Consider the following 1,153,433-nt stretch of genomic DNA (forward strand, 5'->3'; position numbering starts at 1 on the left):
CTTGACAGCACAACTCTGTTTCTTTCTATCAGTTGCTCATTTTTCCCATCACTTTTCTAATTCTAGACAGTAAACAAAAATATTTGTAGTATTTGCTAATTTTAGAGGTATAGAGCAAGGTCATAATGAAAATTTAACAATTGGTTTTCCCAAACTATTGTAACCAACTCTAGCACACCACCACAACAAAGGGAATTCATATGTTCCTTCCCTAGGAAATCACACTTTAATTGTCTAAGAGTTTGCAAACTCATCCTAGTAACTGCAATTAAGCATGACTTATATGAATTATGAGGGGTTTTTTAGAAGTATATTCTTGGAGCACCACTTGGGGAGGGGTGATAGGTAATGGTCAGAACTCTTCTCTCTCCCCAATTCCCATTTTAGAGTAGGTCTCAAGCTCAAGACTATTAGGAGGTTGTCACTTTATTAGTTCCATGACGTTTTTCAGGACTCCTGGACTGAAAAAAGGCAGAGGATCTATGTGCCTGCTCTGATGATTGACTGAGGGGTTAGGGGAAGAAGGGAGGGTTTTCTATCATATATACCCCAGACTGGCAGTGCATAAAAATTTTGAATGCATGAAAATTAATATGTAGATTAGAAATTCCCTCACCAAACCCATGATAAGTAGAGTCATAAGCCAAAATAGAAGAACAAAGATTGGGGCAGCTAAGTGGATAAAGCACTGGCCCTGGAGTCCAGGAGTACCTGGGTTCAAATCCAGTCTCAGACGCTTAATAATTACCTAGCTGTGTGGCCTTGGACAAGCCACTTAACCCCGTTTGCCTTGCAAAAAAAAAAACAGCCTAAACAAGAAGAACAAAGATCAACCTCACCTACTACACCATTTTTACTCAAATTTGGCCTTAGTTTGAAGTCTTTTCTATATTCACCTGGTGGATGGATATTTTATAGAAGTTAAAAGGGTTAATAAAGATTTACATTTATATTGTCCTTTAATTCTAAAAAAAATATATTTTTAATTACATGGTTTTTGAAAATATTTATTTTATTCATGAATTAAAAGTAGGATAAATAACAATTTTTTACAAAAAAGCAAATGTTTGCTCCATACCCAGAATCACTCTATAATTAAGAGATCAATTTTTTAAAAAGAATAGGGAAATCATTTTAAATGACTATAAAAGTGAATTTCCAGCCTAGTAAGGAAAAAAAAGCATATTATATTTGAGCCTAAGACCAGTCTTAGGCTAGAGATAGGGATATAATGGAAAGAGTATTTGATTCAGTGTTTAGGGACATGATTTAATAATACTCTAATATAGACTAGATATGTGATCAAGACAAGTCACTTCATTTCTCTGAGTTTGTTTCTTCTTTTATAAAATGGGTAGAGACAATTATCAGTGTTAAGAAGGTACAGTTCATTTTTGTCTACCATACATCTATTACTTAAAATTAATCATAATAATCTCTATTTCTCAGAGATTATAATATTTCATGTTTTGCAGCCATGTATTTTTGTTTAAAATATGAGTCTATCTTTCAGACCAGAACATGGGATCATTATGCTGTACAATTTCTCAAAGGTCCTCCAGATCTCTTTCCCTTTACTTCAGTTCTGAGTCCAATGTTTTATCCAAATGTTGTACCTATTATTTAAGAAATCATTTGAATAACTCTTTACATTACTCATTTAACAATATAGAATAGTATGGGCAACATTCATGCTTCATCATTTTAATTTTTCCCTTTGGAGATTGTTATACCAAACTCTTCTAAGAAATTGGGAATCTCATTTAGGAGGCTCTTCAGTTTTGTAGAATTTCACTCAATCACTTCAATATTATCCATAGAAGAGGAGTATCTGGAGAACATAAACTTGTGTAATTGCCTTGCATTCTTTTCAAAATTCATTTTTCTCCTAGACTATAACTCCCAGAAGCATTTAAAGCTATATAAAAAGGTGGAGGTCCTTGAGATTTTTACTATGGACCTAAATAGGTGTATTTGAAGAGAAGTTGTATATGAATAGAACTAGGCACAAGGGATTTTCAGGGTTAAGTAAGAAAAAAATATAGAACTGTGGTTATGAATTTTTTCCCCCTGATCTGTCCTGCTTCTACAACTCTATAGGTAAGGATTTTATAGGAAAGGAGACTCCTCTTAATCCCTTCAACCCAAAACTTTTATATAACTATAGACTTACATATGACAACTTCCTTACACATGGAGATATTCTCCAGATTATTCAATTATATACACAATAACAACAATGATTTACAGATAGAATAACCACAACAAAAATGAATAATGTGAAATTATAAAGAATAAGCTTGGCCCAAAAGAAGTGATAAGTAACTTAACTTCCCTAACTTCTTATTAGAGATGAGGGGCTATGGATGTGAAACATTCTGTATAATGTCAGATGTGGTAAATGTGTTGCTTAGTTTTACTAAATAATTTTTTCCTCTTGTTTTATTCTATTATAGGAGATATCTCACTGAAAGGGGAGGGAAGAAGTATGCTGAGAAATGAAGATGATATAAAAACAAAATATATCTCTTAAAAAAAATAAAATGTGGGGCAGCTGGGTGGCACAGTAGATAGCGCACCGGCCCTGGAGTCAGGAGAATCTAAGTTCAGATCCGATCTCAGACACTTCATAATTACCCAGCTGTGTGACCTTGAACAAGTTACTTAACTCCATTGCCTTAAATAAAAACAAACAAATAAATAATAAATATATACTTTTAAAAAAATAAAAAATAAAATGGATAAGAATGATCTTTGCATTTCCTACTTCTAGCACTGTTATAAGCCTTCAATTTCATTTAATATCCTTTTTTTTGCCTCTGAATAATTATATTGTTTTGCAGAATAGGTTATTCTTGGTTGTAATCCTAGCTACTTTATCATCTAGAATATCATACTCCAAGCCTTTCACTTCTTTAATGTAGATGCCATTAAATCTTGTGTGGTTCTGACTATGACTCCTTGATGGTTGAATTGTAAGCTTCAATGCTACAAAAATGAGAGGCTTATTATCCACATTTTTTCAGATGGAAAAACAGAGATATGGAGAGGTTATTAGGGATGCAGGGACCTCAGAGATAATAGTATAGTGGAGAGAGCACTGTTCTCCAAGATAAGAAAGATCTGGGCTCAAATCCCCCCTCAGATCTTTATTAGTAATGTGACCTTGGCAAGTAACTTAACCTCTGTTTGCTTTGGTTTCCTTATGTGCAGAATGAAAGGGGTCAACTTGATGGTATTAAATCCCCTCTGTTTCCTAATCTATAGAATGGGGGACAATAATACCTATTTTACAGGATCATTGTTGTGAATCAAACGAGATAATGTATGTAAAGCAATGTAAAACATCGGTTATTATTATTTTGAATTGACCAAGATCACAGTTATTGAGTGGTTAAGGTTGGACTCAAATTTAGGTCTTCTGATTTCTTGTCAGAAGTTCTTTGACTACATTATACTTCCAATCCTATCCCATGTTAACTATTCCATAGTTTGTTCCAATTGTCATCTTCTTTGTCTTGCTTGTTTGAAATAAGCCTTCTGGGGATGCCATCAATTTGAGAATGACTAAACAAGTTATGGTTTATGAATGTTATGGAGTACTATTCTTCTATAAGAAATCATAAATGGTTAGATTTTAGAGAAGTATGGAAAGACTTGCATGAACTGATGCTGAGTGAAGTGAGCAGAACCAAGAGAACATTGTACACATTAATAGCATTGTGAGATAACCAACTATGATAGATGCAGTTTCTCTCAGCATTTCAGAGATCAAGGACAACCCTAAGAGACCTGCTATGGACAATGCCATCCACATCCAGATAAAAAACTAGAGTATGAATGCAGAGTAAAGTACATTATGTTCAATTTTTAAAACTTCTTTTGTTTTTTCTTTCTTTCTCTTGTTTTTTTCTTTCCCCTTAGTTCTAATTCCAATTCCACTTTCACAGCATGACTAATATGTAAATATATTAAATAAAAATATATATGTACAACTTTTACCAGACTGTTCATCACCATTAGGAGGGGGGGAGGGAAAGGAAGAGGGAAGGAAGGGTGGTAGGAAAATGTGGAACCCATAAATTTACAAATGGATGAATGCTGAAAAATAACCATTGTATGTAATTGGAAAAATAAAATAAAATTTCAATTAAGAAAAAAGAAAAAAGTTCTCTGTCTTTTGAAAGTCAACACAGTTTCCTGCTTCTTTTTCTCATTATAAACCACACTGTCAGGTTATTTTATCCTTTTTCCTTATTAAGACTTCCCTTCCTTCACTTTCTAGACTATCCTTTGCATCCCTCCCCCACTTTTTTGGTGGCAACTGAGTAGGGTTTTAGATACTTTTGTCAAAGGGAACTTCAAGCTCTTTAATTTACTTTAATTAAAAATAAATAAATATAACACTATCAACTGTAGTGAAAAGAAACGTGGCCTTGGAGTTTGGAGACCAAGACTCTTTTAGTCTGTGCTTTGCTACTAAATAGCTCTGTCAATCTTGGTGTCTTAAATTCTCTGGATTTGCTTCCTCACCGATAAAACAAAGACTTGGGATTAAATGAGCCCTTTTGTTTGAAGAAACCAATTAAATTTGTAGAAGCAACATTTTATAAGAACTTTCTTATTAGAAGGAGTTTTCTTGTGGTGGTGCTGATGAATAAATCAATGGAATGCTATAGTAGCTTCATGCATTGTCCCAACAAAAAGCTAATTAAAGGATATGAACAAGAATTGTATCATATTAGAGATACTGGTTTTTTTTTTGTTTGTTTTTGCAAGGCAAATGGGGTTAAGTGGCTTGCAAAAGGCCACACAGCTAGGTAATTATTAAGTGTCTGAGACTGCATTTGAACCCAGGTATTCCTGACTCCAGGGCCAGTGCTTTATCCACTTCGACACCTAGCTGCCCCCCATAGAGATACTGTTGCTGCCATTATGAAATATATCTCCTTTCTCTTCTCTAGAATTGAAAGAAATATGATTCAGTAGGAGTACTGACTCTGGGTTCAAGTCCCATACCTGATGTTCTGGCTGACCTTGGGCAAGGCACTTAATATCCTTGGCTTGTTTCCTTATTTGTAAAATGGATTGTGTTGAATCAGATGCCCTCTGAGGTCCCTTTCAACTCTAGACTATGATCCTAAGTAAACTGACAAAAATTTGGCAGCCAGAAATATTCTTCCTACTAATAGTCAATTCACAAAAATCTGTGATTTAGTCAAAAATATCAAGAATAATTCTAAAGAGTAGAAAGAAAGGCTTGGTGACCTATGAAGTGGATGACACCTGACAGCATTTCCCAGTGGGTTTCTTCTTTTTAAAGTGGCATCTGGTTTTAGGAAATACATTGTAGAAACTGTTCTCCTTAGGAAACAGTCCTTACCTTGCAAGACCAGTTGATTTCAAATTGTTCGAGAAAAATCTGTCCAGAATGCATACCTGATGAAGTTGCTGGGATTTGTTCCTTTCCATGAGCCATCATTCAAGTTCAAGGTTTAGTAAGTTATGAAAGTATGTATTTCATTCATCCTGCTATTTCAATCAGTGCCTCAACCCAACAAACCCAGACCATTTTGGGAGAGTAATTCTTTTTCTTTTTTAATTAAAGATTTTATTTATTTTGAGTTTTACAAATTTCCCCCCAATCTTACTTCCCTCCCCCACCCCCCACAGACAGCAATTTGTCAGTCTTTACATTATTTCCATGTTATACATTGATCCAAATTGAGTGTGATGAGAGAGAAATCATATCTTCAAGGAAGAAACATAAAGTATAAGAGATAACAAGATCAGACAATAAGATATCAGGGTTTTTTTTTTCTAAATTGAAGGAAATAGTCCTTGGATTTTGTTCAAGCTCCACAGTTGTTTCTCTGGAAACAGATGGTATTCTCCATTGCAGATAGCCCCAAACTATCCCTGGTTGTTGTATTGATGGAATGAGCAAGTCCATCAAGGTTGATCATTGCCCCAATTTGCTGTTAGGGTATACAGTGTTTTTCTGGTTCTGCTCATCTCACTCAGTATCAGTTCATGCAAATCCCTTTGGGAGGGCAATTCTGTGGGTAATAAGAATCTCCCCACTCAGCTGCTATTTGCAGATAGAGATGTCTCAGACTGAAGGTAAGTACCTGAAAAAGGACAAGCTTACTTTTGGTTTTAGTGATTTTTATTTTATTCATTATTTACTTTCAGGGCAGTATGATATAAAGGAGAACTGGCCTCAAAGTCAGAAAGACAGATTCTAGTTCCATCCTCTGACCCATATTATCTAGGCAAACAACTTATATCTGAAAGTTCTAATCAATTTTCAGATACAAGAAGGTGTTAATTTGCATTGCTAGAGGGGATTTCCTTATCAGGGAATCTCTTCCAAATCACAAGTCTAGGTCCTATCTCTACTTGGAAAAGTAATAAAGGAGTAGACAAGAGACTGATTTTGGAGCCCCTGTAATTTATATTGTAACTATAAGCAAATCATTTCATCTTTTTTTTCATCTTTCAGGGTCTAGTTCCTCTTCTACAAAATGAGGAGGGTCAGACTCAATGACTTTTAATCATTTCTACCTTTAAAAAATAATGTTTGTCCTTCATTCTCAAAGAAAAACCATGAGTGTGATGCCATGATAAGCAAGTGAATTGGATTTGAGTGGGGGGGTGCTGTGCCAAGTCATTAGCCTCACTTTTTCCTCCAGAACCATCTGGATCCAGTGATCAGATATGAATCAGGTCAACTGGAGATGGCCCTGGATGTGGGGCAGTCAGGGTTAAATGATTTGCCCAAGGTCACACAGCTAATAAGTGTCAAGTGTCTGATACTGAGTATAAGACCAGTGCTCTATCCATTGTACCACCTGCTCATATGCTCATACTGCCATAATTTAACCTTGTCATCTTCCATTGATCCATTATTCTCTAATCCATTCTCTCCCCCCACCCCCACCTTGGTTTTTGCAAGGCAATGGGATTAAGTGATTTGCCCAAAGTCCCACAGCTAGGTAATTATTAAGTGTCTGAGATCAAATTTGAACTCAGGTCCTCCTGATTCCAGGGCCAGTGCTCTACCCACTGCATCACCTTGCTGCCCCCAATCCATTCTTTATACTGCTGCTTGAGTTGTCTTTCTGAGACATTGATCTGAGCATATAAATCCTTTAATATGAATTGTTTGGTGGATAGTTATTGCCTAATGAGTAAAAAATAAACTCCTAGTCCTTTCATTCCACAAGTTAGTTTCAACCTATTTTTCCATCCTCCTCTTCTTTATTGTAGCCAAATTTGCCGGTGCTCATTTTTTATTTTTGTCTTCTCTTACCTCTTTGCCTTTACCATGATATCCTCTTGATGTCTTGAACATACTCCCTCTACATCTTTTCATAAAATTCTTTCCTGTCTTCACGTCTCACTTCATGTATTCCTCCCTTCATTCTTTCATCTGTTCTTCTGACTACATAAATTTTCAGTCATATATAACAGAACCAAAATAATAACATATAAATAATAGTAAATACTCCTTTATTGATTTACACTCTTCCTGTGCACTTTATGCCCTTATAATAGTGGGAGAAGGCAAGGAAGTCCCTCAGCACATTGTAAGGCCCCTTCTGGTGAATAGTAGCCCAGGATGAGGAGGTATAGATGAGTTATTTTTTTCCACTTTGGAGGAAACTTCTCAATTGATAAGATCACAGATCTTTTTGAGCTAAAGATCTAGATTTTCCAATGTTTTGAATGATGTCCTTGATTTGGATTTTCTCTCTTGACTATTATGTTATTGCACTGGCTGCTCATAATGGACAGGCTTACTCAGAAGTTTTATAAAGTTTTCAGCTCTCTATCCTGTCAGATGAAGACTCTTGATTATGTGTAGGATTCCCTTGCTTCAATCTAGTACTTGATTTTCTTAATCTTAGGGTTTGTCATGAATCCAAGTATCCTCAGTGATACTACAGAATGATTCATCATCTTTTAAAATAAGTTTTAATAATCGTGCTTTGAAATGATAAGTCATGCATAGACTGATGCTCTTGAATGATTATTTTGAACAAGATTTTGGGAATAGGCAGCAGTGACTCCACAGATGACCTTAAGAAATGTATGCAAATTAGAAACATTAGGGATTCAATTGCTGACTCTGGTCTATTCCTTTTAATATCTCCCTAAACTATTTGACTAAGTAATCTCTATTTTTAATCATTGATTTTTTCCATGATTTTGCCTAATGCTTCACTAAAAAACATTCAGCAAAAAGGTTTATATCTTTGGGTTTCAAAATAAAATTAGTTAATCCTTAACTGAATCTTTCACTTTCTACCTTTGATTGGCATCTTTAATCGTCAACATTGTTTCACTTAATGTTATAAACAATGGAAATAAGTTGCCAAATAACTTAATATTTAATTCAAAGTAGATTGTTTCAAGTAATAAGTCACTTTTCTTAAGACAGTTTCCTTAGGTCTGAATATCTGGGGCTCCTTTTAAGTTACCTAAGGTGTAAAATGAACTGGAGAAGGAAATTGCAAACCACTCCAGTATCTTTGCCAAGAAAACCCCAAAAGGGACTACAAAGAGTTGGACATGCCTGGGGGAAAAAAAAGACTGAACTGCAAGGTACAGGATGTTCATATCAACAGGCCAGAGGTTCTAAGAGGGAAAGTATCTGGAGGAAGAGAAAAGGTTCATATGAATGAAATTCTAATGTAAAAATCACAGGTGATGACTGTTTGTTGCCAAGGGAGGGGGGTGGTAAGAGAGGGTGGAAGGAAATTATGTAACTTAAAAATAAGCATATGCATTGCATGAATGTTGAAAAACATTCATAATATGCAACTAGAAAAATAAAATATCAATTAAAAATAAAATAAAATAAAATCCCCCCCCCCAAAAAAAATCATAGGTGAATCCAGTGAAGGAGAAATGGTCTTACTTTGGGAAGGAATGTCTCCCAAAGTATATTCTGTGGAATGCTTCTGTTTATTAAAATGTAAATGGAGTTCTGACAATTTTAGTAATCTTTTCCCTATAAAATAGTAAATACAAAATTATGTTCCCAAAATATTAATTTCATGTCTAGAATTTAAAATTCCTTCTAGTTGGCTAGAATTTCCCCATCTATTCTTTGTTATTCAATAAAATCCCACATTAGTGTTTATGATTCAAGAGAGCATATTTCAAGCCCCAGGACATTCCATGACCATATTAATTTAGGAAACAGTGAACTAAAGATACTAATGTAGGTTCACAGAGAACTGTCTGATGAACTCTAATTCAAAAAGTATATGTATAAAAGACAGGTCTTCTTAAAAAGGAAGAAGACAAAAAGAATAGATCTGTTAAAAAATGATGACAGGAAGGTAAAAGCTGAAAGTAAAATAAGGTTTATGGAAAATACCAGCTAGACATTAAAAAGAACTTTTGAAACTATATTTAGAAGGGTGGCTAGGTGGCATAGTGGATAGAACACCAGCCTTGGAGTCAGGAGTACCTGGGTTCAAATCCGGTCTCAGACACTTAATAATTACCTAGCTGTGTGGCCTTGGGCAAGCCACTTCACCCCGTTTGCCTTGCAAAAAAAAAAAAAAAAACCTAAAAAAAAAGAAAGTATATTTAGGGCAAGAAAACAAAGGAGCACTAATCTATTACATGGAATGGATGTAGATAAATGTAGATGAATAAAAGAAAAAAAGTATTAAGTTGTCATTACTTTTTTTTTAGGGTTTGGTTGTTTTTTTTTTGCAAGGCAAACGGGGTGAAGTGGCTTGCCCAAGGCCACACAGCTAGGTAATTATTAAGTGTCTGAGACCGGATTTGAACCCAGGTACTCCTGACTCCAAGGCCTGTGCTTTATCCACTACGCCACCTAGCCACCCCAGTTGTCATTACTTATTCAATTTTTTTTGGTCAAAGGAGAAATTTGGGAATGTTAGAAAAAATCAAGTTATTAGAAAATGAGAACAAGAGGTAGATGAGAAGAAAAGAGATCACCTATAAATTAAGTGAATTCCAATTTCCTGTCCTGGATGAATGAAGACTTTTCTGGTGCTAAAAGAACTCACATATGTGATTATGAAAATTCTCTTAAAGATCTATGAAGAATCATCAAGGAAAGAGAGATGTGGGAAAACTAGAGTTGAGAAAATGTTATGATAACTCTTAAGGAGGTTGACTGCAAACTACAAGCCAGTGACTATTGATGTCAGGCAAAATTCCAGAATAGATTATTAACTATTAATTGGTATCTAAATAAAGTAGCAAAGATCATTAGGAACTATGGGCTCACTAAACCAAACTAACAGGTCAGGATTGTGCTATTGATCATGTAATTGGGTTTCTGCAAAGTTTCTGACAGTCTTTATTATATCCTTGTGGGGAAAAAAAAAAGGAGAAATATAAGTTAGAGGATCATGCCGATGGATGGATTCACAACTGGGAAAAAGTAAACACATTCCCTAAGATTGTTGAATTAAAGTTTTGACTTCATATATAGGACAGTTTTTAGTGGTTAACCTGAGGACCTCTCTTTCTGACTCTTTTCTGTTCAACATTTTAAAAATATATTGACTATAATTAAATGACTTTAATAAAAATACAAATGTCATACTTATCAACTTTTTAAATGTCTTGAATAAGGGAAACATGGCGGCACCTGCCTACAGTCCCCCCACCAAAGGAGCTGTGTCTTAAATTCAGGGATTCTTTGCTACATTAAGCTGTTAATCTGGTATTTGAAGTAAGTCCAGTACCAATATGGTGAGTTCTTACAAGGTACAGAGGAGGGGGTCCCATTGAACTGTTTAAGGAGGAGCAAACTGGCACATCCTTGAAACAGAGCAGGTCATATATAACTTCCTTCAATTAGTAGTGGAATGGGCTGGTGAAGAACAATGAAAAGATTTGAAAGCATCTCATACTGAAGGTCATAGAGAGACCTCAGGGGTGGTATATGAATTTAAAGACAGAAAAGAGAAAACTTATTGAGGTAATAATAAATGTCTTTAATTATTTGAAAGGTCATTATGTATAAGAGAGAGATTAGTCTTAGTCTGTATGGCAGAACAAAGACCAAATGATGGAAGTTATACAGAGGTAGATTTCCACTCAATATACAGGAAGACTTTCCAACAACTGGGGTTGTTGAGAAAGCAAAAAGGGGTACCATGAAAAGGAATGAGTTTCTACATAATCAGATATTTTTGAACAAAAGTTGTATAATTATTTTTATAGTATGTTTTTAAAAGTGACTCAAGGATTTAGTAAGGATTGAACTTAAAAAATCCCAAAACTAAAAACTGAGTCTATGAAATTAGAACCTGCTAATTCTAATACATTAAGATAAAGAAGTACTTCATAAACTTCCATGCACATTACCTAGTATTGTCAAACCTAGTCAATTAGCTTGCATTTAAAGAATCTTCCAAGATTTTAAATGATTCATGATTCAATGACATAGTTATGATTATATGAGGTCCATAGTCCAAAGTCTGTGAAATGTCTTTGAGAACAGTAACTGCAGAAATGACATCATTACCAATTTATTTTTTAAAGTTTCACGGGGCGGCTAGGTGGCATAGTGGAGGGGCGGCTAAGTGGCGTAGTGGAAGCACCAGCCTTGGAGTCAGGAGTACCTGGGTTCAAATCCGGTCTCAGACACTTAATAATTACCTAGCTGTGTGGCCTTGGGCAAGCCACTTAACCCCATTTGCCTTGCCAAAAAAAAACCCTAAAAAAACAAAAACAAAAAAAAAGTTTCATAAGCATATCAACCAATCAATGAGTGTTTATCAAAAATTTACCATGTGCTAGACGCCATGCTAAGTGCTGAAGATATAAAGAAAAAAGCAAAATTTGTCCTTGCCCTCAAGAAACTTTCATTCCAGTAGAAAAGATAACAAGAATAAAAATAAATGCCTAGAAATACAGTTATGGAAGGTAAATTTAAAGGGGAAAGTACTAGCAGTTAGGGGGGCAGAAAAGGCCTTCTACTTTTGGTTTTCTTGTTGGCATATAAATTGAATCATGAAGGAAATTAAGGATTTTAATGGGTGGAGATGTATTGAGGAGGAAGAGAATTCTAGGCATGTGGAAGAGCGAACAGGCATGAAGAAAGAAAACAGAGTCATTTGTGAGGAACAGCAAGGAGTTCAGTCTGACTGAACAACTGAGCATGTTAAAAGGAGTAAAATATAAGAAGACTTGAAAGAGGGGACAGGGTCATTTGTCAAACACCTTTGATGCTGTAAAATTGTAAGTCTCCTCTGTTTCATTGATCTACCTTTCAATTTCTTAGCCAGTACCAAATAATTACAATAATTACTGCCTTATAATATAGTCTAAAATTTGCTAAACCTCCTTCCTTTACTTTTTTTTTTAATGAATCAGCTCTTTGTTGTGATTACAAATCTACAAAGGAGGAATCATGGCAGAGAACAGCTATTCAGGAGAGGAAACCAGAGTGGGGAGGAGCCTGATACATCCAACAATCCTGGTTCTCCCAGAAAACCTCAGCAGGATGAGTGTTGCTGCAGTCACCATTCAGTCAGTGTGGCCCAGGCTGGAAGCCCAGAGTGGACTAATTGTTTTGGGTCTGGCTGTCCTTCCTTTACTCTTGACTTTTTTTTCTTCCAATTGAACTCTGTTAGTATTTTTTTCTAATTCAGTAAAATAATTTTTGGTAATTTAATTGTAATAACATTGAATATATAAATTAGTTTACATAAAATTGTCATTTTTGTTATTTTGGTCCTGCCTACAATTAATATCTTTTCCCTTGTTTAAATATGGTTTTATTTGTAGAAAAATAATTTTTATAATTTTGTTCATATAGTTCCTGGGTTTGTTTTGGTAGATGTATTCCCAGGTATTTTATACTCTTTAAAGTTATATGAAATGGAATATCTTGGGGCGGCTAGGTGGTACAATGAATAGAGCACTGGCTGTGGAGTCAGGGGTACCTGAGTTCAAATCTGGCCTCAGACATTTAATAATTACCTAGCTGTGGACAAGCCACTTAACCCCATATGCCTTGCAAAAATCTAAAATAAAATAAAATGGAGTATCTATTACTAGTTCTTCTTGCAGGGTTTTGTCTGTGGAGGAAAACTGACAGTTTATGTGGATTTATGTGGACCTGCTACTTTACTAAAATACTGTTTCAACTAATTTTTTTAGTTGTCTTTGGAGTTTTCCAAGTATATCATCTACAAAAAGAAACAATTTTATTACCTCATTCACTATTCTGAATCCTTCTGTTTCTCTTTCTCCTGTTATTGCTATTTCTAGGATTTCCACTACAATACTGAATAATAATGATGACAGTGGACATCCTAATATCATATCTGATTTTACTAGGAAGACTTCTAGTTTATCCCCATTACAAATGATGTCTGCTGATAATTTTAAGTAATTTTTGTTTATCAGATTTAAGGAAAAATCCATTTATACTATACTTTCAAGTATTTTTAAAAGCAACTTTTTAAAAAAGTAAATTTAAACTTTATCAAAAACTTTTTTTGAATCTGTTGATATGATATTATCTTGATATATGATTTATTTTTATTATTGCTTTCCTGCTATAAATATCACTTGGTCAGTATATAATCTTTGTAATATATTGTTGTGATCCCTTAGCTAGTATTTTGTTTAGGATTTTTTGCATCTAAGTTTATTAATGAAATTGGTCTACAATTTTCTTTTTATGCTTTTACTTTTCCTGGTTTAGCTATCAATATCATATTTGTTTCATAAAAGGAGTTTAGTAGAACCCACTCTACATAACATTTTGAATCATCATCACTGGAAATTTACTGCAGCCTACTTAGACCTGGCATAGATCTTCCCATTGCCCTTGAGCTTGCTACAGTTTTAATGACTTTGAGATTGTGACACAGTTTCAGATAGCACTTTAAGGTTCATAAAGTACTTTCACTACATTATCTCACTTGAGATAATATCTGCTGCTAGCATTATGAACTTGCCTAGCAAGCCTACAACAAAGAGAAATAATTGAACTCCTGTCTTTCCTTTTTTTTTCTGTTTAATGAGAAATTATTCTTTGATTTCATATACTAATTTAGAATCCTCTCTTTCTAGAATATTTTCCTTGGCAGAGGGAAAAGTCTGATCAAATAGCATTTTTCCTCCATCTACCTCCACAAGTTTTCCTGCTAGTATGAATGAAATATGGAAATTCCACCTGTTCTAGTTTCACTCCTGGTACAGCAAAAACAAGTGAGGAAATGACACAGAGTAGGGAACCTAGATAAGGACAAATAAATGGGAGAGGAAAACTCAGTTCAGAAAAATCAAAATTCCATAGTGTAATGTGCTCATCCAGATGTCTGGTTTATACCTTTTCTCTATCATGCCTCCTTTTCCAGTGCAAGAAGAAACTTCAGAAATGCCAAGTCAATATAATAGCTTCTCCACTGACAATTACATTAAAGAAATGGACTTTTGCAGTGTTTCTAATCTAGGCTCTGTCTGTTCCAATCTCCCTCTGTATACAGGAAGGATGGGAACAGAGAAGAATATGGAAAAAGTCAGTCTGTAAGGATTCCTCTGTCTACCAAAATAACAAAATAACTCTCCATTCTGGACATAAGCTGCTAAGAATTTTATGAATGATCTTCTAGATAGAAATATATAAAATATTGGTTTATGATTTTTATACTAAAAGAATGGATGAGAGATTTATATAGTAGGATAGAATCTGAGCAAAAAGGAACCTTAAAAGAAACCTCTAGTCCAATCTGCCTTATTTATGGAAACAGGAACAAGCAACTTAAGTGTCATGTCCATGCTTTCTAAAGGTAAGTTGAGCCATCTTTTGTCTTAACTCTTACTTAGCACTTTGTCATTGAATGGATGTGGTCTCAGGCAAATTGAAACCAGGGAAAGAACTTAATTTAGAAAGACCAAAGTCACCTACTGGATCCTGGTTTGTATTGGCCCTAGACTTTGCTGACTCTGGAGGAGAGAGTGCGATTGATGATTTTGAGAAACTTTACCTCACATATCCAATTCATGTACAAGTCAAGATATCATCCTATGATGTCATTGATCTTCTTAAAGAAAAAAGGCAAACAACAATGATGACAATGACAACGACGACTTGACCATGGTCAGATAGTCAGTTGCAAAATTGGGACTAGGACCTAGGTCTCCTGACTTCCAGACCAGAACTCTTTCCTTTAAATAATTTTCCAAATCTTTTCTCCTCAATTTTCCCCATAACTTCCCATTCTGAATCTCTCACTTGAGGACATAGGCTCTTTATTTTTTTTTATTTATTTATTTGTTTGTTTGTTTATTTATTAGGTTTTTTCGAGGCAGATGGGGTTAAGTGGCTTGCCCAAGGCCACACAGCTAGGTAATTATTAAGTGTCTGAGACTGCATTTGAACTCAGGTACTCCTGACTCCAGGACCGGTGCTCTATCCACTGCACCACCTAGCCACCCCTCTTTATTTTTGTTTTGTTGGGTTTTTTTTTTTAGGTTTTTTGCAAGGCAATGGGGTTAAGTGGCTTGCTCAAGGCCACACAGATAGGTAATTATTAAGTGTCTGAGGTCAGATTTGAACTCAGGTACTCCTGACTCCAGGGCCGGTGCTCTATCCACTGCGCCACCTAGCTGCCCCATGCCCCTCTTTATTTTCAGAGAAAATTAAAGCCTCTTCTCTTGTTCCCTTCATCTTAAAAGTCTTTGACATTATCTCCTACTCTCTTAGCTTAGAAAAGGAAGCACAAAATTGATTGACAAAAGCAACTTTTTAAAAACTAGAATTGACCAATGGAAAAGGAGATGCAAAAGCTAATTGAGGAAAATAATTCCTTAAAAATTATAATTGGGGGCATCTAGGTGGCGCAGTGGATAGAGCACCGGTCCTGGAGTCAGGAGTATCTGAGTTCAAATCTGGCCTCAGACACTTAATAATTACCTATCTGTGTGGCCTTGGGCAAGCCACTTAACCCCACTGCCTTGCAAAAAAAAATTATAATTGGGTAATTGGAAGTTAATGATTCTCTGAGACATCAAGAAACCATCAAACAAAATCAAAACAATGAAAAAGTTGAAGAAGATATAAAGTAATTCATTGGAAAACAACTGACCTGGAAAATAGATCCAGGAAAGATCATTTAATAATGATAATATTATCTGAAAGCCATGATCAAAAAAGAGCCAAGACAATAGCTTTCAAGAAATTATTAAGGAAAACTTCCTAATATCCTGGAATGAGTCAGCAAAATTGTCATTGAAAAATTTCACCAATCACTTCCTGAAATTCCAAAATGAAAATTACACAGAATATTGTAACCAAATTCCAGAATTATCAGCTCAAGGGAAAAAATCCTGCAGATAGCCAGAAGAAACAATTCAGAAACCAAATAGTCACAGTCAGAATTACAGAGAAGTTAACAGCTTCAACCTTAAAGGATCAAAGTCCTGGAAGATGATATCTCAGAATGTATAGCCGCTTGGATTACAACCAAGCAAATAGGGGACTTTCAAACTTTTCTGGATATTCCTTCCTCTTTTAACTTTAAAGAACTCTATTTCCTCCTGATTCTTTCTCAGTCTCTTTTGACATTTCCTTAGAGAGGGGCAATGTGTATTGAGATTGTGAGGGTGGTCTTCCATATTCTAGCTTGGGATGTTTGTGTGTACATTAAAGGGAAGCAGAAAACATTTCTAGTCTCTTTTCTCCCTACCTTTCTTCAAGGGAGAAGCAAGAAGTTGAGGGGAAAAGTTATTCTGATTTGAACAGAGGAAGGGTATACTGGGCTAGAATTATTTATATCTGCGTTCCTAAATATTGTAATATTAGGGGATAGAATTTTCAGTTTCAATCCAACTTCTGATTACTGCTCATTATTAGGGAAGAGGAAGATCCCTAAGTTTATATCCAAATTTCCCATCAAATTCCTGTTCTACAATGAACAGTGAAGAGCAAAGAAATATTTATATCTAAATCATAGCAAAACAGTTATCTGAGGAAGTATACGTAGGAGAATATGTTCTAGACAACAGAAGGAAAGAGCTATCCCATTGGGAGGAAGGTAACTCAGTTTAACCAAGAGAGAGAGTTATAGATATCACCCAAAGGGAGTATGCTAAACTCAGATAGGAACATGATGGAGATTTCTGACTCCTCTTATGTCTTCTCAGTCTTTACCTTCAGCAATCTGAAGTGCCATTGTTTTTATCCATCATCCCTCTGCAAAATGGGAGCCAGAAACCCCCTGAGCAACCTAGGACAGTCTCCATAAGAATTGAAGAGACATGAGCTCTCCCACTAGCCCCATGCTTCCCAGTCCAACAGGCAAAACAAGACTGGGCATTTATCTCTATGCCTTTGTCCTTGTAACCCTAGCAGCTAGTAAGATCTTGGACATAAAGGAGACATTTAATAAGAAATGCTAGTTAATTGACTGATTTACATGACAATGACTCTCCTAAATAGTTTCTGAACTGATGAGGGTCATAGACTCATATAATTTTGAGTGCTTAATGAATATTAATAAATAATAGCTATATAATCCTAATCATCATGGTGGTTAAGTTATAAGGGGCAAAGTTCATTCTAAGACAAGAGATTGAAAATTCCCTGTTAAATGAAGCAAAGAAGATTCTTGCAAGTCAGGGATATCAAATCAAAATAGAAACAGAAACTGATCCCTTCAGGTACACATATTGATTTAGAAACCATAAATTAATATTACCAGTGTTCTATTGTATTTTTGTTTATTTGAATCAAACATTTCCTAATTATGTTTTAATCTAGTTAGGACAGTACAGGGGAGAGGCTGTGAGTGTGACATCTTTATTGTAAATCACCAGATATTTAAAGAGCAGTAGTTCTAGGACACATTCTCAGATTTCTATATTCTATTCTATATTCATAACCCTTTCCAAACACTCTTGTGGCTATTAACTCATGACCTTATACCTTAGCTCTCCAGCAAAAATATTTATTGAAGCACCATTCTCTCTGTCTGGAAATTCTCTTGCAATGACTTTGGGAGCCTAAGCCTGCTCCTTAGAAATCTCAATTTCAGAAATAATGATAGAGAATCATTTCAAAGTTGAATAATCCAGCTGGATTTTCTAAATAAACTATGTCGTTTTTGAAGGATCATTTTACTTTCTCTTTGTTATTTATAGCTTTAGTGTCTCTTTTAATTACTAGAGGTAGCATTTCTAGAACTATGTTAAATAGTAGTGGGGAGGGAGAATATCCTTACTTGCTCCTGTATTTATTGGATAAACTTTCTGTGATTCATCATTTCAGATAATTCTAGCTCTTAGTTTTAATCTATGTTTTTATGTTAAAGAAGCGTCCTTCTATTCTTATGCTTTAGAAAATTTCAAACATAAATGAGTAATATATTTTTTAATAAAATACTTTTGACATTTTTTAATAATCATGTATATTTGCTATTTATATGATTACTGAGCTACTTTTCTAACGTTGAACCATCCTTGAATTCCTGGTTTAAAGCCAACTTAGACTCATACTTAATAATCTTTTGCATATATTTTTATAAGCCTTTTGTTTAAGATTTTATTCAACATTTTGCATCAATATTTACTAGTGAGAACCAGCTAATATTCTTTCTATTTGTCCCTCCTTGGCTTGGGTATCAAAACTTTTGTCATTGTTGTTATTCAGTCATTTCAATCAAGTCTATTTCACTGTGGACCCATTTGGATTTTCTTTGCAAAGATGTTGGAGTGGTTTGCCATTTCCTGCAACTCATTTATAAATGAGGAAAATGAGGCAAACAGTGCTATAAGACTTGTCCAGGAACACAAATCAAATAAGTGTTGAAGGCTGGATTTGAATTCAGGCCTTCCTGATTCCAGGCCCAGGCTTTATCTACTGCATCTCTCTAGTTGCTCATCAGAACTCTTTTTCTCATTAAAGTAATTTGACAGAATATATTCTTTGTCAATTATTGAGAATATATTTTAGAACATGGCTATTATTTTTTTCTTTTAGATAGAATTCACTTAAAATTCTTTCTGAACCATAAATTTCTTCCTTTGATAGTATATTTATGGTTTGTTAAATTGATCATTCTGGGATTAAATTGTTTAAAATATTCATTTCTTATCTGATTAATTTGATTATTTATGCTTTTGTAAATTAATGTTTCTTTTATATTTTCAGTTTTAGTGATAGTCAGTTTTGCTATAATGGGACATATTCATTCTCTCGAAACACTACTGTATGCAAAAATCACATAATAAAATCATCAGGCTTAGGGAGAAAATGGGGTTAGAAACACAACACTCAAAAAACACTGTCAGTGACATATTAAAAATAGATAAGAACCTAATAAAATCTGTAATACAGTTTTATTCATGTTATACAGTTAAGAAATATATAAATAGGGGGCATCTAGGTGGCACAGTGGATAGATCACTGGCTCTGGAGTCAGGAGGACCTGAATTAAAATCCAACCTCAGACACTTAATAATTGCCTAACTGTGTGACCTTGGGTAGGCACATAGCCCCATTGTCTCAAATAAATAAAACTAAAAAAAAAAAAGAAAGAAAGAAATACTACAACAAATAGTGTATTATCTGTGACTTTGGGCTGCTACTCTTCCTGTGTTCTAGTTCCCAAGGGTATTGTCTGGCAAAGCCTCCTTTTAGTTGGGTAGGTCAAAACTCCAAGCCTTAAAGCAGGCCTGGAGAATCTTTTTTTTCTGCTAATGGTCATTTGGATATTTATAACATCATTTGCCATAAAAAATTATCAACTTAAAATTTAACCTGATATGTTTGATCAAACATTTAATTAATTCACCCCTAAAAAGTTCCTAGATTTATTGGATTTTGAGTCTTCTTGTGCTTGCTCTGGAATAGCCAGACCAAATTATTTCAGTGACCTTGCATAACCTTGATGTTCCTGGCCCCTACTTTAAGGCTGAAGGCCATGATGAAAGATGTTGTGGTAGGGGTGGTTGGGATGGTGGTGGTAGGGCATATAAATCCTCTGTTATCTATAGCTTCTACTGCACCAGAAGATATCCAATAAATATAGCACTTTACTTTGAAAAAGATCTGGTTTGCTTGTACAAATGAACGTTGAAAGAATTTGCAGATTGAGAGTGACTATGAAGGGGCACAGTTTTCTGTGTTTTAGTAGTTTCTCATTGAGGAAACAATGCATAAGCAAACCTGAAATTTGCATTATGCTAAACATTTTTTGGTAATATATCAATCACATTGGAACAAATTATCATTTCCAAATCAAGCATTTTAGAATAACTGTCTGTGTATAGTTTATGTAGTAATTTCTTAGAATTTAAAGAATTTCCTCTGTTGCAAATTCAATTTTTTCATTTAAAATTTTGATAATCTGATTTTACTCACTTTTATGAGGACTTAAATTAGCTAATGTTTGCTTTTGTTAGTCTTTGAAAAAACAGCTCTTAGTTTTGTTTACTGAGTTATTTTCTTTTTATAAATATAAAGTTAGGAGGTGGGACAAATAATCTCTGAACTCTTAGGATTCTAAACTTCGCTTTTTCTTAAGAGTTTGTACATGAGATGTTGTACTGTACAAGAATTTTCAGTGAGATATACCTAGTCATAGATTGAAATATATTAGTGGAGGGCTGACAAGCAAATATAGAAACCTTGTAACAATTTCTCAAGTTCTAAAATAAGAAAAAGACTCTGCTAAATCTTGCACTCTGTAGGAAGGAAATGCTTCTTGCCTTAGCATGTCCACAGTTAAATTTACAGAAAACAATATAAGATGGGATAAGTGTCATTTTTTGAGAAAGGAAAAAAGGGAAGAGAATAAACCTATTTTTAAAATAGTTGAATGCTGAAGTCTGTATAACATTTCCTGATATTATTTCTTTAGGAAAAAGTATCTTATGGGAGTGATGATCAACCCTGATGGACTTGCTCATTCCTTCAGTGCAACAACCAGGGACAATTTTGGGCTATCTGCAATGGAAAATATCATCTGTATCCAGAGAAAAATTATGGAGTTTGAACAAAGACCAAACACTATTACCTTTAATTTAGGGGGAAAAAACAAACCCTTTATCTTATTATGTAATTTTGTGATCTCTTATACTTTATTTTTCTTCCTCAAGAATAGGATTTCTCTCTTATCACATTCAACTGAGATCAAGGTATTCCATGGAAACAATGTAAAGACTAATAGACTGCCTTTGATGGGGGTGGGGGGTAGGGAAGCAAGAGTGGGGGGAAAATTGTGAATCTGTTTATAGATGAACAAATCTGTTTTTGTAATTGGCAACCCAGGCAAAGTTGCTTTTTTGATGATATAGCAGATGTTTCCAATAAATCTCATTCAAAAAGGATCATAATGTTCATTGTGTTTGACAAGTACAAAATTAAGCAAGTTAATTCTATCCAAGAGAAAAGTGCCTACAAAGGCAATCCATCATATGCCTGAAAGTATCAACTGGTAAAATTCTTACTCTACCTGAGTAGAAAGTATCACTTAGATGAGATCCCTAGAAGAACCACAAAGTCAGGTGTTTATGATCTTCTTGTATCCAGTCTATTCCTTCTCTAATTTATCTTTTAAACTACTGCCTTCAAGTCAATATCAATCAATAAACATTTATTAAGTGATTTCTGTATGTCAGATCCTTTGCTAAATGCTGTCAATCCCAACTAAAATCCCATCTTCTATAAAAAGCATTTCCCAGTTCCTCCCCCAATTCTAGTGCCTTCCTGTTGTTGAAGAGTTACAATTTATCCTGTAGATAGTTCATTCAATTGCATATAATTATTTACATGTTGTTTACCCCATTAGAATGTGAATTCCTTGAGATAAAGGATTTTTTTTACCTTTCCTTTTATCCCCAATATTAGTTAAATGTCTTCTACATAGAAGGTATTTAATAAGTGTTTATTGACTCACTAAGTTATTTTCCTTATGTTCCCCTATAATCATATCACTTGTCTATTTAAAAACTTTCACTTTGATTCGACAAGAATCTATTAGCTGCTCAAATATCTATACTAGTCTATACTAGACTGTCTATTGGAATACAAAGACAAAAAATAAAACACTTCATCTTACCCTCCTCTCTCATTACAACAGTTTTTATTAATATATCAAGTACAATACTAAGCCTTGAAGACACAGAGGCAAACACACACAAACACACACACACACACACACACACACACACACACACACACACACACACGAGTCCTTGACCTTGGTGAGTTTACATTATCGTGGAAGAGGAAATATAAATAATAGGTATATACAGGATACAAAATGAAGTTTAAACTTCCCACTGAGGTTTTTCAAAAACCTCTATAATCTGGCTCCAATTTAGCAATTCCAGTCTTTTCTTCTTTTCCCCTTCCTATGGTAGCCAAAGGATTGGGTATTCTAGTGAAGAATCACGACTTGACCCAGGAATGCAGGTATAAAAACAAAATAGAGATTTAGTTAAAAGAAGTTACAATATAAAAGAAGTGATAGAGTTGTTGTAAGAGATTAAAGAAAAACCACAGTGGATTGCTAATGTATCTTGGCAGATCAACTGCCAGGTTAAGCAGAAATCTGAAAGCAAAAGTAAGAGAGAAAGACCCAAATCTCCTTAAATCCCCCCCCACCTCCAGGGTCCATGGGAGAAGGTGGTGATTGGACGTTGCCCAAGTCCAGCATTGGAGAGTGCCTTTTGGGGAGTGGTCGAGGGTCTCAGATTCCTGTCTGGGTGGTTTCAGTTGTTTCAGAACCTTCGGAACCTAGTTTGCTTTACCAAAGAGAATGTAGCCAAGGTCAGACTGCAGGTCAAGGCAGAGTGATTGAGGAAGAGTGAAGATTTACAAAATTTTGTTTCTAATTAATTTCAACTTTCTCTATGCCCATGGCTCTCTGTATCACTATGGTCTATTTTCCAGTCAAATTGGACTAGTCTTTGTCTCTCATTCCCATATTGCTCATGTTATTCATGATAATGAATACTTAAACTGAATGTTTAGAATGAACTCTTTATCCTTTTCATTTGAAGTACCTTATTTATTTAAATTAAATTAATTAAAATTTACTTATTTAAAAGCTCAACTTGGATGTTGCCTTCTTTGTGAAGTCTTTTCCTTTCCCTCTCTCCCTCAAGATGAAAAGTATCCTCTCTTTAAATTTCTTATAGCACATACCCCATTTCACTTTTGCACCATTAGGTTTTACCTTATATGATGTTTATTTATGTGCATATAATGGATATTTATTACTAAATGGTGAGTTTCTTGAGATCCTAAGCTAAAATGAAACCTGCAGTTCTGTCATTCTGAACATTCATGGCTTTCCTTTTGGCTGAAAGTGTATGAGTTCCAAAAGGGCAGTTGACCAATTTTTGTCCTGGATCATACTGAAGTAGAGAAAATATTTATAGAGAATATATAAATATTTTTTAAATTTGTAAATAAAAAGTCTTATAAATATTAAAATACATGGTCAGTACTGACCATGTGTCTTCCTCTACGCCCCCATTCCATTATTCAAATTATTGAGATGGAGCTCAATCAGAAAAACTGTGTGACTCCAGGCAAAGTCATTTAACCTTTTCAAATAACAGTTTCCTTATCTGAATTTGAGAGAAAAATGGATTCAATGACCACCAATTCCAACTCTGAATTGCTATGATCCAAAGACTAACATTCTTTTTTGTGGAAGGATAGATAGGGCTGTATGGGTGATGACTTTTTACTAATTAAGCTGGTAAGTAATTCAGAGAAATTTAAAGTTTATCCACTGATTTGTGACCTTAAATCACTAATTTTACTTCAAAAAGAGCAGAAAGAAACAGGTGATCCATTTGATTGTGAAAAGAAAAAGAGAATTGAACAAGGAAAGGAGAGAAATCCTAGGAAAAATTCAAGTAACTCACTAGCTTCCTCCTCTAACAAGGTCTCTTTTAAGATAACCTGGATCTTTTCCTGTTTTTGTTTACTTTCACTCTATTGTTTTCTCTCCCACAAAGAAAAGTTATTTTGTTTCTATACAATTCAATCTTTTAAAGCTATTGTCTTAATCTCCAGTTAGGACCTTGTCTCTGATTGCTTTACATTTAGGACTAAATTACAAAGAATGTCCCTCTCTGAATTGGTACAGGGAATTCCTCATTTTGAGACCACTAATCCAGTCCTCATCCCTAACCTTTGAAGATATTTGGTGTTTTTTTTAATTCAATTAATCCAGTCCCTGAGATATTAATGATTTTGCTTTTTTGTTGTTGTTGCTTTAAACCAAATTTGTTTGCATAGCTAATCATGTTTTTTTTTTTTGTTGACTGGGATGATTTGAGGTCAAAATATGCTTAATTTGCTGAATAAGATTATTTTCTTTCTCTAAACTGTGAATTTGATTTAAAAGATTCTCAAGTTTTCTGGCTTTTCAAAAAGCCATATACATTATAAAAAGCTAAAGAAAATTGCCATCTGTTTTGGTACAGTGTCCCCAAAGCACCTCTCCCTCTAAAATGATATAGAAAAGAGGACTGCTTTCCTTTTGTGAAATCATTCATTCTTCATGTATGTGGAAATTAGGTGCTTAGTACTTCAGAGTTTAAAAAATGAAATTCATTTCACCTTCATATAAATCCTATGGGGTGAGTAATGCAAAGATATCCTCCCCATTTTATTTGTGACAGCAGACCCAAGGGGAAAACAATTAGTCCAAAGTTTAATATAATAATAGAGTCAAGAACCTGATCCAGTGTATAGTTCCATTGCTGCTCATCCTTTTCAACAATACTATTCTGTCTCCTTTGTCCTTTTATTGGATTTCTGATTTCAGTGATACAAGGAAAGTCCCTTTACCCATGCATGTGACTTGTCCCAGAAAAAACAGGCAACATAAGTCCAAGGCTGTCTATCATCTCAATATATTATCTAGATTATGGATCCAGTTCTAATTTAATAAATTACAATTTATTCTTTATATCTATTTTGTTGTTGTACAATCATGTCAGACTCTTCATGACCCCATTTGTGGGATTTGAATGAAAATCTGACCTCGGGCCCCATACTCTATCCACTGTGACACCTAACTGCCCAATCAGTCATATACTTTTTAACATGCTAGTTACTAAATTTTCTATTTTAAAATTGTTATCATAATGACCTCCTGGGGGAAAATAGTAAGTCATCAAATGTAGTTTAGACATCTTTTGACATCTTCATTGTTAGTGGAGTTTATTTGGTTCTGTTTTCTTCATTTCTAAAATGAGGATGTTGGATAAATTGTCTTCTGAAGATCCTTATGTCCTATATGGATAGAAAGCAACATAGCTTTTTGAAATACACACACACACACACACACACACACATATATATATATGTATATGTATATACATACATATATGGGAAAAAACCTAGTTGTCAGTTTTGTCTAGAAGGCCAGGAAAAGTGTGACCTTAGAAGGGCACCAAAAATGTACTGTTGTCAAAAAAAAATGACCCTCCCCTTACCTCAAACTTTTGGGTTTTTTTTTTTTAAATTGACATTATGGATTACTTTTTCTGCATATTTTTCTGGAATATTTCATATTCTGAATAAATAAATTTCATATTATAAATAAATATTCTACTAAATAAGTACTCTTGTAAAAAAAATGGCCCTCCCCTTACCTCAAATCTTATTTTTTTGAAATTGACAATATGGATTACTTTTTTCTGTATATTTTTTCTGGAATATTTCATATTCTAATTAAATAAATTTCATATTCTAAATAAATAAAAAATGTCAAATTCACAAGTCATTTTTTTTACCAAATTAAAATGTAATTGGGAAGTGTTTAATAAAATAAATAAAAATATAATACAATACAGATAATGTTAGTTTTTGACTTTCTAAGTCAGTAGGATCCATTTCTATTTGGGTTTGACATCCATTGTCCCATATATCAGTGAACCGAGGTAAGAGTGGATGACAAATATATGATAAAAGGATTACCAGATGGTAACTCTATTTTCTCAGACTGAGTATAATAACAATGACAACAACAATAATAAATAGACTTGCTATCCCCAGTTAAACTTACAATTTTATTTTATACAAAGTGCAAGAAGATTCCATGCTTTTAAATCAACCAATTTTGGACAGTGGAATTTCCCAATCACTAATAAGTCAATTTTTCAAAGTTCTAGGTCCTAGAGTTTAGGAAAGTGAGATTTCTCATGATTTAAAACTGGCTTAAAGTCTTTAGTACTTGTTTGTCCCTAGGGCTGTCATCTTCTCTGTGCTTCAGCTTCTTCATCTGAAAAAAATGGAATTAGGCACTTGAACTTGCTAACTTCTAAGATTCCTTCCAATTTTAAATATTTGTTTCTATGTACTAGGTTCTAGGTCCTAGCCCAGGTGGACTTCTCATTTCTTGAATATTATTGACTCCTTTCTAGTTAGTCTTCTTGTTCTTGCTCATCCTATGCTTTCATAATAATTAGTAGTAATAATGATAGCTAGTAAGGTTTGCAAAGCACTTTTCAAACATAATCTCATTTTGAAGTTGGGAGAATGAATTTGGGGGAGGGAGGGGTTTAAGGATGTGAGTTGTTTTGTGAATAAGTCACCACACTCTCTGACTCAGGGAGGTGAGAAAGGCTTAGACTTTAATTCACGGGTTGCTGCAAAAGTTCACAAGTCACTGCAAAAAGTTCACAAGTTACTACATAAAATTTCCAGTTTACTACAAAAAGTTGATAGGTGAAGTTCTTTGGAGAACAAACAGGATAGTTTCAGTAGAATAGTAAAGTAAAGAAGAAACAGCCTCAAGCTGGGCTGGTGAGAACATCAAAGACAGCTAAGAGGGAGGAAAGAGTATGAGAGAATATTTGGGGGACCACATATTTGGGGAGAGACAGCTGCCCTTCAAAGGAAGGTGAGCAACTCAACTGAGAAGTGAGCCAGCTTTTAAGGGAATGGTGGGGAGCTGGAGGAGGAGGAGGAGGGAGGAGGGGAGGAAGAGTAGCTGGAGAGAGCAAGAGGTGAGGTCATTAGGGATATGTAGATGAGAGACAGAAGCTCAAATTCTTAATCTTTTCAGGCCAAGGCAGGGATCCATTTTTTGTTGATTGGGGCTTTTGTGCCTGGGAGCAGGGATTTAACTGAGTCCTTGCTATTCATTGACCTCACATTTCTTGGACAAAGCAGTGGGGCAGAGGTCAGTATCAATGTAAGGTACATAGTGCAGAGAGAAAGATTATTTATAGAATATATATCTCTTATATATATCTTCAATTTGATCCTTAATACAACTTTGAGGTAAGTAATTCCATTAATCCCCATTTCATAGATGATAAAATGGAGACACCACTAGCTGTGAGACCTTGAGCAAATCATTTAATCTCTCTCAGTTTCCTCTTTTGTAAAATAAGGTTAATAATAGCATCTAGTTCCCAGGATTGCTATGAGATTCAAATGAAATAAAAATTGTAAAAAAAAAATTGCACCTGACATATAAGTGCTATATAAATGTTGACTATTAGTTATTATTAGTATTAAGGGACATTACTGGGATCATAAAATTAGTCTGATCTGAGAAAGGATTCAAATTCAGATTTTCTTGACTTCAAGTCCAGGGCTCTGTCCATTAGGGCCCACCCCCCCATCTGCATCCTTCGTTTCATCATAGAAACACTTTCCCCTAATGCCCTTTAGCTATGAACAGGCTACAAATAGGATACTCAGTGTTCACTGGAATACCAAAGGTTTTATTTTATAAGAAGTTAATTTACCAGCACTCCCTCCTGCAGAATAAGGAAGGCCAGAATTAACCAGTACAATTATCTTTGTTTTCAATGTTCAAGGAAAGGAGTTGACTGTGCTTAGAAAGTTTTCTGAAAAAGTTATTTTTTCTGTAATTTTATGATTTTTTGATTTCCCCCCTTGTATTGAAGGAGCAAGAGTTTATTTAGCTCTTAGGTAAAAAAACATCATAGTAGAATTAATAGTTGACCTGGGAACCAGGAAGATCTAGGTTTAAGTCTTGACCTTTGACACATCCTGCCACTTGGACTTTCAAAATGATCCAGATAACTTTCTACAAGGTTAAGTTGCAGAGAAGGTGTTGGCCTTTCTTGGTAAAGAGAGTTTTCTTATTTAAGAAATACTATACTAGTTTTTTGTTGAGGAAACACAAGGACTAGCAAAATTTCATTATACTTGGGATAAATACAATCTGTGATAATGATGAGGAAGCCCTTTACCATAATGTCTGTAGTGAGAATCAGACCATAGAAAGAATGGTTAGCTGAACTATGTTGTTGCAAAGTTGTTGCCAAAAAAAAAATCACCATCCTGGTGTTATGCCCACTGTTGCTGAAGCCATGAAGCCTCTGTGATATGAGAGGAACCCATATCCTAAAAGTCAAGGATTCTCAGATTAGCAGACCATCACTAGAAGTCCTGTTCCTACTAGATCAGGTGAGTGGGTGATGATTGTTTTGGGCAAGGCAGTGAGAAAGATGTCTTTGTACAATATTCCCCTCACTGTAATCAACATAATATGCATGTCATGCCATCATTCATTTGATGTCATGGTATTCTTTGATAACACAGGACAACATTCCATTTCAAAATAATTTTTGGCAGAAAATCAGAAACAAGAAAATCAAGATTTATGTATGAAGTAGCACCAGGACTGAGGCAGAGGAATTCAGAAAGGTAGATGAATAGATGATGCATTCTAGGCCTGAGATACAGAGCCAGAGTAAAAGTCTTTAGGGTGGGAAATGAAAGTAACAAAAAAAAAGAATCTATTAAGTGCTTACTAGAACAGAAATATTATGCTAAGCATGAGGATATAAATTCAAAAAGTAAGCTGTGTCTTGCACTTAAAGAGCTTGTATTCTAATTGAGAAAGACAAAATTCAGAGGGTTATAGTGACAGTTCAAATCTGGTCTCAGACATTTTCTAGCTGTGTGACCATGGGCAAGTTATTTAATCCTGTTTACCTCAGTTTCCTCATCTGTAAAATGAGTTGGAGAAGGAAATGGCAAAGAACTCTAGTACCTTTACCAAGAAAACCTTAAACTGAGTCACAGAGAGTTGGATAGGACTGAAATAACTGAACAGTTGACCCCTAGAATAGTGTTAGGGTCTGGGTAGTCACTTGGATGGGTTAGTTCTAGGACAACTGATTGATTCCTCCTTTCTAGGAAGGTTTGTATAGATTTGATTAGTTTCTAGAGGAAGGGTTGGGAGTAACATGGCTATAGTACCGTGTGTTGAGTTTAGTAATCATGAAAGCAGAGTCCCAGAGATGGTGATCTAGTGCCTGGTCAGAGGTATTGGGTGGAGTAAAGCATACTGGCTGAAAGATGGCCATAGTGTCACATAAGGCAAATAGCAAACATAATGAGTAAGTTAGTGGAGGAATGAGAACTAAATAAATTTGATTTTGTTTTGTAAGGAGCTTTAAACGTCAAGCTTCAGAATTTATATTTTATTTTAGAAGGATTGGGGATCAACTGAGACTTCTTGAGCAGGGGAGTGATGTGGTCTGATAAGTATTTTGGAAGATTATTTTGGCAGCTGTATGGAGAGGGTAAAGGCTGGAAGCACTAGTAGTTCTTAATGATTTGCAAAGTGATTTAGTTACAAAGACTCTCTAGCTAACTTTAGCCTTTCCTTCTTTTTAAAATTTTTTAAATTAGTTTTTCAATTATATATGATACCTGTCATTTCTACCTATCATTTTTTTCTTAGGTTTTGAATTTTACAGTCCCCCCACCCTCCCTTCCTTCCCCCATCATAAAGAAGTCTGATAATCTTTATATCGTTTCCATGCTATACATTGATTAAAATTGAATTGTGTTGAGAGAGAAATCATATCCTTGAGGAGAAAATAAAATATTAGAGATAAGCAAAATTATGTTGTACATAAGATACTTTAAAAAAAAATATTGAAGGTAATAGACTTTGGTCTTTGTTGAAACTCCACAGTTCTTTTTCTGGCTATAGGTGGCATTCTCCATCAAAGTTACTCTAAAATTGTCCCTTATTATTGCACTGATGGAATGAGCAAGTATGTTTAGGTTGATCATCACCCCCATGTTGCTGTTGAGGGTGTACAATGTTCTTCTGGTTCTGCTCATCTCATTCAACATCACTTTGTGCAAGTCTTTCCATAGCCTTTCCTTCTAAGAATGCTAGTTCTCACTTTGAAATTCTAAAGCCACTCAGAAAAAATGAAAACACACATAACTCAGTAAGACTTTGGCTCTGTTCTCTTCATTAAGAGACACTCATATAAAACAATCCAGGTGCTGCATATGAAACACATATATGGTGTTCAAGTGTGCAATAAGTTTAGCTAAATATGTTAAAAAAATTAACCCTAAACATCTGCCCTTAACATATATATGCATATACAAGCATACATAACATATATATATATAAAAGATAAGTATACCATTTGGATATGAAGACACTGATAACATATTTTTTCAAGTGGCATACAAACGTTCACAGTTTGTTTCCTTAGAGCAAGTTTAAAATCCCTTTCAGAGAGTGGAGGTAACCCAAACTAGTGGCACAAGTCAAGGTGATTCTGCCTGGCAAGTCAATTATTTGTTTGCCTGTTTCCTTATCTATAATGAGGATGATGATTAAAAAACAAAACAAAACTACAGCTCAGGTGGCTGGAAGATTAAGAGATATTTGCAAAGGGCTTTGCAAACCTTATATTACTATATATGGCAGCTAAATGTTGACTGGATGTTCCCTGATGCATGTTATAGTGATTCCTAACGTTCTTCTTACATTTAACAGTTTAGCTTTAGATGCAGAAGGTTTGGGTTTGAAAAGAAATCTATCTATCTATCTATGTAAAATACATGTGCGTATGCATGCACACACATGCATGTATACATATGCAGGCATATATGCACCCACATATCAGTTATAAGCACGCATGTGTATGCAGTCTATGCACGCACATATCGGTCATAGGCACGCATACATCTATAGGTATGCCTGCATGTAGACACACATACGTATGTACACAATGCGCACATGCATGTATACACTTACAACACACGCATGTACACACGTATGTGAGCATGTACATATATGCACACATACATGTAAAGCAAGAAACATGTACATGTGTGAGATCTTGGTTTGCATCCCTTAGTTTGCATGTGTCCTCTCTCCCCCATCAGGTAATAGGGCAGGGAATGCATTTTTTCCTCTTTTTGTCTCCCCAGTGCTCAGCAGTGGCCGGGGGGTAGCAGGCACAATATTGATTCCTCTGTCCGTGATTTCCTATTGATCCTGTCTGACCTGTTTGGCAAACGTTAGCGCTCGGAGCCCCTCATCGGATTGTCAGCGCTTTCAGGGTTTAATGTAGGCGATAGCTTTTCCGCTTTTAATTAAGGCCTCCGGGGGCTCCCTGCTGGTTGGGGCCGCAGCACCCAGACGCATACAAAGCCGGGTGTAAAGACTGTGAACTTCAGGGGCCGACACTGTCTTCTGCTGTTGGACTGGATCTTTTTGGACCGGGACTTCAGGTGGAGTGAGCCGGCCTCTCGGGGAGGAGGGGTTCCTTGAGAAGGTCGGGACCCGCCCCCGGCCTGTGTCCTCTGCACGGCCCCTTCGGCCGGCCGCGCACTCTGGGGCAGCCTTTCCCTCCCCCTCGGCCGGTCCCGGTCCCGGTCCCGGCCCCGGCCCCGGTCCCGGTCCCGGTCCCGGCCCCGGCCCCGGTCCCGGTCCCGGCCCCGGCCCCGGCCCCGGCCCCGGCCCCGGCCCCGGCCCCGGCCCCAGCCCGCCGGGTCGCTCGTCACTCGCGGCTCGCGGCTCGCGGCTCTCGCTCTCCCGCGCTTCTCCTCTGTCACGCCGGGCAGCCGCGCCTTTTATGTCCGGCCGCAGCCAATGAGCGCTCTTCTTTCCTTATGGCCAGCCGAGAGGCCAATGGCGGCGCGGCTGGTGTAATCTTCGTCCGCTCGGCTGTGCTCGGCTCTCTTCGCTGTTGCTGCCTTCCCGGGGGCGGTCGCTTCGCTGCCAGAGACGCTTTCTTTTTTTTCCGGGTTCGGAGCCGTTCCGGATGCTTTAGGTTGCCGGATGTCTGATCTCCGGATAACTGAGGCGTTTCTGTACATGGATTATCTGGTAAGGCCGGCCGTGTCCGCGCCGGGGGCGCGCTGGGGTCCCCTCGCCCTGGCCGCCCGCGCCTCGCCCGCGCCGCCGCCGTCCCTCCCCTCTCCTGGGGCGGGCGCAGCGCGGACGGACCTGCCCCCCCCCCCGGGGCGCTCCCCCCCCCCCCCCCGCGGCCCCTTCCCCTCCCCTCCCCCTCGCGGCGGGGCGGGGGCCGACAGGTAAAGGTGCAGCTTCCCCGCCCGCCCGGGGAAAGATCACGGCGCGGGGCCGGCGGGGCGGGGGCTGCCCGGGGACCCCCGGGACCCCCGCCCGGGGACCCCCGCCCTCTGCCCGCGCCCGCCCCGGCTATTAAAGACCCGTAAGCCGGGCGGGCTGGCGGGGGCGCGGGCAGCCGCCCCGATTGTGCCTATTGGAGCCCCGGAGCCGTGGCCCGGCGGGGGCCGGAGCCGCGGAGCCCCGGAGCCCCTGAGCCGCGGAGCCGCGGAGCCGCGGAGCCGCGGAGCCCCGGAGCCCCGGAGCCCCCTTCCCGCCTGTCCGGTGCCGCGGAGCCGCTGCTGCTGTTGGGACGGGCTGGGGGAGTGCGCTGGGCCCGGGAGCTTGGGAGGAGAGAGAAATGCAGGGGTGTGTGTGTGTGTGTGTGTCAGAGAGTGTGTGTACACATAGGAGCATGTGTGTAGGATTATGTGCAAGAGTGTGTCTGTGTGTCAGAGAGTGTGTGTGGAGAAGAGTGTCTCTGTTTATGTGTGTCAGACAGTGCATGTGTACGCATAGGAGCATGTGTGTAGGATTATGTGCAAGAGTGTGTGGAGAAGAGTGTGTCTGTGTGTCAGAGAGTGTGTGGAGAAGAGTGTCTCTGTTTATGTGTGTCAGACAGTGCATGTGTACGCATAGGAGCATGTGTGTAGGATTATGTGCAAGAGTGTGTGGAGAAGAGTGTGTCTGTGTGTCAGAGAGTGTGTGGAGAAGAGTGTCTCTGTTTATGTGTGTCAGACAGTGCATGTGTACACATAGGAGCATGTGTGTAGGATTATGTGCAAGAGTGTGTCTGTGTGTCAGAGAGTGTGTGTGGAGAAGAGTGTCTCTGTTTATGTGTGTCAGACAGTGCATGTGTACGCATAGGAGCATGTGTGTAGGATTATGTGCAAGAGTGTGTGGAGAAGAGTGTGTCTGTGTGTCAGAGAGTGTGTGTGGAGAAGAGTGTCTCTGTTTATGTGTGTCAGACAGTGCATGTGTACGCATAGGAGCATGTGTGTAGGATTATGTGCAAGAATGTGTGGAGAAGAGTGTGTCTGTGTGTCAGAGAGTGTGTGTGGAGAAGAGTGTGTCTGTTTATGTGTGTCAGACAGTGCATGTGTACGCATAGGAGCATGTGTGTAGGATTATGTGCAAGAGTGTGTCTGTGTGTCAGAGAGTGTGTGTGGAGAAGAGTGTCTCTGTTTATGTGTGTCAGACAGTGCATGTGTACACATAGGAGCATGTGTGTAGGATTATGTGCAAGAGTGTCTGTGTGTCAGAGAGTGTGTGTGGAGAAGAGTGTCTCTGTTTATGTGTGTCAGACAGTGCATGTGTACGCATAGGAGCATGTGTGTAGGATTATGTGCAAGAATGTGTGGAGAAGAGTGTGTCTGTGTGTCAGAGAGTGTGTGTGGAGAAGAGTGTGTCTGTTTATGTGTGTCAGACAGTGCATGTGTACACATAGGAGCATGTGTGTAGGATTATGTGCAAGAGTGTGTCTGTGTGTCAGAGAGTGTGTGTGGAGAAGAGTGTCTCTGTTTATGTGTGTCAGACAGTGTATGTGTACGCATAGGAGCATGTGTGTAGGATTATGTGCAAGAGTGTGTCTGTGTGTCAGAGAGTGTGTGGAGAAGAGTGTCTCTGTTTATGTGTGTCAGACAGTGTATGTGTACGCATAGGAGCATGTGTGTAGGATTATGTGCAAGAGTGTGTGGAGAAGAGTGTGTCTGTGTGTCAGAGAGTGTGTGGAGAAGAGTGTCTCTGTTTATGTGTGTCAGACAGTGTATGTGTACGCATAGGAGCATGTGTGTAGGATTATGTGCAAGAGTGTGTCTGTGTGTCAGAGAGTGTGTGTGGAGAAGAGTATCTCTGTTTATGTGTGTCAGACAGTGTATGTGTACGCATAGGAGCATGTGTGTAGGATTATGTGCAAGAGTGTGTGGAGAAGAGTGTGTCTGTGTGTCAGACAGTGTGTGTGTATGCATAGGAGCATGTGTGTAGGATTATGTGCAAGATTGTAGGAAAGACTATAAGTAAGAGAATGAGTGTGGAAGAGTGTTCATGTAAGTATGTATGTATGTGTGAGAGCATATGTGTGTATAAGAGTAGGTGTAAGAAAGACTAAGAGAATGTGTGTATAAGAGTGTGTGGATGGTATGTATTTGCAAAAAATGTGCATATATGAGTGTGTAAGAAAGACTGAGTGTGTAAGAGAATGTATCTGTGTGTATAAGAGTGTGTGTGTAAGAGAATGTGTGTAAGAGTATTGTAAGAAAGAATATGTGTAAGAGAATATGTATAAGAGTATATTTGTAAATGTGTGTTAGAGAGAGAGAGAGAGAGAGAGAGAGAGAGAGTGTGTGTGTGTGTGTGTGTGTGAAGGAAAAGGGGGAGTTGGAGAAACACTATCTTTGGTGTGTTTTTGACCCCCTTCCTTTTCCCTCAAACCTACCTAATTTTGTTTCTTTTCATTTCATTATCCCAGCAACAAGTATCACTCTGAAAGTCATTTCCTCAAAGCTATATTTTACAAAGAAATTGTTTCCTTTTTCCTAAATGCTTAAGAGTTCACTAGAATTTACTGTCACTCAGTCACTACAGCAGTGCTGGGCTGGATTAGCAGATGGAAATAGTGACCCAGAAATCATCCGTTTGTCTGGTTGCTAGATCAGCTAGACTTCAGACTGCATGATTGGCCAGGCAGAATTTTGTGTGTCACAAGCACACAAGTGCTTTCTAGGAATTGTCAGGGAGTTTTGAAATGTATGCACCACATAGTCCTTTCAAGTTTAGATGTTGGAGAACAGATTTAAATCATAATCTAACAGTTGCTTGATACTTGAATATTAGAACTGTACAGTTGTGATTACTTGAGTTCATTTTGGGGTTATGTCACTTGTCCCTAGCTTGCAAGATCTGAAGAGTTTGTGGTCCTACAGAATGTTTTTAGTTAACACATGACTGTGTGTATTGAACACTGGGGAGGAATTTTGAAGTCTCAGTTCAAATCTTGCTTTTGTCATTCAGTTACTTATAGCTCCTGGGGGCTCTTTGAAAAGGCTCTTTCCTTTTACTCTGAGGAAGATTTGAAGATTAAGTTAGGTTTTTAAAATTCACTTAAATGCAGAATTACTATTTTTGTTGGGCAGGCTGTCTAGATTGTTTTCTGGTGACATCTTCAAATTGAGTTGATTTTTTTTTTCTCACAAGATACTCTTGATTTTTCTTAGGAATCTGTCCAAACAAATGCCAAAAATTGTAGCTTGAAGTTGCGTCATATAGAAGTATGATAATAATTTAAGGTTTGTTGATATTTCTTGAAAAGCTTTAAAATGGATAGTAGCTAATAATGCCATCATTTAGCCAGTATTTATATTTCTGGTATGATTTTTTACGTAGATGATTTAATGTTGGAATCATTAAGGTTATCTTGCATGGTGCAAAAAATAAGTTTGAGTTTTTAATTATTAAATATTAGTTAATAGATTTATATTAAATGGATTCTTGCAAACAGATTGTTGGAAGTTATCTTTTTTCTTTAATTTTTTTTTTTTAACACAGCAATGGGGTTAAGTGGTTTGCCCAAGGCCACACAGCTAGTTAATTATTAAGTGTCTGAGGCCTGGATTTGAACTCAGGTACTCCTGACTCCAGGGCCAGTGCTCTATCCACTGCACCACCTAGCTGACCCCTTATTCTTTTTGGGGGAGGGAGGGGAAGAGGCAATGGAGTTAAGTGACTTGTTCAGGGTCTCACAGCTGAATAAGTATCTGAGGCTGAATTTGAACTAGAGTCCTTCTGATTCCAGGCCTGGTGCTCTATCTACTGCTGCCACCTAGCTGTTCTGGAAGTAATGGGGATCAGTGATCCCTTCAGACCATGTTAATTTTCTTGATTAGTTTATTCTATCTTGTCATGACACACCTTTATGTCAAGGTTGATGAACTTCATCTTTTGTTTCTTCTCTACTTTATTTGGTCTTCAAAAATTCAAATGCATTCTCTATTTGCTTCTCTTTGATTATCATTAAAAAAAAAATCAAGACACTGGAGAAGTAGCATAACAGGCTGAATAGAGACAGCCTGAGAGTATGGGTCATGCTCTGCATTAGACACATGTGGTCAAATAAGACTGTGCCTTCCTTTTTAGGGTTTTTCTTTTTTAGGTTTTTGCAAGGCAGTGGGGTTAAGTGTCTTGCCCAAGGCCACACAACTAGGTAATTATTAAGTGTCTGAGGCCAGATTTAAACTCAGGTAAGGTACTCCTGACTCCAGGGCCAGTGCTCTATCCAATGGGCCACCCAGCCGCCCCAAGACTATGTCTTTTGGAGCAAATTTCCCAAATGTAACTTACACAGATGAAACCGCAGGTTCTATTGCTATGCTATTGTAAGAAGTCTAAGAAGTATCTAGGAAGCCTTCTCTGAGGAAAGTGTCATAGGAGCACAAAAGTAGTAGATACTGTGCTAAATGATGGGGCAAAGAAAGATAGAGACATTCCAAACAACAACAAAATGAGGGAGACAACTTACAACTAGTTGGGGACAAACTAGAGGAGGAATTGGAGATAACAGAAGGAAGGTAACTAGCATTTAGGGGCCATCCAGAGAGATTTTTAACTGTGACTTCAAGAAAACTAGAGAAACGCTGATGGAGTAAAATTTCTTGATCCTTTCTCTTGAATGTTAAATACAATTTTGGAGCAGTAACCATCACTTTTAAACTAAACGTTTGTGGGAGAGGAGGGGATGAGGCAAATAGGGTTAAGTGACTTGTCCAGGATCACATAGCTATTAAGTTGTCAAGTGTCTGAGGCCAGATTTGAACTCTGGTCTTCCTGACTCTAGGGCAGGTGCTCTACCACAGCCACCCAGTTGCCCCTTAATCACTCTATTCAGATGGTGTGATTTATTACATAGACTGTTTATTATTCTTTTAGCAATCTCCTTTGCTTCTCCTCCCTCAGTGGATTAACTTGTTTAGTTATGTTTTTCCCGTGTTGATTATTACAAATCAATTAATTTGTCTGTCATAGAGAACATTTCTAAAATCAATTCTCTCAAATTTCCACAGTTACCTTTGAGTGAAAATGCAGATTCTTTTTTTGAAGTTACAGTGTTCCAAATTTATAGACTATGTTGTAATCCCAAGTAAATTGCCTCTTATCACAAAAGGATTGTGTAAGGTTACTGGTTGTTTTTTTATGGGTGTTTTGTTGTAGTTGTTGGGGGTCTGATGGAGGGTGCTCTTCATATTACTCCTTATTCTTTAGGGGAGATATCATCTTCCTCTTATATATTTGGAGAAATAAGAAAAATGGAGAAATATTAAACTGTGGAGTGCTTAATGGAAATGAGTCATTAAAAATAGTTTTGGAAGCTAGTAAGAGTTTGCCTTTTCTTTCATACTAATTAGCAAATGCCTGTTCTTAAGTAAAGTTGAAAAGGTCAGTAATAGCATTGTGATAGTCAAAACAATTAAACATTTTTTCATTTCAATTAATAAGCTTTTATCGAGCAACAAGTATATACTGATATCAATTTATAAACCTAAAATAGTTGCAAACTATGAAGCATGTGATTGAAGAGACTGGTATTTTCTGGCACCACTTGAAACCCAAGCTCAGAAATAAATAACATGATAAAATCTGTTTGGTTTAGGTGTTTTGTTTTAGGGAATGCAGAATGTATCTTTTTTTCTTAATGGCAAGATCATCAAGATAGGACTCTTTTTAGCCTGTCTGGCAACTTAAAAAGAAAAAAAAATCTTTGCATCCCACTCAGGAAACCATGCTCCAGTCATTTTATTTTAATTCTTGGACAGGTGATTTCTCCCTCTCCTCCCTTCTATTCTTCCCTCACCAGGAGCTTCTGTGAAATATGGGCTTTTGAACCCAAATATAACCAATGGAGTACAATAATGACTTCCCTTTTTTCCTACCCTGCAATGATTTCATCTGTGTAGGAAGCTTCCATCTACAATATTTCCTCTAACAATAGAGATTTACAGTTCTGTCATCTTCTGTTTTAGGGAGCTTCCTGAGATGTTGAGGAGTGATTATATGACTAAGCCAGGGTTACATGGTCAGATTGTACCTGGAAGGATTGAAAACCCTGATTGTCTTGACTCTTGACTTTTTCTCTACTAAAGTTCTGCTTTTTAATGACTTGCTTAAATTTATCTGTATGAGAAAATTGGAATCTTTAATCTTCCAATACTTCCCTTTATCCTTATATCCTCTTTCCATTTCTTCTTCCCCCTTTATAAGGAAAAATTTATTTCCAAATTATTGGTACTGACTTGTAGAAACAGGAGAGATCCTGTCCAGCTCTATTGTGATTTTTCTTCCTTCCCCCTTGAGAATGAGTGCTGCTCAAGTCTGTGCCACAGGTCAAGTGAATGCATGTGTTCTGAGGATTCATTACATGAGCCCTTGGAAGGTGTGGGTAACCCAGCTATTGTAGACTGTAATGGATCTTATTTCTTCAAGATTTATCTGTGATTAGCTTCTTTACATGGGATATCATAGCCATCAGTATGTCAAAAGAATGTAAGTATATGAATAAGTCTACATTCTAATAATTTTATTAATTTATTCAATACATACTTAATGAGTGCTTACTGAATAGCTATGGAACAGATATTGTGGGAACATTTTAATATGCCTATTTTATACCTTTATTCAGGATTTTGTCCATTTTATACATGCTGTAGGTTTTGCCATTTGTCTAATTTTTATATTCATTGTACATGAACATATATTACCCTTTATCATAAACATGATCTCGTTTAATTCTTTGTACCCATTTAGTTCATTTAACTAGGGTATTCTGTTGATGACGAAAAGGAAATGAATGATTAGATTTAATCCCCTAATTTGAAATAATTTCAAGCTTACATTGTACCTTTCTTATCCGGGAAATTCATGTCATATGGAGATCATATGGGAGAGGAGGTAGATTCAATTTTGCAAACACATTGCTTAAATGTTTTGTGTTTACAAGATTATCACCACATACTGGTGATAAAATGAGGAAAAAATGACTTGGTTCTTATATAATTTTATGGGGGAGAGAGTTGGATTCGTGTTTTAGGAGTATGATGAGAAGAAACAAGATAAGAACTAAGGGCTTTAAGAAACATCAGGAAAGGGGCGGCTAGGTGGCGAAGTAGATAAAGCACCAGCCCAGGAGTCAGGAGTACCTGGGTTCAAATCCGGTCTCAGACACTTAATAATTACCTAGCTGTGTGGCCTTGGGCAAGCCATTTAACCCCATTTGCCTTGCAAAAAAAACCCTAAAAAAAAAGAAACATCAGGAAGGACTGATAAATTTGAGGTTAATGAACTCTGAAAAGGCTCCTGAAAGATGGTGGTGGTGCTATCTTGGAAGAAGAGAAAGATTTTCTGTAGGAGAAGAGGAGATGGGAACCTCCTTCAAACTGGGGAGATGCCTGGAGCAAATGCAGAGATAAGAGAATGTTGGATGAGATAGGGAAACTACTCTTTGTCTATCCAGTTTGACTGGATTAAAATGTACTTGAGATGGAATTAAGAGTGGTCATTAGAAGCTGGATTGTGTAAGATCTTGAATGTCAGATTAAGGAGTTTGTATTTTATCCAGTAAACACTTTTTTTTTGAGCCAGAGAGTGTTGTGGTTAGATCTGAGCATTGGGAATATTGCTTTATCTTCACTATCAAGGATGGAGAGAAGAAAGGTTGGAAGTAAGGAGACCATAGTAAGTCCTTATTAAGCCCCTTCTGTATGTCTGGCCACCATGGTTAGTGCTGGAGATGCAAAGAAAGACAAAAGACAGTTCTTATTGTTGGAGCTCCTTGTCTAATTATAGGATTCAGTTAAAATAATTCAAGTAAGAAGTAATAAAAGTGCTGAAGGAGGATGTGAACAGTATGAGAGATATAGAGGGTGTGGAATTCATAAAAGTCATAGGAGTGTGTGTGTGTGTGTGTGTGTGTGTGTGTGTGTGTCTGTGTGCCTGTGTGTGTGTGTGTGTGTCTATGTGTGTAGTGTACTTTTGAGTTTGAGGGTTTGGTAAATGCTTCTTCTGAAAGGTTGGAGGAAGGGTTGGTTTAAATGGAATGATTAGTTCATTTTTGGACATGTTGAATTTAGTAACTGAAACTAAAGAGAGTGGTCAGGATTCAGAGGAAACATTTTGGTCTTGGACAGGGCCTTGAATGTTACCTACCCTTGAGGACTTTGAGGAAGAATACAAATTAGTAGAGAAAGGGAAGATATGGTCACTGAGGTAGAGAAACCAGAAGACAATGCAAGGTCAAAGAGAATCATGGTGAAACTTGTCAGCAGTTTCATTTGTAAGAAAGTCTTTCGATTTGGCTGCTAGGAGGTCACTGGTGACTTTAGAGAAAGTACTTTCAGGAGTGTGCTGAGATTGCAAAGGTTTCAAAAAGGCCTCATTTGATTGAGGTAGCTTGGTGGTTTGGTGCTTCCAAAATCCTGACTTAGACTCTTACTAGCTCTTACTTTGGGCAAGGCCCTTCCATTGGAGGGAGAGAGTGAATATGAAAGGGATTAATGGGTGGAAATTAGTGGAGACAAATCCTGCATGGAGTAAAATTGGTGTGTCTTGTAGGGAAGTTAATCTTGAGAAGAACAATCACTGCCATATTATCTGAGAATAGAGGAGAGGAGGAGATTGATGAAGTTTATACAGAGGTCTTCAAATTTGGAGGGAGACAGAAAACTCACGTTGTATAGGCTCTTGTCTTAGTTCAGAGATGGTTCCTCTTCTGAGAGAGGGGATTGGATCCAGGTAGAGTTAGGAGTTTGAAAAGAATCTTTGGAGTAGCTTCTATGGACATGTATAGGTTATTAATTAGAAATAAATGAGAAGACTTTTCAAGGTAAGTGTCAATTTGCTGAATATAGTCAACATGACTTTCTTATTAATTTGGCCCCTCAGGAAGAGGACTGCAATAGAAAGATAGTTTGGGGTTACTCAGCACTGAGAATTAATGAAATAGGAACATGGTGAGATCAGGGGCTTAGGAGACTGAGTGGAGGAGTTTTCATTGTTGATGGCCTAGTATAAAGTGTTGAAAGAGGAAAGGTAATGGAGTGCCAGAATGATAGATGGGAGAGGGAAGGTGGTACTTCATCCAGAGCAAAGAACAAGTGCAGAAGGGAACTAGGGGAGATGAAAAGACAGGAGATTATAATTATAGGGGAACCTTCAAAGAATCTTGGAGGTGGAGCACTTGGAAGTGATATTGGGGTCTACAGTTCAGTATGAATTTGCCACTAGTATCACAAAAGCAACTGAAAACTCATGTCTTACTGGAAATGATGACATGTGTGCTGAGAACTGAATTGTCCAAAACATATGGCTATTTAAATTGGATAAACTATTCATTTGGTTTTTACATGTTAGAATATTTAAAGGATGTCATGATCCCAACCCAGCTAAGATGAATAGAACATTGTGATGGATGGATCTGTGATATCTTTGTGGTTTTTCTCCTCCACTGATATGAAATGTAATCTTTCCATGCCTTCCTGTTCTATTTGATTCTTGAGCATTTTCTCCCATGGATCCTCCATAGCACTTCTATCCAATGTGCTAAAAGCTTTCATTTGAGTATCCTTTTTTTTTCCCTCACTGTCATCCATCACTTAATCAATGACTTCTCTTATTTATTGCTCTTAGTGATAACTCCTGTATTGTTTCTTATGCATAAGATGGTCATTGGAAATATAGCCTACTTCTATTTACTGTGTCTCTCCTTTGCCGACTAGGTCAAATGCAAACCATGAAACAAAGTTAGATGTATCAGTCAGTAAACATTGCTTGGACCCTGACTCTGTACTTTAATGTCTGTGCTAGGGATACAAAGACACAATTTAAAGTGTATTTGTCCACAGGAATTTGTTTTATATGGGAAAACATGTTTCACACCGAAGTAATCATAACATACGTAAAATAAAACTTTAGATGGGGCTGTCAGCTCTGCTGTGTTCTCATATAGAAAGTTCAGTTGATCTGAGCTTTAAAGGGAGCTAGGGCTTCTGCCATGCAAATAGAGATGGAGGTTGTGGGAGGGGTCAAAGAGAAGAGTGTATTCCAGGCACCTGAACTATTCTGTGCTGAGGAAAAAAGAATGCTTCCAATACAGACCAATTCAGCTGACCTCAGAACACATGAAGAAAAATAAAGCAGTAGGTGTGGAAGTACAAGTTGGAACCAGATTGTGAAAATTTTTGTATTTTTTGGCCGAGAAGTAACACTCTCAGATCTCTGCTTTAGGAATATCGCTTTAGCAGCTGTGTGTGGAGAATAATTTGGGGAGTAGAGAAAAATCTAGTTGTAAAAGTCCAGACAGGGGTGGTTAGGAGCTAAACCAGGGTATGGCAATTTGAATGAAGAGAAGGGATAAATGGAAGAGTTGCTGTTAAGGTAGAATGGACAGGATTTAGCAATCAGACATTGGATGTGGTTCAAAAGTAATGAGACTAATTTTCATGGATCTGTGGTGTCAATTTCCCTTCCTTAGGCACATCTCTTGATTGACTCTACATTTTAGTTGGAGTAGTTGGTTAAATATCCATTTATCAACAGTCTGCTAAATGTCACTATGATAATTCAATTACTTTTTACTTAATTAAAAAAGATCAAGTTACAGTAAAGCAAAAAAGAGCAATTTCACATTTCTCATAGTAAAGAAGTTTTTAAAAAATTCACAAAATTATGCAGAAGCATTGACACAGAAGATGTTTGTATTTTCTCCCTGGCTGTGTATTTCCTGAACTACATGAAGTAAGTCACTCTTTGTGTATCAGTTTCCATTGCTCCCATGCATTACTCTTTCTCTTGCTCTCACTCCCAGTTCCACTCAGTTGCCAAGTCACAAACAAGTGAATGGTATTTAAATGCTTGCTGTGACCCAAATACTAAATGATGGGGTTAAAAACACAGAAGGAATACAGTTCTCTGTCCTCAAGGAACTTAAATTCTAGTTTGTGAGACAACAAATTTAAGGAGTGGTGACTAGGGAAGGGAGTTTTAGACTGGGAAATCAGACTTTGACTGCTACTATTATCAGTTTGGTCTCTTGGATTGCCTTTGTCTAGACTGTTCTAATAAAGTTTCCCTGTTCCTAATTTTCATTAGTCCATAATTCACTCAGGTAAGTAGATAATCTTCTAATGTCAGAAATCTTCGGTGGTTTTCTATTAACAAAAGGATTTAAATACAAAATCCTTAGCTTGACTTGTAAGGCCTTGCAAAATCCAGTACCAGCCTATCTTGCTAGACCTTTTTTTTACTCCCTTGTATTTACTTTGTTTTTCTAACCAAACTGAGTTATCTGCTGTCCTCTAATGTTCTATAGCTCTGCCTCTTTGCTGTTTCCTCTAGATATATTGGCAGGCTATTTTCTGGGAGGAAGGAAGCTGGCTAAGTCTTGGGATCCAAGTTGACCCTACCATCGATTCTGAATGCTAATCCCAACGTTACAGAATGAGGCTCAGAGGCTATGACTTGCTAAAGATTGTAAGTGGCAGGGCCAGGACCAGAAACCAAATCATCTGACTCTTGAGTCTAGATTTCTTCACTGGAAGAGGAGGGGGTGGGAGCATAATGAATGGATTCAGGAAGATTTGCCTGACCTCAGACTTTGACCCAGGGCAAGTTATTTCAAACCCCTTTTGATTCAATTTCCTCATCTGTAAAATGGGGTGGTCATTGCACTTACCTCCCAGGGTAGTTTTTTAGTATTGAAAACCTTAAAAATTTATTTAAATCATCTTTTATCATCTTCTCTTTCCCCTCCCTCTCTCTAATGAGAAACTGTTGGGCTTCAAGGCTAGAGGGTAAGAGTCAGGAAAACCCAGGTTCAAATTCTTCTGACCCTTAATCCTTATCAGCCATTATGTTCAAAGTCCTCACATTGTGCGTGCCCCCCACCAGGCAGTAGCAGTGCCTAAGTTGGAGGCTACTTCAGCCTTTCCCATTCATCAATGCAATTATGGGTCAGTTCCCTCCCTGAGTGGGGCAGAGGTGCTATGGAAAAACTCAAACATTCTAGGGGAGAGGTTGGTCTGATGAGGAGAGAAGTAGCCTTGACCTGATGCTCCTCCCATCTTTGTCCATACCCCCAACACTGTGGGTTGGTCCATGTCTGGCTTGTTGGTCTGGGCCCTGCCCTGGAATTGCTGTGTGGCTTTGGGCAATTTCCCTTCCCTCTCTGGAGCTTATTTCCTCCTGTGTCAATTGAGCTTCTCAGAATCTCTTGAGCTGGAAGGGACCTAATTTGACCCCCCCTGCCCTGTCAGGAGCTGAGTTAGGATTTTGAATCTCAACTGCTCCTGAGTCTTGGTGAGAAGCCAAGTTACCCTTCTGGGCCTCAGTTTTCCCATCTATAAAATTATATTATCATAGCTGTCTTCCCTGGTCCCTCTCAACTGCTAAAAATGTTTCTAAGGTAGTGAAATACAGTAGTGGAGACTGTAAGACCTGAGTTCAAATTTGACCTCAAACACTTTTTAGCTATGTGACCCTGGGCAAGTCACTGAACTCTGCCTCAGTTTCTCTACTCAAATAAAATGTGTGTGGGGAGCAGAGAGGGTAGACTATCTGATCTCTGAAGTTTCTTTTAACTCCCTAGCTATGCTCTTGTATGTCCTATGCCTGTCCTGTAGGCTTTCTGCTTTGCCCTCTCTGTACCTCAATTTCCCTTGAGGGTATTAAATGCAATGGTTTATTAGATATAACTCTTGTGAGGCATAATCTTTGTCTTTGCTGTGTGGCCTTTGCTTAGTAAAACCTGACTGAAGTGGGTGGTTAATAAATGCTGGGTAAGCTAAGTACTAATAGTAGTCTGGAACCTCAAACAGCTTGGAGATTGGATCTAGATGCCATTCATAGCCCTGAGAGATGAAACTGATCCTAGCTGTCAGCCCCTCCCCCTCTATCCAATCTGTGGCCAAATCTTGTTGATTCTGTCTTGTGTCAGATTCCTTCTCATCTACTCTGGCCTGGACTATTACAGTAGTCTCCTAATTGGTCTCCCTACCTCTAGCCTCTCCCTTCTAATCTGTCCTCCAAAGGGATTTTCTTTTTTTGGGCTAGGTAAAAATTATTTATTGTTATTATCTATTATTAATTACCTATTATCAGTTATTACCTAGCCTTAATCACTGAGTGAACTTTGCCTCAGTCAAACTGAAACCTACTAAAGACTGTAGTTTAAAAAAGACCAAGGTCTCCCACTGCTTCTGGGGTCATTTTCATTCATCCCAATCTCAGGTGTCTACAGAGGAGAAAGTGAGGCTGGCAACTTTACACAGCCCTTCCTCACTTAAATCCAATTCACTTATATAGAGCATTGCTTTCCTCTTGTCATGGTCCTCTTTAAGAAAGGACAAACAATTATGCCTTATACATTTCATCTGTTCATAATATTGGATAATCTTTCAATCTGTTGAAAACATTTTCTTTTGAGTTTCAGCTCAAGTGTGATATTCTCCATGACACTTTCCTTGATTTCTGGATATCAAAGGAATCTCTTATAGCATCTTGTTGAGGTCTCTGCTTTCTTTCTTTCTTTCTTTCTTTCTTTCTTTCTTTCTTTCTTTCTTTCTTTCTTTCTTTCTTTCTTTTTCTTTCTTTCTGATTTTATTTATTTTGAATTTTTACAGTTTTTGCCCCCAATCTTACTTCCCTCCCTCCACCCCCCACAGAAAGCAATTTGTCAGTCTTTACATTGTTTCTATACAAATTGAGTGTGATGAGAGAGAAATCATATCCTTAAGGAAGAAACATAAAGTATAAGAGATAGCAAAATCAGACAATAAGATATCAAGTTTTTTCCCTCAATTTAAGGGAATAGTCCTTGATCTTTGTTCAAACTCCATAGTTTTTTTTCTGGATACAGATGGTATTCTCCATTGTAGACAGCCCCAAATTGTCCCTGATTGTTGCCCTGATGGAATGATTGAGTCCATCAAGGTTGGTCATCACTCCCATGTTGCTGTTAGGGTGTACAGTGTTTTTCTGGTTCTGCTCATCTCACTCAGCATCAGTTCATGCAAATCCCTCCAGGCTTCCCTAAAATCCCATCCCTCCTGGTTTCTAATAGAACAATAGTGTTCCATGACATACATATACCACAGTTTGCTAAGCCATTCCCCAATTGAAGGACATTTACTGGATTTCCAATTTTTTGCCACCACAAACAGGGCTGCTATGAATATTTTTGTACAAGTGATATTTTTACGCTTTTTCATTATCTCTTCAGGGTACAGACCCAGTAGTGGTATTGCTGGGTCAAAGGGTATGCTCATTTTGTTGCCCTTTGGGTGTAGTTCCAAATTTCTCTCCAGAAAGGTTGGGTAAGTTCACAGCTCCATCATCAATGTAATAGTGTCCCAGATTTCCCACATCCCTTCCAACAATGATCATTATCCTTTCTGGTCATATTGGCCAGTCTGAGAGGTGTGAAGTGGTACCTCAGAGAAGCTTTAATTTGCATTTCTCTAATAATTACTGATTTAGAGCAGTTTTTCATATGGCTATGGATTGCTTTGATCTCCTCATCTGTAAATTGCCTTTGCATATCCTTTGACCATTTGTCAATTGGGGAATGGCTTTTTTTTTTTAAATATGACTCAGTTCTCTGTATAGTTTAGAAATGAGTCTTTTGTCAGAAACATTAGTTGTAAAGATTTTTTCCCAGTTTACTACATTTCTTTTGATCTTGGTTACAGTGGTTTTATCTGTGCAAAAGCTTTTTTTAATTTAATGTAATTGAAATCATCTAGTTTGTTTTTAGTGATGTTCTCTATCTCTTCCTTAGTCATAAACTGCTTCCCTTTCCATAGATCTGACAGGTAAACTAGTCCTTGATCTTCTAATTTGCTTGTAGTATTGTTTTTTTTATGTCTAAATCCTGTATCCATTTGGATCTTATCTTGGTATAGGGTATGAGGTGTGCGTCTAATCTAAGTTTCTTCTACACTAACTTCCAATTTTCCCTGCAGTTTTTATCAAAGAGAGTTTTTATCCCAATAGCTGGACTCTTTGCGTTTATCAAACAGCAGATTACTACAATCATTTCCTGCTATTGCACCTAGTCTATTCCACTGGTCCACTACTCTATTTCTTAGCCAATACCAGACAGCTTTGAGGACTGATGCTTTATAATATAATTTTAGATAAGGTAGGTCTAAGCCCCCTTCTTTTGTACTTTTTTTTCATTAAATCCCTGGAAATTCTTGACTTTAATTTCTCCACATGAATTTACTTGTAACTTTTTCTAACTCACTAAAGTAATTTTTTGGAATTTTGATTGGTATGGAGGCCTCTGCTTTCAAATCAACTTATCAAATATTTATTTGGCCCTAATGTAGTACAAAACCTGTCCCAAGTTTTAGAGATGCAAAGACAAATGCAATAGTCTGGGGTAGCTAGGTGGCGTAGTGGATAGAACACAGGCCCTGGAGTCAGTAGGACTTGAGTTCAAATGTGACCTCAGATACTTAATAATTGCCTGACTATGTGACCTTGGGCAAATCATTTAACTCCATTGCCTTAAATAAATAAAATTTTTAAAAAAAGAATTTAAATGAAGCAATCCTTTGTTTTGAAAAGTTCCCATATTTCCCCAAGTATAAGATGCTCCTACGAATAAGGCTCCCATGTATAAGACATACCTTAATTTTGGGGCCTGAAATTTGGAAAAAAAATATTAAAGTTATTGAATTCAAGTTTTATTCATCATGAAATTTAAGGACCTTCTGCTTGAAGCTTTCAGGCATCTTTTAGGCAAGTCTGGTGTATGCATGCATGCATGCTTAGTCCATTCTATCTCATGAACCTGAAGCACCAATTGTGTCCTCCTTTGAAATCAGTCACTTCTTTCTCATCAGCAATTCTTCTTGCCTCCTGCTAAACCATCCTTTGTGGACATAGGAATTATTATTTTTTTTTTTTTAGATTTTTCAAGGCAATGGGGTTAAGTGACTTGTCGAAGGCCACACAGCTAGGTAATTATTAAGTGTCTGAGGTCGGATTTGAATTTAGGTACTCCTGACTCTAAGGCCAGTGCTCTATCCACTGCTCCGCCTAGCCGCCCTACACAGGAATTCTGATGGCCCTTTGCTCTTCAATGCATATCCTCAATTCCCTCTCTAAATCAGGTCATTTGGCTGACCTGCCTCTTATGGCCTTCTTCTGCCCAGTATTTTCAGTAGGATTTCTTCTTCCTGAAGTCAGTCTCAGATTGTTTTCTCAGTTGGAGGAGGATCACACTGACATTCAGCAGCACGATTTCCATTCACTTTTGCAAACTGGATCACTGTGAACTTGAATTCAGCACTGTACAAAATTCTTTTCTGAGCCATTTCTGGGCAGATCATGGCAAAACATTACAGGTAAGAAATGTGAAATAATGAACTCAAAGTGGGAAAAGCAAATAAAAATCTACAACCATCATAGTTTTTAGATCCCAAATTTTTCAAAAAAGGGTACATCTTATACATGGGGGAAATATAGTAGAATGATGCAGAGATAATGGTGGCCCCCACTTATATACAAATTAAACCAGACCGAGGAGTTTGTACTTTACCCTAGAAGAGATGGGAACCCCTGAAAATTCTGGAGGGAAGTAAATGACATGGTCAGAACTTGATTATTTTAGAGACTGAGGAAAGAGCAACTTATTAAAGTAGGAGGCTGTTAAAATAGACCAAGAAGATAGGGCTTTTTGTTAGCCTTTTGGCAGTGAGATTGGAGACAAAGCAAAGATGAAAAGTGACTGTGGAAATAGAGTTAACTGTCATTAACTCCTTTACTAAGCTGCTGGGTGCCAGGCTGTGTGTTCAGCTGTGGAGGGGAGGGAAAGAGTCTGTGCCCTCTAAGGCAAGGGAGAGTCTATGCCCTCAAGGAGCTTACAGTCTAATGGGGAAGACAACAATTAAGCAAATAAGATACAAAACAAGCTTTATACAGAATGAGGACATAATCAGAGGAAATCATCAGAGGAATGAAGAGAGATTGGGAAAGAGTTCCTGTAGTTAGTTGCGATATAAAGGAAACTGAGGAAGATCTGTAGTCACAGAGGAGAGGGAGAGCCTGTTGCTGAGAGATGGGGTGTTTTGTTTGTGAAGAAGCTGGAGGTCAGGATCACTGAATGGTGTTGGGGTAAGATGAGAAAAGACTAGGAAGGTAGATAGGGTAATGGTTAAAAAGAGTTCCCATCAGGAGGTTGGTTATACATTATTAAACTAGTAATCTGGGTGAGAGAAAGGGGTCAAATTCAAGGGGGTTTACAAATATGATCAGATTTGGTGACTCCTTTGCTCTTAAATAATAATAAAATATATTTAGAGTTATACTTATTTTTGCAGTTGATTTAGCTTTTATTTTTTTAAATAAAAAAAATTCTATTTATTTAAGGCAATGGGATTAAGTGAACTTGCCCAAGGTTACATAACTAAACAATTATTAAGTATTTGAGGCTGAATTTGAACTCAGGTCCTCCTGACTCTAGGGCTGGGCTCTATCTACTGCTCTACCTAGCTGCCCCTGAATTATCTTTTAGGTCTCTTTGAGTGAGCCCCCAAAGATTTACAAAAACTCTTCTGTATGTTGGCGAGTGAAGGGTTGAGTATTATATAACCTGTGATTTTTGTTTCAGTTCTGTCTGACACTTCACATCCCCATTTGGGGTTTTCTTGGCAGAGACACTGGAGTAATTCGTCGTTTCCTTCACCAACTCGTTTTATGGACGAGGAAACTGAGGCAAAGTGTAGTACCTCTTATTCCTTGGTGTGAGAACCAGATTCAAATTCAGCTTGCAATTCTTCTGATTTTCTGTGTGTGTGTGTGTATGTGTGTGGCTAACTTAACCTCTACTGAATTTATCACTTTAATCTAGATACCTAGATACCTAGGTACCTAGAATTTCTACTTAACTGCTCTATTATGAGACACAAATGAGATAAAGTATTACATGATCCTTAAAGGGCTGTAGGAATTGACCGTTGTTTGTTATCACTGTTATCATCTTTATTGATGGGCCCCTAGGTGGTGCAATGACTACAGCACTGTCCCTGGAGTCAGGAGGACCTGCATTCCAATTCAGTCTCAGACACTAGCTGTATGACCTTGGGCAAGTCACTTAACCCTGATTACTTCACATCCGGGGCCATCTCTAGTCATCTGTTTCATATCTGGGCCCTGGAGGAGAAAGCGAGGCTAGTGACTTTACACAGTACTTCCTTACTCAAATCCAATTCACTTCTTTTCATGGTGTTACCTCCCTGATGTCATGTTCTTTTTTTTGAGAACTACAGCTACATCTTTATTGTTTTCCAAAGGTAATAATCAGAGTGCATCCTAATGCTGGTGAACTTTCAGAAGGCTAGCAGCTGGGAGAGACATGGATAGTGGTGATTTGTCTAAAAGGATCATGGTTTTAGAAAGGTGACAACATGACTTGCAAATTAGATTTTGACTAACCTCACTTCTCTGGAGCCATCTTGATCCAGTGGAAAGACTGATCGATCCTTTGATTGAGCTATCTATTTATCTAAATATGTATCTATTTATCTTGCCACTGGACTCAGGTGATATATATATATATATATATATATATATATATATATATATATGATTTATACTTCTGGAGGGGATGCTCACATTGATGTGTTCACAGATGTTCTAGAATTTTGGAATTTTGTAGTATAAAAATATTATTATTGATGCATGATGAATACATTTTCTTTTCCAAATATATATCTCCTGGATGACATCTTGGATGTTCTTGTCACTTGAGTCCAATTCAACATTTAATGATCACCTGTTGTCTGTCAGGTACCATGTGAGGTGCCGAGGTATAGAAATAGAAATGAAAATAGTCTCTATTTTCATGGAGGTTTACATTTTCATTGGGAGAAGAAACATATGCACAGATAAGTGAATAATAATAATATGAACAAAGTAAATATGAAGTATTTTTTTCTTTTTTGGTGGAGGAATGCTAACTAGTACAATGAGCAAAGGGTTCATGGAGGTGGCATTTCGAGGAAAGGATATTGAACTGAGCCCAGAACTAAATGAGGGTTTCCAAGATAAAAGAACTACATTCTGGTGTGGGGGGGGAATAGACCTCCCTAGGGCTATAGGGAGGGAGAGCATCCTAGGTATGGAGGGAATAGCCTTTGCAAAGAGAAGAAGGTGGGAGATAATGTTATCTATAACTAGTATGCCAATTTGGCTGAAATGTAGCATGCTTGAAGGAGAATAATACAGGATATCTTGATGCTTCCTATGCTTGCCATAAATCTTTCCATTCTCTGTTGGGTGATCCATATCTTTAATCACAACCATATAGTCACACAACATTTCTAGGTGAATATTTGCATTGTGAAGATTAATTAAGAGCAACTTGGGATTTTTACACAGTTTCCCCAACAGCACTTCAGTTCAGTCTCTTCTAATTCTGAGTCCATTTCAGTGTTCATTAGTATTGGTTGCTTAAGTTATATGTGCTAATGAATCTTTTAGTGGCTGTTTATCCAGTTGGGCATTAGGAATATGGGTGTTTTTTAATCTGCTTGATTTTTCTTTTTTTTTTTTTGACAAGGCAATGGGTTTAAGTGACTTGCCCGAGGTCACATAGCTAGGCAATTCTTAAGTGTTGGAAGTTGGATTTGAACTCAGGTCCTCCTGACTCCAGGGCTGAGGCTCTAACCACTGTGCCACCCGGCTGCCCCCACTTGATTTTTCTTGAGTGAATTGTTAGATCAAACTTTTGTAGTTGTGAATCATGACATTCAGGAAATTCTATCCCATTTAGGGGCTTGTTACAGTAGTACAAAGTCATCTGTATACCAGAGCAACTGGAGGACTTTACGCCATCTAGAGAAGATCTTTCTCCATTCAAATAAAAAAAATGCTTAAACACAGGAATATATTTTTGCAGCAAAGAAGTGTTCATTCCATTTCTGATAATAGTCTAACTTCATTCTGAGAGTGATATTTTTTAAAATTGAAGAAATTCGTGCCCTTGTTGATGAGAAGTTTAAGTAACTTGGACAAGGTAGCAACTATGAACAATTTTTTTTTTTAAGATTTTTGCAAGGCAAATGGGGTTAAGTGGCTTGCCCAAGGCCACACAGCTAAGTAATTATTAAGTGTCTGAGACTGGATTTGAACCTAGGTACTGCTGACTGCAGGGCTGGTGCTTTATCCACTGCACCACCTAGCTGCCCCAACTATGAACAATTTTGTGTAAAAGCATTTCACTTTAGTTTCCACATGTATAAAATGAGAATGAGTAGGGAATACCTAACTTTAAAATTCTGTAATCTTTCTATCTTCCTACTGTTCCTTGTATGCCTTTCCTTATTCCTTCTTAACCTTTTCTTTTTTTTTTCCTAACTCAGGAAAGAGAAATCGAGAAGCAGAACATAGTCAGAACAAAAGAAACACGGAAAAAAAGCACAGGAGATAAAGAGGGGAGAATAGCTATATAAGGGTTATTGAATTACAGTTGATTCTATATCATATTCCTCTAGCAAATTAACATGATGAAAATAAGGCCATTTAGGAAACTCTCCCTTGTTTCCTCCATTTATTTTCTGTTTTCTTTTTTAATAGTAATTGCTTATTTCAATTAAAAGGTTGGGAGGGCACCAAAAACATTGTATCTATTATGTTTGCATTGGCCCTGCTGATTGTGTATCATTCCCAACTCCTTTCTACTTTATTTCCTATTGCTTTGGATTTAAGGTCTCTAATCATAAAGGTTGCTTCATTTTCTTTGCCTTTATTTAGGACCACACGTAAACTATCTGAGATAGTTGAAAATTAGTCCCATTAGTCCCAAGATCTCCTTGAGAATTAGAGTCCATTATCTATTTTCTGTCTTCCTGGGGTATGCTAAGTAACTAGATAGCTTTACCTAAATGATTTTGACCCTTATCAGTCAAATCCCTTGTTTTATATTTTGGCTATTTAGTTTCCTCAGTACTTAAAAAGACATAGTATGATTGACTGTTATTCTCTTTTTAATCCTTGCCAACTAGTTTTAAATTGTTCCCCAGCTCTCTTTTCTCTAGGTTGCATTCTCCTACTTCCTTTAATTTTTCCTTTCTTTACCCTTTAATCAACCTCATGGTTCAGAACTGAATTCTCCACAAATTCTTCACAGTAGTGAGAGATCTTTGATGTGGTATAGTTGACTGTTTCTAAGCAAGGAATATTTCATTATGAACAAATGGGATATCTTAGGAAACTTCACTTTGGTTGAAATGGGTAAATTATGATTCAGAGGTTTGTTCTGACATCAAAGGAGAGGTGGGAGCTAAGTGGTGGTATAGTGTTAGGAAACCTAGATTTGAATTCTGGCTCCATTACTTAAGCTGGGTTATGCTGTTAATGTTTTTTAATTTTAATTTTCATTAAATTAAAAAAATGAACAAGCATTTATCTTCTCTCCCTCCCTCACATTGGAAAAAACAAACAACCAAAAAACAAAGGTCTTGTAACACAAATATGTACTTAAGTAAAACAAATGTCCATAATTGTCCCAAACTGTGTCTCATTATGCATATTTAATTTATCATCTCTCTGTCAGGAGTTTTGCAGCCTTCTTCATTTTTGGGCCCTCTGGACATTTTGTGGATCAAAGTTCTTAAGTATTCCCAAATTATTCATTTTTACAATGTTATGATATAAATTGCTTTCTTGTCATGCCTACTTTATTCTGATTCATTTTATACAAATCTTCCCTTGAATAAAATTTTTCTCTGTTTCTGAGTTTTCATAATTTCTTCCAGCACAATAATATTGTATTATATTCACATACCATAATTTGTTCAGTCATGCCCCAATCTTTAGTTTCCAATTCTTTGCCACTACAAAAAGAGCTACTATGAACACTACCCCCACTCCTAACATATATTTACATATAAGTCTTTTTCTAACCCACAGTCCAACAAAAACTCCTCAAGGACTGAATTCAGAATTCAGTACTCATTCATGAATACAATGCAACCCACACCATCTTTGAATATTACTAATAGATTCGAACACATTTGCAATTTTGAGGAGGCCAGCTTGAATGGGTCCCAAGGCTGTACTGGGCAGGTTGGACTCATCTGTCAGGAGGAATGTGTTATTTTTGAAAGATTATAAAATATTCTAAATAGGTGGGAAAGTTCTCACAGTTTAAGATTATGGCTAGATTTTTTTTTCCCTGTGGGCCATTTTTTTAACAAGGCAGTGGGGTTATGTGACTTGTCCAAGGTCACACAGCTAGTTAATTATTAAGCCTTGAGGCCGAATTTGAACTCAGATCCTCCTGAGTCCTGTGCCACCTTGCTGCCCCATCCTGTGGGCCATTTTTTAACAGTATTTTTAGTAAGACAAAATGTTTTTGTTTATCAAAATAAGTAAGAACAATGCTAACCCGACTGTTCCATGCTGAGGGGAGTGGGGTGGGAAGGGACGGTAGAAGGAAATTTTGTAACTTAAAAATATACATGTGCATATGAATGAAAATAAATTTAAAAAATATAAAATTATTCTTCTTGGTGTTAGTTACAGACATAACTTGTGAAAATGTACCAAGTCTGAAGATGGTGGCATGGAAGAGAGTTTGTATAAGCAGGAAGGAGTGAAAAGGGAAGGTAAATTCTTTAGAGTCCTTATGTAGCTTTCATTATATCACATTATTAAGGAAAACAGAATAGTAGTTATGGAAAGAACACTGATTTGGGAACCAGGAGACCTGTATGTGGAATCCCGGCTTTGCCTTTGGACAAATTATTTAATTTTTTGGCCATGTTTTCCTTGTTTATAAAATGGTAATAGTAATACTTATTATTATAGATACTTTTTGTTTTATGTACATCATCAGATTTGATCCTCAGAACTACCCTTTGAGGTCTTTAGATATTGTCATTATTTCCATTTATTAAAATGAAGAAACTGAAACTCTGAGGGACTACAGCTGTTATTTCCCTTTACAGATGAGGAAAAAAAAAGTCAGATGATCAAACCTAACACCCTTCAGGGAGCTATTGGAGGAATATAGGGGGTCCAAAAGCCTTAATGCAGTTTAAAATTTTTATAACTTAAAATTGCACTAAGATTTTTGGGATATCTTGTGTCTTAGATGGTGAGAGAGAGAGGATATCAATACATTGTATCTTTTTTAAAATTTTATTTATTTATTTTTAAATTTTACTATTCCCCCCCCCCCATCTCACTCCCCCCCAACAGAAGGCATTCTGTTGGCCTTTACATTGTTTCCTTGCTATATACATTGATCTCAATCATATCTTTAAGGGAAAAAAATAAACTATAAGAGATAGCAAGATTACATAAATAAAGACTTTTTTTTTAAATTAAAGGTAATAGTCTTTGGTCTTTGTTCAAACTCCACAATTTTTTCTCTGGATACAGATGGTTTTCTCTGTTGCAGATACCCCAGAATTGTCCCTGATTGTTGCACTGATGGAATGAGCAAGTATCAACCTCAGCTAATACATTTATATTAATGCAATGCATATTATTACTTATGTCTGTAGATTTCATAACCAGACTCAATGACAGATGGACTATTTATAGTCTTATCCGCCTTATCTGTATCTGAAGACAGTGTTTAGTAAATATTTTTTGAATAAATGAATTTTATCGTATCAACTTTATAATGATTATTTGATATTTTTGATATTTTTCTTGTGTGTTGCCAAAGTGAAACCAACAGGTATTCTTAATAGTGCTGATATTGTTCATGCGTAGGCATGAACAAGTTGGCATTTTCATTTAGGTAGCTCAAACAGAATAGACAAATAAGCCTTGCTGAAGTGGAGTGAGGAGACAGCAGACTGGAGGCTCCACCTATTCTCCTCAGAACCAGTGGAGGCAGCCCAGAACTGAGCTCAAGAGCCTTGGAAATAGCACAGTTTCTGGCTGTCATCCCAGGAAGCTGCTCTTGTGGAGATGCAGCCTATCTGCTTCTCCTGAAGACCCATTAAACAGCTGGGCTATTACCACTAGTATTGTTGGCTCTATCAAATAATTCAACATCAGAAATGGATTCGATTTTATCAGTACAAATGACTTAAGGGGCAGTAACGGCTCCTTTCCATAGTGTCCTAAGGACCATGGGACATTTCCCTTTAATTTGCAGCTAAAATCTTCCATATAAGTGTTGTTTCCTTCCAAGAATGTGAATTCCTAGAGAGTGGAAACTTATTTTATTTTTCTATTTGATTTAGAACATTTTTCATGTGACTATAGATAGCTTTAATTTCTGCATCTGAGAATTGCTTTTCCAAATCCTTTGACCATTTATCAATTGGGGAATGACTTAGTTTCTTACATATTTGACTCAGTTCTCTATTTTCACTTTTCTACTTGTATTTTTAGCACTTAGCACAGTTCTTTTATGGTGACTTCGTAATAAAGGCCTCATTCATTCATTCATTCATTCATTCATGATTCCTTCAGTTGATCTGGCCCTCATGATGACAGATACAGTGTTATTCTACGTGTTGTTTGCCTTAAAAGATCACTCATATTCTTGTTATGTTGTAAGGGCTGAATATTCAGGAATCCGTATTAATAATTACCATATTGATATTATATATATATATATGTATATATATATATATATATATATATATATATATATAATTCTTTAAGGTTTAGTAAATGCTTTACCTGTTAACTTATTTTACTTATATTAGCTTATTTGATCATTACAACTCAAGTAGATGTTGTTATTTTTCTGCTTTTACAGATGAGGAAACTGAGACTTAGAGAGGTCAAGTGACTTGCCCAGGGTCATACAGTTAGTAAGTGTCTGAGGCAGGACAGAGCCATGTCCAAAATTCTATTCCTCACCTGTAGTTGTCTCTGTTGGTTTGTGATCCTGAGAAAACTGGTTCATTGATTGGTTTACTTATGTTTAAAATAACAATAATGAAATGTGTCATTCATCATCATCATCATCATCATCATAATAGCAAACATTTATGTATATAGTCTATTACATGTACCAGGTGACAGACACAGACACAGACACACACACACACACACACACACACACACACACAGAGGTGAGTGTCTGATGTAAGATTTGAACTCAGACCTTCTTAACTCTCTGTCTTCTACTTCACCTAGTTGCCATAGTGCTGTTAAATTTTGTGCAGCCCAAATGTCTTGGTGACAGAAGTCATGACTCATACTCTGAGCATCTAATCTACAAAACAATTTTACTAGCACACAGCTGCCTCCTCAAATATAATTGATCTGCATTTATTAAGCATCTCCTGTTAAGCTATATTTACAAAGTTTAGATGACAGAAACTTGCAACATAGTAAAGAGAGAGGACATTAGTGCAGAAAGTCTGATATTTCATTTGCTAGCTTCAAAACAAAGTCTGGCTATGGAAGGGAGGAGAAGGTGATTACTAATGAAGATGGATGGGGAAATAGATCATAGACATTTTCCAGAGGGGATGACATTGGAATCAGATTTAAAACATTATGATTTGGAGTTCAATAGGCATAAATGGAGAAGAAGACCATTTCAGACACAGGAAACCATTTCTTTTAGTGGCATAATATGATTAGGTGCAAGTATTTCTTATTCTAAATACATCTATTACACACAAAAACTAAAACTTAAACCACAAGTGGGAAATAGATTCACTAACAATGTAAAATGAGGAATTAAGGAGCATCTAAGTGAAAGTACATCATTGGGGGTGGCTAGGTGGCACAGTGGATAGAGCACCGGCCCTGGAGTCAGGAGTACCTGAGTTCAAGTCTGACACTTAGTAATTACCTAGCTGTGTGGCCTTGGGCAAGCCACTTAACCCCATTGCCTTGCAAAAACTTAAGTTTTAAGCATGGTAAAGTATCATGTAATTCTGTAACCTAATGGGGCAAATGAGTGGATAACAAACATAAAAGCAAATGACCTACTAGTACGGGACCACGGTTCTTACTAGTCAAAACTGTTTGGGTGTATTATACCCAGCATGCTTCAGGACTGTTTACCATCCATCTTAAGTTGATATCATTAAAAAAATTTTTTTTTTTTAGTTTGAGAGGGAATTTTTTTCCATAGGGAGTTTTTTCATATAAATCAAAGTAAAATTTAATCTACTTTGCATACATAGTCTACTTTGCACACATTGAATCTACATTGTTGGAAAACATCTATTTTTGATAAAATGGAAAAGAGGGCAGGATTGAGAATCAGGACTTCTGTTTTTACCACTAGCTAACTCTGGCTTTGGCAAGTCATTCAACTTCTCAGTGACTTAGTTTCATCATATATTAAAGGAGGGCATTAAAATGAACCCCAAAGGGTGTTTTCAATTTTGAGATTCCTTTTTCTTGATAGCCATGTAAGCTAACAATTTGTTTAAAAAGGAAAGAAAATCCTTCACATATTCATTATTTCAAGTTGTACTGAGGAACTGAGTTGCCAATTACTTATATAAATATTTTAACTAGTGTTTAGCATTGAAAATAGGCAGTGATATCTTAAAGATTTTAATTTTATGTGATCTTAAAAGACCCAAGCCTCTTACTGTTCTTCATACTTGTCTAGATTTTTATGTTTGTGGTTTTGAAACCCAGTGAGTTTGTTTTGTAGTGACCACTCAGCTTTTTGACAATGCCTTGTTGGAATTGATTGTAAAGTTATTTGGATGGACTTTTAAAATAGGTCTAATGGATTGGTTTTGGCTTTTTTTTTATCTTGTTATTTTGGGAGGTTTTTTTTTTTCTTACCTGCAGTTTGGAGATTTGCAGGAACAGATCTCTCTTTACATTTCTCAGCAATATCACACAGTATGATAAAACAAGTAGAAACCTCTATCCAAAGACTTGACACTTTCTCTGATGTTTTCTTTTCGAAATTTTGTTTTCTTCTCTTTTCAACCCATTTAACATAGTACTGTATTACTGGGTTGAAATGATTACAATTTTATCTTCACTTGTGTTTTAAATTGCATCTTTGTCTGATTTATTGAGCTTAAAATCCATGATCTAATTCACAGTGACTCATAATCTCTTTATCAGATAGTAATTAAGAAATTTCAATAGAATTTTGGGGTAATTTTTGTCTAATAGAAGAACTGACTTTAATTAGTGGACATTTGCTTTGGTCCTGTGTTGAAATGTATTACATGTTGACTCTCTTAACTTCACTAGTGTTTCAATTGAGAAATTATGATGATACAGTTTGTACTTTTGAGAACTCCTTTGTTTTTTAGCTTGTGACTGATCATCCACCAAAATTTGGCATTGTGGTATCTAGGTGACCTTGAAGGCAGTGCTGGTAGAGCACAGGGGCCTCCTGTGGAAGGGCTCAGCTGATAATTGAGAAAGAGATTAAGTTTGGAGAGGCATTGTAAAAAGATGCTAGCATCTAGGCCTGGTTTGAGTAAGCTTCTCTGGGCATCAGCTTTTCTTTTGAAACTGGTCCAGGGGCCTTATTTTGGCTCCAGGGATCTTTGCACTCATTACTAAATATGTATCTCTTGGTCCCTGTGCACTCTTGATTCCCTCAATTCAGACGTTTGCTTTATATAAACTGCTATTTGTTGTGTTCCTTTTATTGCTGCTCCCATCTCCAGGTGCATTTTCCTATATCAACCTCTCTCTTTGCTGCCTATTCCCCATTCCATCCATTGAAATCACAAGATTGTTTTTGAAGATTTCTTTATAAAGGAAAAGAAAATACAGAAATTCAAAATAGATGAACATAGGGTAAGTTCATGTAAAGGAAATTGATCCAGTCCTGAGCTAGGTATTCCCAAACTGCCTAAATTATTCTATACTTAAAATTTAACAGCCTGGCCATCCTATGGCTCCTTCATAGAGAATGGTGTCATGCCTCCCTGCCATCATGGTTCCAGAGAAACCTTTACCGAAGCTGAATTTTTCCTACTGGTGCTGCCTGAATTGAACTCATGATGATCTATACCTTCTTCTCAATTCTGGGTTTCTTCTAACCCAAGTAGGGAGTCTTCTAATGGCATGGTGGCTAGTGATGTTCAACCCATAGTATGGTATAATTACTTAGCTCCCAGTGAGTTGGTGATAGGGAGGGACTGGAACTTGAGTCACCTGACCCCAGTTAGATGCTCATACTTTCTATAATATATATCAACAATGAGTCTGAATAGGGGAGGGAGGAGGCTAGCCAATGAAGGCCCAGTCTTTAGAGCAGGAACTGTACAACTGTACAATCTGCCTGATATCACTTGGAGATTATCTAATTGTATCTAATTATCTAATCCCCCCAACCCCAAAGGAAAAAACCACATGATCCAGTGGGAAGAAGGCTGAATTTGGAGTCAGTGGACCCTAGTACTTAGAAAACCGTATGTCCTTGGGCAAGTGACTTAAATTCTCTGGGCCATAGTTCCTTATTTGCAAAACGAGGGATTGGATTAGATGATTTCTAAGGTCCTGTCTGTTCTAAATCTGTTATTCTATAAGGAACCTGGTGAGTTAGGACAAACTTCTATATCTCACAATCAGAATTCAGCCTAAAAGATTTTTTCCTCAAAGTTCACAGAAGCCAATTTTTTTCCCCCTGTCACAACAGATGGGTAACATCCAGAGAAAAATTTTTTTAAAAATAACCATTGTATTTCATAAAGACCAGTGGTTAGTAGGACTGAATTATCACAGTATTGATTTGCTATCATTGTTGCCATCATTTGTCCTTTTTTGAATCTTTTTTTGAATAATAAATTTATGAATAAAATTTTCTGAAAATTCTGTTGTCTTTTTTCTATGCAGTATCTCTCTAGTATCTTTTAAAAGTTTTTAAAACTTAAAAATACATGAAAACTTTTTATTATTTATGAGATTGATTTATATCCTCATTGCTGGCATTGGACCATCTACATAGTTCTCTTTTTACTTGTTTGACTTGCTATTTTGTTTTGTGGTCTGAGGTCTTTCCTTACTGCAATTTATGTGATTTTCTAAAGTACAAGTTTCACTACATCACACCCTTATTTTAAGTAAACTTCATTAACTCCCTCTTACATCTAGATTCAAATATAAACTCATCTGTTTGACATTTGAGTTCCTTCAGTCTGTCCCCAACCTATCTTTCCAAACTTTTTATACAATACCCCTCTTCATGCAGACTAATAATGTTCCTCCTCCATGGCACCCTATCTCCTGTTGCCATGCTGCTGCATTGGCAGGAATCCCCCCATGCCAGGAATGCAGTCATTCTTTGGAGACTCCCTTACTTCTTCAGGCATTAATTTGGGTATCTCCTCTTATCTGAATGAAACCTACATCGATCTTTTCCCAGCTACTTGGAATGCCTTCCCTCCTCCATAAGCTTATATCTGTTTTTTTTTTTTAATATATGTACATCTTATCTCCCTCAGCTAGGTGGTAAGCTCCTTAATGCCAAAGATTGTTGTACTTATTACAGTCTTTGTAGTCCTAGGACTGAACATATAATAAATGCTTCTTGATTGTTGTGTAAAAATAATGTTTGCTGTCATTTCTGTCTATAGATTGTACCATTTGCTAGGCTTAGACTTTGTGTGAACTTTCCCTTGGCATATACGGACTTTTAAAAGTTGGATCTTTAACAGCACAATGTAATTTAGATTGTGCCATTTAGGTTTTTGTTTTTTTTTTGGGGGGGGGTTTGCTTATTTCTTGGCAAAACTTTATATCTTTTCTGGCTGCTCTTGATATACCTTCTTTTATGATTATGTTACTCAGTTGTGAAACATTTCTTATTTTTGCTATAATTTTTCTTTGTATTAAAGAGGGAAAATAAGAAATAGCTTTTCTGGGTTTCTATATTGAATTTTACTTCACCTGTCATTGGGGAGACTTTATGTGTACTTGATATTTTGGTCAAAATCAGCAGATTAGTTTAGTTTTGGGAATAGTATTAAATAGTATTATATTGCCTGTGCCTTGAAAAAACAAATTAACTGATATAATTTTTGATAAAGAATTAACTGATTAATTAACTGATATAATTTTTGATAAAGAATAGTTGCATACAAGTAGATTCACAAATAGACTCTCTTTAAGGAGGAAAATGTATCTAGTTCTTGAGTTTGGAATAGTTTTTTCTAAATAAATTTTTCTTTCTCTCTATCCTTTTTTTAAAGAGAATTATGCCATGCATTGATATCCTTTGTTTTTAAATCACCCTATTTTTACATTTCCCTGTTTATCCTTCTCTTCTCAGAAAGCCATACCATTTAACAAAGAATATTTTTTAATGAAAAAGAAAAAAAGAGGAAGAATATATATATATATATATATATATATATATATATATATATATATGAAATCAGTAAAACTGATTAGAACAAGAACAGCAAAAAAACTTAAAATAAATGTAATTACTTCACTTTGATGACCCTCCAATTCTGGGGCCATAATTGTTCTTTTTTTTTTTTAAAGTTTTTGCAAGGCAATGGGGTTAAGTAGCTTGCCCAAGGCCACACAGCTAGGTAATTATTAAGTGTCTGAGACCGGATTTGAACTCAGGTACTCCTGACTCCAGGGCCGGTGCTTTATCCACTGCGCCACCTAGCTGCCCCTATAATTGTTCTTTGTAATTTCGCAACATTCATTTTGAATCATTTTGTGATTGTTATTCTTTCTCATTTATATTGCTATCATTGTGTATGTTGTTTTCTTGGAATTGCTACACTCTGCATCATTTCATATAACTTTTCTTTGTTTCTCTGTATTCATTATATTTAACATTACTTATAGCATAATAATATTCCATTACATATACCATAGTTTGTTTTCCTATTTCTTCAGTTGATGGACATTGACTTTATTTCCATTTTTTTGTTACTTGCCAGAAAATATTATAAATATTTTAGCATGTTTGAAGTCATTATTTTTAACTTTGACTTCTTTAGAAGGTATGTGTGGCAGTAGAATTTCAGGATCAAGGAGCATGGATATTTTAATTATTTTTATAATTCCAATTTGTTTTACAAAATTATTGTATGGGTTCAGAACTACACCAAAAATGTAATAATGTACACATTTCCTCCATAACTCTTCCAACATTGACAATTCTTATCTTTTGTTGTCTTTACTAATTTGCATGTATGCTAAGTGAAACTTCAGGGTTGTTTTGATTTTTCCTTTTTCTTACTAGTGATTTTTTGTAGCATTCTGTTGTTTGGTTATTAATAGTTGGCATTTCTTCTTTTGGGAATTGTTTGCCACGTTTTTTTGATTGCTTATCACTTTGAGGAATGGCTTTTGGTCTTATATCCTGAAATATTTTAAAAATCTGGCTCTATATTTTAATAGAATGCTACATGGTAAAGATACTTGCTAAATGATTTGAAGTTTTGGAGAACTGTATAATAAATGAAGTATGCTTTCATTCTTCCCCATAAACATTTTAAAAAGTAAGAAATTAGACATATGTTCCTTACTGATGAAAGAATGAAGGCAGAGATCACCCCAAGTCAGGGTGAATTCATTTCTAATTTGGCACTATCCAACCTACTTTGAAAAAATTTTATTTCATTTTCTAAAATCCAGGTTTTTTTCCTATTAAAGAGTATATTAATACATTCCATTATTACCATTTGAAGTCAGTTAATTTTAATTCAGATGCCTAAGTGAAAGTGATACTAGGTAATATAAAAATTCATATTTTAATTTTTTTAATAAGTTACATACTTTTAGGGTGGCTAGGTGGCATAGTGGATAAAGCACCGGCCCTGGAGTCAGGAGTACCTGGCTTCAAATCTGGTCTCAGACACTTAATAATTACCTAGCTGTGTGGCCTTGGGCAAGCCACTTAACCCCATTTGCCTTACAAAAAAAAAAAAACCTAAAAAAAATAAGTTACATACTTTTGTTTCCCCTCCCTTCTCATCCCCCTCTCCTCAGTGGTAAACTGTCTGTACATGTACATTTGTGTTTAACATGTTTACACTTTTTGTATGAGGAATTAGAACTAAGGGAAAAGGAAGAAAAACTCTGGAATAGGAAGGAAAAAACATGAGGGAAATTTTTAAAAAGTGAACAATAGTGTACATTCATAATCTGTAGTTACTTTTTTTTCTCTTCATCTGGATGTAGATGGTGTTATCTATAACAGCTCTTCCAGAGTTCTCCTAGCTCTCTCAACTGCTAAGAAGAGCTTGTATCCTTCAAAGTTGATCAATGGTGATATAAAAATTGACATCCTTTTTTCCCCTTGTAACTCAAAGTTACATAAGGCAAAATAGCTCACACTATATTTTAAGACTAACCTGAATAGTCTGGTCATATAAGAAGGCAACTATGAAGCTAAAAGGTTAGAAAATAGTCTCATGAAATATATTTAAAGGAATTAGAGATGTTTAGCCTTCAAAAGAGACAATATAGGAGAAACATGTTTCCTTATTCATATTGATGTCCCTTCAAATATTTGAAGAGGCATTAGGTTGTTCAAAATGTTGAAAAGCAAGACTAAATAAGATTTTCCAGGAGGCAGATTTTAATGCAGAATTAGAAAGAACTTTTTGCCAAGTAGAGCTTTCCATAGATGTATTGTATACTGCTTTGTAGGACAGTGACCCTCTGTTTCTATTGGGAGCTCTCTTTTCTTTGTGAAGCATGGAGTGGCCCTGGCAAGGGGGCTGTGCCTTGGAAAATAAGGTCTGGAAAGTACTTGCAGAGCTGAGCAGTATAAACTGCTGAGTTACAAGTTGGCTTTGTCATACTCTTGAGGGCTTGTTGCCAACTACTCAGTTTAGTTTTTTACCTTATTGAACCTTACTGGCAAAAGATTATCACCAAAATCATTTCATAGTGTGGTGGGTTTGGATGTGAGGCACTTAGTTTACTGGTGAAAGATTATCATCATGAAATCACTGAACTGACAATTAGTGCATCAAGAGACAGGTCTGGATGTTCAAAGTCCAAGAGACTCCTGCAGCAGCCAGACCATCACCAACAGTCTTGTTTCCTGTCAGGTCAGCCGTAAGGTAAATGGTTCTGGTATATTGTGTTTCCCCGAAAATAAGACCAGGTCTTATATTAATTTTTGTTCTAAAAGACACGTTTGGGTTTATTTTCAGGGAATGTCTGGAGACATTTTCTGCAGGAATTATTTTTTGATCTATTCTTCTTATGTCTTTAGCATGGTGAGTGCTAACAGATGACCACCTCGCAGAACAAGTAGCAGCATTAAATTGACCCACTTCCTTATAACTCTTTGTATGCACCAGACTTTTTTTTTTATAAGAACATAAATACCTGAAACATGGTCAGTTCTATTTTTTTTAGTTCTTTTTTTTTTGTAAGGCAAATGGGGTTAAGTGGCTTGCCCAAGGCCACACAGCTAGGTAATTATTAAGTGTTTGAGACCAGATTCGAACCCAGGTACTCCTGACTCCAGGGCTGGTGCTCTATCCACTGCACCACCTAGCCACCCCTTATTTTTCTTTTCTTTAGTGATGATTAGAAGTGGGGTTTCCCCCCATCCAGATGTTATCACATGCCTACATTATTTGTGCATTGTGTTTGTGCTCCGATTGGTCATTTGGCAATAAGTTTTGAGTTCACCTGTTTTCATAGGTGTTTGCCTCTCCTCCAAAGGTTCTGGGCTTGGTTGTTTACAAATGTTTAATTATAATTTATATTATCGTTTATTTTAAGCATTGATAGCAATAATATTTATTTATATTAATTACACATATTATTTTATAATTCAATACATGTTGTGTGTTGTAGCAGATGTACTAAGGTGTTAATTGTTTCTCCCAAATTTTCCAATTGATTTTTAAACTCCTTCCTTATTTCTTCAAGGAAGTCTTTCTGTGCTGGAGACCAGATAATATTCTCCTCAGAGATTCTAGGTCTCTCTGAATTAGGGTTTTTTTCTTTCCAAGAATTTTTCTATGGATCCACCTTTCCGCTGACCTTTATTCATTTTGCTAAGACCTTAAGTTGGGGAGGGGCTGGTTCAATAGCAGATGTACTAAATGCGTCCACCTGGTTGATGATCTTAATTGGGGCTTATTTTTTGGGTAGGGCTTATATTATGAGCATCCTCAAAAAAAATCATGTTAGAGTTTATTTTGGGGAAAATGTGGTAGGCAAGTGAGAAGGATGTTTTTTGGACAACAATTTCCCTTGCTATAATAAACATAGTGGTGCTAGTCATGTCGTCATGTATACGAGACTTGGTCATCTTTGATTATGAAAGACATCATCAAGTGTTCATGTAATCTGAATGAGCTTTGTCATCCATCGTGTTGTAGAGCAGAACCCTTCTGATTGGAATAAGCTTCTAAGATTCTTAAGGTCTCATTAAAATTAAGCCCCTGATAATTTAGGAGATTTGAAAGTCAGTTATATACCTATCCTTTTTATTCTCCACCAGATTCTTCAATTATTAAAAAAAACTATGACATTGAAAGTTATCAATTGATAAACCATATAGTTTGGGACTGTGTTTCAGATTGATTTAAATGCTTATTTTTCTTCCCCCTGGGCTTGAAATGGAAATAATACCGTATTTGAAAGTAGAAACTGTGGTGACTTAAATGTTCATGAAGGTAGTTTTGGTGATCTTTGCTATCATAGCTGTTTTTCCCATTGGACTTGAAAAGTGGTAAAAATGCAAGATTGTAGATACAGCTAGTTGTAGCATGTCTCTTCATTTTATGAGCTTGAGTTCTTAAATGCTAAAAGTGTGCTACAAGAGATCAACTTTAAAATTATATTATTGATCCTTGATCTTCTCAATTTGGTATGGCAGAATCTTTTTTCTTTATACAAAAGACCATGGATCTAGTCTCCAAATAGATATGGTAACATACCAATCATATGGAAGCATACTGTAAGTCACTTATGCAACATCCATTTATAGAATCATAGGTTCTCAAGATCATTGAACTATGTAATTTATTTCTTTTTTTAAAATTTATTTTTATTAAAGATATTATTTGAGTTTTACAATTTCCCCCCTCAATCTTACTCCCCCCCACCATGGAAAGCAATCTGTCAGTCTTTACTTTGTTTCCAAATTGGGTGTGATGAGAGAGAAATATCCTTAAGGAAGAGACAAGAAGTCTAAGAGGTGACAAGATCAGACAATAAGATATCTGTTTTTTTCTAAATTAAAGGGAATAGTCCTTGAACTTTGTTCAAACTCCACAGCTCCTTATGTGGATACAGATGGCACTCTTCTTTGCAGACAGCCCAAAATTTGAACTATGTAATTTAACAGTGTAGACTAGGCCCAGAGAAATTGTGACTTGTTCAAGGTTATACTTGGAGTAGTCAATTCAAACCCAGATTCTTTAAAATTAGTTCTTTTCTCTCTATATTGCTTTCCCTTCTATTCATTTATTCATTTAACTAACAGATTTATTATGCACTTATTATTCTTAGGCATGAATCTGCTTTCTCGTAGTAAGGTGCTTGGTTTTGCAGGTAAATCTCTCCTCATTCATTAATTCATTTATTAATTCAACCAATTGTTTATCTATTTTATTCTTATCAATTATTTTTTAAAATTTTGAGTTTAAAATTCTTTCCTTCTCCCAGGCTCTCCTGTACTTAATGAGAATGTATGCAATCTAATATAATATAAAATATATTTCCATAGTAACAATGGTGCAAATAAAGAGCAAGAAAAATTAAATGAAAAATTTATATTCTTTTAATTATGCTTCAGTCTGCATTCAAAGTTCATTTATTCTCTCTCAGAAGGTGGATAGAATTTTTCATTCTATGTCCTTTGGCTCGCTCTCTCTCTCTCTCTCTCTCTCTTTCTGTGTATATATATATATATATAAATGTACACTATGTAGTATAGTTTCATTTATACCATTATTGTGCTATATATGCTGTTGTAGTGCATAGTTCAAGAGATTAGCACCTGAGAGGTATTCATAACTCATGCATTTTTTTCTTTTCCTCATTCCTCTGACTTTGTAGGAAACTGTTACACATGGTATTATGAAAATTCTGATACTAGAGAACCATTTCTTAACTATACATGTAGTTTTTGAGGTGATGTACCCTTTTTCTGTAATTAATGCTATCAAAAAGTTATGAACTTGACATATAGAAACAATTTAATTTTGCATCAATGTACAGAGAAATGAATTTAGAAATGATTTTTATATTTAGTCCTTTCCTTCCTAGAAGTAAGAAAAGCATTTCCAGTTGTTTAACTCATTAGTAAGAAGGCAAGCTTTATTCAGCCAGAATTAGTTGAACTTAGTTTTCTTAGAATAAAAGCCGCTTCCTATTAGAAAACAGTTTTGCAAATTAACTCAGGGCACCAGGGCAAACCAAACAGATGCAGAGGGCATTAATGTGCTAATTTAATAGATAGATTTATGAAAATAATCTTAATAATCACTTGATTCTCATTTAGACATTCTAAATATATTTTAAAAGTACATAATTCTTACATAATTAAAAAACAAAGTAATGAGATGAGGGGAAATAAATTGAAGTATTATAATTTCCAAAGTTTTTTACCCTTGATAGTATTTATCTTGTTTCTCTACAAAGGGGAGTTGAAGGAACCACCTGATTTAGGGAATTCTAAGATTCCTGAAATAATGCTGTGGTTTATTGGCATTAGGCTTTGAGAACAGAGAGCTTAGATATCTCTTTAAAAGTTTTATTATTGCATTGACATGGAAGAGATTGACTTTCCACAAAGTCGATCTTTTAGATCCTCTGGGCCTCATCGTCTTAAAAAAAGGGTTGCATATAGAATTTAATATTTATTTATGACCACAATGTAACCTATATTACCAATAAATATAATAGCAAAATATAATAATATAATAAAGTATAATAAAATGTATAATAATTAAAAATAAAGAATGTAATAATAAAGCATTTACTTTTTATTGATATTTTTTGTTTTTGTTTTTATTTTTGCAAGGCAATGAATGGGGTTAAGTGACTTGCCCAAGTTCACACATAGCTAGGTAATTATAAAGTGTCTGAGGCCAAATTTGAACTCAGATCCTCCTGACTCCAGGCTCAGTGCTTTATCCACTGTATCATTTAGCTGCCCCAATATTTATTTTTTAAATAAAAAACAAGAACATTCCATTGTTAATGTAACCACTGAGCCTGTTTTTTTTTTTGCTACCAATGCATCCATATTTGATTTGATAGAGGTTGTAGTGATACGAAGAATATTTTCAAGATGCTCATCTGAAACTTTTGTTCTCCTTTTACTTTTTGTATGCTTCAATGGGGGAGGTTGCTCACAAATATTTGTCCTCCCTAAAAGAGATGTCAGGAATAAATCTTGTTTGTGAAATTCCAGATATTTTTCCTTAGACAGGTACAACTTATAAAAGTTCATTGAAGACATTTGAATAAATTTTTTTTTCAGTTGCATATCTGGTTGCAACTCTTTACATTCTGTTTGCAAATTTGCAGGCAATGTATTGATGTCAACTGATAATGAAGTAGCAAATATGCATATAAATCTATGTTAATTTTACACATGTGAAAGAAAAAATTATAACAAAGTCATCTGTTGCCATTATGGTAAGTCATATAACATTTTAAAATAAAGTTCTAGTTCCTATATGCATACTTTTTGTAAAAAAACACAAATTCTCACAATGTTAGTTATGTGAAAAAGTGGAGCTGTGTTAGTTAAGGGTTATGCTGGTCTGTGATGCTGTAATGTTGGCATATGTGCTCACTCATTTGGCTGTGGGTTGGACACACCTGGTTTAGGCCATTTCTCAGTTGAGACTGCACTCAGAGCTCCTGGATCTTGGGTCAGGAATACCTGTGTTCAAGTGTGCCCTCCAGTATTTACCAACCAGTAATCCTCCGTTTTCCTCACTTATAAAATAGGAATAATAGCAATATTTTTTTCCTACAGTAGTTTTATTTATCAAATGTGATAATTCTGTATTTGTATGCCCTGCCACATAGGAGGCACTATATAACTAATTATTGTTGCTGTTTTGCTTTCTGGAAGCCTTTTATTTTTCTCCTTCTCTGTTGTTAGGGTTTGTTATGGGGAAAGAGAAGTAATTTGTGTGTCCCAGCTCTGGAGTTATCTGTATTTGGTACGTCCAGAGTCCAAAATACTCTGAGGGTTTGAATCCGACATTGTGTTGTTCCAAGGCAGTGTATTATGTCAACTGCTATCTAAAGTGAAACTTTTTCTTACATTTTCAGATCAAAAGACTCTTTGTTTTCTTTTATTTATTTTGAATTTTACAATTTTTCCCCTTAATCTTGCCCCACCCCCCAGAAGGCAGTCTGTTAGTCTTCACATTGTTTCTGTGGTATACACTGATCTAAGTTGAATGTGATGAGAGAGAAATCTTATCCTTAAGGAAGAAAAATAAAGTATAAGAGATAGAAAAATTATATAATAAGATAACAGGTTTTTTAAAAATTAAAAGTAATGGTCTTTGGTCTTTGTTCGAACTCCACAATTCTTTCTCTGGATACAGATGGTATTCTCCATCGCAGATAGCCCCAAACTGTGCTTGATTGTTACACTGATGGAATGAGCAAGTCCATTAAGGTTGATCGTCACCCCCATGATGCTATTAGAATGTACAATGTTCTTCTGATTCTACTCATCTCTCTCAGCATCAGTTCATGCAAATCCTTCCAGGCTTCCCTGAATTCTCATCCCTCCTGGTTTCTAACAGAACAATAGTGTTCCATGACATACATATTCCACAGTTTGCTAAGCCATTCCCCAATTGAAGGACATTCACTTAAGGACATTCACTCAATTTCCAATTCTTTGCCACCACAGAGGTGCTATGAATATTTTTATACAAGTGATGTGTTTATCCTTTTTCATGATCTCTTCAGCATGGAGACCCAGTAGTGGTATTGCTGGATCAAAGAGTATGCTCGTTTTTATTGCTCTTTAGGCATAATTCCAAATTGCTCTCCAGAAAGGCTGGGTGAGTTCACAGCTCCACCAACAATGTAATGGTGTCCCAGATTTCCCAAAATCCCATCCAACATTGATCATTGTCCTTTCTGGTCATATTGGCCAGTCTGAGAAGTGTGAGGTGGTACCTCAGAGATGCTTTAGTTTGCATTTCTCTAAGAATTAGTGATTTAGAGCAATTTTTCATATGACTATGGATGGCTTTGATTTCCTCATCTGTAAATTGCCTTTGCATAACCTTTGTCCATTTGTCAATTGGGGAATGGCTTGTTTTTTTTTTTAAATTTGACTCAGTTCTCTGTATATTTTAGAAATGAGTCCTTTGTCAGAAATATTAGTTGTAAAAATGGTTTCTCAATTTACTACATTTCTTTTGGTCTTGGTTACAGTGGTTTTTGTCTGTGCAAAAAGTGTTTTCAGTTAATGTATTTAAAATTATCTAGTTTGTTTTTAATGATCTCTATCTCTTCCTTGGTCATAAACTGCTTCCCTTTCCATAGATGTGACAGGTAAATTATTCCTTGATCTTCTAGTTTGCTTATAATATTATTTTTTAATGTCTAAATTCTATATATTTTGATCTTATCTTGGTATAAGGTGTGAGGTGTTGATCTAATCCAAGTTTCTGCCATATTGACTTCTAATTTTCCAACAGTTTTTATCAGAGAGATTTTTTTTATCCCAATAAGTGGACTCTTTGGGGTTATCAAAGCAAATTGCTATAATCATTTCCTGCTATTGCACCTAGTCTATTACACTGGTCCACCACTCTATTTCTAACTCTTAAAGTAATTTTTTGAAATTTTGATTGCTGGGCACAAAATAAGTAGTTTAATTTTGGTAGACTTGTCATTTTTATTATATTAGCTTGGCCTATCCATGAGCAGTTGATATTTGTCCACTTATTTAAATCTGATTTTATTTGTGTGAGAAGTGTTTTGTAATTGTTTTCAAAAAGTTTCTGGGTCTGCCTTGGCAGTTAGACTCTCAGGTGTTTTATATTGTCTGAAGTTACTTTGAATGGGATTTCTCTTAGTAGGCTCTTTCTGCTGTATCTTTTTAGTCATATATAGAAATGTTGAGGATTTATGAGGGTTTATTTTATATCCTGCAACTTTGCTAAAATTGCTAATTGTTTCCATTAGTTTTTTGGATGATTTCTTGGGATTCTCTAGGTATACAATTGTGTCATCTGCAAAGAGTAAGAGTTTTTTCTCTTCCTTCCCAATTTTAATTCCTTCAATTTCTTTTTCTTCTCTAATTGCTGAGGCTAACATTTCTAATTCGATATTGAATAGTAGTGGTGATTAATGGGCACCCTTATTTCATCCCTGATCTTACTGGGAAGGCCTCTAGCTTATCCCCATTGAGTATGATGCTTGTTGATGGTTTCAGATAGATACTGCTTATTATTCTAAGGAATAATCCATTTATTCCTACACTCTCTAGTGTTTTTAGTAGGAATGGGTGCTGTATTTTGTCAAAAGCTTTTTCAGCATGTATTGATATAATCATATGATTTCTGATAGGTTTGTTATTGATATAATTAATTATACTAACAGCTTTCCTAATATCGAATCAACCCTGCATTCCTGGGATAAATCCTACTTGGTCATAATGTATTATCCTAGTGATAACTTGTAATCATTTTGCTAAGATTTTATTTAAGATTTTTGCATCTATATTCATCAGTGAGATAGGCTATAATTTTCTTTCTCTGTTTTAACTGTTCCTGGTTTAGGTATCAGCAACATATTGGTGTCATGGAAAAGAGTTAGGCAGAGTTCCATCTTCCCCTATTTTTCCAAAGAGTTTATATAGAATTGGAGCCAATTGTTCCTTAAATGTTTGATAGAATTCACTTGTGAATCCATCTGGCCCTGGAGAGTTTTTCTTAGGGAGTTCAGTAATGGCTTGTTGAATTTCTTTTTTCTGAGATAAGGTTGTTTAGGTATTTAATTCCCTCTTCATTTAGCCCGGGCAGCTTGTATTTTTGTAAGTATTCTTCCATTTCACTTAGATTATCAAATTTATTTTCATAGAGTTGGGCAAAATAATTCTGAATTATTACTTTAATTTCCTCCTCATTGGTGGTGAGTTCACCTTTTTCATTTATGATACTAGCAATTTGGTTTTCTTCTTTCTTTTTTTAAAAATCAAATTAGCCAGAGGTTTATCAATTTTATTGGTTTTTTCATAAAACCAACTCTTGGTTTTATTTCATAATTTCAATAGTTTTCTTGCTTTTGATTTTATTAATTTCCTCCTTAATTTTTAGTATTTCTAATTTGGTATTTAATTGGGGGTTCTTAATTTGGTTATTTCTCTGCTTTTTTTAGTTGCATGTTTAGTTCATTGATTTCCTCTTTCTCAAATTTATTCATGTAAGCATTTAAGGATATAATATATATCCCCTGACAGCTGCCTTGGCTGTGTCCCATAAGTTGTTTCATTAGTCTTTGTTTTCTTTTAAAAATGTATTTTACTGATATCTTTTGGTTTTCTTTGTATTTTATTTTATTTTTCCCGTTATATGCAAAAACAACCTTTCAAACCTTGAGTTCTGAATTCTCTCCTTTCCTCCTATTCCAATCCTTGTCATTGAGAAATTTTTTAGGTTAAAATTGGGTAGTCTTGAAAAACCTTACCACAATAGTCATGCTGTAAAAGTAGACATAATCCTCTCCTCCAAAAAAAAAAAGAAACCTTAAGAAAAATAAAATAAAAAAGAAGTGTGCTTCAATCTGTAGTCAGATCCCATTAACTTTGTTTTTGAGGTGGATAGTAGTCTGTATCATAAGTCCTTCTGACTTATCTTGGGCTACAGCATTGCTGAGAAAAGAGAAGTCATTCACAGCTGATCATTCTATCACATTGCTGCTACTTGTATAAAGTACATTTCGCATTGCATATGCTCATGCAAGTTTTTTCCTGAGAGCATCCTGTTCATCATTTCTTATATTTTACTTTTACTTTGCCTTAATTTCCAACTATTTTTCATTCCTCTCCATACTAAGGAATTGTCCTTTATATTTTAGTAACAGCCTAAAAAAGAGGGGGAGAAGAGCAGACAAAACCAACACGTCAGCCTTGTGAGACAGTGTAAGCAGTTTTTCTACATATGTTGTATTCCAGCCCTTCAAGGAAGGGAGTGCATTTTAACTATTTTCAAGGCCAAGCTTGGTCATTTTTATTATTGTTATTGTTTTCATTTATTTTGTTGTAGTCTTTGTCTGTTTTCTTCCTGGACCTGCTTATTTAATTCTGCGTCAATATATGTAAAACTATTCATTTTTTTCCATGAATTCTTGATTTTCTCCATTTTTTGATGGAACAGTTCCATTATACTCCTCTATGACAATTTATTTATGCATTCCCTCCCCAGTTGTTGGGTATCTACTTTGTTTCCAGTTCTTTGCTACCACAAAAAGCGGTTGGACAGCATGGTTCTTAAGGAATCATTCAACAAGCATTTCAGTGCCCATCATATCTCATATATCCTGCTAGGCCCTGGCTGTGGCAAAAAAAAAAATGAAATTGACTCTGCCCTTAAAGAGCTTACATTCTATCAGGGTAGATTAGTCTCTTAGATAAGTTTATTCAAGATAATTGGTGAGGATCACTAGCAGTTGGGGAGATAGAGAAAAGCTGCATGTTAGAATGTGTTGGAAGAAGATTCGAGATTCAAACAGGCAAAGATGAGGAAAGAATATATTCCACTGAAAATCTGAGAATGATAATTTTAGGCTTTTCTCTTTGTTGAAAGGGAGGAGGAAGGGACGCTGATTATACTGTGCAAGGTTCATCATTTTGCAGAATCTCATATGTTACATACAGCTCAAAATCCTGTGATCCTGAGAAAAAGGAAAGGAATCATCAATTTGCAAAAAAAGGCTCAGCTTTTGGAGATTTCTATATTGTTGCTGTTGGGCATCTTTTGTTTGAAGAGGACCACGGACATCATGAGGGTGATGTTGTGATTTGGTAGGGAATTGGATTTGTTGGGCAGAACAGCATATAGTCATCAGCTTCCCGCTGAAGGGGGTGTATGGTGCAGTGAAAAGAACACTAGGCTTGGGGGCCTGGATTTGAGTTATTTGTGGTCCATGTGACCACAGTTAAGTTACTTTACCTCTCTGATACTCAGTTGTCTCACTGATAAAATGAATTGAATTTTCACAGACAGTTCTCAGCATTGAAGGACATAGATGGGAGGGCACACCTACTATGTGGCTGGTACTTTGCTAAGCACATTTATAATTATTATCTCATTTGGTCCTTACAGAAATCCTGGGAGATAGAGGCTATAATGATACTCATTTTGCAGATGAATAACAGGATAAAGTGACTTGTTTAGGGTCATACAGTTAATAAGGGCCTAAGGGCAGATTTGAACTCTAGTCTTCCTAGCTCTACATTCAGCTCCTTTATATGCTGCCTCTACATTTAGTCCTATACTAGATGTAGTGTAGACGCAAAAGAAATAATTGTAGGTATAAGAAGAGTCTATTGAGAATTAATGTATTTGCAAGTGCCTAGTGATAGTTAATATTAACTTGAGGTATCCACATATTACACTGTGTGGTATTTTGTTTGTAGCTTGAATTATTTTAAACATGTTTGTTTGTAATATTATTGTTTGAAATATGTTATTGGCTGTTTTAGTCTCAGTGTTGCTTAGGAAAGCTATCCAAGAATATCCAATGCAAAAATGGCCAAATTATCAATCATTAATAATTATCACATTATTATCATTTTATAAACTTAAAACAAATCTGAAACATAAAATAAAAATAATATATCCTACATATTTATGAATTATAAAATATCATAATAATATTGATGTATTGGGTTGACTTCTTTTTGGTACCTCTCAAAATGTTATCTTTGAAACTTCCTGTAATGCTCTTTCAGTTGTTTATAAAATACCTTTTGCACCCCCCTCATTAAAAAGCAAAATAAAAAAAAACCAGAATTTAAAAAAATGAGTCCTTCATATGTTCATTCACAGTCCAACAAACACAGATCACCAGATTGATCATGTTTAAGTACATCATAGTTCTGGTAGAAGTGAGTGGTGAGTTCCATCTTGAATCTTGGACTTTTAGTTTATCATTGCTTTGATCAGACTAAAATCTTTCAATATTTTCTTTATCTATTTTCTATTTCATCTCACTTTGCTTCATTTCATAAAGGTCTTCCTAGCTATCTCTGAAATTGTCTATTTCATAATTTCTTATGCTAAAATGTATTGTTCAATAATGTTCCATTATATTCATCAACCACAATTTTTAGTCTATTTCTAATAGGAAAATTTCCTTTAGTTTCCAACTTTTGGCTACCATAAAAAGATATGCTATAAATAATTTTGTACATATAGTTCCCTTTTCTCTTTCTCTTATTTCTTTTGTGTTTTTTTGGTTCTTTTGGTAGGCCTATAGTTGGGTGAAAGGATATTCATGGTTTAGTAACTTTTTGGACAGAATTCCAAATTGCCTTTCAAAATGTGTAGGTGAATTCATAGCTTCACTAATTGCACTGAAGTTGAGGTGTCAAATATGGGATCCACAATATTCCTTTATGTAGTTTGAACCAGATTAAAATGTAATTGGGAAATATTTAACAAAATAAAAATATAATAAAACAGGTAATATCATATGTCATTTTCTAATTTGATACTATTTCCCTTAAATTTCCTCACAGCCCCTTCAACATTTGTTATTTTCTTCTTTTGTCATCTTTACCATTCTGATGGATCTTAAGTGGAATCCGGAGAATTCTTCAGCATATCAACTTGTGCTCACAATTTAGTTATTTGAAAGTTCTCTCCAATTCTGCAGATAATGTCACAAAATCTTTTAACTTAAAAATGTTGTGCTTTCCCTCATGCTTACCTGAATTATGGCAAAGATGAATTTTAAGAGGAGAGTAGCAATATCATGCAGGAAGAATACTTTGTGTATACTACTTGTGATTCCAATTTTTATGATGTGATGGATCAGTAATGGAGTCAGAGTCTACCACTTGCTGTTTTGCTTTGGAAAATTAATGAATCTTTATCTTTTATAATTTTTTTTAAAATCTGTAACATACAAGGTTGGACTTGATTTATAAAATACTTTCGCACTCTAAGATGTATGTTTCCACAATATTTACTTATCAGAACACTAGTTTTGTAAAGCTGGAAATCATTTGTATATACATTTCCTGGTTTGTTTTAGGCCATGGAAAGGTGTTGCTGCCTACTTAAAAAAAAAGTGTATATTTTAGTATTCTTCTTACATAATAAAGGGCTTAGAATTTAGTAGGTTTTCCCATTCCTGCAAGAATGGGACCTTCTATTCAACTTTAGTAGGCAAATTACTGGTAGGAACCTGTTATACCATTTCATAGATATAGTAAGGCTGAAATGGCTTTTAGGGGAAAACCTTGTATAGCCATTCCTTTTGATAAGTTTGAGTATCACAGGTTAGAAACCTGTTTCCAGGTGTTTGTTTACATGATATCAGGTATATAATACCCAATTCAGAATGGATTCTAATTGGTTTTAGAAGAAATCAAGATATTTATTGAGTGAATGAATGAAATAATTTTTCTCATCAGTTTCTTTTATCTTGTGACATTTATATATGTATATCTGTATTTCTGTTGTGGATAGGGAGATTACATTTTCATTTCATTGATATCATTGAGTTAAAGTTTTGTCATTTTAAAAGAGTTTACATATGATTTTTAGAGAATTTCAGATATATTTCAGGTAGATTGTTGTAAGAAAAAGGAATAAAATTGAAAGAGAAAAGACTCAGAGGTAGTTGGAAGGGATGAGATCAGAGGCACAGTTGGAATAGCTGATCTTAACAAGGAGGAAATATTTCCTTTTCAGAGAGCAAGGAATCAGTGAAGACAGAAATTTTAAGGGAGGGAAAATGGATACTGAGAAAACTCAGGGAGATGATTCTTATCTCAGTAAAATAAGAGAACTATAACCAAGTTATTCAGAAAATTAGGATTGTGATGTAGAAGTAATTTATTTTAGTTGATGATAATAGTATTAAGGAAGAGGAATGAATGGTATAGAAAGAAGGACTAGATATTTCAGTTTTACAAGCTTTTAATAAGTGTGTGTTGGCAGGAGAACAATGATCTGGAAATGGCAAGAGAGAAAGAAACAAGGCCCGTGCATTGAGCTCTTCTGGTCTTGTGAGTAAGAGAAAGGGAATAAGAGAAGATGGAGCTTCCTTATAGGTTACAAGAGAATAGTGTCATCAAGGGAAAAACAAGTCTTCAGAGGATTATGGAATTTAGAGTTGAGATGAGGAAATGGGAAGTTTTTTATTTGTGACAGAAGATGTTTGAGAAGAAAAAACTGATGCTTTAACAGATGAAAAAATATATTTTAGGTCATGAGAGAGTATGCATTTGAGTGGGTGGACAAAGAGCAAATAGTAATATAGGCTTCCCTATTTTCTTAATAGGAGGGTAAAGAGAATTTGGGAACATTGGGTATTTGAAATGGAAAGGTGAGGAGTTAAAGGAAGGGAAGATTAGATAATTTGTTGAAAAACTGGTTTCTGTGTGATATCTGACTATAGAAAGGGGATATCCGTATCAATGCTTATATACATACATACATATATATATATATATACTTACATGTACAAACTATATGTTATATATATATTTTTTATATATACAAACATACCTACGTAAGCTTTGTGATTGTTCAGTTGTATCTGACTATTCTTGATCCCATGGACCATGACATGTCAGACATTTATATCTTCTACTATCTCTTGAAGTCTGTTCAAGCTCATGTTTTTTGCTTCCATGACACTATCTATCCATTCCATCCTCTGCCATCCCCTTTTTCTTTTGCCTTCAGTCTTTCCTACCGTCAGGGATTAAAATTTTTCTTTTTTATTTTTGTGGCTGAAGTTGTTTTCTGCAGTGATCTGTGAGTCTAAGAATATAAAATTTGACACTGCTTCCATTTCTTCTTCCTCTGTTTGCCAGGAAGTGATTGGTTAGTTGCCAAGATCTTAATTTTTTTTGATGTTAAGCTTCAAACCAAGATTTCACTCTCCACTTTCACCCTCATCAAGAGGCTTCTTAATAATTCTTCACTTTCTAGTATTACAGTGCTAATTGTCTACCTGTCTGATATAGCTGATTTTTCTCCAGGCAATCTTAATTCCAACTTTTGATTTGTCTAACTTGGCTTTTTGCCAAGTGACATTATATAGCTTTCTACTTCTTTTTCCAATCTTAAACCAATCAGTTGTTCCATGTTTGGTTCTAATTGTTGTTCTTGACTCACATCCTTAAGATGTAAGTAAAATGAACTGGTCATTTCCTACTCCAGTGCCAAACTTGCCTGTTATCTTTTTCCAATTATCTTTTGATTCCTTATCTCAGCTTCCAAACCCCTATGAAGAATATGACCCTTTTTTGCGGGGGGGGAGTATTATTTCTGGAAGATGTAGGTCTTCAAAGAACTGATCAACTTGGGCCTTTTTGGGGTTAGTGGTTGGAGTAGATACTTGCATTACTTTGATGAATTGTTTGCCTTGGATTCAAACAGATATTTTAGTCATTTTTGAAATTATACCCCAGTGTTACTTTTCTCATCCTTTTACACAATATATTGTAATCACTTGAATTAAATTCACCCATTCCCATCCATTTGAGTGCATCATTTTGTAATCTTATATTTCAGGTTCCTATGCAATATTGATATTTATAGTATTATGAGATCACTTTTTTTTAGGGTTTTTTTTTTTGTTTTTTGTTTTTGTTTTTTTGCAAGGCAAACGGGGTTAAGTGGCTTGCCCAAGGCCACACAGCTAGGTAATTATTAAGTGTCTGAGACCGGATTTGAACCCAGGTACTCCTGACTCCAGGCTGGTGCTTTATCCACTATGCCACCCAGCTGCCCCGATATTTATAGTATTAGACTTTCCTTTCATTATCAGTTTTCATTTCCTTTCATTTGCAGCTGAGCCTCCTTTAAGGCTTTGACCCAACTGCTTCATTAGTATTGGAGCTACTTGTAGTTATTTTCTCCTCTTCCTCATTATTATTCTAACATGAGGAACTCATGTGCTAGTGTCATCTCTTTTCTCATTTCAGTACTGGAGCTTTCTTAGCAAAGTTAATGGAATGATTTGCCATTTCCTTCTCTAGTGGATCACCTTTTGTCAGAACTCTCCACTATAACTTGTTCATCTTAAGTTATCCTATTCAGCTTAGCTCATAGTTTCATTGACCCTCTCTGCTTAGATAAGACAGTGATCTAGTAAAGTAAAAATATGGTTAACAAGTATCAAATTAAAAAAAACCCTACCAACAATTTTTCTTGAACTTTAGAAAAAGAGTATGTGAGGTGTTATTTATAAAAGAAATGACCTTCTCCCACCAAATGATAAGATAGATTGCACAAAAGTTAAAACCCTTCAGGTGGTGGGGGCAGAAAAGTTCAAATAAATCAGTGTATTTTTTAGAAAAAATATTTCATGTTTATATTGTTATTAAATTATAAGTTATATACATGTGCTTGTGCACATACTGAATTTTAATCACCTACCAAATACTATAATCTGATTTTTTTTTAAAGAGACTTTTCCCTATTTCTCTCATCTTTTGCACTGCTCTCATTTTTTTTTTTTTTTTTTTTTTAGTACAAAGCTCAGAGGTTTATATAACTGTCTTGTTGAAATAGAAAGGCAGTGTTGGAAGAACTGTGAATTTACAGTCCAGGTGTGAATTCAAACTTGGACACTTCTTAATTGCATGATCTTGGGCAAAACAATTAATCTCTCTGAGTTTGTTTTTGCATCTGTCAAATGGGGACAAAAGTATTTATATACCCTACCTTACAAGTTTGTCCTAAGGAAAATGTTTTGCAGCCTTTCAACACTGTATAAATGTAAAACCTTTATACTGTGAATTCATTGATGAAGAACTTGCCTAGGCTCATATAACTAGAATGTATCAGTGGCATTTGAACCTAGAACATTCATTCTCTGAAGTGAGCTGTCCATCTCCCAAGCCTCTCTGTTGGTAATGTCATTAATAATAATTATCTATGATGATAAATAGATTAAAAAATAAGTTTATTTTTGGACAGATAGCCACCTGAGCCACCCAAAACGATTATGTAAATGATGAGTATTTCTTCAGTAATCATTTTTTATTTTTTTTATTTTTATTAAAGATATTATTTGAGTTTTACAATTGTCCCCTCAATCTTACTCCCCCCCCTCCCCGAAAGCAATCTGTCATTCTTTACTTGTTTCCATGTTGTACATTGATCCTAATTGAGTGTGATGAGAGAGAAAACATATCCCTTAAGGAAGAGACAAAAAGTCTAAGAGTTAACAAAATCTGACAATAAGATATCTGTGTTTTGTTTTTTTCTAAATTAAAGGGAATAGTCCTTGAATTTTGTTCAAACTCCACAGCTCCTTATCTAGAAACAGATGGCACTCTCCTTTGCAGACAGCCCAAAAGTTTTCCTGATTGTTGCACTGATGGAATGAGAGAGTCCTTCAAGGTTGAACATCACCCCCATGTTGCTGTTAGGGTATATAGTGTTTTTCTGGTTCTGCTCATCTCACTCAGCATCAGCTCATGCAAATCCCTCCAGGCTTCCCTGAAATCCCGTCCTTCCTGGTTTCTAATAGGACAATAGTGTTCCATGACATACATATACCACAGTTTGCTAAGCCATTCTCCAATTGAAGGACATTTCCTTGATTTCCAATTTTTTGCCACCACAAACAGGGCTGCTATAAATATTTTTGTACAAGTGATGTTTTTACCCTTTTTCTTCATCTCTTCAGGGTATAGATCCAGTAGTGGTATTGCTGGGTCAAAGGGTATACTCATTTTGTTGCCCTTTGGGTGTAGTTCCAAATTTCTCTCCAGAAAGGTTGGATGAGTTCACAGCTCCACCATCAGTGTAATAGTGTCCCAGATTTCCCAGAACTCTTCCAACAATGATCATTATCCTTTCTGGTCATATTGGCCAGTCTGAGAGGTGTGAGGTGTTACCTCAGAGAAGCTTTAATTTGCATTTCTCTAATAATTAATGATTTAGAGCAATTTTTCATATGGCTATGGATTGCTTTGGTCTCCTCATCTGTAAATTGCCTTTGCATATCCTTTGACCATTTGTCAATTGGGGAATGTCTTTTTGTTTTTAAAATATGACTCAGTTCTCTGTATATTTTAGAAATGAGTCCTTTGTCAGAATCATTAGTTGTAAAGATTGTTTCCCAATTTACTACATTTCTTTTGATCTTGGTTACAGTGGTTTTATCTGTGCAAAAGCCTTTTAATTTAATGTAATTGAAATCATCTAGTTTGTTTTTGGTGATGTTCTCCAACTCTTCCTTAGTCATAAACTGCTCCCCTTTCCATAGATCTGACAGGTGAACTAGTCCTTGATCTTCTGATTTGCTTATAGTATTGTTTTTTATGTCTAAATCCTGTAACCATTTGGATCTTATCTTGGTAAAGGGTGTGAGGTGTTAGTCAAATCTAAATTTCTTCCATACTAACTTCCAATTTTCCCAGCAGTTTTTATCAAAGAGAAAGTTTTTATCCCAATAGCTGGACTCTTTGGGTTTATCGAACAGCAGATTACTATAATCGTCTCCTGCTTTTGCACGTAGTCTATTCCACTGGTCCACCACTCTGTTTCTTAGCCAATACCAAATAGTTTTGATGACTGATGCTTTATAGTATAATTTTAGATCAGGTAGGGCTAAGCCCCCATCTTTTGTATTTTTTTTCATTAAGTTCCTGGAAATTCTTGACTTTTTATTTCTCCATATGAATTTGCTTACAATTTCTTCTAAGTCATTAAAGTAATTTTTTGCAATTTTGATTGGTAGGGCACTAAACAGGTAGTTTAGTTTTGGTAGAATTGTCATTTTTATTATATTAGCTCTACCTATCCATGAGCACTTGGTATTTGCCCAGATATTTAAATTTCAGTAATCATTTTGAGTTTAACATATGAACCTTCAGTATTCAGCATTCCTGCTACAGATTTGTAAAACTGACTTCATTAGTAAGTATTCTGTATTTTAAAAAAACAAATATTTAGAATGATAATGGGAACACTGATCAAAAAACAAATTTTGCTTTTAGAAAATGTCAAGACTTATTTTGTCTGTGTTTTAGATAACAATGTTTCAATCTTGATCATTGCCATCTTTTTCCTGTTTTCAAGAAGTTAAAAAATAATTGATGAACTGCAAAAAAGATATTCTTTAGGTATTAACTTAAAAAACCCAACTTTTATAATGTTTCCCACAAGGGGAAAAAATAATCTTTTTAGTTTACTAAATAAGTTTTTAAATAATTCACTGTTAACATTTGCAGTGACATCTAGAACATGACTAGCTCTAATAAAGATAGCACTTCAATGAGTTTATTTCAAGGCTGTCTGAATAACTTTAAGTGTGATCATAATATATTTTCTTCATTCTGTCATATTCAGAGGAAAGAGAATTCCAAAAAATAAGGCAATGTCTAGAACATAGATCATTCCCTCTGTACCTTTTATTTTCAATGTACTTTTGCTGTGAGGTAGAGATAGAGAAATTTTAGGTAGCCCTGTGGGGAAATGGAAATGGTTCCAACTCTTAGCTCTCCAACTAGCCTGTCCTTGTTTGAGGGGAATGAATTTTAAATCTGATATTTTTACAACTTGTTCTAAAAAATATTAAATATAATATATTGTTTGTTCATTGTCTTGCTCACCTGTGCCCTCTTTTGAATTTATTTTTCATGTTCCAAAGATGTTCTTTAAATCTTCCCCATCCATTGGGAATAAAAGTATAATGAAGCAAAAGAAATTCATGCATTGATTATATCTGAAAATGTTATGTCTTATTGTGCATGGCTAGTCTAACACTTCTCTGCTGTAAGTTGGAAAAATGATGATTATCATCAGACTTCTCTAGTTCTTACTGGTCATTGCATTCATTGATTATAGTTCTGAAGTCGTTTATAGTGTTATAGCTATAAATAACCCTCCTGGATCTACTCATGTTTACTCTGCATCAGTGCAGATACGTTCCCCCAATTTTATCTGAATTAATTTCTTTTTATCACTTTTTGCAAAATAATAATTTTTTATTACATTCATACACATTTATTTAGTCATTTCCTAATTGATGAGTGCTTATTTTGCTATAAGATCTTATATATTAACTTTCTACTTCCCCACCCCATAGTTATGCAAGGGAAGAGAATGAATTGACAGTTCTTTCTTGCTTATTATGAAAATGAAGGATTGCAAAAAGGGTTATATTAGAAACTGTTGGCAAAGAAATGTTTGTTTTTATCACTTCTCTAGTTGACTAAGATTTGATATATATAGATTTTCTGCTAATAATACTTGTTTTCAACTTTGTTGTTTCTGAAGATTTTTTTCTTTTTTGCTTTCATGCTTACCTTCAAACTTACCTAGGGAAAACAGCAGTAAACTGTAAGTAAATCAAACAATTCAAATACAGTGTATTTTCTCCCTTTTGTATAAATCATTTTGACTACCAAAGCAATTTAGGCCAAATTTAGAAGACTATTAACTGGTTTTGGCTTCATCCTTTTATCATTCTTTGAACAGGAAGAGATCTCAGCTAAGGTGAGGCACATAGAAAACAATGATCTGGAGGAAGCACCCTGAACTCTTTTTCTTAGACCTAGTGGTAATAATGTAGCTGTGGAAAATGTGCGGATTCGATCAAGGCTGTGCTTAACAATAAAGAGAGGTCATTTAATAAAGTGATGAAAATAATTTGGTGAACATCTTAGTACACTTAGAGGCATGCAAAGAGATCTATGGATTGGAATTAGAAGTAACACAAATGCATAGAAGCATGTCAGATGTTAATGAGAGTAGTGAACTGTTAGATTCTCTTAGGTTTTCCATTATTCCCAAAGGAGACTCACAATGCCAGTTTTTTTTTAGATTTATTGGATAGAAAAATGTTTTGGCATTGATCATTGAATATAATACAGAAAATATATTGGTAGGAAAAGTTGATCTGGCATATGGGCCCTGAGGTAGAATGCTAAAAACTCAGAAGAAGGAATAGTAGTAAGAATGAACGTATGGAAATTAGGGTATTTTGAAGAAATAAATTGCGTTATAAGAATAATTATTTTGGTAGTCCCCAAATTGATGCTTTCCCTTTTGGAGGTCAGTGCAGGGGAAGGCAAGAGGAAAATTTAATAAATGAAGAGTATGGAGTGGGACCATTTGAAAGGGCCAGTGCTTTAGCAGGTGACTGTTCCTAATTATTGTCTGCCACATCCCTTTCTTTTGTGACACAGAGGATATTATGAACTTCAAAAATATAGATATCCTACAATTGGATGTTAATTTGACCTTCCTCCCCTTTAAAATATTAGTTGGATTTTGTTCATTTTAGTTCAGAAAAAGCATGTTATGCTAAAGGAAGTTCATTAGTGATGACATAAAAATGGAAGTTTTTCAAAACTTAAATCTTCATCTGATTTAAATTATATAATAAAGCCAATGAACAATTGAAAGCCTTTGGTAATCTAAAGTTTTGGCTTAAATAATTTAGATAACAATTAATTTCAGCCCTAGTTTTCATTGAATTTTCATATTGTGTGTGTATGTGTATAGATGTGTGTGTGGTGCCTATATACATACATATATATATATATATATATATATATATATATATATATTAATATCTCCCAAATGAATCTTTTCCCCTTTCCCATTATTCTCATCTTATTATTACTGACATTGCTTTGGAAGATAAGATCCGATCCCCTTGAATAATTTTTTGACTGATTGCTTGTGCTATAGAAAGGAAAACTTCTTGGAAAGCATTTCATCCTTTGGTGGGAAATCCTAGGTGGGGAATCCTAGGTGGGGATTCCATATTATTGATATACTTGGTACAATAGATAAAACCATAATTGATCCACTTTGTGCTCCTGGGGTTTGTGGAATTAAAATTCATTTAGAGAAGCATTTAGTTGACAAGCCAAAGAAATAATTATTAGTATACTAGTAAGAAGAAGAGAATGTTTTGTCCTTTTATTCATTTCACATGAATATTTTTTGTTAAAGAAGAAATTATTATTCACATCTGGTATCAAGCATCATGATGGTTTTATGAGGAATGACATAATCACCCAGTAGTACCTATCACATACTAAGAGTTTATTGACATGGCAGTAGGCATGAGCTCAGCTCTTTTATCAGAACTACCTTGGTTGTTCCATATCTACATGGTCTCAGTTTTCTTTAATTCTAAAAGAGTAGTGGTTTCTGGCCTCTTCAAGAGGTTTGGTCTATTCTACAAGCTTTAATTCTTTTTAGGTTTTTTTTTTTTTAAGTGGCTTGCCCAAGGCCACACAGCTAGGTAATTATTATGTGTCTGAGGCCGGATTTGAGCTCAGGTCCTCCTGACTCTAGGGCCGGTGCTCTATCCATTGTGCCACCTAGCCAACCCCCAAACTTTAATTCTTAATAAAATTTTTATTAGTAAAAGTATAAAAATGCACTTAGAGGCATAGCTATATAAAATGTAATTATGGGGTAGTGACCAAATCCTGTTGTAAGAGAAGGCTTACATGTTTAGAATTAATCTGTCCAAAAATAAATATCCCACTGAAAGTCTTGTCTTTTTTTTTAAATTAAAGCTGTTATAGTAGCATTTTGAAATACTTATTTTTAAAGGAATACCTTTTAAAAGCTATTTAGATTTTTTAAAAAGGATTGCAAATTGGAAAGTGGTAACAAGCATTGTTTCTTAAACTAGTCAAGTTAGCCAAAACAGAAAATAGCCTTAACCTCTTGATAGACAACTTATTTCTAACAATCTCTCTAAAGTGGGAGGTGAGGGGAAGGGAAAGGGAAAGGGAAAGAAGTAAATTCTATAGCATGTACACTTACTGGCAATCTCATTCTTATTTTAATCTTTTAGAGAATGTCTGAGTGTATCCAGATCTCATTTGCTGTTTGTAGAATTGGCATTTACACGGTAAGCAATGTATGTTTTTGCTGTACCAGATGTCATCACAAAATAGGTGAATAGGTTGTTTTGATGGTTTATTTGGGGGAGGAGTTAAATGAACCTTTATCCTTTGACTTACTACCTTCCACTAATATCCAAGCTGTTCAGACATCTGAGATTTAAACTAATTTTCGCATTCTTCTTATACCTTCTTTCCTTTTGAAAGGCTTGGGAAAGAGGTGCATGAGAATGTGACATGGCAGGTAAGAGACCTGAGAATTTTTGAAGATTTAGTTGTCTTTAAGGCATTTATATATAAAAAGATCTTGTGTTCAACTGTAGTGCTCTCAGAAGGCTATGTTATATGTTCTTAAAAAGTATAGTGCTAGAATTCTCTATAAGTTTAAAAGAATATTAACCTCTCATGCTCCCTTTGTATCCTGTGGGGAAAAGAAATTTCTCTTCTTTCTTTTCCTTCTTTGTAAACTTTTATATTTGGACTTTGACTTTGAGAATCCAGAACCTGGAGTAACTAATACACTAACTCCAGTGTATATATTTTTAGAAATTTAAAATTTTGCAGTCAGAGATATGAGAGTATTTTTATAAACACTGAGGCTTCAAAACAAAAGGCAGCTGTGATATTTGTTTACAGTTTAATAAGTAGGTGACTAGAGAACCAAACAAATTAAGTTAGTTTTATGAGATTAGAAGGTGAATCAATATAATAAAATAGTTACAGGCAGGAATCTGTTACATTGAACTACTATGGGTCTGCTCTACTTGGGGGAAAAAAATCTCCTTTAAAGGAAAAAATGCCCCTGAATGGATGGGCAGGAACCATAAATAAATAAATAAATGTTCATGTGATTGACTGGAGTTGAAAGTTGGGGGTGCGGTGGGGGAAGAGGGGGAGGAGAGAGAAAGAGGTGTAAAAGACCATGAACCTGCATATTGTAGAACCTAATTACATTTGGCTTCTTCCTCTCACCTACAACAATTCAAGAGAGTTTAATTAATTTTATTTCTTTGACATCAGCAATCAAGTACCACTTATTTAGTAGTCAGAAAAACCAGTTTAAAAGCCTTGATTCATGACCCATAGTTTGTATAAATTGTATGTTGTACATATAAACTAGATATGTAAAGATTATACTATCACAGTCAACTATGATGCTGTGGAGAAATAAGTTGGATAATATAGGAATGCTTACTGGTATGATAGTCACATAAAACTGGTAAAAATTAAAAAAAATTAAAAAATTAAAAAACCAGCAAAATATATATACAGTATGCATATATATATGTATATATGCATACATTCTTATCCAGTCTCCTTCCTAAAGTAATATACAAATTTAATAAAGCTAATTAGTACTGGAAAGGATTTCTTCTCCTGTAAGTAATATAATCAGCTTTTCCTAGGACTTCAATTAAGTAAGATTGGGATGACAATTCAGGCCCCAATTTTCAGGTAGTTTAAGATGAATGAGAATTCAGGACATAGATCATATAACTGATCAATATTTTGTCAGTGATATAAAGTGGAACCCAACAGACCAATTCTATTACTAAAGCTTAAAATTTAAATGAAAGCTCACTAAAAAAAAAAAACAAACCAGTCCTTGGAATTGAGCATCTGTTTTGAGAAGATAACTTTCTCTCTACATTATTTTAAAATAATCTTTCAATTTCAGGAAATGTTACACAACAGGAGATAATGCATATTCTCTAGAACCTAGTGTCTTTCTGTAAGTACAAAGAAGTAATTATTTATAAAAAACACAAATGGTTCTTGTAAGTGGGCCCATGCTATCTTTAGTATTTTAAAAATCCTCATTGGTTGCTGGTCAGGAGGGAGAAGGGGAAGTAAGTTATTGCCAAATTTGTCATTATAATTGTCTGTGAACGTAGGCTGAATTTATAACCTTAAAATTAACACTTTGGAATCAGGGTTTGACTAACCTTGTGATAAAGAGGTATATTTCTAAATGCCATTTATATAGAAGAATGGCTTGCCTTATACTTTTGTGAGGACTGCAAATGTTTTGATGAGGATGATTTTTAAAGTTTCCTTAAAGAACTTTCCAGTAACTTCCAAACTGTCACTGGGGACAGTCAGACTTCTTTGCCAGAAACAGGATTCCTGATTATAAATCCTGAGTTCTAAGGATGCCATAGCCCTTTCAAGAATTAACACATTTTTTTACAATTTTCTCATAAGGTTAGAAACAGTTTTAAACTTCATTACCATAAAAAGTAGCTTTAATGGCCAAGAGATAGCTAGTGCTATCTGGTATACATCTCAGTCCTATAATGGCTTAGGGTCTAGAACTGGAAGTGACCTCCAAGGCTATGTAGTCCTCCCCTCTAATTTCTAGACGGAAAAACTGAGGCTCAGAGAATTGAACTAACTTTTCCCAGGTGTCACAAGTGGTGTCAGAGGGTCCCCTGCCTCGATATTGAGTGTTGTTTGTGGCTAGACAAGTCTCTCAACTCCAATTTTTTTCATTTGCAAAAGAGTGGTAATAATTATGTTGCTTTTATTGCAGGTTTGTTGAAAGTTGTTATGCAGACCTTAAAGTTCTAAATAAGTGTAGGAAATAATTATTATTTTGCCAGTATGAGATTTTTATTTTTAATACCAGACCAAATTTCATTGATATAGGAAACTCCTCTTTCCTGTACCAGCCTAATCAAAGAAAAGAGATTAAGACTCAGTGTTTTACTTAAGAAGGCCAGTAGTGTGAAGGGTGTGTCATGTGCCATATTGAAATAAAGAGTAATGATTGTTTTCTGTCCAGTTACTATATTTGTTCCAGTTTTGTCCTTGCCACCATTCTCAAAATTGACTTTAATGAATTCGCTTTAGTCTTCTCATGCACCTGTTAGCCATGTTGTTTACTGTTAAAAAGCAAGACTGTTATGTTCTGCTGTTATGAATATTATTCATCTTTCAGCTAAGTTGTGTTGGATTAAATAGGTGTTAAAACTGAATCTGAAACCTCAGTTGTTTTTATAGTCTGCTGGATACAATCAAACTAGGCAAGAGATCATGTCAAAATATCAGGGGAGAAATGAAGAGTTCATGTCCTTCTGATGTTGAATGAGGAGGTCATCTTCTTTTTATGAAGAAAGACAGTTTTAATCTATTGGGTTCCAGAGAATAATCTGACACTGGGACTCCTGAACAATGGCTCAGCAAATTCTACTTATGATTATAGATTAAAGAATGATGATAATGTGTATACAGTGTAGAAAAGAATCTTCATAGAATCAGAGAATTTTAGAGATAGAAAGGACTCTCTCTCTCTCCTTTGAGGGGAAAGTGAAAAAACACTCTTCCTGTCTTTCCTGTCAGCAATCACCTATATCAGTAATGTGGTTGTAGAATGTGGGCTGTTGTAGTAGTAAGTTGAATAGGAAGTCGAAGTACCCACAGGCAAGATAGTTAAAAGAATAGGACAGATTAAACTGAATTTTAGGGAACACAATAATTTTATGAATTGTTGGGGAACAGCAAAGAATAAGTGGTATCCTGGCCAAGAAAGAAAGCAGAAACTGGAAATGGTGGGGAACAAAGGTGGTTCCGAGGTGGGAGCAGAGCTTCTGTAACTCTGGCAGTGGTCTGTAGACAAATATTAAACTAAGTCTGGTGGTCCTAGGGCACAAGTCAGATTTATGATGTGTAACCATCTAATAGTTATCAGCAAGCTTCTTCAGACAGTTAGGAGCAAGGATGGAACTAGAATTTACATATGCATAAATATATGTCTATATATTCTTCATATTGGGAGAGACAGGTTAGCATAGTACACAGAGAATACTGACCTTGGGCTCAGGAAGGACTAGTTGAAGTTTTGTCTCTGATATATACTGACCTCTGATACATTCTTGCTGCGTGATCTAGGCAATTCATTTAACCCAAACATTTTTAAGGCTGTTTGTTCTGGAATAGTTATCAGTCTGGTTGGGCAGAAGAACTTTGCTTGCTGGCAATTGCTCATGGCAGAGAAATCCCAGTTAAAAAACCAGCAACAGGGACAGCTAGGTGGCACCAGCCCTGAAATCAGGAAGACCTGAGTTCAAATTTGGCCCCAGTCATTTAATACTTACTTAGCTGTGTGACTTTGGACAAGTTACTTAACTCCATTGCCCTGCAAAAAACAAAAAATACAACAAAACTCCCCACCCAACAACAATTAAGAAAACCCTAACAAAAAACTTCCCAACAATATCACTTAAAAAAAAAAGTAAGGGGAAAAAAACCTACCCTTAAAATGGGGAATGCAGAAAATGAGAATGTATGAATGTGAATATTTTTAACATATATGGGGGAATTAATATTTTTAAGATAATTTTAGAAGTTCTAGAAGGGACCTTAGATACCATCTAGCAGTGCATTATTGCTTTCCAGGAAGGCAGTGTTTTGAGCGTATGTAATGGATAGAGAACTAGTCTAGAAGTTGGAAAGACTTCAGTTTCAACCATTAATACACTTAGATGTGTGACCCTGGATAAATCACATTAACCTTTATTAATTTCAGTTTTCTCATCTGTAAAATGAAAATAATCACAGCAACCTATCTCATTGGATGGTTCAATCACATGAGATACTATGTATAAAATACTTTTCAAATTTTAAGATGCTATTTGCTAGCTTTTATTAACAGCAAGAAGTAAGAGTTTAAAATATTGACTGTTTTTAGCTTCATAAATGATCCAGTTTAGGACATGAGGTCTAGGACTTTTTCATAAATCTGAAATAGTAACTATGAAATATGAAGCAAGATTGAAAGAACTATGAGGGACTTCGCTACCACCTTTTGAAACTGAAACATGGACAATGGAAAAAAGTCTGGTTTAGATGTTTTGGGGAATACAAATAGTGTTTTCTCTTAACTTCAAGATAATCAAGATATGACATAAATGGCAACATAAAGAAAATGTTTGCATACCAGTGCTGTGCTATTCATAAGATAATCTTCTAGATCTCTACTGCTCCATCTTTTTTCCCTTATTTGGTTCAGGGGCAGTTTTCAATGATGTAAGTAGAAGTCATGGTCATATCCTGCAAGCTATAGATAAAATGTACTTTGCTATCTTTATCATTCTACAGAAGCACTTCTTGGCACATCTTGAGTTGAGTTTTCTTCTAAGTTAATTTGACCAATATCTAGGAATATGCTAAAGTCAGTTCAAATAGATTGTTAAATTTTCATTGTGAGCATTTACATTTGGGAATAACCAAAATTACAAATCAGGGTTTCATTAATTTGCTTTGTTGATTGGATAAAATGATGGATAAAATGCTAATATACTCCACCCCCACCCAAGCCTGATTGTTAAACCTTTACCAGCACATACCTTTTGTAACATAATCTCAGAACTTTTGAATAGAGTAGGATATTAACAGTACTTACTAAAGGAATAATGAAAAAAGATAATATCTTTCTACTCTCCCAAGTGATATAAAGGAAAGATCACTGCATCAGAAGTCAAGGAAGCTTTGGTATTTAATCTTGGCAAAGTTCTACCCAGGAATTGGCATTTTCTATCCAGAAATATGCATTTTAATGGGCCCTGGTTTCACATGGATACCTGACTTCATTCTTCTGAAGGAATGCTTAATATTTTGTTCTTCAATACCAATATTTTTTTTTGTGGTTAAAGAAATCCTATGAAAATGAAACTTTTCTTATAATCTATAAGAATTTCTGGTTATTTTCCTATAGCTTCCTTTTCAAATTTCAGCAGACACAATTAGGTTCAATTTTGAAAAAAACTTTTAATGGACACTGGTGATGGCTTTGATTCTGACTAGTCAGGGCTTCATTTATTTAGGCAAAAATTTATTTTATGAATAAAGAAATATTGATTTTGAACTGGGCTATTATATATCAAAAACAATGTATATACAGTTATTTTTGGAAAGAGTAGAGTACTATGGATAGACTCTAGGATTGAACAGTTATATAACACCTAGGATGATTTGTATAAGGGAGTTAGAACTAGAAAAATTCCCCTCCCCTCAAAATAAACCAGAAACAGCTAAAATGATGCAGGAAATGAATATTTTGTATCAGAGGACTGACTGAAAAATTTAGGATTCTTATCCTCACTTGTTGTAACTTGTTGTTACTTTTTTGTTTTTCTATCCTTAAGCATATTTATCTAGAATCTATTTCAGACAGGGATGGTGTTCAGGGGGAGAACTAGCACCTTTGGAACGAGGGCTTGGTAAACCCTTTTCAGGTCTGCTTGTCCATTTTTGATGCTCATCTTCACTGAACCCCACCTATGACTCCTAGAAGTCGAACCATGAGCAGTAGCCATACCCTGGTAAATTGGGCAGATGGATGAAATCAGGTCGAGGATCACCTGTTTGTGAGTCAGGGGAATGTCTACCCCTAGAACATGAAGACATTCCCCAGCACAATGATTCCCAGATGCGAATGGTCATGAGGGAGATTGAAGCAGGCACTATGGGGTACTTAGAGTTTGCTTAGATATGGGAGATGCTAAGGTCATACACTGCATCCTGGTTTATTTCCAGTCATCTTTACTTTTGTCTTGCCATTGAATTTAGTTGTCTCAGGAAGAGAGAGTGAGCTTGTGCAACTCTGCCTCACTTAAATCCAACTGTTCTGCAAATCAAGACATCACATGTGCTGTCATTGGTTCTCTTTGAAAACCAAGTTGTTTGACAACAACTTCAGGCAGTGATTGCTTTAAATGCCACTTTAACCTGTTTTAAAGTTTAGGAATTTAATCATTTGATTCTTAAAAAAAAATTAAGGCTCTTTAATATGAGAAGATACTTAAATTCTAGAATGCTAGGAAGGAGGTCGTTTCAGGAAAAATAAAGGGGAAATATTTCTTTTTCACTGGATAATAAACATATAAAACAGGGGCAGCTAGGTGGCACAGTGGATAGAGCGCGGGCCCTGGAGTTAGGAGTACCTGGGTTCAAATCCGTTCTCAGACACTTAATAATTACCTAGCTGTGTGGCCTTGGGCAAGCCACTTAACCCCATTTGCCTTGTAAAAACCTAAAAAACCCCAAAACATATAGAACTAATTACTTTAAGCAGTTCTATAACTAAAAATATAAGCAGGGTTCAAGAAGGATTCAGATTCATGACAGGTAACGTTGTGGTTGTCCAGTCCAATACTCCATTTTACAGATAAGCAGATTAGAATTAGGATTTTGTAAATAAATTAATTTAAAAAAAGGAATTAGGATTTAAATTAGGGTTCTGACTCCCCAAATCACGATACTTTCCTCTGTGCCTCTCCCTATCTTTAGCTGCTCTCTCTCTCTCTCTGTCTCTCTCTTTCTCTCTCTCTCTGACATACACACACACACACACACACACACACACAATCTCTCTCTCTCTCTCTCTTCTCTTCCCTCTCCTTCCCCTTCCAACTCTCCACATATATCTTGCTCATGATTTCTTCTTGACAAATTATTTAAATTTGGCCACAGAAGAATGTGATTTCAGTTCGTAAACTAATTATATTTTGTGTATCATGAAAACCTTAAACAATCCCATGTGTCAGAACATAATGAGACTACCCACACATATTTCTATTTTTAGTCTGTGAATGTTTAGATTTTTAGCTCTTTCCTCCAATTAGTGATAATACTATTTATAAGTGGGTTATTTTTTGCCCTGCCATAGGAAGATGAAACTTTATTAGAAGGAATGACCTATCCAAAAGCTGAGGTTACATACAATGATATTTTATAATGTTAGTAAAAGGGTATTCTTTGTATCCAGTTGTTAATCCTGTGGAAGAGATGTGCTTCTGAAAAAAGTTGTCCATTTGATTCAGCAAACAATTTAAGAAGCATTTATTAAGCAAAGCAATGTGATGTGCTGGGCACTGGAGATACTGAGATATATTATCCAGCTATTGTCAAGGAGCTTGTCTCGTGGGGGAAGGGGGTGGTGATATGAGTGCACAGATAACTGATATGAAGGAGAGTAGAATCAATGAAAAAGATCCAACTAGGGAAATGGCTATGAAGGCAGGAGAGATTACTTTCACCTGGGGGGGAGGGAGGAGGGGGCTCAGGAAATGCTTTATAGTAGTTGTGACCACTGAATTGGCCTTAGAAAGAGAGGAGGCAAGGCTGATTTCAGCAGGTGAAGGAAGACCACTGTGTGAGAGAGGACAGTATGAGAAATGGTGAGAACAGAGTCATGAAGTACAGAAAAGGCAGATAAGTTCAATTTTATGAGAAGATAGACTGACAAAGCTGACAATCACATAGTGCTTAGAGATTTCAATAATGCTTTGTGTGCATTATTTTACCCCCCCCAAAAAAAACCTTTATAAAAAAAGTGCTCTAGATTTTGGAACTTTCATTTTAAAGGTGAGGAAAAAGCTTTAGAGAAGCTAAGTGATGTTAGACTACTTAATTCCATTATAAGAACTCCATTCTTATTGAGTGTTACAAGTGGAATTTGAATCTCCATCCAATATGCTTTTGAAATAAGATAACAACAATAATAATATAAGACACTCTGCTAAATGTATTACAAATATCTCATTTGATCCTCCCAGCAATTCTATGAGTTACATACTAATATTATTCCCATTTTATAGATGAGAAAACTGAAGCAAAATGTGGTTAGGTCATTTTTACCCATTGTTCCACAGTTAATAAATGTCAGAGGTTAGATTTAAACTTAGGTCTTCCTGACTGCAGGACCAATGCTCTTTTTTTTAATTTAATTTTTTTTTTAAATTTAAGTCAATGGGATTAAGTGACTTGCCCAAGTCACACAGCTGGGCAATTATTAAGTATCTGTCTAGTGCTCTATCCACTTTCCACTTAATCACCCTACAGATAAAGCTGGGAAAGTGAAAACTGGAACTAGATCTGTTGAGATCAAGGTTTTTGAATGGAGGGCTAATGTGCTCAGAATGGTGATAACTTATAAATATAAGATAAACTGGTAGGTGACTTGCTATAAAAGTGAAGGGAATGACTGCAAAGTTAGTACTGTCAGCAAAAAATAATTGTCAACAAGCATTTATAGAATTAGAAGAATTTATTTGGGAGGAGAAAAATTAATAATTTTTGCAATTCTGTATTTGAGATGTTCACTGGGTATATTAGAAAAAGGACTAGAGTTTTGGGAAGTTCTATGTATCAGAACCAATCTTTTCATTAACACTGACTTTGTGATCTCAGTCCATTGTTATAACAGTCACTTTATGGGGATGAGTTCTAAATCTGCATGTTTAACTTGACCATTTATTTACAATCATAAAATAACAGAGCAAGAAGGGACTTAGAGATCTTCTTGCTTGTGTATCAACCCTATATTTTCAGTTGTCTGTGGGATATCGTCACTTCCCTTTCTTGTTATTAATTCAAACACAAGCATATTTAGAAATGAACCAATCATTTTCCCTACCCTCCCCAAACTCATTTTTTCTTGATTCCTATTTCTTTCAGAAACTCTATCATTTTTATAGTCTTCTATGCTAGAAACCATGATATAATGTTATCAGAGATATTTTATGTTAATGTGCAACCATATAGTTTTAGACTTTAGAGATCATTTGAGACCATCTTCCTCATTTTAGTTTGTAACAATTTTTATGATCTTGTATTTTTTCTGAACCTAAATATCTCCCCAAAAAAGCATTTCAATATTCACAGTAGAACAGAAAAGAGTACACACACATATATGAAATTACAAACTTTGCTTTCAGAGCTGACCTACTACACCGTACTTCCTTCTGAACTTCTTTAGTTATCTTTGATGCATTTATAAAAAATGTTTTATTGGCCCTCTTTTTGGGAGAGCAAAGGTATCACTATTGCTAACTATCTTCTCTTCCAAGCCATTCCCTCAGTTAAAAACTGAAAGGGAAAAAATATCTTTTGTAACAAAAAAGCAAAGACTAACAAAACTTGGCCACAGAATATATATATATGTATATACATATATATATGTATATATGTCTTATTACACTTTGGAGTTCATTATGTCTTCATTATGTCTTTGTTAGGAGATGGATGGCATGCTTCATCATAGGCCCTCTGAGACAAAGTTGGTCAATTGCATTGATCAGGGTATTTTTCTTTACATTGTGGTTTTTCTCATATAAAAATTATTCTACTGATTTTTCCTCCTTCATTCTACATCAGTTCAAATTCTTCATTCTTTGAAATGGTTTCATTATTTCTTCAAGTGCAATAGATTTTCAATAAACCAATAGGAATAAACCATAGTTTATTCAAACATTCCCCAGTTGCCTGAGAAGCAATTGAACATACCCTTATAGCTTTTAGTTATTTATTTTTAAAAAAATTTTCTTTTTTTAATCCTCTCTTCAGGATCAAGAAGTTTATTATCTCTGCATCTATTTCCTTAAAGATGTTATCTTTCTTTTGGGGGAGGGGGTGGAGTGAGGCAATCAAGATTAAATGACTTGCTTAGGGTATGTCTGAGGCTGGATTTGAACTCAGGTCCTCTTGACTCGAGGATTGTGCTCTATCTGCTGTCCCACCTAGTTATCTGAAGATATCTTTCTTAAACAACCTGCTCCCCTTCTTCTTATTTCTCTGTTGAGTTTGATGTATTTCTGCATCAAACAATTTATGTTTTTGTTTAGCTCTCTTTTGTGAGTCTTTAAAGCGCTATATACATGTTAATTGTGTTTAAAGAAACTTTTCCTTTTTATTCTTTTTTTCATAGAAGTTATTTTTCCCATTTCTCATTTATGTAAAGCTAGTTTTGGCTTCAATGCCTTTGCTATTGTCCTGCCCTTCCGCTATTAACTGGGTTCATCTTGCTGCCACTGCTGCCTATATCACCATGATTTCCTTCCACATGGAAATATTGAGTTAGGTAACAAGCTCATCTGCATCTTTCTATGGGTTTTTATAGTCCCTAAACATACTCTTTCCCAGCAGGCTTTATCATTTTTAATCACATGCTTATTTCACATGCTTATTTTTTTTTTATCTTAATGGTGGGAGAAAACCATGTAGGAAAACTTTTTTTTCCTGTCTTGTTTGTGGAAACATTGTAACTCTTATATTAACAGCATTTAGAGGATAACTAGGACATACAAGAATGCCATTCATTTTTTGTTTTTTAATTGGGGTAGGCTGAATAATTAAAGCTAATTAGGGCCGGAATATCTTGAAATTCATTATGGTGTATTGTTGGCATTGAAAATTCACTTTGAACCCTTATCCTATGATTAATAATAACAACAAAGAACTCTCACTTATGACTTTTAGTTTGGGCCAGTCAGCATCCAAGTGTCCTGCCATGAAGGGATCTTCCGAAGACAGCATAGGGTCAGTTCCCAGAGACAGGGCTCTCCTTTAGACTCTCTTCCAGAGTAGGCCAGCCCAACTCAAATGACTGAGAATCTGAGGTTGCAATAACCAGAGTCAGTCCATCTATCACCCACCACCCCTCAGACCCCATGAATCACCCTAACTTGCATTTTTTAGGACAACTAGGCCCTTCCCTCTGCCCTGCCATGCAGCTATTCTGTGTAGGTCATTTCCCACTTGAAAAATAGGAGCTCCTTTAGAGTAAGGACTCCTGGTTTTCTTTTTGTATCCCCAGTGCTTATCATAGAGTTTGTACCTGTTTGTAGGATTTGCAAAGTGCTTTATAAACATTTTATTCTCCCAACAACTTTGGAAAGTATTATTATTAATATGCTATTATTACTCTCAATTTACAGATGAAGAAACTGAGGTAGGTATTGAGTTAAGTAAAATTAGTCAGGGTCACTTACTTGACCCAGTAAGTTTCTGAGGTCAAATTTGTACTTAGAGTTTCCTGATTCCAACTCCAACACTGTGTCCACTATACTTCCAAACTGCCTATGTATATAGGGAAACTGAGATGTGAAGAATCATTGACTTCTCAATTCCCTCCTAATTTTAGTTGAGGAATATTTCCCTGTGCTTTATGAAAGACTAGGGAAAATCTTTTAGACTGGATTAATACGTTAATTATAACCAAATATCTTCTTGTTCTAATAAATGCTCATGTGAACTCCCGTGGTATTCCATTTGACCTCTTTTGACTATCATAGTCTAACTTGTTGCAATTGTTTTTGCCTATTCTAGATTATAAACTCTTAGATGACAAATACTTGTATCTCTTTTTTGTTGTTCACTGATTTTTTCAGTTGTGTTCAATTCTTTGTGATTCCATTTGGGATTTTCTAGACAAAAATGCTAGAGTGATTTGCCATTTCCCTCTTTACTCATTTTACAGATGAGAAAATTGACGTAAACAGGGTTAAATGACTTGGTTAGGGCCACACAGTTAATTTGAATTTAGGAATATGAGTCTTCCTGACTCCAGGTCCAACACTTTAAACATTTCCCTTGCTAGTTGCCTTTTATCCTAGGATGCCCCTAGCATGTCTTGCATCTAGCTAGGCAATATGTGTTTATTAATTTGAATCAGATATGACTTAGTATGACAAAACAATATCTTTGTGGTGTGTAATTCCAATCATTTTAGAATAGAAGGGCTAATGTTGAATTATTATTATCTCCATCCTATCTCCTGCCAAATCTTCTGTGAAACCATGGTCAAAGTATTTAATCTGGCAGTCTGTTTTCTTTTCTCTAAAATGGGAATAATAATAGAAGCATAACTTAACATAACCTTCATCTATTTGATTTTTTTCCTCATTACTCCATGATAGAAATGTAAAGCTTCTAGGTTCTAGTATGAAGTTTGTCAGTATTTACTTCTGTGATCTTGGGCAAGTCCATTAAATTCTGTAATTTCCTTCTCTGTAGAATTAATGACCACCTCCTTACTTAAGGGTTCTGGTTCTGAAGTGGGGCAGTTCATTTAAAAAGGAAAAAAAAATGACTTCAAACTTATTTCTTGAGTTGAGTGCAGTAACCATTTTGCCTATGCTGCTGAATTTTCCATGTTTATGATTGTTTACAGTACAAACTGATAATCAGATTAATAATTGCCATCTAGAATGATCAAAATCAGGGAATGTGTTGATGTAGTTTTTTAAAAAAGATTCTTTCCAGTAATTCTCCCACATTTAAGAGTTTTTCCTTTGTAAGAATAGCAGCAGGTTGTTGTTGTTTGTTCTTTCTTTGTTTTCAAAGTGGATCAATGACATTTGGAAGGTGATGCCTTCACTGGTGAATTGGATTTAAGTAAGTAAAGCAGAGCTGTGCAAAGTCATCAGCCTTATTCTCTCTTCTCCAGAATCATTGGAGCCCAGTGGCAAGATATAAGTCATGACAACCAAAGATGACCCCAGATACAGTGGGATTTGCCCTCTTAAACCACTGTCTTCTCTAAATCTCAGTTTGTCTGAGGTAAAGTCCATTCAGTAACTAAAGGCTAGATGGGAATTGAGACAAAAGTAGGTCTAGTTTAACCTTCATTAAAAAAAATCAGTCTGGGAGGGGAAGATGCTCAGAATTGGAATGGGATCAAGGACATGGGTATAGGGATTCTTAGGGCAACTTCATTATAAGAATTTGAAGTAAAGGAGAAGAGAGTGGGGAAGGGAGTATTATATCTTTATATTGAAATATATTAAAGGAGAGAAGAGTGAGCTCATTGAGGTAGTCTGGTAAAGTCTTCACTTTTGAGTTTTGGGGAGGGAACAATTTGAGGTTTGAGGAGAGAAGAGACAAGTTTGGAATTATTTATTAGGTGCAGAGTGAAGAATTAAGGAATCAAAGGATACAATGAAGATCCAGGAGATGTCAGACATTAAAAGTTTGTCATCTACCTTGTTGGCTCAGTTATAGGACTTCCTCCCCATTCTGTTCAGTTACTTATGTGAAGAAGAGGAAGAAGAAGAGGTAGCAGACAGTGAGAGGTACCCAGGTTTGGAATTTGGACAAGTCATGAGAAGTGAAGAATGAGAGCATTTTAACCTAGAAAATTGGGTGGAATTGAATTGGTTCAGATTGAATTTAGTTGAGAAAAGTGAAGTCATAGCTGATTTATGACCTGAGATTACTGAGGAGGAAGAGTTTGGAGGTCCTGTTGAGTAGTGAAAGTAATTTTGTCTGAGGGAAAGGGATATGGAGATTTGGAATGATAGGTTATGATTAGAGAAAGGAGTTGATAAGTTTTTGATCATAGAAATGGAAAATTTGTGGGGGTTAACAAGTTCAAAAGTGTGGCCGTTCTTGTGTGGCTGAAGTATAGTAGAGGAGTAGTTTATGGGATATGAGGAAATAGAAGAATTGGGAAGTCAGAGTTTTTGAGGAAGCATAAACATGTGTGTTGAAAGAGAGGAAGACTGTGAGCCAGATGTTAAATCTTTGGAGAAAAGAAAGGGGATAACCTGATCTGTATTGAGTGTTGAATTTTGATTGTGTGAATTTCAAAGGATAGAAATTGCTAAGAGCTAGGCTACTGAGTGATGATTACAAAGGAAGAGTCTGACAGTGACAGTAGGAGCAAAGAGTATAACTTCTCTAATGTTATGGTGATAAAGAAGTTATGTGGATAGAAAGAAGTGAGATTATGAATTACAAAATAATTGGAAGGGTGTTAAACTTAGAATGGAAATTCCAAAAGGCATAATGGGAAAGGTAAGCACCACTGGAGAGGGAATGGGAGGAGAGGATGGTGGTGAGAGGATTGGAAGAGGGTAACATACTTTTAGCTTCCTGTGATAAATAACCTGAATCTGGAGAGTCACAGCTAGTAGGAGTTTGCTAACCATAGGGAAGGAGCAGAGGGAAAGTTGGGAACAGTTCTGTTGATGATTTTTAAACTCAAATCTAGCCTTTTTCATTGTACTGTGCTAATGTTTGTTGAGGTCTTTCTTGTCCTTTAGAGTTATTGAGTCATTTCTGATTCTTCATGGTCCTATTTGCAGTTTCCTTCTCCAACTCATTTTACAGATGAGTAAACTGAGGCAAAAAAAGCCAGGAGGTGTCAGGCTGGATTTGAACTCAGGTCTTCCTGAATACTAGACTGAACCTCTATTGAGCTGTCTTTTTTTTTTTTGCAAGGCAAATGGGGTTAAGTGGCTTGCCCAAGGCCACACAGCTAGGTAATTAAGTGTCTGAGGCCAGATTTGAACTCAGGTACTCCTGACTCCAGGGCTGGTGCTCTATCCACTGCTCCACCTTTAGCTGTCCTTTTGAACCATCCTGGTAAAATTAGCATTTTCTTTTCTTTTTTAATCTCACAAGTCTTAATTTTCAGATGGGATTGTTAATGGGACTGAAACTGAGTCAAAAAGAATAGGGAATTATCTCATACTTAATGTGTCTTTTCTGACTGAACAGATTTTCTTTTCTGAATAGTAGTTTTATCTGCCTCTTAAATAGCATATCAGTATACAAGAGTTCTCATAGACTACTGAAAATTTAGAAAATCTTCAAAAGATTTAATGTAGTATTTAATCATTTAATGTAGTAATTTCTTCCGTGGAATACTGCTTGAATATAGATAAACTGATCTCTCTTTGCATCAAGTATATCCTTAACTGTAGCTTGCAACCTTGAGGGATCTAATTTTCTCTTGTGGTTTGGAAAATAACCTTTTTGGTCTTGAATTTTATGTGTTTATATTTTGATTTAGAAGTGGTTTATTTTTGCGGTTTTTCCCTCCTCCTCACATGGAGAGGAGGAATGCAGCTGGTTGACAGCACTCTGGGTATGTCTGGATAGGAAGGGATTCATTTGGCAACATGACTTTCCTTAGTTATCTGAGTGATTGGTTTAACAGTGAAACTTCATGGAAAGTCTCTGGTAAGTGTAGGGAGTGTCAGTGAATGACATGTACTTTCCAATAAGAATTATTCCCTCCTTATTGAGACAAAATAATCCTCTCCACTTATTGTCCTTCTATAATAGAAGAAGCTTGAAGAAATGAGATTAGACATAATTAGCATAATGGGGACATCTATACTAAAAGGAGATAAATCATCTTTTTAAAAAAAATTATTAAGTATCTTAGGCCACATTTTAACTTAGGTCCTTTTGACTCCAAAACCAGTGCTTTATCCCTTGTGCCATCTAGATGGCCAAGATAAATCATCGTAAAGCACTATGTTACTCTACCTGGAATGAGAAGGGAAACGTTTAGCTCTTAGATCATTTAATCTTCATGTTAATACCCAAATTTCTTAAATTGGATTAGTTAAAACTTTATGATCTGATCTTTCTTTGACTTTACCTGGGCTACCAATTCTCTGAGAATCAGTCAGTTCCACTGAAGCCTTTATTTGGTGTCATATTCATGGAGGAGAAAAAAATAATCAACCAATATTTTACTTGACATTTTGCATTTTTATTAAAGTTTGAAGCTGTAAATATTCCATTCTTCTCTCTCTCTCTCTCTCTCTCTCTCTCTCTCTCTCTCTCTCTCTCTCTCTCTCTCTCTCTCACACACACACACACACACACACACACACAGAGCTAAACGTTATTAGACGCAATGTGGCATAAAGGACTGTCCTTGGAGTCATGACCAAGAAAGATTCAGGTCCTATCTCTGGGGCTTTCTAGCTGTGTGATACAGGGCAAGTCACTTCACCTGTTAGTATCTCAGGTTAATCTCTGAAATTATAAATACTAAATAAGTTGCCATTCTTGACATTTCCCAATGGAGAAAAACCAGTTTGGTTGAGAGTATTTGAGAAACTTTGCTCCTCTGTTAGAACAGCTCTGAAAATTCGTTGGTTTTGAGCAAGAATAGCAAATCCTTTTTTTTTATATAGATTTTTGTTACAAATATAATCATTCTGTTGGTTATATTATCATATTGTAAATTAAAGCTATTTAGGTATGGATGCTGGATTTTTTTTACTTGACCTTTCTACATTTGATTACCTTACTTTTTTTCTTTCTTTTGATACAAACTTTTTAAATACATGAAGCATGTACCCACAACATCTTCTTCATGCCTGCTCATCAGTCTCCCTTTGTAGTCTGATCCTAATTCAATGAGCTATGAATGAAATCTATTGGTCTTTTTTCAGTGTTCACTTTCTTTCACTTAATGAACTAATCAATCATTACATATATCATTCATTGCTCTTTTTATATCTCTCAAAGCTGATTTCATCTTCCATCTCCTAATTTTAGGTGATCCATAAGATTGTTCTCCCGTTGAGCCTCTCCTTTTTTTTTTCCCCCCTCTACCCTCTTTGTGAAGGAGGGTTTGCTTTTAGGTATTATCTTCATGTAAATGAACATGTGCACTCTTCACACAATCATATACACAGTCTTCTAAGTACACTGTGTATATGTGCATGTGAGTGTGTGTGTGTGTGTGTGTGTGTGTGTGTGTTTATGTGTATGTTTGAACTTCGGTTCTACTTTTTTTTTAATTGCCTATAGGACATCTCCATTTATATATCCCCATTTAATTAAAAATCACAATATTAAAAAATAAGCTTAAACCCCCCCTCCTTTATTCCTTTAAATGGTCCTATCCTGTGTCGTCCAGGCTAGAAACCTAGACCTGGTTTTACCTCTTGCTTATTTGTTAAAATGACATTCTTGCCCTTTTTTGGGGGGGGGGCAAAATGTCTTAGATTTTTCTGTTCTTAATCCATTTTTGCTCCCTCTATCCTACTTTAATATATACAAAGCTCAAAATTGCTCTAAATTTTTTGCATTTTCTTTCCCCCATAGTACCTACCGTGGTGCTGGGCAATATGAAGTCTCAGTAATAAATGCTTGTTGATTGACTCTGATATCCAGATATACTACCTTTTATACTAAGTTTATTGGTGGTACTAAGAGGGATTTACAGAAGAATTGTATGAACCATTCCAAGGTGAAAGCACTATTCTCTTTTATTGTTATGTTTGTGGAAGAGTACATGGGAAGAGAGTGGGAACTAAGGGATGTGAAACATCACACAATGCATTGCATGTTCTTAAAACTTCAGATGATGTGGTACTTAGCTTTGTTCCTTATTTTATTATTTATTAGAAGAAGTGGCCCTAGAGGGCGGCTAGGTGGTGTAGTGGATAAAGCACCAGCCTTGGAGTCAGGAGTACCTGGGTTCAAATTCGGTCTCAGACACTTAATAATTACCTAGCTGTGTGGCTTTGGGCAAGCCACTTAACCCCGTTTGCCTTGCAAAAACCTTAAAAAAAAGAGAGAGAGAGAAAAAGAAGTGGCCCTCTAAGAATGTGAACTAGTAGGATATGTTCAGAAATGAAGATGATGATGATGATTAAGAATATTAATTCAATTTTTTAAAAAAAGTAATATATCAGACATTTTGATCTATTGATCAGATAGTTTGAAACTTGAAGAAATCTGAGATATTAACTGTTTACCTTCTAGTTTAAAACTTTTATTTTAATGGTAAAATATGGTAAAAAAAACAGACACAATACCTGAAAGGTACTTCAATGATTACATTTTGAATTCAATATATTAACAAAAAGAACAATGAATAATCTTCAAGGAAAAGGCATTGTTCCACGACCAAAAATCATTTAAGGAACATTCACAGCATCCCCTACATTTGCTCCCTCTTTATTTTCTACTCCTATTGTCCATAGCCCATTTCAATTACTAAAGCTCTCTTAACTTTCTAGTAATCATTGTCAATACTCACATTATTTATACTCAAAAATCATTCCCTATTTTTTAAACTTATAAACATTTATTATAATGTATATGAATACTGCAAAAATATTTCAGTCATTATAACTTGATAGATTTAATATATAATAGTTTTAAAATCTAGATCATATAATTTAGAAGTTTAATAATGTAATCAAAAAAGTAAATCAGTGCCATACAGAAATACATATACTTCATGAATATAATTTGATAAAAAAAACAACATATTAAGAGAAAGAATTCATGATTCCTAAATGTGGACCGATAGATATGTCCCTTGAAGGTTTCTCTTTGATTTTAACCGTGGCATTCTGCTTCAGTTTGGTCAATTACACAGAACTTGATTTCCAGGCCTAGGACTTTGGAAATGGACTGAGTCACAGCATTAGCTACTTATTTGTGTTTATCTAAATTACTGCCAAATACTCTGTAGTTATCTGGGAATCCTTGGGATCCAGCATACTCCCGCATACTCACTACTCAGTGCTATTGGTTGTGTTATTGATATGGTCAATTATGCTGACAGTTTTCCTAATACTGAATCAGCTCTGCATTCCTTGGATAAATCTCACCTGTTCATAGAGCATTCTTGGTTGTGTATTGCTATAATCTCCTTGCTGATATTTTTTTAAAAATTTTTTTCATCAATGTTCAGTAGGGAAATTGGTCTATGGTTTTCTTTCTCTGTTTTAGCTCTTCCTTGTAAATCCATCTGATCCTGGGATTTTTTCTTAGGGGGTTCATTGATGGCTTGTTCAATTTCTTCTTTTTTAATGGGGTTATTTATGTATTATATTTCTTCTGTTAATCTGGACAATTTATATTTTTGTAAGTATTTATCCATTTCACTTAGATTGTCTGATTATTAGCATACAGTTGAACAAAACAGCTCCTAATTATTGCTTTAATTTCTTCATTGTTGGTGAATTCACCTTTTTCATTTTTGATACTAGTAATTTGCTCTTCTGTCTTTTTTAAATCAAATTGACCAATGGTTTTCTTCCCCTCCCCTCTTACCTCTCTATAATATGAGATTTCTATACCCTACCAAATATGTATGGTAGTCTTTTTTTTGAGCCAAATCTGATGAGAGTTAGGTTCAAACAATGCTCACCCCCATACCCTTCTTTCCCTCCATTGAAATGTGTCTTTTGCACCTTTTCCTATGATAGAATTTACTCTGTTCTGCTCTCTTCTTTTTTTAAAATACCTTAATTTTTTTGTATCATTTCATCAAAATCAAATTATACCTATGCACACTCTATGTATCTATGTCTTTCAACTGACCTAATAGATATATAGTTCTTAAGAATTAGAATTATCTTCTCATGTATGTATGTAAACCATTTGATCTTGGTTGGTTGGTTGGTTCTTGTCCTTCCTGATGTTTCTTTTTTTTTTAGTTTTTTTTTTTTGCAAGGCAAATGGGGTTAAGTGGCTTGCCCAAGGCCACACAGCTAGGTAATTATTAAGTGTCTGAGACCGGATTTGAACCCAGGTACTCCTTACTCCAGGGCTGCTGCTTTATCCACTGCACCACCTAACCTCCCCTTGTCCTTCATTATTAAAGAAGACCAAAATGACATCACCATGAGACAAATTACATTGTATCTGACCATGGCTGATCAGATCAGTATGAGCTCAGAATGTTCTACCACAGCTCAGTCACAAATAGTCCATGTGAACACTTGGGGTGCCCATTCTAAATTTACGAATTTCACATTTTCTTTGAGCTGCTTCAGTTCTGCTTTCCTCATAGAGTGCAGCTACCTCACTGAGGAGGGCACACCATGCTGGGCAGTCCTATGCTAGTGTCTTCTATGCTGTACAATCAATTCTAAAGTTCTTAAGAGAGACCTTCAGGGTATCTTGGTATCACTTCTTCTGATTCCCTTGTGAGCACTTACCTGGTGTGAGTTCTTCATAAAATAGTTTTTTTGGGGGCTAGCTTACATCTGGGATTCTAACAATATGTCCAGCCCATCATAGTTGTTCTCTCTGTAGTTATGTTGGAATGCTAAGCAGTAAGCTCAAGAAAGGACCTCAGTGTCTGGAATCTTCTCCTGCCAGGTGATCTTTAGAATCTTTGTAAGACAATATAAGTGGAAGCAATTTAGTTTCCTGACATGGCATTGGTAGACTGTCCAGATTACATAGGTATATAGCAATGAGGCCAGCACCAATAGCTCTGTAGACTTTCAGTTGGGTAGTCAGTCTAATACCTCTTTCCCATCTTTTGAAGCCTCCCAAATACTGAGCAAGCTATGGTCATGCATGGGTCAACTTGATTATCAATGTGTACCTCCCTGTGTACTGCCAAGGGAAGTGAACTTGTCCATGTTACTCAAAGTTTCTCCATTTGCTCTCATTGATGGTTCTATATATGTATACCATTTAATCTTAGTGAATAATTTATTGAATGACCTTTCTTAATAACTTGTTTTTTTCCTGTCTTAATCTTTTTATTCTTCTCTTGAGTCTTCTATTTGAGGGTCAGTTTTTCTTGGTTTGTAATTCAAACTCTTTTCCTTCCAGAATATGATATTCCAAGCCCTTTGATCCTTTAATGTAGAAGCTGCTACATCCTATGTAATATTAACTGTGACTCCTCAACATTTGAATTGTTTTTTTTCTGGCTGCTTGTAATATTTTCTCTTTAGATTTTGGAATTTTGTCTGTATTATTCCTGGAAGTTTTTATTTTGGGATCTCTTTCAAGAGGTGATTGGTGGATTCTTTCAACTGGTATTTTACCCTATATCCTATATTCTCAAACTACTTTACTACTAAGTGTTGCTTAAGCATCACCAAGCATTCAGATGACTTGATGTGTTTTTTAATATTAGTGGTAGAACTTCATCATCTTTGAAAGGAGTAAGTAAAGGATTTAGGAAATAAAGGATGACTTGGTCCTTATTAAAGAGAATAAAAAATCCTTGAATTATTGGAATTTGTAGTGCTCATTTCTTTTGAGCTGGAGCCAGTGATTGCATATTACATAAATATAATTTTGAATAGTGAGAATGTGCAAATGTAGCCACTTAAGGGGATTCATTATTTTTAGTAACTTGAACCTAGAAATATGGTTGTATGAGGTTTTGAACAAAAAAGGAGTTAAGGCAATATTTGAATAAGCTGATTCTTTTTAGAAGGCTAAACAGGATTCCTGGTATAACACAGTGTTAAATACCATTTAAAGATCATTACTAACTTTGGAGAGAGCAATTTTAATTAAAGGTAGAGGCCAGAAGCCAGACTATAGAGAGTTTGAAAGAGTAAGAGGAAAGGAAGTCAGGTACTTGTGGATGACTTTCTCAAGAAATTTAATAAAAGCAGGAACGACATGGGATGATAGCTAGTGAGGATTCCAGCAGCTAGGTGAGCTAGGTGGCTCAGTTGATAAAGCCTTGGCCCTGGAATCAGGAGAATCTGAATTCCAATTTGGTCTCAGATGCTAGATGTATCCCCTGGACAAGTTATTTATCCCTGATTTCCTCTAAGAAAAGAAAAAATAATTAGTGGGGATAGTTAGATCAAGTGAGGGTTTCCTGAAGATAAGAGAATCATAGGACTGTTTGTGGGCAGTAGGGAATCACCCAGTACACAAGGGCAAAGTTGAAGATAAATGATAATAAGGGCCATTTGTTTGCTGAGATGATACAAAAGGGGATCAATTATACTTGTAGAGGGGCTGACTTTGGAAGGATAGTTATAGAAAGTATCTGAGTGATGTGAGATAAGGAGAAGGGTTTAAGAGGGAAATTTTTGTGAATGAGTAGCCTCAGGAAAATATTATTAATGAAGTCTATATAGCAGCCAGCAGGCAGAATGGTTACTATAGCTTTAAAACATTTTAAGTCAGTTTATGAGTCTCTAAGATGTTTCTATAAGTTTCTGTAGAACCTACTCACAGGGTTGTTGTGAAATCAAATGAAATAAAGGGTGAAAAGAGCTTTGCAAACATTCATATGCTATATTTAATGTCAGTTGTAATGTTTACCACTTGCAATCAGTTGGAAATAGTGTAGTGGCTTATAATAACTTAAGTTAAAAATTTTGATTAAATATTTGCAAAAATTTATATTTCTAGTGATCTTGGAAAAATTTTGGGCTGTTTTCTAAAAAATTAGATAAGGAGTATTAATCTCAAGTTTATACCGTAATTTGCCTTTGTTTTAAAATAAGTTCTTTTTTTCTTCCTTCCCTCTTCCTTTTAACACCCCTCCCACCCTTCTTTGTGTTCAGAAGTTTAAAAATGGGGTACAACAAAGGAAATGGGAAAGTGACTGTTTTGTTGTTTTGTTTTGTAGTTGTTGAGTTTAGCAGACTATGTGATCTTTGGGTGTGAATTGCAGGATGTCGATTCAGGACTCCTCCCTACCAGCAGACCCCATAACAAGGATATTCTATTAAGCCTCAGTCAGAGGAGACTGAAAAATGTGGGACTGAGCTTTTTCAAGTTGCTAAACAGGATGCAGTTATAAATAACCATTCAGTTCTAGATTTGTTGGAGCTGTTTTCTCACACATTTTATAATGTAAACAAAATTATTTTTCTAAAAAAATTAGTTTCTGCAACATATCTATTAGGAATAATGTTAGAAAGGAACTCTCTTTTAGCACATGTAACAGAATCCAATTGAAATAAGACACAGATGAGAATGTTTAGTCAGGTGTACAATCCATTAGCAATTTCTGTGTAGCACCTATAAATTTAGTCCTGAAGTATTTTATTGGTTCAGACTATTTTCCTCCCTACACATTTTTCCTTTCTTTTTTTTTTATTGAAATTTTAGTTTCTTTTTTCCATTTGCAAGCTAGGGTAATTTTTCAACATTCATCCACTTGCAAATTTTTGAATTTCACATTTCTCTCTCTTATCTCTCTCCCCTTCCCATGGCAGTGAAAAAGTTTGGTAAAAGTCTTATGAATATTTGTGATTATCAAATTAGTCATTTTGTATAAGATGAATTAAAATTAAGAGGAAAGAAAGAAAACTATGAGATGGGAAGGAAAAACATAAGAGAAGTTTTTTTTTTTTTAGGTTTTTGCAAGGCAATGGGGTTAAGTGGCTTGCTCAAGGCCACACAGCTAGGTAATTATTAAGTGTCTGAGACCGTATTTGAACCCAGGTACTCCTGACTCCAGGGCCCGTGCTTTATCCACGACACCACCTAGCTGCCCCAAGAGAAGTTTTTAAAAAGTGAACATAGTTTGCATTCAGATTCCATGTTTTTTTCCCCCTGGATGTGGAAGGCATTGTCAATAGCAAGTTTCTCAAGGTTGTCCTTGATCCCTGAACAATTGAGAGGAACTGCATCCATCATAGTTATTATCTCACAATATTGTTAATTATATATATTTTTATATATAGCCAGAATCTGACTATAATGAATTCATTATTGGCTAGGAAAAACTCCATTATTTTAACCCTTGAAAATAATGTTAGCAATAATAATAACTGACAGAGGTCTTTAAGGTTTACAAAGTGCTATATATATATATATATATATATATATATATATATATATATAAAACCTCATTTGAGCGTTGTGACAACTCTGTGAGGTTGTTGCTAAAATTATCCTCATTACAGACAGCGATTTCTGAGGTTCAGGGAGGTTCACATGGCTACGAACTGAGTCAGGATTGAACTCAGATCTTTCTGATTTTGCTACTCCATTCAGCTGCTTCAAATCTGGCACTTTTTTTTAGGTTTTTTCCAAGGCAAATGGGGTTAAGTGGCTTGCCCAAGGCCACACAGCTAGGGAATTATTAAATGTCTGAGGCTGGATTTGAACTCAGTTACTCCTGACTCTAGGACCAGCACTCTATCCACTGCACCACCTAGCTGCCCCTGGTGCTTTACTAGTTATTTGTGAAATTTAGGATTTTGGTGCAACTTTTTTTTTATCTTACTTTTGTTTAAGTGCTTCTAGAAACAGGGTTACTTAAAAACATAAGATGGTGTACAACATTTTCTCCTGTTTATATCTAAAAGTGGTTCGTAATTTCATTTATAGGTGCCATTTTGAAGTTACACTCAGAGATGTATAAAACCATTCTTTTCATTCATAAGCAAGTTAAATATATTCTGCATTATCAGCATTTTTTTTTTTTTTTGCAGGGCAATGGGGCTAAGTGTCTTGTCCAAGGTCACACAGCTAGGTAATTATTAAGTGTCTGAGTCTGAATTTGAACTCAGGACTTCCTGACTCCAGGGCCAGTGCCATTTTTTCATTGTGCCATCTAACTGCCCCATTAACAGCAATTAAAACAAAACTGCCTAGAATAGTCTGCCCAACTTTAATCAGTTTCCAAAGATAGAGGTAGTGTTTTGAAAGTCAACATTTCAGTGTCAAAGGTGTGTGAAAAAATTCATTATTTAGTACTATACTGATTTAAGAAATCATTTAGTTTCAGGTATAGACACCAAGAGCACAAAGCTGAAATTCTTTTAACTTCTCAGACTCAGCATTATTATTAGGATCTGTGTTTCTTGAGTCCTAAGCCAGTACTGTTTCCTCTCATACTTTGAAAATACCCTACAACTGGTAATTCTAAGAAGGAAAAATTATCAATGGTTTAAGATAGGGTTGTCTACCCTTACTTTTAAAAGTTTTTATTGAAACAATAGACAATATAATTTGATTTGCATTTTAGTGAGAGCTCTGCAGAAGCAGAGGCTTCCTTTACTAAAGCATTTAGTAAACCTACAGGTGGCCCCATAAAATTGCTCTGTGCCTGCATTTTGGACAGCCTTGGCTTAAGAGAATCTAAAACAGTAAAATCTGATTCCAAGAATTCATTCATTGAGATAGAAATGTTCAAAAGAACTCTTACTTCAATTTTAAGTTTTAGTCTGTTGTTTTAAAAATCTCGTCTAGTATGTGACAGTGACAATTTTTTGATTATTTTTGAGATTTAAATGTTAAAAATAAATGTACCTTGTTTAAACACATAGTTCAGATTTTTAGTGTTCTAGTTTGACTGCATTCATAATAAATGAAATTTTATAAATGCAGTCATGACAGTTGGCACAGGCTTATACCTAAACACAGGGACTAAACAGGAAATCATACTCCTTGCAGTTTCAGTAAGAGTAGTAAATAAAATTATTTGCCCTATTGTTTGATGTAAAGTATTTGCAGTTCCAGAAAATTTAACATGAATGTATCAAGAGCAATGGAAGGAAATCTGAATTGGAGTTAGAGAGTTGGGTTTGAATTAGTCACCTGACAACTTTATATGATCATGGGCTTAATTTGTCTGACTCTGTTTTTCCATCTGCAAAATGAAAGTCTACCATATTTTTTTCCTACCTACCATGACTTTTTTTCCAAATGCATTTTTATTTGCAAGGCAAGGGGTTAAGTGATTTGGCCCAAGGTCTCACAGTTAGGTAACTATTAAGTGTCTGAGGTTGGATTTGAACTCAGGTCCTCCTGACTCCAGGGCTGGTGCTCTATCCATTGTGCCACCTAACTGCCCCCATCATAACTTTTTTTAGTATTGTTGTGAGGATCAAGTGAAATAAAGTAGTAAAATACTTTTATAAACCTTAAATTGCTATATAAAGTTCATTTTATTCTAATTAGGAATGTTATTCTTTAGAAATTAAGGGAGAGACAACTTCTTACCGACACAATTATACAAATATCTGAGATGACTGAAACAAGATTATCATGTTTCAGAAAATTTCAAAGAAGTAGGAAATTATGATTTCAGATAGAGCTGTAATAAAATTTATTGCACATAGACATCACAGTTAGACAATGTCATTGTAAAATATACATGAGCCAAAAGGAAAAGCAAACTGAATTGCAAAAATACCAAAACTCTAACAGAATAAAAATTCAAATCAAATACAAAAACCAATTTTTTTTTTTAGATTTTTGCAAGGCAAATGGGGTTAAGTGGCTTGCCCAAGGCCACACAGCTAGGTAATTATTAAGTGTCTAAGACTGGATTTGAATCCAGGTACTCCTGACTCCAAGGCCGGTGCTTTATCCACTACACCACCTGGCCACCCCTACAAAAAACAATTTGATACAAACTCAGTAATCACAGAAGACTTCAGTACTTCTCTAAGTACTGGATAAACTGCATATACTCTAAGACCTGGATAAACACAGTTGAAAGATAAGGATATATAGCTCAATAGACATTATGAAAAAGTAGTTTGAAAAGATGGTACTTTCTAAATGGGAGCATTAAAGAATTTATTCTCAGAGGTATTAAAAACATTATAAAAAGCCATCATTTGAGAGGACATAAAAATGTGAAAAGGTAGAAACAATGAACTCATCCTTTTTCAACCATATTGCTAAAAAAGGGTAATTAATAAAGTAAATATGAATAAAAGGTAACAGACATAAGTAATTATATCCTGAGTATTAACTGGATCAAGGAACAATAAATCAATGTTAGATAAAATGAAGCTAGTAAAACAACTTACTAAAATATTATTCAGGTCAACATTTCTTTTTCTGAAAACATTGACAGAATATGAAAAGAAAAATTTGATAAACAGAACATACATGTAAGTCAAATCAATTCGACCTCTCCAGATGTATGTCAGATCCAATCTTCCTGAGACTAAGTCAAATGTAACTCCTTATCTAATTGAGAGGACCTTGATGTTTCAAACAAATCCCATCCTTTTAACTTTGCAAGTTCTTTTTTCAGAGAGCAAAGGAATGCTGAGGAGGCTTTGAGAGATTTATAACTTTTTATTGTACAGTCTTGGCGCAGTGGGAGGCTGCAGAGTCTAAATGTAGCTGTAGAGCCTAAGTTTGCTTATCAGTTCACCAAGTTCCTAATCCATTTCTCCCCCTTGTCCAGTCTACTCCATTTATGCCTTTGCTCACTGTCTGCTCCATCAGCGAGCATAGTCTGCCCCCTATCCTGGACATTTATAGGGGCCTAGAACAAAGCTGGCATCATGTCACATCTGAGACTTAAATCAACAATTTATATAATGGTAGCTACTTCCAGACCCAAATAAGGACTATACATCTGACTTCATTATATAACTGCTTCTAAGTGAATGTCCAAATATGGGCCTTATATTCAATGAATCTGGACCACTATGATTAAGAGAAATTCATATTCACATCCTGGATGTTTACCATACAATAGACTTTAAAAAATCTGCAGAAAAGTCAATAACTTAATATCCCTAAAACAATAACAAACATCAAAATCTATCTACCTATTTATTTATTTATTCAATTCATTTATTTATTTAAGGTTTTTGTAAGGCAAATGGGGGGTAAGTGGCTTGCCCAAGGCCACACAGCTAGGTAATTATTAAGTGTCTGAGACCCGATTTGGGCCGATGCTTTATCCACTGCACCACTTAGCTTCCCCAAACAACAAAATTTATAAGATGATATAATTAGTAAAGATATTGAAATAGCAAACAAAATAAAGAAGGGTTTCTTTTTGAAGGACTAACAAAGAATGAATCACCTTCTTGAGTTTTTTTATTTTGTTTCTAATATATGCAAAGGTACTTTTCAACATTCATTCATTTGCAAATTTATGAATTCCATATTTTTTCTACTACCCCTTCCTTCCCTCTCCACTCCCCATGGTGGTGAACACTCCGGTAAAAGTTGTACATGTACAATTGTGTTTAACATATCCAGATTAGTCATATTGTGAAAGAGGAATTAGAATTGGGGGTAAAAACCATGACAAAGAAAGAAGAAACATAAAAGAAGTTTTTAAAAATGAACATTTATTCTTTGCTCTGTATTCAGAATCCATAGTTTTTTCTCTGGATGTTGATGGCATTGTACATAGCACCTCTCTCAGGATTGATCTTGATCACTGAACTGCTGAGAGGAGCTGCATTCATCATAGCTGACAATCTCACAGTAATACAGTTAATGTTTTCTTGGTTCTGCTCCCTTCACTCAGCATCAGTTCATGCAAATCTTTCCATGCTTTTCTAAAATTCAGTCTCTCATGATTTCTTATAGAACAGTAATACTCCATAACATTCATATACCACAACTTGTTCGGTCATTCCCCAATTGATGGGCATCCTCTCAACTTTCAATTCTTTGCCACTACAAAAAGAGCTACTATAAATATTTTTTATTTTATTTAAAATTTTTTTTTTTTTTTTTTTTTTTTTTTAGTTTTTGCAAGGCAATGAGGTTAAGTGGCTTGCCCAAGACCACACAGCTAGGTAATTATTAAATGTCCGAAGTCGGATTTGAACTCAGGTACTCCTGACTCTAGGGCCAGTGCTCTATCCGCTGTGCCATCTAGCCGTCCCTTATAAATATTTTTGAATATGTGAGATTTTTCCTGTTTTTTTTTTTTAATGATCTCTTTGGGATAAAGACCTAGAAGTTCTATTGCTGGATCAAAAGGTATGTACAGTTTTATGCCTTTCCGCATAGTTTCAAATTGCTCTCCAGAATGACTGAATCAGTTCACAATTCTACCATCAAATAATTGCATTGGTGTCCCAATGTTCCTACATCCTCTCCAGTATTGATCATTTTCTTTTTTTATCATCTTAGTCAATCTGATAGGTACCTCAGAGTTGTTTTAATTTGCATTTCTCTATACAATAATAATTTGTAGTATTGTTTCATATGACTATAAATAACTTTAATTTCTATATCTGAAAACTGGCTGTTCATATCCTTTGAGCATTTATCATTTGAGGAATGACTTGTAATCTTATAAATTTGATTCACTTCTCTGTATAATTTAGAAATGAGTCTTTTATCAGAAACTCTAGCAATGGAAATGGTTTCCCAGTTTTCTGCATTCCTTCTAATCTTGGCTGCATTGGTTGTATTTGTGCACAAACTTTAATATAGTCAAAATCATCCATTTTTGCAGTGTATAATGTTCTCTATCTCTTATTTGGTCATAAACTTGTCCCCTCTCCATAAATCCAACAGATATTTCTTGTTCTCTTAATTGGTCTGTGGTATCATTTTTTTTTTTTTTAGTTTTTGCAAGGCAATGGGGTTAAGTGGCTTGCTCAAGGCCACACAGCTAGGTAATTATTAAGTGTCTGAAAATGAAGAACTTACCAGAGAAACTTGCTTCAAAGTTGTATTCTATTCTTTTTTTCTTTTTTTAGGTTTTTGCAAGGCAAATGGGGTTAAGTGGCTTACCCAAGGCCACACAGCTAGGTAATTATTAAGTGTCTGAGACTGGATTTGAACCCAGGTACTCCTGGGTATCATTCTTTATGTATAAATTCTGTATCAATTTTGACCTTATTTTGGTATATGTGTGAGATGTTGGTTTATGCCTAGTTTTTGGCATATTATTTTCCAGTTTTCCCAGTAAGTCAAGTCAAATAATGAGTTCTTTTTTTTTTTCCAGATTTTTGCAAGGCAATGGGGTTAAATGGCTTGCCCAAGGCCTCACGGCTAGGCTAGGCTAGGCTAGGTAATTATTAAGTGTCTGAGACCGGATTTGAACCCAGGTACTCCTGACTCCAGGGCTGGTGCTTTATCCACTGCGCCACCTAGCCACCCCAAATAATGAGTTCTTAATCCAGAGGCTAGTGTCTTTGGGTTTATCAAATAGTACATTATTGTAGTCATTTACTGTTTCTTTTGTACCTTTTTTTAAATTGAAATTTTATTTTATTTTTCTAATTACATGCAATAGTACTTTTTCAACATTCATCTACTTGCAAATTTATTAGTTCCACATTTTTCTACCACCCTCCCTTCCATGTTGGAGAACAGTCAGGTAAAAGTTGTTCATGTACATTTGTGTCTAACATATTTACCTATTAGACATTTTGTGAAAGAGGAGCTAGAACTCAGGGGAAAGGAAAACCATGAGAAAGGAAGGAAAAACATAAGAGAAATTTTTAAAAAGTAAGCATAGCATGCATTTAAATTCCATGGTTTTTCCCCCTCTGGATGTGGATGTTATTGTCCATAACCAGTCTTTGAGGGTTGTCTTTGATCTCTGAACTGCTGAAGGGAGTTGCATCCATCACAGTTGATCATCTCAGTGTTATTGTTAAGGTCTACAGTGTTCTTTTGGTTCTGTGCCCTTCACTCAGCATCAGTTCATGTAATTCCTTCTATGTAAAGCTAACTTTTTTTTAGGTTTTTTCCAAGGCAAATGGGGTTAAGTGATTTGCCCAAGGCCACACAGCTAGGTAATTATGAAGTGTTTGAGACTGGATTTGAACCTAGGTACTCCTGACTCCAAGGCCAGTGCTTTATCCACTAAGCCACCTAGCTGCTCCTAAAGCTAACATTTCTAATAGAGTTTTTTTTAAAGGGAAAAATGAATAAAATAAATATGAAAAAAGGTGATGTACAGCAAATGGAAATGAAATAGAGAATTTCAGAAACTTCAGCGACATGAAATTATATAACAGCAAAACTGTTATCAAAGGAAGTGGATGGTTAACCATAAGAAGGAAGAAAAAACAACTAGTTAAAATAAAACTGGGGTTTTAAACAGTATATTCTCTGAAAAATTAAGTAAAACATAGTAAACATAAGTAAAACATAAATTAACTATGAATTCTGATCCTGATGTATTTACAAGTGAATTCTGACATGTTTTAAGAATTTTTTTTAATTAGACTGCAAAAATTACTTTCAAAGACAGAGAAAACTCGTTCTTTGAAGCTATGTGGTCCTGTAACCTAAATTAGGATAAAGTGGAGAAACCAAATTATAGACTAATGCATATTGATGAAAGCACTTTAAAATTCCATTTTAGCAAAAAAGATAAGAACTCTTATCTCTGCCTTTCCCTTCCTGTTTTCCTGCTTTCTTCCTTAATTTCCTCCCCCCCTGTAATTTATATCTTATTTTCTCAGTAAGTTCTCACCTTAAACAGGCAATAATGATGAAAATGTCCCCCTGCCCTTACATCCTTTTATTTCCTGTCCAGAACTTCATAGCCCTTGAAATTCTTTAGGAATAGCAAAACATTGCCTTTTCGGTTTTTGTCACAGTCATTTCAGATCCTTTTCCAATATCCTAAATGCAACCCTTGTAAAGATGAAAGGAAGGAAAAAAAAATTATTCAGCACCTACTGTGTGCCAGGTCCCTAAACAATTAAGCAAATCTATTCTCTACAGAGACCACATTTGACAGAATCTACAGTATTTTTTGTTGTAGTTCCCTAGTTCTCTTCCATATGACTGTAAGATACCTTTCATTATCTGATCTCCTGGACTTTGTTTTTTCTTTTGTTTTTGTTTTGTTGTTAACTTCCCATTAGTGGTCCTTACATTGTTGTAGTCATTGTATATACCACTTTCTTGTTTGGGATTAGTTCATTTTGCATCACTTCCTGTCAATCTTCCTATATTTCTTTAAAATCTTCACATTTCTTTCTGCACAATAATATGCTATTATATTTGTATTATTGCTTTTTTTTTATCATTCTCCAATTTTTGGACTCCACTTTGTTTCACATTTCTTGGTTACCTAACACTGCTTTATATAGGATTTTATTAGACTTGGGTTAATTTCTTTGACATCCTGTGTATATTTTGTCAGTAGTGGGATCAAGATGTCAAAGATATAGTTTAGTCAATTTCCTTACCCACTTCATTGTTCTGTCAAAAATGTACTACTGTCTTTCTTCTTTAACCCTCTCAACAAAATTGAGTATTCTCTATTTTTTGGTTGTATTTGCCAATTCGCATGATGTGAAATAAAGTCTGAATAATTTTAATTTGCATTTCTTTTTGAATTTCTAGCCTGTTTTCAAATGATCATTGATCATTTGAGCTTTTCTTTGAAAACTGCTTATCTTGGGGTGGCTAGGTGGAGTAGTAGATAGAGCACCTGCCCTGGAGTCAGGAGTACCTGAGTTCAAATTTGACCTCAGACACTTAATAATTATCTATCTGTGTGACCTTGGGCAAGCCACTTAACTCCATTTACCTTGCAAAAGCCTTAAAAAAAAAAGAAAGAAAATTGCTTATCTCTTTTGAATACTTACCTGTTGAGGTATGGTATATTTGAATCAATTTCCTAAATATTTTGGTATCAGATTTTTATTGGGGCCATTTGATAACAATATTGTTTCCACTGGAGTCTCACTTCTTATTCTATTTTTATTGAGAATGCAAGTCTTTTAGTTTTATATAGTTGAAATTGTCTGTTTTATCTTTTATGATCTCCTCTGTCTCTTGTTTCCAAGAGATTCTTTCTAGGTTCCTTTTGGCAGTGTGGATCAACAGTACTGGATGATTGTCATCAAGTCTGACAGATCTCAAAAGGCTCACTACTGCATATCCAATGCACAACCCAGGAAGACAGCCCACCTACAGAGTGTTCATATTGGTTTAAAGTGTGGTCACCTCCATAACTTTCAGTGGTGAAACCCCTAGCACCACCATGTATCTTTTCTTCCCAGATGCTATCACTCTTCATGGCATCTGTGATTCCACCTTAGCTTACCATGGGACACAAGTAACTGGCTGCCTCTCAGCTGGCCCAGACCTTTCCTCTGTAGAAAGAAAGTCCTATCTATTATATGTCTCAAAAGGCCCTTCTCCTTTATCTTTCCTTCTCTGTTCACATTATTTTCTCTTCCAACCTCTTGACCTTCATACCCCAAGCTTATATTCTTCTTTGTTTCCTTATAACCTTTTTGTTTCTTATTTTCTTTCTTACCTTTTCTTTCATTCTCTTAGAGAATGTTATCTGTCTTGTTAAGCTATGATAAGAGAGGTAACCATTTATCCCTTTTAGCTTTTCTTGTGATAGAGAAAGCAATTTTCACTTAGTGTAGATATACTTATTCATTGCCTTTGGGAGAAATACAAACATGGTGAATTGCTGGCAAGTTCTTCAATATTTTCTAAATCTGCCCAATCTAAATACTGAGTTGTTATTTGTGGTCTTAAATCAACTTTTAGAATGTAATAAAACCATCTTAATTTAACTAATTTAATAAGACCTAGTTAATTTCATTGATTATTGAATGCAACTTTTGGGCATTTTGAAAAAAGGGTTGCTAAGCAATTGAATTGTCTAAATCATTTAATTTCTATAAGGGAGCAAACTATTTTCAGGCACTTATAGAAATAACTATTTCTCTTTAATTCATCTACCTTTTAATGCATGTTTTTTTGCTAAGTAATTTAACTCTTTGATAAAACTTTGTTAGCTCAATTTTAGGTGCTGTTTTTTTAATTGAATGTGAGTTTATAATTTTAGTTTTTAATTTAACTATTTGGATGTTTATGAAAATAATTTTGGCTAAGATGCAGTTATTACTGTTTTGACAAGCAGATTTTACCCATTGTTAATCAATATATTATTATTAGCCACATAGTACTCTTAGAATTTGCTCAGCCTTTCTCAGAAGGAGAGAGGGTTGAGGTTATGAGGAAAGTAGGGAGCTATGGTAGCTCTGTCTTGCATTTTAAAATTAATTACAGTGCTCTAAATAAGAGATACATAAAAGTACCCATCTCTAACAGTGAAAACTGTTCTGTGATCAAAATTTATAAGGTCATTCTATGTAAGTGCTTTCTTGATTCATTTTTAAGTACACTAATTAGAACTTAATGTTAATTAGGATGAAAAAATAGTGTTGTGATTTTTAATGGACAGTAAAAGTACAATTTTAATGGCTATCTTTTTGTTTTTAGTCTGGGATATGGAATCAGGATCACAGAAAGGGAAAACTGTGATGGAAAAAATAAATGGGAGGAGACAGATGTTGTGCACTTTGGACCTAACAGAGTGCTCTTGCTTTTAAAATTGCTTTTCAACCACTGATGGGCAGCTTAGTTATTCAAATAGATGTGAAATCCCATTGTACAGTATTTATAATGGCATTACCATGAATTTTCAGACTGTTTCTTATTTTGACCTTTATTGTGTTTTAATTTGTGATCTCTATACTGTTTTTTTTTAAATTAATGTTAGGGTGTCGACAGAAAAGAATTATTTCCTATGCTACTAGGGAGTGGTGCATATGTGGCTCCATAAATTTTTTTCCTGGACTTCCTTATAGATAAACAAAGAAGCTGTGGGATCATGAGGCGGTTGGGTTGGGTATTTTAGTGCCTTTTTCTAATGTCATTGAAATGAAGAATTTTGCTCAATTGTGGTTATTGCTCTTCTTTCTTTTTATTCCTCTGTTTTATAAAGCTATTATCTCTCTGAGGTAAAGAGTCTGTGAAATTTGGTATTTCATAAGCAGTTTTCAATCAGATTAGCTTGATTTTCTGGTATGGATTGCAAATGGAAAATTTTTTTGGTGAGCAGTCTAAGGCAATATAGACAAAGAGAGTGATAAAAATAATCATATTTTTGCTTCAATAATCCAGTTATTGGGAATATGTCCTAACCAGTTTCATAAATGGAAAAAAGTAAGGCCTTCAAATGTATTAGTAGGCAGATGTAATAGCAAAGAAGTAGAAACAACTCAGGTGTCTATTAGAATAGCTGAATCAACTATGTTGTCTATTTATGCAATGGAATGACATAATGCAATTCAAAATATGATGAATATAAATCTTAAAGGATTTTTATGGAATAATGTAAACTCTAGAGACAGAAAGAAGTATATATATATGTATATATATATATATATATATATATATATATATATAAAATAGAGTGATTATCACTATGTTAAAGACAAACTTTATATACAAATATAGGGATAAATAGAAAAGAGGGAATCAACAGAGAAAAGGGATGAATGAGCTCTTGAGGGCATTTGGTATTTGGAATCCAATTTTTAAATTTATTTTTTTAAGAAAGATTTTATTTATTTTGAATTTTACAATATTTCCCCCTAATCTTGCTTCCCTCTCCCCACAGAAGGCAGTCTATTAGTCTTTACATTGTTTCCATGGTGTGCATTGATCTAAGTTGAACGTGATGAGAGAGAAATCATATCCTTAAAGGAAGAAACATGAAGTATAAGAAATAGTAAAATTACATGATAACTTTTATTTAATTAAAGGTAATAGTCTTTGGTCTTTGTTCAAACTCCACAGTTCTTTCTCTGGATACAGATGGTATTCTCCATTGCAGATACCCCAAAATTGTACCTGATTGTTGCACTGATGGAATGAGCAAGTCCATTAAGGTTGATCATCAACCCTTTGTTGCCGTTAGGGTGTACAGTGTACTTCTGGTTCTGCTCATCTTGCTCAGCATCAGTCCCTGAATTCCCATTCCTCCGGGTTTCTAATAGAACAACAGTGTTTCATGTTCCTACATGTACCACAGCTTGTTAAACCATTCCCCAATTGAAGGACATGGATCCATTTAAATTTAGTTATAAATATGTAGTTTTGTTAAGTGCACTGTTTTCTTTGGGTGGGGGAGGGTGAGAAGGCAGAAGAGGGAGATGAAACCATATCTGTGTAGAGTTCTTTGAGCAAGGAACTTTTCTCAAAGTCTCTCAGCATCATCTCTGCAGTTAACAGGCTTAGAGAGTTGCCCAAGGACTTTGAGAGGTTGACTGATTTCATCCCAATTGAAGGTACAATTTAAATGCATCTTTACTCTCGCCTTCCTTCTTCTTTACTCATCTCTTTCTCTTTCTCTCCTCTCCTCTCCTTTTTTAAAATAAATGCATCATTTGATAGCCTCTTGATGGACTTTGTCCTGACTAGATCTCTCTAGTCCAGACCATTATGCTCATTAATTATTTAATTAAGAGAATGTAAGCAGATATGCTTCATAGGCCTGAACCCTCTTCCAGTGCTTAACACAATGCTTGGCCCATTGTAGGTTCTTAATAAATGGTTATTGACTGATTGGGGGTAAAATAGAGACAAGATAATTTTTTTTAAAAGAAATCCTTAAATTAAGGTCTTAGAATTTTAGTATTTGAAAAAATCTTAAAGGATCTCTAGACCTACTCCTTATTTTATAGATCATTACGTTTAGACCAAGAAGATATACACTGTCATGTGCATAAGTAGTGATAGAACCAATATCCCACCTATACTATCATTTTTTTCCTGTATAACATTGTGACAGTAAGGATGGAAAGGAAGGTTTGAGTCCTTGAGATATTTGAGGATAACCTTTATAGGACCTTTGAACTAATTAGATGTGGGAGAGAAAACTAAGGTTGGAAGTGTACAATACGCACTCTATTTTTTTGAAATTAGGGTTGATTTCCTGGCCTGAAATAGGAAAATTGAGTCAGAATAGTGAAATATGGAAGATCTCCAATAAGGCAGAAGAGAGGAAAAATGACAAAGATGTAATAAACCCACAATGGGAAACTCATTGAAGAATTCTGCATTTAAAAGAACAACTGATGGAATCCAGGATGTACAAAGGAAGAAGATAAAATTTAGACCTGGAAGGAACCCTTGACATCATCTAGCTTGACCTCATCTTTTATAGAAGAAGAAAAAGAGTTCTGGAATTTTTGTGACTGTCCTCTAATACAAAATCCAGTCTTCTGTTAGAATTAAACAAAAATGAAACTGGTACTATCTGGTTCAAAAAAAGGAAGGCTTATATTCATTGTAAGATTTGCAGGAAATCCTGAAGAACAAGAGGAAGGATTTTGTAAAGTTCATTTGTTATAAGGAATTCCATCATTAGTCACACTAATGTTGTATGGGTGAAACTGTGAATTAGTCCAACCAATCTGGAAAGAAGTCTGGAATTATTCAAAGAAGAAGTCTAATATAATATGTCCATACCTTTTGACTTGGAGATTTCAATACCAGGCAAATTAGTTATAACAAGAAAGTCCCCATATATATTTATTGCAACACTTTGCAGTTGAAAAGGATTAGAAACTAAGCAGACAGTCATGGATTGGGTAATGGCTACATAAATTGTTGTATGTAAACACAAAGGGATATCACTGCTTTATAAGAAACAGTGGATATGATAGATACAGAAAAGCATGGGAAGATTCTAAGGAAAAGCAATATATATGTGACCAGAAAAATGTAAATGTTAAGAACAATAGCAACAAAAGAATAGAAAGCTGAATATTGAGAAATTGTAATGATCAAAGGAATCTTGAGAAGACATTTCCCTCCCTTTTTTGCATTTATGGAACACGGAATGTTGCATCACACTTTTTTTGAGGTGCCTACCTACATTTCATTCCCTTTGTTGTTGTTGTTTAAGACTTGACTTTCTGAAATGGGAAGAATATATATTGGGAAATACAAAGACAACAGATATCAATTTTAAAGAAACATGAATGAGGTGTTAGCATTGATCCTTTTGAGATAAAGGATGATAATGACAAATTTTGCTTGTTTGTCAGGGAGAATGATATTCAAATCAAAATGAATAGACTAAGGTCGACAAAATGGACCTTTGGGAGTCAGTTTGGTAGAGTAGAAAGGGTCCTGAATCTGGTAGCAAAGGCTTCAGTTAGAATCCTGGACCTGACAGTTACTGCCTTTATGGGCCTTTTGGACCAGTCACTAATCTCCCTGAACTTACTTGGTCTAAGTCAACTTGAAAATGGGTGTGTTGGACTTGAAAATTTCACCACTGAACCACAACTATGAACTAAAACAATTATTAAAAAAGGAAATAAATGAGAATATAAGGAAACATCCACTTGCTATTAGTAATTCTGGGTCACATCACCTGGGAGAATTACATTGAAACTTACTGAAAAACTGGCAGGTGCCTTTGTTTAACCATTATTGGTGATCTTTGAGCTGTTGGGAAGATTATCCTATTTGGTCCCGAGGACCAAAGAGTTAGGATCAATTGATAGGAAAATTTTAGATCAGCATAAGGAAATATTTCTTATTGGAATTGGAAAATTGGAAAAAAAGATCTTTGATTTAATTAGAGTAGGTGTTCCCTCCAATGATGAAAGTGCTATTATTCAGGTCTAAGAAGATGATGATTTGATAAATGTTCATTTTGAATAAAGCTAATGTTCAAGTTCAAAGTGAGAGTCCTTTCTGAGCTGAGCTGTGCTAATTAAATTATCAGGGGGATAAAAGAATACTCCAGGTCTTTTCTCCAAGAATTTGTGAGACCTTTGTGGTTTTCTTGGTTTTAGCTATATAGTATCATGCCTCCCCCTTAGGATAAATTCATCATTTGAAATCTCAATCCAGCATTGACAAGCAACACTTTATTGGTATCTTTCCTTCCTGAATGAAGGTCTGGAGGGTGGAGCAATGATGTTGTTCAATCATTTCAGTTATATCTGACTCTTCATGGCCCCATTTGGTATTTTTTCAACAAAAGTACTAGATTCATTTGCTATTTCCTTCTCCAACTCAGTTTTATAGATGAGTAACAGGACAAAGTAACAAAGTAACAGGACACACACAGTGTCCAGGATCACACAGATTAGAGTATGAGACCAGATTTAAAATCAGAAAAATTAATCTTCCTTAGTCTGGCACACTGTCTACTGTTCCTCCTGGCTTCCCATCATCATCATGATCATCATAATCACCATCACCATCATCATCATGATCATGATCATCATCATCATCACCACCACCACCACCATCATCATCATCATCAGTCATCATCATCATCAATCATCATCATCATCATCACCATCACCATCACCATCATCATCATCATAAATATTCCCAGTCCCCTTGTAAGCCCTCTGGGTTTGTATCTATTTCAGTCTGGAAAACTTTGTTACAGAATTTGTAGTAGTAGTCTGAGGTAGAGAATTTAGCTATTTTACCAATTTGTAATAATTATTTGGGTTAGGAAACATTAACATAAAAGTTTTCCATCTTTTTTGGAAATATTGCTAGTTTTTAATTTTGTAGCAACCTTTTCCACACCATCATTCAGTTCTAACTTTTCCAGTCTTCTACTTTTCCAATCCATAGCTTGTGTGGCCCTATCATAAAGACAGATCTAGAATGTAACATTTCAAATTCTGTCTTGATGCCTTTGCACTAACTGTGCCCATGTTTTCACCAGCTTCTGACATCCTGGCTTCTTTTAAGACTCAGCTTCAGTGGATCTCTTCTTCTTCAGGAGATCTTACTGGTCCTGTGGTCACTTGAGCATTTTTCTCCAAGGTTCTACTGTACATGTATCCTGTGTACAATCATTTATTTAGGTAGGTAGTTAGGAGATGCGTGGATAGCTGAGTCTGGAGTAAGGAAGACAGTTCTTGAATTCAAATCTGGTCTTAGACATTTAATACCTAAGTTAATTTGGGCAAGTCCCTAATCCTCTTGCCTCAGTTTTGTTATCTGTAAAATTGAGCTGGAGAAGGAAATGGCAAATTACTCTAGCATCTTTGTCAGACCAATCCCAAATGGGGACAGAAAGAGTTTGACATAACTGAAAATAATTTAACAAAAAATTTGTTTATATATTGTCTTCTCTATTAGAATATAAGCTCCTTGTGGGCAAGGACTGTTTTTATGTTTTTGATATTTTTTGTATCCACAGCAATGAGCACATAGTTGTGCTAATTGATCATTGATTAATTAAAGAATAAATGATCATTGATTGATTAAAAACTGTCTTATTAGAATAAAAACATTGAAATTATATTTTCATCTGAGGTTAAGAGCTCTTCTTAAAATCAGAAATAATTCTAAAATAATTCCCCCCAATACCCCAAATTCCAAATAATAATTCCAGTTAAGATTTTTTTCATGTACTGTAACAGTGATGATTGAATGGTATAGATTGATGATTGTATAGTGAACTGCTTATTTTATATATTAAATATCATATCAATTATTTATAAATAGCACAGTGTTGGGCACATAACAGGTAGCTAGTAAATGTTTACTGAATTGAATTATGTTAATAACCATAGTAAATTGGATGCCTTTCCATATTCTGAATGCTGAATTTGTTAGCTTCTCTAGACTTCTCTGGTATGATTATTGTCAGGTAATAATTCTAATTCACTCAATGTCAAAAAAGGGAAGTTTTGGTGCATCATGATGTATGTCTTCATTTTGGCTTATATTCCCTGCTTTACTGTCCTGTTTGCTTTGGAAGAAACAAGCCCTTGCAAAAGTGGTGAATATCTTTAAAACTACTTTTAGAGCACTAATAGGGAATTAAATCCTTTGACTAGAAAGCGATAGAGGACTCAAGCACAAGGAAGCATTTGAAAATCACAGTTAATGATAAATGAAAACAGTGGTTTTTAAATAGACTTAAGAATTTTGGCTTAAAGTGTTTTGATTCTTTTCTCCTAGATCCCTAAAGGAGCAGAAATACTATTTTTAAGATGGGCATTACAACATCAGCATACGTTGTAAGTTTGTAAAATGTAAAAAATAAATTACAATTATATGTTTGTATAATATAATCAAAATTTGTAATATATATTATATATAATATATAGCACAGTATGTATTTTCAGTAAATTGATGTATAATAAAATTGCTTTATCTCACTGTATCTTTTGAAAAAAGTTTTTCTAGTCTAATCCAAACTGTTTAAGGTAGTTGAACTTTAGGTTAGTGAAATCAATCAAGGCTCATGATTTTAGTTTAGTTACAATTTCTTTCTTAAGTTCTATTTGGAAAAGTGCGCTACTTAGTGGCTATTGTTAGGTATTACCACTGACTTTTAGATATTTCAAACACGATAATTGTAAATATGTTAAGTAGGGATATTTAATAATACATTGGAAAAAAGTTACATTCCATGGGTTTTGCTTCTGAATTTCTAGATTTAAACTAAAAAGCAAGAAATATTGTTCTGACCAGTACCTTGATTGTATTTTATACCATTTTAAAGGATTAATAGAGTCTCATGATTTTATAGTTGGAAGGGACTATTTATGAAATGCAGTTCAACTTATTAAGTTTGCAAATGAGAAATCTAAGTTACAGTAAGTTTAAATGATTTCAGTTTAAAAATATTTCATTAATATTATTAAAAAATAATGTTATTTCCTAATGATTTCTTCATCCTTTCCTCATTTACCACCTTACACTGTAACTAATAAATATGGTTAAACGAGCCATTGTCCATGTCTGAAAATGTATGTCTCATTTTGCATCTCACCCTTATGTCATGAGAAATAGGAAGTCCTGAAGTCTGATTGGTCACTTTATTAATCTTTGGGGTATTTTAGTATTGTTCTTTTCTCCCGCCCTCTCCCCCTCCTTTTCCTTTTCCTTTTTTGCCTTTTTGCAGTTAGGTGGTACAGTCGATAGAGCACTGACCTTGTAATCAGGAGAATGGGAATTTGAATCTGGCTTTAGATACTTACTACCTGTGTGTCCTTGTCAAGTCACTTAATCCTGATCACCTCACTTTTAGGGCCATCTCTAGTCATGATCCATATCTGGCCACTTAATCCAGATGATGCTGGAGGAGAAAGTGAGACTGGTGACCTAGCACAACACCCTTCACTTAAATCCAGCTCATATGCTTGTCATGGTATCAGCTTCCTGATGCCATTATTTTCTTCAAAAACAAAGAACAAACATTATCATCATCATCATCATCATCATCCATCATCATCATCATCATCTTTTCATTATTGTCATCATTATATAAATTGTTCTAGTTCTGTACATTTTACATCAACAGTTCATAAAAGTATTCCAAAAAATTTTGAAATTCCTCATATACATAATTTTTTAGTGTAGTAATAATATTATATTAATTACATGTAGGACAACAAAAACTATATATGTATATATATATTATACGTATATATGTATATGCATACAATACAGTTTGTTAGCAATTTTCCAAGTAATATGTACCTAACTTTCAATCTCTTTATTACCATTGTTATAAACCTTTTTTGCATAGATAAGACCTTTTCCTCTGTTTATGATCTTCTTGGGTATATTACAAGTAGTGGTATGTTATCACTGGGTAAAAGGGTACATAGAGTATAGCCAAGTCAAACTCACCAAGAATTTATTAAGCACCTCAGTACTATTCTGAGTTCTCTTATGGTTGTATAAAACTGCTTTGATGTGGTGAATTTTTAAACTACTATATTTAACTGTATTTTTTACTATAATTCTAAAATTCCAGAATGGTTGCATCAGTTCAGAACTCCAGTAGCAGGACATAAGTGTGCCCCATAGCCTTTTCATTATTTATCTTTTTTGACTTGTGTTTAAGAGACATTCTCAAAGTAACTAGTGGTAAAGGCCAGAAATAGAACCTGGTATTTAGATATCTATGTAGACGTAACTTTTGTAGACCAATGGCTAGATAAAGATCAGAACAACTGGCAATGACTCAGAATGTAGTGGGCAGTCTTAGAGATGTTACTAGAAGAGAGAGTGAGGCTGATTGCTTTGTGCCAGTTCTTCCTCCACTTAAATCTAATTCAAGACATCATCCTTGATGTCACTGGATCTCTTTGGAAAGTTAGGATGAACAACAATAGCAATTTAACTTTTCCACAAATTGTATGCTGAGTGAGTATTTTATTATTGTTACAGGACTCATTTGTTTCTCTTGGATAACTTCTAAAAGTCTTCCAATTTAAAACCTTTACAATAAGTACAAAAAAAAATTAAGGAAAATTATGAATTTAGAAAAATGTCCAACCTTTTTAGAATTAATTTCTTTGTCAGCATTGTATACTTATTTAAAGAACTATACATGCATGTGTATATACACAATTAATGCAACAGGATTTAAGAATAAAACAATAGGCATCATCCTAAAGGGGCATCATTTAAACATCCTGCTACTTTAGCATGTAAACAGTTACTCTTTAAGAGATATTGATTATGAGCATAACTAAAGCACAATTAGAAAAAGCTGAAAATAGTTTCCTATATTTGCTAAAATGTTTTCATTATTAGGAATCAGAAATTGTTGATAAACCTAAAAAGAATACTTCCTATAGAAGCACTTTATTTGCATCCTTATCTAAATAGAAGATTCATAATTGTAGCCACAAAAGACTCCTATCATCCAGATTTTCTGATTTATTACTTATCTGTTCAACTTTTAATTAATTTGCCTGAAAAACAGCTATTGGATCTCTTAATTAACTTTTTAGCATTTTTCACAAATTGAAAATATCAATATTTTATCATGGAGGTATATGCAGTGAATATTTTTTTTATTTTACTTGATTCTGAAATATTTGCTTGCAATATTATTTGTAATAGATATTTTGTAAAACATTAGTTTCAGAATGTTAAACTATTTGCAGATTTTTTTTGAAAAAATGTTTAACAGGCTTTACTTTCATGTGACTATTATTAAATGGAATATATTCTTCATAAATACCTGAATTATACTGATTGGTCCTGCTTCAGATCCTAAATAGTTCTATTAGCAATGTCATGTTAGGCTAACATTTGTATAGATGGGGCTATTTTTACAGTGCCTATTACTTTCTAATGCTTCACTGATGTTTCTATTAGTGAAGTTCTTGAGAAACTTACATAGAATTGTGTACAATTTTAACCCCTTTTAAGAAATTTTCTTATGCCCTAAGACTGCCTAGGAAGCAGAGATTTATCTTGTTTAATTGCTAAAGGACACAGAAAAAGTGTACTCCAAAGAGTTAACATCAAATAAGAGATAAGAATAATTATATCTATGAATGATCTCTCTATGGAAAGAAGTTAGACTCCCTAGTCTGCACAAAAGTTTCTGCACATTACTCAATACATTATTGAAAAAAATTTGTCTTTAGATAAAAATATAATTACATTGATAGCTAAAGCTTTTCATTCTCCAGTAGCACAACTGAACTTTCAGCCTATTGGTGTGTCTGTTTATTTCTTATCCATTTAAATGTCAGATTTGTGGATTTCTAGATAGCACCCACAAAGCGTGTTTTCCTAGAATTACCTCCCTGGTGTTCTGGAAGTAGTGCTAGAGGATTTTCCTTCTCCTTAACCCCTTTTCTACAGGTGGTCCTGATGCTGGCTTTCAGTCTTAAGTTCTTTCTTTTGGAGATTACAGAAACCATCCCAGCAGTACACTGGGCCCACAGCAGTTGCTATCAGATACCTTCTAAGCAATTGGTCAGCCTTTTGGACCTCACCTGCCTCAGATGTTTCTGTGATTATTGGTCCATTTTAGTTGACTTAGTGAAGGAAGATTAGGTTTGATATCTGAAAATGAAAGAATGGTAGTTGTCTAGATTTTGATATATCAGATTTAATATTTTGCTCTGAACCTTCATCCTGGAGTGGGGTATTGGTTGACTCAGGATTTAGAAAGGCTCATTATCAGAGATTTAATTTTTTGGAGCATGGAAGAAGACTTAGCTACCCATTTGATTAGAATATATTCTTTAGAGGAAAGACCTTTTTTTTCCCTCTAAAATTTCCAAGTCCCACACCCACAAAAGGCCCTTAATATTTGTTGAGTTGATTCAAATTGAATTGAAATAAATCATTTTCTATGGCATTAGATTGTTATCATTGGAGAGATGAAAGCTCAAGTCCTAGGAGTGTTGAAGTAATTTGAAGAAATGAATAGATAATGAATAGTGCTTAATTCAAGATTATTTTGAATAATTGGTATACTTTAGAAGGCAAAAATGTAGACTATATCTAGTTCATATTTGATTTTTTTTCTAAGGCTGGATGGATATAGTTTCACTAAAATTCTTTTTTAGCATCTGATATGGCAATATCAATAGTTTAGACACATTTTATGACTTTTGATTTTCTGTAATATAACAAATTCCTTTTGTATTTTATTTACTTATTAGTCCACCAGAGGGTGCATTCTACTCATCTGTAATGTGAAGAAATTAGTTATATACTATTTGCAATTTGGGCAAGAAGGTGTAATTTCATAGAGCAGCAGTTTTTAGACTTTTTGATCTCAGGACCCTCTTAAAATCTTAAAAATTACTGTAGACCTCTCAAAGAGCTTTTGTTACATGAACTATGTCTTTTGATATTTACAGTATTGTAAACTAAAACATCTAAGTATTTTTATGAAAATGGTTCTGACATCCTTGATCCTCTGAGTTCCACAGGGGTACTTGGATCACTTTTCTCAGAATTAGCAATCACCTGAACAATTCTTTCACTCATAGTTCTTGATTGTCCTTGATAGGGTATTTATATTATAATCTCCCTTATTTAAACAAAGCCCTGCTCTTATCTTATTAGTGATATATATATATTATATATATATAATATATATATTATATATATATATCCTTTCTTTCTTAGCAAAAGTTTCAATTACCTAGCTAGATTGTTTTGTAAGCTCAGGAAGAAATAGTTTATGGACACTTTAGTTTAGGATGTTTGTATCATATCTCCCTAAGAGGTACTGCTATTAATTTGAGAAGCATGGAAAAATAGAATAATAGAGAAGATAAGGGAGTGTTTGAGCTCTTTTGAATTAGGTCTTCTGAGTGTTTGACATCATTATTTTGTTGAAGAATTATGAATTGCCAGCACATGAGTCACATTTGAACATCTATGGGTCCATATAAAATACACAAACACGCATGTATATATGTAGATCATACCATATTTCAGAGCCATATGAATGCTTTAAAATTACTCTCTCAAAATTTTTCCAATTTATTTTTTCTCTTTGGATAATCTATGGTTGACTACAATAATTTATTCACGTTTTATTGAAGATAATATTACCACTTGATTTCTTTAGGTTGAAAGAAATCTTATGAATTGTTCTTTTTATTTTGAGATTTTTTTAAAACCATGTCTGACACTAAACTATATGCACTTTATGAATCATTTAAAATATTTTCATTGAAAAAATTCATTTTGGTATACTGATTTTGTATTAAAAACTGTGTGTAACATATTGATAAAGCCAAATGATGCATTAAAATATATATTATTTATCCTTTGTAGTACAGATTTATAATTTTAAAATATCAATTATCAAATAAGTAGTGTAATTCAATATTTGTTTATTGATCTGTAGGACTTTCCCCTCCCCCCTCCCATTTTTTAGGCTAGGGAATCAACATAATGGTGAGGAATCTTTTTCACCTTTCTTGATCCCCCGTACGCAGCACTATGCCTGTTAGATGTTTCATGAATGCTTATTGTTTTGACTCTCTTAGAGTAAACACTTTGATAAATTTTGTGTCTCTACATATATGCTTAAGAGATGTTTGAAGGATATTGTGTAATGTTAAATAATGATCAATATAATATATTATACAGCTTAACATATGAAATTTTAGGGGTGGTTAGGTGGCTCAGTGGATAGAGCACCGGCCCTGGAGTCAGGAGTATCTGAGTTCAAATCCAGCCTGAGACACTTACTAATTACCTACCTGTGTGGCCTTGAGCAAGACACTTAACCCCATTTGACTTGCAAAAATCTAAAAAAAATATGAAATTTTATAAGTCCTTCATAAGATGTGTTATAATGGATACTAGAAGAAAAAAAAGGCAATGTATTTTTTAAAGAAAGATTTTATTTTGAATTTTACAATTTTTCCCTTAATCTTCCTCCCCCCCGCCACAGAAGGCAGTCTGTTAGTTCTTTACATTGTTTCCATGCTATACATTGATCTAAGTTGAATGTGATGAGAGAGAAATCATATCCTTAAGGAAGAAACATAAAATATAAAGAGATAGCAAAATTACATAAGATAACTTTTTTTTTAAAATTAAAGGTAATAGTCTTTGGTCTTTGTTCAAACTTCATAATTCTTTCTCTGGATACAGATGGTATTCTCCATTGCAGATAACCCAAAATTGTTCCTGATTGTTACCCTGATGGAATGAGCAAGTTCATTAAGGTTGACCATCACCCCCATGTTTCTGTTAGGGTGTACAATGTTCTTCTGGTTCTGCTCATCTTGCTCAGCATCAGTTCATGCAAATCCTTCCAGGCTTTCCAAAAGCAATATATTTTAGAGATTGTTGGAAGCTAGTAGGATATTTAAGGAAAGACTTCATATTATCTGAAAAGAAACTTGTTGCAGGTCTCTAGTGCCCTATTGTCAAGAAATGAGGCTTGCAATACCTCAGGGCAGAATTGCTTTAGATTTCATGGCAATGCCTGGGAAAATAACCAGAGATAACCAGAGTAGTCACTCCATCAAGAAATATATTATGAATTACCTGTATTGTGCTTAGTGTTAGGGGAAAGGGAATAAGCATTCATATATTGTCTACTATGTGCTAATAATAAACACTTTACAAATATTAAGTGTAATTATCTTCATTTTATAGCTGAGGAAACTCAGGCTAACAGATTGTGGTGTGTCCAGGGTCACACAGCTGGTTTGTGACTGAGTTCATATTTAGCTGTTCCCGAGTCCAGAACTCTATATTTGTATGCAGAAATGTATGGTATGACCCCTTCTCTTAAGAAGCTTTTAGAAACTGATGATTTAAAGGTGGAAGAACCTTGGAAATCTATTATTCCCTTCATTTCACAGATAAGAAAATTCAGACTTAGAATGGTTGCAACCTAGATTTCTTCTCCCTTTTCATGCTTATCTTGCTAGTTGAGTCTAGTTAGGGAGAGTGTACATATCAGATTATATAATAATCTATATGTAATATGTAATAAAGTCCGATACTTAATAGTTAATTAACATTAGAAAGTAATTTATACGATTGATGTTGAATTAGTGGCAACTGTAGAAATGCTATAGGACTTGAAGGAATCCTTGAGGCTGAAGATTTCAAAGGGTTTTTTCAGAAAGAAGGTAGGACTGAACCTGAACTTTGAAGGATGTCATGCTTCTGATAGGCTAGAGTGAAGTGTGTGTGTGTGTGTGGGGGGGTACTTTGAAGGCTGATGTGGTTTTTGATAGGCTAGAATGGGGAAGGGACTTTGATGTCAAGGCTTCTAATAGGCTTTTGTGGTTGGAGGGAAGGACTTGTAGGATGATAAGGCTTCTGATAGGCTAGAGTAGGACTGGGGGAGGGGCTTTGAAGGATGACAAGGCTTTTAATAGGCTAGAGGGAAGCATTCTAACTGAAGGGGCTGGTACATCCTGTGCCAGGAATGTATAAAACTGCAGATCTTCCCCAAAAGTGGTTAACTGTGGTGATGACAGCTTGACGAAATGGAATTTTCTTTCAAGTGTACTGGGAGAATAAGGTTGGAAAGATGGGGAAACTTAGAGATGTAGGGTAACCCTGAATTCATCTAATCTTACTTTACACCCCATGTGGGAGTGCTGCTCTAAATAGGTCATCAGCCTCTGAATAATTTTATTGATGGAGAACTCCTTGTTTCACCAGAAAGCCCTTTTCATAGTTGGAAAACTTTAAATTTGAGAAAATGTGGCTTTATACATCAAGCCAAAATATACTTCCCTATAACTTCATATTTGATCTAATTTTTGCCCCGTGGAGCACACAAGTGCAGTCTTTACCTATGTGAAAGGAAGCTTGGAGAGGTCTTGAATTCCTGGGTAGTGAGTTTAGACTTCATCACATGGGTTTTAAAGGGATCCATTGTGGTTTTTAAAAAAATTTTATTTATTAAGACAATGGGGTTAAGTGACTTGCCCAAAGTCACACAGCTAGGCAATTATTAAGAGTCTGAAGTCACATTTGAACTCCTGACTCCAAGGCCAGTGCTCTAACCATTGTACCACCTAGCTGCTCCCATTGTAGGGATTTAAACAAAGAGTGAGTGACATGATAAAATGCCCCTAGAAAAATGCATCTTCTGAAGGTGTAAGGAATGGACAGGAGGTGGTGAAAAATATGCAGGAAAATGATTGCAATAGTTCAGGTGTTTCATACTTCAATAAACATCTGAGTGTCACCTGTGTGAGGCTTACCGTGCATCAGAAGAGGATTTAGCCCCATTTTGAAGCAGGATAGTTGAATTTTTTGGCCTATTTTTTTTCCTGGTTCTAAAGCACCACAGAATCCATCTGGTACTTGTTGGGGTAGCACATGAATGGCCTTCCTAGAAGGGTAGCAGCTAGTTCAACTCCTCAGCTTTCCAAGGAATGCACACAAAACTGACAGGGGAAATAGGAAGGAAATCCTAGAGCAGTTCCACAACTGAGCTGTGAGAAATTTCTTGGAACCTTACCTGGTGGTTTTCTCCCATGCTTCCCTACATTGAGAACCTAAGAAAAGACTGACTAGATTGACAGTTGTGTACTGGTGTGGTCCTCCTAGAACCTTCCAAAGCAAACCAGGTTCTGAGTTTGGATGATTTAGAGTCTGAAATCAGGGAAGTCAGAAACAAGAGCTATTTTTTTTGTGTGTGTGTGAGAAATGTTTTGTTTTCAATAGGTTGAGTTGGAGGTGATGGTAGTTTCTCTTTTTCATTTTTTTTACTTTCCCTGTACCTTATGAACCATCCTTCATATTGTATTAAAACTGTATTAAACCTATTTTAAAAAATGACCTGTTCCTAGGTTCGGTTCCTAGGTCAGGACTACTGCAGAATATATTATTGAAGGTAAATTGGAGATTTAGAGTGGGCTTTACAGCAGGTTTGTAAATCAGCATGTATCAGGGAAAGGAAGTTGGAATGTAATTTTTTTTTAATATGGTATGTTCTATTTAGCTCTAACTGGGATGTCATTTAAGTAATCTTCCAGATAAAGCATGATGTATATTTAATTGTTCTTATCTAAGTCTTGACCAGCATTCAATCAAAAAGAATAGTATAGTTTGTTTGGAATAAATAAAAAAATACTTCTCCAGATCCCTTGATAATTGGGTATGTTAAAGTGACAGAACTGATACCTGTTATAACTCAGGAATTATTTTTCAGGTAAATTCATAATTATTGTAGTCTAGTCCAAAGGTGTACATTACCCTGGTATAATCCACATAGGAAAGGACTTTCAAGAACAACTGGGAATAGGAAAAATTTGTGACTTTTACCAGGAACCAGGCAGGCAAGACTGATCTTTGCATTCCAAATGAGTTTAATGAACGGCAGATGCACCCCTGAATCACAGGAGAGAACAAGCTACCCACAAATTCTTTGGAATTTCTTTCCCAGCAACAAACATAACCTTGGGCAAGTTATTTTTAGGGTTTGCGTGCTTGGTGTTTTAAAGTTATACTGTGACTTTCCTGTTTCTAAATCAAATGGTTCATCAAAGGAGTTTTTGCAATAAGGAAAACAGACCTCTTGACTGAAGGGTTCTTAGAATACTTAGGATGGGGATGATGTCTGATCAAGTTTTTTCCTTGGTTTCAAAAATTTATTAAAAAGAATGTTTTTCATGGTAGAAAGAAAACTGTTGGACAAGAAAGTCTTGTGTTGGAATTCCTTGTCCTACATTTAATTACTGTATTATCACTGGCAAGTCATTTCACTCTCTCAGAACCTCAGTTTCTTCATATGTGAAGTGGAGATAATTATACCTATTGTAGATGCCTCATGAGAGATAATGTGGAAAAGTGAATAGAGAGCTATCTCTGTTCAGGGAGCCCTGATAGGGGCAAGTCTTGCCTCTGACTTATAGTTGTGTAAATCACATCATTTCTCAGGGCCCTAAAGCAATTCAAAAGCTCTAAGATACGCATTAGTAGAGAAAATTATTCAGCTGGAGATCCTTATAAAAATTATCACAGGCTTAGAAAGAAAATATTCCTAAATATTCCAAAGTTGTCTCCTAACATTCTTGTGAGAATTAAGAATAGGGAAGAAATAGGGACTCCTGGATAAAGAAATTCCTTCTATCAATGCAGATCATCTGATATAATAAGATGTGTGTGTATGTGTGTGTGTGTATGTATATATATATACATATATGTATATGTTCATATATGCTACTCATATTTCATATTATAATTTTTACAACAGACTTCTCTAGATGATTGTGGGAATGTGATATGGCTAAAATGAAGACATATCTGGATGTATATTATAAATAACAGGGTTTGGAATTGTCAGATATCTCTAAGTACTTAGTAGTAAAAATCGACTCTGCTATTAACTTGAAAAAGCAATATTTTGGAGAAAATTGGTGATTTTTATAGGATGCAATTATAAAACTGTGTGAGGGAGCTTAATTTTATTGTATGTGAATCCCAGAGGAAAGCCACAAGCCAGCCAAAAGGAACATATACTAAAACAAAATGAAACAAAAAGGCCTATAGCTTTTGTAGAAGTATCCTAGCTGTGAATGTATGTGTGTGTGTGTGTGTGTGTGTGTGTGTGTGTGTGTATATATGCTAGCTAAATTTTGTAGAGATTTTTATGAATTAAAATTCTTCATTCTTTTAAACCAATGTCAAGCTTTTGCCAAGCTTTTTGAATGAGTATTTCTTAGACAATTTGACTTTTGCCCTTTCATAGGTTCCAGTATTTTGTTTTTGTAAGGCAATGGGGTTAAGTGACTTGCCCAAGGCCACACATTATTAAGTGTCTGAGGCTAGATTTAAACTCAGGTACTCCTGACTCCAGGGCTGGTGCTCTATCCACTGCGCCACCTAGCTTTCCCAGGTTCCAGTATTTTGAATCATTTTTTGAGATATCACCAGATAATAGACAGTAGGCTTATTAGGAAAATTAATAACTATAGGGGGAATTACACTAGAACATTTCTCAGATCCATTTTAACTCTCTTGGATCTTTGAATGAGCTTATTCAGTTAAAACAAGTTAGGAGTGCTTAACAAATGTCTGGAAATAGTATATTTCTTTTGTTTAGAAAGTCATTTTTGAAGAAGGGAATTTAAATTGATCTTTTTCCGGTAAAGATGTACTCCTCTAGATCAAGATACACAAATGACACAGATTTTCTAACTAATTTTTGAGGATAAACAAGTGAGCCTAGAGAAACATCAGGATGTTAACAAATAGTGAGACCATCTGTGATATCCAAGCATTGGTGCAAACAAAGGAGTTTGTTTGGGAGGAGGAAAAATAATTTTGACTCTCTATAAACTTCAGCTGGATGCAACAAAAGAATTCTGAAAACATAACCTGTGTTTGATGGAGGAACCACATTCTCTAGAGACAGACTAATTTATGCAAAACCACAAATCTGTACTATCTTTCCAATTCTTAATTGAAATTAGAATTTGCCTTCCAGGTTGCTAAATACTCTGATCTAGCCTGTGACTTTGAACTTAATACACAACACTCTGATAGATGTCAATTCATTAAACATTTATTAAGGGCCTGCTTGGTGTATTGCATCACTTTAGGGACCATTGATACAGAAATTAGAACAGCATAGTCTTTGTCCTTAAGGAATTAAATAACTGATTGGTGGGAGAGGAGAGAGCAGACATGATTATCATATTTACATAAATAAGTATGATTCTAGTTGGGGTGAATTAGGGGAAAAGTAAAGATCCATACCAAGTATAATAAAAATATTTGAGAAAGAAGAGAATACTTTAAGTTGGGATCAGGGAAACCTTTGGAAATGGAGGTGGCACTGGAACTGAGCCTCAAAGGCAGAGGAGACACATTGGAGTGAAGAGCATATATATATCTATATATATATATATATATATATATATATATATATATATATATATATATATTCTATATGTTTCAGGCAGAGAGGATGGATAATGTGTATACGTAATAGAGAGAGAATTGATTGGGGAAACAGAAAGAGGAACAGTTTGAAATAACTGTGGAAACGAAAACTGGAGTCAGATTGTAGAACATCTTAAATCCCAGTCTAAGGAATTTGTAGTTTATCCATTGGGCAGTAGCCATTTTCTTTTGTTTAATGGTGGCATGGTCATACTTATGCCTGTGAAAGATAATTTTTTTGCCTATGTGTTAAGTAGATTGAAGTGGCTAAAGTTTTTTAGGAAGCTAATACAGGAGTCCATTGTAAGAGTTGGGGGTGGTGGTGGCGGGGAGAAGGTCTGAATTAGGATATATGGATTGTAAAACTATGTTTATCTATGCCTAATCTCTTCCCCTAAACGTACTGATAGATATTTTACTTGGATGTTTTGACAGCATCTTAAATTTATTGTCATATTCTTTTTAATTGTCATAATTATTATCATAATTAAACACATCCACACAAAACTTAAGCTTATTTAGTGAAATTCTGTTAGCTTTCTCACACATGTAGCCAGAAAATGAGAGAAAGGACCTCTCAAAATTTGTCAGGTCTAACATAATTCTAGTGTTTCTTGTGAGGATGATTGATAATGTGAGAGAATATGTAAAGAATTGTTAAAGACTGTGAAATCTTGAGTTAGAAAATGAAAAATTAAAGGGAAGAAGTGATAGTTTCTTTAATATTACTCATAGAAGGCAAGGGCTTCTGAAGAGAGGAAGATATGAGAAATAAGTAATTGGTGGAAAGGATGTTGTTTATTGATACATGCTATTTCTTCAATAATAAATGTTTTGAAAATGGCACTTGAATTTCTGAGCTATTAAAGCTACCCCACTGGCAGGGGTATTAATGCAGTTCAGGAGAGAAATGAGACGTATATACATGGGTGGGGTGGCTAGCAGGACAACTAGCAGAGCCGTTTATTGTCCAAAGAGTCAGAATAGTTAAAGATTAAAAATCACAAATGGTATGTAAGCAAAAATACAAGCTTGTGCAAATTGTACCCTTTGATCTGGTCACAGACCTCTGTGTACTCTTTCCCATGTCCTGTGTACAGGATTTGCTTTGTCTAACTCAGCACTATTCTTTGCACCTGCATAATTGTATAATGTTTTCAGGCATAGTTTCTTCCCAAGTTGGATACTCCCTATATTCTCAGGGTCCTTATCTAGCATTGCATAAATCTTCAGGGTTCATTGAGAATTGTAATGGAGCAATCCTTGAGCATGTTCCCAATGAAAGCAGGTGCCAGCTAAGGCATGACCTGAGTGGGGAATTCTCACTCTGCTCCAGTCCCCTATATCTCCCCGTTACTTGTTTTGCAAATGCAGGTAATGCACCTGGACAGAGACAGCTTTCTGAAAATTACCAATTAATTTCATAATAAATGAGATACTACATAGCAGTAGAAATATGGTTACTATAAATGGGAACACCTGTCATAAGCCAATGAGGAATAGAAGTGAAGGGGTTACTATTCTTGAAACAGTTATACAATTGTTCAGCCATATGTTCAGGTATCAGGTCCCTAATACTGTTATCTTCTATGTCCTTAGCTAACTTTCTTAAATCCTCCATATCAATGGCAACAGAGGAGTTTTCCCATAAACCATTAAGATGATCTCTAATTCTTTTCTAAACATAATGAGTATCATTATACAATACAGGTGTTACACAAAAATGAGAAAATCTATAATCACATTGCAATTGTAATCTCATCTCTATTGCATCCACATGGTTCCCTATGTTCACTATAGAGATTTATAATGCATTAATCAAATGATAAAGATCTTCATTAATTCTCTCCTGAGCCTTTAATGCTCTAGTAACATTTTCTGACAGTTCTTGAATATATTTTGCTTCTATCTTTCCCTTATTCATCACTTGTATAGACATAGTTGTGGACATAACAGCTGCAATAGCTGCTATAACACTTAATATTCCAAATACAATACAATTCACACATCTCTTTTACCTAATTCTTTTTAATACCTTTTCTAAAAACTCATCAGCATGAGACATACCAACTTTCTACTTTAGTGAGTATTATAGCAAATTTTGGTTGTCTTATCATAAAAACATCATTCATCACTTCTTTACCTATACATGCTCAAATAATACAGTTGTAACAGCTAACATTATACCCATCTTTTTCTCTAGTAATATTGACATTTTTGGAAGATCCTATCATGAAAATGATATTTGGGTCTGGGCATACAGTCACAATTTTTTTTTCTGCATAAGATATTTTGCCTAACATCATATTCCACTTATAAATCTTATCTCATCTATTGTTGCTATAGCCTTCCATCTCTCTGAATTAGCTAACCCTATTTCTGGGTATATAATTGGTTTAATATAGCTTGGGACACCTCATGAAATAACTATCATGAAAATTCCACACTTGTAACAAAATAGATTCATCATAAATTCCTTTATATGGGGTGTGACAGGTAACCCAGGGTGCAAAACATTCACATTTAAAATCCCAAGCATGTAAATTTACATAAGGAGGTTCTGTAGGAAATCTTTTTCTACCTTCAGTACTTTCTACAAATGAAACTCCTAACATTTCTAAGGTCCTAAATGCTTCCATGCTATAAATATTTGGATAAATTGAATGATTAGTTTTACTTAATTTAATACATGGTTCTTAATTTAATGCATGTTTACTTAATTTAATACATGGTTAATATTCTTTTTTTTACAAAAGCATATAGGTGTCATACTGTTTAAGCCAGAAAAATTATATCTAACTTCTCCTCTCAGCATCTCTTCTTTGATATTTCCAATAGCAACTTTGTTATATCCTAAATAATTTGCAGTTTCTCCTATCAATATAACTTCAGCCATACTTTTGTCCCCATTATATAGTAGTTACCTATGGAGGATTTTGAACATAAGTTCAGTATTCAGTTCCTTTTACAGTCCCCAAATTGTTCATGATTAATGTAAGTATCACATATTGTCCTATTAGTCCATGTCGTGCTATCCTTTTGTGTGGTCTGTACTTCCTTCTCCTCTTAACCTTTCTTTTTTCAATTTTTTAAGTGTAAGTTATTCATTTTCTGTATTACTTGATTCATCTGGTCTGTACGATCTCATGTTCCTTTCTGGTATCCAGACAGTTTCTCCATCTGTGGACAAAACAGAAGCATACCCTCGACCCCAGGTTAGTAATTGATCAAATCCTTTCCATTTTCCATCCTTTAAAGTCCTTCAGTGTTAAAAAATTCATGGTATGTAAGGCAAGATTTATTCTCCTCTTTTGTTTCCCTTTTTTCCCCCCCTATATTGAGCCATTGATTACATTCTGGAAATAAGAGGTTGGTGATATGAGATTGTCAACAATAATAACAGCAATAAAAATCTTATTTATTTAAATAACCTCAAAGGTTTGTGAGGTACTTTACATATGTTCTTATTTGCTTCTTACAACAATCCTGTAAACAATAAGGTTGATAAAAATTATTTACTTGGATTCTTGCAAAATAAAAAAAGGGTCTTTAAACTCAAAATGAATGTGGGAGATAAAGAAATATATATATATATATATATATATATTTGCTGTGATGTCTTAGTATTTACAGTACAGAAAGAAGAGGAACAATTGAGTCACTATAAATCACTGATGGTAAAAAACAGCAAGGGGCTTTACCCACTCAGTCCCATAGTGTATCCTGGTTATAGTCAGATGCACAAAGAACAGGTGAAAAAAGGAAGTGAGGCAGAGACTGCTGCAGATAAACAAATTTGGCTAAATCATTGTCATTGGAGGAGACTCATGACCAGAATAGAATTCTGGAAAAGTAAACCTTTTTCAAAAGAAACTAAAGAAATATTGGAGGGGAAGAAAGAGATAGTGAGGGCATGCAGTAACTAAAGTGGAGAACTTTTGAGTGAAGATCGATAGGCAGTATTAGCAATTAGCAGTGATATCGTCATCAGAGTGAATTACTCTTTGCTTGGATAAAAGGAGGATTAGGACAGTTAATGGAGCATTCTTTGAATTTTTGAAAAGATAGGCTAATAAGTTTTTTTTTTAATTGAAGGCAGTGGGTTAAGTGACTCACCCAAGGGTCACACAGCTAGACAAATAATTGTCTGAGGCCAAATTTCAACTCAGATCCTCCTGACTCCAGGGCTGTGTTCTATCCACTGCACCACTTTGTTGCTTCAATTTTTTTGTTTTAATAAGGATTTTCTTGATTTAATAAGGAGGAACTAATAAGTTAGGACTATTATTTTTGGACTGAAACTTGAATAGCTAAGAGAAGTGGGTTCCTGAAGTAGAAATGATGAGGATTTGGAGGGGGGGTGGATGATAGAAATGACCATTCTTCATTAGAATTTGTGTTAAAAAAGGAGAGAAAAGCCTACTACAACTAATAAAAAATCAATTCAATATAGAAGGAAAGCTTTTAAGAATGAAATTCCAACAAAAGAGAAAAAATTTAGGCAGAAAGGAAAAGAGAATGTGTAAAGAAACTAATATAGATGCATAGGCAATTAGTCAACTTTTATTTTTTAAATATACAATAGATTAAAGACAAAGGCAGGAAATGGAGGATGAATACAGAGAAGCATGGCACTAACTTTGATATGGAGAGCACTGAAGCTCAAAATGAATAAAGAATGACAAATTTTTTTTTTCTTATTCTATTGGAGAAAAGTAGAGGTTTAGTGAAGGGCTAGGATCACTTCTTGGCATAGGTGGAATGACGATAAATAGATGAAAATAAAAGGGATAAGTGTATCAGGATTTGAGAATTTGGAGCCAAACCAATCAGGATAGATTTAATAGAATTAAAGGTAGTCTGATACATGGGTTAAAAGAAATCAACTTTACAAATACAAGAAGAGATGTGAGTTGATATAAATCTTCTGAATATTATTACAGCCAAAAAAAGCTTAATGTGCTCTTTGAGAAGAGAAGTCCAACCACAACAGGGGAAAAGATAATCTTGCTATACTCTCTTTTGATAAGACTTTATTAGAACTATTATATAGTTTCTGGCACTGTATTTTAAGAAATTGGAAAGTATCCAGGGTTGCCAAGGAATGAATGTACCTAGAGATTGTCCCCTGTTAGGGTCATTTGGGGAAACTTGGGAGGTTTAGCCTGAAGTATCAAAGTTTTAGTCTGGATACGGTTATTATCTTTAAGGATTTGAAGAGTTGTCTTTTACAAGAGGGTTTAGATTTGTTATGCTTTTCCTCCAAGAACAGAATGAAGAGTGATTGTATGGCCATTGCTGAGGGTCCTCATATTTGAATATGAGGAAAATCTTCATAACATTTGTTGTTATTCAGTTGTTTTAGTCATAGTTCCACTCTTTTGTGACCCCATTTGGGGTTTTCTTGGTAAAGCTACTGGTGTGGTTTGCTGTTTCCTTTTATTTCCTTTTCCAGTATTTTACAGATAATGAAAGTGAGGCAAACAGTTTCACACGACTTGCCTAACATCACATGAGACCAGCCAGGAAGATGGTAACACCTAGTTGCCCCTTCATAATAATTATATATCTTTAAAAAAACAAGGGGACTGCTCTGGGAGGTTGCATTAGAAATATTCAGGTAGAGGCTGAATGGAGGACCACTTGCCTGATACTAGATAGAAGAGACTCTTTCAGAAGCAGCTGGGTGGCACCCTGGAGACCTGGGGTCGTAAAGACTTGAGTTCAAATCAGACCTAGCTACATCTTTTTGTTACTTAACCTTTGCCTGCTTCAGTTTCCTCATCTGAGAAATGGGGTTAATGTTGTTAAAGTTGTAAAGATTTTGCAAACTTTAAGGTGCTACAAGTATAATCCATATCAAATTGTTTGTCTTCTCATGGGAGGGATAGGAGGACATAAAAGAAGGAGGTAGGAGAGAGAAAACCTGGAACATTTTAAAAAGAGAATGTTAAAAATTGTTTTATAAATAATTTGGAAAAAAATCCTATCAGTTTTCTTGGCAAAGATACTAAGGTGATATGCCAATTCTTTTCCAGCTCATTTTAAAGATGAGGAAATGGAGGCAGGCAGAGTTAAGTCACTTAGCTAGGGTCACAAAAGTTGTCAGTGTCCAAGGCTAGATTTGGACTCATGAAGCTGACTGAGTCTTTGTGACTCTAGGCCTGGCACTATCTCCGCTGTACTACTACCTAACTGCTCGGTTTGGCATTTATAGCCTCACAACATGACCCTTTCTCAGTTTTATAGACATAGGCCACATGACTACCTTTCACTTGGTTTCAATTCTTGTTGTTTTCATGTTTAATACCATCTCCAATCTCTTTATCTTTATGCCAACTGTTCCATATATCTGGAATCTACTCTCTCCCTACCTCCTTTCAAGATTCATCTCTGAAACTGTCTTCAATATGAGGTCTTTCTTGGTCATTTAGTAAACATTTGTTAAGCTGCTACTATGTGCCCAGACTCTGTGTTAACTCTGACGATATAAATACAAATTAAAAAAAAAAAATCAGTCCCTGCCTGCAAGTATTTATAATAGTTGCAGTAGCTACTGATGTCTTGCCTTCAGGGTTACCTTGTATCTGTTTTGTATGTACCATATATGGATATGTTGTTTCCTGTACTCCTTTACTTATCTTAGAATTTAAGCTCTTTGAGGGCAGGGACTGGTTTTTTCTTTGTATTTCTAGGGGATGACATATAGCAGGCAAGCAGTGTTGGTTCATTGATTAAAATGACATCTGACTGAATGATGGCAGAATTGTTCGTTATGAAAATATAAGAATTGTTGGGATTAAAGAATTAATTCATTGTTAAATTATCCTTGCTGTATTTCCCTTCTTTCTATTCAGCCTGACACATTTTAACATTCCCCTTCTCTCATATTTAAGGTTTGTTTCTTAATTTATTTTGTTTATGCCTGTTTGGCTCAGAGAAGTATTCCCCCAAGTCCCTTAAACTTTTCCTTTTTGTTTTCATATTGTTCAAAATTGTTCCAGGTTTTTTTGACTAAACCTTTTCTGGGGGGGGTGGAGATAATCTAAAAATGACTTTTCTGATCTTTCATGGCATTTTAAAAAAACCCTTAAATGAATACTAAAGACTATCTTATAATTTTCTGTTAATTTAAAAAAATTTTCAATTCTTCTTAATCCTGTTTTTTAAAGAAAATCTTATTTATGTGAGATGCAATCAGTAAGGAGAGAAGGATTCTTTGAACTATACTTTTCCTGACCTAAATACTTATTAATCTTCCTTTTACCTTGAATGGCTATTTATCATAGAATCCTACTATCAAAAGAAATCACCTAGTCTAACACTCATTTTACTATTGAAGAAAACTGCATGTGCCCCCAGATTTTAAATGGTTTCTCTCTTGTGAGATTACCCCCCCCCCAAAAAAAAATTAGCCAGCATCCTCAGAAATCCCTCAAATGAGATGAGACAAAGAATGTTCTCTTGCCTGGACTTGGATTGAATCTTTGTGTTTCATTTAAAATGACAAATCATCATACTTTTCAAGTATGTTGCATCAAGGTAAATTTCCTTTCTTTTCTGGGCTTGGACATCGTTTGCCTGGATCACTTCCCAGGAAAACCCCTGTGTACAGCCTCCATTAGAAGAAAGTCATCATAAAATAATTTCATTTTCATAACTTTATTCTCATGACCTAAACATAATGTATCACAACTGTGGAGATGCATATTCTGAATCCTAAAAATACAAACCATGGAAATTAAGTGGACTAAATTTTCCTTAGTGCCTAAACTTTGATGCAGATCACAAATAAAATGTACAATTCTCCTCCAATTTTATATGTTCAAGTAACTTGGGGCAAGATATTAGACTTTTATGGGGTGAAAGTCAGATGTTCTGATGATTTGTACTACTCCAAGCCCTGGGTCTGGATTCAAAATCAAGAAAGAAAATCCACTTGACTTCTGGCTGTTAATCTTGGGACATGGCAGTTTTAAGACTGGTATATGCATCAATATTTTTTAGGGAACCTCCTGATAGAATATTGAGACAAGAGGTGTTTTAGTCATGTTCTATTTACTAACCATCATTGTTCTCCCAAAACAGAATAGAGGTAATAAATGTTTTATGATACACACTCTGATGGCCTCCTGTTTTCTTTTTTTTTGGAAGTCTTTTAAACAAATAGAGAGTGACTCATAAGTGTCTAGCTCCAGGACCTATTTTGATTTGGGTTAGGACCTTGAAAAATGAGATGATGGTGTATATTAGTACTAAAATTCAAAAGAGGAAAATATCTTAGGATATCAGGTAAATTAAGAGTTATACAAAAACCTCATTGGCATTTTATGTTTAAAAGAGAAAAATAAAGCCAATATTACTTGGATAATGGATTGATTTTAGGAAGCCCTTTCAATTTTCTTATTTTAATTTATCTAAGGAGTTGTCTCCAGTCAAAATAGGGAGAGGAATAATAAAAGGAAATTATATTCAAATATTTATCAATTTTTGAGCAGAGATCAAATACATGGCCATTTAAAACTTTTATAGTAAATTATTTCTCTACCAACCACAAATTACTACATATGGTAACAGGTAACTTGGTTTTATTGCCATATAATCTGTGAGACATAAATAACTATGTACTATAATTACATGGCAGTTACTACATAATTGAAGTAGTTACATGGTTATTTGTGCCCTATAAAATTAGGTGATACCTTTTCTTTTCTTTTTTTTATATCACTTACTTTTCTTCTATAATCTTAAAGGAAGTAAATAATTTTTAATTATTCTGTAATAGTCATTCAGGAAAGTTGTTTACCCACCTGCAGCACCCCCCAGTTCTTTGCATGGGATCAGTATCAAATCTAGATGGACTGAATTCTTCTGCTCCTTACTCTTCCACAGACACTCAACCTCAGTGACTTGAAGGAAGAAGCCAAAATTTACTGAATTTCCTCTTCCCATATCAGGTCACAAATGATTTTTTGGAACTTCTTATGATAGTTACTTGTTTTTTGCTATGTACTTAATGCTTTTTCTTCAAGGAACTTCGAGCAAAACAGGGGTGCTGTGGTTAAGAGTTTAAAAATTTCTAAAATTAAGGCACCTCATATAAAGTATCCCCAGATAACCCTTCCCCATGTCTTATAAGAGTGGATCTATAATTCTTTCTCTAGATAGCTCCCAAAGTGAGGCACTGGATTTGAGACTTAAGATTCCATGCATTTTAAGCCTTTTTTCCCCCTTCTGATCCTCTATACATAGCTGCTTTGCAAAACAATTTTGTGCAAGCAGACATGACTTAACTCTCTTCCCTATGTAGAGGACTATTCAACTTTACTTTTATGTGTTCTGAATGCTGCCTCATCTTAGACTGTGACAGCAATAAAGTATGCATGGCCAACCTTATTTTAATAGTGCATGAGAGCTGCTTTTAATTAATAAGTGGATCTCTTGATGTCTGGGGTTTTCAGTTTATTTTGTGGTTCTTTAGAGTTCTGCAATTATGTAGTCTAAATGGGCTATCCTGGGGGAGACTAAATCCCTTTAAAAATCTGTCATTTGCATGTTTTGTTTCTGTAATCTGTGGATTTAGGCTACTTTCTTTTACCTCTTGTAGCAATTTACCCTGAAGAATAACAGAAGTTTGTAGTATTTAATTTCATATTTCTTAACTTAAAGGAAGGTTGAATTTGCATAGAGGGTGTCAGAATTCTAGTCATTATATTCTTTTACTTTATTCTACCATTTTGGATGTTTTTATACAACTCTTCTCAGCATTTTCCTTAAGAGACTGCTTTTTAAAAAAATGTATTAAAATGAGCAAACAAATAACCAGATGAATTTCTTTAAGTATACATGCATATTGGACTTCTCACTAAATGTCTGAAATGATTGACATGGACTCTTACCATAAATCATGCCTTTCCATTCTTGTCTAAAGTGTATGGTTTTTGATTTGAATCAAATCTAGGTTTTCTTTGATAAACACAGTTTCCCTCAACTCCTCCTCCTTAGCTCTCTGAGGATTTTTGTGTTTTAACAGGAGCCTAGATCCTGACTTGGATCCTGGGTGATCCAGTGATCCCCAAGAGGCAATATGGAAAGCTTTTAAGATGTATACACATATGCATGTACCTAGGACATCTAGTACTAGCTTATAGAAAAGATTTTCTATTTGATTCTGTTTAAGGAATATTGGGTTTCTGTTTGATTCTATTTAAGGAATATTGGATAACTGAAGAGAGCTTATATACAGCTAATCTTGTCTGGAAGAGCTTGTGAAAAGTGGACATGAAGGACCTTTTTCATCTGGTCATTGATTGCTGAGAAATTTCCAGTTGAACATCATTATTTAAATTTTTAAAAAACCCAAAGCAAAACAGTTATTTTCCTTGCTCTTTGATTATAGGAGGGATTTGATAAATTATAACTTTTTATATTAAAAGTAAAATGGTGGATTGAAAGGGATTAGTTAGTACAGCTAATAGTACAGCAGTTTCTGTACTTTTTTTGCACATTATCCATCAAAACATACAGCTTAAGGATTTAGCAGATATTTTGGGTTTAGCTAACTTGAGGACTGCTTAAAAAAACTAATATACTCTCAGCAAGTTGTCAGTAGATGGCAGTCCTGTTCCGTAACAGTATCACTGCCACCAACAGTTTGAAATGCAGAGTAACATTCCACCCCATGACTGTCTGTCTGCTTTAGAAAATGCTTGATTAGCCAGATTCAACTATGTTTGGGTGCTTCTCCCCCACCCCCAACATGCAGCAGAATTAAAGCTTTTTTCTAATAGAAGCTCACTGTTAATAGGCAACAGGAATTAAGCTGTTAAGGAAGTGCAAATGCAATGCCTGCTCCATTAGTTATATTTTATTCTAATGCAATATGTTGACTGAAATCCACCTGGTAAATAATGGATTTTTTTAACTCTTTCTATTAAAAACCATTATTGAAGCTTCCTGAAATGTTTAGAGTTCCTGATTATCATTCCTCATTCTTTACCTCAATATTTTCTTTTCTTGGTGCTATGCAGTGCTGGTATCTATTGTAACATCTGGTCATTATGATGGCCCAGGAGTCTTTGAAGCATCCTCTGAGAGTTATGTGTGTGTGTGTTTGTTTGCACGTACATTCCTTTGTGTATGTCTTGCAAAAATTATGTCCAACTCTGCTAAAGCATGTCAAGTATTTTATTTCAAAGTTTAATCTCAAAATTCACCAATTTTCCAGTTTTGACCTGTTTGTAAGTGCTGGTAATAAAATTAGCTTTGCTCAAGGGAGATGCCTTCTTCTACTAGCTTTTCCCAAGTCTCATTAAGAAAGAGGTCTCCAAGATGATTTGGCTTTTGGAATTGTCTTATATAAAATATTACTGCTAAATTTTAGGATAATAGAGATTAAGTCTTTTCATCATATAATCCTCTATCATGCAGGGGTTCTTGAATGATCATTATCCTTATTAGATTATATAAAGATGTATATATGTACATATTTTACATACATATTTATAATATGTATGTGATTTTATTTAGAATGAAAAATTAGCATGTCATGAAAATACTGTATTTCATTGCTACCCGAAGCTTTGTATATTTATGAAACATTAGGGAGAAACCCAAATACAAACTTTAATACAGGCATTGCATTTATAAAGGTAGAAAGTTGATATTTTTTTCCTTTTGCTTTCTAAAACTATAGTGCAACTGAAAATAGACTTAGTCTGATTTTTTTTGCAAAATGGGAATTTAGTTGATAGAAGCTTCTTCACTTCAGAAAGCCCTTCAAAGCCTTAGCAACATTTGTAGATATGACAAATCATTATATAGGTTTTGTTTAAGTTGTCAGTTTATTTTGTGACCATTTGGGTAAATCCATAATCTTACTCAATTTTGTAAACTTGAAATTTCTTGTTTAGACTACAAAATTCAATAAATTTTGTCATGAATTGCTTCTTCAAAAAAGAAACCTCTTGTTTGGACTTTGCTACTGACTCTTCCTCTCTTCCTTGGTATGTTACTTTCCCATCTAAAATTTAATTTTGTCACAGGTGATTTGAATATCTTGGTAAAATCAGTAGTTTGTAATTCTTGGATTCTGTATCATAAACTCTACTACTGGAAACTTACATGCAGTTTGTGGAGCACATGAAAAACTAAGATACTCTTTACTGTTCCAGACAAAAGCCAGCAAACAAAAACTAGCCAATAAGAAGAAATAACTAATTTGTAAGAAAATTTTAATCAACCATTTGAATGAATCTGTTTATATATCACATGAATCTTGTGCAACATACAACACAAACATTAAAAAAAAAGCAAAATGAGATAAATATGGACTCTATACTTAAACAGAATTGTATAAGACTGGTGACAGTATGAATGATCTGTGTAGACTCACTTTGATTATTCATAAGATCTTATTCCTTTGGTAAGTTTACATCATATAGTATCTAGCATTAAAGTTATGCTAACAAACTTCATATTTGAATTTATACTATTGAGTATCATTTTGAAAAAAGTTTCATAAATAAAATTTTTCTTGAAAATTTACTGGCAAAATAAAGTAGGAGGAATCAATCCATAATATGTTAACTATTTGGGGGGGATATCAAAATTTTTCAATTAGGTTTTTCATAGAAATTTTCATAAGTAATGTTTCCCTGGATTAAGAATTAGGCTATAAAATGAAGATGGAAAAACAGGCTTTGTTTCTATTTTATGTGCAGCCAAATTTACTCTTAGGTTTGTAGTATTTTTCAGGAGTTCAGTAGGAAGTCTTCTTTTGCTGCTTTGATCTAACACCACAGTGCAGTTTTAATGAGAGTTTTTAATATTGTGTGCAATATTAAAATTTCTACTAGCTCTGATCTATATAATAAAATGTAAGATTTACACCTTGGATCTCTTCTTCTATGTCTGGGGACTATTTTCCCCCTGTCTGAAACAGGTAATTACAAAGGTCCTCAGATCAATTTTTGTAAAGGGGCACCCTGATGGGCGCCATGACTGAAGTGTGACATGAGCCTTTTCCAATACAATGGGTGGCCTAACATTCCTCTGGAAGGCCAAGCTCATTAAATATTCTGTCCCTCCTCCCCCCTCTCCCCCTCTTCATGCACTTAGCTTGAGTCGGGCTAAGTCTGGGGTTTCTTCACTGCAGACTTAGGAAAATTGCTTAGAGTTCTCAGATTGAATTTTTTATGTGTATGACTTCATGATGGCATTAGCATGTGCTTTGATCCAAGTGTGAATGGCGCTGGGTCGGCTCTTACTGCCATATCCAGATGGTGTTACAGGGAACAAACAGTTGTGTTTTAGGATTTCTCAATAGACTGTCTAGACTGGCCTTGCAGCAGACAGATACAGCCACCCATCAAATTAGCGTTTGTCAGATTTATGGTAATGGTTCACCAAAGCCTTCCTGTCATTGACATGAAGATTTACGCCTCTAAAGTTATTTTCTCTTCTACAAAATATAGCTTGTGATTTCTGAGATTTTTTTTAAGTTAAAAAATAAAAAAGTCTGCTTAATGAGAACTGTTTCTCAATGAAAAGGGAAAAAAAGGAAGATTAAACAGTGACTTAATTTTCAGAGCTATATTGATTAGGGAGATGCTTTCTTTGGCCCACCCTACATCAGCTCTCCTACCAGTGATAAGAAGGATGTTCTGTTCAGGTTGCTGTCTCCCATTTGCCCTTTTTGGAAAGAAAAACATGTATGTGGAGAGCTATGGCTACTTTCATGTTGTTACACTGGAGTAATGTGAGCTGCTGCTTCAACGCAGTGGGAATAACCTTTTGACAGGCAGTATGTCCATTCTCAGTGGAAATGTTTTTCCAAGTCTGGCCAGAGTTCCTTTGATCATCTCTCCTTCAGATTTGGGGGTCATAGCTACTTTGCTAGGTAGGAGCCACTGGTTGCTGAGCAGAAAGGGAGAAACATGAGGGTTTTTTTTTAAATAAATAAATATAGTCAGACAGCACTTTTGGGTTCCTTTCAATGTGTAGTATTATAAAGCTGAAAGTAGGGGAATTACCCCCATGGCGGGTGGGATATTCCATATTTCACTTGTGCATCCTCTTGAATGAATGGATCAAGAGGTGCATTAAATATTATTTTCTCCTGCAGCAGTTTTTCAGTAGTTGGAGTAGATCATATCCTAGACATGCTGAGGCTTATTTTTAAAATGTTCTTTCCTATTGTTTGTATAATTGACAAATGATGAAGAGGCAAGGGGTGTGATTAAAACATTCAGTCTTCCATGGCAGACAGTATATTGGAAAACAGGCTTTGCAGAGGTGAAAAGCTAGAGAGTTTTTCAAAGGAAACTCTTTCATCTTTCTGGGATCCTGGTATTTGGGGAAAACCCTGCTAACTCCTTGGTATGCCAAGACTGAGATCTTGTGCCTCCTATAGCACAAGGCAGAATGCTCGCTGAAATCTTACTTTCATGGTGCCTCTTATCTGTTTTAATGCCAGAAGAAAAATGAGATGATTATTGAATAAAGCTTACAATTTAGTTTATATTTAATGCATGGGGGGGGGCTTCTTTGGAAATCTGCAATACATTCTGCATCCCTGTGTACTTTTGGTGATTGTCTCCTTAATAGAAATTTTCAATAGCATGCTAATTTGGTTACTTAGTTAATGTGCGCGCGCCTCTGTGTGTGTGTGTGTGTGTGTGTGTGTGTGTGTTTTCTCAAATTTGTTTATCATTTGCTTGGTAAAGGAAAACATTAAAATGATGCTTTTAAATTAAGCAGCAAACAATGCATTTGCTCTGTCCTCAAGAATTATTGATTTTGAACACAAATTTTTAATGTCTAGAATTGAATTAAATGTCTCTTGTCTCCATTATTAAGGTCTAGAGTTTTCATTTAGGATGTAATTTTACTTTTCCATATATTCTTATCAACTTATAATAAAGTATTTGATAATGCACATGATTTTCCTGAAAAATGGATTGGATCATTTTATTAAACATTTTTTCTCCAAGGAATATAGATTTTTGGATGATCCTTAATAGTTACTACATACAATTTGTTATGATTAATTTCATTGCCCCATTAAATTTATGCAGATTTTAATGGTCCAAATGAAAAGCTGAACTTATATATTTCATTTTATAAATATTTATTTGGAGGTATTGGGGAAGAATGAGTTCAAAGTAGGCTATATTATTATGATAACTGATATTTTAATTTTCACATTAAGGAATAGCATTTTCTTATATTAGGATGGAAGGATTTGCAGTGATTTAAAATCCTTAACTTCTTACAAATTTCTCTTAGAGATTAGAGAATGAAAATGTCTGTCTTTTATCCATGAATGTGAAGTATTAATTTAGAATTATTTTCCATCTTAAATTTAAAACCCAGAAATTCCTTTTTTTTGTAACTTGGATTTTGTTAGCTTTAGAGAACAGTTTGACTCTATATTTGATGCCTAATTAATTTGTCTAATGAGAAAAGAATTTTTTCAGAACCAGATTGGTTTTGCAGATGACTACTTAATTCTTTGGTATTATCATAAAAACAATAGCAAAAATAACTCATTTATATAGTGCTTTAAAGTTTGTGTTTCTCTTTTCATTAATTTGCATTTAATCTTTCTTGGTACATATTGTTATTAGTTATATAAATGATAATATGGGAACACAAACTGGATATTCTTTGGATATCTGTTGCCATCTGAGAGAATAAATATATTTATGATTTCTCAGTACTTCCAAATCCATCTTTTATTGTCCCCAAACTTATTGTTAGTTGTGCCTTATTCCAAGTTTTGTATTTAGGGGAAAAAAGATAGGAAGTTTTCTTTCCTGTGCTTTCAATTAGTCAGTCAACAAGCATATAATTTAAGAGTAGGTGTCAAGTAATATGATCAGTAACAGAGAAACAAAGGTTAAAAAAAATTTCCTGCCCTCAAGCAGCTTACATAATAATGAGGGAAAAAAATTGGAAACCTACACACACACACACACACACACACACACACACACACACACACACACACACTCGAAATTTATAAGTGTAAATGGAAGGTAAGCAGATAGATTGGTGGCTCAATGAATAGAGCCCAGAGCCTGGGGTCAGGAAGAACTGATCAAAATACTAGCTCTGTGACTCAGGACAAGTTGCTTAACCTTTGTTTGCCTCAGTTTCCTCAACTATAATCTGAGGGTAATAATAGAACCTCAGGGTTGCTGTGAAGATGAAATGAGGTTATATTTTCAAAACCTTATAAATCTTACAATGTATAAATGTGAACTATTAATATCATCATAATTATTGTTCTCCTAGGGAGAAAATATGCTGCAGAAGGGATTGAGGGTGTGGACCGGATAAAAAAGACTTCTTCCGAAGGAAGGGTGACATTTGAACTGTTCTTAAAGGTAGATAGGAAAACTGAAAGGTAGGCAGAGATCAGAGCATTCCAGGTAGGAGAGAGAGAGAGCACAAAGACAACAGAGATGGGAAATTGGGGGGGGGCATACTTGAGGATCTGCAAATAGTCCATTGTAACTGGATCAGAGAGTCTGTGGAGAGTATAAGACCTTGAAGATAGGAAGGTGCTAGGTTTAGAAAAGTTTTAAGTAGCTGAGGCGTTGATAGTTGATCTTGGCAATATGGAAGATCTGAAATGTTCAGATTATTTAAGTTTTTCTTTGCTATTATGTAGTCATTTATTAGTTTCTTATAGTATTTAATTACTTATAGTATTACTCATAGTGATATATACACATATATATTCAATCACTTAAAGAATTATAGTATGACACTTAACAGCATCAATTCTTATAGCATTTAATTCAGTCTCCACAATTTCTCTAGCCATTTGCCAATCAATGAGCACTTACTTTGTCTTCTTAAATCACCCCTTACCCCTAAGATGCTGTTATGAACATTTTTGCTTTTTATGGCCCATTTTGTTGTTGATGACATCTTTGGGTTATACCTAACAGTGGAATCTTTTTCATAGGGTATTGATATTTTATTAATTTCTTTGCATATATAAAAAATAAATTATTTTCCATAAGTGGTGGCCTAATAAACAAGTCTAGGAAAAATACCTTAGAGTGTCTGTCTTTCTACAACCACCCCAACATTTATCCTCCTGATTTTTCATATTTGCAACATTTTTTCATTTGGCTATTAATAGTTTTAAATTCTTTTTTGCAACTCTTCATATCTTTTGACTATTCTTTTACTAAGAAATGTCTGGTCTCATTTCTGTTAGTTGTCAATATATCTTGAATATCAAATCCTTATCCAATATACTTGCTACAAATATTTTTTGTGTTTGCTTTTCTCCTTATTTGAGTTGTAACAATTTAATTCCCGTGAAACCTTTGTAATTTGATATAATTAAAATGAATAATTTCATAATTTATAATGCCTCAGTCTCAGATTTGGTTTTTAATTACAACCCACTTTTTAAAACTATTTTTGGAGGGAAATGGGGTTAAGTGGCTTGCCCAAGGCCACACAGCTAGGTAATTATTAAGTGTCTGAGACCAGATTTGAACTCAAGTACTCCTGACTCCAGGACTGGTGCTCTATCCACTGTGCCGCCTAGCCACCCCACTAGATTTGGTTTTTAAGAATATATCCCTGAGGCATAGATTTAGAAGTATATGATCTCTTTTAAAAAATTTGCTGCTATGATTTTAATTATTCAGTTAATGTATCCATTTCAATTTTATTGTGATATATTTATAAATTGCTGGTCTAAGTCTAATTTCAGTTCAATTGCTTTATAATTTTCCCAGTAATTCATGTCAAGTAGAGACTTGAGATTAGTTATGCTTATGTGCTTATTTTATACTGGGCTATTGAGTTATATGATTTCTCTTTTGTTCTTGATGATTGTTTGAGTCTATTCCCCTTTTCATTTCTACCTTTACCCCCAGTGTTTTCTTTTTTCTTCCAAAGGAATTTTTGTCTGTCTTTTTAAAGAATCCCTTTAGTAGTTTGGCTTGTGATAAAATTTATAAATTTGTGATTTTTATTATTTCAGCTCAGCCCATCCATGAGCATTGACTATTCCTTCAACTTTTAAAGTTTTTTTTAAATTTCTTTAAAGAACATTTTGTAACCATATCTAAACAATTGACTGTGTTGAATATTCTGCTTGATTGAATACAGATATTTTAAGATTTTGTTATTATTGATTGTTACTTCCATTTCTAGTTTTGTCTCCATGATTCATTCTTATTATTTAGAATTGCTGCTAATTTTTATGATTTTTAGGCTGTAGCTTGCAACTTTGTTAAAGTTATTGTGTCAATTAGTTTCTATGCTGATTCTTTTTGGATTTTTAATCATCATGTCATCAGCAAATAGTGATAATTTTGTCTTTTTAATAACTTAATAACTAAATGACTAAAATTTTATTTTTTTAAATCAATTTGGTTCATTGAAGAATTAACTTTGAGTTTGACTTCTATGACCTTTTTTGGTTTCAGGTTCTATCCACTAATTTTCAAGATTTTCTTCTTCATACTTATTTTGGATTTGATGATTTATTTACTGACTTTCTCATTAAAACATTTTTTTAGTTCCTTAAGATGAATATATTTTAGGGATATGAATTTTCCTTTGACTGTTTTACTGCATCCCAAAGTTTTTGGTATATTGTCTGATAATTACTCATGTTTTTCATATAATTATTGTTTTACCTAACATATCTTTTCCCTGCTCATTATATAGTATTCAGTTAAATTGCAATTTAATTTTTTATTTTGTGAATTGATTACTCTTTTATTATGTTATATTTTGCAAGGAATGTGTTTAGTACTTCTACATTTTTATAATTTATTTGCATTTTCTCATTGTCTTAATCCATGGTATTTTTTTTAAAAAGGGTAAATAATGCTAAGAAATATGTCCATTCTTTAATAGTTCCATTAGCAGTTGACAAAAATCTTTTATCTATCCATTCTGTACTAATATGTTCAATTTTATATTTCCCTTTTTGTTTTCTTTTTTTTTTTTTAGGTTTGTTCAACTCAGAGAGGAATATTAAGGTCACTTATTATTCTATTACCATCTTTTTTCATAATTTAATTAATTTATCCTTACCAATTTGGTTGATTTATAATTTGAAACATAATTTTAATATTGATGTTGGTTTGTTGTTTTTGCTTCCTTTCAAAAAATGTAATTTCCTTATTTAATCTTGAGTTGCGATTTTGTATTTTTATTTTATCTGATAACATAATCTTAACTTCCAGTTTCTGAATTCAACTGATGCATAAGAAATTTTGTTCTAGCTTCTCATTTTTATTTGTAGTATGCCTTTGTTTTTTTAGATGTGTTTATTATAAGAAAGAGATGTAGAGTTTTGTTTTCTTATTCAATCTATCATTCCTCATTTTATTTAATTGTTTAATGCATTTCAAATCATATGTCTAAGAGTCATCTTCAGGCCAAAATATCCAATATTGACCTAATTGTCTATCCCTCTGTCTTTCCTTTCAAATTTCCTTTTTTTATAGGTGCTACCAGTCTTCCAGCTTCCTTCCTTATGACCTCAGCATTTTTCAGGGGCTCCTCACTCTGATCAATATATCTTTGATCAGTAACCAAATCTTAAATTTCAAATTTCAAAACAAAGGCCCTCACTCTTCCCCATTCATATACCTTATTATATTTGGACTAAGTTTTGCAAAAATCTGTTAATTGGTCTCTATGCCTCAAATCCCCCTGAGCTCTAATCCAGTGAATTTTATAATATTTTTGATGTATTAGCACATGTTGACTTCATTTTTTTCCTGTTAGCTAATTTGCTAGTTTTGAAAGGTCAAAGTTGTTCAAATTTGAAATATTTTATTGTTTATTATTTGGAACATTATTTCATATGATTATTAGTTTGTATTTTTTTTTGAGAATGTTCTTAAGCTTATCTATTAGGAATCTTATCTATTGGGAAATGACTCCTTATATCCCCTTCCTTAAAGAAAAGGCAACCCTCACTTAATTTCTCTATTCTTTCTAACTAACATCTTCCATGTTTCAAATGTTTTGTTCTTGAAAAAAACTCCAGTTGATGCTTGCACTTCTTTTCTCTCACATTCTTAATGCTCTGAATTGTGAGTTCATCCCCCTTTCAGCTTCCTTTTGTACATTGTCTTTCCCCATTAGAAGATAAACTTCTTTGGCTCTGGGACTATCTTTTTGCTAGTATTTGTATGCTCACAGTGCTTGTTTCTCTTTATTACTGCCTCCACCCTGGTGCAGGTCCTTATCCCTTCATATTTGGACTATTGCAAGTAGCCTTTTGATTAGTCTCCTGGCTTTCTGTCTCACCCTATACTTCAATTCATCCTCTATTCAGATGCCATAGAAATCTTTTTAAGGCACAGATCTGACCATGTCTGTGTCACTCTTTCCCTTAAATGCCTGTGGCTTCCTCCAGGATCAAAAATAAAATCCTCTGTTTGATTTTTAATCCCCTTATAACCTACTCCCTTCCTACCTTTCCATTCTTACACTCTAATCCCTGCTCCTCCAATCCAGTGACTTTGATACCTTTCAATTCTTCAAACACTCCATCTCTTGACTCCAGACATTTTCATGGACTGTCACATATGCCTGGAATGCTTTCTCTTCTCATCTCTACTTCCTGACTTCCTTCAAGTCTCAGATAAAATTGCAGCAGCTGGGAGAAGCCTTTCCATCAGTGTGGATTTGGACAGATTATTTCATCTCTCTTCTTCTCAGTTTGTTCATATGTAAAAAAGAGTGGAATGGAATGGATATTTTAAGTGTGCTTTCAACTATAAAGTACTTTAATTAAAAAAACTACTCATGCTAGATTGCTTTTTATTCTGCTTAGTTTATTGGAGAATTGGAAAGAAGTCTCCTTTTTAGGAAGGCAAGGTCAGCTCTCCTTGTCCAGGGTTAGGGTACTGAATAATACATAAAATGAATAACTTATATACGGGTCATCTTGAATTGATTGTACGGTTCTGCCATAACATGGCATGTGTTTCCCCAAAGCACTGTGTTATTTAACACTGAACAATAAAAATCATAGGACTTATCGGGTAAATAGGGTGGGGGGCCATTATGCTTAAAACTTAAGCAGTGACTTTTTAAAAAAAAGTAGGAACCTAATAAAAATTTAGTAAGCTTTTATACATGTTAAATGGTTGAGAAATTTATAAATATTACAATAAATAGTGACCTCTTCCACCTGTTCTGCTGACCGAGTAAGTAGGTCAGGTATCATAAAAGTGGCCATGGCAGAATGGGGTGGGTTAAAGATGAGGCAGACTTGTCCTTTTCTGCCCACAGCAACTACTATATCAGAAAATAAAATAGCACTTTACTCTGACAATGACTTGAAATTTGTTTGTGGAAAAGGGTATTGAAAAGTTAGAGCTTGTGAGTTACCGTGAAGCGATATAGTTTTCTGAGTTCTTTTGCTGTTTTTTGGGTGGGTACAAGGAACTTTCTGATTCCTATGAAACATTTTTGAGGCTCTCAATTGTTTTATTACTCACAACCTGCTACTGATTTTTAAAAGTGAATTATTTTAAGCTTTTTTGGGAGACATTTTATTTTAGGGGAGTCCCCATTCTTAAAATCCTTTATGTCAAAGCTGGAGGAAATTTAGGAGCATTTTTTTCATTAAGTACAATAATTGTCACTCAGTAAGTGCTTCATAAATCCTTTTTTCCTTCATTCAGGTATGGGTGAAAGGGGAGAAGGCTGAGAACATCATTGAAGAAGAACTGAGGTAGAGATAGGCTTTTGTGGAGGACCCATCATTGTGGAAGAGGCAGCATATGGTAGATTAGTAGGCTCTTTGACCACAGTTGGAGGTCATATGTTGAACTCCCTACTCTGTCACTACCTTTGTGACTGGATTAGTCAAGTAATTTCCCAGGATCTTATTTCCCCCTCATCCAAAGAGGCTAAACTAGATGGTTTCTAAGAACCCTTCGGGCTGTAGGTATATATATTAATGACAATGAGAAAGTCCTTTTAAGTATTGTCACCAAGGTCATAGAAGTGTTAACTTGAAACTATAGGACAAAGGGGCAAAAATATATCTGATAATCATCAGTATACTTGTTAGCAAGAGCAGAGAGGAATATACGGTGAGGATTAGGATCTGGGATCTATATATTATGTAATATAATGAATTATACTTGATTTTGAATAAGATGACCTGGATTTGAATCCTGACTACTATTCAATGGATAATAAAAAACTAACCTAGAACAGAGATTTGGGGTTAAGACATGTTCCCAATTCTAGGAAATTCTCTTCACCTCTCTGGGTTTTAGATCCTTATTTGTAAAATGTTGTGACTGAACTAGATAATCTCTGAGGTTCTTTCTGGCTTTAAATCTATGATCCTATGATTTGAGGGAGTTTAAGGTAGTAATGCTGGGGAGAGGCATAGCAGTGGAGATACTTCTGTATGGCCGGGTGTGTTTTAGGCTTTTATTTGAGGTTATCTATAGTAACGGAAAAAGAAATGTAATTAAAAAAAGAATCAACTTTATTTGGATGCTCTGTTATACTTTTTCCTTCTTTCCTCTCCCGCTTTGATCCAGATGTGTGATATTGTATGGGAAATTCCCAATGTTCAAAATCCTTCTAACAATGCATATGTGAACCTGCTGGACAATGTAAAGAATTAGAGTATGATATTAAACTCCATAGGGGCAGATAGGTGATGCAATGGATAAAGTACTGGTCTTGGAGTCAGGATGACAGGAATCTGACCTCAGACACTTGACTCCTACTAGCTGTGTGATTTAACCCTTATTGTCTCCAATCCAAGGCTATCTTTAGTTGTCCTGCTTCATACCTGACCACTGAATACAAATGACTCCAGAGGAGAAAGTGAGGCTGGTGACTTAGCACAACACTCCCTTACTCAAATGCAATTCAAGTACCACCCTGATGTTGTGGTCTTCTTAAAAAAATGAAGGACAAAAAAAAACCATATTAAACTCCTTAAAAACCAACAAATTATGCCTAAAGATCCCTGTGAGACACAAATTGATTTAGAAAACCCTATATTAATAGAATGTATTTTTGATTTCATTTTTATATATTTTGTTAACTATTTCCCAGTTACATTTTATTCTGATTCTGGCAGTATTCAAAAGTATTATGGATGGACCACCTCTCTCAGTATCCTCTGTGATTGCAAGACTGGTGGTTGGAGCACTTCTTCTCAAAACTTTCCCTTAAAGAGAAAAGAAATTGAACTTCCATCATACTCTACCTTTCCTTGACTTCTGGAGCTGAGTACCCCTTGACTTTATCCATATGTTCCTTCCCTCTTTCTTTCAGCTTCCTTTTATTGTAAGCTCCTGGTACTTACCACACTTTCTGGAACTTAGTAGGACTTAAGAAATGTTTATTGAATTGTTTTAGATAATAGCTTGGGACCCAGAGCAATTGACTACCTGGTTCCAGGCAGTCCTTAAACTCATATCAAACTAATTCTGGGTTCTCTCTTTTCTGTGTTAATACTATCTCATCTTATCTTTAATAAGAAAAATACACTTTTTAAAGCTGCTCTTAAAGAAAGGAATATTCCTTATTTTTTTTCAGTTTAATAATACAAATGTGAAGCAAAAACAAGACCTTAAAAAACAAAACTTTGTATTGAAAGCAGCCAATATATGTGACCCTTTGCAGTTGGTTGTATAATTTGACTCCAGTTTATCAAGCTTTTTATCAGGTGACTATTTGTCTCATTGTAAAATGATTTTTGAGAGAATTTTTTTCTTTGAGACTTGCATAATTTTGGGTATCTTAAGTTGGTTTGTAAATGGTTGTTTATATATTTGTCTTCATAATGCAGGTTTTGGCATAGTTGGTCCTTCTATAGAATTTTAAAATCTTGGCTGCCTCTCAAAGTGGAATAAACAAATTTGACTGTTGTTCTTAGTGAGGGCATGTCATTTTGATATGCCATTAAGGCTGTGTATTATTTTCTAACCCTTTAAAAATATCTGGATGTTTTAAATAAATGAATCAGCTACTGTTGTTTGGACTTGCTTTAAAAAAGTTTAAGTACTATTTGAATCTTGTTGGTACAAAACATTCAGACCTTTTTTGTGTACTGTATGAGACAGATTGCTTGTTAGAAATGCAGGCAGGTAAGGGGATTAGTTTAATTATGCACAGCGCTAGTGTGATCATGAAGTGGGGGGGTAACTCCTCCCCCCAGATGCTTCCCAGTGTCACAGTGCCTTGAGACATGTACCTGAAAGACGTGTTAAAAAAGTAGTAGTTCTCTCCTTAATAATGTGAGAGGTTTCTCACTACCTGGAAAAAACAGACACATGCATGCAAGTTCATGGTGCTTTCTACAATGAATCTCCTGATTATTGCTTTTCTTTCTCATTCTGTCTTGCAATTTCAATTCTTGATTCTTCTATCAGCAAATTTCCAGAGTAGGCCACACACACATACACACACATTTGTAAAGTGGGATTAGGAAGGATTCATTATGTACTTTGATTAAAGTAACTTCTACTGTTCATTATTAAACTTTAGAATGGTCTTAGTGATTTTTCCCCCCCCTTTAAAACATCAAATGATCCTAAATGTAGATGGGGGTGGGGAATGGAAGAAAAAAAAGAAAACATTTTAATCCTGTTCACAATTTAGTAGAAACAATGTAAGTATGAGGGGACAGCTAAGTCATGCAACCTGGAGTCATGAAGATTCACCTTCATCAGTTCAAATCTGGTCTCAGACTCTTATTATCTGTATGACCTTGGACAGGTCACTTAACCCTGTGTACTTCTGTTTCTTCACCTGTAAAATGAATTGGAGAAGAAAATGTCAAATCATTTCAATGTCTCTGAAAAAAAAATCCCAAGATGAGGTCATAAAGAGCCCAACAGGACTGAAATGCATCAACAATATCAAGAACAACTACAATAGTATGTGTAGCAGAAAGAATATGATTGGTTATTTGATAGTGATTCAAATTTTTGCTCTTTCACTAAGCTTTGTAAGACACTTTGTAGTCATAGAAACTTGAACAATTCCTCAATCAGTTTGAGGAGTTTGCTTCATGTGCAGAATGATACTTTTTACCTCATAGGATTATTGTGAGGAAGATGCTATATAAATGTAGTGGTGTTGTTCTTCTGCTCTCTATTTCCTTGGAATGATCAGTTGAAGATTTGAATACCTGTTGTTTACAAAGGATTTCACCAGATCTGGTAATGATCTTCTCATTTTCATTTCTTAAGTAATTGAAATTGTCATATTAAATGTTAATTATTTTTTCTTCTTAAAGCTACATAATTTTAATGATTGAGATCATTTTATCTGACTTAAGGATATTAGTCAGGTCTAAGACTTTCTTCTACCCTCTAACGTTCAAGCTGTCCATTCCAAATGTTCACATGACCTATTTGTGCTTGACCTTGGTAGAGAATTCTGAGCTTTTGTCGGTTTGATCAGCCACAGTCAAATACATTGTAACTTGACTCTAACATAGTAATGTCATTTAGATTCTCTTAGAGAATGAAGAACAACCAACTGGGTTCCAGATAAGAAAAACCTTCGGTTTTAATTTAATAAGACAAGTGGAATAATAAAAATAAATGTGTTTTTAAAACTGTCTTTAAGACAGTGTCCTGTTAGAACTTAGTCTATCAGCATGATTATGTAGATGTGGTATATTTTAGCATCAGTGGGACTCCATTGTGGAGGCTTCAGCATTTCAGAGGCAAGATCACATAATAATTACTTCAAGTAATCTCTTAAATCTCTCTGGGCCTTACTCTTCTCACCTCAAACATCACTACATATGACTCCACTCATCTTGAATGATTCTTAGCTCATTGAAACCTACTTTGTAAAATGGCCCAGGAGGCTTTGCCTAAAAGTAATGTAACTTTTTGTTGTTATTTGATTTAGATTCTGCCACTAACACTTCAGTCTAATTTGTTTAGTTAAACACACACACACACACACACACACACACACACACACACACACACGCAGATAACACTGCTAATATTAAAGGAAGTGAAAATCTTAAAAGTTGTTAAGAGCTGAAATGAAACACATCTGTTTCCCACAAATATTATCCCACCACCTGGAACAGTCTGTTTTCACTGCATGAGTTTATAAATACATATTCAACAATGGTCTCCTGAATTTGTGTTCTTTTTTCATGTGAATGGAAATAGAGTAGAACTGAATTAAGATAATTTTTATTCCTTCCTCCAATAAAGAATATTTGAATGATTAATAAATTGAATTAAATTAGCAAACATTTAATAAGTACCTACTATGTACAAAAGACTACTAACAGATTTAAAAAAAATGCCATGGTCTCAGCCCTCAAGTAGCTTAGATTTTTTTTGTTTTTTGTTTTTTAGTAAGGGAGCAATGATAGAATACAACATCAAAACGAAGAAATCAATGTAAAGTGATTTGAGATTGGTTAGTGTACTAAACTAGAAAATGAAGAAAACTGTCACATGGAAGATAGCAGAAAAGATAAATTTTAATGAAATTGAGGATTCTCAAGAGGAAGTGAGAAGGGGTGCATATAGGTTACATGGTATAGCCTGGAAAGAAGCATAGGACTGAGCCTAGTGGCATATTCCTGAGCCCCTGCGTTACCATGGAGGAAGAGATTTTATGAGCTCTGAGTCAATTGGATGGCTGCACTAAGTTTGATTTTTGGTGAACCTCTGGGAACACAGGGACACCAGGTTTACTAATGAGAAATGAACTGCTCCAGGTCAGAAAACAAAGTTCCCAGGTCAAACAAATTGGAACAGCTACCTTGAACAGTTCTTGTTCTTACAGTATGGTTAGATAAGGGAGACCTGGTCTCAAAAAAAAAATCTGTAGGTAGGAGATGGGATCTCCAAGTCCAGGAAACAATAATTTGTTTGGCTGTAATGTAGAGTATGTGAAGAATCAGAAATATGAAATAAGTCTGGAGAGGCAAACTGGAGCCAGACCATTTTTTCAAGGCTTTAACTGCCAAGTTGAGTTTTTATTTCATTTTAGAGGCAAGTTTTTAAGAGTAACAAAGTCAGTTCTATTCTTTAGAAATTCTTTAGAATGACTGATAATGAGACAGGTGGTACAGTGGACAGCATTGTATTGAGAGTTATGGGTACCTGCATTCAAATCCCCTCTTCAGATATGTACTATATAACCCTGTGTAAGTCATTTATTCTGCATTTGTCCTCAGTTTCCTCATCTGTAAAATGCAGATTATAGTACCCCCCCACCTAGGATTCATGTGAGGATAAAATGAAATATTTATAAATGCTTTAGAAACTTTAAAATATAAAATAAAAAGTAATAATTTAAAAATAATTAGTAGTATTTTTGGCAGTTGTGTAAATGAATTGGAAAAAGGAGAAACTAGAATCAAAAAGATTATTTTAAAGGTTAATGTAATAGTCCAGGTGGACTTGTGGATCTTCTTTAGGGTCATGGCTTCCTTTTGAGTAGAGTTTAAATATGTAAGCAGTCTTTAGAAAGAGAGTCCACAGGGTTTAGAAACTGAATGGAAATTGGTCGTAAAGGTGAGTAAAATCATAGATCACTAAGCTTCTGAACCCTGGGGGATTTGAATTATGATGTTTTCAACAGAAATAGGGAAATTTGAAGAAGGGTAGATAAAGGGAAGCCAGCCAGATGATGCAGTGTATAAAGTGCCTGGTTTTGAAGTCAGGAGAATGTGAATTCAAATCTGACCTCTGATACTCACTGGCTGTGTGACCCCAGGCAAGTCACTTAACCATAAATGGCAAATCACTCCAGTATGGGGCTATGAAGAGTCAGACATCATTGAAAAATGACAACACCAAGATATAGGGGATAAAAATAATAGGTTTTCTTATGGACACGTTGAGTTTGAGATGCCTTTGGTACATCCAGGTGGGGATGGTCAATAGGAAGATAATAATGAAGAACTAATGAATCTGAGACAGAGAATCCTAGAATGTAAGCAAGTTCTTGGAGGACAAGGACTTGTCACATTTATGAATTTGTATCATCAGCAAATGGCATAGGTACTTTCAGTGCTTGGTTAATGATTGTGTTGATTTGAATCATCTGAATAAAGGCAATGGCACTCTTGGGAGATGATAAGATCAAGAAAAGAGACTTGAGAGTGAAGAGAGAAACAGTTTGTTAGAATGAGAGATAGGAAGGAATATTGTTTTGAAAATTCAGGGAGGAGAGGTTATCCAGGAGGCTTATGTGGTCTGTGACATCCAATGCTGTAGAAAGATCAAGGAAGAAGAGAACTGAAAAAAAAAAGCATTAGAATTAGCAGTTCAGAAATTTCAATCAACCTTGGTGACTTATTGTAAATCTCTCTTCTCCTAGGAAGTCTCAGGGAGACCTGACTTAACAATAGGTTTATGCTGAATTTGTTTATGTATTATGCTGTTTTGTTTCTGTATGTTCAGCATTAATATGGTGAGCTACCAGGTTGCCTGGGAAGGACTAAGTACAGGTCAAATATGGGGAGGGCAAAGCTTCTTTGTTAGTTATAAGTGGGATCGAGCCACGAATGGCCACTATATTTCCAGCCTGGGTGAGATAGGATAATCTGGGGGAGGAGGAAATGGAGAGGAGGGGAGAACAAGATGGGGAAAATAGGAGAAAGGAGAGCAAGGGAAAGAGAAATTGTAATATTTGAGTGAGTACATTATATTTTCTATTCAATTTTGTTTAGTTGGATGCATGTTTAAAACCTTCATGATACATAGGATATCCTGATAGGTCTTACTATTTAGTTTTAATCTTACTAAAGGCAGGGGAAAATTATATTATCATTGTCACTTTAAAAATTTAAGAATTTGGCTTAGCCTTATCAGATCTAAAATTATATTATAAAGCATCAGTCATCAAAACTGTCTGGTATTGGCTAAGAAATAGAGTGGTGAATCAGTGGAATAGATTAGGTGCAATAGCAGGAAATGATTATAGTAATCTGCTGTTTGATAAACCCAAAGAGTCCAGCTATTGGGATAAAAACTCTCTCTTCAATAAAAACTGATGTGAAAATTGGAAATTAGTATGGAAGAAACTTAGATTAGACCAACACCTCACACCCTATATCAAGATAAGATCAAAATGGATACGGGATTTAGACATAAACAATATTATAAGCAAACTTGAAGATCAAGGACTAGTTTACCTGTCAGATCTATGGAAAGGGAAGCAGTTTATGACCAAGGAAGAGATGGAAAACATCATTAAAAGCAAACTAGATAATTTTGATTACATTAAATTAAAAAGCTTTTGCACAGATAAAACCACTGTTACCAAGATCAAAAGAAATGTAGTAAATTTTTGCAACTGGCATTTCTGACAAAGGATTCATTTCTAAAATATACAGAGAACTGAGTCAAATTTTCAAAATAACAAGCTATTCCCCAAATGACAAATGGTCAAAGGATATGCAAAGGCAATTTACAGATGAGGAAATCAAAGTGATCCATAGTCATATGAAAAATTGCTCTAAATCATTACTTATTAGAGAAATGCAAATTAAAGCATCTCTGAGGTACTGCCTCACACCTCTCATATTGGCCAATATGACCAGAAAGGACAGTGATCAATGGTGGAAGGGATGTGGGAAATCTGGGACACTAATACATTGTTGGTGGAGCTGTGAACTCATCCAACCTTTCTGGAGAGAAATTTGGAATTACACCCAAAGGGCAACAAAATGTGCATACCTGTTTGATCCAGCAATACTACTATTGGGTCTATATCCTGAAGAGATCACTTTTACAAAAATATTCATAGCAGCCCTGTTTGTGGTGGCAAAGAATTGGAAATTAATTACATGTCCTTCAATTGGGGAATGGCTTAACAAACTGTGGTATATACATGTCATGGAACACTATTGTTCTATTAGAAATCAGGAGGGAATTCAGGGAAACCTGGAAGGATTTGCATGAACTGATGTTGAGCAAGATGAGCAGAACCAGAAAACATTGTCCACCCTAACAGCAACATGGGAGTGATGATCAATCTTGATGGACTTGCCCATTCTATCAGTGCAACAATCAGGGACAATTTTGGGGTATCTGCATTGGAGAATACCATTGTGAGAAAGAATTGTGGAGTTTGAACAAAGACCAAAGACTATTACCTTTAATTTAGAAAAAAAAACTGTTATCTTATACTTTATTTTTCTTCCTTAAGGATATGATTTCTCTGTCATCACATTCAACTTGATCAATATATACCATGGAAACAGTGTAAAGACTAACAGACTGCCTTCAGGGGGTGGGGGGAAAGAAGATTAGGCGAAAAATTGTAAAACTCAAAATAAATAAAATCTTAAAGAAAAAAAATAAAAATTTTAAGAATCTGATGAAGAATTAAGACTGGAATTGCCTTGGAAAGATTTATATGAACTGATGTTAAGTGAAGTGAACAGAACCAGGAAAGCACTATACGCATGGTGTGGTGATCAACTATGATAGATTTAGCTCTTCTCAGTAGTATAGTGATCAAAGACTTGTGATGGAAAATATCATCCCCATTAAAGAAAGAACCATAGAGTCTGAATGTAGACTCTTTTTACTTTTCAAAATTTCTTTACTTTTCTTTCTCATATTTTTTTCACTTTTCTGATTTTTCTTTCACAACATGACTAATGTTTAACATGATTGCATACATATAACCTATATCAGATTACTTACTTTCTTGGGGAAGGGAGAGGGAGGTGGAAAAATGTGGGACTGAAAACCTTAAAAAAAATGAATGTTGAAAATTCTCTTTATATGTAATTGTAAAAAGATAAAATAAAAACTTTACAAAAGTCTTGAGTTGTCTAATATAATGGAAAGAAAATTGACATAATTTTCCTCATCTGTAATTTAAGGGGTTTAGAATTAATTGAATTCCTTTTGAGCTCTTAATTTTTATGCTTTAAAATTAACAGTATCATTAGAGGGGATGAAAGGACATTAAGTAAATCTTCTGAATGATTAGCAAATTCAAGTTTATAGATCTACTGGTTACTGAAGGTAGTAGATACTACTGAAAGTAGTATCATGATAAATGAAATTGACATTTGTTTTCTATCCTTGTTTTTTGACCTGTTCCTCTTGGATTATCTTTTATCAAGAATGATGTTTAGGTAAATTTTGCTTCATTTTTTCATACTTTTGACACAGCTGCTCTCTTGATTGCAGATTTTAGTTTTTCTTTTTATGGATGTTACAGAACCACAGAATCTGAGATGGCAGAGTCCTTTGAAACCATCTGGTCCACCCTATATGTAGCCAAGAATCTCTTCTCCACTATTTCTGATAGGTAGTCATTAGACTTTTGTTTAAAGACCCCTTGTTATTCCCATTGTACACATAAGATATTAAATAATAGTAATGGCCACTGGATATTCAGAAGAACAATTGTCAGTTATGAAGGGAAAAGATGGGGGAATATAACTCTTACTCATGGCCTGATGGTACTTCCCAAGACTTAATTTTCCAAGGGGCTAAGTTTCAGACAGGAAGGGCATGACATTCTGATCATCAGGTCATCAAAGAGATTTGCCCATTTGGACCCTGGGACTTTTTGGAATTGTATGTCTCATGGTCAAGACACACAATATTCTCCCCTCCTGACAACATGTGTTTTGTGTGAAGAAGAGGGAAGTCAAATCTAACCAAGTTAAGTGCTGTGTCCTTGTTGAGTATCCTCTTCCTAAATCAGGGGTAACTAAACTTCTTTTTAAGTTTTGAATAACCTATAAGGGACTCATTCCATTCCAATATTGAGCCCTTGCCTATTCAGTCCTGTCCTATGATACTAGGGTCTGACAGACTCAGAAAATAAGAAAATAAATACCATTTTCTCTCTTTTTTAAAAAAATATGCAACATAGACTAGCATATACATATTATTTGGAGTTAAATATAAATCTGTAGTAGGTACATATGCACATATATAGATGTATATAATTTATATATAAATATAAGAATACAGTAATCTAGATCAGTTTGAGTATGCATATTAAAATATGTATATATTTACTTATTTATAAACTTATGCAAAAATTGTGTCATATAAACCTTGCCCCTGAGAACTGGTTAAAATGTTAAAATATATCTGGTCATCTACATCTACTTCTCCATTAATTTTTCACATTATGCTAGTTATGCAAAAATAGAAAATAAAAAGGAATGAGATGAAAATGAAATAATATTTGTTCTTAGAGTGAAAAGAGAGATAGTCAAGTTTGAGTAGGGAAGTGATGTGGTCACAGCTATACTGTCACTTCAGCTCCTAACTTTGTGGAGAGGAACCAGAATTGATCCATCATGGAAACTGATGAGGTTCATTCCAGATACTAGGTGATGAAGGTGGTGGCTGATATGAGTAAAGAGGGGAGAGATGTGAGAGATGCTTAGAGACAGAAACAAGATTTGACAACTGTTTGGATATGTGAGTAAAAGAAAGTTGTCATCCAGTATGCAGAAACTATAAACCTCAGAGAATTGAAGGATACTAATACCTTTTACAACAATAGAAACTTTCAGAAAAGGTTGTTTATTTGTAGGGAGAGATAATATAATGGGTTGTTAAGATCACCACCCATTTGTCCTGTTCATCTTATACAAGTTAATTTTTCCCCACCCAAAATGAAATAGTGAAAGCCAGAGGTCTGGAGGGGGTGGTTAGGTGGAGCAGTGGATAGAGCACCCGGCCCTGGAGGTCAGGAGTACCTGAGTTCAAATTCAGCCTCAGACACAATAATTACCTAGCTGTGTGGCCTTGGGCAAGCCACTTAACCCCATTGCCTTGCAAAAAATGTAAAAAAAAAAAGAGGTCTGGAGGACCTATCTCACCTTCATTGGAATGGTTGCTGTAGCTATGCAGGGATGTTGGAGCACAGGAAATGAGTGTTCCTGGGATTTGGGGTGGATTTTCCAAAGGAAAATTTGGATACCTTGTTAGTTGGTGGTTATAGATGCCTTGGGCTGCTGATGTCTAGTTCAGAAATGGGCTAGTTGGAAACTTGCACAGCCCGGGGATGGATCTGAAGTGGAGAGCAGTATTGTAGTATAAAGATATGTCTGATTGGGTCAGAAATAAGCCCTTCTAATTGGCTATTATGGTTATCATGGGATTCAGTCTATATTTCTGCCTTTTTATTGATTGATCATATATAACTTTTAGGCTCAGGTCATGAACTTGAAGGGTCAAGGCCCTTATTTGAGGTCACTCATATAGGAAATCCCAAAAGATGACTTCAGCCTTGCTAGATTGAACCTTACATGGATTATCTGGAGAATCTCCTTCTGCATATTGTACAGAAAAAAGTTTGGGAAAAAAAGAATAGAACAATTCATATTTATTTAATACTTCATTTTACAAAGTTCTTTCCTCATAGTAATGCTGTTATTAAGAGGTCTGATTACGAAAGGACTAGATAGATAAGCCTGCTGCATTACATATGGGAAAATAGCAAGGTTTCATGCTCCTAGTCTTTCAAATAATGTTTATCTTTGAATGTCAAAGTATATCATCAGAATGGAATAAAGTATATAACCCATTTTGGTATTCTTTCTTCTTTAATATTCTCCCCAGTTTATGTTTTTTTCCCCATTTCAAAACTTTTTTTTTTATCAGAGTGAAATTTGAAAGATTTTTTTTTTTACTTTAAATGACAAGAATATATGCAGCTGAAAACCATCAACCATTAGGTTATATGCTTCATTTGAATTGGGTTTCTAGATGTGAATCAAATATGAAAACTGTGGGTTTCTTAACTTTCTCTTGGTTTCAAAAAATATTCTCAGACCAGGAGCACTTTTTTGAGATCTCCTCTCCCATCAAACTATACCTCCCCTCCCTCCAAAAAAGTTTATAGAGTTTTAAGTCTTCATTATTTGGTTCACTGAACCTTATAAAGTATAAGGAACAAGATTCTTAGGTGCTTCCTAACTATTTTCTTCCCCCATCCCATTTTTTCCCAAAACTCAAACTAACTTACTCTTTATTCTCCAAATTATTGAATGATACCATTTCTCATTCAGTTTGCCTCTTTCAAAAACTATAAATTTTTGAGAATAGCTAAAAAGGGAGACTAATGCAAAGTGATATTAGTTGGAGAAGGAGGAACTAAGGGAAGTTGACTCAGAGAAGGAAATAAAACTAGTGAGTTGCATAATTTTTTTAAATAATTATTTTCAAAATTATTTTGAAATAGTTTTTCTGATAACAAAATGGTGCACTGACATTCTCTTTTTAGTACAGGGATCTTTGGATAGAAATAGCTATTTTCTGGGGCGGCTAGGTGGTGCAGTGGATAGAGCACTGGCCCTGGAGTCAGGAGTACTTGAGTTCAAATTTGGCCTCAGACACTTAATAATTACCTAGCTGTGTGGCCTTGGGCAAGCCACTTAACCCCATTGCCTTGCAAAAAAAATATAAAATCTAAAAAAAAAAAAAATTAAAAAAAGAAATACCTATTTTCCTTTTGTCTATATTCTTTCTGACTACCTTTTGATAGCTTTCCCCCAATTTGTCTCTTTCAATTTTTTTAATGCAATCCAGTGTTGTATTATATTTATGTAAATATACTTCTCGAGTAGCAACCTGGAATGAACTTTTGGGGATGACTTTGACAACAGTTAAACAGAATGAGCAAGGATGAATGGGATAATGCATTTCTAAATTAGAAAATCAGTATACCTGAAAGATTAAGCAAGAAAATACAATTCTCATAAAATGATTTAAAGTAGAGGCATATATGCCATGAAAACTTTAATATCTCTCCTTCACTGAACAGAGAAAAACAGAAACACTTAGCGATCTCCCTTCTCCTCCAAAAACAAACAAGCATGTTATAATGGAAAGAGCAAAAGATGTGGATTGGGAAGACAGGTTCCAATGCTAGCTTTGCCTCTTATTGTTTATATAACTTTAGACTTAAACTGTTTTGGGTCTCAGCTTCCCCATTTGTAAAATGAAGGACAGGTCTTAATAATATCCAAGGCCACTTACAATTCTAAATCTATGACAATATTATGATTCTAAATATTTCCCTTTTGTAGTAAGATGCTAAATTTGGTAGAATTCCAAGACCTACTTCTATATGAAAGGAATATGAAAATACTCATGCTGATTCTGTGCTTTAGGCCAGTGATCCATGGTTTCATTCGTTGATTAGAAGAAACTTAACAACAATAATAAGAGAATAAAAGATATTTTTATCAAATGAAGATACATTGTTAGAATAGTAGGTGGCCTGTCCGGGATCACAGGGCCAGGTGGTTGCTGGGCCTTAGGGGTGGTATGTTGGCTCAGGGCCTCTTGGCCCCAGGGCCGGTGATCAGTCTGCTGCACCACTCAGCTACCGTACTGCACATTTAAGAAGAGGGACAGAGTGAAAGGAGAGAGAAAATATAGTGTATGGTAGTAGGGAAGTATGAATGGAGGGAGTTATGATCAGCAATGGCATTGGTGGAAAAATATGAAAGTAGCTTTTGTGATGGACTTATCCTTAAGAATGTGTTCCACCATCAACAGAGCTGGAAGTGTTGGAAAACAGACTGAAGCACAATTTTTATTATATTATTATTATTTGGGGGGGTTGCGGGGCGGATGTGGTTGGGTGGTTTGCCCAAGGCCGCCCAGCTGGGTGAATTTTGGGTGTCTGAGGCTGAATTTGAACCTGGGTGCTCCTGACTCCAGAACCTGTGCTCTGTCCACTGCGCCACCTGGCCACCCTTATTATTATATATTATTATTATCATCGTCATCATCATCATCATTTTATTTTATTTTGTTTTTTTTTATGGATTTTGCAAGCAATGGGGTTGGGGTGGCTTGTCCAGGGTCGCACAGCTGGGTGATTGCTGGGTGTCTGGGGCTGGATTTGAGCTTGGGTGCTCCTGACTCCAGGGCTGGTGCTCCGTCCATTGTGCCACCTAGCTGCCACTATTATTATTATTTTTTTAATTTTAATTTTAAGTTTTCCTCTTTATTGCTCATGAGGGTCTATATGTTTTGGGGGGAGAGAATATTTTAGTAATGTATAAAAATCATTTGTACAAAAATAAAACAAATATTAAAAAGAGGGAAAAAAGAGAATAATATCACAGGAAAATCTTATAATCATCATTTTAATAGGTGGAATTTATTCTTAATGTTATATGCTAACAATGCAAACTAAGGGAATAAAGATGAATTTCTAAATAACAAAAAAAAAACCCTTTATGTTTTTGAACATTACTGTGGTGGAATCTCTTATAAAACAATTAAAATATATCTTGACTTTATCAAACGTGGGGCATCAGTCTTCATAGCTAACTTCAGGTATTTGAAATACTAATTACGAAAGCTAGTAAATTTTGGGGAGTGGTTTAGATCTGCCATGATTCCTTGAGCCCTTTGAAATGACAGCTTGAAATGATCTTGGATTAGAGGGAGAAGTAAGAGGCTTAAGGCTAATTTATATTTAAAATTTCCATAGACTAATAGGGAGAATAGTCAGAGGTTACAGACCTTTTCCTTTTCCCCATGGATATTTTGGGATGATACTGTCATCTTGTTCTTTGGAAACTTGCAACATTTGTTTTTGATTAGTGGTGGTGCTTTTTTTCTATGTTGCTTTTGTAGCTCTTATACTACTTTACATTGATTCATATAAGTTTTTTCATGCTTCTGTATACATCAGTTACCATTTCTTAAGACTCTGTAATGCAAGTAGATGATGCAGTGGATAGAATACCTGGCCTGGAGTCAAGAAAGACATCTTTTTAAGTCATGCCTCAGACACTGTGTGATCCAGGGTACATCACTTAACTCCATCTCAGATTTTTCATCTATGAACTGGAGAAGGAAATGGTAAACTTGTCCAATATCTTTGTCAAGAAACGAAGAGTTAGAAAAGACTGAAAAACCACAATATAATAATATTTCAATTCATCATGTATTTTTATTTAGCTATTTCCCAATTGATAGGCATATACTTGATTTCAATTCTTTGTTGCTGCAAAAAGTGCTGTTATACATATTTTGGTGTTTATGGAGCCTTTTTTTTAATGGACAGCCAGTTAATGAAAACAATAGAATGATGGATCTGTGGACAGGAAGATCTGAGGATGAATCCTGTCACAGACACTTCCTAGCTAGGAAAACCTTGCTTGCTGAGCAAGTCTCTATACCTTTATATGTTTCAGTTTCTTCATCTACAAAATTAGTATCATAATTACTACTCTATTTTACAATATTTTTGTTAAGATGAAATGAGACTTTGTTAATTATGTATATTACTATGTTGTTTTTGTTGTTTAGTTGTTCAGTTATGTCTGACTCTCTGTGACCCCATGGACTATCCATGGGGTATTCTTGGAGTGACCTGCCATTTTCTTCTCCAGTGTGTCTCTATTTTCCAGATGAGGAACTGAGGCAAATAGGAACTTACCCAGGGTCACACAGTTAATAAATGTCTGAGTCTGGATTTGAATTAGATCTTCATGACTACAAGCCCAGTGCTTTATCCACTGTACCACCTGACTGCAGTATTACTATGTAATATGTAAACAATAATAATGTCATTAATAACTTTATTCATGAATAATGAATTAGCAGTTAAATACAAAAATAGCAGAAACAATAATGCCACTACCCATCTGGATTGTTTGTTTATATATGGGGTGTGTGTATGTATCCATAGATAGATATATTTAATGTTGAAATTATTACTGTTTTATTTTCCCTTATGTTTTAGGTGTGTAGTACATTTAGGAATTGTGGATTTTTTTTTGATGAGTATAATGTATGAGTATAGTGTATGAGTATAGAGTATGAATATAGTGGATAGATTTGCATTTTTGAAAAGGAAGTTAAAATTTGACTACTAAAAAGATTGATTTTCAAAAATGAAATGACTAATCACTGCAGTTTTTTGATGATTCATTCTGAATCTCTAGAGTCAGAGAAGTATGCAATAAATTATTGATTACTTTTTAAAAAAATGAATTAAATAGGTTTTATCCATGATCAGAGTTTCATTTTTTCTCTCAAAAGTTAGTAAAATTGAAAAGATACAGATACAAAAACTGATAAAACATGGTTTAGAATCTTTCCAATTTTTTTTGCCTTTTTTGTATAAGGGTGAGAAATCGATTGGAAAGTAAGAACACACCTCATTTGAATCAATTAATCAAAGGTGAGAACAATGCTAAGAGATCTATGTCCAATGAAGACATTAAAAGGGGAAGTCTGCAGATTGATTCAGGGAAGATAAAGACATAAGGGTAAGATAAGTTTGCCCTTTCATATTTAGAATATCATGTAATTCACTCTTAATTCAGTGTGTATTTATTTAAGGTTTAGAACTCTTGGTAAGTATATTACTTGATACTGAGGTAACTGTTGAAGTACAGACTTGAGCATCTCAGACAGTCAGGCCAATGAACATTTTCTCAAACATACTGCTCCCCTTATTTATTTGTCTTTAGTAGTCAATTCTATCTGTGGGACTGGGTTATATTGTCATGTATAAATCAGGGAGATTTGGATTGGTGAGTGTTTTTCAACACTCAACACTCGACATGTTTTTAGCTTCAGAACTTAACCCTGCCTTCCTTATCTCCCGTTACCCCAAAGTGAAAACAACAATTCTCTTTTTAACTTTTTTTTTGTCACAATTAAATTAGAGACCTCTATGATTCTATTGATGGTCTTCAGGATATTTTTCTTTTTCCTTCTTTTTTGTCTTCTTGTTTTCTCTGGTTTATATGCCTGTATTCAGAAAAGCTGGAAAAATGTCCCCACCCAAATCTGGAGACCCTTAGTTCATATGCAGACATGCTGTCTACAATATTCCAGAATTTTTTTAAGGAGAAAAAAGAAATCTGAAACATAAGAATGAATATCTCTGTTTCCCCAATAGAACATAAGTTTCTTGAGGGCATTGATTGTTTCATTCATCTTTCTTACTGCTAGCAGTGGCTAGCATTAGTGTCTTTCAGGCAGATGGCTTTTGATAGAGGTTTGTTGAATTAGTCCCAGATACATACACACACACACACACACACACACACACACACACACACACACAAAAATAAATTTCCAGAGGCATTTAAGGCATGGAAAGTGAGGGCTCCTTTGCTCTTCTGTTGTAATCTCTGCTGGTAGATTTAGATGCTGGTCCAAGTTTCTTTTAAGTGTCAGCATATGCAGAATGACATTCATGAGTCATCCAAGGGCTGATCAGCCCTGTTATAAGTGCAAGTATATATTTTCTGCAGTTCCTGTTTTGACCAGGAGAGGTCTCTGACCATTCTCTCATTCTGTTGGGGTTCCTTTTTGTAGTTCCCTGTTGCTCCCACCAGGGGATTCTGAATATGAGTCTTTAGTTGGGACGCTTGTCTTTTGTCCAGAGGATGCAGATACACATACCTGACTACCTGAGAAAATAAATAAACCAAAAACTGTTCCTTTGTGCAGTCTTCTCCACTCTGGGATAATAATCTGCAATCAAATTTATCTGGCTGCATTTCAATTCAAAGGTCCTAGTACTGGTTTATCATACTATCTAGTATAATTAGACCTAGGCCTTCTTATATAAGAATTGCCATTCAGCATAGTTTCTGACCATCTTTTGTCATGTCACCCTTTGCCTAGTTGCTGGATCCCCTGCCCGTTTTTAGCTTCAGGAACTTATCTGCCTTCCTTATCTCCCATCACCCCAAATTCAAGGTTCAGATATGGTGTTTATAAGTCCAACCAAGGGAATGATCCTTTGATCAGTTCAGGAGTGGAGGAGTGGGCTTCCTCATTAGCTTTCTCAAACATTCAAAAAATATTTAGTTTGTCTAATGTTAGCTACCAATCCCTGTGCATGACTGATTTAAAAGAAACAAAATAAAAAGGACCTGGTCTCATACATGCTTAGATACTGCATTTCAAACTATTTCAATCAGTTTCTCAAATTAGCTAGCTTTTGAAGTTTAAGTTTTGAAGCTCAGTTGTGATGCTATAGTATCCCGTTGTTTCCATCCTCTGCTTTTTCCTCCCATGACTATTAGCAGACCCTGTAGCTAGAAATTGTCTGATATTGTTGTTGATGTATGCAGTAGGACAAAATTGAGTTGACTCTATGACTTAAACCATAGGAAATACTTGCCTTTTCAGCAACGAAAGCAAAATAATTTGAGGATCTAACAAGGATTAGACTGAGAATAAAGGATACTTTTTTAAACTCTTGTCTTAGATTGAATATTACAGATAATTTATATCCAAGGAAAGATTATTGAAATCTTAACATTAAGTAGATGCATTTAAAACTTACTTCAAAAATCTACATGAAAGATTGAAATATGTATATATATACATACATACATATATATATATATATATATATATATATATATATATATATATATATATATATTAGAATAGTAGCTATGGCCTATGACCTATCCATCTGATATAGATGAGGCAAACCTAAGGGTAGTTAGCTGGTTGTACATTATCATTATTACTGGAAGTTCTAACAAGTATCCTTGGTCTTAAAGCAGTATTTGATATACTTTATTCAGTTAACTAATAGAAAACAGAAGTTAAAATAAACTTATGGAATTCATGAAGTGCTAATCATTCCAAGACAGTCAGCACCTTTCTTGTTCACTTTGGGTGTACTCTTCTCATCAGGAAAGTATCTTGCCTTTATTGACTTTTGAGGAACCAAGAGAGTGATCCAGCTGGTCTCAAACTATTTTTGTGGACCTTAAGGACTTTTTGTGAGGGGATGCTCAACTTTTGGTTACACAAAATGTGGCATAAGATTTTCTTTTTTAGAATTAAAAGGAAGAAAGGACATTCTGATTTCAAGATTAATTTTCTATCCCAGGAAAAAAAATCTTCATCTCTGAGCTCTCTTTCCTCAAAGATTCCAACAGATAGATGTCAACACCCTTCCCTTGGCACCTTTTCTGGAGAATCCATGCTGCTTGTGTAACTTGCCCAGAAAGAATACATAGACTGTTCATTCTGCATCATTAAGGAATCATTGATAAAAGGATATTGAGCCTATTTAAGGAGTTCCTCTTTACTCCTGCATACTTTTTTTTAAATAAGATAAATCTACACTGGGTAGTAAAAATGAAAGCATAATAGTATTTTTTTTAAAATGATTATTTTAAAAATAAGTACAATAGATAAAGATTATAGTCCTTTTTCTTTCTAGCTTGGTTTGTGTTTCCTACATTCTTACCATTTTATGGTAGTAGAAATTACCTATTTTGAATGGGACATAAAATAATCTTTAATTTGGTATGTATGTGGGGGGATAATATGAATGTTTCATTGGGCATGGTAGCATCTATGAATTTTAAGGCGTGGAATAATGCCCAAATATGATAACAGAAAAATATTAATTTTCTACTATTTTTGCCTGGGAAGTATATTTTAAATATTCCTGGTTTTTATTCATTCCCATGACAGATCTCAAGATTTTGGGAATGAACAAAGAAACGGGCCATTCTATTGTTCTAGCTTCTGTGGAATTTGGGATTGATAAACATAGTTACATTGAAGCAGACCCACTCAAAGTTAATAATCTAAAGCTTAACCTAATTTTGGTTCATTATAAAATGAAAGTTTTTTTCATAAGATCTTGATAATGCTTTGGCTCAGGGATGACTAATGTATAGGTTGAGAGCCACGTGGGCCTCCAGTTTGGTTCAGCATTGCGTTACTTTCTTCAATTGAAAGTTTCACATGTATGACCCTCTGCAAAGCAGTGAGGCCACAGCGTATGGCAGCTAAGCATGAAATCCCCTGCTTCTGTTTGTTTCTTTTGTTGCCACGAGTTAATAGGGACAGAGACAGAAGAAGGCCCCAGAACAAAGCAGAAATAATGGAGTATTTCACCCCAAAAAGGAATGTGGGTTGGAAAATACAATGGGCAAGGCACAGAAAGATTTTGTGGCCTGAGGCGATGCAAAGCATTGGCCAGAGAACAGCAGTACTGACTATATAGGATCCTTTTTGGTCCAGTCTGAGTCTGAGATCTCTACAGGACCCACATGGCAAAAAGGTTTACATATATTCTGTAGAACCAATTTATTGTTTTCTCCCACTAGGATTATTTTTTTTGACTCAAAAAGTAGATTGACTTAGGGAATAGCTTACTCAAGACCTTTGAATATCATAGATACTCCTTCAAGTAGTTAATTTCATTGCCATCTTATTTCTCTTACTTTAGATCTTCTTTTAAATATATACCTTTTCTAAATATTATACAGATGCATTTCAGTAGTCTAGATTTTTGGTAGGGAATGTATAAACTGAATGTATTTTTCTTAAAAATAAACAGCTAGGAGGGGGATTGGGGTAGAAGGAAGGGGAGAATTTGGAACTCAAGGTTTTAAAAGTGAATGTTGAAACTTGTTTTTGCATGTAATGGGGAAAAATTAAATTACAAAAAAATAAACATCTGATAAATGAAAATATATTTATTAAAGTTGAAACATGATTTTAAACCTTTAACATCAGACAGGGATAGAACAATTTCTCCATGCATTACAGTGGTTTCAGTACAAGAGATTGAGACATTGAAGTGATTATTGAAATAAATATTAAATCAACTTTGGTATAAACTCTTCACCTAAAATCTGTGCTTTCCTTGGTGAAAAGGTAAAGATTCAAGCAGCTATTATTCCCTCCACTTCACTACCTGTGTCCAATTTGCTATTAAAGTGAACATCTTAAAAACTCCATTTAGTAATCTGAGATGCCACCTTAAACACCATAATTATTTTTATTGACACAGATGTTGGCTATTCATAAGCATCAGTCACATGCTGTAGTGTTCTTTGTTGTTTAAAAAAGTTCATTAGTCTTATATCTTGACATGTGTGAGTATGTTTCTAGATAGATTATTTTAATTTTATTATGAATCAGGCATTGTTTCATTATTCTTGGCCATTTTGTTCAGTATCTTATCTTTTTGGGTATTGGATTTTGTACTATTTTGTTAGAAATTACTTTCCATTTTCAAGGGGGCATTATTGTGAATGGTGCCTTGTTTTATATTGTGTAAAAAACACTTCCAAAGAAATAAAGTATATCTGCTTTGGGAGATCCTGTAGCACTGCATGAAATTAGACATTTTTAAAGTATTTTAAATGTGATTTAGAATTATTTATCAAATAATTTTTATGTACAAAATGCTTTTCTGGTTCTGAATGGTAAGATTTATTAACCTGACCAGTATTGATTTTTCTTTTGTTGCATCACAAATGCTACGATCTGAAATAAATGTTAAAATATTTTCTTTTTTTCATTCTTCCTTTTTATTTCTTATATAGTAGATGTGGTTTAAATTTTGGTAGTTAAAAAAATTGATTCAATTTTTACAAATGGACCAAAACAAGTCAAGATTAAACCCCTAATTCCTAACTTAATAGTTTATTGAATTTAACTTTACATCACTTAACACTTGATCTTTTTTTTTTCTTAAAAGTTTGGGATGAAATAGAGAATAAATATTGCAAGATGGAGCCTCCTTGAGAAGAATAGAATCTTAAAAAGCCTGTGAATAGAACTGGGTTGGTTTGGAAAGAGAAGCAATTTCTTAATTATTTACCTAGAGGATATAATGTTGAGGCATAATTGCTCCCCCCCCCCCCCCACTCCCCATCCTGCTTTATTTATTGTCTATTTCTTGCCGTGACAGTCAAGAATTCAATTTTGGGCGGTTTTTGTATTGTTTTGTTTTTTAAGTAAGGGCAAAATGGGTTCTGTAGAAGCTCCTATCTATTGGTAGGGAGGAAAGAGAAGAGGATTACTTACTTAGGCTGATCCTAATAGCAGGAGACATTAATACTTTTTTGTCTCTGAAAGATTATGTCTTGGTAATAGATAGATATTTTGAGAAAAGGAAGGTGGTAAATAAAATGATGACTAAATTATCTAATTTAAATTACATTGAAGTTACATGTAATGAAGTTACATAAACCTTAGTTCTTTAACAGTGGTCTATTTAGTCACTTAAGAATTTATTTTCATATTTGTTTTATTCATTCAGAGGAATTTCCATAATGGCCATCTTAAAATTTTTTTCTTTTTGCTCTCATATATTCTAAATCCTTTAGTTTTCTATCAGGAAATGGTTAGCATGTTTCATCCATAGTTGCCTAGAATCCTGGTTGGTCATTATGCTGATAAATGATGAGCACAAAAGCACTCCATCACATTAGTAAACCACAACTTTTTCATCCATTCCCCAATTTGTGAGCATTATCAATGTTTTTGTACATCCTTAGAGTTTGTTCTGTTTAGAATAAATTCGTGCCTTAATCTACTCTGCTAATTTTCCTTCCCCTTCTCCCATGTACTTACTATTTGTATACTGAGTGAAATGTATTTCTGTATCTGTGTGTGAATGTATTCTTCATGTGATTGAGATTTAACTGTCCTTCCAACTCCCTTCTCTATTTTTTAATAGAGTTCTATTTGAACATTGATTATTTAATTTTCCTTAACTTTTCTTTTACTTCTCCAACACTTAATTCCTTGTCTTTCCATTCTTTTACTAAGACCAGCAAGATGTAACAGAACCACTACTAGACCTTGTCTAATTAGATTAATGATGATGTGGTTTAGAAAGTCTTTATAACCATCTCTCTTTTGAATGTAATCAGTTTATTGCTATTTAAGCCCATACTGTTGTTGTTTTATGTTTATCATTTTTATGTTTCTCTTTACTCCTGTTTTTGTACTTCTAGAGTTTCTATGCAGCTCTTTCCTTTTCATCAGAAATATTTGGAAGTCCTCTGTTTTGTTAAAGGTACATTTTTCCTCTGTAGCATTATATTCAGTTTTCCTAGATAAGTTATTTTTGTCTATAAGCATTATGCCATTTGCTTTTAGTAGTATTATATTCAGAGTTCTGCTCTCCTTTATAATGGTTAACTGCTAATTCATAAGTGATCCTGACCTTGACTCTTTGGATCTTGACTTCTTTCTTTTCTACTACTTACATTGACTTGGATAGCTAGGAGTTTTTATTTTGAAGTTTCTTTCAGGAAGTTATTGGGGAATTCCTTTTATTTCAACTTCTTTCTGATTCCAAGATCTGACTTTTCCTTTTAAGATTTCTTGAAATATAATGTCGAGACTAGTGCTTGCTCTTTTTTTTCTCTCTGCTCTGTCTCTATCATGGCATGCAGTTAGTGTAGTGATTCTTAAATTTTTCCTTCTTGGTCTGTTTTCCAGGTTAGCTTTTTTTTTTAGGTTGTTTTTTTTTTTTTTGCAAGGCAAATGGGGTTAAGTGGCTTGCCCAAGGCCACACAGCTAGGTAATTATTAAGTGTCTGAGACTGAATTTGAACCCAGGCACTCCTGACTCCAGGGCCAGTGCTTTATCCGCTACGCCACCTAGCCACCCCCAGGTTAGCTTTTCACTAATAAGATACCTCATATTTTCTTCTCCCCTTCTCCGACTATTTGAATTTGTTTGAATATTTCTTGTTTCCTTATGTAGTCTACTTTTTAATTTTCAGGTAATTTGTTGCCTGGGCAGGATTTTGTACCTTTTGTGCCATGCTATTAATTCTCTTTTCAGTTCTTTCTTTCTTAACTCTCATTTTTTATTCATTCCCCTTAAGCACTCTCAATTCAGTTATTAAATATTTTTCTTTTAAAAAATCTTTTCTAAATATCTGCTTCATCTTTCCTAGAAACTCTAGTTGAAACTGTGGCCAAGTAGTGTTGAGGTGTTGCTTGTAGATGTTTTGAAGTCATTCTTTTTGTGTGCATTAATGTTTTGAGATTACTTGCCATCATATTAGTTCATTATGACAGGGATCCTTTTTTTATTTGCTCATTCTTCCTGATTTCAAACTTGATGTTGGGACTGTTCTGCAATCTTTGAGAAATGTTTGGACTAATCTTCTATTTTTGGGGGGTGTTGAGTCTTGTATTCATTATCTTAGGAGTAGACTGGGGACTGGAAAGCTTTCAATACTCTTAGGCTGATTCGGAGTAAAGTGTGATTGTCCACAATCCTCCCTTCTTCTTTCTCTCTACTTTTCTCCACCATCTGCAAGTTCTTGACCTGGTTTTAAGGTCTGTGCAGTAGCATATTGCAGTTGTCTGAGCCCCTCTCAGTGAGTAGAAATATTCTTCTGGTTCAGATTGGCAGAATTGTAGGTTCCTCTTGTCATAGATTCTTTCCTTGGTTATTTCTCTGCAGGCTGCTGCTGCTGCTGATTTTGTTGGTTTATTACCCAGGACCTTCCTACTGGGGAAACCCCCCACTACCCCCTTCTCAATCCATTCCCCTTCTATAACCATTCTCTTTCTCATTCCACTTTCCTTTTCACTCTCACCTAAATATGTTCTATACTCCTGTGTAGGTTCCTTTCTCACTCTGCCCTGGATCTGTAACACAGATCTGTACCCATGAGGTCTTATGGGTCTTAGAAGTTTCCCATAAGGGTCTGGCCCCGGTGTACTGCCACCCCCTCAGGGGGTGCCTCCCATCTCTGCTGTCAGCAGACTTATTGGTTTATTTCCCTGTCTGAAGCTGGGCTGGACAAATGATTTACTGTGATGTTTTCTGAATTCCCCATCAGAATTCAGTCTAGTTCATTTTCTGGATCTGAGTGGGGAAGATTGTATACTCACTGCACACTTTCTACCCTTCTAACCTTCTAGCTTTTCCAAGATGCTAGAAGAAACTTGATTTTGGTATAGTATAGACTGGAGACACAAATGAGTTAGAATCATATCATCATCTTGTTTGAATAAGTGTATCATGTATTTTTATAAACATTTAAATTATTTTCTTCTCTAAAATACATTTTGACAGTGTTTTCTTTAATTCTATGTAACATATTCATACATATGTTTCATTATGTAACATTTTGTTAAATATTTTATATAACCCTTAATGACAGCTATGAATAATTGAAAATTATATTTTTAGATTATAAATTCTTTGAGGAGACAGTGATTTGCTTTCCATATAATCAAATAAAATAATAACAATTGATTAACACTTGAATTTTGCAAAGTGTTTTATATATACATATCTATATCTATGTCTATGTCTATATCTATATCATCTATATCTATATCTATATCTATGTTATTTCAGTTGTGAGGGAGCTACTTTAATAGGTATTGTTTTTCCCCATTTTACAGATGAAATAACTGAGGATCAGAAGGGTAAGTGACATGCCTGTGGTCCCATGTTAAATGTAAAGAGGCATGATTTTGACGTAGGTCTTCCTGTTTCCCAGTTTAGCACGTAATTCACTATGGTACAATATCTATCATTATTAGTCATATTGGGAAGCACAATTAAGAGAACAAAACTACTTTCATTCACTGCTGAGCTTAGTCCTCTATAGTGACCAAGAATTACTATAGGAAATATTTGTGTGTGAACCATAATGTAATAATGAAAGCAGTACTGATTGGGTCAACATTCTGATGAGTATAGGAAAAACCAAAGAAATTTTATTAAGTTCCTCAACATTGGAAAGGCATGCTATTTTGGATATTCAGATCAATTGGGATATTAGTCAATTAACCCTCTTTTCCTCATTTCCTCATTTGTGAAATGAATTGGAGAAAGAAATGGCAAACCATATCAGTATCTTTGCCAAGAAAACCTCAAATGGGATCATTCAGATGCAACTGAAAGTACTGAACAATAACAAAAGGTAGCATGGTGCTTAGAGTGCCAGGAGTTAGGAATACTCCCCTTCATGAATTCAAAAAGCTGGTCCCAGATGCTTAATAGCTGTATGATCCTTGATAAGTCAATCTTCTTTGCCTCAGTTTTCTCATTTGTAAAATGATCTGGTGAAAGATTGTCAAACCATGCCAGTATCTTTGCCAAGAAAATTTTCAAATGCAGTTATGCAGAGTCAAACATGATTGAGATGACAACAAAAAATTAGCAAAACAATAATCTAAATGTTAATTCCTGACATCATGAATAAATTTGCTGCTTTTCAACTTCCACTCATTGAATTGATTGTTCTCTAATCTTTCACTAGTTTATCACATCCCTAATGGCTTTTCAAAATTAAGCATCTCTGCTTCCCTTAAAGTGCCCTTTATTTGATGTGGTTGCTTACCTTTGGATGCTACTTGGGTCATACCCTCCTAAACCGTAGTTCCCAGAATTGAACATTGCCTCCCAGAAGTAGTTGGATCAAGGTTATCAGTGATGTCTCAATTGACAAAACTTATGGTGTTTTAAAAATCCTTTTTCTTGAACTTCTTAGCATCCCAAATTATTGAACAACCTTTCTTCCTTGATACTTTGTTTTCTAGTTCTCCTATATTTGAGATTACTTCTTTTCAGTTTTCTTTACAGGGCTTTCCTCTATATCATTTCTCCTGGTTGGGGGTTTATCTATGTTCTGGTTTCATCCTGTACTTCTTCTTTCTTCCCTCTACAATCTCACTTGGTCATATCATTAGTTTCCATGGATTCAAATATCCTAAGTAGATGATTCTCAGATGAGTTTATTTAAATCTTATCTGCTCTTCTGATCTCTAAATCCATAGCCTCAGCTAGTGGTTGTCCTGTAGAATTCTGAAACTTCTAAATTATCCCCTCTTAGTCAATAACATCACCATTCTTTTGTCACCCAGGCTAGGGTGACTCATCCTCAACTCATCTCATATATCTAATCCATTGTCAAAAATTTATTTTTTTCTCCATACTGTTTCTTTTGTATGTATCCTCTTCTCTCCAATCACATACTCCTCACTTTAGTTCAGGCTGTCATTATTTCTCACCTGGACTTTTACAACAGTCTCCTAATTGGCCTCTCTGCTTCATATTTCTTCCTACTCTGATTCATCCTCCACTCAATTACCAAAGTGATTTTCCTAAAATGTAGTTTTATGCATGTTGTTGTCATACTTAAAAACTTCAATGGTTCCTTATCACCTCTCAGATATAAAAGCATTTGTGTGACATTTCAAGTGTTCCATAACCAGGCCCCCCTTCTACATTTCCTTTGTAAATGCAAGCTGATGTTTTCATAAACAAATGTTATAATAGGGTACAGTATTTTTGAAAGTTATGTTTTTATTTAAAAACACCATAACAACATTCATAAACGCTATATATCATTAATTATACTCTGCCTGTATACTGCATAGTATATTTTCTAAAATAAATTCAAGTTATAACAGGGAGATAATCAATCATCATGAAATAGAATTTCTTTTAGTGCTTATCGGGAAAAGAACTTTGCCAGAAAGAAGTAATGACTCTGGAGTCCATAGAATGGATTGTACCTAAAGACAGAATAACCTTAGAGACTAGGTAGAGAAATAGAAGCATTTAAGGAAGTCCTCTTGAAGACCTTCAGGAGCCCCCAAATTGGGTAAATCAGATCCAATATCCTTCAATATGTCAGGAAGGAGATTGACTGGGTGTTGCCTGAAGTAAGTGCTCTAAGTGATAACATAGTTGGCAGAGTGCTATAAATGTTATTTGCTCCAAGTCATACCAGTTCATTTTGTTGATTGCTTATATTAGATTTCTTCAAGAGGGCAAGGAAATGAGGGGAACCCAGAGATAATTTACTTAAACTTTTAAAAATTTGCACAAGATTATGTAAAGAAGACCAAAAAAAGAAAGGAAATCCAAAATCAGTCTACAGATATTACTACAGTTAAGCAGGGAGCTTAGAGAAAGTCAGAGAATACTGCCCTTTCTCTGTATATAGCACCAGGCTGAATCTCTAGCTGTGAATCTGTGTGTAATTTTGAGCCCCAGTATCTAGGGAAGACAAATTAGAACCGACAAGGTCTAAAAAGAAAAACAACTGAAGGGAATAGCTATATAAGGACTGCTGAAAATTGGACTCTTGAGACGGGATCAAAGTCTAATCCTAGCTAGGAGGACACAGACATTCACAAGGCCGGAACTAGGGGCCCTGTAGAGTGGATGAACAAACTATGGATGAAAATAACATGTTGGGGGCCTGGATTCCATTTCTTGTGGCAGCTGTGTAATAAAGAGAGATTTCCTGGGTTCAAACCCTGCACTCCTAGAACCAGATGAACCTCAGAAGGTGTGGAGCAAGGTTCCATTAGTCTTTTCCTTGTCGTCCTATGAAAAATTTATAGATCTTGTAAGTCTGTTCCAGCCAATTAGAGATTGGATTTATTCTGTGGTGTGAGTTAAGTAACAACAGACTTCTTACATGCTTCTCCTCATGGGGGTTCTGGATGCTAACAGAAGCTGGAGGTAGCTTCCCCCCCTTCTTTGACCATTGACTCTCATGAGTCATTCAGGGGCTTAACAACCCTCTCATTATTTCAACCTTGTTAAGTTGCAAAAAGCTAAGGGTGGTGAGAAAAAGCAAGTTAGTTGTATCACCAAAGCTGGCAGTAGTACTGAGGAAAGCAGAGGGCTCAGAGGAATAAGAGTAGAGGGCATGAACCCTGAACATAAAAAAGGGCCCCTCAAAGCTCCATTCACAATCTTTGGAGTAGTGACTCTTATTTATCTGAAATTCTCCACCCTGCCAGCTGCTACAGTGGAAACTGACCTTAAAGGAAAAACTGCTAACTTATTCATTCATTCCATAACTGAGGCAAAGATGGCAAATAGGCCTATAGTGAATTTCCCTCAGTAAGGAGACAGTAGTGGACATGAGAACAGCAGTGGAGTATTGCCTGGTTCTGTTCAGCTACTGTGGGTTAAAATCAGTGGTAAGTCTCAGCTTTATCCTCTTAAGCAGTCACTAGTTAATTTAGCTCATTTATGATCAGTAGTTTCCAATTACATTTGATATGCCCTTCACAACTTACATCACAATTTTATCCTCAAGATCAGTGCCTGGCACAAAATAGGTTTAAATGCTTTAAAATGCTGATTTATTTTAGTACAAGTTGTTTCTCAGATGAGGAAACTGAGTCTAAGGGATATCAAATTCTTGTTCACATCAAATAACTAATAAGGGGAACTGATTTTTTGAACCTAGGGCTTTCTGACTAGGGCAAAGGTTAACACTACTCATTGCCTGTTACTAACTACTATCTGTTATTTTGTTGAATCAAAGCTTTCCTTGCAATTTTATGTAAGATTGTACTATTCTCATCAATAGAAATGTAAGAAAAGGGGTGGAAAAGACTGTGAACAAAGGTGTTGAAGTAGTGGAGACAGGAGAAGCACAGAGATAGACTACCTAAGTGATTCATCTGGGTCTGAATTCAGGAAGATCTGCATTCTAATCCAGCAGCAGATTCTTATTAGCTGTGTGAACCAGAGCAAGCCATTTAACTTGTTTTCTTATCTGTAAAATGAAGATAATAATTAGTACCTACTTAAGAGGATCAAATGAAAGAATATTTTGCAAACCTTAAAGCTCTTTTTAAATGCTTGCTAGCAATTAGCCAGTGTATTACACTGATAAAGGACTGATGAAATTTACCTCTAAGGAGAATGAGTTTACATACTAATGACCATAAAGTGATGGTCAAGAATGGGCAAAGGTGCTTAGGAGCAGGATAGTGCCTCTTTCTGTTCCAAGTGTGTCATAAGAGTAGGAATAATTCATACTGGATAACACAAACTCCTCACCCTGATACTTCTTATGTTTTTATATGTAGTTCCACCTAACTTTCCATATATATTTTACAATATTCCCCTATATTTTACTCTTAAAGAGGCCTGTAGTTGACCCCTGAACTCAATAATCCAGTTCCCTAAGCTTCTACTTGAAGAAGTTGCCCCATCCTCTTGTGTTTGGAATGCACTCCCTTTTCATTTTTCCAAGACTTTATCTATTTCACCAAAAAGGCTGACTATCTTCCATAAAACCTTCCCTCATTCCCACCCTTTTTATTATTGCTCTTCTTTAAATCACCTTGCATTTATTTTTCAGTATCCACCTCCAGAAGATGTATTTTTGTCATTGTGTAGAACTTTATATGTAGTTGGTATTGAGATCATAGAATCATAACTCTAGAGATGGAAGGTGCTTAAGAATCAATCTAGTCCAATCCTTTGATTTACAGTTGAGGAAACTCAAGGCCCTGAGAGGTTAAGTGATTTGCTTTGCTTTAGGGTAGCTATTATTTACTGTTTTTGTTACTGTTCCTGCTGCTATTGATACTATTGTTATTATTGTTACTACTATTGCTACTGCTATTATTGTTGCAACTACTGCTATTGTTAGTGATACTACTACTGCTGTTATTGTTACCACCTCAACTTAGAGTCAAAGGCAAGATTTGAATGCAGTGCCTTTTTACTATGCATCCTACAATCTTTATTTCAGTCTGTTGCCTACACTTAATGCTTCTGTTGAATTGAATTGTGATAAGAATTTAAAAGCCTTACACTGACTTACTTTAAAATGCTTTCTCTGATTACCCTTATATTTTATAATTCATTAGTAAGAAATGAAAAACAAAAACTCAGTAGTCAAAACCAAAACCAGATCCCTTGAGTGGAAAGTGGATTCCTAGATATGCTTTATAATAAAAGCAATAATTCAGGGATGTCAGCACCTATTTATATTAATTGTAGATACTTGTCTCTCCCCTTTAAAATTACAAACCCTTTGAAGCCATAGTATGAGGTCTGATCTTGACCATATTTTCTTAAGGTCCTCTAGGAATACTTACTGACAGATACACTTTTTTAGAAGTTGGGTGCTAATAGCTTAAGGCTAATTAGGAGATAAAAGTTTGGAGGCATTCCCTTTTTTATCTGTTCATGTGTGTTCTGAAAAAATGCAAATTTTAATTAGACAAAATCTCTGTGGACCTTCACTATTAAAGTTTTGTATGGATATGATATTTTCCTTTAAAAAATAACAACTTCATAATCACCCTAGGATGCTATTAGTTTTTAGATTTTTGCAAACCATGAAGGGTCCTAATGGTAACAAAAAGTATCAAAAATTAGCTAATATCCTTCATTTAGGTTACATTATTTTATACCATTAGATAGAGAAAATGGAATTGGATGAAACTGATTCCACAAATAGATTCAATATATCTTTGTGCCATTGGATTATTGATTAATCATGCCAGTTTACTACTACATCAAAATAATATTAATCAGTAAATGAGCATTTATTTTCTGTTTACTGACTACCATGCATAACATGTCCTAAGTGATAGGAATATAAAAAAGGGCAAAAATGTGGTCTTTGCCTTCAGAGAGCTCTAAGATTTTGATAGAGACAACATGCAAATAGTTAATGTTTATATAAGTTATGTCCAATGTAAATATGAGATTATCTCAAGAAGGAATGGCTAGCAGTGAAGGGAAACCCAGCAATTCTCCTTACAAAAGGTGGCATTGTGAAGATCTGAGTTCAAATTCCTAGCTCAGAAATGTACTAGCTGTGTTTGACCATGGGCAAGTAACTTAACTTCTTGTCACCTCAACTTCTTCATTTGTTAAAAATGGTAATAGTAACACTTACATTATAGTGCTTTTGGGATCAACTGATATACCATTTAAAACACTGCAAGTCATTTAAAACTTTGAATGTCAGCTATTATTATAAGTTGTATTGTTTCAAAACTAAGCATTCTTTTTATTTTTTAAGGTTTTTATTGAAATAATAGACAATATATTTTAATTTACCATTTTAGTGAGAGTTCTGAGGTAGTGGTGTTTTTATTTTATTTAAGGCAATGGGGTTAAGTGACTTGCCCAAAGTTGTACAGCTAGGTAATTATTAAGTGTCTGAGGCCAGATTTGAATTTAGGTCCTCCTGACTCCAGGGCTCTATCCACTGTACCACCTAGCTGCCCTTAAACATACTTTTAAAAAGTGGTCTTTCTTAGGTATTATATTTATGAAGATTTTATAGTATATTGTAGAAAGAACACATACCTCAAGAGTTCAGACACCTAATGTTTTAATAATTTGTTTCCTTGGCCAAATTACTTGTAACTGAGCTTCAGTTTACCATTCTCTAATACAAAGGATTTAGGACCCCTTTACTGCTATTATTTTATGTTCTTTATTCAGTGATATTGGGGTGGGGAAGAACTACCTAGTTAGTTAATTTTCAGTAGTATTCAAGTTGTCCTTAGTACTTCTCATTAGAGAACAAGAATGAAGCTCCTAGTGAAGGTATAAGAGGTCAGATGTTCTTGGAATGGCCCTGTACTCTTTATTATTTATCTAATTGATTTTCAATGCCACAGAATTACATATATATATATATATTTATGTTTATGTATGTATTATATAGACTCAACAGGATCAACACCAGCAGGATGCCCTTCTGTAGAAAGTGATTTTTAAATGTTTGTTGAATTGAAATTAGTTTTAAACTGAAAGAGTAATTATAGAAATTAGATTTGTTTATCTGATAGAATTATAAACATTGGTAAATATGACCCCAAAAATATACTCAAATCAAGTTGTTCTGTTGTTTTCATTGTGTCCCACTCTTCATGACTTCATCTGGTATTTTCTTAGCAAAGATCCTAGAGTGGTTTGCCATTTCTTTATCCATCTATTTTACAAATGAGGAGCTGAAGCAAACTGGGTTAAGTTGATTTGCTAGGGTCATTCAGCTAGAAAGTGTCTGAGGCCAGATTTGAACTCAAGAAGAAGAATCGGCCTGATTCTAAGCTCATTGCACCGCCTCCCTGTCCTAAGTTAAAAAGAATAATAATTGCACATTGCCCTGTGACCTTATTATAGCCCTGAAATTAATTGTAGGACTAATTTGGTCTGAGGAATCTACTCTAGTTGAAGTTACCCTCAAATTAATGGTTATAATAATGCATCTGTTTGATTTTAGGACTCTTCCAAAGATTAGAGACTTCTCTGGGGAAGGTCCAGGGAATTTGGTCTGGTCTAGCATGGTATTTTTAGAGATAAACTCAAATAGCAGCATCCCTGTATAGCTCTAGAGCCATTCAGCATTCCAATCTTGCCATGAATAGGAAGTAATTTGGGACTGATTAATATTTCCCTGATTTTGTTTCTGTGTAACCTGCTTCTCTAGATTATACATGAATTACTGTGAACTCTGGCAAAGGGGAATCCATGTTATTTTAGTTTGGATACATGTTTATCAATAAGGAGATACTCTCAAATGACATAAAATTGTTGTTCATTAGAGTCTAACTTTTCATAATGCTATGTGGGTTTTCCTGACAGTGATATTGGAATAGTTTTCCATTTCCTTCTCCAACTTATTTTACAGATTTTTGGGACACTGAGGTAAACAGGGTTAGTGACTTGTCCAGGATTGCTCAGCCAGTAAGTGTCTAAGGCCAGGCTCAGAGTTCTGTCTTCTGTGTCATTCACCTGCCATGACTTGACATGGGGTCTACAAAAGCACATTAGTCAGTGTCATAGAATAGAAAAAAGATATACTCAGTTATTTAAAATGCTGTCCCATTTTGTTGCCACAGATTTTGAAAGTAGTGTCTTTTTCTTTCTTCTCAGTGTTTTAGAGCACTTTGCTGCAAGGGACCCCCTCCTCCACGACCAGAGTATGATTTGGTCTGCATAGGCCTCTCGGGTGCTGGCAAGACCAGTTTGTTGTCGAAGCTATGTGGTGAGAGCCCGGAGAATGTCGTGTCCACAACAGGTAGAGTTCTGCACTCCGCTGCTTTTTCTTTTGTTTTTCCCCAATATTATTTATATGTTTTCTGTGATCTTGAGTTATATTATTGAATTGACTTATTCATCAAGGTTAAATCTCTACATTCCATCATTTGCCTAATGATTATACAGCTCCATTGAAAACAATAAAATCTAGGAAAAATTAAAATCTTTATATAATTAGTCCTGAAATCTACTACTTAGCCATATATCTACAGCAAAATGAGAGTATACTCAGACCTAATTAGAATTATTAGGTTGCTAGGAGACAAAGTAGATAGAGCTGCTAGGCCTGGAGTTAGGAAAACTCAGCATTAATGAATTCAGATGTGACCTGAGATGCTTAACTTTTTTGACCTGACCAAGTCACTTAAACCCTTTTACCTCAGTTTTCTCATTTGTAAAAGGAACTGAAGAACAGAGGCAAAGCATTCCAGTTCCTTTGCCAAGAAAAACCCACATGAGGTCACAAAAAGTTGGACGTGATTTAACATCATTATCAACAACAACAACAACGAATGCATCATTGTCCTCATAAACTGCCTCTCAAACTTAATATTTGGGATCATGCAATGTAAACTTGATGCCATTGATAGTTTTTTTTTTTTAGAGTTTTTATTTAAGGGGCAATGGGGTTAAGTCCAAGGTCACACAGCTAGGCCATTAAGTGTCTGAGGCTGGATTTGAACTCAGGTCCTCCTGACTGCAGGACTGGTGCTCCATCTCCTGTGTCATCTAGCTGCCCTCACCATTGATACTTTATGAAAGATAAAGATAAAATGGGGAAAAGTCTAGCAAATAATTTTTCTATTCCTCAAAAAATGTTTTGGTTTTAGAAGAGCCAATGCAGGGGCAATGTGAACTCAGTTCTAATCCAACATGGGCATCATTCCTAGTTGTGTGTGTTAGCTGAAGAGATTGCAGCATTGATAAAGTCAGCAATTAAGACAGGGAGGAAGAGCAGTGGACTTGTAATCAATAGAACTCCTTTGAGCACTAATTGTAACACTTACTTGATCTGTAAATTCAGGGATTTTCTGAGTTATTTTCCTTCACAGATTCCCCCTTTTCCCTTAAACCCACAAGTGTACCCTCACATCTCTCTGTTTCAACATACGACTTTTTTCTCCCATTTTATAGAGAAGGTAATAGCCATCAGCTCTGAGCTCCTGATTTTTTTGTTCTTTCCATCTCAAAAATCTCTTTACATTTTCATTCCTCCCCTCCTGTGTGTCAGCAGTAGAGGATGAGCTAGAGGTTTTCCTGGTGAAATCTGAGCCTTTCACTTTTGCCTCTCTTCTCATTCCTTACTCCTTCTTTTGAGAAATTGCCTACTGATCAATCTGTCTCTCTCTCTCTCTCTCTCTCTCTTTTTAATTTTTTATTAGTTTTTTTCTATTGCTTTCAAAAGTGCCTAGTTTCTTTTTTTTTGTATAAAGAGAGTAAGTGAGAAGTTCATCTCTGAAACCTTGTTCCTGTTCCTTTTTCCTTACTTTATTTCTGGGCATATTCTTAGGAGTAAACTGATAGGAAAAAATAAGAGCAGAATATCTCCTCTCTCTCTCTCTCTCTCTCTCTCTCTCTCTCTCTCTCTCTCTCTCTCTCCCTCCCTCCCTCCCTCCTTTATTATCTCTATCTTTCTGTCTTGGTCTCTTGACTCTTTTCTATGCTCTTCCCCTCCCATCCCTCTTCATATTTGTATCTTTACATATTATCTAATCTATATAATATAATCTTTCTATAAAACACACACACAAACACCCTCCTCACCACAACACCCCTCCCTTCCCCCTCTCCCCCCCCCCCCCCCACTTACTATTGCTCTCTCCCTTCTCATGAATGAGCCAGAAAGTATGGAAGGAACAGGTAGATCTCTAAGCTACTTGCTTGCAGTGGCCAGCCAAGGTCCAAAGGAGGGTCTAGGCTTTGGTTGCTTGAGCTGCCCAAGAACTAGAAGGCTGGAGGCAACTAGGTGGCACGGTGGATAGAGCACCAGCCCTGGAGTCAAGAAGACCTAAGTTCAAATCCAACCTCAGACACTTAATAGTTACCTATCTGTGTGACTTTGGGCAAGTCACTTAACCCCATTGCCTTGCAAAAAACCAAGAACTAGCAAGCCAAGAGAAAGAGAAAACTTCCTTATTCCTCTCTTCCCAGGGGGATGTTAAAAGGAAAAAGATAAAAGAACAGGCCATATAAGGCATCTATTCACTCATTCATATACTCACATGGTCATCCTGGGTCTTCTTCCCTTCTGCTAGCTATATCTCTGTATCCCTTCCTTTCTCCCCCCCCCTTCTTCTCCCCACTGTCTCTATTCTTTTCTCCCTCTCTTTCTCACCCATATCCTCCCTCATTTCTCTTCTGTTGTCTTGTCTTCCTCTCCCTTTCTTTTTGTTTCTTTTCCTCTCTCCCTTTCTTTTCTTTCGTTTCTTCAGTTCCTACCTTGACCTCCCCACCTTTCCCTCTCTTTCCCCCCTTTCCTTTTCCCTTTCTCTTTCCTTTTCTTCTTTATCCTTTCCCTCTCCCCTTCTCTCTTTTTCTCCTTCTTACTCTTTCTGTCCTATCTTTCTTCCCTCTCCCTCCTTCTTCCCTGTCCTTTTTTCCTTTTTCCTCAGTTTCTAACCTTTCTCCTATTCTTCTCTATCTTATCCTCCCACTTCTCTCTGTCTGTTCTCTCTTCCTTTTTTTTTTTTTTTTGGTTTTTGAAGGCAACTTGATTTCCAAAAAATTAATTAATTAATTAATTTGACGCAATGGGGTTAAGTGGCTTGCCCAAGGTCACACAACTAGGTAACTATTAAGTGTCTGAGGCTGAATTTGAACTCAGGTCCTCCTGACTCCAGGGCTGGGTCCCCTCTTCCTTTATCTGAATTTGAGAGAGAAACAACCCATGAGAGTTTTTTTAAAAGAATTAATAAATTGTAACAACACTCAGGAGTTGAGCATTTAAATTCTGTCTTTTCTTTAAGTCAAGCTGAATGCCTAAAATTTGACAGAAAAAGGGAATGAATAGATAGAGAAGTGAAGTATGTTGAGGTCATTCCTGAAAGATGTTAGTTTCGTGAGAAATTAGTAACCTAGCCTTAATGGAATGTAAAAAGCAGGTGTTTATACAGGTTGGATTTCCAAATGTAAAATATGGGATAAATGATGTAATGGATCAGAGAGTATAGGCAGGTCCTTATTTGCATTTGCCTATTATTTATAAGAACAACTACCTGGGAATGTTATTTATATTTGTGTGGCAGCAGAAAATTTTTCTTTCCTACCTGATATTGTTGCCTGGTATTTCTATTTTCTTGCCACCACCCTGTACTCTATTATTCCACCCCCCCCCCCAGCTTTATGACTAAAGACTGATGCTTCTTAGGTTCTCTTCTTCCCAGCAATCCCTCAACTTCTACACTTGCCTGCTACCCGCTGTGATCTAAAGCTAATCTAGGACAACCTGTTTACTGGTATAATTGGTAGAGTTGATAGAGAAAGAAGAAGGGACAGTACCCCCTTGGTTTTCTTTCCCCATTCCTACCTAACCACTGCTACTGTATGGAATTCAGCAATTCTGTCCTCATTGTTTCTCCTGGTACACAAGTTTTGTTCTCCCTGTCACTATATTAAAAAAGAAAAAAATTCAGGAACCTCACTGAATTTTTCCTGTTGAAACTTAGATGAATCTTAATTTGGCTTCTTATGTATAAACAGGGTCACTATTATTGACCATATTATCCCTTGGCTTTTATTTTGAAAAAGGAGAAGGAGCTGGTTGGGCTAAAGTGAGCTATGAATTTTTGGGGAATAAAATTATTGAGAGGTGTATGTGGACTCTAGTAATCTGGAGCATATTTCAAATGATGACATATTTAAGATGTTGTATAAAGGATGTCATTGAAGAATTGTATAATCAGATGGAGGTGGATTGGTCATGAAGTATAGGTAAGTGATTTTCTATTGGTAAAATGTTTTATATCTATATATTTATGTATGGATATATAAATGTATGTATATATTTTCTTTTTTAAAAAATTTAAATTACTTATTTTTTACCACCACCCCCCCTTTCCCTCTTCTCTCCATCCTCCCCCTGTTGGCAGTCTGGTAAAAGTTGTAAATGTACAACACCTTTACATATTAAATCATTTTGTACAAGAGGAATTAGGACTATGGGAAAAGAAAGAAAATCAAGAGATAGGAAGGAAAAAATATAAGAGAAGGTTTAGAAAAGTGAATTCTGTGTTTTGGATGTGGATGCCATTGTCCATAGCAGGTCTTCCTAGCTTGTCTTTTATGTCAGAACTGTTGAGAGGAGCTGCCTCCATCATGTTGATCAATTCACAATGCTAGAACATTATTTTCAATGTGTACTTAGCAATTTTATTTTTCCCAATTACATGTAAAAACAATTTTAAAATCTTTTTTAAAAACTTTGTGTTCCAAAGTTTTTCTCTCCCCTACACCCCTCATTGAGAAACCAAGCAATTTGACATAGGATATACATATATAATTTTATAAAACACATTTCCATGTAAGTTAGGCTATGAAAGAAAACACATACCAAAAAACCCTAAAAAAAAAAAAAGCCAAAGAAAATAGTATGCTCAATCTGCATTCAGGTTCCACTAGTTCTTTCTCTGGAGAGGGACAATACTTTTCATCATCTTCAGAATTGTAGTATATCATTGTATTACTGAGAATAGCTGTTATTCATAGTAGATCATCATACAATATTTCTGTTTTTCCTAGTGCTGCTCATTTCTCTTTGCATCAGTTCATGTAAGTCTTTTCTGCTTTTTATTTCTTACAGCACAATAGTATTCCATCACAATCATTTATAATACCTTTTTTAGTCATTCTCTCAATTTCCATTTGTTTTCCACCATTAAAAAAAGCTGCTATAAATATTTTTGTACATATAGGTTCTTTTCCTTCAATGGGTAAATTGTAAAAAGATCTAGTGCAGAGGTCTTAATCTTCTTTGTATCATGGAACCCTTTGACAGGCTGGTAAAGTCTTATAGATTGCTTCTCAGAATAATATTTGTATATTTATAAAATAAAATATAAAGGATAACAAAGGAAACCCATTATATTGAAAAATAGTTTTCCCACTATGAGAAAAAAAAAACAAGTTAATGGACTCTTGCTTAAGTACCCTTGACATAAGGAAAGGTTTTCAACATGTTAGGTAGATCCTCTGTAGTGTATCAACAGAAGAACATGGACAAGGAGGAGAAGGAAGACATATATAATAACATATACTAACATAAGGAATATCCATGTAAATGACATTATGGATCTTTTGTTATATTGAAGCTTCCCATTGCTGTTAACAGTAAAACCCTTAAAATAACTGGTTACTTGCATGAGCAAGATAAATATTAGAGAGAAGGTATGAGACTTATGAGAAATTCAGTATTGCATTGAAAAATGATGAGAAAATATAGTCAAAAGAAATAATGGTTGGGTGGAAATGAATATTGGTGGGTCAGTTTTTATAGCCCTAAGAAGAAAGGGCTTTTAACAGGGAATTCACATTTAAGGAGGTGTGTGTAGTTAATGTTTCACAGAAAATTTATGTGGATGTTAATGATGTGCAAAATATCAATTTTAACTAATTGTGTAAAAATCTATTTTATGAGGGGAAAAACTTGATGATATTTTTAGAATTGTAAATTTCAGTTGTCTTTATTATTTCTGGTCATGATCTGCATCTAAAAGGTAAGAATTATGTGATTAAAGAGTTTTTTAAAAAAGATTTATAAAGTTTGAGTAATGTCCTTGAAGAGTTTGCTTCTTACTAAGGAAACATCCTAACAAGGGATTGTCCACTCTATGCATGAAAAACAAGAAGACTGTTTACTTCTTCTGAAGGAGAAGGGATTGCATATTGGATTGTTATTGTGGACCATCTTTCACATTTGACAGAATTTTAAAAAAGAGAGAATTGTTGGTGTAAGAGGAGAAATTGGATAAAAGGACTTCTCTTATTATGGAAACTAGAATGAAGTATGTATGTTGGTGCATTTCTTGGGTTATTTTTCCCCAGGGTTTTGTTGATAAGAAGGGATATTTAGATCAAAATTATACAAATTCAAGTGCTTTTATCAGAGAAAAGGAAACCAAAAGACTTAGAATAATATATTGAAACAATAATTGAAAACAGATGTGAAAAAGTAGGCATTTATTTTTGAAAGGTAGAGGTTGAGGGTACATACCCTCTTTAGGAATGAGTTACTGTAGTTGAATAACTACCTTATTTACAATACTAAATTTGTTATTTAGCAATACATTATTTAGTTAAAAGAAACTGTATAATAGTAACTAAACATATTACAAAAGACCATGTTAATTTTTTTTGTCATTCAAGAAAGATTTTATTTTGAGTTTTATAATTTTTCCCCTAATCTTGCTTCCTTCCCCCCACCCCCACAGAAGGCAGTCTGTTAGTCTTCACATTGTTTCCATGGTATACATTGATCTAAGTTGAATGTGATGAGAGAGAAATCATATCTTTTTTTTTTTTTTTTTTAGGGTTTTTGCAAGACAAACAGGGTTAAGTAGCTTGCCCAAGGCCACACAGCTAGGTAATTATTAAGTGTCTGAGACTGGATTTGAACCCAGGTACTCCTGACTCCAGGGCTGGTGCTGTATCCACTGCGCCACCTAGCCACCCCAAGGCCATGCTCATTTGAAAAAGACATTTAAATAACTCTGGCATAAGTTGGGAATGTGTTAAGGCAATAAATAGCAGTGTGAGAAAGAGATTTTGATTTTTACTGTAGGATGGTGTTCTCTAAATGCTAAAATATTAAACCTTGTTTTATGATGTTGAAATCATGTTTACAAGAATCTTAGCAGAATAGCATCCAAGCATCACAAAGCTTCCATAGCCCAACTATGCTCTTATTTTTGGTCAATTTCTCCAGATCTGTGGAATGCCTTTCCTTTGAATAGTTCTGTAGAACAATTCAGAATTTCAAAAGCATGTCATGTGTACAAACACACGCGCACTCTCTCTCACACTCAGACTTTGTGGTTTCTAATTGCAAGTCCAAGAAAAATACTTGCTTATTCCACATGATGAATAAAAATAGACAAACTAAATTGGGAAACTATCATTTGATTGCAATTCTAGGAATGTTCCCATTGTAAAAAAAATACAAAATACAAATCCCAAATGTATATTAGGGGACTTGAGGACAGAATAGGAATATGTGAAGTGATTTCAGTTTGAAAAATGAAGATTCTTAGACCTTTTTTATTTAATTAATTTATTTTTGAACATTATAGCTCCCCCCAATCTTGCTTCCCTCCTGCCACCCCCCCACAGAATAGCCTTTGCATTGTTTCCATGCTATATATTGATCAAAATTGAATGTTTTGAGAAAGAAATCATATCCTTAAGGAAAAAGTAATGTATAAGAGATAGCAAAATTACATAATAAGATAACTTCTTTTTAAAATTAAAGGTAATAGTCTTTTGTCTTTGTTCAAATTTTACAATTCTTTCTCTGGATACAGATGGTATTCTCCATCACAGATACCCCAAAATTGTTCCTGATTGTTGCACTGATGAAATGAACAAGTCCATTAAGATTGATCATCAATTTCATGTTGCTGTTATGATATACAGTGTTCTGATTCTGTTCATCTCACTCAGTATCAGTTCAGGCAAATCCATCCATGCTTCTCTGAATTCCCATCCTTCCTGGTTTCTAATAGAACAGTAGTGCTCCATAATGTACATATACCACAATTTGTTCAGCCATTCCCTAATTGATGAACATTCATTCAATTTCCAATTCTTTGCCACCACAAACAGGGCTGCTATGAATATTTTTGTACAAGGGATGCTTTTACCCTTTTTCATGACCTCTTCAGGGTATAGACCCAGTTGTGGTATTACTGGATCAAAGGGTATGCACATTTTTATTGAAGATTCTTAGATTTAAAGCTCACATATATAGAATAGTTCCTATCACAGTCATCAGTTTTTATGTTCGGATAAAATTTGCTTGTTTAACCTTTTTATGGGATTTTAGTCAGGTTTAGACATTACTGTCAAGTTGGTCTTGAGGACCAGAAGAGGGTTGTTATATTTTATTTCTTCACCCACCACCCACCCCTGAGAAGCAGAAATAACTGCTACTTTATTTCCATTTTTCCTTCTGTGTTTAGAACCATTGTTGTTTAGAATAACAATGATCACCCATTCATAGACCTATTTATTTATCTCCATATTGTCTTTATGAGAATAATTGACATATAAATGAATCCTTGATGAAAGTATAGGAAAGGACTGACAGAGTTTTACAAATGATATTTTTAAAGCAGACCATAGCTTTGTAGACATATGTTTGATTGAAATGTACCGAAGGTATAAAATCCCTCTAGGCTTATTTTTTTGACTATTTAAACATTTTATTCATATAATAATTAATTTGGTGGAGCAAAGTCCTGATTTAAAGTCTCTCTTCATATATACATACATACATATATATATATATATATATATATGTATATCATACAAATTTCCTTGAAAAATGTAACAACAGAATAACCCTTTTTGGAGATTCTGTGATAATATCAATTTATACATTAAAAAGAAGACATATGTACCACTGTGTTAGGTGGTATTCTTCACAGTATTTAGATGGAAAAGGACTTCCTCATAGATGATAAGTCTTCTATGGTTTTCTCCTGATTGCCTCAAGCCTCATAAGATTTTAGATACTGCACTGTGAAGTATTTAATCACTAAAAGGAATAACTTCATTCAAGAAAAAGTATATGAAACATACGTTTTGTAAACATTGGGGAAAAGATGCTGGACTGAAATAGGGCAGAATTAATTAAGGTGATAGTGAGTTGGTTAGTCTTTGGAAATCTTCAAAATGCTTTTATATTGATTTATTAGCTATTCTTCACCAAAAGTCTATCTTTAAATATCAGTATTTTGGACATAGTGTGTGACTATATGCCATAGAATACCTCAATTTCTGGAAGAACTGAAGTTGTAAATTACTTTTAAAAAAATCTACTTTGTTAAAAAAAAAGAGGTGCATGATGAATGTAGAGAAACTACTGCATATGTATAATTAAAAATCATATGTATAAACATTTTAAAATGCATACTCATAGAAATATATGATTGGACAAATGGGTAGAGCAGTCTTATAAGATGATTAGATTATTGAGAGATAGCTTATGCATCTCATTGGTATTCATGTGATGTCAAGAAACCTCTACATTTTGAGTTAAGACTATTTATGGAACACATATTTATGTGTGAACACATGGAAAAGATTCCCACAGGGTGAATGAGTATAAATAATTTGCATTTTTCTCAATCACTGGGAGTAGTGATAATAATGAAATCACAGATTCATCTCAGTTGGAGCTGGAATATATATTCATATAGTATATATCATATATCATAATATCTCAAATATATGTTTTATATATATGTGCACACATATATACATATTTATCTATCTATCTATTTACATACATAGAAATATAAGTAGATAACTAGATAGAGAACTAGCTTGGGGATAGTCTCATTAACATCATTTTTTAAAATGACAAACCTGTAACTCAGACAAAATTATTTTTCCAAAGTTTCATTATTAATGCATTAGAGGCAGAGGCAATTTACTACTATTGCTTCTACTATGGTGATAATAATGGCTCCTACCACTACTACAATTACCACTATCACTACCACTATGTCTACCCCTGGTACTATTATTGCTACCATCCCCCAAACCGCCACCACCACCACTACTACTACTGCTACTACTACTACTACTACTACTATTACAATTATGAACACCATCATCACTACTATTACTACCACTGCTACTATTAACATTACTATTACAAATACCATCTCTGTTGCTTCAATTAATACTATGACCATCATCACCACCACTACCATCCCTACCCCTACTACTTTTGTCACTGCCACAACTATTAGTATTACTACCACTGCTTTGTTGATGATGTTCAAACATGTCCACAGGCTTTGCCATTTCCTTCTCTAATATGTGTTTGTTTTACAGATAAGGAACTGAAGTAAATAGGGGTTAAATGACTTTTTGAGGGTCACACAATTATTAAGTGTCTGAGGCTATATTTGAACTCAGGTCTTCTGGAGCCCAGGCCCAGTGCTCTTTTCTTTCTTCCTTTCTTCCTTTCTTCCTGGCGATGGGGTTAAGTGGTTTGCCTAAGGCCACACAGCTAGGTAATTTTCAAGTGTCTGAGACTGGATTTGAACCCAGGTACTCCTGACTCCAGGGCCAGGGCTTTATCCACTGCGCCACCTAGCCGTGCCCCACCCCAGTGCTCTTTCCACAGGGCTATCTGGCTACCCCAACTATAGCTATTAATACCAACACCATCTCTGCTACTATTTTTGCTTTCCCCTCCTTCAAAATTGAATACATTGTCCATATCTTAGTGGGTAGGGGGAAGTGACAAAGTTAGGCAATGGAGACTTTGCATTCTACAACCAGAATAATTAATATGAAAACATGGCAGGAACTCCAAAATGTTGGGCAGTTGGGCCCCTGGCATTACCATCATTTGACCTAGCTTATGCTAGTATGATGAACTACTTTTGTGAAGAAAAAGAATTAGTTTATTAGTTAGGTTTATAGACTGAACTTGAAAAATTAAATGATAGTAAAGCGAATAGTATTATCTGGTACAAGAGAGAAGGCAAGAAATATTGTAATAAGGGCAGCTAGGGAGCATATTGGATAGACCCTGAAGTCAGGAGAAACTGAGTTCAAATCTGTCCCCAGATACATGAAAGTTACTAGCTGTGTGACCCTAGGCAAATCATTGAACCCCATTGCCTTGCAAAGAAAAACCTCAAACAAAAGATATACTGTAATACATGAGAGTGAATACCTGATCCTACCTGCTAAAAAATGTTTCAATATACATAGTACTCATCACTAAAGCTGGAAAGTTTGTGAAATAGACTGAAGATGTGTATACTATGATATTATGCACAAAGATTTAATTATACCCTTTGTCATAACAAAATTGGAAACAGATCTTACCCGAAGCAGGGCTTCATACTGGTTTTTGTCAAAGGTACTTTCCCTTTCAGGTTGCACATCAATGTAAAATTTATTCGAAAGAAAGTTTGAGATATAATTATCCTCAAACTTAAATTAGATAAAACAGATGAAATTGATTAGCAGCTAAAATCTGAAGGGGGGGGGAGTTAAAGAGCCTCAGGATCACTGAACATCTCTTCTCAATGCAGACTCTACCCAATTTACTTGATAATGAAACATATAAATATATAGCAATACAGAGGAGATAGAACACTTAGATTGGAATTCTAAAACCTCCTTTTGAATTTTATCACATGAATCCAGTTGGCAGAACAACAATGCCAAAACAATAATTTTTAAAAGTTGGTGTATTCTGTAACTATGTATTCACATGGCATTTCAGATCCTGTTCAAAACAGTGCATATTGAAGTCGTTGCCATAATAAAAATCAATGTAGAAAGATGAAGCTATCAATGAATAACCCACTAAGTAGAGGCAACAAGCATCACCATAGTAGAAGTGACTTGAGAGATGTAGTGAAGATACTTTGTAAAGACATTGGAAGAGTATAATAATTTCTAGATGGGCAACATAATAAGAAACTTGAATAGACGGTGAACCATGGTGATTGTTTGAGTGTTAGCAGGTAGATTAGCTCTCCGACAAGCATTTCAGAAAATAAAACAAAACATGTAGTCATATCAGATTAATGATCAATGGGGCAGCTAGGTGGTGCAGTGGATAGAGCACCAGCCCTGGAGTCAGAGGACCTGAGTTCAAATCTTGCCTCAGACACTTAATAATTGCCTAGCTATGTGACCTTGGGCAAGTCATTTAACCCCATTGCCTTAAATAAATTAATAAAAGTTAAAAAAAAACATTAGTGGTAAAAAAATCTTATAGTCAGATTGAATAATGATCAAGGAATTCAATAAGAAATTGTAACAAGAGACTTGCATCAACCTCAGAACTGTACAAAAATGTCTGATAGAAGCTTATGGGCAATAGTAAAGTGAACTAGCATCAATTTCTATATTAGCACAGACAAACAAGTCTTCCAGCACCAGAGACTTGTCAGAAGCATGTGTAACTAGTTCTGAGGCACCAAGGTCATAGGATTCTGATGGAATGTCAGGGAACCCAAAGGATGGACCCTGGAAGCAATCAGGAAAAACAGCCACAATGTTCAGATGAAGATATAATAGGACTGAATTTCTTAGCAGTTTGTTCTGAAATGCCAAAGGGGGCCCTAAATTTAGTTCTCTGAACCTCAAAGATCTAGAAGCACCTAATTTCAGGAGCAGAAAGTCAGCTCAGCAACCTTTTCTCCCCTTCTTTTGTTTCCTCATAGTATAGTGTCTGGCATATAATAGATACTTTATAAATGCTAGTTGAGTGACTGACCTAGTTTAAAACTATTTTGAATCTGACTGTCTCAAAGACCAGTTTAGGAACTAAGACTGGAAAGAAGAAAAAATTATATTCTATCCAGAGATGTCCCAAAATCCAACTTCAAAGGAAAGAGTAAAGAAGTACAAAAAATCTGAAAAGAAAAAAAAAACACTTTTCTTAAAGGACTGTGACCTTCCAAAACAATTATATAAGAGTTTTAAAATCAAATAAAAAAAAACCGACTTGGAAAACAGGTTTGTAATTAAAAAAACCCCATTAAATTAAGTTTCTTATCCAATGACTTATCAATCAAACTATTTAAGGATTACCATATAAAATTAGGAAAAAATATAATTTAGCTGGAGGAACAGAAGATTTAAAGAAACTTAAGGGAAAAAAAGGGAAAAATGGAAAGGAAGGGATCTTAGTATGGAAAGGATAGCAAACTATTATGTTTTCAAGAAGTCATTAAAATAGCTGTACTTGTTAAAGAGAGGTTGCTCAGTGAAACATGTTAGATACCAAAGCAAATGAACTTGGTAAGACTATTATTTGATAAGCTCAAAAACTTAACTTTTGGGGAAAGGATTCAATATACAATAAGAATTGCTAAGAAAAGCAAACATCATTTTGACAGAAATTGAATTTTCAAAAGGATTAGAGAATAAGTTTTGGAATGAGAATTGGAGAAAAAAGGAAGATGGCTGTTAGTAGTAAGTTTTTCTGATAAAAGCCTCATTTTGGGGGCGGCTAGGTGACACAATGGATAGAGCACCGGCCCTGGAGTCCAGAGTACCTGAGTTCAAATCCGACCACAGACACTTAATAATTACTTAATAAGTGACTTGGGCAAGCCACTTAACCCCATTTGCCTTGCAAAAACATAAACAAACAAATAAATAAATAAATAAAAGCCTCATTTCAAAGAGAAATAAAGAATTCCTTCAAAGTTTTTAAGAATTAACCTATTTTTTTGGTTGACAAATGGCCAAAAGATACAAATAGACAATTCTCATAGGAAGAAATCCTATTTATCTATAAAATTTGAAAAAATATTCCAAATAAATTATAAAGTAAGACAAATTAAAATAATTCTGGGAAATCTACCTTATGATGATCAGGTTATGAATATTGACATAAAAGGAAAATAAAATGTTGAAGAGACTGAGGGAAAATAGCACATTGTCTATTGTGCAACTGTGAATTGACATAGTCATTATGGAAAACAATTAGGAACTATGTCCCCTAAATTACTTACCTTTGATCAACTGATACCAATACTTATCTATCCTCCAAATACAAAAATACTTAAAGAAAATTCTTTTTCAAGTGGCCAAGAATTGGAAACTAAGGGATACACATCAATTGGACAATAAGTTATGATATATGAATATAGTGTTGTAATAGTTCTATTAAGGAATGAAGGAAAATTTGGTTTCAGAACCTAGGAATACTTGTATGAACTTATAAAGAGTAAAGTGAAATAATCAATATCATGAAAGTAATTTACAAGTGAAAATGTAAAAATGAGAAATTTCAAAAGATTTAAGAAACCTGATTAGTAGAATAATCAACTTTGATTATAGCCAATGATGAAAATGCTACTCACCTCTTAAAAGAGACATATTGGATTGAATATACAGACTGTTAACTTTTTTGGTATTGATAATATGGAAACTTGTTTGCTAGACTATGTGCATTTGCTAGAGATATTTTTTTTTGTTGTTTTTATTTCATAAGTCAAGTTTGGGAAAATGAAAGGGAACATGTTTGATAATTGGAAAAAACGTGGATTACCTTAAAAAAAAGTTTAGACTATATTTTTTAAGAATCATAAATGAAAACTGCCTGAATCTATTAGAAACATAGGGTAAAGTGAAGAGAGAAAAAGCAATGAAATCTGAATATAAATCCAAGAAGAAAAATTCAGGAATAGCATTGCTGAAAACCAGAGCTTTGGTGTTAAAGAAAACGTATTGTCATGCATGTAAGAATCAGTCAGGTTCACACACGACTTCTTAGAGTTAGTATACAATGGGGAATGACTTGGATTATAGCATTTGAAAATAGAAAGCATGGAGGAAAATGGATGAACTTGTTATCTCACATAATTGGGGTATGTGAGAGGAAGAGTATAAATGGAGGAAGGCTTGGGGGCATTACATTAAATTTCACCTAATCTGAATTAGGATAAAGGATAGTTAAATGCATACTTATATACATAAACATACGTACCCATAATCATTTTGATGTTAAAATATGTCTAACTCAACAGAGAAATAAATAGCAATATGGAGAGATGGTGATAAGAGAGTGTTCAGTACTAGATATGATTAGTTTTAATCCAAAATGTATTGAGAGCTGCTGAATAAATTGGGTTATGGAAATGTAATGGAGTATTATTGTACCTTAAATGATCAAAGAGATGATTTTGAAGAATCCTGGAAAATATAACCTATTACCTATAACCTATAACCTATTATGTAGTTAGGTAAGCAGAACTAAGAGAACAGTTTGCTCAGTGACAATATTGTAAAGAAATTGATTGAAAAACAAAGACTAACATGACTTATGAGTTAAGTATGAAAGCCAGTTACTGATAGTGAAGTAGACAATGGTCTCAAATTCCAGAGACTATATATGTATTTTTCTATAATATCCATTATATATATGTGTGTTTTTCTTGATATCCTTTTTTGTAATATTTTCCCTGTTTTTACTTTTGAGAAGAGGATTGTCAATAATGACATTTCTCCCCCCCAATACACACCTTTGAAATATTTTTTTAAAAATGCTCAGAAGAGAGAAAAAGAAATTGAAAAGGAAGCACTTATGAAGGAACACTTATGAAATGGAAACTCACAGGTGCATAATCAGTCTACTGACTTGTTTTTTGAGGGGGAAGTATTTAAAAGTTCAGAAAGAAAAAAAATTGTATAACAAAATAAAAAATGTGAGTGCTACTTGTCAAAGGTAATGAAAAAGAAAGAGGCAGGTATCAAGAAAACAGATGCATAATCCAAAAGCTAGATTTTCTTAATAATTAAATCAAAAACAGCAAATTAAATTCAATTGTAGTAAAAAATTTTAGTCTTTAGAAATCAAGGAATCAGAGGCAAACAAAACTCTTGAAGAATGTAGAAAATTTTCAATTACCTACATGGTTATAACAAAATCCAAAATAATGAAAATAAAAGAGAGATTATACAAGAAGCAGATAATTTATAGACTTACAATTATGAATTAGAACAATTATGTCGAAGTGACTTAAAATCAAGCTTCTCTGCAGAGCTTGTAATGGATAAAAGCCATGTCTCAAATGCTTCACAATAGGATACCAATTATTAGTAAGACCTGTTTTCTGCTTCCACTAAGATAAAAGCTTGAGTTCACCTTTCTCAGATGGCATCACATATTTATTACCAATTGGTGTTGTATCCAAAAATATAGATTAATTAAATGTTAATTGATTTGTAACCCATAGTCTGTATCAAGTTAAAAAAAAGTACTTTTAAATGCATAAAAATAATACCAAAAGAATGTTCTACTAATGGAGAAAGCAATGCATTATTAATTTGGTGATTATTGAATAAGCTGTCCCAAATCACCATACCATTTATATTGCTTTAGTTCATCATTGCAAAGTTTTTGATTCAGTTCTGCACTCATGGTTTATTCATCTAATGAAAATAGACCCGAGTACAGTGGGAATGTCAGAGTACCTGAGGTTTACATAGAATTTTGTATTCTATTTAAACATGCCAGTTGATCTTTGCACAATAATGTCAAGATCAATTCACATAAAAAAGACTTTTCACAAAAATAATTTCACAGAATCCATTTTGGTTCTAGCTAACATTAACTACAATATCATTCTTGTAAGAAGACATAAATTTGGCTTCCAGATTAGTGAGAGACTCAAGCAAAAACATTTTATTAAATGATGTTAATGGATTGCAATAAAACTGTATGAATTCACTGAAATATACTTTAAATTTCTTCATTTCATGAAATCTTTCTATAATTACTTCAGAATGCAATTTTGGAATTGGTTAACTAGAAAATCATTAGTGTATAGAAAGCAAAGACAGAGGCTTTGATTTGGAAGTTAGAAATCAAGAGTGAACCAGTGGCTTGAAGTGATAACTACAAGCACTGCTCTTTTCTTGGAAAGTCATATCTAGCATAAATATTTCAAAAAAGGCTGTAGTTGAATACCTATAAAAACTTATTGATAGCCTGAAATCAAAGCTAAATGTGAAGCCCACTATTAAAGCAATTAACACTTATACAAAATCTGTCATTATTTAGCTTTAGAATTCTAAAGTTAACTATAATAAATTTGGAAGATTTCCCAAAAAAGCCAGTACAATAATAACGAACAGGGTTTACCACTTTAAGACAACTAACTCTAGAAGATTAACCCTTTCTCATCAAAAGGGAAGAAGATTGATACTACGCTGAAAAATAATGAAGGTGGGTAGCATTGTAACTGCAACTGGAAGGAGCCTAGGTCGACCCAAGATTGACACAAGAATGGAATCAAAAGGCCATACAAGAAAAACACCCTTGTGAATTTAGCCAAAATATGAATCTGAAAACAGTGTGTCAATCATGAACTATAGTCCACTTAACAAAACATCAAAACACAATAGGGTATTGATTTTTGTGGGACAGTTTCTATCTGATACCTATTGAATATAAAATGAAAAAAGAATAAACACAATAATAAGATTGATAATTATAAAATAAGTTTATATACTAGTACTTTCATTTACAAAGAAATCTGTACAGAACATTAAGTATACTGGAATAATATGACAACTTGTTCTGGGACCATGTGTATTTTAATTCCATTGAAAAGTATGAGGACAGAAAGATGCTCTGATATTTATATAGTAATTTATGAGTTGTAAAGAACTTTATAGACTCAAATGAGCTTTACAACAACCTTGTGCAATAGGTAATGCTGGTGTTACTCTCATTTCACAGATAAGGGAAGTGAGACTCAGAAAGTTTAAGTGAATTGCCTATGATCACACAGAAAGTATCAGAGGTAGGATTTGAAACCAGGTGTGCTAGCAACAATAACAACAAAACAAACATGAAATCTAGGTTTGCATTTTGTGGCCTCTTTTGTCTTTCTTGTCTAATTTCTCAAATATTTACTAAATAGGGTAAACATAAGGACTCAGAGAATCCTTCTACCTGAGAACCTCCATTTATGCATAAACTAATAAGACTACTTGTTCCAGAGTTTCCTCTTTCCTAAAAGGAAAACAGAACTTCCAGGGGTTCTTTGAATTAGCATTTTGAATTAAGGTAATAATTCTGACAAATAATTATAACATAGGCAGCTTAGGTAGCCCAGTGAATTAAATGTTGGACCTGGAGTATGGAAGACCTAAATTCAAATTCTATCTCAGGCTCTTTCTAGCTGTTTGACTCTGGGGAAGTCAAGTAACCTCTCTCATCCTCATTTTTCTCAACTCTAAAATGGGGATCATAATTTTACTTACTTCACAGGATTATTTTGAAGATCAAGTGAGATAACATATATAAAACATTTTGCCACTCTTAAGCACTAAGTATCATCAATTAATTGGTTCCCAATTTATATTCTTTGAAATTTTCCATTACTCTCCACACCCCAATATCATATTGCCTTCTAAATATCAGGAAACTGGATACTCTTTATACTATCACAACAGGGAAACCAGATTCTCATATATCAGCACAAATCAGACTTCTGCTGGATTTTTGCTTTTGGTATATGTAATTGTATGAAATTAACTTGTTACTGTCGTACTTCAGAAGATAACTGAACTGATTCTTCTTCCCTAGATCAGGGATTGAGGAACTCCTAGATAAATAATCACATAGTATACAAAATTTCATAGGCAACTTGGCTTACCATTAGAATCATTTAATGGTTTCTCACTGAGTCTGTTTGTATTTTCCTAGTCAACTTGTTGGCACTCAGGGAGATGTGAGAGTCAGTCATAAGAGGGAGAGTTGGCTTTGACTATCATGTTCTTTTTTTTGCATCAGTGGAGTACATAGGAAAGCATGCTTGCCTTTTTGCTGGCAGAGACTTTAGGCAGCAATGGTACTTCACTGACCATCTAATATGCATCTGTAGCTATGAGACTTTGACCTTTGTTTCTTTATTTTAATACACTAGTGATCTGTTGTTTCATCTACTCTCTCCATATGGAGATATACTCCCTCTCTGTCTTTGCCTTCTCACACTGATCCATATTTTCCTATGAAATCTTTAGAGTGAATCCATCCAACTGCCTTAATTTTGTTGGATCAATTCCTAGTTTCTCTTGCCCATTGCTCAAAATTTAGGATTAATACTCTTTAAATAGTTATGTTGTTATTGAATGTGAAAGCAAAATTCAATACACTCATTTTCCAATGAGTTTTACTGAAGGATATGAATTATTATAGAAATGAATTGTAGCCAATCAGATCTCCACTGGCTACCAAGTACAAGACCTGAGAGGTTCCCCTCACAGGTGAAGGGGATCTCAAATTCCCTTGTTCCTTAAATTTTATAGTTATTGTTGTTCTATCTCCTCCATCTTGATGTAAGTACCCGTTTCTTTGTGAATATCATGGGAATAGTCTTTGGCAGCAATATGATTAGAAACAGAACAGCTTCTGCTTATATTGTGAGAAAGCACTTTTTAGAAGATCCTTAGTTCTTGAAGAATTTTAGAATTCTTATTGCTTAGATGGTACATATCTATGGTCATGAATAGTCCTATCTTAGTGCCAATTGGGCAAAATACATGAACCTGAAGTTTGGTCAGTAATTGGGACATAGGGGCCATCTCAAGATAAACAGCCTGATCAAATTGCATATTAATGAATATCCTGGGGGTACCTAGGTAGCACAGTGGATAGAGCACCGGCCCTGGAGTCAGGAGTACCTGGGTTCAAATCTGGCCTCAGACACTTAATAATTACCTAGCCGTGTGGCCTTGGGCAAGCCACTTAACCCCATTGCCTTGAAAAATCTAAAAAAAAAAAAAATGAATGTCCTGAAAAAAATTGTCATGGAAATTACTTTTATCCTTCAATGTGTATTTTTGTTTAGGGAGTGTGGGGAAAGGAGATACAACCTTTTGTAGAAATTAGGAGAAAATAAAGAAAAGAACATTATGTATTTGTAACAAGCCAGCATTCTCCAAAGACTACAAGTGAGCATTCTCCAAAGAAAACAATGCCATTTAAATTACAAACAAAAAGGATTACAGTAAAGGAGACTCCATACAAAAGTTTCTTCTGCTTAGGGAAGGCTTAGAACTTGTGGCTTTGAACTTGTAATTTCCATATGCAATAAATAGTAAAAGTACTATGAGTATCAGTAACAGTGTTAACTCTTGCTTGACTTTTTCACTGTCTTGTATTTATTTTGTATTTTACTTTACTCTTGTATCTACATATTAGCTCTTGCAATAAAATGTTAGTTCCTTGAGAGCAAGGATGTTTTAATTTATGTTTGTATTTACAGTACCTAGAATAGTACCTAGCACAGAGGAGGAATTCTAAAATTAATCAGTACTAATAATAGTATTTGATCCTCACATCAATTCTAGGAAGAAGATATTATTAGCCTTATTTTATGAATGAAGAAACTTAGGCAAACAAAATGTAAATGACTTGCCCAGGGTCACACAGTAAATTCTAAATCCAGGTTCAGTACTCAATCCACTGTACCACCTAGCTTCTTACTGTGCAGGTCATTTCATAAATGCTTAGAGAGTTATGATAGTTTATTTGATGAACTGAATTCATGAAAAGACAACAATTAGTAAAATTACCCCACAAGAGGGAAATTAATTCCATGGGAACAATGTGAAAAATGAGAGATCTCTTCCTAACTTGGTAGAATATGGGGTCCCAGGAGTACAGGGGCAGTGGCCATTGAACTGAGCTGGATATGATTGCTGAGAGATGTATCAAACGCATGAGATTTGGGGAAGGGGAAAATGAATGCTTGTGAAGGTAACTCAGCTATATGTTATAGTCTTGGGAATATGTGATTATCATGTCCTTTTTTCTCTTGTGAATTATTAGGTGAATTTTGTTCCAATGCTGTAGATTCTATTCAGGAAGTAGACTCATGGTACTGTGGAAAGAATGTTGGACTTAAAATTAAGATAGAACTGGAGTCAAATCTTACCTTTGACCCTGGCTAATTCCATAATGAAAGGCAAGTCATGAAACCTCTTTGAGCCTCAATTGTCCCCATTTATGAAATAGGAGTGATTATAGCTTTAGATTTTTTCTCACAGATATATTGTAGGGATCAAATAAGAGAAAATGTAAAGCACTTTGCAAACATTAACATCTCTAAATATCAGGTGGTATTAGGATAATTTATATGATTTAGGGGCTACTATCTGATTTTTGAAAGATGGAGACTGAGAAATTCCAGTTTTGAAAAAAAAAGGAAAGCAAGAAGAGTATAAATTTTACTAAATTTGACTAGTATAACTGGAAAAATTCTTGAATGTAGTTTTTGGGGGAATGTATTATTAAAGTTATGATTAGTGAACATCTAGAAAGAGAGATAACAATTAAATAGAGATATCAGTTATCATTTCTAGGGCTAGATCATGTCAGTTTAACCTTGTTTCCTTTTTGGATAAGGTTAATACAGTCATAGTTCGGGTAAATGTTGTCATATATAGTTTAGATTTTATTGGAGCATTTGACAATGTATCTCTTAGTCTTCTTGTGTATGGAATAGACAGTGGTATAGTTAGTTGGATTTTCTACTGTTTAAATGATTTGAACCCATGAATAATCATTAATTATCTAATATTTTGCAAGGGAGTCTTTGGTAAGAATTTCCAAGAGATCTGTTTTCTTTTGACTCTGACTTTTAGCATCTTTTCAGTGTCCTGTTTAAGGACTTAAGTGGTATAATATCAAATATGTAGATGACTTCAAATTTGGAATGATAACTAAGAAGTAGCATGGCCTAGTTACTTTTGTGCTGGATTTGAAATCAGGAAGACTTGGGTTCAAATTCCATTCGGATTTGATGAATAATAATGGGCAAAACATATGATGTTTCTGGACTTATTTTCCTATCTGAAAAAGGACATCATAAGATCTATGGTACCTTATGATAGGGTTATTGAGAGGTATCAAATAATATATGTAAAGTACTTAGCAAATTTTAAAATGCTACAGTGTATATAGTTTTTAAAAATTAAAACAAACAAGATTGGGAAGCATACTAAAATGATTTTGTCAGAAAAGAACTGGAGGTTGTGTAAACTGAAAGACAAGTTTATGATATGGAAGCTAAAAAAGCTAATTCCATTTTAGGCTTCCTTGATAAACCTAATATCTGGTACTAGAGGTAACATTGCATTAGTCAGAAAACATCTGGAGTATTGTGTAGAATTCTGGTTGCTGCATTTTAATGAGAACATTCACAAACTATAGAGTGTTCAAAATAAAGCAGGCAGGATAGTGAGGGATCGTCTTGAAAAGATCAGTTAAAGGAATTGAGAATGGACAGAAATGAAGATGACTAGATAGATGAGTCTACCCAGAACAGGCCTTTTGTACTAGAGCTGGATGGGATGGAATGGGATGGGTAGACTTTTAATAGGCTAGTTATAATAGTTTAGATGAGTTTTTGTTTACCTATCTACTGATCTGGCCAGAGCAACCCCAGAGTAAATCTCCAGTTAACTTCAGTGTGGAAGTGGGGCAGGAATATACTATATAAACCAGATGGAAATTCCATTGCTTCTAGCAGGGAGAAATGGCAGTAGTTGCAAGATTTTTGTGTTGGGAATCTAGTGCTCTTGGTCTGCCTTAATGTGGTTTGAGACACAGTCTGCAACTGGCTAGATATAATGGAGTGAATAATATTTCAGGTATTTTGGAGAGTGGAGAGGAAAGTGTATTGGGTTTGGATTAGGAAGACCTCAGTTCATGTCCTAGTTTAGCCACTCATTAACTGTGTGTCCCAGGAAGTACTTCTGTGAGCATCAAATTTATCTGCAATTGGGATGAATAGAGAGTCAACTCTGCCCTTAGGGATATTGGTTAGACATGGAAGATGTCAAGGTCATCTGTTGCAGGGATATTGTTCTTGGACTCAAAGAAATTAGTAAGCTGTTTTGGGGAAAATGACACATGAAGAAAGAGTCCCTTTATGTGATTCATCTTCCATGAAATGCCACTGTTAAATTAAATCTATGATTGTATTGATTGGAAATTTTTTCCAACAATATACTATTTTTTAGGGTTTTTTTTTTTTTGCAAGGCAAATGGGGTTAAGTGGCTTGCCCAAGGCCACACAGCTAGGTAATTTATTAAGTGTCTGAGACTGGATTTGAAACCCAGGTACTCCTGACTTCAGGGCCGGTGCTTTATCCACTGCGCCACCTAGCTGCCCCTACCAACAATATACTATTAACAGTTAAAGTTCTGCCTGTCCTATGTCACTTTGTCAATCTTCCCTCAGTAAGTTAGCCATGGGGGCAGCTAGGTGATGTAGTGGATAGAGCACTGACCCTGAAGTCAGGAGGACCTGAGTTCAAATTCAACTTAGACACTTAATAATTACTTGGGCAAGTCACTTAATCCCACTGCCTTGCAAAAAAAAAAAAACAACTTGGCCTTAAATTATCTACTTAATATGCTGAAATCTTTACTCACTTTCTTTTTATATTGCGAAAATACCAGTAGAGTTTATGGGCTGCCTATTAATTCTTATTTTCCTCATATTCCTCATGGTATAGCCCATCTTCTATTTTGATTGTAAATTTCTTTGACATCTTTTACATCATATCTCTTGTGTAATTGCTTGTTACTGCAATTGCCTGTTTATGTTCACCACTTTTGGGTGAACCACAGCTTCATTTCTTCAGAAATAATGTGGTTCTTTGACTCATATCTGTTCAATATCATTGGAAGAATATTGATATCAGAAAAAAATGGAAGGAAGAAGCTTAGGGTAATTACCCAAAGATAATCCATGCCACTCATCCTATTATTCATTTCTAGGAAAACCTTATATCTACATGATCTGTTCTAACTTATATTAGTTGGTATTTGTGCTTTGTTATTGAAGAGCAAAATGTCATCACTATGTTAGAGACTCTTAAATTGTGAGTAAGTTGAATTTAAGTAAGGCAGATTTGCATGAAGTTGTTAGCCTCAGTTTTTCTTCCAAAGTTATCAAGGTCCAGTAGCAAGACAGCATCTAGATGTAGTAGATGACTTTGGTGTCTTTGATGTCTAACCAAGTTCTAAATGTTCCACGTCCCATTCTACCAATGGAAGACTTCACATGGTTGGGGTAGACACCGCCCCCCCCGGGAGTTTGAGACTTTCTGTTACCCTCAACCTGGTTTAGCTGGGCTGCTGAAACAGTTTACAGGGTTTGGCTGCTGTGCATGCTACAGCTTCTTGTATCCATAGGTGAGAGGTGACTCAGATAGAAATTTAAGGTGTAAAGCAGTCCTAAAAAGGGTTCAACAGCCATCACACCAGAAATACTCTTTGAACACTCCCTACATCCATCCCAATATATATTTTATTTGACAAGTTCTACAAATTGTCTAATTTCGTGGTATAGGCATTCTTTATCCATCTAGAATTTTCTATGTGGATAGTTAAGACAAGTGAGGATGTCTGATATGTTTGTAGGTTATTTTCACTATTTTGGGGGGGGAGGAGTGGTAGTGGGGTATAATGGGCTTTAATTTTCTGATTTTATCATTATAGGAAACTCAGGGTCTGGAAATTTCTTCTACTGATATAGTTGTGCAACTCATCTAGAGATTTAGAGAATTCCCTGGGATGTTGAGAGGTTAAGTGACTTACCAGGGATCACATAACTCATAATTATCAAAGGCAAGACTTGGTCACAGTCCTTCCTGAAGGAAAATAGACATATGAGTCAGCAGTTATTGTTGTTCTCTTGCTCACATTTTTTTTGGGAAGGGTGATGGCAGTGTCTGTGATTTTTTTTCTCCCTTTCTTTTTGTATATTTCCTTTCTTTAGATACTTGAGAATCAGTCCCTTTTTTAGTAGTCTTTTAAAGTCACTCTTCCTTTTTTCCCCCCCTTTGGAGATATGCTCTCTTCTTGTTCTCTTCCTCCATTTCAAATCATTATTTTCTTCTGTCTTCCTGACCAGTATCCACACAGTGTGGGAGTGTTGCCTCTCTAGATTTTATAGCATTAATTTTAATTTCAAAATTGGCTATAGCAAGAGACCTCAGAGGTTATTTAACCCCCTTCATTTTATAAGTACCAAAATTGAGAGCAGAAGTTAAATGGCTTATACACATTCTCTCCTTTCAGTATTTTATTTCTGTCTTATCCCATGCATACATTTTTGTTTTTGTTTTTGTTTTGCAAGGCAAGGGGGTTAAGTGACTTGCTCAAGGTTACACAGCTAGGTAATTATTAAGTGTCTGAGACTGGATTTGAACTCAGGTCTTCGTGACTGGCATGTGAAATGGCAGTAGTTGCAAGATTTTTGTGTTGGGAATAGAGCTGGTGCTCTATTCACTGTGTCACCTAGCTACCCCAGCCCCTCATCTAAATCTCTGTCTCTACTGATTGTCTATAGGGGAGTCTACCTGTACCTCAAATTTGTTCAAAAATAAATTTAACTTTTGCCCTAAACTTTATCATTCTTTTGTCTTCACTATTTTTCACAATATTAATGTCCATATTTAAATTATTTAGTGTGATCTTTCTTTCCTCTCTTTTCTTTTCCCATTCATTCAATTTCTAAGTCTATGATTCCAGTTACTCATCATTTCTTAAATTTTTGCCTCTTAAAGCACTGTGCAGGTTCCCTATGTGTGTCCTACTTATTTGAGATTCCTCTTGTGTATCCACTCTTCTCAATATAATACTATATCTATTTGTGGGAGAGTGTGGATGGCCTAGAATGTTCTATTGTTATATTTTACTATATTATTTCATTACCCACCTTTGCTTTTTTTTTTAAACCAACTCCTATACTCATACCCTTCTCTTTATTCCCACTGTCATCCATCCAGGGGTTGGGTCTTCAATACCATCTTTGTGTTCTTTGTCAGTTCTGGCAAAAAGGAAGTCCTGATAGGTCTTCCTATCACTTAAAATTTCTGATTTCTCTGATCTCCAGGATAAGTTTTCTTTCTTTTTCTTTCTTTCTTTCTTTCTTTCTTTCTTTCTTTCTTTCTTTCTTTCTTTCTTTCTTTCTTTCTTTCTTTCTTTCTTTCTTTCTTTCTTCCTTCCTTCCTTCCTTCCTTCCTTCCTTCCTTCCTTCCTTCCTTCCTTCCTTCCTTCCTTCCTTCCTTCCTTTCTGTTGCCAGTTACTCATTTTATTTTATTTTAAAATTTTATTTATTTTGAGTTTTACAATTTTTCTCCTAATCTTACTTTCCTCCTCCCCCACCCCCCACAGAAGGCAACCTGCCAGTCTTTACATTGTTTCCATGGTATGCATTGAGCCAAATTCAATGTGATGAGAGAGAAATTATATCCTTAAGGAAGAAACATAAAGTATAAGAGATAGTGGGATCAGACAAGAAGATATAAGTTTTTTCCCTAAATTTAAGGTAATAGTTCTTGGTCTTTGTTCAAACTCCACAGTTGTTTTCTCTGGATACAGAGTGTATTCTCCATTGCAGACAGCCCCAAATTGTCCCTGATTGTTGCACTGATGGGATGAGCGAGCCCATCAAGGTTGAACATCAACCTCATGTTGCCATTAGGGTGTACAGTGTTTTTCTGGTTCTGCTCATTTCACTAAGCATCAGTTCATGCAAATTCCTCCAGGCTTCCCTGAATTTCCATCCCTCCTGATTTCTAATAGAACGATAGTGTTCCATGACATACATTTGCCACAGTTTGCTAAGCCATTCCCCAATGGAAGGACATTCACTTAATTTCCAATTCTTTGCCACCACAAACAGGGCTGCTATGAATATTTTTGTACAAGTGACATTTTTACCCTTTTTCATCATCTCTTCAGAGTATAGACCCAGTAATGGTATTGCTGTGTCAAAGGGTATGCAGTTTTTATTGCCCTTTGGGTGTAGTCAGGATAATTTTTCTTAAGTGCAAACCTAGTCATGTGCTACTTCTGGTCAAGAATTTGCCTACAGAGTAAATTTCAGAATTCCCTTGGGTAGCCTTTATCACCTTGTACTATCTTTCCTTTCTGGCTTTATATTATTTCCCTTTGTGCATACTTAAGGTCAGTCATACTGAACAACTCTTGTCTACCTGAATTTGCACTGTTATGTCCTATCTCTTTGCTTTGCTTATATTATTCTCCATGTTTACAATATACTTTGTTTCCTTTGGAATTCATACCTATCTTTAAAGTCAAACTCAGATTGTCTCTCATTTACTAATATTTCCCTAATCACCCCATTTGAGTATCTAGGTAGCACAGTGAATAGTGTGTCAGGCCTAAATCATCTTCCTGAATTCAAGTCTGATCATAGATACTTACTAGCTGTGTGAATCTGGACAAGTCACTTAACCCTGTTACCTCAATTCTTCATCTGAAAACAAGTAGACCATTCTGGAATCTTTGCCAACAAAATCCCTTAGGTGTCATGAAGACCCCCTTATGGGTCAGCTATGACCAAAAAGCAACTGTAACAATAAAACATCTCATTTGGAAATGCATTTTCCTTCAAATCTTTGTTATTGGAAAGTATATTACATTTCCGAATTTACTAATTACTATGTATATTACCTGAACTAAAGAATTTGAGCTTTCTGGGCTTTGGATTCCTTATTTGCAAATTAAAGGGGTTAAATGAAATAATCTCTTGAATCATCCATTTCAAAATCCTTTGACTCCCATATAATATTTTATTTTGTTTTGCAACTCTTGAGTATGTTTCCTAATAATATTATAATATGGAATATTATGATTTTGTTTGTGGTTAGTTGCTTATAAGCTCCATTAAGGCAGGGATAATGGCTTTTCCAAATCATATGACTCCTGGAGCTCCTAGAACAGAGTTCTGCATCTAATGGATGCTTAATGTTTCTTGAGTAAATACATGAATGTTGGTCTTGGCTTATACTCATGAAAGAAAAATGCATAAAAAGCAATTTATGTGTGCTTTCACTGTTTCAGTTATTGTGCTAAGTGCTATTGATACAAATACAAAAGAGATAGTTTCTGCTCTTAAAGAGCTTACATTCTCAAAGAGGGGCACAATACAGATTAGAAGAGTCATGAACAGAAGAAGGTAAATTCCCAGGGATGGAATCATAAGACAGTTGATTGACATAAGGTTTCCAGAATATTAGTATTGTTGATCTGTTCCCTCTTCCCATAGCAAGAGATGGAAAGGGGGCAAATGAAGTGTTACTTTAGAAGCATCAGGAAAATGGTGGTATGGGTCTAGACCTGATGTGACTGGAACCAGCTCTGTATAGTCTTTACTACATGGGCATAGCCCCAGGATGATAGGCTGAGGTCTTGCTGGAAGAGTGCAGTGGCAGCAGAAGCAGCAGCAGCAGCAGTAATAGTAGCAGCAGTAGCAGCATGGGGTCCTAAGAGAAGCCAGAACTGCAGTTAAGTAGGATCAGGAATACTATGAATTGTTGTTTCTAGTTACCATTGAATATAACTCTACTAACTCTTTTCTTTCTGTTCCTAGGAGATAATGTGATTCATTCTTTTAATTGTCATTTTTTTTTAATTGTAACTTTTCTAGTTTCATTTGTCTTAAGGATATTGTTTGGTTTCTGTAGTAATATGTTTGCTTAAATAAGATCACTGCTTAAGACTTATATGATCTATATAGGTGATCTAAGAACTATATAATTCTTACCATTTTTAGCTCCCTTTTTTTGCCATTGTGTCAGCATTTTGGAGAAGGGCTTATTTTTCATTTTTATCAGCTTATTGAGTTGCCCTGGCTTTAGGTGGGCAAATTTGGGTGAAGAACCTTTCCATATTTAACTATATTTATCCTCATACAAAAAAGCATAATCTGCCATTGGGTTTGTACTTTTTTCCTTTTTAATAGTAACTTATTTTCCTTTTGGCCAAGCCTCAAGAAGTTTACAAAGTTACAGACTTTAAATTTTTAACTCTTAATCAAATTAATGAGTTATAAATAGTTGCCCTTCTTTATGAAGCAAAGTATTTGGAGAAGATGTCTAGCTTTCATCTTGTTTGTTGATTGTTGCATTTGGAAAGAATAAATGGTAAAATAGTGGCTAGGAACATATGAATATTATCTATTTACCATATACAGACAATTTTCAAAAATGCCAGTAGATAAATGTAGGTTATATAAATTACTAAAGAGGAACACAAATTAGCATTACAAATCTTGCTGCAGATTTTCTGTTTGAGGGGGTAAACTTTTACAAATATTGTATGGAAAAGTTTATATATCTTGTAAACTATTGAATTAGGAACCTTAAGAGTTATTATCAGAGACAAATGGGTAGGACAGTGGATAAAGTGTTTGTTAGGGAGTTGGAAAGAACCCAACTCCAGACACTATTTCTGTGATATTGGACAAGGCACTTCTGTTTCTCTTGGTTTCCTCATCTGTTAATTGGGTATAGTAAAATAAAAACTCTTTTACCTTCTTCCATGGTTGTTGTGAGAATCAAATAATCTAACATTTGAAAAAGTGTTCAGCCTATTGCCAGCACATAGTAGATGTATAATGAATATTTATTTCGCTCCTACTCTTCTTTCCCACTACTCTCCCTTTCCTCTTTCCTTCTCCCTCCCTCCCTCTCTTCCTCCCTTCTTCCTTTTATCTTCCTAACTTCCATGATTCTACATTATAGCTTTTAACTTATATGCAGAAGGTTTTAAGGATTATGAACTCTGATGATAATGCAACATTTATCATGAATTTACAAATAATAGCTTTGGCTTTAAGTAAAAAGAGGCACTCTCTTAACAAAATGTAGAAGGAAATGATGTTCTTCACTGAAGGGCCCTGGGTGTTTTCATCATCTTAAAAAAAAAGAACATTAGGGGTGGCTAGGTGGCACAGTGGATAAAGAACCAGCCCTGGAGTCAGGAGTACCTGGGTTCAAATCCGGTCTCAGACACTTAATAATTACCTAGCTGTGTGTCCTTGGGCAAGCTACTTAACCCCATTTGCCTTGCAAAAAAAAAAAGGAAAAGAAAAAGAAAAGAAAAGAAAAGAAAAGAAGAACATTTAGAGTTGATTGGCATTAATTGGGATCAAATCCACATATTTTACGTGTTCTGTGGTTCTTTCTATGTTTAGAGTTAAGACTAGTTTTAATTTTAAAGAAGAGTTATGATTTCCTCATACTAAACTTATTGATAAGTAGAGTGCATTTCCATGGCACTCTTTATTTTCATTTTATCTCAATCATGATTTTGTTGATCCATCTAACATGCTAGTATGGTAGGTAGGTAGTTTAGGTTGATTTCTGTGCCAGCAGAAATACTGTGAATGATACTTGTTCATGACTTCCTACGTCTTAGCCTACAACAAACATCTGTAGGCACAGATTATTTTCTCTTATTCTCTCTAAAACTTCAGTCATAATGGTATATATGAATTGTTGCAATGTCAACTTTCAATACAGCAATGATATATGTTTCAGAAAGTATAATCAAAGCTACTTTACCTGTGTTTTCATTCCCTAAACACAATTACTTTGTCATTTTCAGTTTGTACATTATTATATCTCCTGATAACCCTCTCCCTCCAAAAAAGGTCTTCATGTGCCAGAGCATAAAAGTTGAGGAAACAGTTGCTGTTGTTGAGATGTTGAAATTTGGTTGAATTTTGCAAAACAAATAAGTACAAGGTAACTAGAGAAAAACTATCAATCTTCAATTAAATGTGATAAAGGATTGTACCCACAAATCGCAAACTAAAGAAGTTTTTTTTTATGTGAATGTAACAGACTTGTCCATGCTATTGTATTTAATGCTTTCCTATGCATATTATAACCTGGAATGTACTCTTTCCTTACATCACGCTCCTATAAGCCCTTCTTTCTCTTATCATACTGCTCAGGGACTATATCCTTTATGAAACCTTTCCTTATGCTCCCAATCCACCTATCCCTCCCAAAATACTTTGAGTTTGTACTTAATACCTATGAGAAAATCTTGAGAATATGTGTGAATGTATTATATACATATACACACACACACACACATTATCATACACACATATATGACTCACAGGTCTGATGATGCATTCTACTTCAATCTTGAGGAAAAAATTAGTATTAAGGGGATAGTTTCATTTCTCTTGAATATCTTGGTCTTTCATTAATTTGATAGTTTGACTTGTCTGTTGTTGACCTCTAGGGTACCTAATTGTCTCTAAATCAGTAGTTCTCTGATCCTAGGCAAAATATGTATATATTTATGTATGTATATACATATATGTTTGTAGGTTAAAAGGAGACTTTTAGAAAATAGTTGAGGTTTGACTTCAGACTTTGATCAGACTTTGATTATTAGAATTGGCAAAGAGCTACTATGTATTTAAATAACAAATTTGGGCAAAGCACAGATATTTTAAAATATTGTCTAATGTTTGTGCTATAATATATATTTTTGTTTGAAAGAATAAGTTATAAGTAAGTTTTTGATTATGTGAATTTTCATTGAAATGTTACATTTATAGTGATTTTATGAATAGTGAACATATACTTTTTCCTCATCACAATATCTAACATAGAATGTATTTTTATGATTGAAGCTACTAATATTTTCTATTTTTTTCTAATTTTAGGTTTTAGCATAAAAGCAGTTCCATTCCAGAATGCCATCTTGAATGTAAAAGAACTTGGAGGTAAAAACTTATAAAATCATTTATATATTTCATTAGAAATTATATTCTGATTTAGCTATAAAAATTTATTACATGGAATTAGATTGATAATAACTTGCCATTTCAACAGATCTTTATTTCTTTTATTTATTCTTTATTAAAGTTCTGAAACTTATTCAAGAAAACTGCTAAATATTATAACTAATGTTTAGTTATCTACCAGGAAAACTCATTGGGAATAGACCCCACTGTGCTGATAAGTGTTCTGTTTTAATTAAATTAATTATTATTAAAACCTTTAGAAAGGGAATTTGTGCTTTACAAAGAATCATTTTAGGGAGTTATTCTTGTTTCTGATAGTTTTTATTGGATTAAATCCTCTTAGGTGACATTTGTACTAATCATCACCACCTAAAATCATCATTGCCAGAATTTCTATAATTGCTTTAAGTTTCCAAAGTGCTTTACATTTATTATCTCATCTTATCCTCACAAGAGCAGTGGGTAATACTATTATCATCCTCACTTTACAGGTGAGGCTATTGATACTGAGGTAAATAAAATTTAAGTGACTTTCTCAGCTCCTCTCAGCTAGTAAATGACTTAGGCTGGATTTGAACTCAGATCTTGATTTCAGGTTCAGTGCTCTGTTCATTGCACCATCAAACAACTTATAATCATACATCTTTGCCAGTGTTGTCTTTAATGGATTAGTACATTTCCTGTACAGGCTGTGCAGAAACCACTTACTAATGTCTTCTAATAATTTCTCTTAGAACTTTTTAAAAAGCTTTTAAAAACACAAATCAGGGTCTCATCTATACATGTAACCTGTCAAGTACTGATATAATCTGTTCTGGAGATCTTAATTTCCTTATAGCAAAGAAAAATTTTGAGGTGTCATATAGGATATCTTATTTTAATGGAGTTCATGAGGCCCTTTTATGATATAATTATGTATCTACATGGTTTTAAATGTGGAATCTATTTTCATATGGATGGAAAGTTTGAAGAAAGTAACTTTACTGGATATGTTTCTTTAAATACTTGTACTGGCTATAGCAATTATTTTAAAATGAGGTTTTTGGTGGCTTTAATCAGTTTGTTTTCTTGGATATTTTCTGCTTTTATAAAGTAGCAGATTTTGAAATAGGCTACAAATGTCAACTCTATTTTCCTTCTGTGCTTTTAGAAAAAAATTCTTTCAAGATTTCATCTGGTTGGGTACTTTGTATTCCAACAGGTCACTAGAAATGATGATGACATTAAAATGCCTTCAGTGTGTATACATGTATGTTATATATCACAATCTTTTCCCTATTTTTATGTATTCTGTTGCTGAAGCAAAAACTTCTATTTATTTTCCTATATAACAGCCTTTGAAATTCTTCATCTATTTTCCAATTTAATTTTTTTTCTGGCTAATATATTTTTTACATTTGGTGTAGAATAACTTTTGTCACAACCCTTTACTTCCTAATATTGCTCGCAAAAACCTATCCTAGTGCAGTACAATTATGTGCTATTTGCTGAGATTTCATGTTTAATGGTAGCTCTTTCTGGAGTCTGTTTTATTTTGTTAAGAAGTTCTTATTGGTTCTAGGCTGAATTTCTGTGACTTTCATTCATTTGTTTCATCTTGCCACTCTTGTTTCCATCTGTTGACATCTTCCTAATACAGTTTCTGTCACCATGTTTCAAAGAATTTTTCTTCTTTTAATTTTTCCACATTAGACTCCTTTCTATAAAGCTTTCCTCAAAGAACCCCAAATACAGCCAAGTCTACTCCATCTTTGTCCTTAATATGTGTAGAGATAACTCTAGATGGCAAATCCACTGGACAGGAGCCTTATTGAGTTATTTTGTTTTAAACAACTAATGAGAATATTTCTAGTACTTGATACATGTGAATAATGTTTCTGTTTCTTTCCATCTTATCACCTCTCCATCTGTTTTCAGGTTTTTCTTGGAAAAAAACCTATATCACACTTGCCTTTTAATTACTTTCTTCCTCTATTTAGTTTTAACATTTTAACCATATTATAGAAGCAAGTAAAGCAATGGGATACACCATGGCATTGTTCTGGTGCTGAGCAGTTAACATTCAGAGATGCACTGATGTACTTATTTAATCTGTTCCCAAATAAATTTCCTTTTTCTTGTTTGGAAACTTATTTGCAATCATGAATTAAGATGTGAGCAGTTCAATTAGGGAGATACTTATTTTGTTTCATAATTTATAATCTGACTAACATGAATACGGACATTACATTTTCCCTCCTCTTTAACTTGAAATTAGAATGTAAGTTGGTTTTTCCTCTTCAATTTATTCTGTGGAAGTGTTGCCTGGGCTGTTGACATTGGAGAAATCAATAGAGAAGGAGAGAGGAAGAGAGAGAGATGGAGGGAGGAAAGAGAGAGAGAGAGAGAGAGAGAGAGAGAGAGAGAGAGAGAGAGACAGACAGACAGACAGACAGACAGACAGACAGAGACAGAGACTTAGAGAGAGATGCTTGTCTTTAAAGTCTCACCATTCATTGCTACTGCCATCAATCAAAAGGAAAGGGCTTCATTAAAATTTTTTTTTGTACTTTATTTTATCTTTATTTAAAGAAGGTGAAACTCTTTCCTTTTGTTGTTAAGAGAATAAAAATTGCAAGTCATGTCCATTTGCCCTGAGCACATGGAAGATAGCCTTGCACTAGTGATTGAATTATTTTTGAGGATTGTCAGCTAAGCCATTTTTAAAGATTTCTTCTTTCGGCAGCCAAACTGTTATATGAAACAGATGTTGACTGTGTACTGTTTCTTTGTTTGGCTCAAGGAATATGACTCCTTGTAGTGAAAGGTGGTGCTTGTTTGTACCATGCTAGTTACCTCCTGGTGCTGTTAATCTGTCTAGGTTGTTTGCATTTCTTAATTTCTCTAGAAATTATACAGGGCTAATCTTTGCAGGCATACCAGGGATCTCTGCTTTCTAGTCTAGATTTCACTAATTTAGCTCTTTTGTACCTCAGCCCTTTAGTGTCTCAGTCTAGTTCATGTTCAGACCCCCTCTTTGGATAGAGTATAATACCCATAGATTTTCATTTACTGTAGTCAGTCTGCTAGGACATTTGTACAGTCCTTCAAGGGGGAAAAAATCTTGGTACAGCTCTGTGTGACCACCATAGTAGCTGATTTCACAAATATGTTCCCTAAGGCAAGGACAATTGAAGATAATATGAACTTGTAAATCTTTGAAGTGTATTTTATAAAAATCATAGGGTCAAGGGGTGGCTAGGTAGCATAGTGGATAAAGCACTGGCCCTGGAGTCAGGAGTACCTGGGTTCAAATCTGGTCTCAGAAACTTAATAATTACCTAGCTGTGTGGCCTTGGGCAAGCCACTTAACCCCGTTTGCCTTGCAAAAACCTAAAAAAAAAATCATAGGGTCAGAAAAGTCAGATGAGAACGTTAGTCAGATTGCTTTTGTGGGACAGGTGGCATTTGCAAGGAAAAAAGGTAATCAGCTTGCCCACATAAGATCTCAGACAGGGTATTTGGAGAACAATGATATAAGATGCAGGAAACCATGCATTTGGCAAGGATGTTGACATGCAGAAGGGTGCAAAGAAAGCTCAGGAAACAGACTTATTCCCCCAAATACCTTACAACCATGCTGTAAACTGCATTACCATCCAGTTACATACCAGTGGGTACTTCATGCATTCCTTGCATTATAATGGGAAATAGAGGGTTAGTCAATGAACAATCTTGAATTGAGGTATTCTTCTACTTTGTGACATTAGATGTGTCTCTTGACCTCTTGCTATTCTTAATTTCCCTCTTCTGCAAATTCATAATTTGAATAACTATTACCACCCCCCCTTTTTTTTATAAGGGGATGAGGCTGAAAGGAAAAGGTATCAAACTTCTCTAGAGCAATATTTAAAAATTAGAATGTGATTCCAGCAAACATATATACCATATACCATATTACACAAACTGCTTTTTATAAACTTGTTTCCTTATCTAGAATGAGAACCATGTCATCTTGGAAAGGGGACAAACAGTTAATTCCTGGCTCCCTGGGCTATGTATTTTTCTCTTCAAACCAGGTCTATACTAGGGGAAATGATTTTGGGATTCATCCAAGTCACTTGGACATTAGTTAAAAGGCTCCAACTATCTGAATTGGTTGAACATGATCCCAGGGTGGTGTTATTCAAGCATTTTTTACACTTGCTAAGGGAACACCCAGCCAAACAGACAATGGAGCCAAATAAATGAATACAGGGGCCCAGAAGTAAGTTACTGACTAATATAGCCCTGACCTTAATTTTTGTTTTCTCTTGGATAAATATCCTAGAGCTTTTCAACCCTGTCGTCTTTATCATTTTTAGGATTAGGCCAAACCCTTGAAGAATGATATCTCCATATGTAGTAATAAAGTAGTCATGGCATTGCAGCTAGAAAATTGGTCTTGAAATCAGGAGGAGCCTTGATTCAAGTTTTCACTCTGATATATTGACTTTGTGACCTGGAGAAATCTCTTAAACTCTGTGACTCAGGCATAAGTTAATTGCAAAAGTAGGTACCAATTTGCTTCAGTGGAGAATATTTCCTCTCTGAGAGTTTCCTCCATTAGTGAAATTATAGATCTCTCTCTGCCAGGGAGAGAGTGAAATGGTACAATGGAAAGAGTGCTGGGCCAAGAGTTACGAGTCTCAGATGCTGTCTGTGTGGCCCTATGCAAGGCTGTCTGTAACTCTACAGTTCTCTATCTTCATCTGTGCTTCTGTCTGTCTCTTGATCTCTCTCCACACATATTGTGTATGTGTGAGTATGTGTCACATACTCATATAAGTATAGTAATGCCTATAAATATAATCATATGTATATATATATATGCACACATATTTATTCATAAATAGAAACATTCTCTTACCTTTTTGGTTATAATCATAACATCATGGATATACGAAAGTGTTAATCATGCAGATACTCAGTGATTCTGATATATTTTCCCTTTCAAAGTCTATGGTTATTAATTTAATTCTGTGACTTCTCTACCATAATACCCCCTAGAGAAGGGATACTTAAATCCTTATGGTTTGATTTCCTCTTCCCTAAGGGATTCAAAAGTATTTGTTACTTCTGGGTGTTGCCAAAGTAGAATGTTGATTTTCACTATGCCTTCAATATTTATTGGGAATTAGGAGACCATGATTTGGGTTTGAATAACCAATACTACTATTAAATTTTCTTAATCCTTTTCTGTCAGTTTCTTTATTTGTTGAAAAGAATAACTTTTTTACTTATCATAGTATGTATTTATGAGAATTAGATGATACAATCATTTATTTAATACAGACTAGGTATGCAATTAATAAAAAGACTGTCTCTGCTCTCAAATAGCTTACAGTACAATGGGTCACAGTCACAATGGAGTCAAAGCCAGACAGAGTAGCAGATGCAAAGTGGAATGAGCTGAGAATCCAGTTTCTGTCCTTTTTAAATGTTGGCATCAGGGAGAGTTTGGTACTCCATTCTCTAGCCCTCCAGGTAGTAGGAAGAGAAGGCTGAGGGGTAGTGGGCTTAGTCAAAGCTTTCATGTGAGGGCATCTAAAGAAGCAGGGACATACAAAAGGCCAAAAGGCCCTCAGGAAGTTTATATGTGAATTATATAAATTCATAATGTGAATTAAAGCATTTCTGTTATAAAGTGTTACATAAATGTAAAGTAGTAAATTATTTAGTATGTATTAATCAACTACTATATGCTAATACACTAGGCCTCCAACACTGAAAGCAATGACACAGTCTTGATTCTAAATGAACTTATGTGCAGTTAAGTCTATGGAAATTTAGATGCACTGGACAGTGTTGCTCACAGAATGATCACTTGAAGATTTCACCAGGTAGAAATGTTAGGGATGCCCTTTCCAAGCATTGGGCACAGAAGGCGAATACCAGTCAAAAAGAAGCTTTTGCTAAAGCAAAATGACATGAATGGATGACTGAAGGAAAATGACATGGAAATAAAACTGGAAAGATAAGTTGAGGACAAATTATAGTGGGTCTTCCATGCCAAGCTAAGAAGTCTCTATTTTGTTTAGTGGGTATTACAAAATCACTGAAGCTTTTTTGATCTAAGAAAAAATTGTTAGTCAATCTGGATATTAGATAAATTACTTTCAAAGTTGTGTGAAGGATGAAGAGAAAAGAAAAGGAATTATGCAAATATGAACTAGAGTGGTTGCTCTAGGAAAATAAAAGAACCATTTAGAGACTTTTTAGAAATAGAACTGATGGGACTTGACAACTGATGGGGGGGTGGGGAGGAAAGGAAAGAATCAAGAATGACTTCCTGGTTTTGATTTTGGAAGACTTGTTTAACAATCTAGACATGTAGGAGGAAGAGCTAGTTTTTTTGGGGGGGGGGATTAGGATTACTTCAGTTGGGATATGAAAATTTGTTATAATGGTAGGACATTAATTCTGTGCCTGAGATGTTGAACAGGTAGTGGAAAATATGGGACCAGAATTAAGGGGAGAGGGTGAAGATAGAAGTATTGATTTGGAAGTCATCCACATAGATTAGATGATTGAAGTCAAAGATGTGGATGAAATAGCCAGGGTAGAGAATTAAGAGGACAGGCCAAGGAAGAAGCCTTGTAGGATGGTCATACTATATGATCACATACATTTGAGAAGCATATGTCCCCACCTTCATGCCCTTATCAATATTAAGACCTAATCACTCTGTGGATGATAATAATATTGTCTGATTTCTATTACCATTGCAAAAGCTTTCCTATGTACTTGTCAGACTTTCACCAAGAATATTCTTTTTATTTGTGTAGATTTTTCTCTTAAAAAATTTGTACAACTAGAGAACAGGCATATAGCTCAATCATTTTTGCTATTTTCCTGGTCAACTATTCTCAAGAGAGGGGAGTAAAATCCATAATTTCATCCAAACCTTTGGTTCCTTTTTTCAGTTATCTCAAAATTTGATCTCTTAGTGTTCATAGTTCACCTCTCTTTTCTAATCTGAATTTCTTTAGTGCTGGGTCTACTTTGCAGCACAGCACATTAGGTACCATGATGTTAACAACCTAATATTGTACCTTCTTTATTATTGAGGCAAAGAAATCTTTATTGATTTTATTCCTTCCAGCTTTTGGATGATTTGACTGAATTGGGTCTCTTCTTACCAAGCTTTTTGTTAATTTGTTTGCCCTTTCATTAATCTTCCTTCATTCTCCTCCTGTGTGGTTCTGTAATTGATATTTAAGCTAGTCTGGCTTGAGCTGTCATTTCCTTCTTTTTGGCATGGAGATCAAGTATTTGCAGGCTGAGGCCATTTCTGTGATCTTAATGATTCAGGAAAAAATGAAAAGTGTTAAAAGACATTATATCACCTAGAGTTACTTGTTTTGCACACCATATAATCCCATTTGTATAGTTCTAATTTAGTATTGATTTTCTGTACAGTTCGAGACTTCTGTAGGATCTGTATTTTGACTCATTTTTTCCACTCCTCTAGGTCCATCTTTGTTCTGTCATCATTGAGTATTAAAATCTTTTCTTTTAATTTGGAAGTTCTCTATAAAATTTCACTGCCTATTGCTTTGTAACAGCTTTTATCATATAGCTGCAATTATTTTGATGATAGTCTTTTTTCACCATCATATAGAATGATGATATTCTTGTGAGCTGTCTTTCACTATAGTTCAGTTTTTTGATTGGTTAATAGAATTTCAGAATAAGAATCTCTCATTTAGATTTTCAGCAGATAATTTGTTTGTAGCTAATCTAAAAACTGTGAAGGGCGGATATTTTTTATGCCATCTTAATTCATCACTGAAGAACCAGCCTATTGTTGATATTTCTGCATCTCTTGTATTTTACTCAGAGAGTAGACTGCCAATTGGCTAAAATCTACCAGAGCTTGTGCTCTGCTAGAGAATTCTTATTTATGTTGTCTGAACCCCAAATTCCAACATGATTTTAGAACTCTAGTCTTATATTGACATCTTCACATAAAGTTTTTATGCCTTCATTTTATCTGATGTATTACATATTGGTTATCATTATAAACTTTGTTTCCTTTCAGTGCCTTTCTTTTGATAAGGCCAATTTTCACTTTGGAACTAATGAATCTCTGTACCCACTCTATCTCCTTGACAGGGCAGAGCCACTCATTAATAGAACAACACTTGTGGTCAAATTTTGAATTATTGTAGCACTAGCAACTGAACCTTTGTCTAATTTATTGTGATCAAACCTCCCATCTTCATTCTTTTACTTTTCATAACTAATCACTCTGACTTGGTATATGCTATGCTGTACTGGCATCCATCTGTATTCTTATTGCCACTCTAGGAACTCCAGTCTATTCTCTGTATAGTGGTCCACGTGACTCCAGTTTTTTGCTATCTCCTGTCTTTCCGGCCTTACTGTGACCACCTTCCTTTTATATGACTTTGCCTTCTCCAGATTGTTTTGACTCACTTTGCAGGACTTTGCTCACCATTCATTGGACCATTCTAACAACTGTCTCTCTACCTATATCTCTACCTTTTTTCTAACACTAAATTGCTTTTTTTCCCTACTTAAATTATTCAGACTTCATTCTCATTCACCTAATGTACTTCACTATCTTCACTTCAGCAATTTCTCTCACTAATTTCCAGTCCCAACTGGTTATACACTTGAGGAGATTCATCTTTGTATAGGTCACAATATTCTACAGTTTATGGTTGTTCAATAATATTTGATGAAATGAATAAATATGATTTTCTCTTCAAATGCACCATTTGTTTTAGAAAATTTAGACATTCATTGAAAGATAAAGTTCTGTTTTCTCAGTTTGATCCCTCTGACTCTTTCCTTTTTAGCCTAAGTGTTAGTTAGACTATTATAGACTAAGTTAGACTATCATAACATTTTTGTGTATGTGATTTTTTTAATCTTCTGATTTTTTTATTTTATATATTTCATGTGTTTTATTAAACCTCTATCTTCCATCAAGTCTACTAATTATACCATTTTTTATTTTCATTTGAAATTGTGATTTCTCTTTAAAATATTCTAGCCTATTTTACTGGCCTTCAGAAAATCCTAAGAAAATCCTAATTATTTCCTTACTGCCCTCATAGGAAAACCCCTTTGGGAAAAATTTGGACTTTTTGTTTGGGAGTTAATAGGATGAACGATCTCAAAGTCACCATTTGCTTATTATACCTTGAGACAAGAGACCTTAAAGAAGGAGGAAAAGTAAACACCTTGAAGATATGAAGATAACAATTTGTAGAATTAGAGTATACCTTTTTGCTTCCATCCTGTCTAGTCTAGGGTCAAATTGGAGTGGTAACCTTTTATGCCTTTGCTCATGTAGTTTATTGGACATGAAGTGTTATCTTCTTGTTGGCAATTTTGTTGCTTAATATTAATATTTGTAAAATATTTTCCTCTTATTTTCATCATGACTGCTGAAAAGTTGGATAATACTGGTCTCCATTTCTTTTTTTTTTTTTTTTTTTAGGTTTTTGCAAGGCAAATGGGGTTAAGTGGCTTGCCCAAGGCCACACAGCTAGGTAATTATTAAGTGTTTGAGACCGGATTTGAACCCAGGTACTCCTGACTCCAAGGCCGGTGCTTTATCCACTAGGCCACCTAGCCGCCCCTGGTCTCCATTTCTACAAAGAGTTAATGGGTTCAGAGAATAAGTGATTTGCCAGCAAGTCAGTTAGCCATACAATCTGATAATTTTTTTAAAGCATTATTAATTGTCTTGTTTCCTTTGGGAACCTTAGGTCGAAATCCTGTTCTTTTCTGGATTGGCTCTTATACTTTGTGTGTAATCATATCCTCACAGGATAGAAAAATTTTATCTTTGAGTTCAGTGTGGCAGGTCACTAGCAGAAAGATACCAGAGGAAATCACAGGGTAACCATTTCAAATATCTGGGCCATGTAGTAGTCACGTGAAAGCTTTTTTTTTTTTTTTGAGGACCATAAAAGGCTTGACATGTGTAAAATATCACTTTGTTAGATTCTGGAATTATTTTTTGTTTTTAATGTTCAATGACTGCCATTTCATAAATGCTGTAGTTTGTTGACCTAGAGGAGCCTGAAGAGAAAGTTATCTGCTTCAGCTCTAAATCAAACATTTTTAAAAGGGGAGGAGGGTAGAGAGCATTTTAATATCTGTAGCTGGGAAAGAAGCATTTGGAACTGCGCAACTGGCAATGTAGCAACTAAACAGAAGGGATGATTCTTGGGCCAGTGTTGGACATGAACTGAGCTAAATGTAACCCTGTCTGATTTCCCAGTAAAATCAGAGGGGACGACCCTGGCAGTACTATGGATTTGTACACTGGGATAGATAACAACAGCAAGATTTTCAGCCCTGTGGTTGCTAAAAGAAATAGTTTGTGTGATACATCTGTGTTTTAGAGTATTCTATGTCTAGTACTTAGTATTTATTCCAATGTATAAGAATACCATCTTGTAAACTTAAGCTTTTTCAACTGTATTTTTTATGTACCATGGTCCCCCAATTCTCCCTTTAATGTATGTATCTATTTGTCCTTGAAACGATGTTATTTTATGTTTTTAATTTATTGCAACTAGAAGCATATGGTTACTTGAATAAAGTCTTTAAATTGCTTATCGGGGAGAGGTAGGGGGAGACATTTTACAATTGCTGATGAACTTGAAATTTTGACTATGGTTTGCCTTTACTAGGGCAAACAATTTTGATTCACACTTCAACACTTGTGTATTCTGGCTTAATTTTAAATATAGAGCATTTGCGCTCTCTCTCTCTCTCTCTCTCTCACACACACACACACACACACACACACACACACACACACACACACACAGACACACCCTTACAAGGGCCATTAGATATTTGCAACTTTTTAAAAACATATTAAATATGACAATATTTCCAACATTGCCTGCCTTATCTGTATTTGTATGTGTATGTATACATAACATAATTTTCCTTTTTTTTTTTACCATCACTGTCATTAGGTCCTCTTTCCAATAAATCTTTCCCTTTTCCCACTACTTACCCAACCCCTTGTCCCAGAGTCAAGTAAAACAACTCTCTTGACTGTTTCTGGATATGTATATTTCATTCTGAACTTATATTCTATTGCCTCTACTAAAGGTTAAAAGCTTGATTCATCATTTTTCTGGTCTAGATTGGTCACTGTATTTACATTTTTATGCTTTTCACAGTTGTGTTGTAATTTTGTAAACGTTCTTCTTGTTCTGGTCACTTTGCTCAGAATATTCCCAAATTTCTCTTAATCTACTCCTTTAGAAATTTCTTACAGTACAATAATAATCCCATTACATCCATAAAATTAATAAGGACCATTTCTTTACCTCTTTCTTTGACTTTTTTTTTGGGGGGGGAGACATATATGCCTAGTAGAGTATTAGTTTATCAAAAGGCATGTTATAGTTTGATTACCTTATGTTGCAAAATCAGATTGACTTCCTGAATGTTTGGTTAGGTAGTTATCTATCTTTTGAAATTGAAGATGATCTCAACATCAAGTAAGTGATGTCATAATTTGCACATAAGATTGATTAAAGTAAGGTGCTGTTGTGACCTAATGATTTGATATAGATCAGTTGGTGATCAATGGCTTTAACCTTTTAGAGTCAGGTCTTTTCCATGACTCTGACTTCAGCAGTATAGTATTGTTTCTCAATGGTCTAATCATCAGTATGATTATCACCATAAAGATTACCAGATTGATGAATGCTTGGATTTGTTCATAGTTCTACTTGCTTTCATTAGTATAAAACAATTGTCAATTTCCTCCTTTATTATATTATCCAGTTTGGATTTCACAGTTGTTTCTTAGCATTGTTTCAGTTGATATTTATCTTAACTTTAGTTTGCCTTCTTTTGAGAACCATTTGCTTATATTCTTTGACCATTTATGTATTGGGGACTCTTGATCATATATGCTTGAAAAAATTTCCTTTATATATCTTGGATATCAGACCTTTTTCAGGGAAGTTCACTGAAATGATTTTTTTTCAATTTTCAGTATTTTTCTTCTAAGTGAAATAATTTTATTTGTGCAAAAGTTTTTAAATTCTATATAACCACTATCATTCATTTTATATTCTATAATTCTCTTTATCCTTTCTTTGGCATTCTATTTTATTTGTAACTTTTTAGATCTAGGTCATATAATCATATGTAGCTTATTATTGCAAAACATATGACATCTTGGCCTAAACATAAAAGATGGTTATCTTTCTGGTTTTCTTAGTAATTTTCATTCAATAATCTACCTAAGTATTCTATCAAACGCTAATCAAATACTAGATTTGATTGTCTCTGGATGTTATGGACCTAATGTGTCCTATTAACTAACTTTTTTTTACTTTTCAAACAGGAGCAGTTAGTTTTGAATAATATTTTGTAGTATAGTTTGAAATCTAGTACCAGAAGTTACCCTTCCTACCCACTTTTCTCCTGAGTATCTTGACTTTTTCCAGTTTTGTAAAGTAATCTTTTCATAGTTTGTTTGGCATGTCATTGGTTCTGTAAATTAATTTAAGTTTTATTATCATTTTCTTATATTTCTATGACCCAACCAAGAATAATTAATAGCTCCCTAATGATGTTAATCTCTCTTTAATCTTTTACAGACTTTTGTAGTTTTATTTATCTAATTCCTATGAGTGTCTGTAATTGTAGATAGTTTATAAATATCTATAGTTATTTTAAGGGAATTTTTTTCTCTTACTGTTTAAATTAATTTTTGTTGAATATCTAGGATTCTATAAGGAACATATATCATCTTCAAAAAGGGGATCTTTTAATTTCCTTTTTGAGTATGCTTATTCCCTCAAATTACTTTTCTTTTACTATAGTTGGCATTTCTGGAACTATAAAAAATCAAGGTTGTGAGAATTTGTGTCCTTGCTTTTGCCCCTGTCATTACTGGATAAACTTCATTTTTTCATTGAAAATTAAGCTGTCTCTTGAATTTAGATAGATTCTGTTCAACATATTAAGGAAAGGTCCTTTTATTCATATTTAATTTTTTAAAGCAAAGTGATGTGCTTTGAATAAAATCTTTATTCATATATTGATAGTATAAATTCAGTGCAAAAGAAGGATAAAAATAAAAATATTGCTATAGCCCTTTTCTGATATTTTATTCATCATTTGGAAATCCATACTCATTAGATGTTTCCCAGTAGGTTTCTTTTTCATTTTCTTTTTCTTATTCTTCCCTCTCCGAGGTAGGAATCAGTACCATATTTATCTCATGAAATGATAGTGGTAGAATTTCTTCTTTATTTTTCAAAGAATTTACTTGATTTTAGAATTATTCTTAGAATGAATGCATGGTAGAAATCACTTGAAAATACATCTAGTCCTAGAGTTGTTTTTTCCTTTGGGAATTCCTTTAAGATAAGATTAGTTCAGTTGATTTTTCTGGGATGTGGTGGTATAAATTTTCTATTTCTTGTCCTGTTAATTTAGGTATTTTTGTAGACATTCAACCATTTGACTATCATATTATTTTGACATTTGACTAAGGAAAAAATTTCCAATCTTTTGTTGATTGCAGACATTTGGACATGTTAAAATTTCCCCAAGTATTTCTGTGGCTGCATTTCAAAAATATTTATTTGTTAAACTACTTATTTAATGGGACTAAATTTATTTCTCATTAAAATTGAATACTTTCTTCCAATGTCCTCTATTGATTATTTTTATTATGTTTAATAAAGGCTAGCCTTACAATTTGTTTTTCTTTGTTTTAGAGTTTTAATGACCTGGTATGTGATTAATTTTTGTTGTAATGGTTTCTTGAATACCTGAGAACTATATATAGTCTCTTCTGTTTCCATTACATAATTGTCAGGAATCTATAATATCTAATTTTTCTGAAATTCCACTTTTCTTTATCCTTTGGTTATAAAAGGAGCCTTAACGAAGTATGATGGTTTTGCTGTCCACTTTATGTAATTCAAACTAGCTTTTCCATTAAGCCCCTATTTAAGTTTTTATTGTTGCCTTTTTTGATCCATGATTCCCATCCCTGCTTTTATGAATTTGCCTAAAATATAAATTCTACTGCAGCCCCTCAGCCTCATATATGAAAATCTTCATTTAAAATATTTTTGTCTTCCTCTCTTCCACCTTTATTACATTTTCTAGTAAATTTTTTTTCTTCATTTTTGAGTGTGTGTGTGTCTTCTCATTCACATTCATTATTATGATTACTAATTCCATGTTGCTGTTCCTTTTTTATTTTTTGTTTTCTCTAAACTCAGGTGATTAAAAATATCAACATTAGTATAATACCAAGATTTAAGTATAGTTTGAGATAGGAAAGAAGCAACAGTGGGTGAACAAAGGGAGGAGCAGTTCATATATGTATTAAAGCAATCAGTAGCAACAAAGTGGTAGTATTTAAGAGCAAGGACAAAAAGAACAATCTAGGACTAAAACAATGTTTAGCAAAACCAGTGTCAAGCAGTTCAATTTTATCTAAAATATTTGTGCCATTTGTTATACTCAATTACCTTTGAATTTCTGTCTCTACTGGAGAATCTTTTTTTTTCAATATTTTATTTTTTACCAATTACAAGTAAAAACAATATAATCATTTTTTTCAAATTTTGACTTTCAAATTCTCTTCCTCCCTCCCTCCTACATTGACAAGGCAAGCAATTTGACATAAGTTATACATATGTAGTCATGCAAAACAGTTCTGTGTGAGTCATGTTGAGAAAGAAAAATATAGACAAAAACCCCAAGAAAAATTAAAAAATAAAGAAAAAGTATCTTTGATCTACATTCAGGCTCCATCAATTCTTTCTCTGAAGATGGACAGCACCTTTAGGTCCTTCAGAATTTTCTTGTATCATTGTATTTCCTGGAATAGCGAAGTTGCTGTTACCGTAACTCCTGGTTCTGTTCAGATCAGCTTGCTTCCATCAGGAGAAAACTCTTAACAGTACAGCTCAGTATCTGTTCTGCATCTTCTAGTTTTAGATTTACCTTGGGGACCATAAGGCAAAGTTGACACAGAGAATTATAAGAGAATTCTGAATATAGAAAAATTATAATCACATGCGAATTCTGTTAGTTTTTTAATGCTTTTAGATCTGGGAATCTTGATAAGGGTGTGGAAGGTACTTTTCTCTTGAGATGCAAATTGACTTCTATTGTTTCATTGTTTAATGTAAAATTTGTACCCTGTCTCCTCATTTCCAATTCCCCCCTTCAACCTTCTACCTGCTTTTAGTTACATAAGGGTGGGGGGGGCATTCCCTTTTTTTTGCTCTTAGTGCCCAGATAAGGGGCAAGGCTATAAAACCTGAACTGGGACAAACTGCTCTCTCTGGCCCAGTCAACTCTCTCAGACTGTCTTGCTTCTCTTTTTATCTCTCTCTGTATCTCTGACTACTAAGCAACCCAGCCTAGCCTTTTGTTATTCACCCTGTCCCAAAGTGATTGTTGACTTTCCAGGAGGAGGCAAAGTTTTTTTTTAATTTATTTTTTATTCTAATTTTGTACAAATTTTTTTTTACATTAATAAAATATTCTTGTTTACAAGTAAACAAAATACCCCTCCTCCCCCATGAATATAGATAGACTTGCTTGGGTGAAAAAAGTAAAGGGGAGAGAAAAAAATTAAAATAAAAAAAATAGTAATAATTGTAGGTATGGCCAGGTGGCACAATGGACGAGGCACCAGCCCTGGAGCCACGAGCACCCGAGTCCATATCCAGGCTCATAAACCCAACAATCACCCCGCCATGTGACATGCAAGCCACCCGATCCCCACTGCCCTGCAAAAACCAAAAAAAAAAAAAAGAAAGAAAAAAAGACCTACAATAAAATAAAATAAAATTAGTAATAATAGTACGGGTGGCTGGGTGTAGACAGAGCATTGGCCCTTGAGCCAGGAGCACCTGGGTTCAAATCTGGCCCCAGACACCCAAAGATCACCCTGCTATGTGGCCCTAGGCAGGCCATCCAGCCCCACTTGCCCTGCACCCTCCCCCAAATAATAATGACAAAAAATGTGCTTGAGTCTTTCTTCCAACACCAACAACTCTGTCATGGGTGGATCTCATTCTTTATGATAAGTCTATCACAAAAGTTATTTCCTTATTTTTCCACCATTGCCATTGCTGATCACAACTCCCTCCTTTCTTATTTCTCCACTACCATGTACTCTATTTTCTCTCTCCTTTCACTCTGACTCTGCTGTAGGGTCACTGAGTGGCACAGCAGACAGATCCCTGGTCCTGGGGCCAAGAGGCCCTGAGCCCCCATACCACCCCTTAGGCCCAGAATCCACCTGGCCCTATGGTCCTGGGCAGGCCTTCCATTCCCAGCCCCTTGCAAGAAGTAAGAAAGAAAATGTGTTATATCTGGCCACTCTCCCACCATGGTCCATCCTCTCCTCCTTTATTCACATCCCCACCCCTTCCCCCTGCTCCCCCCTCCTTCTTACTCCAGATGTCTATACCCTATTGAGTATATATTATGCTGTTTCCTCTCCTAGCCATCTCTGATGAGAGCAAAGGTTCCCTCATTCCCCCTTGCCTCCCCACTTCCATATCATTGCAATAGCTCATTATAATAAAAAAAAATCTTATGTGAAATATCTTGGACTATTCCCCCCCTCCTTTTTCTTTCTCCCATTCCATTTCCCTTTTTTTCTATTGACTCCATTTTTACACCATATTTTATCTTTGAATTCAGCTTTCTCCTGTGCTTCAAATATAAAAGCTCTCTCTACCTGCTCTATTAACTGAGAAGGTTCATACGTGTATTATCAGTGTCATTTTTCTATGCAGGAATACATGCAGTTCATCCTCATTAAGTCCCTCATATTTCCCCCCTCTCCTCCAATCTCCATGCTTCACCTGAGTCCTGTATCTGAAGATCAAACCTTCTGTTCAGCTCTGGCCATTCCAAAAGGAACATTTGAAATTCCCCTGGTTCGTTGAAAGTCCATCTTTTTCCCTGGAAGAGGACATTCAGCCTTGCTGGGTAGTTCATTCTTGGCTGCATTCTAAGCTCTTTTGCCTTCCGGTATATTGTATTCCAAGCCCTACGAGCTTCCAATGCAGTTGCTGCTAAGTCCTGTGTGATCCTGACTGCAGTTCCATGATATTTGAACTGTGTCCTTCTGGCTGCTTGTAATATTTTCTCTTTGACTTGGGAGCTCTGGAACTTGGCTATAATATTCCTAGGGGTTGGTTTTTTGGGATCTCTTTCTCAGGGGCATCGGTGGATTCTCTCCATTTCTATTTTGCCCTCTGCTTCTAGAATATCAGGGCAATTTTCCTATAGTAATTCTTTGAAAATGATGTCAAGGCTCTTTTCCTGATCATGACTTTCCAGTATTCCAATAATTTTTAAATTATCTTTCCTAAGTCTGTTTTCCATATCAGTTGTTTTTTCAATGAGATATTTCACATTTTCTTCTAATTTTTTCATTTTTTTGTTTTGAAGTATTGATTCCTGATTTCTGTTAAATTCATCAATCTCCCTGAATTCTGTTCTTTGTCTGAAGGATTTGTTCTCCTCAGAGAGTTTTCTTATCTCTTTTTTCCATCTGGCCAATTTTGCTTTTTAAAGCATTCTTCTCCTCAGTAACTTTTTGAACTGTTTTATCCATTTGACCTAAACTGGTTTTTAGCATGCTATTTTCTTCAGCATTTTTTTTTTATTTCCTTGACTAAGCTGCTGACTTCATTTTCATGTTTTTCCTGCATCTCTCTCCTTTCTTTTCCCAGTTTTTCTTCCAACTCCCTCATTTGATTTTCAAAATCTTTTTTGAGCTCTGTCATAGCCTGAGCCCAATTTCTGTTTTTCTTGGAGTCTTTAGATGCAGGAGCTTGTGCTTCCTCATCTTCAGACTGAGTATTTTGATCCTTCTTGGGCTCATTTGCAAAATATTTCTCAATAGTCTTCCTTTTGTTTCTTTGCTTGCTCATTTTCCCAGCCTGGGCCTGGTTTTAGGGGTGCTTCCTGAGCTTTTGGGATACTCCCACAAGGGTCTCAGTGTGTGAGGTTCTGTCCTCCCTCCTGGTCTGTGAATGACCATAAGCTCCTCCTTCTGCCACGGGGCTGAGGTGGGGGGGCCCTGTTGTTCTATAGGGGGCGCCTAGACTGCGATCAGGATCTGAATGTGTTCAGAGCCCCAGAGTCCTGTTCCAGGGGCAGAGGACAGAACTGGCTGTCTCTCTTCACTCCCCTCCCTCAGCTCAATGGGCTCATGCCCTGGGGGGTCCTGCCTGCTTCTGTTTCCTGGATCAGGGCTGCAGAAAGACCAAGCTGCTGGCTGTCTGTGCCCCGAGGGCTGGGCTCCACGTGCTTGCTCTGGCAGAGGTCCCCCGCTGTTCCCCCATTTTGTGCCCTGTGCTTCCCGGGGTGCAGCTCCAGAGACCTCCAGCTCCCAGGGCCCTGGGGCTGCCTCCGGGAGGCTGAAGTTCTTTGGCTCTGGCGGGCCACCCCTCTGGCTGGCCGCCTCTCCGATCCCAGGGAGCAGAGCCTTTCTGCTCTTCTCCAGGTTACCTTGAGTAGGAGAACTGCCTCACTGGGTCCCTTTGTGGGTTCTGTCTCTCGAAAGTTTAGTTAGAGTCCTTAGCTGATGAATTTTATCAGAGAGCTCCCAAGACTCGATCCCTTCTTGTCGCCATCTTGGCTCTGCCCCCCAGCTATACTGGAGAATCTCTTCGTAGACTGGAGCCTCCCTTGTCTCCTTACTTTCCTTAATCTGGTGAAACTGTTAAGGACAGTGATGAACCTATCCAAATACAAATTTTCAGTTGTTTTTTAATGCATTGTTCTTAATCAAACAGTTTGCTCCCTGTGAATTTGCTTATATCTAGTCTTGTATCAACTCTACTTTTTGATTTCTTTAATATTATTGATATTTATTCTATGATTATTGACAAGTTTTTTTATTATCATTGAATAATTTCTTGTGGTCTATAGACATTAAATCTGATTATCTTATCGCTGGTTAAAATAGAAAGATATGAGTTATACAGTTATAGAAATCAGAACTGGATGGATGACAAAATCCAAAGGAGAGAAAATGAATAAGTCATTGTCATCCTGTGATAATTTATGTAAAATTTTTTGCAAAACTTGAAACACTTTAACATATTAACTTATTATAATTATAATCTTCAAAGGTCTCTATTAGAATGCCTCTTCATTTTGTAATTTCTGTTTTTCTTAATGACTTAGATGTCAGTTGGACTTGTATATGTTTTTCATTCTAGGAACATCCTATCTATGTTCAGAGAAAATTTCATTACCAAATTGGCTGCAAGGTGATGAATCTTTCAGTTATAGCAGCACTGGAGAATCTTATGCTAAATGAGAGTTGAGTTCAGTAGATTGTTCCGATGCAACAATAGGATGTTGAAAGAAAAGACTTGGTTAATGATATAATAGTATGCTTTTCAAATTTAAGGATGATTCAGAGCTGGAAGGCTTAGTTAACACATTGGATGACAGAATAAGGATCCATAAAAATCTTGACACAGAATCTGATAAACTGGATAGCGTTGTCATATATTAAAATTCCACATTGGAGTCAGAAAGACCCAGGTTCAATCAATATTTCCCTAAGCATTATTAAATACCTATTCTAGGTCAAGAATTGTTATGCTTCCTCTGTCACTTAGGATTTTACTTGACTAGTTGTAACCTTTCTCCTGAATCTTGATTTTTTTATCAATAATTGAGGATGCTAATACCTTCCTCAAGAAGTTGTATGGTAGAGTAGATAGAGGCTTATCCTTTCAGTCAGCAAGACATGAGTTCTCTTCTTTCGTTGTAATATATTACAATGAGCATGGGTAAGTCACTTTACTTCAATGCCCCAGGCACCTCTCTAAGACAGTAAGTTACAGATGAATTGCTGATTTTCAGCTTCAGAAATGTATATTAGGTATTCCTTACATGTACTCATGAAATCTCAGTTCTGAGAAAAATTAAATAAAGTACCTATCTTATAGAGTTTTTGTTAAACTAAAATGAGTTGATATCTATAAAATAGTCTACACATCATATAATACTATGTAAACACCAGTTGTTTTTAAATGAATTTTGGGTTATAAAGTCAGCTGTAGATGTACACAATGGTGAGGGAGATACGACTAGATGGTAATCTTTGGGTTTTAGTGAACTTCAGGTTCAAAATCAGTCAGTATTTTATGGCAAAAAAAGTCATGTAACCTCAGAATTTCCTTAGAAAGGAATAGTGTTCAGAAATTAAGAGATCATTTCTCCATTCTTTTCTTACCTAGTCAGATCAATTCTGGAGTACTAAGTCACATTTAGGAACAAAATTATTTAGTTGGAATTTTCAAAGGAGGGTGAAGAGAATGTGATTATTGGTTGAGCAAACTGGGGATTTTAAGTTTGTGTCACTCTTGTATTTTATCTTTGTTTATGTACTTGTTATTATAGCATTTCTTCATATTTTTTGAAAATTTTAATTTGCTGAAGAATTGATTGTGTAGCCAAAACAATATCAAGCTATCTCTGACATTTTTCCTTATTGAAATCACTTGTAATTATATCTTTTAATTTGATTATTTAAATGTTTATTTGCTTTTAACTGCTAAAATTTTTTTATTCCTAACCTGTTAAACTCATTATAGATCTCCTGTCCCACCCCTGTCAAGCAAATAGGCATTTGATCTTACTATGTACTAGGCAGTATACTAAATGTTGAGAATAAAAACTCAAGCAAATAGACAGTTCTAATCCTCTTAGAATTTAGATTCTAATGGGGGAAGAAGATAGCATGCAAAAAAAGATGCTGAAAACTGGACACTGAGGAGGACAGCATGATCACAAATTCTAGAGAATCAGAAACAGCCATTGGCTTCTGCCCTTCTTCAAAATGGATGTCCTGGGAGGTACTTACCAATTTAAGAAAGTAATTTTAGGGACAGAGGGATATACAAGGTAAAGACGAATGCCAGAGAGGTATGATGAACAAAGATGAGAAGGCTTAGGGGAGGAGGGATGTAGAAATTGGAAGGGGGTAGAGAAAGTGGTATATTCTGGTTGAGAAAACCATAGTTACTTTCTTCCATCTTCCATGATGAGAAAATAGCTAAAACATGGTACAAAATCCTAAGAATCTAGATCAGAACTGAGAGAGGATTTCAGGGTTGCTAGCCTGAATCCTTCTTCAAAATGGATATTACAGGAGGAATTTGCCATTGGGCCAAAGAAACTGCAAAAATGAAGGGATATTCCAGATATATCTATAGCATATGATAGAGATATTTAGAGAATTTCAGAAGTGGAATTGGAAGAAGATTGTATACTGTAGAGATGTCAGCGGATAGGTAGGTCACTAGAAAAATGACAACCTGAAGAGAATTATTGTATCCATAATAGGCAAGGGAAGTGAAAAGAGGAGAAAAAATTCCATTGTGTTCTCCATAAGACTCAATGCAGCATGGGTTCTACTAACTGCAGGGTTGTAGGTATGGGCCCAGTCATGAACTTTTTATCTGCTGCTTAAGAACTAACCTGGCTAATTTTGTAGGTTCATCAAAATTGATACATGATGATGAATTGTTTAGATATTGACACTGGTGATAGAGGCATTATAGTATGGCAAAATAGAGATAATGCCCACATCTATGAAATTCCTAGTTTTTAGGTATTGATTTATATCTGAGTTAGCATCAAAAGATCATTTATGGTCTTTTGATAGCTGTCAGAAGAAATGATATGGGTAAAGAAACAATGAGAACTGAACTAAGGTGGTGGCTATGTGATTAGTAATATTTGGCAGATATGAGAGGTATTATGAAGGTAGAATTGATCTGTAGTGGTAATTGGATTTCACGAGTGAGGGAGAGGAAGGTCAAATTTTGAATTTTGGTGAATGGATAAATGGTGAAATCCTCAGTGTAACTTGTGAATTTTGGAGGAAGGACAGATTTTGAAGGGAAAGACAGTTTAGAATACTGCATTTGAGAGGTTTCCATGATATCCAGAGTTAGATTTCTAACAGACATTTGATAATGTGGGACTGAATTCAGGTGAGATATTCAGATTAGATACCTAGATTTAGATGTTCTCTGTCTAGAGATAATACTTGAACCCAGGAGAGGAACAAAAAAGATGTTGTGGATAGAAACAAGTAGAGTCAGAACAGGGACCTGGGGAAAAACCCACACTCTTAGGCAAGAGAGGTATGATGTTTCAAAAATGATAAAGAGCTGTCAGAGGAGAATCAAAGGAGAATCAGAAGTTCTAATTATAGAACCAAAGAAAAGTAACTGGAAATGATAAGTGATATCCAAAATTTTAGAAATGCTGTGTGGATTAACTTAGAAGGATTTTAGATTTAACAGGGAAGAGATTAAAATGAGAGTTTTAGTAGAAGAGTTGAATGCTAATAGATTGAAAAAATGTAAGAAATGAATAGGCAGAGAGGAAGTGAGTATACTGTGTATTATTCTTTCTAGAAGTTTTTTGATGAAAGGGAGAAATGTTAAAGATAGGTAACAGCCAAGTAAACAGATTTTTCTTGTTTATTTTGTTTTGAAAAATTATCTCAGCATATCTTTGGACAAATGGGGAAAGAACTAACAGAGACTGAAGATGAGAGGAATGGATTGGAGTGCATTGCTGGAGTAGATTGGAGGTAACAGCTGAACAGAAATATTAGAGCTGGAATTTGATTTCTGGTTTTCCTGATTTCAAGTCCATTCTATCCACTGAAGATCATTTCCTACATGAACCTCATTTCCTGATTCTTTTTGAAATCTTGTGATAGTTAATATCATAGCAACATTAATATAATAGAATAAGAATGTGTCTCTAATTTTAATAAGATGCTGTAATGAGCTAATACATTTTCATAATACATCTTTTCATTATTAACCCTCAGTTTTATTCTATTGTTAGGAACCTAGATGCTGATTTTGTTAGCTCTTGGAGCACTGCTGACTTAGCAAGTCAGTTTATTTACTCTCTTTTTTCTCTTCAAACATGAATTAAACAATGTCATATTTTACCTGGAAGGTTATTTTTCATCTGTCTTATTAATTGGTGTACACTTGTCAGTAATTTTTTTTCTTTAAGGGCTAGAGAATCATCTGTATGCTCAAAGAAGAACAATGCATTCCTTAAAAGATAACTAAAACCTTCTGTTTAATGCTTCAAAGATAATGTGATCAGAGATGGGCAAGATCTCTACAAAACTGATGACTTTACAGAAGCAATTGCCCTGGCTATTGGCATAATTGTGAATTTCCTATATTCTTTTAAGCAAAATCTTTTAAAACAAGACTGTCAAGTCCCAGTGTTTCTGATTCAATAAATACTGTTTATTACCATCCCTCTGATGGAACATCATTGGTTAAAATTGCCTCTATTGTAACTGATTGTACAACCTTGACTACTCCAGCTTTACAAGAAATAACCCCCATTTGTTTTCAATATTCATAGAAATGGTCAGCACCATGGTTAGGGACGACAACTCCTGCAGTTAGTGCTAATAATGTAAGTAACAAGGGAGTTCCTGAAGCTAGGTTGTACTATTCAGCTGTTTTGGCAAAATCATTTGACTTGAAATTTAAAGAGGAAGAAAGGCTCCATGAATACTGGCTTATTTTGGGTTTGCAGGGTGAACATGATACCTGACTGAATTTTGTGTTTATAGACTATTTGAAAGTGTAGCCTAGAGACAGTGTTTAGTCCAGACAAACTTTTAATGCTTGGAAAGTGTACCATTCTATTATCCCTATTTCTGAAAGAGACCTTTCCCAGAGATGGGGTTTGTTTTGATATCTCCCTTCTATGCTAGAAGTCTTAACTCTTGCTTTGATTTCTTATCAGTAGCCTTTACAGATTTAGATGTCTGTCCTTGAAGAAGAATCTTTTGTGAGGCAGGTGTCAAACAAGTTATTGGGTTAATATTTTGTATCCTAAAGGAGTTCTTTATTTTCTGGTATTTTTAAGAATGGATTAAGAATTATTACTGAATCAGAGGCATCATTATTATAAAGTGATCACATCTCAGTGATTACTGGGAGATGAAGTAGTCTTTGACTCTGATATTTTATATTTTTATCAATTACTTAGGTTAAGGAATGAATTGTATGCTTATCAAGTTAACAGATGGCACAAAGCTGGGAGAGACATAACAGGTTGGATGAAAAAGTCTAAAAATATCTTGATAATATTGAAACAGGACAAATCTAATGTGATTTTATTAATAAGATATCATTCTATCCTTGGTTTAAAAGAATAAATTTAAAATTGTGGGATACAAGATGTATTCTTAAATAATTTTTTAAATAGTAGACAGGGTATGAGTTTAAACTCATGAATTAGTAGTACAACATAGCAGTTACCAAAGGTAATGTACTCTTTTTTTGTTTTTTTTGGGTTTTTTTTGCAAAGCAATGAGGTTAAGTGACTTACCTAAGGTCACCCAGCTAGGTATTAGTAAGAGTTTGAGACCAGATGTGAATTCAGGTCCTCCTGACTCCAGGGCTGTTGCACAATTCACTGTACCACCTAGCTGTTCCAGCTAATATAGTCTTAATCTGCATGTATTCCTAGTCTATAGTAGTTAATATGTAGGGACATTATGCATGCTACCTTTGTTAGACCATATTTAGAGCATCGTGTTCCATTTTGATACTACATAACAGGAAGTACATTGACAGATTGGAGGGGATCCATATAGTGTGAACAGGGTGGTGAGGGGACTAATTATCATGCTAATTAATAATAAAAGGATTTGGGGATTTTTAACTTGGAGAAGAGAAAGTGGAGGGAAGTGGGATTTAATAAATGTTTTTAGAGGTTTGAATGATTATTGGTTACATGTAATTTAAATTGTTTGTCTCTCCCTTGTTATTTTTGGGGAAATTATAGTGAACATAGATTTAGTCTTAATATAAGGGAAAATTCCCTTCTCCCTCAATATTTCCTAACAATTAAAGCAGTCCAAAACAGTAACGTATTGTTGTGTTAGTGGGTTCCTCTTTCCTGGGGAACTATCAAGGGGAGACTGGATCAATTGCTATAGATATTATAGATGATATTCTTGTTTAGGTACGTCATGGCCTAGATAGCTTCTGAGGTCCCTTTCCTAAAGACTGAGAAGCCTTTTATAGGATTCCCGATTCTCCCTAAACCTGACTTCTTTCCAGTTACTCTTTGTCAGAGTCATCATTTAATTTATTCATATAACACTTTTGGGCTTGAGGATGGTGATTAGTATGTGTAAAACACAGGGAAGAGTGTGAGGAAGATTTTGTGTATTGAAAGCACAGGATAAAGAATATGGTAATATGTTTGTAAAAGATGCATGATATGAAGGAATTCCATAGCTTGGATATATGAAGAATAGGACATGACAGGTATTGCTAGAGGTTATGTGTCTGAAATGGTATGGGAGTAGACAGTGGAGTAAATGCATGTGTCAGATACAAGAGTGGGATGAAATCCTCTGTGTGTGTATGTGGTGTGATGTGCACATATGAACTGGTGTAGTAGATGGTAGACTATGGTTTATGGCTTAATGGTATGAAAGAGAATGATACAAGTATAGATAGAGATTTTATTGAGGAACAAAAATGTAGTATTGAAAGAAGATGGATGTAATTATGTGTGTCTGGGAAAGGGCCAGTGACTCATGGTGGGGGAGTATGAAGAAAAGAGAACAAGCTCTTATTAATGCTGGGATATAATGGATAAAGTACCTGGACTGAATAAGACTCATCTTTCTGAGTTCAAATCCAGCTGTAGATATTACCAGCTGTATGACTCAGGTCAAGTCACTTAGCCCTGTTGGGCTCAGTTTCTTCATATGTCAAATGAGCTCTGGTCAAGGCATTTAGCCCTGTTTGCCTCAGTTTCTTCATCTGTCAAATGAACTGGAGAAGGAAATGGCAAATTACTTCAGTATCTCTGCCAAGAAATCCTAAATGTGGTTACAAAGAGTTGAACATGATTTTTTTTTGCAAGGCAAATAGGGTTAAGTGGCTTGCCCAAGGCCACACAGCTAGGTAATTATTAAGTGTCTGAGACTGGATTTGAACCCAGGTACTCCTGACTCCAGGGCCGGTGCTTATCCACTGCACCACCTAGCCACCCCTGAACATGATTGAAAACAATTGAACAACAATTATGTACTGGCATTGTGCTAAGAGCTTAACAAATATTATCTAATTTTATTCTCACAACAACCCTCTGAGATAATATTTGTAAAGCTCTTCACACAGTCTGTTTGTTCATGTTGTGGACAATACTCTCTCCTAGGAGAGAGCAGGCCATTTGGTTTTCTTCCTGCCCCCACCCCCTTCCCCAGCAATTCAACAATGACCTGACCTGGATAAACTGCTCCATCACTGTGCAGAATATGACAGAACTATCTTGCTTTGGATGCCTGATAGGTACTCATACTTACAAAGGGAAGGTATTCAAGGGCTGTGGAAGCAAGGGATGGGTCAGAATCCCACAGAACTGGCAGAGATTCCAAGACATTTTGTGACCTTATAGGATATGAGAAAGGGACTCTAGAACAGAGAAGTTGCCTACTTCTAGGAAGAACAGGGAGCTCTTTCGTTTATTTCACCAAGAAAGTAATGTATCTCATTTTCCATGGGAACTAGGTTATCTTTTGTCTTTTTCTTCCTCAAGAAGTCATGGGGGAGGGAGAACACAAAGAGATGGTCTTTACTGCCATTTCCTGTTTGCAAAAAAACCTCATGATGTATATGATATAGAATACATTCAGGAACTCAAGCAGACCTTTATGTTCTTCTTGGATCTGAAATTGTTAGCCACTAGATTTGCTAACTCTAACAGGATCTGACATCTGAGTTAGAACATAAAATTTCCTCCTGACCCTAAGTCATGACTTGGCTGAATATCGCTCGTCTGGTGATCATTTTTTTCAATGGTTGGCCATTTGCAAGGCAATAGGGTTAAGTGACTTGTCCAGGATCACAGAGCTAAGCAAGTATTAAATGTCTGAGACTGGATTTGAACTCAGGTCCTCCTAACTTCAAGGCCAGTGCCCTATTCGCTGTACCACCTTGATAAGTTAACCATGGTGAAGATTCTGAAATATTTACTTTGTAATATGTTTATCTTAAATCCTACTGTAGTCATGTCAAGATGTGAAGATTCCTGTCTGTCCACTTGGTGTTCAGTATTCAGTTAAAGTTTGTGTAATTCAAGGGTACCATGTCTGACTTGCTGGCTAGGCCAAACTAAATGGCAATGAGCCCACTGACCATAATTCACACTGAAGTGCAGAACTATCATTTAACAATTTTGGCATCAAGGGCAGGTGGCCAAAAATGTAACCTCAGTTCATTTGTAAACAGGGAAGGAGATGAGAGTAATTCCAGAATTTCGTTATGTTGACGCTGAGGATGATACCATTTAGATAAATACAGGCTGGGACTAAGTAAAAGTCCAGTTATTATGCTGCTAGATTAGAAATAGCATAGGAGAAAGGGAGGAATCAGATAGCTTCCTGGCTTAATTATTCAATTATCAAAATATTCAGTGTATTTTTAATATTGAATAATCTGTAAAAATCATTTTAAAAATTCTCTCATCTTCCCAGTTGTGGTACCCTGGGGGTAAAGCCCTAATTCCCCCCTCCTATTTATGGCTCTGGAATAGATCATCATTAGAGTCCCCTTGTCTTACTTATTCTCAAGAAGGGAAGCATTTTGACAACCTTCCTCTTAGTCCTTCTATACCTTATCCTCTAGATAGAACTTTCAGAACACTTCACTATTGGTCAGTTATCTAGAGGATCAAGTTTGAATGGGTCTGAGGAGGGGAAACATTATGAATTTCTCATCTTTCTATTGCTTTTTCTACCTAATATAGTTCAGGTAATATACTTGGAGGAAATACAGTCCATCCAAGGTAGGATAACAAGACCATGGACTCTGTTTTATTAGAACATAATTATTGGTTGTAGGAGAAAAAAATTGCAAGAGCCCACTTATTAGAACTGGAATATAAGGCTAAAGTGGAACTACTTTAAAGCGATTTTTACTATGAAGTTAAAGTGAATTTACTGATTTTATGAGTCTTTATATATCCCCCTCCAAGGTGCTGGATTAGTCCCAGAGTTTGGAGTAATACAGAATTTTCAGTTGGGAATTGTGGCCCCAGCTGTAGAGATTGGAGGAAGGAAGCCAAGAGAAAGGTTATTATAATGAGTCTTGTTCTGGATCTGTTTTCCTGCTGTTTTCTTCTGAAAATTTCTGGGCATTTCTTACACTTGAATTCTTTCTGTATTATGCCCATTAACTTGAAAAATATCCTATTGGCTTTACATTGTTATTGGGACATTTCCCTTTTTTTCCCATTAAACTTGAATTCAAAGTTCCCTGGTCAGATTTAATGTTTTTATTTGCCATTTAAAAAATCAGTTTTTTGTGAGATATGCTCTGTCCTTGTCAAGAGCTCACCATTTTTTTTTATCCTAAGCTGAGGTTCAGCAATGGAAATTCTGTTGACATAACCTACTTGTCACTTATCCTTTTTTTCCTTCTAGTGCTCCTACCTTTCAAAGAAGGAAAATATGGTTTCTGAAGTCTCTTCTAACTTAAATTCTCTCATCACCTATTGCCAAGTACTACAATTTTTGACTCAGGACTTTAAAAATCACTAGACAGGTATTTCTAGATTCCTCAAACAATAGCATTTCACTTTATTTTGTTAGACCTACCAGAATCTAATTTCATTAATATTTATGTCAGAGATTTACTTCCGAGCTGTCTTGGATATATTAAAATTCCCTAATATTATAATACTGTTGAATAGTCAAAAGTATAATGAACTGGTAGTTATTTAGGAGAACTGGGAGCAGCAATATAGGATCTATCACAACTTGGTTATATAATCATGAAAAATACACTTCTTTACCTTCTAAATCTCAGTATTTTTACTTTGAAAATACATAAATTAAACTAGATAGTTTTTCTCTGGTTACTTTGAACCCTAAAATTGTTAATTCTTTTAATAAATCAACCTATTCTAATACTTAGTTCTTGAGAATTTCCTTTATGTAGAATATTTTTAGAAGTTTTGGCCTTTGGAAAACTGCTTTAACCATTTCAAGTTACTAATTTAATCTTCCGAAGGAATAGTTTATTTATTTATGGAATAGTTCATTAGTGGGATAGTTAAACCTTTAAACTATCCCACATTCCAAGCTTGCCAAAATGAATTTCATTTTAGCATGGGAATTTATATCATGGGAGAATTTCTCTTGGGCAGAGTAATAAAAGGTGAAAATTGCTCATGGTATCAGAATTAAATTATTTTGACTCTATATCAGTGGATTTTTTTTAAATAAATAAAGAGGACAGGTAATCATTAGGCCCAACCACACCTCATTATTTTTTTGAATTTCATAAGCAATAACTTAGTAGTCTGAACTTGTGAAAAGACATGTATAAGTGAAATTTCACCAATTAAACGAATTCACACTGGCATAGAAATAGTCATTAACTTTTTCCATATTGTTGGACTTAGATAAAGACCCAGATGGATAGCTTTTTTCTCGATCAGCTCTACTCAGCTTGCCCCTGACTATGTGATAAATGCAGTCTACTCTTAGAAAGTAAAGTAAAAAAAACAAACAAACATGCACACAGATGGACATTTGCGTTAATTGACTGTTTGGGGGAATTATATGTTTGAGACCAGTACATTTTTTCATACAACTGTGGCTTACCCCTCAAGCTATAAAACTTTATTTCTGTAATATCAGATGAAAATATTTCAAAAATAAAAAGTGGGTAGGGAGAACAAACATTTACTCAGTGTTTATCATGTTCCAGGCCCTGTGCTAAGTCATATCAACTCTATAATAGAGATGCTGTTTTTTTATGGTTGAGGGAACTGAGGCAAATGAGGTAAGTGACTTAACCAGGGTCACACAGCTGGGAAGTATCTGAGACCTTAGTACTTTCTGACTTTATCCCCTTTGTCATTCACTATACTACCCAATTGGTGCCTTTATCTCCTTCTATTCCTTTCCCCCACTCCTTTCTTAAACAGTGTATAATAAGTGCTACTTAAACTTACTCTTGATGCTTAAAGTTCATCACTCTGAGCATCAGATTTCCTATGTTCTGTAAGGTAGTGATATCTGTAAGGGTTGATAGTTCTCAGTCTAGAACCTAGGACTGTACCACAAGCTCAGTTCAATTCCCTTTTTACTAATTCTTTTTTGCATATCCTACTATGCTTTGTATAACTAACTGGTGCTCTGGATAGAGCACAAGCCTCTGGAGTTCAGAAGGCTCATCTGCCTGAATTCATATTCAGCTTCAGACCCTTAAATGGTTGTGTGATCCTAGACAAAGTCACTTCTGCCTATTTGTCCCAGTTTCCTTATCTGACAAAGGAGTTGGAGAAGAAAAATGGTAAACTATCCAGTATCTGGCAAGAAAACCCCAAATCGGGTCATGAAGAGTTAGATTCGACTTGAAACAACTGAATAACAACATTTATTTAGCCTTAGAATATCCAGGCAGTGTGCTTAATTCTTTACAATTGTTATCTCCTTTGATCACTCAACCCTGGGAGGTAAATGCTAAAATAGCCCCCTTCTGCAGAGGAAGAAACTGAATTAAACCTGTTTAATGACTTGCTTAGACTTGTAGGTCTAGTAAGTATTTGAGGCCAGATTTGACTTAGGTCTACCTGCCTCCAGACTCAGGCTTCTAGCCTACCATACCTCCTCCACACCATTCTGTTTCCTGATGACTTGGGTTAGAGGAATGGGAGGAAATTAATGGTTCCTTACAAGATGATACATAATTTCTTTTGTTGACTTTTAAAAAGAAAGGAACAAACAACCAAAAAGCCCTTTCCCAAGCTAATTCCAGCCTTCCTTTCCAGACCTGTTAAGCATTACTTCTCATCCAGCATCATAAAGTATAGACAAATCAGTCCTCTTGCTGTTCTGTAAATACATAATTTCTATCTTTGTGTTTTTTTCCCTGGAAATTTGTTCTCTTCTCATTTCTGCTTCTTAGAATCCCTAACCTCTTTCAAATGTAAGCTTGTGTCAACTTTCATTCAAGACCTAATTTTTTTCTTTTGTCACCACCACCAGATCTTCCCCTGGCATCCCCCCCCCCAGCAGCTAGTGTCTCCACCTCCCCTCACAGTTATTTGATATCATTTTTATTTATTTACATGTGATATAAGTACCTGAGCAGTATTTGTCACTTGGAAGGATGGGTTCAATTAAATGGCATAAGAAGAAAGGTTGCAAAAAAAGTACTCTTCCTATAAACTTAGGGAACACTGTCAAAAATTTGCAAACACAAAGAAGAGAGAAACAATTAGACACACATGTAAGGAACCCATGTGGCCAATGTACACATGGGATAGCATCCCCTGTCTTGGGTACTGCCTTCCATTGGTGTCATTGTGAACCTAATCATGATCCTAAACTTATAGTCTCTGCTGGATGAAACTGTTTCCTACTTTTCTAGTAGTTTACATTTTGTACTCAGCTGAAAAGCCTCATGCTCCTTTGACTTAAAGTCTATATTTTTAATTTTCCCTACTTGTTTTAGAAAAGGCCAAAAATCTACCATACCAATCAAACAACCAAATAACTACTTTACTGCGCAAGAAAAAATAGTAACAAAATTCATCTGGAGCAACAAAAGGGCAAGAATAGCAAGGGAACTGATGCAAAAAAATGTAAAGGAAGGTGGCCTAAAACTATACTATACTACTATACTACAAGGTGGCAGTCATCAAAACTGTCTGGTACTGATTAAGAAATAAAGTAATGGATGAGTGGATTAAGATTGGTTCAAAACAAGTCAGTAAATGACTATAGCAGTCTACTATTTGACAAACCCAAAGACTTTAGTTTTCTGTGAAAAAACTTAGTATTGACAAAAACTATTGGGAAAACTGGAAAATAGTATGGCAAAAACTAGGCATAGATCCACTTCTCACACCCTATACCAAAATAAGGTCAAAATAGGTACAGGATTTAGATATAAAGAGTGATACCATAGACAAATTAATAGACCAAGAAATACTCATCAGATTAATGGAAATGGGATAAATTTATGACCAAATAAGCACATTATAAACTGCAAAATGAATGATTTTTGATTATATTAAATTAAAAAAGTTTTACATTAATAAAATCAATGCCAACAAAATTAGAAGGAAAGCAGAAATCTGGGAAACAATTTTCACAACCAGGAGTTCTAATAAAGGTTTCATTTCTAAAATATATGGACAATTACATCAAATATATAAGGTCACAAGTCATTCTCCAATTGATAAATGGACAAAAGGATATGAACAGACAGTTTTCAAATGAAATTAAAGTTATATATAATCATATGAAAAAATGCTCCAAGACATTATCGATTAGAGAAATTCAAATTAAAACAACAATGAAGTATCATTTTACACCTATCTGATTGGTCAAGATGAGAAAAAGGGAAAATGATCAATGTTGGAGAGGTTGTGGGAGGACTAGGACATTGATGCAATTCTGGTAGAGTTGTGAATGGATCCAATCTTTCTGGAGAGCAACATGGAACTATGCCCACAGAGCAATAAAACTGTGCATACCCTTTGACCCAGCAATTCCAATTCTAGGTCTATATCCAGAAGAAATTATAAAAAATGGTAAAAGTTCTACATGTTCTAAAATATTCACAGCAGCTCTTTTTGTAGTGGCAAAAAATTGGAATTGAGGGGATACCCATCAACTGGGGAATGGTTAAACAAGTTGTAGTACATGAATACTATGGAATACTATTCTTCTCTAAGAAAGCATAAATGGTTGCACGTTAGAGAAGCATGGATTGACTTATGGGATCTGATGCTGAGCAAAGGGAGTAGAACCAATTGAGTAATGTACACATTAACAACAACATTGTGAGAAGAACAACTTTGATGGAAGCAGCTCTCTCAGTAGTGCAGAGAGCTAGGACAATTGTATTAGACTGGCTATGGACTCTTATTATCCCCACCCAGAGGAAGAAAAACAAAACAAACAAAACAAAAAGCAACCCTTCAGAACAGGGTGTATACTTTATAAAAATTATATCTTATGTATCTCTTTCCCTCAATTCTATTTCCTCATACCCGAAAATTACTAGTTTGTAAACATGTTTATTAAAATATTTATGTACGATTCTAACCTGACTGTTTGCCACTGCAGGGAGGGGGGTGGGAAGGGAGGGTGGAAGGGAATTTTGTAACTTAAAAATATGCATGTGCATATAGATGAAAATAAATTTTTTTAAAAATTTAAAAATATTAAATAAAAAGAAATAAAAAAGAAAAGGCCAAAAATCCTTTCTCTTAACACCAGCAGAAAAACGTTTTGTTTCTTGATCCTCCTTGCAACTTGATTATTGAGACCTCTCACTTTCTTGAGCATTATCTGCCACTTTGATCACTCAACCCTCCCCTTGGCAGTGAACAATCTAGTAAAAGTCGTACATGTATTTCCATATTAGTCATGTTGTTATAGAGGAGTTAGAGCTAAAGGGAAAAAAATGAAAAGAAAGAAAAAACATAAAAGAAGTTTTAAAAAGTGGCCATAGTATACTTTGCTCTTCATTCAGGACCTATAGTTTTTTTTCTCTGTATGTGGATGGCATTTTCCTTAACAGGTCTCTCAGAATTGTCCTTGATCACTGAACTGCTGAGAGGAGCTGCATCCATCATAGTTGATCATCTCACAATGTTGCTGTTAGTGTATGCAAAGTTCTCTTCCTTCTGCTCATTTCACTTAGCATCAGTTCATGCAAGTCTTTCCTTGCAGCATATATTTTTTAATGCCTCTGATGTGCCACTTGCTATATGATGTGCTTTACAAATATCTCATTTCCCATGAACTGATGCTGAGTGAGATGAGCAGAACCAGAAAAACACCGTACACCCTAACAGCAACATGGGAGTGATGTTCAACCTTGAAGGACTTGCTCATTCCATCAGGGCAACAATCGGGAACAATTTTGGGCTGTCTGCAAAGGAGAGTACCATCTGTATCCAGATAAGGAGCTGTGGAGTTTGAACAAAATGCAAGGACTATTCCCTTTAATTTAGAAAAAAAAAAAACAGATAGCTTATTGTCTGATCTTGTTACCTCTTAGACTTCTCTTTAAGGATATGATTTCTCTCTCATCACACCCAATTTGGAACAAGGTACAACATGGAAACAAAGTAAAGACTGACAGAGTGCTCTTTGTGGGGGGGAGGGGGAGGGAAGCAAGATTGGGGGAAAAACGTAAAACTCAAATATCTTTAATAAAAATAAATTTAAATAAAAAACCAAATATCTCATTTCCTCACAACAATCTGCTGTTATTCTCCCCATTTTGCAATTGAGGAAACTGAGGGCAGATAGAGTTTAAGTGTCTTGCCCAAGCTAATCAATATCTGAAATTGTATTTGAACTCATATTTTCTATATTTCCAGGCTTACTGTTCTTAATCACTGAACCTACTCTCTAGCTGCTCAGTCATCTATAGATTATAGTTCTATGCATTGGTCCATTATTTAGTCAATAAATGCTTCCTGTATGCTAAGAAATGGGGATACAAAAGTCTTAACAATCCCTACTCTCAAGGAGCTCACAGTCTAATGAGGAAAAAGTGAATATAAGCAAACAAGCTATATACAGGATAAATTGGAGCAATTAACAGAGAGAAGGCACTAGAATTAAGAGATTGAGAAAGGTTCCCTAGAGGACAGGTTTTTGGTTGGGATTTAGAGGATGTGGAAAATCTTATTTGGAAAACAGCAAGAAGACCAATGTCACTTGATCAGAGAATACATAATGAGGTGTAAGGCCTATGTTACTAGAAAAGTGGGTATGGGGGTAAGTTCTAGAGGGTTTTGAGAGTGAAATACAGAAATTTATATTTAATTCTTTCCTTTAAAATTTTAGGTTTTATTTATTTTGAGTTTTATATTTTTCCCCAAATCTAGATTCCCTCCCCCCCACCCCCCACAGAAGGCAGTTTGCTAGTCTTTACATCATTCCCATAGTATGCATTGATCTAATGTGATGAGAGAGAAATCATATCCTTAAGGAAGAAACATATAACTTGAGAGATAGCAGAATTACATAATAAGACAACATTTTTTAAAAATTAAAGGTAATAAATAGTTCTTAGTCTTTGTTCAAAATCCACAATTCTTTCTCAGGCTATAGATGACATTCTTCATTACAGATACCCCCAAATTGTGCCTGATTGTTGCTCTGTTGTTACGAGCAACTCCATTGAGATTGATCATCACTCCCATGTTGCTGTTAGTGTGTTCAGTGTTCTTCTGATTCTGCTCATCTCACTCAATATCAGTTCATGCAAATCCTTCCAGGCTTCCCTGAATTCCCATCCCTCCTGGGTTCTAATAGAACAATAGTGAGTTTTTGAGTGAGGGAGTGACATGGTCAGACTTACTTTTTAGAAAAATTACTTAGCTAGCTTAATGGAGATTAAACAGGAAGAATAAAGCCTTTTGGTGAACAGGCTATTGCAGTAGTTCAAGAATGAGAGGATGAGGGTCTGCCCCATTGTGGTGGCAGTAGCAGTAGAATTAAAGGGATATATCTGAGAGACATTAGGAAGACATAATCATCAGACCTTGCTAACAAGACTGAATATATAAGGCATGAGAGATAGGGAGAAATCTAGGATGACTCCTAGGTTGGGAGCCTGGGGGACAATGGTGTTATCTTCTACAATAATAGGAAGGTTAGGAAGAGAAGGAGTTTAGGGGCAAGATAATGAGTTCAATATTGGACAAGTTGAATTTAATATGTATACTGGACATTATAGTTTGAGATATCTAAATTGGAGGTCAGCAGAGAATTTGAGTAGGATAGGTAGATTTGAGAATTATCACCATGGAGATGATAATTAAATCCCTGGGAGTTGATGGGATCATCAAGTGAAGTAATATATAGGAAGAAGAAGAGAGGGCCCAGGACAAGTGTGGAATGTCTACAGTATTACATTGAAATATAATCTCCTGGAGAGTTGAGATTGTTTACTTATTTTTTTTATGTTCCTGGCACATGGTGGTTGTGGTTCAGTTGTTTCAGTCTTGTCTGACTCTTCTTGACCCCATTTGGGGTTCTCTTGGCAAAGATACTAGAGTGGTTTGCCATTTCTTTCTTCCTGGCACATAGTAAACACTTAATAAATGATTATTGTTTGACTGAAAGGTCAACAATTTCACTCTAGCATTCTTCCAAATTTTCATGTTTGCTAGCCTGGACTTAAAGGAGATATTGGTTATTTATATAACTCCAAAAAGTTTTATGTATCTTGTATTATCCACTTTTTCAAATGTTATATTTCTCCTATTTCTCATTGGAGAAAATATGTTACCTGGGCATGAGGCCTAAATTTGCCCAGTCATCTATTCCATAGAGTCACAGATTAGTTGAGACACATTTTGCTCCTCTGCCTTTCACACAGGAAGTTCAATCTCATCCCTCCTCACTCCAAAAAAAGGTGGAAGAAATTTTCCTCATCTTCCTCTGACTCTACTTAAATGGTCCATAAGAAATACAGCTCTTTCTTGGTCTCCTTAGCAGGTCTCAAGTCTCCTAATTGTTTTAAGAATTATAGCTCATAGTGGAGCCAAGATGGTGGCATGGAGGCAAGAATTCTCAGAAGTTCTGGTCCAGAACATTCTAAATACCTTAAAATTATGATTCTGACCAAATTCTAGAGTGGGAGAACCCATAGAAAGACCAAGCAAAGCAATTTTCCAGCCCAAGATAACTTGCAAGATCTGTGAGAAGGCTCCATTCCACCAGGGTCAGAAGACCTACAGCACAGCCATGGCTGCACCACACTGGAGCGAATGAGTCCCAGTCTTCAGGAATAAGGTCCCTGGGCACCTGGGTTCATGGCAGCAAGAGTGATTTTCAGATCTCCCAGCCCAGGTACCACTAGTGGGAAAACTCAGCCAAAGTGAGCATGGAGCCCAGTGCAGCTTAAACCTCAATACAGACCTGCCCTGGGAAATGGAAGTAGACCTGTGGATTCCCCCCTGGCACCTGCTTACAGAATGCTTAGACCACAGACAGTAACAGGGTAGGGGGAGACTGTCAAAGTCTCTCTACTATCCTTAGGACAGGATTCTGTCAATTGGTCCATATTTAGACTCTGGTCATAGTCTAGGGCTCCTTATTGCCATAGCAGAGCATGGACCCTTCTTACAGCTCCAAGACAGAGGGGAGTGGTCATACATAGACCAGACCAAAGGCCAGGAGAGCAGTTAGAACCTCTCATAAGACACTGAAGGAACTGAGGTCATGGGGGTGTGTTCTAAAAATACTCAAAAGCTTGAGAAACAGATCATAGGCTGGGGAAATGAGTAAACAAAAAAAAACCCAATCTGATCATAGATGATTATTTTGGTTCCATGGAGGATCAAAGCACACACTCAGAAGATGACAAAGTCAAAACTTCAGTATCCAAAGTCTCCAAGAAAAATAGGAATTGTTCTCAATGGAAGAGCTCAAAAAAGATTTTGAAAATCAAGTAAGAGTGGTAGAAGAAAAATTGGGAAAAGAGATGAAAGTGATGAAGGAAAATCATAAAAAAACCAAAGAAAAATCAGCAGCTTGGTTAAGGAGATACCAAAAATGCCAAAGAAAACAATGTTTTAAAAAAAAGTAGTCTAAAAGTTCAATGAGGAGAAGAATGCATTAAAAAATAAATTGGCCTGTTGGAAAAGGAAGTATGAAAGTTCTCTGAAGAAAATAACTCTTTCAAATGTAGAATGCAGATAAGGGAAGCTGTTGAGGTGTTTAGGTCCCTGGGCACCTGGGTTCATAGCAGCAAGAGTGAGCCCATAACACCAACTGTGGGGGGGAAAATATTGAAACTACTTCTCTGTTGGACTTATAATAAGGAATGCGATCCATCCCAGAAGACAGAGCTGATGTTATCTGAACACAGACAGAAGAACAATTTTTTTCTTTTTCCTCTTACTATATTTTTCACGTGGTTTCTCTGTCTTTATGAGGGGAAGGAGAATTATGTTCACTTTTAGTAATTTGTAAATAAATAAATGAATTAATAAAAATTATAGCTTTCATCTAGAACATATTTAATATTCTCATTTTCGAAAGGATAAATGTAGAACATGGAAAGAAAACTTTCTATTTAGTAGAGAACTTCCTTAATATAAAAGTTATGGGGGAGGCTAGGTGGTGCAGTACGTAGAAAGCTGGCCCTGGAGTCAGGAGTACCTGAGTTCAAATCCGGCCTCAGACACTTAATAATTGCCTAGCTGTGTGACCCTGGACAAGTCACTTAACCCCATTGCCTTGCAAAACCATAAAAAAAGTTATAGAGTAAAATTTGTTCAGAAAACGAAGTAAACAAAATCAAAGACATGCCAGTTTAGAAATTAGTTTGGCTGGTAAGTGTGTTGAAGAAATTAAAACAGACTTTGAAGCTGTTATAATCTATAAAAATTTGAAAATGCTATCCTATGTGGAATATTATCCATCAATGCAGCAAATACCTAGGCAATTGTATAATATAAAAAATTAAATAATATGCACAACTAGGTTAAAAAAATGGCAGACCAAATTAAGAAGTTCAGAAGAGAATTTTAATAAAGAATAAAATTTAGACTTGATATTTGAGGATTTTAGAAAAAAAGTTTTCACATTGATTTAGATCAGATGGAAAAGCCCATAATACCAACCATTAGAAGCCCTGCCTTAGATTTAACAAGGTATGTAATTGTAAAACTACAGAATAAAAAGGAAAACGAAATTCTTCATGTCATAGATGAAAAAAATATCTCTTAAAGATAGTTCAAGTAATGTCAAAAAATTCTGTCAACCTATTGCTTCTGATAAAAACATATAAAGTAAATGAGGCAGAACCTAAAGTTGAGTGACAATTTAAAATATATTATGCAATTTAAGTTGAAATTGAAATTCATATTAGGGGGAAATCTTATAATTGTCTTTCAAGCATTTAAGAATACTAATTGTGTATATATTTACATGTATATATTTATATTTCTTTAGTATCTTAAGGTTTACCAAGTATATAACATATCATTTTAAATGCAAAACTACCCTATAACTTAAATGTTAGAATAGTAATGATGAGAATAATGATGATGATGTTATTACCCCCTTTATATAAATAAGGAAATATATATAAGTTTAATGTCTTGTTTGAAGTCATATAACTTAGGAACTCTATTGGAGTTCTTTCCTAAATTAATTACTTTTTCCTCTAGTTTCATAAAGATGCATAGAATAAATGAGTTGAAATGGAAAGAATAATGTATTAACCTACCTTTCTTTAACCTAACCTATCTTCCTCTGATCTTGTAAAAATTATTGAATTTACTTTTTTCTTTGCAAGGCAATAGGATTAAATGATTTACCCAAGGTGATACAGCTAGGTAATTATTAAGTGTTTAAGGTCATATTTGAACCCAGGTCCTCCTGACTCCAGGGCTGATGCTCTATCACTTGTTCCATCTAGCTGTCCCAATTTTTGAATTTCTTTATGTCAACTTTATCTTAAGTGATTTGGATTATTTAGCCTCCAAGGTCCTTTCCATATTTGGTAAATTAATTTAATTCAGTTGACATTTGGTTGAGCCTTGAAAGTTGTGTACAGTTTTTAATTATGTGAAATATTATAATAGACTTCTTGGTAGATTTCTTTCAGAAGTCATTAATAGTGGTTCACGTTTGCCAGTTTTTTCTAAATTTGTATGTGTGTGTGTATATATATATATATATATATATATATATATATATATATATTTACTTGAATTGATCTTTGAGTTCATTTGGTATCAAAATAATCTAGTTTTTCTCAGACTTGTAAGTTAAATCCAGGCATAGTAGCTAATTGTCATCTTTTCACTTATTTTGGATTTCCATTCCTTGTTAATCATTAATCCTTCCTTGTCCAGAAAAAAAATTTTCTTGCAAGAAACCTTGCAAGTAAGATATTAGTTAAATAATCTTCCCCTGTCACAGTAAAGTGTTGCCATCATCTCATCCATCACAACCCTCCTTTGATCTTCCTATTGATCCTAATACAGCTTAGAAAAAAACAAAAACAAAAAAATCTTTTGCTGTCCTTTGTATCCTTAACATTCCTGGCCTTTCATTTAGGCTTTGAAATTCTTACACTATTCATGCTACATCATTGTTCTTTTTTATCATTATCTTCTGTTACTTGACTAATTTTTCCATCTTTCACGTATATCTTTTAGAATACTTTCTTCTAGTATCTTTAGGCATTTTCTTTTCTATTGAATAATTTCTACATGTGTCTTCAGAAGCCTTTCATTTTTCTTGACCTAACTCATAGTGTAAAATATTGGTTAACTGTAAAACAGTGCTTCTTCCTCTAAATGCTTCAGAAATCATACTCCCAGGATCCATGTTACATATTATATTATGCCTGACTTTCCTCTTTATCTTGAACTCTATGATGGAGAGCCACTGAGGTTCTTATTTCTAAATCAGTAGCCATTCTCCTCTTCTTGGTCAAAATGACAACTTCCCTTGTTACTTTGTACACCTTATGTCAACTACTCTCCTTTGATAGAGATTTTGAGCACATGTCCAGATATCTGAAGTTTCCTCTCACTATACTATTATACTTTCATGCCATTTTGGGGGGAGAGGGGTTGTCATTTAATTGTTCCTTTTGTCTGGTTATTTCATCCTATACTCTATGACAATACTGCCTCTACTTTTTCCTTCCATTAATCCTCAACCAAAAGCTTTTCACCATGATTTCCTTCTAGGATTGTCTAATTTTTTCACGAGTACAGTTCCCTAACCTAAATGATGCCATAACTTGAATATGTTTTTTTTAAAATCATATTCCACCAGGAAGCAATTTTGTTGAAAGCAAGTTTTGTTTTTGACTTCATATCCCCTAGATCTTATCACAATATAGACACTTTATAAATGCTTATTGATGGAGTGACTGATCTCTAATAATGGCTTGATCACAGAGGAGCTTTATTTCAATTCTAATGAGTTTAGTCTTTATGCTATAGACTCTGGGAAGTCATTGAAAGTTATTGAGTAAAGGAATGTTCTGATTACTCTGTTAGCCAGTTGAAGAGATAAGTCAGCAAAGCTGAAGTTATTTGAAGGAAACTGATATGTTAGAATAATACTTAATGTTGTTTCTATCTCTACAGAAAGTGCAAGGTAATTTGCTAGTTTTTGTGGACTCTCATATTTTTGTTATTTTAGAATGATATAGGGCAGAAAGACAAAGGAACAAAGCATGTAGAATTTTCTGTATTATAGTATGACAGTAATTATGGGTACTTTAGGATCTATCCCTTTTCTTATGTTTCATGAGTGTATATTGCTGGTGTGCTTACTCTTGGGAAAATCTAGTCAAGGTAGTGTATATTGTCTGTATATTCTTTCAGTTTCCTGCACTTTCTGGCCTGGATAGCTCACTGACTACTCCAGAGTCCAGGCCTAAATAAAACTGCAATTTTTAATGACTGTGTTAAACCATGTCTGAGGTGACTCTTGGTATAAAGGTGTTTCTGATAGAGGATAAAAGTCTATCATATGAAGACTGTCTTGTCCCAAGAGAATCCAGTGTATGATAAATCATTGGAACAAGAAGTGATGCTTTATTTTCTATTCTGACAATTAGGTCAAATTTGGGACTCCATAAAAACATATATTTGGTCTTGCCAATGGATCAAACCCTATATGAATTAGAGTGTTCTGCATTGGGAAGGATAGAAATTGGTAGATGCTAATGTGGATAGACTTAGTACCCCCAGTAGATGATGGGTAGACCTAGCAGAATCCATGAATCCAGTTAGTTTTTGAGAACAAGTATTAAATCTTTAAAAAAAACCTTTAAAATATAGATAAGATGTATTTTGATGGGACACTAACAGTTTTTATAACAAGAAAGACTTCGTGGTGGATATAGCATTTGATCTGATCTTTGAAGGAAGTTAAAGGCAGAACTGAGAAAAGAATCTAGTCATGGGAAAAAGCTTGGTGTAAAGGCAAGGAGAAAGAAATGTTTTATGGAGGAACAAGGACAGTTGGTTAGCCTAAAGAATGACTGAAAAGGAGTAATGTATAATGTGGCTAGATAGCTAGGTTGGAAGCAAGTTGTGAAGGGCTTGAAATGCTAAACTTAGCTTAATATAATTTGGAGTTAATAGAATTTCTTGAGCAGGGCAGTTAAATGGTCATACATTGCTTTAGGAATATCACCATATGGAGAATGATTTGGAAAGGTAAGAGATGAAATAGGGAAAACAATTAAGAGACAGATGAAAGATGATAGAGGATTTGCACCTAGTGGATGCAGAAATCTCATTTTCTGAAAGGAGTCTTCCTCAGCTATTAGTACATTCCCTTCTGAGATTATTTCCATCCAATTTACATATTTGTTTCGAGTGCCTGGTTATTTAAATTTTATTTCTCCCATTAGAATAGTAGATTATTTGAGAAGAGAGAATCTCCAGAGATTAGCACAAATACCTCTCCCTACAGACTGACTGGCTTATTATACCTCTGTGAGTGGGGATAAGGGGACAGTTGTAGAAGATATAAAAAAGTAGATTTGACAATATTTGGCCACTCACTGGTTTTATGGAATGACATAGCACTAACTGAAAATGATCCAAAGATCACACACCTGTGTGATTAGAATGATGATAATACTTTTATTAGAGATAAACATGTTAGGAAGACAGATGGCTTCTAAGGGATATGTGTGTGTGTGTGTGTGTGTGTGTGTGTGTATGTATATATATATATATATATATATATATACATATATATATATGTATATAATGAATTCTTTTTTGGATAAATTGAGGTTCAGATACATGTGTCTTTCTAGTTGTAAATGTCCAGAAAGTAGTTAGGGTATAAGATTGGAGCTCCTAAGAGTCTAGAGATCTGAGTGACATCTCAGTGTAATTTGTGTGGGGAATAACTGAACCCAATATTGTTCTCTCATTGAAAGAGAGAGAAGATAAGTTTCAAAAGAGACTATTGAACTACATTGGGACTGGGTTATAGGTGATATGCCAGCAAAAACCTAAGAAATGGAAATGTTAGGTAGGAAGAAGATCATGAGAAACCAGTTTAAAGATGCAGAGCATACATAGAAGAGTGGTTATAGTGTCAAATATGGCAAAGAAATAAAGAAATTTAAGGATTGAGGTAAGGTCATTTGATAAGGCATTGAGGGGTGATGAAGTCAGAAATTAGATTATAAGGAGCTGAAAATCAAGAGGAACTGAAGTAGAAGCAACAAGTTTAGTTAGGAGTTTGACTGTAAAAAGGGAGGGAATTTATTATTGAAAACTTTGCCTTCAGGAAATTGTGTATATTTTTAAGTAGGCATCGAAGATGGTTCCAATAGATATTGAATGAAGGGGAAAGGAAATAAGCATTTATATAGTACCTACTATTTGCCATATTCTGTGTTTTAGCTTACAATAGCCCTAGATGTTATACATTTTTTTTTAGTAGAGAAGACAAGCAAAACAAAAAGAGGGGAATTATCCTTACTATTCTTTAATACATTCTGGATTTGGTACCTGGAGGCCAATTTTAAAATATTGTGCCACAGTAATGTATTCATCTTCATTTAGACAACAATTCTTCCATAGTTTATATGTGTATTTAAAAATGAATTTGTTATTGAGTTCCCTGTATATTGATTAATTTTTATGGTATTTAATCAGACTGTGGTCATGTTTCCAACTTATTTCTATGATTTGGGAAACACTTGATCAGGAAATGCAGTCTTTATACTTTCTTTGTCTGGGAGAGTAGACTGAGAGAGTAGATTAATCTCTAAATCTGCAAGTCTCAGTTCATGGAAACCAAAATGCTAGATTGGTAAGCAGCAAAAGAATATGTGACAGACTAAAATATAGAAGTTTTTATTATTGGAGCAACTTCTACCCCATTCAAGATTGGTTAGGTTTTTTTTGCTCTTTAAAAAAATATTAAGTCATCAAGATTTAAGCAGTCTAAAGAGATTAAGGTTTGAGCCAATGGTGTAGCACTCTGGTCACTTAGGAAGAGTTTTCTACTGAGATAAGGAGAGGAAGAGTCTTTACTGTATAAGGTGACTTGACCTAGGGGATACAGCACCAGGCTTAGAGCCTGAAGTACAACTCCTATCTCAGATACAATTGGTGACTCTGGGCAAATTGCATAATCCCTTTTAATCTCAGCTTTTTTCATGTATAAAATGGGAATAATAAATCAAAGGTTTGTTATGAAGATTAGATGAGATGGTACAGGCAAACAGCTTTGTAAACCTTAAATGTTAGTTGCTATAATCATGATGAAGATGGATGACAACTTATTTCTAAGATCTAATTTCATTGGTCTGACACAGTTTCTATATTTAGAAACCATCCTGACTGGTACTGATTGTCCCTTTCCTAAATGCTAATAAATTGTTCTGTTATTGTGTTCCAGAATATAGCTAGGAATAAAAGTCAAATTCCTCAGTCTATAGTTTGAAGACTCCACCTTTTACCCCTTTTGGAAAATCAGGCCATTTGTCTATTTACTGTTCTTAATCTCCATGGTTTTTCTGAAATCATGAATAAGTCTGTTCAGCAGTTACCCAGGGAATTCTTTAATAACTTGGGAAAAGTTAATTTGGGTCTCCTGATTTGCACTTGTTGATAGCAGCTAAGTCCCCCCCCCCCCCTTTTTTATCTTGACACCCTCTTTCCCCAAGAAATTCATAAAAAAAAGGGAATCAAATGATTTTGCTTTTTTTTTGTCATCTTAAACTTCTTTCACTCCAAGAAGAAATCTTCTCCCTTTTTGGATCTTCCTTTTGACTGTAACATAGCTAACAAAGCGTTTTTCTTGTTCTTAGCATTCACTGCTATCCTTAGCCCTAATCCCCCAGCATTCCTGACATTTTTATAGGTCTATGCCATCTTTTTAGTAGTAATCCTCATTTTGTTGTCCTCTCTTTTATTCTTGTGTCTCAGCTCATTAATGTTCTTTATCTATTATGTCTAATGCATTTTCATGACCCCATGTTGTTTGTTGTTTAGTTGTTGTTTTCCATATTGTTGTTGTGCAGTCATTTTAGTCATGTCTGACCCTTCCAAACCCTGTGTGTTGTTTTCTTGGCAAAGATCCTGCCATGCTTTGCCATTTCCTTCTCCAGCATATTTACAGATGAAGAAACTGAGGCAAACAGGGTGAAATAACTTGCCCCATATCACACAGCTAGTAAATGTCTGAGACTGGATTTGATCTCAAGAAGATGAGGCTAGCTGCTCCTCATTAGGTTTATCCGATTTCTTATTTAGTTTCCTGTAAGCTTCATTCTTAAATTATTGCAGTCTCTTAGCTAGTTTTGTTGCCTTATCTATACTAGTAAAAACATGTAGGTTTAATCTTTATAGCCCTACCCTAGTCTGACTTTCCAGATTTAACCTTAATGTGCTTCCTTCCCTATATGAATGTTCTACTCCAGCCAAACTAGTTTACTCTTGCTTTTCTTGCCTTCCAGTAAAAACATATGAAGTTCTCCACCCTTACTCTCATTCCCATATGCATATATCTAAATCCTCCTCAGCTTTCAAGACCCAACCCTGAACCCACACATTCCTTGAAACCTCCCCTGATTTCCCCAGACAGGTGGGATTTCTCGTTCCTTTTCCTTCCTATGACACTTAGTGACACATTATTTGTACCATTAATATTTTACCTAACTTTATTTTGTCTTGTCTTTTAGCCCATTTATGTATATGTCATCTCCCCTCCTAAATTATATTCTTGTGGAGGACAGGAATCATTTTTATACTTTTTTGTTAACTCTATAGCGAACCTACTCTAGTAGGAACCTTGCATATAGTAGTTGCTCAGTAAATAAAGTGATATCTCAATTGATTTGTCATTTGGGTATGAACATAATTTTTTTTTTTTACTGAGTATAAAGTAAAATTACTTTATTACTACACTGCAGAAGTTGGGGCAGTTGAACAACAAGCAGCAGCTATAGGCCACAACCCTAAGGATGGGTGAAATTAGGTCGTATGAAGAATTTATATTCCTTTCTTCCTGCTTAAAGACTGCCTAAGGCAGCAAATGCAAACTTGTTGTATTTTCTGCGGTCATTTCATTACTAATTATAGAAATAGTTTTAAGAAGGAGAAAAAAAGAGAGACCATTGATATTTCCTAAATAGCTCAATTGCCAGGGTCTTCCCAGGTTGTGGGACCTTCATGTAGTGAATTCTTCTATGTGTGATAAATACGTATGTGCATAAATGAACTTTATGTTTTCTGATTTGTGGTACTTGACAATCTAGCCAGAAGGAAAAGGAGAGAAGCTCCTGCCTTGACTCACAGTATTGTGCACTAGGAAACATAGCTAGAGTTGGGCCATAGGATGAAGACCATCCTGAAGAAATAGGAGTGTTTCAGCAGCAAGGACTTAGACATCTATCATGAGATGCTTGGTCATTAGCAGAAAGGAAGTCATTTATATGATTCCTTTTAGCTGTTTCTAAGTGCAAAGTGATGACCAATTAGTTATTAAAAATATATTGACCAAACTTTGTTTTTGGTAGTCTTCAGTTTTGGAGTTTTTTTTTTTAGGTTTTTTTTCCAAGGCAGTAGGGTTAAGTGGCTTGCCCAAGGCCACACATTAACTGTCTGAGGTCAGATTTGAACCCAGGTCCTCCTGACTCCAGGGCGGGTGCTCTATCTGCTACGCCACCTGGCTGCTATTTGGTAGTCTTTGATTGGTGCTTAATCGGGTATCTTACTCTATTCTAAGGCATTAGGCAGAAATTTAGGTGATAGTGTGAGATTTTCCTAGAGCATCAATGATATCAAGTGGCACTAGCCACTCACAAAGAGCTTGGATGATGTCAGGGAGAGAGATATTGGTCTCAAAGCAAAGAGATTTTATTTACTAATCTTTAAGTAATAGTTGTGTTCTCATATTGTGAACCCCTTCCCCCTTTTATATTATTCTATGCTCTATCCATATGTTTCTTCAATAGTATTTTTAATCATCTTAATATGATAATAGTCATTGACCAACTGATCTTTCAAAATGCTATTTTGATCATGTTACTTTACTCTCAAGAATTGAAATGACATCCTAGTACCTAGAAACTAAGTCCTTTGAATGACTTTCAAGGTTTTTTAATTAGGAGAAATCATTTCCAATGGCTTCACATTAACTAGTTTCTATTCTGGTCTTCTCACTGTTTTCCACATTTGAAAATTTTTTGTTATAGGAATAAATTCTCAGCAAACATTCTAATAGGCAAAGAACAAAAAAGAGGAGGGCATATCACTTATCTCCTGTCAATTTTTTTAAAGGAAGGTATTACCCTTAACTAGATGATATTAATATTGCCCTGTTTGTGTTCCTTTTGTCCTTTTTTAAAGTTCTCTTTGTTTTCCTTTGATCACACTTGTTTTTAGTGTTTATTTACATTTCTTGAACCTTTCTCATTTTTTTCCACAATAAGAATGCCTTCCCTTCTTTATTTCCCCTATTCAGCTTCTAACCATCTTTCATGACCTTTGGACACATAAAAACAAAAATCCAGAATTTATTAAAAATGTATTCATTAAATTCAGCAAATATTTCTTAAGTACCCTTTGTGTGAGGTCCTTTATTGTAATTTGTTCCTATAGTTTGGAAGTACTCTTTAAGCCATCCTATTCCTCATTATGAAATTACATTGGCACTCAGTAACTGGAAAGCCACATTGGGCATGCTTTTTCCAGTGAACTCATCAGTTCATTGGTATCCTAAAGAATGTTTTCTCCTTTCAAAAAGCCAAACAAAGCAAACACCTGGTTCTCTTCAGAGAATTTAGTTATAGGTCTTCATTAAAAATTTAATTCATGTTGATTCAGTAAAATCAAATATGTGGTAGGTTTTAATGGGTGAAAGAAGGAGTGATCCTTTGAAGATCATTATTCTTTTAAGGATAGTTTCCAAAATTCATCTAAGAAATAATTTGAATTTGAACATGTGCAATATAATAAAGTTATCTAATTTTAAATAACTTTAATTCCAAATAAATTGCTCTTTAATTACTGAATCAAAGTAAAGCTTTAAAATTTCTTTAGAAATATTTTAAAGGTGAATTTGAGCATCCCTGTGGCCCTTCACAACACTTTCCACTACACTTTAAAATTTATTTTTTGTATATCTATATAAAAGCTATGGTTTGAATATTACATCAGGCTCTCCATTTAGTATCCTTAGATTAATCATATTTTCTAATTTGTAGTGTATCTTTAGATTTTCAGTTTATGATAATCATTTGCCATCTGAAATTAAGCAAAACCGATCAACTCCTATGCTGGGAAATACAGCTGATATGAGAAACATTTTGGTGGTGATTCCATATGTTCTATTAATTTTGGGGACATATTGAACTAATGCTGCAGTATGACTCATGTTATTCATGTTGAAAATTCTGACATAGGAAGAATTCTTCTGCATTTGTCTAAAAAGCCCTTCTGTTATTTTATTGATTTGACAAAGAAAATATTGTATAATTAATCCTCCTTCTCCCTTTGAATCTCCATATCTGCAACCTTATTTTCTGATTTTGCCAGTTTATTCTGAGTCTGTCCTAGCAAACATTTAGCATTTTCTTGTTAAAAGTTTTGTTTTTTAAACATTGTACACCCTAATAACAACATGGGCGGTGATGATCAACCTTGATGGAATTGCTCATGATGAAAAAGGGTAAAACATTACTTGTACAAAAATATTTATAGCAGCCCTGTTTGTGGTGGCAAAGAACTGGAAATCAAGTGAATGTCCTTCAATTGGGGAATGGCTTAGCAAACTGTGGTATATGTATGTCATGGAACACTATTGTTCTATTAGAAACCAGGAGGGACCGATTTCAGGGAAGCCTGGAGGGATTTGCATGAACTGATGCTGAGTGAGATGAGCAGAACCAGAAAAACACTGTATACCCTAACAGCAACATGGGGGGTGATGTTCAATCTTGAAGGACTCGCTCATTCCATCAGTGCAACAATCAGGGACAATTTGGGGCTGTCTGTGATGGAGAATACCATCTGTATCCAGAGAAAGAATAGTGGAGTTTGAAGAAAGACCAAGGACTATTACCTTTAACTTAGGAAAAACAAAACTGATACCTTATTGTCTGATTGATGCTATCTCATATACTTTATGTTTCATTCTTAAGGATGTGATTTCTCTCTCATCACATTCAATTTGGATCAATGTATACCATGGAAAAAATGTAAAGACTGGCAAATTGTCTTTTGTAGGGGTGTGGGGGGAGGGAAGTAAGATTGGGGGAAAATTGTAAAAGTCAAAATAAATAAAATCTTTTTTAAAAATTTCATTTTTTAGTTAGGAATTATTATTTTTTGTCTTATGAGGCATTTATTCTATATTTTTAAAATTCTATTTTCTTTTCAAAGGGGCTGCTAACATTAGGAAATACTGGAGTCGCTACTATCAAGGATCTCAAGGGGTAATATTTGTATTAGACAGTGCCTCTTCGGAAGAGGAGCTAGAAACCTCTAGGAAAGAACTGCATTCAGCTCTTCATCATCCACAGTTATGTACTTTGCCATTTTTAATATTGGCCAATCATCAAGACAAGCCAGCTGCTCGATCAGTACAAGAGGTATGTCTTTTCTACTAGGGCATTTCTGGGTGTATTTGTTTTCTTTATATTTGCCCCACAAAATTGGAATCTTGACTGATATATATGTGATTAGACATATATTTAAAAATGATATTTATGCCCTTAATCTTTTTAATAAAAACCTGTAATGATGTCTTTATTCTTTCTGCTTTTACGAACATCTGTTTCAGTAAGCAAACAATGGTTTAACTACTTAATGAGACCAAAAGAGTGTCTGGTGAACTTTTTTGTTTTCTCCTTTGAATGTGTAAAGACTTACTTGTCTGAAAGCATTATTTTTATACCTAAGGTTCATGCTCACAGTTGTTTAAGGTATGCATTAAACCTGTTATAGTCCTGTCTCATCTCTCATCTAATATCATGCTCCTTTCCTTCTTCAGTACTCATTATTGAAATGGGAGGAAACATTTCTTTCCAGGCTAAAATATGATCTTTTTTCTTCATCCATACCAACCAATGAATCTTAGAGTTGTCTGTTGTCCATCTCATTTTGTTTTTCTTAGATTAAAATATTTATACTATCTATAAAGCCAATTTTTGGAAGACTGTGACCCAGTATTCCATTCATATATTTTGATTCAGTATGTTGAATTTCATTCAATAATATATTAGTTATAGTAAGAATCAAGTAAAATCAGAAATTTTGTTGTATATTATACCTGTCAACTTTTAGGAAAATTCCTTTTTTATTGTCAAGTGATTTTGAAAGGAAATAATTAATGGGAATGACATTGTAATTCATAATCTAAAAATGGAGTCAAAAGCTAATACATTGTAAGTTTTTATTCAGTCATTTCTATATTATGTGTTCTGGAATTCCTGGGCATAGAATTTTTTATCTGCAGAACAAGAATATTAATATTTTTTTGCTATATCAATTGTGATTGATTTGGATTATGGACTTTGAAGTTGTGAAGTGCTAAATAAAAATTGGGGCACTAGCATTATTTATAATGCCTTAATTTTGGAGGATTATTAATGAATGTATATATGGAAGAGCTCTATATACCAAGTGTGCTATGTTGCCTCATCAGGTATAAAACCATTTTTATGTCTTACTTGATTTACAGATATCAAAAGCCATTCGTAATATAGGTGTCATAATATTATTAAAAGAAATGCGATTGTGAGACTCATCTGAATTTTAATTCATGATATTCTAATCCTTCTTTTGTTGCCTTAACTTCTTAGCATTCATTTTTCTGCAAATAGAATGGATATATAGTAGTTCTTAATTTGGAGTGGCTGTGTTGATCAGGTTGTTAAAGCTTATAGAGAATTCATTAGCTGTGTTCATTTTGGTGTTCATTCTGCTTAAGAACATATTTTCTTACCAACCCTATCTCAACCTTTTTTTTCCTGAGAACTGTTCTCTTAGGAGTTGTCTGTAATTACTTAGCTCAAAGAAAATGTTCTTATTAAAGGAAAAGGATCATTTAGAAATTACGACTTTTATAGTGGGAAAAATAAATTTTGATTAGCCATAATTTTATATTTTTCCTAATAAGTGAGATTGCTAAACTAAATGTTATTTAAGTCTAGTAGAAAACTTTCAGTCAGATTCACTTTCAGACAATGAAATTGAATAAAGGAAACTTAGTAAAGAAATTAATTATATGCCTTACATATAATGTCTTTGTTTTGACTTAGAATTGGTTTAAGTATTTATGTTATATGAGCCCTTATTATTTAAAATGTTTCATTATTGAGATATATATATGTAAATTTTATAAATTATCTCTCTACCTTTGGGGAAATGCCATAAAGTTGTTCTACTTTTCATTATGTTTTGGCATAGATACTGTTCCCATAACATATATTAATGTCTATATAGGCTATGTTTATTAGTGAAGTTCATGTAAGAATATATCATTAAAATTAAATTGAATTCTCACTTCTAGAACAAAAGTAATGTCTTTCAAAATATTTAGTTGAGAACTAAATTCAATATCTATATTCACCTCTTACTAGTAACTTTTAATTTCAAACTGGAGTGTTAAAAACATTTCCTCATTAGCTTTAATAAACAATAAAAGTTTATACCTCAAAACTTAGGTACATTAGAATATGCACCTGTTAAGTATATGCTGTTTTGAAATTGCAATCTTTGAAAAATACCTTACTGGGAATTGTGGGGAAATGCTCTTGAAAGTGTGTTATGAATTTTGTTCTTTTAGAACAATGGAAAAATACCTTTGGTTTACATAAGAATGATGAACAATTGTTTGATGCAGTTAAGGAGACAATGAGTCATAAAGGCTTATTGGTTCTTTCTGATTAAATTGTTACATTCTGTGCTCACTGCATAATGCAGACATTGCACAATTGCTTATGCTGTCTTTGGAGTAGAAGGGTATACACCCCTTTAAAGAATTTATTGGCATTATTTAATGAGAATATCACTGATTTTGAGTAGACAATGAAATCTAAGGGAAGAAATTTGAGTTATTTATGGAGGCATTCTCTGATTCCCAAAATAATGAAATCTGCCAGGACTACATTCATTTCAGTGCTCTTGAGTGTTGCAAAGTGGAATGTTTGTGTAGAGCCCCAAAGTAGTAGGACAATAGTTAATATTACTGTGTAACCCACTGTCAGAGAACAACATGCCCAATTATTTTGTTGCCATTTCCAACTACAAGTGCAGTCTTGTAGAGGGCACATTTTCCCTTTATGTATTATACCTAGAAGACCAGCTGCGTTAACTTTATCAGATTTAAAATGCATATATGCACATATGTGTAGTAAGTATATATATATATGTATTACATATGTATGTATTATGTATGTGGTGTACATATATGTGTGTGTGTGTGTGTGTGTGTGTGTGTGTGTGTATAACATAAATATATTATACACACATTGTTAGAATTCACAGTGGCGGGGCAGCTAGGTGGTGCAGTGGATAAAGCACTGGCCCTGGAGTCAGGAGTACCTGGGTTCAAATCTGGTCTCAGACACTTTTATAGTTACCTAGCCGTGTGGCCTTGGGCAAGCCACTTAACCCTATTGCCTTGCAAAAACCAAAACAAAAAAAAAGAATTCACAGTAGCAATCTAATTTTTGAACAAGTTATCTTACTTTGTTTATTTACTTTTTAATAGATAGCAAAAGCCCTATGAAGAAGAACACCCTTTTAATAAACTGACTGAAGGCCAAATGCTCTCTACAACAGATATTTTTGCATTTGTTTTGGGGAGGTGTATTTGCCACGGTTTTCTAAAATTTTCTTTCATCAGACATTTTTTCATTTTATATTATATACCATTTAAATCTTTGTCTACTTCAAGTATGCTATTTGACTCTTTAAGAACAATCAGAAACAATAGAATTGGGGGAAAAAAAACTAAGGAATGAGAAATTGTTACAATGCATTGATGAGTTATTTATTTGTGATTATATCTAATTTGTTTTACAACTTCCATAGGAGAGCATACTCCACTTATGAAGTTATTTAAGATATCAGGGGGAAACTATGAAAAGCTGATAGTGTGGCCATTAAATGCAGCTCTGTTTCTCTTTACTTGGTTACTGATTGTGGCTATTTTACCCCCACATTAAAAAAAAATCTAAAATTTTAAAATTGTGCACTATGGTCTCTAAATAAAAACAGGTTTTAAAACTATGTAAGAATGATTTATTTTTTCATCTATTTTATCTAAGTTACATTTGCTTCTTCCAAATTTCAGATATTTAACGTTTTCAGTACTGATGCATCAAATCACTGAATTATTTGCATTTAAGCAATTTTATGTTAATCCCAATATTAACATGGAAGTTGTAAAGTCTTCATACACAATGGATGAAGGGTTAAATTGATTATCTACTTCATTAATTATTGCACTATCCAGTCACTGAATTAGGATTTCCTCATAAGCCTAAAATATTGTGACCATGTTATTCTTCAATTTTTTTTTTTAGGTTTTTGCAAGGCAAATGGGGTTAAGTGGCTTGCCCAAGGCCACATGGCTAGGTAGTTATTAAGTGTCTGAGACCAGATTTGAACCCAGCTACTCCTGACTCCAGGGCCGGTGCTTTATCCACTGTGCAACCTAGCTGCCCCTATTCCTCAATTTTCATTCAATTAAACACTGACTTTTAGTTTGGTCTTTTTAGGAGAAGGAAATTTATTTATTTGCCAAATTAATACTTGATGATAAATTTGAATAAAAATTGTGTTCAAATATGAGAAGATACTTGTTTATAACAATATAAATATTGATAATTTTTACTTTTAAATCTGAGACTTATTTAAAATTTTAAAACATACTCAGCTTTCCTGATCATTATATCCTGAGCATCTTACCTAGTTCTCACTTTTTTATAATCATAATGATGCAGGGAGTTATGGACATGTGAAATGTTGTAATTGGAAACAAATTGTATAATTTTTTACACTGTTAAATTCTGTCTGAGGGGGAAATACATAGTAGGAGAAACAGTGAAGAAATATCTGTCTAGTAAGAAAATGTTGTTGGTGTCTGTGATGTCAATTGACTCCTATTATTCCATTATTCAATGTAAATTTGCAACCTCACCTCATCTTCTCCCCCTCCCCCTCCCCCTGATTTCATCATGTAGAGGGAGGGGGATTTCCTCCTTTGCCCATATTCTCCACCCAGTCAGTTCTCCCTTTTCTGTCTCTGTCTGTCTCTTTCTGACTCTGTCTGTCTCTCTCTCTCTCTCTGTCTCTGTCTTTCTGACTCTCTGTCTCACTGTCTCTCTGTCTCTCTCTCTCTGTCTCTCTCTCTCTGTCTCTTGGTCTCTCTGTCTCTCCCTGTCTGTCTCTCTGTCTTTGTCTTCTCTCTCTCTCTCTCTCTCTCTCTCTCTCTCTCTCTCTCTCTCTCTCTCGCGCGCGCGCGCTCTCTCTGTCACTCTCTCACTCTCAGTGCTTCCTGTTCCTCCAGGATGAGAAAATGTTTTCATCTTGGACTTTCAACTCCAGGACTACATGTGAATCCTTTCACTTCTGAGAACCCTCAAATCTTAATTCTCAAAATCAATCCTCCAGCAACAATAAGACTATATTTGGGATTCTTATGTTTACATATTAGTCTTTCTACTTTGTTACCCCCCATTTTTTTAAGCTTCAGAGACAGTGTTATGATTTTAGATATTGGGCCATGATGTAGATATATATATACACATATATATCTATACATATCTGTAGATCTATGGATATAGATATATTTATTTATTCCTGAATAATGAAAGATGCATATATCTAGATTTTTAAAAAGTATTTGTTATATGACAGTATAGTTGTTGTTTTAGAATTGTGGAAGCAATGAAATCCATATCTCTTCTCCCTTGCCCACAATTTTATATAACAGATCTCTATTTAGAAAATGCAAAGTTATATTCCTTTTTAAGTCTCATTCATTGAAATTATATACTGTTAGAAAAAGGAAGAATACACTTTCTTGTAAAATAGTAACTTTATTGTGAATTTTACAAACTCTAATCTTCCAAGTGTCTTGAACTGCTCCTTGGCTGCTTTCTAGAATGTTGATTTTGATTTTGTAGTGAATCTAGTACATACCTATTGAGTGAGCAGTTTGAAAATCCCCTTATGGGATATCCACTTATTTTTTAAATGATATAGGAATGATGTATATACTATTTTTAGGACATTCAATACAGATGTGTACTATACATCCACAATTGAGTTTCAGGGAATAACATTCTCCTCATCTGTTTCATTTATACAATTTTTCTGTAGCATACTAAAATATTATGGCACCTTGGAAGAGAAGCTATATCAAGAAATCATTGACTTGGTTGATGTCAGATTTTGTTTATTTACATAATTTAGTTACTTTTAGATCAGAGTGGTTAGCCAAAGTAATGTCACTGGACTCTTTTCCCTTTACATAACCTCTCTTGAGAAACTTCATCTTTTCACCTGGTTTCAATTATTCTAAGCCTTCCTCTTAGCTCTGACCTCTCCTTTTTTTCCCTGTATTTCTTTGTCTCCTACAAGACATCCATCTATACAATACATATACAATACATGTAACACTAATGACTAGAACCTTTCAAAATATGATCAAACAAATCAAAAAACAACCATATATGCAGGCTTTGTTTGGCACCCTCTAGGAAATACTAAGGTATGCTTCTTCCTCGCTACGAATTTACAATCTATTTGAAGAAATTTTAATGGAAATTGGAGATCACGCTATTCTTTTACTTCAATTTAAGTATGGGGAAACTAACACTGAACAGCTTAAAACTTGTAACTGGCAGGATTTAAGTATAGATCCTCTGTATTCAAGCCTGTGCTTCATTCTTTGAATGTATTTGAAATTACTTCTAGTGCTACCATCTTGAGGCTCCCTTCTAGTTTCCCCTTCAGTATCAATGGCTAGTGCTGGTTAATATTTTCAGAGTTTCACTGATACTAGCAATATATACTATATTAGCAATATAAATGTGGATAATCTCCTTGATCAATAACCACCTAACTGATTATTTCCTGAAGATATAACATTAACTTTTATGGAGAGATATTTATGCAAAAATTATACTAAGAAACCAAATTACCAAAAACTCCTCCCCTCTTCCACCTTTCTTCTCTTCTACATTTCCTGTCTTCTTCCCAGTGTCTGCTGGGGGCACACTCTCCCTTCTACCCTTTGACCTCTAGGGAGGGGGACTCAGATTTAAAGCAGATGCTACAAAGCATTGTTCTCTTGCAGATGTGGCCAAAGTGATGAAGAGATTGCTGCCATATTTTTCAGACACAATGTCTCTGAAACTAGTCAGATTAAAGAGATCTTTCTTCAGGGCTATGTAAAGTATGACTGCTGTCTTGTTTGTTTCACTGGCTTTTCTGATCTTTTGAAGTTCATAACATGATTCTATCCACAGTCTTCCTTCATCTAAGAAGCAGAAAGAATAGAGAAAAAAGATAGGTGGATCGGTGGACAGAGTGCTGGACCTGAGCTGTCACTTGAGCATCTCTTTAAATCCCCTCTCTTTAAAATAGCAGTAATTACAGCATCCATTCCACAAGGTTGTTATGAAGATCAAATGAGAGAAAATATATGTAACCATTTCATGAACCTTAAATTGCTGTATAAGTGCTAACTATTAATTTGATGACAGAAACAACATAAGCATCATATTTTCCGGGCCAAATGGTACCTAGGTAGTAAGAAACCAGGATCTCTTTTCATCCAGATAATATGTCCTGTTTCATTTGCCACCAGGGGAGAGACAGATAGACTTGCTCCATTAGTCTGTTATTTGTACATTCATTTCAGATTCAGAAAGCACTTAAAAGACTTTTCTTCATGTAGTAAGCAGATAGGAAATAGCCACAAATTCCAGTGAATGTTCTCAATTGAGGTCAAGATTTCCCTGCATTTCAGGTCATCATGAATTTCCAGCAGCAAGTTCCCTCAGCAGCTTTGATTGTTGACTCCAGACAAAGACTCCTGCACATGTTTCCAGGATAGTTAGGCTCTCATTGTGTAATTTCTTCATTCTGTATGTTGCTTTCCCATTTGTCTTCTTTTTCATAATATTATTATCAAATGTGTTAGTTGCTTTAAAGTACTTGGTAAAGTGTAAAGTGCCAAGTGCCAGCTATTGCCCTCTTTGTCATGTTCTTCATCCTCTTCCTAATTATCCTCTTCATCATCAGGTAAGCATTTGTGCTAGCCATGGATGATACAATCACAAAACATAAATGATCCCTGTCCCTTTGGAACTTACATCCCAACAAAGGAGACAACATGCATATGTTTCCATATATCTGATGTTTGTCCTTCTTTCTCAAAGAAGACCATGACCACAGGGAGGTGATACCATGACAAGAACATGAATTGGATTTGAGTGAGGGGCTACTGTGCTAAGTCACCAGCCTTGGAGTCTTCCAGGTCCAGTACCAGATATGGAATCAGTACAACTGGAGATGGCCCAGGATGCGAGGCAATCAGGAATAAGTGGCTTGCCCAAGGTCACCCAGCTAATCAGTGTCTGAGGTCAGATTTGAACTCTGTGTCTCCCTGACTTCAGGGCTGGTGCTGTACCCACTGTACAATGTAGCATCCCCATAATAGGTACATACAAAACACTAATAAAAGTAATCTTGGAAAAGCATAGCTCTAGCAGCTTGTCAGACTAGGAAAGGCCACCCTCAGAACTTGAACTGATTTTGAGGAAAAGTAACAAATTCTGTTGTGGAAATGTTAAGTTTGTGATATAGATCTGAGAGTCATCTTCATAGAAAGGTAATCAAACCTATGAATGGAGATGGGACTACTAAATGTGAGATTCTGAGAAAAAAAGAAAGTGATAGCATAGGACAAATTTTTGCTGTATTGATTTAGAAAAAACAGCAACAAAAATCAAATGTTCAGGAATGGATGGGCAGGTTGTTATTTGTCCTTAATTTTCAAAGACATTCATAGACATTCTAGATGATATCTTAGTTTGCTTGTGAACTAGATTTAAGTGAGGTAGAGTTCCACAAAATCCTCCTCACTCTCCCTTCCAGAGACAGCCAATTTTAGTCACATAAAAGTCAAGACAACTAGAGGTGGCCCTGGGGTGTAGTGGAAAAACCTTGGTTTTCTTCAATGTCTAAGCAAGCACTAAATCCTCACCGCTGCCTGCTTCAGCTTTTTTTATGACTGTTGGAACAAATTGTTCTCATCTACCCATCTGCCAGGGAAATCTTCATATGCTTTGGGTAGATATCTATGGGTTTGAGATCCTTTGGTTATCCTCAGCCTGATCTAGGCCTTCTGCTGAGACAGTTTACCTAGGCATAAAGGAAAACCAAGAAACAAGGAGGAAAGAGTTTGGCCAGCATGACAAATGTTGCGGAGAATTCAAGACATATAGCCTTTTATTTATTACAGTTTCATTGCCTGGCCTGGACTCTCTTCCACTCTTTTCTGTCCTATATATTGCTGCTTTAAAAATTTTGCTAAGTTTTGATTTGACTTCTCTATTCAGTCAACTTGAGTGATTTCCTCCAGCCTAAGGAAAACAGAAATTTATTCTGTAGAACTTTTATTCACAGTTTGACCCCAGCCTAAATTGTTATGATATAACTCCTCCTCCTGAACTCTTTGATTCAGCAAAACTTTCTCTCTATTCATTACATCAGTCACTATATTCTCTCTGTCTTATGTCTCCCATGCCTGGAATACATTTCTTCTTTGTTGTAACTTCATCCTATCTGACTTTGTGACTGCATTTGGGGTTTTCTTGGCAAAGATACTGGGCCAGTTCTCCATTTCCTTCTCTAGTTCATTTTACAGATGAGGAAACAAAGCCAAACAGGACTGAGGGATTTACCCAGGGCCACACAGCTAGGAAGTTTAGGCCAGATTAGAAAGCAGATTAGAAAGTCTTCCTCACTCATGGCTGCCCCTTCCTTCCTACAACAGAGGCCCTCCCTTTCTTTTAAGATACAGCTCAAACATCACTTCCTATGGGAGACCTTTATCTAGGTCTTCTCAACATTGGCATCCTCTCTCCAAAGCTACCTTGTATTATTTATATCTATTCACCTTATATTTGTGTTGTGTTTTTGATTTTATATATATATATATATATGTACATATATATGTGTGTGTGTGTACACTTGTGCACGTATGTATAAATATGTATATATGCCTATCTAGTTTGTGTATCTTTTTTATACATATTTGCTCTCTCCTCATTAGAATTTCAGGTTCTTGAGGAGTAGGGATTATTCTGTTCATTGTCTTTAAATCTCCAGAGCCTGCTACAGAGTAGGTGTTTAATAAATATTTGTTAATTTATTATAAATAATAATAATAATATATTGAATCTCATGATCTCAGAATTCTCTAGAATTCTTTTATTTTTGTATTTCTTTCTCAAGTACCAACCAGTCCAAAGAGGTAGGTATAGCCTTGATAATGGAAGTACTGTGTGTATACTCACATACAAACACTGATTCATTCATTAATATTTAACTATTTTCTTGGGTAGCTAGTTGCTGTAATGGATGGAGTGCCAGGTCTGGAGTCAGTAAAGTTCTGAGTTCAAATTTAACTCCAGACACTTATAAGCTGTGTGTCCCCCTCACTCTCTGCCTTATTTTTCTCATCTGTAAAATGAGCTGGAGAAGGAAATGGCAAACCACTCCAACATCTTTGCCAAGAAAAGCTCAAATGGTCCTAAGTGTCAGAAGGACTGAAGTATTTTGCTTGAATTTGTCCTAAATTTCCTTTAGATTATAATCTTTTCTTTGAAACAATACTGATTAGTGTTTCTTTTGGATCTCTCGTTTTTTCTGTGTAGAGTCAATGGTATAAGTGTTCATTAATGGACATATTTTCTTTAAACTTCTTAGATTTGTTCTAATGTGGGAATATCCTAAACTGTTGTTCTAGTTATTTTCTTTCTATCTTTTAAGGATATGTTGTACAATACTGCATTGGAATTCATCATTATAAATAAGCAATTCAGATTTAATTAAAGTGAATTTCATCTTTCTATTTAGGGAGAAAAGTGTTTAAATTAATGTTTCTCCATGACTTATTGTTTAGAAGGAAATTATTCAATATATAATTAAGAAATTTTAAAATTTCATGTGTCTAGTTACTTGTTTTTTAAGTTACATAATCTTTTTGTGTGGCATTTAAGCCTTTATTATTCATATCTTTATATTTTTGGCTAAAATTTTTTCAGTATATTTTAGAAATTATAATAATTTGGAAATCACTCTTTTAACTCTGTAGTTAATTAAGATCTATTGTGTAAATAACTGTTATTCTGGAGTTACAATGATTTTTGAAGTCAAATGTGTAAAACATGCTATTTTTTTTAGTTCTTAGGTTCTTCTCTCCCCTTTTTTCCTGGCAAAAGAAAACTTGAGTCAGTCAGCACACATTCACACATTCCATAGCTTGCAGTTAATAAAACATTTGTCCAGTTAAATTAATTTGAAAATAGGCATATAGTTAACGTGGCTAAGGTGCTTTGAAGATAAAAAGCACAATAAGTGTTGGTTATTATAATTACGATAATTATTATCATTATTATTATTACATAGTGTCTGCATGAAAATATCCTTGGTTACTCTGGGATGGTGGAGACTAATGAGAGAGGTTAATCTGCTGAAGTTTATCCAGAACTAAGGGTCTGAGACATAGTGAGCTCAAGTTTTCAAGGGAATCTGTTTCATTGAGTGCTTTAATTTTTTTTTGTTTAAAGTTGTGAAGAAGACTGAACTTCCTAATGAACTCTCAACTGTAGTATCAAAATTCCTTTTTAATCACTCAGATACTTTGATAGTTTTACTAAAAATTAATTGGGAACAGAAACTGTTTCACAATTTAAAAGTTTTAAACAACATAGAAATCTTAATTTCCAAACCTTTTTCTACCCATTTAAGGAAAAGTTTAAAGAGACAAATTCAAATGTTAAGACATGACAAAAACAAGTTACAACAGCTGATTCTATGAATTGCCCTGGACATAAAAGAGAGAGACCCAAAATTGCATTAATAAATTTTTTATATTAAAAAACTTTGGAATTAAACAGGTGTCTTTTGAAAGAATAAAATGTTTCATAAGATAATTGTAATTATTGGCACCCTCATATTTACCTACAGAGGTAAAGAAATGTTCAAGTTTTTCTTGAACCAGTAATGGTAGGGCACTGGAATCTTCCCAAGTTGGCAATCAGTAAGACTTTAGTGGCAGGATAGAAGAAGACATTCTCAATACTGTTGGAAACAAAGTAATGAAAAATCTCCTGGGAATGAAAAGAGAAAAGGTGCCTGGAGCCAATGAATTACAATTAACAACCCAAAGGCAGTTTGAAGAACCATTTTCTCCAGTAATTGTGAAGCTATTCATAATTTGCAGCAGACAGAGAGATGCAGGAGAAACAATGCCTCAGTTCCACAATATTTTTGAGAATAGAGAGAACCCAAAGAGCTACTGACCCTGAGACCAATTTCCAGGCAGCTGCACAAACTTATCTGTAATTAAAGGTTCTGACCAGGAATCACAACAAGGCCAGATTACTAGAAGTCCAGCTAACTAGCTTGTTTTATAATGAAGGAAACATCCTTAAGTTTAAAAAAAAAGTCATTGAGAAAGTAGTTATGAAAACTACCCTGTGTTTTTGGCAGTGACTTTGGGGAGGAAAAAAGCCTGCTGGTGGGTACAAAAGTTGAAATTGAATAATTTTGACTTTTTTAAAAGAACAATACAGTAAGGAAAAATTGCTGCTCTCATCTTTGAATGGAAGAATAGTGATAATCAGTAACAAACCTTTTGTGCTTGTCTTTTTCCTTCTAGTCTTTATCCACAAGATTTTCTATGATGCTTAAGAAAGAATGACTATATACAGCTATAAGTATACTTTTAATCTTTGAAGATTCTGTGTGTGAATTTGCTGTTTTAAGCTGCATATTGCAAACTTTCCCTGCCAATGTTGAAGGCTAAGCTGATCTTGAATCATTATAACCCTATATCACTATGGACCCACTCCAGATTTAGCTTGGCATGTCCTCAGATAAACATACACACTATCATTGAGCCCATGCTCTTGGGCAATTTACTTTAGTTAGCTGGTTTACCTCTTGCCTGACTTAGTCTACCGTTATACTTACCTAGTGGTTTTTTAAAAATATTTTATTACTTTTCCAATTATATGCAATAATAGTTTCTACCTATCATTTCTATAAGTTTTAGAATTTTATAATTTCCCCCACCCTCCCCCTCATCCCCCACAGAAGGCAGTCTGATAATCTTTACATTGTTTCCATGCTATACACTGGTCAAAATTGAATGTGTTGAGAAAAATCATATCCTTGAGGAGAAAACAAAATATTAGAGATAGCAAAATTAACTTGTACATAAGATAGTTTTCTTAAAAAAAATTGAAGGTAACAGACTTTGAGCTTTGTTTCAACTTCACTGTTCTTTCTGGAAACAGGTGGTGTTCTCCATCACAGGTACTCTAAAGTTGTGCCTTATTATTGCATTGATGAAATGAGCAAGTCCATTAAGGTTGATCATCACCACCATGTTGCTGTTAAGGATTACAATGTTCTTCTGATTCTGCACATCTCCCTCAGTCAACATCAGCTATGTAAATCTTTCCAGGCTTCTCTGAAATCCTATCCCTCTTGGTTTCTAATTGAACAATAGTGTTCTATAACACACACATATACCACAATTTGTGAGGTCATTCCCCAACTGATGGACATTCACTTAATTTCCAATTCTTTGCCACCACAAACAGGGCTGCTATGAATATTTTTGTACAAGTGATGTTTTTACCCTTTTTCATCATCTCTTCAGGGTATACACCCAGTAGTGGTATTGCTGGATCAGAGGGTATGCACATTTTTGTTGCCCTTTGGGTGTAATTCTAAATTGCTCTCCAGAAAGGTTGAATGAGTTCACAGTTCCAGCAACAGTATATTAGTGTACCATATTCCCCACATCCCTTCCATTGATCATCATTCTTTCTCATCATATTGGCAGTCTGAGAGGTGTGAGGTAGTACCTCAGAGAAGCTTTAATTTTCATTTCTCTAATAAGTAGTGATTTAGAGAAATTTTTCATATTACTATGGATCACATTGATTTCCTTATCTGTAAATTGCTTTTGCACATCCTTTGACCATTTGTCATTTGGGGAATGACTTGTATTTTTAAAAAATTTGACTCAGGAAGATGGTGGCATGAAGGCAGCATTTCCTTGGAACTCCTTCCCCAGGGAACTCCAAAAGCCATCAAATTATGACTAGCCAAAATTTAGATGGGAAAAACCCACAGAAAAACTGAGTATTACATTTTACCATTTCAAGATAACTTAGGGGGTGGCTAGGTAGTGTAGTGGATAGAGCACTGGCCCTGGAGTCAGGAATACCTGAGTTCAAATACAGCCTCAGACACTTAATAATTACCTAGCTGTGTGGCCTTGGGCAAGCCACTTAACCCCATTGCCTTGCAAAAGCCTAAAAAAAAAAGATAAATTAGAACTTCCATGAGAAAGGTGTGTTTCACCAGGACCAGGAGTTTGAAAAAGCCCCAGTTGCAGCACAGCCAGAGAACAGCTTGAAGTGGCAGGGAGAGAATTCTGCTACATCAGAATGAGTGTGGAGTGAGGAACACTGGTTGCAGAACCTGCAGCGAGAATCGGGAGAAACCAGCCTGCACGTCCAGAGCACAGTCTAGAGATGGTAAGGGGGTCAGGGTACACTGCAGAAATTTCTCTGCTCTCCTTGGGGGCAGGATTCTGATGTTTACCCACCTCAGATCCAGGTTGCAGTTTTGGCTTCCATACTAAGATAAGGAAGAAGGGCTCCTCCTTACAGCTCCAGGGCAGAGAGCAATGCTGTGGTCATCTACATATCAAAGCACAGGCAAGAGAGCCTAAGACCTTGGAGGAATAAAGGTCCCAGTGGGTTGTCCAAAAAAAACCCCCAAAGCCTTGGAAGTGCTGTAAATTAGTCTTGGCCTGTAGAAATGAGTAAGCAACAGAAAAAGAAGAATCTGACCATAGAGAATTACTTTAGTCCCATGGAAGATCAAAATACATACTCAGATGATGGCAAAATTGAAGCTTCTGTAAGGAGAAACCTTCAAGAGAAATAGAAAATGGGCTCAGACTCTAGATGAGCTCAAAAAGGCTATGAAAAGCAATTAAGGGAGGTGAAGGAAAAATTGGGAGGAGAAATGAGAGTGATGTATAAAAATCATGAAAACCAAATCAACAGCTTGGTGAAAGAAATACAAAAAAATACTGAAGAAAATAATATGTTAAAAACCAGTTTAGGCCCAATGAAAAAAGCAAAACAAAAGGCAAATGAGGAAAAGAATGCCTTAAAAAAGAATTGGCCATACGCTGGTTTCTCTTCAGATCGCATAAATCTTTCACCTTTTGAAAAGAATTGGCCAGCTGGAAAAGGAGATTAAAAAAGCTCTCTGAAGAAAATAACTCCTTCAAATGCAGAATGGAACTAAAGGAAGCTGATGACTTTGCAAGAAATCAGGAAGAAATAAAACTTCCCAAAAGCCAAAAATTAGAAGAAAATGTGAAATATGTCATTGGAAAAACAACCGACCTTGAAAAAGATCCAGAAGAAATAAATTAAGAATTATTGGGCTACCTGAAAGTCACAGCCAGGAAAACAGCCTAGACTTCATTTTTTAAAGAAATAATACAGCAAAATTGCCCCAAGATCCTAGGTAAAATAGAAATTGAGGGAATTCACTGGTCACCTCCTGAAAGATATCCCAAAAGAAAAACTTCTAGGAAAATTATAGCCAAATTCCAAAACTCAAAAATTAAAGAGAAAATTCTAAAAGCTGCCAAAAACAAACAATTCAACTACACAGGATCTGGCAGCATCTACATTAAGGGCTCATAGGGATTAGAATATGATATTCCAGAAGGCAAAAGATCTTGGTTTACAACCAAGAATCAAACACCCAACAAAACTGAACATCCTCTTTCAGGGGAAAAGATGGACTTTCAATAAAACAGGGGACTTTCAAGATTTCCTATTGAAACAACCAGAGCCAAACAGAAAGTTTGATCTCCAAGTACAGGACTCTGGTGAACCATAGAGAGGGTGGATGAGAAGGACTAACTATGAGGAACTCCATGATATTGAACTGTTTGTATTCCTGCATAGGAACTTTCTCATTTATAAGAGCTGTTAGAAGGAGCATATATAGACAGGGTACAGGCAGGAGCAGAATATAATGGTATAATATAGTAGAAAGATAGAGCCAATGGGTGATAAAGGAAAGTACTGGTAGGAAGGGAAAGGAGATAAAGAAGAAGCTAAGAAATTTCACATAAGTGTCAAGAAAAAGCTTTTTCAATGGAGTGGAATGGGGGAGGGCAAGGGGGAATAAGTGAGTCTTCATTCTCATCAGAAATGGCTCAGAGAGGAAATAACATACACACTTAATAGGGTGAGGAAATCTATCTTACCCTAGAGAAAAATGCGAAGAAAGGGATGGGATAAGAGGGAAGGGGTGAGGGAAAGGTAAATAGGTGATAGAATAGAGGGAAGATTGAGAGAGAGGGTACTCAGATTCAACACATTTTTGGAAAGGGCCAGGATGAAAGGAGAGAGAGAATAGAATAAATGAGAGTAGAGAGAAATAGATTGGAGGGAAATACAACTAGTAATAGCAACTATGGGAAAAATATTGAAGCAACTTCTCTGGTGGACTTATGGTAAAGAATAGCAGTTCACCCCAGAGACAGAGCCATTGGAATCTGAACACAGACTGAAGTACATTTTTTTTCTCTCTCACTATTCTTGAGGTTTCATATCTTCTTGAAGGGGGAGGGGAGGAGGGTTTATGTTTACTCTTATAGCAAAATTATTGTAATAATATAAACTAAATCTAGAAAAAATAATTATTGAAAACTACCATTCCATGTAGTTGGAAAATTAAATAAATCAAATATTGGGGAGGAAATAAGAAAAAGAAAAAAAAAGACTCAGTTCTTTGAATATCTTAGAAATGAGTCCTTTGTCAGAAATACTAGTTGTAAAAATTGTTTCCCAATTTACTACATTTCTTTTGATCTTGGTTACAGTGGTTTTGTCTGTGCAAAAGCTTTTTAATTTAATGTAATCAAAATTGTGTAGTTTGTTTTTAATGATGATTTCCATCTCTTCCTTAGTCATAAACTGCTTCCCTTTTCATAGATCTGACAGGTAAGTTATTCCTGGATCTCCTAATTTGCAATTGTTGTTTTTTATGTCTAAATCCTGTATCCATTTTGAGCTTATCTTGGTATAGGGTGTGAGGTGTTGGGCTTATATGCATTAATTTTTACAAAACAAAGGAAACAAGTTGATCTTTTTTAAAATTAATTTTTATTAAAGATATTGTTTGAGTTTTACAATTTTCCCCCCAATCTTACTCCCCCCCCCAGAAAGCAATCTGTCAGTCTTTACTTTGTTTCCATGTTGTACCTTGATCCAAATTGGGTGTGATGAGAGAGAAATCATATCCTTAGAGAAGAGACAAGAATTCTAAGAGGTAGCAAGATCAGACAATAAGATATCTGTTTTTTTCTAAATTAAAGGGAATAGTCCTTGAACTTTGTTCAAACTCCACAGCTCCTTAACTGGATACAGATGGTACTCTCCTTTGCAGACAGCCCAAAATTGCTCCTGATTGTTGGCACTGATGGAATGAGCAAGTCCTTCAAGGTTGATCATCATTCCCATGTTGCTGTTAGGGTGTACAGTGTTTTTCTGGTTCTGCTCATCTCACTCAGCATCACTTCATGCAAATCCCTCCAGGTTTCCCTGAAATGCCATCCCTCCTGGTTTCTAATAGAACAGTAGTGTTTCGTGACATGCATATACCACAGTTTGCTAAGCCATTCCCCAATTGAAGGACATTTACTTGATTTCCAATTCTTTGCCACCACAAACAGGGCTGCTATAAATATTTTTGTACAAGTAATGTTTTTACCCTTTTTCTTCATCTCTTCAAGATATAGACTCAGTAGTGGTATTGCTGGGTCAAAGGGTATGCACATTTTTGTTGCCCTTTGGGTGTAGTTCCAAATAACTCTCCAGAAAGGTTGGATGAGTTCACAGCTCCACCAACAGTGTACTAGTGTCCCAGATTTCCCACAACCCTTCCAACAATCATTATCCTTTCTGGTCATATTGGCCAATCTGAGAGGTGTGAGGTGGTACCTGCATTTCTCTAATAATTAATGATTTAGAGCATTTTTTCATATGGCTATGAATTGCTTTGATCTCCTCATCTGTAAATTGCCTTTGCATATTGTTTGACCATTTGTCAATTGGGGAATGGCTTTTTGTTTTAAAAATATGACTCAGTTCTCTGTATATTTTAGAAATGAGTCCTTTGTCAGAATCATTAGTTGTAAAGATTGTTTCCCAATTTACTACATTTCTTTTGATCTCAGTTACAGTGGTTTTATCTGTGCAAAAGCTATTAAATTTAATGTAATCGAAAACATCTAATTGGTTTTTGGTGATGTTCTTCAACTCTTCCTTAGTCATAAACTGTTCCCCTTTCCATAGATCTGACAGGTAAACTAGTCCTTGATCTTCTAATTTGCTTATAGTATGTTTGTTTATGTCTAAGTCCTGTAACCATTTGGATCTTATCTTGATAAAGGGTGTTAGGTGTTGGTGTAATCTAAGTTTCTTCCATACTAATTTCCAATTATCCCAGCAGTTTTTATCAAAGAGAGGGTTTTTATCCCAGTGGCTGGACTCTTTGGGTTTATTGAACAGCAGATTACTATAATCATCTCCTGCTTTTACACCTAGTCTATTCCACTGGTTCACAACTCTATTTCTTAGCCAATACCAAACAGTTTTGATGACTGATGCTTTATAATACAATTTTAGATCAGGTAGGGCTAAGCCACCTTCTTTATCTCTTTTAATGCTATCTGTTTTTGCTGTTGCTTTGTCTGAGATAAGGATTGCTACCCCTGCTTTTTTTACTTCAGCTGAAGCAAAATATATTTTGCTCCAACCTTTTACCTTTACTCTATATGTATCTCTCTGCTTCAATTGAGTTTCTTGTAAGCAGCATATTGTAGGATTCTGGTTTTTAATCCACTCTGCTATTTGCTTATGTTTTAAGGGAGAGTTCATTCCATTCACATTCAAGGTTATGATTACTAATTCTTTCTTGTCTTCCATGCTATCTTCCCTCTGTTTGTATTTTCCCCCCTTCCCCCCCTTCCCCCCCCTTATCCATATTCTCCAGTATTTTGTTTCTGAATACCACCCCCTTCAGTGTGTTTGCCCTCCTGTATCACCCCTCCCCTTTCTTTCCCCTTTCCCTTTGCCATTCCCTTCCTTTTATTTCCCTCTTCCCCCCTCCCCTTTCCCCCTTTTAATACTTGAAAGGTTGGATGTTTTATAAGTTAACTGAGTATGAGTATGTGTAAGTTGACTTTAAGCCAAGTCTGATGAGAAGAAGATTCAGGTGTTTCTCCTCTGCTCCCTTCTTCCCCTCTATTACCATAGGTTTTTTTGTACCTCTTAGTGTAATGAGATTTACCCCATTCAATCCCCTCCCTCCTCCAGTCTCTTTCCTGTCCCCCTTTTTAAGGAGGTAGTGTTTTTTAGATCATTCTATCTAAGTTACAGAAAATTCTAAGTGTCTATCCCTTCTACTTCAGTATATTCTATCGAATAGAGTCAAAATTCCTGAGAGTTATTAGAGTCTTTCCTCCCAAGTGGGGTTAAAGCTAGTTACGTCCCATTAGATAGCAGTCTCATGGATAGGTCATGAATGTCCATCATTTCTGGCTAGGTATATTCTCTCTGTTAGAGTTACAATTCTCAAGATTTATGAGAATCTTTTTCCCCCATGATGGGATATAGCCAGTTTCAACTTACTGGATAGCATTTTTTTTTCCTTTTACCACCCCCCCTCTTTTTAAATTACCTTTTCATGTGTCTCTTGAACCTCCTGTTTGATGTCCAGATTTTCTGTTTAGCACTGGTCTTTTCATGAGAAATTTTTGGAATTCTTTCATTTCATTAAATGTCTATCTTTTTCCCTGGAAGAGAAGGCTCAGCTTTGCGGGATAGTGGATTCTTGGCTGCATTCCAAGCTCCCTTGCTCTTCGAAATATCTCATTCCAAGCCCTTCAATCCCTTAATGTTGATGCAGCCAAGTCCTGTGTGATCTGTACTGTGGCTCCTTGATATTTAAATTGTTTCTTTATGACTGCTTGCAGGATTTTCTCTTTTATCTGATAGTTCTGGAGTTTGGCCACAACATTCCTTGGTGTTTTCATTTTAGGATTTTTTTTCTGGTAGGGATCGATGTACTCTTTCAATAACTACTTTGCCCTCTGATTCCATGATATCAGGGCAATTTTCCATCACTAGATCCTGGAATATTAAGTCCAGGTTTTTTTTCTCTTCAATGTTTTCAGAAAGTCCTATAATTTTCAGGTTGGCCCTCCTTGATCTATTCTCGAGGTCAGTGGTTTTGTTGATGAGGTGTTTTACATTTTCTTCTATTTTTTCTATTTTTTGATTTTTGTTTAACTGACTCTTGCTTTCTCCTGGAGTCATTAGTTTCTGTAGACTCCATTCTTTTTTGCGGGGAGGAGTTTTCTTCATTAACCTTTTGCAACTCCTTTTCCAATTGGTCAATTCTACTTTTGAAAGAGCTTTCCATTTGACCAATTGAGGTTTTGAGAGAATTATTTTCTTTTTGCATTTGCCCCATTGAGGATCTGAGAGAATTATTCTCATTTTGTATTTGTCCAGTTGAGTATCTGAGAGATTTATTCTCCTTTTGTATTTGTCCAATTTTACTTTCTAAGGTTTTGTTTTCTTGTTGCAAGGGATTAATTGTCTCTCCCAAATTTTTAAGCTCCTTCCTTATTTCTTCGAGAAAGTCTTTCTGTGCTGGAGACCAGATTGTATTCTCCTCAAAGGTTCCAGGTCTCTCTGAGTGGGGTCTTTCCCTTCCAAGAATTTTTCTATGGATCCACCCTTCTGTTGACCCTTCTTCATTTTGCTAAGACCTGAGTTTTGGAGGGGCTGGTTCACAGCGGCTTGGGATCCCTTAAGGCTTTATTCACTGAGTGCAATTTCTCTGGCTGCCAGTAGGAGGAGTTGGTTGCTTTCTCAGGAGTGTCTCTGACCTTGATTGTGGCCTTCTCCCTTTGCTTGAAGGGAGGAGTTGGAGGTATTGAATTCTTTTGCCTTCAATCAATGGTGGGCTTTACCCTGGCCTGAGGTCATTCCTCAGCTGGGCTGGTTCTTCTGCTCACACACCTGGGCCTGAGGCAGAAGTAGTTTGCATTTGTTTGTTTGGGAGGAGGTCTGCGTTGTAATGGGACCAGAGGAGCCAGGGATGGTGTCTGCTGTTCTCCTGCACCAGAACTCTCCCCCCAGCCCTGTCTGCAAGCTCCCAGGGGACAGCACCAACACCAGCACCTCTGCTCCGTAGTTGACTCAAGCCCCTGATGTCTAGCCCCACCACTGATCCAGCAGGTCCAGCTCTCTGGCCCTCAGACTCCAGATTCCAATTGAGCTGTTAATCTCCCTGATTGGGGCTGATCCTCCCTCTGAGCCCAGACTGACCTGCCCAAATTTGGCCAAAGCTGCTGCTGGAGACAAATCCTGAGGTAGATTTTCTTTCTCCTGGCTTTCCTTTCTGGGTTTTATGGGTCGGATTCCTTTTAGGAGGTTTGTTTCATGTGATAGATGGGGAAGAGATCAGGAGACTTTAGAACTGTGCCTGTCTTCTCTCCACCATCTTGGCCGGAAGTCTGCACAAGGTGATCTTTTAAAAAATAACTGTCTGGTTTAAATATTTTTTTTTGTTTTAAATATTTTTCTTAAATTTTGTCTCCACTAAAAATTAGCAGAAAGGAAAAATTAGGATTAACTGAAAGTTTTTTAGTAGGGTTGCACTTAATTAAGAATAAATACTTGGGGGAGGCTAGGTGGCACAGTGTATAGAGTACTGGCCCTGGAGTCAGGAGTACCTGAGTCCAAATCCAGCCTCAGGCACTTAATAATTAACTATCTGTGTGGCCTTGGGCAAGCCACTTAACCCCATTTGCCTTGCAAAACCCTAAAATAAATAAATAGATAGATAGATAGATAGATAGATAGATAGATAGATAGATAGATAGATAAATGATACAATGTAAATATAAAATACATGAAAATGATTGCAGATACTTTTTGTGATATAAAATCAGGAAGTTATTAATAAATGACTTTTTTAGTATAGAATATTATATAATCAAGATCTGAAAGATATCCTTGGGATAATCCAATATAGAACCTCTCTATTTTCAAATGAACAAATACAAACCCAGAAAGTTTAAAGTATTTACTTGCTAAAAGGTCATCCAGAGCAGAGTCAAGGTTTTTAGTTAGGTCTTCTCATTCCAGGCCTAATGTCTTTTCCACCATTCATTTATATAAACATTTATTAAGTGATATAATTTTTGCAACACTGTGTTAGTACTATCACTATTAAAACCCTCAAACAAACTAGTCTTTGCCTTTTGTAAAGTTTATATAGCATTGAATGTGAATGTGTACCTCTTTAGGGGAAATGGTGCTGAACTTGGGTGTAGGAGAGACTGAGTTCAAATTCTACCTTCAACTTGGACTAGCTTTTTAATTTTAGGCATATAATTTACCATCTCAGTTTCCATATCTGTAAGAAGATAAGAATTTTGAAGTTAACTATATCATAGGACTGAAAGGATCAAATAAAATAAAATATGTGCTTAGGTGTCAGGTATTAGCTACTACAAGATGACTTGGAAAGAAAAGGTAAGGGGTTTAAGTCATGAAAGGTCTCACCAAGCAGGAGCATCTTAAATGAACCTTGAAGGAAAATAAGATTCTTGGCACATCCAAGTATAGCTAAGCAAGAAGTTTGTTATAGGCTATAAGGAAATTTATGAAGATGTAGAGAGGTGGGAATAGACTTTCAAATTTGGAAAATAACTTAATAGATTTCCTGTCCTGGCTCAATAAGTTAAAAGTCAAGATTGACTGAAATGAAATAACGTGAGATAAGATTGAAAAGTTGTTTGAAATAAATCAATGGATCAGGAAGGATATTTTAACAACTTTATAGAGAAGGAAGGAATTAGAAGCAGAGAAACCAATTAGAAAAGATAAACCAACGAGGAGTAGCTAAATTAAAGTTGTGTTTTATGAATGAAGGGAAGGGGTACGTATAGGAGATGTTGAAATACTTAGAATTTGTCAATTGTTTGGATATGCAGGGGAGTTGAATTAAAGAAAAAAAAACAAAATTTGATACTGGGTTTATGAACTTACATGAGAGTTTGTAAGTGAGCAAGATGTATTCTTTTGGGGAATGTGTTGAATTTGAGGTGCTTTTGGGACATCTTTGTAAGGCTACTAGCAGATGGAGTTGTACAATGAAGTTTGGAGAGAACCATCCAATTCCAAAACATATCTAGCATGTTTCCAAAGAGAAATTATATAATTTTATCTATCCAGTAAAGAAAATCTTATTGGTAAATTAAAATGTTACCATATCTCCCTCATTTAAATTTTTTTTAATTTAATTTTATTTTTCAAAATACATGCAAAAGTAGTTTTCCTTCATTCATCCATTTACTAGTTTATGAGTTCCACATTTTTCTACCACCTTTCCTTCCCTCCCTCCTCCCCATGGTGACAATTTGCTAGAAGTTGTATGTGTATAATCATATTTAACATATTTCCATATTAGTACTGTTGTGAAAGAGGAATTAAAATTGAGGGGGGAAAATTTATGAGTAAGAAAGAAAAAATATGAAAGACATTTTAAAAATTAAACATAATATGCTTTACTTTGCATTCATACTCCATAGTTGTTTTCTGCATGTAAATAGCACTTTCCAGGTCTCTCAGGATTTTCCTTGTACTCTATTTCTCTTAACAAAGTTTCACTTAGCTAAACAAAACCAGAGATGTGCCATCTTTGCATGATTTTATAAAAGGGACCAATGAAATTTGTGCCATGTTGTTTAGATTTTCATGTAGGCCTGAACTAGCAGATTTCTTTATGCTAATTTCTATATTCTCTTGGATACAACCCTGTTACTGGTATGCTGTTTATTTGTTGAACTGCTATCTATTTGTTTTAAAAAGAAGATAGGAAATTGGAAGCATATCAGATCTCTGAAAAAAAATTTTTTTCCCTTGCTGGTGTGCCTCCTTTCCTGAAATTCTCATTAGAAACGTTATCTTTAAGGGCAACTAGGTGGCGCAGTAGATAGCACATCTGCCTTGGAGTCAGGAGGACCTGAGTTCAAATGAGGCCTCAGCCTTAATTTCCTAGGTATGTGACCTTGGCCCATCACTTAACACCAATGCCTTAAATAAATAAAAAATAATAAAAAGGAATTTAAAAAAAGAAATGTTATCTTTGAATAAAAGCATTGAAGGCACTTATTGAAAAATGTGATGAAATAATATAATTATCGCAGTTATATCATTATCAGCCTTGGTAGTATATCTTAAATCTCTCTAAGTCTTAGTCGATAGAAGTTTCCTGATCATATAAACAGAGAAGCAGGTAAATTATAATTGGTGGTGTTTGAAAAAATCCAGAGTATGGAACCTGGCAATTGACAATGAGCTATAGTAGGGAGATACAATATGTACTGGAAGAAAGGAAGACTGGTAGTGACCATAATGAAATGGGTTCTAAAAGCAAACTACCCACTTCAGAAGGTAAATCTTCTATCATCTAATTTGTAAAACAAATAATACTTTGATAAATAAGTAAACTACATCATTGACAGACATAGGTTGGTGTTTGTTTTTGTTTTTTACAATGTTGTGCTCTTTATGGATTTCCAAGGATGGAGAAACTTTCATACATTCAAGAATAGTGTTGGTTTTTCCTAAATTCCACTCAATTGCTTTTGTTAAAACTTAACCTTTCTTTCTACTCACTCTTTTAAAGTGAGAGTGGCTGTTCACCCTTGATTTTTTTTTTTACAAGATGATGCCTAAGTATCTATAAAATGTTGCTTAATTTAGGAAGCACATACAAGTGACCTTCTTACATATTTTCTATGATGGTCATAATTATGTATGTGGGCATTGCATTTCTTAACTTAAAAAATGTTGGTGGTCATACCACTGCATTTACTTGACCATCATTTCTATAAAACTATATATTAAAAGTCACCTTTCATTGAGATTAAGTAATTGTATATATAGATTTAATTATAAACAGCTTTCTCTTGAATGATTCTTGGCTGTACTCATTAGCTACAAAGTAATTGTTAGAAAGAAATTTTTCCAGTTGTTAACTCTTTTTTTAAAAAATTTATTTTTTTAAGGCAGTGGGATTAAGTGACTTGCCCAAGGTCACACAGCTAGGCAATTATTAAGAGTCTGAGGTCAAATTTGAACTCAGGTCCTCCTGACTCCAGGGCTGGGGCTCTATCCACTACACCATCTAGCCGCCCCAGTTGACTCTCTTAAAAGTTGCCACTACAATGTGGAAGTTCTAAGCTATATAGTTTATAGTTTATAAAAGGGATGAATCATACATAGGATTAAGGATACCTTTGAGATGTACAGATTGATTTACCCAACATATAATCTTGTAGTTGGGTATTGGTGTTCATTGAAACAAAGAAAAATACTAATTTGGAGGGGACAGGGATGCAGTGTATTAGACTGACAAATATTTAGAGCAAATAAAGGATTTGTTGTACTAGAGACTATAATTATTAACAACATTCTTGTCATCCTAAATATGAAGTGAATTTAAAGTAACTTTATCATTTTCAACATGTACATGCATTTACAAACATAAGAAGAATCTATCTTACAGATACTTGATGTGGGAACAACTCACATATAAACACATGAGTGTTCCCAGAGTTATAGATGACTCCACAGGAGCTCCTAGACCCACTGATGCATCTGGAATACTCAGACTTTTATACTTTTAGCCTTTGATTCCAGTTCTGTTTCCCTTTGTGCATTCCTTTTTCTCTTTGGCACTCACTTCTCTCTTATTGGGAGACCACAGAGATTTCATATCTCAGTAATGTCTTCAAAAATCAGAATCTGACTGTATTTCCCATTATAAATGTCATTTAGTGGAAATGCCCCAAACCCTAGAACTAGAGTTGCCATCATAGACACCCCCAAACTCCCACTATATAGAGTAGTTGTTGAGTGTGTCCCCTTCTGTTTGGATAAAGCTCACCAGTTCTCTGGTGCTTCTTTGCCTATTTGTTTCAGTAATAAAGACTCCTTTCATAAAGATTTGGGGGCTCTGGCCATAAGACTTCAACCAGAAGCCTCCGTAACGGATGGTTAGACTTTGGGGTGGGATGGGGTGGGGAGTGGATGAATGTTCTGGCAACAGAAGTAGAAACTCTCATGGAAGTTTCAGCTACCACTACATAAAAACTTGAATCATTAGAGAAGACAAAAATTTGTTTGCATATACGTGTGTGTGTGTGTGTGTGTGTGTGTGTGTGTGTGTGTGTGTGTGTAACAAAACATTGTTTTTTGAAAGTATTTAGTGAATTGTTTTTGTTTTGGAAGAGTGAGAGAAAGGAGAAAAGATAAATAGGGCACACAAGCAATGCAGTATTGATTAAAATTCAAATACTAGGAGTGGGAACAACTCACATATAAACCCATGAATGATCCCAAAGCCATGGAAGTCCAACTTTCAATTTTTGTTATATTTAATTATAAGCAAATCAATAGCTGACAAAATATGCTCTTCTTTAACTGCTTCCCCCCCCAAAACAAAGGAAAATCTCATTAAATTATTTTTTTTTAATTGGCCAACTTGGACCATGTTTGATATTCTAGATGGTTTGTAGAGTTTTTCCCCCTACATTAATTTGTATACATTTCTACATTAACATGTAGATTTTAAAGTTTTCTTTATATTAACAAAGCCCTTTATTTATTTTGCTATTTTACAAATAGGATTAGTATTTTCAATTCTTAAATAAAAGAATGAAGGATATATTAAAAAAAAAAAAAGGGCCATCAACACTACCTGCCACCTTCATTGTTACAGATTCTGAGCATTTCTTCTTTTACTTGTCACTAGGATTCTCATGACATGATTGACAGATTTGCTGTTTTCTTTTTCTGAAGACCCATCCAATCACTGGAATTATCTCAGAGTGTTCTGTGTAATCATAATACTTATTTTCAGATTAAAAAAAAATCTCCTTGAGAATTAAAGGTAGATTACTTTGTATTATTTGCGTTCCTTTTCTGATGTTCCTTGGAGACATTTTAAGAGTCTTCTTCAAGATTAGATTTTCAGGGGGTTATTTTCTTCTTGTGAGTTTTAGGGATTAGTGCAAGCTAGTATTTAATACCCCCAAACTTCTGATCAAACCAAATTGCTTAATTAAAAAAAAATGAAACCAGTGCATTAGTAGAGGAAAAATGCATAGTACCTTTGTATTCTATATAATAAATCAGAAGTCTATCTGTGTGTGTTTTTTAACAAAAACAAGTGTGTGATTTTTTTTTTCCTCCACTATTCTCAGTTTCTTTTGATCATTGATCTGGGTGACCCCACGCTCAGGGCTTTTTTTTCTTCATTTGACATGGACAGAGTTTTGAAGTATAGCTCCCCTTTGGGAACCCTGGGCAGTTCCACTTGACTAACCTGTGATCTAATGAGCAGTAATGCAGGGTTACAGTGACCATTTTGTTTGCTTTGAGGGAGGATGGCTAGACAGAGAGTGGGAGAGAGGCTATGTCTGTGGAGAAAAAGAGATGCAGGGTGATCGAACAGTGTGAAAAAGACTTGTTAGCCCACATTAGTTTGCCTGATTTACTTCACAACAGGTCAGGAAAGGCCAACAGCAGGGCTGTCATTAAATTGCAAAGTTGAAGATCCCAGTATTTGAAAGCTTTCAGGTTCCTGAAAGCTATTAATTCAAAAGTTGGGTGTAATTCATGTTTGAATTACTGCACATGCAATAAAACCTGACTTTTCTTTCGTCTTCAAGATTAATATGAAATAACTTTATAATCTTAGATAGAATGAAAAAAATGTCCTGCAACTTTTAGACATATTTTCATGGTTGAGTGTTTTACAATGAGCTTTAGTGTGAAAGAGAGGCCAAACACTAACAAGGTCGTGGCACAGCCTTTATACATTGGGTGCACCACTTAATGATGTGCCCGTGCTTCTTATTTTGAAATGCATTAAATCTATGGATTTACCAATTCATATCATGTATAACAATGTGCATCTCTTAGGGCTGACATGAGTACAGGAGGCAAAGGTTGGTGAGTTGTTTTTCGTTTGTTTTTGTTTTTTGCAATGTTGTACTCCTTATGGATTTCCAAGGGTAAAAAGACTAATTCATACACTCAAGTATAGTGTTGGTTTTCTCCCAAATTCTACCATGTTGCTTATGTTATAACTTCTCATTTCTTTCTACCTACCATTATAAAGTGAGAGACTGTTTACCCCAATTTATCTTTTTCTTTTTTTTACACAAGATGATACCTAAAGTATCTATAAAATATTGCGTAATTTAGAAAGCACATACAAGTGACCCTCTTCTATATTTTCCATGATGGTTTTAATTATGTGTGTGTATGCATTGCGCATAACTTAAAAAGCCTTGATGGTCATACCACTGCATTTGTTTAACCATCATTTCTGTAAGACTAAATGTTGAGATTAAAACTAAATCATTGAGATTAAGGAATATTATGTGGTATATTGCCTGCTTTTCAACTTTTTCAAAATGTCATCTAATGTCTTAAAAATTTGTAATTTGTTTATTAAAGGAGGTCAGAGCAATAACATCAGAAAACTTAGTAGTAAGAGGAGTCTGGAGTCACTTTTGGTTGCAGACAATAATTAGGGCCACTATTCACATCACTAAAAATAGTCATTGAACATGAACCTCTGTGAGATAAGACACTATCATTTGTAATTTTCATATTGTTAGGACTCTGAGTATCTGGCATATTTGCTGTAATTAGGATGTCCTTTGCTTACTTCAGTCAGGTGATAAAGACATTTTAAGAATAGTACAAAATCTTGTCTCTCTATATTATATTTAAGTCCCAAATGGTTAATATAAACAATAAAAAACCTATTTATATAGGGGCTATGTTATTTGCAGATAAAGCTAGCTTTTGGAAAATTGACAAATGACACTTAACCCGTCTTGAGAATTTTATGCCTTTTAAATTAATAAGCTTACTTTAAAAAAAAGTTACCACATTAAGTTGGGTTCCAAAATGATCAAATTAATAAATGAAATGTCTTAACTGAATTCCAACAGGGGAATTAATAAAAATACTTATGTTAGAGCTTAAGATACTTTTATTTATGTGATTTTGAAGAGTCAAGGAATTAATTTGTTTTCATAGACCATAAATGAATCCTCTTTTCTCTTTGTTAGATAAGTTGTTTCTGCTGGTTTGGCAGATGGATCCAGTTGGGATTCATTTGCAAGTGAACTTGGTATGTTTATTTTTACTGTCTTTAGGTATTGGGAAGCATAACTAGCTGGTTTGAGGTTAGATTTATTCACCATATAAACTGATTAGTCCAACCATAAGAAGCAATACAAAACAGGTATTAGTGATTCCTAAAATAATTTCGGATTATACCCTAGTTCTTAATGAAGTTTTCCTAATCTTATCACCTCTACCAGCTCTCATTCTCTTTATACAGTCTTGATATGACTTGTAACTATTTTGAATTTAGACCTCCCTTTGCTCTTGGGAGAAGCCTGCAGCCAACCTCCAAGAGAAAGGCATCCAGGGTTTCCTCAGCTCCTTCACTTACTCCTTTGAACTAGCTTCCTCTCTCTTCCTCCCCTCCCCCTACCTGCCAGACAATGTCCACTACCACCCAGGTAGCAGGCAAAGGAAGAGAGAGTTGGGGAAAAGAGTGAGACTGGGGAGACTGAGTAGCTTCCCTGTGTCCCAAGACCCTTTCCCCCCTGCCCAGAGAGATGATGATGGCTCACTGAAGGGTTGAAGAGGTTAGAAAAATTTTTTTGGCACTCTAGGATAAAAAGGTTGCTGACCCCTGATTTTAAGTCATTAACCACAGAGCAGCAACACTGTTGCCTTGAGTAGGATTTCTCTAGTTGCTTTAGAGTTTCTGCTTCAGAGACGGGTTATAACTATTCATGCTGAAGGTGACTAATGACCTGCCAAGTTAGTACTTTTAGAAAATGATTTTGGTTTTCATCAAAGTGCTTGACTTCATTTTCTTGGTGAATAAAATGAGCCTGAAGGATTCTGTAAGGAAGAATTATTAATACTTAGGAAATGCTTTTAGATCTCTATAGTAGTAGTCTTAGAGAGATAGTATCAGTTTCTAAAAACTGCATAAAGAAGTATCCTTTAGTCAAAGCTGGTATGGGGGCGGGGGGTGTTGCAGGCACATGGAAGTTCAAACTCTAATCCATTCTTTGTTTTGCTTAATAAATTTTATATTGAATTGAATTTGGCAATTCAGCAGACATTTATTAAATTATTTGGATTTAGGCTCCCTAGAAGAGAGAAGCTAGAAGCTTCTAGGGATAAAAAGACCAAAAGAAGTGAAAAAAGTGCGTAGGAATTCTTATCTTATAGCTGTATTTATAGCAAACTTCCAGGAATTTCTGAATAAATTATTACTTATATGGAACTATAGGGATGTACTTAAGTAAACATAGCATAATTTGGGGGTTTGTTTAAAGTGCTGTTGGAATCAGTAAATGCCTTATGTAAGAGATGATAGCACATCAAATAAATTTAACTACCTTTTGTGTTTAGGTTCATGAAGTGTACATATAGTAAATAATTAAATTTTTTATATTAAATTTTAATTTATATTTATTTTGATTTATTTTAATTTATATTTATATTAAATATTTAATTTTGTGGGGGGGAATTTCATATTTTCTCTAAGGAATAAAATCTTTTCTATTGTTAGATTCAAATGTGATTTGGGAATTAGTGAATAATTTTGGAGGCAATAGAGCAGTTTTTTTTTGCTCTGCTTCAAGAAACTTCAAGAAAAGGAAGAATCCTTTAATAAACTGAGAAAATGTGGTAATTTGCTAGGAGATCTAAATCAAAAGCATATAAGACTGATTGTGGTAAAAGTCAGAAATTTGGTGAATCTCAAGATTAACTAGTGTGACATTTACAAAGGCAGGTGGTAAATGTCAAAAAAAATATAGCTAATCACCTTATGTGGCAGACATTCACTTAATATCCAGAACTATTCTGGGTAATCATTTGAAATGTCTTTCATCTATTTCACTAATTGTTTCATAGATGGAAACCTGGATATGACTCTTTAGTTGAGACCAAGTTAACAAAAAGTCTTTGCTTATATTGGTGGATAGGAATTCATATCTGATAACTGTATTTATAGCAGGCTCAACATTTGAAAAGAATATATTCTTAATGTCTCAAAAAGAAGGAAATCCTTTTGATATTGAAGGGGGAGGAAGTAGTGGATCAATGCATCAACCTTTTCTTTTTGCCTCTTTCCTATCATAAGCGGGATGAGTATTAGATGGTGAACCTGAATAGAAATAGAAAAGGCTAGATTGAACAGTTTACCACAAAAGTGAGATTAGATTAATAGTCTTAGAAGTCCTGATATGATATTTTTTAAACAGTATATTATTTTTATACTGTATTTATTCAATATTTTAAGTGATTGAATGATCTTACAAGACCCCAGATAGAACTGTCTGACTTCCACACCTCTCTTTCTAAACCTTCTTCTGTTTCCTCCCCATAATGGAACTGCTGCCTTCACATTCACTTTTTTTCTGTCATAACCAGATATTGCTCAGATGCAAACATTGCCTCTCTGCCTCTCAGTTCTAATCAATCCCCCCCATACATGTCTCATTTTATTGCACTTCATAGATATGGCATTTTTACAAATAGAAAATTTGAGGCAACCCTGAGTCAAACAAATCTGTTGGTGTAATTTTTTGAACAACATGTGCTCACATTGTATCCCTATGTCATATTTTGATAATTCTTGCAATATTTCAAACTTTTTCATGATGATGATGATGATGACGATCTTGATGATGATGATGCCTGTTATGTTGATCTATGATCAGGGATCTTGGATGTTGCTATTGTAATTGTTTTGGGGTGCCATCCACCACATTGCTAAACTCAATCAATTAATGTCTTATGCCTATTCCATCAACTGGCTGACTATTCCAGCTCTCCCTCTCTTCAAGCTTTCTTATTCCCTGAGAGACAATAATACTGAAAGCAGATCATTTCCTTTTTTTTGTCAACACTAGCTGTTCAAGTGAAAGGAAGAATAAATTGACAAAATTCATTGTTGTCTTACTTTAACATTGAGACCCTCTACCAGAAAAAAGATCACAACTTAAGGCCCAAATCATGCTTAGTATTCTTCAGCAATTAAGTTTTTTTTTTTAAATTAAGGTTCTGTATATTGTTTCTTTCCTGACATTATATTATTGTACATGTAATAGACTACAATATGATATAAACATATTTTATATATATATATACTGGGAAATCAAAAAATCTGTGTGATTTGCTTTATTGTGATATTTGCTTTGTTGACTTGGTCTGCAACCAAACCTGCAATATCTTTGAGTTATGCCTTTACTTGGTTTTTATATATATTGAATTAGTAGTAATAATGATCAATAATAATAGCTGACATATAAATCATATAAATCAGGGCTGTTTAAAATGCCCTGGAGCAGTGCAATTTGTATGCAGCCTGCCTGTGGGTTTACTAAATGCTTTAGTAAAAGAAGCTGAGCTATAGGCAGAGCTCTCACTAAAACGGCAAATCTAAATATATTGTCTATTGTTTAAATAAAAACTTTTAAAGGTAAGGTTGGATGACCCCGAGATAGATCATTAGGTTTGCAAATCACTTTGAATATTTTAATTTTGTATCCTCACAATAACCATTTGAGGTGAGTGTTATTGTTATCATCCCCTTTTTCAGATGAGAAAATCGAAGTGTAAATGACTTGCCTAGGATCATTGAGTTAGTAAATATCTGAAGCAGGATGTGAATTCAAGTCTTCTGACTGCAAGTTCTAGGCTCTAACAACTATGCTTTTAGTTAAAATAATTTACTCAGAGATATGAACAATGCTTAATTTTAAGTTCATTTGCATTTTAACCTTAAAGCCTTTAAACTCTAAAGAATATTTAATAGGAACTATTTTTAAAAATTCATTTTTTATTTATTTTGTTAAATATTTCCCAATTAATGAAAAAATATTTTTAAACATTCATTAAAAAAGCATTTTAAAAATTCTTTCCTCTGCTTACCCCTCTCCCACGCCTGGGGAAGGCAAAGCAATATGATACTCATTTTACATGTGACAAGTGGTACAGTGGATTGAGTGCCAGACCTGGAGTTAGGAAGGTTCTTCTTCCAGTATTCAAATCTGACATCAGATACTCATTAGCTGTATGATCCTGGGCAAGTCTCTTAAGCCTATTTGCCTCAGTTTTCTCATGTATCAAACCAGTGCAGTATCTTTGACAAGAAAATTCCAAATGGGTCATAGGAGTTGGGCAGGACTGAAACAACTGAACAACATTCATATGAAGTCATCCAAAATATTTCCATATTAACCCTCTTGCAAAAGAAAAATAAATTAGTTTTAAAGAGGAAAGGAATAGAATTTTTAACCCAGTATTTCACACTCCTTACCTGTTCTAGTCATTGCACAGTTTTTCCAGAAGGGCTGGGTAAAAACAACTTGAGAAGAAAGCACAGTACATATTTCCAATTTTTAAACTTAAGAGTCCCTCACAGAAGCCATCATTGAAAATAACCCTAAAGGTCATTTGAGATGATTCATGCCTACACAAGAATCTTCTCTAATAGTGTATCCAGTCTTCAACTGGATTTCTTCAACCAGATGTCTAGAAAGGAGCTTGATTTGGGCCAAGGGAGATAAAGAGAACAATGGCCCTTGGTCCCCGGAGCTGGCAAAACTATCTTTGATTAGTCACCAGAAAGGAGCAGTCCTCATCACATTTCACAGACTGTGGGTAGCTCACTTGTCAGATTAATAACTTGGAAAGTAATAGGCCTCTCTTGTTGGCCTCCAGGACTTGTTTCTTATTCTATTCCTTGTAGGATAATCTCTCTCCTTTGTAGATCATATCATTACTCCTCAGAGGGAGGACAAAAGAACTTCTTTTTAGTAAGTTCTTCCTTTCTTCTTGTTCCTTAGAAGGATGTCAGGTCTCTGAATCAAAGGATCATAAAATCTTAGATAGGAAGTTATGAGCAACCTTCAGCATCATCAAATCCTATTTAACCAATGAGAAAATTGAAGTCCAAGAGAGGTTAAGTGAATTGACCAGGGTCACCTACCTACCTAGAGAGGCAGTAATTGAACTCAGGTCTTACTAACTAATGAAAAACAAGGATGTAGTGCTCTAATCATTGAACTCCCTAAGCACTTAAAAAAAATTTTTTTTTATTTTTTGCAAGGCACATGGGGTTAAGTGGCTTGCCTAAGGCCACACAGCTAGGTAATTGTTAAATGTCTGAGGCCGAATTTGAACTAGGTACTCCTGACTCCAGGACTGGTGCTCTATCCACTGCACCACCTAGCCGCCCCTCCCTAGGCACTTCTAAAGAGGAATAGGGGTTATTTCATTGGTGTGAAGAACTCTAGCTTAGAAACCTTCTCTGTCAGTATAGCACAGTGCCTTCTCTGCAATATCTAGTTTCAGAGTGTTGCCTTTTGGATTGTAGTGCTCTGTGGTGGTGCTCAGGTCACATAGGAAATATATCAAAGATGGAACTTGGGGTCTACCTGGCTTTGTAATTGGTTTCCTATTCATTGTACCAGACTACCCTCTCCTATTCTCTGTGGTGTTTTTTATTTTGAGTCAACCAAAGTTGAGTGAATTTCCCAGGTCAGATTTGAATTCAGGTTCTGATACCAGGTCCAGGAATCCCCTATCCACTGAGCACCTAGCTGCCACTCTCTGTGATTTTTCAAAGATCATTGACTTGATTTAACTGTGGGATGTGGATGAATCTATTAATTTGAACTTAATATAGGCAACTAAAATCTAATTGTCCAAAATAAGTCTGTGAGCTGTAGGACAGTGACCTTAACTTCAGTCCTCTTTCTGTCACCATGCTTATTTCAGATCTAAACTCTTTGTAAGCCATTTTTTTTTGTTCTAACCTTTCCATTTCAAAATACAAGTTGAACAGCATTTGGCTTTCTAATTGTCATCCATATTGTTCTAGAAATTCATTCTAAATCGCAGTCCTATCCTTCTTTGTTTCCCCTCTTTATCCTTATATAATTTTTTTTTTGTTGCTTTTTGCTTTCTGCTTTCACTTCATTTCTACCTTAGCTGAATCAAAGGTTTTGTGTCCCTGAGATTGTTTCTTAGGACATTGCATATTTTTTATGTTTATCCAATATATTACCCCTTTTTGCTTTGGACTTCTGTACATGTGTTTTAGAAATCTCAATATTCTGTGTGTCTGTGAATCTATCTTTCTTTTTAGATAACTTTTCCTTTTCCTCCTCAAAAGAATCATCCATGTTTTGAGCAGTTTATTTTTAGAGCTTTCCATCTCTTCAGTGCTGACTTAACCTTATGGAATTGTAGTTCATAGGGAACTTATCTATCCTTTCTCTGAGGCTTTTGAAATCTCTCTCCATATCTAGGGGCCATGTTAGATAATGCTCAGCTTTCTTCTTGTCTGTAATAAATTCTAAAATGGAATGTTCACCTCTACCTATCTTTTTCCATTTTCAGCAATCAGTTTTTTCCATGCTCATGAGGATCAAGTCCTGAAATTGGTTTTTGAAGCAACTCATGAAATCATTAGCTAACCTTATTTTTGTAAACAAGGAAAATTCAACAGATTTATAGGTATTTGAAACTCCTAATTCTCCACATCATACTTCCAAGCTGGACTTGTGATTTATTTACTGAATTATTCAGTTTTTCCTCCCTATATCCAAGTGGCCTCTTGTATTCCCTAGAATAATATCACCTCTATGTGCTGCCAATGAATTCCACTCAGATATTCATTTTGGATAAGCATATCTTCTTAGAATATAGTTTTCATCTTTTTCTTTCATTTCCATCCTTTTGAATAATTGCTCTACTCCAGTCTAATTGATCTTAGTGATGTCTTTGCATTAGAATGTCTTGATCACACTATTTTTACCCATACTTTACATATTTTTATGTAGATCTTATCAATCATGGTCTCTTTTGCAGTTTCCTTTCTTAGATGTTATCGTTGTGTCTTTGCTAATATTTTGCTAATATTTTCCCCCTTTATGATTTTCTTATATTATTTTCTTATATTATTTCCATCTTACTTGGTCTACACAGGCAGTTATCTCATTCCCTTACTTTATAGTTTATAACCTTTTGTATTAGTTTTTCAAGCCTCTAGATCAGAGGCCCATACCTTTTCTTATATAATGTACCCTGTTTGCATTCTAGTAATGTTTAAGGACCTTTTCTCAGAATAATATTTTTTAGATAATGAAAGGAAAGTCTACATTTCAGTTAGAGGTTATTAAAAATAGAGATGTATTTTTCCCCTTATATAAGCACATGGGCCTCCTGAATCTAACTAAAGATGATTTGAGGGCCCTTGGACCCCAGTTTAAGTAGATCTTCTTTAGATCAGTTTAGTTTTACCACTCATGCTCAGCTAGTCTTTAATTTCTTGGTCAAGACTTAATGGTTTTTAGCAATGCTTTCTGGATTTTTTAAAATCTAAATTGAAATGATAATTTCCTGTTTGTTGATCATTCTTTATCTGTACCTTCAACATTTTTATCAGTAATATGTTTGTAATCATAAATGAAATTTTAAAGATCAAGCAAAATATAAGAATTTATATGGTCAGCAATCATTTTCTTCTTTCATGTAAAATTCAAGTTCAACCTAGCAATTCTTCTCATTGATTATTTCACCTTCTGAAGGATGCAATTATCCATAAGTCTTATCCCCTTAGAAGTTAGGGTAGTTCTCAAAGTTAGAAGAGATTTTTATGGGTTTTTTTGTCACACATTATAAGTTGAATCATTATATAAAGAGGGAATTTTATACTGCTCAAAAACCTGATGCCTTCTTTCAAAAGAAATTACCACAAAAGCTACATTTCTGTTACTAAATGATACTGTTCTTCAGCTGTTCAGTAGTATCTGACTCTTTGTGACACCTTGGCCCATACTGTTTATGAGTTTTATTTTGTTTTTGTTTGTTGGCAAATATATTGGAGTGGTTTATCATTTTCTTCTATTGTGGATTAAGATAAACAAAAGTTAAATGACTTGCCCAGAGTCATACAGCTAATAAGGTTGTCTGAGGCTGCATTTGAAATCAGGTCTTCCTATCTCCATGCCTAGCGCCCCACCCATTCTGTCACCTAGCTTCTATAAATGATGTATGTGTGTATTACCCAGTAGCAATCTCCTTCTGTGTCAACTAAGCAGAAAATGGTAATTGAATACATTTCCTTTCTGTGATATCCTTGGAGGAGGGCCTAAGAGACCATTTCCAGGAATGGGGCTCTCCAGGTGAGGGGCCTAGATGGAGCCCTCTGAGAATTCACTTGGCAAAGACAAATAATCAGCCTCCTTCAAAGTTTCTGAAAGTAGATACCTCTGATGCTAAAGAAATTTTCAAAAGACATTTTCAAAAAAGTCTAAGCACTAGTAAAGTCAATGAAACAAGCATATATAACCTTTCTAGGGGACTACCTGGAAGAAACAATGCATATTTTCATTTGAAATTTCTGGCATGTTTATTTCAAATAATAACCTCACTTTAGAGTTTTGTACTTCATATAAAAAATAATAATCATGTATGAACATGTGTAGTCTCCCCTCATTTCCCCATGGCTCAAAAACTAGTTCAGCAGACTATCCATTAGCCACATGTTATTAGCCTGGGGGAGAGAGAAGGTATGCACAGAAATATGTCTGACTGGGTTGTCTAGTTTCCAGGAATGGTTGCCAAGTGCTGGCATGCCCAGAGTGCCAGAACTTGGCACACTTCATTATTCAGGTCCAACCAGCCCTTGTGGCACACCCCTGGCAGACAACTGTTCTAGGTATGGTCTGGTTTCTTTCACCAATGATCCATATTGGCAAGCACTATAGCAAGAGCCCAATGCCTTTTTTTTTTGTAACTGTTTCTTAGTGTCTCCAACTCAGGTTCTACTCAGCCACTGGGCTAAAGAAAGGAGTCACAGATATGTGCCAAAATGTATGTGCTGTTGTTCCCAGTGGCATGAGCCCAACTGTCAGTGACAGGTGGACACAGCACCTTGGGGACGTACTGTGCTTTATGTACCAGATGGAGTTGAACCAATCCAGGAAAAGGTAGACAACTGGGTTGTTGGAACAGATGCTCTGAAGACAGCCATTGAGTTCTCTTTTCCTCCCTTTCCCATTTTCCTCCACTGCTCATAGAGATAGAGAGACAATGCTAGTGTTTTTAGATAGTTCGGGGGGGGGGGGGGCATTTCTATTCCAAACTATTGACTTGAAGAAACTTTTTTTCATGGCTTAAGTAATTAGGTATCTAAATGACATAGGCAGTCATAGCATGTGAGCAGTGTCCCTAACAAACATGGATTATAAAAGCATTTATGCTAACATTTGTGAAAAGGGCTTGTTGGCTAGTTGTGGTTATGTTGACATTTTAATTGATTTTCATTCTTTCAATTATACAATTTGGATTTAAACCTAGTATCGGTAGCCCAGATGCATAAAAATGGAAAATATATTTTCAAAACTCATTTCCTCTGTGGTCTAATGTGGAATATTCTGATTTCCAATGTAGTACTTGAGATTTCTTAAAGGAAATCTAATTCAGTCCAATCTTTGTTATTTTAAAAATGAATGAATACCAATATTTTCTGGGGTTTTTTTAATGACATATATTTTTATATATTTTTTTAAAGGTTTTTGCAAGGCAATGGGGTTAAGTGGCTTGTCCAAAGCCACATGGCTAGGTAATATTAAGTGTCTGAGACTGGATTTGAACCCAGGTACTCCTGACTCCAGGGCTGGTGTTTTATCCACTGTGCCACTTAGCCACCCTATTTTTGTAGCTTTAAACATTTTTAGAGTTGTGATATTTTGGTAAAAAAATTATTTTGAGGGTGGTAATGTTGGTGGAAAGAGTTCAAGCCCTTTAATGTTTAGAAGGAGATTTTTTTTATTATTGCATTTGTTCTTTTGTTACAGGGAAGAAATGAATATATCTGTAATTACTATTTTGCATTCTTAAAGAAGAAACATTGTGATACATAATTTCCTTGAATAAACTGTAAACTTTTGGTACTGAAACCATTTGTAAGCTTTTCAGTATAATAATATTTGTTAAATGTTATTGTAATATGTTTCTATAATGCTCTATAGTTTTTATAAGTTGTTTGCCTCACAACAATCCTATATAGTTCTATAAATATAATTATGTCTTATATATAGACATGTATAGGTGAGGAAGTTTAGATCCAGAGAGGGGGAAGGTAAAGGTAATTTTCCCAAAGTCACATAGCTAATATCAAATCTAGGACAAGACCTGAGATCTCTGTCTTTTAAGTTCTGTGCTATTTTCCTTGCCTCACACACATGGGGAATTTCTAAATAAGTTGTAGCAATGAATCTTTTTTTTGATAATCACTGCTGAGTGAAATTTCACTATTCACTTGTTTTGTATATTTCCCAAGTTCTTTAGATTTTCCTTATTTTGATAATGCTCTTGGACTTTTATCATATCAAAAAATAAATCCCTTCTGATAATATCCCCAGTGTTTTATGTACAGATTGAATCAATTTATCTCATCCTATGGAAAGATTTTTTTAACACATGATGATAGTGTAATTCCAGAATCAAAAATATACTATAGAGATTATTTTAAAAGTTTGATGCTAATGGGATACCTACTTTATACACTTCATAAAGGTTTTCTTCATGTATTAGATTTCAAAAATGCCAAAGTACATTAAAATGACATTTCGTATAGTGTATATGTGTGTGTGTGTGTGTGTGTGTGTGTGTGTGTATAGTGTATATTTTGCCTATCAATTACCATAATGGCCTTTAGTTTAATTTGATGTGAATTAGACAAGTATTTATTGAGGTGTCACTGTTGGGAAGGGCTTGCATTGAGAATAATAAGATAAGATCTCTCCTGAAGGTATATTTAGTGAGTCTTCTAGAAAGAAGTAAGAAAGAGCTGAATAATAGTAGAATAATACGTGAAATGGCAAAGATCTTGATTAATGTTCACATTAGTGGTGTAGACAATAAATGGTATGAGTTCAGAGTTAGGGAGAGAGGGATCATTGTGACTGGAAATGGGCTGGGAAGGATTTATGGGAGAGATGGGACTGGGGATGGGCCTTGAACTGCACCCTAAAGTGAAGCTTTGTTTGCTTTAATGGGGCCCTGAATAACAAACTTTGCACCACTGAATTGACCACAAACATTTCTTTTGGCTACTCCAGCACTCAGTTGGAAATTCCGGGCACAAAGGTTGTGAGACATGTAACAGAAATGTATTTGGTTGACAAAATTTATTGTCACTAAGATAGTTGGAAACAATCTTTAATATGAAATTGGCCACAGCTAACAGCAGTACTTTCTTATATTACTTCATTGTTGCTTAGTATGTCAATGCTCCCATGCTGTCAGTTGCCTCAGTTGTCCCCCCTTCTCTTAGCATTTAATCTATCTTTCCACAAATCTCCACTACAATTCTGTTTGCTTTTGGAAACCCATTAAAACTGTTAAATAGTCTTTATATCTGAGTGACATTCAGCTGTCAATCAGCAAAATTATCTATTAGTATTTTTCTGCATTTAACAACTCTTGTAACTGCTATTAATAACTCATCCAACTTTTTTTCTATCCCTTTCCCTCCTCACCACTCTCTTCCCTTTCTTTATTTAGGTCAAAACCCATGACAATGAACATCAATGAGATGTCTAGATTCTCTTTATTGTACTAAAATGCCATTGTATTGGCTGTTGTTCAAAATAAATGGACCCCTGGTCAGAGTTGGAAATCTTCTTGTTATTAGTGGGATTTCCATTACAATGGTTAGTTAACAAGCATTTATTGAACATTTACTGGGTGAAGCACTGCTTAATGCTGGGAGAATTGCATAAGAAAATGCAAAATAACAATGGTGAACCAAGATAATGGACAAGCTATCCAAGAAGCTAATAAAATTTACAATATATGATGAATTCCTTGGTCTGTATTTGAAGGTTAACTTCTGGCTGCATATAGCAATAAATATGATGTATAATTATTGTTTAAATGAACATTTTTTTACTAAATGTCCAACATCCAAATTGACTGTTGGAATGCCTCCTATTAATATTCCCAACTTTGTTTCTTATCTAAATATCATTGAATTATATCTTTGCTTAGATTTATTTGTTCAAATGCTGTCTTTCTCATGAAATTCTTTGAGATATAATTCCATTGTCATTTCTTTGTAAGACCCTTTCTCCCTTATTACACCCAGTTGAATGTTATTTTTTTACTTCTCTAGAAACCTCATAGATCTTTGCTCTGCTTTGTCCATAGTATGCCCTTTAACATGTCTATTCATTGAACTGATGTCTATTTTTGATTGTTAAATGTTTAACTTGGTTGACAAGTAAAATCAGTAAAGGAACAATAAGCAGGGGCGGCTAGGTGGCGTAGTGGATCAAGCACCAGCCTTGGAGTCAGGAGTACCTGGGTTCAAAATCCAGTCTCAGACACTTAATAATTACTTAGCTGTGTGGCCTTGGGCAAGCCACTTAACCCCGTTTGCCTTGCAAAAACCTAAAAAAAAAGAAAAAGAAAAAGGAACAATAAGCTTATCCTAAGGACTTTTTTTTTTAGATTGTTCAAGGCATTGGGGTTAAGTGGCTTGCCCACAGTCACACAGCTAGCTAATTATTAAGTGTCTGAGGCCTGATTTGAATTCAGGTCCTTCTAACTCCAGGACCAGTGCTCTATCTACTGTGCCACCTATCCTTATCCTAGAATTTCAACTTGTACTTCCTCTTCTTTGCATTGTATGTTATATTGTTGGTTATATAGTGAAATGTGGTAATCAATACTGATTAAGAAAGAGGAAGTCCTATCTAGCCCAGTGTTTTAAGTACAGGATAATAGGATCTAAGATTTAAAACCTGGTTTATTGATGAGGAATCTGAGACCCAAAGAGTTTGTGATTTGCTTATAGTTAGATTAAATGAATCTGCCCAAGTTGCAGGACCAGAATTCTGATCCATATCTAATACATGCCCACAAATATTTTTTTCTATTTTCTTCAAAATAAAGCAAACTTTTTTTTTTTTTTTGCCTTTCTGTCTTTGGTTGAATTTGGCTAACTACTGAATAGGCTGAGAAAATTTTTATGATTCCAGGCATGGAATGGAAATAATTTTCTATTTATGTGCCAAATAGAATTTTTTACAGTCCCAATGATATTTTAAAAATATGGGTGTACAAATATTCGACATTTAAAAATTTGATCTTGTGGAGATTTTGGTCAGTTAGACAGCCAAGAATTTTACTGGCTTGTTCACAACACTTGTATTACTCTTTCCCCAGGTACCAACCTTTTGAAATTCATCATTTTGCTGTCATGTTAATTATGCATTTCTCCAACTACCCTGGCCCCAGCACAACTCTGTTTTCAACCCATATTCCTTCAAGGCTTCATCATCCTTTCTCATTCACAACAAACCCTATTTGTTGACAGTAGTATTTTTTCTTCTAGTCTTAATTTTCTCTGCTTAACCCTATTACCTTTCTTTTTCGTTTTTAGGGTTTTTTTTTTCAAGGCAATGGGGCTAAGTGGTTTGCCCAAGGCCACACAGCTAGGTAATTATTAAGTGTCTGAGGCCAGATTTGAACTCAGGTACTCCTGACTCCAGGGCCAGTGCTCTATCCACTGTACCACCTAGCCACCTCTCCTATTACCTTTCTTGCTGATATGTTTGCCTTCTTCAAAGAGCCATGTTTGGGGAAGATTTTTGTCATCTTAATATGAAGATAGTTTGTTCCTTCTATGTATCATGCTTTTATGGATGACTCCACAGCCAGGAAACATGTAAAATTTGTGAATAAGAGAATGGTACTAATGATGATATTTGGAATTGTAAAAGAATATAATTTAATCTTTGAATGTAGATTTGGTAGCAGTGATTTATTTTTAAAACTTCCCTAAGAAACTCAACTAGGGTGGAATATATAAGTAGTGAATGCCAGTGTAGCATATTCAAACATTTAGGTTACAGTGTAGAACAGTGTTCATGAAAATGCAGTTTTATTTAATATCTACCTTTCCAGTACCTTACCTTTTAATAATACTGGCCAATACAAAGGTGCTATTTCTCACAAATTCTTATTCAGAATCACCAGAATATGCCTTAGTTTTCCTTTTCTCCAAGATGTTTACAGTCTTTTTTTAATTTAGGATATTTTTTTTGCAAGGCAAATGGGGTCAAGTGGCTTGCCCACGGCCACACAGCTAGGTAATTATTAAGTGTCTGAGACTGGATTTGAACCCAGGTACTCCTGACTCCAGGGCCAGTGCTTTATCCACTGCGCCACCTAGCTGCCCCTGTTTACAGTCTTTTAAAGGATACAGCATATAACTAGGAAGTAGATAAATGGTGATTGAAGGTTGGGAAAAAAGTTCAAGAATGCTTGAAGGACAGGGGAGTGTTTAGGGACATCATAGGTGCCTTGCCAAGGAGAAAGAACAGGTCTTTATTAGAGACTGGAGGGAAGGAAGGAAGGAAGGAAGGAAGAAGGAAGGGAGGGTAAGAAGGTAGAAGAGGATTTTCAGATTTGGAATAGGAAAAAAGAAGTTCATCATTATATATGACCTTAATTTTTTCAAAGTGTGAGGTAAGACCTTTCATTACGGATAGGGAGGTTGAAGAAGGAAGATTGCTGATGGTGCAATTGAGACTAGAAAATATGTCTTGCCGGCAGCTAGGTGGCGCAGTGAATAGAGCACCGGCCTTGGGATCAGGAGTACCTGAGTTCAAATGCGACCTCAGACACTTAATAATTACCTAGCTGTGTGGCCTTGGGCAAGCCACTTAACCCCATTGCCTTTGAAAAAATCTAAAAAAAAAAGTAGAAAATATAAGTCTTTGGTGAGCCTTTGTGTTATCCATCAGCGATCAGTAGCTGGTGAGAGGGGATGGAGAAAACAAATGGTGATTCGTAACTCCAGGATTGAAATTTAGTGATCAGGGAATTCAGGAATGGAATGGACAGTGACTTTTCTCATTGATGAGTATCTTCTGCATCTGCCATCTTGAGGAAGGGCAAGCAAGCATCAGCAGCCATCTTTTATTTTTCTCCCTATCCTTCTTTCTCTACAGATTTTGCCAACATGCCCTACCAGGGACCCTTCCCTCCCTCCTCCCTTCACTCCCTTACCAGGTCCCAGGTTTTAGGTATTGTTTTTCCTCATTCAAATTGTAGCTCTTTGAGGTCTAAGATTGGCTTCCTTTTGGCTTATATTTGGTCTCTGGCATTTAGCACAGTGTCTCAAATGTACCAGGTGCTTGATAAGTGTTGTCTATTTGTATGTTTGAATTGTCATGTTTGAAATTGTGAAGGGAAGAAAGTGAAAGAACAGGCTTGATGGACTTGAAAATAGGGAGAAATAGAGTCACTATAGGACTGTAGAGGGAGAGAGAGAGAGAGAGAGAGAGAGAGAGAGAGAGAGAGAGAGAGAGAGAGAGAATGAATTAGAATTTCTGAGTTTCACAACCTGGACCCTTATTGCTAATCGGCAGATATAAGTGATGGAGCGATTGAAGGGATTACCATCTCCATATGTGACAGTGGAGGTATAATAAGTTTGAGGCTGATGACCTGGTAGGCAAGACTTTTGTTTAAAAAATCAAATAGGCATATTTAAACATCCTAAATATGAGAACAGGGATTGAGATGAGGAGAAACATTGTGAGCCAAGTATTGAAACCCATGAGAGAGGAGGAAAAATTGCAAGGGTACCCAGAAAAACTCTAAACAAAATTGTAAATAAGGTAATACTTTTTTTTATTGTTTAGTTGTTTTCAGACATGATGGACTCTGTGATCCCATTTGAGTTTTTCCTGGCAAAGAGATTGGAGTTGTTTCCCATTTTTCCATGTCATTTTACAGGTAAGAAAAACCAAAGTTAAAATGACTTCCCCAGGGTCATACAGCTAATAAATATCTGAAATCAGATTTGAATTCAGAAAAATGAGACCCAGCACACTATCCACTGTGCCATTTGGCTGCCCAGGGTATTATGTAGAATGTGGAATGAATCTGATAGGAAGAAAGTTTGATAAGTGTGGAGCAGAATTGGTCTAGAAGGGGCATGAGTGTGTGTGTGTGTGTTTGTGTGTGTGTGTGTGTGTGTGTGTGTGTGTATTTATGTTTGTAAGGGAGGTAGCAGTTGTTAGAACATCCATGAGAGAAAATGTACCCAGCATTGAAGAAGGCTGTCAGAGATGTAATATCTTCTTGGAAATTATATTTCCATGAAGTCAATAATATGCAAAGAGTTTTAAAGGAATATATTTAACATTGTTATCAATAGAGCAAGCATACCAGTAGGGACAACAATTGAACTATAGATGAATGCTCTGGTTCTGGAGGCGAAGATCTTAGTATCTGAGGCTCACCCAAAGATGAGCAGGTCTGGCTTCTAAAGGACAAGGCCTAGTTTGAGCTGAGATATGTTAGATGTAAGGAAATGCTTTGGTCTTGAGTTAGGTTCATTCCAAAAATATAGATTTTGAACTGTTCTCAACATTACAATAATAGAGTAGAGTTGCAACTAATAGAATTGGTGTAATTTGTCAGGACATAAGATAGCAGGAACAAGTCTATGGAAGACTACTTAAGTTTGAGGAAAATAGCATTGCCAGCTCTACTGATGATGGCTGACTTGGAGTTAGTCTCTTGCTTTTACTTTCAGACATTTATCCTATATAGTCTTTTTTTTCAAGGCCTATGCTTATGAAATAAAATCCCTTAATTTTCTAAAAACCCTTGTCTTCTCTCAGCCATAGTGTCCAGAGCTATTTTGCCATCTTATTCTACACATTCCCTTCAATTGTGCCATTGTGTAGACCTGCCAGGATCTAAGATCACACAGCTATCAAGTATAGAAGGCAAGATTCAAATCCATTTCTCTCCTTCCAGGACTTATGCTTTATAAAACACTTCTTTCTTGAAAAAAAAAAAAACTCACCTCTTTCTTTACATATACATGAACCTACAAAGGGATTATTAAAAATTCTACGCATGAAATATAGATAGATTTTTTTGGTCTTTTCTGGCAGTTCAAGGTCATCTTTTCTTACAATCTCAGGAGCACTTTTTAAATTGTCAGAGTAAAGTATCAGCTGAAGTTAGTAAAAGTACTTTTGCCCAAACACCCATACTGTCTACACATAGGAAAAAAATATATAGACTGACTCCTAGGATGAGTCCTAGGTAGATGCTTGAGGCATAAAAAAGCTGTGATTTGCTTAGGTCACAGCTTCTTTCTGGGCCAGGATTATTATCCAGGTCTTTCTGAATCCAAAACAACTTTTTTGTTTAAAATCAGTCATGCCATATGTCTTTCAAGGAATATCCAAGGATATCATAGGTATCATCTTCTTTTTTTATATTCTCATAAAAAGGTAACTCTTTTCCTTGCCAAGTTTTCTTCTCATTGACTCTTTGTTTTCTTCAGTAAATTAGTACTTTTTTTTTTGTCAGGTTAATTTCCTCCATTCTCTGCCATACATGTCATGATTTAGGGCTGTCCTTATCACTAAAAAGAATGATTTTTAGTTAAATTCATATCATTCTCCTATATATTTTGATAGGCAGACTCAAGTGTTTTATATAATCTGTAGTCATTTTAAATGAAATTTCTCTTTCTAATGTATTTTAAAAGTAGTATATTGAAATAAAGCTATTGTTTCAATTAAAATTTCAATTGATTCTCTATGATTCTGTAAATAATTGAAAAATCATTTGAAAAAGCCCCACTAATATTTATCAGTGCTTATCTATGTTTTTTTCATGAATTTCTTTTTTCTTTTTGTATTTGTTTTTGCAAGGCAGTAGGGTTAAGTGATTTGCCCAAGGTGACACAGCTAGGTAATTATTAACGGTCTGAGACCAGATTTGAACCCAGATCCTCCTGACAACAGGACAGGTACTCTATTCACTGCACCAACTGCCCCATTTCATTTTTCCCCCTTGATAAATCTAGCATCTAAATCAAACAGTAATGATGATAATTAGCAACTTTGCTATACTGCTGTTCTTATTGGAAAGACCTCTAGTTTATCATCATTACATATGCTAATGCCTCTTGACTTCGGAATGATGTTACTTATTATATAAAGCATATATACATTCAACCATACTTTTAAAAATCTTTATTAAAACAATAGACAATATATTTTGATTTACCATTTTAGTGAGACCTCTGGGGTAGCTCAACTTTGTTTAATAAAGCATCACATTGGGCTGGGGTATTTTGGACAGTCCTGATATAAAGAAAGTATCCACTTAATCCTATGTTTGTTTGGGTTTTTTTTTAGCAAAATAGGTATTTCAAAATTTTTTACTGTATCTCGATACAAAATATCATTTTTGTTGTTCTTGTTATTAATATGGTTAATATTTAGTTTTTCTGAATATAGAACCCATCATGCATTACAGGGATATATCTATCCTGGTCACAGTATATCATTTTTTATATATATATATATATGTATATATATATATATATATATATATAATCCTTTTGTTAATATTTAAAGGGGTTTTTTGGCAAGACAATGGGGTGAAGTAATTTGTCCAAGATCACACAGCTAGCTAATTATTATCCCCATGTATTTCCCCATGTATAAGACGTACCCTTTTTCAAAAAATTAGGGATCTAAAACCTGGGAGCATCTTATACAATGGTTGTAGATTTTTTTACTTGCATTTTCCACTTTTTTGCACTTGTTGTCTTTGTGCTCATTGTTTTGCATTTGTTACCAGAATATTAGGTTATGTTTTTCCATGTTCTGCCCAGAAATGACTCAGAAAGGATTTTCATACAGTGCCAAATTCAAGTTCATAGTGAACCAGTGTGTAAAAGTGAATGGAAATTGTGCTGCTAAACATTAGTTTGGTTCTCCTCCAACTGAGAAAACAATCTGAGACTGGCTACAGGAAAAAAGAAGCCCTACTGAAAACACCCCAGCCGAAGAAGGCCATGAATATCAAGTCAGCCAAATGGCCTGAATTAGAGAGGGAATTGAAGAGAAGGATGGAAGAGCAAAGGGCAAATGAAATTCCTGTGTCCCCAAAAAGAAGTGACTGATTTCACAGGATGACACAAGTGGTGCTTCAGGTTCATGAAACAGAATGGACTAAGCATGCGTCCCTGTACCAGACTTGCCCAGGGAGAACTTGTGGTCAACTCCAGACCAGAGTACAGTCAGGGCCTCTCCTAAGAATCCTAAAGGATTTGGTACCTCACACCAAATTCATTGTACCACTAACCTCATGTTATTTTTATCTCCTCTTTTTTTCTTCCCTGATTTCAGTTGAGAAATCATGAAGTGCTGTTCTGGAAGAGGGTATTGATCATCACTTCAACAAATATCTTTAACTGTGAGCTTGATGAAATTCATCAGATAAACATGTATTTAAGCTAATGCAAAGAAAATATACAAGAATTGGATTTGTTTAATAGCTTTTATGTTCTTTATATTCCTTGAAGGCCTTTTTTAGGTCATGATACTTATGAATTCAGTGAGGCACATGGGTAGAGTAAAGATGTGTGCATTCATTAAAATAACAGAATTTTAAAATTGGAAGACTCTTTGAAGAGACACCCCCACCACACAAGCACACAGTATTCCTTATTATTTGGTTGCACTCTCCATAAATGCTTAAGAGTTCTTCTCCCAATCTCTCCTATAAGCAGTTTTCTTCCCTCCTCTAAAATGCCTCTCACTATTTCAAACTTTTAGTCAAAATTTACAAAGGATATAAACAGTTAAGAAATTTTAAAACATTTAGGACTTCATTATGCCTCATTCGGTATATATTCTATTTGAAATTTTGACAGTAAATTATTGGATTATTCTATATTGTATCTTTTTCTATTATTTCATTAATAAATCAAATTTAAATAGAAGCTTTTCTGTAAGTTGCTTAAAGCAAAAAAATTCTTGAATACTGCAAAGGGCGATGAAATAAGATACATAAGAAAAAATGAAAGAAAAGATTATAAAATGCGATGAGAAAATATTTCCAAATTCATAACAGTACTGTATGGAAAACATGTTCTCAGAACAGTTAGGATCCTAGTGAAAGGGCAAGCTTGTCAGAAGTGTCTTTCAAAGTAGCAGATAGGAATTGTCACAGGGAAACAAAATGCTATACACCTGGCAGTCTCAAAAATGTCTGATTTCTATTGCAATTTTTACATTGCCTTCCTTTTCAAATATATCTCTTTCCCCTTACCTAATAAGTCATCCCTTGTGACAAAGATTTAAAATGATACATACAAACACAAAACAGTTCAGAAAAATCAATAAAACTTTCTATTTTATTACAATGTGTATAGTATTCCATATCTAGAATTCTCCTACCTCTGTCAAAAGGAAAGGGATCCAGAAATCTGTATGAAAGATATTCCTAAAAGGTATTGTCCAAAAGTTGAAGAACTGTCCATTGTGGCATAGGGAATTGAGAAAGATAACGTTTATTCTTATGCAAATAACATTATAGAGAAATAATATTGACAAGTCAGATCGACATCCTGGACTTATAAGGCCATTGGAATAACATTGTATTTGCTTTACTGAGAGAGAAGGTTAAAGAATACTTGGAAGAGAGTTGGGAGGTAGAAGAATAATCAGGAAAGAAAGGAAGACTTGAGTTTTGGGGGCTGTGCAATAGATTTTAATTTTTTTCTTTAGAAGGTGGAGCAAAACCTTCCTTTTCAGTGGGGAAACCCTTTCTGGTGACATAAGGAATGATGATAATGATCTCTACATATCTCCAGGTTAAAAATGATAATTACTCTGTTCAGGGATAGGAAGGAGAAAGAAATTTTGGTGATTGGTAACTTCCCTACATATAGCCAGAAAGGCAGTCATATATGTTGAATCACAAAGAACAGTGTGGAGGTATGTAATATATACTAACAGTGTTATCAAAAAGAAAAAAAAAGAAATGTTTACATATTCTCACTAACATTGTATTTCTTCAAAGTTGAAGCAGCCTAAACAATCAACATTAAGATAATGTTGAATAAGCAGTTCTATATTAATATGGGATACCTTATTGCCATCATGAAAATGAATGCATATGAGGAATACAGAAAAAAAAATTCAGAACAATGGAGAATGTATTAGCTCTGGCCATTAGAAAAAAAGCCACATATATGTATATATATGTAAATGTACGCATATAACCATGCTTAATTATAGGGAAAAAATAAACAGTGCAAAGCAGAGAACAGAAGAAAACCTACAAGGAAGCAGAGAAAAGATGGACAATTTTGAACCCAATGAATACAAAATGGAGTATTTTCCTATAGACTTCCTTGTAATTTATTGCTTTATGTTATGAATCCTTTCATGTTTTGCTGCCATATGACAATTCTTTATCCTTATTTTGTATTTAAGTTTAAAATTTTTAAAAATAAATCAAAAATAAAAAAGATGTACTGTGGAAAACAAAAAAGAAAAAGCAAAGTTAATGAATGAATCCTGATAGTTTTAGCTCAGTGGGGGAGTTCTTCATGCTTTGAAATAAATTAATTTAAATGTAAATTGCTACTGATAAAATTTAGTTTATATTGATATTCAATATTATATTTGGCCATTTCTCTGCAATGTTATAGAAGAGATTCTTCTTCTATTATGGGTTGGATTTTATGTTTTGTGGGTTGTTTCCTAATGATCATTCTGTTTTTTTGTGACTCCAGACAGTGATAGGCTGCTGGTGGTATGCCTGAACCTAGGGACCATTTTGATCATATGGTCTTCCTTTCTGAGTTGGTCAGACCAGGCCCCCTTTGACCTGGTGGCAATGATGAACTCTCCTTCCACATAGGAGCCTCCTAGAATGTCAGAGTCAGAGCTTAGGGGATTGCCATAAATGGAATGTATTGAACAATGTCAGCATATGATAACCTTTAATTTTGAAATCCTAAATTCTGGTCCTTAGCCCATGTAGTTCACTAGATACAGCTATGGAAGCTTCCAACTGTGAACCTTTCTTTTGAAAAGGAGCCCATGATTTTAGTGAGTGAATTTCAAGGAGGATCTCAGACTTTCTAACAAAATAGGGAAGAGAAAGGGAGTGAAAGGAGAAGGAAATAAATATTTATTCTTTTCTCTCTTCACTCCCTTTCTCTTCCCTATTTAATTAGCTCCTCTTATTTGACTAGCATTGTGCTAAGCACTTTTTACAATTTTTATTTAATTTGACACTTATTAACAGCCCTTTGAGATAGATGCTATTATTTATCCCTACTGTACAATTGAGGAAACAGGCAGACAGGTTTGGTTTTTGTTGTTTTGTTGTTGTTTTTTTTTTTTTTTTGCCCAGGGTCATACAATTGGTCAGTGAGACTGGATTTGAATGTAAGTCTTTCTTACTCCATGGTCTATCTACCACATAATCAGAGAAAATAGAGATAATAGGTCTAAGTTTTTATATATTTATGTGTTGATCTTATATTGATTGTCAGTTTTTTATGTATTAATTATATAATCAGGTGCAAAATTACATCTTCATGGATTAAAAACTGAGGTTCCCTATAATTATATCTTTCAGTGTTCTTGACATAAAACTTAATTTTTTTTAAATTTATTTTTATTAAAGATATTATTTGAGTTTTACATTTTCCCCCCAATCTTGCTTCCCCCCCCCCCCCCCGCAACAGAAAGCACTCTGTCAGTCTTTACTTTGTTTCCATGTTGTACCTTGTTCCAAATTGGGTGTGATGAGAGAGAAATCATATCCTTAAAGAGAAGTCTAAGAGGTAACAAGATCAGACAATAAGCTATCTATTTTTTTTTCTAAATTAAAGGGAATAGTCCTTGCACTTTGTTCAAACTCCACAGCTCCTTATCTGGATACAGATGGTACTCTCCTTTGCAGACAGCCCAAAATTGTTCCCGATTGTTGCCCTGATGGAATGAGCAAGTCCTTCAAGGTTGAACATCACTCCCATGTTGCTGTTAGGGTGTACAGTGTTTTTCTGGTTCTGCTCATCTCACTCAGCATCAGTTCATGCAAATCCCTCCAGGTTTCCCTGAAATCCCGTCCTTCCTGCTTTCTAATAGAACAATAGTGTTCCATGACATACATATACCACAGTTTGCTAAGCCATTCCCAAATTGAAGGACATTTACTGGATTTCCAATTCTTTGTCACCACAAACAGGGCTGCTATAAATATTTTTTGTACAAGTAATGTTTTTAACCCTTTTTCCTCATCTCTTTAGGGTATAGACCCAATAGTGGTATTGCTGGGTCAAAGGGTATGCACATTTTTCTTGCCCTTTGGGCATAGTTCCAAATAGCTCTCCAGAAGGCTTGGATGAGTTCACAGCTCCACCAACAGTGTAATAGTGTCCCAGATTTCCCACATCCCTTCCAACAATGATCATTATCCTTCCTGGTCATACTGGCCAATCTGAGAGGTGTGAGGTGGTACCTCAGAGAAGCTTTAATTTGCATTTCTCTAATATTAATGATTTAGAACATTTTTTCATATGGCTATGGATTACTTTGATCTCCTCATCTGTAAATTGCCTTTGCATATCCTTTGACCATTTGTCAATTGGGGAATGGCTTTTTGTTTTAAAAATATGTCTCAGTTCTCTGTATATTTTAGAAATGAGTACTTTGTCAGAATCATTAGTTGTAAAGATTGTTTCCCAATTTACTACATTTCTTTTGATCTTAGTTACATTGGTTTATCTGTGCAAAAGCTTTTTAATTTAATGTAATCGAAATAATCTACTTGGTTTTTGGTGATATTCTCCAACTCTTCCTTAGTCATAAACTGTTCCCTTTTCCATAGATCTTACAGGTAGACTAGTTCTTGATCTTCTAATTTCTTATAGTATTGTTTTTTATGTCTATGTCCTGTAACCATTTGGATCTTATCTTGGTAAAGGGTGTGAGGTGTTGGTCTAATCTAAGTTTCTGACATACTAACTTCCAATTTTCCCAGCAATTTTTATCAAAGAGGGGGTTTTTATCCCAATGGCCAGACTCTTTGGGTTTATCAAACAGCAGATTACTATAATCATCTCCTGCTTTTATACCTAGTCTATTCCACTGGTCCACCACTCTATTTCTTAGCCAATACCAAACAGTTTTCATGAGTGATGCTTTATAATATAATTTTAGATCGGGTAGGGCTAATCCATCTTCTTTTGCACTTTTTTTCATTAAGCTCCTGGCAATTCTTGACTTTTTATTTCTCCATATGAAATTACTTACAATTTTTTCTAACTCATTAAAGTAATTGTTTTGGAATTTTGATTGGTAGGGCACTAAACAGATAGTTTAGTTTTGGTAGAATTGTCATTTTTATTATATTAGCTCTACCTATCCATGAGCAGTTGATATTTGCCCAGTTATTTAAATCTAATTTAATTTGTGTGAGAAGTGTTTTATAATTGTTTTCAAAAAGATTCTGAGTCTGTCTTGGCAAATAGACTCCCAAATATTTTATATTGTCTGAGGTTACTTTGAATGGGATTTCTCTTTCTAGCTCTTCCTGCTGTTTCTTGCTAGACATATATAGAAAAGTTGAGGATTTATGAGGGTTTATTTTATAACCTGCAACTTTGCTAAAATTGCTAATTGTTTCCAGTAGTTTTTTAGATGATTTCTTGGGATTTTCTAGGTAGAGCATCATGTCATCTGCAAAGAGTGAGAGTTTTTTCTCTTCCTTCCCAATTCTAATTCCTTTAATTTCTTTTCCTTCTCTAATTGCTGATGCTAACATTTCTAATACAATATTGAATAGTAGTGGTGATAATGGGCACCCTTATTTCACCCCTGATCTTATTGGGAATGCCTCTAGCCTCTTCCCATTGAGTATAATGCTTGTTGATGGTTTCAGATAGATACTGCTTATTATTTTAAGGAACAGTCCATTTATTCCTATACTCTCTAGTGTTTTTAATAGGAATGGATGCTGTATTTTGTCAGAAGCTTTTTCAGCATCTATTGATATGATCATATGATTTCTGATAGGTTTGTTGTTGATATAATTAAGTTTACTAAGAGTTTTCCTAATACTGAACCAACCCTGCATTCCTGGAATAAATCCTACTTGATCATAATGTATTATCCTAGTGATGACTTGTTGTAGTCATTTTGGTAAGCTTTTATTTAGGATTTTTGCATCTATATTCATCAGGGAAATAGGTCTATAATTTTCTTTCTCTGTTTTAACTCTTCCTGGTTTAGGTAACAGTACCATATTGGTTTCATAGAAAGAGTTAGGCAGAGTTCCATCTTTCCCTATTTTTCCAAAGAGTTTGTATAGGATTGGAACCAATTGTTCCTTAAATGTTTGGTAGAATTCACTTGTGAATCAATCAGGCCCTGGAGATTTTTTTTTTAGGGAGTTCAGTAATGGCTTGTTGAATTTCTTTTTCTGAGATAGGGTTGTTTAGGTATTTAATCTCTTCTTCATTTAACCTGGGCAACTTATGTTTTTGTAAATATTCATCCATTTCACTTAGATTATCAAAGTTATTGGCATAGAGTTGGGCAAAGTAATTTCGGATTATTACTTTAATTTCCTCCTCATTGGTGGTGAGTTCACCTTTTTCATTTATGATACTAGCTATTTGCTTTTCTTCTTTCTTTTGTTTAATCAAATTGACCAGAGGTTTATCAATTTTATTGGGTTTTTCATAATACCAACTTTTGGTTTTATTTATTAATTCAGTAGTTTTTTTCTTTCAATTTTATTAATTTTTCCTTTAATTTTGAGAATTTCTAATTTGGTACTTAATTGGGGATTTTTGATTTGTTCTTTCTCTAATTTTTTTTAGTTGCATGTTTAGTTCATTGATTTCCTCTTTCTCCAATTTATTCATATAAGCATTTAGAGCTATAATATATCCCCTGAGAATTGCTTTGAATGAATCCCCTAGGTTTTGGTATGTTGTTTCATTATTATCATTATCTAGAATAAATGGTTAATTCTTTCTATAATTTGTTTTTTGGTCCACTCATTTTTTAAAATGAGCTTATTCAGTTTCCAGTTTGTTCTGGGTCTATATCTCCTTGGCCCATTGCATATGACTTTTATTGCATTGTGATCTGAGAAAGATGTATTCACTATTTCTGCCTTTCTGCAGTTGATCATTAGGTTTTTATGTCCTAGTACATGGTCAATTTTTGTATAAGTTCCATGTACTGCAGAGAAAAGGTATATTCCTTTTTATCCCCATTCAGTTTCCTCCATAAGTCTACCATATCTAATTTTTCTAACAATCTATTTGCCTCCGTAATTTCTTTCTTGTTTGTTTTATGATTCGATTTATCTAGATCTGATAGCGGGAGGTTGAGGTCTTCCACTAGTACAGTTTTGCTATCTATGTCTTCCTGTAATTCTTTCAGCTTCTCCTCTAAGAATTTGGATGCTGTCCCACTGGGTGCATATATATTCAACATTGAAATGACTTTATTGTCTATGGTACTTTTTAGGAGGATATAGTTTCCTTCCTTATCTCTTTTAACGCTATCTATCTTTGCTGCTGCTTTGTCTGAGATATGGATTGCTACCCCTGTTATTTTTACTTCAGCTGAAGCAAAATATATTTTGCTACAACCTTTTACCTTTACTCTATATGTATCTCTCTGCTTCAAATGAGTTTCTAGTAAGCAGCCTATTGTAGGATTCTGGTTTTTTAATCCACTCTGCTATTTGCTTACATTTTAAGGAAGAGTTCATCCCATTCACATTTAAGGTTATGATTACTAATTCTTTATTGCCCTCCATGCTATCTTCCCTCTGTTTGTATTTTCCCCCTCCCCCCTTATCTATATTCCCCAGTCTTTTGTTTCTGAAAACCACCCCCTTCAATGTGTTTCCCCTCCTATATCACACCCTCCCCTTTCTTTCTCCTTTCCCTTTTTTCCTTTTCCCTTCCCTTCCTTTTATTATTTCCCACACTCACCTTCCCTTTCTCCATCCTCCCTCCCCTTTCCCCCTTTTAATACTTGAAAGGTTAGATGTTTTATAAGTTAACTGAGTATGTGTAGGTTGACTTTAAGCCAAGTGTGATGAGAAGAAGATTCAGGTGTTTCTCCTCTGCTCCCTTCTTCCCCACTATTACCATAGGTTTTTTGTACCTCTTAGTGTAATGTGATTTATCCCATTCAATCCCCTCCCTCCTCCTGTCTTTTTCCTGTCCCCTTTTTTTAGGGTGGTAGTGTTTTTTTTGATCATTCTATCTGAGTCATATGAAATTCTGAGTGTCTGACCCTTCTAGTTCTGTATATTCTATTGAATAGAGTCTAAATTCCTGAGAGTTATTAGAGTCTTTCTCCCAAATGGGGTTAAAGCCAGTTACATCCCATTAGATAGTAGTCTCATGGACAGGTCATGAATGTCCATCATTTCTGGCAAGGTGTATTCCCTCTGTTAGAGTTATATTTATTGCATTTTTTCCTTTTACTGCCCCTCCCTTTTTTTTACCTTTTCATGTGTCTCTTGAACCTCCTGTTTGATGTCCAAATTTTCTGTTTAGCTCTGGTCTTTTCATCAGAAATTTTTGGAATTCTTCTATTTTGTTAAATGTCCATCTTTTTCCCTGGAAGAGTAGGTTCAGCTTTGCAGGAAAGTAGATTCTTGGCTGCATTCCAAGCTCCAGTGCTCTTGGAAATATCTCATTCCAGGCCCTTCAATCCCTTAATGTTGATGCAGCCAGGTCCTGCGTGATCCTTACTGTGGCTCCTTGATATTTAAATTGTTTCTGGCTGCTTGCAGGATTTTCTCTTTTATTTGATAGTTCTGCAGTTTGGCCACAGCATTCCTTGGTGTTTTCATTTTAGGATCTTTTTCTGGTGGGGATCGATGTACTCTTTCAATAACTACTTTGCTCTCCGATTCCATGATAATCAGGGCACTTTTCCATCACTAGATCTTGTAATATTAAGTCCAGGTTTTTTTTCTCTTCAATGTTTTCAGGAAGTGCTATAATTTTCAGGTTGCCCCTCCTCAATCTATTCTCGAGGTCAGTGGTTTTGTTGATGAGGTATTTTACATTTGCTTCTATTTTTCCTATTTTTTGATTTTGTTTAATTGACTCTTGCTGTCTCGTGGAGTCATTAGTTTCTGTAGACAACATTCTTTTTTGGGGGGGGAGGAGTTTTCTTCATTAACCTTTTGCAACTCCTTTTCCAATTGGTCAATTCTACTTTTGAAAGACCTTTCCATTTGACCAATTGAGGTTTTGAGAGAATTATTTTCTTTTTGCATTTGCTCATTTGAGGATCTGAGAGGATTGTTCTCATTTTGTAATTGTCCAATTGATGATCTGAGAGATATATTCTCTTTTTGTGTTTGTCCAATTGTACTTTCTAAGGTTTTGTTTTCTTGTTGCAAGGTATTAATTGTCTCTCCCAAATTTTTAAGCTCCTTCCTTATTTCTTCGAGAAAGTCTTTCTGTGGTGGAGACCAGATTGTATTCTCCTCAGAGGTTCCAGGTCTCTCTGAGTGGGGTCTTTCCCTTCCAGGGTTTTTTCTATGGCTCTGCCTTTTCACTGACCCTTCTTCATTATGCTAAGACCTTGAGTTGGGGGGGGGGGGGCTGGTTCACCTGGGCTTGGGATTGCTTAAGGCTTTACTGAGTGCAGTTTCTCTGGATGCCCAGTAGGAGGTGCTGGTTGCTTTCTCTGGAGTGTCTGTGACCTGGGTTGAGAGGCCTTCTCTCTTTGCCTGAAGGGAGGAGTTGGAACTATTGAATTGTTTTGCCTTCAGTCAGTGCTGGGCTTTACCCTGGCCTGAGGTCATTCCTCAGCTGGGCTGGTTCTTAGGCTCACACACCTGGGCCTGAGGCAGAAGTAGTTTGCAATTGTTTGTTTTGGAGGAGGCCTCAGTGCAATGGAGGCGTGGACTCAGAGTTTCTCAGACCTGAGGAGCCCAGAGATGGTGTCCGCAGCTGTCCTGCACCAGGCCTCTCCCCGCGGCCCCTTCCCCAAGCTCCAGGGGGACAGCACCAACACCAGCGCCTCTGCTTCCCCGCAGACCCAAGCCTCTTTCGTCTTGCCCCACTGCTGATCCAGTAGGTCCCGCTCTCCAGCCCTCAGACTCCCAGTTCCAATTCAGCTGTTACTCTGGCTGATCTGGGTCTGATACTCACCCACCCAAATTCTACCGAAGCTGCAGCGGGAGACAAATCCTGAGGTAGATGCTCTTTCTCCTGGCTTTTCTCTCTGGGTTCCGTGAGTTGGACTTCCTCTAAGAGGTTTGTTTCATGTGATAGATGGGGAAGAGATCAGGAGACTCTAGAACTGTGCCTGTCTTCTCTCCGCCATCTTGGCCGGAAGTTCCCATAAAATTTAATTTACTATTAAATAGTTAACCTCTGTCATTAGTCTGTAACATTTACTGAGCTCCAAAAGTATATTAGGTGACTATGCAGACCATAAGATTTTTTTTTTTTGAGTGACCTAGCCTGTGTTAGATCCAGGCCTGAGTTTCGCTGTTGCCTAGTAAAGACCCATTGATTATCCTTTCCTAAGGACATGAACCCTAACCTCCATAGAAACTCTAAACAATGCACAATTTCACCTTGATGAATTGCCAAGCAAAACACATCCTCTAGACACCCCAATGACCCCCAGTCCCTATAGAAATCATATCACCTCACCTTCTATATCCCACACCCTGTACAAGACTTGCTCTCCCTACTCACTGTTGGATTCTGCTTGCACCCAGTCTGCTGCTGTTCCTTCCTTCAATAAACAGCTTTGCATTCACTTCCATTTTGAGAAGACCAGATAGTAGTATCGTTTCACTCCTTCTAAAATGAGTGAATTCAGCCTTATATCAAAGTCTTCAGGGTTGTCTTCAGTTTTCTTTGAATTATAATTACAAATTTTATTGCGGTATTAGTAACATTAATTTACACATACTCCAACATAAACCATAAGGTACTTTTAATGTACTGTCTAGAAATATCATTTTGAAAGGATATTTCTCTTTTAGTAGCTAAAAAAATGAGATTTTTAAGACTCATGATACACTCTAGGTAATTGCTTTTATGAATAAAATCCTATTCCATTCTCTGGTGAAGACCAGAGACCTGCCTGTAGTTTTGACTGTGGGGTGATTGTCTACACATGTTTGCAAAATACAAAGTATTCAGGCTCTATACCCAAGGCAATGCCCAGAGTACCCACTTGGCTTTTCTTTTGCTAACTGATCATCAATTGCAGCTACAGAGGAGGAGAGGGTGATAGTCCTCACAATTATTTTTTGAGAACTACACTTTATTGCACTCTGAAACCTAGGCAATTTTGACCTTCCTAAGGAGTGGGTTGTTCCTCCTTATACCACTTCCTTTTATTCTTTTTTCTTTTCTTTTCTTTTCTTTTTTTTGCAAGACAATGGGATTAAATGACTTGCCCAAGGTCACACAGCTGGTGAGTATTAAATGTCTGAGGTCAGATTTGAAATCATGTCTTCTTGATTCCATTGTCCAGCCTAACTGCCCCCTTTCCACTTATTCTTCCCCCACCCCCCCCTTTATGATTGTATCTTTAGATGAATCTAGGGAATTTTTTGTTTATTTGAACTTCTGAAATACCTCCTAAGTTAATCATAAGAATTGCGGGTGCCTTTCTCCCCTCAGTTAGCAATATAGCTCTAGATTAGAGCATAGTACCTGTCCTTGAGACTCAAACTTTCCAGAAAAGCCTTTACTAGCTGTGAATTGGGTAAAACCATGATCTTGGAAGAATCACCTGAATAGTTTTACTATTCGCAGTGACATATTGCTATGGGGAGAATTTTGATGTTAACAAAATGGATCTTCTTGAGGAGGACTTGGGGTGTTTTGGGGCTTCATGCCATCAGCACAATGTCCAGTATAAACAGCAGCATCTGGACAGCTTCACCATCTCCAGATAATCCTTCTATTTGGATGTTTTCCCTGATACTGGAAACAATTTGGTAACGAGTTGTCTCTCTGTTTTATGCTTTGCTTAATATTAACCTTCAGAGGATCACTGAACCAATGTACAGCTGGTGGCATCTATCAAAGATTCTTATTATTTTAACACATGCTATGTAGGGAAGACACCTTATTTGGAGGAAAACCCTTATGGTACTGTTTGGCTCCACAGAATCAAATATTTATTTTGTAATCATTATATCCTCTTAAATACCTCTCATTCTCATTCCACAATAAGACTCAATCCCTTTTTTTGTTCTCCCACTCTACCACAGTCATACAAAAAAATAAAAAGAGAAAAGAAAAGGAAAACTGGAAGGGCCTACAGAAGAATAAGGGCTCTTTATAATTGTCTCCTGATAATGAGTCTCTAAAGAAGTAGCTTAGGTTGTCTTCAGGGAGCAGTGTCTGGCCCTGTACTTTAAGCCTTTTCCAACTTGGAAACTGCCAAATGTTGCTTTCATACAGCCTTCAAGAAGGCAACATTCCCTTCATAAACCAGTGATACATGGAAGTAAGATTTATCTGAAGAGCTCTCCACAACGTACATTAATCTTTGAGATTCTCACTCCAAATTGGTAACTGTAGTTGTAATTGTTAGCATTTATATAATACTCTATATAATATACACTTAATAAATAAATAAATATATATTCTCATAAATGTATATTTGCAAATATTTAATATAGTATATATTTCATTGCCAAATAAATGTATAATATGCCCATATTATATGTTCAAATGTAATAAATATATATTATGTTCAAATATAAACATAGCATAATAAATATACTTAAATGCAAACATGATACTTTAAATATGTAAATGCTACTCTTATACCTGTATTATAGATGGGGAAACTGAAATAGATAATAATAACTGCTAATCACTAACATTTATATAGAAGTTACTATGTGCCCCACTCTGGGCTAGATGCATTATAATTTTTATCTCATTTAATCCTCATTACAGCCCTGGGAAGTAGGGATTTTATTTTCCCCATTTTACAGATGAAGAAACTGAGGCAAACAGGTTGAATGACTTGCCCATTGTCACATAGCTAGATTTATTCTTAAAATCTTTTGACTGTAGGTCTGGAGTTCTATGTAGTCTTCCCCATTTGTCTTAGGTAACTAGGTAACTAAATAACCTAAATATAGGTTAAGTTCTTTTCCCTGGCACAACTAGTAACTATATGAGGCTGGATTTGAACTCTCATCTTCTTTATCCAGGGCAGGGGCTATTTTATTTTTGTATGCCATGTATTTACTATCATTTTTGACAAATAGTAGTTGTTTAATAAGTGCTTGTTGATTATCATAATAATTCCCATCCTCTGGTTAGAATGCTCTAAAATAACAGGAAAATCCTAGCCTTTCCTGATTTCTAATGGAAAAACCATTGAATGATTGTCCAACTTAATATGATTTCCTTATTTTTTTAAGGTGGCTTTATCATAGTGTATAAACTATTCGACATTAGAGTCAGGCAGAGCGACATTTAAATCCTTCCTTTGATACATACATATGTGTATATATATGTATACATATATATGTATATTATATATATTATATATATATATATATATTGTGTGTGTGTGGTCTTTGACAAGTCACTTAACTTTCATATGTTTCAGACAATTCATTTGGAATTATCTGCTAAATCATAGATAGTTCTTAGTTTGTTGGCATTCTTTCAAAACTTGTGTTCCATTGTTGAGGCTATAAAGTTCTTTATACACGTTAAGTCTATGCTAAGATTGCAAATTTCAATTCATTTCACTTCAATAATTTTCCAATTTGGAGGTACTTGAAAGTACTGAATTGAGAATGGCTTCTGGAAACAAAATTTGAATCATCTGAACAGAAAACCTGGAAGGGATAGAAAGAAGGACAGATAGGTAAAAGGTGAACGTTTTTATTGTGACTTTTAAATTTAAATTTTTCCCCATGTCATTTTTCTAAAGTTATGTCTGTCTTTTCAAAAGTTGATTTTTGAACATGTACATAAGAAAGTGCTGATATAATGAAAGCTAGCATTGGATATTGAGTGACTTGAATATGGCAGGATTTTGTATTTATTTGGGTGTCTGTGAAATTTTATATTTGCATGCAGTAGGATTTCCATTTAGTACCCATGTAAGATTCTATTTCCTTTCAACTCGTTATTCTGTGGTTATTGGGTTGGGTGATTTTGGAACTGTTTAACAATGGACCTTTTGAGGCTATGAACTTCAATGCATTATTATACAGTGAAATCATAGTGAAATGATGAGATGACAAAAAGCCAATTTATTTTCAGCTAGTAATGTTAATGGCATGAAATATTCATCGATCCATGTTTGGATGTTCCAGTGTCTAACTTTATCTGTATTATTTTCTATATTCTGAATGATTAGATTTTTTTAAAACCAGAGACATTGTTTTAAATGCTGTATGATACTTTTGTATAAATTCATAAAACTTGATCATCATCTTGTTAAATATGTGAATTGAGTTCTTTTAAATTATATAAACTATCAATAGCCTTTTATCATTTGAAATTACTGTCTTCTTTTTTGTCAAAAGAGTAATACACATGATAAAAATTATTTTATTCACTTCTACTTTAAGTATCCTATGTTGTGTCTTCCTTTCTAGATCAAGTCTTAGGCCACCATAGTTCTGTTTTCCTCATCTGTAAAATGAGAAGGGTGGAAGGTCTTAAGAACTTAATGAGCTCTTAATGATCATTATTACTTTAAATCTGGAATCCTTGACTTGTATGTGTATGTGGGGGGGTGATGGGGTCCTTTTAGCAGCCTGGTAAAATTTATGAATCCCTTCCTAAAATATTTGTAAATGCATAAAGTAAAATACATAGATTACAAAGGAAGCCAATTATAGTGAAAATGCAGTCACCAATGCCAGTTTTCAGCTCCCAGGTAAGAACCCAGTTCTAAATCTGTGATTCCTCCTCAGTAAAGGTCCTCCAGTAAAAGTTAGACAGCTACTTTCAATTGGGATATAAGGGGGGGACTCCTTGTTTAGTTGTTGGAATAATTTAATCCTGGGTCCCTCCCTTCTTTGGGATTTTATGATTATTAAATATTATTTTATTAGTTCCTAGAAACATGGTACTGTTTCTCAGTGGAAGTTTCTCATTTTTCTTCAGAAATACTTATTTTTTCTTACTGTGTTTAAATACTAACTTAAGTGCATGTACTCTGAAGAAATTTTCCCATTTGAGCATTGGTCACAGGGCAGTTTCCCATATCTTATGTGATGCATTGTATAGATTATTTTAAAAACTCACCCTTTATTTAAGAATTAGCATATGATTTGGAGAGAGATTGTCACTATTCTCTAAAATTTTCTAAAAATTACTCCTGATTTATTCTTGGTAAATCTTCTTTGCCAAAACCATATACAGTACATATTCTGTATATGTTGCTGTTTTCATTGGCATAAGTTCTAAATTATTTCTTAGTTATCAAGTCAGTTGAAGAAATCCTTTGTGTATATACATGAATGTGTATATATGTGTGTGTATGTATATACTTGTGTATGATAAAGGTGAGGAGTGATAGATTTTATATACATATATGTGTGTGTGTGTGTGTGTGTATTAGGGGTGATAGATTTTTATTTCTATATATAGTAAGGGTTATAGAGATAGAATATTGACTCTTGCTCTTTACCATATACACACATACATAGATACATACATACATATAACTCAAGCAAAAGTTATACTGAGTTTCTTTGCCATTTGTGACCTTCAAGGAGAGATTTTTAGGTCTCTTCCAAGTTGCCAGAATTAAACTCAACAACACTGTAGTCAAAGGCAATGAAAATAATTTACTTGCTTTATTTTTTTTATAACTAATTTTAACAGAGAATTCAAGAAAAGGGACAAAACACATGAAAATCAAAAGGATCATAAGGTGGCTTCATTTAAAATCTGGTAAAGTCTTGTTCCAAGACAGTAATTAGTTTAGAAATCACTGAAATTGACATTATAATCAAATTAACATAATTTAAGAAAGAAATCCCATCACAATGATTTATGAATTACATCGTTCAGAGAGGGGGAGGAGTTCCTTGAACTCCCAAAATGTTTTAAGGCATTCAGTCATTAATCCATTGTAAAATGTTTTTTGGAATATGTACAGATTATGAGTTTATAAAGCTAGACCCCCTGAGCTGGTATAATCCTTTATGCTGAGATCATTACCAACTGGCTGGGGCCTTGACCTGTACCAAAGTAAAAGACAGTTCTGTGTCATAATGTACTATTGAGAAACTGTTGCAAAACATTCTGAATATAAGTGGGGGTACTTATCCCACATCAGTATTGAAGCCAGTAGCTATCCTCTACAAACCTGAGACTTCATTAATGCATTTTAATTAAGAAGCAAGTACCCTACAAGAACATTTTGTACAAGTGCATGACCTTTTCCTTAGAATAACGAGTATCAGTTTTTCACATAACATCTGACCTAGAACATTTCAATAAATTCATTTAGATTTTTATAATAGTTCATGCCCTGTTCCCTGGTGGTAGGCTTGTTTTTCTGTTACCTATTTATTTACATAGCCATGCATTTCTGTTCAGTTACAATACAGCTTCTTAAGCTCATTTTTGGGGGGATATTACAACCATTTGCCATTAGCTCTTTTATGCGATTGACCTCTGAAGAATGTAATGGACAATCTAATGGGATGTGTTTACACTTGATTCCGGCAAGAAATTTTGTGAATTGCCTCCTGTGCTGTTTTCACATGATTTCTACCCATTCATTCTTCCAGAAACCAAGCTGCAACTTCTGGGGCACCACTAAATATGGCCTTGTTTAAACCCAAGATTGAGAAAGCAAGACCTTAAAAATCTTACTCCCTTTTTTCCAACCCCCAAATAAACTAGAATCTGAGGAACTCAAAGAAGTGAATGGAAATGAAGGATCAGGGTTGTCATAAAATGGAGGAAACCAAACTTATTCCCTATTTATTTCTTCTTTCCATTTTTAAGTAGTTTACATTTCTGTTTTCTTTAGAAAGTTCATAGTGCTTTTTAAAGATAGAATTATTAGACAAAATATTCACTGTGTTTATGCATCATTCATTTTAACCATCCACTGGTTTACTATCAGTCACTACCCTCTTAAAGTATTTAATTAGAAATCTCATGGAATTTATATGAATATGAGCAAATGAACCAAAACATTGTATTTCAAAGTTTGTCTGACAATAGGATTAACTCTTTAGTTGGAAAAAGCTTCTTTAAGGAGACTGTGGTTTGATTTCTTGGACCACTTCAGAGATTCAGTCAATGAATATTACTGAAAAAAATTGCTTATGGAATGTTTCCATCAGTTTTGTATATTTACTGAAGACAGCAATATACTCGTCATATGTGATGGAGAAGCCTGTAGACAGGAAGCAAAATATACCTAGCTAAGAATTCAGAAAGCTAGAGGGAGGAGTAGTAGGCAAGTGCCTTTCTCCCCTCATTTTTTTGTAGATCTTTAATGGAGGCTAACATTTACAAGTATACATTGCATATGTATCTGTCATGAAAATCTTATTAATTCTTTTCCCCTTGACAGCTACAGTATGTTGTTTTCACATTTCACAGAGATGTTACTTGTCTATCAGAATGGGAAAACAATATGCTTTACTCAAATTGGTCCTTTCCAGCTTGTTTTCTTATTTTCTTTCTTAGCAGTCTTTTACATCTTTTCTATTTCTCGTTTCTTCACTTATTAGCTTTTTAGTATGCCATATTGTTTATTTTCTCTTTTCTCCTTTATTCCTCCTTTTCTAGAATTTGGTCATTAATTCCATTAACTTAAGATGTCATTTTTCTATAAAACATTCATAATCAGTGATAAGTATGTGTGTTTATAACATTTTATATAAGTAATTATAAATTTTATATATATAGCTATATACATGTATAAATAGCTTTTAAGACAATTTTACATAAATAATGGGAAATAAAATATGTTCTCTATTTCTTGCTTTTCCCCTTTTTGTTTTTTGTTATGAACACATTAGAGAATATAATTTCAAAGTTGTAAATTTTCGTCAACTTGATTCTAAGTACAGATTTGTAGTAGCACAGTTGAGGCCCTTGACTCTATTAATATTTATAATAGATTTACTTACTAACTGGTGGGGTACACATTTGTGTTTTTTTTTTGACTTGTCTTCATTTGAATAGCTTTAATGAATTGTAAAAGATAAATACTTTTATATTTTGTGCTCATTTAAACAGTCCAAAGTGTTCTCATTGTTCTTTATATTGATGTTATAATGTTTATTTAAATATATTTTCAGAAAAGTCATAATCTTTCTGGTGATATTTGAAAAAATAGTTATTAGAATATAGATAAAATCATTGAGGTTTGGGAAATTTCTAAAGCTTTAAAAGAGTAAAAGATAAATACCTTGGCTAATTTTGGGAGTTTTTGCTCTGATTCCATTGGAATGAAATGTGCCTCTCAAACCTATTTATATTTGCCAGAGGCAGAAATTATATCAAAAATAGAAGATTTTATTCTTTTAAAATAATCAGGGTGGGGGAGGGAAGAAAGATGGGGGGGAAATTGTAAAACTCAAATAATATCTTTAATAAAAATAAATTTAAAAAATAAATAAAATAATCAGAAATTTCCTGTCCATATTAATGCCATATCAGATAGATTTCTTTTTTTAATGAAAGTCAGATGTACTAGTAGTCTTGTGTTATTTGTGTTTGTTTTCAGATTTTTGTAGAAATTCCAATATAGGTATCTCTTTACCATTATTCATCATACATAATTTTAATTTTGTCTATTGATGCTTATTTGTGCAGTGACTAATAATATCTGGAAACATTTCTAACATAGATAATGTTATTACAAAGTGAGCTGATGAACACTGACTACTAAAAGTATATGAGTTAAATAAAGTTAAATAAAGTCATCAAGTATTTATTAAATATCTCCTTTGTGGCAGTATCTATGCTCCCCATCGGGGATAGAAAGAAATGCAAAAATAGTTCCTTTCCTCAGGGAGCTCAGACTCTAATTGGGGAAGGCAACATATACCCAACTATGTTTCAACAAGATACATATATACATATATATATATGTATATATATATATATATATATATATATACATATATATATACATACATATGTACATACATATATGTATAAATGATCTAAAGCAGAAATGATTTTAGAGAGAAGTTATTAGCATTTGGGGGACCCTGAAAATTCTAGGGACCAGACATTAAAAATACATGGAGTCAGGTGATAGAGGTCAGTGGGGGTCCATGAATCTTTGGAGGCAAATAATAATAGTTTGGGATATTTTTGAAGAGGAAGCTTTCTCCTATATTGTGATTATTGCCTGATTTGTTTAGATTTTACTTTTATCATGTACTAACTTGGTGATCCTATACAAATCCCATAACTACTCTTTATCTTGAATTCTACAACTATATGATAGAGAAAAGCAATATCTGTCAAATAGAATTTTTATAAGGATTAAATGAGATTAATTTAAGTGTAAGTGATTTGAAAAGAATAAACAACTATGTAATCGAAAGTGTAATCTAGAATTGTGGGCAGTGATTTCTATATATCATGGATCTAGGCAGTTTTTGTATTTCTTCAGTAATTGAAGATGAACCTATATATATCCCAGCTCTGGTCATAATGGATGTAGAAATTATAATATCAATTTCAGAACTTCTCTGAGGACCAGAGAGGTCTCTATCTTAGTCAATAGAGGTTTCCCATGGTTTTATTAAATAAAAATGATAAGGTTGTGCTAGGAAAATATGTCAGCAGTCAAATGAATGAAGGTAGACTAGTTATCTAATGAGATTAGTGAAAAAGCTAAATAGCCTGTATCCTTCATTTACTTGATTGTGAACATTGAGTGATCTAGAGGAAGATTCCAGCTAATTAGGTGAATTTACTGAGGAAAATGTGGATGAACATAAACATGTCATTAAGATTAAAAGGCTTGACTTAAATACCATTATTATCAATATATTTTATCAAGTATATTATCATTATATCTATATTGATGAGTTTTCATATGTTTTGAAGTAATAGCAAGTCATTTATTTCATCAAGATGAAATGCTTCCAATGCTTACAGAATCTGAGAACTGGAAGTAACCTTGGAGTTGGTCATATGGTTGAATTTATCCCTTAATATGAAGGCTTTTCTCAAATACTCAAGAATTGTTCATCCAGAATTTCTTCGAGGACCTCCAGTAATATTGTTCTATCTTGATTCTCTTCCTCTGATAATATAGTTGTTTTCCATTTTCCATCTCTACCAAGAATATCCAATCTCTTGCAAAATCCTGTTGAATTTACTTTTTAAAATTTCACCTTGTAAAGATTTGTCCTTGCCTAAATTTATAGTACCTCTTTTATAGGCTTCCTTATCTCTTATGATTCTGTAAATGCATCCTTTTGCATACCTTTAACTCTCCATTCCTGGACTATTGCAATAGACTGGTTGATCTTCTTCCTCAAGTCTTTTTCCACTCTAGTCTGTCCTTCATTCAATTAACAAAATTACCTTCCCAGAGCAGGAATTTTTCTATAGTAGTCCTTTCCCTGCCTTCATCCTTTTCCCCTTCAGTAAACTCTGTGATGGGTCCTGTGTTATTTTGTCAAAGATTTGAAAAAGGCACAGATGCAGATGACCTACTCATCAAATTTACAGGTGACATAAAACTTGGAAGGGTAGCCTACATAATGGCTGATAGAATCAGCAACTAAAAGATCCTGACAGAGTAGAGCATTAGGATAAATTTAATAAGCTGAAATTCAATAGGGATAAGCTAGAAAGTCTTACACTTAGATACAGAAAAATCATCTATAGTCTATACTGTTCAGACCTCAGATGGCATATTGTGATTGACTGGTTGGTTTTTTTATCCTTTTTTTCTCTAAGAGGACCAAAATGGTATGTTTGAGTCAAGGTAGAGTGTATCTATCTGTGACTGATCACATGAATATGAGCCTGGAACAGTGTCTACATTGGTTGGGCACAAATAGTCAACTTGAACATTGATTCTAAATTTGCACATCTCACATTTCTTTTGTTCTACTCTGATTTTGCTTCATAAAGCACAATACCTTCTTTGATCTAGGCATACCTTGCTGGGTGGTCATTTGCCAGTGTCTGCCATGTCATGTAATCAATTCCAAAGTTCTTCAGAGAAACCTTGTAAGTACTTAGATTATGGGAGTTCTCTGTAAAATAGTCTCTAAGACAAACATACATTCACCATTAAAACAATGTGACCAATCTGCTCTCTGCAGTAGAATTTGAATGCTTGGCAGTTTAGTTCTTGAAAGGACCTCAGTGTTGCTACCTTAGCTTGCCATTTGAGCTTCAGAATCTTCCTAAGACAACTCAAATAGAAGTGATTCAGTTTGCTGTACTATCCAGATTTCATAGGCATACAACAATGAAGTCAACACAACTCTGTACATCTTCAGTTTGGTAATCAGCCTAATACCTCTTCTCTCCCTCATTTCCTTTGAAACTTCCCAAACACTGACCTAACCCTGACATTTCAAAAATCAACCTCATCACCTAGGTATACATGTTTGGAAAGTATACTGCCAAGGTAAGTGAACTTATCCACAGCATTCAGTATTTATCCATTTGTTGTAACCAATGGTTTGACATATAGATGGTGTGCTGGATGTTGAAGATCTTTTTTCTTGTTCTTAGGTCAAAATTAGCACAAACAGTAGAGAATCTATCCTCACTTTGTTGCTTCTCAATATTAAAGACTGTTTTGAGTGCAGACATCTGTGAATGAAAATTCATATACCAACTCTTCACTTTGGCCTTGACTTGTTGCCTTTTTAGATTAAATAATTTACTGTCAGTGCAATAGCAGACCTTTATTCCATTTTTGTCCTTATTGAAGGCATCCAATAATGTCACTAAAAAATCATGGGAACAAACACATAGTCCTGTTTCACTCCACTGTTGACTGAGACAGCATGAAGGCATTGTTCATTTTCTTATTTATTTATTCATTCGTTCATTTATTTACTTGAAGTCATTCAACTTTCATCCATTTACAAATTCATAAGTTACACATTTTTCTACCATTCTTTTTGTCCATTTTCAAAAGCCAAGCCAGCATGGTTTCATGAAGCCAAAAGTACAATTATTGATAAAACTTTTCCACACAACAGATTTTTCCCAAAATTTTCCACAAGCCCTCATGACTGATAGTTATCAATCAGATCAACAAATATGAAAAGATCTCTCTTCTGTTACTGGTATTTTTCCTGGAGTTGTTGGACAGCAAGCATCATATAAAATATTCCTCAGTTATTTCTAAAGTCATGTTAATTCTCAAGTAGATGACCATATTCCAGGTGAAGATCAGTCTATTATGGAGGACTGACAAGAAAGACACTGAAAGGCTAGAGAGTGGCCAGTGGTTGGCAACTAGGAATAGTGAAGCTCCTTGAATTTGTGACATTTGAAGAAATTGAATGTCTTTAGCCTGCAAATGAGAAGGCTCAGGTTGGACATGATAACTTTGTTCAAGAATTTAAGTGATTTCTATGTGGAAGATGAATTGGATTTGTTCTTTGGCCCCAGAGGGAGAAAGTCTTAAGGAGCACAGCTGAGATTTGATGTTTGGGAAAGCTTCCTCTAGAAGAAGGACTTCTTCAAAAGGTAGTCATTTTCCCTTCCTTGGAGGTCCTGTAGCAGAGGGTAGATAACCACTTACACTTATCGGGTTTGTTATAATGGGGATTTGTTTTGTGAATGGGTTGGATTAGTTGGTGTTTGAGGTCCTTTCCAACTCTCAGGTTATGTGATTAATTGTTCTTATCCATTAAGCTTTATGGAAGCAGATGCAAGTGAAAAGTTGATATGTTTGGATTTCTCATTGTGTTTCTCCTCATTACTTTTTCTTTTCTACCATTGTTTCTGTCCATTTATCTATTAATGTCTTCTTTAGTTCATGACATTGTTTTGACAATGTAAAATATACTGACTAGATAGAACTCAATTTCTGAATTTGGGAAATTTGTCATTTAGATGCTATCATTTGGCGAAATGGTCAAATTTTGAGCCAAGCAAAAAAATTAAAGCAAAGGGCATCAATATCCATAAATAGATAATCACTAGGTAAACAGTGGATGCTTTTATAAATGTCATCGTAACAAACAGAACTACCGGTACTGTCTTTCTATAATCTTTAAATGAAGACCATTAATACTGAGTTGTTTTATATCCCATTTTATGCTGAAAATATTTGAAAACTCCACAAAGCCTCTTTTCCTTTTAAGATAGATATATTTAAGATGGCACTTTAAAATTCAGCTAATGGCTTCTTATTACTTCATTTCCACCTTGGTGAGAGTAAAATGTGGATCTCGCCCCCCCCCCCCAGTCTACTCTAACCCACCAAAAACTTCTGGATATTGTTAGTCTGGACTGCATTTAGGCTCTTCTAGCTTTTTCTTTTAACCAAAGAGAACAGACCTTGGAGAACTTTCCCTATGCGTTTAAATAATGTTAGTAATAATAAGAATAGTTGGGAAAAAAAGCTGATTTGTTATTACCATTGTGATGATAATTTTTCTTTGTTTAATATATTTCATCAAAACTTAACCAATATGGTTTTATTGAAATAATGTATCATTTATTGGCTTTTATGTTTTTATTTTTACAGAAACTTTTTTGGAGGGGGATAAATTTCAGCAATTATAAAATATTCATTTTTAAAATTAGATTTTGGGCCATCATATTACTCTCTCTCTCTCTCTCTCTCTCCATATATACATATATCTAAATATCTATATCTATAAATTAGGTTGGTCTTTAATTTTGATCACTAGCATATATATATATGCATATATATATATATATATATATATATATATGGTGAAAAATTCAAAATCATCCCTATTTATTCAGCCTTTGGCAGTTTGAGCAATGTATTTTGTCACCTGTTTGCTGTCTTATGAAGATCTGGAAAGTTTATGAAGAAATAGAAAATATGACTTTGAGCTCTTGACATTTTAAAATAAATGTACATATTGTTAGTGACAGATTGCTAAACTTGGCTTTAGACATTTAGCTGTGGTTTTTGCCAAAAAGTAATCCAGATGTGCATAATTTATCCGACTGCCATATGTGCACTGACATGTCTTTCTATAATCAACTATCTGCTCAGTATTGTTACAGTTAAATGTTCTTTTTTATCAACAATCTTTTGACATAGCACTGACTTGATAAATTATTTAAAATAATAAAAACATTCTATTAAAATTCTAATTTTTTATTTTTATTAAGACTAAGTGATTAGTATGTTTTCTAGAAAAAATCGGCAACTCAAATTTCATGGATATTACATATATATGTGTATATACATATACACATATTCATATGTATATTAATATATACATACATATAATTTTTTTCTGGGAGAACATCTAAAAGCTCAAAAGTTTACATAATTCCAATTTGATGAATTTCCTGGGAGATGATAAAGAATAAGAGAATATGTAAATAAACAAATACTATTAGAAGAAAAAAGTAGTAGAGTTTTCTAAAGAGGTCATTTGGTTTGGAAAAGAAATGGAATTTTGATACAGATTAAGTAAATATATGGAAATAAGGCATTCTTTTTCCATCACTAACTCCACGCATCTTGTGCTAGATAAGAGCCATTTTTCTGAACATACATAAACCTTTTTTAGTACTGGCCTAATTGTCAACTTAAATCTGCTTGGTCAAGAAAAGCATTTAATCTAGGGAAGTCTATAAGACAAATGTAAACAACATAAAAAAATTTCCTTTGTTGTCACTGCTTGATGTTTGGAAGTTTTGAAGAAATTCAGACCTCCTTAATTTTTGTATCTCTGATTCTTGTATTACTACTTGCAATATCCTTGCAGTGAGGGAGGTAGGGTAGTCCCTTGCAAAAATATTGCTTTTTGTATGCAGTGTCATCAAACTACCATCCTGTCTAGACCAGGGATGCTTATCAACCATGTGTGTCATCATTTGTGTTTGTCCACAGCTGCAATTAAAGTTTTCACACTGTCCCCATCTGTGAAGGCTGGCTGTGCAGTGACCTTGGTCAGTCTAAAATCTGTTCATCCAAGCCCATATGTGAGGAGAAACCAGGAAGACAGATGGCAGGACTGATGATGGGGAACTTTTTTGTTATCCATTGTTCCTCATGAAATCCAAACATTTTTCTTTGGTAGTGTGATTCCAAAGAAATATCTTACAGTAATATATCAAAATAAATAGGAGTCCTCAATGCCAAAGAAATTTTGGGTATTTTACAGAAATATATTTTGGGGTGGCTATATATTTTTCTTATTCTAGCAGTTACTTAATCCTTGAGTTTGATCTGCTCTGAATTTGATGATCGGATCTGAATTCAGTGGCTTAGTTCAATAGTATATGGTGGTTGTTGATGCCAAAAATCACTGGAGCACTCTAGAAATTCTATGGACTACTTCTTTGCTTAGAGGTTGTGGGCTGGACTTTGTCTCTTTTGCTCCCCCCTTTTGTCTCTAGTCTGCATGAATGTAGGTGATCTTTAGCTCCTTTTTTTCAAATTTGTGTTGTCAATCTCCCATGTGTAGCTGGTTATTCTTTTTGACCCACTCAACCCCTAATTCTCTCTATAAGGCAACTGGGTGATGCAGTGGACAGAGCACTGACCTTGGAGCTGGAGGATGGGAATTTGAATCTGATCTCAGATACCTGACACTTACTAGCTGTGTGACTTGAGCAAGTCACTTAATCCTGATTGCTTGGCATCCAGGGGTCATCTCAGTTGTCCTGATTTATATCTGGCCACTGGACCCAGATGGCTCTGAAGGAGAAAATAAGGCTGGTGACTTAGCCCAGCACCCCCTCACTAAAATCCAATTCACCTCCTTGATGTCATGATCTTAGAGAATGAAGAATAAACATCATCATCTTCAATTCTCCTCTAGGATACAACTGAGGGATCTCATTGAAATTGTTTATTATATACTTATTTTCCTTGTATTCTCTATCATTGGGCAAGTAGAATTTTCTATTCCAGTGTGGCCCTTAATATCAATGGTTGATAAAAATTAATGCAATTAATAAAATTGATGAAAATTAAGAATCACAATAGACTTTTAAAAGTGAATTTCTGAGAATTCAGTATTGAACTGGACTAGGTAATAGAGCTTAGGTTACCTAAAAAAATGAGAGATCCTAAAAAATGAAATTCTGATACGTCAGTAAAAAAATATTCAAATGAGAAGGAAAGGGTGAGGGGTCTAAACAGACCAGTTTGTCTGTACTGGTAATTCATTGTCACTCAGGTTTTATAAAGAAATATAGAAGATAAAAGTAAATAATAATAATACAAAACTACCTCTGAGAATACTGTTATGTCATCATATTGTTTATGGCTATTGCCATAAGGAAAAGAAACAACAAAAGGAAAAGAATCAATTTTTAAAGTTTATTTTTACCCATGTTGGTTATCAAAAGTAAGATTTTTTTAGAAAAGAATAAGACACAGGCTTGGGATGAATGAGTAGAATTGCTTAGCTCCTATCACTCTTTCTTATATTTCTTACATCAATGTTCTTCAGACTAGAGAGGTTAGACCAAAATGATTTTCAGGGAGCTGTATTGAAAAATTAAAAGATGGGTTAACAAGTGAACTCCTAACTGTCCTTAGTGACTTCAACTCATCTTGATCTGCTTCTCAGAGTATTAAAAGTTCTTGGGGATATAAACATTGACATATTGTTGATAACATTTGAGACATATAGTGAATAAGAATAGAACAAATAGCTCTTTTGAAAAGAATCCATGGACTTCAAGATTTGAAGACACAAAAATTTTGTTTTTATTTAAAAAAAAAGAAAAATGTGTACTATAGATTATGGATTAGTTAACTAGACAGAGATTCAAAAATTGGAATAAAATTCCAGAATAAATCACCTAACATCTATTTTGTGAGTAATATGAGTGAAAGATGAGATTACCATAAAACTACTTGTTATCTGTTGATTTTCATGAAAAATAATCATTGCTCTCTAATGTTTGTAAGCAGCAAGCTGCAAACATTTAATCTCATTTCCTTTTTGGGGACACTGGTTCTTAGGTTAGTAGATAAAGGGGTTGTGTTAAATATCATAGATTTATTGAAATATAATAGCTGAGAGGAATATCATCGATGTGGAATGTTTTTTTTATTCCCAGCAAAGCATTTGATGATCTTACAGTATGCTTGTGGAGTAGATGGAGAGTCATTAACTGCCTGATAGTGTAGTTAGGTGAGTTTATACTTGGTTGAGCAATTACGCTCAGAGACTTGATTTACTGAATCACTGTAAGCTTTGAGGACTTATTTAGTTGGAAGGCTATGGGGGCACTCTCTTTTTCCTGTTTCCTTGATTATTTTGTGAATGAATTGTATCATTTTGTCCAAATCCCATATTTATTTGCCTTTATAGATTTGACTATATGGACAGCTAGATATAGTAGAGCACCAGGAAGAATTCAAATCCACCCTTATACATTTATTAGCTATGTGACCCTGGGGCAAGTCACTTAACTTTGCCTCAGTTCTTCATTTGTAGCTTGAACTGTAGAAGGAAAACTCAAAGTGGAATCATGAAGAATTGGACACAACTGAAAAAACAACCAAACAACAACAAAGTGGATTTGAAAACTATCTGTAGATGGAGTGTTATTGATGACCTAAATCTGGGCTGACAAATTTGATGACAAGATTGGATCTAAAATATCCCAGTAAGGTGTTTTAATAATTGATTAAAGATGGATAAATGTGAAGAACAATGCAGGGCATTATTGTCAGTTTGCTGTAGTCTTATACTCAGCACTTGTCTTTTCATTACCCTATTGGTAATCTGTAATGATAATTTTTCTGATATCATAATACATATTATAAAACTTTACTAAGAGAATAATGACATTAAAAAGCTACTTTGTGGGACAGCTAGGTGGTGCAGTGGATAAAGCACCGGCCCTGGAGTCAGGAGTACCTGGGTTCAAATCCTGTCTCAGACACTTAATGATTACCTAGCTGTGTGGCCTTGGGCAAGCCACTTAACCCCCTTTGCCTTGCAAAAATCTAAAAAAAACAAAAGAGTTTTCAGAATAAAAGTTTGGAGTAAATCTAGGAATTTAGTCTCCTTCCCAAACCCCCCAAAAGATAATATGCAATGGAATTTGTATACTTATATGGTGGTTTTGCTGTATTGTTCATTGTTCTTAGGAATTTCATTTCATTTCATAGACTCAATATGCAGACAGATTTTCTTTTCTAGTTTCTCTTGGTCTGATTTCCAAGCCCTAGTAGAAATACATTTTACAAAAAAGAAAAAGCTATTTACATAGGCAAATAAAGTAGTAGCTATATTTGTTATTTCTTGTACATTGATTATACTTTAAAAATAAGAGGCTAGTTTAGTAATAGAAAAACAGTAGAAGATACCATTCACTATGAATTTAAAGAACAGTGGAATTCATGGTAAAGGGATTATCCCTATGTCTTTTTTATAGGCATAGCAAATTTTTCTAAATATTTTGTGTTAAATATTTTAAATATTTTGTGTTAAATAAACCACTAGATGACTATATGAACATCAGTGACCAACCTGGCCAAGAATGTAGTTAATATTTTGGAAATGGTCACATATGAAATATTTTTGCCAAACTTAACCAAATCAATCTATTTGTCTTAGCAGGATTAAACATTTTGAGAATATTTATTTTTCTGAAATTTAAATTCTTTTTAAAATTTACTTAAATTTTGATGTTCTCCATTGTATTTCTTCTGTCTTTCATGGTCAGTATTACCCTTTATTTTATTACTGCAACTTCTCATTTTGGTCTTGATGAGCCAATTACTGTTCTACATACTTTTTCTGATGTATTCAGCAATGTTGAGATCTCTGGTTTCAGTGAATGGCCTTAAACTCATCTTTGATTTCTTGTCAATGCCTCATTCCACAGAAACTTTTGACACCTTATTTAAGAGATTATGCTTTTTGGATCCCTTTGCTATGTAATTGGTCTGAACCATTTTTATCTTGCCTGCTAACTTGTTTTCAGTCATCCAGAGTATTGTCCAGACTGGATGGAATAGGAAAACTTTGCTTTAGGTAATGTTTGTGCTTGGATATTTCACCTGTAAGGAAAAAATGTTGCTTCTGATACTTTAAAGAACATTTCAGAGGCATGTGTATAGCTATGACTTCTTAATTGGGGAAGGATAAAAGAGATGTGGATCTTTGGAAAAAATACAAAAAATTTTCTTTTGTAATGACCTTTTGATCAAGGGCTACTTTATACAATAAATGCAAAGGATGCCTTGGTCATAGGATGAAATCTGTAGCCACAACGCAGAATTGGGAAGAGATTTTTTTTTAATTTTAAAAATAGATTGTTAACATCATAGCTGCTTTTAATGGCTGTGGAAATTAATAAAGCTTCAAACACTTCCAAATTTAACTTTATTTTTAAATTAAAAGTGTAAGACATGAAAGTGGTAATTTGCATAGTCCAGTACCAGAATTAAATGAGGAAAAAATAAGAAACTGCAGACAGCCCTTTGAGTGAAAAAAAAATGTTATATAAGTCAACTCATCTGAGTAACTTTTGGGGAAAAAAATTGATATAGTCTATCATAGTAGTCGTATATTGATCTATATAGAAATTAAAGTAATGTAGCCACAATTAGATTCAGACTTTGTTAGCTATTCTTTTTTTCTGGTGTTAGGAAGGCCTCATTTTAATGTCTCCATTTTTCTTTTTAAATCAAAATATATTTCTAGGGATCATAAATTCATAGAACTCATAGCAGAAGCAGCTGGGGGTGCAGGGGATTTAGTCTGAACTTGTAGTCAGGGAGGCTCAAATTCAAATATCACCTCAGATACTGACCCTGAGCATCTGTTTGCCTCAGTTCCCTCAACTGTAAAATGATAGCAATAATAACACCCAGTTTCTAGAAATGTTGTAATGATCAAATGAGATATTTGGAAAAGTACTTAACCCAGTGCTTATGTCTTTGCCTAATAAGTGTTCTTCCCCCCATCTTCTTTGATGAGCTGAGACATTTGAAGATATTTAAGCAAGTTCTCATGCAGCTGATTAGAAAATCAATATTACAAAGTACTGTGATCAGGTTTTGAAACCAAGCCCTAGCTCTATTTCCTTTGCAGTTTTGTTGTCTTAAGTCAATCAAAAACTCTTTAGATAGGAATATCAGTATAGGTGTTTAAGCACAGGACAGTTGGAGGAATAGAGATAACCCCTTACTTTGTGTAAGCTTGAACTGCTCATTTTGTAGTTTAGAAAACAGAATGTACAAAAATCCTTTTCTTCATCTATTGATGACTACAACAGAAACTGATTGTCAGATTTTGTAGAATAATTCCAGGACAAGTACCATGATTTGCCAACAGCCTGGGCAAAGCTTTACAGTGTGCCATATTTATGCATGAGCCTGAAAATCCACTAAAATTTCTGAAACCTAGCCCTAATGTGGTAATTAATTATGTACATAGACACATTGCTTAACTTCATATTCAACTAGTTTAATCTTCATAAAATGTGAGTCCCTTGAGTCAATAGCAATAAAGATTTATTATACATCTGCTCCCTGGGTACCATGGTGCAGGAAGGGAGGGGAGAATACTAGGAACTTCATGATCCATGCCTTTAAAAATCTTTCAATTTACTCTAGGAGTAAATTCATGAAAGAAAATTAATTTCAAAGCATAACATAAATACATGAGATACAGAATACTGTGTAAAATCAGGAAAGAAAAGTTCATTGTCAGCCATTGACAATGGGTGGCAGTAGTGGAAATCAGTATCTGGAATAAAAGAAGATTTCATTGAGCAAAAGGCATTTAACTTGGCTATTGAATGATAGACATTATTTTACTAGGTGAAAGAAGGAAGGGTGGACATTCCATAGCTAGGAAATAACTTCAGCAAAGTTATGGAGACAGAAAGGCTGAAGGTTGTACGGTATACTCTAAAAATTTTCTTTATGTGGAACACAGAACTTATAGAAGATATTAAGGTAAGGTATGAAAGATAGGATTCACATACACACAGTATGGTGACTTCTGAGACACTATCCAATGCTAGGATTTGGTGTCATACACATACACATGCACATACATATACATATACACATACATGTACATACACACATTCACACACGTATACACACAATACATATGCATATATACATACATATACACATACATATACATATATAAAAGGTGGTGTCTGTGTGTGTGTGTGTGTGTGTGTGTGTGTGCAGGTCATAAGATCCCAGCTTTGGAAGATCTCTTATAGTCTACTGAATTCAAGGTCTGAATAGCCCCTCTATAATATCTGAGACTAATTTATCTCGTTTTCACTTGAAAATTTTGAGCAGAGGAATAGCCCACTACCCTGAAATGCAGCACATTCCATTTTGGGACAAAAGTAATTATATGGTCTTGATATATTAGAATTATTATAAGTACTAAGAAAATAGGGTTGTTTGTGCAACAACTTAAACATTAAAGGAGAAAATTAAAATACCTTTATCTTTTAAATGTTTTAATTCTTTTTTTTTTTTTTTGCAAGGCAATGGGGTTAAGTGATATAGCTAGGTAATTATTAAGTGTCTGAGGCCAGATTTGATCTCAGGTCCTCCTGACTCCAGGGCCATTGCTCTATTCACTGCACCACCTAGCTGCCCCTAAATGTTTTAATTTGTAATTCAAAAATCAACTTGTAATACTATATAAATGTGAGTCAAATACTATAATGCTGTGTAATACAGAGGAAGGAACATTGACCTAAGGCATAGGGCAATAAATTCAGATTTCTTCTGATATATTATTTATATTCCCTTGGGCAAATCACATGACTTCTCAGGACCCCAATTTTGTTATCTATAAAATGAGGGCATTGGAACAAGTGACTTCTGTGATGGGATCAATACTCAAGATCTTCCCTATCTCCCCCAAAAGCTAATTCTTTCCCTAAATGGTGAAGAAGCTGTCTTTATTGGTTCAGGGAGCAATGGCTCAAACCAATATCTCCACTGATTCAGTTTCTTTGTGACCTCCAACCACATTTAATGTGATCATTACTAGTGCCCAGATAGCTTCCATGGCATAGTCCTGTCATAGAAGCATAATTATAGAATTGGAAAGATTTAGAGATCTTCCTGAAGCATTTTGGGGGGAGTGGGTGATGGGTTATGTTAGGGTTTGGTAGTGTATCTTAGGGGAAAAAATGCATTAACTCTTGTTTGCCATATAAGCCTTTAATTGGAAAATTATGTTGGTTCATGATTATCAACCAAAAGCTGGTAGCATAAATACCACTCCCTTCATGAAACAAAAACTTACTTAGGAAAGAACATTTCAATTACTTCTAATGTCTACTTGAATCCTATTTGTAGTATGTAAATAAGTGTTCTATGAATATTATTAATACAAGTTAATAGATATCTAATAAATCAGATTTACATGGATCCCATTACTTACAGATTTAGGAAAATCATGAAATGGCATTTATATTTTTTCATCAAATTTGGTATACTATTATTTTAAAATTTCAAGTATACTCATAAAAGCAAAAGTCATATTTTGCAGTGGTTCCCAAGGATTCATGGAGTCAATTATAATAAAATCTAGTGGCAGTTCTGAGGCTTCTTGTGATCTATTTTGTAGCAATATTGGTACAAAAATAGATGGGGAGAGATGGGGGGGGGAAGCTGAGGGGTTCATGCTCCAAAGATGGACTGGCTTTAATAAAATAGCTTGTGTTTTACCCCACTGAGAATAGACATAATTTGGTTAAAGATTATGATTAATTATTGAAGAAATCTTGGAACAGCAGCTAGTTTTTTTGGTTGTATCCAGTATAATATACAGAAAGTTCCACTTTCTGATCATCTTTAAGGCAATTATCTTGTGTCTCTTCTCCATTCCTTTCCCCATCTTTTCAACCCTTGCTCCCCAATATGTGTCTTCCCCTATTAGAATAGTAAATTCTTGAGGTTAAATTACAGAACAAGTAGGTGTGGAAGGCCCTTGGGGGCTTCTTTCTGCTGTCAAGGAGATGATGAGTCAATAAAGGGATCATCAATAACCTGTAATATACTAACTACAAACATACATAGAGGTGGAAGAGTGGATGGATTACATCTTAGTTGGATTTTACTAAAGAAATAACTTGAAGAGATAGAAGATAAATGGTCTTAGAACTGATTTAAAGTGGAGAATTGTTAGCTAAAGTAAGGAGATAATAGAGTAATTTCTAGTCATTTAGAACAACTTGGGTAAAAACTAAAAACTTAGAAGAGATTAAGGATGAGGTGTGGAGATTCATGGGAGATGGAATCTTACAGTGCATTAAGCTCAAAAAGCCATTGCCAAGAGCTTTGGATTTTATGTCCTGTTGTTGCCATATACAAATGAAATGAATTTGGGTAAGTCACTTAAATTTTCTGGATTTGGATTTCATTTTCCTTTTCTATAAAATAGGAGAATAATACTATATTTACACCACAGGATTGCTGTGATGAGAATGCTTATTATTTTTAAAAAGTAACTTGGAATGGTGGGTAAAGAATTTAATAGTAAATTTATAAAATCATATTCTTTAGCTTTTAGTGTTGATGTTATCCATAAATATTATCAGGAAACATTAAAATGTAATTTATAGACCATTCCATACATTAAATAATGAAAAGTAACTCTCATTTTTAGTGGGACATTAAAATTTCTTCAGCTACTCTTCCAGTGTGATAGCAAGAATATTCTACATATTAAGTGACTAATAAAAATATTCTGATAAATGTTCTTTTTTTAAAAAATGAAATGATTCTATGCCCAAAGGGCAATAAAAATGTGCTTAACTTTGATCCAGCAATACCACTACTGTATCTATACCCTGATGAGATCATAAAAAAAGGGTAAAAACATTACTTGCACAAAAATATTCATAGCAGCTCTGTGGTGGCAAAAAATTAGAAATTGAATGTCCATCAATTGGGGAATGGCTGAACAAATTGTGGTATATGTATGTTATGGAACACTATTGTTCTATTAGAAACTAGGAGGGATAGGAATTCAGAGAAACCTGGAAGGATTTGCATGAACCGATGCTGAGCAAGATGAGCAGAATCAAAAGAACATCATATACCATAACAGCAACATGGGGTTGATGATCAATGGACCTGCTCATTTCATCAGGGACAATTTGGGGGTATCTGCGATGGAGAATACCATCTGTATCCAGAGAAAGAATTGTGGAGTTTGAACAAAGACCGAAGATTATTACCTCTAATTTAAAAAAATAAAAGTTATCTTTATTATATATTTTTGCTATCTCTTTTGCTTTATTTTTTCCTCAAGGATATGATTTCTTTCTCAGCGCATTCAATTTTGATTAATGTATAACATGGAAACAATGTAAAGACTAACAGATTACCTTCTGTGGGGGTGGGGGGAAGTGAGATTGGAGGGAAATTGTAAAATTCAAAAATAAATTTAAAAAAATTTTAAGTGGTATGATTCCGAGTTAGCATCTTCTACTTTGTCCCATCTGATTAGGTTGGTAAACATTTTTATTTCTGAAGAAAACAATGCTGATCATCTTTAAAGACTTATAAATTCATAATTATTATTTAGGATATATTCCTGTTTGACATTATATATTGAAAACATCTTTAAATGCATGCAAGGTTTAGGGGAATCTAAGAATGATTTGCATTCGTACCTTTGATTTGAAAAGATCAACATTATTTTGCAAATACATCAATGGAACGGTTTCCACTTGGCTCTGTAGCACCTTTCTATCTTATTATAAGTCACTTTTCTCTAAAATTAGTTATCCTTCTTTGATATTTCCAACCTTTATTATGAAGCTATAAATTTCATTCTAATTATAATTTTTCTTTCTGCTATATTAATTATTCATTGCTAACCATTTAACGGGTGAGATCTATATTACATGTACCCTTTATCTAAAATGTGAAAATTTATGAACTAGGGTTAATTGAATGTTTTTGTACTGAAAGAGACTATGCTATAAAGAATATCAAGTTTAAGGGTAGTTTGAATAAATATGAGTTTTGACAATTAATATAGTTTTAAAATTGATCTGGAAAGATTATTTTTCTGTCTTACACTGATCCCAAAGTTTCTGCAATTAGTGCAGTGTTGAACCTTTTTATCTAATAAAGTTGAAAAATAATATTCCACCTAGATAGTATAATTTGTGTGGCTGCAAAAAGAACTACACTATTTCATCTCTAATTGTAAATGAAACACTACAAATAGATTAATTCTTACTTGGATTGATAAGTAAGAGTTAAGTTGCTCCCAGTGTAATGTAGCACCAGATCGAAGTAAACAGGCTTTGATTTCAGTGCTAGACACTGCCTTAAGGCAGAAGAAATTACACTGTCATACAGAGGATATGTAGCTGCTGCTATTTTTGTGTTTGAGTTCTTTGTTGTCACATAGTTGAAGTCAATCCAGATGAGGAAGAAGTGTTAACCAACAAAAAGAGAAAATTACCTGCACATGACCAGGGAGGTGTAGGAGAGGGGAAGGATAGCACAATACTGTATTAATATACTGGGGTCTGTTCCAGTAAGCACTTTCTTCAACTTGTCTGCTCATTCTGATTAGAATTAAGTTTTTCACAAGCACAAAATGCCACCTACAGTTAAAATTTCAGTTCTGTCAAAGGCTTTTGCTGCCATGCTGGAAACTGGTGGGGAGGGCAAGAGGCTTAATGCATACACACACACACACACACACACACACTACATATATATGTTAAATAAAGACTAGATTGGGTATTATAAGAAAAGGAAAGTAGGAAAAAATGGAAAATGGAGAGAGTTGATATTTTTTGTTGAGGAATCATCATCGTAATCTTAATGAGAATCACCAATTTTTGGGCAACACTTTCAGGTTTATAAGTCCTATGTATGTTATTAAAGTCCTGCCTCTCTAGAGACAGGTAAGTTCAGAGTTAAGGGACTAATATTGAAGTGACTGAAATGTTCAAAGCAACTTAATGTTAAACATTTGACTCCAAGTTTCTTAAAGCAGTGATGATATGTGTTAGAAAAACATGTAAACTATGTCACAATTGAGAATGATTTCTTTTTGAAGCTTTTTAAAAATAAGAAGAATTGGGGAGCCCAGCAAAGTTATATGAGAGTAGTACAAAATAGAAAATGAGAGTCAGGTTTTTTTTTTCCAAGTACTTAATGAAAATGAACCTTAGCCCCACTGATTAGTAGAATGGCTGTGGTATATTATTACCATTGAATATTTTTCTATTGTAAGTATCAATGAATATGGTAAATAGAGAAAAAACATGCAAAACCATGAACTGATGAAAAGAGAAAATTGCAGAACCATGAAAAGAATATACAAAATGGCTTAAATCATATAATAAGAGTAACAGTAAAGTAATTGAAGCTGAATTCTCTGAAATTATAATGAACAAGTTTGACCTCAATCAGGAGTCATGCATGAGGGGATCCCTCCCCTGGTTTTTCAGAAGTGGGACATTATAGGTATGGAATGCTACATAAAATTTCATATTATTTTGAAGTATAGGTTAGTTTGGTTAAGATTTCTCCCCCCCACATACCTCTCTTTTTAATTCTTTGTTATAAAGAATGGCTCCCTGAGTGGGGGGTGTGAAGTCATACTCTGAGAAATCTAGGTGATATAAAACAAAAGATAGCTTAAAATCGGTCTTCACTAAAGAAAAGAGGTCATTAAAATCTTGAGCGTAAAAGAATAAAGTTGGATATACAGTATTAATATTGGAATTTTTAACTACTGCTTTTAGTTGATTTACAAAGAAAAATCCAAAACTATATTATTAGGATTATGATAGGGTAAAGATTTTGCATCATAGGTATTTTGGCTTCATCTACTCTGTTCTGATTCCAGTTCATCTTCTATTGTTTTTGTTCTTCATCCTTGAAGACCAGGACAATCAGGGAGGTGATGCTGTGACATACAAGTGAATTGGATTTAAGTGAGTGCTATTCAAAGTCACCAGTCTCACTTTCTCCTCTGGACCCAGTGACCAGATATGAATCAGAATGACTGGAGACAGCCCTTGACCTTATAAAGCTAAGTTTTTCCTAGGTCACAGTTTGACTGAGGCAACACCCATTCTACATAATCACTAGATTACTCATCTTAAAACATTATTTTGACCATGGCACACCCCTAATCAAGAAACTTCAGTGTTTCCATTGTCTAAGAATCAAATGAAAATTCCTCTCCATGGCATTTAAGGCCTTTCTCTAAGTGACTCAACTTGCCTTTCTAACCATCCCTGATTCATTTATTCTATAAACTATCATGGATAAACTATCATATTTACTATATGAACATGCTTTGCATTTTTTCTCTTTCTGTGTTTTTATTCCCACTGTATCCTTGCTGAGAATACTCTACCTCATTCATTCTATGATTCTCCAGTAAAAATCTCAAGTCCCGATTCCTTCCATTAGTAATCTCCTAAGTAGTCTATCCCCTTTGAACTCCTATAAAACTGTTATTAATCTAGGACTTATTGTATACCATTTCATAACATCCCTACAGTTTTCTTGAACTTTCTTGTTATTGTTGTTGATTTGTTCAATCCTTGTTTGAGACTTGATGGTCCCATGGACCATAACATGCTAAGCCCTTCTCTCCTCTGTATGTCTGGGATTCTGTCCAAATTAATGTTCATTGCTTCCATGACATTTTTCTATCCATTTCATCCCTTGCTGTCCTTTTCATCTTTTGCCTTCAGTCTTTCTGAAAATCAGGATTCTTTCCAATGAGTCCTGACTTCTAATTATGTGATCAAGGTATTTAAGCTTCAGCTTCAGTATTTGATCTTTCAATGGATAAATTGAATTATTTTCTTTTAAATATTGACCAATTTGATCTCCTTGCCATCCAATGGACTCTCAAAAGTCTTCTCTAGTACCACAATTGAAAAGCATCAATTCTATGGATTTCAGCTTTTTCATAGACATTAATTGCTACTAAAAAAAACTTTATTTGAATATTTGAACCTTTGTTGGCAAAATGATATCTCTCCTTCTTTAATAGGCTGTCCAGATTTTTCCATAACTTTACTCCCAAGCAACAAGCATCTTTTAATTTCATGGCTACACTTGCTGTCTGCAGTGATCTGAGTCCAAAAATATAAAATCAGACATTGCTTCCATTTTTTTCCTTCTATTTGCCAGGAAGTGATAGGATCAGTTGCCATGGTCTTAAGGGTTTTTTTTTATCTTAAGCTTTAAATCTGCTTTTTATACTCTCTTCTTTTATCCTCATCAAGAGACTCCTTAATTCTTCATTTTCTGCCATTAGTGTGGTATTGTCTGCATATCTGAGATTGTTGATCTTTCTCCCAGCAACCATAATTCCAGTTTTTGATTCATCCAGTCTGTCATATCACATTTGTACTCTGCATACAAGTTAAATAAAGTTTCAATGTACAACCTGTCATATTATGTTTTCCAGTCTTAAACCAATCAGTTGTTGCATGTTCACTTCTAACTTCTATGCTTCTTGACCTGCATACAAATTCCTTAGGAAACAAGTAAGATGATCTAGTACTCCCAGCACTTTGAGACTTGTTATATATCTACACATCCAAAGGCCTTAGTATAACCAATGAAGCAGAAGTAGATGTTTTTCCTGGAATTTCCTTGCTTTCTCAGTAATCCAGTGAATGTTGTCAATTTGGTTTCTAGTTCCTCTGCTTCTTTGAAAAGCAACCTGCCCTTCTAGCAATTCTTGGTTCCCATATCGCTAAAACCTTAACTTGCAGAATCTTAAGTATAGCCTTATGCATGTGAAATGACTGAAATTGTTCAGTAATTTGAACATTCTTTGTCATTGTACTTCTTTAGGATTGTGATGGTATATTATCTTTTCCAGTCCAGTGGCTGCTGTTTAATTTTCCAAATTTGCTGACATATTGAATGCAATATTTTAACAGCATCATCTTTTAGGATATTAAATAACTCAGCTGAAATTTTGTCACTTCCACTAACCTTATTATTATCAGTACTTCCCAAGGTTCCATTTGACACCATTCTTCAGGATGTCTGGCTCTAGATCAGGGTTCATAGTGATGTTAAGATTTTTCTTTCATGCTTCTTGTGTTCTTGCCACCCTCTTCTTAATTTTTTTCTATTTAAATCCCTACCATTTTTGTCTTTTTCAGGCCCAGTTTTGCATGGTATGTTCCCTTGAAATCTCCAATTTCTGAAAAGATCTTTTCTTTCCCATTCTATTGTTTGCTTCTATTTCTTTGTATTGCTTATTTTACAATTATCTTATCTCTCCTTGCTATTCTCTGGAATTCTGCATTCATTTGGACATATCTTTCATTTTCTCCTTTACTTTTTACTTTACTTCTTTCCTCAATTTCATCACACATCCATTTTGCTTTCTTACTCTGCCTTACTCTGTTTTTCCTGGAATTTCCTTGCTTTCTCAGTAATCCAGTGAATGTTGTCAATTTGGTTTCTAGTTCCTCTGCTTCTTTGAAAAGCAACCTGCCCTTTTAGCAATTCTTGGTTCCCATATCGCTAAAACCTTAACTTGCAGAATCTTAAGTATAGCCTTTCTTTGGAATATTTATTTTATTTAGGTAATAATCCTCCCTCCTTACCTGTGTGAATAGCAAAAAAACAACCATGGTTTAGAATCTTTTTGTTTTGTATCTGGACATCTCTTATCTCTCTCCCCTCATCATAAGGGACAGACAGGCACATAAGTATATATATATATATATATATATATATACACACACACATACACGCAGGCTAATTGGGAAAAAATGCATCAGTTCATGCACATCTTTCCAGACTCTTCTGGAATTGGTATAATAAACAGAAGAGTCTGGAAAGATGTGCATGAACTGATGTATTTTTTCCAATTACTACAAGAGCCTGCCTGTGTGTGTGTGTGTGTGTATGTGTATGTATATATATATATATATATTATATATATATATTTTATATATATATACATATATATGTATGTATGTATGCATGTATAAAATAACAAGATAGAATCAACTTCCTTTGTATGATAAAAGTAAAATATCATGTTTTCTTAGAAAAACATGCATCTAATATAGTAAGACAGAGAGAACTGCAAAAATAATCCTCGTCATTTTTTCCTATTTATTCTTTTATAATACTTTTTTTTTTTTTGCAAAGCAATGGGGTCAAGTGGCTTGCCCAAGGCCACACAGCTAGGTAATTACTAAGTGTCTGAGGCCGGACTTAAACACAGGTACTCCTGACTCCAGGGTCTCTGCTCTATCCACTGCATCACCTAGCTGCTCCTTTATAATCCCTTTTGAGAAAGATCTTAGTGCTTTTTAATTATGTTAGGTCATTCATTGTGAGAGAAATGGTGATTTTAATCAGATTGTCACACACATTTAATAAAAAGTGGAGATAAAGGGGTGGCTAGGTGGTACAGTGGATAGAGCACCAGCCTTGGAGTCAGGAGTACCTGAGTTCAAGTCTGGCCTCAGACACTTAGTAATTACCTAGCTGTGTGACCTTGGGCAAGCCACTTGACCCCATTGCCTTGCAAAAAAAAAAACTAAAAAAAAAGTGGAGATAAGCTTGACAGCTTTGGGATGGGAGTCCAAGCAATTAAGTAATTGGATTGGTAGATAGATAGATAGATAGATAGATAGATAGATAGATAGATAGATAGATAGATGGATAGATACACACATTACTTCTTTGAGTTTAGAAATGAAATAGTCATACTTTTTTTATTACCCTGCATCAAATGCTTTCCTTTTTTTGAACTCTATTTAATCTCAGATACCTTGTTCAAAATTGATTTTTTCCCTCTTTATAATATAAAACAGTTTTCCATCCAAGAAAATAAATTTATGTTTGTCATCTCAAATTATCTGCTTTTAACAAATATATATGTGATCATTAACAACAGATGTAATTTATGTGAATGATATTTGAGTTGAATAAGTACTACAAGAGATGCAAACTATGAAGGGCAATGTTTCCTACTCTGAAGGCACCTTCAGTCTAACTTTATAATTGGTCAATTTCTTACAGAACAGAGGTGGCACGTTGATTCAACACATATGACTTTATGTTAGTGATAGGGACTAGATCTGTGATTTTATTGATTTAAGGAATTCCTTGAAGGAAAAAACTCCCTCTATCCATGCAGGTCTATAACTTCTTTTAACTTAGGGTCTTGGAGAATTGCTTAGAACATTGAAAAGTTAAGTGACTTTTGGAAAACCCAGGTCATTGAGCCAGTCATCTAGCCAGAAGTGGAACTTCAACTCAGGTCTTATGGCTCTCTCTCCAGTTTTTAAGTCCCATACAAAAAATATAGTAAAACTACTTTCAAATTACATTGGTGCACAGTTTTAACATATTGTCCTATACTATGTTCTATCACTCTTTTAACATTTTATGAGAGTTTTGCCTCAGACAATTTGATTTAACTTGTAGCATATCCCAGTGTCAGAAATGGAAATTTAGGTTATTATTAGGATGCGCTGTAATTTTTCTAGTTTTTAAAATTAAATAATACAAATTTAGCATGTGATTGAAAATGGAATTGTTGAAGTCTTAACCAAGGACTCAATTTTTTTTAATTTAATTCTGTTAAATGAGCTCTTAAGATAGTGCCTGCCATCTACAAGGCTCTTATTAAGTACTGGTTCACACTGTTTTTAAAAATGTCCAATTTAAAAAAAGTAGAAATTTTGTGTTCTTCCTATTGATTCAAAAAGTCTTCCTTGAAACCTGATTATTCAGCTGGCATACTAAAGCATGCAACTATGTTAAAATTCAAAGATATTTAATGCACTTTAATGTAGTAAATTTTAAAAACTTTTATAGTTAAAATATTATTCCTATCATGTTAAATGTACAGTTATTAGAATTCTTTATTTCCCTTTAATGTCATTTAAATTTAGTAAATTTAAATGTTGATGATTGTCTTCAACATTATTTAAGAATGAAATAAATTAATGTTGAAAACCAGATCTAATTTTTTATATAAGATATAAAATAAGAAAGTAATCACTGCATGCGATGATATATCAATGTAGGAATGAAACATCAAATACATTTATCTGTGTATTTGTCTATAATAACTTAATATCTATTTTAAGAATAAAGTTATTCTAAACTGGTTAGGAAACTGGATGTTTTGTAGGGATTTTTTCTGAGGTTTATTTTTTGATTGCTTGATTGATTATACTTATAAATTTTTCAAATTGTTAGAGAGTTTAACATTATTTCAATTTTTAAAATTATTTTGATTTTTACACAGAGTTATAAATACTTGATATGAGTGAAAGGAAAGAAAGAACTCCTCCCTAAAGCATATTGTGGAAAGCCAAAGTCATTTCTGTCACTATGAGAAAATATTTCACTGAGACTTAAATTTTTTAAAAAAAATTGTTTGCCAGTTATAAATCATGTGACATTGGCTAATTTGTCACAATTTCTTTATTTTCAAAATAAGGTTAGACTAGATAAATCCATAAGATTCCTTCTAGTTCTAATAGTCCAGGAAACATCATGGATATTTTTACTTATTTGGAGTAGAAATTTCTACTTGAATTTTTACTGCTTAGAACTAAAGAGAGTTTTATTTACTTGAACTCTTTAGAGAATGGTATGATCATTGTTATGTTTCTTGCTCAAAGAGGACCAAAATGACTTCTTGATGTTAGGGTCAAGATTCTGTGTGTCTGTGACTGATCTGACCAATATGTACTTGTAAGGTTCTTCCATAAGTTGGGCACAAATTGCCCATATGAATACTTGGAAAGAAGCCTCTAATTTATGCATCTCATATTTCTTGACTTGAAATATTCATGGAATAATACTTCTCTAGCAGACTCCTAAGGAAAGTCATCCAAAGAATAACTATATGAGTTCACTCCTCTACATTGTTTTTGGTTGAATGAAGCTGTCTATCTTGTTGTTGCTCACATGGCAGCGTTTTTTTCTCCTTTCTATCCCCTTCTATAGATTTTGCCTCATGCAGCAAAAATATTCCTTCTTTACCTCTTCCTCTTCAAATACTGTTTTCTTTACAAAGTAATTCAATTGAAACCACCTATTGAAGACTTTGGAGCTACTAGTGCCTATAGCACTGAGAAAGAGAGATCTGGTAATAACTGGTTGAAGTAGAAATTTAAAAGAAAATGCTTTTATTTTTTCATCTCTGGATAGACCTGAGAATGTTGGAAAAATGGAAATGAAATACTGAAAAGAAGAGAAAGGATAAAAAAATGAGTAAGATCCTCAAGGATGTGAACAGAAGGTTTTATGATCAAAGAGGAAAAGGAATTAGCCTCATTATGAATTAATCAAAGAATTTTAAAATCATTTACTAAGCACTAAGTACTGAGGTTACATATAAGAATAAATAATAGGGGTGAAGAAATCAGAATTTATTAAGGTAGCTTATTGTATGTGCTAATCACTTTCCAAATATCTCATTTGGTCCTCCCAATAGTCATGAAAGGTAGATACTATTATTCTCATTTTACTCTTAAGGAAACTGAAGTTGAGAGAGGTTAAATGACTTACCCAGTATCACACAACTAGTGTTTCAGGACATATTTGAATTCTCATCTTCTTGACTCTAGACCCAGCTTCAATCTACATTATTATCTAGCTACCTCTATATAAAGACTGCGCATCCTCTTAAAGAGCTCATTCTCTAATTGGGGTTCTAGGATGAAGGAGAAAACACATAAATGAAAGTTGAATGTAAATGGAAAGCGTCCAGAAGTCAGAGTAGTACAGGAAATAGAGCAGATGGTAAAGCCCAGAGGTCTAGATTATACAATAGATAAAATCACAGTGCCAGGGTTGAGAAGAGGGAGGATTAAGAATAGAATCTCTTTATGCTTCTATTTCTTCATCTGTAAAGTGGCCATCACAGCAGCACCTCTCCTCCATGGCTCCTGGGGGTGTCCTGGGACATCTTCACAGAGGACATTGTCATTTTCAATGTGCTAAATACAAATGCTCATTGGTGCTGATTTGCCAATATACCCTTTCTCATCTTAGTTCTCCTTTGGCTGCTTTGCTCTATTTGATACTTTTTAACTATCTTTCTCTTCTGGATATTCTTTCCTTGCTTAATTTCAGAGGCACCATACTTCACTAATTCCATTTCTTTTTTCTTTAATTTTTCCGTTTCTATATGTTTGTTTACTTCATAACCCTTTAAGTTAGATATTCATCCTCTTTTCTAATTTTTCTCTTTTAGTAAATTCATTCTAGACTAAATCTGACTTCATTCTTTTTTTTTTTTTTTAGGTTTTTGCAAGGGTTAAGTGGCTTGCCCAAGTCCACACAGCTAGGTAATTATTAAGTGTCTGAGACCAGATTTGAACCCAGATACTCCTGGCTCCAGGGCCGGTGCTTTATCCACTACGCCACCTAGCCACCCCTTCTGACTTCATTCTTGAGCAAGACCTAGGTGACCCATTAGAATTTCAAAGATCACTTTGGCTAAAACCTACCATTCATTTTTGGACCTAGCTCATTGTCCATTTGAAGATTCTATGTCATAGATGCAGAATCTCAGATTTTTAAAGAACCAAGAAAAAATTTCCTTCAGAGAAGCCATTTAATTTGAGAGGTCCCTTTCTATTTAATTATATTGTAATTTAGAGCAAATAGGGTTTTTTTAAAAGCAACTCTCTTTTCCTAGGGCTTAAGATTTGGCCAATTTCTTTTATATTATTGGAGTCATTGGAGATTTCTTAATATTCCGGCATTCAATGAAATTTCATGGTGTAATCTGTAAATAAATGTTTAGTAGGAAAAAACAATCAAGATAGTGTTGACAATTATAAATTGACAATTATATATTATAAATTATGGTTGAGTTAAATATTGTTGAGTTCTTAATAATATGCCAAAAAATGGAAAAAGCCCCAACAGTTTTTGTACTCAAGGAAATTACCATTTAATGGAAAGATAGGTGGTGCAGTTAGGTGACGCTGAGCACCGACCCTGGAGTCAGAAGGACCTGGGTTCAAATCCTGCCTCAGACATTTAATAATTCCCTAGCTGTGTGACCTTGGGCAAGTCACTTAACCCCATTGCCCTATAGAAAGAAAAAAAAGAAATATGTAATGGAAAGATAGACCATGTGCATATGTACATGTATGATATGTGAATGAAATTGATAAAGATTAAAGAAAATTTAAGCAGGTCATTTTAAACCTTCCTGGACTTTAGTTTCAATTGTAAAGCAAAGGTATTGGATTAGATGAACTCCAAGGTTCCTTTTAATCTTAGATCCTATGATTTAGAAAAAAAATTCTAGATGGAAAGATCACTTGTAATTTTGCTTTCTCATCTCTATAAAACTCTTTAAAGAGAACAGTCTTTCTATGCATTGACATCTTCAATGAAAACATGAGAAAATAAAAACTCAGTATTTTGGGTATTTTAACTATCTTTGAATATATCTTATCCTCCTGCTAGATTCTTACTCATTTCAAGGCAGGAACCTAGGCATCTAGACTTCTCTCCCATATCATTAAAAATCATGCTTTATATTTAATAATCACTTAATAAACATCTGCTGAAATAAAGTCAGATTAAATTTGTAAGGTATCATCACTTTTTTTTTGCTCTTCATTTTATTTTCCTAGTTTTTTCATTATATAAATATTTTATTTGTTTTCCAATAACATACACTGATAGTTTCTACCAGTCATTTTTTTGCAAGATTTCGAGTTTTACAATTCTTTTTCTCCCTTCTCTTCCCTCCCTCCTTTCCCAACAGAAGGCAGTCTGATATAGTCTTTTCATTTCCAACCATGAAATGCATAGATCAAAATTGAACATCATCACATCTTTTATCACACAACTGACTAAGAGACAAGCAAATATAAGTTCTCTCTATAATTAACTGAAGAAAGCTTCTTAGTAAAAGTGAATGTAATCTTGAAGTTTCTGCTCAGAAAAGTTTTCTTATGATTATGCTACATTTTTCAAGGACTGGCTGGACATGACTACCAAGATATTTTCAAAAATCTGTGTATTGACATGAGCAAGATATTAAACTGATATTTACTATTAAGTGATTGCCACTGCCATGCAAGATGCCCTGGGTAAAATCCAGAGGAAAGACCGCAATAAAATTGAACTGTGATCTATAACAGAGATTAGTAAGAGAGATGTTAATTCATACCTTTGATAATTTTCTTGAAAAAATCAAGACTACCTTATTATTTAGCAACTACATATAATATTTCATACTAGTTAAAATATAATTGCTTTTTTAAAGTTAGATTTGTGCATTTGGGGTCATAGGGGAGTGGGGGGCAATTTCTTGTGATAGCGGTGACCTAGGGAATAGTAGACTAATTTTTACTATTCTTTTTTCCTTTGTTTCATGGGTTGCCATAGCAAAAGAAAAAATAGACTAATTTTTATTAATCTTTTTTTCTTTGTTTCATGGGTTGCCATAGCAAAAATAATGAAAAATTCTGGTACCTTCCTGATCTCAGAAGAAAGTAAAGAGAGACCCCTGCACCCCCCAGCATTTTGGGTGGTGGGCACTTAATCCAGTGACATACTTAAGGAAGGACAGGGATAAGAGACCCACATTAATGGATGGATTGTAAATTTCAGCAATGAAGGGAATGCTGTAATTGATGAAATCACAGCACTATTTGAGTATTTGATGGTATTTTCCCTATAAATTTATCATAAAGATAGAGTGCTGTTCAAAACATTTTGACAAAAACTATAATGTACAAATTATTTCAATAGGAAGTTAAGCAATAATTTATAGAAAATATATACTCTTGCCTCGCAAATTGATGCATAATTAATGTACCTTTGAAGTGGAAATATAAAGGGTTAAATGCATCTGTAATTTTGAAGTGCAAAAACATTTAAAGGTAATTGAAAATGCCATCATTAATAAATTTGTTTAGGGGAAATCCACAGAGAAATTGTTCAGTAATGGCAGACTAACTTTATCAGGAAAAGAATTGATTTTCCAACTATTCAAAACTGTGGAAAATTTTGAAGAACCCTTCCAGCTTTGTCTAAGAGTGGCATATCTAATTTAAATTCCTTGGCTGTCAAAGAACGTTAAGAAAGTTATAGGTTTCCCTCTCTAAAAAAATTTTTTTAGAAAGATCTTATTTATTTTGAATTTTACAATTTTTCCTTTAATCTTGCTTCCCTCCCCTCACCCCCTACAGAAGGCAGTCTGTTAATCTTTACATTGTTTTCATGGTATACATTGATCTAAGTTGAATGTGATGAGAAAGAAATCATATCCTTAAGGAAGAAAAATGAAGTATAAATATATATATATATATATACACATATATTTTTATTAATATATAAATAAAGCATATAAGAGATAGCAAAATTACATAATAAGATAATAATTTTTTTAATTAAAGGTAATAGTTTTTGTTCAAACTTCACAATTCTTTCTCTGGATACAGATTTTATTCTCCAATACAGATACCCCCAAATTGTGGCTGATTGTTGCACTGATGGAATGATCAAGCACATTAAGACTAATCATCACCCCCCCCCCATGTTGCTGTTCCCCTCTCTAAGTTTTAAACATTTTTGAGATACTTTGAATAATTTCCTTGAAAAATATAGCAAAAATTAATTAATGTTATTGTACAACTTGGATTAACATCCCACAGAACCCTTAGCTTTCATGGGACATAGGTTCAAAATCATTGATGCCATTGAAAAAAGGAATGAATTGAAATAAAGTGTTAGGTTATAGTTTTAGTTGCCTCACCATCTTTCTTACAGTCATAGAAACATAGAATCTTAAAATTGATTGCAAAGTACCTTTATTTCAAATTCCCTCCCATTACAGGAATCTCTTCTATACAGAGTACCTTACTGTTGACTCCCCATTTCACATACTACATAACTATTCTATGACATCCTGTACTATTAGCAGTTCTAATTATCAGAAAATTTTTCCTTATATTGAGCTGGAATTCATCTCCCAGTATCGTCCACTCATTGGTTGAGATTTTTCTGCCCTCTAGAAGGAAATCCAAGAAGTCAAATTTCTACATAATGCTTTCTTTTCAACCATTTAAAGACACTGTTCTTGTTCCCTTCCCTTCCTCCTCACCCTCCTCAAACCAGTCTTTTTAAAGGATATAATATCCTCAGTTTGTGCAAATATTTCTTATTTTGTTTCAGGACCTTTTACCATCTTGGTCCCTGGAAATTTGTTAGTTTGTAAATGTGCTTCTTGAAATGAGGTGCTTAGAAATTGTATTCAACATAAAAGTTTTGTATAAATAGTACAAAATTCAATAATTCTACTTATTTTTCCCTAGTGACCATACTCTGCTTGGCATTTCAATACTTTAATAAATCCTTGTTGTCTAATTGGCTAACACCACTGGAAATTATACAGTTTTTTTTTTCCCAACCAACTGTACTTCTTTCAATTCATTGAATGTGCTATCCATAAAAACCTTGAATAAGTCGTTTAATCTCATTTTCCTTTTTTTTTAAATTGGGCAGGAGGTGTCATTATCTTCCTTCTTTATGTTAGACCCAAATTTCGTGCTGTTAAATGTAGGAGTGGTCTTGTCCTTGAAACACAAATATCACATTTGCTTTTTTTAGAACAAGTAAAAAAATCATTAATAAAATCAATCTGTGTCTTTAACAGGTTGACATACTTTTCTTTAAATAATCATTTCGTGAGCATTCTACAATTCTTGCTACTTCTGTTTTAGCCATGAAATATTTATACTAACCTTATAAATAGTTCATAAATTTTTGTAGCCAGAAACTGCCCAGCTTGATGGTGAGAATGAAGATGATTTTCTTGAGGAGTTGGGTTAATTGGTTTACATATCATTGTCTTGTATCTCATTTTTTCCTTTGGCTCTGAAATCATTAAGGCGTATGTTACTACAACGGAATATTTTCTTGGCTTACTTTAGTAAAAGAGTGACCAAGTCTGTGCTCTGCACTAGCTGGCAGTGGTATTGGAGTCATGGGAATAAAATGAGATCCTAAGGAGACTCTGGCCCTAACATGAGGAGTTACAAAGTAAAAACAAACAGATTCCTGCTGTTAATCCTTATTCATGTGGGGAGCTGAGCAGCACTTGACAAGCATGCTCCAATACAGTTTGTAAAAATTGTTGTGGAATAATTCCCTGATACGTTATGGACAATATAATTCTTTTGAATAACAGTGACAACCGAAAACTCTCCAGTGATGATACTCCTACATTAATAGTCTCAAACAATTATTAAATAGTAATAATAATAATGTAACCATATTAGACATGGCTATGAACTATGCATGGTTTTTGACAAATTTAGATGCAGTTACAAGCCCTGCTATAATCAGAGTCTTATTGAATTACTATTTTTCATGTCTTGCTCATTCTTTGTGGGAGTAATGGGCATAGAATCCAAGCTTTTAACTGCAATTATTTCTACATAAAGCTGAAGAGAAATATGATTCTCTGACAAAAACAATGGTGAACACTGTTTGAAAAATTATAACTGCTTTTGGAGATGCTCTTGGGGCTCATATGTTGATATTCTTGATTTTTGTATTCCTCATCTCATTGGAACTTAGGTGCCTAATATTTCATCTCCTGGAGTAGGAAATTTTTTCCATTACGGGAGGTAAAAAGTGTATTACTGATATGTCCTTGGCCACTTTTAAATGATTTATCTCTATGTAACCCCATTAACCAGGAATAATATGACACTGGTGTCACATTTTAATGTGCACCAAAATTAATAGGGAATATCGAAAAAAAATCAAAGTTAGAATTTTGTCAAAACTGTTCTGTGAACCTCATGGAACTAAATACGCAGGAGCCCAGAACTGATGTTTTTTCAAATTGAACAGAACTATAATCTTAAACAGTCTTGGTTCCAGTTTTAGCTTAATATAAATGGATTTTAATATCAACACTGTGTTCTTATAATTTGCTATGTGCAATCTATGTTTATTATGCACCTGTGCTCCAGAGTAGCTTGTTAGATGGCAGATATGAATAGTAATTCATATTAAATGATAGGCCAGATAGATATCTGCTTTCTTTTATTTTTTTAAAAAACGTTTCTCTCTCTATAATACTATATTTTCCAAAGGGGGTCTCCAGTCCTGATAACAGAATTTGAAAGAGCATAAAAAGTCATATCTTGCCTTACAAAATGATATATAAAATTGTTTCACCAAATGTCACTAATGATTCCACAGAAACAAAGTTGTGCTTATCTGAACATAGCACGGTTGGTGAGATAGATGTCTTTACTGATGATAAATACATTTCATGGTGACAGAGATGAAGGGAGAAGTCTAAGCAGATGCTGATATGAGGTTTATTGCTACACATTTGGAAACCTTCGGATAACATTTTGTCTTAATGATGTTATTATGAAAGCATGTTTTCCAGAGCAACATTTATGTTGAGTTCAATTATATAAGACAGCTCTTCCTGTCATTTTCCAAAAGTATTAACATCAGTTTGGTCTTTGGTGATTTCTCTGAAGTTATCTTTATAAAGCAAGAATCCTTTATCAGTATGAAAGGTCCTGCTGATAGATCTTGAAGTTTGTCCAGATAACTCTAAGAGAAGATTGCCGTCATCATTCTCTCACCTTCCTTCTCATTCCCAATATTTGCCAGACTTCTTCAAAAGGGAAAGAAACAAACCTTGCAGCAACATTTCACTTTCCATTCCTGGATTGCATTGCTGTTTTGCCCCAGGATTTTGCCTACCTAGGGTCTCACCCACCATCCCATCCCATCCCACTTACTTCCCATTATTTCAATATTGCATGGAGAAGGAAATATGCTTCTTTAAAAAAGGTTCATAAAATTTCAAAATGACATATGGTGAATATAGGAAAGTAGAATCAGTGTTTTGCAGCTGGGATGCTTGACAAGTGAATTTAAAGAATTGTACTGATTTCAGTGACACAGGAATTGGGGTTAATAAATTAATGAGGAGAATGATTCTAGGAGCCACATACTAGCCTTGATTATCTTATATAGAGCCCTGCCTTGACTATCTCCAAAATCGTTTTCTGTAAGTCTGGAACTGATCTCTTTTCTTTCATTGATTCTCCTAGTTGGTAGTATTGGTGGATAGCCTACCCACTGTGGTTTCTTGTCAACATTTGTACAATAAGATATGACTGAATATGATGGATTCTCAAGTCATTCTTTTGAGTACTTCCCAAATAGAAGTATTATTAAGCACTTCTTATTAATGGTTTACAAGCAAGTACTGCAATGTTTATTACATTGATTACATGGAATGGATTTTCTGATTTTTTTTTTTGATGAGCTTTGTAAAGGATAATATTAAAGTACTGGATTTAGAAATTAGAATAGATTCTTATGGAGCTTGATTCTTTTCCATTTCTGGAAAATTGCTGTCAGGAGTTTTACAGACTTTTTTTTTTAGCAGTTTATTTTTAAATTAATATAAACCAAGTTCATGGTGGGTCCAAAATGTCTGAGCACAGAGCCCTTCCATTTTAATATATAATACCAGACTCATTCAGAGACATTTGTGGAAATAGATTTTTTAATTGAACTTCTATGTATATTTGGCCAGAGTGCTTAAGTGCCATCAAGATCAGCTCTGCAGCGGGTTAGAATTATGCCAAGGCAGTGTCATGTTTGAATTATGCCATTATTACAGTTTGTAGAATTTGAACAAACTATAGTTTCCCAGATAGCTTTAAGCAAGCCATATTCAAGCAGATTCTCCAGACAGAAGTTTAGAGATACCATCACATATTAAAGATTTAACAAAAAAACAGTATCTTGCATATAGCACTTCCTTGTCAAAACATCCAGATATACTACAATCAGATATCTTAATTCCTGTGTTTTAAACTAGAATTATTAAAATTTTATTTGGGTACTAAATTATGACTGATTTGTTTTCTCCTGATATAAAAATTAAAATATTTTTTATGGCTAAATAAAAAAGATATATAAGATTTTCACACTTTATCTAGGACACACAAGAGTTCCAGGATTAAAATGGATATTGGACAGTTCATTAAAGATCTAAACTTTTGTGGACTCCAGTAAAGTTTGAGGATGTTTTGCTATGAAGTAAAAAATAAATCTTTATTAAAAGGGCTATTTTAGTAATCACTAAGGCATTCTAAGAGTTGTTAATATAATATTTACAACTTGGTTAAAATTTGAGGTTGATATTAGCCTAAGTGTTGAGTTACACATCAACAACATATTTTTCAGTAACTTAAAAAAAAGTATCCAGTGATTATGATTATTTTCAAGTAGAATATACTGAAATCCCAAAGACATCTGAAATGTATTTTATTTCCATTTTCCAGATAAAATTGTTCTACTTGATCCATCTAACTCTAATTAGGGTGGAGTCATTGGCAAACATGCAGACTATTTCTGGCTGTTGCTTTGGGAGTTGAGTGGTCAGTTTTTTTAGTGTCCAGAAACAGAGCAACCTATTTAATTTGTGTGAGTAAAATAAGATATTAACTTTATACTAAACCATTAAGTGAATATTTAGCAAATGCCTATTCTTCTAACCTTAGACTTCCTCTGGGGAACAATGTGTAAACTTTTTCTCTGGTTCAGGAGAAACTTTAAATTATAGTATTTTTAAAATTCTATTGGAAAATGTATAATACTTTGCCATAAATGACCCAAGACATAAAAGATGATAATTACTAATTTCATTGAAAATTCTTTTTAAATTAACTTTATTATAATCCTTTTGTAGTTTATTATTTAAAGAGTTTGAATTTATTTTTTTAAATTACTTTTTGGAAACTTTCAAAAAAGTGTAAAAATATTTAAAAGATATGTAATTCTTTTCTTTCTTTTATTGCCTGGTAATAGTCTATCTAGTTTTATTTAAAATGCAGAAAGAATTTGGATAACCTGAAAAGAGACATTTTTTCCTCACAAATCCAATGTCATAAGAATAGTTCATAGTGAATTCATCTTCACAGAAAGTACATCATTATTTTTCAAAAGATTTTAAGTGTGAAATCATGAAATTAATTAATAAAACATAATTAGAGGCTTATCCTTTTTAAAATTTTCAAAGAAATGTTATCTAGTTATAAGCTTTACTTATATAATGCATGGAGCCACATGTGGAATTAGTCTGTAATGTTTTATAGGTTGGCATGGATCTGTTTTCAAACTAGCTGTACTCATTTAATAACTCTATTCTCTCTTTCTCTTAATATCAATTAGAATTTTACTCTATAGTACTATAGTTTTAAATTGTGTGGCGTAATTATATATTTTCAAACCCTCAGCTAAAATCTGTTTTGAAAAGTATAAATGATTATTAACCACTGAATTAATTTAATTGTTTATCCTAATCAAAATTTTAGGTGAAATTTAATTAATCTTTAGGTTTTTCTTTTGAAATTGCAATCATGAATTTGTTTTTATTTTTGCTTGTTAGTTAACTAGATTTGTAATTTCATTTTCAAAGGAATTTTGATGACAAACTCCCTCTACAAATATAAATGAGCACCCGCCCTTGTCCTTACTGTCTGAAACATTGTATGATTAAATATGAAGCTTCCAGGTTATTCAGCCAGTATGTGGCAGAAGTTTTTCTCATGTTTTGATTTCCTTAGTCTCAACTGATTATATAGAGTAGAAAGTATTTTATATTTCATCATTGATTTGCTGTTGGTTAATGTGGCTTGAGAATTTAAACTAAGATCAGTCTCCTAAAATTTTTGGCTCCTACATTAGACCGTGCCAGAAAAGGGACTTAATAGCTCACAAAGAATAAATATTCTTTTTAAGTGATAAAAGTTATATTTGTAGACATGTTTGAACATATAATCTTAAAGTTTGTATTTATTTTGAATGTAATAGGTTGAAAGTCAACATTCACAGTTTTTTCTGGTTTTTTTATCTTGTTAGAGGAGAATGAGAAAACTTCAACATATTTTTCAGAGTTTATAATTTAATTGCAGATTTCTATATTCTTTCCTTAAAATATTCAAATTATTATGACTATTATCTTACTAACCAATAATGTTGTCTTAAATATTGTAGACAACTTATGATTATTATTATTGACAAAAGGGAGCAGTGAATGAGTCCAAATTTTGTTAACCTAAATTTGAACAGTCAAGGCATCTTTATTCTTTTTACTAATTTTCATTTTTCTCTGTGGAATTTTCTTTTCAAATATTCCTCCTCATATATGAAAATTAAAACCTTCAGTTAATTCCTAATCGTATACCAATTTACTCATAGAAGTGTAATTAATGAATGTATTCTTATTTTAGCAGAATAATTACAGTCATGTAGATTGTACTAAGTCCATCTTACCTTGTTGTAAACCAGGCATACTCTTTATAAATGTTTTTTATTTCCCTCATACTTTTTCTAATAATGAAATTCATTATGTTCATGTTTAAGTAATTCTGTCATTGCTCAGAACTATATTCTAAAGTAATCAATTTTTCTAATTAATTTAAGAGGAAAATGAATCATCCTTTGGTTTATGAAGATTCCATTAATTTTTACATGGGAATTTGATTATTGCATCTATGATTTTTCTTAAAGCCAGGTTCTTTATTTCATAACACATCTACTAGTCTGGCATTGTCTTCTTAATGCTTTGTCACTATTACTTTATCAAAATGGTAGGTTAATTTTATAAAACTATAAAAAGCAGTTGTAATAGATCATATTTTCCAGTCTCTTACCTCAAAATGTAATATATTAACTATTTTTTCAATTGAAATTTTTTTGGAATATTAGTCACCTTGGAACTCATTGTATTTAGGTATGTATATATGTATGTATGCACATTATTATTCATAGACTTTGCAAAACTTAAATTTTACATGCAGAAAAAACTTTTTTTCAAGAAAAAGATTGTTCCTGAGATTGTATCTGTTTGGGGAAACAAGATAAAATGTTCTGAATTAAATACTTCTTTATCAAGTATATGCAGCAACAGGAATATTTTTAGGAACAAATTAGAATAAAATATCCACTGGCAATGATCCCACCTTTTTGGGTAGATTGTATTCAGAATAATATTAATCAGAATAATTATATACTCTTTTTACAGAGTTTTAATTTTATTTTTGAAGAGCTACCCACATAATCTTTCCATATCAGCAACTCTCTCTCTCTCTCTCTCTCTCTCTCTCTCACACACACACACACACACACACACACACACACACACACACACACACACACAAATCATCCTGCTTTATTCTAGCCAAAATCAGATATCAAATCTTCTCTTAGTAAAAATACTGGATTATCTTACTATCTACCAAATTATAATTTTCAATTTGCAGTTTTCTTAAATTGAAAAACAAAACTATTTTAGGATTGTTATACAGAAAATATATCAAATGTCAAAAAGTTGCAGGGTTTTTTTTTTAGGTTTTTGTAAGGCAAATGGGGTTAAGTGGCTTGCCCAAGGCCACACAGCTAGGTAATTATTAAGTGTTTGAGATCGGATTTGAACCCAGGTACTCCTGACTCCAGGGCCAGAAGTTGCAATTTTTTTGATGAAAAATAATAATAAATTTGGAAAGATCTCTTAAAATATTTAACATTGTTATGCTCTGGATGAGCAAAGATGCCTTCTTCAATGCAATCTATTATTATTATTATTATTATTATTATTATTATTATTATTATTATTATTATAAAAATAGGTATGTGTAGGCTACAAAATATTTTTGAGTATACCTTAACCATAAAAATATGTGGAAAACTTGGGTTGTAGATTTTAAAGAAAGAAAGTATCTTAGATTTCTGGCAAGATCCTCTCATTTTCCATATGAGGAATCTGAGGTCCAGAGTAGATAAGAGACTTTCCCAAATCATAGAGTTATTAAGTAACATTAATAAGATTTGAATTAAGGATGTGTGTATGATCTAAAAATTGATGGGCTTATCATATAAAAAGAGTTAGTGATAAGAGAATAGTCCAAATGCTATAATAGTTTATTAAAACATTTAAGATTTCATTCTTAAGTGGCTCACTTATGGAGCATTTATAAAAACAGATGGGATTTGTACTAAATATGGGGCTAGAGTTTACTTCTGATCTCCATGTGGAGAGAGCACTAAAATTGATGAAATCAAGGAATCATTGATACTTTAAGTAATAAAATATTCAGTTATTAGAAAATAAATGCTGATAGAATTATTTTCCAGGTTTACCTTAAATGAAGTTTACTACATCAAGTTAATGAATATTAACTGGTTTAGTTTTTTTAAAGCCCTAACCTTAACTTTTCTGGATCTCAGTGTCTTCATCTGTCAAATGAGTTGTTTGGAGCATATTTCTTTCTTTTTTTTCCCTTTCTTCCTTCTTTCTTCTTTCTTTCCCTCCTTTTTCTTTTCTTCTTTCTTTCAGTCACTTGTTCATTTATTCATTTAACATTCTTAGCATTCTTTTTTTAGAATTTCCCCTTTCCTCCAGATCCTCCCCCACCCATTGAGAAAGCAATTATACATGTGAAATCAACATAGTTTCTCATATTAGCACTGTTGCTAAAAAAAAAAGACCAGAAAAATATGGTGGAAAATATGCTTTAATATATATTCTCTCTGGTTGATGGCATTTTACATTATGAATCCTTTAAAGTTGTCTTAGGTCATTGTATTGATCAGAGTAGGTAAGTTTTTCACAGTTGACCATTGTACAATATTGCTGTTACTGTATACAATATTCTCCTAGTTCTGCCCACTTCACTTTGCATCATTTCATATATCTTTCAAGGTTTTTCTGAAAGCATTCTGCTCATCACTTCTTATAGTACAATAATATTCTTTTACCGTTATATTTCAACTTTCTCTTCATTCCCTAATTGATGGGTATCCCCTCTATTTCCAAAGCTTTGCTACAATATAATGAACTGCTATAAATATTTTTGTACATATAAGTCCTATTCCTTTTTCTTTGATCTCTTTAAAATATAGACCCAATGGTGATATTGTTGGATCAAAGAATTAGCAGTTTGATGACTCTCTGGGTATAATTCTAAACTGTAGAGTAGATGATCTTTAACATCTAGAAATTCATGGATCTTATTATTGAATATAGTACATTGCATTGGAAATCTCTTAACTGAAATGTGAAACTTACTCAGGTTTAAATATATTCAGCTAGCTTTCTGAGTTCTTCAGTATTCAGACTCCATCCTGAAGAGAAAATACATAGTTGTAATTACTTAGTACTACTTGATTAAATCAAGCAAAAATTCTATTGAAATCTAATAAACTTCTGGTTATAGAAAATAATTCTGAAACAAGTTTGAATATTTGCTGTCCTGAAATGAAAGGATCCATAGTTTTTTTTTTGTTGTTTGTTTGTTTGTTTTTGTAAGGCAAACAGGGGTTAAGTGGCTTGCCCAAGGCCACACATCTAGGTAATTATTAAGTGTCCGAGACTGGATTTGAACCCAGGTACTCCTGACTCCAGAGTGGGTGCTTTATCCACTATGCCACCTAGCTGCCCCAGGATCCATAGTTTTTAGTTTACCTCTGGTTTATATTCTTTTGCAAATAGATTTTTATTTTATTTATTTTTTTTTTTAGGTTTTTGCAAGGCAAGTGGGGTTAAGTGGCTTGCCCAAGGCCACACAGCTAGGTAATTATTAAGTGTCCGAGGCTGGATTTGAACTCAGGCACTCCTGACTCCAGGGCTGGTGCTCTATCCACTGCACCACCTAGCTGCCCCTAAATAGATTTTTATTAATATCTTAAGTTTTTATTATGCTGACATTTTTCTTTTTCTTTCTCTTTCTCTTTTTCTTCCCTTTCCAATATCCATATTTCATGATGGATTATTTTTAAGAGAAAGAAAATAAATTGGCAAAACCAAATAAAGCATTATATACTGTGTTCTACCTGAGGACACTAAAATTCTACAAAGGAGCTGGGGGAGGTATTTTCTCATATCTTTACTTTGGCACCAAGCTTTTTCTTAATAATTATACAGTTGTTTTGTGGTTTTTCATTCTGTACCACACTGTTGTAGTCTATATGTATGTTTTTTTCAATCTAGAAATTAAAGCCAACTCCATTTCAGAAAAAAGAAATTAAAGAAACCATCAATAAACTCCGTAAAAAAAATCTCCTCACCAAGATGGATTTACAAGTGAATTTTACCAGAACTTTAATGAACAATTCCTGTTCTACATAAACTACTTTAAAAATAGGAAAAGGATTTTTGTCAAATTCCCTTTATGACACTAATGGTGCTAAACCAGGAAAAGCCCAAAGAAAAGTATAGGCCAAGCTCTTCACAGAACACTGATGCAAAGTTTGAGGCCCAGTCATCCTTATGATCATTTGCTTTCCAGTTTGCCATTGAACCTTTTCTGGGACCTTGCCCTTCCTTCTTCTAGGTGTCTTTATCTCGAGGAACATTGATTTTCCTTATACTGACATAAGATATTGTTCACAGAGGCACAACCTCTCTTAAAAATTTTCTTCTGGGGGTGGCTAGGTGGTACAGTGGATAGAGCACCAGCCCTGGAGTCAGGAGTGCCTGAGTTCAAATCCAGCCTCGGACACTGAATAATTACCTAACTGTGTGGCCTTTGGCAAGCCACTTAACCCCATTACCTTGCAAGAACTACAAAAACAAAATTTCTTCCTATGAACTTATGCTGCACAGATTTGACCCACTCCAAGGTCCCCTTATTCATCTCATATTTTACACATATAGCTCTACCCTAATGGGAATGGTCTGCCTGGTGCCACTTCCCTATTTTGGACTGAGACTTTCTTTCATTTCCCTTTGTCCACTTGTCTATTTTTTCCCACCCCAGTTCTGACTGAAAGACTATATATAGAAATATCTTCTCTTTATTATTCATTCATGGTCTTGACGAAAAAACATCAAACATTTCCCTTTATCCTCCATTTATGCAGCCTCGCATTCTGCAACTTTGTTCCATAAATTATACTGTTACTTGAAAGAGGTAGACAGTTCATGTTTACTAATCCTTGGAGTTTCAGGCTTACTCCTCTGCTACTACTTTATTCTTCTCTCTTTTTAAATTCTGCTTTCAACTTTATCTGTTTTTGTACTTTAAAACAATCTCTTGTTGATCTCTCTGTCATTGATGTTTAAAATAATTTCTTAAAATGTAGCCATTTATTTCATTACTTATTCTTTCTCTCATATTTCTATTCATTTATGTTTCTTGTGTTTTTAGTTTTCTGATTTCTGGGGTTTTGGGGGGACATTTGCAAATCCAGTATTCTTTTTGCATCTAGTTTTTTTCTTTAATTCTTCATATAATTACAAATTGTCTTGCTAGAAGAGTAAACCCCCTCTTTTCACATGGATCACATTCCATCAGAGAAGTTGCTTCAGTATTTCCCCCCACTCATTGCTAGTTGTAGTTCCCTCCATTCTATTCTTCCCCACTCCCATTTATTCTAATCTCTTCCCTTTCATCCTGTTTCTCTCCAAAAGTTGTTGTATCCCATGATCTCCACTCTCTTCTGTCATCAGCTACACTACCCCCTCCCTATCCTCTTTCTCCCATCCCTTTCCTCTCCTTTTTTTCTTCTTAAGATAAATTGAGTGTGTATGTTATTTCTTCTCTGAGTCACTTGCAATGAGAATGAAGGCTCACTCAATCTCCCTCACCTTCCCTCCTTCCACTCCATTACAAAAACTTTTTCTTGCCTCTTTTATGTGAAATATCTTAACCTATTCTACTTTTTCTTAACCTTTCTCCTTTCTTCCTTTCTTGCCTCTTAACTCCATCTTTATAATATATTATACCTTCATATTCAGCTCCCCCTTTGCCTTGTCTATATATGCTCCATCTAATAGCCCTAATAAATGACAAGGTTCATATGAATGATCACTATCATTTTCCCATGCAGTAATACAAACAGTTCAACATCATTAAGTCCCTCATAATTTGCCCTTCCCATCCATGCTTCAACTGAATCCTGTACTTGAAGATCAAGCTTTCTGTTCAGTTCTAATTATTTCAACAGGAAAGTTTGAAAGTCTCCCGTTTCATTGAAAGTCTATCTTTTCCCTTGAAAGAGGATGTTCAGTTTTACTGGGTAGTTGATTTTCAGTTGTAATCCAAGCTCTTTTGCTTTCTGGAATATCATATTCCAAACCCTACGAACCTTTAATGTAAATGTGCTAAATCCTGTGTGATCCTGACTGTAGCTCCATGATATTTGAATTATTTCTTTCTGTCTGCTTGGAATATTTTCTCCTTGACTTGGCATTTCTGGAATTTGGCTATAATATCCCTGGGAAGTTTCATTTTTGGAATCTCTTTCAGGAGGTGATTGGTGGATTCCCTGAATTTTCTATTTTACTCTCTGCTTCTAGAATATCAACACAATTTTCCTCGAGAATTGCTTGAAAAGTGAAGTCAAGGCTATTTTTCTGGTCAGGAATTTCAGGTAGCCCAATAATTTTTAACTTATCTCTTCTGGATCTGTTTTCCAGGTCATTTGTTTTTCCAGTGAGATATTTTACATTTTCTTCTAATTTTTTTATTTTATCCATTTTGTTTTATTTTTTCTTGATTTCTCACAGTCATCAGCTTCCCTTAGCTCCATTCTATATTTGAAGGAATTATTTTCTTCAGAGAGCTTTTCTATCTCCTTTTCCGTGTGACCAATTCTGCTTTTTAAGATATTCTTCTCCTCATTGACCTTTTGGACTGTTTTCTCCATTTGACCTAAACTAAGATCTAAGATGTTATTTTCTTCACCAAGATGCTGACTGTGTTTTCATGATTTTCCTGCACAACTTTCATTTCTCTTCCCAATTTTTGCTCTTAACTCTATTACTTGATCTTCAAAATCTTTTTTGAACTCTTTCATAGTCCAGGATCAATTCATATTTTTCTTGGAGGTTTTGGATACAGAAGTTTGACTTTGTCATTGTCTGAGTGTGCATTTTGTTCCTCCATTGGACCAAAGTAACTGTCTATGGTCAAATTCTTTTTCTTCTGTTGTTTACTCATTTCCCCAGCCTATGACTTGATTTTAACTCTTTGCTAATGTTGGACCTTGCTTGCAAACTGGAGGATGCATTTCTTCCCAAGCTTTTGAAAGTTTTGAAACTGTTTTTAGGGACCCACCCACCCCCCACTGTCTAATCTCAATTCTTTCCATGTCTTATGAGAGGCTCTGATTGTTCTCCTGGCATGTGCTCTGGTCTATGGATGACCATAAGCCCCTGGAACTGTGAATAAGGTCCCTGCTCTGTTATGGTGGTATGAGGCTGTGACCTGGATCTAAGTACAGGCAAAGGAAGAATCCTGCCCCAGTGATAGGGGAGAGACCTCTACAATCTTGCTGGGTGACTCCACAGGCCTGCTTCTGGTTCCCAAAGCTGGGGTTATGCTTAGGTCTGCACTAATCTGGACTTTGTGCTCACTCTGGTGTTGCAGAATTTTCCTACCAAGTTGATCTTGGCAATCCCTGGACTGAGAGGTCTGAAAACTGCCCCTACTCCCATGGACCCAGATGTCCTGTGAGCTATTCCTGGGTGGCTGGAGTTGGTTTGCTCTGGTAGCCAGTGTCCTTTCAAACCCAGGTGGAACAAACCTTTCCCATTTATTTTCCAAGTTGTCTTGGGCCGGAAAATAGTTTCACTCAGTCTTTCTGTGTCTGAGTTTCTGTGTTTCTGACTGCCCTCCACATATAGTCTTTGTTACAGGAATACTTCAAACACCTCTTTAAAGAAACAAATTATTGAGGGGCAGCTAGGTGGCATAGTGGATAATGCACCAGCCCTGGAGTCAGGAGTACCTGGGTTCAAATCTGGTCTCAGACACTTAATAATTACCTAGCTGTGTGGTCTTGAGAAAGCCACTTAACCCCGTTTGCCTTGCAAAAAGCTAAAAAAAATATATTTAATGGTCTTTTTTCATTGATTATAAGGTTTAGACTAGCAAGGTTTTTCATTTTGGTTTGTATTTTGAGCTTCTTTTGTTGTAGTTTGTATTATTTCATTTCCAGTGTATATTGGGTGGTGAATTGGCTTGGGATATTTAAATTTTGTTTTATATATATTTGACATTCTCTTAACCAGTTGCAGAATACTGTGTTTGTCAATGTAATTATGACACTTAAACATCATATGTCTTAATATTTCATTAGTATATCTTTCTCACCCCCAGTCTGAGGATTCTTTTGTATTAGTGAATTTTGGTTTTTGCTTACTTTTTTTTTTCCAAGGGGGGAGTGGAGAAGTTAGTTTCATTTGTATACAGATTTGTATGCAGATGTTCTGGATAGTTTTCTTTTATTATCAAGGTTTCCATTTTGTCTTGTTCTTCTAGAACTCTGAACCTCAATTTTTCTCTGTGGTCAAAATACATTGGTCTTTTGTTTCAGCTATGTTACAGGGATCTGGCATATTCCCGTACCATCTAAAGTAAAAGCAGTTTTGTGGAAGAGTTCAGGCAGCTGTTTCCTACATGGACATCTTGCATGCCACAGCCACATTGTTGGGAGCAACCTTTTTCCATAAGCTCCTTAGTCATAACTGTCTACTTTTTGCATCTACCTTACTGAAGATTCTTCCTTTTTTCTTGTAACATCCAAGAATGAAGGACTCATTCATTTAGAGCAGGCATTTCATAAACACTAAACAGTAAAAGGGAAGAACCAAGAGGGCTACCTTACCCTTTCCTTGTTGTTGCCCAAGAAAAGGGCTTTTGTTTGCTCTTTTTATTTTTTAGGGGCAAGGAAGGGTGTTCTGAATCTGGGAATTTGGGACATTGAGACATTAGAGTCCAAGAGTCCCTACTAAATTGTGTAGAGTTGTTAACAGGGCAGTCCTGAGAAGCCTAGATTCCATATTAATATATGGTTGTGTTTACATACATATGCAAACAGATGCATTCCTATATGAATGAAAATCAGTAGGAACATAAAACATCACAACAAATTAACAGCATTAACCCTATCTTAAAAAGTAATTTTTTTTCAGTTATTTGTAGGAGTCATATTAGGATTAGTTGTTTATAAACTAACCATTGATTAAAGGCTCACACCACATTAAATTAGAAGAAATCCTTATGATGGAGTCATGATATTAGCCTTATTTATTATTCTTTTTCTGTAAAAACCTAAGTAATATTAAGCAGTCACCACTGGGAGAAAACCAATACAAACTAACAAATATTTAACTTACTTTACAGTTGACATACTTGCCCAATCAATGGGTGGTGACAATCTAGTACATTGCAAATTTATGGTATATATCTTGTAAAATGTTTTAGAAGAGGAGGATCAAAGATAACTAGCTAAATTGCCATCTTGTACTTCAAACATGGGGGGACTAATGCTATTTAGAAACTTCATTTTAAATTGTGAAGTTGCTCTCCTTCCCCTTTCCAGAGACCTAAGTGGTATAGATATGGGGTTGGGAGGAGGGATATTATATCTCTGAGATGTTTCATGAAATATTCTTGTTTGTTCTTGAGAAGTAAATACTACTTTGTAAAACCTAATCTGTCTATTATAAGTTTATAATGAAATTGGGTACTTATGCCCTTCAAAACTGGTGAACAATACTTTTAAAAAAACTTCTTATATTTTCCTCTCTATCTCATGGTTTTCTTTCCCCTTAATCCTAATTCTTTTTATATAAAATTACTATTATGTAAATATATTGAATACAAATGTACATGTACAACTTCTTTCAAATTCCTATTGAAGAGGGAGAGTAGTAGATAAATGCATAACTTATAAATTTGCAAATGGGTGAATGCTGAAGAACTACCATGATATGTAATTGGAAAAATAAAACAAAAATATCGATTTAAAATCACTGAACGAGGGCACTGGGAGCCTCAGCTCACAGCAGTGGGGGAGTTTCCTGATCTACGCCCCGGGGAGCACCGGGCACAAATTGGGGTAACAGCTCTCAGGGCACACAGCAAGAAGTGTGGCCACCTCAGCCCAGATCCAGGAAACAGAAGCAGGCAGAGCCTGTAAGCAGGAGCCCCCCAGGGCACGAGCCCATTGAACCTAGGGAGGGGAGTGAAGAGAGAAACTGCAGAGCTCTGCCCCTGGAACAGGATTCTGGGGCTCTGATCACATTCTGATCCTGATTGCAGTCTAGGACCTCCCCCCAATAGAACAGCAGGCCCCCCCCCACCTCAGCCCGGTGGCAGAGGGGGGCACTTATGGTCATTCACAGACCAGGAGGGAGGACAGAGCCACATACACTGAGATCCTTGTGGGCGTGTCCCCAAAGTTCAGGAAGCATCCCCCAAAACAGGCTTATGCTGGGAAAATGAGCAAACAGAGAAAAAAGAGGAACACTATTGAGAAATATTTTGCATATGAGCCCAAGAAGGATCAAAACACTCAGTCTGAAAATGAAGAAGCACAAGCTCCTGCATCTAAAGACTCCAAGAAAAAACAGAAATTGGGCTCAGGCTATGACAGAGCTCAAAAAAAGACTTTGAAAATCAAATGAGGGAATTAGAAGAAAAATTGGGAAAAGAAATGAGAGACATGCAGGAAAAACATGAAAATGAAGTCAGCAGCTTAGTCGAGAAAATCCAAAAAAATGCTGAAGAAAATAGCATGCTAAAAGCTAGCTTAGGTCAAATGGATAAAACAGTTCAAAAAGTTATTTATTGAGGAGAAGAATGCTTTAAAAAGCAAAACTGGCCAGATGGAAAAAGAGATAAGAAAACTCTCTGAGGAAAACAAATCCTTCAGACATAGAACTCAGGGAGATTGATGAATTTATGAGAAATCAGGATTCAATACTTCAAAACCAAAAGAATGAAAAATTAGAAGAAAATGTGAAACATCTCATTGAAAAAAACAACTGATATGGAAAACAGACTTAGGAAAGATAATTTAAAAATTATTGGAATACCTGAAAGTCATGATCAGGAAAAGAGCCTTGACATCATTTTCAAATAATTACTACAGGAAAATTACCCTGATATCCTAGAAGCAGAGGGCAAAATAGAAATGGAGAGCATCCACTGATCCCCCCCGAGAAAGAGATCCCATAAAAACAACCCCCAGGAATATTATGGCCAAGTTCCAGAACTCCCAAGTCAAAGAGAAAATATTACAAGCAGCCAGAAGGACACAAATTCAAATATCATGGAGCTGCAGTCAGGATCACACAGGACTTAGCAGCAACTACGTTAAAAGCTTGTAGGTCTTGGAATATAATATTCCAGAAGGCAAAAGAGTTTAGAATGCAACCGTGAATCAACTACCCAGCAAGGCTGAATGTCCTCTTCCAGGGAAAAAGATGGACTTTCAGTGAACCAGGGGAATTTCAAATGTTCCTGTTAGAATGGCCAGAGCTGAACAGAAGGTTTGATCTTCAAATACAGGACTCAGGTGAAGCATAGAGAGTGGAGGAGAAGGGGAAAATATGAGGGACTTAATGATGATGAACTGCATGTATTCCTGCATTAAAAAATGATGCTGATAATGCTCATATGAACCTTCCCAGTTAATAGAGCAGGTAGAAGGAGCTTTTGTAGTTGAAGCAGAAGAGAAAGCTAAATTTGAAGATAAAATATGGTGTAAAAATGGAGTCAATAGAAAAAAGGGAATTGTAATGGGAGAAAGAAAAAGGAGAGGGGGGAATAGGCCAAGATATTTCATATAAGATTTTTCTTTATTACAATGAGCTATTGCAATGATATGGAAAGGGGGAAGGCAAGGGGGAATGAGGGAATCTTTGCTCTCATCAGAGGTGGCTAGGAAAGGAAACAGCATATATACTCAATGGGGTATAGGCATCTGGAGTAAGGAGTGGGGGAAAAGGGGAAGGGGGGTGATGTGAGTGATGGAGGAGAGGATGGACCATGGGGGAGAGTGGTCAGATATGGGGAGTGGTCAGATATAACAAATTTTCTTTTTTTTACTTCTTGCAAGGGGCTGGGATTGGAAAGCCTCTCTGGGACCATAGGGCCAGGTGGATGCTGGGCCTAAGGGGCAGTATGGGGGCTCAGGCCTCTTGGCCCCAGGGCCAGGGATTTGTCTGCTACGCTACTCAACTACCCTACAGCAGATTCAGAGTGAAAGGAGAGAGAAAATATAGTACATGGTAGTGGAGAAATACGAAATGGCAACAGTGGAAAAATATGGAAGTAACTTTTCTGATGGACTTATTATAAAGAATGTGATCCACCCGTTACAGAGTTGTTGGTGTTGAAACAAAGACTCAAGCACATTTTTTATTATTATTGTTATTTGGGCGGGGGGGGGGGTACAGGGCAAATGGGTCTGGGTAGCCTGCCTGGGACCGCATAGTAGAGTGATTGTTGGGTGCCTGAGGCCGGAGTTGGAACTGGGTGCTCCTGGCTCAAGGGCTAATGCTCTGTCCGCCACCCAGCCACCCCTACTATTATTACTATTTTATTTTATTTTGTGTCTTTTTTTCTTTTTTTGGTTTTTTTCAGGGCAGTGGGGTTGGGGTGGTTTGCATGTCACACAGCTGGGTGATTGTTGGGTGTACAGGGCCGGATGTGGGCTTGGGTGCTCATGGCTCCAGAGCTGGTGCTCCGTCCATTGTGCCACCTTGCCATACCTACAATTATTACTATTATTTACTTTATCGTTCAAGCGAGTCTATATTTTTTGGGGGGAGGGGGTATTTTGTTTACTCTTAAACAAGAATATTTTATTAATGTATAAAAACATTATTTGTACAAAATGAGAATAAATAAATATTAAATATAAAAATATAAATAAAATATTAAAAAATCACTGAACAAAATCCTTTAGGGCTTGCACTCATGGAAGAGATGAGATGACTTCTTCCTCATCTCATGGATCCCAGAGAACCCCAGGGAAGAGGGAAAATGTAACATACCTGATCTTCAGGTTGTTACTACCAAGGAACTGCTGTTATACTTGTAAAGAGAGTATTATTAATGGAACTACTTTTCGCTTCTCTTTCTCCTTTACTTTTTTTTTATCCTTTACTTCAGCACATCATTATTTTTTCTATTGTTCTTTCCTTTCCTTTCCTTATTTAGAGAGCCTAACCATTGTAAGATCAAGTTTTTCTATTCTGATTATACATGACATAAATCCTGTCCTTTGTTCCCTTCTAACTTCTCTTAGACTTTTAATTTCTCTTTGGGAATCATTCTGCAATATTTTATTGAGGTTCTAAGCTCTTGGGATTTTACATGGCTGTGTGTTTCACCAGGCATTTACTCAATTTTCTTTGTCTTGTATTTAATGAACTTTTTATCTCATTTTTAACTGTTAGTATTCCTTGTTCCCCATAGTATCCTCCGCTTTGATTTCTCTGATTTTGCTTAGATTTTTAATTGAATTTTCTTCCCCTTGAAGTGTTTGTTAGTTTAGCCTTTCTCCTATTTCTCTGACCCTTTCTGATCTGTCCCCTTTTTGTTGGTACGCATGCTTCCGCCACTTCACTCTTAGGAATTTACAACTACTGAATGAATTTCTGCCCTCTGCAGGATTTGGGTCAGATCAGGACAGTCTCCAGGTAGATTCTTTTCTTTCAGTTCTAGTGAACTTGTACATATTGACCTTGTGACTCACTTAATGTTATTAAAAATGGATTATACAGTCAGTAAAATGCTAGATTTGAGATTCAGTCCTCCCTCAAACACTAGATGTGTGACCATGAACAAGTAATTTGTCAATCTCTGTTTTTTCATTTGCAGATGTTATAATAACTTAGTTTATATATAATTTTGGTGAGGATGAAATTTGTTAACATTTAAATTGCTTTGCAAATATTAAAATGCTATAGAGATGTTAGCTAATGATCTTAATTACTAATATCCATTCTGGCTCTGCTCACAACAAACTTGACACAACCCTCACCTTCCTCCACAAACACAAACATCATTTAAAAAAACTTTAGTTATATTGAGCTGTTGTAAATGATAGAAAAAAAATTCTTTGAAGAACTTGATAAACATCTATTCATACTTCTTTCAGCCCCCAAAATCAAAATATATTTTGATACTTAGTTACTTCAATATGAAGGAAGACACAGGAAGGAACAATCAAATCAATCTTGGAAGATAGGGCTTAGGTTTGAGAAATAAAAAAGGTTCACAGTGTACTGCAAACAGATGCATTCATATATGAATGAAAATCAATATCACAAACATCACATCAAATTAATGGCATTAACCCTATCTTAAAAAATATTTTTTTTCAGTTATTTGTAGGAGCCATATCAGAATCATTTGTTTATAAAGTAACAATTGATTCAAGTCTCACACCACATTAAATTAGAAGAAATCCTTAAGATGGAGTCACAATATTAGCCTTATTTATTATTGTTTTCTATAGAAACCTAAGTAATATCAAGCAGTTACCACTAGGAGAAAACCAATACAATCTAACAAATATTTAACCTACTTTACAGTTGACATACTTGCCCAATCAATGGGTGGTGACAGTCTAGTACAATGCAAATTTATGGTCTATATCTTATAAAATGTTATAGAAGAGGAGGATGGAAGATAACTAGCGATATTGCCATCTAAAACAATATGGAAGCAAAATAAGTTGATCACTTCTATAAATACCTTTGGACTGATGTGGCTCATTTGTGTCTCACTTCTTCCATTCATATATGCTTTTAGTCTAGAGATAGTCTTATCTCTTTTCTAATTAATTGGTTTGTCATTAAAAAAAATTTTTTTGCATTGACCAAAACATTTTTAGTAAGTGCTTTCCAATTTAGTTTTTGACTTCTTTCCAGTTAGTTTCAAATTACCCACCAGACTGCTCCATGTTCATCTGCCAACACTTTAGGTTTAACAGATTGAACGTAAAATAAACATTTTACCTGCCCTTTTCTACTTTATGCCCTTTAATCATGTGACAAAAAAGACCTGTTTTCTCCATGTCATTCCCATGTGACCTTGTTCTTGCTTATCTAGTTCTTCCTATGTAGCATTTTTCCTTCTCCTTGTGGTTCTTGTCCTCTCCCCCTTCAAAAAGAAATCGGTGAGCATGTAGTGGAAAGAATGCTGGGTTTGTAATCAGAGCCCCAGCATTTATATCCTAATTCTCTTGTTCGTTTGTTTATTTGTTTGGGTTTTTTGTCAAGTCACTTAGCTTCCTTATGCCTTAATATCTTTATCTAGAAAATGAAGAGTTGAGTTTATATAATCCGATTAGGTTTCTGATCCTAACTTTTTTTTTCCTTATAGGCACTACATATATATATATATATATATATATATATATATATATATATATATATATATACATGTTTATATATATATATAAAGAGAGCTAAATATATAGCTATAGTTTGTATTTATACAGTACAAATAGACCCATACATATAGTATATAGATATATTTTTCTCAAAAGTTTTTAATATAACCTATTTTCCTGCTTTCCAAATTAGATTATTAGCTCTTTAGGAGAATGAATTTGCCTTCTGTTTTATTAGTCTATTTCTCTTCCTTCTCTGTTTTTGCAATTCTTGTAGCTCTTTTTCATAAGTTGTGTATTTTAATTTTTAACTTGAATAATAGTAATTTTCCATTTTTTCCATTTTCCTAGTTTCTCTAGGGCAGGGTTATTGTTTTTCCCTTTATCTTCAATGTGTAGGATGACATTTCATATAAGAGTAACTGCTACTATTGTGTTCACTGAATTGAAATACCATGTCCTACCAGTTTTTTCTATCTAGTGAGCATTTTGGAAACAGCCTTATGCAGTTCATAGAATTCATAGGGATCTTAGTGTATATATCTATCTTATGCTTTCACTTCATACATATTGATTTATTCAGCTTTAGGAATTGATATATGGAATTTAAAACATTCAACAAACATTTATTTCATACCTTCTGCTTCTGAGGCTATATGATAGATACTAAGATAGAAAAATAAATAAGGTACCATCTCATATAAATTATGGAGGAAAAAAAGATCAAACTGATTTGAGTATATCATGAAATAAGAGAAAAGGAAAAAGGACAAACTTTGATTTGAGGATATTAACATATCACGAAACAAGAACATACTTTTTCATGTTTTTTTTTCTTTTAGTACTTTTGGAGGAATTTGTTATACTTCTGTTCTCCTAATTTTCTTCCTTTCTTCTTTCTGGTTCTCAGTCTTTACCTGACTATTTTTAGTACCTTAAATAAATATCTTTACTCATTTCCATTATTCTCTTGCTTAAATTATGAGAAGGTTCTCAATCTTCATTTTAAAAAAAATTATTAGTATTAGAACAATAGTATTTTGAATAAGACAAATGGCATATTGTCATTGTAAAATTCCACCATTTTTTGTCTGTGTATTCTTGGACAAGTCACTTATCCCCTCATTGCAGTAGTTTCCTCACATGTAAAATGAGATTGGACTAGATGATTTCAAAGCTTTCTTCTCAATCTAAGTCTCTGACCTTATGAGCCTGTTTTCATGCATTTATCGTTGCTTTCTTATGGGAATGCTTTTAAGGTGAGAATGGAAAAAAGTTATAAATGAATGCAGAACAAGTTAGATTTATTGACATAGAAAAATGAAGTAGTAAATAATGTCATTTTTATGTATCCCTTTACATAGCATTTCCTTCCAATAACCCTATGTTCGTTTCACATATGGAAACTACGATTCCAGATTCCACACTTATATTGATAAATAGCTAGAAAGGATCAAAGCTTAAACTCAGAGATTTTTTCTGATATTTCTCCAAAAAGATGTTATGAGAAATGGTAACCAACTTAGACCCTGAAGACTAAGTAAGGAAAATGTTACTTTTTATTCAGTTATTCTTATAAGTAATATATGTTTATAGTCAATAAATTCTTTGACCTGTCAGGTGTTCTCATTGTCTCTAGTAAACAGTTTCCTTATGCAAGCTATCAATTTTTAGAAAGTTTTAGGGATAGGAATAGGAATCAACCTGTGATTTCTTTGGTTTGTGTACTTTGCAGTTCAGGAATTTGTTGTCTTAGTTGACAGTTTTCTCTGCAAACTCAAGTCTTAGAGATTTGCATAGAACACTGGAAAGTTAAGTAATTTGCTTTAGGATATCCAGCCAGATATGTGCTAAGACAGATCATGACCCCAGGTCTTCTGTTTTTGAAGTTAATTCTCTATCCACTATGCCCCTATACACTTAAAGTATGCTGAACATACATTTAATCTCTCTGATTCCAAAGGTCCTTTTAAGTTCTGAAATTTGTAAACTTAGCATTTTTGGAGTTAAATTGTCATTGTAATGGTGAGTCTTAGGAATACTTATTAATAGATTTTTTTTTGTTATAGTATCTGATAAACTAGCTTTTACTAAATTGTTGTACAATTATGTTTTATTATTTTTCTAATTTCAACTTTGGGATGAAATTGATACTCACCAATTTTTTTTAGGTTTTTGCAAAGCAAATAGGATTCAGTGGCTTGCCCAAGGCCACACAGCTAGGTAATTATTAAGTGTCTGAGACCGGATTTGAACCCAGGTACTCCTGACCCCCCAATACTCACCAATTTTTAATTTTCTTATAGTGGTAAGTGATACAAGCACAGAGAATAATTATGTCTCTTCTTTGCTTTGTACCTCATGTTTGAAGACATTATTATATGATTACATTGGAACATTATTGCTGCTCAGATTGTAGTAATTTTAATTAAAAATTATTTGAGAGGACATATAGTCCAATATCCATTGCTATTTTAAGATGATAAAACTGTAGCCCAGAAGTTGAAAAGAATTACAAGAGATAACTTACTTGGCAGGTGGCAAATGGCATTGATAGCTATTATGGGAAACTGAGACGAATTATTACATCAGAGTTGTTTGCCATGTAAATAATATAAAAAAAGACTATTTCTGAAACTAATTTTTGAACGTTCTGGGCTGTAGAAAAAAGGTTATAGAGAGGAGGTCATGTATAAAGATTAGAGTATAGCAGTCATTACCCTATAGCAGTAGTTTTGACAGTATTGTTGAAAGAGAGACTGCAGTACTTTGACAAGTCACAAATTCTTTATCAGTTGGTTCAAAAAGGTGATGTTTCAAAGGGGGGGGGAGTGAAGTTAAGTTGAAATCAAATTAAAAGGTTATTGAGAGGAACAACTCAATGGAGCAGTGGATAGTGCATAGGCTCTGGAGCTAGGAGGACCTTAGTTCAAATTTGGCTCAGACACTTAAAATTAGCTAGCTGTGGGACACCATGGCAAGTTACTTAACCCCACTACCTTTCAAAAACAAGCCAAGAAAAAGAGTTTTGAGATAACCTGTATCACTTGAAGGCAGATAACAAAGAAAATCTCCCAGGAAAGCACTTGGTAGGGAAAAAAAGACAAGGGTCCAGGAAAGATCCCTGTCATTATATTGGGAGGGATAAGGAGACTGCATTTGCAATCAAGCCAAAAGAATAAGGAAAATATTTGTTAGAGAGAAATAGAATAGAAGTAAATGAATATTTGGAATTAGATTAAATTGGGAGACTATTTGGATTGGTCACTTATGTATATTTGATCTTCTAAAAGAGAGAAGATCATAGCAGTTTGGGAAAATGATGATTATAATGTTTAGCCGTTATTTTGTGCCATGAAATATATAGTGACCTCAGACTTTGTTGGTATTCATAGTAGACCTATCTAAACATAATTAATCCCCCTTTGTCTAATGTCATATTCTGAAATTGAGTTCAATATACTGCATTACAAAGCCTCAGGGATTACACCTGAATTTCATTAAGGAAGTTTAAGTAGTATGCAGAGGAATCTTACCATTCACAGTTGCTTTAGACTGCCTAAGACAAGATGAGTTTCAGCTTCAAAAAAAATCTCTATACCCGCAGCTTTATTGCCTTTTTTTGATGAGTTAAATATTTGGTCATATTGACTGTCAGTGTTATGCTTTCTATAAATACTGAATGACATATTTCTTCTTCCAGTGTTGCCTATTCACAGCTTAGTATGATAATAACATAAATTCTAGCAGATTGAAATTTCTTTGCCTCATTTTGAAATGAGGAAAAAATAAGGAATAACAAAAACTCTTTGGTCATTCAACAGTAAGTTCATCTCATGTAGAGAGGGAGACATTCGAAAATTTGGCAACATTTTTACTATTAACAGAATTTTTGTTTCGTTTTGTTTTTACATATAAAAACTTTCTTTGAATTCTGTGGTTAGATAAATCAGTCCTTGTTGAATGTGTCAGAAGATGCTTAAGCTTTCTAGGATTTTCATTTTCTTTGATGTCTCAGAAATGACTGGGCCTTTTTCTTACTTGATTATTGATAGTACTTATTATTATTATTTCTTTATTATCTGTCTTATGAATCCTCACTTTCTTTCTCTTTAGGGCATCATTATTTTTACTAATTTCCCAAAATGGGCTTGACAGATCCTAAAGATAGTAGAATAGGTATTTTTTTATTATACTATTAGACTTTTGCTTATCCTTTCCTACTATCTTCTAATTTTCTTGAAAAACAATGGAACATGAGTTTAACCACAGGCTTCTGGGCACATCTCATTACTCTTCTGTTTCTCTTGAGGTCACTGGCATCTTCATTGATCAACATTCACAACTTCAGCATTTACTCTCCCTCTCCCTCTCTCTATATATATCCAGAGTTGCCAAATCTTGTCATTGACCCCTCCAAATCATCCCATCCATAGACCTTTTCCCTATGACTATTTTCACCATCCTGGTTCATCCTTTCCTCTCCTGTTGCTTAGAGATTGCCTCCTAAATTTCATCTTTTCATTCTCTATCCAGCTACCCAATGACTTTCCTAAAGTATAGTCTGATAATATCACTTTCCTACTTAATGGACTCAAATAACTACTCATTTCCTTTAAGATCAAATATAAATTTCTGTTTGGCTTTTAAAGACATTCACAATTTGGCTCTATACTGCTTTTCCAATATAGTTACATATTACTCCTCTTCCTACAGTTGGTGTTCCCACCAGACCAGATTTCTTTCCCTCACACACAATTTCCTATCTATGTTTTTGCAGTCAATTACCCCCTTGCTTGTCATGCCCTCATACCTCATCTTCACCTCTACAAATTCCTTGTTTTCTTTAAAATTCAGTCAAATATCATCTTCCACATAAAGGATTTCCACATTGTAACTCCACTCCATGCCTAGCATTGTCCTTTGCAGAATTGACTTACTTTGGTGATGGGGTAAGGGACAAGTATATATTTTAAATTAAAAACAACATTGGCAATAATAGATAGAAACTTGACCCAGTTGTTAAGACCTGTGTTGAAGTCCTATGTCTGATTTAATATCTTAGAGTTCTAGGCAACTCACTAAAACTACTAGGTACAGAGAAAATACTAACTTGCACTGGTGGAAGGAATTGACTTATTTGGAGCTTCTTCTTTGAATGAAATCCTTCCATATCCCTTTATTCTTCATAAAAGACGGACCACAGCTATTTAATTTTATCTTTATATTCCCAAGATCTAGCACAGTGCCTGACACAGCAGATGCTTAATAAATGCTTGTGGATTGGGATTGATTAGGATAGTATTGGTTTTAAATTGTAATATAGAAACCTTAAAGAAAATTAAATAAACCACCTAAACAATTGGTATTAGATTTTTTCTGGTGTTTCTTGAACAAAATAATGAATTTATATTCATGCAACATAAATCTAAAAATTACACAATGGCTCTTAAAAGGAGCTAACTTAAACATGCTTTTAATTAGTTTATTTTGGTTTTCCTTTTGCAAAGTGATTATATTATAATCTCTGAAAGGTATCTCTATGACAGATATTTTTAACCTTGTATTAGGAGTTTCCTTATTTCATTAATTAATCACAGATTCGAAAATCATTTGCTCTGTGAAGATACTAGGAGAGTTTCTGTAGCACAACAACAAAATTTTCCCAAGTTATACACCAATAACCTAAATTTTGTGCCTGTGTGGATAGCCTTGGATGAATGTATGTTCAGACACTCTAGTACAATTCACATCAAAATGATTAAACAATTTTAAGCAAATGTTTTTGGCATTACATGTCTTTGAAGAGATTTATAACATTTTGCTTGTGCATTTCTCTAGTTACAGTTGTACATAAAAATGTATTCATAACACCTTGGAAATTTCCTTCATTTGCATTTTACTTTTCTGACTCCAATTAGTGATACTGAATTATACTTGTTTCCTGACCAAACATCCTTTTACATAAACCATAATATTACACTTGCAGTTGTTGGTATGATGAACGTGAGGATGGAATGAAATGTTCTTTATATCTCTTCCCAAGGTTATATGTAATACTATAGATGTCCAAAATTGCCTAACATATATTATTATTTCTGTTGTTTCCTAAAGGATCTTTCCATTTGGAGAAATGGAAATAATGTTGCCTTTGTTTATAATAACAAAGCATCCTTGTGATCATTTTCCTTTTTGAATATTGATGTTAATCTCAGCAGTGGATTTTTTCATATGTATTCAGCTGAAATAGCATGTAATATTTTTTCTTTTTGCATTATATAATTCATAATATTTATAATAAATTGATATTATGATATTAGCATATAAGACCATTACAAATAACATAACACTTCCTTTTATCAGCAAGTACAGGAAAGATGTAATGAATGTAAATCAAAATTCTTTTGATGGACTACCTAATTATTATGTCTCTGGGATTGAGAATTAGAGAGTTTATATATCATAATTTACCTTCATATAATAAAATATTCTATTTATCAAGATTATTAGGGTATGATGTATTCTGGCAAATTGTCCCTTCTGGCTAATTCAGAGTAATACCTCACACAGATGATTAATTTTTAAAAAATTAAAATCAGAAAATTAGAAAACAAACTACTAAGAGCATATTATTCTTCCTTAATGATTTGAGATATTTTAACCTGTGTTACTATTTTGAACACAAAATATAATTATGCAGTTCTTTAGTGATTATAGGAGTTTGGGGTAAATCTATATTGTTCCTAAAGTAGAAGTTTATGTTTAAAAAAACCCTGTTCTTATTTGGCATTTACATAGAATTCTATATTTGAGGATGAAATCATACATTAGTTTGCTTGATTAAATGAGAACTTATACTACATTCTAATTATGCAATTTATGTTCTTTATGTATGTTATTGTTACTTCTTTTCCATTATTTTCATTATAGATGAATTTGCCATTTTTTTGATTGATTTACAATAGGTATTCATAAGGTTAATTCTGAGATATCCTTTGCTACCTTTACACATTCTTGAGTGTATCTCTTTCAGAACTGCAGATCTGTGTATATTTAGTTTTCGTCAGACTAGTTTTAACACACAATCTTAGATTTTTGGCTGGTGTAGCAGGTATTATTTGAGAACTGCTAATTTGCTTTTCAAATGTGAGAATAGAATAATTATGAAGTGTTCTGCAGATGAGAGGCCTAATGCTTTTCTAGGTATTTGTGAAAAAGTGAGAGTGAAATCATAATTTAATTGACTTTCATGGAAGTAAGCTGTGCTCAGATTCTTATTAGTTAAGTTTATGCCAATAGGCCTAGAAATACTGCTTTTTCCAGATTTTGATGGAAATGTTTGTGTGTGTAAGATGGTATGAAGATATTCAATAGAATACCAAATTCTAATATTCACATATCCGTTCTAGATTTAGGAAAGGCTTTATGATTTTTCTAGCCTCAGATCTAAACTTGAAATCTGAATATCTGAAAATTTCAGAAATGTTCAGAGACTTAGGTCAGGTTTTTTATGGCTTTAAGATAGCAGCATATTGTATAACAAGCAGTTAAAACATTTTTCAAAACATGCCTTTAAAACAAATTCTAGTTAGAGATATATAACCACAATCCTCTTTTAATTTACCAAACTTCATTATCTAACCATTTACAAGACAACACTTTCCAGGGTAATATGACATAGCTTCTTAAGAATATGGCATACCAAAGGGATTACCCAAACAAGACCTGCCTATAAATAAACTTAATTCAATTCAAATAAAATTTAGTTTACTTACTTATAAAGAGTTAGGGCAGTTATGTGTGGGTATGTCATAGATAAAAATCACTTTCAAGCACCTTAGCTGGCAGATGATAAGGCTGTATTACTTTGGAATTGGAAGCTGAATCATGACTTATAAATTAAAATATTTATCCTGGGAGGTTATCTCTATTAAGTTTTCTTTTTATTATTATTCAAACATTAAAAGGTTTATAAAAATACTTTTAAAAATGTTTGTTTGATATAAATGTCTGCTGAAAAAATCAGTTTTTACCATGACTAAAAGTCGTCAAAGAACAAAGAAGTTAGTAGAGCCAAAATAGTCAGAAACTGATCCTTTTCCTCAACTGGTTTAGTCTGCCCACATTATCTGGAAGTCGGCAATTCATAGACAAAACAATATTGCAAACTGTAATATCTTAAAACCACTTTAGTTTTCTCATTTTTTCCCTCTCTCTTTTTTAAGAAAAGAGGAGCCTTCACGTACCATGTTTGTTACTTCTCTTGGAGAACATAGGGCTAGACTTTACGGTTTGTTTAGCTGTGAAGGGATGACAGACTAGGGGGATGGTGAGGGGAGCTTAGTTTTGGAATGTAAATACATGTAGAGCTCGTCTCCTTTGGTTTAGCATCTCTTTAAACTAAGACAAAAAAAAATCAGTGAATGAATGAATAGCAGCATGGTGAAATACCTAAATGTTTGAGTTAAAATTTTTGGATGTTTGAAATCCTATTTGGATCCTTTTCCCAGATCGCGGTGCATTCATATGCACTCAGCAGGAAACTTCATGGAGATGCACATTTGGGCAGAAGGTCTTTGACGGTGCCTTTTTCTAAACTTGTGCCTTTTCTTCTTTTGAAGAAAGTAATGGCTTAAGTCTGACTGAAGAACAATCTTTTTTGTATGTTCCCTATAAGAATTTACTTATGGTTCACAGATTTTTACCCACCATCTATGTCTGCAATCCTTTCGATTTAAAGTAGCATATATCCTACTGCAGACTACAGGAAACGCCAAATTAAAGACTTAATGACATACTGCTGAAAAAAGACAAAAGGTGACAAATTATAAAACAGTCAGTTACACTTCTAAAGTGAAACTGGGGGGAAAACATTGGAGCATTTCAGCAGCTGAAGAAAGAAGAAAGCATTTCATTATCCATGAAGCCAGGTAATATTAATGGCACAGTTGGATTTGAATCTAAAAAACTGAAATTAAAACAGTATGCCTCTTCAGTTTAGCTGAGTAGGTGACCAACTTAATTTCTATTCAGGATGATTGGTTCTTCTAAATTTCATTAGTTATAGAAACATTTGTACTTCCCTTTGTTTTAAATTTCAATGAAAATTGTGATTTTTTTACAATTTTACCATATCCACTTTATGAGACTAACTTTTCCTCTTAGTTTTTCCTTACTCATACTCTCAGACCCATCCTACTTTTCTTGATTTGTAAGGGAGTAAGGATGTCCTTTGTTCTGTTGCTTAAGTTCTGGGGAAGGGAGCAAGAACAAGAGACTCTGTGAGGTTAATGGAAGGGTTAGAGAACAGATGGAATGAGAAGGAAAAAGAGCCTCCTCCCCTCCTTTAAAAAAAATAGTTTCAAAAGCCCCCAGTTACTGCTTCTGGTCCATTTTCTAGCTCCTCTTTAAAATCTTCCTTTTAAAAAGGTAATAACTTCTCTTAAACTCTGACAGAACTTATTCCTTCAGGGTGATAAGGTGGGAATGAAGACCTAGGATGGAAATACAAGTAAGGATATAGCTGAGAGTTAGGTGATAATGGAATGGAATATACTTACTTGGCTGCTCCCAGATGGCAATGAAGAGTTGTTCTTTGAACCTTGAAGTGAGATGGTTGAATGTAATCACAATCTTTTAGGAAGAAAATGTAGTTGAAGGAAGCTATTAAATTTATATAAATGAAACAAAACAACATTGAACTTTCATTTGAGCTTATTTGAAGTTACTAAAAACACTGCTCAGACATACAAAAAAAAACATTATGGAAAAATATTTCCAACATAAGCTCTCCTTTGTGTATATGAATAGAAATCTAAGGTTAAATCTATTGATGAAAATTCCATAATTAATTTTCATTATTATTGTAGTTATGTTCCATGCCAGAGGGCAAGTTCCATTATAGTACATATAAGACAAGATGTCACCTAGTGAGATCTGATCAAAACCATTAAGTGAAGATAAGGGTTTTAACATGATTGAAATACTCTCAACATTTGTTCCTGAGTTTTTTCCCCTTATTTTTTATTTGATCTAAGGTTAGATGTCATCATGTTCTTTTTCTGGGAATATCATTTTACAAAATCAAGGTTAAAGAAAAACTTTTTTAGAGAAGTTTATTTGAAAAGGGATTTGAAGAGATTTCTTGACTCGGCAAATAAGTAAGGTAGAGTGTTCCACATGTTGAATATAGATTGAAGGTGTTTATACAAATGAGCAATGGGAACATGAGATCAGCAATAGAATGCATTATGTTGAGATAATACTTTGAGTCCCAGGAAGCAATACTGAGTGAAACTCTTTCAAAAGAAAACTCTCAGGAGACCCTCAAACTGGCACATCAGGAGTATGCTATAGATAGAGTATATTTCAATTTCATCATAGCATTTAACAGCTGTGTTCCTTAAATCCTTCTGGACAAGATGAAGAAATACAGGCTATATAATAATAAAGTATTCTTAACTATTGAAAAACCATATCCAAAAAGTATTAATTGAAGGCTTGATTTCAGGCTATAAGATCTTGACAATTCTAGAGTACTTGTCATATATAACTTTGTTCTTAAACATTTACTTTCATAGAAATGAAGAATGCATGCCTAACAAATCTGTGAATGACATGTCAGCTAATGATTGATACTAGACATTAACAAATCTTGTTTTCTCCTCACTATCTTTTATATATTAGCAAATCAAATATTCCATCTCTGCCCTCCACATTCCTGGAATGGACTTGTTCCATATTGTTTCCCATTTAAATTTCAAGATTCAGTGCTGGTGACAAATCTTCCATGTTTTCTCCAACACTTTTTCCTCTAAGTTAAAACTGATCCTTCCCAAATCTTTCATGATTCTTTATATGATCTCTCCAATCTTACATTCCAAATCTGATTCAGCACATGTCCTATTCCACTGCATTCCCCAGTACCCATAGAAGACAATTATTGATATTCATTTAAGGGAAATTGTGTAGTTAAGAGTTAAGGAAAACTGGACACAGAATAACAAAAAAAAACCAATTTAATAAGAATAAACTTGCATTTAGCCAAATTGAGTTGCATAAATATAAGAATAGGAAAGACTTAGTCTGGTAGAAGTTCATATGGATTTTAGTTTGCTACAAATTGTATATGAGTCAACAATGTGATCTCACTGCCAAAAAACAATAATGTAATTTTAAGGTGCATTAAAAGAAACAAGATTGGTAATAGTTCCACTATACGCACTTGTTAGACCACATTTATATTGTTCTGTTCCAAATAGCGTATTTGATGGATACTGACAAACTGGAGTGCTTCCAGGATGGTGAAAGAGCTTAAAAACATGTCATATGAAGAACTAGGTATTTTAGAAAATGGAAAAGAAAAAGTTTAAGGAACAAATGATATCTGTATTCCAATATTTGAAATACTAGTAGACAAAGTTTTAGCTTTTTTCTTGATAGCTCCCAGTTGGCATGCTGGAAGGTGAGATTACAAGAAATCAGATCTTGCCTCAATGTAAAGAAGACCTTTTTCAAGTTGTATAGATATTGAGAGAGCTAACTTCTGAGCATATTTCACTGAAAATAAAAAATTAAAACAATTGGAAGTGAAATATGCTCTTACACGCATGTCATTAAAGTGTTTGATCTGAGTTGATTCCTATAGTGAAAGAATGTTTTGGACTAGGTAGTTTTCCAACTCCTATTTATCCTAAGTCTATGATTAGTTATTATCATATAACTCAAAATATGTTCCCTGAAACATAAAAGTAATAAAGTATAGAAATCTAAATTCTAAGTAGATATTATGACCATATCTAATTATTGAAGATGCTTGTTCATTATTTTTAGGAAATATTTGAGAAGGTTCACTGTCAGTTATGCTACTCTGTTCTTAACATCCAGGAAGTAACAAATAAGACATATATTATACTAACAGGAGAAATTTGATGATTAAGCAGTTCCTATCATTAAAGTCCTTTTGATGAGTTACTGAAGGAGATTAGGGAATCTCTGTCGTCCTGAAAATTTAAGTAATGGAATAAAGAACATGTTCTATGTAGCATAGAAACTTTTCTACTTCAAGGTTACAAAGGCTTATACCATTTCCTCTCTTTATTTTCCCAATGTTGTGATTGAAGTTTAAGCATTATAAATGTACTTTGGTTGTATTGTGTATTGGTATAAACACATGCAAATTGATTTTATCTGTTCTATTTAATGGTATCTTAAGGGGATTAGTAATGGTTGTATAGGCTATTCATAAATAAAAGACTTAAACATACAAAACTTTATTTGTATATTTATTATAATAAGAATACCTAAAGCACCTTATCAGGAATAAGTTCTCATTGGTCTTCACATTAAATTGTGTTCATGTAAAAGGCAGTTTGCAAATTTCATTATTTCCTTTTTTCTTTTCTTTTTTTTAAATTTAAGGCAATGGGGTTAAGAGTGACTTACTTGCCCAAAGTCACACAGCTAGACAGTTATTAAGTGTCTGAGGTCACATTTGACCTCAGGTTCTCCTGACTCCAGGGCTGGCGCTCTATCCACTGTGCTACCTAGCTGCCCCCCATTATTTCCATTTTAGAAAAGTTAACCTCTTTGCCACAATTTTTTCTTGGGTTAACAGGGGAGTAAGATATAAAACTGAGAATCTAACTCATGAGATTTTGACCCACCATCAGCTTCACCTCTCACTGGATTACATCTTTTTCCTTCTTGTAAATAATTATAATTTGCTCAATAGCCATGGACACAAATTTTAAAAACTTGTAATGAATTTATAATCCTGGGTTCAAATCTGGAGCATTTGGATAAAATTTTCTATTGCATTTGTGTGTGAGAGAAAGACTTGGCACATGAGCTTGGGACATGAAAGTCACTCTTCTTCCTTTCTGATCTTTGAGAGGACTTATTCAGTTACAGTTTTCCTTTCAGGATAAATCTGGAAAGAAAGACAACAGACTTTGGCAGGTAGTTATATAGAAGAGCCAGTGCCTCAAATTATCCCTAATTCCCAACTTGCCTCCATAGAGTTTTAGTAGATTTCCCCTGGGGTGAGATCCACGTCTTTCTGAGTTGAACTGAGATATCTCATACCCAAAAGGAAGGAGAGCTTATTCATTCTTTGCATTGTCTGATATAGCCTTATGTGACTTCTGTTTTTACCTTACATTTACTATTTATGATGTTCTTTTGTATTACTAGCTTTTGATGAGAAGGGGTCAAGTCTTCTAGTATAAGTTTAAGGCATTCACCAAGCAACAGAAACCAGGAAAACAGTTTGAACTAACTATAGAAAGAAATTGTATATTTAGTACATACATATGAGGGAAAAGATAGGTGTTTTAGGTCTCTGCCCTCTCTCTTAGTATAATGGGATAGCCAACCTCATGTGGCTTTTTCTTTCCTTCAATTAGGAATCAAAGTATTCCTTTGAAAAAGATGGAAAAAGCCTCCCTATTCTACATCTAGATAAACTGGGGAAATACACATAACTTACATAGACAATACTTGCACCCTACCTGTTTTTATAATATGTTCTTTTAAATGCACAAACAACCTCTTTATAGCTCTTCATCAGTGGCAAGAGAATTAGAGGAGATCTAATTCCTCTGCCACTTTTTAAAATGAGGACACCAAGGTCAAAAATTGAACTAAGAGGATAGATTATTTACTAGAGGTCACATAGCTAGTAAGTGGGTGGTATAATCGGAAGTCAAACAAATTCATATATATATATATATATATATATATACATATATATATATATATATAAAATCAAATGCATTTTTCCTGAACCATGTTGCATTGTTGGAAACCAGATATAATAATGAAAAAGATAATTGTCAGCATCACAGTATTTTTTATATTCTCAAGGGTGGCAGGTATTTGTACTTTGAAAGGTGAATTTGATATCCAGAAACAGCAAGATATTACTCAAGCTTGATGAGTAAATGTGATTAATAAATAATTAAATAATGTTGAAAAAGTTATCAATGATAAATAATATGTCCAGAATTTATAAAGTAGTGAGATTGGTTTTGATTTCAGCACTACCATCTGACTCATAAAGCAATTCCAGATTAGGAGTTCCAAAAAATATTCAAATGACGGTCACATCATTGGAATATGTGGATTTTTGTCCAAGGTTATTGCTCTGAGTGTCAGCAATATAAAGAGGAATGAGGGGTGCTTCCTTATTTTATAATCACAACTTATATATTCAACAACTTTGAGACCCAGTATACACTATACAGAAAGACAGCTAAATGGCACATTGGATAGAGTGCCAGACAAGAGTCAGGAAGACTGATCTCAGTGAGTTCATATCTGAACTAGATACTTAATAGTTGTATCACCCTAGCCAAGTTTCTTAACCCTGTTTGCCTCAATTCCTCATCTGTAAAATGATCTGGAGAAGGAAATGGTAAATTACTTCAGTATCTTTGCCAAGAAAACCCCAAATGAGGTCATGAAGTCTCAGACACAACTGAAAAACAACTCCACACACACACACATACACACACACACAAACACACACATTATATGGGCAAGATGATTTTACTCTTTGTGATGACTGACTTATGAATTACTTTGTTCTCTTCTCTTTAACATCCTTAGGATTATTTCCATACTTCAAAAATCACCAAGTTGTTTTTTTCTTTTCTAACTCTCCTCTCACTATTTTCTTCTTACTGATTTCCATTAAGAGGTTAAACACAAAACAGAATCCCAAATCTTGACCTTGTCTATGAAGTCCTGAAAACAAAAAACAAAACAAAAGAGCTGATTGTTTTAAGTGATTCAGTGGATCCTCCATAGTATAACTGCCTTCCATTACCACAGATAATTGAGGATTTAAGCCTGCATATTTAAAAATGATTTTTAGTCCAATTAGTCTTAACATAGATGTCACTAGATCTTTATATTAAGCCAGTGCATGTATCTACCACATTATGTTCAGTTGAATTTATTAATGAACACTAGTCTGAATGTATTGTGATTGACCACTTTATAAAAATCAGATGTAGACTTGCAATCCTAAGCAAGATATCTTGCAACGTGAATTAATCAGATATCTAATTTAACCATAAACACAAAATAAAATACTAATCTATAAATAATAGTTTCTTCAAAGTATTGACAGTTTATGACTAATAATTTAATTAATATTAGAGGAGAGATTTTTTAAATTAAATTTTAAGAATGTATTTGTATTGGGGCAGCTAGGTGGTGCAGTGGAGAGAGCACCAGCTCTGGAGTCAGGAGTACCTGAGTTCAAATCCAGCCGGCAGACACTTAATAATTACCTAGCTGTGTGGCCTTGGGCAATCCACTTAACCCCATTGCCTTACAAAAACAACCTAAAAAAATGAATATATTTGAATTAAAATGTTGGGTTTTATGCAATTAATTTATTGAGTAGGTACATGAAAACAAAATAAAAAATTTCCATTTGTCAGATCTCCACTTATGGGTGGGAATTTTGAGTTGGTTTATAGTGGAAGGGGAAATTACATCTACAGACTATGTCATGATTTCCTTTGACCATTGTCCTTTGCTTATAGAGAGGACTCTCTGAGACCTCTTATAAAATAATTGAAGCTGGCTTCTTGATCATTTGATAAAGCATCATGTTGCCAATATAAGGGACTGTAAGGGAAGTTTAGATATAATATAATAATATATAATATAATATAATATAATATAATATAATATAATATAATATAATATAATACAGTACAATATAATACAATATAATATAAATATAATACTGTCTTTCAACCACAAAAAACCCAGTTCACAATCCCTATGAAGATCTCATAGCACATTTCAGCTGCTATGAAAGAATACTTATTTAGCCTTCCTGAGATTAGGGGGAGCCATCATCTTTATGATTTATGTGTCCCAAGTTTTGAATTTTACATTTTTGTTTATATTACTGCCTCTAGTTCTGGCTCACTTGTTAGACCGATCAGATTTATAACTCCATTTTCATAACACATTGTTTTAGGTATTAGTTGTTCCATCATTGTAAAAGAAACTTTCCTTCATCTGTTCTCCAAACGAACACAGTACTCAAAAAAGCAATATGATGATATACAGTGAAGCTAAGAATCTGGGAGTTCATTAATAACTTACATTTGTATCATGATTTACAATCAACAACCACATTTCATTTCATTAACATAAACTTTAAAATTTCCAATTTTAGATAAGAATACGATTTTAGCAAATGATTCTGCACACAGCTTTTGAAAGTTTATAAAGAATGTGAAAAACAAAAATGAAGCATGGGGACTGGTAAAAGGTTTGACTGTTTCTCTTGTTCGTGGGACAAAATATCAGTCATAATATACCCCTGTGATTTGTAGCATCTGGTAGAAATGTTGCAGTAGCTAGAGAGGGACTATCGTTGGATTTGGGGAAAAAATGAGTAAACAAAACAGTATAAAAAGAAAAAGCTTTCGTTAGATAGCAGAGGCCCCTTTTCTCCCCAAACAAGCTCAACGTTTGTCTGATGCCAAAACAAGAGGTCAAAAGTCTGAGGGAGCTGTTGTTGTGATGGGTGGTTTGTTTTCTGTTTTTAAAATTCTGGATTCTGGAGCAAAGTCCTATGGACAGAGGCGTGTGAGCCATAGGTGCTTTTTAAAGACCTAGTCAATCTTAGCAATTGAGTAACGACTATTATCTGTGAATTTTTTTAAAAATGCACTGAATGTATAGTTTCTTAACCTCCTGATATTTTGTAGAAGACTCTTTCCCTTGACTATTCCTGTTTTAAGGGTGGTACTTTTCTCTCCTTGTTCTCATGTGAAATGTTTTAAAATTTTGTACATGGGCCCAGAGATCTTTTGGCATTAGAACAAATTTCTCAGTGTTTGGGGGTGGGGGGAAGGAACTGTTTCTGAGTTACAAAATTTATTTAGCTCCTCTGACACAATGTATAAGCTCCATCAGCTACAAGAAAGTCAAATACAGTTGCTTTTAGAGAAAGCAAGAGTGAAACATCAGCCAATCTCAACACATTTCCATGACTCAGGAATGTACTGTGTCCTGTGCAAAGCTTAGCTTTGCTTTTCTAGAGGGTGATATTATTTCTAGGTATGCCAGCTTTCTCAATCTCAAAAACCAGAATAGGGTCAAAGCCCTGTTATTTAGAGAGAAGGTAGTAGAAGTTATGGGACACATAAATCATAAAAAGATGGTTGGCTAAACAAGTGTTCTTTCATGCATCTGAAATGTGCTATGAGATCTTAATAGAGATTGTGAACTGGTTTTATGGAGAACCTTAACATATTCTATCTTAAAGCACTTCACCCCTCAAAAAGAATATATTTAAGCCACTATATTCATGATGCAGTTCTTGACTTCTATGCAAAAAAAATAAAATCTCCTGATTTTCTATTTTCTAAAAAGTAATTGTATAAAGATAGGACAGAAATGAGATGCAATGGGGGCAGCTAGGTGACACAGTGGATAGAGAACTTGCTCTGTATTCAGGAGTACCTGAGTTCAAAATCTTGCCCCACACACTTAATAATTACCTAGCTGTGTGACCTTGGGCAAGTCACTTTACCCCCATTACCTTGTTTAAAAAAAAAGAGATGAGATGCATCTTGGAAAATGACATGAAAGAAAGTTTGAAAACATCTTTTTAAACATAGCAGGAGTTAGAGCCCTGGCCCTGGAGTCAGCAGTACCTGAGTTCAAATCCGGCCTCAGACACTTAATAATTACCTAGCTGGATAGCCTTGGGCAAGCCACTTAACCCCATTTGCCTTGCAAAAAATAAAAAATAAACATAGCAGGAGCAAAAGAAGTGTTTTAGGAAGTGTTCCTCCCTTATTAAACAAAGAAGGAAAACTATAATTTATGTGGTGGGAAAAACAGAGACTATAATTTGTTTTACCTCCATTTTTCAAATGCAATATTCTGAGAATAAAAACGTGTAAGCATTTTAATAAGGATGAACTTAGCTGGAGTTGAGAGAAAATTACTGAAAGACTATTAGATTAAGATAAAACTATTTAAATCCACAAATTTAAATCTACAAAGTTTGCTTCCATTCCAGACTACTGGTCAATGATATTTCAAAAGCACTTCTTACAAATTTTGTGACCTGAGAGAAGATTTGGAATTGTCTAAAGATTGAAACAGAAATCTTCTAAGGCTAGTATTTTCAAAAGGGACATTCATAGTTCTGGAAGCAGATCTACAGACCTAAAGACATACAAACTTAAGCATCAAAAGGCATAGGAGATAAAGTTGGCATAGGAGATAAAGTGAGTGATGCAAATGGTATCATGAAGCTCTCAATTTGAATCCTGCCTCAGACATTTAGCTACCTGTTGTCACCCCAGGCAAGTCAAATAATCTTTCTGAACCTCAAGTTTCTTCATCTCTAAATTGGAGGTAATAGTCCTTTATCTTGCAGGGTCATTAAGGGGGGAATGTCAAATGAGGTAATGTATGTAAAGTGTCTTACAAACCTTAAATTGATATGTAAAAAGTCAGGTATTATTAATTTAAATAATAAACCAACTAGAAAACATACATAGAATAAGAATTCTAACTTGCAACATCACAGGGGTTTTTTCCCTCTCCCTTCAAAATTTTAAGATATGTTTATTTTGTTAAATATTTCCCAATTACATTTTAAAATTTTTGTTAATTCATTTTTTTAAAAATTGGGTTCCAAATTTTCTCCTTCCCTCCTCTCTCCTGCTCCTTAAGAAGGCAGAATAATTTTATGAAAAAAAATAAAATGAAATGAAAAGAAAGTGAGATAATGTAAATTTTATTTTGACCTTTCCAAACCTTTTGATTTTTTCTTACATAAAATATTAGTACTTTTTAAATTACTTTTTAAAATAGTTAACTTATAAATTAGGTATCTACCTTTTCAAGATTCGTAATCTGTAGTTATCAATGGAATATCATTTGGATCTCAAGCCAGGAATGACAAAACTTCTAATCCTTGACCAACATGAAGGACCAAAGAACATGTTCATTGATTTTATAGATGACTGAAATTATAGTGATTAGATAGGACTCAGAAATGAATAGGAATAAAGACTGGAACTGTAAATTCATTTCTATTGAGAAATCTCAGATTAGGAAATTTCCCCTAGGAATGCAAGTTGATGCTTTCTTTGTAATTTATAATTTTAAAGAGTTGCTTAGACAAATAGTGTCAAACTCAAAAAGAAACAAATAGAAACAAAAACAACAAATCCCTTCTGATCACAGATTGACTTAGAATATCACAATTTAGCATTATTTATATTAGCCTGTGTTTTTATTTGTTTTATTTGTTGTATCAATTTTATTAAATTTTAATCTAGTTTCTTATCTCAAATTTTTTAGGCCCAGGCTGTATGTTAGACAAGTTGTATGTTAGACAACTTTGGCCCAAGACCACTGAGAGCATTAGTGATTTGCCTATGTTTGCATAGTTTCTATGTGTCACAGGCAAGATCTGAATCCAAGCTTTCTAGGCTTCAAGATCAGTTCTCTTATCCATGTTTTTTCTAAACTTAAATTACTCTGTACCCTGAAAGACAAAATCAAAATTTTGTCCTTGATATAGTGAAAATGGGATGACAAGGATGGAATATATGTGGAATATAGTATATCAATATAGTATAATGCCTGGTAGTAGATTGAAAACAATTTCACAGAACTCAGCATTTACCAAGATAATATAGAATTATGATTTCAAAGTAGCTAGCACTGTGACTAGGATTAGAAGCCAGTGTTAATGTTTTTAAATTTTATATTGGTTGAATGACTTCAAGGATGCTATATTTTTACATTCTAATTCAATTAGATTTTGTTTTGTTTGAGTGGTTTTACAAGGAGAATCACAAAGTATTTGTCTAAGGGCTACCCCTAAATATCTAGATAAAAAGACATGGAAACCTCATCCTACCACCACCTGAAGCCTGCTGAGAGTCCCTGGGCCTTCCTTGCTTTTCCTTAACTATATGATAGAGGGGCCTTTTGGAATCTCAGCTGCTTCTGTGCAGGATAATTTCTTGGACTTTCTATTAGTGTTTGCTTCCCACTAGTAGAAAGTTTGGAACTTCACTAGCCCATTTGAAAATATTTCAAGAACAGGATTTGAAAATCCCTGTGATTTGTCATTGTACATTCAGATTGTGGATAGCTACACAGCCACAATTAAGATTTCTAGTATTAGCTTGTACCTTTTATTCTTTCTGGGCTATGTTTATGGAATGCCATATCATATGAGTTCTATGATGTTTTCTAAACATTCTAAACTTGGAGGTCTTCTAATATTTCACTATGCTAAAGAAGTAGTTCTTCACATATCATAGAGAATTGCTATTATTCTCCCCTGAAAAGAAAAGATGGAAAGGTAAATTAAGATAATTGTGTTAAAGACTTCATTAAGGAATATAGAAACTTCAGCTGCTTTACATCAAAGAATTTCCTTATCATGAGCTTTGTTATATATTGAAAAATATTATTGAAAGGCATGGGGAAGGTTCTAAAATCTTCTTTATAGGTCTTTCAGGATAGAATAAATTATAATTATATTAGAAATAATATAGGTAAATGGACAATTTCCATTCAATGTCTCTATTATTCTGCTGCTATGGATTCTCTACATAAGGTTGTTTGGTACTTCTAGTATTGACACTGATATATAGTCCTATATAGTCCACTCTAAAATATTAAAAACTGGACTTGTGGTCTAGAAAAATTCAAATTTCTTTTTAAAAACTACATGCATGACCATTGGCACGTCATTTAATGGTTGTTTTCCTCAGTTCTATCATGTGTAAAATGAGAATAACAATGCGATCTTTCTCCTAGGGTTGTTGTGAAGATCAAATGAGATAAGAATTGTAAAGTATGCATACTGGCACATGATAGGTACTATATAAATTTTTATTAGTCATTATTATAAAAGTACTTTGCAAACCTTAAAGGTATCTGTAATACTACTTTTTATTGTTATTATTATGATGATGATTATTATTATATTACATAATATTATCATTATTACAGGTTAGCTAGCATACAGGGGATAATGTACCTGACCTGGATTCAGGAAGAATTGAATCCAATCTCAGACTCTTACCATGTGACTCTGGGCAAGTCATTTAACCTTGTTTGCCTTACTGTAATTTCCTCACCTTTTGAATGAGCTAAAGAAGGAAATGGTTAGTATCTTTGCCAAGAAAACCCCAAGAAAGGGGGTCACAAAGAATTAGACACAACTGAAACAACTGCACAACATCGTTTTAGCATACAGTTATCCCTACCACATCAAAGGAATTGGAGGTATGGAGTTCCCACAATCTGGAAAATCTACATAAAAATTTTTGTACCTCCCTTCACACCAGAGAGGAAGCCTGAATTTTTATGGCATTAAAAGATAAACTCTGTTGATATTATACAATAATATAAATATATATTTTATGCATTTCTGAGTTCCCTAAACTTTTTCTGTGTCATCTGCTGACCTTCGTGTGTCATCTGCAGGTTCTGCAAAACTCCCCAAATATTCTCTTTTCATTTCTTATGTGGACTTGTGTTATCTAAAACCAACAATGGGAAAAGTCACACTGTGGGAATTATTACTATTACATATAATATTATTTATATGAACTAGCAGCACTATCATCATTATTTTTATATGAACATCATCATCATCATCATCATCAGGATCATAATCTCAGGTTAGTTCATGTCACTTGCCTGTAAACTGGTATTTTTCCTTCAGGCTAATTCTTTTTGGTTATACTGGTTCCATAGCACAAACAGCCCCATTCTGTGCCTTAAGATCAGCAGTTTTCATATTCAGCAAATAAACACCCCTAACAAATATCAATTTTATGTTAGCATTCTTAATATAAACAAATAATAGTGACTCTAAGGAAAGCAAAAACACTCATTGTATATCTATCCAGGCTAATGATCTGAAAGTTCAAAACTAATTCTTCAGGTAACTCATAGATCGCAGAAACTTTTCTTCATGGCCTTGTTTTCATTATGCCACAGGAGTTGAAGTAAGGCATATTGATAGCTATTCTTTCTGTTTTGCACTTCAGTCTGGGGTGCTAGCAGTCTTCCAAAAGGGGTTTAAGGTTCCCATCCAAATTTTATGTCTTACAAGGGTGTATCTTCTGATGTGTCCTAGCTGACTTTTGACCATTTTGGTTGTGGAGGTTGTAAATGGGTCAGCTATCCAAGAATGAAATGTAAAATGTGAAACTAACAGGCAAGGTAGGGTGGTAGAACCCTGCCAAGAGACTCTTTTGGAATATGTAACATTGGTACTGGTAAAGTAATCCATCAACATGAATGACTTGGTGACTTTTTAGTGGCTCACATATTCTCTGAAAAGTAAATTAATTATATGGGAGATGGTAATGCTTAGAATGTCATCTTGTCACAAAAGACATTATTTTGAAGCTTTTTTATGTAATATATGGTATGAGCACAGAAAGTAGTAATCATTCAGTGTTATTTTTCAGGTACCCAGTGTGTAAAGAGCAGAATACAATTGTACTTAAAGATTTTGAGGGAGGAATATTAAGTAAATATTAAATATGAATCTTCCTTTTCAAGGATCTTAAATTCTAATTGTAGGAACAGAGCAAACCCATTTTTCTCTTTTTTTTTAAAGAAACAGCCTCCAAAAATTGCATATGAAATTATGACAACTGAGCATTGAAGTTCTGAAACATGCAGGGAACATTCATTCTGCTTAAGTTTCCTGAGGAAAACAAGAATGGAAATGAATTTTAAACAGGGCTTCAAAAAATGAGACAAACTTCAAATAGCAGATGAGAGGCAGCTGCTAATTATAGGCAATGTTGAGTTTGGAATAAAAATTCCCAAAATCATTTTGTTATATCTATTAAAAATTGAATGTGACCAGAACCCAGAACTGAAATCACATTACAGTTGGATGTCACAAACACAGTAGAGACAACATCAGTAAGTAGTAGTACAAAGGAGTGCTGAATGTGAAACCTGGATGCAGATCAGATTCTAATACTTACTGCCACTTTCTATCTATATGATCTTGAGCAAATCACTGACCCTCTCAGATTCAGCTTCCCTTGCTATAAAATGAATGGGTTGCACTAAGTGATCTCTGAGGCCCTTTCCTAGTGCTAAATCCAAATTCCTGAAAAGTGGGAAACTGAGGGCCCCCCCCATGTTTGATGCTATGATGATTTGATTTTGATTTTTTAGTAATCGTCTTATATAGTGTTGACGTTGTGTATATGTAGCCATTTTAGGATATTTTATGGTATGTAGCTTTCTATCCTGTTGAGTGTGGGCTGCTACCTCATTTTACATCTGCTGAAGTTCCCAATTGGCCTTAATAGGGGTGAATTACAGTAATCCACTCCAGATGTTTCCAAAACATGGAGCTAAGGGTTTCCTTTAGAAATGAAAGCAAAATAGGATTCAAGATGTGAACTAAAATGGAAGTAGCCCCCCCATCTAAATGTGTGTTGGGGATTCCCTGAAAATCTAGTTGTTTCTTATTTGTAAACTAGTTTTGTCACTCACAGTTTCCACCCTATTCAGAGCTTCCTTCCATTTTTTAAGAACAGATGTTCTTTTCGCCTATTGCGGCAGAAAATAGGGCTAAGAAATGTGCTTACTCTTTAAGGTAGGTGACCAGATTTTTGTTGACCCCTGTGATATGCTATTTATGGTTTGTTTTAATGTTATTCATTTGCCTTTGAGTCAAGAAGTTTCTGTCTATCAATTGTATTCAGAGTCATCTGATCATAAACCTGGTATTGTTGCTGACTTGTTTTAACATCACATACCCTCTTCAGTTCTGGATATTGAAAACACTTTTCAAAGATGCTTCTAAAATTCTAACGTTTAGCTCCTGGGCAAAGTCAACATGGGTGACTTTGGTGTGAAAACTATACTATAGATGTGCCTAATATCTTGAGGTTTAATACAGAATGAAAGCATTTCAGGTGAATTCTTTAGCAGCTTAAAACTTTTCCAAAGCTTTGGTTTTGTGGGTTTTATTTGAGGAAAGCTGCTTCACTTTGATGTGAATTTTAGTATTTCACATACAATATGTGATCTGCACATCTAATACTTCAAGTGTACTTTTCTTCTGATAGTTACTTTGATAACCCCAAAATAAAAGAAATTTCTGTCTTAGAAATATAGTCCCTTGCTTTGAAGTGTTACCAAGTGGAAATTCAGGGGGTCCTTGGGGGTGTTGTTTTTTGTTGTTGTTGTTGTTTTTGTTTTTAAAATTGTTGTCAATCCCTCTCTAAGTGTATGTTTCCTTACTGTGTATGTGGTTCTTGCACTGACATGATATAGGCTTTTTCTTTTTACGACTGTTGATATATGTTTTTTTCCTTCTCACAGTAACACTTGGTAACAGTTGTCAAAAACATTTTTCTCTACCTCTTTTTTTGTCAACAGTGTTCCATAGTTTTAACTTTCACAAAAAAACTGCTAAATGAATTGTAATATGGGTTACCCATAAAGCCTCTGTCTTTCTTCTACTAGACTTCTTCATGTATAAATTCAGGGTATGGTGAAATCTATGAAACTCTGAAGTCATAGTCTTCTTGCTTAAGGTCATCTCTCATCAGATATACTATTAGTATCCTGTGCATCCTTAGATAGTTGGTAGTTATTCTCAGTCAATAAGCCAGATATTTTCCCCTGAGGTCACTGGTAGTTGTTAACTGGCACTGAATTTGGATTCAGTTCACATCCTGATTGCCATTTGCTATTTAAATTTGTACAAGTTCCTTAGCCTCTCTTCTTTTATGAAAGACTTTTTTATAAAAGATATTTTCACTACTTGATTCACAGGTCATTGTGAGAAAAAAAAACTTTTGTTACCTTTAAATGCTATGTAAAGGTGAATTTTTTTGAGTCACTTCTAATTCTTTTATATGATTTAATCAAATATTGTTACTGCTGCTGTTGTTTGTGAGGAGGAAGAGGAAGGAGTTTTTTTTAGATATACTGTGAAAACTACTTTTGATATTTCTGATAAGGTATATAGTAAAATAGGTCTATTGGAGACATGAAGAATTATTTGTAATGAGTACATTTTTAGACATTCAAAAATATATATTTTAAGGCAACAAGAAAAAAACCTGTAATGCATAGCTTGTAAACTTGGTTGAAGCAACTTGCAAATAAATGCATCTGTTAACCATCAGTGTCTTGACTTAATAGGCAAGTTTAAAATTACTGATTACGCTGATGTGCTTCTGATTTCTTTTTGCAAAACAGATGAATAGTTTTTATTCCAAAACTTGTTCCAAATTCTATTTTTTTGGCAGTATTTTCAGTTTAGTCACAGTGTGAATAAAGTATGCTTCCCAGGTCTCAATTGCATTGCCTAAAATATCTCAACACTGTGTACATTTGGTCCCTTCTTAGGTTATTACAACTATTGTTAAGCATCAACAGCTTCTTCTCTTAAACAAACTAATCCAAAAATTGTAACAGAGCTAGTTATTCCCCAAATAAGCTCAACCAAGACCCAGTTCCTATTATTGATTCAGCAATGCTTCTAGCAGTCCTTCATTCCTCTTCCTACCTCTCTCTTTTTGCTTTGCAGATATCTACTTCTATTCACTTTACAAATGACTTATTTTATCTTTTGACTGGACATCAGTTTTAGTGGAAATTTTGTTGTTGTAGAAATGTATGTTGAGGGCAGTTAGGTGGTGCAGTGGATAGAGCACCAGCCCTGGAGTCAGGAATACCTGAGTTCAAATCTGGCCTCAGACACCTAAAAATTACCTAGCTGTGTAGCTTTGGGCAAGCCACTTAACTCTATTGCCTTGCAAAAACTTAAAAAAAAAAAAGTATGTTGAGTCCCTCCTCTCTTCTGATGGCTAAATGTTCTTTTTGAAGTCCTCTTTCAACTGAAATTAAATTTGCAACCATTTATTAAGCATATATTAGATGTAGTTTGCTATTCTTAGGTGTTGGGGGAAAGATAATGTTTTGATAAGGCATAATTCCTACCAGCAGGAAGCTTATGATATGGTAGTTCATAATAGAATACTAAGTACATGTGTATGTAAATAATACTTTATGATAAATGCATAGAAATGGTTCAGTCTCCTACATCTCCAGGGGCTACAGAGTATCATTATTGATTATGTATGAAAGAGGAAGTAGCATTTCCAGTGAAGTTTAAAGATTGGGTAAGATTTAGGTGGAGGGAGAGCATCTATATGGAAAACTTTCAGGCACAGGGAATAACATACTTAACCAGTGAGACTGACTTTGATTTCTATCAAAATGATGAAAAATATTTATTAAATTAATGATTTATGAGAATTCAGAAAGGAAAGGACTGAGTGCCAAGAAGCAGCATGGCATTAGTCAAAAATAAGTCATCCTCTATGAACATTATTCCTTTTTTCAACAGAATTATTAAACTTAGAATTTACCTGAGTCTCAGCAAGGCATTTAGCATATATTCTAACAGCAGTCTTCTGGACACAGTAGTGGTATGTGGGCTAGTTTTCTCAACCAGAAGCAGTGATCTGGACCTTGCCTCCAAAGATCCTACTCTTCACTTTAAAGAAATGATCCATTGATTTCGACTTTATCCCTAGAGCATTGTTACCTGGATAGGCAGTTGAGACAGACACCTTTCACCTTAGCCTTCTATAACTCACTGGCAACTAGACCATTCCTTTATCCCATCCAAACCTCTAAACCTGATTCCTAATACAGGAATCATGAAATCTGTTCTGTAATAAAAGTGTAATACTCCTCAATCTTTTTTTCACCTCTTGCTCTGGAAATATCATATAAGTTAATTTTTACCATTGCTTTGGTAACAGAGCTATTTATTTCCCTGTGACTCCACTCACACTATAGCTCCCTTCCCTGTCTACTTCTTCCTTATATATGTTAATTTTTAAAATTTTTAATGTCTTAATTCTTTATTTGTATCTCCTTTGACTTGGATAGAGTAGGTCTTTTATTACTGAGAATCAACAGTGAGCCAAGACCATCAGAAAAACTAAGTCTATTTAAGTCTTCTTTGAGATTGAAAATGAAACAGGAGAGAATCCCACTCTCATCCTCCCTAGTCAGGTCACAAGTGAAGTGCTATTTTCAGGAGTATTTATACCATAATGGTAAAGAAATTTATAACATGGTATATGAGAACTGGGAATGTTTAATCTGAAGAGAAGACTCAGGATAGAAAATGATAGTTGCCTTCAAATAGTAAGAAACATATTTTTCAGTCATTGGGCTCTGTGAAGATGAGGTGGGTTGGTAGGACTAGAATTACTGAATTTCCTCTTTCTCTGTGGGACCATTTTGTCATTGAGTTACAAAAAAGAATATCAGCCTTGGAACAGTAAGAATGATTTAAAGGGAAGAAAAACAAGTGAAGTAGATATTGAAATAATCTAAACAGTTGATAATGAGTGGTAGAAATAAAGACTAAGAGATCTATTTATTTAAAATTAGAATCAATAGGAATTGACAACTTTTTAAATGTGGACAATGTAAAGGAAAGAAGAGGCCAAAATAATAAGAGTCCAAGACAATTCCAGTGAAGATGGGAGACTAAGTGAAATGATTAGTGGTTTTACTTATGGAAATAATGAAATCAGAAAGAACAGTTTGAGAAATGCTCTGTCCCCTCTCCAGAAGTCCCACAATGCTGAACCAAGAATTGTGTGAAATCCTAAAAGATCTAAATATTAATTTCCTTTTCCTTTTTGGGGCAGCTAGGTAGCACAGTGGATAGAGCACCGGCCCTGGAGTCAGGAGTACCTGAGTTCAAATCCGGCCTCATATACATAATAATTAACTAGCTGTGTGGCCTTGGGCAAGCCACTTAACCCCATTGTCTTGCAAAAAAACTAAAACAAAAACAAAACAATATTAATTTCCACCTACAAACAATTTACAATATCATAACTAGCCAATCAACAACATAGTTTTCTGTACCCTTAAGTTTTGAGCTTTGATTAGATTAAATGTTATCAACTTGAATCATGGAGAATAAACCATATTCATTTTTGAATAACTTAATGAGTTTTAAATGGGTCAGTCTGATTTGAACTGAGTAATTTGCTCCCGACTTTCCAGAGGCTGCTGGTCCACTCATTCCCTCTGAGAGAAAAATGCTCTAAGATGTTCTCTTTGGGAACCATTTATTAATTCTAGTTATGCTTTGTTTGGATTAATATCCAAAATGGGATAGTGAAAAGGAATGCTTAAAAAGAAAATTAGTGTTCTACCATTTTTAAAAGTTTTTTTTTTAACACAAAAACTCTTTAAGAGGAAAAGGAAAAGAAAAAAAAGAACATGGCCAAAAAAAACTCATTATTTTTGCTGATATCCACTAGAAATATAGTGAAAGATATAATAGTTTGCCTTTTAGTAGTAGAGACTACCATGCAGTAGAGAAGATTATCTTGCATCAAAAAAAATGTAATTGTTGATCTGAAAGCAAAGTGAAAATAGGTATAAAATGGTCTTCATGATGCACCAATTTCACACATAATCTTCAGGAAAATATAAGTGGAATATAATCATCAGCTCTTTTTACATAGAAATAAATGAACAAAATTTGTTAAGTAATTCAAATATAACAGCTCCTTGCCCTGTGCAGCATATTGACTTAGAAAACCACAAATTAACATTATGTTTTGTTATACATTTATTTTGCTAAACATTTCTAATTGCATTTTAATCTGTTGGGATACTGTGGGAACTTTGCCTTCCTCATGCAAATCTAACATCTTTGAAGTAACTGATTTATAAATGTTTGTATGTATACAGTTTAGTATTGGGAAGTGGAACATAATCATAATAGAAATAAACATCTCAACAATGAAGTGCAGGTATCATTTTGTTGAGGAAGCCTTGGAAGAAAAGATCGATATAGAGGTTTTTGGATTTTTTTTAAACTGGTAATGGTCAGGAGATAAATAGTTTTAATGAAAAAGAGAAGCTTCCATTTACGTGGATAGTGTTCAGCAAAGGAAGTCCCACAAAATTTACTAGCAGTGACAACGATTTTAGATGCCTACTACTCACATGTTTCTGTAATGCAGTTGAAAGAGATAGTTTAACTAATAAAGTTCATTGGTTGCATTCCAGTTATAAGTTCTGTCTTCTAAGACTTTTCTTGTTAACAGTAGTAATGTTGGTTAGATCTTGCAAGAAAAAGAAAAGAATGGACCAGAGGAGTTGGAAATTGTTTTGTCAGTGAAGTTCTTTGATACAAAAAATAAAAGATTCACCTTTTTCCATTGAGTAATACAGCAGGAAAGGATAGACTAGGAAAAATTAAAGAAAATTATATTAGAGAAAGAAAGTTAAGGAAAGAATCCTTTCTTTTCTTCTCTATTGATATAGTCTTTTCCCTTCCCTTAGGGTGACTTTTCTGAGAAGATATCTTCATATGGTTATAGATCTCTCCCAAATATATATGATCAAATGGATGCATTAAATAAAATTTCCCTACCTCTAAAATATACCTTCTTGTATTCAACTTCATAATTAGTATGTGATAGTATAAATAATAGTATTAGTGATAGAGGTTAAAAAAAAAAAGGAAGGAAGAGATATGATAAGGGCAAGAAAGAGACCCAAGAAGCCAAAAGAGAAAAAGAAAAATTGAACAACTGAGACCAACTCTCCTTGCTATAAATTTAATTTTGTACTAAATCCTATGCAAGTTTGCCTGTTCTTGAAGATATCCTTGGATTCTTATGGAAATACATGATAGCTTATTAACTTGAGAGGATATGAAAAAGGATCATCTTAACTTACAGATAATAAATGCAGGCCTATTCATAGTCATATTAAACTCAGTTGTAGTAGATGAAGGAATTGAGGTCCAGTGAATTGCCCAGGGTAACACAGCTAGTCACTTACAGAGCCAATACTAGAGTTGGTTCCTAATACTTCATGCCATATTCCTTCTACTATGTCACATTCTCTTTTCCTTGGGACCACAGTTGCAACTGACTGAAGATTTAAAATTACCTCTTTCATTTTAGAAATAGATATGATAGGATAGGATATAGAATCCAAAGGTACCTTAAAGTTCATCTAGTCCGGCCTCCCTCTTTTACTAGGGCAGCTAGAGTACTGAGCTTGGAATCAAGAAGACTCCTCTTTATGAGTCCAAATCTAGCCTCAGACACTTACTAGTTGTATGATCCTGGGCACATCACTATTTGCCTCAATTTCCTCATCTTTAATATGAATTGGAGAAGGAAATCTTACAAACCATTCTATTATCTCTTCCAAGAAAATTCCCAAATGACATCACTGAGAGTTGAACACAACTGAAATATCTGAACAGTAATAACAAAACTTACCTAATAGTGTATAAGTAGCAACATCTGGATTTGAACCCAAGTCTTCTGATATTTTGTTCACTAGAAACAGCACAGTAAAGTGAGATGAGTATTGGATCTGAATTTTTTTCTTTCTTTCCATCTTATCAGGTACCTTGATATGATAAACTGAATATTAAGAGACATAGTAGTTCTAGCTACTTCCCTTTCTAACTACATAATAATGAGGGGGGAAAAAATCTCATCTCCCAAGGTTTTAAATTTCTTAGTAAAATAAGAGGAGATATGGGTAGCTGGGTGGTGCAGTGGATAGAGCACTGGCCCTAGAGTCAGGAGGACCTGAGTTCAAATGTGACCTCAGATACTTAATACGTACTTAGCTATGTGACCCTTAGGCAAGTCAGTTAACACCATTGCCTCTCAAAAACAACAACAAAAAAAGAGATACGCTAGATAAATACTAAAGACCATTCCATTTCTAAAGTTGTATGTGTTTATGTTTATATATATATATATATATGTACATATATAAATAAATATGTCTATGTAACTTTGTATGTATGTAAATATGTATTTACATTGTGTTCTTCTTAGTTCGGGTAGAAGATAGGGTAATAAGCATGGTTGGATTATATGATCTCCAAGGGCCTTCTATTCTTGTGTGTTTTTCTGAATTTTCTGTTGCACTAAAATTTGTTACCTCCTTGAAAATTACAGAAAAATGCAGTTTTATTCAAACTAGATGAATGGATATTTATGGGTAATGAAATCTAGACTTTATTCAAAGGATGGCAGTTAAATATTGTTTTATTTTTAATAACATTACTAAAGTGATACTTTTTTTGGGTTTTTTTGCAAGGCAAATGGGGTTAAGTGGCTTGCCCCAGGCCACACAGCTAGGTAATTATTAAGTGTCTGAGACTCGATTTGAACCCAGGTACTCCTGACTCCAGGGCCAGTGCTTCATCCACCGTGCCACCTAGCCACCCCTAAAGTGATACTTTTTAAGAAAAACTAAAAAAAGATAGTGATTGAAATTAGAAACTTAACATGAGAGTTTATAGCAGAAATGGAGGTGTACAGTAGGTAATGGAAGCTGAAAAGCACATTTGTTTAACAAGGAGGTGAGCATTTGCAGAAATCAGAAGCCTTTTAGTGGCTTTAGTGTTCCCAGTGTTATCTGAAGACCTTTCTGAGACTCCAAGAGCAATTTGCAAGACCCAATACTACTAATTACTGGAGGTGGATGACGGGTTGAAGAAGCAAATGGAAAGAAAATTTTTCTCCAGCCTCAAAAAGACATAGCAGGAGGTGTGGACCATGTGGACTGCATTCAATCTCCCTTTTACCCTGGTGCAGAAAAGAGATACATAGAATCCAGTCTTCCTAAATCAGCTAAGAATGGGGTCCAAAAAAATTAGGTTAAAAAGGGTGAAAGAAGGTGGGGCTTCAGGAAGTTGTATCAGATGGAGCATGTTTTGGGGATGACCTACAAAAGATCTGAAGATGTTATAAATAGTTTAGAAGCACATTGACACAAGCTTTTTCATTCTAAGAACTGAAACACTTTCCTGAGGGAAAGAAAGCTGATGTCATTGGCAGCAGCATTGGCTTCATAGCATCATTGAGCATTATAAGAGACCAGAGAGTTCATTAAATTCACCCCCCTTCATTTTTACAGATTAGTACATTGAGGTTCAGATGTCATATAAAGATAGGAAATGACAGCTAGACCTAAAGTGGTAGAGTGGGGACCCAAATTTAAACCTAGCTTAGGAGGCCTACGCCTGTGTGAATGCTGAGAGAATCTGAACTTGCAGTCTTTATTGAAGGATGAAAAACAATTCTTGAGTCATGCCAAGCTCCTAGATCAGAAGTTTTTGGTTCATGCTGTCAGGTTCAGAAGGAGTAAAAAATGTTTTAAGTGATAATAGGGCTTACTAGGAAAGAGGGAGATCAACATTTGATTTTCATCTGTAATTTTTTTAAGTTTGCTCATGAATATCTAGATTTTTTTAAAAAGTGGAATTAATTTCAAACATTTCTAAGAATTTTCTGAAAAAAATTTTAAAAAATAAACATTCTAGATTTTAGGAGAAACTACTAGAGATCATTACTTATTGAGCAACCCACAAAATTGGTTCTGTGTCAATGCTGACCCAGAGAGGTGCTTTCCTGGAGTTCTGAGCCATAGGTTATGCTTGAATGATAAGAATTTAAGAAAATGTTGATTAAGATTCCAAGATTCAAAAAGATATTGATGTCTTAATTACCGAAGATGGTCAAATAGGAAAAGATGAGATCAGAATTTCTCACCAAGATGTTAATATTGGAATGGTAACCTGCTCTAAAAAAAACAAGTAATCTTGACTGGAAAACAATTAGAGGGTGGAGGAAACTTAAATTTTCTTTAGGATTGGGCAATATTTCCTTAAACTTTTTAAAGTACTGAGTACATTACCAGGCTGAATGAACAACCAACTGGAAGTTATGCCTTATGTTGGATTAATTGAAAGAACTGAGCTTGTTTAACCTGAAGAAAATATTTCCCCCCCTGAGGTATAGTACTTGTCTTCAAAGTATTAGAAGAGTCCTCCTATAGAAAGGGTGGTGTCAGGAAGGGATTAAATCCATTCTGACTCGAAAAGACAGGACCAGAAATAGTGGTTGGAAATTGGCAGAGAGACAAATTTTAAGAAAATCTTCTAACAGTTTGAGGTAGCCAAAAGTGAATTGTGTGGATTCACAAAGTCGTGAATTTCCTATTACTAGAGATTTTCAGGTAAAAACGGAAATATCAGAAGCAATTTCTGATCAAGTATGAGTTGAACCAAATGAACCTGAAGGTTCCTTCCATTTCTAAAATTCCCTAATTCCCTTTGTAAATCAACTGTAATCTAATACTCAATACACTTTAAATGATTTACCTATTTGTATTTGAATGACTATTAAAAATGACTATTAAAACCTTTCTAGCACTAGGATTCCATGAAAATTTTGCTACAAGGTTAAAAAAAAGACATCAATAATAACTAATTCATGCCATAATATTGTAGACATGGTCAAGGTACATACATTCATTTCCCTAGCCCAGGATGCTGCCTTTCAATAGAGACTTTTTGCATTAACCTTCTTAGCTGCTATCTTTCATTATTGACTCATCTTAAACTTATAAGTTTTTAAAAGCCTAGGATCTTTTTTGAGAAAATCTGTTTTCTAACCAGCCCATCCTTTTCTTTTACTTAAGAAGCTTAGAATTTTTATTTCCCATGTAAAAGAATTTATCCATTTAAAATTTCATCTTTGTAGTTTCAGCCCAATGTTTCAACAAATGTTTATTACACTTCTACCAAGTACTGTATATACAAAGGTGAGGTATAACTCTAACCTCTCAGAGCCTAATATCTGGGAATTTGAGACTGAAGAAGGTCAGATTTTATACTAATAAATATTATTTAACACAGACTATGACAAGAATAAGATTAGATTATCACAGGAAGCATGACTTTGTGAATACACTTCTTGCCTTAAAGACAGAAAGACCCAAATTCAAATCCCAATCTGACATATATTGGCCAGGTGATCCTGGGCAGGTCTCAGTTGCTCCATTTGACTTTCTAAGACAATTCAGTTGTAAACCAGTTGCTCATCTAAATTGGTAGGAGGAATTCCTTCTGGCTTGTCCCTGTACCAGTGAAATCACAGACCTAGACCTAAAAAGAATAGATCTAGTCCTGTGACGAAGTCAAGAAGGAATTTAAGAGAGATGAGGCATGGACTTATAGAAGAAATGAAAAAATTTCAACTATGGAGCTTGGGGAAGGAATATTTTCCTATGTATGACAGCAGAAAACAAAAAAGAATAAAATAACATATTGCATAGACTGAGATATTAACCAAATTTTAAACAAAAAAAATTTAAGAAACAAACTTTATACCTGATGTTTTTGAAAAATACCATTGAAATTTCCTGTCCAATTTTCTAACTGAAGGCCTCTTTTTTTTTCTTTTATGAGTATTTCTCAGGTAAAAATTTTTCCAATCTTGCCTACATTCATCTGTGTCTGGGTTCTGTCTGCTCTACTGTGCATTTGAGCAAAGTTTTTTCCTGTCTGAGATTTTTGTCAAATTTGGGCAGTTTTACCAAAACACTTTTTTTCTAGTACTTGGTGGGTGTGAATATTTTACAACACTGGAAAAATACATGTAATAAGGCATTCAGTATTTAAAATAAACATTTACTTCATTTTTTCTCCTTTAATAAGGAGAACAATATTAGAGATTCTTTTAATCCTGCATATACCCCTCATGTATATAGATGTTTATAATTTGAACTAAATGTAAACAATGCACCTATATGCATAAATGTCCAAAATATGTCTCCTCATGTTATATCATTTATCCTTTGTTATGAAAATGTTCTAGCATTTTCATTTAAGTCGATCCAATGCAGTTCTTATCTAGAATATTGTTAAAATTTTAATTTAAAAATTAACATTAGGACATCTAGTAAGGTCTACATTTTAATTTGACTTGAATTTTGAAAATGAGTTGTCACTGTTGGTGGTCTCAACAAAACCAGAATAGACATGAGAGGAGGGGGAGATGAGAGGAGAGACTATTTTCATTTTTCTCATGTTAAATGTACATTATCAAGGTTCAAGTTAGAATGCTTCTAAGATAATTGGAGCCTTAGGAGGCACTTTGCTGGGAAGTTAATTCAGCTTGTGATCCCTAGGGAGGATAATTTTTGTTAAAAAACAAGAAAAGTAAAAATGTGTTGTTTTCTCATATAATTATGTAACTGACTTCTTTATATAATAATACATTTGGGTGGTCTGTCCCTGAAACACTTGGTTTGTTAGGAAACATTACAGTTTCCACAAGTAATCACTTACTCCTAAATATTATGAAAGAATTTGGTATTATTACATTGCATCACTGCATTAGTCAGAAGCCTAACTTTCTAAATGAACTTGGCAATGAAAGAGGCTTCTAGGGTCCCCCCCCCTCACATTTCATGATGTGAGCTAAAATATGCTTGCTAGAATTAGAGAATACTAATCAACAACTGGTCCATTTGGTAGAAGGAAATTGTAGGGAGACCTAAAGTAGTTCCTTCTCCTTAGTTCAGGAGTTCAAGGTTGCTTTGATGGAGATATATTGAAATTTAAATGACTGTGGTTACATTATGGTAACCCCTTACTTAAGTTCTTCTGGTTCATCTTCAGTCAGCACATTGCTGTTGCCCCTACTAGACGCTATTGAGACCTATACACTATCTTGTTTCAACGAACCACAAAAATCTTGAGACTGGGCATATTGCCACTAGAAATATGTTGTTTTTTAACCCATGTCAATAACATGCTACTGGTGTATCCTGTTGATTAAAAGAATACCACACTTAATATAATTGAAAAACATTTTCTTTGTAACTTCATGTTTGCTTCACTGATGCTGAGAAAATTTACTCTTTGCTAATTCCATATTTAATCAGATCTTAACTTGAACTAATTATAATGGCAGATTTTTTTCACCTAAGGGTAATTAAGTTTTTTTGTTTGATGGGTTTGTGATTGCCCAAAATTATGAAGGAAGTACTTGGGAAGCCATGGATAAGTAGTTATTAAAGTTAGAAAATGAAATATAAGGGACAGACAGTCAAAACAATGAGGAAGATGATAGTACAATAAAATGAACATGCCAAAAAAAAGGTCACAGTTTATTGGTACTTAAAACCAGACTGAATAAGCAAGCTTTTAAAACATACAGTTGTGGACTCTTTAAGAAATGATGTGACACAAATGAAAGCTTCCTCTGTCATTGAATTCAACCTGTGGCCTTTGGACACCGGATTATTTCAAGGATCTATATTCAGTTGTATTTTTTTCGGTGACGTTTTATATCTAATTTACTTAGAGATCCCTGGACCTTTTCAATATTTAAAAAAAAAAGGTTTCTCACACTTTAATATTTGAAAATCACCAATCTTATCCATGGAATTCTAGAGTTGAAGGATATCTAAGGGGTCTCTAATATATGGAGATAACATCAAATTTGAAAGGTAAATAGAAATATATAGGACATTATATAGGGACAGCTATGTAATGCAGTAGAAGATAGAGTACTGGACTGAATTTGAAGTAAGGAAGACTCCTCTTTCTGAACTCAAATCTGACCTCAAACACCAAGTAACCCTGGGCAAGTCACTTAACCCTGCTGACTGCAATTTCTCATCTGTAAAATGAACTGGAAAAAAAAATGTTAAACCACTCCTGTATCTTTGCCAAGAAAACCCCAAATGGCATCACAAAAAGTTGGATATGACTGAAAAACAACTAAAAAAAAGTAAGAAAGTACATTGTGTTAAAAAAAAATTAGGACAAAATAAAATTTTGATTTTGGAAGAAAAAGAAACAGGTTTTCAGTGTGTCCTAGAATTATTCTGTTTTCTGGAGAAGAGTGCTTTTAGCAGTCATAGCAAGATACATATATATATACATATATATATATATATATGTATATATATATATATATATATATATATATATATATATAGTAATAATATATAAATTCCCTTTTGAACCAGTACATAATATGTATTCCATTACCTTATTCCCTTTTGGTTATATGTCTGTACATTTTGTAAATTGACTCCTTTTGACTTTACCATTATATACAATGATATTATAAGTATGAGATGAAAAATCATGGCAAAATTTGTTGCCTAGAGAAATTCAACAATATTGTACATCAGTTTCATGGCAATATAATTATATGGGTTCTGAATAATCATTGATGCTGTCAGATTTTCCCAGTCACCAATGAAGTAAATCAGCTGTATGCTTGCTCCCATGCTTTTTTTTTTTTAGCATGATGTTTTCAGCAATGTTATTAAGACTCCCTCAACACAGACAAAAAATGACATTGAGGTCAGCTACTGCATTGATGATCAATTATTTCATTTGAAAAGGTTACAAGTCAAGACTAAAGTGGAGGAAGAGTTGGCATGTGATGTTTTGTTCCTTTATCATTGTGCATTTAATGCACTTCTGAAGCTAAGATGCAACAGATTATGCATCAATTTTCTGCTATTTGTGCTCATTTTGGCTTAACAGTCAAGAAAATAGGTTTTCCATCAAGCCAACACTACACCATCCATACATGGAACCATACATTACACAAATGGAGAAATTCTGAATACTCTGGATAAGTTCACTAACTTTTCTCCAAGCATGTTCACTTAGATGATGAAGTTGATGCATACATTGCCAGAGTTAGCTGAATATTTGAGAGGCTCCAAAGGAAAGTGTAGGGGAAAAAGAGAGAAGAACCTAATGGCTACCCACCAAACTGAAGGTCTAATGAGTTATTGTGATGACTTCATTGTTGTTTACCTGTGAAATCCAGACAATATAACAGCACTATGCCAGGAAACTGAATTGCTTCCATTGACGATTCTAAAGATCACTTAATGAGAAAGTTCCTGAATGCTGGTGTCTTTTTTTGAACGGTACAGTCAAGTATTCCAACTCTACTGCATAGAGCACAACTCTTCTTGGCTGCCCATATTGTATGAATGCCAAACATACCTTTGCCTAAAGAGAACCACATAAGGCAAGTGCTTTGTCAGAAAAAAGTGAGACATTCTGAAGAACTTTAGCAAGGATTGTGAGACATGGGAGATAGTGACAAGGGATCACCTCACATGGTATGTCTGCATCAAAGAAGGCACTGTGCTTTATGATCACAGCAGAATTGCTGTACTCAAAAGAAAAATGAAATTTAAAGATATCTCCATTCCAAATGTTATATGGACTATTTGTACCTGATCTGTGATAGAACCATCTGTGCTTATATTGATCTGATCAACCCACAGTTGGACACAAAGTAGCTTGAATCCAACATAGTGATTTTATTTTGGTCCTCTTTGAGCACAGACAACAACTGTAAGTATCATACTATATACATTTAACACAAAACTCTAGGTGTCATTTGGGAGGATTGTTGCCTTTCTCCTATCTTGTGGTTCAAATTGAATTGCTCTTCAACAATCTATCAGCAAGCATTTATTACTACCTATTATATGCATATCTTAGGCAAATGGCAAGATCCAAAGATTAGATGAAATAGATCCCTTGCCCTTAAGATGAGACTAAGATAGCAGTACAGACAGTTGTGATGAAATTATGGTTGAGACCTGTGAACTTGTTTGCATGAACAATAAGTATTTTAGACTTAAACAGAAGCACTCCTATTAAGATCTTGAGTTAGAAATACTCATCCAAGTGGATCAAGGAGGTAACATTTGAGTTAGGCTTTTAAGAGCTAAATAGGAATTCAGCAGATCAAAATAACATCTCAATAAATATGCACAAAAGTAATATTGAATTAAAGGTGAAATATAACTGCATTCTTTTGTGGTATGTTATAGTGTATATTCTTTTAATTTATGGGTTGGATTAAATGACTTATTAAAATTACTTGGACTAAATTACTAATTGGGTGCTATTAGAAATATATTGCCTTAAAAATCTGATGAATTATTTCAAGTAGAAATACTTCTATAGTGGGACACTGTGTTTTGTACATATGAAATGCAGATTTCAGCACCCATTTAAAAAAGAATCTTCACAGGATTCTCCGTGTGTGTGTGTATAGGTGTGTGTGTGTGTGTGTATGTGCAAGCATGTATGAATATAATAAATATTGAGATCTTATGTGATGTCTCAGTCAGGTCAGTGTTTTGGGCTATGGAGGATGACTCAGTCTTATGGAGTTGAAGAGTATCCTACTGAAAGGGTCTTTGGAGTAAAAACACAAGTCTCTTTTGTCCTATCTACCCCTGCTTGACTGAGATGATGTACAAAGTCAGAACCTCTGTATCCTCTTAGTACTACATGCTAGAAGCAGCTGACAGCAAAATAAAATCCATATTTCTCAAGCATTATTCCCACTGAACTTGGGATATCAGCATATTGCCACCATAGGTTTTATTTTATTAGCAGTCTATACTAACATCATTCTTTTGCATATAGTATTTTACCCAAATTCCTATGTTTTTTGCCATCATTCCTATGATGCATACTACATGTGTGCATCACTTAGTGAGATAGATATATTTCTGCAATGTTGGTTGCTATTTTGCAAAAACAGATTTTTAACTCACCCAACATATGAATAAAGAGGTTATTTTTTCCTAACATAAAATGTCAGCACTTTGTAAGAAAAAATTTCTTAATGTTCTTTTAGCTTCTATAATGAATTTAAAATAATTCAGGTTTTTAAAAAAATTCAATTAATAAATCACTCTCCAAAAACACAACTATCATGTTAAAAACAAGGTTTATCTGCTGATGTAAGCAAAGGTAATATGTTCCAGATGTCCTATATCTGTAGTTTCTATCTCAATTTCTTTATACCTACATATATATATGGATTCCCTATGTAAAGCTAAAAGTTTTGAGTTTAAATTTTATGTATATGAATTTTATTCTTGTTCTTGATTTTTTTGGAATGAGGATAATTGTTTTTGCTTTAATTGGTAAATAATAATAACAGCTAACATTTTGTACTTTGAGATTTCCTAAGTATTCTTTACCTACTTAAGTAGAAGCACTCCTATTAAGATCTTGAGTTAGAAATACTTATCCAAGTGGATCAAGGAGTTAACATTTGAATTAGACTTTTAAGAGCTAAATGGGAATTCAACAGTTCAAAGTAACATTATCTCAATAAATATGCACAAAAGTAATATTGAATTAAAGGTGAAATATAAGAGCGTTCTTTTGCAGTATGTTATAGTGTAGATTCTTTTGATTTATGTTGGATTAAATGACTTATTAAAATTACTTAATATAGTATTATGCCATATAATATGTATATGATCTCATTTACTATTCATAACATCTGTGTTCAGTAGGTACTTTTGGTATTACTATCCCCATATTATAGATGAGGAAAAAGTTCTCAGAGATTGTAAATATCTTGCTCATTATTATGCTGTTAGTATTTGATAGAGGCAAACTTTGAACCCAGGTCACTTTTGATTCCAAATCTAGGATTTATTTCATTATTTCACAGTCTTTCAAAATTTATTCTTTTCAACTTGACTTTTCCATTAGCTTAAATATCTTAGTTGCAAAAACCTGCCTGGCATTTTTTTTCTTCCAGATGTGTTTCCTATTAAATTTGCATCATCTTTTATTTCTCTGGAGTTCAATGTGATGGAATTTCCTTTAAGTTGAATATATCCATATATCTGTCTCTTCTTCAAAACTTTTTCCTAGACTTTAAAATTCATGTAGCTCACTTCTAAGCAACTTGAGGCCTAGAAAGGGTAAGTGACTTGCCAGGGATTGCAACTTGACCCCAATTCTGTCATTCCATTGGCCATTCCATTCCATCATATAGAACAGGCATTGTTGTCAAAAGAAAAGTAAAGAAATGGGCAAGTAAAGAGTATGTTCTGGTAACAAGCTAATAGATGTCTTCTCCAAAATATTCTTGAAATATATAAATCTTGATCATTTGTTAATTCATTTAGGGTGTATGTCAAATAATCATAATGGTTTAGTGTGAGATAAGGCTGGGTTAGTAGATTCTTGTACTTTCCTCCTTTCTTTTTTCCTGTTTCTTATTTACAGCGTCAAAATGCTGTTAAATATTTGAAAAATGTATATTTGTGTAAAGTTTTCTTTCTAGTACCTAGTTCTGGTTTAGGTAACTGCATGCATGTACATTATTGTATGTCTTTTATGGGTCTTATATAAGTATAGAATAAATTATAAAATATCAGATCTACATTTCTGTTTCCACTCTTGTTCATGTGTATTCCAAATCTCTCATTTCTGAGAAGGGAAGAGGGAACCTTGAACTTTATGTGTGATGTGCCATCTTCTTTTTACCTCTCAATAACTTCTAACAGTTGTTTATTTTTTGTTTGATTTTTTTTTAATTTAACAGAAATCACTTCTATTATAACTTTACTTTTCCATAGTCAAATTCTTTGTTGGCCACTTATATTTGCTTATTATTGTTAGTTTTATTACTTTTTCCATTGTAGTTTTTTTTTTTTTGCAAGGCAATGGTGTTAAGTGGCTTTTCCAAGGCCACACAGGTAATTATTAAGTGTCTGAGGCCAAATTTGAACCCAAGTACTCCTGACTTCAGGGCCGGTGCTCTATCCTCTGTGCCACCTAGCTGCCCCTTCTATTGTAGTTCTACCAGCTTTAATCTGTATAGCCAAATTTTGCTTATTTGAGATTTCTTGAGAAACTTTCTAGGAAGCAGCTATAATCCTCAGTGAATAATGCACTGGATTTGGAGGCAAGAAGACCTGAGTCTTTTTTATTAGCCATGTGAACTTGGCCAAGTCACTTAACCCTTCTTTCTCTTAATTCACTGGAGAAGGAAATGGATAACTATTATAGTATCTTTGTTTAGAAAAACCCATGCACTATAATGGTCCACAGCTTCATAGAGTCAGATATGACTGAACAATACTTTTATTTTTAGGGGCAGGTGGCACAGTAGAGAGAGCAAAGGGTCTGGAGTCAGGAAGATCTGAGTCCAAATAAGACTTCAGACACTTAAGTAGCAAAGTGACCCTGGGCAAGTCACTTAAACTTATTTCCTCATTTTCCATCTGTAAAATGAACTGGAAAAAGAAATGACAAACCACTTCAGTGTCTCTGCCAAGAAAACCCCAGATAGGGTCACAAAAAATTGGATGGAACTGAAACAACTAAAGCACAACAACAAAAAGGAAATAATCATTATTTATCTCTGAATAAAGAAATGATAATCAATAAGTCATTCAACAAACATTTATTAGAGGTTTATTGCATGCTTGGCATTGTCCTTAATGCTTAATGATCCCTTTTGCTTTTATTTCCCTACCTGTCTAATTTATCCCAGAGACATGAACCCTTCCCCCTCTCCCCTAACCTTCCATGAGAGCTTCTACAGCCTCCCTTTAGTATGGCCTCAGACATTTGGAAAGGCTTTCATCTACTCCCAAATCCCAACAAAAAAGTGCTCAAATATTTATTTGAATTTCCATTCAAATTTCAGGTTGAGCTATATGAATTTGTAAATCTTAGATGTTAGCAGAATTTGCACTTGAAGAAATCAACATTTGTATAAATCATGTTTGAAACTTTATAGCAAACTTTTCTCTCTTTTTTTTGGAAGCAGTATACTATATTTATTTCCTTCTTCTTTGCTGACCTTTTCTCTGTCTGCTTAGCATTTCTTTGCCTCTTACCTCCCTATAAAGGATAGTGAATATTCCATAAGGTACTATCTTCAATTTTTTTCTTTCTTTCTGTTTTTATAGATTTAATCTATTCATATGGCTCCTGTTATCACCTCTATACTAATGACTCACAAATCAATATTTTTAACCCTGACCTCTAGACTGTGCCCCAGTCTTATTTCCAACTACTGCTAGGATGTCTTCACTTGGATCTCTTGTCATCACCTTCAAAGTCAGTTATACACAAAACTGAACTCAATATGTGTATCTCTCCACACCATCCCCAACAAATTCTTATTCTCAGCTTCCTCGTTGGCATTATCATCTTCTAAATCTCCCAGGATAGAAACTTTGGAATTCTCCTTTCATCAACTTCCAAATCAGCACTTACTGGTTTTTCACTATGTTCAATTGGGTATACAAGGTGCTAGAAATACCAAGATATGTATGATGTATATATGCATATAAATAACTTTCCCTTGAGTTCTAATGGGGAAAATATTATAAATTTATAATCGAGTATATTGCAAGATAAAATGTGATGGACCAAAAGGAAAATCCAAGCATGCTCTATGAATATTATTGGGAAATAAATGTTTAGCTAGGGTATTGGAGGACTAAAGTAGAGATTTCATATAGATGGCATATGAACTTTAAGGAAGAGAAATGCTTCTTGAACTGAATAGAACTGAATTACAAAGAATAGATCTCAAAAAAGAGATTGATTGCAAGCATTGGGTATCTCCTGCCTATCTGCAAATACCCTCTGAAGGTATTTGAAGGGAAATAATATGAAATGCGATTGGAAAGTTTGGTTAAAACTCAGTCTGTGGAAGGCATGAAATGTCATGCTAAGGATTTTGATTTTGTTTTTGGTTGCACTAACTACAGAAAAGTTTTTGAAAAAGAAGAATTATGGATTCATTACCTTAGCATTAGGAAGAAATTTTGGCAGTTATTCTGCAGACTTTGGGTCCTTTGGAGAAGGAATTGAGAGGAGAATAGGAGACCAGTTAAAAAATGATTATAGATCAAATGAGAGATAAGGACCTGAACTAGTGGTGGCAGTTAGGAGAAGAGAAATTATGAGGTAGATACCAACCTCAAGAAAGTTCAATTGGACTAAGGGAAGCAGCACTGCAGCTTCATATTCAAAATCTCTAATAAGGGGCAGCCAGTGGTGCAATGGATAGAGCACTGGCCCTGGAGTCAGGAGTACCTGATTTCAAATCAGGCCTCAGACACTTAATAATTACCTAGCTGTGTGGCCTTGGGCAAACCACTTAACCCCATTTGCCTTGCAAAAACCTAAAAAAAAAAAAGAAATTAAAAGAAAACCTGATAGTTTTTTTTTTAAACAACTGGGACAAATTCTGGCTAACTTGATAAGGATTTCTAGTTTCATAGTTCTGGTTAAAGGGTTAAAAGAATTGTAAAGAGATCCAAAGACTAATCAGTTACATTGAGAGTCATTCCCAGGGCACATTGAAAAATTCTAATAAATCCTTACTAATGTTCTATAAGAGAAACTGAAAGTTAAGTTTTTTAGGAGATATCAATATACAACATATCCTGAGGGGGGAAGAGAAGATCTGATATTCTCAGGGAATCAGGGAAAGAGAGGTTTGGAAAGATTTTATCCTAGGAATACCTTTAAGCAAGGGGACTATTTTTGTTTTTATCGGGCCCTATTCAAGTCAATGTTCCCTTTGGAATACTGGCTCTTACCAGAACATGTGGGATGTGTGTGTTTGTGTGTGTGTATGCTTATCTCAAGTAGAGTCAACTAAACATACAACTTCAGATTTGGGGGGTTTTGGGGGAGGGTGATGCAATGGAGAGAGGGGTAAAAAAAAGAAAAAGCAGCATGCATTTAAATTTAATTCGAAAATGGAAATGGAAAGTGGTCAACCAAATAATTCTGAATATCCTATGATACAAGAGTTTACATAAAATTTTTTTTAAAAAATTTTAGAAGAACAAAACTGTCTTCATCAAAGGTACCAAAGTACATTATTTTCAAATTGGGAAATAAAAAAGAAATTCAAATTTTTTGGTGAAGTCGCCATCCTACCTACCTTATCCTAGAGCTCCAATGGGTTTCTGCAAAATGCAGTGTTTCCAGAATAAAAAGTATACAGGTTTGCAATAAAAGAATGAGAGCTAGGGGACAACATCTGTGACAAGGGAGACCCCTCTGAGAAGAGTGTGTACATTTATGAGAAACTTCGTTCCAGATGTGGAATATTTCGAGGGAATTCAGAAAGAAACTTTACAAAAAGAATTAGACTAAATAACAAAGCATAAATTGCACGAGAGTCAATTGTGTTTGAAAGTTTATTATCTGCAAGTCTATTTTCCATTTTTGACTTTTCTAACAAGGGTCAAAGAGTTTAAGAAATTTAAGAGAGTTTAATCCCGCCCCCCCCTTTTGAACTAGAAGAGAGACTCATTTTCAAATGCATGCTGTAAGCCTAAGTGAGGAAAAGTTAGTGATATGAAATAGGGCTGAGTAAGGACAAAGAATATGTAAATAAAACAGCAAGGAAAATTGCTTGAGTGTGGGCTATACAAATTATAGAGCAATCTACAGGGGAAGTGTTGGAAGCTCCATCCTTTGAGGCAAATAAAAGTAGACTGAACTAGTACTAGAAATTTTATTGTAGGATTAATCCTTGATTTGGCAGGGCACTGAGTGAGATTACCTAATGGGTCTCTTCCGTTTATTTTCTATGATTCATCCACCCAAGCCTGGGGCAATACACTGTTGAGTCATTGCTGAATGTAGATATCTCATTAAAAATGAAATTAAATGCCATTAAAAATGAAATGCTGCTAACTTCAGATGAAAAGAAATTAGATTTTTTTTGCATTTCTAGTTGTAGAGCTCTGAAATAAACACAAATTGTAGAGATAAAATTGAGTATTGCAAAAAAAAGGAGCAGTGAAAGTTGTAAGTGGGTGTGATTTCTCTAATAATATGTTATTTATTTGTTTTTTTATGAAAAAGGACCCCTATACAAAAAGAAAAAAGAAAAAGGTCCCCTCAAATGGAATATTTTGAATTATCTGAGAAATTCGGATTTGAGGATTTTTCCTTCACCTGCTGTTGAGACTGAAGTCCCTGAAGTAAAAGTTTCAGATAAAAAAAAAATTCATGACACAAATTTGGATCTTGATCTTGACACTGAGTTCTCTGTATTCCCATAAGATATGAATGAATTGAGTTCATTAATCATCATTTTAAAAAAAGAAATCCTCATATCCAACATAACACCTTCCTAGCTATATTACATTGTAAATTGCTTTGTATGTTCCTGAGTAAGGTTAGAATATAGAAAATTCCAGTAAATTTCTCTAAATAATTATATAAATTTATTTCCAGGAGCATCAAATTATTACTAAGAACATATTCATGCTTTGGAGAATTTTTAAAATCTTTACAAAACAGTGCTAATGGTTGATACTTCATAGTTTATAAATACTTCATGGTAATTTGATATTTCGCAGTTTACAAAGGAAGAAATTGTGAAATAGGGTGTTTTATGCCTGGAAAGTCTAATTAGAAATCCCAAGTTCTTAGTAATACTATTTTAAATTCTACATGTCCCCCCCAAAAAAGGGACTCAATGTCTTTGCCTGCCTAGTCTCCTCACCTCCATCTTAGAACCCCTGGCTTCCTTTAAGACAAAATTCATTTGCCACCTTCCCTTCCTTGTAACCCAAGTTACTTCAGTTACTTCCCCCTGTGGTTGCCTTCACACAGACATAGACATAGACATAGACATAGACATAGACATAGACATAGACATAGACATAGATATATATATATATATATATACACATACATGCATTTTGCATATATCTTTATTTACATGTTTATCTACCCTAATTAATCTCCTTTTTTCCTTTCTTGATATCACCTGCCCTGAGTCTTTTGTTGTTGTTTTTGTTCAATCACATCCAACTCTTTGAGGCCTCAAATGGGGTTTTCTTGGCAAAGATACTAGAATGTTTTTCTGTTGCCTTTTCCAGTGCCATTAAGGCAAAAAAGAGGTTAAGTGACTTGCCTAGAATCACACAGCTAATGAATCAAGTCTTCCTGACAAACCTAATACTCTAATCCAACTTCTAAAGCAGACAACTAAATAACTTGTCCTTGGTCACACAGCTAGTAAATGTCTGAGGCTGAATTTGAACTCATATCTTTCTGTCTCAGCACCCTTTTTTGCTTTTTTTTGTTTGTTTTTTGCAAGGCAATGGGGTTAAGTGATTTACCCAAGGTCACACAGTTAGGTAAATTATTAAGTGTCTGAGGTCGGATTTGAACTCAGATCCTCCTGACTCCAGGGCTGGTGCTCTATCCACTGCACCACCTAATTGCCCATATATTTTGTTTTGCATTTTTATTTTTATTTCACTGTCTTTGCCTAACATGTAGTAAATATTTAATTTAGGTTTGTTTTATTGTGCATTTGATTTCCTGATCACATAAGATAGTTTTGAATAAGTTATTTGTCCTCTCATCAAAGGACTTAAATAATGTTAGTTGACCCATATCCTATGTGGAGCCTTCATGTAATTGTGCCTCAGTAAGCTATAAACTTCCCACTTGATATTTGTTCCCAAAGTGACTAGAAATCTTGAGGACCTTAGGCAATAGGGCAATATTGAGAATTTTTACTATCAAAAATAATTGCTGGTACTAACCTTTCCCCTCAAGCCTTCACATTAATACAATTTGTTTTGTTGGGCATTTAAAAATTATACCATCTATAAGTGGTGTTTGATTAATTTTTTTTTTAGTTTTTGCAAGGCAATGGGATTAAGTGACTTGCTCAAGGTCACACAGCTAGGTAATTATTATGTGTCTGAGATCAAATTTGAACTCAGGTCCTCCTGACTCCAGTGCTGGTACTTTATCTACAAACTACCTAGCTGCCTTCTTGATTCAATTTTGACAGCATAAAATAACTAACTTTTTAATTCACTTAATAAACCATATTTTAAAAAATAAATATTAACTGTTACCCCTTTCTAAAGAGAAACAAGCATGATTTGTCATTTAGTTCACAAGTTTTTGGTGCATTATTTAATTTTTTTTTCATGAAATCATTCTTTTACCATATGGGATACTAAGTGTACCTTTGAACAGAGAGTTTGTCCAAGACTAGCTTTGCCTATAGCCCATAAATTTTCAATGGAATTTAAATCAGGTGAGTTCCCAACCCATTGAATTTCATTTAACTCAGTCTCTTAGATAAATTCCTTAACCTTTCAGGACATTTGAAATATAGATAGGGTCATGTTGCCATATTCCATCTCCATTTGAGAATTTCTGTGGTTCCAGAATAATTCTGCTTTTCAATAGAGCAATATATTTATTCCACACTTTTGCATATTTCCTTGAAGTCATAGCCATTCTTGAAAACCACAGAATTAAAAACACAAATATAACAATAGAGGGCAGTGAAATATGTCTCTGGTAGTATAATTTGGTTTTATCTAGTCAAGGTCAGATTTTCTGAGACAGCCTTAAGCACACCTACATTCACAAAATGAAATCACATCAAAATTATTGCTGATCCCAAGTCATTCTTGTGCCTAGAATTCAGAAAGCTACAAAAGGCTATGTTTGATCCAGAATTCTAAGAAGCCTTCAATAAACAATAATTGTTTGCAGTGAGGATATATTTTTACAATATAGGTCTGGCCAGAGTTTTAGTGAACCTGAACAGTTAGTTATCCATTATGACTTTATACATTTTTGTAATAAGTGTTTATTTAATATACTTGAATTGGGGGCAGCTAGGTCTCGCAGTGGATAGAGTGCCAGCCCTGGAGTCAGGAGTACCTAAGTTCAAATCTGGCTGCAGACATTTGATAATCACCTAGTTGTGTGGCCTCAGACAAGCCACTTAACCCTGTTTGCCTTGTAAAAAAAAATTTGCCTGAAAAAAAAAAATCCTTGAGTTAAATAATTATGTCTGATAGTGAAAAAAGTCCATGACACTTTCTAATTAATCAGCAAATAAATGCTACACTCAGAAAAAAATAGAAATGGACGACTTATTTTGTAAAGGTATCAAGGCACAATTTTACTGCTTCTTGTACCATGTTTATTGATTCTCCTAGAAAATTAATAATAAATTGATTGTTAGGCACTGATCCAATGTTTCCTTCAGGAACTCTTTTAAAAATCTTTTAAAATTTTAAAATTGTATCTTCAATAATAATTTACAAAAAAAAATAAAAATAATAAAAATAATTTACTTAGTTTTGCATCAATCTCTAACAAAGTTTCTTAGAACCAAGAACTCATCAAAACACTCTTAATTCAGTAATACATTTATGAATAGGGTGAAACAGCACTCTCAATAAGGCCTTAATACATATATACATACATATACATATGTGAAATATAAGGTAGAACTTAGATTAATGGTGGGATAGTAATTTATTTTTAGTTTTAGAGCCCTTCTTTTTATGACATTTTTTGTCCTGATTGACAGCTTTCTCCCTGCAAATTACATTATATCTCAGTATTCATTGTGCCTTTTCTCCCTGACTCATTGGCCATAGTGGAGGTGTCAATAAAACTATTTGCTTCTCACTGCCACTTGCAGAGTTTCTCTCTACTGCTTTCTCTCATTAACTTCAATTCTGAGTTAAACACTATACAAATTTATCACTCAATCCAGATTCTAGTGGGAACTACCCATCCCCCACCAGAATGTTGTCTCATTTTTTAATGAGTTCTGTTCCTTCCTCACAGACTGTCTCTCTTACCCTAATTTCTGTCCTGATACTAGGGCAATATTTGCTCAAACTTAATGTTTGCTCAAATATCTTAATTTTTCAGTTCCTCAATCTACTAAATTTCATGACCTATTCCTGTACTTTACCTTACCTCAGCAACACACAGAAACAATCATATCCCTCACTTGATCATTGACAAATATATTACACTTTCAAACTGAAGAACTCAGTGATTCTATTACCTGCTCATAATATTTTTGTCATTCTTCCTTTCTGTACTCTTCTTCATTCTTTTTCTTCATGATGATCTCCAATATCTCCATTCCACTATCCTCTTTTCTTTAATCATTTCCCATTATTGACCTGTTTGTGGATGAGGTCACCTTTACTCTATTCTCTATTTTCTAATCCCATCATCTCTAATTTCTTGCCAAACCTTCCAAGCATTTTCTTCTCTTGTCTTGATTACATACAACTCTGATGTCAATGCCTGCTGTTTCTTCCTTTACTGTTAAAGAGATGACCTTTCTTGTTAAGGCCAACCCTTATACATCTACCATTCATCCAGTTTCTCCCACTGTTAAGAACTTGGACTTGCTCTCTCTCTCTCTCTCTCTCTCTCTCTCTCTCTCTGTCTCTCTCTCTCTCTCTCTCCCCCTTTCTCTTTCTCTTCTCCTTCTCTTTCTGTCTCTCATCTTTAATCTCTCCCATTTTACATATTCTTTCCTTGCTAATCACAAATATGATTATTTCACTCATCCTCAAAAAATTATAAGTTGATCATACTATCTAAATTAACTATCATCGATTCTATTTCTGTTCATCTTTTCCTAGCTAGATTCCCTATTGAACTATACTTTTTGCCTTCACCTGCTCTCCTCTCATTCTTTTAAACCCACAGGAATAAACTAGCTTCTGATTTCACAATTCAGTTTAAGCTGTTCTCACCAGAATTACCAGTGATTTTTTAATTGGCTAATCTAATTGCATCTTTTCAATGCTAATACTTCTTGAGCCTCTTCAGCATTTGGCACTCTCTGAGTTTGTGTGACTGATCTCTCTTGGTTCTTCACTCTTCTGTCATCTTGTTCCTTTTCAGTTTCCTTTGCTCAGTTTTCATGCCATATCCACTAATTCCAGATATACTTCTATTTTGTCTTCTGGACCATTCTCTTTTCATTTTGTCTCTCATTTTGTGATCTCATATACTTCTAGGGGACTCAATTATCTTCTTAATACATCTCTAGATTTTTCTCTGAAACTCTAGTCCCATATCACAAAAATGTCTAGTAGAAATTTGAAACTGGATAGCCTATAGCCATCTCAAAGTTTACATTTCCAAAACAAAACTCATTCTCTTTCCTTTGAACCCATCTCTCTTCTGCACTTAACTGTTACTGTCCAAAGCACTACAATTCTCCCAATCAACATAATTCACAATCTGCATGCCATCCCTAACTCCTCACTCTTTTATATCACATATTCAGTCATTTGACAGATCATAGCTCCACACTATTTCTTGTATATGACCCCTTCTTTCCACTCACAGTCATTCGTCATTCCTCCATTTCAAGTCTTATCACCTATTGTCCGGACTCTTAAAATAGCTTCCTAAATTGGTCTGTGTCATGTCCCTCAGCTCTCTAATCCATGTTCTGTATAGTTATGACTAAAGTTATATTTCTACTTTTAAAATTTTAAAAATCATATTCATTCTATTCTGAACTTAAGAAATACAACAAACATTTCCCTAACATAGTAAAATAGTAAAAAAAAAAAAATGATTGCACATGAAATTACAAATCTGTTGTGTATAACTTGCTGTTTCTTTTAAATATATAATAAAATTACAGAGTCATTTTTCTAAAGTATAGGCCTAACCATTCTATCCTCTTACTCCATAAGCTCCAGTCTTTCCCTAATACCTCTAGGAAACAAAAATACAAAGTATTCCCTTTGGCATTTGAAGATTTTTACAACTTGACCTCTTCTTACCTTTTCAGATTTCTTGCACATTCTTCTTCTCTCCCCCACTCCATATGACTTATCTTTTTACTCTACTTTCACTGTGGTCCATCTCTCCCTTCCTTTTTCTTCCTGAAGCCTGAAATGTTCTTCTTCTGCCTCTTAGAATCTCTGGTTTCCTTCTATAGCATATACTAAGTGCTATTTTTTGCTGAAGGCCTTTTTCCATCCTCCAGGCTGCTAGTGCCTTACCTTGTAAGTGCCTTTATCAGCTTTTCGTGTACCTTATGTACTGAAATGTTTATATGTCTGTACCATTAAAATTAAGTTTTCTCATATTTTATTTTTATCAACAGTCCTTACCACAGTGTTTTGCATATAGTATACTTATAACAAATGCTTGTTAATTGGGGGTTTTTTTGTCTTTGTATCTCCAGTGATTGAAGGAGCTATAGGTGTTTAATAATACCTATTGTTGACTTGAATCTATTTAGGATTTTTTTTTCCTTCCAAGATTTGGGATTTTTAACATTTTTGACTTGGAGACAATAGGAATAGAAACTATTTCATCCTTTGTGAATGGTTTGAATTTCCTCCATCTCTATTATCCTAGCTCTAGGTAGAGAGACAAGGGAATGGGGAAAGGGAATGAAAGTCACTTAGCAGAAAGAACTACCTTCTATATAGTTCTCTTTTCCCTATTAGAGTCATTAGCAATTGTCCAAGCCCTTGATCAATAAGTCTTGGAAATTGTTAATGGTATCCTATCTAGGGGTTATTAGCCAATACTTAGCACATTGTCTAGCTGGTAGTAGGTTTATTGACATACTTATTTAGAAGTATTGGACTCCACTGATATAAGTTCATTCCCTCTACTCTTTAGTAGACAGTAAATTGCCATGGCAAACAAACAAAACCCCATTACCCAGTGCCCAACTTTCTGATGATGAGTCTTTCCTAGCTTAGCTAAGCTGATCCTCAGACAGCTTAGCTGTGACAGACACCACTCAAAGCCTTTCCAGCTTGGCTGGTGGGGTTGGGTGGGTAACCTGCTAGGGCATGTTCTCTTCTTTCAGAGGCTTCATGGTTATTACACAGTTTAATAAGACATGATTTTCTTTGACTTTTTTTATCCAAATATAAGTTTAGAGGAAGAAATAATAGGAAAAGAACATGCCAATGATATACTAAATATGTCATTTATATTTTATAAATGTTTATCCATTATCCAAATCATTGATGTTTAGTGCATAACATTTGGGGAGTTGGAAAACTAGTTTGTAGAACTATAGTTGTTATTTCCATCATAGCTTGAAAGAGCAGGTACCAAAGTGGATCCTTTATTATTGTCAAGAGTCTTTAGGGGGAAAAAATGAATTCAAAATCTGTATAAAAGTGATAGAATTTATTCTCTTCTCAAAAGATTGGACATGTTCCAAGGACTCTTGATAGGATCTTAAAGAAAACCCTTATCCCTTTGCTTTGCTTTCTTGGAAGAATACCAAGAGCATTCACAGTTACCAGGTTAGGAATCATGTAGATAACTGATAATATTGGAAAGTTTTTCAGGCCCAGAGCATCAACTACTTTGGCTTGCATTCAAAAAACTTTCTTGCTTCAATAAAGACTCTTTTCTTCAGACTTAATTTATATCTTATGAAATCTTAAAATGTGTGTATTCATTCAACAAATATTTTTTAATATCTGCTATAAGTATGGCATTATCCTAGACAGTAGAAGATGAGCAAAACATTTCTCAGAGAACTTACATCATAGGACAGAACTGGAAGGGACTATAGAAGTCAAACAGTTGAGACTTCCTCCCTTCCCATGTGGTAATAACGCCTTCCACTGTATCTTTGACATTCTTCCATCACTTGATGAGTGACTGGTAAGGGGGTTTCATACAAAAATCATACCAGGGGGAATAGAGAGGAAGAAATGAATGAGATATTATAGAAGCAGAATCAACAAAATTTAGAAGTGATTAGACATACAAACTTTTAAGAAGAGTGAGTGATAAGTCAGAGGTTTTGAATGTAGGAGTATAAATGAATGGAAATACCACACAAAAATAAAGTTTGAAAGTGAAGCACATTTAAGGAAAAAACAAGCATGAATTTGGACATGTTGAATTTGAAGTGCCATTGTGACAAATGAATGCAAATAGACTATAGAAAGTTAGAAATGCCATTCTGAAGTTTAAAAAGCAAGGATGGTATTGAAAAACATTTGCACAGAAGTAGTATCTGAAACTTTGGAAATAAGTGAGATTGCCAGGGGAAAAAAATGAAAAGAAGAGGGTAAGGAAAGATTTTTTCGAGTGAAATTATCTAAAAGCATGTCCTGAAATGTGCATATTATTCATTTTGGGATCTGCATATTGAAAGGAAGGTAGTTTGTATTTGTATAAATAAATGAGTGTATGATGTGACAATACCAAATAGATTTTAAACATTTTGGGTTTTGGTAGTGCTGTCTCAGAACCACTAGGAACTCACTGGTGATTAGCTCTTAATTAATCCCAATAAAATTTGGCTATTACTGGATTTTAGTCATGTAAGCAATCAATATGAATGTCACAAGTTACTATATCAAATGACTGAACCAGTAGTGCTCAAGGAGATATTTGCCTTGACTAAAAGTTTTCACAATGTTCTTGAATCCCATCTCATCTTTTATAGCCCAAGTATATTTTGTAGCCTAGTATATTTGTCTTTAAAATATTTTTGTCAGTTTATTATAATTCAATTTTACATTATAGCATTGATCCTAGTAATAATTATAAACTCTCGTTCAGTAAGCACCTCCTTTGAAACAACCCTAGAAGTATACTTAACCCCTCCACATTGCTGAAGTTAGTAGTGTGCTTTCCCCCACAATCTATAGAATCTGTGTAAAATTTTTATGGCCTCTCTACATATTACAGAAGTCTGAATTTTTTCTTTTTCTCTTTTGGGGTATTTACAGTACTTTAAATTTTGGATTGATGTATGTTTCATGTGTTAACCTTTGTGTGTCTTATGTGGCTTCCACAAAACTCAGCCCAAATTCACATTTAATTTTATATGCCGACCTGCAATATATAGAAACCATTATGGGGAAAGTTTAAAATAGTCTTTTGATATTGCTTTGGATAACTCCCACACATCTCATTCTTGAATGCTGAAATGAGCAATAGAGACCGGGTGCAATAGAGTTCGCCCTCCCCAATAGGTATGACCTCTCAGTTTCCTATTTGCCATTTCATTTTGTTATATAGTTATACTGCCAGATAATCTCTGCTGAGCCAGGGATGCTAGCCAAACAGCTGTCCTGATGTTACTAAACCTATCAGCAGCCTTTGACTGAGTGGATCATCATGTACTGCTAACCCACCTGCAAACATTGTGGTTGGAGAGGATGGTGCTCTCTTATTTGGCTAAGTGCCTTCTCCATTTTGAAGAACCCAGAGGACTCATATGGGCACTTTTCCTTTTCTGTTTCCTATTCTTTTAATTTTTTTATTTTTTTCTTCAGATGGTCATTTGCATTTCAGAATCCCATGGGTTTGTACCCTCTCACTCTTGTTCAGTTTCATTAGAACTTTTGTTCTGCATTTTACAGAGAAAAGATGGAAATTTGAAAATCACTAACTCAGTGCTATAGTCTACATCTCATGTCCATTTAATATTAACCATAATAAATATTTATAGAAGTCATTTTTTGGAAGGAAGGGATAACTCAGTTCAATTCAGCATTCATTAAATCACTTATTAAACATCAACTATGTGTAAACACTGAGCTCTGTGCTGAATACAGAAAACAAAATATTTGCAAAGTACTAGGTACTAGTATTATATTGATATAAATAGAAATAAATACAGTATAATTTGAGGCAAGAGAAAATGCCAACACCTAAGGGAGGAAAATCACAGGATCATAGCTCTTGATCTGACAAAAATGTTACAAGACACCTAGTTCACCTCCTTTGTTTTACAGATCAGATAACTGAGACTCCAGAAAATTAAATGATTTACCAAAAATAACTCAATTACATTAGTGGGGAAATTTAAACTCAAGTTGTCTGACCCCAGAGCTACAATACTTTATACAGGGCCACACTGGATCAACAGGTAGCCCTTAAATTTAAGAGGAGGCGAAGAAGGCACAACCTGTATGAAGATAAGTGATGCTGAGGCCAGAGATCAGCACACAGGTTGTTTTGATTAGATGGTTGAAGCCATGAAGAAAGTGGAAATAATAGATTGAAGTCAGAAAGCAGGAAGCTTCAAATGCTTAGAATTGGAAATTCCACTTTGTCTTATAGACAGGTGAGAGGTTACAAAACTTTTTAAGCAGATGCCATGTGATCGTCTGATCCTACATTAGCATTATTTTCTCTGTATCACACTGTTTAGTTATCTGTTTTTTGTGTCCCCATGTCTAACATAGTATCTAGCTAACCCAATATCTAACTTTGTTAATCTCATATTTTTAGGAATATTATTTTGTCATATGTTTTAGGATGATTATAGAGGAGAAATTCTAGAAAGAATAAAGCCTGCTAGGAGAGGTGATAAGGTCCTAAACTAGAATTTCAAGGAAAGACGAAGACAAAGGGAGGTAGGCAACTAAATGGACAGGCAGTATAGTACCTACAAATAACAAGGCACTATCTCATTAAAATAATACATGCTGATGACATAATATTTGTAAAAAGCTTAGTATGATTGTTGGTGGAGCTGTGAATTCATCCAAACTTTCTGGAGAGAAATTTGGAACTATGCCCAAAGGGCAACAAAAATATACATACCCTTTGATCCAACTGGGTCTGTACCCTGAAGAGATGATGAAAAAAGGGTAAAATCATCACTTGTACAAAAATATTCATAGCAGCCCTGTTTGTGGTGGCAAAGAATTAGAAATCAAGTAAATGTCCTTCAATTGGGGAATGGCTTAGCAAACTGTGCTATATGTATGTCATGGAACACTATAGTTCTATTTGAAATCAGGAAGAGTGGGAATTTAAGGAAGCCTGGAGGGATTTGCACACTCTAACAGCAACATGGGGGTGATGATCAACCTTGATGGACTTGCTCATTCCATCAGTGCAACAACCAGGGACAGTTTGGTGCTCTCTGCAATGGAGAATACCATCTGTATTCAGAGAAACAACTGTGGAGTTTGAACAAAGACCAAGGACTATTTCCTTTAATTTAGGAAAAAAAAACCCTGATATCGATTGTCTGATCTTGCTATGTCTTATACTTTATGGTTCTTCCTTAACGATATGATATCTCTCTCACATTCAGTTTGGATCATTGTATACCATAGACACAATGTAAAGACTGACAAGTTGCCTTCTGTGGGGGATGGGGGAAGGGAAGTAAGATTAGGGGAAAAACTGTAAAAGTCAAAATAAATAAAATCTTTTTTAAAAAGCTTAGTATGATATCTGGTACATAATTGAGTCATTTTCTGTTGTGTCTAACTCTTCATGGCCCCTCCATTTGGGGTTTTCAGTAAAAATACCAGTGATTTTTCATTTCCTTTTCCAATCATTTTACAGATGAGGGAACTGAGGCAAAAAGAGTTAAATGATTTGCCTGGGATCAGGCAGCTTATAGGTAGGTGTCTGACACTGGATTTGAACTCAGGAATGCTGGTTTTCCTGACTCTAGGCCTTGTACTCTGTACAATATGGTGCCATCTAGCTGCTTCTCACATATAGTAGGCATCATATAAATGCTTCTTTCCTTTACCTACAATAAAATCTTTGAGTTCATCTTGGAGATCCTGCTAGGTATCTGGAAGAATCCTATAGACTAGAATTCCAAAGAAATCTTATCTTCCATATGACATATTCAGTGAGTTCAGTTCAAAACATTTTTATTAAATGTTGACTAAAACAAAGCAAAAAGAATACTAACTCTAAAGTGAGGAGACATTAAAGTTCTGTCTCTGAAGTTTATCCCCTGCAAGACCTTAGACAAGTCATTTAACTTGCCTGAGCCTATTTTCTTGCCTATAAAAGGAAGGAGTTGACTGCCTGGCCTTCTAAGTCCCTTTTTAATTCTAATTCTTTGATCTATGATTCTGTCATCCTTTGAAACACTCCCTGACCTCTGTTAGTTTAAAACCAGATACTAGTTAGTCGTGGCTAGATAAAGTACAAATGGAAGTGATCTTTTTCCCCAGTTTTTTTTTCTTTTTCCTATAGCTGATTTGTTTTTTTCCTCCATGAAAGATAAAAGATAGGAGAAATGAGAAGTCCAAGGAAAAGGGTAGGGCTCTAAGTAAGGAAAAGAAGAGTCCAGCCCGTCTGAAATAAGACATAAAGCCGGGGCTCAGTGGATAGAGCACTGGCCTTGGAGTCGGGAGGACAAGACTTCAAATCCAGCCTCAGACATTTACTAGGCATTTACTATCACTTAACACTGATTGCCTCGAATCTAGGGCCATCTCCAGTTGTCCAGATTGACATATGGCCACTGGACCCAGATGTCTGAAAGAGAAAGTGAGATTGGTGACTTAGCACAAAACCCCCTCACTCAAATCTAATTCATGTGCTTATCATGGCATCACCTCCCTGATGTCATGTTCTTCAAGAATGAAGGACAAGGGGCAGCTATATGGCATAGTGGATAAAGCACCGGCCTTGGAGTCAGGAGTACCTGGGTTCAAATCCGGTCTCAGACACTTAATAATTACCTAGCTGTGTGGCCTTGGCAAGCCACTTAACCCCATTTGCCTTGCAAAAACCTAAAAAAAAAAAAAAAGAATGAAGGACAAATGTTAAGATAATAAAATACATTTTAATTGTGATTGAGGCGACATTGATTAGATGTCGTTTGTCTAATATAGTTTCCATGGCAACTTGATCACACAGTGTCCCTTCCCCAATCTAGAATGTACAGCAAGGTTGACCTGACACTCACACTGCTTTCTCTCATCTCTATCTGATATAAAAGACAAAATTGCCTTTTTATTTTTGCCACTACCTTTTAGTCTAATACTGACTCCTATAATCTCATACTGATTTTCATAGAAATCGAACATAGATGAATGGGTGAAAATGTATTTTTTTTTTTTTTTTTTAGTTTTTTCAAGGCAATGGGCTTAAGTGGCTTGCCGAAGGCCGCACAGCTAGGTAATCACTAAGTGTCTGAGGTCGGATTTGAATTCAGGTACTCCTGACTCCAGGGTTGGTGTACTATCCACTGTGCCACCTAGCCACCCTGAAAAAATATATTTTTTTAATAAGAAAGCTAGTAACATTTATTACAGATTTAACTCTTTATATTGTCTTGCAACTCCCAACCTTTTCTTTCAATTGAATTGATGTCTTACTCTTGGTTGTAAAAAATGAAGTTCACTTATAAATCTTATAATAGTTTGAAGATTGAAGATTGAAGATTGAAGAACAAAAATTCTGTAATACACAACTGGATAAATTATTATATTACCCTTTAATTTTTATGCTTTTTGTGTCCAAGTCGATTTACTCCTCAATATCAATTCTTCTCACCCCAGGGAAAGGTGACAGATCAACTGGAATATCTGGAGCATGATTATTGCTAGGTAAAGTCATTGACATCAGTTTGACTTCTTCCCTGGTTGAGGGAAATGAGCTAAGCGCCTCATTAAAAAAAAACCAAAACAAAAAAAAACCTGTTAGTCTTCATTTTTGTTGAAGAGCAGCAATTATCACCCAGCTCCAATCCCTTGGAGAGCCATGTGTTTGGGTAAATCAAAGGTTTGAAAACCCAGGATATATGCCTCCCTATATCAGATTATGGGATCAGTGCATTCTATTATATTAAATTCTTTTTCAAAACAGTTAAAAATAGTTTGATATTTCAAGCTACCTTTTTCCGCCATTGCAGACCATAAGTCATTTTCACCTTAGCTGATATTGCCATTTTTCTCTGGCACTCCCATTCTGTCCCCTTCCCCTGCAAAGTTCATCACCTGGCAATGAATCTCTCTTACTTTGACTGGTTCTGAGATGACAAATAAGAAATCTATTCCTAGCTCATACTGGAAACCCTTCATCCTTGGAAGCATCTACCTCATCATGCATCCTTCTTGCATAGTCTTTAAAAGCATAATTCATACCCCCGCTGGTTAGGATTTTTATTTAAAAATATATATAGACATGCTTGTTGTAAGTAGAGTTGAAAAAGTTCACTTTCAGAGGTAGCCTAGTATAATCAATAGAAAGAGTACTGGACTAAAAATCAATGGAGGGAGCAGCTAGGTGGTGCAGTGGATAGAGCACTGGCCCTGGAGTCAGGAGTACCTGAGTTCAAATCTGGATCAGACACTTAATAATTACTTAGCCGTCTGGACTTGGGCAAGCTACTTAACCCCCATTGCCTTGCAAAAACTTTTTTAAAAAAGTCAGTTGAAGTGAATTATAGTTTCATCTTTTTCCCCACTCAATTTTTGTGCCCTTGAGCAAGTTAATTCACCACCATTTCATCAAAGTCCTTAAAAATGTGGTACCCTTAACTGGCAGGGCTTTCAATGTAGTCTGAGAAGCTCAGGTTATGTAGAATTATAGGTTAATATAGGTCTATTTCATTATTTTACAATGTGATGTGAATATTTCAAATAGAAATTTCATAATGAAATATTCACATTGTAAAATCAAATAAAATCTGAATGTTTTTACTTGAATTGCTCTCTAGTCATTGATATTCTCTTATCTATACTTGTACAATTGTTTTATGTATAACACTTCTAATTTTGTCTACATCAATTTAATCAGATTGAATCCATTTCAAAAAATTGTATTTTATCTTTAAGTTCATTTTTTTAAAAAAAGCAGTTTAAGGTCCTTTCAGATCCTGACTCTGCTCTTCAATATATTATTTTATAAAATCTACAGATTTGGTAAACATATTGAGCAGAACAGGACCAAGGACAGAACCTTGTGACATACCAAGAACCATCCCCTTCAGTTTAATATTGATTCATTAATAATGTTTCTTGTATATGATTATTTAATCATACACCATGTGGTTCTTAGAGATTATTCTTCCAAATATTTCATTTTGCAGCTAACAAAACTGATGGCTAACAAATGATGACTTGCTCAAAGTCACATTATAGCAAAGTGGCAGATTGGATTATGAATCCATTAAACTATGCTGCCTCTTTATTGATCTATCTAACTGGTTATCACAAAGCCCTCCTCCATTTTGTCCACAAGAAGATTAAATACTTTTCTGAATTCTTTTGAAGTACTTTATAGCAATTTTATGATCTTCCAATCTTGTTCTGTTAAGACTCCTCTCCAAATTAGGTTATGCTAGAGAGATTTGTTCTTAGTGAATTTATACTGATTCCTATAATCATTGTTTACCTTCATAAGTATTCATTAATAGCTGTTATTTTCTAAAATTTTGAACTGAGTTATAATTTCTTTCCAGATATATATTACATAGATATGAATATACAAATATATATATATATACACACATATGCATTTATATTAACTACTTTTATGTCATGACAGTTTAACTTTACTAATTACTCAGAAGTGTTTATCTTGGTTTGAAGCTATCATCTTGATGAAAAGTAGACTGATAGTATTTGAAGTAATTTATTCAAATGCTGATTTTTTTATATGTAGACAAATCTAAATTAGATTACTATTTAGTGACAAAGGAATTTTAAGATAATAAACAAAAAATTAGTTACAAATATTTACTCATTTGATTCCGGAAACTTGATAAACTTTTGGAGTAAAAAGTTTTCACATACTAGCATTTATTGATAAAAATCGAAGATATTAATAGTTCAGATTGAGCAATGTAAATATAGAATACTTTTATAGAGAGTTAAGATAATATATTCAGAATATGAATGTTTCATAAGAACCTTATTACTATTAGTTTTATAATCTTTTTAGCCAATAGTTTCTTCAATAGTTTTGAAATTATCAGATTATTGCATTTGATATTAAAACTTGGCCATGGTTACAGTTCAAACTTTGATTGCTAATCATATCCCTTAAACTAACCTGCTTATTTTTCAGTTTAGATAAATAATTCCCTATTGGAATATTTTCTGGAAGAGTAGAAGTGTTTACCATTTAACCTTAGAGTTATATTGGTCTTTTTTCAAAGTATCCAATTAGATTGTGGCATTGAAAAAATATTTTTAATAATATTTTATCTTGATTTAACAAGATTTTAATCATGTTTTATTAACATTTTGTCATTTGCTCACAATATAGGATTAACTAGAAATAACTATTGCATATACTGTCATTTTATTTAAATCCTTAAAAAAGTAGAACTATTTTTCCCCATAATCCTTGAAGATATTTACTTCCTGCTAAAATTTCCAAAAAGCAAGTAAGGGAACATCCTTCACATGTTCATAGATTTTTCCTGCAGGAACTGTGCCTGCAAGTGACTATCACTCTTATATCACTGTCATTTTAATCACTAGCAAATGTTATTTATTGACTGCCCACATGCTCTCTCTACACTGTTTTCCCAAGTAACAAGAGTCCCACAAAACCAGTTGAATGTGGCAAAATAAAACTCATTAGTATCACAGAAATCCTACCTTAGATATCTTTGGACAACTACAGATGTGACAATTAGAAGAAAAATAGATAATATAAACTCATCAAACAAACCCATCACAGTAAAAAACAATATGAATCTCTCATTTCCTCTCCTCCACATTATAACCTCAGCCCCCTTCCTTTCCAGTAAGTTTTCTTATTTGAGTATGAAAACTAAGGTCCTTATAATTAATAGAATTTTAAAACAAACCTTTACCAATGCTATTTGTATTATTAATAATAAAAACTAATACTTATTTAGTGCCTACTATTTACAAAGCACTAGGCTAAGCAGTTTACTATTATTATTTCATTTGATCTTCACAACAACTTTGGCATAGGTCCTACTGTGATCCTCTTTTTAAAGATGAGGAAACTGGAGTTAAATGACTTCCCTAGTCACACTGAGCTAGTAAGTGCCTGAGGCAGGAGCTGAACGCTGGTCTTCCTGACTGGTAAACCCTAAATTATATCCACTGCCTATCACTGAAATAGATGATATACCTACAGATATGTAAAGTGGATCAGCCCTACTTTGAAGTTGAAAAAAATTGAAAAAAAAAAGGTTTATTGACTTGGTCTATAATCATGAAGCTAATACATGGCAGAACCAAAATTAAAAATTTCTGGTTCTTTCTTTACTTGGTTTCATTGCCCTAATCAGATAACTATGGCATAACAGAATAATATTTCTTTGACATTATTGAAATCCCTATCCTCAAATTAACCCCAAGGACATCAATAAATATAGAAAAATCCAATAGAAAGTGCAGTATTAAGTTGTTAGAAAATTCTTTACCTTTCTGAAAAAATTGGACTTAATAGATGACTATTATTGCTGATAAACAGTGAATTAAAAAAATACTTAGAATGCCCATGCAAGGGTTATTTTGGAAACAAAAATTGCATTACATCAGCAAGAATTCAATTACTGAGTCTTCCATGTCTGGCCCCTCTGCATCCCACACTAGCTGTAGATTTGCCAAAAAAGGCATAAGGAAATTCGGTACTGTATTCATTAGAAATAGCGTGTGAGTGTACTGAATATTGAATTTAACATATTATCCAACTTAAGTAACAGATCTATTTTTAACACTCCATATTGTGTATGTATGTGTGTGTGTGAATGTGTTTCAAGAAATATTTGCATGTACTTTAATCATATAATTATAAGGAGTAAGTTCCGGGGGAATAGATGCTAAATGTTATTAGTATGGAGAGATCATTCATAAGTTCTAAATATTTTTTTATCATTCTTTAGGTTCTTTTGTTGTCTAATTGAAAACTGGTAAAATACTATCATTTTCCAGATAAAGTTCTTGGCAATTACTCCTCTTAAACCCCATAGGACAGTCCACAGCTCCATGAAAACATGAGTCAAATACATTACAAATTTCCCAAGGAGAATCAACATATTTTCCAGCTGTTTGGATAGTCTGTCTAAAATCTGACCAAAGCTCTCATCTCTTAGTATTATTGTTCTGAACTTTTATACTTTGACTTTGATTTGTCCAATGTTTTAATTTCTATTCTGAGCCAATATTTGGAGTCTTCACTTTTCTTTTTGAGGCTTTTAACTCTTATCACATATGAAAAAAAAATCCATTAGATAAAAAATATCATTTCTTTAGGTATTTTTTGCCAGCCCCAAAATTCCTACTCAATTTTTTTTCTCCCCAGATACTTTCTCTATTATTTATAGAATTGAACTGTCTCCCAAATATAACATCAAAAAGCCTTAAACTTGTTTTGATTGATTAGTTTCAAGTTTTCTATTTTAAATGTCACTTGGCGCAAGCCAAAATGCTTTAATTTATTTAGAAGGAATGCATTTGTGATCATTCCAATTAATCCCTTGTCTGTTTTGTCTGGCATGTGTATGAACCTAGTTATCATAACTTTAAAGTCTGGCAAGCTGAATAGTAAACTGCCTAAGGTGGTATGGAAAACTTTCAGGGTCCAATTAACAAAAGTCAACTTGTCCTCTGGCCTATCTACACAAGATCATCTGCTGCTCCAAGTTGTCTAACTGTTAATGCAATGACTATTTCAGGACATGAAGGTGAGGCACAGCAACTGTGTCAATAAGAATGAATTCCAGGAGTGAAGACTTAAACATCAGGAACAGATACAATGTGCTTCTTCCTGCTTCCATCTCCACTTTTTTTCCGGGGGGGGGGGGTGTTATTGTTGCAAGAGAAAAAAAATAACTCCACTTACCCCAAGACTTCAATAAAATTTTAGTTGTCATTTTATTCTGAAATGTTTTCCAGAATAAGTTGTTGTGCATATTCTAGAGATACTTTCTCAACCTTCTAAATGGTGCTAAGTGACTAGAACAGTGTTCTTCTACCCACCCACCCCCCTACCCCAAGAAAAATATTTGCTTCTGCAAGGAAGGGGAAAAAATTTTAGATCAATTGGAATTCTCTGTTTAATAAAGCCGTGGTTTCTATTTTCTTGTGATTTGCTCCCTGCCTTTGTTTCTTTCATCCTCTACTCTCTTTCCTATACTTTCTCTAGAGATGGAAATTTTCCCCAGGTACCATGACTGCCATACTCACCAATATTTTTTTCCTTCAGGTTAATATTCCATGCCTCATGATACAGAACTGAAAGTGATATATTAGAAATGATCATTTTGTCCCTTTACCTCTTCTGAGAATATAAAAAAGCATGCATGAAATTAAATTATGGTCTTTAAATCTGGCCAGTATACTTATTTTGATTTTGAGATATACATGATTTTCATTTAGGTTTTACTCACTTAACAAATGGGGAGATTACCATAATTTATAGCTTTTTTTCTAATCTGTCTGATCAAACCTATTAGGAAACAGAAAACATATTAAAGTATGAATTATTCTTTTCCATAAAGTGCTTAAATTATTTCAAAGGTTTTCTTAGCTAAAATGCTGACAGAAAAAAAATTCTTACTTATTTTTATTTGGAATATTTCAGTCTTTTGAGAGAAATTTAATAAGTCAATAAATTCAGAACACTGAGCTGTTCAAACTCATCTCAACCATATTTCTAGCTTCCCAAAGGATCAGTACTCTATTTCATATTACATAAGTAAAGAGAGCAACGTAGGATAGCCACTGAATTGTGAGGCAAGAGGACATGGGTTCAAGTCCTTCTCTGGTCTCTTACCTTTGTGATTTTGGGCAAAGCATTTAATTTCTTGGGCCTCAGTTTTTTCCCATGGAAAATACCTTTGGTAATACCTGTAACTTAATATAAGCTTGAAATTCCTGTAATAAAAAAGGTTTTAAATTTTTTCATTCTTTCTTTCTTTTGTTCATTTGTTATTTCTTACTCTATTTTATTTACCAAAATACACTTAAATTAATTAATGTTGCTCATTGTAAAATCAGCATTTTGTTCCTGGCAATATGTACTGAAATTATTGTTGTCACATGTTTTTAATTTTCGAAAATCCATCCTTCTAAGATAGACATGGAAAGAAAAAGTAACTGCTCAGAACACCACATTAACAGGAAAGTAGTTGAAGTTCTGCCATGAATAGTTACAAAAAAAAATGTATGATACTATTTGGCCTCATCTTACTAGCTGGGGAATTCAAATTGTTGAATACCTAATAGTGCTTTTCTAAGTATTTTAGCTTTTAAAAAAAAATATGCTGTGGTAGACAAAGCATGCCTGTTATGTAAACATACAGTTACTAAAGATACTGGGACCCTAGAAAGTATTTAAATAACTATAAAATGAACATAGTTAACAATGAAAAATGACCAAAGTGTTTTTTAATGTCATATATCAAAAAAATAAGTGCAAAGCTTTGTTAGACTAGTAGAGTCTCACATTTAATAAACTAAATCATGACATAAACTACTATAGAGTTGGTTATGTGATGCTTAAGGTCCCTCCTATCTCCAAGAATCCCTAATTTGAGCAAGCAAAGTTCTGCATTTATATTTTTATAATATCTTCTGTTTCAGATTTAAAGTAGATATATATTTATCCAAAATATGTTTTTCAAAATTAGAGATTACTATCTAAAAGAAAATATTTTAACCCCAGATCTTTATAGATGAAGAGAAAAATTCAGTTAATCAATTGCTAAGTTAGTCTTGTCTCCAAGACACTATATTGTGTTGGAAATGTAAAAACAAAAATGAAATACTTATTGCTCTAGAGCTTACAGTATTTTCAAAATATACAACTTATCTTTGATAAGATATAATTGGAGGAAGGGAAACACATTAATAACTGGAGGGTCGGGAGGTCCAGAGAAGATATGGAAGAAGAGCTGAGACTTGATAGATGGTAAAGTTCTGAGAGGTCAGTTGAGGAGGTTGTCTATTGAAGACTTGATGAACAGCTTCTGAAAATGCACAGTGGGTAGGGAGAGGGTGATGGTGAATTCTGAATTGGGAGGAAAATTGTCATCTAGGTTACCTGGAACATGGAAAGTAATATGAAAGGATGTTGCAAAAGTAGGTGAAAACTAAATTTTGAAGGATTTATAGGTCACACTCAAGAATTTGTAGTTTATTATTGATCCCTAGCAAAATTCTTGGCAATTCTCAAGCAGAAATGAGTTTAAATGAATATTGTAATATACTTTACCAGACTGCAAAGCAATACCTGAGAGTCTACCTGTCAAAGCAGACTCAGAAACTTTTTTGAAAACAATTACAAAACACTTCTCATACAAATATTAAAATGAATAAGATGCAGATCAGGCCCCAAAGGAGAGTAGATAGTAAATGTAAAATTCCAATTATATATTGGATGATACTTTACTTTGCATTAGCTCCTAGACAGTAACCCAGTTTTCCCAAATTTAGATCTTATTCTCTTCTCACTATGACTGCCTTTATGCTTCTTTGTCTCATTTATATTTTCTACAGGAGGTTACGTTCAGAAATGCTAAAGAATATATAAAAATGTTTTTATTTTACCCATTATTTTCACAACACTAGTTTCAAAAGTAATTCACCTCCAATCTTCAAGAATAGGAACTTTAAGGGGAGAACATCTTCAACTGTGTGAAAAATAATAGCCAAAAAAGGAGAGAGGGATTTACATGATAACTTTGTTCTATGATTAAAAAGAATAGCAATTTGTACATAATAGATTTGCAGTTTCATGTGAACAGCCAGAGCACTGGCCTTGGAGTCAGAAGGACTTAAGTTTAAATTCATACTCAGACACTTGACACTTAACTTCCTGTGTGACCTTGGGCAAGTCACTTAACCCTGATTTCCTTACATCCAAGACCATCTCTAGTCATCCTGATTCATATCTGGCCCCTTGAAGAGAGGCTCCAGCAGAGAAAGTGAGACTGGTGACTTAGCACAGCACCCCCTCACTCAAATCCAATTCATGTGTTTGTCATGGCATCATCTCTTTTAATGTCATGGTTCTCCTCACAAACAACAACTGCAGCTTCATGTGCAATCATTTTTTATACTATGTTGTAGAAATGTTGGTTTTAATTATAAATTTAAAATAAAATAAAAATTAATAGCCTCATTCTGTGTTGCTACAGATGGTAAGACAAGAACTCGTGGGTGGAGGAATTGATGGTGCTACTATTTGTTTTTCAAGTCAGATCTTATCTGTAGTATTGTATTCAATCATGGGAGGCACATTTTAAGAAGGACCTGTGCAAGTTGGAGCATATCTCAATGAGGGCAACCAGAATGGTGAGAAGGCTAGAAACAATGCCATTTATTTAGCTTGGAGAAGAAAAGACTTGGGATAGATATCAGAGCTATCATTGTGTTTTTAGGGATGATGTATAGAAAAGGGATTAAGTTTGAATATAGACTGAATTGCGATATTTTTCATTTTCTTTTGATTTTTTTCCCCTTTTAATTGAGTCTTCTGGTACCAAGAGACTAATATGGAAAATGTTTACATAATTGGACATGTATAACCTATAGCTGATTGCTTAGCTTACTATCACAGGGAAGAGAAGGAGGCATAGAGGGAGGAAGAAATAGAATTGGGAACTCAAAATTTCAAATAAAAATGTTTTAAAAAATGAGGAGGAAAAAGGGATTGAGATTGTCATGCTTATTATTAGCCCATAAGGCGGAGAACTAGGACCTAGGCATGATATTTGAATTGACTGATTTCACTTTGATATAAGGAATACCTTCTTGGTAATTAAAGCTATCTAAAAGCTGGATTATCTTCCAACTGAGGTTGGATGGTGCCAGGATAAGGATATAGCAGAAGCTAAGACTTGATGACCTTTGAAGTCCTTGTACCAGTGAGATCATGTGAGTCTATGAATATAGGGAAGTAGATTTTAAAGAAGCACAAATTATTTAGATTGAAAGAAGAGTTTGAGACCCTCTTGACCTCCCATACTGGAACGATAGTCCTTTCTTCAGCAGTCAACAAATTATTTATCCAGCCTTTGATTGAAGGTCTCCATAGATGGTTAATCTGAGAAGAAACTAACAATATTTGAGTATTTGGAGTTGGGGGAGAAAGAGAGGGAGAGGATATCTGCTCTGACTTCTTGCAGAACATTACAAAAGGAAAATAGCATTCAGTCCATTAAATTACAAATGATTTTACCATATTTCAGAAAAAGTTATTAATTCTTAACATATAGGCAAAAAAGAGTTGAACTATACTTTATGGAAATGTTGAAAGAAATTTCCTCATTGAAAATTGTACTTGTGTTTTCAGTATATAATAAATGATCAATGAATCCAATGCTATTACAAAGACTTGATTCATCACTTAGGTTTATTTCTAGAGATATAAACTCAGTAATTCAATAGTTTATCTTGTCATAAGTTGATCAACAGAATCAAAACAGTGAAATAAAAGTATCTTTCAGTACAGCAGAGTATAGTTCTTTCCCTCCTTTAACTCAATCCAAGTACTTTTCTTCCTTCCATGCTGGTCAACTATATACTAATCCCATATATGTGCATTTAGGCACTCTTGTTTCTCAGCATGTATCTTATAGATATCCAGCCTAATCTGTTTCCTTACAAAAAATAATCCACAGATGTATGTGTGTAGCACTAATCATCTCCAGTTGCCCACTAGGTATCTCCATCTCAAATGGCAATTCAGAGTCAAAAGATCAGAAACAGAGCTTATTTTTCTTTCCTTAAAACTGCTTTTCCAGGGTGGCTAGGTGACGTAGTGGATAGAGAACTGGCCCTGGATTCAGGAGTACCTGAGTTCAAATCCAGCCTCAGACACTTAATAATTACCTAGCTGTGTGGCCTTGGACAAGCCACTTAACCCCATTTGCCTTGCAAAAACCTAAAAAAAAATAAAACTACTTTTCCTTCCTTCTATCCTGTTTGTATCAAGGAGAATTGAGAATTCTCTTCCTAATTCCTAATACCCCAGGAGTATAATATAAAGTCATCCTTATTCTTTCTTGTCCCTCTCCCACCGCATCCAAATCTTAGCAGTTCTGTCCTCATATCTCTTGCATCCATTTTTTTTTCTCTCCATCCTTGTTTGAGCTCTTGTCAATATTCTTAGAATATTTAGATAGCCTTTTAATTGTTCTTTTTTCCTGCAATCTGTCTTTCATTCAGCTTCCATTTAGTGTTCCTAAAGCATGAACATTTTTTTACTCTTTCATTTTACTTTCTTTCACAAAAAAACTTCAATGACTTCTTAATGCCTCCATAATCAAATATATATTCTTTAGCCTGCTATTTAAGATGCTTCTCAGTTTGATTTTCTAACCCCAGTTCATAATGACTTCACTTTGTGCCTTTGCTTTTATTGCAAAACTGAAACTTTTCTTCATATCCAGCTTGTCATCTTTTGCATTCATAGATTTGTACAGTTTATCTCCTGCGCCCCCAGCTTGAGAAGTCATTCTGTCATCATCCTTGCCTTTCCCATGCTCCTGTTCTTCTACCTCCATGAAGTCTTCTTTTCAAGGGTCAATGTAAATTATAGGAATGTATTTGTGTATCTATTTCTACCTTGGGAACTGCCTTATTTTTGTCCTATAACATGCACTTTTGCACATAGTAGATACTTAATGAATTTCTATTGAATTGAATTGAATATACAGAGAGTAAAATGGGTGTTCCTTGTAGGATTTTATATATGACTGGGATATAGATCTTGAGATGTCATGGATTGAAATTAAAGTACATCCAAAAAAAGAACATATTTTCCTATTGTTTCACTCCACATTAAAGCAATTCAGTATGTAGGTAATACCTTGCTTTGCCATAGCCATTTAGAATCTTGATTACTTTGGTTTTTAAATATTCTTTAACAGTACTTCTACTATAAATGAGCTTCCCCCCACCCCAAGTTCTCTAGCTCTTGTTTTGCATTGCAGTTTTGTCTTTGAAAGTTTTAGCTTTCCAAGGTGATTATAGTATGGAATTTTGAATTGTTCTGGGATTGGAATGTGGGTCATATTTAGAAATATATTTTTTCATTGTTGTTTTCATAAAGGAGTATAGTTTTTGCTAAGTGTCATCTAGCTAAACTGTATATCTGTTTACTATTTTGATTTCAAAGTTAACAGAACAATTGGTATTTGCTTGGATGCTTGGAAAATGCTTCTGTCTCTCAGCTTCTTTTTCCCTATTTCAAACACCACATTACTATTTTTAATCATTGTTGAGCAAATGATTTGGAATGAATATTATGTTTCTCTTGGAGCTTAAAAAGATCCCTTTTAAGCTCAACCTTTTAAAAGCATTTTAATAGTTCAATTCAATATGTACTCATTATGGATTTACTATATATCAAAAATACAATATTTGATATTTAGAATAAAAACAGGACAAAATAATCTCTGACCTCAAGAGGCTTCCATTCTGTTACTGTTGTAAAAATATCAAAATTTTATTGTTGTAATTAATCCATAGAACACTATGTAAAATTATTATGGATACATTTAAAGCTCTGTGAAAGAAAATAAATGGATTTCATATTTTTAGGTTAACTTTTAAAAAGAGAACATAGATTATCTTTGAATTTGATATTATGATATAATTAGTTAGATATTATTGGTCTTTCGAATTAAGAAACTGCTTCCAGTCTTGACTGTATCATTTAGTAGCCATATGATCTCTTTGTTTTAGTAGCATAGGATTATAGATTTATAAATTAGAAAGGACCCTAGAGGCCACCTAGTATGCATCCCTCTTATATTACTGATGAAGAAACCGTACCCCAAAGAAGATAAATGACTTTCCCAAGATCATTCAGGTAAATCATTTCTGTCCAGGATTTGAACACAGATCCGCCTTTGCTCCTTTCACTTTAATTCCCTACATTCCTTCATAAATGATATGTAAATTTTTAAACATGTTTTGAGATATATTTCCAAATAATCTATCACATTTTTGTGTATGTTATTTTGAAACTTTTCAACACTGAACTTGAAGTAGGTAAGAAAAATTAAGTGAGGTAAAATATTAGTAAGTAGACAAAGGAGCCTGGAAAGTTATTAATAAAGTATCTGATTCTTATATTAAAGAAACTGTTTCAAGAACTACTGATAATAAGAATCAGTGGTACCTGCATAATACATTCTTTTTATGTGATCTTGGATTCAGTCAATAACAACTACATTACCCTGTGATTGTTCTGCTGCTCTTGAGAACTCAAACTCCTTGCTTATCTGTCTTTTATTCTTTAGTTGTACTGTTCATATCCTAAACATCAGAAGGTCATCAGAAGGACTCCCAATGTCTTTGGGTTAAAATGAAATTGAGGGGTCACTATTGAACCATCATATGAAATTTCTTTTCGATTTATGGAAGGAATAAATGCTATTGTCTTCAAGGATCTGTAGTTTTAATAACCATGAAGCTATCAATGAGACATGGATCTAATCTTCACACAGATATTGAAACCTGATTTTGGAGACAATGAGAATTGTCAGAGAAGGTTAACAGGGAGCGGTAGGGAGATTGTTAGACTGCTTATTCATCAGTCAAATATTAATCCTGGAAAAGCAAACAACGCTGCTTATATTATATATTATTTACTTAAGTATTACTTACGATAGTTTACTGAAACTTATAAAGTGTAAGTGATGGTAAATCTTGTGATTTTTATTAAACTACAGTTGTCTCTCCTGGTTTCTCAGAATCATCTTGATGTTGTTAACTAATAGATAAATAAGTAATAAGATTTTTTTCCTGTATTTGGGGGGGGGGACTCTTGGAATTTGATCATTTTCCAGTCACCTACAAATTTATAACTATTACTTCATGAAGAAATATCTTTTATGCCCTAAGTGTCCCTCAGGATGTTGACCTGGGCCTTCTTCCTATACTACTTCACTTGGTGAGCTCAACAGGTCTCATGGATTTAATTACAGGTCCAGTGCTGATTCTCATATCTATCTATCCTGCCCCAAACTCACTGCTGACCTCCAAGCTCACATCTTCAGTTGCTTTCCAGACATCTCACACTGGATGTTCATCAGTCATCTTAAATTCACTATGTCCAAAACTAGAATTCACCATGCTTTTCCCTACACTTTTACCTTCTCCTTCCTTTCCTCTTATTGTAGAGGACAACACCACTTTCCCAGTCCTTCGGTCCCTAGGAGTCATCTTGGATTCTTCAACATCTCTCACCCCACAGCTGCTGCTAAAATCTTTTGATTTTACCTTGGCAATATCTCTCCTATATATCCCCTTCTCACTTCTGACACTGCCAACTCCTAGCACCAGCTTATCATCTCCCACACAGATTATTACAAAAGTATGCTGATAGGCCTGCCAACCTCAATTCTCTCCCTACTTTAATCTCATCATTTCCTAAAGATGCTGTTCTAATCATGTCATGCTTCTTCCCCTTCTTGTACTCAATAAAATCCATTGGCTTCCTGTTGTCTCCAGAAATAAATACAAAATGCTCTGTCTGGCATTCAAAGCCCTTTGTAACCTAGTCCCCCACCCCCAACTTTCAATTCTTACATCTTCCTCCCCACCAAGTATTCTTTGATTCAGTGACATTAGCCTCTTGGCTGTTTGTTCCACCAACAAGGCACTCCATCTCTTGGCTCCAGAGTGTTTTCTGGCTGTCCTCCAATACCTCCCTCCTTCACTCTGACTTTAAGTCCCAATTAAAATCTCAACTTCTATAGGAAGTCTTCTGAACCCCTCTTTATTCTTTCCTTAGTTAATTGTTTCCTATTTATCATGTATAGTAGTAACTTAATAAATGATGATTGATTGACTAATCATAAAGAGGAAAAATAGGAATATTTCATCTTAGTGAAGACTTTATTATATATAATGAATCCATGGTACATATTATTAAAATAACTGACTGTGGCAAAGAATCTTTATTAATATTGATACCACTGGAAATGAGCTTTTAGTTGTGGTCTATGATTTATCTGGAATTTAGATTATATTTTATATGTCAATACTACAGATATAAATATTTCTGGTATAGTTAAAAAAATTTTAATCCACAGCAGTTTTTACAAATTCCTTATGCCTTTGAAATTTTCATTCTTTGTCTAACAAGATTCTTATATAACCACTTTATAAAGGAAAGATTTTCCTATTTTCTACTGAAAAAAACAGGTTTAAGGATTATTTCCCCATCATTTCCCAAACTCAGTACACCCTGGACTCTTTTTCCGCAAACATTATTTGTTTTTATTGTAAAACCACAATGCAGTTTTTCATTTGATTATTTTGTCATCTGATTCCTAATAATAAGAAATGCCAAAATCTATTAGAAAAGTTGCTTGGCAGAAAATATATTTTTATTCTGTTTTGATTTATCCCAGTATTTAATTGGGTTTAAAAATATCAATAAGTGATGTGGAAAAAGTATGTAGGCATTTCCCCATGGCTGTTTTTTAAAAAAGGAAATTGAAAGTATTCCTAATTCAGAATGAAAAAAAGTAACTTTGAATAGGTTTGCCATATTCATTGTCAGAAGACAAGCTAAACGTGTACATTTAAACTGAGCAGTACTATTCCTGTACCCTTTAACTTAAGGGAGATCTTTACTAATATAGAGATTATTCCCTCAGGGATTATTTTATGTCGATACTTGGATAACTCTTTGATTTTTATTCATGTGATTATTCCCACCATTATGTAAAATACTGTATATAGTTCTTTTGCTGGCTTTTTCATAAGCCCTCCACAAAGGATCTACTCACTAGAAGACTTTCTTTAACTGATTTAAAGACCACCAAATATATGAGAGGCTTTTTTTAAAAAATGGAAATAGAGATTCACATTTATATGCAAAAACTTTGATTCTTATATATGGAGACTATGACTTTGCAAATCCTCATCCTGGGCTGATCAATGACTCTTTTGGTGTACACATGAAACAGAAAGGGGAAAAGTCATGCCAAGTTAATGAACTTTTCTCCACCATGACCCAAAAGTCTGTGAAATCACTTTCAGGATCTCCCCACCCAGATGCTCCCAAGATAATAGGTTCATATGAGCAGACCCAAATTCATACAATATTCAAATGAACAGCAGCTTTATAATTTGAAGGACAGGAAAAGAAACTACAATTAAATTCTGCATAACAAATAATTAATTATAATTAAATATATATTTATAATTAAATTATATATACCTACTATCCCAAAATATCTTAGAAAAAGATATTCTTTTGTAATGCCTAGGGAGGAAAAAATAATCCAGTTAAGAAGTGATAAGGACTTGAACAATAGTAATGACTTGTGAGTAGAGAGGAGACATATAAGAGAGATACTGAGAAGGTAGAAATGGCAAGATCTGGCAACAGATTGGATGTACAGTGTGAGGGAAAGTGAATAAGCAAGGATTTTTTACCAAAGTTGCAAATTTGAGTAACTGTGAATATGATGAAGCTTTTGATGGTGATAAGAAAGTGCAAAAGAGGAGAGGGTTTGGGGGAAAAGATAGTGAATGTTCTTTTTTGCATATGCTGAGTTTCAAATGTCTGTTAAGTCTGTGAGAACTGCCAGCAAATGAACAAGTCTAAAATGTAAAGTATGAAAGTGATCTATAGTAATATAAAATCTTGAAAGGGAGATAGGAAACAGCCCACTAATATCCAAGGAATCGAGCTGAGATGAGGCAGTTGAGAGTCTTAAAATTGATATAATCTGCCAAAGGTCTTCAAGTAAAAATTTAGGTACTGCAGAAAGGTATTGCCTTATCTAAACACAAAGCTTCTGTACAGAAGCTTAAGTCTTGTCATTGAGAGACTTCACTGCCTTATCCTTCCTTTGCAGGTAGACCCTGCTGCCTCTAGACGATTTAACCATCCCATCTAAGTTCAACATCTATGCATGCTATCTTGTTTAATGAAATTGCTCAACAAGTATTCACTAAAATAATGAAAGAAATGCTAACCATTGATAGTGGTACTTAGTCTCTGGGATATTGATTCAATGATTTCTTCTATTTATATCTTTCATATAGATATTTTTCAACTATATATAGGCTTGTTCTCATTTGGAAAAAGACAACTTTTATTGTAATATATCAAATGTGGAGAAATCAAGTTGAATTGGCTAGATATTGAGTTAAAAATTTCAAGACATAGAGCATTTCTTTCTTTTTAAGCTATTTTTCTTAATAATAAAATTCCTCCAAATTATTATTATCTTGAAATAAACCAGTATCGAGATATTAAATCTTAGGACTATGCATGCAAACCGCTATGATATATTTGGAATGTAAGTACCTTGATTAAAGTTTTGTCTCAAAGCTTTAAATGAGAAAATATATAAGCTATATACCCATCATAGTATGTAATATTTAACCTTTTATCTCTTTCTTTTGTGATAAGTTTTTTTTAAAGATTTAATCTCACCTACTTTGGTTTGTTTATTAAGGTCAAATAATATACATTAACCTCTTATAATTTGATTGTTTTATAATTTGACAGTCTAAGATGCATGTGCTCATATATTGGAATTATTGTCTGTCCTTCCAAATGAATGTCATAGTCTGGACAATATATTTTCATCCACTTGGTTTCTTTCTTTATGGACAATTAGGCTAAATTCTTGTTTGATTATATATCTCATATAGGGAAAACACTTTAGTGTTCTTGGACTTGACAGTAGTCAGAACAATGTCATATTCCAAACAGAATCATCTAGAGGACTTAGCAATTATAGGTAATGACTTCTATTTGGACTTTTATCTGGGCATCCTCCATGATAGTAGCAAAAATCTTTGATTAGAATATGTCTCACTATTTTATGTTTGCCTTACTTTATATTAGTAATCAGAATGTGGTTGAAAAAAATTTCTTTTGTTAAAGTTTTAAGGAAAGACCTTTGAGTAAAACTCAATCAAATGTTTTGTTATAGTCAACAGTCAAGAACTTTTTTTAATATTTTGTGTTTGTTTCATTCAGTGTTGTGATTGTAAAACATATAGCATACTGAATGGTGTAATTGATGCAAATCTGCTTGTTCCCTTCTCTTTTATTGAACAAGGATGCTCTTGAAATGCTATAAATTATTCTCATATAAACTTTATAAATAGGCTCATAGTTACTGAAATTTTCTCAGTCATTTTGAGCAAGGTAGTATTTTTGTCTCTTCCATCTTTCAGATATCTCAAGAATCAGCCCTCAGTGCCCCCACAATTGTGTCATAAACCCACTCCTCAGACCACAAACATCTCCAGTTTATGCTATCTTTTCATTTCATGTAGTACCATTTCTATTCATTCATGAAACATAATGGATTGCATTGGTAACCAGAGTCTAAATGTGATGATATTGCAATCACTGGGGCAGAATATGTTCTGTTATATAAATCTTGATGGAATTTTTTCCCCCTCTAGTTTTCAACTGTTATTCATCTACTTTTACCCTTATATTTTCCCAGTTTGATCTAACATTTAATATGGTCCTGTCAACCTTGCTGGAAATGTTTTTCCTTTCACTGCTTCTCAGTGTTCTAAGAGACATTTCTTATAATCTTTTGCTATATTCCTCCATAAGATTTTACAAATGTATTTATATTCCCTTTTAAATATAAATTGATTGTTTTATTTTTCCAACTACATGCACAGATAATTTTAACATTTTTTATAAGATTTTGAGTTTCACATTGCTTTCTCTCCTCTCCTTCATCCCTCTCCTTGTCAGTAAGTAATCTAATATAGGTTATACATGTATAATTATGTTAAGAATATAATGATATTCTAAACCAGTTTTTGCTTTATCTACTCTGTGTCTCTCTTATAAAAGAAATTAAGTATTTGCGGATGGCTTTCTTTTTGTGCTGATTGCTTTATGGCTGTTAAACTTTCCTATCATTTTAGGAAATTATTATAGTTTACACTTACCAGGTGAATAAAAGGTAAGTGATGACTGAATGGTAATATTAAAGATCAATTATATTAAGAAAAAATTGTCAGTTAGAAAATAGCAATTTTAAGAAATTTCTCTATCTTATCCTTAATTTATTATATCCATTGACTTAATTAAATTTCCTTAGAAAATGACAGGAATCCCTCATTTTCTTATAGAATGAGAAAGACTAAATAATATTTGTTACTGCTATATTAAATGTCTTTGCATTTAAAATACTATTAATATTAATGCTGATGACATTTTTAGTGAAAATAGTATGATTGAATATGTATTTTTCTTTTGCAAATTTTGTCTTAACACTTTTCAGAGATTTTTAATGTCTGGTTATAAGTTCAATCTATTTCATTCCTGATTTTCATGGCAATTTTAGGAGAGAGAAGCTTCAGGAAGACTTATAAATTCAGATGGAGAAAGTATATTGCTGACTGTGCTTTACTAAATCATGATACTCTTTTTTTCAATCTCATATAAGAATCAAAGATTTTTGTGGAAATTCATCTAGTATGAATTTCTACTGTATATCAACCAATTCTTCTAATCTGATCATAAGGTATCGCAGTTTCATATATATATATATATATATATATATATATATATATATATATATAGTAATTATTAAGTGTCTGAAGCCAGATTTGAACCCAGGTACTCCTAACTCTGGGGATGGTGCTCTATCCACTGCCCCACCTAGACACCCCCAGTTTTATAGTTTTAACAAATGAATTCAAAATCTTTTGAAGCTCTTCATTTGGAAGATTTTTTAAGAGGTTAGAAAATTCTATTTCCATGTTTTAGAAGTCTAAAAATTCAGGTTTTTATTATATAAGACATTTAAATTGTTTTCAGTAATACAGAGTGTATCTAGTGAATACTCCAGATAGATCAAAAAAGCATGAAGATTGAACAAAGACCATCATAATTGGAAATTAAAAAATCATTGATAACTTTGTAGCAACCAGTTTCCATTGAGTGAGAAATCAAGAATAATGAGGTTCTAAGAGCCTGAGGGATTGGAAAAATTATGGTAAATAAGGAGGTTCGAAAGAAGGGGACATGTTTTGGGGTAAAAAAAAATATGATGAGATCTACAATGCAGATTGCAGCTAACTATAGGTACTCACTTGCAACTCAGCCTTTACCACTGACGGAAGAAAAAGTGACCTTTTAGTCTTCTTGTTGTTATTGTCCTTAATTCATGAAGAAGACCATGACATCAAGTAAATAATATCATGACATACACACAATTTAGATTAAAGTGAGGGGGTGTTGTGAATAGACAACATTCTAACTTTCTCTTCCAGAATCATCTGATCCCAGTAGCCTTTTAGGAACATGACTGGGACTGGTCTGGGTACAATGAGAGATCTTGATCTTTTTGATGTAAGTCTTTCCAATATCTCAGGGACACATCAGCTATAAAGTTGTTGGAAGCTTTGTCTAGCATTATGTAGCCAGTAAGTTAGATCCCAGATTTGAATCAGCAGATCATTTAAATGGATCTGATTGAAACTTCTTCAGTTACATCTTATATGGGAGTCTACCCATGCAAATGATATACTATAGCAGTTAAAAGGTGATCTGCAGGATAAGATATGGAAAGAAGGTAGATAGGAATTTTGCACAGGAATCATCTTTAGGTGCCTGAGGAGGGCATTAGTTATAATCCTACTGAAGGGACTAGTTTATACTATGCTCTGGAAAGTGAAGATGGAAGTGAAGGGATTGAATATAATGTGTGAAAGAAGTGATGTTTGTTTAGAGACAAGTACATGAATAACTAAGGAGTCATGTGAGGACATAACTCTATGACTACTTTTCTAGATGAAGTTAAGATCAAAATATTCTAGGTTCTCATCATGAATTGTATTATAAAGGATTGGCAAAATCCAAGTACTCTTGAATCTGGGTTGGTTATAAGAAGAGAACAAGAAAATATGGAGCTTGCCATGCTTGTTTGATAATTCATCGAGAGAGCACATTTATATACCCTACTCTTTTTGACTGATTTTAAAATAGAAAAGAGTGTATCTCTCCTCTCAGGTCTCCACTCTTTTTCCTACCCCCTGATTCTCACATAAATTCCTTCTTCCCTCTAGTCACTCTCACCTTGTTTTCCACTTCTGGATTTTCCTTATTTGTCTTATTTATGACACCAATATAATTGACTGAAATGTTTCTATATTCTCTTGAGGTTTCTAACTCATCCTTGTATACAGTTTCCATTTTTCTTATTATTTCTTCATTTCATATATTTTTTTCATTTTATAAATTACATTTTTTTAACTTAACAAAAATCAATACATGGTCAAGAAAAACAAATTTCTGAATTGGTCATAACCAAAAAATTATGCCTCCTTCTGTACTATGAGTTAATTACTTCTCTCAGAAGGTGGGTGGTATGGCCCTCTGCAACCATTATTGGTCATTGCATTAAACAGAGTTCTTTAACTTTCAAAGTTGCTTGTTTTTACCATGTTGTTATTATAGAAAAACCTTTCCTGGCTATCCTCACTTTACTTTCCATTAGCTCATGCCAATCTTCCCAGGTTTCATTGAAACTATCTCAGTTTTTTTCAGTAGAAATTTTTCATATTTGCCGTGAACTTTTTTCATATAACTCTTAATAGCTCAGATTTTTTCCTCCAAAAAAAGTCCTTTTCATCTCCTTTGACTGTCAACTGGGGAATCCCATTAATCCTATTAATTTGTATCTGTGTAATTCTTGTCATTTAGGAACAATGCCACTTTTTCAGTTAGAAATTGTTTGCCTTCAGGGAAAAGTTAGATGGGTCAGTAGATAGAAGATTGGGCCTAGAGTCAGAAAGACCTGAGTTCAAATCCAGCCTCAGACACTTACTTGCGGTAGGACCCTGGGCGAGTCACTTAATGTCTGTTTGCCTTAATTCACTGGAGTAGAAAATGATAAATCTCTCCAAGAAAAACCCTTGGATCATAATGTGTTCACAAAGTGTTACACACACTGAACAATATTTGCCTCCAAATGGGTCATTTCTGGAAGAGAACTAAATAAAACATCGAGAAGTGGGAAGAGAAAGAGAAGAAATAAGAACAGAAGAAGAAAAGGAGTAACTTTTTACATAGTGCATACATTCTGAATGCTTTCAGTTTGATATCTTGGACTACTGTCTTTTTTTTTCAGAACAATCTTTGTTTTATTTTCATTACCATATCAGTAGACATATTTTAGAACAAAGGCATGGATACTTAAAACAGCACTCTCCAACTTAATTGTGGGTTAAAGAGGTTTCTTGTGTTGAACTAGCAGCTTAACCGCCACATATATTGTTTCTATGAGGAAAGTGTTCTGAATTCTAAACAATATACTTTTGGAACAAATTTAATTTATGAGCAATCAATGCCTTCTGAAGGATACCTCACTTCTTTGGGTTTGGTTTGTTTTTCAATGTTGTTTTCAGTGTGTCCAATTCTTTTTTTCCAATTATTTGTTAACATTTTATTTGTTTTCCAATTATATACAATAGTAGAATCTACCTATCATTTTTTGTAATGTTTTGAATTTTACAATTTTTCCCTCACCCTCCCTTCCTTCCCCCTCTCCACCCACAGAAGGCTGTGTGATAATCTTCACATTGTTTCCATGCTATAAGTGATGGAAATTGAATGTGTTTTAAGAGTAAACATAAACCCCCTCTCCTCCCCAAGAAGATTAAAAAACCTCAAGAATAGAGAGAAAGAAAAAAATGTACTTCAGTCTGTGTTCAGATTCTAATGGCTCTGTCTCTGGGGTGAGTTGCTTTCTTTATCATAAGTCACCAGAGAAGTTGCTTCAATATTTTTCCCAGAGTTGCTATCACTAGCTGTATTTCCCTCCACGCTATTCCTCCCCACTCTCAATTATTCTATTCTCTCTCTCTCTCTCTCTCTCTCTCTCTCTCTCTCTCTCTCTCTCTCTCTCTCTCTCTCCTTTCATCCTGGCCCTGTTGGACTACTCTTTTTTATCAGTAAAAGTTTAATGATAATCTTCAGGTTTCTATTAGGATAGACTGAATTTTTTTTCTATTTTCTCCCTTGAAATTGTAGTTTCTGAACAAATTACTGAATTTGGTTTTATGGAAATATATGATACTTAATTTCATGAATTTTTAGAAGGAAAAAAATATTGCTCATAAAGAGGATTTAAATCCAGTAACTGCTGTTTGTTTGTTTTTTAATATTCCATCACACTGTAACATGTTCAGATACATACACATACACACACACACACACACACACACACACACACACACACACACACACACACCCCTTTCTCAGATGTAGGGATTTGCTTATTATCTCTTTTCTGTTCCTCATCCAGTACAGCAGGTCTTTCATGTATTTCCCTTTATCAAGTACTTTTGAAAGGATTGTGGTTATGTTTGTTGATTTTATTGTTAAATATGGCTAAGAGATAATAACATAGAGTGTTTATATGTTATTATATTTTATAATTTTGTAAGAAAAGTCATACAGAAGTAAAGGAGATAGTTAAGACACAAAGAAGAAAAGTAATGACTAATGCCTTTGGTTAAAAAAATATAAACAGCATTGTGAAATAACAGCCATTAACATTTTGTAAGGTAGAATTTTTTTTGAAGCTACTGAGGGCACATTATTATGAAAATAAGTAATAAAAATATTCATCTAACACACAGTTCAAAGGATATCCATTAACTAAACTTGGTAATTAATTGGTAGATTTTAATGAGCAATAGAATAATAAACATTTTTCTTGTGAGAGCCTGACCTAGTACAATTTTTGTTGAAACAGTTTGCTTTTACAGAACAATAAAACTACAAAGAAATGAGAATTAAGTCATCTACATGATGTGATTACTAAACTATTTGCAGTTAAACGTATAGTTACATTATTTGAAGTTCAAAAGAGCTAATAGTACACTGGAAAAACTTTTTTTTCCCTTTTTGTCAATCTAATACTGTCAGTGATTTGGGATTTTAACGTATTTATATGCTTTTTGTTTTTTTACCTTTTATTAATTTCAAGGAATAACTGAAGAGAGAAACTCAACATTGTTCTTTCCTTGTAAAACTTAGACATTTTAACTCTAACCACAAAAATCAGGTTTTAGGGGAAGACAGAGAGAGTAACTCTGTTTTACATCAGAAGTTATGTAGAAAGAAAATTCTGTTAGCTTCACATACTGTACAATATTCTTTAGTCATATATAAGAAATTGAAAAAACAAAGTTTGTTTCTTTTTCTCTATTAAATGTTGAAATTTTCTACTCTACTTTTCATGCTCTTTACTGATTTTTGAGTTTTTTTTAATTTCCAAAGGATGGAGGAAAATAATTTTGGGCTTTTTTTTTATTTTAAAATGTGAATACCTTGCATTCCTGTGGGAAACTATATAGTGATGTTCCAGACCTGGTAGAACAACGAGCATTTTTTAAAAAGTAATTAAGTGCTTTTCATTTATGACAAGTCACATATCTGTGTATATGAAGTTAATGCTTAGTTTTTGTTATTTTTGAAAGAATATTAGATAATGTCAACTGCAAAACCTTCCACACTATTCACCAGATCCTGAATTTCAGTCTTTGGGGATCATTTATGTACAGAAGACAATTGTGAGGGAAGTCAGTTACAAAAATCTCTGTTTTCTATTTTTGGAAACCTGTGGAACTTCTCCCCTCAGTCTATAAAGTCATATTGTCTCTCTACTTGGGGCTGTCATATTTTTTAATATGATAGATCCCAACTTGCAAAGTAACAGTTTGCCCAGAAAGTTTCATGAGATTATATCTTCATGAAAAATTACTAGAAACAATTTAAGTGGTGAGGAGCATCAATAATTAAGCAAAAATAACAATTAAGATGTGAATGTTGATATTTAATTTAATAAACATTTTTTAAAAGGTACTAAGTGCCAAACACTGGACTTAATTATGGGAAGAGAAAGACAAAAACCACAACTCCTGCTTTCAGGAAACTTATGTAATACTGACAAGGAAGGTACAAGTATATTCAATTCAGTCAATACTTTTTTTTAAGGTTTTTGCAAGGCAATGGGGTTAAGTGACTTGCCCAAGGTCAGCTAGGTAAATTATTAAGTGTCTAAGGCCAGAACTGAAATCAGGTACTCCTGACTCCAGAGCTGGTGCTGTATCCACTGCACCACCTAGCCGTCCCTCAGTCAATACTTATTAAGCACCTTCTAGGTACCAAGGACTGGGCATGTAAAGAGTTGTAAAAAACAATTCCTGCCCTCTAAAGGAGTGGACAACATGAAAACATATATAAATATATATATATATATATATATATACACACATATATACATATCTACATATATACAAAGCAAGCTCTATACAGAATAAATTGGAAGTAATTTACAAAAGAAAAACAATGGAATTCAGAGAACTTGGGAAAGGGTTCTGGTAGAAGATGGAATTTTAGTTAGTACTTTAAAGAAGCCAAAAAGCAGAGATGAAAAGGGAAGAACATTCTAGACATGGGGGACAGCCAGAGAAAATGCCTAGAATGAAGAAATTGAGTGTCTGGTTCACGGAACACACATGAAGCCATGTTACAATACAAAAAAACATACAAGGGAATTTCAAGTATCACAAGTAAAAGGATCAGGGTGATCTTCTGAGTTCTGAAAAAAATACATGAATTCTAAGAGCCAAAAGTGAGGAGAGAAGGCATTTCTGACATAGGGATGGCTTGCACATTCAAAGTAGGAGGATGACACAGTATATAGGGAAGATCAAGCTTGACTTGGCAAGAATGTGTGTGTGTGTGTGTGTGTGTATGTGTGTGTGTGTGTGTGTGTTTGTGTGTTCATCACCACCACCACACATATGAATATGTCTAGTAGGTAAAAGAAAGCAAATGTAATAATATGCCCAGAAAAACAGTAATTAAAATGACTATCTACTTTTCAAAAGTTTCTAAGTTACTTTATGCATATTGTATATCATTTAATCCTCACATCAGTCCTCTGGGCTGGGAGCTGTAATTGAGGCTGGAGAGGTTAAGTGATTCCCACACAACCAGAAAATATCTTGTAAGGTAGGCAAGGAACAAGTTGTAAAGGACTTTTGCAGGGAAACTCAAGAGTTTGCTTTTGATCCTAGAGTCAAGAAAGGAGTCCTAGAGTTTCTCAAGTTAGGGAGTGAGTGATATGCACACATCCAAGCTTCAGAAATATTAATTTGACAGTTATGTGCAAGTTGGATTGCTGATGGTTTCTATATATGAACTTGATGTTTTGAAAGGATGGGTTGCTTTGTGGGAAGTAGATATTCAGTAAATATATAAATGGATTTTCAGTGGATTGAGTTAAATTCAATTAATCTTTACCTATTTATATATTTTAGCTTTCATATGGTTATAAAGGACTGAATATTTATTTAATTAAAATGCTTTATGGTGGCTATTAATGTCTATTACAAATTTTTAAAATTTCAACCTAAATGTTTTCTGCAGCACCAGAAGACCAAAGGAGATTGGTGAATTTTAGTCATATATTTCAGAAAATAAATACTTAAAATGAGGGATAATATATATATATATATTCATTAAAATAAAGTATATATTCACAATAGAGGGGGAAAAAAGGATTGTGCCACTCACAGTGTACAGGTTTTTGAAGATTAGCTTGGCAAAATCAGTCACCTGGCTAGAGACACTGAGGCTGCTCATCACAAGATCAATTTCAGTCTCAAGATTAAACATCAACTTCTACTATTCTCCCTTATTCTGAGACCCTTAAGGATCTCAATAAAGAGACGAAGCAGATTTTGCTGATGAATTATTTCAAGTTGGTGCATCCTTTTAGATCTCTAGTACCATCTCCCAGCCATGAAGGACAGAGTACTTGTGGAGGCATTGTCAAAACCTCACCAGTCTTGGTATTTTGCAGCAACAGCCATTAAATTTCTAGCAACCTCTCCCTTTGTTTTCAGAGGGCAGCCAAGTAGAAAAGTTTACAGCAGTATAATATACAATACAACACTCTCACACTGCCATCTGAAACACTAAAAGATAAAAATCATGTTAAAATATATTAGTTTTAAGAATTTTATTTTCTGTACAATATTGATGGAACTTAGGTGACACAGTGAATAGTGTTGGATCAGCTGAGTTCAGATCTGGCCTCAGACACTTACTAATGTGTAACCCCGTTCGCTTTAGTTTCCTAACCTGTAGAATGAACAGGAGAAAAATATGGGAATCCACTCCTTTATGGTTGCCAAGAAACTCCCCTAATGGGGTCACAAAAAGTCTTGTCTGAAATGACTGAACAAGATTTCATATGATATGAAAATTGAATATTATCTGAAATTCATTCTTATTAATTGAGAAGTTAGAACAAAAGGTTATAGATTCTAGGAAATTACTAGCAAGAACAATGCCAAATTTATTTTGTGTACTGTGTTTTATAGATTATTTCATGGTTACTATGTAAGGAAAAGTACCTATTCTTAGAATTAATGTTTTATTGTAAAGGGTTGTATTCAGAAGAGTGTATTTTCAACTATCTCTAGTAAAATATTACAATTTTTGGTGACCCCATATTTCTCATAGGTTCAATGTATCAACATTTGCTTTTTTTTTAATACTTTCACACAGTTTTCTAGATACAATTACCCCCTGAATGTTAAGGATTGACTGTACTTTTATAAGGACAACTATAAGACAAATACAGAATTTACTTAATAATTCCAAAAATGGAAGAACAATTAAACTTATTTTAAGGAAAGTTTATGACTGACTTTCTTTTACCATGTTGATTACTACATTTGGGAACTTCCTACACCTAAATCAGTTAAATTAAGTTTCAACCCCCTCTATGTCAGGGGTGGTAGATTATAAAGGTGTGAGCCGCAATGGAAGCCATGGAATGTTTGCTAGCCTGTTTATTTGTTTGTCCTTAGAGAAACTGACTCAGTGGAAATCTCTAATACCTTAAGGAATTTTTGTGTAATTTTATAATCCTGGGAAGTCCACAGTGGTAAAATTGGAAAGACCAACATAAGATTCTTCTTGAAATGCATCCTGATTAAGTGTAAACACAGAAAGGGTAACTGAGGCTAGTGTGGTTAGACAAGGATGTAAATAGTAGGAAGCAGGTTTTTCAACATGTATAAACAGTCTGGCAAAAGGGAAGCATGGAAGATCTGAAACCAAAGGTTTATATGGAAAACAATGAAAAGATATGAAGCATGAAATCACATAGAGACTATTTTCATAATCCTATAAAGATGTCATAATACTCTATAAAAAGAAGTCACAATTAAAGAACTCACCTAAAGTAGTGGTGCAGCTTTGGAAATCTTTGTCAATAGTTCCTTAAGGTGGCAAAATTATTGGAAATAGATCAGAGCGTAGCTATTTTTAGCACTATATCAAATGAAAAAAATGAGAATTTATTAGTCTTGACTTTGTGCCAAAGTCTATGCTGAACTTTTTTGTTTGTTTGTTTGTTTGTATGTACAAATCTAACTTCATTTGATCCTCACAACAAACTCGCAAAGTAGGTATAGTAATTATCCTCATCAGAGATTAGGTGACTTGCCCAGGGTTATACAGTTAGTATATGTTAAATTTTATTTATTTTGAGTTTTACAATTTTTCCCCTAATCTTTCTTCCCTCCCCCACCACAGAAGGCAATTTGCCAGTCTTTACATTGTTTCCATGGTGTACACTGATCCAAATTGAATGTGATGAGAGAGAAATCATATCCTTAAGGAAGAAACATAAAGTAAAAGAGATAGCAAGATCAGACAAAAAGATATCAGGTTTTTTTTTTTCTAAGTTAAAGTTAATAGTCCTTGGTCTTTGTTCAAACTCCACAATTCTTTCTCTGGATACAGATGGTATTCTCCATTGCAGACAGCCCCAAATTGTCCTGATTGTTGCACTGATGGAATGAACGACTCCATCAAGGCTGATCATCACCCCCATGTTGCTGTTAGGATGTACAGTGTTTTTCTGGTTCTGCTCATCTCACTCAGCATCAGTTCATCTAAATCCCTCCAGGCTTCCCTGAATTCCCATCCCTCCTGGTTTCTAATAGAACAGTAGTATTCCATGACCATACATATAGCACAGTTTGCTAAGCCATTCCTCAATTGAAGGACATTTACTTGATTTCCAATTCTTTGCCACCACAAACAGGGTTGCTATGAATATTTTTGCACAAGTGATATTTTACCCTTTTCCATCATCTCTTCAGGGTATAGTAGTATTTCTGGGTCAAAGGGTATGCACATTTTTGTTGACCTTTGGGCGTAGTTCCAAATTTCTCTCCAAAAAGGTCGGATGAGTTCACAGCTCCACCAGCAATGTAATAGTCTCCCAGATTTCCCACAGCCCTTCCAATAATGATCATTATCCTTTCTGGTCATATTGGCCTGTCTGAGAGGTGTGAGGTGGTACCTCAGAGAATTTTTAATTTGCATTTCTCTAATAAGTAATGATTTAGAGCAATTTTTCATATGGCTATGGATTGCTTTGATCTCCTCATCTGTAAATTGCCTTTGCATATCCTTTGACCATTTGTCAATTGGGGAATGGCTATTTAAAAAAAAAATTGAGTCAGTTCTCTCTATATTTTAGGAATGAGTCCTTTGTCAGAAACATTAGTTGTAAAGATTATTTCCCAGTTTACTACATTTCATTTGATCTTGGTTACAGTGGTTTTATATGTGCAAAAGCTTTTTAATTTAATGTAATCAAAATCATCTAGTTTTTTTTAGTGATGCTCCATCTCTTCCTTAGTCATAAACTGCTTTACTTTCCATGGATCTGACAGGTAAACTAGTCCTTGATCTTCTAGTTTGTTTATAATAATGTTTTTTATGTCTAAATCCTGTATCCATTTAGATCTGATCTTGGTATAGAATGTGAGGTGTTGGTCTAATCTAAGTTATCTTCCATACTAACTTCCAATTTTCCCAGAATTTTTATCAAAGAGAGAGTTTTTATCCCAATAGCTGGACTCTTTGGGTTTATCAAACAGCAGATTACTATAATCGTTTCCTGCTATTGCACCTAGTCTATTCTACTGGTCCACCACTCTATTTCTTAGCCAATACCAGACAATTTTGATGACTGATGCTTTATAATATAATTTTAGATCAGGTAGGGCTAAGCCACCTTCTTTTGCACTTTTTTCATTGAATCGCTGGAAATTCTTGACTTTTTATTTCTCCATATGAATTTACTTACAACTTTTTAGTTAGTATATGTTTAATGCTGGGGCAGCTAGGTGGCGCAGTGGATAGAGCACTGGCCCTGGACTATATGTTTAATGCTGAATTTGAACTCAGTTCTTCCTGACTCCAGGCCCAGGGCTTTATCCAAAACACCACCATCTTTTCCCATTATATTTTACATTTTTTAAAAAAAGAGAGAATGAACTAGCCTTGCTAAAATATACACATTCCATTATTTAATTTTATAATGGAAACATTAATAAATAGGAAGGAATACATGAGAGAATTTATCCTAATACTGTATGCTATGTGTTACTGAAACAAAGCTCAAATCAACAGAAAATTATTTTAGATTTATACCTTACAATTTTGCTTCTGATGTTGAACTACTTCACAGCACTATTTCTACCTTTGTTAAAAAATGAACATGAATACTAATCTGGCCTCGATATAAGCAGTATTCAAAATTATTTATGTTGGGAATATTGAGATAACATTACTATAAAATATTTGTGTACCAATTGTTTTGGGACAATCCCTCAACTGTGTCCAGTTTTTTCTAATCCATTCTAGTTTCCACTGCTGATTACATGTATGTGACTTTATTTTCTCAATTATTCTGAAGTAACTGGAAATCTTTTCACATTGTTGGTTGAGTTATTGACTTCATTACCATTGTTGCTTTTCTTATTTTTAATTTATTTTAAATATTGAAGCTTTCTGTATAGTAAGACTTGTGTTTAAAATTCAGATGAATCTTTTTTTTTAACCACTTGAGTTTTCTGTACTATATTCCACAATAACCATTTATCTCATGGACACAGTTTGTCATTTAAGATGTCTGTGGTTAGGAAGAAGGAGGTCTATTTTGTAACTGTTCATAATGCCAGAAGTGAAAGCAATCATCATTGATCCTCTAAGGAAGGACAACTCTTGGCAGGATTTACTTCTAGTGGGTGTTTTTTTTAATTTTTTTTTTAATTTTTTGATTCTTTCAGGTCTGTGTTCCCTTGGGAGAATTTGTACCCAAAGTGTGTTGCCTTTTTCTGTTGTTTTTTTTCCCCAAAAGTGTGTGTTTTCTGCATTCCTCTGTTATGGTTGTCTGACTAAGAATAACAGTTTCTTTCCTTATTTGGTGTGTTCTTTAATTAGAAGTGTGTATGATTAGTTTATTTTTTTAAGTATTATAATCAAGAGAAACTATTGTGGTAGAAAGAACCCTAGACACAAGAAATCAGTAGACAGACCAGGGCTCTTTCTGTACTTCTATTCTCAATGAAGATGTGACTCAGCAGTTCATTTTATTTCTTTGGGCCACATCTTAAAGAGGAGATGCATCTGTAAATTAAGAGTTAGATCCTTAAGTTCTTTACAATTCTAAAATTCTTTGATTCTAAGAAAAAAACTGAGTAATGCAGTGTATAGAACACTGATCTTAGATTCAGGAGGACCTGAGTTCAAATCCAGCCTCTGAGGCTATGTGACCTTGGACAAGTCAAGAAAGAAAAAAAAAAGAATCCAACCCCCCCCCCAAAAAAAATTATTGTCTACCTTCAATCCCTAACATTGGGTCTTTCATTTTGTGAGCTAGTTAAATGTCTTTATCAATCTGAGTATGGAATATACAAACTAAAAATGGAAGGTGGGACTTAATTTAAATGTACATACATACTGTACTATAGGGAGGTAAACCAAATATTCATATGTATTTTGAAGATCATTTTCCATTTCTATTTCTGAGTAATTTGGTTTCTGGAATATGAAACTGGAATTAGGTTCTTTTTTTAAATTTTTTTTATTAAAGATATTATTTGAGTTTTACAATTTTCCCCCCAATCTTACTCCCCCCCACCACGGAAAGCAATCTGTCAGTCTTTACTTTGTTTCCATGTTATACATTGATCCAAATTGAGTGTGATGAGAGAGAAATCATATCCTTAAGGAAGAGACAAGAAGTCTAAGAGAGAGCAAGATCAGACAATAAGATATCTGGGTTTTTTTCCCTAAATTAAAGGGAATAGTCCTTGAACTTTGTTCAAACTCCATGGCTCTTTATCTGGATACAGATGATATTCTCCTTTGCAGATAGACCAAAATTGTTCCCGGTTGTTGCACTGATGGAATGAGCAAGTCCATCAGCGTTGATCATCACCCCCATGTTGCTGTTAGGGTGTACAGTGTTTTTCTGGTTCTGCTCATCTCACTCTGGAATTAGGTTCTTTATGGGAAGAAATACTGTTTCCTTTGTCTTGTTATATTTCAAAAGAGTTCAGTCCTCTTAGTTGTGTCTGACTCATGACTCCATTAGCGGTTTTCTTAGAGTGGTTTCCATTTCCTTCTCCATCTCATTTTTTTAAAAATGAGGAACTGAGGCAAACAAGGTTAAGTGACTTGCCCAAGGTCACATATCTATTAAGTGTCTGAGTCTGAAGCTATTCCCTTCTCTAATGAATCACCTATCTCTTCAAAAACTAATTCTTTCCTACAGCATCTTTTATTTTCTTTCTTTCTTTTTCTTTTTTGTTTGAGGAATTCCTAATGAATTTCTGGAACTAACTCATGGAACTAACTCTGGAACTAACTAATGTTTTGAATGTGACTATTAAGATTTAAAAACTCTCCTACTATATCTCCTCCCCACTCTCCTCCATCCCCAAAATAAAATATTCACAGAACCTGGAAAATTCAGCCACATTTTCAAAGGATTTAAATACTTTTGAGATAATTGGACTCCTCACAGCAAATGTAACTCAAGTATACTGACCTAAAATAAAGTTAAGAATAAGGTGTGGTTGAGTTAAATTTAAAAAGAATAGGCTTGTTTTTACACTGTATAATCTTCTAGTAGCTGAATAGGATTTTGCTGATGACTTCTACTCTTTGGCAATAAATTAAAACTATTTAAATCAACAACTTGTTACTACTTATATCCCTTATAAGCAGGTATCTAGGTAACAAACAGACATTGCTCCTGGGTGAGAGTGGGAGTAAGAAATAGTTTCTCCAGTAAAACAAAAAGGAATCCAAGAGACATTTTATAGGAGTAATCTGTGTGTATCAAGAAAATTAAAAACTCAATGCAATGTACTATACTTTATAGGTTTTTAAAGAGTTAAAATAGATCAAATGGTGAGTGGTATGAGTTGTGATTCTGTTGTAAACTCTCCCTTTCATCCTTTGTCATTTTACAGTCCCATGTCTTCATTAAGAAGGTCTCTCAAAAATGCCACATGTGGGAAAGAGCTGGTGATTCACCCATGTGAGAAACTCTTTTCTGCATAATTAGGTTTATTTTTTTAATCTGATCATAGGAGTCATTGTCCATACTAGGACAAGTTTTCACTCTGTGATGTTACCAGTTTGAATATTGAATTTGAAGCAGTAAACCTTCCTAAAGAAAGATGTACACTGTGCTTTATGCATCGTTACTGAAAGAATTTTACTTTGAAGCACAGAGTGAACACTTAATTTTTATTTGCTATTATAAAAGAGACCCTTTGAGCTGACAGATATGAAAATATGACTGTGATTTGGGAAGGAGTCCAGAAATTTTAGAGAGAATGATGCTTTTATCTTTTGAAAGTCTTTTGACTACTGCATTATTCTATTAATAGATGGAGAACGGGTAATGTCATCCTTTGTGGCCTTCCTCTGTAGGAGCTGATCTTTGCACAGACTATAGGAAAAGATGTAGTTGTGTGTGGGAGAGTTTAATATACATCTAAATTTCATGTCTTTGGGAAACCATTAGGTTATTTTCACGAGATCTGCATTGTAGGTTTCCATACTGCCTTACTAAATAATACAAATAATACAAATCAAAATAATATTTTAAATGTATATGTATTTACATATTTGGCTTTTCATGAAATGAAAATGAAATGTGATCCTTGAATTCAGTGAAAATGAATCTAATATCAAGGAATCCTACACTAGTATTTATAGAAACTACTAGTGTTCACGTAACTTGAATGAGATAGACATGGAAAGCTAAGATTCACTGCCAAAAAATCTTTAATTCATTAATGAAAATGGTTTTAACAGTTTGCATTTTGAGCCCTAAGTGAAAGCTCAATAACTTCCTTCTTAGTCAGTGAGAATTTGCAGGTTGAAGGAAATATTTTACCCAATGACATATACTTAAGGAACAAAAATCTTCCAGATTGAGCATTCACACACATTCCTGTTTGTGCCAGGCTTATTGCAATTATTATTATGAAACTTACCATATCTACCATTAATGATCTTCCTGAAGGAAGGAAAGCTAAATGAGGAATGCAAAAGGTACTAGCAGAACCTAATGCTGTCCGTGCCTTTAACGAAAGTAAACTTTTAACATATAGACTATAACATGCTAAATTGTACAAATGTGTATGTGTGTGTGTGTGTGTGTGTGTGTGTGTGTGTGTGTATGGAAATTTTTCTTTATTTTTTGTCAAATGCTTTCAGGGAATATTCAGGATGCACACTCTCCACTCTCTTTGCCTTTGTTAATTCCAGATTTTCATTAGCTCTATCTCACAAGCATTTACTCTTGCTTCTTAGGCCTGTACTCACTTGGAATAATTTGAGAAAAGCACCTTAGAATGATTCAGGCAAATCTGATGTAGAAAATTTTTTTTTCAGAAGAAACTAAAGGTTTTCTATTGAGAAGAAATAACAGAGTATCCCCAATGGAAAGATGTTTTGATTCTAAATAAGTTTTCATTTATCTGTCTGGTATAAATTACAGCACTTACACTCTACTGACTAGGTTTAGTTAGTGTGAACTGCCCCATAAAAATCTGTTCATAAGCCCAACACAACCCATTCATAGTTTGAGAATGATGGAACAGCAGTACAAGAAATAGAGGAATAACAGAGGGTAAATGAATTTTTTTACTAAAGGTGACAAAGGAACAATGATAAACCCCCGGAGCAGTATTCAGAAAGACCTCAATTCAAATCCAGTTTGAGACATTTTACTGGCCTTGGGATCATTGGTAAGTCTTTTAACCATTTATAAAATGGGGATAATAATAGCACCCATCTCTCAAGAAGCTAATATTTGTAAAGTGCATTGTGAACCTTAAAGCTATTGTATCAGGCTAGCTATCATTATCAGTATGATTCTAATTGCTATTAGACCAAATCTCTGGAGTCTGTCTTCTTTAGAATTACTTGAGTAAAGGCAAAAACTTAGAATCTCATTTTCATCGTTCCTTTGCAAAATCTCATAGCATCCATTTGATATTGGCAGTGACACTCAACTGCTTTTGTTCATCCTACATGAATATAAATTATTTTTTTTCCAAAATAGAATTTTCAAACAGGCATATATATGTGGCATCATCCACTGCCTGTTATTCTACCTCACATTGTTTCTGAATTTAGCCAGAACATTTTATCCTTTTAGTCAAGGCATAATTCTCTCCAGAAATGTAAAGTTTAATGCACGATCTCATTGACATTAATTTCTTTCTTGACCCCAGCTGGTGATCCACTTATGAACTTTTCTTCATTGCTTGTTTGCCATTTAGGATGTCTGTGGTTGAGAATAGTAGGTCCATATTGTAACTAGTCTCTGTGCCAGAGGTGAAAGCCATTGGCAAAATTCCTCCAAGAATAGAGAGCACTTTGGCAGAGTGAAGAACTAGTGGATGTTTTTTTAGTTCTGTTAGGTCTGAGTTCCCTGGAGAGGATTTGTACCCAAAGCATTTTAATTTTGGTTTTCAACCCTCTCCTTTTCCTCTACCCCAAAAGTGTACATGTGTTTTCTGCATTCCTGAGTCTTGGTTCTCTATTTTTAAGAGGAAGTTTCCATCCTTATATGGTTTAAACATGTTTGGACAGGCTCTTGGTTGTGATTTTTTTTTCTAATGTGTAATATTTTGTGGGCACTGTGGCTAACCCTTCCTAATTCACTAAAAAAAATATAAATATCACTTCAAATAGTAAAAATTTGAGATTGGGCAAAATGTGACTTGTTCTTAAAATTTTGTCTATTAGTTGCAACAATCAAAAAAAAAAAATGAGTAAAGTTTGAATGCCTGAGACTTGATGAATTTTTTAAGGAGCTAAGACTTTTGGGCAACCTGTATTTTCACCCAGATCTAATCAATGAATAAGTATTTATTAATTAGAGCTGGCCTAAATGTACTGTTCTAACGGCATCTAGTACTATCACTTGAATTCAAAAGTAGCATCCCCCAAATACAGCGTGTCCCCTTCCTCAAGAAATATAGCTAAGGGGCAGCTAGGTGGTGCAGAGGATAGAGCACTGGCCCTGGAGTCAAGAGGACCTGAGTTCAAATCCTGCTTCAGACACTCAACAATTACATAGCCATGTGACCTTCAGCAAGCCACTTAACCCTATTGCCTTGCAAAAACTAAAAAAAAAATGCTGATGAAAAAATATAGCTAAAATGTTGTTATACTGATTGTAAAGGACACTGGAGTGGGGTGAGGCTTGCAGTGGATAAAGCGCTGACCTTGGAGTCAAAAGGGTAGGAGTTTGAATAAGGTCTCAGACACTGGTTGTGTGACCTTAGGCAAATCACTTAATCCTGATTGCCTGTCATCCTGATTCATATCTGGCCACTGGTCCCAGATGGCTCTGGAGGAGAAAGTGAGGCTAATGACTTAGCCCAGTGCCTCCCCTCACTCATTCCCCAGTTGAGGGCTTGTCATATGCTTGACATGGCATCACCTCCCTGAAGTCATGGTCTTCTTCACGAATGAAGGACAACCATCAAAGTGCACTGAGAATTCAAAGGAGGGAGAGGTCATTTTGGTTTCTCATTCTTTTTTCTTTGAGTATCTAATGGGTTCTGGGTTGACAAGATGATTTCCAAAAGTCCATTCAGACTTAAAATCCATAATTCTTTGAACTGGCCATTATAGAAGAAAAGAGTAAGCACTTGAATTCTTTAAAAAAAAATTTATTCAGCACCTGTTGTTTACAAGTCAATGTGCTGGACTCTAAAGATACAAAAGAACACAAAAACCCCAAAACCTTAATCTTCCTTCAAAAAACTTACAATCAAATGGAGGAAAGGGTAATTCAGATAATATATAAATAAATACTATATGTCCCAAAAGTCTTACTACAGTTGTAAGCTATTAAAGTTTGGTCAGATTTTTTTTTAATGTGAATGTCAATAAGCAGCCCCTCAGACCTTAATTCCAGCACTATTAATGTCTCCTAGAATCTAGATGCTTTGACTATAACCTTGATAGGATACCAAAAGCCATTATGGTCATTTCCAGAATAGAGTAACTTTCTTCTCCCTGAGATATCTTTGAGCTAAATTGCTCCCCTAACTGCCAAATCACTCTTTACTACTCTTCCCAGATTTCTCTGACCTTTCTAGGTGCTCAGAGTTTCTGAGATGTGAAGTATTTAACTGGGAAATGCTAGTTTAGATTAATGATCTTATTTCTTCAATTGTAGGTTTTTTTGATAATTAAACTATTAAATTTTAAAACTTGACACCCTGTAGAATATAATTTTATCTGAAAAGGGAGAAACTAGCAACTAGAGGAATCAGGGAAAGTTTTCTAAAGGAGAGAACATTTCAGCTAAGACTTAAGGAAAGAGATGTATTATGAAAGGCTGAAATTGGAATTTCATTCCTGGCATGGGAAATGACCTCTTTAAATTGAGTATCTTATACACACACAATCAGCTATTTAGGAAGTAGTATAATTTGTCTAGAATGTATGGAAGGCATTATTGGGAGTAGTATGAAATAAGACTAGAAAGATCACTAATTCCTTTATTGTCAAAGGATTTAAGTGCCAGGTTGAAGAGTTCATATTTTATCCTAGAAGCAATTGGGAGCCATTTAAGGTTTGTTTTTTAACAGGGAAAGTTACATGCCTATACTTATGTTTCACAAAGATTATTTTGATAACAGAGTGGGGGAAATTGCTTGAAGAGATCAGAAACTGGAAGATTTTGGAATAATCTAAGTAAAAGGTGAAATAGTATGATGGTCTTGTGAGTAGAAAGTGCAGAAATATAATCTAGATAGAATTCACGAGCCATGGTTAATGATTAAATGTAGAAAGTGATAAAGTGAGGATAATGTAGATTCTTAAAACATTTTCCCAGTATCATGCTATTTTGATAATTTAACATTGTACTTCTAATCTGTGGGATCCCATGTGGGGTCCCTATTGGAAATAGCCATAATCATAACAATAAGGGCACAGTAACCATTAAATAGCCTTGTATGTTCAGGACTCCAACCAAACAGCACTAATACAGTATCCAAATCTCTGAGACCCCTCTGAGCAGAGAAAACCCAAAAATATCAGTCAGTTTGCACTAAAATACTCTATCACTTCTCCTCCTTTTGTCTGTTTCCTATAATTTCCATGAGATTTCTTGGGATCTTTGCTGACATCCATTTTTGTTGTCTAACTGCTGCCCCAGTCTGCCTCACTTTGATTATTAAACTTATATAATTAATCTGAAGTTCCCAACCTTTTTTCAGTATCATGTTGGACTCCTTGTTTGGGGAAACCATGAATGTCCCACTGCAGAAGAATTTTTAGACAGTTTTTAAAAAAACCTAGTTCAACATCAGAATGTAAGAGGTATTTCTCTTAAAGCTACTTCAAAGGTCCTGAGTCTGCAAAGAGCACATTCTAGGTTGCTCAACACTCCAAAGAGAATATTTTCATGGGTCAATTAAATTTGCATGTTGAACATGAGAGAAATTCATATAAACAAAGGAAGAAACTAGCCTTTTCTCTAAAACTTGCAGTAGCATACTAATTATATAGTTCAAAAAATATTTCAAAATTCAATATTCAAGTGAATGCCTACGTATAAAATCCACTCAAAACTATGTATCTAAGTTATATTTGATTAAGTTTATTCCTCCAAGTTTCCTTGGGTAAGTGAATGGAGCAAATTGATGGCTAAATCACTGATTTTCTGAATAATTCTGGCTAAAAGTCCTATCTCAGACAAAGAGTAGCAGAACTACACAGGAAAAGATGGCAATGGGACTTAGTAGCTTTTAGAAAATAATACAATACAATTTACAATCTATCCATCTCTTGCCATCCTCTATGGTTCTCATTGACTTTGCCCATAAATTATCTATAGAAGAATATGTTAACATGTCACAACCCAGATAAATCCACCTTGATTTCTCCATTGCCTTTAAGGTCATCTGCATGTCTGATTCTTTGGAGACTGTGGTATTCACAACAGCTAAATAATAATCAATAGAATATTGTTATGTAAAATATGAGATTTTAATATCAAAAATTAGCTCAAGATCTTTAAATCTATTTTATTATTCCCTAAAAGCAACAAAGACCCATTGCTATGTTTTCCTCTGCAGTTCTCATACTCTTTTTGAGACAGAACTTTTAGCCAGAATTATTCAGAAAATCAGTGATTTAGCTATCAATTTGCTCCATTCACTTACCCAAGGAAACTTGGAGGAATAATCTTAAGCAAATATAGCTTAGATACATAGTTTTGAGTGGATTTTATACGTAGGCATTCACTTGAATATTGAATTTTGAAATATTTTTTTGAACTATATAATTAGTATGTTACTGCAAGCTTTAGAGAAAAGGCTAGTTTCTTCCTTTGTTTGCTTTGTTTATAGGAATTTCTCCCATGTTCAACATGCAGATTTGGTTGACCTATGAAAATATTCCCTTTGGAGTACTGAGCAACCTAGAATGTGCTCTTTGCAGACTCAGGACCTTTGAAGTATCTACAAGGGAAATATCTCTTACATTCTGATGTTGAACTAAATTTTTTTGAAAAATATGCATTCCCATAATTTAAACTCCTCAGATTTGGACAAATGCTTGAAAGGGATGACTGCCTAAGTAATGACAATTTCCATTTCCCTCATGTATCATTCTGACTTTGAGTTTCCTTGTCATAGGTTATTAGTGACTTCCAGTCAATGCAACTCTGAATAAAGAAGTTCAGGGTGCATCTGATTGAAAAGAAAGGTTCATTACTACCCAGGGTAGTAACTATAGAGCTTTTGCTTTGGTTGAAACTCAAGATATTATTCAAAGCTTTACTTCAAAGAAAAAAGGAGAAAATAATTATCCCCATCTTCCTTTGTTACAAACATAGAATGTGCTTTGGTGTGGTGAAAGACAACCCTTATGTGTATGTATGATTAAAAATAAATGGAATTAAGTTGAGCAACACTGGGTTTATCCAATTTTTCTTTATTCTGGATTTCCCTTGTGTTTACTTTCATTGGGTTTTGGTCAGAAACCAACCTATGAAACATTCTGGATCCTCTTGTAAGAGTTTAAAAGGAAAAGAGCCAATTGAAAAAGAAGCAGCTCATCCCAAGACCATTGTAGTAATAAAGCACTTCAGACCTTTCTAGCAGGAGCATTCCCAGCATCCTGGACCTTTCTTGCTTTTGAGGTTAATCTCTTCTAATTCTCTGTCTCAGCTGTATCAGATGCATCTCTTTGTATTCTCCACAGTTCAACTATGACTGGAAAGATTTAATCTCTGTTAGGGAATAGGTATGTCTTAGTAGTCAGTGATAATATGTCAGCCATCATTTTAGATCAGTTCACTTGATCAAACTGAGTTTCCTAATACCAGTACAGAAATGTTTTCTTAATTTGTTATAGGGATATTTATATGCATTCTCTTTCCCCTCCACATGCACACATACAGAAACATAAAGTTGAGTTCAAGATCTTGGGTTTGTTTCTTCATATTTTTATTTTAACACCTCCCATAGTGTCTTTTATGTAGTAGGTGCTTAATGAATGGTCTTAGAATTCATCTAACACTTCATTTTGTAGATGACAAAACAGATTCAGAAACTTAACCAAGTACCTTATCTGGTAATTTATCCATTGTCACTCAAAGAGAGTGAACTTGGATTTCATTCACTTTTCCTGACTTAATATTAGATGTTTTTCTACTATACCACACTATCTCAGTATTACGCTTTCCCTAGTGAGCAGAAATGTTATTTTTGTTGCTGCTACTCTAGACCTTAGGTCTTATTAGCCTTAAAACTGTACAAATCACTTTGTACATACATTTACTCATTTGATCCTCATGACAGGCCGGTGAAATAGGTGCTGTTATTATTTTCAGTGTCATTCAGGAAAGAGTAGTATATTGTTCAGGATCATATAGCTAAGTAAATGTCGGAGGTCGAATTTAAACCCAGTTTTTTCCTCCTTCTGAGTACAGCAATTCTATTTTCTATTTGACCCTGCTGTCTTTTACATACAGAAAGTTAAATTTTTTTTTTAATTCCCATACTTGAGCTATAAACATAGGAGTTTTGTCTCCCCTGACTTATCAAGGTCATCATGCCTTATAGTTTCAATGACTCTTCTTTAATCAATCATATGACCTAAGTGTTAGCCAATTGGTAAACAAGCTGTTTGTAGAAGAAAAAAATTCATAATAAGCTATTGAAATGAGCTCCCAAAATGCCTTTTCTACAGGTAGACTATACAGTTTGTTTAGCTAGCTAAATGTTTATGAAATTGAATTTAAATACTTAGATTCTAAAAATATTAACCTTTAAGCACTAAAATTCTCCAAAAGGGAAAGATCACATTTGTCATATATTAAGAAAGAATATTTTACTGAGTCAAACATTTTCATTAATTGACTAACACAGTCAATTGATTTAGGTGTTCGCAATTGCTCATTTCTATCTGGTGTTTGCACTGGGCTGCTTGATTCTCCTCCTCCTTTCCATGTGTTGTTTCAAGAATCATTTCCAAGAACAACTACAAAGGATCAGTCCTGATCACCCTTTCCCAAAACTGCTAATGCCCACCAACCCTAAACTATTTGGCACATATTTTGTATTTACTCTGCATATGCTAGCATATAAACATATTATCTCACTTGATAGAAAGTACTACTCCTTGAGAGTATAGACTTTAATTTTTTTCTTTTGTATCTCCAGTAACTAGCAAAGTATCTGGTACATAGTGAATATTTGATAGATGTCTTGATTAAATGAATAAATTATATTCTACTGGATATCAAACCAACATCAATAAGAAAGATAATTCAAAAAAACAGCAGAGATGATTATGTATTGAAACAGTTTGTGCTCTTCTTCCTCCTTTGGACTAGGCCCTACATTATTCAGAGTAACAATTCAGCCAAAGTCAGTACTCAAGAGTGTTGAAGATCTTTTGCCAACATTTAAAGGGTGCTTAGTTTCTTTATCAGCATACTGTCTTTCACCTCATCAAACTGTTGCTCAGTTTGCAAGAAGGTATGTGCTTTTATACTAATTTTGTCTATGAGCACAAGATTCCCCAAAGCAAAGAGGTTGGTTTTTTTTTTTCTCCTCCCCAAAGAAAAACCACAAGATTCATCAAGACCAGTAGAACACTACAGGCCTCAAGGCAATTACCTCATATAATGAGCTATTTGGTCACACTGTCAGTCAGCCATGATCTTTTTTTAAAAAATGTGTCTGTCTAAATATATAGATCCCTAAATCTGCTCTACCTCCAACTTCTCCCCCTCTGTTTAATCTTTAATCTCCTAACTTGCAGTGAATATATCAATTTAAGCTCAACATAGCAAAGACTGAGCTTTCAAATTTCCTATTAAGTCCTTTCCTTCCCTTGTCACTGTTGACAACTTCATTATCTCTGTGTCTCTCAAGTATGCAATCTTGGCATTATCTATAACTCCTCCCTATCTCTTTCAGCTTCATATCCATTGCTTTGCCAAATATTATTTTTTTAACTTGGTAACATTTCAACAGCATCTCCTCCCTTTCTCTTCCCTTAACTAAAAGCACTTTTTCCATGGGATGGTACTTATTCATTCTCTTTACTCCCTATTTTTCTTTTCAGTCCCATTTGTCTCTCTACTCATTTCCCTGTATCTTTTCAAGAATTTCTTCTCACCACCCTCACCTAAGTCCAAGTTTCTGTTCTCCTCAACTCTTATTCAGTTCAGTTTATTTTAATGAGTGAAGCATTTTCCTCATATTTAAAACTTGGCTATGCTTTATAAAGGATCCATAAGAAATATATGATATGTTCCTCCTACCAGAAGCTCCACTTTTTTCTGAGGAACCAAAGCTTACATCTAAGAAACAGCTTGTTGCCCATGATATTATATTATTCATTAACTGAATACAATTAAATATAAGGTAAGAAACACCTGGTAGTACAGTGAAGAGAACACAGACCCTAGAGTCAGGAGTCAAATCTGATCTCACTGTGTGACCTTGGGCAAGTCACTTAAACTTTCTTTGCCTCAGTTTTCTCATCTATAAAATGGGAATAGTAAATATTAGTACCTTCTTTCCAGAGTTATTGTGAGGATTAAATGAGATAATAAAAGGCTTAGCATAGTGCCTAGCACATTATAAGTACTATATTATTATTATTATTATTATTATTATTATTATTATTATTATTAAGATTACTATGTGAAATAGTAGCAGAAACAGGTCTGATGCCAGTAGAATTATTAGGAAATGTTTCATGAATGTTAAGGGACTTGAACTGGTGTATATATATATATATATAGAGAGAGAGAGAGAGAGAGAGAGAGAGAGAGAGAGAGAGGACTCTGGAGTTCCATGCATTTATATTCTACCTTCAGGAAGAAGAGAAGAGACAAGTGGCACATGAGCTGTTGGGTTCTGGGTTCTGGTTCAGGACACTAGATGGTGCCAGTGGCCCAGGACAGCTTCGTTGCAGATGCTCCTCATCTATGACTTCTCAAGGTGCTAAATTAGCCATTAGAAACACTTGATGATAATAATAATAATAATAATAATAATAATAACAATAAACATTTTTCCAGACACTTTTATTCTTTTCCTGAAAGTCATAAGTTAATGACAAGAAAAGAATTTGCCTATATTGCCTTTGCTTTTTCAATTAAATTTTTCATTCACTGTTTTCAAAATTGAGGTATCTTTAAGTTACATGAGAAAGCATTTATGTAGTCTTAAAAAAACTTGAACTTTGGAAAGCTAACCAAGTAAAAATAATTATTTAATATTAGATTTGCAAAATGAAGAATTGCACACTCCCACACTGGTGTCTTGTCAGCTTGGAGTAGTAAATAACAGTGTTGGATTTGGAGTAAGGAAGACCTATTTTAAATCCCAGTTCAGATATTTACTAACTTTGTGACTCTAGGCAAGTCATTTTAACCTATCTCAACCTCAGTTTATCCATCTGTAAAATGGGAAGGGATTGCATTTAATGATCTCTAAGATCACTTTTAATTCTAGATCTCGGATCCTATGATTTAGTACTTGATATTCCAAGTAGTTTGCTTCTTGGAAAATCAAAATTACTTTTCACAATTGTATAGTAAAATGATTTGTATCTAGTGCTCTAAATGATCAATTTTTTGTTTAGTTTAGTTTTTTTTGTTTGTTTGTTTTTTGCAAGACAATGGGGTTAAATGGGCTTGCCCAAGGCCATACAGCTAGGTAATTATTAAGTGAGGCTGGATTTGAACTCAGGTACTACTGGCTCCAGGGCTGGTGCTTTATCCATTGCGCCACCTAGCTACCCCCTAAATGATCAATTTGCTTGCTTGGCCCATATAGAACTAATTTGATTCTTATAATAAACTATATGATCTTTTTCAGGCTTAATAAAGCACTATTGCTTTAAGAATTAAAAATGAGTTTTAGATTGGAAGTGTCATCTTGAGTTTTAGGTTAGTCTTTTCAAGTGCAACCTGGGAAATATTTAAAGAAATATGTCCTTGGGCTGCTCTCACTATTCTAACCATGTACTCAAAGGATATGAACTCTACAAATGAGAAAGGAAAACAGTTATTTCTAAAAACTTTAGAACCTAGTTTTGACATTCTTTCCAGTTTTGCTTTAAGTTTTCTCCATCTATTAGGCTTCACTTGACTGTGTACTGTTTTTTAATATTGTGTTTCATGGGTCACTGTTGGCAACTCTCTTGGACCGTATTTACTTAATCAGGCTGCTCTTCTGATTCTGCTTGTCACTGGGCATTTGCTTGAAGCCCTTGCAACTTAATAGAACCTACCAGAACTCAAACTTTGCTGGTATAGCCTTTGGAAGTCTAAGTTTGCCTTCACTTCAAGATGAGATATCAGAACAAGACAGGAGGAAGATATCTGGAAGATCTCATTTAAGAAACTATGCACGGAGGCTGCTGGGTGAAGCAGTGGATAGAGCACCGACCATGGAATTAGGAGGACCTGAGTTCAAATCCAGCCTCAGAGACTTAATAATTGCTTAACTGTTTGACCTTGGGCAAATTACTTAACCTTATAGCCTTAGAAAACTTTTTTTTAAAAATAAAAAAGAAATTATGGAGCATTTTTGTGTTCATGAGTTTGTTGGTACTTGATACAAGTCTATGTTTTTTAAAATCTCATTTCTTTCTATGTGGGTTTTTGGTCAGTAAGACATGAGGAGACATGTTCTCTGAAGAGCCCAAAGGGACCATAAAGGGCAAAATAGATCCATGGTAGGAAGAAGCATATACCAGCAGTGGTAGATTTCATAATGCAAAGCATTAAAAACAATTAAGGATATTCCTGACCAATCAATCAAAAAATATTCATGAAGAATCCACTCTGTTTCAAGCATATATAGATATAAGAAGGCCAATACTGATTCTCTGTGACCAAGAATCAGAATCTTCTAGAATAGGAAAGAATCTCATGGGACAAAATTTATATCTGCTACCGGTGAAGAGCACACCCCAGAGAAGAGATTGATCCAAGTATTCAACTAATAAACAAGATAATTAACAAGGTTTCAGAATCTATAAGTGTTCCTTTATCATTAAATTCTGCCAGTTATCAAGACATTTCCTCTTTCAGACCTTACCTATCAATTTACTTCTTTTTTGGTACTAGTCATAAGTCATAGGGCATTAATGGTCTCTTTAGTTTGAAATTCAGTGAGGAAAATGACTGTGTTATTTAACTTTCTGCTTTCGCAGAAGTATATCAGTTCTCTTCCTGATCCTCAGTACATCTTCTGCCTACCGTAGGTTATTCCATGTCAGTCACTTGGTCAGCATTGTTTATTGAATGTCTAGTGGGTTCTAAATGCTAAAAAAAAAAAAAAAAAAAGCTGAATGTTCTCAAGAGATTGAAGAGACTTTTTGGATCCTTGTTCTTTCACAATTATTGTTAAAAACCTAAATGGCTCCATCTCTTGTCTACTGAGAGTTTTTCCTTCAGTTGAATTTTCAAAGCAGCTGCTTGTCCCCAATAAAATTAGTGTTCACAAGACCAATGTGATAGCACTTATTTTCCCTACAATGAACATCTCCTTGGAGAATTTCTCCATTGTTACATGGTCAATCTTTATTTTCTTGGGGTTAAATAAAGATATCTCTAGGGCTCTAAGAGCTCACATTACAAAATCCTGTTTCCAGCTACTTTTACTAATATTTTTATCATCATTATCTTTGTGAATCCTATATACACTGTGTTTAAAAGATCTAACCTCTTCAGTGAGATCCTAAAGTACTTAGAGCAAAAACTTTAGGAAGGAAAAAAAAGAAAAGATAAGTTGAAATCAAGTACAGAAAAAAAAGTAGTAGGCCACCTGAACCATTAGTCATTTTCAAGAATAGTTATATGTGAAATTGCTATAATCCCTCAGCAAACTCAATGATATTGCTCTTTTTCATACTACTCTTTGTATACTATAATAACAATAGCTAGCATTTTTATATAGTTCCTCTGTCAGGCACCATTTGATCCTTGCAACAAATCTAGAAGATTGGTACTATTATCTTCCCCATTTTACAGTTGAGGAAACTGAGGCAAACTGAGATTAAGTATCTTGTATAAGACCATACTACTAATAAATACCTGAGCCTAGATAATGAATCAAGATCTTTCTGACTCCAGATCCATCATTCTACCCATCACACCCTTAGCCATCCTCCTATGCCACCTAACAACATGAATAGGTTTACTGATGGTACAATAAATACCCTTCACTATATAAGTATACCCTACTTTCTTTGCCTGAAAAACTCTGTGTAAATTCATTTATTCTATGTACTGTTTGCTCTTAAAGGAATACCTGTAGTATCCTTGTGTGACATTATTCCCTAATTTATAAGATTTATATTGTATAAATATATACATGAATTGTAACAATTTCACTTATAGTGAATTAATTAGGATGCATTGATGTGAATATTCCCTGCAGAGAAATGAATTTCAAGCCAATCCATGGCCATTCATTTTTATGTGTTCACTCAACATGGTGGGAACTTTCCTTGTGTCCTCTTGTCTTTGTGTGGTTGAAAGTGGAACATATGAACTATCTAATGCTTGCCCTCTCACTCTCATTTTGTGAATAGCTTTCTGTGCTCATACATTGCTTTGATGACATTATTTATACCACTTTTTCTCTTTAAATCCTTATTAATGTGTTGTAACCTATTTATGCTTACCATGCAACCTTTACTGTCTTTTGGGTGATCTACTTAAATTCTGAGATTTATTCAACCACTTATAGCTATACATCATCATTGGAAGATAATGGTATTGGTCCTTGATTCATTGAAACATTTAGCCATCAGAAAATATTTGGATACATATATATGTATATATATATATATATATATATATATATATATATATATATTGTGTTTATATATGTATATATTTTATTTGCACCCTTTAATACTATTTGATAAAATGCCTGGTTTCTTTTATAACTGTTTATCTTATCTGTTGAAGATATATACCCATATATGTTAATATTAGTTACTTTCCCTTCTTTATCTTTCTTTTCTACTTTTCTTAACCTCTAATCTCAGCATTTATTCTCTTCCATCTTTTTTTTTTGTAGCAACTATTAGCTTCTTTCCTCTTGTCATAAAAAGAAAGTGATAAACTTATTTATACTACTCTGTTTCCAAAGGAGTACAAATCCCTTGGCAGGGGTGCAGTTATTTTTAAAAGGTGTAGATAGCCTTATATTTATTTATTTGGGTTCTGCTTTGAATACTTAAGATTCTACAAACAGTTTCATATTAAATTCAGTTATTTCCCTAATTCCTTAGCTTTTTATCCAAATAAAAGGTATTTACTACAAAGCAGTAGTTGTTTACTACTCAGCATATTAGATAATACCCTTTGGCATGTACTCCTTGATCTTGCAGTTTTGGATTGTTGGGATTTTTTTTTTTAAGTAGGAAAGTGTAGTATGGTTCCTGTTGTCATGGAAATAGTGATATAACAAAAGCTTTGATTAGGATTTATTTAAGGTAACAAGATCAAGTATCACAGTCTAGCTGCTCAGGGACTTCACAATCAGTGAGGTAAACAGCTCAGGTATTCCTGCTCATATGAGAGGAGGAGGAGGAAGAAAAATCACCTTTTAAGCCTAGCAAATGCTAACTATGTGACTGTCTTCAAATCTTATCTCAAATTTTTCTATGATTGGAGATCTTAAGTAGTTTTTGTTTTTTTATGTGATAGATTTTAGCTGAAACTAATATTCCTTTCCCCAGCATGCAAATGTAATCCCTATCTTCCCCTTCCTTCTTAGCAATCATCCCTTCAAGCTATTGTCCAATAACTGTACTCTCTCACACATACCTATACTAGAAAAAGCCATGCATAGGAATTTCTGCCAGGTGGCTGCCTGAACATTTGACAGGCTCTCCATGTCCCACACATAATAGCTAAACCCTAAACTTAAACCAGACTAAATAATGATCAATAAATCTGATAAAACTATCTATAGATTCTCCCAAAAGAAGAATTGAATGATTCTGTAACACTATCTATAGATTCTCCCAAAAGAAGAATTGAATGATTCTGTAACTACTTCAAGCACAGACTCAAAAGGAAAAATTGATTTTCCATATAGACCATGTCAATACATTGGAAAAAAAATAAAGCAACAGATAATAAATGAAATAAAACTTGAGAAAATAAATATAAAATATATAATAAAATAAGTATAAAATGAAAAATTTAAGAAATTATCAGGAAAATAACTCAAAAGGGAAAGTGGTAATGGATTCCCTGGAAACTAGAATAGAATGAACAGAAATCAGTGACTCCATGAAAATTCCATCTCACAATAGAACAAAAATCAAAGATTGTAAAAATAGAAGAAAATATATTTAACATGAAGAAGTTAGCATGGAAAATTAATTGAGGGAAGATAATTTTGACATTTTTCACATTCTATGAAAAACATGATAAAACCAAAAACCCCTTAGAAACAATATTTAAAAAAATTATAAATTAAAAATTCCCAGAGCTATTAGAACTGGGGGCAAAGTAAGGATAGAATCTACTAATCATCTCCTAAAAGAAACACTGAAGAAAAAACTCCAGCAATATCATTAGACCTTCTCTCCTTTTCTCTCCTCATTTCTCTGAATCTTTCTCTATGACTTTCTGTGTGCATGTATTACAAATATAGGAGAAGGAGCTAGCAAGTCAGACCTGGTGAGTATTTTGGGAGTTTGCTGGGCTAGAATTTTATCTATATGTCCTCCTCAAATACAGCTAGTTTAAGGGTTATGAGTCTGAAGCAGAAAGAAAACTTCTCAAATGGTTTGCTGTTAAGGGAAAAGTAAACCTTAGCTGAAGCTTGCTTGTGTCCTTAAGCTTTCCTTGTGTCTTCTTGTCTTTGTGTGGTTACAAATGGAACATATGAACTGTCTAATGCTTATTTTCTTCCCCTCAAATACTAATTATGTTAAAGATCATCATAAATTAGAAGTAGCAAGTAAACTTCTGCATTCCAGAAACAGAAATTGAAGAGGTATACAAATTAAAATATATCAGAAAATACATAGGAGTGTGAGCTGTTTAGATGGGAGCTCACACTCAGCTCAAGCTGAGGTAAAAACAAAACAATCCAGACATATCTAGAGAATATTCATGTAATTCTTTAGAATTTTAAGCAAATACAAAAACCTGATGAGATTAGCTTCTCTAGCATGTCTATTTCTAAGTCTTTTTGTTTGTACTTCCCTAGAATATCTTTGGTCCACCTGCCATCCTAAATACGTCTGCCCCTTACAGCAAATACATAGCATGATGCTCAGCCATCTCTCTAGCAATCAGGAATCATGCCTCCTTTCATATATGCAATCCATGTAGAAGTCTTGTTTGGAAGCTGGGTTACATAAAGTTGGAATCTAATACAACTTCCTTATAGAAGGATTATAATGAAATGTTATCCATCTCTGGAGATCTTTGAGCAAAGGCTTATAACCATTTGTTGATGGTATTACTGAGATAATATCTTCATATGTGTGTTAGACCAGATCAGTTCTGAGGTTCTTTACAACTAAACTTTTATTTTACATATAAATATACATATTTTTAGATAGAGTAAGAAATGATATATGATCTAATATGATATATAAATTCAAAAGCTTCAGGAAAAGATATGATCAAGGACATATGATATGGCTTAGTTTTGCCAAAGAGTTCATGGCGCAGTGGTTAAAGTGGATAAAGCACTGGCCCTGGAGTCAGGAGTACCTGGGTTCAAATCCAGTCTCAGACACTTAATAATTACCTAGCTGTGTGGCCTTGGGCAAGCCACTTAACCCCATTTGCCTTGCAAAAACCTAAAAAAAAAAAAGAGTTCAACCTCTGAGGCTTGAAGAAGATGTTTTGTATCATAATGAAAGAGACATCAAGTTTAGATTGGAATGGGAACTGGGTGACTATTATTAGCCAAGGAGTTAAGAGAGAAAAGAATTGGGATCTTGAAGATTTGATACCTTTCCATCACTAAGAAGGTTGGAGGAATAGGCTAGAAAGTCATTAAGAGATTATTGGTTGATAATGATTGCTATTCTGAACTTTGAAAGACAAAAAAAGTATTATTTGCTAAATCAATTATAATTTTTAAAAATGATAGTATTATTTTCTAAAGATTGTTTTTCCTGTATAGAGGCTCTAGAGTTTAAAAGTCGTAATTTTTAAGTTTATTAAAGGTCCAGGCTTTTACTTGAATGCAGTTCAGATACTGTTGATGCCCAACAAATTTTGATAATGAGTATGAACATCTATCATTTTGTGTTTCCATCTTTTTCATTGTAATCTCTTCTGAGCTCCTGTGTAAACTTGAGCTGACAAAGTAATTTTCAGTTCAACAACCTATGTTCAGATTCCTGAGAAAGAGGGGGAAAAAATGATGATTCAGTCTATTGGTATGTTCCACTAATCTTCATATCTGAAGTGACATCAGAGACACAGTTAATGAATTGCAACTCTCAAAAATGTTGCTGCTTTTGGACCTTTAAGACTTTTCTCTGGAAAACCCAGATATCCACTTTCCCTTATCTGCTTACTTTCAGAGAGAATCTAGAGAACAAATGGCTGGTGGTTTTCCAAAGGGACAGATTTTCCTATCTGATGCTTTTGTTCCAGAAAAGAAAAGAAAATGGAAAAACTGTTGTCTTCCCCTGGGATACTGACTCTAAAGCAAACTGAAGCTTTGTTGATTTCTTTTGTTATGGGCTCCTTCATATAAATATGAATAGAGTATCTGAAGTTTGGTCTTGAGGTAAGCCATCTCTTTGATATGCAGAGAAAGAAAAAATGACCTAAACCCACCCTGGCTTGAAGAGCTATGCTTAAAGAATTTATTGAATGACCCTGTGTCTGGGTTTAATTTGTGGAATATAATGCCTGATATTCTCATTTCTATATTTAAAAGCATTTGGGAAGTTATAGTGAACATTTTTCTTTTTTGATTTTCAAATGGAGTTCCTTGAAGCTTTGACTGCAGGTTTGATTAGCATTGGTTTGATGTATATTTCAGGTAGTTAAAATTAGTTATTTAGAATCTAATAATAGCTTCTGTTATGGGTAGAAATTTCCTAAAAAAGGAAATATTTTTATTGCAGAAAATAAATGTAAAACAAAGAAGAAACAATATTGTCTGACTTATCATCTTCTCTGTGCATGTTACAATTTAAACACTTCTGAGTCTCTCCTGAGCCATTCATGATTAACTTTCCTATTTATAGACAAAAAATAATTTGTAATATTAAATAAATACCACATGTATTTTCATTCCCATTACAAAGGAGGAAATAAAAGAACTGCTAAATATCACACAGCAAGTTAACACCTGGGTAAGGAAAAAATAACTGACCCTATTATAACTTAGCAATTAAATTGAAAATAAAAAGTGAGATGTGCTCATTGTTGATAGTATGTTTATCCTTTTGTTTGGAGAACATTTCTTGTTTTTAAAATCCTTCCCTGCATTATATCTTTTCTTCAAAAAGTATTCATAGAACTTAAGAGTACAGAAGAATCTAATAGGTCACCTAGTAGCACCTTCATTTTAGGTAAGGCCTCTACAGATTTAGTTACTTGGGGGTTCAGCTCTTGAAAGCAAAGATATTTAGATCAAATATTGTTGCAGTTTACCACTTTAACTTAACAAAAGTCAACCTTTTATGACCCTAACAATGAATCTGTATTGTTGGGTCATAAACCAATGTTGTTCCCCTAAATGTAGTCTAATCACAACACAAAAATTAAATATATACATATTTTAATATTACAGTTTTTATTATATGATATAATATGTGTATATATACATGTATATATAAATCATAAAATCTTCCCATAGCTTCTAAAATATAAATGTTCTTATTCATGAAAATAAGAGACTATAATAAATGAATAAATAGAAAAACACAGATAATCAAAAAATTTTTAATTTTGTTGGCCTTCCCATGTGCTAAATAAAGTATATATAGAGAATAATTTAAAATATTTTATAATAATAAATGCAAAAACTGATAGTAAAATGGACTGGTTTCTTTTCCTTATTCTAGTCTCTCTCTGAGGGATTAATACATTTTCCAGAAGACAGTCAAAGGTATATGGCCAGGACTGTCTTCTTTGTCATTCTTTATTTTGTATACCCAGGCCCTGGCATATAAGTGCTTAATTGTTAATCAGTTAATTAATTGAATGAATGAATATTAGATACTTATCCCCTTCAATAAATGAGCCCTCCTTGTAGCCACTGGCTACTTGAGCCCTGTTCTGCCTATGAGGAATCATTATTCAGACTCAGGAAAGCAAGGGTGGAAATAAAACAAAAATTTATTTTAAAGGTTCCAAGGCTTAGGAAGCAATAGGGAGGGAGAGAGAGAGAGAGAGAGAGAGAGAGAGAGAGAGAGAGAGAGAGAGAGAGAGAGAGAGAGAGAGAGAGAGAGAGAACAGTAAACAGTCAAGGGGTGGCTAGGTGGCACAGTGGATAAAGCTCCAGCCTTGGAGTCAGGAGTCCCTGGGTTAAAATATGGTCTCAGACACTTAGAAATTACCTAGCTGTGTGGCCTTGGGCAAGCCACTTAACCCATTTGCCTTGCAAAAAAAAACCTTAAAAAAGAAAAAGAAAAAAGAACAGTCAGGCAGCATTGGCTGGGCCACAGGTTGGTAGAGAAGACTGTGGCCCTGAGTTGGTATCTTGCCTCTCATCTAGAGGGCAAAAGGTGAACTCTCTCTTTCTCTTACTAGACCAGGAATTAGGTAAAGCCTAAGGAGATCAGGATACAGATTTTACATTAAACAATGACTCAGTGGTAATGGAGATCTCCACCCAAATTGAGCAGCCTTTAAGATTACAAATTGTTTCTGTTACAATCATAATTCCCTACTTCAAGTCAATTGACATCTCAAGAGTAGGTGGTAGTCAACCCCACCCAATTTCTACTTTCAAATTCTCTTCGTCTTTCCCCTGCATCAAGACCATGTATATATATAAATATGGGGGAAGAAGGGACTGGATTAATATTAAAGGAAGTCCCTGATTAATTTTATGAATTGCCTAGTCCACTTGATGAAATTATAGAACATAAGCCTTTGGAGCTATAGACACGAAAAGTATAAACATGATCCATTGACACCTTATTGAAAGGACATAACTCCCCATTAGTTCCCAGGGCTATAATCTACCTTCAAGAATAATTTACCTGGCTGGAACTCTGAGGTTGGTCTCTAATCATGTTAATCTCTAAAAGTGATTGAGAGACTGAGTCCTTGCACTTTTGGACTTGTTTATTTGTTGTTGTTGTTGTTGTTGTTGTTTTACCTTTTCCTGTTCAGAACACCTATCACCAAACAGCAAAGGAGACTTGTCTTTAGCAGTGCTACTTGTCACAGTCTCCTCCCCAACCCCCCCCCCAAGAACTAAAAATGATTGCTTTGGAGTGGAGGCAGGGGGCAGTTCTATGTGCTTTTAAAATGACCTAAGAGGATAAATCCTGAAAAATGGTCCCAAGAGATGAAAATAACCAAGGTAGCTGCTAGATTTCCTGCAGTCACATGGCAGAGGCAGTCATGTAGGTGCCCATTTGGCCCTGAAAAGCAATGTGAGTTGTTAGCTCTTATATAGAGAATGGAATTTTAATCCCTTCACTAGTGTGATCTTGCAATCTAATCTAACTAGAGAAAGGAAATTTCCTGTTCATGACCTATTTGGGGGTTGTCTTATTGGTAACCTTAAGTTCAGGATTTTTTAAGTTCAGGAATTCAAGGATTTTAAAAGGGCAAAAAAAAGGGATTTCCTGATAGATCATGTTCCTTGGTGGGGGAAAAAAGATGATCCCTCTTGGCTCCTGTGCAGCATCCTACTTATAGAGCAGAGCCTGTAAGATACATGGATGGTGTAAGGCAGATAGGAAGGGCATTGCTTATTCATCAGTCTCCGTGTATTTGCCCTCTGGGAGAAATTCAAACCACAAGGTGAACTATACAATTCTGAACAAAATTGTATGGGACCCTGTGTGGGAGGGCTTGGAATCCACCAGAATGTCTGAAGGTTACCCTGAGGACAACCCCAATTCACTTCTCTTCTAAGAGGAGTTGATGGGTGAGCTGCTTACTTTTTGTGTTTCACTCCATCCTAAGTTCTTTGTAAATTATATACTTTTTGTGGGTTGAAATAAAGGCTTTCCAACCTGTGTACATTGCCAAGTTGAGTGCCTGTACATACTGTTATTATACAGGACCTGGTACCCTGTTACCCACATTTGAAGAAACATAGTCATGAACTAAATATTAACTATATTTAGTGATTGTCTGTAATAAATGCAAGTAGGTACAATGATCCAGAGAGAAAAGAAATTACGTATTGAATTTAGATCCTATTAGTACAAAGCTTGAGTCTTGGAAATTGGTGGGATAACTCTACATATAAAAAGGACATAATATCAGATAATTTCTCCAGCCTTTTCAAACCTAAAAATCCTATAATCCATTGAGGAGAATGTGACTAAGAGCTATTGCCATACTTTTCTTGAGATCTCTTGCATTCTAGGCCACAAAGATTAGATTATAGGGACACATGCCTGGAAGTATGCTTAAAAAGTAGATTAGGGCAAAATTATGTGAATTTGGATACTGACCCATAGTCAATTTGTTGGAAACTCGTGTGTGTGTGTGTGTGTGTGTGTGTGTGTGTGTGTGTGTGTGTGTTGTTTATTTGTTCATTGGTCCTTTTTTTTAGATTATATAATAAAAATAATTAGTAATAATAATAATGTTGATGTTTGTCCTTCAAGAAGATCACAATATCAAGGAGGTGATGCCATGACAAGCACATGAATTGGATTTGAGGAAAAGGTGCTGTGCTAAGCCTCCAATCTCACTGTCTCCTCCATCTGGGTCCAGTAGCCAGATATGAATCAGGATGACCATGACCGGAGATAGCTCCAGATGTGAGATAGTCAGGATTAAGTGACTTGTCCAAGGTCACACAGCTAGTTATTGTCAAGTGTCTGAGGTCAGATGCAAACTCCTGGTCCCCTGACTTCAAGACCAGTGCTCTATCCACTGCACCACTTAGCTGCCCTGATTATCTATCGCAGAGATATGAGGAAATATGGGGAAAAAAATAATAAATGAATTTTAATAATAATAATAAATGAATTTTCCTAAATTAGAATATTTATATTCTAAAGGGCTAATGGTCTAGTTGGTGTACTTTCTGAAGAATTCTGGGGAGGCATTCTGCCCAAGAGGCAGGATGATTTAGATGAAGTTCTACAGTTAAAAAAGGATTAGAAGTAGAGACTTGGGTTTCAAATTTTAGCTCTCCACCTGTAGCCACTGGCTACTTGATTTCTGTTCTGCCTATGAGGAATCATTATTCAGACTCAGGAAAGCAAGGGTGGAAATAAAACAGAAATTTATTTTAAAAAAGTTACGAGAGAGAGAGAGAGAGAGAGAGAGAGAGAGAGAGCTAAGAAGTGTCAGCTGGACCACAGTCAGAGGAGACTGCGGCCCTGATTTTTTGTCTTGCCTCTCATCCAGAGAGCAAAAGGTGAACTTTCTTTCTCTTACTAGACCAGAAATTAGGTAGAAGGTGAAGCCTAAGGAGATCAGGATACAAATTTTACATTAAACAAGAATCTATGGTAATGGGGATCTCCACCCAATTTGAGCAGCCTTTAAGATTACAAATTTTGTTTCTGTTAAAATCATAATTTTCTACTTCAAGTCAATTTACATCTCAAGAGTAGATGGTAGTCAATTTACATCTCCACCCAATTTCTTCATTTACAATTCTCTTCATCTTTCCCCTTGTATCACTACTTACATGTGAAATTGTGAATAAATCACTTCCCCTGTCTAGACCTCAATTTTCCAATCTGTAAAATAAAAAAATTGAACTAGAAGGCTTTAGAGACCTTTTCCAGCCCTGAATCTTTGTTCCTATAGAAAATGTTTGGTTTTTTTATCTGACATGTAAAGTTAAAGGGGGCGAGGGAAGTCATAAGACATCATTACACTTATAAATGTTGTCAACTGGATAAGATGAAGGGAGCATGGGTGAAATACCATTACAAAAAAAATAGCAAATCAGTATAAATGTCTAAAGCTTGTCTTAAGCAAAGTTTAATACTTATAGAATAATTTAGTTTCTTAGAGTTGATTATAACAGATTTTACATAAATATCATTGTGAAATATATGAATTTATTATATTTAAAATGTCTTATTTTTATTGATTTTGGTTTTATGTCTCCTTCATTTCTCAGTATTTCTCTCCTTTCCCCTACCAGTATTCCATTTTATTCTCTCAACTCTTCTCAAGGAGTAATGTTGTCATTGTAATTACACAGCATTCAGGTTTTAGTGATTTACTAGAAGTGGTTTTTTTAATGTTTACATTATTGTAGTCATTTTGTATATTAATTTCCTGGTTCAACTTCATTCTGATTTAGTTTATATAAGTCTACCCTTGCTTTTCTAAATTCTTCATATTTTATGTTTCTTAACATAACAACAATATATCATTGTATCCATGTAGCACAATCATTTTTATCTATTCCACAATTGATAAAAATCATTAATGTTTCTAGTTCCTTGCTACCACAAAAAGTATATTTTAATATACAGAAACTTTCTCTGAAATATATACCTAAAGGTAAAAGTTCTGGGTTAAAGAAGACATGGACATTTTAGTAACTTTCTGAACATAAGTCCAAATTGCTTTCTAGTATAGTTAGACCAATTCATAACTCCATCAATAGTATGTAGTGTGCCTGTATTTCTATAGCCATACAACAGTGACTATTTTCATCTTTTGTTATCTTTGCTAGTTTGCTAGGGATAAGTTGAAACTTCAAGTTGTTATGATTTTCTTTTATTTTCTCTTAAAATGAAAATGTTTTGCATGACTTTACATATGATATAGATATAGATATATATATATATGTATATATATATATATATATATATATATATATATATATATATATATATATGTAATTGGTCCTAAATAAAGGGGGGAAAGGGAGTGGGAAAGGAGATAATTAAAATTTTTTTAAATGTTTACAAAATTGTTTTTACATGTAATTGGGAAAAATAGTTATATATTAAAGGTAAACATATATTAAAGGTAAACTTTTATGAAATTTTCCTTTTGAATACTTTGTATCCTTTTGAGATCTTATCCATTGCAAATAGCTCCTCATTTTATATATGTTGATTCCCTATATATCTTGGAATTTAGACTTTTATAAACAAAATTTGATGCTAAGATATTTTTCCTATTCCTAAGAATTTTCTGTTCTTTCCCCTCTTATTTGAGTTGCATTGATTTTGTTCATGCAAAAAGCATTTCAGTTTTGAGTAATTAAAACCATATGTGTACTTTTGTGACTTTGTCTAGTCTTTGCTTTATTAAGGATATTCTTCAAGTCCCTGGCTATGAAAGATACCTGATGTGATACTTTTCTAAATTTCTAATGATGTAATCTTTTATATTCAGTTTTCATATTCTCTAAGAGCATATTGAGGTATATAGTGATATTATTGAATTAATATAATAAAGTTTTTAGAAGAATGAAAAGGAATTTTTAATTAAAATTATATTTGAGCACATCAAAGCCATTCAGGGTAAGATAATCCATAATCCCCACCTCAGAAAATCAAAGGAATTCTTACACTATATATGCTAGAGTAAATAGATATTATTACAAATTATTTTATGATGTCTCATATATCTTTTCATAATAATAACATGTGTATTCCATCCAAAACTTTAATGTGGTCAAATTGTTCTGTTGTTATGTCATTAGTCAAAGGGGGAAATTTTCCCTAATTATTAATTGATTTTGTTTATTTCTTTAAAAAACAAACACATATTTATACAACAAAAACATATGCACTCCAAAAAAACTTACCATTCCCTAAGGTAACTGAAAAACTGAAGACCCCACCTGGAATCTAAGTTTTCCCCTTTCTGAGCATGATTGAACTTGACTCTGGATATGATATATAGATATTTTTCATATGATGTCAACTTTCTTCGGATGTCAGTTTTCTTCTGTAGGATACAAGTTTAGATGTGTTCATTAACCCTGAGACTGGCACCAGTATCAGAGTATTTGATCTGAGTGCATCCCATGCGCCTTCAAGATGAGATGTGAGAGTATCCACTGGTAGACTTTCTTTCAAGTCAGGAAACAATCTTAATTACCAAATTACCATTTTCTTGTAATAAGGAGGGGTCCTACAACCATTGTGTCCAAAACTTCTTGGTCAAGACTGTCAATGTAAGTGCACTTGTAAAGGCACAATAAATTTTCATTGACAATGAATGTGAATAAGAGCAATGATTGCTTCAAAAATAGAAAAAGCACTGATGCTTAATTATTTGAAGATACTAAAATAATATTTGGAGATGATTTTATTTTCAAGAACTTAAGAGAAACTTAGATGTGTACCACGTGAGTTTGAGTGAGCCACTTCCTAGCTATAAGTTAATTATTAGGCAGAGAGCAAAAATATATTGCTTTTTTGCTGTGAGTGAAGTCCCACCATACCACCATTCAGGACTTTTCCTCTAGAGTAGAGTAGAAAGAGACCTGGATTTGGAGTCAAAAGACCTGCATTTGAATTTGGCCTCTACCACAAACTAGATGGATGACATTGATCAAGTCATTTCTCTCTAGACCTAGGTTTCATCCTCTGTAAAATTAGAATGTTGACTGGATTTTAAAATAATGCCTGCCACATAGTGGGTACTATATAAAAGTTAGTATCTGGAAGAAATAAAACCTTCAATATTTAGTCTGTGGTAACTATCATCACCATCATTCCATCTGTGAAGATGCTTTCAATGAGGTTGCAGATAATGGGTTAATATCACCATAATTTTCCAATCCTTTAATGCTAGTACCATCCCAATGAGATTGCCACACATTTATTTATATGTATATGTATAGTTCTAGTTATATAGTGAGATGTATTTATATATGCATAAGATTTAATTATTATAAATATATTTATTATATTTGCATCTCACATATTTATTACATATAAATAGATGTGTTAAATTTCTATTTGCATATAGTATTATAAATTTATTAGATATTACATATTTGTTATATTTCTATCTGTATACAATACTTTAATAAAATTTACTTATAAGTATATTTGTCATATTTATATATCATGCATTTTATTACTCATTATAAATGTATTTTATAATATTTCTATTTATAGATTATGTATTTTTATTACCTATTAGAAATATATTTATTTATTTAAATACTTATCTAAATATTTATCTAATGTTTAAATATTAGAAATACATTTATTATATTTTGAATTTATTATATTTCTATCTGTAGATCAAATAGATTGTTTTGTGTATCTTGTTTTTACATCATTTTTGCATGTCTCCCCCACTAGTTTGTAAACTTTCCTTTTTCCTTTGTATTCACAATCCTTAGTACAATGTCTAATATATAGCAAGTCCTTAATGAGTGTTTATAGACTTAACTTGTCCTTGTATATGTTATAGTCTCCTAATTGAATAACTCCTTACAAGAAGGAGAGAAGAAAACCAGCATTTATCAAGCAAGTATTATTTGCTAGGAACTGTTCTGAAACCTTTACAAATATTATCTCTTTAGATCCTCACCACAGCCTTGTGAGATAGGTGTCATTATAGTTGAGGAAATTGATATTGATACAAATACAGAGATTAAGTGACTTGCACAGGGTCACATAGCTAGAAAATGTCTTAGGCTGGATTTGAACTCAGGTTCTGCAATCTATCCACTGCCCATTACAGGCAGGAATTAATCCGTTTTTGTATTTGTAGTCCCAGGATATAGCATAATTGTTGATATATAGTAGGTGCCTAAAAAGGCTTGTTGACTTGGCTTATTCCATTACAAAAAGTAGTCATTTTATCCATCTGGGTGATAGTGTTTAGGCCAGTAAATATTAAAAATTTTGAGTCAGATGACAGTTTGTCCCAGGATTTCTATCTTGAATTTTGTCAAAAAAAAAAAAAAAACTGAAAAGAATATTGAGAAGTTGTTGACTTGTGTCTGAACCAGGTGAACTCAGGCCTCCAGAATTCTTTTCCATTATGTCCTGCTAAGAGTCATTCTATAAGGAAGTGATACTTTGCTTTGTAACACTGTAAAACACTAGATTGATGTTATTTTTATTTCTTCCTGCCCTCATCTTCCAAAACTGCCTCTTATTAAAAATTCCTGTCTTAAACCTAAGGAGTTGCCATTTCAGACAACTACTACACCTCAGCATCTTAGCTTCTGCTCCATGCCTCATAAATGAAGTAGCCTTTAAAAGAATTAAATGATCAATAGTAACATTCACATTTTACAGGTGGCAGAATACATTTCACTGAAAAAGAAGAGGAGAGCAGGAGAACCAGGTAGAGAGAATTCCCAGATAAATCAGTAATTTCCCAGCAAAGTAAAAACTAGATTACCTACTCAGACTTAGTACTTCTTATAGTATTGTACTTCTAAGGATATAGTGATTCTTATCTATCCCTAGAATTTTGAGCATTCTGAAGAAGCAGAGGCTTCATCTTTTCCAGTTGGTTAATCCTCTATCTGTCAATCATTCATGTAGGGGCTGAATAGACTATAAATTCACATTTCTGGAGCCACATGGCCAAAATAGCACTTTATATTCAGTGTGAAATTCTTAAAAATGAAACCCAGCTGGCAGCCTGAAAGGGCACTGTGTGTGTGTGTGTGTGTGTGTGTGTGTGTGTGTGTGTACACACGTAGGGGGAGTTAGGGTATACAAACGGGGTGCATGATGTCTCCAGAAGCTTTTCACATTTAGTGTTGATTCAGTGTAATTTTTCAGTATTTACTTCCAGCACAAATGAGTTTTCAAAAACTTGATATTAAATTAGCTGTCTGATTTATAATAGCTAATAAAAAAAATCAAGATAGGTTGCTTCCAACTCAACCAAAGTAGTCTCCTGCCTCTCTGTCCAGAATAAAGGAATAAATTGTTCAGTTGGAGTTAGGGGTGGTAGTAGTTGGTAGTGGGGGTAGGGATTCTAATTCTTTCAGACCACTCAAGTTTAATTAATCCCTACCCCCACTACCATCTTCAGTGCATTGAAAACTGGCTTGAAAATGTAAATTCTACTCACTAAAGACTACAGTTCAATTCCAATTTGCTTATCTTTATAATACTTGACTTTCTTTTCTTCTTTTCTGGGCTATATATACATAGTAAATTTCCTAATCCTTACTAACTTATCGAAGTTTATTACCAATGTCAATGGATGTTCTAGGCAAAACATAGAAAGCCCCAGTGACAGTCTATATGTTACTGATCTTAGGTTTTCTAACTTTTCCATACCAAGCAGTTTAAGAGTTCACACAAGTCAGGCTGTAATTAGTACCAGGTCATCTTGTATAGCTAAGATGAAGAGGGTATGATCTGAAGTTAAAACACTTAAGTTTACAACTGGGCTCTGTGATTTCCTCTCTCTAAGACTGGGGAAGTCACCTGATTTTTCAGTTTCTTCATCTGTAAAATGGGGATAATAACTTGAGTACTATCTACCAGGGTTGATAAGAGGATCAAGTGAAATAATTGATATAAAGTGCTTTGTAAATAGATAGATCAATAGATATAGATATAGATATAGATATAAGAAGTGTTGTTACTGTGAATAAGTTGGGAAATTTCTGTGACTTTATAGGCAAACTTAGATTCAAGTAGTGTATCAGTGACCAAAAGGCACCTTAATTGACTAGTTATTTGTTTTATAAATAAGTAGATGCTACATTCAATTTCTTATCAAGTATGCAGGTTGTTTGTACTCTATAGTCTAATGAGAAGTATCTAATAGGTAGGACTTTATTTCTTATAACCTCATTTCTCTGGAATATTATAGGTTAAAAGTTTATCACAAATGAGCTTTAAAACACTCATACCCTCCACTTTAAATGTCTAGAAGTCTAAATCCTAGTGACAAGCATTATTTTCTTTTTGGATTGCTCAGTTAGTGAAATTGGACTTATCCTTATGCAATTATACCCAAATATCATATGTGTGTCACATTCATTTTATACTACATACATACAAATAGAATAAAATCTATATAAACATGCAAAGGATCATTGACTTCATTTGCATAGGAAAGTAAATCCCATTGTGAGAATTTACTTCATAGCAACAGATCACAAACTACTTCTGACTTAGTCTGATTAATTTGTAAGGATTTTTCTAAAGCAAATAAAGGTTAAATGACTTGCTTGGGATCAGAAAGCTGACTGGTAAGTGTCAGAACTGACATAAGCATTAAACCTTGAACCCATGTTTTCCTGACCCCAAACTTAATGCTATTCATTATACCATGCTGCCTTAATTAAGATATATTATTCCCCATTTTGTCATTTGACTTTATTTTAGGAGGAGAAATATGAAATGTATTGTTTATTTTCTTGGAGCCAGCCCACTCTGATTCTTTTCCTCCAATATTATAGTAGCATTCTACTTTTATAGAGGGAAAGCAGGAAAGAAAAGGGGAGTGTTTCAAGGTCTTGTAGTAATTTAGTGGTAACAGGAAAAAAAAACAGGTTTGCTTCATAAAACAAAAAATTTACCCAAAGTAATGTTACTATGAAGCTTAGCCTCGGAACTGGCAATTTGGAGTTCTCATTGTCTTTTTTGGGGATAGATTACATTTTGATTCTGGACTTTTCTTGTTGTTTTTTTCTTTCTTCCTGATAAATGAGAATAGATGCTATCTTCAGTGTACTTTATAAGGAAAAATTATTTTTTTCCCAATGTTTGAGCACCTCTGAATTATTAAAATTATTAAAATACTATTATTAGAGCACTAACTAGGGTAGAATACTCAAGGACTGTCCAACATCTTCAGGAGAGAGCTGCTTCTTCCTTATAATAATATGAAGGCTGAAGTTCTCACTCCTCCCAAGCCTTCAATGGAAGTTCCTATGGGGTCTGGAAGAAAAGACTTATTAAGAGAGGATGAAGAAATAGCCTCAAATGCCAAACTTAGGATGGGAAAAGAAGGGAAAGATAATCTGTCACCTTTGTCTGCCAGGGTAGCTGTGTGTGTGTGTGTGTGTGTGTGTGTGTGTGTGTGTGTGTGTGTGTGTGTGTGTTTGTGTGTGTGCTCAAGCACCTCACGCCTCCTCTCCCCATTCCCACCCCAAATTGGTAGACATATATTGTGGCATTCCCACAAATTGTTTTTTTTTTAATCCCTGGTCTTATCCACTCTTAAGCCTAAACGTGTTTTTGTCCAAGGTGAAAAAAATGTCTTATATGCCTTTAATAATTAATGCCTTGGTATTCCTGATGTGTGTGATCAGCAATATTCTTTTCCTTTTTAATTGAATGTTAGTTTCTATAGGAGTTTCTAGTGGCTTCAAATTCTTAATGACATACCACCTTATATCTTAATAAGAATTTTTGTTCAGGTATAATCTGATTATTATATTCCTGGAATTGACCTTTCAGTGACAATATACAGAATTTCCCAAATTTTAATGCAGGTTTTAAGCTTTAATAGCTTAAAATTTAAGCTTTTCAATAATTTAAAATTTTTTAGACTTTTTAAAATTTAAGCTTCAACAGCTTAAAACTGCTCTAAGTCTTTGGGATACCATATATACATACATACATACATACATTTACATATATGTGTGTGTGTGTGTGTGTGTGTATGTATGTAGTTCAGCATGAAGTTCTTAGACTATAACTTCTAAAGACTGCTTACAACATAGCTTTCTTTTCCTCAAGATAATTTCTAAGCTTGTATTTTTTAGTTGTCACATTTGGCCAAGGTTAGGCATGCTTTGCAGTCATACTCCGAGGTTCACTAGGCTGAAACCTTGTCTCTTTGTTCTTTCTCCCTATTAGGATGTGAATTCCTTGAGAGTAGGAGGTGTCTATCTTTTCCTTTTGTGCTTAGTCAAGCACTTAACACAGTGCTTCATTCTTTTCACTTAAAAGATTTTTTTAACTCCTCCAACTTGTATCAGTGAGTTATTATATTTTGATTTTATTTATCAAGATTTCATTTGTTAATATTTTAATTGACAAAACAGCATATTTTTGGAGATTAACCCCAGACTTGAAGTCATGAAGACCTACCTGGATTCATTCTGACTTCTAGCACTTGCTAGTTTTATGACCAAGGGAAATACCATTAAATGTCTTCAAACCTCAATTCTGTCACCTGTAAATTGGGGGTAATTATCTCATGGCATTTCCATGAAGATTGAATGAAAATATGTGTGTGTGAAGCACTTTGGAAATCTTAAAAGTGTCATACAAATGTCCCAACCCTTATCCTTATTGAGGTTATGTTGTTGTTATTATTGTTCAGTCATATTTGACTTTTTACCCTATTTGTGTTTTCTTTTTTTTATATTATTTATTCTCATTTTGTACAAATAATGTTTTTTATACATTAATAAAATATTCTTGTTTAAGAGTAAGCTAAATACCCCTCCCCCAAAAAATATAGACTCACTTGAGCGATAAAGTAAAAGGGAGAGAAAAAAATTGAAATTAAAAAGAAAAAAATAATAGTAATAATTATAGGTATGGCCAGGTGGCACAATGGATGGAGCACTAGCCCTGGAGCCAGAAGCACCTGAGCCCATATCCAGCCCCGGACACCCAACAATTACCCCGCTGTGTGACATGCAAGCCACCCCAACCCCCACTGCCCTGCAAAAAACCAAAAAAAGAAAAAAAAGACCCAAAATATAATAAAATAGTAATAATAGTAGGGGTGGCTGGGTGGCGGACAGAGCATTGGCCCTTGAGCCAGGAGCACCTGGGTCCAAATCCGGCCTCAGACACCCAATGATCACCCTGCTATGTGGTCCCAGGCAGGCCATCCAACCCCATTTGCTCTGCACCCCCCCAAATAGTAATAATAATAATGAAAAATGTGCTTCAGTCTTTGTTCCAATATCAATACCTCTGTCATGGGTGGATCACATTATTTATGATAAGTCCATCGCAAAAGTTACTTCTATATTTTTCCACCATTGCCATTGCTGATCGCAACTCCCTCCTTTCGTAGTTCTCCACTACCATGTACTATATTTTCTCTCTCCTTTCACTCTGACTCTGCTGTAGGGTAGCTGAGTGGTGCAGCAGACAGATACTTGGCCCTGGGGCCACGAGGCCACAAGGCCCTGAGCCCACAAGGCCCTGAGCCCACGAGGCCCTGAGCCCCCATACCACCCCTTGGGCCCAGCATCCACCTGGCCCTATGGTCCCAGACAGGCCATCTACTCCCAGCCCCTTGCAAGTAGTAAAAAATAAAATGTGTTATATCTGACCACTCTCCCCCCATGGTCCATCCTCTCCTCCATCACTCATATCCCCCCCTTCCCCCTGCCCCCCCTTCTTACTCCAGATGCCTATACCCCATTGAGTATATATGTTGTTTCCTTTCCTAACCACCTCTGATGAGAGTGAAGATTCCCTCATTCCCCCCCCTTGCCTTCCCCCTTTCCATATCATTGCAATAGCTCATTGTAATAAAGAAAAATCTTATTAAATGAAATATCTTGGCCTATTCCCCCTCTCCTTTTTCTTTCTCCCATTACAATTCCATTTTTTCTATTGACTCCATTTTTACACCATATTTTATCTTCAAATTCAGCTTTCTCCTGTGCTTCAACTATAAAAACTCCTTCTATCTGCTCTATTAACTGAGAAGGTTCATATGAGTATTATCAGAGTCATTTTTCTATTCAGGGATACATGCAGTTCATCATCATTAAGTCCCTCATATTCTTCCCCCTTCTCCTCCAATCTCTGTGCTTCACCTGAGTTCTGTATTTGAAGATCAAACCTTCTGTTCAGCTCTGGCCATTCCAACAGGAACATTTGAAATTCCCCTGGTTCATTGAAAGTCCATCTTTTTCCCCTGGAAGAGAGGACATTCAGTTTTGCTGGGTAGTTGATTCTTGGTTGCATTCTAAACTCTTTTGCCTTCCGGTATATTATATTCCCAGCCCTACAAGCTTTTAATGTAGTTGCTGCTAAGTCCTGTGTGATCCTGACTACAGTTCCATGAGATCTGAATTGTGACTTTCTGGCTGCTTGTAATATTTTCTCTTTGATTTGGGAGTTCTGGAACTTGGCTATAATATTCCTGGGGGTTGGTTTTTTGGGATCTCTTTCTCAGGGGGGATCGGTGGATTCTCTCCATTTCTCTTGGATATCAGGGCAATTTTCCTGTAGTAATTCTTTGAAAATGATGTCAAGTTTCTTTTCCAGATCATGACTTTCAGGTATTCCTATAATTTTTAAATTATCTTTCCTAAATCTGTTTTCCATATCAGTTGTTTTTTCAATGAGATGTTTCACATTTTCTTCTAATTTTTCATTCTTTTAGTTTTGAAGTATTGATTCCTGATTTCTCATAAATTCAACAATCTCCCTGAGTTCTATTCTTTCTCTGAAGGATTTGTTTTCCTCAGAGAGTTTTCTTATCTCTTTTTCCATCTGGGCAGTTTTGCTTTTTAAAGCATTCTTCTCCTCAATAAACAATTTTTTTGAACTGTTTTATCCATTTGACCCAAGCTGGTTTGTAGCATGCTATTTTCTTAAGCATTTTTTTGGATTTCCTTGACTAAGCTGCTGACTTCATTTTCATGTTTTTCCTGCATCTCTCTCATTTCTTTTCCCAGTTTTTCATCTAACTCCTTCATTTGATTTTCAAAATCTTTTTTGAGCTCTGTCATAGCCTGAGCCCAATTTCTGTTTTTCTTGGAGTTTTTAGATGCAGGAGCTTGTGCTTCCTCATCTTCAGACTGAGCGTTTTGATCCTTCTTGGGCTCATATGCAAAGTATTTCCCAATGGTGTTCCTCTTGTTTCTCTGCTTGCTCATTTTCCCAGCCTTAGCCTGTTTTGGGGGTGCTTCCTGAGCTTTGGGATACTCCCACAAGGATCTCATTGTATGAGGCTCTGTCCTCCATCCTGGTCTGTGAATGACCATATGTGCCCGCCCTCTGCCAGGGGGCTGAGGTGGGGGGTCCTGCTGTTCTATGGGGGGGCCTAGACTGCGATCAGGATCTGAATGTGTTCAGATCCCCAGAATCCTGTTCCAGGGGCAGAGGACAGAGCTGGCAGTCTCTCTTCACTCCCCTCCCTAGGTTCAATGGGCTCATGCCCTGGGGGCTCCTGCTTACCGGCTCCACCTGCTTATGTTTCCTGGATCTGGAATGCAGTGGCCAAGCTGCTCTCTGTGTGCCCTGAGGGCTGAGCTCCACGTGCTCGCTGTGGCAGAGGTCCCCCTGCTGTTCCCCCAATTTGTGTCCAGTGCTCCCCTGGGGTGTAGCTCAGGAAACTCCCCCACTGCTGTGAGCCGTGGCTCCCAGCGCCCTGGGGCTGCCTCCAGGAGGCTGAAGTTCTTTTGCTCTGGCGGGCCACCCCTCTGGCTGGCCGCCCCTCCAACCCTGGGGAGCAGAGCCTTTCTACTCTTTTCCATGTTACCTTGAGTAAGAGAACTGCCTCACTGGGTCCCTCTGTGGGTTCTGTCTCTCGAAAATTTAGTTAGAGTCCTTAGTTTATAGTTTTTATGAGAGAGCGCCTAGGAGAGTTCCTCTTTTGTGGCTATCTTGTCTCGGCTCCCCATCCCTTTTCATGTTGTCTTGACAAAGATACTAGAGTGGTTTTCCATTTCCTCCTCCAAATAATTTTATAGAGGAGGAAACTGAGACAAACAAGGTTAAGTGACTTGCCTAGAATCTTACACCTAATAAGTGTCTGAAGCCAGATTTAAGGAATTGAGGAAGGTGAGTCTTTGTGACTTCAGGACCAACATTCTATCTACTGAGCAACCTAGATACTCCATTATTGTAATTGGTTAATATTAATACTGATTCCCAATATCTTAGTGCTACAATATTGGAGTTTTAGAAAATCCTCAAGTTTGCTTTCCTCTCTGTGGGAAGAATAAAATTATCTTCAATATTGTAAATTAACTTCAATTCTTAACTTGTAACTCTTCTGGAACTATTCATTAACTTGTAACTCTTCTGGAACTATTCATGGTGGGTTTTCAACTCAAATATCAATGACAATGTCTTCATATATGTGCTCACTCATTGAAGGGGCACCAAATATACCAATGGGTTCAGTAAGAACTTGTCAAATTTTCTCAGAAAAGGTTAAAAAAATACACAACATTTTCTTAGTTGTCTAATCTCAAAATAGTTGGCTCAAGTACAATTAGAATAGTCTATCAAACAGTTTTCAGTAGTTTTAGGATTTCATTTATGTGATTAAAACGAGACTAAAAGAGAATTTCAAATAGGAAAGAAAAACCAATCACCTAAAATATGAAGTCTTTATCAATCAATGCCAGGGACAGGATTACAGTACATTCTTTCAGTTAAACAAGAAATCAAGATAGGGCAATATTATTCCAATCCTTATCTTAGATTTGAATGGTATTCTTGCTTTGTTCTTCCTTTTGGACTATGCTAAAGTTCCATGGGCAGTGGTAATATTAATGCACAATGCTTTCTACCATAGAGTAGTACCACTCAGGGAGAACATAGAGGAACTGCCCAGCTTTATAAAACCATTTCGGTAATTGCCGGCAGATGCAGTTGTGGTTAGTTGATGAGTTTCTCATTCTAATCACCTTTGACCTCATAAAATATAGATCTCATATCTGAACCTTAGACTTTATAATGCCAGATTTTTTTCCCATTTGCAGCATGTGCAGTTAACTTGTATCAAGGTTTTTTTTTATGCTTTAAAAGAATCAATTTCATGGTGAATGCATTTAGTTAAGCAAGCCATTTAAACAACATCTTACTCGTGTGTAGCAGACCATTTTACAAGTATCTGATAGTTTTACAAGCCTCTGTTTCAGACAAGCTAATTGGTTGTCTCTGATATGTGAGTTTAGGCCTTTCACTCATTAACTTCCTCCAGTGTCCAGCACATACTTTAACTAGGTCTCTTAACTAGTGAATGGGGATTTTATATAGTCATCTTGTAATCCTTTTTGTCAGGAAGAAGTTTTCCAGGAACAGACTGTTAAAAGTATTGCAATATTTACTCCTTCAAGATAAGTTCAATGGTTATATAATATTCTCTTAGACATGGAAGATATTGAATTAGCCTGCTTGCATTGTATTTGTGTTTTTTTTAATATTACTTGGTATCAAAATGATGCTTTCCAAATGAGTGGAGAGAATGCAAGATAGATGAGTTCATAGAGCCAAATACAGGGATGTTGCTTGGAAGTTTGACTTGGTTTGTGCCTATAAAAGATATGTTCTCAATCTTGTTGGGAACAATCTGATGACTATACCTTCTTGAAAAAACAAGTACAATTGTATAGTTTTTGTGATTGCCATCATTATTGTTGTGATATTTTTGAACGTCACTGCTTTCCATCTTCTGAAATAAGAACAAAATGTTTTGTTTGAATGTTAGGATTAAAGGACAAATATAAAACAGAAAGATGCTTTGGGTGTTCAGATTTCTAAAGAGGTTCTTTTTTCTATATTCTTAGTCTTTTTGATTGGATCATCCTCACACTCTCTCCCTATACTCCTGTCTCCCAACTATGCATAATACTAAGTCTCCATTTTGGGTGCTCTTTTCCTTTCTCTCTACATTCTCCCTCTTGGTGATTTTATCAGCTCATAAGAATTTGGCTATTGTCTCTTTGCAGGTGACTGCCAAGTCTCTATATCCAGACCAAGGCTCTCTTCTGAGCATTAGTGCCAACTCTCCTGTGGGCATATCCTATAGGCATTTTGAAATCAACATATCCAAAAGAACTCTCAACATCTTTCCTTCCAAACCCATTCCTCTTCCTCATTTCTTTTTTTGTGGTGAAGATACAACTATTCTTCCAGTCACCCAGGTTCATAATTTCAGAGTCCTTCAATCTCCCATGCCCCATCATTTCTCCTCAGTTACCAAAGCTTATTGATTCTCCTGTAAAATCTCTTACACATGTCCCCTTCTTTCTACATGGCAACTGCTGTTGTTTGACCCCTGTGTTTGGAGTACTGCAGTAGCCTTCCCGATGGTCTCCCAGCCTTTAGTCTCATTGCATTCTAAACCAATTTTCACCAACCTGCCAAATTTGACATTAAGAAAGCAAGGGTCTAACCATGTCCCCTTCTTGCTCCAAAAGCTCCCTGATGGATCTAAAATAAAATACAGATTTCCTAATTTATCATTGAAAACCATCAGCCCTCCACAGTATGGCTCCAATCTACATCTTCCAGACTTAATACATATTACTTCTCTTTCCACACTCTACATTCCAGCTAAACTGACCTACTTATTCCTCCCATACATGATCTTCCACCTCCTCTCTAAATACCTTTGCATCTGTCACCTGGCTCTAGAACCAGGCATAGATTGTCCTTTTGCTTTCTCTTCTCCTTGGTCATGGCACCCATACTTCTTTCTCTAAAATGCTTCAGTGCCAACTCTGTGTGAAATCTTTCATGATTCTTTCAACTGCCAAGGCATTCCTCCACTCTAAAATTATCTAGAACATACTTTGCATCTATTTTACATGTAAATATAAATGTATATGTATACTTATGTTTCCTCCAATGGAATATGAGATCTTGAGGAGAGGGTTGCTCCTTGTTTTGGTATTGTTTAGCCATCAGTGGTCCTTTATAAATGCTTGTTGATGATGTATATAGCATAGAAGGGTAGGTAGATGATGCCAGATTGAGTGCCAGACTTGAAGTCAAGAAGACTCATTTTCCTGAATTCAAATCCGACCTCAGACACTGACTAGCTTATGACCCTAGTTAAATCACTTAACCTTGTTTGCTTCAGTTTTTTCATCTATCAAATTGAAATAGGAGAAGGAAATGACAAATTACTCCAGTATCTTTGCCAATAAAACCCCAAAAGGACTCACAGTCAGACATGGTTTTTAAAAATGACAGAGATATCAAAACATGGATAAATAGGTAATGTTATTTTACTTTCAAAATTGCTCATCCTAGCTACCTAGCTTCCTATAGTTATCCATCACAATATAATAATAAATAAGGCCTACAACACTTAAATAGTTAAAGGTTTCACAAAAGAACTCACAAAGAGTCAGACATGATTTTTAAAAATGGCAGAGATATTAAAATATGGATAAATAGGTAATGTTATTTTAGTTTCAAAATTGCCCATCCTAGCTACCTAGCTACCTATAGCTATCAATCACAATATAGTAATAAATAAGGCCTACAGTATTTAAAGAGAGGTCTCATATCCTCCATAAAGCCTTCCTCAACTAATTAAAAAAAAAAGATTGTCACTTCTTTCTAACATTCAGATCCCATGACTCCCTCTTCATTCACCTTTTCCTATATAGATAATAGATATGTTACATGGTATATGGTATCTCTTTTTCCAGTATTGGTTCTATCGATAACACTAAATAGCATTGCCTTCTTTATCCTGACTGCTGCCAAAGGAACTTGAAACAAAGGCAAATGTAAAATGAAAAACAATTCTTGAATTGATCATTGAGTTGTAGAGATAAGATAAACTCATAATAAATCATTAGAAAGCAATTAAATACTAGATTCATGTAATGTAGTGGAAAGAGCACTGAATTTGTTGTCAGAGGACTGGTGTTACATCTCTGCTACTAATAGAATCATAGGATCATAGATATTATCTTGGGCAACATCTAACACAGTTCCCTAATTTTTATCTGTGAGGAAACTGAGACCCAGAGATAAAGTGAATTACTGATTTTTATTCAAGTGGGTTAAGTTAAGTAACTGGCTTTGCCTTTGTAATTTTGGATAAAATATTCTACATCTCTGGACTCACTTTCCTCATTTTTAGGATGAAGAGTTTGAACTAGATGATCTCAGAGTTTTAAAGAATTTAAGACCTGGAAGAGATTTTAGAGACCATCTAATCTATGCATTAAAAAAAAAGGACTAGAATGTTAAACTGTCCATGCCCTTTGACTGAGAGATGTTATACCTGGGTGTAAACTCCCAAGATTAGAAACAGATCTCATATACTCTAAAACATTCCTTGTAGTACTTTTTGTAGTGACAAAACCAAACAAAATTGCTGGAAACTTAAGGCCATGCTCTTTGCTTGAGGAGTGGCCAAAAAATTTGGTACATGAATTATCACAGAATATTGATACTGTATAAGAGAAATTGGAGGTGGGAAGGGTGAGCCAAAATGACAGAGTAGAGCAAGAACTCAGCCAAGGTCTCCCAACGTTCTCCTCCAGACAACTTGAAAATAATGCCTCAAATTTCATTCTGGAATGGTAGAGCCAAAAGAAAAAAAAAGGTCAGAATGAGACATTCTTAGAGTCCCAAGGCCCGGGGAGGAGGCTGAGAGTCCATATAGATGAAATACCAATAATAGGACTAGTAGTGATAGAAGAAAGAACTAGCTTTGGGAGCTCTCAAGTCAGAGATAGTAACTGGTCAGGAAAAAGATTATAATGTAGCTTATTACTAGTACTAGTTGTAGAACCAGATGCTATTTGGCAACCACATTGCCTATACCAACTTCTGGGTCACAGTTTAAGGGCAGAAAAGAGCACTTTCCATCAAGAGGGAGTGGGAACCTTGAGGGGAAACTGTTTGATAACTCTATTGTCTATATCTACTTCTGGTGGTAGTTCAAGGGTGAAGAGCACTTTTTTTTCCTTTTTTTTTTTGTGAGGCATTTGATGTTAAGTGACTTGCCCACGGTCGCACAGTTAGTGTCAAGTATCTGAGATTGGATTTCAACTCAGGTCCTCCTGATTCCAGAACCCATACTCTTATCTCCTGTGCCAACTAGCATGGAGGAGCACTCCTGACAAGAGGAAGAGTAAATCCTGAGGGACAGTAACACTTCAGATCTCAAGGAATTAGGGAAATCTCCTGGCCAAGGATCAGAGTGAAGACCAAGAGAGCAGTGACCTCACCTCTTCCCAGATCATGTCACCTTGGAAGCATCAAAAATTTCCAAACTCCCAGAGTTATCTCTGAAAACAGAAGTACTTGAAACTATGACCCTCCCCACTCCATGCTGGGACCAGAGTCCAATATTAACAAAGAGTTCCAAATCAAGAAATAAGAATAGAAAAATGTGCAAACAATAAAAAAAGAACCTGCCTATAAAAGCTGCAATGTGACAGGAAAGATCAAGACACAAATTCAGAATACAATGAAGTTAAAACAGCTTGTAGCTGTGGGGATTTAGGGGGTAAAGAAGCATATGAATTAGACACAAGCCCAATAAGAATTCCTGTAAGAGCTAAAAAATGATTCTCAAAATCAGTTAACAGTGGTAAAAACAAGATTAGATAAAGAATGAAAGCAAAGAAAAAAATTAGTAAGACAAATTTCAATTTGATAAAAAAGGCACAAAAATCACAGTGACTATATGGATTCAGAGGAATTATGAGAAGATTCATGTGAACTGATGCATAATGAAGTTAGCTGAACCAGAAAAATTAAATAATGAGCTATAACAATATAAATGGGTAGAATAAGAGAATGAGATTGAATGCTGTACACTTATTATAATCAAGTTTGACTCAACAGAAAAATTGAAAGAATATACTTCCCTTATTTATTTTCAGAAGTGGAAGAGTACAGGGTCTGAATTAGTGCATATTTTTCAGGCTCAATTAATAAGCCTCTTTTACTTAACTGCCTTTTTCTTATTTATGCTTTGTTGTAAGAAGTGATCCACTGGGGAGTAAGAGAATGATAGGCTGAAAATCAAAGGTGATACAGAAACAAAAGATATCATAGAAACATGTTTAAGGGATTTGGGAAATAATTTAAATACCTCATCTAGCATTCCCTTATTTTTTCAAATCAAAATACTGAAGACAGATACTGAGGTTAGGTATAGATACTGGCAGAGCCAGACTGAAACCTAGACCAGTTTTATGTTCTTTCTCCTAGCTAAAAAACTTGGTGGTTTACCTGGTTGCTTAACTGCTTTTAGATATTGGGTGATGTCCTTAGAAGTTTTGTTCAGTCTCTAAGATCTTTTCCAACTCAGTCTATTCTATAATCATGTAGAAGATAAAATTTGAGGAAGAATGAGCAATATTTATCTAGATGGAGGGGTGGGGTAGTATTTCAGGTGAGAGGAAAGCAAGAACAGAGATGGAAATGAAAATTATTAGAAAATCAGGGAAGAAACTTACATAAATGGCAATAGACCATTTTTACATGTCCTTCATTTTTCCTTGTAGTGTGATTTTTAAATGTTTAGAGAAATGAAAGGGCACTAACTTTTGTGGTTGCCATATGAAGTTTAAGAGGGAAAAGGAATCACCAGTGAGGATCATTTCTTTTCTCCAAGGACTGGACCCTCATTGATTACTTCCACCCTTAAATTATATTGGTAGCCATTCCTATTGAAAGGTACTGCAGGCAAAATAGGTAACTTGGAGTTAAGCTTTTGTAAATGTTTTGAAGGATATGAAAACAAATCCTACCCTTATTGTGTAATGATTAAAATGAAGAGTTGTTTTGTATTTAATTTAACATGAAAGAATATAATTCTAAAATCTTGATTCTACAACCTTTGTCATCATTCTGAAATTGCGCTGTTCTGCTTTGATATTCTGAGAGGGGACTGTATTATTTTCTTTTACTGTGCAAAGAAAGAATGATTAGTGGCATTATCAAAAGATGTCCCATGATAGGCACAATCCGTATAAGGATCCTAGAAACTTTTTCTTTGAGCATGGAGAAAGTCATTTTTTAAAAAATTGTGTTTGCCTTTATTTTAAACATTCATTTAAAAAAACTATTAAAAGAAAAAAAGAAAAACAGGTTGTATAAATGAATGGGTAGGGTCAGTTATAGCCCATCAGATATTCAAATCAGAAAGGAAGACTCATTGCCTTCCACCAATGTTATATTTCTTAAGTGTGTTAAAGTCAAGCTAATTGCAGTTTAATTTTTATGATAAATATTTCTTTCACTTTTTGAAAGAGCAGAAAGTTTCTCCATTAGTCTTAGCCTTCTTTACTTGTTAAGGAAAATCATAAAAGCCTTTACAAATTTTCAGTAAAGCCCACTTTCGTTCTACTGGGTTTTTTAGTGTTGACTGCTGCATTTTTTTATGTCCTCAAGTTTTAGCACAGGCCTTACACATTGTAAAGATTTTAAAAATGCTTATTGATTCACTATCTTAAGTTTGTCAGCTTGTTGGAGGATCTCTAGCTTAGATTCTGAACTGAATAAAACTGAGGCAAAGGTGTTAGAATAATTTATAAAACCAGAAGTCTATGTAAACTCATATTAAAGTATAACCTTTTCCTAGAGATTTTGAATGCCTTATAAAAGCTCTTGAGATTTTCAAAAACCATTTCTTCACGTTCAGTAGGCTCTTTTGAAGTTTGTTTTTGCAATTTCTTTTGCAACTTGTATCTTAGGCTACCTGACTATAGACAAAAATTCAAATTTGAGCTTTTAAAAGAATATTATTGGTAATTATAATCAGCATCTCTTATACAGTAATATTGCAAGACTAGATAACATAAAATGATAATTAAATAATTCTTATTGCTGCTCAGTACAATATAAACCAATCCTATGTTTATTGCCTAGTCAGGAGTATGACCAAGTTTATTTGGAATTAAAATGTATTTTCAATGATGAAATATGCTGTTCATCCAACATCATTACTTGGTTTTAGTTTCATTATTTGTTTTTATATTTTATGACATATTTAGTACCTTTCTAAGGATTTCAAAATTCTACAGCCCATACAAGGAGAAGGGGAACAGCTGTTACCTCTCTCTCTATCCTAACCTTTCTTTGAACAAGTTGCCAAGAATGTACTCTAAGGAATCTTAATGATGCTGGGGCACTTTATCTCCTTTCCACAGGCCCAGTCCTGGAGTCCCAATGTGGGCAAAGTTCTTACTTACTTTGGTGAAGGTTACCAAGCTAAAATTCCCAGTGATTTTGTAAATAAGACAACAAAGCTTTAAAAATCATATTTTTCTTCTCCCCTCCCCCTCCCCCAAAAAACTCTGGAAAAAATGCAAAATGGTATTTTATTCCAAAGGCTATCCTTATTTCCATACACTCTCAAGAGCAATTAATAGCATTTCCTGCCTTGCCTCACATTCTGAGAAGTAGTGATCCCCTGTGTGAAAGTTCCTTCTGGGTTAAAAGGAAAAGGAAGAAACTCACAAAATTGCAACCTTGGACATTCTTCATTCCATTCATTCTCACTAACATTTACTTAATTGGAGTCAAAGGATAAATTTCTCATCCTCTTTGGCTGTATTTTAATCATTTTTGGTGTAATTAAATGATAACTGCAGTTTTAAGGGAACTCATAACCAAAATAAACTAAATCTGAATGAGGACTGTTTGGTATTTGGAAAAATAAAAACTTCACAATTGAGAGGAAGTTTATATTTAAAATGCAACAGAATTCTACCTTCTCCCTAGTAGAATGTAAGCTCTTTGAAGGTAAAGACCATTGAATTTCTCTCTTTGTATGCTCAAAATAATGCATTATGCATATTTAGGCGATTAACAAGGGGGAAATGAACAAAATTGAATGGAATCTATATCAGATCAGTGATGGAGTTATAGTCTCACTTCTTCCTCTTTTTTAGACCCCATATGCAGTTTTTCATTTGCATTTATAATCTATAATTTCTATTGACTTCTCTTGAGCTTCTCACTTTAACTTGTCTAAACCCAATACTAAAATTTTTTTTTATTGTTTCTCCTCCAATCCTATACATTAAGTCCTTTTGTGCTCTTCATTTTTCTGCCCAGAATATATTAGAACATCACTTTTGGGGCGTCTAGGTGGCACAGTGGATTGAGTACTGGCCCTGGAGTCAGGAGTACCTGAGTTCAAATCCAGCCTCAGACACTTAATAATTACCTAGCTGTGTGGCCTTGGGCAAGCCACTTGACCCCATTGCCTTGCAAAAAAAAAATCACTTTTTCTAGGAGTGAAAATCTCAAAGATTTCTTTGTTTCCAAAAGGTTTTCTTTCCCCCCCCATTTCTTTCATCCTATTTGAATTGTTCTTTCTTATTACTTATTTAAATTTCAAATAATCTTTCTTAATTGACTTCCTTTCTTCATGCCAAACATATTAACAGTCAAGAATTTAGTTTAAAGCTAAATAAGTGAATTGACCTATAGTTTAAATCCAAGTCAGAATCCCCAAATCTAAGGATGTTAAAAGACCTAAGAGGTCATTTAATCTAACCTTTCATTTTACAGAAGAGGAACTGAAACTAGATCAGGAAAATACCTTGTCAAAGGTTACACAGCCAAATAAATGAGACTCAGGCTTACTACCTTGAGGGCCAAAAATATTTTAAACTGATATTTCAAAAAATTGAGGGGACACAGATGAGGCTCCAGAATTTCTACTGATCTTGTGCCAAAGAAAAATGAATAGGGTTGGAGACATTCCCTCCCTACCTCCCCATCTAGATGCCTTGCCTTTACTCTTCTTTTCTCTGACTTGCTGACTCAATCACTCTGTCAGCGTTATCTATCTGGTTCAGTTTTATCAGCTTTTGATCAATCCCATTTCCTACCATGATTAGATTTCAGGCAGGAAATAGAATAATTTACTTCCAAAAAAATGAATAAAATGCAGTCACTTAAATTAGTTAAAAGATTTAGATCCCACTTCTTAAGAATTCCATTCATCTACACTTTAATTCTATCTTTTTTTGTTAATTATAACAGAAGCATGTGTGCCTTATTGTGCCATAATATAATGATGCTGTGACTCTTGTCCATCTTTTTTTCTTAACTCCTCAATAGGTTCTCCAAACCTCTGATTCTTTTTGTTATATTCTCAAGAATACTAGTATCATAGGGGTTGTACCTAACATTTTCCCTAGTCCTAATGACCTCTTTTCTTTAAAAATGTTTTCTTATCTTTGAATTAAAAGCTGCTGGTAGTGAAGTAGTTAGAGCACTAGCCTTGGAGTCAGGAAGACCCAAGTTTAAATCCAGTCTCAGAAACTTATTAGTGACCCTGGACAAGTCACTTAACCTCTGATTAAGTTTCACCAACTGTAAAATGGGGATAATAATAGAACTTGCCTCTCAAGATAGTTGTGAGGATCAAATGAAATAATATTTGTAAAGTGCTTAGTAGACATTATATAAATGCTTATTCCCTTCCCCCTTATATTGAAAATCAATTCATGAATGTCTCAAAATTGTTACCTCTTGACTCTGGAAACTGGAATGTATTTTGTCAAATCCATCTTCTTTTTCTCTTCTCAAACATAAAATACTATTTCATTTCCTGAGGTAAGATTCTGGTTTTTTACTTCTACTATCATCAGAGAAAATAGACCACTATTAAAAACAAAACAAAAAATCCAATGACAATTCTGTACCATTTCATATCTGATTTTTTTCCTACTTCATTTCATTTAGAATAAATTAGCTTAGCTAATTTGGGGACTAATAAAGATGTTTATTTCCCTCTTATCCCTTTTTCACTCTTCCATGAGGTTCTGTTACTCATAGCTTCTCATCTTCTTCCTAGGTAATTTTTGACAAGTGATCTTGGACTCCAAATGAGTGTTTATCTGCTGGGCAAAGAGGTTATTTTTCTCTGAGGCAATTTCTAGATTTTTGCTGCCTCCTTGTTATTTTTATCATTGTTAAATTTCAGTAAAGAAATGAAAGTGAGTCAATGTCTTTACTTTTGTCCATTTCCTATTTTTTGGATTGATTGCTTTTTTATATAGTTTGAACTGGGACTGTTACAATTTTAATGCAATGTTTTTTCATCCTGAAGCTTTTATTTTGTTATTTTGAACTTTGTGCTTTGATCTAATTTATACTGACAACTGAGGCTGAAATGATTACTATCTATACCCGTGGACAGTTTTTTTGGACAGGACTCATTTCTGGACAGGTCTCATAATATTCTGCTCAACACTTGCCACATTTGGCACTTTCTCTGTCTTTTCTTGCAGAGTGTATTTCAATTTTCATAACTGATATACATATATTCGTATGCATAATTGTTCATATTCAGTAGATTTATGTGAAGAGGGAGTCTGGAATGGGAAGGAAGATTTAAAAAGAAGTTAGTATCCTTGCAACTAAATGAAGTATCCTAGCTGAGAAAAGACTATTTTCATTATTCATTTTCCCAAGGAAGCAAAAAAAAAAAATACTACCAAGTGTGACTACCTTGGTTCTGCTTTGAATGTGTCACCATTATAACAGCTGCTGCAGACATCAACTATAATGAGTTGGTACTAATTGGTGCCTATTTCATTAGATCCTTACAATAAGAACAATATTTAAATAACAGAATGCAGTCATGCAAATTATCTTATAATTTTGGGTCATTGAAGAGAACCATCATGGCATAACAAAAATATTTGGTAGGTTGCTTATGAATATTGTGTTTTTCCACATGTGTGTTGGAGACAAAACTGCTTCCCAGCAAATACCCACTCTGTGGGTATCCCCCAAATAGCCATATAGCCACAGGTATGCCAAACAGCTGTATTCTGATGTAATTCCCAGAAGTGTTGTTTCCAGAAGCTCTTGTGCAATGATCATTGTCGTCTTGTTTCAGCATTTTCCAGGAGTTTGTCTGTGACACTTCAAGCTTCTAATCCAGGGGGAAAAAAGTACTATCAGATCAGATTCATTTTCTCAAAGCATTTTGCTGTGTGTGTGTGTGTGTGTGTGTGTGTGTGTGTGTGTGATGTGACAGAGAGTGAGACAGACAGACAGAAATAGAGCTTTTTTCATTGCCTTACCTTTCATAAAAATAGCTTTTTTAAGCACAGTATTCATTTCTTCTGGAAATAATATGAATATTGTAATATTGAGATTTACCTGTGTCTTCATCTTCTTTCCTATTGTTTTGAAGTCAGTGTTTCCAGAAACACAAAATCTAGGGTCATTAAAAGCTCTTTTCTGTGTTGGACTTATGCACTTGCAAAATCTGATATTACTGCTATGCCAAGACTGGTTTTGAAATTGGTATCATTTATGTGGGTGGATATGTCCTGGGCCAGTAACTAGCTGCTGTCTGCCAGTAGGGGGGGTGTGCTAGACATCAATGGGTTAGAGGACTAAGAGTCTCCAGTTACTCAGCCCTATTTGTCAGCTTAACACCATCAGCCTTCTTTATCAGGTGGCCACACTAAACTTTGTTTTGGTAAAGTTTTGTGCAGCTCTCACTTCCTGTTTATGTATAATGTCATGTGGTCACACCGCCCTAAGCTTCCTCTGGAATCCTCAATGTACTTTAGTGAATTTTCTAAGCTTAAATATTTACAACAGGAGTCATTGACTAACATTGATTTTTTAGCTTGTGTTAAAAGTTTTGCAGTGTTGTTCTTTATCAGTTTATATGTACTCATTGTCTAGAGTTAGGCAGCCAAATAGATATTCAATTTTGCTTGAATTGGCTATAAAAGTTTTTATTTAAGCAAATATTTAATCAAAGTATTTATAGAGAGTTGTTCCAGATGAGTGTTATTAACATAGTGTAGGGGTCTTTCAAAGCATCAAATTCATTTATCCTTTCGAGTAATAAGCTTTATTAGTATGTAAAACAATTGCTTTACATGCCAGTAGTTTGTAAACTCATCCAAGCTCTAGAGTTGCGTATGTGTGCTATGTCTATTGACGTGAGTACTGGTTGATCAAACATTACATTGCACCATAAGTTCAAGTTTCAGCCATCTTGGGTCCAACTGATGCAATCTCCCCAACCTCACTTTTTTTTCCCTAAACACAGATCCAATGAGGCTTTGGAAAAATAATATTAATGAACGCCAGTCCTATTTAAAGCCATTGACTACTATGCCTTACACAATAAATTTATGCTTGTACCCCCAATCTGTCCATTCCTGCAGACTGTTTTCTGCCTTTCCTAGACTGTTTTCTGTCTTTCCTCTGGTTGCCAGTTTCATCAGATAGATAATGAACTTCTTCTATGGTCAGGGATATTGGCAGATTTGGAAAAAGTTCATTTTTGCTACCCCCTAAAGATAAATTATGCATGGTTCCTTTAAAAAATCAGGGCAAAGATAATGCTGATTTTCCTTGAACTTGAGCATTCATAGAAATATGAACCATACATGATCTTTGGGGAGCAAAGATGTGCTATTTAACAAATGTGGGAGTTGATATGTAGTTGGGGAGAGAACTGACTTTGGAGTCCGGAAAGCTTCCTGATAGTCACTATATGATCAAGGTTCAAGTCATTTAACCTCTTCAAACCTTGGTTTCTGCATCAGCTTCATGAGAAATGGAGATAATATATAATAGTATTTATTTCATGAGGTTCTTGGGAAGATCCAATGAGAGAATTATTAATTCTATTTTATACATCTTATAGTGCTATATAAATGTCAGCGTATCATTATTGTTGCTCTGACCCATCAACCCTGGATGTCACTGCATTTCTAACGTTTTGGTTTTTTTAATTAAATTTTCCTTTTTTTTATTGTGAACTTAATATCAAATATATTGTAATCTTTGGTATGGTACATAACCAAAATGGTGTATAATCTAATTGTTAAATGGCTCACCCTAAAACTTTGCTAGAATTTTCTTTATATACTAGTTTGGTGACTTTCAGAACATGGGGTATAAAGAGAAATCAAAAGAAGATAGACTTTATTTAAAAAACGAACATTTCAATATATGAAGAAAATATGTGAAATCGACTATCTTATTTACTTAGTTCCTTTTTTAAAGATCTTTCTGTATATCTATATCTGTCTATCTATCTATATATATATATGCATATATCTAAGTATGTATCTAACTTAGCAAGGTAGCAATAAAATTGTTCTGCATCCCCTTCTGCATTTTTTGGGGGGGTTTCTACTGTGCATTTTTTAAGAATTATTTAACTGATACCCTCTTTTGCATATCTATTATTACTTACAAGATGTTCATGTCTCTAAATTTTATAACCCCTCAAAGTTTTAATTTAATTGGTAAATAGCTACTATCATTATTTCCTTTGACAGAGTGTATAGGGAAAATGTTGATGTATTCATCTCTTATTTATGAGTGTAGAAAACAAAAACTTATAAGTCTTCATAATTGAAGAAGAAGTTTGGCCTGGTTCATAGAATAATGTAACTTGGCAATTGATGTCAAGGGGCCCTGAGTTAAAATTATGCCACAGACACTAGTTAACTCTATATAAATCATTTATCCATTAAAGCAACTCTTTATATCTTATCCACTAAATCATAGCTTAGCTTTGATCTGCATCAGTGAAAATCGTTTCATGCAAAGAGTCCTGTTATTATCGAAATTTCAGATCCTTTGCCTAAATAATTCATTTTCCAATTTAGACAGAAACTGTTCAAATTAAGTCATCTTTAAGACAATGTATTTATAGTGTGCTAGTGTTAGAGAAGTATGTGTAATTATAGTGATTACTGTAGACTGATAAAACATTTTTAAGTAGTGTAAAATTGTGGCAGTTTTCTTAAAAAAGGTATTTATGAAGGTAAGACCTGGAAATTTTCCATGGCCTACATTATTTAATAGACTTTGTTGATCAGGAATATCTTTGAGTAATGTTTCATCTGATCAGTGGTATGTTTATCTTTCATGATGTAAAACCTTGCCCATGTTATAAATACCACATAAACATGACAGTATGTGTGTGATAGAATATACATGAGGAAATATAACAAAAAAAAGAGTTCACAAACATTAATCACCATCTAATTTTGTAAATCAAAAGATTGACCATTACCTAGCACCAATTTTACCAAGATCCTATTAAAATCAATATCTTCATCAGTAAGAGACTGGCTTGTGAAATGGTTTTACTGAACACATTTTGGCTGTGATGGTATAGAAGTCTGTTGAGATGAAAAGGTGACTGATTCTATGTGCCAGGTGTGAAGTTAGTTTCCTATCCCCCTTTTCCCCCATAGCCAAAAAAGAAAAAAGACCAGACTTTTTTAGAGAGGAAAAGCCCAGGATATTATTTTTTGGGGGGTAATAAAGAGATCATCCATTTTTAAGAGTTACTTTTAAATGTCCTCTTCTGTGTACTAGAGATGGGTTGGGGAATTTTTGAAGGGAGGAAAGGGAAAGTGAGGTAACATTTCATTTGTTTTTTGACATAGTGAGCAATTTACTTCTAGTCAAACTAATTGATTCTTAAACAGCTTCCTTACAACTGACCAGTGTCACTGTCACTAGTTTCCTTGTGTATCAGGGTGGAGTGGGCTGAAGCTGTTTGCTTCCTTTGAATTGAATTTGAATATTTGCCATCTTGGTAAATCGGTCCTGTGCTGTAAGTGCTTGCAGTTCTTTCTCACACTCAGTAGGACCTCCCATGCTGTGTGAAGTGGACAGGCAGAATGGTGGCTTGCAAGCAGGTCACTCACCCCTAAAGAAAACACACTCAGGTCACAACATAGAGTCTACATTATAAGAACAGCTGTTGATCAGACTCTTAGGATTTCCTGGCATCCCTCCTCCTCTCCCAAATGATTGTTATGAGAAAGAATGGGATTTTTATCAATAAGGTGCTTACTTTTTTTTTTTGTAGATCAAAAAATATTTTGAACTTGAACCACTTGCTCGAGGAAAACGCTGGATTCTACAGCCCTGCTCATTAGATGACATGGATGCAGTAAAAGATAGCTTCTCTCAGCTGATAAATTTGTTAGAAGAAAAGGACCCTGAACCTGTAAGAATGTGAAAGCTAGAGAAGAAAACCAGTTCATGGAAGGTCCTTGTACCTGGCCTGTTTGTTTCTTGTTTTAATTTTATTTTGGTATCAAAACTATTAACCGCTTTGAAATCCAATTTTTTTTTCTTGCAAGTATGCTAGATTTTGTTTCATCTCTATTCAAATAAATATTCTGTAAGTCAGGTAAATTATCATTGATATTAAAGTTCAAGTACACACTACTGAGAGAGAATTTATCTCTATTTACCACTAATTATTCTGTTCATTGCATGTAGCTTCCTTCTATTGTTATGAGAATATCCATGATCTGCCCTGTGCTGAAATGGATGGGAGTTATAGTTGTAAGAATCAAATATGTTGTGAAGGAACAAGAGTACTCATGATACCTTGACTTATTTTCCAAAGGGGATCTATAAAATAGGTTATATGTAATATGTATGTCATAGAATTTCTTATGGACCTCTAGATATTCAGAAGACATTTAGTTTTAACTGCTGCCCTTATGGACTCTCTGTTAAGAATGGTCACCAACAGTTCCAATAAATCATCTTACAAGAAAGGAATGCTCTATTAATGCAAGGTTGGCTTTGAAGTGTCACTTAATGACATCATAACTAATTTCTGAATTGGTTATAACTCAAATCTCATTCTTCACCCACTTTAAAGGCATAGATCATTAATTTTATGTATGAATGGGGATATCCTGGCACAAATTCCTATCAAGATGTACAGATTGCTATCAAATCTAGATTTTTCTTAATATAAAGAAAATGAGAATCTTCATAAAATCAAGCTGCAACAAAATTATCAGTAAGTTGCTTTGTTGTTTTTATTTTCTTTTAAGAAATATTAGATTGATAGAAGTGAAGGAAATAACAGTTGTTTTAAAAAGTTTGTTTTTTAAAAAATTAAAATAGAATAATGCAAATGATTTAAAAACAGCCAAACTCAACATATATAAAATTGACATTGTTTATCATGTTAGCATGGATTATGACAAAAGTTTCAGATAAGGGATCGTTTGTATCACTCATTCATAAAGTGCTTATGTATTATTAGTGGTCTGCTAGTACCTCTCCACAGTAGATGAGGGTCTATCAGTGTTTCTATTGCAAACCTCTATTTTTCAGAGGTTGACAACTTGGCCTCAACAATTTGCTCTGGGCTAAATGTTAATGCATTTGTTCTTGGCCCAGTTTCAATTTTTTGAACTAATTAAAAATTAATGCATTTAATTGAACTTATAGAATTGAAATGGAATGAAATGTATTGGTTTTCTGGGGTATGATCCCTTTTTGCCCTCTTGAAACTGAAAACAGATTTCTGGATGGAGGGCTTTTAAAAATTAAATTCTCTAGGCCTTTGGTCCATAATATAGATTAGGACCTTTTGAGCACTTACAAATATTTTTTTAAGTGGATGAACTTTAGAAACCCTCTTACTACACCTGAGCAGTAAAAACATGTTCTTACTTCTTGTTCAGCATAGATTATCCTCACACACTGCACCATAGGACAGGTTGACGCCATACCTCATCACTGTTCTGGAGGACAAACAGAAGTTAGACTCTTCATATTATTTGAATGTAGTTTTTGTGGTTTAATAGCATAGGTAGTTTTAATGAAATCACCTTTTAAATGTTTGAAAACTTCTTCAACCTTTTTTATGGAATGGATCAAAAAGCTCTGTAGCAAATGATACCTAATTTTTTGTCTAAGGTGTTCTTGAATATTTTTAATACTGTGTGATATTTGAGCAGCACATACTTTTTATTCTGATGACCAGGATCTCAAATTCCTATTCATCTTGTCTTGTTGTGTGGTTCACTGTCTGAGAGCGATAAATCTGACCATTAGGGATTGCTTTCCCTACAAGTTCATCAAATGTAGAATATTGTCCTTTTAAGATACTGTGTTTAATGCTTTGAAGCCATCTGTTAAATGACTTCCCATTGTGTGTGTGTGTGTGTGTGTGTGTGTGTGTGAAAGAGAGAGACAGAGAGAGAGTATGTGTGTGGGTGTGTGGGTGTGGGTGTGTGTTCATGTGTGCGCCAGTGTTGGGCTTCCTCTCAGACCTACAGTGTCTCAGTCTGCAGTGTCTCAGCCGTCAGAATGAAAACATTATCAATCAGTACCCAACAACAGCTGTTTTTGACAAGTTTCTGTCTGACGCCTAATGCTTTACAACTGTCAATAAGGCTCCTTCTTTGTCTAGCAGTTCGGATCTTGCTGTCTCACTGCTTCCGTGCTGCATCCTGTCCCTGTAACTCTAGAATTTGCCATATTTCGGAAATCCACATGGGAGTGTCTGTGTCGTGTGTGTGTGTGTGTGTGTGTGTGTGTGTGTGTGTGTGTGTGTGTGTGTGATAGAGAGATTGAGATTCTTACTTGCTGTGTAATGTGCCACAGGTGTCTTGGTTTGCATATTCAAATACTATATAGGAAAAAAAAGTCCGTGATGTATTACTTCTCTTAGCTTTTCATTGTATTTATGGAGTTAACAATTTTTTGTACCTTACAAGCTAAAGCAGTTGCCTTTTGTAATGGCAATTAATTTATATTACAAGAGTTTGTATCTACTGTAGTTTATGGCTTTGGTTGCTAGTTAACTGTCATGTTATTCTGTCTTTATACTAAAAATACAGCATCTATACTTAGAAGTTGACCAATTCGTGTGGACAACTGCCAGGCGAGGGGAACTTGTATTGTCAATGATTTATAAGTGATTTCCACTATCTTCAAATGAAAATAAACGCTGAGTAGAATTGATGTCCTGAGCCTGCCTCCTTTCAGTTTTAGCATTTGGGAGTCATGGTTTTCCATTTTCATTTGCATTGCCTATATTGATATAAAGTTTTCCAAAATAAGTTCTGCTATCCTTAGGTTAAAACAAAAGATTAATTTGCATATCCTTTGAAGTGATTGTGAGAAACTTTTTTAAAAAAGTACCTTTTCCATTTGGTTTGTTTTTGGAAGTAGTTTGCTTTCATTCCAATTATTCCTTCAAAATGAATGAACCAAGTTCAATTAAGAGTGCTAATAGAAAGTGGCATGCCTCAATCAAAACAGTCTTTTATTATATTTCCTATAAAAACAACTTTCTAAGAATACCTTAATTTGATGGAAGGAACTATTTCCACCAAAGTAAATATACTTCTGGAATAAGTAAATATTTTTAAAACTACTTTGGGGGATTCTCACATGTGCTTTGGTCCTTAAAGAGGGAAAACATTATCCAAAAACAGGTAAGAAAAGGAAAAATCTAATGCAAGAGTAAAAAATTTCCTTCAGGCTATATTTGGACTTCAGTGAAATCCTATACTATCACTTTCAACTATATGGAGTATTCACAGTGCTTCTCATTAAAGCAAGATGCTTTCTGAGATCCAAACTTAGTTTAGTTTCCAAGATAAGCAATTATCATTTATCAACTTCCTGAGGAGTCTAAGACATACCCAAGCAAATATGGACAAAACTAAGATTTTTCTCTAGGTTCAAACTCCGTATCCAGACTTGAATGGAAATCTAATAATTGTGCCTGGCCTCTTTCTCTCTATGACTTTAGAGAGCATTTTCATTAACCTTTTCACCTAATGGTGCAAACAGAAATGAAAAGGTACTCGGGAGGGGAAGAGTGGAAGATCCCTCATTTTCAGTGTTTTTGGAGGGGAGGGACCATCTTCATGCAAAGACATTCTAGGGGAATCTAGATTTCCTCCTCATCCCCCACCCCCCAGGCACTTCCAAGCTTGGACCTGGGAGGTCTGAAGTTCATGCTGTGAAATGCATTACCACATCATGTTGGGAATTCCTAGCAACAAAGGGTTCACAACTTTTGGCCACCATTGAGTCAGCATGTTAAATGATTTGCATTTTAGGGTTAAGTCTTTTAAAATTCAGATGCACAAAGTAACCTATAAGCATGGATTTTGGCACCCTACTCCTCTCCCCACCCTACTTATTTCTGAAACCTGAGGAGCTTCCCTTGTAAGATGAGGAAGCTCAGATGGAAGATCAATCTCCCCTCCCCCTTGCCTCTCCTTTTGAATTAAAATCTTAAATGAAAAACTTTTCTTCAAACTACCGTGTCATTGAATCTGGAAGTGGCTCTTTGCTCCAACCTCTCTCGTTCCATAATATGCCTTTCAATAAAACCATCACAAAGTGTTTGAAAAGCATGAAGGAGAATCTCCTCAGCATGTAGTTTGTCCAACTGAGCTATTTCTTTATCAAATGATGACAAGTAAAAAATTTTTTTATGGTTATCAAATAAATGTCACCTCAATTCCCATCTGACAGGGTGGCCCTTTTATTCAATGGGGCTTGGTTTAGGCAAGCCAACTGTAGATTTCAGGGACAGGACATGCCCTCTCTTCATACCCTCTTCTCCTGTTCCAGGATCTTCAGGGGCTACCCTCTTTAAATAGTCATCAAACTCATACCATTTTCAAAATACTTTCATATATACATTCTCTTTTTGAGGCTTTCAATAATCTTGGGAGAGCAATAGGACAGGTATTATTCTCCTGTATTTACAGAAAAGGGAAATAGATATAGATTGCCTAAAGTCAGTAGTAAAGCTGAGATTAGAACCTGGGATCCCTAACTCTTTGACCAAGTCTCCTGCCACCAAATCATCCTATTATTAGATGTTTCCAACCTACTTGAAGTAGTAGGATGTTTAAAATGATTGAGTCATCTTTAAAAAAAAATAAAGATTCTACATAACATAACCAATGAAAATACTTCCTCTAGATTGAGGGGTGGGAAAACACAAGCTTTTCTGAATGATTTTCTCTCTCCCCACAATCAATTTTTAAAGCTTTCCCTTTTCCTCTATTATCCACTGATAGAGATATTCTAATCATTTCCTTTTCATCTAATGCTCTCCTCTCTAATCTGGCCCTCTCTAGGCCTTTCATATAGCTATGTCAGCATTATTCATTTAAACAGCCTCACCCTGATGAAGGAGGTAAGTGAAAAGTATTCTCCCCAAGAAAGAAATGCTGACTCCAACACAATAAAACCAAATCAACTGAAACCTATATTTCAGTAAATTTAGGGTATTGTCTTCCACTGCAGAATTCCTAATGACAGTTGCATGTCCTTGAAATTCAGAAAAATCAATCCACTGGTAAGATCATTTATATCACAGGCAAAACCCAATAATATATATAAAATTCATATCAAATAGTAATGTGGCAGGTGATTTTCTGGGAGGAAGAAATTGAATCTCCTACAATCACAAAGGCAGACCCAGGGCTCCAGCAAAATAGGATCATAGATTGAAAAATGGAAGGGTTCTTAGAGATCATCTACTCCTACTTCTTTATTTTGCCAATGAGGAACTTGTGGCTTAGAAGTTAAATATCTTCCTCAAGATCACACAACTGATATATTAGTGGCAGAGCCAGAATCAATAAGCATCAGACAATCTCCAGAACCTATAAATTGTGGTTGGTTTCCAAGCAACTGAATGACCAAACCCAGAACATAATATATTTTCAGTATCTGAATGAACTCCCCAGACAGACTGCTCAATGATATAGTTTTTGTGTAAATGTATCAACAATGAAAGGACTACATCCTCTCAAGTAATGCTGATGCCATGGTCATTGACTAAGGCATTCAGTTGAGGAGAATGGATCCTGGGTAGTGTGCAATCAAAGGGCATCTGGAAAAACTCTTCAAGGACACATTGAGGCAAACTGAGTCGGATGTAACATCTGATTATTGAGAAATGGGTGTCAAGAAGTCATTTGAGTCAAGAGCTTTGATTAGAACAGAAAACTGGACTACAGGCTGCCATTTCCCACAATTAAGTTCAATTTATAAACCTATATATTAAGTTCCTACCATGTACCAGACACAGGAAAAACTTGTGGTACAAAGGAAAACATGTACTGCTCAGAATACAGGCACATGACCTAAAGTCAAATCCTTCCCTCAAGGCTTACTATTTGAGTGACCTTGGACAAGTTACCTCACTTCAAAGAGTCTCAGGTTTCCTCACCTATACAATGAAGCAGTTGGATTAGATAGCCACTGGGTTCCCTTCCTGCTCCAGATCTGTGCCCTACTCTTTTAAACATTGGGGATAGTAAGAGATTAGTTACAAATGTGCTTTTGCAAAGAACAGATGAGGAAACACAAAATGAATGCAGAATAATTTGGGGCATTCAGGTAGGTCTGGCAGACAACCCTAATAAATGGGAAAATCAGAAAAGGACCCTTCTAGAAGGATGACTCTAAGTAGACTTATCTTTGGATATCCTCCATTTTGTAAGCAACTTTGTGATGTGAAGTGTCAGTCATAGATGCATTCTTTACAAGGTTATTAAACAGGAAATCTTTGAGATCTTTATGAGGCTCAAGTTAAAGGATTTGTCTATAACAGACCTCACATTACATTGGAAGTATGTCACCAATAATCTTTTTGTTTTTGTTTTTTAACCTTTTTTTTAATCTCCTTAAATCAAATAGTTGGCTTATATGACTACAGGCTTCTCCTCTGTGGCTTGGAAGGGACCCTGGCTTTTCAGGACTTTCTGGGGGAGAGCTAGCTCTGACAAAACTGAGGGACTGGTGATAGACAGCACATCTGTGTTGGAGCACCACTAACCTATTGGTGAGAGAGACTCATCTCCAGGAGGGTGGCCACCGGTGATTGGAATTTGTTTGGCCACAACAGCTCTTGAAATCAAATGTCAAAGAGGAATCTTGATCTGTGTCAGATGAGGAACTCCCCACCTTGGTAAAGTTACAGCTCTTATGAAATATAAACTTTTTTTGAATTCTGTAGACATCTCATAAATTGCATATCAAGTCATTAGTTTCACATCACATGTTTAAGCCTTGAGGTTACTTTGCATTTCTTCTCGGTTCAAACTTAATTGATGCACACCCCTTTCCAAATTTAAAACTATTTTTAAACTTTATTCACAGACCATTTAACTTCATTAATACCAAAAAATCAAAGCAAACTCAAAAAGAAATCTAATGAATCTAAACAATTTAGAACTTCAATTTTGACTTTCTTCCCAAGAAAGCTTTGTTAAGTTAGGCCCCTTTTATTCCACTACCTAACAACAGGGTCTAGAACAGAGTATTAAGAGGGGAAAAAAAGCTCCTGTTCTTTTCACCATCTTTGTATTCAAAGAGACTTCCCTCTCCAAAACTGCTTAGTGTCATCCTTATGTTTGTTGGTCTGACAATCAACATGTGAAATGTATGATCAGGGTCCTCCAAAGCAGAGGCCTCAATGCACTATGAGTCTTCATCCTCTCAAACAGTGCCAGCTGCCCGGCAAAATGCTGGTACCATTCATATGTATGGACATAAGGAGCAACCTCCTAACTAAATAGACCCTGAATTTCTTCAACCATCTTCCAATAGTAGAGTCAAAACCTTATCAATGTTTCAGAAAGTTACTCTTTTTCATTCATCCAGAGAAGCACAATATTTTTAAAACAGAATGAATTAATATAGGACTAGGAACTAGAGATATCATCACCTCTTCTCCATAAACAATGATAGGATATCCTAGATTATAGGATTGGCAAAAACTAATGGATTTGGCAGGAATTCACCCAGATTTGAGGTTATAACCTTAATTACAATTATGAATGTCTCTAAAAATTGCAGCTCCTGTGACCTTATTGTGTACTCTGTTGCCACTCTCTTGACCCCCTGGCCCAGTAGGATAGTTGAACCTCCCTTTTTGCAGAAGAATGTATGATTCCTTATGAAGAATTATGACCTTAAATTAAGCCTAATCAGAATTTATGTTAGTTCCTCAGTTCCTCCCATTGCCACTGGGAGATGTCTAAAAAGTTTCAGAGTTTTGTTTTTGTTTTGGGTTTGGGTGGAGTGGGATATCTTATATGTTGATAGTAAAAGGTAGTTTGCAAATCTTTGGTGTTATATCAATTAAAGATGTAGAACAATTTCCAGAACAGAGTTCTTTCCACTAAAAGCAATTTTCTTTGGCTTCCTTTTAGTAGTATACTTACTACTAAATAGCAAGGTTCCCACTAGACATCTGAGGCAACTTAGTCATCTCCAAATAGTGGGCTCACCTGGATCTCATGAGACAACAAAACAGCTGGACCAGCAAGGTCACCTGCTTGGGCTTCATTTCATGCCTTTGCATGGGAACGTTTCTAGATGAGATGCTTCAAGTCTCACACCATCATAACCATTTTTCATTCTTCCAATCCATAAATAATTAACTGTTATTTCTCTACAGCTCCTCATGGTTTTTACTGGTAAGTAGCATTTATAGATTAATTTGTATATTAATATATTAATTTGTAGGTTAATTAATAATTTCTTAACCACCCAACATCATAAGCTTCTTAAGAGAAGCACTGTGGCAGAAGACAAAAGACCTGAGTTGGAATCTCAGCTCACTACTCCTCATCTGTATTACTTAAGAAAGATCATTTTCTCTCCCTGTACCTAGATTTCCCATCTATAAAATGAAAGGGCCCTTCTAACTCTGAATTTGAAATTCTTTGTCCTTTTGCAGTACTAATTTCTCCAGAAGTTAGACACTCTGTAAATACAATTAATTGATTCAATTTCATTTTGGAGACTAGATTTCCAGATATGCAACAACTAACTGGATTAAGTTTCATTTTCCCAAGTCCTATCATTTTAATAGAGGATTAAGTTCCAAGATTTTTCTGTTGGAATATATGTTTTACCATCTTAAGCACCTGTCCCAGAGGCATTTTTTGATAAATCAGAAATAAAAGTGGTCCCTATTTCCTGTGACAATGGAAAATCATTATTTTTATTAAATGCCTGAGATAAATCTAAATAACATAGTTCATAAAACTGTATCATTTAAATTTTCAGAGACAAACATCATATTACCAGTTGTTTTCATCTTTCCTCCCAGGAACTTGGGCTCACAATAAATGCCCAATAAATATTTGTTGCTTTACAAAGATATGCAGATATGTAGCTATAGCTTGAGAACTGCATAGTGTGTGTGTAAGGTATGTATATGTTGTTTGCTAATTCTTGGGATGTGTGAACATATTGGGGCTCAGGGAGCAATGGGGATAAAGAAATATTTAAGAAATTGCCTCGGTGGGAAGAACATGAGAATAAAATAAAATAAATAATTTTTTAAAAAAGCAATTTTGAGACTTAGGAATTCTGAACAACTCAATGGCCATTATTCAATTTATGCTACCCGTCTTCTCTGTATGTGATGGATTCAAGGTGTAGAATTAAGACATCTGTATTTGGACATAGTCAAAGTAGGATTTTTGTTTTCATTGACTGCATTTTTATTACAAGAACTTTGTTTTTCCTTTAAATTGGCATAGAGTGGGATAAAGAGAAAATAAATACTTTCTAATTGAAAAATGAAAGATTTTTTTAAGAGGAAAACATAGTGGTACACTGGACCTGGAGTCAAGAAGACCTGAGTTTGAGTCAGGTCTCAGCTATTCACTAGCTATGTGACCTAGGCAAGTCACTTAACCCTGTTTACCTCAGTTTCTTCCTCTTTAAAAATGAATTGGAGAAAGAAATGTCAAATCATTCCAGTTTCTCTGCTAAGAAAACCCAAATGGGATCAAGAAGAGTAGGACACGACTGAAGACAACTGAACAACAAAAATAACCAGCAGTACGATTTCTGGGCTATCTTGTACTGGGGGAGATAACTGAGAAAACATTTATTATATATGTATATAGATATCTAGATATATACACATGCATAACATTTACTAATCAAATTTATTGCTCGAAGCTCTAAACTGAGCTCAGAGCTTTGTTGGAGTGCCTCTACCACAATGAATGGCCAAATTTCTCTAAAGCCAAGTCATTAAGCAAAGTTTCCATTAATCCACTGCCCCCTCCCTACCCCCAGAGCAGTTTCCAAAGGTCAGACTTCTCTAGATAATCATCCCAATGACCTTGGAGGGGAAAAGGGAAAATGACCTCCTAAATTTTAAGACCCTCTCTGATGATTTAACTGTATCAGGTTGTGAGGAATAGCCCACATCTTTAATCTCTGAAAATCAAGGCAACTAGATGGCATAGTCTGGAATTAGGAAGACATCCATTCAAATCCAGCCTCAAATACTTAACCTCTGCCTCAGTTTTCTCATTTGTATGAAAAGGGGATTAATTATATAGCACCTTCTTCCAGGAGTTGTAAGGCTCAAATGAGAATAATTGTAAAGTACTTAATGCAGTGTCTGGCATGTGGTAGAACATTAGTTATTATTGGTGGAGAAAGGAAACAGGTAAAAGAATTTACTTTTAAAATAATTAAAGCATAAGGACAATGACTTTTGTTCATAGATATATAATGTTTCTGTGTGTGTGTGTGTGTGTGTGTGTATGGAGAGACAGATACAGAGAGAGAGAGAAGAAGAGAGACAGAAAATGGCAGAGAGAGCAGTACTATGAACTCATTCCAAGGAGGGTAGCCCTGAGCTATAAAGAATAGTTTTCTTCTGAGTCTTCTTCATTCTCTTAATAAATGTCTCAATGTCCAGCTTGGGGTAAATGCTCACAGAATAATACAAAATCAGTGGGTCCCTATGCTTAGTGAAGATGATGACTGACTCTGGCCTAATTAGTACTATGATTAAAATGTCTACTAAAATACTACTAAAAAAAAAAGAAAAAATCTTTTAAAAGAAAAAAAATTTCATGAAAGGTTTTAAGAATAGAAGATAGTATATGATAATAAAATCGATTTTTTTGTGACTGAAAATTTTTCAGTCCTCAGTGAAATGAGGCAGATAGGTGCCATAATTGATGGAAGGCATCTAGGTCCCAATTAATAGTGAATAAGAACTTCACCACCACCCGGAGATTGCATTGTTTGAATTCAACCTGCATTTTTGTAATCAACTCAGACCAATGACCATATATGCAAAATTATATAGTATGAAGTCAAATACATGCACTGAAGGTACTGTCTTCAAAACAGGCAATGAGAAACATTATTTTGTGAGGAATCTGTTGAATTTACTCTACAACAAACACTAAGTGGCTTCTGACTACACGGGAGGTGCTTTTGAGGCAGCACAGTAAACTAATGAGTATTGCCACTGGAGTCAGAGAATCTGAGTTAAAATCTTGACTTTAACTTCCTACCTCTGTAATTTTAAGCAAATCCCAACCTCATTGGACCCTAAATTCTCCATCTGTCAAACAAACCTTTAGATGAGGTGACCCTCAGGTGCCTTTTGGTCTCTAGGTCTATGATCTTATGATATAAACATGAGAAATGGAAGGGCTTGGGCTCCCAAAGCTTAATGCACATGCATGAACAAATAATTCAAGATAGAGTGTGAACAACAAAAGGGAAAACTCAAAGTGCTCCACCAGAAATTAAGGAGAAATGATTGAAGAGAGGACTGAAGGACATGGAGAAAGAGAGGAAATAGAGAAAGAACTGGCTGTGAAATGAAGCCTGGAAGATCTGTATTCAAATATTGACTAACACAGAGTAGCTCTGTTGTGTGACCCTGCAGAGTCAATTTCTCAGTGCTCTAAACAACTCTAATAAATTGAAGAGAAGGGACCAACTTTCATTGGTGGAGGAATTTTCCTCTCTTGGGAGTTTCCCATATCAATGTACTAATTTCCCATCCCTGAGGAGGCCAAAGCTGGAAGGAAAGTAGTTACTGGGGGAAAAAAAAGCAACTTGTAGATCTATTCATTAGGAAAGAAATGTGTCTTAACCAAATGTTACTGATTCACAACCAAAAAACCCAATGTGTCTGGACTAACACCTGTTGACTTGCCAATGTGCATTTAACACAACCAAAGGGCCCAGCTGGTCCAATTCAAAGCAAAAGTAGGGTGCTCAGAATTTTGGAAATGTTGAATTTCAAATGAAAGTTGGGCCCCTGCTCCCAGCAGTTAGCAGCATGACCAATAGGGTAAGGGTCCCTTTTGCCATTAATAGGTCTGCCTGCGACCTCTGAACTACAGTAGTACTGTATGGGGCTGGAAAACTAATCAAAGACATCGGAGGTATTAGGACTATTTACTTCACATTCCTATTTGCTGCCCAATTAACATGATTTACAGCTGAAAAAATAATGTCTCAGAGATAAATGGACTACTCAAATTCTGAAGCAAAGGGGAGATGACCAATAATATTAATGGAAGTTATCACAAGCAAATGCACATCCAAAGGGAACATGGAGAAAGATTCTATTTCTCAGAATCTTTCCCATTCTGCTTTCACCATCCAAAATCTTCCCGGCCCAACTGACTTTGAGGACCAGATGGTGTGGTGTAATTCCGGACAGGGCAGGGAGTCAGTCAGAAGGCAGTGGCCTGGGCTAGATCTGATAAAAATGTGACACCCTCCCTCCCCAGGTCTCTGAGGGAAATAGAATGGTTGAGCTTATTGTTGGCAGTGACCCCTCTTGAAAACAGGCTCTTTTGGTGACACCAACATCATGTGGAAACCAGGCTCACAGATTGTAAAACGGTCATCCTTCTGCTTCTAATACTGATTTAACCTCAAAGGAACTTTGTTTAATATTTAAACCAAATGGTTTGTGAGATTTCACTAGGCAGATGCACTACTGTCCATTCAGTCATTTGAGAAATCCTATAGAGGTCTTGATGTGCCTGCAGGCTTCCTATTCCCACCAGATTCCATGGAGATCTGACTTGATGCTAATGGACTGGAGGCTTTTTTTTTGCTTACTTGATACTGAATAGGAAGGTTTTCTGAAGTGAGTGCTTGCAGATAGTATGATAACTGAGGACTGGAGGTTTTTATTGAACCAGTGGCATCAGGTCCAATGACTGTATGGTCTAGTTGATGAGAAAATAGAAATCTGGGTCTGCTTTTTAGTATTGCCACCAATTCACCATATGAGGCAGGTAAAACTTGAGTAAGCATCTACTTTCAGAGGTGAATTTCTCACTCATTCATTAATGTATTTATATCTTAGTAAATATTAAAAGCCTACTGCATAAATTTAGAATTATGATAAGAAAGTGATTAAAATGTCCATACCTTTTGAAACAGAGATCTCCCTGATATCTATCTATATCTATATCTATATCTATATGTATAGCTATAGCTATATCTATATCTGTACACTACATATACTCCCCAGGAGGTTATTGATTGGGGAAAAAATATATGTACAAACATACCAAGTGTAACTGCAAAGAAAAGCAGTAACTCAAAACAATAACTGGATGATCACAGAAAAGACCGAGACATAAAACTTTCAAGAAACTATTGAACATAGTATTATATAATATTAAAACTAGAAGGAATGAACTTTAGAAATTATCTATTCCTCCTCTACCATTTTACAGATGAGAAAACAAGCACAGAGAAACAGAGTGATTTGCCAAAGGTTGCACAGCTTAAGTAGCAGAGCCAGCATTCTAACTGAGGTCATCTAACTCCAAGGCTAGCATATTTTATGGCTGTGGTTATTCAGTCATTTTTCAGTTAAGTCTAGCTCTTCATGGACCCATTTGGGTTTTCCTTTCTTTCTTTCTTTCTTTCTTTCTTTCTTTCTTTCTTTCTTTTTTTGGTAAAGATACTGGAATGATTTGCCATTTCCTTCAACTCATTTTACAGGTGAAGAAACTGAGGCAAATAAGGTTAGATGACTTGCCCAGGGTCACACAGCTAGTAAGTGTCTGAGGTCAGATTTGAACTCAAGAAGATGAATCATCTTTACTCCAGTCCTGGGGCTCTATTCATTGTACCACCTAACTCCCCTACTCTATTCTACTTACATCCCAACAAAGACAATCACTCTTTATCACCTGCATGCTCTTTGTAGGAGGCTCAGGCTACACTGACCTCTCTAAAAGTAGTTTCCAGGGATCACCTTTGTGGAACTTATTCATTAAAACTGGACCACTGTATTGAAAAGGCACTGGCTTGGCATAAGAATACATAGAATCTAGTTCCAGCTCTGTTGCTAATGAGTAGGTATGATCTTGAGCAAGGAAAGAAGCATGTCACTTCTCTGGATCTATTTTCTATAGCAATGAGTGGGTAGAAATATAGTTCCCAAAGGCCCAGATCTGACATCCTATGACTTGATTCCTGGGGTCAGTGATCTCATCCATAATCTTTCAGTCAATTTTTGAGTTTTCCTGAAGGGAACTCACTTTTTGCCCATATCCATGAAAATGGGGAAGGTTAAAGTTCTTCACTGGATTGGTTTAGCCAACAAATTCTAAGGTTTAGCATCCTTTGCTTCAAATAGTCTTTTTTTCATCTTTACTGAATCCTTTGGGGAGAAAAGATGATAGGTAGCTAAAGAAGACCTTTGGAGGATTCATGTAGGATAAAAAAAAAGACAGAAAGGGGCAGGGTGGAACATGGGAAAGGAAGAACTTGACCAAATCCACTGCTAGTGGAGATCCTACAGTCCAAAGGTAGGTATACCTATGACTGAGTCTAAAGGAATTGCTAGTGTGCCATGAGCTAAATGAATTAGGAGGTTTTGACCTGATATTTTAGATCCTCTGTCCCCTACTCTGTTCCCCCAAGTTCTTAATTATCTTGTACTCTCTGGGAAAAGGAAGAACCACAAACTTTGAACTCCTCAGAGAAAAGACATTAGCTAAGCTTGAAAATCTCAATGTGGATGGTGAGGTAAGAACCACATCTTCAGAGTCTTTAGGATAATTGAGAATATTCTCATATGCTGGAGAGAACACTTGGAAGAGAAAATGTAGCTCTAGAAGAATGACCTCCATACCTTCAGACCCTGTCCAGTGGCACTGATTCAAATCAATAAAGAGCCACAATCAATAGTATTAATTGAGCACCTATATTGTGAAAAACAATGAAGGAGATTCAGAGTTTAGATAGGGGGTGTGGTTCCTGTCCTCACAAACTTATGCTCCCAAGAGGAGACAAGATGTTATCACAGATAAATAACGAATCATAATGACACACATGCACTGAAGAGGAACAAAATGAAGTACCAGAAGTCTGAGGGGTGAGACCATTCCTACTAGAGACATTTCTGAAGGAGAGTCAATAGCCAACCCAACCAGACAAGTAAAATTCCATAGCCACTAAATCACCATTTCCTCTCATACCTTGACGGAGATGGACCTGCTGACCTTAGAAATAGCAGTGCCCCAGCTCGCACAACCACCAGACCAGCTTCCACCAGTGCTTATAACTATCATTGAGGTGGCAAATAATTTTAGAGATAAGACCAGCTTCCATCACCACCACAACTGCTGCCAAGTGCTACCAACAGTCTGGTGGGTACAGGAGTCATGGAAGTAGCAGGATCTCCCCAAACTCTGGTTCTGCTCCTTGATCAGCCTTCACAGCCATTATCTGAGGAAGTAAAGAAAGGACAAATTGCCACATACGAGATAGACAAGCCAGCCCCACTGCATCAGCAGGGCACCTTGAGGTAGAAATAAGAGGCAATATGTGGTCAAGCCACTAACACTACCAGCTTGACCATCAACTCTTCTCAGATCCTGATGGAGATAGCCAGCAGGGACACACAGCTTGAACTCAAGAGCCTTGGGAACAGCACTACTTCCAGCCCAGAGCCTTTAACCACCATCATGAGAAACAACACCAGTGAAGATGTAAACTGGTTAAAACTTTGGCAGGTGCAGGAGCTATAGATCCTAGAGGCCTAGAGAAGAAAGCTCTTGTTACCAATACACTTGTTGCTGTCAAACAGTTCAACATCAGAAATAGATAGGATGGATCCTTCTACAGTCACCTTCATAATCCCCACGCAGTACATGTATCTACCCATTTCAACAAGACCTAGGGATCCTCTGACTGAACTTACATGGTCCTAGCCACCCACTAGGACCTAGGATGGGGCCTTGGAGATGCAAGGATATATGGGAATTCAACAGGGGAGGAGAAAGATTTCAGGTAAAGGAAACAGCATAAACAAAATTATGGATGATGGGTAGTTCTGGGCATTTTATGTGACCTAATCACTGGTATGCAAAATGAAAGGAGGGAAGTAATATGCCCAGGACTGTTCTTGATATTGTGAGAGATATTTTTTTAAAAAAGCAAAAATTCCCTGACCTTGAAGAATTTAGAATCTAAATGATAACTTATGGGCATTAATCAATACACTCCCATTTAAGTGCCTACTACCTGTCCTTACCCCCAAGGAGTTTATATTCTATTAAGATAGACAACGGGGGGGGGGGGGGGGGGCGGCTAGGTGGTGGCTAGGTGGCATAGTGGATAAAGCACTGGCCCTGGAGTCAGGAGTACCTGAGTTCAAATCCGGTCTCAGACACTTAATAATTACCTAGCTGTGTGGCCTTGGACAAGCCACTTAACCCCATTGCCTTGCAAAAACCTAAAAAAAAAAAAGATAGACAACAGGGAAGAAAAGACAATAAGCATGTATATGGTACCTTCTATGTGCCTGAGTTGAGTTTTTACAAATATTATCTCATTTGATCCTCACATCAACCCTGCAAGGTAGGTGTTATTATTAGCTTCATTTTATATTGAAGAAACTGAAGCATAGAAAGATTAAATGACTCACTCAAGGTCACACAGCTAGTATACATCTGAGGTCAACTTCAAACTCCAATCTTCTTAAGTCTAGGGCCAGTTGTCTCTCCATTGAGCTACCAGCTACTCATTGAGGAAGGGAGTGGGGAACTAAAAACTGGAAATATTAGAAGAAGTATTATTTAGGACTTTTGGACTGATTCTTGAAGGATGATGGAGATGAAGAGGGAGCTGATTCCAGGCAGGATGACAAAGTACAAAAATGGGAAATGGAGTTCTGTGTAGAAGGAACAATTAATAGGCTATAAAGGGCTTTAAGCAACAGGTTTTAAATTTTCTTCTAGAGGAAATAGCAGTCAGTTGAGGATTATTTGAGGCAGAAAATGGCATGGTCAGACATATGCTTTAGGAAAATCAATACACCAGCTGTGAATGGAATATTCTACCCAACAATAAATGATTAAGTGACTGGGATAGAAGTGATCTTTTTCTTCCTGAGGCTCTCATTTTTTTTCAGATACCTGGTATCATATTTCAGCTTCTATCATAGTTTTGGGGGCATATGTCTTATTCCCCTACTAGAATACAAGCACCTTGAGACCAGGGAAATGCCCTTTTTTTCCTAAAGTTATAGACAATCTAAAAAAAAAAAGTAGGTCCTAGGTGGTGGCTAGGACCATGTGAGGTCAATCACAGCAGGATCTCTCCATCTTGGAGCAATGATTAGATGCATTACTGTTGAATATGATGATGACTGTAGGAGGATGCCTGGGACACTCAAAAACAGTTCCTAGAGTATATCTGGGACATTTGCTTTGGCCTATAGCCCTTCTTATATTCCCATTAATCCTTCCAGGCATGGCACACCTTCCTCTTGAAAGAAATGTCATTCTTCACAGAAGTTCATACAAATTCTGCCTTTCATTGGCAACCAGACTGGCCAGCAACACGAAACCCAGAATCTCCAATTCCAAAGTAACTTATAGAAGATTTTTTATTTGATACAGGTAGAGGGCAGAAAATTGCACTAACCTTTTGTCAATAAGTTGTACAGAAAACATTTCTCGATCCGTATAAACTCTGCATGCAATTCACTTAACTTTTCCAGATGTGTCCTCCTCCCAGATGGTTGGTGAGACCTGGGAGGTCAGTGACATTATAGATGGATGGCCTAGCACCACTGTAGGGAGATGAATATTGGTACCTTTGAAGTGATGAGGTGACTTTTCTCATCTATTAGCCAGAAGGAAAAGCTATTTTCTTCAGGCTAGTCGCCACCTCTATTTCCACCTCAATGAGACCATATAATTAGCATACAGCCCAATCATGGCAAGTGGGTACTAGTTCTGCTAAGTATCTGAGACACTCATTCTACCACAGAGCATGTAGGAGGAAGCGTCCATGCAACTCAATTAACTAGTGTTTTCCAACCTGTAGACTGCAGCAAATTTTTACTGGTCAGTACATTTTTTTGCTACCAAAGTCCTTCCTTCTTAAAATTTTCTTAAGCTTAAAAAAAAAAAACTCTTGTATGTCTCCCAATTCTCTCTCTTCCTCAGTTCCTAGATCCTGTCTCTTGAGGGTGAAACTTGGTTTGTGGAAAATAATTTAGATACTTGACCTATTGGCAATTTAGTTTAGGTTTAGAAACACTGAAGCAAACAAAAACCCAAAGGAATTTTAGTTTTACCTAGAGAAGATAATCATTAAAGAGAAACATTCAAATTCTCCTTTTCAAATATGCATCCCAAGAATGTTAAAGACTTTATAGGAACTATGATTGTTTGTCCCTAAGGACAGTTATAAAAATAACAGTAAATCACTTTGCACATATTATTTCCTTTGATTCCTAATAATTCTATGAAGAAGTCCTATTATTATATCCCATTTTGCAGACAAAGAAGTTGAGACTGAGAGATGTTGTCCTACCCTTAGGCTCATAGCTAGCAGGTGTCTAAGTCAGGTTTCAGAGCCTCTTTCTAGACCCCACAACCAACTCTATCAGCTTTGCTATGTTATCTCTCTGAAATGTTTCATCTTCTCATTTACTAGAAGGGAATCTCATCAAAGAAGAACTTTTTAGCAAGACGAACCCTATTGTGAGTCCCTTGGTAAAAGTCACTAGACGTTCCCTAAATTATTAGGAATGGTTTTAACTCTATGATGAGACCTTTGATAAAGTCACTGCTAGCTTATTGGGAATAGTTCATGCCTGGCAAGAACAAAGGGAATGAATAGCTGGATATGAGGAGGGGGTCAATAGAAAAGAATTCCTCATGATGTTAACTACCTGATTTTTTAACACCATATCTCCACAGAAAAAGTTAAGAGCTAAGGGTGGTGGTACATACCTGCAATCAAGACCTTCTAAGAGGCTGAGGCTCCTGGAATCCAGGAGATTTGAGTTCAGTGGACTGTGCTGCTTGGATATCTTTACTAAGTTTGGCATCAGTGTGATGAACGCCTAGTATTGGGGCTGCCAGGTTAGTTGCCTTGTAAGGAGTAGAAAGGAAAGAGGTGGGGAGGAAGAGTAGAGGGAAAGAATGAAGGAAGCATGAAAGACTAAAAGAATTTCTAATTTTCTTCTAATGTGGCACAGGGGATAGAGTGCTAGGTCTGGAGTCAGGAAGACTCCCCGAGTTCAAATCCTAGCTTCAGACACCTAGTAGCTGTGCACACTTAAGCCTATTCACCGCAATTTCCTCATCTATAAAATTAGCTGCAGAAGGAAATGGTAAACCAAACAGTATCTTTGCTAAGAAAACTCCAAGTGGGAAATGAAGAGTCAGACATGACTGACAATGACTAAACAACAATGGTGTGCATATGTGTGTGTATTTGTGTACACAATATATGTGCATTGTGTGTGTGTGTGTGTGTGTGTGTGTGTGTGTGTGTGTGTGTGTGAATGAATTTGCAGAAGCTGCACTTGGAGAAAGATTCAAGGTTCTAATGTCAAAGACTACCAGGAATATTATCATATTGGCTTCTGGTATATGATGTCCTAAACTTCTGTTTAACATGTACCAACTTAACAACTCTTCAAGTAACTTCTAGAATAGGTTAAGTGAGTCACCATCCCACTCTCCCAAAACTGTAATGTTAATTTTTCTCTTACTGCTGGGTCATTGGTCAACTCCCTTCCAGTCATCCCTACCACTGATCCCTTCCCTGACTAACAATAAGCTAGAAGAATCCGTTAGCTCAGATGACTCAATATCCAAGCTAAGCACTATTGATAACTCAGTTGCTAGTTGACTCTCCAGCTTTGTCATTGTATATCTGAGCTTATTTCAGGTGATTTCAAGAGAAGAAACTAATATGTCTCCTAAGAGTCCTAGTATGATCTGTTTTAAGCAAACCTAATATGAATAAATATTAACTTATCTTCCAAAAAATTAGGAAATGCTTAATGACTTTACCAAAGGAATCACCATAGGATTCTTCTCACTAAAAAAGTTCTCCTAGAGGCTTTGAAGCATGACTTGATTTCCAAAATGTCAGTTTGCATATAACTGAGTGTGATGGACACTTGTATTGATATCTTAAGATTAATGAAGGTTCAAAGAGTCTTAAGAGTAAAAACTAATTGATAAAACACAACAATGGATTGACATTTTGTATTATGAGCCAGTCACCATAACAAGCACTGGGGAGACAGAAAGAGGCAAAAGACAATCCCTGCCCTCAAGGGGCTTACTATCTAATTGGGGAAAAACACAAATAAATATATACAAAGCAAACTATATACAGGATACATGGTTCTTGTCCTTTGTTATCAAAGAAGATCAAAATGATATTTCAGTATTTGAGACAAAATACAGTGTGTTTCACTGTGGCTGCTCAGACCAATATGAGCTCAGAATGCTCTACCACAGTACAAGTAGTCCATGTGAACACCTGGCATAGGTACTCTAAACTTATGGATGTCACATTTCCTTTGAGCTGCTTCTCATATAGTGCAGCACTCTCACCAATGAGGGCACACCCCATGCTGGGTAGTCCTGTACCAGTGTCTCCCATGCTATACAATCAGTTCTAAATTTCTTTTTTTTTTTTGCAAGGCAAGTGGGGTTAAGTGGCTTGCCCAAGGCCACACAGCTAGGTAATTATTAAGTGTCTGAGACCAGATTTGAACCCAGGTACTCCTGACTCCAGGGCCGGTGCTTTATCCACTGTGCCACCTAGCCACCCCAGTTCTAAATTTCTTAAGAGCAATTTTCCAAGTGTCCTGGTATCTCTTCTTCCTATCCCCATGTGAGTGCTTGCCCTGTGTGAGTTCTCCATAAAATAGTCTTTTTAGCAAGTGTATATCCAATCTTCTAACAATGTGGTTAGTCCATTATAGTCAAACTCTTTGAAACAATATTTGAATGTTTGGAAGTTTAGCTCAAAAAAGGACTTCAGTATCTGGTATCTTCTCCTGCCAGGTGATCTTCAGATTCTTCCTGAGACAATTTAAATGAAAGCAGTTCAGTTTCCTGATATGGCACTGGTAGATTGTCCAGGTTTCACAGGCATACAGCAATGAGGTCAGCACAATGGCTCTATGAACTTTTAGTTTGGTAGTCGGTCTAATACTTCTTCTCTCCCATATTTTCTTTTGGAGTCTCCCAAATACTGCCAAATACTCCAGCAATGTCTGTGTCAACCTGACTGAAAAGGACGCTTCCAAAGTAAGTGAATTTATTCATAGCATTTAAATCTTTTCCATTTGCTGTAATCAATGGTTCCACATATGGTTGGTATTTTGTTGGTTGATGGAGCCCCTGTGTTTTCTTAGTGTTAATTGTTAGACCAAAATGAACACAAGCAGCAGAGAATCAATCCATACTCTGTTGCATCTCAGCTTCAGAGGCTGCACTGAATGCACGATCATCTACAAATGGAAGATCATACACCAACACACCCTCCACTTTGGTCTTGACTTGTGGTTTTTTCAAGTTGAAAAATTATCCATCAGTGTGTTAGCTGCCTACCATATTCTTCCTCAATGAAGGCATTTTATAACATTGGCTAAAATTAGCATGGGAGCAAGGACACAGCCTTGTTTCCCTCCATTGGTGACTAGGAGATCTTGAGAGCATTGTCCATTCTCCAGAACCCAGGCAAGCACGTCATCATGAAATTGATGTCCAATATTGATGAACTTCTCCAGGCAACCAAATTTTAATATAATTGTCTATAAACCCCCATGGCTGATGATATCAACAGTCTTGGTCAGATCTGCAACCATTTTATCCAGACCTCTATTCTGCTCCTGGCATTTTTCATGGAGTCATCAGGCAGCAAATACCACATCAACTGCTCCTTGATCCTTTTTGATGCCACATTGGCTCTCAGGGAGTTGATCATCTTCCAAATGAAGGATCAGTCTACTGAGGAGGATTCTGGCAAGAATTTTACCAGCAATGAAGGCAGGTGCTGTGGAGCACTTGGAGCTTGGCCAGACATTGAAGATGCCAAAGTCATCCATTGCATCTAGAGCCATCATCTGTTGTCTTGAGTCTGTCTTGCCACTGGATCATAATGACTTTAGAAGAGAGATGAGGTGACAACTTCAAATAACTCTGCCTCACTTAAATCCAATTTATGCATGAATTAAAATGTAGGATAAATGGGAAATAATAACAGAGGGAAGGCATTCAAATTGAGGGGTTAGGAAGACTTCTTATAGAAGATGGGATTTTAATTGGAACTTAAAGGAAGCCAGGAAAGTCATTGACTAGAGATGAGAAGGGAGCCATCTCTACCACTGGGCTTTATGAAAGGATCATTGATTAGCTCCGGTATGTGGGATGACCAAAGCAACTTTCCAGCAAGAGTAGGAGTGTCTTATTTATGGAATAGCAGTGAGGTGAATATATAGGAAGAGATGAGATGTAAGAAGACTAGAAAGGTGGATAGGGGAAGGGAAGAACTAGATTTTAAAGAACTTTTAACATCAAGGAATTTCAGGCTTCATTTAGTCCAATCCCCTCTTTTTACAGATAAAGTAACTGAGGGCCAGGGAGGTTCAGTGATTTACTTTCAGGGCACAGATGTAGTAAAGCATCAGAGGGTTCTAGATTCATTGTTTCCTCCACTCTACTGCACTGTTTCCTTATCATCTAGTCAATCTGAGTCCTTTTAACAGATGAGTAAACTGAGGTTTGGAGAGGTCAAATGACTTGCCCCAGGCCACACATACAGGTAGTAAAGACCAAAGACAAGTAACTCCCAAGTCCAGTGTTCTTTTCATTGGACCACCCTGCCTTTTCTTAGTTATCATTTTATTATGATGAAGTTACAAATTCTTAATGATTTGGGGCCATGGACCATGTCTCAATCATAATTATTACCTCATCAGGATACTGTGGGAATTTAATAAAAACTTGTTGATTTATTTATATTGCATTATGGACTTTCTTCAGAACATTAAGCTTCCCACTTATCTCAATATCCAAATCTAGGATGAGTTCATATTTCATGGAATGGGAAACATTTGTTAGGGAAATGGTAACAGGAAACTTAACCAAATATAAGGGGAAAAGAAGTAAGTGGCAGAGTATATAAGGGCTAGACATGGAATCAGGAAGACCTGAGCTCAAATCCTACCCCAGATTCCTACTAGTTGTGTGACCCTGGGCAGGTCATTTAATCTCATTCAACCTTGTTTTTCTCATTTGTGAAATGGAGTTTATAAATAATAATACCTATCCCACAGGGTTGTTGTGAGAATAAAATAAAATAATGTATGTAAAATGTTTTACAAACTTTAAAATGCTATATGAAAGTTGTTGTTATTATTATTATTGTTGAGGGAAGTGAGTTCAGTTAAGACTCGGGGTGGTGGGGTGGGATCAGGGGAAAACTTGCTTCCACCATCAGCTTTTTTGATTTATGAATCCATCATCTGACTTAATAATTTGGTATTTGAATGTATTTTGAGATTTCCCCTGAAAAATGCTGCATGAATGTTATATAAATGCTAATAGGTCTCAAATCATTCCATCTCAAAATACCAGATTAAGGATGGTTTCTTTGACAAGTGAACTGAGTGACATCTTTTTAGGTCTTTTTGTACAATTGATACAATAAAGCTTGAATGAATGCCAGGAACAATCTGGGAAGCTGAACTAGCCAAGCCTATAGAGGTGCCATAGAGACCCCAAGTTTAATTATCATCATCATTGCTAACACTTCTAATTCTCCATTAAACCTGCTACCATAATGCCTGTCCGTCTTGTCAGTCATCAAGGGCCTCGTTGATTGGCATATTTTATCATTCCAGTCACATAATTACTACTGTGGCTGCTGTCTCATTCCACTGACCCAGATTTCCGTTGGTGATTCATTCCTTTCAAAGTCTAATGCCTTGCAATGATTAGACCAAAGCCCTCCTCTGAAGAAATGTCAGGATCCTGTAGGTTTCTTGGCATCTTTCCTATCTGAGAAGACTTTACTGGTCATGTCCCAAACTCAGGACATAGTGGTTTAAACTTAGGATATGGGAAAATTGTTTGGTTCTTCCTCATCCTTGACAGCAGGTGACTGGATATTTTCTTGAAATTTAAATTTCTAGAGGGAGTGGCTGAGTGGTCTGATGTTCTGGTGATTAAACTAGAGGTTTCCTGGTATAGTCGGGTCTGGATGCTCCCTGTGAGAGATGCATAGCCTGTGAGAATCATTAGGAATAAACCCAACATTAATCAATAAAGAGAAAAGGTGAGACCAACCAACTTTCTATGTTTAGCTCAGGCCCCAGGTCATAATATTCAAAGTGCTTAATAAATACGGATTTAGGGTAATTGAATTGAACTGCTTTCACAAACCTTTGGTTAAGCCCTTTTCATTTTATCTGTGACATATTTTCAGGTTTTCATTGTTGTTCACATAAATGACTAGGGAGGTAGGGCAATATTAACTTTTCCTCACAAACAGAGGATAACTTCAGCACCTTGACTTCTTTCTTCTTCTATGTCTGTGCTGTCCCTTGTTAAGATCTTTAGTTGTTAAGCTTTTAGAAGCCAGGGGTTATGACTTATTTTAGTACTGTTTCTGCACCTAACAGAGCCTTGGAATATTGAATCCATAATAGAAGTGGTTCCCATACTGTCTGACCAAGGGTCCCTGCCATTAACTGAATGATGTGAGACCCAGTCCTGGGTGTACTTCCTCCTACTCCCTTCTCTCCCCTCCCCCAGCAACCTGCTCAGGACCATGATATTTGTCTTTGTCTTTATTTATACTAGAGCAAATTAAACGATGATGATGATGATGGTTACTGAAGAATATCTGTTTTCTGGAGTTTAATTATTTTCCTGCTACCACTGCCACCTGCCATGTTTCACTGCCTTGGATATCCATCCTGATCCATATCTGGCCACTGGACCCAGATAACTCTGGAGGAGAAAGTAAGGTTGGTGACTTAGCATAGAATCCCCCCATTCAAATCCAAATCATGGCATCAGCTCCCTGAAGTTGTGGTCTTTTTTGAAAATAAAGGACAAACATTTTTTTCTTGGATATCTCAGTGGATGAATGCTATTTGATGTGCACATGGATGAGGATGGCAGTGAAAGAGGGTTCTAGTAGAAACTGAGTATTCCAACATGGACTTAGATGTATCCAACCAATGGATTATGTGATTCATTCTGCAGTCTGTGCCAGCAGATGAGTGAGATGTTTTCTTGACTAATTTGCATTCATCTCTCTTCTAATAAATCAACTGCTACTTTTATCATAACTTTATTTTGTAGAATAAAACATTTTAAAGTTTCAAAAAATGTCTGAAATTTTCTTTATAAAGTTTCATGAGTAATGTTATTTATATTGTTTGTTAGAAAATCAAGGACTAAAATGTGATGGATAGGTTAATTGTGAGAAAGTTTAATCACTGGAACATCAGGCCACCCATCCATTGCCTATAGCAACTTAAATTTCAAGAAAATATATAGAGAGGTCACCTGCTGCCATGGGTAAGGAAGAATCAAATAATTTAAACCACTTTAAACTTCAAACCACTTTAAACCACTATATCCTGTGTTTGGAGTATGACCAGTAAAGCTATTGAGTGTCAATTGAGCACCAGTCTCTGATACTATGGAATCAATGAATGTGATCACTCACCAAATCTTTCTGGCTTATGCTTCTATTTGAGGAGACCCTGGAATCATTGGTAAATTAGCTCTGAGGTTCTCACCAAAAGGGTCCTCAGTTCTTGTGAAGGATTTAAACCAAGGCAACATCAAATAAAGAGCACTTTTAAATTTAATCTTACAAAGAACACAGAATAGACCTGCAGTGGGTCTCTCATCAAAGAGGAAAACTATACTTCATTTTTCTGAAGTCCCCTTTAGTGGATCTCAATCTTCCTTGGAACCTCTGTAGACCATGTGACTCAGTTCAAGAATGGGATGGGTCTTACTTGCTTCTTGGTGCATGCTGGGTTCTACTTCATTGATTGGCATAGCATCAAGCCAAGGAAAGGTGGGCAGATGTGCTCTTTCTCATCATAACTTTGTTCCTTGGCATTCCTCAGGGGACCTGGCACCTAGATCTATCATTTCCTATAGTACTGGCAAATACAAGATCTAAATACTTGTTCCTTCTTTCATGATCCAATGGTACTTTCAGCTCTCCATCCAGAGACTTCTAGGTACATGTAACATGCCTTTCAAAGAAAGAGAACAGGGTAATGAGAATACATAATCATTTGGATGGTCAAGATTATTTCTAGATCATTCTAAATATACAAATCTACAAAAAGTTATTGCTATAAATTAACCATAGGAAACACATTGCATTTCTGTGCCCAGATTGATACCTTTGTTTCACCTCCTTATTAGTTTACAATTTCCTTCTATCTAGAAGGAGATTCCTTCTTGCACATGTACCTAAAGTCTTCCCCAAGTCTGAACAGGAGGGAAAGAACTTGCCTGCATGCCAGTTACATCAAATTTATCTGCTTTTCTAGATTGTCTTCACTTTTGGCCTATGTACCATCTTCCTAATCCTTTAATAATATCATCTTTTTTTTATACAATTTGTCTAATGTTTGCTTATTTCTTTGACTTGGTTTTATTATATAAAGCATTTTTTTAAATTAAATTGTAAATGTTGGATCCAAGCAACTCTATAGTAATGACAATAGCTCATATTCATAGTGATTTACAGTTTTCAAAATGCTTTACTTTATTATGTCATTTGATGCTCATAACAGCACTGTGAGATGACTCTGTAATTACTCTGTTTTATAGATGATGAGGACTAGGTGGCCCAGTGGATAGAGAGCCAGCCTGGATTTAGGAAGAGCTGAGTTCAAAATAGACCTCAGACACTTACTAACATTAACATTGTATAGCATTAAGGACAGCCATACTGGATGGAGTGTTGGATCTGGAGTCAGGAAGACTCATCTTCCTAAGTTCAAATCTGGCTTCAGATACTTATTAGCTGAGTGACCTTGAACAAGTCACTTAACCCTTTTCCCTCAGTTTCCTATCTGTAAAATGAGCTAGAGAAGAAAATGGCAAACCACTCCAGTATCTTTGCCAAGAAAATATCAAATGGGGGTCATAAAGATTTGGATATGACTAAAACGATTCAATAACAGCAATGATAATGGACCTGAGGTTCAAAGAGTTTAAGTGTTTTTCCCAGGGTCACCCATCTACAAGTAATCTGAGGATTTGAACTCATTTCTTCTTGAAATTAAACTTATCCAAATTAAGTATCCAGTCCTCAAAACTACACTACCTCTGAATAATAATATTCACAGGGGTCCTCAACAGATAGGTGAGAACTCTAAGCCATTACTGCCATGCTGCTGATGCTGCTGTTGAGGGTGACTAAATTCTTTCTTCTGTCTCTGCAAAGTCTGGCCTCCTCCCCAAGTTTCACAACTTACAACAATGGATGAGTTGGGTTTTGATTTCTCTCTTTAATTGTTCTAAAACATGCAGTTTGTTTAGGAACAATGAAGGCCTGAGACCAATGCAGACCACAAAGAAGGGGTACTATATCTGGTTGCAATTTAGAAATGGGCCTATTAACATTAATACACTCCTTGCTACTGAGTTGTATGGAATGCCCCAGGAATCTGAGCTGTATCTCCACATTGCTATTGAGAAAGATAGTGTTCAAAAGCCATGAACAGGTTGGAATTGGGACAAATTAGTTCCTAATGGTTCCATGTGTAGGCTCTGCCTTTCTTGCATGCAGAGCTGGCCTCTACCAGAACATTTGGAGATTCTCAGAGCTCAAATTGATTTAATTTAAAACAAATGGGTCCATGTGATTATCTCGACCACAAGTACGTAACACAATGTGTAATATATTTAAAATGCAAGAGGAAATTTAGTAATGGAATTTCAAAACTGTTTAAAAGAAAGGAGGTTGGGGTTGTGGGGGTGAAGAGAAGGAGATTGGTGACGCCAGCTTGATTATTTTCAAATCCCGCAGCTGGACTTAGGGCTGTATAACAGAAAGAATTTTCACTTAGTTATAAAAGGCATGAACAGAACTCAAAGGGCCAGACGGCCCAGAATGAGAGATGACCAGGTCTTTAAAAGAGAGAAGGCAGCAAGCTTGTCTATTCAGTTCAACAACTAGAGACCACATTCATTCAGCCTAATGTGCTTCTTTTCCTCTGGGAAAATATTCCCATTATTTGCATCATAATTTGGGGATATAACCAGATGGAGTGGGAATCTTTGACAAGGTAGTTTTTCTTTTTTTCTTTTCTTTTTTTTTTGTATAGCCCTTTTTTATTTAAGCTGGTTTACATCCCTTGTTGCTCACTTGATTTTGCTATCAACAGATAGCAACAACTAACTAGAACCCATTGCAACAAACACCCATGACAAAAAAAAAATTACCACAAAATTTCCAGATCTCTATTTAATTTAAATTCACAGTTTGAGATGTTGCAGGACAACAAAAATAATTGAAATTCTCAATTAATATTTTTCCAAATAGGGTATAACTATAAAACAATGAGATGGATTTTTTAGCAAGTATATCAGACAGAATTTCTACATGTAAAGGTTGTATCCCCCATCAAAGTTGTCACTTTAGGAGACTGCATACTTATCCCAATATGATTGATTCTGATGACAGAATTTTTGGAATCCATTTAGATTGATTTTATAAAGTCACACAAAGACAATCAACCTCAATTATTTATGCTATTTATCCAATTTGGTAAACAGATTTTTTTCACTAGATTCACTACTAACTGAATGTTAAAGAGAAGCAACCAATGGGGGCTCATTAGCTGTAGTGTTACAAGACCCCTCTAGGTAGGTGCAAATTGGAGCAATAGCCTAGGAGGGAGATTTTACTTGAACTGAAGAAAAGGACATGTTCTAATTCTGTTCAAAAGCTGATGAACCATGATCATGATCAATTAAGATTATTGAGATATATCATGAATTCTAACTACTCATATACATAAACTCAAATGAACAATGTTCAAGCACCCACACAGAGAGAAAGAAACAAAGTTTAAATAAGTATGGTCTCTGTCTGGAGGAAGCTTACCTCAAGGTTGTTGTAGGGGAATCAGACAATGAAAACTATTATGTAGGTCATTACATGATTAGCACATTAAAAAGAGTAATAAAACAAAATTCTAAATATTATTACAGGCTCATGGATTTAGGGCTGAAAGGAATCTTAAGGGGAACTTAGCCCAATTCCCTCTTTTACAGATGAGAAAAATAAGTCTCAGAGGAATGGAATAAGTTGCCTGAGGCCACATAGGTTGTAAAAAAGTAGAACTGGAATTTGAACTCAGATCCTCTGAGTTCAAATTCATCTTTCTTTCCACAAGATCTAAAAAAAAGATGATTGCTGACAAGAGTGAATCAGAACCAGAAAAGGCTTCATGTTAGCAGTAGTATTTGGACTGAGCTTTAAAAGATGAGAAGGCTAGGTGGTTCAAATCTGGTTTCATACACTTACTAATTTTATGACCCTGGAAAAGTCACTTAACCCTGTTTGCCTTAGTTTTCTTGTCTATATAGTGAGTTGGAAAAGAAAATGGAAAATGATTTCTTTGCCAAGAAAACCCCAAATGGAATCATGAAGAATAGGACATAACTGACCAACAAAGGATTCAATAGGTGAGGAGAAAGATTTGAAATCATTCTATGCATACAGAAGAGCATGAGTCAAGCTAGGGCTCTCCATCCTTTTGTGGAGAGGGGCTAATGTTCATTTCTCTAATCCCTTGAAATCACTTTTGTAAGCAAAGGAAAAAAGTAGGTTTCTCTGAAGAAAATAAGCATAGGAAGGAACACATGTTTGCAGAGAGGGGGGTAATGGCATCAAATTGAGATGGAGTCATATTGTTTCAGCTGGTTGGAACCCTTTATTAAATAGGCCAGAATTTGAGGTGTTAAGCCTTGTGGGGGCCTCTGAATGGTCAGATGGCAGTGTCAAATAGTGACTGAACATCTCAAAAATGCATGCCATTGACAGCTGAGGAGTTTGGAAGAGAGACCATGAATGGATCAGTGTGAACCTCTCTTCACAGTTTAAATACATACAGATATATATATATATATATATATATTTGGACAGACCAATAGATAGAGAGACAGACAGACAGACAGACAGACAGACAGATAGATAGATAGATAGATAGATAGATAGATAGATAGATAGATATAGTAGAGAAGAGTGTGAGGGTGATCTGACTCCAATATCTGTCAGGGTTGATTCAGCTGATTTGACCAAGCCATGTTTAAGGCAAGCATCAGGGTTTGGAGTCAGAGAACATCAGATCAAAGCCTGTCTCAGTCATTCCCTATGTAGTCATCCTGGATGAATCATTTAACCTCTGTGGGCCTCTGTTTCCTCATCTGTAAAATATGGATGTTAGACTAGATGGTTTCTAAGGTCTCTTCCAAATCAAAGTCTAGTGTCCTATGATTGATAAAGGTCCAAATCTACTTTAAAAACCATATCTTATAAGGCTCTAGTTCAAAGAATATAATAAGAAATAGAAGCAATAGTAGCAATATAACATTTCCTCCATAAATCTGTATCATACATTCCAACAATTACAGACACACCATCAGTGGGAAGAGTGGAGACATCTAGGAAACAAGTGTGGAGAAACACATAAAGAACATATGTGGTCAGGGCATACATATGGAGAAACAGATCTAGCAAACATGGTCAAGGGACACATATGAAGAACACATGCAACTAAGGACACATCCATAGAGCATTACACTCCTTTGTGTGGAGCAGACTGCTCATCCTTTGGGGGGGGGGGGAGTGCTATCTGATGATTTCCCCCCCTGGTTTCTACCTCAGTCAGTGCATAGTTCAGCAATGTGATGAACAGATTGGGGTGTGTGGGCCAGGCAAAGGGGGAGCTTCCAGGGGCACATGACCTCAGTTGTTGAGGTTTATGGTCATCAGTCCATAATGTGCTAAATCTTCCCCAAAGCCCATAAGATTTGCATGTCATCTCTTCTGTGGGCTTCAAAAGCAGGGGCAAGGACCCAGAGGTCCCCAGATGACTGTTTCAAGAATCCTTTATCTTTGTAGTCTTTGATTTACAAATTCTCCAGAAAAGTAGAAGCCTCACCCTTTCCCCCCAACAGCTTCCCGATTGTTCTGCTGTCTTCTTAATCATGGCTGTGTGGAAAAATCTAAGGATTGGCTGTCCTTAGTGCCTCTTGCTTCATCTCTTTGATGCAGCCCACTCTTTGGCATCTAGGAAGAAATTCATTCATTCACTCCATTCATTCATTCAGTTCCTTCTGAGTCAGGAAGGGCAACTTCATCCGGGGTGTTGCTGGAGACAGCTCCAAGTTTCACAGAGCTGTTTAGGTTTCACTGAGAGTATATGTACCTTGAGAATTGACAAAGACTTGATTTATTGTTTTTGGATTGTCTAGAATTTAAGGAAGTGATGAAGAAAATGCAGATTAAACTTAAATAAGTAGGAAAATTAACTTTAAAAGCACAAAGCATTTTCCGGGAGTCAGCTAGTGGACATTTTATCTGACTAAAGAAACAAATGTGACTAAAAAGTCATGGTTTAACCCGAAGATCTCACTGATCTCAGGACAGCCTGTGGGAGACCAGAATAATGTTGAACAAATATCAAATTGCATACTAAACTGAAGGCCCACAGGTCTAGATTTTTGAAATGGCCATCAGATTTCTCACTGCTACAAATACCTCCTCTGTCCACAACATCTCTTACATCTGTCTTTTACTCAACCCTCCCCATTCCCATGGACCTTGTTCTCAATTAGTCCTTCTCACCTGTATGATGCTAATAGCTCCCTAGTTGGTTTCTCTGCCTCAAGCCTCTTCCCTCTCCAATCCATCTTCCCCATAGCCAAATTGACGTTCCAGAAGTTCAGATCTGATCATATCATTTCTCTGATCAAGAGGTTTCATTGGCTTTGTATGACCACTAAAATAAAATGTTTGCCTTGGAAAGAGCTAGCCAATCTGCCTCCAGTCTATTTTTCCTGTATGATTTCTTATTACTTTCCCTTGTGACTCTACCCAACTGGGACCATTTCTGTTGCCTTTATGCTTTTTTTTTTTAATAAGCTGCCCCTTATGCCTGGAATATCTTACCTCCCTATCTCTAGCTGTTAGAATTCCCAACTCCTTTCAAGACCCAGTTAAAGTGACAATTCTGACATGAGACCTTTTCAGTTTCTCCCAATTGTTAGCACTTCTCTCTTACCTCTGCCCCCAAATTACTTTTTGAATATAATCCAGATTGTTTCCCATGAAACACTGATATTCAGATATCTAATTCCAGAACCAGTGAATGGACATTATCCTAGAATCATCAATCTTTTAAAATTCTACCTTGGAATTTATGCAAGATATAAGTTAAAAGAACATTTCCATGTGAGATAAAGAGAGGCAAGTAGAGTTGAATAGTATATCTTAATTCCTAGATGCCTGCTTCCCTGTTATTCTTCATCTAAGATGCTAATGAGCTATTGTTTGCAGAATGATTGGAAATGGAATTTATGGGACCCTAACAACCATTTCTACTCTATTTCCTGCTTGATTAAGTGAAGAAGAGACAGAAGTCTAAATCTTCCAACTATTAGGCAAAAGCAACTAGTGTTCATTTATATTGTTTAATATTGTTTACCCTCCAATTGTTTACTTTTGAATTATGTGTGAATAATTTTTTAAATAAAATCCTCTGGTGGTCACCTACATACATCCATTATTGCATGTAGAAGTTCGGAAAGGGGTCTTTCATACCTTTAAAGTAAAACTTTTTAACATAAGTTTCACTTGTTTTATAAATATAATATATATATGCAAATAAATATATCCTGTAGATTTTATTTTATGCATATTTTAAATATAAAATTAATTTAAACAAAAAAATTATTTACAAACATTATTTTGCAAAGTTCATAGGCTTTATCAGTCTCTGAGGAGGTCTATGAAACAAAACCACAAAGAATTCCTGCTTTAAAGAGATAAAGAACCATTATCCCTGTTTCACTGCTATCTGCATTAGGTGGAGAGGAATGGACACTAATCTTATTCAGATTTCCCATAAACCCCAAAGATTTGCTATTATCACAACCATTGTCAAACATATTTCCCTTCAACAGGAAGTGTGTTAGTATATACCATGATCTACATATGTCTAAACCTAACATAGAGAAGTCCTTAAGGCAAACAACAGCCTGGCCAGGATTAACCTCAGGAAGGATGTATTCTGAGCCAACTTTCTACCAACAGCTTTTGTCTAATGATATGGAGATTGTTGGGGAGATATTTTTGGTTTCATTTTTTTTTTTACCACTACACATAGGACTACATGGGGACATTAACTGCTTAATGATTTCCAGCTCTCTTATTTGTAAACATGTTGTACATGGAATCTCCTTCAGAAGTCAGGGATGCTTTCATTTTTGCCTTGAAACTCCAAGGACCTAGACCAGCTCCAGGAACATGGTGCCAATAACATGGTAGGTGTTTAGCAAATACTTATTAGATTGAATCAAATTGAAAATAATCTTGGCAGAGCAGTGGGGCTGTTTCCAGGAAGAGAGTGACACTTCTTTGGGCATAGAGCACAGGTCTACATACCAAATTAGCAAACAATTCCAATTGTTCTGCTTCTGGACAGAGAATGATTTTGCTTCCTGATGTGTAAAAGAAACCCCAAAAAACTCTTGATCCTGCCTCAGAGCTTTGAACCATACCCATGCACAAGAATCTAGATCCCCATCTGTAGTAGCCTTATCTTTGAATGAGATAGACCCATATACAGCAGCTACATGTGTATATGTACACACACACACACACACACACACACACACACACACACTCTGGCAGGCTTTTGTGTTGGCTTAATACCTTATCTACTTTGGGGTTCTGTTCAAACACAACCTCAATGTGACCCAAGCAATAAGCAGCAGTAAAAATGAGGCATTAGATTTTTACCCAAACATCTTTCAATCTAAGTACATCAGATTAAAGAAGAGAAAGCAAATCTACAAACCGCAACAACTCCAAGTCAGGCCCAGGCCTCCTGAGAGGGTTCCCATTTACAAAGCCTTGCCTTCTTGGGCATCCCAGGGGAGGGGGGAGCTGAGAGGTGGAGAGTGGCTGGGAGGGGAGCTGCTATCGGGGAGCTGGGGAGGCTTGTTCTCAGACCCAGAGGGCCCAGAAGGCTCTCTCTGTGGTTTCCAAGAGCTTGACCTTTGATTGCTTGGCCCTCTGGGGAGAGCAGAAACCCTTTGGTGGTCATACACTTTCACATCCGTCTTGGCAGCTCTAACCCATCCCAGCTTTTGGAAATTCCTAGAAGTGTAAGGAGAAAAATCAGTTCAGAGATGTTGGCAGGGTTCAGTGTGTTACTAAAAATGGGGTTTGGTGGATGGAGACTTGAGGGTTTTTAAGTAGGGGGGGAAAGGTGACCTTTTCTGTAGAAGCTCAGGGGTTCATTCCCAGAGATCCAAACAGTATTGCTGCAGGATATCTTCAAAACAAGGCAGGAGTGGTTCTCCACTGGTCACACTCCTCCCAGTCTATCTCAGCCAAGGAGGGGGTCACTTTTGAGAACATAATTGGGAAAACTATTCAAAGGGCTTAGGATTTGAACTTTAACAGAGATGTTTCCTCCCATTCCCTTAACCTACCTGCACAGGGCCCCCCAGCTCCCAGCCCCATGGGGCCTTTGTGTTGGGGCCATTAGCCACTACAGAATAAGACCTTGGTACTCCCAAGCATGCTTGCTTTATGAATTCTGGGAGAACTAGATGGAAGAGGCTTGAGGGACCTTGTTCCCTCACCCATCATGCTAATTCCAAAACTCAGGTGGGCAAATGAGCCTGCATGGACATATGAAGGCTCAGGACTGGGTGGAGGGAGAGGAGAGGGGAGTGAGAGATGAAGAGGGGAGAAGAGAGGGAGAGGTTTCTTAGTGACAAGCTGCCTTATTCATAGCTGTTCCTCCAGCAGCCAAAACTGCACTTCCTGGTACCTCTCTTGGGGTTGCATAGGAGGAGCCCTTGGATGGTTTGATCCATATTTTCCCAGAACAGGGATCCTCCCAGCCCTGTTTGCTTCCCAGTGACTTCAGGAGGATGGGGCGCCTTCTGGGGGCTGCTTTTCAAAAGAGAAACTGCCCGATTCAGCCCCCTTTTCCTTGTCTAGGGGGTCTTAACTTTCTATTTTTGTCATGTGCCCATTAGGCTTTCTGGTGAAGTTTATGGACTCCTTCTTAGAATCATATTTTTAAATGCATAAAATAAAATCCATAGGATGACAAAGAAAACCAATTATATTGAAATGCAGTTATCAAAATGAATTTTTTAAAAAGAAGATACTAGATCCCAGGTTAATAATCCCTGGACTTTTTCTTCCATTTTTCCTACCTCTGTCCTCTACCATCTTGTAATATTTTTAGCAAACCATCTTCCAGGCAATGCACCCCCTCAGAGTCTAGCTCTCCACTCACAGACAATGTCATTTACTCTAATTTATAACTCAGTTCTCTTCTTCCTTCTCCTTTCTTTCTCCTTCTTCTTTCTTCTGCCTTCTCCTTTCATCTTCACTGTTCATACCTTTTGCCCCATTTCCCAAGACATCTCTCATTTTAGGTCCTGGAGGAGGAATTTCTTGAACTTTGCTATTGGCACACCCTGCTATATTCTTTCAATGTCAGTGACAGCTATGTAGACCACAACCAGGAGTTCTGTTTCCTCCTGCCTCACCTCATAGACAAAGGCAGGACTATAACTTGGATCATAGGCTTTTTCCTGAGATGGACCTTTTGGCAGAGAACTGAGAACTGAGAAAACCCTTCCTTATACACCAAAAAAAAAGGAAACTGAGGTTTAAGTTGATAAAGGGATTAACTTAAGTCAGAAAGGGAGCAAGTAGAATCAGTAGCTAGGATGGATACCCTCATTTTTTGCCTTCAGACTAGGTGTCTCCCAAGCCATGGTGACATGAGCTTTGTCTCCATGACAATCCCATCTTCTTTGGAATGGATAGAATCAGCCCTGGGATTTCAGTGGCAAAGGGAATTATCAGTGAAGGAACTCTCCCTACCAATGTGGGTTAGCACCTATTCTATGGTAGAGACTTAGAGAGTAGATTGAGTCACTGTGAAGTTAAATGACTTGCCCAGGGTCTCTTAGCCAGGGATGCAGATAATACTCAAACCCAAGTTGTCTCAAGCTAAAACCTGTAGCCACTCCCTTCTCCTATAAGCAAAGGAAAATATTTAATTTATTCATAGGCATGACCTATTAGATTTATTGATATGAAAGTCATCTAGTCCAACTTATGGAATTTTTGGATGAGAAAACTGGTGATTAGTTATATAAGCAGGAACTAAAAGGCAGAATTCAAACTCAGGACCTCTGACTTCAAACCCTTATTCCATGACTATATGCACTGTTTTAGGGGAACCTTCTTTCATAATTTTTAATCACTCAGAAAATATGCTCCTTCGATATATGCAAAGGGACTAGAGTTTTACCTGAGAATTTCAACATTTGGGACAAATTAAGTTGCTGATAATAGTGAAGGAAACGTGTCCCAAAGTACTGTCTTCTAGGATACTACAAGTCATGCCCTTCAAGATCCTTTGTTTTTTATGGTTCCCTACACAAAAAATGGCTTAATATCCATGAGAAAGAATCATGGTCCACTTGCTCCCACTGTCAGTGACCCAAGGATAGGAAGAGAATCTCTCCAGGACTTTGGTACTGAGTGGGATAAAGTTTGAGATTTCTTCAGTAAAATATTATAGACTGATTTTGGTTTAACTATGTGCCCCTCCTCCCTTGACAAAGCAAACTTCTGGGATATTGGTGAAGAGTCAACTGACCTCACCTTATCTGTTGATGTCCGGAGAATCATTCAGTTCCTAGGGCTAAAGAGATAATCTGGTTTGTTTGAATTTTATGCTCTTTTCCCTAGATTAGCTTGCCTGTCTAAACTGTAAGACCACATTCCTTATTAAAGAGGGTGGGTCAGTGGGGGGCAGGAATTGAGTAGGGATAAATGTGATTCTCGGGCCTTTTTCTTTTGCCTCAATCTCTCTAATTGATTGTGGCCCGTTCCTTGAGAAACGAATAAACCCTTCTCTTCATACCTTGAGAGATCTCCGAAATTTATTTAAGTGACATTTGTCCTACACAGTACCTACAATAAAACTTTCATTTACTCAGTCACCACATTAAACTCAGCAGCCCTGACACTTTGCAAGAAAGGAAGGCTGAAGGTGAAACATAATTAGGATCATTCCTACATTTCAAAGATTGGCAGAGAACTGAGAGCTGAGAAAACCCTTTCTTAGACAAGGGTCCCCTATTGTCTTGATGATATCAATGAGGAGCCTTGGGTTTCTGGGAGATTATGACTGGTCTTTATATTAGTTATATAAAGGTTGTGTATGTTGTAGGAAGAAGATGGCAATCAAAACTAGAAGACTTGGTTCTGATGCTATGTGACTTTGGGAAAGTCAATCTACCGCCAAGGAGTTCCAATTTCTTTCTCTAGTTTACTGGATGAGATGTCTGAGAATCATAGAATTTAGAGAATCTCAAGTTAGAAGGAAAGTGTTCAATCCACTTATTTGACAGCTCTCAGAAAGGATAAATGACTTGTTTCATATTTACAGTTAGCAAGTAAAAAAACAAGATTTTAACCCGGGTACTTTCATTTTTGACAAAGTAGACAGAGTGCTGAAGTGGAGTCATGAAGACTCTTTCCAAGTTCAAATCTGTCCTCAGAAATTTCCTAACTATGTGATCCTGGGCAAATCACTTAACCCAGTTTTTCTCAGTTTCATTATCTATCAAATGAGCTGAAGAAGTAAATGGCAAATTATTCAAGTATCTTTGCCAAGAAAACCCCCCAAAAGGGTCACAGAAAGTGGAACCCAACTGAACACAAGCAACAAACAATAACAACTTTAAAATTTTTTTCAAATATTTGATTCTTTTATAAGGAAATTATTTATTATGTAAATTATGTAAATTTATGAATATTGATTTCAACATTTTAATAATGAATTATCTGAATAGCATTTTGAAATTATTGTGAAAACATGCAATAGGTAGCAATAATAGTCTGTTGAATGAAGAATATTCTAGAACCAAACTACATATCCTATTTCTCCTGTGAAAATTTAGAATACATTATACAAAAATTAGCATATGAGGCTTTACCCAAAACATTTCACAGTCATTTTTGAGTGTCAGACATCACCACTTTAAAATGTTATTTAGAAAAACGGAGGTAATATAAATGCATATGTGTTTGTATTTGGACTCTGCAGAATAGCTAATCTGCAATTTTTCACTTTAGATCTACTGTTCATTTTTTTTCTCCCCACAGTCCCCTGTCTAGCTCTAATATTATATGATCCTTTGAGGGGAGGGTGGGTGTGCTAAACTCACAAATCTGACTTGTATAATCCATAAGAATAACATCACTAGTATTTATATGATGTTTTGAGGTTTGCAAGCACCTTACAAATATTATCACATTTGATCTTCACAACAACCCTGTGAGTTAGATAATGTTATTCCCATTTTACTGATAAGAAAACTGAGGATGACTCTGTTCAAGGTCACACATCTAATAAGTATCTGAGGTAGGATTTGTATTCAGGCCTTTCTGTATTCAAGTCCAGCTCTGTATTCATCAAGTCACCTAATCAAAAGATTATTTAACTTTTCCTTCTTCTCCTTCCTCTCTAACTCAGGTACTCCCTGTTCCACACTGATCAGCAAAAGCTAGGGAAAACATTGGATCTACCCTTCTCTTTCCTCCTCATCTACTCTAGTAGGAAAACTAATTGATTATGAGTAGAAATCTCCATTATGAAAAAGAAGGAAAGGATCAACATCCTTGGAGCTAACTGTTGAAAAGACCTTCAGATTTGATCATTCCACTTGATTCTCATCTCTTTATTAAGGGCAAAGTTAATTATGCTTAGGTGGCTCACTAGAAAACAGCTATAACTTTCCTCAAAACTAACTTCTGAGTAGTAATACAAGAAGCAATATCCCATTTTTACAGATGATCTGAGAATGAGACACTTGTTCTTGGTACCATTGTTACAAAATCACAGGGTCATGTATCTAGACCTGGAAGAGATCTTAGAGGTCATCTAGTCTAGTCCAACTCCCTCCTTTTATAATTAAAGAACCTGAGAATCAGGGAGGTTAAGTAATTTTCTCAGGGTCAAATGGATAGTGAGGGTCAGAGACAGGATTTGAAGCTAAAACCTCCTGATCTCAAGCTCAGTGTTTTTTCTATTCTATTACCATTCAAGGTCCCCTGCTCCAAAAATATCTTTTTACTTGCCTTCCTCCAGTCTGCCTCAGAGTCTAAATTCAAATATCAGTGATTCATTACTTGGGTTAAGCATTATCCTCTACACCAGGGATTTTTAATCTTTTTGTTTGTTTGTTTCATGGACCTCTTTGGTGGTCTGGTGAAGTCTATGGACCTCTTTTCAGAAAATTTTAAAAAATTTTTATTGGTGTGTTTTGTTTTTTTAACATTATAAATATTCATAAGTTACTCTCAGCCCATGAAAACTCTCTTGTAACAAGGTAAAACAATTAGGCAAAACTAATAATAACCTCATCTGAAAGTGCATAAAAAATTCTGCAACTTAGCACCCCTTTCCTCTTTTTTTTTTTTAGGTTTTTGCAAGGCAAACGGGGTTAAATGGCTTGCCCAAGGCCACACAGCTAGGTAATTATTAAGTGTCTGAGACCAGATTTGAACCCAGGTACTCCTGACTCCAGGGCCAGTGCTTTATCCACTACGCCACCTAGCCACCCCGCTTCCCTCTTTTTATTAACAAAAATTTTGTTTCTTGCCAAAGATATGTATTATCAAGCAAAATTCCCTCAATGACTGCATTATAAATGATGCAGTATATGTATGTATTTATATGTATATGTGTATGTTTTATGTGTGTATATATATTTATATATATGTATGTATTTTTCATTCTGTGCCCTAAATTCATCACCCCTTTGTCATGGATAGCATATACCATCATTAGTTCTTTGTAATCCTGAATGATCATTGTATTTATCTTACAGTTTTTAAAATTGTTGTTTTTACAATGCTGTTATTATGTAAATTGTTCTTCTGGGTCTGCTTATTTTATTCTTTATTAGTTTAATTGTTCATTTAGTTGAAAATTGTTCATTTTTATAATATTGATGTTGGAGTTGAAATTGTTTTGTTTGCTTCCTTTATTCAGCATTAGTCCATGTCTTTCCATCTCTCTCTCTTTTGTTTTCTTTTTTTTTTTAGTTTTTGCAAGGCAATGGGGTTAAGTGGCTTGCCCAAGGCCACACAGCTAGGTAATTATTAAGTGTCTGAGGCTGGATTTGAACTCAGGTACTCCTGATTCCAGGGGTGTGCTCTATCCACTTTGCCACCTAGCCACCTCCATCTCTTTTTGAAATCATCTATTCTCTCATCTCTCATAGCAAAAGTCCCCCTATCATAAATACCACAACTTATCCAGCTATTAGTTGATGACCACGATAATTTTTTAAATGTAAAAAATAAAACACATAGAAGTACAAAGGAAACCAATTATATTGAAATATAATGACCAAAAGGTTAAAAAAATTCATGAACTCCTGATTAAGAGCCTTTGTCTATAAGATCCTCTTTTAAAATGCAATAGGAATCATACTGAATTACTGCTAACTACAAGTCAATCAATTTACTTGATTGTTGTACTCTGAAACAAGAGGCAGGGGCAACAGAAAAGATATTTGGAATTGGGGGAGGGAGAATGTTGAAAGGGAGAACATGGGTGGGAGGGGAGAGAGAGAGACAGACAGACAGAGAGAGAGAGAGACAGAGAGAGAGAGAGACAGACAGAGAGAGAGAGACAGAGAGAGAGAGAGAGAAGGAGGAGGAGGGAGGGAGAAAGGGAAGAAGGGCACTAACAAATTGCCTACTTCACAGTTTTGTCTGGGCCCAGCTCTTTTCATGGTACTAATTAATTGAATATGCTTCCAATCAAATTCATGAACCCTTGGGTTTCAGCACTAGTACACTGTAGGGAAAGTCACAAAGTGAGCAAGTTAGCCAAATTGTCTTGACATCCACATTTAACATGCCGGTACCATGGTATGAAATATTATATGGGAAGGAGGCGCCTGGGATGTTTATCTGTTTGTCTCTCGCCCTAATTAAGTCCATGTGGCTCCAAAGTGACTTCAGACTGTGGAGTCGATGTTTTGATTTCAGGTTGTACCTTCCCCTCACCCTAGGCTTCAGTTTGAGAAGCAAAGCTTTGGCTTTTGAACTAAAAGTGTGCAAGGGGGTGGGGGAGATTGTTTGTCCATCAATGGGTGAAGCAATGTAGGAACTCTTAAGTTACTGAGACACTATTTCCAAAGCTGTTTCCCTTCCTACTCTGAGAGAGTTTTTCAGAGTTTTATGCTGAGCGGAGGGACAGGAAGATGGAAAATCACACACGAGTCCAAACTTGAGGGGGGTGGGAAGAGGGAAGGAGGGAGAGAGAGAGAGAGAGAGAGACAAAGAAAAGGGGAGAGAGAATGAAAAAGAGAAAAGGGAGAGAGGGAGAAAGTGAGAGGGAGAAAGGGAGAAAGTGTGTGTGTGTGTGTGTGAGAGAGAGAGAGAGAGAGAGAGAGAGAGAATGAGAGAGACAATGAGAGAGAGAGAGAGAGAGAGAGAGAGAGAGAGAGAGAGAGAGAGAGAGAGAGAGAGAGAGAGAGAGAAACTCTTGAAAGCAATTGAAAGAAAGCCATGTCATTTTGTATATCCTGCAGATAAACTGGCTCGGATGCTTGGGCTCCTGAAGGCAACCAGGTGGGATCCGTGGGATACCTGGGAGATGGGTGCTAATTTACTGCTCCCTCCTGCACAGCAGATGATATTGATAGGCTTGAAAACCAGAGACCGGCCTGATGTGGTTCCTGGCTTAGGGGCCAAATGTTATTCATAGCAAAGCAGCTTAGATTTCCACACTGATAGCAACAGCAATGTTGTTATTTTCTTCATGCATGGAAAATTCCAGCTTTCTCCAGTGTTGTTAATTAACCAATTGGTATTTTTCATTTTCATATTCAATCAGTTGCCAAAGCTCGCTGTTTCCACCGCCATGCCATCTCTCTCCTCCCAGAGCCCTTGTTACTGTCGCCCTCCTGGACTGTCACCAGGGCTCCTTGGCAGCCCTTCCTCCCTCTACAACCTGGCCTCCCCACAGGTACCAAAGTCTGGCTCTGACCACATCATCTCCTGCTCATGAAGTTACAGTTTTCCTCAAAAATACAAAATGCTCTATTTGGAGCTTCCAGACCTTCCCAATCTGACTGACTTCCTTCTTTTGGAGATTATTGTCCTTTATTCCTGTTTGGATACTCTGTGACATTCCAGTCCAAAGGGCCTACCTGTTTCCTGCCAAAGACATTCATTCCTTCTCCTTAGTTTTGTAAAGGATCATGGATTCCACATGCCAGAATTACCCTCCTTCCTCAACTCTATCTCTTGGAAACCCTTGACTTTCTAAAACTTTTTTCCTATAAGAGACTTTCCTGGCCCCCTCCTCTCCCCACTTATTGTAGCCCTAACCATATTACTTTGTACTTTATGTGCAATTTTTATTTTCTCACCACCACCACCCTCTGCCCAGTATGGTAGATGGCTCCTTGATGGCAGGGACAGTTTTAGCTTTTTGATTCCCAGCACCTGGAATAGAGAAAACAGGTGGGGATTAGAATGTGAATTGATTTTCATTCCATACTGAAGAGTTTGCATTTTATCCTAGAGAAAACAAGAGAACCTCCCGAACTTTCAGAGATTTGTTGAATGAAGTGATTGGGTGAATGACCCAGGATGGACTGCCTGAGTGAATTTGCAGCAAAGTTTTTGTAAGTGTTTAACTTGAGATTCTTCTGGATTTTAATCTGATCCAATGGTGTCCTTGAGCCTTACCAGTGACTTTTAGTGTCCTCCTTAAAGTATCTATTTCATCAGTTCCCCTCAAAGGAGTTGAGGTGAATCAAATCAAATGAAGCTACTAGCAGAAGATTTGGCCTGATTAAGTTTTAGACAGCCATCTAAGAGGTGAATTTCCCTTTGCCTCCAAGTTCTTAAGAGGAGATTGATTTTCCCCTTCTGCATCGAGGTTGGAAAAGAGTGCCCTGTCCTGTGACAGGGGAAGAGTCCCCAAGGGAGGGACGGGTCAGCAAGTCCATCCTCAATAGCTTCTCCTGTCCTTTCTTGAGTCCCAGTCCTGGTTCACAGCTTCCTCAACCAAAACAAATCAACCAGCTGATTAAATGAAGCATATTGTAAATCTCCCTGAGAAGCCTCTCTGCTGAAGGACACAGATCAGGACACAAAATATCTAACTCTATACAGAGTTGCCAAGAATTGTTTTAGGGTTTTTGTTTTTTTTTTTTTTTGCCACAGCTTTTAAACATATGATACACGTTTGGTGCTGTGTAAAGTCTTCATTGACAATTAAAGTACTTTTGTTCTGAGGGATAAAAGGAAGGAAAACAAACACATAACCAGAACACCCAAAGCCTATTTACAGTGTGGCAAAGGATTAGGTGTATTTTACTGTCTTGACTATATCACTGACTACACTTTTAACTGGATAAATTAGCTGGTCGAGGACTCTAAATAAAACAACAATGCCTTCCCTAATTAATTATGAGGACGAAGAATCAAGCATTTTTCTCCTAATATGGCTATTCCTGATGCTGTCAATCTATTTTTCCCATTTTGATTCATAGAAAAAGAATATTTGCTAAATATGTCTTCTAATATTTGTTAGGGGAGGATATCTAGGAAATCATATGAATGTATTATAATCTAGTGTTTATATAAACTTCATAATTTTTGAAAGAAAACCTCTAGTATAAAAGGGGGGGAAAGGAAGAGATAGGAAGCGGAGAGAGGGGATGAGAGAGTGGTTGAGAGAGAGAGAGAGAGAGAGAGAGAGCGAACTTAACTTTAATTATGTCTAGGGGGCTTATGAGACATCCCCAGCCTAGATGAGTAAATTGGAAAATAAAAAACAATCAGAAGCAATTAGCTCTTTCTTGGCCTGATGTCAGCAATGCAGGAGTTCCATCGTCTTCCCCAGCTCCCGGCTCCTCAGGCATCTCTCCTTCCCTCTCCCCTCCCACTTCTCTCAGAGCATCAATTTCTATGCAGTCAAGCAGAGAGGGACTCTCTTTAAGTATTTATTTCCTTGGAATTAGGCACAGTGGTCTTCTCTAGTGGCTTCTTGAAAATCTGTCTCTTCTGATCATCATTTATATTTTATTTTCTTTTTTTCTTTCTTTCTTTTTTGGTTAAACCATTTTACTGGAAGAAATACTTGGCAGTGAGTTTTTCTTCTTCCAGTTATGACAACTTTGGGTCAGCTGGGGCCCACACATAGTGTCGGGGGCTCAGGCTAAGCAAGTGAGTGTGAGAACAATCCATTCCCCTTAAAAAAAAAAGTCCTGCATTGTGCAAATGAAAACCAGCAGATTTCTCCCCCAATCCATTACATTTGGTGAAATTTCCAGCAGTATGAAACTATGGGACTTCTCTTTCCTACTCGATGGGGGATGTGGGGGTGTCCCAATTCAACTGCTGCTGCTGCAGCTTGCCAAAGCATCAGGACCATAGTTAGAGCAGCTGTCTGGGACGCAGAGAACTCAGATTTCAGGCCCAGGTTTTCTGTGATCTGGGGCAAGTCACTCAGTTCTCTGATAGTGGAATGCAGAAAAAAATGCTTTTTTTTCATATCATGAGTCAGGATGGACAGGGCTGTGGTGAGGGGATGGGGAGGACAGGGAGCTCATTCAGAAAAGGACTCAAGGAGCAGGAAGATATATATGGTGAGGTCTAGGAAGCTGGGACTTATTTCTGAAAGGAAGAGAGAGAGAGAGAGAGAGACAGAGACAGAGAGACAGAGAACTAGAGAGGGAGGGAGGAAGGAAGAAAGGAGGAAGGGAGGAAGGGAGGAGGAAGGGAGAGAAGAGTAGTTGAGTTAGGAGTAAGCAGGACTAGGGTTCAAGTCCTACTTTTGAGACAATCTGGGTAAGTGACCCTCGGGCCAATCACTTTCTCTGCCCCAGGAGGTCTCTAGGACTCAAATGACAAAACAGTTGCTGCTCTCCCATGTCTGACTCCTCATGGAGGGGCAACCTTAGATTAGACTCTCATCCCTCCCTCCTCTTCTGGATTACTTCAGTGTCTTCCCATTGGGTTTCCCTGCCTTAAGGTACTCCCTATTCTAATCCATTCTCCCACAGTTGATAAAATGATTTTCCTGCAGCACAAATGTAACTAAGTCACTCTCTTGATCAATAAACTTCAATATTTCCTTATTGTTTTTAGGATAAAATCTCAACTCCTTTATTTAGCTTCTTAAGCCCTTCCAATTCAGCCTCTCTCTTTCCAGATGCATTAGAAATGATTCCCCTCTTTATACTCTAAAGGCCAGTCACACTGATTTTTCTCTGGCTACCTCTTGCATGTCCTGTGCACTGAGCCTTTGCCCCATCCAGGTCCCCCACTTTCACTTTTGCCTCCTAGACTCTCACTTCCTTCAGGATGTAACTCAAGTACCCTAGGAAGGCTTTGCTGATCATGAAGTCAGCACTGGATACTTTTAACTGCCGCAGGAACCAACTTTTCCTCCATCCTAATTTGGCTCAGAACACTGTACAAGAGGTTGAAACCCCTTTTTGAAGAAGAAAAGAAATTGCAACACCAGGTCACAGCTGCTCAAAATCAGTTCTCAACTTCTTGGAAGTCAATTTTTGTACAAATATCATGAGTATAATTGCAAGATAGAATTTTTCTGAATTTCCTGCTATCCAATTGTAAGGGCCATCTGTTGCTCAAAATGATTTAGTTGGTGGAGCATACACTAGATTGGGGAAAACCCTTTGATGTTTGATGTTATCTTCATAAATCATCAGTCATTTCTAGAGAAAAAGATGGGCCTATTTGTTTGGTACTATTGCCAGCTTCTGAAGTGGATTAACAGATATAACAAAAAGCTATTGAATAGGAAAGGCCATCTTCATCTGGGATGATACTTTAAAGGAACCACCAATATGAGACTTGGAAAGAGGCATACAAATCTGGATTGTGAACCTTGGAAGACTGATGGACTTTTTAGATTGGCAAAAATAGTTTGAGAATAACTATTTACCTTGTTCTTGATGAGGCAGACAGAATGCGAGGTATAAGGGAAACAAAATCTTGCTGAAGACTGAAAGAGTACATTCCCATCAACTTCAGTGGAAGACTGAAAGGGTACACTCTCATCAACATCAGTATTCTGGAACTGGATTCATATTGCAATTGTGTTCAGATTGTGGGGTTATATCAGGATATGAAGAGAGACAAGAAACATTCAATTGATGGAAAAGATCTTGAATGAAAAGGAAAATGAGACTGATTTTTTTTTGGAAATCTAAAGAAGATGTGAACTTACCAGATAAATGAGAAGAGATGGGTGGTCTGTGATAAGTCTCCAAGGTTGATAAATTAACAGGGTGAGATTGGGTTCTAAATGAATTCAAACATGGAAAATTTCTACCTCCACTGATCACTTTTGATGTTGCATCAGGATGGCTGGATGTGAAAGGAATAAAATTTGTCATCAGTCGTGACTACCCTAACTCTTCAAGGAATTACATCCATCAGTTTTGTTGAGTTGCCAAAGAACCAGGCAAAGCATCTACTGCCTTTAAACTGAGTAATATGTAGCAAATTAGTGGGTTTCAGAAGGCTAATCAAGCAATCCATCCCATGTTGGTTTTAGCTGATCAAAGAAAGAGATTCAGGTTGTTCCAGAGGAGACATGAAAGATCATCAAGCTTGGCAAAAGCTTGTGGCAAAAGGAGTGGACCATAAGATAGCGATTATTCTAGTCTTTTAAAGAGAGATTTGTGAGCCAAAACTCCAAATGGTGTCAACAGTTCTCCAAATTATGCTAATGGGAATTTTGGAAATAATTTTGTGTCTCTTTGTATAAAGACCAGTTTTAGGATTGATATAATATAAGCTTACCAGAATGGTTATACTAGTACTTAACAATATGGAAACAATGCCCCAAATGGATACAGTGGCCTGAACCAATAAATACATGCATTTCTCTTTTATAAATTTTTTCCTTTGAAATTTTTTTTTATACTTTGAGTAAAATTTAGTTTTTTCTTTTTTGTAAAGACAGCTTTCAGCATTCATTTTTTGCAATATTTTGTGTTCCACATTTTTCTACCTTCTTCCCTTCTCTCCACTCTCCCCATGACATCAAGTATTCTGATATGGTATACATACATAGTCATGTCAAACATATTTCCATATTAGTCAGGTACATGCATATCCTGTTACTGCTCATACATGATTGGTTATCCAATACCAATGGAATATTCTCAGTAAGGCTTTAGTATATGAAAATGTCTTAATTCTTCATTATTTCTCTTTTGTTTGTATGTAATTAACCAGAAGAATTATTTAAGATACATGGGAGAAGCAAAAATGACAACAATACAGTAATTAGTGTATTTTTTTCACTATTTGATTTTTCTCATTGTTTGAAATACAGGATAGGAAGACAACAACTGTCTTTTAACAATAAAGGTATCTGAAGGCTAAGAAGGGTGAAAAAGAGTTATTTTGAGGAGAACCTTAAATACCATGTATTATAGGTAAAGAAGAGTCACTGACAGTTTCTGAGAAGGAAAAGGACCTGAGTAAGTCTGTGCCTTAAGGGAAAATTGTTTTGACAGCTGTGTGGAGAACAGATTGAAGAAGACAGAGACTGGAAGCTGGGAGAATAGTAAAAAGGTTTTTATAATAGTCAACCAGAAGTGATAAAAGACTAAAACTGGAGTGATGACTATCTGAATGGAGAGAAGGGAATTGATATGGGAGATGCTATTTGCCTAGTACCAGAAGAAGCTGAATTTGTAAGCATCTTTTTTTTTGGTCAAAGGAGATTCATGCTTAGATGTATATTTTTCTAACAAAGTATGAAATTCTTTCTGGAAGATAGAAATAGAAAGGAGGGTGGCATAGTGGATACAAAGCTTGTAAGTCAGAAAGATCTGGGTTTAAATCTAGGCTAGTCTTGTAACATCTCAGTGCTCTAGGTCAGTAATGTTAAACTCAAATACATGTGAGGGGCTTCTACAAATACATAAGAATTCCTTAAGGCTGCATATTAATTTATTAAAGAATATATTATCATTAACTGTGTCCTATTGTACCTGTATTTATTTTGTGAAATATCTCCCAGTTATATTTTAATCTAGTTCAGAATGTATTTGGGAGATTTTCTTGCCAAAATGCCCCTAGGATGCCATGTTGTTTGACATCTCTACTGAAGTAGCTAAGACCATAAATTGCAGAGAAGGTGCCAACTTATATTGGTAGAAGTTCCCTATATTAGTGAAATCACAGTTCTAGTACCTATCCACTTTCCTTAGAAGATACAAGATCTGTGATGAAAAATATCATCTACATCCAAAGATAAAGAAAGATCTATAGAATCTATTTTCTACTATTTTCCATTTTAAAATTTTGTTTTATGCTTTATGTTTTTTAATCCTCTTGGTTTTTTGTTTCCTTTTGTTCTGATTGATCCTTTTTTTTTTTTAGGTTTTTGCAAGGCAAATGGGGTTAAGTGTCTTGCCCCAGGCCACACAGCTAGGTAATTATTAAGTGTCTGAGACCAGATTTGAACCCAGGTACTCCTGACTCCAGGGCCGGTGCTTTATCCACTGCGCCACCTAGCTGTCCCCTGATTGATCTTTCATAACATTACTAGTATGGAAATATGTTTAACATAGTTATACATGTATATCAGATTCTTGTTGTCAAGGGGAGATGAAAGGGAAAGAAGTGAGGGAGAAAATTGTGGAACTCAAAATCTTACAAAATGATGAATATTGAAAACTATCTTTGCATGTAGTTGAAATAATAATAACTAAATTTAAATTAAAAAAAAAAAGAAGATACAAGATCCTGGTACCAAATAACTAAAGGAAAAAAATGGATTCTTTTTTGTTTGTTTCAAGTTCAATTTTATTTTCAGTTCCAAATTCCTTTCCTCATAGCTCCTTTGGGAAGATAAGAATATATATATATGTACATATATATATATATATATATACAGGCCTCCATCACATCAGATATTTATAATATAATCACATATGTATAATATATGATAGATATGTACACATACACATATATACATTATATATATAAAAATATAAAATCACACAGTATAAATTCCCTCATTAGCTATGCCCCAAAATAAATACTATAAATAAAGAAAAAGAAAGAGAAAAAACATAATTTAATCTGCTCTCTTGAGTCATCATGTTTCTGTCTGTAGTTCTTTGGAAGTATGATTGGTCATTGTATTAATCTGAGTTAAGGCTTTCAAAGTTATTTATCTTTACAAAATTATTGTAATTATATCAATCGTTGTTCTGGTTACTTTACTTTGCATCAGTTCATATGTCTTCCAAGTTTTTTTCTTGGAAGACTCCCCTGTCATTATTTTTTACAGTACAATAATCTTCCATTAAATTGATGCACTTTAACTTGTTTAGACATTCCTTAATTGATGAGTATCCCTTCAGTTTCCAATTCTTTGCCACTTCTATAAATATTTTTTGTTTATATAGGTCCTTTCTGCCTTTTTTTGATGTCTTTGGGGGGGACAGATTCAGTAGAGTAACTACTCAAATGATAGGTACAGTGTAGAAACTTTTCCAGAATAGTTCCAAATTGCTCTCCAAAATGATAGAATAAGTTCACAGTTCTAATAGTGCATTTAGTGTACCTGTTTTCCCACAAACTCTCCAGTATATATCATATTCTTTTTTTTATTCACTTGCTGATTTGATGAGGGGGTGATGTGATAATCCCAGGGTTGTTTTAATTTATATTTTTTCTAATTATTAATGATTTAGGATATTTTTATATGACTATTGATAGCTAGGATTTCTTACTCTGAAAACTGCCTATTCATATCCTTTGATTATTTATCAATTAGAGAATGACTCTTTTTCTGGTAAATTTGACTCAGTACCCTATATATCTTAGAAATTAGACTTTTATCAGGGAAACTTACTACAAACATCCCCCCACCCCATTTCCTGTTTTTCTTCTAATTTTAACTGCATTGGCTTTTTAAAGCAAAACCATTTAAATTTTATATCTATTTTTACCTCCTGTGACTCTCCTCTTTTGTTTGATCATGAACTCTCCCCCATCCTATATCTGACAAGTAATTTCTTCCATTTTCTAATTTGCTTATTGTCATTCTTTATGTCTAAATTGTGTACCCATTTTGAGCTTATCTTAGAATACTGTGCAAGATGTTGACCTCTACCTAGTTTCTTCCAGATTGTTTTCAGTTTTCTCGGCAGTTTTTTTTTCATAGTGAATTCTTGTTCTAATAGTTGGAACATTTGTATTTTTCAAATAGTAGTTTACTGGGCTCATTTACTTCTGTATATTGTGTAACAAATCTGTTGCACTGATCAACTTCCCTATTTCTTAATGAGTACCAAATTGTTTTGATGGTTATCACCTTATAGTATAATTTGAAATCTAGTACTGCTAGGTCTCCTTCTTTCTTATTTCTTTTTATTAATTCCTTGACATTTTTGACCTTTTGTTCCCCAATGAATTTATTATTTTTTATAGCTCAATAAAATAATTTTTTGGTATTTAGATTGGTTTATTATCAAATAAGCAAATTAATTTCAAGAGTATTATTTTTATTATACTGGTTTAACTTACCATAAATAATTACTATTTTTACAATTATTTAGATCGCTGTTTATCTGGAGTGTTTTGTAATTGTGTTCAAATAGTTCCTTTGTGTGTCTTGGCAAGCAGACTCTCAATTATTTTATATTGTCCATAGTTGTTTTAAATGGAATTTCTCTTTCTTTATCTTCCTGTTGGATTTGGTTAAGTAATATAGAAATGCAAATGACTTGTGTAAGCTTCTTTTATATCTTATAATTTTGCTGAAATTGTTGATTATTTTGATAAACTTTTATTCAAATCTATAGCGTTCTTTAAGTAAACCATCATATATCTACAAAAAGTGATGGTTTTGTTTCCTCTTTGCCTATGCTTATTCAGCCTCAGTTTCATTTTCTGCCTTATTGCTGTAGCTAGCCTTAGTTCAGTAGGAACAAGTAATGGTGATATTGGACATCCTTGATTTGGAAGAACTTCTAGCTTAATCCCATTGTCAATAATACTTGCATTTAGTTTTGACATAGAGCCCTTATCATTTTAAGGAAAGTTCCATTTATTCTTAAGTTTTAAAATATGATTTTTAAAGAGGAATAGGTTCTGGATTGTGTCAAAAGTTTTTTCTGTTTCTGTTGAAATAATCATCTGAATTTTGTTTTTGTTATTAATATGGTCAATTATGCTTTTTATTTCTCTAATTTTGATCTAGCCCTGTATACTTGGCATAAATTCAGCCTGGTCACAGAGTATGATCTTTTTGATATATTGCTTTAGTTTCCTTGCTAATATTTAATTTTTCTTTAATATTCATTAAAGGATTCATTTATGTTTTTCTATTTTGATTCTCCATAATTAGGTATAAGCACCAATCTTTTTTAAACAATTGATATAGTTTTAGAATTAATCATTTATTAAGTGTTTGGTAGAATTCACATATAAATCTATCTAGTCTTAGATGTGTTTTATTCTGGAGTTCATTTGTGACTTATTCAATTTTTTTTTCTAATACAGGGTTATTTAAGTATTCTATTCTATATTCCCGACATTTTATATTTTTGTAACTTTTGGTTCACTTCTTTTAGATTGTTAGTTTTATTGATATATAGTTGTGTAAAAAACTTTTAATAATTGCTTTTATTTTTTTCTTCATTGTTATGAATTTACCTTTTTTCATTTTAGACACTAATAATTTGGTTTTCTTTCTTTTTAAAAAATTAAATGAAGTAATGATTTATCTATTTTATTGTGGTTTTAAAATTTGCTCCTAGTTCTATTTATTAATTCAATTAATTGACACTAAACAAATAGGCCATCAACTCTGGACTGGCTTACAAGGGGACCTAAGTCTCTAAAGGCCCAGGGAGTCATATTGCTCCATAACTTGAAGCTACCACATGAGCAGAACAGGACTGTGGGTGGTTTTCTGCTGCAGTGCAAGTTTTTAAAAAAAAAAATCTCTAGAGAGGGATGTGAAGGAGAGAAAAAGAGAAACAGAGAGAGAGACACAGACAGAAAAAGACAGGGATAGAGAAACAGAGACTGAATCAGAGAGAGAGAGAAAGACAAAGGCAGAGAGAGAGAAAGAGAGATAGAGAGGGACAGAAAAACAGAAATGAGAGATGGAGAATCAATGAAATAGAGAGACAGAAATGAAAAGATTGAGAGAGAGATGGGAAGAGCAGTAACAACAGCAGCAACAATTGTAGGATTCATTTTAGGAGACTGGTTCAAAGTCTTATGATGGCTAGAGATTTTTCTTTCCCAATTTCACTGTTTAGTTTATTAAGAGAATCCATCAGGCTTCTGAATTATAGCTACTCTGAGAAGCTGCTGGAAAAATGGTAAAACTCCATTCTTGATTTTTCCCCATCTATTTTTTTACTGCATAATAATGGGCAATATGGTTCGTTATTAGGTATCTCTTTGTTATTTTAAATTTTACATGTGGGTTTTTAATATTTTAAAAAATGTTTTACTAAATATATTTTAAATTGATTCTGATTTTGCATTGTTGCTAAGGATAAAAAGTGTAGGGAAATCTGTGGATAATTGATTTGACCAAATTCACCTGGATGAGATACCATCTTCCTTGCTTGGTAATCAACCGGTTCCCTTGGAAATTTCAAGAATTTCTTGAATGTTATTTACAACTTGTATTTACAAATTGCAAAGAAAGGAATTCAAAGTTTTCTGAGCTAATTTCCAAGCTTTCAGGTAACCTTGTTCCAGAGACAGTTGGTTTTTTCTTCACCTAATGAGAAAAGGGGAAGGTAAGCCACAAGAGAAATCACTAGCCTTAGTGGGTAAGAACCAGATGAAATCAATTTTGCTTATTTCTCCCAAAAGGAGGAAGGTTTAAAATATTTCTTATCCAACCTGCCCTCCTAAGTGACCTCTAGGCACCACAGTAATGGGGAATTTCAACTTCTGATCTCTTTGGATCATTGAGCCTGCTTGTTGTGGAAAAGAAGAAATTCTGGAAGTGTTTTTATATGTGCACATGGAGCTATACCTGCATATTCATAGGATGAAATATATATATATATATGTATATATATATATATACACACACACACACACACACACACATACACACACACACACACACACACACACACACACACACACACACACACACACATACACACAGACTCTAGCCTTAAAGTTACCCCATTGTGGTGGGGCGGGATCTTAAAGTAGAGACGGGTCATGGGGATGTGTATGACTAGCTCACAAAGATGAGGTGGAAGTTTGAAAGGAAGTGAAAAAGGGAGAGAAGCGAAGCTTGAAGAGCATTTTTTAAACTACAAAAATGGGTTTCACCAACACTGTTATCTCAGTAATGCTGGTTCCTTTGGAAATAGAATAAACTTCTTGATCCAAGTTAGAGTATGCAAGAAAAGATGTCTTCCTAATGTGATCAGAGTTCACTCTTGAGGGACTCTCAATCTGCATAGAAGTTCTGTCCTCAATATTTTAGCAGGAAGGGGGGTGGAAGCAAGTAGTTCCTTCCCCCCAATATTGCCATTATACATAGAGATAGGGACAAGACCCATAATTTTATTGAGAAGGAAGTTTAAGTTGAGAAAATTCCTACCAATTCAGCATAACACCATATTTGCACTTTTCAGTCTGATAGAATTATCTCAGACATTGAGAATTAGTTTGACTCATCCAGAGTCACACAAGCCAATGTATGTCAGAGGTGGTTCATGAACCCAGGTCATCTTGACCTTGAGGATCGAATTCTTGTCAGTAGGATACTGGTAAATGTTTAATAACCATTACTCTGGTTTTAATTCACATTATTAATATTTTCTCCAGCACATATCAGAGGTGAATATTTATACTTTGGAAATTGCCAAATGGAACAAATCAAGGCTTGATTTATTGATTTGTTGATTGTCTAGACTTTTTTTAAAAAAATGTTGAACATGTTAATGACAATTTAACTATTTTTTGACGATTAAACTTAAAAGTATATTGGGATGGGGGCGGCTGGGTGGCACAGTGAATAGAGCACCAGCCTTGGAGTCAGGAGTACCTGGGTTCAAATCTGACCTCAGACACTTAATAATTACCTAGCCTTGTGGCCTTGGGCAAGCCACTTAACCCCATTGCCTTGAAAAAATCTAAAAAAAAAAAAGTATATTAGGAGTCCTTCCCATTTTTTTTTCTGGGAAAGCTGATTGTTAAACATTTGACTTCTGATAGGCAAGGGAAAAGCCACAAGGCAGTGGTAGAGTGGGAATAAGAATCCAGTCTCCTTGGTGTCGAAAAGAGTGAATCAAGACTCTCTGTTTAAAAAAAAAGATGAAAAAAACCACAGGAAGTGAAATTCCTTTCAGTGACTGCTGCTGTTGAAAGAGGAGGCAACTTGAGGGGGTGAGGGGAAGGTGTCAACCAAGAGTTCTCTGGAAATGTCATGAAGAGGCTTAGAGTCAACATCCAGACTTGGGAGGTGTTTTTAAGCCCCGTGGGAGCTGCTGGATCACCAACCCAAGCCCCCTAAGTGGACATTTCCATCAACATCAGGATTGTTTGGGGAGTCTGGGCTGCTGTGACAAGGATGGCACTTGAAGCTTGTCTTTCCGACTGAAGTCAAAACATTTGCCTGGAAGCCTCATAAATAGGCTTAGACAAGAGGGAGGGAGAAATGCAGGCAGGATGGATGGATGGGGATGGATGGAAAGCCCAGGGTCAAAGGAGAGGCCAGAGAAGTTATCCCAAGTAAAAGTGGGCAAAGAGGGGCTGCAGGAGAGAGGGATTGATTAGTGGGAATTGCCCAGGCTTGGGAGGATGAGCCACATTCCCGTCAAGGCTTTTGTTCCATTGTCTTTCCACATTTAAAGGAGCTCTTAATATTGGATCTTGGCACACTCCTGTACATTTCAGAAGCTTGGTAAACTCAGGAGTGGTTAAATTCTTCAAGCCCTGATGTTCATTCATTCATTCATTCAAACAGGAAGCAATGATTAAGTCTACTAAAATTCCAAACCCTAGGAGGACAAAGTCCCTGCTCTTTGAGGAGCTTCTTTTTTTATATACCACAACCACTATACATTCCCAAATAAGCAAATGTGAAAAATAAAACTCTGCCACCACCTCTTCCATCATCAACAGTAGCATGTCAAGCTCAACTTCTCTTTTTAGAATTTAGGAGGCAGCAGAGGATTCCAGGACCAGGAAGATGGGGATGAGTTAAGGTTTACTGTGTTTTTTTCTGTTTTAAATGGAATTATTTCTGGGAATTTTATCTCCAAGGTATGGTTTCTCATATGACAATGAAGATTTCTGGGGCAGAGGGGGGTGCTGGTTAGGTGAAAGGATCATTATGACCTTTCTATCAGAATCTGTGACCTCATTGCTGGTTCTAATTAAGACATATACAAGCAGTAAGTCATCATATCACCTCAACTGAAAAAAGCAATTGGGCCTGGTGGTCAAATAAAAAAAAGACAATAGATTGTCCATAAAGAGCCCCTCAAATATTTAGTTCCTGTAATGGAAGCATTATTCAATGCATCTTTTTATCAAATAGAAAAATGAAGGATGTAGGGTAAGGGGAAGAGGAGGGTTGGAATCGACTACAAACCTCAGTCCATTTCTATTGTTTACATTGTAAGAGGTAAATCTGTCTGAACAATGCAGTTAATTCTCCCAGCAGGAGTAAAATATCTGAATCCTTATGGACAGCAGTAAATTACTTGAATAATTCACTCACTGGAGATAAATAATAGATGGGTTTATTTTTCCTGGAATTCACATCATTTCTCCCTTTGGTTCTAAAGACATTTCATCTGATTTTTCCCCCCAAAGACAACTTTTAATCATGGCCACATTAATCCCTCAGTGTCTGATGAATACATAGCATTTACAATGCTGAGAGTAGCCACTAAGTTTGTGGTAAGAGTGCTTATTCCTTGGAATTGTGCTCATTTGTTTGTTTGTTTTCACAGTAATTTGAAGCATATAATCACAGAATCCCAGATCTGGAGAGGGCACTTCAGAGTCCATCTTGTCCAATCTGTTTCTCAACAAAAATTATCTATGACATACCCATTTATTAATAATATTAATAATTAATGAAATCAAGTATTATTAATTTAGAAATTGTTATAGCATTTATATAGTTCTTTAAGGTTTACAAAATAGTTTACAAATGTTATTTCATTTAATCTTATTTTACCAACAAAAACCCTGGGAGGTAGGCAGATGAGGGACATGCAGCTAGTAAATGATTGAGGTAGGATTTGAATTTAAGTCTTCCTGACTATAGATCTAGTGTTCTATCCATCTAGCCTTCTGATCATTCTATAGAACTCATGTAAATCCTATCCATCCCCCTTCCCTCTTTGATCTCTAAAGATAGCTTCCAATGTAATTTTCCAGCCTTATTATTCCCCTTTATGATCTCTTTATTCTATGGACTGACACTCTTGCCTGGAATTTCCTCCCTCTTTACCTCTGTCTACATAGTTTCCTTCAAAGTTCAACTTAATCCAACATGAGACTTTTCTTGATTTTCCCAAACTGGTAGTATATCCCCTTCCCTTCTACCATTTTATATTTATTTTATATGTAATTATTTGAAGGAAAGATTAAAGGAAAATAAGGGACTTATGAATTGAAAACATTTAGGAGACAAAACACAAAACAGTACTTATCTTCAAGAAATTTGCATTCTAATAGCAGACAACACATCCAGGGGATCTGGGAGATCACAGGTATGATAACTAGAATCATAGGGAAATTTATTGGCATGCCCTTTCTAGCAATGGTAGTATGAACTTCATTATTGTTCCTAGTGAAAGAGGTTGGAAAGGATAAGGTAGAGGGTATGAGATGAATGGCACAGAAGAAAGATAGCTAGCATGAACCTGGTGGGCAAGGGGCTAGTTCCAGGGTTGAAGCTGGAGGCTCAGGTTGGAGATGGAGTATAAAATGAGTCATGTCTTCCTTGATAGAATATATGTTCTTTAAATTCACAAATAGTCTCATTTTTGTCTTTAACCCCTTTAATCTTCAATCCCTAGGGTTTAAGGATCCTACACTATTGTGCTTCCTTAATAAATATTTAAAGACAGCGAAAGGCACAGTGGCCTGAAGTCAGGACTCATCTTCCTGAATTCAAATCTGAGTTCACACATTTCCTACCTGTGTAACTCTAGGTTAGTCATTTGACACTATTTGCCTCAGTTTCCTTATCTGTAAAATGAACTATAGAAGGAAATGGTAAACCACTCCCCTACCTTTGCCAAAACAAGCAAACAACCAAGCAAATCCCAGAAAGGTCATGAAAAGTTGGACATGACTGAAATGACTGGATATAAATGCTTATAAATATTTTTTTTTGTTAGTAATGTTTTCAACTTTCCTTGTTCCATCTATTGCCATAAATGCCAAATAAGTGATAGGGAGTGTGATAGAGGGGAAATAGCAGATAATTTTGATAGTTCTCATTTTAAAAGGAATTTATTTATATCCAATGATCACTTATCTTTTGGGAAATATTTAGAAATATTTTATGTTTATATTATTTACCTATTAAGTTTGAAAGTCAGACTTTTTCAGATTTGCTTGACATTTTTTTCTCATTTGAAACTTTTTCTTCTTATTCTAACAACAAAGATGTTTTTCTGCAGGAACTTTTTAATTTTATAACACCAAAACTGCCTATTTTTTCTTTTGTAAACCCCTCTATTCCCTATCTGGTTATAACTTTTCTCCAAAAAATATAATTTTGAAAGATATTCCTTCTATTCTCTTTTTTATGTGACCACTTATAATTAAATCTCTTAGATAGCTAAAGCTTATTATAACTTTTTTTTGATTTTCCTTCATCTGAATTTCATTCCCTTGCCACTCTCTCCATTACCTTACCTTACCCCAATTCTTGATTTTATTGTTTTTTTTTTTCATTTTATTTTTCAGTCCTGTTCATCTCTTTGTAACCCCATTTGGTGTTTTCTTGGTAAAGATATTGTTGTGGTTTGCCATTTCCTTCTTCAGCTCATTTTATAGATAAGGAAAAAAGGGATACAGGATTAAGTGACTGATCCTGGGTCACATAAAAGATTTGAACCTGGGTCTTCCTGAATTCAGGCCTGATTCTTTAAGTCACCTCACCAACTTGTTGCCCCTCTTTAATTTTACTTGTACTATTATTGTCTTGATCTCATTTTTACCCTTTTCATTTCCAGTCCAGATAAGAGTGCAGTACAGAATTCTTCTTGCCATCCACTTATTATCATCATCCTATTTCTTACCTTGAATTATCTTTCTAAGTAATTTTAGTTTGATTCATCTCCTTCTTTACTAATTTCTCCTGTATATTTAAAATTTAATATCCTACTAATACAGTTGAATATTTTTTCCTTTATTCCCTCTATGAGCAATTGATCAACATTTATTAAGTGCCTCATTTGTTCCAGATACCATTCAAAGGCTAGGGACACAAAAAGAGGCAAAAAAAACAGTTCCTGCCCTCAATGAGCTTACAATCAAATGGGGGAGACAACATATAAATACCGTCATAGCAGGTGGATTTCCACGGAGGACAAAAGTCTCAACTATCTAGCTCAAATATTAGTTTGATTATGTATCTTTTTCATGCTTCCTTTACCCATATTTTTTAATGATTTTTTTCCCTATGTAGCTTCAATTCCAGAAATATTGATTTATGAGAGGGGTAGTGGTAGAACAAGTGGCAGAACAAGTTCTGCATTCAGAGACAAAGAGTTTGGTTCAACTATATACTTTTTTAGTCATCTCATGTCCCTCCTGTGCCAGTATCTCCCTCTCTAAACCTGTAGATTCCATCTGTTCACCTTCCCTAGTGGATATTCCCTAATGACCTAAACATCCCCTCCCCAGTGGTGCTGAAGAGTACAAATCCTAACCAGGCACTGTATTTTACTACCCTTCAAAAAATATTGATTGAGGAAATATAGGATCTAGTCATAGAAATATTAATTAAATTTTCCCTCTGCTTTCTTTCTTTCCCATGCTTCTTTTGACACATTTAAGCAGCATTTTGTAAACTAGAATCATGAGAGTATGTAATTTCCCTGTCTTTCTTAGCTAACTGTTCTTGTTACCTCATATGATTTCGTTTTGCTTCATGAGTTTACCTCTGGATTTTTTTTTTGTTTGAAGCAACATCTTAACTTCCTCTCCTATAATGAAAACCCATCATTTCTATTGTTGATTGAGCACAACTTAATAGGATGTTAATGGGATCAAACAATCACTCTTGCTTTTCATATTGTTTCTGTTCAGTTGTGCCTGACTTTTCATGACTTCATTTTGAAATTTTCTTGGCAAAAGTGATGGAGTGGTTTGTCATTTCCTTCTCCAACTCATTTTACAGATGAGAAACTGAGGCACACAGGGTTAAGGTGACTTGTCCAAGTTCACATAGCTACTAAGTGCCTGACACCATATTTGGACTCATGAAAATGACTCTTTCTGATTCCAATTCAACTTCTCTATTCACCATGCCATCTAGTTGCTCTAAGATTTTCAGCTGATCATATTTTACTTTCTTGAGTTTTCTTAAATGAAGCTAGTATTGACAATTTTAGACTTTTCCCCTAGTATGTGAAGGACCTTCTCCTGGTTGTCTAAATTATTTTTATTCTTTAACTTTCAAGTTCTGAAGAGCCGGAAGGCTCTTTTTTAAAGTGAGTCAAATTCCAGAATTCCTTTTTGTTGGTGTTCTATAGCTTCTTTCAAACTATACTCAGCCCAGTTTCCAGTATTTATGGGCGATTTTCTGCTTTCCTGAGTTATGATAGTCAAACTTTTTATTTCTTTAATTTTCCTGGAAAAAAAATTATAACACTATTATCTCTTTGCATCTCATTTACTAAGTTCTTCTAAGCTGATTGTCATTTGATTTTTTTCAATTTTTTTCACCACAAATATTTGAGTTCTGATGTCCCATTTAAAAAAAAAGTTTTGTTTTTTAGGATTTTTTGCAAGGCAATGGGGTTAAGTGGCTTGCCCAAGGCCACACAGCTAGGTAATTATTAAGTGTCTGAGGTTGAATTTGAACTCAGGTACTCCTGAGTCCAGGGTAGGTGTTCTATCTACTGCGCCACCTAGCTGCCCCAAAAATGTTTTTAAGAGAAACTTTTTTCTGGTCTTTGCTCTGAATTTTCATTCTCTCTCCCCTCCTCCACTCATTTTTATTTCTTTAGTATCTTCAATTTCCACAATTATATATATATATATATATATATATATATATATACATATATATATATATATATATTTCTTCTATTGTTCTTTTGAACTATTCTGGTAGGTTTTGCATTTTTTTCAGTTATCTTTTCTGAGGATCTCATAGAATTTTTTGCAGTTCTTTCTCTTTCACTGAGCATTTCAGACTCTTCTAATTTCTGTGTTGCCTTGACTGTAATAACTTTTTGCTTATTCCATTTTCACTGCTTACTTTCATTCATTTACTATATTGGCAGACTTTCTACCATTTTGAAAAAAATAGCTGAGCTGTGCTCAGACAAGGCCTCTCATTGAGCTATCTTGATGGATATCCCTCCTTTCTCATCTTTTTGTCATTGATTTCTCCCTCAGTCACTTTTTGCATGCTGTTTTCCTCTTTTTTGCAAATGCTGAAGTGGAAGTTGGGTTTATATCTAACCTTTTATTCAATCTTCTTACTGAGAGCACTGACCCTGGAGTCAGGAGAACTTGAGTTCGAATCCAGCCTCAGACACTTGACATTTCTAGCTGTGTGACCTTGGGCAAGTCACTGACCTGGATAGGCCCATCCAGGGCCATTTCCAAACATCCTGATTTATATCTGGTTACTGGACCCAGATGATTCTTTTTTTAAATTAATTTAATAAATTAATTAATAATAAATTAATTTAAATTAATAAATTAATTTAATAAAAAATTTAATAAAAAGATATTATTTGAGTTTTACAATTTCCCCCCAATCTTACTTCCCTCCCCCCACCCCCCACCACGGAAAGCAGTGTCAGTCTTTACTTTGTTTCCATGTTGTACCTTGATCTGACCCAGATGATTCTGAAGGAGAAAGTGAGGCTAGTGATTTAGTATAACATCCCCCTCACTTAACTCCAATTCATTTGCTTGTCTTGGCAACACCTCCCTGTTGTCAGGGTCTTCCTTGAAAAGGAAGGACAAACATCATCATCATCATTATCATCATCATCAGATATCAATTCTAGGCCCCTCCTCCATCCACAGTTCACTTACTCATACCATCCTAAGATCTCAGTGGATTCGTGAACCTTTTTCTAGGAGGTAGGAAATTTAGATAGCTCCCTTCTGAAGGGATACTTTTAGAGACATTGACTAGAGGTATTATAGGCATGTAGATATGGTAGGGAGAGAATGGGTGCACTGGGTATAGCCAAAAGAAATGAATCAATACTATGGTGCTCTGTTATTTTTCCCATAGGAATTAACTTTATGGGAAATTCCTTACTTTCTTATTGTTTTTATTATTTTTATATGGTATTTTGTTGTTGTTGTTTTGAAGCAGTAAGGGGGGCAAATCTAGGGAAGCCTGGAAGGATTTGCATGAACTGATGCTGAGTAGTATGAACAGAACCAGAAAAACACTGTACAGCGTTCACAGCAACATGGGGGTGATGATCAACCTTGATGAACTTGCTCATTCCTTCAGTGCAACAACCAGGAACAATTTTGGGCTATCTGCAATAAAGAATACCATCTGTATCCAGAGAAAGAATTATGGACTTTGAACAAAGACCAAAGACTATTACTGTCAAATGAGAAAAAAAAAAAAGAGTTATTATTAAAAAAAAAAAGAAGAAACTACAGTAAAAAAAAAGGCAACCTTGCAGTGAAGGATAATTGTATACAAAGTGTTTAAAATTATCAGACTCTTTTTCCTCCTGTTTAAAAAAATTACATAAACATAATCAAGATAATTTCAACCATTTTTGTCTTTGAGGTAGAAAAAAGTAAACTTTCTTCAAATGAGTGTCTCTCTATCCTTATATTCAGAGCATAACAGGGTTTTCCAGAACAGTTGGATATGAATGAAGAGACCTGGAATACCTGTAGGGGAGAAGAGAGAAGGCTTGCTTCCTTCATTTCCCATTCCTCTTCCTGTCTATCTTCCCTCACAATAAAATTATCCTCCTTAGTTTCACTGACTTGACCAGGAATTGAAAATCTGGAAAGAAAAGTGCATTTCAATATCTATCATGTGGTAACAACTGCTCTCTTAGGTAAAATTGATGGTTACCAATGTGAAGTGACTTGAGGGAACAGAAAAGGTAATTGGTGGTACAGTATCTAAAAGTCACAATGAATAATTCATTCTTTAGTATTTCTTTGAAATATACTCAAGACAGGAATATTCCTAGGAAGGGAAACACATTAAATAACTGGGTTAAATGATTTGTGGAACGTGTTTTCTTTCTGATCAGAGGAATCCAGGGCAGTGGGAATATTAATGGCTGTACTTACTTTTTTAGCTGTAAAAAACCAATCTTCTCCCCCATCCCCACTCCAACCATCAACTCTAGACCCCCTAAGTCTTTCCTGCTCAGTGGTGGGCTTTGTGTAATAGTAATTATGGAAATATGTCCTAAGCCCTCATTCCAGCAACTACTTTTAATTCTGAGATCATGCAGGAAAAATAAAATGGCAAAGTATCTAATTAAGATAGATTAGTAAGATAACTAGCACAGGAAAATAAAAAGACAACAGAATCATTCTCCATACCCTACCCAGAACAATTGGATAACCCCCCCAAAAAACTCAATTTGGGGGTGAAGAAACAATCTCCTGTTGGGAATAGATGAGGTAGGAGAAAGTCAGTTCTTCCTTATCATTTCTCAGCTTGGTCTTGGTAACCAGCATGGAGATCTTTGGGGATTATTCAGATGTAATCATTTACCTTTCTGACTCTAGAATGATCAGGATTCTTTCAGGACTTATGAGTTTGGGGACACAGTTACTGACTCACCCATGTAGTCTTCCTTTCTTGTGTTCACATCAACTATTGCCTTGTTTTACTTACTTTTGGTCAGCCAGCTGTGAGCCATCTCTTTTCTCAGAGATCATCCTTATTTCTCAGGTCCCTTAATTTATTATTGACCTCCAGCAAACAGACTCAAGGGAAAGCTGCTCCTCAAATTCAATAATGGAAGCCACCATGAACACTTTCTTCATGTGAGCTTCTCTTTCCAAGTTTTCTACATCTTTCCATGATATAAAAAGCTTTACTTTCTAATATATTAAATCACTTGATTTCCATGATGAAATATCATTTCACTAAAGTAATAAACCTCATGAAATTTCAGCCCTAATGCTCTCACCCAAAGAAAGACAGTCTTCTTGCCTACTTTATAGGAGGAGTTCAAAGACCTGAATTTGAATTCCGACTCTGCTATTATTTACATTAATGAATATGACCAAGTCATTTGTCCTCTCTGAACCTTAGTTTCCTCATCTGAAAAATGAAGGGGTAGTTCTAGATAAGTCATAACTAATAAGTGTTATAAGGCACATGTACAGTTTCATAAATGTCAGCATGGTCACTCGTTGGATGGTTCTGGTACTTCCATGATGACCCACTGTCAGTTCTATGACCTTGTTACCCTAAAATATTCTAGTATATAGATGTAAAGCTTTTATTGAACCAAGCTTTATAGGTGTTTTTGACTCCTCCAGGGACTGAGAGCAAGAAACAATTCAGTGTTCCCTCTAATAACCATTGGCCTATCAAAGCCAAGGCTTCTCTCAGTTAGGGACAGTCTTGGCAAACTTTCTTGACCTTCAAGCCATTGACATGTATTTTCCTCATCATTGAAATCATGATCCAGATGTTCTCCCCATGGGTTATTCATCTTCCTTTGGTAGATGGATTACCTTGGAAATGAGATATGTATAAATTTACTCTATTCCAAATGTTCACATGGCCTATTTGTGTTTGACCTCTGGTAGAGCTTTCTGAACTTATATTGTTCTGTTCAACCAGACATACTGTACTTTGACCCTGGCATAGTTATGTCACTTTGGTCTTCTTTGAGTATGAAGGACAGTCACTACCACCACCATCATCACCAATATTCTTCTGGTGGATGGGTTACCTTAGAAAGATACCATGGAAAAACTACTGGCTATGGAGTCAGAGTTTCTGGGTACTTCCTAAAAATAAAGTTTTTCAATAATCACCAAAGGTCTAATCATATGAAATTTTCTTAATAGTCTTTATTCTTAAATTCTTACTTACCTGTTAGATTTGTCTCACACTGTGAGGCATATAAAAGTTCCCAGATTTAATTGCTTTACTGAACTTTGCAATTAAATTTTCTTTTAAATCCGGATGCTATGTCCTTTAAAAAATACTGACAATCTTTCATAATCTATGGTGCTTTTAAGAATGACTCACTTTCCTCATTTCTCTCTCTTAAAAGTTAATTTTTTACTACTGTATTGTCTAAATTGGGACTATCATTACTGCTTTTTTTTGGATTCAGCTAAAATATATTAAATTGTCCTAATCCCTCATTTTAACTTTTTTTTTTAAATTTCTCAGTTTTGTAATAGAGGTATTATTGGACTTGATTTTCTAATACATTAAATCACTTGCTTCTTTTTTTATGGATATGTTAATCTCATTCAAATTCATAGTTATCAGTTGTCTTTCCCTTTAGATCTATCATATCTATTATTTTATTTATTCTTTTAAGAAAAAAAGATTGAAATCTGTAAATTATCTGGGATTAATGTTGCTTAGAACAATTCAGTAAGAATCTCTGCTCTTTCTTATAACCTCCAAGGCCATATTCAACCATAGTTCTGACTCTACCTCTATTTGAAAATTTAAAATAAGGCCCTGATAGTTAATACCTTTATTGAATCATTTTTGGTGATATCAGTTTTCCTTTATGTTTTAAGTAGATCATAATACTATATTTTATTTTATTTCTTTACTCTTTAGTTGATTAATGGCCACATTTTATTCTGATTGGAATTTGTTATATGATCTGTCACTTTCTGTCACTTTCTAGTCACTTTCCCTCTTTGATTTGAATATTGATAGACTAGCAGCCCTTGTTTGCTATCAGTCAGGCTGATCCTGAGATTCTGAGCCTGAGCTAGGCATAGGTCACCAAATTTACATAGCATTGAGATGAGAATAGAACAGAGAGATAGCTGTTGCTTTTTTTCCCTGTTGACAATTAGCTTGTGGAAATTTTCTTCCCGTTTCCTTATTTTGTTGCTGTTTTTATTACTTTGCTATACTTTTCACTGTTTCAAGGGGTGAAGGTGAGTTGGAATCATATACAGTCTCTCATTTGGGTATCTTTGGAAGCCTTCTGTTCTTTTTAAAAGCCAACTAATTTACCTTATCCCATGTCTGTAGTATTTCCCCATCCATACAACTCCCAATTCAATACAAGCTCCCTGAGTTCTTAACTGTTTCATTTTTTGTCTTTCACATGCAGCATTTTATTTTGTGTTTTGCAAGGCATTGGGGTTAAGTGACTTGCACAAGGTCACACGGCTAAGTAATTATTAAGTGTCTGTTTGAACTCAGGTCCTCCTGACTCCAGGGCTAGTGTTACCACCTGGCTGCCCCTTTTCACATATAGTATTACCTGACTCAAAATAAATGCTTTGAATTGAATTGAGTTAAAATCAAATAGTCTAGCCAAGGTGTATAATTATCCATGCCTTACCATCATCACAAAATCAGTATCAATGGCCAACAAGTATTGAGAGCAAGGTGACATCATCAATGACAGAACAAAGGTCTATCTATGTTGACCTTGTTAAAAAGGGGTTAACTTTGACAAGTTTTCGACCTTGTCAAGACAGTTGTCAGGGTATTAAAGTATTAACTCCCTGGTTACTGTCTGTGATGCTCTGTCAATAATTTGAACAAGCTGGTATCATCCTGATTAATGTCGAAAGCTGAGAGATATTTGCTATATCTAGACATACCAGGAGATAGCACCTTCTTAGTGATACCCACAACTTCCCCAGAGAACCTTAACTCAGCAACATATATAACCCTAAAATGGGCAGTTTTTCCTCACTCAGTCTTCAAAAAAAATTAGGGACTGCATCAATCAAAAAGGCATATACTGCAAGTGCCCTTCATAGAATAGCTAGAATATAATTATAAAGCACAGTTCACAACATTTTCAGTCCTCATTATCTTATGCCCAGGTGAAAAAGACTTAGACAAGGTTGGTGGTGCAGGGGTGAGTCCTTTATCCCTGACTCTATTTTCATTTCCTGATACCCATGGTCATTAGCTTGTGGCAAAGCTCTGATGAGCTCTCCTCTTAGATGCATCCAACTCCCAGGTTTTCATCTTGAGGACAGTTTTTAGGAAAAACTCTAGATCTCTTTGTCTGAAGTCTATTGATGCTGGGCCTAAGGTTGACTTTCTTGATACATCTAGTGCCAAGTTTCTCTGCCGTTCTGAGAGGAGGGACTCTTCTGCTGTTCCATCTTTTAGCAGGTATGGTCCAACCTTCAATGATCTTTAAATACCTATGGCTACCTGGGTTCAAATCTGACCTCAGACACTTAATTACCTAGCCGTGTGACCTTGGGCAAGCCACTTAACCCCATTGCCTTGAAAAAAAAATCTAAAAATATCTATGGCTAGGAAAGATATCTTGGAGCCACACTGGTCTGACCAAGCTCTCCTCTTAGCAGAGTCATAGTGGACAAAAGATAAGAATTGTGAAGATTTGGCTTAGATACTGTCTGGATCTCGGTCCTTATGTGTAAAATGGAGAAATGGGTGAGCTGGCTTTCCAGTTGTAAATTCTATGAATGTTATTTGACTGAGAAAATGCTATTAATACTAAGCAAGCAAGATACTTTCTTTGGCAAGAACACACATACACATACACATACAACCATACACAAACACAAATACAAATACATCAACCACAGCATCATTACTATTTAATTCTGTACTAGTCTCCAGAGTACTTGGATTAATGTAATGAGGTCTATGCTGTTCTTTTGATTATTGTTATCACTTGGCAGATGTTAGAAGCTTTTTCCCTGATCTTTTGGAGTATAACTTCACCAAGTTGCCAAGTGTACTCTAGACATTACCAAACTGACTGCCCAGCATCTGCAAAGGTTTGAGTATTAGATCACTAAATCATATGAGAAGGCAGGTTCCCTGAGCCTAGGTACTGGTCCTCCATTTCTGACCAATAGTTCCACATGCCTGCATTTTGTCATATCTTAGCTAGGATTTTAAGGATCTTTCAACTTATGAGCAGGGATTTCTTCCTCTTGCTCTTGCCATCCATTCACAAAAATATAGTGGTTTTCCATGTAGAGTTCTTTGTAACCATCCGTGTTGGCTTCTCCCAAGACTTCTCCCAACCATTGTCAATTTTGGAGCGTTGGCTGCTGAGAGGGATACTAAAAGCAGCTTCCTGTCTCCTTCCTTTCTCATTGTCTTCCCTATCATGTTCCTTCCCATAATCACTCAAAACTTCCTAAGATGCTGTTAAAGTCATTCATTAACTCCTGTTCAGCAGCAACTTCCATTGGGCTATGCCTGCTTCATCTTCCTTCCTGTGTGTAAGATCCTTCCTGACTTCCTCAAAGGTACATGTTGATGTTTGTCATGTCACCCTTCATAACCTTGTGGACCTCATTGTCTGTGGGGTTTTCTTAGCAAAGAGATACCAGAGTGATAGTGATTTGCCATTTCCTTCTCCAACCCATTTTAAAGATGAAGAAACTGAGACAAACAATGTCTGAGTTCAGATTTGAACTCAGGTCTTCCTAATTCCAGGCACTCCCATCCACTGTGCCATATAGCTGCCCCTATGTAGAGTACTTTTTAAAAAGGAGGGGGCACTAATAAGTTGAATATTCAGAGAAGAGTAGCCACAGTGGTGAAGGGTGATGGCTTCATGTCATTGCATCATTAGTTTAAGGAACTGGAGATGTTTGGCCTATTTTTGGGCTGGAAGAGGACTCATAATAAATGTCTTTAAGTCATCTGCCATGTGAAAGAAGAACTAGTTAATTACCTACAATAGTAAAATATGTGGGAGTTGCAAAGAGGCAAAAGCAAGCTTGATATAAGGAAAACCCTTTTAATAATTTATATATCTACCGCTGGAGTGGGCTGCCCCTGGAGATTATGGGCTTACTCTTAGGAGAAATTTAGAGCCTGAAATGACCTCATTGGCCATCAGTTCCCACAACAGCATTTGACAGATAAGGAAACTGAGGAACTGTGATATTAAATAACTTATCTAGGATCATATGACTAATAAGTGACTGAGGAGGGATTTCAGTTCACCCATTATGAATTTATCCCATTATGCAATTTGACCTTCCAAACAAAGTCTGGTGTATTGTAGAGGGTATTTTTGTTCACTTTTAAGTTAAACTATATGAGATTCTTCACCTTTTTCTCCTGGATGGGGTTGACCAGAGCAGGGAAAAAAGGAGTCAATGACTTCCCACCTCCTCTCAGTTTTTCTTGGTAGATAGCAAGGAGATCTTTGGATGCTTTACAGGTGTGATCATTCACTTTACTGGAACCAAAGTCTTCAGAATTCTGCCAGGTCTCAGTAGGAGATAAGGAATTTGCAAAAGACTGACTACAGAAAGACTGGGTGGACAAAGGGAAATTTTTCTTAGTTTCAATTCTAGTGAGAAGTACCTTCTGCTCTTAACCAGCAGAAGCCTGGCTCAGACAAGTAATGAGTGGCTAAAGCTTGAATCCTCCCAGCAGAAATCATGTATTCAGGATCTTTTATTGGGGCTTCTACCAGTGCTAGAAATATAGGCTTACCTTCAATTGATAAAAGTTCATTTTGTACCATAGTAGGGTTGTCCCTATAGGGGCACTCCCATCATTTGAACCCAGGCCCTTTGTATGATATGATTTCTAAGGTTTAAAATTGCCATTTCTGACTCACTTCTCTTTCTCCAGAACAATTGTGTTTTTCTTCTTACTCTTCTTAGTTGAATTGTATGATTTATGTATCATAAATTGAGAGGATATGATTATACATTGAGAGTCTTCAAGACCATTTAGCTCAATCACTTCATTTTAGTTGTAGATCATATAAACTCTAGGGGGTTCTATCCCATTCCCCACCCCCCCCACCCCCCGCATCAATCAGGTCCCCAACTCCAACTCCCCTTCAGGGTTGTACCCCTGAGGGTGGAGAATGTCTTTCTATTTATTTAAGCCCCTCTTTTGGTATATTCTATTTGATGGTAGTTGTCAGTGATGGGTAACAGTTTTATTGAAAAAAATAGCATCAATTAGTTTTCATAAAGGGATTCTTAGTAAAAGAACAAGAATCAAAATAGGTCCTGAGGAGAACAGGTTCCAGCTTAAAAGTTTGCTGCAAAGCCTTTTTCAGAAGGTCACTTCTAAATGCAGCAGTTGGTGGGGTCAGTTGATCCATTGCTTCAGGGCATGATGCCTTAATTGTCAGGACCCCTACTATGAGGATGGCTGGCATGGTCTCCCATCAATGAACTTCTGTTTCTCAACCTTTCAGAGCCTTTCAGGATCTTGTGCAATGGGGAAAAAAAAGACTCTTAGAAGTTGGTCTCATCCCAGACATAGTTTTGTTCAAAAGGCCCCTCATTATCTCACCACTTCTCATAATCAAAGATCTACAGCAACTCATCTTCCTTACTGGAAAACAGCCAGGGAGGAAAGAGGAAGAAGTCAAGATAAAATCCTTTGTATGCACCCATCACAGATGAGGATCTTAGCATCCTCCCAGTAACTCAGGCTCATAACCTAAGTGTCATCCTTAAATCCTTACTCTAACATCCTCCCACCCCCCCCCCCATATCCAGTTTGCTGCCAAGGGCTATTAATTTTACCTTTAACCATCTTTCACAAATGACTGCCTCTGTATATAGATTCTGCCACCTCCCTGGTGGAGTATCTCATCTTCCTTGTATGACAGCAATACCCTGTTGGTGGGTCTCCCTGCCACAAATCGCTGCCCAGACATCCTCTGCTCAGCTGTCAAAGGGATCCTCCCAAATCACAGATCTGGTCTTATGCTCAGTTCCCCACCTGCTCCCTCTCCCGCTTTGTTCAGTCAGTTCCAGTGGCTCCCTAACACCTCCAGGATCAATTTGTTCTTAACCCGCCTCCCCTACCTTTCCATGTTCTTATACCTTTCATCCACTCTGTGATTCAATGACAGTGTCCTCCTTGTTCCTTACACAAGACACTCCATCTTCTAACTCTGACATTTTTGCCAGCTGTACCTACCCCCCCAACTAGAGGAGACTACCTTCCTCATTGTTGCCTCTTGGCTGCCCTGGCTTCATCAGGTCTCAGTTAAAATCCCACTTCACCAGTGTTCACTGAACGACTGACACTCCTAGATAACCAAAAAGTTCCTCTTTGACATGGTAGGAAAATAATTATAGCATTCCTGTGTATGCTCTGAAGTAGAGGGAGGGGACTTTCCATTGTGTAAGCTTAGGAACAGGCTTATCAAACTTCCATGGGGACCTGTATCAGGTAGAGTATATGTGTAAGCTCTCATTAGCCAGCCCCCCTTTTTATATAGATGAGAATATTGAGATGCAGAGAAATTAAATTACTCTCCAAATCACTTAGGTTGCATCAGAGTTAAGATCTGAACTGAAGTCATCTGAATCCAGAGCCAAATATTCTTTTGACTGTACTAGGACATCTCTTTCTCAGCTCCCTCTGTTTTTAAAGCTAGCAACTAGGCTTCCCAGGTAGCTGCTCCCCAATCCTTTTTGCAGTGGGGAAAGTGAGCTGTGATTTTCATCAATGTGAATTTTTCTTTCAAACTTTTTTTGTCTTCTTTGGTGAAGAAATATTCCCTTGACCATAAGCAATTTTCATGGTATTTTTTGAAAAATCTTATTCTGAGCTTAAGAATTAAAATAAGCATTTCTGTAACATAGTAGAATAGAAAGAAAAAAAAATAATTGCATATAAAACTGCAAATCTATTATGTAAAACTTGTTGTTCCCTTTAAATAAGTAGTAAAATTATCATGTAACTTTCTTTTTTCCTTTATTCTTCTCTCCCTCCTCCCCACCCTAGAGATGACCTACCATTAGACACAATTTTATATATATATATATATATGTAAATTCATTGTCCACATACTTCTCTTTATTAGAATGCAAATAGAATCTTCCTTCATAGGTCCTTTGTAGTGCATTTCAGTTTTTTCATTTACTCCAATTTTCTCAGGTATATGAATGAAGGAATGTAGGAATGGCTATTAAGGGCAGTGACTAAAGTATATGCTACTGTTACATTTGCTGTATTTCCCTCACTGAGGGAGAGACATTCTTTCAGATCAAACTCTCATATAAGTGCTAGTCAACTAAGCCTGGAGTCTATTCCTTTTGTAAGAAAATTCCCATTATGACCAAGTACTTTAGATTACTCCCACAATTCCTCAGCTATATATAGACAACTGAAAGCTACCCAGATCTTGTCACTCCCCTACCCCCACCCCAGAAATAGAATTTTTCCCATGTGGCAATTAGCCAAAGTAGGGAAAGGTAGTAAGAGGAATGAATTCCAGAACCACCTGTGCCACAGAAGATGCTGTGGTTCTTCAGCCCATCTCATTATATCATATTCTCAGTGCACCTTAAGGATACCAGGAGAGCAGTACCATTTTCAGAAACAATGTGGTCAGTTCTGACTAATCACCAGTCCCGCTGAACTCTGTCTAAGACTTTTAAGGTATGTGTGTAGTTACTCCTTGGAGGAGTAATTTGCTGTCAACTGCCCCAAGCACCTACAGTCTGGCTTTCCTGTTATTAATAGTATGAATTTACTATTGGTTTAGATAGTGTGTCCAATGTTAGCTTAATATGTTCTTTTTATTGATTTGGATAGTATCAAGAATCCTGGGTGAGGTTGTGCTGACAGTGGAGATGAGAAGACACCGAAGACCTTTTCTTCTACACAGTCTGCCCGGGGACAATTCATAAGGGCCAGGAACTGTTTTTCCTCTCTATAATGAGGATAATGGGGCAGCTAGGTGATACAGTTCATATAGTACTAGACCTGAAGGAAGGAAATCTCTTGTTGAATTCAAATCTGGCCTTAAACCCTTACTAGCTATGTGACCCTGGGCAAGTCACTTAGCCCTGTTTGTCTCAGTTTCTTATCAATAAAATGAACTGGAGAAAGACATGGCAAACTGCTTTAGTATCTTTGACAAGAAAATCCCAAATAGGGTCATAAATAGTTGTAACTAATTGAAAAATGACTGAACATCATCATAACCACCCTTTCAAAGATCACGATGAAGGTTATAGAAAGATTGAGATTATTTAGCACATGAATACTTTGACCTGGTCATCACCACTGCCAGACCAGATACCAGCTGGCAGAGACATCCAGATAGAATGAACTCCTGCCTCCGGAATGACAGAATCTCAAGCCCATAGTTATGCCAAAGAGCCAGGAAAGTCAAACACAAATTAAGAAACATGGAAAATGTCAACATTCTTATTTGGTGAATCACAGTTAAACATTTAATGATTTATAGATATCTCTGGTTTTGGCCCCTGGTTTTTGGGGTGCTGGGAGGAGACACAGAATGAGCCATGTAGTCAGAGATTGGGGGACAGAAGAGGATGTCTAGCATAGAAATTCCTAACTTTGGATTTGTTTACTTTTTAAAAAATTGATAACTTTTCCAAAAGCATTTATTTTTAGGATCAGTTGAGATTCTATTTATAAACACTTATCACTATGTCTGATACATAATAACAACTTAACAAATATTGACTCCCCTTCCTTCTCTTTCCCTTATGCATTGAGAAAACTTATTCTGAGAATGGGCCCCTAAGACTCACCAAACTATCAAAGGAATCCATGAGACAAAAAAAAGTTGAGAATCCCCGATCTAGTATAACCCTCTTCTTTTACAGATGAGAAAACTGAGATCTGGACAGATTAAGGAATTTGCCCAAAATCATATTGATAGAGGTAGTAAGAGGTAATGAAGGGGCACACACAGCTTGGCATCAAACCCAGACCCTGTGACTCCTTATCCTATTTCTTCCCATTGTATCTCATGGTCTTTCTAATGTTCCTGTTCAAGCCTCTGAGCTCTAGCAATGAGCTAGTAACTGTATCTTTAGAGAAAGCTCTGTGCAATATGTTTTTGAAGAATAATGTTGGGTTCCTAGTTCTAAAAAGGCAAGAGGGGGCATGGCCAACACCTGTCAACTTAAATATGCAGCTAGAGCATGTGCCAAGCACAACAAACTGTCATTTCTCTGTTGAACTCAACCATTTGCATCCAAATGACATCTCTGGCATTTTCAAATCCCACTCACTCTTGGCTTTCTGTCTGATCCTCGTTCTGACCTGTTTTCTCTAGCATTCTTGCTAGAAACTTTGGAGTTTCTCAACCTTCATTTCAGTGCATCTTTGCATTGATTTACTTCTCTCTGTTTCTGCTGGTTCTGATGAAAGTTCACTTTTTCCTGAGCACTATTTCATCTTTCCTGCAGTGCCTATGATCTCTAAATTAAAGGGAATCCAAAGTAGACCGAGAGAATCCTGGATCTAATAGCATTGTCAGTAGGCTTTTGTATGACAAATACTTCTATCAAGTAACTCCTAGTTCATCTTAAGTTAACAAACATGTTGGATGTGAGATATATGCAGCAACACATTGTGTTGTGTAGTGGATAGAGGACAAATCTTAGAGGAAGGGAGATCTGGCTTCTAGTTTTTGCCTCTCATATATAATCATGTAACCCTGTGCAACCATGGGCAACTCAGCCTCTTGGCACCCAGGATACTCTCTAAGACCATAAATTACAAATGAGTTGTTAACCAGTGTCAATGGAGGAAGATTTTAGACCAGGAATTCCTTCTACTGAAGAAATTACAGGTTTGAACCAAACCAAAGCAAACATTAGGAGCTGTGCTAGGTAGCAAGGTTATAAAAATGATAGTTAACCTTGGAGTTTGCAAAACAAGTTACCTAAATCATCTCATTTGATTAAAATGTAGGACTTTTTTTGAGTCATTCCTATCTCCAGTATCTGGTAAATGGTAAATTCTTTTTTTTTTTTTTGCAAGGCAGTTGGAGTTAAGTGATTTACCCGAGGTCACACAGTTAGGTGATTATTAAGTGTCTGAGGTTGGATTTGAACTCAGGTCCTTCTGACTCCAGGCCTGTGCTCTATCCACTGTGCCACTCAGCTGCCCCAATAGTAAATTCTTAATGAGTGATTGTCACTGACTTTCTGATCTCTTGGTTTTCTCTGCCTTGTTAGATTATCTTATATTAATTTTCCTATGTGTAATGTAAGTAGAATGTAATCTCCTTAAAGGCAGAAACAGTTCTTTGTTTTTTTGTGAGTTTTGTGCATGTTATAGTGACTTACACATAGTAGACACTTAATGATTGATTGAATACAGGAAAATAATAATACTAGTTCATATTTCTACGGCATTTTAAGGTTTGCAAAGTGCTTTACCAATAATATCTTATTTGATCTTCATAATAAACCCTGGGATATAGATAGCTTTTATTTTTATATTACAGATAAAGAAACTGCATCAAGTAGAGGTAAAGTAACTAGTCCAGTATTGCAAAGCTAGTAAGTGTTCAAGTTAGGATTTGAACTCACGAAGACTTCTGATTCCAAGTCCAGGACTCTATGCACTGGACCACCTACTTGCCTTACCAATACAACAACTTGCCATAGGGTCAGATTAAAGGACAAGGGAAACTGGGTCATTTATCAGGAAGATGCATTAATGTACAGAAATACATGAACAAGAAGGAAGCATATACAAAATATCCCCAAAAGTTTTAATGGAACTTTCTATTGAAAAGCCTTTGGATGAGGTTGAGTGGGACTAGAAACAAACATACTGTGTTGAGAGACTTCCCAGGGAGATAGAGCAATGTCATGGTGAGTTAGAGGAATATATTATAGATACAGCATTGAGGAATGGCAAGTGATAGGGGACTTCAACTATCCAGAAATCTGCTGGTGCTACCTTTCTGTTAAAAGTAGGACAGTAAATAAATTTTTAAAATGTGTCTTAATGGTATCTGAATTCATCAAAAGTCATTCTGGACCTTCATCTCACCAACACAGAAAACCAGGTTGTGGAGCAGTAGAATGAGGTAGTGGAAAGATTACTAAATCTTGAGTCAGAGAAATTACAAATTCTGTGAGTTAGAAGGAACCTCAGAGGTTATCTAGTCTAACCCACTGCTCCACTATGATTAACTCCTCAATATAGCTGATAAATAATCATCCAGGTTTAAAGCCCTCCAAGAAGGAGGAACTTAACACCTCCAGAGGCAACCCTTTTCAAATTGTTTGGAAGCTTTTTCATTCATCTTTTTGCAACTTCCACCCATAGTCCCTAATTTTGTCCTTTGGGGTCAAACAGGACGTAATAGTACTGCAAATGCTTGAAGATGTTCTAATGTCCTGTTCTTTCCCCTCCTTATACCAAGTCTTCTTTTTTCCAGTTAGATATCCCAATTCATTCCATTTGACTCAATTTAATTCAGTTAAAAACATAATTAAGCATTTGACTCAATTTAATTCAATTAACAACATAATTAAACATAAGTGGCTTGAGGCTCAATCTTGGATTTAAGAAGACTTAACTTCAAGTCCTTATTCTGACAATTGCATATTATGGCTGTATAACCATGAGCAACACATATAACCTCTCAGTGCCCAGAAAATTTCTTAAGATTCTAAATTTCAGATGAATTTCTTTTTTTTTAGTTTTTTTCAGATGAATTTCTAATCAGTATTAGTGGAAAGGGGTTTCATACCAATGTTCACCATACTGATGAAATCATAAGTTGATTCCAAAAACCAAATATAACAAAAGTGCAAGATCCTCTGTTAGACTCTAATAGAGCAGGACATCTAAGTAAGTCTAGTACCTCTGGTGTGAGGACTGTTGAACCCTTTTCAGGGCTGCAGTCCACCTGATTAACCTAACTCTTACCCATGGCTCCAGCAAGTTAAAGTATGCACAACGGCCACACTCTGGGGAACCATTTTAGTAACCAGGTTGAGAATAACCAAAGGTTCTCAAGTCCTTCAGTTAGTTAAGGGATGTGGCTACCACAAGCATGACTTCCTCTGGCAGAATGGGCAGATGAGAACAATTTGTCCTAATCGCCATGAAGATGACTGAAACACTGTGGAGCACTGAGAATTTGGTTAGATATCGAAGACACCAAACTGATCCATGGCATCCTGAGCCAACACCAGTAGTCTTGACTTTGTCTTGCCACTGGACTCTAAATTTCATGCAACTCTGCCTCACTTAAATCCAATTTATGTGCTAATTAAAAAACATCACCTATACCATTATAGTAATGTCATTTTGATCTTCTCTGAGGATGAAGGACAACTACTCAACTGGCTCTGGGAATACAAGGACAAAAATAGTATTTTTCCAGCCCTTTCATGTTCTTATCATTCTCATAACATAGCCTGTCTATGTCCGTTCTAAAATATGGTGCCCAGAATGGTGTTCTGGTATAGGACAGTGAATCATTCTGGGGAATATGCTTCTTTAAATGCAGACTAGGATAGAATTAGTTGGGGATTTTGGATCTAATGTTACCCTGTGACACTTATACTGTACCTGTGGTTCACCAAGATGTGGAAAATTTGTTTCAGATGCGTTGCTGACTAGTCATTCTCCCCATCCTATATTTCTGATGTTGACTTTTGGAATCTAAGAAACAAACTTTTCATTTATTCCTACCAAGTTTCTTCTTATGAAATTTGTGCTAACATGTCAAAATCTATTTGGATTCTGACTGTGTCATCTATTGTGTTAACTACCCCTCCTAGTGTTGTGTCATCTACAGATCTGACAAATATACTATTGTTTTATATAATCACTTAAAATGTTGGAATAGCACAGGACCAAGGATAGCTCCCTGAGATTGCTTTCTAAGTTGATATTAACTCACCCACACTTAGTCTTTGGATTCCATCTTGTTCAAGCTATTCTAAATATACCGAGTCATACTGTCACCTAATCCCTATCTCTTTATCATGTCCAAACAGATAGCATGAGACTTTGTCAAACACTTTACTGAAATTTTAGCACAATGTAATCTCAAAAGACTCAGAAGCTGAATTGAATCAGTAAATTAAAATCATAAACTAGCTAATTACAATTCTAATGTTATATGTGTTATATATTACTTTATCAATTTGAGAGGAATAAAATACTTTGAACATTTGAACATTGAATACAGACAGATGAACAACCTCCCCTCCCCCATCACCAAAATAGCTTGAAATTGTTTGAAATGATCAGATCCATCCCTAGGTTATATATATATATATATATATATATATACATATACAGCCAATCTGCCCACAGATGGAATGTGGAAAGAGAGTAATTCAAGGACCAAAGCCCCTGCAAGGGATCATAACCCACCTCTCTCTGCACCTTGCCCTGCCAAAAGAGTTGTACCATCATAAAATAGACACTGATTGTTGCAATTCAGTGGAGGAACCTCCACAAAGGGAGAAGAAACAGTGAGAGGCACGAGTATGTTTGCTACATATATGCCTCACTATCAATTTACCATAACTTGGATTCCACACCCGCAAGTACCTTGTGGATGAAGGAGAAAGTATGTCTTTGGTTTGGAGAGAATTTTTGTGCCAACTATCCTTACTATACCTGATTAGTAAATTCCCTTTTCTAAAATGTAATGCAGTTCAACTGATTGATAATGGGAAGCATCCCAGTGGGGTCCTTCAGAAATGCAGAGATAGAAACCTTAGCCTCTCAGGGTTACTTCTGGAACCCTGAGGATAAAGTAGTCAGCTCTCCAGTTGAAAGAATAGCTCAAAGGGGTTGTTAGTGAGTACACTGAGCCTAAAATATTTCCTTGATCTACCAATCTAATCAAATATGAAGGTGAGGTTGTTGGTTGGGAAGAAGGACTTAAAGATGAAAATAAGCTTTCTTTTTGAATCTATACTGGCTTTTATTCATTGCTGCTTGCCTTTCTCAATGCTTGCACACAATCCTTTTAATAAAGTGTTCTAGAATTTTGTCAGGAAAGAAGACAATTAGCCTATAGTTTGTGGATTCTCTCCTTTTTCCCTGCTTCGAAATTTTGCCCTTCGACATTCCTGTGTCACTTTTCTCATTCTCTGTGATCATTCAAGCTTCACTGATAATTATTGCTCTGCAATCGATGCTGCCATTTCTTTTGGTAGTTTGAGCAAATCTTGAGATTGGATTCATTGAAGATTGTCAAGTTGTCTGGGAGTGGGCCTGACTTGGGCTAGTATCCTGTTAGTTCAGGTTCAATGTTGGAATGAAATAAGGTATTTATAAATCATTCAGTAGTTAAAGAAAGATTTCTTTTGTTAGAGAAAAATTATTCAATAAGGAAATGGAGGCACTTAGCTTGGGTAGGCAAAGTCTTCCCCACACCCCCTTTCTGGCCCCATCTTTGTATTTAAATATTTCTCATCAACAGAGTGATGTGCTGTGACTTGGGAGGTCTCAGAATCTTACAAGTCTGAAGGGCCCAGATTTCATGTGAGGGGGCCTTTTTAGGCCCTGAGGTGACCAAGAAGCCAGTCAATATGACCAGAATTTACCAGGAACCCACAGAGAGGGTATAGTTTAAACCTTGGCCCATAGTTCAAAATTTATTTCTTTTCAGGGAAAAAATTAGCCTAACCAATGTTGTGGAGAGAGAGAGAGAAATCATAGTACATGGTACCTTGAATATATTTGTTTGCACATTGTCTAGTCCATTACATTGTAAGCTCCTTGAGGGCAGAGACTGTCTTTTGATTGCTATAATGGGGAATTTTGAAGGATGTCTGGGACCGAGATTATGAGTTTGATACTTCCAAATTTGACTAAATGACTTCTGAGCCTTTCAAAGTCTAAGATTTGATTCTTGGTGGGAAGACGAGTCTTGGAAAGCATCTTCACATTTCTGAAAATATTTCTTCCTCTGATAGAGTTCATATCTATATGGTGAGGAACTGTTTAACATGCATTATCTTAATTGATCCTCCTAATACCTCTTTGAGGTAGATAGGGCAAAGGACTTTGAGGAAACTGAGTCATTGGCAGAAGCAGGTTCTTAGAGTCACATCTTCTGACTCCAAGTTTTGGTTCACTATATAATATTGCCTGAATAACAAAATGCTTCAGAATAGGAAACCTTCTTTGGTCAGGATACCACTATCCTGATGTTGGTGATGCCTGATGATATGAGTAATAAGGTCTGTTTTCTGACTCATAAGCTACAGAGCTGAACCCTAGTTGCATGTGGAAATTGTATTGTGTAACTTGTGAATGAAATGAACCCGGTACAAATCCTGAAACATGGATGGGAAAACAGGTCCCCAGGGTTGACAAGGACTAACTCAGGAGGGCCCTTTGGCGCCTTAGCTGTCTTCTGTGTTCTAAACTCTGTTGCTGGAAAACAGAGACCCACAAATTAGTTCCAACCCTCAGAGAAAATGGTGCAAACAATGGGCATGTCTGTGACTTATACACAAATAAACTCCCTGCAGAGGATGGGGGAGTTTCCCACAGTCTCTCCGGGGTCACTTACACTGTTGGTTTGCCATTGGCAGGGATTCTTGTCCTCATGAAAATCCATTGCTGGTCCCTTTCCATCATTTGCTGTCTGCTACTGGAATAATGCTTCATGAAAACTGTATTTGTATTTTCTGTTGCCTTCCTTATGCCTGTGCAGAATAAAAAGTTTCATAAACAAAACTGCCCCTCTCTTCAGACTCTGAGGAGACACCAGATCCTGCAGGAAAAAAATTATCATTTTTATTAAATACATACTCAATTGATTATGCCATAATTTCAAAAGCTCAAGAATCTGGCTTGCTACCAATGTATCCTACCATTCATACAAACGTAAAGGGCAAAAGTAATTGAAATCACCATAATTTTGACATCAGAAGAGCTGAGTTCAAATCTTGATTATTTTTTAACTGTGTGGCCTCAGATAAATTGCCTTCAGCTCTTTGGGCCTCTTGACTTCCGTCATCCTTACGATGATTATGGTTTAGTGGAAAGAAGGCAGAACCCTTGGGTCTAATATCTGACTGTCCTATTGGCTATCTGGTAACCAAGTCAATTCACTTTATTAAACCTCCAATTTCCTCATCTAAAAAATAAGTTTCTTGAGGGAGTCTTGTGGGAATCCTTTTGTAATGGGATTAGTTACCTCATCTCTAAGTTTGGACTTCCATATCTGGCTTGTTCTTAAGTAAATCTCTGAGACCCAGATAAATTTCCAAAGTTTGTCCAAAGTTGGTCCTTAGCATGTTCGTCCCTGCCATCTCCAAGCTGGCCTCTCCTGCCCTTGGTCACTTTGGGCTGTCACGTGGCTATCCAGGACCTCCATAGCAAAAGGTCTCCCACTATATTCTGGGCCATCTCCAGTTGTTCTGATCCATATCTGGCCACTGGAGCCAAGATGGTTCCAATTTACTTTCTTTTTTTTAATTTTAAAAAAAATTTATTTAAGGAATGGCATCAAGTGACTTGCCCAAGGTCACACAGCTAGGCAATTATTAAGTGTCTGTGGTCAGATTTGAACTCAGTTCCTCCGGGCTCCAGGGCTAGTGCTCTATCCTCTGCAACACCTAGCTGTCCCTCCAATTCACTTTTAAGTTAAGACATGACCCTTCTAACAGCCATTTCTTCTTTATCAAAACTTAATTTGCTTTTTTACATCCCCTTTTGCTTCCTTCCTTCTCTCTCTCTCTCTCTCTCTCTCTCTCTCTGGAAAACAGTATACTTTGATCTGCATTCACACTCCACAATTTTTCTAGAAATGTGGATGGCATTTTCTACCACTTTTAGAATTGTCCTTGGTCACTGAATTGCTTAGAGAAATTAAGTCCAGGGGCAGCCAGGTGGCACAGTGGATAGAGCACTGGCCCTGGAGTCAGGAGGACCTGAGTTCAAATCCAGCCTCAGACACTTAATAATTACCTAGCTGTGTGACCTTGGGTGAGTTACTTAACCCCATTGCCTTGCAAAAAACCAAACAAAACAAAGGAGAAAAGTTAAGTCCAATATCACAGTTTTTCTGTTAATGTTTCTGCTCATTTCACTCAGCATCAGTTTATGCAAATATTTCCAGACTTTTCTGAAATCTGCCTGCTCATGATTTCTTACAAATCAATAGTACTTCATCACATTAATATACCATAATGTTCAGCCATTCCCAGTGGATGGGTATCCCCTCAGTTTCCAATTCTTTGCCACTACAAAAAAAGAGCTGCTACAAATATTTTTGTACATGTGGATCTTTCCCCCTTTTTATGATCTCTTTGGGATACAGACCTAGTAGTCATACTGCTGGATCAAAAGGTATGCACAGTTGTATTGTCCTTTGGACATAGTTCCAAATTACTCTCCAGAATTAGATCACTTCACAACTCCAACAAAAGTGCATTACTGTCCCAGTTTTCCCACATCTCCTCCAACATTGATCATTTTACTTTTTTTTTGTCATTTTAACCCATCAGATAGGTGTAAGGTGATATCTCAGAGTTGTTTTAATTTGCATTTCTCTATCAATAATGATTTAGAGCAGTTTTCCATATGAATATAAATAGTTTTAATTTCTTCATCTGAAAACTGCCTGTTCATATTCTTTGACCATTTATCACTTGGGGAATGACTTGTATTCTTAAAGATTTGAAGCAATTCTCTTTATATCTCTCTCACTAGCTATGAAAATTGTTTCTCAGCTTTCTACATTCCTTCTAATCTTGGTTGCATTGGTTTTATTTGTGCAAAACATTTGTAATTTAATGTAGTGAAAATTATCCATTTTGCATTTTATAATGTTCTCTCTTTTGTTTTTTAAGAGGATAAACAGGAAGTTAATCTGATGATCTAATCTTCAATAAAAGGATGGTGGATTTATATACTATTCTTTCTAGGGGTATTTACATGTTAAAAAGGGATCCTTAGAGACTTAAAGCTTAAAGTACAAAGGAATGGATTTCCAAAGGAAATTCTAGATTTCTAGTCAGTCATCTCGTGGGTTTTGGGTGGCCCAAGAGACTTCCTTAGGGCCCTTTAAATCATAGCTCATAGATGGCTATGCAAGGGAGACAGATTTTGCAAGGCAAAAATTATTTATAATCTGGGTTTCCAGTAATGATTGCAATTACAATTATCAATTATAGCATGTTGCTGAGATTATGGAAAGAGAAATGAAGTGTGGCCTGGCAGAGAGAATTCTGAGCTTGATGTGATGCTGACTAACTGCTTAAGAGACAGAAGTGATTGGTCAAGTCAACAAATATTTATTTATGTGTGAGGCACTGGGTTAAGCATTGAGGATACAAAATTGCTATCTCCCTCAAAAACAACCCCAAATCCCAATCTCCGCTCTCACGAAGCTCACGGTATAAGAAGATAACATACAAACAGCTAGGTAAAAACAAGATAATTACAAAATAAATTGCATATTATCATAGAGGAAAACAATAAGGGGGATTGAGAAAGGTGGAAATGATTTGATTTTTAGATGAAACCTAAAGGAATCCAGGATATGGAGATGAGGAAGATAACTTCAGGTGGGGGGGGGGGGAAGATAGCCAGTGATAATGTCCAGTCAGGAGATGGAATATCTTATGGGAAGAATAGCAAGAAGACTGGTGTAATTGTCAACTATATGGGGAAAATAAAGTGAAAGAACACTGAAAAAGATAAAAAGGGGCTAGATTATGAAAGAAATTGAACACCAAAGAGAATTTTATTTTATTTTATTTATTCATTTCTGGAAGCAATAGAGAGCCACTTCAGTTTATTGAAATAGGAGGGATGACTTGACAGATCTATACTTTTGTCGAGGTTTTCAAGACACTTATTTGGTTTTTTTCCTACCAATATGATTGCTCCTTCTTAGTGCCCTTTACTCAATCCTGATCCAGATCTTGTTCTTTAATAGATTGTGTCCCATGAGGTTTGGTACAGCACTCTTCTCTTCTTCCTCTATGCTTCTTCACTTGATAATCTCATCAGTCGTCATGGATTTAATAACTATCTTTATGTGAAATATTCTCAAATCTTATCTTGCCCTAATCTCTCTGCTGACCTCTAAACTTGCATCTCCAACTACCTTTTAGATATCTTGAACTGCATGTCCAGTTGACATCCTAAACCAAGTAAGTTCAAAAGAATTATCTTTTCCCCTAAGTCCTCCCACAATTACTCTATTTCTGTAGAGGGTACCACCATCCTTCTGATCCTTCAGGCTCTCAACCTAGGAATCATCCTCAATCCCTCACTAACTTCCATCTCCATGCCCTCAATCCAGTCTCTTGCAAGAACTTGCCAATTTACCTTTTGCAATATCTTTTAAATATGCCCCCTTTCCTTCTCTGACATCGCCACCACTTTGACACTGGGCCCTCATCACCTCACACCTGGACTGAGTCTACCTCAAGTCTCTTCTACTCTAATCCACCTTCCATTTAGCCACTAAAATGTTTTTCCTAAATAAGTGGTCCATTCATGTCACACCCTACTTAAACCCCAGTGGCACTATAACCTCTAGGATCAAATATAACCTACCTCCCCCCCCCCACCCTTCCAGTCTTCATACACATTGCTCCCTGCCACATACTCTTTAATCCAGTGACAGTGGCCTTCTTGTTCTTCCATAAAAATGAGAATCTACTCAGCTCTAGGCATTTTCTCTGACTATCCCTCTTGTTCTTCTTCCTCATCACCACCTTCTAGCTTCCTTGGATTACTTTAGGTCTCAATTAAAATTCTGTCTTCTACAGGAAGCCTTTCCCAATCTCTCTTAATTCTCGTGCTATCCCTATATTGATTATGCCCTATTTATCTTGTATATACCTTGTTTTGTTTTATTTGTTTTGTCTGTGATCTCCCCCATTAAAATAGTGAACTCCTTGCAGGTAGGAGTTTTGCAGCTTTTTGTAACTGCAGTGCATAGCATTGTTCCTGCTACATAACGGATGTTTAATAAATATTTATTGATTATTTGATACATAGATAAGAGTATGGAATTAAAGATGACACCAGGTTCTGAGTATGGGTAATTGGGAGGATGTTGGTACCCTTGACAGTTATGGAAATGTTAGGAAGAGGGAAGTATTTTTTTTGGGGGGGAAAGATAGTGATTTCTTTGGACATGTTCAGTTTAAAATGTTTCTAGGATATATATATATATATATATATATATATATATATATATATATATAATATGAATTATCTGATTGACAGTTGGAAATGTGAGATGAGAGATCAGGAGAATGGTTAGGTTGGATAAACGGATCAAAGAATCATGGGCATAGTCAAAACCTCCAGGAATGGCTAGGTGGTGCAGTGGATGGAGCACTGGCCCTGGAGTCAGGAGTACCTGAGTTCAAATCTGGCCTCAGACACTAGCTGTATAGCCTTGGGCAAGCCACTTAAGCTCATCACCTTGCAAAATTCTAAAAAAACCCAAAACTTCCTGAGACATATCTGTATGGTTTCAGAAAATGTCTGGGAGAGATAGGAGCCGAGACCACACTCCAAAGAGGAGAGAGAAAGACTTTGGGATTTATAAACATGTAAAGGAATTTGCGTCAAATTGTGCCCAATTTGCAGCTTGACTCACTAGAAATTGCAAAATGAACCTCCTTGGGTGAAATTGTATTTTCTCCTTTAGTTTAAGCTAAAATACCCTCTCTGTCCCAGATTAAAAGCTTGATCACTCTTGTATGTTCTAATCAATAGAGTTTCTCTGATTTTTATTTACTATTTGCTTGGATACAAGATTTTACTCATTATTAATTATTAATGATATTTTTTGTATCATCAAAATTTTTAGTGGGGAGGAGTTAAGTTGGAGAGTCAAACTAAGGGTTACCTTTCCTCTTAAAAGTGACAAGGGAAATTCCTCATACCAAAAATGACTAATCTGTAAATATGTTATGTACAATATGTAAATATGTTATGCACAATATTCACCTGACAGTTCACTTCTGAGGGAAGGGTGGAAGGAAATTATGTAACTTAAAAATATGCATATGCATATGGATGAATATTGAAAAACTTTCTTAACATTTAATTGGAAAAATAAAATATCAATTAAAAATGAAGAAATAAAAAATCTTTTAAAAAAAGAGTGACAAGGGAAATAGCTTTCCTTTAGAACCTCCAAAAAATTCTACCCCTTGATCAAACAATATTGTGGGGGGGCACACAAATAGATATAATTCTAGTCTGATACTTATATTGAAGATAAGTGAAAAGCCATGATCATTCTTCTATTTCAAAGTAGGAATCATAGTATCCCTTGGAGAGGGATGAGACATTTCTATTCATGCTTCCCACAAGTCACATCCTACATTGAGATGATCCATGAGGAAAAGTTTCTCTCACACAGATCTACATATTTGAGACAAGTGCCTTCCAAATACAAGTTTTTAAAATTTCAGAAAAAGGCATGAATCTTTAGAAAAAGAAATTGAACAAGCCATCAGTGACCTCCCTAAGAAAAAAAAAGTCCCACGGTCAAATGGATTTACAAATAAATTCTATCAAACATTTAATCCCAGTTTTATATAAATTATTTGGAAAAATAGATGGGCTCCTGCCAAATACCAATAGAAATATGGTGCTGATACCTAAACCAGGAAGAACCGAAAGAGAAAAAGAAAATCATAGATCAACTTCCCTAATGAATATTGATGTAAAATATTAAATAAAATACTTGCCAAGAGATTATAGCAACATACTATGACCCCAATATGATCTATGATCTATAATATAGATCAAATACTATGACCAGGTAAGATTTATACCAGGACTGAAAGACAAGTTCACTAATAGGAAAACTATTAGCATAATTAGCTATATTAATAACAAACCCACAAAAAATCAAAAGATTATCTCAGTGGGTGCAGAATAAAACTTTCAACAAAATACAGCACCCATTCCTGTTACCACACACACACACACACACACACACACATCTCAGAGAGCAAAGGAATAAATGGAGCTTTCCTTAAAATGATAACTAATATCTATCTAAAACTATCAGTAAGAATTATCTGTAATAGGGATAAGATAGAAAACTTCCCAAAATGATCAGTGGGGGGAATGAAGGGGCTGAAGTAAGAATGCCTATTATCATTACTATTATTCAATATTGTATTAGAAATGCCAGCCCTAGCAATAAGAGAAGAAAAAGAAATGGAAGGAATTAGAATAGGCATTGAGGAAACAAAACTATCACTCTATGCAGATGATATGATGGTATACTTAGAGAATCAATTAAAAACTAGTTAAAATAATTAACAACTTTAGTAAAGTTGCAGGATATAAAATAAACCCACATTAATAATCAGCATTTTTATATATTACCAACAAAGATCAGCTGCAAGAGATAAAAAGAGAAATTCCATTTAAAATTACTCTAGACAATATAAAATATTTGAGAGTCTACCAAGAGAAACCCCAAAACTATATGAACACAACTACAAAATACTTTTTATAAAAATAAAGTCAAATCTAAATAATTAGAAAAAAATTAATTGCTTGTGTGTAGGCCTAACCAAATAATAAAATGACAATTTTACTTAATTTAATCTACTTATCTAATACCATACCAATCAAACTATCAAAAGTTATAGACCTAGAAAAATAATAACAAAATCTATCTGGAAGAACAAAAAGTCAAGAATATTAAGAAGATCAATAAAAAGAAAATATGAAGGAAGGTAGGCTGACTATACCAGATCTTAAACTGTATTTTAAAGTGGTATTCATCAACGCTGTTTGGTACTGGCTAAGAAATAGAGTGGTAGATTAGTGGAATAGTTTAGGTATACAATACATTATTGTAGGTGGCCATAGTAATTTTAGTGATTAATATAAACACAAAGATCCAAGTTTTGGTGATAGAATTTCATTATTTGACAAAAACTATTTGGAAAATTAGAAAATAGTATGGAAGAAACTAGACATAGACTTGTACAGAAAGATAAGGTCAAAATTGGTACATGATTTAAATGTAAAGGATTAGGAGAGCAAGGAATGGTCTGTCAGGTTTATGAGTAAGAAAAACAAAATACAGGGAGCATTAGAAAATATAAAATGAATAATTCTAATTATATAAAATTGAAAAGTTTTTTGTGCAAACAAAATCCATGTAAACAAAATTAAAAGCAGAAAACTAGGGAAATTTTTTACAGCAGCATCTCTGATAGAGATCACATTTCTCAAATATATAGAGAACAGAGTTAGATTTATGGACATATATATATAATTCATTCTCCAAATTATAAATAGTCAAAGGATATAAACAGGCAGTTTTCAGATGAAGAAATCAAAGCTGTCTCTCTCTCTCTCTCTCTCTCACTATATGTGTGTGTGTGTGTGTGTATAGTTGTATGAAAAAATGCTCTGAATCTCTATTGATTAGAGAAATGAAAATTAAAACAAATCTGGGATATCACCCATCCCACACACACCTATCAAATTGGTCAATAGGACAGAAAAAGAAATTTACAAATGTTAGTGGGAATGTGGGAAAATAAGGATACTTGGTGGAGTTGTGAACTAAACCAACTATTCTGGAGAGAACTATGCCCCAAAGACTATAAAATTGTGCAAACCCTTTGTTCCAAGCAATAGTACTACCAGGTCTGGATTCCAAATAGATTTAAAAAAAAAAAGGAAAAGGACTTAGGCGTATAAAAATCCTATAACAGCTCTTTTTGTGGTGGTAAAGAATTGGAAATTGAGGGGAAGTTAATCAAGTTCTTTCTTCTTTTCTTCCTTTCTTTTTTCCTTCCTTCCTTCTTTTTCCCCTCCCTTGCTCCCTCTCTTTCTTTCCTTCTTTCTTCCCTTCTTTCTTTCTCTTTTTGAATTTTCTTCCACAAAATGACTAATATTGAAATATTTTATGTGGTTGTATATGTGTATATATATATATATATGTATATACATATTACATATATCAGATTGCTTACCATCTCAGGGAGGGGGTAGGTGGAGAGAAACAGAATTTGGATCTCAAAACTTAAAAAAAAGAATTTTAAAAATTGTCTTTAAATGTAATTAGGGAATAAATAAAAAATATTCTCAAAAAATGCATAAATCTTCCTCTAGGTTCAACTGTTGGCATATTCTCATATTATTTTTTCTAATCCTATACAAATAACAACAGTGTATTATAGGAAGAGTACCTGATCCAAGTTCAAATCCTTACTCTGCTTCTTGCTACCTTCATAACCTTGAACAAGTTATCTAAATGCTTTCAGCTGGTCCCAGAGTCAAAGGATCTGAGTTTAAATTCTGACTTCTGTTTAGTAGCTGTGCAACTATGGCAAAATCCATTAACAACTTGAAACTCCAGTTTCTTCATCTTCTGTGTGACCCTGGGCAAGTTGCTTAGTGTATTAGTATTGTTTCTAGGGAATGTTCTAAGATGTTGAGAACAACTCTCTAAGTTGCAGAAAAGGTGCTGACTTGTATTGACAGAGAAAATTCCCTGATCTGACTTATTACTACTCCTATTACTACTACTATGAAATGAAGAAATTGGACTAGATGAGTTCTAAGGTCCCATTCAGCTCAAAATCCTCTGAACCTACTCAATCAAATATATAGGTTTAAACATTTAGTCTTTTATGATCAGAACTTGAGATTCTTACCCAGCTACTCAGTGTGGTATAATAGTAACCCTAAATTCCTCAAACACCATGCCAAGAATGCATATGCATTCTACCAAGATAAGGAGATCTCCAAAACAGCCCCAGAATGCAGTTTGAAACAACTTAGCTGTGGTGGGTTGACTATGTGGTGATGAATATTTTTCAGCGATGGCAACTCTTAGAGATAATCTAAGTCACAGAAAGGTTAAAAATCTACATTGGTAGAGGGCATTATCACATGGAAGAAGTCAGGGATCCTTGAAGTATTGGTGTATTTTGTGGTTACAGTACACTTTATGTCTTTTATTTCATTTGATCTTCATTAGCAACCTTGTGAAGCAGATAGAGTGAGTACTATTATTTCCATTTTAAAGAAGTGGAAACTGAGGCCCAAAGGGATTAGTAATTGACTTACTTGAGACAAAAGCTAAGAAACTAGTAAGGTTAGGAATTGAACTCATATTTTTTTTACAGTATTCTTTTCATGTTGCCTCTGGAATTGTTAGGTGGAGCTTGAACCATTTTCAACCTGTTTGGCAAACTGAGAATGGGGAAAAAAGGAAGGGTCAAAATGTTACAATGAAAAAAGCCCTCATTGGCTGCCAATAATCAAATCTTTGAACAAAACTATGATTCTTCTCTTTGTAATTGACTTAGAGATTCAATGTCCTGCAGTTTATCCCTCTATACCCAAATATGTCCTTTACCCTTTATCACTGCAAATGGAATCATAGATGTAGAGTTGGAGAGTTGTATGAAAAAATGCTCTAAATCTGTATTGATTAGAGAAATGACAATTAAAACAATTCTGGGGTATCACCCCCCCACACCTATCAGATTGGTCATTTCATGATGAAGAAATTCAAGTTCACATGTGTAATGAGCAGAAGAGCCATAGTTTGAACCCAAATCCATTCTCTGGCAGAGAATTCTGTTCTCTTTTCATTAGAGGGCTTACTGTCTCCTTTGTTCCCTGGCAGCCACAGTACCAGGCTTTGCAATTTTTTGGAACGGAGATTTGTGTCTTTTTAAAATATAACAGCTAGTGTTTAGGGTTTGTAAAATGCTTTATCCTTATATCAGCCATGGGAGGTAATGCTATTATTTCATCTCAATTTTACAATTAAGAAAACTGAGGGCTGGTTGCCTTTCAGAAATATGAGTCAAACAGGTCTGATCCATTTCTAGATTAGCCTTTCTGTGGAAAAGTTAATCTTGCCTTTTTCAGCCCCTATTCTGGCTTGTGATCATACTTTCTGGCCCATTTGATTTCTTTATGTAGCTTGATGCACATCTATGAGGTAAATTTGTAAAATGGGGCATATTAAAGAATTCACAGTGATTCTGTACTTGTAAGATATGAGATGGCTTAAATTTATCTTCCCTGTTAGAGAGCATAATTGTAACAGTGGGGGCTGAGCTCTATGTTCCCCCCCTTCTGTGTGGCTCTTACTGCATCCTCATTCTGCAAACAGAGACACCATAGAGCAACTTAAGAACATAATAACAGGATAAACCACAGGTCAAAATAAGAAAAATAATCTTTACCATGGCAAATATCTTCTTGAACAGAATACATTTAAGAAAAAATACAGTCAGCACTGGGTCAGGATAGGATCCCCTGTTCTCAGATGATTTGTTCTCTCTTTGCTCTTCCTACTGAGAAAAAAACAAAGTCACCTGCACCTCCCAACTTGCTCATTTAGAGATAAATGATCCCTTCAGTTGTAGCAGACACTGCTTGGGGCCCTGGGACTGGTGGTACATCACCTGCCTCTCTCATTCTCTTGAGGAGTTCCCAAACTCCTGCCCCAGACTGAAAAGAATAACAAATCCCTTGGGAAATCAACCAATTCCTCATAGGGAATTTAAACCCATTGAGCTCATGTCAAGCATAGGCAGAGCCCTAGAGATCATCTAGTCTAAACCTCTCATTTTGTGGATGAGGGAATTAAAGCACAGAGAAGTGTGGAAAAACTCTAAGAAGCAGCATAGTCAGAATTTAAACTTTGGTCTGTGAACTCCAAAGTGAGTATTCTTTCCTCTAAGCTCCCCTCACTTCTCCCACACTAATTAGACATTTTGATGGCTTTGTAATCTCATTAGTGTGAGTATTCTTTCACCAGTAAAGGCCATATCTTCTCCAGGTCATCCTATTCAGTGTAATTCTTGCCTACTTTTTTTGACAAACTGTTCAAAATGACTGTTAATCCAAAGCTCCAGAGTACATCATTTGGGTTTTTTAAAATACCTGGAAGTACTTTAGTAATCATTGGAGGTTCATAGGAGTTCTGCCTAAGGCTCAGAGAGGTCACCTGACTTGTCCAGGGGTCACACACCTAGTGTCAGAGACAAGATTTGAACTCGGGTCTTCCTAAGTTCAGTTCCCTGTCCATTGTGCTAATCTTCTGTCTCCCATCTTTGATGTCCAGGTCTTTCCATGTTGCATTTGGAAAAATACAGACCTGGTAAGTCCCAGAAGTATCAGACCATGGCATATTCCATCTGTAGATAATACCTCTTAGCTCTGCCTGAGTTTGGGAAGGAAATAAATCCTCTTGCCTGTTCAACCTCTCCGCTAGCCGGCAACACCTCCAGCCTTCTCCTTTGACCTGAAAACAGCAGTTGAAGCAGACTAAATGAGAGCTTCCAATTTCTGATAATGGGGATCTTTCCAATGGGGTCTTCACATTCCAAGAGAATACTCTCTTCCCCGACTCTTCATCTCCTATACTGTATCAATTTTTTTAACTCTTTGTTACAATAACTATTTTGTTACAATAATGATAACTATTGTTACAATAATTAGAGCTAATTCTTTCTTTTTTCAAGTTTGCAAAGCACATTATAAATATTATGTCAATTGGATCTTCACAACCCAGGGGTATAGATGCTATTATGACTTCTATTTTATAGATGAGTAAACTGAGTCACACAGCTGGAGTCTGAGGCAGGATTCATACTCGTGCTTTCCTGACTCTAGGGTCAGTACTCACTGCCTGGGCTGTGTTGCGGATAGATGGCAAGGGAGGGCCAAGATGTAGGAGAAGTGTGTACACTGTGAACTCATGGTGGAGTACACAAGCTACTGGGATTGCTCTTACCATTAGGACAATGTGCTCTCCTTCAGGGGACAAGAGTCTCTCTAGAACTTTCTAGGGTTTTTTTTAGGTTTTTGTAAGGCAAATGGGGTCAAGTGGCTTGCCCAAGGCCACACAGCTAGGTAATTATTAAGTGTCTGAGGTCGGATTTGAACCCAGGTACTCCTGACTCTAGGGCTGGAGCTTTATCCACTGCACCACCTAGCCGCCCCTCTAATTTTGTTTTAAGCAAACATTACCAACCAGAATGGAAAAGATGATTATTTTCACATTGGTGTTTCCACATTGGGTTGTGTTTCAAAGGTGAAATGGAAAGCTGGGACCTAGTCCTTGGACACACATCCAATTTACATCTTCCATATTCTGCAAGAGTTAACTTGGTTTATGATACATGGTTTCTAATGACTTGGTTAGTTATGGGAATTGTGTGAGAATGTTCTCCTTGAAAGGCACCCCATCACTTGAACCAAAATCACATTTTAGGAGACTCCTCCGTTAAAATCAGTGTTCACTAGGACTGTTTCCAATGATATTCCCAAGTATCTAAGTGGAGAGGAAAATTTCATTTGTCTTAAATGTCAAACTGAGGACAAGGAATTTATAATTTGTTGTGTTGTCTTCTTTTATTTTTGGGGGGAGTAGGAGGAATATGGGCTTTACTGGGGCAATTATCATTTCCCTTCAAGATTTCCAACTCAATGGAAAAAGCACTCGATTTTCAAATGTGAGGCCAAACAAATCCTATCTCTGATGCATATTGTGTGACTTTGGGGAAATAAATCACTTATCCTTTTTAGACCTCAGTTTCTCTATAAAATGAAAGAGTCATATTAAATGCACTTCTAAGGGTCCTGCTGGCTCTAAATCTATGGTCCATGTGAGCTTAATGAATTTAAAGAAATTAAATGGACCAGAGACAGTGAGGGTAGGTGTCTGAAGGAAACCCTTAGAGATGATTTCAGGTTGGAATAATTGTTTAGGATTTAGGTATATGAGGTGTGTCAGACTCCCACCAGACCCGACCAGACACATAGCTATTTCACTCAGTAACCACAACACATTCCTAGCTTTTAAGCATAAGATCCCAGCACTTTGGAACCTCCTCTGCAAACCCTATCGTCTTATTTATTCATTCATTATCCTTTGATGCTCCCTAACCTGAATGACTAGTTATACATTCCCTTTCTCCACACAGGGTCAGACACTCACAGAGATACAAAACAACAGAGAGCCTATTTCTTTGGGGCCGGGAATGTGTCTGGAGGTGTCCTCTCCTTTTCCATGCTTCCCTTTCTCTGTTGGCTAAGCACATGTGGATTTGTGCCTGTGGCTTTTGATGATTTCCCATTAGTTGCACAGAATGTGTAGCAGAACTGACCATAGAATGAACTGGGAGGCTGGGAGGGGCCCCATAGTTTCTGTCCAGAGATCAAGGACCCTGGACTGGGAAGGTGGTGAACAAGTTTCAGGGAGAGAAGAACCTGGCAACAGGGGAGTGACCCTATTAACAGGCAGTCTTGCCACTCTGGAGACATGAGGAGCATCAAACGTGGGATGGTTACATTTGATGGGGCCACTAATTATTTTGTAGTCAGAAAGGGCTCTGTAAGGGCCATAGAGGAACAATTCAATGCAATTTCCTTTTATCTGCCTTTCTAATTGATGTCTATACAGAGCAAGTGGGGCTCCCCAAACACGTCTGTCTGTTTCAGATACACAAGATTAAGTAGCGAGTGACATTCAAGACCAATCAGCCCACCCAGGAGGACTGAACCAGCGGAAAGGCTGTCAGATTCTGCCTTTTCTCCATGAATCTTGAAGCTTTTCAATCCTGCCAGGTCGAATCTCCATCAAACAAGCTGAGAAGAGTGTCCAGTGACTTTCTGCTTCTCCCAAAGCTCCCCTCCTCCACCACCACCTACTCAGCAATCCTGAGCCCAGTAACCCCTTCACTGCTGGGTTGTGTCTGTCTATGGGCTATAATGCAATCTCATGCCCAGTCTCAGAAACAGATATTTGCCCATCTCTTCTCCTCCAAAACTAGTTTATAGCCAAGACACATTCCCTAGAAGCACCATTGCCTAAGTGTTTGGACTTTAGAAATGATAACAATGATAAAAATAAAATAATAATAATAGCAATGATTTAAAATTATATGGTAGATAGAGTTCTGACTTTAGAGTTAGGAAAATACAGATTCAAATTCTGTCTCTGACACAAAATGGCTGTGTGACCCTGAGTGGATCACAAAATCCTTTCAGTGGTATTGGCAATTCTAAATTCTAAATTGAAGAAAAGCTGCAGATTTACATTGGTAGAGAGAATTTTTTTAATCTTAAGTTTCTTGTAACAATAAAACCACAGGTTTAATACAAAATAAAATCACAATGGACAGTTACATAAACCAATTCTTAAGCATTAATTAATAATCTATTATGTGCTGAGCACCACACTGTTACAAGTTTTGGGAATATAAAATCAAAACCCAAATTCTTCTTTACCTCAAGGAGATTACTTTTTTTAAGAACAGACAAATTTTATACATATATGTATAGACAGAGAGAATGTATATATGTGTATATATATATATATATACACATACACACAAAAATATGTTTGTATATGTGTTGTAAAGTATTTTGTAGCTTTAAAGAATGCAAAGTACTTTACATGCATTATTTTATTTGATTCTCAGAACAATCCTCAGAGGTCAAGAACTATGGATATTATTATTATCTTCATTTTACAGATGAAGAAATGGAGTTTTAGCAAACAATGATTTTTCTCATAATAGCATAAATAGTGATTGGAGATAAATTTCAAACTTTGGTCTCTGTTTCTTCAAATCAGCCTTATTTATAATCCAAGTTATTTAACAACATATTTTATCCTCTTTTGGGGGGGATTAGAGCTGAGATTTTATTCTTATAGGGAATTTCAAATAAGAAATTTCCCTCTCTAGTTCAGATCCATAACTATTCTCTGACTTATACTGTCAGTGTAGCCTGAGGCATTAAATGACTTGCCCAGACTTAGACAACTAGAATGTGTCAAAGATAGGACCAGGGATCCAAGTCTTCTTGATGCCAAGAGGAGATCTGTTTCTTTTGTTATGCTACCATCTCATTTGAACCAAATGACAAACCTATAATGTGAGGAGATAGAAAAAAAAACAACATTGTAAAGTGAATCAGATGACCAGATTTTGAGTGCCAACTTTACCATTGAGTGATCTGTTTGACATTAGGCAATTAACTTCACTGTCTTACTGGACTGGAAAGAGGCCCTGGGGTGTAGTAGAAAGAACATTAGATTTGTAGATCCCCAGGCAAGTGAGATCACTAGGTCTGTTCCTTCTCTCTCCCTTCATCATAGTAAACATTCACATCAATCAGCAATCATTTATTAAGGCCCTACTCTGTGATGACACTGGAGAAGGAAATGGCAAACCATTCCAACATCTTTGCCAAGAAAACCCCATAAGGGGCGGCTAGGTGGCGCAGTGGATAGAGCACTGGCTCTGGAGTCAGGAGGACCTGAGTTCAAATCCGGTCTCAGACACTTAATAATTACCTAGCTATGTGGCCTTGGGCAAGCCACTTAACCCTATTGCCTTGCAAAAAACCTAAAAAAGAAAAAAAAAGGAGTTCATGAAGAGTCAAACACAACTGAATGACTAAATAACAGCAACAATGTAATAACCATTGTAGTAATTTGAAGTTTCAAAAACAAAAAGCAAAACAGTCCCTGCTCTCAAAGAGTTTACATTCTGATGGGGGAGGTGTTTACATAATAGACACCACACAAATATAATATGCATTACATATGCACACATTTATATATAAATATATAATATGTAAATATACAAATATATAGAAATGTACACACGTGTATATTCAATAAATATTTATTAGGTACCCACTTAAGGTTCTGTGCTAAACAACAGGAATACAAAAAGAGGCAAAAGATAGTTTTTGCCCTTATGCACACAGACATTATATATGCACATTGAACATGCATAAAGACACATATAGGGTATAAGTAGGCAGCTTCTTGTGCTTTCTGAGGAGTGAGGGGTCAGGGAGGAGCACTTTGATCTAGAAAGGAGCAGAGATGGGAGTGGGGCCATCAGGGATCAGAGTGATGTTCTCTACCCAAGAATAATGATTTTGTTGATGATTGTAAAATAATGACCTCAGTTTGTTCATCTGTAAAATGGAAGGGTGAGATTAGATGACCTCTAAGATTCCTTCTAGCTCTAAAATTCTAAACTTCTATTAGATCCCGCCCCAACCCTGCTGCCTTTTGCAGAAGAGGAAAATGAGGCCCAAAGAGATAAAGAACGTGTTCAAGGATACCTAGCTAATTAAGTGGCAGAGCCCAGACCTTTTAATGGCAAATACCATATTCTTCTCTAGATCTAGCTGCAGAAGACTTCGGGGTGGGGGTCAGGTGGTGGGGGGAGAAAGTAAGTAAAGTTTAAGGTCTTGCAAGTAGTGATCAGACAGAGTCAATGAATCTTCAACTTCCTTCAAATCTCCCATCTGATCCCTCCTCTGCCAGGTCTCTGCATTGTTCAGATTGTCCTTACTCACATGGACATGGTTTTGCTTTTTGGTATGTGCGCTGCTGTAACCCAGGAGTGGAAGGTAAGCTACACGAGGGCATGGGCTGTTCTTTGTTTTGTATTTGAATCCCCTGCTGAGTGCCGGGCACAAGTAGGTATTTAGTAAATGCTTTTTTGGAACTTGCCCCTTTGGAAGCAGTACCCTTCTCCCAAGGTGGGTTTGGACCATTAGATTGGATAACCGTCAGAATTTGCTGTCATTATTGGCTAATTTTGCAGATTAAGCCTTTTCTTTCCTAGGACTCATTAGTTCTTTGCTCCAAGGGATGGATTTCTGGGAAGGGACCTAGGAACTTAGTGTTAGAAGAGGAAGGGACCTCTAAGATCATCTAGTTTAGGATGAGGAAGCGAAGTTCAGAGAGGTGATGGTGCATTTGAACTCTCTATCTGACTCCAGAGTCGGTATTCTAACTGTACTGGTTAAAATTAGGGACTGGAGTGACATAGAAGCAGGATTTAAAAACTTTTTTTTAAATGTTTTTTGAACTGGTTTGAATCAAATTCCTCCTTGGGGTAATTTAAGCAATCTGAGGCAGGGAGTAATTGCTATTCATGATCTGCCATTACTGTGAATTGTAAATGATAGAACTTTAGAAGAGACTTGGGAAAGGATCCCCTCTGGAGACTGAGATGAAGACTCAGACAGGATTTAGGTGTCAAGACCAAAAGAGAGCCTAGTGGGCCAAAGGAGGAACAAGGGTGAGAGCAGACACACAGAAGGGGCTGGCCAAGGCGCCTGGCTGGTGCACTTTGTCTTGGGATCCCTGTGAGAGGCAGGAGACAAAGTCTGGACATGGGCAGAGGCCTGGACAGGCCCCGACTCTGAAGAGAGAGACTTTGCTCTGTCTTTGAAGCTGCAGCTCAAAGGGACACGGGCTGGTTAGTGGGGGTGGGGGGGTGGGCTGGAGGAGCTGGGTTTTTTTTTCTGAAATCCCTACTCCCCCCACTCCTTTTTCTTTTCCCCTGAGAACCTTTTGTATGGTATTTATCTCTCTGTCAGGCTGTGTCTATCCCCAACAATAGGTGTCTGAGAAAGTCTTCAGCTCAAGCCCTTCTGCTGGGGCTGATTTATGCCAGCAGGTAATGGCTGATGTTGCTTTTTTTTTTTAAAGAAGAAAGAAAAAAAGAAACCTTGCCCCCCACTAAAATCTTTTATAGCTCATCTAGTTCACACAGACACGCAGTCATACACACACACACACACACACACACACACACAGCTTTTGCCGCCAAAACAACAACAATCACAACCAAAACAAAACCAGAAATCATGTACCACTCTCTGAACCTGTTAGTCTTCCACAACTCCTATTCTAGCAACTATACCCCAGATGACTTTTGGCTACCAGGACTCAACTTTTTTGTCTTCCCCCTTACCCCTAATATTATAAAAATACAACTTTTCAGTCCATTCTTAAGACTCAATAATAGTACACTCTGCTGCTCAAATAAGTCAGAGAGCAAACCAGAGACATGAAACTATCAAAGTGGGATGACAATGTTTATTTAGGTTCAGTTAGTGTAATTTTGTATCATGCCATAGATGTGAAGTTAGCCAACAAATAGCATGACTTCTCCCTCCATTCCATTCCTTTCCTGGGGAGAGTTGAGAAGAATTCATTTCAGAGTCTCTCTAAAAGGTTAGAGAAGACAGCTAAGCCAGGGGTGAGGGCCTGGGTCTGCTTTCAGTGTAAGGGGGACTGGCTGACAAAGTAGGAAATTCCCTCTATCAGGGCAAGTTGACACTTTCTTTGGAACTTGTCATCTTAGATACTTGTCTAGAACTACAGAACAACTTAGATAGTTATCACATCAGACTCTTTGTGATCCCATGGAATCCATGAGGTTTTCTTGGCAAAGATGCTGGAGGGATTTGCCATTTCCTTCTCCACTGTGTCTCATTTTACAGATTAGAAACTGAAGCAAATAGGGATTAAGTGATTTGCCCAGGTTCACAGAGCTAGTAAGTATCTGAAGACAGATTTGAACTCAAATCTTCCAAACTTGAGGCCTGGTGCTCTAGCCACACTGGCTTCCCAGAGACCTGATAGGTTAAGTTATTTGTGTTTCAGAGGTAGGATTTGTACCTATGTCTTCTAGTCTCTAAAACCAGTTCTCTATTACACGAACTACTCTGTTTTTATAGAATTATACATTTAGGGCAGAAAGGAATCTGAACAATCATCTGGGAGGACTGTGTGGAATCATCAGCCTCATTCTCTCCTCCAGAGCCATCAGAGTCCAGTGGCCAGATATAGGTCAGAATGATTGGAGATGGCACCAGTGGCAGTGGGAGATATTGACTTTTTAAAATCTAAGTCTGTAGCAGGTCTCAGTTTGTCTGAGGCAATGGGCACTTAGTAGTTAAAGGCTAGGTAAGAATTGAGACAAAATACAGCCTAGTTTGATTTTACAAAAGAATCAGTATGGATGAAGTCTCATGTAGTTTTCATTCATGATTTCCTGAGCAAAAGATAGAAAGGAGTGTTGCAGTAGGTGGTGGAGGGTAGGAAGTTGGCTAGAAGAGGTCCCCTTTGGCTATGCTTTGGTGTCTGGGTGAATCTGGCTATGATAAAATGAATTCATTGATAATAACAATACTAGTGATAAATATAGTCTCTGTCCCTCAATTTACCCTTTGGTGGTCTTCAAAAATATTTGTTAGCTATAGATGACTTCATTTTGTCACGCATTTATTTGATCACAGGTACTGATAAGAAATAGAAATTTCTGACATTGACTTGATCCAGCCTCTGATTTTTCCCTTAAAGAATGAATGAATGGAAAAGTATTTATTATACTCTCCCTGTTTACTATGCACCAAGGTTACAAATACAGAAGCAAAACCATTCTTTGCCCTTGAGGAACTCATATCGATCCTTACAGTCTGGAATTTCCTTTCCAGTACTCCTCTACTTGATTGGTGGCTATCCCAACCTGACCACTATTTTAGAAAAAGCCCTGCTTCACTTCGCTTTACTCTTTCTCTCTCCTGCCACCTTCTCATCCATACCCTCCTTGGTTCTGCACTCAGACCATTCCCACTCAGACCATTGGTTTTGGATGAGCCATAGCAATCTAGGACCCTGCTCCCAAAGTGCCCACCCCTGGTCACTAATCCCCAGTGAAATGGAATAAATGGAAGTTCAGTTTGAAAAGTTTAAGGGAAAGTGGAGATTTACTGTCCTTTATAGTCCCTTGTAGTTCTCCATCCTATGAATTCTGGAGGGGAGGGCTGACTGAGAAATATGCATATCCCAAATTCTAATACAGCCTCTAAAAGTAGAAATACCCTGTTTTGCAGGTATTGGTGTAGTAAGAAAATCAGCATTCTGTAGGATATTGGATTTTGAATCTATAGAGACAGCAGGCATTAAAGACAATTTTTTGGATGTACCTTCTTTACTAGGAGGCCAGTGTAGACCCAGAAGAAAAGAGTATGCTTCTCCAACATTGCCAAACCCTGTTTCCCTCTTGACAGTTTTCTCTGGGATTAAAAATTTAGGAAGTAGAAGATTGGGTATAGTGAATGGGGGTAGGGGGCGAAAGAGATCAAGTAACCTCAAAGGGAACTCTTCTGGTACAGTAAGGTAAAAAGTACCTTGACAAGAGAATCAGAGGAGCTAAGTTCAAATCTCACTTCTGATTCTTATTCACTTCACCTCCATGAGCTCTCTGTAAAATGAAAGGATTGATAACCATCATGGATTCCATCATCCAGACTGCGAGTGGAAAGCTCACAATCAATAAAGGTTGTAAGCTCTCCTTGAATGAGCTAACATTCCTTCCATAAGCCTCTTCAGGGCTAAACACATGGGACATACCCTCTAGTTGGATAAACTGAATGAGAAAGTAAAAAATGCTGAGGAGTCAAAAACAGTGAATAAATATTAAATGTCCTTTGGAATAGCCTCAAAGTGCCCTCTAGGTCCTCTTCAAAATCCTGTTACTTTTGCATCACTTTTCACTCTTTTAGAAATTCATAAGGGGTCTATCACCTCTGATTTGAAAGGAACGGAAATCATTCCTTGGCTACTCATCAGGTCTCATTGTCTCACCTTTGGGAATTTTTGTCTCACCTCTGGAAGGATGAAAGAGCTGAAATGGATTTCCCAGCATGGGTCTGGGCCTCCTACCCCAGATCCCCTTTTTACACTTAGAGTCCTCCACAGAGAGGAAGAAACAAATCTCTTGTCCTAGGACCTTCTTCCGGTTTTTTTTTGTTTTGCTTTGTTTTTGATGCTGAGGACTTAGAAAGCTCTTAGAATTACTAAGCAGCTTCAACACTCCCAGGAAAAGGTAGGCTTTCAAGAAATGATCAGAGAGATGCAGGGAGGTGATTTAACCAAGGGAAGGATGAGAAACTGCTTTCACTTTCAAGTCAAATGGATCTGCAGTACCCCATGTAGTACCAGGGCTCCCCAATGGGACTGAGTACTTTCCCATGGTTATAGCACATTGGTCTTGAATATGGAAGAGGTAGGTTACTCACTGATTTACTTAGGTAAGAATTCCTCCAGTTGCCATTGTTAAAAGATAGAGTAAAGGAGGTCTTACAATTTCTGGCCAAGGGCAATTGGCCAACAAACCTCAGCACCTACTCTCCAGCCCCAGTGACCTCTTAATCTTTAAGATCATGGATAAGACTTTGGAGAACTTCCAAATGAACACGTGAGGGGTTTTTTTTTTTGATGACTCAATCTAGAACAATCATGACAAAGAAGTATATTATTGATAATAATGATGATTTGATCATGTCAATAAGAATAATAAAAGCTTGCTTTTCCTTTAGTGCCTTATAGTTGATAAAGATAAGCAATGTAGAGAAGTGGATTGAGGGTCAGCCCAGAATCAGAAAGACTTGGGTACAAGTCATCTAGCGACACACACTGGTTTTGGGAACATGGGAAAGGCAATGAATCTCTCATTGTCTCCAGGAAACTCTCCAAGATCATACATTACAAATGAGATGAGATTAGATAAAACACTTATTAAAAATTTACAAGGCACTGTGCTTCACTAGAATGCTCTTCAGTTGTTTTCAATCCTTTTACTTCATGACCCCAGTTGGGGTTTTCTTGGCAGAGATATTGGAGTGGTTGCTTGTTCCTTTCTCTAACTCATTTTGCAGATGAGGATATTGAAGCAAGCAGGGTTAAGTGACTTGCCCAAGGTCACACAGCCAGGAACTGTCTCAAATTAGATTTGAACTCTGGAAGATGACTCTAGACTCTAAGCTCCTCAATCTATATAGGTCCTATATTCACTTCATCATCTCATTGCCCAAGCTGGGAATGCAGATACAAGCAAAAAGACAGTTGCTTTAATGGGGGAAGTCAACACTTAAAAGGGATCTGAAAAGTGTAGGACAGAGATGGTCTATGGAAAGAAGAAAATTAGATGAGTTGACCTACATCTTTGGAGAGAGTTTTCACAGTGGAACTTCCCCTTTATGAATAATATTGGGTGTCTTTACTCCCCTCAAGGTTTATAAAACATTTAATATATTATCTTACTGGACCTACATACAATATTTATGAAAATGTTTTATTTTCTTGCTGTACCCTGTTAGGATATACTTCATTTTCATGCTCTTCACTTTTAGTTGAATTTGAATTTCCAGTAAATATTTTTCTCTCCTAATATGAACTCTGAGCAATGTATTTGGAAACAACCCAGCATCACATGTTTAGAATTCTTTTTTCTTTTTTCTTTTTTATTTTTTGTGAAGCGCTGAGGCTTCTTGAGTCTATCCTTCCCTCCTTTATTTCTTTCCTGTTCCCTTTTTTTCTCTCTTAGGAACTATCTTGGATGGCAAGACCTATTCTAGTCCTGTCTAGGACATTGTGTCCTCTCTAGCTCCCAGACAGTATAGGCACAGGTAGACATCTTCAGTCCTTATTCTGTGGGACTGCTTCAGTTTCTTCTGGAATGGAGGCAGCCAGATCTTGGATCTGGCTTCTATTTCATTACGCGACTGAGAGGTTGGGATCTCTCCCAGTTTTGGGGCTAAGCTTTCTCCCAGCACTGTATGAACTCTCCAAGGTGCACTTTGCACCATCTTAAATGCAGAACTTAGTAAATGGGCTGGAAAATATTCTAGTCAAAGGCACTGACATGCCACTAGCTCTGATGAATTGAACCATTCTGTCAGCATTCAACAAATGGTGATCAAAGCAGCTCTCCTGGGTCAGACACTGTGCTAGTTGCTAGATCATACGGTGAAATATGTCACCATCCTTTGCCTTTAACGAACTCATAATCTAGTCGGGGAAAGACAAACACACACATGAATAATGGGATTACAAGTTAGAATATGAATGAATGCAAAGGAGAAAGATGATGGAGTGACAGGGAATCATTGGCAGGATTGCTTCTTAGTGGAGAATCAGGGAGAGCAGCAGAACAGGGGGATCACAGAAACAGAGTTTGGAAGAAAGAAAGAAAAATTCAACAGGTGTAGACAGCAATAGCAGAATCAAAGGTTCAAAATCATCATATAGCTGCTCCATCAGGATGGTATTGACTTCTGTCCTTGTCAGGACCTTCAAACCCAAAGGCAAGCTCCAAAATGTCAGAGGAAAATCTCTCTTTACCTGGGTGTGTAGGAGGAGCATGAACATCCTGAGCCCTTCGAGCCTGGCTACAAAAGCCAGACCTTTGGCTGCCCAGGCAGTCACTATTTGTGGAGGCTGACCTCTTCTGCCCTCTGCCTCAGACAGGCTGTCTGGCCCTGGCTTTTCTTTGAGAAATGCTATCCCAGGGGGCCAGGCTGCTTGCAGTGGCTGCGGCTGCTCCCCAGTTCTGACGCCCAGTGTGAGGCTGCGTCTCATGGCATCTTTGTCCCATTTCTCTTGACCACCCTGCCTTTGGCCGCCCCATTTCCCCAGCAGTTCCTCAATGTCCTGCTGTCATTTTCTCTCTGGATGCAGCCGGGCCAGCAAAAGCTGTCTCTTTGCAGCGAGTACTCATCAAGGCTGGTAGACTGGCTGCCTTCCAGGACCTGGATAGAGGGATGCAGGAAAGCTTGGGAAAGAAATGTTGGCAGAAGAGTGGTAATGAGACAAAGCCAGTAGCTATTGTTATCCACTGAGGGGAGATAAAGGTGCCATCTCACTCACTTCAGGAAAGCTTTGTAATACTTTGGAAAGTAGTTTTTATGAGGAGTAGAAGAAGCAGATCTTTACGAATGCTATTACATTCTTTTAAGGACACATTGATCCTCTAAGAAACTTACGGAGTTTTTAGTGGTCCGAGGAAGGTTTTCTTTTTAAAATTTTTCATTTTTTGGTAGTCTGGGACCCTTCCTTGATATTCCAGAAGAAAAAACTGAGAAAGAAAGGAAAAATAGGGCTGCTGTGATTTCATTGCTGTAGAAAATTCCCAAGTGAGGAAGCTCCCTCCATCAATGTAGGGCAGCACCTTCTTTGTAACTTTGCAGTCTTGGAGAGTTTTCTAGAGAACTAACAGATTAAATGATTTGTCCAGGGTCATACAATTGATGTATGTCAGAAGCAGGACATCAATCTAGGCCAATTCTCTCTTCGTATCTCATATGTACAAAGCACTTGTCAGTTTGTAAAGCATCCTCCATCTGTTATCTCTTTTGGTACTCTTATTGATCCTGTGATGTAGATGTTGGTATTATTTCTGTTTTTATAGATGAAGAAACTGAGACTCAGAGAGATAAGGTGATTTGCTTACTGTCACACAGCCAGCAAACCTCTGACAGAGGATTAGAATCTATGTTCTCTTCTATCTACTTTGTCAAAAAAGGAAGTCAAATCAAAACTAGAAGAGTGTTGATGTCAAATTCCAAGAATGTGGAAAGGAAGGAAGATAATGATCCCTTAATCCTTCTTGGGCTGTCAGAAAGAACTTAGAGCAACAAAATCTCCATTCTTTAAAAAAAAAAAACCAATATAAAATGACTTTTGGAGGGTAGATTAGAAGGAATGTCACCTTCTCCATGATGGAAAGCCATGTGCTGCACTAGTCCAACAGCAACAACAAACTGTTCTCTGACCACAAGGAGATGGAAAATTACAATTCTGCCAATAGTTCTGGGGCTCTGGGCAAATCGAAAAGAGTGCATGACAGTGGTGTTTTCTTGGCAGAACTGGTAGGGATGGGGAGGGGAAGATGGGGTGAAGAGATGGAGCCAGGGTGACTTTTAATTAAGTCTTCAACACCAAGACTCACCCCATATTCACACTTCCTTCAACATGGTGAATGAATCCAACATGGTGAATGAATCCAAGTTAAATTCCAACAGTGCCAGGCTCCAATCACTAGAGCTAAGAGTCAGTTCTGCCAGCTTTGCCTTGTCATAAGTTTCCTAGGGACATTCCTGACTATAGGTGGAAAGTCCAAAGCTTTCTCTTTTTTTCTACTTGTAAACTCACATAATCTTAGAAGGGACTATTCAGTCCAGCTTCCTCATTTACTAGATGAAGTGATGGAGTAGTTAAGTGACTTATCCAAGATTACACACAAAATTAGTGGCCAGTTTCTTGACTTTCATGTTAAGATTCTTCCCATAACTTTGCCTCTAAAGGGAGAAGATCCACCTAATTGCCAGTAGGTGGTCTTTTTGTGTGACAATAAACACATACACACACATAAGCAGAGGATAATAGATTCATTATAAACTATTGTGCTTAATTTGTTCAGCTCCTACAACCAAACAGTAATTGGTATTTCTCGGATCATTTAAAAATGTGAGAGTCTATAGGAAAAGAGAAAAGGATGACAGAGGTTTCAGTTGTGGTCAGGGATACAGATAGAACAACATGGCATTGTAATTAGACTTCTAGTCTTGGGGTCTGGAAGATCTAGCTTCAGCTTCTTCCTCTAACACTAGCTGTGTGGCCATGTAAGAGACTTAACCTCCGTTTCACTCATATTCCTCATCTGTAGAATGGGATTAATAAGACACATAGAATCTCCTACATAAGAATGTTATGAGATTCAAATGAGAGAATGTACATAAAGACCTTTAATGATTTTAAAACTCTACATAAAGGTTCAACAAGAGAGGTACTAGATGAGTGTGAGTTGTGGGGACTATATATAAGGAAAAGGACATGAGATCATCTGAGGATTTACAGAGCCTTGGCCCTAGGAGCATTTCTTAACCACAGGGGAAGAGATGGTGATTTTAGGGAGAGGGTAGGCCAGACAGGAAACCCCCTCAGTTCCATTGCAGCAGGAGACATAGAAAGGGCTTGTAAAATCTATAGAAACAGAGCCTGAGCCAAAACAAGAACTTAATGATTGACCGGTTGATTTAGATTTTTCTAGTAAAAACTCAATGCCAGATGGTTATAGTCTCCATAATACTTCCCAGGATGTTCATAGTATCTCCAAACCCCAGAATGAAAGGTGTCCTGGAGTTATCTCCCCTTTCTCAAAATATGTGTGGCCCCTTTTCTGGAGTTCTCCTTTACCCTCACCCCTTTCTGTTTGGTGTCAGCCTGATTGATGTACATCCATTCTAGTAAAAATCCTCCTCTGTCTAATATGATGCCTTTCACAGAGCAAGTCCTTATCAAATGTTCCTTGATTAGAATTAGGCCATGATTAAAAGAATTGCTTTGATGGTCACATTGACCTATGCTTTGACATGTATCACTTACTCAAGATTGGTGTTCAGTAAGGCTACAATGCATGAATTCCCAGAATCTCTGGGTCATCAGACAATTTGATCCCTCAGATCTGGGCTGGCTTGGCCTGAGAATCTTGCTCCTATGTGGAATTGCTCTAAGGGATATACCTACTCTCGAGTAAATTCTGGAGATCTAAGGGTTGCTTTTCTGAATACTTAAGTCCTAAAATTGTTCAAAGGGATTCTGATTCATTTAGAGATAAAAGTTGGAATGGAGTGTCAGACAGAACAGAGGTAGTCTCCTGAATGCATCCTCAATTCAAGATAATCCATACTGGCACCATCAGGCAAGGCCAGTCAACTTAGAGTCTGGGACATGGGCCAGGGCTGGGATGGGCATCCATCCCTGTTTGCATGGTGACTCTAATGCGTGTTCATGAGGATGCCAAATGGCCTAGTGTTTTTGGCTGTGGCAAGTGGTGCAGGGAAATGCAGCAGGAAGGTATGGCATCCACAGGATGGCTATTTGCCATGGCATCACTGCTGCAATTGGAATAGATCCCAGTCCTTGTAAGTACTTAACAAATGCTTGCTGATTGATTGATTGCTGCAGAGCCTACCTCTAAGCCCATGCTATTATAATTATATTAAAATAAATTGTTATTGATATTTTTTGCATTACCTAAATTTCTCTGTTTGCTTTCCTTTCACACTTTCATTATTATGGTCATTGTATATATTGTTTTCCTGGCTCTACTTTCATTTTGTGTAAATCTTTCCATGCTTCTCAGTATTCATCATATTGACTATTTCATTCCATTACATTTATGCAACCATAATCTGTTTAGTCATTTCACAACTAATAGGCATTGACTTTGTTTCCAATCCTTCATTACCACAAAAAGTGTTACTATCAATTACATGGCCACACAGCTATCAGAGGAAGAATGACTAGGTATGTACCCAGTAGAAGAATCAAAGAGTGTGGACATATTTGTTGCCTTATTTGCATAATTCTAAACTGTTTTCTAACCTGTGTTTCACAGATCCACTAACAATGCAGTGGTGTGCTAACTCCAACATAAACCCCTCTAACAAGTCATACTTTTTACCATATTTGACATTTTGACGGCTATGAGGTAAAGCTTCTAAGTTGTTTTGATATACATTTCTTTTATTATTGGTGATTTGGAGCATTTTTCCATATAGCTATTAATAGTTTGAGGGGGATTTGAGATGCCTAAGAAAAATCTAGTTTGATGTCCAGAAGGCAGTTGATAAGGCAAGATTAGCTAGCACTCAGGAGAGTCCTTACATGTGATAATTGTTTTTTTCCCCATATTTTGTCCAAAGCTATAATTTCATTAGTATGTGGGACTCTTCAGTGAGGAAATTTCTTTCAATGGAGATCAGTACCTGTTCTATAGCCAGAGAGAGTTGCCGGCGGTGGGGGGCGGGGTGTTACTGAGGAGGTAGGAGGCTAGCCTAGAATCATACAGACAGTGCTTGTCAGAGGTTGAGCTGACTGGGACACTGAAAGGTTAAATGATTTGCCCAGCGTCATAGGCACTTCAGAAATGCTTGTCAAATTGGATTGAAATATCTGATGAGTCCTTCTTCCCCCTTCCCTTTCCCCTTTTTTGCCTTCCCTCCCTCCCCCAAAATAGACCAGGCAGAACAGTGTGGGCAGGCTGGCTGCCTCAGCTGTTTCTTGCCAGCTCTTATAAGAGACTGATGTGGGAGTACAGCAAGGGCAGGGAGGAGAGTGCCCAGGAGGCTGTGCTGGCACTTTGTTCTGGGGGCCAGCCATACAACTTCTCGTAAAAGCATCTTTCTCCAAAAATAAAAATCCCCATTCTCACCCTGGGGATACTGTCTGCTTGCGGAAGAGAGCCCCTTTGCAGGATTCCACAGCTGTAGGCAAAGGTCCACTAGGTTCCTGTGTTCCCAAAATGTCACACAAAGTACTTAAGAGAGCTCCTCCTAATAGGTCAACTTCCCCAGTGCTTCGATGAAAGGGTCACTGTGGGCAAGTAAGTAGAAGCTATTGTTTTTACCAATGACTTCGTCATCTGGCAATATACGAGCTCATAAAGACTCACCCACTGGGCTTCCAGGCTTCTTTCTGGTCATATCTTACTCCCCTGGTGAATGGTTGAATCCAAATACATGGAATTGTTTCAAGATTCCCATGTGAATAAAAGTCTTGTGTAACAGAGATAAAGGGAACCCTTTCTTCTCCAGTGAAGTGCTCCAGGAATATGAGTTGGACTCTTCATTTCACTTTGCTAAATAAATATATATGCCAGCTAGCTCAGTTTCTTTCTTTCTTTCTTTCTTTCTTTCTTTCTTTCTTTCTTTCTTTCTTTCTTTCTTTCTTTCTCTTTCTTTCTTCTTTCTTTCTTCTTTCTTTCTTCTTTCTTTCTTTCTTTCTTTCTTCCTTCCTTCCTTCCTTCCTTCCTTTCTTTCTTTCTTTCTTTCTTTCTTTCTTTCTTTCTTTCTTTCTTTCTTTCTTTCTTTCTTTCTTTCTTTCTTTCTTTCTTTCTTTCTTTCTTTCCTCTTTTCCCTCCCCTCCCCATTCCTCATCCAAGCTAAACATACTGGAGCAGCTCAACTGACCCTCTCCAACTTCCATGCCCCTCAGAAAATGTCAATGCAACTATTTCATTTCAGCTGTTTAATTTCTTTTTTCCCCAAAAGTTTGGGTTTCAAATTCTATCCCTCTCTCCCTTCTTACTCCATCACCATGATAGGGGAAGCAATCAGACATAGATTATACATGTGCAATTATGCAATACATTTCCATGTCTGGCATTTTGTATAAAAAGACTCAAAAGAGAAAAATATTAAAAAATAGTGAAAAATGGCATGCTTCAGTCTGAATTCAATCAACATCAGCTCTTTCTCTGGTGTCAGATAGTATACCTCACCATTAATCCTTTGGAATTGTTTTGGATCATTGTATTACTGAGAATAACTGTCATTCACAGTTCTTTATTGAACAATATTGTTCTTATTTGTACAACATTCTCCTGGTTGGGTTCACATCACTATTCATCAGTTTGTGTATGTCTTTCCTGGGTTTTCTGCAATTATTCTATTTGTCATTTCTTATAGCACAATAATATTTCATAGCAATCATATACTATAGCTTGGTTAGTCATTTCCCAAATGATGAACATTCCTTTCATTTGCAATTCTCAACCACCACAAAAAGAGCTGCAATAAATATTTTTGTACAAATAGTACATTATCTCCTTTTTTAGATGTCTTTGGAATATAGACCTAGCAGTAGTTTTTGGATCAAAGGGTATACACAGTTTTATAGCCTTTTGGTCATGGTTCCAATTTGCTCTCTAGACTGTCCCAGTTTTCTCACATCCCCTCCAAAATCTAACATTTTTCTTTTTTTTGTAATATTATATTAGCCACTCTAATATGTGAGGTAGTATATCCCAGAGTTGTTTTAACTTGCATTTCTCTGATCAGTTGTGATTTAGAGCATTTTTATAGGACTATAGATAAATTTGATTTTTTTTCTGAAAACTGCCTGTTCAAATTCTTTGACCATCTATTTATCAATCAGGGAATGACTTGTATTTTCATAAAATTGACTCAGTTCTCAAAACTCCCTTCCCCATTTTTTGCTTTCCTTATAATTTTGGTTGCATTGATTTTGTTTGCATAAAAACTTTAATTTTATATAATCAGAATCATTTAGTTTATAGTGAGTATTACAAAACTCTCTATATCTTCCTTGGTTTTAAATTTTTCCCTTATCCATAAATCTGACAGATAAACTATTCCATGCTTTTAAAATTTACTTATGGCATTACTCTTTATGTGTATTTTATGTATATTATTATGTATTTTATGTATCTTGGTATTTGTTGTGAGAAGTTGGTCCATTCCTGCTATCTACCATTTTGTTTTTTAGTCTTCCCAGGAGATTTTGTCAAATAATAAACTTTTGTTCAAAAAGCTTGGATTTTTGGATTTATCATGTATAGATTACATTTTCATTTAATATAATATAATCTGAACCCAATATATTTCCTGATCCATCACTCTGTTTCTTGACCAGCACTACATTGTTTTGATAATTACTGCTTTATAGTACAGTTTGAGATCTCTCATTTTTTATTGCTCTTGATATCCTTAAGCTTTTGTTCTTTCAAATGAATTTTGTTATTTTTTTCTAGCTCTATAAAATAATTTTTGCTAGTTTGATTGGCATGGCATTGAAAAAATACATTAATTTGGTAGAATTTTCATTTTTATTATGTTGGTTCACTTTACCTATGAGAAATTAATATTTTTCCAATTGTTTATATCTGACTTTATTTATGAGAAAAAAAGTGTTTTATAGTTGTGTTTGTATTGTTCCTGGGTTTTTCTTGGCAAATAGACTCCCAAGTATTTTCTTTTGACTACAGATATTTTAATTAGAATTTCTCTTTCTATCTCTTGTTGCTGACATATAGAAATGCTGATGTGGGTTTATTTTATGTCCTGCAACTGCATTAAAGTTGTTAATAATTTTAAGTAGTTTTTTAGTTGATTCTCTAAGATTCTCTAAGTATGTCATCATATCATCTGCAAAGAGTGATAGCTTTGTTTCCTCACTACCTGTACTAATGATTTCAATTTCTTTCTCTTCTCTTATCACTATATCAGCTATTTAATTTCATCAGGAATTCTGTTTTGACTTCTGATGCTCAAGAGAGCACTTGTTTGGGTTGCCCAGAAATCAAGGGCATATTTGACAGGGAATGATTTTCTGAGTGGTGGATATTGGAACTGATGGACACTGGACCAGCTGGAGCTCAGGTCCTAAATTTTCCAACATCACCAAACTCAAAGAGAGCTGCCAGAGGAGGGCACCAAGTCCCAGATCGAAGCTCCACTGCACATGCTTCTACCTGAAGACCTTATGTTTTGCTCATATCAGCATAGCTTTTGGGGGGTGGGGGAGAGGAAATGAGGAAGGTAGGGGAGAAAGAGAGAGGGTAGGGGGAAGGAGAGAGGAAGAAGGAGAAGGAGAAGGAGAAGGAGAAGGAGAAGGAGAAGGAGAAGGAGAAGGAGAAGGAGAAGGAGAAGGAGAAAGGGGAGGAGTAGGAGGAGGAGGAAGAGAAAGGGAGAGAGGAGGAGGGAGACAAAGGAAGGGAGGGAGATAGGGAGAGATGTAGCAACAATGCACATATTTCTAATTTTTCTTTTATTTATCATTTTATTTTTCCCAATTAGATGTAAAAACAATTTTTAACATTCATTTTTAAGACTTTGAGTTCCAAATTCTCTCTCTTCTTCCCACCCTAACCCCTCATTGAGAAAGTAAACAATTTGATATTGATTATAAATGTGAATTTATACAAAACATTTCCTTAATAGTCATGCTGTGAAAGAAAACTAGACCCTCCCCCCAAAAAGCAACCTTAAGAAAAATAAAGTTAAAAAAAAGAAAATATGATTCAATCTGTATTCAGACACCATCAGCTCTTTCTGTGTGGCTGGATAGCATTCTGCTTCTTAAGTCCTTCAGAGTTGTCTTGGGTCATTTCATTGCTGAGAAAAACTAAGTCATTCATAGCTGATCATCCAACAATATTATGGTTACTTTGTACACAGTACATTTCACTTTGCATCAGCTCATGTAAGTCTTTCCAGGTTTTTTTGAAAGCAACTTGCTTATTTCTTATAGAGGAACAGCAACTACACTTATTTCTTAAGTATCTATCTTGTGATTGGCACTCTGCTAGGGGATAGGAAGACAATGAAAAGTGCCTGCTCTCAAAGAGTGCCCATTTGCTCTGAGAATCAACATTGAACACATGTGTATATGTCCACACGATAAATACAAGGTGGTTTTTTCAGTAGTGATGGGAGCTTGCCCCTAAGGGTATCATGAAAGGATTCACTTAGGATGAGGTTCTTGAGCTAAACTTTGAATGCACCTAGTGAATCTAAGAGTTCATTCTAGGTATTTGCAAAGGTCTGGAGATGGGATGTGGTGTGAAAGTCATTTTGTCTAGACCATATAGTTTGTAAGAAGAAATGGAGGAATCTGCATGGTAAGTTGAAACCAATTTGTATAGGACACACCCAAACAGAAGTTTGATTTGATCCTATAGTTAACAGGGAGCCATTTGAGTTTATTGAGCAGAGGAATTTTTTGGATTTCACTTTCTAAAGCATTGAAAGGATGACATCTTGCCACCCTATAACATACCCCACTCTTCTCATTACTGCTCACTTAACAAAGCTAAATGACTTGTCCCTCTCTGGTTAACCCAGAATCTTCTTTTAGTAAATGACATAATAGTATTTCTGATTGTGAGGGGAAAGCTCAGGACTAGAAATCAGGAGATCTGGTTAAATGTTTTTCTGGCTCTGTTACTGTTTGGTGACTTTGGGCCACAATTTTCTCACATATAAATCAATGGATTTAGAGAAGATGATTTCTAATATTTTGCCTCAATTTCCCCATTGTAAACTGGAAATATTGGAAATACCTCCCAGGGTTGTTTTGAGGATCAAATGAGCTAATATTTGTAAATTGTATTGTAATTTTTATTGTATTATATAAATGCCAATTATTAATTTATTATTTCATATGCATCACATGTCACATAATTTTATTATGAATCATTAATAATTATCAATACAGAACTATTTAATTATAATATAATTATTTATAGTTTTGTTAAATGTTCATTTCCAACTCTTACATGGGGTTTTCTTGGCAAAGATACTGGAGCTATTTCCCATTTCCTTCTCTGGCTCATTTTACAGATAAGGAAACCGAGGCAAAAAAGGTCAAGTGACTTACCCAGGGTCACACAGTTAGTAGCTGAAGTCATATTTGAACTTTTCTGACTCTAGGTCTAGCACTCTGTCCACCTGTTCGCCACTTTCTCTTTTAGACTAGACTAGACCATGGAGTGATTGGTTTTGTGAATTCTCTACCAATGTGTTGGAAAATTCTCCATAATTCACAATCTTGGAGAATTGGTTTTAGCATTAAGGGGTTAAGTGACTTGCCTAGGGTCACACAGACAGTATGTCTCAGTGGATGGATTGAGTTTTTCCTGGCAATGAGACCAGTTCTCTATGCACAATGCCCAGAGCGCTTCATTATCTAAATTTCTACTATTTTGCTTTTTGTATGTCCACAGCCATAAAACACGTTGAAAATGAAAAAGTTTTTTTTTCTTTCCTTAAATTACAGAGTCTTAGAGGGCAAGGGCCACATCTGTGTAACTCTTAACACAGCCCCATTATGCACAGAGGAAATGTGTTTGGAAAGGGATGCTGCATCCCATAGCATGAATCCCTAACCTCATCAATTTGGGTACTTACTTCCTTGGTGTGAATATTTATCCTGTATGATTCTTGCCCAAGCCCACTCATAGACTCTCTAAAGGATCTGCCCAATGGGTTCAAGGTTTTTTCCCCCAATTCTTGTATTTTTTTAAATATCTTTTGTCTTTGAATCACCCAGATTTTTCCTTGCATCCTTTCATTCCCCCTCTCCAAGATTCATCCCTTAGAAGAAAGAACCTTTTTTAAATTAAACACATGTAGTCATGCAAAACATAATTCATGTTGTAAAAGAAAACATAAACCAAAAACAAAAATCCAAGAAAAATAAAGGAAGTAAAAAGTATGCTTCTATCTGTATTCAGATTCCATTAAAAAACAGGAAAAAGGAAGAAGGAAAAATGTTCTGCAAAGCACTGAAAAGATTTATTGTGAAGATCAAATGAGAAAGTGTTTGTAAAATAACTTAGTGCATAGAAGTTATTTATATAAGTGTTTATTCCCACCTCCCTCTTCTCCCTTAATGTTCTACACCCATGATTCTCCCATCTCTGCAAAGGATGTTTCCTCCCTTGGTAATCCTGTTCACAACTCTTCTTTGGGGCCAAACTTATTGCTCATAATTTCCCATCTAAGACCATATAGAGCAATCCTAATTTGCCCTCCTTTCCATGACGATCCTTCAAATACTTGAAGAGAGTTAGCATAATTCCCCTATAAGCCGTCTCTCATCCAGGCTAAGCATGCCCAGTTCCTTCAATTCATTCTCATACTGGGTGAACTGTAGGTCCTTCCCCATAGTGATTGTTCTCTCTGAACAGCTAAATAGCATGTCACAATATTCAGCCTAAAATGGGGCATCCAGAACTAAAAGTAAAGCTCCAAATGTGTTTTGACCAAGGTATGTCACAGCAGGACTATCATCCTGTCATTGAGTCCTAGGGTGTGCTTTTCTTAATGTGGTCTGAGCTTGCATTAGTTTTCTTGCCTACTGTATCAAATCAATACAAATATTGATTCACATAGATTGGAAATCCAATAGAATTCCTAGATCTTTTTCAAATTAAATACTGTATAGATAGCTTACAAATTAACTGCTAGATAAATAGTTTAGAAATTAACTTATCTCTCTTTTTTTTTGCTTGTGAAAATGCCTTCTAGAAAGACTTTCTACATTGAATTCCTGAATTTCATCTTTTTTGATTCAACCAAATGTTGTATCCTGCCAACATTTTTCTGAATGCTGCCTCTCATCCAATGTGTCTTTCCTAGCTTTGTATCATTTTCCCCATATATGACCTTATCTAAGTCATTGATTGAAATGCTAGCTGATACAACTTCAAGCCTTTTTTGGAGTCTGACCAATTAATCACTTATGTATGTGATGTCATCACATAAGATGGAAAGATGACTGGCTTGGGAAACATAGAACTTCTACTGTTTACTACTGCTATGATCTTGGACAAGTCATTGAAATTCCCTGGGTCTCATCAGCAGATTGAGAGGGGGTGAACTGTTGAATGTACATAAGTCAATAAACATTATTAAAATCCTACTATGTGTTAGATACTATGCTAAGAGCTAGGGTTACAAAGAAAGGAAAAAGACAATCTCTGCTGTCAAAGGTTTCATCATCTCATGAGAAAGACAATGGGCAAACAACTAAGTACAAACAAGCTACATCCAAGATAGATGGGAAATAATCAGTACAGGAAAGGCAATATTATTTAAGGAAGTTCAAAAAAATCTTCCTTTGAAGGTGGGATATGAGCTGAGTTTTAAAGGAAGCCAGGAAAGTCAGGAGATGGAGATGAGGAGCAAGGGCATTCTAGACATGGAGAACAGCCAATGAAAATGCCCAAAGTTGGAAAATGGCGTGTCTGGATCTGGATGTTCCTTCTACTTTTATATGTCTGCTAGACTTATGATCTACAATCTTATTCTAGCTTTAGCCTTTCTATAGCCATGTGGCAATCCCAATAAAAATACTACTGACTAGTCTATGTCATTCCATATTTTCCACAAGAATAGCATGAGGTAATATATAAAATGTTTTTCTGAAAATCTTGGGAAACTTTCTAAAACATTCTTCTGGTCTGCTTGTTTATTTAAAAAAATAAGATCAGTCTGGCATGGCTTATCCTTGATGAAACCACATTGACTATTCATGATCATTTCATTCTTTTCGTGATACTCAGTGATCATTTTTTAACACTACATTTTAGAATTTTGCTAAGAACAAACTCATTGGTCCATAGTTTGCATATTCTATTCCTCCTTCTTCCTCTCTTACACTTCCTTCTCTTCCTCCTCTCTCTTCTTTTTCTCTTTTTACCACCTTTGCCTTCTTTTCTGCCTTCTTTTTCTCTTCTTTCACCTTCTTCACTTCCTTCTTCATCTCTACCTCTGCCTTCTTCTTTGCTACTTTCTCTTCTTCTGTGACCTCTTTTATTCTCTAGGATTTTTCAGAGATCACTCCCAAGCATCACACCTGCTAGTTCCTTTAGTGAAAGACCTGGTGGTTCAGTATATAGAATGCCAGACCTGGAGTCAGGAAGAGCTGAGTTCAAATTCAGTCTCAGATACTTCCTAGTTTATTTTGTCCCTTGGCAAGTCATTCAACCTCTGATTGAAATCGGACATAATTGAAACGATTCAACAACAACAAAAAGTCAATTCCCCTATTTCCTCTTCATCAGAATTATTTCTCTTTTTTATCAGAACCTAATTCTTGAAAGCTGCCTATACTCCATGGGTTTTTCCCCCTTCATAGAATCTATGAATAATTCCTAAACTTTCCCTGAAACTGTTAAAATCTGTTCTCTTGGAATTGTGCCATACCCTTGCACTTTTCCCCTTCTCTATCACAAATTCTAACATGAAGGCTCTCTTCCTCCCAAAATTCCCATCATTTCAACCTTAGCACCCAGATTTCTAAGAATCAAATCCAGAATTATATTTCCCTTTATAAGTTGAAGCAAGATGAGAAATTATTGCTGCTCTACTTTTGGCGAGAACATATCAGCACATCTAGAGTGCTAATACAGCATTAGAGGTAGAAAGAAATGGAGACCATGTAGTCCACCCCCTCCTTCTACAGATGAGGAAACTGAGATCCAGGGAAGGTGATTCATCCAACAAGCAGAAAATCGGAGGTGAGAATGCACACTTCTTGACTCCTGAGTTAGTACCTGGGAAGCTTAAGTGAAGTGGTGAAATGGGAAGCTGTATTTGGAGACAGAGAACATGGATTTGAATTTTGGATTTTCTTATTATTCCCTATGGGACCTAGGGTAAGTACCTTAATCTCTCAATTTCCTCTTCTGTAAAATAAGTAGGTTGGATTGGATGACCAACAGTTCTAAATCACTCTAAATCTCTAATCCTATAAGGATGTGAGGAAGGCAATCCTGAAATAACTGATATGGCTTTGTAAGCACATGACTTCTGGTGTAACCTTGGGGAGGATAGAGACATGGGGGCTCAGAATGCCCTTTAAAACAGACAATAGTTGTGTGGGAAACTCTTTCCAATCCTTTCACCCAAGGAACCCTTCAAGTAGTTGTGAAAACCTGGGTTTATGTGATTAGCCTCTCAAAATGGAACATTGATTGACATTTGTCCTTCATTCTCAAAGAAGATCCTCACATCAGGGAAGTGATGCCAAAATAAGCTCATGAATTAGATTGGGGGGGGGGGGGGGCTTGGCAGGCTCACTTTCTCCTCTGTAGCCATCTGGATCCAGTGGCCAGATATGAATCAGGACAACTGGAGACAGCCCTGGATGCAAGGCAATCAGGGTTAAAGTGACTTGTCCAATGTCACACAGCTAGTGTCAAGTGCCATAGGCTGGACTCAAACTCAGGTCCTCCTGACTCTAAGGCCAATGCTCAATCTATTGCACCACCTGGCTTCCCGTTATGGGACATTATAGAGATGAAATGAAAACTGTGGGGGTTTTCCACTTGGGAAATATATATATTTAAGTCAAAGGTTTGAACAGGTCATGGAAATATTGACTACTTTTCATAGCATCTTAGAGTCATGAAAAATAACATGTTGTTTCATACAAGACTTAAAAGCAAAATAAATACTATAGAATATCATTTTGGCACTAAATACTGAAATGTTGATGATTTAACTTGGCCATTCTTATTTTGTTTTTGGGGAAGGGGGAGCAGAATGGTTTACTATTTTGGGTATTTCTTCAAATTAAATTCATTTCAATTCAATTCAACAAACATTTTTGAAGAAAAGCTTATTGTGTAACAAGGTCCCAAACTTAGAGAAACTTCTTTCTTCTCCTTCATAAAGGCTACCTCCTCATTTGATTTTTATTTTTTTCCCTTTTGTCAAGAAATCACAATCAAGGAGAATGGAATCAGGATCAAGGAGAACCTAAGAAGTTAGGGAAATGAGAAGAATGTAGGATCTAAAGTCAGAAGACTTGGCCTTAACTATTCTGTCATTTATCTCCAATCTGACCCTGGACAGATGATGTTAAATCTTGTGTTCTTTGCTTCTTCTTCCTGCAAAATAAAGGAGTTGAACTAAGTGACCTCATAAAAAAAAACCCCTTTAGAGCAGAATGATGCTTGGCTTGTATCCTACTTGCAAAATTTGGTTATCGATTTTGGAGCATTCCAAGTATTCTATTTTTCTGATTGTAGTCACTTATGGAATAAAAGAAAGCTGTTGTTGCTGTTGTGGGTAGGGGAAAAGGGAATTTCATAAGGTTAGAGAACTCTATATGGAAACTTTCTCCACCAATGCTAATTAGTGTTTCTTCTGTCTTTGATAGTTCTAGAATTGACAGTGGTTGGAGTTCCAGAAAGACTCATCTTCCTGAATTCAAATCTGATCTCAGACACTTACTAGCTGTGTGACCCTAGGCAAGTCATGTAATCCTGTTTGGTATGGTCCATAAAATGAGCTGGAGAAAGAAATGGCAAACCACCCTGTATCTTTGCCAGGAAAACTCCAAATTGTGTCTTGAAGAGTTGGACAAGACTGAAAATTACTGAACCATAAGCAGAGTTACCTCCTACAGTGGAAGGTTGCTCAGAACCCAACAGGCAGCATTTGAACCCAGATCTTCTTGACTCCCAGGCTGTCTATTTGCTGTGACATGCAGTTTCTTGTTGTATGCAATATAGGATTGTTGTGGGAAAGAGAAGGGCCCTGGAAACTATTAAGCTCTATGTAAATGCTAGATATTGTTATTATAGCAAAAATACTATAGCCTAGTCTTGGAAACCATTTAAGTAACTTCCACTTTTGCATTACACAGAAATCAAATTTACGGAGTTAATGTCCTGGAGGAGTGACAACAGATATTTGAACAACTTTTGATCTTTAATGGGAATTCTAATAATATTTATTTCATATTCAAAGAAAGCTATTCAATGTATTTATGCTCTTTGGAAAAAGTCCCTTGTTTCCGTCTTTACTTATGGACAGGTTCAAGATACAAATGAGTAAGGATCGATATAGCTTCCTTCCCAAAGAGATAATTCCATGACCTGGGTTATGGAATATTAGGCAATTCCTAGTTCCAAAATTCCTTTCTTATTCCTACTTTCTCTATCGGAAAAAAACTCTGACATTATCTAGCTCAATCTCTTCCTTTTGCTGATGAGAAAGGGAGGATAAGAGAGAGTAGGTGAATTGCCCAAGGTCATATTGGGCAGATTCCTATATTTAACATTTTTAGCCTGAGACCAATCAATCACAAATTACAACACAAACAAAAGTTGATTTACATAGTGCTTTGAAGTTTGGAAATTATTTTACATAGATTATTTCTGCAGACCCTCATAATGACCTGGGGAGGTAGAAACTTTAGGTATTTCTTATCTTACAGATGTGGGAACTGAAAGTCAGAGAGAACTAGCTTAGGCTCAGACAGCAAGGGAATGTCAGAGCAGGAATTCAAACCCATCTTCCGGACTCTAAGTCAACAACAACCTGTTTTCATCATGAATGATAATAACTAGCATTTACATAGAGGGGGCCTGGTGACAGAGTAGGGAGAGGGCTGGGGCTGAAATTAGGAAGACTTGAGTTCAAATTGCACTTCAGACATGACTCAGGGCAAGCCATTTAACCTCAGTCTACCTCAGCTTCGCCTTTTGCAAAATGGAAATAGTAATTTTATTTTATTTTACTACTGAGGATGTAAAATGCTTCCTCTTGGAGGCTTGTGGTGGTATGTACAAAATGAAATAATATTTATAAAACACTTTGTTTAACTTATCTTCTTTGATCCTTAGAATCACTCTGGGACATAGGTTGAAGCCCACAGTGACCCAGTGACCTCCCCAGGGTCACTCAGATGGTAAATGTCTGAGATACAATTTGAATTCAGGTCTTTCTGACTTCACTCTAACCAGTGCAGTCCATCTTGGATTCTTTGCCTCAGATGTTTAGTTCTTTCCCCTCGAAAACTTGCTTTGCTAAATAAAGTCCCAAAGACCAGATAGTGCCTGCCTAGCACAAGTTCTACAGTGAAAATGGGCCTCTTATGCTGGGGGGTCTGGCTTCCTTGGCTAGAACTAAACATTAGACCACAAGTTTGTGCTGGGTGTGCACTTCCCATGAAGAAACAGCAGCTTTGCAGGTGTGAGCATTATAGATTCTATCTTAATCAGAAACATCTTAGAAAAAAGGGAAAAGCAGACTTGCAGCTCCTCAAGTGCTTCAGTTGAGGGTTAAATCTCTCCATGGGACAATCCCCAGCCTGCTGTTTCCAGGCCTCAAGTTTCCTGTTGAGTATCCTCTCTCCCCAGGTCCCACTGACCTTCATGCACACACTTGCTCTTGACCCTTCTGGCTCAATAACAGCTTCCATGTCAACACAGTGGGTCCTTAATATCCCGGAGATACTTTCTCTTTATTGTCTGTGGAGTACCCACAGTGTACCTGGCTTTGTATGTACAAGGCAGATAAGATGACATAATCCTTGCCTCGGGGGCTCCAGGTCTAGACTAGACAGACTCAGGTGGGGCCTGTCCTCTCCCGGCTAAACATGGGCCCTGAACCAAACCAGAGCAGAGCTCCACTCTTGCAGTGGCCCCACCTTCCCTCCTCCCTGGGAGGGACTTTCACTCCTAATTCCCCCAGGTTTGGCAGCAAAACTGTCTGGCTGGGTCATGGCCAAAGAAGGTAGAGCTGGGCCTCTTTTTCCTCCCCCACCAAGGAGGCTCAGCCCCAAGTTGGGCTGTTTGACTGAGGAAGTAACACCTTCTTCTCTCTGTGTGGTGGGTTATGCCCATTGAGTGCTGGCCCTGTTGGCTGTGTGCAAAGCAAGACACTTGTCAATAATATAGGATGCTACAGAGGGACTTTGGGTCAGAAAACCCTATTGCCGCCAGACCTGAGTATAGAAAGGTCTAAGAATTCTTTAGCATTTGTAATTCCAGGTGTGGGACTTATGACTTATTAGATCAATCAAGAAGCATATCACCTGTTATTAGGGAAGGGGCTACAAAGACAAAAATTCAAGGAATTTCTATTCTAGCAAGGGAAAGAACATGTACACTAAATATATACTGACTCAACACAAAAAGACTAGGTGGTTTGGGAGGGAGGCAATCACAGTTAGAGGGAGATCAGGAAAGCTAAAAGGTGGTGCTTGAGATAGATCTTTAAGAAAAAAGAGATTATTTGAGGCATAAGTCAGGAGGGCTTGGGGAGGCACATGAAATATCATATGTGTGTATATGTGTGTATGGACATTGAGAGGCTAGTCTGACTGAATTGTAAAATGGAGGAAGGGAAATCACATAATGAATCTGGAAAGTTAAGTCAGGCCAGATTATTAAGAGATTTTAAAGTCAAAGGGAGAGGAGAGTTCAGTTTATCTTAGAGGCAAAAGGGAATCACTGAAGTTTATTAAATAAGAGAGTGACACGGTCAGCCCTGTGTTTTAGAAAGATCACCTTGGCAGCTACTTAGAAAATAAATTTCAGGAGGGAAAGATTAGAAGGAGGGAGCTCAATTAAGAGATCATTGCAATTGCCTAGGTGGTAGCTGATAATACAATCATATGATTTAATATTAGTTTTTATTTCTTTATATGTGATTTATATGGATGATTTATTATTATTATTATTTAGATTGATTTATGACTAAAAGCTGGAGGAACTTCAGCTAGTCCAACCCTACTATTTTACAGCTAAGGAAATAAATAGATGCCCACAAAGATTAAGCATCTATACTGAGGTCATACAGGTAGAAAGCATCAGAGACAGGATTTGAACCTTGATCTTGACTCTAAGCACATTGACTTTAATTCATATGTGCTCATAAATATGGATAATTGAGCTCCTACAGGGTAAAATTGAGCTTGTGATTCATGGACAGGTATGCATTAAGGCGAAGAATCATAGAACTAGTCACTTATAAAGCCCCCCAATTCAGCCCCACCCCCTGGCATTGTGCTTCAGTTCCAACACAAACCCCTTGGAGATGGCACTCACTAAGCCTTTATCAATCTCTGCCTGACATACTTGACCAGCAGGCTGTACAAACAATTTATCTGGGACTTGGGACACAGGAGATACAAATTTTTGGTAGTGAAGTTATGTGTTTTTAAGGAGAACTTAATGCTTAGGCAGAGGAATTCCCTAGGTGTTCTAGAGTGTTAATCACTAGGGGCCAGAGAAGGGACAGGAAAGGTCCCAAAAAGAAGATGAGGAGATGTTTGGTGACTACTCATAGCCTCAAGATCACTTTATCTGCTCCCTCTGCATCCATCTAACCTTCTAAGACTAGTGAGAGGATGAATGTCTGAGAAAATGAATGGGGAAAAAAAGACCACCAATGTCCAGAATCATGAAGAGCAGGTAGAAGTATTACAGGGAGGAAGAGTTAACACAGAAGGACACTTCACATACTCCTAAAGTGGGGTGTCAAACACACTGCTAGGAAGGCACTATCTGGTCTTTGGGACTTTATTTAACAAAGCAAACACATAGTTGGTAATACTATAGATTGCAGCTAGAATGAGACTAAAATGTAATTGGGAAATAGTTAACAAAATTTTAAAAAAATAATCAAATATAGATAATGTTAATGTTTGGTTTTCTAAGACAATGAATGTAAGACTTCAGGAATCATTATGTGTGGTTTAGTTGACACTACTGGCCTACCCCTACTCTCTTCCACTCATTTTATTCTAGTTTTATAGGGTCAGGTAGATCTTCTCCTTGATAAGGCTAACCCATCTATTTGTGCCCTTCTCTCCCATCCTATCCCATTTACTCATCTACTTCAGAAGTTTATCTTACCATCTATTCAACTATAATTGTTTTTATTTCCTCTTTGTCTCCATCCATCCTGTCTGCCTGTCTGTCTGTCTCCATCTGTTTATCTCTCTCTTTCTCCTCAAAAGGTTTTAGTACCATTTTAGGTACTTAAAGCTTAAACAGTATTAAGACATTTGGGACACTTCATAGCTATAAGATATGTGTAAATGTAAGTACACATACATGTGCAAATGGAAACAGACATACTTGTGTAAATAAATGCAAACACACATGCATGTAAACAAATGCACGCACACATGCATGGGCATGTGTGTAAACACACATGGATAGGTTTCTGTTTATACATGCATGTGTGCATGCATGTATACACACACACACACACTCATCCTGAGTCATTTAACTTCTTTCTCAGTTTCTCTAACTGCAAAATGGTAACAATAACAGCAACAAAGGGTTATTGTGAGGACCAAATGATATATTTACAAAGCATTTAGTACAGTGTCTGGTACATAGGAGGTTCTATATGAACACTAGCTATTGTGTCCATATACAGATATGTGTATTTATATATATATATATATATGTGTGTATGTATGTGTGTGTGTATACACACACACATAATATATGTTTTTTTTCCTTACTGGCTTCTAATTTTTCTGGGCAAACCCTTTGATCCAGCAATACCACTACTGGTCTTCTAGTCCATATCCCAAAGAGTTTATAAAAAAAGGGAAAAGGAACTACCTGTACAAAAATATTCATAGCAGCTTTTTTTTTGTGGTGGTAAAAAGCTGGAAACTGAGGGGTGCCCATCATTTTGGGAATGGCTAAATAAGTTGTGGTATATTTATGTAATGGAATATGACTATCCTATAAGAAATGAGTAATAGACACTTTTCAAAAAACTTTGGAAAGATTGACTTGAACTAAATGCTGAGTGAAGTAAGAACCAGGAGAACATTGTACACAGCAACAGCAGCATTGTGACATAGACTTAGCTCTTTTAGCAATACAGTGATCCAAGACAATTCTAAAAGACCTGTGATGGAAAATGCTATTCACATCCAAAGAAAGAACTATGGAATCTGAAAGCAGATCAAAACATTCTATCTTCACTTTTAAAACAGAAAAGGGGCAACTAGGTGTTGCAGTGGATAGAGCACTGGCCCTGGAGTCAGGAGTACCTGAGTTCAAATCCGACCTCAGACACTTAATAATTACCTAGCTGTGTGGCCTTGGGCAAGCCACTTAACCCTATACACACACACACACACACACACACACACACACATATACATATATATGTATGTATGTATGTATACACACATATACATATATATGTATATGTGTATACACATATACATGTATATATAGATATATATTAAGCAAAGATTTATCTATTTTATTTTCCCCCCCAATTAATCCAACTCTTACTCGTTAACAGTTACATCTCAAATAGGCAGAAGGGCTTCATGGAAGTGATTCAGGGACCTGCTGTTTTTTTTTTTATTCAATTTTATTTTATCTTTTTTTGTCAAAACCTTTTAAAAATGTATAATTGAGCAAAACAAAATTTCTGAATTTGACGTGGAAAAATTTATTCATTCTGCTTTCTAAAGTTATTATTTCTCTGTTTGGAGGTGGATCACCTGCCTCATTATGAGCCCTCTAATGGTGTAGTTGGGAAATATAGCAGTGAATTTCTAAGCATTTCGAGGTTGTTTGTTTGTATAATGTTGTTGATACATATAAATTATTCTCCTGGTTCTATTCACTTTACTTTCCATCAGTATTCTAACACATTCATATGGCATAACTTGTTCAGCCATTTTTCATTGGATGAGCACTCCCTCTGTTCATAATTTTTTTGCCACAATGAAAAGAGTTACTATAAATATTTTTTGTGCAAGTATGTCCTTTTCCTTTCCCTTTGATCTTTTTGGGGTATAGAACTAGTAGAAGTCTTTCTGGATCAAAATGTATCCACAATTTCATAGTTTTTGAACATAGTTTCAAATTGCCTTCAAGAATAGCTAGACTAGGGGGGTGGAGTCAAGATGGTGGCATTGAGAACAGCCTTTCCTAGGAGCTCCCTCCAAAACATTTCAAAAAGCTTAAAATTATGACTCTAACTAAATTTTCAAGTCAGAACCCACAGAAAGATCCAGTGAGGCTATTCTCCAGTCCCAGATAACCTGGAATATCATGGGAAGGCTCTGTTCCAAGGGGATAGAGGGAATGGGAGCACAGCCAGGATCATTGTGCTGGAACTAAGGAGCTTTCCAGAAGGCTCACAGGGTACCTGGGTCCCTGAGAATACCAGCTCCTGGCAGCAGAAGCAGTTTCCTGACCTGCCAACCCAGGGAACAACCAAGCACAACTTGGAAGATAATTGAGGAAACCTCTGCCAGAGTGAGTGGGAGCCAGTGTGGCCCTCAGCACAGTCCAGATCCCAGGAAACAGAAGCAGGTCCAGAGTTGCCCAGCAAGAGCCACCCAGCAGCTGCTTCCAGAGTGCTCAGCCCACCGAAGGTAAGGGGGTTGGGGGAGACTGTTGAGGTCTCTCCTCTGTCCCTGGGACAGGACTCTGGTTCTTTGTCCATATTCAGATGCTGTTCACAGTTCAGGGCTCCCCATTGTCATAAAGCAGGGACCCTCCTCATGCTCCAGGGAAGAGGGATGTGCTTGTGGTCATTCACAGACCAAACCACAGGCCAGGAGAGCAGTCAGTGCCTCTCATAAGAGCTTGAAGGAATTGAGGTCTTGCGGAGGTGTCCGAATAATACTCAAAAGTATGGGAAGCACCCCAAAACCAGGGGCACAGGCTAGGGAAATGAGCAAACAGAAAAAAAAAGAACCTGACCATAGACAATTGCTTTGGTCCCATGGAGGATCAAAACACAAACTCAAAAGATGACAAAGTCCAAGCTTCTGTGTCCAAAGCCTCCAAGAAATATAGGAATTGAGCTCAGGCTATGACAGACCAAGCCAACAACTTAGCCAAGCAGATCCAGATTCTGATGAAAACAACATGTTAAAAACAAGTTTAGGTCAAATGGAAAAATCAGTACAAAAAGCTAATGAAGAGAAGAATACCTTAAAAAGCAGAATTGGCCAGATGGAAAAGGAGATAAGAAAGCTCTCTGAAGAAAACAATTCCTTCAAATGTAGAATGGAGCCAAAGGAAGCTGATGACTTTGTGAGGAATCAAGAAACAATAAAACAATACCAAAAAATGAAAAACTAGAAGAAAACGTGAAATATCTCATTGAAAAAACAACTGATGTGGAAAAAACAGATCCAGAAGAGACAATTTAAAAATTATTGGGCTACCTGAAAGTCATGATCAGGAAAAGAGCCTTGACTTTATTTTTAAAGAATTTCTACAGGAAAATTGCCCGATATACTAGAAGAGAGGGCAAAAATCCACTGATCTTCTCCTGAAAGAGATATATAAAAAAAAGTAACCCCCCAGGAATATTATAGCCAAATTCCAGAACTCTTAAGTCAAAGAGGAAATATTACAAGCAGCCAAAAGGACACAATTCAAATAATGTGGAACTACAGTCAGATTACACAGGACTTAGCAGCATCCACATTAAGGGCTCATGGGACTTGGAATATGATATTCCAGAAGGCAAAAGAACTTGGAATGAAACTGTGAATCAACCACCCACCAACTGAACATCCTCTTCCAGGGGGAAAAGATGGACTTTTAATGAAACTAGGGAATTTCAAATGGTCCTATTGAAACAATCAGAGCTGAACACAAAGTTTGATCTTCAAGTATAGGACTCAGGTGAAACATAGAGAGGGTGGATGAGAAGGGCAAATTATGAGGGATTTAATGATGATGAACTGTAGGAATTCCTGCATAAGGAAGATGATATTGATAATAATCATATGAACCTTCTCATTTATTAGAGCAGTTAGAAGGAGATTTTATAGATGAGGCACAGAAGGGAACTGAATTTGAAGGTATAATATATTGTTAAAATGGAGTCAATGGGTGAAAAGGAAATATACTGGGAGAAAAAGAAAGGAGAGGTAGAGTAGACTAAGATATTTTATGTAAAAGAGTCAAGAAACAGCTTTTGTAATGGTATGGAAGGGGGAAAGGTGAGGGGGGATGAGGGAACCTTCATTCTCATCAGAAATGACTCAGAGAGGAAACAACATACATACTTAATAGGGTATAGACATCTAGAAGGAAAAAAGAGAGAAGGGAGATGGGGGAGGGGGGATGTAGGTGATAGAGGAAAGGGTAGATCATAGAAGAGGATAGTCAGATACAACAAGTTTTCTTTTTTTACTTTTTGCAAGGTGGTGAGATTGGTGGCATATCCAGGACCATGGGTCCAGGTGGTTGCTGGGTCTCTGGGGTGAGATGTAGGATTGGGACCTCTTGGCCCCAGGGCCAGTGTTCTGTCCACTGCACCACTTAGCTGTCCCACAGCACATTTTTGAAGAGGCACAGAGTGAAAGGTGAGAGAAAATATAATAAATGGTAGAAGGGAGGAAAAGATGGAGGGAATTAAAATCAGCAACAGCAACTGTGGAAAATATGGAAGTAACTTCTCTGATGGAGTTATGATAAAGAATGCAATCCAGAGACAGAGCTGATGGTATTGGAACACAGACTGAAGCACATTTTTTTCCTCTTCCTTTCACTTTATTTCTCATGAGGTTTTTTTATTTTTGTGAGGGGAGGGGAGATTATGTTTACTCTTACAAGGCTATTTTAATAATGTGTAAATAAATAAAAATGTATTTTTTTTTAAAAAAAGAATGGCTAGACTAGTTTTAGTTCCACCAAAATTAATCTACCCACTTTCCTGTAGTTCCTACAGACCCTCCATTATTCACCATGTTTCATTTTTTTTCATCTTAGATAATTTGATGGGTGTGAGGTTCTGCCTCACTTGTTTTAACTTGTATTCCCTAATTATTAGAGAATTAGAGCATTCTTTCATGTGACTATTGATAGTTTGGGTTTTTTTCTTCTGAAAACAGTCTATTCATATCCTTTGTTGTTCAGTCATTTTTCAGTTGTGTCTTACTTTTTGTGATTCTTTTTTGGGCTTTCTGGAAGAAGTTCCTAGAGTGGTTTGTCATTTCCTTCTCCAATTCATTTTACATATAAGGAAACTGAGGCAAATAGAGTTAAGTGGATCACACATCTAGTTAATATCTGAGGCCAGATCTGAATTTAGGAAGATGAGTTTCCTGATTCCAGGCCCAGCATTCTACTCACTGTGCCACCTAACTACCCTGTATCCTTTGGCTATTTATAAATTGGGAATATATCTTATTCCTATAAATTAGAAAAAAATTTCCTAAAATATTTTAGAAAGAAACCTGTGAACCTGAAAATTTTTTTGTTATTTTCTCACTAATTTGAGCTAAATTAGTTTTACTAGTACTCAAACTTTAATTTCATGTGATCAAAATTGTCTATTTGGCCTCCGGTGAGTTTATTACTTGTTTGGTCATAAACTCTTTCTATTCATAGATCTGATATGTGAATTCTTCTATGAACCTCTAAATTATTCAAGATATTACTTTTTATGTCTAAATCATGTACATATATATTAGTCCATATATTGCTTTCCAGTTTTCTCAACAATTCTCACCCCAGTATCTGGGATCTTGGACAAAAGTTCATTGGCTTCTGTATATTGTATAACCTAATCTGTTCCTCTGACAAACCTTTCTATTTCTTACCTGGTACTAAAAAACTCTTTGGGTGATTATGTGTTAATAGTATAGTTTAAGATCTGATACTGCTAGGTCCTCTTCCTTCACATTTTTTTTCATCACTTCCCTTAATATTCTTGACCTTTTATTCCTTTAGATGAATTTTATTATATCTTCTAGCTCTAAAAAGTAATACTTTGATGGTTTGTTATGATACTGAATAAATAAAATGATTTAGATTATATTTTAATTTTTATTATATTGACCTGGTCTATCTATGGGTGATTAATATAACTCCAATTATTTAGATTTATCTTTATTTGTGTGAGTGTTTTGTAACTGCCTTTATATAGTTCCTGTATGTATCTTGGCAAGCAGATTTCCAAATATTCAAAATTATCTGTAACTATTGTAAATGAATTTTTTCTCTATCTATTCTTGCTGGATTGAGTTGGTAATATATAAAAATGTCAATGCTTTGTGAAATCTTACTTTATATTCCTCAACTTTGAGATATTTCAATTAGTGTTTTAGCAAAGTCTCTAGGGTTCTCTAGGTAAAATTTTATAATATCTAATTTTTTTAAATGATACTTGTTTCTTCCTTGTCTGTGTTTATTCTCTCAATTTCTTTTTCTTAATGACAAAACTATTATATTTTGCACTTTTTTTGTTTAGTCATGTCTGACTCTTCACTTATGCCCTCAATTTCTTTTTTCTTGTCTTATCAACAAAGCTAACATTTTTAACACTCTATTGAATAGTAATAGTTCTAATGAATATCCCTGTTTTATATCTGAACTAAATGGAAATACTTTTATTCTGAATAATGTTAATAATGTTGACTTTTTGACTCATTATATTACTTATTATATTAAGCAATTATATAAAATTATTATATATGTAAGTATATATACTAAAATATAATAATTATATTATATTAAGGAAAGTTCCTTTTATTCTTATGCTTTCTAAAGGAGATTTTTTAAATAGGAAAAAGTGATAAATCTATCATAATTCTTTTCTACATTTCTTGATAGAATCATATGATTTTTGCTATTTTTGCTATTAATTTGCTCCATTATGCTTATAATTTTTCCAATATGGAAACATTCCTGAATTTTTATATGTCCATCCCAGTCATAAAATATAATCTTTGAGATACATTTCTGCAGAGCCCCTTACAGACATTTTATTTAAATTTTTTGCATGAAAGTTTATCAGGCTTATTAGTATATAATTTTATTACTCTCATTTGACTGTCCCTGGTTTAGATAGTATATCATATTTGTGCCATGGAAGGAATTTTACAGGACCTCTTCTTTTCCCATTTTTTTTTCCCAAACAGCTTATCTAGTACTGGAAACAATATTTTCTTTAAATCTTTGACAAAATTTGTAAGTCTGTCTGGTTTTTTGTTTTTGTTTTTTCCTTTAAGAGTGATGACTTATATATATGGTACAATAGTCTAATAATTTCTGTTTCTTCATTGTCATGGTTCACCTCTTTCATTTTTGATGCTGGTAACTTGATTTACTTCTTTCTTTTTAAAAACCAAGTTACAGGCAGCTAGGTGGTGCAGTGGATAGAGCACTGGCCCTGGAGTCAGGAGGACCTGAGTTCAAATGTATCCTCAGACACTTGATAATTACCTGGCTGTGTGTCCTTGGGCAAGTCGCTTAACCCCATTGCCTTGCAAAAAAAGTTAGCAAATGACATTTATTTTATTGCTGTCATCTTTAAAATAGCTCTTAGTTTTATTTCTTAATTCAATGGTATTTTGTTTTTAGTTTTGTTAATGGATTCTTTGATTTTTTTCAGGACTTCTGTCTGATTCAAATTATTTTTCTTTTTAATCTGTTGAGTTTCTTACCTTTTTTAAAGTTTTATTTCCAATTCATCGAACCACTCTTATTTTGTTGTTGTTGTTGTTGTGAATAAATGATATAAATTTCCCCCAAAGATTACTTTTTCTGTATCCCCCAAATTTGGTGTGTTTTATTATAAATCTTTTTTTTAGCTTTTTTTTAGGTTTTTGCAAGGCAAATGCGGTTAAGTGGCTTGCCCAAGGCCACACAGCTAGGTAATTGTCTGAGAGCAGATTTGAACCGAGGTACTCCTGACTCCACTGCGCCACCTAGCCGCCCCTATTATAGATCTTTATAGTGGAATTCTTTTTATTATTATTGTTGAATCTTTTTTCCCAGTCCTCTTTCTGACTTTGGGTTTTTTGTTAGAACTGAGTTCTATACACTTCTGGGGACAGCGAGGGAAATACCTGGACTAAGCTTTTTCTTCTTGTATCCTTTTGCTGCTTTCTTGGGGATGTTGAATGATGTATTATTCCAGAAGCTCAGGAATAAATAGCTCAGCCTGAGGACCTGCAAGTTTTCAGGTTTCCCAAAGTGATGTGTCCTAGAGTGAAATCTGCTCACTCCCCTATTGTTGAGCTTTGCAAAAGTTACTGATCCAGGTTTGGATCTGATTAAGAAGACTGACAACTTACCTCTGGCTGCAAGTTTCAGGAGGCTGTTGTTGGATTCAGCTACTCTCAGATCACTGGGAAGCTGTCCAGTTTCAAAGCAATTGAACTGAAGGCTTCTCTTTGGTCTGAAATTCTACTGCGGGTGTCAGTTTGGACTAAAGGCTAGAATGCAGTCTTTGTTTTACTTATTGAGTCAGAGTCTACTATTTGCTTCTTAAACAGTTCCTAAACTCAGGGCACAACTATAGTTCATAACCATGACTATACCTCTTTGCTATTCCTAGGTATAGGTCTTTAGTCCACCTTAGATGTGCAACCCAATGAATGATAGAGTTCACAGATGGCATCGATTCCCACAGCCTGTTCAAGGATCCCATGGAATCATTTCTTATGTTTTTTCCCTCTTATGTATAATCTCAGTCCTCCTTTAGGGTGCTATGCTCCCAGCCAAGCCCTGTGCCCTGTGTCCACAGACCTCTCTGTCTCCCTATACTGATTCAGGCTATAGAAATGACTCACTGATTTTTTTTCCCCTTATATTTCCTAATCGGGATTTGGTCTGTTGCATTTTCTAGATCTTTGTGGGGAACTGTTGGGCTGTCCTTTCTGCTATTCTATCATCTGGGCTATATTCTCTTGGGCAACTGTGTTGTCAGCATTTTTTAACAATGATTTGGAAGAGGTCATAGAATCATAAAAGTTGTACTTTTCAAATTTGTAGATGACACAAAACTGACTGGTTTTGCTGACACACAGGATCTAAAAAAGTTCTTGAGAGGCATTGACAGATATTAAGCCTAATAATAAGATGAAATTAAATAGGGATAACAATAAAGTCCTGTAATTGGATGCTACATTGGCAAAGGAATTCAAGGACCCATTAGACTCATAGAGAATGATGTCATAGAAGTCAAGGAGGGAAAATATTCCAGAGAAATTAATTCCCCAAGTACCGAATGGTTAGACAGGTTTGTCTACAAAACATTTAAGAGTTTCAGAGGTCAATATGAATCAACAAGGTGTCAAAATTTGGTTTCCCAGAGAAGTTGTATGTCAGCTTCCTGTTGGTATGCTTGCCTGGGTTCTGCATTGTGGGATGATGCTCTTGAGATTTCCCAGTCACCAATGGAGTAAAACAAGGATGTGTCCTTGCTCATACTTTTTAGTATGATGTTTTCAGCTATATTATCAAACACTTTCACTGAGGATGAACATGGCATCAAGGTCATTTAACTGCACTGATGGCAAATTCTTCAACTTGAAAAGGCCACAAGACCAAAGTGAAGGGAGTGTTGGTGCGTGGTCTTCTGTTGTGTCCTCAATGCAGTCATTGCAGCTGAGATGCAATAAAGTATGAATTGACTCTATGCCACTTGTGCTAATTTTGGTCTAATAATTAATACCAAGAAAACTCAGGTGCTCCATAAGCTCCAAACCATCCGTATGTGGAACCATCTATTACCACAAAGGGAGAAGTTTTGAGTACTGTGAACAAATTCACTTACCATGGCAGTGTCCTTTCCAAGGAGGCTCACATTGACTATGAGGTTGACACTCACATTGCCACAACTAGCTCAGTATTTGGGAGGCTCCAAAAGAGAGCATGGGTGAGAAGAGTTAATAGACTGAGTATCAAACTGAAGGTCTATACAGTCATTGTGCTGACCTTATTGCTATAAGCCTGTGAAACCTGGACAGTCTACCAGCACCATGTCAGGAAACTGAATCATTTTGATTTAAATTGTCTTACAAAGATTCTGAAGATCACCTGGCAGGAGAAGATACCAGACATTGAAGTCCTTTCTCAAGCTAAATTGCCATGTATTCCAACTAGAGAGTGTAACTACAATGGGATGGACACATTGTTAGAATGCCAGATGTATGCTTGTCAAAAAAAAGAGAACTCACACAGGGCAAGCACTCACAAGAGGTCAGAAGAAGTGATACTGAGACACCCTGAAAGTTTGATTAAAGAACTTTAGAACTGATGTACAGCATAGGAGACATACTGGCACAGGACCACCCAGCATGACATGCCCTCATCAGTGAGGGTGCTGCACTCTATGAGAAAGGCAGAATTGAAGCAGTTCAAAGGAAATGGACATTTGTAAGTTGAGAGTACCCACCCCAGGTGGTCACATGGACTACATAATTTGTGCCCTACCTGTGGTAAAGCATTCCGAGCTCGTATTGATCTAATCAGTCACAGTTGGACACACTGTAATTTGTCTCAAACATAGTTATGTCATTTTGGTCTTCTTTGGTAATGATAGAAAAGAACCAACCAATGTGTCATTAAAGCCTATGTGCCAATAGTATGTGCATATACTACACTAGACTCTGGGATTTACAAGTACAAAGAATGATAGTTTCTCTGTCCTGTGTCTTGGTCGGATCATACCTGAAATATTGTCCTCAGTTCAGTATCCACAGAGTAAAAGAAGACATTGATAATATGGAGGGGGTCCAGAGTGGAGCAGCCAGGTTAATAAAGTCTTTTCTGCTTCTGTTGACTATTTCTTTTATCTGCCCTTCTCTTTATTGCCCCCCTCTTATCTCCTTTTCCTACTTCCCTGTTGAGTAAGTTAGATTTCTTTAGCAGTTAAGTGTGGTGTGTGTGTGTGTGTCTGTCTGTATGTATATGAGTGTATGTATATTCCTTCTTTGAACCAATTTAGACATAAGTGAAGTTCAACCATTGCTCACTCCACCCTCTATTTTCCCTTCCACTGTAAAACCTTTTCCCTTGAGTGTCTCTTTTATGTGAGATGTTTCCCTAATCTTCCTTTATATTCTCCATTCTCCTAAGGCAACCCCCTTTCTCACACATCCATTTTTACATCACCTCAATATAATTGACTCTACACTCATACCCTTTATCTTTGATAATTTTTTGACTACCCTAATAATGCTATTAGGTTATATACATCATCTTCCCATAGAAAAAGGTAAAGAGTTTAACCTTTTGGAGTTTCTTTTGATTTCTCTTTCATGTTTCTTTTTCATCTTGCATTTAGAAGTCAATTTTCTGTTCAGCTCTGGTCTTTTTTAATCAGGAATGCTTGAAAGTCATCTAATTTATTAAATATCCACTTTTTCCCTTGGAGGATTATACTCAGTTTTGCTGGGTAAGTTCTTGATTTTGAACCAACTCTTTTGAATTTTAGGATATCAGATTCCAAGTCCTATGTTCCTTTAAACTACTAAATGTTGTATTATCCTAAGACTCCATGATATTTGAATAGTTTCTTTTCTTTCTGGATGCTTGAAGTATTTTTTTCTAAGACCTGGGAGCTCTGAAATTTAACTATAATATTCCAAGGACTTTTCATTTTCACCCCATTCTTTCAGATTCATTCCATTTTTATTTTACTCTCTGGTTCTAGGACATTGGGGTAGTTTTCCTTTATAATTCCTTGAAATATGATGTTTATAATCTTTTCTTTGATTGTGGCTTTCAGATAGTTCAATAATTCCTGGATGATCTCCCCTTAGTCTATTTTCCATATTAGTTGCTTTCTTCTTTAACCTTTTCATTCTTTTGAATTTAGTTTGTTGTTTCTTGATGTCTCATGGGGTCATTAATTTCCATTTGCCCAATTCTATTTTTTAAGGAATGATTTTCTTTAATGAAATTGTACCTCTTCCCCCGCCCCCATTTATTCAATTCTGCTTTTTAATGAATCAGTTTCATCAATGAAATTCTGTACCTCTTTTTCTATTGGGCCAATTCTGTTTTTAAGGTGTTATTTGCTTCTTCAGTATTCTTGTGCCTCTTTTACAAAATTGTTAATTTTTTTCCTTAATTTTCTTCCCTTGCCTTCATTTCTTTAACCAATTTTTCTTCTAACACTCTTATTTGATTTTGAAAATCATTTTTAGCTCTTCTAGGAATTTTTGTTGTCTTTGGGTCCAATTATTGTTATTTTTATTTGATGCTTTGCTTATAGCTGTTTTGATTTCATTGACTTCTCAGTTTGTGTCTTGATATTCCTTGTTGACATAGTATATTTTTGTCATCAGGTTCTTTGTTATTGTTATCATTTGTTTGTTTTTTCTATTCTGTTTCTAGAATAGAAGTTGGGTTCCATGGAAGTATGAGAGGAAGTGGTACTTTACAAGCTTCAGGTTTTTTTTTTTCACATTGCTGATTTCAGGGTTGGTACTGGGGGTTTGGAAGTTTTTGATTCTTCCAAAGTGGTTGGATTTGAGGAGAGGTGTATTCATTGCTTTCTTGACTGGTGTTACCTAGGGAGGGTCCGTGGTCCCTTGGGATTGCAACTAATATTGGTCCTTGTGGTCTTTTCTTCCTTGAACTAGAAGGAAAACTACGCTTCAGAGTCCCTGATCAAAATCAGTAGTGTTCTTTAAGTCTTTCACTCTCTCGACTGAGTGTTGCCCCTACCCTTGAACTATGACTCAAAAAATAGGTATAATCAAGGTATTTGTCAAAGATCATCTGGTTCTACATGCAATGCTAGCTCAGGGATCCCCTGTAGTGTCTTTCTGACCCATTTCCAGATCTCTGGAAACCTAATCATCTCTGGCTTGAGAGTTCCTAAATACTACTGCTGCTTCTGTCACCACTAAGTGTCCTCCAAGTCAGCCTCCACCCTTTTGTCAAGATCTCTCTTTCTGATCTCCTAATTTGTCTTGGGCTGGAAGAATGTTTCGCCCTGACCTTTGTTGACTCCAGAATTTTATTTGAGGCATTATTTTAAAAGTGTTTGAAGGGTAATATTGAGAAAGCTCAGCTGAGGGCTTTTCTACTTCACCATTTTTGGCTCTACCCCTTGTCTACCTCCTTTCTTGATGAGACATTTAATTGATAACATTCTTTATTATGCTTTTACATGATTCCCTGTTTGTAATAAAGCTCTCTCTCTCTCTCTCTCTCTCTCTCTCTCTCTCTCTCTCTCACTCAATATTACTATGTACTTCTGGGTTTGATGTTTGGGTGATTCTCAGCCTCAGTTCTTTGGAAATTATAGTGGTCCATGACTTGTAAGAATGCAAAATCACTAGAAGAATATTGTTTAAAACAACAACAAAAGATAATAGTATTCTAAAGCTAATGTTCTGTGGAACAGATCTGACCCTATCACTATCTTGTTCAAAAATCTTTCATAGCTCCCTATTGCTTGAGGATGGTATATGAACTCCTCAGTCTAGTTGGTAGTTAAAATTCTCTACTATCTCTCTTACCTATTCAAAAATTCTTTAGCATTTAAAGCTCTTTTCCATTTGGCTCCATCCTGTCTTTTTAGACTTATTTCACACACATCTTCTTCAACTCTTCTACTCTTTACCCTTGCAGTCATGGTACAGTGGAAATAGTGCTATATTTTAAGTCAGAGGACCTAAGTTCAAATCCTAGTTCTATCACTTGCTTCTTTCATGATCTTGGACAAATTATTTAACTTCCTTAGGTCTGTTTCCTCAGAAAAAAAGAGGGTATTGGATAACTCTGAGGTTCCTCCTAGGTTTAGAGCTATGATACTCTGAAAAGTTGTTCCTAATGAAAGCCCCAGGCTCTAGATAACATAGTCTGATCTCAGTTCTAAGGGTGCTTACCACTTTCCGAAAATTGTTCTAGAAAACATTTTTGTTTTCTCCTTTCTCTCTCTTTGCTGGAATTGGGGAAAAGGAAGGCAGTCAATAGAAATTAACGAGGTAAATTAAGATTAGAATTTCTAGTCCTTATTTAGGTACTAATTAGCTCATCTTTGGCAAATCCTATTTTCTGTATGTACCACAATTTCTCTATCAATAAAAACAGAAAGAACATGATATTGGGTCTCCCTCACCATTATCTCATCATGACAAATAGGACTCTTTAAGTAAGAGCAGTTTGAATGCTTCAATGGGATAGAAAGAGTTGAAGTCCAAGGCCTGCATTGTGATGATCCTCTTTTGACCTACAATGTCAGACCATATCAAATCTTCTTGGATGGCAAAGAGAAGAATGGTAAAACAGAGGGACTCTGAGGACCTACCTTTTATTGTACTTCATGTGTCTTTTCAAAGTGAATCCAGAGTAAACAATCCCAAGATAGAACAGGACTGCATGGTTTCCATGAACTCTCTCCTCTTTCCCACAGAGCTGGGATCCAACCGCAACCAGCCTGGGGGTTTGTCCCCTGGTTCTGGTCAGTCTCTTCTCCCAGTTGTGACTCACTGGGTCTTCTGAGGCAAATTGCTTGCCCTTAAGGAAAAATTGCTGAAGACAGCAGACTCCAGTCACAGAATGTCAACAGCCATAGGAGATGATTGCCTTCTGATCCAAAGATATAAAGGAGGACATATCCAAGGTTATAAAGGAGGGCACTCTGCCAGTTCTATTCTACTCTACTTTCCCCCACCAACACCAGCATATTCAAGATCACAGATAGAGAGATGGAAATGATTTTGGGACTATCTAGTTCAATCTCCTCATTTGTAAGGGAAATTTAGTAACAAGCCCATGTGACTGCACATAAGGCAGTGACCATCAGAAGCAGAATTTGAATCCAGGTTCAGAGTCAATGTTTTTTTCACTGTACCATATTCTCAATATAGAAAACATTTGTCTTTTTCCCTAAGTTATTGAGATTTGAGGAGTTCTAGATAAAATGGATGACACCACTGAATGTTCCTTAAAGGTTAGTTCTCATACTTTGCTGCTGCTGTTATACCTTCTCCACCTCATAGCACATACCTGGACACATGAGAGCAATATGTAAGCACAACTAAGAGGGAAAACTTCAGCACCTGGCCCTGGTCTACATCTTCTGGATATCTAGAAACTTAATGAAAAAGTATAAGTAGGAAATGCTATTGTTCACTGTGTATTATTCCAGCTAAGGAATGAATGGAGATTGATGAAAAAGAGTGAGCAATAAAATGATGAATTTCCCACCCCCTTTTCAGTAGCCAATATGGCTGGTCCAGAGACTCTTTTCATGACCAGACATGACAAAACAAGATCCCTAAGATGAAAAAAAAAGATCTTTTTGTAGTTTCATATTCACCATCCTTCCCCTGGGCAAAAAAATGTGTAAGCCAAGTTTCAGCCTAGAGCATATTTTTTTTCTGAGAAATTATTAAGCTCTGAGAAAATGGGATTTTGTGATGTCAACACTGATAGAATCTTAATTATGGTCACGCTACTGGGAACCCTTCTAATAGTTTTCTCTGATCCCCTTTTCTGTTTGTCATTTCCTCATTGTTATGCATTTATTCTAGGCAAGGTCTTTAATACGGGACCTTGTTAACATCCACCCCCAAAAGCCCATAGCCACAACACAGGTAGCAACACCTTTCATCCAAAGATTCTCAAACACACAACAAACTAATTACAAACTCAGCCATACCTATAGGATTCACACAGTTTATTTGGCACTGAAAGACATCACTTAAGGGAGTGGGAGACAAGGTTTTAAACTACAGAATTAACTCATGGGATGACCATAGTGGCGGTGGGGGGTAAGGTTGGGAGAGAAGGGAATTCTGGAATGGATATCCTATTATGAGAATAGTACTTTAATATGGATGGCCAAGCTTTTTCATATTTTGTGAAAACAAAAGAAAACAACATGACCCTGGGTAAAGCTAATCATTTGGCAAACTCTAGTCAATAAATAAAAATATATCAGTACATCTTAGGTAGCTTTGAATTTGTGGGTCTTCATAACAGAAGTGAAGACAAGAGTTGACAATGATATGCCAATAATAGTTAATGTTTATGTAGTACTTTAAGATTAGCCAAATACTTTAAATTTATTATTTCTACATAATCTTTTTGGATGGTGTGTTCCCTAAAGTCAAAGACTGTCTTTTTTTCTTTTGTTGTAACTCCAGCACTGAGCACATAGCCTAGAATTCTCATAACAGATCTGTGAAACAGTCAGTACTATAATTATCCTTATTTTACAGATGAAGAAATTTAAATTGAAAGAAGTCAAGTAAATGCTCAAGGTCAATTAAATATCCGAGGCATGATTTGTACTCAGATCTTTCTAATTCAAAGTCCCATCCACTGTGCCAGTCTTTGCAAAGCATTTTATTTCATGAAATGAGAAATCAATTTTAAATGCTGTATCATATTTTATTTTGTTTAAACACTTCCCAATTACATTTTAATTTCATTCCTTGTATTTTTTTAATTTGAAATTCCAAAATTTCTCCTCCCCCCACTTAAGAAGGCAACCAGTTTAATATAAACTTTGCATGTACAGGCATGCAAAACATTTCCATATTAGCCAAGTCACAAAATAAAAGGTAGACCAAGAAAACCAAGAATAATGAAGTTAAAAAAGTGCTTTGGTTTACATTCAGATTTCTGGAGAGGAATAGTATTTTTCATTATGAGTCCTTTGGAATTGTTTCAGATCATTGTATTGCTGAGAATAGTTAAGTAATTCACAGTTGATCATTGTACAATATTGCTGTTACTGTGTTCATGTTCTACTGGTTCTGTTCATGTAATGAGACAGTTTAAATTGATCTGAATAATTTTCCTGTCAGGAAAAAAAAAATGTCAAGAGGTTAGTTGGAGTGGATCAAGAATTAGCCCTATGTAGTGGCAAAGAATTGGAAATTGAGGGAATGCCCATCAATTGGGGAATGGCTAAACAAGTTACGGTACACGAATACTATGGAATACTATTGTTCTATAAAACTCCAGAGAGGCATGGAATGACTTACAGGATCTGACACTGAGTGAAGGGAGCAGAACCAAGAGAACAATGTACACATTAACAACACTGGGAGATCATCAATCTTGATGGATACAGCTCCTCTTGACAGTCCAGAGAGATAGGACAACTGTATTAGACCAGCTATGGGCAATGTTATCTGCATCCAGAGGAAGAAAACCAAACCAAAGCAAAAACCCTTCAGAATCTGATGAACATTTCATATTAAAAAAAAAATCTTATGTATCTCTTTCCCTTAATCTCAATTCCTCATACCAAAAATGACTTAATCTGTAAACAGGTTTATCAAAAAATATGTATATACAATGCTAACCTGACTTTTCACCACTGGGGTGGGTGGGAAGGGAAGGTAGAAGGGAATTTTGTAACTTAAAAATATACATGTACATATGGATAAAAAAAATTTTTTTTAATTTAAAAATAAAGAAAAAAGAATTAACCCTAGAAGTTCTGTGTCCAGGTCCTGTCTCTAACAGATACTGTCTCTGGGACTCTGGGAAGTTGTAGAACAGCAACTAACCTGCATTGGTAGAGGGAATTTGGGCAACCAGAGTTCCCTCCAACAGTGAAATCATAGGTCTGGTCAAAGGAAGAAAGAAAAACTGCCACGAAATTACTCAAAACAAGAGGTTCTTTCTCCCCTTTGTTCAACTCCGCCCAGAAGATTGCAACAATGATGAGAAATACATTCCTATTTATCTGACATCCTATACAGTCAGGGCACTTCTCTATGACCAACCTCCCCCTTTAGCCTAAGGGCTCTTATCTTGTTCCCAGTGAAGATGAAGCGAACAAGCAATGTTGCAATTGAAACCTTCTCATGACATCATCCCTTTTTCATCATCTCTTCAGGATAAATCATCTTCCTTCATACACCATATTGGTTAACCCTTGAATATTTTATTTCTCTCTTCTGCAGTTTCTTCACTCTTCACCTCTGTAATTCTCCTTATGAGTTTGTTTAACTAAATGAGAATTTGATCAATGGTAAAGATAATGAGAGGAATTCCTTAATTTTTTGCATGTTTTCTCCTTGTTCAAACACTCTGGCATTGCACTAATCTATTTTTACACCAGTAATAACTATATGCTTTATCTCATTTGCATCTCACAATCACCCTACAAAGTAAGTAGTACAGGAATTATCATCTCCATTTCAGAGATGAAGAAATACAGGCTCAGAGGTGGTGAGGACAGAGGTTAGAGATCAGAGAGTCTGACTATGAATCAATTAATCCTCTACACATGGATAGAGGGTTAGACTTGGAAGAAAAGGATCTCAGCTATGAATATTGAAGAATTAAAAATGACAAACAAACTAAAGGACCTTGAAAGGCCATACAGTAGACAGAATTTTTCTACAAAGGACAGGAAGAAAATAGGCATATATGTGCCTATTATATCTTGAGATTTGTGCTAAGGGCTTTTCAAATATTATCTAATTTGATCCTTGCAAGAACCATGTGAAATAGGTACTGTTATTGTCCTCATTTTATAATTTAGGAAACTGAAGTGAACAGAGTTTAGGAGACTTGCTCATCATCACACAGCTAGTGAGTGTCTGAGGTTGTATCAAAACTGACTCAGTCTATTTAGAGCATGTGAGCAAAAATCAATGACCCAATGAATAGACATTGATTAAGTAGTTACTATTGCCTGGCACTCTGCTAGTTTCTAGAGCCACAAAGAAGCAATTAGATGAAGGAGTGTACACTAGACCTAAGTCAAAAAGACCCGAGTTCAAAATCCAGCCTCAGATACTACCTATGCCTCAGTTACCTCCAAAAATGGGGATAATAGTAGTTCCTAAAAAATTGTTATGATGATAAGATGAGATAACATTTATAACATTTATTTAAAATACTTTGCAAACTCTGAAGCACTTTATAAATGTTATCTCTTTTCATTATTTTTTTAAAACATTTTATTTGTTTTCCAATTATATACAATAGTAAATTATACCCATCATTTTTTTCAAGGCTCTGAATTCTACAATTTCCCCCCCCCTTCCTTCCCCCCACCCAAGGCTGTCTGACAGTCTCTACACTGTTTCCATGCCATACATTGATGTAAATTGAATGTTAGAAGTGTAAACATAAGAATAAACATATTGGGCTCCCCCCAAGAAAATGGGAAACCTCAAGAATAGAGAGAGAGAGAGAGAGAGAGAGAGAGAGAGAGAGAGAGAGAGAGAGAAATTGTACTTCAGTCTGTGTTCAGATTCCAATGGCTCTGTCTCTGGGGTGAGTTCCTTTCTTTATCATAAGTCCACCTATATTTTCTATATTTTCCCAACAGTTGCTATCACTAGCTGTCCCTCCACTCTATTCCTTCCCATTCTCATTTATTCTATTCTTTTTTCTCCTTTCATCCTGGCCCTGACCAAAAGCGTGTTGCATCTGAGTACCCTCTCCCTTGATCTTTCCTCTCTTCTGTCACCTGTTCCCCCTTCCCTCCCCCATTTCCCCTCATCCTGTCCCTTTCCTCCCATCCTTGTCCAGGGCAAGACAAATTTCCTCACCCTTTTAAGTGTGTATGCCATTTCCTCCCTGAGCCATTTCCGATGAGAATAAAGGCTCACTCACTCCCCCTTGCCTTCCCCTCCTCCCTTCCATTGAAAAAGCTTTTTTTTTACACTTATGTGAAATCTCTCAGCTTCTTCTTCATCTCCATTTCTTTCTTCTCAGTACTTTCTCCCATCGCCCATTGACTCCATCCCTTTACCACATCATACCATTATATTCCGCTCCTTCCTATGTCCTATCTATCTATCTATCTATCTATCTATCTATCTATCTATCTATCTATCTATCATCTATCTATCTATCCTCCTTCTAACTGCTCTTATAAATAAGAAAGTTCATATGAGTTATCAATATCTTCTTCCCATGCAGGAATACAAACAGTTCAACATCATCAAGTCCTCATAGTTAGTCCCTCTCTTCCACTCCCTCTATGGTTCACCAGAGTCCTGTACTTGGAGATCAAACTTTCTGTTCAGCTCTGGTCGTCTCATTAGGAAAGTTTGAAAGTCCCTTATTTCATTGAAAATCCATCTTTTCCCCTGAAAGAGGATGTTCAGTTTTGCCGAGTAATTGATTCTCAGTTGTAAACCAAGATCTTTTGCCTTCTGGAATATCATATTCCAATCCCTACGAGCCCTTAATGTAGATGCTGCCAGATCCTGTGTAATCCTGACTATGGAGCCTCAGTAGTTGAATTGTCTGTTTCTGGTAGCTTTTAGAATTTTCTCTTTGATTTGGGAGTTATGGAATTTGGCTATAATATTCCTGGAAGTTTTTCTTTTGGGATCCCTTTCAGGGGATGACTGGTGAATTCTCTCAATTTCTATTTTACCCTCAGCTTCTAGGATCTCAGGGCAATTTTGCTGTATTATTTCTTGAAAAAATGAAGTTTAGGCTCTTTTCCTGGTCGTGGCTTTCAGATAGTCCAATAATTTTCAAATTATTTCTTCTGGATCTCTTTTCAAGGTCAATTGTTTTTCCAATGAGATATTCCACATTTTCTTCTAATTTTTGACTTTTTGGGAAGAGTTTTATTTCTTCCTGATTTCTTGCAAAGTCATCAGTTTCCTTTAGTTTCATTTTGCATTTGAAGGAGTTACTTTCTTCAGAGAGCTTTTCATCTCCTTTTCCAGCTGGCCAATTCTGCTTTTTAAGGCATTCTTCTCCTCATTTGCCTTTTTTGTTTTGCTTTTTCCATTAGGCCTAAACTGGTTTTTAACATATTATTTTCTTCAGTATTTTTTTGTATTTCTTTCACCAAGCTTTTGACTTGGTTTTCATGATTTTTCCGCATTGCTCTCATTTCTCCTCAATTTTTCCTCCACCTCTCTGAATTGCTTTTCAAAGTCTTTTTTTGAGCTCATACACAGTCTGTGCCCATTTTCTATTTCTCTTGGAGGTTTTGGATACAGAAGCTTCAATTTTGTCATCATCAGAGTATGTGTTTTGATCTTCCATAGGACTGAAGTAATTCTCTATGGCCAGATCCTTCTTTTTCTGTTGTTTACTCATTTCCTCAGCCCAAGGCTAATTTACAGCACTTCCAAGGCTTTGGGGTTTTTTTTGGGGGGGGGAACACCCCACTGGGACCTTTATTCTTCCAAGGTCTTAAGCTCTCCAGCCCTCTGCCCTGAGGCTATAGGATGGGATCCAGCTATCTTAGTAAGGAAGCCTAAACTGCACCCTGAGTCTAAGTGTAGGCAAACAGCAGAGTCCAGCTCCAGGAAGAGCCGAGAGATCTCTGCAGACTTCCCTTACCTTCTCTAGGGGTGCAGGATGCTTTCTTCCGATTCTCACTGCAGGTTCTGTTGTCGGTGCTCCTCACTCCACACTCACCCAGGTGCAGCAGAGTTCTCTCCTCTCCCCTTCAAGCTGTTGCTGGTGATCTCTGGGCTGGACGGGGCTTTGCTGAACTGGTCTGGGCTGTGCAATGGCTTTTTTTTCCCACTGCTGGTCCTGGTGAAGCACACCTTTCCTGTGGAGGTTCTAAGTTATCTTGGACTGGGAAAATGTATCACTCAATCTTTCTGTGGGTTCTGCCCCTCTAAATTTTGGCTAGAGCCCTCATTTGTTTGTTTTTTGGGGATTGGGGGGGTTGGAGTTGTCGGGGAATGCTGCCTTCGTGCTGCCATTTTGGCTCCACCCCCCCCATTATTTTTTAACAAGGCAAAAAACAGTCCCTGTCCTTAAGCAGCTTATGTTATTTTAGTTTTTTAAAATTAATTTATTTTTCCACTCTCATGCAAACATAGTTTTCAATAATCTTTTTTTTTTTGTTTTTTGTTTTTGTTTTTTTTAGATTTTTCAAGGCAATGGGGTTAAGTGGCTTGCCCAAGGCTGCCTGGCTAGGTAATTATCAATTGTCTGAGGTCGGATTTGAACCCAGGTACTCCTGACTCCAAGGCCAGTGCTCTATTCACTGCGCCACCTAGCCACCCCAATAATCTTTTTTTTTGTAAGGATTTGAGTTTCACATTTTTCTCCCTCTCTATCTTTCCACTCCACTCCCTTTGACAGGGAGCAATCTATATTAGATTATATACATGTATAACTATGTTAAACATATTTCCATATTAATTGTTGTAAAAAAAGAATAAGATTGGTGATATACTGAGAGCAAGATAAGCAGCAGGTAATCCTTGGGCCCTTGTGATATCAAAAGAACCAGATTCCAATGCATTGGGCAGATCATCTGTGTGGGACTTTTGGTGATGCATGAAAGGAGATGAGACCCATTTCAGGGGTACCCAGAGCTTCAATCTCTACCATTAATGGTAGGTGTTGGTAGCTTGAAATTGTACTAAGGCTTTTAAGACACACAGTGTAGCTGTTTAGTCTTCATTTCCATCCCAAGCATCAAGTGATGACTCTTAGGACCTTTCTCTCATCTTCCCCTCTCAGCTGCTCACTTTCCCAAGTCCAGATCTTTTCTCAAGGTGGTCTCCAGTATTTTTATTACTCTTCTATTGTTGTTTTTATTATCAGCTAGATGGCACCATAATGCTGGACCTCAAGTTAGTCAAACTTATCCAAGAGTTCAAATCTTGACACTAAATGGCTGTGTGAACCTGGACAAGTCACTTAATGCTATTGCTTCAGTTTTCTCATCTGCAAAAGGGAACTGGAGAAGAAAATGACAAACCACTCCAATATCTTTGTTAAGAAAACCCCAAAATGGGGTCGCAAATTGTCAAACATAACTAAAATGACTGAACAAGAAATAATTAGCTCATTTTCTTTTTTGGGCCTAAGTTTTTTTTTTCCTTGGTGAAAGGACTAGATTTGGAAGCTGGAAGATAGGCAGATTTTAAATTCATAAAAGAAAATACTTCCTAACTATAAGAATTAGCTGGGGCAGCTAGGTGGCGCAGTGGATAGAGTACTGGCCCTGGAGTCAGGAGGACCTGAGTTCAAATTTGGTCTCAGACACTTAATAATTACTTAGCTGTGTGACCTTGGGCAAGTCACTTAACCCCACTGCCTTGCCAAAAAAAAAGTATTAACCAAAGGAATAACAAATATCTATCATGAGGTGATTGCCTAGTCATTAGTGTTCTTCAAGAAGAGACTGGCTAATTATTTGTCAGGAATACCAAAGGTGAATTAGACCACAGGGTCCCCTTAGGGAATATTTGCACTGGGATGTCACCTACAGTCAATTCATCCTTGCTAAATGGCTTGTAGTAAAGGAAAATTCCTGTTCAGCTATGGATCAATGTCAGTGACTTCTGAGTCCTTCCCCCTGTGATTGATTCAGTGTCCATTTATGATTGTGCCTAAATTGTCAAATTAGTGCTATTTTCACCTCTCAACAATTTTTTTTAAGTTTTTGCAAGGCAAATGGGGTTAAGTGGCTTGACCAAGGCCACACAGCTAGGTAATTATTAAGTGTCTGAGGCCGGATTTGAACTCAGGTCCTCCTGACTCCAGGGCCAGTACTTTATCCACTGTGCCACCTAGCCACCCCTCAACAATGTTTTAAGACATCAGAATGCAAATGGGGAATGATACAAATTCTCCAAAAATGTCACCATCTTTAAAATGAGGTGGAGTTGTTGATTTCCTAGAAATTTCAAATCAATAATCATTTATTAAGTACAGAGCACAGTGATAACTATAAAAGGAAATAAGATTAAGTAAATCATGGTTTTTGTCTTCATGGAGCAATATAATATTTGCATACAATATAGGTTGCAATAGAGCACAAGTGCAGGAAGGAGCTATTAATAATTTTGGTAGGAATAACAGGTGCATGCACATCAAGGAAAGCTTTTTAGAGAGGAGCAGGCATTTGAGCTGGGTCTCGGGAATGGGATTTCAATGGGTAGAGTTAGGGAAAAGCATTGCTGTTTTAGGGAATAAGGTGAACAAAAACTTTGGAAGGTAGGAAAATAGGAGATATGGATGTGGAATGGTGAGTTATCCAGTTCAGAGGGTGAATGCACAGTATGCAATATGAGACAAGATATGAGATATGTCAATATCAGATTTTGTCAGGCTAAGGAATTTGGATTTTCTTTGAAAATAAGGAGTCACTGAAGGCTTAAGAAAAGAGGAGAGAGACATGTTTAAATTTGTGCATGAGGAAGATGAACTAGACAGTGTTGTGAGGGAAGCATTGGAGGGAAGAGATTAGAATTAGGAAGACTGGTTAATGGGCTACTGTAATAGTTCACAAGGACTCTTAATAGAGTGGTGGCTGTGAAGGACAAATGGGAGAAATAATGTATTGACAAAATCAATAGGACCTACATGTGGGGAGGAAAGAAAGAGGAAAAACTGAAGATAACATCAAGATCTAGAAGCATGGGTAGGATTGGTCCCTTGATGGTGCTATTGTCAGAAATAAGGAAATCAGAAAAAAAAGGTTTTGATGCCAAAATATTAAGATTTTAATATGGGATAAGAATTCTTGCAGTCCTTGATTGAAGAACATGTTCACTCTTTGTGTCTCATGCTGCCATCAGACCCTGCTATTATACTGTATCCTTCTCTGGAGAGTAGGATAAGGTACCAATTAGATAACTACTAGTTTAATTTAACTAATACTATCTATTGGTCATTATAATTTCTTTCCCAGGCAACATTTAGAATTGATTATAAATCTGAATAAAATAAAATAGATATTTATCCTTAAATGCTAAAAACCAATTCCCTAAAGATTTACCCTGAATTTCATAAAAATACTTGTTGGATTTTGTCTTTCTTATCTCTACCAATCTACTATTAAATCAGGTTGAGAATAACTGACAGATCTCAGACTCATTGGTAAGTCAGGTGGATGTCCATCCCAACATGTGAGATCTCCCTTGTGGAATGGGCAGATGAGGACAATTTGTTCCAATGTCTGAAGCAGGTGCTGTGGAGCACTTAGAGCTTGGTTAGATAACACAGACGCCAGTGTCATTCACTACATCTTGGGCCATTGCCAGTCTTCCTGACTTTTGTCTTACTACTGGGCTTCAGTGACTCTGGAAGAGACAATGAGGCTGACAACTTTGCACAGTTCTGCCTCACTTAAATCCAATTCATGCATGAGTCAAGATTTCCCATAATAGCATTGTTCTTCTTCAAAAAAATGAAGGAAGAAAACATGATCTCTTGAACCCATTGCTAACATGTTAGACTACCATTACTGTAAAATATTGTAATCCATCAGAATATAAATGTGAATGATATAAGTTCTGCAAGAATGCTACCACCTTTTGCATTAAAAGGACTACTTGGGAGATTGATAGCACATCCTGAAATGACTTTGATGTAAACATAAAAGGCATCAATTTTTTAAAGAGTAAGTAGGCTTTAAGTGATGTGAGGGCTTGAAGGACTTTTCTATTAGCAAAGTGCATGAACTTCTGTGCTTGGATTTTGAGAACAGATCCTCATTATTAAATGAATGTGTGAATAAGAGAATGAATTTTGCCTACCAGGAGGTTTTTTATGGTTTTTTTTTCTTTCTAATTTACAACTGTGTTTTGAAGGGGTAAAGTTGACAGAAAATTGAGTTTTATTTAAGTGAAATGTTACTACTGCAGGAATATGAAAAGAAAAAGACAGTCTTGTCATTGGTTCTATCTTGGAAAATCCTGAATGACCTACTAAATGCAGCTATGTCATATCACCATATCCTTTGATTTTTGGACAGAAATGTAGCTCCATCTCTTCAAATGTTGTCTTTGGTGCATTAGGCTTTATCAGTGCTGAATGATAAAAACTTGGCTATAGTATTTCTGTGATAAAGGAGTTTTAACTCATCTGGGGCCCCATTTGGAAAGCTGGAAAGCTGAGGTATGGACTCTACCTGAAAGATGTCCATGTAGATTACATTGTAATGGCCTGGTCTTGGTTTGGTTTTCTCTAGATATATAGATTTCACTTTAAGTGGGGCTTGAGAGTAGACAGGCCCTATTGACAAAAGTAACTGCATTAGTCATATTATTCTAGACAAAAGCTCAACTATCCAACAGTGACATTTCCAACTTTTCAACCTGTACAGATGTAATATGACAAAGGGCCCCTGATTCTTGAGTAATTCAGATGATAGCAACATCTAAGCAAAGGCAGGGCTACTTTCATGTAAAAACAAAACTCCTTGTTTTAAGAGTTGTCTTTCTGTTTTTTTTTTAATCTAAATGTCTATTCTTCAAGAACTGGAGTGATCTTCCCCATCTCACACTGGGATCGATATATAATGCCATATTACTATTGAGTGTACATAGTAGACATTTAATGCTGTAGTCTGAACTGAAATAAGTTCATCAGAAGAAAAATTGGCAGAGAAACAAGAAAGTTTAATTTCTAAGATCATTTTTAGGCTTCCTTCATTTAAAATTTTCACTAGGTTCCTTATTACTCACACCAATATTAAGCTTATTTGTTACTTCATGACATTTCATCAATTCATATATTAATCAGTTTCCATGTGTCATACTGACATAATCTTGGATATAAGTATATAGTAATTTAAAGCAGGTTTGCAAATAATATTGGAAATGAGATGCCTCTTCACTATCCCTAACCCTTGTTCATCATTTTTTGTATTGGGAGTAGAGATATGGGGACAGATTGGTAATTTCTTGAGGGATGGACTGAGGAAATTAGGACAGTGAAAATGAATTCTGATGAATTGCAGAGTTTGGGCATTCCAAGGGAAGGCCACTTTCCCCTAGAATTTTCATACCAACCAAGTAGTTACTCTGACCTCATGTGCTTTGTGCTTAACAATTAAAATATTGTATGTAAGGCTTATGTTTAATAGTCCTACATAACTAGTGAAAACTATTGGGACAAGTCACTGAGGCACTATGGTAATGCTATAGGTTGCCAAGAAGGACACAGCAGATGACTGCTCACCCCATTCCAAGGGTGATATTTCTCCTTTCCTTTTGAGATTTACTGGCACTTCAGTTTTCTATAAACTGCTTATAGACACTCAAGTTGAGAAGGCATATATTTAATACATGATTATAGAAAAATGTTTAATCTAATATAATCCAACAAGCATTTATTAAATGGCCACTATGGGTATGAAACTATGATAAAGATAGAGACAAAAAATCCCCACCAAAACACAGTGCCTGTCCTCAAAGGAGTTTAAATTCTGAGTTCTGGGATACTTGGGTAAGAATATTAAAAACTTTTGAGAAGAGTTCAAATCTAGAACTAATGAAACTTGGGTGTGGTTCATTAAAATGCTGTTCCACTGGAATGCTGTGGTGAATTTGATGTCAGAGTTTCTGGGTTCAAATCTTGATCTGCCTGTTATTCCCCTGGTAATCTTGGTCTTCTAGTCACCTGAGTTTTTGTTTCTTTAGTAAAATGAAGAGACTGAAGTAGTTGATATCTGTTGAGGTCCAGCTCCTGAAGGTGATTTACACATATCTTTGGTGACCTTTTCCATCAGAGATATGTATGTATTCTTGCTCATTAAATGGATTTGTTGGCTCTCCAGTGAACTCTGACCTGGGACAATCTGTGGCTCCGGAGGTGGTTGTAAAAGGCTTTTATGATAAGGAAGTCTGCAGATTTCTAAGGATAAATATTGTAAATTTACTCAGGAAATTGTGGAACTGGGTCTCTTCTAACCGGTCACTCCTGAGATAAGTTTTTGTTATAAAATGTCTGAGTATCCAAGAATAAACCAGTAGAGTTGTATCATGACCTTGGGTGTACATCTCTATTTGACCTGACTCTCTCATTCAATGTTAGACATACACCAGAGCTATCACGGGCAATATCTGGTGCCTGAAACAGGGATGGACCTGGAAGGGAATCAGTCTTGAAAAGAAAGACATTGTCTGAACATCCTGCAGGTCCAAAAAAATAAAAGAGCTCTCTAAACCGACAGTAAGCATTGAGGTAAATAATTTTTTTTCATCAGGTCTAAAACAGAGAGCATTAATATGGGACAGGGACAGTCTAAGGTTAGAGGACTTTATTTGAAAGTGCTAAAGCAGATAGTTAAAGAAAGAGCCTTGTTAATAACAACAAAAGAATTGGAAGAATTTAGTGAATGTGTACAAAAATGTTGTTCTTGGTGTCCAGAAAAAGGAGTACTAAGTATTGAAAAATGGGAAACTGGGGAAACAGAGGCATTTCCTATAGGAGTCTTTTCACTTATTCAGCAGGAAAAGAGTAAAAAAGAGTGGTGGCTTTTACCTCCAACACCATCTCCTCCTAACCCTAATAACCACCTTCTGCTCCCTTATGGTCTAAAGAAGAAAACACTAACAGAGATAAGGGGCATATAAATGTTACTCAAAAAGCTAAGGGAGAGGAGATTCCATGGGACACAAAAGAGTTATTGTTCTCTTTTCCTGTGCTTGAGAGACCTGATCCAAAGATTCCAGGGATTGTTTTGAGAGAATACGATAATTTAAATTTTAAAAATTTAAAATTAAAAAAACTTAAATTTTAAAGAATTAAAATCAGCAACAAACAATAGCCCACATGTTTTAACTATGTTAGAAATATTAGCTAGACAAATATTAGCCCCAGAAGATTGAACCACAATAGCAAAAAAACTACTCTCACACCAGGAGATTACTTAATAAGATTTGTCATCTTTGGTAGTGTTTGTTTTTGTTTTCTGGATAGAGTGTGTGTGGTTATCTGGTATCCTGGTTTTTCTTTTTTTGTCTTTGTGTAATGTTTAAAGGGAGAGCAAGGTGGGGTTTCCCCAGATTTCGGGGGCCTCTCTGGTTCTAAATGCTCTGACTACATTGACGTGTCTATATGTGTTTGTTTTAAAATACAGGCAAGAGAGAAACTCTAAGCTGTCTCTCAGGCCTGCTGTTCTCTGTGTTCTGATTGGCCAATCTTCTTTCCATTCTCTCTTTTAAAAATTAGATCTTTTTTCCCAAAACTCATGATTGGCATCAAAAAGGAGATTTTCCTAAGAATCATATTGTTTTGGGAGGAGAAGGGGTTCTATTATTTTCTCTTTGTTTCTATTGGCTCTTTTCTGGTCTGATAGACTAATAGAATTTTACTTACTGATTTGGCATATTTTACTTATGAGGGATGTAGAAGAAATTGAAATTGTTCCTAAAATTATTTTTGGACTGGTCTTAATTAGTATTTTAAATATGTATATATATAATATTATTATTATAATTATATATAATTATAATATTATTATAATATTAAAAAATTTGGGGGAGGTGAGCAAGGAATGATAAACAGTAAAGGTAAATAATTAGAGCATGCTATCTTGATAACTCAAAATGTGGGTAATCTCCAATTCCCAGAACATCATTTTGTCAGTGAGGAGAGAGATCTCTTTTAAGTTAGAGCATTGAGAAGTTAGAATAGCACTGATACAGATAAGAAGAATTTGCAAACTTTTATATTTTGAAAAGGAAAATAATTTAAAGTAATTTTGAATATGAGTTTGGAATTTACAAGATTACTAAGAGAACTATAAAGAAATCTTGTAATCATAAAAAGGGATTTTAGAAACATCTGGTCTCAAGAATTTTTATGTACTACAGAGTTTTAGGAAGTAAAGGGAATATACATTAAATTGAAATGTTATGTATAATTAGTAAGCTTTGTATAAAAACAGATTCAGACCATTTTTTTGAAAATTTAAAAATGTGTTACAATAACAAACAATGAATGAATTGAAGTATTATCCATCACCTTTGTAAAGATTTGCTGTAAGAAAATAAGAAAATTCCTTGCCAACAAGGTTATGTTTCTCAAAGTCTTTCAGCCTAGAGAGATTATGAAAAGCTGTGCTCTTCCACCTAGTGATTCTTAAAGGAAATATTTATATGTAAGATCAATGTAACTTATTTAATATCTGTTATTTAAGAAGAAGAAATTATATATGTATCCTTATAACCCTGGCATTGGTAAAAGTTTTACATTGGAATTTTTGAAATTATTTTTTATATATGCATATATATATAAAAGTAATTCATAACAAATTGTATTTTCTTTTTGAAATAGTAGTGTATGTAAACAAGAGGAAAATAAGCTTAAAAAACAGAGATGTGAAAGAAACTTGTGTTTAATATATATATTTAGTTATAAGGTTCACTCTAAGAGAATGAGCTGTCAGCATGAAAACATTATATTTCATGTAAGTTAAGAATTTAATGTTTAATTTTGAAGAAGCAAAAATGGTAAACTTAGAAGAAGGTTGTATAAGAGACTGGTAAGTATAGCTTAACTGCAATTATTTCCAACAATACTGAATAAATATGAGAGGCTTTGAAAAATGATTGGGAAATTGAAAATTATGTAACCCATAGTTAGGTAACTTACTGATGAGCAAGATGTTGAAAAGTTATATGATCTAGTTTTATCAATATAAGTTATTTTACTGTAAAAAATGTCAAAGCCTGTAGTTAATGACTGATTGCTTTGTAGAGGTAATGAGGGAAAATACCCAAAGTTATGAACCTCTGAGTTTCCTGAAATTTTAAACAATATGATAGACTTTATTGTAGACCTGTAGGTCCAAGCATAAATGCAATAATAGAAAATAAATTACAAACTCCTGTAAAATCAAAACAAAAGAATGAATTATATGTCCAATAAATGGTATTAAAAGAACAGCCACAAACCCTTAACATTTTTACAGATAATAAGTTTAGTTATCTTGTGGTCAGACGCATAGAAACAGCTTTTATTAAACATAGTACTGATGAAGAATTATGTTAGCTCTCTAAAGAATTACCAGAAGTTATAAGAAATAGATACAACTCCTTTTTTATTGAACATTTACATTCCCATATTGGAATGTCTGGGCCTATATATGAAGGCAATCATAGGGCTGATCAATTAACTCTTCTACTTCTTATAAGCTTAGTAGAAGAGCAAGCTAGGCAGTCTCACAAAAAAATTTTACCAGAATGCCTCTTTATTAAGGAAAGAATTTAAAATCACTAGAGAGCAAGTGAGGAATATGGTAATATCCTCTCCTACCCCTCCAAATTATTCTAAGAATTGTAGAGGCCAGGTTCCTAATGAATTGTAGCAGATGCATGTGACTCATTATGCATTTTTTTGGGAAAATGAAATTCATTCATGTTACTGTAGATACATTTGGTTCATGTACAATGGCAACAGCACAGGCTGCACAAGATGTGATTGATCATTTATTCCATTGTTTTGCTGTTGCAGGGATACCAAAATCTACAAAAAAACAGATAATGAACCTGGATATACTTCTATGGCATTTAAACAAATCTGCCTATATTATAATATAAAACATATTACAGGTATTCCCTATAACCCCACTGATCAAGCTTTAGTAGAAAGGAAACATAAAAATCTTAAGAGATTTCTGGTAGTGCAAAAAAGAGGGAATATAAAGGAACAAAAGGGAAACAAAAGAGGAGAATAAATATCACCTTATATACCATGAATTTTTTTTTAACATTGATGATAAACAATTAACACCTGCAGAAAGATTTTTTAATAAGGATATGAAATGTGAAGAGAAGGGGCATGGTCACATGGAAGGACCCTAAGGCATCAACAATGAAAATGACTGGATCAACTATTAACCTGGGGTCAAGAATATGCTTCTGTTTTGTCCACAGATGGAGGAAACTATCTGGGTACCAGAAATAAACATCTGACTGTGCAGACCAGATGAATCAAGTAATACAGAAAATGAATAACTTACACTTAAGAACTCAAAAAAGAAAAGACAAGAGGAAAAGGAAGGACGCACCATGCAAAAGAAGAGTTCGACATGGACTTATAGGACAATTTTTATGATGTTTACATTACTCATGAACAATTTGGAGATTGTAAAAGGAATTGAATATTGGACATGTTTAAAACCTCCTTGGGTAACTACTCTACAATGGGGAGAGAGTATGGCCGATATTGTATTAATAGGGGAAGTTGCAGATTATTTGGGATATAACAAAGTTCCTACGGAAATATCAAAGAAGAGATGCTGAGAAGAGAAGTTAAATACCATAGTTTAAATAGTATGACACCTATATGTTGTAAAACATGTACTGTTGAACCATGTGTTAAATTAAGAAAAAATAATCATTCAACTCATCCAATTATTTATAACCTGGAAGCATTTAGGACCTTAGAAATATTAGTAAGTCCATTTTTAGAAACTACTGAAGGTAGAAAGATATTTCCTACAAAACTGCTTTCTTTAAATTTACATGCTTGGGATTTCAAACATGAATGTTTTCCACCCTGTGTTGCCTGCCACTCCCCAAACAGAAGAATTTGTGATCATTCTATTTTGCTACAAGTGTGGAATGCTTCTGATAGAGTTATTTCATGGGGTATTCCAGGCTATATTAAATCAATCATATACCCAGAAATAGGGTTAGTTAATTCAGAGATTTGGAAGGCTATAGCAGCAGTAGATAAGGAATGGTATATACAATGGAATAAGACACTGGGCACAATATCTTATACAGAAAAGGAATTGTAATGGTATGCACAGGACCAGATATTGCTTTCATGATAGGATCTTTCAAAAATGTCAATATTATTAGAGAAAAAGGGGGGGGTATAATGTTAGAATTGCACTATTTGAGCATGTGTAAATAAGGAAGTAATGGATGACGATGCTGCTTTTATGATAAGACAACCAAAATTTTCTATAATACCCACCAAGGTAGAAGGCTGGTATTTGTCTCCTGCTGTGAGTTCTTAGAAAAGGTATTAAAGAGAATTAGGCAAAAGAGATGTGTTAGTTGCATTGTATTTGGAATAGTAAATGTTGTGGCAGCCATTGTGACAGCCATCTCTACAGTTATTTCTGTACAAGTGGTGAATAAGAGAAAAAAAGAAGCAAAATATATTCAAGAATTATCAAAAAATGTTACTAGAGCATTAAAGGCTCAGGAGAGAATTAATGAAGATCTTTATCATTTGATTAATGTGTTACAAACCTCTGTAAAGAACATAAGGGACAATTGCAATGTGATTATAGATTTTCTGCTATTTGTGCTACTCCTTCAAAATATAATACTTTACTTATTCCATGGGATAATATGAAAAAGTTATTTGAACTAAGTATGGTATAATGATTCTATAACTATGGATATGCATAAAATTGTTAATGATATTATTAATGATTCTATAACTATGGATATACATAAAATTGTTAATGATATTGCATTGGCACCTAGAATGGAAATGGACTCAGGTATTGATAATTTGTTTAACTTTGTTAATAGGTTTCATCCTTTTCATTTTTTGAATCTATTAGTGAGCATGCTTCCTGGTATCTTTGCATTATTATTGATATTGTGTATTATTCCCATTTGTCTCACATGTCTTTTTTCTCTAGGACAAAATAGAGATGTCCTAACATACTGTCTAAAGCTTCAGCATGTCTAAGAAGGGGGAATCTCTTGAGGATCAGCTCCTGAGAGATTTACACATATCTTTGGTAAACTTTTCCATCAGAGATATATATGTATTCTTGTTCATTAAATGGATTTGTTGGCTCTCCATTGAATTCTGACCTGGGACAATCTGTGGCTCTGGAGGCAGTTGTAAAAGGCTTTTCTGATAAGGAAGTCTGTAGATTTCTAAGGATAAATATTGTAAATTTACTCAGGAAATTGTGAAACTGGGTCTCTTCTAACCGGTCACACCTGAGATAAGTTTTTGTTATAAAATGTCTGAGTATCCAAGAATAAACCAGTAGAGTTGTATCACGACCTTGTGTGTATGTCTCTATTAGACCTGACTCTCTCATTCAATGTTACGTACACCAGAGCTATTGCTTGTGATAGATATCTCCCATGATTTCCATTTCTAAAATCTTATAAGCCTTTGAGTACTAGGATGTGTCACTTTATTCCTCTTTGCTGTTTTGTTTCTGTCCTTGGTAAAGGGGACACAGATGGTAACCTGGGGGTATTAATAAGATATTGTAGGGGTAGGGGTGGGATGGACAAAAGGAAAAATGTATTTGAAGATTGTAGATGGCTAGTTTGGCTGGTTTGACAGAAGGATGGTGGGGATTAAGGCAGGCTGGCTTCTTTCCCCATTATCCCCACCCCTTATGTCCCAGCAAGATCACAGCTGTGATTTGAAATGATTAGGAAATAGCTACACACCCTGTACCAAAACAACATTGTTCTTCAATATATCCCATAGGTTTTATGGATTTAGAACATCAGAGGGCATCTTCTTCAACCTACTTAAATGAGGGAATACTGAGATCTGGAATAGGACTTGCCCAAGTCTCATGGGTAGCAAGGAGCAGAGCTGGGATTCAAATCTAGGTCTTCTGACTCTAAACCAGTTCAGGCTATGCCCCCTCCATCTAGTTCTCATCTTCTTAATTCCCCCTAATCCTCCACCTGGCCCAAACTTTTGAAAGACAAACCACAAAACTCAATTATTTCTGGAAAAGAGAGGTATTATGACCCTTGTCTCTTCTCAACAGCAGAGAAACCAAGACCCATTTTTGGTTATTGGAAGGGAATGAAATTTACTACTCTTGGCTGACAAAGACTTCAGAGGCCCATGCCACTGGAAGCAGTATAAGTAAAGACATAGAGATAGGATGGATAGAGTTACTTGAGGAAGAGAGTTCCTTTATTTTTACCTAAAAAAAAATTGTTCCAGTTACATTTGTTGTATTACCAGCACCCTGCTTCCTCTTTTCTCTTAGTAAAGTGTTTTGGGCTTTCCTTTTTTTTTTTTTTTTTTTTGCAAGGCAAACGGGGTTAAGTGGCTTGCCCAAGGCCACACAGCTAGGTGTGTCTGAGAGCAGATTTGAACCCAGGTCCTCCGTCCTCCGTCCTCCGTCCTCCATACACCTGACTCCAGGGCCGATGCTTTATCCACTACGCCACCTAGCTGCCCCCTGGGCTTTCCTTTTTAAAGTGGCCAAAAACCTAAGGACATAATGCATAATAGAGAGAATCAGAAGCTCTAGAATTGGAAAAGAACTCAGAGGCCATCCAGTCCATCTACATCATTTTATCATTTTATGGAGGACCAGGGAAGTTAAGAGCTTTAGCAAAGGTCACACAGCTAATAAATGACAGTCAAGATTTAAATCTAAGTTCCTTGATTCCAGTGCTCTTTCCTCCAGTGCCACATTGCCTCTTTTGTAATTCACTTGCATTCAATTAGAAAATTACCTGAATGGATAAAAATTTTTTGCATATATTTATAAACAGGAAGCCTAGTCATACCAGACAACCAATGTTTCATTAAAAAAAAGATATGCTAAGAATTTGGGTTTTTTTAACACAATCATGGAAAACTACAAGAGTATCTTATTCTTTGGTTTCTGCAGATTTCTTTTTTTGGGGGAAAATCATCTGACAACATTTTTTTTTCGCTTTGCTTGGTTCCACATGGAGATTCATGGTCATATAATGTAGATGACAGAAGGAATGGAAACACTGACCACTTTAACTGTTTTGTTCCCACAAAGTCAAGAAAGCACAATGTTTATAAGAAAAAAAAAGGGTGTGTGTGACCCTATCTAAGTTTATGATGCTGCTATTTGGCCTTTTGTGATATTCCAGGCCATTCCTAGTGATCATAATTCCTGTCTATTCACTCCTAGGATAAATAACACCCTTCAGGTATGTATCTATTTTTATTTAGAACTGATTTCTATAAATGGGTCTATAGGTTTGCAAATGAACTTGTATTTTCTCAAAGCTAGCTTCTTTATCTCAAACTTCAGGCTGCATAGACCACAAAATCTACATAGTTGGTTCACACAACAACATGTAGAGAGTATCTTGGATATCTTTACAAGTATCAGGATAGTTGGAGTAAGCAAGAGTTTCACTAGAAGAACTTCATAGCTTCAGACCATTACCCATTTCTTTTCTTTTCTTTTTCTTTTTTGCAAGGCAGTGGGGTTAAGTGGCTTGCCCAAGGCCACACAGCTAGGTAAGAATTGTCTGAGGCTGGATTTGAACTCAGGTACTCCTGACTCCAGGGCCTGTGCTCTATCCACTGCATCACCTAGCCACCCCCCATTACCCATTTCTTACCAGGTTAAACCCAAGAACAGGCATGAAGAGGAGATAGGAAGACGATATTTTCCATATCCTTGTTGTCCATGTGAAGGAGGCAGTTTCTATGATTCTAATTCAGCTCTATTCCCTTTAGGCAAAAAAGTCATTCCTATCACACAATAATATTTTATTTTATGAATGTACAACAGTTTGTTTAATCATTCCTCAACTTAAAAAGAAACAACTTTGTTTCTAATCTTTGCTTTGAATGCATGTGTACCATACACACACACACACACACACACACACACACACAAACACACACACACACACAAACACACACACACACACACACACACACACACACACACACACACACACAAAATCTTTCATCCTTTCACCTTCCTGAGATATTTTTGCAGTATTGACATCTCTGGATCAAAGGACTATTAAAAATATCACACTTTTATTAACTTCCTCCTCATAATTCCAAATTACTTTCTAGAATGGTTTGACTACTTCACAACTCTACCAATAAACTATTATTATGCCTTTCAACAACCCCTCCAACACTGGCTGTTTTCAACTTTTATCATCTTTGTCAGTTTCTGGGTTATATGAAATTTTGTTGTACTTTCCTTTTATTAGTAGTAATATGAAGCAATCTTTCTTATGCTTGTTAGCTGGTTGAAATTCTACTTTTTGAGAATTGTTCAAGTACTTTGATCACTTATCTTTTTGAGAATTAATATTGGCATTATGTAATTGTGTCAATTTCCTATATATCTTTAATATCTTACTTATATTGGAGCTATTTGATGCAATGATTTCCCCTCAAGTGATAGTTTTCCTTACTTAACATTTGCTGATTTTTTTTATTCAAAAACATTTTTATTTAATGTAATTTCTTCCCTGCTTTGGTTAAGATTTTCTTGCAGCCATAATTTTGAAAGGTACCTTGTTATGATTTCTTCACATTTAAAAAATGTACGATCTTCTATATTTAAGGTGAAAATGAGTTTAGAACTTATCTAAGATATTGGTCAGAACTTTTTTTAAACTGCTTTCCTAGTTTCCTAGTAGGTCTTATCAAATAAGGAGTCTATTTCTAAGTAGTTTATTTTCTTAGATTTATTGAAAAGTTATAATTCTTGTATCTGATTCTTGCTTTATCTGTTTCAACAATAATGCATTTTTCTGGTTTTTAGCTCATGCTAATTTTTATTTTTATTTTTTGATTTGCAATATATTTTGAAATCCATAGATATTTCCCTCATTAATTCTTATTTTTTTCTTTGTCTTGAGACTATAGACCTTTTACTGATCCAAGTGAATTTTTTTTAATTTTGTCTGGTTCTATAAAGTAATGCCCTTCATAGTTTGTTATACCATTAAGGTAGAATTGTCATTTTTATCACCAAAGGAGAGCTGCTACTTCCAGGTTTTATGGGACTGTGCATATGTATCACTTCTTAGCTATTTTCTCAACTCTGACTTCAAGGGTTTTTAGTTTATAACCTCTCTATGTGTGTAATATATGTGTTTGTGTTTGTCTGCTCACATAAATTCTAAGGTACTCCATGGATCTGCACTTTGAAAACTATAATTCACAAAACACCATTAGTGGTTTTCCCTTTAACAGTCAGTGGATGCAATGGTTAGTCAATAATCATTTAATAAATACCTACTATGTGTTCATCACTGTAATAAGCACAAGGCAGTCCTTGCCCTTGAACATAGAATCTAAGAGGGAAGACAAATCCAGACAAATCCATATATAAACAGGTTATATTCAGGGCAAATAGGACATAATCAGTAGAGGGAAAACACTGGAATTGTTATTGGGAAAGCTTTCCTGTAGAAGGAGGGATTTTAAGTGAAAGAAATCAAAGCCAAGAGGCAGAGATGGGAGGGAGAGTATTTTAGGCAAGGGGAATAGCTAGGGAAAATTAAAGCAAATACAAAAAAGGCCTTGGTGACAGAGAAGATATGAATGGTGAGAGATAGTGAGGAATTGAGAGTGACACTCAGGTTGTGAGTGTCTAGGATGTGAGTGTCTAGGATGTACCCTTGGATGTACCCTTGCTTAGGAGAATGGAGATACTCTTGACTGTAATACAGAAATTTAGAAATGGGGAATGTTTAGGGGAAAATACTGAGTTTAAGAAGTCTCTTGAAGATTCAGTTTGAAGTATCTGATAGACAGATGAGAGACTGGAAAACATCAGAGGGGTTGAGGCTGAATAAGTAGGTTTGAGACTCATTAGCAGAAAGAAGATAATTGCAATAATTGATGTGAGATCACGAAATGATGTAGAACAGAAGAGGGCTTGACACAGCTATCTGAAACAGTCATAGTTAGTGAGTATGACTTGGATGAAGAGCTTACAAAGGAGATTGAAGAGTGGTCAGATAGGGAGGAGAACAAGGAGAAAGTGGTATCCTGAAAATCTAGAGAGAAAAACCTATCAAGGAGAAGAGGATGATCAACAGCAATCAATATCTCAAAGCAAAGGTATTTATTAAGATGAAACAGTAACAACAATAGGTATAAAACCTTTCTCTAATAAACTTGGGGTGAATTCTTTCACAAATATACATAGCACCCATAGAAAGAATAGGTACAAATTTTGAGCAAATTAAATTGGTAGTGAAACAGACACATAGGAAATATGTATCCAGGGACTACTTTCAACACCATAAGGTTTGATCATCTTATGCTCTTTGTGGAGACCTCATGTTGCTTCCCCCTGGTGTAATATCTCTATGGGCATAGTTGCTCATCTGCTCCTAGCATCTCCTCCTCTCTGAAGTGCACTTCTTGATTATCACGTTCAGTTGGTTTTCCTTGACTCCACAGTTGACCTTCTATTCTGCTGCCAGTGGCTCATAATCCCTGCTTCTATTTCTTTGCTGCCTCTCTGTGTTTGTACCTGTCTTTGCTCCCTGTTGATGTTTTGCCAAGTAGCTTTAAATGAGGTCATGGTCATTATAGGAGAGGAAGAAGAAAATTAAAGTCCTTCTTAGAGATAAAGAGATTCCTTCTCAGGGCCTTATTTCTTTCTTGACTTAAGAGTTAGTGAGCCTAATTTTTAAAGGGCTGTTAGGGACATAGCAGACCTTGATCTAACAAATACCTTTGCCCCTTCCAATTCAATCAAAGAAAACTTCTTTATGTTTTATAAAGAAATAATAGGAAAAAGGTCAGGCAACTTCCCTTTAATTCTGTCCATAAGAACTATTTTTAACAATTTCTAAAATTATGGCAGAGTAATTATTTTAGATGTTAGATGTTTTAGTATTGAAAAAAATTTTTATCCCTTTTATCATGTTCTCATTTTATTGGTTGGCTAAATACATTTTCATTCAAAGTGGTTGGGTTTGCATTTTTCCTTTATTTCTTTTGTATTATTTCTTATCTCCTTTCTCTTTTTTAAAATTTATTTTTATTAAAGATATTATTTGAGTTTTACATTTTCCCCCCAATCTTGCTTCCCTCCCCCCTCCCCCCCACAGAAAGCACTCTGTCAGTCTTTACTTTGTTTCCATGTTGTACCTTGATCCAATTTGGGTGTGATGAGAGAGAAATCATATCCTTAAAGAGAACAGAATTCTCAGAGGTAACAGGATCAGACAATAAGCTGTTTTTTTTTCTAAATTAAAGGGAATAGCCCTCGAACTTTGTTCAAAGTCCACAGCTCCTTATCTGGATACAGATGGTACTCTCCTTTGCAGACAGCCCAAAATTGTTCCCAATTGCTGCACTGATGGAATGAGCAAGTCCTTCAAGGTTGAACATCACTCCCATGTTGCTGTTAGGGTGTACAGTGTTTTTCTGGTTCTGCTCATCTCACTCAGCATCACTTCATGCAAATCCCTCCAGGTTTCCCTGAAATCCCATCCCTCCTGGTTTCTAATAGAACAGTAGTGTTTCGTGACATACATATACCAGAGTTTGCTAAGCCATTCCCCAATTGAAGGACATTTACTGGATTTCCAATTCTTTGTCACCACAAACAGGGCTGCTATAAATATTTTTGTACAAGTAATGTTTTTAACCCTTTTTCCTCATCTCTTTAGGGTATAGACCCAATAGTGGTATTGCTGGGTCAAAGGGTATGCACATTTTTGTTGCCCTTTGGGCATAGTTCCAAATAGCTCTCTAGAAGGGTTGGATGAGTTCACAGCTCCACCAACAGTGTAATAGCGTCCCAGATTTCCCACATCCCTTCCAACAATGATCATTATCCTTCCTGGTCATACTGGACAATCTGAGAGGTGTGAGGTGGTACCTCAGAGAAGCTTTAATTTGCATTTCTCTAATAATTAATGCTTTAGAGCATTTTTTCATATGGCTATGGATTACTTTAATCTCCTCATCTGTAAATTGCCTTTGCATATCCTTTAACCATTTGTCAATTGGGGAATGGCTTTTTGTTTTAAAAATATGACTCAGTTCTCTATATATTTTAGAAATGAGTCCTTTGTTAGAATCATTAGTTGTAAAGATTGTTTCCCAATTTACTACTTTTCTTTTGATCTTGATTACATTGGTTTTATCTGTGCAAAAGCCTTTTAATTTAATGTAATCAAAATCATCTAATTGATTTTTAGTGATGTTCTCCAACTCTTGCCTAGTTGTAAACTGTTCCCCTTTTCATAGATCTGACAGGTAGACTAGTCCTTGATCTTCTAATTTCTTATAGTATTGTTTTTTATGTCTATGTCCTGTAACCATTTGGATCTTATCTTGGTAAAGGGTGTGAGGTGTTGGTCTAATTTAAGTTTCTTCCATACTAACTTCCAATTATCCCAGCAGTTTTTATCAAAGAGGAAGTTTTTAATCCAATGGCCGGACTCTTTGGGTTTATCAAATAGCAGATTACTATAATCCTCTCCTGCTTTTACACCTAGTCTATTCCACTGGTCCACCACTCTATTTCATAGCCAATACCAAACAGTTTTCATGACTGATGCTTTATAATATAATTTTAGATCGGGTAGTGCTAAGCCACCTTCGTTTGCATTTTTTTCATTAAGCTCCTGGCAATTCTTGACTTTTTATTTCTCCATATGAATTTAGTTACAATTTTTTTCTAACTCATTAAATTATTTTTGGAATTTTGATTGGTAGGGCACTAAACAGATAGTTTAGTTTTGGTAGAATTGTCATTTTTATTATATTAGCTCTCCCTATCCATGAGCAGTTGATATTTGCCTAGTTATTTAAATCTGATTTAATTTGTGTGAGAAGTGTTTTATAATTGTTTTCAAAAAGATTCTGAGTCTGTCTTGGCAAATAGACTCCCAAATATTTTATATTGTCTGAGGTTACTTTGAATGGGATTTCTCTTTCTAGCTCTTCCTGCTGTTTCTTGCTAGACATATATAGGAAAAATTGAGGATTTATGAGGATTTATTTTATAACCTTCAACTTTGCTAAAATTGCTAATTGTTTCCAGTAGTTTTTTAGATGATTTCTTGGGATTCTCTAGGTAGACATCTGTCATCTGCGAAGAGTGAGAATTTTGTCTCTTCCTTCCCAATTCTAATTCCTTCAATTTTTCTTCTCTAATTGCTGATGCTAACATTTCTAATACAATATTGAACAGTAGTGGTGACAATGGGCACCCTTGTTTGACCCCTGATCTTATGGGAATGCCTCTAGCCTCTCCCCATTGAATATAATGTTTGTTGATGGTTTCAGATAGATACTGCTAATTATTTTAAGGAACAGTCCATTTATTCCTACACTCTCCAGTGTTTTTAATAGGAATGGATGCTGTATTTTGTCAAAAGCTTTTTCAGCATCTATTGATATGATCATATGATTTCTGATAGGTTTGCTATTGATATAATTGAGTATACTAACAGTTTTCCTAATATTTAACCATCCCTGCATTCCTAGAATAAATCCTACTTGATGATAATGTATTATCCTAGTGATGACTTGTTGTAGTTGTTTTGCTAAGATTTTATTTAGGATTTTTGCATCTATATTCATCAGGGAAATAGGTCTATAATTTTCTTTCTCTGTTTTAACTCTTCCTGGTTTAGTTAACAGCACCATGTTAGTCTCATAGAAAGAGTTAGGCAGAGTTCCATCTTTCTCTATTTTTCCAAAGAGTTTATATAGGATTGGAACCAATTGTTCCTTAAATGTTTGGTAGAATTCACTTGTGAATCCATCTGGCCCTGGAGATTCTTTTTAGGGAATTCAATAATGGCTTGTTGAATTTCTTTTTCTGAGATAGGGTTGTTTAGGTATTTAATCTCTTCTTCATTTAACCTAGGCAACTTATATTTTTGTAAATATTCATCCATTTCACTTAGATTATCCAATTTATTGGCATAGAGTTGGGCAAAATAATTTCAAATTATTACTTTAATTTCCTCCTCATTGGTGGTGAGTTCAGCTTTTTCATTTATAATACTAGCAATTTGGTTTTCTTCTCTTCTTTAAAATGAAATTGACCAGAGCTTTATCAATTTTATTGGTTTTTTCATAATACCAACTTTTGGTTTTATTTATTAATTCAATAGTTTTTTGCTTTTGCTTTTATTAATTTCTCCTTTAATTTTTAGAATTTCTAATTTGGTATTTGATTGGGGATTTTTGATTTGTTTTCTCTAATTTTTTTAGTTGCATGTTTAGCTCATTGATTTCCTCTTTCTCCAATTTATTCATATAAACATTTAGAGCTATAATATATCCCCTGAGCGTTGCTTTGAATGAATCCCATAGGTTTTGGCATGTTGTTTCATCATTATCATTATCTAGGATAAAATGGTTAATTCTTTGTATAATTTGTTTTTTGGTCCACTCATTTTTGAAAATGAGGTTATTCAGTTTCCAATTTGTTCTGGGTCTATATCTCCTTGGCCCAGTATTGCATATGACTTTAATTGCATTGTGATCTGAGAAAGATGTATTCACTATTTCTGCGTTTTTGCAGTTGATCATTAGGTTTTTATGTCCTAGTACATGGTTAATTTTTGTATAAGTTCTATGTACTGCCAAGAAAAAGGTATATTCCTTTCTATCCCCATTCAGTTTCCTCCATAAGTCTACCATATCTAATTTTTCTAACAATCTATTTACCTCCCTAATTTCTTTCTTGTTTGTTTTATGATTTGATTTATCTAGATCTGATAGCAGGAAGTTGAGGTCTCCCACTAGTAGAGTTTTGCTGTCTATGTCTTCCTGTAATTCTTTCAGCTTCTCCTCTAAGAATTTGGGTGCTGTCCCATTGGGTGCATATATATTCAATACTGAAATGACTTTATTGTCTATGGTACCTTTTAGGAGGATAAAGTTTCCTTCCTTATCTCTTTTAACACTATTTTTGCTGCTGCTTTTTTTGAGATAAGGATTGCTACCCCTGCTTTTTTTTACTTCAGCTGAGGCAAAATATATTTTGCTCCAACCTTTTACCTTTACTCTATATGTATCTCTCTGCTTCAAATGAGTTTCTTGTAAGCAGCATATTGTAGGATTCTGGTTTTTAATCCACTCTGCTATTTGCCTATGTTTTAAGGGAGAGTTCATCCCATTCACATTCAAGGTTATGATTACTAATTCTTTATTGCCCTCTGTGCTATCTTCCCTCTGTTTGTATTTTCCCCCTTCCCCCTTTTATCCATATTCCCTAGTATTTTGTTTTTGAATACCACCCCTTTCAGTGTGTTTGCCCTCCTATATCATACCCTCCCCTTTCTTTCCCCTTTCCCTTTTTCCCTTCTTCCCTTCCTTTTGTTATTTCCCCCATTCCCCTTCCCTTTCTCCATCCCCCCTCCCCCTTTCCCCTTTTAATACTTGAAAGGTTAGATGTTTTATAAGTTAACTGAGTATGTGTAGGTTGACTTTTAGCCAAGTCTGATGAGAAGAAGATTCAGGTGTTTCTCCTCTGCTCCCTTCTTCCCCTCTATTACCATAGGTTTTTTGTACCTCTTAGTGTAATGTGATTTATCCCATTCAATCCCCTCCCTCCTCCCGTCTCTTTCCTGTCCCCCTTTTTAGGGAGGTAGTGTATTTTTTTAGATCATTCTATCTAGGTCATAGAATATTGTGTCTGTCCCTTCTAGTTCAGTATATTCTATTGAATAGAGTCAAAATTCCTGAGGGTTATTAGTCTTTCTCCCAGGTGGGGTTAAAGCCAGTTACATCCCATTAGATAGCAGTCTCATGAATAGGTCATGGATGTCCATCATTTCTGGCTAGGTATATTCTCTCTGTTAGAGTTACATTTCTCAGGATTTATGAGAGTCTCCCCCCCCCCTCCATGCTGGGATATAGTCAGTTTCAACTTACTGAATTGCATTTCTTTTCCTTTTACTGCCCCCCCCCCTTTTTTTACCTTTTCATGTGTCTCTTGAACCTCCTGTTTGATGTCCAAATTTTCTGTTTAGCTCTGGTCTTTTCATCAGAAAATTTTGGAATTCTTCCATTTCGTTAAATGTCCATCTTTTTCCCTGGAAGAGAAGGCTCAGCTTTGCAGGAAAGTAGATTCTTGGCTGCATTCCAAGCTCCCATGCTCTTTGAAATATCTCATTCCAGGCCCTTCGATCCCTTAAAGTTGATGCAGCCAGGTCCTGCGTGATCCTTACTGTGGCTCCTTGATATTTAAGTTGTTTCTTTCTGGCTACTTGCAGGATTTTCTCTTTTATGTGATAGTTCTGCAGTTTGGTCACAACATTCCTTGGTGTTTTCATTTTAGGATCTTTTTCTGGTGGGGATAGATGTACTCTTTCAATAACTACTTTGCCCTCCGATTCCATGATATCAGGGCAGTTTTCCATCACTAGATCCTGTAATATTAAGTCCAGGCTTTTTTGCTCTTCAATGTTTTCAGGAAGTCCTATAATTTTCAGGTTGCCCCTTCTTGATCTATTCTCGAGGTCAGTGATTTTGTTGATGAGGTATTTTACATTTGCTTCTATTTTTTCTATTTTTTTGATTTTGTTTAACTGACTCTTGCTGTTTCATGGAGTCATTAGTTTCTGTAGACTCCATTTTTTTGGGGGGGAGGAGTTTTCTTCATTAACCTTTTGCAACTCATTTTCCAATTGGTCAATTCTACTTTTGAAAGAGCTTTCCATTTGACCAATTGAGGTTTTGAGAGAATTAATTTCTTTTTGCATATGCTCGTTTGAGGATCTGGGAGAATTATTCTCATTTTGTAATTGTCCAATTGATGATCTGAGAGATTTATTCTCCTTTTGTGTTTGTCCAATTGTACTTTCTAAGGTTTTGTTTTCTTGTTGCAAGGTATTAATTTTCTCTCCCAAATTTTTAAGCAACTTCCATATTTCTTTGAGGAAGTCTTTCTGTGCTGGAGACCAGATTGTATTCTCCTCAGAGGTTCCAGGTCTCTCTGAGTTGGGGGTCTTTCCCTTTCAGGAATTTTTCTATGGATCCACCTTTCCACTGACCCTTCTTCATTATGCTAAGACCTTGAGTTGGGGGGGAGGGGGCTGGTTCACCTGGGCTTGGGATCGCTAAAGGCTTTACTGAGTGCAGTTTCTCTGGCTGGCCAGTCGGAGGTGCTGGTTACCCTCTCTGGAGTGTCTGTGACCTGGGTTCGAGGCCTTCTCCCTTTGCCCGAAAGGAGGAGTTGGAACTATTGAATTCTTTTGCCTTCAGTCAATGGTGGGCTTTACCCTGGGCTAAGGTCATTCCTTACCTGGGCTGGTTCTTCACCTCCCACACCTGGGCCTGAGGCAGAAGTACTTTGCAATTGTTTGTTTGTTTTGGAGAAGGCCTCAGTGCAATGGAGGCATGGGCTCAGAGTTTCTCAGACCCAAGGAACCCAGCGATGGTGTCTGCCATTCTCCTGCACCAGACCTCTCCCTGCAGCCCCTTCTCCAAGCTCCAGGGGGATAGCACCAACACCAGCACCTCTGCTTCCCTGCAGACCCAAGCCCCTTCCATGCAGCCCCACCACTGATCCAGCAGGTCCGGCTCTCAGGCCCTCAGATTCCTGGCTCCAATTCGGCTGTTAATCTGGCTGATCCAGGTCTGATCTGCCCTCTGAGCACAGACTCCCCCACCCAAATTCTACCAAAGCTGAAGTGGGAGACAAATCCTGAGGTAGATGCTCTTTCTCCTGGCTTTTCTCTCTGGGTTCCGTGAGTCAGACTTCCTCTAAGAGGTTTGTTTCATGTGATAGATGGGGAAGAGATCAGGAGACTCTAGAACTGTGCCTGTCTTCTCTCTGCCATCTTGGCTGGAAGTCTCCTCCTTTCTCTTTTAAATCAGAATTTTGTCTCTGTGATTAGTTTTTGCTTATTTCCACTTTATTTTACAGATGAGGAAACTGAGAATCAGAAATTGAAGATGTTAATGACAGATATGGATTCAAACCTAAGTCATAGAGCTCCAAATCCTGAACTTAATTTTTTCCACCCAAGTAACTCTAATTAAAATGGCCAATCTCAGTCCTTGAGTCCTGGTGATGAAACCCTACTTCCTCCTCTCCATAGAGAGCTGGGGAGAGGAGGAAGGTTTAAAGTTACAATGTGTGTTGGATATTTATTTCATATATAACCAATCTGGTAGCTGGGTTTGCTTAAATCTTTTACTTTGTTAGAAAGGATGATATCAAGGCAGAGTAAGGTGGGAGGAGGACTTTGAGAAAATTACCTTGATTTAAAAACAAATTTTAAATTAAACTTTAAATAAACCATATACAAAAAAGAAAAAATTATCCTAAATCTTTTTTTTAAAGCTTTAAGGAAATAAAACTTAGCTAAGTTTTAAGTTTAAGGTACATTAATGAAAGGAATGCCCTTTAGTATTTATTTTTATCTGTTTACTGGTATCCTGGATTAACTATAGAAGCTAGTTTTAACTTAAGTCACTTTTTCCCCTTTGAAGGAAAACTCAGATTAGAAGAAAGGGACAATTACTTAAATGCAGGAACACAACTTTCACAAGTATTTAAACAAACAAAAAACATTTTTGAGGATGAAAGAAATGCAAATTAGCATCAATCTCTCTGCTTGGATTCTTCTAGTCTATCCTTCCCATTTCTTCAGATAATAATGATTAATTATCTATCTCACAATGCTACTTAATAAGATGTTTTAATTTAGAATTAAAGTTCATTTGTAACCTATGTTTACAATATTGCCAAAGTGCTGAATCAGGCCCTTGGTTTTCTTTGGAGTCTTTCAGGATCAAGCATTTAATACTGAATTGATAAAAGCAAATCGCATCTACCAACTGTTAAATGAAAGTATATAAAATAAAGGAATCTATTAATTTTCAAAATCAAGACAGATATGATAAAGAAGATTCTTTTGTGGCTTTGAATAATCTATGCCTTTATCAGTGTGATAATTATTACTTTATCAGTAATACATATTACAATTATTCATGTCTGCCTATCCTGTGCAGTTCTTGTTCATGTCTTCCTTGACATCTGCCAAAGAAAGATGCTCTGAGAGCTATCTACTTGCTTTCTTGACATTGTGGGTATATCAGTATATCAAATGTAATGTCAATTCTTTGCTGAAGCTGAATGACAGATATTAGGACAGGTCCATCATTTTCTATGGTAAGATATGTATGTTTGTATGTATGTGTATATGTATGTATGCATGCATGCATTATGAATGTACCTGTAAAGCAGCATTTAATTTCACCAAAAGTAGAGTACAGGTGAAGCTCAGAGAGATGCAGGACTCTTGACTCAATAAGGCAGATGAAATTCAGGTTTATGCAGATAGTAACAATCTGAAGTGTTTTTATGATGCTCTGAAGGCTATTTATGGACCAAAGACATAAGGTGCACTTCAACTACTTAATGCTGATGGAGCCACATTGATCAACCTTGGGGACATGATCCTAGATAGAAGGGCTGAATACTTCCATAGTACTCCCAACAGTTTGTCATCAATCAATACAGAAGCCGGTGACCATTTACTTTAATTTGAAGTTAATCCATCCCTAGCTGAAATTCCAGCTGAAGAAGAGGTTCTGAATGTTGTTAGGCTGCTTCCATGTGGCAGTGCACCTGCTGCTGATTTTATTCCAGCTAAGATCTACAAGGGAAGAGCTCCATTGCTCATCCAAAAACTGACTGAAATTTTCTAGGCTATATGTCATGGGGAGGTTTATCCCTCAGGAATTCAAGGATACCTCCATTGTCCATCTCTATAAAGGTAAAGGGAATAGATCATTCTGTGACAGTCACAGGAATATTTCTCTTTTAGTCATTGCTGGTGAGATTCTTGCCAGAGTTCTTCTCATTAGGCTGATCCTTCACCTGGGGATGGTCACCTCCCTGAGAGCCAGTGAGGCTCCAGAAAGGGTCAAAGAACAGTCAATGTGATGTTTGCTGTCCAAAAACTCCAGGAGAAATACCAGCACCCAATAGAGGTCTGGATAAGATGTTTACATATATGACCAAGGCCTTTCATACCATCAGTCATGATGATTTATGGACAATTATGTCAAAATTTGGTTACTCAGAGAAGTTTGTATTGAAGATCAGTCTCATGACAGCATACTTGCCTGGGTTCTGGATAGTGGACGATGCTCTCCAGATTTCCCAGTCATCAATGGAGTAAAACAAGGAAGTGTCCTTGCTCTCATCCTTTGTAGTATTATGTTTTCAGCCATGTTATCAAATACCTTCACTGAGAATGAACATGGCCTCAAGGTCAACTACTGCTCTGATAGTGAATTCTTTAACTCAAAAAGGCTACAAGCTAAGACCAAAGTGGAGGGAGTGTTGGTGCATGATCTTCTGTTTGCAGATGATTGTATACTCAACACAGCCTCTGAAGCTGAGATGCAACAAAGTATGGATCGATTCTCTGCTGTTTGTGATAATTTTGGGTTAACAATTAACACCAAGAAAACACAAGTGCTCTATCAGCCAGCACCACACCAGTCATATGTAGAACCACTGATTGTAACAAATCGAAAAGTTTTGAGGTCTGTGGACATGTTCACTTTGTTCTCAATAACTCCCTTGTTGACAGAGTTAGCACAGTGTTTGGGAGCTCTGAAAGAAAGTGTGGGAGAGAAGAGGAATTAGAGTTACTATCACACTCATGTTGACCTCACTGCTATATGCCTGTGAAACTGGACAATCTACCAGTGCCATGCCAGGAAATTGCTTCCTTTTAACTTGTCTTAGGAAGATTCTGAAGATCTTTTTTTTTCCTTTTCTTCTTTTTTGTTTAAGGTTTTTGCAAGGCAAACAGAGTTAAGTGGCTTGCCCAAGGCCACACAGCTAGGTAATTATTAAGTGTCTGAGGTCAGATTTGAACTCAGGTATGCCTGACTCCAGGGCTGGTGCTCTATCCATTGCGCCACCTAACTGCCCCTGACCTTCATTCTTTTTTTTTTGTTTTTGTTGTTTTAGATTTTTGCAAGGCAAATGGGGTTAAGTGGCTTGCCCAAGGCCACACAGCTAGGTAATTATTAAGTGTCTGAGACTGGATTTGAACCCAGGTACTCCTGACTCCAAGGACGGTGCTTTATCCACTGTGCCACCTAGCCGCCCCCTGACCTTCATTCTTAAAGAAGAACACAACATCAGGGAGGTGATGCCATGGCAAGCACATGAATTTTGATTTGAGTGAGGGGGTGCAGTGCTAAGTCACCAGCCTCACTTTCTTCCTGCAGGTCATCTGGGTCCAGTGGCCAGATATGAATGAGGATGCTGGAGATAGTCCCAGATGTGATACAGTCAAGTTTAAATGACTTGTTCAAGGTTCACATATCTTAGTAAGTGTCAAGTGTCTGAGGTCAGATTTGAACTCCTGTCCTGACTCCAAGGCCAGTGCTCCATCCATTGCGAAGATACCAGACACTGAGGTGCTTTCTCAAGCTAAACTACCAAGCAGTCAGATGTTACTACAGAGAGCACAACTCCGATGGGCTGGCCATGCTGTTCAAATACTAGATATGTGCCTGGCAAAAAAGACTATTTATGAAGAACTCACACAAGACAATAACTTACAGGGGTTCAGAAGTGATATAGGGGCACTCTGAACATCTCTTCTAAGAACTTTGGACTTTCATAAGAACTTTGGATTTTCATTGTTCATCATGGGAGACACTGGCACAAGACTGCCCAGCATGGTGTGTCCTCCTCAGTGAGGGTGCTGCACTCTATGAGAAAAGTAGAATTGAAGCAGCTCAAAGGAAACATGAGATCTGTAATTTCAGAGTATCCACCCCAGGTGTTCACAAGGATAATTTGTGCCTGACCTGTGGCCAGAGCATTCTGAGCTCATATTGGTCTGATTAACCACACTGTAGTTTATCTCTAACCTAGTGATAGACAAGAACCATCTATGTGAGTGTGTGTGTGTGTGTAAATATCTTTCCTCTTGCAACATCCTTTATTTGGCCTCTGTTGTGTGATTACACATGTTTGAAGTGCAGCCTCTTGTGGTCATCATATTCTGCATTGTCCTTGGAATAATGCTCAACTTTAACTATTAAACTCCATGACTTGTAGTCAATGAACATTACTGAAAGATTACTGGTATTTTTAAAAAGGTACCTGAGTTCAAATCCAGCCTCAGACACTTAATATTTACCTAGCTGTGTGGCCTTGGGCAAGCCACTTAACCCCGTTGCCTTGCAAAAACTAAAAAAAAAAAAGTCCCATAGCTGACTTTCTGAGAGGGCAGAAAGGAAGAGATTCTGGGAGAAATTCTGGTAATGTAAAAATTACACACCCGGGGTGGCTAGGTGGCACAGTGGATAGAGCATCGGCCCTGGAGTCAGGAGTACCTGGGTTCCAATCCAGTCTCAGACACTTAATAATTCCCTAGCTGTGTGGCCTTGGGCAAGCCACTTAACCCCGTTGCCTTGCAAAAAAAAAAAAATGAATTCATGGGAAGATTGAGACTAGAATTCTGGTCTCCTTACTTCCAGGCCATACTGCCTTTTTTTTCTTAAAACGCTTAGTTGCATGGCCCATAATGCTTAGCTGAGCGCATCCCATTCTGAGGAACTACTTAAGTTTTCTTGTCTGTGCAGCAGGAGGAGGGTGAAGGAAGAGAACAATACATTGGAGCATTTTAAGGCCTTCACGCATCTTCCCGAAGGCAGAAGGGGCACTGGCCAATGGGCTGCTGTGCGCCTCGGGCCGTACTTACATCTGCACCAACACGTCACACCCCGCAGGCCTGCCACCAACGTGGCTGCCAGGCAGGCTCAGGGCGGCGCAGCGGCGAGCGCATGCGCCCGAGTCAGCGGCGAGCGCATGCGCCCGAGTCAGAGGGCGCACCCGGACGCATGCCGCCGTCCCGCGCCATCCCGCGCCATCCTCTCGCCCGCGTCACGCCCCGCGCCTCAGTTGCGTGGGGTCAGTGGGTTAGCCCTGCCACTTGATCTCCGTGGGCTTTTCAGGATGCTCTAATTCCGAGACAGTCAATACTCACAGATGGTGGTAGCCTGCGCCTCAATCCCTGCCTCCCTCCCGCCCTCCGGCCGGCACCGCGCAGGCGCCCCAGGGCCGCCCCCTGAGCCCCTCCCGCGCTCTCTCCCGGAGTCAAGATGGCGGCGAGCGCCCCGGGGCGGGGGCGGGGCCCGATCACGTGAGGCAGGAGCCCGGACGGCGGGAAAGGGAAGAAGAGGCCGGAAGGCTGCGGACAAGGAGGCTGCCCCGCCCCCGCTCCCCGAGGGGGCGGCCGTGGGAGCGGCACCGGCCTCGTGGGGCTGTGGGTGGGTGGGAGGCGAGGCGAGGCCCGGGGCGCGTGGGGAGGCCGGGGCGCGTGGGGAGGCCGGGGCGCGTGGGGAGGCCCGGGGCGCGTGGGGAGGCCCGGGGCGCGTGGGGAGGCCGGGGCGCGTGGGGAGGCCGGCGCGCGTGGGGAGGCCGGGGCGCGTGGGGAGGCCCGGGGCGCGTGGGGAGGCCCGGGGCGCGTGGGGAGGCCGGGGCGCGTGGGGAGGCCCGGGGCGCGTGGGGAGGCCCGGGGCGCGTGGGGAGGCCGGGGCGCGTGGGGAGGCCGGGACGCGTGGGGAGGCCCGGGGCGCGTGGGGAGGCCCGGGGCGCGTGGGGAGGCCCGGGGCGCGTGGGGAGGCCGGGACGCGTGGGGAGGCCCGGGGCGCGTGGGGAGGCCGGGGCGCGTGGGGAGGCCGGGGCGCGTGGGGAGGCCCGGGGCGCGTGGGGAGGCCGGGGCGCGTGGGGAGGCCCGGGGCGCGTGGGGAGGCCCGGGGCGCGAGGCGAGGCGGCACGTGGGGAGGCGGCGCGTGGGGAGGCCGGGGCGCGAGGCGAGGCGGTGCGTGGGGAGGCCGGGGCGCGTGGGGAGGCCGGGGCGCGTGGGGAGGCCGGGGCGCGTGGGGAGGCCGGGGCGCGTGGGGAGGCCGGGGCACACTGAAGATTGGCAGCACCCGGTGCCCCGACGCACACGTGCGCGGGCTGCCCGCTCCTGCGTTCCTGTGATCTTGGCTTCAGACTCCGGCTCTTGTTGGCAATCAGAAGTGTTTAGATGAAGACCTTGGAGCTCACAAAGCTGTTGTTTCAGCAGCTCCCCTTTTTTCAAAATTTATTACAAAGGAAGACAGGACTGGTTAAGAAATTACAGACAGATGAGTCCAACGTACCAAAAAATATATATATGCTAAAGTTATTTTAAACTGTATATATACCGATGTAGTCGACCTCTCGGTTTTGCATGGCAGCCCTTCTCTGGACAGTCTGAGAGAAGTTGGGCTCTGGTAAGCAGGAAAGCCAAATTTGACTAGGGCCAAATTAGCAAAGGAGCTTTATCATATAGCATGTTGTTGGAATTTAACATGCTTGCCCAAGGTTGTGACGATATTATTGACAAGAGCATCTCCTTAGATACCTTAGTTGCTATCCTCAAGTGGAGTTCTCATCCATATGACTCTAAGTGGGGGCATCTACAAGCTTTACATTTCTTCTATGAGGAATTTACTCGTTATGACCGGATATTCTTTATGAACTCAGCAAAGATCATCTTCTTAAGGCTATCCAATTTGATTACTTACAGGCAAGTGAACAAGATATCCTTAAATATCTTATTAAATGGGGTGAGCATCAGTTGATGAAAATAACAGAGAACCAAACTAAGTGGAACCACTCAGTGTGAACAAGAGGTGTGAAGAAGAGAGACTCCTCTCTTAACCTTTGTTCAAACTGAACATATTTTACCTATGAACAGTGAAGTCCTGAGTGATGTACTGAAGAAAAGCTTGATTAGCACTCCTCCATCAGATATGCTTCCTACAGCTGAAGGTGGAAAATCAAATGCATGGCTATGTCAAAAGAATGCTGGAATGTTTGACCAAGACCATTCCCTCCTTATGTTGATGAAGCAAAGTCAGTGCTAGATGAAATGATGATGATGGAACAAACCATGTTCGATTACAGATGGTTAGACTGTCCAATGTTCTGGACACACTTTATATGGTAAACAATGCAGTACCACAGTGTTGTCATATGATCACTCACCAGCAAATAAGCAGTAACCAGTCCAGTACTCCTTCCATTGTAGACAATGAAATTCCAGTTCCCTGTCTCCTTGTTTTGAAAGAGATGATCAAATGACTGCAGGAACTGCCACTGAGCAGGTACAGAGAGCCTGTGTGCTAAACTGTGGAGAAGGTGCTACTGTCAGTTATGAAATCCACATTAGTGTTGCAAGAGTTTGAGCTGGCAGATGCTGCTGCAGAACTTTTGCAGAATCCTCACAAGTTCTTTCCTGATGAACGTTTTGGGGATGAAAGTCTACTCTTGACCATAAAGTACTCTGGGCAATGTTGACATAACAGTACTCCCACAGCAGAAACCATGTTTACAGACCTCAACACTTTTGTGGCCTTCCATCCACCCTTGCCTTCTCTACCACCCCTTACCATCCCCCAGCTACTCCACTTCACAGTTAGTTCAAAGTTGGTTGGAAACAAAGAGCTCCCAGTCAACATCCATTACAGTCTTTTTCTTGTCTTTGCAACCATTTGCTGTTTCATACAAGAACAGCTCCCAAAGCCATCCCTCCTCCTCTGTCAAAGCAGAACCACCAGATTGCACTAATACAGCAGGGAGGCAAAGCAGTTGCCACAACAGCAGCAGTGATGACCGCTGAAAAATGTGTACGCTGCCTCTGCTCAAAGAGATGATGCCAGATATCGCCATGGGTGTATCAACAATATCCCTCACAGACAGGAGGCTACCCAAACTTGCTGTTGACACAGAATGAAGCCAGTCATTCTGAGGTAGGGCCAGGACCTCCCCAACACATACCATATATCTAGCAGAGGCACATGAATACTCAAAACACACTAGAGCAAAAAACAGATGTTAGAGAAAATCAGCAAGAATACCCACATTTCTGTGATTTCTCAAATGCTGCTTGCAGACCTACTCCAGCTCCTACCAAGCACACTCCTTCACCTCCACAAGTTGTTTTATTTTGGTCCAGATTTATATAGCCACAATAAGGCCTTACCAAGTGGCTTAAAGTCAGCATACTTACCTAAAGAGATCTCCCCTAAAAAAGCAAGAGAAACTAGGAGAGAACATATGCTTTCTCAAGATGGGCATCAACAGAGACAAAAGAATGAACCAGTATGCCTTGATGTTGTAGAATAACCACCCCAAAAGGTTGGATTTGGCATTAGCTGTCCAGGAAAATGCTAGTAATGGTCCAGTTCATGTCAGGGGATGAACAAAAATGGAAACCGATTTGACATGGGCTTACTTCTAATAGAACTTCACTCTCTGCATGTAGCTCTGAAACTCCAGAATAGAAGTTCAGGAGGAGACTGGCAGACAGTGAATCCTTGGAACCCAGAGCCCAGAGAAATACAGAGTTGGAAAGGGAAGACTCAATAAGCAGAGGAAGGAGGTTTCCAAGCAAACCAGACTTTTTATATAAGAAGTCTGCCCTCTAAAAGTAACCTTCAGATGTTCTGTGCCTGAGATGTGGCACATCCCATTTTATGACACAACCAGACAAGTTTCAGACAAGATTTTTAAAGCTAGCGATAATTTGGTTTCACTTTCTTTTGCTCAAGTTTTTGTATATGAAATGATCAAGTGAATTTTTTTTTAAATGCTTCATCTGGTTTTATTTTGTTTTGAGCAGTTATACTGAGGAAGCTTTTTTAAGAGACAAGCTGGCATTTAAAACAAATTGATGAGTTTTTTTTTTGCACCTGTACATTTATTTTACCCGTATTATTTTTATATCACCATATTAAACTTCATTGCCATGTTTAAACAACTGTTTTCATTTTTTTTTGCATTTTACCTCTCACCTACCAATTTCCATATGCAATGGGTTGCCCACTGAAATGTATTTTCTTATAAAATAGTTAAAATGTGCTTATTTTTTAATTTTAGAATTCCAAAGAACACATCAAAATGCTCCTCTCTTTTTAATACTAGTTTTAGTTCAGAAATCAGCCTGGTCAGTTTCTGCTCAAAGAGCCTGTTGTCATCCTTTTTCAATAAATTGTGGGAACTAGTATCTCCAGCTAGTATCCATTCAGGATCTTGAAGTTTCTGGTTTAGTGAAGAATGCTGAAGAAAAAAAGCTGTCCTTGCCCAATCTAAAGCTATTTATTTAACGTGAACTTTTTAGTTAGAATCACTAAATTCAAGTAACAGATAAGAGAGTTTAAATATCGTCTTAAATCAAAAGTCCTTCTAATTTTGAAACATTGAAAATGTCAGATTAACATGTGCCTCCACTAACTAGATTTCTGATTCTGAGAGCAAATTCTTCAGCTGAGAGGGGTGAGATGACTGCTTATTGCCTTCAGTGATCTTGCTGCCTATGGGAACATATAAAAGGGCTTCTGTCTTAAGGATGTCATTTGATGTTTGTGAGCATATGTATACTTTTAAATGTTTTGTCTAAAGACTTCTGTAGCCTAAAATTAATCTTGAACTCAGTGTGACAAGAGTAGAGAAAAACTGTTAGTAAATGTTTAGATTTTACCCATTAACATATACTTTGTCAAGAAACTTTTAAACTTTCTCAAAGTAATAGATTTAAGAAGTTACTTAGTATAAAGATAGGGTTATTGAAAATTACTATGTTCCCTAGGCATCAGACTTCCAAAACCAATTCAAATTACAATCAATTCAGCCCATAAAAGTGCTTCATTATTGTTCTATATTGCAGATCCTAATATAAACAGAAGTAGGTAAAGGAATAGTATACACAATAAGGACGGGACTATGAAAAACTGAAATTTTTCAGACAGTGTGATGTTAGCTATGAAATCAGTTTTGTTGGAATAAGAACAAAACAACTGTAATATTTTATACTGAAAAAAAAGAAGGCAGGCACTTGAATAAATATTTGTGGAAATATCAGGATTCTAAATATGGTCTTGATGTCTGCTACTAACTTTAACCAGCTTAGAATCAAGTTCCCCATAACATCTCTACAGAACTGTTTTAAAATACAATTTTATCTTTTATCTAAAACAATTATGGGAAAATATTTAGCATTTCACTCATAGCAGTAACAGAAAAATGGTTTGTAAATACTAAATCCCTGTTAGAAGTAAGGATTTCACAAGGACATAATTGGGAGCTCAGAGGCCTTCTAGTCTAATTTATAACTGAGAAGAGTTCGTTCTATATTGTATTCAACAAGTGCATGCCTTCTGCCTGAAGACTACCAGGGAAGGGGAATCTGCTACCTTCGGCCTATACTTTGAGGCAGTTTTAATTGGCAGAAATTTTATCTTAAATGGAGTCAAACCCCACTATTCTATGATTTCTAACCTCTGTCCCCTACTTCTGTCCTCTAAGGACAAGAAGAGAAAGAATTTCATGATATTGTACTGAATATTTGTAAAATAGTCTTTATTGATCTACTTACAAAAACAGTATAATTATATTAAATATAATTATAAAATATAAAGGTATATTATATAATTATACATATTAGTATAATTTAGTGTAATTATTTGATATAAGGCACATAGCATTATCGAAAATGACCCTGTTTTTTCCTAGCAGTTCTGGTATACTTAAACAGTATCTAGAGGGTGAATGACAATATAAATTCAACTCATGACAAGAGGCTAATAAAAACAATTTTTTGTTCTGTATAGAAGATGATACAGTGGGTCATCATAACTAGAATTCTGGATATCAAAAAAAGGGGGAGCCATTATTATTTAGTTTAGTTTTTCAATCTGAAAGGGAGAGTATCTTCCACTGACTTGATCAAAACTATAAAGACCTTGATTTGCTTCTATTCAGTTTACAGGTGGATGATCCTGAAAGTGACTTAATGGTACACAAGTCAGTCAAGCTAAAAGATGTATATGAAGGTCTAATCTGAAAAGACTAGGTTTTTAGTCTTATCATATTGTGCTAAGATGAATTTCTCTATGCATGATAAATTGTTTAAGACAACAATTTAACCTATAGAATGGTGATGGTTTTAAAATACAATATTCATTTTTAAATGGCTATGAAAGGCAAACCATAATCTTCAATATTGCTAACATCAAACATTCCTTTTAAAAGATTCCAAGTACAAAGATTTCCTAGAGGTATGAACATCTCAAATCTGCTCTATATATAGGAAGTTAGTAACAGGTTCATTTTGAGACATCAAAAACATTTTAAATAGACACCACAAGATGCATCTGTAGTTTAAAGGTCAAATTTATTAGGAGATTAAGAGATGTATTATACATGGACTATAAATACTGCACAGCTGACTTTATTCACAGTCAGACACAGAGAGATATAGTCAGTGCCGACCTATTTGGTGGACACCCTTGTTCTTTTGTTCCAAGAAAAGTTTGCGCCATAATTCTTGGATTTAGGTTTGGGGACCTTTTTCTCTTGAATGCCATAGCTCCAGCCTGGAAAAAAGCATACCAATAGAGTTAAAGAATACACCTAAAACATAAAAAATTGAATTCATGGCATAAAAGAAACTCCTAAATGTTGATTTATTATCAGGAAGAAATGTCAACACATTTGAAATAGAATACATATTTAGCAGTTTGGGTTTTATCCCCCTAAGGTCAATATAATATCTGAGAATAAAGGACAAATAATAAATGAGAGCATAATTCTTTTTCTTATAAAGGTCCAAAGCAAAGACTAAAGCTGGCTTGTCCGATCTCAGATTCCAAGGTATATAACCTATGAGTCAATTTTAAATTCAATGTTTCCTACTGTTCTCACTGATGAACACATATTAGGCAAACATTATGCCATTTGACATAGGACTTCTAAAGTAATTTTCTTGTGGCAAATATTCAACCATGACACAGAACCCTTATACTAAGAACTGAAATCTTTGTTGTCTGGTGTAGGAGAATGAAGAGAAAGATGGACATATTTGTACCCATACATGAACTTATAGAGCAGATAAGGATCCTGAAACTATCTGGAATCTAACAGATAAACTTCAAAAATATTCAGGATCAACTACAGTGTTTTCTGATGATCTTGTAGGAAATATTCTCCAATTCTTTTAAAAATCCAATCCAATATTTTATATTTTAAATGATACACTTTTCTTCTTAATGTCCAATCAAAATCTTGCTTTTATTTGCTTAAGTCTAATTCATCTTGAGCCCTCCTTGGAAATATAGGCAACTATCAAAGGACCTGAATAAAAACATTTCAAAGAAGAATAGTTCACCTCTTCTTTGGGCTTTTATCCCTTTATTCTTTTATTCTTTTCTCAAACTATTTTCTATCTTTAAATTTTATTCACCATACTTGATTTGCCTATTTTCCAAAACAAACATATTCTTTAAAGTATAAAGTGTTAGTATTCTATTTGATATTTCACAGCTGAAAAAGGTAATCAGGTATAGATTAAAATTATTGTCTCAGAACTTTAAATTTGGAAGGTGCCCTAAATCCAAATGTATGTATATATGTGTATAATTACATGCAAAAAATTCAAATTATGTGTCAATGTGAGTGCATATATAATTTATATTTTAAACATATATTTTTGTACAAATATGCCCTTTTCCTATTTGTGTAATTACTTTTTGGGCCTAGGCAAAGCAAATAGTACTATTTAGTAACTTTTTGCTTGTAATTTCAAATTGCTTTCCAAAATGACAAATATACATTTCTATAACTGGAATAGAACCTCCATTACAATATGCTATAGTAAACAAATGAATCATCCTGTATTTATTTAAAATGCTTCAATAAGAAGGAACCTATTACATCCCTGGGTAGCCAATTCTACTCTAGGATAGCTCTAATTAATAAGAAGTTTTTACTAATATAAAGTATAAACTTGCAATTTTATAGCTCCCCTTTCCTCTCCTTTATTCCCCCCCAGTTCTGCTCCTTTAGTACAGAAAGAACAACTCAAATCTCTTTTCTTTATAATCATATTTTACCTCTTGGACTTCTCACTTCTACTTTATTTTCTTCTTCAAGCTAAACATCCCATTTGAATGGACTTGAGTCCCTTCATTACTCTGTTGAATTTCATCTCAGTGTTATCACAGACCTTCAGTTCAATCCTGAATTGATAACTATACTCTAGATATACTCTAATTATATAGGGAGCCCATAACCTTTTTTTTTTTAGATTTTCAAGGCAATGGGGTTAAGTGGCTTGCCCAAGGCCACACGGCTAGGTAATTATTAAGTGTCTGAGTCCAGATTTGAACTCAGGTATTCCTGACTCCAAGGCCAGTGCTCTATCCACTGCGCCACCTAGCCACCCCCATAACCTTTTTAATATTAGAATTTATCCCTCCTTTAATGCAACCCAGCTGACTTCTTTGGGGGTGGTGGTGAGGGGGAGCTGTCATGGCATATTATGAATTCATATTTAAGATGTATTCTGCAAAAATACTCATATCTTATTTAGGGAATGTACTGTCTAACCACATTATATTTCTAGAGTTGATTTTTTAAAAAAAGTTTTATTGATGTGTTTGGTTTTTACATTATAGATATGTACAGTTTATTCTTGCTTTTCCTATATTAAAGTAAAACAATAACACAAAATTAATAATCTATTGACTTTATCTGAACATTCTAAATTTATAGCATCTCCAACCTCTCTCATTATTATTACTATTATAACTTTAGCTTTAAATGAACAAATATCTCTTTTCTTTCCTTCCTATCTCTTACCCCACTGAAGAACTATCCCAACCTCCCTATATCTAGTAACAAATTTTGCATAGGCAAACAAAATAAAATCCCCATTGGTTATATACAAAACTCTCTCAGGAGGAAGATAGTATATTCATTGTGGATTGTTTAGAAACATGAGTAGTACCTGTATTGATCATAGTTCTTAGATCTTTCATAGCTGTCTCTACAGTGCTGCTGTTATTGTATAAACTGTTCTCATTTGTTCATTTCATTGTCAGTTTATAAATCTTTAAAATTTGTTTTTGTAATATTTGTTATAAAGCTAGTACAACTTTACTCTTCATAAAAGCCTTTCAATGCTTCTTTTCCTCACTTTACAATATAAATTCATCATGTTCAAATTCATTCCTCATCCTATAGGCATTTCTTTATTAGTCAGTTTTTTTTGGATTTTTTGCCCCCATAAAAACGGTTACTATATTATAGAAATAGGAAAAGGACATATTTGTACAAAAATATTTTTGTACAAATATGTCCTTTTCCTATTTCTATAATTACTTTTGGGCATAATAAGCAAAGCAAAAAGTACTGTTTAGCAACCTTTTGTTTATCATTTCAAATTGATTTCCAAAATGGTTTTACCTATTCACAGGTCCACTGAGTGCCTAATTTCTCACATCCCCTGCAAAGTATCATTTTGCCTTTTTGTCATCTTTGCCAATCTAATGGGTGTGAGATGGAATCTCAGAATTGCTTCAATTTGCATTTGCCTAATTAGTAGTGATTTCGAGCATTTATTCCCCTATGTTTATAGGTAGGTAGCCTGTGTTTCTTCCTTTGAGAATCATTTTTTCATTTTCTTGAACCAATTATTAAAAAGACTCAGTCTTATAAATCTGAATTAAATTCTTTTTTATCTCAGAAATGAGACTTTTCACAGAGAATACTATGAAAAAGATTTTTTTCTCAGTTAATTATTTCCCTTTTAATTTTGGCTTTATGAAATTTGAGCAAAAAAGTTTTAATTTTTTTATAATCTTAACCTTTTGTTTCCCTATCTTTTGTTTAATCATGAACTTTTCCCCCTAACCAATATATCTTTTAAAGTATTATTTTCTCTAATATATTTATGATTTGACCTTTCATATATAGGTCACATACCCATTTAGAATTTACCTCAGTATACAAGGTGTAAGACATTTATATAAACTTAATTTTTTTCATTCTGATGTCCAATATTCCTAGTAATTTTATCAAATAGTAAGCCCTTGTTTCAGCAGTTGGTGTGTGTGTGTGTGTGTGTGTGTGTGTGTGTGTGTGTGTGTGTTTAGTGAACACCAGGACAATAAAATATACATTTTGCTTCTATTTATTATAAAGTGAATCTGATCCACTAATTGATCTATTTTTTGAAATCTGTTTCAAATTGTTTTGAAAATTTTGCTCTGTAGAAAGTTCGAGAAATGGCAGCCCCCTTCAATCGTACTACTTTCTCAATACTAACACTGAAACTCTTTACCTTTCCATGTCATCAATAAAATCAAAATCAAATAAGATAAATTTAAAGTGCTTAACATAGTACTTGGCAATATACTAAGCACTTCATAAATGCTTATTCCCTTCCTCTTTCCACATGAATTTTGTTATTTTTCTCGTTCTAGAAAGTAATACATTGGCAGTTTGTTATGACACTGAATAAATAAATAAACTTAGGTAGTATTGTCAGTTGTAACATACTGATTTGCTCTACCCATGGACAATTAGTATTTTCCCAATTACACAGGTCATTCTTTGTTGCTGTTGTTTTTCATAAATAGTGGTTTGTAATTGTATTTATAGAGTTCTTGGAAGGTAGAGTCCCAAGTATTTTATGCATTTCATAGTAGTTTTAAATGGAATTTATCTTTCATAGAAATGCTAATGGTTTTTGTGGATTCTTTTTTATATCCTGCAAGTTTGGTGTATTATTGCTTCAATTATTCTTTTTAGTTGACTTTTTATGGTTCTTTAAGTATACCATCATATCATCTGCAAAAAAGTGATTTTGATTCTTCTATGCTTATTGCCTCAATATATTTTTTGTGCTTTAGATGACATTTCTAGCACCATGTCAAATAGAAAATGACAAGAGACAAAATTTATTTAAAATTTTTGTATCAGTAATGTCTTCTTTTTCTCCTTTTATTCTCCCATATTTATTTAATGCAATTCATCTCTATGTTCTAGAGAGAAGTTGGAAGAATTTGGGGGATTACTTTTGCAAAAAAAGTTGGCATATGACAATTCTGCTTTGAATGTTTGAGGGAACTGATTTGTGAAACCAATTGATACTTAAGTTTATTTCTTTAGAAGTTAATTTGTGGCTTGTTCAATTTTTCCTTTTGAAACTGATTAAGTTCACTATTTCTTGTTCTGTTAATATGATTATTTTATATATATATGTATATATATATATATTTCATTCATTAGTTTAATTGGCAGACAATTGGCAAAATATAAAATAAATTTCATAATTATGTCTTATTTCTTCTTCATTGATGTCAATTTTCATTTTCATTTTTGATACTGGTAATCTGGTATTTCTTTTTTTCTTTTTTACTTTTTGCAAGGCAATGGGGTTAAGTGGCTTGCCCAAGGCCACACAGCTAGGTAATTATTATGTGTCTGAGGCAGGATTTGAACTCAGGTACTCCTGACTTCAGGGCTGGTGCTCTATCCACTGTGCCATCTAGCTGCCCCTGGTATTTCTCTTCTTAATCAAATTAGCTAATTGTTTTTTTTCAAGAGCTCCAAGTTCACATTATTAATCTCTGCTTTCAGGGTTTCTATTTCACTGTTTAAATGGTTTTAGGGGCAGACCATGTCTTAGGGGCTCTCTCATAAAACTCATAAGCTAAGGACTCTAATTAAATTTTCCAGCAACAGAACCCACAGAGGGACCCAGTGAGGCAGTTCTCCTACTCAAGGTAACCTGGAAAAGAGCAGAAAGGCTCTGCTCCCTGAGGTGGGAGGGGTGGCCGCCAGAGGGGTGGCCCACCAGAGCGAAAGAACTTCAGCCTCCTGGAGGCAGCCGAGCACCATGCATAAATTGGGGGAACAGCAGGGGGATCTCTGCCAGAGTTAGCACGTGAAGCCCAGCCCTCAGGGCACACAGAGAACAGCATGGGCACTGCATTCCAGATCCAGGAAACATAAGCAGGAGGAGGGTTAGGCTGTAAGCAGGGACCCCCAGGGCATGAGCCCATTGAACCTAGGGAGGTTGAGTGAAGAGAGACTGCAGAGCTCTGTCCTCTGCCCCTGGAACAGGACTCTGGGGTTCTGACCACATTCAGATCCTGATCCCAGTCTAGGCCCCTCATAGAACAGCAGTCCCCACCATGCGCATATGGTCATTCACAGACCAGGAGAGAGGACAGAGCCTCACACACGGAGACCCTTGTGGGAGTGTCCCAAAAGCTCAGGAAGCACCCCCAAAACCAGGCTCAGGCTGGGAAAATGAGCAAGCAGAGAAACAAGAGGAAGACCATTGAGAAATATTTTGCCTGTGAGCCCAAGAAGGATCAAAATACTCAGTCTGAAGATGAGGAAGCACAAGCTCCTGCATCTAAAGACTCCAAGAAAAACAGAAATTGGGCTCAGGCTATGACAGAGCTCAAAAAAGACTTTGAAAATCAAATGAGGGAGTTAGAAGAAAAACTGGGAAAAGAAAGGAGAGAGATGCAGGAAAAACATGAAAATGAAGTCAGCAGCCTAGTCAAGGAAATCCAAAAAAATAGCATGCTAAAAACCATCTTGGGTCAAATGGATAAAACAGTTCAAAGAGTTATTGAGAAGAATGCTTTAAAAAGCAAAATTGGTCAGATGGAAAAAGAGATAAGAAAACTCTCTGAGGAGAACAAATCCTTCAGACAAAGAATGGAATTCAGGGAGATTGATGAATTTACCAGAAATCAGGAATCAATACTTCAAAACCAAAAAAATGAAAAATTAGAAGAAAATGTGAAATATCTCATTGAAAAAACAACTGATATGGAAAACAGACTTAGGAAAGATAATTTAAAAATTATTGGAATACCTGAAAGTCATGATCAGGAAAAGAGCCTTGACATCATTTTCAAAGAATTACTACAGGAAAATTGCCCTGATATTCTATAAGCAGACGGCAAAATATAAATGGAGAGAATCCACCGATCTCCCCCCCCCCCAAGAAAGAGATCCCAAAAAACCAACCCCTAGGAATATTATAGCCAAGTTTCAGAACTCCCAAGTCAAAGAGAAAATATTACAAGCATCCAGAAGGACACAGTTCCAATATCGTGGAGCTGCAGTCAGGATCACACAGGACTTAGCAGCAACTACATTGGAAGCTCATAGGGCTTGGAATATAATATACCAGAAGGCAAAAGAGCTTGGAATGCAACTGAGAATCAACTACCCAGCAAGGCTAAATGTCCTCTTCCAGGGAAAAAGATGGACTTTCAATGAACCAGGGGAATTTCAAATGTTCCTGTTGGAATGGCCAGAGCTAAACAGAAGGTTTGATCTTCAAATACAGGACTCAGGTGAAGCATAAAGATTGGAGGAGAAGGGGAAAAATATGAGGAACTTGATGATGAACTGCGTGTATTCCTACATAGAAAAATGACACTGATAATACTCATATGACCTTCTCAGTTAATAGAGCAGGTAGAGGGAGCTTTTATAGTTGAAGCACAGGAGAAAGCTGAATTTGAAGATAAAATATGGTGTAAAAATGGAGTCAATAGAAAAAAAGGGAAATGTAATGGAAGAAAAAAGGAGAGGGGAAATAGGCCAAGATACTTCATATAATAAGATTTTTCTTTATTACAATGAGCTATTGCAATGATATGGAAGTGGGGGAGGCAAGGGGGAATGAGGGAAACTGCTCTCATCAGAGGTGGCTAGGAGAGGAAACAGCATATATACTCAATGGGGTATAGACATCTGGAGTAAGAAGGAGAGAAGGGAGACGGGGAAGGGGGGGGATGTGAGTGATGGAGGAGAGGATGGACCATGGGGGGAGAGTAGTCAGATATAACACATTTTCTTTTGTACTTCTTGCAAGGGGCTGGGATTGGATGGCCTGTCCAGGACCACAGGGCCAGGTTAGGGTTAGGGTGGTATTGGGGCCCGGGGCCTCTTGGTCCCAGGACCAGGAATCTGTCTGCTGCACCACTCAGATAACCTACAGCAGAGTCAGAGTGAAAGGAGAGAGAAAATATAGTACATGGTAGTAGAGAAATATGAAAGGAGGGAGTTGTGATCAGCAATGGCAAAACATATGGAAGTAACTTTCGCGATGGAATTATCATAAAGAATGTGAACCACCTGCGACATAGTTGTTGGTGTTGGAACAAAGACTCAAGCACATTTTTTATTACTATTATTTGGGGGAGGGGTGCAGGGCAAATGGGGCTGGGTGGCCTGCTTGGGGCTGCATAGCAGGGTGATCGTTGGGTGTCTGAGGCTGGATTTGGACCTGGGTGCTCCTGGCTCAAGGGCCAATGTATTTTGGGTCTTTTTTTTCCTTTTTCTTTTGGTTTTTGCAGGGCAGTGGAATTTGGGTGTCTTGCATGTCACATGGCTGGGTGATTGTTGGGTGTATGGGGCCAGATATGGGGTGGGGTGCTCCTGGCTCCAGGGCTGGTGCTCCATCCATTGCACCATCTGGCCATACCTACAATTATTACTATTATTTTTTTATTTTAATTTTTTTCTCTCCCCTTTACTTTATCGCTCAAGCAAGTCTATATTTATGGGGGGAGGGGTAATTTCGTTTACTCTTAAACAATATTTCATTAATGTAAAAAAACTTTATTTGTACAAAATGAGAACAAATATTAAATGCTTTTAAACTTTATTTTCTAATATTTGTAATCATATTAACTAATTCATTGATTTATTCTTTTTGTTGTTAATTAAAATGTTGGGAAAAAGATTTTCTTCCAAGGACTGACTTTCTCTGCAACCCCCAAATTTTGACATGTTACCTTACTGTTTCTAATATCTTTTTAAAAAAAATTTATTTAAGTCAATAGGGTTAAAAGCAACTTTGCCCAAGGTCACAAAACTATACAATTATTAAGTGTCTGAGGTTGCATTTTAACTCAGGTACTCCTGACTCCAGGGATGGTGCTCTATCCACTGCACCACCTAGCTGCCCCTAACTACTTTTTTTTTTTGCAAGGCAAATGGGGTTAAGTGGCTTGCCCAAGGCCACACCACTAGGTAATTATTAAGTGTCTGAGGCCAGATTTGAACCCAGTTACTCCTGACTCCAGGGCTGGTGCTTTATCCACTGTGCCACCTAGCCACCCCCCCCCCAACTACTTTTTAAAAGAAAAGCTAAATGAATTCTAAAGAAAAATATATAGTAGACTATAGCAGACCTTAATATACTCCTATCATTAAGTGGACAAACCACTTAACCCCATTGCCTTGCAAAAACCTTAAAAAAAAAGCAGTTGGAAGCTGTACCACTTCATGTATAGATGCTAAGTACTGCCATCAGTTCAGGGACTTAATATTTTTTTCCACAAAATGCAGTTTTGTTCTCTATTTCTTTTAAGTCTGTTTTTACTGTTATCCAGTCTGAAACAGTATTTGCTATTCTTGCCTTTTCTGTTTGTGTTCATCTGAGGAATAAAAGATTTTACTCCAATCCCTTATTTTAACTTTTTAAGTCTTCAAGAGTATTTCTTGTAAGTATATTGGATTTTGCTAATCCATATTGTTAAACTCCTCTCTTTTATTGGTAAATAAATACCATCCACAGTGTGATAACTGTTTGTTTCCATGGTATTCTGACTTTTTTCTTCTCTATATTTCTCACTGTCTTTTTTCAAGTTGTAACCCTTTTCCAATTTTTCCTTTTCATCTTTTTATAATCCTCTTGCCAAGATTAGAGTACATTCTACTTAAAACTAATCCCTCCCTGAATCTACCCCCCTTTCATCCTTCCTTTTCCTATCTGTATCCCTATTGTGTTGAATGTAGTCTTACATCAAACTTTATATGTATGTCTGTTTTGCCCTTTTGACCAGTTTAGCTGAAAATTAAGTTCAAGTGACACCCACTCCCTCCATTCCATATATACAGTTTTAGTTACATAACCTAATTACAACAGTATTTACATGTCTTCTGTCTCAGTTGACTACCTCTGCAACTCCTTGTGACAATCTGAATCACAATCATTAATACACACGTCATTAGAATGTAAAAATCATACTTATAAAGTTCCTTCTGATTTTCTCTTGACTTCCATATTAAATTTTCAAAGTTCCTTTCCAGCTCCAATTTTATGTGTGAATGTCCTGAATGTCTGAAGGCCCCTCTCTTACTTTAGATCCTCAGTTTTGCTAAGTAAGTTATTCTTGGTTTATCTTTTTTTTGGCTTTTTGAATATCCCATTCCATGTTCTCTGGTCCTTTGCTGTGAATGCTGCTAAATCTTGCGTAATTCTGATGGTGGTTACTCTATATCAATTAAAATTCTTTCTATCTGGCTTTGTACAGTATATACAGTTGTGGATTTTAGCAATGATTTCTAGCAAGTTTCATTTTGGGGCTTCTTTCAGGAGAAAAATTCTATTTTCACATGTCTTTTGTTTTAATATTTCTGAGCAATTTTCTTTAAATATTTCTTAAAATATTGTATTCATATTTTTTGCTCATAAATTTCATATAATCTTTCAATTCTTGTCATTTCTCCTTAATTTATTTTCCAGGTGAGATTTTTAAAAAAAATATTAAATGGCAGATTTTTCATTTTTCTTAAATTATTGTTGTCTCCTACCTAGAGTCATTAAGTTTGATTTTGTCCATACTGATTTCTTTCATGAGTTTTATTAGGGTTAAGATTCATTTTTTAAAATTATTAATTATTAAATTTATTTTTGAATTTTACAATCTCCCCCCCCAATCTTGCTTCCCTCCCCCCACCTCCCACAAAAGACAGTCTATTAGTCTTTGCATTGTTTACATGCTATAAACTGATCTGAGTTGAATGTGTTGAGAGATATCATATTCTTAAGGAAAAAAAAATATGAGAGACTGCAAAATTACATAAGAAGATAGTCTCTGGTCTTTGTTCAAACTCTACAATTCTTTCTCTGGATACGGATGTGTGTTTTCCATCACAGATACCCCAAAATTATTAGGGTAAGATTTCTTTTAAAAAAATTCCTTGCATCATTTCTTTGAAGAATTCTAATTAATCTCATGGGTAAGTTCTTTTTTTTTTTGAAGTTTTTATCTTAGTAGATGTTTTTAATTTATTCTCTTCTTTGAGCTTTGTGTTGTAAACATCTCTGGACTTTTAAATATTGTAGGGTTTTTTTTAAATTTGTTTATTCACTATTGTTGCTTATACTCTAGGAAATTAGTTCTAGGTCTCCCCCTTTCTATGACTAAAACAAATTAAGGACCCTTTTGGGGGGGGGGGCGTCAAGGGTCTATCTTTAACCAGATTCCTTTTCTTGGGTTAGAGTTTTGACTTATGCCTTTTGCTTCATTGTGGAAATCAAAGTTCTCTTCTGTCTTCAGTTAAATATAATGTCATAATCTTCTGGTGGAAAAACCCTAGTTGAGGCTTTTTCCTGGATGGGAAGGAGGTATTTTTTTATATTCACTACCACAACAATCTAGTGTACCACTCCTACTTTCTTTTCTTTAAAAAGCACTGGAGATCCCTGGTGAAGGCTTTTTTCCCTTCATATTGAAGTTTTTTCTCCCTCTTCCTCTTAGCATGGAGCCCCCCCCCCCCCTCCATTTCCAACTTTAATGAAGAAGTCTCTCCATTGTACTTTAGTCTCTTAGGAGAATCTGTGCTTACATTTTTCCTACTTACTGTGCTGAGGTCTTTCATGTTACAGCTGTAGTTTTTTCCCTTGCCCAATGACTTTTACTTTCATCCCTTAGAGGGCAGTGATCCTATTTACTGTTTTTCTACAGAATGAGTTGTTCAGTATTTGGCTTGTTTAGTGGTGGGATAAAACTGAGTTCTTCTCTTCCTTCTTCTCTGTCATCTTGATTATTTCTGAATGTTATTTTATTTCATTTTTTAAATTAGATGCAAAAAGTTTTCAACATTCATCTTCTTGTAAGCTTTTGAGTTCCACAGTGTTCTACTTCTTTCTCCCCTCCCCATTACAGTGAGTAATTTGATACTGATTATACATGTACAATCATGCTTAACATCTATAATGGTCATGTTGTGAAAGAAGAATCAGAACTAATGGTGAAAAAAAGTGGAAATAATATGTCATCCTCTGCATTCAAACTCCATAGTTTTTTCCTGGATATGGATGGATTTTTATCACACATCTTGATTTTTTTGAACTGATGTGTGAGAATTTAATTTATTCGCATTATAGTTCATCTTGAATAGCTTGTCATTCGGCTCCCCTAAGATTTTTCTGACTCTTTGACTAGTCTCTGAGATCCTTCCTATGTTTCTATGCTATGTGCAGATTTCCTAAGCATGCTATGTATATCTTTATCCAAATCATTGATTAAAAAAAAGGTTAACAAGTACAAGAGACAATCATAGATCCTAGGGATACTCTACTGGAGAACTTTTCCCCAACCTGATCAAACTTAGTACAGCTATTCAACTAGCTCCCAACCTAACTGTACTATCATCTGGTTCACATCAAAAGTTTTCCTAGAATATAGGTAAACAATATCCCTTGGTTTTCCCCTTTAATAACTTTCAAAAAAGGAAATAAGATTTGTCTGACGTGGCCTATTTTTGCTTTAGTCAATCTGTTCTCAGTGTTTACTGTTTCCTTTTCTGGATTTTCACTAACCATTCCTTAATAATGTAGTCTTTGGTTAGCACTCTAGGGATCTTTGTTTGGCCCTCAGCTGATTAGCATTTTTTAATTAATGACTTAAAAGTATAGATGATATCTTTGGAGATGAGATGAAACTGGGAATAAGAGTTAACACTGAGCTAGGATTCCATAAAAGCATGTAAAATACAATACTGAATTGAGTCTAGTAAGAAGAAATTTAACAGAAAGAGGAAATAGTTGAAGAGTTTGGAAACAAATAATATGCCTGCCATTTCCTCAAGGTATCATTCTATCTCTCCACTTCTTTTCTCAGTAAAAACTATTTAAAAAGAAGAAGGAAAAAAAGCTGTCTACACTCAATAATTCCATTTCTCATTAATCTTAACCCTTTGCCATCTGACTTCCAACCCAACCAAAACTGCTCTCTCCAAAATTATGAAAACTTCTAATCTCCAATTCTGAAGATTTTTCTTAATCTTTTTCCTTCTTACTTTCTGTGAAGTATCTGAAACAACTGACACTTTTGCCTCTTGGCCATTCTTTCTCTGGGTTTTCATGGTATTTGCTCTCCACTGGCTCTCTTCTATCTCCTTTGTTAGATCACAGGTCATGTCATATACACTCACTGTGCACATATAACAAAGCTTTGGGTAATCTTCTTTCAGAGACTTACTTGATCAGTTCTGATGAATTTCATGATCATCTCTATGTAGATGACTCATTGATTTATATATCCAACCCTGATTTATCTTTTAAACTCCAATTATATATCACCACCTGCTGGTTAGACAATTTCGCCCAAATGTTCCATTGGAAACCATAAACAAAAATCATCCAAAACAGAATTTTCTTTCCCTCAAAAGCTATTCCTCTTCTGAAAATATATTTCTGTTGAGTGAACCACCATCCCTTCAGTCTTTCAGGTTTGCACTCTTGGCATCTCATTGCCTTCACTCATTTATCTGACATATCTAGTTAGCTTTTGTTTTTTGTTTTTTTAGTTTTTGCAAGGCAATGGGGTTAAATGACTTGCCCAAGGCCATACAGCTAAGTAATTAAGTGTCTTGAGGCCAGCTTTGAACTTAGGTACTCCTGATTCCAGGGCCAGTGCTCTATGCACTGCGCCACCTAGTTTCCCCTCTAGTCAGCTTTTTACATCTTTCATTCTACCATCACAAAATCTGTATCCATCCCTTCTCTCTACACACAACTACCATTCTAGTTCGGCTCCTGTCATCTTTTGCCTAGACTATTTCAACTGTTTCCTAACTGATCTCACTTCTTTCTCCACTCCATTTTCTACATAGCTGTAAAAGTTTCTTAAGGCACAGGTTTGACCAACTCGCTATACCACACTCAAAAGTCATCAATGGTTCACTCTAAGATTAAATAAACATTATGGTTTTGAATTTAAAGTCCTTCAAAAGCTAGTCACAGATTAATTTTTCAGACAATACATATTACTTTTCTTCAGTGACTTGTAAGTTCAGCAGATTTGGACTTTTTACTGTTCCTCACACAAAGCATTCTATTTCACAGAGCCATGATTTTGTACAATTTTGAATGATTCAAAAAGGTTTAAAATAAGATCATATACTGTAGCAATTGAACAAGGCAGAACAAACAATAATTTTCATGTTTTCACTTTGTGGCAGCAATTCCTGTATGTGTAATTCTATGACTGACTAAATGCATATATAAAAAGGCATTTATTAAGTGCTTACTGTGTTCCAGGTACTGTGCTTAAGGGCTGGAGAGCCAAAGTAAAACAATTCATCCTCTTAAGGAGCTTACAATCTAATGGAAAAGAATAGTGGAGTAAAAGAAGGATGGAAGTTGGTGAAATGAAGCACGGCTGGATTTTTTTAAAAATAGTGATCTTGGTGAAACAGTGAAATAAGGAGAGTTATGGCCCCAAAGAAGGAAGTTTCTCAATAATGGTCAGTGAGGAAGAGAAGGTTGGAAAGTCTACCATCAGGTAAGTGTAGCCTGACTGGGGCTTTGCCTGAGAATAATAATCCTGATTATTAGATAAACTGATTTTACCCCCCCCCAGCTGATGCTGTCAGTTGAATTTAAGATTTTGTGTCATACATATGCATAACACTTCCTTTTTGTGTTTTAAATTTTGTGATTTTTAAGGATGGGTAATACTCCAACCCCTCCCTCAAAAAAAAAACCAACACCATGAAAAAAACTATAGCTCTTAAGGATCACATTACAATGAATGTTATTGATATGCTAGTGGTTACTGCTATGGGAAAGTCAGTCATCTCAAGGATCATTCAAGCCCACAATTAAACAAGATCAGTGCAAAGTAAAGTACAGTAAAAAATGAAAAATCAATGACAAGAACAAATTATTGTTATAAAAGGGTTCAATCAATCCACAGGGGGAAAAAAACTTTAAAAAGACTTGGCAGTTGGATGGATTGTTACTCATTATTCTATAGCAAGGATTAACATTTTTTGTGTTATGGATCCTTTTGGCAATATAGTGAAGCTTATGAACTTCTCAGAATAATGTTTTTAAGGGCATAAAATAAAATGTATAGGCTTAAAAGGAAACCAACTGTATTGAAATAAAGATAAATATATATTTTTTTCCCATCCAAGTTTACAAAACTTTTGAAATTCATCCATGGATAATTTTAAGGAAGAACCCCAAGTTAAGAACACCTACTCTGGAGTACCTCTGGAACACCTACTTCTTGAAGCAGAACAGGAGAAAAACCAGTTTAAAAGAAAATAGCTACTAACTGCTGCTATGAAGGAAAAAACTTGTTATGGATAATGTAATATAAATATAGAAATAATGAAGATTAGGAAAAAAAGGTAAATTCTTCTGATAAATATCACTTTTTCCATTAAAGGTTATACATAATACAACTGTTGTCAGAAGACAAGCTTGTATGATCTAGACAACTCTGTCAGACTAGAAAATGCCTAACAAAATAATTATTGAGGGATTTATTTTTTTTTTACTTCTATTATACCTAGAAATTATCCCCACTGAAAGACTAAGCCTAATAAGTATATATTGAGAAGTAGAACTGTTCTGGAATTACAGAGATTCCCAAATGGAGATCAAGTTATAACATGATCTTGTACTATCCAGAAAAGGTCAAATTTAGCCAAGAAATGGGTATAATGCTTCAAGGATCTTCAAATTCACTTGATTTAAACTCAATTGAAAATCTATGTGATGTAACCAAGACTGAACTTAATATTCAGTATGATAAAAGTACAATTTCTTGATAAAGAATTAAAAAGTCAAAATCTTGTGAACTTTCAATGCTAAATAAACATAACACAGGGACTAAAGCAAAAAGATGGCAAATTGTATAGTGAAATTTTTAAAGATAAAAACGTATTGTATAGAAATGTAATATTCTATAATTATTCTATAATTTATTATAATTCTATAGTAGCATTCTATACTGTTGTATAAAAATGATTTCTTTTACTATGTTCCAAGACACATGAACTAAAATTTGATAGAGGGAGTCAGATCAAAAGGGATGGAAAACTCTAAAAATGAAATCCTGTTGTATATCCTAAAAGCAACATGGGGGTGATAATCAACTTTGATGGACATGCTCATTCCATCAGTGCAACAATCAGGGACAATTTGGGGCTATCTGTGATGGAGAATACCATCTACATCCTGGGAAAGAAATGTGGAGTTTGAACAAAAACCAAAGACTATTACCTCAATTTTGGGGAAAAAAAAACATTATCTCATTATGTAATTTTGCTATCTCTTATACTTTATTTTTCTTTTTTAAGGATATGATTTCTCTCTCATTCAAAAAATAAATAAAATCTTTCTAGGAAAAAAAAAAGAATGAATTCCTGATATGATCAGAAAGGATAATGATTAATGTTGGAAGGGATGTGGGAAATCTGGGATACTAATACATTGTTGTTAGAACTGTGAACTCATCCAACCTTTCTGGAGAGCAATTTGGAATTATGCCCAAAGGGCAACAAAAATGTGCACACCCTTTGATTCTGCTACTGGGTCTATACTCTGAAGATATTATGAAAAAAGGGTAAAAACATCACTTGTACAAAAATATTCATAGCAATCCTGGTTGTGGTGGCAAAGAATTGGAAATTAAGTGAATGTCCTTCAATTGGGGAATGGCTTTAACAAACTGTGGTGTATGTATGTCATTGAATACTATTGTTCTATTAAAAACCAGGAGGGATGGAATTCAGGGAAGCCTGGAGGGATTTGCATGATCTGATGCTGAGCAAGATGAGCAGAATCAGAAAAACACTGTACACCCTAACAGCAATATGGGGGCGATGATCAACCTTGATGGACTTGCTCATTCCATCAGTGCAACAATCAGGGACAATTTGGGACTATTTGTGATGGAGAATAACATCTGTATCCAGAGAAAGAATTGTGGAGTTTGAACAAAGACCAAAGACTATTACCTTCAATTTAGGGGGAAAAAAAACCCCATTTATCTCATTATGTGATTTTGCTATCTCTTATACTTTATTTTTCTTCCTTAAGGATATGATTTCTCTCTCATCACAATTAACTTAGATCAATATATACCATGGAAACAATGTAAAGACTAACTGACTGCTTTCTGTGGGGGGTGGGGGGAGGGAAGCAAGAATAGGGGAAAAATTATAAAACTCAAAATAAATAAAATCTTTCTTTAAAAAAAAAAAGAATGAAATCCTGAAGGTCCAGAGGTATACAAATCTAATGAGTAGAGAAAAATGAACTGTTTCAAGAGCTAGATAAGATCCATGTGGATATGCAGAGAGATTTTGCCAAACAATTTCAATTTTAAAAAAGAGATGTGCAGAAAGTAGGTACACGGTAGACAACAGGATAAATTTAAGAGCGTGCACAGAACTGTAATAATACTGTAAGTAAGTAATAAGGCTCAGAATGAGGGAAAACAGGCAGACAGAACTATTTTCTTTGTTTTTCACAAGTATGAGACAAAGCAAGCTAAGTCAGTAGATGGTCTGAAAAAATATTTAGGGTTTTAGTGGACTATAAGCTCAATGCAAATTAACTGAAAAAATGTTAATGTATCTTTGGCCTATATTAAACTGTAGAGTTTACAGGACTAATACTAGTCCTGCTATGTACTCCATCCTAGTTAGACTACATCTATAGTAATATGTTCAGTTCTGATTGCCAGTTTAGGAAAGACACCGGTTAATTTCAGAAAATTCGGATTAAATCAACCAAAGCTGTGAAGGGTCACAAGTCCATGTCACATATGAGAATTGGTTGAAAAAATTACAGATATTTAGTTTAGAGAGCACGAAGAAGTGGGGGGACATGATATATGTTATTTTTTTTTAAGAAAAAATTTATTTTGTTTTACAATTTTCCCCCATTCTTGCTTCCCCCCCCCCCACCTCCTATAGAAGGCATTCTGTTAGTCTTTACAGTGGTTCCATGTTATACATTGATCTCAGTTGAATGTGATGACAGAGAAATCATATCCTTAAGGAGGGACATGTTGTAAAATATCTTCAGGGCTCCAATGTAGTAAAGGTATTAAACAGATTTATAATTCTGTCAGTTAATATGTTATTGTACCTCCAAATTTGTAGGCTTCACATTTGGTCCACACAATCTCTATGTCTTAATTCAAATAAAAACGCATAGGGTAAAAAAGTATATTATGGAAAAATTCCCTTGGGTGACCTCAATTCAGGCTGTGAATGGACTATTATTTTAGTTCTAGCCATTTAAGCCAGTTCTGAAACTACTAGCTGTAGTACCTAGTTCATAACTCTCCATCTTATCCATGTCTTCATCATATGTTCCAATAACTGATGTTTTCATCATCTTCATTGAAATATTTCAAAATATGCAAAGAAGGGATATACTTTTATTTTACTTCTGAAGTCTCAGAAGTCATTTTCTTCACTTCAGCAGTACCTTTCCTTCCTTTTTGCTTTCCAACTATCTTGTTTGACTCTTTCTTTCTTAGACTACCACTGATATCCTAATTACAGTAATATATACTGAATAAATAGTACATTTCTAGGAAGTTTTCTCTAAAATCTTTCTGCCAAGAAAATGAGCATGAAGTACTTTGGGTCCGATTATCTCAGATTCCAGAAAATTTCTCAGAGTCCCAGATGTAGGGAAAAGAGTATGGATCAGTGAAACATCATGATGTCTATCTTTCCTCTGGACCCAATTCACTTGCAAGTCATGACATCACCTTCCTGATATCATAGTTCTCTTAGAGAAAGAAGGACAAACAGCAACAATCTTTTCCAAGAGAAACTGCATGAGACTTTTTTTTAAAAATGCTTTGCTAAAATCTAGGAAATATTAATCTCCATATGACTTCTCTAATCTATCATTTTAATAACTTTCAAAAAAAAAAGAAAATGTTAGTTTGGTATGACCTCATCATGATGAAATTATGCTGGCTTCTTGTGATCCACTTTGTTGTTATATTTTCTTTTCTGGATGTTCATTCATTGAGATTTTAATAATATATTGTAAAATTCTGAAATCTCACTGGAATTAAAGTCAACTTCAAAGGTCTATATTTAATTTGCAGAATTCATTCCCTTTTCTTTTTTGAAGTTGTGATATTCTGTTTTTCAAGGAGCCATTAACAGTGGTTCAGAAATCACATCTGGCATTTTTTTTAACTTTCATAAAGTGTGTAGTTCATCTGGACTAAATGACTAGAACTCATCAAATCATATATGGGTATTCCTTACTTGGGTTTCACCTTCCCATTATTTATTTTGTTCTAAATGAGTAATGAATTTATAACTAAAGGAGTTGGGTTCAAATCCTTCCTCTTATTACCTGTTTGACTTGGGTCAAATTACTTAACCTCTCAGAGTCTGGTTCTACTCATCTGTAAAATGAAGGAATTGAACAACTTGCTAAGGTACTTTTGAACTCTAAATCTGTGACTTCATGATCCTAGTTGAAAAATGATTCTTCCAGTCAGGAAAACAAAAATAATTAAGCAACTTTGTCTTCTGTCATCTATTATCATTCCATTCATAAGCATCAATCTTATTTATTCTTTGTTTCTCTTATTTAACTCAGTATGACCAAAGACCTCACCATAACCCCTGCCTCCCCTCCCAAAAAAACCCTAACCATTTTTGGGGGGATCATTCTTAGCTTTTCTTGCTAGACTTTACCATCCCTCACATCTGTACAGTGCTATGCCATTTTTATATTCCCCTTTGATATTTCTCCTTGCCTCCATCTTCTGTATTCATCTTTAAAACATTCAAGTTGGAGAGTCCTATATGTATTTTTTTATAATTCCTCTTTCTTTGCCTAACTGGAATGATTACTATTTGTTTCCCCCTAATTTCAGTCTTGAGCTTTTTTTTTTCTCCTGGGTTGAATTTTTAGTCTTTGGGAACCTACCTATACTTCCTCTGAAATCTGCTTTACTCAGAGCTAGGGTATCTATCTGACCATGCTTGGCTGTTCTGTCTCTGCCACAAAGAGGAGATAATAGTCACTTCTCCCAGTAAGTTCTCATCATTTCCACCCCAGCAACTGTTAATTAGAATTAGATCCTGAACAGAACTCCCCCTTTCTGATATCTCAGACTTTTGAAAGAGGAATTTATCTATAAGGCAATTCGAAAAACGAGTAGGTAGCTTTTGCTCTTGTCAGAGAGAGGACTTCCAACAGAGGTTTGGATAACAGAAGCTCCTCTAGCACTAATACCTTATTCTTTTTTGACCAGCCAGTGATATTTCCTGAATTCCTTATCTTTTTTCAGTCTAGGTGGTCTGTTGTCTTCTCTTATGCCAATATCTTTTCCACTGATTTTTACTCAAATACTCTCTACCATGTTTCCTCCACACTAACCTGTTATCCAGACAATGGTATTTGTATCTGAGTATTAAAGCCTATAACTGCATTAAGATTTTTGAGAGTTCATGTATTCAGTACTTTCCAACCATTCTTCCTTTCTCCAACCATTACCTATTTGTTTCTTTTTAATAAGTTATATCTCTCCGGAGTAATAGTTCTATCACAGGTCTCATCCCACCAAGTTTTACTGACAGCTATGAAGTCAAATTTGCCTTGTCTTAGGATCTCCATTTTACCTTGCTTATCAATAATACTTTAAGCACTACTGCATTTATCAGTAACCTAGTTTTTTAAAAAAGTGTAAACTGCTTTATTGAACTAGAAAGTCAACTTTTTATTTTCCTTTAGAGCATATTCTAAAATTCTATTTAGAAAACATGGTATGGTTTTATATCTTTTTGATAATAGTGGTAAAAGATTTTCATTTAAAGATCATATGGTTTATTTATTTGGGAGGGAGGAGAAAGAGTGAAACAGATACCAATATCACTGATCTATCACCCGGAAAGAATAAGGGTTTGTAATTGCTTTAAAAAAAAAGCTTAATTTCAGCTTTGTGCAGTTTCAGAGACTTATTATCAGCAATGGCACTGAGAAAATGAAGGTTGAATAAATGAAAGAACAGAACTACATTCAGGTCTCTTCTCATGGTCATGGTGATCCATTTTCTGGAAAGATTTGAGCTCACACTATTGAAATTGTTTATGCTGATATTGATATTGATTATGCTAATAAAAAGAGAGTTCTGAAGTAGCTGACATTTGGATGGGAAAAATATCCTGGGAAAACCCCAAAACATTCATGGAAATAAGCTTAGAGAGATAGTAGACTTGCCCAGATCATAGAGTTAAGAGATTGGACCATGACTAGATATCATATCTTTTAAGTCACAAGTCAGTACTCTGGTAACAAATTTATCTAATTTCCCTCCCTACATAGTATGGTGAAACAGAAAGTTGTATAAGAAAATAAAAAGGTACATTTCTAGTTCAATAAGCACTCAATAGTGTTAAGGTAATAGGCTCATCAAAAAATAAGTAAAAGGCTAGATTTTATCATTTGACTTGTTCAATGAATCCAGCTGAGAAACAGATTTTACATCCTTGATTATTTAAAAAATTAGAAAACTATGATACTAGTTCAAAGCAAGGACTAAAGTGAAGGGAAAAAGAAACAACTTGAGATCATAGTGCATGCCCCTATAGATTTTCTATTTGTTCTTCAGAAATCCTGCTCTCTTTAAAAATAACCCCAAAGTATTATTTCTACATTAGATATCTATCTCTTAGATAATAATTCGACTCCCACTAAATTTTGGTTTAAAAATATTATAAAGTGTCTCTCACATTTCCATCCTATTGTGCAAGGATAGACAAATGTACGAACTCTCTGAACTTCATGGTACAAGTCTTTTGAAATCACTTTTCATTGTTAATATAATACAGCAAGGAAGGAAGCAAATTACTAAATAAAGCAGGTTAACTGGAGAATTATGAAAATCATATTCTCTCCAAGGGAGCTAAGAAAGATTATTTATGAAAGCCTGAAATTATACTTATTCTTGATTTCCCATTTGAAACTTACAAAAGAATGAATTATAATAGTGAAAATGAGAAAGTACAATACAGAATAAGATATTTCTATAACATTTTATATAACTGCTAAAATTTTTAAATTTCCAATAATGAGAAACTATATGTAAAAACACTGTGCTTTTTGAAGAAAAAAAATCTGTATAGATTTGAGATGTATGCTACAATTGTTCCATCTGTCGCTTCAGGACAATGAAATTTGGCTTAACTCTGCCCAGCTGTGCAAAAGAGAGTTCAAAGCAACTGAGTTAGTCTGTATACCAGGGATGTGCTAAGGCACTAATGTTGCCATCTCTTTCCACTATAGAGAAAAGCCATATGGTATGGATCAGTTAAAAATTTAATAACCAGAATCTAAATGATGAGATATCATCTTATTCTGCTATTTCATAAACTGAAAGGCTTTCCACTAAAACACTTTTAGGGTTTTAACTTTTAACTTCAGCATCCCGAAGCCAGCACTTAGATAATATGGCAAATATTCCAAAATCTTAATGGGATTTTTATATAATATTCTAATATTCTTTTATATAATATTCTAAGACTAGTTTCTTTTTATAAATTTCCCATTTCTTTTGCAGGCTTCTACACTGTAGATTTGGGATGTTTAATTTCCTGTGATGTGAGTGCTAGGAGTTAGTGATATTTTCAAATGCTGCAAAGAAAAATGACCACGAACAAAACTTTGATCACAATTACCTTCTGTATTCCATGTAAATTTTTTTTTAACAAATTATTGTTATTTACAGAACTGAAGAGCTATTTGACAATGCAAATATAGAAATTCTGCACTGCTGTGATTTTGTTTGTAAAATTTTTATCTGCAAGTAATCTGAGTTCAAGGATTGTGAAAGATCTTTTTTTCTACTCTGATAACCCAACGTTTAAGTTCTGATACAAATTCATAAGTAAATGGTTTGGGGCAGCTAGTTTATAGAGTTTATAGAGCACTGGCCCTGAAGTTAGGAGTACCTGAGTTTGAATCCAACCTCAGACATTTAACAATTACCTAGCTATGTAACCTTCAGCAAGTCACTTAACCCCACTGCCTTGCAAAAACCTAAATAATCGTAATCATAATAATCACAAATGGTTTAATGAGCATTACTTAAATTGGCACAAACTGACCTGACTGGCAATCTGCCTAACAAAGGCTTAGGACTAGAACAGCAAAGGATTTGATAGGCCAAAGGCTGAAGTGCATTGATTAGGCAGGTTTCAAAATTCCTAAAACAACTGTGTACCCATATTATGCTTCACTGCTAGCAAAATTATGATTTCTATTCTTGCATATATTTGAAATATAATCTAAAGGAAGAAAGACATCAGGGGGAAAGTCTTGTCAGAAATGACACCTGAGGGGTGGCTAGGTGGTGCAGTGGATAGAGCACCAGCCCTGGAGTCAGGAGTACCTGAGTTCAAATATGGCCTCAGACACCTAACTGTGTGGCCTTGGGCAAGCCACTTAACCCCATTGCTTTGCAAAAACCCTAAAAAAAAAAAAGACACCTGAAATTTTCCTTGTCATAAAATTTCCATACTAGCTCTCTCAAAAAGCACTAAGAAATCATTTTACTGTCTTAACTGCATTATTAAATATTTTGTACGCACAAGAGGTTTTAGAAATAAATTTCTATACTGGCCAAGAAATTATTTCCAGGAAGAATGTATAGAACAAGTCAATAAATTTACTGGAAACACAGTTCATCAGATTAATGCTATTATTATTTGTCATGAATTAAAATTTCTTCCCCAAAAGTTCTGATAGGATCCTTAAAATTGACCTCTTTATTATTTTTATTTACAATGCATTAATTTATATCCTACTAAATTAGCAACTTCAAAATTCAAACTACAAATATATCTATACATACATATATATACATATATGTAATGACAATATAGTTATATATGTAGGTATTTTGCAAATTATAAAGAGGGAACATTCCAAAATTTTTGTCTTTAAATCATGTATTGATAGGTTGGAATTCATTTTCCTCTAGGAGCAATATGCCATATTTATGTTCTAAGTTAACCTACAAAAACACATCTAATACATGATATTGCTTAAGTATACCCATACTATATTAATAAACTACTCAACTTAAGTACCATGTATAATAATGATTTTATGTAATGTGGGCTAAGTTACAACTTAAGACATTGGAAATATGAATGTAAATATACATAAATATACACATACAATATATAAATATATATAATACTATTTCATTACAATTGGTTTCCCTTTCAGCAGCTAAAAGGTGCAATAGAATACAGGGCTTGAAGTCAGGAGACCTGAGTTCAAATCCAATCTCAAACATTCATTAGTTATATGACCCGGAACAAATAACCTGAATTCATAAATTTACAAACACATGAAAGTTAAAAAACTACATTTGCATGTAATTCCCCCTGCATGCCCCTGCCCTTTACAGTTCCTATCAGGAGGATTTACTAAGTTGTTGTTAGGGTCTCTAATAGAACAAGAGCTGGGATGAATAGGAGAAGATGGGAAAAGGCTAAAGCTCTAGTTTTTAACCTGGGGCCCAGGAAATATGAATATAAATATACATAAACAACTATTTCATCACAATTGGTTTCCCTTTCAGCAGCTAAAAGGTGCAATAGAACACGGGGCTTGAAGTCAGGAGATCTGAGTTCAAATCTGATCTCAAACATTCATTAGTTATATGACCCAGAACAAATAACTTGACCTCTGCTTGGTTCAGTTTCCTCAACTGCAAAATGGGGATAATACCAGCATCTATTTTGAAGTTATGAGATTATATCTGTAAAGTGCTTAGCAGAGTCCTGGTCACATACTAGGTTCTATATAAAAGCAATATTCCCTTTCCCTTCCTCTTCTCTTTTCTAATCTTATTTTAAAAAATTCTCAGGGGGGGTATAAAAGGCTTCATCAAGCTATGGTGTATTAATATCATAATATAATACAATTTTGTGCAAAGAAGCATAGAATGAATCATATTAACTGATATGAAAATCAAATAAGCAGAACCAGGACAACAATATATGTGATAACTGTACAGGGATCCACAAAATCATCTCGTTCCTACTGTAAAATTAGTAAACTGGTATTTGCCAAGGTCATATAAGTAGACAAGTACTAAGTAGCAGATGTTCAGATTTGAATTTAAGTCCTCTGATTTAGAGTATAATTATTTTAATAAGATGATTTTGAGGATCTTTTAAAATTCTAAATAAATCCTTTTATTTCTCTCCCTGTAAAGTCCCTCCAAAATCCTTTATGCTTCTTAATTCCAGAGTGGTTGATTCTGAAAATTCTCCATTGTCACATGTTTTGGTATAGTTCTTTTGTTCTTTTTAAACAAAGAAAACTCTAAATGATACATGTTAATTCATTTATTGAGGTAACTTTGGGAAGGAAATAAAGAGATGGTACTTGGTCTGGTGGTAGTAGTGGAAGCAAAGAATATAAGTGAAGTATTAATATAGATTCTAATTTACGAAATCTGCAAATAGGAACATCAAAAAAACCTTCCTATCCATAGGGAATCCTTTTTCCACTTTGACATAATCTTGGACATCTTTCATTTCAAGTACCTTTGGTGAGAACATCTCTTTGCTATATATGTTGTTTGATTGAATAATGGGTCATCAAAACACATACTTCCATTGTTCTATCTTTCAAGGAACTGTGTTTGATTTTGATATGTATACAACATACTTTGTTGGAAGAGACAGTTTTATTAAAGATAATACCTTGCTTTTCAACATAAAATTATTTTTTATAGTCAAGAAATAAGCACATTGAGATTTCTGTACTTTTGAGTTACTGGTCAACATTGTGCCAGTAAAAATGTGGTCTATTTTATAAAGTCATTTTTGAAAGCTTTGCTCTTTTCATACCTTCATCAAAATTCTTATTGATTCATAGATAGGCTATTTTTGATAAAAAGCTGAGAAAATACTCAAATGGGTCAATACTCTCTTGCTCATCATTTTTGGCTAATAAGAAAGTCTCTAATTTAAATTTAAACTAGTTTCCTCCCCTCTTTCAGACATCTTGAGATTCAATCTCTTAATGACCTCAAAACTGGGCCGTTCTCTACTTCAGATATGTTCCATGAATACTTTTCCAGGTGTTCTCCCCATCCTCATTTTCTTTGGTGCCATTTCTACTTCTTCATGCAGTAATGACATTGCAGACTTGGATGTGAGAGTTTAAATGTGGTGACTCCATTGTCATTGCTAAAGAAATGAACTTGTTATATAATTTATCTAAAGTTTCCATTTTATGTCTGTTTTCATATTACTTTGAATTTCGTTAAGATGATCTGGCTTATGGGAAACAATTTTTGTAGCCAGTGTTTCTGATAAAGAAATAATTTCTAAAATATATAGAGAATGGAATCCAATTTATAAAATTATAAGGTATTACCAATTGATAAATGGTCCAAGGAATTGAAAGGCAATTTTTTTTGCAAGCCAATGGGGTTAAGTGACTTGCCCAAGGCCACACAGCTAAGTAATTATTAAGTGTCTGAGGCTGAATTTGAACTCAGGTCCTCCTAATTCCAAGGGCCAGTGCTTTATCCACTGCACCACCTAGCTGCCCCTGTGAAAGGCAGTTTTCAGATAAGAAACTAAAGCTATTTAGAGTTACATGAAAAAATGATCCAAATCATTACTGATAAGAGAAATACAAATTAAACCAATTCTGAGGTACCACCTCATACCTATTTGATTAACTAAGAAGACAAAAAGGAAAATGGTCAATGTTGGAGAGGAGTGGGAAAATTGAGACACCAATGCACAGTTGGTGAACTGATCCTGCTATTCACTATTCTGGAGAGCAATTTAGAACTATGCCCAAAGGGCAAAAAAATGTATGCCTTTTGATCCAGCAATAACACTCTAGGTCTATATCCCCAAAACAGGAAAAGTCTCCCATGTTCAAAAATATTTATAGGAGTTCTTTTTGTAGTGACAAAGAATTGAAAATTGAGGAGATGCCCATCAATTGGGAAATAGCTGAACAAGTTATGGTATAAAAATGTTATGGAATATTGTTCTGTAAGAAATCATGAGCAGTTGGACCTTAGAGAAGCATAAAAAGATTTGCATGAGCTGACACTGAGTGAAGTGAGCAGAATGAGCAGAACCAAGAGAACATTATGCACATTAACTACAACATTATGAGATGATCAACTATAATAGGTGAAGCTCCTCTCAACAGTTTGCTGATCAAGGACAATCCTGAGAGACCTGTTAAGAAAAATGCTATCCACAACTAGAGAATTATGGATTCCAAATGCAGAGCAAAGCATACTATGTTCACTTTTTAAAAATCTTCTACTCTATTTTTTTTCTTTTGATGTTTTATTTTCCCTTTAATTCTAACTCCCCTTTCACAACATGACTAATATAGAATTATGTTAAATGCAACTGTACATGTATATACAACTTTTACCATTTTGTTCATTGCCATAGGGAGGGAGGTAAAAAATGTGGAACTCATAAACTTACAAATAGATGAAAGTTAAAGAACTACATTTGCATGTAACTGGAAAAATTAAATTAAATTTCAATAAAGAAAAAAAAAAGATGATATGGCCAAGGTCTCTTGCCAAGCTGTCCCTAAATTTGTTTAGCTCTCCATTGCTTTTTACTGTTCTGAAGTGATACTATTCAATATTTTTAAAAGCTTTAAAAAGTCTTATAACGACAACCAATTTGAAAATGATCCATATAATCAGTAATTTTCTGTCTTCAAATGTAATCAATTCTATTCTGATGTTATTTATTTAGTATTTGTCAGCAATTTCCAATTTCTTCTTGAAAAACATATTCATGCTATACAACAATGAGACTTCTTTACAGCCTTGCAAAAAAGACTTTGGTCTCTTATTTGCCATTCTAGAACTGAGTTTTCCAACATATTTTTACTAATCCCCCTTAGTATTTAAGTCAACAAATATTAGAAACTTATACTGATTTAACATAAAGTTTTCAGTAGAATTTCTCTGCTTCTTCAATCTCTGCATTAAACATTGGCACATAACTTCAATTAATTTTATGGTAGTATTTTTGCTTATGCTTATCAGGAGTGCTGTAAGAAGGTATTCCATGAAGTCATATTTCTTTTTTCTTTTGAATTCAGTTTTATAACTTTATTTGTTTTTCCAAGGAGCCTATGAACCATCCTAATGTTTTAGTTTGACTTCATTTTTTCTTTTTGGTTTCATTTAAAATGAGAATGTCAATATTAATATTTTCACTATAGTTGTATATTTATTTGTTGATTTTTTATCTTACATTTAGAATATCAACAGCTAAAGTCATCCTTATAAAGCATTTAAAAATGTATAATTCGCACCTTCTGCCTCTTTTCCCACCTCTCTTGTCACCAGTGGAGATGCAAAAAGAAGTAACACAAGACCAATAGCTATTTTGTATTTTTTTTCAATCAATTCAAATCAGTCTAACAAATATAAATTTAGTGCCCACAAGGATAAAATCATTGTGTGAGACGCTAAGATTACAAAGACAAAAATAAAGCAGTCAGTCTTTACTTTTTTTTTTGTAAGGCAATGGGGTTAAGTGGCTTGCCCAAGGCCACACAGCTAGGTAATCATTAAGTGCCCGAGGCTGCATTTGAACTCAGGTACTCCTGACTCCAAGGCCAGTGCTCTATCCACTGTGCCACTTAGCAGCCCCAGTCCTTGCTTTTTGAAGGAGTTGTCCATGAGTTGTTCTGGTCAAATAATTCATCACTGTGTGAGAAAGCTATTGCTGATGAGTCTCTCTCTCTCTCTCTACTAGCTTGAATAGTCTAATGTGAAACTACCTGAACCTTGGCAAGATGTGGCTGGCACCAGACTACAACTTTGTGAATTGCTTCCCAAAGCTGAGTGGGATAAAACTAAGAAGAAAAGATTTACTCCTAAAGTATTTACTTTGTGTATAAATGATCACAAACTAGTAATTTAAAACTACATTATCTTTCATTATTGATTTTTAAAAGTTTTATTGATGCTTTTTGCCTTTATAACAATCACTTCTGTTCCTCTCAGCCCCTTGTTTAAACCTTCCCTTGTGACAAATAAAAATGTCCCAGATTTCTCATTAAAGAGTTCTCTAGTATGATCATACATTTCCAGTCTCACTACTACCTCCACACACTTTACTCTGGGCACTGTCTATCTTGGTCACTGTACCTGTTATTACTACCTTTCTCTCCAATGTTACCTTGTGTCTACTTTTGTTTGTCTTATAGACTTTGTTTTTTTGTCTTATAGACTCTTGCTGTTTTCTTCAACCCCCTGGGACCAAGCAGAACGTCTGCACACCTCAGCACTGACTAAATGCTTGCTGATATTTAACACTCCACTACATTTGACTATCTCTTTGAAAGTACTTATTTACAGATGGTAGTTTCCAGTGTGAGGAGAGCCTGTTTTTGCCATTTTTTGAATGCCTAGAACTTAGTACCATGATTTGCAGAGTATAAAGGCTTTGTTGACTAATTGAAGACAACCAAATGAAGTTTGTCTGAAATTAAGAGATCCTAGGACTTGCCACAAGATTTAGCTTTTTTAAAATTTTCTTTTCCAAACTTAAAAGTTCCTTAAATTCAGGTTTCAATACTCCTGAATGATAATGATTAAGGTTAACAACTCATTCATACAATCCCAGACTGTTCTGTAGAAAAGGAATACATACCATTTTTTTCTGCAAATGCAATTGCATCTTCTTTAGTACTGAAGGTTAGCACCAGATTTGATAGAGGATCTGCCCTGTAAAAAATATACTCATATTTGGTTATCTGAAACTTATAACAATAGAAGACATTTTAAGACATCATGGATGCTTGTTTGTATAAATCTATATTATTCTTTAACATTTTCATGCTAAAGGGCTATAAAGGAAAATGGGAACAGGAAAGCTGAGACATGAGACTCTTTTTACCCTCATCACCCAGACAGAGAACCCTGCAGAGAGATAACAACAAAACTATGACCATCTTACTTCCATCATTACTATAAAGCATAGAGAAACTGCCAAGATATGATGAACATGGCTTGTGTTCCAACTTCTGAAGAAATAACTCCTACTGTCAAAGACACTTAGAACAATAAGGCTCCAGGACCTAATGGCATACCTGCTGAGTTTTTCAAACAAGGATGGAGGTAATGATTAGACATCTAGGCTTTTTTTTCTTCCCAAAATATGATATGCTGAAGAAATGCCACAAGATTTCAAAAATGTCACTACCATTGTCTCCCTTAATGAAAGCTGCTAGTAGCAAATAAGAACTCTATGGACTGGATTCTTCTGGAATAATTCTTAACCATTACAAATCATATACTCTTAAGAATCACATTATTTTTCTTGCTTTCTTCAAGTCTTGGATCAAACCCTAAATTTTGCAAATCTTTCCCAATCTTCCTCAATCCTGGTACCTTCTAATGAAATTACCTTTAATTTACCCTATAAATACCTTGTATGTAATTAGTCAGTTGCAGGTGACTACTTGACAACAAGGACTGTTTATATCTTTATTTGTGAATCTCTAGCACAGTACAGACACCATCTAATGTTTGATGACTAGATGATTTGACTAGATTATTTGGTCTTTGCTATGTTGTCAGACAAAGAAAAAGTATATAAAATATGAAGATTCACTAAATTCTTAAGAAACTAGATATTAAAAAACAACTTTTAGAGATAGAAGGGGTGTGAAAGAGCTATTCTAAGTAATTCATTTTTATAGCAGAGGAAACTAAGGCTCAGAATGACAAAGTAATCTTTTTAAGATTCATAAAATAACAAACCAAGTATATACAAAGTCCTTACTATGTTCCAGGTACTATGTTAAGCACTAAAAATACAAAAAACAGAAGAGAGAAAAAACAAACAAACAAACAAATGTATGGTACTTGGCCTTTAGGAACTGACATTCTACCAAGAAAGAAAATATATAGATACAATTATATAAAATATATCAAATGAAATAAGTATAAGGTATAGGAGCAGGGGGAGGGAGGGAAAGAATGTGGAGAGTGAGTAATAAAAGAAGCCAAGGAGATCAACAAAGTCTCCACACCCAAGATCAGAACCTAGAACTAAGGATTCTCATAGTGCTCTCTGTGATATAATTACCATACTACACATAAATTATCTAAGAACAAGTGTCAAAGTGAATACAATACACCAAATTACTTATGACTGATGAGTATTTATCCAGGTGATGAACGGCAGTGAAAGATTATTTGTCCTGGAATTAAGAAATCTAAATTCTAACTCCTTTGGGGGAGGGGGAGGGAGGATGGGGGGAAGAGTAGAGGAGGCATCATCTCCATTTTTCAGATACATAACTTATTACTATAACTTTTTTTAATATGAGAAAGATTAGGATTTTAGAGCCAAAAGGCACCTGAGCTATCATTTAATCTTATTCCTCCTTTTATAGATGAGGAAACTGAGGCTCAAATATTGAGAGTAAGCCCACAATGCTATTTTGTGGCAGAACTGTTGACTCAAATCCATGTCTCTTAGCTCCCATGTCAATGTTCTGCTCCATGTTATCATAATGCCTCCTTTTTAAATTATTTTCACACATTAGTTTATTGAATGAGTTGACCAAGGTTCACACAAAATTAACTCGAGTCTCTTGATTCCTAGCCCTACGCCCTAATACAACACACTGTCTCTCATAATTCAACTGACTCATGAACACCAGTAAATCAATAAACTGTATCTCTATGGACCTTCTATTCCTAAAAAAAAAAAAAAAAAGGTTTGATTATTTAAATTGCAACAGTCAGTTGTCTTTCCAGGGGTAAGCAAAAGAGAGGAGAAGCAGATAATTAAATGCTCAATAAATGCTTGTTGAGGTTACAACAATAAAATTTATGAGTCTAACAAAACGATGCAGTCTATTTGTGATGATTCTTTTGTTCTTAAATTAAGTATGGGGGGGGCAACTAGGTGGCGTAGTGGATAAAGCACTGGCCTTGGAGTCAGGAGTACCTGGGTTCAAATCAGGTCTCAGACACTTAATAATTACCTAGCTGTGTGGCCTTGGGCAAGCCACTTAACCCCGTGTGCCTTGCAAAGACCTAAAAAAAAGAAATAACTAAATAACTAATAAATAAATAAAGTATGGTTTTTCTTTTCAAATATAGACCTTTTTTATTATTTGAATTCCCTACAAGAAAAGGAATTAAAAATATGAAAAGGTAAATCAGAAGTGAAAATATAGACACAATTTACTATTTTGCTGGTCACTAATATTTGGATTCCACATATGATAACAACCTTCAGCTAGAACCTGCAAGTCTTTGAACTCCCCACACCTTGGCAGAAATATCATTGTTATTAAAAACAACAATAAAGAAATAAAAATATCCAAACAAATTGCCTATTAGAAGTACAAATGTCAAATAATACAGCCAACTTGAATTGAAAGACAATGGCTCCATTACAATGTGTTTGTAAGATAATTAAGTTCTAAAAAAAAATCTGTGTTGATGTCTTTGAAAAGCAAAAAAAGTCAACTGGTCTAGTTTCTACTTTTCAAAGATTATTAAAATCTAACTCAAGCCACTATTAGTTCTGCCTGATTTAAATGATTCTAATTTCATTCAAGAAGGGTTATTAACCTGCAAGTGCAGTTGATTTTTGCTACATTTTTAATATTTTATTGTTTAAAGCTTATTTTTTCAATTAACGGCATTTCAAAAATTAATCTGTTCGGATTAGAGCACTGGCCCTGGAGTCAGGAGTACCTGAGTTCAAATCTGGCCTCAGACATTTAATAATTACCTAGCTGTGTGGCTTTGGGTAAGCCACTTAACCCCATTGCCTTGCAAAAAAAACTAAAATATTAAATTAATCTGTTCATACCACTATCTCCCACACTCTCACTGACATAAGTGCATACACCAACAATACAAATTTCTACATTAGCCATGTCCAAAAATGTTACAATATTATAATGCCTTTTAAGTTTATCAACTCTGTCAGGAAGTAGAATGTTTAACCTTTTGGACTTGTTTATTTTTGCATTGATCACTTCTAAAGTCTTTCAATGTATTTCTCTGCAATGTAATCATTGTATAAATTGTTTTACTAGTTCTGTTTATTCTCTTTGCCAAAGTTCAGAGATCTTCTCTTTTTTTCCTCCAAATCTGTCTGTTTCAATAATTTCTTAAAGCATAATAATAATATTACATTACCTTCATATTGTGATGTGTGTTCTTTATCTTTGTCATTCCCTGATGGGAAAACAATTTTAGTTTTCAATTTTTAGCTGAAAATGTTAGTACATATAAATTCCTTTCCCTCTTTCATTAATTTCTATGTGTTTTAGTTAGATCAAAGGGCATATATATATAGTTGAGTAACTTTCTGGCATAGTTTCAAATCTGTCAATGCATTTATAGATTACATAGATAAAAAATGAAGGCTAGAACCAACTTAAATTAACATTTCTCAAGAATCTAAATAAAAAAACTAACTTATTACTGTAGTATTCTAAAGCTGAAAATAACCTTTTTTGAATAGACTTTGAAAACATTTCAATATTTTCAATAGTATTCGAAACATCAATGTTCCTTTCAAGTTTGTGGATACATACACATATCTATACATCTATACATATGCGTGTATCCATGTTTATATGTAAATACACATATTAGAAATAGCATAGAAGTGTAAGCTGGTAAATAAATATATAAACATTTAATTCAGTTCTAAAAATATGGGTCAACTTTGTATAAGGAACCATGATAGATGTAGAGGATATAAAAATATATATTAAACAGTGTTTGTTCTCAACAAGGTTATAATTTTAAAATTATCTTAAGAGATTAATTCATAGAAACTACAAGATATGATCTTTAAATTGATAAATTCACTTATTAAGTGTGCAAAGTGGCATTAGTTTTACGTAATATTTACCCACTAATCTTGATGCTTTAATTCTGTAAATTTCTCAATTAGCATATCCTACAGATAATAACTGATTAGTGGCATAAAGTACAATAAAATCTAGGCTGGGAGGAATGAGAAAAATATTCTAGTTCATCCCTGCCAATAAGTCCGACTGGTGCCACAGTCTTTTCCACCTGTTCTATTACTGGAATTCTCCAGGAAACTTAAATGCCTCAATAGATAACCAGAAAAGATGGTAAACTTCCAAACTTTCTTCCATGTTAGTTTAGCATATAGTCCTTTCATAGATATACAATAAATGCTTACAAATGATTTTGTGAGCTATCATTAAATAATTAAAAGGTCTTACAACCTAGTTATCTTTATAAAAATAGATTTGGGGAGTTACCATATGCTATAAATTCCAAATATCTTTTCCTAAAAAAAACAGAATTAAGATTCTCTTTAAGTCCCCTCCCAGCATCAATTTTATTTTAACATTTTCTGGGAAATGGCCACCTCTTAGTAAGTCATATCTGATCAAACTTGAATTAATGACAGATTCCAAAAAATTCCATACAATACTTACCCTCATTCAAATTCAGTATTTCGCTACTTTTCTGAAAAATGGCACACACCCTATTTGCTAGATTGCTTACTATTACCTGGATAACCCCCGCAGGGCTACTGTGAAGATCAAATGAGGTGATATTTGTAAAGCTGTTAGCTTAGTTATAGGAGGTACTTAATAAAGAGCTAATTTCATGTATGGTGTATAACAAACTTGGCGAGTGAAATGTTAGGGCAAATAGGTATTGATCCAAAAAGAAGTAAAGTTACAATATGATGGGTCCAATATTCTGGCCACCGTGTGTGTGTGTGTGTGTGTGTGTGTGTGTGTGTGTGTGTGTGTTAAAAACTGCTACTTGTTTCCACTTGCCACATATTCATAGAAGAGCTATTTCCAGGCCTACAAACAGCATCTCCTTTGATGATCCAATAAGGAGTTAGGATAAATCCTACTTATGGGAAAAGTTAGGTGCTGTAAGAATTAGTAACACCTAAATTAGTGTGTACTTCTGCTTAAATTAGATGACCTTTTAGTTCCAAGGATGACACAGAGGGTAAGTTAGTTTCCAGAGACTGAATGAGAGATGAGTTATTATCTAAATATAAAAACTTCCATTTAATTTTCAAAGCTCTTCATAACCTAGCCACCTCCTACCATTTTAGTCTTCTTAAATCTTCTTCACCTACACATACTCTATTTCCAAGTGACACCTCCATTTTGCTCCTCCCAAAAGACTTTCCATCACTCAACTTCTGACATTTCTCCTATGCCTTGAATTCTCTTCCTTTTCATCTTTGTCTCCTGTATTCCTTTAGGTGTCAATTAAAATTCTATATTTTTCAAAAAACCTTTTCCAATTCCCCTTAATACTAGTACCTTTCCTCTAAGATTATCTCCCATTTCTCCTGTCTATATTTTGTTTATGCATAATTGTTTGCATTCATCTTTCCCATTAGACTGTAAATTCTTTCAGAATAGGAACTGTTTTTTGTCTTTCAGTGTTTCTTCAGTGTTAGTACATAGAGAGTGCTAAATTAATGATTGCTAACTAAACTAAATATATAGGCCATATAAAGATGAAAATTACTAAAAATTAATATAGAAACTATGTCAATTTTTGCCAAAGAGGTCGAATGGTCCAATATGCACTAGGCTGATAGAGAAAAAAAATCTCTACTGAGCATTTTAAATGCCTGAACTTCCATCAGAATTAAAATCTAAAATGAAGTAATGATACAAAAAGCAGCAACCAACTAACAGTACAAGGTGTGGTCCAAGATGATAAACAAATAACATTTATATGTCTTTGGGAGAATGAGAGAGAGGAAAGGGAAACAGGAAAGAGAAATCAAATTTTATTGGCATAGAAACTCCTGCTAAGAAAATGCCTTCCACAAACACAAATGTACAATTTATCTTAGAGATTTAAGTAATTTGTCCAGGGTAACATGGCTAATAATGTATAAGAAAAAGGACTTGAACTCAAATATCCTTGATTCAAAGATATCTTTCTCTTTACTATGATATGCTGATTCATGGATCTCATAAACACAAGAAATTTCAAGAACTCCAAATTTAGGTTATATGATTTTTTTCTTTCCCTTTAAAAATAGTCCCAGAATTTTGGAATAATTAGAATGTGACTGAATGCTTTTAGTTTGATTCTGATATCTATAGTTGTTTCATTACCATTTTAAGAGAAAACTATTTTACTTTAAGCTTCTAATCTCGGGGCGGCTAGGTGGTGTAGTGGATAAAGCACCAGCCCTGGAGTCAGGAGTACCTGGGTTCAGATCCGGTCTCAGACACTTAATAATTACCTAGCTGTGTGGCCTTGGGCAAGCCACTTAACCCCATTTGCCTTGAAAAAACCTAAAAAAAAAAAAGCTTCTAATCTCTAAAAATAAAGGACATAACTTGGTCCCAAGAGAAAAGATGGAGGAAAAAAAATGTACCACTCTCCATTTGTTGAAGGGGAGGAGGAAATAATATGAGTGAAATATTGTATTTGACAGCAGACATATTAAACTGAGATGAGTTTTATACCAAACTTTTTTTTTCTGTTAATATTTTTATTGCAATTGGAGAGGGGAAGGTCTATTTGGAAATAAATTTATAGAAAATAAAGGACAGATATTAAGAAAATCTCTAAATACATGTAAAAAATTCCATACCAATGTAGAGATAATTGATGCAAATTAATGATTTGTCTAATGTATCCAAAAAGAGGAATAAGAAAACTATGTTTAATATGAGAGCCAGAACATTTAATAAGAGGGCCAGAACAATATGACACTTAAACCCTAGTTACAGGCAACGGTACAGTATGACTCATTTCATCACATAAACAAAGCTCTTGAGTTTTATTTATTACCTCGTGCTTTGCTTGGTGGTGTATACACTCAATAGTATTATTTCACATGAGCCTCCCAACAACCCTATGAAGTAAACAGGGCAGGTATTATCCTGATCTTATAGATGTGAAAATCAAAGCTCAAAAAGACTGAGACCCAACTTTCCATGTTAGCAGAGACAGTAAAGCACAGTGGTTAAGAATTTAAGATCTGGATTGAGGAATAATTGAGTTCATATCCCAGTCTCTTAAAATACTAGATGCAAGAGCATGGATAAACATTTAACTCCTCTAAGATTGTTTCCACATATGTAAAATGGAGAAATGATTAACATATTTAAATCACAAGGCTGTTTTAGGGTAATATATGTAAATGTTTGCTATATAAATACTGGCCTATTAGTAGCTGAAATGTAGGCCTTGTTCTTCTGATTCCTTAGCAATGCTTTGCTCGGGATATTATACTAACTATGGCTGTCTATATTGAAAATTCTTTTGGGAGTGCCTCCAGGATGAGTTTAGAAACCACAAAAAAATACACTCCCTTTCAGCTCTGATCATCTATCCATCATAGGGGGTGAGCATTTCCTGCAAAGAAATACTTCCTTCATACCACCTATACCGACTGAAAACTTAACTGTCACATGGCAAGGTAAGCAAGTCCTATAGCAGCAGGAATATCAATATCCCCACCAGCAGTCCTCCTTCTAATGCAACCCCAGAAAGCCATTATGCAAAGAAACAACCCCTGGGAAGTTAGAATCTGGCAACTGCTTCTATGTGTACTGCAGTCCCAAATGCAGAAAAGAAAATTCCCACCATTTAAGTGCTTGAGGGTCTGTTAAATAGTTTAGGATCAATGGAAATGAAATTAAGGAAGGCACTATCTTCTTTGCCACGGTACTCCAAGGTGAAAACTAATGTGTAAACTTAGTTACAACTAATGTGAGTTCCTCGAGAGCCGACTATTTCTGCTTTTCTGCTTGTATACTTAACAGACTACTCTGCTAATAGTAATCATTTAATAAATTATTTTTCATTCATTTTTATTCAGCAGAATGTGGCACTTACTCTGAAGTCAATAATGAAGGAGGTTTTGCAAAAATGTTTTGAGCTATGATAGCAATATAGTTGGAATAAAATGTATAGCTTCTTAATGACTTAGTGTTCCTAAAGAACACTAATTTTGATTGTCTAAGTTCTGGTATGTTTGATGTGTTTGTTAGTGACATCAGACTATGAAACTAAAAATTCAGCCCTCTTCCTAGGTGGAAGGAGGGACTGACTTTTATGACAAATTTCTACTACCAGAATCATTATTTAACTAGGAATTTTATTTGAATCATATAGGAGATCAGAGTTGAACTAGGTCTTAGAGACAATATCATGTAATCCTGTCAGTTTAAAGATGTAGAAGTTGAGTTCTAGACAAACTGAGTGAGGTGTCCAAGTTCAGAACACAGGAAATAAGACAAGTGTTGGCCTCATGGGGGGCTGCTCTTCTGACTAGTTTAGACTATGGTCTGTGTTAGGTCCTTGCTTAAAACTTTTCACTTGATTCTATTTCTCCTTAGATGGGGAAAGAGACAGGGACAAGCAGATAAGACAGACAGAGGGATAGGTAAAGGGATAGGAAGAGAAAGGAAAAAAGATTTTATGCAGTACAACAGAAATATGTGTGCATGTATATGTATCATATATGTATGTGTATACCCACACACTTAAATGCATATTTGTTTATCTGTCTGTCTCTCTGTCCATGTATTTAAGAGCTTCACATCACCACCATTTGGCAACTCTGTGGGTGTGGGAATGGGTAGAGTGCCAGGTGCAGCATGGACAACAACATTCCTCTTTCCCCACACCCCAAAACAATTCCTTTGACACAGACTAAATATCCAGCATTAACAGATTAGCATTCCCTGGTTCCTTATTGTATATAGTAGGGTTTAGCCCAGTAATGCCTATATTGAAAACTTCATGAAAAGTCAGGTGTTGAAAATATTCAGATCTTGAAAAATTTTTGTGCAAAAGGCATAGAAATAAATATATAAATATAAATCTTGTTAATACAGAATTCCAGGTTTTATTCACAATACTTAAAGTCTTAAATGCTATTTTGTCACATAATTAAACATCGTGGTTAATAGCAGGTATGGTAAATAAAAGAACTGCTTTGCTCAAATACTATTTGCAAAAACTCTTTAATGCTATCACAAGTTCTATTTATGACTGAAAAAGAAATTGAGTAGAAGTGATCCAATTAAATGTATTGCAAATTTTTTTCTTTTATTACCAGAGCAAATGGAAATAATGAAACTTCTGTCAAACTTAAGATTTATTTTATAAAGTACCATTTCTGTAACTATTTCAATATAGTGAGCTACCCCATATTCTTCTAAATATTTCTTTTTTGGGACATAGTTTCTATATATAATGGATTATATATAATGGAATGGAATATATATATAATGGAGAGTCAAGTTTAACCCATAGGATAGGTATTACTTATTTGTTAAAAGTAATTATAGTATATAAAAAGATATGATTAGGTTCAAATTTTCATGTTTATGTTTTTTGTTTTCCTTAAGGCAGAACAAATTTAGAAGCTCATGAAACTACTTCAAAATTCAAAGAGATTCCTGGACTTAGTGATGCTTTAAATAAAATAATCTTAAAAGCTTCTGTTTAAGAATAATAAATGCAAAATAGTTTACCTAAATTCAAACTGTATCCTGCATGAAATGTTAGATTCAAGTAAAATACTATTAAAGTATACTGCATATGGTGGATCCTTGATAAATATTTGATGAATGTTGAAACAAATTAAGGTATATATTTATATATGCCCAAAGTCCCTAAAAGGGTTTTAACACTGAAGATAATTTAGGAATGGAATGGAAAGCTACAGTAATGCAAGTGTACATATACTCATGTTAAAATTTCACATTTAATGAAATTAGAGTATTACATTTTTTTCTTAAAGAGTCAGATGATTGGGGCGGTTAGGTGGCGTAATGGATAAAACACCGGCCCTGGAGTCAGGAGTACCTGGGTTCAAATCCGGTCTCAGACACTTAATAACGACCTAGCTGTGTGGCCTTGGGCAAGCCACTTAATCCCATTTGCCTTGCAAAAACCAAAAAAAAAAAAAAAGATTCAGATGATTTAAATGATTTACAGTTTGATTAGATGATACAAGATCTAAAAATCTATATGCTGAACCTATTTTGAAGGATGTGCCAAAGCAACTTATATGCAATGACAAATTTAATCTGACTAATTATTGAAAACTAGATTAAAATTTAATAATGACAGCAATTTTATTCTTTCTTTCTCTTTTCTTTTTTTTCTTTAAGTTTCTTTTTATTGTGGGGGGGGGGGATGTCTATGTTTTCTTTCATATTACACAGACCTGGACCCTAGACTATAAATCAATCACACTTTCCCTAGAGCTTATGAAGTCAATGATGATATCATTATCCTATGTTTATATTCCCACTAAGTGAGCTTTTCTATATGCATTCTGGGTAACTACATATGCTAACCAACAAGGCTATGTAGACATATGTATCATAGCAACAAACTCCTTCCTGTACTGAAAAATCCTGTTAGAAATAGCACTTCTAGGGCAGTTAGGTGACATGATGGATAGAGCCCAGGTCCTGGAGTCAGGAGTATACAAGTTCAAATCTGGCCTCAGACACTTAATAATTACCTAGCTGTGTGACCTTGGGCAAGTCACTTAACCTTGTTTGCACTGCAGAAACAAAGAAAAATAAAATAAAATGAAATTTGCTTAAAAAAAAAAAAAAAAGAAAACTTCTTGCCCTATATAGGATCCAAGTTTTCACCCAGCTCAGGACTGTGCCTTAGCTTGACTTGGCAACAGTTTGTGAGTAAAAATTCTTTGGTGAAGACACTTCAAAACATTTCAGCACCTCATCGTGATCAAATGTATCTGGCCTACCTGGTTACTGGCACTCTGTCTCTGGCCTGCTCTGTCACTCCCAGGGGACACAAAAAAACCAGGGGAGGGCAGTCAAGTCCTAGGAAGGGCAATGGGCCGGGGGGGGGGGGGGGGGGGGGGGGGGGGGGGGGGGGGGGGGGCACTAACACAAGAAACGAAATATTTAATTTGGCCTGGAAACTTTAGAGAATGTCTCAGGGCATTGCCAGCTGATCAAGCAGTTTCTGCCTCCCCTGTTGTGGACTTCCAGTCTGGGCTCTCCCCGACTCGATGCAGCTCTGGAGCCCAGCGATCTCTCCAGCCATCTGCAGAGCTGCTCAGAAACCTCCCTGGGCTTGTCGTGGACCCTGGGGCACCAAGATCCCATGCCAGGACAAGGGATCTGGCTCAGAACAGGCTCAGCGGCAGGTGTGGGTGAGCCGGGCTGCGGAGGGGCACCCTGATGCTGAGGCCGCCTCGGGGGCCTGGAGGGAGGAAAGTCTCAGGCTGGGGCCCCCACAATCAGTCGTGGCTCTGCCTCCTCGGCTCTCAAGTTCTTCGGGCGGTCTAGTGACAATCACCTGGAACTTGGGCCAACCAGGCTCGGGCTCACTGGTCCACCCCGGAGGAGGTGCCATGCTAAGGGAGCTGATGGTGGCACCCACAGCATGGCGAGTCTTGGAGAGGGAGAACCTGCCCGGCAGGGAGGGCACGGGCGGGGGGCATGGGTTCTCCGAGTGCCCCTCCCACCTTGCCCTGCCTCAGTCTCCCCCTCAGGGCCGGCACCGGCCTCCTCTACTTGGGGTTCGGAGTACTCGCTGTCCCTCCAGCTGCTCAAGCTCCAGGAACAGCTGCCCGAGCTCCAGGAACAGCTGCCAGCGGCATGCATCGAGCTGGGACCAGGGCTGGGGAGACCAGGGCTGGGGAGGCAAGGGCTCCCAAGGCCCCAGCCCAGGCCCGGCCCTGGAGGCCACTTTTCGGCTAATGGCAGCAATTTTAAACGAACCTTTGTCCAACCACATTGACAGGAAAGGATTCGTAACATGCCTCACTAAAACTAGAAAGTCAATTAAGACTGGTTTTAAAATTCTGCTAGTGTTGAGTTGCATAAAATGTCTTAACGACATTAATATTAGGGCTTAGCTGAATGTCCCAATCAAGACATCATTAGTTATTAACATTTACTGAGCTTGATTCTATACCACGAAAGTAAAGTCATTTATTTTGGGAAAACTTTATGACTACTATGTTTGTAAAGACCCAATGACTGGCAAACTGTTCCAAATAAGTTAGAGCATTGATTTCTAAACCCAACTACTTCCCTCTAAGATAAATAAAGAAATTTCATTATGACTTAATAGTAAGAAGAAAAGAATAATCTACTAAGATTATAAATCTAGAGTTGGAAGGTACAAAATTAGTAACACCTTTCCCTTAATTACCCAAGTGTAACTGGAAATACTAATGTTAAGTACAATGCCATTTGGGCTACCATTACTCAGTACTCACACAGTACTGTGCTGATCCAGAATAACATAATAGGAAGAGAGGTATCAACATAATTTCCACACGTAATATTTCTTCAGGCAGAGTGCCTATACTAACCTGCCTTCATAAGCATTGTCGAAATGTACTTTTCAAAGTAAAACAAACAAAAAAACTTCACAGAAGTAAAAGTGAAGTCCAAATTAAACCAACAAACATAACTCACGTTGATGACCAACCCATCAAAGGGTTTTCCCATCGCTCTCTGGTATCAAATTCCATCTTCCATTTCTTTGTGTTGTTTACTCCAGACTGCATGTTATTGCGGGCAGGAACAAAAATCTTAACTTTTCTAGTTTTGATATGTTCCTCTGGAACACCAGTCAGTGTGGTAATATCCTAAAAAGAAATAAGTAAACATGTTTCAAATAGACTTCAGACGCAAAGACATTTCTTTATTTCTAGACTGTTTTCTATATTGTTCTGGTAATTTCATTTCTCAGGAAGACATCAAAAGTAAGACAAATCCACCAAATCTCTTGATGAAAACAGGAGGGTCTTTCTGATGATCTAAGACATTTCCTTTAAGGACACACTGACAGTTTTACTCAGAAAAAAAATTCCTACTGAGGCTTTTAAAATAGTTGCTAAATTGACAAACTATCCTTACCAACTTAACAGAGCAGGAATATTAGACTATCTTGATGGAAGAAGGCTCACTCTTCATGAATAAGAAGCAGAAAAAAATGAAAACAAGGGTTCTTCAGCTTGGAGATAATCAAAACATTAATAAAACTTTAAGTAGGAAAAAACACAATAGCAAAAAATCTTATAATCAGTGTCTGATGGTGTCTAACACTGTAAAGTGTCCTTTTATAGGATAGACTGAAATCATATTAAAAAATAAAACTAATGAAAACTCAATAAAATATTTTTTTATCTATGTTAACATCTTCTAAGAGAAGGGTGATTTGAACCTAATCTATCCTCCAAAGTTAAGAGGGCAAAATTATATAACTTTTCTAGTTCTATGTATAAAATATTAGGCTGATGTTTTTGGATTCTTCTTCCCTCCCTTGACATCTCTGGTCGATAACAAAATGTTAATCTAGTAAATATGCAGAGACATGGCAATATGCATTAAATTTATTTAAGAAGGCTAAGCAATACTGATATGACACACAATAACTAGATAAATGTATTTAATAAAACATTTCAGCATTTCTTTCCCTATTTAGTAATGGTAAAAAAATTAGTCTGTTAAAAATACTTAGCATTCCTTCCAAATAATTCCAAGAAATGATGCATGTCTTAATTCTCATTTCACTTAATAAAGTAAGATTTGAACAACTATTCAAGAAAACTTGGGCAGGGTAAACATGAAATACCTGTAGTACAATTATAAAAATTAAAGTCCAAGCTTTCATTTGCAAATAATAAGCCTAGGTACAGAACTATGCTCTTCAACTCTTGTAATGTTACATTATTTTTTCATTAAAAACAACAAACAAACCTCAATAAATGTTTGAATACAATGAGTAAAATCTGAAAAAAGTTTTTTGGTTTAAAAAAAGTTGTTTTTGGTCAATATATGTCTGACAATGGTATAAATAAAAGAAATAATACTATTATTCAAAGTTACAACATAAATGGGAAAAAGATTGACAGGTACTTCTTCTGACTATACTGGTCTAATACACCCACAAGATTAAAAAGTAATACACTTTAAAGTTTTTTATTTTAGTTGGCAATAAATGTTATGCTAAACACAATACTTTTCCACCTGCACCAATAATGAGGTGTGGTTTCTCTGTCACAGCTTGTCTGTTTACAGAAACTATCAAAATGATACACATATATTTACACAAATATGCAGTCCAAGAATGTGCCTACATTATAAAAAAGAAAAGCAAACAATACTTGAATGGTATCTGAAAATAAAAGATAAGATGTACAATTGTCCCAGATTGCAATGACAGAAAAATTAAAGGCAAGACCCAGAATCCTAAAATGCAAGACTATTACTCTCATCAACTGATGAATGATCTGTAGGAAACTAGGCTATTTAAAATATAAGGACTAACTCCCAAGAAAATAACTCTAAATATCACAAGATTAGATGCTTAATTTAATTTTAGAAAGAGAACTTTTTCTGTATACTGTGTACAAAATTTTATAAAATTTATATATATATATATATATTTAACATCAAGTTGGTTTTTCCCCATGATTTGTGCTGAATTATAGTTTTAAGATGAATTTTTATGATTAAAAACCTTCTGAAACTAATAAAATTACTTATTGTTTCAATTAGCTAGTAAATAGCTACATGATGTTGCTAATCTCTTTATATTTTTGACTTTTAACTGCTAAAGTTTCCATGCCTTCTGGGAATATAGCAATTATTTATTGATATCTTCCCCAATTTAAAGTTGGCACTTGAACAGACGATTCTCAGGACAATGAGTTACTGGATTTTGAAGCCCAAGTTGTCCTGACATAGAATCACTGTTTTTGCTTGCAGTAGACATGTAAGGTACTGTAGCATAGCTGAGTTGTTGCCAAAGATAGAGAATAAAAAAGCTTGGCATCTATCACATACTTGACACCTAAAGGGCACAGAAGCTCTAAAATTCCTATTCCCTGTAGGCGCACTCTTAGTCTAGACAAACTGATTTCTCACACTTTTAAAATGCATTACAACACTCTATTGTGATCATTTCATCCACACAGCTTCAGCTAGTGACAGAAGAACCTGTCCTTTAAGCGACATTTCAATGGGCTAAAGCTCCCGCTCCAAGATGTCATTAAAACAATATAATACTTGAAAAGAACTATGCTGCACTAAGTTGAACTCTACTCTGTCCTCAATGCTTTGCTTTGAATCCAAGTTCTCAATGAACTACCTGTGAACCAATTTTCAAGAACAAAATGTCTGAAAACCATTTTAGGCTGTAAGTATGAACTTGTTTTTTTTTCTGATAAGTTGCTTGAATTTTGCTCTTGCAATAAAAATTGACCTGCTAACAATGAATTATTGGGTTTTTTTAAAACTCTAGTAGACTAGAAATTCCTTGAATTTAATGAGGATTTACTACTTTACCCATCTGAATGACACTGGACACTTAGTTGAGGATTAAATACATTAATAAATTTTCTGACAACATAATGAGCATGGCTTAAGATAAATTGGGATTTCAAATTTCATCTGAAAAAGTTCAAGTTAATTTCTTCTATAAACTAAAAAAGCCAATTTTTAACTTGACATAGTAGAAAATGATAAACCATACAAGCACAATAAAGACATTATTCTACCAAAGTTGAAAAAAACCCTTTTCTAAATATTTCAAGTGTGAATGATGTACATTATATGATTCACTTAAATTATTGAAGATGGTAAAATCTGAATAACATAAAGTTCCAAAAATGTAATATATATAATATGTATATACATATGTATATCTATATTTCTATATCTGTCTGTCTGTCTGTCTATCTATTTATCTATATTCATTCTACTCCACCAAAGTGGGCCAAGGAGGAAAACTCAATTGCAGCTCATGAACTCAAGGTCATCAGAATCTTCATTTGGCTATAGCAGTCTTCATACTTATAGCATCATTTCTACCTTGCATTAAAAAATTCTCAAAAAGGTGACTGCTGGTTGGCTGAGTAGCAAATAATTCACCAACTACTAAAAAATAAGAAGAAATGATGTACTGATGCCAGTAAATCACATTTTTCTTCCAAATACCAGGGAACTAAAGTATTTTTTATTCTCATTAAATATTAGCTTTTCATATAAAAACTATATGATTCGGTTATCAACTATTCAGACCATTTATCTTGTGTGAATTCAACTTTTTTTTTAAACAAAGGAAGCAGAGAACAAGCAATGGGAAGTTGGTGTCAAAATGCAGAAAAACCTCCCAGCAAGCTTCTTGCAACCACCCAGGATTTAGAGTCTTGCTGGCTGCTCTCTTTTCAATACCAGAATTTCACACATTTCAATGACCATTATGACTTCAAAGAATCAAATTTTCATCATTGTCCGTCATCTGCCGGTTGATTTGTATAAAGGAGTTCTTCTGCATGCACTCTAAACAAAAGGCTCCTAACTTTCGTGGCGATATATCAAGTTTAAAAGTTCTGTTTGTGACAGTTGTGTCTGTGGTAAATTAGGGTAACACTGAAGGAGTGCAGCTGCTCCACAGGAACCTCCTTTTTGGCATCATTTCACTTAAATAAAAACTGAATAATTAGCTTCTGCCTTTATTAAACCACAAAAATGCCACTGGTCTTAGTAATTACTTCCGGTTGCCCCACCCACTTAACCTTAACAGTTTACATTTGTCATAAAGGAGAAATAAATAGAAGTTTTTGCACTTTAAGTGAATTTAACACAGACCTCTCAGTGTACTCTCCAAGGTCATAATTTTTACCAGGCCTTTGGTAATAAGTTGAAATTGCATGAGAATTTGGGGGGCTGGGGGGATGTATAGCTATCATGGATTATAAAATTAAAAACAAATATACAAGAATTTGGTTAGCTGAGATGAAATTGTAAACTACTAGTTACAAAATAACCTTCGAATTTATATTCAATTAGTTAATAAACTTGATTTTTTTCCTATTAAGATTCATAGCATAATAGAAAACATGCTTTAAGGTTTGCAAAGAACTTTTACACAGAATGTCATTTGAGTCTCATAACAACCCTGTGAAGTAGGTATTATTATTATTATTACTATTCCCATTTTATCGATGTAGAAATTGAGGATTAGAGAGGTTAAGTTCCCTGGCCAGGATTACACACCTATTAAATATCGAAGGCAGAATTCAAACACAGGTCTTCTGTGTTAGCTGAGTAGCAAACCCATCATTCTATCTACTGTACCACCAAGCTGCATCTTTATCATCATCATCATCATCATCATCATCATCATCATCATCATCATCATGATAATTATCACTATGATTCTGAAAGCCAAGTTCTAAGAAAATGCAATGAACATAATTTTCATGCTCAATATGGACAATTAGTGATTTATTATATAGTACTGATTAAGAATAATTCATATATTGAATTTTAAAGTTGTAAATAGTGGATAGAGTGCTAGCGAGATGTGGAGTCAGAAAGATTTATCTTGCTGAGTTCAAAGCTGGTCTTAGAAACTTACTAGCTCTGTGACCCTGGGCAGATCACATAGCTTATTTTATCTGTTTCCTTATCTGTAAAATGAGCTGGAGAAGGAAATAAATGCAAACCATTCCAGTATCTGGAAAAAATATCCAAATGGGGTGACAGACTCAGAAAGAGTCATATATAACCAATACCCCCCCAAAATCCCCAACACAAAACCAACTCAATGAGATAGATAATATCAACTTATTTCGTTTTCTTGAAGACCTTCAAAGCTTTTATAATCATTACTGACTATAGTATTCTAGAGGCAAGCAAGTATAAAATGAGCTAGGAATAGGTCAAGATGATCAATTATTTAAGTGATACCCTGAATATAGGAGGTAGATCAACTAGTGTGATTATAGGGCTATAGATTCAGACCTTGGAGGTAAAGTCCATTCCCCTGAAGTACACAGAGATTAAGTGACTTGCCCAAAGTCATACAAGTAGAGGTAAAAACTGATTAAAACACAGGTCATCTGTTTGCAAAGATTTCTATGTGACAACTATAGATAATAATAACCCTGGACAAGTTTAAGTCAAGGAAATGGGATAACATTTTTAAGATACCAAAGTGCAAATAAGCAATCCTGAGGTTATTGAAAATGCTATACTTGTAAATTCTATTACAACAAAATTAATTTGACTCAGGACAGCTAGGTGGTGCAATGGATAGAGCAATGGCCCTGGAATCAGGAATACCTGAGTTCAAATCTGGCCTCAGATGCTTAATAATTACCTAGCTATGTGGCCTTGGGCAAGCCACTTAACCCCCATTGCCTTGTAAAAACAAAAGAAAAAAAATTAATTTGACTACTAAAGCTTCCTCTTCTTTATCATGAAATCTTTCAATTTAGAAAAATAATACTGATAGAGGGCTACATAAACAAATTAATACAGACAGTTACTATTTAATCACACAATGGATATTGAATATTCCTGTTTTGGGAGATGAAAGAAGAAATTTTAGGAAAAATTTCCTGTTCTATAAAATGTTAAAATATTTTGGCTAAACTCCTTTTAGTTTCTTGAAGAGAGGGGTACAGAATGGTAGGCACTCAGCAAATTCTCATTAAATGCACTATCACTAATTCATTGCATCTGAATGGTATAATTAAGAATTTCTTTTAAAATATTAGTCTCACAGAAAACGAAGTATACTATGCTTTTTAAATGGAGGGGCAAGGAATTAGTCAGAATGAGGCAAATACTTTCAGTTGTTCATTGTATAGACTCTTTACTTAACCGTTTGTTACAAGGGAGGGTTCAATTCCAAAGTAAGATAGGTGGTAAGATAGGTGGTGTGTGTGTGTGTGTTCATTCTTGGGGGAAAGGTGAGATATCCATAAAATACTTAAAACAAAAATAAAAAGAAATAAAATTTTTTAATTGAGAAAAAACAGGCAACTAGGTGGTGCAGTGGATAGTTCACTGGCCCTAGAATCAGGAGGATTTGAGTTCAAATCCAGTCTCAGACATTAATAACCTTTCTCATGATCTTATGCAAGTCACTTAACCCCATTCCTTGCAAAAAAACAAAATAAAAACAAAAAGAACCTACAGTTAAGGGAAAGAAGGTAAATTGTATCATAATGGAAATTGTCTTTTTGAAATCTTTAATTATGATCAATTGTTTTTTCACTCTTAAGTATTAAAGATTCAGTCTCACACAAAAGGCATTTTGATGGCAAGTCATATGATCTGGATACATGGCATCACATAAGCGAAACAAACAGAGCCCTGTCTTCTGTCCTTGGTAGCTAAACTTCTTGAATAGGCTATGTACAGTTAACACCTTAACTGCCCTCATTCTCCCTTACAATTTGGTTTCTGACCACATTCCACCAAAACTGCTCTTTCAAAAGTTAATAAAGATTTATCTAAGGGGTCAAGCCCAATAGCCTTTTCTCAATCCTATTCTCCTTGATCATTTTGCCACCTTTGACATTACTGGTCACTCTCCTTTACACTCTCACACATATTCTACTCTAGCCTATGCTTCTTGAAAACAATGTAATGTTGGATTCTAGTTTCTAATACATTCTGCTATCTACTTCCTTTTTGAGGGCAAACCCATCCCATTCACATTCTTCATGATAATTACTGTCCATTTATCTCCACCCTATTTTCTTCTATTTATTCTTTTTACTCTTTATCCTCTCCTGCCTCTGAAGTCTTTTTTGCTTCTGACCACTGACTTCCATTTTCTGGTTTTTTGTAAGGCATTGGAGTTAAGTGACTTGCCCAAGGTCACACAGCTAAGTAATTATCAAATGTCTGAGGCTGGATTTGAACTCAGGTCCTTCTGACTCCAGTTGGTGCTCTATTCACTATGTCACCTAGATGCCCTTGACATCTATTTTCTACCCTACTTTTTACCTCCCCTTCCCACCCTTTTCTTAACTCTCCTTCTCCTATTTCCCTGTTGGGTAAGATAGATTTCTATACCTAAATGAATATGTGTGTGTTTTCCCCCTTTAATCCAATTTAGATGACAATGAGGTTCAAGTGTTACTCTCCTCCTCCACCATTTTCTTCTCCATTGTAAAAGCTCTTTCTTGCATGTCTTTTTTTATGGGAAATAATCCCCCCCCCCTTCTTCCTCTCTCTTCTTCTTCTCCCAGGGCATCCCGCTTTCTTGCCTATCCATTTCCTTTTATATCATCCCAACATAATCAAATCACTTCTGTTGCTTCCATGTCAAATCCTTTTAATTGCTCTAAGAATGATAAAATCTTAGAAGTTACATGGAGCATCTTCCCATACAGGAATGTAAATTGTTCAACCTTATTAAGTGTCTTATCTCTCTCTTTCATATTTAACTTTCTATATATTTCTCTTTAGTCTTGTTTTTGAAAATTAAAATTTTCTATTCAGCTGTAGTTTTTTCATCAGGAATTTTGAAAGTCTATTTCATTAAATACCTATTTCCCTCTTGAAAAATTACACTCAGTTTAACTGATTTAAGTTATTCTTGGTTGTAATTCTAACTCTTTTGCCTTCTGGGATAACATACTCCAGGTTCCTTTAATACATAAGCTGCTAAATCTTGTGTTAGCCTGATTGTGACTCCTTGATATTTGAATGATTTCTTTCTGGCTGTTTGAAATATCTTCTCTTTGACTTGGGAGCTCTAGAGTTTGGATATGATATTTTTGGAGGGTGTGGAGAGGTTCATTTTGGGATCGCTTTCAGGTAGTAATCAATGGATTATTTCATTTTCTATTTTACCCTCTGGTTTTAAGACATTGAGGCAGATTTTCTTGATAATTTCTTGAAATATAATGTCTGGGCTCATTCTTTGATCATAGTTTTTAAGAAGTCCAATAATTCTTAAATTATCACTCCTTGATCTATTTTTCCAGGTCAACAGTTTTTCCAATGAGATATTTCACATTTTCTTCCATTTTTTCCATCCTTTTGACTTTGTTTCTTGATGTCTCGTGGAGTCATTTGCTTCCAGTTGTCCAATGGTAATTTTTAACAAATTATTTTCTTCAGAGATTTTTTTTTCATCTGGCTAATTATTGCTTTTTGAAGAGTTATTTGCTTCAGTATGCTGCTTTTACCAAGCTATTGTCTTTTTATAATTTTATTTTCCTTGCTCTCAATTCTTTATCCATTTTCCCCATATCACTCTTTTTGAAAGATTTTGAAAATAATTTTTTTAAACTTTTCCAAGAATTACTGTTGGGCTTATTATAATGGACAACATAATTTCTCTTTCTTTCAGGCTGTTTCTACTACATTGCTATCTTCTTTTAGTTGGTGTTTTCATCTTCCCTGGCACCATAGCAGTCTTTTATGGTCAGGTTTTTGTTTTTTTTTTTGGTTTGCTTATTTTCTCAGCCTATTTCTTGCCTGAACTATAGGCTAAAGATGGACTCTGTTCCCGCTATGGAGGATTGAAAATGAAAAGGGATACTGTCCCAAGCTTCAGGCTTTTTTGCACTTCTGTTTTCAGAGTTAAATCCAGGTATTTGGAATTTGGGGGGCACTTCCAAAATGGTATGATCTGGGAAAAGGTGTAGCAGCTGCTCTATTGGTATGTGTTCTGATGCTCACCCCGGAAGGGTCCCTAATTCCTTGGGATTGAAATCAATACTGTTCCTTAGGTCCCTCTCTCTCTCTCTTGGCTCAAAGTGCTTCTCTCCTCCCTTGAAATGTGACTCTGAAATGGGTATGGGCAAAAGAGCTGCTGAATAACATCTGATCCTGCATCAGTGCTAACACTGGGATCCCTCCAATCACTTTCTGACCAGTTACCAAGTCTCAACATCTCTGGTTTGATAGTACCTGAGTCTGCTGGTGCTTCTGTTCTTGCCACCTAGTCCCACCACTGGTATGGCATCCATGTAGCTCTGGGCCAGTCTATATATCCCTGAGTCACAAATCTCTACTCCTGGTTTATTAAGTTGTCCAGCCAAACCAACCATAAAAAGACTAAAATACCATAATGTAGGTATTTTGTACATTGGCTAGGTGGCACAATAGATAGTGCTCTGGCTGGGCTTGAAATCAGGAAGGCTTGAGTTCAAATCCAGACTTAGACACTTACTAGTTATATGACCCTGTTAATCTGTTTGTCTCAGTTTTTATAGCTGTAAACCATCAGCATATAGATGGTAACTATATACATTGAAAATGATGAGATCACTAAGTGAACAAGATTAGAGGAAGAAGAGAAGGTCTAGGCCAGAACTCTGAGAGACACCTACAGTCTGGAGAAGAATCTAAGAAAAGAGAAAGTGAAGAATTGGTTAGATAAGTAGGAGAAAAGAGTGGGGTCATGAAAACCTAAAGCGGTAAAACCAATATAGCAGAATGGAGGAAACATTCATTCAAACTCTTTCAACATTCATATAACTTTAAAATAACATTTTAAATTGAATTCTGTAGTGGCAGAGTCAACAAAAGATCAGAGTGAGAAATTCTTCCAACTTAAGACCACTTGATTAATCTTTATTTCCTGCCCCAATCTCTCTGCTAATCTCCAATTTCATATGTCCAACTGCTGTTCATACATCTCAAACTGGATGTCTAGTAGACATCTCAAACTCAATATGAACCCAACAAAACTTATCTTTCCCCTAAGCCCTCCCTTCCTCCAACTTTCCTTATTATTCTCTTACTTGTCAAATTCTCTTTTTAATTCTCATACTCCTTGATCTTTCTGCAGACTGACACTTTGGATCACTCTCTTCTCTTGATACTTTCTTCTTTCTATGTTTCTAGGTTTCCTGGATTTTCCACCTATGCAGATGACTATTAATGTAGAAGAATACCACCATCCTTCCTCCAAGAGCAAATACAGTAGATTGGCAGTCAAAATCCTTAAAACCCAAGTGCCATTTTACCTCTCCAGTCTTCTTATACCTTAATTAATCTCTGAAATGTATTATCTTTAATCCAGACATTGGCTTCTCAGCTATTCCATTGGTTTCCAGGATGCTCCACAAATAAACTCCATTATCTTGGCTCCAGGGCATCCTCTCTGGTTGTCCCCCTTGTCTAAATAACTCTCCCTTCTCCACTCTGACTACTGACCTCCCTGCCTTGCTTTAAGTTCTAACAACAATCCCAAGAAGTCTTCCCAACTCCTCTTAATTCTAGTGTTGACTTTCTGTTAATTATTTCCTATCTATCCTGTATATATTTCTTTGTATGTTATCTCATTCATTAAGTTGTAAGTTCTGTGACAGAAGGGGATGCTTCATGCTCCCTTTTGCATATCTAACACTTAGCACAGTGCCTGGTCAAAATGTTTATTGATCGATTCTTACAATATAATACACATTAAACAAAAATGTCATTCACACTTGTAGTTTTATTTTTTACATTATCCAATCCCAAGAAGCATACCTTGAAGCATGATTTTCAAGTTAGCACCTTCCAGCAAGGTTATACTGCTGGAATGAGTTTAGAATGTTTAATCCAAGTACACATGCATGTCTTTTATGGAACTCATCTTATTTTGGCTAACCTTTCCTTTAACCTCATACACACAACTAATATTGTCAGTTGAGGGATCATTAAACTAACTTTAACACCACAAATCATTCAAATGAATGATTTATATAGTAGAAATCTCATAGGCACAAAAGGATATGGCACCAACACAAAATGTTTCAGGTCTACTTTCTTTACAAAGTTTATTCATTTTTTTAATGCTCTTTCAGTTGTTCTGATTATATTCAAAAAAGGATTTTTCAGATGCTGATTTTTCTTCAACATTTTATTGATTTTGAACATAACCAAGGAGGGATGTTAATATTCTTTTAACTAAAAATGTATCCTAACTTTGTTAGCATTAAGCAGTAATGATGCTGAGGGAAAAAGGTTGATGATGAGGATACAAGTACATGAATAATGAACTGGAGGTGCCTACTAGAAGATTTGAGTCTATGATTCGAGCCTAAATAGCTTTCTGTATTAGGACAAGGCAGAGTTAGAAAGCAAATCTGTTATTACAAGGTTACAATGCATTCTAGAGTCCAGTAGAAATTGTAGATTACTCATTGTCTTGAATTATTTGTAGCACAGATTCCCTTAGAAGGAAGTGGCTATATGTTATGAGAAATGACTAATGGCATATGGTATATGGTAGGTACTCAACAAATGTTTGTTGAATGAAAGACTAACAATACACTATTGACATTATTGTTGCTATTATGTGGACTGAATACAGGTCTTTTGACATTATATTTAGAACAAAAAGTACTACAAGATTTGACCTTGGTATGTCTCAATCTAACTATGTTTTGGTGAAGGGAAGGAAAATTTATAAGGGGGACATGGAATTAGGAATATCATTTCAGTAATTTTATTGTCTTAACAGTACTGAGTCTTATACAAGCCTTAAAAGAACTTTTTCAGCAATGTCTCCTGATGGCATGGAAATGGAACATTATCAATTAATTTTTTTAAGCTCTTTCAGTTGTTCTCATTACACTGGAAAAGGATTTTCATATGTTGTTCTTAAAGAGCATGTCAGTCACAAGGTCTAAATCAAAGGTAGGGCCTACTGAGAGACATATTTGTCATCTAAGAATGAGGATGACTATGTTCTGACACACTCATCACCAGAATGCTTGCTACAAGGTGGGATAACTTTTTTTGAGTACAGCAACTAATACAGATTGATTTAAAAAAACATAGATGGTTCAATCTATGTATGTAGAAGGAAGATCAACCTCAATCTCAGAAGTTTTGATATACTGTAGGTAAAGGAAAGTATGTTTTGAAATTATATAAGTAAAAGAGAAAGTATGACAAGGTGGATAAAGGGTCATCCTTAGAACTGTGACACTGTGACAACAGAGACTTGAAATTTTTGCATAGATGACAAGTTTCCAATGAGATTCTTCTAAACCAATGAAATTACAGAAAGAACAAAACCAATTAAAAAAAGATATAATATAGGCATTTTGTATTTGGTGGCTAGGTGGTACAATGGATAGTGCATTGCCTGGGTTTGAAGTCTCGAAGGCTTGAGTTCAAATCCAGACTCAGACACGTACCAGTTGTATGACTGGTCAGGTCACTTAATCTGTTTGCTTCAGTTTCTTTTTAAGTAAAATGATGATAATAATAATAGCACCTAATGTGTCTGATGTAAATGAGATAATAATGAACTACTTGGCATAGTGCCTGGTGCATAGCAATAGCTATATAAATGTTAGCTACTAGTAGTAGTAGTGGAAGAAAAGAATTCAATGTATTGTAATGTCTCCAATGTATATATTCCCCCCAAAATAGAATACTAATCCATCCAAACCATCTTATCTTATGTGACTTATCTGTCTTTAGGTAAATACTATAAAGGAGTGATTCATTATACTGGGGAACCTGCCAAGTCTTTTGATATTTAATGGTATACCAAAAAAGATATGAAAGATATCTATTATCTCTTGCTTTTGCTACATAATCATTTCTTCTCTCTCATAAACCTCCTCATTGATGATTTTTTAACATTTTAAAAATACATTTCACATATTCATAATATACTACAATCTATTTATACTCATCATAAATCTTTCCATTGCCTTTTGGATGATATAAATTATTGATTTAACCTGATGTTAATAACAAGATGACCTATTATTTTATGTATCAAGGAATTTTATAAAATATTAATGTGCATTGGAGGCAAGCCTTTAAGGTAGTATAATTTAGTTCTACCATATCAATTAAAAAAAATAACAGATAAGCATGGAGTAAAGTGGGGAAAACGGAGCATGTATTTTTGTACCTTTCAATTATTCTGTGTGATGTGATCTCTTAAAGAATACCATTTGTAAAAGTCTACATGTTTCCTTCTCTTATTTCAACAATGATAACCTCTCTCTCTCTCTCTCTCTCTCTCTCTCTCTCTCTATATATATATATATATATATATATATATATATATATATATATGTAAATATTCTCAATTTTGTAGAGATGAGAATATAGGCTCGTGGGATGGCAATAAATTCTATGATTTTTTTCTAATAATTTGTTATCTTTTCCTCTTTCAGGTACCATGAGATTTGATCCTTCCCTGCCCTAAAAATGTATCATTCCCAGAAGGTAACTCCTCTGCACATACTTGCTTTTGATACAACTGAACTTTTTATTTTTATTTTTGCTAATGTCATTTCCAATTTGATGTATACACTATACTTCAAGGATTATAATATTAAAATAAAATGTGCTGGCTCCTTTATCCCAGAAGAAAACAGCTATTTGAAGAACACTAAAAATAAACTATTCACTTTGTCTGTTTATTATCTTTCCAGTTTCATTTTAAAAAATTATTGGGATATGATGACTTGTGTCTCATAGCAAATTTTATGTTAACTTGATTTTCCTCCATCATTTCTCAATGTTTTTATGAAGCAATACTGTTCATAAAATTTTGCAAATGCATTTATATTTTAAATCAGTGTTGTTTGGCTGCCATATTTCTCTGCTTTGTAACATTATGAATTTATTGACTGAGGCAGTTTCTAGGCTGTTCTGCTCTCCTCATTGTAGCAACTTCTTTACATAGATTAAACCTTCACAGTCCAGAAACTATATTTGTTTTTATTTGTGGCACAGAGTTCCCTTAAGTTGGTCAAATAAGAATTGTTTCAACTGCATGCCATATCTATGTTTATTCATTTTTATTCTAATTTACTACTGTCATCTATTTTTGTTTTCACAAGTTGCTACTAGATTCTCTATATATTATTATCTATCAATAAAAATGACTAATAAAATGGTAACCAGTTATTTCTTGTCTTTTAAGATATAATTCTGTTTTTCAATGATGTTATTTGGCACTTACCATATATTGCATGCATTCTTATTCTCTTCCTGAAAAATGTATTAATGATACATTATAGGGTGTAGGAAGTCTGGGGAGCTAACAAGCTCTGGGCATTTTTTGTTCTATGAATATGAGCCATATTTTCTTAATTATTTCCCCCTCATCTCTACAGTGTCTACTTTTTTATGATTCCCCCAAATATTACAGTATGTTGATTTAATTTGAAATATTTTATTAAGTTATTACTAGAATTTCTCTTTTCTCAATTTATAGTGCATAAATTGTAATGCTAGTCTTTCTGCTTAGGCTCATTATAAATATTATCATACAAGATGACCAAGAATTCCACAACATATTTACTTACTGCCTTTGGAATCTATGGGCATATAGTTCACAGTTTAATAGCTACAATTTACTTATACCTTCTTGTTTCATTTAAGAGAGAATGATTCCATTCCTCCAGGATTATAAAATTACTGCACAAGTATATTTAGAGTAGCAACTGCTGAGTTAATGTGTATAGAAGGTAAAAAAAATTCAACAGACTTAGGCCTCTTTTTCAATATCCTCTTAACAACAATGCAGAAGTAGGAAAAAACATGTAAGAGTGAGAGTTTTTTTTAATAAGTTTTCTTTGTTCAATGGATTGTCATAAGCTGAACAATGTTATCACCAAGAGGGCAGTCAATTGATGATGTATCTCTCCACATATTGGCAAGGTCTATGGAAGTATATACATAGTCAAATTCACTGACCACATCTGAAGCTTTTCCAGTATGACTGAACCTGTAGAATTTGTGGTAACCTGGAAATATTTCCATATCACTAATGGAGCATAAACATTGGCCTTGTGCACAACTTTTGTGTTATTATGCTGTAACTTTCAAGAAACTTGTAAAAAGAAGAATACTTCAAGAACTTTCTGGTTTTCCAGAGTCAACATGTGGCAACAGTGGGTAGACAGTACGGATTTTCATGGATGGAAAACTAAAAAAAAAACAAGTTAAATTTACTCATAAACCATTAATATTACTAAATATTTACATACCATCTTACTTTCTTGACAGTCAGCATGGTATAGTGTAAAGACTTATGTACAAGTCCTACTTCTGTACCATTCTTGCTGTTTGGCCCTGGGCAAGTGAATTACTTCTCAGTGTCACAAGAAATTTTCTAATACAACTATAAGTTGTAGAGCAAGTGCTGATCTGCATCAGTAAAGAGACTTTCCTCATCCTTATACTAAAGAAATCAAAGGCCCAGTATCTATTATTACCATTACATTCTTATCAGGTGCTATAGAACTACATTGTTATTTCTTGATTAAATTCTCTTCATTAAAGCAAAAAAATTTCACAGAATAATGCAGTGGGAAGGATATTAGATTTGTAGTCAAAAGATCTGATTCCAGGGCACTAGAAATAAAGAAAGTTACTCACCTCCTTGAGGAAATAAAGGAGTCAAGAAACAGAATGTATTTTTTTTAAAAATATGGCCATCGTTTTGCTTGATTGCACATATTTGTTACAAGAACTTTGGAAGAAGAAAATAAGGGCTTGTTAATTGGAAAAAAAATTTAGAAAATGACTCTTGGTTCTTCACTCTGCCTTGTAATAGCTACATACTAATAAATAGATTACTTAATCTTAGTGTGGTTTCATTACCTATATATTGGGGGAAATAATATTCTACCAAGACCTTCCAAGATTATAACAGTGCCTTTTAAATTAAAAGTTCTATAATATAAGAATTATGATTGAATAATCTAACATAAACACATTATATAAATCAGTGTCAAACAGTGAGAACAAAATTTGTGGCAGTTAGGGTCTAATATGAAATAATTTTTAAATGTTTTGTTTTTTCAATTATATGTAAAAACAATTTTTAACATTTTCAAAAAACTGAGTTCCAAAATCCCTCCTTTCCTTACCTACCCCCTCACTGAAAAGGCAAGCTATATGATATATTACACATGCAAAGTCATATAAAACATATTCCCATTTAGTCATATTGTGAAAGAAAACACAAACTCCAAAACAAAACCAAACTTCACAAAGGAAAAATAAAGTTTAAAAAAATGCTTTGATCTGCATTCCAAATCCTTTAATTCTTTCTCTGGAGATGGATAGCATTTTCATCACAATTTCTTCAGAACTGATTTAGATCATTGACCTACTGAAAACAGCTAAGTCATTCATAATCACTGAACATTGATCATTGAACCATATTGATGTTACTGTACAGTGTTCTCTTGGTTCTGCTCACTTCATTTTGCATCAGTTCATGAAAGTCTTTCCAGATTTTTCTGAAAGTATTCTATAATTATATTCCTTCACAATCATATACCACAACTTTAGTCATTCCCCAATAGATGGATATCCCCTTCCAATTATTTGCCACCATAACAAAAAGTGTTATAAATCTCTTTGTACATATAGATGCTTTTCCATTAATCTCTGAGAAAGACTCAAAGGAGTATCCAGTTATATAGCCCTTTGGGAACTGTTCCAAACTGCTCACCAGAATCAATGTTGGATCAGTTCACAACTTGACCAACAATGAGTAAGTTTCTCAATTTTCCCATATCCCAAATAACATGTCACTTTCCTTTTCTGTCATCATCAGTCAATCTGATAAGTAGGAGGTAGTATACTCAGAGGTGTTTTAATTTGCATTTCTCTAATCAATATTTTAGAAATTTTTCACATCAGCAAAGATAGCTTTGATTTCTTTATCTGAAAACTGCCTATTTATACCATTGCAATATCAATTGGGGGAATGACTTTCCATCTTATAAATTTGACTCAGTTGTCTATATATTTGAAAAATGAAGTCTTTATCAGAGAAACATGTAAAAAATTCTGTTTTCTGCTTTCCTTCTAATCTTGGTTACACTGGCTTTTGTTTGTGCAAATCCTTTTTAATTTAATTGAATCAAAATTATTCATTTTACAAACTTTAATATTTTCTCTTGTTTGGTTATAAATTTTTCCCTAATCTATAGATGTGACAGATAAACTATTCCATGCTCCTCAAATTTCCTTATATCACCCTTTATCTCTAAATCAAGTACTCTACTCTGCTAGTCACTTCCATTTTAGGGGTGAGTTCAACCCATTCAACATTCATTTATGATTACTAATTCCTTTTCTTCCTATTTCTTTTTCTTTTTCTTCCCTCTCTGTCCTTTCACATTACCTTCCTCAAGAGGATTTTGGTGGCACAGTGGATAGAGCACCGGCCCTGGAGTCGAGGACCTAAGTTCAAATCCGGCCTCAGACACTTAATAATTGCCTAGCTGTGTGACCCTGGGCAAGTCACTTAACCCCATTGCCTTAAAAATCAAATTTAAAGAAAAAAAAGTATTTTATTTCTGACTGCCTCCTTCAATCTGTCCTATTATTTTACAAGCTACCTTTTTTATATTTTTTGCAAGGCAATGGAGTTAAAGTGGCTTGCCCAAGGCCACACAGCTAGGTCATTACTAAGTGTGTGAGGCCGGATTTGAACCTGGGTACTCCTGACTCCAGGGCCGGTGCTCTATCCACTGTGCCACCTAGCCGCCCCTACCTTTTCTTTTGTTCCTCTTCCGTTCCCTTCCCTGAAGGGCAAGTCTATATCTAACTGAATGTGAATATTATTCCTTCTTTGAGATAATTCTAATGAAAGTAAGATTCAAGCATTGCCTACCCAGCCCCTGCCATCTTCCCTCTCTGTTAATAGCATTTTCTCACCTCTTTTAGGTGAGATAATTCACCCTATTTTACCTCTCCCTTCCCACTTCTCCCAGTTTATTCCTCTTTCTCACCTGCTTAATTCGGATTGGGAGGGGGGGATTTGGGTAGGGGGAGAATAACATTCCTATCATAGTCAATTTGTACCCTCTATTTATATTCCTTCTAATTGCCCCAATAATGATAAAGCTCTTAGGAGTAACAAGCATCACCTTTTCATGTAAATGTATGAAAATGTAAATGTAATATATGTAATGTAAATGCTTTAACCTTATTGAATCCCTTATAATTTCACTTCCCTGCTTATCTTTTTATACATCTCTTTCTTTTTTTCCCCTTGGTTAGAGTAGGATTTGAAAGGTAACAGAGAAACCCAAAGAACTTTCGCATTTTCCATTGCCGTGGAATTTCCTCCCGTGATCTCCTTTACAAATGGGCTCTGTGGCCTAGCGTCCCCTTTCCCCCAAGCCAGGTCACTGGTGATCATCCACCGCAGCCCTCTGCCTGACAGGGGCTGCTCGGGAGCTGCCACTAAGGTTTACATCATCACAAGAAGAACAAGCAACACATGGCAGCAATCCTGTGGAGTGGTTCACTTGTAGCAACCCATGATTACTATGGAAGGCATCTGGGTTCCACTTCCAGCAACAGCTCCTGTGGAAGTGCTGAGTACTCTGGGGAAGTGATCCCCCACCATCCAGGTCTTCCTAAATCAGACCCAGGTCACTGGTGGGCAAGTTTCTTCTTCGGAAAGTCGAATCATCCATTCATGACAACTGTATTGGAATCCCCAGAGAACTCAGGAACTTTCCAGGTTGCTCAAGGCACGATCAGCTGTGCCCTGGCTCAGGAGGCCATGAGGAAGCAGCATGTCAGTGAGCCCAGTAAAACCAGCACTGGGCCTTCTGCATGAGCAGCAGAACCCTCCTTGCTGCTCCCCAGGCTTCTGAAGTGTGCTAGGCATCAGAGCCCATTTCCCCCCTCCCCTCCCCATCCCCTTTCCTCTCCCACCTATTCCCTTAGAATAGACAGGCTGTTTCAGTGTAGAAATAGTTGCTATGTGTGTGTGTGGCTTTTTTAAAAAGGAAAACAAAAGCAAAACACCAAAAACCAAATAAAAGAAACCACTTTTTCTTTTAATACCTGAATCACCTATGTGCTTTCCAGCAGTCTCAGTAACTTCATTTACTTTATTCTCAACAGAAACTAAAAAACTTTGAGCAACCTTTAAAAAAAAAAAGGAAAGAAAGGTAATGGAGTAAGTAATTTGCCCGAGTCATATAGCTAGTATCAAGTGTCTGAGGCTGGATTAAACTCAGGCCCTCTGGACTCCAGAACCAGTACTCTATCCGGTGCCTCCTAGCTGCCCCCTTAATGCTTCTCTCAAGTTTTGTATTTCAAAGTCAAATTTTCTATTCAGCTATGGTCTTTTCATCAAGAATGCTTGAAAGTTCTCTATTTCATTAAATATCCACCCTCCCTACCCCCTGGAACGATTATAATTAGCTTGCTGGGCAGGTGAGTTTTGAATGTAATACTAGTTCCTTTGTCCTCTGGAACATTATATTCCAAATTCTTGATCCTGCTAAAATCTTGTTATCCTGACTATGACTCCATGATATATGAATTGTTTCTTTCTGGCTACTTATAATATTTTCTCCTTGACCTGGGACCTGGAGTTTGGAAATAATATTCTTGGGAGTTTTCATTTTATGGTTTCTTTCAGGAAGTTAGCAGGAAATGCTTCCAATTTTTGTTATACTCTGGTTCTAGGTTATTAGGTTATTTTTACTGAAAAATGAAATCTATGCTTTTTTTTTCCCTCTTTTTAAATCATAGCTTTCAGGTACTTCAATAATTCTTTTTTTTTGGCAAGGCAATGGGGTAAAGTGACTTGCCCAAGGTCACAAAGCTAGATAATTATTAAGTGTCTGAGGCCAGATTTGAACTCAGGTATTCCTGACTCCAGGGCTGGAGCTCTATCCACTGCACCACCTAGCTGCCCCTACTTCAATAATTCTTTTTTTAAAAATCTATTTATATTTACTTACTACCAATCACCTTTAAATTTTATTTATTTATTTTGAATTTACTTCAATAATTCTTAAATTATCTTTCCTTGATCTATTTTTTCAGGTCAGCTGTTTTTCCCAATGTAATAGTTCACATTTTCTACTTTAACAAATATTGCTTTTTATTATATTTTAATATCACATGGAGTCATTAGCTTCCACTTACTTGCCTGATTCTATATTTTAAAGAGTCCTTTTTTCTTCTTTGACTGCTAACATGTTTGTTCTATTTAGCCATTTCTGCTTTTTAAGGAGTTCTTCTCTTCAGTGGATTTCTGTGTTTCTTTTTCCATTTGGCCTATTCTGGTATTTTTTTTTTAGGTGTTATTTTCTTGGGGGGGGGAGGGGGGAGAAATGTTTCCTTTACCAAGTTGTTGATCCTTTTTTTTGATGATTTTCTCACATCAGTCATTTTGTTCCCCAATTTTTCTTTTATCTCTCTTGATTTTAAAAATCTTTTTTGAACTCTTCCAGGAATTCTTTTTGAGCATGGGATCAATTCATATTTTAATTAGATATTCTGGATGTAACTGTTTTAACAAAGTTTGTGTTTTTGCTCTTCCCTATCATCACAGCAAATTTCTATGATCAGGTTTTTTGTTATTGTTGTCATTTGCTTATTTTTATTGTTTTTATTTTATTTTTTAAATTTTATTTATTATTTATTGTTTATTTGATAATTTTCCCAGTTTAGTTCTTAACTTTTAATTTTATGTTAAAGTTGGCTCTGCTGGGGTGGCTAGTTGGTGCAGTGGATAGAGCACTGGCCTTGGAGGCAGGAATACTTGAGTTCAAATGTGGCATCAGATGCTTAATAATTACCTAGCTGTGTGGCCTTGGGCAAGCCACTTAACCCCATTGCCTTGAAAAAAAAATCTAAAAAAAAAAGTTGGCACTGCTCCTGGGGTGGGGGTGGGGCACTGCCCCAAACTTTAGTTTTTACATGCTACTGTTTTTCAGAGCTAATTATGAGAAGTTTGTGTTTTGCAAATTTTTAGTTCCTCCAAGGTGATATGAACAAAGGACAGGTGTTGTCACTGTACACACTGGATTGTGTTCTGATTTGTGGGCATTCTTTTTCACCCTGGAACTCTGCCTCCTGCTACTGCTCTTCCTCACCAGGCCTAGGACTGTGACCCAGAACTGTGTTTGATTACTGTAACAGAACACTACTCCCAGTACACAGGATCACCTGTAATTTTCTTGTGACTCATTATCTGATGCCCTTATCATCTATGTGCTGAAAGCTCTGGAAACTGCTGCTGCCAATTTAGTTGTCCCTAAGGTCTGCTGTTAACTTGCTGGGTTCAACCCATGCTGGTGCAGTCCATTTGGGAGTGTGGTTCCAGTCTCAACTCAGTGAAACAAACCTTTCCTGCAGACCTTCTAAGTTGTATTGGACTGGTAAATTGTTTCATGCCATCCTTCTGTTGATTCAGAATTTGTTTTGGGGTGGGGGGCAGAGCCAAGATGGCAACAAGAACAGATCGTGTCTTAGAGGCTCTTTCTCATAAAACTCATAAACTAAGGACTCTAACTAAACTTTCGAGAGACAGAACCCACAGAGGGACCCAGTGAGGCAGTTCTCATACTCAAGGTAACCTGGAAAAGAGCAGAAAGGCTCTGCTCCCTGAGGAGAGCGAAAGAACTTCAGCCTCCTGGAGACAGCCCCAGGGCGCTGGGAATGGGAGCACCATGCATAAATTGGGGGAACAGCAGGGGGACCTCTGCCAGAGTTAGCACGAGAACCCAGCCCTCAGGGCACACTGAGAGCAGCCTGGCCAAGGCAGTCCAGATCCAGGAACAGAAGCAGGAGGAGCCCCCAGGGCATGAGCCCATTGAACCTAGGAAGGGGAGTAAAGAGAGACTGCTGAGCTCTGTCCTGTGTCTCTGGAACAGGACTCTGGGGCTCTGACCACATTCAGATCCTGATCGCAATCTAGGCCAACCCATAGAACAGCAGGGCCCCCCCACCTCAGCCCCATGGCAGAGGGGGGGCACATATGGTCATTCACAGACCAGGATGGAGGACAGAGCCTCACACACTGAGACCCCTGTGGGAGTGTCCCAAAAGCTCAGGAAGCACCCCCAAAACCACACTCAGGATTGGAAAATGAGCAAGCAGAGAAACAAGAGGAACACCATTGAGAAATATTTTGCTTATGAGCCCAAGAAGGATCAAAACACAGTCTGAAGATGAGGAAGCACAAGCTCCTGTGTCTAAAGACTCCAAAAAAACAGAAATTGGGCTCAGGCTATGACAGAGTTCAAAAAAGACTTTGAAAAGCAAATGAGGGGGATGGCTAGGTGGTGCAGTGGATAAAGCACTGACCCTGGAGTCCGGAGTACCTGGGTTCAAATCCGGTCTCAGACACTTAATAATTACCTAGCTGTGTGGCCTTGGGCCCCAAATTAGGGAGATAGAAGAAAACTGGGAAAAGAAAAGAGAGAGATGCAGGAAAAACATGAAAATGAAGTCAGCAGCCTAGTCAAGGTAATCCCAAAAAAATGCTGAAGAAAATACCATGCTAAAAACCAGCTTAGGTCAAATGCATAAAACAGTTCAAAAAGTTACTGAGGAGAAGAATGCTTTAAAAAGCAAAATTGGCCAGAAGGAAAAAGAGGTAAGAAAGCTCTCTGAAGAGAACAAATCCTTCAGACAAAGAATGAACTCAGGGAGATTGATGAAGTTACGAGAAACCAGGACTTAATACTTCAAAACCAAAAAAGTTAAAAATTAGAAGAAAATGTGAAACATCTCATTGAAAAAACAACTGATATGGAAAACAGACTTAGGAAAGATAATTTAAAAATTATTGGAATAACTGAAAGCCATGATCAGGAAAAGAGCCTTGACATCATTTTCAAAGAATTACTACAGGAAAATTGCCCTGATATTCTAGAAGCAGAGGGCAAAATAGAAATGGAGAGAATCCACCGACCCCCCTCCGAGAAAGAGATCCCCAAAAACCAACCCCTAGGAATATTATAGCCAAATTCCAGAACTCCCAAGTCAAAGAGAAAATATTACAAGCAGCCAGAAGGACACAGTTCAAATATCATGGAGCTGCAGTCAGGATCACACAGGACTTAGCAGCAACTGCATTGGAAGGTTTGATCTTCAAATACAGGACTCAGGTGAAGCATAGAGAGTAGAGGAGAAGGGGAAAATATGAGGGACTTAATGAGGATGAACTGCATGTATTCCTGTATTGAAAAATGGCACTAATAATACTTATATGAACCTTCTCAGTTAATAGAGCAGGTAGAGGGAGCTTTTATAGTTGAAGCACAGGAGAAAGCTGAATTTGAAGATAAAATATGGTGTAAAAATGGAGTCAATAGAAAACAGGGAAATGTAATGGGAGAAAGAAAAAGGAGAGGGGGAATAGGCCAAGATATTTCATATAGGGGCAGCTAGGTAGTGTAGTGGATAAAGCACCGGCCCTGGAGTCAGGAGTACCTGGGTTCAAATCTGGTCTCAGACACGTAATAATTACCTAGCTGTGTGGCCTTGGGCAAGCCACTTAATCCCATTTACTTACAAAAACCTAAAAAAAAAATATTTCATATAATAAGATTTTTCTTTATTACAATGAGCTATTGCAATGATATGGAAGGGGGGGAAGGCAAGGGGGGAATGAGGGAATCTTTGCTCTCATCAGAGGTGGCTAGGAGAGGAAACAGCATATATACTCAATGGGGTATAGGCATCTAGAGTAAGAAGGAGAGGCAGGGGACAGGGGGAAGGGGAGGATGTGAGTGATGGAGGAGAGCATGGACCATGGGGGGATAGTGGTCAGATATAACACATTTTCTTTTTTTACTTCTTGCAAGGGGCTGGGATTGGAAGGCCTGTCCGGGACCATAGGACCAGGTGGATGCTGGGCCTAAGAGGTGGTATGGGGGCTCAGGGCCTCTTGGCCCCAGAGCTGGGGATCTGTCTGCTGCATCACTCAGCAACCCTACAGCAGAGTCAGAGTGAAAGGAGAAAGAAAATATAGTACATGGTAGTGGAGAAATACGAAAGGTGGGAGTTGCGATCAACAATGGCAACGGTGGGAAAATATGGAAGTAACTTTTATCATGGACTTATCATAAAGAATGTGATCCACCCATGACAGAGTTGGTGGTGTTGGAATACAGACTCAAGCATATTTTTTATTGTTATTATTTGGGGGGGGGGTACAGGGCAAATGGGGCTGGGTGGCCTGCCTGGGGCTGCATAGCAGGATGATTGTTGGGAGTCTGAGGCCGGATTTGGACCTGGGTGCTCCTGGCTCAAGGGCCAATGTTCTGTCCGCCACCCAGCCACCCCTACTATTATTACTTTTTTTTTATTTTGGGTCTTTTTTTCCTTTTTTTTGGTTTTTTGCAGGGCAGTGGAGTTTGGGTGGCTTGCATGTCACATGGCTGGGTGATTGTTGGGTGTACGGGGCCAGATGTGGGCTCAGGTGCTCATGGCTCCAGGGCTGGTGCTCCGTCCATTGCGCCACCTGGCCATATGTACAATTATTACTATTATTTTTTTTAATTTTAATTTTTTTTCTCTCCCCTTTACTTTATCGCTCAAGCAAGTCTATATTTATGGGGGGTTATTTCATTTACTCTTAAATAAGAATATTTTATTAATGTATAAAAAACATTATTTGTACAAAATGAGAATAAATATTAAATTTTTAAAAAAAGAATTTTTTGGAGGCATGTTTTACATTGTTTGGAAGGGAATTTGGAAGAACTCAGGCAAGGCTCTTGCTTTACTCCAATCTTGGCTCTTCCCCAAAAATAATTTTATTCGTGAAAGAAAATACAAATAAGCTTCCTCAAAGGAAAAATATGTAAGTTATTCCTGAAATATAAATAACTCTGGTGGGTCCAAACAGATAATATTGAGTTTAATCAATAAATACTTAATTAAGAATCAACTCTTTAAAAAAAACCACTTATGTTAAGTGCCATAGAGGAAATTAGCAATCTATTTTATGGCCCTGTCCTTGAATCCATAACATTAAATATTATGAGAGTTGCAAATGTACACTGGGATCTCATAAGGGTTTTTTGAGTTCCAAGTTAATGACATACTACTGTATTTAAATAAGCTAGTGGGGTCCTAGGCTGCATGAACAGAAGTATCATTTCAGTGTTCAGATTGTAATAGCACTGCATTCTATATCATAAAATACACTGTGCAGTTCTGGATGCCATATTTTAGGAAGAAAACACACTGGAATATAGCTAGAAGGTAGAAAGACTGGAAGCAATATCAAATGAACAATAGTTGAAGAAAATTATTATTTTTTTGAGCAAAAGTAGTCAAAAAACCCATTTATCTCTTGTTTAGCCAAACTCCTCAAGGTTTCAAATAGAGTAAGTGATTCCTCACATGGTATTCTTATTCACTGGAGGGCACCACCAGCTATCATTTATGCATGCTCAACATCAGTGACATTCTAACATTTCACTTTATTCTTTAAGTTGCAAATGGTGAAGATATTAGAAATCAGGACTAAACCTTTTATTTGAAGAACTTCATATAGAAGATCAGACTTATCTGCATTTCTTTAAAGGACAGAATAAAAGATAAAAGGATAGAAGTTAAAGAGAGGAAGATTTTTTTAAGTAGAAAAGGAAAAGAAAAACTTCCTAAGAATAAGAGCTATCTCTGCCACAAGAGTCAATGAATTAACTCAATCAATGGACATCTTTGAGTTTTTAAGTAGGAAATGGATTATCATTTCTTGTGAAAGTAAGGGGGGGGCTAGGTGGCGCAGTAGATAAAGCACTGGCCCTGGAGTCAGGAGTACCTGGGTTCAAATCCGGTCTCAGACACTTAATAATTACCTAGCTGTGTGGCCTTGGGCAAACCACTTAACTCTATTTGCCTTGCAAAAATATAAAAAAAAGAAAAAAAAAGTAAGAGAGGGAATTCATCCAATTGGACTAATCGTTTCAGGTTCCTTTCAATTGAATAATTATATAATTCTTCAATCTAAGTGGAAAAATAAAAAGATCTGAAAAAAGTTAAAATAAAAAATTAACAATGAAAAGTTATGAGTTAAAACAATAGGTTAAATTCTAAAGTCATATAAGAATTCAGTAAATGTTACAAAAATATATACATGTTCTGATTTTAGAAATGAAAAGGTCATAGTAAGTTCATAAGACTTTATGGATGAAGAATGATTTGATTGTAATCTTGAAGAACATAGAATATGTCCTATAATTTCCTTAGATTCAAATTACAACTATATTCTTGGCATAGTATACTATAGACTATTTAATCTACTGGAGGTTTCCACAAATTTATTGTGCATTTAATGATTAATGATCATAATTAAAACTCTAAAAATCTGTAAAATCTAAAAGTAGTTTCTGATTTAAAGAAGAATGCATGTTTAATTTTACTGTTAAGAATATTTTATTTTATGTTAATTGCCTGAAAATTAATTGTGAATAGAGTGTAAGCCCTTTCAATTCAATTAAATAGAATTTATGAAATGTCTAACTGTATACAAAGTACTATGGTAGGTATTGAAGATATAAAGATAAAATAGGACAGTCTTTTTCATAGAACTAATACTCTAAATGGGCAGGATAAGGGGAGAGCTAAAGTGCAAAGTAAATTTTAAGAGGAAGTATTACTTTTATCTTGAGAGATCCAAAAAGATTTCATGTATGAGGTAGTACATGAGTTGGGACTGGAAGCTCAACTTCTTTAAATTCTGCTGGTAGAATTCAACAGGGAGAAATGGGGGAAGTAATGGAATCCATTAAAAGAATGGGGAAAACATGAACAAAAGCAAGGAGATGGGAAAGGGCAAGATAAAAGTAGATGATAGTAAATAGGTAAAGGGGGTCGGTCTATGGTATGATAAAAGGAGTTATGTGATAAGACTTGAGAGATAAGCTGAAGTCAGAATGTAGCAGGCCTTGTATGCTAGGTTAAAGAGTTTGTACTTTATTCAACTACTACTGAACTATTGTTCTTAACTGTACTTTATTCAACCACTAAAGGTTTCTGAGTAAAGAAGTGAAGAAATCTAAGCAGTAGGGCAGCTAGGTGGCACAGTGGATAGAACACTGGTCCTGGAGTCAAAAGGACCCAAGGAAAATTGCTAAAACTACCTAGGTGTTTTGTTCAGTTTTAATTTTTTTGTGTGTGTGTTTTTTGCAAGGTAATAGGGTTAAGTGATTTGCCCAAGGTTATACAGCTAGGTAATTATTAAAGTGTCTGAGGCCGGATCTGAACTCAGGTCCTCCTGACTCCAGGGTCGGTACTCTATCCACTGTACCACCTAGCCACCCCTTTTGTTTTGTTTTTTAAACAAAATGATATTAAAACAAATGTGGACTTCAGAAAACGTTCTTCAGAGGAATGTAGGACAAAAACTATACTGAATTGAGAATTGACATAGTGGAAAGATAGCTGAATTCAGAGTTTGAAAACCCTGGCTTTGTTTCTTAGTCTGATACTTAACAGACAACTTGCCATGTGACCACAGGCCCTCAAACTACAATTGTCTTACTTATTAATGGAACAGGATACCTGCCTTATCTACCTCATACTGCATTCTTCAAGGGAAGGGTATTTAATAAATCTTAAAGGGAAAAAGAAATATGAGTTATTATTATTATTATTATTATTATTATTATTATTATTAACACTTTGATGGATCAGTAGTTTCATTGAGGCAATTCAGTATTACTGTGGATCAAGCATTAGGCTTGGGTAGGAAGACCTGAATTCAAATCCAGTTCAACTGTAAAATGGAAATAACAACAGCACATGCCTCACAGGGTTGTTCTAAAGACCAAAAAAAGATAAAATCTATAAAGGATTTAGCACAAGGCCTGGCACCCTGGCATCTTGTCTTCCCTTCACTGAGGCAGGCATGCTATCTACTGAGACTGCAACCCCACATTTTCTCTTTCTGTTAAATTCTAATTCTAATTCATGTTCATACACAAATCTTTCACAGAGGATCAGTATCACATGATGGAAATATTCCTCTTTTTTTAATATTATAAGGGTATATATATATATATATATATATATATATACACACACACACACATACATACACATATACATATAGATTAAAAGAATAATAGTACCCATGTCAGTAGTAGGGAAGTTAGGAAGAGACAAGGTTGAGGGGGAAAGTTCAGTTTTGGACAAGTTGAGTTTGAGATGTCTACTAAACATCTATTTCAAGGTGTTCAAAAAAGCAACTAAAGATGCAAGACTAGACATCAAATAGATAAGGCAGGACTATATAGGTCTGAGAACATCAGCATAGATAACTGAATCCATGGAAGTTAATGAGATCACCAGGTGTCACATAACTATACAATAAAAGGCAAAGGGAATGGAAAGATCACATAAATCTAAAAGCTGTTTTGCATTTTGAATTTATTTATGATTTACTGTTAATTACTGAAACTTACTCAAACATCATTCTAGAAACAAAAAATGACAATAAGTCAGTAATGCTGAAAGTAGTGAGTAAAGAATACATTATAATCATAAAGTATTTGGAAGAAGGATGTAAGAAATATATTAAAAAATAGTCTCTCGGGGCAGCTAAGTTGCGAGATGTGGACAGAGCACTGGCCCTGGAGTCAGGAGTACCTGAGTTCAAATCCGGCCTCAGACACTTAATAATTACCTAGCTGTGTGGCCTTGGGCAAGCCACTTAACCCCATTGCCTTGTAAAAACCTTAAAAAAAATAGTCTCTCCTCAAAGATTTTTACATTTTAAGTGTAAAGATAAAACTCTAGTTCAAAACCATTAGGAAATACTTGAAAGTAATGTTCAAACAAATGTAGATGAATGCAGTACAAACTAAAAGTATCTGAGTGCTGAGAAGAGAATATATAGTTGAATTTATCTAGGTAAGACTTCTAAAACTATTTTGCTAACTTGTTAAAAACAAACACTTGGTGATATTTACAATACCTTTCCTATTGTTGCAAAGTAGTAATAAGAAAAATCAACAGGCACAGTGACTATGCTTAACTACAGATGTCTCTTCCTATACCCACAGATCATCACTTTGGTACTGGACAAGTGATATGTTTCATTAATAGCTGTCTATTCCTTGATCTGAATTCTGATTCTGTTTTCCTTTATATTATTGTAGTCTTTATGTAAACTGTTCTTAATACTGTTTATTTCATACTGACGACAATGGTGATGATGATGTTTGTCCTTCATTTTCGAAGATCATAACATCACTAAGATGATGCCATGACAAGCACATGAACTGGATTTGAGTGATGGGGTGTTGTGCTAAGTTACTAGCCTCAATTTCCCCTCCAGAGCCATCTAGATCTAGTGACCAGATAAGAATCAGTATGACTGGAAATGATCCTGGATGTGAAGCAATCAGAATTAAGTGACTTGTCCAAGGTCACACAGTCTCATGTGTTTGAGGCTGGATCCCAACTGCCATTTTCCTAACTCCAAGACCAGTGCTGTTCCCACTGTGCCATCTACTTGCCCTTATTTCATACCACATTAATTCAAACAATTCCTCAAATTTCTCCAAATTTCTCCCATTCATCATTTTTCAATACATAGAAACAATCTATTACAATTTATATATTACAAATTGTTATTTTCTAATCTATGGAAATCTATTTGCTTTCAGGTGTTGCTACCAAAACAAATACTACTATGAGTATGTTTGTATATATCTTTCCTCCATTTCTGATATCCTCTTCATTTGTGCTCAGTATTGGAACAAATGAGCTAAAAGATATGAATAATTTGAAAATGTGACTACAGTGTTCTAGCAGAGTTCCAAATTGTTTTCAGAATGCTTAGATAATTAAAACAACTGTAGTAAGAATAAATTGGTGTGTCTTCCCATAGCTCTACCAATATGTTTTATTATCTTGGTTATTCTGCTGGGCATGAAATGAAACCTCAAAGTTGTTTCAATTTGCATTTCTAACACTTTTATGTCATTGTTGATAGCCTGTGGCCTTCCTCTGAAGGCTGGCTATATTTACTCTTCGACCCCCTTATATTCTGAGGAATTCCTCTTTACATATTTACATCAATTCTCTTAGATCTACAACTTTTATCTGAAATTTGGTGTTGTTTTTTTCTCCCACCAATTGATAGTTGGTCATTGAATTATAGTTTATTAGAGATGTATTCTGTACCAGGCACTGTGCTAAACTTTGAGGGTTCAAGTTAAAAAAAAAACCAAACTCACACATTACTTGTCCTTAAGAAGTTTATTTTCTAATAAGGGGAAAAAGGAAGTACTCTAGGCTTGGGAACAGCCTGTGTAAGAAGGCATAAAATCAGGAAGTAGTGTGCCCTACAAGAAAAACACTAAGAAGGTCAGTGTTGCTTGATTAAAGTACATGGAAGGGAGCAAAGTATAAGAAGAGAGGAAAGGTAATAAGGAACAAAGAATAAAAGTGGCTTTAAAAGGAAACAAGGTTTGGTTTTCAGTCTCAGAAGTGAAGGAGTCACTGAAGTTTCCTGACTAGGAGAGTGACATGGGTCAGATATATATTTGAAGATCACTTTGGCAGCTGAGAGTAAAATGGACTAAAGTGGGAAGAGACTCATCTAATTAGACCAATTTATTATTAAAAAGCATTTTTATCTTAATCAAATCATCTTCTACTTTTGTAATTTTTTTCTATCATTTCTTTCATTATGTATTTGCCCCCCCAAATCATATAACTGAAAGGCAAATGTCTCCTTCCTTTCTCCTTCAGTTTTTTTTTTAATGAAATGATGTTTTACATTGTTAATAGAGCTTACTTTAAAATATGTTGTATGGTAATACCTCCTTTTGCCAAGCAAATCAACCTAGTTTTTCCTTAAAAGGTATTGAGTCCAATCTTAAAACTTGGTTCATTTGGGTGACTAAAAAAGTCAGACTGGTGGCATTACTTCCAGGTTATTTAAGTATAAAACAGCTACGAGGAGTTTCACGCAGTTCTCTTAGATGGTTGGTTGGCAGATTAGTTAGTTAGTCAAAGGAATATCACTTAACTGAATCAACTCAAGGTATCCTCAATGCTTATTCTTGTTGAATATTCTCCTCCTGATACAGTTAGGTAATTCTCCTTTTGTAAATTGTTGATTAACCTGTAAGTGTTCCATTTTGTTCCAATACTGAACCTAAACTACCCAGGGACTAAACTGAATCAAGCTCAAGCCAGAATAGGTAAGAAGTTGATCTAAACCTAATTAAAAGTGAATCTTAAGTATGGTTTTTGAAGAAGGAAATATGGTAGAAACATGGAGAACAGTGAGTAACTAAAGAGGAAGATTTTTTTAAAAATACGGTGTTCAACATTCTCTCTGATCCTTAAATTAAGTTAAATTAGCTAGTTTATTTTAAGAATTGGTGTAACTGGAGCCCAGGACTTAAAGGAAGCAAGTATATGTTAAAGACTTAGTTGAGGTTGCAAAGCATAATGGAAGTTTTGCTGGATGTGAAACCCTAGGATGTAGGAACAAATCATGGCAATTTATTACCTATATAATGTTCATCAAGTCTAATGGAATAAAAGTCCCTAAATTTTTGATGAACTGATAAAAATCTGTTAACACCAAGACCAATATTTCATTGTCCTTCTTGCAGGACTCAACATTCATTTACTGAATCATCAATGCAAGATCTCACTGCTAGTCATACTTACCAGCCTATGTTCCAAATAGCTAATACCTGAGAATAGACTAATATATTCAGTAATAGCAATGGTAGAATCAAATAGTAACTTCTGCTATTTTACTTTCCTCTCTTCAGACCAGTTTGACTAAAGTTTCCTAGATATTTGATGATGAGAAGCAAAAGGAAGAGAGTAGCAAAGGAAAGAGGAGGGTTACAGAAAGGAAGAAGGGGAGAGAAAAATGAGATCAAGAAGAAAAGGAAAAGAGTGGAAGATGTGTTTTAATTGTTATTATTTATTTCTTATTCCTGCCATGTTCTTTTAATCCTGTTTCCTTTTCTCTACCCTAATATACATGTCTTTCCAAATATCTTTGAAGATGTCATATTTAATATTAGTTTAGATGGATTTTGGAAGTCCAGATATATAAAACTTGTCAGCACCTATATTGAAGGAGTTAAACCAAATCAGTTAAACCAAAATCAAGTTGGTAAGGACCTGAAAAGCCTTCCGTAATCACATGAACTCAATTCTCCACATATTTTCTTTTTAAACATATAAAATGATTTATAATGAAGAAGTTTAATTATTCAGAAGACTATTAGCTCAAAATGCTACTGTTTTACCAATTAAATGGAATTTTAAAAGTAAAGAAAATAAAGAAAATAATAAAAATAGACCTTTTTTACAATTTAGGTGGGAATTTTTATTAACTCCTGAGTTTCATGTGTGTATATACTGTGTGTGTGTATATATATATATATATATATATATATATATATATATATATATATACATACTCTATATATAAAAATACACATGAATATATTATATGTAAAAATATGCATAGGCTACTTTTTGCTTTTTCTTTTTAACACCAGAACTTAGCATAATTAATACTTGTTGACTGAGTATGGGCTAGAAATAACATTGGTTATAGAATCAAAGGACTCTTATATAGTCAAAAGAAAGAAGTTCAACCCACAACTATTACTACCAGCTGGATGACTTTGGACAAGCCACTTACTAACTTAGACATTGTTTCCTCTTAGGTACCTTTCCATTTAAATCTATGATCCTGCCTTATCCCACACTCTTATCCTGAAAGGATTCTCTTCTCCATGTAAGTTCCCTCAACACATTGGTCTTCCCCCTTTTTGTTGCCCATATTTCTATCATTTGTTTTACATATGTGTGTATACACACACACACACACATACACACACCCGGGAAGAACTACATAATCTTAATCTTCATAGTTTTGTCTAAGCCCTAAAATTCTATACCAATACACACACATAGCCTATAACATGTATTTTAAATCAATGAAGTGTGGTAATGCCTTCTTAATTACCAAAAAGGTCTATTGTAGCAACTTCTTAAAACATCCAATACCTTAAAATGAAAACCCAACATACAAATAATTATCTGTTCTCCACCTTGTGAAAATCAAAACTCCTACATAATAATATATAAGAATTTTAAATATTGAAAGCAAGTGTAAAGATGTATACATAATTTCCATACACAGCAGGTAGTAAACCACAAGAATAAAAAATGACACAGTTACTTTCCTTAAAAGAGATAGACAATAAAGAACTGTTATACAAAGTTAGAGTACTACAGGTCTACACATTAAAGACGTTGTGGCTATTAACAGTTTAAACCTTCACTGTATTTGGCTAATTGGTACACAGGACTTATAAGCTTTCAACAGATAAAACATTCCAGTTCAGTTCTCCAGCAGTGTCATTTGTTCATGTATTCCAAGCAAGAACAAAGGGGGAAAATACTGCTTTAATTGTTTAAGTACCACTGATAAAGGAGATGGATGAATACTTTAGGGGAAAGATCTTTTGTTCCTTTTTTATTTTAATACAGGAGAATAATTCTCTATTTCAAGAGCCAAAGGTTTCTTGGTTTTTGGTCTAAATGTAAAATCTTATTTTCTTTTGCTAGTTTTAGCAGTTACTCTATAAAATATGTGTAAAAATGTTTATGAACATCTATACATACATATATATTCATTTCTTTATTTGATTTTTTAAAGTTTGTAGATAATTCATTTTATATAGTGTGGTAAGAAGCAATTTGAGTACATTTTTATTACCACTTTCTGAGAAACTATGGTAATGAGCAATCTCCTCATAATTGCTATTTAGAAAAAAGTATGATAAATCAAAATTTATTTTTATAGATATTTAAAAGGTGTACATTAATGATAAATGCTCTATTTTCAAAATAACAGCAGAAATGATGGTAAAAAAAATTAAACCATTCAAATAATTTGTTAATCTTGCTTTATGTAGGCTGAGCAACATTTTTAAAGGATTCATTCATAAAAATGGGTCATTTAAAAAAATCAAATTTATTAACTCATCATAGACATGGTTACAAAATTCTCTTGCCCTAAATTGTTCTTATTCCAAGGAATTGTCCCTCTCTATTGGACCGAATTAAAGTAGGGCTGTGAGGTTTCACTCACCTTTTTTTAAAAAAATAGATAACGTATGCTATAAAAAAACTACCAGACTTAAAACGATCATTTTAGTCCAAATTTTCAGCACAAATTTAAATTTGTAATGAATATTATTTGTTCTTTCATTTGTACTATCTCATTTCTGAACATACATATATTTGTAGGCTGGAAAAACTTCAGGAATAATTTTTTCTACATTTAGTAGAAGTTTTTAAAGAGAAAAAAAAGCCTGCTAAACTGCCACCATGGTAGGCTCTCCAAGGCTGCTATTCTTTGATGTAAAATGAAATACTACTTAGTGAATAAAACATAAAAAACTCCTGTCTCCCCTTCAAAGAGACATATCCTTTGACCCAGTGCTCCAGACTAAAGCCTTGACATTTTTGCACAAGAATGCTGCGTGAGGAAAGTCCAGACAAAACAGACACTTGAGATGCGAGGAGGTTGTATAAGCCCAATCGCAGCAGACACTCCCCCTTCCAATAATCTACCAGAGATAGCGCTACCATACACCAAAAGAAAACTGACCCTTATTAAAAAAAAATCCAATAGTCAAAGCAAATTTAAGTCATTAAATTTGGTCTATAATCTTTTCCCAGTCACCTCTTTTAAAACCCATTATTTGAGTTTGTGTACTTTTAAAAATTGGTTATTAACTTTTAGGATCTGCTATATTCAAAAGCAACATAAGCATACTTATACAAAAAGTAAAACAATTTTACTATTATTTTGAAAGCCTGTTAAAATCAGGAACTTTTATAAAAGCTTTCTAAGGAATAGGACAAGCATTTCTTTATTAGAACTATTAGTGAAAAAAAAACTTTTCTGATGTTAGATAACTTGTTGCCTGCAGACATTCTTCTGAAAAGCTATTATTACTCAGTCAGTTGAGCTCACTATTTGTTACTTGCTTAACCTAATAGCAATTATTTCTTGGGGAAAAAAAAGCAAGTAGCAGCAAGAAGCAAAGTCTAAAGAGATACATTATTTTAATTAAAAAGGATCTAGGAACTATGAAACAAAGTACAACAATTAGTAGCAATACAACTAGGAATTACACTTCAAATCTACCTCCTAAAAACATTTTTAAGAAGGGTTACATTGCTTAAAATAATATTGAACAGCATAATAGAGAGTAAAACAATACCCCCCCAACTCTTTAAATAAAAAATAAAATAAATTACTAAAACCAAGAAAACACTGGACTGTTTTAAATAAAATGTTTTGTATTAAAACTGCATGTATAAAATTAGCTTTTCTACACTCCATAGATGTCTTTTAATTTAAATAAGTGATGCTTACTATCATTAGGAACTTAGAAAATACTGACAACTAGAAACCCATTATACCCTATAATATAGGTGTTTAACCAGAATATCAGCAACATAAAAATTTTAAATTAAGTAATATGTTAAAATTAAATCAATGACTTGATATATTGTTAATTCATTAAAAGCAAAATGGTAGCTTTCTAATAGTCTTTCGGTAGAATTTTAAAATTTTCCTTGTAATAAAAATCTTTTACCAGCAAGTAAAATATAAAGCAAATGTGATAATGAAACATTTTAAAATGAGACAAGACTGCTGAAAATCATAAATGCACCCTTTGTCTCTCTGACTTATCAACAACCTTAATTTTTTGAAAAAACAATACTACAAATAAATAGATGCCTTAACATTCAAATGAATGAAAAAAAAAGTAAAATCCTTAGACTTAGATATTCATTAAAGGTACTGGAAGAAAGGAGATGGGGCACGGAAAACACAAAACATAAAGTGCAAAGGCTTTGGCACCCGTTTCACTTCCATATTCTGACTGCTTCCTACAACAAAAGTTAAGAGCCACAAAAAGAATACTTTAAATGATATTTTTTAATACCCAAGAGAAGTATTACATGTAGCTGTATGGGCTACAAAACAATTTTAAAATCATGTTCCCAAATAAGCATTAAGTTTATAATCTTTATAACATAAAGACTTTAGGGAAGAATTACTAATGTTGTTTATGTACCTCAAGTGTGGGAACAGAAGTCTGGCAAAGAAGTCATTAATACAAGTGTATGTTTCCTGAGGATTGATGTTTTATGCATGCTAGGTACTTCTTTATGCTTTTAAAAAGCCAGAAAATGAACTGTCATCAAATATCTCATACACAGTAACTAAAAAAAAAAAAATTCCCCTGAAAAAGAACTCTGCCTTTTGTTGAGGAGAGAAAATGTCATTCTATTAAGCACTAATCTTCCTTTTAGATAAGAGGAGAAATATCATTTGATCCTGCTAAGTTTTCTGTCTGGTTTCCAGCTTCCTAGAAGAAGAAGAAAAATACCATTCCATCTTGGAGTCAGTCTCTTTCCTTTGAGGTAAAGCAAAAAACATGCTATTCCATAGAGTCGAGCTTTCTGCCTCCTGCTGGAAAAAGAGAAACTCCATTCTTCTCATCCTCTCTTTTCAGGGATGAAGAGAAAAGTCATTTTTATCTCTGATCTGGTCAAGAAGGCATTGGAAATAATATCACAAAACTGTGATGACTTGATCCCTTAAAAATGTATGTTACACAAGTTCAGCACCTTTCTAATTAACTCACTATTCCACTCACTACAGAATGGAAAAATCTACAAAATCTTTTTTTCTTCCTTAAACTTCCCATGTTCCCCACCTCTACATCTCTCATCAAAGAAGCTTAATTAAATATTTTACTAAAAAATTAAGGCTATTAGCCAAGGGTTCTCTCTTTTCCTATCCTCATCTCACATCATCTAGATGCCTTCTGACCCTATCTCTTCTACCTCTGGTCTCACATAATGAGGTGGTCCTTCTCCCTACCCAGTATAAAAATGATCCCCAATTTGTCTTCTCCAGTGGTTTGCCCTGTCATCTTCATGCTAATATTCAATTGTACACTGTATACTGGTTGCTCCCCCATCCTCTACAAATACGGTCATGTATGTCTCACTCTCATTAAAAAATTTCATTTGATCCATTCATCCCTGCTACCTATCACCTCATATCTTCTGCCTTTTGTGCTAAGATCCTTCAGAAGGCTATGTACAATTGATTTCTCTGTGTTAATCCTTTTCTCTCACTCTCTTAACTTCATGAAGTTTGCATTCTGCTCCTGCCAAATCAATCTAATGACTTTTCTTCAATTCTTATACATCCAGACCTCTGTGTAGCATCTAATATTGTCACTTATCCTCTTCTTCTCCACAATCTCTTCCTGCTTTGTATTTTTTTTTTTGAAAAACTTCTGAGTTCTCATTTTGCCTATCTGAGCATCCTTCTCAGGTTCCTCTCCTGGAATTTCATCCAGGTAAGGCCTATTAGTCATGGACATACAACAAGGTTCTGCCCTGGGTCTTCTCTTTTCCCTCAATATTACTTTATGATTTCATAAGCTCTCAGAAATTCAATTAACATCCTCTAAGCTGATGACTCTCAAATCTACAGGGACAGTTAGGTAGTACAGTGGATAGAGCACCAGGCCTGGAATCAGGAAGACTCATCTTCCTGAGTTCAAATCCCTCAGATATTTTCTAGCTCTGTGACCTTGTTTGCCTCAGTTTCTACATCTGGCCAAAAAAGTAAAACTGCTTAATTTGGAGATCCATTATGGAAATCTGTAAGTAGAGGTTGGACAATCATCACCTGCCAGGTATATTAGAGTAGGAATTCTTTACTCATTCTTTCCGTTTTTGAGATACTATAAATAATTTTCTTATGTAACCATAGAATTTAGAATTAGAAAGGTTTGTAAGGAATTTGTAGTCTGAGGGTTCTTACTAGCATAAAGCATATGAACTTGCTTTTGTTTTTTTTAATTTAATAATTATTTCAATATAATAGCCTTCCTTTGAGATCCTACATGTTTTATCTTATGAGTTCAAAAACATTTTTCCTGAAAGGTTTTTTAGGGCTTCAATATTGCCAAAGGGGTATATGGCAGGAAAAAAAAAATTCCTGACCTAATAGAATGCCATCACTTCACAACTGGGAAAAATAATGTTGATAATTTACAATATTTATATTTATTAACCTGAACTGACATAAAGGTAAAAACCAAACAGAAACATAAAAATAAATTAAGATTAATTTAGAGTCATGCTTCATGCAAATAGAAAGGTATGATAGCTATTTAAGATATGTATACAGGAAATAAAAACTGCTATGAAATGATGACTTCTCCAAAATATTTTTAAAAATTCTCCCACAGAACATGCTATTAATTAGGATGAAAAATTTTAAATGTTTTATTGAGCCTCAGAAAGCAAGAGAAACATACTATATACAACATATATTCAATAACTTTATTTGTTAAATTTAATATAATTTATATTTACAATACTTGTGAAAGGGAGAGAAATAGTACCATCCCAAAGTTTATAAACTAAATACAGCAAATTTAAGCCACATAACCTGGGACACAAGAACATTACAGACCAAAACACAACTGGCATTTGCCTCCATAAATCTTGAATTATTTGTAATTCTAAGAACAAATCAAAAGCTATATCTGACTCCCGAATGATCACTATTTTATATAAATTAACATAGGATCATAATGTATGTAAAATTAAAATTTCTACATTTTAATGTATATATATAATTATAATTGATCATTTAAAAATTTATTTAAACTAATAAACTAATAAAAATCTAATAAATAATAATAATAAATAAACTAATAAAAATTTAAACTAATAAAAATCAAGCATATAAGGACTGAACTCAAGTTACAATTTTCAGAAGGCTTAAGACACAATACCAAGAAGATCCTAAGTATTCATTATTAAAATGTTAAATGTAAAAGTACATTTTGTTATGTTTCAGAAACCTTTATATATGTGAATGTATTCTTCAAGCATTCTGTTTTAAATATTTTAGGTACCTTTTCCTGTCCAAAGGCAAGCAATATAAGGCTGAAGAACAAACAGAAGAAGAGTAATCAAGAAACACTCCCGTGTATTCTATAATAGTAATTCAAAAATACAATGAAAAGCAGGTTTATGCTATGACACATTTTCACCAGAAGTCTTGGAAGCTTTACAAAAATTATGCCATTGTAGAATATAAGCATAAATATCAGGTTGCATCTAAAGTAACGGACCACACATTGAAAAATTTTATAAGAGATTGTTGCCAAAATTCTAATCTGCTACTGATTAACAGAAGAATGTTGTGCATTTGTTTCTAGTTGTAATCTAACCTTCATGCATATGCAGAAATGAGGTATGTGTACAGTAACAATAACTTTTCATGGTTCTTTAAACTTCATTTCTTTAGAAAAAAGAAAACAATACATTTGATTTTTTGAAGTATTGGCAAATACATTGCAATTCCATTAAATGGAAGTATAAACTAGGGAATTAAAAAATGGTACATTTATAAAGCAAAAACAAAATCAATTACTCATTGCAACTTGACCACAATATAACCACTATGATCCAGCCTTTTCATAATTTCAAATTTGTTGCTTAATATTTGTGTACATGACTATGTGTTTTAAATCATAGATCATCTTCCTGTGGCTTACTAATGTTTCTGTTTAAAGCATACTACAAATCTGGAAGTTAAAATTTATACTTCTTTCCTCAAGAAGTACAAAATACCATCCTGAATACCTATTGTGCAAAAATAACCTAAAGGCAGAATCACAACAGTATGTTGTTAAAAAAAAAAAAAACTTACCAATTTTTCATCAACTGTGATGAGTTGCGTGTCTTGAGCTTGGTTTTTTGCCAGCCACCATGTGGAAGTGCTCAGTGACCTGCAGTGTAAGACTTGAAGTTAAAAAATGATTCATGCAATGAGAAAATAGAGGCAGACAAATCTTACATAAACAAGTTACTTTAACAATATCCGTCTTGTAAAAAAAAAAAATGAAAGAGGGAGAGATGAGGGCACAAAAATCCTTTTTCTCCCCAATTAGTTCTGTCTGCTGAGTTTTTGGCAGGCTCCCACTTAACAGTTCACAACAGGCTGAACTTTATGTCAGCCTACAGGCTCTGTGTCACACAGACTGCCAGTGGCAAGGACTGTACTGCTCTATGTGAATATACAGTAGCCAGTTTGTCACGAACAGACAGAAAACACAAAGCTGAAGCAACTATTCTAGAACTCTGATCCCTAAATGATACCATCAGAAGGAAAAAATCTTAAGTATATTCTTAATATTGTAAAATACAATTGTATAATTTAATAATGGATAGTAAAACTGAAAAACCACTTCATCATTATTAAAAAACAAAGATAATCCAACTAGGTATGATCTTCACAATTATTTTAATCTCACAATTACTTTACTTTAGTTCAAAAATTCAAGTGTTAAAAATTCAGGAAGATAAAACTTACCAACAAATGAAATTGACATAAGAATGTGTATTATTCAAACAAAAACAATTATTTAATATAACTCCTGACCCTAAACAAATGATATACTTGTAAAATGTTAAATGACTCATTATCAATTTCTATCAATGAGGGAAAATTTTCAACATTTAAAAAAATAATCTAGCTCTTATATATTTATACTCTTCTTCAAAAAAAAGTTTTTAAAACTAAGACTTCTAATATAAAGTACACCTTAAAAAATTTATACACTTTATAGTTTCTATTAGTGAAGTGCTATGGATATTTGGCTAGTGACAGTTAATTTCTAATACTATTTCCCAGACCCTCTTAATTCTGGTGCCTCGTATTTATGCTGCATATTGCTTATTTATTTACAATTGTTAACTGTTGTCTCCTTGACTAGATTGGAAGCTCCTCAAAAGCAGGACTTTCTTTTACTTCTTTTGGAATGCCCAGCTGTTCCCCAAAGCCTAACATCAATGGTTATGCAGTGACTACTGATTATTTTGACACTTTGTAATTCCCTAAATTAGTCACAAAAATCATTTCAGAAAACAAAATGACCATAGGTATATAAAATTACCATTTAACATATCAAATGAAACATTCAATAAATCTATGCCAGAAAATATTATACACACACACACACACACACACACACACACACACACATAATTATTTGTAATCTGATGAGATGTTAAGCTATATTGGACACTGTCTAAATACAATTTTCAATAAATATATGGCCTGCTTTAAGGAAAGTCATGTTACAAAAATATATTCATGTAATATTACTAATAAAGCAAAACAATTCACTTATAACAAATGTGCAAAAATTCGAAGATGATTCTACCTCAAATAAGGATCATGTAATTTCATAATGTTATTTATTTTCATCATAAGTATCCAACATTAAAATTATCATATTAAAAAATTTACAAACTAGGCTTTGATTTTTCTTTATCTTTATATTTGAAGGAGACAAATCCAATGACCTATGTAGTCTCCTCTATTTCTAAAATCTAATCTAGGAAGTAGCCACCATTATGGAAAATTTTCTGCTTAAAACACACACATACAAACTTTAAGGATAAACAAAAAAGTCTAATATATACTACATCATGAATAAAATTAATTTTTGAAATAATGTCTTTAGCATAAGTAAAGGCATCAGAATACTAAAATATACACTCATAGATACAGGGGACATACCTATAGTTCCCCCATAGTATAGATTCATCAGAGAATTTTGGAGTTGAAAGCAAATTCAGTGGTCATTTAATTACAGGTCTTAAAGAAAAGCAATCTTTTTTACAACAATGCCTGAAATTGGGCATCCAAACTCTACTGAAGACATCCATTTCAGAGAAACTCAAATTGTTAGTAATTAGAAATTTAATCCTGAGAGGCTAGAGCCAGACAGAGAAATGAAGGCAGGAACTCCCAGGACCTCTCCCCCAAACCACTCCAAATACCTTTAAGTTTTGTTTTATTTTTTTTACAAGGCAATGGGGTTAAGTGTCTTGCCCAAGGCCACACAGCTAGGTAATTGTTAAGTGTCTGAGGCCGGATTTGAACTCAGGTACTCCTGACTCCAGGACCAATGCTCTATCCACTGCACCACCTAGCCACCCCTTCCAAATACCTTTAAATGATTACTCTAGTCTAATTCTAGAGTAGTGGAACCCACAGAAAGACTGAGTAAAACAATTTTCCAGCCCAAGACAACTTGGAAGATCTGCGGGAAGGGTCTGTTACACCAGGGTTAAAAAGAGTCACAGTGCAGCTCTGGCTGCACAGAGCAAACCAGCTCCAGCCATTCTTTCTGAGGGGTGCCTGGGTCTCTGGGGGCACCTGGTTCCATGGCAGCAGTGGTGATTTTCAGACTTCTCAGCCCAGGGATTGTCAAAGACAATTTGGAAGGTCAGTAAGAAAACTCTGTCACACCAGAGTGAGCGCAAAACCCAGCCAGCACAAGTATCAGTGCAAATCTGGTCCCTGGGGACCAGGAGTAGGCCTTGGGAGCTACCCAGCAATTGCTTATAGATCACTAAGCCCATGGACAGTAAGGGGGTAAGAGGAGATTGCAAAGGTCTCTTTACTATCCCTGAGGCACGATCTGTGGCTTTGCCCATACTTAGATCCAGGTCATAGTCAGTGCATGCCTTGGTAAAGCATGCACTCTCATTGTTCCAGGACAGAGGGGAGTCCCTGTGGTATCCACTGACTAGAGCACAGGCAAGGAGAGAAGCCAGAGACTCTCATAAGACCTTAGAGAAATTGATGTCCCTGGGGGGTGCCCTGAAAACAGCTACAAAAACCCTCAAAAGCTTGGGACAGTGTGTCCTCCACCCTGGAAGCAGAACCCCCATCTTAATAAAGAGCTAAAATCAAATCATAGGCTGGGGAAAGGAGCAAATAACAAGGAAAAAAAATCATCATAGACAATTACTTTGGTCCTATGGAGGATCAAAATACACACTCAGAAGATAACAGGGTCAAAGCTTCCAAATCCAGTCTCCAAGAAAAATATGAATTGGTCTCAGGCTATAGAAGAGCTCAAAAAAGATTTTGAAACTCAACTAAGTATAGGAAAAATTGGGAAGAGAAATGAGAATGTTGTGGAAAAATCTTGAAAACCAAGTCAGCAGTTTAGTGAAGCTGTGAAAAAAATACTGAATGAGGAGAAGAATGCCTTAAAAAACAGAACTGGCCAGATGGAAAAGGAGATAGAAAAGTTCTCTGAAAAAAATAATTCCTTAAAATGCAGAATGGATCTAAGGGAAGCTGATGACTGTGAGAAATCAAGAAACAATAAAATAAAATCAAAGAATGAAAAACTAGAAGAAAATGTGAAATATCTCATTGGAAAAATAACTGAACTGGAAAACAGATCCAGAAGAGATAATTCAAAAAATTACTGAACTACCTGAAAGTCACGACCAGGAAAAGAGCCAAGATTTCATTTTTCAAAAAGTAATTGAGGAAAACTGCCCTGATATTTGAGAAGCAGAGGATAAAATAAAATAAAATAAAATAAAATAAAATAAAATAAAATAAAATAAAATAAAATAAATAAAACAAAACAAAATAAAATAAAATTGAGGGAATCCACTGATCACCTCCTGAAAAAAATTCCAAAATGAAAACTGCCAGGAATATATTACAGTCAAATTCCAGGACTCCCAAGTCAAGGAAAAAATAATTACAATCAGACATGAAAGAAACAATTCAAATATAGTGGAGCTACAGTGAGAATAACACAGAATTTAGCAGCATCTACACTAAGGGTTTGTAGAGCTTGATATATGATATTCCAAAAGGAAAAAGAGCTTGAATTACAACTGAGAATCAACTACCCAGCAAAACTGAACATACCCTTGCAAGGGAAAAGACCAATGAAATAGGGAACTTTCAAACTTTCTTGATAAAACGATCAGAGCTGATGAACAGAAGGTTTGATCGTCAAGTACAGGACTCAAGTGAAGCATAGAGAGGGCAGATGAGAAGACCAAATCATGACAGATTTAATGATGTTGAACTGCTTGTATTCCTACATGGAAAGATGATACTGATAACTCAAATGAACCTTCTCATTTATCAGAATAGTTAGAAGCAGCATATATGGACAAGGCACAGGAGGGAGTTGAATTTCAAAGTATAATATATCAAAAAGATGGAATTAATGGGCGAGAAAGGAATGTACTATGGGGGGAAAAACAAGCAATTTCTCTGATGGACTCATGAGAAAGAATGATATTCATCCCAAAGACAGACCTAATGATGTCTCAATATAGACAGAAGCATACTTTTTTCCCCCTTGCTTTCTCAATTGGGGGGTGGAGAATAGTGTGGGAAGAAGGTAGAGAATTTGGAACTCAATGTTTTGGAAGTCAATGTTGAAACTTGCTTTCGTGTGTAGTTGGTGTAAAAATTTTTTTTTTTAAATTTTAAAAAAAGAGAAATTTATCCCAAGTTTTCCTCATTGCAACTTATACCCAATGCTCTTAGTTCTTCCCTCTGGTATCAAGCAAAACAAGATAAGGCCCTCTCTCATGTGAAACCAAATATATAAGCTATTTATAGGGTTTGGAACTGGGCTTTCAAGGTCTAATGAGGAAGAAGGCAAATTGAAACCTTGGAAACTTTCAATCTTTGAGTTCCCTAGAGCATTGAGGGAAAGTGACTATCTCAGAGTTACTAAGTCAATATATGTCAGAGATGGGACTAAATTCCAGGTCTTTTAAACTACAATAGCAGCTCTTTTTATTTATTCTGCTACACCATCTCTCAAACAAATATATAAATTATTAAAACTGGTTTAATGGCAAATCTCTACTTATAAAAGAAAGAAAGCAACTCTTGTTAAATGATGATGGAGGGACAAAGTTCAGAACAGATAAAAAGTTAAAATATTAGAGTTTAAACTTTGAAAGAATTCAAATCAACATAAATACTAAAAACAGAATGGATCAAAAATTTTTACTCTTGGGACTATTCAATATGGTCATTTTTGGATTCCACATAGAGTAAATTAGATTAAAATAATCAGGAAGACACAATTTAAACATATTCTACAAATATATAGGGTTTTTTAAAAATAAAACATTCAAAATATTTATCCATTTAACTCAAGTTTTCCATTTTAGAAATGATATTTTCTATAGAGCCAAATTTAGTTTAAAGGATTTCTTAGCTATATTAGGAAACTAAATCTTAAACTGCTTATTTTGTTTAAAAAATTAGATTCCTTTTAGGTCTAGTTCTATTTTCCTATGATTAGTTATTTGTGAAAGGCATTGGCAGTTGAAAGATCTCCCTCAAGCTTAGGATCATTTAATTTATTCATTAGCTCAACCAATGTATTCAACAACATAGGAAATTCTAGGTATAGCAACTCCTCCTACCAATCCACATTGGCAATTCATTTGCTACTTGAAATCTTAGAGAGCTTCTGGGGAAACTGAGAAGCTGTGATCAACATAAGGTTATACATGGGAAAGGTGTTACATGTTGAGCTTAAGGTGTTTATGGAATATTCAGTTCAAGATAAGCAACAGGCAGTTATAAATTCAAGAATGGATGCCAGGAGAGAGGGGAGGACTGGATAAATAGATCTGAGAATCATAAGCACAAAGATGAGAATTGAACTGCTGAGATCACCAACTGAAATATTTCAGAGAAGACAGGAGGACTCAGGCAATAGTCTTAAAAGACACTCACAAGTAGCACAAATGACATGGAGGATGAAGATCCAATATAGGAGAAAAGGTGATCAGACAGGAAAAGAAGAACTAGGAATGAGTGGTTTTATAAAAAATCTAGAAAAAAAGAATATGAAGGAAGAGGGTGATTAATAGTGCCAAAGTCTGCGGGGGGTCAAAAAGGATAAACGGGTTATTAGATTTGACAGTCAAGAGATCACTAACAATTTTGGAGAGAGCACTTTTAGTTGAATGATGAACTAGAAGTGACTTTGCAAGAGAGTTAAAAAGGGAGTGAGCAGAAAGGAAGAAGAGATAAGGATTTTAGATGGTCTTTTCAAAGACTAACCATAACAGAGTGGAAAACTAGTGGGATAGATAAATCAAATGTGGGTTTTTCAAAATATGAAGGAAGCATGGGAAGGTTTTTAGGGAGTATGTAAGCAGCCAGTAGACAGGGAAAGAATGAAGTGTGAAAGAGTGGAGATTATGGAGGGGAAAAAAGATGGGGTGAATTGATATCACTTTGCAACTGTAAAAAGGTTTGCCTTGACAAAGAGAAGGCCACTTTTTCAAATGAGACAGAGATGAAAGAAGAAAAGGAAGGTTAAAGCATTTGAGTAATGTGAGATGAGGAGGAAGGAAAAAGAGAAAGCTCTTGGCAGAAGACCTCAATTGTTTTTCAGTGGTTTTTTTTTTTTTTAAGAAATTTGAGTTGTCCTCAGCTAAGAAAGCAGGGAGGAGTTATGACAGGTTGAAAGATGAATGAAAAGGTTTAGAAAGGCCACTGTGTTAGGTGGAATAGAAAATCAATTAAAGGCAAGACTGTCTTGCTGAATTGAGGTCCCAGTTAAGATGATTTGACTCAGTCAGCATTGTTTTATGACATTCTCCAGCTTCTTTCGGTAGCATAGTCAGGAGCAAAGGGAGGGGATAGAAGGTGAGATCCAAGGTCATGGCTTCACAGGGGAAGATGTCTGAAGACTCAAGAGTAAAGAATAGTGTAGAGCTGAATTCAAACAACAAAGAATTAAAATGAAATAGAGAAGAAAGTGTAGCCAATACGGAAAGAACTGGGATGAAAGATTTGGAGGTTACAATATGGTTGAAGATTAGGATTGGGGGTTATAATACAGAGGGGGGAAATGTAATGATTAAAGATTATGATGAGATAAAGAAATTAAAACATTTAAGAATATGAAGTAGAACATTTGTGGATGATGGTAAAAGGCATGACCATCTCTCTGTGGAAATAAATTGGGGATAGGAAAATAGGTCATGGAAAATGACTAAACCAAAGAAGGGAGAATGGGCTACAATATTTTTCAATGATGACTGATATACAAGAAGTAAAAGTAGTTAATATTAAAATTTTGTAAAAATGGAAAAGTAAGTAAGCTTGTTATGTAAGCAATAATGAAAAGAAGGTCTTAATAAGGATAAGGGGTCCTAGTGAAAAAAATTACCACAGTGAAAAAAGTATAAGTAATGGGAGATAAGGATTCTACGATGGGTTTAAGTTAGAGGGAAGCTATAAAAAGGTAGACCTTTTCCTTTGACAAAGTATTGTGCTTCCATGGAGAACATGCTGCCTCAAAAGAAGGGAAAATGGAAACCCTGGGGACAAGAGGTTCTCAAAAAAACCCAGAACATTGTAGGGTAAATGGGAAAGAAAATGACCAAGGGGAGAGTGGGGGGGGGGGGCGGACATATGATTAAAGACATGAGAAGTACCTTTTTATTTTGTCTTTTTATTACCTAATACAGTATCTTTTTTTTAATTCTTGTGACATTCTTTTTTTTTTTTTATGTTTTTTGCAAGGCAAATGGGGTTAAGTGGCTTGCCAAAGGCCACAAAGCTAGGTAATTATTAAGTGTCTGAGGCCGGATTTGAACTCAGGTACTCCTGACTCCAGGGCCAGTGCTCTATCCACTGTGCCACCTAGCCGCCCCAACAGTGTCTTATTTCTTAAAGCTGAAACCAGGCAGGGCAGTAAGCAATGTGGGTTGATCTGAAAGTACCCATTTATTCCTTCCACATTGCAACATTTCCCATCATGATTTTGATACAATGTGAATCAGCATAAGAAATTAAATGGAAATTTTAGGGAAGTTTTAAGGAAGCTTCAGACAACATGCGAAGGCCAGCAGAAAACAAAGAAAAAGTTTAGAAACTCAGAAATGCATAAATATATGATATCAACATGTCTTAATACCATAATTCAGACTTCTGTGGTAGGAAGGGAAGGCCAAAAAATTTTACACAGGTTTTCTAGATTGCAGGGGCCCTAACACCTCTAACTCCCTTGATGTAGAAAGGTTATAACTGTAGTTTCTAATCTCTATAAAGAAAGGCACTGGGAGGAGTTTGGAATTTAGGATTTGGAACAATCATTGTGGACACTGGGAAATTAAATAGATTCCTTAGGAACAGAATGTTTGCCTAGTTGAAGTTAAATCCCAGCTGAGATAAGATACCATAAATTAGTAGTTGGCTTAGTCAGAAGTTTCAAGATGTCCTCCAGTTCCATTCAGCAGCATGTGGGTTTGGCAAAACATGAATAGCAAGAGGACAAAAGGGCAAAGGGATTAAGGGTGACAGATAGTCAAGACAGGGAAGAAAGGAGAATTCAGCCAATGCAGAAGTGATGATCTGCAATAGAACTGAAGGGTAGAGGGAAATGGAGAGTCACAATGAGAATGAAGTAAAAAAGGAGAGATTGATTGGCCTAGAGAAATATGAAATGAGAAAATATGAATAGATAAAGGAATTTCAAAGTTGTGAACATGGAACACTTGTGGGTTATGAACAAGACTAATATTTCTTCTTAAACCTCTCCAAAATAGAAATCATGCACCAAAGATAAAGCAACTTCAGCTGTCTTCATAATCTGGAACACTTAGAATAAAAAAAAATTTCAAAAAAAAAGTGATCCTGAGTTTACTCAGCAGTTCCCTTGACTACCGTGCCACCAGGAGACACAAGGACCCAAAACACTGGCTTGCAACAAATCCCAATCCCACCCTTCTTCCAACAGAGGGAATGGGTTAAGACACCAGGACAGGACATCTCCCCTAGGAAATCCCCCAGGAAATGCTGTGTCTAAGGGAAAAAAGCATAGTATCCAGCTGGGATAACCTGTCTACCTGAAATACATTTGGAAATAGAAATTTAGGTCAGTGAAACATAAATTGTCCAACATTTGAGGAGACATTTAGCCACCAAGAAAATCATCATCAGAGGGGAAAGAGTAAGAAACAGAAAATTAGGGGAAATTGGGGTTGAGGGGAACTGAAATTACCAACAATCTCAAGAAGAAAACTCAAAGACCTTAAACATAAGCAGATAAATCAACAGGCAAAAAAAGAGCTAGTGAGTTTAGATATCTATTAATAAATAGTGTTAAACAGGGGCAGCTAGGTGGTGCAGTGGATAAAGCATCGGTCCTGGAGTCAGGGTTCAAATCCAATCTCAGGCACTTAATAAGTGGCCTTGGGCAAGCCACTTAACCCCATTGCCTTAAAAAAATAAAAATAAAAAAAATAAATACTGTAAAACAGATTCAACATTTGATGAGGCAGAGGACCCTTTGGAATCTGAGAAGAACATGGAACTACAACATACTATTCCTAATAGTTCAAAAGAAAAATGAGAATAATAAGAGCATAATTTATGGCCTTCATGGTAAAAACAGTGGTCAGGATAGAAAAATTAGAATCTGTGATGGCAAGTCTCACCAAAGAAAGAAAAAAGAAATCAACAGATTGGGAATGCAGATAGAAATGAAGGGAAATCTGGAAGAAGAGAAGCAAAAAACAACGACTTTAAAAGAAAATATTTTCCCTATGCAAGCAAAGTATACCCAATTTGAAGATAAGATACAAGAGAGGTAACCTAAGACTCCAAACTCTCAGAAGAACAGGACAAAAACCATAAACACTGTAAAACATAAAATAAAAAAGAACTGTCCAGAACTTCTTCTGAAAATAGAAAATGTTTAGAAAACTTTTCCTGAAAAAACCAAGGCTGAAATTCGAAGACACATAGTGGCTAATTTTAACAATTCAATTCAGAAATAACATATTCTACATATAATCAAGAGAAAGATGTACAAATATAAAGGAAGAGAAATTGAAATAATGCAAGACAATTCTGTACTTGTTAGAAAATGAAAAAGAAACTGAAACTTTTATAAAAAACTAAAAATGCACTAAGATACAGAGATATTAAAAACAAATAGGGGCAGCTAGGTGATGCAGTGGGTAGAGCTCCGGCCCTCAAGTCAGGAGTACTTGAGTTCAAATGAGGCCTCAGACACTTAATAATTAATTATAATTAATAATTAATAATTACCTAGCTGGGCAAGCCACTTAACCCCATTGTCTTGCAAAAAAAAAAATCTAAAAAATAAATTTTAAAAATTGAATAACATAAATGAAAGTGGGCTAAAAGTAAATTGAAAAGGTTTTTTTTTAACTGCTATAAGGAAGAGTTTATTTTCTAAAGCACGAGACACTATTTTTTAAGTAGCACAAATTAGAAGAGAAAGCCAAGGTGGCAGAGAAGATGCATTAGAGTCTAGCCCTACTCACACCTCTTAGAGACAAAGATCTAGCTTCTAGAGAATGAACTCCACTGAATTCTGCTAAGAAGTCATAGTGATTAAGATAATTGTTGGATGGGTTGTGAGAAAAGTAAGGGAGACTTCAGAGTATCAGATATTAAACTATACCACAAGGCATTAATCATAAGAACTATGTGATTATTTGATACTCATAAGAAGACAGAAATCAACCAGTGAAAAAAATATACAATGTACAGTAGCAGAAAAAAGTACAAAATATAAAAACAGCAAAGAAGCGACAGCATAATCTTGGATAAATGCAAAGATCTCAACTTCTAGAATTAGCTCACTGACAAGAACTGTAAAAAAAAAATCTGAAATCAATCTGGCAGAAATTAGGTATATAATAGCATCTCACAATAAATATCAATAGGATCTTCAAATGCATATGACTTATAAAAAAGTTATAAATAAACTGGAGGAGCAAGGAATATAACACTTGACAATATGGAAAGAGGATGGGGAGGCTAGGTGATGTAGTGGATAAAGCACTGGCCTTGGAGTCAGGAGTACCTGGGTTCAAATCCGGTCTCAGACACTTAATAATTACCTAGCTGTGTGGCCTTGGGCAAGCCACTTAACCCCGTTTGCCTTGCAAAAACCTAAAAAAAAATATGGAAAGAGGAAAAGTTCATGAACAAGCAAATGACAGAGAGGTTCTCAGAAGATAAAACACACAATTTTGATCATAAAAAATAAGGTTTTGTACAAATAAATTTAAATACAGCACAAATTAGAATAGAGGAAGCCAAGGTGGCAGAAAGGATGTATTAGAATCTAGCCCTACTCCACACCTCTTTGACAAAGATCTAGATTCTAAAGAATGAACCCAGTTAAATTCTGGTTAGGAAAGCCAAGAAGTCATAGTGATTAAGACGATTGTTGGAGGGGTTGTGAGAAAACAGGCACACAATGATGGAGCTATAAATTATTCCAGCCATTCCAGAAAATAACTTGGAACTATGCCCCCAAATCCAATAAGCTGTGGATTTCCTTGGACTCAGTAATATCATTATTATTTTCATACCCCAAAGGGATCAAGGAAAAGAGGGAAAGGTCCTATAAATAAATACAAAAATATGTATAACAACTCATCCATGAATTTTTTAAAGTGTTTTTCTTTGTTATAAGGAAGAGTTTATTTTTTTAAAGCAGGAGATGGGTATGTGAAAGGGAAAATAATGTCTAGAAATGACTACAATAAACAAAATAAAATCTCTGGAAAGAAAAACATCATATATATATATGTCTATGTGCATACATACACATATGTATGGAGAGTCTAATATAATTACTGACATTCACAATGACAGCCTTGAGGCACTTGAGATCCTGAATGAAAGTTTAAATTATGTTTGAGGTACTATAGTAAGACAGAAACAAATAGAACTATCTTATTCCCTGAGATTCTTTTTATTTAAGTTTTTTTTTTTTTTTTTTTTTGGCAAGGCAAATGGGGTAACAGGGTTAAGTGGCTTGCCCAAGGCCACAGAGCTAGGTAATTATTAAGTGTCTGAGACTGGATTTGAACCCAGGTACTCCTGACTCCAGGGCAGGTGCTTTATCCACTACGCCACCTAGCCGTTCCCAACCCCCCCCCCCGAGATTTTCAATCAGTTTTATTATGCTGTAAAAGGCAGACAAGAGAGAGACAAAATCTGAGTATTTTTATGAAATTCGGGGTGAATCCTAAGAAAACTGGTTTTTAACTTTATAGATAAATACAATTTTATTTTCTTTTACTCAGATTTATAATCAATTCTAAATGTCTGATAAAGAGATTATAATTTTTGACAGAAATTATTAAACTTGTAGTCATCTAACTTGTATTTTGTACTACTCCAGAGAAAGATAGGGCATTACACTAAGGTCTAACAGCATGGGACAGTGCTGGAAGAAATTAAAAGTACCTGATTCAACTTCAACTCTTATTCTGTTTGTGATCTTAGACAAATCACCTAACCAGTCTCAGTATCTGTAAAAAGAAAATGGGAATAGATGAACTTTGTGTGCCTGAACAATTCTAGATCTTTGTTCCTTTCAGCCCATGGCTCAGTCAGCAGCTATTGGCCTTCATTAAGATAGATAACTAAGAACCTCTTCTGATAGTCTCAGAGACAAGGGGAAACAAAAAAAGGGCAAAGATTTAAGAAAAAATGAAGGTAATTGAGGGAGAAGAATGAATAGAATGGAACATCAATATACCAGATGTTAAAGGATATGAAGTAAAGGAAGGATTAAAAGAGATAAAAAATGAAATGATTAGAAATGGTTAGATGAAAAAGCTACAATCACAGCAACAAATTATGACAATAAGTATAAAACTTTTTTAAAAAGGGAGGACAGTATGTCACAAAATGTAGCTATAAAACTAAATGCTATGAAAACATATTTAGAAACATCAAAATATTGAACTTCTGCCTAGTGAAGACCAATTTTACCAATATGGAATAACTTATATTAATATATTGTAATATAGCTTGTAAGATGGTAAACAATTAAGAGTTAAAATTGGTACAATGACCTGAAAAAAAAAATCTGACTTTAATCATTTAGCACCCCCTCTTGGTTAACTATGGGAGAAAATTTGATACTTTTTTTTTTTAGGTTTTTGCAAGGCAAATGGCATTAAGTGGCTTGCCCAAGGCCACACAGCTAGGTAATTATTAACCGTCTGAGACCGGATTTGAACCCAGGTACTCCTGACTCCAAGGCTGGTGCTTTATCCACTATGCCACCTAGCCGCCCGATACTTTTTTTTAAAAGGCAGAATGCATATTATATACTAAATAGTTGAATTGTGAAAAAACAGGGTAAGGACTAAAAAGGCACAACTTATTATTAAAACCTAATGTTTTTCATTTTGTCAAGTGAAAAAGTAATGAGAAAGACAAGAAATAACTGATCAAGAGGAACATAAAAACCTTTACACTTTAGAAAATTAGTTTCTTTGGGAAATGAATCTTTAAAAAATTAACAACATATTTATAATGTATTAAAAAGGTAAAATAAGAGAGGTGGGATGTTATAGTGGATAGAAAGTTGGCTGGAAGACCCAAGTTGAAGTTCTTTCTATAAAACATACCAGTTATGGTAAGTAAGGTCCATTGATTACCTATTACCTTCAGGTTCAAATATCAGTATCAAAATCCTGTTTAGCTTTTTAACATTCCTTCTTACTTTTACAGTCAAATTATATATACCTTATTCTTTGCTATATTCTCAACCATCCACTGACATTGGTTTCCCCATTATTTTGCATACAAGATACTCCCATCTCTGTACTAACCCCATGAGGAAATTCTTTCCTTCTTCATCTATACTCCTCTTGGCTGCCTTCAAGTTTCAACTAAAATTCTACCTTCTACAAGAGGCATTTCCTGATCATTCTGAATGTGAGTATTCTGTTTGCTGATAATCCCAATTTATCCTGTATATATATCTTGTTTATAAAATGTTTTGCATGTTTTCTCCCTCATAAGACTATGAATTCCTTGAATGGTTTTAGTCTTTCTTATATCACCAGTGTTTCACACTGTGCCTGGCACATAATTAGAACCTGAAACACTGTCCAAGATTAAAAATGACAAGGAGTAGTTAGGTGGCATAAGGGGCAGCTAGGTGACAAAATGGATAAATCACTGGCTCTGGAGTCAGGAGGTCCTGAGATCAAATCTAGTCCCAGACACTTAAAAAATTGCCTCACTGTGTGACCTTGGGCAAGTCACTTAACCCCATTTCCTTGAATAAATAAAATTTTAGAAAAAGAAATGACAGAGAAAGCACCCATCTGCATTGGGAGAGGAAGTTCCTCACTGGGAGTTCCCTGAACCAGTGAATCACAGACCAAGCCCCTATCACATCATCCCTTAGCTAAGGGGAAAAGAAGAAAAATAGTTTTTAATGATATATATTAGGTTGATGACATGAAAATTCATTCTTCTTATATAGCATAGATGGCAAGAAGTAAATATACAGAATTCAAAGTAAATACAATTCATAACATGGAATGTTAGAATGGTCATCTAACTGCCTATCAATTACTCTGAATAGTATATCCTATTGGCATCTGAATATCAAACACCTAAAACTGATCATTATCTTTCCCCCACAAACTCAATCCTCTTCCAAACTTTCCTTTTTCTGCTGAGACACAAGGGCAACCGCATCCTTCTAGTCAGTTTTGTAACCTCCTCCTCACACATATGCAACCAATTGCCAAGTTCTGTTGATTTTACTCTACATCTTATTACTTCTAGAATTCGCTATCAACTCCCTTTTCTCATGTACAACTCTTTACAGTCTGACTGAAGTTTATCTTTTCAATTTTATGAAACATTATTACTCATCATGCATTCTAGAATACATTCAATTTGGCCTTTTTGCTATTCCTCACATAATAGTCCATCTCTTAACTCTGTATCTTTGCATAGACATGTACTTCATCCTTAGAAAATTCTTCCCTCCTCATCTCAGTTTCCTAGATTACTTCAAATTTCAGCTCAAACATAATGAGGTCCACTCCTGATTCATCCAATTACAAGTATCTCCCACTAAAAATTACCTTGTGTTTACCACTTACCTACTTAATAGATATGTGATGTTAGCACTGGTACAGATTACAATAATTCCACAATTGTCCATCCTGTTCAATCTGCGTGTGTGTGTGTGTACTCACACAAATCCACATATACAGAGCAAAAAGATTCAACACAGAAAACACAAATGGTTCTTTTAATATCTTAAGCCAGGGCTGTCTAACCTTATTTTTAAAAGATTCTATTTCAACAACAGACAATATATTTTGATTTGCCATTTTAGTGAGAGCTCTACAGTAGCTTAGCTTCACTTACTAAAGCATTTAGTAAATCCACAGGGGGCCTTATAAAATCACACTTTGGGTCACAGGTGGCCAGTGGGTTGCATTTTGGATAGCTTTATCTTAAACAGTAGTGCATCTAAATCAACCAACTAATGCTTCAATCTGAGTAGATAACTTTTCCAGGCATGTATGTCTTTATAACCTCTTAACACATAAAAGTAACAGATCCTAATTCAGTGCAACTGAATTTTTCATTTTTCTTCCTGTCAATTTTAATTTTGATTCTTCTGAAATTATGGCATAGATTCACAGCAAGAATATAGGTATTCAAAAAAAGATGGGATTCTGTTGGATCTGTCCTCACAGATTCTTTGAAAGTACTACATAATTTTTTAAATTGAACAAGATCCAGTCTCTTCCACTAAATTACTTCTTAGCCCATTCACTGTCTGAGTACAGTGTCTGATAAGATATATGTATGTTTCTGTGTATTTATGTTTATATGTATTCATGCATTTTATAAAATGTCATTTCATACTGTGGGGTATGTTAAGCATAAGCCAAAGACCCCAGTGAAGAGAACTATGGCTACAACAATTCTGTAAAACTATCCAAATTAAAGCAACATAGTTTTTAATACTGGGTGACTTCAACAAAAATATAGACATAAAGATGACAGAGGAAAATATTTTGAAAATACAGCACAAGAGTAAGAAACCAAGTAAGACAAAGTCATGTGGATAGTCCCAAAAGACTAAAACTTTTACGCCATAGATATTTTAAGAAAGTTAAGAGTCATACACTGATGTGAAAATACAATATCACCATCATATATGGATACAGATACAGATATAGATATATAGATATATGTAAAGTCTTGACAGGAAATGTTGATGTAGGCATCATACCCTAATTAGCTCTCTGTTTAGAATGAGGCCACTGATTCATTAGAATAAAGATCAAAACACACACACACACACACACACACACACACACACACAAACACACACACACGGATAACGGTATGCATTGGCTTTCCTGGATATCAATTCAAGCAATTAAATGGAACAGCTCATAGTGTGCTGGGCTTGGCATGGTCATGACAATTTGAGTTTGAATCTTGCTTCAGACAGAGCACTACTCATTTTAACTTCACACAATTTAGTTATCTCATCTATAAAATAAGGTTAAAAATAGCATCTAGTCTCAAAGCTGTTGTGAGAATAAAATGAAATAATATACTTTAAAAGGTTTGCAAACCTTAAAGTTCTATTATTATTATTATTATTATTATTATTATTATGCCAAAGTCAACTCTTGCAAGTAAAAGGTTTTTTTTTTTAATCTTTGTAATCCCAGAGGGAAAAAAACAATACTTTGCACATAGGAGGCACTTAATCAATATTTTAGTTACATTGAAAGATTGTGAGGGGTGGCTAGGTGGTGCAGTGGATAAAACACGGGCCCTGGAGTCAGGAGTACCTGGGTTCAAATCCTGTCTAAGATACTTAATAATTACCTAGCTGTGTGGCCTTGGGCAAGCTACCTAACCCCATCTGCCTTGCAAAAACCTAAAAAAAAAAAAATTAATTAAAAAAAAGATTGTGAATTAGAAATTGTTATAAAACAGATACAGTATAAGAATTATTATGACCTATTTATACTTTTACACAAGAATACTACATGGAACATGTGATAAAGTAAAGACCATATAATGATCTTTCCTTAAAACAAACTATAAGCTTTTCCACAGAGCATTACTTTTAGAATCATAATTTTAAGTTCAAGTTTCAGACTAAGAATTAATGTTTTAAAAAAAATTGCTGACTAGTATTTCTGACAAAGGACTCATTTCTAAAATATACAGAGAACTGAGTCAAATTTTCAAAAAAAAAACAAGCCATTCTCCAATTGACAAATAGTCAAAGGATATGCAAAGACTATTTACAGCTGAGGAAATCAAAGCAATTCATAGTCATGAAAAATTGCTCCAAATCATTACTTATTAGAGAAATGCAAATTAAAGCATCTCTGAAAGGACAATGATCAATGTTGGAAGGGACGTAGGAAATCTGGGACACTAATACATTGTTGGTGGAGCTGTCAACTCATCCAACCTTTCTGAAGAGCAATTTGGAATTATGCCCAAAAAGCAACAAAAATGTGCATACCCTTTAATCCAGCAATACCACTACTGGGTCTATACCCTGAAGAAATGATGAAAAAGAGTAAAAACATCACTTGTACAAAAATACTTATAGCAGCCCTGTTTGGGGTGGCAAAAAAAATTGGAAATTAAGTGAATGTCCTTCAATTGGAGAATGGCTTAACAAACTGTGGTATATGTATGTCATGAAACACTGTTGTTCTATTAGAAACCAGAAGGGATGGGAATTCAGAAAAGCATAGAAGGATTTGCATGAACTCATGCTGAGTGAGATAAGCAGAACCAGAAAAACACTGCACACCCTAACAGCAACATGGGGGTGATGAGCAACCTTGATGAACTTGCTCATTCCATCAGTGCAACAGCCAGGGACAATTTGGGGCTGTCTGCAATGAAGAATAGCATCTGTATCCAGAGAAAGAATTATGAACTTTGAACCAAGACCAAAGACTATTACCTTCAAATTAGAAAAAAAAAACCCCATTATCTTATTATGTAATTTTACTATCTAATATTTTATTTTTCTTCCTTAAGGATGTGATTTCTCTCTCGTCACATTCAACTGAAATCAATGTATACCACGGAAACAATGTAAAGACTAACAGACTGCCTTCTGTGGGGGGTGGGGAGAGGGAAGCAAGAATAGGGGAAAAATTGTAAAACTCAAAATAAATAAAATCTTTAAAAAATAATTGCTGGATTTATTCTTTATTAAAGAGATATTTATAAAACACATGTAATAACAACAGCATTGTGACAGGCATGATAGGATATTAAAATGAGCACACTACACAGTTCTTGGATATAAAAAGGTGACAAAGAAAATTGGAAAGAAAATAAAAAAATAGCAACAAAGATGTATAGATTGTAGAAATTCAGTTTAATGTAGGCTGAAATGGCCCTGGAAGATTTTATAAGAAAAAAATGACAATGTAGTATATTTGAAGAATAAATAAGATTTTTAGCATATGTAAAATAGGAAGTTGGGCAACTAGGCATTAGAGAGGATAGAATGCTGGTCCTAGGGTCAGGAAGACTGATTTCCTGAATTCAAATCTGGTCTCAGACTAGCTATCTTAACTCTGATTTGCCTCGTTTCCTCATCTGCAAAAGGACCTGGAGAAAATCACTATAGTATCTTTGCCAAGAAAACCCCAAAAGGGGTCACAAAGAGTCAGACATAACTGAAAAACAACTCAACAACATCAAAGTTATTTGTCTACAGAAAAATTTAAGGGCAAAAAATTGTTTCCAAAGAATTTGAGTAATAGTTGAGAATAAAAAAGGAACAAAAGAAATGTTAAAAGAATAATCACTGATAATCAAGTGCAACCCTGGAAGTACAGTAGCATATAAACAAGTGCATACACACACACACAGGGTCATTGATATCGACAATCCTGGTTCTATAAAAATCTTTAAATATCTAATGTTTTCCTGGCAATAATAAGGAAGATTCTATTTTCTAAACAACTGTATTGGTTCACATACCAGCAAGATGATGCTTAAGATTCTGAAAGCTAGGCTTCAGCAATATGTGAACCAATAATTATTAGAAGAGCAGACTGGCTTTTGAAGGACCAGAAGAAAGACAGTCCAAATTACCAACATTTGTTAGATTATGAAGAATGCAAGGGAGTTCCAGAAAAATCTACATCTGCTTCACTTACTACACTAAAGTCTTTGTGTGTTAACAAGTAATCAAAAAAATAGGAGTACAAGATGATTCTACTTGTCTCCTAAGGAGATTGCATGCAAGTCAAGAGCAATAGTTAGAACTGAATATAGAACAACTGATTGGTTTAAGATTGGAAAAGGAGTATAAAAAGGCTGTATATTGTCACCTCACTTATGTGCAGAGTATATTATGCAAAATGCCAGGCTGAATGAATCAAAAGCTAGAATTAAAGATACCAGAAAAAAACACTAACAATCCCAGATATGCAGATGATATTATTCTGATGGCAGAAAGTGAAGAACTCTTGATGAGGGTGAAAGAAGAGAAGGTAAAAGGTTTGAAGCTTAACATAAAATAAAACAAAACAAAAATTAAGATCTCGGCAACTGATCCCATCATTTCCTGGCAAATAAGAAAAAATTGAAGCAATGTCATATTTTATATGTTGGGCTCAAAGATCACTGCAGACAGCAACTACAGTCATGAAATTAAAAGATACTTGCTCCTTGGAAGAAAAGCCATGAAAAATTTGGAGTTACTAAAAAGTAGAAATTATTACCTTGTCAAGGAAGGTTTGTCCAGTCAAAGTTATGATTTTTCTAGTAGCAATGTTTGGCTATGAGAGTTGGACTGGCAGAAGTGATGCTTTCAAATTATGGTACTGGAAAAGACTTTTGAGAGTCTTTAGACAGCGAAGAGATCAAATCAATCAGTACTTGAAAGAAATTAACTGAGGTTATTCACTTGAAGATCAAATACTGAGCTGAAGTTTAAATATTTTGGTCACATAATGAAAAAATTAGGACTCACTGGAGAATACCCTGATGTAAGAAAGACTAAAGGTAAGAGGAGAAAGATGTGGCAGGGGATGATGAGATGGATAGATGGTGTCATGGAAACAACATAAATGAACTTGGACAGACTTCTAAAATAGAGGATAGAAGAACCTGGCATACCATGGTCCATAGGGTCACAAAGAGGTAGACACAATTAAATGATTGAACACAAAACAAAAACAAAAATATTCAAAATATTTTTATTCTATATTAAAAATTATTCCTGATAAGAAATCAATAATATTGTTTTTCTAAAAATGTACTTTTCTTGAAGGCAAATTGATATTTTTATTAAATTGACATATTAGGGTCAGGAAATGAAAAAATGACATTTTCATGAATTAAAATTGCTACATGTCTTTGAAGTTTCAAATAAAACAACAAACAGTAAGAATGTAGGTTTCATGAAAAATATTTACTCAAGTAACAATTAATACAGATTTAATTCTCTTTTGACAAACTGAATGCCACTGACAAAGTTCAGGACAAAAATATTCTTACCTTAATTTATTTTCATTGCCAACTACAAGAGATCTTTGCCCATTCAAATTCTATAAGTGTGTATATTTATTTTTCTCAATATCTGTACTAATATCTAGCACAAGGTTTTCTTAGTACAATATAAATATCATCTCATTTTATGCTCATAAGAATCCTAGGAGTTAAGAGCTATCTCTTATCTTCATTTTACAGATTGGAAAAAACTGAGGCTATGATTAATACAGTGGACATGTTTCTGAGGTCATATTTGAGCTCAGGTCTCCCTAACTCCAGATTCAATAAATTATTCACTGAGAAACCTAGGTAACTCAGAATCAAGGTCAAGGAAAAATTTTAAAGTATATAAAATTTATTATAGCGAAAGGTGATTGCTTAAGTGTCTAAGTGTATCCTATATTGGCTAATAAAAGAACTGTCACCTTAAAATGTGATACTTTTTTTTTAAATCTACAAAAAAACAAGTAATTTGATGCTTTTCACTTTGTTTAAGTAAAAAGATAAAACATATCCAATTTCAAAAAGCTGTGTAAACTTTTTATTTCCAACTCATTAACTGATTTTTTTCTTTCTAAAGTCAGAGCAAAATGATAAGATCTTCAATACTGATGAAAACAGAAAAAAAAAAACCTAAACCAAGGTCCCTCTAAATTATCACCTCCAGAACAATAAGAAATTATGGCACATGAATAAAAGGAAAGACTAAAAATCTACTGAAAAATAATATATAAATATATATATAGTATTTCTCCCAAAATATTTGATTATATTTTATATTAATTTTTGCTCCAAAAGACACATAACAGCTTATTTTCAGAGGATGTCTGGAGATAGGCAGTGATTCTATGGGAATCATTTGATCTATTCTCTCTGCAAGGAATCCTACATATCTTTAATGCAGTGAACACTGGCTGAATCCCAGCCTAGAAGACTTTTTAGCCACCTCACAAAACAAGTGGTAGTATTAAATCGACTCACTTCCTCTGCTTATGTGCACCAGACTTTTTCAAGTTTCAAGAACAAAAATGCCAGAAACACATTCAATCTTATCTTTCTTGCCCTTCCTGATGATTAGAGGGGGACTTTCCCACCAGACTTATTAAGTGCACACATTATGCACACTTCAATTGGTCATTGAGTTCATCTGTTTACTTAGGCATTTACCTCTTGCCCAAAGGCATCCACTTGAGCATTTACAAATACTTAATTATAATTTATATTATTTATTTTAAATATTAATGTCAACAATATCATTTATTTATATTTAATTATGTATTGATATTATTTTATATTTTACTATGTCCATCGTGTTGCAAGGAAAGTACTAAATGCATGTCTGGCTGATGATCTTAATTGGGGCTTATTTTGAGGATAAGACTTATGAGCCTCCTGAAACAATCATACTAGGACTTATTTTCTATTAGGTCTTATTTTCAGGGAAATACAAAAGGGTGGATTTGTGACCTAATATAGACCCAAACTCATCCATACATTCCCACCCTATGCAGTACTTCTGTATGTCCTCCAGGTAAGTTCAACACTTGAATAACTCTACCCAATGTGGAAAGATTAGTGATTTTTTTCCTTGACATCCCAGTGATACCAGCCTATCGAATAGTGCCCCATAACTAGCTCTGAAAACAGCATCACAAAAAAACCCTGATACTTAAGATATTACCCCCTCCACCTTAGTAGGAGAGCCTAACTTTAACATAAAATTAAGTTAAGAAAATGGCCGAAAAAAATGTGCAGCAAAAAAATCCCTGAGAGCAAAAAGTTACTATGGTGACAGGGAAGATCAAAATGCAAAGTCAAAACATATATTTTTATATATATATATATATATATACATATACATATACATATATATATATATATACACACACACACACACACACACACACACACACACATATATATCCAAAACAAAAAAAAAAAACAAAATATCCAAAGCCTCAAAGAAAAATCTAAGTGACTCAGGCTTAAAAAAAAAATTAATTCCCAGAAGACTAAATTATGTATACAATGTATTTTAAAACTCAAATAAGAAAGTAGCAGAAAAATTGGGGGGAAAAAACCAAGGGTAATGCAGAAAAATAGTGAATAAAAAAAGAGTCAGCAGCTTGGCAAGGACACAAAAAATGCTGAAGAAAATAACACTTTAAAAAACAAAAGTCAAATGGTAAAAGAAGTACAAAAATGAACTGAAGACCTAAAAAAGTAGAACTAGTCATATGGAAAATAGAGGTAGAAAAATGCACTGAAGAAAATAATTCCTTAAAATTAAGAAATCAGGTTAAGTGGAAGCTAATGATTCTCTAATATATCTCTAGAAACAATTAAAAAAATCAAAAGAATGAAACAGAAGAAAATGTGAAATATCTCACTGAAAAAAACAACAGGTCTGAAAAGTAGACTGGAGAAAAATAATTTAATAATTATCAAAGTCCATGGAAGCCATGACCAAAAAAATAAAAAAGTGCAGACATTATCTTTGAAGAAATCATCAAGAAAAACTGGTCTGATAGCCTAGCACCAGAGGGTAAAATAGAAACTGAAAGAATCTACCAATCATCTCCTGAAAGAGACCACTCAAATGAAAACTCTCAGGAATTTTTTTTTTAATTAAGGCAATGAGGTCAAGAGTGACTTGCCCAAGGTCACACAGCTAAGCAATTATTAAGTGCCTGACACCAGATTGCCACATAGCTGTCCCCCAGGAATCTTATAGTCAAATTCTAGAGACCTTAAGTCAAAGAGAAAGAAACAATTCATCTATCATGGTGCCACAGTCAAAATAACATAAAATTTAGCAGCTTCTACATTGAAGGATCAGAGAGGCCTGGCATATGATATTCCAGAAGGTAAAGAAGATAGGATTACAATCAAGAATCACCTACCCAGCAAAACTGAGTATAATCCTGCAGGGAGAAAAATGGATATTTGATGAAATAGAGACTTTCAAACATTCCTAATAAAAAGACCAGAACTAAATAGAAAATACTACTTTCAAAGACAGTACTCAAGAGAAACAAAAAAAAAAACAGAAAAGAGAAATCATAAAGGATTCAATAATATTAAAATATTTATATTCCTATATGGGAAGATATATTTCTAAGAAAATTTTTAGTAGGGCATTATGCAGACTGAGGGCATGATTAGATGATATCCCAAAAAAAAGGGAAAAGAAAAAGAAAAAAATTAAAGGGTAAGAAAGAGTGATGCACTGAGTGAAGGAAGAAGGGAGAGGTAACATGGGGTAAATTATCACATTAAAAACGACTCAGGGGCAGCTAGGTGGCCCAGTGGATAGAGCACTGGCCTTGGAGTCAGGAGTACCTGAGTTCAAATCGGGCCTCAGACACTTAATAATGACCTAGCTGTGTGGCCTTGGGCAAGCCACTTAACCCCATTGCCTTGCAAAAAAAAAAAAAAAACCCTAAAAAAAACGACTCAAAAGAGCTTTTACAGTGGAGAGGAGATTGAAGGGGCAGTGAGCAACATTTGGATCTAACTCTCATTAGAATTGGCTCAAAGAAGAAATAACATACACACTCAGTTTGCATCAAAAAATCTATCTTATTCTATAAGGAAGCAGAAAGGGAAAGATGCCTTGTAGAAGGAAGAGGTTGGAAAGACAGAGGTCAAAAGTAAGACATATTTGAGAAAGGACAGGATGAAAGATGACAGAGAAGGAGAAACTGTGGCGGGTGAAGTAGGAAAGAAGGAAATACATGGTTATCAATCATAACTGCAAATGTGAAGGAGATGAACCACTTCTAAAAGGAAAGCAGATAAAAGGGTGTATTAAAAACCAAAATCCTACAATATTTTGTTTACAAGAAACACACTTGAAGCAGAGAGACACAGAATAAAGGCAAGGGGCTAGAGCACAATCAATTTATTATACTTCAGTTGAAGTAAAAAAAAAGCAGAAGTAGCATTTATGATCTCAGACAAAGCAAAAGCAGAAATGGTACTATAAACAATGAAGTAATATTAATATTAAATATATATTCATCAAATGATAAGGCATCCAAAGTCCCAAAGGGGGATGTAAAATGGATAAAATTGAATACCATATTTCCCCAAGTATAGGACACACCCTTTTTCAAAAAATTTGGGGTCTAAGAACTGGAAGCATCTTACACAGTAGTTGAAGATTTTTTTGCTTGCATTTCCTGCTTTTTCCTGCTTGTTGTCTTGTGCTCATTGTTTTGCATTTGTTACTGATATATTGGGTTACATTTTGTCATGTTCTGCCCAGAAATGGCTCAGAAAATATTTCTGTACAATGCTGAATTCAAGTTCAAAGTGATCCAGTTTACAAAAGTGAATGGAAATCATGCTGCTGAATGTCAGTTTGGTCCTCCTCCAACTGAGAAAACAATTCAAGACAAGCTACAGAAAAAGAAACCATACTGAAAAGGCCATGACAGAAGACCATGAGTCCTGAGTTAGAGAGAGAATTGAAGAGATGGATTGAAGAACAAAGGGCCATTGGAATTCCTGTGTCCACAAAGATGGTTCAGCATGAGGCAAGAATAATTGCTGATGAAGAAGAAGTGACTGATTTCGAAGGAGGACACAATTGGTGCTTCAGGTTCATGAACCAGAATGGACCAAGACTGAGTCCATGCATCAGACTTGGCCAGGGAGAGCTTGTGGTCAACCACAGACCAGAGCACAGGCAGGGAGGAATGAGAGCCTTTCCTAAGACAATGATTTGTCATCAAACACAGATAGGACAAGCTAATGGACAGGAGTTTTGAAAATGATGAGGAGTTGTATGAATTTTATGATGAATAAAATGAGTTCAATAACTTTAAGTAATACATATTTTTTCAAATTTGAGACCCCAAAATTAAGGGGTGTGTGTTGTATACATGGGAGGGTCTTATACATAGGGAAAAACAGTACATTAAATGAACAAGCTTTCTGCACAAACAAAACCAGTGCAGTAAAGATTAAAATGACAGGCAAAAACTAAGGGGGAAGTGGAATTTATAATTCCTCTGATAAAAGTCTCATTTTTCAAATATATAGACAACTAAGTCAAATTTATAATAATACAAGTTATTCCTAATTGATAAAAGGTCATAGGATATGAACAGACAATTTTCATCAAAGAAATCAAACCTTTCTACAGTACCATGAAAAAAAGCCCTAAATTACTGCTGATTAGATACATGAAAATTAAAACAACTCTTAAGTTATATCTCACATCCATCTGATTGGTTAATGTGACAGAAAAGGAAAATGACACAAGTTGGAGGTAATATGGAAAAACTGGAACACTAATGCACTGTTGTAAACTGATTCAACCATTCTAGGGAGTAAAAAGGGAAAACTGGGCATGCTCTTTGACTCAGTCAATGCCACTACTACATCTGTATCTCAAAAAAATTTTAAAAACTATATGTAAAAAATATTTATAGCAGCTCTTGACAACTCTATGGCAAAGAATTGGAAATGAAGGGCATGCTCATCCACTGGGGAATGATTAAACAAGCTGAGGTATATGAATGGAATGGAATACTAGTGTGCTCTAAGAAATAATAAGCTGAATGTTTTCAAAAAATAGGAAAGATTTACATGAACTGATATAAAGTGAAGTAAGCATAACCAGTATATACAGTAACAACAATATTGTATGATGATCAGCTGTGAATGACTTAATGACTTCTCAGGAAAAGAAATTCTGAAGGACTTATGATACAAAATGCTATCCACTTGAAGAAAAAGAACTGATGGAGTCTGAATACAGATTGTGAACTAATTTTTTCCAGCTTTTTTTGGGGGGGTTGGTGAGGGAGGGTTGTGCTTTCCTTCACAACATGACTAATATAAGTACTCAGTTTTTTTTTTAAGGCAATAGGGTTTAAGTGATTTGCCCAAGGTCACAAAGCTAGGCAATTATTAAGTGTGGGAAGCCACATTTGAACTCAGGCCCTCCTGACTCCAGGGTCAGTGCTCTATTCACTGTGCCACCTAGCTGCCACCCAATAAAACTTTCTCAAGAGACAAGCTAAATCAAGTTGACGGTAACTAATAGGTCTCATTGCATAGATGAATTAGGGATATGTTTATACTCCAAGCATGTGAAAATTTACCCCCCAGGGACCAGGCAAATGAGAACAATTTCTTCTAACAGTCATGAAGGTGGCCAAAGAGGTGCTGTGGCATGCTTAGAGCTTGATCAGCCATCCAATGCTACATTCCAGGTTATCACAAATTGTCTTGACTTTTGTCTTGCCACTGCTGTCAATTTTGTGAAACTCTACCTCACTTAAATCCATTTCTCACACATATCAAGACATCACCTCATGATGCCATTATTTCTCTTCAGAAAACAATGCGATTAATAAATGATTGCTAATATAACTCTTCAACCAGTAATGATTCCTGCATGCATAACTCAACCTTATTCTGAATCAACCTGTTCTCTTCAATTGGTCACTTCATTTCAGTTCAACATTAAACACCTACAAATACAAACAAAAAAACAAAACTTCTATTCTCAAAAAACACTCATCCTTCAGGGAATGAATGACCATTTATTGGTCATCTTATAGAAGGCATTTCTCCAGTTTAGGTCTGAGTTAGATTAGATTCAGTCTACTGAGATAAAAATATATGTTTGAGGTGGGTAGATGTAGTAACACTAGGAAGGCCTGAAAAATGCTGCATGGAGGAAATTGGATATGATCTGACCCTTGAAAGAACAAAAATACTCAGAGAAGAAGGACTGAGGAAGTGCATTCCAAGCACTGGTGCAAATGCACAGAGAAAAGTGAAGGAATGTCAGTATGAGAAGGAGCCAGTAGTCCATACTAGCTAGAACATAGATTATGTTAAGGGGAATAATAAGATATAAATCTAGGGGCAGCTAGGTGGCGCAATGGATAGAGCACTGGTCTAGAAGTCAGGAGCATGTGAGTTTAAATTTGGCCTCAGACACTTAAAAATTACCTAGCTGTGTGACCTTGAGTAAGTCACTTAACCTCACTGCTTTGTAAAAACAAAAAAAACTTATATAAATCTGTTAAGACAGACTGTGAAGAAAGACAGGCTGGAGGAAGAATATGGAGAGTCTAAAAAGCCAAGCTGAGGAATTTTACATTTTATCACTGACATGGTAAGAAATCACTGAAGACTACTGAACAGTAAAGTAAGTCAGATTTGGGTGTTGAAAAGTAATTGGCAAAAAAAAAAAAAAGCTTTCATTTCTGATCTACTCTTTCAAGCATTTTTAAATTTGAGCTCCGAGTCAAACAAGCTTCTAGATAGTCCCTTTGTCTATATTCTATTCCCAAGTGTGAAAGTTTTTAATCTGAATAATTCTAGTGAACTCAATCTTCAACCATCTCTTCTATTACCCATAATACTTGGCAAATGGCTTCTCGAAGAGAAGTTCAGATTCAAGTCTTCTGTATCTAGATCTCCATTTACATACCTGATGCTCAACAACTTTCAAGTCCAGTTCACAGTAGGAATCATAAACACGAACCTGAACAAAACCCATATAACCTTCCATAGTGCAGATTGATCACTTGAAAAATCTATTAAGATGTGCAACTGCAAAACTTTTAATGTACTCCAGTATCAAAATTGTTAGAACCTAAATCAAGTATTTTTTCTAAGAACTCATCTCAGTCCTAAAATAAACAATTTCTATTCACATTTAATTAATTTCAAATGATTATACAAAATATACTAGTAGAGAGCCTGTCTAAATGGTAATTAGTCATATGGGTAACAGATCATAAAGTACTTTGAGATAGAAGTAGTTCAAATTTAATACTCATTATTTTGACCACTTTAAAACTCCCAAATTTCAATAGATTTAGGAGACTCCAAAAATGTAATTCTCAAACTCAAAAAATCAAATAGCAGTGGTCTAAACTTTTATTATATTGAGAGAGTTTTATATAAAAGGAGCATCTGTAATTTTGGTCCATAAGTGTATGAGGAAAAAATAACCCTGCTTTCTACATAAAGATTAGTAGTCCTCATCAGGGTTGAAACATCTGTATTCACTTTAAAGCTCATCAAGATAGACTGACATTTTTAAGAGAAGCATATGGTTTGTTGAACAATCATCTAGAAGAGGGTCTTTTGTCTGGTGAGGCCTATTCAAGACCCATTTACTTGTATACAGAGAAGTGAAATGAAGAGGGGCCAGAGATTTTGAAGTCTAGAAAACAGAGAAATAAACCATCTTCTATCTCTGGTAAGGATGTGATGAAATTGCTCCATAAAGTCATTTAGATATTTCCATTCAATCAGGGTTTCCAAGATCTGAAATAATTCTAAGAAAGCTCTGAAACCAAAAGACTCTAGAGAAGTATGAAATGTTCATAGTGAGAGGTCTTCATCCAGCCAAAGACCACCTCCCTAAAAAAGCATTTCCATTTTAAAGGATAAAATACTTTCCTTTTAAAACAGAGAAGGGCAGAGTTCAACAGCTGTGCTATATTAAATCTGAGCCCTTCCAAATGAAGAACAAGAGTCTCTAGAGAGAGTGGCTGCTTTCTCCACAGTGATCACCAAGAAAATGCCTGCTTTTCCTCAGAGGAAACATTTTCTTAAGGAAAAAAAAAATCAATGATAGGAGTATTTAAAACATAAAATTATGCTAATAAGTAATCAAACTTTTCTTCCTGAAAGAAAGGTTTTGCTCTTTGAGTTCAAAATTGCCTTTTGAAGAGACTTCTTTAAGTCTTTCAGTATAGAACCTATATTTAAAAAAGACCAATAATGTCACAAAAAGTATTCACAATAACACTAATCAGTATAAAAAGAAAATGTATGAAAGAGGTAGTAAGGTGGTTCAGTGGAAAGATTCCTGAACAGGGACTCAGGAAAATCTGGATAGAAGGCATTTCCAGCTTCTGTCAATTTCAGCTTCAGGACCCTGGGAAATCACTTAAGCTCTTTCATTCTCTAAAATGGGGATAACATCTACCTCCCAGAGTTGTTGTTCAGATCAAATGAGTTATTATTTGTAAAATGTTAATGAACGTTATCACAATATAGTAATTAACTATCAAAATAGAAAATATGTATGTATATAGAAATCTATATTTACACATTTATAGCAAAAATTCTTTTTTTGTTTGATTTCTAATATTTTTTTCACTTTATTTTCCCCCCCAGTTATATGGAAAAACAAGTTTTAACATTCATTTTTTTGTTCTGTTTTATTTTATATTGTTACAATAATCTTGTGAGAATAATCATTAACCCCCCCCCCCAAACGGATGAGAACTCAATAATGGAGAGAAAAAAATGTACTTCAGTCTGTATTCAGATTTCAAAGACTCTGTCTCTGGGATGAGTTGCCCTCTTTATCATAAGTCCACCAAAGAAGTTGCTTCAATATTTTTCCCACAGTTGCTACTGCTAGCTGTATTTCCCTCCACCCTATTCCTTCCCACACTCATTTTTTTCTATTCTCTCTCTACTTTCACCCTGTCCCTGCTAAGAAGTGTGTGGTATCTGAGTACCCTCTCCCACGATCTTCCTTCTCTTCTATCACCTATCCCCGCCCCCTTCACTCCCCGTTTCCCCTTATCCCATCCCTTTCATCTCATTTTTCTCTAGGGTAAGATAGATTTCTAGACCCTATTAAGTGTGTATGTTATTTCCTCTCTGAGCCATTTCTGATGAGAATGAAGGCTCACTTGTTCCCCCCTCGCCTTTCCCCATTCCACTCCATTGTAAAAGCTTTCTCTTGACTCTTATGTGAAATATCTTAGCCCCCTTCTTCCTCTCCTTTCCCTTCCTCCCAGTTCTTTCCTTTATCACCCACTGACTCCATCTTTTTACTATATTATAACATCATATTCAGCTCCTTCCTAGGCCTTGTCTATATATGCTCTAACAGCTCTTATAAATGAAAAAGTTCATATGAGTTATCAGTATCTTCTTCCCATGCAGGAATACAAACTGTACAACATCATTAGGTTCCTCATAGTTAGTCCTCCACCCCCTCTATGGTTCACCTGAGTCCTGTAACTTGGAAATCAAACTTTCTGTTCAGCTCTGGTTGTTTCAATAGGAAAGTTTTAAAGTCCCCTGTTTCATTCAAAGTCCATCTTTTTCCCTAAAAGAGGATGTTCAGTTTTGCTGGGTAGTTGATTCTCAGTTGTAAACCAAGATCTTTTGCCTTCCAGACTATCATAATTCAAGCCCCATGAGCCCTCAATGTAGATGGTGGCAGAACCTGTATAATCCTGACTATGGAGCCATGGTAGTTGAATTGCTTGTTTCTGGAAGCTTTTAGTATTTTCTCTTTGACTTGGGAGTTCTAGAGTTTGGCTATAATATTCCTGGAAGTTTGTCTATTGGGATGTCTTTCAGGAGGTGATCAGTGAATTCCCTCAATTTCTATTTTACCCTCTGCTTCTAGGATCTCAGGGCAATTTTGCTGTATTATTTCTTGAAAAATGAAGTCTAGGCTCTTTTCCTGGTCATGACTTTCAGGTAGCCTGATTATCTCTTCTAGATATGTTTTCAAGGTCAGTTGTTTTTCCAATGAAATATTTCAATTTCTTCTAATTTTTCGTGCTTTTTGGTATAGTTTTATTTCTTCCTGGATTCTCACAAAGTCACCTGCTTCCTTTAGTTCCATTCTGCATTTGAAGAGAGCTTTTTTATCACCTTTTCCAACTGGCCAATTCTGCTTTTTAAAGCATTCTTCTCCTCATTTGCCTTTTTTGTGCGCTTTTTCCATTTGGCTAAACTGGTTTTTTAACATATTATTTCTTGAGCATTTTTTGTATTTCTTTCACCAAGTTGTTGACTTGGCTTTCATGATTTATCTGCATCACTCTCATTTCTCCTCCCAATTTTTCCTCTACCTCTCTTAATTGCTTTTCAAAGTCTTTTTTTGAGCTCATCCATAGCCTGAGCCCATTTTCTATTTCTCTTGGAGGTTTTGGATACAGCTTTGATTTTGGCATCATCGAAATAGGTATTTTGGTCCTCCGTGGGACCAAAGTAATTTTCTGTGGTCCAATTCTTCTTTTTCTGTTGTTTGTTCATTTCCTCAGCCTGTGACTGATTTACTGAACTTCCAAGGCTTTGGGAGGTTTGGGGGATCCACAGGGATCTTAATTCCTCTAAGGTCTTATGAGAGGTTTCAGGCCTTCCCCTCTACCCTGGAGCTATGAGGATGGTCACTGCTCGGTTATGGTAGTGGAAGCCCAAACTGCAACCTGGATCTGAGTGTGAGCAAACTGCTGAGTCCTGCCCCAGGGAGAGCAGAGAAACTGCGGCAGTCTCTCCCCACCTTCTTACCATCTATGGACTGAGAGCTCTGGCCGTGCTGGGGCTCTGCTGACTCCCTCTGCAGGTTCTCACCACAGGACTCTCTGAGGTCAATGCTCCACTCTGCACTCACACTGATGCAGCAGTTCTCTCACCACCCCTTCCTGCAGTTCCCATTGATTAAACTGCCTCCTCTGCCACAGACCCAGGCATCCAGCCCAGCTGTTCTGAACTGTGGCTGCACTGTGATTTTTTTCAACTCCAGTTCCAGTGGAATAGACCTGTCCTAGAGATCTTCTAAGTTGTCTTGGACTGGGAAGTTATATCACTCAGTCTTTCTGTGGTTCTGACACTCTAGATATTGCCTAAAGTCATAATTTGATGGCTTTTAGAGATATTTGGGGAATGAGTTTCTGAGAATTCCTGCCTTCCCGCCCAATCTTGGTTCAGCCACAAAAATTATTTTTTTTAAATTATAAAGATTTTATCTAATTTCCGTTTTACAATTTTTCCCCTAATCTTACTTTCCTCCCCCCACCCCCCACAGAAGGCAATTTGCCACTCTTTACATTGGTTTCCATGGTATACATTGATCCAAATTGAATGTGATGAGAGAGAAATAATATCCTTAAGGAAGAAACATAAAGTATAAGAGATAGCAAGATCAGACAATAAGATAGAAGTTTTTTTTCTAAATTAAAGGTAATGGTCCTTGGTCTTTGTTCAAACTCCACAATTCTTTCTCTGGTTGCAGATGGTATTCCCATCACAGACAACCCCAAATTGTCCCTGATTGTTGCACTGATGGAATGAGCGAGGCCTTCAAGGTTGATCATCACCCCCATGTTGCTGTTAGGGTGTACAGTGTTTTTCTGATTCTGCTCATCTCACTCAGCATCAGTTCATGCAAATCCCTACAGGCTCCCCTGCATTCCTGTCCCTCCTGGTTTCTAATAGAACAATAACAGTCATAAAAATTTTTTAAAAAATTCTAAATTAGACTTTGTGGGGGGGGAGCCAAGATGGCGACAAGAGCGGATTGTGTCTTGGGCTCTCTCTCATAAAACTTATTAACTAAGGACTCTAACTAAATTTTCCAGAGACAGAACCCACAGAGGGACCCAGCGAGGCAGTTCTCCTACTCAAGGTAACCTGGAAAAGAGCAGAAAGGCTCTGCTCCCGGGGTTGGAGGGGCCGCCTGCCAGAGGGGTGGCCCACCAGAGCGAAAGAACTTCAGCCTCCCGGAGGCAGCCCCAGAGCACTGGGAGCCAGGGCTCACAGCAGTGGGAAGAGTTTCCTGACCTACACCCCAGGGAGCACCGGGCACAACTTGGGGGAACAGCAGGGGGACCTTTGCCAGAGTGAGCTAGAGCCAGAGCCCTCAGGGCACACAGTGAGCAGCTTGGCCAAGGCAGTCCAGATCCAGGAACAGAAGCAGGTGGAGCCACTAAGCAGAAGCCCCCAGGGCATGAGCCCATTGAGCAGAGGGAGGGGAGTGAAGAGAGAGAGAGAGAGAGACTGCAGAGCTCTGCCCCTGGAACAGGACTCTGGGGTTCTGACCATATTCAGATCTTAATTGCAGTCTAGGCCAACCCATAGAACAGCAGCCGCCCCCCCCCCACTTCAGCCCCGTGGCAGAGTGAGGTGCTTATGGTCATTCACAGACCAGGAGGGAGGACAGAGTATCTCACATTGAGATCCTTGTGGGAGTGTCCCAAAAGCTCAGGAAGCACCCCCAAAACCAGGCTCAGGCTGGGAAAATGAGCAAGCAGAGAAAAAAGAGGAAGACCATTGAGAAATATTTTGCCTATGAGCCCAAGAAGGATCAAAACACTCAGTCTGAAGATGAGGAAGCACAAGCTCCTGCATCTAAAGACTCCAAGAAAACAGAAATTGGGCTCAGGCTATGACAGAGCTCAAAAAAGACTTTGAAAATCAAATGAGGTGGGCGGCTAGGTGGCGCAGTGGATAAAGCACCGACCCTGGAGTCAGGAGTACCTGGGTTCAAATCCGGTCTCAGACACTTAATAATTACCTAGCTGTGTGGCCTTGGGCCCCAAATTAGGGAGATAGAAGAAAAACTGGGAAAAGAAGAGAGATGCAGGAAAAACATGAAAATGAAGTCAGCAGCCTAGTCAAGGTAATCCCCCAAAAATGCTGAAGAAAATACCATGCTAAAAACCAGCTTAGGTTAAATGCATAAAACAGTTCAAAAAGTTATTGAGAAGAATGCTTTAAAAAGCAAAATTGGCCAGAAGGAAAAAGAGGTAAGAAAGCTCTCTGAAGAGAACAAATCCTTCAGACAAAGAATAGAACTCAGGGAGATTGATGAAGTTACGAGAAACTAGGACTCAATATTTCAAAACCAAAAAAATGAAAAATTAGAAGAAAATGTGAAACATCTCATTGAAAAAACAACTGATATGGAAAACAGACTTAGGAAAGATAATTTAAAAATTATTGGAATAACTGAAAGTCATGATCAGGAAAAGAGCCTTGACATCATTTTCAAAGAATTACTACAGGAAAATTGCCCTGATATTCTAGAAGCAGAGGGCAAAATAGAAATGGAGAGAATCCACCGATCCCCCCGAGAAAGAGATCCCAAAAAACCAACCCCTAGGAATATTATAGCCAAATTCCAGAACTCCCAAGTCAAAGAGAAAATATTACAAGCAGCCAGAAGGACACAGTTCAAATATCATGGAGCTGTAGTCAGGATCACACAGGACTTAGCAGCAACTGCATTGGAAGCTTGTAGGGCTTGGAATATAATATACCGGAAGGCAAAAGAGCTTAGAATGCAGCCAAGAATCAACTACTCAGCAAGGCTGAATGTCCTCTTCAGGGGAAAAAAATGGACTTTCAATGAACCAGGGGAATTTCAAATGTTCCTGTTGGAATGGCCAGAGCTGAACAGAAGGTTTGATCTTCAAATACAGGACTCAGGTGAAGCATAGAGAGTAGAGGAGAAGGGGAAAATATGAGGGACTTAATGAGGATGAACTGCATGTATTCCTGTATTGAAAAATGGCACTAATAATACTTATATGAACTTTCTCAGTTAATAGAGCAGGTAGAGGGAGCTTTTATAGTTGAAGTACAGGAGAAAGCTGAATTTGAAGATAAAATATGGTGTAAAAATGGAGTCAATAGAAAACAGGGAAATGTAATGGGAGAAAGAAAAAGGAGAGGGGGAATAGGCCAAGATATTTCATATAATAAGATTTTTCTTTATTACAATGAGCTATTGCAATGATATGAAAGGGGGGAAGGCAAGGGAGAATGAGGGAATCTTTGCTCTCATCAGAGGTGGCTAGGAGAAGAAACAGCATATGTACTCAGTGGGGTATAGGCATCTGGAGTAAGAAGGAGGGGGGAGCAGGGGGAAGGGGGGGAATGTGAATGAAGGAGGAGAGGATGGACCATGGGGGGGGGGGGGAGTGGTCAGATATAACTCATTTTCTTTTTTACTTCTTGCAAGGGGCTGGTATTGGATGGCCTGTCTGGGACCATAGGGCCAGGTGGATCCGCTGGGCCTAAGGGGTGGTATGGGGCCTTGGGGCCTCTTGGCCCCAGGGCCAGGGATCTGTCTGCTGCGGCACTCAGCTACCCTACAGCAGAGTCAGAGTGAAAGGAGAGAGAAAATATAGTACATGGTAGTGGAGAAGTATGAAGGGAGGGAGTTGCGATCAGCAAGTGGAAAAATATGGAAGTAACTTTTGTGATGGACTTATCATAAAGAATGTGATCCACCCACGGCAGAGTTGTTGGTGTTGGAACACAGACTCAAGCACATTTTTTATTATTATTTGGGGGGGGGGGGTGCAGGGCAAATGGGGCTGGGCGGTCTGCCTGGGGCTGCATAGCAGGGTGATCATTGGGTGTCTGAGGCCGGATTTGGAACCGGGTGCTCCTGGCTCAAGGGCCAGTACTCTGTCCATCACCCAGCCACCCCTACTATTATTACTATTTTGGGTCTTTTTTTTCCTTTTTTTTTGGTTTTTGCAGGGCAGTGGGGTTGGGGTAGCTTGCATATCACACGGCTGGATGGCTGTTGGGTGTATGGGGCCAGATATGGGCTCAGGTGCTCCTGGCTCCAGGGCTGGTGCTCCATCCACTGCACCACCTGGCCTTACCTACAATTATTACTATTATTTTTTTAATTTTAATTTTAATTTTTTTTTCTCTCCCTTTACTTTATCGCTCAAGCAAGTTTATAATTTTTTTGGGGGGAAGGGGTATTTTGTTTACTCTTAAACAAGAATATTTTATTAATGTATAAAAAAAGTTATTTGTACAAAATGAGAATAAATATTAAATAAAGGAAAAAATGGGGTGGCTAGGTGGCACAGTGGATAGAGCACCGGCCATGGAGTCAGGAGTACCAGAGTTCAAATCCAGCCTCAGACACTTCATAATTACCTAGCTGTGTGGCCTTGAGCAAGCCACTTAACCCCATTGCCTTGCAAAATCTAAAAAATATAAATAAATTCTAAATTACTCATATAACTATTATTGACAAATTTTTATTTAAACAAATGCTGGGCATGAGTTGGAATATTGCTATTGTAGAGATGAGGAAGAAAAATATTTCAGGGTGGTTTGGGGAAAACTGATACTACATTCCCTATAATTCCTTTAAAAAAAATTAGAAATTATACTCGCTAATCAATCTAGCAACTTAATACAAGGAGCAAAGTCAAGGACCAGGACCTGTTTTCCCAATTCCTAGGGAGGGGGAAGCCCTTCAAAATCAAAATAGGTATCACAAAGCATGCATATTAAAGCACATGAACTATTATTTTTTAAGCCACTTGTCTTGGCCAATGTTTTTATCAACTAGTTGCCAGACTACTAGAGATTAGCTTATTCACACCACACCCAGCTAGTCCTGGTAAAATAGATTCCATCTACAGTCAGGCCAGGTGCCAAAACCCTTCTGTAACTGCTAGAGCTTATACTTTACTAGGTTACCTTTAAGAATTCATTATGAGGCAACATATAGGTAAATGGCAAACTCAAAAAACCAAGAAAATACAAATTAATCCTCTATCTCTTTCTGGAATAACAGTGGCAGGGGGAGAGGGAAGCAGGGCAAGAATCACATAGTCTATAAACTTAAAGTGGTACTCTGAATGTGATATCAGTCCAATCTGATCATCACAGGATCACAGAATTGGATTTGGAAAGGATTTTGTTGGCCATCTAGAGCAATCCCAAGGCATTGAGGTCTCTGTCAGGAAGATGCAAGTTCACATATAGCCTCAGACATGTAGTAGCTTAGTGACCCAGGCAGGTAACAATCCCTCAGCTTCAGTTAGCCCACTAAAATATGGATAAAAATAGTAACTACCTTCCAGATTATTAGGAGGATAAAATGGTATCATATTTGTAAAATTCTTTACAATAATTATACGTCTGCCTTTGAAAATTGCCTCTTCATATCCTTAGATCATTTATCGTTTGGGAAATTTTTTTTCTTATAGATTTGGGTCATTATATAATAAGTTTTAAAGGTAGAAACTGAGGTTCAAGTCAAAATCACAAAAGTGAAAGAAATCAGGTTTTAGATTCAAAAATTAGGTCTTCTGACTTGAGCCAGTGCTTTTCCAGAGGACATTCAACACAAAGGTGGAAATAAATGATAATGGTGACAACTACACTGTACAACATGAGTTAAGAAATGATAGGCTTGTAGACTACACAGAAGCCTTACTCCATTACAAAATGAATACATTCTTTGAGAAAAGAAACAGTAGGCACTGAACATGGCAGGCACCAAATACCACCAAACACACACACAAAAGTAAAACTGATTACATTTAACAGACAAGAAATGACTCATTATTGTTGTGGGAGTCATCTCTGAAACAGTTATGCCCAGTCATATCACAAACTTGTCAAAGCAAAGTTCAGAATTAATAAACAACTAGAAGAATGAGGAAAAGATATGCTATGCTAATTAAAACAATTCAATCTTGAACTATTTAAACAAACAATTGATCATTGGAAATGATCAATGGTAGCAACTTGGAATTGGAAAGAGACTTGAATATGAATCTTACTTCACATACTAATTGTGAAACTCTGGACAATTCACTTTAACTCTTAAGACTTCAATTTCCTCATCTGTAAAATGAGAGGAAATAGATTTAGACCTATATTTCGACCCAAGATAAACTCCAAATAGATACATGACTTAAATATGAGTTCACATACAAATTAGAAGAAAAAGGAATCCAAATCTATAGAGGGGAAGGGTCCATAACTAAACTCAGAAGATAATACAGGCAACTTTGATTATATAAAATCTAAAAGGTTTTGTATAAACAAAACTAGTGCAGCTAAAATTAAGAGAAAAACAGTTGAGGGGAAAAGCTTGTAGAAAATTTTTTGATAAAGATTTTATTTGCAAGAGAATTGATCCAAATCTATAAGAAAAAAAATTTCCCAAACGATAAATGATCTAAGGATATGAGAGGCAATTTTCAAAGGCAGACATATAAGCTATCAAGAGTCATGTGTAAAAATGCTCCAAATCACTAGTAATTTAGAAAAATGCAAATTAAAGAACTCTGAGGTTCTACCTTGTATCCATCAAAATTTGGGCAGAGATAACAAAAAGGATCACAAATAGTATAAGGGGAACAGAAAAGGAAAAAAGTACATAAATAAATATACTGTTGATGAAACTATGAATTGGTATAGCCATTCTGGAAAATAGTTTTCAGAGTCACTAAAATGTCCATATTCTTTGAACCACCTCTAGTAAGCCTATTACCTAAACAATTCAAAGAAAGAGGAAAAGATTGCATATGTACAAAAATATTTATAGAACTCTTTTTTTAGGGAGAACTGGAAACTAAGGGTGAGTGCCCATCAATTGGGGAATGGCTGAATAAATTATAGCATATGAATGTAATAGAAAACTTGTGGTGTAGGAAAAGATGAAAAGGATGATTTTAGAGAAACATGGGAAAACTGATACAGAGTGAAGTGAACAATATAAGAGAAAAAATGTATACAATGACAACAATACTGTAAAATTTAGATATGAAAGACAGAAAGCTTTCCCACTAAGACATATATTCATTTGGAGCTTTCAAACTCCTCTGAAAGAATTAAGATCTCTGCTGAATACAAAGGTCAATCAGAATTTCAGAAGACAGATAATGGCCTATGCAGATGCAGAATGAGACATACATTTTTAAATATGGACAATGTGGGAATTGTTTGACTATACATGTTTTAAGAGTTTTATTTTTACTTTTTTTAAATAAGGGAGAGAAAATAAGGCTTAACTGAAAATAAAATCAGCTTTAAAAAAAATAAAATGAAGCAACTGAACTTGATGCCTTCTAAGATGCCTTCAACTCTAAATCTGTTCTCTATAATAACGGACAAAACAAATACTAGCAATATCAATATGACAATTTTATACAAAAGTTTAACTGATAAAAATCAACTACAATAACAAGAGAATAAAAAGCACTTTAGTTAGCAGATATTTGACCTATTTACCAAGAAAAGATGACAATTTAAAATATAAAGTCATTTGTAAAATATTACTAGGATTTTTAGGAATAGTATTACCTCATAATGCACAGAAAAAAATGCAGAACAGTTTGGAGAAAGTCTGATAAGAAATCAACCTAAGCAATCTTATTACTGGGGCAATTAAAGACAAAAATGGAAGAATGATAAACAGAAGTGGAAAAGACAAGTAAAGATTTTTTACAACAAAGATAATCAAGATAACATCAAAGACTACCCATCCAAAAACCTATTTTCTCATTTACACAAAAATTTTCTTCTAAGATTCTATGCATCCAGGACATCCTCAATGAAGATATTAGAGGGAAAAAAGGTCAGGCTTTCCCAAGTGATTTCCTATATTGGACATTCACCATCAGGCTATTCACTGAAAAACACAGAAAATGCAAGATTCCAAATGTTAGTTTGTGGCCTATAAAAAGCACTTGTATGTGCTTTGAATATGTCTTGCTGGATTTTTTTTTTTGGTTTGCTTTTTTTTAACCTAAGTACCAATATTTCTTAACAATTAACTTTTAAAAAAATTATAACTATTTACAAAAATATTTGGTTTCTTTTTTAATACGGTAATTTTATTTTATACATTTAAAAAAATTACTTTCAAATGAGGGTGTTACTAGGTTTCCCTAGATTGGCAGAGGGGTTCACAGAAAACAAGAGAAGTTAAGAACCCAATCTATGTATATATGGTCTTCCCCCATTTGTACCTGTACAGAACAGAGACTATTTCTCCTTTGTCTTCATATCTCCAGAGCTTATCAAAATGCCCAACTCAAAGAAGATGATTAAAAATTGTTTGTAGGTTGATTAATTGACTTGGTAGGATTTAATAAAGGAAAATGCCACTATCTTAAAGGCAAGAGGATATTACCCCATATCTACACTAAAATCATTTAAGATTCTTTGAAAATAATACAAGCAAAACCCCTCTGGTTATAAACACAAAGTGATATATAAAATAAGGAAATGAATATTGAACTCATGAAGGTGAATTTGATGGAAGAGATGAAGAATAGAGTTAAAATTGAAGAGGGATTGTCTTTGGAAGGTAAAATTCTCCAGATGGCTCCTCATTGGAGATTATACAGTACTGGCTGCATCAAGTACATCACAAAGCTTGAAGAGATCTGTAGTCACAAGAGTTTCAGCTGGTCAGCTACAATGAAAGAAATGTTTGATGTATGACAGTCATATTTGACACTTACTAGCTGTGACCCTGAGCAAGTGACTTAACCCTTCTTGTTTAACAAAAAGAAAAAAAGAAAATTAGGGAAGCATGTAATTCAATTTAGAAAGATTTCCATAAAATGACTAAAAAAATGTGCTCAAAGAGGTAAACTAGGTCAATGGTCCTTAATTTTCAGGTATGAGGATTCCTTTGAACATGGTTTTTGCCTCTCTGTGTATGCCCATCACTAACACACATTATTATTGTTCAGTAGTTTCTCAACCATGTGTGATCTTTGGAACTCCATTTTGTCTCTTGGTAAAGAACCACTGGATTGACATTTTCTTCTCCAATTCATTTTATAGATGTTTCAGGAAACTGAGGCAAACAGAATTAAGTGAATTATCCAGGGTCACACAGACATAAGTATTTGAGGCTGGATTTTAACTCAGGAAAACCAGTCTTGCTGACTCTAGGTCCTTTTCACAAATGCTAAACCTCACCATAAAACTAAAGATCACAACATTTTCCTTTAAGCAGTTTATACCATCAAGCCCTACCTGACCTACTCTCAAAAACCAAACAACAGCAATTTGCTTTTATTAATAAGTTTTGCATGAATAGAAATGAGAATCTGAAAGCAATACACCTTTCCTGAACACATCTCTCTGAAAAGTGATTACAAAGAAGTAGTTTCTCTGTATTTCATTTTCCACTTGTTAATCTCAACCTAAAGTCCCGTGTTGAGACAGACCTAAACTCAGTGAGCCAGCTAATTGAAGAATGAGTATGTGAGCAAATGTAATAGCTATTTCTTTTCCTCCAGCCCCAACCAGTATACTTTAATTGGTATATCCTTAATTGGTTGGAAAATTTAGGATCATCATTCCTACATACCTATTATCTTCTCTATTGTCTTAATTCTCCTTACATTTGTTTTACTCTTTTATCATATTTAAAATATCTAAATAATTGTGATTTTAGCTTTTTAACAGAGAAGTTATATAATTAAATGAGCCAGTAAAAGGTGTGAATTGTATTAAATTTCATTATTTTTACCTCCTTAATTTTATACCAGCTTGAAATAAAGGCTATTCTACTACTTATTAAATACATAGGAGGTGCATGACTTTATTTTTAAATTCCTTATAATATATTCAGTCTGTAAGTAAAAAAATTTAATTTTGAATAAATAGTAAATTATCTGCCAGAGTACCCCAAACCCAAGATGGTCTTAAGTTTTGAGATACAGTAACATGCCCCAAAAAAAGAAATTGTTGATGGAGTTGTGAATTGATGCAACCTTTCTGGAGATTAATTATGGCCCAAAGGGTAATAAAAATGTGCATACCCTTTGATCCAGCAATACCACTGGAGTCTATATCCTGAAGAGATCACAAAAAGGAGCAAAAATCCCACATGTACAAAAATATTCATAGCAGCTCTTTTCATAGTGGCAAAAAATTGGAAATTGAAGAGACACCAATCAATTGGTGAATGTCTGAATAAATTGTGGTATATGTATGTGATGGAACATTATTATTCTATAAGAAATCACAAGGGATGGGATTTCAGAAAAGCCTGGAAACACTTGCACGAACTGACGCAGAGTGAAGTGAACAGAACCAAAAGAACATTATACACACTAACAACAACATGGGGTGATGATCAACCATGATGGATGGACTTGTATAAAGACAATTTTAAAAGTTTATTACTTGCAATTTTGTTATATCTGTTGCTTTCTTTCTCTTCTTTGGATCTGATTTTTCTCTCACAACATGTTCAATTTTGATCTCTGTTTAGTATGATTACAAATCATACTAAGCCTTTATCAGATTGCTGATGGGGGGGGATGGGGAGAGAAGGAGAGAAGGGAGGGAGAAAAATTGTAAAACTCAAAGCTTTGCAAAAAATATGATTGGTAAAAATTAACATTGCATGTAGAGGGAAATATAAATGAAATACTTATTTTTTAAAAAAAGAAAAGGCTAAGAACTACTCTCACTGAAAAAGAAAATCTGGGATGGGGAAACTTTCTATCAATGCACATGGGAATCTTTCTGTAACTTAAAAGAGTCTTAGAGGTTCTTAGAACACTGAGAAATCAAGTGACTTCCCTAAGGTCACAAAATCAGTATGTGTTAGAGGGTGAAGTTGAACCAAGGCCTTCCAGGTTCTAGTTATGAAATCATATCATCACTCAAGGAATACAAATTGTGACTAATAATTAATTTACAGTCAATTCTTAATTAGCCATGACATGTGACTGGGAAGATAAAGAAGGTGCCCTTCCATTCCAATTTCAGCTTAAAAATATGCCACCAGCTTTTACAGATAGTGCAGCATATTGCGATCAGTACTAACTATGATATCAGAGTTATCTAAAGTTCAAATCCTGCCTCAAATGCTTACTAAATCTGTGACTTTGCTTAATATCCCTGAGTTTCAATTTCCTAATTTGTAAAAAGACATAGACTAGATGATCTCTGAAGCCCCTTCCAGCTCAAAAATCCATTGTTCTATTAACCTAAAGAAAAAATAATTGAGCTGTTCTGGTACCATTTCCAGTAACATGACCAGTTTTCCATATCTGTGTCTAATGCAAATATAAATGAATTCTCAAAAACAATTTATCCCTCTCTTATCTTATTGCTCTCAGGCATGCACTTCTGCTATCACTAAGTGATGTGTCAGATTTCTCTTCTGAGAAGTGTTAGCCTTTCAAAACTTATCTCCTCTACATAGTCTTTCTTAGTTAACTCTAGCTGGGGCACTCTGCATTTCCTTTACATTTAGGTAGCACAGTTTACAATATATTAATTCACATTTGGCCATGCGTTTTTTTTTTAATTTTGCCATGGTCAATAAACTTGAACATGCCTCTTCACTTGGACATGGGGTTTTATCACACTGGGGTCCATGCAGCTATGCTCATATGTATATAGATTGTGTACATGTGTGTACATGTGTCTTATATGTAAGCAACATGTGTGTTATGTGTGCGGTGTAATCCATACCTATATACAGTGTGTTTGTGTGTTAATATATAAAGCAGATATATGTATGTGTTTTAAATAGTTGCAGGGATCCCAGTTAATAAACCATGTTCTATAGGTATGTGTGTACTACAATGGTGATGTTTGTCCTTCCTTCTGGAAGAAGACCATGACATCAGAGAGGCGATGCCATGATAAGCAAATGAATTGGATTTGGGTAGAGCACTAAGCCTGAGTTCAAATGTGACTTAGACTCATGTTAGCTGTGACCCTGGGCAAATATGTGCATGTATGTATGTTGTTTCCTCCATTATATATTTGTATTTATATGCAAATTTATCTATGTGTATATATGAACTATATTTCAATATAGTTGATACTTTGATAGATATTTTCATATAATTTGTTTCTTTTGCCAATCTATATACTTTATTGTAAGCATCTAAAAATATTATTGTGAAGAGTCCATGGGTTTCACCAAAGGAATCTAAGACACACCAAAAAAGGATAAGAATCCCTGATTTTAGATTTAGCATTGAAGTAACTGAGTGGTGCTATTCTGGGCCAGGAGTTAGGAAGACTTGAATTCAAATCCTATCTCCAGGGCTCACCACCTGGGTCTGTGACCTTGAGCCAAATGACTTTATGTAACTTAAGCCCCGCCTGCCTCAATTTCCTCATCTGTAAGATGTTGCTTCTCACGGGTTACAAAAATTACAAAGTGCTGTTACCTGGCTGTTCAAACTGCACCAAGTCCTTCGGGGCCACCCTATTCAAGATGGGAACAAGTAGGCCGGAGGCGAGCAAGCCCCAGCCTTGGCCAGATGGTCCACCTTCATCCCGGGGCCAGGCCAGATCACTCAAGTGCCACACGTGCGGCAAGAGGCGATGGCAATGGAGGTGGCAAGGGGAAAGGGGCAGGAGCCTGCAAGCCGTGCATGGGCCCTGGGGTGGGCGGGGGATGGTTTCCACACCCAGGCCCGGCTTCGCCCGGCTATCTCCAAGCTGGCCTCCGAAGGTGACCTCCCAGCGGGGGCACCGGGCGCGGAGCCCCGGGTGCAAGGGCTGCCCCCGCCCCCCCGCTTCATGGTAACATTCATGGACAACAAAAATGTATGCAGCGTTTTGAGGACGGCAAGGCGCTTTATATCGATTTTCCCACTCCAACCCCCCAAACTGGTGCGGGGAAGCGGTGCCAGGAGCCGCGCGTCTCAGAGGCGGAATCACAGGCTGGGCCAGCCGGGGGCACGGGGGTGGCAGAAGCCGCGTCTTCTACACAACACATATATGTAATATACATGTTATAGATCTACATCTTTACTAAAATATTCTCGTTTAGGAGTGAGCATAATACCCCTCCCCAAAATGCAGACCCTCGCGGGCAACAGAGGAGGAACAACAACGCTGAGCCACGTGTGGGCGCGTGTGCCGGGCCGCCCGCAGCCTCCCGCGGGCCCCCGCCCCGGGCTGGGGGCGCAGGCGCGGTGCGGGGCCAGCGCTTAGGGGCTCGGGCGCCGCGGCCCGCAGAGTGGCCGCGGCGGCGCTAGGCCGCGCGGGGTCAGCGGCGGGGACGCTCCGGGGTCACGGGGACGTCGGGGAAGGGGGGTCGGCCCGGGAGGAGTCGCGGTTTACCTGGTGGGAAGCCGGGAGGCCGCGGCCGCCCGCCCCGCAGAGGCCACGGCCCGCCGGAGAGCGGCTGACATTGAGAGCGCCGCCATGTTGCGCGAGTGGCAGCCGGCGGCCGGACGGCGCGCCGCGAGGGACCCACTTCCTGCGCTCCCCGGCGAAGGCGAACGCGCTCCGCGGACGGCGGGGGGGGGGGGAGTGACGCCGTCCGCCGCCTGAAAGCCCAGCCGCGCACGCGAACCCGCCGAGAACCGAGGCGGCTCGTGGCGCCCTGCTGCCAGGGACTCACAGGACAAGCCACCGGACTTGGGGAGCCCACCTGGGAGCAATTGTTTTTAGGGTTTTTTTTGCAAGGCAATGGGATTAAGTGACTTGCCCAAGGCCACACAGCTAGGTCTTTATTGTCTATTTGGGGCTGTCTGCAATGGAGTGTGCCATCTGTGTGCAGGTACAGAGCCCCGGCGTTTGAACAAAGTCAAGGACTATTCCCCTTAATTTAGCTTTTTTTTTAGATTTTGCTTTTTTTTGCAAGGCAAATGGGGTTAAGTGACTTGCCCAAGGCCACACAGCTAGGTAATTATTAAGTGTCTATTTGGGACTGTCTGCAATGGAGCGTGGTGCCATCTGTGTCCCGGCGTTTGAACAAAGTTGAAGCACTATTCCCCTTAATTTAGCTTATTTTTTTTAGGTGTTTTTTTTGCAAGGCAAATGGGGTTAAGTGGCTTGCCCAAGGCCACACAGCTAGGCAATTATTAAGTGTCTGAGACCGGATTTGAACCCAGGTACTCCTGACTCCAAGGCTTTATCCACTGCGCCACCTAGCCGCCCCTATTCCCCTTAATTTAGAAAAAAAAAAGCTGATATCTTATTGTCTGAACTTGCTATCTCTTATACTTTGTTTCTTCCTTAAGGATGTGATTTCTCTCTCATCACACCCAATTTGGATCAAGGTACAACATGGAAACAAAGTAAAGACTGACAGATTGCTTTCCGTGGGGGTGGGGGGTAGGAAGTAAGATGGGGGGGAGAAATTGTAAAACTCAAATAAAATCTTTAATAAAGGAAAAAAATCAAAAACAACTATTAAGTGTCTGAGTTCACATTTGAACTCAGGTCCTCCTGACTCCATGGCCAGTACTCTATCCACCGCACCACCTGGGCAGCTTTTTAATGAGTAATGAAGTTAAATGGAAATCATATTTTTTAAATCAGAGGAAGAGGAACCCCCCCCCCATTTTTGTTATATAGCTACACTGAAAAATGAAAGGCAAATAGAAAACAACCCAGTGAAACTTTCCCCTCATCCTATGCCATATATTTATAAAAGTTTTGTTTAAAGTGTAAAACTTGAATAGGAAAAGAGTGCAAAATATCATTAAGTAAATGCAATAAATAAGAAAAACTAAAATGTTAACACTGGTTCTGTATGCAAGGAAAGACTTACATGTGACAAGGAGAAAGGAAATAGACCAAAAGAAACCCCCCCCCAAAAAAAGTCAAGGAAAGGAATTTAGAACAACAAAGAGTAGAGAAACCAGAATAGACAAGTAGAGAAAGTATTTGAGTCAATGAAGGGGAAAAATGAGAAAAATTCATAGGATAATAACATATCTAATATCTAATTAGTCACCAAATTTTATCTATTCTGTCCGGCGGGGGGGGGGGGGGGGGGGGGGAGAATGAGGACCTGGCCCACAGGAGGCGAAGGCAGAGTGCTGGCTGGGGGCTGTTGTGATCCCCCCTCGCCAGAGTTTGGCAGGGTTGGAACAGGGACTGAAGCATATTTTTTTAAATTTTTACTTTTTTCTCCTTTACTTTATTGCCCATGAGGGTCTATATTTTGGGGGGGAGGGGGGTGTTATGTTCACTCTTAAACAATATTTTAGTAACGTAAAGAAAGAGGCTCTTGCCTCTTTCCCCTTTTCCACCTTCATTACAATAACCCTCTTGCCAGTCATGTGGCACTTCAGCGATCTGGACAGAACAGACATGATCCTGTCTGTGTATTTTTGGGAGTCAACTGCCCCCAACCTTATTTGTGAAATAAGGGGGTTGGACTTTAGATGACTAAAAAGCCCCTTCCTACTCTAGTTCAATAGTCCTTTGAATGAGAACTGCTTTTTAAAAAAACTTCTGAACAATGAGGAGCTGTTGATCATCAAAACAGAAATATTGATAAGATATTGAAATGGGAAATATTGGATAGAGAAATGTTTTGTGGTTAATCTGCTCCCTCTGTGCTGACCATTATTTTCCCCTACCCCCATCCCATTACTCAACTTATTGAGATGAGGTCAGTGAACTTCTGTAAAGTACCTTGTCTCATCCTGAAACCCTGTTTGGCTTCTTGGTTTTTATCCTTTGGTAGAAAAGAACAGAATTACACCACTATGTTTGAGACAAATTACAGTGTGTCTAACTATGATTGATCAGACCAATATGAGATCAAAATCCTCTACCACAGGTTGTACACAAATAATCCATGTGAACACCCAGGGTGCATACTCTAAACTTACATATGTTACATTTCCTTTGAGCTACTTCTCATATAGTGCAGCACCCTCACTGATGAGGGCATGCTATGCTTGGTGGTCCTGTGCCATTGTCTCCCTTGCTGTACAATCAGTTCTAAAGTTCTTCAATAAGACCTTCAAGGTATCTCAGTATCGCTTCTTCTGACTCCCTTGTGAGGACTTGCCCTGTGTGAGCTCTCCATAAAAAAATATTATTTTGTCTAGCATACATCTGGCTAACAATGTATCCAGTCCATCATAGTTGCACTCTCTGGAATGCTAATTTCCCAGTTCATAAATGGTCAAAGGACATGAACAGTTTTCAAATGAAAAAAAATTAAATCTATATAGAAGATATGAAAAAATGTTCCACATCATTATTGATTATCATCTCACATATATTAGATTAGCCCAGATGAAAAAAAGGGGAAGATGATCAATGTTAGAGAAGATGTAGGAGGATTGGGACATTATTGCATTGCTGGTGGAGTTGTGAATGGATCCAGCCTCTCTAGAGAGCAATATGGAACTATGCCCAAAGGGCAATAAAACTGTTCACACCCTTTGACCCAACAATTCCAATTCTAGGACTAAATCCAGAAGAAAATACAAAAAATGGAAAAAATCCTACATGTTCCAAAATATTCATAGCAGCCCTTTTCATAATGGCAAAGAAGTGGAAATTGAAGGGATGCCCATCAATTGGGGAATGGCTAAACAAGTTATGGTATATGAATACTATGGAATAATATTGTTCTATAAGAAACAATAAATGGTCAGACTCTAGAGAAGCATGGAATGACTTACAGGATCTGACAAAACAAAACAAATCACACAGGAAAAAAAACTTCCCTATGGAATCTGATGAACACTTTATAAAAATTATCTCTTATGTATCTCTTAATTTGTAGCTCTATGTATCTCTTATGTATCTCTTTCCCTGAATCCTAATTCCTCATGCCAAAAATTATTAATTTGTAAATATATTTAACAAAATATGTATGTAAAATGCTAACTTGACTGTTCCCAACTGAGGGTGGGGGGGGAAGGGAGGGTGGAGGGAAACTTTGTAACTTGGAAATATACATGTTCAAATGGACGAAAATAAATATATATATATATATATACATATATATATATATATATATTTTAAAGAATGCTAAGTAGTTTAGCTTGAGAAAAGACCTCAGTGTCTGGTGATCTTCAGAATCTTCCTAAGACAATTTAAATGGAAACGATTCGGTTTCCTGACTTGGCCCTGGCAGATTGTCCAGGTTTCACATGCATATAGCAAAGAAGTCAGCACAATGGCTCTGAGGATCTTCAATATACCTCTTCCCTCTCACACTTTCTTTCTGAACCTCCTAATTACTGAGCTTACTTTGGCAATGCATGTATCAACAAAACAAAGGATCACTACCGTAGTCAGGATTGTGTTTGAGCTAGGGCCTCTTATCAATATATCCCTCATTACCTCCTCTGCTCTTTGAGCTACCTGCCCTCCCCCTTAAAAGTTCACCCTCTATTCAATTGAGTTTTTGTCTTCTGGTGTTAACCCACTCTAGGAGAGTATGATCTCCACCAGGTAACTGCTCATACTCCTATTGCTTTTCCTTACTACACATCCTCCCTTGGCAGCAGCTTGCTGCTGCTGGCTATCAACTGCCTTTTCTCTTTCTTTCCCTTTTCTTCTGCCATACTACTTTTATACATACATATAATTATATTTATAAAGCAATACTTAAGTATTGTCCTAAAATTTTTGTCCCTAAAATTTCTTTTGCATCAGGATGGTAATGAATTCTTTTATGTTCTGTTCTTTAGCCAGCTGCATTTTTCCCCTGCATCAATATGAAGTCATAAGATTTCTGATAAATAAGGAGGTGACTGACTACTGACTATAGACTGACTTGTGTTCTAGGAAAGCAGAAGTTAAAGCCTGGAAAGATTTAAGGCTCACAATAAATACTATATAGATACTAAGGTCTGATTCAGGAGAGCTCTGGGCACAGAGAAATGCTGTAATCCTTTTTTATTGGAAACAAATCTTATATAATTTTTCTATCCTCCTTTAGCTATCTCTATGTCCGGACTTGGTGGGAGACGTGAATATAAATGGCTCTCCTCCCCCTCCCCCCTTTCCTACCACCAAAGAGATGTAATTAAGCAAGGCTCCACCTCAGGCTTGCTCTTATTTTCCTATTTCTCCTTCCCTTCTCCAGACTGGATCTTTGTGATCTCAACTCTATGCTGCTGGACCTGTATGGTCCCAGCTCCAAGCAACTATCTGTGTAGATCTAAGCCTAGTTCTGCCTCATGGCAATTTCCTTTGCATTTCCCTTTCCCTTTTTTCCCCCCTTTCTTAATTTGACTAACCTTTGACTAGTCTTAACAATTCTCCCTCAACTATCTTTTTGCTTAATCTTATTACCTTCTTAGAAATTCACCCTCTTTATCTTGACTATCCTCTTTGCTATTCAGCCCCCACTCTCTCTTAATTCATTAAAGTACTTAAAATTGATTCCCACCTGACTACTTTCCCTATTTAGGGATCAAGGTTCCCTGCCTTCACTTTAGCTTTTCTTTCCCTCAACTTCTGCTACTCAGCCTGCCCATTAATGTCTCCCTCTTTCCATTTAGTTCACAGCAATACTGTAGCTCACTACCTTTTGCAAAGAACCTAACTTGTGAACTTTTTGTAGTAATTTATAAACATTTTGTGCAACCTGTGAATTAAGATCTAAGCTTTTCTTACTTCCTTGAATCAGAAAATCTAAGTTTTTCTTACTTCCTTGAGCTGGTAGTTTTGTCACCCAGATGAACAACAGCTATCCTTCTCTAAGGCAACAGGTCCTTATAGGGCATGATTTTAACTATAAAAGGCAAGAAAATCAAGTAAAGGACTGATAAATGTGAAATTTGGAAGCACTCTGGAAAAGCAACTCTGGGCCGGAACACCTGGACTCTGATCTGTGATAATTCAGAGGACCTGAAAACAGACAGAACTAGGAGCACAGACATACCAAAGGAGATGAAATAATTGGCAAGAGCCTAGGAAATTAAGATCAGGACTAAACAGCCCTGAAAACCCCATCCAAGAATGAGAGAGGGATCAGAATCTATCCTTGGGACAAAGTTCCAAACTTGGAACTGAGGCTGAAAAGACAAACTAACACACCAAATAAAATGTAAAAATATAAGTCAATGTGGACTCTCTAAAGAGTAGAATGTATCAAACAGGAGATATTAGTGAAGTAGAGGAAATATTGGACAGAGACCAAGCATTTTCTTCTGGGATAGCCAGTAGGCATCTGATTTCAGTCCCATTGTTATCTAGAAAAATGACTTCAAAAAAAAAAAGAAAGAAAGAAAGAAAAACAATTTCATTGTGCGATACCTGGAAGCCCACTTGATGAGCTATCTCATGGAAAACGTCACTAGAGGATCCAACACTTCCCCCAACTACTCCCTTATTCTTTTCCCAGTATGGACCTTGCCCTAATTCTCTTGGAGGCAGCTCTTAACCCAGTTGTGCTTGAAACTGTCTCTAATTTCTCTTCCTTATTCTGCTTTTGCTCTATGTTCTGGTGGTGGGTGATGTGGCTGCTGCTTTTAGCTAATCCCCCCCGGGGGATCAGCCCACAGCCTTTATCTTCTTTCTCCTTTAGCTTCTGCAACCTACAGTAAATAAACCTTTTTTTGTCCCTAAATTCTTCTGGGACAGAATCAAAGCTTTTGTGAATTTGTCACACATTAGAACTAGAATCTAGACCACATACCAATATTTTTAGGTTCTTTCAATAAGAAATGTTAGAATAAACCAAAGATTTAAAAAATAGAAGATAATGTTAAGGCATCTACTACCGAAAACAACTGACCTGTAAAACAGATCAAAGAGAATTTGAGAATCATCAGGCTACTTGAAAACCACAACAAAACAAAAAACCCTGGATACTATATTTCAAGAAAGTCCACAATGAAGTCATAAAAATTGTCTTAATTTATTTGAATTTGGCAAAGTGAAAATGTAATCTACCAAATTTGAAAGTTTTTCTCTGAAAATGAAAGAAACCCACCAAATCCAGAGAAACCCAGTGAAAGAGAAGAATCTTGCAAACAGGGAAGTGCAACAAGGAGTGCATTGGACCTCTATTCAGTAATCTTGGCCACAAGTAGGCTGGTTTTCATCCAACTTCCCAGAAAACATTCTAGAAAATTGAACTGCAATTGGGAAACATATATTCACATTCTTTGGAAATAGAAAGTAAGGGGGGGGGGCAGCTAGGTAGTGCAATAAGATAGAGCACTTGCTCTGGAGTCAGGAGGACATATGAGTTCAAATGTGACCTTAGACTCTTACCTTACCTAGTTGTATGACCTTGGGCAAGTCACTTAACCCAATTGCCTTGCAAAAAATAAAAAGAAAAGAAAAAGGGGGGGCAGAAATAGAAAGTCAGATCAGTACAAGGATAAGCAAACTCATGTTTACAATTCAGTAACATGGTTTATAAAGCTTTTTTATATCCTCCAATCTCTTTAATTGAAATATCTTTTCCATTTTTTAGGCAGGGAGCTGGGAAAGATATTGTGTCCCAAAAATCTTAGTGTAGTTTTAAACTTTAGAAACATAAAATTAATTTTAAATTTAAGCTTTAATAGAGTAAAACTTCACTAAGACTTTTGGGTCGCCCTATATTGAGATTCTTTAGACTAAGTTTTGAGTAATTTTTTTTTAAATAGTTTTCCAGGCTTTCTATGAAATAGTTAACTTTAAAAAGTTTCATTCATTCCTTCTTCCTTCCCTCTCTACCCTCCACCAAGTCCATATTTAACTGTTTCCTTGTCTAAGAATAAGTACCTGACAAATTTATTTTACAATTTTTCTACTACTAGGATGCTGAATTTCTTTTTTGTTTTGTTCATTATTACTTAGAAACTATCCATAGGAGGGAAAAAAAAGGATATCTTTCATGAAATAATATTCCCACTCTGGATTTTTAGGACATTATTATTTTGATAGGTAATAGTTTAGGAAATAGTACCAAGCAGACACTGTGGTATGAGATTAAACACTGACATATGTACCAAAGAGTTCTATTTCTAATATATCATTCCAATAAATATTCATAAGTATTAAGGGCTAGAGAGCTTAAAATGAACTGAGGTTAAAGAAGATAATGAAAGTTAGCAAAGAGAATGTTTAAATATGTCAGGGGGAAAAAGTAAAGGAAAAAAGGGGTAAAATTATAATTGATGTCAAATGTCAATGAGTTTAAATTGACATTTTTGTAATAAATGACTGGAAATTTCCCTTTTGCTCAAATTAGGGAACAAAGAAGAGTACTGAAGTCCAAAGTCCCTTCTGGTAATTAAGTCAATTAGCATTTGAAAAGGGTGCTTAGAGTTGACTTCCTTAGTAATAAAATAAAGCAAAAGGTTCATTCTCCAATCCCATCAGAAGCCCTAGTAGTTATATATTTGCCTGGAAGATCTTCTAAGACTCTCCAGTTGGAATGTGTTTCTGCCTCTTCCTGGTCCTTCCACCTCTTTGGAACCTTGCCCCCTCCCCTTTCTATGACTCTTTATTTTATTGGACAAACCAGAGATGATGGTTCAGCTCACACCTCCCTATGGACAGCACTTCTTAAATCAGTAGATCTTACTATTAGTGAGGGGTTTTGGTCCTTGATCTTGATGCCTGCACACTAACATAACTTTTGACTTGGAGAAATATCATTAAATGTGCTTGTTAACCTAATTCCATTTTGCTCTTTCTTAAGGCCAAAACTTCTGTTAACTTTTGTCCTTGATTAGGACAAACACTGGGAGGATTAAACCATTTATTTCCAATAGGTTAAACTCAACCAGGACCTCTCCTCAATTTGGGGAGATCCATTTTTTGCTACCAACAACAGAGAGAAGTCAGAGCTGCTGAGTTCTGAATTTTTGCTTTTAGTATCTCTTCCAAGAAGAATGATCTTTGGACTGAAAAATACTAAACACCAAAACAAAACAAAAAAAAAAGGCTAACAGGGAGATGAGACCCTTATAAGTAAGTATCTAATTGCCCTTGATGAGTTTAAATTGAGTCCTAGATAAACTAGATCTCATAATGCTGAAAGAACTGACAGATGTTTGTACAAAGCCACTGAAAGTGCTCTCTGAAAGATGTTGCAGAATACAAAAAATATTAGTAGAATGGAGAAGGGCAGATATTCCAGGCAAAATTCTAGATCATATGATTCAGCCTGGCCAGTCAGTAAACATTTATTTAACACCTACTAATATTCTAGACATTAGAAGAGGCAAAAGAATTCTGTGCCCTCAAGGAATTTATAATCTAATGGGAGAAAACAAACAAATAAAAATAAGAACAAATAAGCATATACAGTATAAATAAGAAATTACCGCTAGAATTAAGAGGGGTTCTGAGAGGCTTCCATGTAGAAGATGAGATTTCAGCTTGCAACTAAAGAAGCCAGAGAAGCTCAAAAGGCAGGGAGAGGTAAGGAAGAGCAGAACAGATATTACAGGTCTAAGAAAATGTCAGGAGCAGAAAGGAAGAGATCTTGGCACTTGAACCTCCAAAATATTGGAGTTCAGCATTGGATGTCTGAGAAAGAATTCACAAGATGTGGGCTCTCTCTCCAGGCAAATTGGCATTTTATTGGACACTGTGATGGCATAGTGGGCTTAGAGTTGGGAGATACTCAATAAAGAGGGTTCTGACATGTTCTTGTTTATATAGGGAAGAGAAGAAGGAAAAAGAGAAATGATATCAGATAAATAATTATCTGTTTGAAGTCAGTTTAGATGTCAGAAGTTGACACCATCAAAGGACAGTTAGAAGGGACAGAACTTATAATTAACTTATAAACATGCTTGTAAGAAAGGTTTTTGAATATCAAAGACCACCCCAGGTGCTGATAATAAGTGATTGAGTCTCTAGGCCAACGAGACCAGGATCTTTACATTAAAGTTAAAGGGCAAGGATGTCCCTAAGCAGTGGGCATTGATATCCTGCAACCCGAAGACAAAAAGGCCTTGGGCAAAAGCAGAGGTAGGGACTGCAGAATCAGTAATTAAGTCATAGCTAGAATTTCCAGTTCTAGAAAGGACCCAGGAGGGACAATCAGAGCAGATCTGAATGTTGGGAAGGGGATTCATTAATTGGGAATTCTATCAGAATGACTTGTTCATAGAGAAGTAAGGAAACCTGAGTCACTGGTTTGAAAAGTTTGTATTAAGGAGTAAGGTTTATAACACTTTAAAGGTAGAAGCAGGGTTAGGTTATGAAGGACTTTGAACACTAGAGAATTTTGTATTTGATCCTGTTAGCAAGAGTCATTAGATTTTTAATGGAGGGGATGAGACAGTTGGTGTGACATGGTCAGACAATCACTTTGGTGGCTGAATGGTGAATGGTTTGGAGTAGGGAGAAACTTGAGACAGGCAGATCCAGGATTAGTTCAAGTGTAATATGTTGGGACCATATTTGAGATATTGCAAAGGTGAAATCAAAAGGGCCTGACAGCAGATTAGATATGGGAGGTGAGAGACAGTGAAGAGTCAAGAATAACATCTAGGACACTAATCTGAGGGTCGGGGAGACTGGAGTTGCCTTCTAAAGTAATAGGGAAGATAATGAGTTCAGTTTTAGATATGCTGAATTTAAGAATTCTACTGAAAATGTAGGTGGCATAGTGGACCAGGTGCTGGGCCTGGAGTCAGGAAGACTCATCTTCTTGAGTCTATATCTGATCTCAGCTACTTACTAGCTATGTGATCATGAGCAAGTCACTAATCCCTGTTTGCCTCCCTATCTTCATCTCTAAAATGTAAAGGGACCCTCCAAAGATGAAGAGGGTCCTCACTGAGTCTTGGCCTATAAAAATAAATGCATGCTAACCTTCCCAGAGTTTGTCCTAATCAGAGTTTGTCTTAATCAGGGACAAAATAGTACCAGAGTTTGGGCCTATAAGAGAGAACAAAACAGAATTAGGATGGATGGATATGGATATTTCTCTAAATTCACAGAATACACAGGCATGTGGGGGGGGGAGGGTCCTGACTAGATAGTCAAACCCCCAAAATGGAGACTTATACAGACCTTTTAAAAAAAATAGTTTTGACCATCAGAAGGCAGGAATCATCACCTCCTTATACAATCAAAGAAAGGTATAGCCACCCAGGGTAGGATGAGGTGAGAACAATCCAGGATAGGGTTGGGAAGAGCTGAACATCAGACATCCCAGTTAAAGGAATTCCCTGGGGGTGACTAGGTGGCACAGTGGATAGAGCACCTGCCCTGGAGTCAGGAGTTCCTGGGTTCAAATCATGCCTCAGACATTTAATAATTACCTAGCTGTGTGGCCTTGGGCAAGCCACTTAACTCCATTTGCCTTGCAAAAAAGCCTAAAAAAATACTCCATCAGTTATCCTATTAAAGATCTTCAAAGCTTGAAGAAAGATGAAGGGGCTATCTTTTTTTTTTAAAGGTTTTTTGCAAGGCAATGGGGTTCAGTGTCTTGCCCAAGGCCACACAGCTAGGTAATTATTAAATGTCTGAGACGGGATTTGAACCCAGGTACTCCTGACTCCAGGGCTGGTGCTTTATCCACTGAACCACCTAGCCATTCCCTGAAGGGGCTATCTTGATGGGATTAAGAAGTCAGGCCTTTGTTTTTAAGTTGATATTTTTGCTTTCAAATTTCTATCTGTTCTTTTTTAAAAAATTTTATTTAAGGAAATTTAAATGACTTGCCTAAGGTCACACAGCTAGGCAATTATAAAGTTTCTCAGTTTGGATTTGAACTCAGGTCCTCCTGACTCCATGTGCTCTATCCACTGTGCCACCTAGCTGCCCCATTTATCTATTCTTAAAGACAAGGTTTACCTTATACAATTACAAATTCGATCTGTTTACCAGAAGACTCTATGTTAAAGGTGGCTTGTTTTTAAAGAATTTCTTTTCTCATTCCCCCAAATGAGCTGGAGAAAGAAATGAAAAACCATTCTGTTATCTTTGCAAAAAGAAGAAAAGGGGGAGGAGGAGGAGGAGGAGGAAGAGGAGAAGAAGAAGAATCCAGGCTCAAATGAAGTCACAAAGAGTTGGTCTTGGGTGGGAAATGACTGAACAACAACTGGACATTCACTCTTAGTTGTCTAAAAGGTAGTTGGAGATGCAAGACTTGAAGACTGCAGAGAAATTGAGGCAGAATAGGTAGTTTGAGAATAGTAAGCATAGAAATAGTAATTAAATTCATGGGATAAGCTCATCAAGTGAAATGGTAAAGAAAGACAGAGAGAGAAAGAGGAAGGGAAGTGGGTCTAGGACAGAATATAGTGGGATATCTATGATGAGAGGGCTTGATTTGGATGAGTATATAGCAAAGGAGACTGAAAAGGAGAAGATAAAAGGAGAAGTAGGAAAGAGTGTTGCCTCAGAAATGTAGAGAAGAGAATACCAAATACTGTTCAACAGCATTAAAGGCTGCTGAAAGATCAAGAAGAATGAGAATTGAGAAAAGGACATTGGATTTGGCAAGCAAAAGATCAACTTTGGAGACAGTAGTTTTGGTGGAATGATAAGGTCAGAAATAAGATTATTTAGGGTTAAAAGAAAAATGAGAAGAGAAGTAGAAAATCTATTATTGATGCCCTTTTTGAGGAGTTTAGTAGGGATGAAAAGATGAAGAGGATTTTTTAAGGATTAGAGAGAAATAGGTATATTTGTAGAAAGTAGGGAATAAACAATAGACAGGGAGAGACTGAAAAAAAGTACAAGAGTGGGGATGACAGAGAGACCAATCTGCTTAGAAAAGGCAGGATGGAATAGGATCACTTGAGCAAATAGAGGGATTAGCCTTAGTAAGGAGTAAGACCTTCTCAGTATGTGAGACAGGGGTTAAAAAAAAGGAGATAGTGGTAGAAGATTTTGATATGAAATGAAGAAGAGGAACCTCATGACAAATGGACCTCCCCCCACCCTTTAAAATATAAGGCAAGGTTCTTAGCTGAGACAGTTGTGGGGGTAGGGGGAGCATGATGGGAGATTTGAAGGATAAAAAGATTTGGAAGACACTGTGGAAAATAGACTAGCAAATTGATAAGGCAAATATAATATGATTGCCTAGCAGCAGTAAGGACTGAAATGAAGTTGTGTAACATAAATTTATAGTGGACCCAGTCAGAGATTTTTTTCTATCAAACAGGAGTGAAGAAGGCAAATGGTGAGATCTGGCATGCTGCAGTTGGTAAAATGATAAGGGGGATAGGGATTTGAAAGAAAGGAACATGTTGAGTTGCCAATTATTAAGATAGAGAAAAGAAAAAAGAGCAGCTAGTGTAGGTGAGATGGCCTGAGAGAGAATTGTGAGGCAAAGGATTTGGAGTCCTAGTGTGGACAAAGTATAGGTTTTTGTAAAAGAAGGCAGATGCATCAACAGATTATGGTTAGATAAGAGGAGTTTGGAATTCTTGAATATGGAAGGTACTTTTGTGAATGATGAGAAGATCAAGGGTATGATCATCATTGATTTTTCCACAAACACCCTAACCACTCAGGAGTACTCTTTTACCCCAACTGAGTCACATACAAAGATAATTATATAATATCTGTCATCTACCTATGTAAACTTTGACAAATCATTTGACAAAACCTTTCTGATTTTCAATTTTTATATTTGTAAAAAAAAAATGGGGGGAGGATGTTGGACTAGATAGCTTCCAAATGTCACTTCCAGTTCTAAATCTAAGCTCTTAAGATCTAGAAAAGATAGTCATGATTATAAAGAGTCAGCATGGCTTCATTAAGAATAAGTTATGCCAGGGCAGCTAGATGATGCAGTAGATAAGAGCACTGGCCCTGGAGTCAGGAGGACCTATGTTCAAATCCAGTCCCAGACACTTAATAATTACCTAGCTGTGTGACCTTGGGCAAGTCACCAAACCCCATTGCCTTACCAAAAACATAAGTCATACCAGCCTTACCTTATTTCCTTTATTGACAGGGCTGTTGTTTGTCCTTGATTCTCGAAGATCATGACATCAAGGAAGTGATGACATAACATGAAAAAGAATTGGATTTGATTAAGGGAGAGCTGTGTTAAATCACCAGCCTCACTTTCTCCTCACTCTCTCATAGAATCATTTGGGTCCAGGGGCCATTCATGAATCAGAATGACTGGATAAAGGATTCCTAATCAAATAAATCAGAAAAATGCTATATATCTAGTTTGCCCAGATTTGAGCTAAACATTTGATAAAACATCTGATGCCATCATTATGTGAAAAACTGGAGATGTATGGGCAAAGCAAGAGTACAAGTCATTGGATTTGGACCTGTAAATAACTAGTCATTAACAGTTTTAGATCAACTTGAAAGGAATTGTCTCACAGAGTATCACAGGATTCTGCATTTGGCCTTGTTCAGCATAATATTTTTATCAATGATATGAATGAAGGTGTAGATAATATGCTTATCAAATTTGCTGATGATACAAAACTAGTAGGGATAACTGACAGTGGGTGAAAGTCAGGAATTAAAAATTTCTTCACAAACTAGATGATTAGGTTGAATAAATATGACAAATCTTTTTGGACTTGTAACTTCTTTGGTATAGGGAACACCCTTTACCAGTGCAGATCAGCAACTTCTCAAGAATACAGGGAAATTAAGTGACTCAACCAGGTTATGTCCAGTATATGTCAGAGATAAAGAATCTTAGGGTTAAAAAGACTTGCTGGGCTCATAGAGACTGGACACAGAAGAAGGTTCACAAATTATCAGAAGTCTTTAATTTGTTTGGGAGGGTCTAGGGGTCTTAAGGAATAGACATCTGTCTATTGGATGTCTATTATCTGTCTAGTAGATGTACTAATTGAAAAGGTTAGAGCAAGGGTTCTTTAGGTGGCACCTGTGAATTTGTTTTGAAAACTATTTTGATAATTGTATTTTAATATAATTGACATTTTGTTATGCATTTTAATACATCATTCTGAGAAAGGATCCTTAAGCTTTACTAGACTACCAAAGAGAGCTGTGCTCTGAAAAAAGTGAACAATTCTGGGTTAGAGTAACATTCAAATGGATGAGGATTTGAATCCTGGAATAAGAAAGAAGACAGATATGGCAAAAATGACTGGAATCCAGATCAGATCAAAGTGGCAACTGTGACAGTTATTGCAGTTAATAAGACTGAAGCTCATTCAAGAGATCTTTTTTCCCTGAACATCTCACTGTACCATTTCCTGTTGGCCAATCACCTCTCCTTTCTAGCTCAAAAATTGCATTCCTCCTGTGGAATTTCCCTTGACTTTAATAGAACAACTTTGGTCTTATCTTGCTGCATTCTGAACCATCATTTTGCTCCTTGGTCATTTCTGCCATGCCACTGTGTATTTACTACCTTCTCTTTTCCAGCTCCCCATTATATGTTGCTTTCCCCCTATTTGATTATAAGTTCCTTGATGTGATAAACTATTTCTTTCTATTGGTACTTGTATTCCCAGTATAGTGCCTGACATACACTAACAAACACTTGTTGAGTGATTGAAGATGGAGGAAAATTGCTATACAGGTGTTGATTTGAAGAAGAAAGGAAGTTTTTAGTGACATCAAGTTTAATCTAAATCAATAGTTTGATATGGTAGCCAAAAAAATTGAATGTAATTTGAGGCTTCATTTTTTATAAAAAGGGCATAATGTCCAGAATGGAATACTGACAGTCATAGGAACTTGCAAAAGAGAGCAGCTAGGCTAGAGAAGGGTGAGGAAAATCACTGAAAGCAACTAGGAATGTTTCATCTAGAGAAATGAAGACTTTGGATAACAGTCCTCAATTATATGAAGTCACCACTTGAAGGAAAGGTTAGAGTCTAATGTAAGGATGGCCTAACTATTAGACCTATCCAAAAGTTGAAAGTGTTACCTTGGGTGGTAGACAATAGATAGCAAGGGCTTTTCCCTCAATGAAATTCTTAAAAAAAAAATGTGATGGCCACTTTTCAGGATTAAGTAGAATTGTCTCACTGGGCAAATTGAATATTTAAATGTTACAAGTATTTGAAGCAACATAATGTATGACAAGTATGGTATATATTTCATATTCAATCAGCTTACCTACTACAAATAAGAGTACAAATACTCTTGGAGTTTTAGAGTACCACAATGGTATTTTAAAATGTAGATTTCCTGTATACTGTAGTTGATTAAGTTTTTAAAAAATCATTTAGTAAAATATATACTGTGCTAGATGACTCAATAATTTTGTTAGCATGGATACTGAAATTGTTTCACTTTCATATCATCTTATATTATGTGATTCTGAGGACCATAGATTTGAAGCTAAAAGAGACTTCAGAAGTCATCTAGCCCAATCCTCTTATTTTACAGATGAGGAAAATGAGTAGCAGAAAGTTTACCCAAGTGATTACCACTAGTATGTAGTAGAGTTAGTATTTGAGCTCAACACCTCTGACTTTAATTTCAACATTCCCAGTGTTTATTTTCATATTTCTACTTTATAGTGACATCAATCTTTACTCAATGTCTTTCTTCTTGCACTTTTGTGGTAATACCATTATGCACCTTGACAAATTAAAAAAAAATGCTTATTCTATAGTAGGCTTTATTAAGAGAGGTACAATGTAGCAAACATGAGAGTTGATAGCTCTACTATACCCTGCCCCGGTCAGACCACATCAGAATACTGTATCCATTTCTCAGTGCCACATTTGAGGAAGGACATTGATATAGAGAGCATCCAGAGTAGTGCAAACAGCATTGTGAAGGGTCCTAAGATTATGAAAATTCACTGAAGGACTGCAGAAGATGAAACTCAATGGGTGCATCATTGTTGCCTTTAAGTATTTGAAGGACTGTCTTGTGAAAGGGATTTGGCTTGTTTTATTGCTCCTGTCGAGCAGAACAAGGGGCAATGGGTGGAAGCTGAAGAGAAATATATTTTGGCCCTATATAAGGAAGAGAACTTCCTAATAATAAACATTTTCCAAAAGAACAGTGGGTTGCTGTAGGAGATAGCTAGTTAATTCCTTATCACTGGAAGTCTTTAAGCAAACAGGTTGACTATTTGCTAATGCTGCTGCCTTTTTTGTAAATGTGTTATTTCTTCCAGTAGAATGTGAGGTTCTTAAGAGCTTTGATATTTTTTATATTTTTTCTTTGAATCTCTAGAACCTATTATAATGCCTGATACATAATAGATAGCAAATATTTGAACTGAATCGAATATCTATAATCTATAAAGTTATATGCTAACTATTGGGGAGGCTACAAAGTAGTTTGTCTTTTTTCCTTCTACTAAAGATGGTCCCATGAGAAATGACAAATATACATAAGAGGCTAATATAATGCACAGATATTATTTGTCAAATACCGCCCAATGGTTGTATATATGTATATTGATACTGAGTCTCACTGAATTTTTTTTTTAAAGCAGAGGATTGAAATCAATAAAGTGTTGCTTTAAGAAGATTAATCTGGTAAAATTCAGCATTAATTGGAGAGAGGAGAAACAGTTAACAAGGAGACATGTTGGAAGGCTATTGTGGTCATCTAGGCAGAGCCTAAACTAGAGTAGTGGATGTGAAAAGGAAAGATTGAAGAGATGTTATGAAGAAATAATCAGGACATGGTGGCATATTAGATATGGGGAAAATTGAGAGGAATACAATTCAGCACAGATGTTTGCTGAACATAACTAAATGACTCCAAGTTACAAACCAGGATGATTGGAAAGTTAGAAAGGGTAACAATTTATATATATAAATATATATATATATGTATATATATATATATATATATACACATATAACAATAATGATTGAGGCAGCACTGTATAGGACAGAGAAGAGCCCATGGGACATAATTTGCTGACCCCTTTGGAGGAAGAAAGCCTAGGTTCAAACAAAAGTTCTGATTTTTGCCATCTATAGAATTTACTTATAAGTTAGATATTTACTAATAAGTACTTACCAATAAGACATTATCTCTCTTTTTCTTTTTTTTTCTTTTTTTTAGGTTTTTTTGCAAGTCAAATGGGGTTAAGTGGCTTGCCCAAGGCCACATAGCTAGGTAATTATTAAGTGTCTGAGGCTGGATTTGAACCCAGGTATTCCTGACTCCAAGGCCAGTGCTTTATCCACTATGTCACCTAGCTGCCCCAAGACATTATCTCTCAACTATCATCAATCATCTGTCTGTCTATCTATCTATCTATCTATCTATCTATCTACTATTTATATTTCTTATCTATTAATCTGTCTTTATCTGATTTTTCTTAAGTGATTATTTCTGGATCTCTCTTTCCTTATCTTTATCTTCATTCTTATCTCTAATTCTCTTGTCAGGTAATTTCATCTTTATAATTAGTGGGATAAATGTGTTGTTGTCATTTGGTCATGTTCAACTTTTCATGACCCTGTGAACCATACTGTCCATGAGGTTTTCTTGGCATAGATATTGAAGGGGCTTGCCATTTCCTTCTCCAATGGATTAATGCAAACAGATGTCAAGTAAGTTGCCCAGGGACTCACAGCTAATAAACGTCTGGTACTGAATTAAACTCAGATATTACTGAGAAGTACTGGGTATAATATCAAAAATGACAAAGATATTTGTTTGAATTCAGGACAAATTGTTCAATAACATAGTAATATATCCTCCAACAAGTGATGCTTAGGAGGTCAAAGTTGATCAGTTCTTTGATCTTCTTCTAGATATAACCCCCCCCCCCCCAATCCCCCTGCCAAATGTCACATTCATCATAGGGGATTGGAATGCTAAAGTAAGAAATCAAAAGATGATTGGAATAACAGGCAAATTTGGTCTTGGCATACAGAATGAAGCAGGGAAGAGATTAATAGAGTTTTGTCAAGACATCTCATTTGCCGTAATAAACACTCTTTTTCAACAATTCAAAAGGCAACTGTACACATAGACATCACTAGATGGTCAGTATTGAAACCAGATTGATAAAATATACTGCAGCCAAAGGTAGAGAAGCTCTATATAGTTTGTCAGAACAAAACCTGGGATTCACTGTGGCTCAGATCATGAGCTTCTTATTGTAAAATTCAGATTTAAAATGAAAAAAGAAGATAAAACCATCAAATCATAAAGGTATGTCCTAAATAATAGCCCTTAAAGGATTAGATCTGGTAGATACATTGAAGAACTATGGACAGGAGTTCACAAATCCCAAGGCAGTAACAACAACAACAAAATTCCCAAGAAAAGAGCAAGAAAACAAAATGGCTGTTGGATGAAGCTTTACAACTGAAGAAAGAAGGAAAGGGAAAGTTAAAGGAGAATCAGAAAGATATACCCAACTAAATGCCAAATTCTAGAGAATAGCAAAGAAATATAAAGTTTTCTTAAGTGTGAAATACAAAAAAATAGAAGAAAACAATAGAAAGGGAAAGATGAGATCACTTTAAGGAAACATTAGGGAATGTTCCATATAAAAATGGTCATGATAAAAGACAAATGAGAAGGACTTGACAGAAATAGAAGAGATGAAAAAGACATAGTAAAAATATACAGAAGAATGTGAAAGATCTTGACATCATTGATAACTATAATAATGTAGTTATTAATCTAAAGTCCTACATCCTAGAAATTGAAGTCAAATATGCTTTAGGAAGCATTACTAACAATAAAAATAGTGGAGGTGATAGAATTCCAGCTGAGCTATTTAAAATTCTAAAAGATCATGCTTTAAAGTGTTGCATTCAATATGCAAGCAAATTTAGAAAACTGAACAGTGGCCACTGAATTAGAAAATATCAGTTTATATCCCAGTCCTAAAGAAGGGCAATGCCAAAGAATGTTCAAATTAACCAACAATTGGACTCATCTCACATGCCACTAAGGATATGCCCAAGGCTCTGCACGGTAGATTTCAGCAATATGTTAACTAAGAATTACTAGAAGTGTAAGCTGGTTTTTGAAGAGACTGAGGAACTAGATAGCAAAATATCAACATTCACTGGATTATGGAGAAAACAAGGATCCAGAAAAATATCTGCTTGTGTTTCACTGATTACACTAAAATCTTTGACTGTGTAGATCATAACAAATGTAGCAAGTACTCAGAGATGGAAAGTACAAGATCATCTTGTTTCCTGAAGAATCTGTATGTTTATCAAGAAGCAATAGTTAGAACTGATCGTGGAATAATTAATCGGTTTAATATCAAAAAAAGCAGTACAAACTTAAATGCAGAGTACATCATGAAAAATACTAGACTGGATGAATCAAAAGTTGGAATTAAGGTTGCCAGGAGAGATAACAATAATCTCAGATATGCAGATGATATCACTCTGATAGAAGAAAGGGAAGAGGAATTAAGAAGCTTGTTTGTTAAGATAAAAGAGGAGAGTGCAAAATCTGTCTTAAAGGTTATTAAAAAAAAATATGATCATGGTAATTGGCCCCATTGCTTCCTGGCAAATAAAAAAGAGAAAATATGGAAGCAGTGTCAGATTTTATATTCTTGGCCTAAAAAAAAATCACTGCAAACAGTGATTGCTGGTATAAATAAAAGATACTTACTCCTTGGAAGGAAAGTTATGGCAAATTTGGTTAGAAAACTTAAAAGCAGAGACCTTGCCAAAAAAACATGTGTAGTCAAAGTTATACTGGTTTTTCCCAGTATCATTATGAAAACTGGATTATAAGGAAAACTGAGTAACATTGTGGTCCTGGACAAGATAGCAGGTGATAGCAAGGTGATCAAATTAAGGGTGTTTGTTAGAAGGTCAAACACTGAAACTGAACTTTAAATATCTTGGTCATATAATAATGAGAAAATGGAACTCATTGGAAATTTAACTGATATTGGGAAAGGCAGAGGATGAGATGGATAGTTTCATGGAAGCAATGAAAATGAGCTTGAACAAATTTCTTTTTTTTTTTAAAGAAAGATTTATTTATTTTGAGTTTTACAATTTTCCTCCTATTCTTGCTTCCCCCCACCCCCCCACCTCCCGAAGGCATTCTGTTAGCCTTTTGCTTCCATGGTATACATTGATCTCAGTTGAATGTGATGAGGGAGAAATAATATCCTTAAGGAAGAAAAATAAAGCATATGAGATAGCAAAATTACACAATAAGATAACAGTTCTTTTTTTCCTAAATTGAAGGTAATCGTCTTTGGTCTTTGTTCAAACTCCACATTTTTTTCTCTGGATACAGATGGTATTCTCCATTGCAGATAGCCCAAAAGTGTCCCTGGTTGTTGCACTGTTGGAATGAGCAAGTCCATCAAGGTTGATCATCACCCCCAAGTTGCTGTTAGGGTATAAAATGTTTTTCTGGTTCTGTTCATCTCATTTAGTATCAGTTCATGCAAATCCTTCCAGGCTTCCCTGAATTCCCATCCCTCCTGGTTTCTAATAGAACAATAGTATTCCATGACATACATATACTGTGGTATATGTTAGAGCTTGGACAAATTTCAAGAGATACTGAAGGATAGAAAGGACTGGTGTGATATGATCCAAGAGATCACTAAGTCCTAATAATCAAATGAATCAAATTTGAATATATCAGTTAAAAATGTCCACTATAAGACCCAAATTTCAATCATATAAGTGATAATAAAAATCTTAGAGGAGGCTAGGTGGTGCAGTGAATAGAGCACTGGCCCTGGAGTCAGGAGTACCTGAGTTCAAATCTGATCTCAGACACTTAATAATTATCTAACTGTGTGGCCTTGGACAAGCCACTTAACCCCATTTGCCTTGCAAAAAAAAAAACCAAAAAAAAGAAAAAGATAATAAAAAACTTGAAGGTAAGTAAGTTCTCTGAGAAACTGTAAAGAGGAGGAGTAAAGGTGCCAAGAATTTAAAGATTATTCATAAAATTTCAAAGAATTTGAGGTTTAGAAAGCAGTTTCAGTATTGTTGTTCATATCTTGATTTTGAAGACAACTAATGACATCAAGAAGGATATGAGTAGGACAGTACAAGTCATTAGTCTCACTCTCTCCTCCAGAGTCATCTAACTACAGTTAGATGAAAGAAAAAAGTCAAGATGATTGGTAATGGCCCAGATTGTGGTGGATGACCTTGACCTCTCTAGAAATTAGGTCTCAGATCTAATGACTGAAGGCTGAGTAAGAGCAAAGCATAAGATAACTCAATTTGCCATCTCAAAGATATGAATCTGGAAGGGGAAGACCCTCAAAGAGGAGGAGAAGGAGAAGGAGAAGGAGAAGAAGGAAAAAGTAGCAGCAGCTTGGGTTCATTCCTTCCCACAAATATAGCTTCAGAGTTTCAGTAGTCATCTAATCCAATCCATGAACAAAAGAAATTATCACTATGAAAATGTTTGACAACTAGACATTCAACCTTTACTTCAATACATACAAGGGAGCTACAATCCTCTGAAATCAAATCATTTGCTTCAGGAGAGTTCTAATTCTTAGGAAATTTTTCATGATAACAAATTTAAATATGTTTTTTCTTTACAATTTTCACCATCTATTGGTATGGTCATCTAGGGCCAAACAGAACAAATTTAATCCTTTCCATATTACAGCCTTTCAGATACTTTTAGACATTTCTCATTTTCCCTTTGGCTCCACTCTTTTCCAGGTTAAATATTACCAGTTCCATCAACACATTTTCATATGACAAAATGTTCCAAATTTTTTTGAGAGATTCTCTATTTATGTATTCAACTTTTCTTACTTTGCCTTTAATTTTTTTTATTGATAAGTGATTCCCGTCTTAAATTTATTCCCAATTTCTTTTTTAAAGAATTTTCTCTTCTGGACCATTTTGGAATTTCTTGCTGGTCTCCCATGGTCTCTGAAGAATCTATAATTCTCTCCTTTACTGAGCAATCTTGGTTAATTTTCCTTCATGCTATAATATTTGTTAAATGCATCTTGGTTTCTTTTTAAGGTTTTATTTATATTTCCATCTGCATTTATGATGATCCAATAGGTCTTGTGTTGGGTCTTCTTCCTTTATCTTTTGTTCTTTTGGGTCATATATTCTTTAGTCATTGACTTTTGGGAATCCTCTTCACTCTAGAGCTTCTCCCTCTTTCAGTTACACAATGGTGACCTCTGCTTCCTCACAATTACAGAAATGTGGGTTAGATGGTCCAGATCTCTTCCCTGACATCTTCCAAAAAGAGAATGCTTGTTTCAACTGGGTTGGCAGGTCACTTTCTATCAGGTCTGATGCTATCTTCTCCTAATCTGTGGCCCTGGGTACCAAATGAAGCACATCTTTTGCCCTTTCCTAGGTATATCATTTCCTGTGGGATTGTGGGAGAGTCTGTCATGGATACATTTATATCCCCATATTGAATCATAAGCTTTCCTTTTTGTGTTCATTGCAGCAGGTGTGTGCAAACAGTTTGGGGCAGAGTATTGAATGAGAATGAGTATTAAAGTTCTCTGGTGTTTGTTCCTAAGATTTTTACCTCATGCAAAGGTTATATCTTATCTTGTGAATTCATCTATGATGACTACACTTGGCACACAATTTCTTTCTTTTGAGGTTTGAGGATTGAAGAATTATACATGAAGCAATTATTCATTTGTCTTGTTGGTCATATGATTCATTCTATTTTTTCAGTCTTGCCTAACAAATTGTATCTGTTGATAAATTTTCTCTCTCATCTTTAGCATTTCAAATATGCTAAGTCTAGCCATGATAATTTGCTAAGCATTTATTCTGTTTAATCTACTTAAATTGCACATTATATTGCCATACAAAATAGAATATTCATTAATAATTAATTTAACAAATATTTAATGAGTATCTGTTAGATACAAGGCTAAAAAGGCATGATCACCTTTTCTCACTAAACTTATAGGTAGTCTAATAAGGAGATAAGATGTTTAATATGTCTGAAATATAATATAGAATATGAAAGTACAATAAAGGAGAAGTACAAACAAAATGATAAAAGAGAATATCCAGGTTGAAATGCTAATTGTTTATTTTAAAAATTATAATGAATATGTGACCTTCTTGATAAGAGTAATCTTTCCACTGATAGAGATTACATCCCATTTATAACTGATTCAATTGTGAGACTTTTGTCTATGTTTTCTCATAAGTTCAACATAGGGGATCTTCCCAATTTTTTTGGAGCCTTCCTTGATTACACAGGTTCTTGTTAGATGACACAGGCTCCCAAGATGTGATCAACCCATTTTCTTTTTCAATGATATTTTGATTTGATGATATTATTTACATCTCTTTTCCTTAGTGATTTCTTGTTAATACCATGTTGCCCTCTGTTCACATCAGGGATGAGCTTCGCCAGTGTCCTTTGGAAAAGCTTAAATATCATTTCTTCCAGAGACTGTATTGTTCCAGGATATGCAACTATAAGATATCGTTGGAAAAATAATTTATATTAAAATTATAACCCATTGTTTCAGGGTGCAACTTGAGTTCATTAAAAAAAGCTTAAAAGAAATCTATTAAGGGGCAGTTAGGTGGTGCAGTGGATAGAACACCGACCCTGGAGTCAGGTGTACCTGAGTTCAAATCTGGCCTCAGAAACTTAATAATTACCTAGCTATGTGGCTTTGGGTAAGCCACTTAACCCTGTTTGCCTTGCAAAAAAAAAACCACACCTAAAAAAAAAGAAATCTATTAAAAGCAAATGAAATGATAGTATTAAAATATGAATGAACTTTTCTTATTGCTTGTATTCTATGGTGGCCAAAAGAAAAGCAACAAGACTTTACTTCATCTTTGGAATGGTATATGGAAGTTACAGTGGGGTTAAAATTGTCTGGTTTTCATTTTCCACATAGATCTTCAATAAAATATTCAAAAAAAAGAAATTAAAACCAGACAAACTATCAAAACCTTTGTATGTAATCACTGCAGACATGCAGAAACTTTACCATTCCACATTATTTTTAAAATCACATTTTAAATTTTATTGCCATTTTGAACTGGAAACTGAAATTTAAATTTTAGTTATCTTTGGATTATCATGACAATATGGGCAAATTCAATAGTACAGCTAATGAGATTTTTTTGCAATACCTTCCCAACTTAACTTAATGCATGGCACCTATAATGTATATAAATTCTACACTAGAAAGTGAGGGTTGCCTAGGTTTCTGTCCAGCAGACTTAAAGATGCAAGTAGTTCCTGCTATCCAGTTGATTAAAAGAGACCTCTCTAATCTTCATGGGAGGCCCCTTTAGGTTTCCACTCCCAAAAGTAGTTCCTTGGCATCTCTTGCATGATTACCTCCATGTTAGGTGATCTGGGGTATGCATCAAAGTCCTGTTACACATGTTTGTTCACTTGCATCTCAGCAAAATGTGTATATGTGGTTTATATATTACATGTATAGACAGAATTGAATCTGGGGTCTGGGCTGTCTCTGCACAAGGAAGAGTCAAGGCAGCACCTAAAAATAGAAATATTAATATTCATATCTTAATTAATGATCAATCTTAATTAGTGATTAACATCTTCATTTGGCAAGGACCTAAAGAAACCTTTCACATTAATGACAGTGAATTAACTTTCATATAAAAACCCAAAGTAAGCAAGTCAAAGATTCCCATACAATTTGACAGAAATGATTTTTGTTTTGATCTTACAGCTGTCTTCTTTTCAACTCTTTGCAGTTAAGGCTATTTCTTTATGATGCCAAACAGCTGAATAAAAGTGAAAAATTAATTCAATCATCCAGATGTTTCCAAATACCTAGATGTTTGTTCTCATGAAGACTAAATATCCAGATGATTTGCTGAATGCTTCACTTTTCTAGCAGATGTTTTAGCATTATGTGGTTACAACTTTTCATTCTCATCATTCTTTTTTCCCTTCTCACCCAAGCAAAATCATCTATACTTTAATAGAGATTGAAAATGTATAAATACATTGTTAAAGTAGCATGTAAAATCATAAGAAACCAATAGGTTGTAATTTCTATGTATGTAGTTTATTTTTTGTAATGGAATCATAGAAAATCCAGGCAGGAAGAAACTAGCATACATGGTCAATTATACCCCAGACTTGATGCAGTCTGAGCTTTTTCTTTAGTCTCTTTTTTTCAAGAGCCCATATCCCAGAGTTGTGACTATGGGTGTAGCCTCTTTTAAAAATTCTGTAATTGTCTCCACATGGAAAATAGTGAGGTTAGGTCAGTAGCTCTGGTATATAGTTTCTTTTTAGGGGAAATATAGGAAAAAAGTAAATGGTTAATCATTGCTATCCCCAGTCTAACCCTTTTCTTCTATGGGTGATACGTACTCTCCTATCCCCTTGATGGCAAACTGTCTTTATAATTGTTCCCCACCCCCTTGATGTTCTCAAGGCTCTCTCCTCCTCCATGCGATAGTGATATTTGTCCTTTGTTTTTCCAAAGGAACCAATGATACCATGAGTAATGACTTACGCATGAATTGGATTTATGTGAGACAGAATTTCTCAAAGTCATCAGCCTTACTCTCACTATCTGCTTTTAGGAAAGGCTATATATTAAAATTTTTCATAGTAAGATACAAGGTAGGAATAAGGGTAAAACATTTTTTTCCTCCCAATTCCCAGGAATATTCTCTTTGTTTTCAAGAAAAGAGCCTTAAACCCAAAAGAAATTTCTAATATAATAGTTCAGATACTTCACATCCTATGGAGAGAGTTTAGGGGAGGGATAGTGTGTGTGCAAATACTTTCTAGTATCCTTTAAGTCTCATAACTCATAAAAGGATGACTACTATTAATCGAGATGTCTTGAAACATCTGTTCTTGAAGAGGCTTATCACTTATTACTGACTGAAGAAATTATTTATTGTCAGAAATAAACCATGAAAATGGTAAAACATTTTAGTTCAAAAATGTTATTTTTATGTGAATCTGCTTAGAAATAAAAATAGATGAAGCAAAAATAGATAAAGAAGCAAAAAAAAAATAGATTATAGCCTCAGACCTACCAACACTGGAAATATCTATCTATGGATAGGGTGCCCAAAGTGAACCCCTCTTTATTCTCTGGGTTGGTTTACTTCCAACCTGTTTTCACATTGGTCAGTTTGGGGTTGTTGGATTTTTTTTCTCTCTAGAGTGAGGAGCTGACCATTGACATGGCCACTAAGTTTAATACTCAATACTCAATATGAAGCAGTATTATTCTATAAGACATCATGAGGAATGGGATTTCAGAAAAGCCGAGAAGGACTTTACATGAACTCATGCTGAGTCAAGTAAGCAGAACCAGAAGAACATTATACACACAATAACAACAATATTGAGTGATGACCCAATTGTTCATTTCAGACTTTTGCTAGAAAATACCATCCATATCAAAAAGCTTTTTATCTTCAATTTTTAAAAGTTGTCTTATGTATTATGTCATTTTTTCCTCTCTAATTTTTTTTGTTTATATTTAATTCTTCTTTCACAATAAAATTACTGTGGATCTATGTTTAGCATAATTACATATGCAGCCCCTATATTAGATTGTTTTCTGCTGGGGGAGGGGGAGGGAAGGGAGGAAGGGAGAAAAACTTAAAACTCAAAACCTTGCCAAAAAAAAGATTGATAAAAACTATTGTTTCATATTGTTGGAAAAGATAAGTAAAATTATTAAAAAAGGGAAAAAAGAAAAAGCATGCAATCATTAAAAACATTGCTTTGGTAAAATAGAAACCAGTACAGTTAGAATTCTCTGAAAGTATAACAGATTGTCTTAGGAGGTGATACCATCCTCCTCTCTGAAGGTCTTTCAGCAGATGCTAGATGCTTGTTGAAGAAACAAGCTCAAAGAGATTTTGTTCTTTATCCAGGATAATGCATGTATTAAGGATTCTTAGGTGTGGACTATTAACCCAAATCTTTCTGACCTAGAAAAAGTTTTTGATAAAATGTCTCACACTGTTCTTATAGAGAAAACAGAGAGGTGTGTAATACAAATTAGATGAATTCAGAGTTGGTTGGATGGCCATTATCAAGTAGTAACTTTCCATGATTTGGTGTCAATGTGTCATTGGACCTGTGGGATTTATTATTTTTATCACTAATTTGGACAAATATCAAGTCAATATGATCAGATTTGCTGATGATACAAAACTAGAAAGAATTGATAATACCTTGGGTGTCATCTAATAGGCAACACCTAGTTATCTAATCTGGCAGTCTAGAGTTTTGAACAGAATCATGTAAGATAAAATTTAATAGAGATAAATGTAAAATCTTTCATGTTGAGATTAAAAAAATCAACTCAATAAATATAAGATGGGAGAGGAATGGCTAAATAAATAGAAGGATGGGGTCTTTAGTGGACCAAAAGTACAGTATGAATCAGTAGTGGAGTGGGGCAGTCAAAAAAGCTAATTGAAAACTATATTCTCCTACAAGATACCTTTAAAAAAATCAACCCTTGAATGTCTCCAAATCTGTTTCAACTCCAGAATGTATTTCATTTGTACATATTTGGTCAGGTCCAGTCACAATTTCCAACTTTATCTTCAATATCAGTCATTTCTTCGTATATTATATTTGATGATATTAATATATAATAATAGGCTGTGAGTTCTTGAGAGCTAGGATATTCTTTTGTCTTTTTTGCAATGAGACTATATCATATTTATTCCACTTCATGACAATTCATTGTCTTCATTTCTTTTTAACATACAAATGCCCTCAGGTTGTACTCTGGTTTAGTTGAATTTCATTCTAAATTCTTTGAAGGTTTTCTATGACCTGTTTCTAATTGTCTTGTGAGGTAATTTTCCATTTTCCTTCTCCACAATTCTTTACAAATTAGCTTTTACCTAAAATGGTGTTGCCCTTGTTTACCAAGCCTTTTGCTTGGCAAATAGATGTAATGTTCTCTGGCTACAGTTTCTTTGTATCACCTTTGTGGTAACTATTTTACATCTCCTAGTTTCTTTCAGAAATAGTCATAATCTGAGTCAATGTTTTTCCTTTTATCCATTTCCCATTTCTACTCTTTAAATAAGTTGAAATTGCTTTAATTTCAGATGTCTTCCTTATTTTTATCTTTTAATCTAGCATTGATGTTTGCTCTAATTCATTAAGGATTTGATTACATATATATACAGTTGATTTTGAAATTTCTACTTGAGTAAACTATTTTTTTCCTAGCCTGAATTTTTATGTTGTCATTTGGTATTTAACTTTATTTTCTTTTTTCTTTTTAATTATTATTTATTTTTAGTATTCTTTTCTTTTTAAATTTAATGTCCCAAATTCTCTTTCTCTTTCCCAACCATTCCTGAACCATTGAGAAAGCAAGTAAAATATCAGTTATAAATGTGAAATCATACAAAACATATTCCACATTAGTCATTTTTTAAAAAAAGCAAAAAAATAAAGTGAGAAAATTATACTTCAATTTGCACTCAGAGCTATACATTCTCTTTTTAAAGATGAATTGCATATTTTCAACATAAGTCCTTTGGAATTGTCTTGGGTCTTTGTGGTAATCAGAGTATTCAAGACTTTCACAGTTGATTATTGTTAACAACATTGTTGTTACTGGGTACAATGCTCTCCCTGGTTCTCACTCCACTTTGCATCAGTTCTTATAGATCTTACCATGTTTTTCTGAAACCACCTACTCATTTCTCAGCACAGTAGTACTCCATGCAATCACATGTCACAATCATCCATTCCCCATATGAAGAACATTCTCTTGATTTTTCTTTTTAGGTTTTTGCAAAGCAATGGGGTTAAGTGCCTTGCCTAAGGCCACACAGCTAGGTAATTATTAAGTGTCTGGGTTCAGATTTGGAACTCAGGTACTCCTGACTCCAAGGTCAGTGCTCTCTATCCATTGTGTCACCTAGCCGCCCCCCATTCGCTTGATTTCTAATTCTTTGCCACCATAAAAGACCTGATATAAATAATTTTGTATTTATAGGTTCTTTACTTTTTCTGTTATCTTTGTGATACAGATCTTGTAGTGGTATTTCTAGGTGAAAGGGTATGCACAGTTTTATAGCCCCTTGGCCCTAATTCCAAATTGTTCTCCACATTGGTTGAATCAATTCATTATTCAGCCAACAATTCATTAGTGTACATTTTCCCCTCATCTCCTCCAGTTTTTATTGTTTCTGATAGGTGTGAAGTTCTACTAAAGAGTTTTTTAAATTTGTCCTGCTCTAAATTTCTTCATGACTATAGATAGCATTTATTTCTTTTTATTAAAATTTGTTTAAGGCATTGGGGTTAAGTGACTTGCCCAAGGTCACACAGCTAGGCAATTATTAAGTGTCTGAGGCTGGATTTGAACTCAGGTCCTCCTAACTCCAGGGTTCATGCTCTAGCCACTGTGCCATCTAGCTGCCTATCTTTTGATCATTTATCAAATGGGGAATAACTCTTATTTTTATCATTTTGACTCAGTTCTATGCTCAGGATATATATGAGAAATGAGATCTTTATTTGAGAAACTTACTGTAAATTTTTTGATATCATTTAATTATAGTACCTTTTTAGCAAAATGGAATTTCCCTGATGAACCCTTTTAAATTAGGTCTATTTTTGATTTTGCTTTGCATGAGATCATGTTTGATATCTTTTTTTTAAGCTTAGCTATAATATAGTTGATCCTGCTCTAACCTTCATTTTAACAATGTATGTGTCTTTTTGATTCAAGTATATCTTTTGTAAATAACATATTGTTTGATTCTTGTTTCTAATACATTCTTCTATCTGCTTTCACTTCATGGTTAAGTTCATTACATTCACATTCATAATTAATGACTGTGTTTTGCCCTCAATCCCATTTCCTCTTTTTCTCTCTTTTTTATTCTGTCCTTCTTCAAAAGTCTATTTTGCTTCTAACCACTGCTTCCCTAAATTTGTTCTTTTTATCATTCCTTCCTCCCCCAAAGGATAAATTACATTTCTAGGTTCAACTGATTATGTATGTATATATGTATGTATGTATGTATGGATATACACACACACACACACACACACACACATATATATATATATATATGCATATATATGTATATATATATACATAGATATATAGTCCTCCCTCTTTGAATCAATTTCAATGAGAGTAAGGTTCAAGTATTGCCCACCCCCTTTTCCCCCTCCATGTAAAAGCTCTTCCTTGCATGCCTCAAATATTTGAGAAAATTTTCTCCATTCTATCTCCCCCTTCTCCTATGCACTCCTCCTTCTCACCCTTCACTTTTTACAAATATTATTACAACATAATCAACTCACTTCTCCATCTTTTGCCTATGTAAATTCCTTTTAACGGCCATAGTAATGATAAAGTTCTTTGGAGGTATATCTTTTTTACCATATAAGAATATAGACAGTTAAACTTTATTGAGACCCTTATGATTACTCTTTCATGTTTACCTTTTTTATCTTCTCTTTAGTCTTATATTTGAAAGTTAAATTTTCTATTCAATTCTGGTATATTCAGCAGGAAAACTTGACAGTACTCTATTTCATTAAATAGCCATTTCCCCTCTAAAGTATTACAATCAGTATTACAAGATGGATGAATTTTGATTTGTAATCCTAGTCTTTCTCATTCTCTAATATCATATTCCAAGACTTTAATAAATCTTGTCTGATCCTATGATATATGAATTATTTCTTTGTGGCTGCTTGAAGTACCTGGAAGCTCAGGAATTTGATTATAATATTACTGGGATTTTTTTCATTTAAATAGCTCAGGAAGTGTTTAGTAGATTTTTTTCAATTTTCTATTTTACTTCTTAGATCTAAAATTGAGGATAGTTTGGGGACAGTTTTGTTTGATATTCTTGAAAATTTTCTGTCTAGATTGTTTCTTTGATCATAGCTTTCAGATTGTTTAATAATTATTAAATGATCTCTTCTCGATCTATTTTCTGGTTGAGTTTTTTTCTGATGACATGCTTCACATGTTCTATTATTTTTTATTCATTTGACTTAAAATTTTTTTTCTTGATGTCTCATGGAGTCATTAGCTTTTTTGGTTCCTTTTTTAAACAAACTGTAATTCTCTTTTCATTAGTTTCTCGCACCACTCTCATTTCTTAACTCATTTTTTTCCTCTATCACCCATCTCTTTAACTCTTCCAGGAATTCTTGTTGATCTTGGATTCAATGAACATTTGTCTTTGAGTTTTTTTACTGTCTTCATATTTATTTTTCTGAGTTTATGTCTTGGTCTTCCATGCTACCATAGTAGCTTTTTATGGTCAAATTTGTTTTGTTTGTACATTTTTCCAGTCTGCTTCTTAACTTTTGAACTTTATATTAAATTGGGCTCTGCTTGCCTTAGGATAAGGTAAGGAGGCATATCCCAGACTTCAGACTTTTTTTATGCTGTTGTTTTCAGAGCTAATTCTAGAGGTCTGTAAGTTTTTGTTGCTTCCAAGATGTGATTTTCCAATTTATTTATTCGTTTATTTATTTATTTGTTTGTTTGTTTGTTTATTCATTCATTCATTCATTTGTTTATTTGTTTATTTATTTAGTTTTTGCAAAGTAATGGGGTTAAATGGCTTGCCCAAGGCCACACAGCTAGGTAATTATTAAGTGTCTGAGACAGGATTTGAAGTCAAGTCCTCCTGACTCCAGGGTCAGTGCTCTATCCAATGCGCAACCTAGTTGCCCCTCCAATTTATTTCCTAAAGAGATTTCCATGAATTACAAATGTGTACTAAGTAACAACCTTTAACCTCTTTTCATTTCTTCATTTAATATCATAGTTTCCAACATATTTTTTCATTGTTTTCCCTTGAGTTACCTTTTCAATGAAATCACATATTACAATATGCATTGATATCATTTGGTGTTAAATTCTTCATAGAATTTCTTTACTTTTTCATTCTCTGTAAGGGATAATGATTCATGAGCTGCAATTGTCATATGAAATGTTTTTTTATTGACTATGTATGATGAAAAAACTTTTCCAACTTAATTTGCCTCTTCAAGAGAACTTGTAAGTCATTTCCTCCACTTAGCTGCTAATTCTGTATATCTTCTGGTTCTTTTTTTTTTTTTTTAGGTTTTTGCAAGGCAAATGGGGTTAAGTGGCTTGCCCAAGGCCACACAGCTAGGTAATTGTTAAATGTCTGAGACCAGATTTGAACTCAGGTACTCCTGACTCTAAGGCCAATGCTTTATCCACTACACCACCTAGCTGCCCCTTCTGGTTCTTTTTATAGAGAGAATGTCAATTCTGGATGTAATTCAGCTCCTTTAGTCCTAAATCAACCTGTTCATTACATAAAGATGGTACATTGAGAGTACCAATAAATTAACTGTTTACAGATAATCTAAGGACTGTGTGATTCTTAATACCATATTCCCCTAGTCCATTGTTACTCTATTATCATTGAAATAAAAGGACTGAAGGATTGAAACCTGTTTTGCATTTTTAGCTATCTCTAAGAGTTGCCATAGCCAACATATTCATCACCTGGTGGTTGATCTGCTGGCAATCAGCCTTTTGGTACTTCCTTTCCTTAATTGGTTCTCAGACAGCAGAGGCAGCCTGTAACCAGGACCATACTCAAAACTCTTCATCTTTGTAAAACTTCCCAGAACTTGTGATCAGCTGGCATAGACTTTGAGATATTGGAGTTATTTCCATGCCAAAGTGAGGCAACAGAGCAAGACTTTTGTGGAGGAATTCATCAAATAACTCATCAGATAAATGTGAAAAAAGAAAATATAGAACATGTGTTCATGGAGCTTCAGTTATAGTTTTGCTCTATGACCTATTTCTTAACTGCAGCCATGTTTTTACTTAGATAGGAAAATGGACTGAATGGATCACTTCATGGTGCTTCCCATGTTTCATTGCAATAGTCACAGGGATCATTAAAACTACACAGAATCTCATGAATACTAGGCTAAAATTTTCAAAGATTGCTTTTTTTTGAGTGGTCAATAGGCTTAGTTTGAGTCTCAGTTTCACTACTTACTGCCTTGATGATCCTGAGTAAGTAGTTTAGTTTCTCTGGACTTTGGCCAACTCATCTGAAAAATGAAAGAATAATACCTCTCCTACTTAATTTATAGAGCTATGATAAAGATCAAATGAGAAATATAAGTGCAAACACTAAATACTAAGAGCACTCTAAATCATGATTGATAGAGAATTTATTATATGCCAAACACCTGACAAATGAAAATTACTATTACTCATGGAAAAAATAAAGATAAAATAAATATCACATAATTTTTATAGTCTGATATCACAAAAAAGAAATCATATCCATTCTAGATGATTAAAAAACTAAATAGTATTAGTTAGAAGAAAATAAAGATAAAATAGTTCATTTATTTTTGAAAATTTTTCCCCTTGCATTTTCACAGCAATAAACTCATATCCTGGAATCCTCCTAAAACCAAGTATGAAAGACATGATATCAAGAATGTGCTAGAAACCTATTGTTTCCTCACCAACCTCCTTTAATGAATAGCTCCTTTGACTATTTTACCATTCTTCAGAAGGTAAGCTTTCCCTAGAGCTGGATAGGTATTTTAATCTGTGGTTCAGAAGGCTATAAGTTAGATGCAAAGAGAAAATGGAATATGTGGAGAAAACAAATCATTAAATTCATTAGAATGTTAAATTTTAGAGGTCCCTGGGACTTTCATTGTTATTAAGTTCTTTTTATAGGTAAGGGTACTGAGATCCAAAGATGTAAAATATGATACAGAGACTTGTGGTTCCTAGGTCAGTGATCATTCCGCTATACCAAAAGCAGCCACTTAGTTTTTCATTAGTGTGCCACATGATCAGACATCTGTCAACCTATATATGGGTTGCATTTTTTTAAAACAATTACTATCTTAAGTCTATAAACATGGAATTTATTGAATTCACCTCCACCATGATAATATAAATCAGGTTATCAGAGCCTTCTAGCCTATTTATTCACATGTGTTTGTGCCTCTAAATAGTTTTTTAAAAATTCTTTACTAAAAAAGTTTCTGATGATCTACTTCCAGTTTTCTATGGGGCCCCAAATCAATACACTTTCTAATATTTTCATAATGTTTTAAACAATCATCAGCTCAGTTGACTATGGTTATGAAATGAAATGATCTAATCATTTTATAATGATAAATTACATTTTTGATGGCTATTAAATGCTAATTTTCAATTTTTTTCCATCTATAAAGGAGGCTTTGTTAGATTATGTTGAGATCCTTAACTTGGAATCTGTGAAGTTTTCTTTTTAACATTTTGAGAGTGTTTTTAATATAATTGTTTTCCTTTGTAATCCCATGTATTTTATTTTATGCATTTAAAAATGTTCTGAAGAATTACATAGGCTTCATCAACCTGCCAAAGGGTCTATCATACAAAAAAGGTGAGAATCTCTGAACTCAATGATGTTCTGCAGTCCCTAGTAGCTCAAAAATCTAAATTTCTATAATCCTTTGAATTTTTATTTTAATTAATTAAAAAGTAATTACAGAGCAAGATAAAAATCTGATTCTGACTCCACCACTTCATTATCCCAACTAGTGAAGGTTTCATAAAATTTAGTAAAGATAGTTGAAGCTGTTCTTTTACTTAAATCACAATTGTACATTTTTAAAAGGTGCGTTCTGTCATTGCCTCAGGAATCTGGCACCCAGTTCAGAGCTGAGCTTCATTTTAGAGATCAAAGAACTGAGAAAGCTTAGTTCATAGGTTTTATTCCTGGAAAGAAAAATAAGGTGATTTGAGTGGAGGGATACTGTTCCAAGAAACCATCAAAATCCCAAAGCTTGTCCTAAAATCAGCATTTGATCACATGGCCAATTTCAACAACTGGGGAAAAAAACAGGATGGAGCTATCCTATGCCACTAAAAGGCTTAGCATACTAATGGCCCTTTGACACTATCAGCCTTTCAGCCACAGGACTCTGCCTTGCTGAAGAATAGAGGACTCACCCCCAACAGGAAGCACTGGTGAGGCCAAAGTGACATTAATTCCCTGTCAGATAAAACTTAGGTATTGTCTTGAATTCCCTCATGTATGAAAAGGGTAACCTACTCATAAAGTTCAAATAATCTCGTTTTACCTGATGGTTACTCTCTTATTTTGAATTAATGATTTATAATACATTAAGGTTGACATTTTTGGCTTATGACTTGGTTTCTTAAATAGATTGCAAAGGTCATAGTCTGGCTGTCTGCCTCAGGACAAAATATTTGAGAACTTTTCTGTGGGTAAGGATCACAAATAAAGTCAACCATCAGAGGCCAAGAGATTCTGTCTTACTGCTTATGAGCCAATAGCAAAGAGAAGATAATTCTCCAAGACTTTGGGCAAAGTGAGACATAATCTGCTTTTGATTTACTTTTTCTCTGCCTTTCCATTGTCTGAACTGGCACTTTCAGTTTATTTCTTTTTGTAAAACTTTTTAGAGGAAAATCACTCCCTCAATTTAACTAAGAATAGTCTGAATAAACTTGTTAAAAACATAGGGGAAAAAGTTTTTATATTTTAAAAAATTTAAATGTTAATGTTTCAAAACTGATTCTTAAATGATATAATTGATCCTTGGTTGTCAAAAAAAGACTTTTCCTTTGTAAATTACAAGAGGTTGTGTGTTGGTCACCTTGTCTCTTTCTGACTGCAGAGCTTTGTTAGTCAGTTTTGAAGTTCCCAGAGTGGTCAGGTTGTAAAATCTTAGTCTTTTTGGGAAGATATTTATTATTCAACAACATTAATTATACCAATGAACTTTTCTTTAAATCATTTTTTAAATGGGGAAATATCCATTTCAGGGAGATTATTTCTTATTGGATGAAAGAAGGAAAAAACAGGTTCAAATCAAGGAGTCTTCATCAAAAAAGATGAATCCTCATTGTGTCTATGTATTTTTCCCATCAGCTCAGAGAATGTGATAAATATCTCTTTGAAATGATCATTTTAACTTTTTCAGGCTCCAATATATAGCAGAAATGGGGTACCCTGATATAGTAGCTTTCATCACAGTTGCTTTTGGTGGTAGTGGTAAAGTTTGCAAATTAGTAATTCTAATAGCTTCTTTTCTTATGAGATCAATTGCAAGAGCATCAGAAGTTGGTGTTTATTTGACCATTTCCAATATAGAATGTATTCCTTGGAACTTCAGGCTAAGATGGATTTTCCTGAAAGTAAAAATATTATTGCAGAATTTTTTTGAGTAGCAACTTTGTAACAATAGTGTTCATTAATGTTTTTCATATCTTCTCAAGTTTTTAACAATTTGCAAAATATGAATTTTTAAATTGTAAGTTTTATGTCCAAATTCTCTCAAGTTTTCATGTAGTTTTACTTTAATGTTCATTAAACTTTATAACTTATTTGCTCCTTTTTCTTGAAATATGCTTGGGGTGGGGTTTTTGTTTTGTTTTCTATCTGAAAGGGAGTATGAATGAAAGTCATGGATGGATTTAGAATTCAGCAAATGTGTTACTTAGTAAAGGTGTTAGAAGAGAACAAGCCAAATATTTCTAAAGAATACAACAGCTGCTTGAGTTGGAATAAATATTTTTAATTTGCTTTGCAAATTCTAGGGTAAAAACCCATTGTTTGCTCTGTCAAAATGTTGATTTGTAGATTAGTTTCAATGTTTGTGACAGCTGTAAAAATTTCAGCTCTAAAAAGTAGTAAAATTCCAATATCTTCACTGGGCTGGTAGTATCAAACAAACCAAAAAAAAAAAAATCAGAAATTCTCATCTAAGTTCCTGATTTTCTCTTTGGCATACTAGAAAAATTACTTAAGACAGAAAGAATTGTGTACCAAGGTTTAGTGAAGTATGAAATATTTTAGATAAGATTTAAGTATGAATGAGTCAGCTTGAAAAAAATCTTATCCAATATTTTACTTTAATTTGTTTCTTTTTGTGTTTGTATTTATGTGTATATATTTATATATGTGAACAAGTATTTATATGTAAATATATGTACACATACACACACATATCTTTTTTAAAAAATACTCTAGACAAGAGAAAATGTACTTCTAGGTTTAATGGTCCCTTAAGCAACTGAAGAGTTTCTACAGTTAGAATTCCATTATATAATAGTAAAAGATCTTATTCAGCTACAAGGGAAATGATCAACTTTGTTTTCTATGGGGTGCCCAAAGACTATACCGCAATATATTCAGCAATAACTAACAACATCAATATAAGCAACAAATTTTCTTTCCTGTCAAGTGTTTTGAGTTCTGTCAATATTTTAAACCAATAATATCATTTTTTCCAGGAATCAGTAGTTTTAAAAAAATCATGGAAGGCAGTTTGTGTCTTGATTTATAATTTTGTAGAAGTTCATATGTCACATCATTAGACTCCAATTGAGGACTTCTTTACCCTGATCCTCCTTTCCCTGAATGCCCCAAAAGTTTGAAGTGATGCCTTTTGAATGTGGAAGGTCTGGAACAAGAGGATGAATTCAATGGAAATCCAAATTGGAGACTGAATGGCATTTCAAAGCTATTGTGCTACCAAGTCACATGTGGGGAGATGATAACAGGGTATTATGGTCTTTCTTAAAAGTCTCATCTGCATACTAACCTCGTGGGATGTTAAGATTCCTTATAAAGTTCCAAAATAAGAATTATAAAGATCCCTTCTGGAAAATTGTTTCTCTCACTTGATTACTTACATCACATGAAGGATGAAGAAGAAAGTTCTTATACTTGACTGTCCAAAGAAAGTTATTTACTCTTTTATTGCATTAAGTTTAATAAGGAATTTAAAGCCTTTTCCTTTAGGCCATCAACAGCAGGTTCAAATTTTCTGACTTACTCCATCAATTGATCTCTTTAAAAAAAAATCAAATCCAGGCAGGTTCTTCACAGAGACCACTGTTATTTTCTTTAATCTAAATATGTCTTAGAATGGCAAGTGTTTCACTAAACTCTAGAGGAATAGTGCAACATCCTGACTCTTAATTCTCAGTGTGACCTCACAACTTCATCAGTAATCCCCTTCCACCCCCTCCCCAGTTATTCTGATTCCTTTCTAAGGCTTCTTATTTGCAAGGAGTCTGTTACTCCTACTAAGGTCTCTTTAGGGAAACTGTATACTCATTGTCTACATAATCTGATGAAGTTAAAGGCTTTGAGGATCTCTGTCTATAATAGACAAATAGGGTCTTTTGACTGCAATTGTCTTAATCCTTAAGATGTTTTGTGTTCTATGAATGGGAAAACCATCATTTCTTCTAGGACTTCCTGAGACTTTGGATCTTTAAGAAATGTTAAGATACTTTCCTCCTCAGTGATATTGAGTAATGCTTTTAATAGATGGAGTTAATAAGTACAAGATCAGCATAATTTAAGTAAACATTACTAATCAATACCTAGATGTTATTTTATTTATTCATATTAACATTTAAAAATGAAAAGTAACCAATGTTGTTATTTCCTAGATTGCATATAATTGTTGAATAGAGTGCTAGTGATTAGAGTATTTATATGTTTCATCCAGAAAGGGAATCATTGTTTTCATTACACTTATTTTGTTTCAGTCAAAATTTCATAATTTTATCTTTTCTCATAAATCACATTGGGCCCTGTGTCAACAAATTACAATGGAGGTCAGAAGTGTGATTTACCTTTTGCTTAATAATCATCTCTAAATAAAATTTTTTTAAAATCTTTTAATCCAATTATTTAGATTCTTATAATTTTAAAATATAATTGAAAGAGTAATTGAGATAGAAAATCAGGTATGCAAATTGTGGATTTCCTTCCAGAAACTCTCTAAAATTAGGGGAGATTTGAATATTTTTATGATAATTTGCTTTCAGCCTGCAAGATAAGTTAAATGAAATCTTAAAATCTTTCCAACTACCTTTTTGATTGAATCCTCCTATCAGCATTTACCTATCTTATTCTTCTCTTAGCAAATTACCAGAAAACAGTATAAAAGAGATGAATCCTGAGCAGTTGGAAAGAGAACTGGTAATCACTACAAACTCACATTGGCTTATCAAGATTAAGTCTTGTCAAATTAACTTTGATTCAATGTGATTGAGAATAAAGAGTTAGATTGAAAACTAGGAAAGACCTAGGTTCAAGTCCCATTTCTGGCCCATACTGGTTGTGTGACCCTGGGCACTCTATCGATTTCAGTTTCTCATCTGTGAAATGAACTGGAGAAAGAAATGGCAAACCACTTGAATATCTTTGCTAAGAAAATCTCAAATGGAATCAGTCACAAAGTGTTAGACATGACTGAAAAGTGATAGATTTCAGCAAGGTGCTTGAAAAAGTCTCTTATGATATTCTTGTGGACAAGATGAAAAAATTTAGATTAGATGATAATACATGTTTATGATTTGAAAATGTTTGCATAATCAAGTTCAAGGAAGGATGCTTAATAATCAATATTGATTCATTTATGGACCTCACCAATGTGGGAATTCGTTTTTTTTGACTATGAATATTTATCACAAAGTTTGTTTTTTTTAAATATATATGTTTTTCCAATGGGGGAGAGGAGTGAGGATGCAGAAGGAAATTATGGTAGGGTTCTCAAGAAAGAAAAGGGGTCATTTAATTAGTTTTGAATGTTCAGAAGAGAAGAAAGGACAGAAGGAATCATATGTCGGAAAGTTACATTTTTGGAAGTTAAATGTTAATTAATTACATGCTTAAAAGGAAAAGAAAACTGTACATAATAGAGATTTGTAATTTTATATGCAATTCTCTTTTTTGTTTAACTATGTATATAGAATTGCTCATTTTATTTGTGGTCAAGATTTTTTAAAGCGGGGGAAAATGAATCATTGTTGTTTGTCTTTGGTCATATTCTGTTCAATATATTTAACAATGATTTATTCATCAGTTAGATTAAGTTCTCTGATCACATATTTATCAAAAGTAGATAAAGATTATGAACAAATACAACTCTCCAAAAATTATAAACTATTAACTATCATATGAAAAGTTCCAAGTCACTAATAATAAAAAAGATATAAATCAAATTATTTCTGAGATTTCACTCCATACCTAGCAAATTGGGAAAAAAAGATGTTTATCCTGAATAATTTATCCTGAAATGATAAGGGAAAGACACAATAATACATTTTTGGCTAAGCTGGGATTTGGTCTCATCATTCTAGAAAACAATTTGAAATTATGCTTAAAAAGGTGATTAAGATGATTGACCTTTACACTTATTTCACTGTTATGCATACAGACCATATATATATATATATATATATATATATATATATATATATGTATATGTATATATACATATATATATTTATACATGAATACATACATACATGCAAACACACCAATGAAAGCAAAGCCAGAAAGTTCCATATGCTTAAATAGTCTGCAATATTTTATATGGTAGCAAAGAACTGGAAATGATGTAGGCATTCATTAATTAGGGAATAGATAAAGAAATTATGGTATATTGGAGCCAAGATAGTGGAATGGAGGCAGTAATTCCCCAAAGATCTCCACAAGATTACTCCAAATGCCTTAAAATTATAACCATAATCAAATTCTAGAGTGGTAGAACCCACAGACTGAGTGAAATAATTAAATAATTTTCTAGCCCAAGACAACTTGAAAGATCTGTGGGAAGGTTCTGTTCCACTGGGGTTGGAAAGGGCCACAGCACAGCCCAGGTCGCAGCCAAGCCATTCCAGAGTAAACCAACTCCAACCTTCCAGGAACAGCCTGTGGGGTCCCTGGGTCCCTGGAAGTTCTTGGGTCTGTGGTAGCAGGGTCAGTTTCCAGACCTCTCAGTCCAGGGATTACCAAGGACAACTTGGAAGGTCAGCAGGAAAACTCTTCTGCACCAGAATAAGAGGGGAACCCAGGCCAGTACAGGCCTCAGAGCAGTCCTTCCCCAGTAACTCTCAGAGCCACCCAGCAGTTGCTTCCAGAGTGCTCAGAGTGGGTCAGGGGAGACTTGCAGAGTACTCTCCATTATATCTGGGAGAGAACTCTGTTGTTTTGCCCATATTCAGAATGAGGTCACAGTCTGGGGCCTCATACTACCATAGCAGAGCAGGGGCCCTCCTCACAGTTCCAGGGCAGAGGGGAGGGCTTGTGGTCATCCACAGACCACACAGGCCAGGAGAGCAGTCAGAACCTCTCATAAAACCTTGAAATACTTGAGGTCACTGGGAGAGAGTGTCCCCCAAACCCTCAAAACTTGGGAAAGTGTATCTTCTACCCTGGAAGCAGAGTTCCAATTTAACAAAGAGCTAAAAATCAAGTCATAGACTGGGGAAATGAGCAAACAACAGAAGAAAAAGAATCTGATTGTAGACAATTACTTTAGTCCCATGGAGGATCAAAATACATACTCAGAAGACAAAAACAAAACTTCTGTATCCAAAGTCTCCAAGAAAAATAGGAATCAGCCCTAGGCCATGGAAGAGCTAAAAAAAAAGTTTTTGAAAATCAAGTAAGAGAGGTAGAGGGAAAATTGGGAAGAGAAATGAGAGCAATGCAGGAAAATCTTGAAAACCAAGTCCACAACTTGGTGATGGAGATAACAAAAAATTTCTCAGAAAAAATAACATCTTAAAAACCAGTTTAGGTCAAATGAAAAAAGCAGTCCAAAAGGTCAATGAGGAGAATAATACCTTAAAAAGCAGAACTGACCTGATGGAAAATGAGATAAAAAAAATCTCTGAAGAAAATAACTCCTTCAAATGTAGAATGGAGGTAAGGGAAGTGGGTGACTTTTTGAGAAATCAAGAAACAATAAAACAAAAGAAAAGGAGAAAAACATCCAGGAGAGATAATTTAAAAATTATTGGACTATATGAAAGGCATAACCAGGAAAAAAAGCCTAGACTTCATTTTTCAAGAAATTCTCCAGGAAAATTGTTCTGATATCTTAGAAGCAAAGGATAAAATAGAAATTGAAATAATCCATTGATTACCTCCTAAAAGAGATCCCCAAATAAAAACTCCCAGGAATATTATAGTCAAATTCCAAAACTCCCAAATCAAAGTGAAAATACTAAAGGCAGTCAGAGAGAAGTAATTCAAATATCACAGAACTTCTGTCAGGATTACACAGGATTTAGCAGCATCTAGGGCTTATGGGGCTTGGAATATAATATTCCAGAAGGCAAAAGAGATTGGATTACAACTAAGAATCAACAACCTAGGGGCGGCTAGGTGGCGCAGTGGATAAAGCACCGGCCCTGGAGTCAGGAGTACCTGGGTTCAAATCTGATCTCAGACACTTAATAATTACCTAGCCGTGTGGCCTTGGGCAAGCCAATTAACCCCATTTGCCTTGCAAAAACCTAAAAAAAAAGAATCAACAACCCAGCAAAATTTAATAGACTCTCTCAGGGAAAAAGATGGAAATTCTTTTTTAAAATTAATTAATATATTTTCATCCATATGTAAATGCATATTTACAAGATATAAAATTTCCCTCCACTAGGATTAAGGGAAAGAGATAATTTTTATAAAGTGTTCATCAGATTCAGGAGGGTTGTTTTTTTTTTCTGTGTGTTTCGTTTTTCTTCCTCTGGTTGGGGATAATATAGTCCATAACCACTCGAATATAGTTCCAGCTCTCTGGACTGCCATGAGGAGCTGTTTGATCAAGATTATTCGTCTCATAATGTTGTTGTTGATGTGTGCATTGTTCTTTTGGTTCTGCTCCCTTAGCTCAGCATCAGATCCTGTAAGCCATTCTACGTTTCTCTAGAGTCCGACCCTTAATGATTTCTTATAGAACAATAGTATTCCATAGTACTCATGTACCATAACTTGTTTAGCCATTCTCTGATTGATGGGCATCCCCTCAATTTCCAATTCTTTGCTGCTACAAAAAAAGAGCTTCTATGAATATCTTTGGAACATGTAGGAATTTTCCCATTTTTTATAATTTCTTCTGGATATAGACCTAGAATTGGAATTGCTGGGTCAAAGGGTATGAACAGTTTTATTGCTCTTTGGACATAGTTCCATATTGCTCTCCAGAAAGGTTGGATCCATTCACAACTCCACTAGCAATACAACATTGTCCCAATCCTCCCACAACTTCTCCAACATTGATCATTTTCCCTTTTTCTCATCTTGGTTAATCTAATAGTGTGAGATGATAACTCATTGTTGCTTTAATTTTCATTTCTCTGATCAATATTAATTTGGAGCATTTTTTCATATGATTACCTATAGCTTTAATTTCTTTATTTGAAAACAGTCTGTTCATATCATTTGACCATTTATCAATTGGAGAATGACTTGTGACCTTATAAATTTGATGCAATTCTCTATATGTTTTAGAAATGAGACCTTTATCATAGACCCAGCTTTCTGCTTTCCTTTTAATTTTGGCAGGATTAATTTTATTAGTGCAACCCCTTTTTAATTTAATATAGTCAAAATCATTCATTTTGTAATTTATAATGTCTGAGTCTTGTTTGGTCATAAATTTATCCCTTTTCCATAGATTACATAGTGTATTTTTTTGTTTATTAATTTATCTATGGTATCACTCTGTATGTCTAAATTCTGTACCCAAAGATGAACATTCAATGAAATAGGATACTTTCAGAATTTCCTGTTGAAATGACCAGAGCTGATCAGAAAATTTGATCTTCAAGTTCAGGAATCAGATAAAGCATAAAGAAGGTAGACAGGAAAGGCAAATTATGAGGGATTTGATGATGTTGAACTGCTTGTCTTCCTGCATGAGAAGATGATGCAGATAATTCATATGAAACTTCTCATTTATTAGAGGACTTAGAAAGAACATATATAGACAAGACATAGGAGGGAGTTGAATATGAAGGTATAATACATTATACATATGTAATCAATAGGTGAGAATGGAATGTGCTGGGAGACAGGGAAAGGAGAGTAGAATGGGCTAAAATATTTCACATAAAAAAAGGCAAGAAAAAAACTTTTGCAATGCAATGGAAGGGGAGGGTGAGGGGGAATGAGTGAGCCTTCATTCTCATCATAAGTGGCTCAGAGAGGAAATAAATATACAACTCAATAGGGTATAGAAATCAATCTTTCCTAAGAGGAAAAAAAAGAGATGAAAGGATAGGAGAAAGGGGATGGGGGAAGGGGGGGTGTAAGTGATAGAAGAGAGGGAAGAACATGGGAGAGAGTAGTAAGATTCAACACACTTTTGAGGAGGGAAAGGGTAAAAGCAGAGAGAGAGAGAGTAGGATAAATGGGAGTGGAGAGGAATAGGATGGAGGGAAATATAGCTATCAATAGCAATTGCTGTGAAAAAAACTTTGAAGCAATTTCTCTGATGGACTTAAGGTTAAATAGTCAATGGTATCTGAAGTGCATTTTTTTCCTCTTTATTTTTCTTGAGATTTATCTTGTAGGGGGAGGGGGGATTATGTTTACTTTTATAATAAGACTACTGCAGTAATGTGCACACTATGATAAACAAAAAAATCCAATAAATTATGGTATATTAATATGCCATATGGAATATGTATGGAACATTACTGAGATTTAAGAAAAATGCATATGAAGAGTTCAGAAAAATTTAGTGAGGCTTATATGCTATAGTGCAGAAAGAAACAAGAACCAGGAAAACAATATGCACAATTATGTAAATGAAAAGAATACAATACAATGAAATTGAATGTTTTACAATTATAATGATCAAATTGAGCCCCAGAGAAGAACTAGGAAAATGTATTTTTCTCCTTTTATTCTGGAAGTGAAAAATTACAGGCATAGAGGATTATATATGTCATTGGACAAAGTCAATGAGTAGGTTGGTTTTGGTTTTTTTTTTAAAATTCGAAAAAAAACTTTGTTACAAGGGATATCTTACTAGACTGGATGAGAGGAATAATTGGAAATAAACAATATAAATATAAAGATCATTAAAAATAAAATAAGACAAAAATATATTTCTCAAATTTGTGGTTGACTTGGAGCTGGGAGGGAAAGCTAATATAGTACATGATATTATAAGAATCTGAAAGGATTAGAATCCCTAGATGTCTCAAAATATTGAAAATAAGTCAAATCTAAATGCTATATTTCATATTGTTATTCAAAAAAATCATCACTGCGCAGATCCTGAATGAGGGAAAGACATGGTTAGACAACTGTTTCCTGAAAAGAACACACAAGTTTTAATGGACTACAATCTGAACATGGTAGAAGACAACCAAAACAACAAAACAAAACCAAAACAATGTGAGTTTAATCTATATTCATAGAATCAAGCTGATGACAGTGAAGGAGGTGATGATCCTACTGTACTCTGCCCATGTCAGATTACTTCTGGAATATTGTGCTTGGTTCTTGGTACCACATTATTTTTCAAGGCAATGGGGTTAAGTGGTTTGCCCAAGGCCACACAGCTAGGTAATTATGAAGTGTCTGAGGCCGAATTTGAACCCAGATACTCCTGACTCCAAGGTCGGTGCTCTATCCACTGTGTCACCTAGCCACCCCTTGGTACCACATTTTATAAGATGTCCTAACAATCTGGGATCTGTCCAGAGGAGGGAAACACTCATTTATTAACTAATTGAAATGGAGAACTTTATTCTGGAGAGAAAAATTAGTGAGGATTAAGAAGTTTCCCTAAATTCATCACCCCTTATTCCAATTTCATACCATTGCACTGTTTCCCATGCCTAGGATATTTACTCTTTGTCTCTGCTACTGGTAATTCTTGTTTTCCTTCAAGGTACAGTTCAATTTCAACCTCTTCGATGAAGACTTCCTTTATCCTCCAAATGTTAGAACTCTTTCCTTTCTGGCATTATCTATCTATCTATCTATCTATCTATCTATCTATCTATCTATCTATCTATCATCTATCTATCTATCTGTTTATTGTATTCCCTCTTGTTACCCCAAGAAGAACTTAAGTTCCCTGAAGGTCATTTTTGTCTTTATAGCTCCAGTGTTTAATTTATCTTTTCTTTTTTTTTTTAGTTTTTTGTAAGGCAAATGGGGTTAAGTGGCTTGCCCAAGGCCACACAGCTAGGTAATTATTAAATGTCTGAGACCGGATTTGAACCCAGGTACTTCTGACTCCAGGGCTGGTGCTTTATCCACTGTGCCACCTAGCCGCCCCCAGTGTTTAATTTAATGCTTTGTGTATTGTACTGCCTAGAGTGTATATTTGTTAAATTTTAGACTTGGCATGATTATAAGCTTCATATATTTGAAAAGATTTCATGTGGAAGAAGGATTGGATGATTTTGCTTGTCCACAGAGAAAAGAGTCATAAACAAAAGTGAGAATTACTGGAATGTAGATTCAATAATGTAGGTTGTCCTAAAGTAGAATCAATTGGCAGGTGTTTATTAACCTTTTACTATATGCTAAGTACTGAGCATACAGAGCCAGAAGTGAAGCATTCCCTTTCCTTTAGGAGCTCACATTCTAATGACTAAGACCACATGCACACATATAAGAGTCCCCAGAGTAAAGCTGCTATTTTTCTCTTTCAAGATCCTAGGAGTACCACCTATTTGATTTGGGGGTGTCTTTAAAACAACATTGCTCATGAGTCCCCAGCTGGTATATCCCCCAATATTATCTAATTACAACTTTAATATCATTTTGACCAGTTAACTTTTTTGTTAATATCAATTCATATCAATTAACCTTTAAAGAAAGGGATATTCTTTAGAAAGTAGAACAAGACAGAAGTACAAAAACATTTCCCTAGAGCATGGCTCATCTTCTCCTCTTCATACCTGCAAGGTCCCTGGGATAGGCTCAAACTTAAAGTGGTTTCCAAAGAACAATTTCCCCATCAAGTTCACCTCTGCATGTGGCAAATCCAATAAAGTCCCTCAGTTGCTTTTAAGACATTGTGCTTTGGCTACTAGGTTGATTTATTGCTGGTCTGGATCAAGTGATTTATTTGTCTGGGATGGTTTTCTTGACAGGTTCCACTTCTACAGCTTTTGTATGGATTCCAGTTACTGAACCTCCATTGATTCTTACCTTGCAGTGTCATAATCTGTTCTGTTCTATCTCTGATATTCAGCCTCTTGAAATTAGGAACACAGAAGAAACATTTAAGTCATGCCTTAACCAGGGTGGAAAGAGAAGATGGTCCTGGAGTACCTATGGGTTTTCTGCTATCTGTCTCCCCACTGGGAAATCCAAAGGAGTTGCCAGCAATTGAGAGAGTCAATCTGAGCTCCCATTTCCAGCTCAGCAGTCAGTAAAAGGATATTGTCACAAAACTGTAAACCAAAGAAAAAGAGTATCGCTACATTCTCTGGAGCAGGGATGTAAAGGGCCAATTCTTCATCACATACTTCTAGAAGCAGACTCACCAAGATTTCATGTGGTTGATACTAGCTAGAGCATATTAAACTGGCTCTAAAAACTGTGCCTCCTTGTCCAGTCCTCTTACATATGCAAATTTGTAGTCCTCTTACATATGTAGTTTGGGGAGGGTGCACACCAATAGATGGGGAGGGGAGAGGGATCTAAAAAAGCTTTTTCAAGAGGTATCACTTGAGCTGAGTATTGAAGGAAATCATGAATTTCTAGAGGAAGAGATGAAGGTGACATGGGAAAACATTTCAAATATAGAGGATAGCCATGCAAAGGCATGGAGAAAGGAGATAGGACATTTTGAGGAATAAGGAACAGATCAGTTTGGGTGGAATACAGAATATATGGAGGGAAGAAATGTATAAGAAGAATGAAAGAATAGGAAACATTCATATTTTGAAGAAATATGTGTCGAAATGAGGAGTATATAGTTGATTCAGATAATACAGAAGTCATGGAATTTATTGAGTAGAATGACATGATCAGAACCATACTGAGAAACATTATTTTGGTGGTCATGCAGAGGATGGTTTGGAATGAAGAAAAGCTTGGGGGGATGGGGGAATGGAGGTACTGCCTTATTGGTTATTTTCATTGAATGACCATTTCTCTGAGATTTTTCAAAGAGAATTACTATTTTGAATATGGGCTACAACCAATGACCTTGAGGTCCTTCCACTTCTGAGATTTTCTGATTTTCTGATCTTTGAGTTTATGAAAACTCAAATTTAAGTCTTCTTAGTCAAAACAATACTCAATGTTTACTTTGCTTTGAGTATGAAGATACAGTATAGTTTAATAATTTCAAGATCAATAAAACTCATCACTTATGTCTTCAATTGCCTTTTTTTCTTTCTTTCTTAAAGTTCAATCCATATTTCCAAAAAATTAAGTATAAAGAGTTGCATTAGATCCCTAAACCCTTTTAATCTTTTTCATGGGAACAATGAAATTTTTTTCTCTTGAAATTCATTTGTTTATGGAAAAGGTATAGACTAATACATATGAACATTTAGATTTCTGACTTTGAAAGGTCATAATAGATTAAACATCCTAGTCTGATTTTTTTAAAAAACCATTTCATAAAAAAATGAAAAAGTTCTAATTGTTACATTTTGGCAAAATTTGACAAAGGAAGAATAATTATTCACTATCTAACTCAACAAATATCCATATTAAGAAATTTTCTTTTTTTTGAAATTGTTCATGTTCTTTGATAGTTTCTGCATTGGGAAAAGAGCAGGTTATGCCCAAGTTTCTCATAATTTCTGGCCAGTCTTTAAATCTTTCTTACAAAAAAGTCTGCAATTTGTTTCTTTTGTTTCAAGTTTTACAAAGCTTTTTTTGGTGTTATATTAAATGATTATATCTTTGTCTACTTATTTTTGTCACCAGTGACATGTTTTATTTAATTGATTTAAATATCCTAGCTCCATAGTGGAAATAAATAAATCACTCCTTTTTATTCTTTTTTAAAAAGAACATATGCATACACGTATATATTTTTAGATTGTTGATCCATTTGGGGTTTATTGTGATGCATGACTTGAAGTGTGAATTTAATCCTCTTTTTCTTTGCCTTGTAGCTACTCTGTTTTCCTAGCAGTTTTTAAAAAACTGAACAGTGATTTGTTTTTCAGTTTTTTAAAGGGTGGGTTTACGAAATACTAACATTTTTTATTCATTGGGTTATACTTTTCACATAGAAATATCTATGATGTGGTAATATGAAATTTATTTTATGTTTTAGTTTTCATTAAGTATATATATGTATATGTATATATATATATATATATATGACATTTTGAGAAGCACAGTAAATTTAAAAAGATTATGATTCAGTGGATTTGTACATAATGTCAGAAAAATATTTTCCCCTCATTCTTACCAGATTGAATTCACACACACATAATCCCACAATCACCTCTGTAAAGAGTTATTTACCATCAGATATACAAAATTAAATGGATAAAAGAAATGAATTAAGTCAGTCTCATTTTAAAACTCATAGAACTTATAGAAAAGCCATCATTCAAATTGCTGCATTGAATGATTCACTGATTTCAGGAGCAGTGACCAGTTGGGGTCTCCTTTATAGAGATAATTTATCCAATTTTTATATGATTAGGGTCTAGTACAATGAGACCTTATTATAACTCAAGATCACAATAGCTTTTTTTGTCTTTCCTGTTGTAATATCTCATATTAAGTTGTAATGTTGTCTCAACTCCAAGGTCTGTTCCAGATTAACTTCTATTTAACCATATCTCCCCAATATTTTATTTGTGAAGTAATTTTTGAACCCAAATGAAAATCAAGTGTGACAGTAGGTTACTCTTATCTTTTTCAATTTAGACCTATTAGATTCAGTCCAATGTTTAAGCCTGCCAAGTTGAGATTTTTAGGGTCTCAACTGTCTCATTTATTCTCTCATCTATCTTTTTTGCTTTTTGACACCTGAAAATTTTGATAAGATCACCGTCTTTTTTTTTTTTTTTGCAAGGCAATGGGGTTAAGTGGCTTGCCCAAGGCCACGCAGTCAGGTAATTATTGTGTCTGAGGCTGGATTTGAAGCCAAGTACTCCTGATCCAGAGTTGGTGTTCTATCCACTGTGCCACCTAGCTACCCCAAGATCATCATCTTTGCCTTTATTCAACTTGGAGTCAAGGACAAATTCCTGAGGTATTCAACTGGATACTTCTTTTCAAAGTGACCTAAGTCTATTTCTTCAACCTAGTTATTAAGTATATATACATGGTACTGAATCCATCTAATTGTACTATCCTCCATCTCTCCATCTTTTCCTCAAGGATATCATGAAATACATTATTAAGTACTTTGCTAAAAAAAGATTATGATATCTATAGGATTCTTAAGATTTAATAATCTTGTTTAAAAAAATACATAGACTGACATAATCTGTTCTTAGTGAAGCCCTAATGTTTATTGTGGTCACCACTTATTTTTCTTTTTTTTTTCTTTTTTTACATTTTTCTACATATTAATTATTCCATTATATTCATCTGTCTTTTAAAAAACTTTCCTTATTAAGAATTTGACAAATCTTAATATAAACACAATTTTAAAAAAGAAAATAAAATTTCAATGGAAACTGAAAGCTTCTATTGAGAAGGTTAATATTAAAATTAAGTTGATACATTTTAAATTAAGTGGTAAAATGTTCTGATTATCTGAACTCTTCAAAATTTCTGTCTGCTTTCTTGTGTCTTTAAAACTTCATTGGTACTTTTTCATTTGTCTTCTCTTTTTTTTTGAATAACTATGACTTCATAACTGCTCTCCATTCACAGAAGATATCCCTTGTGATCTATCAGTATATAATTAAGTAAAACAAATCAGAACATTGGTTTTCTTTCTAAATGTATGTCCCATTCTGTACTTATAGCCCATCATCTCTCAAGAAGTAATAAGCATATTTCATCAGCCATTTCAAAGTATGTGTCCTCCTCTCATTAATATGTTAAGTTTTTCTTTTTGGAAAAGGGTGGATCCCAGGATGCTATTTTTATTCACCTAAGAAAAGTCTTCACTTATTACTTAATTATTATTATTTCCAAGGAGTCTGGAAAGATCTTTAGAGAAAAATATATTTTCTTAATCTTTCTAAAGAAACTGAAAAGTAAGTTTTAAATATTTTTCTGCATATAATTGATTACCACATTGTTTGGAGTTCTGAAGACTTTCAGGGTTGTTTTGATTTGTTTTTGTTGATGGTCCTTTGTTCTCAAAGAGGACAATTACATCACTAGGGTGATGTCTTGACTTGTGAGTGAATTGAATAAGGGCCAGGCAAAGTTGTGCAAAGGTATCAGGCTCACTCGCTTCTCCATTTATCCAAGTCCTGTGGCAAGCACAAAAGTCAGCATAACCCACAAGTATCCAGGTTGCAGTGGGTGACAGCCTTCCTAAATTAAGGTCTTTCCTAGATCTCAGTTTGTCTGAGACCATGCTCTTTCAATGACTAAGGACTGAGTTAGAAATGAGACAAAAGACAGCTCAATTTACCAATACAAAGATATCAGTCTAGGAGAAGAAGACCCTTAGAATTTCTTAACAGAACAGAAAACACTTAATATTTATGCTCATTGTAAGCCATCAAAACCTGAATGTTGAGCCAAAAGCTTCTGTTGGGGCTTTATTGGCCATTTAGAGAAAGAGAGATTTGACTTTAAGGTGGATTAAGTAACTCCATTTTAAACACAATGGATTTTTAAAATCTTGAGTTTTCAGAGCTATATTTCAAGAAATAAAAAAATGAAAAACCACACTGGGACAAAAAGTAAATTGTTCCAGTTGGGAGTGGGGGGGAGGAGGAAGAAGAAGAAGAAGAAGAAGAAGAAGAAGAAGAAGAAGAAGAAGAAGAAGAAGAAGAAGAAGAAGAAGAAGGAGGAGGAGGAGGAGGAGGAGGAGGAGGAGGAGGAGGAGGAGGAGGAGGAGGAGGAGGAGGAGGAGGAGGAGGAGGAGGAGGAGGAGGAGGAGGAGGAGGAGGAGGAGGAGGAAGAGGGAGAGGGAGACACATACACACACACACACACAGAAAGAGAGAGAGAGAGAGAAGAGAGAAATAACAATAGTGATGCTATGGAAATACTGAATTGAAAGCAAATAGTTAACTTGTACTTGTTTCTGGGTTGATTTTCTCCTAAGTCCATCATATGATATTATATTTTAAAAATCTTCTGAAAAATATTATTTTATGCCATCCTTGTATTGATAACAGCTATCTCATTATCCTATATCTATCAGAAACTTTTCCATATCATGTATTCTGTATCCCACACAGTGTCAAAGTTGTCATGCCACAGACATGGACCAGAACCATCTGACCTACTGAAGCACACAAAAGAATACTGAGTTAAGAATGTTATCCAAATAATGAACAAGCTATCCTTTCTTTCTTTTTTTTAAGCTTTTGCAAGGCAAACAGGGTTAAGTGGCTTGCCCAAGGCCACACAGCAAGGTAATTATTAAGTGTCTGAGACCAGATTTGAACCCAGGTACTCCTGATTCCAGGGCTGGTGCTTTATCCACTATGCCACCTAGCTGCCCTATTTCTGATGTGATTTCTTAAACCATACTTATGTAGCAGGTATCCTTCCCTACTTTTTTCTCAATCTTTCTTTTCTTTTTTTTGTAACACTCATTTATTATTTTATTTTATTTTTATTTATTTTTAAATTTTAATATATGATTCTTTTAAAAATTCTCCATTATTTAAAAAAATTATTTACACATAACTAAAATAGCCTTGTTGTAAGAGTAAACATAATCAGGGGCAGCTAGTTGGCATAGGGGATAGAACATTGGCCCTAGAGTCAGGAGGACCTGAGTTCAAATCTGGCCTCAGGCATTTAATAATCGCCTAGTTGTGGGACCTTGGGCAAGTCACTTAACTCCATTGCCTTAAATAAATAATTTTTTTTAAAAAGAGTAAACATAATTCCCCCCCTCCCCCCACAAAAATAAAGTGAAAATAAAGTGAAAGAAAGGGGGGAAAATGTATTTCAGTCTGTGTTCAGATACCATCTGTTCTGACTCTGGTGTAGATTACATTCTTTATCATAAGTCTATCTGAGAAGTTGCTTCCACATTATTCCCAATTCCCACAGTTACATTGCTGATTATATTTCCCTCCATTCATTCCTCCCCAGTGCCTTTTATTCTATTTTTCTCTCTCCTTTCACTTTGTCCCTCCTCAAAAGTGTGTTATGGGGCAGCTGAGTGGCACAGTAGATAGAACACAGATCCCAAGGCCAGGAGGAACCAAGCCCAACAACTGAGTCCCCAACAACCATCCAGCTGTGTGGTCCCAGGCAGGCCATCCAACCCCACCACCTTGCAAAAAAACAAAAAAAAGTGTGTTGTATCTGATTACCCTTTCCCACGATCTATCCTCTCCTCTATCATCTAGCCTCTCTCTCCCCTTCACTTCACTCTGTCCCCTTTTTTTCCATCCCCTTCATCTCCTTTTTCCTCTAGGGTAAGATAGATTTCTAAACCTTAATACATGTATATATTGTTTCCTCTCTGGGTCATTTCCAATGAGAATAAAGGCTCACTTATTCCCCTCTCACCTTCCCCCTTCCACTCTATTGTAAAAATTTTTTCCTTGACTCTTTTACGTGAAATATTTTAGCCCATTCTACCTCTCCTTTCCCTATTTACATTCCTTTTTCACTCATTTTCTCCATCTTTATATTATACCTTCATATTCAGATTTCTTTTGTGTCTTGTCTAACTCCTAACTGCTCTATTAATTGAGATAGTTCATATAAGTTATCAGTATTTTCTTCCCATGCAGGAATAGAAGCAGTTCAACATCATTAAATTCTGGATAATTTGCCTTTCTTTTCCACCCTCTCTATGCTTTTCCTGAGTACTGTACTTGAAGATCAAACTTTCTGTTCAGCTCTGGTATTTTCAACAGGAAAGTTTGAAAGTTTCATTGAATGTCCATCTTTCCCCCTGGAGGGGATGTTCAGTTTTTCTGGGTAGTTGATTTTCAGCTGATTCCAAACCCTTTTGCCTTCCAGAATATTATATTTCAAGCCCTACAAGTCCTTTATGTAGATGCTGCTAAGAACTGTGTAATCTTGACTGCAGCACAAAGATATTTGAATTGTTTCTTTCTGGCTGCTTGTAATATTTTCTCTTTGACTTGGGAATTCTGAAATTTGACTGTAATATTCCTGGGAGTTGTTGGGTTTTTTTTATCTCATTCAGGAGGAGATTGGTGGATTCTCTCAATTTCTATTTTACCCTCTTCTTCTAGGATATCAGGTCAATTTTCCTGTAGAAATTCTTTTAAAATGAAGTCAAGGCTCTTTTCCCTGATCATGACTTTCAGGTAGCCCAATAATTTTTAAATTGTCTCTTTTGGATCTGTTTTCCAGGCCAGTTGTTTTTCCAATGAGTTATTTCATATTTTCTTCTAGTTTTTCACTTGGTATTGTTTTATTGTTTCTTGATTCCTCACAAAGACATGAACTTCCCTTAGCTCCATTCTACATTTGAAGGGATTGTTTTCATCAGAGAGCTTTCTTATCTCTTTTTCCATCTGGCTGATTCTGCTTTTTTAAGGTATTCTTCTCCTCATTAACTTTTTTAGACAGCTTTTTCCATTTGATCTAAACTGGTTTTTTAAAGATGTTTTTAACTTTGACGTTTTTTTGGATCTCCTTGACCAAGTTTCTGACTTGTTTTTTTTTGATTTTTCATGATTTTCCTTCATTGCTCTCTTTTCTCTTCCTAGTTTTTCTCTCTACCTCCCTTGTTTTTCAAAATCTTTTTTGAGTTCTTCTATAGCCTGAGCCCAATTCCTATTTTTCTTGGAGGTTTTGGATACAGAAACTTAGACTGTCATTTTCTGAGTGTGTGTGTTTTGATCCTTCATGAGACCAAAGTAATTATCTATGGTCAGATTCGTTTTTTTTTCTATTTATGCATTTTCCCAGCATGCCCTATTTTTGAGGTGTTTCCCAAGCATTTGAGTGTTATTGGGGCACCCCTGCAAGGACTTTAGTTCCTTCAATGTCTTGTGAGAGACTCTGACTGCTCTCTTGGCCTCTACTCTGGTCTGTGGATGACCATAAGCACACCCTGTGCCCCAGGACTGTGAGGAGGGTCCCTGCTCTATGACAATAGGGGAGTCCTAGACTTCAGACAAAGCACAAGGGTCCTGTCCCAGGAATAACAGAGAGACCTCGCCAGTCTCTCCCCACCCCCTTACCTTTAAGTGCTCTGGAAGCAGCTGTAGGGCAGCTCTCCACTGGGTGGCTCCACAGGCCTGTTTCTTTCTGGGGCCAGGGCTGTGCTAACCTGGGCTCTGCCTCACTCTAGTAGAGGTTTTCTCACTGATCTTCCAAGTTGTGCTTGGTGATCCCTAGTTTGGGAGGTCTGGATACCCCTTCTGCTGCCACAATCTGGTGCCCCCAGGCACCCAGGAACCCTGTAGGCTCTTCCTGTAATTGGAGCTCATCACTTCTGTCACTGTTTGGTCCTGGATATGCAGGCACCCCTTCTGACTCTGGTGGAACAGAGCCTTCCCATGGATCTTCCAAGTTACCTTGGGTGGAGAATTGTTTCATTGAGTCTTTCTGTGAGTTCTGCCTCTCTAAAAAGTAATTAGAGTCATAATTTTAAGTTTTTTGGAATATTTTGAAAGATTGCTTCTGGGAAATCTTGTCCTCATGCCACCATATTGGCTCCATCCTCATCCCTCCTCAGTCTTTCTCGGTTTACAGCAACATGCTATTGGCAAATAGCTGGTTGGCAGGTTGGATTTCCAGAGGGCAATGACTCTGACTACTATTCTCAGATAACATGGTAAAGACAATTAATAAAAACATTCTTCTAAGAACCTAATTCAATCATTCCCTTTCCTTATTTTTGACCTATTTGAGATATTCCACTAGAAGTGGAATTGCTGGATCAAAGGGTATGCAGAATTTAGTGACTTTTTGCCTACCCATCTTTTGAGGAATTAGTTCACATTAACTTAATCTTTCCCCTGACTTCTTTGACTTATGTTTATCTTGTGCTACAGTGCTCTCCTATAACCCATGAGGTCTGACATAATGTATACTATCTTTATTTTATTTTAGTTGTTTCATGTGTATGTGTCTTTTTTCTTTGTCCAATAAAATAAAATATTCCTTGAAGAGAATTTGTATTTCTTTTGCATCTCTAACAGAGTGTACTTGATAATTTAAATTGAATTCAACTAATATCTTTAGTAACTCATTTGTAAAAATTAGGTTAATCAATATAATGACTCCAAAACAGTCAGCTTGGTTATAGGAGCATTTCTGAAGAAAGGATAAGAAAGAATGACATCATACTATATGCTCATTTCTAGCACTGATTGATTTCAAGAATTTGTGAAATTTTCTTTTGCAGTTTTCATAAACCTTTAACATTTCTCTACTATATAACTCCTTTTCCCTCTCCTGAATAGTTTTCATATTGCCATTCTGTTGGCTAAACTATCTTTGTGCTATTCATTCCTTTAATTCATTAAAATCCAAATCTTAGCCTGGAATTGTTTCTTTATGTCTGCTAAGGAATTCAATTCAAAGGACTTTCACTTGTCCAAATCAATGGCTTACTTCAGCAGTTCTATTTCCCATAGTGCTTCCGGTCCCAAAGGAATTGATTTAAACTAAGATTTCTTAGTGGCTCCAAAGAATGAATCAAGCTTGGACTTCTCTGAATGGATTCAGGGAAGAGGGGACTATGTGGTTTAATAGGTCAAACAAGTGTAGGTCAGTTCTTTATGCTATGGTGTGGAGCATTGCACGTCTGAATCCATTTAATAACGAGGCATATCATTATACAGGGACCCACTGTATTGATGATAATACGGTTGTTGAATCGAGAAGATGAGTTACCACTGTCTTACTTAAAGTAGGGAGTTTTCCTTGCATATAAAGCTAATGAAAAAAAATTCTATCTCTAATATTTTTCTTAGATTGATGACATATAACATGAAGATCCATATAGACTCTCTCTCTCTCTCTCTCTCTCTCTCTCTCTCTCTCTCTCTCTTTCTTTCTCTCTCTCACTCTCTTTCTTTCCCCTACTCTTTCTCCCTGTCTCCACTTGAATTGCAATATGCTTAGACTTTGAAGAGAGCTGTCACATCTCATGTCCTATCATCTCTCAATAGTTACAAAAGAATCAGTCTTCTAAAGTAAGAATCTTATCAAGATAAAATATATGTCAAAGTGGATCTTTAAAGGTTTGTTTTCTTTTTTACATTTTAAACACTATATTTGATTGTAGCTGAATTGTATTCATTTTTCAAACCATCATAATAAGGGATGAAGTAACTTGTTTACTATGTGAATAATACCCTTTTTTCACTCCTACCTTCAAACTTACTTTAAGGGGAAGAAAAGAAATGTCAAGGCATTATTGATGAAGTTCTGAGATGTTATTATGTTTTTATTTTTTTATCATTGTTTTTTCTTACATGTTTCTGACTACAAACTGCAGTAGGAATGCTAAAGCTCTAAGAAAAAAGTCCAGTTCTGAAGTTCTGAAGCACAGTGAGATTCTATGTCTTTCTTGGAACAGAAGTAGAAATAACAAAAAGCTAACAAGAATTTATATCCTATTTTATATCATTTTTGATCATCTAGATAAACATCCTTGCTAAAACATGTGAACTTTATGGAAGTTTCATTATAGTTATGCAAAGTAATGATGTTTATATATGTAAAGAGAAGGACTTTGGACTAAGAAACTGAAAAAATCCAAAAATCTTTAATTTTTACATATGCAAAAAATAATGAATTATTCTGATTGTTATTGTTTATAATGACTAATTTAATATAATAAAGAAATTACATGGTGCTATCTTGAGTAATACCTCATCCCAAGTTCATGGAAATTCAATTCAATTCATAAAGAGAAAGGTAGTAGTGATGGAACAAAGATGAATTTGGATTCATAAGATTGATATTCAAATCCTAGTCTTACTATTTTCCAGCTATATGTCCATTTTGGGGGAATCTAGGTAGTACAGTGGATAGTGGGCTGACCCAGAGGCAGGAAGACCTAAATTCAAATCTAGCCTTACACATTACTAACTGAATGATCCTGGGCAAGTCACTTAACTTTGTTTGCCTTAGTTTCCTCATCTGTAAAATGAATTAGAGAAGGGAATGGCAAACCATTCCAGCATCCTTACCAAGAATATCTCAAATGAGATTATGAAGAGTTGGACATGACAGAACAACAAAATTCCCTTCAATTAGTTGACTTTGAGCATTACTTTCCTAATTTCTAAAATGGGCAAAATAATCACTATATGAACTGTCTTGTAGGAGTATTGTAAAGATCAAATGAGATAAGATTTACAAAAATATCAAACAAATCTTAATTATTAGTAACAAAAGTATAATAAATAATTATTAAATGCCTATCATATGTAACATACTGAGCAGAGCACTAGGCATATGTGCCCTCAAGGAATTACAACAAGAGCAAGGTTTTAAGGCTTGTGCATATATAACTTTAAATCAAATTATTATGGGATAAATGTTTGTTCTTAAATAATAGTTCTTTGTTCTGCATCTCTCCTTCCTTCATAGCCTAATTCCTAGAAAAAGCTGTCTATGCTTGTTTCTACTTTCTCACTTCCCACTCAATTCTCCACTGTTTAGAATCTAGCTTTCGACATCATTACTCACCTTAAACTTCTCTCTCTCTCTAAGATTATTAGAGAGAAGTCAACAGAGGGGTGAAAGGTTGAAAAGGAAAAAGATCAGTTTCAAAGGGGATTGGGGCTGGTGGGGGGGGGGGGGAATCAGGAAAGGATCCAAAGAGATGGCACTTGAGCTGGGTCTGGAAAGAAAAAGATTATCAAAAGATGGAAATGTGGGATATGTCCATTCTAGGAAAGTGAGGGTATCAATATAAAAGTATAGAAGTGAGAGAGAACAGGAGATCAAAAGAAGGCTATTAATTAGTCCAGTTGGTTGATAAAAGCTACAAGGAATATGGTGAAAGAAGGTTGAAAAAGGTACACTGTAAATGGAATGAGGAAAGTCTTTAGTTCTGGAATAAGGAGTTTGTATTTTATCCTCTAAGTACTGAGAAGGAGGGAGAGAGAAGGTGGGGAAGAAGTGGAGAACACCAAGATCTTTTAAAGAGTAGGGAGTGATATGATACTTGTAGATTAAAAATATTACTTTGACTTTGGTATGAAGATTGGATTAGAGTGGAGAAGGAAATAAATAGTGGGATGAAGGGGAGAAACCTGATCAGAAGGTCAGAAAACTATAAAAAGGAATTGCAGTTATTCTTCCAAAAGGAACCAGTAAGAGCAGGATATTTAACATTAAAATTTGAAACCAGAAAAAATTTTTTTGTTATAACTAGCATGAATGATAAAAAAGTTAAACAATAAGGCTTAATGGTCTCATGCTTCTAAAATAGGATAACTAGTTACTTTTAAAAATTTCCATATTGGGCAACTGAGAGAACATCTTCAGAAGTCCTACTCTCTGAGAGATATAGACAGCATTAAAAAAGAACAAAGAATATAAAGCCCCTGAATGGGAGATTATAATCAAAGGGAGTCTAAAGAGGAAAAAGAATGAGGGCTAGAGAGAATGAAGTAAATAAGCACTTCTCAAAAAGGAAGGGGAAGGGATCAATATAGAATATTTACATGGAGGAAAGCACTAACCAAACTAGCATAAACTTAAATATGGCTGGATTAAACTACCCAATAAAATGAAGAGAATAACATAATGAATAAGAAAATAAAACCCAACAACTTTTTTTGCATATAACAAATACAATTTAAAAGTAAATATATATAAATACAATTTAAAAGTAAATATATATATATAAGTATATAGAATGAAATTTGAGGACTAGGACAAAATTGGAGTTTCAGTCATGATTTTAGGTAAGACAAAGATAGCATCTATTATGTCAAGAAAAATAAACAGGGAAGCTACAGTATTCATAGCATCAATAGAAAGTGAAAATATCATTCTGCATGCACAAATAAAAATATACATGTGCACTTACACATATGTTTGAAGTATTAAAAAACCCATCAAAATTTGTAAAGGAAAAACTAACCAAACTGACCCCTAAAGTAAATATTAGCATAATAATCATAGAAAAATTAATTAGTATAATAATCACAGAAAACATTAAAACTCATAGTTTAATAAACCTAATAAAGGTAATCAAAAGGGAACATAATCAACTATTAGAAGAATCATATTTGAAAGATTGCTGACATATGAATATCTTCATATCTCATGACTCCTTTATAAAAATTTATCATGTGCTAAGGTATAAAGAAATCATAAATTGAAATATCAAACAGCTATTGTAGAGATTACAGCAAACAAAAAGAGCCATTAATGGATCATAACAGAAGAGCCAGGAACATATGAAAAAGATATAGCTCTAGTTGACAAGCAAGTAATACCAGCCAGCCTAAACAATAAGTAGGTGAACTAGCACATCACAGAAACAATAACAACTCCAATTTTAAATTGATTTTATCAAGCATTTCAAGATCAATTTTTATCTATCTTACAAAAAATTAATAGAGGGAAATATATTAAGGTAAAAGGAGTAAAAAGCAAGATAAATCAAATTAAACATTATCTTTACTTCTAAATATCATCACAACCAAGAATCAAATTTATAGAATGTAAAATATCCTTTTCAGTTTCAAATATTTAAGCATTAGCCCATCCAGACTTATAGGAATTTGTATTAAAGCAGCTTCTTAATGATTTTCACTGAAATCAAAGAAAAGCCCTATAAATGAGGGCATATTACTTGCTCATTGTTAAGTGGTGAAAATATAGCAAAAATTGCGTTATATAGTTATAGTCAATATATCTATATTATGATTAGTTGTGCACAAAAGTTGCAAATACTTATCAAAGTTGCAACTTTTTTGCACTACCAATCAAAATTCCAACAAGTTGTTTCATTTGCTGCTGCTTAGTTGTTTCAGGCATGTCTGACTCTTCATGTCCTCATTTGAAATTTTCTTGCATGAGATACTGGAATGGTTTATCATTTCTTTCTCCTGCTAAGGAAACCAAAATTATGTGCCTTGCCCAAGGTCAAACAGGTCAAACATGTCTGAAGTCAGATTTGAACTTAGGAAGAAGAATCTTCTTGATTCTAGACCTAATACCTATCCATTGCACCACTTAGCCCTCCTTATATTATAGATTTAGATGAAACTATAACAATAAATGAGTAAAGAATATTTCATTGATTTAAATAAAGCTAAAACAAAATTAATATAGAAAACATAAGTAGCAATAATGTTAAAAATAATTATGAAATAGAAAGGAAGTCTTTCATTACTAACACATCCTCTGTCCCAATCCAGGGAGTCATTTCTTAGAATAGAAGAGAAAAAGATGTGTGTGTGTGTGTGTGTGTGTGTGTGTGTGTGTGTGTTTTAAAATAATAACATGTAATATAATAGCATGGCACTTGTCTGATATTATATGAAGTGTCCCTTGTCCATAATCCACCACTTCCTCAAAAAGGGAGAAGGAACTACATTCTCTTCTCTCTTCAGGGCTAAGTTTTTTAACACAGCTTTAAGTTTTATTGTTATTGTTGTTCTTGCAATATTAAAATTATTGTGCATTTAGTTTATTCATATTCATGGCTTGTATATTGCCACAAAATTTAATAGTAATATTAATATCCTAAATCTGAGAATCTAGTCTAATGACATATATTATGAGGATCTTAATCATAGTAAAATTGGGATTCTTTCTATAATCAAAATTAAAGGAACATTCTAGATGAAAGGAAAGATGGCACATAGATACTCCTTGGGAAGGAAAACATATGAGACGTTAGAATGTGGTTAATTGTAAACTAAAGGCAACAAGAAATATTTTTATGGATATTTGGTCATACACAATACAGTAATATATTGTGATCATTAGCACTGAAAGGAATTTTTGAATGAAGATCACACATTCATCTGAGTACTTACATACTTATTTCTGCCTTTTGCTTCCTTTGGTATGTATGTCTCAGAGTAGTTTCTCTGTTTTAATGGTTATGGATTTTAGTCACATTTTCTTAAAGCAATTCCAAATTGCTTTCCAGGAAAAGTAGACCAATTTATAGCTCTAGCAATAGCATATTAGTGTGCCTGTCTTTTTATACCTCATTCAAAATTAAATATTTCCAGTTTTTTTAAACTTACCAGTTTTCAGGGTCTAAGGTAGAAGAACATGTCTTTTTTGACCTTCCTTTCTTTTATTAATGATTTGGATCAATTTTTCATATAATTGCTAAAAATTTGCTTCCTGTTTGAGAGCTGTTTGTTCATATACATTGACCATTTTTCCATTGTGGAATGGTTCTTCGTCTTTTATATTTATTCTAGTTTGCTTTACATCTTAACAATCAAAGTTTTACTAGAGACAATTTATGCAAATATTTCACCATATCTCATGGATTAATTTCATATCATGGCAATTGCACTGGAAGATGCATTAACATTTTCCTAGTCACTGTACCCAAAAGACTACTTCACTTTATTATCTCACTTGCAACTGAAATCTCTATTTTTTTTGTTTTCCCCAGCAAATTGTGAGTGCTTTGAGAGCAGTCTTACTTTCTTTTTGTATCCACAGCAATTAACACAGAGCTTTGTACATGGTAAGCATTTAACATGGGTTTTTTTTCATTCATTTACATTGAAATTGTCTTATTTTAGGGACAGCTAGGTGGTGCAGTGGATAAAGCAACAGCCCTGGAGTCAGGAGTACCTGAATTCAAATCTGACCGCAGACACTTAATAATTACCTAACTGTGTGGCCTTGGGCAAGCCACTTAACCCCATTGCCTTGCCCCCCCCAAAAAAAACCTAAAGAAAAAGAAATTGTTTTATTTTGTCTTTTGTATTTCTTCCATCCATTCTTTGGTTAAGAATTCCCCTTCTAGTCAGACTAAACACTAGTCATGCTTGATATGATTGTCTTACAGGGTTTTTTTTTGGCTTATAGGTTTTTTTTTAGTGGAATGAATTTTATCATTTAGTTTGCAAATCCATGTTTAAATTCATTATGGTATATATTGTATAATGGTATATTGTATAACATGTTGGTTTAAACCAATTTTCTGTTTTCCTATTTTCCCAGCTGTTCTTATCAAAGAGGAAATTCTTCTCCCAAGAAATATATGTTCTTGAATTTAACTTTGAATTAAGTGTAATTTTTCTGGTTATTCTTTATTTAACCTGTTCCACAATTCTTATTTTTCTATTTTTAATAATTTCCAAATAGTTCTGATGATTTTTGATTTATTATATCATGTGAGATCTCCAAGTGTTATTCTTCATTCTTTATTACTTTTTTCATTATTTCCCTTGAATTTATAGATTTTTTTATTCTTCCTAATGACTTTTTGTTTTTATTTTGTCTAACTCTATAAGGTTTTCTTTTAAGAGTTTGATTGTTATAGCAATAAGTCTCTTCCAGAATCATTAAACTTCAAGGACAAAACAAAAATTAATGCAATGACACTGGCATCTTTGAGGTCTGATGACCTCTAAGTTTCCCCACAGTACCTGCTTCCGTCATCTTCATGGCTGTTGCAACAAAATGTTTTCATTCACCCATTCCTGTAGGGGAAATATTTACATGCTTGGGATAGAAATCTCCCTAACTCATCAACGGAACTGAGACCTGCCAGTTACCCTCAATCTGATTTTAGCCTGTCTACTAAGGTTTTGCTTGTGGCCACTGTGCACACTACAGTTTCTTGGAACAATAGATGAAAATTAGGTGGCAGGTAAAAACAAAAGATGAATGAGCAACCCTGCTAGTTCTCTCTGAACAGCCCATACCTATACAGAATAAATTGAAAATAATCAACAGAGAGAAGGTTCTAGAATTAAGAGAAATTGGGGAAAGCTTCCTGTAAAAGATTGGGGTCTTATAGAATTTGGAAGTTTTGCTGGGACTTGAAGGAATCCAAGAAGTAGATATTAAATGGCAAAGAGTCTCAGACATGGTGAAGAGCTAATGAAAATGCCCCGAGACAAAAGAGATGTACTCTTTTATTCTAGAATTTCAAGGAGGCCAGTGTTACAGAATAGAAGAGAATTGGAGAGGTGGCTATGAAGAGGGTGTAAAAAGATTGGGAAAAGGTGTGGGGGTGAATTAGGTTATAAAGAATTTTCATATTAGATCCTGGATGATAGGAAGCTACTAAAGTTTATTGAATAGGGGCTGGGGTGAGGTGGGGAACAGACCACAATTGGCAAACCAACCAGAAGACTATTGCAATGGTTCAGGCAGGAGGCAAGGAGAAACTGCACCAGGATAGTGACAATATCAAAGGAGAGAAGGGACCATATTTGAGATCTGTTGTAAAGGTGAAATTGATAGGTTTTCAACAATTTCTGCACTCTCTTTTCATCCTGTTTTCATACTCATATTATCTCTCCTATCTAGTCAACTAAATTCTTTTCACTTTTCCTCTCTTTCATTGCTTATTATTCAGTTTGTCTCATTTTTCTTCTACTTAAATGATAACATAGAATGTTTACATAGGAAGGTGATAAGCAACTTTTTTGATTTAAAACATATTATTCCTTAAAACTTTGTTAATAAGTTTTTTATATTCTCTCAATTTCTCTGTTTATCTGTCTGCATTTGTCTGTCTGTCTGTCTTTCTGTCTGTCTCTGTTTCTCTCTGTCTTTCTGTCTCTGTCTCTGTCTGTCTCCTCTCTCTCTCTCTCTCTCTCTCTCTCTCTCTCTCTCTCTCTCTCTCTCTCTCTCTCTCTGTTTCTTCTCTCTTCTCTCTCGAGTTGAACTCACCCCAGGCAACCAAGTGTGAACTATTGTCTGCTTTTCATTCGGGTCTGCATTTCCCCCAATTAACCCATTGACACCTCCTCCGTCTGCAGTGCTTTTCACTGCTGTAATTTCACTTTGGTTCAGAAAGCAGACTGCCCCTAGTTCCAGGGACAGTGTTCATGGCCCTCCCAGAATTGTCCAGAAGAGATCATTCTGGTTACTGACTGATGTAAATGTTACTTTTCCTCCTCTTGCTTCCTGTGATTCTTCACCTAGTGTCTAACTACCCATGATTGGGGAAAATCCTCTGGTTAACCCAAATTCATTTCATATCAGAGCTTATCTCTTTCTACAGCTGAAACATGGCTCATTGGCTTCTTGGATGCTTCTGTTCATTTGCATTATTTTGCCAAGTCACCAATCCCAGAATGAGTGCTTAATTGTTCTCAATACAAGTGAGGAGGTTTTAAAAAGGATTCATATATTCACTTCTCCAAAGAAGAGTTTAATTTATTTATTTCATGATGACATATAATTTGAAGATCTTGATAATAAAACTGTACTTTGTGCATATGATATGATTTCTTCCCATTTTCCAGGCTCACTTTCTTCAGGCATTTCCAAGAAGCAGTTTTTTTTATACAAAGGAATAAAAACAACTTAAGGAGTTTTCTGGAGGCTAAATTTTTTGCAGTGGTAGCAAATATTTTGCTTGCCACCCATTAAGTTGAGTAAGAGTATCTGATGAGTCTCTTAAATAGGTTGATATGAATGTCATCAAAAACTCATGTTTTGTTTTATTATTTTCTTAGAGTAATTTTTATTAGCAATGTGACCAAATGAAAGGAGACCAGGCTAGTTTGCTACATGTATGCAATAAATTTACAGTGATCTGTAGGCAGTGAAGAAAAAGCTGCATGAAAGATGTCATTTGGGTCAAATAGTGAATTTAAAACAAATAGACAAGTATAGCCATATTTTCTATACTATAATAAGTAAGTACTACTGACAATTAGTTATCCCAAATCAGACAAAATTAAGTAGCAGGAGTTTTCTGAGAATTGTTTGCAATATATTTCAAATACCCTTTGATTAAAAAGAGGAAGTATAAAATATTATTAGCTTGTGTGCAAAATTTTGCAAATATGTCTCTCCTGAATACGTCTCCCCCCACCCCCCCACCCCGGCCCCATTTCATGAGTATTCTTCCGTTTTTTATGTATCCAGTGCTTTAAATACGGTTTTGAATTGCCCTGCCTAAAGCCCTCTGTATGGTAGAAGGTATTGTGTGAAAAATCCCTGCAGGGCTCTTTTTAATTCTGGCAGTAGGCATTAACCATTATTCCTCAAAGTTTCAGTAGTATTTTCCTTGTTATTATAACTCAATTAAACCCCACTCATTACTAGCATAGCCATTTTAAATTTTAATAAATGTGTGGTTGTAAATTATTTCAGTTTCTTTTTTAAATTTTGCCCCAATGCTTATTTTGATTTTTAAATTCTGGAGCTTATTTTTTTTTAATAATTACCTTTTATCTTAATTTCACCTATGTCTACACACACAAACACACATAGAGTCATAGTCTGAGCACCATATTTAAAGTGTTTAAAAGCTCAAAAGGATGTGAAAATTCTTTTCTTCATGTTAGACTTTTCTAAAGTTTTCTTCTTATTTTATTAAGTTTTGAAGGACTGACAGAAATGAGGTAGTGATAGCATAACAGATTTGTGGGTTTGGGGGACTCTTTTTAATCATAAATGCCTTGTGTCCTTGACTTATAACTACTTCTGCTTGCTAACTTTCAACTTATCAAGAGATGAATAGCTTGTTTCAACCTGAGTCCTGTGAAATCATGATTGGTCATTTCTATTGATCAAAGTTTCTAAATCTTTTAAAGTTATTTAACTTTATATTATTGTTGTAACCATATAAGTTATTCTCCTGGTCCTACTCACCTCTCTGAATCAGTTTATAAAAGTCTTTCCAGATTGCTCTGAAATCATTCCCTTCATTTCTTATAGCATAATAGTTTTCTCTTATATTTATAAATCATAACTCATCCAGTCATTTTCAATTGGTGGGCATCTTCTAAGTTTCCCATTTCTTTGTTATTGCAAAAAAAGAGATATTGTACCTTTTTTTGGGTATATCCTTAGAGTTTGTTTTGCATAGGACTGATCCTTCCTTTAATTTACCTTTCCACTTAATCACTTTCCTTCCTCCTCTACTCTTTTCTGTTGAGTAAAATGTATTTCCTTATCCAACTGTATGTATCCCTGTCCAGATGAGTATGAGGTTCAAGTATTCAGCCCCCCTTCCTCCTCTTTCTCCTTGTTTTTTAAGACTTCTACTTCTGTGCCTCATTATGTGAAATATTTTTCTCATCTTTCCTCTCCCCTCCCCCTGTACCAATGTATTTGTCTTTCCCTCTTTTTCCATTCTTCTTTTAAGAACATCAAAACATAATAGAACCACTCCCTGGCTATCTAATTAGATAACTTCTTTGTTCCCAATGATGATAGGACTCTGAGAAGACACATGTATTGTCTCTCTATATTATGGAATAGAATAGAAACAGCTTATCTTTCTTTATTCCCTTAAGATCACTCATTTACCTTTTTATGTTTCTATTGATGACTTCGCATTTAAAAGTTTTTATGTAGCTCTGGTCTTTTCTTCATTAATGCTTGGAAGTCCTCTATTTCATTAAAGATTTTTTTCCAATTCCTAATAGATTATGCTCAGTTTTTGCTGAATAATTTATTCTTGTTCTAAGTATATATTCATGACCTTTTGTAATTTGTTATCCCAAGCTTTTTGCTCTTTTATAGAGGTGGCCACTAATGTGTGTGTGATTCTAATTGCTGCACCTTGGTACTTGAATTATTTTTTTTCTGGTGGCTTTCCGTAATTTTTCTTTGACCTGGAAGTTTTAGATTTTAGATATAATGTTCCTGAGAGTTTTAATTTTGGGATTACTTTTAGGAGGTGATGGGTGAATTCTTTCCATTTCCATTTTGTCCATTGGTTCTAGGAAATCTTCTCAGAGCATTTTTTTTTTGCACATGCAATTTCTTAAAATATAATGACTAAACTCTTCTCTCTCTTTTTTGTCATTGTTTTCAGTTAGTTCAATGTTTATTAAATTATGCCTCAATTATTTTATTAAATTTATTTATTTTTATTAAATTATCTCTCATTTTTTACTATATATCTTAAGCTTTCTTTGATTTTATCAGATTTTTGACTTTGTTTTAATATTTTTGGTTGCCTCATGGAATCATTAATTTCTCTTTCACCTATTATAATTTTCATAAGTTGACTTCTTAAATAAGGTTTGGTACTTCTTGTTCTAAATGTTAATGTTTTTAGAAAGATTTTATTTTGAGTTTTACAATTTTTCCCCTAATTTTGCTTCCCTCCCCCACCCCCACAGAAGGCAATCTATTAGCCTTTATATTGTTTCCATGATATACATTGATCTAAGTTGAATGTGTTGAGAGAGAAATCACATCCTAAAGGAAGAAAAATAAAGTATAAGAGATAGCAGTATTACATAATAAGATGATTTTTTTCTGAATTAAATTTGGTCTTTGTTCAAACTCCACAATTCTTTCTCTGGATACAGATGGTATTCTCCATCGAAAAAGCCCCAAATTGTCCCTGATTGTTGCACTGATGGAATGAGCAAGTCCATCAAGGTTGATCATCACCCCTACAGTTGCTTTGTACAATGTTCTTCTGGTTCTGCTCATCTTGCTCAGCATCAGTTCATGCAAATCCTTCCAGGCTTCTCTGAATTCCCACCCCTCCTGGTTTCTAATAGAACAATAGTGTTCTGTGATATACATATACCACAGTTTGTTAAGCCATTCACCAATTGAAGGACATTTATTTATAAATGTTAGTTTTTTTTGACCAAATTTCCCCCCAGAGGTCTGATTTCTTATCCTTTATTTCTTTTTTTTGTTGTCATTTGATTTTAAAGTAAAACTTTTAAAAACTTTTGCTAATTATAGTCAGACTATAATTAGAATTAAAGATGGCTCAAACCATCTTTTTCTCTTTTTTTGAGATATTTCTTGTAGATGTTTTGAAATCACTCTTTTCTTCTGGGTTTATGTCTTGAGCATTCTTGTCTCCATAATAGATTTTTGTGGTGGAATTTTTTTGTTCATTCATTTTTCCAATCTAAATTTTTAGACTTTATGTTCGGATCATGCTTTGAACTCTTCTCTAGAGTTGATTCTGGGGCTACTTTCCAGGAGAATTGAATTTCAAGAATTATTCTCAGGCAAAGAACCTGAAATGTTCAGTGTAAATCCTAATTTCTACTCTTGTTCTGAGTTCCACAGATTTTCTTTCTTTCTTTCTTTCTTTCTTTCTTTCTTTCTTTCTTTCTTTCTTTCTTTCTTTCTTTCTTTCTTTCTTTCTTTCTTTCTTTCTTTCTTTCTTTCTTTCTTTCTTTCTTTCTTTCTTTCTTTCTTTCTTTCTTTCTTTCTTTCTTTCTTTCTTACAAGGCAATAGGGTTAAATGACTTGCATAAGATCACACTGCTAGGTAAGTATTAAATGTCTGAGGCTGGATTTGAGCTCAGGTTCTCCTGACTCCAGGGCTAGTTATAGGTAATTATGACTCTGCTAATTACACTATCCTACCCAACTTTGGTTAGGAATACTCTGAATCTATCATTTCCTTCTCCTGCTCTTCAATTAAAAAGATGACTTTCCCTATCAGAGTCCTCTTTTCTTGAGTTTCTGTTGCCCCTGAAGAGTAATTCATTAATTGAACAAACAATCCTTTTCACTGTTTTAATAAGTCTGTTTGGATTATCTCAGATATAGCATTATCATAAAGCTTAAGGACTGCTCTAATGCCAGGAATTTCAGTCATCTGAATTTCATATTAATATACATATATGCATGTAAGATATAAAATATATAATGCAAGTATATGTTATATTATTCATGAAATTATAATTTTATATGCTTAGGTATTTTTTTTTTTGGTTGTGCAAGGCAGAGGGGGTTAGATGATTTGCCCAAGGTCACACAGCTAGGAAATTATTAAGTATCTGTGATTGAATTTGTGTCCTCCTGACTTCAGGGCCAGTGCTCTATCTACTGTGCCACCTAGCTGTCCCTATGTTTGCATTTTTAACATACTCTAAAGACTTCATTTCATATCTGCAACTAGAACATACTTCCACCAGATAATAAAGTGGTTATATGAAACTCAATTTGAAGTTGAAGGACTTGAGTTCAAATCTGTCTCTGCCATGTACTGACTGGATCCTTGGACAAGCTACTTAATCCTTCTTAAAGTTGAGGCTTCATCAGTTCTAGCCCAGCCAATAAGTTCCTACAGCTTCATCTCTCTTTGGTATTCTATTGAATTTCCTTGTGCTCTTGACTACTTTTTTGGTTGTTTTTTTTAATGGTATTTTATTTTTCCCCTCAATTATATATAACGAAAATTTTAGCATTCATTTTTTTTTAGGTTTTTGCAGGGCAAATGGGGTTAAGTGGTTTGCCCATGGTCACACAGCTAGGTCATTATTAAGTGTCTGAGACCGGATTTGAACCCAGGTACTCCTGACTCTAGGGCTGGTGCTTTATCCACTGTGCCACCTAGCCACCCCAAAGGAACTTAGCGCATTCATTTTTAAAAGATTTTGAGTTCTAAATTTTTCTCCTCTTTTCCTTTCTTTCCCTCTTCTGAACATGGCAAATAGTAGTTTATACATGTGCTATCATGTAAAATATATTTCCATATTAGGTTTGGTTGTGCAAGAAGTAGATCAAAAATAAAAATAATCATGAGAAAGAATAAAGTAATTGAAAAAAGTATGCTTTGATCTGCATTCAGAGTTCATCAGTTCTTTATCTGGATGTGGATAGCATTTTCCTTCATGGGTCCTTGGATCATTGTGTTGCTGGAAATAGCTGGGCCATTCATAGTTGATCATCACATGAGATTACTATATTAGTTTTCCTAATTCTGCTCCTTTCATTTTGCATCAGTTTGTACAAGTGCTTCCAGGTTTTTCTGAAATCTACCTGTTAATAATTTCTTATTGCATAATAGTATTCCAATACATTAATTTCTCTAATTGATGGTCATTCTTTCTCTATTTCCGACATTTCCACCCATGAAAAGAGCTGCTGTAAATATTTGTAGGTCTGTTTCCCTTTTTCATGATCTTTTTTGGGATACAGACTTAATGGTGGTATTGTGGATCAAAGAGTTCACATAGTTTGATTGCCCTTTGACTCGACTTCTGATAGCTGAGGCTTTACCATTTCCCACCTGACATAGAACTTTGTGCTGACTGTCTCTATGCTATACAATGACTTAACTACCTCAAGCTCTGAGAACAATATTTAAATCTACAATGTCATTTCTGGAAATGAATTGACAACCAACAACTCTATGCACTCACATTCCCATGACTTATTGGACTAAAAGATCTCTTTCTATGTTGCCATTTTCATAGGATTATAATTCTTTGAAGACAGGGAGATCTTGTTTTTTCTATTTGTTTCTCTAGCACTTAGGACAGTACCTAAAACATAATAAATAATAAGTGATTTTTCATTCATCCAATTATTCCAAGGCTTAGTTTTCTCATCATTACATGAAGGATTTGAAAGGATGCTACCAGCTCTATCTATGATCTGATGATGACATTTTTGGTTCAAATAGCAAATCATATGTTTTAATTTGAGAAAAAGAAGGGAAGCATATCCTAAAAAAAATCAAGCAAAAAAAAAAAGAAGAGTAGCATAAATTTATCATATTAACTCTGGAAGGCTTTACATGTACCTGTGACTAGGGTAATCAATGGGTCTAAGGGATAGCCCCTCCTGGGAAAGAAGGGATGAGATTCATATTGGAATTTCAAGGAATATGAGCCAGAGATCCAGCTAGAGCAGGAACCAGAGTTTGTTGTTGAGAATGTCAAAATTCACTGACTTTTGAGATGGAAGCAAGTAAGTTGGGACCATAGTAAATACTCAAGCAGGGAGGTCTGCCTAGAACTGAGAAGTGGCCCATTTGGAGTCTCATAAAAATGACTATGAATTAGGAGCTACCTCAACAGAGCTTTTATCATTACCCAGCAGCAGGCACATTCCTGACATGATCTGCCATGTCCTCTCCTGATGAGGCTGCCCTGATGAAACTATGGACTTGAGCTAATTTCTATTCAGTACCATGTTTAAAAATAAAAACAACAGCTACCGAAAAAGGAGGCTTAAAAATAACAGCATGACAATAAGGAATTAAATATGTAATCATAAAGAACAAGTTATTAAAGAGAATTTCAAACATAAAGATCCTATTCTAGTGCTTGCTCCATTGAAGCATGGAAGTAATTTGAGGTTCTTGAAAGTGCTCTATGAGCTCAGATAGCTCCTACCAAGCCAGAAAGTTTTTAATTACAAGCCCTCCAGTATTAGGCTTCATATTTTCTGTCCAAGTAAGAGTCTAGCTAAGTGAAGCAAGTATAAATTCTAGGTTGACTGCAGAGGGATTAATTAGCAACACTCAAAAACCATTTGCTAAGTTAGAGAGGAGTTTTGACCTGTATTGAGTGGGGAAAAATACACACATTGACAAAATCATTGACCTTTACTATACTGAAGAAAGATATGTGTGTACCTAGGTAGATCCATCTATTTTGAGTGAGTGAAAGTATTGTGGGAAAGTAGTTAAAGGTCTCCATTAGTGTAACAAAAATTAGTGTTGACAATGACTAAGCAATTCTCCAGAAGACTTATGATAAAGCATGCTGCCCACTTTTTGTCAGAGAGGTGATAGACCAAAAGTTCTTAATAAGACAAACATCTTTAGACAGAACAAATGTGCAGATGATATTTTACAAATCTTGATAGTCTTCTTTTCTACAATTACATGTAAAGACAGTTTTCAACTTCTTTCTTCCTTCCTCCCTTCCCTCTCACTTCCCCAACACAGCAAGCAATCTGATATAGCATATACATGTAAAATCATGTTAAACAAACTTCCATAATAGTCCTGTTGTGAAAAAAGAGCCATGAGAAAGAAAAACAAGAAACACATTTTAAAAAGTGAAAATTGTATGCTTTGATCTGCATTCAGACTCCATATTTCTTTCTCTCAATATGGATGGCACTTTTCACCATGTCTTAGAATTGTCTTTGATCACTGCATTACTAAGAAGAGGAAAGTCTATCATAATTTAGCATCATACAATGTTGCTGTTATTGTGTACAATGTTCTCCAGGTTCTGCTCAGCATCAGTTCATGTAAATCTTCCCAGATTTTTCTGAAATTTACTTGCTCATCATTTCTTATAGAAAAATAGCATTCTATAATTCATATACTACAACTTGTTCAACCATTCCCCAATTAATGGACATCTCCCAATTTCCCATTTTTTAACACTACCAAAAAGAACTTGTGCATTATTTTTTTTTTTTTAATAAGGGAAGGACTTTATTTTGTGATGGGGAGGAGGCAGATAAGAGTGACAATGGTGATAGTGATACTAAAAAAATAGAAGAAAGAAAAGGGCATCAATGAATCCTTAAAAAATAAACAGAACTGAGCAGAAGGAAGTTCAAATGAGGATACATTCAAGTGAGGCAATATTGGAATTGTCATATTAAAATTCACATTATAGATATATATATCTTTCACATATATAAATGTATATATACCCATTCTATACATAGTTGAAATTTATTTCATATGCAGTCCTCTTTTCATGCTCTTCTTTGTATAGAGAAAAGTTTTTTGTTAATGTTTATTAAGTTCATAATAATAAGAATAAGATAAAAGAGCATTTAATTTGACTTTAAGAGATTTGTATTTGGATTATAATTCTGGCAATTGCTAGCAGTTTAATCATGAGCAAAGTATTTAACCTCTCTGAGCCCCAATTTATCCATCTGTAAAACTTACTCATCAATTTATTTGTGCTTGGCATTATATTAAGTACTAGAAATACAAATACATACAGAAATACAATCCCTGCCCTCTAGGAGCTTACATTCTAATGGAGGAAGACAGCATATAGAAGAAAACCAAAAGGTTTCAGTACTGGATAAAGATTCTAGGTTTGAGGGCATGGTAGAGAGAGTTGGGAGTGCATCCTGGAAAGGAATGAGTCATGGTTAGCTTGGATACCCTCCTTAAATAAACAGTCTGGGAGGAGCCATCCAGAGAGTTCTCATAGGTAAAGGGCACTTCCAATATGTCAGTTCAGGGCTAGAGTAACTTCCCAGGATGAAAGTAGAAGAGGTATCAGGTACAGTCTGGAAAAAGAATGACAACAGTGAGCAAACAGGGACAATATTACCTCTAATTTATGGTATGGAAATAATGTAAGGAAAATACTTTATAAGGTACATAAATCATAAATGTGAATATATACAGAATTGGAGGGCATTATTGTTGTTGTTGTTCAGTTGTTATTCACTCTTTTTTGGTTTTGACCAAAGATACTGCAGTAATTTGTCATTTCCTTCTGCCCAGGGTCACACTGTTAGTAAGTGTCTGAGGCTAGATTTAAACTCAGATGTGCTATAGATATTGTGTGTGTGTGTGTGTGTGTGTATGTGTGTGTGTGTAAACATTTGGTAAATGGTCAGGGCTTCTACTCCTTCCCATTCTCTCCTTATTTTTTGGTTTGTTTTTGCAAGGCAATGGATTTTAAGTGACTTGCCCAATGTCACAGCTAAGTAATGATTAGGTGTCTGAGGCTGAATTTGAACTCAGGTCCTCCTGACTCCAGGGCTTGTGCTCTATCCACCTAGTAGCTGCCTCCTCCTTCCTATTCTTAATGATGAGTAAAAGAAATTGAAGGGGTTTTTTTTTCCTTTTCAATGGAAAAATCAACCCTCAGGGTCAGTAACTACTTTAGAATCTGATTAAAGCAACTTAGAAGTTTCAATTCTTTGCAAAGGGAAAAGTATTTCTGGAGACTTAAGGCTGGCACTTGCTGGTAAAGTCAAAATTCCTTTACCACAGATTCAAGCTTTTTAGAAACACTTGTCTGATAAGTGAGCAGGGAGGTGAATGTGCTGATGTTCCAGACATCAGGAGGTGGAGTAATTGCTTATACATCAATTGAAACTTGGAAACAAGATTATTCAATCACTCATTTGTTCCAGTAATAAACTCATGGAATTTCTGACTTGGATGATACCTCTGGAGCCATCAAATCTAAACTGTACTAGAACAAGAATCCCTCTGTGCATGTGCTTATTCAGTCTACACTTGAATATCTCCAGTGACCAAGAACTCATTATCTGTACCCTGCCTCATTATGAGCAAGCTTTTCTGTGCATTGAACCAAATGTACCCCTGCAACTTTGACCTGTTGCTTCTAATTCTGCCCTCTGGAACCAAGACGGGATTCCTCTTCTATGTGACAACCTAATAAAATACTTGAGAGGCTATTAGGTGTCAAAGTAGGTAGAGTACCATGTCTGAAGTCAGGAAGTCTCTGAGTTCAAATCCATCCTTAGACACTTACTAGTTGTGTGACACTGGGCAAGTCATTTAATTCTGTTTGCCTCAGTTTCCTCATATGTAAAATGACTCCACTATCTTTGCTAAGAAAACCTCAAATGGGTTTACAACAAATTGGACCTAATTGAACAACAAATATTTGAAAGCAGATACTATTCAATTCAATATATATTTATTATATGCATATGATGTACAAATCATTGTATTAGGCAGTAGGAATACAAAGATTAAAAAAAAATCTCTCCAATTTCTCCCCTCCCCAACACCCCCTAAACTCTCTTCTTCAAGTTAAATATTCCTCACAATTTATCCTTGCATACTGCAGGTTACATGATCATCATATCATCATGACTTCCCTTCTTGGGGAGGTTTTTACATTTTTACATTTTTACAAATGTAGTTTTTCAATATACTTCATGAAAGAAAACATTCCAATTCTAAGATACAGATGTGGTCTAAGTAACTTGGTACATTTTTATTTTACTGAAAACATCCACAATTTACTTGTAAGAGATATCATTTTGTACATAGATTTTGTTTTGTCCCTACCATCACCTAACTCCATTAGCTGAATTAGAGTTTTGCTTAAAAAAAGTTTTGATGAGATGATAGCCAGATCCAGCAAGGTCGCTTTAGTTTTTTTTTTTTTAATCTTTTTTTGTCAGTCATTTTTATTCTTCATCCTACTTTACATCTCATCTGAGAACAAAAACTCTAATATTTATCTTCTTTCTACTTATAATTTGTTGTTACTCAAGGTCACAATTGTCAACAATTTGCAGAGTATATTAAGTAACAATTTATCTGAATATTACCATATTTCTTTTCTTTTAATGATATTTTCTAGGTAATTATTAAGTGTCTGAGGCCATATTTGAACTCAGGTACTCCTGACTCCAGGGCTGGTGCTCTATCCACTGCTCCACTTAGCTGCCCCTCATTTAAATAACTTTTGAGTTCCAAATTTAATCTCTCCTCTCACCTCCCACCTGCCTGAGGCTGTAAGCAATTTGAGATAGGTAATACAAATTTAATCATGCAAAACTTTTTAACCATATTAGTCATGTTGTGAAGAAAGACAGAGACCCAAAGGGGAAAAAAAACAGAAAAATAGAGAAAATTTCTAAAAAGTATGCTTCAATTTCTACTCAGACTTCATTAGTTCTCTCTCTCTCTTGAGATGGATAGGATTTTTCATAATGACTCTTTTGGAATTATCTTGTATGATTTTACTACTGAGAATAACTAAGTCATTTACAGTTAATTATCATACAATATTGTTTTTACTGCATACAGTGTTCTCCTGGTTCTGCCCACTTCATTTTGCATCAGTTTATATGTCTTTCTGGTATTACTGTATTTCTTTTTTTTTTTTTTTTTTAGATTTTTTGCAAGGCAAATGGGGTTAAGCAGCTTGCCCAAGGCCACACAGCTAGGTAATTATTAAGTGTCTGAGGCTGGATTTGAACCCAGGTACTACTGACTCCAGGGCTGGTGCTTTATCCACTGTGCCACCTAGCTGCCCCTTATTACTGTATTTCTAAGAGAAAACTAGAATGTGAAATTAAGAGAACCTCTCTCCAAATTTTAAATTCTTTTTTTTATCAATTCATACAGTGATCTTTTCTCCCAACTGAAGCTCAAGTAAGAAATGAAGAGCAATCTGAGAGAGAGTTTTTGAGAACATAAGAATGCCATTAAAAAATTATCTTGCATACCTCCTGGGTAGGCAATGAAAAATGATCTTCTTTAGATCATTGTGATGAAGAAAAAATCTCCTTTACACCTAAATTGACACTTTAATGTACCAGAGAAGATATTAGGTTTAGAGTCAGAAGACCTGGATTTGGATTCTGAGTTTGTTTTTTATGATATATGAGTCTTGGTTTACTCATTTTGTGACTCTGACCCATTTTTGTCAAATGAAATTGTTGAACTTAATGATGTTTCTGAGGTCTCTTCTAGAATTAATAATTTATAAATTATGAGTTGTTTAACCACTAGTTTCATTTCAGAGACATCATTGTTAGAAAGTCTTATTAATTTATACTTGAGTCATTTTTCTAAATTATCATCATTGATGATTTGTCCTTAACTTAGGTTAACTTTAGAAATCATAAGCTGAAACCAGTTACTCTTTATGAAAAACAACACTCATGGGATGTAAAGCATGCATATATAATTTAAGCCACACTTGCAAATAAGTCTGTTGTCTATGCCAAAGTAATTTTATTCATTCCATATGAGAATGGATTTCTATAAAGAATGTTGATTTCAAGTATTTGACTCCTAGAAACTCTTGGGATAAGGGGAGAGGGGGAATGTGTTTAGAGACTAGCAAATGTAAGAAAAAAGTTAACTTTTCATGAGGGCATTCTAAAATTCCATCTAAAAGAAAGCAAAATATCATTTGTCATCAATTTTGTTCTTTTAGCTATAGGAGCTAGAAACTCAATAAATTTGGCTATATATTCAAGCTGCTGATTTTGTTTTGCTTTCATGTGAAATATTATGACAATCTCAATTTCCCAGTTATTGTTATTTAGTCCCAACTTCTAATCATGGAGACAGAAACTTTTGCTATGTCTAGTATTCTTTTTTCCTTCCCTTGAGAGCTTTGGTTTTCTTTCTGGTTAGCAAGACGCTCCACCAGAGGGCTTGACCCATATTTTTGTTATAACCAGCATCAATCATATTGATCAGTATTATAATACTCAAATAAGAATGCAATTTGTCAGGTAGAATATATGTTAGGTATCAGGAAGTCTGGCCGTTTGTCAGTCTCATCTAAGATAGGAAAAGCTGGGTGACATAGTGGATAAAGTCCTGGGTCTAGAGTCAAGAAGACCTGATTTTAAATCCAGCATCAGTTACTTTGTAGCTGTGTGACTTTAGACAAGTCACTTAACTTCTGTGTACCTCAGTTTCTTTGTCTGAAAATAATAGTACCTACCTCCCACAGCTGTGAGGGACATAATAAATGACATAATAAAGTGCTTAGCTCATTGCCTGGCAAATAAATGCGAGTTTTTATTGAGGACTTGGAATGTAGAGTAAATATTCTTATTTTTCCAAGTATTTTGGTGCCACAAAGTCATTTGTTTTGAAATGATTTTTTATGAAGAATTCTCCAGTAGAAGTTTCTTTTATTCAAGTCAAGCCAGCAGTCATTTATTAAGTGCCTACTAAGAGGCACTGTACTAAGTTCTGAGGATAAAAAGAAAGACAAAAACAGCTCCTGCTTCCAATGTCTAATAGGAAGAGATGACATGCAAACAGCTGTGTATCATGAAAAATGGGGCAGAGGCTCCAGAGTATCTTAAGGTACATTCATTATTCAAGACATTTGTGATCATACCAGCTATACCATTTTTGGTTTATAGACTGATGGTCTATCTCACATTATGGAATATCTTTGGAATGGAACTCCATGGATAAAAATGAAAATCAGAAAAGCTCTTCCTTTTGATTCTTATTTTTTGTTTGCTATTCATGTTGCATAAAGTATACATACTAATATTAGTTACCAGTAATCATTTCTCTAACATTCCAAATATAAATGATTGATTGTGTGTGTATGTGTGTCAGAGAGAGAGAGAGAGAGAGAGATGAGGAGTAATATTTTTGAATTTTGAGAAGCGCCACATTGTAAGAGAGCTAGTCTCAGAATCAAGAAGGACTGCATTCAAGTTCTGATTCTGATACATGTTGGCTGTGTGACTTTGGGCAAGTCAATACATTTCAGTATTGTAAGAATTTACTAAATTTCATTAATCTTTCCTCATCTGGGAATTCCCTATGCCAATGAGATCACAGGTCTAGTCCCAGCCCTTATTTTTAGTTTGAACATTTGTCTATTGAGTATAAGTCCAATTTTGATTTTGGACAAAACTTTAGATTTTTGTGGGGGAGGGCAAATTAGCCTAACACAAAATTACTGGTAAAAGCCAAAAGGGGAAACACCAGTAAAGAAAATGAAATACTATTTTGGTACTTCATGAAAGGAATGATTGATACTCAAAGAGGTGAAATCAGAATTTAAAATAAATAATCTGGATGCTATTTAAAAGGCAAACTGTTGATTTTATCACTCCCTATTGCCAAGACACACATCGATTCCCATTAAATTAGACATTTTTACTCTGATCAGGTTAGTGGCAGCTTTAAAATGTCTACAGCATCCGAGGACAAAGTAACAAATCAACGCCCGGAAAGACTGTGAAACTCTATCTGCCCATCTCTCTTTTCTTTTTCGTAGAGCCTTTCCCTTGTGGCAACTCAGTAGCTTCTCAGTACAGGAGAAGTTATGACCCTCTTCTTCTTGTGGTTAATGGCAGCCTGTCTGTTTTCTACACCTCCCTTTTCCCACCCTCTGGGAATCCAGGGCTGAAGGATAACAAAACCCAACAGGCTTCCTAATTATTATACAAGCTTATACTAAAATGTGGCTCTCCTCTCTGCCCACCAAATTTCTCATGTTTCGACCACATTTAGATCTAAAGTTCTCTGACACTTTTTTCCTCTTTCTCCCATCCTTCTTTTCTTTTTTTCCCTCAAAAAAGAAGAGCTTAAAAAGAATTTAGTTGGGATAGTTGCTTTAAGCACTTTCATTTATGTAATACTGTTGCTAATATAAACTTCTGTTCACTCAATCTTTCATTCCTAGTTATTTGGATTTGTTTTTTCTTAGATCTTTATATTTATATCTAAATTATTTAAGCCCCATGGATCTATCTAATTATCCAACTAACTAGTTATCCATGACTTTCTCTACCCAGAAGAAAGTAAATCAGACATAAATGGTCATACTGGAAAATTCAATGATCAAATATATCTCTCACTGATAAGATATCTGAATTGTCTAAATTATTAAAACATATCTTCCTTTTGTCTTGTGTAGAGAAAATTTTGTTGAAGATTTCATTTGAGCTCAACCTTTTACAATCTTTCATTATCTCAAAAGTAACTTGTGTCTTCTTGAAACAGTGGATCATTTCAGAGGGTTAAAACCAGCCTGCCCCAATTCTTATTCCCCCCTCCAATTTCTTTTAGACTAAGGCCCCAGAGATTTACCAATTCAAGGCAAAGGGCAATCATTTGCATAGGATGTGAGGGAGACAGTTGGGTAATGTACTTTACTACACAGTCTTTGGGAACCCCTTCTTTGTGATAAGGTTCCTTTTGATGTTCCAGGATCGACCTCATTTGGTAAAAGGGATGAGTAGATTGAAACTGAGCTGGGCATAGTTGAAAGTCCCAACACATATGGGCTAAAGAAAAAAGCATGTTACTCAGGATAAAAATCCCAGTCCAGCTTGAGAGAAAGTTTGAAAATAGAAAACCACATTGACTCTTTGCTGTTTCAGTTGGAGTTTAATCAGAGAAAAGACTGGCACCAGGTACAAATAAATCTCAGATCTTATTACATTTAAACTCTACTAAAACTGTTTATAATTAACCAATCCTTGGAGATTCTGCCATCATGTATGCTTATTTTTGGTAGATTATGCATCAATTTTTATATTACATAATGAGGATCAATGACCCAAAGCCCAATCTACTCTCTTTCCATAATGAGAATTGGGGCATTTTTAAAACATTTTTTTATTTTTCACTCATCATTTATTTACAAATACACATTATAACTTTTTATATACATTGCACATTTACATGGTAGAAAAGTACAAAACTATATATTTAAATGAATTTATATTTAACTTGCCATGTTTGAAAATATAAAATTGCATCAGAAAAAAAGTATTATGAAAAGCAAGAAACTTGAACTGATAAAGCTTTAATATACCCTTTAATGACATAGTGTTTGAAAAAAAAGAACAAATTTAAAGGGTACAGCAGTTTAGCTGAAAGGAAACACCTCAAAAAAATGTGCCTATTAATCTCCTCTCCACTGTTATGATACACCTATGTCATCTTTTTTATCCTAATTCTTTGGACCTGTGAATTTCCAAAGTATAATAAGATATCTGTTATACTCTAAAAACTGGTGTCCCCAGACTATCTTGGGTGGAATGAGAGAACTAAAGCAGGCATTTCCTTTAAGATGATTCTACTGTACGCTACTTTTGAGTCAAGTTATATTGCCTTTTGGTCAGTCAAGATTCCTTGTAAACAAAACCCCCAGGGATCATGTATGTACAGAACTGGCAGCAGAAAATCCAATAAATAAACATGATAGAAATTGACATGCATGTTCATTAAAGTGGAAAGGGAATTAAACAGCAGTGGACCAAAAGGTGACAGGTAAGTGAGTGGTAAGGAATGGATTAAAATGTTTTACAAGAAGAAAAAACTTTTTACTTTACAAGCAAGAGACCTCACAATAAATAACAATTGCTCTTCCTTTAACGAATAAATTTCTTCAAAAACAAGGTGTACAGTCAACCAGACATTTTATGTATAAATTATAAAACATGACACAGTATAAATAAATGTCTACAAGTCTCAACTATGAGCCCCATCCAGTAGACCTCACACTGACGGCCTCTCCCGTGTCAAGTCAGTGGGAAGGTTGTCTGGGAGAGGGCTGCAGGACAAAGGTCCTTTCTGTGTACTTTCCCCCCCAAAATAAATAAGCATACACTTATTTACAGTATGGACACTGATTTTTGTTTTTTTGCCCAAGGGCTATCCCAACACTGATGGAGGGTTTACCACTCTAGAATTGATGATATAGGAAAGCTGTAGTCCTGGTCTTCATCTTCCTCCTCCTCTTCCGTGTCTTCGGTAATGGCTAGATGGGGGAATACAGGGGAGCTGTTGTTTAAATAAGGACAACAACAGCGCAGAAGCAGCTCAGTGCACGCTTTCAAAGCCCTCTGAAACAGCCATAATACAGCGGTGTATTTTTATGTGACTTGCAGTGAGATGCTCTTTGGCATCTGCTGTTATGCAATACGGGGTGTTTTTTTTTTTATTTTTTTTTAAGACATAATCTATGAAGTCAAAACTGCAGAAAGTTCTGAAGAATGGCTCAGGTTTTACTGGCAGATTCCTGAAATCAGATAAAAAGCGCTCTTGTGTTCTAGGTTTAACTGCTTGGAGTCCTTAATTCAGTTAGTAGTGGCTATCTGCAGAGAAGCAGTTGGCCCATAGGCTAACATATAGCTGTCTTTTTTTTTTCCTTTTCTTTTTATGGAGTTAGGTTATATTCAAGTGTTAATAAAGCAAACAGCAAAGCACACAGAACAAACAAATTAGAACAAAACAGCTTGAAATATATTCTTATAGGCCACCCCTAACTGATGACATAATATTCTAAAAAAACAAGTATCTTGATAACATTTTAGGAACTCCCTCTGGTGATTACTGAAGAGCTGGTACCATTTACTAATCATCCACTTCTTACAGCCAAATGCTTACATAGATCTTCCTTTCTTTCCTTCTGTTTCCTTTCTTTCTCCCCTCCCTCCTTCCTTCCTTTTATTCCTTCCTTTCTTTTATTCTTCCTTCTTTCCTTCCCTTCTCCTTGCTTCTATGCTTCCTTCCTTTTCTTTCTTTCTTTCTTTCTTTCTTTCTTTCTTTCTTTCTTTCTTTCTTTCTTTCTTTCTTTCTTTCTTTCTTCTTTCTTTCTCTTTCTTTCTTTCTTTCTTTCTTTCTTTCTTTCTTTCTTTCTTTCTTTCTTTCTTTCTTTCTTTCTTTCTTTCTTTCTTTCTTTCTTTCTTTCTTTCTTTCTTTCTTCTTCCTAAGACTTTATTACCTAAGGATCACCTTTAGAGCCTTAAAGTGCTGCAAGGTTAAAAATAACACTTACAGTTGCAAGATCCTGAGTGCTTTACTTCCAAGACCACACCTGTGGAGCAGGCAGCCTCCTTCATGGCACACTCACTGGCATAAGTGGCATTGTCACTGGCACAAACAGCCTCATCAGATTTACTCTCAGGACACAACTCATCACAGAGTGAACATCGGCCTCTGCCAACTTTGGAGTCCCACAAACATTTCTTTCCGCCACTGCAGTGAATGTCTTCACAGGATTTGGCTTCTAGGATATGATATATCTGTGATGAGTAAAGTCATATTTTTGCTTCCTCCCCTTCCTTCTAGCCTTCACCACCCCTCCCTAGCATTTTTCTTTCAAACACACACACACACACACACACACACACACACACACACACACACAAACTCTCACACACTTTTCATTTTCTATTTCCCTCTGCCAGTGCAGTTCCCCTTAAGTTAGGCACTTATCTCTTTTATCCTAAGACTGGAAATTTAACATGGAACTTCAAATTCTATATTTTACTTATAAGACATTTAAAATATCCAAATAAAAAGATGCTAAGTGCTAATTTTTAAAGCACAAAGCCATAAAAGTCACACTAAGGATTTTGCATAATATACACAAAAAATGATTTTATTAATAATTTGGGGGACATTTTTTAGCAGTAAAGATCAAGGAACTCCCAAAACTCAAGACAGGAAAGGGATTATTAAAAAAAAAGAAAGAAAGAAATAAGACCATCAAGTAAAATAATAATATTTCATAGCTCCAATTAGTTTAGGAACTAGTGACCTATTTGTTTTGTCTCCTTAGTACAATTTTCCTTTAAATCATCAAATTGAATGGGTCCTGAGCTGGGATGAGGGAAAGATGGAAAATCAATTGGTTCATGCTTCTTACTGGCATTTATACATGTTTGCCAACACTTCCTGAAGACAGCTGTTTCCATGAGGCAAGCTGTAGCCAGTTCATCAAAAATGGAAAACATCTCCTTGCCAGTGGAAGTGACTTGCTCAGGAGAGCTTTTGGTTTGTTTGTTGACAACCAGGCAATCAGGTTTTAACTAGTTACTCATCATCTCTCCCAACCTCCCCACCCCCTTCCCCAAACTAGAATACCTACTGATACATTTTCCCTCGTAGGCTAATCCAATCGATTTGCCCAGCAGGCAGGTAGCCTTTCTCAGGTGACAGGCACTAGGGTAAGTTATTCCATCATTCCCACAGAGATACTGTTCAGAGGAGGTAGGCTCTGGACAAATCCGATTACATGTCACACAGTAGGCATTATTGGTTTGATCCACCACACACGTGGAACTGCCTGGACATAAAACATCCCTACAGGTCTCTGAAATAAAGACAGAAACACACACACAAACATTAATAGGCTTAGCTTGACCCTTAGAAAGGGAATTTATAATATTATCACTCAGATCCTGAAACAAGCCTCCATCTTTTAGAAAGATGATTGGGGAATCCTTTCAGGACAAAGTCGATGTACATACACTATTTGGACTCTTGACTGTTTAAAATGAATATTGAGTAGCCCCAAATGATTTTATTTGGGCTTTCTCACTATTGGAGGCAACATGGCCCCAAGTGGATGGTGGCAGTTCACATATATGTAGTGATCTAAGGTTTGGGAAGCCCCATACCTCCATTAGCTCATTTGATTGACACAACAATCCTTTGAGGATCACCCCATTTAAAAGGTGACAATAGTTTGTCAGCTCCTAACAACCACTTCTGCTTAAAAGATTAGAGGAAAAGGATGCTTGTTTCAAGAACTCCAAACCTACTTTTACATTTGCCTTGGTACTGGACTTCTAGCTCTGGCTGCTCTTTACATTTGGCTTTGAGGAGAGCGCATTCATTTTTGTAGGTTTTGCCATCTAGTCCACAGACTGGGCCCTTCCAAGTAATATTGGAGCAATCCGGGGCGCAGACACACCGAGGCTTGTTCTTCTTATTCATTTTGCATTTCTTTCCAGGTCCACAGTCCACGTTATCACACGTTTCTAGGAGTTGGAAAGAGGTATCGTTTATAGAAGGGCTAGTCTCCAGGTCAGCCACGAGGATCATTTGTGCCCTACACAATTGTGCAACCTGGATCTACCGAGCAGAGAAACTAGTCCTTCAAGAGGAAAAGCGTTTTTAGGGGAGAGCGAAGGTGCTGTCCAGAGCAGTAATCCATCCGAAAAATTCGCCAGAGGGTTCTGCTGTTGACTTCTTTACCCGCATCGGATTAAGAAGCATAAGGACCTTGGTAGATCGGTTCTTTTGACGGAAGTCTCCAATGGGCGCTTTTCAAACACGCTATCATCTTAAAGGTACGAGAGGAACCCTTAAGCTAGATCCACAGACATAACACACCCAATCCAGCCCCGCTCTCCCCAGCACCAAGAACGCCTAATTTTGCCTCCTAGGATAGCAAAGAAGCTGCCACTGGAACGCCCTCTATTGAATGGCCTGAGAGTTTAAAAGAGTGGCTCTACCTTTGCAAGGGATGCAGTTCGGGGCGCCCCCGTTAAAAATCATCCACTTGAAAAGCGTGTTGTCATTCACGTCCTCGGCAGTCCACGAAGTGCTAAGCCTCCCCGTGCTGCAGCACTCTTCTTTGCTGAGACCAGTCTTGTACAAGACCTGGCAACGACCGTTCTTTGCCTGCCGGAGCCAGCAATTCCCAGCTGTAACAGAGAAAGGGGGTGGAGTGGGTGGGGAGAGAGGGAGGGAGACAGACAACGGGAGGGAGACGGAGAGGAGGGGAAGCAAAGAGGGGGGGGAGAGAGAGAGAGAGAGAGAGAGAGAGAGAGAGAGAGAGAGAGAGAGAGAGAGAGAGAGAGAGAGAGAGAGAGAGATTGTGAAAGTAAGAAATGGGGAGACAGAGAGAAGTGAAAAGGGAGAGGGAGAGGAGAGAGAGCGTTCCAGCCATATCAGTGTCAGTTACCAGTGACCCAGACACAACACGTGCAGCTTTCATTGACTTTTACTAGACTGTTTACTTTTATTCGGCCCATTTCATAACCTGCAGCAACTCGAAGAGCAGCTTAAATAACCTGACAAAAACAGGATGCGACGGATGTTTTTACATGTTGGTTTCATGTAGGCGGTGTGGGTATTATTTGTGACAGGGCTTAGGAAAGGAGGAACTTAAAAAGACACGCACACCCTCACACACAGCACCGAGAAGCCGAGCAAAAGGCTCTTCTGAAAAATGAAAGAAAAACCCCCCACAAAACAAAACAACCTCTGCATGACCACAGTCTGCTTTGCTGCTGCTGCTCCCGCTGCTGCGGCTGCTGCACAGTTGCAATCCAACGGCCCATTTTGCAATCTTCAAGAGTTGGGGGCAGCTCTCTCGCTCGCCCCTGTAGTCATTTCGAAATCCCTGAAGTCTGATGCTTCTAGTGCCCCCAACTTGTACTAAACGAATTTGCTAGTAATCTTAAGAAGGGCGGACAAATTGTATGTAACTTCAGCAGAAAGCTAGGAGGGGATGCTAAAAGGCATTTAAAAAGTTTAAAATAACAATGATATGCCTGCTAAAGCTACAGGTTAATGTGTCATCCTCAGGGAAGTCGGATGGAATATGTGCTGTGCTGCTCAAACCTGAAAGAGCATTTTGGTTTTTTTTTTTTTAATTTTTAGTGTTTAAAAAAAAGTTTCGATGTCCTCCATTGGCCCAAGCCAAACACTCTGTTCAAGCAACTCGGGTTTATAATGTAGGGATTTGGGTTAAGATGAATCTACCATGAATCATCGATGTGATTTTTTTCCCCCAGCAACTCAATCAATACCAATTCATTCTGGTCCCTGGTTTGTAGGCTAGTGCATTTTAAAAAAGTTCCTCCAACAGGAAACTTAAGCCAGAAACCTTCTTCTGCAAAGTCTTTTCCAAAGTCTTAGTCACTAAGTCTACCTATATCTCAGAATTTCAGTCAGTTTGGGAGCTCCTCATGGTTATCCGTTGAAAATTACAGTGACTTGGGAGGGAAATTTCTGTCAAGGGTATCTTGTCTATCAGCTAGATTGGTGTTTGGATAAATTTGGAGAGAAGGAAGGAAGGATCTACAGAGAAGAAAACTATTTTCCACTTAAAAACTTCCTCTGCCAGGATTAGCTTTGTGCCAAGTTTCTAGAATCACGTTTCCCAGACACAAGAGTAAATTCAGTGCTCCCCAAAATCGTATAAGCAAGTTATCCAGAAAAGCGGCAAAAAATAATATACACGTGATATATTGATGTATATATATATATATATATATATAAGCATAGATATATAATGAGTTTGTAAATGGGTCGCCTATAAACTTTAGGCTAGTGATGCTTTCCCCCTCATCTCCCCCCCCCCGAAGAGATAACATCTCTAAACTAATTACAGCAGGAACTTTGAGCATCCAGTCCTAACTGCTGAACTCTTGCTCATTCACTCTTTATATTGTTCATGATAACCCGAGCAATAAATCCTGCTTCCAGTCCGGAATGTCACTTCCTTAAGTTTTCCTATTCCTGTACATGCCGGAACAGTTAACTTGATACAACGACCCATCTTCAAAGAGAGGCGTTAAGCAGAGCAGAACAGTTCAGAGCGGATCGTGACTGGTAGGCAGAAAAGTAGGAGACAAACCAGTCGGACAAACAAACCTTAGCCTACTTACCCTGGACTGTGCGATCTTCCATGAGCTGGCACAGCAGGATCAGGAGTAAAAGCATGCCCGGTTGGTTTCTCTGATTTAACATCCTCAGGATACGAGTGAGTGAGTGAGTGAGTGAGTGAGTGAGTGAGTGAGTGAGTGAGTGAGTGAGTGAGTGACTGAGCGAGTGAGTGAGTGAGTGAGCGAGCGAGTGAGCGAGCGAGTGAGTGAACGAGTGAGTGAACGAGTGAGCGAGCGAGTGAGCGAGTATGTGTGCGTGTGTGAGCGAGCTAGCGAGAGCAACAATATCAAATAGAAGAGAGCCCCACTAGTCAGACTGCTCTATTCAATGAACGTCAGAATCGGAGTGCAGTCTCTCTTTAAATCTATATGGGGGTCTTAGCTGTTTGCGGTGGGCGGTCTCCTAGTGTGTGTCTGTGTGTGTCTCTCTGTGTGTGTGTATGTGTGTGTGTGTGTGTGTGTGTGTGTGTGTGTGTGTGTGTTTGGGGGTGGGGAGATTTTCAAAAGTTCAGTGTGAATCAGGTGACATTTTCCACCTTCCCAATTATCTGTTTTAGGTGCATACGCTGTCTGAAAGCAAATCTGAACTAGGGGGGAATCGTTGGAGTTCTTGTTTGCGTAGTAGCAAGGGGGAGGGTGAAACTAGACTGGGAGGGGGGGGGAAGGAGCTTTGGGGGTGAGGGGGGTGGGGAAGAACACCCACTTAAAGTCATGAATACCGGCCACACTTTTGAATGCAACCCCAAAGAACCAACAGCCGCCGCCGGCTCTCCTGGCAGGAGAAGGGGTTGGGGGGAGGGCGGCGGGGAGTGGGGGGGGGGGGGCGGCGGGGGGGAGATGAAGGCGTGGAGGAGCGGAGCCGGGGGGGGGAGGAGTGGAATGGAGGGGAAACGTGAGTTTGTCGGGGCATTCTTCTTTCAGTTCCGAAAGACTTTTTTTTTTTTTTTTTTTTTTTTTTTTTTTTTAATAAACCCCAACCTAACACCAGACTGCTGACAAATCTAGCTCCGGGTCAGTTCTAAACGTGCATTTATTGCGTATATGTTCTGCCTCTCCGGCAAGAGAGGAGTCCGTGTCGGGTGGTTTGTCTGTCTCTGAATCTGTCCGTCTGTCTATGCGTCTGTCCATCTGGCTACTTGTCTGTCCGTCTGTCCGTCCGCCCGTCTATCTGTCTGCGGGCTGTGTACGTCTGTGTCGTCTTTTCATTTTAATGACATTCCCACTCTGGTTGCTGCTAATAATAAATCTCACCCCTAGCACCTTCGAAAACTAGTTGAGGAGGTGGCACAGTCACATCTTCCGTACAGTTAGAAACAAACACACAGCAAAAGTTTAATACCTAGGACTTCATCTTTACTGGTCAAAATCACCCCCCTTTCGACCCCCTCCCCCCCATCTCTTTCCTTTTACTTTACAGTGTCTGGAACCTTAGACTGAAAAGAGGAACGATGTAGGCGGTCTTGCACTCCTCCCTTGATCCCTCTCTATCTCTCAGACTCTGTCCTTGTCTCTTGCTGTTCTGTTTCTGTGTCTCTCCTTTCCCTCCCTCCCTCCCTCCTTCCTTCCTTCCTTCCTTCCTTCCTTCCTTCCTTCCTTCCTTCCTTCCTTCCTTCCTTCCTTCCTTCCTTCCTTCTTTCCTTCCTTCCTTCTTTCCTTCCTCCTCCGCCACCTCCTGTTCCTTCTTTCTTTTTTCTTCTTTCTTCTCCTCCTTCTTTCTTTTTTTCTTCTTTCTTCTCCTCCTTCTTTCTTCTTCTTCTTCTTCTTCTTCTTCTTTTCTCTCTCTCTCTCTCTCTCTCTCTCTCTCTCTCTCTCTCTCTCTCTCTCTGTCCTTGTTCGCGGAATAAAAAAGATTGCAACATCCATAATGACCGTCTATAGACTCAGTTTATGAAACACAGTGCCTGGCATTCTTCGCTGAAAGTTGGCGGTCTCTCATTTATAACATTTTTTGGCACCGCTGAATGAAACTGAGTAGGCGATATTTCCTTTTATATAAAACGATTACTTAACGGAAAATGCTATATTGTTTATTCCAAAACTGCCTTTCTAATTTCTATTCTTTCGTTTCTAAATCCCAGAAGGACACCAGACTGCGAAATATGCAGACAAAATTCTTGGACATTTGCAGGTCACTGGGAATTGTTCTATCGATTTCAAATCCGCCCCCTCCCACTTCTCTTCCCCCTTCTGAGTGCTCCCTATTCCTCTTCTCCCTGCCTCCCCCAACCTTCCCTCATGCCCCCCCCTCTCCATCCACAACTGCAAATAACTCAGTGATAACAGATTTTTTTCCACCAACTGCAGGAGATAGTGCTAATCTTTTAATAAAAGATCCCATTACAATGGGATCTGTCTGGACAGACTATAATAGATCCAGAAATACAGCCGTGCTAATATTAGAAGACAGTTGTTTGGGTGCCTCTCAGACGGGCCGAAGTCCTGCTTTGAAAGTGGGCATGAATCACAAAGACCCGCGACCGCCGCACCTGCACTCGGGCCCATTCAATGCAACAGACTGGTAAAAACGAGTGACCTCGCCGCTGCATTTCGCTTTATAATTATCATCGTGAGGACTCGAAGGGAGGGGGTGGGAGCAGACTGGCTTTTTGCTTATTTCAGACAGCTTTGGGGGCTCCCATCCTTCTTAATCTTTCAGATTCGGTGCCCCTACCTCTCCTTCCATCTCTCTCTCTCTCTCTCTCTCTCTCTCTCTCTCTCTCTCTCTCTCTCTCTGTCTGTCTGTCTGTCTCTCTCTGTCTCTCTCTGTCTCTCTCCCTCCCCGTCTGTCTGTCTGTCTGTCTGTCTCCCCCCTCCCTCCCTCCCTTTTTTCTCTGTCCCTGTCCCTCTTCTATATCTCCCCACCTTTTCCTGTCTCTTTCCTCTCTTCTCTCTCCCCCTCTCACTACCCTCTCCCTTCCTTTTCCCCTTTCCTGCCGTCTTCTTCCCTTCTTCCCTCCAATCCAGTCAGCATTAATGCAGGGTTGTTTAGTGCCCTCTAATGGCAGATGACATTAACAATTAATAACAAAATGTCCCTTATTCAGGAGCCTGCCGATATGTGGCACATTTCCAAAGCTGAATTTCTTTATTCAAGAGATAGATTTGGTTCTTACTGGTAATGTTCTGGGAAAAGTTTGTTTTCCCCCCAAAGGACAGAGGAAGTTTAGTTGGGATGGTGAAGAAGGTAAAGAATGAAAACTTTAGACACTTGATTTCCTATTTTTCCAATCGACTTTATTTCCTAATGATAATGGAAAATTCAACATTCTTTTTCTGCTTAACAATCCAAGTAAATCAATGGAATACAACATTCTGAAGGTACAAGGGATCTGAGAAGGAAGAGTGTCTTCCCCTCACCCCCCACAAATTTAGATGTGGAGAAACACAGATTTTAAATATGTTAAAGATCATTAAATATACTTCCTGGTCCTGTATTATGTCTAGCCTATTGCAGTCTTCAGCTGCATTTTCCAAATTCTTCTTACTATCATTGCATACATATATACATATATTAGATGGTAGTAATAGATACATGTTCAATTCACATTCAATTGCCACTAGTGATACCTACAAGTCACACCTACAAGTATATGTTATCCACAAATATTTATAGTTTTATTTTACTATCTTTGGACTAATATTTTCTAATTTAGAATGGAAGCCTCTAAAGATCTCAGGGTCTACCCTTTCCCCTTCATTAGTAAATTGATAAAATTGATAAAAAGCACATGGTAAGTGCTTTTCATTATTTTTCATGAAGTTCAGTTATAATGAGATCTAGTGTCTTTTAAGATATTACTAGACTTAATTTACATTTGTGCACATAACATGAGAGGCAGAAGGGCACAGTAGATAGAAGGCTGCTTCAGACAAATCCTTGTTAGGTGACTGGACAAATCACTTAACTTCTGACTTTCCCAGGCAATGAATGCTCTGAAACTCTAAGTTACAGACTTATATATTACAGATCTGCTTAGATGGAGGAAATTTCCATGTTATACTATATATATATATATATATATATACACATATATACATATATGTATATATACATATATGTATATATATACATATACACATACATATGGATATATTCATATGCCAGTTTTCTGAGATTCAAGTTGCAGAACAATTGCTAATTTGCATTAGTAGAGATAGTTTTTGCATAGAGACTTTCCTACCCCAGTAACTTTTGGTATGATCTCTCTCTCCACTTTCTACTCCCAAATCTATTGTTTTGAGTAGTGTATATCTCCATAATCGCTTTATCAGTTCTTGCATCCACACACAGACACTCCTCATTCTCCAGGTCTATATAAAATGCAGAAAGATTCAATGATCTGGGTGCTCTAAATACAAAATTACAAGGATATTTTTGTCGTGATTGTTCATTGTTTGATGTACTCAAAATATGTTTTTCTTTGGGTATATGGATGAAGTTAGTATGAATACAAATTCAAAGAATATAAATTATAAATTCAAAGAATCTAGGCTATTTTCTTTGAAATGCCAGTTGGGTGCAATCCAATAACATAGTCTCTCATTTTCTTTTTGTCTAGATAATGCCAAATGTCCAATTTGACCAGTCTATCAAGTAGACCAAACTGATCATTTGTTTTGGTATCATGGAGGCACAACATAATTGTCTTTGTTGGTCCTGGGGGACAGGAATATGAACATAGCAATTTTTCTTATGTAAGCAGTATTGCTTATACTAATACTCTGACACCAACAAAAAAATTACTACTCATTTCAGAAAGGGTGCAGGTCAGGGTTGAGGTTACTGGCAAGCAAAGTGTGGAAAACACAAATTCTGTGTTGCTTTTGCCCTTGTGAACAACCAGCCTCGTATTTACTTTGCAATACAGACTCATCCTGTTTTTCAACTGCACCTTGGTTAGTATTGATCTGTTTGGTAAAATGTCTATTGTGATTCTGCATAGTAAAACAGTAATGAATACTGTTATTGTATTCTCTGCTCTTTGGCCATATTCCTAGGAATGAGTCACAGGTCAATACTTGTTCCATATGTGCGTCCTCTGTGCATCATCAGAAGATCAATCCAATTGCAGTGGGGTGGAATTGTATCACACCTGTTCGGTGATATCACAGAGGAACAGCTGCTGTTTTTTGTATTATTTTATCTCCTTTAAGTGTTAAATGTTGGGTTTACATATGCCAAAATGTCAGGGTCACATTTTAAAATAAAAATGCCTTCTTTCATTTATTTGTGTGCCTCCATTTTCAACTTTGTTCCCCTTCAGCTTTGCCAAAAAGTAAATGTACATTAACAGAAAGCACAATAGGACAACTTTGTAACTGAGCAGCACACAAAAACTCTGTTCTTTTCTGTTTTTTGTAAGCTTCAAAAGAGATCTTCATAAATTTTATAAATTATAATTACTACAGTTTAGCAAGTAGATCCCAGGAGATTCCAGGAGAACTACAATATAAATGACTTGTTTGGAACTAGGACTTAATGTGACTAAATTTTAGCTCTCCAGAGGAGGTTTGGTTTTTTGATTTTTGTTTTTGTTCTCTCTCTGTGTGTGTTTGTGTAGTATGAGAATAATGAACTGAGTAGCTTTTTAGCTTTTGTGTTAAAAAATAAAATGTTTAGACAATTTTGACTACAGGTAATTTAAAAACTGGGGACAGTTAGGTGATAAGAGTGGATAGAGTGCCAGGCTGGAAGACTCTTGCTGAGTTCAGCTCTAGCCTCAGATTACTTAATAGGTGCATGATGCTGGGCAAGTCACTCCCCCTTTACCTTAATTCCCCATTATAAAATGACTGGAGGAAGAAAGGGCAAACCACTCCTGTATCTTTGTCAGGAAAACCCCCAAGTCATCAAGTCTGACCTGACTGAAATGACTGAACAACAAATTTACAAACTGAATACTAAGGTTTCCAAGGCATGATGGAAGAAGAAGAAAGCCTTTTCTTTGAAAAATAGACCAAAGTTAGGTAAAAGGAAGATTTTTTATATAAAAACAGTTCATTACTTATGTGCTATAGTTGGGAAGTTGTGTAACCTCATGACCTTAGGACGAAGATTTGGAAATAGAACTAACTTTGAAGTTACCTGGGCTACTAATGAATTTCTCAATTGAACAGTACTGTGAACATCCTAAAGCAAAATTATCTTCTCTACTCAAGATGCCCAACTCACCAATTTATTCATTTGAAAAACAAAGCCATCAAGCAAAAGATGCTTGTTGAGATGGCAGCAAAACAATGGATTGAATAGAGAATTTCATTTTTGAAGAGATTCATTTGATCTCCAGAACTTATCAGTAAGTGAACTTCAGTCTTTTTTTTTAAACTGAGTACATATAACCTAATCTGTGGTTGGTGGAGCTGTGACCAAGCAGCTAGTATCTGTTTCTCCTCCTCTCATGATCAAAAAAAGAACGTCCGTGTTTAAAATAGCAATTGATTTCTGTTAAATTCTGAGTAGTCACTTCATCTCTTTGCCTGTGTACCTGTTTGCTTATATTTCTCTTGCACATTTTGCTTGCTGCTCCATGCTTTTTGTTTATTTCATAGCAGCAGGGGCACAGAAGGTAGGTGTTCAAGATGTATATGATTTCTGTCCATCCACCTGATGGCTTAAGGGATGAGTCACTTTACTGACTGCCTCTGGATCCAAAGTTTCCTTTGGATCCAAAGGAACTGAGATGAGGAACAGTTTTAGTGCACAAGCATCACTGGTTCTTCTACCCTTGCTACATCATCATCATCATTGTCTGTTTTCATTTACCATGAAGTATGACTCCTCTAAGCTATTTATGAATGAACCATGATTCTGAAGATAGGATGTCTGTGGCAGGTTCAAATATCACAGATAAGTTGAAAATGACTCCTCCTGAGGTTTGTTAGTTAAACCTATAGTTTGAGGATGTATTATTCTTTAGATTTTATTTTTTATTTTCTTTTAAAAATTTATTTTATGGACAACTTCAATAATAAAACACAAAGTACCCTTCAGCAACCATTTTTATAATCAAATATTAAATATCTTTCCTATTCTTATTTGAAAAATCTACTAATAATGTATCTTTTCTATTGGGGTTAAAATCCTTTTTAACATTAATTCTCATTTAAGAGTGATGTTCATTTGCTTCTGCAACTTTGTAACTCAAACATTTAATTGCTTTCTTCAGTTTAAAAAAATTAGAGAAATACAACAAGCAGAAAAAGAGCCAGAAATTTAGTTTAGATGGAAGTTTCTCTTGGGTTTGATAGATAATGTCCCTTTCCAAATGTAGAGTTGATTGGGAAAGGACTGGGCGGGGGTGGGGGGATCACTAAAGAAATCAGACAACTCTTCCTAAGTCATTCTGATTCTAAGTGATCAAAAGGGCACTACCCACAAATATTCAAAAGCATGTTTGTGCTAAAGTCGTGTATTTATTGTCCTTGGTTCTGAACTATTCAGAAAATAGAGTAAGTGAATTTTACAAAATGTGAACTATATTTGTTTGCAACTGAAATAAAAAGCAAAAGAAGAACAATGATAAAATAACCAAATAGCCACCCACAGACAGGTGGGAAGATCAGCAAGGGAAACCTACATGCATATCTATAGTTTTCAAAGTGAACATTGGATGCAAAGAATGAAAGCTCCAGGTGTGGGCTCTTATAGGTAAGCCATCAGAAAGAAAGAAAAGAAATTGTGAGTAGGAAAAAGAGACAAAGAAACAAAGGAGGAATAAAAGAAACAAACCACTTGCAACAATAAAAAAGTAATGAAACTGTTTCTTTTTTAAATCTCAGACACTTTCATATTCTCCAAAGGGCATGGGGGAGTTTCCTATACTAGAGGATGTATTATTCTGCAAAGGATCTGTATACTCTTTGAAATTCATCTTCCACTTTACATAATACAGTTAGGTGGTACTGGTGGTTAGTCAGAAAGACTTGAGTTCAAATCCAACCTCAGACAAGTACTAGCTGTATGATGTCACTTAATCATTTTTGCCTCAGTTTCTTCAACAGTGAAAGGGGAGCATAAATATACTTACCTCTCAGGGTTTCTATAAGGATCAAATGAATACTATTTCTAAAGTTCTTAGCACAGTTCCTTAAATATATTAAGCATTATATAAATTCTGATTCCTTTCCTTTCCTCAGTTTCTTCATCTATTAAATGTGGATCATAATAGCACTTACCTCCCATAGTTGTGAGAATCACAAAGTGTAAAGCACTTTGAAAACTTTAAAGCTCTCTATAAATGCTAACTATTATCATTATCATTATTATCATTATTTCCCAAAGCACACTGTTGAAGTAGGAGGATTCATTCACAGAGCTTTTAGTTATAGGTTTGGGCTTTGGGGGGTTTCCTGATGCAGACTGATACATTCTCTCTCTCTCTCTCTCTCTCTCTCTCTCTCTCTCTCTCTCTCTCTCTCTCTCTCTCTTTCTCTCTCTCTCTCCCTCTCTCCTCCCATCTCTCTCCTCTATATCCCTCTCCCTCCCTCTTTCTCTCTCTTTTTTTGTCTGTCTGTCTGTCTGTCTCTGTCTTTCTCATTTCTTTTTTGGTCTTTGTATTTCCCAAAGCAAAATTGCTTTCACATAGAAGTTGATTCAATGTTGTCAAGAGAGTGGTAATACAAGTGTCTTCAATGCTCTTTAAGGTTGATTATCAAACGAATGTTTAAAATTGCCTTTACACGTAATTGGAAAGAAATACTATTAAAATGAATGATTATCAGACTGTGGTCATTCAAGAAGTATATATTGTTCTGGGGACATCATGCTAATGCCCCAGGGGTGTCTAATCACTTGTGTTATTTTCTTATGGGGAGTTCTTTGAAACAACAGTCACTGCCTTAACTGAATTAGCCCAGTTACTGGCATATTGAGGTTTTTCTATTAATATGTACCCTGAAGTGAGGATGTTTCATAGTTGATGAATTCTTTCCTTTTCACTTGTTAGATATGTACTTACAATATCATAATATTATTATATATAAAAATTTAGAGTTTCTTCGGTGAAGCTGCTGTTTGGGGCTATTCTCTTCTTGTATGGCTCCATCTTCCTTTCATCTTTATTTCACATATCATCTGTCACTGGAGAAAGAAGCACTAGATTCTTCCCAATCAAAAGAGCTCGGGAACTGAGATATGTAGTACAAAATCTTGTACCTATTGTGTCATATATCAACCCATATTTTTTCTCATGCAAACATCATATTCAGGAGTCAACTACACTCTGTGTTGTTTATCCAACAATGCTATTAAAATTTAACAATGAGCTGGGGTCAAATGGTGATGACACAGCCTTTGAAGAGAGGACAGAAGATGTGTCAAATGTTGAAATGATTTCAACATTAGCTGTACCTTATTATTTATTTTGCTATTATAGAAATGGATAAAATGAAAATTAGTGGATAAAGCTCTTTGGGTAATTTTTTCTATATATTCATGCATGTTTCCCTTATATCATTCTTCTACTCCATAATCACAATTTTCTATACATGCCTGTATGTAGTTATACCCAGACACAGACACAAACACAGATGGAGTCCCAGACCAAGTCCCATCACATAGACAGATGCTCACACATTTGCAAATGGGATTCTTCCCATCATAAGGTGAAGTACTGTCTGTTAAAACCAAACTAAGGTCATCATTTGCCATTTTTTTGCAAGAATTTAGTCATGAACAGGATGAATGTTTAGGGGAGAAAGATTCTAAAATCCTCAGAGAACCTCAAAAGGAGTTGAAGCCAGTACAATAGAGAGAACTCACATTTAAAGTTCTAGGAGAGACACACTAGTTTTTGGACTGAAAGGAAATACTTATGCCTTCCAGTGCTTCCAACTATTTAGAAAATGCTTACACAGAAGGAGCTAATTTTTTAAATGACCTTGAACTATATAGAGACACATTAATGTCCCCAAACTGGAACAATCTGTTTTTAATTCAGCATGAGAGAAATCCTGTTTTAAAACTTTCTGTATTAAAACAGATGCCAATAGTGTTTGGCTATCTATTATATCATAGGGAGCTGCCTGCTATATAAAGATTGTGTAGAATTTGAACATAGTCTTCCTAAGTCCTAATCTTGAACTCTCTCTCTCTCTCTATTGCATTTTTCTTGTCCTACAAACATATTGCTATTTTATTTGTATATGCCATCTAAAGTAAACATTCTATAATTTGTAAGAAGAGAGCTTGATGTGGTGGACAGAAGGGATACTTCATACTCAGGAAAGCCTGGATTCAAGTCTTGCCACTGATAAACATTGACGGTATAACCCAGAGCAAATCATTTCAAGTCTTTGAGGCTATACATTTCAGAGCAGGGGCTGACCTGCATTGGTAGAGGGGGTTTCCTCACTGGGAGGAATAAGAATTGTCCAAAAACCCCTGGTAGGACATGGTATCAACAAGATTCATTACAGTGAGAAGTTTTAGTAACTAAAAATATTAATTCCAGTGATGATTTCTAATAGCAAAGGAAGCCATACAAAAGAAACAAGATGGATTTATCTCTTATCCAGTGCATCAAGTTTAAATCTGAGTCTCTAAACAAATGTATTGGAATGTGATCCCTTGGAAAGAGGGTAGCTAGGTGGCACAGTGGATTGAGTGCTGGGTCTGGAGTCAGAATGACCTATCTTCCTGAGTTCATATCTAGCCTCAGACACTTACTGGTAGTGTGTCCCTGAGCAAGTAGCTTGGTTTGCCTCAGTTTCCTCATCTGTAAAATTAATGGGAGAAGGAAATGGCAAATATTCCAGTATCTGTGCCAGGAAAACCCTTAATGAGGTCATGAAGAGATAGATGTGATTGAATGACAACACAACAGAAAGAATGTTGGACTTGTAGTTAGAAAGACCTGGATTTGAATCTGGGCTCTGCTGTTCACACTATGGCCAAATCATTTCACTTATCAGCTTCTTCAAATGTAAAATGAAGGTGTTACATTAGATGGCCTCTTAAGTCCCCTTCCATATTTGAACCTTTGATCCTATGACCCTTTGTTCATTGCAAAATATTTATTTCCAAATGGGAAATTTCTCTCTCTTTCTCTTTCTCCATAGCCTCTTCTCCTTCCAATGCTAGGGCTACTTTCATGGGACTTCCACCTATAATCAGCCTTTTCCATGTTCATTTGGTCTTCTCATTGACTTTAAAACTTTCTTATTTTATACTTTGAAGAAGACTAAATGCCACATTTTGATAAGTATAAAGCAAATAGTAGTGAATGGACAATAAATATAAAGCTCATTATCAATAAATATAAGCTTCATTAACATAATATGTTGGTTGACAATATGGAAACAGTTTCTTTACCCAAGATATACTAGAATGGGGGCAGCTAGGTGGTGCAGTGTATAGAGCATCGGTCTGGAGTCAGGAGTATCTGAGTTCAAATTTAGCCTCAGATATTTAATAATTAACTAACTCTGTGACCTTGGGCAAGTCACTTAAACCCACTGCCTTGCAGCCCCCCCAAAAGGTAAATTAGAATGATTTTCTCTGTCTTGAACTTCTTCTTAGACATTTTGTCAGAAAATCTACCTAGAAGAATTTTATCTGAGTTTAAGGTTACTTTATGTCCCAGCAACTTCTGAGAATTGAAAGCAAATTGAAGACATTCATTTGGTTTCCTAATGTGTTGTCCAGAAATGACTGTTTTGAACCCTTTTCAATATGATTTCTTTGTAAATAGGAATGTGGAAATCATCATAAAAAAGAATGTGTTAATGATCCATATGCTGGGCAAATGGGAATGTGACATAAAAAGAGCTAGTGTGGCCATGTACTTGGAAAATAAATACTCTATTAAGAAAGTTTAATGAAAAATTTACAAGAATCAAATATAACATTCCTTCTAGTGCCAAAATTTTATGGACTTCTATGCTATATAAGCCAATTGTATTACATTGACCAATTATGATAAAGAAATGTGGAGATGTTACCATTTATGAACACAAATCCTTACATTCAAAGACAAATTCCAAAATATACAAAGATGTGTATGCAGAATTATTCAGTGTCCAAAATATTCAGTGAGAAGCAGTATTCTTGGGTCAGGAAGACCTGAGATCAAGTCCTGCTTCAGATTTTTACTTGTTTTGTGTTCAGTGACTAGTCAACATTTTGGGAGGGTATCATACTTGTGATTTCACTGATAAAATGAACATCAATTTTGAAACTCCCTTCAAAATGTAGATCAGCAATTCATAAGCAATTTATAGTCTTGGAGAGCTGTCTGGGGCAAGTTGAGGTTATCTGACTCATTCCAGAAGTAATGATTTATTGTCTATGCACACAGATATATACATATTGAGGCATGTTGAATCATATAGAACAAGGAGGTAATTATATTATATATTCTTTCTGATACTGAAGATACAATACTACTAAAATTAATAAATTGTATGTAGTATAATCAGATAAACTGGGAAGATTTTGCTGTTGTTGAGTCATTTTAGTCATGCCCAACTCTCCATGACCCAAAGACACTAGAGTGATTTACCATTTCCTTCTCCAAAGCATTTTGCAGATGAGATACTGAGGTAAACAGGGTTTAGAGACTTGTCCAGGGTCATACATCAAGTAAGTGTCTATGGCCAGATTTGAATTCAGTTCTTCCTGAATCCAGGGCTGATGCTTCATTCACTGTACCATCTAGTTACCCACTGTAAAGGTCTATTCCCCAAATCAGTGACTAATGCCTGAAATATATATAGCTGACATCTATATAGCACTTCAAGATTTATGAATTACTTACTAAAATCTCATCTAATCCTCAAAATAACCCTAGAAGGTAGGTGCTCTTATTATCCTTATTTTACAATTGAGGAAAATTGAGTCAGAGAGGTTAAATTACTTGCCTTGGGTTACAAGGATAGCAAGTGACTGAGGTTGAATTTGAACTCAGGTTTTCCTGATTCTAATTCCAGGGCTCTATCCCCTGTCCATCTTTAATGCTACTATTTAAAACTACATTCCTTTACCATATATCTTTAAAAACTTGAGGGAAGTCAAATATGCCTAGTAGGTCTAATAAGGTTTTAGATCATTTAGCCTTAACATAAGTGAGAAAAACAAGAGGGCAGGATTGTTTGCAAGGAAAGTAAGTGACATCACAAAGAAGGGCACTCTTTTCCTCAGTTTAAATCCAGCTTGAGACACTTACTAGCTATTTGGCTCCATGTAACTCATCCAGGGCCATCTGCAGTCATCCTGATTCATATCTTGTCGCTGGACCCAGATGACTCTGGTGACTTAACACAGCAGCTCCTCACTCAAATCCAATTCATGTACTTGTCATGGCATGACCTCTCTGATGTCATGGTCTTCTTTGAGAATGAAGGACAAACATGATCGTCATCATTTGCTTCAGTTTCCTCATCTATAAAATGATCTGGAGAAGGAAATGACAAAGTACTCTAGTATCTTTGCCAAGAAAACCCTAAATGGGGTCATGAAGACTTGTACACAATTGATAATGACTGATCCACCACAACAAGCTTCCAGGTATACGTAGGTAATAGATCTACTGTGTTCTGACCTCCTCAGACTTCATCTTGAGTATTTTCCCCAGTTCTGGTTCATTTAAGTTTAAGACATCAATCAATTGGACAGAGTCCAGAGGTAACTAGGGATAAGGAAAGGCCTTCAGTCCTTGTTATATGAGAGCAGGTTGAAGGGCTGGGTATGTTTAATTTGGAGAAGAGATAGCATCAGATAGTTGTTCTCAGGTATTCGAAGGCCTGTCAGGTGGAGGATTAGATTTGTTTGTTCTATTTGGCCCCAGAGGCAGCTAGGTGGCACAGTAAACCAAGAATCAAATCTGCAAATGAAAATCAATTATATTGGTGGACTACATACATAGATGACCCAAAGAGCAATGGAACAATGTATGGCATGTGTACCAGGTTCCAGCATGTCACCCATGATAATGCTAAATGGCATTGTATCACCTAGGGCAAGGGCAAAGAAATTGAATTTACTAATATCAGGCACTGTGATTAGCACTTTACACATTATTTTGTTTGATCTCCACAAGAATCCTGGGATTTAGGAATGTTACCCTCATTTATCTTTGAGGAAACTGAGGCAGACAATGGTTAAGTGACTTGCCTAGGATCACATAGCTAGTAGATGTCTGAGGCTGAATTTGAATTCAAGTCTTCATGACTCAAAGCCCAGGGTTTTATATAGCACACCATCTAGCTGACAGTGTATCTAGGAAATGAGCTAGCAGAAAAAGAGTGATCTGCTCAAACACCCAGACCAGACAGGCCCATCACAAAATGCTAAAAGGATTTTGGAGAAGATTGATAGAACTTTGTGTAGAGTTTTTGTGAAAGATTTTGGAAATAGTATAGAAAAAAGTTACATAAGATAAGAAAGTGTGAATAGGTTTCAGTCTGTACAACTTTGATAAGATAAAAATACATTGTTATATTTAAGTATAAATCAGACAGTTTTTTATATTAAATAAAAGGTCAAAAGTTTTATTTTGAAATAATTCAGCAATTCTCTTAATTGCATAATGATAATAATTGCCCTTCATTCTTGAAGAAATCCATGATAGCTGGAAGGTAGTGCCATAACAAGCAAATGAATTGAATTTGAGTGAGGGGATGCTGAACTAAGTCATCAGTCTACTTTCTCCTCTGGAACCATCTGAGTCCAGTGACCAAATATGAATAAGGATGACTGAAGATGGTCCTGGAATGTGACACAATCAGGGTTAATTGACTTGCTCAAGATCATACAGCTAGTGACAAATGTCTAAGACCGGATTTGAACTTAGGGTCTCCTAACTTCTTGACTAAAGCTCTGTCCATTACATCAACTATATAGCCTGTGGATATGTTGATCCCTAGACTGTATATACTGTAAATTCTTTATTCCATTTACTCAATGCTTTCCTAAATTTCAGTCCAACTGCATTTGAGGCTGAATGTTAGTCAATAAACATTTATTGAATGTCTTATATGAGCCAGGAACTGAGTAACCATTGGGGAAACAAAGAAAAAATGAAAGATATTGCCCACTTTCAAAAAACTCATGGTCTAATGGAAAACAACAGAGACTTTTTATACATAAATTACAGATAATCTAGAAAGAGGAAAGAATTAGAATTAAGGGGGGGATGGGGAAAGGACTCTTATAGAACTGGGGCTTAAACTGGGATTTGAAGAAATCCAGGAAGAAAGGAGATGAAGAGGGGAAGGGAGAACTTTCCAAACATGAACCTGTGAAAATGCTCAAAATTGAGAAATGGTGTATCTTTGTTTATGAAATAGCAAAGTCAGTGAATAGGAGGGAGAGAGGGAGTGAGGGAGATAAAAAGGGGGGAAGGAGAGGCAGAGAGAGAGAGAGAGAGAGAGAGAGAGAGTTAGTGGATATAGGAGATATAGGAGAATGGAGAGATGTGTATATGGAAGGGAAGGGAAGTTATATAGAACTTTGAATACTAAATAGAAGATTTTCTATTGTCAACTTTAACATTTGCAAAGCACTTCACATTTAATATCTCATTTGATAAAACAATCCTTGGAGGAAAGCAGGTGTTAACATTATTTCCATTTTATAGATGTGGAAACAAAGACATAGAGAGGTTGATGATTACTTTTGATGATTCAGGAAAACAGAAGGCTTCGAGACAGAAATCACTCAATTATCTGAAGATTGCATATTCTAATTGCACTCACAGTAGTGGAAAGTTTTGGAGTTTTAACCACAGGTTTGTTTTTTTTTTTTTGCAAAAATTCTCATGAAATTCAATTGACAGTTTTGTATGGTGCCTAGTCATTGAGGGCATTCAATAAATATTAAACATCAAATGCCTGTTTTCTAGGCTGCTTGGGTTGAGTGCCGAAAGGATCCTTTGAGCAGGGTAATGGGGTTAAATACAGCTAAGGGCTGTAAGAAAGGGAGATAGAAAATCTTTGCCTACAATGAATCATACACACTAAATGGCCCAAACAAAAAAAGCAGTATATGGCAGTAACTCCTGATGCTTTAGGAATACACAGAGCTGCTATTTCTTGCTATTGGCCCTTTTAGAGGAAGGAACTGTGATAAGGGAACTGAGTAGAGGTGACTTTCTGAAAGGGATAACTGATGTGAATATGGTATTGGGTTTGGCTTACATATTTACATCTCCCAGCTCTGACTGCAACTTGAGAAGAAGCTGGGATGAAGAGATAAGTATTCTTTGGTCCAAATTAAGGGCAGAAGTCAGTCTCTCCACTGATCTACAGTCTGGATCTCATTCATATCTGTGAGTTGAATCTCTATTGCATAAGGAAGCTGGGCAGGTTGTGCAATAGGGGCCTCCTATGTGGATCTGACAGGAGAATTTGGTTCCGGGTGTCCTAGTGTTATTTTCACCTTGATAGACTAGTACTGTCTAGAGGGAGAGTGTGGGGGGTTGGGGGGAGCACCGAGCTCAGCTCGTGGAACAATGAAACCTTACATGCAGTCTGCAAGGAAAGAAAAAAATCAACATGTGGACTGGTTAACCAAGCCATTGCTTGGAGCAACTAAGCAAGAAGAGTTCCAAGTGAGACCTAATATTATTAGCGGGAGCTAAGAAGAGACAGGGGCTCTGAAGTATCTTCTGGAATAGAAAGGGGAAATACAGTACAGAAAATTAGTTGTTAAAGACATCATCCTTGTTCTTGCCGTCAATCATCCTCATAATATGCTGAGAATTCAAAACTCAAGAGAGCCCTCTTGGCCTGGTTCTCTTTCACATGTTGAAGTATTTATTTTTGTCCTTGGTATTAGAAGATGCTGCTGCTGCCACTATTCACAACACTGCTATTCATATGTGTGAGTGTGGCTTCGAAGCTACCCGATGAATGACGCCTGGGCCAAGCCACCCTGAAGATGCAGGCAGCCTGGCTGTCCATCACTGCTTGTGACTTTGCCTCATCACTCTGGGGGCTCTGGCCTCCTCTGTTCCACAGGGAACCTTCTGGAGTTTGAAGGAGGCTGAGTGATTTAGTAGTCAAGGCAGAAGCTGTGCTAGGAGGAGGGCCCTGAATGTGTTTTCTTCTTGGTTTGCTTTTGGACTTCCTGATTTTAATTGGCTCCCTTTAGCTTGCTCTGTGGCAGCTGCCATGGCATCTTGCACATGTCCAGGGCAGAGGTTCAAAGAGCATAGTTTACATGCTGATAGATTGACTGAGCTGCAAGGCTTTCTTTATGGGAGTCTAGGTTTACTCTTGATGTTAAGTGAGGCTCCTAGGTGATGCTGATGAGACTGTTAGGTAGAGAGGACATATATGGGCTCTCCAGTTCATGTCTACAGCTCTTCTCCAATTTGTATGCATAAGAATAATCATATTACTAAAGATGCAATATATCATCACTGCAGGCTGTAAAGTTTAGTACCTTTTAGGAAGACATGACTGAGTGGTTAGAATTATATACCAATAGCTTTCTTTAATGAACTGACAGATAACAAACTCCCATACTCCAAAGACAAATACCCTGGAGAACTCGGCTAATAGTTTACTGGAATGAAGCCATTGTCATAGACTGAACTTTTGCCTACAATAGCCTGGACATAAAATTGATTCATGAAAATTTAGGAACAATTAAAAAAACAATAGATATTCCCATTCCAAATGCTCACAATCTCCAAACTTGGGGGGGGAAGACAAACAAACATCTTTCAAAGTAGAGTCCTGGTTGAGGAGATCAAGGTGTCCTGGGAACAGGATGAAGCTCATCATATCTTGGTTGCTTTTTCTTCTCCAGGACTTCTTCCTCCTGTACTGAGGATTCTTTCAGTGGGTTCACAGAGGATGAGCTCACACCTCCCTGCTTTTATTTCTTTATGAAAGACAGTTTTTATATCTGCCTATGAAACAAATAGTCTGCAGAATCTTAACTGTAAGGAAGGATCATTGAATAATGATTTGGTCCAGGATCTTTTCTATATGAACCTCATAAAAATATGAGAAATAAAAAGTAACAACAGCAACAATAAATAGATCTTTGCAGAGCACTTCAAGGTTTGCAGGAATATTCACTGAGAGCCTATGGACTGAGTTGCTATGGGTGTTATGTTGTGTAGTGGAAAGAACTCTAGACTAGGAATCAGAAAGTCCTGGGTTCAAATTCTGCCTTGGACATTTACTAGCTATATGACACTGGACAAGTTACTTTTGAACATTAGTTTCCTTATCTGTAATATGGGGATACTGGTAGGACTTTCCCATCAAGAGGGTCAAATGAGATTATACATATAGAGTCTTTACTAACTTTCAGGTATTATGTAAATATGCTATGATTCTTAAACTCATTTTACAGATGAAGCAACTGAGGTTCTGAGAGGCTCTGAGACTTGCATGAGTTTATATATCATCAGGGACAAGAGTCTAATCCTCTGTCTCATGTGTCTGGGTGTAGAGGTCTTTCCAACTGTACTCATGATTACTTTAGTTGACTTTACTTTTTGGTTCATGGGGCATTTTCTTTTCTAAAAATATTTAAAAAATATTTTGTCTTCAGATCATCTGTATTTTCTTTTTTGTTTTTTTGCTAGGCAATGGGGTCAAGTGACTTGTCCAGGGTCACACAGCTAGGTAATTAATAAGTGTCTGAGGTCAGATTTGAATTTAGGTCCTCCTTACTCAAGGGCTGGTGCTCTATCCACTGTGCCACCTAGCTGCCCCTCATCATCTATATTTTCCACTGTACTTCCCCAGCCTCCTCCCAGAGATCCATTTCTCATGATAAAATATGAAGAAAGAAAACTTCATCTAAACTAAAATTATATGAAAGAAATTACATCAATATACCACAACAATTGTCCAATTTTTGCAAAAAAATGGAGGGAAATGACTTCTTTTATTTTAATTATGTGGTATTCAGTTTTGATTTGTTGCTCTATTACTCTCTCCATATATATTATTGTAGTCATTATGTAAGGAGTAGTTTGTGTGTGTGTGTGTGTGTGTGTGTGTGTGTGTGTGTGTGTGTGTGTGTTGTACTTACATAGTTTATTTGTGTACACACAGTTTTGTCTAGATATACCTCATGGGGACCCATGAATAAATATCTCCAGATTCTCCTTTGTCCATCCTTCTCCAAGATGGACTTTGATTTTTACTAGTCAGGGAGCAGAAAGTCAAAGCTTTGTGACTAGTCATTCTTTGATTCTCAGAGATGAAGGCACTACTCTAATATATTAGTCTTCCCCACCTAAATATTGCTAGAATAATTTTTAGCTTTAAGTTATACTTCTAGTGGCTATCCATTTAATAAAGGAGTGTTTCAAACTATATATTTAAAGGTTTGACTATCTTCTTGCCAAATTCCTGTTCCACAAAGACCTTCACTTATAGCTAATTGCAAATAAACCCATTTATTCAAACTAATAATAAATAGAAATCAGAAATTATATTATAATTTATTGCTGCTATTATTCTCTCCATGTACATTATTGTACTCATTGTGTAAAGTGTATTTGTGTGTATGTGTGTGTGAGCGTGTTGTGCATATATAGCTTATGTGTGTACACATAAATTTAGATTATACCAGATTAGGACATACCAGAAAGTGTATGTAGTGAGTGAATTCTTTCAACTGGGAGGGAGATATCTCAGTTTTACATAAGAGAGAGGGAGAATCCTCAATCTCATCCAAGGGAAAAATTCCCTAAAGTCTCTAGTATGGTAAAGTAGAAAATGGGAACATATCAAGGTACTGATCCTTTGCATGTTGTCTTTTTGCTGAAGTCTTTCTCTCTTTCCAGAGAGAACCTGAAGACATGTATGTTCCTGAGAAAAACTTAGACTCTCATGTATCCTTTCTCAAAGTTGGAAGTCAGAAGAAGTAGTATCTCCCCTTTCTTAAGCTCTTAATAACTGCCCTCACATAGGCACAATATATTGGGTAATATTCTCCATCACTGATGATACTCTTTTTTTGTTTAAATAAACTTTTTATTGATGTATTTCACTTTTATATCATGAAAATTTCCCCAATATCACTCTGCCTTCTTCCTTCCCCCACTCCTAGACAAACATCCTGTACAACAAATGCTATTTTTAAGTAAAAAAAAAGAAAAGATGAGAAAAATCAGTAAAACCAGTCAATACATCAGTCTGAAAATGTGCAATTTAATACACCCTGGAACCTTTATATCATTCCAAATTGCTTTCCAAAATGACTAATTTATGACTCTGACAACAATGTGCCAATGACCTGTCTTCTTGAAGCCCCTATGGCACTGACTATTACCGAATTATTATTTTTACTTACTCCCTAGATGACCTGGTTCAAGTCATTTTGGAGCATACTCTTATAGAACTGAACTTGAGCCCCCAGTTACAACTGTGTCAACTGTGTCTATTGTTTTCTGGCTCTATTTACTTCACTTTGCATCAATTGACATGTCTTCTATACTTCACTGCATTAATCATATTAATTGTTTTTTTACAGTACAATTCTATTCCATGATGTTCATGTATCACAATTAAAAAAAACTATTCCTCAATCTGTGGACATCTACTTTGTTTCCATTTCTTTGCTACCACACAGGAAATGTGCTATAAATATGATAATGACCATAGGGTTTTCTTTTTGATGATTCACCTGTTTGGGGTATATATGACAAGATGCAGAATGTCTAAGTCAATGGAAATGGATATTTTAGTCACCTTTCTTTGCATAATTCACATTTTCTTTCCTAAATGGTTGTACATAGTCACATCTTCACTAGCAATGTATTAGTGCTCTTTTCTTTCTAAAATTCCTCTGTCCTAATGGCAATGGATCTCTTAGAGACCAGGGGTTTAAACAAATAGTCCTTTTTACTAAAAACACATTGAATTGCCCCAAGAAAAAGTAGCTCCTAAAACAGTTAAGAGCAGTTCAGGAAGATAAAAAAGAAATAAAAGCCCACTAGCAAGGTGATAAAAAGCAGTTGGGAAGGAAGAAAGTTCCCTAGGGTCTCTGGAGTTTTCAATGACATTTCAAAAACTGCTTTTAGACCCTTTTTTGCCCCAAGGGACTATAATCAGGTCCTAGATAAATCTGACTGGGACAAAGATAATCCAAACTTCCTTGTTCCCAATGTCCAGGATTGTGTTTGGGAAGTTTAGAGGGTTAACTGATTCCCCAGGTCCACCAATATCCTGTTTAACAACCCTCAGCATCATTGATTCTTCCCATCTTTGGTCACCTTTGCCAATTTGTTGAGTTTAAGATGAAACCTCAGGATTGTCTTGTTTTCATTTTTCTAATTATTAGAGTGCTAGAGTGAAGAACATTCTTTCATATGGTTGATAACAATTTGTTATTTCTATTTTTAGAAATGTTTGTTCATATTCTTCTACTATATATCTGTTGAGGAAAGGCTTTTGTCAAATATTCATGTTAGTTCTCTACCACATATCAAAACCTTTACAGAGACATTGTTATAAATTTTTTGTCCAGTTGACCACTTTCTCTTCTTAATATGGTTACATAAATTTACTTATGCAAAAGCATTTCAATTTCATATAATCAAAATGAGCTATTTACTTTTTTGTAATTTATAATCTTCAATATTTAGGTCATATATTTATTTTGAATTTGTTGTGAAATAAGGTTTAAAATGCTGGTCTAAACTTAATTTCTGCTAGACTACTTTCTAGTTTTCTCAGAAATTCTTATCAAATAGAAGCAATTACATACTAGGTATTTTATGTTTTATGCTTTATCAAGTATTTATTTATTGAATTGAATTATTTCTGATTCTTTCTCATTGAAAATGTTTTATTGTCCTTTTCTTTTGTTAAAGAAACCAGAAGAAAATGGTTTTGAATTTTTTAGATTTATAATAAAGTTTAAAGTCTTAAAGTGCTATTCCCTCATATTTCTTACTTTTATTAATTTTCTTCTGGATATTCTAGTACTTTTATTTTTTCAAGTGAATTTTAAAAATGATTTTATCAAACTATAAAATTTCTTTCTAGTAATTTTATTGGAATGTATTAAATCTATATATTAACTTTGATAACATTATTATTTCTATTATATTATCATGACTGACTTGGAGTACTGAGTATTCCTCTAGTTCTTTAAGTTGCTTTTATTTTTTTAAGGAAGATTTTGCAATTGTATCTCTGCAAGTATCGAATTGCTTTGTTAGACTGACTCTCAGTATTTTATGCATTTTGGAGTTATTGTGAATAGGACTTCCCCTTCTATTATTGTTTTATGAGTTTGGTCATTATTATTATAATATAGAAATGTAGTTGATTTTGTGGTTTTATTTTATTGCCTATAACTTTGTTGAAGGTATTAGTTTTCTTAATAGACCTTTTTTCTTATTTCCTAGGATTTTCTAAGTAAACTATCATGTTAGCAGTAAGTAGGGATCACTTTGTGAATTCTTAGACTTTTAAAAATATTTTCAATTTTTTTTCTTGACTTACTGCTATTGCTAGCATTTCTAGAGCCATATCAAAGAATAGTAAGGAAGGGAAGCATTCTTGCTCTACTTCTATATTGTTTGGGATATCTTTTGATCACTGTTTCCACAGTGCATATTGCTTATTCTTGGTTTTAGTTAGATTCTTATTTAAGAAGAGGTTTCTTAACTTAGAATTTCTTACTACATTAAGAAAAGATCCCTCTATGCCTATATATTTGTAGGGATTTTAGTAAAGATATGCTTGTAGTTAGTTGTGGGGTGTGTTCAGGAAGACTAATATCTCTGGTGTGAGGACTGCCTTCCACCTTTGGGGTCAACATGACCCACCTAACTCTCACCAGAGCTCCAAGAAATTGTAGCATACACCGGGGTTTTACCCTGGTAAACTATTTCAGCAGATGGGCTAAACCAGATTGAGGGTACCTGAGGGACCAAACTTGGCAGGATTTGGGGGGTATCTACCCTAGGCATGTGAAGATTTTGCCTAGTTTAATGGGCAGATGAGAACAATTTGTTCCAATGACCATAAAGACAGCTGAAGCAGATACTGTGGAGTGCTTAGAGCTTGGTCAGACGTATTAAAGACCCACTGCATCCTGGGTGATGGTCAGTCATCTTGACTTTTATCAAGACTTGAGAATTGTGAGAGTGAGGTCAACCTGCTTCTCAGTCTCACTTAAATCCAGTTCATGCTCAAGTCAAAAGATATGACTCATACATTTTTACCATTTTTATCTACCTCAAATTCATGTGGCAACAGGCAAATGACAAAGCAGCAGGTGCAGATACACTGGGAGCTGTAGTTACAACCCTGCACGCAGGATTCAGCAGACCCTTGAGTATCTGAGCATCCTTTTAAGGATAATACTGCTCACCTCCTAGTATGAGGAAGGGGCTAGAAAAGGTGACCTAAAAATTTTCCCCTCACCCAACCATGGCCTGATTACCACAGCAGGCAGGGATCTACCCTGTAGTCAAATCATCAAAAAAATGTACAAAACCTTCTGCAAAGATGATTTCACTCACCATTGGTTCATGGAATGTATGCACACTCATGAACAACAAGTAACAACATCCAAATAGCAGCATTGAGTTAAACAAGACTGGAAAATGAAGGTCAACTTACTAAAATTGAAGCTGAATAAGCATTTTTTTCTGGAGTGACCAGATTCGAGATAGTATAGGTCTAGAATCAATAAGTTATGGCCTTGAATTGGATGTGGGAAATGAGAGAGGGAGGGATGAACAAAGATGACTGAGATTTTGAGTGTGGGTGATATATCAACAGGACAATGGATGTTAGAGAGAGGAGGAGGTCATGAGTAGGAGGAGACATGATGAGTTTAGTTTAAGGAATAATGAGTTTAAAGAGTGGAGGAAACTATTCAGTTGCATATTCCAAAGGAGGCACAGGAATCTTTTTGAAAGTTCTTTCCAAAACTCATTCTCTTCCTTCATCTATTTCAGGTCAACATACACTGATGGGAATTTTAAAAAAAATTGCCTTTCTGTATATCCCCTAACTCTTAGTACCACATTTATTAAAATTTGAGTATTACAAATATGAATGAAACATTCCCATCGGTTGGGTAATATTCAAGCTATTTAGTATAATCTACCCAGATATATATTAGAGTGGCAGCATGATAGAATGTTGATTTGAGAGTCATGAAGAGCCTCTGACTCTAGTTGTGTGAATATGGGTAAGTCATTTGACTAATCAAAAATGTGGACAACATATTTAGAATTATCTATTAAGAATGGGGGTGTTTAATTTTCTTTGGTGGAGGTATTCTTCATACCATGAAATCACAGGTTGTTATCAAATTATCACGTTACCAATTTCACATTTTGTAGGTGACTATATCTAGAAACATTCAGTTTATTTAGTAGGGACAGTCTTTTCCGAAATGTCTCTGACAAAAATTCTATTTAAATATATAGGAACCAACCAATGAAAATTGTAATGCATATTTCACTTGTAACATGGACAAAGAACTTTGTTTTAGGCATGATGGCAGATCGAAAAGTTTTTTAAGGGAATAGAGAATAGACTTTACAAATAAGCAATGTCTGAGCAAAGTCAAGATGCAGAATTACTTTTTATTTCTGAGTGAAAAAAGTTTATGAGCAATATTATGCAATGAGCAGAATCCATTCAGAAAATTTTTTAAAATGCCCAAGACAGACCACAGCTTGCCCTGTCTTAGTGCCAAGTAATGTTACTGACCTTCTGAAGGCAGGATGGTGGGGGGAGGAGGTAAGTTCTGTTTTGTTCAGACGTGCCTAAGACCTTTACTGTCATCCTGATTAAATTTAGAGGGATAAAACTGCTTCTCAGTTGTACTAAAAGCATGATTAACTGGTTTGATTGTACTAATATCTTTAAATATTTTAGAATTAAAAAAACTGCACACACACATACACACAACTCTTGCAACCAAGACAAATCTACTTGCTAGCCTACTCAGGGATAGATGTGTAGACATGTGAAATCTAGTCAGATGAGAAATCAGGGAAGAGAGAAGCAATAGTTTGATTCTTCCTTTTCTCTTCACTTCCTTCTTCCTATTCTATTTTGATGTAGAAGTATTCTGAGAATGGGTTTTTTTTTTAGGTTTTTGCAAGGCTAATGGGGTTAAGTGGTTTTCCCAAGGCCACACAGCTTGGTAAATATTAAGTGTTTGAGGTCAGATTTGAACTTAGGTTCTCCTGACAACAGGGCCAGTGCTCTATCCTGTGCAGCACCTAGCTGCCCCTGTTCTGAGAATGTTTTACAAACATTTAGCTAATGATAGTCACAGTATTCCTGTGATGTGAAGAGAAATTTTTGAATTGGAAAGCTGAGATTTACTGTTGGAAATTAATTACAAATTGGAATTATTTAAAATACACAGTTTGCCTTGTGGTTCCATATATTTTATAATTTAAATGGTTCTTACTAGGGTATCTTCATCCTGGTATACAAAATTACAGTCATGATGGTTGGTTTTATATGGCGATATCAACGCAGAGAGACATAGATTCTCCTTGCTGCTTCATGGGAGAAATTTGATGCATTTTGGACAAACTTGATCGTTAGAGGTTTGGGGAAAAATGAATTCTGAATCCTCAAAATTGAAATGTGGTACGTATGCTTGTGCCAAGTTGGATAGAAAACATGTCAATAGATTTAGAGTTTTATTTCCTTAAAGTGGGATGTGTTGGAAAATAGAACAATGACCATATAGACGTGGCCCAGAAAGAGTAGTCTTAATGAAGCAGGAGTCTGGGAAAACTGCCCTCTAGTGGAACTTTTTTGGAGCTTGGCAATAGGAACTTTGTTTTATTAAAGGTGAGATAATGTCATACATTTAAGAAATATGTGATTCTAGGTGAAATTGAGAAATATTTCAGATCAGAATCTTAATTCAATGAATTTGAATGAATGAACACTAAAAGTCATCTAATACAACCATCATCATTTTACAGAAGAGAAAATTGAGGAAAGGACTAATCAAGGTCTGGTGGGTGGTAGAATCCTGATTTGAACCCAGGTCCTCTTTCTTTCTCCAGGGCTCTGTTTATAACAGCAGCCTGCTCAGATAGTGTTATAAATTTACAAATGAAATGGTTGTGATTACTTGTGACATGTACAAGATATGTTGACCTTGACTCATTTTCTTCCCTGGTCTGTTTTCTAGGAGGTGGTCAGACCAACTCACATTTACATAGTATTTTGTGATTACTTTGATCCCACAGTAGCCTATGGTATCCTTACCTCTACTCTTTGGAGGTGAGAAAAACTGAAACTCAGAAAGTGTCTTGCCCCAAATTACACAGACTCAAGGGTAAATCTTTTGACTTGAAATTCAAGACTCTTTCCATTTCAAAGCATCAAGTCTGTTATCAAGGCTAAATGTGATATCAAAACCAAACCAAAATATTAATAAAACAGGAAGGTATAAGCAGCATTGTCAAGTATACAAATTATTTAAGAACATAGCTTGGTGAAATTGGAAGATGATTGTGTGACCTTGAATAAATCATTTAACCTCAATTTTCCCAGATATAAAATGGGAGGATTCTCCTAGTTGTCTCTGAAAATCTCTTTTAGCTCTAAATTCTATGTGCAATTATCTGTGCAAGAAATTAGTATTGGCATTGCTTTTATTTTACACTTGAGGGGAATGACAACCTTCAGTAGCAATGACAATATTTTAGTTCTGAAGTTTAAATCAGGTTTATGTTTTATTTGTAGATTTGTTTTCTGCTTAATTTTGCTATACGTGGATAGCTTTTCCAATCAGACCAAGAGGAAAAAATTTCAGAGACAATAGTCTGCCTTAATATTGTCAGAAACTTGTATGGGCATGACTAAAAAGCTAGCTTTAAAAGAAATCTGATCTCAAATTCAAAATAGGAGAAGGATAAGAAAGCCCCCAAAGGCAGGCATGGCCTTAGGTGTGACTTAGGTAGTTTCCTCCTCTTTCTCTACCTATCTCAGTTTCAACCCTAATCACTCCAACAACACAAATTCACTCCTTTGGACCTTGAAAGCTTAAAAAAAAATTAGGAGTTTCCTCTTGAAAGGAAAATATGGCTTCTGTGGCACATTTTAGATCTTTAAGCAGTCTAATTATCTCAACTATCCACTTGGAGTTACTTGTTCTTTGTTGTTTTCTGTGAAACACAATCTACATCCTTCACCAGAGGAAAATCTAAGAGGAAAACATCAAGAGGCCTCAGTATTGTTGTCAGATCAGTGGATTTGTCATTGCTAGGAAGGAAGACTGAATTTGTCAATTTACTTTTCCTAACAGAGCTTCCTCAACTATGAAATAAGAATAATAATGGTCCACTGTCTTCCTTTGAGGGTTGTTATTAGCAAAATGGCTGTCAGTGTTATTGTTAGTATTTTGGTTTTGCTTGTTTTTGAGACTGATTATCCTTATATGGAATTGTAATAATCACTCTTTGGATTGACCCCATTGCTGACTTTGACCTATTCCATTTTCCACCTGGACCATTTTTCTCTCCTGAGAAAAGTATTTCTTAAATGGTAAAAGCTATATGTGGATGAACGAGTATGATTAAGAGAAGGGAGAAAGGCACTAACAAGAAAGATCCTAAAGATAAATTGTGCTTTTCTCACAGGACTCTGAGAAGGGGTGCCAACTGACAATTTCTTTTTCATAGACATTCATTAAATGTGTAAAGGGGAGTGTGCCAGACGTCAGGAGAAATAAAATGACAGGTGGGCTATGATGCCAATGCTCAAGGATGTTACAATCTAGTCTTGTGGGTAAAGATAAACTCATACATAACTATAATAAGAGTCAGGGAATAAGAAATGCCATAAGTAAAGTTGTAATTGCTTTAGTTGATTAAAAAATCATTTATCCTCATTGAAAAAACAATACAGGAAAATTTTTTCTGGAATCTAGTCTGGTTACACTAAAATGAAAGGAAGCTAGTCTCTCTTAGAGATGAGCTCCCTTGGCTAAACAGAGGAGTCTGAGGAATAACATTTATATCTTGGGAATTGGCAAGTATTACAACTCAGGACTTGATTTATTTGCTTTGTTGATTAGGAAAGTGATGGGGAAAAATGTTAATTAAGCTTAAAAGTATATCATGCATAGACTTTCTTTTTGTAAATTTGGTTGTTAAAAACTTACCACATCCCCTATTTATAATCCAGAGAGCTTTCTTTGACGTTCTTAGGTACCATGACTTATATATTATTTATTTATAGTATTAACATGATTGAATTATCTCTAGAGTCTTTAAGTATAATATAGATTTTCTATTTTCCCTTCTTAACTATGTTGCTTTTATTTTTGCCATTGCCTTGTTTGAGATCATTATGACTACTACATTTTGATGTTCTATATTTTGAAGTTAAGCATTATACACTTTATTTTAATCCTCATTTTAACTTTGTATGAATTGTTATGTTTTAAGTATGTTCTTATAAGCAATATGTTTTTGGTTGAGTTGGCTATTCCTAAGTATCTATGTCTGTGGGTATTTTCTTTATACTAGGAATACTTCCATGGGGAGTTTTAAGTGCTCACCGACACTGGTGGTCTTAGACATGGAGAACAGTGTAAGGACCTGACAGTGATTAATCTGTGCTGTTACATATAGCAAAAGTTTTGTCTTTAAAAGCACCTCTCTTCTCCATTCGATTATGTCTGCCTCAGAATTTAGATAAATCAGAGTTTTCTGATAGTCAGAGGTCAGGAGACCTTGGCATCTTGTCCATGTAAGTACACATGGAAGGGCAGTCTGGATTGAAAAGATCTTCATGATTTATAACCTTCTCTTTTACTTATGTGACAAGGATGTACTAGGGTTACAAGACTGCAATCTCTTCATATACTAGTTTCCTCAGGGCCCAGATTCAGGGAATTTTCACTGGGTCATGTTGCTACCTCTTCTAAGATTCAGTTGTTAACAAATCAGTTAAACTTCATAGTTTAGTGGAAACATATTAAAAATTAATAGGAAACTAAACAATCTAATCCTAAAGAAAGAGTCGGTCAAATAACAAATCATAGAGAAAATCAATAATTTCATTAAAGAGAAGGACAACAATGAGATAGTATACCAAAACTGATGGGATGCAGCCAAAGAAGTACTTAGAATACTTAGGGTAAATTTTATATCTCTAAACAGTTACATCAGTAAAATAGAGAAAGAGCAGAAGAATGAATTGATCATGCAACTAAAAAAACTGAAAAAGAACAAATTAAAAATTCCTAGTTAAACATAAAATTTGAAATCCTGAAAAATAAAAGGAGAGACTAATAAAAATGAAAAAAAAATCACTGAACTAATAAATAAAACTAGGAGCTGGTTTTATGTGGGGGAAACCAATAAAATTGACAAGACATTGGTTAATTCAATTTAAAAAAAAGAAAGAAGAAAATTAAATTGCCAATATCAAAAATGAAAAGGGTGAATTTGTCACTAGAGAAGAGGAAATTAAAGGACTATTATGAGTTATTTTTCCCAATTAAAAGCCAATAAGAGAAATGGATGAATATTTAAAAAATATAAATGGCCCAGATTAATAGAAAAGGAAATAGAATACTTAATAAATGAATTTTAGAAAAAGAATTTGAACAAGCTATCAATGAAATCTCTAAGAAAAAATTCCCAGGATCAGATGGATTCACAAGTGAAATCTACCAAACATTTAAAGAATAATTAATTTCAGTACTATATATAAACTATTTGGAAAAATAAGCAAAGAATGAGTCCTACCAAATTTCTTTTACAACAGAAATATTACACTGATACTAAACCAGAAAGAGTAAAAACAGAAAAAAGAAAACTATAGACCAATTTCCCCAATGTATATTGATGTAAACATTTCTGCAGTGAATCACAAGGATCATACACTATGTCCAAATGGGAATTATAACAGAATGCAATGCTAGTCCAATATTAGGAAACCTGTCAGTATATTTGATCATGTTAATTAAAAAAAACCAACAGAAAATTACATGACTGTCTCAGTTGATGCAGAAAGTTTTTCACAAAATACAGTATCCATTCCTATTAAAAACAAACTCCAGAGATCATAGGACTAAATGGAGCTTTCCTTAAAATGTTAAGTATTATCTATCTAAAATCACCAGCAAGCATTATTTGTAATGGGGAAAAAGTTAGAAATCTTCTGAAAAAGATCAGGGGTGAAGTGAAAGTACTCTCCTATTGAGAGCAAAGTAACTCAATTCAACCAAGAGAGAATCCTAAATCTTTTTCAAGGCAAAGTTCTCTAAAGTCTCTAATGCACAAGCTGGGGATTGAGCTATGATTGAAAATGCCTGTTCCTCACATGTAGGCTTTACTCCAGTCTTTTCCTTCAGCAGATATAATTTTAGTTGTTCTTTTCTATCTTTTTCTCTCAAAGCTGAAAACCATAAATGTGAGGAGAAACTGCAGAACTTTCCTCCCTGAAAAGGAAGAGACAGTCTCCTTTCTGCTATTCTGGTAGCATTGGATTTGGAACTCAGCTTACATAAGGAAGAAAAGACAACTTTATAGAGAATTTTTGGTCCATTTTATTTTCTTAAAGTTTAAACTCTGATAAAGTTCTACATCTTCTGTTTATTTTTCAATCACATTTTACTCTTTTCTCAAAGAATAAAAATAATCTTCTTTGTTTCTCTTTCCATTGAGAAAAAATAAGTACATTTTAGTAACTTTGGAATCAAATTTCAAATTGAAATTTGGCTGGAGTGGTTCATAGTTCCACCAACATTGCATTAATTGTACCTGTTTTCCCACAACTTCTTTAGCATTTGTCAATTTTGCCAATCCAGTGGGTTGGAATCTCAGAGTTGTTTTAATTTTGATTTTTCTAATTATTAGTAATGTGGTCCATTTTTTCATACAGTTCTTAATAAGTTAGATTTCTTTTTAAAAATGTCTTTTCATATCTTTTGGTCATTTATCAATTGAGGAATGATTCTCTATGAATTTTGTATATTCCATATTGTAACTCATTTTGTAAATCAAGTCAATAATGATGTGAATCATTTGTTCTTATGATACTAGCCATTTAATTGTTATTTGTTATCAAGAGGGAAAGATGTAATATAAATTTAAGCTAAATCTTTTAAAAAATGATTATGGAAGTATAGCCAGGCTTGTTTCAGCTGACTCTCAGGGTTTCAGGAACCAGCCCTGATGGGTTTAGTATATCTCTCTTCATTAATGTTTTTTCTTCAAAGCTTCACTGTACTCCCATTTTTAGGGGCCTGGATTTAGCCCCCAGTTTCATTTAAACACAACATCCATTAGCTTTTACAAAGGGTATTTGCTTCAGAGCTGTAAGAATAACAAAACATACAAACATTTTCCTTCTTTCCCCCAAAACACATACTTCAGGGGTATAATCTCCACTACAGTAATATATCAGTCTATGGGGGGAATTCACTTAAAATTTTGCTCAATTACCACCATTCATCAGTCTTCCCAAGTTTACATCCAATTGAACACGATTTTAGTCTGGGGTCACAAAGGTCACTTCCAAAGATTATTCTTTACTCTCTAGGGCATTATGCAGGGTTATGATTCCTGGTATCCTGTTATTCACTCTTCCAAACAAGTTCAGAAATTTCAAACCCTTCACCTAAAACAGAAAAAGAATGAGGTCAAATCTAAACTCTGTTTCTTAGGTCCTCCTCGGTGGTGATAAGACTCCAAGGGCCATCTTGGAGAGATAGTACGAATGCTCATCAGAAATTGTGAGCATAGGAGTTACTGAATTAAGAAGATAGAGGTCCCTGAATCTTGTTTAGGCCCTTGTGTAGTATTTTGACTCTAAAGCCACTTTGGAAAAAACAAATAAACAAAAAGAAACAAAACGGACAAAAAATATTTTCTCAATCATATGTTAAGCCAACCAAGACTATGCTCTACACTCTCTCTTAGGCATTTCCGTTAAGAGCATCATGATTATCCCAGAAGTAAGTTGACTGGAGTTCTCTTTGTGGAAAGTTTGCATCATTAGAGCAAGCTTATGGGGACTGAATGGGCCAGATCTCTAATGCAGAATGCTGAACATATAAAGTAGTCTTTTATTGAATTTATTATGCTATTCTTATTGATATATGTACAGATATGACAATTATGTAAGAATGATCAGGATTTTGTTTATAATGGGATTTTAGGAGGGTCTAGGTAAATATAAATAATGTTGCCCTTTTTGGATATCTCCAGGTTGTTCTCCTTTTTAGTGGGGAGAGGTTTTAAACTTCTAAAGTTAGTACTTTCAGATAAACTTGTTTTTCTGTGTATCCTGGAATCCAGATAATTTGGATTCTAGGTCTTGTTCTATAAATTACTTCTTATATGTGGCTTTAGGAAAATCACCTGTTTATTACAGAAACACAGAATATCAGAATTGGGAAGGATTTCAAAGTTCAATCCACACCTAGCTGGCTTGATCCCTAGTTCTATGCCCAACAATTATCATTAGCCTTTGCCTGAAGAACTCTGTTGAGAGAGAAACTTCTATTTTCTAAGGCAATCTATTCTTAAGATGATTCCATTGGGAAGTTTTCCCTTAAATTAAACCTAAATTTATCTCAATATCAGCAGCTTATTCCAGTTGATCCAAATACTGTCCTCTGTGATCAAGCAACTCAGAAATACTTTCCAATGTGTGTGAGGCATGAACCCTGAAAGAACAGATTAAGTCTCCTACCAGATAGGCCATTCAAATACTCAAAGACAGCTATTTTGGCCCTCTGAGTTTTTTCTTCCCTGGAGTAAATGTCCCCAGGGCATTATGGATGCCCTCTGCCTTCTTACTGTCTAGCCTTTTGATGTCCTTACTAAAATATGCTACCCAGAACTCCATATGTAGCCTAGGGAAGAGGAGTGCAAAGAGACCATTCTGTTTTTTCTAGGATCTTGTGTCTCCTTTAATAAAGATAAGATAATAGCTTTAATAATAGAGGATCTCCTCTAGAACTTATTGACAACCTCATAGGCTGGTATCGTGACATAATAATATAAAGGTTATTGTGAGCCCTAAATTAAACTATTTGGTACCTAAATTGGGGGTTCAGTTCCAGACCACCACATAAAGTGAATATTGCAATAAAGTAATTCACATGAATTTTTTGTCTCCTCCAAAATTATGTTTGTTGTAGTCTATTAAATGTATGATAGCATTATGTCTAAATTAATTAAAAATGCTTTATTGCTAAAAAAATGCTTACCATCATCTGAGCCTTCAAAGAATTTAGTCTTTTTGTTGGTGGAACATCTTGCCTTGGTGTTAATGGATGCTGACTGATGTGGGGATGAAGGCTGTGTATGGGAGTGATTGCTGAAGGTTAGAGTGGTAGTGTCAATTTCTTAAAAAGTCAACTATGCGGGGCAGATAAGTAGATAGGGCACTGGCCCTGGAGTCAGGAGGATCTGAGTTCAAATCCGGGCTCAGACACATAATAATTACCTAGCTGCATGACATTGGGCAAGACAACCCTACTGTCTTTCAAAAACCAAAAAAAATTGGAAAAAGTCAACAATGAAGTTTGTCCTTTTTACTTGAATATTTAGAGGCCATTGTAGAGTTATGAATTGCCCTAATTTTAATTGTCGTACCTCAAAGAATAGGAAGACCAGAGGAGAGGGAGAAGAGGAGGAGGTGGAGAAAGAGGAGGAGGAGGAGGAGGAGGAGGAAGAGGGGAGAGAGAGCGAGCGAGAGAGAGAGAGAGAGAGAGAGAGAGAGAGAGAGACAGTTCAGTGGAGTAGTCAGAACACATACATGTATCAATTAATTTTATCATCTTACATGAACACTATTTATGACATCCCAAAACAATGACAGTAGATCACCATAACAGTTATGATAATAATGAAAAGGTTTGAAATATGAGAATTACCAAAATATGACAGAGAAACAATATGAATGCATACTGTTGTAAAATTAACACTATTCAATAGAGTTGTTCATAAAAACTTTCAAATTCTCAATAAATGCAACATTTACAAAGTGCAATAAAGTAAAGTACAATAAAACAAAGCATATCTATAATAGTAAGGTTGTACCCAATCATTACCTGATCAAGTGTATGGAAATTTAATGGGGGAGAGGACCATATATAAAAATTAATGTTGGTTAAATATGCCCAAGTACTGAGTGTGGTAGAATTCATTGCTACTTATTGCAGCAAATACCTTAGAGCTACAGAGCTTTAATTCTTATTGAATATAGGATCAAGGATTTAGATTTAAAAGCACTTAGAAATGATCTACTCCAGCACCCTTATGATACAGATAAGGAAACTCAGAGCTGGAAAAATTAAACATCTTGCCTAATATTATTCACTGGTAATCAGTGGAGTAGAAATTTGCACTCCAAATCCACATCTTACCCCTGAACCATCTATAATACCACCATTTACATTTTCTAAATGTAGCAAACAAAATGTTTCTATTCTCACTTTTTGTAGTGGGTGGAACCAGGCAACTTTTCTTCAACCTAATGTTAACATCCATAAATTTCATTTGTCTATTGAACCTTGTAGGTTTAATAACACAAACACTACTCTTTGATTTTAGACTGTGGTTTTACTGTAAGAAACTTTTCCATTTTTCTCTTTCAAGTTCTGGGACAAATAAGGTAAATGTGTGTTTTTTAAACCTTTTAAATACCCACATACATACATGCATATATGTGTACACACACACACACACACACACACACACACACACACATATATATATATATTATATATATATATGGAATACATACTACTCTCTCTAGCCATATATGGTAAGCATCCATAGTTCTGTAAGCATGGAAGTTTGTGAACCATATGTTTCCATTACTTTTAACTCTTCTTGTTTGTTGTCTGACAAACCAGGGATTATGTTATGAAAATAACTTTGTTTTGTGTTTCTTTTTTTCTGATACAGGAATGATTACTAAAATATAACTGCTTAGAAGAAATCATCTAACAATTGTCAGACCCACCACTAATCTCAGAACAGTATTTATTCAGTTTATACATTATGTGAGCTATGAAATTTAGTTTCCCTGGAACTGATGAACGGGACAGAGACAAAGTCAGTTAAAACAGTAGTTGGTTGATTTTCATAATCCTCCTAGAAGATCATCTGGGATATATTAAACACCTCTTTCCTAACCCCTACCATAAAATCCAAAGGGAAATCTCTCTATATATGTATGTATATATACATATATGTATATATTATAGAAATGAATTTATCATAATTGAAGTTAGTGAAACCTCAGGAATACTCAAGTTTCTCTCTTTGTTAATGGGACCCCAAAGACACTGTATTACATTGTTCAATCTGATGAAAGAAAAAGGAAAATAGGGGCCAAAATTCAGGGAAAATGTATAGCATATAGCATCTGTGTTGGGAAATGCTTTGAACAACTGAGAAAGAATTTTATATGTAATCTAATATATCACATATCTTTAGATATTATTAACATCTTACAAAGCTGGACATAAAATCAAATGTTGAAAAGCCAAAATTATGTCATAAAGAGAAGAAGCAGACAGCATAAAGCCTTTCTTATGTGCTTTACGAAAATGCCTTTGAAAAAAATTAACTATTATGTGGCTTGTGGCCATAGGTGTAGGATAGGTTGTAAATTAATTTGGAAGCAGGTGTTTCCATAGTTGTGGGGGAAAAATGCCAACTGAAAATATCTAACAGAATTAATGGAGCAGAATATGCCAATACTTGCAAGAAACAAGAAATACAAGTAAGATCCCAATAATGGAGCACATTTCCCGCCTTTTGAAACAAAAGCTGGAGTCATAAATGCTACAGCTGGAAGAGTTTTGTAGAATTTTTGATCTTGGTGGGTGAACTCTACATTAACATCCTTAACTCAGATGCACAGCTTGCAGTCAGGCCATATCCCAAAGATGTTTTTTTTTTTTATTCCCAACCTCAAAGTTTCCATTATTTTTTAAAGGATGAACAAGGAAAACATTATATTTAATAAAATCTGATTATTATATTTTATAAAAATTTGAACTGCCATTTATTAAGGTGTCAGTCAGCTCTCTAGACAATATGGAGAGTGCATAGAGTATCTCTGTTTACCCACTGGAATGGTTCCCTTGGTCATTGATGAGAAATTTCTATCCAGTTATGAACAGTGAAATAGGTGTTTTTTTAATAAATTAAAAAAAATTGTGGAGTCAATTTTGATTGAGTGACTTGTTCACAGACACACTATTTGAGGCTAGATTTGAACTCGTCTTCCTGATTTCAGGATCAGTGCTCATTGTGCATCTAACTATGCCATGAAATAGTTTTTGACAAGGAAACACTGAAAGGACAAAAAAGTTGGCCTTAAATGACTTTTGGAAACCTTCTAGAGTTCTGGATCTAGGATCCTCTGGATTCTACTTCAAATCTCTAAAATTTCTGTCATCACTTCTGGTTAAAAAGGAGAAAAGATGCAATATGAAGTTGTTTTCTTTTCTTGGTAGACAATTTTGGGTCTATTAAGGGAACTGGTAGGAGGAGGATTGAAGGGATACCTCCCCAACTTACAGTAGTTGAAGTTCAATCTCCCCAAATCTATTAGACTGCCAGGATTTCTGGAACCTTTTGGCCTTGGTTTTACTGTGATAGCGAAGGTGAACCTACAAAATAGGTAGTTTTGCTCTATAGAGAGAAGTATTTTACCCCCACTACTGTGAAAAAAATTCACTATTTAATACAAACTGCTGAGAAAATTAAACATCAATATACAAGAAATTAGAGTTTGATCAACATCTCACACCTTATTCTAGATAAACTCCAAATGGGTATGAGACCTACATATAAAAGGCCACAATATAAGGAAACTAGAGAAAAAAAATTACCCATCACATGTTTGGTTGGGAGAAAAGTACATGATCAGAGAAAGGATAGAGAGGATCATAGAAGAGGATAATTTTGATTACATAAAATTAAAAAGATTTTTGTACAAATTCAACAAAGAAAAAAATCTTTACAGCAATTTTCATTTTTTTTAGCAAGGCAATGGGGTTGAGTGACTTGCCCAAGGTCACACAGCTAGGTAATTATTAAATGTCTGAGGTCAAATTTGAACTCAGGTCCTCCTGACTCCAGGGCTGGTACTCTATTCACCATGCCACCTAGCTTCCCCTGCAGCAATTTTCTTTGGCAATGTCTCAGTTCCAAGATACGTTAAGCAAATGATTCAAATTTATAAAAATAAGAGTCATTCTCCAATCGGTAAATGATCTAAATATATGAGTAGACAATTGGCAAGGGATGAAACTCAAACCATCTATAGCCAAATGAAAAAATATTCCAACTTAACTAGGAGATTTTAAATTCAAATAACCTGACATTTTACCTCACAATCATTAGACTGGCAAAGAGGATTAAAAAATGAAAATGATAAGTTTTGGTGGAAAAACAGTAACATTGATGCATTGTTGCTGGACCTGTATTCACAACCATTGTACAAATGTGCAACCATTTTGGAAAACAATTTGGAATTATATAAAAAAAGTTACAGTGCATACTCTATAATACAACTATCCCACTGCTAGGCTTATACCTAAAGGAGATTTTTTTTAAAATAGGAAAAATATCCTAGATATAAAAGAATATTTATAGCAATTTTTTTGGTGTTGACACAAAAAGGGGAACTGAAAGGATTCCCAACAATTAAGAAATGACTGAATAAATTGTGGTATATGAATACTATGGAATATTATAGTTATATAAGAAATAAGGACATAAATGATTATAGAGAGACATATGAACAGGTTCAAAATAAAGTAAGCATTATAAAATAATATTATTTTATTACATAAAATACCATTATAATGACAAACAACATGGAAAACTGTAAGGACTATGATCAATGCAATGATTATTCCTGATACCAACAGACCAAAGATAAAACCTAATATTCATTCCCTGACAGAAAAGTAATAGATTTGAAGTATCAAATAAAACATATTTTTATATATGATTAATGAAGAGATTTGTTTTGCTTGATTATATGGTTTTTACTAGGAATTTATTCTTTCTGTCTCTCTCTGTGTCTCCCTCTCCCTCTCCCTCTCCCTCTCCCTCTCCCTCTCCCTCTCCCTCTCCCTCTCCCTCTCCCTCTCCCTCTCCCTCTCCCTCTCCCTCTCCAAAGAGGATGATGAGAGGGAGAGAAAATAGCTATCTTTTAATTTTAAAAAAATACAAAAATACAGAGGTTGGAGGAATGTCATAGATGTACTTTCAGATGAGGTACTGTGTTATTAGAAATTGTTTTTCTAGGTAATCAGCAATTACTTGGACTTGGCAAGAGGAGAGAAAAAGACATAGACAGACAGGTACACATATACACATGGACCAGAGATGGAGAAAAAGAAAGACGAAGACAGAGACAAAGTCAGAAAGGAAGGAGAAAAAAGATACAAAGCAGGTTTCCCTTCTTGCCTCAGCTCAAAGTAAAGGCAGCAAAAAATGTTGGAACAGATGGAGTTCCACAATTATTCTGGGTTATGAAGTCAATACTAACCCAGACCCCAGCTCCCTCTCTAGATTGAAGGCAAGAGAAAGTGAGAGCTAGGCTATTCAATGATGAACCAGTCTGTGGGAGAGGAAAAGTCTTTGAGAACAGACCAAAAGCTGCTCTCTTCCTTCAAAAGAAGAAAGAAAAAGGGATGGTGTCATAGGCTCTTGTTTTCTTTAGCTTCCCTCAGGCCAAAAGAAAGTACTTATAGAAAGCCAGGCCCCTTGTTGGCAGTGAAGAAGCAAAATTGAAAGGAATCATAAGGCTCATGTGCCCATTATGGTAATCAGGAGAACAAAACAGGAGGCAAATTTATGGGTCAAACTATTGAAGTCTAAATTAGTACTGCCAGTTAAAGGAGGTTATATTCTCAATATGTAATCTCTCAGATTCATTTCTGAAGATGAGTCAATATCTGTTTACATTAAAAACTCAGCCAGGAAGAAGTCATTTTAGAAGCTTAGGAATTCCATCCCATTAAGGCAAGAAAGATTGATTCAAATATTGGTTCATCTTGTTACCTCTATGATCTCGGACAAATCACTTAAATTCTTTTGACATCAGTTTGTTACTGTTTAGTTGATTCAGTTATGTCTGATTTTCTTGACAAAGGTACTGGGGTATTTTGGCATTTCATTTTCCAGTTCATTTTCCAGATGAGGAAACTGAAGCAAACAGAGTTATATGATTTGTCCAGGGTCACAGAGTTGTCTGAGACCAGGTTTGAACTCAGGAAGATAAATCTCTGTAATTATAGGCCCCGCCACTTAGATGCTCCTCCTTCTCTGTTATCTCATTTCTAAATTTAGAGACAACTAGACAGAACTAGAACTAGGCAGCTTCTTAGGACCTTTGTAGCTCTAGATTTATGGAGGAAATTGAATGGGGATAGAAAGGAACATACTTTTTTCTCTGCAGTACATGGCACTTACACAAAAATTGACCATGTACTAGGGCATAAAATAGTGAATACATCTTTCTCAGATCACAATGAAATAAAAATCATATGCAATATTGAGCCGGGGAGAAATAGATCCAGAACAATTGGAAAGTGAATAACCTCATTTTAAAGAATGAGTGGATCAAACAACTATAGAAACAATTATAACAATTATAGAAAGAATTAATTATTTTATCCTAGATAATGACAATAATGAAACAATATACCAAAACCTATAGGATACACTCAAAGTGGCTATCAGGGGATATATTATAGCTTTAAATGCTTATATGAATAAACTAAAGAGGAAATCACTGAATTAAATATGCAACTAAAAAAATTAGAGAAAGAACAAATTAAAAACCCCAGTTAAATACCAAATTAGAAATTCTAAAAATTAAAGGAGAAATTAGTAAAATTGAAAGCAAGAAAACTATTGAACTAAAAAATAAAACCAAGAGGTGGTTTTAAGAAAAAACAATAAAATTGATAACACCCTGATCAATTTGATTAAAAAAAAGAAAGAACACAAAATTGCTAGTATCATAAATGAAAAAAGTGAACTCACCACCAATGATGAGGAAATTAAAGTAACATTTCAAAATTATTTTGCCCAACTCTATGCCAATAAATTTGATAACCTAAATGAAATGGAGGAATATTTACAAAAATATAAGTTGCCTAGGTTAAATGAAGAGGGAATTAAATACCTAAATAACCCTATCTCAGAAAAAGAAATTCAATAAGCTATTATTGAACTTCTTAAGAAAAAATCTCCAGGGCCAGATAAATTCACAAGTGAATTTTATCAAACGTTTTAGGAACAACTGGTTCCAATTATATATAAACTATTTGGAAAAATAGGTGAAGATGGAACTCTGCCTAATTCTTTCTATGACACCAATATGTTGCTGATACCTAAACCAGGAAGAGTTAAAACAGAGAAAGAAAATTATAGACCAATCTCCCTGATGAATATAGATGCAAAAATCTTAAATAAAATCTTAGCAAAACAACTACAACAAGTTATCACTAGGATATTACATTATGAACAAGCAGGATTTATCCCAGGAATTCAGGGTTGGGTCAATATTAGGAAAACTGTCAGCATAATTAATTATATCAATAAATATGTGATCTTATGATTCTTACAGTACCAAATGAAGAGGATTCTGAAATATGTATAATAAGAAGCTATCTCTTCAATCCTGTGCCCTATTGGAGAATATTCCCATATTGGCAGATCTGAGATGAAGAGAGAAACTCTTTCACTGCCCTAATCTTCTTTTAGAGAATTATGATTTATCAGTTGTTAACTCTAGAACTGGAAGGGACAGTGGAACTGGGAACACAACTATGTCAATTCTAACTATGACATTACCAAGGAAGTCAGAGACATCTTATGATCCTCCCTTGTTGGTGGGTTGCTGATCCTATGTAAGGATCCAAGTATATACTCTTACAACAAAAAAAAAATAGTTTAAATTTATTTTTCTGCTTATCTCTGTGCATCTTTCTAAGGTTTTATTCATATAGCATGATTGCATTGACTTTATATATATTAATCATATTAAATATATTAAATAAATATATTTATATATAATATAGCATGACTATATTATATATATTTATTTTATATGGCATGACTATATTATATATTTATTTTTATATAGCATAACTTTATGTTATATTTGCATTTAAATGTAGCATGGCTATTATATATTTATAAAATATCTATATTATATATAGCATGATTATATTATATATAGCATGATTGTATTATATGCACATGTCATTATTTTATATTATATAACATGATTGGTTGATATTTATTTTTCCATATTAATTGAGTAAATTAGAAAGGAGCATGGCATAGCCAAAAGAGAGGTGACCTTGAAGTCAGGAAAACCCAAGTTCAATGTATTTCTCATGTATACAACCTACTTAATCCTGGGCAAGTTACTAAATAACTCAGTGCTTCAACTCTCCACAACCTACATTGTAGAACAGGAATCAATATGAATTAGTTGAGGGAATTTCCTCATCAAGATATTCCCTATACACATTGAATCATAGTTCCATATTCTTTCCCTTACCCCCTGCAGGGGGAAGAATTTCTAATTACTGAACAATCAATGGGATGCTAAAAGCTAAGTCTTGCATTATTTTGACCATTTCCTGCTTCTACATGTTTGTCTTTTTAAGTGTTTCAGAATAAAAACATACATTAGGGGCAGCTAGGTGGTGCAGTGGATAGAGCACCAGCCCTGGAGTCAGGAGTACCTGAGTTCAAACCCGACTTCAGACACCTAATAATTACCTAGCTGTGTGGCCTTGGGCAAGCCACTTAACCCCATTTGCCTTGCAAAAACTAAAAAAACCCCAATATACATTAACTGAAAAACTGTTAATTTGGTCATTGAAATCTAATCATAGATTTCTGCTGTGACTTTATCATATTAAAACCACCAGTTTGAAAATAAATGAATCAAGTAATGGACCTACTGTTTTAATGGTATAATTTTTAAAAATTAGCATTTTAATTATTTCATTTATACTTATTGTTTCATAATTGCATAGATATAGTATCACTCAGTGTCTAGTTTTTGCTTGTCCATTCTCTTATTCCACTGGGGGGGGGGTGGGGAAGTAACTTCCCCATTACTCATGCATTCCATTTCAGGCTTTTCTCTGTCTTCAGCAGTCCAATATATGACTTTAATTTATCTTCAACAGAGTCAGTAGACTCTGACCCACCTCATTTTTTTTTCTCTTTCTGTCACTTTCTTATTTTTTACTCTACTTTTCTTCCCTCTCATAGATAATTTTCTATTCATCCTTTCATTTTACTTCCTTCTTGAGTCTAAAAATTCTTCTAAAGACTATTTGTTGCCCATTAAATCAGATGCAACATATGTAGATTATTAATTCTTTGAGGATTTTTAAAAATTAGTCAGCCCAACAGTCAACACTATGATGAGCTTAAGGGCATAGCTTTCATAGACAGAGGATCCTATAATTTACTTGGTTGTCAAGTACTATATCAAATATTACCTATATGGTGATACAAAATATTTTCATGATAAAGATCGAACATAAGGAAATGTATAAAGGTGTGTATTAATATAGTACAATTAAAGTACCTAAATACTTAGTGGATGGTGTCATCTTGACTTAAGTCTTGCCACTGGAGTCTGAAGATTCTGGGAGGAAATGAGGCTGATGAGTTTGTATACCCCTACCTCACTTAAATCCAATTCACTTGCTACACATCACCCTCCTGATGTCAGTGGTCCTCTTTGAGAATGAAGGACACATAGCATCAACAATCAATTTAGGGGAAGGACATATAAGAGATAAGGGTTCAACTGAGAAATGCTTTTAGGAGGGAGTGATTTTGAACAGGAGTTTACAGTGAGTACCATGAAAAAGTAGAGGACAAAGGCAAATGACCTCTGTAATTCTTAATACAACCTTCCCCTTCTGCATTACTCTAAAGCAGAGGTTCTAAGCCTTTTTATTTGTTACTAGGACCCTTTCTTTTGGCAGTCTGTGAAGTCTATGGTTCCCTTCTCAGAATATTTAATGCATAAAATAAACTACGCATTGCAAAGAAAATTAGTTATATCAAAATATAATTATTAAAATATATTTTCAAAAAATTCATGGACTCCATGTTAAGAATGCCTTCTGAACTCTTGTCTTTCATTTAAATGAAACTATTCTGTATTTCCTACTTTCTGCCATCTGTTAGAAACTGCTATCATTGTTCTTTCATTCAAAGTCTCCTAAAATCTTAGCCTCTGCAGAGTCTTTGCAGATGTCGATCCTACCAATATCTCTGCCACATGGTCCTAACCCTGTCCATATTAGCTTTAACAAATAAGGCAAAAGAAAAACTGCAATGCTGCATGAGCTTGTTATGCTTCTTCCTTTCTCTGTGCTTTGTTCACCACCTAAATAGTTTAACTCTTTTTATCTCCAAATCTTATCTAGGATAAAGCTCAAATCCTAACTCTACCATGGACTCTTTCCTTTTTTCACTAATTTAATCTTTTTTTTCCTGAGATTCACTTAGTGTCCATAATTCACAATTCAGAATTTAATTCAGTGATGAAGCATTCTTGATTGTTTTGTGTTAGTCTCCTCAAATGACTTTTGAGAGATCCTTGATATGTATTATATATTTTTAAAAAGATTTCATCTGGCCTAATATAAACCTGAGGTTCTAAATCTGTCAGAGATATTTCCTCTGAGAGATGTAATAAGTGAGTGTGCACATGGAACTCAAGTAAAATAGCAAAAGTGAAGCCATTTGGTGGTGCTTTGACCTTAAGTGCTTGGGTGTTGAGACAAGATGGCAAATATAGAAATACTTTTAGATACTTTGTTAAACCCAGATGCTATTTTGGCCCATATGATAGACTTGATGCCACTTTTTTCAACCTTCTTCAAAAATTTAATTGATTTTTAACATTACTGTTCCATAAGCCCATTTTAGACTCCGATTTAGATCCTGCCTCTGGTCCCACTATTCAGTGGAATTAGCTAATTTGAATTTCCCCAAAACTGATCTCTAGTTGTCTATGAGCATCATAACTTCTGACTCCTGCATAAGAGGGAATTTTCTGATTATGGTTTTCCAGATCCACAGATCACACAATATTATGGGCTCTGCTCCAAGCCTGGTTGACTCCATCTCTGACTTTGCCTGGGCATTGATCATATTTTTGAATTGAGACATACAAGTGTCATAAAATGTAGAATTCTAGGGGATAGATAATGCATATCATATAAGGCTTAAGCACATTTTGAATTATCCATAAATATTAGGCCACAAAAGCAAATTCTGGCTTTTAAAAAAGGTCTCAATAAAACTATTCTTTCATATTTTATAAGTAGTATGATCTAATCATTGGTTATTCCAGTCCTCAGTAGATGCCAGGAAAATACTTACTCCATGTTTAAGATTCTACTATGTTTTCTTTATAAGCAGAACATCAACAACCACTGTTCTATTCAGACTGGAAAAGATAATTGGACCTCAATTCTTTTTTTAAAGAATGTTTTATTGATGCTGTTATTGTTATGTTGCTATTGCTTCCCAGTGATTCCATTTTTGCCTCTGCATGAAATAATTGAATCCTCCCTTAAGTAGTTAAGCAAAATAAGTGAACAGATATAGTAGAAGGTTTTTCAGGGTTTTCAAATCCCAATTCTGCCAATTTCTCTGTCCTTATTTGTAAAATGAGAGGGGTTGAACAAAAAAAGACCTCTAGAATATCTTAGTTTCCAAATCCAATATTTTTTCTCATTTCTTAGCTTCCTAGACATCTCTGTAACCTTTGACACAGTTTACTGCTATCTCTTCTTTGCTACACTCCTCTCTAGGTTTTCAGGAGAAAACCTTCTACCTATCTGACCACTCTTTTTCTCTCTTCTTTTCCAAATCACATCCTCTAACCATAGACATCCCTCAGGGTCTGTCCCAGACCCTTTTTTCTTCTCCCTCTCCATGTACTTTTTCACTTAGTGAACTCATCATCTCCCATAGATTTAATTATTATTTCTCTGCTGATGATCCTACAACCTACCCCAAACTCTCTTCTGACTTCCAGTCTCACTTCTCCAACTCCCTGTAGACATCTCAAATTAGACATACTGTAGACAAGTTAAACTTAATATGTCCAAAGTGGAACTTATTATCCATATCACTTCCCCCACCTTTTTCCCCTCTTTCTGCAGAGGGCAACACCATTCTCTCAGTTTCTCAGACTCACAACCTAGGAATGATCCTAAACTCCTCACTATCTCTCACACTCCTAGCTCCCCCCATTTCCAATCTGTTGCTAAATTCTGTCAATTCCATTTTTTCTTCAATTCTTGATTATGCCCCCCTTCTTTTCTCTGTCACTGACTCAACTCTACTCAAGAGTCTCATTGCCTCATACCTGAACTATTAAAACATGCAGCTGGTGTATCTTCCTGCCTCAAATCTCTCCCCACTTTAATCTATCCCACTTTCAGCTGCTAAGGTGATTTTTTTCTAAAGTACAGGTCACTCCCCTACTCAAACTCCAATGTTCTATATTGCCCACAGGATCAAATACAAAATGCTCCATTTATCATTCAAAGCTCTTTTCTAATTTCTTTTGGGGAATCTGCTGCATTATCCTAGCCCCTAAGTTTTGTTTTGCTAGATATTTGTTAAGGAGTAAATTTTTTGCAGCCTAAAGTAATATTACAGTTTATACCATTTCATTTCATTGCCCAGAAAGTTTGGATTCTTCTGAAATTCTTCTGAAATTTCTGTCCTTCTTGGTCCTGAATTGATATCCCTTTATTCTCACAAACAAATTAATAGGATTCAGTGATTTGTTTGATGCTTTCTTGCCAAAATATTGTTTGTTAAATTATTATGGATTTCATCCTTAGAGGACCTTTTGATTCTGCTTATGGATCTTAGCAGTTAAAAGATTCCATCTGGAGGCAAACCATTTTCAGTTATATTAGAAAAATTCAAAGGTCTATACATTTGGCAGCCTTAACTATTGTTCAGTGAATTGGTCCTTGCTTGTTCTATAAGTATTTTTATGTTTTTGTCCCATTAATCCAAGATTATCTATCAATCTTCATTCTCCATTTTGGCAAAGAAACATGAATCTTTCCAAAGCAGTCAAAGGGATATTTAATTTCTGTTGTACAGGCTTTGTTATGATTCACTTTGCAATTCTGAAAGTGTACAACAAAATTGGTATTGTGTAGTTGTTAATTTCTTTAAATATGTTTTTCCTATCAAACTTTGATTTCAGGTTGCTAGTAAGTCTTTTAACATACTCAACCCTAGCTTTTCAAAGTTATTCAGTGTTTGCCTGCTTGTTTATTTTTGTAGTCATTTAATTATGAAATATTAATTTCATATTTTGATTTGACTCTCCCTATAACTTGGAATCTATACAGTTATTCTATTTGGAGATCATAATGGATTTTAATCAACTATCTCCTTGAAAAATGCCAAATTTCTCATTAATAGTTCTTGACAATATTGTAGGGTGGTATATTTTAAATAAGAGAAATTTTACATGTGGATAACTTACTATACTTAGGTCTATTTTGCAAAGTTAAATCAATAAATCATCAATGTAGATTTGAATTATAGACTCTGTGATAATAAATAAAGATGAGTAAATCTTATAGCATTTTCAGGAAACTTGTTCAATAATTACCAAATCAATGGTAAGTTACTATTAGTACTCATAGGACTTTTCAGCACATTCTTTTTCCTTTCAGCCAATATGTCATTTTCTTATCATTTAGAGATTTTTTTGGTGATCCAAACTGTGAATGCTTTGTATAAAGTACATAAATACATAATTGGTCCATATTTGGACAGTTTGTTAGTATTTTCATCTTTTCATAGTACATTTTTATGTCTTAGGTTAAAAAAATATGGCTTAGGCCTGAATTTGAGAGGGATTTGAGAAAGTACTTTTCAAATAAGTTATGTGTTATTATGAAACAATTGAGTAAATAATTATGGATCTTCTTTGGCTCCGAAGCAATTCATTTTTGCAGAGAAGTTAGTCTTAATAATCTCTATTAATGCAATTGTTTTCTCATTCACTATAGTAATCATGCACAATCTTTGTATTTCTTGCTTAATCCATTTGTGTTTTCACTGTTTTAGAATTCTTATAATCTATAGCCAGATAGACATCCAGAAATTTCCTCTGAAAGTTTTCCTTTTTTAGTTATTCTCTTCTATCTAATTCCTGTATTTCTAGAGGTTGTACAGGAGAGTTTTTTAATTGACATTGAACTTTTTTTCTTTTGCTCTTTGCTCTACTTTGATTTTTTGTACTGCCTTAAAACTTTTAAATTTTTATTTTTAATTTCTAAAACTTTTTAAAATTTATTTTTCCAACATAAAATGGTAGTTTTCAACAATCATTTTTCTTCATGGTTTTGAGTTTCACATTTTTCTCTCTCTCTCTCCCCCTTCTTTCTCCTGTGACCTGGACAGAAAATTATCTAATACAGGCTATACTTGTATAACCATGCTAAACATAGATCCATATTTATTATGCTGGTAAAGAAAAATCAAATTAAATAGGAAAAAATTGGAAAGAAAAATATTACATGACAACTTTTAAAACTGAAAAAATTTTGTTCTGCATTTTAACTCCATAGTTCTTTCTATGGAGATGGATGTTATTTTCCTTCACATGACTTTTAGAATTGCCTTTGATTATTGTACTGCTGAAATGAGCAAGTCCAGCATAATTGATCATTTCCCATTGTTGCTGATGGTGTGTATAATGTGTTTCAGGTTTACTCACTTCACTCAGCATCAGTTCTTACAAGTCTTTTTCTTACTATTCTGAAGTCCCATCCCTCATGATTTCTTAAAGAACAGTAATGTTGCTTCACATTCATATATGACAATTTGTTCAACTATTGCTCAATTAATGGGCATCCCCTCAATTTCTAATTCTTTGCCCCTATGAAAAGAGTTGCTATAAATATTTTGTCCATGTGGGATTTTTTACCTTTTTTTTGTGATCTCTTTGGGATATAGGCTTCATAGTGGTATTTCTGGATTAAAGTGTATGTACAATTTCATTGACCTTGGGGCATAATTCTAAATTGCTCTCCAGAAAGGTTGGATCAATTCACAACTCCATCAACAATGCATTAGTGTCCCAGTTTTTTGTATCCTCTCCACCACTGATCATTTTCCTTTTTTGTCAAATTGATCACTGATAGGTGTGAGGTGATTCTTCAGAGTTGTTTTGAATTGCATTTCTCTAATCAACAATGATTTAGAGCATTTTTTCTTATGACTATAGATATCTTTAATTTCTTCATCTGAGAATTACATCTTCATATCCTTTGAGCATTTATCAATTGGGGAATGACTTACATTCTTATACATTTGACTTAGTTCTCTATATATTTTAGAAATAAGTCCTTTGTCAGAAACACTAGTTGCAAAAATTGTGTCCAACTTACTGCCTTTCTTTTAATCTTGTTTGCATTGGTTTTACTTGTGCAAAACCTTTTCGATTTAATGTAATCAAAATTATCTGTTTTTTTATTTCATAATGTTCTTTTATCTCTCCTTTGGGCATAAATTGTTCCCCTTTTCATAGATCTGACAGGTCAACTATTCCTTGTTCTCTTAATTTTTTTCTTTAGATTTTGCAAGGCAATGGGGTTCAGTGGGTTGCCCAAGGCCACATGGCTAGGTATTTATTAAGTGTCTGAGGTCGGATTTGAGCCCAGGTACTCCTGACTCCAAGGCTGGTGCTCTATCCACTGCGCCACCTAGCTTCCCCTTAATTTTCCTTTTGATACCACCTTTTAATGTTGAAATCCTGAACCCATTTCAAACTTATCTTGGTATAGGCTCTGAGATGTTGGTCTATACCTAGTTTCTGCCATATTATCTTTCAGTTTTTCCCAGTAGTTTTTTTTTTATCAAAAAGTCAGCTTTTATTCCAGAACCTGGAACCTTTGAGTTTATCAAACAGTAATTTACTATAGTCATTGCCTTAAAACTTTTACTTTTTGTTTTGTTAATTAAGAGAATGTTGTATTCTGTAGATGTCATCACTGTGCCTCTATATATCCCCTAGCCCTTTAATTTGTCTTTTCCTTTATAATGTAAATTCTTTGAGGCAGGGATTATTTTTCTTTTTGTTTATATTGATATTCACAGTAATTATCACAGTGTCTGTACATAATAAATGCTTCTTGACTTAACCACTAATTTTTTAATGTCTTTCCATAGATGTGCAATAGCCCTCTTAAATCATTTCTTTCATACTGTTTAATTGATATTCTTAGAAACAGTAAATTCATTCTGTGGTTTTACTAAGGAAAAGGTCATTACATAGACTGTGTGGTCAAGTTTAGGACTATTTCTATGCTTTCCAACAAGTATTGTGGGAGAATCTTTATTTGTGATGGTTATAACTAATGTCATCTTCTAAAAATTATTGTTTTGATTTATCTGTCTCTATGAATCCATGCAATCAAACACAAAAAGGACTGTTGGAAATTCCCATCTAAGTGTGTCCATGTTCTTTTCAAACTCTTTTGAAGCATCAGTATTATTTTTTCATCCATTTCATTGTAAGATAGAATTTTTTGAAGTTTAAGTGAAGATTTTCATTGATTTCAAGTTCTTCATCTTTTCTTCAAATTGTGGAAACTTATAAATTCTATCTTTTCTTTCATCCACTATAGGTTTGTGAATAAAATGATTTCTCCTGATAGTTTTGCCCTGATGTTCAATAGTTGCTGTGTGACTTGAGGCTAGGAGTATCACTGACAAAATGTCAATGAAACTGTTATACTTGGTAAGATTTGTTTCTAATTTTGTTATGATACAGTATTAGAACACAATGAAACATTCAAGTCTTCAGTTTATTTTGTGTCTGTGTGCTTAGCCCATTTTAGTGGTCAGTGACATATGTACTTAAAGCATTTTGAGTGGGTAGGATATTGCATATTTTTAATTTGTTCTGGTTTGTCTTGTTTTCTTGTGATATCAGCATCCAAAAAAGTGCCATTTATTCTATTATCGTATATGATGAATTGATCATTCCAATGATTTAAAGTGCTGCTAGCCTGCAACTATCCATTGCCAGTGTTTTTCCATACCTCTTAAGAGCAGTGTTGGATCACACTGACTAGGGTGCTAAGTCTAGTAGTTTAATCTACTATCTTATCAGTAGACCTGCCAGAGTTCTATTCATCAGTATTTCATATTTCTTTCCAGCTCTTCACAGCAGATATACAAGTTTTGGGACACATAAAGCTCCCTCTCCCAAAGGAGACTACATCACTCTGATTGGTAATCACTTCTTCAACTCCTCATGGCACCAATTATAGATTGAACTTTTTTTGGAAGGGGTGATAAAGGTGACATATTTTGTCAGTCACTGAAATTCAAATTCAAAATAATTATTTCAAGAAGTCAAGCCTTTAGAGTTTATAATGTTAAAACTCTGTAAATCTTCACTCTCATGTTGCAAAACCATCTCCAACATTATTTTCTGAGATGATTCTTGAGTCTGTTCTATACATTTTTCAAGAATGTTCACAAATGAATTTCTCCTACATAGACACTAACTACATTTTTAAACTTAAGATTGTTTTGATTCATCTGCTATTTCTTTTTTTTTTTTTTTAGGTTTTTTGCAAGGCAGATGGAGTTAAGTGGCTTGCCCAAGGCCACACAGCTAGGTAATTATTAAGTGTTTGAGACCGGATTTGAACCCAGGTACTCCTGACTCCAGGGCTGGTGTTTTATCCACTGCGCCACCTAGCCGCCCCCTATCTGCCATTTCTAATGGGAAAGGCAACCTGCTTCTTTTGTAAGAAATATAGTCTCTGGGATTTGTTTTGCTTAGTTGTTTCAGTCATTTCTGACTCTTTGAGACATTGTTGGAGTTTTCTTATCAACAATACTGGGGTTGCTTGTTATTTCCCTTTCCAGTTCATTTACAGATAAGAGAACTGAGACAAATAGGGTGAAGTGACTTGCTCAGAGTCATACAGCTAATAAAATTCTGATATCACATTTGAATTAAGGTTTTCCTGATTCCAGGCCTATCACCCTATCCATTTGTGCCATCAATCTCCCCATCAGGGACTTTTTGGAACATTCTTCTGCTCTTTAATCGATTTCTTATTATATTCTAAACCCTAACTCTAATACTCTCTCACCACCCTGCCTGATGTTATAAAATGGAGATTTGACTTCATGAAAAGTTTTTGTGGTATGCATTATAGATAGATCATTTTTTCCCTCAATTTCCACCCCACTATGAACATTTCTTATCAGTGGAGTCTTATGGGTATGGGCTTGAACGTGCCAAGAATGAATGGACTTCTTGACATTTCTATTCCAGTGACCCTTGTGGATTGATTTAAAAGGATGAAATAGAACAGGGAAATGGTATTCTAAACTCAGTGACAGAGAACTGGCTTAAGAACAACAAACACAACTTGGAGAGGACTTTCTAGAAGATCAGAGGAAACCTGTTTTGCACAGGTGCTTCTGTCATTGTGATCCTGTGGTTGTGGAGAATGTCAGTGTTGTTCTGAAGCTCCTACAATGAGACCACAGCTGTTTTAAGTCCTGCACACAATGTGCTGCTCAAGTTAACATTGTTACAAAGACACGTTAGAGAAAGCTTGCTTTGGTACAGTTTCAAAGGATTGGGGTGGTTCCTCTATGCCTATTTTGCAGTATTTAAGACTTTATAAGAGGTGGCTGTAGAAGCCTCCCCCACTTCACAGAACAGATCATTTAGTTTCCAATAAAGATTGGACATGAATTTTTAAAATAAGAAAAGATATTCAAGATGGTCAAATTTGAAAATCAATGCTGTTCTGGAGAATATTGTGCTAAAGAAAACAGTCAGATCTCATTCTCTTTCAATAACTACTTTAAAAAAAATCATTTTCTTCTGAATCCCAAGAAATATCTCAAAACAATCCATATCCCTCCCCTCCTAGTCCTTTTAATAAGATACAAATGTCATTTTTACTTTCAAAATTCTGAGGCAGACGTCTTTAGGGGCTCAGTTTAATAGAACTAGGACAATATGATGAGAAATGGGGATGAATCCTACTAACTGGATTTTAAAACTTGCATGTTTACATGCTTAGCCTTAGTAAGAAAAGGAGCCTTAGTAATAAAATCAAATATCCTACTTCCAAGATATTAACCTTCCTTTCAAATCTATTTATCCATCTATCATTCATCCATCTACCCATCCATTATATATATGCATATATGCACACATATAATACATGCATGCATACTGGTGTACATACATATGTAAATGCACACATGAATGTAATTTTTTCTAGTGACTTCAGAAATTCTTATGCATTAACAATTCTACATCATTTCCCTTCCTATGTAACTAGTCATTCTATAGTGAAGCATAAATCAATTAATGAGTATTTGAATCTGTTATTTTCCCCAGCTCCACTAGTATTTTTGAAAATGAAAGAATCAATGATGAAAGTTTCCCCTTCCTTTTTCCCTTCTTCCAACCCCATCCCACTCATACCCATGTACTTGATATATCCTAATAAATTTATTTTCTCTCACTGCTTTCTCTTTCAATCACTACTCTGTGACTCCTTTCCACCTCTAGATATATTTCTTTAGTCTTACTCATGACCCCATTGATCTCAATTGCCTGAGTCTAAGTTGCTTCATGTTCTGAAAAATTTATAACACTTTTCATAAAGCTTAAATGATTCCATATTATTTCTGAGGCATGTTAGATCCTGTTTCTAACAAAGAATCTATTTCCTTTTTATATTAGTAAAGTAGCAGCTTTCTAGATAGTCAATCTGTATTCACTACTCTCTATATATACACACATACACATACTACATACATACATATACAGATAGATAGATAAGAAGGAAGAGAGTTCTAGGTCTTGGGGACAGTCAGTCTAGGCATGGGGGACTAGATTTATAAATAGAAAGAACCTTCAAGGTCAGTTAGTCTAATCAATTAATTTACATTAAAAAACTCAGTTCAGAGAAGTAAAGTGAATTGTTTAAAGTACACAAGTAATAAATAGTAGAACTGGGATTCAATCCAGATCTTGATTTAAAAATCTACAATATTTTCCATTATTCTATGATGGAAAAATCTCTATAGAATGAATTATAACTGCTCTATGATTGTGAGTTATATTTGGATGAAACATTGACTCTAAAGTAAAATGACTGATTTTGTAAAAGACATGCCAGAAATTTCTATGCAAATAAATGCATTCTGTCCCTTCAAAACTGTTACCTCTGGGAGTTCTTCTGCCGCCTTTTTACCAAACATTAGGATGCCTTTTTGGGGAATTGTCTTCAGAGCTGGCTGAGCATTGTTTTAAATAACCTCAATGGAGGCAAATCTTTATCCTATGACAATGGATTTGATTTTTGGAAGGAAATCAAAGCCTATTAGAGCCAAACCTCATAACTAAAGTGATATTTCATGTTTTTGGTTTAAAAGGAGGTGTGGCATTACTAATGAGATGGATATTCTTGTGTGGCTCATAAACCAGGACTGTTGACAGTTCCACAAAAGGAGGTCCAAAAATGGTTTGAGCAATGAAAATGCAAATGCTGGAAGAACATCACAAGTGATGACTTTGAAAGGGATAAGATTCATCTAGATATATGAGATCTGGTATCTTTATTCAAATCCCCTTTAGCAAAACTCAATTCATGACTTCATAGTTATATCCAATGTGAAGATCAAGGAATTTCCAGGATGAAGTGGTATTACCAAAACAAAGTGTTGAAGTTGTAAGCATTGAGAAGAGAAGAGGCATGGGTTAGTAGAGAGAGTGGGAAGATAATGTAAGTAGAGATATGGTAAATACAAAGTTTTGGAGGTCAACAAAAAAAATTCATTGACTACTATATTTGTGCCAAAAATGAGTTCAAATATGACCTTAGATACTTACTAACTGTGTGACCTTGAGCAAGTCATTTAACTTCTGTTTGCCCAGGAGGCAGCTTGGTGACTCAGATAAAGTACTGGTCCTCAAGTAAGGAACACCTGAGTTCAAATACAGTCTTAAACATTCACTAGTGGTGTGATCCCAGGCAAGTAACTTAAACTCTGATTGCCTTAATCCACTGAAGAAGGAAATGGCAACCAATTCTAGTATCTTTTCCAAGAAAAACCCATGGATCATATGGTTCACAGGGTTTTGAAGAGTCAAACACAACTGAAAGACTGAACAACAACAACAAAATAACTACATGTAAGTTTTAAGGTTACCTTTGTGTCCTCAAAAGTAAACAATCTCTGGCCTCAAGGAGCTTACATTCTTCCCCCCCCATTTCTTTATTTTTCCAATTATATGTAGTGGTAGTTTTTTTTCCTTTTGAATTTTTTACAATTTCCCCCCTAATCTTGCTTCCCTTCCCCCACCCCCCACAGAAGACAGTCTGCTAGTCTTTACATTGTTTCCATGGCATATATTGATCTAAGTTGAATGTGATGAGAGAGAAATCATATCCCTAAGGAAGAAAAATAATGTTTTGTACCTGATTGTTGCACTAATGGAATGAGCAAGTCAATCTAGGTTGGTCATCACCACCATGTTGCTGCCAGGGTGCACAATGCTCCTCTGGTTTTGCTCATCCTGCTCAGCATCAGTCCATGCAAATCCTTCCCAGCTTCCCTGAATTCCCATCCCTCCTGGCTTCCAACAGAACAACAGCATTCCATCCCACACATATACCACATTTTGTCAAACCATTCCCCAATTGAAGGACATTTATGTCAATTTCCAATTCTTTGCCACCACAGAGTTGCCATGAATATTTTTGTACAAGTGATTTGTTTTTTATACATTACTAAAATATTCTTGTTTAAGAATAAATATAATACTCTTCCCCCCAAAATATAGACCCTCATGAGAAATAAAGTAAAGGAAAGGGGAAAAATGTGCTTCAGTCTGTGTTCTGATACCATCAGCTCTGTCTTGGGTGGGTCACATTCTTTATAATAAGTCCATCATAAAAGTTAGTTCCATATTTTTGTACTGTTGCTGTTGCAGATTGTAATTCCCTCAATCCATTCCTCTCCACTACCATATATTATATTTTCTCTCTCCTTTCACTTTGACCCTCTTCTAAAATGTGCTGTGGGGCGGGGACTGAGTAGTACAGTGAACTGATCACCAACCCTGGGGCCAAGAGGCCCTGAGCCCACAAACCACCCCTAAGACCCAGCAGCCACCCAACCCTGTGGTCCTGGATAGGCCACCTAATCCCAGTCCCTTGTAAGAAGTAAAAAATAAAATGTGTTATATCTGACTGTTTTCTCCTATGATCTACCCTCTCCTCTATCACCCACATCCCCCCTTCCTCCTTTCCCCCTTCTCTCCTTTTTACTCTAGATGTCTATACCCTATTGAGTGTGTATGCTGTTTCCTCTCTGAGACATTTCTGATGGGAGTGAAGGTTCCCTCATCCCCCCTAACTTCCCTCCCTCTCCCATATCATTGCAAAAGTTCATTGTAAAAAAAAATGAATAAAAAATTGAAAAAATATCTTTTATATGAAATATCTTAGCCTATTCCACTTCTCCTTTCTCTTACTCCCAGTGCATTTCCCTTTTAGCCATTAACTCCATTTTTGTAGTATATTATATCTTTGGATTCAGCTCTCTCCTGCGCTGCATCTATAAAAGTTCCTTCTACCTGCTTTATTAAATGAGAAGCTTCATATGAGTATTATCAGTATCATTTTTCTATGCAGGAATACATGCAGTTCATCATCATCATTAAGTCCCTCATATTTTACTCTTCTCCTCCACTCTCTGTGCTTCACCTGAGTCCTGTATTTGAAGGTCAAATTTTCTGTTCAGTTCTGGTTGTTTCAACAGGAACATTTGAGATTCCCCTGTTTCATTGAAAGTCCATCTTTTCCCCTGGAAGAGGACATTCAGTTTTGCTGGGCAGTTGATTCTTGGTTGCATTCCAAACTCTTTTGCCTTCTGGAATATTATTATTATTCCAAGCCCTACGAGCTCTTAATGTAGTTGCTGCTAAGTCCTGTATGATCCTCACTGCAGCTCCCCTATATTTGAATTGTGTCCTTCTAGCTGCTTGTAGTCTTTTTCTCTTTGACTTGGGAGTTCTGGAACGTGGCTATAATATTCCTGGGGGTTGTTTTTTTTGGATCTCTTTCTGGGGGAGATATGTGGATTCTCTCAATTTCTATTTTGCCCTCTGATTCTAGGATATCAGGGCAATTTTCCTGTAGGAGTTCTTTAAAAATAATATCAAGGCTCTTTTTCCTGATCATAACTTTCAGGTATCCCAATAATTTTTAAATTATCTTTCCTGATTCTGTTTTCCAGATTAGTTTTTTTCAATGAGATATTTCACATTTTCTTCTAATTTTTCATTCTTTTGGTTTTGAAGTATTATGTTTTGACTTCTCATAAAGTCAGCAGTTTCCTTTAGCTCCATTCTACATCTGAAGGGTGTGTTTTCCTCAGAGAGCTTTCTTATCTCCCTTTCCATCTGACCAATTCTGTTTTTTAAAGCATTATTCTCCTCAATAACTTTTCTTAAACTGTTTTATCCATTTGGCCTGTGCTGGTTTTTAACATGTTATTTTCTTCAGCATCTTTTTGGATTTCCTTGACTAAACTGCTGACATCTTTTTCATGTTTTTTCCTGCATCTCTCTCATTTCTTTTCCCAATTTTTCTTCTATCTCCCTTACTTGATTTTCAAAATCTGTTTTGAGTTCTGTCACTGCCTGAGCCCAACTTCCATTTTTCATGGAGTCTTTAGATGCAGGAGTTTGTACTGCCTCATCTTCAGATAGTGATCATAGACAATGTATTTCTTAATGGTGTACCTCTTTTTTCTCTGTTTACTCATTTCTCCAGCCTGTGCCTGGTTTTGGGGTGCTTCCTGAGATTTTGAGTATTTTTGGGACACTTGCTTTGGGAGGTTTTTTTGGGTATCCCCTACTGGGACCTTTATTCTTCCAAGGGTATATGCTCCCTTGTCTGTGTTCTTATATGTAGAAGACCACAATCACTCTATTCTGCCATGGAGCTGTGAGGAGGAGCCCTGCTATCTTAGTATGGAAGGCCAAATTACAACCTGGATCTGAGTGTGGGCAAACAGCAGAATACTGCCCTAGGGAGAGCAGAGAGATTTTTGCTCTGTCTCCCCTGACCCCCTTACCATCTGTGGGCTGTGCTCTGGAGGTACAGGCTGGCTTCTCCCAATTCTTGCTCCAGGTTCTATAGCTGGTGCTCCTCACTCCACACTCATTCTGGTGTAGCAGAGTTCTCTCACAACCCCTTCCAGTTGTTGCAGGTGATCCCTGGGCTGGACTGAGCTGAGCTGCAGCTGCAGCTTTTTTCCAACCCCAGATCCTAGTGAAACACACCTTTCCTGCAGAAATTCTAAGTTATCTTGGATTGGGAAAATGTATCACTTAGACCCTCTCTGGGTTCTGCCCCTCTAAATTTCAGCTAGAGTCAATTTTTTGGCTTTCTGGAGTTTTGGGAAGAAGAGGAGCTTATATTCTAAAGGGAGATACTACATTCTCTTGTAAGGGAAGACATTAACACGTGAAGGATGCTTACAGTTTCAATACATTCCTCCACTAATACTACTTCATCCTGGAAATTCCTTGGTCTTCACACAGAATATGACTGTGGAGTCATGAATTGAGGTTTGGGAAAGACCTTCCATAGAAGGTAGCACCTGAGTTAAGTTTGGAAGGAAACAAGGGATTCCAAGAACTGTAGTTGATGAAGACATTTCACATATGGGGGGACAGCAGGTACAAACTCAGTAAAACTAGAAGATGGGACATTGTGTGAAAGGAGAAGCAATAAGGCTGGACCATCATAAAAAGTGTGAAGGAGAGCAATGTGTAAGTACATTGGAAAGGTTAAAACAAAGCAGGGTGTATAGATTTAAATCTGTACCTGGAGCCACTGAAGATTATTGAGCAGAGGGATTTATTTAATAGGAATGAATGAAGCATAGGTTAGAAATGGTGAAGCAGATGTGCTTGCCTAGATTAAAGAGATTGAACCCAGATTATGAAGTCTGTGACTTGAAAGGGGGAAGGTTTGAAATCCCATTCTGAAAACAGTAAGCTATTGTAGGAATCTAATACATGGAATCTTAAGAACATACTGCTCTTCATGTACAGAAAAATGATTCTGATCAACTTTCAGGACTCTCTGGTATTTAAATTTTTTTTCTAGTAGTGGTGATGAATTGCATTAATCCATAGACCTATTTGAGGTGTATGGGGTATTCAGAGAGTTCTAATATTTCTGATATGAGCATTTTCTGAGCCCTTTCCAAGGCTGCTCATCCACCTTTGGTGTCTACCTGTCACACAACTTTCATCGTTTTTTCAAAAAGTTGTTGCAAGCCCAGTGACCATACACACTGGCAAAATCATCAATAGGCATGCTAAACCAGTTAGAGGATGTCTGAACCCTGTAGATAAGTTAGGGGGTTGTTTACCTCAAGCATGTGAAGATTTCCCCCGGCAGAAGGGCAGATGAGAAAAAGGTGTTCCAATGGCCACGGACGTAGGCAAAGTAGGTGCTATGGAGCACTTAGTGCTTGATCAGATGTTGATGATGTCAAGGTTTCCCCAGTTCATCACCAGTCATTTTGACTTTGATGACTGAAAGAGAGAGTGAGGTAGACAACTCTGTACATCTCTGCCTCACTCAAATCCAATTTAAGTACACTTCAAAACATTACTCTGTGATGTCATTGGTCCTCTTCAAAAAAGAAGTATGAACAACAGCACATTTTCTTTTCTTTCATTTAGTAGTAGTAAAAATAATAATATAATAACTCTCTCACTATCTTGTTTGTTCTGGTTTTCTCTTCCAGAGTCAGGCTTGCTAGAGTCCTGGAATACCCCCTGAAAGATTGAAATTTCTTCTCTTCTACAATTGGCTTTAGTGCTAGACTCTACCTGCTGTGTTCTTCTCATTGTTAAAGATCTGTGAGTAGTTCTGCAACACTATTTAACCACTTAACATCAATTATTTTTAGAAAAGGGACATTTACTTCAAATATATAATAAGAATTATGGGGAGAATATGCTGTCATACATCAAGTTTAGAAACAGAGTGCCTGTTTTTGTGGTGTTCAAAGTACCAGCAAGGCAATGAAATGCATTTAAAAACCTAGTTGGGACATCATTTACACCCAAATGAATGAAAAATAATTTATTAAATGGATGGATAGAAGGATGGATGGATGGAGGGAGGGATGGTTGATTGGTTGGATGGATATATGGATGGATAGATAAATAGATAGTACCAGGTAGTGCTCTAGGGCTACAGAAAAAAGTAAAATATTTTCTTCTCTAAGAGAAGGGGACTTTTCTTTGGGGAATGATAGGGATGATGAGCTGATTCATAGGGCAGCAATTTGATAATAATCTCTTTCCAAAACACTGGCATTGTTGATTTAATTATTGTGCTTAGCAGAAACTAGGGAAATGGCATTAGGCAAATGGTACATGCATGGCAATAAGGCAAATGGTATGATGGACAGAGTAGATACCTGAATGAGATGTGCAGCAAAGTCTGACCTAGTTTCCAACCAGGTACAGTTGACTTTGTATTCTCTCAATTGTTGTTGTTATTGATCTTCCATTCTGGAAGAAGACCAGGATATCAGGGAGGTGATACCATGACATGATGTGAATTAGATTTGATTGAGGGATGCTAGGCTAAGTCACCAGCCTCATCTTCTCTGGAGCCATTTGGATCCAGTAGCCAGATATGAATCAGGAGGATGATCCTGAATGCAGTGAGTGACTTTGACTTTTTAAAAGCTAGATCTTTCCCACATTGCAGTTTTACTGAGGCAATGACCATTCAGACATTAAGGTTACGTAAGAGAGATGAGTCAAAGAGATCAAGAGTGATCACTTCCCAATCAAGGTACTATAGCCCCAGGGTGAAGGTTTTGAAATGTTTTAGATTCTCCTGGGACTGGAATTATGGAGTATGGGGAAAAGGGAATGGTAGAGGAAACAGGGAAGATGAATTGAATAGGATATGAAGCATAGTGTAGTCTGGTATTTCCTTCAGATTGTAAATTTCTTAAGGTAGTGATAGATAGATAGATAGATAGATAGATAGATAGATAGATAGATACATAGATACATAGATACATAGATAGATGGATGATGGATAGATGGAGGGAATAGATGGAGGGATAAATATACTGAGTACTGATTAAGTGCTTAATATGTATCCGTCACTATGCTAAGGGATAAAGATACAAAACAAACTCCCAAAAACCAACCCCAAGAAAGCAAGATAATCCCCAATCTCAAGGAGTCTATTTGCATTCTAGTGGAGGAAGATGACACAGAAAGGGGAGGTACATGAGAGAGAGCAAGACAACTTGTAGGGAGAATGAGCTGGGAGGGAAGTGAGCATCATGGTTGGGACTTTTGAGAATTTGATGGATCTCCAATCACTGATCAGATCTCAGAGTTGAGTCATCCTCTGGGGCAGCTGCTGTGGAGAGAGCCAGGAGATAAGTGAGCAATGTGGTTGGTGACCAATATGGCAACCAAATCTTCAAAACTGTAATTTAGTGTCATTTATAGATTGTGTGAATGAACAAATGTGTAATAGCTGGCTAATTCCTTTTCAAAGTCATCATCATTCAGTACTGAGATGGGTTTAATATGAGGCAGAGTTGATTGAGTTCCTTTGACTAAATACCTAAATTCTTTCTACTGGTCGAGGTGAGAAAGTGGTTTCTGCTGTCAGAGCCCATTGAGCTCTTGGCTTACCTTGGGTGATTAGTTCCAAGTTTCTATCTTGGTCTTTTCATTTTGGTGAGATGGGTCCTTATTTACTGGGACCTAAGTAAAATCTACCAAGCCAAGAGGCCATGAAAAAGGCAGCAATATTTTTAGTCACTTTCCACCTGGACTAATTTGAGTTGGAAAATAAGAAGCAAAATATATCACATTATCAGGCCCTTAAGTCATCTACTTCTCTGATTTCTCCCACAGATCTTCTTTTCGAATGCCAGTAAGCCCACATGCCCTGTTTCTGGCAGTAATGGGGCCCGATTCAGGTGATACTCCAGTGCATTCCTGCAGGGGAGTTTTCGGCTGGTATTTTGTTTACCTGCATTGTTGGCTAGACTCAACCCCTTGGGAGCCAAGAACTTCCAGCACTGTTCACCATACCTGTCTATAAAATATGCACGAGTGTAGGCTTGATACAATGTGCCTAGGTCCTTCCTTGAGCTCTTGATTTTCCTTCTCATTTTTTAGGAAATTTCAAGAACCTGATGAATTACCTCTTTACATTAGAAATTAGGCAATCCTTTAAAATGACTCTGATCAGGTTCCAACAAAAGATCCATTCTATAAAATTCATGGTATTTTAAAAAATTGCTTCCACTTAATTTGTAGCAAAATTCCCTTGGGAAATGTTCACCTTAATATAGTCAAGGAAGAAATAAAAACAAAATTTAAAAAAGATCCAGTCTTCCCCCTTTCCCAAGTTATGTAATAAAAGATCATGAAACTACCCTTCTTGGAAGATAGTATGGCTTTGGTATTTTTCCAATGGTTAGATTTGGGTTATAGAATGAGGTCTCCACATTTCTGGTTTCCATAACTCCTGTCAGAGCTATAACTGAGGTGGGGAAGCAGAAGCTTTATTCAAATGCTCTGAAATTCAGAGGTCACAACAATTTAAAACATGTACTTCAACAGCACAGCATCTACTTTAATAACCGACTCTTTCTCCTGATAAACTGAGTTAGTTATCTCTTCCACTGCAAGAGTTAAGAGGATGGTAGTCCTGTAATCTGGAAAATCTGCATAAATTTTTTGTTCCTCCTTTTGAACCAGAAGAAGTCTGAATTATTGTGGTTTTAAAAGATAAAAGGTGATATAATAGTTTAGGATATGATATGTATAGTTTATACATTTTTCAGTTTTTAAACTTTTTCTGTGTTGTCTGCAGGCCTTGAGGCTTCCACAACCCCCCCCGCCCCATTTCCATTTAATTTATGACAACCCACAGTATATCAAAACTATAATAAGGAAAGTCATGATGTAGAAGGGACAACTGTAATTCCCTCTTTTTATTTTCACATGATGAATTATAAAGTTGATTCAAAGGAATCATTCATCATTATTACCTATGTACCGAAATTATTTTTTATTATTCTATCTCATGTGTTTGCTTTCCCATTTTTGTTCCTAAGTAGGAGGCAGACTATATTTTCTGTCTTCTTTGACTAATTGTCTTTGTTGCCTTGGTTAATTCTCCAACTTTTTAATCTTCAGGAATGTCTGCTACCATTTTTGTTACTTTGGTCTGTATAGTGTGCAAACTTGTTTAGGAATAATGGTTGGGATAGAGTGAGAAATATGTTCAACTTTAAAATTTCTAATGCACACAAAGTGAAATCAAGAAAATTAGTGATTTGAAATTGTCCTGCCTGATTCTGTTTTGTCTTTGGACTTGGGTTTGGGATGATGCACTTATTCTAAATTGGCCTCTACACTCCAGATTGGCATGATCCCTTCTCCCCTGTTTCACCACTATTGGGTACCTAACATTTGCCCAAGCCGACATGACTCAGGTCCAGATGTACCTCACCTTTGCTTCTTCCACATAGGTATATTTCACTGAACTCAGTGAAAATTAGGTAGATATTTTAACCCACAGTGGAACCTTGGGGTTGCTGGCTATATAAATCCATACTCTCCAGGTGCTAAACTAGACATGGTAACTGTTGAGATGTATTGACCATAAAATGTTTTGTGTGAAATGGCTACAATTCAGTGAATTCCTCTGTGCAGTTGCCAACTGAAGAAACTGTCCCTAAACAAGCCAACCATAGATGTCAAATTCAATTTGGAAAAGACCCACTTATATCTGTTAAGAGCATCAGAAGAGGAACCCTTGGCTGAGGTCCAGATGTAAATGGAAGTCAATGAAACTATTGTGAAAGCATGAGAGTTGTACCAGTGGAGTTGTCTCCAAGTTGGTGCTATCAGGTTAGTCTGCTCTATGAAATCATCTTGAGTTAGAAAATGCTCAGGAAGAAGATACTCCACTGTCCTTACCAGGAAAGTTTAAACTCAGAAAGGTACAGGAAAAATAAAAGGAGGTAATGCTATTACAAGCCTGTTCACATACTATATGTAGCAGTAGGTTTCCATTCAATTATCACAGACACATTGAATGTCAGAACTCAGTTATCTTAGAGATCATTTAGTTTAATCTATTCATTATATAAATAAGTGAACTGATAGCCTAAATAGGGAAGTGATTTGTCCAAGGCACAGGCATAGTGAGTGGAAAAAAAATAGACCTGAATCTCCTGATTCTAGTTGCAGGACTCTCTAACCCCAAATTGACTGACCTCCTACCCCCAAACACTTTGCTTAGTTTTTTTTTGCATTGTATTTAGTAGCTAGTGTTTCCTTCTGAGAGAGAAAAATGGGAGATTCCTCTGAAACATTCATAATTTAAATATTTATTGGCTACTATATTTTCTTTGAGAAACTTTGGGAGTGATTGTATCTATCTTCTAAGCTTGTTGTCCAATTCATACATATGATATTTATATTTTTAGCACAGTAAGTACTTGTGAAATATTCAATCTGCCTGCCTGAAAAGATCATATTTCAGTCAATTTATTCCTTTAACAATCTCTCTGAGTCTTTTAATAAGATTCCTCTCTTACCCTTCCTATATTTTTCCTCTCCTGCAACTCCCATTTCATTATTTTGTAATTACTGGAGTAATCATGCTCCCTTTCAATATTTAGGAGTCCTAATTAACTTAAGAATTGTATGCAACCAGGGTATAGCTAGGTGGTGCAGTGGATCAAGAAACAGTCCTAGAATGAAGAGGACCTGAGTTCAAATCATGTTGGCTTGGGCAGAAATCAAGGTTTAGTCAAATTACCTAGCTGTGTGACCTTGGGCAAGTCACTTTAACCCCATTGCCTTGCAAAAAAGTTTTTTTCCTACAACTTATCATTGATAATTTTGGAGAACTATTATAATTACAATAAATTTTAGAAAACCCTACTAAGGTAATTTGACTGATATGTTTTTGGTAATATATCAAAACTATATATATATATATATATATATATATATATATATATATATATATGAATTCTCTATGAACTCTATTGTTTATGAAAAAATCTGGCATGAATGCTAAACAGAATCCTAAAATAGTCTTTCTTTAATTAAATGAGCATATTTGATAATTCTTCTCATCATAAGATCATAGATTTGAAGTCTGAGGGGTCATTTAATCTAAACATTTTATTTTACAGATGAGAGAAATGAGACAGTGAAGCTAAATGTCTTACCAAGATCCTTTTGGAGAAGTAGTAAAGTTCCCTCTTGGCTTTGAATCCAGTAACTTCCATTATACCACATTGTCTTTATGCTTTAGAGGGGATACATGCTTTAGTGTGAGAGGAGATGTTCAGAAGGCAAAAGAGCAACTACCTATGGAAATGCTGCCTGATGACCTTGACATCTTTTTTAACTTTATCACTTGTCTATTTTTATTATCATTATCTATCTTTATTAGATAACAACAACAAAATTTGCCAGTAATTATACTAGATTCTAGGGATAAAAAAATAAAGGAAGCAGTCTCTGTCATCAAGGAGCTTATATTGAATTGAGGGGTAAATATGCACACAAAAATTAATGCAACATATATGCAGAGCATACATGAAGTTGGTAGATCATGTTTGTCCTTCATTTTTGTAGATCACATCATCAGGGAGGTGATGCCCCTGACAAGCACATGAATTGAATTTGAGTGTTGGGGATTGTCCTAAGTCATCAGCTTCACTTTCTCCTCCAGAGCTACCTGAATCCAGTGGCCAGATATGAATCAGGATAACTGGATATGGTCCTGGATGCAAGGCATTCAGGGTGAAGTGACTTGCTCAAGGTTATGCAGCTAGTAAGAGTCAAGTTTCTGACACTGGATTTGAATTCCTGTCCTCCTGACTCCAAGGCCAGTGCTCATCCACTGCATATCTTAGGAATGGCAAGAATGGAGTACAGAGGTCAATAAAAAAAGGGGGAAACATGAGAGAATTCCTGGAAGAAGTGCTGCTTAAGTTGGTTTTGAAGGAAGTTAAAGATTCTACCAGGTGATGATGAGGATAGATCTGGATTAGATAAGATTGTGAAAGACATTTATGTGCAACTAGCTTGGAAAGGTAAGTAGGGGTCAGATATGAAAGGTATTACAAACCAAACAGATGAATTTGTATTTTAATCAAGAAGAAATAGGAGATTACTATAAATTTTTGAGCAGGCAATTGATGATCAGACCTATGCTTTCCATTCATTTCAATTCAATATAGAAGATTATTATTAAGTACATATTCTGTATGAGGTACTAGGATGGGGGGATACAAAGGCAGATTAAACAAAAAATAAAAGCAGGTCTTGATCTTAAGGGGGTTTACGGACTATTGGGGGATTGAAATTGAACTAATTGTAATTGATACTTTTCTGAGAATAGATTGTCCTATGAGAAAGTGTAGAACAGATATACTGTACATTTCAGGGGAGAGAAAAAGAGTAACACTTATGACAAACTTTGCTTAGCTTACATCTTTGTTTGGACTGGGTCTTACAAATTAGTTCCTAAAGTGTTGGGGGTGGATGAGAGCATGGAGATAGACAGAAACAGAGAGGCAGGGAGACAGAGACAGAGAGAGCATTAAAGAGAAGCTAAGGACTCTAAGAGGTCATTTCAATTCAGTATAACTGAGATAATCAAAGGACTCCTGGGACATTTCCAGAGAGACATATGCTCTGCCTCAGCACTGATGAATTTGTACTTTGGGGTGATGTAGTAAACCCTTAGTGATCCCTTCAGTCCTCTCCTCCCCATGCCAAGTCTGAAGGAGAACTGGAAGAGTCCCAGAATGATCAACAGATGGGAAGAGAGTATGTGAAAGGGTGGAATCGCTTCTTTTAAAGTCTACTGAGTAGATTGCTCTCTATGGTTCAATGACCAATGTCTTTAGCATAGCATGCCTTACCCCAGTTCCCATATCTGTAGTCCTGTGAAAGAAAAGGATGCTTCCTCTTCTCTTCTTAAAGCATAAACTCAGTTTTAGAGGTCAGAAAGAAGGAATGAGGTAGGAATGCTGCTGGAGATATGAAAAGCAACTCACTTTCCTTCCCTGCTCTAGAGACTATGTAGCCTAACTTTACTACTGGGCCTGGGAGCCAAGTCTCCTTTTAACCTGAAAACAAGTTTATTTAGAGCAGAGAATGTTTGAGAGACTCACCAACAGGGTCCATCTCACAACACTAAGAAAGGAGTTTTGGTTGTGTTCAGACCAGAGTCAAAGAATTTACCAGCAAATGATATTCTGCATTCACTCATAAAAGTTAGCTTTATGATGTATCCATAACCACAAAAACACATTTATTTTCACATATTTTAATTAGATTTAACGGAAATGGAAAAGTAATTTGCTTTTTTATGGAATTGCTATCGGTCTGAAACCCAAGATCATTTCCCAAATTTTAATACAAACCAGTCATGCTGAGTTAAAGCAAAAGAAGAAAATACTGAGAATATACAGGGATTAATGCATATATAAGTTCCTGAAAAAGCATCTAGTCATAACAAAATGACATCTTGATGAAAACTTAGAGAAAATCATTCTAAAATGGAGATTTCTTTCTTGAGATATTTCAAGGATAGTTCTTTCTCTTTGTAAAACATTAATTGGGTGAAAAAAAGATGGAAAAAAGAGAAGCAAGTCATTTTTAATTCTACAAAGCATTCTTTACAGATATCTAAATAGTTGTTTCTGGGTTGGAGATATTGTATCTGCAGGAAAAAGGTTTGACTGAACAAGAGTAGATGAAAGGAATATGAGAGGAAGAGATCTAGAGTCTTACAATCTAAAATTGTTTGGTCAGTGGAGGTAATTCAGTCCAATTTCTTCTCTTTCATAGGAGGAAAGGAACACCCCAAGGCTCAAGTTCACTCAGATAATTCAAACTGAGAATAAGGAATTGAATCCAGGTTCTTGAACTCTAAATCCAGAGATATTTCCCTTGAATTAGAATAGAAGAGAGTCCCCAGAAGGTATAGTTGAGGGTGGAGGCAGAAGAGGATAGTGATTAGAGGACTGTGATGAGTTTACTAAAGGAGTGGGTAACATTAGTAATCAGTTTGGCTGGTTGAGTTCATTCCTTCAGCTGATTGCACTCCAATTCTGCAGCATCCTCTCTCTAATTTGTCCTTTCCCAGGGAGAATCAGCCTAGGAAAGGAAAAAGAAAGCTGTGAGATGTTGGCAGGAGGGAAGCCAAATGAACAAGGAATAGCATGTGGGCTTTGGCTGCATCTGTGACCTTCCAGGCATCTGCAGAACCATGGATACATCGATTAACCTCTTAAAAGATCACAAGATGCTTCCAGACTTGAAGTTTTATGAGCCTATGATTTAGGAATCAGAAAGGAGAAGTAATGGGAGGCTGAAAATAATCTCAGATTGCTCCATAATTTTTTTGAGTTGACTTTGATGTGAGCCTGTGGAGAGGGTGAAGTTAGAAGAGCTAAGAGAAACACTTTTCTGTAGATTCTGTCATTGTAAGCATTTTCTTACAATGCATGTATTTGGTTGGTGGAGATGGCATCCAACTCTAAAGTATCAAAACTGTAAATTTTTAATTCAATACAACCCACTATTCATTAAGTACTTACTATATGTCAGAAACCATGTAGGTGATGAAGATAGAAGGCAAAAAATGAAAGTCTTTGACCTTGATTATAGAAGGCAAATCTGAATATTTCATATTCCAATAACAGTCCTTCAGAAGCTGCCCTCCTGTCTTTTCAATCTTCTTCTCCCCTGTTCCCCTCCACATAATCTGCTTTCTAGTGACACTAACCTTCATGCTGTTTCTTGAGATATCTCATGACTTCATGCATTTTCAGTGATTGTTCCCTGTGCCTGAAATTATCTACCTCCCTGTCTCCTGTCCTCACTGACCTCTTTCAAGTCCCAACTAAAATCCTATCTTCTACAGAAAGGTATTTTTCAATATCTTTTACTTCCAGTGTTTTCCCTCTGCTGATTGTTGCCAATATTTCATATCATATGCATTTACACAAATGCATATATATAGGATATATGCACAAACATATCTCTATCTGTATCATCTATCTGTCTATTTATCATCTACCTTGTTTTACATAGGTTACATGCTATATTCCCTATTAATCTGTGAGCTCCTTGAGAGCAAGGATTTATTTTTTAATTGTCTTTATTTGAAACTCCTTAAGTACCTGATAAATTCTTGTTGACTGATTTTCATCTGAAAATACAAAAATTTTGTACTTATTACTTATTTTAACATATGGTTCAACAAAAGCATATCAATATTAATTCTTGTTGGGAAAAGTAAAGAAAATCCCTTCATGGCTATTGAGAAATTAGTTTAAAATGGTCTGAAAAATTCTGATATTCAATAATAAACAAAATAAAAAAATAAACAAAAAAATTCAATAATAAACAAAAATGGATTTGGAATGTTTTGAAGTTATTCCGTCATTTTGGTCTGGAAAAGGAAAAACACATTTTGAGAAATCCTTTCTCTTAATTAAAAACCAACAATAGCCTACAACTATTTTAAAGCAAATTTAATCCATATGTTTTTGATTAATTTATATTTTAAACCATTAAAATATTATTTCTTAAGAGTTGTTTGATATCCAAGAAGTGTTTTAAGTTTTTAAAATAAAATTCAAAAACCTTTTCCCCATTAAAAACAGGAAATCATATTTTACCAAGCATAGATTAATTCAGACACAAAATAGTCACTAATTCTGACTCTGAGAATTTCTATGGAAGGTTGAACTTAAGTAAAATTGACTCTCAAGTTCTTAATATGAAGGCAATGCCTGTTTTTCTACAGATGATATAGTTTCACCAGAAATATTTAGAAATTATCCCAACATGGTACCATGAATCATCAATATTCATATTCTGGGAAAATATATTCTCTGCTTCTAGAATAATGCAATACAAATTAACATAGCTTGTGATATTTCTGAACTTTGCCAAATTGAAAATTGATATATTTATATTTGAATAGAGTATTAGTTCAAATTCAGAGTAGTTAGGTGAGTTAGGTGGCACAGTGGATAGACCACTGGGTCTAGAATCAGATCTTACCTGAGTTCAAATGTAACCTCAGACACTTGCTAGCTGTGTTAGTCTGAGCAAGTCACTTAACCTTGTTTGCCTTGGTTTCATTATTAGTAAAATGAGTTAGAGAAGGAAATGACAAACTACTTCTGTATCTTTACCAAAAATATGCCAAATGGGGTTACAAGGTGTTGGACATAATTGAAATGCCTCAGTAATAACAACAAGGACCTTTAGTCATCCAGGCTCAAAAATGAGAATTATCCTTGTCTCCTTCTGTCTTATCTCTTATATGTGTCATTTGGTCCTATCTCAAATATGTGAATTTCTTTGCATTTATCTAGCTATCACTCTCATTCAGGTCTTATCAAATTAGGCCTGTATCAAATTAGCTGCATTTAGGTGACACAGTGTTAGAGCACTGGCCTTGGAATCAGGAGGATAGGAGTTCGAATTTGGCCTCAAACATTTGCTTCTTACTTGCTTGTGTGACCTTGGGCAAGTCACTTAACCCTGCTACCTTGCATCCAGGGCTATGTCTAGTCATCTGTCATCCTGATTCATATCTGCCCACTGGACCCAGATGACTCTCGAGAAGAAAGTGAGGCTTGATGCAGTATAGCACCCCCTCACTCAAATCCTATTCACATGCTTGTCATGGCATCACCTCCTTGATGTGGTCTTCTTTGAAAATGAAGGACAAACATTATTATTTTCATAATAGTCCTTCCTTTAATGTTTACTCCAGTCTTTCCTCTCTTATAATCTACTCTGCACATCATTTCCAGATTAATTTTTCCCAAATACTATTGTACCTTTAAAATATATTTTTTTTTAAAAAACAAAATAGCCACAAAAACCTTTTGTGCCACCCATTTGCCTACAGAATCCCAAATCCTTTAACTTTCCATCTTTTTTCTAGACTTTATGGGTCAGTTCAACCCCATTTCTTCCACTGCAACGTTCTAAAATAATTCTAGTTTATAATGATTGATCTCTTTTTGGAAACTCCTATGGCAGATCTTATCTGTTGCTAAATGGAATGGAACCCATAATTAACTTTTGTTGTTTAATTTGTTTTTGTATTTTTATGTCTTCTGTCCCTGTCTTGGCAAACTCCTTAAAAGTAGGGAACTTGTCTTTTACTTCTGCTATATATACAGTCCAGAACTAAATACCTAAAATTTACTCAATAACAGTCTTTTGAGATGAACTTTTTGTCTTGCACCTAAGAATGAAACCATGACCTTTAACTCCATGACTGTAAGACAAAATTATCTCTTTTTGATTCCTAAGGATTACTATTTTGTTTATAATTTGTTGCAAACTGGGTTTGGTTTATTGTACTATTATAGTGTCGACCTCTGAGAAATTACACTTTAGAAATAAGGATTAGGTGATGAAAAACCTGGAAAGACTTGCATGAATTGATACAAAATGAAATGGGCAGAACCAGGAGAACATTGTACACAATAATAGCAATATTGCAGGATGACCAACTATGAATGATTTAGTTATTCTAAGCAATACAATGAATTAAGGTAATTCTGAAAGACATGATTAAAAAAATGCTATCTCTCTCTCCAGAGAAAGAACTGATGGAGTCTGAAAATATATATATATATATATATATATATATATATATATATATATATATATATATCTCAAAGCATAGTCCTTTTTTTTAAACTTAATTTTTCTTGTGTTTGGTTTTTTTTGGGGGGGAGATAATGTCTGTTTTCTTTCTCAACATAACATATGGAAATGTGTTTTGCATGACTGCACATGTCTATCCTATATAAAATTGCTTGCCTTCTCAATAAGGGGGTTGGGAAAGAAAAGAGAAAGAAAATTTGGAACTCTAAATTAAAAAAAAAATTTTTCATTTATTTAAGGCAATGAGGTTGTGATTTGCCCAAGGTCACACAGCTAGGTAATTAGTAATTGTCTGAGGCTGGATTTGAACTCAGATACTCCTGACTCCAGGACCAGTGCTAGCTAGCTACCTAGCTGCCTCTGGAACTCTAAATTTTTAAAAAAATAAATATTAAAACCCTTTTAAATACAATTGGTGAAATTATAGATTTTCACACACATATATTTATACATATATTTATATATACATGGAGAGAGACACACACATATATACAGAGAGAGGGTGAGAGAGAGAGTGAAAGGAAGAGAGAGGGGGAGGGAGAGACAGAGAGAGAGAGAGAGAGAGACAGAGACAGAGAGAGACAGAGAGAGACAGAGAGAGAAAGATGGATTTGGGATGTAACCATTTCCTAACAATCTTATATCTCTCTCTCTATATATGTATGCCCTGTATATTCTGTATATTCTATGCTCCATCTTCCCCAACTGCATTATAGCTATCCAAGATTTTTCAGGTTTCTTTCTTTTCTGCCACCCCAGTAAAACTAATAAACAGACAATTTTTTCTAGTTTACTCTTCACATACAGAGAAGACAGTTGAGAAAAAACTGCTACAGAATAAAATATAGGACCATTGAGATGAATTCTTGGTATATTGTATTTATGGCCATAAACTAGTTTAACAAAAACAACTGAAATGTTTACTTAAACCATTTGCTTCTAATTGAATTAAACTCTTTCCCCTCTAACCAATACATGTGCTTTTCTACAGTCTATACATCCTCAAAGGACTCAGAGCTGGAAGGACCGTTAGAGATCATATAACCCAGATTCCTCATTTTACAGATAAGGAATCCGGAGGTCCCACTGGTAAGAAGTTGTAGAACTGGGATTCCAACTCACTGCTGGCTCTTGGCACTATGCTGGCTCTTGGCTCAGTGTCAGATGGTAGATTGCTATTGAGAGATAGAGCAGAAGTGGCAGAGGCTCAGTGGAAAAGGTGATGGATCTGGTGTCAGAGGACCTGGGTTCAAAACTCTGCCCACACTCATATGGAAATCATTTAAACTCTTTGGGCCTTGGTTTCTTTATCTGTAAAAGAAGAAAGTTGGACTAGGTTACATCTAAGGTCTCTTCCAGATTCAAATCAACTGTAAGACAGGAATGATGACTTAGTAAGCCTTAAAACAAATGTCTCTTCCTACTCTTGTTCTCTGGAGGAATCAATGTTTATATAGGGCAACAAATTGCTACAAGTTGGTTCCAAAGGGCAAACATCTCTTGCTTTGAGTCAGATCATTACCACAACATAAGTAAATATAGCTAAAATGATAGATGAATTAGTTAACGCTCCATATGGACCCATTCATATAACATTCTGTCGACACTTAGTTTCCAGCAGCCAACAGCTGTGTCACATCAGAGTAAATTGTGTTGAGCAATGTTTTTATTATACTTCTACTTCCCTCCTTGCTTGTAGTTGACCAACTTATGCCGACAATGGAGCAGTTTTCTAAGTACACCTTTAGTAGCTGGGCTTGCTTTGATGAGTGCCTTTGACCCATTCTGTAGTAGGGATCAGGCACTGTCCATCAATTGCTTCATCTCTATTTGTTACTTTATAACACCCAATATCAGAAAGCTTTTTGGGGAGTAAACACCAAGTTTTCTCTGGTTTCCAGAGAGCTGGCCACCCCTTTCCCTTAATGTTACACTTTTTGATTATTGTTGTTTTTGCTCAGTGATCTGGGGTATGGATATGTGACTTATCTAGGCAAAACTCATGACTTTACCCTATCTCATTCTAAAAAAAACATCCCTTCACTTAGATTTCCTGATCCCTTAAGCTTTCTTGGGAAGATGGAATAAATGCTTAATGAAAAAAAATTAAAAACCTGGAAACAAATGTTATTGAAGGCCAGTTTATTTTTCTTTCACTCTTGTTTCTTTATATTATAAGCTTTAATCTTCCAGTTGAAGACATCTCATTGGCCTGAAAGGACAGAAAGAGATGAGGATGGTCAAGGTTTTGGAGATGTCTTTGCCTTCTCATTGCAGAATTAACAATATCTACATAATCTAGAAATAATTGTGACTTGTCCCAGGAACTCTGTTCATCCCCAGTTCATCTCTACTCCTGTTGTAACTCCCAATTTAGCCACTTTCTTCTTGGCTTGATCCATTGCTCATCTTGCTACATTTACTGTCTGTTGTTAGAGGAGGCTCATGCTGAAAATAGTATTTTGCCTTGATATTAAATCTAATCAAAGATATGTAACTAAACTATATAAAAGAGTGACTACATTTGCCTCATCATTTTAATTTCTCTTATTCACTTTCTTTTTTTTTAACAATTTTTTTTAGTTTTTGCAAGGCAAACGGGGTTAAGTGGCTTGCCCAAGGCCACACAACTAGGTAATTGTTAAGTGTCTGAGACCAGATTTGAACCCAGGTACTCCTGACTCCAAGGCCGATGCTTTATCCACTAAGCCACCTAGCTGCCCCCTCTTATTCACTTTCAAAAATCTCAGTGCTCTGCTCTGATGATCTTATATCCATAGATGTACTCTTTTTCAAACTGTGTTCTACCCATTCCGTTAGTATACCTGCCTGGGAGTACAACTAACACCACATTCACCTCTGTATTTGCAGAATGAGGAGGACTATTAAACACCAATGTTATTCCATCTTTCAGAAATTGAGACTATTTCTAGGAAAGCAAGGCAAAATATAAGTTTCAGTAAGTTACCTACTTAGTTTAAATTTATATGAAAATTTGTGATTGTATAAATATGGATCTTTTCTCTAATAATTAGGAGGATTTATGACTTTCCATCTGCTGAGACTCTTGTCAATGGCCCCCCACAAGTTCATCATGATGGATTCTTTTAACCAGGGGAGGAATATACTCAAGTTTACTTGATTTCTCAAGGATACCAGTAGAGCTCACAGGTTGTCTAATGCCCTTTCCTCAATCTTACCAAATAACCAAGCCAATTTCTTTTTTGCTCAAACATTTATTTAGTAATATCCTTTATTCTAGTTCTTCATAGTTACTTTTTTGTTTTATGTTACTATCTTTTTAATCAATAATGCATTTCTCCATCACATTCTGAGTGATACTCATTTTTAAATTCCTCAGAGTCAACATTATTGCATGAATTAGCACCATATTACAGCAATGTAAGACTATGTGTATTAAAAGATGGGCCAATGATTCAAGGAAAACATTGGGATCATTAAATGATTCTTAGAAGTTCTCAAAGGCAATCCAATCCCTTCTTCTCCTTCTGTTTAGTTTCTTTGCCCAGTATTTTATCCATTTTTGTCATTTGTCTTAAATATTTCAGTTGATAAATAATCTGAATAGGTTGCCTATCTAATTGCATATCATGATCTATATGAAAGACATTTATCCACTTAGTTTTTCCTATATGCATGATTGGATCACTTTTGAGAGGTGATGGCTCTCTTAGGTTCTACAATATTTGAATTTAGGGAAAGCTTGATATAATTAGCACATTATCATTTGCAAATAGAAACATCTGGAGAACTTTACCATCTATAGCTTCTCCTTTAAATATCTTGTTAATTTATTCTTCAATGCATTTATAATTATGTCACTTCAGGGACCTATTTTCTCTTTAGATACTTTGTCTAATCCAGATGATTTCATGAATTTGTTCTCTTAGTATGATTTCAGCTCCCTCTATAATAAATCAAGGGCCATGATGTTAGGTTCAAATACAGTTGTTTTATTGGTAAATAAGTTTTCGTATACAAAATTGTGGCAAATCTTCTCTCTCTCTCTCTCTCTCTCTCTCTCTCTCTCTCTCTCTCTCTCTCTCTCTTTCTCTCCCCCCTCCCCCCTCTCTCTCCCCTTTTTGAACCTAATCCCAGATTTAGATTTATTTTTAAAAGTCTTTAAATGACTTTTAAAAAATTGTATCTCTTCCTAAGATTTCTTTTAATCTGTTTTGTCTTTTGTTATGTCCAAAAAACCCAGGATAAACTTTTTTTTGGTATGTGGTTGGTTCTCTTTAATTATTCCAGTTCTCCTTCAGGGTCTATATTCATGTTTGCCCTATCTAATTTTGAGAGTTGGTTACCTAAAAGTGTCACTTGCATGTTTGCCACAATGCCTAAAACAAATATTTATTCCTTTTGACTAAGACACAGTCTCCAGAAAAACCTTGTGAAAATACAGATATTTATGTAAGTGGATTATATATTAAATAATATGAATAATACATTAAATAAAATATTAATTAAATAAATAATAATTAAACAATATTACTAATACATTGCCTACCTAATCATGCATTAATTTGACTTGGTCATTTTCACCTATTGGGGGGAAAGGAATTTTAGGAATTGGGAAATGGGAATATACAAATGTTTTCCATGGGCTGAGGGAGGGAATTCTCAAGTGGGGACATAGAAGGTGTCGGTTATGTGGTCTTGGATAATTCCTCACATCTTTTGCAGTCTCATTTTGCTTTTCTCTAGACTGGGGATATTGATTCAAGTAATTTCTGGGCTCCTTTGGAGATCAAAGGATTCATGAACTCTGGAGGATGAGAAATGAGTCTTGGGGGAAAGTCTTGGTTGTTCAGGGAGAAACCTAAAGATACTTGGGTGAGAATGAGAAAATGAAAGATAGAACTTCCAAAAGGAGAGTTTGTTCAAGACTAATTCTATTTTAGAGTTTTGCTCAGGCCACACCTATCAGTGTATGTATTGAAGGTGATGAAGAACTACAATTGGAGAAACAATACTTCACATATATCTGTGGAAGAAAGAAGAAAAGGAATAAAAAGGATGGTTGGTTAGGACAACTGAAAATGAATGAAAGAGAAATCATATGACTTGTAATACCACAGGGATTTTCCAAGGTTTCTTCTTGGAAAGCACTTGTATTCATTTCACAGTGGAGACAGAATTTCAAAAGACAGGCAGGAAGGAACCTCAAAAGGTCATGCTCTCTTTTCTTCATCACTCCTGGCTCCCATCTCAGCACTGTATCAAAAATGGCTGCAATCTGTCCTTTCCTCTTAAATTCAACTTGAATTGAAGAATAGAATTTTGGACACTTGATTAAAGACTCCTAAAACATTTAAGCAAAAGAGGTTCTTTCTTAAATTATATATAACTATGAATCACATGAATGACATCTGCACTTCTAAAACAGATTTTAGTAGCAAATAGCTATTTGATAAAAAGAAGCCAATTCTTTGGGATTGATAACTTCCTTTGTGTTTTCAGTTAGAGGAAGAGATGAGTTTTTTGGGGGAAGAAGAAAGGCAGGAAATCCACAAGGATTCATGCCATTTCTTCACATCTCCTGTGACGAGTTTTAATTACAAAGTTGGGCCCACTTGTATAACAAAAACATTAAAAACGATGTTTTTAGCAGTTTATTTTTATTAATCATGTATTTGGTATTGTAAATAATACACGCAAGAACATCCTTGTTACGTCAGTTGGACTGCAGTGATTAACTGTTTAATTATGAGACTAGAACAGCTTTCAATCTTGAATGGGCTTCCTTAATGACTTTTCATAGACAATTTAATTTGATGTAAGCAATTGGTTTGAATTTTTCATCTTTATTATTTAAAATGAGTATTCTTATTTTTTGTTCCTTCAAAAGGTGACTTCAGGACATTTAGAAGGATTTTCTACATCAGAGCATACTTTTTCTGTTTAAACTTAAGAAAGGTTTGTTTGTAGAAAGAAATGACCTTAGTTGGCACTTTGGGGGTGACTTTATTTTTGGTGAAGACTTTTTATTTCAGCTTTTCCCTCTGCCTAGTTCCTCAACTCCTTGGATTTTGCTGGAATGAGGTAATCTTGTATTTGGAGAATCAGTCCCTTTTGTTATGGAAATAACTGTGATTCCACAAATGCAGCATAATAATGACTAAGAAGAAGAAAAAGAAGAGAGCAATTAAAAAGCACTTCTCTTAGAACATCTTGAGGTTTCTTGTAGTCTTCATTTTCCTAGTGGAGACATGGAGGCAAAAAGATGCCAAGGCCTTCTTGACTCTAATTTGGTATACTGAAAGAGAATCATTGATTTAGAACTGGTGGGGCAGCTAGGTGGTGCAGTGGATAGAGCACCAGCCCTGGAGTCAGGAGTACCTGAGTTCAAATCCGGCCTCAGACACTTAAAATTACCTAGCTGTGTGGCCTTGGGCAAGTTACTTAATCCCATTTGCCTTGCCAAAAAAACCCCTAAAAATAAAAATAAAAAAATTTAGAACTGGAAGGGACCTTGTAGTCATCTAGCCCCATTTCCTCCTTTTGCAGATGAGAACATTTTGACTTGGAGAGATTAAGTGACTGATCCAGGGTCACACAGCTAGTAAATGACAGAGGTGGCATTTGAACCTTGGCTTTTCCACTCTTTCAAAGTCTACCTTCAATGGGCAGAGTGGCTTTGCAGGGGAGGGGTAGAATTTGTAACTTGCCAGAGTATGTTAGAAAACTCACCTGGAACAAAGATAAATTTTATTAAGTATAAAGGAAGATGAATCACAGAAATATAAGGCTGCATATACTAAAGTATATGACCCAGTTTTGTAATTAAAACTTGTCACAGGAGCATGTGAAGAAATGACATGAATACTCCTCACTTTGCTGACTTTCTTCTTTCCAAAATAAAATCTTATCTCTTAACTGAAAACACAGAGGAAATTATTACCCCCCCCAAAGAATTTTAATGATCACTTGTTTAACAATAATAATAAAGTATAATAGGGAAGATCTGTGTAATGGAATGCATCACAGGTAAAAATCAGTCATTCAATCAATAAACATTTATTAACTGTCATCTATAAGCCTTTTGTTAAGTGCTGGTGGTAGAAAAACAGACCAAAGACAATTCCTATCTTCAAGTAGCTCATAATCTAATGGGGACCTATAAGGATACTCTGGTGCCCAGGAAAAATATAAAACTAACACAAGGTAAAGTTGAAGTTACCCTCAAGTCAATTTTTTTTTTTGTGAGAAATTCACTTTGGGAAGCAGGTTGGGAAAATAATAGGAACTTAGAACACTAGTCCTGAAGGGTTGGTTCCCCATGATTTACCAAATATGGCCCCTTTAGTCTGGAAGAGTAGAGTCCCTTTACAGTCTGGATTTTAAATGCTTTATTTTCCATTACTCTCTTTTTCTTATTCTATTCTCCAAGTTCAATATCCAGGGCCTTCTTAATATGCTAAATGGTTATTTGAAAGACATCAGCATAGGTATTATATACTTAATAAACTTAATAGAAGAAAATTACAGCATAATATTAGATGGACTATTCATTGAGTTAGTTCATGAGTGTCTTTCCCTCTTTCTGCCCCTCTCTCTTTTTTCTTATTTGTATCTCTTGCTTTCTTTTCTCTCTCTCTTTTCTCTTTCTCCTTTTTTTCTTGTTCTCTCACTCTTGTCTGTGTCTCATCTCTATCTCTGTCTTTCTCTTTCTCTTTAGCATGAGCAGGTGGATGCTAGTACTAGATTTTATCTGATAAAATGTGCATTGCTTTCAAGGATCCTAAGCAACTTTCAGTTTTGAAAGTTCATCTTTTTATATACCAATTAACATATTTTCAGTGAAGTTATATGACTGTAAATCCTAATACTCAATCAAAATTGCAGGAGTCCCAAAAGACAATTGAAAAATGAATGGTAAGGGGAGGAAGGCTATAGCACACATTGCCAAGGATGATTATATATCAGAGATGAAATTTAAAAAAATTCAACAAGGGCATGGATTCAATCCACCTCAATCTAATAAACATTTTTATTATGTGACAGGCATTATGTTAAATGCTAAGGATACAGTGACCAAAAGGAAAGACGGCTCCTGCCCTCAAGAAGTTTACAATCTAATGGGGGAAAGAGTATATGTATAAAAAGAAGCTGGAGGAGGGGTGGGGGATAATACCAGGGGGTATTTGCCTGGAGGGGCACCTTGTTCTTTGGAGCTGAAACCAAGCAGAGCTTCAGTGGAGTGAACTGAGAGTACAGATTCTGCATGGATGCCTAGGGAAGGAGGTGGGACAGTTATAGGAATAACAGATGGTGAGCCTGAGGGTTGATCTGGTACCCATGACCCAAGAAAGGAATCAAAGCAATTCCCCCAAAGCATTGGATAGATGGTCTGTAGAGGACTACCAGCAAGATGTAGGCACAGGATGGGGAGGCACAGTGGGGTTGTAATCTGAAAGAATGAAGGAAGACCTTCCTTGGAGAGATCAATAATTTATCAAATTATTAAAGCAATATGTAACAGTTGAATTAAGGATCATGGAGTTTAGAATTGGAAGAGACTTTAGAAGGTATCTATTCCAATTCCTCCAATTTCCTGGGAAAACATAGAGCCAGAGAAGTAATCATGAGTTCATACACACCTAGCAAATAGAATAGGCATGATTTAAAACTAGGTTATTGACTTACTAACTCAGTACTTATACCATTACACCATGTTAAATGATTTCCTTATGGGTCTGTATCAGTCAAAGTGAGAAATCAGGGTATTCCAGAAGTTAGAGAGGGACTAATGGCAATAAAGGTGGGAGGTCCTCTACCACACGAAACCAGTGAGGTACTGGCCTATTAGAGCGTGGGCTGGAGATTAGATATGAGGGCTATTGCTCTTCCTGCCTTGAGTAGTTTGTTTATATTCTGTATCTGATCTATGCACCTTCAGTTTCTTCTAAAAAAGCCTAAACACAGCTGTCAGATTAATTTTCCTAATGTATTGTTATACTTACATTGCTTCCCCACTTTCAGTGAGTCCCTATTGCTTATAAAATAGGGTCTAACTTCTTAGCTGTACATTCAAATCCCTTTATGGTTTAGTTGCAATATACCTTTCCAGCCATATTTTTAACTGCTCATAGAATCACAGAATTTGAAAATTTGGAAGGACCCCAGGGGTCTTCTATTTGAATCCATACTTCAAAAGAACCATTAATCTAATGTACCTGAGAAGTGGTCATTCAGTCCTTTTTTTGAAGATCATCAATGAGGGAGAACCTGCTGTCTCTTGAGGGAATCCATTTCACATTTGGATAGCTCTATTGGTTAGGAAACTTCCTGAAATCAAGTCTAAATTTGCCTGTTTGCAATTTCCACTCATTTTCCCCATTTTAAATTTCATACATAACAAGTCCAAAGCCTTTTTTATATGACAATCCTTAACATACTTAACATACATTTGTTTTATTCCCTTTTAATGAGGTCTGTTAATGTGTTTAAAATATTTTGATAACTGTATTTCCAAATGCTCAGTTTACTTTGAAATCCTACATATTTTAAGCAATTAAAAATGTGATTCTGAGAAGGAATTCATAGACTTCACCAAAGTGTCAGAGGGATGCTAGACACAAAATAGGTTAAAATCACTTGACTTAGATTCAAGCCTCTTATCTAGATTGCCTTCCTCTGGAGTTTATCAGTGTTCTTCTTAAGTTATGGTGCCTATAACTGACCATAATGTTCCATATTTAGTCTGCTTAGGATGAGATATAGGAGATTATTATCTCCTTATTCCTATCTGTTTTACCTCTCTTAGTATAGTCAAATGCTCAGAAGTTTTCTTGGATGTCATATCAGTGTTGACATATTTAGTCTGCAGTTCACTAAAATCCCCAGCTCTTTTCAGACAAATTATTGATTGATTTTTTTGAATCTAAATGAAAGACTGTAGCTTTCCCCCCTATTAAATTTCATCTTATTAGATTGTTCTATGTTTTAGCCTATTAAAAACTTTTTTGAATTATTTGTTCACATCCACAGAATTGATAAATAGCCATGATGCTGCTTTATATTACTTATTTATATTATTTATTACTACTCCTCAATTTCCCAGTTTCTAGACTATAAATGGTTGGAGGACAGGGAATATGTGATAGTACTATAGATTTCTGAACTATTATTATTCATTATATAAATTACAGTGACTAGTATGACATCATACTCATCCTTAATAAAGAGTGATAGTTGAAAGAATGAATGAGATAAGAAGAGGGAGAGAAAGGAGGGATATATTTAGAGTTTCAACCAACCAGATCACAGTGACATGCTACAGTAAGAGTCTTTGGACAACCAGGGAGAAATATGAAGGTACTATTTCCCTGGGAAGAAAGATATAGACTGGGAAGGATCCTTTCTCCCATTTCTCTTAAGCACAAGCCCTTCTTGTCTTCATAACTTATGTCTATACAAGTATTTTCTTTATAGTCTTCCTTCTTTATAGTCCTTCCTTCTTAGGGCCATCAGAAAAGTCTTGGATCACAGTGATGACTTCCTTGGCTCCCCTCAAAATCAATCTGTTTATCTAGCTGTCTGACTCTTTCTACATGAAAAGTAATCAACAAAACATTTAGAAATAGAAGAGAGAAGAGAAAAGGGGATTAAAAAAGGGATATATATACAAGTAGGGTAGTGTGGACAGTATTATGTTAAATTGAATTATGTTAAATTAAATAAAACAAGCTACAAGTAATAGAGATTTATAGATTCAAACACAATTCTCTTTTTCATGTCCTTGTATATGAGGATGTTCATATTTGTCCATGTTTATTAAACTCAGTTTAAAAAGAGAAAGAAAAAGGAAAGTTCTGCATCTGACTTCCTGGAGGTTATCTATTTTTATTTATTCTCAGACTTGAGTTTGTAAATAGTTTCCAACAGGGCTAATGACCCACCCACAGTGCTAGTGGCTGAAAGCTGAAAGTGAAGATCTGGTAGGAAATGCTCCACAAGTAAAAGTGAAACAAGCCTTAGTGTTTGTATTCTCTAGCTTCAAATCACAAGAAAACAATCTCAAATCACTTATTTGTCTGTTTACTTAGAAAATTATTTATTCATAGAATTCAATGTCCAACATATATTTTGGGATCAGCACAATTTAGGTCAATATTTCTATTGTGACAACTGTAAAGAGGGTTGTATTGATTAGGGCAAGGCTGTCCAACCTTACTTTTAAAAGTTTTTATTGGGGGCGGCTAGGAACGCAATGCATAGAGCACCGGTCCTGGAGTCAAGAGTACCTGAGTTCAAATCTGATCTCAGACACTTAATAATTACCTAGCTGTGTGGCTTTGGGCAAGCCACTTAACCTCATTTGCCTTGCAAAAACCTAAAAAAAGTTTTTATTGAAACAATAGACTATATTTTGATTTGCCATTTTAGTGAGAGTTCTGTGGTAGCTCAGCTTCATTTATTAAAGCATTTATTAAACCTACAGGGGGCCACATAAAATCGCACCGTGGGACAGCATATGCTGCTGGCCACATTTTGGACTGCCCCGGATTAGGTAATGGTATGTTAATATAATGTAACAATACTGAATTTTGAAAAATAATGAATTTGAAAAATTCAGGAAATCATGAGGCTTACATCAACTATGCCAATTGAAGGAAGTAGAACCAGAAAAATTATATATATGTATATATATATTTATAAAAAACTAAAATAATTTTATATTGAAACAGCAATGACAACAAAACAAAACAATGTTGTAGAATTTATAATGATCAAGCTTGATCCTAAAAGAGAAACAGGACCAGGGATCTCTCCCCCTTCTTTGGAGAGGTTGATGATTAAGGATAAGGAAGTCTGTGAGAAAATGAGTTCCATTTTGAACATAATGAGTTTAAGATGTCTACAGTATGTTTAATTTGAAATGTCTGAAGACAGTTGGAGACATGGGATTGGAGGTCAGCAGAGAGATTGGGGCAGAATAGATAGATTAGAAAATCATCAGTTTAGAGATGGTAATTAAATCCATGAGAGTTGATGAGGCCAGCAAGTGAAGTGATTCATGGGGTGGGGAAGAAAAGGGGACTAAGGCAAAATTCTGAGGGACCACTTCAGTTAGAGGGTGTGATTTGGATGAGGATAAAGCAAAGGAGATTGTTAAAGAATGATCAGATAGGTGGGAGGAGAATGAGTAGAGTGATATCCTGAAAACCTGGAGAAAAGAGAGAATCAAGGAAGAGATAGTGATAAACAGTGTCAAAAGCTGCAGAAAGGTCAAAGAGAATGAGGTCTAAGAAAAAAAGTCATTGGATTTGTTAATTAGTAAATCTTTGGTAACTTGTGAGAGAGCTTTTTTCAGTTGAAATGATGAGGTGAAAAAAATAAAAAATTCTTTGTTATAAGGAATGATTCTCAGTAAGGGGAAGAGGAGAAGGAATACATTGAGAAATATATGTGATATAAAACAAAACATAAATAGTATCCTATTTTTTTAAATGAGAAACCTGAAAAAGGAAGTACAATAGAATAAACAAAAAGCATATTCTATTGGCAAGAAAAAAGTTTTCATTTTTTAAACTTTCATTTGTTAGAATTAAAAAAAATAAAAGTTGACAATATAGACTCATTTGTGTCACTGAGAAATGGGTACTGCTCTTGAGTACTATGAAATTTTCTCATAATCATGACATCTGATGTTTATTACAGGATTGGCATCAGAAATTCTGCTTCCTTTTACATAAAGCTTTTCTTGACCCTTCCAGTTGTTCTCTTATATGTAGAGAGGTATAGAGATACTAACCCTTTCTTCTTCCTGGTTAACATTTTGGTTGCTATATAAGACTGATGACTAAGTTGAACTTTCAGTTATATATAATTTTTTTCTGAAAAAGATCCTGGGGTTCTAGTGAACTGAAAGTTCAACTAAATCATCAGGCTTATATAGCAACCAAGATGTTATTTAGCTATCAATGAAGGGGAATAGAGATATAGAAGATAGTATGTAGTGGTCATTTGGTCAGTGGGTCATTAGATTTCTGTTTTTTTTTTTTGTTACAATGGAGGGCTCCTGGTGAAGATGATGGCAAGGTTGGGTAATGACTATGGTATAAAGACCAAAGGCATAGATAAAATAAAAAAAAGAAGTTTACCCTTTCCTGGAAACCTATGTTGTGAACTACATAAGATTCCATCCCCAAAATGGTTTCTGAGTCTTTTGAGATCATGAATAGTCATTTGATTAGAAAGGGGTTTGATTCCTATGCTAGGTTGCAGAGTAAGCGACAATGACACCAGTAAAAACTACCTCACTGGATGGAGCAAAGAAATCTGATTTAAAATCTGAACTCAGATACTTACTAGCTATATGACCTTGGGCAAGTTACTTAATATCAGTTTGCCTTGGTTTCTTCAACTATAAAATGGGGATAATACTAACATCTATTCATTTTTTATGAGGACCAAATGACATAATGTTTGTTAAGTATTTAGCACAGGAGCTAGCACATAACAGACATTCATTTAATTTACTATCATTATCTCCATTATCCATCATCATCATCATCATCATCATCATCATCATCATCATCATCATCATCATCATCACCCAGGAATTTAAAAAGTATTCTCTTCCCTCAGTACCAGTATTCCCTGGTAGAGGGGTTCTTTTGGAGGGCAGAGCTTATGTATTCATTCAGTTTCTATAGAATAAAGTTATAGGATTCATTATATGAAGTGCACTATTATGAGAGTTCTCCATTATGACCTCTTCAAAATTAAATTTCCTAGAGCTAGCTCAGATCCAAGATCGGCAGAAACAACAAATCCATTATTTTATTGTGGTAGTCTGGAAGGATCTCACTGTTTACTTTTGAGTATAAACAGATTTTATCCAACACTTACCAACAACTTGACCTACATTTCCCATGCTATGACTGAAGATTGCAATGAAAAATAGAAACTAATGGGACTGTTTGAAGCCAACAACATTTAAGAGACATGTTTATAGGTAGTTCAATTTTGTTTACTGTCACTTGGTGGATGTTGTTCAAAGGAGGGCACTAGGATTTCCTTATAGACTCCATTTCAAAATGTTCAGAATCAATGTGTGTGGTTTACTTTTGTAAAATGTTTATGGTGTGTAGTGAAATGTGCTCAATATCTATGTTTAACCTCAAAACATTGACTAAAGCCGAATGTGGTCTTTTGGCTTGTATACTCAGTAAGTATTTCCATTGATACCCCGGGTTCTATAATTCTACTGTCAGGCTGGCTCAGGAGATTGAATCTCCCCTCACATTCCTAGGTTGGGAAGAGGGCTGGCTGACTTAATTTGCTTTAAAGTTTCTTTTGGGGGAGATTCCTCATAGGGAAATTTTTGTAGTAATGACATCACAGGTCCAGAAAACATTGACTAGTTGGGAATCCTGCTTTGGTTATTGTTCTACAGGGCACATATACCTTGGATACCGGTGAAGGTTAAGATATGCTAAGGATTGTGTAAGATTTGTGTCTTCTTAGGTAATGAAATGATTCTTTCAAAACTGTCTTAGGAAAAAAAATTCAAAAAAAGAAAAACCCCCCAAAAAAACTGTCTTAGGGCAATGACATTCAGAAGGGAGCACTGATAGCATTTATATTCAGCAGTATGGAAGCAACTGAGCTTATTGCTTAGGTAAGATAGGTATTTAGGGATTGGACTACATTCTACTCCCTAGGGGTACCTCTCTAGATGAGTTCTTTCTTAGCCTGGTCTCACCTTGCTTCCCATTGGTAGAAACTATCTCCCCAGCAGCAGGGCATTTAAGTGTTCTGAGATTTCTTCTTTATGTATCTTAAATGCAGGAGATAAGCTGCTTTCTTTAAGTATAGTTTCTGCATCTTGTCATTATGGATCAAAATGACTAGTTTTGACCCTACATTATGGCCTTGAATCTATTGACCCCTGTAGCAATGCTTACTCTTACCCTCACCATTAAAACTGAGAATATAAGAAAAACAAAGCCCATTACAAATGTATATATATATTCAGTGAAAACAAATTACCATATTGGCTAATAAAAAATATCTCATTCTGCATTGAGTCCTTCAACTCTCTCAGGAGGTGAGTAGCATGCTTCCTCATTAGTCCTCTGAAATCCTGATTGGTCATTATCTTGATGGTTCAGCTCAATAGTATTCCATCACATCTATATTCCATAATTCATTCATTCCTTAATTTATGGGTATCCCCTCAAGTTCTCATCCTTTGCCATCTCAAAAAGAATTATAAATAATTTGGTACATCCTTAGAGTTTGTTTTGAATAGGATTAATTCCTCCCATAATCTATCTGCCCTTAATTTCCCCTCTCTACGTCTCCCTTTTCCCTTCTATTTCTCTGTTGAGTGAAACATATTTCTGCACTCAACTGCGTGAGTATATTTGTGTGTGTATATTCTTCTTCTTTAGATCAACTAAGATGAGAGTGAGTTTCAAGTATTCTCTGCTACCCTCCACTCCCTCCTTGTTTGTTGAGATGTCTACTTGTGCATCCTGATTACGTGAATTTTCCTCATCATTCCTTTCTCTTTATCCCCTCCCTCTGTCCCCAGTGCACTTCTCTTCCCTCTCCATTCTATTTTAAGATCAAGACATAACAGGGCCTCTCCCAAATTTTCTTGAATCTTTTATGAACCATGATGTTGATAAGGCTCAATGAGGACATATATATAAATATCTCCCATATTTAAATATGAGCAGTTTATCCTTGTTTAGTCCCTTATCATTGTTCATCCAGGTCTACTATTTTGAGTTTCTATTTATTTCTTTGTTTGAATGTCAGTGTTTCTCTTTTCATCAGGAATGCTTGGAAGCCCTCTGTTTCATTAAAGGAACATTTCTCCTCCCCCTTCCCCACCTCTATCATTATACTCAGTTTTTCTGGGTATGTTAATCTTTGCTGGAAGCCTATATCCTTTGCCTTCTGGAATTTCATATTCGACATTCTAGTGCTGATTATTCAACCTTGTATGATTCTGACTAGGGTTCCTCAATACTTGAATTCTTTTTTTTTTCCAGTTGCTTGCAGTATATTTTTCCCCTTTCACCAGGAATATTGACTTTTAACTATAATATTTCTGAGAGTTTTTAATTTTGGGTTTCTTTCAGGTGACCAATGAATTCTTTCTATTTTCATTTTGCTAAGGTATCTGAAGTTTTCTTCTAAGAATTCTTGAAATGAGGGCTTTAGACTCTTTTTTTTTCATTCATGGGTTTCAGGTAGATTAGTGACTTAATTTTTTTCTCCTCAATCTCTTTTCTAGGTAATTTATTTTTTACTTTATTTTTAAATATTTTTTGTTGCATCATTGCCATATTGATTTCTATTTGATCCATTCTAATTTTTAGGGAATTTGTTATTGTGTGAGTTTGTACTATTTGTGTTTTCTTCCATCAGTCTCATTTCTTTTCCATCCCCCCGCCCCAGGCATTCTCATTCCATTTATAAGAACATTTTAAATCTCTCTCTCTCTCTTTTTAAATCTCTTCCTTTATCCTTTCCAGGAATTCTTGTTGCATTTGTGCCTGATTTGTCTTTTTCTGAATCATCACTTATAGGTGTTTTAGAGTCATTCTCTTCTTAGGGGTTTGTGGTTTTAGGGTCGGTTCACCTGATACCTTAGAACTCATTATGGCATTTTACTTTTTGCTCATTTTTCCAGTTTACCTACTAAATTCAGATAATATTTAGTTATTTAGCTAGTCCTTCTGGAGGGTAGATCTGCTCTGCTTCTCCTGCTACGTTCTTGGGATATTAATCTTATGTTACTTTAGTATCATAGGGACAGATAGGGGACTTACAGGTTTTTAGTGTTCCTAAAGTAGTCTGATTCAGGGGGAAATCTATTTGTAGTCTCTCTGGTTTCTTTGCAACCTCTTAAAATGAATTTGGGTCTGTGTAAGAGCAGAGTGCTGCGAGACTCTGACTTTATCCACAAGTTGGAAAGCTCAGTTGGTTCAAAGGAAGAGAATTATAGTCTCTCTTTGGTCTGGGATTCTTGCCTTGTTTATTCCTCTGCAGCCTTGATTTGATGATACTCAAAGTGAGATCATGTTTTGAGACTGAAGTCTGAGACACACCACTGCTGCTACTGACTTCTTCACTTTCTCCTTTCTCAGTTTATCACACAGGGACTTCCCTACCTGGAAATACCATTTCTCTGCCTTATAACCTTCCTACTCTACCCTGAAGGTGAGAACTGGATAGAAGGCACCAAAGCTCCTGTTTCACACTTGCCAATGAAGTGCCCCATTATGGATTTGGGACTTTCTCATGCCCTCCCCACTTAGTGTGCTATTGGTCTCACCCCACCATTTCTGTTTGTCCCCCTATGCCAAGCTGGGCCAAACAAAGGACTATCTGTGCCTTTTTCTCAATTTTCCTACTAGGATTTCACCTGGTACATTTTCTAAATTTATTGTGAGGAGTTGATATGCTCTCTTCCAAGCCATCCTTTTGGTGCTACCTGCTTACAGTAAGTACTAAAGAGAGTTATACTAGACTGATCAAATGTTGGAATTTATCTCTCTCCTTTTTCTACAGGCATATGGAGGACTTGGTAGTTGATAAGTGACTAGTAAATCCATTCCTTGGAGAACCTCTACACACACACACACACACACACACACACACACACACACACACACACACACACGCACCCACCACCACCACCACCACCACCACTATCAGCACCACCACCATCACCACCACCTGCCTCCTGGAAACACTGTTGCTAATTTTGAGGTAGAGAACCTTTGTTTTCAAATAGCCATGGATCTCAGTCACAGCCTAGAGCAAACTTCTTTTTAATCTGTGATACCTAAACATGAATGAGAAAATGTTTCATCTTTATTCTTCACTTCTTACTGATTATGTTACCATTTCCTTAAAATAATCAAAACCATTATTTTGCCAACAGTCCATAGGCTTCGATAGATTGCCAAAGATCTTGATATTCCATTTCCTAACTTCTTTTTTAACTTGTAATCTTTTGTACCTAGATTCTCTCCTTCCTTGCCTCTGCTTTTTGGATTCCCTATCTGTCTTAAAGTCTCAGCTGAACTTCCCTTTCATGCAAACAGCATTTTTGATCACTCATAATGCTAATGCCTTTCCCTTTGAGATTATCTCCAATTCATCTTGTCTATATCTTATCTCTTGATAATTTTTTTGGCAGAATTTTTTTCTCCATTAGTTGGTGAGAAGGCAGGAGCTGTTTTTTTATTCTTAATTATTTTGATTTATTAGACTTATTAAGATATAACAAGATGTGAATGGTTGGTGGGAAAAATGTGCCATTTAGATTGAAATTAAAAAAATATTTATTTATTTTTCCAAATATGTACAACAGCAATTTTGAACAATTATTTTTGCAAGGTTTTTAATTTTTTTAAAAAGGCTTTGAGCTTTATATTTTCTTCCTCCCTCCCTCCTCTCCCCCATATAATATGGACTTTACATTATAGCCATGCTAAATATAGATCCATATTAATCTTGTTATAAAAGAAGAATCAAATACAAATGGCAGAAAAAAATTTGAGGGAAAAAAGACCATACATAAGAACTTTAAAAAATAATAAACTTTGGTTTTCATTTAAACTCCACAGGAAATGGTGGGTTTTTTGGTATGTTTCTTTGTTTTATATTTCTTTGATATCTCTGTTACCTGACTCCCAGTAGGTACATAATAAAGGCTGTGGATTTGATATGTCAAGAAGCCATATACTAGATGATCCTAAATGTTATCATGATAGTTCTTTGTTGAAAGTCCAGAAAAAGATTTTTAAAATTTTTCTTTATAATTTAAAGATGTTATTTCAACCTCTCTTCACTGCTCTTATTATAGAACTGTGTTTCAAGTAGGTTAGTACCCTACAATTAGTTTAGAAACATAAAATGTATGCCTGGTACCTAGAGAGAAATTGAGACACCAACTAGAATCTCTCTCTGCCCCAACTCCATAAACACTCACACAAATACATACATAAATCTGATTAAACCACAGGTCCTCTTCATCTCTGATGACACTCTCAGGCACTTGTAGCCAGACACATCTTCCTCATTCTGCTTCATTACCAAACTGAGAATGAAAGCTTATTTCTACAGTCTAAACATTCCCTGTTCTTCACCCCAAAGTACTTCTCATGAAACCTAACTAGAAGGTCAGCTAAAGCAACACATATCTTCTAGGTGACTGTTTCATTTATTGCAGGTCATTTTATTTAAAACCCAGACACCAAAGGACCAAGAATACTGGCAGGGACTGAATCTGCCTTTTCATTGGTGTGAGGAACTCTTTGGGGTTTTATTTTTGTTTTGTTTTGTGTTTTTAGGATTTTCCAAGGCAAATTGGGTTAAGTGGCTTGCCCAAGGCCACACAGCTAGGTAATTATCAAGAGTTTGAGACCAGATTTGAACCCAGGTACTCCTGACTCCAGGGCCAGTGCTTTATCCACTGTACCACCTAGCCGCCCTGTGAGGAACTCTTAGGTGAGGAAACTCCATCTTCCAGTGTATATCAGTCCTTTTTCTGTAATTTATAGTCTTACTGTTTAGAACTCTAAGAGGATTAAGAGACTTGCCCCAAATCTAACAGACAGTATATGTCAAGGATGGCTCCAATTCTTATTTTCTATTGACTTTGCTATATTAATTTATGGGACTTGGATAAAGACTATGAAACAACAAAAATAACCTAATTAAGCAGTAATCATGTACAGAGTAAAGTATTAGTCACAGAGGAAGACAAAAAAGTGATAAAACTTAGTTCTAGCCCTTATAGAACTTACATGTTAACTGTTATGTTCAAATCTCATTCATTTCATGACAAAATGGTACTTTCTAGGAGGTAGCAACTGGAACCAATAGGCTGGTGTCCTTGAGGTAAATGTCATTGTTAGATTCTTCTGTTCAATATATTAAACTCAAATTAACATATACATTGAGACATCTTTTGGGAAGATTTTTTTTGTTGTTGTTCAGTTGTTTTTCAGTCATGACGAACTCTTTGTGACCACATTTGAGGTTTTCTTGGTAAAAATACCAGAGTGGTTTGCCATTTCCTTCTTCAGCTCATTTTACAGATGAGGAAACTGAAGCAAACAAGGTTAAATGAATTGCCCAGGGTCATACAACTGGTCTGAGGACAAATTTGAGCTCTTCCTGCCTTTGGGCCACTACTATATTGTACCCCTTTGTTGGGAAGACTTAAGGGAAGATTTAAGTTTACTATAAGGTTTTATCTTGGCAACTATCTCAACTCCTTTTTCCTTAAAAATAAAGATGGACAAAGAGCAATTTGGCTTCAGGTAACAAATGTCCTAGTTTCTTATGCCTTTGAATGTGTAATAGGAACTTCAGAAGCTAGGAACATCCCAGCACTGGTCCCCTTGCTCACCCTTCTCTAAAGTTTTCTAGTGGCTGGTTCTACAATGTTGGTTGGCATAATGGGGTGACCTTAGAAGATTCCCTTTTTGGCGAGTGTAAAGATAAAAAAATGAAAAGGATTAATAAAAGCTGTCTCTGGGACACAGGTTGCTGCTTGTATCTACTTAAGTATCGTGAGCCCTCAGACATTCAATGCTATATTACCTCAGTGATGCTTTTTACTTGGTATAACTGGAGTAATTACAGGGTATCACTATCCTGATAAACCTGGACCCAATCAATTCCACTTAAATCTTCTTCATCAGTCTCCAATGGGTCTCCCTAGCACTGATCAACCACTTTGGTAGGGAAGAGTCAGGCTCAGGGTATAAACATTTTTTTTTCTAAGTTACTTGGTCCAGATTCCCATCATTGGCAACTCCATGAGAATTTTGCATTCTCAAGCATTAGCCGACTTAGGGGTAGTACAGTATTCTTATGCAATGACACACTGGAATTATTCTGTCAGAGAGTGCTGTGGAATGCACAACGAGAAAGTAGTTAGAACGCTACACATTGTCAACAATGGAGCTGTTAAAATGCCAGTGAAATCACATTGAGATCACTGAGGCATTGAATGTTCTCATCTTGGACTCTGCAACAAACAATACATTCATTAAAAGAGCACATTCAGGGTACATTATCACATGTCAGTAACAGTCCAAAAGAACAGCCCAATCACTTTGAATTTCACAAAATTTTTCCTGTGGTAAAATTTGTCCTGATAAATAGATTTGATATTAATACCATTGTCATTAATACATTAGATTTCTACTTGATTCCTTACTTTTTATCTTTCACCTTCATTTTAAAGAGGTACATAGATATAGCCCTGTGATAGAATGTAATCCCTAAGGTTCTGACAAAAAGCAGCCTGGCACCATATGATCAAGCCTCATGTATCTTTAAATATAAATCACCTGCCAAACCACATGTGCACCAGACCACTCACATTCCTTGGCACATGTTTTAACAAAAAGCTCGGGTAGAGGCGCCCTCACCAAACAACTCTGTGTTCCTATCCTCTTGTTTTAAAAAGACTTATAAAATAGGCCTCCTCTCCAGTTACCAAACCACAAAATTCTGAAGCTGTGGTTTTCTGGAAACCACTGTTTTTCTCAATGAAATAGTCTTACATCTCATCATTTTTTTCAGCTGTTGCCTTGTCTATTGGTTGCTGCACATAAGAGAAACATCACTAGAAAGGACTCAACTTAAAGCGCACCCCCCCTGCCGATTGTAATAAAAGGTGTTCTGTGTACTGTTTTTTAAAATTTTTAGGAAATCCCCAATTCTTTTAGTTGAAACAATAGCAAAGTATAGATAAATTTTTCTTTTCCATGAAACAGAGGGTAGACTATTAGCTTTAGGAAGAAAACCCTCCAGAGGACTGGAAGAAATGGAAACAAACCATTTCTCTTATAGAAATTTATCGCAGAGATGATATTCCTTTCTCCACAATCACATTGAATGCTACTGTGCCCTGATATTATATAAGCAAGAGTTCTAGCTGGTTCCATTTTACTGATAATTTGGAAGTTGTGCTATTGTGTGTGTGTGTGTGTGTGTGTGTGTGTTGCAAAGGGTTTGAAGTCACTGGAATTCTATCAAATCTGACCCAAGGGGCGGCTAGGCAGCGCAGTAGATAAAGCACTGGCCCTGGAGTCAGGAGCACCTGGGTTCAAATCCGGTCTCAGATACTTAATAATTACCTAACTGTGTGGCCTTGGGCAAGCCACTTAACCCCATTTGCCTTGCAAAAACGTAAAAAAAATCTTACTCAAACTTAAAGCAAGAAAAAAGCAACCTGGATAAGACTTCCATCACCACCCTACTCCTTGCAATAACTGTAACTATCCTTCTCTTTACTATGCTTCAAGGCAAAAATGAAGAAAAGGAGAAGAGAGTAAATGTGAAAAAATGAAGAAAAGGGTTAAGGTTTTACCCTGGGAAGCCTTTGGTCCATTAAGATTTGTGATTGTGCATTACCTTCTAGATTTCTCATGCCTTCCCAACTCAAGTTCTAAGATTCACAACTTTCTGCTGTATGTTAGACTGCCTATTAATACATGGTAGACTATTTTGGTCCTCCAAAATTCCTAGGAACATTCTCTTTACTTGATCCACTGTCTTTGATCCTTGCACTAATGAAGATACAAAGTGACTCTCATTGAACTAGTTAGTAGCCTAACTCATCTCTTGCTAGAAGAATTCTGCCTGTTTGTATCAGGTCCTGTGGCAAATTTCTTAATTGTAAAAGAGGAAGAATGAAAACTCTTTGTAGAATGTAATGGAAACTTCTCAGTAATTTTTTTCATCAAACTTATTTGACTCACATCACCTTCAAACACACAAACTCAAATTAATTGTGCCCAAATTTTCTTAGAACTTTGGGAACAGGGGCAGTTAGGTTGTATAGTGGATAGAACACTGGTCCTGGAGTCAGGAGGAACTGGGTTCAAATCCAACCTCAGATATAACTTGCTGTGTGACCTTGGGCAAGTCACTTAATCCCTCACTTTGCAAAAAGCAAAAAACAAACCAAATAAAAAAATAAAATAGAACTTTGGGAGTAGCTCTGGTAGTGTTACAGTGAAGGGAGCTGAGATAGATTAACTAATCACCCTTCAATGTTTTTTATTTCCCTTTATCCTCCTTGCCCAAATAGAAGTCTACGCTCTAACTCTGGGTCATGCATGTCTCCAGACAGTTTCAAATCAGAATAACAATACCAACCTGCCCAAAAGCATTTCTAATGGAATAAAGTCTAACAAAAAATGCATAAAGTATTCTCCATATAACTGCTTTGAGACAGTATGAGTCATGAGTTGATGTTTTACCAGTTGCTGCTAGTTTCCAAATGTAGAGAAATAAAATATTTTCTTGTGAATGGAGGATACTACCACAGGAGACAAATTGCCTCTCAAGGAATTGACTTCCTAGAGATTTCACCATTAGAAGCTCCAGATGCAAGGAGCAAGGAGACACTTTTTTTGTGGGCATTCAAGTTAACAAATGTTTACATATTTGAGAGAAGGGCCCATCAAAATAAAAAGTAGCACTTTGTCTGCACTTTTACCTCAAAGTATGAGGAATTTTTTTTATCTTCACTTTGTTTTATGATGAAGAAGGTATTTAAAAATAAACCTGGGTAGTCATTGGGCAGAAGGTAGCCACAGTAGCTAAAAAAGATGGTAAATATGGAGCTATTTAAATAAAAGTGACAATGACCTGACAATGTCTTGTCAATGAAATGACAAATAGTAGTTCAATTTTTTTTTTGGTTGACATGGAGCCAAAAATGTTCAGGTCCTCCCTCTATTACTTAATGGGCATTCATTTGGGTAAGACCTGGGCAAATCATATGACTTCTCTAAACTTCACCTGCAAATGAGACATCTAGGAGGCAATACACAATACACAATACTTCACTTCTTACATTGCAAGTATTGGGTGAGGTTTGACACCAAGTAAGTCTGAAAATTAAAATGTACAGATGTCATTTAAATGTTCAGGGTTTAAAATGGAACCAGTTGGGAGGCCTCTTTGATGTTTTCACTTGCTTAGATTATAATAGTTTTAGATTAAATAATCATGTGAACTCCTTCAGGGAAAAGATTATTTAATTATTTTCCTTGCATCCCTAGCACCTCATCCAGAGCCAGGCTCAACAAATGTTGGTTGAAATTTATTTTCTTCTTTTGTCATTTTTGGGAGGTGGTGGTGGAAAACTGTTAAGATTTGATGTTTGATTATCCACTGGTATCTATTTCCTGCATGCTTATAGTTCATGTAGAACTTACTCCTCAAATGTAGAATCTTCACTAAAGGAGTCTTTTAATAACCTGCTTCTGTCATATGGACACACACTCTACTTGCAAAGAGTGGACATTCATTAGAACTAATAGAACATTGAATACATTACAATCCCATATTACTGTGAGCAAGTGAGACTTAAAGGAAGAACAAGCAGTGGTTGATAAAGTGTTGTAAAAATGCAGGCTTGATCATATTACCAATTCAATAACATTAATGATCCTCTGTGACCTCTAGGATTAAAAATTTGCTCCTCTCTTTATCTTTTTTTTCTTTTAGGTTTTTGCAAGGCAAATGGGGCTAAGTGGCTTGCCCAAGGCCACACAGCTAGGTAATTATTAAGTGTCTGAGACCGGATTTGAACCCAGGTACTCCTGACTCCAAGGCCAGTGCTCTATCCACTACGCCACTCTCTTTAGCTTTTAAAAGAACTTTACAACCTGTTCCACTCATATTTCCAACCCATTATTTTACATTATTTCCAGAGGTATGTTGGAGACAACTAAGAACCAACAAAAAACAGTTAACAATTTTAGTGGGAGCATTTACTCATCAGAAATCAGCAATTACTACAAATCAGGGCTTAATATTATTTTGCTAATTATCTAGACCTAAAAAAGTAATAATGCAGATTAAGATTAAAAGTGTATATGTATGTGTGTATGTATGTGTGTGTGTGTGTGTGTGTGTGTGTGTGTGTATTCTTCTTTTTTGAGGACCTGGTTAAAAATTTACCAGCACGTCTCTCTATTGCTCTATAAATATATTACTTGAACTCATTAGGGGTGATATAGAAAGATGAAGGAATGAAATCACTACTAGACTAAAGCCTAGGTCAATGATGATGATGTTGATGATAATGAAAAAATAATAATATAAGAATAATAATAACTGTCTTTTATATAACATTTTGATTTATAAAGTGCTTTACATTATTATCTCATATTAACCTCATAACATCTATGATTATTCCATTTTTCATCTTCTACAGTTCAGTCAAAATTGACGTCCTGCTGTTCCTCACCCAAGAGATTACATCTATCAACAAGCCTTTATACAGATTGTCCCCTATCCATAGAATGCAATTCTTCCTCACCTCAGTCTCTTAGAAGGCCCTTCCCACCCCTCAAAAACTTCTTAAGTACCATCTTATTTTTATTTTGCTTTTAAAGCTCATTCACTTATTCTTTTTGGAAAGATTTTATTTATTTTGAGTTTTACAATTCCCCCCCATACTTGCTTCCCTCCCCCTACCCCCCAAAGAAGGCAGTGTGTTCGTCTTTACATTGTTTCCATAAAACTCATTCACTTATAAAAAACATTTTTATTTAAAGTTTTGAGTTCTAAATTCTGTCCCTCCCTGCCTTCTCCCTGAGACAATAAGCAATCAGATGTAGGTTAAATATGTGCTATTATGTATAACATTTCTGTATTACTCATTTTGTATAAGAAGACCAATACAAATGAAAGTGAAAAATAGCATACTTCATTTTGTATTAAAACAATATCAGTACTTTCTCTGGAGGCAGATAGTATGCTTCATCATTAATCCTTTGGGATTGTCTTGAATCATTATATTGTTGAAAATAGCTAAATCATTCGCAGTTCTTCATTAGCAATATTGCTATTATTGTGTACCATGTTCTCTTTGGTTCTGTTCACTTCACTATGCATCATTTCATATTAATATTTCCAGGTTTTTCTGAAATCATCCTGTTTGTCATTTCTTATAGCACAATAATATTCCATTACAATCATATACCATAGCTTGTTTAATCTTTCCCCAATTGATGGATACTCTTAATTTCTAATTCTTTGCCACCATAAAAAAGGACTGCTATATTTTTTGTAACAAATGGGTCCTTTTTGCTTTATTTTTTAAAATGTCTTTAGGATATGGATCTAGCAGTAGTATGTTTGGATCAAAGGATGTGTGCATTTTATAGCCTTTTGATCATAGTTCCAAATTGCTCTCTAAAATGATTAGATCAGTTCACAACTTCACCAACAATGTGTTTTGTGTCCTGGTTTTCTCACATCCTCTCAAATATCCAAAATTTTTCATTTTTGTCATATAAGTCAATTTGATAGGTTTGAGGTGGTAATTCAGAGTTGATTTAATTTGCATTTCTCCTCTAATCAATAGTGATTCTGAGCATTTTCTTTATCTGAAAACTGTTCATAACCTTTGATCATTTATCAATTCCGGAATGATTTGTATTTTATAAATTTGACTCATTTTCTCTATATATTTGAGAAATGAGACCTTTATCAGTTTTTTATTACCTATTTCTTCCTGTAACTCATTCAACTTCTCTTTCAAAAATTTAGGTGTATATATATATATATATATATATATGTGTGAATGTGTGTGTGTGTGTGTGTGTGTGTGTGTGTGTGTGTGTGTGTGTATGTTTAGTATTGATTTTACTTCATTGGTTAAGTGTCTGAGACCAGATTTGAACCCAGGTACTCCTGACTCCAGAGCCAGTGCTCTATCCACTGCACCACCTAACTGTGCCTCTTTATTATTTTTAATTTTTGATTTTACTTTATCTGACACGATTGCTATCTCTGCTTTCTTTGCTTTAGCTGAAAACAAATCAATTCTGCTCTAGTTCCTTACCATTACCCTATATGTATCTCACTGCTTCATATGTTTCTGTTAATAACATATTGTAGGATTTTTTTAAAAAATTCATTCTACTATCTGCTTTGGTTTAATGAAGGAGTTAATCCTAACCACTTTTCTAGTTATGATAACTGTGTATTTCCCTCCATGACATTTTCCCCTTGTTTATCCCTTGCTCTCTCTAAACCGCACTCTTTCTCTAATAAGTGTTTTAATTTTGATCATCTGCCTTCCTCAAGCTACCCACTCTTTTGTCAGTCCTTCCTTCCCCTTTCTATTATTCCCATTTCTTTTAAATTCCTTATGGATAAAATAGATTTCTATATCTAGCCTATTTCATCTTTGAGCCAATTTTGATGAGAATAAGGTTTTACCCCCTAAAACCTTCCCCACAACTTCCCCTCCATTATAATAGTTCCTTTATGTGTCTTTTAATGTGGGATAATTAAGCCCAGTCAATCTCCCCCCCTAACCTTCTTCCAGTGCAATTTTCTTTGTCACTTTTCTATTTTGTGTTTCTGAAAATCCCATCAAAGTTACCCGTTGTTGCCCTCCTCCCAATTTCCCTTACAGAAATAAATTGTTGAAAGTTACAAATATTATCTTTCCATATAAAAACATAAACAGTTTAAACTTGTTGAATTTCTTATGTTTTCTCTTTCTAGTTTCTTTTATATTTTTTTTTTCCCTTGAATCTTGTATCTGGAGGTCAACTTTTTTATTCATTTCTGGTCTTCTAATTAGGAATGCTTGAAAATTCTCTATTTTGTTATATATTCATTTTGTTCCCCTGATAGATTATGTTCAATTTGGCAGGATAGATGATTCTTCCTTGCAATCATAACTCCTTTGTCTTCTGGTATATCATTCTAAGTCATCTTGTTCTTTAGTATGGAAGTTGCCAAATCCTGTGCAATCCTGACTGTCACTCCATGATATTTGAATTGTTCCTTTCTGTTGGTTTACACTACATTCTCCTTGAGCTATAGAATTTGGCTACGATGTTCCTGGGGGTTTTTTATTTGGGATCTTTTTTAGGTAGTGATCAGTATATTCTTCCAATTTCAATTTTTGTCCTTTGGTTCTAATATAGCAGAACAGTTTTCTTTAATGATCTATTGAAAGATGTCTGGGAATTTTTTTTTATTGTGGCTGTTAGATAGTCCAATAATTCTTATGTTATCTCTTCTGGATCTATTTTCTAGGTCAGTTGTTTTTCCAATAAGAAATTTCACATCTTCATTTTTTTTTTTTTTTGCAAGCAATGGGGGTTAAGTGACTTATCTAAGATCACATAGCTAGGTAATTATTAAGTGTCTGAGGCCAGATTTAAACTTAGGTCCTCCTAACTATAGGGCTGGTGCTCTATCCACTGTACCACCTAGCTGCCCTGTATGTCTTCCATTTTATAAAGTTTGTTTTGATTTCATTTTATCTTGTTTTGATATCTTTTAAAGTCACTAGCTTCTACTTTTTCAATTCTAATTTTTAAGGCATTATTTTCTTTAGTAAACTTTTGTACTTCCTTTTCCATTCGACCAATTCTATTTTTTTGGCAGCTATTTTCTCAGTGAAATTTTGTATGTCTTTTCATATGCTATTAACTCTCTTTTTCAAAGATTATCTTGCATCAAACCCATTTTTCTCCCACTTTTAAAATTTGCTTTTCAAAGTTATTTTACATCTCTTCTAGGAATTCTTTTGGGGCCTAAGACCAAATCACATTTTTCTTCAAGGTTTCACCTGCCATCATTTCGACTCTATTGTCCTCTTCTAAGTTTGTGTTTTGGTTCTCCCTATCCAACACAATAACTTTCTATAATCAAGTTTGGATTTTTGTTTGATTTTTGCTTATTTTTCCTGCCTTTTTTGGTGACTTACTGTGTTTGTATGAGTTGGATTCTGATCCTGCATTATCCCAAGATTCAGGGTCTTATTGCTTTCTTTCAGTGGGGTTCAGGACTTGGCTGTTTGCTTTCACTATAAAGTAGGCTTTCCTTCTGGCTGGTATTGGGGGGAGGTGTTCCCTTGTTGACCTCCCCTGGGTATAGGGTTTTGTTGCTGGCCTGCCCCAGTGATCTTGCTGCTGGGTTGCTTTTGTAGTAGAGTCTTTCTAATGACTTTCTGATGACTGACCTTGGAGAAGAAATCTTGTGGTTGATTTGTCTCAGGGGTGGGGTCCTGCTACTCAGTTGCTATGAAAACAGAGTCTCTCTGTTAGCAGAACTGGAGAAAAATCTTGTTGTTAATCTGCCCTAGAGGCCTGATTCTGGTTTGCTATGGAAATAGGGTCTCTTTGCTGGCAGGTCTGAGGTAGGGTTTCATTACTAGTCAGTAATGGAGTAAAGGTTTTGCTGGTGGTCTCTGTTGGGGGTGGGATCTCTGGAGTGGGGTGTTGCTGTGTTGCACACACCGATCCTTCGCCAAGGGGATTGCTGATTTTCAGGAGGACAGGACCTCCTCACCCTAGTGACCCAGGTTTGTAATCTTGCTGCAGGGCCCTTACTGTTGAGGTACTTGCTGCTGCTCTTGGACTTTACTTCCTCCTCCCACTCAGTGGGACAGACTTTTCCTGCCATTCTGGTCCTAGATTAATTCTGAGGCAATTTTCTAGTTGTTTGGAGAGGGAGATTTGGGAAGACTTCAGAGGGTTCCTTCTTCCCTCCACCCTCTCTCTCTCTCTCTCTCTCTCCCTTTTAAAAGTTGCCCTTTTTAATGTTATGAGCTTGACAACCCACTAATGAATATTATCTTCTACCAAGAACAGAAAAAGAGGATTGCATATGAAACTTTAGTGATATCCACTGCATAATGTCTATGTTGTTTTGAATATTTAAAATTTAATTTAGTAGTTCCAAAACTTTGAAGGTTGTTTGTGTTTCCTTCTAAACTTTCTTATGCTCTCTTTTGTTTATTTTTACATTATTCATTTACTTTTTTGCTTGTGTTGTTCCATTTTTTTATCTTGCTATCACTCACCCAACTTTCTTCCTGTCTCCTCTCTCCACTACCCCTAAAAAGGTCCTCTCAAATCAAATAATTATAGTTATGCAAAACAATTACACACATTGGTTATATCTGATATTGTAAATATGATTTTGTACCTCCAGTCCATCACCTCTCTGTCAAATGATGGACAGATAATTCATCATTAATCTATTGAGGCTATGATTGATGGATTATTATGTTGAACCTAATTTTATCTCCTTTAACAAAAATCAAGTCAATTAGAATTTATTAGGCATTAGCTATGTATTAGGTTACTGTGTTAAGTGCTAGGGGTGCAAAGAAAGATAAAAATATAGTTTCTGTTCTCACAGAGCACACAGTTCAAGGGTGAGACAAACAACTAGGAACAAACAAAAAATGCACAGGATAAATTAAATCTTGGATAGAAGACACAAAAATTAAAATTAAACAGGCTAGAAAAATCTTCTTGAAGTGAGACATTAGTTAAGACTTGAAAGAAACCATAGAAGTTAATAAACTGGAATGAAGAGAGAATATTTCTGACATGAAAGACAGTTTAGGAGAGGGAGCATATAGTTTAATAATAATTTTTGTTCTTCATTTTGTTTTTTGCAAGGCAATGAGTTAAGTGACTTGCCCAAGATCACATAGCTAGGCAATTATTAAGTGTCTGAGGCCGGATTTGAACTCAGGTCCTTCTGACTCCAGGGCTGATGCTGTATTCACTGTGCCCCCTAGCTTCCCCTTGTCCTTCATTTTTGAAGATGACCACAACATCAGGGGGGCAATGCCATGACAAGCATGTAAATTAGATTTGAGTGAGGGTGCTGTGCTAAGTCACCAGTCTCACTTTCCTATCCAGATCTATCTGAGTCCAGTGGCCAGATATGAAATAAGTTCAACTGGAGATAGCCCTGAATTCAGCCAATCAGGATTAAATGACTTGCCCGTAGTCACACAGCTAGGGAGTCAAGTGTTTGACAGCGGATTCGAACTTCCATCCTCCTGACTCCAAGGCCAGTGCTCTATCTACTGTCACTTAGCATATGAAGAACAACAAGGAGATCAGATTGTGACTATACTATTATAGTATACATATTATATTATGCTATGTAATAGTCTATGACCGACTATTAGATTTTGCTCTTTGGGAGCAGAAACCTATGTTTTTATCTTTCTTTGCATTCCTAGCACTTGGCACAGGGCCTTGAATATAGTAAATATGAAATAAATTTTTGTTGGCTTGATTTGATTTAAAGGAAAATAAGACTTAGATTTAATACAATGTCCAATCAATCACAGCTCTAAAAGACTAATCATGAATCACACCTCCCACTTCTTGGATCACTTAGTACATGAAGGGAGTTTATTATAATGTTGTAATCATTGTACAAATTGTTCTTTTAGTTTTACTCACTTCATTCTGTTTATCACAAATCTTCCCTATTTTTCTTAATTTTTATCCATCCATAATTATAAAAAGTTTCCTCTATTTTATTTGCTATTTGATCTTTTATAAATACAATAGAGCCTATATCCATTTGGAGCTTATTTTAGTATCTAGTATATGATTTTTGATCCAAACTTAATAATGTCTTCCAGACTACTTTCCAATTTTTCAGTCATATAGAGAATTTACTCCAGTAGTTGGGATACTTGGTTATTATGAAACTATAGGCTAATCTATTTTTGGATCTCTAGTATCTAATTTGTCCTATTGCTTAAAATTTCAATTTTTTAAAAAAACCAATACTACATTGTTTACTAATGATTGTCTTGTGGTATAGTTTAAAATCTGGTATATATAGTTACCCTTCCTTCTCACTTAAAAAAAATTCCCTTGAGGTTCTCCTTCTATGCTCTCAGTCACCTCATCTGTGCCCATGGCTAATCATCCCTATATAAATGACTTCCAGATTGATATACTCAGAGCTAATCTCTCCTTTGAGCTTCAATCCCACACCACCAATTGCTCATTGTACATTACAAACTGAAAGTCTATTGTTATGACTAACTCAAACATGCTCAAAACAGAACTTTCTCTCAAACCCACACTTCTTCCAAACTACGCTATCTCTTTTGAAGACACTCATATTCTTCTAGTCTCCCAAGTCTCTCACTTGCCAAGATCTTACCAGTTATTCCTTCACATCATGTCCCATTAAAACCCCCTCAAATCTACTCACACCATTACCACCTTAAATCTGATCTTTACCACCCTTAACCTAAATTATTGCAATGACCTACTAATGGGTCTTCCTGGCTCAAGTCTTTCTCCACTTCAGTCTATCCTCCATACTATTGCCAAATTTATTGACGTTCAAAAATGGAAAATGAATAAAAGGATCAGAATTTGATAAAGATGAATCACCTCTTCTTATGCAAGTTTAACCAGTATAGGGTAATCACCAAAATGTAAAGGTCAAAAGATCTTAGAAATCACTTCAGCTAGCAAAACTTTGATCACCTTGCCAAGGGTAGGACATGAAAGCCAAAGTTAATACTTACTTAGGATAAAAACTCATTTGAACAGTTCCCAAACACAGACCTCCAGGACACTCCCTTTCCTTCCTCAATGAGTTCATTACCTGGCTTACATTCTTTCTCTCTGTCAATTCTTTCCCATACCAGTGAACTTCAACATTTGTATTAGTATTTCCTCAAACACCCTGACCTCCTAGTTCCTCACCTTCTTCATTTCATATGACCTACTCCTCAATCCTATCTTAGTCACATGCAAAGGTATCCATACCTTTGACCTTGCCATCACCCATAAAAGCACAATTTCCATCTTCTTCAACTTTGAAATTCCTGATCTTATCAATTGGTCTACTTCTCTGCCTGCCTTTCTCTTCCAAAATCTACTCTTTATCCACACTGTCCTCCAATCTTTCAACCCTGAGTTTAGACCCATTACATGAACTGCAGACCTTCTCCTCTTTATCCAATTTTGGACAGTTGGTAAACAAATATAAATCTGTTCATCATCTCTTGAATCCATTGCTCCTTACCATATTGCTGGTTATGTGTTTCTAAGTCTCATCCATGAATTATCCTATCATCTACTATCCTTACTCTTAGTGCAACTGAAGGAAGGTGTTAAAAAAAAATCACACAGTCATGCTGAATGGGTCCATATAAATTTATGTTACATGATCTCAACTGAGCCCTCACCAGTGCTTGGCAATCCTTTTATTTCTACCTAATTAATTCACTATGAAAATGAAAATTCACCACAGAGACTCTTCAAACTTTTTCAGCCCTTCTCATTTCCTAGCAGGCTCCTTTCTTTGATTTCATCATTTCTAGAAACTCATCATTCTGCCAAATGAAACCAACTTGGAAATCCATACTTCCTCAGCACCCCTTGCTCTTGTGGCTTCTCCCTCCCTCAGATTGGAGAGGGAATGCAATGGACATCATAAAGCTCCTTTCAGATCCCCCCATCATTAAAGGAGCTATTCAGGGAATTCTCATTCTCTTTCTCCATCCCCAATCACTTTCAGATTCTTTATATGTATAATCTCCCCTTTTAGACTGTGAGCTTTTTGAGAGCAGGGACTGTCTTATTCCTTTCTTTCCATTCTCAAAACAAAATCTGGAGTATCATAGGCACTTAACAAATGTTTCTTAACTCTGACAATGACTCCTCACACCTCCTGTGGATCCCCCTCACTCCATCCTTTCAATTTCAAACTTCATATTTGATATATATATATATACATATATTTATTAATTTTTATTAAAGATATTATTTGAGTTTTACAATTCCCCCCCCCCAATCTTACTTCCCTCCCCCAGCCCTCCACAGAAAGCAATCTGTCAGTCTTTACTTTGTTTCCATGTTGTACCTTGATCCAAATTGAGTGTGATGAGAGAGAAATCATATCCTTAAGGAAGAGACAAGAAGTCTGAGAGGTAACAAAATCAGACAATGCTATATCTGTTTTTTCCCCTAAATTAAAGGGAATAGTCCTCGAACTTTGTTCAAACTCCACAGCTCTTTATCTGAATACAGATGGCACTCTCCTTTGCAGACAGCCAAAAATTGTTCCCGATTGTTGCACTGATGGAATGAGCAAGTCCTTCAGGGTTGAACATCACCCCCATGTTGCTCTTAGGTTGTACAGTGTTTTTATGGTTCTGCTCATCTCACTCAGCATCAATTCATGAAAATCCCTCCAGGCTTCCCTGAAATCCCATCCCTCCTGGTTTCTAATACAACAATAGTATTCCATGACATACATATACCAGTTTGCTAAGCCATTCCCCAAATGAAGGACATTTACTTGATTTCCAATTCTTTGCCACCACAAACAGAGCTGCTATAAATATTTTTGTACAAGTGATGTTTTTACCCTTTTTCATCATCTCTTCAGGGTATAGACCCAGTAGTGGTATTGCTGGGTCAAAGGGTGTACACATTTTTGTTGCCCTTTGGGCATAGTTCCAAATAGCTCTTCAGAAAGGTTGGATGAGTTCACAGCTCCACCAACAGTATAATAGTGTCCCAGATTTCCCACAACCCTTTAAACAATGATCATTATCCTTTCTGGTCATATTGGCCAATCTGAGAGGTGTGAGGTGGTACCTCAGAGAAACTTTAATTTGCATTTCTCTAATAATTAATGATTTAGAGCAATTTTTCATATGGCTATGGATTGCTTTGATCTCCTCATCTGTAAATTGCCTTTGCATATCCTTTGACCATTTGTCAATTGGGGAATGGCTTTTTGTTTTAAAAATATGACTCAGTTCTCTGTATATTTCAGAAATGAGTCCTTTGTCAGAATCATTAGTTGTAAAGTTTGTTTCCCATTTTACTACATTTCTTTTGATCTTGGTTACAGTGGTTTTATCTGTGCAAAAGCTTTTTAATTTAATGTAATCGAAATCATTTAGTTGGTTTTTGGTGATGTTCTCCAACTCTTCCTTAGTCATAAACTGCTCCCCTTTCCATAGATCTGACAGGTAAACTAGTCCTTGATCTTCCAATTTGCTTATAGTATTGTTTTTTATGTCTAAGTCCCATAACCATTTGGATCTTATCTTGGTAAAGGGTGTTAGGTCTTGGTCTAATCTAAGTTTCTTCCGTAATAACTTCCAATTATCCCAGAAGTTTTTTTTTTTATCGAAGAGGGAGTTTTTATCCCAATAGCTGGACTCTTTGGATTTATCAAACAGCAGATTACTATAATCGTCTTCTGCTTTTGCACCTAGTCTATTCCACTGGTCCACCACTCTATTTCTTAGCCAGTACCAGTTTTTTTTAGGTTGTTGCAAGGCAAATGGGGTTAAGTAGCTTGCCCAAGGCTACACAGCTAGGTAATTATTAAGTGTCTGAGACCGGATTTGAACCCAAGTACTCCTGACTCCAAGGCTTTATCCACTGCGCCACCTAGTCACCCTACTACTAAACAGTTTTTATAACTGATGCTTTATAATATAATTTTAGATCAGGTAGGGCTAAGCCACCTTCTTTTGCACTTTTTTCATTAAGCTCCTAGAAATTCTCAACTTTTTATTTCTCCATATGAATTTACTTACATTTTTTTCTAACTCATTAAAGTAATTTTTTGGAATTTTGATTGGTAAGGCACTAAATAGGTAGTTTAATTTTGGTGGAATTGTCATTTTTATTATATTAGCTCTACCTATCCATGAGTAGTTGATATTTGCCCAGTTATTTAAATCTGATTTAAGTTGTGTGAGAAGTGTTTTATAATTGTTTTCAAAAAGTTTCTGAGTCTATCTTGACAAATAGACTCCCAGGTATTTTATATTGTCTGAGGTTACTTTGAATGGAATTTCTCTTTCTAGCTCTTCCTGCTGTATCTTGCTAGACATATATAGAAAAGTTAAGGATTTATGAGGGTTTATTTTATAACCTGCAACTTTTCTAAAATTGCTAATTGTTTCCAGTAGTTTTTTGGATGATTTCTTGGGACTCACTAGGTAGACCATCATGTCATCTGCAAAGAGTGAGAGTTTTATCTCTTCCTTCTCAATTCTAATTCCTTCAATTTCTTTTTCTTCTCTAATTGCTGAAGCTAACATTTCTAATACAATATTGAATAGTAGTGGTGATAATGGGAACCCTTGTTTAACTCCTGATCTTATTGGGAATGCCTCTAGCCTCTCCCCATTGAATATAATGCTTGTTGATGGTTTCAGATAGATACTGCTAATTATTCTAATGAACAGTCCATTTATTCCTACACTCTCTAGTGTTTTTAGTAGGAATGGATGCTGTATTTTGTCAAAAGCTTTTTTAGCATCTATTGATATGATCATATAATTTCTGATAGGTTTCTTGTTGATATGATTGGGTATACTAACAGTTTTCCTAATATTGAACCAACCCTGCATTCCTGGGATAAATCCTACTTGATCATAATGTAGCATCCTAGTGATAACTTGTATCATTTTGCTAAGATTTTATTTAAGATTTTTGCATCTATATTCATCAGGGAGATAGGTCTATAATTTTCTTTCTCTGTTTTAACTCTTCCTGGTTTAGGTAACAGTACCATATTGGTTTCATAGAAAGAGTTAGACAGAGTTCCATCTTTACCTATTTTTGCAAAGAGTTTATATAGAATTGGAACCAATTGTTCCTTAAATTTTCGGTAGAATTCACTTGTGAATCCATCAGGCCCTGGAGATTTTTTCTTGGGGAATTTAATGATGGTTTGTTGAATTTCTTTTTCTGAGATAGGGCTGTTTAAGTTTTTAATCTCCTCTTCATTTAACCTGGGCAACTTATATTTTTGTAAACATTCATCCATTTCACTTAGATTATCAAATTTATTGGCATAGAGTTGGGCAAAATAATTTCAGATTATTAATTTAATTTCCTCCTCATTGGTGGTGAGTTCACATTTTTCATTTATGATACTAGCCATTTGGTTTTCTTCTTTCTTTTTTTTAATCAAATTGACCAGGGGTTTATCAATTTTATTGGCTTTTTCATAATACCAACTTTTGCCTTTATTTATTAATTCAGTAGTTTTTTGCTTTTGATTTTATTAATTTTTCTTTAATTCTTAGAATTTCTAATTTGGTATTTAATTGGGGATTTTTAATTAGTTCTTTCTCTATTTTTTTAGTTGTATTTTTAGTTCATTGATTTCCTCTTTCTCCAATTTATTCATGTAAGCATTTAAAGCTATAATATATCCCCTGAGAGCCACTTTGAGTGAATCCCATAGGTTTTGGTATGTTGTTTCATTATCATTATCTAGGACAAAATGGTTAATTCTTTCTATAATTTGTTTTTTGGTTCACTCATTATTTAAAATGAGGTTATTCAGTTTCCAATTGGTTCTGGGTCTATATCTCCTTGGCCCAATATTGCATATGACTTTTATTACATTGTGATCTGAGAAAGATGTATTCATTATTTCTGCCTTTCTGAAGTTGATCATTAGGTTTTTATGTCCTAGTACATGGTCAATTTTTGTATAAGTTCCATGTACCGCATAGAAAAAGGTATATTCTTTTGTATCCCCATTCAATTTCCTCCATAAGTCTACCATATCTAGTTTTTCTAACAATTTATTTACCTCCTTAACTTATTTCTTGTTTATTTTATGATTCGATTTATCTAGATCTGATAATGGGAGGTTGAGGTCTCCCACTAGTAGAGTTTTGCTGTCTATGTCTTCCTGTAGTTCTTTCAGCTTCTCCTCTAAGAATTTGGGTGCTGTCCTATTGGGTGCATATATATTCAGTATTGAAATAACTTTATTGTCTATGGTACCTTTTAGGAGGATAAAGTTTCCTTCCTTATCTCTTTTAATGCTATCTATTTTTGCTGTTGCTTTGTCTGAGATAAGGATTTTACTTCAGCTGAAGCAAAATATATTTTTCTCCAACCTTTAACCTTTATTCTATGTGTATCTCTCTGCTTCAAATGAGTTTCTTGTAAGCAGCATATTGTAGGATTCTGGTTTTTAATCCACTCTGCTATTCGCTTACATTTTAAGGGAGAGTTCATCCCATTCACATTCAAGGTTATGATTGCTATTTCCTTATTGCCCTCCATACTTTCTTCCCTCTGTTTGTATTTTTCCCCTTCCCCCTCCCTTTATCCATATTCCCCAGTATTTTGTTTCTGAATACCACCTCCTTCAGTATGTTTGCCCTCCTATATCACCCCCTCCCCTTTCTTTCTCCTTTCCTTTTTCCCTTTTTCCCTTCCCTTCCTTTTGTTAGTTCCCCTTCCCCCCCCCACTCCCTTTCCCTTTCTCCGTTCCCTTCCCTTTCCTCCTTTTAATCCTTGAAAGGTTAGATGTTTTTTAAGTTAACTAAGTATGTGTAAGTTGACTTTAAGCCAAGTCTTATGAGAAGATTCAGGTGTTTCTCATCTCCTCCCTTCTTCCCCTCTATTACCATAGGTATTTTGTACCTCTGAGTCATAGAAAATTCTGAGTATCTGTCACTTCTAGCTATGTACATTCTGTCTGATAGAGTTAAAATTCTTGAGAGTTATTAGAATCTTTCTCACAAGTGAGGTTAAAGCCAGTTACATCCCATTGGATAGCAGTCTCATGGATAGGTCATGAATGTCCATCACTTCTGGCTAGGTATATTCTCTCTGTTAGAATTACAGTTCTCAAGATTTATGAGAATCTTTGTCCCCATGCTGGAATATAGCCAGTTTCAACTTATTGGATAGCAATTTTTTAGCTGCCTCCCTTTTTTTTTACTTTTTCATGTGTCTATTGAACCTCCTCTTTGATGACCACATTTTCTATTTAGTTCTGGTCTTTTCATCAGGAATTTTTGGAATTCTTCCATTTCATTAAATGTCCATCTTTTTCCCCTAGAAGAGAAGGCTTAGCTTTGTGTGATAGTGGATTCTTGGCTGCATTCGAAGCTCCCTTGCTCTTTGAAATATCTTGTTCCACACCCTTTGATCCCTTAATGTTGATGCAGCCAGGTCCTGCTTAATCCTTACTGTGGCTCCTTGATATTTAAATTGTTTCTTTCTGGCTGCTTGCATGATTTTCTCTTTTATCTGATAGTTCTGGAATTTGGCCACAACATCCCTCAGTGTTTTCATTTTAGGATCTTTTTCTGGAGGGGATTGATGTATTCTTTCAATATCTACTTTGCCCTCTGGTTCCATGATATCAGGGCAGTTTTCCACTTCTAGATCCTGTAATATTAAGTCCAGGCTTTTTTTTTTCTCTTCAGTGTTCTTAGGAAGTCCAATAATTTTCAGGTTGCCCCTCCTTGACCTATTCTCAAGGTCAGTGGTTTTGCTGATGAAGTATTTGACATTTTCTTCTATTTTTTTCTATTTTTTGGTTTTGTTTAACTGGCTCTTGCTATCTCATGGTGTCATTAGTTTCTGCAGACTCCATTCTTTTTTTTTTTTAGAGAGGAGTTTTCTTCATTAACCTTTTACAACTCCTTTTCCAATTGGTCCATTCTACTTTTGAAAGAGCTTTCCATTTGACCAATTGAGGTTTTGAGAGAATTATTTTCTTTTTGCATTTGCCCAATTGAGGATCTGTGAGAATTATTCTCATTTTGTCTTTGTCCAATTGATGATCTGAGAGATTTATTCTCATCTTGTATTTGTCCAATTGTATTTTTTAAGGATTTGTTTTCTTGTTGCAAGATATTAATTGTCTCTCCCAAATTTTCCAGTTGATTTTTAAACTCCTTCTTTATTTCTTCAAGGAAGTCTTTCTATGTTGAAGATCAGGTCATATTCTCCTCAGAGGTTCTAGGTCTCTCTGAGTTAGGGTCATTCCCTTCCAAGAATTTTTCTATGGATCCACCTTTCCACTGACCCTTCTTCATTTTTCTAAGACATTGAGTTGGGGAGGGGCTGGTTCACAGGGGCTTGGGATTGCTACAGGCTTTACTCACTGAGGGCAATTTCTCTGACGGGCCAGTAGGAGGTGCTGGTTGCTTTCTCTGGAGTGTCTGTGACCTTGATTGAAGCCTTCTCCCTTAGCTTGAAAGGAGGAGTTGGAGCTAATGAATCCTTTTGTCTTCAATCAATGGTGGGCTTTGCCCTGGCCTGAGGTCATCCCTCGCCCTATTGTCAGTTGGGCTGGTTCTTCTGCTCACACACCTGTGCCTGAGGCAGAAGTAGTCTGCTATTGTTTTTTCCTGGAAGAGGCCTCAGCAGCAATGGAGGCAGGGACTCAGAGTTCCTCAGATCAGAGGAGCCCAGGGATGGTGTGTCCACAGCTATCCTGCACCAGAGCTCTCCCCCCCCCAGCCCTGTTGGCAAGCTCCAGAGGGTCAGTGTGCCCCTGCTCCCTAGTTGACTCAAGCCCCTGCCGTCTAGCCCCACCGCTGATCCAGCAGGTCCAGTTCTTGGGCTCTCAGACTCCCAGGCTCCAATTCAGCTGGTCATCTGGCTGATGGGGGGCTGATCTGCCATCTTTGCCCAGACTTACCCACCCGAATCCATGCAGTGTTGCTGAGGGAGACAAATCCTGAGGTAGATATTCTGTCTCCTGACTTTTCTTTCTGGGTTTTGTGGGTTGGATTTCTTTTAAGAGGTTTGTTTCATATGATAGATGGGGAAAGATCAGGAGACTTTAGAACTGTGCCTGTCTTCTCTCCACCATCTTGGTTGGAAGTCTTCATATTGTGTTTTACTGAAAAAACTAAAGCCATTTGTGAAGTTTCCTCTTTTCTCCACCTCTTAATCCCACAGCATCCACATGCCTTCTGCCACTATCTTCTTGACTCATAAGATGAGAGGACTTTTCTCTTTGCCAAGCCCAAATCATCTATTTAGCCCACTGGAGACATGTCTATGTCTCTCTTCACAAATAAGACACTTCATCTACCAAGTCTTTTCCACTGTCTATCTTTCATGTATGATAAATTGAGAGAGAGAGGAGTTTTAGTTAAATGAACTCAAAGGTCAGATTATAGAATTAAGAAAGGAAAAGGAGAAGTCAAGGCATTTAGGATAGTCTCTAGGAGCTTGGCTACAAATGGCAGGAGAGATATGGGACTAAAGGAATGAATGAATGAATGAATGAATGAATGAATGAATTAAGTGAAAATTTTTTGAGGAGAGAGGGACTAAAGGTATGTTTTCAAGCAGTAGGGAAGCAACCAGTAGACAGGGAGAGAGAATGGAGAAGATAGAAGAAATAATCTGCAGGAAAAGACAGAATGAATTGAGATTGATTCCCAAAAGAAATATGAAAAGACACTTTACCACCACCACTCCCACTCCCAGTCCTCTGAAGAGATTTTGAGGGATCCACAAGAATGAAGCATTGCATTTTGACATCAAATATTTTGATAGTATTGAGTAGTTTTGCTTATTTTTCTTCTTCCTTTTTCTTTTTTCCTTTTCTTATGAATGCCCACCCAGAGTGAGACTTGCTACACTTCCCCTTCAGGGTGCAAGGGTATTCTTGAAGAACTGGGGATGTCTATTCTTGAATGCTGTCAAATTGAACCCTTATTCTGGTGTATTCTTTCTTTGCACACTGTTAAACTCCCACCCACACTTCTATTTAACCAAGTAACATCAATTGGCTTTTACAAAGGGATATTTACTGAAAAGGTAAAAACACATATGGAAGTGCAAGTCATTTCCTACCAATGGATGAGTATATGCTCTAACTTATATCACTTTGGTCTTTGGTAGAAGTAGATTTCTCATTCATACCACCACATTCACTTCCAAATTTGGCATGGCCAATGGATGAATGAGTCAGAATCTCTGCTCCTGCTGGGCTAGGTCAAGCAAGACACTAGTAACCTCAAACTTCACCATCTGGCTTTCAGCAAATCCCAGTAGGGACTACACCTACTAGATCTGGTGGCTCATTTTCAAGACCTTTTAAAGTATACAAGGTCATATTCATTTCCCATCTCCTTTACCTATATAGTAAAGAACAAATAAAAAGAGAAAAAGAACAGAGGCTGATAATCATAGAATGTAGAACAACCTTAAGGCCTGAAACTTCTCCCCCTTATCTTTCTCTTCCATGAACAACTAGTCAATCAAAGTGTCACTTGCTTTACTCTATTATTTTCTTTTAAACGCACACCTAATTACAAAGCCAATCAAAAGTTTCTTTACTTCACTGAGTGGTTAGCAAACTGGAACCATTTACAAGTTGTTAGTAGTACACGCTTCAATCAGAGATCAGGGTTAATGACATCTCATTATGACTTTTTGAAGCAGGATCCCCATCCTCTTCAGCATGCGGGGATTTATGCTAGACATTACGTTGTTCTTACAGTTCTCTAGAAGGGAATACAGTGTGCGTGTGTGTGTGTGGGGGATGAGTGACTTAGTTATGTTAATATAAAATATATCAATATAACTTATTTTTTAAAAAGAGCCTTTTAGAAATTTTCAATAGTCAAACATTTATTTTCTATTGCTCCTTACTTACCACACCCTCAGAAAAAATGGGAGTGGGAGGACTGTGGGTGTGAAACATTTCATATAGTCAGGTTCACTTGGTTAGCTTTGTTGAACTGATTTTTTTTAACTTTTCCTTTTTTTATTGCAAGTGGAAAATAAATGCGAGATAAAACAAAAGAGATCTATATATTCATATAATTATTAACATTCTGGAAAATATATAAGACCAAGGGATATTTTTTAATAGATAAATAATCAATAGGTATGAACAGACAGTTCTCAAAAATGTGTCCTATGCAAAAGAGATCATATGCTCAGGTAGATGTATCTTCAGGGCACCACAAGAAAAGAAGGTATTTAGGGACCCTTTAATGCCTAAAGAACTTCTCTTGGCTACATGTGTCCTCTACATGCGTATCTCACTTCCAGAGTGCTCTCTCTATATAGCCATTCTTATCATGTTATCATGCCTTTATGAGAGAGTAAGCTCTGGGTTTATGTGAAGAAGGTTTTGGAGCTAATCTTATTATATCATTTAACTAATTCTTTGGTTTGAACTAATTAACAATTTATTAATTATTTTAAAATTTAATATAGTATATAATAATTATATTAAATGATATATGTTATATAACATTATTAATTAATTATGCTATTAATTATTTCAGTTGCTGACCAGTAAAGGTGAGTAAATTGATGGGGTCTCAAATACTATAGTTTTAGAATGTGGACCTGAGTTAGTAATCATTTTTCTGGGGCATCCAACCTTTAATTTCCAACTTCCAGATTGAGGAAGAAACTTCAAATCTTATAGTCTTTTTCTCAAATCTGATTCTTCTTGAACATTCTGCAGCAGTTGATACTGTTGAACATTTCCTGAATTTTCTCTCTTCTCATTCTCTTCTTAAATTGTCCTACTTTTCATTTGCTACCTCCCTTTTTTATAACTGGTTTGATTATAAAGCATTTGTTTCATTTGTGACACAGTAATTAACTGTGGGTGTATCCCAGTTCTTCCACTTACACATTCTCACTTGGTTATTTTATGAGATACAAATAAGATAGTATGAATAAAGCAAAGTTTAAAGCATTTCACCAATGTCAGTTATTATTTCCTTTTCTTATCTCTATAAAATCTATGAGAGAGAAGCATACACACACACACACACACACACACACACACACACACACACACACACCTGGGGTAGCCTTGATAAAAATATTAGAAAATGACATGAAGCCTTTATCAAACAATTCTCTAACAACAGAGATTCATATCTCTAATGTCACAATTCACAGTCAATTTAAAGGTGTTATAAATATCCCGTTGTGTTTATTGTTTATTATAAAGAAAAAATTGCCTCCCTAGAGCCAAACCCAGCCTTTGAGACTCTGCTAAAAGATGTCTCTCATACATATAGCAAGATCCTCCTAGATTCTTTGATAAATGCAATGACAGATGACTTTGTTCTATGAGTTTCTAATTATTAATATTAAGTCAGGCATAAAAAGGAGGCAGAGACTTGCCAGACAACTGTGCCACTGTCACAGAGGATGCTCTGTACAGCATCCAAATGGAAGAAGATTTGCTATGCATAGAGACATCCTCCAGATGCTCCAGTTGGCAGATGATATTGTACTGATTGAATCAAGCCCTACTATAGGATTTCCTCAATGAAATCAATTAGAAAACAAAAAAAAGATTGGTTTAACAATCCATACATAAAAATAAAATTAGTTAAAAAATAGCTTTTTCAGACATCTTTCTAGGGCAAGACATTTTAGATAGACATTGACCTGTTCCCAGAATTGAAAAGGAGTAAGGAAATAAGCTGAATTGCATTTGGTGAGCTACAGACTACTTTCAATAATCCCTGAGCTGCTCTCCAACACAAAAGCTTATCTTTGTCATTACAGTGCTCTTGTTGTGATGATTGCAAATCAAAGAATTCTACATTTTGTAATTAGTCAAAATTGCTTATCACCCAAAGAGTACCAACATTAAGGATGAAAGTTGATTGTAGTATATTGCAAAGATGACTTGTACCAAAAATAAAACAAACAACAAAATTGTCTAAAAAATGTAACAGTAAATACATGCTCCCAACAGAAGGTAGACTGGTCATATAGTGAGAATAATAAATAACCAGTCTGGATTCTGTGCTAGTAGCCATGAAAAACTGGTAGATAGAATTTTACAGTGGATAGAGTTCAGATTTACTGCCTTAGACATTTACTACCTTTGTGAACTTGACCAAATCCCTTTACCTTTTTGGTCTTCAATGTGCTCACCTAGAAAATAAGGGATTTGGACCAGATGGAACACTGAGAAATCTGAAAATTTGAGATTCCAGGGTCTCTTTAGTTCTAGATCTATGATCCTATGAGCCTATAACCTAGGATCCTAAAGTATTGTGAAAGATCTGTGAGATGATATGGACTGAAGTTTCATATGATGGGAAGGCATGGATAGATTTTGCTCTCTTCTATGAGAAAGATTGCTTCTATTGTAGATGGATAGACTACAACTTAGGATGGATACATATCAGTTGCCAAAGTTTACATTGCTATGATTTTTAACTCCTTTGTGCTATTGGTCTTATTTTGAAATTTAATGGATTGTTTTTCATTTTTTGGGTGCTATGGAAATGTGCTGTCTTAGGCTCATATTTTAAAAGAATAAAAAGTTGGTTAATGTTATAAGTTATTGGGCCGTTTAATTTCTTGGGGGCAATATTTGATGAGAAAACTTTGTCCAGAACTAACAGAACCATTATAACTAATAAAATACCATATTTTAGAGTTAGGAAGCATCCAGACCTATGATGTCTTTGGTGTAGGGAACTTTCTGAGACCAAACTTCTTCTTGCTGTTGTTTGTTATCTGTTATTTATCAGACAAGTCCAGTTCTTTGTGACCTCGTTTGAATCTTCTTGACAAAGATGCTGGAGTGGTTTACTGTTTTCTTCTCCAGTTCATTTTACAGAGGAGGAACTAAAGCAAATAGGGATTAAGTGACTTGCCTCAAGTCACCCAGCTAGAAAGTATCTGAAACCTGATTTGAATTCATACCTTCTGGATTCTGGACTCAGCACTCTATCCACTGTGCACCTAGATGACCTCTATTGATGTACATTAGCAGCCTCTATACTAAATAATGTTGAAGATTAGCCTGGAAAAATGGAAAATTAAGCCACTTGTCCAGAGTCACAGGGACAACTTGTATTGGAGGCTTCATTCTATCCAGGGTTTCTGATTTCAATCCATGAAACTATACAGCTACAGTGCTATTTGTAGTTTGGAAAAAAGCTTGGACAGAGGATGTTTGGGATGGCAAATGGAAGGAAATGATGAATTAAGGCATTGATTTCCAGTTTTAGTATTGTCTTAGAGATGTCTGTCTATTGCAAAATATTTATATATTACAAATCCTATTAAGAGTTTTAAAATGGGGGCAGCTAGGTGGTGTAGTGGATAAAGCACCGGCCCTAGAGTCAGGAGTACCTGGGTTCAAATCTGGTCTCAGACACTTAATAATTACCTAGCTGTGTGGCCTTGGGCAAGCCACTTAACCCCGTCTGCCTTGCAAAAACCTAAAAAAAAAGAGTTTTAAAATGTTTCTTTTTTCTAAGACTTTGCTTTTATAGATTTAAATATTGGAGCTACCTTGCAATAGATCTGAGTGACTTTGATATCTATCAGTCTTATAATTACTAGGATCCATAACAAAGCTATTAAACTCATGATGATAAATTCAAGCCTCTGAGGATAACTAGCTTAATTCTCCCCATTTTGAAGTGCATGAAAGGTCAGCTCTGTGGGATTTAATGGGCAGAGGTGTTGTAAACAGATTTGAATCCCCATTCTGTTCTAGTTCTGACATCCCTGCCCCACCTATGTGCCTGAGATTACACAAATGGCAAAATATGGGAAAATCAAGCCAGCATTGTATTTTTTCTTTTAAGAGTTCTTTTATCCTCATTTCACCTCTGTGGATGACCTGAAAATCACCCAAGGTAATGCCAGGCAAATTCTCTGCAGTCTTTCCCCAAGGATGCCTGTCACAACACAGCTCTGCATTGCATGTCGTCTTCCTTGGAAATTTTCCCTTAGGTTCCCCTCTTCTCCACTTTCTTTTCCTTTTCTCATCTCTGACTTGTGGAGAGTTAGCAGAAGCCAAATGGAAATCTCTCTTCTACTACAATACAAAAAATAAATGAATCCTCCTTTGAGCCATAGCTCTAGCTGGTTTTATTTTTTCAGTAATTTAACATTTTATTTGCTTTCCAATTATATACAATAGTAATATCTACCTATCATTTTTATAAGGTTTTGAATTTTACAATTCCCCCCCTTCCCTCCCTGCCTGCCCTCAAAGGCAGTTTGATTATCTTTACATTGTTTGTATACAATGTATACATTGATCGAAATTGAATGTGTTACAAGAGTAAACAAGCATAACCCCCCCCCCCCCCAAAGAAGATGAGAAACCTCAAGAATAGAGAGAGAGAGAGAAAAAATGTATTTAAGTCTATGTTCAGATTTCAATGGTTCTGTCTCTGGGATGAGTTTCTTTCTTTATCATAAGTCCACCAGAGAAGTTGCTTCAATATTTTTCCCACAGTTGCTATCACTAACTGTACCTCCACTCTATTCATCCCCACTCATTTATTCTATTCTCTCTCTCCTTTCATCCTGTCCCTGTCCAAAAGTGTGTTGTATCTGAGTACCCTCTCCCTCATTCTTCCCTCTCTTCTATCACCTGTCCCCCCCTTCCCTCCCCCATTCCCCCTTATCCCATCCCTTTCATCTTATTTTTCTATAGGGTAAGATAGATTTCCTCATCCAATTAAGTGTGTATGTTATTTCCTCTCTGAGCCATTTCTGATGAGAATGAAGGTTCACTCATTCCCCCTTGCCTTCCCCCTTTCCATTCCATTGAAAAAAACTTTTTCTTGACTCTCATGTGAAATTTCTTAGCTTCTTCTTCATCTCCTTTCCCTTCCTCCCAGTACTTTCCTTTATCACCCATTGACTCCACATTTTTACTATATTATAGCACTATATTCAGCTCTTTCCTATGTCCTGTCTATATACGTTCCTTCTAACAGCTCTTATAAATGAGAAAGTTCATATGAGTTATCAAAATCTTCTTCCCATGCAGGAATAAAAACAGTTCAATATCATTAAGTTCCTCATAGTTAGTCCTTCTCTTCCACCCCCTCTATGGTTCACCAGAGTCCTGTACTTGGAGATCAAACTTTCTGTTCAACTCTGATTGTTTCAATAGGAAAGTTTGACAGTCCCCTGTTTCATTGAAAGTCCATCTTTTCCCTTGATAGAGGATGTTCAGTTTTGCTGGGTAGTTGATTCTTAGTTGTAAGATCTTTTGCCTTCTGGAATATCATATTCCAATCTCTACGAGCCCTTAATGTAGATGCTGCCAGATCCTGTGTAATCTTGACTATGGAGCCAATAGGTGAATTGTTTGTTTCTGGCAGCTTTTAGAATTTTCTCTTTGATTTGGGAGTTTTGGAATTTGGCTATAATATTCCTGGAAGTTTTTCTTTTGGGATCTCTTTCAGGAGGTGACAGGTGAATTCCCTCAATTTCTATTTTACCCTCTGCTTCTAGGATCTCAGGGCAATTTTTCTGTATTATTTCTTGAAAAATGAAGTTCTTTTCCTGATTGTGACTTTCAGATAGTCCAATAATATTTGAATTATTTCTTCTGGATCTGTTTTTGAGGTCGGTTGTTTTTCCATTGAGATATTTCACATTTTCTTCTAATTTTTGGTTTTTGGGAAGAGTTTTATTTCTTCCTGATTTCTTGCAAAGTCATCAGCTTCCTTTAGCTCCATCCTACATTTGAAGGAGTTATTTTTTTCAGAGATCTTTTTTTTAATCTCCTTTTCCAGATGGTCAATTCTGCTTTTTAAGGCATTTTTCTCCTCATTTGCTTTTTGTTTTGTTTTTTCCATTAGGCCTAAACTGGTTTTTAACATATTATTTTCTTCAGTATTTTTTTGTACTTCTTTCATCAAGCTGCTGATTTGGTTTTCATGATTTTTTTGCATTGCTCTCATTTCTCCTCCCAATTTTTCTTCCACCTCCTTTAATTGTTTTTCAAAGCCTTTTTTGAGTTCATCCATAGTCTGAGCCAATTTTCTCTTTCTTTTGGAGATTTTGGATACAGAAGCTTCAATTTTGTCATCATTGGAGTATGTGTTTTGATCTTCCATGGGACTAAGGTAATTCTCTATGGTCAGATTCTTTTTCTGTTGTTTACTCATTTCTTCAGCCCAAGACAGTACTTTGGGGTTTTTTGGGGGGTGGTGGGACACCCCACTGGGACCTTTATTCCTCCAAGGTCTTATGTTCTCTTTCCTGTGCTTGGATATGTAGATGACCACCACACTTCCCTCTACCCTGGTGCTGTAAGGAGGAGTCCTGCTTGGCTACTTAGTATGGAAGCCCAAACTGCAACCTGGATCTGAGTGTAGGCAAACAGCAGAGTCCTACCTGGAGGGAGAGCAGAGAAATTTCTGAAGACTTCCCTGACCCCCTTACCATCTGTGGGTTTTGCTCTAGGGGTGCAGGCTGCTTTCTCCAGATTCTTGCTGCAGATTCTATGGTCAATGCTCCTCACTCCATACTCATTTGGATGTAGCAGAGTTCTCTCACAACCCCTTCAAGCTGTTGCGGTGATCTCTGGGCTGGTCTGGGCTGGGCTGGGCTGCATTGCTGCTGTGGCTTTTTTCCAATCCCTGGTCCTGGTGAAGCACACCTTTCCCATGGAACTTCTAAGTTATCTTGGACTGGGAAAATGTACCACTTAGTCTTTCTGTGGGTTCTGCCCCTCTAAATTTTGGCTAGAGTCATAATTTGTTGACCTTTGGAGTTCTGAGGGGAAGAAGTTCCTGGGAAATTCTGCCTTCATGCTGCCATATTGGCTCTGACCCCCCAACATACTCCCCGATTTTATTTTAAGAAAATAAAATTTGTCAACTTCAAGGAAGAACTGGAAATTTATTTCCAGACCAAAGAATTAAATGAAATTAGTCTTTTGAATTTTCTTTTTTAATGACCTCATGAATTAATTAGAAAATGAAGAAAATTACATCTAAAAGGATCAAAATATATAGGACATGATTTATCTACTTTTTCCATGAGCAAAGTTCTTTTCCTTTAAGATCATTGAGAGATCTGAAAGCTTGAATATATACAGTTCCCTTTAAAATGGAAAACTTTCTTTAGAAGTTGTTTATAAACTAATTTCTTATTTCTTCCTTCCTTTGTTTATAGCCTAAGTGGCAGCTAGGTAGCTTAGTGAATAGTGTTAGACTTGATGTTAGGAAGATCTGAGTTCAAATCCTACCACAGTCACTTAATAGCTGTGTGACTCCAGGCAAGTCACTTCTCTCAGTCTGTTTTTTTCATCTGAAAAAATGGACAATAATAATAACACCCACATCACATATAGATTCAATTGAACTTTTATATAACTAGCTGATTTTAAAACCCTCAGCATGCTACATAAACATTGATGCGTTGCTGCAGCTGCTGATTCTTCCTAGTGTCTTAGCTCTTTCTTCCTTCTTTTCACCAAACCAATCTTTCTCCTTTGAGGAATGACTGATTTCAGTTTTCCTTGGTAATTGGAATATCTAGATAGTTCATTGACATAATAGACGGCAGATAGTACTTGGAGTCAAAAAGCCCTGGTTTTAGATTTTTTTTTTTCCTCACATGTTAACTGTGTAACTTGGAGCAAGTCATTTAATCTCTTCATGTGTCAGTCTCCTCATATGTAAAACTTTTGGTTGTTCTTGATGGTCTCTGAGATCTCTTTTATGTCTAGAAGCCATGATTCAAAAATGAGGTATAGCTTAGTAATGAATCTTAAAGATGTATAAATTTATTTCTACAGGTAATATTCATATAAATTGAAGGTCAATTATTGCTCGTAGGGATCCAAATGACCATTGGAACATGGTTTGATTGCTGTGATTTGGACCCTATCAAAGGAATAGGTATTTAATTCTTTTATTCAATTGTTTCAATTATGTCTCCATCTTTTTGATCCCATTTATGATTTTCTTGGCAAAAATGCTAGAGTGGTATGTCATTTTTTCTTCTCATTTTACAAATGAGGAATCAAGACAAGCAGAATTAAATGACTTGCCTGGGGGCACACAACTAATAAATGTCTGAGGTCAGATTTGAACACAGGAAGAGGAATCTTCTTGACTCTAGATCCTGCACTCTTGCTGCTCTCTAGGCACTGTACTACCTTGCTACCCATATTTATTTCTAAGAAGGTTCCTATTTTGCTTTTATTACTCTATTTTATTTTGCTTACTTTTCATGGTATTCCTCCAGGAAGTTTCCTGTGCTATGGAACCTTAAGGCAATTGTAAACTCTTGGAGATTGTGACTGTCTACTTTTATATTATATCCTAACACTTTGCAAAGTGAAAGCATACCAATAAGTGTGTAATATATGCTTTTTTCATTCATTCATCTGTTAATTATTTTCTTGTTTAATTTAAAGTATTGCTGGATCTTATGGTACTATTCATTTATTTATCTTTTTAATAAACATGCATTTATTAAGTTCTTAAAATGTGGCACACTTTGTCCTAGGCACTGAAGATAGAAATCAAAAAAGCAAATCCAGGGGTGTATATTCACATCCACCTCATCTGAGAAGTAGAATATATTTATGTATGTATTATTTATATATATATATATTTATATTTATATGTATTGGTACACATGGGCATATACACATATATGTTCATGGCTTTATGGTAGAGAAATCCTAATCCTAGTAGACTCAGGTTTAGATCAGTGGTTGCCCTGAGACCCATCACTTGATTGGATGTTACCTTCTGTATCTGAGTTAAGCCTTTCTCCTTTCTGATTCTAATAGCTTATGACTCCTTGCTCTTGAGGCTAAGTTATAATTAATTATAATAAGTTATAATTCTGGCTTCAGGTTTCATCAGCTCTTGGGATCACACAAGTACTTAGTGTCATAGACAGATTTTGAACTTAGGTTTCCCTGACTCCAAGTTCAGTGCTCTATCCAAATTCCTTCATGCCTCCAATTCAAGTTAGTTTTCTTTCCTCTCCTCTGTGATACTCTCATTTCTCTAGATTTTGGGCATACTAATCTCTCCTAGTTTTCTTCCCACCTATATGACCCTTCCTTTGCCTCCTTTATTGGATCTTTCTCTAGATTATATCCTATAACTCTAGGAGTCCTTCAGGGTTTTGTCCTCCCTTCCCCTCCCCTTCCCTCCCCTCCCTTCCCCTCCCCTCCCCTCCCCCTCCTTCCCTTCCCTCCCCTTTCCCCTCTTCCCCTCCCCTCCTCCACCCTCCTCTCCTCCTTTCAGCTCTCCTCTTCTCTGTTCATCTCTGCGGCTCTCCTCTCCTCTTCCTTTCCTTTCTTCCCCTCCCTCCATATTACTTCACTTGTTGATTTTACCAGCTCTACTAATTTTTTCCCTTTTTGTCTTATACCTTATTTTGGGGTATTTGTTATTTGTTTGAGGTACTCAAAGGGACTGTCTTTTGTTTCTTTCTGTGTTTCCAATACCTAGTAAGTACCTAATAAATGTTTATTGGTTGATTGATTTTGCATTCATGGCATTAGCTAAGCCTTGTTTACCATGTTGTGAGAACAAAGACATAACTGCTTAGTCTCATACCCACTCCACTAGCCCTGCCTCCTTCTCTCTCCTTTTAAGCTTTTTAATTAATTTTTTAAAAATTATTTTTTTCTGAACTTAAAAAATAACAAAATGGTCATTTTCACATACATAATAGAACAGAAAAAAGAGAGCTGAACATGAAACTGAATAACTATGTATAACTTGCTTTTCTTTTAAAGTAAATAATATTTAGCATAATATCTTAATATTAATAGACAGTCAAGTGGTACAGTGGATAGGACATTGGGCTTAAAGTCTGGAAAGCATTTTCTGAATTCAAATCTGGTCTTAGACACTAGTTGTATTACCTTAGGCAAGTCACTTCTCTGTTTGCCTCAGTTCTTTCATTTGAAATATGAATTGGAGAAGGAAATGGCAGACAACTCTAATATCTTTGCCAAGAAAACCCTAAATGGGGTCACAAAGAGTCAGATACAACTGAACAATAACAAACAGCAAACCAGGAGTGTTCATGAGGAATGGTTCTTAAGAAGTGGCTAAATTAGCCATCTTTTGTGAGACTGAAACCTCCCACATCTGAGAGGACTAAGAACTTCTATTCACTCCCAGCACATAACTGAATAATTTCAAGACTTAAAAAGTTCATCTAGATTCATGGCTGCCTTGATGCTGTTAAGAATTTGTTCTAAACTCCCAAACAAGGATGAGGGAATTACAAACAAACAAAATTGTAAATTTAATACTAGTGGAAAAAAAGAAAAAAAAAACCCTTTCCTTACCAAAAGGTAAAGTACTCTGGTGATCCCTAGATATTTATTTGGGGCTATTTTAACTCATGCCATGCAGAGACAAAAGGTTCAGTTCTGTAGGAAAAAAAACTAATTCTAGGCAAGTTATCTGAGCATACTCCTTTTGAGGGTAAGTAGTGCAGCCTTAAAAGAAAAATCAAACAATATAATTAAAGTTCCTGAATTATGGGGGGTGGTTTCCTAAAAGGTATTTTGCAACTAAGATTTATTGGAAGTCAGTCTCTTCCTACTCTTACCTACTGGTTAAAAAAAGTGCTATGGATTATGAAACCATGTGTTTCAGTTTCAAGGAAACTATTAACAGTTTCTAGAAGGGGTGAGTTTGGGAGATGCAGGGGTTTGTTGTAACTTGGTGATCCTCCGGTTACATTTCTAATTGTTGGAGACCAACAAGTAATAGTACTCTGTCACTGAAGGCTACAGGAACCCCAGCATTCTTTGTGTCCTTGAAAATAAATCAGCCTAATACTTAAACTTTCAGGAACCTTAAAGTGGTATATTAAGAGAAGTGGTGTAATTTATGTCAATTTGGAAATCATGGCTTTTTTATTTTTGACTCAAACCAATGAATTCATGAGGTTGGGAAGTTCCTCCTGTGGCAACTCCTTCTACCAAAGTAAAGCTTCCTGGTTTGCTAGGAGGTTAGGTGACTTACTCATGAGTCATACAGTGGTATGTGGAAGAGATAAGATTTGAATCCAGTTTTCTTTGACTCCAAGGTCTGCTCTCTTCCCACTGCCCACACTGCCTCTTCTAGTGCCCATAGGCTTGCTTAAATTAGCAAACGAAAAATAAAAGACAAATAAAAAAATGAAACCTCTCCAAACACAATAGCTCACTCGGAAAAATGCAATGGAAACAAATATGACTTAAAAATTTTCCTAGATCAATGACCTTTTCTTGCATTCTACAGACTTACATTAGTCATAATGTGCTACATCCCATCAGTAATAGAATGCCAAGAGAGTAACAATGTAAGCTTTTGAGGACTTCAGTGCATTATATTTTATCATTGTTGGCTGAGTCTTTAAAGTTCAATTTTTATGTTTGTTTTAGGTGGAAAATTCTTTCCCCCAGGGGATTAACAGTCAATAAGTAGGTGCTAAGAGATGTGGTGGGCCTCTTTACAGTATATGGCTAGGAGCCAGTTTCACTGCCCATCTCCTCCTTCTCCTGGCCCATCTCCTGGCTCTCTAGTACCACTTAGTGGGGATTGGATGATTGACGAGCTCCTTCTCTTGTTAACTTTCCCTTGATATGGAGCAGTCCTCTTCTTGAGTCTTGTTCAACATTTGCTTGATATTCTCCATAATCCTTGAAGTTTAACAAAAAACAAAACAAAACAAAACAAAAAACCTGCTCTGGTCTCTTTCTCTCAAGAATAACTTTTTTTTCCTCTTTTTTAATGCTGGTATCACAGTGACTCTCATGGTTTAGATCTGGGCACTAGAGATTGCTTCCTGATTTAATTAAGCTGGCTAAAAAAATGGCATGTTTCAGGTGGGTGCCTCCTTCCTATTTTAAAGACTTGTGATCAGACACCACACTGAAGCTAGTCTCAATTCCCAGCCCCCTTTCCCCTGGCTGCCTTACTTAACAGATGTCCTGGATTTGTTGCTGTGTCACTATGGCGGGCTGACTCAGCTATAGTTTGACCTCAGATTTACCTCCAAGTACTCAGGCTAAAGGAAATAGTTAAGTAGTAACTAAAGCATACAAACAGACCCACATGCTGTATGTGTTTACAAGACTCACCTGTTCAGACTAAGAAGATATAAGTTCAACTGAATGTTTCTTTTTGCATGGGGAAAGGAACATATTTCTGATGTTATCTATCCAATAGCCAGGAACAATCCTGACTCGCACTCTGGCTAAATCCCTAAATTGTTCTAAAAAAAAAAAAGCCAAACCCTGAAGTTCTGGTGACACACAGATGTACTCGTGAACCAACTTGTCATGAGAACATTTCTGTTGCTGTTTTTATTGTTTGACTTCCATTCCATTTGTAGCCACATGGAGTTTAAAGTAAAACCCATTTTCATTTTATAGCAGAGATTGTTTCTGTCCTGAAATCTATTTGGAAATCCAGAGATTTGAAAGACTTCTTAGAAACCATGAAATTGCCTCCCCAACCCCAAGTGAAGAAAGTGAATTGAGCCTTTGCTGAGACCTCTTCATTCAATTCAGAGCTCATTCTCAGAATTTTTATCCCATGTCTGAAAAGTTCAATTATTATTGAGGAGGGAATATTAAAACATAAAGTGGAAAAATCACTATAAGCTACAATAGTAGCTGTCCACTGCTTTCCCATTACACAGGCGAATTTTGGTTTTATCCAGTGGTGGATGTTTGCAGGGATCAAAGCAAAGTAAACTATGGTAAATCTCCTAGTTGCAGTTTCTCCATTCCTAAACTGGCCTTAGAACTAAGAGGCTGCAATATTCCAAAGAGATTTGCAATGGGTGCAGCTGTATACTTATTCCTATTTGTCTTTACTTTTGAAATCCAGAGAGGTTTATTCATCTCAAAATTTTCCAATCTCAGGGTGCTAATTGATGCTATACATTAGAATAGACTTTTGTAGGAGGTATACAAATTAATACATAAACATTTGTTAAGTATCTGCCAGGGGCAATTAGATTATGCAGTGGATAGAGTGATAGACTTGGATTCAGGAAGACTTTTTTTGAATTCAAAACGAGATCTAGACACTTACTAGCTGTGTGACCTTGATCAAGTCACTTAACTCTGCTTCAGTTTCCTTAATCTTTAAAATGATCTAGATCAGGAAATGGCAAACAACTCTAGTATCTCTGTGAAGAAAACTCCAAATGGGGCCATGAAGAGTTGGATATAACTGAAAAAAATGACTGAACAACAGTATGTACTTGATACATAATGATTTGGGAATCTTTAGCTTTGAAAAAGAAGGGTTAATGGATATAGCATCCACCTGGGAGACAGGAGGACCTGTGTTCAGATTTGACCTCAGACAGTTGCTAGTTGTGTAACCCTGTCAATTAATCTCAATTGCCTCAAAAAAAAGAAAGAAAAAAAAGGGGGATGTGGAAATGATATGATAACTCCTCAAGTAATTTAAGGGTTTTTCTGTGAAAGAGGAATTAGTTTTATTCTGCTTAACCAGGAGGACTAATGACAGAACATTATAGAAGGAATATTTTTGTACAACATAAGGAAAAACTCCTTAGCATTTAGATGGGGGGGGGGATAGAATAAAGACAGGATCTAGACTTATGATTTCCCTAGTATCTGGAATTGCTAAGGGAAGAAACACTCTCTACTAGTGAAGGTTAGAACCTCCTCTGTAACTTACCATCTTAGAGAGTTAGCTAGATTGCTAAGAGATTGCCCAGGGTCACATCACCAGTCTATGTCAAAGACAAGATTCAAATTCAGTTCTTTATGTTAACTATTCTCTACCCAAAAATGTTATAGAGAGGTAAATCTCAGTTGTTGGAAATTTTTCTTGATGTAAGTAGTAAATAGACCTTATAAGATACTTCAGGAAAGATTCATGAGTTGGGTTATGTGACCTCCAAATTCTTGTGTAATATCAAAGAAATTTAGAACTTAAAGGGACCCTGGTAAAAACCCTTTATTTCATGGGTGAGAAAGCTGGACCCTAGAGAGGTAAAATAACCAGTCCAAGATCACACAGAGTGTTGGTGGCAGAAACTGGATCCAATTAATCTCTGAAGTTCTTCAGATTCCACCCTATAATGGCTCCCTATGAATCAATGATTAAATTTCTGAATTACTCATGATGCTTCTGTGTGTGTGTGTGTTTGTGTTTGTGTGTGTGTGTGTGTGTGTGTGTGTGTGTGTGTGTGTGTGCTGTGTGTACTATAGCAGTCAGAAAACAGAGAGGACAACAGCTGGGGGATGTGACATCAGTGACTGTCCTTAAGAAAAAGCAGTCTTAAATAAGGTGAGCATGTTTCGGTGAATGGCATCTTTCTCAGTCCTTACCCTTCCTTACTCAATCCTTGCCAGTTCCAGTTTAGCTTCTCCATCAGGCTAAACTTAATCTAATCTGACTCAGATCAGATCAGATCTGTGGTCACTCTAGATCGTAGGATAAACTGGTTGGTCCCCAATCCTGGAGCAGTCCAAGCACTTAGTGTTCCTTAAGCAATCATCTTTTGACATATATTGCTATCAAGAGACACCTCTGGTGGTATGGGAACTGGAAGCTAATATCTTTTGAAAAGACTAGGATGCAAACACATAAACAAAAAAAACCCCTAAACTTTAAAAGCCTTGTTGGAAAATAGTCCACTGTGAGTGGTACCTCATCAATGGTTTGGATCTGAGTAGCTGCTAATGATAGGAATCTTTTAAAACTATGCTAAAAAAAATCAGCATGGCACCAAAGAACTCTCTTTCACCTGTTGACTCAAGCTTAGTAACTTACATTTATATAGCCCTTTAAGGTTTGAAAAATACTTTTCCATTAGCAGTCTTACAGGGCAAAGAGCATTGCCTCCATTTACATATGAGAAAGCTGAAGTTCAATCATTTGACCACAGTCACAGAGTTATTCTCTGTACATAAAAATAATGGATGCGTTTCCATGATTTCAGGCCAAGGTCAGAATATGCAAGTACAGGTAGTCACTGGTACTCATTTTGTCTAGAAAGAACAGAAAGTATAGGTATATACCCCTTTATAGGTGACATCATAAATAAGATTTTATATGATAGGCATTTATAATGTAGGATTTTCATTTTCAAGCTGAGGATTCTGAGTATTATAATAATTTGAGAGGTGGTTAGATAGAAGATAGAAATCTTGTCTTGAAAGTAGTTCAAGTATAACTTCTGACACATTTTGATTGTATGACTATGAACAAATCATCTAATATCTCAGTATTTAAGAGTATATGTTAGAACTATAAGTTGGAGATTTGAGTACAAAACCAGACTCAGACAGTTTCTAGTTGAGTGACCCTGGGCAAGTCACTTAACCCTGTTTTTCCCAGTTTCCTCACATGTAAAATGAGTCAGAGAAAGGAAAGGTAAACCACTCCAGTATCCTTGCCAAGTAAATCCCAAATGGGGCCACAGAGTCATATATAACTGAAGTGACTTAACAATAACGAAAGTAAGTTGGAGAAGGTTCTTGTCTCAAACTGGAAGAGAGAATTTTTTTTTCCACAGAGTCTCCTATGCCAATGAAATCACAAATTCAGACCCTAATCTGATTTTTTCCATATATGTATATATATGTAATATATACAGATATTTATATATCATATATATAAATATATGTGTATATGAGCATTAGATAGTTTAGAAATATAAATGTGGATACCTCTAACAACCAATTAATTCTTCTCCTTTGCATTACCTTAGATGATGGTGAGTTAATTGTGCCAATTTTTAGAAAAAGAAAGCAGTAAACTTTAGAAACAGAGCCTTGGATAATTTATAGAAGTGGTTTATCAGTAGTTGTGCTTTGGATAGACACTGTTAAAAGGACAATGAACTGGACCCAGAGTTGACTTGGATGAGAAGGGGTTGCTTTCCTTTGGGAAATTATTCAGTGATTTTAATGACCCCCCAATTTTTCCTAAACATTTCCTTTTACCAACAATATTCTTCTGGTAATTCTGTATGGCTATCAGATGCAGTCTCTGAAGGATTAAAATTTCAGGTCATCCAAAAGGCAATGGGGGGAGACACAGAGTGCATGTGAAGTAGGCTGCAGCATATTACTAATGAAGAACTGTGCAAGAGGAATTATAAAAAATATCTTCAGTGAATTTTATGATCAGGAAAAGAATATTCTAGTTATAAAGTAAGAGTGAGAGAGGATGAATGAACATCTATAGTGCCTCATTGTTATCCAGGCAATCTCAACATGTCTAGAGCAAGTGTTCTTAACCCAAGGTCTGTAAATTTTTCATTTACTATTTTAAATATAATTGCCTTTCTCTGAAATACTGTGTAATTTATTTTATCCATTTACAACAGTATTCTAAGAAATTTTATCAGCTTGCCAAAGGGTGTCCATGACATAAAATTAGATGAAGAACTGTCAAATTAGAGGAAAGTTTTCTCAAACTAAAATCACACATTTGGGTTGAAATGGAAACTGTTAGAGAGAGTACTCATACCCCCTTACATGAACGAGCTCATAAATCCATCAAAGTATAACTGCTCCTTATTAATACCTTCTGATAAAATGTTTTATAGCCATTTGGGATTTGTATCAAATGCCCAAGTGAAGGAATTAACCATAAATTCATTTTACTGAAGAAGATACTACGGTCCAAGAACACTTCACTTAAGGAGTAAGAGAAAAAATTGGAATTCTTATTCCTTGAATTTTAATTAGAAACACAGTGCCTGAAAATTCCACATGCTGAAAACCACAGATTCAAACACCAGAGATGAAGAGAACTGGATTCTCTCTCTGAAGGCATTGGAATGCCTGAATGGGTGGTGAGGACAGGAAAGGTTGGAAGGGGGGGGATCTAGGAGCCAGGAGAAGTGGCACCCCTAAGAAGATAACAGCATTTGTACCACAACAGCTGAGTACATTGAGAATTCTTGATGCTCAGTTAACTGGCAGATGGCTTTGGATGAAGCTCTTCATTCTCAAACATCAGCCTTTGGTTTGAGGTCTCTATTTGCTTCAAGACTTATAGTCTGTTCCTAGTCTCATTTTAGAAAGAAATGATCTCTACTTGTTTTTTTTCCCCCAGAAGTGTGTAATACAGTTGTTAAACTATGCAACTCTTTGACCAAGAATGCTACCCTCAAATGGGAAACCCTGTACAATTCACAGCATGCTTTCTTCTGTGATCAAAGTGAGTGTCCTGTCCAAATTGGTTTCCAAATGAGGGCTCTGATTGACGAATGGAAGAATGCTAAAAATCTCATAATGCTTTAACATAAAATGCTTTGAATTTTGATGGCATGTTGCCCAAGGATTCAAAGTCCCCTACAGTCAAATAGTACTGCTCAACTAGACTGGGGACCACCAACAATAGGTTAAATTAGGGAGGGTGCTAGACTAGACTTAGAGGAGAATGAATATTTGAAGGTGTGAGTATGTGTATTTCTTTTTATGTGTGTATATATTTGTGTTTTGGTTCCCAAGTGAGCACATTCCAAAGCTTAATACAGTATCTATTATTTTTAGGTTATATGTTATCTTGCTTTATCCCAGTTTCTTCTCCCTACCATTAGCTTGGATGACTCTGAGTTACTGGTGCCAACACTAGAATAATACTTTGAACCAATGCACACTTATGGTTTTTATTAGTTGTTCCATCTTAAAACCTCAGGCTCACTAGGTAAGCATTGCTAGTCTTTATTTTCTGGATTGAAGAGACATTAGGTTTTTTGGTTGTTTTCTTTTTAAATGAAGCAACCCCTTACACCCTCATGGAGTAAAGGAAACAACGAGAAAGCATGAATCTATCTATAAAAGACGAAGTACAATGAAAGACCACTGGATCTGGAATCAGAAAACTTGGGGTATGAATTTTGATCTTGTTTTTGCCTATAAGACATGGGAAAGGTCACTGAGCCCCTGCTCCCCCAGTTCTCAATTTCTTCATATTTAATGAGAAAGTTGGTGTAAATGACCTATTGTTCCTTTCCAGTTCTATGAATCTTTGATTCTTGGATCCTGACCTCACAATCACATATAGTAGATAGTGCAAGTTTTCTTATCTGCATTTTACATATGAAGTCATTGAAGCTCAGAAGCATTAAATAATTTGCCTGAGCTCGCCCAGTAAGTAGTCATCAAAATGGAGATTTGAACCCAATTCTCTCATATCTCCAAGACTAGCATTCTTTCTAGTTTGCTCTGCTGCCTCTTAGAGCTTTTCCCTCAATTTTAGCAGCTCCCATGACACCCCAATGTTCTCTTCAGTTTTAATGAAGACCTTGTTTTCATTTTACTACAACAAAATCAAAATATTTTAAAACTTAGGCATCAGGGAACAAATTCAGATAATGAAGTGCCAACTGGATTTTGGCACCCTTCCTTGCACATTTGTCATCGGGAGTCAAAAGTAATAGGAAAGAAATTAGGCAGATAAAAGCACAGTTTTGTTTCACATGCTCTGAACTGACATTATACAGTCAGAGTTCTGGAATCTCTGCCTCTGCCACCATGGTATAACTACCATCTTTATAATCATTTGCAGCAGATATGCTCAGCTGAATTAATGTCCCAAACTACTCCACGGCAATGAAACCAAATGTTTTCAGGCCGAATCTGCAGTGGGGGTTAGTCCTGGCCAGAGTTTGTTCCTCAGGAGTTAGGAAACTCTTATCCATTGCGTGCCACTGAATTACTTTAAATTAGCTCTCACTCCAGCATAGATTTAGACAGAAAATTCACCCTACCTTCTGACTGACTAATTTGGTGTTAGGAGGCACGGTAGGGAGGATGTTTCCCAGTCTCACTTTCCCTATGGTGATTTACACAGCACTTTTAAAGTTAGAATTTTATCCAAGTGCTCTTTATTGGCCCCCTCTGTTTAATTTCCAGGAACAAATGGTTCCATTTCAAGGAGATCTTGCTGAAATGCTCCATTTTCTCTGTGTGGCAACCTGGCCCACCATTTCTTTACACTCTAACACCATATTCTTGCCCCAAATTCCCTGAACATGATCAGACAGAAGACAGTTTGGAGCCCTTCATGTGGGTTGGGATGCAGTTCAAAGTCCTTTTAGGGGAAAGTTACTACTTCAACTACAACAGATGTGAAACTTACACTGGATTTCTACATGGGAAGGAATGAGGAACCGTTCTGTCCTCGGTCCAACTGCACACTGATGGCAGATTCAATAGTAAGCCTCCTTTCCAGGTACATCTTGTTCTTCCTTCCTCCATCTAGGGCTGAAGTTCCCAGATGTTCAGCCTTGCTGTGTTATACCTAGAGGAATCCTTAGATGATTTGCTTAGAATGAAGCCAAGAGGTATAATTGTGGACAGTGCATAAAAACAAAAGTAAAATTTTATATATATATATATATATATATATATATATATATATATATATATATATATAAAACCAAAATCAATCTGTTTGCTTATTTTAATTTTGATCAAGATACTCATACTATAGGTGAAGGAATGGAAGCACAGAAAAGTTCCATTTAGAACTGGAAGCACTGCTGAAAGAGACTGGGATGATCAGTTTAAGACCAGTATGGAATAGGAGGATTCAAGGGAAGGGAGAGAAAATGCCATCTCATCTCCTAGATCTATAAAGGGAAAATAAGGAAAAAGAAAGGTAGCAGAAGTCTTGATTAGGAAAAAAGTCAGATCAGAAGAGTTCTTGAGGTCACCAAGTCACTAGGCTAAGGTAGCCTTCTGTATATTTGAGATGCACAAAAAGCAAGCCAATGTAAATCTATATATTCTTCTGAATCATTTTTCATTAGATATGTGGTTTTAAAAGTTTACCACATTTGCTAGTGTGATTTTATAAAATAATTTCTTGGGGGGGGGTTAAATCTAATTTCTGTTCAAAAACATTGTTACACCTAGTCTCACTGAAGTTGATGTCATGAAGAAGAAATGTTTCTGGCCTAAGAAATTGCCCTGCTTTGCTGTGCTCATGGATGGCAGGGAGTAAAACGTGCATCAGTCTTTCCAACTGACCTGGAATCCAGTCTATTCTGTGCTTATTTGCCCACTTACTAATTGTTTCATAGAGAACAAGATGCTCCCTTTTTTCATTCCTCAAGTTCTGCCTCTCTGATGCTATTTGACTAGATGCTTGCTTAACTCCCTTCCAGCTCTAACACTCTATGTACTTTCTCTGACTTTTTGTTTTCATTTATTAAGGTTTGAGGAGATTCACTTTGGTATTATTGATAGAGAATGGGCTTCAGAGTTAGGAAGAACTGAGTTAAAGTCCTGTCTCTACTACATCCAGATTGTGTGACTCTGGACAAATCTAAAAGACTAAAATTTGTAGATCAGTCACCATTCTGCATTATATTAAAAATTAAGAGATGAATATTTATTATTGCAACAAGCATTTATTATCTATGTACTAGGTGCTATATATATATTAGAAACTAGAAACTTAACTACAAAGAATGAAACAATACCTACTCCCAAGGAGAGTAGGGATAACAATAAGCACCTGTAAAGATAATAATAATTACAATAATGATAACAATAATAATAATTATTATAAATTATGGCATAAATATAAAATGAATAAATATACATATATACACAAAATAGTTAAATACAAGGTAGATTGGGATGATGGATACAGAAACAAAGGTACTTCTCTATGGGTTTTGAAATTTGAGTTTTTGAAGTCTTTTTGTTGGAAGGATTTAAGGAATTGAAAGACATATTTGTGATGCCTGTAAAAGGTAACTGAATAATAATGATGATGATGATGGAGTAACCCTCCTTATTTTCCCCCATTACTGTCTGCTGAAATCCTATCCTTACTCAAAGATTCAATCCCAGTGTCACACTATTTTCCTTGATGCTACCTACCTCTGATAGTTCAAGTCAGAAATGTAGTATCATTTCTTCAGGTTTACCAAGTGCTCCATCCACTTATGTTGTTATTTATTCCTTATATAATCAATTTGAAACATTAGCATTTTTAGATGTCCCTATATCTTTCCCCCTAAATTATACATGCTACAAGGGCAGAGATCATTGTTTATTTCATTTTTTCAATTCCTCCAGTACCAGTATATAATAAGAATTTTATAAAAGATACCTGAATTAGAAATTGAAGAAGGAAAGATAGGAAGGAAGGAAGGAAGGAAGGATGGGAGGGAGGGAGGGAGGAAGATTATTCACCATCCTTAAGCTATCATTTTTGTTATATTTACATAAAGTGAATGCGAGCAGTAAAAATCTGATGCTCTTCTAACCCTAGAAAAGAGAATCTCTGAGACTATAATATATCATTTTTATACTATCTTTCCTTCTTCAATTCCCCCTCCCTCTCTCTCCCTCCTTTCCTCTCTCCCTTCCTCCTTCCCTCCCTCCCTCCCTCCTTTCCCTCCCCTCCCTCCCTCCCCTCCCTCCCTCCCTCCCTTCCTTCCTTCCTTCCTTCCTTCCTTCCTTCCTTCCTTCCTTCCTTCCTTCCTTCCTTCCTTCCTTCCTTCTTCTTCCTCCCTCCCTCCCTCCCTCCCTCCTCATGACTCAACCCTACCATGGATCCATTTGGGATTCATGACTTAAATAAGTCCAACATAGGGACTCACTGCTCTAGGGGTGGATAGGTCACCTATTGATTTTGGCCTTAACTAAAAAAAAAAACACTATCAGTTAATCTCACTTCATCTCAGAGCTCTGGACTTCATGCAATCTGCCTGTATAAATCACTTTTCAGAGAAGAGATTTTTACAATAGCTTTCTGAAGCTAAAGCTTGTTAATTAAAAGAAAAATCCTTAAAGTATCCTAAAAGTCTTAATAAAGTGTTAAGCTTTTACAGCTTAAAACTTTACTAAGACTTTTAGATCACTGTAAATTTATGTTATACACACACACACTCACATATATCTATACACATGCTTGTTGGTAACACACATGGATCAGCTAGGTGGCACAGTGGATACATGCCATGTTCAGAGTCAAAAAGATAAGTTTTCCTGAGTTCAGATCTGGCCTCAGACACTTATTAGCTGTGATACTGGGCAAATCACTTAACTCTGTCTCAGTTTCCTCATCTATAAAATGAGCTGAAGAAGGAAATGGGAAACCATTCTACTCTCATTGTCAAGAAAACCCAAGATGAGGCCTCAAAGAGTCCAACATGACTAAAAAAATGACTGAATAATAGTTATATAAATTATGAATATAGGTGCATGTGTAATTTTTCACATGTATACATACATGAAAATCTATTATAGACACATAATTCCATTTGGATCTGGACAATATATTGATTTGCTGTTCAAGGGAGAATTCTGAGGGAAGGGAAAAGGAAAGAAACTAAAAAAATAACTGATATGTATAATTAAAATGACATCAATAAGCCATTTACAATTAAGTGACTAAAAAACAAACAAAGTGAATGGGGCAGACGAATGACCAGTTACTTTTCAAGCCATCTGGACTGATTGCCCAGGCTTCAACTATCCTCCACTTATCCCATTTCTGTTTGATCCTCAGATGAGAATCAGTCAGTGATATATAACAGTGATCAATAAACATTCAGCAACACTAAGTGTTCCAAATACAAAGACACATTCCATCAAGAACACAAGAGAAAAGCAAATTTTCATGAGTCAATTTTTCTATTCCAAAGTCTCTCTGAGACTTTGAGGGACATTACATCTGGAAGACTCTTGACCATACTCAGGGGACCAAGAATAATTTACTTGCTAGTTAAAGATAAAGACTTTGGAAGAATCCAAGGATCTCATCTATATGGGTTTTTTATGTGAATATTAGGAAATTGTTTAGAAAAAAGATTTCTTAAAAGCATGTACCACAATACTGAGAATCACCTGACCAACTCAACTTAGAGTTGACGGCTGAGGGGGAAACTGAAAATCTTAAAAAAGCTACAATTTCTATTATATGTAATCAAAGATGTATGATAACTGCCCATTAAACTCCTTGCAGAGTAATATTAACATTAGCATTAATATTAACCTGGCCTTGCTGTAAAATATCCTTTCCACATTGAAATTTGATGTCCAGGGAACATTTAAGTACAATAATTGGGTTACCCAATACTAAACAGAGACCCAAACTCACTTGGAAATGTTTGCTTTTATTTAAAAACAGAATTCTCAAGTGTCTCTCTGCTTTCTGATTTTATCCAGGATAAGAAAGGAAAATACTCAATTGTGGCAAGATTTCTAACACAACCAAAGCCAAGAAACACTGGAAAATGCAGCCCTGAGATTTCTGGTTTAATCTCCAGAACAAAGAAATCTATTGTCAGTTTATATCAGCTCTAATATTTAGATGCCTTGATAAACTAAACCTGTCAAGTCTTGGAGGTTCACTCGTCCCCACATGTAACACTCCAGTTACCCTTTATCCCTTCCCTTTGCCCCATCTCCTCTCCTCTCCTTCCTCTCCTCTCCTCTCCTCTCCTCCTCCTCTCCTCTCCTCTCCTCTCCTCTCCTCTCCTCTCCTCTCCTCTCCTCTCCTCTCCTCTCCTCTCCTCTCTCTCCTCTCCTCTCTCTCTCTCCTCCTCCTCTCCTCTCCTCTCCTCTCCCTCCTCTCCTCCTTGCCTTCTCCTTTCCTTCCCTCCCCTCCCCTTCCTTTCTCTCTCCTTTCTCTCCCCTTTCCTCCCTTTCCTTCCCTCCCTCCCTCCCTCCCTCCCTCCCTCCCTTCCTTCCTTCCTTCCTTCCTTCCTTCCTTCCTTCCTTCCTTCCTTCCTTCCTCCTTCCTTCCTTCCTTCCTTCCTTCCTTTCTTCTCCATTGAATCTCAAAGTCATTGCCAAAGGAAAAATTTGCAAATATTTGGACTTTCCTTTCATAATTTCACATTATTTTGTTTTCAGAGCACTTATTTATATTTGTATTTGAGCCATACTGGGTTGAAAGAAACAGAAGAGATATTTAGCTGTTTTTTTCCACAATGATCTAAGCCATATTTTCTTTCTGACTATGACTTTTTTTTAAAGATTCATAACTTCTGTAAAATTGGCATAAAACCTTTATGTGTGATTTTAAGAACTCAGTTCCAGAAAAAATCTATGTATAGTCCATATTTTTGCTTGCATATGTGTGTCATTGTGTGTATGTATTGCATTGTGTAGGGGGCTACAATTGGCAAAAATTATCAATCTTTTTCTTCTGGCACCTAGTTTGTTATCTAACATTTCATATAAATGCTCTCAAAATTACATATCTATGAATGTATGATAAAAATCAATTATAACTAAATTGCATGGGAATATTCCATAAATTTCTTGATGTTCAAAGTTGGCTTTAACTCCACTCATTTATTCAAAGGCTATCTTTATCTTTTCATGTGCCCTAACTTCAAATCTTTTTTATAAGGGTTATGAATAAGAAATATAAGCATTTGCCTATAGCTATTATCCTGGTTAAAGCCAGTAACTTTAAGTCTATTTTACTTTACACCATGGGTACTTGGGTAAATGGTTGCTAATTTGAATTTTGGCAAATTTTACTACTTTTCCCTTTACAATTATCTTTAACATCTATTCTACCCTTTCTTCTAAGTAATACAATGGATAAATTGCTGAATCTGGAGCTGGGAAGACGAGTTCAAATTTGGCTTTGGAAGCTTACAAGTTGCATGACCCTGGGGAAGTCACTTCACTTCTGTTTATTTCATTTTCCTCAGCTGTAAAATGAGCATAATGACAGTGAATCTCACAAAGGATCAAATGGAGATAATATTTATAAAATACTTAGTGCCTGACCTAAGGAGGTACATTATTAAATGTTTTACTTTCCCTCTCTGGTATCACCGAGTGAAGTGAGGTGTCAAATTTTCCTGATTTCAATTTTGCCTAACACAATTATGAAGAACCCCTATGGAGAATGGCAGAGTGATTTACTAAGAGATTTTTCAAGGGAGATACAAAGGATTAAATTTCATCTTTAGGAACAAAAGGTATGCTCATTGAGGAAACTGTTCCAGTGCCCTTCTGGATGTGTGTTCTGCTTTTCTACCTTCCTAACATGCCCCTAAATATGTATACGCCTCCTCCTCCTTCTCCACATCTTCCTCCTCTTATCCTGGTTCTCCTTCTTCTTCACCTTGTTCTTCTTGTTCTTCCTCACCTTCTTCTTGTTGTTGTTCTTCACCTTCTTCTTCTTTGCCTTCTCCTTCTTCATCTCCTCCTCCTTTCTTCTTTTTCTTTTTATTATTCTACTTTTATTACTACTGCTGCTGCTGCTGCTGCTACTACTACTACTACTACTACTACTACTACAACACCACTACTAATACTACACTACTACCACTATCACTACCATCATTACTACCATACTACTACTGCTACTACTACTAACTATTTATATAGCAGTTACAATTATTATCATTTGATCTTCACAATAGCCCTGGAAGTTAGGTACTATCATTATTCATATATTATAGATAAGGAAGCTAGGAAAACAGAGTTAAGTGACTTGTCAAGGGTCAAACAGCTAGTAAGTGCTGGTGCCAGATTGAGTTTAAGTTTTCCTGACTCCAGACCTGGCACTCTATCTATTTACCATATGGGAGGAGATAGTGAAAGGTTGCTATGCTTCCAGGGGATCTGACTCATTGAGCGTATAAGAGATTTCAGACATAATTGAAGAAGTAATCCAATAGATAAAGAGAATCTAAAGAGAATAAGGGGAATAAATACCAGTATTGTACCAACTTGACATAGAGAATTAATTTGGATCCCTTAATCTTAGAGGCAAGATGAAGTCATTCTCCAGACAAGAATAAAGAAAATTCTCAGATGCTAACAGGAATACTAACAGATGCTAAGGATGAAAAGACTCTTAATGGCAACTAGTGACTCCATGGCAGAGATGTTACTAAAATGGATTCACTAGGGTTTTACCTAAAGGCAAGAAAATTTAGAGGGCCCCCAATCTGGAGCATTCTGACATCACTTGCAATTCTTAGCATTGCAGCAAAGATAGAGCTTGGGACCTGGTTAGCAAGATTGGAAGTAAGCTAACAGCTTCTCTCCCTTCTCTGTCTTCTCCTCTGTAGGTACAAATACACCTGTCCCAGGGAGTCTGTCTCCTGTTCAACTGAAGGAATGTGTATGCTGTTCTTTCTGTTCTTCTCTGCCTCTGACTGCCTCATGAAGCCCACAATAACTGCTATATGTCGTTGTAGTAGACTATACTAACTTTCTGAGGCATGTATTTGAGACATAGTTTAAAAAACCTGTCAAGACTACCTTCTGACTGGCTATGCAATTCTGCATATTTACAGATGTATACAGACATGTATATATACACATCCACACACACATATGTGTGTGTATGTGTGTGTATGAATTAATGATATCTACCAAATAAATAGAAAGCAGTTAAGTGGCTCAGTAGAGAGATAGAATGTTGGGCCTGAAGTCTAGAAGATGAGTTCAAATATGACCTCAGATTCTTATGAGTTGTGTGACCTTAGGCAAGTCACTTAACCTCTGTTTGCCTTAATCTGCTGGAGAAGGAAATAATAAATTACTCCAGTATCTTTGCCAAGAAAATCCCATGGACAGCATGGTCCATGAGGTCACAAAGTGTCAGATACCACTGAATAATAGCAACCAAATAAACATGGAATGAATTTCTGGTAACTTTGAAATCTTGGGCAAGAAACTGAAGGACTTGGGGGACCTAGATATTATTTGAGTTTCTTCTTCCTTTCCAGGTTATGCCTTTGGAAAAGGAGAGAAGATATGGGGAAAAGGACAGCTGGCTATATAGATGGTGTTGAAGAACAGGATTTATTTTTTTGGACCTTGGCTTATGATACCAGAATGATGGACTCCTGGCAGGGAGGAGTACATCTCATGAGTACTGGAAAGAATGTGCTTGGCAGACAACTCAATGACCTGAGCAAGAGGGCTTTATAGAATGTCAATCAAAGCCAGTATCAAGAATGACACAAAAGAGTCAGCACTGCTGTAGCTCTACAAAAGGCATCAAGTCCTTCCTAGAGAAAGGGGGAAAACCCACCATGCTCTGCTGTGGTCAGGAATAATAACAAAGTGGAGCAGGTTCAGATAAGGGAGGTAAGATAATGAAAGAATTAGAATATTCCAGCATCAGACAAGGAACAGACACACACAGACACATGCAAAAAACCCCAAAACAACTGGAGATGTTTTACCTATAAAATAAGACAGGAAAGATATTCTACCTTTTAATATGTGACTAATCCAGAAGGGGAGGGGTAGGAAATCTAACCTCTACAATTCAAAAAAGCAGAATTAAGAACAATATATAGAAGTTAAAGGGAGGCAGATTTTACATCAGTTTAAAGAAGTAATTAACATTTTTGGATTGCATCTATTATTTCATTATTATATAGAACTTCCCTGTGGAGACTCCCCCTACCAACACAGTTATAAATACTTTACAGGTCTCAGTATGAGTGCCACTTAGACACTTTAGAGCTTAAGTGACTTGTCTAAGATCACATATCCAGGATATATCAAAGATGGGCCCTGAACCCCTTTCCTGATTCTGAGATTGGCTTTTGATGATATTTTTAGACAGAATGATTTGCTTCATAAGCTGCCCATCAATGGAATTTTGTAACCTTAGTCTGTTTTGGCTCTTGTAAAGGATTCTTGTCAGTGGGAGAGTAGAACTCCCCTTTTTGAAATTCTATATTCCTATGATCTTTTTTACCTTTATTTGGTCTCTCTCTCTCTCTCTCTCTCTCTCTCTCTCTCATCCATTTTATACAGCATTACTAGACTATTCTTTCTGATTGTATTATTTAAATTGTATCATTTTGAATAAATCCAAACTATAAGTTATTATTCAAGGCTGTCTAGTTTTGCCCCATTCTGCCTCATTTGAAATGATTGCCTTCAAACACCCCATGCTTTGGCTGAACTGAACTTCTTGTCATTCCCCAAGCACACCTGCCTTGTTTTGCCTCATCTTTTTATTAAATCTCTTCCCTACACATAACGGATGTTCCCCCCTCCCACTCCCCTCTGACTACAGGAAGCAGTCCACATGCAGGTCATTTTTTCATATTCTGTTGCCCATATCTGGAATGCTTTGCCTTCTCTGCTCCAACTACTGTTCTCCCTGACAGCTTAAGTCCCAACTATAATTTTACCTTCTCCAGGAAACCTTCTCAATTCCAAGGTTTTCCCCAGTGAAATATTTCCTATTTGTCCCATAAATAGTTTGCTTTGTTTATCTTTCTTTGCATGCTGTCTCCTCCATTAGATTATATGCTCCTTGAAAGCAGACCCGGTCTTTTATCTCTCTTTTTGTAACCCCAGCACTTAGCACTGTGTCTAGGTGATAATAGGTACTTAATAAATGTATATTGAATTATTTTTATTCTTAATACAGAGAGAGAGAGACTTTCTTGATCAACTGCTATGAAAATTATTTCTCTTGTCCTTTGCAAACAGTACTTCTCTTTCCTGTGATTATTTATTGGTTTTTTTATCTCTTAAATCTGGGGTTCAAGTTCTCATGTAAAATAAGGAGGTTCAACTAGAATAATTCCTAAGTAAGGGACTGTAAAACCATTTTTTTTTGTGTAATTAAACTGTTTAGTAGTCTGTAGAAAACCTAAGGACCCTTTCTTAGAAAAATGTATTTAAATGCATTAGTTGTTTAGTTGTTTTAGTTGTCTCCAGCCATGTTCCACTCTTTATGACCCTTTTTAGGAATTTCTTGGCAAAGACATTGAAATGTTTTACTGAAGGAAACAGGTATAAGTGACATGCCCAAGTTCACAAAGCTAGTGTCTGAAGTTGCATTTGAACTCAGGAGTTCCTAACTTCAGACACAATATTCTATCCATTGTGCCATCATGCCCTTTTAAAATGCATAAAATACTACAAAGGAAAAAATTGTATTAAAATTAAGCTCTCAAAATATTAAGTATATGTAGTTCATAGACTGATTAGCATCTAGAGAACAAACCCTATTCTGCCATCTTCTTCAATTCTGAATCTGTAAAAAGTAGAAATAAATGGGTTTCTCTTTACTTGGAGTTCTGTTAAAAGATAGGTGGTTGTTTGCCATGTAAGGTATAGAGCAGTGGTGTCAAATTCAAGCAGAAATGGGAACCACTAAATTGTACCCTGCTGCCAATTGATTTAGTTTTAAAATATAGATAATTATATAGAAATATTATATGTTAATTATAAAAATTAATGTTATATATTGATTAAATATATCTATATTTTGTCATATTTTAATTTATTTTGTTGATTTCCATATATATTTTAATCTGGCTTGAACAGCATTCAGGAGTACTGTGGGCTGTGTTCAAACCCTAGGTTGGGTATTGGATACCTCTGTTGTTGAAGAATTTTTTCTTGTTTGGAGACAGCTTGGATGAAGTGATTTACTTTATTTTATTTTATTTTATTTTGTTTTAAGTTTATGAAATAACAAGCATTTCCACAATATAACACAATAAAAAAGATGATTGAACATGAAACTGCAAATCTACTATGTACATCTTGCTATTCTTTTCAAATATACAACAAAACTATTGTGTAAATTTCTTATTTTTCTTTTTTTTCTCCTCTCCCCTCCAAAATCCCCAAGTGACTTTGGAAGTCCTTTTCAATTCTGAGTCTCTGTGATCCTGAGAGACCTGTATAGATTCCTGTGAATTCCTTCAATTCAGTCCTAAAAATCTCAAGATGAATATCGCAAACTCATTGCTGGATCTCCTAGAAAAATAGTTTACAAGATAACTGGGGAAAGAACTATGGATTATTTGTGTTCTAGGAGTTCTGCAGATGGAAAGCTCACTGAGGACTGAGAGCAGGATGTTTAGGGGAGTCTTTACAGAGCAGATAGGGTTTGAAGGATAGGAGTTGAACATATGACAAAAGAACAAGAGCAAGAACAAGGAAGATTTCTATGAAGGAAGCTGAGTGAGACATACCTGGCTGTAGTGCAGGAGTTAGGAAGAAGAATGGATAAAGATAAGATAGATTAGGGTCAAATGGTAGAGAACTATGAATGCCTTGTTATTGGGTACAATATATCCTCTATATAATGTGTGCAGACTCAAATATTAGTTCAATAAATTTTTCATTATTTTTCATAATGATATTGAAAGTCAGAGACAGGCATTCTGCTCCAAAAATCAAGCCACCCAGCTCTTTTCCAAAGGAAAACCTTTTTCTTCTTGACAGTACAATTTAAATGGGAATTTAATTCAATTTTCTTTTTTTTGATCTGATAACAAAATACAAACAATCTTTATGGGAATGTGGCTCTGTTTATTTGAAATCACCATGATACTCTTGACTTCATTCATTCATTCATTCAGCCACAAATGGTGGGTCTTAAGTTGAACCTTAAAGATCATTTGGGATTTGAAAAGGGAAGGGAAGGGAATAAATATTTATATAATGTCCAGCATTGGGCTAAGTGCTTTACAAATATTCTCTTATTTGATCCTCACAACAAGCCCAGGAAGTAGGTGCCATTTTTCTCCTCAATTTTTACAGTTAATGAAACTGAGGCAAATAGAGGTTAAGTGGGGTCACATAGATAGTGAGTGTCTGAAGCCAAATTTGAACTCAGGGTTTCCTGACTCCAGACCCACTGGAATCTTCACCAACTGGTAGCACTAGACTGCTTCACCAACTACTTAAGGAAAAGGAGAAGATGAGATCTGAACATTCCCTTTACTGAACCTTGAGCCTTTTGGGTATTAGTATGGACAGAAGTTAGTATTTTAGTGCTCTACTAAATTATAAACTCCTTTATATTCCTGACAAACAATACTTTGAATGTAGTGGGCATTATAAACATATGTTTTTTAAAAATTGAATTTCCATTTCCAGGCAAAGGTTAAAGTAAAGGAAGACATAGAGGTAAGAATGATTCTGTTTTGTCCATGAAGTTATGAGAACATAGTGACTAAAACAGTTGACTTTAAGGAAATGATAAGAAATATTGCTGCATAAATAAGGATCTATAGTCTATAGAATGTAATCCAAACTTCTTTATCATTTAATCAATCATTTATTAAGTGCTTACTATGTGCCACTACTCTATTTTATTACTTAACTTAGAATTGTTATTTGGTTGACCTCAGGTTCAGGGGATTCAAAAAAATGGAAAGACCCATGAAAAACATCAGTAGAACATTACATTTTACTAGTGATAACTTGCCTGAAGATATGGTTTAAAATCTTCAAGGACATGCATGTTGAGAAAAGGAGGTGTACCAGTTAGATAGCAAGAGAAAATAATGGTGGATAAAAGGCTCAAATGTTGTACTGGTATTCATAGAATATTAAGAAGCCCAAAGAAAGGCCTTTTAACATGTTTAGATACATCTTTCATAGATGGTTTTTAAAAGAAATAGGAGTTTCAAAAGATGAAATGAAGGATTTGTACCAGTGGAAGTGGTACTCCCCAATCAAAATAGTATTAGAGTGGCAGTAAACTATGGATAATCTTGAAAGCCAATATGATACATACAATAATCTTAGCTGGGCACTCATACTCTAGGGAAGAAACTCAACTGGGTCAATTCACTTAAATAGCCAGCTATAGGTTAAACTACTTCTTTCATGCTATATGTAGACAGGATTCTCAATCCAGGGCCAGCATAAACATTTGTGAATATATCTATTCCCTGCAATAAGGAATTGATGGGGTGCTAACATGGGTTTCAAATACCATAACTTCACTGTCCATCCCAGGATCTATTAATCTCTCCTAATTCACTCATTTTAAATGCAACTGTACTAGACTACTGACTGACCCAAGAATCATCTTCCTCCTCATCATTTGTATCTTCTGAATACTACAAAGGCAGGGTACTAAAATCAACCACAATTTGATTCAGCTATTCTCTAAAGCTCTATTTTGTTTTCCTCCCAACCCTGTGCCTAACCTTCCAGACTTCAAATTCATACCTCTACCTCTCTTTCATCCCAGAATTTTTCTCAGTGCTTGGGGCTCTTCATGCAGGAACATCCTGTCATCTGTGTTGACTTGCTTATCATGGAATAGCTCTCATCCAGACCCATCCCATTTCTCCAATTGATGATTTCCTTCAGGAGCTTTCATATTTTGTGAAGGGGCTGAGGCTGGCTTGCCTTCATTTCCCTCCTAGAATGTTACTGACTTTCTGGATTCCTAAATAATGCCCTGCTTCTCTTTTCAATTTCCTTTTTGGTTGTTGTTGCTTTGTCTTTTCCCCACTAGAATGTAAGCTTCTCAAGGGCAAAAAGTAAGTTTCTGCTCCTGGACTTAGCAAATTGCCAGATAATAATAGGTCCTTAATACACTTCTTCCCTGGTATGGCAGAAGCATCCCAAGGCATTCCTGGGCAAAATGCCACATGAATTATTTTCCATCTCTAACCTCTTCAGAACTTCATGCTTTTTCCCATAGCTACAGACAGGTCAAAGAATTTAGATTTAAAATAGTAGAAAAAGGAGGCCATTGACTATTTTTGAGCAGACAAATGACCCAAAATTGGGTAGCATGAATAATGGATTCAAAATGACTGGAGGCAGTGAAATCAGTGAGGAAGCTTCAGTACTAATCTGTTTACAAGGTGGTGAAGGCCTAGACTAGGGTGGTGACAGTGAAAATGAAGAGGGAGAGACAAAGCACAGAGGTTGTGGCCTACAGAGAGCTATCTGCCAGGACTAAGTAATCAACCCAACACATCTAGTATCCTATGAAAGATTGATGAGATGAAGGTTAATATTTAAACCTCTATTTAAGTCATCTTCTCAAGTCTCAATGATATAGCCCTAAAGTGGCTCTGTATCTTTAAATTCAACCCCCACCCTACCCCAACCCTTTCCAGGAAAGGTTTAATGTTCAATGAAGACTCTGGAAGGCTTTTGGTCAATAACAGTGCACCTCCCGCCAATATTGAGTGAAGAGTTTAGCAATTATCTGGTGAATTCATGCTTAAATCCAAACTGGATCATTCAGGACCCCAGGTAATTGTCTTTGGCTTGTAGGATCTCAATTGGCTGTCTACACAAACCAAAGACAACAGAAGATAATGGGCTTTTTGACAAGGGACTATCATTGGCAGAATTATATGGAGTTATGTTCGGAGAAAGCACGAAGTCCCAAAAGTTCCAGCTGGGATGAAAGGAAGAGGGATGTACAATGTGTATTTGGTGTGTTTGTGTGTGTGTATGTGTGTGTATGTGCATGTGTGCATACATGCAGAAAATCCAAACTTTTCTTTAAATATAACTTAATATTGTACAAATATAGTTCATATAGAAGTGACTTTTTTGATGCTTTCAACCCTGAATTCAACTTTGAATCATCAGGGTTAGTTTTTCTAGACCAAACTCATCACTTTATTTTCATTGGTTGTTTAGTAGAGAGGAACTTGGACTCTTCTCTTTGACTGGGGACTGAGTTTCATTTACATCCATTCTCTGTACCTTCATCTCTATCTTACTCAGTAAAGAACTTCATGGCCCACTCTCACAGTGAGCAGAGTTGTTATTTATTATTTAATGGAATCATTCCACTGTGAAACCGAATTATTTTAATTGGCTTAAAAGAATACTAAATGCTCAGAGGGAAGTATGCAACCCTTGGCCTTGTTTGTGTTTTAGACATCATACTGCTCATACTTTCTGGTGAGAATCTTTGACCCGTCTCTGAAGAAGGGCCAAATATAAATAAATTCATAGTGTGCAGACCAAGTTTTTGCCAACATATATTATATGTCATATAGGCCCTTGTTATATAACTTTCTTCTTTGGGTATTACAAAGTCCCTGTTTGTTGATGTTCTGGGTGTGTTCAGAAAGTGTATTTTTGATTTATCCTCCTCACCTAGGCAAAGTGCCCTGGTCATTAGTGGGTCTGGTTTATTCTTCGTGGTTTATTTTTTGTGGTTGTATATTTCCTACTTTTTGTTCCTTTGCCCTTGGACTTCTTAGGAAAAGCTCAACAGCTCATTTTTATAAATCAATAAATAAGTAAGTAATACAGCTCGGATCAAAGGCCATGGCAGCTGCACCATAGAGGGAATTATATTGTCCTAGGCACTTATACATTCATAATGATGATATCTTTGGACCCAAGGTTTAGCCTATTTTTCATTAGAATTATTAGATCGGGTACAAGAGCTTTCCATTACAAAGACTGGAATAAAGATGATTAAAATTCAACAGGTCTCTTTTACAAGCTTCAGTATTTAGCACTAACATTCCCCTCCTTTGTATGAATCTTTTGTATATCCCTATATTTCCCTGTTTGTGTTCCAAGCACCTCTCAATTAACACCCCTTACCCTTCAGAGGAGGTACTGTAGAATCATAGGATTCCTGAGTTTGTGGATTCTCTAGAAGCAAGTAGACAAAGAGGTGAGCCAAAGACTATGTCCAAAGATTAGCAGTATACCTAGTTCTTAAAGGACCTACACCCACCCTCCATTTACAAACTAAGGATATATGTTGGAATTGCAGGTCCCAGAACAGGGTGCTGCCTTCTTCAGTCTGACCACTTAAGTTCAGAGGCTCAGAACCAAAAAGACTGTTTCCTATCACTAAAAATCTACAGAGCAGCCCATTATAGTATCAGGGTCCAGTGGAAAGGGCATCAAATTTAGACCCCCCCCAGTTTGAATTCTAGTTATGCTGCTTACTATCCAAGTAATTCACCCAGTCTCTATGGGTCTTATTTAAAATAGGGGTGGGGAAGAGTAAAACCAGGTGACTTCTTATCTATGATTCTATTATGTACTTTGAATTGTCTAAATTAAGAGCAAGTATGGAGGGGCTAGGGGAGAAAGAGAAAGGTGTATGAAGGAGGTACATAATGAGAAAGAGAGGGCAAGAGAAGAAGAGACAAGAGAAAAGAAGGGAAGAGAATGAAAGGGAAGGACAAAGGTGGGGGAAATTGAAGGAAAGGGAGAAGAGAGGAGGGGGGGTGGGAGGAGAGGAGATAATTCAGTACATCATTCAGATACAGTAATTGGTTATTTTTGTCCACTGATCTACCTATGTTGATCAGAAGAAATTCATTCCTTTAGAATTTTTTCACAAATGGTTCTGTGTAATGCATTGTTCATTGTAGTAAGACCAATGAGTTTATATTGAATTTAACTTGAGGATATACTGCTGTTGTTGACAATAACTGACCACTTTCTTTCCCTGCTTTGTTCTGATGCCTCTTGAATAATTTTCAGATGTCACAAGAGCAGTTTGACCTAAGTGAAAGTTTGAAGTAAGTGAATTTTGCCTTCATCTTCTTTCTGCTTCTTTCTTAAGCTGACTCCTGATTCCCATTATTCTCAGTGTACAGCTTTTCCAAGGCTGCCTTAGTCTAGTGGTGCTCTCTGCTTCCAAGCTTTGCTGATCTCACTTCCATCAGAATGAGTATGAGTCCTAGGGACTCTCTGTCTGCTAGTTGATCTGAGAAATGAATATATGGTAATGGGTTAATGTGTTGTCCTTCCTAGGAAACAGATTTATATTTTAACAATGACCTCCTGAAGACAATGCCTGAAACTAATGGATTAATTAAAATTCTGGGAATAATAGGCATTGTGGCAGGCATTTCTGGACAGTTAAGCATTTTTGGTTTCCATCAATTCACACTATATTTATTAAACTTACATGTAGAGCCAGGCCTACAAACTAACATTTTGCTTTCATGTCAAAATTAAGAACATATAAAATATTGGAACATACACAAGAAATGAGTATGACTTTTGCACAGATTTGTGAAAAAGTATATTTTTAAATTATGTCTTGAAATCATTTTCTTACTTTTCATTTAAAATGCATAGGGAGCCAAGCAAGGGTCAACAAGTCCTGGGTTGGGGTGGCTAGGTGGTGCAGTGAATAGGGCACTGGCTTTGGAGTCAGGAGTACTTGAGTTCAAATCCAGCCTCAGACACTAATTACCTAGCTGTGTGGCCTTTTGCAAGCCACTTAACCCCATTTGCCTTGCAAAACCTAAAAAAAACCCCAGAAAACAAAAAAAAGTCTTGGTTTTAAGTTCTGCCACTGTCACATATTGACTGTGTGACCCCAGGCAAGTCATTTTACCTGTCAGTGCCTCAAACACTTCTCAGATTATACTGTGGAACGTTTGTTGATTTTCAATGGTGGAGAGAGTTTCATTATTATATTTGTTGTTTTCTCTTCCTCTTTCCTTCCCTCAGTAGAATGGAAGTTCCTTGAGGGGTGGGGAATTTTTTTGATTTTGGTTTTTGTCCTTGCATTGTCAACCTCTACAGCAATGTTTGGCATAGAGTAGGTCTTTTAAATTTTCTTCTTGAATTGAATTGTTGAAAGAAAGATTGCATGATCTTTCCTGATTGATAAGTAGAATTTATAATTCCAGGCAACATTGTTCATTTGTGTTTGTTTATTTCTCATTTTGGCTATGAAGGACATTAGGGCCTCTGTTGTTGGAAATTTCTTGGCAGTCAAACATAGTCAAAAAAGATCATGCTTCCACTTCTGATGAGCTTTTGTGCTGATACTGCAAGTAGTTCAGGTCTCTGAGTTCTGAATCAAGTCCAGAGTTTTCCAAATCCCAATGACATTTTTTCCCTGTGTGGAAAATAAAAAGGAGACAAATAAGTACTTGGATATGATCTAGATATATGTTCTCTAGATTTGGGGAAACCTATGGAGTATGACTTGGCTGGCATCTGTGCCAGATTGTGATATTTCAATTAGGAGTTTTCTGATTTTAGATTCTTTTCAGGGACCAGGGAAGGTAGCACTCTAATGAGTTCAAAGTAACTAAAAGCAGGAAAGAATATTGAATGCTAATTCAGTCTAGTCCCATTTCTTATATCTATTGTCCCCAGGGTCTGGGACTAAGAAAATAAATATATTTACCTCACAAACCCTTGCTTCTTTATCTTTATCTCCTGGAAAACTGAAATATGATGACAAACTAGAAGATGATCCTTAAGTTCTTTTCTAGTTCTAATAGAATTTTGTGATTTAAATTTTATCTGCTCTTTAGTCTTTTCTCTAATGACTAAACAGTTTGTCTCATTCATGAGGACAATTATTTTGCACTGTAGCAAAGTTATCACTCCCATTATGTAACTATATTGAAATAATTGGATGTGTTTAGCCTAGAGAAGATATGCTGTGTGTGCATGTTTGGGAGTAGTGGGAGAAGAATATAATCTCTGTCTTCATATATTTGAAGGACTCTAGTGTAGAGAAAGTTTTCAGCTAATCCTCAGGAGATAGAATGAGGAGCAATGGAGCAGAGTTGACAAAGAAACCAATTTGGATTTGATGTCAGGAAAATAAAGTTCTTAGTTTTTCTTCCAATTGTGTCTGACTCTATGATTCCATCTGGAGTTTGCTTGGCAAACATAATAGAATATCTTTTTCCAGCTTATTTTACAGATGAGGAAACTGAGGCAAACAAGGTAAAGTGACTTGCCTGGGATCATATATCTGGTAAGTCTCTGAGTCCAGATATGAATTCAGGAAGATGAGTCTTCAACTCCAGATCTAACCCTTTATCCACTGAACCACCTAGCAGTTCTCTTAATGTTTAGTTAAGAATTATCCAAAAGTGTAATGGATTGCCTGCCTCGAAATGTGGTGAGTTCTCTTCTTGGAAGTCTTCAAGAAGCTGCTATAAGACCACTTCTCAGTTATGTTATAGAAGATATTCTTTGAACCTGTGGATTGAGCTAGTGGTAATCGTTGAGGTTCTTTCCAGTCCTCAGTTCCGTGACTCTGGATCAGATGATGCAGGAAAAAATGGTTTAGTGCTTCTGTACCCTTTGTTTTGGAAAGTTTATCACTAACTTCATGTCACAATTTCATTAAATTGTGACACAACGTCATTAAATTGACTAATAATGGAACTTTTAAGTTATGGTTTCCAATTATAATTAAGCATTAGAGAAATCATGAAGTAGACACAGAACTGGCTTCAGAGCTGGCTGTGGATCTCTGGGCAACTCATTTTAAGTGTGGTATATAATTGTGATGGAATACTAGTATGCTGTAAGAAGTGATGTACTCAGTGACTGCATGAAATAATGAAGAACAAAATTAACAGATCCAAGAGAACATTGTATATAGTCTTTTTAAAATTTATTTTCATTGTATATAGTCTTAGGAAGGACTTTGAATAAATAAGTTATTTTGTTTATTATATATACTCAGACTAACCATAAAGAACATGTAAAGAAAGATATTATCTTTATCCAGAGAATGAAGTAGAAAATTGAAATATGATCAATTTAAACTATCTATATATTTAACTAGGATAGAGGGGGAAGGAAAAAAAAGAGATTTACCTGATGATTTTCCTGTATATTTGAAAGTAATAGCAAGTTGTGAACAGTAGATTTGCAATTTCATGTACAATTGTCTTTTTTATTATCCTATGTTAACTAAATACTTATTTTATTCCATGAATTAAATTTTTTTTAATAAATTAAAGACAACCTCATGTTTTCCTAGATGATATGCCAAAATTCTAAAATCCATAAATATGTAAAATGTTTTGGAAGAGGGGAGTTTCCCTATAGGATTTCCCTAGAACAATGAAATTACAGCTCTAGCTTCTCCCTCAACCCCAACCCCTAGCCCCCAAATGACTGAGAATTTTTTAGACTCTTTAGTATGGGAAGAATTAAAAAGAAGCAGATATCAGATAATCATGGCAAAGATCCTGATCATCTCAAGTGTTATTTTTCTCCAAAATGGGGGGGGGTGTTTAAATAGAATTTCTCCAAAACAAGAAGGATTCCACTGTGAACATAATTGAACAAGAATTTATTTGGTTTCCATCAGAAACAAAGACAAAAAGCAAACCATGTCTGATTTCAGGCACTTCCAGTCTACTTGGAGTAAATGATATGCCCATAATAATTGAGTGAGAAGATTACAACTCAGGGAGTCTGGTTTAGAAAGTGGAGCCTGAATTATGGTTTGAGGCAAGAGAAAGATTCTATAAGGAAAGGTGTGAAGAAGAACATTCCAGGCATGATGAAAGCCTAAGCAATGTTCCATAGGGAAAACCATGGACCAATTTTGCTGGAACACAAAATGCAGGAGGGGACGAAATGGGTTATCAGATGAGGAAGACAGGTTGGCTTCAAGTTCTGAAGAGTTTACTTAGCATTTTGGGGGCAAGTATTATATATTTCTGGAAGTGAAGACACTTTTGAACATTGGTATATTGATAAAATACTTCCTGTTGAATGTAGTGTGGTTTGTTGAAAAGAATACTAGGCTATGAGTGAGAAGACTGCGGGTCTAGTCCTGTCTCCCTGGACAAGTAACTTATTCTCTTTGTATTGTACATGGTATAGCACTGCTGTAAGAAGGGAAAGTAGTAATGCTCGCCCCAGGGTATGGCAGCACACCTGGGTACACATGGCCCACACTCTATGGTCCCTTGTTTTTAATCTCTTTGTAAAATTTGAGCTTTCACATTATAGGATTAAGAGTACAAATAAGAGGATACAAATAAAAGTGTTTTTGAATTATTTCCTTTTTCTATAAACTATGTCCTTTAGGAGACAGGTATTATGTAAATGCCTAGTGTTATGGCTATTCAAACAGGGTCTCTCAGATCTGCTGGTTAAAGGGAAGAGAAGAAAGCTGGGAGGTACTCAGATAAATGTACATGATGGAAAATCCAGGACTTAAAAAAAAGCCTACTAAATTTTAAAATGACTTTAAAAACTGATTTTATTAAACTGCTGTAGCTTTTAGGAGAGGGGTGGAGATACAGCACAGGGTTTGTTTAGCTCTTTTCACCACTTGGCTGTAGTCCATACATAGAATGAAAGGTTGTAAATGCAAAGAAAAGTGAATGGTAAAGAATTCATGATGTTAATGAAAGAAATTGAGATAGTAATGGTGATGGGTCTTCAAACTTTTTTACAATATGTTAAAATAATTACTGAAATAAAAAATTGTCATTCAGTATCCAGTAAATTAGTAGAGGTAACAAGACAAAATATAGGTATAGTCAATGTCTGAGGAACTGTGCAAAAATAAGTACATTAATATACTCTTGATGGACTGCCATTTGATCCAACTGCTCTGGAAAGCAATTTGGAATCTAAGAAAGTGACTAAAATGCCCATATCCTTTGACTCAGATATTGTACTCCTAGGCATTTATCCTAAGAAGGTAAAAGGCAAGAAAAGTCTCATATACATCACTTATTCATAGCATATATATATTTTTTTGGTGGTAGCAAAAGCTTGAAGCAAAGAAGCTACCTATCCATTGGGCAATGTCTAAGAAAACTATGGCACTTGCAGATAATGGAATATTATTATGCTATATGAAATAACTAATAAGAAGAATTCAGAGAACCATGGGGAGTCTGCTGTGAACTATTGCAGAATAAGTAAGCTTTAACAGGAAAACAATATACACAAGGACTAACTACATCATTTATGGAAAGAACAAAAAGGACCAACATTTAATAGTGGGCACTTATAATGATCAAGTATATCCTTAAAGAAGTTAGAGTAGACATCCCTCTCCCTTTTTTGCAGAGATGAGAGATTAAGGATGTCAAAAGTGAATATACTGTCATAATTGACTGATATGTAGATTTTTTCAAATAGCTTAAAAAATTTTTTTCTCATAAGAGATGATTTGCTGATTAGGAAAAGGAAAATAATGTGTTCAGAAATGAAAGTTATATAAAATACATGATAATAAATAAAATAATAATTTAAAAAACTTACTTTTTATTTTTAAAAAGATTTTATTTATTTTGAGTTTTACAGTTTTTCCCCTAATCTTGCTTCCCTCCCCTCAACCCCCACAGAAAGCAATTTGCCAGTTTTTACATTGTTTCCATGTTATACATGGATCCAAATTGAATGTGATGAGAGAGAAATCATATCCTTAAGGAAGAAACATAAAGTATAAGAGATAGCAAGATCAGACAATAAGATAGCAGGTTTCCACCCTAAATTAAAGGTAATAGTCCTTGGTCTTTGTTCAAACTTCACAGTTCTTTCTCTGGATACAGATGGTATTCTCCATTGCAGACAGCCCCAACTTGTCCCTGATTGTTGCAATGATGGAATGAGCAAGTCCATGAAGGTTGATCATCACCCTCATGTTGCTGTTAGGGTGTACAATGTTTTTTTGGTTCTGCTCATATTGCTCAGCATCAGTTCATGCAAGTCCCTCCAGGCTTCCCTTAATTCCCTTCCCTCCTGGTTTCTAATAGAACAATAGCATTCTATGACATACATATAGCACAGTTTGCTAAGCCATTCCCCAATTGAAGGACATTTACTTGATTTCCAATTCTTTGCTACCATAAACAGGGCTGCTATGAATATTTTTGTACAAGTGATGTTTTTACCCTTTTTCATCATCTCTTCAGGGTATAGACCCAGCAGTGGTATTGCTGGATCAAAGGGCATGCACATTTTTGTTGCCCTTTGGGCATTTAAAAACCTACATTTTAAAAAATCATTCAGTACTTCATATTAAAATTATTTACTTTAGAGTACTTCTGTAGGTTTCACTGAATCAGTGGGATCACACTGTAATCAGTATGGTAAAAATTTTAATACAATTTTTTAATGTTTGATTGATGTTTAACTCTTGTGCCAGAAGATAGGTTCTTAGACACAAAATGAATTTAGATTATATTTAAATTGTTCCTAAGGCTATGAATGAGGATCATAGGATCATAGATCCACAGCCAGAAGGGACCTCAGTGGCAATCGAGGCAACCTTCATCATTTTACATATGAGGCAAATGAAGATTGGAGAGGTTAATTGACTTATCTAAGGTCACACAGAATAAAACTTTGGATCCAGATCTAGATATCCATCAACTATCATCTATATGGCCAACTGTCTACTATATTTCTATATATTTTTATTATTTATTATTATCTTCAAGTTATCTACAATTTACTACTACTCTCTTTCTGTCACATACATACACACAAATGCACAGAGTTCAATGTTTGAAGTTGACCAGTCCAAGAGAACAACCAATAACCATCAAATATCATGGTGAGTTAAAGAGTCAATGATAAATATATATTCTTCAGAGTACATTCAATATTCATTCCATGGTTTTATTCTCTCCTTAGGCATTGCATTTAAAAAAACAGTAGATTCCTTATTTTCTTTCAAAACACCTACATGCTTAGAATGTTTTCATTATTACTCAACTTTTTATTTGACAGAAGTGAAGATATTTGTCCCTGCAAAAAAGTGCCATTTGTTTTTAAAGTGTTAGAACAAACAGCTCCTTGGCACTAAGCAAAGCTGAGAAAGGAAAAAAAAATCTGAGCAGCTGCGAAATGGCAGACAATGTAAGAAAATGAAGCATGTGAAAGAATGTATAATTTCACAAGGGCCACAGATGCCAGTGGGGGTGGGGGTGGGAAAGGAGATAGATAAGAAAAGAGTGAGATGAAGTGTGTGAACCAATTTCAAATCTACTCTCTTCCTCCCTCCCCCACCCCCACTTTGGAGGTAGAAGGAGGCAGAATAAAGATGCACGCACACTTTAAAAGATGGCTGAATTTAGTGTCAGAAATTTATAGAACCAACAATTTGTTTGCCTTGAGACACTCTTATTAAAAATGGAATTAACTATATGTTAGCAAGCAGAATTTTAACTGGTTATGATCAAAGCACAAATTTAATTATTTTCTGCATGACCAAAGCATTTACTAGTTATAGCAAAGGTCAAAGTCTTCACATTAAAAGAAAAGATAAAGAGCAAAAGAAGATGCTGCTCACAATGACAGCAATTCTAACACAGCAGACAGTTGACTTGGAAAATGGGAAATGGACAAAGTAAAAATATTGACTCTGACTACCATCTGCTTAGAAACCACCTCAGTGAGCAAATACTTGCTTCCTTGCCATGAAAAGAAACAGGACAGTAATGGTGTGTAATATATCATTTGAAAAACATTTTGGAGATGGACCCTCTAAAAGGTGGTGAAAAGAAGTGAAAAATAAGCAAGGAAATAAACTGGTGCAGTACCTGTTGAAAACTGAGCACCTCTAGAACATTTGTAGAAGGAATTGGGAGGATAATAGAAGAAATATAGAAGAGTGGTGTTTTTTAAAATTAATGACTAATATTATCAATTATGATAATTGAACAATGATATCTAGATCTTACCACTTCAGTATCCATGATCTTATTTGAATATATTTCAATAACGCTAAGGGAATGTTAAGAACAATTGGACCTACTGGAAAAAATATGATTTTAAAGGCACTCAAATCTATTCTCAATATACTGCAATTGGAGGAGATTCCAAAAGTCATGGATGATATTTATCCCCAAAATATGGGCAAGAAGATGTCAGAATGTGTAGCCTTGAGCAAGCCACTTAACCCCATTGCCTTGCAAAAACCAAAAAAAAAGGGGGGCAGCTAGGTGGTGCAGTGGATAGAGCACTGGCCTTGGAGCCAGGAGTATCTGAGTTCAAATCCGATCTCAGACACTTAATAAGTACCTAGCTGTGTGGCCTTGGGCAAGCCATTTAACCCCACTGCCTTGCAAAAAAAAAAAAAAGAAGACATCAGAAAATATTGACTTATACCTACTTTTATGTCTCTGTAAAATGTTTACCAAAATGGTTCATATACATATATACTTGTATGTATGCATACATACATATGAGTGTACAAATAAATACACATACTTATATAATTGAGATGTCTTTGGTGAAAAGAAAGTGCTGGAAGCTTTTTGTTTAAACATTTCTGCAGAATATAATTTATAATCACATAACTAACTGAGAGATATAATAAATATAGGATTCTATTATGTCTACTATTTATTGATCTTAAAAATCATTTGACCTAAAAAATTCAAGTGCCTCCCATAGGAAAGGGATTCTTCCTATGATTTTAATGGTATCAGAAATTTCTGGATAAGTAAACTCCATCTACCAAAGTAAGTCAGCACCTTCTCTGCAACTAAGTTTTAAAGAGTTCCCCAAAATACACAGGTTACACATGATCACTCAGCCAGTGAGCATCAGAAGTGAGTCATGAATCCAGGTCTTGCTGAATTCAGTCAGCTCTCTATCCCCTATGCCACTTAAAAATTCAGGTTCTTTCCAGGCATATTTTTTCCACATTTATTTCCTTTATTTTTAATCTATGGAATAAAAGCAACATTTCTATAACAAAATAAAAAGTTGATTGCACATGAAACTACAAACCTGTTATGCACAATTTACTATTCCTTTTAGATTTATAATAAAATTAGCATTCTTTTTTCTTCCTTCCCCCATCCTAGAGATGGCTAATATTAAACACAAATAGATATGTGTATGTACATATACATATGTATATATATATATATATATATAAATGTTTGTGTGCATGCATAAAATTATCTATACATACTTATTTTATCATTAAAATGATACAAAACAGATAAATATATTAGAAACAATTATGTTCAATAATTCACTGAGCATTAATATAAAACAAGGCATAGAAACAGGGAGACACAAATATACTTAGTTTCATAGTATTTAGAGTATGAGGAATTTTTTAGGAGTATCTTGTCCAGCTTTTTCATTTTTCATATGAGGAAATGGAATGAGAGGTTCACTCATAGTCACACAAATAAGTAGCTGAGGTGGAATTTGAATCAGGTCTTCTGACTACAAATCCAGTGTTCTTTCTAGTATTCCACATTTGAAGGTGATAAATTGTTGGATTAGCCCTCTCTTTTAAAAAAGCTTTTCAGTGGGAGAAATGCTATCATCAACAACAAACAATGAATAAATGCTGAAGCACTTTGAAGCAATTCTAATGTCAGTGGAATAATTCTGATTGACTCAATTTGCTACATGGAAATTTTCAAGAGAAAAATAGCATCTGTTCAAACATCCTTGGACAGCTTTTATAAAAGAGAACTGGACCATCCAAATTATTACCCTCCTTACTCGAAGTCTTTCTAAATTCTAACAAAGAAAATAAAATTATTGTTAATTAATGTTGTATAAATAGGACCATAGATTTAGAGCTGGAAGGCAAATTAAAACTAACAAGCCAAACCTAATTTTACAGATGAAGAAACTGAGACACATAGAGGCTAAGTAACTTGCAAACATGTTACAGTAAAGTTATATTTGCATGTGCTATGCATGCATGTGCATTTTGAAACTTATTGGTAGACTTCATACTAGAACTTAAATTTCTATAGGGGGTTAATATTTTTTTAAAAGCATGTTTTTTCTCACCCAGTGAGATAGTACAAATATTATCTGTATTTTACAGACGATCAGAATGAGATTCAGAGATAGGAAACAATTTTCCCATAGTCTTTCATGTAGAAAGAGACTATGGTTGGGATTCCTGGTCTGATCTTTTCATTCTGAGCCCTGTAGTCTTTCCAATTAATCTAAGTTGCCTTTACATAATATAGACACTGTATTTATGGCCATTTTAAGAAAAATAGATTTATGGTTTTCATTGTTTTAAATGATTACAGAGATTCTTAATTATTTTATCTTTGCTTTTGGAGAAATCTATGATTTATTTTGATGATGAGTTCTTGATTACAGCCAAGAAGGAAAATGGACTGCCAGGGGAAGCTCTAAGATTTGTCTTTACTAGAAGTCCTTAAGCAAAAGGTCAGATGGCCACTTCTTTTCAAGTATGTTTTAGGAGGGATGCTTGTTTAGATACAATATATAAGTAGGTTTAATAGTTTCTTGTCTCCTTTCTAACTCTAAGGTTCTATCCCTATGAATCACAACATTGTTGCTACATATTTTAAAAAGAGATTTATTTTATAATACTCTGTCCTATGACATGATTACTAAGATCAATAATATGTTTCAATGAATTGGTGATCTCACAAAATTGCCTCTGGAGAGATGAGGACCATCAGGCTGTACTATTTGCCCTGCTTCTGCCTTCTCTGATCTTCTAAACCTTATAGTCTTCCCTGTATCATTGCCACTCAGATTCCCAGCCCTGTCATCTGATCTCTAGACCTGATGGATGTTTTCTCTCATGGTTCTCCTTGCTTGGAACACTTCCTACTCTGCTCTGATTGCTGACCTATCTGGCGTTTTTATGTCTCAAATAAAACCCCATTTTCTACAGGAAATCTTCCCTAACCCTTTTTTTTTTTTTTAGGTTTTTGCTAGGCAATAGGGTTAAGTGGCTTGCCCAAGGCCACACAGCTAGGTAATTATTAAGTGTCTGAGGTCGGATTTGAACTCAGGCATTCCTGACTCCAGGGCTGGTTCTCTATCTACTGCGCCACCTAGCCGCCCCCTACCTAACCCTTCTTAATTCCATACCTTTCCTATTTATCCTGTCAATAGCTTGCTTTGTATATAGTTGTTTGAATGTTGACTCTCCCATTAGATTGCAAGTTCCTGTAAGGCAAGGACTGTTTTTACTTCTTTTTATATACCAGTACCTGGCATATAATAGGAACTTAATATATATTTATTGATTTTTTATTATCAATTGACACAAGCTCAGATTACCTGAACCTTGCTATCTGACCTACTAATTCATCCCCCCCTCTGCCCCAAATTCCCCAATTATCATGTTAGCTTCTTGAGAGGAAGACTGTTTCTTTTTTTCTGTTTGTACACCAAACATTTGGCCTAGTTATTAGCACATAAAAATTCTTCTTTTAAAAACAAAATGACTTTTTAAAAAAAAATTTGAGTTCCAAATCTCCTTCCTTCCATCCCTTCCCCCAATTAGGAAAGCAAGCAATATGAAATCCATTTACATGAAAAGTCATGTAAAACATATTTCCTTATTAGCTTTGTTGGGAAAAAGTAAAAAAAAAGCAAAGTGAAAAATTATACTTTATTCTATACTCAAAGTTCATCAGTATATAAATTATTAGTAAATATTTTTAAATTAATTAATCCAAATAAATGCTCCTTTTAATGATACAAATCTTAACTCCTACAAAATCTTTTCACTATGTGAAAAGTGGAAATTTTCAGATGTTATAAAATTTTTTTGTGTTTTTTTGAAAGGTAGTGGGATTAAGTGACTTGCCCAAGGTCACAAAACTAGGTAATGATTAAGTGTCTGAGTCCAGATTTGAACTCAGGTCCTCCTGACTACAGGGCCAGTGTTCTATCCACTGCACTACCTAGCCACCCCATGTTATAGATTATTTTGAGAAATTCAGTTATATACAAAACAATATGTCCTAGATTGATAGATGAATGGGGGGATGAGGAAAGAAGGAGCTATGATTCCCTTCCATAACCTTTTGGAAGATCATAATAACATGGATTTAGAGAAAGAAAGGACCTTAAAAGCTATCTTGAAAATTTCCTTCATTTTTCTGAGGAGGAAACTGAGTCCAGATAAAGTCACAGAGTTAAGTAGAAGAGCTGGGATTTGAACTCAGATTTCCTGACTCTTTTAACAACACTAAGTGAGTGCAGATAGTTTCATCACTGTTAGCAACTTTTTATTTTTAACTCCATCCCCTCACAAGTTTCAACTATGACACTGTGTGATCCTGGGCAGGTCACTTAACCTGATTGTCTTAAATCTAGAGTCATTTTTAATCATTCTGATCCATATCTGGTCCCAAGACTCAGATGACTGAAGGAAAAAGCAAGACTGATGACTTAACTCAGTACCCCACTCACTGAAATCCAAATCACTTATATATCAAAGCATGTCATGGTCCCTGATGTCATAGTCCTCTTTAAGAATGAAGGACAAACAACAGCCAACATGTATTCCTTATTTATATGTATGTATATGAAGATATGAGTATATTATGAATGTATCTGTCTGCCTGCCAGTCTCTTCCCCTTCCTTTCTCTGCTTCTTTTTTCTTCTTCCTTCCTCTTCCCCTTTCTCCCTCCCTCCCTCTTTCTCTAGTCTCTCTCCTCCTCTCCCCTTTCTCTCTCTCTCTCTCTCTCTCTCTCTCTGTCTGTCTGTCTGTCTGTCTCTCTCTGTCTCTCTCTCTGTCTCTCTGTCTCTCTCTTTCTCTGTCTCTCTGTCTCTCTGTCTCTCTCTCTCTCTGTCTCTCTGTCTCTGTCTCTCTCTCTCTCTCTCTCACACACACACACACACACACAGAACCCCCCCATGTAGGTACAGTAGATAGTCAATGAGTTGGGCTCAAATTCATTAAGAGGGGAAAAAAATGGCTTGAGAAACTGCTTCATGCCTTCAAAGATCTCAGAGTGTTTACTGTGAAAAAGCATATCTCTTGATCTCTTCCAGTGATTTTAGAACAGGGTAGTATATGGTATGTAGAACACCACTGAGGAGCTATGAGTACTGTTTTAGCCACTCCTTGGGGATTGCGTCTGTGGCATACACATTGAAGAATACCTGGAGCCGGGTGTTAAACCAGTCCTCAAGAACCACCCCTGTTCTACCCACCAGAAAGGTGTTTGAGTGGACTTCCACGTGCTCCCTCTTTCCTTCTTGCCTTCCCCCTTCCGAACATGAACTCTCCTTGTTCTCTCTCTCTAAACTAGATTCATATGTTTCAGAAACAATGTGGCCCCAGTTCCATAGCTGGATCTTTATTGATCTAAAACTTCTTTTCTTTCTCTATTTTCTCTTCTAAGCTTCTCTTTTCCCTTTCCCCCTTTTTAACTTTGACTATTCCTTTTTCTGACTTGTAACCACCAATATAGCCCCAATTCTATGTGACAGGATCTATATAGATCTATTATCCTCTTAAACACTTGAGACTTTTTAAACTTCTACTAATTGACTTGTACTTTAGATAGTTCACTAACTTGTTACCTTTCCAGAGAGCTTAACCTTTGAACTATTTGCAGTCACTTGTGAACTTTATGTAGTAACTTGAGAACTTTCTGTAATATGTGAACTTTGAAGTAACCTGTGAATTAAAATCTAAGCCCTTCTTAACCTCCTAAGTCAGAGAGCTGATGAGTTTTTCACCCCAAATAAATCCCATTGATCAATCTTTAAGCCCCCTTTCCCTGAAGGCATATTCCCATCATCAATATAGTTTGACTCTAAATATAAAATGATGTGAAAGGCCATAGAAATATGGATGGTAGGCCTATCTCATGTTATCTCTAATTTCTGAAGTGTAAAAGACTATCAACAACATGAAAAGGAAGTAAACTAGTTATCTTTTGAGAATGAGAGGTAAGAGGAAAACAGCCCAAGTGCTATGCTAGTCTCAACATGTCTAAAGAAGGTGATGAAAGTGACCTCCAATGCAATTTATGAATTTTCTACGAAAGTTTTATAAAAAGACATACTCAAGAATTTACAGAATGAGGAGGCATAGAGGAGCTATAACATTGATAGAGGAGTCCATAGAAAATATCCTGTATTTATCAAATAAATGAGTTAACAAAATTATTTTCTTTCTTTTCCTTATTCTGAGACAGGACATAATGTTATGAAAAGCATTGATTTTCAGTTTTCCTCAAAATGTTCCACAAGATGTTTGATAAAAATATGTTGAAATTTTGGAAAATCATCCCAAGACCTTCTAGCTTGGTTTCTTTCCAGATTATAGAAAGGACATGTGTTTCTTAGAAATTGAAAGTCAAATCAAGAAGCAGAGACTGTGCTAATCATGGGGATATACATAAAAGCAAGAACAAACAATAACAATCCAAACAGTTCCTCCTTTCAAGGAGTTCACAGTCTGTTGGGGAGACAACATGCAAACAATGAAATATAACCAAGATAAATACAAGATAAATTGGAGTTAATGTCATAGGGAAGGGCAGCTAGATAGTGCAGTGGATATAGCACTGAGCTTGGAATGAGAAAGACTCAACTTCATGTGTTCAAATCCAGCCTCAGATACTTAATAGTTGTGTAATCCTGGGTAAGTCACTTTACCCTGTTTACCTCAGTTTCTTCATTTGTAAAATAAACTGAAGGAAATGGCAGAGAAAACCCCAAATGGGATCATGAAGAATTGGACACAAGTGATAAGCTTGAACAACAATAAAAACCTTAGGAAAAGGTATCAAAGGAAGATCAGGAAAACCATATATATATGTATATATATATGTATATATGTGTATATGTATATATGTATATATGTATATATAGTGGGATATGGAACTAGAAGAAAGTCTAGAGAACCAAGATTTTTAGATGAAGAGGAGGGAGAGTGTTCCGTATTTGGAACAGAAAGTCAGTGAAAATACAGCAGGATGGACTAGTTAGTCTTTGAAAATCTTTGAAGAGCCCTTTTAACTTAGGTCTCTGTGAAACAACATAGAAAGGATGTCCAGAGCAAAGATCACCTAAAATGTATCATATTTTCTTTTTAAGCTTTTGAAATTAAGAAATAATTCATTTTTAAAATGAAGCCTAAAATGATTACTGTTCTTGGCTATGGTAGAGTTTACATACTTTATTTCCCTCAAAAAATTTGCAACATTTTTCCATATATCACTTAAATTATTCCAACAAATGACAAAAAACTAAATTTGCATTCTGAAGGTATTGTCCTTTTAGTCTAAGTAAGGACCAGAATCAATCCTAGGCAAAAAGAAAAAGAAACAAGAAAGTTCTGGGTCAAGAAAGTCAAGTTTATCTTCAGTTCCAAACCCTTAGCTTTTTATGCCTTTTTATACCTTTATTTGAGGAGGAAACCCTCATTTCCTCAACCATGGAATTTACCTCATCATTTCCTGGCTGCACTCCTGAATTTATGATCTCTTGGAAAAACCATCATTCTTCAAGATAAAAATCAACTCTGAAACTAACTCTTCTTCTTCTCTATCCCCAACCTCTGTGGTTCTTCCCTCCTTCTGGCTGGAGAGGGGGTCAAGATAAGACACCTCCATTTGAGGAGTACCCCCAGGCCATTCACCTCTTAATTTCTCACTCTGGATACAGGACTTTATTTTGTCCATTTTCACTTCTCGTTATATATTATCTTTCCCCAATGAATTAAAAGCACTTTGAGAGCAAATAGTGATTATATTTTTACTTTGTATTCTATACCTTACCCTTGTATCCTGTTGATGTAACCTAAAAACAAATACAAATTTTGTCTGTTTTTTCCTGTTCAATAATAAATATGAATCTCCACATTGTATCAAGGTTGGCACCTATATTCTGAATGGTAAACATTTACAAGCTTTATAGAGGTCTCTAGCATAACTGATAAGGCACAATGGTCATGAGTTGAGAGGGGACATTCCTCTTAATAGGAATGTCTGATATTCAGCTCTATCCAGAGTTGAGAGTCACTCCCTCACCATGGGATTTACCTCATCTTTTCCCTTGATGGACAAACCAGAAACAACTTTTTTTCAGATCTTGCCATTTTAGGGTTCTGGTTTTCTAGATGGGGTCCTATGGATTCTTGATTAATCAGCAAGTTTAGAGAAATTCAATAAATGTCTATTAACCTAATTTTCTTTGTTCTTTCTTAAGACCAAACTCTGGAGGCTAACATCTGTCCCTTATTAGAACAAACTCTGAGGGTTAAAACCATGTTCAATTTAATTCTTTATTAAGTCCAAACTCTAAATGGTCATCAATCCCCAGATCTTGGTATAGTAAGTAGAATACAGTAGGTGCTTAATATTTGTTTATCGACTCTGTCTCTGACAACATAGACCCAGACAGGAGTTTCCAATTTTGCAGAAATAGAGCCCAAACTGAAGGATGAACTTATCCCAAATCAATAACTAAATAAAACCAGAGCTGGAAATCCACCTTCCTCCTTGATTATCCAGTAGTATTCTTATTATATACTATTGCTTTCTTTCCCCCCTTTATTATTATTCTCTCTCCTCATGAATTTTTGCATTGCCCAAGATCCAAGTATTTTAATATGATTAATATGTTCAAAGTGTAGATAATGTCTGCATTAATCCTCTTAGAAATAGTTGCATTTTAAAGAAGGTGACTTGTAGTGCAATGGTGTCAAATTCAAAAAGAAATTGGGTCACTTAACCATATAAAAGTATTCCAGTGCATATTGACTTAGAAAACCACAATTTATTGTTGCTGAGTCATTTCAGTGTTGTCTGAGTTGGTGACTCCATTTGGGATTTTCTTGCCATTTCCTTTTCCACCTCATTTTCCAGATGAGGAACTGAGGACCAAAGTGACTTGTTCATGATCACATAGCTGGTAAGTAACCGAGGTCAGATTTAAACTCAGGGCCCTCTGATACCAAGGCAGACACTCTCTCCACTGTGTCACTTAGCTACTCCAATGTTATCATTATTAAAATATTAGTATTAACTAATAGAATTTGTATCATATTGTATTTTTATTAAATATTTTCAAATTACATTTTATTCTGGTTCTTACTACTCATTACTGCCCATGGGTACTGAATTTGACACATCTGTTGTAGAACAATATATTTAGTCCAAAGAATGAATCAAAGATTGTGGTAGGGGGAAAGATTTTGGGACAATGATATCTCTCATATTCCTTCAGGGATACTTACCACCCTTCCATATCTTGGCCTTGGTGATTGGGTTTTCTTTAGAAAGGAATTTAGGGATTTAGTGACAAAAGAACGAGAACATTAGAGAATACACATATTCTATTCCATATAACCCCGATGCAACCCATTAAGAATTGGGAAAAATTCCTAAATTTTCTACTCTGAAGTAATGTGTTTAATTAAGACCTTAGGAGAAACAAGGTACATCTTTTGGGTGTCATTTCATGTAAAATATGTTGGAATAGGTGATTTGGTACCAGTTTACTCAATAGAGAAACTGAAGCTCAGAGAGAATAAAAGACTTGCCCAAGATCTTTCTGTTAAGCAGAAAGGATATTTGAATACTAATCTCTTGACTGCTAGTCCTTCTACTTATCCAGAAAAGATTACTTTCTCTGGTGTTTTACTAGTCTCCAAGCCTGATATCAACTGTTAATTTGGAGGAAGAGATTTTTTGATAAAAGGCTTTGTGTACATTGTGCTTCCACAGAGGTAACTCCAACAGTGGACTAAATGATGATTTTATCAATTACTGCTTTGGTTTTATATCGACAACAAAAACAAAAACAAAATATTTAGTCCTCATCCAGTAGTATTTTGTATTGTTTTTTTCCCTGGGAAGATAGACCAGCAGTCCTGAGGAAATAAAATAGCCATAATAGAATAAACATTGGAAGTATATCTGTTATTCAGAGTTCAATTTCACCTTTAGTGGAGGACAATTTATTTTGGCTCACCTATTAAGTGTCCATTATGTGCAAAGTTTTCATGATAGGTTCTGAAAAACAACATATTTTTTTTTACCCTCAAGGACTTCCTGGAAGGATGCAACATGTATTGATACAAATATGATACAAAGTGTTGTGGACACAAAAGAGAGATTCAGGGAAAGTTGTCTAGGTCTAGGAATATATAAGAAGTGAAAGAACACATTAAGCTGAGGAATTCAAGGTTTTCTTGAAAAAAAATGGTACCTGAGTTAGTTTTTGAAGGAAGAATAGGATTTAAACAGGTGGAGATGAACTACTTCTAGGAGTCAATATATGGAGGAAAGAAATGACAGGAGAAGTTTAAAGACCATCTGGGTAGTCCAGTTTTGCTTGAGCACAGTGTATAAAGGATACAAGGTGAACTAACTTTGCAAAGATAGATCAGAGCTTAGTTATAGGCTAGTTGTATTGTAGAATTATTGTATTAAACTCATAAAGTGGGAGGTCACTAATCCATGTGTAATAATCTCTGTAGCCACATGTTGACTTAGGTTTAAAAATGTTTTCTTAAATATTTCTTAATTATATTTTATTCTGGTTTGGGCTGAACTGAGATTTTTGTGGGCTGCATCAAACTGTGTGCATGTGTGTGTGTGTGTGTGTGTGTGTGTGTGTGTGTGTGTGTGTGACACTTCTGTTGTTGTAGAGGACTTTAAATTCTAAGTTAAGAAGAGGACATTTTGTCTTATTAGCAATAGGAAGCATATTCTAAGCAGAAGTAATATTGTCAGATTTGTGTGAGATTATTTTGTTAACTGTGAAAAATGAGTTAGGCGAGGGGAGAAATTGGATGCAAGAAGACCAGTTAGATATGTGCTGGAAGAGCTGAGTTAAGTGTTGATGAAAGCCTGAGCTATAATGTTAGCTATATGGAAAAGAAAAGAAAGTAGATCCAAGAGATATTGACCAAAGCAGATTGAATAAGACTTTGAAATTGTTGGATGGAGGTGATGAGGAAAGGAGAAGAATCAGGCAAGCTACTGAAGTTTTGAATATAGATTATCTTAAGAGACCATTAATAAAAATAGGGAATCTGGGTGGATGGTCAAATTCAACAAAGAAGATGAGTGAGTTTTGAACACACTGAACTTGAACGGAGAAAACCAGAGAAAACTGGAGAGAAACAACTAGAAATTTTGGCAGGCAGCTGGAGAAGCAGAACTTGGAGCTCCAGAAAGAAATGGGAATTAGATATACAAATTTGTGAGTCAGTTGCAGAGAGGTGATAAAGGAAACTTTATGAGTTGATGTGATCTTCAAGCAAGAGAATATGGAAGGACTGTATAAAATTTAAATAACACTGTTCTAGATTCTATGCTGGGTTCCCCTTCCCCCAATATTTCATTTGATCCTCATAATAACCCAGGGAATTTTGTGGGTTGCATCAAGCTGTGTGTTTGACTCTTCTGTTGAAGAGGACTTTAAATTCTAAATTAAGAAGAGCACATTTTGTCTTACTAGAAATAGAAAACATATTTTAAGCATAAGTGACATTGTCAGACTAGAAAGTCTAGGAAACTAAAGCAAAGATAAAGTGACTTGCTCATGATCACACAGTTAGTAAGTGAACAGGCTGAATTTGAATTCAGGCCTTCCTAATTGTTGACACAACCCTTTAAGCACTGTGACACCACCTGCCTCTACAGAAAGAAGAGGCATCAACTTTCAATAGGTCATGGATCTCTGAGCATATTCTATGAATATAGCAATAGACCTTAGGGGTTGGAATTTGGCCTCATTTATTAAAACATTGTGGGACCTTGCAGAATATAGTCATGCTGTGCACCATATGTAAAATGGCTATAATTCCATCACTGTGCTTTAAAAGGAGACTCTTAGATTGAAAATAACTTTGCAAATACAGTAAGATTCCATTAAACTTACTTAATATTACACAGATTTGTACATACTATAAGTCAAATCAAATCCCACTAAATAAATAACTCATGTTTCCCAATGAGAGAAATGATTATTAGTAAGCAATGATTTGGGGAGATTCAGATTTCCACTTTTTTTTTTAAGTTCCAAAGACTGAGCTATCCCAAGTGGGACAGCCATTGTGTCCTGCTCAGGCTTGGGTGGGATATAAATTCTTTGAATAAATTGTTAAAGGCTAAGAACTTATAAGTGCAAAAAAATTCAGGTCTAGCCCCTCTTTGTAATATTCACTCTCATGAATTATTAACCAATCAGTGCTGATTGCCACCCTGGGGAACACCTACACTTTGAAGGGTTGTGAACGCACTTGCTCATGTTGGTCTTTGGTCTAAGGCCAAAATGGTCATCCTTTTATTAAACTGCTGGCATTATTAACACAATGATTAAATTATCCAGAAATTTTATGTCTTGACCCTTTTTAAATGCCACACCACTCCCTTGAGGTGTCACCAGATAGAACCATCTGTCTTATGAATTGCCCCCATTATTGAATAGAAGGCTTTAAGCAGGGATGGGGTTGGGGGGCACATAGTGGAATGCTATAGATGGAACTCCATCTTTGGGAAAGAGTTTGACTAAATGATCTCTGAAGGTCTTTCCAAACCTAGGATTCTGATTTGACCTCAAGCTTGTTATTTTAACACTGATGTTGTAAAGGTCTTCCATTGACCCAAAGGCACTTTGGTACTTCCATTGCACTGTAAAAAGATGCCAAGGGTCTTGCATTATTATTGGAATATAAACAAACACTCTGATATTTAGAAAGCAGAATGATACTGAATTTGAGGAAACTGACCTGAGCTGAGATAAATATTTTTACAAGTGTCTGACTATCATCCCTTACTAATCATTGCTATAACAATCACTTTTCACCACCAGGGTCATTTGATGCCGGTGTTAGCCTTATGTGTTCTGCCTGCCGGAAGCACCTCGGGTGCTTGCAGCCGGGGTAGATCAGACAGTTGGTCTTATAATAATAACCTTTAGATAAGAAATTTCGCTCCAAATGTTCCTAAAGCCAGAACAGTTCCCGACTTTACATTAAAAGGTTAGAGAAAGATCACATTGCAGCAGCTGCTTGTGTGGATTACCTAGTCTAGCCACCCTGCCAAGACTTAAAAAAACATACACACACACACACACACACATACCACACACACACACACACACACACACACACACACACACACACACCTGTCTGAACTGCAAAAGGAAAACAAATCTCTGAAATCTCAAGTGGAAACTTCCTGGGAGAAATGGGATTTCTCTTATCACTGACTCTGAAGACTCAGGTGTATTTAAAGTCCCTGGAGAAAGTTTTAGTGACTTCTGAGGTGTGGGAAAAAATGTACTATCATTCTATATACTTTGTATCAGTAAAATGAAAACTTGGGTCAAGGGCTTTTTCATATTTCATCTTTGTATCCCCAGTTCTATCAGAGTTACCATCATATTAAAACTGCTTGTTGAAGTTAATTGAATCAGATTTGTTCCCTAGATTATTTTCAGAACCATAACTTCACTCTCAGGTGTTAGTTTTGTTTTGTTTTGTTTGTTTTAAATGTGGCAGCTCACTATGTGAACAATTCAAGATCCCCATTCAAATGCTGTATGATCTTGGCCAAGTCATTTAACCACTAGAAAGCAAAGGAATTAGACTAGATATTCTCTAAGGTCCCTTCTAGCCTCTGATTCAAGATCCTAGCAAAATTTCCAAAGCTGTTCTCAAAGTTCCAAAGTTATTCTCTTGGGTCAGAAGCAATCCCTAGTCATTTCTATCTGGTAGAATCTACTCATCCCATGGTGGAAACTTCACTGTACCAGGGAATGAGTTTTACTTTGCATTAAATCAATCTATTTAAAGGACATGGGGTAAAAACAAAACCTTATATTTTTGACCAATTTTGCATTTTAATACATTGATCCATTTTTTATACTTCAATTTTTCAAGAGAGTTCATTAGGGCTGATATGGAGTAAGTCCCACCATACATATGAAAAGAACTTTGTGGAGTGACTCTGATAGTCAACTTCTAGACTTATGGACTCATTTGAGGGGGTTTCTGATCATTGCTATATCAACAATCATCAGGTTGACCTTTAAACATTTTCAATTCAGAATAACTTGCTGGTATGACCTTGAGACTCCAGTTACCTCTCTAGAATGGTGAGAAATCAAAGTGATCTGTGTTGGTCTGTTTTTTTAAAATTTTTATTTTTGCAAGGTGATGGGGTTAAGTGACTTGCCCAAGGTCATACAGCTAGGTAACTATTAAGTGTCTGAGGCTGGATTTGCACTCAGGATTTTAACTCTCCTGACTCCAGGGCCAGTGCTCTATCCACTGTGCCACCTGGCTGCCCTGTGGTCTGATTCTTAAACTAAAGGAATCGAAATATAGTCTTGTAGTCCTTCAATTTAAGTATACAGTTTTTTGATAATATACAAACTACCAGAAGTAAACACACACACACACACACACACACACACACACACACACACATATACATAATAAGAAAAAAGGATGCAAGGATACTTGGGCTCATTAGTTTTGTAGGTCACCCAATTTCTCATCTGTTTTAATAACTAAGAGACAAAGAAGCTCACAACATAATTCTAACAAAATAATCCCTGCCCAGTAAACTTCATCTGATGGCTCCTGGAAATGTTCAGGAAGCCAAAAGGAGCTGGAACAATCATCAGGTTGATCTTTAAACATTTTCACTTCAGAATAACTTGCTGGTATGACCTTGAGACTCCAGTTACCTCTCTAGAATGGTGAGAAATCAAAGTGATCTGTGTTGATCTGATTTTTAAAAATTAAAACACATCAATCTATGGTGGTACTGGTAGTGGTAGAGGTGGTGGTAGTGGTGGTGGTGGTTGTAATAGTGGCAATATGTTAGGTTGTAATAGTAGTAGTAGTAGCAGTAGTAGTAGTGGTGGTGGTGGTGGTAGTGGTAGTAGCAGCAGCAGCAATAGCAATTATATAGGTTTTAGGTTTGCAAAGTGCTTTACAAGTTATCTTATTTGATCAGCACAGTAATCTTGCAAGGTAGGTAGCATTATTATGCCCATTTTTCAATTCAGATGAGATTAAATGAATTGTCTAGGGTCACACAACTAATAAATATCTGAGACAGAATCAAGGTCGTCCTGGCTGTAAGTCCAATAGTCTATCTATTCATTATACCATCTAATTACCTAGCAGAGCTCAGGAACATGGGGCTGAATAGATAGATAGATAGATAGATACATACATACATACATACATACATACATATGTAAGCTAGGTAAGATTGTATACTTTAGTTGGAAGAATTTCTTTGATGTTAGAGATTGCACTTATAGGTTTAACAATGATTCGAGGTATTTCAGTTTACCTGTATCCAAACTTTTTAGATCATATACCCCATCAGTATGTGGGCAACTACATGATACTAGATATAAAGTACTGAGCCTGGAGTCAGGAAGATCTGAGTTCAAATACAGACTCAAATCTACTTACTAGCTGTGTAATCCCAGGCAAATCACTTAACAATGTTTCCTTTAGTTTTCTCCTCTGTAAAATGAGCTGGAGAAATGGAAAGTTTCAAAGCACTTCAGTATGTTTGCCAAGAAAACCCCAAATGGGGTCATGGAGAGTCAGACACAACTGAAACAACTGAACATCAGTAATCCCATCAGTTAAAAAATGATCATATAAGTCCAATATATATGTATATTTGCTTATTCATATGATTTATATTAATGTGTGAATAATTATATATTATGTAAATTTATTTACATATCTACATATGTATATGTATATAAAATTACACAAAAATAGACATTTTAAAAAGCTGAGAGAGAGTGTTTGATCCTGGAGATAAATAAACATGGAATCCTTGGGAGTTTGTTGGGTAGAGGAGTAACATAATCAGATAGCTTCAGGAAAATCACTTGGACAATCCTGTGGAGGATGGACCAGAGTGCATGGAGTTTTGAGCAGAAAAACCTGGTATTACAATAATCCTGCAGATGAGAGGTAATGAAGGATGGATCTGTGGTACAGGCTGTGTGACTATGGAGAAAGTGAACAACAGGAGAGATGTCATAGCAGTAGAAATGACAAGATATGAATGTATGGAGTGAGAATGAGAGATGGAGAATGAAATTCAGACATCAAATTTGAGTGACTAGAAAGATGGTAGTATCATGGGAGATTTTGAGGGGGAGATGGGTTGAGAGGGGAAGAAAATATAATGAAATTTTTCATTGCAGATTGTAACTCATTGATTGGTAATCCTGCTGATTCACTCTGTCCCACAAAAATGAAAATAGGTGGTGCTAAGGTACTCTTAATTTGTAGTCATTATGAACACAAAGTCAGCTGAGAGGTAAATATTAGAGTCATGAGGTAATGGGGTACAACATATGTATGCACTGCATTGTGTGGGGAAGAACTACAGTAATTTTTCCAAAGGGGAAAAGGGCTAACCCCTAATTTTACCTAGGGCACTGCCAGGTCAAAGATACATTATAACATTTTATTGTTGTTCAGTTGGTTCAGTTGTACCTGACTCTTTTTGACCCCATTGGGATCTTCCTGGTAAAGATACTGGACTGGTTTGTCAATTTCTTTTCTAACTCATTTTACAGATGGGTAAAATGAGGCAAAAATGATTAAGTAAGTCCAGAATCACACAGCTAGAATTTGTTTTAAGTTCAGATTTGAACTCAGGTTTTCCTGACTACAGACCCAGTATTATATCCATATTTAGCCAGAAAGGAAAGAGTTGGAAGCATGCACAATTCATTGGAAAGTAAAATAGGAGAGGATTGTTGTTTAGAGGCAAGTCCCAATTGACTGGTTATTGTAGGTTAGGTGGAATTTAGGATCTTCCAGTCCTTCAGTTGAGTGATCATGCAACCCTTGAGTGGATGTCAGTCTCCTAAGGGGTCAGCATTCCAGTTTTGGGAACTAGCAGCCTAAGGTAGAGGGTCTACTCTCTTGACTATGGTCAATGACTTTAGTGGAGGAATGTTAGATTTTTTTTTTATTTTCACAACAAAACTCTGAGGTGGCCACAAAGATACAATTATCCATATTTTATTGCTAAAGAAATGGAAAAGATAAAACTTAGTCTAGTGAAGGGAGAAAAAAAAGATTTATTAAGTGTTTCTTATATTCTAAGCACTGTGCTAAGTGCCCCAGAAATATAGAAGCGAGAAAAACTGTGCTTGCAGTCAAGGAATTTAAATTCAAGAAGAGGAAGATAATATATATATAAATGTTTATGTGTGTGTGTGTGTGTGTGTGTGTGTGTGTGCTTGTTTTCAGAACACAACTGAATAAGGCAAAAACTAACCATAAGAGCCTAGGAATAGGATTTCAAGTTCCAGAAAAGAGGGAAAGACAGAAGAAACTGGAATTGGAAACAGGATTTTTTTATTTCCCTGAAGATGCTTGACATGTTGTTCTTCTAGATGAATTTTGTTTCTATTTTGGCTAGTTCTATAAAATAACCCTTTGTTCTTTGATCAGTGAAGAATTTTGTCTATAAATTAATTTCAGTATTATTATTATTATTTATATTAGCATAATCCCACCAAAAGCAATTATATGTCTTCTTTTATTTCTATGTAGGGAGTACCTTCTGATCTTAATCTCACTGGACTAGAGAGGTTGTATCTGCTCCTTATGGTTCTAGGATACCTTAAGGCATTATCAGGGGAGTCTCTTCTATAATCCATTGACTATGCTTGAGGTCGTGCTGGGGCTGGCTTCTACAGTCTTACCACTTAATACATTTTCAGTTTGAGCATTTATGCCTTCGAAACAAAAGTGGATGGTGGTATAAAGGCATGAACTTGACAGCTCTTTCCCAAACCCTTCCAAATATCTTTAAATAATGACTCTAACAAATTCTAGAATGGCAAAACTCACAAAAAGATGAGTGAAACAATTTTCCAGTCCAAGACAACTTACAAGATATGCAGGAAGGTTTGTTGCACAGGGGTGAGAGAGTGCAACTCAAGTCACATTGGGCCCTAGCAATCCAGGAATCCAGGTGGGGCAGCTGGGTCAGAGGCAGCGATGACTGTTTCCAGATCTCTCAACTCAGAGATTTCCAAGGACAATTTGGAAGGTCAGCAGGAAAAGTCTGCTACACTTGGGTGAGAGTGGATCACAGTATAGACCTCAGCAGCACAGACCCAGCCCCAGTGGACCAGAAGCAGGCCTCAGGAGCCACTGAATCAGCAGAGGCACTGCTTTCCAAGCTCTCTAGCCACAGAAGGAAGGAGGTCAGAAGGAGATTACAGGGGTCTCTTTGCTAACACTGAGGCAGGACTCTGTTGCTTTGTCCATATTCTGATCTGGGTTGGCGTTCTGGGTCTCAGGCCCAGGAAGAAGAGGAGAAGAAGCACAATAGAGCTTGCTGCATCAAGGGAGCAGGGGAACCTTCTCACAGTTCTAGGGAAGAAAGAAGTGCTTATTGTCACCCACAGGTCAGGAAAATAGTAAAAACCTCTCCTTAGATCATAGAATCGACAATTTCAGGTCCCTAGAAGTATCTTTAAAAGCAGTTACCAAAAAACTCCAAAAACTTGGGACAGCAAGATCTCTTAAGCAGAGACCTACCTTAACAGAGTTAAAATCAAGTCATAGATTGAGGAAATGAACAAACAACAGAAGAAAAAAATCTGACCTTGGACAGTTATTATGGTGTAGAAGATCAAAACACACACACTCAAAGGAGATAATAAAGTCAAAAGTTTCTACATTCAAAGCTTTCAAGAAAAATATGAATTGATCTCAGATCATGGAAGAGCTCAAATCAAGTAAGGGAGGTTGAGGAAAAATTGGGAAGATAAAGTGATGTGGGAAAATCATGAAAACCAAGTCAACACACACACACACACACACACACACACACACACACACACACACACACACACTCTAAAACAGAGGGCAAAAATAGAAATGGAAAGAATCTACCAATCATCTCCTGAAAGAGATCCCACAATGAAAGCTTCCAGAAATATTATAGCCAAATTTTAGCACTCCCAGGTCAAGGGGAAAATTATTGCAAGCAGTCAGAAGGAAACCATTCAATTATTGTGGAGTCAAAGACAGGAGAATACAAGATTTATCAGCTTTTACATTAAGTATTCATAGAACTTGGAATATGATATTTTGGAAGGCAGAAGAACTTGAATTAAAACCAAGAACCATCTACCCAGCAAAACTGAATATACTCTTTCAGGATAAAAGATGGACATTCAATGAAATACTGAACTTTCAAATTTTCCTGATGAAATAATCAGAGTTGAACAGAAAATTTGAGACTCAAGACTCCAAATATGAGACTCAAGTGAAATATAAAAAGGTAAACAGGAAAAGCAAATGATGTTGAACTGCTTATATTCCTGCATGAGAAGATGATACTGATAACTCATATGAACTTCCTAATTTATTAGGGCAGTTAGAAGGAGCATATAGAGATAAGGCACAGGTGGGAGTTGAATATGAAGGGATGATATATTAAAAAGATGGAGTTAAGGGATGAGAGAGGAATGTACTAGGAGAAAGGGGAAGGTGGAGGTAAAATGGAGTAAGTTATTTTATATAAAAGAGGCAAGAAAAATGCTGTGGACTGGGAAAGGGGGAGTTGAAGGGAGTGAGTGAGCCTTTTTCTATTGAAATTGACTCAGAGAGGGAATAATATACATACTCAATTGGGTATAGAAATCTATCTCACTCTAGAGGAAAGTAGGAGAGGAAGGGGGAATAGGAGAAAGTGAGTTGGGGCAAGGGGAGGGGTGGTCATCTTAGAAAGAAGGGAAATTTATGGGAGGGAGTAGTCTGATGTGAAACACTTTTAAGGAGGCACCAGGCTGAAAGGAGAGAGAATAGACTAAATGTGAATGGAGGGGATAAGATGGAGGGAAATATAGTTAGCAATAATAACTGTGGGGAAATATTTACACAAGTTTCTCCAACAAGCACCTCATTTCTCTAACAGAGACTCTAACTGAATCAAATTTATAAAAAATAAGAGCCATTCCCTGATAAATGGTCAAAAGATATGAACAGTTTTCAGATGAGGTTATCAATGCTATTTTTGGTTATATTTTAAAAAATATCCTAACTCATTATTGATTAGAGAAGTGCAAATTAGAACAATTCTGAGGTACTACTTTAAACCCATTGGCTTGGGTAATAGAATACAAAGAAAAATGACAAATGTTGGAGGGGATGTAGGGAAAATAAGACATTAATGAATTGTTGGAGGAAATGTAGATCTGATGTAGATCTGTTTGGAACTATGCCCAAAGGGCTATAAAACCATGCCTACCTTTTGACCTAGCAATGTCACTACCAGGTATAATTCAAGAAGAGATAAAAAAAGGAATGAAAAGGACTACATGTTTAGGGATAATTATAGTAACTCTCTTCTGAAGGCAAGGAACTGGAAATTGAGGAGATGTCTATCAGGTGGGAAATGACTGAACAAATTATGGTATATGATTATGATGGAATGCTATTCTGCTATAAGAAATGATGAGCAAAATGCTCTCAGTATAACCTGGAAAAACTTAGCATGAAGAGATGCAATGGGAAATGTAATATATACAAAGTAACAGCAATGTTGTAGGATGTTCAGCTGTGAAAAACAATCTTTTCTCAGCAATGTTGTGACCCAAGACAACTCTAAAAGGACCTATGATAAAAAAATATTATCCATCCCCTAAAACAGAGGTGAAGGTGTCTGAATTCAAATTGAAGCATCCTTTTTAAACTTTATTTTTCTTGACTTTTTTGGGAGGAGAGGGTCTACTATGTTTATTTTTACAACATGACTATTAGGGAAAAATTTTGCACAACTACACATTTTTTAACTTACTCAAGTAATTTGCTTTCTTAATGAGAAGTGGGATGGGAAGAAGGGAGAGAATTTGAACTTAGAGTTTTAAAAATGAATTTTAAAACTTGTTTTTTACATGTAATGGGGAAATAATAAAATAAAATTTAAATTTTACAAAAGAAATAAGAAAAATCAACAAATCAGGATAATTTCTCATTTTGATTGTCTGGACTGGTAATAATGCAGATTATACTCTAATGTCCAACACAATTTTTCACAGGGCTGATTGTTAAACCTTCCCAATACATTCCTGAGTCCCAGAATTTAGTTGAGCTTTCACCCCTCCCTGTGTTAGCTTTAAGTTATTAGGCCTCAGTTAATTTTTATCTCTTAATTAGCACTTACAAAGAGACATTTACTTCAGATATATAGTAAATCAGTCAGTCCATAATCACTTTTCACCGTGTGTAAGGCACTGTTTCAAGTCCTGGGGGTTGCAAAGAAAGGCCCCAAAACTAGAACCTCCTCTTCAGGAGCTTACATCAAGAATAACAAGGAAACATTTTCTCCCACTGACTTGGACCCATAGATTCTCTACCCTACCTCAGCCTCGGGGAGGAGTAGGCTCTAAATTTAGCTTAGTTCCTCAATAGCATTGGTCCCACCAATTTCACATCCAGATTGAGTATGACTGACAAATGAATCCTTGTCTCAGCTTCCACTGATCTGGGTCCAAAAAGACTGGTTTCCACTAGTATGAGGCTTACTCCTCCAGGCATTGATCCTAGGCAGACTGCAAAACTCTGCCAAGTACTATTGGTTCTCCCCAAATTCCTGATCTTTATATTAGCCTACTTCATCTAAAATGGAAATGAACAATTAGCAGCCTCAGATCATGACCCTTCTCAGGGCCAAATGGCCTTGAAAGGGAGAAAGTTCTAAAATGAATAAGGTAAAAGAGAACTAGAAGCTTTTGGAATGGCTCCATGGATAATCAAAGTCCCTCCCATTAACCTCCTCCACAGTTGACTATAATCAGTAAAAGGATGTCCAAAATCTTGCCAAGCTAGTTCTCATTATCAAGACTCTTCTGAAGGCAGGCTCCCTAGCTCTCCATGTAAAGAGGTGTCTTCTCAGTTAGTCTGCACATGTACCAAATCCCTGTTATATCTCCAGTTGACTATAACCAGTTAAAGGTTAGCCACAGGCTCCCAAGCCTCTCCACATAAGAGGAATACCTTCACAGGTGGTCTACATGTGTACCAAATTCCTGTTATATTTATAAAGTATTTTGCCATTATAGTTATTAATTCTAGTATGTGTCTTGGCAAGTGAATTCCCAGGTACTTGTACATTCTGTAGTTATCTTAATTTTTTTCCTCCAAGATTTTTTAGGGTTTTTTATAGGAAGACTAATAATTTTTTTGAGGGGTGGTTCATTTTATATTTTATTACTTTTCTGACAATTTAAATGTTTCATTAATTTCTTTTTAGGTTTTTGCAAAGCAAATGGGGTTAAGTGGCTGGCCCAAGGCCACACAGCTAGGTAATTACTAAATGTCTGAGACCGGATTTCAACGCAGGTTCTCCTGACTCCAGGGCCGGTGCTTTATCCACTACACCACCTAGTTGCCCCTCATTAAATTTTTAGTAATTAGGTTCTATCATGCCATCTGAGAAAAGTTTCCTCTTGGTCCATGCTTATTCTATAACTTCTTTTTTATTGTCTTATTTCTATACCCAATATTTCTAGAACTGTTTCAAATTACATTAGTGACTATGTTTTTTTCCCTAATCTTCTTGATAAATCCACAAGTTTTTTTTATTGCAGATAATCCTGGTTATCAACACACTATATTAATTATTTAACCAAAAGAATGATTTATTTTATTAAGGAAACATTCATTTATTCCTATGCTTTTTAATATAAATGTGTTGTATTTTGTCAAAAGCTGTATCTGTTTTTATAGGGAAAATTATGATCATATATTATTTTATTATTAGTATGGTCTCCTAAGATTCTAATTTTCCAAATATTGAACAATTTCTGCATTCCTGGTATGAATTCAACCTGGGGGTGGCTAGGTGGCACAGTGGATAGAGCACCGGCCCTAGAGTCAGGAGTACCTAAGTTCAAATATGACCTCAGACACTTAATAATTACCTAGCTGTGTGGCCTTGGGCAAGCTACTTAACCCCATTGCCTTGCAAAAAACCCCCCCAAAATTAATTCAACCTGATCATAATATATAATCTTTTTGATATGTTGCTAATCTTTTTGCTGATATTTCAGTCAATATTTTACTTGGGTATTGTTAGAGATACTTGTCAATAATTTTATTTCTCTGCTTTCCTTCTAGCATGGGTATCAGGACTATATGTGCCTCAGATGTTTAATAGGTTGACTATTTTTAAGCAATTTGCATAATTTTAGAGTTAATTTTTCTTTGACTGTTTGATAGAATTCATTTGTAAATCCATCTGGTTATGTTTTCTCCCCCTTTTGGAGTTCCTATATTACTTGTTCTACTTTTTTTTTCTGAGTTTAAATAATTGAAATTCTCTACTTCTTGTTCTGTGAAGTTGGCTATTTTTAGTAAAGATTTATCCACTTCATTTAAATTATAAATTTGATGGATTTTAATTAGTCCAAATGATTTCCAATACTTTCCTTTATTTCTTCTTCATTTGTTGTGATCTTTTTCTTTTCAGTTTTGATTTTGGAAATTTTATTTTCCTCTCTTTTAAATAATTAAATTTGGCCAATACTATTTACTTTATTAATATTTTCCTCCCACCAAAGTTCTTAATTTTATTTATCAACCTGTGGGAATTTTTTGGCTGTTTTTAATTCTTTGAGTCTTCAAATTGTCTTATTTTGTGCCTAATGGAGTTTTTTATGTGTCATTTTCCCATTTTCATTATTCTGTTCTTTTTCTCTTCTGTTGATGAAGGTTGTAAGGATTAAATTTTCATTAAATAATTGCTTTGGTAGATTTTCTTTGACAGTATTATCTATTCTTTTTATGATTTATTCTTTAGCCCAAATTTTCCTTTAGATTTTATTAGTTAGATTCCATTTAAATTTGAATCATTTTTTCAGATGCACTGTTATTTTTATTGTGTTGTGTCTAGTAAGTGCTATGCTATTTGACACATAACCATTCTGTATCAGTATTATTTCATTATTTATGGCATCTTTTAACATAATGTATTTGTCCTTTTCATATCATTTACCCATGCCAATTTTTATTGCTTCTTTGTCTTTAGATAATGATTACCACTCATGTTTTTTTTAAACGCTCCTCATTTGATCCTCACAACAACACTGGGAAGCAGTTGAGGAAATTGGGGTAAATAGGAGAGGAGTGATTTTCCTAAGTATCATACAACTAATAACTGTCTGAGGTCAGATTTGAAACCAAGTCTTCCTGAGTTCAGACCCACTGGACTCTATCTACTGTACCACCAGCTACCTCTAAGTGTAACTTATTTCAATAACACATTTCTAATTGTGTGTGAATCTTTGTTTCCAGAGTTTTTCTTAAGACCTCTTCTTGTTAAAGTTTACTTTCAGATGCATTCTTTACCTCTTCTATTTTATGAGTAAATCTATCTCATTCACATTTACTGATACAATTGATTATTAATTGTATTTTTCCTCTGTTATATTATTTTTTTAAATTTTTATTTATTTTTTAAGGCAGTGGGGTGAAGTGACTTGCCCAAAGTCATATAGCTAGGCAATTATTAAGTGTCTGAGGCTGGATTTGAACTCCGGCCCTCCTGACTCCAGGGCCAATGTTCTATTGACTGCACCACCTGGCTGCCCCTTCTCTATTATATTCTTTTTGAATTATTCCCTTCATTGCTACCTACCCCCATTTTAATAAAGGGGAAGGTAATGAAAACTGTGGGGGGAAATTCTCTACAAGAAAATTCTGTAACTGAAATAATCTAATTCCACTCCATTGTGTCTCCTAGTCCAAATCCTTATCACTAGTTCTTTGATTTTCTCTCCTTTTAATTTTCCCCTTTATAATCTAACTTCTGCAGATAATGTTTGCTTTACTTGTGTCTATTCACTTCCTCTTAAACCTTCTTCTCCCTTCTCTTTGCCCCCCATATGTTTTCCCCATCCTTTGTTCTTTTAATGTAGAGTTTGGTTCAGGAGTTCCCTGTTCCCTCCCCCAGGTTCATATATATTTTTTCTCACGAACCCTAATTATAAGGTATAGTATGTTGTTCCCCCTCTTCCTCATTTTCCCTGTTGTAATCCCCCCTTTTTAAAATCCTTTTCTTTATTCCTTTAAAACCAAAAAGATTCATTTAGTCAGGTATATATTTCCCTTTTTCCTTACTCTTTCCATCTTTCCCTTTTTCCTTATTCCTTTCTTCTTTCCTCAGTTAAAGACTCATCAGACAGTTATTTTGCTTTCTTGCTCTTCTTTTTCTTTATAATGATTTTTTTTATTGCTGCTTACTATGCAATTTTGTGAACCTCTGTCCATATATCACTCTTCAGGCACTATTCATCATCTCCACTTACTATTCATAAGGGATGCTATTTAGGTAATACCTATATGATCTGATGGTTTTCCCTACTTTCTTTAGTTATGAATTTTCTAATAAGCTTATGATCTGAGTAATAGACAATTCCAGGTCTTTTTTTAACTGACTAAATAGAGCTTCACCTTTGGCTACAAAGTATATATAATCAATCTGATTTGGCTATTGCTTATCTAGTGATGTTCATGTGTAGAGTCATCTTTTGGGTTATTGAAAAAGAGTGGTTGCTATGACCAATAAGTTCTCCTGACTGAACTGTCATAGTCTCTTTCCTGCTTCATTTTGTGTTACACAGTCAAACTTGTCTATTAATCCAATTATCTATGGATTTTTCTACTTTAGCATTCTGTTCCCTTGTGATAAATGTGAATTTTGTGGCCAGTGTTTGTTATTTCCAGAAGAAGTTGTATGTCTTCATAGAACTGATCAACTTTGGCTTCTTTGGCCTTGATGGTTGGAGCATAGATTTTTATTATTATGATATTAAATGGTTCACCTTGGATTTGAACAAATATCATTCTGTCATTTTTGAGATTACACACCAATATGGCTTTTCTCACCTCATTATTGACCATAAGAATTATTTCATTTCTTCTACGCAATTCTTGCCCTCAGTAGTATTAATTAAATAACTAAATTTACCCATTCCTATCCTGTTCAATTCCCTACACCGAAGATATTGATGTTTAATCTTTCCACCTCCTATTTGATCAAATCTAGCTTACCTAGGTTCATGGATCTTATATTTTGGGTTCCTATACAATACTGATCTTTACAACATCAGACTTTCCTTTCATCAACAGATGTATCTGTAGCTGAGCTTCCTTTCAGTTTTGACCCAACTGCTTTATTCTTTCTGGAGTCACTTGTTATTGTCTTCCACTCTTCCCTGGTAATGTGTTGAACATGTTCTGACTTGAGGGGCTCATGTTCTGATTTCATCTCTTTTATCATTTTAGAATTGTCCATGAGCTTTTTTTTGGCAAAGATACTAGAGTTATTTGTGATTTTTTTCTCCAGAGAATCACCTTTTAACATAATTCTCCACTATAAGCTGTACTTCTTGGGAAACTCTACATGACATGTTTCATCATTTCATTGAGCTACTCAAGTCCCTCTGCCATAATAAAGACAGTGATCAGGAAGGAAAGATAAATATTCACAATATTTTAAAAAAGCAGCCAGGCATGCTCAAGAAGAATAAATTAAATGACAGAAAGTAAATAATTTGTCCAGTGTCACACAGTTAGGTCCAAATTTGAATTCAAGTCTTCCTGAGTCCAGGTCTAGGTCTCCTAACTGCCTCTAATACTGTCTTAATGACCTTGGGAAATTCATTTAACTTCTGTATGCATCTCTCTCTATTTTTTGATATTTGAGGGAAGAATAAACTAGAATAGGGGACAGATTTAAGGTATGAAGGGGCAACCAGCAGGCGATCCAAGTGTGAGGTGATGAGAGCAGAAACTACCTCCCCCCCCCAACCTTAGCCTTCCTCCTTTCCCTCCTCTTTTACCATGAATGACTGTTATATTTTTTATATGCTTTCAAATTTAATGCTGTATTTCTCTGTTGAATGTGAGCTCCTTAACATCAGGGACTGTTTCTGAACTGTCCTTAATAAATGCTTGTCAAATGATCAATTGAATTTGTGGTAATTTAAGGATGAAACTGGAAAAAACTGATAAATATCTCAAAATATTTTCATGATAAATTATTTCACCAACAAGAACACTGGAACCAGGACATTTGTGCACTAACAACAAAGTCCTGGATATGCTTCTAGAAGATGTGAAAAGACACTAAAGTCAATAAAGTTGGGAGGAACAGCTAGACTAGAACAAGGAAAGGCAGAAGAAGTCTGAGCTGGAGGGAAATATAATTTTGAAGGCACAGGGGAATTTATTCTCAAGTAAATGAAAAGATATAAAATGAAAAGAAAAGATATAATGTAATGGAGGAAAAATCACCTACCTCATTAATACTAAAAAGGGGAGGATGTAGTGAGATGTTCCAAAAAATCAATAAATATCCACCCATATTTTATGAGAATAATGTATCCTTGCACTAAGGGAATCCTTATTGAGGGTGTTAAAAACAGATAGCTAGACATCCCAAATATATATGCCACAGGAGACCACAATTTCACTATTGTGATTTTATAATAGATTATAAGATATAGGGAATACAATATTCCCCCAGGACTTTTTGTTTTATTTTGTTTTTAACTATAAAAAAGCATTTGATTCAGTAAACAAAAGAAAAATAAACTTAAAGGCACTCTTCCAACAAGGTGTGTCCCATTTACATGCCAAAATTATCCAAGATTCTCAAAAGATATGAAAAGATCATATTGTTTGATGACCCCACAATCATAAATATCCATCAAGGTACAAAACATGAAGCTGTATGATTGCCAGAGGTTGTTTCCACCATCACTCATGAAGTTCAGGGGAGAGTTCAAGTTGAATAAATACTCCCTGTATATGATGGAGTCCTCCACATGCTTCTGTTTGTGGATGAAATTGTGATGATTACATCTACCTCCAGAGCATTGCAGATTCTCCTGGTAAATGCAGTCCAAAATTGATCTTAAGAATTTTACCTAACTATCCACACAGGAAAACCCAAATATTTCAAATATGCCTATTGTTCAGACTGTGATATACACTTGGGTAGACAATTTATCATGTTCATCCATCAGTAGATAGATCAGCATTAGACCTTGAGATTTCATAATAGTTTGGGCTCAGAATTGAACAGGAAAAGGATATGAGGCCATGGATTACCTTTGGGAAATTGCATTTTTTAAAAAAGTGACATAGAATTTCTTCCTGAAACAAAGGACCATCTTTTAAATATCAATATTCTTCTAATTCATGAGTTAAAGAATGCTATGTTCTCTGAAGAACTGAAGCTGAGGCTCACCCAAAGGGCAATGGAAAGAAGCATGGTGAGTATGAATGGGATGCCATATATTAACAGGCAAGGAATACCGATGGATGAATGGTGAAGGGAATGTCATCAAAAATGCATGATCAAAAGGAAGATGGGATGGTTATATGGCAAGTGATAACTGATGAAACACCCATTTGTCCATTCCTATTCTTTCTTTGTAAAGAAAGCTCAAAGAAGATAGCATGAAGGTTATTAAGTTTAAGGGATGAAGGATTTAAGGGGCAAACATGCATAGTCTGTGATCAGACTGAATCACTGGATGGATGATGCCCCATTGGTAGGAATCACACATATTCATTGGAGCATTATAATTAGATGTGCTTACATTGACATTGCATTGAAAAGAAGTTTAAAAAGAGTGTAGACTGATTGTATGTTGTAAGGAAAGAATAAATTCTCTCCCTCTCATGTACATTTACATAGACTTTACATAGTATTTTACTATAAATAACCTAATGAGGAAGTCAGAAATAAATTACTAGAATATGAACTCCTTTAGGACAGGGATCATATTTTTTCTAAATAATAAGGTATAGTGGTAAGACATAGGTTCAAATATTGTCTCTGACCCCTTTTTAACTGCACCATTCTGGGCAAATCATTTAGTTCTTCCATATTTAACCAGCTCTCTAAATTGTAGAGAAGGTGCATTGTAGAAGAGGATAGTCTCCCTTTCAATGAAATCATAGATCCAGTCTCTACTTCTCTCCTCATCTCAGGTACTAGCACTGTGTTTTGTGCATATTAGGAGCTTAATAAATGCTTTTTGGATCAAATTGAATTGAAACATATGGTTGACACAGTTGCAAAAGGAGCCTGAACATTCCTCCAGTTTATCAGATCAGACATGGACTTGTCACTTGGCAATAAGGAGGCAACATTGGCAACAGAGGCATCACATGATGACTCTGAGCATCTAATTCCTACCCCACTGAAAGGGAGCCAGGTAATGTTACTATTTGCAGATGAAAGCTGTAAAAGAGGTATTACTATCCTGAGTACCCACATCAAGGAGATCAGAGATCTATTGAAGTATCAAAGAATGGAAGGAATGCTATCCACCCTGGCCCATGCTCTTTTGAATATCCAAGCTTGTGTTATAAGCTGGTAATGGGTTCCCTGCATTAAAAATGATTCTACTTGATGCCCTGACTTTTGAGAGAATGTGACATCTAGCATTGGCTTATTTAGAAAATGTCTGTGACCAATGGGTTGTATTAGAGGCACAACAATAATTAAAATATGACCGGGATGATTGGAACAAAAACTCCATTCAATATCATATATAATCATTTCAGAAATTAAGATTGCATACATCCATGTTTATATACACATATATATAGAACTATACATTTGTATATATATATATATGTATATGTATGTATGTTTGTTTGCACACACACCAGCTTTTTTTTTCTGTGGCTCATGAAATTATATGAGACTGAATGGAATGAACGGTTTTTGTTTTGAGAGGGGTATGCATCATAGGTAGCATCACCCTTCTCCTTTTCCTATGATCTTGAGCCCTGAACCAGGGTCTTTGACACAAATTTATGCTGTGTTCACATATGTAGTTTTTTTGTGCACATAAAGCATTTATGCAGCTAGACCCCCTTTTGCCAGATGCATTACAAGGTCAGAGCACTATTTGAGGTGAATTGCCTTCTGTTTTCATTTTTCCTGCACACAATTCTGGATAAAAGTGGGGACTTGAAAGGGATGTAGGATGAATTTCCCCTGTTCTAAACTCACCAACCCTGTATTCTCAAGAACAGAGGTCACTGAGGTAGTGTGAAGGGGAGAATCTGAGTTATTTAATTAGTGGTGATTTGGAACATTTTTTTCATACGGCTATAGGTAGTCTGGATTTCTACCCCTGGGTTTTCTGTTCATATCCTTACTCCAATTATCACTTGGAGAACCGCTCTTATTTTTAGCAATGGATTATTTGCTTATATTTCTTGGAAATGAGACTTTTATCAGAGAAATATGTAGCAATTTCCTCCCCACATTTCACCAGTTAACTACTTCCCTTTCAATCTTAACTTTATTGAATTTGTTCATGCAAAAACTTTTAAATTATTTGTAATGAAAATTGTCCATTTTATAGTTTGTGATCTTCTCTATTTCTTGTTTGGTCATGAAATTTTCTTATCCACAGTCAGAAAGCTAGAAACTAGAGAAATGCCTATCAACCAAGGAATGACTGTGGTGGATGAATGTGAGGGCAAAATGTTGTGTTGATCTTCCTTGAGCCCACATCTGACTCAACAGTGGTGTCCTTTCCCCTTCAAACAATTTCAGTGGCTTCCTGTTGCCTAGAGAATCAAACATAAAATCCTCTGTTTTGTTTTTAAAGACTTCAAAAGCTGGTTTTTTCCTACTTTTTCCAGACTTTTTTACACCCAAGTCCCAAAGTTATATTTTTTACAGGAAGTCTTTCTCAGAAACTCTCTCCTTAATCTTAATGCCATTCCCTCTGAGACTACTTCCAGTTTATCCTGTAAATATCTTGTTTGTACATAGTTATTCATGAGTCCCCTTGCCCATTAGAGTGTAAGCACTTTGAGAACAGGGAATGGTGATTTTTTTTGGTTTTTCTTTTCTTTATGTCTCTAGCACTTAACACAATGTCTGACATATTTAATAATGTATATTTAAATGGTCATTTAATAATGTTCACAATGGTTATTTAATATAATGCAATAATGACAAAATAATGGTAACCACAGTTATTTAATAAATTCAGGATGTTTGACTGAGAGGTGATTGCTTTAAAGTATAGGAGCACCCTTGCTAGCCACAACTTTGAGTGTATAGGAGGAGGAACATGTAGACTAGTGGGATGAATTGTATTCATGATCTTCTCAACTTCCATAGGCCCTCCAGCTTTATGTTGTCTCACTTGTCTGATACTTAGACTTTATGAAATGCTTGTTGACTTGATATTCCATAGTCTTTATCCCCATTGTGACTGTTATCTTAGTCTTCCTCTCAGAGAAAATGACCTTTTGTTCAGTTTGTCCACAGTGTAATTTGTGGTCTTCGTTCTTGGTGAGAAAAATTCTCCATTATAGCTCTGGGTAAAATCATGAACATTTTAAAGTTCTACCTCAGGCCAGTGCTTTAGGAATGAAGGACCCTCTGACATAAAGCCACTTTCTCCCACTCATTAGCCTCAGTGTCTTGGGAACTGAATTCTACTCTGAGAAATTTCAATTCTTAAGCCACAGAGATGCCCTTCTGACAGGGAGCTTTGTCACTGGCCCTTTGTCCTCTGGGGCCCTGCCCTTCCTCCTCTCCTGTTTTTAGTTAACACTTGGATTCCAGAGTATCTGAAACTTGAATATGTTACTACATAAAGAATGCCTTCCCTCCTCATGAAACAATAATCACACTGTAAAAACCAGTGGTGTCCGTGCCTTTTTATTGTTGCTGCTGGTATTTCTCTATTTGGACCAAGGGCTTTTTGCCTAAGTATCCTGCTCATATTTTGGGGCCACAGTTCAGAGATCCCTCACTGAAACTGTCAGAATAAATAGAACTTTCTCCTTTTAACACTGTTACAAGGGGAAAAATCATAAAGCACATCTCAAAAGGGAGCAGTAACTCATCTCATGTCTTAAGAATTACCATTTAAGAGATAGTCAGGAGTCTACCTTTGTGGTTGTGAAAAGGTCATGCAGCTGTTCAGAGATGTTGAGAGATGTTGGGTTTGGTATGAGGTTTATTCAGTAAATCACCACACCTACAGGATGCCAGGGAACTGATATGGGAGCATTTCTATGAATAAATTTTGTGGTTTTTAGACCTTCACATAACTCAGTAACTTAAGAATTAACTCTGAATTCCACACAGGTGGAATTCAGGTGGAGGGAGGGATACAAGCTGTCATGAATCTCACTGATTTCTTTTTTGACTATTCTTTATAGAGTGGACAGATATGGTTCTGAGTTAGAACTCTTCTTTGGCTCTGTGTGTGTATGTTGTGGGGGGACTCAGCACTCCCCCTCATTTGTGTGAGAAATAAACATATCCATCTGTTTGTGGGTGGCAGATCTAGACTGTGTACATGCCTTGCCTTCTTGATCAGACTGTAGAACCCGGGGCTTTGATTATTCCTTCCCCACCCTATTATCCATTGGGGTTAAGTGACTTGCTCAAGGTCATACAGCTGGTGTCTCAGACTGGATTTAAAGTCAGGTCCTTCTTACTTTAGGACTATGCCACCTTGCTACCCCAAACCACAACTGTCTATTTTGAGGTCAAAGGAAAACTGAGGCAGGGAAAGGAGAAGGAGGAGATAAATTAGAGCCCTTTGATTTATAAAGCATATGAATTATGTTCTTTGAATTATCTTTCCATAGAAATTTTTAGGAGAGAGCAGCATTTTTAGGATAGAGTAGATAGAGAATTGGGTTCAAAACCAGTAAGACCTGCGTTCAAGTTTGACCTCTGAAATCTATTGGTTCTATGACCCTGGGTGCATCTCTTAACTTTGCATTGCTCAAGTCTAGTCAACTTTTTAAGACTCTAAGTTGGGAGTAGGTATTGACCTAAATTAATAAAAGAAATTTCTTCCTCTAACAGTTGCCTAAATTAATAAAATCATAGGTCTAATCTTGTTTCTATTGTCTGTGAAATTGTCGGTCAAGACCATATAGACCAATTTAGGAGAGAGTTCTTTAGTTTACTATAAGGGTATTTGACTATAAATTTTGAATGGGAATTAAGAAATTAGGTTATTTCTCCATTTTATACTCTGAAATCCTACATGTCCCAGTGTGTAATTCAGAATCAGTTGTACACATTAATTACATTGGTCCCTACCATACTGAATTTTTTTTATTCTCTGAAGCAAAGCATCCACCCTCTAGGAAATCATATTAATGCAACTGACAAAAACTGTTTGACCTCTAAAAATTTGGCCCATAGGGATATCCAGTTGTGTTATTTGGCTCCAGATATTTTCCCCTCAGATTCTTTGTTACTCTCTTGTTAAATCAAACATTAACATGCATACATATATCTATTTATATGTATACACATACATGCATATGTATGTACATAAAATATTTGGGTGTGTATTTAAATATATATGTTCATACATATACTATTTTAAACAAAAATTCAGTTTTCCTATATAATTCTCTTTCATGTTTTTATTGTATGTTGAAATATGAATTTATTAATGATCAATAAAATGATAGAATGGAAAATAAAATTTAAAAATAACTTCAAAGGGACTCAGATGTAAGGAGGAGCAGGAAGGTTTGAGGGAATATAGTTGGGAAATGCTTGATTCTTATAGATAGAATGATAATCGCCCTTAGTCACAAATTAAGGTAATCATTACTCATTATCACGTGTCAAAAAGATTATTACATAATGAAACCAGAATCCAACCAAAACTCACCTGCTTAGGATTTTGTTATAGCCACACAGTCGGTCTAATTTGTCAAGTTCTGCCAAGATTAGGAATTCAAATGAGTTAAAAGCTGGCTGTATTTCCTTGAACCTGAACCCAGTATTAAGTGTGCACCTGGCCTGAGTCATGGCTTAGCTGATGAATGGAGTTACAGGCATACTGAGTATGACTCTAGTCCCTATAACATCTCATAGCCACATCAAATACTGCCCTTGCAAACTGCCCAAGAGCCTCTTATCCCCAAGGACTCAACTTTTTCCTGGTAAAATAACCTCATTCCTACTCTCAACTTCCCACCCCTCCCCACCCAATATCCCTTCTAGCAATTTGAAATGGAAGTTTACAACATAAAGAGGAAAAAACTGCTGGGAAAAATAGCTCCAAGACTTAGAAACTGCTAGCCAACTTGGGTTATGTGGTCACATGACTCTGGTCCTTTGTTCATAGAAGGGCAGTAAGAGATCATATAGTTTATCCTCCTGCCCTAGGCAAGACCACAGTTCATGCTGGTACTTTCCTTTGGATTGTAAAGGTGATTACTCTGCATCAGAAAAACACATTTATCTTGGGATTAGCTGACTAGAAATTTACCTGCTGTTTAAACTCTGTGCAGTTTCATATGAAGCCAGCTGATGCCTTATTGGCTGCTTATCAGTGGAATTAGTTCACTTGTATTAATTTCTGAAATCAAACAAAAATGATACAAGAGAATGAGCATTCAAAGTGGCTATGAAAAGCTGCATTTCATTTCTGATATTGTCAGTTGTGGCACGTATGATTATAGGATCCCAGAATAATAGAGCCTGGATTGGAAGGGATCTGAGAGGTCATTTTAGGCCAATCTCTTCATTTTACAGAGGAGGAACATGAGAAAGGAAGGGGCATACTTAAGGCCACCGTTAATAGGTAGAGACCAGGATTCAAACTCAGTCATAGAAAGATATAGAAAAGCAGAAGTCATTATCAATCATCCTATGCAGATTCCATCAACAGTTTCTGCTCTCAAGGAGCTCACAGTCTAATGTGGGGAGATAGTATGCAAACTATCAAGTATAAGCAAAATATGAACAGGACAAATTAGAGCAAATCACAGAAAAGGCACCAGCATGAGAGTAGACAAGGAAAAGACTTTCTATAGAAGGAGGGATTTGCAGTGATATTTGAAGGAAGTCAGAGAAGTCAACAGACACTGGTGAGGAGGGAGAGCATTTCAGGCATCAAGAACAGTCAGTGAAATTACAGAGTTGAAAGATGGAGTGTCTTGATCTGGGAAAAGTATCCAAGTTAACAAATTTCCTAAAGTTGATCCACAGACCCCAGGCTTACAAATCCTAATATAAAGGCATCTTCCATGTTTTGCAAGTACTATTTTTAACCCCACTCTCCATTACTTCTAGATATGTGATTATTTGTGATCAATGAAGTTTGGTAGCCAAAATGCAAATTTGTACCACTTCACATTAAACTGGTATACATACATACATATATATATATATGTATGCATGTATATGTCTCATACTGATGTGTCTGACCCTTTCCCTTCTTTCCCCAGTTTAAGTAGAGAAAATAAAATGTCTGTCCCAAAGTAATATTCATGGTGGTAGGTGAGGCTGATAAGTGTGGGAATGGCTAAATAAGGGGCAAGAAGGAAGGGAAGGTCAGAGTATGGGAGAAATGATAAATTAAAGAACAGAAGTCATATGAAGAGAAAAGAAAGATTAAGTCTTGAGGGGAAGTAACACTTTGTACTAAAGAGCTGAATTAGAAAATTTTATAGAGAAACTAGACAGCCTAATTTGTGAAACTGATGAATTACTGACTATAAAGTCACGAAGACTGGTAAAGTCTAAAAAAGTGAAGGAAAACACTACACTGTCCTCCTCCACTCACCATATCAAGTAGCCCTGAATCCAAGACAAGTCTTTATGGGAAAGGGGCCTCTGGCAGAGGAACCCTCATCTCTGGGGCTGTAAATGATTTAGGGGTCATTCACATATTTAAGACTCATGGTAGTTTTCTTCATTATTTATATATCATTTTCTTGCTTTTGATAAAATTCTTCTTTGCAGCCATACTGCACAATTACCTAGCATAAGAGTAGTTGACATATGTTCCTAGGTTGCTTTGGGGAGAACTGTGAGCCAAGAATGTGAGAAAAATCTCCCAAATGAACCAGAGCCCTTTCTGTAATGAGAATGTTTTTGATTCAAAGTTTATACACATGTATTAATTAATGCACAGTTCATCAGAATCAGATGGATGGTGCTCATAGATCTGGTATCTCCAAAGTCACCGTGGATCAGGAATAAAAGAAGACTTTTCCCTTCCAATCCAATTAATATTTATTAAGTGCTGAAGTAATGGGTATTTAATTAATAAAGAGGAAAAACAATCCTTGCCCTCAAGGAATTTGCAAATTAAAGGAGAAGACAACACACAAAAATGAGGAGAAAAGTAGAGCCAGGTACTCCAGAATGATTCATTATAAGGCCTTCTTATTCCTTGCATATGATACCAGACAGAACAGCAGAAGCACAGTGGAGTGAGATGAGAGTCCAGTTCTGGCCTCTACAGAGGAAGGCATTGGGAGCCATTTGGTACTCAGTCCTTCAGCCCTGCAAGCAGAAGACAGTGGTGGCAGTCACGGTTTGAGTGAGCAGCATGGTGGTAGTTTAAAGGTGACAAGCTTTTCATGGGAAGGGCATCAAGAACAACAGATGCGAAGTAGATGATTCATAGCAAGTGTCACTTTTCTACGAGTTCTTTCCTGATTCCCCTAATTATTCTTATTCCTCTTCCAAATAATTTAGTATGTATTTTGTATATTCTTATCTGTGGACATTTTAAATCTCCCCAGTCTCCTGACAGTGGAATATAAATTCTCTGAAGTCAGAAACTGTCTTACCCAAGCACCCAGCCTGCTTAATAAATTCTTGTTGCACCATCAATTGGAAGTTTCTCTACCTTTTAAAAAATACTGGGGTATTGGAGCTAATTCAGAGCAAAAATAATAATACATCTCCTTGGTGCGTTTTTGTCTTTTTTGTTGTTTATTTATTTTTTGTTTAAAGCTGGTGTTAATTCTTTGACCAAAATGAATTTCTAGATTTTTATTAGGGATAGTAGAGATAGAAGTGCTTGTTATTATGATCAAAAGAAATGTGTAATCATAAAAGAGATGAATTGATCTTATGGCAGAGAGAGAAATAGAAGGACAGCTAAAGTGCTCCAGTGGTACTCCTGAAATGTAAATGGATGACCTGGAGGAGGGGATCCAGGGGTTTGAGTGGATCTTTTGTGGAGGATTACTATGAAAATGTTGAGAAGAATTTCACAGGTTAAGAAGCTGGAATGAGATGTGGCCCACACCTGTGTAGATGGGAAGTTGGCTAGATCTGTGGAGAGAATAGTCACATTGATGAGGTCATGGATCCACTAGAGTAGCGAGTCACTGGGAGTGGGCATAAGGGAAGGTGTCAACTTGCTGACCATGTAGATGTGAAATTCATGTTACTAGAAACTCTTTTATACTTCTTGGAATTCCAGAAAGTCTTCCCTTTTCTTTATATCTTTCCAGTATTTTCCCTCCTAAGTTGTACCACTTCCCTTCCCACCCCCAACTTCTTTCTTTGTTCTCTTGATTGAATTTTATTTCTTTTTAAAAATTAATTAATTAATTTATTTAAGGCAATGGGGTTAAGTGACTTGCCCAAGGTCACATAGCTAGGTGATTATTAAGTGTCTGAGGCTGCATTTGAACTCAGGTCCTCCTGACTCCAGGGCCAGTGCTCTATCCACTGTGCCACCTAGCTGCCCTTGAATTTGATTTCTTATCCAACTGGAGCCTGAGTTGATGAGATAATAGTAACAGCTCACATTTACATGTATGTTATTATGCCCATTTTAGAAATATGGTAAAAGACACTCAGAGAAAGTTAATAGACATTTCCATAGTTGTCTGAGTAGAAGATAAGTTGTGACTCAAACCCAGGTCTTCTGATTTTAAGTCTGTTGCTCTTATCTTTATTGCCTCATCAAAAATAGCTATAACCTTACCTAGATCTAGGTAATTAAATAGTGAAGTGCAGTGTACTGGGACTGGAGTCAGGAAGCTAATCCTCCTGATTTCAAATTTGGCCTCAGACACTTACTAGCTGTGTGAACCTTTGAAAGAAACTCTACCAGCTGCCTTAGTTTCGTCAACTGTAAAATGAGTTGGAGAAGGAAATGATAAGCCATTCCAGGATTGTTATTAAGAAAAAATAGGGTCACAAAGAGTCAGACAAACTTGAAACAACTGACATCAAATTCAATATTCTTTCCATTACACAACACTTTAGACAACACCAAAACAATTTATTAAGCACTAACTATGTAGAGTATTATGCTTTTTGTGGGGAGCAATAACATTCATTAAGGCCTGGTCACTGCCTCCAAGAAGTTACAGCCTAGGTCTAGACTTCCCTTTCTCGAGGAAATAGGTAACCACCAAACAGAATTTTTGTGGTTGTTGTTGAGACCTGTGATTTCAGTGGAAAAGAGAACTCTTGATGAAGTAAAGTCCTTTCACTAATGGAGATCTGCACCCAGTCCATAACTTATAGTCTTAGAGAGTTGTTCAAGGGTTATTCTTGCCCAGTTGTTTCAGTTGTGTCCAATTCTACTTGGGGTTTTCTTGGCAAAGGTACTAGTCATTTCCTCCTTTTAGAAATGAAGAAATTGAGGTAGATAATGTAGATTGATTTGTCCAGGATCATACAGTTGTTGACTGAGGCCCGATCTCAGAGAAGTCTTTTGGACTTCAGGAACAGCACTCTGTCCATTATGGTGCCACCTAGCCACCCATGACAGATTAAAGGTCATGCAGTAAATAGGTGTCAAAGTAAAGACTAGAGCCCAGGTCTCACTCTCTTTTAGGTTGTCTTTCTCTTTACTAAAGCACCCTCTCTCCATTTACTATGAACTATAGTCTACCACTAAGTAGAATGTGGCAGCCAAATCTGTCCATTGATGCAGAGTCCTACTCAACAATTGACTCAAATGGTTAAGGACATTTGGTAAGAAAACAGAGCATGTGTTTCTAGTGTTCAGGATGCCGATGTCTTCTTTTTGTAGGAAATCCAAAGCACCCACATCCTGTGTAGGGGAAACAAGGAATGCAAAATGCCCTCCAGGACTATCTTGATGAGGCATGCTCCCACAACACCGTGGCTCAGTCCTTTTTGTTCATATAGGAGGACTCTCATAGACACTTTCTCTGGTGGGCTATAGGCTCCTAGAAAATTCTTATTGTTCCCTCTGCTTTTAAACTAATGGCAGTAAGACAAGCTTCATTAGCTGAAGCTGATAGACTTAATCATTCAGGGAAAAGGATTCTCAAGTCCTGGGTTAAACTTGGGAGTGTCCCTGAAATGGAGGTTGTCTGAGAATTGGATGTTTTCCTGCCAAGCTGCTGGCTTCATGGGTCCCCAAAGCTCTCTCTCTCTCTCTCTCTCCAGTCTTGAAGGTCACTCCCTGGGCTGCTTGGATTCCTGCAATAAATGAACAAAATAAATAAATAAATACAAAGAAAGTCTCCTTATTTCTCTTCCTGAGGATGTAAAAGTATTCTTGTTCTTCTCTGGCAGCTAGCTGGTCTCCAGAGAGAGTTCTGGAAAGAATCCAGAAGCAAGTTTAGTGCCTGAGGAGGAACATTGTGAAATCAGTAAGGAAGCAACCTTGCCAGGCCAAGAGAGCCAGAACCCTCCTCTGCTTTGATAGGTGCTCTGAGCAAGAGGCTTAAGAGGGTCTGACAGCTGAGTCTCCCATACCACTCAGATGCCGTTGCCTTTCATTGATTTGCATTTCCAATGGGGAAAGTTTGAGGAGATTACTGAATTATGTGCATCATTGAGCCCAGAAATAAACAGGATAGGTAAGGGGGCTGCTTTCTCAAAGGGGACCACTTCCTCATTTCTTTTGACAAGTGGGGAAAGAAAGTAGGATTGCCTAATGGATATCATCCAGCTCTTTCCATTTCTAGTCTCCATTTTGCACTAATGTTAACTGACTTTGAATCAATTATTTCCTAGAATTATAGCTACAAGCAACTGGAAGAGATGGAATTCATAAGGCAACAAGACACTCTCCCTGGATTTTAGAAAATGTTGCTCCCTCAGCTTATCCCAGAAATCTGGTGGTTCTACTTACTGTTTCTGAATTTTTATCTGCAAAGGGGAATGATACAATTAACCTTATTCCCATGAATGTTGGGGACAAGGAGGTGATAATTTAATAGAATTATATACTTTAAGTTAAGAGAGATTTGAGATGTAAGTTAGTACAAACTTATCATTTTGCATATGATGAAACTGAGGTCTTGAAAGGTTAAGTGGTTACCCAAGATCATATAAGTAGTAGGTAGTCACGGTCAGGATTCAAATCCAGAACTTCTAAATCCAAATAGTGTGTTCTTTACATTGAGTTACTCTGCTTTCTCAATTAATGATATCAAAGGATATAAAATAATCTGAAGAATCTTTTTTGGCATAGATCTATATCTTGGAATGTATTAGTTAAGAGGAAGTCTAATAAGACCTTCAAGCTATTCTTTAGCTTTAAAATATTTCAAAGATTTTAGATTTAGAAATATTGAAAACCTAAAATAAAGCCTGAATGTGACTCCCTTCACCAACTTGTATTTTTTAAGCCATTGGACCTTAATATTATGTAATTAGCAATGGAGGAGTCTCTTAGACCATCTAGTAGAGCTTCTTCAGTTAACAGGTGAGGAAATAGCCCTGAGAAGTGAAGTGGGTGCTACATAGCTGGTCCAGTATTTGAACCCAGGTCCATGGAATTTGACTCTTGGAAGTGAACAACAGAAGGTACATATAGTACCTCTCTAGAATCTCTTCAACATTATTTTATTTTTTTAATTTAAAAAAAATTTGTGGGACAATGGGGTTAGGTGACTTGCCCAAGTCACTTGTTAGCTAGTACATATCAAGTGTCTGAGGCCAAATTTGATCTCAAGTCCTCCTGACTTCAGGATCAGTGCTCTAATCACTGCATCACCTAGCTGCCCCTCTTCTACACTGTTTTAGACAGATGGTCATTCTGCTTATGATTTAGAATTTAATAACACTGCTATATTTTGTTTATGTGACATCTTTTCCCTAGGGGCTGAAAGTTTTCAGGCATCATTAAATAAGCATGAATTTATCCTTCCTGCATAAGGAGTGCATGTCGTCTTAATAATGACTTTGAAACAGATGTAGTTGGTGGACCCTCAACATCAATTCTTTCTCAGCTATTGTGTCTTGATGTGTCTAAAGAAAGCATTCCCCATCAAGGTTCTGCAGCACCTCTTTTCAGAGCATTGAATAGATTGTCCCTTGTCTGACAAGAAAATATCATTTTCACTGGAGGATTTAAGCAGGGCTGGGGGTGGGAGAGTGCTGGGATGGGGGTGTCTGGCAGGAAGTGTTAAGATGGCTTAAATCTTTGGTATGAGAAAGGGAAGAGAGGCTCTGACCTGAGAAGTTAGTTTGGCATCCTGGTGATAGGTTGCTAATACATTTATTTGGTGGAGAGTGAAACTAAGGAATGGAAAACTTAGTGACTTGCTCATGGTCATGATCTCTATGACAAATTAAAAGAAACTCATGACTTTCACTACTAGAGTCATCAGACCACATCCTGTAGAGAAGAGCATTCCATATTGCAATACCTTTCTGGCTAATGAGCTAGTTATGGCCATAAGGGAGTTTGTGATATAATCTGACATGTAATTGGATTGTCTGAACAAGGTCAGTTGTAGAGGTTTGTTCCTTGATAAGTGCTTTGTCTCTCTTCACTCCCCATTCCCACCCCTTCCTTGGTTTCTAAGAGAAAAATTCCTGAAACCATCCATTCAACCACTTGTTGCAGGTAACTGGGAATGTGAGTAATCCTAATTAGTCAGGATTAATTTGCATAGTCATTTAGCAAGCAGAGTTGCTTTTCCTAACAAGTTCCTGATAGTGTTTCAGTGTTTGTTGGTAACCATAAAAGCTAATACCAGACAACATTTCAACAAAATTCTCTTCATCTATGTGGTTTGTCTTTGGTACATACCAAGAAGATGAGTATGAATTGCAGGTATTCAAATGTTCTAAAAGTTTTCCAGTATTAAACCAATTGTTTGGTCTCTGTAGTAATTTTAGATTTCCCAATTGGCTTCTGGCCATTTAGCTCTGTGGGCAATCCCAAGTATTTGTGGAAACTCAATAATATGAAGATTAAATTCCTTGAATTTTGTACTGTGCAGTTTGCAATACTTCAAAAGTTCAAGTAGTTACTTTGTCAGTGTAGGTACTCCCTCCACTGGTGCATATTGATATCCCTCTATAACTCAGCTCCCCCATTTCTATATCAATAAAGTTAGGGGTTTAGACTAGTTGAATTATAAGGTCACTTCTTTCTCTAAAGTTAAGATCCTAGACATGTGAGAAAGTCTGTAAAGGTAGTGTGACTGAAAAAAAATCCATCATCCTGTGAAAAATCTGTTGTCAAACCTCTTTGAACTTAATTAGGCTGGTCCTCTGAGGACAGTCATACAAATCAGGTTCTTCTTGGATGATGCCTGAAACCCTTCTAGCTTGATAGAACTGGTGAAAATTTGTGCTCAAATGGTATAGCCCTCAAGAACCCAATTACTTCCTTAAGCAAAGAGAAAGCAAGTTATGATTTCAGTTTTCAATAATGCAGGAAAGCAAAGAAATGTGTCCCTAACTCATAAATCTTGTTAAATGGCTCCATATTAATCCAAAGATCAAATATAAACTTTGTTTGGCATTTTAAGTCCTTTATAATTGACCCAATCTAGGTTTCTACCCTATTCTGTTCCCATAGACAGTGGTTCAGCCAACCTGACCTTCTTACTATTTCCTTCTGCACAATACTTTATCTCCATACCTTTGCATTAGTTGTCCCCTGTAGCTAGAATAAACTCCCTCCTCACCATTTCTTATCAAACCCTGGTTTTCTTCAAGGCTCAGCTAAAATTCCACTTTTTACACAAACATTTTCCTGATGTCCCTAGATACTAGCATTTTTCTTCTCAAATCTGAATTTATATCTGTTGTCTCCTCCTATTGGATTTTGGCTCTTTGAATTATACACTTCACCTAACACAGAGTAGCTCATTAATAACTGTTTGTTGATTGATCTCCACTTTTAGCACTTCATTTGGTATTACACTTGTGCTTGATGGAGCCATCATAACTTTTTGCAAATGGAGTGTATGATTGATTTTTAAAAAAATATTTCTTCTGGTAGCATGTCTCTAATGATGTCATCATTAAAGAGAATTTTCCTGGTGGAGAAATTCTTAGTTTTAGGAAGAACACCAACTTAAAATCATGACAAGGTATTAAAAAAAAACCATGTAGTACCTTCCAAATAATTTTATTAATGCTTTTCCCATTGCTACTTTAATATCTCAGTGAATCCATGATCTAATCAGTGTGACCCTCCCTTCACCATGGGAATCACAAACTATCAAACACATAGAATCTGCCTCCAATGCTGGAGGTTTTATTCTGATTCTTTCAGTTGCTATATTCAAGAAAATTCAGTTTAAAAAATGAAAGAAAAGATAGTTGTAGTTCTTTGTCAAATAAAAATAGATGAGGAATCTCACTGCTGTGACTTTGTACAAATCCTTTTCATTTTCTCAAGCTTCTGTTTCCTCAGGATAGCTAGCATTTATTTAGTATCTTAAAGTTTGCAAAGCACTTAGCATGCTTTATCTTGTTTGAACAAGGTTATTAGGCCCATTTTTATAGTTGAGGTTAAACGACATGCCTAGAGCCCTACAGCTAGTAAACATCTGAGGATACCAATTCATGTATTCTTGACTCTCAGTGCACTAGTCTACCCATGACATCCTATCTGCAAGAATATTTGTTCTCTATGTGCTTCACAGGTATGTGATGATGAGTTCAAGGCTTCAGAGGTTTGGTTTCCCCCCATCCCCTTTCTTTCTTAAACTTCTTTTTTTCTCTCTTTCCTACTTACAGAATACATTTTGCAACTCTGATGCCAAGAACAAGAGTAAGCCATAGAAATGAATGAACAAAATATTAATAGCTTGCATTTGCATGATACTTTTAGACTTACCAAAAAAAATTCCCCCCAAAACTACTTCCCTCACAATAGCCCAGTGAGGTCATTGTTGTATCATTAATTCCATTTGGAAAATGGGGAATTTGCAGCTTAAAGATAGTAAGCTTAAAGATACCCTGAAGCTTAATGAAAGATATTCTCATCACATAACTTGTAAGGAGAGCAATTCAAAGACATGCTTTAATGGATTGTTCCAGTTGTTGTTCCTTCTATAGTTCTAGAATTTGTGACATCCTCTGTCTGGATACTCATTTTACCAATGCACAACACCATTTCTCTACAACTTCATAAATTCAATTAAATTCAATAATTAGATTCAATTAAATTTAATTAATATTGATGAAGTGCCTTCTATATGCAAGGCACTGACTGTACTAGGTATCCCAACAGTTGAACCTGAAATTTCATTAGCATTCAGAACTTATGGTAGAGCCAGAATAGGAGCCATCTAATCCCAATGCCCACATTTTACAGATGAGAGAACTGAGACCCAGAGAGGTTGGATGGATTGTCAACCATTACCCAGCTAGTAAGCAATGGGGTGGAGATTTGAATACAGGTTCATTGATTCCAAATATAGCATACTCTCCACTATGCCTGCCTCCTTGAGAGACAGAATGGCATGTAAATAGATAATGAAATCAAGAAGACATGGGTTCAAGTCCTATTTCTGACACATATTGGTTATGTTACACTGGGCAAATCACTTAAACTTTCAGTGCTTTAAGCTATATATTGCAAAAAAGTTAATGACCTACCTTGGTTAACGAGAGGGAGAAAAAGATATATTTTGTTGTAGCTAAAGAGTGCCAACTTAGAACTGACTTTTTTAAAAATTTAGTTAGACCAGCTCTCTGATTGTCCATTGGGAAAAATACAAACAAAAACAAATCCCCCAACCCCCCGCCCCAACAACTTAACCTCTTTCCTCATCTGTAAATTGTTTTTGTTTGTTTGTTTTTTAGAGGTTTTTTTTGCAAGGCAAATGGGGTTAAGTGACTTGCCCAAGGCCACACAGCTAGGTACTTATTAAGTGTCTGAGGCTGAATTTGAACTCAGGTACTTCTGACTCCAGGGCTGGTGCTCTATCCACTGTGCCACCTAGCTGCCCCACCTTCTGTAAATTGAGTTTGATATATTGCCTCAGAGTTTATAGAAGGCTTAAATGTCAATGCCTCCGCAAAGTACTTTTTAAACTTTGAGGCATTATATAAATGCCAGTTATTCTTCTTTCAATCTAAAATCTTTATGAGAAAGTACTTTCTTGTAAGGCATTTTGTAACTAGTGTGATGATTGTGGTATTTTTGATGGGGATGATGAAGGCAAGAACTAGCAGTATGAGACAAACTTCCTGGGAAACTTTATTCTTCTGTCTCTGCCCTTGGTCTTCTGGAGTCCTAGGATAAGTTCCAGTTGTGTGTGCCTTCGACTTTTTCCTTGGACTATTTCCTGTGGCAAGAATGGCTCTCTGTCTACAGGACTCCTAGACTTGAATGTTTTTGTTGTGATCTGGGGAGTGGGATCAGTTTATTTTCTTTCAAATATTGTGAATTGTTACAGAATTCATTCTAAGTCTCTCTAAATATTGAAATGCTCTGGGGTCCTTGTTTTTGGTTTGAAAATAGAGTTGTTGCTAATACAAATTTTAAGAAAGCACCATAGTGGAAAATGTAAACTTATTAAACATGTAAATCTTGATTTTTTTTAAAACTTCACCTGTGATTTCATTAGTGTAGGACATTGAAATCAACTTTAAATAGAAACTGGGGGGGGGTCATTGAATCATCCATAAGAATCCTTGCAGGTTTATATTGTCTTAGCAAACCATTGAGTCACTCCTCAATATGTCCTTGCTTGACTTTGTCAACCTCAAGCAGTTGTGTGATTTTAGTAGTAACTCCATTTTCACTTTCAGTTTGGCAACATGTACATTCGTGGTTATATGCACAATACATTGTGTATATTTGTTGTTTGCCTTTAAAACTCAAGTTTTGTGTCACTGCCCTTACCTCTCCCCATTCCTTTGGGTACTGTTTCTTCTCCTCTTCCCTACATTTTTTGATTCATTTCATGATGTACTTGGGAAAGTGCACATTATAAAAAAATTAATGTTTTATTAATTGCATGCAGAAAAGTGACTCGACTAGAAAGGGCCTGCCTGCATGTGGGGGCCATGGACAGAGATAGTGGGGTCCAGGGACATAGAAGGGAGAGCAAGAGGAGAAAAACCCAGCATCTAGGGCCAGTCGTGTGGGGTAGGGTGGGGGTAGGAGGCAGACACACACCCTACTTGAGCATGGACAGATGGAAGACAGACACATGGACTGGATAGGCAGGCAGGTGGTCAGATTGGGGCAAAGGTCTTCTCTCTCTTTGTCTGGCAAGTTTCATATCAAACCCCCAATACATCCATTCTTTTTCTTTCATTTGGAAGGGTCAGGTTTTGGGGGTTTTGTTTTCTTTTTTGATGGCAGGGGTTAGGAGGCTACTGAGCAGAAGGGCAGGAGGGGAGAGAGAGAGACAGAGACAGAAATGCAGAGACACACACACACACACACACACACACAGAAAGATAGATGGAGAGAAGCATAATATTGTAAAGTTAATATAGGTGTGTTTTGGAATTAGGATGCCTTTTAGAATTCTTCATTTAAAGTCAAATTTGCATAATGCTAATATACTTAAAGAGAAAATTGTATTTTCAGCACTATGTAATGAAAGATTATAGTTTTTGGTTGTAGAGGGGAATTCCCACAGGCTTAATGCATCAGCATTCATGTTTTTTATTTTTGTGCCATTTTCTAGGAATATAATCCCTAAAATAGTTGACTGTGCTAACATTATCTGTGTTCTACTGTATTTTTATTTCTTTAGTTGAATATTTCCTAATTACATTTTCATCTGTTCAGAGCAGTTGTTTGACACCTGTGTTGGAGGAAGCACCTATTACCAATGCAGTTAAGTATTTTATCTCCAACTTCAAATCTTAGAGAGTCTACTAGAGGTACAGTCAGAATGTAAGAGACAGGACTTGAACTCAAGTCTTCCTGGCTCTCTCTGGAAAGGACAGATCTCTCCATCACCAATACAAATTAGGGATTAATTATTCAATCAATTAACAAGCACTTATTATTTTTCTATTGGGCACTGTGCTAGGATTTAGGGATAGAAAGACAATGAAACAGTCATGCCTTAATGAAGCTTATATTCTATGGAGTTATAAGTAACTATATACATATATTACAAATATATACAAAATGAAATATGATGTAGAGAGACTATGTTGAATAAGGAAAGGAGAGCTGGCCTCCCTAGCTCTTGAATCCTGGAAGATCTGGAGGTTTGCTTTTGCCACAGAGTCTCTTTGACCCCAGTGCCCATGGCAGCTCTCTGAGATTGTATATTGCAGAGCAAGTGTTGCTTGACATGAATAAAGGGAAATAGTTCTTCAGAGTTCCAAATACTGGAAAATCACAGTGAATTTCAAAATTTTAAAACATAAAATTCAAAATTTTAAAGCATAAAACATAAAAATATTTAAAACATAAGACATAAATATAAAAAACAAGGAAATTTCAGAGGTGAAATGCTTCCTAAAGTTTTTAAAGAGATTTCCTTAAATTTTGCCACCCTGCCATATCATATAAAATGATTCTGTTAAAAATGATTTCAAATCATCTTTTTTTTTGGGTAGCAAGGAATATTGGAAAGATCCCTGAACCTTGATTCTAGTTAGTCTAAGCTCTGCAACAGTATACTTAAGTGACCTTTGGTGAATTGGAATTTGTGACTGAGGACCTCTGTGTCTAAACTATATAACAGTACAAGGTTACATTAGATTATTTTAAAAGTTTTTCCAATTCCAAAATTATATGGTTCTAATATAATCTTGTGATTTGGATATATATCTATATCTATATAATTCTTATGTATCTATAATTATAGGTAGTCCAATAGATATAATTTTTTTATAAAATAGCTATAATGCAAGAAATTTATAATTATTTACTCTTAATAACCTTTATTGTTATACAGAATAATACAGGATTGATGAATTAATACCAAGTGCTTGGGAAGTATAAAATGAAATCTAAATCCAACTTTGAAAGTGTCCACTGCACTAAGGATAGTATGAAGACAGAGTACAATGCTCATTGGCTAATATTTTTAAACATACAAAGTGATGAAGAAACAATGGGGAAGAAAGGAAGGAGAAGCTTTACTTCTCAGGAGCTTCTACTTTGTTCAAGGAAATACACTTTATTCTCCTATATTTTAGCCCCGATTTTCCAATGGGGGCCTTTGTTCCCCAGTATCTTTCCCTTTCTAGCCAGATGAGCAGACATGTTGTTTTACATCGCAAGGGTGTCGATGGTGTCTGAAAAGAAAACAATGTGATTTTTGAACAGATTGTTTTTTATGGGTCAGCACTTTTGTGACTGTAACAGACCGTGACTGATTAAGACAAATGGTTCCTGGATGGCTCGGAGGAAGGGGATGTTAGCGACTATCGAGGGTAATAACTCTGAGGCTCAACTTGTGCCAGGTTCCTCCAGTGATTGAGCACAAACAGTTCTAGCTGTAGAGACCTGGGCTTGGCAAAATGAGGCCCCATTTGGAAGACCTTCACTTCCAAAGTGAAACAAATTCTGATTCTCAGTTTCAGGAATGCTAGTGACAGTCTCAATAAAAAAAGACACAAAAAACAGAAAAACAGAAAAAAACCACAACCGCCAATAAGAAGGCAGCAATTTTCCAATGCCTAGATTCTCAAGGGGATATTTTAAACACCGTGGCAAGTTGATCCCTGGCTTTTTTGCCAGGACCCATCAATCTGGTGAACTTCCAGACCAGGAATTCAAGGATTTAGCTGAGAATAAAACCTCCTAAGCCTATTGGTACCAAGAAACCAAAGGCCTCTCCTTCTCTCCTTACTCACCATCCCAACCAGTTCTTTTGTACTCTTATCCTTTGTCCTAATCCTTTGTCCTGGATCAGTCTGGGTAAGAGCTTGAGTTAATCAGTTCCACGCCTTCAGAAAGTCTTTCTAATACCTTGACCTAAGTCAGCAGAAATATGTGTAAAATCTCCCCAGGAATTGGGGAAGACTTCAGCATTTTTCAGACCACTGGGCCCTTTTTTGTTGTAAGCCAAGGTCTCATAGATTATATTTCCCTTCTCTCCCACACCAGCTCAGTCCTTTCTCCCTTTTCTCACTGTACCGGGAAAAAGCCAGGATCCTGGCTTTTGTGAAACCACTTATTTTAATGCTATTTCAATGTCCACTGTCCTAGGATACCAAGGAGAAATTACCAAAAATAAGCATTGTGAAATTGGGTGTTTACACCAATTTGCTAGGGTCAAAATGGGATTGATGCAATGGTTTCCCCCCAAAAAGTCTGTATCAGAGGCAAAGTAAAAGAGATAAATAAAAAGAAAGATGAAATCTTGAGGGATTTTTCGCTTTCATAGTCATCCTCTTCTATTGAGATTTTTATCCTCTAATTTCCCTGATCTTTGATTTTATCCAGAATTGAGAGAAAGAGAGAGCGAGAGAGAGCGAGAGCGAGAGAGAGAGAACAAGAGCGAGAGCGAGAGCGAGCGAGCGAGAGAGAGAGAGAGAGAGAGAGAGAGAGAAAGAGAGAGAGAGAGAATGTGTGTATGTGTGTATGTATTGGTGTTTTGGTAAAGGGGTACCAGATTTGGTAGTTTTGCATATTCTGCCTGTGAAATAATCAATTCAAGTTAACCAGTTTTTGTAAGTGCTTACTATGTATTGTGGAAAACATAAAGGATACAATGAAAGGCCAAAAAAGACCCTATTTTCAAAGTTTACTCTCTGACAGAATAGACAACATTGAAAACAACTAGGCACAAATTAGATGTCTCTTTGACTGAAACTGGCCCGTGGAAATATCAGAGGGGTAAGTTTCTGTAGGAGAATGTTCATTGAGGAAAGAGGATGGTTCAGAAACCGTAGAACATGGTCAGAGTGATACATAGACATAAACTAAACTAAACCAAAACTGGACTCATTATCATTTCTTCCCAATCTTATTCTCTTTATAACTTTCCCCTTACTAGACAAGACACCACCATTCTTCCAATCTCTCAGGCTCCCAAACTAGTGTCATTGTCAACTCCTCACTTTCTCTCATCCCCTATATTCAATCTGTTGCCAACCTGTTGATTTTACTTTAGTCTCATCTTTCACATAAGCTCCCTTTCTCCCTTCTAAAATTGCCACTCCCCTGGTTAGATACTTATTACCTCCTACCTGGGAGTTACAATAACCTGATGTTTTGTCTCTCTGACACAGGTCTCTCTCCACTCCAATCCATCCTTCAAGTGATTTTCCTAAATCTTAGGACTTACTATGTCATTACCCCCCTTTCCCCCTTCCTCCATGAACATATTAATTCAACTCCAGTGAATCCTAACCACCTTCAAGATCAAATATAAAATCTGTCATTCAAAAGCACTTCACAGGCTCCCCTTTCCCCTCCCCACTTTTCCAAACTTCTTACACCTTAAATTCCCCTATGCATTCTGCAATTCAGGATCATTCTATCTCCAGGTAGTTTTAGTGGCTGTCCCATATGCATGGATGCTCTCCCTCCTCATCTCTGACCACTGGCTTCCCTTGTATCCTTTAAGTCACAGTTAAACAATTTCAATTTCTGTGGGAAGCCTTTCCTCTTTAATTCTAGTGTCTTCCCTCTTCTGATTATTACTAATTTACCACATATATATGTATATACATATATCTTGTTTATAAATAGCTGTTTGCATATTATTTCTTCTCATAGGCTGGTAACTATTTGAGGTCAGGGAATGGCTTTACTTTTTCTTCTATCCCTAACACTTAGCATAGTGGAGGTCTTTAATAAATATTTATTGACTGACTGATGTGATTGGATTCTTCTCTAAAGGAAAGATCACATTGGAGTGCTAAGTCCCAAGAGGTCTTCAGGGAGCCCTTTCTCAGACATTGGATACGAGTCAGGACAGGCAACAGTTTAGCAGTCACCTTCAGGGAAATAAGCAGGGAATAACTTGCAGTAGTTTGCCTTGGAAGAAGTCACAGCCCAACCCTGGTTCATTGACTGCACTATCATATCTGAGAAGGAGAGAAAGAGCCTGTGGCCCTTCCATTTTGGTTCTTTGATTTTAGGTGCCAAGATTTCCTGCAAGGTATTCTCCAAAGTATTTCCAAGTTCCTTCCTAGTTTCCCATTAATCAAAGCATTGTCATGAAGACACTGGCTTTGTACAGTGATTTTATTCCAAAGCAGACTTCCCATAAAGTTTATGTGATTACATTTCTTCTCCTACTCTTTGAAGAAGAGGGAGGGCTGGGACAATTTGCCAGGTTTATGTAAGTGTGTAAAACTGAGTAAGATTTTTGTAAAGCTGTCATATATGTAATGGTTGGAGCTAAAACTAGAGTCCTTCAACTAAGGCTTTAAAAAAGTAACTTTTCTATTTTATTTTTGCTTTTAACAAACTCAGTCTTATTTATGACATGTATGCACACATCTGCACACACATACACAATAAATATGTTTATCACAAGCATGTATAACATAATTATATATTCACAACTTTTTAATGATTGTGACTTCACTGATGCAAAAACTTCAGCATATAAATAATGGCTTACTGATGCTTCTTATTGAGATTGTTGTCTAGGTTTTCTCATCAATCCCTTACCAAACAAACTGGAGATTTTCCTATATGTGCTTTGATACTCTGAGTTATTTATCTATTATGCTTCATTTCACTATAGGATCAGATAGCATGCTTTACTAATTATACATTACTTAGCTAATATCTTTTATACAACTTGATGTGTACAAGTTGTCCTACAGCAATCTATGTACATCAACTGTAAGCTAACCTTTCTTTTGTTCTTAGGGTAACCCCAAATGCTGATTCTTCAAAGAATAAGTGCCCTAGACTTTGTTGTTATGCATCATCTGAAGGAAAATTTTGGTGTTAAAAAGATAGTTTTAAAAATACATACCAACACCATTTGTGGTTAAAAAAATACCAGAAACAAATGCTCATCAATTGAAGAATAGCTAAACAAATTGAACCATGAGGGTAGTGAAATATTAAATATACAAAGAGTACATTAAAGTAGATTGGAGCAACAACAACAACAACAACAAAACAATTACAATTCTTGAGACTGTTCTCAAGATATTAGATTGGTTTGCCATTTCATTTTCCAGCATATCATTTTTCTTGTTTTTTAAATAGACACAGGAGATGGTGAAGGGAGGGAAAAATTTGGAACTGAAAATAAAAATGAAAATAAATTAGTTCATTAAGATGAACTATTTTACGGATGAGGGAAAAAGAAGCTTAGAGTGATGTTGGTGTGTTCAGGGTCACCCAGCTAATAAGTTGTCAAATTAGGACTTGTACTTCAAATATGAAATCCAGCAGTGTTTCATCTACTTAAACTTTCTTGAGCAAAGATAAGTTATATAATTGTGATGGGTTTTAATGTACTTTTGAGTTCTCCCAATTTTATAAACTATCATTGGAATAACCACATAAGAACTTTTTGTTAAAATTGATAATTATTTTTAGGTTTTTGCAAGGCAAATGGAGTTAAGTGGCTTTCCCAAGGCCACACAGCTAGGTAATTATTAAGTGTCTGAGGCTGGATTTGAACTCAGGTACTCCTGACTCCAGGATCAGTGCTCTATCCACTGCGCCACCTAGCCGACCTAATAATTTTAAAGAATATGAAATATTTGACTAGGCTTGCATATGAAAGGAAATATATAAATATATATATATATATATATATGAAAGGATGAAAATCATGTAAATACATTTAATACTTTGATGAACTTTTGATCTTATTGATATGGGTAATAACTCTAATAACACATAACATCTACACTTTCCCATATTATGTACCTCTTGTTCATGTTTCAAATAATTCTCATAGGTGGTCATTAATTCAAAAAATTAAACATTTATTTGGCAAAATATTGGAAGCTGAAGGCATCACCCATCAGTTGAAGAATGACTGAACAAGCTGTGGAATGGAATGGAATGCAATGGAATACTATTGTGCAATAAGAAATGATGAACAGGTGGATTTCATTAAAACCTGGAAAGACTTTGATGCAAAATGAGACAAGCAGAACCAGGAAAAACATTGTTCATAGTATCAGCAACATCGTATGTTGTTCAACTGTGAAAGACCAGCTCTTCTCAGCAACACAATGATCAAAGACAAGTGTAAAGGATTCAGGAAAGAAAATGCTATCCTTTTCTAGTCAAAGAACTGATGAACCCTAAATTTAGATTGAAGCATATCTTTTTCAAATATTTTATTCTTGCTCATGATTATTTTTCCTTTTGATTTGTATCTTCTTCTACAACTGAGACTAATATAGAAATATTATACCTGAAATGTATATGAGACTGATATGTAAATATTTTACATGATAGCACATGTATAAACTATGTCAAACTGCTTACCATTTTCAGAAGGGGGGAGAAAAATTTGAAATTCAAAATCTCACAAAAATTAATGTTAAAATTTTCATAATATGTAATTGGGGAAAAGTAAAATATTGTTATAAATGTAAATAAAAACAGTTATTGTCTATTATCTTTCAGGTATGGTTTTAGGTTCTGTGTATGCAAATAGAAGTGAGATAATATCATCTTTCAAGGAGTTTACTTTCTACTGGTGGGCATATGTCTATAGAGAAGTAAGTTCAGGAGATAGACCAAAAATACATTTAAAGTGACTTGAGAAGGGAAGGCTTAGTAATCACTGGAGGAATTTGGAAAATTTTTTGCAAAAGCCAGTATTTGGTCAGTATGCTGAAGGATTCCAAGAGGTAAAGATGTAGGGGGGAGCATTCTAGACATGGAACATAGACTATTCAAAAGGCATAGAGTTTGCTGCTGGAATTTTAGGTACAGAGAATCACAAATAGATTATAGTTAGAGCAGGTTGACTTGAAGGGAATATGTAATCCACTTGAATAAAAAGAGGAACCTGATTATGGGGGACCTTAAATGCCAAATAGTATGGTTTATATCAGAGCCTAAAAGTCATAGGGAAAAACTGAAACTTATTGGGAAGGAGAACAACATGGTCAGATATGCATTAGGAATACTAATGCGAAGACTGTGCATAGGATACAAGGAATGTGTTACTGCAATTATCTAGGCACCTGGTGATGAGGATCTGAAGTAGGGTGGTTGAGGTATGAATAGAGAAAAAGAAATCAACATAAAGTACAGGTTGTTAAGGAGGTGACTTGGCAGTTTATTGTACATGAAAGATGAAGAGGGAAATGTTGATGATAACTCCTGGGTTGCTATTCAGGATGACTGAAATAATGGTGATGTCCTCAACAGGAATGGTAAAATCAGGAGAATTGTGTTTAAGGGTAAAGCTTTTAAGTTCTATTCTGGAGATTTTTAATATTTAATGCTTTTGGGTCAAAAATGTGGAGATTTATTGTAGTCAATTGAAGATTTTAGACTAAGACTCAATAGATAGTGAGATAAAGGTTGGGTATACATATGAGTCATCTAAATAGAGATTTTAACTTAATCTAAAATAACCGATGAGACCAGGGAAGAAAAAGAGGAAAAATTTCAAGATAGTCCTGGGATCTATGACCATGATACTTCAAAAAAGGTTAAGAAGAACTAGCCAGACAAATAGGAAGATAAGCACAGTAGGGCAGTACTCCAAAAACACAGAAAAGAGATAACATACAAGAAGAGGGCTATCCATGACAAACACTGAAGTAAGATCAAGAAAGGGGAAGACTAAGGGAAGGCCATTGAATTTTACAATAAAGATATCATTGGCGACCTTTAAAACAGACCTTTCAGTTGAATTGTAGGGATAAGAGTGACAGAACAGTGAAGATGAGTGTAGGCAACTTTTACTTTCTTTTTTAATAGTATTTTTTCAAATACATGTAAAGATAATTTTTAACATTCATTTTTCATAAAAGTTTTAATTTCAAATTTTTCTGCCTCTCTCCTTCCCTAACTTCCCCCCTTCCTAAAACAGTAAGAAATTTGACATAGGTTCTATACATTATGCACTTTTTTAAGAAGTTGTTTTGTGAATGGGAGAAAAGCTAGAGGAATCAATTAATACATTAACAAGCATTTATTATATGCCCTAGGGATACAAATACAAATAATGAAATAATCTTTACTCTCAAGGTGTTTCCATTTTATTGGGGAAATAAGTAGTGCATATTGAGATTAGGAAGACAAGAATTCCAGGCAGAAGATATGATTGGTTCCAAGGCAAAGGCAAAGACAAAAAGTCAGCAGATAGAAGACACAGTGTGGATATAATAGAGCCCAGCCAGGATTTTCAAGGGTGGTGCTGATATAAGCATGTAAGCATACATCATGAATAGACTCAGTGGATAAGAAAAGACTGAAAGTTAGAAAGAGGGGCGAATCCAAGAAGAATGTCCATAGAGAGGATGGGTAAGGGAGAGGAGCATTGGCACAAGGAATTGGCATTGTCAAGAAGGTCCCGCTCCTCCTCCAAGACCAGCATAAGAGAAGAAAGTAAACAGTGAGGCAACTTCAAGAGTGAAATTGGAGAGGAACAATGTGAATGGCCACAATTTGGTCAGTGTAGATAAGGTGAAGTCCTCTGCTGTGGTGAAAAGGCATGCAAGAAGGGATAATGTATCTGAATTGTGAGAAGAAAAGCAAAGTGATATGTTGGAAAGAACACTGAGTTTTGAATCAGTGAATCAGGATTCAAGACTCCTTTACTACTTACTACCTGTGTGACTTGGAACTTATCTAATTTCTCTGGGTCTGAGTTTCTTCATCTGTAAAATGAAGAAATTAGACTAGATTTGGAAGATCAGGAAGAAATAACCAACCAATCAGTTGATAAAATTTACTAAATACTAACTTACTAAATAATGAGGTAGGCACTGGGGATAAGAAGACAAAAGTAAGACAGTCAAATAGAGGCATTTCAAAGTTATGAACTGTGAAAATAAGATATTTGAAGTGAAGAGATCCAGAGGGTGAATATCCACCCTTTCTCTCCTGTCTATTAATTATCATTTGTTCTCACCATTTAACCTCCATAAAATCTTAATATGAATGCTTCAAAATAATATGGAAATGACTTTGGGTTTTCAAAGGCAATATCAGCAAAAATCAAACTCCATTAACTTCTCCCATGTTGGAAATATTTTGACTTTGTTCTCAGCAAAAAGACTGTCTTCTATCTGAAGACCAGTCAAGCTAAGTATGCATAGATATGTCATCAGCAGATTGATAACTATGGCTAATTTTTTAACTTTGGTAATCCAAGGCATGTCAATGCTATGGGTCTTCAAATAATACTAGATGATGAATTTAATTTATTTTTATTTAACTTATTTATCCTTCTACATGCAATGGTAGTTTTCAACAATCATTTTTCACAAGGTTTTGAGTTTTACCTTTATCTCCCTTCCTCCCTTCCCATTACCTCTCCTCCTGAGAGAAGGCAATTTAATATAGGTTCTAAATGCATATTCATGCTAAACATAGATCCAGAATGTGAACTTTTTTACACAGGAAGCCAGAAGAGAATACAGGAAGCTGGGTCAGAGTTGTCAGTGTTATTACCTCGTAGTACAAGTGGACAACTAATAAGTCTAAAATGTCTAGATATCAGTAATGAGCTCAGACTAAAAATTCTGAAATCTTGTCTTATGAGTCAATAGTCAATCAACAAACACTGATTAAGCACCCACTATTTACCAGGCAGTGTGCAAAGTGCTGAGAATAGAAAGAAAGATAAAACCCCAAAATAAAAACCAATCTAATGAGGAAGGCAACACATAAATAACCATGAACTAACAAGATATATTCAGGACAAATGTGAAATATTCAAGAGAGGGAAGGCACTAGTATTGAGGGAGATTGGGAAAGGACTCTTGCCGAAAGTTAGATTTTACACTGGACTTAAAGGAATCCAAAGAGATCAGGAGGCTAGGAAGGAAGGATTCCAGGCATGGGGGAAAGCCAGGGAAAGTAACCCAAGATGGGATATGGAATGTCTTGTGTAGTTCAAGCAAAGGTAGCAGTGTCAATGGATTGAAGAGAACATTGATCAGGGATGGGATTCAAGAGAGAAACAGGTTGGGGGTATGTTATATAAAGACTGGCAAGGTAGGAGAGGACCAAGTTTTGAAGTTGAAAATCAACAGATTTTATAATTTATCCTTGAGGTGATAGGGAGCCATTGGAGTCAATTGAATAGAGAAGAGACATATTTGTTCCTGTGCCTTAGGAAGATTGCTTTGAGAGTTGAGTGGAATATGGACTGTGATAGGTTGTGATCTGAGGCAGGAAGATCAAGTTATAGTAATTTTCCAGTCATGTGGTGATGAGGGGATTCTTGGAAGGGAAGAGGAAGAATATGTGAGAGATGATGAAAGTAGAAACAAGAAGACAGCAGCAGATGATAATAATAGTAACAAGATCTCACATTTATAAAGAGAGTGCTTTAGACCTAATGAAGGACTTTTCTTACAACAACCCTAGGAGGGAGGTAACTTAGCATTATTGATCCCACTTTACAAATAAGGAAGCAGGCTCAGAGGAGTTCAGGAACTTGTTCAACAAGGTCCCAAGACTAATAAGAGGCAGAGATGTGCCTTTCCAATGGCAACTCATAAATTCCTGTAAAAACACACACACTTATAATTCATTAATTCACTTATTTTGGGTCATTCTGTAAGCTGGTAAAATGGAAAACAATACCCATCCAAGTGTTCTAGGTCTACATCACAGAAACAACCCCCAAAAATTCAGTTGTGTGCTATTTGGAAAAAAGATAATATTTGGATATGCATATTGTCAGTGGATCCCAAAAAGGGTCACTTAGTGAAGGTTAACAAGGAATGTCCAAAGTTCTCTTAGTTTGGAAGTCAGATGCTCTGAAAGGACTTTGGTAGAAAGTGCCAACTCTGGTCCTAATGCTGCCGGCAAGGCAGAGGAATTGACTTGCTTTTGCCTAATTTGGATGTATCTGTGTCGCAGATTTGGCTCTGAACTGAATCCCTCCATTTCTAAAACCTGGATCTCCTGGCAACTATAAGTCATTATGTTTAGTAAATCAATTCTTATGTGAAAGCACACAGGTGTGAATACAGGTGGGAACACACAAATAAACTTCTAGACATTCACAAACAGTGCAACAGCCTTGATACAGGTCAGGGCCTGTAGGCAGCCATCTGCAAGGGGTTGCCTCAGATGCATCAGAAAAGTGGCTTTAACAGGAGATATTAACCCACAGAGATCTGCAGAGAAAGGTCAATTTGGGGACCTCAACAATTCAGATGTGGCTATGTTTTCTGTATCCACCTGTTAGCTACAAGCAATGCTCAGTTTTATTTTCTGCAAACTTAAAATGCACTATTATCTGAAGGATTCTCCATAAATGTTATTTCTGGGGCCATATACTGAAGTGTTAGTGCCCCTCAGCCATTTGTTGGCAGATATCATTGGGGAGCATGAATTAGTGAGTAGAGTACATCTGACCTTCTTAGCTTCATGATGCCTGCACAAATAAACCTTTCTGAGTCTCATTTTCATAACTGTAAAATGGCTTTAAGATTACCTATGTTACCTATTTCACCAGGTTATTGGGAGAGGCTCAAGTGTTTTACAAACTTTAATTCACAATATGAATAATATCTATTATGGCTCTTTCAGTATGAAAATAACCAAACCTGACCTATGGTTTACTGTTAGACTGACTATGAGTGTGTTTCCCAGGTGACAATTGTCTCATTTTGAATCCAAAATTAATTTCTCTATGTGGTCTGAGAAAAAGACACGATTTAGTGCAGTGAAGGGTCAGTCTTTGAATCAAAATGACCCAGGTTGAAGTCTTGTGACACTTCTAGTTGTGTGTCTATGGATTAGTCACTAAAACTCTCACTATCAACCAATTAAGACCACAATTTATATACAAGATGTTAATCTAATTTAGTGGAGAAAGTTTCTCCACTAGGAGTTCCAAACATCAATGAAAGCACAAGTACATACTTTTTTTTTTAATTATGGTTGAATGGGTTTTAGAGAAATCTGGCTTCTGCAATGTTTGTCATAGAAAGAATGGGTATAATGTCTTTGACTCCCTTTTACTGTGTATCTCTATCCAAGAATTATATGATCAATAAGTGTCATTTATTTACTTTCTATAAGAATGACGATGACTGAGATGTTGGGAAATTCCTATCAATTCTATGAAAGAAAGGTTCTTGCAAAATGCAAATGATAATGATTTTATGCTTCTCAGGAACATTCACCCCCTCCTCTACTTGTTGAATGTTCAAACTTCAGGAGATATTTTCTAGGATCATGGGATTACAGATTTAGAACTGAAAAGGACCTTAGGGGTCATCACATCCCAACCTCCTCATTTTATAGATGAGGAAATTGACCTGAAAAGAATAAGCCAATTAAAATATTTCAAATTCTGAATTGTTTTCATTTCACATTTGCAGGACTGTATGGAATTGTCCTTGATCTACTTGTAATTAATCATATATTATTTACCATGTATTACTTTTGTGAAAGATTTATAAAATTAAGTAAAACTACTCCTCCAGTCCACCACAATCCTAGACTCATTTCATGTTATACACACACACAACACACACACAATATGGTCATTGATTTAGGAACAAAGACTCTCTTAGGGAATTTTGGAATCCATGCTGTATCTCAGAGTGCAAGTCTATATTTCACATCCCCACCTCTGAATCAGCAGAAATGTGTGCACAATCATATGAAGCCGGATAACTCCCCTGTTATCATATGAAGCCAGAACCCACATATGGGGGTTATGTGTATGTACTCTGTATTCCAATATAGGACTGGACTATGTCATTAAAATTTATTCCCAATACAACCATCAGTTCATAAGGTAATATAAGAATAGTTGCGGTATTAAACTGTGCTTTACTGTTGTATCTTGTATAAGGCACAAGGGCATTGCCTTCTTGATCCCAGAAGAGGCAGAATAACATTGAGGAGCTGGGCAGCAGGCCAAAAATATGGAGGCTGAAATGTCTAATGCTCCCATTTCCATTAGCCTGGGTGTAATCTTTAGCAAGTCATTTGACCTCAATTAACAGTCTTAGCTTCTTTTTCTGTAAAACAGGATCTGACTGGGAGGCTTGCCTGAATAAATCACAGATATCAGACCTTGACTTAGGGGCAAGGTTAATCATTGCTCCTCATTCCAAAACCCACTAATCATAAAGAATGAATGAGCCAAGTATTCCAATAAGAAGTAAAAGTGATTAGTTTCTATTTTGCCTGCCAAAATGGGTGTGTGTTTTTTTGGGGGGAATGATAAGTATCTTGCTCAACCCACATTGTACAAATGGGTAGTAACCCTGCAGAATGTCTGTTTGGTTAGCCCCACAATTTATTCTGCTGGATGGAGAAAAATGTATTTGACATCCAATGGATAGCCTCCATTTTTGTCTGGAAATCACAAGAACTATGTCTGTTGGACATTATCTGCAAGATGATTTGGGGCTTTTTTCCTAGCACCAGTAGGCTGAGTCTGTAAGTCAGAGAATTAAAAAGCAATAATAAACTTCATCTTTGGACTTATACTGTGATCACTGTGCTTCATCAATTTGGCCATCACACTAGACAAATCTGATCACATAGGAATTATTACCCTGGGCTTCTGAAGTCTGGTTGATCAATCCTGGGATAGTTGATGCCATGCTGGTTTTGACATATGGTCCTAGTTTCAGATTTGTTGTGGGCTGATTTTCATTAACCAAAACCTCAAAATGGGGTTAACAAGAAGTTCTACATGGGACACCAGAGTGGGCATTAAATTAAAAAACAATCTCATGGTAAGAATCTCAAAGATCTGACAGAATCAACTTCCACCTAGCCCACAGAGGATTCTATTCAGTCTACTCCACTCTTCCTAGAGAGTATAGTATATTTTTTTTAGATAATTGATAGTGTATTTATACAATGAAAAAATTATTGAAATATACTTTTCACTGAGATAAATAAAATCCAAGAAGATCTATCTACGTAAAGTTAGGATCAATTTTGATAGATTTCAGTGTAATACATAATCCATAACTGACAAGTTTGTTCTTCTCCTTCAAACCCTCCCTTTCCCCACATTGCTGCTCATCTTCTGGGCTAAGAATTATTTTAAAATTTTTTATTAAGATTTTTGTGTTGACATGTTTCTCATCCCACATCATCTTCGGCCAAGCTCTGTACACTCACAATTCTCTGGTTAATTGTTGGCAGCTTAGACAGAAGCATCTGGAACACTGGCGATAGAAGTTTGCTGTAAAACTTACAACAGCTGATGAGGCTGCCCAGAGACAGAATTGACATTTGTCAAATGGTCAACACCCTTTTCATATTCACCTTGGGCTAGTAATTCCTCACCAAACTGTATTTCTTCAATGTAGAATTGAAGAGCATCTGTATCTTTAAGATCAGCTAACTTAGAAAGTCCAATTTCCCCTTTAACAGACTTGTTTCTTTCTTTACTTTCGGAGCCTGTTCTTGAAGTTGGGGTTGCTCCTTCTCTTGTAGTTGAAATTCACTTGATGATAAAGCCCCCCCCCCTTTCCCTCTCCCTCTCTCAAGATCCAACAATACAGCCCACCATGTTTCTGGCTGTGACTCCCAGTGGAGGTAGCAGCAGCGGCGCCTTCCTGCTGGCCCCAAGTCAGGAGGATATACTGTAATGTCTATTCCCAAAGTCAACCTCATTGTGGACTCTCAGAATTGGAAGGAAATTTAGAAGCTATAACCCCTTCATTGTACACCATCCCTTGAATCCTTGCTATATTGCCCACAAAACGTGGCTACATAATCTCTCCACTTGAACACCTCCAGTAAAAGAGAACTTTCTATCTCATGAGATATTCCACTCCATTATTTGATAGCCCTATTTATTTAAAAGATCCTAATGATGAGATATAATTTCCCTTCCTATAATTTCTGCTTATTAACCCTAGTTTGGTCCTCTGGAACTAATCTTAATTTTTATTCTACATGGTAGATATTCAGATATAGAACATGAGATATTTTTTCTTCTTAAGCCCTTTCTTTAGAATAAACCTTTTCAAAACATTTTTGAAAGCACTGCTATGATGCCTAATCATGAAACATGAGATAAGTTAGGTTTTATATCATCTGGGGAAAAATTTCAGAATTCAAGAAAAATTCCCAGAAAGAGCTTGTATTTACTGTCAGAAGACTGGCCTGTCCCCTCCTGAAGTTCACCATCAGTAAGTAGTTTGACTGGTCCCCAGTCAGAAGACAGTCTCTTTCTAGGATCATTTGTAAAATGGATCACATCAAAGCAAACTGGACAGCACTGATATTCCCTTTAGAATTTTCTTTGTTTCATGTCAATGGCCGCCCTTGAAACAAACAAGCAAAATTAAAAAATGAATCTAGTTCATTTCTACTTCAGTGATGATGACAAAACACTGGCAAAGGGACATAGAGTATTTTTTAATTAATATTTTATTTGTTTTCCAATTATATACAATAGTAGTCTCTACCTATCATTTACTGTAAGGTTTTGAATCTTAGTTTTTCCTCCACCCTCCCTTTCCTCTCTCCATCCCCCCACAGAAGGCAGTCTGATAATCTTTGCATTGTTTCCATGCTATACATTGATCAAAATTGAATGTGTTGGGAGAGAAATTGTATCCTTGAAGAGAAAATAAAATATTAGAGAGATAGCAAAATTATGTAGTACATAAGACACTTTCAAAAAATTTTGAAGGTAATTTAAATTCCACAGTTTTTTCTCTGGGTACAAATAGCATTCTCCACTGCAGTCACTTTAAAATTGTTCCTGATTATTGCATTGATGGAATGAACAAGTCCATTAAGGTTGATTATCACCCCTATGTTACTGTTAGGGTGTACAGTGTTCTTCTGGTTCTGCTCATCTCACTCAACATCAGTTCATGTGAGTCTTTCCAGGTTTCTCTGAAATCCCATCCTCTTGGTTTCTAATAGAACAATAGCATTCCATAACATACACATAACACAATTTGTTTAGCCATTCCCCAGTTGATGGACATTCACTTGATTTCTAGTCTTTACCACCACAAACAGAGCTGCTATGAATATTTTTGTACAAGTGATGTTTTTACCTTTTTTCATGATCTCTTCAGGGTATAGACCCAGTAGTGGTATGGATCAAAGGGTATGCACATTTTTATTGCCTTTTGGGCATAATTCCAGATTGTTCTCCAGAGAGTTTGCATGAGTTTGCAGCTCTACCAACAATGTATTAGTAGGGACATAGAGTATTAAGAATGACAGTTATTATCATTTTTACAGAATTTTAATCAATTAACATAGAGCCCAGAAAACACATTAATCAGCAAACAATTTAGTTCCTTGGGAAGTGAACTAATGTAATATCCAAAGTTATAATTCATATAGAGCAGAAACTAATTTATAAAACATTAAAAGAAATTATAGTAAAAAATCTTAAACAGTATCATTTCATAAAATGGTGAAAAGCAATGACAGAAAAAACATTGCTATAGAAATTTTGCATGACCTCCCCTCCTTTTAAAAGAAAAGACATATGTGTGCCTTTGTACTTGTGCATATGTCTTTGTATGTTTACATATGTGTTTACCTACATTTGTATGTATTCAGGATCATGTATATAAAATATTTCATATAATGTCAGACTTGGTCATTTTGCTGTTTTTGCTTAACTGGATATATATATTTTTTAAATTAATGAAAGGCTTACAGTAGAGGAGGGAATATCTACAAATGACTTTGATATGAAAACAAATAAAATTACTTTAAAAAGAAAGTTTTCTAAAGGACTCAACTAATCCAGATCCAGTTTCCAAAAGCAATTAAAAATTAAATTAGGAAATCAACAAATAGACAAATATTTGAACCAACAAATAAATTAAATTAAACCACCATAAATTATGAAATTAATCAAATTTTTAATCGTATTTTATCTTTCCCAGTTATATGTCAAGACAATTTTTATAATTCATATTTACAAAACTCTGAGTTCCAAATTTTTCACCTCCTTCCTCTCTTCCAAAAATGCTGGGCAATTTGATAGAATTTATGCATGTTTCAACATATAACATTGGTCTCAGCTGTGGAAGAAGAAACATATCAAAAGAAAAACAAAACTATGAAAAAGAATAAAGTAAATGAAAAAATATACTTTTATATACATCCAGAGTCCATCAGTTCTTTATCTGGATGTAGATAGCTTTTTCCATTGTGAATCCTTTGTACTGTTCTTAGATCATTGTGTGGTTGAGAAGAACTGAGTCATTCATATTTATTCATCCCACAATGTTGTGATGTTTTCCTGGTTCTGCTTATTTCACTTCATGCAAGTTCATACAAGTTGTCCCAGATTTTTCTGAAATCTGCCTGTTTATTATTTCTTATTGCTCAATAG

At 35.5% G+C, this 1,153,433-nt stretch overlaps 3 protein-coding genes, 1 long non-coding RNA gene and 2 pseudogenes across 14 annotated transcripts; 3 read left to right on the plus strand and 3 right to left on the minus strand.

Moving 5' to 3' along the window:
* The first annotated feature begins 31,972 nt into the window (after positions 1 to 31,972).
* Positions 31,973 to 553,105, plus strand: ARL15 (ARF like GTPase 15). 9 transcript variants are annotated; one of them, XM_074202515.1, is made up of 8 exons: positions 31,973 to 32,123; positions 87,288 to 87,344; positions 195,696 to 195,840; positions 227,094 to 227,153; positions 276,699 to 276,907; positions 321,556 to 321,649; positions 487,370 to 487,464; positions 536,826 to 536,911. In XM_074202515.1, the coding sequence occupies exons 1-7, from the start codon at positions 32,076 to 32,078 to the stop codon at positions 487,435 to 487,437; spliced, it is 681 nt and encodes a 226-aa protein (XP_074058616.1). In that variant the 5' UTR covers positions 31,973 to 32,075; the 3' UTR covers positions 487,438 to 487,464; positions 536,826 to 536,911. The 9 variants fall into 9 exon arrangements, with proteins under 9 accessions (XP_074058616.1, XP_074058618.1, XP_074058620.1 ...); XM_074202523.1 differs by lacking the exon at positions 87,288 to 87,344 and adding an exon at positions 128,071 to 128,129 and having other exon boundaries at positions 32,047 to 32,123; XM_074202522.1 differs by lacking the exon at positions 31,973 to 32,123 and adding an exon at positions 128,071 to 128,129.
* A 159,038-nt stretch (positions 553,106 to 712,143) lies between these two features.
* LOC141500738 (BTB/POZ domain-containing protein 7 pseudogene) lies at positions 712,144 to 714,913 on the plus strand (annotated as a pseudogene).
* Positions 714,914 to 717,380: 2,467 nt separating this feature from the next.
* On the minus strand, positions 717,381 to 844,741 carry NDUFS4 (NADH:ubiquinone oxidoreductase subunit S4). The gene is made up of 5 exons (XM_074204154.1): positions 844,607 to 844,741; positions 799,484 to 799,562; positions 759,610 to 759,782; positions 746,811 to 746,884; positions 717,381 to 717,601 (listed from the first exon to the last, which is right to left on the minus strand). The coding sequence occupies exons 1-5, from the start codon at positions 844,690 to 844,692 to the stop codon at positions 717,498 to 717,500; spliced, it is 516 nt and encodes a 171-aa protein (XP_074060255.1). The 5' UTR covers positions 844,693 to 844,741; the 3' UTR covers positions 717,381 to 717,497.
* On the minus strand, positions 758,064 to 759,519 carry LOC141503431 (coiled-coil domain-containing protein 115-like; annotated as a pseudogene).
* An 80,684-nt stretch (positions 844,742 to 925,425) lies between the features above and the next one.
* FST (follistatin) lies at positions 925,426 to 933,199 on the minus strand. Of its 3 annotated transcripts, none has more exons than XM_074201588.1 (6): positions 932,638 to 933,199; positions 930,475 to 930,666; positions 929,779 to 929,997; positions 929,103 to 929,327; positions 928,008 to 928,238; positions 925,428 to 926,987 (listed from the first exon to the last, which is right to left on the minus strand). In XM_074201588.1, the coding sequence occupies exons 1-6, from the start codon at positions 932,717 to 932,719 to the stop codon at positions 926,905 to 926,907; spliced, it is 1,032 nt and encodes a 343-aa protein (XP_074057689.1). In that variant the 5' UTR covers positions 932,720 to 933,199; the 3' UTR covers positions 925,428 to 926,904. The 3 variants fall into 3 exon arrangements, with proteins under 3 accessions (XP_074057691.1, XP_074057689.1, XP_074057690.1); XM_074201589.1 differs by lacking the exon at positions 925,428 to 926,987 and adding an exon at positions 926,999 to 927,248; XM_074201590.1 differs by lacking the exon at positions 929,779 to 929,997 and having other exon boundaries at positions 925,426 to 926,987.
* Positions 933,200 to 982,281: 49,082 nt separating this feature from the next.
* On the plus strand, positions 982,282 to 983,833 carry LOC141502351 (uncharacterized). Its single transcript, XR_012472499.1, has 3 exons — positions 982,282 to 982,395; positions 982,818 to 982,892; positions 983,232 to 983,833. It is a non-coding gene; the product is annotated as an uncharacterized LOC141502351 (long non-coding RNA).
* The last annotated feature ends 169,600 nt before the right edge of the window (positions 983,834 to 1,153,433 follow it).

Source organism: Macrotis lagotis, chromosome X (genome assembly GCF_037893015.1).
Source record: "Macrotis lagotis isolate mMagLag1 chromosome X, bilby.v1.9.chrom.fasta, whole genome shotgun sequence".
In the NCBI taxonomy this organism is placed as follows: domain Eukaryota; kingdom Metazoa; phylum Chordata; class Mammalia; order Peramelemorphia; family Peramelidae; genus Macrotis; species Macrotis lagotis.

Excerpts from the sequence above, each read along its gene's own strand:
- ARL15 (XM_074202515.1), top strand. The coding sequence starts at position 32,076 with ATGTCTGATCTCCGGATAACTGAGGCGTTTCTGTACATGGATTATCTG. Across the intron at positions 276,908-321,555 it reads CTGCTCGATCAGTACAAGAG|TTGTTTTCAGACATGATGGA; the intron begins GTATGTCTTTTC and ends TTTATTGTTTAG. Across the intron at positions 321,650-487,369 it reads TTTTCCATGTCATTTTACAG|GTGACAAAGGAACAATGATA; the intron begins GTAAGAAAAACC and ends TTTTTACTAAAG.
- FST (XM_074201588.1), bottom strand. The coding sequence starts at position 932,719 with ATGTTAAATCAGAGAAACCAACCGGGCATGCTTTTACTCCTGATCCTG. Across the intron at positions 928,239-929,102 it reads CTACGAGGGAAAATGTATCA|AAGCCAAATCCTGTGAAGAC; the intron begins GTAGGTATTCTA and ends ATCATATCCTAG. Across the intron at positions 926,988-928,007 it reads GCACTCAGGATCTTGCAACT|CCATTACCGAAGACACGGAA; the intron begins GTAAGTGTTATT and ends TCCCCCATCTAG.
- NDUFS4 (XM_074204154.1), bottom strand. The coding sequence starts at position 844,692 with ATGGCGGCGCTCTCAATGTCAGCCGCTCTCCGGCGGGCCGTGGCCTCT. Across the intron at positions 799,563-844,606 it reads GCCTCCCGGCTTCCCACCAG|GTCACTGAGCACTTCCACAT; the intron begins GTAAACCGCGAC and ends CTTACACTGCAG. Across the intron at positions 717,602-746,810 it reads TGCATTTGCAGAAAAAAATG|GCTGGAGCTATGGCATTCAA; the intron begins GTATGTATTCCT and ends GCTTTTTTCCAG.